This window comes from Trichosurus vulpecula, chromosome 3 (assembly GCF_011100635.1).
Source record: "Trichosurus vulpecula isolate mTriVul1 chromosome 3, mTriVul1.pri, whole genome shotgun sequence".
Lineage (NCBI taxonomy): Eukaryota > Metazoa > Chordata > Mammalia > Diprotodontia > Phalangeridae > Trichosurus > Trichosurus vulpecula.
The window spans coordinates 31,862,743-33,016,175 of NC_050575.1; the positions used below are offsets into that span (position 1 = coordinate 31,862,743).

Consider the following 1,153,433-nt stretch of genomic DNA (forward strand, 5'->3'; position numbering starts at 1 on the left):
TAAAATACACATTGAAAGAATCCACCAATCACCTCCTGAAAGAGATTCCAAAATGAAAACTCCCAGGAACATTATAGCCAAATTCCAAAACTCCCAGGTCAAGGAGAAAATATTGCAAGCAGCCAGAAAGAAAGGGTTAAAGGAAAAAGAGAAGGAGAAAAATAGGATGGAGGGAAATACACAGTTAGTAATCATAACTGTGAATTGAATGGAATGATTTCACCCATAAAACAGAAGTGCAAAGCAGAGTAGATAAAAAACCAGAATCCTATAATATGTTGTTTACGAGTAACACACTTGAAACAGGGAGACATACATCAGTAAAGGTTAGGGATTGGAGCAGAATCTATTACGCTTTAGCCTAAGTAAAAAAATGAAAAGCAGGAGTGCCAATCATGATCTCAAACAAAGCAAGAGCAAAAATAGATTTAACTAAAAGAGATAAAGAAGGAAGCGATGTCTTGCTAAAAGGTACCACACACAATGAAGTAATATCAATACTAAACATATATGCATCAAGTGGTATAGCATCCAAATTCTTAAGAAGTTAAATGAGTTACAGGAGGATATGGACAGTAAAACTATACTAGTGGAGGACCTCAACATTCTCTTCTCAGAACTAGATAAATCTAACCACAAAAATGAACAAGAAAGAAGTTAAGAAGTGAATAGGATTTTAGAAAAGTTAGATATGATAGACCTCTGGGGAAAATTGAATGAGGATAGGAAAGAGTATATTTTTTTTCTCAGAAGTACATAACACCCACACAACAAATTGGCCGTGTATTTGGGTATAAAAACCTCACTATCAAATGTAGAAAGGTAGAACTATTAAATGCATCCTTTTCAGATAATAATGTAATAAAAATTACATTCATTAAAAGACAGTGGAAAGAAAGAGTAAGAAGTAATTGCAAACTAAACAATTTAATCCTAAGGAATGAGTGGGCCAAAGAATGAATCATAGAAACAATCAATAATTTCATTAAAGAGAAGGACAAAAATGCAATAACATAGAAAATTTATGGGATGCAGCCAAAACAGTACTTAAAGGGAAAATCTATATCTCTAAATTGTTACATCAAAATGGAGAAAGAGCAGATGAATGAGTTGGGCTTGAAATAAAATAAAAAATGGAAAAAGAACAAATCAAAAATCCCCAACTAAACACCAAAATGGAAATCCTGAAAACCAAAGGTGAGATTGATAAAATTGAAAATGAAACAAAACCATAGAGTTAATAAATTATTTAACAAAGCCTGCTGGGAAAACTGGAAAATAATATGGCAGAAACTAGGTATAGACCAACATCTTACACTGTATTCCAAGATAAGGTCAAGATAGATAAACATGATTTAGACATAAAGGGTAATACTATAAATAAATTATTGAGAAAGGAATAATTTACCTATTGGATATATAGAGAAGAGAAGAATTTATGAACAAACAGGAGATAAAGAAAGCATTACAAAATGTAAGATGGTTAGCTTTTATTACTTCAAGTTAAAAAAGTTCAAACCAATTCAATCAAAATTGAAAGGAAAGCAAAAATCTGGGAAACAATTTTTTTCAAAGAGGATAGAGAATGTTTATTACTCAAATTAAGACGTACAGTTGGATGGACACTCTATTGAGTTTGCTCATCAGTAACTACATATTTGTACAATATATACACAATACATATTCACATGCATACACATGAAAATATATATGTATATGCTCAGATATATCGATATGGGGGTATATGTGATAGACAACAATCTTACTTCATTGAGTCCTCATGACATGGAGTTTACTCCAGGGTCTTAAAGTCTATCCTAATATATTGGTAATTAAGGTGGGACATTTTTACTGTTTTCTCTTTTGGAGCACTGAAGTAATCAAGTGCCTTTGTTTCTTTGATTAAATCCAGTAGTCTTTGATGACCTGCTTGAGAAACAAAAAGGTCTAGTTCACATAGGTTTGAGTCACATGGTTGTGATGCCTGAAGAAGTGTCACATGGTTTTGAGTAGCATGGTTGTGATGCCCTTTGACCCTGAACAGGGTATATAAACTCAGAGATTAGTGTTTTGTTTGGGGCTCTCACTCACTGGAAGAATGTCATATGATTTGACTAGATGAGATTTGACTAAGCAGATGTTGTTAAGAGCCACCCAGCTTGAAAACCCAGATGTTGGTGCTTCCCTGGTACCTATGTACAGAGATATTGGACAGAAAGCTAGGAGCCTGTCTACTGTTTTGTGTTATTTGATGTGTTGGAATTTTGTTTGTAATTACTATTTGCATATGCCCTGAAGTTCAGGGGGCGGATCTTTCATCCCTGAACTAAGTGAATGATATATGTATGTTTAATTAAACTGAGATTGTTAACCCCTTAAAGTTGCTTTCCTTAGAAAAGCAGATCAAAGAACCTGTGCCAGCAGCTCTGCTCTGTAGCAGCAAGCCACATTATTGTTACACCTGGTATAACAAAAGGTCTCTCAGTTCCCATCAAACTGGAAGGACTTGAAGTATAGGCTCAGTGACATAATATGTGTCTACTGCCTAATGTAGCACCCAGGGCTCTCTTTACAAGTGGGCCTTTAGAATTTATCCCAGGTTTGAAGTATTCTGTAGCCAGTACCCATTCAAAACCATAGTTCACAAGAACCCACAGATGTTTTACCAACTATTCAGGAAGGACACATAAGTACCAAGCAAAATGTATTTAATTAAATAACTTGGAAAAGTGAGTAAAAAGAATGATCTAACCCAGCCTGAGCATGTATGTTTCTTCCTGCAAGAGGGGAAAGGTTCACATAGAGAGGACCTATGTGGTCAGGGTAAAAAAGATAGTATAAATACATGTGTAAGGGAGTACATGTTGCCTGAGAATGCTATAAAAACATATATGTGGCCAAAGTGCACACATGGAGGATATACATATAAGAACACATGTCTCTAAAGAAAATAAATAAAAATAAAAAAAGAACACATGTCTCCAGTGTACATGTGTGATAAACAAAATTCAGACCTTTGACAATCCAGAGCTATTAATGTCCTTTACTAACATATCATCTTCTTTAGGAATTGCATCTTTATTTCCTGTTACATTGTCTTTACTGGGCATGGCGACTCCATACTCTGCTGGTCATCTGCACTAGTTTCACAGTTATTAACTGCTCTCTGCCATTAGCAGTTGGAATAAAATGACCAATAATTCTCTTTGAAAAGGATGGCTTAGTATTCCTTTAGTGCATAACCAAAAGCCCGGAGCTCCTACACCAAGCTAGACTGCACATAAGAAAAAAGAAAAAGCCAACAAAGTGGATGAGAAGAAAATTAAATTAATTCATTTACTCCTAATGGCTGTTGATTATGGGTCCTTAGAACCAGTTAAATATCTTATTTGGAGTTGCAAAATTCTGTGGAACTATTAGGTTGAATCCTTGATTATCAGCCTCTATCCCCAAACCCTATTTCAATGCCTTCTCCATCCAGCAAAACCCCATAGTAATTGTTCTCATGATGTTCCCTGACTGGCATTCAGATATACCTAGGGGAAAAAGTAAAAGTGCTGAGTGGAATTTGCAGGACCATTTGCCTCTTTCTCTTCTTTTTATCATGTATATCTACATTTGTTATTAAATTCTTTTTTAAAATTTATTTTTACTTTTCAAAATTCATTTCCACAAGATTACAAGATTTTGAGTTACAAATTTTCTCCCCATCTCTAACCTCCCCCCACTCCAAGATGGCATGTATTCTGATTGCCCCTTTCCCCAGTATGCTCTCCCTTCTATCACACCACTCCCCTAACGTTATCCCCTTTCCCCTTACGTTCTTGTAGGACAAGATAGATTGCTATCTCTCATTGCCTGTATATCTTATTTCCCAGTTGCATGTAGAAACAATTTTTTGACATTTGTTTTTAGAACTCTGAGTTCCAAATTCTCTCCCTTCTTCCCTCCCCACCCACCTTCCTTGAGAAGTCAAGAAATTCAATATAGGTTACACATGTATCATTATGCAAAACACTTCCGTAATAGTCATGTTATGAAAGACTAACCATATTTTCCTCCCTCCCATTCTGTTCCCCTTTATTCACTTTTCTCCCTTGACCCTGTCTCTTTTCAAAAGTGTCTGTTTTTGACTAGTGCCTCCCCCAATCTGCCCTCCCTTGTATCATCCCCCACTTATCCCCTTCCTCCCTTCTTTCCTGTAGGGTGAGATAATCAGTTGAATGTGTATGTTATTCCCTGCTTAAATCAAATCCTATGAGAGTGAGGTTCACTCATTCCCTTTCCTACTCCCTCTTCCCTTCCATTATAACAGCTTTTTCTTGCCACTTTTATGTGAGATAACTTACTCCATTCTATCTTTCCCTTTCTCCTCTCAATATATTCCTGTCTCAGCCCTTAGTTTTGTTTTTTTAGATATCATCCCTTCATGTTCAACTCTGTGCCCTCTGTCTATATACAGATACATATGTATGTATGTATGTATATATATATATATATATATATATATATATATATATATATGTATGTATGTATATGTATATTTTCTTCAACTACCCTAGTACTGAGAAAGGTCTCATGAGCTACAAATTTCATGTTTCCATGTAGGAATGTAAACAGTTCAGCTTTAGTAAGTCCCTTATGATCTCTCTTTCCTGTTTACCTTTTCAGACTTCTCTTGATTCTTGTATTTGAAAGTCAAATTCTCTATTCAGCTCTGGTCTTTTAATGAAGCATGCTTGGAAGTCCTCTATGTCATTGAAAATCCATTTTTGCCCTGAAGTATTATACTCAATTATGCTGGGTAGGTGATCCTTGGTTTTAATCTTAGCTCCTTTCACCTCTGGAATATCGTATTCCAAGCCCTTCAATTCATAGCGTAGAAGCTGCTAGATCTTGTGTTATCCTGATTGTGTTTCCACAGTACTAAAATTTTGTCTTTCTGGCTGCTTGCAATATTTTCTGCTTGACCTGGGAACTCTGTGTTTCAACAATCCGGCTAGCAGCTGCTGTGGGAGCAAAAAATTAACAGAAGCCCAACAAGAAGAATGCTGCCAAAGCCCAGGTTCTTTTTATCTGCTTTACTAAGGAAAGTAATGTTAAGGGGTTAACAATCTTATTTCAATCCAACATACAGACATCAATCACTTAGTTCAGGGGAAAAATCCAGCACCCTGAACTTCAGAGCAAATACAAATACAAAGACACATTAGAAACAGACCAAATCACAATTCATAGTTACCAAGAAAACCAGGTCTGGACATCCAGGCAAGCTGGAGGGCTCTTAACTACAGCTGCCCAGAGTCTCCATATCAGCACACCACCAAAAGTGAGAGCCCTGAGCAAATAGCTCTGTCTTTTCTTCTTATACCATTTCAGACATCATCAAACATCATCTGAATGACCAGAACTTATGATTGGCTCTGGAGTTAGCACCTTCCCTTAGGACCCTGGGAGCTTCACACCCACATAGGCTTAACACCTAGTAATCAGGGATTTGGGGCAAACTTTGGAGCAAAGATCTAGTCAGGCCCCACCTAGGGTGCCACCTTAGTTACCAATTCACACCCACATAGGTTTAGCACCTAATAGGGGTTTGGGCCTGGGTCTTAGCACCTAGTAAGACTCAAAGACACTTAATCATTTTAAAACAGTAAGAAAGCCCCAACTTAATTGATATTACACTCTGGAATTTGGCTACAATATTCCTAGGAGTTTTCTTTTTGGGATCTTTTTCAAGAGGCAATTGGAGGATTCTTTCAGTTTCTATTTTACCCTCTGGTTCTAGAATATCAGAGCAGTTTTCCTTGATAATCACTTGAAAGATGATGTCTAGGCTCTTTTTTTGATCATGACTTTCAGGTAGTCCAATAATTTTTCAATTATCTCTCCTGGATATATTCTCCAGGTCAGTGGTTTTTCCAAGGAGATATTTCACATTGTCTTCCATTTTTTCATTCCTTTGGTTCTGGTTTATAATTTGTTGATTTCTCATAAAGTCACTAGCTTCCATTTGCTCCATTCTAATTTTTAAGGAAATATTTTCTTCAGTGATCTTTTGGACCTCCTTTTCCATTTGACTAATTCTGCCTTTTAAGACATCCTTCTCCTCATTGGCTTTTTGGAGCTCTTTTGCCATTTGAATTAATCTATTTTTTTAAGTTGTTATTTTCTGCAGTACTTTTTGGGTCTCCTTTAGCAAGTCGTTGACTTGTTTTTTGGGATCTTCTTGCATCACTCTCATTTCTTCTCCCCATTTTTCCTCTACTTCTCTTATGTGATTTTCCAAATCCTTTTTGAGCTCTTCCATGCCCTATGAACAATTCATATTTTTTTCTTGGAGGCTTTTGATGTAGGATCTTTGATTTTGTTGACTTCTTCTGGTTGTATGTTTTGATCTTCTTTGTCAACAACAAAAGATTCTATAGTCTGAGTCCTTTTATACTGCTTGCTCATGTTCTCAGCCAACTACTTCACCCTTGAGCTTTTTGTCAGGGTATGACTACTTCCAGAGTGGAGAGTGCTCCGTCCCAAGCTTCAGGGGTTTTGGGCTGCTGTTTTCAGAGCTACTTCTATTCTGAGGTGGTATGATACTCCTCTTCAGCCCTGTGCTCCAGTCCATGTAACTTTTTCTGCCATGTAACTACCAGGAAGACTCCCTTTCTACAGCTACCACAGTCTCTGCCACCCCAGAACTCCTCCTCCCCCAAGGACCACCAACCAAGACTGTGACCCAGATCCAAGCAGGGCAAAGCAAGAGAATCCTGCCTCAGCGCCTGCAAAGAGATCCCTGCACTCCCAATCTCATCAGGTGCCTGATTCCCCTCACCGTCTGTGGGCCTGGAGCTTGGGAAGCAGCCACCAGTGCTGTTGCTGCTATTGCTGCTGCCACCACCAATACTTCTGCCAGCGTGGGCCAGGGCAGGACAGTGCCCATCTCTCACCTAGTTCCACCAGTTTCCCACTGATCTGCTAAGTTGTCTTTGGCATTTGTGGGTTGAGAAGTCTGGAAACTGCCACAGCTGTCAGTGATTCAGTGCCCTGAGGCCTGCTCCACCTGTTCTGCTCCTGCCTGGTCTTTCCTGGCATGGCCCACACTGGGCTATGCTCTGCTGTCAGCATGGCATGATAGACACTTCCCAGCAACCATCCAGGCTGTCTTGGGCTGGAGACTTGTTTTGCTATGTCATTTCTTGGGTTCTATAGCTCTAGGATTTGTTCAGAGTAATTTTTTACAGGTGTTTGGAGGGATTTGGGGGAGAGCTCAAGAGAGTCCCTGTTTACACAGCCATCTTGGCTTTGCCCCCTATTATTTAGGAAACAATTTTTATAGCAAATATCTCTGATGAAGACCTCACTTCTCAGCTATATAAAGAACTGAGTCAAATTTATAAGAATGCAAGTCATTCTCCAATTGATAAATGGTCAAAGGGTATGAAAAGGCAGTTTTCAGATGAAGAAATCAAAGTTATCTATAGGCATGTGAAAAATGCTCTAAATACTATTGATTAAAGAACAAATCGAAACAACTCTGAGGTACCATGTCACACCTATCACATTGGCTCATATGACAGAAAAGGAAAATGATAAAGGTTGGAGGGAATGTGAGGAAATTGGGACACTAATATACCCTTGGTGGAGTTGTTAACTGATCCAAATATTCTGGAGAGAAATTTCAACTATGACCAAAAGGCAATCAAACTGTGCATACGGTTTGATCCAGCAATACCACAACTAGGTCTGTGTCTCAAAGAGATATTACAAAAAAGTGGGAGAGGACCTACTTGTATAAAAATATTTATAGCAACTCTTGTAATGGTGGTAAAGAATTGGAAATTGAGAGTTTGCCCATCAATTGGGGAATTCCTGAACAAATTATGGTATATGAATGTAATAGAATACTGTTGTCCTATAAGAAAAGACAAGTAAGTGTATTTTAGAAAAACCTAGAAAGACTTACATGAACTGATGATGAGGGAAGTGAGCAGAACCAAGAGAACATTGTACACAGGAACAGCAACATTTTACAATGATCAACTATGAATGACTTAGCTATTCCCCGAAACAAAATGATCCAAGACAATTTCAAAGATCTCATGAGGAACATTGTTATTCATATCTAGAGAAAGAACTGATGGAGTCTGGATGCAGATTGAAGCATATTATTTTCAGTTTATTTTTTCATGTTTTTTTCTTTCAGTCTCTTCCTTCTTTTACAATATTACTAATATGGAAATATGTTTTAAATGATTGCACAATAAAAACCCAAATCAAATTGCTTACTGTCTTAGAAAGGGGGGAGATGGGGGCGGAGCCAAGATGGCGGCTGGTAAGCACAGACTAGAGTGAGCTCCGTACCCGAGTCCCTCCAAAAACCTATAAAAATGGCTCTGAACCAATTCTAGAATGGCAGAACCCACAGAACAGCAGAGGGAAGCAGGGCTCCAGCCCAGGACAGCCCGGATGGTCTCTGGGTGAGCCCTATTCCACACGGAGCTGGGAGCTGGGAGCTGGGAGCTGGGAACGGAGTGGAGCAGAGCCCAGCCTGAGCGGCGTGGACCATCCAGACCAGAAGCCGGGCGGAGGGGGCCCTAGCGCCCTGAATACGTGAGCAGTTACCAGACCCCTCGACCCACAAACACCAAAGACTGCGGAGAAGGTTAGTGGGAAAAGCTGCGGGAGTGGAAGGAGTTCACGGTTCGGCTTCCAGCCCCCAGGGCAGCGGAGGTGGGGCAGCTACAGCTGTTGTTACTTCCGGCTCCAGGCCCACCTGGTGGGAGGAATTAAGTGGCGGATCACAGCAGGGGTGCACAGCCTGCTGAAGATCTGAGCCCAGTCTGGACTGGGGGTCCTTGGGGAAGGAGGAGTGCGGCTCTGACAGAGCTGGCACCTCCCCCCCAAACGTAGAACATAGAACTCTGTAATCTACAAGCAGTCATACCCCACTGAAAAACTCAAGGGTCAAGTTAGTTGGTTGGGAATATGGCCAGGACGCGAAAACGCGCCCAGATTCAGTCTCAGACTTTGGATTCTTTCTTTGGTGACAAAGAAGACCAAAACATACAGCCTAAAGAAGACAGCAAAGTCATAGAGCCTACAACCAAAGCCTCCAAGAAAAACATGAACTGGTCCCAGACCATAGAAGAACTCAAAAAGGATTTGGAAAAGCAAGTTAGAGAAGTAGAGGAAAAATTGGGAAGAGAAATGAGAAGGATGCGAGAAAACCATGAAAAACAAGTCAATGACTTGCTAAAGGAGACCCAAAAAAATACTGAAAAATACACTGAAGAAAACAACACCTTACAAAATAGACTAACTCAAATGGCAAAAGAGCTCCAAAAAGCCAATGAGGAGAAGAATTCCTTGAAAGGCAGAATTAGCCAAATGGAAAAGGAGGTCCAAAAGACCACTGAAGAAAACACTACTTTAAAAATTAGATTGGAGCAAGTGGAAGCTAGTGACTTTATGAGAAATCAGGATATTATAAAACAGAACCAGAGGAATGAAAAAATGGAAGACAATGTGAAATATCTCCTTGGAAAAACCACTGACCTGGAAATAGATCCAGGAGAGATAATTTAAAAATTATTGGACTACCTGAAAGCCATGATCAAAAAAAGAGCCTAGATACCATCTTTCAGGAAATTATCAAGGAGAACTGCCCTGATATTCTAGAGCCACAGGGCAAAATAGAAATTGAAAGAATCCATCGATCGCCTCCGCAAATAGATCCCAAAAAGAAATCTCCTAGGAATATTGTTGCCAAATTCCAGAGCTCCCAGATCAAGGAGAAAATACTGCAAGCAGCCAGAAAGAAACAATTTGAATATTGTGGAAACCCAATCAGAATAACCCAAGACCTGGCAGCTTCTACATTAAGAGATCGAAGGGCTTGGAATGCGATATTCCGGAGGTCAATGGAGCTAGGATTAAAACCTAGAATCACCCACCCAGCAAAACTGAGTATCATGTTCCAAGGCAAAATATGGACTTTCAATAAAATGGAGGACTTTCAAGCTTTCTCAGTGAAAAGACCAGAACTGAATAGAAAATTTGACTTTCAAACACAAGAATCAAGAGAAGCATGAAAAGGTAATCAAGAAACGGAAATTGCAAGGGACTTACTAAAGTTGAACTGTTTTGTTTACATTCCTACATGGAAAGATGATGAGTATGATTCATGAGACCTCAGTATTAGGGTAGTTGAAGGGAATATGCATATATATATATGCATATATATATATGTTTATGTATATATATAAGTGAATGTGTATGTATGCATGTATCTATGTGTATATGTATGTATGTGTATGTATGTGTATATATATATATATATGTAAAAGAAAGAGAGCAGACACAGGGTGAGTTGAGGATGAAGGGAAGATAGCTAAAAGAAATAAAATGAAATTAAGGGATGAGAGAGTAACTTACTGAGAGAGGGAGATAGGGAGAGATAGAATGGGGTGGATTATCTCCCATAAAGGTGGCAAGAGGAAGCAGTTCTAGGAGAGGAGGGGAGAGGGCAGGTGAGGGGGGAATGAGTGAACCTTGCTCTCATCAGATTTGGCCTGAGGGGGAATACCATACATACTCAGTTGGGTATCTTACCCCACAGGAAAGAAGAGGGAGGAAGATAAAAAAAAATAAAAGGCAGGGGGATGATGGAGTGGAGGGCAGATGGGGTGGAGGTAATCAAACAAACACTTTGGAAAGGGACAGGGTCAAGGAAGAAAATTCAATAAAGCGGGATAGGTTGGGAAGGAGCAAAATGTAGTTAGCCTTTCACAACATGAATATTGTGGAAGGGTTATACATAATAATACATGTGTGGCCTAGGTTGAATTGCTCAACTTCTTAGGGAGGGTGGGTGGGAAGGGAAGAGGGAAGGGAATTTGGAACTCAAAGTTTTAAAATCAGATGTTCAAAAACAAAAAAACTTTTTGTATGCAACTAAAAAATAAGATACACAGGCAATGGGGCGTAGAAATTTATCTTGCCCTACAAGAAAGGAAGGGAAAAGGGGATGAGAGGGGAGGGGGGAGATAGAGGGGAGGGCTGACTGGGGAACAGGGCAACCAGAATATACGCCATCTTGGAGTGGGGGGGGAGGGCAGAAATGGGGAGAAAATTTGTAATTCAAACTGTTGTGAAAATCAATGCTGAAAACCAAATATGTTAAATAAATAAATTGCATTTAAAAAAAAAAAAAGAAAGGGGGGAGATTAGAGAAGGAGGAAAAAATTTGGAGCTCAAAATTTTTAACTAAATGTTAAAATTTTTCTTTATGTGGAATTAGAAAAATAAAATGTTATTAAAAATACATGAATAAGTGATTGAATATTGAATGAAAAACATGACTTATTTGTTTGATTTTTTATATTATTACTAATATTGTATTTTCCTCCAAAAATTTTTACTCTAGTGCTTTATTATAACGTAGATAAGACTTTGAGTTCTTGCAGGTTATTACAAGTGAATATAAGCTCTTATATATCTTTCTAAACTGGAAAGCCTTCTATTATGAACTCAGAAAAAAACTTTGGTCTATCCTCTGAGTTCTCAATTACCTAAATTCTAATAATCTGGCTACCAAAAGGCTTGCTGCCATTTGGGGGAGGGAGAGTGTTGGAGAAGGCAATTCATAAGGAATAGCTAAGGCATCAGGAGGATCATAACATGCATCTAGTAGGAGTGCTCACGTTGATTAAATCAAGACTTTGCATATAAATATCCAAGTGTGCCACTTATAATTCATATCATTATCTGCTTTCCTTCAATATTTTGGTCTTTTCTTATAGGTTCAATGAAAATAAACCAGATAGTATTCTTTGTAGAGACAGCTGTTTGTTTGTTTTGGGTGGGGAGGGGAGAACAGAGATCTAGGACCTCTCTACTCAAAGGCAGACATCAGAACTGCCCTCTCTAGATAGAATTCACTGGGTAACATTAAAGATAGGATTGACCTTGCAGGAAAACAAAAGGTTGTTCTAAGTATATAACAATGGCTAGAGGTGAAAAAACCTTCACAGAACAGTGAGCAAAAGCATCAGAGATAATAGGAAGCAAGTTTGCTAGAATGGAATCACAGAGGTGAGCAGGAAAACAAAATTGAAAGAAGGAAGTTGGGTTTCTTCTATTTTCCACTCCCATCCCAAATTGGACAATCAGAAAAGGGTGAAAGGAATTTACCAAGTGACTCCTAATTTATCTCATTCTTTCAGCTGGCAATAAGTTCTGAGTGATCATCACATCTTGAAAAGTAAAAAGTCACTGGGGCGGGGGGGGGGGGGGGGGGGGGTTGGTATTCACACGCATATTGTGATTTTACTTCATGGCTTCTATTTAATGAGTCTCCTGACACTGCACTGACATTACACCCACATATAGTTATGAGCCATAACACCAGTCATATACATACCATAGGACAAGTTTCCTGACGTCATGCATGGAACAGGATTCTGTTTCCCCCTTCATGGATGAACCTTTTAGATTGAGATGAACATCTCTCTCAAATCTTATTTCTCGTGTTTTCAATCATATGTCCAACAATCTCTTCCCTTAAACCCATTAGTGGGAAATGAAGTTTTAAAAAAATTAAACCTATATGCTACATAAGAAATTGATGATTTCCACATTTTGCAAATTGTAGTTATAAGGAAAACAACTGACTAATTAAACAATTTACCAGCACTGGATAGGAAGACTTTGCCCATGTAAGATATGCAGGAAAAAAGACCTGAAAGTAATGAGATGAGACAAATACAGAGATTGTATATGTAGGCTTATAGATTAATAGATTTATAACTGGAAGGAACCTAAGAGGCCCCTAAAGACAAGGACTTTTAGATTTTTTTTTGCTTTTGTATCCCCAATGCCTAATACAGTGCCTTGCACATAAGAGAAATTTAATAAATGATTATCAAGTGGATGGATGGACGGATAGATGGAGCAAAGCTCTACTCTGGGTAAGTAACCTTCAAAGGTTAAGAGAATATCATAGGAAATATCTGTGAAAGAACTTTTCTGGGTCAGATATACTTCTATGCTGCCTATTCTTTGACTCTTGAGATCAAGAGCTGAAGAGAAACCTCAGAGATCATCCAGTCCACCTCCCTTATTTTAGAAATGAATAAAATGAAGCCCTGAGTAGTGAAAAAAGTTGCCCAAGGTCAGAGTCATTAAGCATCAGAGAGGGGATTTGAAACTAGTGGCCCTGATTCCAAATTCAGTTCTCCATTGATTGCCCCGTACCGTGATCCTGTGAGTGCTAGAAAGTCCACTTTTTGTCCATGCAGAGCCTATCCATGGTATTCACAATAGCAGAGGCCTGGCATGAATGTTCCCTAGAACTTCATTCATTCAGTGGGGTAAGATAACCTTTTACGCCCAAGTTAGGGATACTTACTCTTCACACTAACTTAATTCTCAATCTTTTCATACCCCCTAAATCAAGATCCTCTTGCCCCCTCAACAAAGACTGACTCAATGCTCTGAGCATCACACAGGGATCCCACTTCCCTTTCTCTTGCTTCCTTCCTACCACTTTCTCTGCTCCCTTCTTTCTCTTCCTCTCTCTCTTCCCCATTCCCTTGTTCCCCTTTCTCTCCATTTTGTTCTCACTGTAGTTCATGCAGAATACATGTGCCTTGTTCCTCTTGAGTGTCAGTTTCCTCCACTATTTTTTTCTCATTTTATATTTTGTGCTTTAATGGTATTTTATTTTTTTCAATGACATGATAATTTTTAAGATTCATTTTTGCAAAATCTTGACTTGCAAATTTTTCTCTTTCCTTCCCTCCCTTCCCTTCTTCCTAAATTGGTAGGCAATTTGATACAGGTGATACACATGCTATTACAAAAAACATATTTCCGTGTTACTCACAGTTATGAAAGAAGAAACAGATCAAAAGGAAAAAATGAAAAAGGATAAAGTGACAAGTTATACTTTGATCCACATTCAGAGTCCATCAGTTCTTTATCCGGATGTGGATAGCGTTTTCCTTCCTGAATTCTTTGTGCTTGTGTTGGATCATTGTGTTGCTGAGAAGAACAAAGTCATTCATAGCTGATCATCATCACACAATGTTGCTGACATGTGGCTAATGTTTTCCTGATGCTGCTCATTTCACTTTGTATCAATTTCTACAAATCTTTCAAGGTTTTTTTTCTGAAATCTGCCTGTTCATCATTTCTTATTGCACAATAGTTAGTATTCCATTACAATCATATACCACAGCTTGTTCAGACATACCCCAATTGATGGGCCTCCCCTCAGTTTCCAATATTTTGCTACTGTGAAAAGGGCTGCTATAAATATTTTTGCAAATGTAAGTCCTTTTCCATTTTTTATGATATCTTTGGGATACACACCTCGTAGCGGTATTGCTGGATCAAAGGGTATGCACAATTGGGTTGCCCTTTGGGCATAGTTCCAAATTGCTTTCCAGAATGGTTGGATCAGTTCACAAATCCACCAACATTGTTTGAGTCTCCCAATTTTCCCTTATTGATCGCCTCCTCAAATAGATCCCAAAAAGAAATCTCCTAGGAATACTGTCGCCAAATTCCAGAGCTCCCAGATCAAGGAGAAAATACTGCAAGCAGCCAGAAAGAAACGATTTGAGTATTGTGGAAATCCAATCAGAAAAACCCAAGATCTGGCAGCTTCTACATTAAGAGATCAAAGGGCTTGGAATACGATATTCCGGAGGTCAATGGAGCTAGGATTAAAACCTAGAATCACCTACCCAGCAAAACTGAGTATCGTGCTCCAAGGCAAAATATGGACTTTCAATAAAATAGAGGACTTTCAAGCTTTCTCAGTGAAAAGACCCGAACTGAATAGAAAATTTGATTTTCAAACACAAGAATCAAGAGAAGCATGAAAAGGTAATCATGAAACAGAAATTGCAAGGGACTTACTAAAGTTGAACTGTTTTGTTTACATTCCTACATGGAAAGATGATGTGTATGATTCATGAGACCTCAGTATTAGGGTAGCTGAAGGGAATATGCATATATATATATATATATATATGTTTATGTATATATAAGTGAATGTGTATGTATGTATATATCTATGTGTGTGTGTCTGTGTGTGTATATATTTATATATACATATATACATATATACATATATACATATATATATATATATATATATATATGAAAGAGAGAGAGAGAGAGCAGGCACAGGGTGAGTTGAAGATGAAGGGAAGATATCTAAAAGAAATAAAATCAAATTAAGGGATGAGAGAGAAACATACTGAGAGAGGGAGATAGGGAGAGATAGAATGGGGTGGATTTTCTCGCATAAAGGTGGCAAGAGGAAGCAGTTCTGTGGGAGGAGGGGAGAGGGGAGAGGGCAGGTGAGGGGGGAATGAGTGAACCTTGCTCTCATCAGATTTGGCCTGAGGAGGGAATACCATACATACCCAATTGGGTATCTTACCGCACAGGAAAGAAGAGGGAGGAAGATAAAAAAGGGGGGGGGGGATGATGGAGGGGAGGGCAGATGGGAGTGGAGGTAATCCAAAACAAACACTTTGGAAAGGGGACAGGGTCAAGGGAGAAAATTCAATAAAGGGGGATGGGTTGGGAAGGAGCAAAATATAGTTAGTCTTTCACAACATGAGTATTGTGGAAGGGTTATACATAATGATACACATGTGGCCTATGCTGAATTGCTTAACTTCTTAGGGAGGGTGGGTGAGAAGGGAAGAGGGGAGAGAATTTGGAACTCAAAGTTTTAAAAACAGATGTTCAAAAACAAAAAAAAGTTTTTGCATGCAACTAGAAAATAAGATACACAGGCAATGGGGTGTAGAAATTTATCTTGCCCTACAAGAAAGGAAGGGAAAAGGGGATGAGAGGGGAGTGGGATAATAGAGGGGAGGGCTGACTGGGGAACAGGGCAACCAGAATATATGCCATCTTGGAGTGGGGGGGGAGGGTAGAAATGGGGAGAAAATTTGTAATTCACACTCTTGTGGAAATCAATGCTGAAAACTAAATATGTTAAATAAATAAATTTAAATTTTTAAAAAAAGCGATTTGGAGCACTTTTCATATGCGTATAAATAGCTTTGATTTCTTCATCTGAAAACTGCCTGTTCATACCCTTCGACCATTTATCAATTGAAGAATGGCTTGTATTCTTATAAATTTGACTCAGTTCTCTATATTTGAGAAATGAAACCTTTATCAGAGACATTTGATGTAAAAATTGTTTCTTAGTTTTTTGCTTTCCTTCTAATCTTGGTTGCATTTGGTTTCTTTGTGCAAAAGATTTTTAATTTAATATAATCAAAATTCTCTATTTTACATTTTGTAATGCTCTCTATTTCTTGTTTGGTCATGAAACTGTAACTCACTTAAATTCCCTTTTAAGAATTTGGATGCTCTACCACTTTGGATGCTATACCACATATATGTTTATGTATTACTTAATTGTCTATCATACCTTTTAGCAAGATGTAGTTTCCTTCCTTACCTATTTTAATTAGGTGTATCTTTGCTTTCACTTTGAGATCAAACAAATTCAGCTGAAGCATGATAGATTCTGCTCCCATCCTTTTCCTTTACTCTGTGTGTGTCTCTCTGCTTCAAGTGTGTTTCTTGTAAACAACATACTGTAGGATTCTGGCTTTTGATTCACTCTGCTATCCATTTCCATTTTATGGGAAAGCTTATAGTATTCACACTCAGTGTTATTATTGCTGTGTATTTCCCTACATCCTATTTTTCCTCCTGTTTGTTGTCTCTCTCCTTTCACCCTTTCCCTCCTTGACAATGTTTTGCTTCTGTCTACTACCTCTCCTGGTCCGCCCTCTCTTCGGTCAGTCCTCCCACTTCACCCTTTTAGTTAATCTTCTCCCCTCCTATTTCCTCACTGGGTAAGATACATTTCCATAGTCAACTGATTGTGTATATTATTTCTTCTTTGAGCCAATACTGATGAGAGTAAGGTTGAAGTGGTGCCCATAACCCACCCTCCCATCTTTCCCTCTACTGTAATAGTTATTTTTTGCGACTCTTCGTATGAAATAATTTACCCCATTCTACCTCTCCCTTCCTTCTGCACCCATTGTACTCCTCTTTCTCATCCTTTAAATTTTCATGTCATTCTCTCAAATTCACCTTATACACACACCCTCTGTCTATATATATATATATATATATATATATATATATATATTCCTTCTAGCTGTACTATTGGTGGCACAATTTTTAAGAATTACAAGTATCTTCTTCCCATGTAGGAATGTAAAACGTTCAGCTCCATTGAATCCCTTCTGTTTTCTTTTCCCTTTTTTAAACCTTTGTAGGCTTCTCTTATGTGTTGATATTGGAGATCATTTTTTGTTGCTCAGTTCAATTCTAGTCTCCTTGTAAAACTTTAAAGTCTTTCAAATTCATTGAATGACCATTTTTCCCTTGGAATGTTATGGTTAATTTCATCAGGTAGGTAATTCTTGGTTTTAGCTCCTTCGCTTTCTGGAATATCATGTGCTGTGGCCTCTGATTCTTTATGTTGCAGCTGCTAAGTCCTGTGTAATCCTGACTGTGGCTCCACAATATTTGAATTGTTTCTTTCTGGCCACTTGTAGTATTTTTATCTTGACCTGATAGTTCTGTAATTTGGCTATAATGTTCCTTGGAGTTTGTATTTTGGGATCTCTTTCCTGAGGTGATTGGTAGAATCTTTCAAAGCCTATTTTGCCTTCTGGTTCCAAGACATCAAGGCAGTTTTCCTCGATAATTTCTTGAAAGATGCTGTCTAGGTCCTCTTTTTGATTATGGTTTTCATGTAGTCCAATGATTCTGACATTGTCTCTCCTGGATTAATTTTCCAGGTCATTTGTTTGTCCAATGAGGCATTTTACATTTTCTTGCATTTTTTCATTCTTTTGTATTTATTTGATTGATTCTCGATATCTCATAGATATCTCATGTGTCCAATTCTAACTTTTGAGGAGTTGCTTCCCTGAGTTAGCTTTTGTACTTCCTTTTCCATTCAGCCAATTGTACTTTTAAAGGAGTTGTTTGCTGCAGCAGATTTTTGAATCTCTTTTTTTCATTTGGACAATTCTACTTTTTAAGCCATTGTTTTATTTTTCCAAGGTATTGACTCTTTTTTCATAATTCTCCTGAATCACTCTCATTTCTTTTCCCAATTTTTCTTCTACCTCTCTTATATGATCTTTAAGCTCTTTTTTGAGTGTTTCTATGAATTCTTTCTAGGCTTGAGCCCACTTCCCATTTTTCTTTCGGGTTTTGCCCATAGCTGTTTTGACATTGCTATCCTTTTCTGAGTTTGTGTCTTGGTCTTCCTATCACCATAATAACTTTCTTTGGTCAGATTCTTTGTTGTTGTTGTTGTTTGCTCATATTTTTTGGCCTTTTTCCTTTCTTTTAAATTTGAGTTCTGTTGCCAGAGTAGAAGGGACACTGTTTCAGCTTTCCAGAATTTCAGTTTAGTTCCCTGAGGGGAAATGAGCAACCTATGGAAAACTGGTACAAATTCGTTAAAGACACAAGAAAAATTTTACAATAGTGCCAAAGAAAATGAAGCTTGAAATGCTACATGGCTTTGGGAAAAAGCCAGGTCCCCTCACTTGTAGGATTTAGAGCTAGAAGGGACCGTGGAGGTCATTCAATCAAATTCTTCTTAATAGTAGAGGAAATGGGAGACTTCCAGGAGCCAAGATAGTGGAGTGAGAAGTAAATCACCATAACTCTCCTATATTCACCTTCAAACAACCATAAAATAGTGCCTCCCCTAAACTGAAATTCTGGGAAGCTGTCACCAGAAAAAGAATAGTGCCTGGACTTTGGCTTCATGGTCCAAATGATTAGACTTAAATGTGGTTAAGCCATCTCTAAGAAAAGAGTTCTGTTTCCCCACACAATTATGTTTTTTTTCCTAATAAAAAACAGGATCATTATCTCATATTGCTGAAGCAAACCTCAAAAAGTCATGTAAGTACAACTTTACCACCATGTCTGGAATCCCTCATATAAGATTCCTCAAACTTGGTTGCCCAAAATCCACTTGAACATCAGCATGAACAAGGAACTCACTGACTCACAAGATACAAAACCCGATCTATTTTTGAATAGCTCTATTTTTTATAGTTATTCCTTATAGGGAATAATAAGCCAGACTATGTATAGCTTCTACTCATTAGTCCTAATTCTGCCTTCTGGGGTTATACAAAATGATGTTATTATTATCTGTAATAATATAACAATAATAAAAATGAACATTCATCAGAATTTCACTTTTTCTCAAAAAAAAAGAATTCTAGAAAGTATTATAAGAATAATCATTACTATTTTATAGATGAGAAAACCAAGAGGATGAGATTTACTCATAGTTGGACAGCTAACAAGAGACACAGTTGGGATTCAAAACCAGATCTCCTGACTTTTGGCCCAGTACTATTTCTACTACACCACAGCGTGTCTCCAGAATAAACCTCTCTTTCAGGTAGTGGCCTGAAGTAGTCTAGCTAGGGCCTAAAGCAGCTTCACAAAAGTATTAGACAGTCGTTTAATCCTGAAGACTATAAGCTTTTACATTTGGCCTATTTTAACTTCAAAAGAAAGGTTATATAGCTTAATAAATGATACTCGAGACTAGGAGCAAGTGAGGGGATGGCTGGGATAACAAGGGAAGAATATCAGAGCACTTCCCACTTCAACTAGAACAGCAGCTGTGGTTTCTTTACCTGTAAAACTTGGGGGTTGGATAAAGATCTCAAAAAGCTCTTTCAGCATAAATCCTATGATCTTTGAAATGAGATGAAAGGAATAGAGTAGGGGTACAACCAAGGGGGATACCAGAACCTTTGGCCCAAAGTCTTTTAGAACATGACAGGAAGAGGAATAACTGTATAATGATCCTGTGACAAGCCATCCCTCACATGTAGGGCATGTAACACTCAGCTCTTATCACTTCATGCATCAAGGAAACCAAAGGATGCTGATGAGGAGGTAATTTATAGAAAAGTGCTATCTTTCTCAAGCAGATCTAATTGGTTTTTCACTTTTGATGACAGACAGGGAGACATAAATAAGAAAGTTTGTGTGAAAGATGGAAAATGTTAGCCTGGAAAGTTCCCAGAATCTTCCAGAAAAGAGAAAAAATGCTATATCACAGAAAGGAGTTTGTGTAGAACAGAGAAAGCCTTTCATTGGAAATATTAGGTTGGAGAAACCCAAGGTTTTTTAACATAATCCTTCAAATATTTGAAGATTGATGATAGGATTACAAATTTAGAGCTAAAAGGGATTCTAGTCCAAAGACCTGTAATGGCAAGGAAAGTGGGATTTTCCATTGCTTTTTCTTTTGGAATGGTTCTCAGCACTAAGGCAAACAAGTGCATTTGATTGAGTCTTGCGTTCATTTCAATCAATAGTCTTTGATAGAATCAAGAGTCTTTGATGACCTGCTTAAGTCACAAGAAAGCCTAAGTCACACGAGTTTGAGTCATATGGTTGTGATGCCCTCTGACCCTAAAGAAGTGTATATATACTCACTCGTTGGAAAAATGTTCCTGTGATTTCTCCAGATGAGACTCTGGGTAGCCATTAAGGAGTCTCCTGGCTTTGAAAACCCGGGTGTTGGTGCTTTTCTCTCTGGTAACTATGTATGTGTTGCTATGGACAGATAGTTAGAAGCCACATCTGCTGATTTGTGTTATTTGCTCTTTTAATATAATTTCTGCTTGTAATTTCTGTTTCTGTTTTCTGTGAAGTTCAGTGTGCTGACTTTTTCCCATGAACTGAGTTAATGATATATGTAAGTTTAATTAAAGTGAGATTGTAAACCCCTTAAAGTTGCTTTCCTTAGAAAATCAGTCAAAGAACCTGTGCTAGCAGCCCTCCTGTGTGCTGGTGTTATTGGCCTTACACAGTCACAGTAGCTACAAGTAACACTCTTATTACAGTACCTCATTTTATAAATGAGGAATGTTTCAGGGGCAGGATTTGAATGCAGGCCTTTTGATTCCAAAGTCAGTGTTTTGTCAGAGAATCACAGAGCACAAAAATCACAGAATTGGAGACTTGAAAGGGATCTTAGCAGACATCCAGTAAAACCCATTCAGGAAAACAATCCCTACAATAACAAACCAAAATGGTCATCTAGCCTCTGCTTGAATATCTCCAAAGATGGGGAACCTACCACTTCTCAAGGCAACCCATTTTTTTGACAGCTCTTTGTTGAAAAGCTTTTCCTGACATCAAATCTAAATTGGCCTTTTTGCAAATTCCACTTTGGCTAGCATCTCTGGTGTGAGGGCCACTGAGCCCTTTTTGAGGGTGCTTATCCACCTTTCATGTCCAGCTGGCACTCAACTCTTGCCTGTGGCTTCAAGAAACTGTAGCATATGCAGCAGCCACACCCAGTATACTGTCTTGGCAGATGGGCTAAACCAGATTGAGGGTAACCAAAAGAACTTAAACCCATTGATGGGTCAGGGAAGGGTCTACCCAAAGTGTGTGAAGACTTCCTCCAGCAAAATGAGCAGATGAGAACAATTTGTTTTAATGGCCATGCAGGAGGCTGAAACAGGTACTATGGAGCCCTTATCACTTAGTCAGACATTGAAGATGCCAAGCTCAACCACTGCATCCTGGGACATCATCACTTATCTTGACTTTTGCCATGCCACTGGACTTCAATAATTCAGGAAGACAGAGGGAGGCTGATGACTTTGTCCAACTCTGCCTCACTTAAATGAAATTCAGGGGCAAATCAAGATGTCACCTGTGATGTCATTGGTCCTCTTAGAAAATGAAGGACAAACAGTAATATTGTTCCTGATTCTACCCTTTGGGGCCAAATGAAGCAAGAGTAGTCCATCCTCCATGCAATAGCCCTTCAGATATTTGAAGACACCTCTGATGCTACCTCTCACCACTCCTCACCACCCCCAGCCTTCTCTTCTCCAATCAAGACATATCTGGCTCTTTCAACCTATTTAGGGCAACAACCTTTTGCCATCTGTAATAGCAATTTAGATTTGAAGATCTTTCCCACCCATTAATAGGCCATCTGACCTGCTTACATCACAGGAAGCCTAAGTCACATGTGGTGGGGAGGAGCTTCCTGAGAGGAAAAGGAAGTCATGTTACAGAGAGAGAGAGACGAGACAGAGAGAGAGAGAGAGAGAGAGAGAGAGAGAGAGAGAGAGAGAGATGTTATGGTTGTTAATGGCCATCATGATAGTTAGAGCTGAGGTAAAGCAAGTTGACCTCTGACAGTGACAGCTGTACTGTGAGTTTGTTTTTGGGAAGACCCCAGCAAGAGGTCGGAGAGGTTTTGGGATGGTGAGGCTCCATGTTGTGATATTATGTATCGAATGCTTTGCTGCTGTGATGGATTGGGTAGCTGGCTTATGGGATGTGGTTCTCTGGTGTCTGAATAATGTTTACTTCTTCTACCTTCTATGTGGAGAGTCTCATATAATTTACAATGCAGAACCCCATAGGCATGTGGACAATTATCATCTACATTGTTACTATTGCCTTACTGACACACCATCCTGGTTGCTATCTTCTGGACACTCTCCAAATTATCAATATCTTTCTTAAACTATGGCCCTCACAACTGAACACAAATACAATACTGTATAAACATCCTTATTTCTGTCAGAACACCATCATATACAGCTATAGCATTCCCCTGATCTACTGGTGTAGTAACCCTGTCAGAAAAAGAAATGAGATTAATTTCTGACTTGTTCTTAGCAACCCCATGCTGATTCTTAGCAATCACCTTTTATTCGATATGTTCACAAACCATCTGTTTAATAATATGGTTTAGAATTTTGCTAGGAATTGATATGAAGTATCAAGAATTCACTTTTTCCCCCAATTTTGAAAATCAAGACTTTTTCTCTCTCTAGTCTTTTAGCATTTCTCTTATGCTCCATGATGCCTCAGAGATTATCAGCATTGATTCACTTGCATTCATGAGGTAGCTGCTCCCTTGATCACCCTTGAGAGGCAGTGTGGCTTAATAGAGACCTGTCATAGAAGACAGGAAGTTTGGGATTTAAGTCCTGCCTCTCACCCACACATACTGTATAACTCTGAGATTGTGAATTAAGCTCTCAGTACCCCCAGCAAGCACCCAAGATTTCAAGTTGCTGAATAGTTGCTGATCTGCCTGGGGAGAGTTTCCTATAGCATTGAAAGGACAGGTCTAGAATTAAAACCAAGATGTGCTCTTAGGAATTTCTTATATATCTTGGGCTGCAGGTCCGTTTTTGGGTTTCTGCTACAATTTCCAGTTCAAAGGCCATTTTCTGTGGTGGAGAAGATGGAATCAAATGAAAAGCCTAATAATTCTCTCTCTTATCTGTGAATACATTCTCCCTTAAGCAGCAAGTCTGTTCCTGAGCCAGGTACTGTGCTAGGTGATAGGAATACTGAGAAAAATCAAATCAAATCAAATGTGTCCTCAAGGAGCTTGCACTCAACCTAGGGAAACACCATATATTTCAGTCACTTTTCAGTCATGTCTGACTCTGTGATCTCATTTAGAGTTTTCTTGGCACAGATAGCAGAATGGTTTGCCATTTCCTCCTCCAGCTTATTTTTTTCCTTTTTTAAAATTAATTTATTTTTAGTTTTCACATTCATTTCCACAAGATTTTACTTACTGTTACAAATTTTCTCCCCATCTTTCCCCTACCCCCCACCTCAAGATGGCATACATTCTGATTACCCCTTCCCCTAGACTGCCCTCCCTTCTATCACCCCACACCACTCTTCTTATCCCCTTCCCCCTTACTTTCTTGTAGGGCAAGATAGATTTCTATACCCTATTGCCTGTATATCTTATTTCCTATTTGCATGTAAAAACAATTTTTAACATTTGTTTTTAAAACTTTGAGTTCCAGATTCTCTCTCTTCTTCCCTCCCCACCCACCTTCATTGAGAAAGCAAGCAATTCAATATAGGTTATACATGTGTCATTATGCAAAACATTTCCGTAATAGTCATATTGTGAAAGACTAACTATATTTCCCTCCAACCTATCCTGCCTCCTCCCAATTATTCGATTTTCTCCTTTAACCCTGTCCCTTTTCAAAAGTGTTTGCTTCTGATTATCCCCTCCCCCAATCTGCCCTCCCTTCTATCATCCTCCCCCCTTCTTATCCCCTTGCCTCCTACTTTCCTGTATGATAAGATCCCCATTGTAGGAGCTTTGACTTTGTTGTTTTCTTCTGGTTGTATGTTTTGATCTTCCTTGTCACTAAAGTAAGATTCTATAGTCTGATTTTTTTTCCTGCCCTTTGTCCATTTTCCCAGCCTACAACTTGACATTTTAGCTCTTTCTTAAGGCAGGACTCTGCTTCCAGAGTGGAGAGTGCACTGTCCCAAGCTTCAGGGGTTTTCATAGCTGTTTTCAGAGATATTTCTAGGGACCTGTAAATTTTCAGTTCTCTGAGGTGGTATGATCAAAGGAGAGGTGTTTATTCCTCTCCTGGCCTGTGTTCTGGTCTGTGGGTGACCACAAGCACTCTTTTCTGCCTTGGAACTGTGAGGAAGATTCTATCTCCACGGTTGCCACAAGTTCTGTCATGCCAGCACTCCTCCTCACCCCAGTACCACCACCCAGGACTGCAACCCAGATCCAAGCAAGGCAAAGCAAGAGAATCCTGCCTCAGTGCCAAGAAAGAGATCCCTTCAATCCATCTCTGATCAGCTACTTGATCCCCTCACCATCTGTGGGCCTGGAGCTCTGGAAGCAACAGTGCTGCCACCTCTGCCACTACCACCTCTACCACCCCAGGGCTGGGGCCAGACCTTGCTCTTCTCTCACCCAGGTCTGACAAAGTTTCCCCACTGACCTTCTACTTTGTCTTTGGCATTTGTGAGTTGAGAAGTCTGGAAACAACCACAGCTTCCAGTGATTCAATCCCCTGAGGCCTGCTCCAGCCCCATCTGCGCTGTGGAGTGTGGAGCCCAGGCTGGACTGCACTCTACACCTGGCCCAGTGCTATAGACCCTTCCTGTCAGCCTTCCAGGTTGTCAGGCAGGAGATTTGTTTCACTCTGTCATTTTGTGGGTTCTGTAGCTCTAGAATTTGTTAAAAGTCATTTCTACAGGTATTTGGGGGGAGGGGGTCTGATGGAGAGCTCAAGCAAGTCCCTGCTTCTACTCTGCCATCTTGGCTCCACCCCCTTCCAGCTTATTTTATAGTTGAAGAATTGAGGCAAAAAGAGTTAAGTGACTTGCCCAGGCTCAAATCTAGTAAATGTCTGAGGCCACATTTGAACTCAGGAATATGAGTCTTCCTTCCTCCAGGCCCATCACTCTATCCCCTGTGCCACCTTGCTGCCCCCAGGGTAAGAGGGAAGCACTTGCTGCTGAAGGAGATTAGAAATTGCTTCAGGTAGGAGATCTGAGGCAGGCGGGAAATTCTAAGCAACAGGTAGAGCTGAGGAGGGAGTGAATTATGAGGCACAGAGATGAAAAAATGGAATGTTGGGCCAGTTTGTACATAATGGGCATCAATACAGAATCAGCCTGGAAGCATAGGGCAATACCAGATTGGAAAGGGATTTAAATGCCAAATAGCAAATTTGTATTTGATCTTAGATGCAATGGGGAATCGGTAGGTTTGCTGAGCAGGGGAGTGTCATGGTCAGACCTGGACCTCAGGACCGCATAGACTGTTGTGATAGCTGTACAGAGTGCAGTTCAGAGAAAGGAGAGATCAGAGGCAGAAAAACCAAATGAGCAGGCTATTGTAATAGTTCAAGTGAAACACAATGAGAAGATGAACTAGGGTGATGGTTGCGTGTCTGGAGAATAGCAAGTCGAGTCAATAAGCATTTATTAAGTATCCATTATTTCGGGGACTATGCTAAGTGGTGGAAATACAAAAAAGGCATAAAATAGCCCCCATCCTCAAGGGGTTCATAGTCTAATGGGAGAGACAGCATACAAACTATGTGCAGACAAGATATATACAGGATAAATTGGAGATGATCTCAGAGGCAGGGTGTTAAGATTAAGGAGGCCTGAGGAAAAGGGTCCTTCCAGAAGAGGGGATGTTAGATGAGAATTTAAGAAAGTCAGGGAAGCCAGGAGGCACAGAAAGGAAGGAAGAACATTCCAGGCCTGAGGGACAGCCAGTGAAAATTCCCAGAGTTGGAAGATGGAGTGTCTTATTTTAGAAACATCAGAGTCCAGCCTCACCGAATCATAGAATATATGGAAGGTAGTAAGACCTATGAAGACTGGAAAGATAATGAGAGATCAGGTTATAAAGGGTTTTAAAAGACAAGTAGGGGATTGCATATTTGATGCAATAAGAAGCCATTGGAGCTTATTGAAGAGGGGATGACATGGTCAGACCTGAGCTTTAGGAAGATCAATTTGACAGTTAATTGGAGCAGCAGGCTGTTGCAATAATGTAGACATGAGGTGGAGAGGGCCTGAACCAGGATGGTGACTGTATCAGAAGAAAGAAGGAGGCAAATAGAAGAGATGTTAGAAAGACAGAAACAAGATTTGGCAACTGATTGGGTATGGGGGGTAAGAGAGAAGAGTGGAAGGTGACACCTGGATTTCCAGCCCAAGTGACTGAGAAGATGCTTATAACCTCCAGAGTAATAGGGAAGTTAGGAAAAGGGAAGGATTCGGGGGGAAAGATGAGTTCAGCTGTGGAAAGGACAAGTTTAAGAAATGTGTAAAGAGGTTGGACAAGTAAGACGTGAAGTCAGGAGAGAGATTAGAACTGGACAGTTAGAATCATCAGCATAGAGACAATAATTCACGGGAGCTGAGAAGATGACCAAACAATAGAGTATAAAGGGAGAAGGCAAGGAGGGCCAGAACCTATGTTTAGAGGACACCCATGGTGAGTGGGTGTGACCTGGATAAAGATCCACAAAGGAGCCTGAGAAGGAGCGACCCAAAAGGTAAGTAGAGAACCAGGAGAGAACAAGTGTCATTGAAACGCTTTTGCATGAGTTGTTACAAGGTTCATAATAGCTGTTCTCCCGCAGGCAAATTACTATCACATAGAAAAAGAAAAAGAAAACTTACCTCCTTGGTCCTTAATGATATAAAGAGCAGGTTGGAAAATGCAGAAGGGCAGATTTTAGTTTAATGCAATTTTTAAAAAAACTTCCTAATGACCAGAACCGTCCAAAAGTCTAATGGGCAGTTTCCTAAGCTAGTGAGTTTCCAGTCTTTGGGAAGTCTTCAAGCAGAATTTGAATGAGGACTCAGGAATGTTGTTAAGGAGGATCCTGTCCCAGTGGGGGTTGGACTAGAAGCTCAGCCTCTCCGGTCTCTACCACCTCAAATTCTGTGATTCTATTAGTTTGAATTCCCTCCTTAGTTCTGGGTTCCTGCTTGTATTTTTTGAATGTGTCTTTTGAAAATCTGAACTCCCCGAAGAGATTTCTAAGTCTTTGTCGCTTCCTTTTCCTCCTCACTGAGATCATTTGCATTTGTTTCATCAGCATATCACTTTTGAGAGCCTCTCATCCCTCTTCAGCAAACTTTCCTTTTAAGAGTCTCCAGTCATGTTTTTAAATCTATCTATTCCCTGAACCATTTGAGTAGTTATTCAACAACCACTTATCAAGTGAAGAAAAAAAATGAATTCAGGGATGGTTAGAAGGTTATTACAGGGTGATGCCTCATGAGAGGGAGAGGATCTAGGTAGGAATTTAAGCAGGTTATAGGTAGTAGGAGGGATCTTAGGGGTAGAGTGTGAATAGAAAAGCAGAAGAGGGACTAAAGGGTGTGCTGAAGACAATGTCTGTCTACTTCCCATTTTTAAGGGCTGTCCTAGTTTTAGACAGGGCAGCTATGTGTCCCAGTGGATAGAGTGCCAGACATGAAATAAAAAAAAATATTCGTCTTCCTGAGTTCAAATCTAGCCTCAGATATTTAGTAACTGTGGGACCTTGGGCAAATCACTTAGCCCTGCTTGCCTCAGTTTCCTCATCTGTAAAATGAGTTAGAGAAGGAAATGGCAAACTGCTCCAGCATCTTTGCCAAGAGAACCCCTAAATGGGGTCAAGAAGAATCAGACATGACTGAAAAGCCATTGAACAACAACAAAAACCTTAGATACTCAGGACTACAGGGGCCCAACTTGTTGATTTCTTCTTTGCCATTCAATTACCTTTAGATATTCATCACATTCCAATATTTACACACTATCACTATCAGAAAGCTTTATCTTCTTCATATCAGAATGTAAGATAGAACCTCTCTAGACTGGAGGGTCCTGGGAATTCATCTAGTCCAACCACTGACCTGGTAAATCTCTAAAATATTGAACTTCTACTTAAATATTTCTAGGAAGCTCATCACCTCCTAAGGCACCTAGCTCCATTTTCTGGCAACTGTATTTCCTTCTCATCTCAGTTGTGCCCTCTGGAGCAACAAAGAATAAATCTAATCCCACTATTACATGTTGGCTCTTGAAGATACTCTCATCTTTGGCACCGGCTCCATCCTTGTAGCTGCTGTCATTAAGGGGAACAACTCTTATGGGGGAAGAGGGACTATCCTTCTACCAACAATACCAATAAGTAAATAATCCCCCAAAGCTCTAGAAGCAGGACTACCCCACAGATGACTGGTCTTACATTCAGCTCAGCTCTTAAAGTCAGCAGCAAGGGTAATGGTCTTGATGAGGAATGCGTCCACAATCCCCAACACCTACAAAACCAATCACCAGGCAAACAAGCTAGCCTAGTGTAACAACAATGCTGCTTGCCGCTACTGTGGCTGTGTAAGACCAACAATACCAGCACACAGGAAGGCTGCTAGCACAGGTCCTTTGATCTTCTTTTCTAAGGAAAGCAACTTTAAGGGATTAGCAATCTTTCTTTAATTAAATATACATATAGCATTCATTTAGTCCAGGGAGAAAAGCCAGCACTATGAACTTCAGAGCAAATACAAACAGAGATTACAGAGACAATATAAACAGATCAATAGACAGATTTCTGGCTGACAAAATCACAATGTACATAGTTACCAGAGAAGCACTAACATCTGGGCTTTTCAAAGCTGGGGAGGGGAGGAGGGTATTGCTTGATGGCTACCCAGAATCTCATCACCAACACTCTTTCAATGAATGTGGCCCCAAGGCAAAACACCAACCTCAGAGCTCTCATACTCTGTTCGGGGCTCTGAGGGCTCAGAGCATATTTAGCAAAAAAGTGTGAGCTCTGGGGCCTGGGGCCTCACCCCTAGTTAGTGAAAGGGTATGGGTCTGCCTCTAATCAGGCCTCCCTTTCCTATTCAATGCGTGGGAAAGAACTTTCACTTACAGATTGGCGTTACACTTAGCTGAAATAACAAGGTGTGGTGAAGGGGACACAGGAAGTGTCATGTGCTGGACAGGTCAAACCACTTCAAGTAGCATCTCCCATCAGACTCTGGGAGAGAAAACCCGAGACCCTTAGGGATGGTAACATCGCCTTTTCCCAGACTATTAACCCTTGCTTTCAATTCAAATCTTGCAGTCAACATCTAGAGAAACAACTCTTGTGAAAGATGGGTCTGGCATCCTTGTCACCACCAGTACATCAACCACTGATGGGCAGGAAGGTCTAAGATCTCTAGGAATAGCAACAGATCCCAGATCTTCTTTCAGCCCAGTTGCCACAGTCCAAGAAAACAATCCTTGTGAAGATGGAATCTGATGACCGCCAGTGTAGATGCCGCAGGCCCCATCTCTAGAGCAACCATAGCTAGTGACAACCCAGAAAAGCTAGTTCTGACCCCTAAAGTCCTCAGCATTGTCAAATGATTCAGTGTTAGAAAGTGATATGGTTTTATAAATGGAAATGTCATTTAGAACAATACCTTACCATCTCCCTTGCCACAGCACCCTAACAATCAATGGATTTATCCATCTGACTTGCAGATGAAACTTAGTACTTTGTGTCGAATGTGAATTCTTTTAGAGAAGGAGCTATCTTGTTTTTCTATTTGTATCCCTAGAGCTTAACACAGTGCTCGGAACTTAGTAAGCCCCTAATAGATACTTTTTCATCTATTCATTCAGTCAGTCATGCCTCCTCTAAGCCCCAATTTACAAAAGCATTATTCTCATTATAAAAGAATACTCTGAAGTCTTCCTTTAAATAACTAAATGGCTTCCTATAAATAACTAGCACATAACTAGCTTTCACTGATAGACCATTAACACCTTGAAAAAGATGTTGGAAATGAAAAAGCAATTTAATGCTCAAGAGTTAGGGTCACAATCAATTCAGAAATGAAGAGAAGGCTGGAATTACTCTAAAACATTGAAAGAATCAAAGTCCTGGGCAGCTAGGTGGTGAAGTAGAGAGAGCACCAATCCTGGAGTCAGGAGGACCTGAGTTCAAATTGGGAAATCCAGCCTCAGTCACTTGACACTTAGTAGCTGTGTGATCCTGGGAAAGTCACTTAATCCCAATTGCTTTGCAAAAAAACAAAAGAATCAAGGTCTTATAATTTTCTAAGCTTGGGGAAACCACCACCTCCCCCACTCTTGGAGTCCTCACAGAACAGCAACTTGTCTGAGAAATCCTGGTCAGATCCATTTTGGATTGAATGACCTCTGATCCTATGGTGATACTAGGCTAATTCCTAAGTTGCGACGTAGTCTGCCAGCGGGAAGCAGAATAGCAGAATAGAAACAACTGTCCTGTGTGAGAAGGAAAAATAGTGACATGCACCTAAAACAATGAATCAATAAACATTTACTATATGCCAGGTCTGAAGGAAGCAATTTCCTGCTCAAAAGAAGCTTACATTCTAATGGGGAGAGAGACAACAGTTAAGTAAATAACTATTAATGAAATAAAGACAAAGAAAAGTCTCAGCAAGAGCACAAATATCTTGGGGAGAGGGGGTGCTCAAGAAAGACTTCCCCTGTATTATATAATAGTGTTAACTAGCTCCCTAAGCCATCAAGACACCCAAACCACTTCTATTCCTATTTTCTGATTGGTGTAATTTCACATATAGGTCAAAATGCTAGCTCTGAAACTTAAGAGCTGTGTGATTCTGGGCAGGTTCCTTAACTTACATATGTTCCAAGGGAGAATGCTCTAGAACTTTAGTCTCAGAGAACATGTTGATTCACATTGGTAGAGAGAGATTCCTCACCTCAGAATTCCTTAAACTGAAAATCACAGGTCTGTTCTAAGAAAATATAAAAAAAGGTAAGCCACCAGGGATAGATACAAAGAAAGAAATGAAACCATCCCCATTTCTGTCAAGGACACAAGTCTCCTTCCTGTCCCTCAGGCTTACAGCCTTACTGTCATCCTTGATCCTCATTCTCTCTCACTCCTGCCCCATATCCAATTAGTTTCAAATTCTATTGGTTCCACCTTCACAACTTCATAAATACCCTCTCTCTTCTTCAATATTGCCATCACACTAGTGCAGGCCCTTGTCATCTCACACCTGGACCACTGCCAAAGTTTCCTAGTTGGTCTCCCTACCTACCTCAAGTCTCCCCCATCCCAATCTAGCCTCCACTCAGCTGTCAAATTGATCTTCCTAAAGTTCAATCCTCCTCCCCATTCAATAAACTCCAATGACTCCCTATTGCCTCCAAGATCAAATATACAATCCTATTTTGCCTTTACAGCCCTTGATAGCCCATCCTTTTCCTATCTTTCTAGTCTTCTTACCTGTTACTCCCTTGAATGTACTCTGTGATTCTGGGACACTGGCAGCCTTAGTGCTCTTGGACTTCTGTTGTGGTGGTGGTTGTTCAGTTGTTTCTACCTTCCCATGACCCCATTTGGGGTTTTCCTGGCAAAGATACTGTAGTGGTTTGCCATTTACCTCTCCAGCTCATTTTACAGATGAAGGACTGAGGCAAACAAGGTTAAGTGACTTCCCCAGGGGTTACACGGCTAATAACTGTCTGAGGCCAGATTTGAAATCAGGAAGATGAGTGTTTTGGACACTATGCTCGGCACTATATCCACTGTATCACCTAGCTTCCTCTAAAATAAGACATTCCATCCTTTGACTCCAAGCACTTTCATTGGCTGTCTCCCATGCCTGGAATGCTCTTTTCCTTCATCTCTGCCTCCTGGCTTCCTTCAAGTTTCAGCTAATATCCTCCTTTCTGCAAGGAGCCTTTCCCAGGCCTTCTTAATTTGAGTACTTTCCTCTAAGACTACCTTCAGTTCATCCTGCATGTATTTATTTTGTACAAAGTGTTTGCATGCTATCTCCCCCATTAGACTGTGAACCCCTTGAGATTAGGGGCTATTTTCATCTTTCTTCGTATGCCCAGAGTTTAGTACAGTACCTGGCACAAAGTAGCCATGCATAACTTAAAACATTAATAAATTCTTCCGGACTCGTCTTCACTCTCTGGGAATTTATATACTAATAGGAGGGATGATGATGATGGAGCTGATGATGATGATAATGATGATGATGATGATGATGACAACATTCATATAGTACTTATTAGATGTCAGGCTCTGTGCTAAGCACTTTACAAATATTATCTCATTTGATCCTTATAACAACTCTGAGAAATAGGTATATGTACAAAATAATAATAATAACATTATCATGTACATAATTACATATTACATAATAATTACAAGTTGGCATATGCATAATAAATGCACATAAATATATAAAACATAAATATGAGATATATTTTTGTAGGGATGGTACAAATGGATGAGGAAAGGCTTCATGTATATCATACAGTATTTCATATGTGGCCTGATCAGGGTAGACGTCCATGGAACTATCACTTCCTCCGTATTGAACATTGTGCTTCTCCGAGTGTAGCCTAAGAAAGTATTAGCATTTTGGCTGCCATGTCAAGATGCTGTTAGTTCCCCAAAGCCCCCAGGTCTTTTTTTTCTTTTTAACTAGAAATGTGGTCTAAGTTATGCCTTCTAGCCTGCCTTTAAAAAGTTGTTCTGGGTCACGATAAGGATCAGGTCCAAAGTGCCAATTGTTCCATGTAACCCGTCTCTCCATGTAACCCATTTACCAGAGAAACAACTTACTGTGCATGCCATGCTGACTATAGGCAACAGCATCTTCTCATGCAAAGGACAACACACTTAGTAATTTATATAGAAATGCAAAGAAGCACAGGATGTTCCCACTTAGTAAAGGGACAAAGAAATGCTTCTTTCTTGGGTCAAGAGATGATGCAGGCAAGCTCATTAGCTTGGATGGAGAACACAGAGCTCAGTCCCAAGTTGGCCCTCTTCCAGAAGAGCCCTGCCAGCTGTTTCATCTTCTGGCCAATTTTTTTGTTGTTGTTTTGCTCTGAAGTGTTCTCTCATCTCCTTGTTGAGAGCTGCTGAGAAAGAATTCACTGTGGGTGACCCAGCCAGCTGCCTCTCCAAAAACAACTGGTACCTTCACTCGCATACCAATGTGGTGTGCATTTTAGACAAAACAAACACCCAGGACCAAGCTGCTTAAGGTTCTACAATTTGCCTAGAAATACAACTACTTCATATGAGAGTTTGAAGAAAGCTTAGGATGGTTACTTACCTACCACCCAGCCCTATTCATGGGATGCTCCCCACTATAGGAAGGTTTCTAGTTGAATTACCTCATTCCAATTTTAATTCCAAAGAAGTATAGACTATAAGGGATTTTAGAGATCACCTATTCCTCATTGTAGGGAAGAAGCAAACAAGGCACAGAGAGAATGAAGGGACTTTCTCTCAAGTGACATAGCTAGTCAGGTCTCCTGGCTCTAATGGTCTTTCTCCACTCTATTATGTGGACACTGTTCTATTCAGCCTCAGTCCTGAATGGAGCTGAGGAAGGCCAGGACCCAGCAAGTCCTGGGCTGGTAACAATGGTTGCTGGTGATCCATGGTGCCGACCAATGCCTTCTGGCTTTTGAAACATGGGCAGGGCTTCAAACGGGTAGCACAAAATCAAAGCAGGAGCAAACAGGGCTTAGTGGCCAGGAATGCACGGTTCAGAGCACCAAATGGTCCAGAAAATGGTTGTGGTGCTTGAATCAGAAGCCAAAGTCTATAAGCTAGGTCACTGTGTATGGAGCTCAAAGATCCAGAGACAATCACAATAGTAACTAAAACAGAAACTGTTGAGAGGCAAGGTCTGGAGAGCTGGAATCCAGACTTTAGTTCCAGGAGAAGAGCCGGGCATATTGGAAGATGGACTTGAGTGGGAAGAGACCAACCTGCAGACTACTGCAAAAGTCCAAATGTAAAGTGATGATGGCCTGCACCAGAGTAGTAGATTCTCATAGAGAAGTGACAGGGGTATATATGAAATGTTGTGAATGTAGAATGGACAGGACTTAACAACAGATTGGATATGGTAAGGTCAGAGGGAGCGATGAGTTGAGGTAGACCTAAATGTGCAGCCTGAGTGACTGAGAGGATGGTGGTCTCTCAATAGTGATAGGAAAGTTAGAAAGAAGAGAAAAGGATGCAGACCCTGGAGAATGCCCATGGTTAATTGACGTGAACTGTATGAAGATATAGCAAAGGTGACTGGGGGGCGGGGCAGGAATGGTTAGACAAATAGGAGGATAAGGAAAACCCAGAGAGAAAAAGGGTATCATGGAGAAGAGAGTGTTCGACAGCATCAAATGTTGCCAGAAAAGTCAAGAAGGTTGAAGAAAGACCATTAGATCTGGCAATTAAGAGATTATTACTATCTTTGTAGAGAGAAGTTTCAGTTTAATGATGAACTATGAAACCAAACTGCAGAGAGTTAAGAAGAGAGTGAGTGATAAGAAGGAAAGTGGAAGCTTCAATTGTAGATGGCCTTATCAGAAAGTTTAGCCATGAAAGGGAGGAGAGATAGAGGATAGTAATTACCAAGGATAAACAGAGCAAGAGAGGGTTTTTTGAGGATAAAGGGAACATGAGACTGTTTATAAGCAGTAGGGATTCATTCTGTAGACAAGAAGAGAGTGAAGATAAATGAGAAAATGGGGATGCCAGCAGGTGCAATCTTAATGCCTTCCCTCCAAGATTATCTCCAATTTATCCTGTCTACATCTTGTTTGTACATAGTTGTTTGCATATTGTCTCCCTCATTAGACTCCTTGAGGGCAATGACTACTTTGCCTTTCTTTTCACTTTTCACAGTGCCTGACACACAGTAGGCACTTAATTAATGCTCCTTGACTGCTTGATTTGCCTGGAGACAGAAAAACCTAAGTTGGATTATCTCTATGGCTCTTTGCAGCACTAAAATCATCTGAACTGAAGTAAAATTCACAGTAAAAAACTGACAATATCTATTGTAAAGGAGCTGCTTCCATCTTCTTCTTGATTTTTCGTGAGGAAAATTGTTTCAGAGGTGCCCTAGCCATGGAAGGCAAGACCAACTAGAATTAATAGCCAGCTCCATCAAACAAAACAATCTAGTTGGGAGTTGTAGAGTCATAACTAGATCAGGCAACAAGTGACCAAGCCAGCTTTGATAACATCTCAACCATTTCTAACACAGTTATTTCATCTATTTCTTTGATCTGTCTTTGTCAACTGATACAGGAATGTGACCTATGTCTGAAACCAAAAGGTCAGGAAAAACATATGATTCTCCTAGAGTACTTTGTCTACATCCTTATTTTGCCATTTTAACAATCTACTTTGTCTGTTGCCATACAAATGTCATACCACATTGTATCAGTAACTGACAGTGCCTTATACATTTTTTAAATCCAAATCTCTGACTTTGTCAGTGTGGAAAACTCCTAGGTGAGGAGTTCCTAACCTTTTTTAGTCCCCAAATCCCTAGGCTTTCAGTAAATCTTCTGACACCTCTTGTTTCCTTCCTTATTCAATATTAAAGGGAATTAATTCCAGAGTTTATATTCATAGGCTATACATGCTCTATATTGTCTGACTATAAGAAATAAAATAGATTAATGCATTTTTCATAAAGTCAGTCAACAGGGCTTTATTAAATCCTTACTTTGCACCAGGCACTGTGTTGAGCGTTTAGAATAAAAACAAAGCCCAAAACAGGCCCTGCCCTCCATATTCTAATAGAAATTAGAACTAGAAATTGTGAACTAGGTAATCATAGAACATATACAGAATAAATTGAAAGTAATCACAGAGGGGAAGATACTAATAGCTCCTGAAAAAGGTGGGGTTTAGGCTGAGTGTTGATGGAAGCTAGGAAAGCTAAGAGACAGAAGTGAGAGGGTAAAGCATTCCTGGAATGGGAGGTCCCATCCAGTGCAAAGCCACAGAGACAGATTTGGAGTATCTTGTATGAGGAATAGTAAGCTGGCTATTATAGCTGAATCATAGAGTTCATGGAGGGCAATAAAATATAAGAAGACTGCAAAGGTAAGAAGGGGCCAGGCTATGAAGAGCATTAAATGCCAAGCAGAGAGCTTTATTAATTTATCCTGAAGGTAAAAGAGACACTGGATTTGTTCGTGATGTGTAACATAGTCAGACATACATTTTAAAAAAAAAACACTCTGGCAGCAAAGTGGAGGATGGATTGGAATGGGAAAATACTTAGGCTGGGAAATCAGGTAGAAGGCTATTGCAATGGTCTATGATAGAGGTAATGAGGGCTTGAACTAACATTAAGCTGTATCAGTAAAGAGAAGTCAATGCATGTGAAAAAATGTCATAAATATAGAAAAGACATAGAGATAGAAAGAAATATTCCATTCAAAGTTACTGTAGGCACTATAAAATATTTGGAAGTCTATCTGCCAAGACAAAACCAGGGACTATATGAACATAATTATGAAACACTTTCCACGCAAATAAAGTCAGATCTAAATAAATGGAAAAATATCAGTTGCTCATGGTTAGGCTGAACTAATATAACAAAAATGAGCAATTTTACCTAAATTAATTTATTTATTCAGTGCCATACCAATCAAACTGCCAAAAATTATTTTATAGAGCTGGATAAAATAATAACAAAATTCATCTCAAATAACAAGAGGTCTAGAATATCTAGGGAACTAATGAAAAGAAATGCTAGGGAAGGTGGCCTAACCATACCAGATATTAAACTGTACTATAAAGCAGCAGTCATCAAAACTACCTAGTACTGGCTAAGAAACAGAGCCGTGGATCAGTGGAATAGGATAGGTACACAAGATGGAGAAGTCAACAACTATAGCAATCTACTCTTTGATAAACCCAAAGAAGCCAGCGTCTGGGTTAAGAATTCACTACTTCACAAACGCTGCTGGGAAAATTGGAAAATGGTAGGGCAGAAACCGGGTATAGACCAATATCTTACAGCTAAATAAAAGTCAAAATGGGTTCATGATTTAGGAATAAAGGCTGATACTATAAGCAATTTGGGAAAGCAAGGAATAGTTTACCTATCAGATTTATGGAAAAGCAAAGAATTCATGACCCAACAAGAGATAAAGAGCATTAAGATATGCAAAATGGGTAATTTTGATTATGTTAAATTGAAATGTCTTGTATAAAAAATCCAATGCAACAAAGATTAGGAGGGAAGCAGAAAATTGGGAGAAAATCTTTACAACTAGTGTCTCTGATAAAGGCCTCATCTCTAAAAGATACAGTAAACTGAGCCAAATTTATAGGAATACAAATTATTCCCCAATTGAGAAATGGTCAAAGGATATGAACAGGCAGTTTTCAGAGAAAGAAGTTAAAGATATCTATAGGCATATGAAAAAATGCTCAAAATCACTACTGATTAGAGAAATGCAAATCAAAACAACTGTTAGGTACCACATCTCTCCTGTCAAATTGGCCAACATGACAAAACAGGAAAATGATAAATTCTGGAGAGGATGAGGGAAAATTGGAACATTGTTACATATCCTGGTGGAGTTGTGAACTGATACAGCCATTCTGTAGAGCAATTTGGAACTATGCCCAAAGGGCTTTATAGCCCTTTGTTCATACTCTTTGATCCAAAAATACCATTTCCAGGGTTGTATCCCAATGAGATCACACAAGTGGGAAAAGGACCCATATGTACAAAAATATTTATAGCGGCTCTTTTTGTGGTAGCTAAGAATTGGAAATCAAAGGGATGCCCATAAATTGAGGAATGGCTGAACAAGTTGTGGTATATGAATGTAATGGAATACTATTGTGCTATAAGAAATGGGGTAGATACGGACTTTATAGTAACCTGGAAAAACCTACACGATATAATGCTGAGTGAGTGGAGCAGAACTAGGAGAACATTATACACAACCACAGATATGTGGATTCTGTGATGACTAATACTGATAGACTGATAGACTTCGCTCTTCTCAGCAATACAAGGTTCAAAGACAACTCCAAAGGACTCATGATGGAGAGAGCTACTTACATCCAAAGAAAGAACTATGGAGTCTGAATGCAGATTGAGGTACACTATATGCTCTCCATTTTTTCCCTTGGTTTTCTTTTTTTGTTTTGTTTTGTTTCTTCTTTGTCATGATTCATTCCATTGGTCATAATTCTTCTTTACAACTTGACTATGGTGTAAATAAGTTCAATGCAAAGTTATATGTAGAAGATATATCAGATTCCATGCCATCTTGGGGAGGAAGGGGCAGAGGGAGGGAAGAAAATCTGGAACTCAAAATCATGTGGACTGAGTGTTGTAAAGCAAAAATAAAACAACTTAATTATAAAAAAAGAAACAAAGAAAAAGAAAAAACATGACAAGATTTGGCAACATACTGGATATGTAGAATGAAACAACTCTGAGGTACCACCTCACAACTATCAGAAAATAGGTACACTAATGAATTGTTGGTGAAGTAGTGAACTGATCCAACCATTCTGGGGAATAACCTGGAACTATGCCCAAAAGGCTATAAAATTCTGCACATTCTTTGATCCAGCAATACCACTACTCAGTCTAGACCCCAAAGAGATCAAAGGAAAAGGAGCTATACGTACAAAAATATTTATAACAGCAATTTTCTGTGGTGGGAAAGAACTGGAAATTGAGGGGATGCTTACCAATTATGGAATGGCTGAACAAGTTTTAGCATATGATTGTAATGGAGTACTATTGGGCTGTAACTAAAAGCAAGGGGGATTGTATTAAAAAAACTTGTTAAGACCAATATGAACTGATGCAAAGTAAAGTGAGAAGAGCCAGGAGATCATTGTGCACAGTAACAGCAATGCTGTAATGATAATCAAATTATGAAAGACTTGGCTACTCTGATCAATATAATTATCCAATACATTCCAAAGGACTCATGATGAAAAAATGCTATCTGCCGGCAGAGAGAGAACTGATAAACTCTGAGTTTAAGTTGAAGTATAATTTTCTCACTTTTTGTGATATGGCTAATATGAAAATGTTTTACATGATTTCACATGTGTAATTGATGTCATATTGTTCACCATGTCAGAGGGTGGGGGGATAGTTGGAGTTCAAAATTAAAAAAAAGACTGCTAAAATAAATAATAAATATTTTTAAATGTAAATAATTTAAATTAATTTTTCAAATTTTGGAGTTTCAACCATTTCAGTTGAATAATGAGGCCTGAAACTGTGTTTAGTACATAACATTTTTAGGATCATAAATATTTTAAATGTTTGTCAAAACACAGTAAGAAAAACTTAGTAAGATCCTTGAATATACATCTTTTCAACTAACTGTTTTATTGTTTAGTTTTAGAAGAGACACCTGCATTTATCCTTTGCCTCCAATATGTTTCTTGCTTTGGTTTTATCTGAGAACAGGATCAAGAATCTTGTTCAAAAAGATAAGTCATTATAAATGGAATTAGAGCTCTGTGAGTTCATTTAGTAAGAATGGGATGTTTCTTCAAGGATACAGCAACAAATTCTGTAACTTCATTGACTGTAAATTAATGTGGGATTTCTGATTATTGTGGACATCAATTAGGTCACCTGTCACTGAATCATTGTCAGGCAGGGCCCCAGCTGAACTCTTCCAACATTCCCCTCCAAATGAATTTAAAATAATGCCTCAAATGAAATTTTGGAGAAACAAAGCTAACAAAGGTCAGAGGGAGACATTTTTCCAGCCTAAGACAACTTAAGAGATTGGGAGGAAAGGTCTCTGACACTGGGATGGGCATCAACACTGAGTGGACATGGCAGCAGCATGAGTAGTGGGACTCAGAGGGAGCTGTGATAGCAACAGCAACTTTGGGAGATCTTAGCCTAGAAATACTAAGGTGGTCAGTCAACTGGACAGAAAAAAAAGATAACAAACCCTTTTCTGACATAATTTGTACTGATTGGCAACTCTATTACCCATATGTAATTCTGGATGGCAATTTCAGGGCAGAGAGGAACATTCATGGTCATTTTCAAGGGAGCAGGGGCCCTGGTCTCAGAGACAAGGCAGAAAGGAACGCTAGTCCTTATGGCTGCAAGAGAGCATGAAAAACCTGAAGCTTAGGACAATGACACCCCAGGTGAGCAGTGCCCAACTTTAATATAAAGTTCAAAGTCAAGAATAGGTTGGAAAAAAATGAGTAAGCAACAACAACAACAAAATTATCTGACAATAAAAAGCTATTATTGTCAGAGGGAAGTTCAAGACACAAACTCAGAAGAAGAAAAAGATTTCAAAACAGCTACAAGCAAAGCCTCAAAAGGGAAGAAAAAATAAATTGAATGCAAGCCCAACAAGATTTCCTGGAAAAGCTTTAAAAATATTACTTTGAACTATATGTTAATGTTGGGTTCTGTTCCCAGGCTATGCATGTGGCTTCTTACACTGCTGTTTTCAGAACTAATTCTGGGGGATTCGAAGTTTTTGTTACTTCCAAAGTGTGTGTGATCTAGGGAAAGGTGTGGTCACTGCTCTCCTGGTCTGTGCTTTGGTCCTCACCCAGAAAGGGTTCTGATCCACCATGAGAGATACTGCTCCCTAGAGCCCCTGATCTCCTGTGACCAAAAGGGCCCTTCTCTGTCCTGGAGCTGAGAATTAGAAATGGGTACAGTCAATGAAGTTGCCAAACAGTGCCCTTCCCTGTACCTAGCCCTAGTACAGGGTCCCCTATCATCTCTTTCTGACTGGTTACCTAAATTTCTTTACTGACTCTGGCTTGAGAGCTCCCAAAGCTGCTGCCTCTAAAACCCACAGCTGGTGTTGCTGCCACATGGGTTCAAGACCTCACCTTCTGACTTCCTAAGTTGTCTTGGGTTGGAAAAATGTCTCACCTTCAGCTTTTGTTAGCTCTGCTGCTCCAGAATGTGAATTGAGACAAAACTTTAAAGTTGTTTTGGAGGGTATATTGGGAGAGCTCAGCAGTAGTGCTTCTACTCCACCCCTTTGTCTCTGCCCCCACATTTTTCCATACCCAAACTATCTCCCTTGTAGGCTCCTTGCTTACTTTGTCTCTCTCTCTACAACACTTGAGACCATCTCTTGGCACATAGTAAGTTCTCAATTAGTCTTATTGTAGGACCACATATTAACATCTCTGGTTGGCATTTGTTAGAAAGTGTTAGAAATATATAAGACTACACTGAGACAAACTCATCTTGAACTCTATCTTTAGGCAGGCTTTCTACTTATAGCTCTCTGAGTACAGGGCTTGAGGGGGGAGTACCAAATTCCTCCTAAAGCTTTCCTTTATAGAGGGCAGAAATTAGACTTCCAGTTCACTCCTTTCTCTATTAACGGGCTGCCTGGTTTCAGCTCCACAGAACAAGATGTCCCTGTGCCAGCAACTCTCCGGTGTCATATTCCCCAACCTTACCTTTCCCTTTCTAGCTTCTTTTCATCTTCCTCCATTTGATTATAACCTCCTTGAGGTCAGGAACTATCTTTCTTTTTCTTTTTTGTATCTCCAGTGCTTAGAACACAGTAATTAGAACATACTAGGTGCTTAATAAATGTTAATCAACTTTAATTGAATCACAAATGAATATAGAAGCTATAACACATTACTAGTGAATGTAGAACTGATAGGGGATTTGGACCCAAGTTTTCCCGGTGCTAAACTAACATTCTCTCCATTATGTCACAGAAGGACATCAAGGATTCTGGTTCTGGAGTAAGAGTACCTGGCCTCAAATTTAGGCTCTGCCACTTATACCCTGTGACCTTGAACAAATCACCGAACCTATTTGGGCATCAGTTACCTCACCTGTAAAATGAGGAGGTTTGACCAAATAATCTAAATTATCTCTAAAGTCACTTCCAGCTCTGGACATGCGCAGAGTACAGACTGAAAAGTCAAGATCAATTAATTTTAAACATATTATTTTTTCTGATACATCCCTGCTCTTCACTGTTCTGGGTTATATTGTGCTGAAATGAATCAAAACTTCTAGAAATAGGCTTGGAAAGTATTTCCAGTATAAGGTGGCCAGCCCAAGGGCTCACCATAGACAGATCAAGGAAAACTATGAAGAAATTCTCTTTCCCTCTCTCTCTCTCAATGGTCATTTTAATATTCTTTCCTAGTATTTAATGGTCCTAGCAATTAGAGGATGGGGAAATTATGCAAAACTCCAGCACTCCTGAGAGAACATAAAAATTAGAGTGAATTCATTATTGTAATGGCAAACAAGGTGGAGATTATTAGCTTGGTAATGCTGTCACTTAGATGTTGGTTACAGAAAGACTTCTGCAACTCTGTGGTGAACCATCAACATTGCAATTTGCTGTCCTGGAGTTTAGGCAAACTAAAGTTCTTGCATCTTGTACAACTGTCAAAACCAAAGCAAACCAAACAAAAAACTCACCACAATTCCTTCTCATTCCTCAGTGGCTCCTGTCCTTTTGTGTTCTCTTGGCTGAGGGGAGCAGTATTGTCAATTGTTGTGGTATTCTCATGGCCAGAACCTGGAAAAGAATGATTCATTGGTTTCTAACCTTTAATCAGATCTCTTTACTTCCTAACCTTAAACAAACCACCTATGACTTTGAGTAGGTTATTTGTCCTGTTTATTTGTCAATGACATTAATGGAAATTTAATGGGTGTCTGGATCAGTGTATATCTCTGTCAGAGAGGCCAAAGCAAAAAGTCAATATTAGTTTGTTTTTCTTTCTGTTTTTCCCTAAGTTTTGCCTCACTATAAGGCTATGCACTACAGAATAAAGGGACCTGGACAGGAAGTTAGAAAACCTGAGGTTTAACTCTAGCTCATTCATTCATGCATTCTACAGCATTTTTAAAGTGCATGCTGTGTGCAAGGTACTATATTAGCTGCTGAGTATACAAATATAAAAAGAAATGTTCTCTCGAGGAACTATACTTCAAGGTATACTGAAAAGGGAAGCAACCATATACATAAAGAAGTCAATACAAAATATTAACAAAGTCATTACTAGAGGGGTGAGACATCTAGAGACATCAGAAAGGGTCTCCTGTAGAAAGCAGCATCTGAGCTGAGTCACAAAGGGAGCCAAGAGGTGAGGAAGGAGAACAGCATAGGCAGCAGAGGCTGTGGAGGTGAGGAAGGAGAACAGCATAGGCAGCAGAGACTGTGAAGGTGAGGAAGGAGAACAGAATAGGCAGGAGAGACTGCCTGCTTCTGCTATCAACCTGCAGTGTAACCTTGGGAAAATCATTTCAGTTCTTTGGACCTAAATTTCCTCATTCCTAAAATGAGAGGGCTCATCTCTAAGCTCTTTCCCACTGTTGTATTTACAATGTTATGCTATTTCTGTTATGTTAAATGAATATATGGAAGTGAGAGAGAGAGAGTCTGAGGAGAGACAAAGAAAGTCAGAGTAAGAGACAGAGCAAGAGAGAGAGAGGAAGTCTGAGGAGAGACACAGATAAAGTCAGAGAGATAAAGTCAGAGAGACACAGTCAGAGACAGAGAGACAGCAAGAGAGAGAGAGTAAGATAGAGAGAGAGAGCTGTACAAGCAGTCTGGCAGAAATTAGATTTAGACTAACTCATCACACAAAACACCAAATGGATATGTGACCTAAATACAAAAAGATCACATCATAAACAGAATAGAGGGGTAAGGGAGAATTTACCATTCAGATTTATGGATAGGGGAAGAATTCATGACTAAATAAGAGATGAAGAGGATCATACAACATAAAATGAACAATTCTGATTGTGTTAAATTTAAATGGCCTTTCTACGAACATCTAATGCTGTTAAAAATAGAATGGAAATGGGTAACTAGGGGAAAAAATCTTTGCAGCCAGTTTTTGTGATAAAGATCTCACATCCAAGATATCCAAGGAACTGACTCAAATTTGTAAGACTAAGAGCCATTTCCCAGTAGATAAATGATAAGAGGATATTAACAGGCAGTTTTCAAAAGAAGACATCCACTCGCTCAACAATTATATAAAAATACTCTAAATCACTAATATTTAGAGAAATGAAAATTCAAGTGAGTGAATTTCTACCTCATATGCATCAGATTGGCAAAGCTGACCAAAAAAAAAAAAGGAAACTTACTAATGTAGAAGGGCTATAGGAAAACAGGTATATCAGTGTGATGTTGGTGGAACTGTGATCCAGCCATTGTGGAAAGCAATTTGGAACTACATCCAAAAAAGTTATGGAAATATGCATGCTCTTTGACCCAATCATACCATTATCAGTCCTATAACTAAAAGAAAGCAGATTAAAGAGGAAAAGGGACCTATATATACAAAGATATGTATAGTAGCTCTTTTTATAGTAGCCAAAAAAATAGTGTGCCCAACGATTGGGAATGGCTAAACCAATTATGGTATATGAATGTAATGAAATATTTTCATGTCACAAGAAATAATCCAATGGACAGTTTCAGAAGAAACTGGGAAGACCTCTATGAACTGATGCTAAATGAAGTGAGAACTAGACAAATTTATATAATAATCACATTGTAGAGAAAAACAACTTCGAAAGGCTTTGAAACACTGATCAATGCCATGATAAACCACAAGTCCAAAACAATGAGGATGAAACATAACTCTTCACGTGGTGGTGGCAAACTTTAAATACAGAAAGAGATGTATGTTTTGGACATAGCCAATGTGCGAATTTGTTTTCCTGGATTATGTGGCTCTATTGAAAGCTCTGGTTTATTTGCTCAGCATGAGGCAGGATATAGTGAGAGGGACAGATTCGTTTTTTAAAAGAGGAAAAAAAGAAATGAAAGTGAAGTGAAAAATAAAGATCTCAATTTTAAGAAATTGAGATGACTTCTAAGGTCCCTTCCAGATCAGAATTTATGATCTAGGCCACCCCTGGAACCTCCACTTTATAAAGGAGAACACAGAAGCCCAGTGATTTGCCAAGGACTCGCAGCAAGCCTGAACTGAAACCAAGGTCTTTGACTCTAAATAAGGCACTTTTTCTACTTTACCACCCAAAGGTGTGGGGAAGGAGGAGGCACAGTTTCCAGGTATAGGCAAAGATGCAGAAGGGGCAGAGGTTATGATCAGATATGTTGGTAAAGCACTTAGCACAGTGCCAGGTATACATAAGGTGCTATTTAAATGCTGTTGTTGTCAACATTGTTGTTATTGTTAGAACAAGCGTGACCAAGCATAGACACTATATTGGATCATAGGGAAGGGGCCCAAAGATAAGAAGCAAAGTGGCTGCAAAACAGACATCAGTAGAATTTAATTTCTACTTTCTCATTTTTCCTCATCAGACCTAATCATTTTCAGCAATTTACAAGAAACAGACAATTTCTTTTGTGTATCTTGGGGCAGGATACCTTGTATGGAAGTTGCTCTGCACACAGTAGGTAGCTAACAATTACTAGTTGTTGAATAAGTGAATTACTTCTCCTTTCACACTTCAAAGAAGTAAAAGTTAAAGAAAACTAATTAAATAAAAATAAAATTAATTGCTAACCTGAGATTATTCAAATAATGGTAAGCATTGGGTTCAAATTATAGATAGCTGATTTGGAAACAACCACTTTATAAAACATCTTTATTTTTGTTATTTTTATTTTATTTTATTTATTATTTATTTTTATTTATTTTATTTATTATTTCACAGATGGGATTACTGATGTCCACCAAGGGGCTTTTTCTCCTCCATAAAATGAGAAAGTTGGCTAAATGATCTCTAAGGTCCTTTACACCTCTAACATTCTATAATTTTATGACTCTCCAAGACAGTGTGAAATGAGATTGGGTTGTTGATTTTTCCAATCATAAATAAACCCTTCATCTCCTCTTAGCTAGACGGACAGTTATGTGAAGATAAATGGGTATATATCATCAGATTTTGTCCTCAAGAAATGTTTCAACTTAAATGAAGACAGTAAAAGGTACTTAATCTACTTGAAAGGCCAACAGTCATGTGACAAGGACCACTAGAAGATAAATATCAGAAAGAAACTGAATGGAATTAATCAGGAAATTTCCTGGGAAGTCTGGGTCCCTACATACAATTCATAATCTTTTCTCCAGTCTCCCTTGGGACCTCCTAAATACTGTGCAATTTTACAATTCCTATGGGGAAGGCTTCAGAGAAGCTACAAAGAATCTAAAAGATAAGTTAGTCCATCTCAATGACAAATGAGAAAACTGAGACCCCCCCCAAAAAAAAAGGAAGTAATATGTTCAAGGTCGTTGTTGTCGACCATGACATCAGGAAGGTGATGCCATGACTTACAAGTGAATTGGATTTAAGGGAGGCAGAGTGTGCAAGGTCACTTTCTCCTGTGGACCCATCTGGGTCAAGTGGCAAGATACAAATCAGGATGACTGGAGATGGCCCTGGATGCAGTGGGAGACCTTGGTCTATTTAAGCTAAGGTCTTTCGGTCTCAATCTGACTGAGGTAAGGCCCATTCAGTGATTAAATAAGAAATGAGGCAAAAAGGCCCCCATTTACCTACTCAAAAAATCAGTTGGGAGGGGAAGACCCTCAAGGTTTTTGGTCAAAACAGAAACAATTGGTATTTACATTCACTCTGAGTCATCAAGGCTCAAACAATGACCAAGTGGTGTTTTGTCTGGGACCTATTGCTGGCCAATCAACGAGAGCCAGAGTGATTTGGGTTCAAGGCATGGTCCTTAGGAAAGAAATCTAGCCTGTAAACCCCAAGATATCTTTGAGGTATCATCTTCCAAAATTTACATTCCTTTGGGCAGAGTACCTGAAGATAAGGGTGTGATACTTATGTATGAGGGAGAAGAAGGGATAAAGGAAAGGAGAGGAGATGAAGGGAGGAGTGAAGAGATGAGGGGAGAGGAGGGGAAGGGAGGAAGGGAGAGAGGGAAGGAGAAAGAAGGAAGGAAGGAAGGTAGGAAGGAAGGAAAGAAGGAAGAAAAGAAGGAGCCGTATTGCCCAACGAGAACTAGCCAGCTTGATTGTCCTTCATTCTTGAAGAGGACCATGGCATCAGGAAGATGCAAGTGAATTGCAAGTGAATTGGATTTAAGTGAGGGAGGACTGTGCAATGCCACCAGCCTCACTTTCTCCTCCAGAGCCATGTGGGTTCAGTGGCCACATACAGATCGGGATGACTGGAGGTGGCCCCTTGCTCAAGGTCACAGGCAATGGGGAACACTCCATTTTTCATCTGTCATTTTGGTTTCAACTCCAAGGTGGAAGATGATGTTCCCAGAATAAACTCATCTCTTCTAATCCCATCACCAAGCTGCTGACTCAAACCTTAACTGATACCACTTCCTTCAATGTCCTCTCCCCATTTGCCTGGAGGACTGGAGTAGAGTAGCAAAGGTAGAGGTAGAGAATCAAACTCCTCCCAATGATTTCCTTTATAGAGGGCAGAGACTGTATTCTCCACTTTGTATCTGCTGCTCTGCCTGGTCTCAATTCCACAGAACAAGATGCTCCCTGGTGTGCTTCCCCGCCCTCATTTTTCCATCTCCTTTTGTGTGTTAATAAGTGTTTATTAGATTTATTGGATTTAGACTGGAGTCATCAGGATCCAAAACCAGGTCCTCTGACTCCAAAACCAGTGCTTTTCCCATTACTCCACACTGCTTCTTGCTTACATCTTACTAGCCAACCATTTACACCATGTTTAATCCCTTCTTGGATTGAGTTTCCTTGGCTCTCATGGGGTTATCCTTAAATGTTACCTGCCCTCATAGAAAACTGTTTTGTGCTGGAGGTTCTGAAACAGGCAGCAAAGTACAATGGAAAGAGAACTGAACTTGGAGTCTAAAGAACCCAGCTTCAAATCTGGCTTCTCATATTTACTATTTGTGTGGTACAGGACAAAGTACTTGTGCCTGTGGTGTTGATGATGGTGGTGATAGCACCTTCCTCACAGGAATATTGTGAAAAACAAATGGAGGAAAAAAACATTATATAAATGCTAGTTATGGTTGTTGTTGTCATCATGGGACAGTTAGGTGGCACCTTGGATAGACTGCCAGGCCTGGAATCAGGAAGACTCATCTTCCCCAGTTCAAATATGCCCTCAGACACTTACTAACTATATGACTCTGGGCAAGTCACTTAGCCCTATTTGCTTCAGCTTCCTCATCTGTAAAATGACCTGGAGAAGGAAATGGTCAACCACTCCAGTGTCTTTGGCAAGAAAACCCTAAATAGCATGGGAGATTAGGAAAAATTAGGGAAAGTTAGGTTTCCACAGAAGAGTTAATTAAGTTTCACAGGATAATTAATGAAGTGTCAGCTTGAACAAAGAAGGGGATAAAAATTTACCAAGGTAAATGGACTCAGCCAATGAGAGAAATAGCTAGTGGCTTTCTGAAAACCACAAACTCCAGATATGGGCAAAACTGGCCTAAACTGGCCAGATAAAGGTCAGGGTTGAAGAGAGAACTGGGTCAAATGGCTACCAGGCATGCTTAATTGACTAATTGAATATTACCTTACACACCCAAAGGGAGGAGTTTTCCACCATTCTTGAACATGGGATGTATGATGAGGGGAGGGGAACATGATTACACATATCAAGGAGGTGTATCAGGAAGAGTGGAACGTACCAATACTCTCTCTGAGGAGGGGTACTGAGTTGATGATGCATCAGTCAGTGTTGGTCTAACACTATAAAGCTTATCTCATCTTTGTAAGCAGTACTCCCTCTTCCTAAAGAAGGGAGGAGTCCACTCTTGGCCGGGAATGTAAGCTCAATTCCTTTGGATTCCTCAATAATAATAAATTGCCCTTGATAGCTGAATTTCAGTGTCAAGTGTATTTCTAACAGAAGGTTCACAAAGAATCTGACACAACTGAAATTATTATAATGGAAAAAGCCTAGGTTTGGATCCTAGACTTAACATTTAATATGGACTATGGACAAATCACTTCTTCTTGCTTACTCTCAGTTTTCTCATCTGTAAAATGGAGATAATATTTGAACTGTCTGACTCACAATAGTATTCTGAGGAAAGCACCATGGAAATCTTAAGGTGCCTCTTTTTTCTGTTTTACTCCCCCTCCCTTTTTTTTCTTTTCTTTTTGCACTGGGCCAAGGGTTTCATTGGTACAGGGAATATCTGGTGAGGAAACGCCCTCTGTTAATTCAGATCTGCACCTGCACCGCAGTTTTGTTCCTCAAGAGTTTTCTATGGTGTTTTGAGAAGCACTGTGTGACTCACTAATTCAAGGATATAAAATTTCATGGGTGTACATTAGGAAAGGATTTTATGAATTGCTAGAGTTGAAAAGATATCATCACATGGTAACCAAGTCTCTCCAAACTTGGCTAGCCAGAGCCTCTAGAAACAGACACACAGTAATGCCCAGGGTTATTCCAAGATTCTTCATTTTTGTAGGACCTGCCAAAGTTTATTCTTCATTTGGTGTAGTCTTAATGACACCTCCACACCTTCAGGAAATATTGAAGGATGGGAAACTTTGTGGGAAAAGTCCTATATAAAAGTGGTTTGTGATTGCTACACACATATTTTCTTCTTTTCTATTCAAGACTTCACCACACTATTGTGGAACTGGAAAAGCTTGAACCTTCAGAGTCAGACACAGGATCTAAGTTTGAATCTCAGAGATTTGAGTACTCCCCTGGTTTGGGATGATGCTCTCTTACCTTACTATACATTATCAGTAAATATCCTCCTGTAGAAGTTGATTGAAGTTAATGGTTAATTGACATCAGGGAAATGTTAACTGGTTGATTAGAATTAGGGAGGGGGAGAATAGTGGCTTGAGCTAGTGAAAAATAGCATTAGAAAATCAAGCCCAAACCCTCTGGATTCTCTGAGAAAGCCTCCCTGAGCCTTGCTGTAGGACCCAGCTCACTAGTACCAGTAAGGGTTGAGAGAGTGAGCACAGAGGCAGAAAATGAGGTAGTTGGAAGAGATGACCTCTAAAAGACCTTTGCTAATTCTAAACTTATGGAACTCTAATCCTATGAAACCTTTTTACATAAATTCAAACATGAATCCAGAACTCACCCTAAAGTCAGTCTATTGAGCTTGGCATCATGGACCTACAGATTTTCCTTAGCATAGTATTCTGGAGCTGAAGGAGACCTTAGAGACCCTTGGGTTCTACCCCAGATTGTTGCCCTCAGAGAAAATGACTGATTCAGGATCACAAAGCTTAGACTCAAAGGCAGGCCTCCTTACTTCCCATTCAGACATTCTTTCCATTACAGTAGGCTACCCCTTAACTAGCCAACGTTCAGTTTCCTTTCTCCCTGCAACTGGACCAACTTAAAAGATTGAGTCTAAACCCAGAGACCCTTTATTTCTTTTCCTGTTAAGTCACTCCATATGGTCCTTTGTATAATTGGGGTTTTGGCTCAGACATAGACTGTATGCTCATGTCAGGGAGTAAACCCACCCACTGTTCCTCAGCTGGCTTTCCTCCCAATCTATTTTTCACCTGAGGAGCTGGGTAAATCTAGGGCAAAAGCAGTCACAAATCGCTGATGGGGGCTACAAAATAGGATGTTCATGACCTACAGAGTCCCTGCTGAAAAAGCTGAAGTGGCTTAAAGGAAAAAAGCTGTTACCTTTCATACCAATAGAGCCTCCAGCAATCTGTGGCTCCAGCCTGGAGAGCCTATCCTTTGCAAAGCACAAAATGAGGCCAAACAAAACTGATCTAGGCAGCTTCCACCGGCTTGTTATTCTCCATCTAGGATTATGGGGATTTCACCTTTGAGGGGCAGGACAGCAAAGTGCAGACAGAAAAGGCTACGAACGGACCAGCATAATAAGCAAAGGAGAATTCTAAGCAAGCATGAGGAAAATAGAGAATTAGGAAAAGCCTCAAGAGTGTTTAGCCTGTTGCGTGAGCTCAAGTTGGTCATGAAATTCCATTATCCAAGGACATTCTGGCCTGTGGTCTAGCAAGCATCGTGCCAAGTATGTAGCCCTGTAGTCCACGTGAGTGGGTTGGTAGTGACAAGAGGAAGGAATTTGTACCAGCCCTAAATCTCGTGTGTTGTGTGTTGATTGTCAATAAGAGTTCCCTATGTGAACCTCAGATCTTTCTTATATATAAGTTAATAAAACTTTGCCTTCTCACTGGTGGCTACCTTTTTGAGTCCACAGTAATCAAAGAGGTATTGGGCTAATCACCCTGATTTAGGGCCCTCCAAAGACTAGTAATAATCTAAAGTATTAATTATTCTTTTCTGAAGGATGAAAGATTGGATCAGCTAAATGATGCAATTAATAGAGCACTAGGCCTGTAGTCAGGAAGATCTGAGTTCAAATTTGGCCTCAGAAACTTACTAGCTACTTGACCCCTGGGCAAGTCACTTAATCTCTGTTTCTTCATCTATAAAATAAGGATAATAGCACCTACCTCGTAGCATTGTTGTGAAAATCAAATGAGATAATAATTGTGAAGTACTTGGTATATAGCAAGTACTATGTGACTGTGAGTTATTAGTCCTGTGGGGGGCAGGCAGAGATTTTGAGGAGTAAATGAGAGAGGTCTTCTTATTATCCCTGAGCTCATTCCATGTAATCAATCAATCCACAATCAGATATTTATTAAAGCACCTACTATGTGCCAAATGATTAGCTTGGATCAGGATTGCTAAGGTCACTTGAAGCTTACACGGGTACACTACATATGGTCCCATGTACACATGTTTAGGAACACCACTAGAAATTGTAACAAAGTTGAAAACTCCCAAACATTAGAACATCATGGGAAATAAAATGAGCCTGGTTATAAGTGGACTTGCTGTTCCTGTCAGTTACAATGCTACCAGGCCTCCAATTCAAATGATTCCTTTATCATTCAGTGTGGCCTGTTCCCCCACTTCTCCACTTAGTTTAGCTCAGCTCTACCTGAGCCTAACTGGAATAGACAATGGCTCATTAAAATACCATGTCAGATGAAATCTAATTCTCAGAATAATGTAATTCCAAGAAAAGGCTTGTGAGAGAAGATGCGGCAAATATTCAGGAACCTTGTAAATTAAGCTGTCATTAGGACCAATGTGGTTGGTGGGGTGGAAGGAGGCCTAATGTTCCCCTAATTAAGAGGCAATGCCGCTATAAAGTTCAAAATGATTTCAATCTCCTCCATGGCTTCTGAATACTTTGATTTTCACTGTGAAACAGAGAACATGTTGGACTTCTCTGGTTCTCACTTTCCTCATCTGTAAAGAGATGGAATTAGACTTAAATGATGTGCAAAGTCGCTACTCCCTCTAAATGTCACCATCCTAGTTATTTCTGTTACCCATTTCATAGGGTTGCTGAACTACTCAGGCAGGATGCTAGAGCAGATAAGGTACAGGATCTAGAATACAGGAGATAGAGGTTTTAATACTTCCCCTACCACTTATTAACTGTATGACTTTGGACAAGTCACTTTTCCTAAAGAGCCCAGTTTCCTAAATCAGCAAAAATGAATATCATATCTGAACCAAGTATTAATAATTGGACAAGGACAAATAGGTTCAAGTCTCCTGTCCAACACCTATGGATTGTGTAATGTGGACTGAATATGCTCCCACACAACTTTCTACAAGTAACAATTGTTTCCGATCTGCACTGGTCCTGGGAGTGTTTTCATTGGGAGCTCTCTGAATAATGGAAATCATAAGGATGGGTGGGGCTCAGGATTAATGATACCTGGAGTGCCTACTTTACGGGGCTATTGTCCAGATCAAATGAGACAATGTTTGTAAAGTGCTTTCCAAATTTGAAAGAGCAATATTATTATGGATATAATTGTCACTCACAATGGCAATGAGCTAGATTCCTTGATTGGAGGCAAATGATACAGCATGAAAATTGATGGATTTAGACACAGAATATCAGAGTTCAGATCTGGATCTAACACTAGTTTCCTGGGCAAGTCACTTAAATTTCTAAGCCCCAGTTTCCTTAACTTTAAAAGATAACACTTATACTACAACCTAGCAGAATTACAGTGTATATGTGTCTGTGTGTATGAGGAAAGTGTTTTGTAAACCTCAAAAAGCCATATGAATTTATTTGGGGGGGGGGTTTCCCAACATCATTACAGCTGCTATGAAGTAATTGCTCAGTATCTCTACTGAATAAAGCAAACCCATGAGACCACTTTCAGAAGAAATGCCAAATTAGCTTTCAGGCTGCCAGGATCGTCCTCATGACAGAGAGTAGCATTCACTTCCGGTCAGTTCAACTCAACAAACACTTTTAAATGCCTAAGAATGAACAGTCCCACTAAAGAGAATGAAAGTAGATTAGTCAAGATGGTGGAGTTGGAAACAGCAGTATGATGATCTTAGAAAAACATGGATAGACTCAAACAAAATAATGAAGAAGAAAATGAGCAGAACCAAGAGAACATTGTATACAGTGATAACAATATTGTTGGAAGAACAACTTTGAGCAAATAAGACATTTTGACTATTATAAATACCCAAGTTAACTACAAAGGGCATATGAAGGAAGACTCTATCTACATCCAAAGAAAGAATTGATAAATAAAAATATGTACAGAATGATTTTACATGTATATATATATATGTATATACATATATCTGAATGATTTTACATATATATTTGTATCTAATTGAAGCCATTTCTAGGGCAGGGGGGAAGGAAAAGAAAGAAATTTACATGATAACTTTATTATGTATTTAAAAGAAATAGCAAATTGTACATAACAGATTTTCAGTTTCATGTGCAATCATCTTTTTATTATTTTATTATACTATGTTATAGAAATACTTGTTTTATTCCATAAATTAAAAATAAAACAAATTTTAAAAAGAAAAAGAAAGCCTCTTGTAACAGAAAGAAAGAAAGAGCAGTATAGCCTAACTTTCCTGACAACTAGTCTGCAAAGATACGAGACCACCAGTCAAAGTAGTAAAGAAAAACCCAAGGAGAAACGACAATGGAGCATCTTTCTAGTCTAAAATCATTCATTTTACACACAATTGAACAAAATAGGAACTGTGGAAGAGGGGTGGACTGAGATAATAGATGCAGACTATGGTCCCCCAAATGGAGGAACCTGAACTCAGAACAGGGTTAGGCTAGTGATGTAGTTACTCTGAACCTGCTGAGATTTTCAGAAAGCTGAAGGCAGCTGATGCCAAAATATGAAATACTGATTGGAGTACCATCCAGGGACAAGTCTGCAGTTGTGTTGTCTAAACCCAAAATGGGGCCTGGATTCTGGAAATCTCGGAAGGGTAATAATCAGACTGAGCCTTTGATCTGACCACAAAGAGTTTGCATAAAGTGTACAGCTTTGTGGATGAAGTTACCCTTTTGATCTTTCAAGAAAACAGCATTCAATGATCAACAAATACAGTGCAGGACCCCAGGTGATAGAGATCAGAATCATACTAGGCCATGAAAATTCTGCCAGTAGTGAAGAGAGGCAAGGAGTCTGGTCTGGAATTAAGACTAGAAGAATAGGTGGAGGAAAAGCAATGAAGAAGTATGATGATGCCAGGGATATTTAAGACATAAACCAAGAAGAGAATAACTTGAAAAGATGTACAAGCAAAGCCTTTAAAAATGCCAAAACACAACTTTAACATAAGTTTATTTATAATTCCCAGAATATGCAAGCATTTAAAAATTACATAAATGAAATGAGAGAAATAAAGAATTGGAAAGAAACAATTTTCAGAGAAAAAACTTGAAAAGAAAATTAACAGTTTAGCTCAAGAGGTATGAAACCATACCCAAGTAAAAAACTTCTTGAAAATTAGAATCACCAGCTGGGAAAGGAGGCCCAAATTGTCAGAGTAGAAGGAAGTGGTACAGCCCAATTCTCCCCACCATTATATGACTCACCTGCAACCACCACATGACTCACCCCTCCTTGGGGAACATCCACTCTGATCCAGATCCCTGGAGGAGTTGGGGACCATGAACTTAACCCCTAGGATTAAGTGAAGAACTTCAACACCACTCTAAATTTTAAAAATCTTTAATGTTGATCATTGAAAAAAAAGGAAGCGCTAAGGCACCTTATTAAGGTTGCAGAAAATAAGAGCTTCAAAGTGGTCCAATTCTAGGAGAAGGAGCAAATTTTGATTTAGTTGAGAGATAAAGAAAAGATGCTGACTCCCTCTCCCTCTTCTCAACAAAGAAAATTAGTTCTTCAATTACTTCTGATCCTGAGAGAAGGGAAGAATCTCAGTATCCAGGATCCCCTTAGACTGAGTTCCCTAAAGTTTAAGAAAGAATATCAACAAGGTTACCCTGATCCTATTCCACTGTAGGGAAGCGATTTAAGAATCAGCCCCCAGTCAAGGAGCGGGGCTTCAGAATCAAAAGTGGGTGAAGCACACACCCACGCAAAGGGAGTGAGAGAGAGAGAGAGAGAGAGAGAGAGAGAGGGAGGGAGAGAAGAGAGGGGAAGAGAAAGAGAGAGAGAGAGAGAACTATTATGACACTGGGGAGGCTCAAGACACATATCCAGAAAAAGTAAACTATAAGCAAATAAAAATATAGCTTTCCCATTAGATCAATTAGAATTCCTAAAAGAAATAATATGAGTTTTTTTTAAATCATTAAAAAATCATATTATAACTGAAATGAGATTGTTGGAAGACAGAAGGAAAAGAAATGAGAACTATGAAGGAGAGAATTAACAGCCTAACACAAGAGGTTAAACATTGAGAGAGAGACAGAGAGAGAGAGAGAGAGAGAAAGAGAGAGAGAGAGAGAGAGATGTATGCATGGTGGAAGGGGTTTAGAGAGTATAAAGAAAGTGGGTGTTGGAAAAGTATACCCAGAGAAGATAGCAGGTACGGAATAATGGTGATAAATACAGTAGATCCCTCAACTAAAGGAGTCAAGGAGATTTCTTCCAGCTTGAACATTTGTTTGACCTCAAAGAGGACCATGAACATTGGTGAGTCTATGATGGGCCAATAAGTTTGGCTCTGGAAATAAGAGAATTTTAATTAACATCGGAATGGGAAAATTCCTGAGTCTCAAGGAAAAATTCCTGGATTTGGCTCTTAGAGGAAGTTTTGCTGGGTAGGTGATTCAGGGTTTTAATCCTAGCTCCTTTGACCTCAAGAATATCAATTCCAAGTCCTTTGATCCCTTAACTTAGAAGCTGCTAGATCTTGTGTTATCTTGATTGTGTTTCCATAACACTTGAGTTGTTTCTTTTTTGGGGGCTTGCAATATTTCTCCTTTACCTGGGAACTCTGGAATTTGGTGACAATATTCCTAGGAGTTTTCTTTTTGGATCTTTTTCAAGAGGCAAGTGGTAGATTCTTTCAATGTCTATTTTACCTTCTGATTCTAGAATATTAGGGCAGTTTTCCTTGATAATTTCTTGAAAGATGATGTCTAGGCTCTTTTTTTGACCATGGCTTCCAGGTAGTCCAATAATTTAAAAATTATCTCTCTTGGATCTATTCTCCACGTCGGTAGTTTTTCCAATGAGATATTTTACATTGGCTTCAATTTTTTCATTCTTTTGGTTTTGTTTTATAATTTCTTGATTTCTCATAAAGTTACTAGCTTCCATTTACTCTAATTTTTAAGGCAATATTTTCTTCGGTGATCTTTTGGGCCTCCTTTTCCATTTGGCTAATTCTGCCTTTAAAGGCATTCCTCTTTTTGGATCTCTTTTGCCATTTGAGTTAGTCTATTTTTTAAGTTGTTATTTTCTGCAGTATTTTTGGGTCTCCTTTAGCAAGCTGCTGACTTGTTTTTCATGATTTTCTTGCATGCTTCTCATTTCTCTTCTCAATTTTTCCTCCACTTCTCTCACTTGATTTTCCAAATCCTTTATGAGTTCTTCTATGGCCTGAGATCAATTTCATATTTTTCTTAGACTTTTGATGTAGGATCTTTGAGTTTGTTGACTTCTTCTGGCTGTATGTTTTGGTGTTCTTTTTTTACAAAAGTAAGATACTATAGTCTGAGTCCTTTTATGCTGTCTGCTCATTTTCCCAGTTAGTTACTTGACTTTTGAGCTCTTTGTCAGGGTATGATTGCTTCCAGAGTGGAGAGTGCTCTGTACCAAGTGTCAGGGAATGATTGCTTCCAGAGTGGAGAGTGCTCTGTCCCAAGTGTCAGGGATTTTATGTTGCTACTTTCAGAACTACTTCTATTCTGAGATGGTATGATACTCCTCTCCTGTCCTGTGCTTTGGTCTACGAGTGCAAGCATTCCTTTATGCTATGTAACTACCAGAAAGACTCTCTCTCCATAGCCACCACAAACTCTTCCACACTAGAGCTCCTTTTCCCCCAAGGACTGCCACCCAGCACTGTGACCCAGATCCAAGCAGGGCAAAGCAAGAGAACCCTGTCTCAGCACCAGCCAGATCCCTGCACTCCCACTCTGATCAGCTGCTTTATTCCCCCCTTCATCCGTGAGTCTGGAGCTCCGGAGCCTGCTGATGCTGCTGCTGATGCCATCTCCACTGCAGCCACCTGTGCCACACCAGTGCTGGGGCCAGACTATGCTTTTCTCTTACCCAGGTCCAACAGTTTTTCCACTGACCTGCTATGTTGTCTTTGGTGTTTGTGGGTTGAGAAGTTGGGAAACTGCCACAGCTGCCAGTGATTCAGTGCTCTGAGGCCTGCTCTATCCAGTCTGCTTAAGCCTGGTTTGTCCTGGTACAGCCCATGCTGGGCTGTGCTCTGCTCCTAACACAGTGCAATAGACCCTTCCCAGTGACCAGTCAGGCCGTCTTGGGCTGGACACTTGTTTCACTCTATCATTTCGTGGGTTTGCTTAGCACCATTTTTACAGGTGTTTGGAGGGACTTGGGGGAGAACTCAAGTGAGTCCCTATTTTCATGCTGCCATCTTGGCTCTGCCTCTGATCCTTGCATATTTTGTTCAAGTCTGTTTTCTAATCCTAGTTCCTACAGGAAGTCTTCCAAAGTGGTATAATTTAGGAGAAAAGAATATCTTTGGTCCAGAAATTTCACACCTCCAGGAACTCAAAAAGTTGACAAATAAAACTAGAAACACATAAACACATGGTAATTCTGAGACTATAATCCTTCAGAGGGAGGGAGCTATTCTATAGATAATTATTTTCATCCTTTTTTTTGCAGGGAACTCTACACTAATAATTCTCTAAACTCATTACAACAGTAAGGATTTCCATTTGATTCAACAGATGTCAATTGATGAATGTTACTCTATCCCTAGTGCTATGGAGAGTCTGTATATAGACAGAACTAATCCCTACCTGTATGAGTTTATAATCTCAGGGAAGAGAAGTCAGTGAATTTAGCAGGAGAATAAAAGAATGAGGAAAACAATAATATTGGATATTTTCTGCAATAATAACCAATATCTCTGCAACACTTCATTTTTATAAAGCAGTTACATTGATTACTAGGATTGACTTAATATTCTACATACTTTTTTTAATGGCTTAGCCAGGGTGATTACTTATTACTTGTTTCCAAGAAAGAAATAGGACCATGGACATGCAAGTATATATTGTAGTCATGTTCTTCATTCTAAATGGAAGGAAGGAAGGAAGGAAGGAAGGAAGGAAAGAAGGAAGCAAGGAAGGAAGGAAAGAAGAAAGGAAAAAAGGTAGGAAGAAAGGAAGGTAGGAAGGAAGGGAGGAAGGGAGAGAGGAAGGAAGGAAGGAAGGAAGGAAGGGACGGAGGGAGAAAAGACCTTATTAAGTACCTACTATGTGCCAGGCACTTCTGTGCAAAAGCTCTTTACAAAAACTGTCTCATTTAATCCTTTCAACAACCCCGTGAAGCAAATGCTATTATTATGCTTATTTTACAGTTAAGGAAACTAAGACAGACAGAGGTTAAGTGACTTGCTCAGGGTCTCATAGCTAGTGTCTGAGGACAGAAAGGAACTCAGTGCTTCCTGACTCTAGGCCCAGCTGTCTATCCACTGTGCCACCTGGATGCCTCAGCTGAGGATATCTGGCCAATTTATATTCTTATATCTGGATTAAGAATACAATAAATAAATTGAGAATGGAACAGAGATGAAAGATCAATGGTGGGGGATTTTATCATTTTGGGGCCAGGAGGTACAAAGTTAGGAGATTTAGTCTGGAAAACTACAGGTAGTTAGCAGGATACTGTGACTGAGTTACTACTGGAACATCCTAGGAACAAATACAGCAAGTTCAGCAGGTACCTATTATTTTGCCTAGAAAGTGCATGGGGACAGTTTTTGTCTATACTTTTTATAGATTAATAATACCTAGGCCTTTGCAATAATGTCAAGCTATCTAGAAGCATAGGTTGATGTCTTGATTCCATATCTGATTTTTTTTTCCTTCCAATAATCTTATAAGGTAACTGTGAGATGTTATTACTCCGTTTTACAGATGAGGAAATGAAGGTGAAAGGTTAAGTGGCTTGTCCGTGGATAATTAATTAATTGGAGCTCATGGCTCTAATTCACTTAAAATGTATTTTGGGGTATTATAGCTACCCTTGTGTCTGTCATATGTCAGGAACCATACCTAATCTAAATTGTGCACCTCCTCAAGCACCTAGCACAGTGATTATTGAGTGTCTAATATGTTTGTTGAACTAAACTACAAAAACATTAACTGCCCAAAGTTTTGGAGGCTTTCGCTTAACAAGATACACTATGTTCAATTAAATTAAACAAGAATGTATTATGTGCTTCCTGCAGATATATGTGAAATTCTATGCTAGGCACTTGAAATAAATACACAAACAAAAATGAAATAATTCTTGCCTTCAAGGAGTTTATATCCTACTGGGAGGAATTCAAAGTGTCCACAGATAAAGAAATATAAAATACATTTTTTACATAGATAAAGAATGTAAAATACATATAGCATATTCTCATGGACTATTTTCTTAATTCCCTCTCACATCAATAGACTGAGTTTCCAAAGGGAAACTTTGAGGGGTTTAGATTTCTAGTACTGTTGCTCATGAGCCCCCACTACTGTGTTTCCTGTAGATAATCAGGCAGACTTCATTTAGTTTAAAGAAAAGATATAAACTAAGATGGTATAGTAAGAACAGTTGATTCAAAACCATCTCCTCCTTACCCCCCAAAAACCACAAGTATATATTCTCCTTTCTAGAGGCAATAGACTCAAAATTAAAATGTAAAGCTGTTAGGTACATGTATAGAGACATGAATGGTAAAAAGGTAAATTAACGATTCCTTTTTACTCAGTCTTTTCTTGAGTGGTTCACAGAGACCTCAGGAATTTAGGCTCTCCGTAAATGTGGCTTCTCATTGGTCTCCAAGGATGAATGCTTTTCTAGACTGCATAGGCAACATCCCCTCATGCATGAAGGGTCTCATTTTCTGAAGTATTCCTCCCTCTACATATCTTTGCAGGAATTTACTCTATCCTTAGTCACCTCCACTCTGTCCAGTTACCAATGGGACCTCTGTTGAGAGCTAAAGATCCCCAAAATGCACAGAGTTTCCAGGGGAGGGGAAGAGAAAAATATTTCTTTGATTCCCTTTCAAAGGTCAACTAGAACTCCTCTACTACTAGATTGATTTGCTTCTAGACTGTGAGATTTTATAGAAGAAAGACTCAGGGATATGCTTGATTCACAAGATACTTTCTGTCTCATTATCTCTGTTTATTCAGTGATGAAAGCACTTTAATCTTCCCAAATTTAAGAACTGGTTCATACAAGTCCTTTAAGCATTCATTTGCTTCCATCAAGCCATATGGGTGTTCTATGGTGACAACAATTGGGGCATGAATGGAACCCTCCATTCTTACATCTATAAATTTAGAGACTTTGTGGCACAGTGGACAATGTCCTGAAGTTGGAATCAGGAAAACCTAAGTTTAAATCAAGGGCAAACTATTGAAATTCTATGAGCCTTTGTTTCCTCATCTTTAAAAGGAGGGAGTTAAATCAGATGACATCTAAGGCCCCTCCCAGGTTTAAGATTATGATCAAATGACATTTAGGAAGGGATCTATTCAGAGGGAAAGAATATTAATAATTAGGGAGGGAAAATAAAAAAAGACTCTTGTATGAGGTAGTACCTAAAATGTGCCTTAAAGGAAATCAGGGATTCTAAGGGGTAGAGGGGAAATAGCCTCTGCAAAAACATGGAGTCAGCAAATGGACTATCTTCATGAGGAACTGCAGGAAGACCAGCTGGGTTAAAATCTAAAGTGTAGAAAGGGGGATGTTGTCTAGAAATTAGTCTAGAAAGAGAGGTTAAATCCTGTTTATGAAGAAGTTTAAGTGCCATTCAGAAAAGTTTATATTTTTTCTAGAAACGAGAGAGTCATTGAAGCTTCATGAGTAGGGAGTACACTTTAGGAATATGAACTTGGCATCTGTGTAGAAGATGGATGAGAGACAAGAAAGAATGGCGGCAGAGAGACCAATTATGAGGTTCTTTCAGGGTCATGTGACCAGCAAGTTAGAGGACTAGGTGTTTTCTCCAGACCTTACTGTCAAAAACTCTGCTAAGTAGAAACTACGCACAAGAGATAAAGTGATTGCAGCTGTCACTATATTTTATGATACCAAGAAGCTCAAAATTAACAAATATTTGTAATTCCTCATGTGTTCCCTTGGCACACCCTCATCTTTTACTACCACCAGCTTCCATGCCTTAGCAGGTTTTTGGGATTCCACTCAGCACATCTTTCCCTTCTGCTTTAATCTCTGCCATCACACCCTGCCCCAGCCCTCACTGTCATCATTCTCTGGCAATGAGCAGCATATGTCATTGTTATCTACCTGCTTGCAGAAAAAGAGGAATACTAAAGAACTCAGTGAGCTGGAGTTGATAGAAGAGGGGTATACTAGGCCTGAAGGAAAGAGGACTGTTGTCTATATAGAACCAGTCTTGAAACCCAGAGAATAGAGGCTGGTAAAAAAGAGAATCATCCAATATGGGAAAAGGCTGAGACAACAGAGTTCCAGCCCCAGAGAGATCTGCTCTCAAAGGGTCAGAAATGGAGATATATTAGAAGAAAAGACTAAAAATGCCAAAGATGTTAGGAGGAAAAAAACTCAGTTAAAAACTGAGAGAATTGGCAGAAAAAATGACCAGGGAAGATATTGAAACAAAGGGAAAGTTCTCTAAATAAAGATTGCAAGACAAAAGAAATTTAACAAACTACTGAAGAACAGAGGACCCTACAGATTCCCAAGGAACCATAGAATCACAGCAGGAGAAATAAGAATCTTGAAAGAAGAAGTTAAAAGGGGAAAAAATAGCAGACTTTTATGGCCTGCACAGCTGAACTAATTAGCAGTAGAGAAACATTTGAATCCACAGTGGCAAATCTCTCCAAAGAAGCATAAGAGAGAACAACTGATTGAGAATGCAAATATACAGAAGTGATTGACAATCTGGAAGAAGAGAAGCATAAAGCAATAACATTAAAGAAAACACATACACATGATCTCTCTACAAGCAAAATACATTGATGTCCAAGACAGGATGCACAGAGACAAATTAAACCTCATAGGCCTCCCAGGACAGTATGACAAGTCAAACTACTGGAACTCCATGAGGCAAGAAAAAATAGAAGAAAAGTGCCAGAATTTCTAAATAGAAAAAACAAATCACCAATCAAAAAAATTAACAATGTGCTTAGAGAATCAAGTAAAACACTACTTGAAATAATAAACAACTTTAGCAAAGTTGCAAGATATAAAATAAATGCACATGTGTCATCAGCATTCCTACATATTACTAACAAAACCCAACAGCAAGAGATAGAAAGAGAAGTTCCATTTAAAGTTACTGTGGGCATTATAAAATATTTAGGAGTCTACCTGCCAAAACAAATGCAGGAACTATATGACCCAAATCATAAAACGCTTTTCACAGAAATAAAGTGAGATCTAAATAATTGGAAAAACCTCAGTTGCTCATGGTTAGGCAGAGCTAACATAATAAAAATGACAATTCTGCCTAAATTAATTTACTTATTCAATTCTATATGAATCAAACTACCAAAAACATTATTTTATAGAGGTAGAAAAAATAATGACAAAATTCGTCTGGAAGAACAAAAGGTCCAGAATATCAAGGTAATTCATGAAAAGAAATACTAGGGAAGATGACCTAGCCATACCAGATCTTAAACTGTATTATAAAGCAGCAGTCACCAAAACTACTTGGTACTGGCTAAGAAATAGAGTGGTGGATCAGTGGAATAGGTTAGGTATATAAGACACAGTAGACAGTGACTACAGTAATCTACTGTTTGATAAACCCAAAGACTCCAGCTTCTGGGATAAGAATTCACTATTTGACAAAAACTGCAGGGAAAACTGGAAAATAGTATGGCAGAAACTAGGAACAGATCAGCATCTTACACTATATACCAAAATAAAGTGAAAATGGGTAGCCAATTAAAATATGAAGGCTGATACTATAAGTAAACTGGAAGAACAAAGAATAGTTTAATGGTTAGATTTACAGAGAATGGAAGAATTTATGACCAAACAAGAAATAGAGAACGTTGCAAAATACAAAATGGATAATTTTGATTACATGAAATTGAAATGTTTTGCACAAACAAAGCCAATGCAACCAAGACTAGGAGAGAAACAGTAAACTGGGAAAGAATTTTTACCAGTGTCTCTGATAAAGGCCTCAATTCTAAAACATACAGAGAACTGAGTCAATTTATAAGAATACAAGTCATTACCCAATTGATATGAATCAAAGGATATGAACAGTCAGTTTTCAGAAGAAGAAATTAAAGCTATCTACATTTGTATGAAAAAGTGCTCCAAATCACTATTGATTAGATAAATGCAAATCAAAACAACTCTGAGGCACCACATCACACCTATCAGATTGGCTAATATGACAAAACAGGAAAATGCTAAATGTTGGAGATGTGGGAAAATTGGAATACTAATGCTTATTGGTAGAGTTGTGAACCAATTCAACCATTCTGGAGAGCAATTTGGAATTATGCCCAAAGGGGTATGAAACTGTGTATACCCTTTGACCCAACAATACTACTTTTAGGTCTGTATCTCAAAGAGATCATTAAAAATAGAAAAGGAATCACATGTCCAAAAATATTTATAGCAGCTCTTTTTTTGTGGTGGCAAAGAATTGGAAATTGAGGGGATAGCCATCAATTGGGGAATGGTTGAACATGTTGTGGTATATGAATGTAATGGAATACTATTGTGCTGTAAGAAATGATGAGCAAAGAAACTTCAGAAAAGCCTGGAAAGACTTATATGAACTGATGCTGAATGAAATGAGCAGAGCCGGGAGAACATTGTACACTGTAACAACCACATTGTGTGATGACTGACTTTGATAAACTTAGCTCTTCTCAGCAATGCAAGGATCTAAGACAACTCCAAAGGACTCATGATGGAAAATGCTATCCACATTCAGAGAAAGAACTTTGGATTTTGAATGAAGATGGAAGCATACTTTTTGCTGTCCTTTTCTTTTGTTGTTTTGTTTTATTTCTTCTTTCTCATAGTTCCTCCTATCAGTTCTAATTCTTCTTTACATCATGACTAATGTGAAAATATGTTTAATATGAATGCATAAGTAGAGACCATATCAGATTGCACATCACTTGGGGAGGGGGGAGGATAGGGAAGGGGAAAAATTTAAAACTCAAAATCTTATGGAAGTGAATGTTGAAAACTAAAAATAAATAAATTAAAATTTAAAAAAAATTAACAGATTGCCTCCAGGAAAAAAAAAACAAGCAAACATACACACAAACCTAATCCTATGAGTTCTACAACATACAGTGGTTAAATGCTAAAACTCCAGTGACAGACTTCTGGGTCATATGATAAACAAGAAAGAGGCCTAGACATATTCTCTGATCCCCCCAACCTCTCATACTTTTCCAAAACAGATATCATGTGCCACAGATAAAGAAACTTCAGCCATCTCTGTGGTTAAGGACATCCAGAATCCAAAAGAAAATAAACAAAAACCCCATAAACTGACTTCTCAACTGAGCCCACTTAGCACCCCTTCCCCACAACCAGCACCGAGATTGTACAAGCAGACCCCACCAGGGCTCACAACAAAACCCAACCTCACACCATGGTCCTCCCTCCCTCTTTCCCATGCAATGGAAATCCTGGCCCCTGACTATGGAAGTCAACTCAGGCCAGGACAGATAGCCCAGCCCACCTCTGCAGTGGTCCAGACCATGGAGGCTCCCTGGAACAAATTTGGCACCACAACAAATAGCATTCTGTGTGGTAAAATATCCAGGCAAGAGAGGCAGCCAGAGAGGAAAAGGGGCAGGAGATGTGTCTAGGCTTGAAATAGAGCTCAATACCACATCTTATTTCATCCTCTCTTCCCAGAGTCTCAGAGACCCAAACTATAAAAATCAATTCATTAGCACAAGGATGGCAGTTCTCTGAATAGCTGGTACTGGGCCAAAGAACTGAGGAACAGATAGCCTATCATAGGACATCAGGACAGGACATACTGTATGTGAAAGCTCTGCAGCACTTCATTAAGCCTGAAAGAAAATACTTAGCATCCACCTGGGGCCAGTTCTGTCTACCCAAAAGTCACTTGGGAAAGAGATCTAGACAGGTAAACCTTGAATGGCCCAGAGTGGGAGGTAGCTGAGATGCTTTGAGATTCAGGCTCCAAGGAAATGACCTTCAGGAAAAAGTTAGGGTGTCAGAAGGTAAACAATAAAGAAAAAGTGGGAGGGCAGGGGGACAGAAGACTGAAATTACCAAATATTTCAGGAAGAAGAAAACTCAAAGATTTTGAACATAAACAAATAAATCAACAGGGAAAACATTAACAGCAGAAAGAAATATGGTCTCCAGATCTCTTAAACCAATTCAGGCATCTATGAATAAATTCTGCAAAACAAAGGAAAATTGATGAGACAGAGGACCCTGTGGAATTTGAGAACATGGAACCACAACACACTGATTGAACCACAACATCAATGATTGAAAAAAGAAATAAAAATTATGAGAGCAGAATTATGACCTGTCATAATGGGCAGGATAGAAAAATTGGAATGTACAGTGGGAAGTCTGACTAAAGAAACAAAAGAGAGGACAATAGATCAAGAGTTCAAATACACGTAAGTGAAGGACAATCTAGAAGAACAGAGGCAAAAAAAATATTAAAAGAGAATGGAAACATGGAAACTATGGAAACAAAACGTGCTGATCTTGAAGATAAGATGAGTAGAAAAAATGATAGGACAAAAAACCTTAACACTTTAATGCAGGAAATAATAGAAGAGAATTCCCCAGAACTTGAGAACATGGAAAATGAAATAACGAATTTAAAAAAGATCGCCTACAGAAAAAGCCAAGGTTAAACTCCAAGACGTAATGTGCTTGAGTTTACCAATTAATTTCAGAACAACAACTTCTGCATGCAATCAGGAGAAGGACCTTCAAATACAAAGGAAAGGAAATTTGAATAACACAAGAATATTGTGCACCCACCAAAAAATTCAGGAGAGGATGGAACCATGTCTCCTAAAGAACATGTTGATCCAAGCTTAACTATAAACGAAAGATGAACATCCAATAAAAAGAGGCATTTGAAGCATTCTTAGAAAGAAAACCAGCCCTGAAGTTATTATTTGCTTCTCCAATACCCCAGACAACAGATCTGCAAGCAGGATAAACAAATGTAGTAGCCAAGGACGGAAACAGCAACAGAGTGACAGCAGACAGACCAGTAAGAGACTTCTTTCTAAATCTTTACAAAGAGACATGAGTGAAGTCAGGGATGGAGGTAACAGTAAAAAGGGGGGCTTGGGGCAGTAGGGGCAGAATCTGGTGATAACCTGACTACAGGTGAACTCGTGTGTGTGTGTGTGTGTGTGTGTGTGTGTGTGTGAGACAGAATGAGAGAGAGAGAGAGAGTGAGAGAGAGAGAGAGAGAGAGAGAGAGACAGAAGGACAGACAGAGATGGAGAGATAAACAGAGAGAGCAATTACATTACAATATGGGGGGGGTAAATGAAGGAGTGAAGAAAGGAAATATAAAAGCTTATGTGATGTGCGAAGGTCAAATCATTAATTAGCAATATAGAGAAGGTGACCCTGGGTGGTCTCAGGAAGCTAAGAGCCTGAAGAAGAGTAGATGAGAAAGTGAGTAGAGGGAGGCCTTGCTTAAATAGTGGTAGGGAGCTCCACTGATGAAGACTCCTGTAAGTAGAGATCTTCTGTGAAGGAAGCCAGGAACCTTGTGGTAGGGATGGTCTAGGGGAACTGGTTCTTGAAAAGGCGACATGTCCTACAGGAAGGAGGGAGTTAGATATCCTGGAGCAATTGACACCTAGAAGAGTAAGAAGACATGGCTGTTAAAAGGAGATTTTGAGGCAAATGGAGAAATAAAAGCTAACCATGGGGAAGGTATAGATCAGTGATGGGCTGTATAATTAGGGACATGGTAAGGGAAGGGATCTCTCATAGTAGGCGGCAGTGTCTTCTCTCTCACCTGCAAAATTGGCTTTGTTCTATGAGTCAAGCACAAGGGAAAAATAAATCCTCAGGGCAAACTCTACAAGACATTGGCAGAAACAAAGTGCCAAGAGGAAGAGATGAAGGAGGAGGAGGAGGAGGAAGAGGAGGGAGGCAGGGAGGGAGAGAGAGACAGACAGACAGACAGAGAGACAGAGAGAGACACAGAGAGAGAGAGATGAGAGAGAAAAATAGACATAAAGAGAAGATGGATAATAAAAGTAAGGAAAAAAATCTCTAGAAAAGGGTAAAAAAAGAAATTTTAAAAATCTAATGAATAGGACTAGTTGAAGGGGAATTGAAGAGGGAATCTACTTGACTAAAAGGAAAAAAAATTAAATTAAATAACTAGATAAAAGCAGGAAGAGAAGAGGAACTAATAAACAGAACCTCAAAAGGAAAGGTTAACCAATAGGAAGTCATCTGGAGTTATTGGAAGAGAGCCATTGAGAATAGAATGACCTTTAAAAAAGGACTAGTTAAAGTAGCTGAAGAAACAGTACTGTGTCTACAGCAGAAGAGGAAAAAACCATAACTTGGAAAAGAAAATTAATATTAGAGATAAGTAGAGGAAAATATAAACCTAACTCTCATAACTTTAAACATGAATGGATTAAATAATCTGATAAAATGAAAAGTGAGAGATTGAATGAGAAAAAAAAAACCTAGAATCTGTTGCTTACAAAAAAACAAAGACATACATAAAATAAAACTGAAGGAATGGGAAAATTTTTACCATGCATAAAGTAAAAACAAAAAAGAGTTACAATCATGCTATATGACAAAGCAAAAACATACATTCAAAAAATATAAAGAGATAAAAAGGAATCTAGATTATGCTGAAAGAAACCATAAAAAACAAACAAATGTCGGTATTAAACCTAGACACTACGAATGCCTTAGCATTCAAATTCATAAAGGAAATATTAACTGAGCCAAAAGAAAACATAGACAGTAACACAATAGTGACAGGAGACTTTAACATCCTTCCCTCAGTTTTGCATAAGTCTAACAGAAGGATAAGAAAAGGAAAAATATGGAACTGAAAAAATTGCCAGAGCAGCTAAAGTTAAAAACATAGCATTTTTGTATGGGATAGTAAAAGAACACACATATTTCTCTGTACTACATGGAGCTTTGACAAAAATTGACTATATATCATGGCACAAACAAGTGCAAAAAGGCAGAAATAGTCGATATATCCTTTGCAGAGATTAATACAATAAAATGAATCATTGTTCAGGAACCACAAATAAAAGATGTAGACCCAAATGGAGATTTAATAAAACCCTAGATAATGACTGAATTAAAGAAAGAAGAAATCAGCTAGGTGGCACAGTGGATCGAGCACTAGACCTGAAGAAAGGAAGACATGAGTTGAAATCTGGCCTCAGGCACTATGTGCGTGATCCTGAGCCAGTCATTTAACCTCTGTTTGCCTCAGTTTTCACATCTGTAAAATGGGGTAACAATAGTACCTACCTTCCCAGTTGTAGTCAGGATCAAGTGAGATAATAATTGTAAAGCCCTTAACACAGTTCCTATGTTAAGTATCTCACCTAATAAGTGCTATGTAACTGTTACTTATTGTTATTAAAAACAAAACATGAATAAATAAAAGTAATTAGAACAACCTACTGTATACAATTAGATACTAACAAAATGGAAAATATAAAAAATAGAGAATTAACCTTCAAAAATCCAATACCTAAATTAATAGAAAACTCAAAAGAGTTTGGCTTAATTACACAAGTTAAAGACCAAGTGGATAAAGAATGATTGCTGTTCATACATTGATGTTCAGTAGGATGGATAATCTATGGAACCAGTCCCTCGTTACATTAGTCCCTCATTACCAAGTTTTGGTAAATTGACAGTGAGCTGGGCCAAGAATTGAATGGAAGAAGAGACAAAGCTAGATTGCCTTTGAGAAATTAATCAAATTATAGTTTCCCACAAAAGCAAGGTGGGAGGGGTGGGGGTTCATTGTCTTTTGGTTTTATCACCAAACCGTTCTGAGCTTTATTTCTCCAGTCTGCATACAGAGCCAGTCTGCATGTTTGTATGTATCCTCAATTACTTTTCCTATTTCCATTTCTGTTACATGACTTTTATTTTTTTTATTTTTTCCTTTAAAGAAAAAGATAAAGATAAAGATAGTTTTCAACATTCCTTTTTGTAAAATTTTGAGTTCTAAAATTTTCTCCTTCACTCCCTCCTCCCCAAGACAGCAAGCAATCTGATATAGGTTATAATTGTACAATCACATTAAACATATTTCCACATTAGTCATGTTATGAAAGAAGAATCAGAAGAGAAGGAAAAAACCAAAAGAAAAAAGAACTAAAAACAAAAAAAGTGAAAATAGTGTGCTTTGATCTGCATTCAGACTCCATGATTCTTTCTCTGGATATGGTTAGCATTTTCCATTATGAGTCTTCTGGAATTGTCTGGGATCATTGTATTGCTGAGAAGAGCTAAGTCTATCATAATTAATCATTGTACAATGTTGCTTTTGCTGTGTACAATGTTCTCCTGGTTTTGCACAATTCACTCGGTATCAGTTCAAGTAAGTTTTTCCAGGTTTTTCTGAAATTTGCCTGGTCATCATTTCTTTTTTTTCTTTTTCTTTTAAATTTATTTATTTTTAGTTTACAACATTCAGTTCCACAAGTTTTTGAGTTTCAAATTTTCTCTTCCTTCTTCTCTTCCCCTCTCCCCACCCAAAATGGCATGCAATCCGATATAGGTTCTACATATACCTTCACACTAAACATATTTTCACACTAGTCAAGTTGCAAAGAAGAATTATAACTAATGGAATGAACCACAAGAAAGAAGAAACAAAACAGAAAGAAAACAAAAAAAAGAGCAATTGCTTCAATCTGCATTCAGACTCCATAATTCTTTCTGTGGATGTGGATCACTTTTTTCATCATGAGCCTTTTGAAGCTGTCTTAGAACCTTGCATTGCTGAGAGGAGCCAAGTCTCTCAAAGTTAGTCATCACAGATACAACGTGTATAATGTTCTCCTGGTTCTCCTCCCCTTACTCAGCATCAGTTCATGTAAGTCTTTCTAGGTTATTATGAAGTTCATCTGCTCCTCATTTCTTATAGCACAATAGTATTCCCTTACATTCATATGCCACAACTTGTCTATCCATTCCCCAACTGATGGGCATCCCCTTGATTTCCAATTCTTTGCCACTACAAAAAGAGCTGCCATAAATATTTTTGTATATATGGGTCCTTTTCCCACTTGTATGACCTCTTCGGGATACAGTCCTAGAAGTGTTATTGCTGGGCCAAAGGGTATGCACATTTTTATAGCTCTTTGGGCATAGTTCCAAATTGCTCTTCAGAAAGGTGAAATCAGTTCATAACTCCACCAACAATGCATTAGTGTTCCAATTTTCCCACATCTTCTCCAGCATTTATAATTTTCCTGTTTTGTCATGTGAGCCAATCTGACAGGAGAGATGTGGCACCTAAGAGTTGTTTTGACTTGCATTTATGTCATCAATAGTGATTTAGAGCATTTTTCCATATGACTATAGATCTCTTTAATTTCTTCCTCTGAGAACTGCCTGTTCATATCCTTTGACCATTTATCATTTGGGGAATGACTTGTATACCTATAAATTTGACTCAGTTCTTTTTAGAAATGAGTTCTTTGTCAGAGACACTGGTTGTAAAAATTCTTTCCCAATTTTCTGCTTTGCTCCTAATCATTGCATTAGCTTTGTTTCTACAAAACTTTTCAGTTTAATGTAATCAAAATTATCCATTTTTGCATTTTGTAATGCTCTTTATCTCTTGTTTAATCATAAATTCTTCCCTTCTCCATAAATTAGACAGGTAAACTATCCCTTGCTCTCCCAGATTGCCTAAAGTATCAGCCTTTATTTCTAAATTGTGAACCCATTTTAACTTTCTTTTGGTATATGGTGTAAGATATTGGCCTATGCCCAGTTTCTGCCATACTATTTTCCAGTTTTCCCTACAGTTTTTGTCAAATAGTGAGTTCTTATCCCAGAAGCTGGAGTCTTTGGGTTTACCAAACAGTAGATTCTGATCATCATTTCCTATCAAACAATTGTATTCCATTACATTCATATATTAAGACTTGTTCAGCCATTCCCCAATTGATGGGTATCCCCTCAATTTTCAATTCTTTGCCACCACAATAAGAACTGCTATAAATATTTTTATACATGTGGGTCCTTTACCCATTTTTATGATCTCTTTGGGATACAGGCCTAGTAATGGTACTGGTGGGTCAAAGGGTATGCACAGTTTGATTGTACTTTGGGCATTTCAAATTGCTCTCCAGAATTGTTGGATCAGTTCACAACTCCACCAGCAATGCGTTAGTGTTCCAATTTTCCCACATATTATCCAACAAATATCATTTTCCTTTTCTGTCATATTAGCTATTTTTGTGATGTAATTTACCATATTCTACTTCCCTCTTTCCTCTTCTCCCAGTACAATCATTTTTTCACCCCTTTGTTTTGTTATATCATCACATCAAAGTCAACTTATATCCATACCCTCTATGTAGGCTCCTTCTAACTATCCTAATAAAGATACTTTTCTCAAGAGTTACAAGCATCATTTTCCCATGTAGGGATGTAAACAATTTAGTCTTCTTGAATAATATGTTTTTTTTTCTTTCCTGTTTACCTTTTTATGCTTCTCTTGATTCTTGTATTTGAAGATAGAATTTTCTGTTTACCTCTGATCTTTTCATCAGGAAAGTTTGAAAGTCTTCTGTTTCATTGAATATTCACTTTTTCCCCTGAAAGATTATGCTCAGTTTTGTTGGGTAGTTGATTCTTCATTGTAATCCAAGTTCCTTTGCCTTCCAGAATATCATATTCCAATCTCTCTGATTCTTTAGTGTATAAGCTGCAAAGTCCTGTGGCTCCTTGATATTTGGATCATTCCCTTCTGGCTGCTTGCAATATTTTCTCCTTGACCTGCTAGTTGTTGAATTTGGCTACAATAGTCCTAGGAATTTTCATTTTGGGATCTCTATCAGGAGGTGATTGATGGATTATTTCTATGACTATTTTACCCTCTGATTTTAGTATATCAGGACAGTTTCCTTGAAAATTTCTTGAAAGATGCTGTCCAGACTCTTTTTAATCATGGCCTTCAGGGAGTCCAGCAACTCTTAAATGATCTCTCCTGCTATTTTCCATGTCAGTCATTTCTCCAATGAGGTATTTTATATTTTCTTCTATTTTTTTCATTCTTTTGATTTTGTTTGATTGATTCTTGATGTCTCATAGAGTCATTAGCCTCCACTTGCCCAATTCTAATTTTTAAGGAATTGTTTTCTTCACTTAGCTTTTATATCTTCTTTTCTATTTGGCTACTTGTACTTTTTAAGGAGTTATTTTCTTCAGTCAATTTTTGGACTTCCTTTTCTAAGTTGTTGACTCTTTTTTCATAAGTCTCCTGTATGACTCTCGTTTCTTTTTCCAATTTTTCTTCTACTTCTCTCACTTGATTTTTAAGATCCTTTTTGAACTCTTCCAAGAGGACTCTTTGGGCTTGAGACCCACTGAGTATAGGGGGCACTATCCCAAGCTTCTTATGCTAGGCACCAGGGGCCTGGTTACTGGCTTTCCATTCCAGGGCCTCAGTTGCTTCTGGCTTACCCATTAAACTGGGAGTGGCCCAGCCTCATTGTGCCTGTTGTGCCAGGGTTTCAGGGTTCACAATTTGCCTTCTGCATTGGAGCTAGAGGCCTTACTGCTGACCTGCTGAGCCAGGATGAATAGGCCTCAGTTGTTGATCTATGCTATGGCTAGGAGTCTTCTGCTGGCTTCCCTGGACACCATCTATGCTGGTCTGCTCTCCCCCTTTACACAAGTGAGACAAACCTTTCCTGAAGTACTTCTAAGTTATCTCAAGCTAGAAAATTGTTTCATTCTGTATTTCTGTCACTCCAGAATCCATTTAGAGGCTTGATTTAACATTATTTCTGAGGGAAACTGGGGAGAGCTCAGGCAACTTCCTGGCCATCTTGGCGCCACTCCCACATTACTTTTATAATATAAATTGATGGATAAGTTCCTGTGTATCTACATTTCTTTTTCTTTTCTTTTCTTTTCTTTCTTCCTTCCTTCCTTCCTTCCCATTTTGAAGTTTTTCATCCCTTTTGCATTGATGTGCAATGCAGAATTTCAGGCCTTCAGAGCCTACTTCTCTTTTGTTTAAAACCTTCCAAACTTACTCTCCCAAAATATAGGATGGATGTTAGACTATGTTCAGCTTTCTTTATCTATCATGAATTCTAAGGCAGAGTAACTTTCTCTCCAGGTTCCCATTATTTCTACTTCAGGAAAAAATTTGTACTTTTTGGTCAGAAGGAGGTCAAGAATGGCAGGTCCCCTTGTTATTTTCTCTACCTTTTGGGGAATTGAATTATCATTAAGCCAACTAAAGAAAAATAGGTTATTTGGGGAAAGAGAACTCTACAGGAAATGTCTTTATAATTTCAAGTCCCTTGTTACTACAATATTATGTTTTCATGTCATCTTTCCATCTCTCCCCTTGCCAGTTCACCCATTATCATATAGGCCTTCTTCTTTCTAAGTAACTATAGGTATTATTTTCTCTTTATTGTAAAAATTGAGCAAATAAAATTGATTTTATGTAATTGATTTTATTTTGTACCTACCACTGCAGATATTTTGTGCAATGACCTATGTCATGTTTCATTTGTCTCTGAGTTAACTTTGGAAATTCAACTTTCCCTATAAATCCCTCGTTGTCTTTGAGTTAAGTTTAGAAGTTCAGTTTTTCTGCTAATCACTTTTATTCTTGTGTCAAGGAAATCTGTCATCCTTGATGGATACAAGCAGATGCCAGGAATCTGGTCTGTCATCTTTGCAACACTGACTGTTCTTCAAGAATGTCTGGTCTGTTATCACTGTGACACTACCTAGCCATGAAGGTAAACACCATTAATCAGCTTCCCACAGCAACAAGATGGAAGTACGAATTGTTGCTACCCCTACACTCAAAATTTCCAGTCAATCATATGTCCCCCACATCTTCTGAGTTGTAATTAACCATATTGTCTCTCACATCTGTAATACTTCTGACTTTGTAACCAATCATATTTTTTCCCATCTATGATGCTGCCTTCTTGTTTTTTGATGTTCCTCACAAAATGAGTTGTCAGCCCTCATTCAGAGTCTTAGCTAACTGTTGAGACTGAAACCCTGTTTACTGGCAAATTTGTGCTTTGATAATAAATCAATCATGCTCAGAGCTTTATGACTCAGTTTACCTTAATTTAAATCATGATCATTGATAACCATAGAATTGAATGGGATATATCGCACAATCTCCTTTACCTTCCTTTCCCCTTTTATATGTCCTGCCATTCTGTAGTTTAGTCCTGCAAAAATCAGTGATTCACTTGTAAGCAGAATATTGTGAGGTTTAGTCCATGGTGTTTCAGAACTATTCCTCGACCATCATAGGCAGCTAGGTGGTACAGTGGATTGAGCCATGGACCTGGAGTCAGGAAGACCTGAGTTCAGATCTGACCCCAGACCCTTATTAGTTGTATTGCTCTGAGAAAGTCTTCTCTGTCAGCTTTAGTTCCTTCAACTATAAAATGGGGCATAACAAACACACTCACTTTGCTGGGTTCTTCTAAAGATCGAATTAAATAATGTTTATAAAGCACTTAGCACAGTGCTATGTGATGATTATTCCCCTGCACTTCCTAATTTCTTCTATTTAGGGTCTACATTTATCTTTACTTGCTTTTACAGAGCTATTTCTTAATGTTCCATCTGTAGGCTGTTTTGGTGTTGTTATGTTGTTGCTTTTTAACCTTTTTACTCTGAGTGAGTTTCTTTTCCCTGTAGGCTGCTTTTTCTCAGCATTTTTCTCACAACTGTCCTTGTTTCTGTACCTTTGTATTTAAAACACTGTTCAGATCATAAAGGGGTACCAATTTATAGATGCAAGAAGGGATGAAATCCTAAACTAGGAAGGTGTTCATGTAAGTAGAAAGAATGGGTAAAGGAAAGATATATTACGGTGCTAAAAGTGACAAGACGTTGCTGCTGACTGAACTGAGAGAGAAGGAAGAAGAGTGAGAGAGGGTAATAAAAAGGGAGGAGGTAGAGATGCTGTCAATATTTTGAACTTAGAGATGACTAGAAGGTGCTGATAAAAAACAGAGAAAGATTGAAAAGATGGGATAAATTTAGGGAGGAGGACTTTATTTTGATTACTTAGGATTGGAGATATTCTAGTCATGAGAACTATGACAGGTACCTACCTATCTATGGGACATCCAGGTGATGATGTCTAAAAGCTAGATGGTGACATGGAAATGGAATTCATTCAGAGGAGAGAACGAGGGTACACATATAGAGCAGGAGTCATTTATAGAGAGAATAAATTTGAACCTATGAGAGCAGATGAAATCATCAAGGGACATGGAGGGGGACAGAGGGAGAGAGACAGAGAGCGAGAGACAGAGGGAGAGAGAGACAGAGAGACAGAGAGAGGAAACAAGAGCCAAGGACAGATACTTTGGGGGTCCCCACAGTGAGGGGAGAAGACATGGACATGGACAATGAACCAGAACAGAAGACTGAAAAGAAGCAATCAGAATATGTAGAAGGAGAATGGGGGTGGGGAATGGTGTCACAAAACGTGAGGGCAGAAAGAGTATATAGAAGCAGTAGGAAAGTAGTCAATGCTGCTAAAAGCTGCAGAAAGTTCAAGAAGTGTGAGGAATGAAAGAAGCTTTGAATTTAGTAAATAATATATTGTCGATAACCTTGGAGAAAGCTGTTTCAGTGCGGAGGCAGAAGCTGTATTATAAGGGGTTGAAAACCGAGTGAAAGATAAAGTGGAGGCAACAACTGTAAACAGCTCTTTTCAGACGTTTGGCAGTGAACAGAGGAGATATAGGCTAAGAGAGAGACAGCAGGGACCAGGAAGGTTGTTGTTATTATTTCTATGGCTGTTACTATTCTTTTAAGTGTAACTCAGGGCTCAACTTTTGGTTTCTGATAGAGACAATGATTACTTGTTATGTGCCTACATGAGGGGTGAAGCTGACAAGGGCTTGGCAGGAGGGGCGGGTGAGTGGTGGGGTCTTCTTCAGGTTTCTATCTTTGAGGACAAACATGATTGAAAGAGAGAAACAGAGACAGATAGAGAGAGAGACAGATAAAGAGAGAGAGAGAGACAAAGAGACACAGAGACAGAGAGATTGTGTGTGTGTGCGTGTGCGTGTATGTGTGTGTGTGTGTATGTGTGTGTGTGTGTGTGTGTGTGTGTGTGTGTGTGTGTGTTAGAAACAGAGGCAGAGGAACACAGAGAGATAAAGAATGACTGAGGAATCAAGCTCCCAGAGGAAACAGGAGAGGATGAAATTAAAAACTCAAGTGCCTGGGTGGGAGAGGAACATGATTGTGCCAAAGCATGTAGTTTCAATACCTGTAGATCCTGCTCGTGAGTCATGGACACATCAGCATGCTGCCCAATGCCTCCATGAAATTACATTTGATCATACTTTTTAAATTCTACTTCTATCCTGAATTAATATTTAATTATTTGCAAATATGGAGATTAATCACCAATTTCTTTTTCTTTAAACCACTTGAATTAAATTTTTCATTTATGATTTTCTTATATTGCTGTTACTAAATGCTTGAAGAAGTTTCTTCCCAAGGTCAGTCTGCCTACTCTGTATTTATGTTCCTTTGAAGAAATCCTTAATGACTTATCTTGGTTTGTTTGTGAGTTTCATTTCCTTGGGTCAGGCTTTTACTATCATGCTTATATTTCTATATAAAGTACTAAAGGAATTCATATATCAACATGAACTTCTTTGGCCTGTTTATTCAGTTTCCAGGTCTCCTTTCTTCTCTGGATATTCATGATCTTTTCCTTGTTAGTGGACCCCTCCATCATTGTAGAACTCTTGTAAATCGCATTTTGACACTTTTTTTTGTTGGAATCAGAAGCAGCCAGGGGAGCAAGAATTTTGTAAAACCTATTTAAAATGTTAAAAATAAAAATTAATTTGAAAAACATTCTTGATGGTGATCTCAATTATAACTTATTTCTTGAAGGATGACTGAGAGTCTAAGACTGCAGTACTGATTGCTAAACACATCTAGGAAGAACTCCAAAAAATCCTCTGGTGGGACTCCTTGACTCTGTTTCAGAAATGTGTACATATGTGACAGCTTTACGGTTTTTAATTCAGGAAGCACTTTAATGACACACTGCTTAATTCCGGCAATATCTCTAGCAGTTTGTCAATATTTTAAAATTTGACCATTTAGTTACAATGGTACTGAAGGTGTAATCTATTTGAGCTAAAAAAATCTACCGAAGAGATATTTTTACCAACTCTATGCAATAAGTACATGATTATTTGTGTGACAAAGTATAAGGCAGAACATTTTTCCTACTGATGTTTTGATAGAAGACATTGGTGTACATGGAAGTTTCAGAAAGAACAAAATCAAACTGTCTTAAAAAAATTCTCAAGTAAAGTTAGCCATGGGTTAAGCTATGGCAAGGAGAAGTGCCACCTCTGTCAGAGACTAGAGGAAAAGAAGAAACAGTGAGAGATAATATTAAAGTGTTTTGAGGCGTAAAATAGGGGAGAAGAGAGTTTATGATTGATAGACTCTATTTTCTCAGTAAAGTAGAAACCAAGGCTTCCTACTTAGAAGGATTGTGGAGGAGGTAGATAGGAGGTTGGAGGAGAAAAAGCAAGATTTGGAATAGCTACTGTCCAAAGTGCAATTGAGGGTCAATCAGGGAAGAATAAAATAATTGCTGGGTAGCAGGGAGGCCATGGTAGAAATTAGACAACAAAAATCTATAATGGACCCAATCATCATAGATAGATGACTTCCTTCAGTGTTGTTCAGGGAGAATCCAAAGTTGGGGCTTGATATAGCTTGAAAAACATCGTGACAAAGGGGACAAGTGAAAGACAGTAGAGACTTAAATTGGCTAACCATAGGGTCAAGACAAAAGGCAGTGGTAATGAACTATGAGACCCTGGAGGAGCAGACTGATTGAAAGTCAACATGAGGGCAAAATACAGGTTTAGAAGAAATGAAGTAAAAGAAGAGATGGAAGGATGATAAGTGAATAGAGAGGAGTTTCCGATTTGTAGTTTCATGCCCTGGAACAGAATATAGACTGTGAATAGAGCTTGTTTCATTCTTTTTACTTGTATACCCAACATCTAGAACAATGCCTGGCACTTAGTAAATACTTAATGAATGATTTCTGATGAGATTAAGGGTATGGCCATCCATGTGAATGAAATAAAATTGTCATAAGATTTGAGGAGTTTGATGATCTGGGATGCCAGGGTAGTTGATCTCTCTCTCTCTCCAATCCAATAAACATTTATTAAGGACACACTATGTGCGAGTCACTGTGTTAAGCCCTGTGGATACAATTAATAATGCTATCAAGAACCTTACAATCTAAGGAGGAGAGAAAATGCACAAAAGGAGGGAGGAAAGTGGGAGTAGGAACGACATGGCAGGTGATATCCTGTTCCATGGAGATGAAACCAGGAAGAGCAACAGACACATAGTAGAGTGAGCCCAAAAGGCCACTTTATACTCTCTCTAAAGGAAGACATTAGGGGGAGTTTGTTATTCCGCCTTACAGTTCTCCAGTCAGAAGTAGTGTCAGCCAAGGCTGGAATCAACAATGTGGTGATGAGACTAAAGGTGATGAGCTTAACCTAGGAAAAACATGTTATTCTGTAGAGGTGAAATCAGGCAGAGAGGCAGATGCACAGCTATCTACCTATCTATCTACCCACCCCCAGGTTACACACACACACACACACACACACACACACACACACACGATATGTGTGCACACATACTGCTGTGTACGTGTACACCCATCTGCATGCTACCTATATATTATATGCATTGTGTATACATATATGTCGTTGTTGTTCAATTGGGTCCAACTCTTCATGACAGCATGGACTACACTGTGCATGAGGTTTTTCTTGGCAAAGATAGTGGAATGGTTTGCCATTTCCTTCTCCAAAGGACTAAGGCAAACAGGTTAAGTGATTTGCCTGGGGTCACACAATTAGTATGTGACTGGGGCCACAATTGAACTCAGGACTTCCTTCCAGATACTGAGCCATCTCTCTCTCTCTCTCTCTCTCTCTCTCTCTCTTTCTCTCTCTCTCTTTTTCTCTGTATATATATATATATATATGATGTATGTATGTATAAATACACATACATACATACACACATATATGTATATTAGTCTGTTCCTGCCTTGTCAATTGACTTTCCATGGCAGGTCTTCCAAATCTCTTCATCTCTCCTTAAACCTCCCATGGATCCCCACTATGAGATGGTTTCATATTTTACAGAAAAATATAAGGTCATTCGCTGTGAGCTTCCTCTTCTACCCTATTCCTCATCTCCTATCACTTAGATGCCTTCTGCCACTGCCAGATGATTCTACACCCCTATCTCACATAATCAAGAGGCCTTACTCCTTACCAAGACTAACCCCTGGTCAAGTGATCCCATTCTATCCCATCTCCAATAGATTGTCTCCCACCATCCCCACTTTATCACTCATTTTCAATCTCTCCCTGTGTGCTAACTCATTCTGTACTGCCTACAAATATGTCCATGTCTCCCCCATTCTGAAAAAACCCTAACCTGATCCTTCCATTCCAACTAGCTGTCATCCTATATCTCTTTTTCCTTTTGTAGGTAAACACCTCTAAAATCCACTTTCCATCCTCCCAGTCTCTTCTTAACCCCTTACAATCCAGCTACCAATTTTATCATTCCACCAAAATCTCTCTCCAAAGTTGCCAATGATCTCTTAGTTTGCAAATCCAGTGACCTTTTCTCAGTCTTCCTTCTCCTTGACCTCTTTGCAGTTTTTGACACAGTTGATCACCTTCACCTTCTAGATACTCTCTTCTCTTTAGGTTTTGTGGACACTACTTTCTCCTAGTTCTCCATCTTTTGCTAGAGCCTCATCCAGATCATGCCGTCTAACTATAGTTTGCCTCAGGGTTCTGTCCTGGGGCCTCTTGTCTTCTCCCTCTACTCTACATCATGGCTAAATCTTATCAGCTCCCATGGATTGAATTACCATGTCCGCGCTGACAATTCTCAAATCTACCTTTCCTGCCCTGGATTCTCTGCTGACCTCCCCTTTCACGTGTCCAGCTGCTTCTTAGAAATCTCAAACTGAATTTCCAGAAGATATCTTAAGCTAAACATGTCCAAAATAGAAATTATCTTTCTCCCTAAACTCCTATCTTCCCTGTTGCTATAGAGGGTAACAACATCCTCCTTGTCCCTCATGCACGTCAAGTCATCTTTGACACTGTGCTATCTCTTCCCTGCCATATCCAACCTATTGCCAAAGTCTGTCCATTTCACCTTTGCACTATTGCTTCAATACATCCCTTTTTCTTCTCTGACGCTGTCATTTTAAAAGGGAAAAATAAAGATGGTATCCTACACATAACATGGTCTCCTGAGTTCTTGTATCTGCAGTCCCATTCCCACACAAAATTTTGACTGAGTCTTTGGTCCTGGGAAGTGTCCTTGGGGCAATCATCCTAGGATATGGATGTTTGGCAGTTATGGGGGGCTAAAGTTTCTTTTCTCTATGATTCAACTAAGCCATGCCTCTATATACAGCAACAAGCTCAATATATCAAATCTGTAGCATGCTTTAACTTTCCTTTAACTTTAGCTTTGGCTAGAATGAACCTCAGCAGGTATCTAATCCAAACTTCCTGTTTTTCAGATGAAACAGAATCAGAGAGGTTAAATTATGTGCTCCAATTTACCCAGATAGTTGGCATCAGAGGCACAGGATTTGAACACAGGTCTTAGATAGAAGATCCAATGTGCTTTCCACTGTATCATGCTGCCTTCCAAGGAAGAGCTGTATGTAGCACTGCTGTGGTCCGAGTGAGAATAATTGCAGTCTTCATAGTTTTAAGGTGAGGAAGCTTCCAAATTCCATCCCCAAGGGGATTAGTCTGTAGCCCCCAGATGGAGCTAGTGATAGAGAAGAGAGGAAGAAGGACTAGGGCTGGAGCCTTGGTCTGACTGGAGACCCTAACATGGCTGGTAATGGGGAGGTCTGTCACATTGTTGTCAGGGCATAGGCCTCCAAGCAATACTGTACCTCTCTACTGTTTAGAGGATTTGATTCTAGGACGAGAAGGCCTAGAACCCCAGTCTCTTAGTGGAGTTGGGACAGAATTCCTACCCTCTCTGTTTGGGTGACTGAACAGGAGCAGTAGATGGTAAGGCAACATTCTTAGCATTTGTCCAGGATGCCACTTGCCTAGGAACTCAGTGGTAATGGAAGGTTCCCAAATGACTACAGTGACTCAGAGTAGAGTACCAGTAGACTTTGGGACAAACAGTAACTCCAGCGACTGGAGAATCTACAAACCTGGTGTATTCACTCTAACCATTCAAGCCAGGGCGCTCTATATTGACCCTTAAGCACTAAAAACAAGACTGAACATGGCTCCATCTACGAGAGGACCTCAAGCTAAATCTAATTCCTGCCTAACACCTAAAACTAAGCCTAAGCCTAACCTTAAATGTAAATATTTTTTAAGTCTAATCTCAGGTTGTCACAGTGAGGCTCCCATACAGATGATATCCCTAATTCCCCTAATTCCAAAGCAGGGTCCTATTGATTAGATTTTCAAATCTTCTTCTCTTCATGTTATCGCTTTGCCACTTTTATTCTCAGCACTTCCAGTGAAAAATGCATCTATTTTATGCTAGATGTGAGAATACTCCCAGGGTGCTGGAGCCAGCTTGAACCAGCTCAACTGACTGTTAAATCTTTATTATGAACATTTATACCTCAAAAATTGGCAAATGCTACACATCAGGGTTTGATTTATTGTTTTGTTAATTGTCTGGATTTAAAAGAGTGACATAGAAAATGTTACTTTTGCAGATTAAACTTAAAAATGTGTCATAGGTACATTTTTTCCCCAAAGAGCTAGTTGTTAACCGTCTCCCAGCACACCACTGAATATACCAGAAGAAGTAAGATATGGTCCCTGTGGCCATTATGCTCATGTGATAGAGATTCCCGTGGCCTCCACTCTATTCCACTCCTCTCCCAAGGTGCTCTAGTACCTTTCGTGGGGCTTGAGGGGCATCTAGGCTCTCTGCTATTGGCTCTAGTCCCCACTGTTGTTGTTTTCTCAATTGTGTATTTCTCAATATACCTTAGTTCCTTTTAACCACTAAACAGTCAAATTACCTTTTGTGGAGAAATATTTACTTCAAAGAACCAACAAGAATATAAACATCTCTCCCTACTCCCCAACATGTGGGTGGCATAATTATTCCTTGCACCGATTCATACTCAGTGTTTGGGAGGCTCCAAAGGAAAGTGTGGGAGAGAAGAGGTGAACTGTTGTGCTGACCTCATTGTTGTATGCCATGCCAGGAAACTCAACCACTTCCATTTGAATTATCTTAGGAAGATTCTGAAGATCACCTGGCAGGATAAGGTACCAAACACTGAGGTCCTTTCTTGAAGTAAATTGCCAAGCATTCAAACTCTGCTACACAGGGCACAACTTTGATGGACTGGTCACATTGTTCAAATGCCAAATTGTTTGCCAAAAAGACTATTTTGTAGAGAATTCATGCAAAGAAGGCATTAACAGGGCAGTCAGAAACTACATAAGAACCCTCCAAGGTCTCCTTAAAGAACTTTGGAATTGATTGCCTGACATGGGAGACACCGGCAAAGGACAGCTCAGCATGCCATGCCCTCATCAAAGAAGGGTCTGTGCTCTACGAGCAAAGCAGAACTGCAATAGCTCAAAAGACGTGAAAATTTAGAGAATCCACCCCAGATATTCACGTAGATAATTTGTGTTCAATCTGTGGTAAAATATTCGAAGCTCATATTGGTCTGATCAGTCACAGTTGGACGCACTGTAACTCAGCTCTGACATAGTGATGTCATTTTGGTCCTCTTCAAGAACAAAGGACAACTCTGGGGAGAGGAAGGGGATTAGGGTCACAGCTTGTCAGTCCCTATATCACACGGTCCTAAATTCTAAGTCCAAAGCCTCCCTCGGATTCCATTTACCCTGGTTTCTCAGGGCTTTCCTGTTGAGCTAACTCTACATACAGCCTAGAAACATAGTTCCAAGGTTACTATGGCTAGAACTCCCAGGCCCAATAGGGATTCTACCACCTGCACCTGGGACTGAGACGGATAACTGAAATAAGCCAAAACACAAGCCTAAGTCTGATTCCTAGAGTTACAAGGAAAAAGGCAGGAGAGGAAGTAATGGTGGCCCTTCTATCCAGTCAGTTCATAGAGTCTACACCGGATGAATATCACCTTCACCACCTCTGAACATCACTGTGGGAAAGGAAGTGTACAATTCTGGAAGTTTTTAAAGAAGTATGTTCCAGCTACACAGAAAAGCAAAAGAGTACTGCTATCCAGGTGGTTTGAGGCCTGCAAGACATCTCCCAGAAGCAGGATGCCTCCCTATTAGGTGATCTGGGGGCATGCAGAAAAGCCCAGGTTACACTTGCAATATGATTAAGGAGACAAAAATTGAAGAATTGATTAGAGAATACCTTAAAGCATCATCTAAAGCCCTTTCACGTAAGCCTCCAGTTTATCTTTCTAGAAAGGCAGAAAAATCAAAATGTCACAAGGTAGAGGAATTTCTACCAGCATCCTACATGAACTAATTATTCTTGCTAAGTGGTACGCTGTGCTACTTCTATGCTCTTGAAAGACAAGGTGCTGTCAGCACCCTCTGAGTTGGCAGCATGGGACAAAGCCCCAGTTGCCATGGACAGTTTACATTTTGTTTTTGTTGTCCAGCTCTTTTGACCCCTTTTTTTGAGTTTTCTTGGCAAAGATACTGCAATGGTTTTACCATTTCCTGTTCTAGCTCATTTACAGATGAGAAAACTGAGGAAAACAGGGTTAAGTGACTTGCCCAGGGTCACACAGCCAGTAAATGTCTAAGGTCAGATTTGAACTCAATTCTTCCTGACTCCGGTTCAGGCACTCTATCACTGTGCCACCTAGCTGTCCCTAAATGCAACCTGCATTTTACTTCTCTAGATACATATTGTAACTCCCTAGAAGAATATATGTTCCTCAAAGGCATACATATATTTTCCCCTTTATTTCCCCAGAGGCCAAACACAGTGACTTTAATATTTAGTATTTAATTTTTAATAACATTTAGTAAATGTCTGTTGAATTAAGTTGTCTAATCCGTGGCAGTATACATTAAATAATATATTTAGTGTCATAATAAGTAGCTACATAATAGTTGGGCAGCTAGAGCGCTGGGCCTGGAGTCAAGAAACTTCAGTTCTAATCTGCCCTCAGACACTTACTAGCCGTGTGACCCTGGGCAAGTCACTTAATCCTCTTTGCCTCAGTTTCCTCATATGTAAAATGAGCTGGAGAAGGAAATGGTAAATCATTCCAGTATCTTTGCCAAGAAAAACTCCAAAAGGGGTCACAAATAGTGAGACATGAGTGAAAATGACCACATGGCAACAAAAGTGTAATATTCAAAAAAGGACTGGATTCAGAGTTAAAAAAAACATCTGTTCTGGTCTTACCTCCACCATTTATTAGCTGTGTGAACCTTTCTGAGCCCCACTTTCCACATATATAATGATAATAATCCCAACCCTGCCTACTTCACAGGGCTATCATGAGGAGCAAAAAAGACAGCATATATAGAACATGTCATTATTAATAAATATAATTTAGCTCAAAATTAGGTAGTATAGTGATAGTCAATGGTAGGGACTGTTAGAAAAGACAAAGAGCAATACAGGTCACAGTTAAGAAAGGTTTCATGAATAAGGTGGAACTGAAAATGATCTTTGTAGATGGAGAGTAAATTCAGAGCCCAAACAGATTACACTGATTTGCTATCAGTTTCTAAAGCTCCAACTTCATTGGCTTCGGACATAGAAATGCCACCACTGTATACACACACTTTCCATAAGAACAGTGTAACTAAGGACTGACTGAATCAGGTGATCCAGTAAAGTAGTAATCCAAACAAACTTTTACAAATAAACTACAAGCTCCTTGAGGACAAGAACTATTTCATTTTTATCTTCATATCCCCAGTGTTGTAACATCAATTAAGTTAGGACTTTTTTTTTACTGTTTTAGAATGATAGATTAATTAAGTGTCTTTGGTTGAGTCTTACTAGGTGCAAAGCCCCAGGCCCAAACCCCTATCTACTAGGTGCTAAGCCAATGTGGGTGTGAAGCCCCCAGGGTCCTAAGCGGAGTTGCTAAGACCAGAGCCAATAGCAGGAGCCTGAGTTCTGGTCGCTCAGATGACGTCTGATGACAGCTAAAGAGTGTATAAAAAGAGAGAACAGAGCTATTTGCTTGGGGCTCTCACTCTTGGAGGTGTGTTGATGTGGAAACTCTGGGCGGATGTAGTTCAGAGCCCTCCAGTTTACAAACCCAGATGTTGGGACTTTGTTAAACCCTGGTAACTGTGCATTGAGATTTGAATCAGACAAGGTCTGTCTGTTGATGTCTGTAATTTGTTTGTATTTGCCCCGAAGTTCAGGGTGCTGGCTTTTTCCCCTGAACTAAGTGAATGATATTTGTATGTTAAATTGAGACTGTTAACCCCTTAAAGTTACTTTCCTTAGTAAAGCAGACCAAAGAACCTGTGTTGGCAGCTTTCTGTGTGCTGGTTGTTGGTGGGTCTTACACCCCTACAGCAACTGCTAGCAGATGGTTAAAACAAGTGCCCAACACAAAGCTTGACACATAGTAGGTGCTAATAAATGCTTGTGGTACAGAACAAGTAAGAAACCCAATGTAGGAAGAGAGAGTGGGAGAGAAGTATGAGAGAGTTGGGAGAGAGAGGGAATATAGAAAGAGAAGGAAAGCTAGGGAATAGGGGAGGAAGGAAAAAGATGAATCAGATTATTAAGGTTATGTGTTTTAAGAAGTGCAGACTTGGTGGTAAAAGTTTTGCAAACTGTTCAAAATTTACTATGAGCTGACCCATAGACCAGACATTGGGAGACACTGCTCTAGAGTATAGAGCAGCTATAGCTAATTCTGGCTTTAACATCTGAGCACCATAACTTTTATATCCTCCTGGGAGTTATTTCACTGAAGTTTTACTTTATTACCATACCCAGCTTTATGTGTTGGATATAAACCCAATACACCATACAAACAAAAACCCAAGTGCTGTTTCAATGTTTTGTTTTGTTTAATGCTATTTCCAAGACAGCAAAGGTAAAGCCATAGATACCCTGTCTTTGCCTAATTCACACAAACACAGAAGTGAAACAAAAAACAAAAAAGATACATGTCTATATGTAGGGAACCAGAGTATGTTCATAGTGAACTCATGGCATGCAAGGAAGGATCTCTACACCACACTAAAACTAACAGTCAACTCAGTCATTCGGTAAAACTATTGTTGGGTGTTGTATGGTTAAAAGACTTAAATGATGGCTATAATTTATAACTGATTTGTTTATCAACTGGTTGACCGAATAACAGCAATTTTAATATCATGAAGACATATTTCAGTTTCCTGAATCACAGATCCAAATCTTGGGCTTAAGATAAACTAGCATGATTTTGTCGGGTAGGGCACAATGTTGGAGTATGAGAATCTGGATTCAAATCCTAGCAATGCCACCTGTGTGACCTTGGGCACAGGATTTAATCTTTCTTTTTCTTTAGTATAATGAACTCTCTATTTATTCATCAATAAATTAAACATTGTTCAATTAACCAAAGTATAACATTCATAACATCCTTAAGCAAAACATATTTATCATTCATAATATCCTTAAGCAAAGTATATCATTTAACATTCATATATCTCATATCATTCAGTATATCTTATAGCATTCTTCAGATTACCCATACAACATATATCAATAGCATTCCCCAAAATACTTGTTTACTCACACTGCACAGCATATATCATTGCATCCCCAAAATCAGGGGGTCCCAACTTAGAGTCTTCCCTAACACAATACATCTTTAATCATTACCAAGTGTCCAAATAAAGTCCTTTTTTGAATTTTATCATTTTTATTTAATATTTTAGTTTTCAACATTGATTTCTACAAGATTTTGAGTTAAAAATTTTCTCCCCATTTCTACCCTCCCCCCCACTCCAAGATGGCATATGTTCTGATTGCCCCATTCCCCAATCAGCCCTCCCTTCTGTCACCACACTCCCCCCCATCCCCTTTTCCCTTACTTTCTTGTAGGGCAAGATAGATTTCTGTGCCCCATTGCCTGTATATCTTATTTTCTAGTTGCATGCAAAAACTTTTTTTTGAGCATCTGCTTTTAAAACTTTGAGTTCCAAATTCTCTCCCCTCTTCCCTTCCTGCCCACCCTCCCTAGGAAGGCAAGCAATTCAACATAGGTCAGACATGTATCATTATGTAAAACACTTCCACAATACTCATGTTCTAAAAGGCTAACTATATTTCCTTCCATCCTATCCTGTCTCCCTTTATTCAATTTTCTCCCTTGACCCTGTCCCTTTTCAAAAGTGTTTGCTTTTGATTACTTCCTCCCCCTATCTGCCCTCCCTTCTATCATGCCCCCTTTTTTATCCCCTTCCCCTTACTTTCCTGTGACATAAGATACCCAATTGAGTGTGCATGTTATTCCCTCCTCAAGTCAAATCTGATGAGAGCAAGATTCACTGATTCTGCCTCACCTGTCCCCTCTTCCCTTCCTACAGAACTGATTTTTCTTGCCACTTTTATGTGAGATAATTTACCCTATTCTATCTCTCCCTTTTTCCCTCTCTCAATGTATTACTGTTTCACTCCTTAATTTTATTTTTTTAGATATCATCCCTTCATATTGAACTCACACTGTGCCCTCTGTCTATATATATGTATATTCCCTTCAACTACCCTAATACTGATAAAGGTCTCATGAATCACACACATCATCTTTCCATGTAGGAATGTAAACAAAACAGTTCAACTTTAGTAAGTCCCTTATGAATTCTCTTTCTTGTTTACCTTTTCATACTTCTCTTAATTCTTGTGTTTGAAAGTCAAATTTTCTATTCAGCTCTGGTCTTTTCATTGAGAGAGCTTGAAAATCCTCTATTTTATTGAAAATCCACATTTTGCCTTTGAGCATTATACTCAATTTTGCTGGGTAGGCGATTCTTGGCTTTAATCCTAGCTCCTTTGACCTCTGGAATATCATATTCCAAGCCCTTCAATCCCTTAATGTAGAAGCTGCTAGATCTTGTGTTATTCTGATTATGTTTCCACAATATTCAAATTGTTTCTTTCTGGCTGCTTGCAATATTTTCTCCTTGACCTGGAAACTCTGGAATTTGGTGACAATATTCCTAGAAGTTTTCTTTTTGGGATCTTTTTCAAGAGGTGATTGGTGTATTCTTTCAATTTCTATTTTACCCTCTGGCTCTAGAATATCAGGGAAGTTTTCCTTGATAATTTCTTGAAAAATGATGTCTACGCTCTTTTTTTGATCATGGCTTTCAGGTAGTCCAATAATTTTTAAATGATCTCTCCTGGATCTATTCTCCAGGTCAGTGGTTTTTCCAATGAGATATTTCACATTGTCTTCCATTTTTCATTCATTTGGTTCTGTTTTATAATATCTTGATTTCTCATCAAGTCACTAGCTTCCACTTGCTCCAATCTAATTTTTAAGGCAGTATTTTCTTCAGTGATCTTTTGGACCTCCTTTTCCATTTGGCTAACTCTGCCTTTCAAGGTATTTTTCTTCCCATTGGCTTTTTGGAGCTCTTTTGCCATTTGGGTTAGTCTATTCTTTAAGGTGTTATTTTCTTCAGTATTTTTGGGTCTCCTTTAGCAAGTCATTGACTTGTTTTTCATGGTTTTCTTGCATCACAATTTTTCCTATACTTCACTTACTTGCTTTTCCAAATCCTCTTTGAGCTCTTCCGTGGCCTGAGACCAATTCATTAGTTTTCTTGGAGGCTTTCAATGTAGGCTTCTTGACTTTGATGACTTCTTCTGGCTGTAAGGTTTGATCTTTGTCACCAAAAAAGGAATCTCAAGTTTGACTTTGAGTCTGAGTTCATTTTCACTGCCCATTCATGTTCCCAGCCAACTACTTGACCCTTGAGCTTTTAGTCAGGGTGTGACTGCTTGTAGAGTAGAGAGTACTTTGTCCCAAGCTTTAGGGTCAAAGCACTGCTGTTTTCAGAGCTACTTCTACTCCACCATCACCCCAGGCTCTGTCACAACAGTGCTCCTCCTCCCCCAAGAACCACCAACCAGGACTGCAATCCAGATCCAAGCAGGGCACAGCAAGAGAAACTGCCTCTGTGCCCACAAAGCACTCCTTGCACTCCTGCTCTAATCCACTACTAGATTCCTCCCACTGTGTGAGTCAGGGACTTGGGAAGCAGCTGATGCTGTAGCTCTGGATGCAGCCTCAAGAGCTTCCTGCTGCTGCCACTGCCACCACCACATCACCTCTACCACCCCCAGGGATGGGGCTGGACCACTCTCACCTTGATTCTGCAGTTTCCCACTCACCTGCTCTTTGGTGTTTGTGGGTTGAGAAATCTGGTAACTGCCACATCTCAGTGATTCATAGACTTAAGGCCTGTTCCAGATGGCTGATTCCTGGTCTGGTCTGTCCTGGTGCAGCCCACACTAAGTTTGCACTCTGCTCCCAGCATCATGTGATAGACCCTTCCCAGCAACTATCCAGGCTCTCCTGGGCTGCAGACCTGTTTCCCTCTGCTGTTTCATGGGTTCTGCAGCTCTAGAATTCATTCAGAGCCATTTTTACAGGTGTTGGGGGGGATTTGGGGCAAGAACATAAGCAAGTCCCTGCTTTCCAGCTGTCATCTTGGCTCCACCCTCCGATTTAATCTTTCTTACTGTGGTGCCTTCATCTGTAAAATTAAAGTATTAGCCTAGATGACTACTACTAAGGTACATTTCAGCTCTGAATATATGATCTTATAATCTCTCTAGGGCTCAGTTTGTGTATCTGTTTGTAATAGAGGCCAAGAGGGGCCCAGTCCTTAAGGTGCTCCACTTGCTTATTCCAGCATTGTATGACTTAAGGAGCTTATCCCTAATCTCAAATATATATATATATATATATATACATACATATATATGTGTGTGTGTGTGTGTGTGTGTGTATGTATGTATATATATATATATATATATATATATATATATATATATTCTATTTCCTTTCCTGTCAGTTTCCTCTGTGATGATGAGAAGACTTTTAAGGGCTGCTAAACCATACCTGAGTATGCATACCAAAAGATCTTCTGTAGGAAACTGATCTCTCTTTCCCTGGTATTTTTCAAGTGAGTAGGATGAGATGCTGTAAGCCTCCTGGTGGGCGACCACTTTCCCTACTAGGTCACCTTTTGTTTCTTCTATGTATTTTGTTCCTTCTTCTCTGTACTTTTGTTTCTTCTAACTCTATTGTGCTTATTCTTCTCTGATCCTGGGTAAATGACTATCAGGGACATAATGACTTTGGGAGTTTTGAAAGAGCCACCAGAGGACCAAAAACTGAAGTCAATAGCAAAGTGTGACTGCAGCCTAGCCCAGAGAGAATGTAGCCCTAAGAAGTAGCCTGTTTCATTTAGTCTAGCAGCGAATGGACCCGGTCACTGAGACACAGTGCCATGCAAGCAAGGGAGTGACCTGTCCATTGATTATGCTGCACTCAGAAGTGAGCTTGGTGAAATGTTTTATAGCAATCACTTTAAATTTGAGTCCACTCTCTTAGGACCTGAAATAGAGAATGGAGAATATCACCTGATTTGGGGGCGGGGGGGGGGGATACTTTTGTATTGCAGTTCTTGCTTTATCTTATCAGTAAATATCCATTTGTAAAAGTTAATTGTTCATCAATAATATAGAAGAGGTATCAAGGTAAATTGATAATGGGATGCTAATCAGTCCTATTGACCTTAAGGAGATATTAATTGTTGGTTTGTTGTAGAGGGAATAGACCCCAGATAGTGACAAGTGTGAGACAGAATTATAGAAATGCCCAATCCCTCAGGGTTATTCCTAGAACTCTGTGCCCTGGGGACTTGACCCACCAGGCAGTGCTAGTTGGGGTTGGAAATATAAGTCCAGACACTCTATGATACAAGTATACTGCCCATTGGCAATCCACGTGAAGGCTTGGGGATCCTACATGCAGAGCACACTAGACATGCACCAAATACTGAGCTCCCATTGGCCAGACTCCCAAATGAACATAATAGACTAAATGATCTTTAAAGTTCTAACTTTGAAGTTCTGTCACTTTAAGGATGACAATGACAACAGGCAGGGCATATTGATGAGATAGAAATGATGTCATAGGAAGAAATTTTGGAGTAACATACACACACAGGCAGAAGAGAAGATGTAAAGGAGACATAACATAAGAGATTTAGAGCTAGATTTAGAGCTTACAGGTCATCTAGTTCTACCCCTTCATTTTGTAGGTGAGGAAGAAGAGAAGTTAAGGAACTTACTGCCTAAAATTCCACAGGTAGTAAATCACAGAACCTGTTATTTGAACCCAGGTCCCCGAGACTAAATTCTGTATTCTTTATGCTTTATCAATCTGTAGCATAGGTAGTTGATAGTTGTCTTCAGTGTCTTAACTATCTTTACATACTTGAAATGTTAGCTATTGAACTTACAGAAGAGGGAGTAGACATGTTCTGTGCTATTCTAGAAGGAAAAACAAATGAGGATCAGTAGGTCAAAGTTACAAGCAAGTAGTCCAGCTTGACATAAGAAATAACGTTCTGACCACCAGAGGTGCCCAAGGAGGAAATGTAGGTTTATGTATAGAGAGTTCTCTTTTGCTGAAGCTACTTACGCAAAATCTTATGACCACCTTTCAAGAGGTGATATAGAGGAGGTGGGATGGTAATTTGTAATATATGACATTAAATGTCCTTCCCACCACCAGGTTCTTTTATTTTTACAGTTATCCGTGAATTCTTCCAAAGTTTGATATAGGGCAAAACAATGTAATTCATCAACAGGACCAGTGTCAATGGAAGCTACTCTCTCTTTGGCCTCAGAATATATATAGTATACCAAATCAAACTGAGGTTTCCAGAAAATTATTTTTATCTTCTTTTTAGTTTTTGAAGACTAGATGAAAGATACAGGCTCGGAGGTAATCACCCTACTCTTACAAATTGACAGAGAAGGATGATAACAAACATTGAACATTCCTGTACTATGAAAGTATGAGATCGAAAATCCGTTAAACTAATTTTCAGGGTTCCCATTATTAGCAAACAGTGGCAGCTCATTTAGAACACAAGGTTCCAAATGCTAGCAGAGCTGAAGACACATCTGCAACTGCGTGGTATAATAATAAATAACAAAATCTCAATTCAGTGAAGCACTTTACAACAGTAAGTGTGAGCAAGCAATAACATATACCTATCAAGGAACTTCAGAGAAGAGTTAAGAGTAATAGATGTCCTATAGTTCAGTAAAAGGAAATGAGTTGGTCATGTGGCAAGAAGAGATGCTAGTTGGACAGCCAGAGTGATAACTTCATGATGTCAGGAGAATTTTTTTGAAAGTCATCCTGCATAGGATAGAGCCCTTTGGGGATAAACTGGACAAGGGTCACACAGGATGGGTGAACATAAAGGGATGGGATATGATCTGAATTATTGGAGGGCACTCCCTAGTTGATGAGGTCACAAATAGTCCAGGGTATTTCATATTTATATAAAAGTACTTATATGCATATTTATATACCATATATAAATATAAGTACTTATATGTATATTTATACATTATATATAAATATAAATAAAATGTGAACTACGTCAACATAGTTAACAACAATCATACATAGCCAAAAATAACTATGTTGATATAATTCATATTATATTTATATTTATATATATATATTTATGTATATAGAAATAGCTAGTTGGCACACAGTATAAAGTGCTGGGCCTGGAGTCAGAAAGACCTGAGTTCAAATCTGCCCTCAGACATTTATTAGCTGTGTGGCCCCGAGCAAATCACTTAACATCTTTGTGCCTCAGTTTCCTCATCTGTCAAATGGAGACAATATTAGCACCTACATCCCAGATCAAATGAGATAATAATTGTAAAGTGCTTAGCACAGTGCCTGGTACATAATAAGCACCATATAAATGTGTACTGGTGGTAGTAGTAGGTATAGCAGTAGTAGTAGTAGTAGTTCAAGTCTCTCCAGACCCTAGCAATAGTTTACCTGATGTTATAGGAAGAGCTTATTAAATGCTTGTCAAATTGAGTGGTGCTATGACTTCAGACCCATTGCTCTTCCTTTATTTCCTCTAGTTCTCTTAATTGCTCCTTAACAGCAGCCAGTCAAATCCAACCCAATCCAATAAGCACAAATTAAATTCCTCTTGTATACAAAGCACTGTACTAGGCTCTGGGGATACAAAAACAAAATGCATAAAATCAGTCCCTCACATTGAGAAGGAGTGACACAGTTAGGCTGAGGTTAATAGGAAGCATTGTTTGATTCCTAGAGATGAAAAAACTCAGGCTCAGAGATGTAAATCTCTTTCCCACAACCACATAATTAGTAAGTGGCAAAGTGGGATTAGAACCCAGATCTCCTGACTCCTAGTCGAATGCTCTTTCTCCAACACTCTTTTAGGCCTGCTGCATCAAGTATAAAAGTGAAGGACTCGTTATACAACCTTTACTTAAAATTACTTTTTGAATTTTAAGGCCAATATTGCAGTGTTAATGCGTTCATAATAATTCTGCAGTAAGAGGCAAGCCCTGGCTGTTAGCATGCCAGGCTAGACCACTTAGACTTTACAGAGTCATTTTATGGAAAGTTTTAATTAGCTCTGGATTGTAAGTAACATTCTCTTTAAACTGCTTTGAGCTTTTGATTAGGCCTGAGTTCTAGTGGATGTCAATTAGTGTTAGCTCTTACTTATCATTTCTCCCTCTGTGCTCCAGTTATTTTATCTTTCCTCCAGTCTCTCTCAATTCATTCTCTGCTCAAGCCATTATGCCCTGGAGTTAGAGAGTCAGTTTTATGTTATTGTCCTTCATGTTTGAAATTGTAATGCCACGGGGCACGTCTGCTGATGGCTTCTGCTTCAGTCTCTACTGCTAACCAGCTACAGGAAATCTCTTCCCTTTTCTGGGCCTTTGTTTTTCCATCTATAAAATGGAGGATAGGGTGGAGTAGATGATTTCAAAATCCTTTCTCTATTGTATTATTCTGGACTCTTGCTCAGAATCCCTTAATGGATAGCACCTTTTTTTTTTTTTTACCATAAAATTAAAGTTTGTAAGGGATTCTTGAGAGGCCTTGCAGCCCAGCCCCTTCATTTAACAGGTGAGGAAACTGGAAATTAAGGAGGTTACATCACATGCCTGAAGTTATATAGCTAAAAATCAAGTTTAAGCTAAGAAGGGACAAGCAATGAGGGGTCCTCTCACTGACTTTCTTGAGCAGTTTGTACATGTGGAATGGTGGCATAAGGAGGAAAAAATAATATCTTTTCTAATACAAAACAACACAAAACCTCACAGCCCTGGAACTTTGGGGCACCTGGGAGGTCTGGAAGATGAGAGATCTGGAATATGTTTGGAGAGCTATGGGGGGAGTAGTCACTAAACATTCAAATGAGATATCTGTTAAGCATTACACAGGCCCTGGTCCATAGGAGGAGCTTAATAAGTCTTTGTTCTCTTTTCTTCCTCCTTCCCTACCCAGTAGTAGAGGGAGAACTTCATCTTCCCCCTTCCGTCTCCTGAGTGATAAATATTTAACTCTTATTTCTCATCTTCTGCTTGAGGCAGATGGAGGATGGGATGCCCAATCATCCTGATGAACCAAATTTCACATAAAACCTCATACCAGCGTGCCTACACTTTGCCCAGATTAACTTAAATAAGTGTTTGTAATGAGATGTCTAGGGGCAGAGGTGAGTTGTTCTTTCTGAGTGTTATAGAGATATCTATAGAAATAGTTTAGATACATAAAAGACAAAATGATAACTTTTTATCAAAATATACAAAAGTTTTAATACAACACTACAGTGATAAAACAAGACTATAGTGAAAATAATAATAATAATAGTTCTATGCATTTTAAAGTCCCAAAAGATACTTGTGAGAGTCATTTAATTTATCAATGGTACCATCTCACTTCTTTACTTATTATTCACTTCGTATGACATTTCATTTCCATCGCAATGCCACATTTGAAATGTGTCTTCTCCTTGCCTCCACCACTTAAGAATTCTAACTTCTGGGGCGGAGCCAAGATGGCCACATGAAAATAGGGACTTGCTTGAGCTCTCCCCTACATCCCTCCAAACACCTATAAAAAATGACTCTAAACAAATTCCAGAGCTACAGAACCCACAAAATGAGAGGGTGAAACAAGTCTCCAGCCCAAGACAGCCTGGATGGTTGCTGTGAAGGGTCTATCACAATTGTAGCCAAAATCCAGAGTTCCCATGGTGGAAGCAGAGTACAGCCCAGTGTGGGCCGCACCAGAAGAGACCAGGCTGGAGTAGACCTGACAGAGCAGGCCTCAAGGCCCTGAATCACTGGCAGCTGTGGCGGTTTCCAGACTTCTCAACCTAAACGCCAAAGACAACTGAGCAGGTCAGTGGGAAAACTGTTGGACCTGGATGAGAGAAGTGTGCATTCTAGCCCCAGCCCCAGGATGGTGTAGGTGGCTGTGGCAGCAGCAGCAGCAGCAGCAGCAGCAGCAGTGGCTGCTTCCTGAGCTCTGGGCCCACAGATGGTGGAGAATCAGGCACCAGATCAGATAGGGAGTACAGGGGTCTCTTTGCTGACACTGAGGCAGTGTTCTCTTGATTTACCCTGCTTGGATCTGAATCACAGTGCTGGTTGGCTATCCTTGGGGGATGTGGAGTGCTGGAGTGGCCTAGCTTGTGGTGACTGTAGAGAGGGAGTCTTCCTGGTAGTTACATGCAGAAAAGAGTGATTGCACACACAGACCAGAGCACAGGCCTGGAAAGGAGTATCATACCACCTTACAACAGAAGTAGCTCTGAAAAGAGCAGTGCAAAACCCCTAAAGCTTGGGACAGAGCACTCTCCACTTTGGAAGCGGTCATACCCTGACAAAGAGCTCAAAAGTCAAGTAAATATACAGCCATAAGAAGACAACAAAGTCAATCCTCCTGCATCCAAAGCCTCCAAGAAAAATATGAATTGGTTTGAGGCCATGGAAGAGCTCAAAAAATATTTGCAAAATCAAGTAAGAGAAGTAGAGGAAAAATTGGGAAGAGAAATGAGAGGGATGCAAGAAAATCCTGAAAAACAAGTCAACAACTTGCTAAAGGAGACCCAAAAATACTGAAGAAAATAACACCTTAAAAATAGACTAACTCAAATGTCAAAAGAGCTCCAAAAAGCCAATAAGCAGAAGAATGCCTTAAAAGGCAGAATTAGCCAAATGGAAAAGGAGGTCCAAAAGACCACTGAAGAAAATACCACCTTAAAAAGCAGATTGGAGCAAGTGGAAGCTAGTGACTTCATGAGAAATAAAGAAATTATAAAACACAGCCAAAAGAATAAAAAAAATTGGAAGACAATGTGAAATATCTCATTGGAAAAACTACTGACCTGGAGAATAAATCCAAGAGAGATAATTTTAAAATTATTGAACTACCTGAAAGCCATGATCAAAAAAAGAGCCTAGACATCATCTTTCAAGAAATTATCAAGGCCCTGATATTCTAGAACCAGGAGGTAAAATAGAAATTGAAAGAATCTTCCAATCACCTCTTGAAAAAGATCCCCAAAATAAAACTCCTAGGAATATTGTAGCCAAAATCCAGAGTTCCCAGGTCATGGAGAAAATATTGCAAGCAGCCAGAAAGAAACAATTTGAGTATTGTGGAAACACAATCAGGATAGCATAAGATCTAGCAGCTGCTACATTAAAGGATAGAAGGGCTTGGAATATGATATTCCAGAGGTCAAAGGAGCTAGGATTAAAGCCAAGAATCACCTGCCCAGAAAAACTGAGTATAATACTTCAGTGCAAAATATGGATTTTCAATGAAATAGAGGGCACTCAAGAATTCTCAATGAAAAGACCAGAGCTGAAGAGAAAATTGGACTTTCAATTACAGGAATCAAGAGAAGTCTGAAAAGGTAAACAGGAAAGAGAAATCAAAAGGGACTTACTAAAGTTGAACTGTTTTGTTTACATTCCTATGTGGAAAGATGATATTTGCAACTCATGAGACCTTTTCTCAGTATTAGGCTAGTTGTAAAGAATATACATATATAGAGAGAGACAGAGTGCAGAATGAGTTGAATATGAAGGGAAGATACCTAAAAAATAAAATTAAGGGGTGAGAGGAATCTATTAGGAGAAGGAGAAAGGAAGAGATAGAATGGGGTAAATGATCTCACATAAAAGAGTCAAGAAAAAGATGTTATAATGGAAGGGAAGAGGGGGTAGGTGAAAGGGAATGAGTGAACCTTACTCTCATCAGATTTGACTTAAGGAGAGAATAACATACACACTCAATTGGGCATCTTACCCTACAGGAAAGTAGGGGGGAAGGGAATAAGAGGTGAAGGGGGATGATAGAAGGGATGAAAGATTGGAGGAGGAGGTAGTCAAAAGCAAACAATTCTGAAAAGGGACAGGGCCAAAGGAGAAAATTGAATAAAGGGACACAGGATATAATGGAGGGAAATATAGTTAGTCTTAAAACATGACTCTTATGGAAGTGTTTTACATAATGATACATGTTTAACCTATATTGAACTGCTTGCCTTCTCAAGGAGGGTGGGTGAAGAGGGAAGGGAGAGAATTTGGAACTCAAAGTTGGAAAAACAAATGTTAAAAAAAGTTTTTACATGCCACTGGGAAATAAGATATACAAGCAATGGGGTATAGAAATCTATCTTGCCTTACAAGAAAGTAAGGGGAAAAGGGATGGAGGGGGGCAAGGGGGATGATAGAAGAGAGAACAGACTGGGGAAAGGCGCAATCAGAATACGTGCCACCTTGGAGGGGGGGAGATAGAGATAGGGAGAAAATTTGTAACTCAAAATCTTGTGGAAATGAATGTTGAAAACTGAAAATAAATTTTAAAAAAGAAAACAAACAATGGAACTATATATAAGAAAAAAAAGAATTCTAACTCCCTTCAAAGATTAGCTCAAGTATCACCTTCTACATTAGGCTTTTCCTGATCTCCCCAGCTTCTAGAACCTTCCCACTTAAGTTACACTATATTTACTGTGTAAATGTTTTGTATTTATATTCAGTAATGACCATCCCATAAAATGTGCTTAGCCTTGCCCTTCTTGGTTCTGGGTGATCATGTTGAAGCTTTTATTTTTTTAAGTGGGCAAAGGGTTGAGACACTGCCTCTGGCCTCACTCATTGCTGAGCCACTTATACGTTGTATCCTTTGAGATGATGAGAATTCTCTTACTGACTGTGGAGAAGGAAGATTTGATGACTCAGTGGATGTACAAAATGAAGTGGCCTGCCCTCCTTGTTCTCTCTTTCTTCTTGGCTATAAATCATGAAAGACTGTTTCCAGTTTCTTTCTGAGAGTTTACAGGGAGAGATGGGGTTTGCTCCCTCTAAATTCTGGAAGTCATACATCCGCAAGCATGGGGCAACTGAAGCACATGTCCTGCTGAGGCAAACTTGAGCTTGGGTTTGGTATTTCTTCCTCCCTGATTTTAAACAAAAAAGTGCGTGTTGTAAAATAAACATGTCCAAACATGGAAGTGACCTTGTGAATTCAAGAGATCTAGAGGGCCTAGGTCCCAGCAGACTGAATCCTAACAACCTTAGGCAGTGTATTAGTAGTCATGTAGAAGGAACAGTGTGGAGCCAAGGGGAAATATAAAATGCCTAATTAAAAATCTACAAACTTTTATATTCCAATGAGGTTTAGATGAGGTTTAAATCCCAACAGATTGCAATAGTAATTATATGTTAAATTATTAAATCCTTGCACACAGTATTTTATATTTACTATCATTTTGTGTGTAGAAATAAATTACCTGTCCCATATCTGATTCCTATTGTATACCAAACACTTTGTTACTCCTCATCTCTTTTTTTTTTATTGGAAACCCTAGATAATAAATCACTACCTGCTAACCTATAATTTAATTAATTTACTCCGGGGGCCCTGAGGTGAAAACTTAATGAACCAAAGAGGATGAGAAAGGGGAACCTAACTCTTTTTACTTTTAAAAGTAGGTTACCTTAGGACTGAACCCAGTCCAAACTGTATGCCTGAGTCTAGAAGAACTAAGAGAGGACCAAAAAGGAGAAGGCATAGGAACAAGTATACCAGCATTTACTGACCTCAAGGTTAATCTTATATGCATACATGTTTCTCCCCAATAAAAAGTAAAGACTTTGGGGACAGGGACTTTTTGTCTTTGTATCTCCAGTGCCTAGAACAATGCCTTGTACTCAACGCTTGTTTGGCTAATTATGCAATCGGTTCATGGCCTGCTGTATCTGGCCCCATCTAGGTTTATCTCACAATTGTATACTCAACCACAATTTCTCTGCTCTAGTCAAAATAGACAAATGATGTTCTCCTGTCCTGCATTTTCTGATCTCTGTATTTTGTTCTCAGTTCTTGGGATGCACGCTCCTCTCCTCTATCACACACACCCCCAGTCATATCTGCTTTTTGAACTCTTACTCATCCTTCAAGACCAGCCACAATACAACCTTAAGCATGAATCTTATAGCCTCCAGAGAAAGAGATTTTCTTTCCAACATGGTGTTTTTCACATTCTTCTTACATCTCAGACCCTACCAAGAATGTAGTTTAGATGTCTAATCTGATTTATAAACTTTTCTCCCAATTTTGTAACTTTCTTGTAATTTTTAACCAAGAGTTCACCATGGGACAGTGAACTTTTTTCTTTCTATCACACAATTCTTTGATGACATCTTTTACCCTGCTTCTTTGTGGTTTTATATTGCAGCCTGGCCCCACCCACCACAAGCCTCTCCCATGCTATTTGCATGATATTCATTTTTGGTTCCTCAAAAGCAGTTGTATTGTCAATCCCAACCCCATATAGAAAATGTTGGTATACTAAAATGTTAGTATGGAAAAGACGGGTCTTTGCTTTCATGGGAAGCTTGGAGTCAGTAAAAGAACCTTGCAATTCCACCAAAATAAAATTTTCCTCAAAATCGAATGTGCTCTCTTCCTCCTATTCAACTCTGGGCCAAGCTTTTGCCCATCTATGCTGCTTCATATTGCTAGAAAATCGCTCTGTGTAAGATCATAAAAATGGGAAAAGGATCCACATGTGTAAAAATATTTATAGCAGCTCTTTTTGAGATGGTAAAGATTTGGAAATTGAGGAGATGCCCATCAATTGGGAAATGACTGAACAAGCTGTGGTATATAAATGTAATGGAATACTATTGTGCTGTAAGATATGATGAACAGGCAGTCTTCAGAAATACCTGGAAAGACCTATATGAACTGATGCTGAGTGAAGTGAGCAGAACCAGGAGGACACTGTACACAGTAACAGGCACATTGTGTGATGACTAACTTTGATATACTTAATTCTTCTCAGCAATGCAAGGATCTAAGACAACTCCAAAGTTTCAGGAAGGAAAATGCTATCCACATTCAGAGAAAGAAGTTTGGAGTCCGAATGGAAGCATACTATTTCCTCTCTCTTTTCCTGTTGTTTTGTTTCTTCTTTCTCATGGTTTCTCCCATTGGTTCTAATGCTTCTTTACAACATGACTTAATGTGAAAATATCTTTAATATGAGTGTATTTGTAGAGCCTACATCAGGTTGCTTGCTGTCTTGGGAAATGGAAGGAGAAGGAGGGAGAGAAAATTTAAAACTCCAAATCTTGTGGAAGTGAATATTGAAAACTAAAAATAAACAAATTCATTTAAAAAATAAAAGTAATTTTTTAAAAACTCTCTCTATAGAATCCATACAAATGCATTTTGAAATTTGAACAGAAACATTCTTCATCCACTTGATCATTTTTGTGAGGACCCAGGTTCCTTGAGGTGAGAACTTAATTGAACCAAAAATATGAGAAAGGGGAACCTAACCTCTTTTACTAAAAGCAGGCTACCTTAAGACTGAACCCAGTCTAAACTGCATGCCTGGGTCTAAAAAACCTAAGGAAGAACCAAAAACAAGAGGGCATAGTAACAAATGTCCCAGTACTTACTGGCCCAGACTCCTCAAGATTAGCTTTATATGTACATGTGTTTTCCACCAATAAAATGTAAAGTCTTTGAGGGAAGGCCAAAATCCTTTAAATAATTACAGATCTCTTCTTGGAGGCTTTGTAATGTTGTAGGGATTGACGCAAGCAGCACAATGTTATCCACAAACAGGAGAATCTGGAAAACTTGGACATTCACAGAGAATTCCTGTGACCTAGACTATGGCTGAAGGTAGAAAATATCATTGGCAAGCACCCATCTCTCTATTTTATCTTTTGTCAGATGGTAATTATTTGAGGGCCACTGAACAGTATTTATTTTGTTGTTACATCTTTCAAGGATTCTTGAATGATCATGATGAGTGAATAGTACATAGCTTATTACAAAAGAGACTTTAAGCCAATATTTTGTTCTACCAAATCAAATGCTTCTTTTTTTTGGAATCAATAAAATGCAAGCACAATGGGATCACAAATGCTCTGAAAGATTGATTGCCAAAGTCTGATTGCTAATATTTTCCTCAAAGGTAATCTAAATATACATACATATATATAATATACATATATATATATATATGACTTTTCACAAAGATTTCCTCCTAACCCTCTCCATCTCTTACTTCTCTATTAAAATAGAAGGCAACATCATCTTCCTTAGGCTCACAATCTAGGAGTTATCCTGAATTCCTCACTATCTCTCACCCTACCTATACAAAAGATGTTGCTAAGACCTATCAATTTCACCATTTCCACATCTCTCCCATATTCCCGCTTCTCTCCTCTGACACCACCAACAGTCAGGTGTAGGCCTTCATCACCTCACTCCTGAGTTATTGCATTAGCCTGGTGGTGGGTTGGTCTATTTCAAGTCCCTCCACACTCCAATCCATTCTCCATTTAGCCACTAAAGAGATTTTCCTAAAATGCGGGTCTAATCATGTCAATTTCATACTTAATAAACTCTTTTTTAAACATTTTTTTTCTTTTTTGTACTTCATAGAATTTTTTTTTCTAATTACATGTAACAATAGTACTCGCTGTTCATCTTTGTGAGATTTTGAGTTCCAAATTTTTCTGCCTTCCTTCCCTGGTTCCCCATGACAGTAAATAATCTGATATAGGTTATATGTATATAATCATGTTAAACATTTTTCCACATTAGTCATGTTGTGAAAGAAGAATCAGAACAAAAGAAAACCACGAGAAAGAAAAAAACAAAAAAAGTAAAAATAGTATGTTTTGATTTGCATTCAGACTCCACAGTTTGGTCTTTGGATGTGGACAGCATTTTCCATCACAAGTCTTTTGGAATTGTCTTAGATCACTGTATTGCTGAGAAGAGCTGAGTCAATCATAGTAGAATGTTGCACAATGTTGATGTTACTGTGCATAATGTTCTAGTTCTATTCACTTCACTCAGCATCAATTCAGGTAAATCTGTACAGATCTTTTTTTTAAATCTGCCTGTTCATCATTTCTTATAGAACAATAGACCCGTTCAGCCATTCCAAATGATGGGTGTCCACTCAATTTCCAGTTCTTGGCCACCACAAAAAGAGCCATCATGAATACTTTTGTGCATGTGCGTCCTTTTCCATTTTTATGATTTCTTTGGTATTGCTGGATCAAAGGGTATGCAGAGTTTTATAGCCCTTTGGCCATAGTTCCAAACTGTTCTCCAGAATGGCTGGATCAGTTCACAAGTCTACCAACAGTGCATTAGTATTCCAGTTTTCTCACATCTTCTCCAACATTTATCATTTTCCTTTTTTATCATATTAGTTGATCTGATACATGTGGGGTAGTACCTCAGAATTGTTTTAATTTTCATTTTTCTAATCAATAGTGATTTAGACCATTTTATATGACTATAGATAGCTTTAATTTCTTCATCTGAAAACTGCCTGTTCCTATCCTTTAACCATTTATCAATGGGGGAATGACTTGTGTTCTTATAAATTTGACTCAGTTCCCTATATATTTGAGAAATGAGGCCTATGCCAGAGACACTGGCTATAACAAATTGTTTCCCAGCTTTCTGCCTTCTAATCTTGTTCACATTGGCTTTGTGCAAAAACTTTTTAATTTAATGTAATCAAAATTATGCATTTTGCATTTTATAATGTCCTCTATCTCTCATTTGGTCATAAATTCTTCCCTTCTCATGGATCTGACAGGCAAACTATTACTTGCTTTCCTAATGTGCTCATGGTATCAAAATCAGGTACCCAATATGATCTTATCTAGATATAGGATGTTGTATCACCAAGGCAATATTCACAGTGGTTGCTATTACTATGAATATGCTGGTGTGGTTCTGAATCAATATAACAGACTCTCCATATAGAAGACAGAAACAAAACATTTATTCTGACACCAGAAAGCCAAATCCAAACTCCAGGTGCTGGCTTTTCCTCCCAAACTAAGTGAATGATATTTGCATGTTTAATTAAAATGAGACTGTTAACCCCTTAAAGTTACTTTCCTTAGTAAAGCAAATCAAAAGAACCTGTGTTAGCATCCTTCTGTGTGCTGGTTGTTATTGGTTTTACACAGACACAGCTGCTAGCAAGAAAAAACCCAGAGATTCTAAGAGACTGAACTAAGGAGTGAGTGCACGCCAGAAATGGAGAATAGGTGATGATAAAGTAAATTATACTATTGAAGAGGTTTGGGGTTGAGGGGTGCTCGACACCCTGAAGTACTGACACACCAGGTCCTGCCAAAAGAATTCGACTCAAGCCTTCTCAGCCAAGGGAAAAGACAAAGTTTATTAAGGGTTAGCCATATTGGTTTGCCTTAAGAAATCCCACCCTTTGTGAAGCTTGTAACAAGCCAGCCAGATCAATCTGATCAGTAGGCCTGATTGAGCCGAGCTAGATTGGATCTGAGCACCTTCATGGAAGCAAGATGGAGATTACATACACAAAGATTCAGCTGCCTTCATGGCCATTTGAACAAATTGTTTTCATCCACCCATTCTGCCAGGGGAAGTTTTCACATGCTTGGGGTAGATACACCCCTAACTCACTGAAGGTTTAAGACACTTCAGTTACCCTCAACCTGGGTTAGAGCATATTCTAAAATAGTTTACCACGGTACAGCTGCTGCAAAAGCTACAGCTTCATGGAGGTGAGAGTTTGGTGAATTAGGTGGACACCAAAGGTGTCCTTAACAATCCTTAAAAGGGCTCAGCAGCCCTCACACCAGAGGTACTAGTCTTCCCTGAATGCACCCTACACTCTTCAATAATAGAAGAGATTGAAGGAAGTATTGCTGCTTAACATTTTCATAGAGTTGCTTAAAAAAGTGAAGGTAGCAGTTGTAGGGAAACCTGTTTACTTTCTTTTACTGTAAATTTGTCTTAAAGCACTCCACACAAACACAATGTTCATTTGGCTTTGAAAACATTTCTCTTTAATGTTGATTCCTTCTAAAAGGTAAAAACCCGATCTGGAAATGTTTCTCCACTCATTCTTTCATTTCTTCATTCAACAAACGTTTATTAAGTGCCCACTTCATACAAAGAACCACACTGTGTACTGAGGGAAACATTTAGTTTAAATAAAACAGAGACCTTGCTTTTATAGTCTACTTGGGAGAGAATAACGCACAAGCACAGAGAGCTCTCATAGACTTATCACTTTAATAAAAAGTGTACCACCAGGGAGGTAGAAAACAAAGTTCTGTGTTAGTTCAGAAAAGTAAGAATGTTAGCTACAAGGGGATCACAATATTCTTGGAGGAAGTGTCACTGGATATAGGCTTTAAAGAATGGATAGGAATTTAATAGGACAGAGGACGTTTTAAGGGAAGGGATGGCTCCAACACAAAATGCAAGGAGGGAAGCAGTATGACAAAGTTGAAAAGACATCATGGTCTCAAATCGTGTGAAACCTCAAAATTTGCCAGGCAAATTTTCAATTTTGAAGGGTAGGCCTTAGGGAACTCAGAAACATTTGGGTAGAATCACACACTCAATTCTATGTGCATAAGAAAGATTACTATGGAAGTGGTATAGGGGTTAGATTGGAGGGGGCATTTCAGTGGTGTCGAGGTGTTTTTAGAAATTACATAATGAAATGGCTATGATATTTAGCATTAACAAAATTTGAACCACATTGCTTCAAATTGACAACGTCAGTGTGGCATCCAAACCAGAGGAATATTCAGTGAAAAGCTTCCATCCTGAAAAACACTAGTCAAGGTCAATTATACTGACCCTCCAATTCTCACACTTCAAATTATCGATTTGATGAACTTTTAAAAAATGGGCATTTTAAAATTTAATTATCTATAATGATGATCCAAATTAATACTCTTATCCCTCTTCAAGGACACATTAATAGAGCTTAATAGTTCTTTTTTTGTATCACTTTATGAGTTATCAACATCTGCAAAGGAAAGACATAATCCTTTACCTAAGTAATCACTTCCGATGAGATCAGGAATGAGAAATTGATACTTAGATTTTATGGATAGCTACTATGTATTCATTATAATTGTTCTTACTAATTATGCTTCTCAAATTGACTGCTGAGACTCACTATCATCTTTATGATTATTGCTATTATTGTGAAAACATTCAAGAAATAGACCCAAACTTGTTGGCCTGAAAGACTGTGCACAGAGAAAATTAATGTTCCAGATAAACCCCAAATTAAGTGGATGACTGTTGTAATCTGAACTTAACCCTGTTAAGAGCTTCTCCTGGCCCAGCTATAGTTTAGAATACAATGAGTTTGTGAAGTTCATTATAACTTTCTGAAGTTATTTTGAGTTCACACACACTAATTTCCTCAGTGTTTCCTTAGGGTATTTTTTTCCTTAATTTGGTTTTGGTTTTGGTTTTGGTTTTGAGACAGTCTCCCAGTCTTTCCCAGGCTGGAGATGCCGTGGCCACTCAGAGTCCAGATTCCACTACCCATGGGTACAGAAGCTTTGGCCCTCCTTCGGTAGCTTGGCGGCCCTCTGGTCCAGATGGCTCACCATATTAGTGCTAGACTTAGCGCAGACAGGCAGTCAGCTTTGTCTTACTCTTAACTCCAAAGCTCAAGCAATTCCCAAGCTTCAGTCTTCCCCTGTAGCAAGGCTAGTGAATGTGTTCTGCCATACCTGGCATCCATCTTTGATCAGTCTGCTTAGAGAAGGTATAAGAATCATGGAATCCAAGGAAAATTCTAAATTGTGATAATCTAGTTTTGTGGATTCTCTCTGCAAATCTTGATCTGTCGATTGCCTTCTATATTAGAAAAAACATTTCATAAATTAAATGCGAATATATTCTCCCACCACATACGTTTATTTCTTCTTGTTTTATTCTCAGTGGAGATGACTGACACCCTATTGTTTTGAATATAGACCAAACTCTGACCACCAAGATAGATTTGTGAAACAGCAGAGAGTGGCCTGTAGTCATACTGTTAGGAAGAGGATGACAACAAAAAGAGCAAGCTGAAGAGAGAAATGGTGATAAAAATTAATAAAATATCTATATTTGAATACAAAATTTATTTTTATAAATCACAGAAAAATATTTTAAAGTGTTTGGGGTGATTATTTTCAGTGTATCTTTTTTTTTCCTTGCAAAGTGATCTTATTTTATGATTGCAGACTGTATTCATCAATAACCTCTATTTGGACCAAAATGGTACCTGTTTTAAGTCCTTCATGCAATAACTCTTGGTAGCAAAACATAGTTCCTTTATTCAAAAGTATTTACTGAACACCAATAATGTACAGAACCTTATACTAGAAACCACTGTGGGAGTAGAAAATAAAGCCCACATAGCTACTTACTAGTTGTGAAACCCTAGGGAAGTCACTCAACGTCTTAACATAGGCATTAGTCTCATCTGTAAAAAGAGGTGGTTGGACTTGATGGTCTCCAAGATCCCTTCCAATACTAAATCTATGGTATTATGACTCTGTATGACATAGCTGCTTCCCTGAAGGAAATTACAGTCTAATTGGGAGACAAAACACAATGTCAGAAGCAGTTTAAGAATGCACATGAAAACAATTTATCAACAGCAAATACATAGTACAAAAATGAGCAATTAAGTACCTTCATCCCGTATCCTTTAATTTTTATTAATAGGTCCTATTTAGTCATGAAAGAACCCATCATGGAAAAGCCAGGTCTACTCTAGCCAGGCTTAGCTTTCCAAATTTATCATTTCATCCTAAGTGAAAGCTACTTAGGAAACCCAGTCAGCAGTGTGTTTTCAGTGTGTGCCAGGGGGTAGAGTAGGGGGATGGGGAGAGGAGAGGAAGACAGTCATTTTCACCATTACTTAAAAATAACTTGATTTCATATAAGGAAAACACTTGGCCACATTGGAGAACTCTCTTGATTGATGTGTCCCTGGAAAAAAATAAGCACTTTGTTGGAATTTAAATACCTGGAGATTGGAAACAAAAATGGTTAATGTGTCTTGAAAATCAAAGAGAAATCCTGTTTCCTCCTCTTTTAACCTACCTAAAAACATTGATTCCTAGAAATTTACTAGCACCACCATCCTTCAGGAAACCCATCATCAGAATTTGGGAGAGTGTTTGACACTGTTGAGAGACAAGAGAACTAAAGCAACACAGAGAAACTAAGATCTGGAGGCTGCAGGAAATAAAATTCTAAGAGGAAAGGACAAAACATTTCAATAAACATATAGATGATACTCTTAAAGAAGAATATCTGATGTATAAAACTATAATCATTTCATGGTCCCTCTTTGGGTATCTGAAAATATAAGGTGTTACAATAATAAGAAATGACATTTATTTAGGGCAGGGGAGTCACATACTACATCTGGTTATGAGACCAGGTAAACCAGGGACAGGTGTTCTGCTCTAAAGGAGCTAGACATCTTCACAAGGATGATATCTAGATTGGGAAATGAAAACTCCAGCATTTTTTTATCCAGAGAGAACACTATAATACTATAAGTAGGGCAAAGTAACAATTAAAACTTTGCTCAAGGTGCAAAAATATTTGGGGCACTGACAGTTCTTATGCTCTTTCAGCACAAAAACAAATAGCCTGTAAAGCAGTGGGCTTCCTTATCCTGATAATACATTATGCATAGTCCCCTGTATCTGTTACATGTCAACACTAGCTTTCTTACCTAGACCTGAGCTGCAATTCCCAATGGTTTCTCTCCTTGGAACTGATGGCCTGTTTATCATCACATCCTGGAGCATGTTCTCACCCCATCCTAGACTGAAAAAGACAAACATTGACACATCTCTCCTATCTCTTCTGGGGGATTGGGCATCGAAAGATGAATATATATACACGCATATATATATGCATATATGTATATATATATACATATATATATATATAATAGAAATATCAAATGGGCTTTTGGGAGGACCATCTTCCCTCTAGTATGATTAAACCTGACCAGAATGGACTAACTTCAATATGCCCTGACTGCATCATGCCATCAAGGTTGGGGAACCACATCACATTTTCATGGGCAGGATCCAAAGATAGCTGATTTTGATGACAAACCAACCCGTTTGAAAACAAAGATCAAGGCCTGCACTATGGCTCCTACAAAAGCTACTCACAGCTCAATAAAGATCAAGTTTGGTTCATGTAGACTGAAGTGGGATTTTTGAGGTCTTCATACTCTAGGCAGCCTCTTTCTGGAAGCCTGTGTCTCTGACTCTTTACCAGGGGAATATGTCCTGGAGTCTCTCTCTCAATGATACCTTGTGTCAAAAAGTTGACCTGAAGGCCTATTTTGTGCTTGCCTCAGATATCCTAGACACCAAAACTGCTAATCTGATCTGATAAAAATGAGCAAAGTATAACCTTTTCATATTTTGCTTTTTAGAAACAATTCATTTTTATGCTCTTAGAGAAGACCAGATGATATGATGATTTAGAGAATCCTAGAGAATCAAATAAAAAACTACTTGAAATAATAAACAACTTTAGCAAAGTTGCAGGATATAAAATAAACCCACATAAATGCCGAGGCATTCCTATACATTACTAACAAAGGCCAAAACAAGAGATAGAAAGAGAAATCCCATTCAAAGTTACTGTAGACAGTATAAAATATTTGGAAGTCTATCTGTCAAGACAAACCCAGGACCTATATGAACATAATTATGAAACAGTTTTCATGCAAATAAAGTCAGGTCTAAATAAATGGAAAAATATCAGTTGCTCATGGTTAGGCAGAGCTAATATAATAAAAATGACAATTTTACCTAAATTAATTTACTTATTCAGTGCCATACCAATTGAACTACCAAAAATTATTTTACAGAACTGGATAAAATGATAACAAAATTCATCTGGAAGAACAAGAGGTCTAGAATATCTAGGGAATTAATGAAAAGAAATGCTAGGGAAGGTGGCCTAACCATACCAGATATTAAACTGTACTATAAAGCAGCAGTCATCAAAACTACCTGGTAATGGCTAAGAAACAGAATGGTGAATCAGTGGAATAGGATATGTACACAAGATGCAGTGGTCAATGACCATAGCAATCTACCCTTTGATAAACCCAAAGAATCCAGTTTCTGGGCTAAGAATTCACTATTTCACAAAAACTGCTGGGAAAATTGGAAAATGGTAGGGCAGAAACTGGGCATAGACCAATATCTTACACCAGATACTAAAATAAAGTGAAAATGGGTTCATGATTTAGGAATAAAAGGTGATACTATAAGCAATTTGGGAGTGCAAGGAATAGTTTACTTATCAGATTTATGGAAAAACAAAGAATTCGTGACATGGCAAGATAGAGAGCATTACAAAATGCAAAATAGATAATTTTGATTATGTTAAATTGAAATGTTTTTGTATTACAAAGCCAATGCAACAAAGATTAGGAGGGAAGCAGAAAACTGGGAGAAAATCTTTATAACTAGTGTCTCTGATACAGGCCCCCTCTCTAAAATATACAGAAAACTAAGCCAAATTTATAGGAATACAAGTCATTCCCCAATTGAGAAATGGTCAAAGGATATGAACAGGCAGTTTTCAGAGGAAGAAATTAAAGATATCTATAGGCATATGAAAAAATGCTCTAAATCACTGCTGATTAGAGAAATGCAAATCAAAACAACTCTTAGATACCACATCTCTCCTGTCAGATTGGCTAAAGTGACAAAACAGGAAAATGATAAATGCTGGAGAGGATGTGGGAAAATTGGAACATTGTTACATTGCTGCTGGAGTTGTGAACTGATCCAGCCATTCTGGAGAACAATTTGGAACTATGCCCAAAAGGATATAAAAACATTCATACCTTTTGACCCAGCAATACCACTTCTAGGGTTGTATCTCAAAGAGATCACACAAGTGGGAAAAGGACCCATACGTACAAAAATATTTATAGCAGCTCTTCTTGTAGTAGCAAAGAATTGGAAATGAAGGGGATGCCCATCAATTGGGGAATGGCTGAACAAGCTGTGGTATACGAAGGTAATGGAGTACTACTGTGCTATAAGAAATAGGGATGATATGGACTTCATAATATCCTGGAAAAACCTACACAATATAATGCTGAATGAGGGGGGCAGAACCAGGAGAACATTATACACAGCCACAGATATATGGATTCTGTGAGGACTAACCGTGATAGACTTCGCTCTTCTCAGCAATACAAGGTACAAAGACAACTCCAAAGGACTCACGATGGAGAATGCTATCTACATCCAGAGAAAGAACTATGGAGTCTGAATGCAGATTGAGGCACACTTTACGCTCGCCTTTTTTCTCCCCCTTTTCATCTCTTTTGTTTTTGTCTGTTTTTGTTTTTTTTGATTTTGTTTCTTCTTTCTCATGGTTCATTCCATTCTTCTTTACACCTTGACTATTGTGTAAATAAGTTCAATGTGAAGTTATATATAGAAGATATATCAGATTCCATGCCATCTTGGGGAGGGGGGGGGGAAGGGGGAAAGAAAATCTGGAACTCAAAGCTATGTGGAACTGAGTGTTGTAAACTAAAAATAACAAATCTTAATTATAAAAAAAGAGAATACCAGTGGAGGACTTTGATGAGAGTGGAGGAATATTGAAGAAAAGGAGCAGAGAGAACAAAGTAGACATGGGAGGAGGAAATGGCTTTTGAGTTAAGTTTTAAGCACAGAAATAACCAAAAAAAATGAGAGAAAATCAGTAAGATGAATTCATTTATCAAAGACTTGGCCACAGCTATGTCATTTGTCAGTATATAGTCAATGAACAAGCATTTACCAATAATTGTGTATGTGTCAGGACTCCTCCCCTCCTCCCTTAGGTGCTGAGATTACAAATACAGAAGCGAAATAGCATCTGCCCTAAAGGAGCTTACCTTTGACTGAGTGAAATTCTCTGTAAGCCCCTTCTCAACTCTAGGCCTTGGTTTCCTTGCCTGTAAAATGAGGGGGCTGGACTATGTGATCTCTAAAGTTCTTTCCAACTATAACGTTCTGTGGTTTTACCTCTCATATGCACATTGCTGTATACCTTCATTTCTGTGTTTGAATATGTGCTACTCCTAGTTTCTGTGATCAAAATTTGAAATATTTATCAATGTTTCTGAAAAAAAAAGGGCTTTGGAGATTGGTTTAAATTCATCCCAGATTCCGTTTATAAGACCATAGCATTCAGAGCTGGAAGGGACTCCCTTCCTTTGCCCTTTTATAGTTTTCTATATGTAAAGTTGAAAGTGATCTCAGATATCTTCACCAACCTTGTCATTTTGCTAATGAGGAACCTGAAGCCCAAAGAGGTGAGGTGAAGGGATTTGCATAGAAAGTAGTAGAACAGGGATTTAAAGCAATTGGTCTAACATCAGTGTTCCAGATCCAGACAGCACTTTACCCCTCCCCCATTTGTTGCTCCTCCAGACCTGTGATCATCACTGTTGGGAACTCCTGGTATGGACACTCTCTCCACCAATGCAGATCTGTAACTTAGTCACAGAGAGATGCCAGGGGGTAATAAGAGGTTAAGTTACTTGCTCAGTGTCAGGCTTCTAATAAGTCAGAGATAGGCCTTGAAGTCTCCCAGACCCCAAAGCCAGCTCTCAATCTACTCAACCATGCTATCTATCTATCTATCTATCTATCTACCTATCTATCTATCTATCTATCTCCCTACATTGGGGAGGGTTAATTAATATGATCATGTCTAACTTAATTATGAAATCCCTGCCACAGTGAACTGGAAAACCAAATTAAATTAAATTGATAATGTACAACTGAGTCTGCATGAAGAGCACAGAAGAAAATCAAGATTAGTAAATGAAATCCTGTCTTATCTTTCAGTAGAAAAGCAATGCGCAGATACTTTGGAATGAGGTGTGTTGAATATTTAATATCACAATCGGACTGCAATTCTTAGCAAACCAAAAATTGCTTCCTGGATTCTCTTTGGGTACCCGAGTTCTCAGCCACATACCCCAACATGCGTGCATTTGTGTGTAAGTGTGTGTGTTCGTTTAAAATAGAGTACATTGTGTGCCTCTCCCACACACCATGTACCCATATGGACACAATAACCTCAGCAACGTGCTGTAAAGAAGGAGACCTTCCTCTCTATTAATTTTCCTGCCATTTTTGTACTTGAGCAGGCCCTCCAGAAACACAAAAGCAGGACTCTTATGATAGATGTATATAGCATCAGCAGTATTCAGTAAGCTATCTATCCAGAATGTCCCATCAATCTGACTGCAACATGTTCAGGAGACACTGAAGGCTTCTACCTCTCAGGGGAGTCCAGAGAACTGCCTGCCATCCATTCACTGAAGGCAAAAGAATCCTGGGGCCAGGAAAGAGGCAAAGCTAACCATACTATTTATTTTATTACCTCTCTCTCTTATCTGTAAAATGGGGATAAGAGTACATATAGTACCTACTTTACAGGACCGCTGGCAAGATTAAATGAGACAATGCATGTAAAATATATTATGAATGACACTATATAGTGTTATGTAATAACATAATAGGACTATATAAGTGACAGCTTTCATCAACATTTTTACTATTGTTAATATGTGGATTCCCCGCAGGGTAGGTAAAAACCTCTGATGCCAACTTACCGTAGTCTGAGTCTTTATATCTCAGACAACAAGGGAGCCAAAGCAGTGGTGATTCCAAGATTGGCCTCCCCAACTCCTTGAAGGGAATCCAAATGCCCCTCCCACAGCAGTGAATGACTCAGTCCTAGAAAAGGATTATAGACATCAGTCAAAACGACATTTACTTGAAGGAGGAGGAAACAGAGTTTCCAAAAGTTTAAGTGACTTGCCCAGTGTCACAGAGGTAGTAAGTGGCAAATCTGGGATTCAAACCAAAGTCCCTCTGACTTCAAAGCCAGTTTTCTGTCTCCCCAAAAGTGACTTCTGGTCTACATGTCATCATTGATGATATGTTGTACCCTATCCTTACCCAATATTCGTATTATGACTCACTGAATCACCCCAAATTTTAATTCTTTGGTGACTACGGCATTGATGATTCATAGCCATGCGCCATTTCCAGAAGAAAATCGCTGATTAAAAAGGTGGGGTATTTCTATGTGTGTTTCAGGGAGAAGCATGGGCTTGTTGAAAACATGGTACTATTTCCCAAAAGCAATCCAAGCCTTTCTCCCAACAATGAATCACCATAAATTCTGAATTAGGGGAGTGTCAATTAATGAGATCTGACTGTATATCAACAGAACCTGCTCCACTTGAATGCCCTTAAATTAGACTTCCCATGGGCACAAGAGAGCAGGCAAAACTATTACACTGAACCTTGCTTAAAATATTCCTTGATGAGAAGCTTCCGGACATATAATGTTCCAAATGGTTGGTTCCCTGGGAAACACTATGAAGGAGCTGCTCAGTAATACCAACCCATTCAGCTGTGCCCAACCATGGAGAATTGAGATATTAAAGTTTGATATGTTTGGAGATATATTCTAACCCCATTGGTATCGAGATAGCAGCTATTAGAGACCCAACTGCAATGGGACGCATAAGGAAATAAACCATTAAAGCATGACACCTGTGCAAATGGACCTAAATCCTCTGGCTTTGCTCACATTCGCAGCTCACAGCTCCACATTCTCATCCCACAGCCCTAAGATTTCCCAGCTCCTCACTACTGAAGATACTGCAGAGTTTGGCACCAGGACAGATGAGCCTTTCTGAGCTGAGAGAGAATTTGAATTGGTTAAAACAATTTTCCTTCTTGGTGTTTTGCTTTTTTCTTTGTAGCCTTGGCACCCAGTATAGCGTCTTGCTAGACAGTATGAGTTTAATAAATGCTCATCGCCCTAAGGCATAGGACAGGACCACATACATCTCAAAAACTTTTGGTTAAAGCCCCAGGAAAGACAAGCATTCAGATATAGTGAACAGAATGCTGGATTTGTAGTCAGGAAAACATGGGTGCAAATCATGACTTTAAGACTTACTAGCTTTGTGTACATAAGCAAGTCACTAAGCCTCTCTGAGTCTCAGTTTCCTGACTTGCAAAATATGAATAGTGATACTTGTAGTACCTACCTCACAGGGCTACTGTGTGGCTCAAATGACATAAGGATAAAACACAAACTTGAAAACTTTAAATCCCTTGAAAAAATAAACCCTCAAGAACTTTATCATTGAGACTGCTTGTTGGCCTATTAGCCAAGAAGAAAGAGGAGTTAAAAAAATTTATTATAGTAGCTCGTTGGCCCCACTGTGTATCAGGGACTTGGTTGTCATGTTTATGACTAAAGAGTTTTGCAGTTAGTGAGGGAAAAGTATTCTCAAAATGTATTGCTAGGACAGCACAAGACCCATTTAGTGGAGTTACTATAACGTCTCTGACGGATATTGTTTCATTCTATTTGACAGCTTAGGAAAATCACCAGGATCATTGCTCCCTTAAGCAAAGGAACGCTCATGTTCCAGTCTGGAGAAGCCATACAAGAGAATTTTGCAATTTCTGCCCTAAACTGTATTCATATTTCTTCCATCTCACATCCTCTAATCATATCAAGGTTTTAGTCTCATCTCTTAAAAGGTAATCAATCAACCAAAAAGCAAGTTCCTACTATATGCCAGACACTGTTAGATACAGATGGTACAAAAACAAAAATCAAATATTCTGTGCTATAAAAGAGTTGATTATCTGCCCCCAGATATTATTGGAGTACATATATATTTTTTCTTGTATCTTTAGCACTTAGCACAGTGCCAACTCAATCATTGCTAACTCTTGTAATTTCTTTTTCTATGTCTCTTGTTTAAGGCCCCTTCTTTCTACACATACTACCAATACCCTACTTAGGCCCTCCTTACTTCTCACCTGGACTATTGCAAGAACCTTCTAATTGGTCTTTTTCCTTCAAGTCTCTCTTCTCTCATCCATCCTCCACACACCTGACAAAGTAATTTTCCTAAAGTCCTAAAATTGTCCATGTCACTCTCCTATTCAGTAAATTCTAGTGCTCCCTATATCCGCTAGGATCAAATATAAAGCTCTCTGCTTTGCATTTAAAACTCTTTACACCTTGATCCCTTCTTACTTCTCCAATCTTATATTCTGTATTTATTCTATAACCCATCCATACTGGTCTACTTGCTATTCCTTGCACAAGACAGCCCATCTTTGAACTCTATGCTTTTATACAGCTATTCCTCATGCCTAGAATGCTATCTTTCCTACCTTCCTACTCTGGGAATCCCTGACTTCCTTTCAAACTCCACTCAAGTGGTAACTTCTTCAGAAGGCTTCCCAATTCTGTCTCCCAGCTTCTAGGGCAATGCCCTCTAAACTTACCTTCTGTCTACTATTTATCTTTATTTATCTTCTATGGACCACTCTGAATAATAGACCATGGACTATACTGACACCATCATCATCATCATCATCAATTTACATAGAGCTTTCTACGCTCCAGGCACTATGCTAAGTGCTTTATAATTATTATTGCAAGGGGTGGAGCCAAGATGGCAGAGAAAATGCAGGGATTCCCTTGAGCTTTCCCAAATTCCCCTCCAAATACCTTTAAAAATGCCTCTAAACAAACTCTGGAGCAACAAAACTCACAAAAGGACAGGGTGAAACAATTTTCCAGCACAAGACAGCTTAAGAGGTCAGCAGGAAAGGTCTGTTATATCGAGGTGAGAGTGGAGCACAATCCAACGCAGGCCATCACCAGCAAACCACCAGCAGGCCTTGGGAGCAAGTTAATCAGTAGCTGTAGCAGCTGCTTCCAGACCTCTCAACCCACAGAAGGTAAGGGGGTTGGACAACTAGTTCTGAGATGCGTATTCCAGTCACTGCCCCTCTTCTAGTGATTCAGTGCAAGGAAACATTATGTGCAAACAGTTACAAGTGAAAGGAGTGGGCTGTTCCTCTAGAAAATACCTGAATAATATCAAATACGATGAATCCTTAAACTTCAGCTCAGTGTCTCCCTGGTCATCTCCCAAAGAAATCGGTACCTGTGTAAGACATAAAAGCCTCTCATTGGGGATTGGGTTTCTTTAATGAGATGATACCCATCCCCCAAATGCAAAGAGTAATTAAACCCTGAGTGTAAATGTATGCTGTACCAGCTGGACATCTTGACTTTTCAGATCAAGGAATTTTGGGAAACTCCTTCCAAACTACATTACACCCTCTTCCACAATACTGAATGTGATGCTTTCAGGGTCTAGATGCCTTAGAGCTGCATTCTCATTCATGCTTCTAACTCTCCCTGCAGTCCTCTCAACAACACACCAGGAAAAGTTAGTCCTACTGTAAAAGTGCTCCAAGGGCATTGTTATCTTGAAGCTACTCAAAACCCTTCTCTTTTCCCTGAAATAAATTAAGAAAAAGAGGAGTAGTGTGACAAAAACATCAGAGTGTGGGGTAGAAGTCTGTCTTGTGAACTCAAAATGAGTTCACTTCTCCCTGCTCCCTCTACCCCCTTGATCCCTGAAGCTTTAAAATACACAGAAATCTCTGCTCTGTGGAAACCAATTTGTTAGTCAAAATTCCTCAGGAATAACAGGTTTCCGTTCAAAGCCAGCAAAACCGTAGGTGGTCGCAATGGGACAGATGGCAATTGTCCTAGGGTGGCTTCAGTCACATCTGTCAAATGATAAATTCAATGTCCATGATTTGTCATGAGAGATGCAAAGATATTAACATCAGAATTTAGGCTATGTGGGAGCCTGCGGGATCTTAGGGCTGACACTGAGGAAAGCAGACTGAGAAATAGATGGTCCCTCTCCAGGCTTCTCTTTCTCCCCTTTATTTAATCATCATGTCCCTGAAAGTAATAGAACCAAACTGATATACAACACCTGATCCATCCCAGCTGTGCCAGCATGCCAAACACATTCCTCTCCAAACCCTTTTCACAAATAAACTATTTTCCAAAGAGCTGAACCAATATTTAATGAATGCCTACTGTGTATCCAACCAATTTGTTGGGTGGGGACTATGTGTGTACAGGGTATGCGATTGGAGCAAGGGGAGTAAAAAAGAAAGGGGCTACACCAAAGATGTTTCTGCAAAGTTTGTCATTCCCTGGGCCTTGATTTCCTCACTAGCAAAATGAAGGAATTGAAATAGATGAGGACTTAATTGTGATCAAAGGAGGCCTAGCAAGTAGTCTCAACCAATGACAACAAATGCCTTCTCTCCAACTGACAGTCTTAGAGAATTGCCTACAGCTGCCTTTCAAGGAACTTCTCTATACCACTGAAATCCCAGGTTCACTCTTTATCCTTTTACCCCTTACTCTGAATGGTTTCCTGACTACTTCAACAGCACCTAGATTTTGATAATCATCTCACTGGATTGACAAGCGCCTAGCCATGGCGAAAGCTGTCAGATTTGGATAATTAATTCATCTTCGCAGGTATTTCACTGCATTGTGCCTCCACACAATTAGTTTTGGTTTTTCTCGAGTCACCTAACAGCATTCTTGTGAGCAGAGAAGTAACGGTTCTCTTCTTACCTCTCTGCTAGGTTACCCTGACTCTCTTGAGATCTCTCCACTTAAGTTCAGGTCATGTTTTTTAATTTGTTCACAGGAAATTGAAACAATGGAGGAAGAACTAATTCTTCTCACTATTAGCTTGGATTGAACTAGATAAGATGAATAGTAATACGTTCATCTTAGGAAAAGTACCTCTTCTTTGCTGTGGATATGTGTTGCTAAGTCATCATGTCCCCAAGTCCCAGAAGTCAAATTGCTAAGAATGCTAGACATTTGTAATATATTTGATGATGTTAAAGTGGCATTGGTCAAAAATAAAACAAAAGGAATTAAAACTAGAAGACACCTTAAACAACATCTATTCTGACCTCCTCATTTTGAAGATGAGAAAACTGATGCCTAGACAGGGAAAATAAGTTGGTTAGAAAACTGAGAGGGTAAGTGACTTGCCCAGGGTCAGGTAGATATCAGAAGTAGTACCTGAACCCAGGTCTTCTTGGTCATCTCTTCAGCTACCACACAATCCTGCTCCCCAGGATAAAAAATGGAAAATGATAAATGGTAGAGGGGCTGTAGGAAAACAGGTACATTAATTCACTGCTGGCGGAACTGAATTAGTCCAGCCATTCTGGAAAGCAATTTGGAACTGTGCCCCCAAAGCTATTAACCTGTGCATTCCCTTTGGCCCAGACATACTGCTACTAGGTCTATACACCAAACTGATCAAAGAAAGAGAAAAAGAACCCATATGTACAAAAATATTTTAGCAGTTATTTTGGTAATGGTAAAGAATTGGAAATTAAGGGAGTGCCTATCCATTGGGGAATGGTTGAACACAAGTTATGGCATACCAATGTGATGGGAGAATTTTGTGTTCTAAGAAATGATGAAGAGAACAAAACCTGGGAAGACTTCTGTGAACTGATGCATGACGAAGAATAATTTAATTCAAGAATATTCTTCAAGACAGGAATAATTTGTACACTAACAATATTGTAAAGACAAACAGCTTTGAAGGACCTAGGAACTCTGATCAACATAGTGACCAACCACAGTTCCAGACGATGAAACATGCTACCTGACTCCAGATAGAGAGGTAATAGACACAAAACGCAAATTGGGGCTTATGTTTGATTTTGTTTTACTTCATTTTTTGGACACAGCCAATTCACGAATTTGTTTTAGTTGATTATACATATTTGTAAGAGGTGGAAAATAGAATAGCTCTTTGGGAGGAAAAAAGAGAAGGAAACCAGAGAAATTCTGGTGATACATTAAAAAAATGATATCAATAATTTTTAAAAGCACTATATGAATCTTAGCTATTGCTTTTTATTAATATTATTGCCCCATAAATTTTCGAAAGGGAGTTCAACAGCATTCTGAAAGACTTTCTTTTATTTTCCTGACATTGTGAGGATAACAGTGGCCTTCTCAGGTATTCTTGTTCATACTCTCCCATAAAGTCCACGTGCTCCTCAGTGCTAACATTCTCTAATTAATGACTTTTACCTTTCTTCTTGCACTCAGTTCAGCCCAGATATTGTCAGTCAGTCCACCTACACTGACCATACTTCTCTCAGCTGCGCTTTGTGTCACATGCCATTTTTTGTTCTTTTAATGATTCTCAGGTATCAAAAGGATGCTGATATTAAATAGATTTTTGTGTATGTATTGGAAAAGCTTGGGGAGCCTGGAAGTATGGGGTAATTCCCCACCCTTCCTCCTTCCTTTTCATTCAAATCCGGACTCAGATCACATTCTATACCAACTGCAAGATACAAGTACTGAGGAACTAACTCAATGGACTGCCCATCAAACTGCATGTTATAAACAGGAATGGTGTTGGTATGGTTCAGTTAACTTTAGGGAAAGGAAAGACCTAGGTTCAAACCTTTCCTCAGCACTTAGCTATGTGTTCACAGGCAAGTCATTTTTAATTTCTTAGAGCTTCATTTTCCTCATCTGCAAAGTAGATAAAAAATACCTATTGTTCCTGCATCACAGGGTTGGCTATGAGGGTCATAATGGTATGTAAAACACTGTAAAATCTTTAAAGTTCAATTATCATGTGCATCATCCACTTAGTTTTTCCCTTAGAGAATTGCTAAGTCAGAAATGTCTTTTGAATAATTCTAGATCTCGTTGAGGAGGACCTATAGTATTCTGAGATTTGTCAAAATCAGCATGATTTCTAAAGTACCACTGCATTGCTCAGTGACCCTATCTAGCAATATGTTTTTTTTTCAATATCCTGAGATAAAGGTTCATCTTGGCTTGGTGGCTTGAATTCAACAAAGATAGCTACATGACTTCTTACTATCTCTTCATTGGTCCTGGGTTTCAAGAGGATGTTTACCATTTTGTTCTATTTTTCAAGCAAATATGAACCACTTTCTTTTCTGTCCTTCTAGTCTAAATACCATCTTCTTCAACAGAGAGAGCAGAAAGAGTGTTTCAACAATCTGGGTAGCAGTTGTTGTGGGGGTGAAAGACCAACACAAGCCCAACAACAAGCATGCTGCCAAAGCCCAGGTTCTTTTGATCTGCTTTACTAAGGAAAGCAACGTTAAGGGTTAACAAGCTTATTTTAATCTAGCATAAAAATACCATTCACTTAGTTCAGGGAAAAAAGCCAGCACCCTGAACTTCAGAGCAAAATACAAATAAAGGACAAACATCAACAGACAGACCTTGTCTGATTCAAATCCCAATACATAGTTACCAGAGTTTAACAAAGTCCCAACATCCGGGTTACGAGCCGAAGGGCTCTTAGCTACAGCTGCCCAGAGTCTCATCAGTCTCATCGCATCAGCGCGCCACCACGAGTGAGAGGCCCACGCAAATGACTCTGTCTTCTCTTCTTGTAGCATTTCAGACATCATTAAACGTCATCCAAATGACCAGAACTTAGGCTCCTATGATTGGCTCTTCAGTTAGCCCCTCCCCTTAGTACCCTGGGAGCTTCACACCCACATAGGCTTAGCATCTAGTTGGGGTATGGGCCTGGGGCTTAGCACCTAGTAAGACTCATTGAGATACACTGAATTAATCAAAGGAAACAAAAGCCAAATTCTTCAAGGGTACTTGGTTGAACTGAGTGCTAAGAGGCCATTTTGCTTACCAACACAAAGAGTTGAAATACTGTGGAAAAAACACTGAAGCCAGAAGACCTAGATTTAAATCTTGCCTTTGATGCTGACTACCTGTGTGACTTTGGACAAATCATTTCACCTCTAGGACCTCATTTTCCTCATATGTAAAATTATGGGATGGGACTAGATGGCTTCTGAGGTCCCTTCTAGCTTTAAATCTATGAACCTACATGCTGTCTGGTCTTGTCTTTGTTACAGCCACCCTAAGCAGTGCTCTTATCTTTGACCCATCTTCTATCGCTCCTTATGGGCAGCACAGTGAATAGAATGCCAGTTCTGAAGTCAGGAAGATTCATCTCCTTGAGTTCAAATCTGTCCTTAGACACGTACTAGCTGTGTGACCCTTGGCAAATTATTTAACCCTGTCTCCCTCAGTTTCTTTATCTGTAACATCAGCTGACAAACCACTCCAGTACCTAGAGGCAAGAAAACCCCCAAATGGGGTCACAAAGAGTTGGGCACTACTGAAAGATGACTAAACAACAACAATCCCCCATCCTAATTAAATACACCTCTTATCACTCTTAGAATTCATCCTAGTGTTACTGCCCTATTCTTGATGGTGCCACATTTTTGCACTTATCCATTATCTGCTCTCATTTCCACCTTTTCTGAATGACTTTTTAAAATATAAGTTAGTCAATGTACTACACAGACTTGATCTCTGCCTCCAAACCTTCCCTCCTATTATAATCAGACAATGGATCTTTGGGCTTCTTCTAAGGGTACTCTTTTTTTCCTATGTAGAAAGTTAGAACTGTGACCTTCAGATATATTCAACTTCCAGAGGTCAGCTGTCATTTTCCCCAAATATTGACATAACTATATAGGAGAATATTAAAACCTAGAGCCACACATACCCTCAGAGCTCAAATGGCCAGTGGAGAATGCCAGCCTCTGCCAGCCCCACTCATTTCACAATCCCACAAAATCCAAGATAAGCTTTAGGGACACCTAAACTGAATGGTTCTGTACTAGTTGCACCCTCCTGACACTCTCATTTATTTCATTCTTCCTCATGAAAGTCCTCACTGACTCCCAGCCCTCCTTCATTTGATTCTTGAAAGCTTCCTACCTCTTTTGGTTCATCTTTCCTTATAGAATTTCAGGCCTGGAACCATTTCTCAGAAACACTTTGAACTCTGCTCTCTCTAGACCTAGGATGTGCAACAGACTAAACTCAGATTTTTTTTCTCCTAATGAATTCTAAGATGAAGTCCTTTCCTTCGAAGGATATTGTGAGGAAAGTGCTTCATAAACTCTCAAAGTGTTATAAAACACTTGTTATTAAGGAAATTCTAGTCAGAATCAAAAGACCCTTGGAAATATACTAGTACATTTCTAAAAGTCTTTGGTTGCCGTTGCTGTTTTATTTTTTTTAATACCTGTGCTTTCATTGGTATTGGCAACTCTTTTAATAAGGAAATCCCATTGTAGATGCCATTGGCAATTGGCCATTAGGGAGCCAGTGCCTCAAGCATTCACAGATTAGCAATTGCTAAGTCTATGACTTTAGATGACCTGTCCAAGGTCATGTATCCATTATGTGTTAGACACTTAGAGGGAGGACTCAAACCCAAGCTTTGCTCACTCTGAAGCTAGTTCTGTAAACATCGCACCATGCTACCTTTTACCATTAAATATGCTCATCCCAAGAGCCTTCCCAATCCTTCAGGTCCCCCAACCACACACACAACAGAATCAAAGTAAACCAACACCTATCTTTGAGTCTTGCTTGGGAAACTACTGTGACTGGGTTGAAAGTGCCAAGAGCTGGTTCAGGGATTACAATATTAGAACCGTATAATTTTGAAGTTAAAAGAGAACCCAGAGCCTACTAGTCCAATTCATAAATGAAAATAGAATCTGCACCACAAGTGGTGGTATGGCCTCTGCTTGATGCTCTCCCAATGCAACCCAGTCCACTCCTATTCAGCTCCAGTTCTTGGAAAGTGTTTACTTACATGGAACCTACATATACCTCTTTGCAATTTGTACCCTTTCTGGCCTTCCAAGAACAAGTCCAAGCCCCATTCCCTGTGAGGGATAGCTCCCCTTGAGGACAGCTCTTGTGTCCACCAAACTGTAAAATCACTACCTTAAAGATAGTCCAGTTCAATCTTCTCCTTTGGCAGATGTGGAAGTTGAGGTCTGGGATACAGAAGTGACTTGTCCAAAGTAGCAAAGCACATGGTCAAGCTAGAGCTAGAGGCTGGGTCTCCCAATCTCCAGGCCAATGTTGTTTTTTGTTATGCTGTACTGCATCTCAGCATCAGACTGCATCCTATACTTTATTTTTATAGTCCTGCCGCAGTGTTATGACGGTTTTCTATTTTTTTAACAAAGTAAATGAGAACAGTGGATTTTATAGCCATACTATAGTCCTATGAATGAATACAGTCTTCACTTCATACATACTTATATGGCATGAGTAGAAAGATGGATTCTCCGGAAGGTCGTGGAGGCAGCTAAGTAGCACAGTGGATAGAACGCCAGTCCTGGAGTCAAGAAGACTCGTGTTCCTGAGTTCAAATCTATCCTCAAACACTTACCAGCTATGTAGCCCTAGGCAAGTCATTTGATCCTGTTTGCCTCAGTTTCCTCATCTGTAAAACTACATGGAGAAGGTTTTCTTTGCCAAGAAAACCCCAAAATGAGGTCACAAAGAGTCAGACACAATTGAAAATGACTGAACAACAACAACTTTGGAGGGACTGTGGTGGGATAGAAAGAGTGTCAGAGAACCTGGGTTCCAATCCTAGGTCTGCCACTTTGGTGACCTTGGGAAAGATCCTTTTCTCTGGGCCTCAGTTTTTTTTTTAATCTGTAAAATAAAAAAGATGGGCTCAATGATCTCTAAGGTCCCCTCTGATGTAGAAACATGGAAGAGAAACAAAATGGATTTTTCAACGTCAGGCAGGCTGTGTTGAGAGAACACAAACTTAATAATCAAATCTCAAAGCTGGCTCTCCAAAGAGTGAATCCAGCTACCACAGAAAAAAATGTAGTGAAAAATCAGTCAGACCTCCCAAATCAAAAGCAAAACAACTAACTAGTTAAGTTAGTGGAAGAGAAGAGGTATGCTCCTCTTGCTCACTTAGAATACATCTCCTGAAGCTGCTTTGCTTCATATTCAAGTCTGTAGCAGTGAGATCCTATAGGAGATAGAGCTTTGACTGATAAAACTTCCCTGCAGCATCCTAAACACAGCCATTTGCTTCTGATTTTAAATTTCTAATCTGAACCTCATGTTGATCAAGAATAGCTAAGAAGAATAAATTACCATCAGGAAAAAGGGTGTTGAATTCACTCCACCTAGAGAAACTTTGCCTTGAATTTTAAGGAAATCTATTCAAAAATAATGGCAGTGCCCCTTACCATCATAGTTATAAGCTGACATGTATATAGCACTTACTTTCAGATAGCACGTACAGACATTAACGCATTTGAGCCTGAGGGACAACCTTATGAATTAGGAGATATCATTACCTCTGTTCTACAGATGAGGAAACTGAGGGCAAAAGAGATGAAGTAACTTGGACATAGTTATAACTAATAATTATCTATGGCAGGAGGCAAATCCAGATCGCTTGGCTTCAAATTCAGAGCTCCAGCAATCATACCTTGCCACTTCTTTTATTAAGAAGTTTCTAAAAACAAAACTAGTGACCTCTGTTGGTGGAGTTGTGAACTGATCCAACCATCCTGGAGCGCGATTTGGAATTATGACCAAAGGGCTGTAAAGCTATGCATACTCTTTGATCCAGTGACACCCCTGCTAGGTCTATACCCCAAAGTCATCAAAAAAAAAAAAAGGAAAAGGGGGCAGCTAGGTGGCTCAGTGAGTAGAGCACCAGCCCTGGAGTCAGAAGGACCTGAGTTCAAATCCAGCCTCAGACACTTGACACACATAATAGCTGTGTGACCTTGGGCAAGTCACTTAACCCCAATTGCCCTGCAAAGAAAAAGTAACAAAAAAAAGGAAAAGGACCTATTTGAACAAATACCTACAGCAGCTTTTTTTGTAGTAGCTAAGAATTGGAAATCTAAGGGATATCCATCAATTGGGAAATAGTTGAACAAGCTATGGCATATGATTTTAATGGAATATTTTTGACAAGCAGGATAATTTCAGAAAAACCTAGAAAGACTTACATGAACTAATGCATAGTGAAATGAACAGAACCAGGAGAACATACACAGTAACAGCAATACTGATCACTGAAGAATTGTGAATGACTTAGCTATTCTCAGCAATACAATGATCAGAGATAATCCCGAAGGACTAATGATGAAGCATACTGTCTGCCTCCAGAAAAAGAACTGATATGGTTTGAATACAACTGAAGCATGCTATTTTTCCCTTTCTTTCTTTCTTTCTTTCATTTTTTCCTCTTACTCAAGTCTTCTTATGCAAAATGACCAATATGGAAATGTTTTACATAATGGCACATGTATATCCTGTATCTGTTTGCTAACCATCTCAGGGAAGGAGGGATGGAAGGATAAAATTTAGAACTCAAAACTTAAAATAAAATGTAAAATTAAAATTAAAAAAATAGTGACCTGAATATAATTTCTTTCAATTCATTCTTGCTCCGGATTACCACTCCACTCCTCACTTGGAGCTGTGATCCAGAACTGGAGAATCAGCACCAGAGCTGCCAGTTTATAGCTGTTTCTGTTCCCTTCACAAAGTCATACCCCTCTAAGTGAATCTGGGACCTTTTCTTGCCCTAGTACTCAGCTGCAGGCAGGCCCTTGTTCAATCCCTGAGTTGGCAAATAATTTACGGAGTTACTATTTATTATAACCCAGATAAAAGGGAAAAAAATCTCCTAGAAGGGGGTATAAGGTTCAGCTATCCACCCTTGCTTTTACCCATGAATTCATGGCACCCAGTTTTTTCAGGGATCAGGGTGGCTGGGAATAGCTTAGAGTCTCAGTCCTGGTGCTTCCAAATTATGACTAGGGGAACGGGACCACTCAGGGTCCCTCTGGGTTGAGGAGGACACCCAGAAAAAGAAAAGATCATAATAGCAGCAGTGGCAAGTAATGCTTCAATCATACTTTAATAAAACTGAGACCTGGGAAAGACCTTAGCTTAAAAAGGCCAAGGTCTCCCACTGCATCTGGGGCCATCTCTAGTCATCCTGATCTATGTCTTGCCACTGGACCCAGATGGCTCTGGAGGAGATAGTGAGGCTGATGACTTTGCACAGCTCTGCCTCACTTAACTCCAACTCACTTGCAAGTCAAGACATCATCCTCCTAATGTCATTGGTCCTCTAAAAGAACAAAGGACAAACAATTATCACAATAAGGCACAGAGAACAGAAAGGCAGATAGTATGAGAATGCGGTGGTAAAGGGAGATAGGTACCATGGGGAAGAGAATGAGAAGGGCGAGGGACACAGAGTGTCACCTAAGTTGCAAGCACTCTGGCAGCATTTAAGACATTAACTCATTTGAACCTAAGGACAACCCTATGAATTAGGTGGTATCGGTCTACAGATGTGGAAACTGAGGGAGACAGAGAGGAAATAACTTGGATATGATCACAACTAATACGTGTGGCAAGAGTCAGTGCCACATAGCAGGTAAAAGAATGCTCAGATGGCAGGAGTTTGGGGTCTCATTTTTATTGGGCTTTTGGTGGGGGGACAGACAAACTCCTATCCGTGCCACCTTATGTTCGTTAGCATATCAACATCTCCTCAAAGTTATCAGCCTCACCTTAGAGAGTTCATTAGGTGTTCTGGAGTTAGCAGGACTAAGGGCACCTTATAGTAAGGCCTAGCTGGTTTCCCCTAACGTTGCACATAGTGTCAGGTTGTGGCCTTAGTTAATTTATGAGATAGTTTCTACTGGCTCCCATGCTCCCTTAATTATGAGACAGTTTACAACTAACTATTATGCTCCCTTAATTTACGGGAGAGTCTATGCCTTCAAGGTTCTCCTTTATACTAGCTACTTATAAACTTACTATAACTAACTGGGGGCAGGTGGGAGGGGGGACATTCAGGGAGACCAGAATGAGATATAATTTTAACAGGAAGGCTCTGTAGGGTGCATTCCTGGCTAAAGCCTGCTAATACTTAGCGTCTATAGACCTCCCTGACAATGTTGTCTTATGTCAACCTGGGCTGGACAAAGCACTAACTATGATTATTTCTTGGATCTCCCAAATAAGACTCAGTCTGGTAATTTTTCAAAATCTTTGTGAAGTAGTTTACAGAGTGAAGCTCAGCTCTATTTATAACCGTCTTATTTATACATCTATTTATACCATCTATTTTGGCATCCTGGCTGCTCTCCAAAAAAAAAAAATTGCAATGTTGACATAAGGCATCCCACGTTAAAGCAGCCCTATTTCATGAAAAGTGGCCATGCGCAGTGTTCACATGAGGCCCTGGATTATTCTGAAAGTCTTCCAGCATCTGATACATCTCAGAGTATTTAGAAATAGAAAACATTTTAGAAACCTTCTATTCTCAGTTTATAGATCAGGGAACCAAAGCCCAGGTAAATTAGGTGATTTACCCAAGGTCACACAGGTAGTGAGTAAGAGAACTGGAATTCAAAACCAAGTATACTGATTTTAAATCCAATTAATTTTTTCCTATCGTACTATACTCTTCCAGCCTTTATGATTATCTGTTCCCATCTAGTTTACTCATTGTAACAGCTAACTTTACATGTATAGTAAATATTGATATGCACATGTATTACCATTTTACAGTTTGCAAATTATTTCATGGTGTTTCACAAATAACACATAGGAGGCACTGGAGTTTTTGGACTCCAGCCTCTAATAGGTTCACTCTTGATCTGGTCAGACAGGAAGGACAGGAAGACAGCTTTGGAGGGGTTAAAAATCTTTATTCTAATCTAGTCTTCTCAAAGGGAGTTTGCTGCTAATAGGAACACCAACTCCTACATCATTCCCTAATCACCCTTTTCTCAGGGGCCAGCAAGAATATAGTAGGAGCTCCAACTCCTACAGGGTGCCCTAAACCTCATTGGGGGCCAGTTGAGGCAAACACAGATTCCCCCCCAAGCCTGGATGAGGGCTGGTCAAGGCATACATAGCATTGCACTATCATATTCCCCTATGGGTTCCCTACTCACTGACCAGTGCCCACAGACAAAGAAAGCATATTGTCAGCAATAGCCTCACAGGTTAATTTTAACAATATTGTCATTCGGCACAAGCATAGTAAATATTACCTATGTCATCCCTATATCTCACTGTACAGTCTTAGTAGGACTATCTATCCCTATGATCCTAGGAATTACTATCTAGAATCCTTGGTGCTCTTCTGGGAGTTATTATCTAATACCTGGAAATTAGAGATTGCCAGGGTCATGGATCCTTGAAACGACAATCTAAAAAGAATAACAAAATCCTTCTTACATACCCATGGACATCACATAACATCACTGTAACCATAGAAGGCAGTGGAGTTAGCACCAGCTGGCTAGCTTTTGTACTAGAATGTTTTTATAGGCATGCAGGGGGAGAACTAGATGGAGCATTTAAGGAAGACGAGTGGGGACTATTCTCAGGGGAAAACTAATCTGGCCTCTACTTTACTGACTGTGGGTAGATTTGGTTGATAGCAGTGATACATACCCAGGAAAGTCTCAAAATCTTGGGAAAGGTACAATTGGGAAGCTAGCTATTATCTCCATTTCCCAGGAAGTTTCCCTGACATAAGTGTGTTTTTCCTATTGTACAGACTGGCAGAGAGGTAGTCTGGGACAGAGTTGGTTGTGCTTGTGTTCTAGGAGTCAAGCTCTGTAATGGCAATTGGTACTGTTCCCAGTTGGTCAGTGTTCTAGTATAAGTTTCTGAGATAATAAGGTGGTTTGGAGACAGCATAGCTACAACTCTGATATGGCTGCTGTTCTGTGACTTTTTCCCACCATCCTGGTGGCATTTTGAGAGCCAAGACACAACAAATTGTCTTATCCTAATCCTTTCCAACACACACCAGCATATAGGCTGCAATTATCCTCATGATGGTCTTTTCAGAATCATAGGCTCGGGAATGGAAAATATCCCAGAAACCATCTAGTTCAATCCTTTCATTTTACAGATGAGGAAAAGGAAGTCCAGTTAAGTGACCTGGCCAAGGTCATACAGGTGGTAAACATCAGAGGCAGAATTATAAACCAATTTCTTTGACTCCGGGGTAAGTGAGCTTTCCACTATACGGTGCTCTCTCTCAGGTAGGGAGCCAAGCACATACAGCTCTGGCCCTGGAAGAGGCAACACCTGGATCCAAATCTGGCCTCCAACACTTTCTAGCTGCATAACTCCGGGCAAATCATGTAACAGCTGTTTTCCTCAGTACATTCAACTCTACAGTGGGAACGGCAATAGCATCTGCCTGTTGTTGTGAGGATCGAATTAGAAAATATTTGTAACACACTTAGCAAAATCACTGGCAAATAGTAGTGCTTAGTAAAGGGGTTTTCCCCTCTCTTCTTTTTTCCTTTCCTTCCTTCCTTCTTTCCTCCCTTCTTCTGTTCCTACCCCCCTTCCTTCCTTTCTTCCTTTCTTCTTGCCTTCTTTTTTCTTTCCTTCCATCCTTCCTTCTTTCATCCCATATAAACATGCATTAAAACATTCCAATACAAGTTGACCAATTGTCTCATAAAATGATATTTTTTTCATTTTTAATGCATGTATTTACTATGATGGTATAGACTAGAAGTATAATGGCAAGAATGATAGTTGGGGGGAAAAATCCCTCCCTGTAATTCTGGGTATACTCCCCAACAAAAACATTCAAGATTAATAGATAGAGTAGGCATAATAAAGCCCAAAGGCTGTGAGGTACACATGGCAAAGGAGTAACCCAAGATTCCTGGTTAGGGGTAATCTGGTTTTTCCTTCAAAGAATCTTCATGAAGTTCTCTTGAGGTGTGGCAGCATCAGCTGGGTTCTGAGGGTCAGTGACCTAAAGAATTTATAGTTGGTCAACTCTCTCTGCTATGAGGGTTCATGGTCTTTGACGCCTCCCTGCTATATGTACTGTCTACCGTAGGTCTAGTATCTCTGATCTCAGGTGGATGAACTCTCTATTATTGATCCAACAGCATCTTTACAATAACATGGTTAACAGATAGAGCAATTCCCTCTTACAGGCTTGGGTCAAACTTGCATCCTCAGGATCATAGTTCTTCTACAACTAGGATCCCAGGCGTATTTTTATTCTTTCCTTCAAGCACAGGGTTTTCCTGTGTGGTGTCATTCATCTGTCTTCATCCGATGATCAGTCCTGAAATTCTTTCAGATTAATATACCTAGTTTACACTTGTGATTGAATGATTCAAACTAATAGCCTACTCCTTCTGTGATTACATTAATGGGATCATATGGGATCTTCATACATACATACATATATATCACTTTGAAAACTTTAAAGGGCCATATGTTGTTACCATAGTTATTTCTGTCTCTGGAGAAGTAGGTCAAAGAAGGCAGATGCAGGAAGAAAACTCCTTCCTTCCTAAATTGCCACTAATTCAAGTAGTGCTGAGCTAGTGTCTCCATCCCGTCCAGCTTGATCTGCTCAGCTGTTAGGCTTTCAAGTCATGATGTCAGAGGAGGAGGGTGAAAGGGATGAAGGAGATGTGTTCTTGGCATTTGCCCAGGGTCCTGCTCCTCCCAGAGGTCCCTTTCTTCGGGCCCTAGAGGGAGCCTTTTTCATTTTTCTTGCCCTCTTCCTGACAGTGCTGATGCTTAGAGGCTGCCTACAAGTTGCTCTGACCAATACCCTGGGCAAACCTCTGGGCTGGCTGCTTGGAACACCTCAAAGAGAAGAGGAACTGGAGCTATAATCACTGAATGTCTCCTCCCTCTCAACTCAGGTGAGAAGCATGCCAGGAGATTGAGATGGGCAGTAAGGTTTCCTGGGAATGTGGGACAAATCCTGTGAGACAGTGACAAAGGAGTAGAGAGTAGCGGTAAAGGAATAGAAGGCACCCAAGTGACAGGAAAGGAAGGAAGAAGAGGGAACTCCCAGTGAATGGTTCCAATCTCTTCTGTAAAATATGAGGCAAGTTTCTCAGCTGAGAGGGTGGAGAGAAGGGAGGGCCATGGGAGGTTCAAAGATGGAAAGGTTTGGAAGAGCCCTTTGTGTAGAGTCTTTGCTGACAGCTGGGGTGGGGCAGGTGGTCCCTCATGGAAATCCAGATAATAATAATTAGTATTCATGTAGCATTTTAAAGTTTACAAAGTGCTTTGAAAATATTTCATTTGTTCTTGATTACACCCCCTGGGAGGTAGTAGGTTCTATTATGATTTCTATTTTAAGGAGAAAGAAATTGAGGCAAATGGATATTAAATAACTTGCCCAAGGCCACCCAGCTGCTGAGTATCTGGGGCAGGATCTGAACTCAGGTTTTGCTGACTGCAGGCCCAGCGTTCAGCCCACTTCGACACCTAGCTTCCTCTGATGATCTAGTTCACCTCCCATTTTATAAAGGAGGAAACTAAGTCCCAATGAGGGGAAGATATTCAAGTTGAACCAGGACTAAAACCCAGGTGTCCTGAATCCTTTTCCTGGGCTCCTCCGTTGCCAGGGCAAGTGCATACATTCCATACATATAGAAATAATCCTGTTTCGTACAACCCATAGCCCCTGGACCAATGCTAGAGACAGAGAGGCGGCCTGGAAGATCAGAGTGGCCGGGGCACGCATCAAATGAGGACTCAGGGTCAGATATAATATAAGCCTTGAAAGAAAACTTTCTCATCATAGTTCACCCAAGTCCTTTATAAAATGATATTTCTTATTCTCTACATACAAGAAAACCAATTTCTGTGAGCCTCTCCAAAGAGAACTTGTGATCAGTCTTTCCATTTAGCTATAATTTCCTTTTGTCTTTTGCTTTTATTAGTGTCAATAACGTACACTGGTAGGCTGCAGTTCCTCTTGGACCACGTAACGATGAGAATCTCACATATGTTGCTAGGGATTAAACTGATGTTTATAGATGGCATAAAATGGTATGATTCTTTTTTTTCTTATTTTTAAAACACATTTAAAAAAATTGAGTTCCAAATTCTTTTCCTCCGTTTTACTCCTCCCTCACACGTTGAAAAGGTGCAATATGGTATATGCATATGAAGTCATATTAAACGTATTTTTGTATTAGCCATGTTGCAAAAAAAGGCAAGAAAAGTAAATAAGGGGGGATGGGGAAAGTATGTTTCATTCTGAACTCAGAGTTCATAAGTTTTCTCTGGAGGTGGATAGCCTTTTTGTCATAGGTCCTTTAGAATTGGCTTAGATCATTGTCCTGATCTAAGTCTTTCACAGTTGATCCTCATCATAATATTGGTGTTACTGTGTACAATGTTCTCCTGGTATTGCTTACTTTACTTCATATAATGTCTTCCCAAGTGTTTCTGAAACCATCCTGCTCATCATTTCTTATAACACAATAGTATTCATTCACAATCATGTGTCAAAACTTGTTTAGCCATTCCTCAATTAATGGGCATTCCCTTCAATTTCCAATTCTTTGCCAACACAAAAAGAGCTGCTCTAAATGTTTTTGTACATATAGGTCTGTTGCCCTCTTCTTTATTCGCTTTGGGATACAGATCTACTAGTGGTATTTTGGGGTCAAAAGGTATGCACAAGTTTATGCTCTTGGTTATAATTCCAAATTATTCTCCAGAATGGTTAAACCACTTCACAACTTCAACAACAGTAGATTAGTGTATCTTTTTTCCACATCCCCTCCAGCATTTATCATTTCCTTTTTCTGTCATGTTAGCTAATATGAAAGGTGTGAGGTGGTATCTCAGAGTTTTTTTAATTGCATTTCTCTAATTAATAGTGATTAAGAGCATTTTTATGTGACTATTGATAGCTTTGATTTCTTCTTCTGAAAATTTTCTCTTCATATTATTTCATATTGGAGAATGGCTCTTATTTTCACAAATTTAGCTCAGATCTCATTTGAGCCCTTTACCAGAGAACTTGCTATAAAAATATTTTCCCAGTTTCTTGCTTTCCTTCTAATTTCGACTGAATGGTTTCATTTGTGCAAAATTTTCTTAATTTCATGTTATCAAAATGATCCATCATATTTCCAATGATTCTCTCCATCTCTTGTTTGGTCACAAATTCGTCCCTTATTCATAGATCTGACAGGTAAATTTGTCTATACTAATTTTCTTATATCACTGTTTATATCTAGAATATTTACGTTATTTTGGTATATAGTGTGAGATGTTGGTCTATGCCTTGTTTCTGCCAAATTGCTTTTCAGTTTTCCCAGGAATTTTTGTGAAATGGTGAGTTTTTGTTCCAAAAGCTTGGATCTTTTGGTATTTTGGACAGTATATTGCTATGGTAATTTATTACTGTGTATTGTGTATGTAATCTATTCCACTGATCCACCACTGTATTTCTTAGCCAGTTCTAGATTGTTTTGAAGATTAACATTTAGTAATTTAGTTTGAAATCTGGTACTGCTAGATTGCCTTCCTCCACATTTTTTTTTTCTGATTCCTTTGATATTCTTGACCTTTGTTCTTTCCATATGGATTTTGGTTTTATTTTTTCTAGCTTTACAAAAGTTTTTGATAGTTGGATGGGTATGGTGCTGAATAAGTGTGTTCATATAGTCTCTGGATTTCTCTTGGAAGGTACATTCCCAAGTATAGACTGTTGTTATTTAAATGGAATTTCTCTTCTTATCCTTTTCTGCTGCATTTTATTGTAGTTTATAGAAATGCTGATGATTTATATGATTTTATTTTATATCCTGCAACTTTGCTAAAGTTGTTCATTGTTCCAGCCATTTTTTTTTAGTGGATTCTCTAGGGATTTTAAAGCATAACATCATATCATCTGCAAAGAAAGATAATTTTGTTTCCTCGTTGCCTATTTTTATTCCTATAACTTCATTTTCTTATCTTATTGTTATAGCTAGAATTTCTAATACAATATTGAATAATAATGGTAATAATGGACATCCTTGATCTTATTAGGAAATTTTCAAGTTTATCCCTGTTACAGATAATGCTTGATCTTGGTTTTAGAGAATATTTAACATTTTAAGAAATGTTCCATTTATTCCTATGCTTCTTAGTGCCTTTAATAAGAATGAGTATTCTTTTCTGTCAGAAACTTTTTCTGCATCTATTGATAAAATCATGGTTTTTGTTGGTCTTATTATTGATATGATCAGGTATACTTACAGTTTTCCTAATATTGAACCAGTCTTGCATTCTTAGTATAAATTGCACCTTGTCATGGCTTAAGATCTTTGTGATGCATTGCTGTAATCTCTTTGTTAGTATTTTTTTTTGCATTTTATTAAATTTAAGTAAAAAAATTGATCTATTGTCTTCTTTCTCTGCTTTGCTCTCCCTGGAATAGGTATCAAAACATATTTGTGTCATAGAGGGAATTTGATAGGACTCCTTCTTGGCCTATTTTTTTTCAAATAGTATATATAAAATTGAAATTAATTGTTCCTTTTGTGTTTGGTAGAATTCATTTGTAAATATATTTGGCCCTGGGGATTTTTTCCTTTGTAACCTCATTTATAGTTTCTTTTATTTCCTATTCTAAGATAGAGTTACTTAAGTATTCTATTTCCTTTTCTATTCATCTGGGCAATTTATATTTTTGTAAATATTCATCCACTTCACTTAGATTGCAGTTTTACTGGCATATAATTTGGAAAAAATGACTCTTTAATTTCTTATTCAATGGCAGTTCATTCACCCTTTTCATTTTTGATGCTGGTAACTTGGTTTTCTTCTTTCATTTTTTAGATCAAATTAGCCAATGGTTTATTTTTTTTTCATAAAACCAACTCTTAGGTTTATTTATTAGTTCAATGAGTTATTTTTTATTTCCAATTTTATTAATCTCACCTTTGATTTTCAGGATATCTATTTTGATGGAATGGGGATAATTGGGGATTTTTAATTTGTTCTTTTTCTAGTTTTTATGGTTACGTGTGCAATTCATTTATCTGATCTTTTTCTTTTATTGGTATACAAGTTTAGACTTATAATTTTTCCCCTAAGTACTGCTTTGGCTGCATCCCACAAATTGCAGTATGTTGTCTCATTGCTGCCATTCTCTTTTTTTTTTTATTTCAATTTAAATTTATTTATTTAACATATTTGGTTTTCAGCATTGATTTTCACAACAGTTTGAATTACAAATTTTCTCCCCATTTCTACCCTCCCCCCCACTCCAAGATGGTGTATATTCTGGTTGCCCTGTTCCCCAGTCAGCCCTCCCCTCTATCACCCCCCTCCCCTCTCATCCCCTTTTCCCTTCCTTTCTTGTAGGGCAAGATAAATTTCTACACCCCATTGCCTGTGTATCTTATTTTTTAGTTGAATGCAAAAACTTTTTTCTTTGAACATCTGATTTTAAAACTTTGAGTTCCAAATTCTCTCCCCTCTTCCCTTCCCACCCACCCTCCCTAAGAAGTCGAGCAATTCAACCTGGGCCACACATGTATCATTATGTATAACCCTTCCACAATACTCATGTTGTGAAAGGCTAACTACATTTTGCTCCTTCCCAACCCATCCCGCTTTATTGAATTTTCTCCCTTGACCCTGTCCCCTTTCCAAAGTGTTTGTTTTGATTACCTCTACCCCCATCTGCCCTCCCCTCCATTATCCCCCACCTTTTATTTTTTTTTATCTTCCTCCCTCTTCTTTCCTGTGCGGTAAGATACCCAATTGGGTATGTATGGTATTCCCTCCTCAGGCCAAATCTGATGAGAGCAAGGTTCACTCATTCCCCCCTCACCTGACCTCTCCCCTCCTCCCATAGAACTGCTTCCTCTTGCCACCTTTATGCGAGATAATCCACCCCATTCTATCTCTCCCTATCTCCCTCTCTCAGTATGTTGCTCTCTCATCCCTTAATTTCATTTTATTTCTTTTAGATATCTTCCCTTCATCTTCAACTCACCCTGTGTCTGCTCTCTCTCTTTTACATATATATATATATATATATATATATATATATATATATATATATATATACATATACAAACACACACATATATATATACACATACATACACATACATACATATACACATAGATATATACATCCATACACATTCACTTATATATATACATAAACATATATATATACACACACATATATATATATATATATATGCACATGCATATTCCCTTCAACTACCCTAATACTGAGGTCTCATGAATCATACTCATCATCTTTCCATGTAGGAATGTAAACAAAACAGTTCAACTTTAGTAAGTCCCTTGCAATTTCCGTTTCTTGATCACCTTTTCATGCTTCTCTTGATTCTTGTGTTTGAAAGTCAAATTTTCTATTCAGTTCTGGTCTTTTCACTGAGAAAGCTTGAAAGTCCTCTATTTTATTGAAACTCCATATTTTGCCTTGGAACATGATACTCAGTTTTGCTGGGTAGGTGATTCTAGGTTTTAATCCTAGCTCCATTGACCTCCTGAATATCGCATTCCAAGCCCTTCGATCTCTTAATGTAGAAGCTGCCAGGTCTTGGGTTATTCTGATTGGGTTTCCACAATATTCAAATTGTTTCTTTCTGGCTGCTTGCAGTATTTTCTCCTTGATCTGGGAGCTCTGGAATTTGGCAACAATATTCCTAGGAGATTTCTTTTTGGGATCTATTTGAGGAGGCGATCGATGGATTCTTTCAATTTCTATTTTGCCCTGTGGCTCTAGAATATCAGGGCAGTTCTCCTTGATAATTTCCTGAAAGATGGTATCTAGGCTCTTTTTTTGATCATGGCTTTCAGGTAGTCCAATAATTTTTAAATTATCTCTCCTGGATCTATTTTCCAGGTCAGTGGTTTTTCCAATGAGATATTTCACATTGTCTTCCAGTTTTTCATTCCTCTGGTTCTGTTTTATAATATCCTGATTTCTCATAAATTCACTGGCTTCCACTTGCTCCAATCTCATTTTTAAAGTAGTATTTTCTTCAGTGGTCTTTTGGACCTCCTTTTCCATTTGGCTAATTCTGCCTTTCAAGGCATTCTTCTCCTCATTGGCTTTTTGGAGCTCTTTTGCCATTTGAGTTAGTCTATTTTTTAAGGTGTTATTTTCTTCAGTGTACTTTTCAGTATTTTTTTGGGTCTCCTTTAGCAAGTCATTGACTTGTTTTTCATGGTTTTCTCGCATCCTTCTCATTTCTCTTCCCAATTTTTCCTCTACTTCTCTAACTTGCTTTTCCAAATCCTTTTTGAGTTCTTCTATGGCCTGGGGCCAGTTCATGTTTTTCTTGGAGGCTTTGGTTGTAGGCTCTAGGATTTTGTTGTCTTCTTTAGGCTGCATGTTTTGGTCTTCTTTGTCACCAAAGAAAGAATCCAAAGTCTGAGACTGAATCTGGGCGCGTTTTCGCTGCCTGGCCATATTCCCAACCAACTAACTTGACCCTTGAGTTTTTCAGTGAGGTATGACTGCTTGTAGACTAACGAGTTCTATGTTCTATGTTTGGGGGGGAGGTGCCAGCTCTGTCAGAGCCGCACTCCTCCTTCCCCAAGGACCCCCAGTCCAGACTGGGCTTAGATCTTCAGCAGGCTGTTGCACTCCTGCTCTGATCCGCCACTTAATTCCTCCTTCCAGGTGGGCCTGGAGCCGGAAGCAGCAACAGCCATAGCTGCCCCCGGGGCTGGAAGCCGAACCGCGAACTCCTTCCACTCCCGCAGCTTTTCCCACTAACCTTCTCCGCAGTCTTTGGTGTTTGTGGGTCGAGGGGTCTGGTAACTGCCGCAGCTCACATATTCAGGGCGCTAGGGCCCCCTCCGCCCGGCTTCTGGTCTGGATGGTCCACGCCGCTCAGGCTGGGCTCTGCTCCACTCCGTTCCCAGCTCCCAGCTCCGTGTGGAATAGACCTCACCCAGAGACCATCCAGGCTGTCCTGGGCTGGGGCCCTGCTTCCCTCTGCTGTTCTGTGGGTTCTGCCGTTCTAGAATTGGTTCAGAGCCATTTTTATAGGTTTTTGGAGGGACTCGGGTACGGAGCTCACTGTAGTCCGTGCTTACCAGCCGCCATCTTGCAAGTGGGTTTCTTATAAACAACATGTTGTTGGATTCTGGTTTCTACTCCATTCTGCTATTCATTTCCATTCTATCGGTGAATTCGTCATTCACATTCATAGTTATAATTACTAACTGTGCATTTCCCTCCATCCTATTTTTGTCTCTTTATTCTTCTCTCTCTCCTTGTATTTTGTCCTTCCCCCGAAGCCCATTTTGCTTCTGACCACTGCCTTCCTTTTTCTGCCCTGCTTTTTATAACACCCCTTCCATCTCTCTAATCCCTTTCCCCTCCTACTTCCTTGTTGCGTAAGCAAGATTTCTATATCCAATTGTGTATTTTTATTCTTCCCTCTTTGAACCAATTCAGATGAGAGTGAGGTTCAAGTTTTACCCAATACAGACAACTATTTTCCCGGCCAGGTGTAAAATCTCTTCATTGCATGCCTCTTTTATGTGAGATAATTCACCCCATTCTTCCTCTTCTTTTCCCCTTTTCTCAGTGCATCCCTTTCTCACCCATCCATTTTTTTTAGATCATCCCAACATAATAGACTCACTCCTGTGCCCTCTATTAGACTGCCCTGCTAACAGTAAAGTTCTTAGAAGTTACATGTATCATCTCTCCATATAGGAATATAAACAGTTTAAATTTGAGTGTCTTATGATTTCTCTTTCATGTTTACCTTTTTATGCTTCCCTTAAGTCTTTTATTTGATGGCCACATTTTCTATTCATCTCTGATATTTTCATCAGGAATGCTTGAAAGTTTTCTATTTCATCAAATAGCTACTTTTTTCCTTGAAGGATTATACTCAGTTTTGCTGGTTATGTTATTCTTGGTCATCCTAGCTCCTTTTTCTTCTAGAATATCAAATTACAAGCTTTCTTCCTTTTTGATGTGGTAATTGTTAAAACTTGTGTGATCCTGACTGTGGCTCCATGGTATTTGAATTCTTTCTTTCTGGCTGCTTAAAGTATTGTCCCTTTGACTTGGGAGCTCTGGAATTTGGCTATAAAATTCCTACATTTCCTTTTGGATCTCTTTCAGAAGGTGATCAGTGGATTCCTTCAATTTCTATTTTACCCTAGGATATTTAAGTAATTTTCTTTTGTAATTTCTTGAAATATATCTAGGTTCTTTTTTTGATCATGCCTTTCAGGTAGTTCAATAATTTTTAATTTTTTTTCTCCTCAATCTATTTTCCTGCTCAGTTGTTTTTTTAATGAGATGTTTCACATTTTCTTCTATTATTTCATTCTCTTGACTTTGATTATTTCTTGATGTCTCATTAAGTCATTAGCTTCCACTTGCCCGATTCTAATTTTTAAGAAATTATTTTCTTCCATGAGCTTTTGTTGCTCTTTTCCCATATGGCCAATTCCATATTGAAGGCATTATTTCCTACAATATTTTTAGTGCCTCTTTTACCAAACCATTCCTTGTCTTTTCATAACTTTTTTGCATCACTCTCATTTCGTTTCTCATTTTTTCTCTGCCATTCTTATTTGGTTTTCAAAAAATCATTTTATAACTCTTCCAGAAATTCTTGTTGAGCTTGTGTCCACTTCACATCATTTCCTTTGAGGTTTTGCTGTTTTGATGTCTTTGCTGTATTTGAGCTGTTTTCATACCATTGCTGTCTTCTGAGTTTTTGTCTTGATCTTGCTGTCACCACAGTAAACATTTATGGTCAAGTTGTTTACTCATTTTTCCAGCCTATTTCTTGACTTTGAATTTTATGTTAAAGTAGGCCGTTGATCACCTGTGGGCAGGGGCATTGTCCCAAGCTTTTTTGCACTGCTCTTTTCAGAGCTACTTCTGGATATCTGTAAGTTTTTGGTGCTTCTAATATGGTGTGATGCAGAGAAAGGTGTGGTCACTTCTCCTCTTATCTATGTTTTTGTCCTTACACATGAAGTGCTCCTGATTCCTTGCAGCCATAAAAGCTACTGTTCTTCAGGGCCCCTGATCCCTTGTGACTGGAAGCACTCCTCTCCACCCTAGAATTGTGACCTAGAAATGGGTTTAGGCAATGGACTTGCTTAACAGCATCTGGTCTTCTGCCTGCTGCCAGCACCAGTGGCCAGATCCACTGACTATCTCTGGCTTGAGAGTTTCCAAAGCTGCTATTGCTGCTGTCACAGACATCTCCAAGCACTACACCTGGTGTTGCTATCACATGTGCTCTGGGACAGACCCCAACCCAGTATCACAGATATCTCCTTTCAACCTTCTAAATTGCCTTGGATTGTGGAAAATGTTTGACCCTGACCTTTTGTTGGCTTTGCTACTCCAGAATTTTATTTGAGATATTATTTTAAAGTTGTTTGAAAGGGAATGTTGAAAGAGTTCAGTTGTAGTGCTTCCTCTACTCTGACATCTTGGCTCTGCCCAAATGGTATGATTCTTAATACCACATCTCCCCTTTCCCACTCTGCCACCATCAATACAGAAGTAGAAGTGGCCTACATGGGTCATTTCATATTTGTTTGCTGCTTCAAAAGTTGACATGCCAAAGTATTCACCACAAAGTAGCTTACTGGACATGAACCTCCTAACTAGGCTAGCCTCTAGAAAGGAGACACAAGTATGTTGTCCAGGATGATGTTTTTAAGCTTTTCTAGTACTGTAGAACTTGTAGGACTTTCATTCCCAGGCCATGATGAGGAGTCAGAATAGGACTTGGTGTATGTAGGCACTGGTTGTAGTATCACAGTATCCTTGGGGCACCAAGGATTCTTTCCAATGTCTATTCAGAGCATGACAATGGTGCCAGGTTTTCAAAGGCTATGCCAACAGTGCATGAACTTGCCAGTTTTGCTCTACAAAACTGGAAAAAAACTTTGAATATGTTCCTAGTAACAGACTGCATGTCTGCTACCCAATTACTATCCCAGCTAGGATCAAAGAAATTCATCACCAGTGGGCTGCACAGTGCCAGCAACCCTTAAAGACCTAAGCTGCAGAGATACTGGGCTCTTGGTTAGAAAGGGGATACTGCTATAAAGGAAATGGCGTATCCTGAAAAAATTCACATATCCCCCTTCATAGATGAGGATACTGAAGTTCAGAGAGAAGGTAAGTCACCTTGAATGGCACATGGTTAGTATTGCCAGAGCCAAGGCACCAGCCAGGGCTTTTGGTTCCAAATCCAGTGTTCTGCCCACTGCACTGTGTCACTTCTGCTTCAGTTTCCAAAATGGTGCATATTGTTAATGACTGTAAGTGCATATTCATGCTAATTATTCAGAAATCATACCAAAGAAAGGCAAACCTGTTAGGAGCCTTTTTTTTTTTTTTTTACTACAATGACTCAAGGCAATGGGAAAAGGAATGACTTCTTAGTTGCTAGATCCAACGGCCTTTTCTCAATCTTTACTCTCCTTGACCTCTCTGTAATCTTTGACACTTTCAGTCACCCTTTCCTTCTTGATATACTGTTCTCTCTCTAGGTTTTCAGAATGCCACTCTCTTCTCGTTTTTTTTTTTTCCTACCTACCTGATTGCTCTTTCTCAGTCTCCTTTATGAGAACATCTAAATCACATATTCCAACTATAGGTTTCCCTTGGGATTCTGTTTTGGGTCCTTTACTCTTCTCCTTCTATAATACTTCACTTGGAGATCTCCTCAGCTCCCATGGGCTTAATTAGCATACTCTTCAGACAATTCACAAATCTACTTATTGTGCCTCAACCTCCTATCTACTGACCTCCAATCTTGCATCTCCAGCTGCCTTTCAGACACCCAGATGTGGATTTACATAGACATTTTAAACTAAATGTGTCCAAAGCATAACTCATCATCTTTCTCCCTAAACCCTCCCCACCTCCTACCTTCCCTATTGATATAAAGGACAATGCCATCCTTCCAATCCCTCAGGCTTTCAGCCTAGGAGTCATCTAGTACTCCTCACTATCTATCACCCTCTATAACCAATCTCTTATTAAGGTCTCTCCATTTCACCTTGCAACATCTTCCTCATTTTTTCTTTTTAATTATTATTTCATTTTTTCCAATTACATGTAAAGACAATTTAAATGTTCTTTTTTTTTAAAATTTTGAGTTCTAAATTTTCTCCCTCCCTTCTTCCCTTTCCCCAAAGACAGTAAGCAATTTTATGCATCTGTATCTGTCTATCTATCTATCTATCTATCTATCTATCTATCTATCCATGCAATGATGTAAAACATAGTTCCATATTAGCCACATTGTGAAAGAAGAAACAGGCCAAAAAAAAACATGAAAAAAGTAAAGTAAATAAAGAAAATGAGAATAGCTAAGGCATTCACAGTTATTCATCATTACAATATTGCTATAACCGTATACAATGTTCTCCTGGTTCTGCTCACTTTACTCTGCATCAGTTTCCTGTAAGTATTTCCAAATTTTTTGCTGAAATCCTCCTGATCATCATTTCTTACGTAGCACAATAGTATTCCATTATACTCATATACCACAAGTTGTTCAGCCATTTTCCCATTGATGGGAATTCCTTCAATTTCCAGGTCTTTGCCACCACAAAAAAGCTGCTATAAATATTTTTATACACGTAAATCCTTTTCCCTTTTTTATGATCTCTTTGGGATACAAACCTAGTAGTAGTATTGCTGGATCAGAAGAGTATGATTGCTCTTTGTGCATAGTTCTAAATTGCTCTCCAGAATGGCTGGATCAGTTCACAACTGCAACGACAATGCATTGGTGTTCCAATTTTCCCACATCCTCTCGAACATTTATTATTTTCTTTTTCTGTCATATTAGCCAATCTGATAGGTGTGAGGTGCTCACCTCAGGGTTGTTTTAATTTGCATTTCTCTAATCAAAGTGATTTACAACATTTCTTCATTTGATCATAGTAGCTTTGATTCTACACCTGAAAACTGCCTGTTAATGTCCTTTGACCACTTAGCAAATGGGGAATGACTTGTATTCTTATAAATTTGACTCAGTTCTCTATATATTTGAGAAATAACGCCTTCATCAGTGATACTCTCTATAAAGATTCTTTCCCAGCTTTCTGCTGTCCTTCTAGTCTTAGTTGCATTGGTTTTGTTCATGCAAAAACTTTTTAAATTTAATATAATTAAGATTATTCATTTTATATTTTGCAGAGCTCCACTATCTCTGGTCATAAATTCTTCCCTTCTCCATAGATCTAACAGGTAAACTATACCTTGCTCTCCTAATTTGCTTATAGTATCACCCTTTATGGCTAAATCATGTACCCATCTTGTCCTTGTTTTGGTATATGATATAAGATGTTGGTATATACCTAGTTTCTGTCATACTATTTTCCAGTTTTCCCAACTGTTTTTGTCAAATAGTAGGTTTTTATCCCAGAAGCTGACATCTTTGGGTTTGTCAAACATTAGGTCACTATGGTCATTTACTATTATGTCTTGTATACCTAATATATTCCAGTGATCCACCACTCTATTCAACATCTCTTAAATATACATTCTTCTCTACTTTGACACTGCTACCTCTCTAAATGCAATTCCTTATCCCCTCATGTCTTGGTTATTGCAGTAACCTACTGATGGGTCTGCCTACCTCAAGTTTCTTTCTACTCTGATTCATCCTCCACTCACCCACCAAAAGCATATGAAGGATCATGTTACGCTCTGTACTCAATAAACTCCAGAATAAAACACAAAATGCTTTGTTTGGCATTCAAAGGCAAATCCTACCTTTCCAGCCTTCTACACTTTATTCTCTGACATTTACTCTTTGATCCAGTGACACTGGCCTTCTGGCTGTCTCCTGAACAAGACACTACATCTCTCAGCTCCATTTATTTTCCTCTGGCTGCTCCTATGCCTGGGACACTTTCCAACCTTAACTCTGCCTACTGACTTCTCTGGCTTCTTTTGCATCCCAACTAAAATCCCATCCTTTATCCCATCTGTTTGGAAGGTCCAAACAAATAGAATATTGGAGAATGAAAAGTTTTCTTGCCAGTTTTGCATTTAGAAAGTTCTTCTAGGTAGAACTCTTTCCCAATCCCCCTTAATTCGAGTGCCTCCCTTGTGATTATTATCTGTTTGTTTTCTTGTTATCTTCCCCATTAGACTGTAAGCTTCTTGAGGGCAGGGACTATCTTTTGCTTCTTTTTGTATCCCCAGCACTTTCTGCAGTGCCTGGCACATAGTAGGCACTTATTAAATGTTTATTCATTGATTACTGACCCTATGCAAAGTAAAAAGATTTTGCAAATAAAACACCAAAGCAGTGGGCTGAGGATGATTCACACATCAAATGGGTACCTCTTTATTGACTATACATTAATGTGCAGAAAGGAGAAGATAAATATTTGAATTTTTACAGAGGAGGTTTCAAATTCCTAAGTATCTCATCTACAAGTTATAACTGCTAAGTAATTCACCCAACTCTTTCACATTTGTTCCCGTACTGGCAATTACAGTGGTATTTATTCTAATCTTCTTGGGTGTATGGGACTGTTTTGTTGTATGTGTTTTTACTTCTAATAATCTGCAAACAACTCTCTACAAAGTATTTTAGTAAATCCATTCTTACTCCTTATAAAAATCAATTTGGTTTCTCCATATGTGCAATATATGAATCTATGTTCTCTAAAACCTTTTATGAAGCAAGAACAACAATAAAATACTATAAAAACTTCATCTCAGGAATAGAGTTTTCTGGTGAATCAAAAATTCTGGTTAGGAAATATGCACACTCTATAAAAGTTGGTTATTCAGTCGCTTTAGTCATGCCTGACTCTTCATGACACCATTTTGGGGTTTATTTGGAATGGTTTGCTGTTTCCTTCTCCGGCTCACTTTACAGATGAGGAAACTGAGGAAAGCAATGTTAAATGACTTGCCTAGGGTCACAAAGCTAGTAAGTATATGAGACCAGATTTGAGCTCAGGAAGACAAGTCTTCTTGGCTACAGGCCCAGCATTTTATCCACTGTGGCAGCTAGCTGCCCTTTACAAGTTACCAATCTTACAAACAATTAAAATACAACAAAATACACTTGACAGTGAATCTAAACTGAGTATAATATAATCTGTCTTTGATTCAGAAGGAGCAGCAAGAACAATTTTTCAGGGTACCAGGGTCATTGTTTTGAATGTAGACTGTTATTTTGGGTATAGGTGCAGAGATTCCTGGCAATGGAAGGTCCAAACAAATAGAATATTGGAGAATGAAACGTTTTCTTGCCAGTTTTGCATTTAGAAAGTTGTTCTTCTAGGTAGAAAATATGTTTCAGGTTTTCATTAGCTCTCATTGAAAAAATGTTTTGTTTTATTGATACTTGTTCACTTTAAGTCACTGTTAATAACACCATTACCACCCATTGAACAAGCTAAAATAATTGAGCAAAAATATACAATACAGAAAACTTGTCTGATAATAGATGCAATAGTCTGTCCTACTAGTCTCTACTTTTTTATTGATAAAAGTATTTATTTTATATATTTAGTTTTCAGCATTGATTTTTACAAGAGTTTGAATTACTAATTTTCTCCCCATTTCTACCCTCCCCCCCACTCCAAGATGGCATATATTCTGGTTGCCCTGTTCCCCAGTCAGCCCTCCCTTCTGTCACCCCACTCCCCTCCTTTTCCCTTCCTTTCTTATAGGGCAAGATAAATTTCTACACCCCATTGCCTGTGTATCTTATTTTCTAGTTGCATGCATAAACTTTTTTTTGTTTCTGAACATCTGTTTTTAAAACTTTGAGTTCCAAATTCTCTCCCCTCTTCCCTCCCCACCCACCCTCCCTAAGAAATCAAGCAATTCAACATAGGCCACATGTGTATCATTATGTATAACCCTTCCACAATACTCATGTTGTGAAAAACTAACTATATTTTGCTCCTTCCTGACCTATGCCCCTTTATTGAATTTTCTCCCTTGACCCTGTCCCCTTTTGGAAGTGCTTGTTTTCAATTACCTCCACCCCCATCTGCTCTCCCTTCTATCATCCCCCCTTTTTTTATCTTCTTCCTCCTTTTTTCCTGTCGGGTAAGATACCCAATTGCATATGTATGGTATTCCCTCCTCAGGTCAAATTTGATGAGAGCAAGATTCACTCATTCCCCCTCACCTGCCTTCTCTTCTCTTCCTACAGAACTGCTTTTTCTTGCCACTTTTATGTGAGATAATTTACCCCATTCTGTCTCTCCCTATCTTCAACTCACTCTGTGCCCTCTCTCTGCCTCTCTCTGCCTCTCTCTCCCTCTCTCTCTCTCTCTCTCTCTCTCTCTCTATCTCTCTCTATCTCTCTAAATATATATATATATATGTATATGTATATATATATATATATACACACACACACATACATATACACTCACATATACATATATACATAAACATATATGTACATATATATGTATATTTATATATATATGTATATATATATACACACACACATATTCCCTTCAGCTACCCTAATACAGAGATCTCATGAATCATACACGTCATCTTTCCATGTAGGAATGTAAACAAAACAGTTCAACTTTAGTAAGTCCCTTGAAATTTCTTTTTTCTTGTTCTTTTTCTTGATTACCTTTTCATGCTTCTCTTGATTCTTGTGTTTGAAAGTCAAATTTTCTATTCAGCTCTGGTCTTTTCACTGAGAAAACTTGAAAGTTCTCTATTTTATTAAAAATCCATATTTTGCCTTGGAACATGATACTCAGTTTTGCTGGGTAGGCGATTCTTGGTTTTAATTCTAGCTCCATTAACGTCCGGAATATCGTATTCCAAGCCCTTTGATCTCTTAATGTAGAAGCTGCTAGATCTTGGATTATTCTGATTGTGTTTCCACAATACTCAAATTGTTTCTTTCTGACTGCTTGCAGTATTTTCTCCTTGATCTGGGAGCTCTGGAATTTGGCGACAATATTCCTAGGAGATTTCTTTTTGGGATCTATTTGAGGAGGTGATCGGTGGATTCTTTCAATTTCTATTTTGCCCTGTGGCTCTAGAATATCAGGGCAGTTCTCCTTGATAATTTCTTGAAAGATGTTATCTAGGCTCTTTTTTTGATCATAGCTTTCAGATAGTCCAATAATTTTTAAATTATCTCTCCTGGATCTATTTTCCAGGTCAGTGGTTTTTCCAAGGAGATATTTCACATTGTCTTCCATTTTTTCATTCCATTGGTTCTGTTTTATAATATCCTGATTTCTCATAAAGTCACTAGCTTCCACTTGCTCCAATCTAATTTTTAAGGTAGTATTTTCTTCAGTGGTCTTTTGGACCTCCTTTTCCATTTGGCTAATTCTGCCTTTCAAGGCATTCTTCTCCTCATTGGCTTTTTGGAGCTCTTTTGCCATTTGAGTTAGTCTATTTTTTAAGGTGTTGTTTTCTTCGGTATATTTTTCAGTATTTTTTGGGGTCTCCTTTAGCAAGTCACTGACTTATTTTTCATGGTTTTCTCGCATCCTTCTCATTTCTCTTCCCAATTTTTCCTCTACTTCTCTAACTTGCTTTTCCAAAACCATTTGGAGCTCTTCCATGTCCTGGGACCAGTTCATGTTTTTCTTGGAGGCTTCTGTTGTAGGCTCTTTGACTTTGTTAACTTCTTCTGTCTGTATGTTTTGGTCTTCTTTGTCACCAAAGAAAGAATCCAAAGTCTAAGACTGAATCTGGGTGAGTTTTCGCTGCCTGGCCATATTCCCAGTCAACTAACTCGACCCTTGAGTTTTTCAGCGGGGTATGACTGCTTGTAGACTAAAGAGTTCTATGTTCCATGCTTGGGGGGGGTGGGTGCACCAGCTCTGCCACACCAGCACTCCTCCTTGCCCTAGAACCCTCAACCCGGACTGGACTTTGGTCTTCAGCAGGCTCTGCATTCCTGCTCTGATCAGCACCTTAATTCCTCCCACCAGGTGGGCCTGGGGACAGAAGCAGCTGCAGCTGTACCTCTGTAGCTGCCCCACCTCTGGTGCCCCCTGGGTGGTGGCTGAACTGCAAATTCCTTTTTAAACTCTGTCCCCAGCAGCTTTTCCCACTAACTTTCTCTGTTGTCTTTGGTGTTTGTGCGTTGAGAAGTCTGGTAACTGCTGCAGCTCACTGATTCAGGGTGCTAGGGCACGCTCCACCTGGCTCCAGGTCTGGTTGGTATGCTGCTCACACTGGGCTCTACTCCGCTTGCTCCCAGCTTCGCTCGGGATAGACCTCACCCAGAGACCATCCAGGCTGTCCTGGGCTGGAGCCCTGCTTCCCTCTGCTATTTCTGGGTTCTGCAGTTCTAGAATTGGTTCAGAGCCATTTTTATAGGTTTTTGGAGGGGCTCCCTAGTCTCTACTTTTATGCTGTACCAGAGGAGCTAGGCTTCATTCTCTTCTTTGCAGGACCTTTCCTGATTTGTCCATTATTCAGAGTTCAGCTTCCTGTTGATCTAATCATTTACATTAGACTATGTGCATGTTGTTGTCTTGGTTCGGCTAATGTCGTTGGCTTTCAGTGTTTCAATGGTAGTGTTTTCCAAAGAAAGACATGAGACATTTGTTTCAATTGATCATCTAGATTGACAGGAATCCATATTCACTTGTGTAGATGGCATGAAAGTGCATACAGAATGCTTCCCACCTCTCTATCTTTTTTCTTCCTATTCTTCTTTCCCAATAGACCGTAGTTCAGATTTACAAAGCCATGGGTCCAATAGCATAGGAAGGTATAGCAGTCGGTGAGTACACAGATACAAGTCAGGGTTTCCTATGGACATTTGAGTTATAAAATAGAGTAAGGGGTTGGGTATAGGACAGGACAGTGTACAAACTGGGTCAATTTGCCTCCAAATCCTGGAATGCTTAAGGGGCCCACGTAGCTTTTGAAAACTGGATTTCAAAGGAAAAGGAAGGCATAAGATGCTTAGATGTCTTCTTATAAGGATTTTATTTACAGAATAGAAGTTAATCTACTCCTACTTCTCTCTACAATTCCCTGTACTGGAAGTAGAAGGAGAGGGGAAAAAAAAGGAAGGTCTGGTTGTTATTTTTGTGTCCAAAACTCTTCATCTATAAACTCTTCTGGATTATCACTACCACCAGCATGTACTATGGTATGTTGCACATACCTACGTACCTTACTATTGCATCTTCAGCATATCGTTGCTTTTATTATTGGGAATGATAGTAATAGCTAACATTTGTATAGCCCTGACTATGGGCCAGGAACTGTGCTAAGTATTTTACAATTAATATCCTAGGGGGCAGAGCCAAGATGGCAGAGAAAAGGCAAGGACCTTCCGAATTCTCCTCCAAATAATTTCAAATAATGCCTCAAAACAAATTCTGGAGAAGCAGGACCAACGAAAGGATGGGGTGAAACAATTTCCCAGCCCAAGACAAATTAAAAGGTTGACAGGAAAGACCTATGACAGTAGGGTGAGAGTTGAGTGAAGGCTACACCAGTGCAAACCAGGAGCAGGCCCTGGGGGTGACTGAATCAGCAATGGGAGCGATAGTGCTGCTTCTGGAGCTTTCAGTGCATAGACAGTTAGGGGGTCAGACAACTGGTCAGAAGATTACAGGCATCCTCTTGGTGGCACTGGGCATAGGACTCTGTTGCATTGCCCATACTCAGATCTGGGTCATAGACCAAGAACAAGGAGGAGAACTAGCACACCAGAGCTTGTGGCCACAGGAGAGCAGGGACCATGGTCATAGTTCCAGGGAGCAAAACAGTGCTTGTGGTCTCTCACAGACCAGAGCATGGGCCAGGAGAGGAGTAAACATACCTCTCCTTAGATCATACCTCCTTGGAAGAAATGAAACCTTACAGAGTCTCAGACCTAGCTCTTAAAACAGCTACACAAAAAAACCTGAAACCTGGGACAGTACCCCCTCCATTCCAGAAGCAGAGCCCAACTTTAATATAAACTTAAAAGTCAGGAAATAAGCTGGGAAAATGAGCAAACCACAATAACAACAAAAATATCCTGAACCTGGAAAGTTACTGTGCTGACAGAGAAGACCAAAACACAAACTCAGAAGACAACAAAGTCAAAACTGCTACATCCAAAGCCTCAAAGAAAAATGTGATTTGGTCCCAGGTCATGGAGAAATTCAAAAAGGGTTTTAAAAATAAGAGAGGTAGAGGAAAAGTGGGGAAAAGAAATGAGTGATACAAGAAAATCATGAAAAAAATATCAACATCTTGGAAAAGGAGGCACAAAAAATGTTGAAGAAAATAACACCTTAAAAAACAGAAGAAGCCAAATGATTAAAGAGGCACAAGAATCCACATCCAATGGAGAGAATAACACCATTAAAAGTAGAATTGGCAAAATTTTAAAAAGAAATACAAAAGCTCACTGAAGAAAATAATTCCTTAAAAATTAGAATGGGGAAAGTAGAAGATAATGACTCCATGAGACATCAAGAAGCAATAAAACAAAAGCAAAACAATGAAAACAATAGAATAAAATGTGAAATATCTCATTGTAAAAACAACTGACCTGGAAAATAGGTCCAGGAGAGATTATTTAAGAATTATTGGACTATCTGAAAGCCATGATAAAAAAAGCCTAGATATTATCTTTCAAGAAACTATCAAGGAAAAGTGCCCTGATATTCTAGAACCAGAAGGTAAAATAGAAATTGAAAGAATCTACCAGTCACCTCCTGAAAGAGATCACAAAATTAAAACTCCCAGGAATATTATAGCCAAATTCCAGAGCTCCGAGGTCAAGGAGAAAATATTGCAAGCAGCCAGAGTGAAACAATTCAAATAGTATGGAACCACAGACAGGATAACACAGGATTTAGCAGTTTCTACACGAATGGATCAAAGGGCTTGGAATATGATATTTCAGAAAGCAAAGGAGCTAGGATTACAACCAAGAATCAACTACCCAGCAAAATTGAGTATAATCCTTCAGGGAAAAAAGGATATTCAATGAAATAGAGGACTTTCAAGCATGCCTGAGGAAAAGACCAGAGGTGAATAAAAAATATGATTTTGAAATAAAAGATTCAAGAGAAGCATAGAAAGGCAAACTTGAAAGAGAAGTAACACCAGAATCAATAAGGATAAACTGTTATCATCTTCCCATGTAGGAATGTAATTTTTAACACCTAAGTACTTTCTCATTATTAGGGCAGTTAGGAGTCTACATAGAGGGCATGGGTGTGAGTTGAATGTAATGGGATAATATCTAAAAAAAGGGGAGAGACAAGAAAGAGGAAAGCACTAGAAGAAAAGGTAAATTATCTCACATAAAAGAGCTTTTACAATGAAGGTGAAGATGGCAGAGGTAGAAAGGGAATGCTTAAATTTTACTCTCACCTGAATTGGCTCAAAGAGGGAATAAAACACCATGAATTGGATATAGAAATCCATCTTACCCTAAAGGAAGGTAGAAGGGGAGTGTGATAAAAGAAAGGGGGAGGAGGAAGGCTGAAAGAAAGGCAGATTGGGGGAGGTAGCAATCAGAAGCAAAACACTTTTGAGTATGGACAGGATGAAAGCAGAGAGTAGAATAAATAGGGGGGAAATAGGATAGATGAAATTGCAGTTAGTAATCGTAAGTGTGAATAAAATTTTACAGCAAGTTTCTCTGAGAAAGGCTTCATTTCTCAAATATGCAGAGAACTGAGTCAGATTTATAAAAATAAGAGCCATTCCCCAATTGATAAATGGACAAAGAATATGAACAGTCAGTTTTCAGGTGAGGTAATCAGTTATCTCTATAGCCATGTGAAAAAAATGTTCTAAATCACTATTGATTGGAGAAATACAAATTAAAACTCTGAGCTACCACCTCACACCTATCAGATTGGCTAATGTGACAGAAAGGGGAAATGAGAAATGTTGGAGGGGATGTGGGAAAATTGAGACACCAATGCACTGTTGGTAGAGTTGTGAACTGATTCAACCATTCCAGAGAGTATTTTGGAACTATGCTCAAAGGGCTATAAAACCATGCATACCTTTTGACTCAACAATACTGATACTAGGTCTGTATCTCAAAGAGATAAGAAACAAAAAAGAAGATAATAACCTATATGTACAAGAATATTTATAGTAACTGTTTACTGGTGGCAAAGAATTGGAAATTGAAGGGATGTCCATCAATTGGGGAATGGCTGAACCAATTGTGGTATATGATTGTGAATGAATGCTATTGTTCTATAAGAAATGACGAACAGGATACTCTCAGAAAAAGCATGGAAAGACTTAGAGGAACTGGTGCAAAGTGAAATGAGCAAGACAAGAACATTATACACAGTGTCAGCAATATTGTACATAATCAGTTATGAATGACTTAGCTCTTCTCAGTAATACAATTACCCAAGACAGTTCTGAAGAACTTATGGTGAAAAATGTTATCCATCCCCAGGGGAAAAAAAAACTGATGGAGTTTGAATGCAGATTGAAGCATATTTTTAAAACTTTCTTTTTCTTTTGCGTTTTTTTGGTCTGTTTTCTTTCACAACATGACTAATATATAAATATATTTTGCATGACTGAGCATGTATAATCCATATCCAACTGCTTCCCTTCTGAATGAGATGGTGGTGGACAGGAAGGATGTAGGGAGAGAATTTGGAACTCAAAACTTTAAAAAATAAATGGGGAAAACTAGTTTTCACATGTAATTGGGGAAAAGATAAAATAATAAACATAATTTTTTTAAAAAATTACATTTGATCTCCACAATAACCCTGGAAGGCAGGTGCTATTATCCCCATTTTACTGAGGCAGATAGAAGTTAAGTCACTCGCCCAGGGTCACACAACCAGTAAGTGTCTGAGGCCACATTTGAACTCAAGTCTTCCTGACTCCAGGATCAGGGCTCTATCTCTGAAGAATATAAGCTGCTCAAGGGGAGGGACTTCTTCATTCTTGCCTTTTTATTCCTAGCACGGTGGGAATGTAATGCTTGCTGACTGAGCGAACTCATTGATGTGAGTACTTCTTCCCAACATAACTGCTGTGAGACATTTCCTATCCTCTTGAAAATCCTCCATAGGAGGTACCTCTAGGACTCTGGGAACCTTCCTCTAGACCAATCCTGTACAAGCTGTGGCCCCTGGGCCGCTTGTGGCACACTAAATGATTTTGGGAGGCTGGCAAAAAATGCAGAGGAAAACAATCTCTACATTTTTTGGAGGCCACCTCAGATCTTTTAGTGTGCCCATGGGCCCTAAGTGGACTGTGGGATACAGGTTGTGCAGGCCTGCTCTAGACATGGTGTGGTTATTGAGAACACTTTTTTGACTCAATGTACCTTTTTGCTTCTTAATAGTGAGAAAATCTAGGTGACAACTGAAAACCCATAAGATTAATAAAGCTAATACATACTAATGTCAATTAAATTTCATTTAGCAAATACCTATTAAGTACCTACTCTTAGGTGGCTATTGTATATTTATATTTATGCTATGGAGATTCCATTAAGATTCTGTACTTGCCAATATGGAACTTATAGTATAATACAGAATATTAGACCTAGTCACATGAAAAGTCAAAATATGAAGCAGCATGTGCTGAGCTCCAACAAATGAGACAGATGACAAGGGGTACAAGAAGTTCAAAGGGAAGAGAGCTCCCTGAGGACTGGAGTGGCTGAACTCTGTCTCTACTCACCATAAAAGCTTTAACTAGAGATCATCTGGTTCAGGGCTGGAGAACCTGGTGCCTCGAGACCAGGTGGGCCCTCTAGGTCCTCAAGTGCAGCCCTTTGACTGAATTCAAACTTTGTAAAAGGGCCCACTTGAGGACCTAGAGGGCCACATGTGGCTTCAAAGCTGCAGGTTCCCCACCCTTGGCTCAGGTCCAACAACTTCATCTTAGAAATAAGGAAAGTGAGGTTTTGAGTATTCCAATTTTAGTTTTCTTATTATTTCTCTATGTTGCCTTTTACTCTGGATTTTATACAGATCCACACACCAAGTATTTAAGTTCCATCAAGCTGAAAACTTTGGGTCTCCTTGCACAAAACTACTTTTCTTCTTTTCTTGCGCAGAGATCCCTGGGGGATCAGCATCATGCTCACTAGATATTCATATCTGTCAGAACTTCAACATTATAGTCCCCAAGACACTGACTTCCTCTGTGGCACTGATACTAGGAACCAAACTGGCTGTCATTCATAATGGCTGGATGCAGCCTGGGGCCATCTTTCTCTATATATTGCCTTGACTCCCAATCATTTCCACAGTCCCTAAGTGGAAGACATCCAAGCCCTCAATTGATCCTCACTCAAAACCTAAAAGACACTTCGAAACTGTTTAAGACCCACTCTCCAACCACACCCACACTGATACAATTAACACATTGTCACAAACACCAGGATCTAATGTCTAATTGCCTACTTGACTAAATGCTAGGATTAGAGGAACATTCTAATTATCCTTTGTTGGGGTTGGTGCATGGGGTGGGAAAGAGGGTACGATGCCTTACTTTCAACCAGTCATCTTCAGGGTCTAATAGATAGTCTACTTTGATGGTACACAACCCAGGGTGTCACAAAACCAGGAAAATCTGCTTCCCTTGCAATTTTTTTAACATTCATTTTTTTTGAGTTCCAAATTCTCTCCTTCCTCCCAGCCCTTTCCTCACCCATTGAGAAGGCTTCTTTTGCCAATTTGCATCTTTTGAAGCCTTGAACCAAATAACTCCTCACATCAATCTCAACAAACTGCCATATTTCACATGCAGCCAGGCAGACAATTCATTTTTATTTCACCGCTCAATTGCAGTAACACAAACATATATTCAGAGCCAGCATATATTTTTATTGTGGAGAAGCAATGCCCTCTAACATGTGCTGCCCGCAGGAATTAATGAGGAGAATGGTTATTTATTTTGCTGTTTGGCAATAGGAAAGCAATTGCTTCCCTAGTCATTCTGCACTTTGACAAACATTTCCCAAACAAAAGAACTCAGCATTTTGAATGAGCACCAAACCAAGATTTAGGAGGACTGTTAAAACACAGTGGAAACCACTTTCCATAATCACATTTAAAGACATGAACATATACAGTGTCACAGCAGCTTGGCTGGTTTGGCATCTTCCTGCAGACAACCTGTTTCTAACATAATCCTACAATGCATAATGAGATTCAATCTCAGAAACTTTTCAATCCTGGTTCCGTTTTCCTTTCTGCCCCAAGTCTTGGGGTCGAAGGTCAGCTCTTAGACTCTCTTGGCCACAGAGGTCACTCTCACAGTTTTAACAGGAAAAAAGGTACTAAGGAAAAACAAGACCCTATTTCCACATTTTTTTTGTAATTTTCCTCTCTGAATCTTCATTCTCTCACACAGGGGACACGGGGAGCCCCCTTGACCTAGCCTTCCTGGTTGACAGTGCTGGATAGCCAGTCAAACCTTCATTCCATTGAAAAGTATCTCTGGAATTCTTTGTTGTCCCTGTGGATGTAGGCAAACTACAGGTCTCTAGAGCACTTCTCTGACAGTAAAATCTTTTCAAAGTAGTAATATCCATAAATACAATAAAGTACTGAAGAAGAGCAGAAAAAAAGTAAATATTCCAAAGGTTGTAAATGATCAGTGCTTTGGGATCTTCATGGGAGTTGCAAGGAGTTCAATTTTGGCTCAATAAATGAAATAGATCTTTAAAATCAGAGCTATGCAATAATCAGAAGACCTGCTTTATGAAGTAGTCAGATCTCAGCTGTTGAAAGGGTTTGAGTAAGGTCTGGATGACTGCCTATATCAGGGACTGAGGCCACATGGTATAGTGGCATGAACACTAAATTTTCCCTGAAGCCCAGTTCAACAACTTATTACTTCTGTGGTCTTGGGCAAGGTACTTAACCTATGAGTCTTCTTTTCCTCATCAGTGAAAGGAGAAGTGAGGGGAAGAGGAAAGATTAGATGACCTTTCACAGAATCAGAGAATTTAAAAGTTGGAAGGGACCATATTAGCCATGGACTCCAATATATACCTGACAGGAATCTCGACTTTAACCAGTCAGTGGTCATCCAGCCTCTGCTTGAGAATTGGGATTGCTTCCTGAGGCTGTCCTTTACACTTTTAAATAGCTCTACTTATTAGAAAGTTATTTCTTAAAAAAAAGCATTTGTTATTTATTTATATTTAACATTCTTTTCTTTTAACATTAAGTTCCAAAGTCTTTTCCTACCTTCTACCTCTCCCTCACCCACTGAGAGGGCAAGCAAAATGGTATCAATTGAACATGTAAAATCATGCAAAAATATTTCACCAAAAGAAAGCAAAGAAAGAAGGAAAGGAAAAAAGGAAGAAAGGAAGGGAAAGAAAGGAAAGAAGAAAAGAAAGAAGGAAGAAAGAAAAAATTATCTTTCAATTTTCACTCAGAGTTCATCAGTTCTCTCTCTCTGAAGGTGGATAACATGCTTATTTGTTTTTTTTAATCACAGGTACTTTGGAATTATCTTGGTAGCCAAGTCTTTCACAGTTGATCATCATTACACTATTGCTGTTACTATGAACAAAAATCTGGTTCTTCTCTTTTCACTTTGCATCAGTTCATAGAAGTCTTGCCATGCTTTTAGAAAGTTATTTCTTACATGGAACTCATTTTTTTGTCCCTTTACAGCTTTCATCAGTTGTTTCTGATTCTGTCTTCTGGGGCCAAAAACAACACTAACACTTTCTTAGTTCAGGTTTAATGTTGGGATTAAGTGAGGCACTCTCAAGTCCTTGGTTAACAAGAGGAGGTTTATTTTGTTCTAACACAGTAAGGATGTATAACAAAGGAACGGGGGTACTTAACTTCTTGTGATGCAGCCCCTCTTCAGACAAACCATGGAAATGTGTCTGATCAGCAGGACATGATATGATGAAAGATGGGTGACTTTCGAGATCTCGCTCAACAAGTTTTAGACTCCATGTAACTGGGACTTTTTAGGCCTTTTGGTAATCAGGAGGCTGCTTCTAGGAAGCCTGGACCAATCAGGTTCTGGGACAGCTTTGTCTCTTTTTAGAGAAAGCTAATTTCTATCAGAGGAGTGGCCTTAGCTTACCTCATTTTGGGAGTAGAGGAAAGAAACTACATCAAGGAAACACCGTTAAACATTAGTCTTATAACACTCTCCTTCACAGAAACCTTTCGAATACTTAAAGATAGTTCTCATGTCAGAGGATCTTGTATCTGAGTCCTGTGTCTGCAACTTACTACCTGTATCGTGTACCCTCCCTGGACCTCAGTTTTCATATCTGTTAAATGGGGTAAATGAACTCAGTGACCTCTAAGGTCTTTTCTATGTTGCCATGATCCTCGCCTATCGTGTGTATCAACAGCATCAGCCATTTTTTTTATCTGTCATTTTTAGAGCAAAGGTAAACCTTGACAGAGAAATCAGAAGTGAAATAACAACTTTGATTTCAGTTATGATCCCTTCTGTTTTGAGGAGCCTTCTTAGAACCTCTTCTTTTCTCCTATGCAGCTAAAAAGGAAAGTTTTAAAAAAAAAAAACAACTGGAAGAAACTAAGAAAGGGTGGCTGCACTCATCCTCATGTCAAGACTGGTTAGTGGGACTAGCCATGCTCCTCTACCATCAACAAGGGCAGTGTTCCACAGCTGTTTGATTAGAAAAGATGCCAATAAACTGGAGTGAATTGGAGGGTGAGGGAGTGAGAGATCATGTGTGGATCAATGGGAGGAAACTGGGATCCCTAGCTTAGAGAAGAGAAGAGTGAAGGGAGATATGGTTACCGTTTTGTACCGTTCTGTATTGCAGAACTAAGATGAATGAATAAAAGTTTCAGAGAAGGAGATTTTGGTTTGGCATAATGAAAACTTTCTTATCAAAGAGAGTTATCAAAAGTGGGCCGGCTTGTAGGTTTTCTTAGTTTTTCTTTGGGTGGAGCGTTTAAGAGAAGGCTGGATAACCATTTTTCAAGGATGTTAAGAGTTACACAGTCATGTTTCTGCTTTATTGGATACCCGTGAAGGTGTTCCAACTCTGAGATTTGATGAGATATGCTTTTATTTTTTTAAAGGGCCCTGTGATTTCATGGAGAATTCTCAATGTGGACAATGCCCTTACTGAAGCAGTTAAAAAACTTACTTATCCCTTGTAGTCATAAAAAGTTGGCTAGTTCATCAGGAGATTAAGTTATTTGTCTGTATGTGTTAGAGGAAGTGATTAAACGTAGATTAATCCTAGAAGAGATCTCAGAGGCCATATTGGGTCCATATTGGATCCATAATTGGGTCCATATTCCCCAATTGTTAAGTGGTCAAAGGATATGAACAGGCTGTTTTCAGAAAAAGAAATCAAAACTATCAGTAGTCATATCAATGACTTCTAACTATAGAGCATTGAAAAAATGCTCTGTCACTAATAATTAGAGAAATACAAATTAAAACAACTCTGAAGTACCACCTCATAGGCATCAGATTGGTTAATGTGACAGAAGAGAATAATGATAAATGCTGGTGGGGATGTGGAAAAATAGGTACACTAATGCATAGTTGGTGGAGCGGCAAAATGTTCCAACTAATCTAGAGAACAATTTGGAACTATGCCCAAAAGGTTGTATAATTGTACATACCCTTTCACTAAGAAATAGCTACTACTAGTTCTAGAACCCCAAAGAGATCAAAAGAAAAGGAAAAGGAGCCATATGTACAAAAATATTTATAGCAACTCTTTCTGGTGGCAAAAATTGGAAATTGGCAAAAATTGGGCAAGGGCTGAATAAGCTGTTGTAACTGATTTTGAGAGAATACTATTGTGCCATAAGAAATGATGAAGGGGATGATTTCAGTAACCTGGAAAGACTTATATGAGTTGATGCAAAGTGAAGTGAGCAGAACCAAGAGAACATTGTACATCAGCTGTGAAAGACTTAGCTATTCTGATCAATGTAATGATCCACAACAGGTCCAAAGGACTCTTCATGAAAAATGTTATGTCCCTCTGTATTGGTAATTAAGGTGGGACTTTTTTTTTTACTGTTTTAGAATGCTAAATTAATTATCTTTGATTTAGTTTAACTAGGTACTAAACCCCAGACCCATACCCTTTTACTAATTAGGTGTGAAACCCCAGGCTGGTTAGCAAACTAGTTTGCCAGCTTGAGAGAGGTGGGAAGCCCCCAAAGCCCTAAGAGGAGTTCCTAAGACCAGAGCCAATGGTATGCACCTAAGTTCTGATGACGTTCTAGTTGATTAGATGACATCTAAGGACTGTATAAAAAGAGAGAACAGAGTTGTTTGCTTGGGGCTCTCAATTACTGGAGGAGTGGTGTGTGACTCTGGGCCAGGCATTGTTAAGAGCTCCCCTGCTCATGAACCCAGATGTTGATGCTTTCTTAGTTACTAGGAATTAGATTTGATCTGTTTATATTGTGTATGTTTGTAGTTTGTTTGTATTTGCTCTAAAGTTCAGGTTGCTGGCTTTTCCTCCTGAACTAAGTGAATGATATTTGTATGTTGGATTTAAGTAAGATTGTTAACCCCTTAAAGTAAAGCAGATCAAAGAACCTGTGTTTGCAGCCCTTCTGTGTGCTGGTGTTGTTGATCTTACACAGCCACAGTAGTGGTAAGCCACATTGTTGTTACACTGACTAAGTTGGAATTTGATGACATTTGGTACCATCCCTACCACCAGGAAAGGCTGAGCCCATAGGTGAGGCAGGCTTTGTGATATGTGCATTCTTCTGAGATTCTGTATCACCCTCTACAGGACTTGTTTGAGAATGACAGAGACCTTGCTCTGGGAAGTGCACATGAGTATGACCTTAGAAACCAGCTAAAAAATACCATGGACTTTCACAGGATATTTTTAGATTCTAGAAACAATAAGCACTTAGAATCTTAGAATGTTGGTGCGGAAAAGAGTGTTAGAGATGGCAGCTGAGCTGTAGGACAAACAGCCATTTACTTAGAGTCAAGCAATCTGGGTTCAAGTCTAGGCTGCAATGTTTATTTGCTAGGTGACCTTAAGTAAATCATGTCACATCCCTGTGTCCCCTTTTTTAAAACCTGAGATAAAAATACTTGTATGCCTACCCTGCCTTGTGAGAAAACAACTTTGTAAATGAAAAAGGGTTAAATATATATGTTTTTCTACTACTTGTGTACTGTTAAATGGAGCTTAAGAAAATCACAAAACTGTACTGATTGGGTTCACTCCAAATTTATGTAATTTAATCTCAAGTAGGTCCTCATTTTGCAAAGGCACCCTTTTTGGCTCTTTGCTAATCTCACTCTCCACAGGGGCTGTTCTAAACCTCCTCTCTCCTCTAGCTTCCTATATCCAAAATGTAACTAAGCATTTTTTTCCTTCTCAAACACAATACTTCATCTCCCATTCCCATGGTGGTTTTGTACTCCCTGCCCCCCATGCCCAAAATACTCTCCTTCTGCCTCCTTCCTGACTTCCTTCAAGACGCAGCTCAAATCTCACCTCCTCCAGATTTTTCATGGTCCTCCAGCTGCCAGTGCCTTCCTCTTTAAAATTACCTTCCATCAACTCTTACTATATCTTATACATACTTAAATAATTTTATGTTTGTCTCCCCCCTAGAGGGGACTGTTCCATCTCAAGGACAGGGACTGTTTGTGTCTTCTTTGGTATCCCCTGTGCTTAGCACGGTGCCTGGAATACAAGAAGTGCTTACTAAATGCTTATTGACTAATTCACTTGTGGTTGTCATTTTCACTGTAAAAATCATCATATGGAGGCAACTGGTACAGTGGATAGAATGCCAGAGTTGGAGTCTGGTTTCAAATCCTGCTTCTGACACTTAGTGGCTGACTCTTGGCAAGTCATTCAACCTCAAGTCTAAGGATTTCTCTACTAAGTTATAAAGTTTAATTCTGCAGCAGCAAAGGGAGTTTCCCTTTGCTTATGAAATTAAAGATTATTTAATTTTGGTCAAAGCTTTCATTTTATAGGTGAGGAAGCAAATGAACCAGTGTCATGCAGGGAATTAGTAGCAGACCCAAAACTAATAACCCAGGCTTTAGATTCAGTATTCTTCCTACTACTTGCACACTCACTTGACCTGAAGCCTAAGTATCTCCCTGATACCAAAGCAAGAAGAGAAATAGATTAAACATACTCATACATACAAGAGGTCCCCCACATCCCTAACTCGACTCTCTTATCTTTATCGTTGGTGATTCTCTGACAGGGCATGGCTGCTCTCCATTCATTCAGACCTCCTGTGACTTGCCACAACGTGCCACTGATCCACTGTGCCCTCAGAATCTGGGCTTGCTTTTCCATCTCCGTCTAAAAAAGGAGACTATACTTTTCCCACAAAGTGTTCAAGTTTTCTATCTGGCAGTAGTCCCGTGGGATCCATCTGTGAGCTATCGTGAATAGGATACTCAGTTAGGTAGAAAAGCTGCTTACAGATAATTAAACACTGACTATAATAATAATAATGAGGCAAAACCCCATTATACATCCACCTCACTTTACACAATTAAGTCCCTTGGAAATTGTTTGCAAATCTAAGCGGTGTCTCTAGAGTCTATTTTGAATGTGCCTGGGGAAAGAAACCAATTTAAAGGAACCCCGCTGCGAAAACCTTTGGAAAGTGAAAAGACCTCCTCCCAACAACACGCCCATTATGCAAATACAGATTTTCATACACTGAGAACTAGCTCAAAATGGGGTACACCTGAAAGGTAATGACTAAACATATCCAGAGACAACCCAGTCTGTGGCAGAGAGAAATGCTTTGTAATGGGTCTTTTAAGAAGTAATGAGCTGCCAGTCTCCAGCTCCTCATCCTTCTAGATAAACTGATTGGCCATGAAAATCTCGCCAAGGGACACTGTGTTTCTACCCCACTGGCTCTTGAAGTATTCCTCTCCATCTTCCTACAACCCTTCCATCCCCCCAAAACAAACACAACAACAACAACAAAAAACCCAACAACCCAAAACATTTTAGTCAGTGATGCATTCTGAAGGTGGCAACTATTTGTAACATATATCTAAGTGTTGGGAATGAATGACAGCATAAACCACATTTCCAATGGACTCGCATAAGAAATAAGAAGATTGCAGCCTAAGCATAATAAAATATTTTTATAGGGCTTTAAATTGTGTTGGTGTATGAGAAAACCGGGCTCTAGAGAAAAGTTTCCGAGATTGTGTGTATATCAATGTAATAGACAGCCTAATCTATTTCTAGGATAATCATTGTATATATCTCATAGATACATTTTGTATAAAAATGGAATTGACTCAATTTAAATAGAATTACAAAGTTGTTGTCAAGTGTTATCCTATCAAGTCAGCTGGGTTCAGAGACAGCATGGGAGAGGGGACTGAATGCCAGACTAGTCATCAGGAAGAACTAGGTTCAAATCCCCCCTTGGATTCATAAGAGCTGCATGGCCCTGGGCAAGTCACCTGAGTGACTTAAGTGACATCTCTGAGCCTCAGTTCCCTCATCTGTAAAACAGGATTAAAAATACTACGGTACCTTCCTGATTGGATTTTGGCAAGTGTCAAATGACTTCATGTATGTATGCCACTTTGTAAGATTTAAAGTAAATAAATACATGTAAATGTAACAAAAGTAAGTAAAATAAATGCCAACTATCATTATCTTGCCCTGCTTAGAAGACTGGAGACTGAAGATATATCACTGTTTGGGATCCAGTGAGATCTGAAAGTACTAGGCCTTGCTTGGAACTTTGTGGTCCCTAGGACATAGCTAAAGCAAAGGCCCACCCTGTTGCTCCCACGTCAAGATCCAAGTCCAGGGAAGCTCAGGCAAAGCCTGAATGAAAAAAAAAAGTGCCTCCAAAATTTAAAAAAAAATAGAAGGAAGATGTTTCAATCAATATAATAAACTGAGAATCACTGCACAGAAACCCAGGACAGTGTGGAGATGGGAGGGAGGTGGAATAAGGAGAGCAGACTGATCTTTTACATTTCCCTGATAATTTCATTGTTCCTTTGTGGTCTTTCCAGTCTTCTCCCTATTCCTCGATAGCACAAACCCTTACCTCTAGGCAGGGTGACCTTTTCCCGGGCCTCTGACCGTACTGTGTAAAGTATCACTGCAGGCAGGCATTTTATTCATGTTATTTCCCTGGTAGATTTTCCCCTTCCTATGTATACTGCGTACCCTGTTCAAACCCCACTTTTTCCAGCCCCTACTGATCGCACCTTCCTTGGATTTCCTATGGCACCTTATGATCTATACTAGTGGTATCAAACTCCAATAGAAATAGGAATCTCTAAACCACATACAAGGATCCCTGTGGTAAATAATGACTTAGAAAACCACATATTAATATCATCTCCATTTTATTGTATTTTTATTTGTTTTTTTTTATTAAATATTTCCCAATTCCATTTTAATCTGGCTGGGCAGTACCTGGGAGTGTGGTGGGCCTCACTGGGCTGCATATTTAATGCCTCTGGATTATTCAACACCATTTATTATTGAATATATACTATCAGAATTTGTTTTTATTGGCTCTTAGTTTCCCAAATAAACTTAATTCTTCAAGGGTAGAGATGATATTTTCTCCTTTTGTATACCCCAGAGTGCTCACATGGTACAGGGTCGGACAGAAGTTCAATAAATTACGTGCTGTTCAGCTATTTTTCAGTTGGGTCTGACTCTTCATGACCCCTTTTGTGTTTTCTTGGCAAAGATACTAGAGTGGTCTGCTGGTTCCTTCTCAAGCTCATTTTATAGAAGAGAAAACTGAGGCAAACATGGTTAAGTGACTTGTCCAGGGTCACACAGCTAGTAAGCATCTAAAGCCAGATTGGAACTCAAGAAGATGAGTCTTCCTGACTCCAGGCCTGATACTCTATGCACTACGGCACTGCCTATCTGCCCCTCAATAAATTAGAGGATGATATACTTATAATAGTAACACACATATTACTTTAAGTTTTTCAGTGTTTTCATCATAACCACCCTGTGGTTGATAGTGCAAGTATTATGATCCCTACTTTGCAGATGTGAAAGTTAAGGATAAGAGAAGTTGATAATTTACTCTGGTCTCTGAGCCCACATCTAAGTCTGAATGCAGTGTCCTTTCCATTATACCACATGATCTATCTCATGATTGATCAAGTCCAGCCCCCTAATTTTGCCTATGTGGAAACCAAGGTTAAGGGAGGGAGAAGCAACTTCATGTCACAAAGAGTCAGGCTGTGAAAATACCTTATACCTTCCAATCCATGCCCTTAGGGCTATATTACCTTGCTTGATTCCATGTTTCTTCTTCATTTTATTCTTTCTTGGACTCAGTTTCTTCACTCATAAACTCAGTGAGTTAAGTAAGATGACTGGTACAGTGGATAGAGTGGTGGATCTTGGGTCAGGAAGACCCATGTCCAAATCCTGCCTCAGCTAACTAGCTGTGTGACCCTGGGCAAGTCACTTAACTTTTGTCTCTTTCGGTTAGATGGGGATCATAATAGCTTTTCCTTCCCAAGGGGTTGTTGTGAGGATCATATTTGTAAAGCACTTTGCAAACATTAAAGTGCCATATAAATTATAACTATCTTTATTATAAGGTCCCTTTCAGATCTGAATCTACGCTGTCATGACCTTGGAAAGGGCAGTTTTCCAAATCCTGACTGATAGTAACCAATGGCCACATTCATAGATTTAGATCTGCAGAGAACCTTAAAATTGTATCTGTTTCACACACACACACACACACACACACACACACACACACACACACACCCCACCCTCTACTTTTTCAGATGAGGAAAATGAAGATCAGAGAGGGGCAATAATTTGCCTAAAGTCACAAAAGTCATCATTAGAAAAAGCAGGATTTGAATACAGGTTCAACAATCCAAATCCAGACAGTAGAACAGGGTCCTTAAGAGGCAAGCTTAGCTTAGCAGCTAAAAAAAAAGGTATTGTGGAGGTACCAAATATTTGGATTTGTTGTGAATTAAATGGAGGAATCTAGAGGACTTCAGGAAGTGCTAATATTAAGATTACAGATTGAAAGTGGGGAGAGACCTTAGAGATCATCAAGTCCATTTCCTTCCATTTCACAAATGAGGAAACTGAGGCCCATAGAGTTCAAAGGTGCTGCATAAAATTCTTGCCTACCTGGAGACAGCTATTCCATATCCTGCCCTTTGGAGGTCTCCATCAGGTAAGGGGAGGGGTTAGACAAGACTTTGAGAACCGGGTTTGAAGGAGCCACAAAACTGAAAAATAAACACATTTAACCAAAAGCTGCCACTACTTAGGTCTCCAAGAAATAGAAACTGGACATGAGTTCTGTAATGACTTACAAGCTGATTAAATATTCAAGAGCTTCTCTCTTCTTTTTTCCACAAGGGAACCAGACAATGGAGTAGCAGAATGGCTTCTGATGCCCAGGGCTGCTTGACATACCAATGATCCTTTGCAAGTAAACATTAGCTGAACTCAGAGATGCCTGCAACTGCCAGAACCAGTCTTGACCAGCTCAGAGAGAGCAGCAGACATCTTGGTTCCTAACTTATCCAAAGGGCAGCAGACATCTTGGCTTCTGACTTAACTATAGAGCCGCCAACCTCCTGATGTCTGATTTTCTGTGTTTGCAAATGCCATCTGCCTGGACCCCTACTTTCCTGATGTCCTGTAAATATGTATAAAGACCTCGCCCTTTTCCCACTCCCCTTTGAACAACTGAGAGCTCTGTCCCTCACTGTTCCAGCCTGCAAGCTTCTTCTTCTCAGGCAATAAATGTAGTTATAATCTTTGTAAACATGATCAGATTCTGGCTCATTCCAGGTTCCCTTTTTTGGACCTGAGATTTCTTCTGTTTTAGCAATTTGCAGGGGTTTTTATTTTATAAAAAACAAATAGAGGTTAGAAAATGTCTACACTGAGGTTGGTGCTAACAGGAGTTCTATAGTAATAGCAAGGTAGTGAATATTAAGAATCAGATTCATTCATAGCTCTTTATTAGACCTCTCATGCACTCCACATATTTTTAAATTCAATTAACATATTTTAAGTACCTACCCTGTGAAAGGCACAATACCAAGCTCAGAAGAGAAAGGTCAAAAACAAAACAAACAAGAAAATGGTAAAATAATCACTAACATTTTAGTAGCTTTTTAGTTTTTTTTTTCTATTCCCCAACACTTAGCCCAGTGCCTGGCACATACTGAGTACTTAATAAAGGCTTATTGATTGATTAATTTTTTTTCCATTTAATAGTATTTTATTTTTTTCCAATTACATATAAAGATAGTTTTCGATAGTCACTTTTATGACTGAGCTCAAAAAACTTTTAATTGAATGATTAATCTATTCATTGGAGGATACATGTAAACATCTAAGTAATCACAATATATTGTGAGATGGGAAGAACATGAACAGATCAGCAGCTCCAGAGTCCTTGCTAAAGGAATTCTTTCTGAATCTTGAAGAAGGCTATGACAGTAGGAAAAAGGTAGAATGAAGAGAATGCACATTCCAGGTGTAGCCCTGTTTTTGCCGGTGTCTAGGACAGTTTTGCAGAGGATTGTTCAGTGCCCCCTGCATCTTACTAAAAGGCAAATGAGATTGACCCAGAGAATGCTGACTATGGTGCTAAGAACCTGTATTAGAGACTTACTTCAGTGTATTGCAGAAACTTTGGAGACTTCAGGGACACCTTCAAGGAAATGGTCAAGAAAGACTTTTGGATTGTAGACGGAAGCCATGGAAGCCACAGTCTGGGAATCAGTCTTACCACGTCACTTAAGCCCCTGCTCTTACAATTCTAGAGTACACGGAGAGAGGACTTCCCCTGGATGAGACAGTCTTTTGTCTTGGTTTGAGTTGAGATCATATTTTGCCCCCAGCTAGAGAGCTCATTTACCCTTGTTTTTTTTGGTATATTATAATCTATAGAACTTTTCCAATTTCTGTTTTCAGTTTTTCTTGATAAATGGGTTTATTCACTATTGCTACTTCTGTAACTAGTGTTTAGAAGAGTTAAGCTGGTTAATGTAAGCTAAAAGCTATCCTCCCCCAAATTAATTATGAAGGATATATAAAGGAAGATTCTATCTGCATTCAGAGAAAGAGTTGATAAATAGATGCATTGTAGAATGATTTTACATATATGTATATATGGATGTGTTTATGTTTTTGTATATTCACCGGTGGGATTCAAATAAATTAACAGCTATTTCTCCTCAGAACCCAATGAGGTGCCACTGCTGCCATTGCTGACATGGTAGGCACAGGCTCTGCCCCTGCTAACAACCAGTTTGCTGAACTCAACCTAAAATTAGGTACTGGTTCTGCCAACCAGTGCGAACCAGCTGAATCCTACCACTGTGTACATATGTGTATACACACACACATACATACACATTTGTGCCTAATGGTAGCCATCTCTAGGATGGGGGATGGGGGAGAGAAAAAAAAGGGCGAAAGATTACATGATAACTTTTTATTTATTTAAAAGAAATAACAAGTTGTACATAATAGATGTGCAGTTATGTTAAATCATATTTTTAAAAATTCTACTATGTTATGGAAATGCTTATTTTATTCCATAAATTAAAAATAAAATAATTTTTTAAGAAAAAGAATGTAAGGGAAACAGCTTTCCTTCTGAATACAGACTCATACCTCTAGAAGGGAGATATCTGAGGAGTGGCCAATAGATATAATATCTATCCGCTTAATATCCCTTTTGGAGAAAGGAGAAACTGCCCATCTTCCTGAAGTACTAGAGAATCTTTCCTGCCCATCTATCAGATGGAAGCATCACCCTTACCCTTCCCCAAAAGGAGTAAGTAAAGGTAGTCCCTTTAGATGCAGGTTTGGCCAAATCAGATCTCAGATCATTATCTATTCATCTCACTTCAAAGCCCTTCACAACCTGGCCCCCTCCTACCTTGCCAGTCTCTTTGGCCATGACTCCTTGACATGTACTCTTCAATCCAGGGACACTGGCCTCTTGGTCGTTCCTCAAACAATACACTCTGGAAATTTTCTCTGACCATTCCCCCATGCTTAGAACATTCAACCTCCTCTGCTCTGACTACCTACCTCCCTGGCTTCCCTTAAGTCCCAACTAAAATCCTACCTTCTCCAAGAAGCATGCCATCACTCCTCTTAATTCCAATGCTTTCCATCTTTTCATCATTTCTGATTTATCACATCTTGCTTTCTATATATTTGTTTGCTTGCTGTCTCTCCAACTAAATTCTAAGAGCCTTGAAGGAGGCAGGGACCTTCTTTTGTATCCCCCACAGTTACCATTGTGCTTGGTACAAAGTGGCTTAATAAATGTTTATTGAATGAATGAATCACCTTTCAGCCACATTTTTCTATTTAGACCACACACACACACACACACACACACGCATGCACACACGCACACACTATACACAATGGGGATCAACCTGTGCAAAGTCACAGAGGTAGGAAATGTAATGTTCAGTCTGAGGAACAAATTTTGAGAAACGACACGTGTAAAGAAGAGTAAGAGACTTTGAGCTAAGAAGGAATTTCAGGAATCATTTCGTCCAACTCCTTAATTTTCAAGATAAGGAAACTGAGACCCAGAGATATTAAGGCCCTTGCTCAAGCTCATAGATGTAAATATGATCTGAAACTATTGAATTACAATACAACTGGATCAACAGAAATGTCTCCAAATTAAACCTCAAGAGATCCAATATTTCAATCAATTGGAGTTGGGGGGGCGGGGTGGAAGGCATTGTATTTGGAACTTTCCATGATGATGCACTCCCCAGAGCCCTTAACTCTTCCAGGGAAGGAACAATTCTGATAAGGATATCACCTAAACACTGTAAGTCTTCCTGTAGGTTGCAAAGGGTTTCCCATGCATAATTGCAAACAATCACTTCCACTGGGATTTTTCCCAGGGACACATCCAGGTGTTGGAAAGAATTAGCCAAGTTGTGTGTCTATTTGCATGTAATTTGCATACAGAATAAAGGTGCCTGCCAATGCTCAGGCAATTTTCAAGCTATATTTCTATTATTATAGACCCTGAGATTGTCTTTTCTGACTCCCTGGTCTCTCACTTTCCTCCTCATTTTTCTATCATCACCTACCCAAATTCACCCAGTTCAACAGAGGGAGGTGGGGATTGTGAAGGTACAGAGGGGAATCATTAGCAGCCTTCTCAAATGTGCTAGAGAACACTGAGACTCAGGAACTCGGTTCCTCTCTCATTTGTAAAATCTTCTTAGAAAATACTTATAGGCAGGTGTCTTCCTTGTTGTTTCTTTTCAAATTTCCTACTACAAGGCAGTAAATAGAGTTCACAGAGAGTCAGGAGGCCTGGGATTTAGAGTTACTGTACAGGCCAGGGTTGGGGAACCTATGGCCTCAAGGCCACATGTGGTTCTCTAGGTCCTCAAGTGTGGACTTTTGACTGAGTCTAAGTTTTACAGAACAAATAAGGACTGAGTTTTGTAAAATTTGGACTCAGTCAAAAGGCCACACTTGAGGACCTAGAGGGCCACATGTGGCCTTGAGGCCCCAGGTTCCCCACCCTTGGTATAGGCCTAACTAGCTCATTTTTCTTCTTAAACTTTAGTTTTTTATTTCATTAAGAACAGGTAAATGAGATAATCTTTAAGGTTTCTTGCAGCTCTAACATAAATTTAAATCTATAATTCTGTGAAGGAATATGCATTCCAAATCAGGTATATGTTGAAAAAACATATTTTTTTCTTTGTGGTCATAAAATGAAGAACTTACTTTGTAATGGTTGCATTTTGTTATTATTGGGCTTGAATGGTAGAAGAATGGGGCAGAGGAAAGAAAAGAGAGAAATCTTTGAATTAACAGAATTGCTAATTGGAATAAAAATTTGAGATGGTTTCTACAAGGAGCATTTCTCTAATTAATGGGGGAGTGTGAGCAGAATTCCTATAAATAACCCACACAGTCACTTCTGTTTACCTAGCAGTTAGAAAAGTGAATAGTAAGTGACTAATTTATTGGAAATTTGCAAAAGCTCCAAATGCCAACTTTTTGGGAAGAACATGATTTATGTTCAAAGTCTAATCCAATGTACAAGAGATCCAGGAAAACTGGAGGGAAGACAGTAGAAAGAGGCCAATTCTTATTATTCCTCCAATGACCACAACCCCGCTTGAATTTTTATTAAGCACCTATCATAGGCTCTTAAAAGCCTAGAACATTGATATAAGGAAACTTAGGGATCATCTACTCCAACATCCTTATTTTAGAGAGGAAGAAACAGGGTCCAAGAAAAGAAAGAATTTGCCCAAGGTTACCCAGCTGGTTAATGGCAGAACAAGAACTAGAACCCAGGTCTCTGGACTTTCAGTTCAGTGTTCTTATAATCATACCATCACACCATTATATCATGATACCTCTATCTGTTTAGCACAATGCTAGGCACTGTAGAAAATAAAAAAAATGCACTGGGCTAGATCTTTTTCCTTAAGGAGTTTAGTTTTGTTGAGAAGATAACTAAAGGATGTGAAATGACAAATCTAAGTCACTTAAAAACCCTACCTTGGTTATTTTAAAGTTCCATTGCATCTTTTTATATGTCTTATCTGCCTTCCTAGACTGCACCCTTCTTTAAAGCTGGGACCTTGTCTTCATTATATTTTCCTCCCCCTCCCCAGCCTCCAACATAGTGTGTTCTTAATGAAACCGAATTGGATTTCTCTTATCTCTTCTTAGCTACAATGTCTTTTTGCCATGGTCTGACCCTAGCAGAGAAACCAGACCTAAAAGAATTAGCTTTCTGAGTAGAAGAAAACATGTTCACAGTACTGACTGACCTTCAAGACTAGGGGCCTACAGTTCTGATTATACTTGGGTTTACAATTTATTACTTTTTTATTCCCAGGGTATCTCTCTCTCTGTCTCATATATACGAAGTATGTAGTTCACATGTACACAAGTATATTATATACATACATGTACAACATTAATAGCATATGAATGTATATACATATGTGTGTATGTGTATAAATTCTCATCCTCCCGTGATTCAAACCATAGAAGCAAATCTTAAAATGCAAAAGCCTTCTTCACTTCATGGAATCGCCCTAATATACACATGAACTTCAGGAGGTAAGCTTTCTGGAAAACTACCAATGTCATGCTCAAACTGGACTAAAAGTCCAAGTTGAAAGAGACAGGCTCCCTCCTGTTCCCTGTGCATCCAGATCATATATAGGAATGAAATGGAGAGCGGTGAGATGTTTAAACTGTGAAACGACTTATGGATCCACTTATCAGGTTAGAGGGAAGAAGGTGAATTTTAATACAACTGGAAGGAGCCTGGATCATCTAAGTCCCTCAACTGGAAGGAACCGTGAGGAAGGTCAGAAAGAGCCAGCAACTAGTGGCTCTATCTTCTGTGTCAGTCTGAAAACAGTGAGTAGTCTCTAGGCTTAAGCTTAGAAGGAAATTGCTGTCTAAGGAAGTAATTAGGCCATAGGTCAAAATATTAGGAAAGAGACAAATAAAAAAAGATAAAGTTCTTGTGTTAATTACAGTTCTTATGTGTTTGATAAGTGGGTGTGACTGTGTTCGATTCCCTTATTGGCATGTGCCATCTTGGTGTATTCATCCATCGCCTTCCATCACCAGAGTACAGAGTTTAGTTATTTTATACCTAATTAAACAAAAGACACACAGTGAGATATGGCAGACAAATTCAAATTTATTGAGACAGACAGAAATGCAACTATTCCGGACTACAATTAAGCATTTACAATTAACCAAGGAGGTTAGCCAAATGTTCACATTCCGGGTAAATCTGTGTGGAAAAGCATTCAGAATTCACTATACTAGTCTACTTTACTATGGTCGTCTACATTGCATCTACAGTAGGGACAGCCAACTGACACACTCAGTATTTGGGTGACATTCCCCTCACAACGCTACACATTTAACAGGAACGAAGGTCAGCAGCATCGAGAAAAAAGTATAAAAAGACCAAAACCACCCACTGTAGAAAGAAAGGTCTCTTGGATGTTATTGTACAGTGCAGTTGATGCATCAAACAAATATGAATGGTATGTGGGAAAGACTTAGGGGAAAGCTACAATGGAACAATTTGGTGGCCTGTGGTGAGAGACAGCTGTCCATTTCATATTATTTGTCACAGAGAGTGGGGGGTGCAGAGGCAAGGTGTGTTGGAAGGAGTGGAAGGGAGGACTTGCTATAAAATTCCAAATACAGTATTAAAACATTTCCAAGTCAGACACTTACCCTGAAATTGAAGCCAGCTTTAGAACAGCAAGAGACACACCAGTTATTTTTCCCAAATGGAAAATTTAGATATGAATTGCAAGTGAAAAAAGAAATATTAAATATTTAAGACCTCCCTGCAGCTCACAAGGAATTTCTAAATAACCACATTAGGATGCAACTTGGAAACTGGTTCTAATGGGAAAATGAAGGAATGGATCATTGAGATGATCGCTGGATATTTGGAGTTTTCAAATGTACCTAATCATGGTGGTGGAACTCTACATGTCCTGATAACAGAAGGCAAAGCCCAACTTTCACCTCAGATGATGAAACAGACACTTATTCGTCAAGTCTCATAAAAAATTGTAGTTTTCAATGAAAGTGATTAAAAAAGCTTTTCAGAAACCTGACATTGCCCTGGAAAAGTTGAGCAAGAATAGTGTTACTGAGCCAAATTTGGCTCTAACTACAGGAATAGTTTTGTATTTAAGGTTCTAATGAGTCAAAATATCTTCTTAGAGCATCTCCAAAAATTGAGCATCATTACCTTGCTACAAATTTTCCCCAGCACTCTCTTATCCATCATTAAGTTAATGTTAAGGAGCTCTGAGTGTCATCTTAATTTGATACTTGTCATAAGATAATTAGGTAAATTAAAATCAGTAGTTCACTACGTTTCTAAAAGTTTCTCTAAGCAAAATCAATGTGCCAGTCCTAATGAGTTCTCTGGTGCATTTTCAGAGCTTGTTGGAGTTATTAACAATGATTTTTCTCTTGCAGTCTAGATTGAAAGTTTTTCATGCATTTTTAATTTTTAAGGGATACATTTTCATTAAATTAACAATTTTAGTAAATTAACTGCAATTATGCAGCTGTTTCCAAACTCTGAGTTCAAAGACTTGGCCAAATAGAATCCACTTGAACCAGAGATAATGCATATAGGATCTTAAGGCTCTGCTTGGTTGTGATTTCAGAACAGGAGTTTCCTGGTCCTGCAATTTGTGACACACGTAGCAAGACATATTCTATTAGAACAACAGATGTTGTTCTTGGTTCTCACACATCAGTAGCTGAATAAATTATAGTCATAAGCAGGAAGAGATAACATTGGATGTTATAGTGTTAGTTTAGCCAGCTGGGATGGATGAAGGAAAAAAAATCAATTAAATGGGACAAAAGGTTAGCCAATTGTATCATAGTGACCAGTAAACTAGTGGGTTGACTGAATTTTTGACCAAGCTTATTAAATGCAGTGCTATAGCCTACACCACGAGTGAAGAGGGCAGCAAACCACCAAAGGGTGTATTGACTTCATCTGCCAATTAGTTTTCCCATAAAGCAGGGTGTTGAATTGATGAAAATATAATAAGCACTTCCAATTGGGGAAGAGGATGGCCAAGAAATTGGTTAAGGCTATGTTGAAAGAAAGTCTTTGGTGGGGCAAAGAAAATGTTATTTAAAGGGCTTTCAAACCCCTTTGACCAGCCCTATTGCAAGAGGCAGAGAGAGAGCAATTCTAAAGACTGAATGGGATGAAGATCTGCAGGGTTTGCAATAAGCATGTGGTATTAGTAATCCCCTTCTGTCCACTTGTGGAGATTTAAAAATTTCATAAAAAACTCTTGGGATGAGGAAAGCAGTATAGAAGAAACTTCTAGCTTTATAAAGCTAAGCTCATCTGTATCTAAGAAAGAAAAATAAGGGATTAAAATTCAATTCTTTAAATCAATTTTCCTACTCCTTAATTACAACCCCAATTTTATGAAAATGTCAGGAAGATTTCCTTTTGATTCACTATCCTTTGATTTCTTTAAAAAAATTTTTTTGGCAAAGCATGAAACCCATTATCAATCCTACAGACAGTGGATCCCTTTGGGGATGGGCAGCCAAAGATAAATAACTGCCAACACTACTGAGGGCAGGGGCATAAATGAAAGTTGAGACACTGAGAAAAGTATGTTTTCTTATTATTTCTTTTTTTTTAAGTAGACATCAATGTGGTAAGAAACTGCCTGGAGCATCCTTTTGTGGGCTGCATATTTATAATATAGAAGCTAGGATATCCTTTAGAGCTTTCTGCTCCTAAGAATTTTATTTCCCCCTCAAATGCACTATGAGCAAAAGTGTTTAGCATCAGTTTATGTCTAGTCCTAACACTCCAATTTCAATCTTCAAGCCACATCCTAAAATCATACAGGAATAAGTATGGGCTACAGGTTGGTCATAATGAGTGGAATTCTCTCTCTCTCTCTCTCTCTCTCGCGCTCTCGCGCTCTCTCACTCTCTCTCTCTCTTAACCCCAAACCCCTGGTTTCCTTCCCACAGGGTCTAGAGGCCAGCCACTGGTATATTTTCAGTAACTATCACACCTCACTGCATTCTACATGAAGCTATACCACCACAGCCCTTATATATATAAAAAGCTGGAGTCCCTCTAGAGGATGCTGAGTATGATAACTCTGCCCTACCCTATGTCCAATTAGAGCAAAGGTCCTTGGAAGACTGGGCACAGTCGTATCTTTGGTCCACAAGTCTTCACTGGTAAAGGCATATGAGGCTGTTTGTAGAATATGATCTGGCCTTGTTGGAGGAACAGGTCAAATGCAAAACTGAACTCAAAATCTTCAATTGCCTTCTCTTAATGAAATATTGCGATACTGTACTTTTTTAAAAGAGGGTGTTAGATATGCCTTAGGAAAGCCCTGTAGGAAGAATTGGAGGAAAAGGAGAGGCAGTAAACAAGACAGTTGCCTAAGGAAGTCTGTGAAATGATATGAAAGAGACAGCTTAGGACGCTGAGTAGAGTGAGAATTCCATGGCTTCTGCAGGAGAAGTTGTTTAGGCAGTCTGGGGCTTATCAAAATCAAAGAGATTTTCAACAGCCCTGCTGGTGCCTGAGAGAAGAAACTGCGTCAGCCTGCAGGTTACAAGTGCCAACTATTAATGCAAAAACAGTTTCTACACAGATTTCAGATTTTTTTTCCTTCTGGAAATAGTAATTGTCTGGACAGGCTGGCATCTTAATTACTTCTCAACTGTGTTCTCCAATGATTCTAAACAACTATCTCTTCCTGTATAGGGATGTGAGTATGTGTGTGTGTGTGTGTCACACACATACTCAAATATATAGATATATATACATACATAAATATAGAGAGAGAGAGACAGGCATCTGGCAGCCATTCTGTAGCAAAGAGAATGGCTCCCCAAAGGGGCTCTTGGCAGAATTAAGGCCATTGTTTTTAGAAAGCCAGAAGTAGCTATGCACAGGAGAATCAATTTGTAATGATAAACATCAGGGGCTTTTTGGGGGGCAGGGGGAGTGGAGGCAAGAGGGGAGATTCCAACGAGGCATTTCATTTTTCCCCATATCATCTTCAGTACACAAGAAAAGCAGCCAGCCATCGCAAGCAGGTATAGAAAAAAAAAATGTGCCATAATGAACTACCAGTGCGCACAAGCAAAACAGGGTTCATTCTTTCATCCAGAGGACCTGGTTCCCTCCCCAGGCAGAATTTCATATAAACTACCTAATTGTGGAGAGAAATCCTCCTGAAGGGGAGAAGGGAAGCCAGGAGCATGAGACTTTAAGTGAATCCAGTTGTCCCCTAGCCTAAAGAAAGAAAAAAAAATCCACATCCCCAAAACAGCCATACTCAAAATTGGAGCATTTGAGAAAGAAGGAAAGCTGTCTTCCAAATTATACACAGGGTACAGAACAGAACAGTGGAGAGGAGACATTTTGTGTCTAATGGTTTTAGATACAATTGTTGAGTTGTGACGGACTTGTGATATTGTGCAAAACACATGTCCTTTGCCCTGAGGGGACTACCATATATAGCCAACCTCATCCTCCTTGTCATCATCCTCATCTTCATCGTCTTCATTCGTTGCCCTTACATGAATTTTCAGTTTCCCATCTTTGTCCTTTCGTGCCCCTCCTTGTTCTTCTTCCAGATCATCCAGGAGAACCACAGCACCTCCACTGCCAAAATCTCCTGAGGTTTCTTGCTCTTCTTCTGAAAATTTTTTTAAAGTAAAGTAGACAAACACAAAAATATCAGCACAAAAATATTAGAGGTGCCTCTCATCCCATACTCCTGCCACTGATGAGTCCTGTCTTTACCCTGATTCCCCCCTGTCTCTGAAGGCTCACTATGTGTCTCAAGGTAGTAAATAGCACTTTCCAGACAACTTGACAGAAACATATTAGCATCCCCTTTCCCATTTGAAATGATCGACCTGTAGGATCATAGGAGCAAAGATGAAAGGAGCAAAGAATTAGAAGAGACCTTAGACTGCCTCTAAGTTTCAGCATAGGGACCAACTCCTTCCTTTTGAAGATGATCTAACCGAAGCCAGAGAGTTAAGTGACCCGTCCAAGGTCACACAGATAAGTGGCAGAGCTAGGTTTTAAACCTAGGCCTCCTGACTCCAGATTCAGTGTACCTTCCATTACACCATTCTGTAGACCTGTAAGTAACATTTCAAACTAATCAAGTTCTAAAGAAATTATATAGTGTTTTTTTTTTCTGTAGCATTTTTAAGGGTATAAAACTAAAGAATTAGATGCTTGATGCCAGGTCTTAAGAACTGGCAGTATAAATAACTCCACTTAAAAGCTGACTCCTACACTGTTACATTTTCCCATCTGTATGACAATATAGCACCCACCATCATTCTTTAGCCATTGCCAATTATTCTCTGTATTCTATATTATTTTATATCTTCCTTATGCCATTATAATGGACAATCCTAGAGAGCAGGCATTTACTGAAAGTTCGTGGATTATTATTCCTCTGGTAAATTTAACAAGAACACATCCTCTCTCCTTTTGAATGTCATCTAAAATCCTAATTTCTAAATCTGCCATTGACTGACTGGAAGTAGTAGTGTGTCTAAGTTACCCTCAAATTGTGATAACTGGTTGTTGTCCAGGGAGTGAGGTGGGCAGGGTGGGGACTTGTTGCTGTTACTCACCACAGTTCACAGCTCCTTGCTTCCTAGAACCGGCCAGCTCATTCCCATACTTATCCACACACCAGCACTGTCCCGTGCTCCCATGACACTGGGTGGCTTTGTAGTACCCTTCATCATTGCAGCGAGGAATGAATGTCCCTAGAGGAAACAAAAGTCCTACTTTTATCAGAGAATCCTCAGGTTCCACACTGGAATCAAACCAAACCAAGCTAAGCAAGGACTCTTCAGGATGAAAGAAACGGGATGGGTCCAAAGCATTATCTGCATATATGGTGGTAATCATAGTATCATGACACTATTTTTGACTTCATAGGATGTCAGAATTGGAGGGAACTTGGAGATCATCTAGAAAACTGAAGCTCACATGGCTATATGACTATATGTTCAGATGGCATATGTATGTGTATGTGTATATACACAAACACATATATGAATTGTATATGCATGTCAATGCATATACATACATACATACATACATACATACACATACATATGTCATTTAGCAAATTGGTGGTAGACTCAGCATTAGGACCAGGTCTCCTGATTCCTACTCTAGTTCCTGTGCCAATTCTGCTGAAGGGCTCATTTGGGCAGGCTCTCCATGGGTGGGGCTGCCAACCTCCACTCTTCATCCACCGAAGCTCTTGATGGAGTCAAGACCTGGCATACCTCTTTAGAAAAGTTGATTTAGAATTATTTGAATGAAATGCTCATTCATTCACTCACTCATTCACTCACTCATTTATTTTATACATTAATTCATTTTTCCTGCTAAAGGCAGAAGGTACCTTTGGAATCTGAGACAGTCTAGGGGGAAAAATAAGACAGTGATCAGATGGCATCAGTAACCACAGGAAAAACTTTTGCTTAAAAGAGATATTTATATACAAATTCCCAAGAAGATATGCAAGGGAGAACATGTGGTGAACTAGAAGGAAAACTGGCCTACCTATCAAACCATTCCATGAAAAACTTATCAGCAGACAGGAAAATATATATTTGTCTTAATTTCCCAGGCTGGTAATAAGCCAGGTGCTGTGCTGAATCTACAATATAATAAAACTAACACTTTTTTCTAAGTAGGCAGTAATTATAACTGATTATAATTTGTTGTTGCTTGTTCCTGGGTTGCTCTGAATGCCCTCTGAATACACGGTTATTACATCAGGAGTTTTTCTCTTGGGAAAAATAATTTGTAAGCAAATAAATAGAATTCTTGTTTGCCAGCCATAACATTTCAATGTGTTCTAGTCTTAGATGGGGAGAGTGTGATGAGAAGAACATATCAGGTAGGGAGCCACCTTAGGAAAAGTCAAGAATATGATTCATTGGTTGGTGAATAATAATTATGTCATGTCATCATCCAGGGCTATGAACCCACTAAGGCAAGTGATAAATATTAACTGATGAGATAGAAATATAGCTCAGAAGCACTTAGATAGGAAGAAATATTTTTACTGTAAAATGTGTATTATTACATGTATATTACATATGTATAAATAAGTGATATATATTAACTGATGAGATAGAAATATAGATCAGAAGCATTTAGAAATGAAGAAATATTTTTGTTATAAAATGTGTATTATTATATGTATTTTATATATGTATAAGTATATATAATTATATAAGTGTATGGTGTCCCAAAAGTCATAGTATAGCTTTAAGCTACTAAAAAGGCTGAACCATGACTTTTGGGACACCCTTTATTTATGTATCTCTATTTACATATACATATAAGGTGAGTAGAAGCACTGTGTAGTAAAAAGAAACTGCACTTAAGAGTCAGGAAGATTTGGGTTTGAATCCCATCCCAGGTGCGTATTAGCTGTGTGGCTCTGGGCAAGTCAGTTACGCTCTCTGGTCCTCAGTTTCCTCACCTGTAAAATGAGGGAGTTGTACCTTAGTCTAAAGGCCCTTCTTACTGGAAATTGATGACCCTATGACCTTCTGTCGTCTTTCTTTGATAACTCCTCATGGTGTGGAGTTCTCTAAACCTCGGCGAGGTCCTTCTAAGTTAGAAAGGCTTTAAATACAGGTCCTAGGACAGCTCTCTGTTGGGCAGCGTAGTAGGCAGAATGCTGGCCTTGCAGTCATGAAGATCTAGGTTCAAAACCCACATCTAAGATAGCTCTGTGCCTGGGCATATTCACTTAACCTCTTCAAGCCTCAGTTTACTAATTTGAAAAATGGAAATAATGATACCTATAGGACCTACCTCATAGGACAGTTATAGTTCTCAAATGAGATAAAGGATGCTTTGCAAACTTTAAAGGGATATGTATGTGTCACTTATTTGTTGCTATCTGAGGACCAGTCTAGCTAAGTGCAGGGTGATGAACTATTTGGTCATAGCAACTCTTGAATACCATCTACTATACTTCAGAATTTTCTAAAACCTGTGTCACCAGAGGAAGTGCCCACACTCACAAACTCAGATCATCTTGAAATATTGAAATGAATATATCAATTATCTTTGTTCTGCTATTAACTAGCTGCATGACCTTTGGGCAAATTATCTCCCTTCTCTGGGAAAATCTGGTTATGTTTCCATGTATAAATATATGAGCGAATTAGTTCATTTATTACAATAAGGTTACAAGGTGCTTCTTCTTTAACAATGCTAAGAAGAATGTGCAAATAATCTTGTTGCCCTTTTAGAGAAGAAGGAATATGTTCAGAAAGGGGCTTGCTCATGATCGTACAGCAGATAAACTTCATAGGGGAGTTGGATTGGATGATCTTGGAAGTCTTTTCTAGGAAGATCCCTTTGAAATTTTATTCAAACTTCTGACTTTGTTCTATATTTGAGGTCTCATATTTCCTATAAAATCAGACTCTGTACCTTTTCTAATGATAGCAACTCTCACTTATAACAACCTCCTTTTCACACACACACACACACACACACACACACACACACACACACACACACGCACACATCCCCAGCACCAGCACTACTAGGGAAGTTCCCAAGAAATTTCCTCTTGCAGGGTCACAGATTATTAGCCAAATGGGAATGAGCCACCACACTCTGCCTGGATATTCCTTTGTACCTGATGTGGCAAAGAACATCAAACCTTCCCTCAGCTGACCTTGGCTAGAGAGAATGGAGTTATAGTGACACTTAAGAATGGATTTTGGAGGTGATTTCTGAATACTGGTAGTCATCTGCTTGGCTATTTACTTTACACAAAACAAAGCCAAAACTTCCTACCCAGTACAAGTTCTCTTAGAAATGGAAAATCTAATAAGAAACCTCAAAAAGTCATCTGGTCCAGCTTTTTGCATTGAAGAGAGTAATCCCTGTCTGATATTGTAAGGAATACGTGCACATACACAACACACACACCCTACTCAGTTTCCTTGTCTGCAAAAATGGAATATTTTGGCTAGGTGAGTTCTAAGGTCTCTTTCTATTCTGGCCAGAGACTCAGAGGGTCTTCTGCTCCCAAATTAATTCTTTTGTGAGGACAAACTAGGCCATCTCTTGCCTCAATTCTTACCTAGCCTTTAACTACTGAATGGGTGTTGCCTCAGACAGACTGAGACTTGGGAAAGTCCTTAGCTTAAAAAGGACAAGGTCTCCTACTGCATCCAGAGCCATTGCCAGTCATCTTGACCTGTCTTGCCACTGGACTCTGGTGACTCTGGAGGAGAAAGTGTGGCTGATGACTTTGCACAGTCCTGCCTCACTTAAATCCAACTCACTTTCAAGTCAAGACATCACCCTCCTGATGTCATTGGTCCTCTTTCAGAATGAAGGATGAACAACAATCTGTGAGCTGTACCACTCTGTGACAGGTAACTAAGTCCAAAAAAGGTTGGCATCATGAGTCATGGATTCCAGTATTGGGTCCACTGATTCTTAATATTAATATATTTCAAGAGTCAGTGTGGCATACCTAAGAATTAGGAAGTTCTGGATTCAAATCCTTCCTCTTGCACTTATTAGCTGTATGATTATGGCCAAGTCAATTAAATTCTCTGAGCTTCAAGCAACTCCCTAAGACTATAAGTTACAAATGAGTTATAGTATGAGCTGTATTCAGTGGAGACACTTCCTAGATTCACAAAATCAGAGCTCAATATATTGACTTCAGGTATGCATGGTTTTCACCTTTCAACAACATAAAACATGATCGCTTCATCCCAATACTGGATGCACCCTCTTGAGGAGAGAAGTGATTATCGAGTGATGAAGACATAGGCTCAAATCCCTGGACAAGTAATGACCTCTGTGGGTCAACTCTCTCATCTGTAATATTTGGGGATTAGGCCTAATAGCCTCTAAGGTCCCTTCCAATTCTATGATCATGCCTCCCCAAGAGAAGGAATGGGCATTTTTCTTGCTTGTCATTACCATATTCCTATTTTTCCTCTTGACCACCACTCAGCAATCTTTCTTCCTTTTAGCCCCATTCCATCCATATAGCTCACCCTTTCCAGATCCTTGTGGCACCAGCCCCCAAGGCATACTTCTTGTTATCTCAAGTCCAGCACCTGGTTATCATTCTTCCCCTCTACCTTGACCATAGTTCAACATACATGTTATTCCCTCAAACACCCTGGCCTCCAAGTTTGGAGCAGAGGAGGCACCTTAGTTACTTAGTTACTCATATTAAAGTTCATACCCTTGACCTCACCATTCCCTTCCAGTGTTCTACATCCTTGTTCAAGAACTCAGTTCTTCTTTACAACCACTTATATTTCTACCTCTCCCCATGCTTCACTATTTCTAAGCCTATTCATACTGATGGGAGCTTCCACACTCCTCAGTGCTCTTCTGGGCTATTGCTCCTACTCTGGGTTCATTTTCTTCCCTTCTCAATCTTAATCAGTTCAACTTTATCCTGTCCTCTATTCCTGAATCTTTTGCTCCCTTTGCTTATGCCTAGCCAAACCCCTGTATCCCCCCTTTCATGTGCCTCCTCTGCTCCAACACATGTGAGGCTTAACAAGTCATGCAATCTTGTTGATCATGCCTCCTACAAATATATGCCTTCTTATCTCAGGCCGTCAATGCCACTAGGTAATCCTTACCTCTTATACCATATGATCTTAGATTGAGAACTGGAAGGGACAATGGAATTCATCTAGCCCAACTCCCCCATTTTACAGGTCAAGCCTATGTAGATGATTCACAGATACACACACACACACACACACACGCATACACATACACAAACACACAAGGAGAAAAGAGAGAGAGACAGAGACAGAGAGAGGCAGATCCATAGAGAGAGAAAGACAGATAGACAGAGACAGACACAGATAGACAGACAGAGAAAGACAGAGACAGACACAGAGAGGTAGAGATATTTCTAATGTCTCTCTTGAGGTTCAGTCCTGCAACAGCCATGGCCAATTGACATTTCCAATTGTATGTTCTACCGGCATATCAAGCTCAACACATTCAAAACAATTTCTCTTCCAAATTTCCATATTTCTATCAAGGATACTAGCATCCTTTTCCAGGTTCACAACCACTCATACCTGACTCTACTCTGATTCACCCACATACACACATCGAAGTCACCAAGTCCATAACATCTTTCATCCATTCTTCATTCTACTCCTATGGTCATTATCACTTCTCGTCTAGGCTATTGCAATAGACTCCCCATTGACCCCTCTGCCTCCCCTTCTCCAATCTATATTTTGTGGAAATACCAAAATGATATTCACAAAGCACAGGTCTGATAATGTTATGCATCTGTCCGAGAAGCTCCAGTGGTTTCTCCCTGCCTGTAGAATCAACTGTGTAAATGCCTCTTCTTGGCTTTTTAGCACCTCATAACCCATCTGATCTATCTTTCCACAGTCATTAAGCATTATTCCATTTCCCACATTCCATGGTCTAGCCAAACTGGCCTAGTTCTTGTTCCTCACATACAACATGTCATTTCCCATTCCCATGCCTTAGCAGAGGCCGTTTCCCATGACAAGACTTTACTGCCTCTTCACACAGTGAATTAGAATCAGAGCCAGGAATGATTTTCCTGGTATTCTGTTCCCAAGCAGGGAATGGAAAATGATCACCATTTCACATGCCTTTTATTTATTTGTGATAGTTGTTCCCACACTTTTACAAGCCTGCTGGCAAACAAAGAACTGTTGTTTTGTCTCACTTTGTTTTTAATGCAAACTTCAGAAATGACAGACGGTGGCCAGCTTCCGTATACTGAACAAGGGCAAATTTAAATGATTTCGTTTCAGTTTTCAGCTCTCTAAAAACATGAGGTCCATGCTACTGAATCCTGGCTTCCATTCACAAAGAAAGTTGACCAGATTTTGCTGATTCTCCGCTTCCAAGCCAACCGTTTACTCTGTCTGCTGGAGAAAAGAGGACTCTGGAAAATTAAATGGAAAGGCCTTGACAGGACTGGGCGTTCGTTATCTTTACTGCAGCTACAAAACAGCACGTTTGTCAGAAGCAAGGCTGAGCTCTGTTGTTACTGGTTTTCCCCCTGCCCTGACATTCAGATCGAGGCAAGAGAAGTGCATCATGTCTAATTGGCTAAGGGATCAGATGACAGCTTCCACTGTCTTCTACCCTCTACACATATTCCCTTGGGGAGATGAGGACAGCTATAGCAAGTTCTTTAGGGAAGAGACAAGGATACAGTGGCAACCACTTCTGTGCACATTCACATGCGAGGAAGGGGCCAGGGAGGACACCGTGGAGGTCTCTTTGTCCTTTCCTTCCAGTCATTCTTGGAGATGAAAACATGAAGAGCTGTTAATAGGTGAGGAACCAAGAAAAGGATCTCAGAAATCAGCTATTCAAATCACACTGGGCATCATCCCCTGAACACACAGCTCCCTGGTCCTGGCACCCTCTCTCCTAATCCCTGCCTCTTGAAATTCTGTACTTTTGGCAAAGATCTTCAGAAATGCCTCCTCCTCTATGGAGCCTTCCTTGATCTCTTCCTGAAAATGAGCTTTTTGGATCTACATAATGATCACTGCTATTAAATTAATTTTAAGATTTTGCAAAGCACTCTATATACGTTATTCATTTTTATCTCACAATACCACACTGAGGTGAAAACTACAGACATTATTATCCTCATTTTAAGGATAATCCAAAGCACAAAGCAGGTAGGTGATTTGTCCAGGGTCGTGCAATAGGTATGTGTCTGAGGCACGATTTAATCTCCTGCCTTTCTGCCTTTGGGTCCATTGCTATGTCCACTATGAACCAGCTGCCCCTTCTAGCTCTCAAAAATCACCGTTCTTCTTTATGTACTTTTCTTTAGGTAATACATTCTATTGCCCCTCTCATTTTACAGATGGGGAAATTGAGGGCCATAGGAGTTAAGGGATTGGTACAAGGTCACACAGGGTGTCAATGGTAGGACTTGAATCCAGGTCCTTTGCAAGACAGTAATATAAGGATATGTCATGTCTCCCTACACTAGAATATGAGCTCCACGCAAAGTGCTAGGAATTAGGAAGACCTGAATTCAAATCAAGCCTCAGACACAAGTCACTTAAACTCTGCCTTGGTTTCCTTAATTATAAGGTGAGGATAATAATAGAATCTACCTCCTAGGACCAAATGAGATAATTGTGCTTAGCAAGGGACTTGGCTTGCGTCTTCCTTTCTTCCTTCTTTCCTTCCTTCCTTCCTTCCTTCCTTCCTTCCTTCCTTCCTTCCTTTTTCTTCCTTCCTTCCTTTTTCTTCTTCCTCTGCACTGCATATAGCATAGGCACTTAATAAATATTTGATGAATGAACGAATGACTCCAGTACAATTCTTTCATTTGACAGATGAGGAAACAGACCCAGAGCATGAAAAATACTTACCCAAGGTCACATATTCAGTTGATGTTTAGCTGGCACTAGATGTTCTCCTGATGTTCCATCCCATGCCTCTTCCACTATACGTTGACTCACTCTTTCATACTAATGGGGTATGGGCCTGCTTCTCAATCAGTTATTCTTATTCACAGGGCTGCGTCATTGGATGTGAGAAAGCGACCTATCTACTTCAAAACATGGCATTTCCATCACAAGAGACTGGCCTCTAATTAAATAGCCATCATCATGAATGACATGACAACAGTCACAGCTGCTTTAATTACTTGTTCAAATGAGTGGCAAAAATTTGTACTTACCCAACAGGCTTCTCCCCTTGCTTAGCTTCTGAATCCTGTTCATTTCATTCTGGCAAGGGAGACCTAAAATATAATTTATAAGAGTCAGTTTCCAGATGGTGTGGGATATAATCTCTAATGATTGGCTTCACTTTTGACATGAAATATAGCCAATAGTACACCTGGGAATGGAATTACTCCATATGCTGGTCCTGAACAGCGAGACAAATTTGAGCCATTAGTGTTACTCATTAAAAAAAATCCTAGCACAGTGTATTTAAAAATAGTGTTTGGGGGGTAGGTGGGTGGTGAGACACTCTTTCCCCCATCGACCACTATCTCCAAAAAGGCCAGGTGTCTAATTTACTATTGGCTAACAGACATTTCTTGCCATCAGGAAGCATGTAACCTCCTAAGGTTTCTATTAGCAGGAGAAAGACAATCAAGGTTCCATTAGCTGAGAACAGTTAATCTAAATACCAGATCAGTTTAATAATAGAATGATGAATCCTTTGTCTCCTACCCTTTTACTGTGTCTCACATGGCGGAAAGTGTGTCCTCAATATGGCTATCGAGCAAACTAATTCAGCCCTCATGGCCTTCTAGCTTTGAAATAGGAAATTAGACACCACTATTAAGATATAGTAGGAAGCCAGAATAGCTCCTTGCTTTGATAGATTCTCCAATGTATCATTATACATAGACGCTGGAATCACCCCTCATGTCTCTTACCTATTGAAGGGCAAGGAGTGAAAGCCTCAAATTAGAATGGAGCTTGTTGGAGTCCATCAGTACATAAAATACCTTCACTACACATCACCTACCAGGGCTGAATTTACCTGCCTTTCCAAGCACACTGAACTCTTGGATCTCTTAAAATTACATTGCTCCTTTCTTCTGAAAAATCTCAAAGCACTCGTGTAATCTACTTTTTGCTTACTCCCACAATATTCCCCTGATACCTTTTTTCCTTCTCTTGGTTGGGGACCCAAGGGCTCAGCAATGTTTGGTAAATTAAACACATTTTTTTAACAGATGAGGAAGAGGAGGATGAGCCCTCAGGTCTCAGGACCAATCAATGCCGTGGACTGTTGTCCCTCATCTTCTAACTTTATCCATCTATTTGCAAAGTGCAATTGCATGTTTATATATATATATATATATATATATATATATATATATATATATATATATATATATATATGCTGCCCTATCAATTATATAACCTTTTAAGTAAGCTCAGAGATTTTCTAACCCTACCTTTTTTTGTCCATCTGCCCCTGGAGAGGAAGTAGGAGTGAAACAGATACAAACTATCTTTAAGTTGCACCAATTCACACCTGCTCTTGGATTAGTTTGATAAGAGGGAAGACTATCCAAATGGGAAGACAATAATACTTTACATCTACATAGTGTTTTCAAAGAACCTTGTCATCTCATTTCATTTGCTCTAATAATAATGCTATCATTTAAGTATAAAAGACATTTACAGATGAGGAAACAGAAGCTCAGAGAGTCTGAATGCCTTGTCCAAAGTCACACAGCTATTTAGGAGCACATCAGGGACTGAGACCCTTGATTTCTAATTCCACATTTGTTTGTTTTTCCCCAGTATGCTATACTTAAAATGGAAATGGATTTGGAAGTTGATAGTATGCACATTCTAGTAAGGAGAAATAAAGTCTATATTTCTACACATTATCACACTGTTGTCTAGTTTCTTGCTTGACATATATTAATTTATTAATTATAAATTATATATTATATTATATATTGTTATATAGTATAGTTATATATTGAATATATAAATTATAATTAATATATTAATTAAATATAAATATTCCCATCCCACCACCCCCATGAGCATATGACCAATGTGACTGATTAGATATTAGTCCAATTATCTGGATTCTGACCTACTCCTTACCTCCTGGCTTCTGAAAGCAATAGCACCATTCATTGTTTGAGAGTTTCCCATCTTTGAAGGAGTCACAAGAATTGAAGAGGGGTTTGAGGCATGGTTCATACTTGTCAAGGTAAATGGCATTGATTTCTGAGTGGTCAAGCAAAAGATCATAGTTCATGTCCAGTTTGTTGAACATCCAGCCCAGGGAGTCCTTGCAGATAGGCAGAATGCTGGTGTCAAACCCTAGGAGATGACAGGAAAAAAATTCTGGAACTGGACAAAGTCTGAAGTCTGCTGAACCAGGCAAAGTCCTTCCCAAAGTCCCTGTTTGCCTATGATTCAAAATCTATAAAGACTATCATAACCCTGACTGCTTCCCATCCACCACCACCCCATCCACATTCACTTGTCTCCCCTTTCTCCACTGCTTTACAACAAAGAATTTACCTATAACCAGCACACTAGGTGTCCTGACCACTCCTCCCTGGCCATGGAGCCACAGGATTATATAGCTAGATCTGCAAGGAATCTCAGAGACCATCTAAGTTAAACTGTTTCATTTACAGATCAGGAGAATGAGGTCATCCAGGACACACAAGTAGTAAGTATTACAGGTAAGATTTGAGTTCATGTCCTCTGACTCTGGAGTCAGTGTCTTCTCTACAACTCCAAATGGACTCATCACTAATTTCAACTTCAATAAACAAATAATGAACAATAAAACAAAACAGTCACCACCCTCAAAGAGCTTATATTCAACTTTATTCTTTTAGCTTAAAATTTTTCATTAAAATTTTAATTAGATTAAAATTTAATTAAAATTTTTAAAATAAAAGAGGTCCAATGTGAAAATCATTTGTTTTAGAAGTCAGAGAAAAAAAATTCAAACGTTCTCTCTGCTATATTACTACTATCTGTGTAACCTTGGGCAAAACCTTAACCTCTTTAGGCCAAAGGTTTATCATTGTTTTGTTTTTTAGATGTAAAAATGATCTCTAGGGTACTTTACAGCTAGAGATCCTAGGTCTATCACAATTTATGCATTAGCCATAAATCAAACTTTTATAAGTCAAAACATTTCAAATGCACTAGGCAGGCCCACTGTGAGAATTTCACAGTATATGCCTTTATAAAGTGAAGATGCCCCCTACCATCACCATGATTGATCTCTTGTGTAAAATCTAGATATTCACATATTGAGTTTGCTTAAAATGGGCCACCAGTTCTGTAGGGGAGTACAAATGCATTGGTTAAGGGTCATTAAGTACAATTTTCTGAAGGAATGAGAATTCTTCATGCTTCAATATTTTGAAGTGAAAAGGGGCTTACCAGTGGGAAGTTTGTCTGTTTGGGCTGAGAACTACATAGTTGGGGGAAATGTTGATCTCAAGCTCACCTGGGGAAGAAATAAACCTAGACAAGCATGGGACAACAGGGAAGTATGATGAATGAATATCCTGATTTACACAAGAGATAAATCCCAACAGTTGGGAAAAAAATTAAAATTAAATAAAATTAAAACAATTTGGAAACTTTTATTCTACAAAAGGAAAATCCCATGAATCATGACTTCCCCTAGTAAATACATTTTAAACAAATATGGAATGTCAGAGCTGGCAAAGATCTTACTGGTCTTATAATCCAATTCGTTAATTTTATAAAGGGGAAAGCTGAGGCCCAAAGAGGGTAATTGGTTTGCCCTTCTTTCTGTCATCGCCTTAAGTTCCAGATGTGAGAGCCAGATCAACCCGGATACCTTTTATTCATCTGCAATTTAAAGCAGTGTTTGGGCACTGCCCCCTGGTGGTAGTGTTGAAGGCATAAAACTTTCTGCTGCTGAAGAGGTTGATGCATCCCTTGAGGTCAGGGTTTCTAAGTTGCATTCATTAGGGCTAAAGTCAAAAGAGTGTCCGAGCTAAGTCTAGCCCTAATATGGTGAGCCCCCAGGAACAGAGGGCCACCAGGCTGCCTAAAGAAGAGGTGTACCCCATTCAGGTTGGAAAAGTGGAAGAGGTTAAAGTTTCCATGACAATCAATCAGTATTGTGATCAGGTCTGGAAGTGGCTGCTGAAATTTCAGCCCAGGCACTTCTAGAAGAGGCACCTCGGGCCTGGGTAGGATAGTGAGACCAAGTCTCAAAAAACAAAAACAAACAAAAAAAACTAACCCACAATGTTTTGATCTCCTGAATAGACTAAATGTCAAAGACTGGTAATTAATTAATGATTTCAGTAATGTGATAATATCTTCCAATCACTGGGGACAGATAGCAAACTACCTACAACTTAGAGTCTTAGAGAGTTGCCTGAGGCTCAGAAAGGTTAATTGACATTCTTTTATGTTGTCACATAACTAGCAATAGGTAGGAATGAAACCCAAGTCTTCCTGCTTCTTCAGAACTCCACTATGCCTCACTATTCAAAATGTGTCTCATAACTTGCTGGTGTCAAGCTCCGATATAAATGGATCCCCGTGGGCTGCATATTGGCTTAGAAAACTACAAATTAACATTATCTTTGTTGCGTTTCATTTATTTATTTCCTTGAACATTGCCCAATTACATTTTAATCTGGTTCAGGCCATACTTGGGAGTTTGCAAGGTGCTTGTCCAGTTTTCCTCCCCTTACCACTACTGTAACACCAATCTGTGAGTTTGATACCTCTGACACTAATTATAACCACTTAATAAGAAAAAAAAACTTTGCTAAATGTTACGTATATTTAGTTTGTCTAGATACATCTTACAGAAATCATAGTTGAGATCTAAGATGCTCATGCATCTCTCAGAAAGGAAATGACTATAAAAATCCTAAGCCATTATCTGTATTTTGGGAGGGTGCTGCCTTTAGATTTCTGAGCCTGATGCTCTCTCCTCGGGAGCAAAGAGACCAGTGCTGAGTATCAATCACCTTCATCCTGAATCAAGACTAGTCATTCCATAATACAGCCAATTTTTCAAGGTCACCATTCAAAAGGGTCTAGGCTCTCACAGTGGCCCTATCCCTACAGCTAGGCCCAGGAACCTTTGTGATGGAGAAGAAGAAAGCTTTAACACATGGAAAAGGTAACATCAGGGAAAGATTCCTAGATGGAAAATAGGCTCAATAACTACATGGGAAGAAAGTATGACCTATAATTTCATAAAGGTGTAAAAGTTAACAAGGAGAAATTCTAGACTGGATCTGATTTCCTCTTTGAAAGAAGAATTATTTGCTAGGGAAGAAATGATAGGAACCCTGTGGAGAAATGACTACTCTCTTCTAGAATTTGTGACGCAGGAGAGGAAAGCAAAGAATAATCTGACATGTACTTTAGATTTTGGGCACCCTCAAAAATGAAATTCTGAAGAACCAAAGGAAAACAATTTCAATGGTGGTGAAAATGTGAATTTTTGAAAGTAAATCAGGTGAATGCCCAGAGAACTCAATATCCAACTTAGGCTTTTAAAAAGTTAAGTACATAATATGGAACCAAGAGAAAGTAATAGGAGATGATAATAATGTATTACATAATCATATAATTATAAAATAATAGAGAAAAAGAGCAGGGTCAATCCTGTAAAAATAGTGTTAGTATGAAAATTCAGAACAAATAGCTGTGGGTGAGGGAACCTGAAAAAAGGGGGTTGATTTGTTTTCCTAGCTATTTTGTGGGAAAGAAAATCAGAGAAGGGATAGGACTGCTACTGAGGGAGGATAGGATGATGGAAAATGATCACAGAGAGGAGAAGTGTTTAATTCTCATCTTTTTTCTTTTTTCTCTGACAAAGAGAATGAATTGCACTGGAAATGAACAAAAATTCCTAACAGGAGATGTACTGACAACCAAGATAAAAAAATTAGCTATTAAGAAGTACCAAGCTAGCCACCCTCGGTGAATTCAACTCACCTGGTCCAGAAGAACCAGAAGAACTAGAATGTCTGATTGCTGAACCACTGTCAGTGAGATTTTAAAAGAATGTGAAGAGCACAAGAGGAACCACAGAGCTGAAACAGGGCAGACATTATCCTGATTTAAAAAAGGGCTGTGCAAAAAATCTGAAAATTTTAGGCTAGTGACCTTAATTGTGATGGATTTCTCAGGAAATTCAAGAATGGATAATTAGAAAGATATTTAGTGAATATAATGAAAAAATATGTAATGATTGCAAAGAGCCAATATGGCTTTATCAAGAACATGTCATAGCAGATTAAACTAATTCCTTTTTGTGACAGCTTTACTGAAAAAATAGATCAGAAGAATGATGTGGATATAATTGGCTTGCATTTAACAAAGTACATCATACTATCTTTGTGGAAAGATGGGCGATATGTAAATTAGGTGCCCAATAGGTCACAGATTTGGCATTGAAAGGGATCTCAGAACTCACTCAGTCCAATCCTCTCATTCTACAGAGGAAGAAACTGAAGCCCAAGGAAGGTAAGGGATTTGACCATTACAACCAGACAGTTTCAAGAGGGGGTTGAATGGCCAGACTCAAAAAATAGTTGTTGATGGTTTAAATGTTAACTTGATAAGAAGTCTCCAGTGGAGTGCCCCAGGAGTCTGTGCTTCACTCTGTGATACCTAATATTTTTTATCAATAACTTGGATAAATGATACGCATATCAGATTTACAGATGGCACAAAGCTGGGAAGGATAGCTAAGATGCTACATGACAGATTCTGGAACCAAAAAAGATCTAGGCTGGAATTTTTATTTGAATCTACTAAGATGAAATTGAATTGGGAAAATTTAAAATCTGACTTGAGTTTGAAAAATCAACTTCTTTTGTACCAGATGAGAGACACATAACTAGCAGTTTATCGGAAAAAGATCTGGGGTGGGGGGATCATAGTGGACAATATCTTCAATATGAGTCAGCTGTGTCATATGGAAGCCAAAAAAGATAAGGTAACCTTGGGCTATACTAAGAGGCAGAACTCCCAGGAATAAGGAGGTGTTGGCCCATCTATACTCTGCAATGGTCAGTGGGCTTCTGGAGTATTGTGTTCAGTTCTGGGTGCCATAGTTTAAGAAAAAATAATTGGTAAACTAGAAAGTGTTCAGAAGAAGAAATGTAGGATGGCAAAAGGCCTCAAGTTCATGTAATGTGAGTATTAGTCAAAGGAAGCAATGATTTTTAGCCTGGAGAAGACTTGGAATATGATAACTATCTTCAAGTATTTGAAGGGCTGTCATATGGAAGAGAAATTAGACCTCCTCTGTCTGGATCCAGAAGATAGTATTACAAATAGTGAGGAGAAGTGGCAAGGAGGCTTGTCTACGACTGGTGTAGAGGAGATCTTCCTTAGTAGCAGGGCTGTCCTGAAGTGGAATAGGTTGCCTCAAAAGGTATTGGACCCCCCTTCATTGTCTTCAAGGAGAGGCTGGAGAGTCACTTATCAGGTATGTGAAAGGAGTTGTTAATAATTGTTGAAAGGATGGCTACTGGAGAGATATGAGAAGACATCTCTCCCCACTCATTTCCAAAGGTGGAAAGCACATAGGTGTAGAATTTTGCAAATGTCAGTTTTTTTAAATGTATTGATTAGTTTTAATGAGTTTTTTTCCTTTTTATAAAAATCTTTGATATAAGAGGGAGAAAGAAGGCTACAGTAAGAAATCAAGGCAATGTAAAATCAATATATATTGTAAAAATAAATGCTCTTTGATTCATTGACTATTGTTCTACTTGGGGATTAGTATGTGCTTGTAGTTTAATACTTGGTGCTGCCAATGAGCCTTTCCCTTGTACCCCATTCAAATTTGAGACTTCAAATGGACTATTGTCTTGGAAATCAGATTGAGCAACGATTTAATTCCACAAACATTAATTGCTTACTATGTTTAAGGCGCTAGCAGGACAAAGATAAAAATGAAACAGGTTCTTCTTTTAAGGAGCTTACATTCTGCCGGGAAAATTACCTAACAGATAATCAATCAATGACATTGCCATGTGTACTAAAATTCCTAGGAAGTGTCAATCCAATGTTTGAGAGAGCAGATGGACACTAACCCAAAGCAGGGTTAGGCTGGCCGAGCATGGAATGGAGGGCAAAGAGATCAAGGATTTGTACTGTCAAGAGGCTTTTAGCAGTTACAGCAGGAGGGGCTGCCAAAGGAAGAAGCCCGAGGATCCTCCTTTCAGCTGGATGCCAGAGAATAAAGAAAATAGCAAAATTCAGCATGCCAGAAATATCTCCCTGAGAACTCTTAAGTCTCCAACTTAAAACTTCACTTTCTATGGGCCTTAGAGGCTAACCTAAGAAAGTCGTTCCTTTTTTCTCCTTTCATATTAATTGCCTTGAGACATTAAAACACATAATGATATAATTAGGACATTATATAACAGTGGCAGCAACATTTTGAATGCCTCTTCAGGAAATCAATATGATTCTCCGTCATGGAGCAAGCCTACAACCTTTCAAGGTTGTCTAAAGAAAAGAAGATGCATTTGTGGTATTGGGCTAAGAAGAATAGCTAACTTAGCTTAGCCCATCAATCTGACCTTTGTTGAAAGGCAGTTCAAAGAGGCCAATGGGGCTGGCTGCCCCTAGCCTCCTGAGCAGAAGTTCCCTTCAGATGGGAAAGGAATTAATTGCCCATAAATCCTGAGGGACGACTGTGAAATAACTCTTGTGAGAACAGCTGCTCCTTTCATCTATCCTACAGATGCCCAGCTGGAATGGACACATATGGATACCTAGCTTTTGAAGGGCAAACACTATGTCTCTCAGGAATACAATGTCTTGATCCACTGTAAAAACTCTTAAATCATCCTTTTCCCACTGCCATTTCTGGTTGAAGAGAATAATCCAAGACCAATGGAGTATTTTATCTTGAAGAAGAGGATAAGTTATTTGAGTTTAGAACCCAGCACTTGGTTAATGGTTAATACCCATGTGTCCTATGGTACTTACTGCCTGGTCAGTACATTTGGGTCCTTGATACTGTTTGGTTTTGCTAATGATTACATTTTATGACACCCTTGTGGGTGACAACTGTTTTAATTTTAAAAGTCTTTGTAACCCCAGCACCTGCCTGACATAAAACAGGCACTTAATATATGTTTGTTGACGATGATTTTTGTGTGTTACTCTCTGGTGGTTTCCTACAGATCTCACCTTCCCAACTGGAGGAGAGATAAGGTTTCCTCTTTTCCTTATCCTAGTCATGGCAAAGTAAATAAAAAGTAGTCTGTAGTCGCACATTCAAGTTGTGTGACTTTGACATAATCTCTCAATGCTTCAGGCAGCTCTCTTAAAACTCTCTGAGTTGTTTTAGTCATGTCTGTTGCTTTGTGACTCCATCTGGGGGTTTTCTTGGCAAAGATACTGGAGTGGTTTGCCGTTGCCTTCTCCAGTTCATTTTACAGATATGGAAACTGAGACAAACAGGGTTAAGTGACTTGCCAAGGATCACACAGCTAGGAAGTGTCCGAGGCCAGATCTGAACTCAGGAAGATGAGTCTTTCAGATTTCAAGGTTCTATCTTCTGTGCCACCTAGCTGCCCTACTTGATTTTGAGTCATTTCAGTCATGGCTGACTCAAATGTTAATGGCAAAACAGGTAAAGATCTGCATTAGTAGAAGGAATTTCTGCATCAGGAGTTCCTTATGCAAATGAAATCTGGTTTTGCCTTTCTATGTATAGTGTTTAACACATTGTCTGACACATAGGAAGAGCTTAATAAATGTTTGATTGAAGTCAGAGGCCCAGTTTTTTTTTTAAATGACACCAATAGTAGGCTGCAAATTCTAAAATTCCTTGTTAACCTGAACTGAAATACTGTGAGTAAATCTCATGCCACATACAAATGGTTTTTCTAAGGTTTCCCAAGTTCTTATTTTTAGAAAGTTGGTTTTATACCTTGTACTAAACCCATATCTACCCTCTCCTTAATTTGATTAAATCTTGGGGGTTTTTTTATGTCATGTCACCCATGATGTACATTTTGAAAGTCTAAAGTCACCATCCTAACTGTTAGAGCCCATCTCCAATGTCCTGATAAGCAATGGGACAAATGAAGATTTTATAACAGAAAAATACCCTAATAACTTGAGCTATCCAAAAAATGGAAGGGGCTACAAGTAGAGATGGGGATTTCCCCTCACTGGAAGTTTTCAAAACAGTGCCTGGATTGGAAGACCATCTGCTGGGCTTGTTGCATCAGGGACCCTTTTTCAGGCATGAGTTAGAGTAGTAGATGGGTGCAGAGGACCCTTTCAGCTATGGAACTCTATGATGCTGACAGTCAAAATATTTCCATGGAGTTGTTGTAGGGTCCCCTTCTGGAGGTGAATGCTCCAAAGCTCTCTGGTTGTCTCCCAAACAATCTCACATTCATCTCTAACATGATTTATCTATCCATTTTTCGATCCATTCATCAACTACCCTTTATGTGCAGAGCACTATGAGACATTTTGGGGTAGATACAATGTTCAGATAAAGAGCTATCCTTCTTTTATGGAAGTTATACAGTCTAACAGAGGAAGAACACACCCACATAGAAAATTATAACGCACAGTGCCCCATAACATCACATCTGAAGTACATTAAGGGAAGTAAGGGTCAAAGGTAAAGGTCATTACCAAGTTGGGGGATTAAGAATAGGTTTTATGGAGGAGGTAGCATTTGAGTTACTCCTTAAAGTTAGACAGGCATTTATCAGGTAGAGAGAGGAGAGAGGGTATAACTGAAATAAGGAAAAGTGTGAGCAAATATAGAGATGTCTATTCTGTGGGCAAAAAATAGCTCAGTTCAGATGTGGAATACAGTGTGTGGAAGGGAATAACATGAGATAATTCTGGAAGGTTCTTTTATCCTATACGTATCACTCTCCTTGGCACACATTTTTATCAGTGTCACTAAAAGCTGTCTATTTTCTGGGGTAGTTCAGTGGTATAGATGATTGAGTGTTGGCATTGGCATCATGAGGACCTGAATTTGAGTCCTATCTCAGACACTGATTAGTTGTAGGACTCCAGGCTGGTCGCTTACCCTCTATCTGCCTAAATTGTACCTTCCCTTACTAGGGTGGTTGTAAGGATCAAACCAAATGAGAGAATTGATTTTAGAAAAACATGGAAAGATTTGTATGAAATGAAAAGTGAGGTGAGCAGAATCAAGAGAACATTGTATAGTAACAATATTGTTCACACAATAATTGTGAACAACCAAGGTATTCTGAGCACTATAAGATCAACTAGGAAGGATCTATGAAGGAAGAGGCCATCTACCTCTAGCAAAAGAACTGATAAATAGAAATATGCATAGTATGGTTTTATATATATTTTTAAATCTGAGATAAATGGTGGCTTTCTTTAGTGTGGTGTGTGAAGGGAAGAAAGGTAACAATTCGGAACAAACTGTAATTATGAGACATGTTCAGATAAAGAACTATCCTTGCTCTCATGAAAGTTATACAGGCTAAAAGAGGAAGAACATACCTGCACAGAAAATTATAACACACAGTGCCCCATAATATCACACCTGAAGTACATTAAGGGAAGTAACAAAAAAAGAAAGAAAAAAATCAAATGAGATAACATATGTAAAATACTTATACCTTAAATCACCGTATGAATATAAACTATTTTTATTATCTGCAAAGTTCTGCCTTAGCCATTGGGGATTGACATTCTAATGCCCTACCTTCCTTTTCTTCTTCATGCCCAGCACCTTATGCCACCCTTCTCAATATCATTTTAAGCTGGATAAACTCAATGTGGGTGAACAAAACCTCTCATCTATTACATGCCTGGCACTGAAATGGCTTGTCTCCTGTTTCAATCCGAGGCATGGTATTCTATGGGCCATGTTGTAAGATCAGCCCTTGCCAGACTCCACAGGCTAGGCCAGAGCTAGCCCTTCAATGGTGTCAAGTTGGTGATGCATGTCTTTGGTGATCTTCCACATGCCCTATGTGGCTCAGAGAAAACCCAGATAAGGCGTAGGCTAATAATGTTTTAAAATATCAGTCTACTCAGACTATTACATTTTAATACAAAGACTCCAAGGCAGGTCCTCTTTTCACTATGCTTTTATCAGCATTACATTACAATATTTCATAGTATCCCTGTGACATGGCTCATAGGTATTACAATCTTTGTAGATTAAGGTCCAGTTCTACCTCACCTATTCCTGCTGAAAAAAAATATCTATTCTTACTGCTTTGTGCTGGGTCTGAGCTTGTGGGCTTGATGACATGATTCGCATCCTCATGAAGAGTTCCAAACCAATCTTTCAGCCGGGAAGCAAGATTCCTCAGTTCCTTGTCTGTGCAGCCTAGAGAGAAATACAAAGGAGAGGTTGAGTTATTAAATTGTTTGTATCTTTTGACCCACTACTGGGAATATCCTCTGAGGAGATCAAAAACAGAAAGTTTCCACATGAGTGACCTTAGACAAGTCACTTAAAATCTCTGGGCCTCACTTTCCTCATCTTTCATATGAGATTAGATTAGATGACTTCTGAGGACCCTTCCAGATATAAAATCTAATTGTGTTGTTGGCTATGAGGAATTCAGAGCAACCTGCGGACAGTTATACGAAATGACACAGAGTCAAGTAAGCAGAGCCAGGACTACAATATACAGAATGACTTTAATAATGTAAGTTAGAAGCAACACCAAAAAGAAAGTTGAATTCTGATTAACTATGACTAATTGTGGGCCTGAAGGACAAATGATGAAACATGCTTCCCTCTTGTCACCAAAGAGATGGGAAAATATGAATAAGGAATATGGTATATGCTGTTAAACACAGTCACCAAGTCATTGGGTTTTGCTAAAAAATATATATTTTTCTTTGTTACAAGGAAGGAATCAATGAAGGCAGGGTTAAGGGGAAATTATTAGATAAAAATAAATGGTATCCATAGAATGTAGTGAGGTAATCAGGGCAGGCTCCTCCCACTCCCAACTGCTGGTCCAGGCTACATGGGTCCCACCCCATGGAGACTGCTGCACCCTGTCCCCTTCCAAGGGACTTCTTACTAAAGGACACACACACCCAGAGTATTTTATTTGCTCCCATCCTTGGGGGCTATTGATGATTCATAAATGTTCAAGGAGAGCTCATTAAGTAGGATTAAAAGGAGAAAGAGTAGCAATTCTTTCTCTCTTCCTTTTTGAGCATATTGGTTGGCAGACTGCCAGCTCTCCTTTGGACTCCCATTGGAGGCAGGGGGTCAGTATCTTCTCTTTTGCCTTCCTTGAAGCAGCAAAGGCATCTAATGTACATAGCAATGTATACATGTGCTAGCATGAGACTAGATCTCAAGTCTTCAACCACCTCCCTGCTGTGTCTTTATTTCTTTGAGCACAGGTGATCAAACAATGATCCTGAGATAGATATTTACATTCTTGGGGACTAACTGATGAGTTCATGAGATCTGGAGTTAGTGAGAGATCCCAGGGCTGGCAGCAAGAGGTGCTTCCTGTGGCTACACCCTTCTCATATGAAAAGATGGCCAGGAAGATGAGGCAGGCATGACTGACTGGCCACAGCACACGGACCATAACTGAACTGATACTTAGACAGTACAGACTGAGGTCCGAATGAACTCTGTTAAGCAGTCACATAAGTCTCTTGGGCATATTTACCTTTTGGTAGAACATAACAAAGGTGCTGAGCTTCTATGAATCTCCTGAGTGCTTTTCACAGATTTTCTGTGTCTGTAAGCTTCTGTGAGTCCACTATTACAGGTAACCATTTCACATTTTAAAAATTTGTCAATTCACAGTTTATGAATCATTTGTACTTTAAGTATTTCTTTGTTGGTGGAAGAAATGAAAAGCTTTACTATATTCGAAGTCTACTACTTTGTACACTAAATAACTTTTCTTGAAGGGGCCCTGCTAATCCCTTTTGGGGTAACCCTAGATATGAGTCATATCTAAGCCTTGAGATTTCCCCAATGTCCCAATCAAAGGTGAGGAAGTGAGTTAGAGAAAGTTTGAGAAAAGACTGTCCCCATATTAGGGTTCAGGTTCCCTCAGGACTGAAACAGTAGGACCCTTTTTAGGAGAAGGCAAGGCCTCTTCCCCCAAGGCCAGAGGAGGAAGGCTATTATAAAAACAAAAGAACCTGCTCTTTCCCACTAGGTCAGCTTTCTACCAATGTAAACGTAATAGCAATAGCAAATCTTCAATCTCTCTATAGAAAGCCAGTAACAAAGTATACCACTTTTCCATTAGAAGACAGTCAATATGCTTTTTAAATTAAAGGGAGGATTGACAATAAAGGTCCTTAGCTTTAAATAGGAATTAAGAAAATCAAGCAAAAAAAAGAGAAGATTTATGAAGGGATAGCATATCAATATTATTAATATCAAGACATTAAGGATAATTTATGCAAAATTAATACAGAACTCTTTGGAGGGGTAAGGGTCTAACAGAGAAATAGGAAAAGGCTCCACCTATGGTAGAAAGCTAAGCTTTGTAGGAAACTAGAATGCTAAGAGCCTGAGTTGAGGAGGGTGTGCATTCCAGGTACGAGGGATCAATAGCCCATGCAAAAGCAAGAACATAGAGATGAAAACAGACTGTCACTGTTGTTGCTTAGTCATTTTCAGTTGTGTCTGACTCTTCATGACCCCTTTTGGGGTTTTCTTGGCAGAGTTACTGGAATGGCTTGCCATTTCCTTCTCTAACTCACTTAATAGAGGAGGAAACTGAGGTAAACAGGGGTAAGTGACTTGCCTAAGGTCATACAGCTAATGTCTGAGGTTGGATTTGAACTCAGGTCCTCTTGACTCCAGGTTTGGCACATATGGGGTATAGGCTCTCCGAACCCCCTTGAATCTTCCCACTTGATCTGGTGTTTGCTTGAGATCATAAGCTTTTCATGCCCAAATCTGTTACCTGTAACCTGGCTTAGCCCTCCAGGTAGCCTTCAGCTATTTCCTACCCTTAATCCCATTCCTAAAGTCTGACCTCGCCCCAGTCCCCCCAGTCCCATCAATATCCTCCCTAAACCCCTCCTCCCACCATCCCGGACTATTTGGACAACCATAGATCACTCCCACATTCTTTCTGCATATATGTCTCATCTTGCCTCCATGAAGGCACTCAGATTCAATCAAGCTCAGCTCAGATTCCATGTGGCCTGGGGCATTAGTGTCACAAATGCTCAGATTCCAATGGTGAGATTTCTTAAGAGTCTGGCCAATATGGTGGATCTTTAATAAACTTTGTTTTTCTTTGGCTGTAAGAAGGCTTGGGTCAAATTCATTCTGGTAGGACCTGGCATTTTGGTATTTTGGGGTCCAGAGCACCCCTAAAACCTCAGCCAAAAAAGACGAAGTTTATTAAAGATTCACCACATTGGCCAGACTCTTAAGCAGCCTAAGCATTTGTGAAGCTTGTATTGACAAGTGGGCCAGACTGACTCTCAGCTTGATTGAATCTGAGCTGAGCTAGGTTGAACCTGAGCACCTTCAAGGAGGCAAGATGAGACTTATATGCAGAAAGATTGTGGGAGGAGTCTATGGTTGTCCAAGCGGTCTGGGATGGTGGGAGGAGGGGATTAGGGAGGATATTGATGGGACTTCAGGAGGTTGGGGGGGGGAGGAGAAGACTGGCGTAAGGTCAGACTCTGGGAATGGGATTAAGGGGGGAAATAGATGAAGGCTAACTTGACCAATGGGCTAGGGCAAGGGTATCAAGGGTGGGAAGTGGCCAGAGGCAATCTGGAACTGTACAATGGGAGGTAACAGACAGTGGAGGGCTAGGCTAGATTAAGAGCAATAGATTTGGGCAGGAAAATCTTATGGCCTCAAGCAAAGGCCAGATCAAATGGCAAGATTCAAGGTGGGGTTCAAGGCAGCTCCCAGACACTATAGCCCCTCAGAACTCTAGCCACTTCACCACCTAGCTGTCCTAAATGCCAAATAGAAGATTTTATTTGATCTCAGAGATACTTATTGAGTAGGGGAATAATCAGGTCTGTGCTTTTGGAAAACTCCTTTAGCAACACTGTAGGTGGATTATCACGGGGAGAGACTTAAGAAAGGGAGACCAATTGGGAGACTACTGTAATAGTCTAGGGTAAAAGTGATAAGGCCCTGAGTGAGGGTGGTGGTTGTGTAACTGGAGAGGACAGATGACAAAATCATAGTTAAACATTCTATTGTGAAAATTAGCTCATTTTTAGTCTAGGAGAAATATAATGGTCCCTACGATCCATGTGCCTCCTTCCTCTTAAGCTTTAGGAAGTTAATTTTAGATGAAGAGTTACATGTTCAGTATAATCCCTCCAAGCCTCAATTAGGAAAATCTCTAAAGTGTAGACAGAGGCTTGGCTCTCTACCTAAATTTATATTTATGTCTCTCTCTGGTTAACTTTTAACCTCTTTGCATTTGAGTCAAAATTCAGTTTACTAGAAATATTTTGGTGGTAAAACAGCAGCCATTCAAGGGGATAATCCCAATGCTGCTTACTTATCAGTCAAGTCTTAATATTCTTTTTTCTCCAATCTGGGCCAGTTGACCCTTCCTTAGATAGCATGATGAATTTCGACTCTTGGGTACTCATAATAGTGTCAGATAGTATAGGCATTCAATCAGGCTTTAGCCCTACTATAGCTTAGAACTCCTGAACTCAATTGATACATTAGCAGGGACTATAGGTTTCCTCCATGCTTGGATAGCTCCTTCATTTTATATACTTTCCTTAAGATATAATCAAATTTTTTACACAATGGCTCTGATTGATTCAAAGTGGTGTATAATATATGAGCCCTGTTGTTTTGATTGATTGAATCAATCAAGAAATGTTCTTACCTAAGAAAGGTAATTAATTATATGTGGGTGGGATAATCAATAAAGTCCTACCCTTACATCAGAATCATAGACTTGGAGCTAACAGGACTTTGAAGGCCATTGGGTCCAGTCTCCTTAGCAGTACTCTACCCACTGCATCATCTAACCACCAAGGCCACTGCTAGAGACTAAAGAGTCATGCCAGTGCCTAGTCATGGGAGAAGTTGAGCCAGCAGCCTACATACAGTAGGCTGGCAAGAATAGCACAGCACCTGCCTGCATGGGAAAACTCCACTTAGGAGGGTGGGTGCAGGGATGACATACCCACATCATTGCTTCATGAATCCAGAAGCTGGAGTATATATTGTCGAGGCAATTCTACCCATGAGGCTGCTGCTGGGCTTGGAATCACAAGCTCAGTAGTCGTTCCGTCGTTTTCAGTTGTGTCTGACTCTTCATGACCTCATTTGGGGTTTTCTTGGCAGAGACACTGGAGAGGTTTGCCATTTCCTTCTCCAGCTCATTTTACAGATGAGGAAACTGAGACAAACAGGGCTAAATGATTTGTCCAGGACCACACAGCTGATAAATGTCTGAGGCCAGATTTGGACTCAAGAAGATAATATCAGGGCTGCTTCAAAACTAAAGTGATGTGTTGATGTGAAGTGGAAATTGAATTGTTGGGGGAAACATACAATGACTCTATACCCAGCACACTATCCACCACACCACCTAGCTGCCCCTGGATTAAGAAGACCTGAATTCAAAACTGGCTTCAGACTAGATACGTGACCCTGGTCAAATAATTGGATCTCTGTCTGCCTCAGTTTCCTTAATAGAAACATGAGTATAATAAATAGCACCTACCTCCCAGGCTTGTTGTGAGGACCAAATCAGATAACTTTGGTAAAGTTCTTGGCATAGTACCTAGCGCATCACAGGTTAATAAATGCTTGGATGCATTACCTCCTCTCCCCGCCCCCCCATTCTCTTGCCCTGGGAAGAAAAAGGCATTTGTGAACTCAACACATAAATGGCGCCAGCTGCACAGGAGCTGCTAGAATATGGCTGACTCTTTACCTAATTAGCTATTTGAAAGTCTCAATGATGCTAAGCTTTATTATTTTCATGTAGTCAATACCTCTAAACTACAACGTCAGTGGCTTTTTTCAGGACCAACCAGATCATGGATAGAGATAAAAATCTTAACAGGAAATAAGACATGATTAATTTTGTAGGCTTTTAATGGGGGATATGCATAAGGGAAATACAAGCCAAACTTATAATAAATTTATAAGTTACCGTCACTTTCATATTTGAACAGTTCGGTTACTTAGAGGGGCAGAAAGTGAACTTTAGGGCAGGAAATGAGCTGTTATGTAAAGAAAAAGGATTAAATGAACTTGTTAAGGATGTAAAGAGCTGTCCTTTTTGTTTAGGAACACTTTGGTTGCCAAAAGGTGCAGAAAGCTTTCATGTATGAAAAGCTGACAAAAGTCCATTTGTGAAGAAAAGCAGTTCTTCTCATGAAAATGTGAGGACAGACACAAGGGGACTGGATAAAGAATTTAGAAGTGTTGTTTGGCAGCGAAAAAATGACTGAGCCTGCAGGCCATTATAATTCCTGCGTTCCCTTCCCTTCCTCCTTAATAATATGGCAAAAGCAAGAATAATATCTATATTTATTCAATGGGAAGCAAATACGGGAATAATCAGTATATCACAATTCACAGAGAAATCTGGGTCACATTCTCTCACAAATCCACACCAAGTTGTCAAGGGAGTGTGGGCATATACTTGCAGATGCCTAACAAGAAGGAACATGAAGAGTGAAGAAAACCTAGGTACAGTTAAGGAAACTGAGGAGGACGTAGGTTAGGACAGAGACAGAGGAAGTGGCTGCACATTTTGTACACATACTACAAATTTTTAAGCTATCGCAAGACGCTGGTTTTGTAATATAGAATGTGAAAGGAGTTTGAGCCCAGGTGGGTTCAGGAATTTCTGCATCAGAAAGGTACAAGCTGTTTTAACTGGTAACATCAACTAAGCCCCTTTTATACTTCAGAAGTTTTTTTTTTTCTTTTAACCTCATTTTCTTCTTTCCATGACATTTCTTCTCCCATTTATTTCTTTTATTTTGCTTGCTTCACATCCCCTTTCACTTTTAAGTCAGTCCTTTGTCCTTGGAAGCTTTTGTTTCCATTCTATCTGAATTTTCTTTTCTGATTCATCGGATATACCTTTGCTCATTCCCTATTTATAATTTTGGTGTACCTTACGGAGAGAAAGCTTCTGAAATTCCATGTTTGCGCTCCTTCTCATATCTTATTTTTATGCTATTGCCATTCCATCTCTGGCTCCATGTCTCCTCCACCACTCTATGTGCCAGTTGTCCTAGGAACCCAAGCATTCCCCTGCTTGGAGAAAGATGCTGTCTATGAAGGAAGGCACAAATCTTTCTCAGAGAAGGTGGTCTCCCCCTCTGCCAGCTCTCTCCAGACTAAACTTTTCACGAGGTCTCCCATGATAGACACTCCATTACTCCTCCCCAGTGCTCTTCAGTATCACCCCTTCCCTTCTTGTTGGTCAACCAACAAGCATTTATTAAGTTCTTGCTAGGTGCCAGCTATTGTGATAAGTCATGTGGACAAAAATAGAGGCAAAAACTGTCCCTGCCCTGAAGGAACTTGTAGTAAAGGAGATTGCAGGTATATAAACAGATAAACATATATTCGTATAGAGTATATAGTGGATAAACTTGGAGGGGAGGTTACTAGCAGCGGAGGAGATTGGAAAAGGCCTCCTGTTGAAAGTGGCATTTGAGCTGAGACTCAGTCCTTTTTGTCCCCCTATCCCAATTTCTTCCCTCTTAAGCCTCCATCCTTTCCACTGCTAACACCATGACCCTATTTCAGGCCCCCATCACTTCTCCTCTGACCTATCACAGTAAGCTTCCTAATTGGTTTCCAGACTCAAATTTCTCCCTGCTCCAATCTATCTTCCTGAACTTAGTTGCCAAAGTGATTCTTCTAAAAGGTAGGTTTCATCATGTCACCCCCAAACACATGCTCAATTAACTTCAGTTGGCTCCACATTACCTCCAATATTGAAAAGAAAGGTCTTCATCACTTCCACTTCCCCACTTTTCTAGTAACACTTTCCTTTCCTTATGTACTCAGAGGTCCAGCAATATTGGCCTGCTAGGCTTTTTTCACACACAACACTCCATCTCTGTTCCATTGCATTGACTATTTTCCAAGCCTGAGATATTCCCCCTCCTCACTTTTGCCTCTTCATTTCTTCGGCTTCCTTCAAGACTCAACACAAATCACTTGCTATGCAAAGACTGTAATTTTTTCCCCTTTCTTGTATCCCAAGAACTTAGTACACTGCCCGGCATACAGTAGGTGCTTAATAAATGTGTGCTGACTTGTTATCCTCCCATATCCTCTTCACTGTTGCTGAGAGACCATCAGAATCAACATCCTTTCCCTGTTCACTCATGTATTTGATAGAGGCTACATCACTAGCTCCTCTCTGCCTCCCATTTTCCCTCTCACCACTTAAACAACCTATCCCTCTCCTATCCCTTCCCACAAAAGACACTGGTTCACATGTAAGGAGTCAATATTTTGTCAATACATCAGGTCAACTCTTTCACTTTAGGTTCTCCTGATAATTTAAGCTTCCCTTAAATCTGTAGCCTTTTTCAGGTTTTCCTTATCTCTTGATGACCTTTCTTTGTGCTTTCTTTTACCCCCAAAATCAATCTCTCTTTAGTCTTATTGATAAGTAGATTTGGTTACCATTCTTGTGCTTTGTTTATTGAAATCCAGTTATTTACTATATAAAGCAAGAGTTTAGTAGTTTTGATCAGGCTTCCAGGGCAGGTCTGAGAACAAGTAATTGGCCCATACACAGTCCCAGTTTCACTGTGCTGTAGGTTTGTGGCCTAGAGAAGCAGCTATTGGAGGGTTAAATTGAGGCCAGTCTCTGTAGAAATAGCTTGCCATCCCCACCACCACCAACCACTGACCCAGGCTACCACCAAAGAGTAGGTAAAATTATAAGTCCCCAGAATATCGGTAATTATCCAACGATCCTGGCAACCAGCGCTGCTTCCAGATTTTCTCTGCAGTCATCCTCCAGGAAGCTTAGCTGACAACTGTGCCTGCCTCCTCAGTAGCCCCAGCTATTGAAGGATGGGAAAAGAAAATTTTCACCAACCAAGTCCTTGGCGTCATCAAATGGTTCAACATCGGAAACAGATACTGGTTTCTGAATGGAAATGACACAAAAGGAGATATGATACCTCACAGATATACTCAAAGGACTTAGCTGAAACACCCTATATTTATTGTCTCCCAAATAAGAATGTGAAGCCATTGAAATAAGGGCCAAATTTGCTTTTCTATTTGTACCCCCAGTTCTCACCACAGTGCTTTGCACATAAATATTCATATACTCAAATGATTCTATGATCCAGAATGTAGCAGGCACTTAACAAATTCCCCTTGACCTACATCAATTTGAGAATTACCTTCCATGTCTGCCTGTGCAACTCCTATCCACGTTCTCCCAAAAGTCCAACACTAGGAGTCCACCCAATATGCTAGAGATCTTCCTCACTTTCACTGTCATCAAGAGGGTACCAGTGGAGGACCTTGGTCCCTCCTTAATGCCATACAACCAGCCCATCTTCTCTCTGTCATATAATTCCCTGATGACATTTTTTTTTACTCCTGTTCTTCAGAATTCCTCACTACAACACAGGTGTTGCAGCCTGCTTATACCTACAATGTGCTTATTCATTTCTCCTCTCTGTCAATATATCTTTAGTTCTGAATAAGCAGTGGTATTTCATGTCTTAATGCCAGTGAAATTGAAAAGATGGGGCCTTTTCAGAGCTTTTCAATTTCCTGGAAGTAGTTGATTATGAGATGGTAAAGATGTGGTCCACTGTTGAATATTACTTGTTTGTTCCCCTAGCATATGGATACACAAGATTCATGTATAGTTGATTCTCATAAAATTTGGTATAAATAGGAGAGTTGGCATATAAGTCAATAGTTAATGATGTTCTCCATTACCTTTTTCTGTATCAATGTAGGGGTATATGTGTGTGTGGGGGGGGGGAAGGCCGTGTTGTTTGTTTTTGCCTATGTAGGTTGTGTGAATCTACATGGGTTTGTCTAGATGTGGCTCAAAAGGAGGCCAAGAATAGATATCTTTAGAATCCTTTCCTCCTACCTTTCGCCAAGGGAGACTCTTATTCCAGCAAATAAGAGAAGCAAGGAAACTGGACATTGGCCACTCTGAGAGTATGGGGTTAGAATTATATCTATCTTCTCCCTTAAATATGATTAGTCTAGGGGAAATAAGCTATACTCTTGATAGCAAAAATCCACACATACTTTGACAGCACTTGCTTGTTAAGACCTGTCAGGGACTTGACCATTGATCGGTTACAGTTTGTATTTTGTGTGTTTACCTGGAAAATAATGTAATCACTATGACTTTAACTCTGTTACACAAGAGAAGAAACATGTACAAATGATTTTTCAAAATTTTCTTCTTTTCTCTTCTTTCCTTATGCTTCCACTGCCCCCTAATTTTTATTCAATGGCCACCAATTGCACCTGAGGCTACCACTGCCCCCCATCATTCCAGTGCCCCCCAGGAGGTGGCATTGCCCTCTTTGGGAACCTCTGGGCTGGAGAAAGATTGATATTCATTTGAAGACAAATAACTTGTCCTTTAGTGCCATCTACAGTATGAGGGAAACCTTCACAAAGTCCTAGTTCTACTTAGCTGTCCTCGCTGTGAGAGGAAAAAGCAGACAGGCAATTTGAGCTTTTGTAGCTGACTTATTGTGGAATTGGCTGGCTGACAAATGATCATACTGTGATGAATCTCAGTGAGTGAAAAGCTTGGTGGGCTTGTCTGCATTGCCCAGAGAACACCTATCTGATGAACTTTGTAGTTCTCTGCCTTAAAGGGAATTGCTAGGCAATACAGTAATGTAATACTTTCTCCCCACCTAATTTTTAAAAGCTTGTAAATACTTCATCAATTTGAAAATAAAGGCACGGAGTATTTTCCCAGAAGGGAAGCTGTGATAACCAGAAAGAAAGCACTTAGCAAAGAAGTGGGAGCTACTCCTGAATTGACTGATAATATCAAGACCCCTAGTATATACTTGTGAGTTACCAAAGCACATTAATATTCCTCACTCATGTCTTCCTGTCAGGTTAATATAAGTGTATGCCCCCTCTGCCCACAGTTATAGAGTGTGACCCAGGTTTGGATATAGACTCTGACATATGCATTTGTTTATATTGAATACCTATGATATATTGACTATTATTGCTTTGCTTTGTTATTAAATAAATTATTATGTATGAGACCCAATGGCATCATCAGTGTGAATGGCTGGTTTTGTGTAAATGAAAGCACTGTGACAGGGATTAAAAACTAAAAGTGATGAGTAGTGGGAGCATATTCCTCTACAATAGAGTTACCCCTGGGACTCTGAAAGAGTTTGAGTGCAACCACATGGTAATGGGTACTTCTCTGGGAATCTAGAATTGATAGTGTGAGGGCAGGTTCAGGTGAACAAGCCAGTCTAGAGAGTGAGTGGCTGCCCCACATACTTTGTGAGAGGTAACAGAATGAGGGTCTGTGCCAGGGAAATATCATGCCCATGAATTCAACAATAACATATAATAGGTGAATTACAAGGGTTAAAAGAAAGAGTTGTAGGAAGTTGGGGTGAGGGGAAGCCATTAACATTTGGAAAAATCAAGGAAGGATCCATGGAAGAGATGGCATTTGATTTAGACTTTAAAAAGAGTAGGAAGAAGGACATTTTAGGAATGGAAGAGTATAGGCATAGAGTTAAGAAAGTCCAGCAAACATTTGGGAGACAGATAATAGTTCAGTTTGGCTAGAATACAAAAGGGAAAAAATATTAGATGAGACCTGGAAAGGCATGATTGTAGAAGACCTTGAGTGCCTGGGGGAAAGGGCAAGTGGCAGGAGAAAGGGCAGCTTGCAAGATGGATAGATTAAATTGCTCCCTCTCTTTATACCTAGAACTATTTGTACTTAGAGGTCCTTTCCATTCTGGTAATTTATTATAACACACTGACTTCATCTCCTGGGTTTTTGCCAAGAGTGACTTCAGGCCCGCTCTCCATTGCTACTTGAGAAGACTTAAAGATGGGTTCTGGAAGTGACCTGAGAGAATAAACCCCACATTATCAGTCACAAAATAGGATCTAGTAGCAACCAACATACACAGCAAAGGTTTGATGCTGGTTGTAATGAAAGCCTTCAGCAAGACAGGAAAGAGTGATCTTAGTTGTTACAAGTGCCAAGGTGCCAACTTTAGAAGATTCGTGTAACATTTAAAACAACACAACAGAAGACAATATAGCCCATTCATAAGCTGGTCACTTTAAACCAAGATTCATTAAGTGAGGAAGACATTTAATAGGCTGTCATATAAATTTAATTTAAAATGCTTTAATTCATGTGCTAGGCTAAGTCTTGGTCCATGGACTAAGCATTTGACTCTGAAAGATTGGAAGCTAGAAGTAAATTGAAAGACCATCTAATCCAATACCCTTATTTTACATATAAGAAAGGTTACTGGTTCCCAGACCAGGGATGATAAGTTGAAGCATGTGATGACTTCACCTAGAATAACACAAGACAAACCAGAACCAAGGAAAAGTTAAAGAGAAAGCAGAGAGAGAGAGAGAGAGAGAGAGAGAGAGAGAGAGAGAGAGAGAGAGAGAGAGAGAAGAGAAGAAGAAGAAGAAGAAGAAGAAGAAGAAGAAGAAGAAGAAGAAGAAATTTAGAGGGTGATAGAAAGGAAAAGAAATGGTCCTGGAAATAAGACTTTTACCCTGGGAAGCATTTCTCCCCTGAGGGCTTTATAGACAATGAGGTATTTACCACAGCTTCAGCTAGACCACTCCAATGCCAATACAACATATTCACAGAAGTGATAGAAAGGCAAAGTGACTGGAGACAGCTAGAATGGTAGTGGGGGTAGTAAACAGAATAGCCCTGGTATAAGCAACCACGGTTCCTGTGACTATCGCATAGCATTCTGGGAAGCTCAGCATATCCCCAAGGGTTCTTTGCCATCTCTCATGAGTATCGTTTTCTCATTGCTTTGGGGAATCTGCAAGGTTAATTAGGAGGTGATCAGGCTGCCTGAGTCCTTCTCCCCTTGCCCTGAAGATATAAAAGGATGAGAGAGATTAGACTTAATCAAAGGACTTTGAAAGAAATGTGAGAGAATTTGTTTACGCTACTTTCTTCTTGGGGCAGCTAGTGGTGCAGTGGATAGGGTGCCCAGACTGAAGTCAGGAAGACTCATCTGGCCTCAGATATTTACTAGTTGTGTGAGCTCAGGCAAGTCACTTAACCCGGTTTGCCTCAGTTCCTTATATATAAAATGAGCTGGAATAGGAAATGGCAGACTACTATATACACACACACACACACACACACACACACACACACCCACACCCACACCCACACACACACACACACTAAGAAATGTTTAAAAAATCAAGAAATAGGGAAATAGGGAAGTGGAAAATTCTGAGGCTGTGAGAGTCTGATGGCTCAGCCTCTGGGAAATCTTAACCTGAAACTTTTTGTTCTTTCTTCTGGTTCGGGTTTAAAGGTTTGCTCAGTAAGAATAGGGTCGCTGTGACCTGCTTTCCTTTACTGTAAAAGTACTGTAGAAGAATGGAGAGGGTCTCCCCCTCCCCTTATCCTATTCTCCTTCTTTAGATTTATAGATGTCACCTCAGTTGTAATCATTAACTAAGGGAATGGGAATTGGAGTTTCTGTGCCTCGATTTCCCGGTTCTTTGTCTAGCTTTCGTGCTCAGATTGTAAGCCTGCCTCCCAACCAATGGTGAGAAGGGTCAGAGGTGGGTGGGAATTCTCTTGTGTCGGGTATAATTATTGGTGCTTTGCCCCTTGTAAAGCGCCTCCTTTGCTGGTTCCATTCTGTGCTAGCAGAGAACACCCTATTCTCGAGAATGGAATAAAATTTATTTCTGTTCCCACCCTGAAATGGCTCCTTATTATAAATTAACTTTTAATTTGTGACGGTCTTTCATCCCACACACCAAGAAAACCCCAAATGGTGTCATGAAGAGCCTGATACAACTGAAATGACTTAACAACAAACTTTCTTCTTATTACTTGTGCCTCTACTTTCAGTAAATTGCTTTTTTTTTGCATTACTACTGTTTCATGTGACTTGAAACTATGATTCAGGGGGGAAATTGAGGCTTGGGAACAATAGAATAAGGCCCCAAAACAGATTCTAGGAATTTATATGTTAATGGACTCTGGAATCCAGAAAGAACAAATGACCTGCCTTGAGGTTACGCTACTAATCAGCAGGATACAGGATTTGAACCCTCTGACCATTGTTCCTTCCACTGTTCCATGTGATATCTCTAATAGCAAAAAAGGTTTTTCCCCATTTTTCTTGAGGGGAATGAGTTGTACTTTATATATACTGTTTCACTGCTTACAATGAAACATTAATAGCATCTATTTCTTCCCTGTTGCATGTACACCATCTATTATAAATGCTCTCCATACAAAGAAAATTGTCAAGTCAACTTCCAAGTGAAATGATTCCTTCTCTAGCACCTCAGGATAAATTAGTCAGTCATGTTTAACTAAACACTAACAGATGTGCAAGCAATCTATATCTTTAGAGAATTTTCTGCAAGTTCCCTTGCATACATGGGCTTTTGACAACTGATGGAAACAGAGCCTGAAATCATGAAAGAAATAATCTGAGACTCAGGCAGAAGTCCATACATTCACAAATATGAACAAGGAAGAAAAGGAGAAATATAAGAGGGGAAAATAATGAACAATCCATAAAGGGAAAAGGAAGTGAGTGACTGAGTCTGTGCTGCTTCATTCCTACCATTTTCATGTGATCTGTCTAAAACAGAAAGATTTATACAAATCTATAATTTAATGTGCCTGACTGAGAAACAATCAGTAAAGATTCCCCATTGAGAGGGAGCCATTCACTGTTAAGACCCCAGGAGTTAGAGCTGGAAAGCAACACAAAGACTGTCTATTCTAAACCCCTTCATTTTGAAAGAGGAAACTGAGGCCCAGAGAAGGAGAATTAATTGTCCAAGGTCACAAAAGTAGTGACTTGCAGAGCTGAGATTCAAACCCAGGAACTCTGACTCTATGTCCAGTTATTTATTCAGATTCATTTTTTTTCAACTCTAAAAATACGGATGGAGAAAGGGGTCAAGAACCCATGGAATTTTGTAGTAAGGGAACACTCATTCATTCAACAAGTACTTATCAAGTGTCTACCTTCACTCAACTCTCACCTGTAGCTCCAAGAAGTTGTAGTAGGTGCAGTGGCCATACCCCAGGAAACCCTCTTGGCAGAAGGGCTAAACAAGGTTCAGGGTAACTGACAGACCTCAAACCTATTAGTGAGTTTGTCTTGGGGTATCTTCCCCAAGCATGTGAAGCCTTCCCCCAGTGGAATGGGCAGATAAGAACAATTTGTTCCAATGGCCATGATGCAGGTGTTATGGAGCACTTAGAGCTTGGTTAGAGATCAAAGATGCCAGTGGACTGCATCCCAGGCCATTGCCAGTCATCCTGACTTTAGTCTTGCCACTGGACTTTGATAATTTGGGAATAGACAATGAGGCTGATGACTCTGTGCAACTCTACCTCCCAAATCCAATTCACACACAAGTCAAGACATCACTTGTGATGTCACTGATCCTCTCTGAAAATGAAGGATGAACAACAGCAACATTATGTGCCCACTTACGTGACATGTACAAAGTGCCTAATAAGTGTTTGTTGACCAACTGACTGAGGTGCCAGGAATTGTGCTAAGAATGAATTCCTCATGCACACTAAGTGTGTAAGCCTTGACAATTACCCAGGTTACCCCAAAAGCTACCCAAGTAGTACCTTGATGGGGCACCATGTGCCTTTTAGAAAAGGCAATAGATAAACATGAAGAAAAAACATAAACACCATTCCTTCAGGAGCCTCTCTCTTGAGATCACAGATTTAGAACTGGAAGGGATCCTAAGGGTCATCTCACAGATTGTTGTTGCTTGTCCCTTGTTCTCCAAGAGGATCAATGACATCAGGAAGGTGATGTCCTAACTTGCAAGTGAATTGGATTTAAGTGAGTCAGGGCTGTGCTCTCCTTCAGAGCCAACAGGGTCCATCTTGTCCTTTTTAAGCCAAGGTCTTTCCCATGTCTCAGTGTGTCTGAAGCAACATCCATTCAATGATGATAAGAAATGAAGCCCAAAAAATGGCTTCTTTTATCCACTCAAAAAATACCCCAAAATCAGGGTTTCTGGCCAGAACAGAAACAACTGCTATTTACACTTGCTCTGAGCCATTAAAACCCAAACAAAGACCAACAGAGGTTTGGGCTAGGACTTATTGTTGGCCAATCAGTGAGAACCACAGTGTTTTGGGTTTAAGGCAAAGTCAACTAGCTTCATCTGAATCTGAATGGGCTTTATCAAAGCCTGGTTGAACAGAGCTTGATTTCAAGAAATTTATACTCTAACCTTTTAAGTCATAGACTACTTTGGTAATCTGGTGAAGACCTCAGAATAATGACATTAAATGCATAAAAGAAAATACATAAGATTACAAAAGAAACCAATGATATTGAAATACAGTTATCAAAATAAAAAGTTCACACTTCCCACCCATCAAGAAACCCTGATCTAGTCTATCCTTCTGATTTTACAGAGGGGGAAGCTGAAACCTATAGACAAGCAGTACTATCCAAATTGCCATAAGACAAAGAATGTTTGTGTTAGAAGCCCCCTTCCAACCATGTCATTTTGTCTTCTCATTCTTTGTGACCTCAACCTTTGTTTGATAGTACTTGAAGACATTTCTAGCATATTATTTATTCTATATCAAATTACTTTCCAAACTTTGATAGGTATCTAATCAGAATTCTAAGCTGAAGGATGCCCTCTTTATTATTTAATATTGTTCTAAAAATGCTAGCAATAACAATAATACAAGAGAGAGAAATTAAAGGTATAATCAGCAAAAAGGGACAAAATTATCTGTATTTGCAGACAATGATGGCTTGCTTAGAAAAACCCAGAGAATCAGTGAAGAAATTAATCAAGATGATTAGTAGCTTAGTGAAGTAGCAAGATGCAAAATAAATCCATAAAGATAATCAGCATTTCTCTATTGCAATAACAAAAACTAGGAGGAAATGATAGGAAGACAAATCTTATTCAAAATAACTACAAAATGCATAATATATCTGTAAACCAACCTACCAAGACTTAACCAAAAATTATATTGAGATTATGACAAAAACTGTTAATAGAAATAAAAGAAGATGAATGAGGGAAGGATATTCATTGCTCATAAAATGGCAATGTCACATAAGCTAATTTATAAGTTGGTGGTATATCTATCACAAGTGATATGTATTACAAGGGATTATTTAAATAGACAGAATAACAAAATTCACTTGGAAGAACAAAAGGTCTAGATTCTCAAAGGATTTTTTAAAGTATGAATAAATGGGCATAGCACTTCCAGAACTGAAAGTACTATATACTATAAAACAGCAATTTTCAAAAACCATTTGGTACTGGTTAAAGGTAGAAATCAGTAATACAGACAGCATAAGCAAGAGCCAATAACAGGCAGAGTATCCCAGTTTTTGCTAAAGCAAGAATATAAACTACTTGGGGCAGAACTCCCACTTCAACAAGAATGGCTGGGGGGAAAAAGAAAATAGTTTGGCAGAAAATAGTTTAGACTAGCTTCTTACACTGTTGGGAGAGAGATCTGCACCTATGATTTCACAGGTGTTGGGAACACTGGATGGAAACCCCACTCTACCCAACCCCCCCCCAACCCCCACCAACCACCAACTCAGATTGACAACTGCTTTACAACAGTATTAGAAAGCTACCCAGGGAACTAAAAGGTTAAGTGTCTTGCCTATAGTCAGACTGCCAGTATGTATTATGCGGGAATTAAAGCCAGGTCTTCCTGATTTCTAGGTCTTTCTATCCACCTCAGTATGCTGCCTCTCTCTTAGAATCAATACTATAATAGATTCATTCTTCCCAATTTATTGTTTATTGTTTAATATTTTTTTAAGTTTTGAGTTCCAAATTCTCTCCCTCCTTCCAGCTGCTCCCCCATCCACTGAGAAGGCAAGCAACATGATACCCATTACATGTGAAATCATGCAAAATATATTTCCATATTAGGCCATGTGGCAAAAAAGGCAAGAAAAAATGAAAAGGTGTAAAAATTGTACTTCAATTTGCATTCAGAATTCATCAGTTCTCTCTCTGGAGGTGGATAGCAATTTCCATCATGAATCCTCCTGAATTGTCTTGGACCATTGTATTGATCAAAGTAGTTCAGTCTTTCACAGTTGATCATCATCACAATATTGCTGCTACTATGTATAATGATCTCCTTGTTCTGCTCACTTCACTTTCCATCAGTTCATTTAGGTCTTCCCAGGTTTTTCTGAAACCACCTGGCTCATTATTTCTTATAGTACAACAATATTCTGTCACAATAACATACCGCAACTTGTTTAGCCATTCCCCAATTGCTGAGCATCCCCTCAATTTCCAATTCTTTGCCATCACAAAAAGAGCTGCTATAAATATTTTTGCACATATACAGGCATACTCCATGTTATTACACTTTGCAGATATTGCATTTTTTACAAATTGAAGGTTTGTAGCAATCCTGCAACAAGCAAGTCTATAAGCCCATTTTTCCAACAGCATGTGTTCACATCATATCTCTGCATCCTATTTTGGTAATTCTCACAATATTTCAAACTTTTTCATTATTATTATATCTGTTATGGTGATCTGTGATTAGTTATTTCTGATGTTACTTTTGTAATTGTTTTGAGGCACCATGAACTGTGCATTTAAGACAGTGAACTTAATTGATAAATTCTGTATGGGTCCTGACTGCTCCACTGACCAGCCATTCCTTGTCTCCCCCCCTCTCCTTGGGCTTCCCTATTCTCTGAGACCACAATTTTGAAGTCAGGCTATTTAATAACCCTAAAATGGCCTGTAAGTGTTCAAGTGAAAGGAAATGTCAATCAATGCAGCAAATTTCAGTACTGTCATATTTTAAGAAATTTCCACAGCCACCTCAGTCAGAGGGCATCAACATTGAGGTAAGATTTCTACCAGCAAAGGAGGAGAGAGAGGGGGGGGGGGAGAAAGGGAGGGAGAGGGGGGGGGAGAAAGGGAGGGAGAGGGGGGAGGAAGGGAGGGAGAGGGAGGAGGAAGGGAGGGAGGGAGAGAAAGAGGGGGAGAGGGAGAGAGAGAGAGAGAGAGAAAGAGAGAGAGAGAGAGAGAGAGAGAGAAAGGAAAAAGATACTATTTACTGAAGACTTGTAATAGGTATCATTTTTTTAGCAATACAGTACTTTAAGGTATTTACATTTTTGACATAATACTATTGCACACTTTGATATACACTGGGAAACAAAAAAATTCATGTGACTTGCTTTATTGCAATATTTGCTTTATTGTGGTGGTCTAGACTTGAACCTTCAGTATCACTAAGGTTTGACTGTACACAAAAAGAGTTGCTATAAATATTTTTATGCCTATAGATCCTTTTCCTTTTACCTCTTTGAGGTACAAATCTAGTGGTGATATTGTTGGATCAAAGGGTATGCACAGTTTTATGGCCCATTGGGCATGGTTCCTAATTGCTCTCTAGAATGGTTGGACTAGTTCACAACTTGACCAACAGTTCCTTAGCGTACCTATTTTCAACATCCCCTCCAGCATTTGTCATTTCTAATAGGTGTGAGTGATTTGGTAACTCAGAGTTGTTTTAATTTGCAGTTTTCTAATCAATAATGATTTAGAGAATTTTTTCATATGACTATAGATAGCTTTGATTTCTTCTGAAAACTGCCTGTTCACATCCCTTAATCACTTATCAGTTGGGGAAGGGCCCTTGTTTTTATAGATTTGACTTAGTTCTCTACATATTTGAGATTTAAGACCTTATCAGAGAAACTTGCTGTAAAAATGTTGATATTACTTCACTGTCTATGGTAGACAAAATGTTGTTTTGCAAATTTATGTCAAAATTTATTTTCCCTGATTATCTCTTTCAATTAGGTCTGTTTTTGCTTTTGCTTTGTCTGAGATTATGATTGTTACCCTGGACTTTTTCACTTTAGCTGAAGTATATAATGGGTTCTGTTCTAGTCCCTTATTTTATCTCTGTGTTTGTGTCTTTCTGTTTCATGTGTCTCTTGTAAACAACATATTATTGGATTCTGGTTTCTGATACATTCTGCTATCTACTTCTGTTTCATGGGTGAGTTCGTCCCATTCAGTTATGACTAGTAATTGTGTATTTACCTCTATTCTATTTACATTGACACAGATAGAATTCTCATTGAGTTCCCCAGAAAGTTCTCATATATCCAATTGAGATTAGATAGATAGATACATAGATAAAAGCGTTGGTTTGCACAATCACATTGATACTTCTCTCTCAAATATTTCTCTCTATGCAGTATCTTTTGCTTCTGGTGACTTTTACCTCAATACTTTTTAAAAAAAAATATTAATTTATTTTCAGTTTTTAACATTCACTTCCACAAGATTTTGAATTCCAAAATTTCTCCCCGTCTCTCCCCTCTCCAGCATGCATTCTGATTACCCCTTCCTTCAATCTGCCCTCCCTTCTATCATCCCCCACTTCTCCTATTCCCTTCCCTTCTATTTTCCTGTAAGGCAAGCTAGATTTCTATACCCCATAGCCTGTATATCTTATGTCCCAGTTGCATGTAAAAACAATTTTAACATTCATTTTTAAAGCTTTGAGTTCCACATTCTCTCCCTCCTTCTCTCCCTACCTAGCCTCATTGAGAAAGTAAGTAATTCAGTATAGGTTATACATGTGTTGTGAAAGACTAACTATATTTCCCTCTACCCAGTCCCACCCTCCATTTATTCTATTCTCTGCTTTGACCTGTCTCTCCACAAAAGTGTTTGCTTCTGATTTCCCCTTTTTATTATCCCTCCTCTCTTACCCCCTTGTCCCCTGCTTTCCTGTAGGGTAAGATAGAGTTCCATATCCAATTGAGTATGAATGTTATTCCCTCCTTAAGCTAAATCTGATGAAAGTAAAGTTCACTTATTCCCTCTAATCTCCCCCCTCTTTCCCTCCATTGGAAAAGCTCTTTCTTGCCTCTTTTATGTGAGATGATTTACTACATTCTACCTCTCCCTTTCTCTTTCTCCCAGTACATTCCTCTCAGCACTTAATTTTATTTTTTAGGTATCATCCCTTCACATTCAGCTCACCCTCCAACTACTTTAATACTGAGAAAAGTCTCATGAGTTACAAATGTCAAATTATCATCTCTCCATGCAGGAATATAAACAATTCAACTTTAACAAGTCCCTTATGGATTCTCTTTCCCTTTTACCTTTTCATGTTTCTCTTGATTCTTGTATTTGAAAATCATATTTTCTATGCAGCTATGGTCTTTTCAACAACAATGCTTGGAAGTCCTCTATTTCATTGAACTTGCATTTCCCCCTGAAATACTATACTCAGTTTGGCTGGGTAGGTGATTCTTGGTTTTAATCCAATCTCCTTTGACCTCTGGAATATCATATTCCAAGCCCTCTGATCCCTTAGTGTAGAAGCTGCTAAATCTTGTGTTGTCCTGATTGTGTTTCCACAATACTTGAATTGTTTCTTTCTGGCCACTTGTAATATTTTCCTGAGAACTCTGGAATTTGGCTATAATTTTCCTAGGAGTTTTCCTTTTGGGATCTCTTTCAAGAGGTGATCGGTGGATTCTTTCCATTTCTATTTTGCCTTCTGGTTCTAGAATATCTGGGCAGTTTTCCTTGATAATTTCTTGAAAGATGATATTGAGGCTTTTTTCTTGATCACAGCTTTCAGGTAGTCCAATACTTTTAAAATTATCTCTCCTGGATTTATTTTTCAGGTCAGTGGTTTTTCCAATGAGATGTTTTACATAGTCTTCTATTTTTTCATTCTTTTGGTTTTGTTTTATAATTTCTTGATTTCTCATAAAGTCATTAGCTTTCATTTGTTCCATTCTAATTTTTAAGGAATTATTTTCTTCAGTGAGTTTTGGGACCTCCTTTTCCATTTGGCCAATTCTGCTTTTTAAGGTCTTCTTCTCCTCATTGGCTTTTTGGATCTCTTTTGCCATTTGGGTTAATCTGTTTTTAAAGGTGTTATTTTCTTCAGCATTTTTGGGGGTCTCCTGTACGAAGCTGTTGACTCATTTTTCATGATTTTCTTGCATCACTCTCATGTGTCTTCCCAATTTTTCCTCTACTTCTCTTACTTGATTTTCAAAATAATTTTTGAGCTCCTCCAGGTCCTGAGACCATTTCATATATTTCTTTTTTTCCTATATTTCTATATCTTATATATTTTTCTATATTCTAATATTCTATATTATATTTATATACAATATTTTCTTTTTCCCCTTGCAAAGTAAAGCCCTTTTGATTATATTTACAAGACTCCATGCAAATAAACACATTTTTATCATTATTTGTTAGATGTCTTCCCCATCTAGGATCCTGTCATTCCCATGTATTGTCATAAAACCAAATGACCAAACTCCATTCTCAGATACTATCTTTTTTTTTGAACAGTTTTTTTATTTTATTTTACCAAAACACAAATGCAAAATAGAGAAAAGAAACAAAAACATATCATAAACTTAAATATTGAAACTTAAATATAAAGCAAGAAAGGAAAAAAAAGCATGTCATGTGCATAGCAGAACATAGGAGAGGATTCAAAATATGTAACAATAAATTTTCATTTCAAGAAAGCCTGTATGATAAATAATACACCTTGTGTTGAAAATTGTCAATCTTTTCTTTGCTTCCTTGTGTTTTCTTTTGTTCTCTGTTGTGCATTTTTAAAATTTGTTCTTTTTCCCCCTCCCCCCACCCCCAGAAGGCTACAATATAGTTTAGATATTTCTTGATATATACATACACATACAGATATATACAAATACTTATACACATATACATACGTATATAGATACATACTTTACCAAACATAATCTATTCCTGATCTTTGTTTTTTATGTTTGTACATATCTTTTGTTTCCTATCCTTCCTGCCTCCTCTACTTTACTTCTACCCACTACATAGCCTTCCTATTACTTACCTACCCCCCTCCTCCACCAATCACCCTGCCCTCCTATTACTTGCCTTCCCCCCTCCAAGGATCCCTCCCCTATTGTCCCATGCCCATTAATCTAAACATCCTTTACCTGTTCCCTCATTCTCCCTTCTAAAAATCCCTCCCTTGTCCTCTCCCCGCTCACTAAACCCCTACCATTTTATTTCTTCTAAATTTAGAAGACTTTCATAATCTTCTAAATATATATACATATATGTATATATACATATATACATACATATATATACATATATACATATACATATACACACACACACACACACACACACACACATATATATATATATATATGTATATAGTTCCTTCTTAAACCCATTCCCAATGAAAGTAGGTTACCAGAACTACCAGCCCTCCTCCCCCATCTAAATCCTCTGTACCCTTTCTTCTTCTTGCACCTCTTCTGTATAAAATAGTTACTGTTTTTAGTTGTTTCTAAATGGTTTTACTTTTTAAATTTATATCATAGTCAGGTTTATCCCCCTCTTTCTTATGAGCTCTACAATTATTAATAAGAATGTTAGACATACATTTTACATTATATAAAAGGTAAGCAGTCTGTTCTTATGAATCCCTTATAGTCAGTCTTTAGTGTGTACTCTATATTTCTCTTGGTTCTTGTACATTGAATCTTTGAGTTGAGGATTTTTAACAAAATCTTGAAAGTCTAAGGGTTTGTCAAATGTCCATTTTTTCATTCAAGATAAAACTGAAATTTGAAGGGTACATTTTTGGCCAGAGCTCCAGGTCTTTTGCTCTTTGATATATTGTGTGCCAAGACCTGCAGTGCTTTAATATCTCTGCTGCCAAGTCTTGTGTAATTCTAATTGTGGCACCATCATATTTAAATTGTTTTCATTTTGATGCTTTTAACATTTTATCCTTGAGCTGGGGGTTCCAGAATTTAACAATGATACTCCTATGAGTTTGCCTCATAGAATCTCTTTTAAGTGGTATGCAATGGATTTTTTCTATTTCTACTTCCTTGCCTTGTTCTAATGCTTCAGAACAATTTTCTTTAATTATTTTTTGTATTATTGTATCAAGATTCTTTTTTTGATCATTACTTTCATTTACTCCAATTATTTTAATATTTTCTCTTCTTGATCTATTCTCCAAATCTGTTGTTTTTCTTATGTTTCACTTTCTCTTCTATTATTATTCATGTTTTGTTTAATTATTTCTTGATCTCTTATAATTTCACTGGCTTCACTCTGCCCAGTTCTAATTTTTAAGGTGTCATCTTCCTCCTTGAGATTCTAGACTCCTTTTCTAATTGGTTGATTTTCCTTTCATAACCATCTTGTTTTTCTTGGATTTTTTTTAGTTCTTCCTCCATCTCTGTCATTTGATTTTTAAAGTCTTTTTTAAGATCTTCTATAAATTCTTTTTGGGCAAATGACCATTTGACATTGCTCTTTGGGGGTTTCTCTACTTCAATATCCTCCTCTGAAGATGAACCCCGGTCATCTCTATTCCTGTAATAGGTTTCTCTTTCTCCTTTGCCTGTGCACTTTTTTTTGTAGTAATACCTCTACCCTGGGGTATGGGAACTTGTGCCTCTTGCCCCAGATCTTTAGTTCTCTCCTCTAGCCTGGAACCAATGCCAAAACTCCAATCTTCTCTAAGTGCCCACAGCCAGAGGCTTTCTACCCCAATGCTTCTGCACTCACCAGGTGGGCGCTGGTTCCTTCTCACACCCACCATGCCTCGAAACACAGCTGGGTCTGGCATTCCTCCTCAGCAGAGTTTCCCATGGTCATCCTGGGCTCAAACACACAACTCCCTTCACTACCCCGGGGTGAAAAGCTCCAGTGGCTGGGGCCGAGGCAGCCTCTCAGACCAACTAACCCTTGGTTAGTTGGCTTGCCCCTAGTTTAAGAGGCTTCCTAGCTTGTGGTTTTAAGGGAACCTAGCCTGGAGGTGTTTACTCCTCATGGGACCCAAACCTAGTCCTTGGGTTTTTCTTCAGATCTTCTCAAACTATCTAAGGAAAACCCTGGTTATACCCCTATTTTTCTTTTCTCCACCCACATGTTGTTTGCCCTAAGGTGCTATTTAAAATCTTTTGTGGGGGAAAATCTTGAGAGCTTGGAATTTTTTCTTGGAGCCTTTGGATGCAGGAGCTTTGACTTTGTTGTCTTCTTCTGGTCATATGTTTTGATCTTCCTTGTCACCAAGGACGTAAAAAAAATCTTTTCAGCCAAAAAGTAAGCTTCTGTAGTCTGATTTTTTTCCCGTTTGCTCATTTTCCCAGCCAATTACTTGATGTTTGAGCTTGTGGAAATTATTATACTATTTTATATCATTTCTAATTTCAACCAGACCCAGAGCCTGAATTAATGAGTAACTGGATGAAGATCCAGGACCTGGGCTTCTTTGTTCTCTCTAAAAGTTTGCTCAGGAAATACCCTGACCCCTGTCAACAAGGCCAGATACCTGTTAGCCATTAAGGGATGAGACCCTAAACCCAAGAGAGACTACCTCGATTAATATTAACTGACCTTTGTCAACATTCTTTCCATTAAGGAAAATCCTCTTCTTGTATCATGGTTAAACATACATGGGGGTCATAAATGTGAGGTAATACAGGCTTGCTAAGTCTGCTAAAATAACGTATATAAGTTTTCTCATTCCTTTGTTCAGACAGTCAGAGCCTATGCTCTGACTCCTTGTACATATAAGTAAGCTAGCCTAGCTATGCTTTAAGGGAAAATAATAAACAACATGGATTTTTCTATCACCTAGCTCCGTTGTTTCCTTCAACCAAATTTTCAGGTTTAACAAGCTCTTTGTTAAGTGGAGGGTATACTGTCCCAAGCTTCAAGGGTTTTGTGCAGCTGTTTTCAGAGATATTACTAGAGACCTGTAAATTTCCAGTTCTTCCAAGGTGTAATTATCAAAGGAGAGGTCTTTACTCCTCTCCTGGCCTGTGCTCTGGGCAACCACAAGCACTCTTTTCTGCCGTGGAACTGTGAGAAGGATTCCCTCTCCACTGCCCCCGCAAGCTCCACCACAATAGTGCTCTTCCTTACCCCAGGATCGCCAACCCAGCACTGAGACTCAGATCAGCTGCCTGATTCCCCCACCGTCTGTAGGCTGAGAGCTCCAGATGTAACTGTCATTCAGTCAGCGGCTGCCAATGCCCTGGAGCTGAGGCTAGGGACAGACCATGCTCCTCAGGTCTCACCCAGGTGAGAGACCTTTCCCACTAACCTTCGAAGCTGTCTTTGGCATTTGTGGATTGAGAAATCTGGAAACCTCTGCAGCTGCCAGTGGTTCAGTGACATGAGGAATGCTCCAGCATTGGCTGTGCCAGCTTGGCCCACACTGGACTGTGCTTTGCTCTGAGCCTCGTGCAATAGACCCTTGCTGTTGGCCTTCCAGATTCTCTTGGAAATCCATTTCAGTCCATCATTTTGTGGCTTCTGCTGCTCTAGAATTTGTTTAGTCATTTTTTACAGGTATTTCGAGGGGTTTGGGGGACAGCTCAAGCAGGTCCCTACTTTTACTCGACCATCTTGGCTCCTTTCTCTCTTTTTTTTACCCTGTCCCTTCTCAAGAGTCTGTTATGCTTCTGATCACTGCCTACATTAATCTACCCTCCTTTTATCACCACTTCTTGTCTCTTATTGTCTTCCCCTCCTGTTTCCCTGTTGGGTAAAATAGATTTCTATAGCTAACCAAGTCTGTGTGTGTGTGTGTGTGTGTGTGTGTGTGTGTGTGTGTGTATTCTTCCCTTTTTGAACCAATTCCTGTGAAAGTGAGGTTTAAGCATTGCCCTCCACCACAACTCCCATCTTTCTTGCAGGCCTCTAAGTGAGATATTTCTCCCCACTCTTCCCCTCTCTTCCCCCTTCTCCTAATAGATCCCTCTTCCTTACCTATCCATTTTCTTAGATCACCTAAACATAGTCAACTCACTCTTGTACTCTCTGTTTGTGTAGAGTTCTTCTAGCCGCCATAATAATGACAAAGTTCTCAGGAGTCACTTGTATCATCTTCCATATTAGAATGTAAACAGTTTAACTGTCTTGAGTCCTTTATGATGTCAATTTTTCTCTATCATTTATTTCTGTCACATATTTCTATGTCAATTTTCTATGAATGTCAAATTTTCTATTTGACTCTGGTCTTTCCATCAGGAATACTGAGTTCATTAAATATTTCATTAAACATTCATTTTTCCCCCTAAAGAATTATGCTCAGTTTTGCTGGATAGGTGATTCTTTGTTGTAATCATCACTCTTTTGCCTTCTGCAATATATTCTAAGCCCTCTGCCCCTTTAATGTGGAAGCTGCTAAGTCTGTGGCTCCATGATATTTTAATGGTTTCCTTCTGGTTGCTTGTGATGTTTTGTCCTTGACCTGGGTTTTCTGGAATTTGGCTATAATATTCTTGCGGGTTTTTGTTTTGGGATCCCTTTTAAGAGATAATCATCAGATTCTTTCATTTTATATTTTACCTTCTCAACTTAAGATTTCAGGGCAACTTTCCTTTATGATTTCTTGAAATATGTCTAATTTCTTTCTTTGATCATGATTTTTAGGTAGTCTAATAATTTTTCAGTTATCTCTCTTTGATCTATTTCCAGGTCAGTTGTTTTTCTGATAAGATATTTCACAATTTCTTCTATTTTTTCATGCTTTTGACTTTGTTTTATGGTTTCTTGATATCTTATGGGGGCATTATCTTCAACTTGCCCAATTCCAATTTTTAAAGAATTATTTTCTCCAATGAATTTTTGTACTTCCTTTTCCATTTGGCCTATTCTGCTTTTTGAGGAGTTTTCTTAAGTGATTTTTTTTGACTCTTTTACCATTAGAACAATTTTTTTTGGAGGGGGGAAGGCAGGGTAATTAGGGTTAAGTGACTTGCCCAAGATCACACAGCTAGTAAGTGTGTCAAGTATTTGAGGCTGGATTTGAACTCAGGTCTTCCTGACTCCAGGGCTGGTGCTCTACTCACTGAGCCACCTAGCTGCTCCCCACAGTTTTGTTTGTTGAGATTTTTCTTCAGCATTTTTGTGCCCCTTTTCTCATTTCTCCCCCAATCTGTCCTCTATCACTCTTATTCTTTCTTCAGCGCTTTCAGGAATTCTTGTCAGGCTTGTGTCCAATTATCACTTTACTTTGCTTATAGCTATTTTGAAATTGTTGTCTTCTTCTCAGTTTGTGTCTTGTTCTTCCCTACCATTGTAGAAGATTTTTATGGACAAGTTCTTTTTTGTTGTTGTTTGTTCATTTTTCTAGCCTATTTCTTGACTGTGAACTTTATGTTAAAGTTGGGCTCTGCTATAACAATATATTCCAAAGGCAAATGGGATCTATATCTCACAATTTAAAAAATAAAATAAAGTGCAAGATGGTATCTTTTTTAGCTATGCTAGTGAGAGAATTCTTTACAAAACAAGGACTAGCCTTATCATTTGCTCTGCCAATGGTGCTAAGTAAGCCTGAAATTTACTATGTATTATGTAGACCCTCGAGCATTGTTATCAGTTTTGCTGATGAACATTAAATACCATTGTACTCTTCTACCTGCCCTACAGCTGAACTCTAATAAATACATTGGCTTCCTCTATTGCTCCTTGAACTCTGCCTCACTTTTGTATTTGTATCCCCAGGGCTTAGCACATTGCATGGCACATAGTAAGGGATTAACAGATTTTTTAAAATTCATTATTTCAAATACATTGTTGGTGACCCACTTCTCTTCAATACTCTTTACTCTCTAGGTTTTAGTAGTACTGATCTGTCTTAGATTTCCTCCTACCTGTCTGGCCTCTCTCCAGTATCCTTTGGTGGAGCTTCATTCATATCCCACTCTGTGTGTGTGTGTGTGTGTGTATGTATTGTGTGTGTGTGTGTGTGTGCATGCATGTGTATGTGGTTGTGTCCCATGGTGCTCTGCCTTGGGCTCTCTTCTCTTTTCTCTCTATATCTCTTACTCTTTCCAATCTCATGAGTTCTCATGGACTCAACCACCATCTCAATATTATATTAATTAAATACAACTCAGTAAGAGTCCCAGATCTACACATTTAATCCTAGTCTCTTTCCTGACTCACTTCTGCATCATCAATTAGGAGTCCCATAGCTATCTCAAAATCAGCATGTTCAAAGCAGAATTTATCATCTTTTGCTCTCAAACCTTGCCCTCATTCTCACATTGGACTTTCTTTGAGGGCACCACAATCCTTCTAGTAGTCACCTTCCCCTGACTCCACAGAAACATATTCAATATATCCAAACTGTGACTAAGTTTTATTAATTCTTCCTCCATAACATCTCACATGTCTTTCCCTTCATTTACATATGTACCACTTTAGTTCAGATAGACCTTAATTTCATCCATCCACACAATTGCCAAATAGATATTCCTAAAATACAGGTGTATTCCCATCACTTTCCAGATCAAAAAGCTTCAGTGACCCCTATTATCTCTAGGATAAAGTGAATTTAGTGCTCTCTCACTGGAAATTACTTTGTATTTACTTTTTAAATATCTTATATTTGCTTATATGTATACTTCCTCCACTCACTTATATAATCGTATGTACAGGTGCTCTTTGGTTTCTGTCTTTGTATTACTATTGCCTAGCATAGTGCTTGGCACACACTAGGTGCTTAAAAAGTACACAAATAAATTAATGATAATAACAGAGAAAATAGACAATTTCAAATACATAAAATTAACAAACTTTTGCACAAATGAAAAATGAGGTAGGACAAGAAGGTAAATTATCAAATAGGAAATAATTTTTATATTAAATACTTCTGGCAAAAGTATATTATCTATCATTGAGCTATGTATATCTATCTACCCACATCTATCTATCTATCTATGGAACGAACACAGATATTAGAACAAGAGTTGCTCCCCAGGAAATGACTTGTCAAAAAAAATTATCAGTTTTCAAAAGAATTCGAAGCTATCAACCACCATAAGAAAGACTGTTCAAAATCTAATGACAACAGCAACACATATTAAAACATCTCAGAGCTTTCCCCTCATACCTGGCAAATTGCCAAAGATGACAAAAAGCAGCAGAAGCCCTTCAGAAAGAGAGATACACAGCTGGCAGGACTGTGAGCAGCTCTAACCATTTTGGAAAACAATTGGAAATTTTGCCAGAAAAGTTATTAAACTGTATATCACTCTTAACTCAGAGGTCACACTATGCTCCCCGATGGTCAAAAACCAGAAAGAAAAGTCTTAAATATAACAAAATATTAATGTTACCACTTTGTAGGTAGCAGAACCAGAAACAAAGTATGTACTCTTGAATGGGGAATGCCCATGGTATATAAATATAAAGTATGGCTTTTTAAGAAATGACAAACATAAAGAATTGAAGCAAGGAAAAATTTGCATAAACACACAGAATTAAGTAAAGATATATACTATGACTACAAAAATGTAAATGAAGACTAAAGCAAAGCAGAACTCAGATGTAATTGTAATAACCACTTTTAGGCCTAGAAAACAAGTGAAGAAAAATACTTTTCTCTTTGGGGTGAGATCACTGGGGTACAGAACATTGCATACATTGTTAGATTCAGTTGAATTTCCCTTGGCTGTTTTCCTTTCATCATGTAGGATATATTATTATGTTACAGGTCCCTTTAACCTCCATTGGCTACTTGGAGGCTGCCTGACTATTCAGATATTATACTGAGAGATTGTCTCTAGACATAGCAAGAATTCATTCATTTATTTATAAATTCATTCAAATTAACTTTTTTTTAGTCTGTCAAGCTAATTTATTCTTTTTTAAAATTAATTTATTTAAAATATTTAGTTTTCAGCATTGATTTTCACAACAGTTTGAATTACAAATTTTCTCCCCATTTCTACCCTCCCCCCCACTCCAAGATGGCATATATTCTGGTTGCCCTGTTCCCCAGTCAGCCCTCCCTTCTGTCACCCCACTCCCCTCCCATCTCCTTTTCTCTTCCTTTCTTGTAGGGCAAGATAAATTTCTATGCCCTGTTGCCTGTGCATCTTATTTTCTAGTTGCATGCAAAAATTTTTTTTGTTTTTGAACTTCTGTTTTTAAAATTTTGAGTTCCAAATTCTCTCCCCTCTTCCCTTCCCTCCCACCCTCCCTAAGAAGTCAAGCAATTCAACATAGGCCACATGTGTATCACTATGTATAACCCTTCCACAATACTCATGTTGTAAAAGACTAACTATATTTTGCTCCTTCCCAACCCATCCCCCTTTATTGAATTTTCTCCCTTGACCCTTTCCAAAGTGTTTGTTTTTAATTACCTCCACCTCCATCTGCCCTCCCCTCCATCATCCCCCTTTTTTTATCTTCTTCCCTCTTCTTTCCTGTGGTGTAAGATACCCAATTGAGTATGTATGGTATTCCCTCCTCAGGTCCAATCTGATGAGAGCAAGATTCACTCCTTCCTCCCTCACCTGCCCTCTCCCTTCCTCCCACAGAACTGCTTCCTCTTGACACATTTATGTGAGATAATCCACCCCATTCTATCTCTCCCTATCTCCCTCTCTCAATATATTCCTCTCTCATCCCTTAATTTGATTTTATTTCTTTTAGATATCTTCCCTTGATCTTCACCTCACCTGTGCCCTCTCCCTCTCTCTCTCTCTCTCTATATATATATATATATATATATATATATATATATATATATATATATACACACATACATATATACATACATACACAATCACATATATATATATGCATATTCCCTTCAGCTACCCTAATACTGAGGTCTCATGAATCATACACATCATCTTTCCATGTAGGAATGTAAACAAAACAGTTCAAATTTAATAAGTCCCTTGCAATTTCTTTTTCTTGATTACCTTTTCATGCTTCTCTTGATTCTTGTGTTTGAAAGGTAGATTTTCTATTCAGTTCTGGTCTTTTCACTGAGAAAGCTTGAAAGTCCTCTATTTTATTGAAAATCCATATTTTGCCTTGGAGCATGATACTCAGTTTTGCTGGGTAGGTGATTCTAAGTTTTAATGCTAGCTCCATTGACCTCCAGAATATCGTATTCCAAGCCCTTCGATCTCTTAATGTAGAAGCTGCCAGATCTTGGGTTATTCTGATTGTGTTTCCACAATACTCAAATTGTTTCTTTCTCGCTGCTTGCAGTACTTTCTCTTTGATCTGGGAGCTCTGGAATTTGGCAACAATATTCCTAGCAGATTTCTTTTTGGGATCTATTTGAGGAGGCGATCGATGGATTCTTTCAATTTCTATTTTGTCCTGTGGCTCTAGAATATCAGGGCAGTTCTCCTTGATAATTTCTTGAAAGATGATATCTAGGCTCTTGTTTTGATCATGGCTTTCAGGTAGTCCAATATTTTTAAAATTATGTCTCCTGGATCTATTTTCCAGGTCAGTGGTTTTTCCAATGAGATATTTCACATTGTCTTGCATTTTTTCATTCCTTTGTTTCTGTTTTATAATATCTTGATTTCTCATAAAGTCACTAGCTTCCACTTGCTCCAATCTAATTTTTAAGGTAGTATTTTCTTCAGTGGTTCGTTGTACCTCCTTTCCCATTTGGCTAATTCTGCCTTTCAAGGCATTCTTCTCCTCATTGGCTTTTTGGAGCTTTTTTGCCATTTGAGTTAGTCTATTTTTTAAGGTGTTGTTTTCTTCAGTGTATTTTTCAGTATTTTTTTGGGTCTCCTTTAGCAAGTCATTGACTTGTTTTTCATGGTTTTCTCGCATCCTTCTCATTTCTCTTCCCAATTTTTCCTCTACTTCTCTAACTTGCTTTTCCAAATCCTTTTTGAGCTCTTCCATGGCCTGGGACCAGTTCATGTTTTTCTTGGAGGCTTTTATTGTAGGCTCTTTGACTTTGTTAACTTCTTCTGTCTGTATGTTTTGGTCTTCTTTGTCACCAAAGAAAGAGTCCAAAGTCTGAGACTGAATCTGGGTGTGTTTTCGCTGCCTGGCCATATTCCCAAACAGCTAACTTGACCCTTGAGTTTTTCAGTGGGGTATGACTGTTTGTAGACTAAAGAGTTCGATGTTCCATGTTTGGGGAGGGATGTGTCAGCTCTGCCACACCAGCACTCCTCCTTCCCCAAGAACCCTCCAACCCGGACTGGGCTTAGATCTTCAGCAGGCTGTGCACTCCTGCTCTGATCTGCCACTTAATTCCTCCCACCAGGTGGGCCTGGTGCCAGAAGCAACTGCAGCTGCAGTTGCCCCACTTCCACTGCCCCTGGGGCGGTGGCGGAACCCGAACTCCTTCCACTCCCGCAACTTTTCCCACTAACCTTCTCTGCTGTCTTTAATGTTTGTGGGTTGAGAAGTCTGGTAACTGCCGCAGCTCACTGATTCAGGGCACTAGGGTACAGTCCGCCTGGCTCCTGGTCTGATTGGTCCCAGCCGCTCACACTGGGCTCTGCTCCGCTCTGCTCCCAGCTCCCAGCTCCCAGCTCCCAGATCCGTGTGGGATAGACCTCACCCAGAGACCATCCAGGCTGTCCTGGACTGGAGCCCTGCTTCCCTCTGCTGTTTTGTGGGTTCTGCAGTTCTAGAATTGGTTCAGAGCCAATTTTTTTATAGTTTTTTGGGGGAACTCGGCAGGGAGTTCATGCTAGTCCCTGCTTTCCAGCTGCCATCTTGGCTCCCTCAAATTAACTTTTATTAGGCATTTAACTCTACAAATCTCTACACCACAGAATGAGAATTTATTGGGAGAAATCACACAAATAGCTGATTTATAAAATAGAAAACAATTGTGGAAAGAGGTAAAGGCGAAGTGCTATGGGAATATTGTGGAGGGAGTTAGCACTTCTGGCTGGGGAGAGTGAAGGTAGAGGGTAGCGTCAGGAGAAATTTAATTGAGGAAGTGGCATTTGAGATGGTTCTCCTGGGATGGAGAGAATTTCAACAAATGGGGAAGAGAGGTTATTACAGATATAGGGAACACAATGAGAAAAGACAGAGACAGAATTTATATTAGAAATTGGAAACATATGACCTTTACATGTTGAGGACACACTTTCCTGTATAACTGGTGACAATTATTGGTGGTGGGACTTGACAAAAAACCAGCAAAAGCTTTTGTTAATATTTCTTTCCCCTGGCTCTTCAGCAAACAAGATATGGTGAGATGAGAGAGAGTCAGATTTTTAGAACAAACTTCTTTCTCCTTGATTATCCCTTTGGGTCTGTATAATGGGTTTCCATCTAGGACTACATCCAGAACAGTATTTTGTTGCTCTGTTGCATTCCCAGTGAAAGTATCATATTTGTAGATTCAGAGATGTCATGTAATGTCAGATCAAATCATCTAAAAATGTTAAAAAAAGATAGGTCTTGCTTCTCTCCTCTTCCTCAAGAAAATAAGGAGCTGGAACAATAAGGAGCTGAGATAATTTGATGATGTCCCATGGAATTTATTCTGGCTGGATTGGAAAATCTGATGGAAATTCAATGAGCTTGTACAAATGAGAGAACCATAGTCCCCAATGGACAGTGGCCATCCCAGGGAGAGCAATCTAGTGCTGTCTCATTATCTTCATATCTAACACTGCCAGGGGCTGGATAGGCACTGTAAGTACCATTTAAGCTGTGCTACAGAATGTAAATAGGGCACATAGTCAAATAAGACAGGAAAGTATGTCTCTTGGTGATATCCTATAAGTCATTCTCAAAGTAGATGGATGCGTAAATGTATCACATCACAATAATTATCACAATAAAAGAAGAAAACCCAGTGCCATCTTTAATATCTCACAGAGTTACTGCTGAGATTCTAGGCTACCTAAGAAGCATAATTGGGTTATTAGGTTATCTCTGCCTCTCCAGTCTACCAATTATTGACTCTTCAGAGCACCAAGCACGATTTCTAGGTGGTTTTAGCTTCCTTCCAGCTTTGCCAAGGGGAATAAGTTTCAGTTAGAATCTGGTTGTCATTGGCAGCCTCCTCCTCACCATTCTTGCTTCCCTCCAGTCTCTCAGGTCTCTACAATAGACTAGAGCAAAAGGGTCCCTATCTTTTCAATTTCAAGTAGTCAATGGTTCCAAAAAAGGAAGAGAGAGAGGATGAGTGAGGGATTTATCTGACAACACCTTCTCATCTCCAACACTTCTTCCACTACAGCTGATTTTAAGCCTGTCTTAACCAGGCAGTTATCTTTAAGATAGCCTTCTGTTGACTATGGGGTCTAGCAAGCTTGGGGCAGGGAAATGCTGGGGAGGAAGAGAGAGGGAAGGAGAAGAGAAAAAAGAGGAAAAAACAGAATTATTAAATATACAAAGAGCTGCTATAAAAGATGAAAAGGAGAAACCCACAACAGAAATTTTTTTTTCTGGAGAAAGAAATCTGAAGCACTAACACCTCAAAAATGGTTCTGTTTGAGCTGTCTTTAAAAAAGAAAAGCAAGCAAAGACCCAAACAAGGGACAGTAAATGTGGAGAGCCTGCTTAATGGGGATGTTGGAAAATGGCAAGACTGCCACAGCAAATGTTGTAGGGCAGCTGTGAATCTTCATGAGGGAAGCAATTACTCTCACACCCTTCGGAGCCCATACATTCTTTCAGCTAAAGAACAAAAAGAAAAAAAAAGGTACAGACATATAATTCGTCAACATTCCCTTAACTCCCCCTGTACCCCCACCACGAAAGACCAGTGTGCCTCCCCTATATTTAGTGTAAAGGTGTGAAAGAAACTAAAATGAAAACAATCTGAATCTAGTTTAAACATCAGTAGTTGGGAATGTAATTAAAGAGCTAGACCCAGACCTACTGAGAGAACCAGACAGGGCACAGAGCTCATTTCCACTTGGGAATTGGCCAGCATTTCTCATTTACGTGGAAACTTGGTTTGGCCCTTTCAAACCAATCCAATGTCAGCCCTCCTAGGTACTGTTGTGAATAATTATTTAATCAGAGCAGTTTTGGATCAATGCACTCAAAGTGCTTGCAATTAACACATTTCTGTAACGGGTCCAGTCAGGCCTCCTTTAAAGCAGAGATTAGGGGCTCAGAATAAAAATCCTCAGGAGAGCTCAGACCCAAAATATATACAAGGAACTATTACTTGTGATTTGATTTCATTGTAGGAAAAGATTTCCCCTTGAGGGGGATAACCTGCTAGGGAGAGAACAAGTATCTTCCTTAAACCCTCTAGCCTATAAATTTGCCTACTGACTTTTAGGGATACCATTCCCCCTTGCCCACTCAGCAACCAGACTCCTTTGACAATGTAGATTATTTTTTCCACTGTCCAAGATCAGGTAGAACTATCAATGCTCATGTGTGGGTCAGAACAAGCCATTGTGGGGCCAAGAGAAGTCAACAAGCCCTCAAATCAATGTTTTCAGGAGAAAGGGCAAGATAGTGATGCTGAAGATAGTGGCACTGAAACAGGCTAAGTAAATCCTCTTCCTTTCTGTTACCTCTCTTCCCAAACACATTGTGTAGGCATGGTGGCTCCTTTTATTTTCCAGGGAGGAAACTTTGGTATCAGTGGAACAGAACACAGACTCAGTCCAAGATGGCACCTATTCCCTGACACCATTGTCATATCAAAAACGGCTGTGGCAGGGGTGGGCTGGAGCCAGCTTTGGAGCTAATGGTCAAATTTTCAGTGTGAGCATTTACATCTAGTACATTTCAAAAGTTATAAATAAGGGCTTGGTTTATTTGTTATTTGTGGGGTTTCTTATTGTCTAGACTTAAGAAAGTGATGGAGAAAATGATAATGCAGATTAAACTTAAAAATGTATCTGTGTATGTACCCCCCATTCCCAGAGCTGATTGTTAAACATTCACTAGCACACCATTGGTCAAAAACTTTTTGCTTGGGGCTGAGCAGCATCCATCATCAACGTTAAAGAGCTGAGCGCCCAGAATCATGAGCAAACATGGCCATTGTAGTGTGAACAAGAAAGGCAAGTGGTTGAGTTGTGACAGCTATTGGCTCTATCCTCTTAACTCTATGCCTTCTATCTTCCTAACCCTTGAGATCAGCAGGGCTATCTCCAGTCATCCTGGTCCATATCTTGGTACTGGACCCAGATGGCTCCAGAGGAGAAAGTGAGGCTAGTGACTTTGCACAGCCCTGCCTCACATAAATGCAATTCACTTGCAAGTCATGGCATCATGTTCCTGATGTCATGGTCCTCTTCAAGAATGAAGGACAAACAAAAACAACGACAACCCTTGAGATCAATAATATGTGACACATACATGCCATCATGCCCCACCTAACTACTATGGACCTTGGGGCTGATATTATGCAGGTATGTGACAGGTTCTTTTTCCCTTATCTCCTCTCTGACAAAGAAAAGTCATGCTAGTCTCTGGTTGCTTCTATGCTATTTAAGGCCTGAAAATATTTTAAATGCTTTGAAGCAAGGCTCCACCCTAGTTGCAGCTTTTCAAAAATGGAAGTCTGAATATCAGATAATGACATACTTGTCACTGAATGTGTTCAAGAAAAGAGTAGATGATTCCTTACTAGGCTACTACAACGGAGATGCCTATTTAACCTCTGAGGTTCTTTCTTAAGACTCTAAGACCTTACTTCCCTTAGAAGTCTAATTTAGAATTACACAGTAGACACTCAAGTACTTGTTGAATTTAATTTTGAAATCAAACATTACAATGCATGTTGAAACCTACCTGAAGGGGTGCTAGAATTTAAAGTTATAACAGTCAGTCTTCCACCAAGTGTCGCATAGAAGACACAAAGGGGAGGTTTTCCAAATGTATATCTTCATAAGTAGAGACTCATATATTGGCATCTCCTCTTCTAAGTACTGTTTTTAATACTGAGTACTAATAGTACTGTGGTAACTGTTACTATGAAAAAACAGATTAAAATATTTTGTTTCAACTCACTTGCAGGGAAGGTATTAACAACAGGACTTTAGTTTGTTATTACAATAATGATGATGATAAAGTCGTATTTATACAGTGCCCTCCAGGTGCCAGGTGGTGTGTTAAGTGCTTCGAAAATATCTTATCCTCACAACAATCCTGGGAAGCAGATGTTATCATCCCCATTTTTCAGATAATGGAACTGAGGCAAACAGAGGTTAAGTGACTTTTCCAAGGTCAGACAACTGAAGTTCTGAGGCTGGATTTGAACTCAGGTCTTCCTGGTTCTAGGCCCAACCTTGTAATCCACCAATCACCTCACTGTCTAAATAGGAAAAAGGAAATCTAAAAGGAAAAGAAGGCCGGCACTTCTCAGTATACTCAGATGGGAAAGAGATGGATAAGCCTTCCAGAACACACTCCTTGAAGGAACTAGAGGTAAAGACTTCATTAGGGCCTTACATGACTCTGAAGAATACAAAATAAATCAGGTTGGGTTATTCAGCTCAAGAAAGAAGAGGCCCAGTAAATTCAGGGGGAATCTACGACTCAAGTGGTAATGAGGGACAGGAGAGAAGAAGGTAGGAATGGAAATCTAAGTAAAAAAAATCACAATAATATCAGACATTTATATAGCATTTTAAGATTTATAAATGACTTTAGATATATCATCTCATTGGATCACATATTGTGTTCAGCCTCAAGGATAATCTGACATTCAGGAGGGCAATCAGGATGGTAAATGTCCTCAAGTCATGCCATCTAAGGAGCAGCTGAAGAAACCAGCTTGGTCTAGAGAAGTAAAATGAAACATTTCAAGGGCTGGTATATGGAAGAGGGATTAAACTTGTTTTCTTGAGACCAGAAGGTATTACTGCAATAAGAGTAGAAGATGCCAAGAGGCAAATTTAGGTTTGATAGCAGGAAAAAACTTCCTAACCATTAGAGGTGGCAGTTAGTAGAATGGCCTGCTGCAGGAGGCAAAGATTAAACAATCTGCTCTCTGGGAAATACACACACACACACACACACGCTTGCATGTATGCATTTCCCATGACTTCCTCAAGTCTAGACAATCAACAATAAATCAAGCCCTGGTCTGAAGCCCTAGTCTGTACCATTTGCCAATTTCCAAGGTATAAATGTGCAAACTGAAAATGGTAAGATTAGCTCTTTCCAGGCAGTAGGAACAGGCTTCCTTGCCCTGCAGCTCCTCCTCACTGGAGGCTGTTAAGAGGCGAGGTGATAATCTGTTGAGTATATTGGAGTGAAGATTTTTTTGGCTGTATGGGTTGGACTAGGTGGCTACTGAGGTCTCTTCCAACTCTCAGATTTAGTGATTGTGGGATGCTCAGAGCAACCCTGTGAACCAGGTACTCCAGGCATTATCATTCTCATTTTGCAAATAAAGAAACTGAGGCTGGAGGAGGTTTTTATGATGACTCTGGATATACAGCTAGTAATTGTCAAATGAGGGATTTAATCTCATATCCCTCCTGATTCCACGATTGGCATGACACCGAATCATATTAGGCTTTGCCTTGTTTATACACGTTGTTGGTATTCTGATTGTCCTATTTAATTATGATTTATGAAGTATTATTAAAGTCAAGTTTATTTTCCTAACTTTCTATCAAATGGGATTATAGTTTAAATCACTGTCAAATATGCGTATCTACTGTCAAGAGACAAGGAGAAGTATTATAAGTGAAAACAAAATTGAACACAGGAATTAAATCCATCCTGGTTGCTTGAAATTTCTTCCTTATATTGAGCCAAAATCTGCTTCCCTATAACTTCTACCAATTAGTCCTACTGTTACCCTGTTGAATGATACAGTCTGATTTAAATCTATATGTTATATAACAATCTTTAGATATTTGAAGACATCATGTCCTATCCCCATCCCCTCCTGACACATTTTTTTTTCTTCTTCAGGCTAAACATCCAAAAATCCTTCAACTGATCCATGTACAATATAATTTTCAGTCTCCCTTCCTATTGCTCAAATCACTCTAGTTCCCTTCCTCTAAATACCTTCTAAATGGTTAATCTCTACCCCACCCAAACCCTCCCAGCAAAGGGTTTCAGTAACTAAACATAGTACTCCAGGTATAGTCTGACCATAACAGATCTTTGAAGATACTGAATTTTTTTATCTTATTCTTTTTTTGGTTTTTTGGAAGACTTTTATTTGACAGCACATCCGTTCCTAAATATACCTCTCCTCTGCACAGAAAAGACTAAAAGGGGTTAGTTACCCTTCCTTTCCTTTAGCTTTTAGCAAACTATCTTGGGAAAGGCTTGGCATCTGTGAACAATATTTTGAGATTTTGAAATTTTGAAACAAAGAACTTATTCCACTTAGCTACTCCTCCCCTACTCAGAGAATCTTCCTTTACTACAAATATATATATATGTATGAAGAAGATGTATGTATGTGTATATATGAATATACATGTATGTATATATATACGTATATATATGTATATACGTATATATATACATACATGTATATTCATATATACACATACATACATCTTCTTCAATACAGGTTTCCAGGACAGGACAACATTACAAGAGATTTACCTACTTCTACATATCCAGACCACCTTTCCACAGCTAGAAATTTTAGGAAGAGTTTTTATGGGAACCTGAACATGGTTGACCTTCTCATAACAAATGGTAGACAGTTCATCGCTGGTCCCATACCAGATATTTTTGTAGCTTTGTTGTATCTGTCAGATACCACTAGCAACACATCTTTACCTAGTGGAATACAAAATAATGCACCTTCCACAGGTAGGTCAGAAAAATTTCAATGGTGAATAAATGAGATGACAATTTTTTTTGAACTAAGCACAAAAATTGTTCTTATAAAAAAAAACAAAACACTGAGACTGGAAGTAGTCCACATCTCTTAAAAATAAAAGGCCTGAGACCTAGAAGTTCTTTTATTCAACTATACATACTCCCCTCAGAAGCATCAAGCTTCTGCAGAAGAAGGAGCAAATATCACACTGAGCAAGTCACAGCTACTCACGGACTCCTGGTCTTCCCATCTATAAAATAAGGGGCATGACCTAAAGATCCTTTCCAACAATCACATACTCTAACTCCATGATTCTAAGTTATTTCTACTGTAGGAATAATCATTAAAAAACCTTGGTCTCCTTATCTCTCCTAGGCTAGAAATTCAGGGGCTATTCATGGTCCTGATGCCATGACCGATTGGCATGAGAGCTTTAACCTGCTCTTTCTGACATGAGCCACCACTTCCTTAGGAAATCTGGTGGCCTCTTACTTCCTGGGTCTCACCATATTCATAACAGATTGGCAGAGCCCACCGCCACTCAGGACTCCCCAAATCTATCCATTTTAGCTTCACCCGTGGCTGAGAAGATAGGTGTGCACTCCCACATCAAGCTGGGAATGATTTGATATCCATGCATGTCTACTTGATGATTGGCTCCTTGAAGTCACGGACTTTTGAATTTTGTGTTTGCATTTCCAGTATCTAGTATATAGTGGGAACTTAAAACTCTGTGACATAGATGCTATCATCCCCTCTTACAGCTGAGGAAACTAAGGCAAACAGAGATTTTTACCTCATCCAAGGTCACATAGCTAGGTAAATGTCTGAAGCTGGATTTGAACTCAGTCCTTCCTGACTCCAGGTCCATTTTGCCACTGCCCCCTCAAAAAATAAAAATTAAATCTCAAACTGAAAATGTCAATAAAAGTTTATTTGTTTAAAAGAAACACATGGTAGAGATCAAAATCACAGATTGAATTACCAGATATTACTATTCTCAGTGCAAAAGAATTGTTTTTAATCTTTCATGGTTAATTAACATGCTGCTTAGTAAAAGGAATTCTAACATGGGGAAAACTCAATTGTTCTTGGGCAGGGCTCCCCCTCATCCCCAGAAGATATTTCCACTCCTATCAGTGGCTGAGGAAGATTGCAGAAAGAGGTGATAGGAATTGAGACAACTGAGGAACTGGGAGGTCAGGGTGTTTGGAGAAAGAAGGGTTTGAGGCAGAGAAAAGGGTTTTTTTAAGCCAGGTACTAAGCAGGGAATAGATAATTCCCTACAGTTCCATAGATGAAGCCAGCAAGCATATGTAGAGAATGGGATGAATTTTAAAGAAGGAAAGGTATTTTCTGAGTGATGGTGGTGGAAAAAGTGTCTGAAAAGGTTAATGGGGAGCAAAGAGGATGTCATTCTTCCCTCCACCTCTTTGTGAAAGAAGAGGCAGTCAGTATTAGAGAAGATACCAAGGGAAAGGTCTTTTAAGAGAAAATCATTTCATAGAGCACCAGAAGATGGAAGGAAGTCTAGAAAGTCAGGAGCAGAGCCAGAAGTGGAAAGAGGACTTTGACCCTTCTCCAGATTGGGGCTAGAAATAAAGGGCTGTGAGCTAGAGGGGAAGGAAGTTGGGGGGAATTATACTCTAGGTATGCAGGCATGTGACCCTGACATGCTATGACAAAGACATGCTCTGTCAGGCAGCAGTCAGAGATTAACAGGGGTCTCTTTCACAAGGCTCCCTTCATGCTGGGATTCTGAGAAATGCCAGGCTCCCTTCACAGGCTTCAGTCCCAGCCTCGGCTTCTTTTAACCCTGCAGACAGTTGCCACTCAGTCATTTAGATTGTGTCTCCAACTTATTTGGAGACCATGAAATGCTGCTTACATAGAGAATTATGGTTCATTTCCTTTGAGCAGCAGCCTCACACTTCAAGCTGTAGATGGTGATTTGGTGGTAACTGGCTTATGAATATTTAAACTTGAAGCATTTAGCAAATTATGTAAACTTCACACTTCAAAGCACTGGAGAAAACAAAGGGAGTTTTTTTCCTGCAAGTGAAAACTTGGTGCTACTAATTCTAATAAAGGCTATTCTGCAGAAAATGAAACATTACTGGGTTTTGAAGCTTGTTGGAATCTATAAAGTATGGGGTTTTGGGGGGCATCATTTTGATTCTAATGAATCAATGATATTCAGAATGGGAAGGGATCTTTGAAATCAGCTACTACAATTCGATCTATTTACATAAAGAGGAGGCCCAGAGGGGTTAAATGATGCATTAGACACATGAGAGAGGGTATCAGGAAGACTTGGATTCAAATTATGCAACGAGGTATCCCAGTGGATAAAGCACTGCACCTAAAGTCAGGAAAACCTAAGTTCAAACCCAGCCTCAGACACTTACCTATCTGTGTCACTCTAGGAAAATCATTTAACCTCTGCCTGCCTCACTTTCCTCAGCTGTAAAATATAAAATAATAGCACCTGCCTTTGTGAGGATGAAATGAGATAATATCTGTAAACCATTTATCACAGTGCCAGTCATAGAATAAGTGACCAATAAACGCGTGTTTCCCTTCCCTTCTTCCAAATCTCCTTAGTTGGTAGGTTATCTTGGGTATGTTGCCTCACCTCTCAGACCCTGTTTCCTCACCTATGTATTAGGGATAATAATATATTTAGGACATACCTCACAGATGAAACACAAATAATCAGCTCATTCTAGGCCTGGAGGAAATATAATGGTACCTCATTTTCAGGTGGTTCCTTCTTCAGCTTTTAAAGAGGTATTCTAGACAAATGGCTCAGTCAAAATTTGCTCTAACGAAATTACTAAACATTTAGGGACAGGTTTGGTTCTTTGCTTAACTTTACAATGATTACTCTCTCTAGTTAATCCCTGGCCTCTTTGTAATAGAGGCAAAATCCAGCTCTTTGGAAGCATTTAGAAAATGGAATGGCAGATTATATTACAGAGAGGGGAAGTTGGGAAAGTCAGCCTCTACTCAGGACCTCCCTCAACCTGAGACTTCTGCTATGTAGAGTTTATGACCATCCTCAATATCTTCCTTCTCTTCCACAGTCCTAACTTGACCCCCCAGAGGGGTGCTAGAATAATTCTCTACTTGCAGACAGACCCTCAGAATCTCTCTCTCTCTGTCTCTCTCTCTGTCTTTCTGTCGCTCTCTGTCTGTGTCTCTCTGTCTCTCTGTCTCTCTCTGTCTCTCTCTCTCTGTCTCTCTCTGTCTCTTTCTCTGTCTCTCTCTCTCTGTCTCTCTCTCTCTCTCTCTCTCTCTCTCTCTCTCTCTCTCTCTCTCTCTCTCTCTCTCTCATAGCTCCATCCTTGTACACTAAATTTTTAGACCATGATCAAGTCTTTCCCATGACAACTTTTGATTCCAAGAGGTAGACTGGCCATCATCTTGGTCTGTTTTGGTTGATTCAATCAAAATGTGTTCTAGCCCAACAAAGGTAAGGGGTTTGAGATAACCAATGACATTCTACCCTTATACAAGGTTGTTGTGGGTTTCAATAGCATAATTTATGTGATGTGCTCAAAAACCTTAAAGTGCCATCTAGGTATCAGTTGTTATCATTAGGAAACATCCTAATAGTCATCATTTTAAGTGTGAGTCTCAAAAAATATATTCTGATCAACAAAGCAAGTATAGAAAAGCCCATTCTGCTCTTCTGCCTGATTTCGTTTGGTCATAAAGATGGGTCTCTGGAATCCAACCCTACCATGGTTCTCTACTAACCACTTGATTTCTGGGCACAGTTGCTCATTTCTCATTTTCTGCCTAGGGAGAGAATTCTGCACCTGCACTATTTTCAAGTGGCATTATAACAACTAAATCATCCCTGAATTCTATTTTCCCCCTTTTTTTCCATTTCTTCAGGTCCTCTTTTTCTTAACCCATTCTAATATCTCAGTTAAAATAAATTATGTGGAGAATGTAATTAAAAAATGTCACCACAGCACTGACATCCTTTCAAGTCAGCTTCCAAATACTTAAATCTACAGAACAGGAATAGATTGAATTATCCTGGGCTCCAGTACTTTCTGATTTACTGCCCAGAAACTGAAGCAGATTATCTAGAAGTGCTGTGCATTTAATCAGCAAACACCCTTGTCAGTAATTGCTTGCTCTCTGATAATTGGGGGTGAGGGACAAACGGTTGATGAATCCTTTTTCAATAAAGCAGACTGATCACCCAATGCACATGGTCAGGGGAAATCATTTATCTGACCCTAAAGTTCATAGAATCATAAGTTTAAAGTGGGAAGACTATTTAATACAACTCCCTCATTTCACATGTGAGGAAACTGAGTTCCAGAGAGGTGAAATTACTTCCCCAAGGTCACAGAAGTAGGAAGTAGCGGTGCTAAAATGTCAACTTGGGTCCTCTGAGTTCAAATCTAGCATCTGCATACTGCATCATGAGTTACAAGGTTTTAACAGAGGTCATCACTGTCTGGTGGTGGAAAGTCACTAGGAAGATTAGAGATGTTGGAACTTTGGGTGCATATACTTTGGCTGTCAAGAAAAGTGTCAACCAACCAAAAAAGTATTATTTATTAAGAGCTTACTATACACCAGTGTGGTAAGTGCTGGGGATACAAAGACAAAAGCAAAAGAGTCACTGCCCTCAAAGAATTTACATTCTAACATGATAGAAAACACGAACCTAGAAATATGTGCATACAAAACATAAAAAGCAGATGCAAGGTAACCATGAGGGATGAGGAGGGTTAGTTTTGGGGGGCCCCTTCCTTCCTGTAAGTGCCTAGTATCCTCAAGCACTCTCTCAGCCTCCCAGAGTACTCCTATGCTTTATAATTCTCCTAACCATCTTCCTTTTTCTCTCTTCCCCCACTAATCATACTATCCCATATCGATTTTCTCAGGAAACAACCCAATTAACAGGCTAGATAATTTGGTAAATTAACCCCATAGAAGCATCAATGACACATCATGGTTTAATATTTGGTACCTCCCAGTTAATATAGTTCCAGAGACTTCAATATTTTTACCCAAAGAAGTGATTAAATGATACTTAACACATCTTAAAATGAAGTAATTAGAATAAATATTTTCTAAAACAGTAAATATAAGCTTCCTCCCACTAAAAGCCTATTCTGATTTTCTATTCCTATTATGGAAGTGACTCTGGGTTCTTGAAGGCACAGTACAATCACGGGTAGTACCTACCAACAGGAAAGGCTTCACTCACCAGCCCAGTGATAAACTGTATGCATGTCATTCACTTTGGCCTATCTAAATTCAGAGAAGCTTATGACCATCAAAACTGGCAGAGAGTAATTAGAGTTTTGCCCCAGGTGTTAACATCTGTGTGCATGTTCCCTCAGCCCCAGCACATTCATTTTCCTGCTCCTTCACCCAGCCACCAGTATCTTGTGGCTGCCATGTTCTTTCCACAAAGACCCTTTCTTGGCAGGGTGAATTACTTCCAATACACTGCTTGGCTCAGGGACTTATGTTATGTAGGATGCTCTAGATAAGTGAGGTTAGAAGTGCAGGAGATACCGAACAGCTGCCCTATTTCTAATTACCCTCTCCCCCTCACACCAGAGTAAACTAAATCCAAGTCCTTCCTGTTCCTGTCTCTTCTCCCATTCTATTATGCCTTCTGTAACTTTCTTTTCTACTGTTAAGAAGCTCTCTTTCATCCTAGATCTCTTCCTTTCCCATTCTTTCCATTTATGGTGCTCACTAAAACCCAGTTTTCTCCTGAACGCACCATATATCTTGATGAACATAAGTCCAGGAGGAAGAATTAACATACTCTTTACCAAATACTTGCCACTCTCCAAACTTCCTTCTGTCACTATTATTCAGAAACTAGATCTTTAAAGTTCACCCTGTCATGTCCAGATCCTTATTACTGTCATCTGTGGACTTCTAAATCCTTCTTCTTCCTCAATAATTTCAGTAGCTGTTTCGTTATCTTCTGCAAGTCAACCTGACTGAAGCAAGGAAGTGGTATGTGCAAGGACAGCCAAACTACCACCACCAGCTTGACTGCCAACCTCCTGAAGACAACCTCAGAGACAACCTCAGAAGCTGTAATGTTAATGGGATGTAAGATCTTCCCCGCCCATTAATAGGCCTCACATGGAGCCCAGTAAAGAAAGCTTGCTTAGGGGAAGCTTGCTTTCAGGAAGGCTTTCAAATCTTTTGCTAATTTCTAATTAGGCACTGAGTCACAAGGTTTGTAATGCCTTCTGGCTCTGAGATGTGTATATATACTCTGAGTTGGTAGTTTGCTTCGAGGGTTCACTTATGAGAAGGATCTTGTGATTCCCTGGTCAAGACTCTGAGTAACCGTATGTTCAGAGCTCCCTGACTGCTCAGAGGTAAAGGCTCTCTTGATCCAATGGTGTATGTAAAGTGTATAGCAATATTGCTTTGGTTCAGGCAGTTGAGAGCCCTGTCTGTTGGTCTTTATTTCTCTGCTTGTATTTTCTCTGAAGTTCAGGGTGCTGACTTTTCCCCTGAACTAGTGAATGTAGTTAAAGAAGATTGTCAACCCCCTAAACAGCTATCTTTCCTCATAAAGCAGATCTAAGAACCTGTGCTAGCAGCCATCCTAGGTATGCCAGTGTGGTTACTGTTACAGAAGCCTGAACACAAGGGCAATGGGAATAGCAGTGCCAACAGCCCAAACAGCCCTGCTTCCATCTTGGCCCCCACAGACATCTTTGAAGGAAGTAATCCCTGTGGAGAAGGGTCCCATCTTCCTCACCAACCACTCACCAACTGCCACTAATGATAGCCCAAGACATAACAGCAGATTCAGAAAATCTCTTTGACACAATATAGTATTCATGTTTTATGCACTAAAAAGCACAGGAATAAAAGGGCTTTTCCTTAACATGATCAAAAATAGCTACCCAAAAACAAGAACTAGAGTTATTTGTAACTGAGAAACAAAGAAAGCTCTCCCCAGAAGATCAAAAGTAAAGCATGGAATTCCACTGCTTCCACTAATATTTCAAATAATGCTAGAAATGCTAGATATATCTAGATAAGATAAAGAAATTCAGGCAAAGTAGTTCTATCTAGAGATGATATGATGGTTTACTTAGAAAACCCTGGAGAATCAATGAAAAAAATTAATAGAAGCAATTAATGGCTTTAGTCAAACAGCAAGATATGAAATAAATCCATGAAAATAATCAGCATCACAGTACATTACTAACAAAACGCTAGAGGAAGAGACAGGAAAATAAATTTCTTTTATGATAAGAACAAAATGCATTAAATACCCAAGGAATTAAGTCAACAACATACATGGAGCACATATGTAAATAAATATAAAATAATTTTATGGCAGTTAAATACCTAAACAATTGGTAAATTTATAGCATGATATATTTCTAGATGAAGTGGGCCTTTGAGGACATCTAGTTGAACCTTATCATTCTGCATATAAAAAACTGATTCCTAGAGAGGATAAGTGACTTGCGCAAGGTCAGAGCCATGATTTGAACCCAGGATCTCTGCTTATAAAGCCAGAACTCTTTTTATTGTATGATGCTACCTCCTACAGAAATTCAATGTTCATGGCTGGGCTGTACCCATATAGCAAAAATTTGGGAATGTGTTACCCAAAGTATTCTATAGTTTTTGTGCTCCCTATTCCAATGGATATACAACTTTGCAAATTTATTTGGAAATTACCTAAAATGATACAGCTTGCAACCCTCCAAGCATGTCTACCTGTGTCTCTCTGTTCTATGTCCTTCCATAAATTTGCCACAAGGTATCGACTTAATGTGCTAGAGGCATCCCTCACTTTCTCCTAATAATCACATGGGTACCAGTGGAGCACTCTGTTGCTTTATCATCCTGAAAAGGATAATAATCCTTTGCCTTCACCATACAGTTAGCTCGTCCTTTTTACCTATCACATAATTCCTTTGTGATATATTTTACAGCACCATTTAACTTTTTTGAAGTTCCTCAGTGGCTATATTTTGTAGCCTACTCTCAAATACCACATGCCATCTATCTATATTGTCTGTTTCAGACACATATATACTAGAACCCAGGTCTTGTCTGTAAGGCCAATCTTTAATATTCTAAACCATGCAGCCTCGTATCTTCACCTTATAGTAGTATAAATTTCTAAAGTAAAATTTAAAAGTCATGCCATTAAAAATCAGATATTAAAAGGTCATTTCTTTCATAATTATGGATTTGGGGGAAAAGGTAACCAGAGCAAAGAAATAAAAGAAATGATAAAGATAAAATAGAAAATCTTGATTATGTACATTTAAAAAAGGTTTTGCACTAGTAAAACTGATGCAGCTAGAATCTAAAGAAAAAGTATAGATTAAAAACATTTGCATAAGTGCCTCAGATAAGTCTGATGTTTAAATCTATAGGGAATGGACACAGATATCTAAGATTACAAAAGATATGAACAACTTTCCCAAAAGGAAAAAAAACCCACAAAATCTTGATAATGATCTAAATAATGTAAAAGTCACTACTAATCAGAGAAATGTTTTAAAAAAAAGTAAATAAAAAGAACCCTGACCTCTAACCCATCAAACCAGTAAAGATGCTAAAAGTTGGCAAAAGACAATTAGAACAGCTATGGAAAGATAGCACACTAATTCAACAATCTGAAACAAAGTTGTAGTTACACAAGAAAATTTAGTACAGTTTTCATACTCTTTGACCTAGATATGTCTCTATTGGAACTATGTCTGGCTGCAGCTGTTGACAGTCAGAAAAGACCAATTTATATAAAAAAGTTAATATCAGCATTATTTGTAGTAACAGCCAAAAAAAAAGCTAGAAACAAAATATGTATCCAACAAATAAGGAATGACTGGATAAATTGTAGTATATGACTGCAATGGAATATTACTATGCCATGTAAAGAATGACATATATGAATAATTCAGAGATACATGGAAAGATTGGCGTGAAGCAATTGAGCATAGGAAAAATAGAGCCAAAAGACCAATATGTACAGTGACTACAACAATAAATAAAGAAAACATAGACAGGTAAGAAAACTCTGTTCATATATAGCAATTGATGTTACTTGTATACTGCCAAAGTTAAAGGATGCATCCTTGTTTCCTATTAGTAATTAATAAACAAAATGTTTAAGGTGGACTATATTTTATAAAGGACTTTGGGAGCTGATTGGCAAGTGTGTCAAAACAAAACATCAATAAATCTATTTTAATTGCTTCTTAAAGCCAGTGGAGATCCTCAAGAAATAAAATAAATTCAAAGGAAAAAATAGCATGCGCTTAGATTAGCAATATTTTGATAGTTTGTGAGAATGTAGAAAAAAATGGGCTCTTGCATAAAGAAATGTAGCCAGTATTTCTCCAGCAACATCTAAGATGGGTGCTTTTTGCAGATGATGCTTATAAGGATGATGATGATGATGATGATGATGATGATGATGATGGTGTTATACTCTCCCATTAATATCTTCTTATGCCCCATTTTTGTAGGAATGTAACTTTGGAATTCAAAGGAAATTCCAGGATGTATGCTTTGACAAGTCCTACAAAGCTGGAAAGCTTTTGAGTACATGCCCAGTGACAGAGCCTGTCATCTAAGGATCAGACTAATCAAGTTCAGAGAGTATTATCACAGAAGCCTGACAAGTGATGTGCTTTCTTTTACTTTTTCTTCCCCTATTCATAAAGATTTTCTACTAAGGCAGGTAGGGGTATGTTTGGCATTGACATTGGTTATTAAGGACTGACTCTATACTAGGCATTGTGCTAAGTGCTGGGGATATAAAGAACAGCAAAAACACTGTCCCTTCAAAGACCTTGCACTTTAATGTGAAAGCAACATTTGTACAACTATGTACACATAAGCTATATACTGAATAGATGTAAGGTAATCTCAGATGGAAGGTACTTGGGGATGGGGAAGGTGAAGGAAAAAAAGGCCTGCAGGTGGTGGAATTTGAACCAATTCTTGAAAGAAGCCAAGGAAGCTGAGAGGTGGAAGTGAAGAGGGAAAAAAATTCTCTCCAGGTATGGGGAAAGCCTTTGCCTTTGTGCAAAGGCATGAAGTCAGGAAGAATGTTGTACACAAAGGAATAGAAAGAAGGACGGTGTAGCTGAATTGTTAAGGTTCATACAGGAGGAATGAAGACTGAGAAGATAAGAAGGGGCCAGATTGTGAAGGGCTTTAAATGTGGAATAAGACTATCTGATGCTTCTGGTAATAGGTGTGGCATCAGAGTTCATTGAGCTGGAGCAAAGGGTGAAATGATCAGATCCTGATTTTAGGGAAATAATTTTTACAGCTGAGTGGAGGATGTACTAAAGTGAAGAGAGACTTGAGGCAGGGAGACTAATTAGAAGCTATTGCAATAGTCCAGGAGAGAAGTGATGAGGACTTGTGTGTAGATAAATGATAGAGAGATGGATATCTCTATATGTATATATGTATGCATATGTGTATGTGTATATCTAGATAGATAGATAGATAGATAAATGGATGGATGGATGGATGGATGGATAGATAGATGGAGAGATGGACAGATGGATAGATAGATAGATACACACACGGGCAGCTAGGTGGCACAGTGGTTGGAGCACTGGGCCTGAAGTCAGGAAGCCTCATCTTGATTTCAAATCTGACCTCAGATAATTACTAGCTGTGTGACCCTGGACAAATCACTTAAGCCCATGTGCCTCAGTTTCTTCATTTATAAAATAAGTTAGAAAAGAAAATGGCAAACCCCAAATGAGTTTACAAACAGGTTACACAAGGGAAAACAATTGAACATACACAGACATATATAAAAGAGAGACATCTTGAAAATGGAAATAGCAAGATATGACATCAGGTTGGATACGAAGAATGAATTTGAATAATAAGTCAAGGATGACACTGAAGTAGTGGGTCTGGGTCATTAGGAGGAATATTCAATAGTAATTGGAAAGTTGGGAGGGTGAGGGTTATGGGGAAAAAACAATTGGTTCATCTTTAAACATGTTGAGTTTGAGATGCCCATGGGACATCCGGTTTCAGATGTCAAAAAAGTAATTATTCATGTGGTACTAGCACTTAGAAGAGAGATTATGCCTGGTTATGTAAGTATGCATGTATATATTTATGTATATACACATACATTTATATATACTATATATAACATATATGAATATGAATTATGGATCATGATAGACATAATTAGGGATCCATTAGAAATAATGGGTTATTATTACATAATAGATTATGGAACTTACATGAATTGATAAGATTTACCAAATCAGACAACTTTTAAAATGTATAAATAATGACAACAAAAATTCACATTTTATAGCATTTTATGGGATTTCTCAAAACAACTTTTTGAGGCTAAGTATAATTATCTCAATCATACAGATGAGAAAAGTGGCTACCATGGGGAAGTCTGCCTTTTATTTTTTGTCAACCCATACTAGCATCCTCAAATTATTATTCAGAAGAGAATAATATTATTATTCTCCTTATTCAAGAAATTAAAATTCGGCAAACATTTTTTAAACATTTCTTAAATGCAGAGCTCTGCTATGATTTGAGAAACCTTCAGAGATAAGTAAGATACACATAGCAACTTCCCTTTTAGAGCTGACAAACTAATAGATTTGGGTTTGGTGGGAGGGGTGAATGGCTGGAATCAAACAGAATCAAAGGTTATAGAAAGAATCAAGAGGCAAATTAATGTACAAACATTATAATATATATAATATAAAATAATGTACAAAAGAGCTATAATCCATAAAGTGATTTACCATGCATCAACTCCACTTAGTTAACTCATAGCAGGGGATTATAGCAATATATATTTCCTAGCTAGATTTACACGAATATGCACATGAACAGAAGAACCCTGTCTGAGAATGAATAGGTAATATAGGTGAAGTTCTCTCAAATAAAGGTGCAACCCTTGGGCAACTCTGAGGTACCACTTTGTACCCATCAGATTAGCAAAACTGACCAAAAAAAATAAAGGAAAATGACAAACATTGGAGGGGCTCCTAAAAAAAAAACAGGTACTTTAATGCATTTTTGGTAGAGTGTGAATTGGTTCAACCATTCTGGAAAGGAATTTATAACTATGCTCCAAAATCTATAAACTGTGCCTATCTTTTGACCCATTGATACTGTTACTAGATCTATATGACAAAGAGAATAAAGAAAGGAGGGAAAGGCCCATAAATAGAAAAATATTTACAACAGCTCTTTTTGTGGTGGCAAAGAACTGGAAACTGAGGGATTACTGAGCAAGTTATGGTATATAGATGTGATAGAATATTATTGTGGTTTAGGAAATAATGAAGGGGAAGAGCCAAAGTACAGTAGTAAGGGAAGTGCTCAACTGAATTTTCCCAACTTTTCCTTCCAAATAACTTAAAAATAATGCCTGAAATCAAATTCTGGAGTGGCAGAATCAACAAAAGACATCCTTCCAGCCCAAGACAACTTAGGAGGTTGGAAGGAGAGATTTACAACATGGGAGTAGAGGCTGGCCACTTAGATGGAACACCAGTGGTGGGACAAGGTGTTGGTGACAGAATCAGCAGTAGTTTGGGGAGGTCTCAAACCAGAGATAGTAAGGGAACCCGGAAACCTGTAAGAAAGAGATTACAGGGGACCCTTGTGCTAGCGTTGCACACAGGACTGGATGCTGTTAGACAACTTCATTGCCTATACATACTTCTGTATCACAGTTCAAGGGCAGAAAGGAGAATTTTTGGTCAAAAGGGAGGGAGGAGGAGCCCCAAGAAGCAGCATAGCTTTAAATCATAAGGGATCGAGGGCCCTCAGAAACAATATCACTTTTGATCCCAAGGGACCAGGGGTCCTGAGGAGAACTATAACTTCTAATCCTAAGAAAACAGAGATCCTGATGAACAGCATCAATTGTAACCCCAAGGGACCATGACCCCTTCATGGGTAAAGACCAGAGTATAGACCAAGAGAGTAGTGATTAACCACTTCTCCAGGTCTAACCATTTGGGAAGCAATGGAAACTTCCAACCCTCCAGAACTAACTCTGAAAGCAGCAGTTTAAAAAAAAGCCTGAAGCTTGTAATAGTGACCTACCACCCTGCCAGGAACAAAGTCTGATTTTAACATAAATCAAAAGTTAAGAAATAGGCTGGAAAAATAAGCAACAATAAAAAAGAGCTAGGATCACAACCAAGAATAACCTACCCAGCTAAAACTGAGTATAGTACTACAAGGGGAAAAATGGATATTTGATGAAAAAGAGGACTTTCAAATATTCTGGATGAAAAGATCAGGACTAAATAAAAAATTTGACTTTTAAATACAAGATTCAAGAGAAACATAAAAAGGTAAACAAGAAAGAGAAATCATAAGGGATTCAATAAGGAGAAACTGTTTAAAATCCTATACGGGAAGATGATACACGTGCCTCCTAAAAAATTTATCATTATTAGAGCAATTAGGAGTCTACATAGACAAAGGGCATGGCAATGGGTTGGTTACGTTGAGATGTGTGTGCTTGTTTTTTAATGGATAGGTAAGAAAAAGGGATGCTTTGAGAAAAGGTAGCAAGAACCAAAAATGGGGAAAATTAGCTAATGTAAAAGAGGTGTACAAGAAAGAGCTTTTTACATTGGAGGAAGAAATGGGGAGGGGGGGCAAAAAACAATTGATATTCATTTTCTTCTAAATTGGTCCAAAAAGGGAAAACATATTTGTATGTATGTGTGTATACACACATATATACATATACATACATACATACACTCGCACACACATAAACATATAATTGGGGAATAGCAATCTATCTTACCCAACAAGGAAGTTGGAGAGGAAGGGGATAAAAGAAAGGGAGGGGTGATAAAAGGAAGGGCAGAAAAAAGAAGAAAATAATCAGAAGAAAAACAGATTTTAGAAGAGGGACAGGCTAAAAAGAGAGAAAGATAAAGAGAAGAAAAGAGAATAAAGGTAAATGCACAGTTAGTAATCATAGCTGTGAGTGTGAGTGGGCTTAACTCATCTATAAAATAGAAGTGGATAGCAAAAGGATTAGAAACCAGAATTCAACAATATGTCATAAATAAGAAACACACCTGCAACAGAGACAAACACAGAGTTAAAATAAGGGACTGGAGCAGAATCTATTAAGCTTCAGCTGGAGTAAAAAAGGCAAGGGTAGGAATCATGATCTCAGACAAAGCAAAAGCAAGAATAGACCTAATTAAAGGAGATAAGCAAGGAAAGTACATCTTGCCAGAAAGGTACTATAGATGATGAAGTAATATCAATACTAAACAGATATGCACCAAATGGCATAGCATCGAAATTACTAAAGGAAAAGTTAAATGAATTAGAGGAGGAAATAGACAGTAAAACTATACTAGTGGGGATTTCCACTTTCTTCAAAGTTGGATAAATCTAACCATAAAATAAATAAGAAAGAAGTTAAGGAGATGAATAGAATCTTGATAAAGTTAGATATGATAGACCTCTAGAGAAAACGGAATTGGAAGAGAAAGAAGTATACCTTTTTCTTAGCTGTACAGGGTACCTTCACAAAAATTGACCATGTATTAGGGCATAAAAACCTCCAAAAATGCAGAAAAGCAGAAATATTAAATGTACCTTTTTCAGACCATAGTGCAATAAAAATTATATTCAATGGGTATAGAAATCTATCTTACCCAACATGGAAATAGGAGAGGAAGGGGATAAAAGAAAAGGTGGGAGATGACAAAAGAGAGTACAGAAAAAGGAAGGCAATAATCAGAAGAAAAACAGAAAGCAAAGAATAAAAATTATTTGGAAACTAAATATTCTAATCCTAAAGAATGAGAGTGTCAAAGAACAAATCTTAGAAACAATTATTATTTTCATTAAAGAGAATATGGGACAACATACCAAAATTTGTTGGATGTAACCAAATAGTACTTAGGGGGAGATATATACTCTAAATGTGTACATCAATAAGAGAGAGACAGAGCAGATCAGTGAATTAGGCATGCAACTAAAAAAAACAAAACAAAAAAAAAACAAGAAAAAGAACAAATTAAAAACCCCCAATTAAACACCAAAATAGAAATCCTAAAAATTAAAGGAGTGATGAATAAAAGTTAAAAGTGAACTAATAAATAAAACTAGGAGCTGGTTTTATGAAAAACCAAAAAAATGGATATTTGGTTATTTTAATTTAAAAAAGAGAATGAAGAAAGGCAAACTGCTAGTATAAAAAATAAAAAGGGAGAATACGATACCAATGAAATTAGAACAACTATTAAGAGTTATTTTAATTAATTATAGGCTGGTAAAACTGATAATAAAGTGAAATGGATGAACATTTTTAAATTTTTTTTTATTTTTTTGCAGGGGGGAAGGCAGGGCAATTAGGGTTAAGTGACTTGCCCAAGGTCACACAGCTATTAAGTGTGTCAACTATCTGAGGCTGGATTTGAACTCAGGTCCTCCTGACTCCAGGGCCAGTATGCTACTCACCGTGCCACCTAGCTGCCCCTGAATATTTTTTTAAAAAAATATAAATTGTCCACTTTAACAGAAGAGGAAATAGAAGACTTAAATAGTCCCATATTAGAAAAAGAAATTGGAACAAGCAATAAATGAACTCCCTAAGAAAAAATTCCCAGGACCAGGTAGACTTATGACTGAATTGCATCAATAATTTAAAGAAAAATCAATCCAAATGCTATGTAAACTATTTGAAAAAATAGGTAAAGGAGTCTGACCAAATTCCTTTCATGACACAAATATGGTTTTTGATACCTAAACCAGGGAGAGCAGAAACAGAGATAGAAAACTACAGACCTATTTCTTTAGTGACTATCTATGCCAAAAAAATAAAATACTAGCAAAGACAAAGATCATATAGTATGATCAAGTGAGATTTATATCTGGAATGCAGGGATCATTCAATATCAGGAAAATTAAAAGCATAACTGACCATATCAAAAACAAAAACAAAAATTATATGATTAATTAAATCAATAGATGCAGAAAAATCTTTTGACAAAATACAACACCAATTCCTATGAAAAATACTAGAAAGCCTAGGGATAAATGTAGCTTTCCTTAAAATGATAAGTAATATCTATCTAAAACCAAGATCAAGCATTATCTGTAATGGCAGTAAATTGAAGTCGCCCAATAAAATTAAAGATGTCCATTATCACCACTATTATTCAATATTATATTAGAAATGCTAAGCATAGCAATAAGACAAGAAAAAGTAACTGAAGCAATAGAAATAGGCAATAACAAAACTATTACTCTTTGCAGATGATATTTTGATATACTGAAAGAACCCTAGAGAATCAACTAAAAAACTGGTTGAAACAATTAATAACTTTAACAAAGTTGCAGGATATAAAATAAACACATAAATCATCATCATTTCTATATGCTACCTACAAAACTCAGCAGGAGGAGCTAGAAAGAGAAATTCCATGTAAAGTAACTGCAGACCATATAAAATACTTAGTAATCTACCTGCCAAGACAAATATAGGGACTATGTGAACACAATTACAAAACATTCTTCACACAATTAAAGATAGGTCTAAACAGCTGGAGAAATAGTAATTGCTCCTGGGTAGGTTGAGCTCATACAATTAAAATGACAATTGTAATGTTAAATTACCTATCAATGCCACACCATTTAAACTACCACAGAATTATTTTATAGAGCTAGAAAAAATAACAAAATTCATCTAGAAGAACAAAAAAATCAAAAAATATCAAAAAATAAATGAAAAAATGTGAAGGAAGGCAGCTTAGCAGTACCAGATTTCAGATTATTTCACAAAGTGGAAATCAGCAAAAACAATCTAGTACTGACTAAGAAATAGAGTGGTAGATCAGTGGAACCAATTAGGTACACAATACACAGTAGTAAATGACCATAATAATCTAGTGTTTGATAAACCCAAAATCAAAGCATTTGGATGAAAACTCACCATTTGATAAAAATTTCTGGGAAAATTAGAAAGCAATGTAGAAGAAAGTTCGGCATAGACCAACATCTGACACCAAATACCAAGAAAAGGTCAAAATGGGTACATGATGTGGACATAAATTGGGAAAGGATTTAAAAATGAATCCATCAGATCTATAGATAAGGAAAGAGTTTTTGGCCAAATAAGAGAAAAAAGAGAATCGTGTGAAGTAAAATGGATAATTGTGGTTATGTGAAATTTAAAAGTTTTTGCCCAAATAAAACAAATGTAACCAAATTAAGACAAAAACAGAAAACTGGGCAGTGAAATGTATAGCAAGTTTCTTTAATAAAGGCCTCATTTATCAAAGATATAAGGAAGTGAGCCAATTTATAAAAAATAGAGCCATTACCCAATTGATAAATGAATAAATGATATGAACAGGAAGTTTTCAGAAGAAAAAAAATCAAAGCTATTAATAGCCACATGAAAAAAAAATTGCTCTAAATCACTATTGAGAAATGCCAATTAAAACTACTCTGAGATAGCACCTCACACCTCTCAGATTGGATAACATGACAAGAAAGAAAAATGACAGACACTGTAGGGGATATGGAAAAAGCAAAACACAAATGCACAGTTTTTGGAATTGTGAGCTAGTACAACCATTCTGGAGAACGATTTGGAATATTCCCAAAGGGCTGTGAAACTGTATATACCCTTTGACCCAGCAATACCACTAGTAGGTCTGTATCCCAAAGAGATCATGAAAAAGGGAAAAGTATCTATTCGTACTAAAATATTTACAGCAGATCTTTTTTGTAGTGGCAAAGAATTGAAAATTAAGGGGAATGGGTGAACAATTTGTGGTATATCATTGTGATGGAATACTATTGTTCCATAAAAATTACAAACAGATTGGTTCCAGAAAAAGCTGGAAAGACTTATATGAATTGATTCAAAGTGAGGTGGTGAGCAGAACCAGGAGAATACTGTACACAATAAGAGCAATACTGTAAGATCAACTGTGAAAGACTTAACTATCCTGATCAAGACAGTTCCAAAGAACCCATGAAGAAAAAATGGTACCCACCTCTAGAGAGAGAATGGATGAACTATGAGTCCAGACTGAAGCATACTAAAATAAAATAAATTTTAAAAATTTTAAAACTTGGGAACTCTGATCAACATAATGACATAATGACCAACCATAATTCCCAAATGACTTCGATAGCTATAGTTGAGAGACTCAGAGTAGAAAGTGAAGTATTATTTTCTTCTTTCTTTGAACATGATTAATGAAGGAATTTGTTTTGCCGGATCTCACATGTTTGCAATAGGTTTTGTTTTTCTCACCTTCTCAATGATGGGTAGAGGAGTGGGATAAGGAAAGGAAATAATTTGGAACAGAAAAGGAAATAAAACTTAATTTTAAATAAAAAAAATCTCTATATAAATTTGAGTTCCTAGTTTCATGGATTTAGAGCTGAAAGGGGCCTCATTTTACACATGGGGAACCTGACAACCAGAGAAGTGATTTACTCAAGGATATTGTGGCCAACCTAGCATTCAAACTCAGATCCTGTGTGACACCAAGTTCAGTATTCGTCCCACTAAACTTGATTTTCTTGTTATTTCTTCTTGTTCTTGTTAACTCTCTGTAAACCTCTGAAAACTTTCTACCCTTTCTGAATTTATGAGAACCCAGAACTTAGCAGGGCTGGATTTTCACCCTCAATCATTCATATATTTCTTTGGTTTGCTAGACCTATTAGATATGTAGAGAAGATTTTGGCAACCATTTATTGTACATACAGCTAGGTCTAGATTAATGTAGACAATGAATCCTGTGAAAGTAGTTGATACATTTAAATTGGAACTCTTCCCATCTATAATTATGTAACACATTGTAATTGGTTCCAGGACAAAAGGAATATGCAGTACAAATTCAAATAATGCGCTCTAATTGAAAGCTAAGCTATGTGAAATCAGTTTGCTAATTATAGACTGTCAGTTGAAGCTGGTTCATATTTAACAATAGTATAAAAGCTGTTAATTTATATCACTAAATGTACTGGGAAGCATGAAAACAATTTTTTAAAATAACAATTTGTTTAAAAATATTCTCATACTTAAATTATCCTCCTCTTGATCAGTTAGGTTTTTGCTGTAGTGATAAATGCAGGGCATTTTCAACTCAAATAGACACTGCTCAAGAGAAGGATAATGAATCCTTTAAAAATCCCCCATCCTTGTCACTGAATGAGAAAGCATCAAATAAACAAAGTATATGTACTATAAAAAATTTAAAAAAAACAGTTCAGTCTATGGCAGCCCTTTTCAGAGCCAAAAATATTGCTTTGAAAACATGGAAAAGGGGAGTTCTGAAAAGATGACAGAATGAGAATTGCTGGGGGATCTTCTCCTCAAAATTCCCTTCAAAAACAGAAAAAGGAAATACCAAAAGAAGAAAAATGACCAGAAATACTCAAAAGGAAAAAATGTGATGCCACTCAAAGAAATGAGAAAATGAAACATCTTACATGGACTGAAAGAAACACAAGTAACAACTCTAGAAGAAAATTATGCTTAAAGATAACCTAAAGAAGAATAAAAAACAAAACTAGAATTTTGACACAAAGAAGTTAACAAGCATTAATTAAGTGCCTATTATAAACCAAGCCTTGTGCTAAGCACTGGGGATACAAAGAATGGTAAAAAACTGTTCCTTCTCTCATGGAGCTCAGAAATGAATGGAGGAAGCAATGTGCAAAAGATTACATGCAAATATGGTACATGCATTGTAAATAGAAGATGACCTCAGGGGTAAGGAGAGGCTACTTATGGAATAAAGGACTTGCTGAGACTTGAAGGAATCCAGACAACAGCACAGAGACCAATGTTATTGGATGACAAAGTTTGTGGAGAGAAGGTATAAGTAGAATGCAAAGGTAGAAAGGGATCAGGTTATGAAGGGCTTTAAAAGCCAAAAAGATGTTCATGGATATAATAAGGAGACACTGGAGTTTACTGAATAGCAAGTGACATGTTCAGATCTTTCATTTAGGAAGATCATTTTGATAGCTGAGTAGAGAATTGATTAGAGACTTGAGTCAGGAAGACCAGCCAGGAGATTATGGTAATAGTCCATATAAGAGGAGATGATGGCCTGCACCAGTGGTAGTGGTAGAGGAGAGAAGGGGGTTTATGTGAGAGATATTAGAAAAGTAAAACTGATAGGTTGTGTCAAGAGAATGTAGATATAAGAAGAAAGCAGGAAAAAAAATTCTTGGTAAATGACCTCAATTTTTTCAATGAAATCTGAGGAAAGGTTCTCAGCTGAAGGGTGAAGGGAGGAGAAGCCAGGAGAACTTTGAGGAGGGATGGAACATGCAGAATGGTTCAGGATTTCAGGGCCCTAAACAAAATTGTGATAATCAGACACCCCATAGTCCCAAACTCTTATACCCTGTTAAGCAGAATTCCCTGTGAACACAAGTGGTTCAGCGTAGTAGATCTGAAAGACACCTTCCGGGCCTGTTCATTAGCTAAAGAAAGTAGGGACCTGTTTGCATTTGAATGAGCAAAATCCCTCCACAGACAGGAAGCAACAGTATAGATGGACTGTGCTTCTCCAGGATTCACGGGATCCCCAAGTTTATTTGGTCAGGTATTGGAATAGGTGTTAGAGAAGTTCCTGCGCCTGCAAGGGACAACATGGATACACTATGTGGATGACTTGCTAACATCAGGAAGAAAAAGAAAGGAAGTGGCAAAGGCCACTATTGAATTACTGAATTTTCTAGCGGAACAAGGATTGAGGGCATATAAAACTAAACTGCAGCTTGCAGGAAGAAAGATGAACTATATGGGGCACCTAATCAGTGCTGGACAAAGGAAAATCAATCCAGAAAGAACAGAAGGAATAGTGAAAATACCCCTACCTAGAACTAAGAGGGAATTAAGAAATTTTCTGTGTCTGATCAGTTTTTGTAGGCTATGGATTGACTCTTATGCATAGAACACTAAAAGTTATTATTTAAAGATACTCACCAAGGAACCAGACACGATAAGATGGAATCCTGAAGAGAATAGGTTGTTTGAGGAATTCAAACAAGACAATTAAAGCTCCAGTGTTGGCCCTGCCCTCTCTATAAAAGCTTTTCTACTTATTTGCTATTGTAGATCAGGGTGTTGCTCTAGAGTTCTGACTCAGAACTGGGGAGTCCAGCTAAGGCCAGTAGTCTTTTTAATCCAAAATGTTGGATCCAGTATCTAGAGAGTGGCTGGAGTATATACAGGCTGTAGCTGCCACTGCCCTGTTGATGGAAGAGAGTAGAAAGTTAATTTTTGGAGGGCCCTTAATAGTGAGCACTCCCCATCATATAAGAAATATTCTCAATCAGCAGGCTGGAAGATGGCTCACTGATTCTAGGATCTTGAAATATGAGGCTACATTGATGGAGAAGGATGATTTAATGCTGACCACTGAATCTTGCTTAAACCCAGCCTCATTCTTATCCAAAGGAAAAACAGATAATGGGGAAGTCTTGGAACATAATTGCCTAGATATTATAGAATATCAGACCCGGGTGCATCCAGACCTTAGGGATGCTCCCCTGCATGGTGGAATTCACCTATTTGTGGTAGTCTCAGGTCACAGAAGGAAAAAGACACAGTGTATATGCAATAGTAGATGGGAATGACAAGTAACTGGTCTGCCAAAACTTGTGAATTGTATGCCTTAAATCAGGACCTGGTTAGATAGAAGGAGAGAAGGGGACTATTTATATCAATTCTAAATATGCCTATGGGGTAGTTCTTACATTTGGGAAGATATGGTCAGAAAGAGGTCTGATTTCCAACAAAGGGGAATATTTGGTACATGGAGAATTTATTAGGAATTTATTGAAAAATGTGTTGTTGCCCCAGGAAATTTCTGTAGTTCATGTGAGTGGCCACCAGAACGGAAATTCTTTTGAAGCTAGGGGAAATAGATTCGCAGAGGAGGCTGTTAAAAGGGCAGCCCTAGCCTCTGAAGCTATCAAAAAGCAAGTTTTAATCCCTGTCCTTCCTGAGATTAAGACCATTATAATCTTTACCCAGGGTGAGAAGGAAGCTATGACCCAGGCAGGAGCCATTGAAGGCCAGGAAGGTAGATTGTTCTTGCCGGATAGGTGAGATATGTAGAATAAGAAGATTATGAGGGAATTGCTGGCAAGCCTACATCAGGAAAGTCATTAGGTAACACAGGACCTGTGTGACTTGGCATTAAGAGAGTATGGGTGTGATGGAATCTATATGGTTGCTAAACAGATTTGTGAGGGTTGCCTGATATGTAGAAAGAAAAGCAAAAAGGCACTTAGGAGGAAAGAACCGGGAGGAAGAAGACCTGGGTTGTGACTCTTTCAAAACATCCAGATAGATTACTCTTAAATGCCACAGGTAAGGAGGCTGAAATACATCTTGGTAACTGTAGACCATTTGACAGATTGGGGAAAGGCCTAACCCATGGCCACTGCCATGGCAGCGGGGGTCTCCAAAGAAGTAAACAAATCGTTTCCAGACATGGGGTAGTAGAGAATATTGATTTGGACAATGGGATGCACTTTACATCTAGAATATTACAGGGAATTATGGAAGCACTAGGGATTAATTGAGAATTCTACACCCCTTGGCATGTACCCTCTTCGGGGATAGTGGAGAGAATGAATGATACTCTAAAGAAAACACATTTTTAGTTAATTTTGGAAACCAGGTTGCCATGGACTAAGTGCCTACCCATTGCCTTATTGAGAATTAGAACTGCCCCCAGGAGGGACTTAGGATTGTCCCCATATGAAATGCTCTTTGGGATACCCTATCTGGGAGAGATGGGAGAGATACCCACCTGGAAAACCAAAGACTGATACCTAAGGGACTATATATTAACATTGTTTTCCTCCTTGTTAACCCTTAGGGAAAAAGAACTGTTGGGCCAGACTCCTCTGGAATTCTTGGCGTGTGGATATCGGCCCTGAGACTTGCTGCTGATAAAATCATGGAAAGAGACTAAGTTTCAGCTCGACTGGCAAGGACGTTATCAAGTATTGCTGACTACTGAAACTGCGGTCCGGACATCTATAAAAGAGTGGACACGTTATACTCAAGACAAAGGATTCAAAGGAGAGCCACCAATCACAACTACTGTACCACCACCCAAACAGTGGAGGGTGGAGCCACAGGCATCACTGTTGAAGTTAACCTTGAGAAAGAAGTGATTGAGGAATTTGGATTAGTAATCTTTAGGATTGGGGTATTATTTGTGATTTGGGTGATAATTCCTGTTTTCTGGGTCTGTGGGGATCCCAAGAGGGAGGAGTGAGGCCAAGAAGGGAGGGGAGATGACACCTATAATTTTAGAACTGATCATAGCACTGGGGCTGGGCTGGGTGAACAAGAGCCATGAGTCAGTCCCAGAGATGTGGATGCCAGTAGAAATGTGGAAAGAGGACCCAGACTATCCAGTTCGTCTCCAAATTGAGGTCCTAAAGAAGGAAGCTCCTCAAACCATCCAATTTGATGCCTGCCAAATAATTGAATGTGGAGATGTGGGAAAGCAAAGGAGGCTGACCTACTATGAAAAGTATGCCTGTCCAGAAACCCATTTAAACTTTAATGGGGCACCATGCTATTCATGGAATCATGTCTGGATCACCACTCAATTCAACGGGTGGACCTCTCCCACTGCAGATAGGGCAGTACAGGATAAGGTTAGCCTTATCCGGGGTCGAGACCCAGGACCCCATTGTGGGAATATGGAATGTAACCCCCTAATCTTGACCATTACCAATGCAGACTCTAAAATAAACCTCACCTATGGACTGGGGGTGGATGTCCCTGGGAAGGACCCACTGGGGAGATTTAGAATAACAGTTAATGATATAAGGAAAGAGGCAAAGCCAATCATACCCCGCCAGCCCAAAAGTGACCAGCACTGAGGGTGAGGTAAGGCCCTGTCTCCACCTGAATGACCCTGCAATAGTAAAGATCATTGAAGTAAAATATCTGAACCATGGAGATAGAAAGAGGATATGGGGATACTAATGCTTGGGTGGAATGAGTAAAGTATACTGCTAAGAGCCTAAACAAAAGCAACTGTTATGCCTGTGCCATAGGCACACCCACTGCACAGAGAGTGCCCTTTCCTTTGGGAATAGAGGAACATGAGGCTGAGTTTAAATGTATGGTATGGCTATTTCAAAATAGCATCCCAAGGGAAAATTGTAGTACCTTGTCCTACCTATTTCCTCCTGTGGAACAGGGGAATATTAAAGCCATTCCTACTTCCTTCCCTGGACCTGAAAACCACTCTGCTTGCCTCTCAAGACAGGGAGGATCTCCAGAATCTGGGAAGCATGGCATCATGCATCAGGGTTTGGAATGTTTCAAGGAATAGTACTGGCAATTTCTCTCCAATGACTATTCCCCGAGCAGACCTTTAGTGGTTATGCAGAGTGAAAACTCTCAGACCAATCCTATCTGAGAATTGGGCAGGAACTTGTGCACTGGTACAACTGGCTATCCCATTCACCCTAGCATTTGTAACCCAGGCCCAGAATGGGCACCCTGAAGGTACAACCAGGAAGAAGAGAAACCTATCTGGAATGCTGCATGGGTCATGTGATGAACAGATATATCTAGACAGCATAGGAGTCCCTCCAGGGGTGCCTGATGAGTCCAAAGCTAGGAATCAGGTAGCTTATGGATGTGAGTCCTTTTTGTTTTGATGGGTCACTATTAACAAGAATGTAGATTGGATAAATTACATATATTACAACCAGCAGAGATTTATAAACTATACTAGGGATGCAGTAAAAGGAGTATCAGGGCAATTGGATGCAACCAGTCCGATAGCCTGGGAAAATAGCATGACCTTAGATGTGATGTCAGCTGAAAAAGGAGGAGTGTATAAAATGATAGAAGAGAATCGTTATACCTTTATTCCTAGTAACACAGCATCCGATGGAACCATAACCAAAGCTTTACAAGGACCGACCATACTATCAGAAGAGTTAGCTCAGAACTCAGGTGTTTTAACAATACTATTACTGGGTGTCTGGAATCTTAGTTTGGCAAATGGAAAGGAATGGCAGTATCTATTATCACATCCCTGATCATAGTGTCTAGAATCTTAACTGCAGTAGGGTGCATTGTCCCTTGTGTTAGGGGATTACTGCAGAGGCTAATCAAATTGGCTTTTACTAAACAGATGCCTATCCAATATAAACAAAATAACCTGCACCTCCTGAGGAAGAACTCCAAAAGCAGGATGAAGGATGAATATGAGAAGGCCTTAAAAAGATTTGAACAGTTAGAGGAATATGTGGAAACAGAATCTGAATAAAAGAAAAGAGGAGAGAACATGAGAAACAGAGGAAGAAGTTCTGTTTCCACACACTCCCAGCCTTGTAAGGAAACATAACAAGAAGTAAGTCAGAAGTAACTAGTTGCAACCAGAGTTGTGGCTTGGTAGAATTAGGCTTCAGATATGGTAAAAGGTCAGACGCTTGTAAGCATGCTTAAGGAGCTGTTTAATATGAACCCACACACCCCCAGGGTGGAGCAAGTTAATTTGAATGCACACAAAATGTATGACAAGGGAGGGGTAACACATCTAGGAGAAAAGCATGGAATAGGCAGTTCAGGAAGTTGTATCAAGCCAATGGAGAACAGGGGAGGGATCTCATGGTTGAAAATGGGAATTAAAAGCTGGCTGTGCCCAGCACTTGGTGTGCCTATGCTTAGAACACCCACTCTTGCAAGGATGAAATAAAACATTTTCCTGGCTTCATCGTAAGGCCTTATTCCTTTGTGAGTATGTTTCTCACAGTTGCAAGGCAGAGGGAGGATAGGAATGAAATAATCTCAGACTTCATGAATATGCCCATTTGTATATTGAAATAGCAAAAATATGTATTAGATATGTCGATTACACAACAATGAAAATACTTAGGAAATTGAAGGAATGAAAATAGCAAAAATGGAACTGAATAAGACTAAGAAATCTCAGGATAAGATGGAATGATAAAACTCAATAGTTCAGAAATATCTGTTGAAAATATGCATAAAACAATAATCGATGAAAATTATAAAATAGATTAAAAGTAGAAAATTATTAGCAGCTTCTATCCTGGAAAGAGCTCTGGGCTAGGAGGCGGGAGATGAGGGTTCTGGTCCAAGTTCTATCAGTAACTGACTGCATTTCTAACGCAAGTCACTAAGTCCCTTGCTAAGTCTCAGTTTCCTCACCTGTAAAATAAAGGGGTCAATAATCCTCATACTAAAAAAAAAAAAGTGTTTATACCTAACTCAACGAGCTAAATATAGTTCCGATCCCCAAGCAAAAATAGGACTGAGAAGGAAAGCTATGTTCAAGCAAATATCAATGCAAAATATTTTATCAAACACTGGCAAATAAAATATAGCCATGTATTAAAATGCATTGTTTGTGTGTTGGATTTATATCAGGAATATAGGAATGGCTTTACATTAGGAAAACAATCAGAGAAAACAAACAGATAAGTGATACAGTCCCAGCTCTCAGGCAACTCACACTCTTAATTACAGGAGACAACATATTTGAAAGGGAAGGAATAGCTTCAGGATGGAAGGAAAAACTCACAAGTCCTGAGACTGCAACAGTTTGGTGGATGGCAGGGGGCAGAGATCAGTACGATACATTGACCAATCAGATGGCAGTTTTCAGGAGTCTAGAAGCATTATTAGAAGACCAGTGGTTTTAAAAAGATGGGTTATTGTTTCAGGAAGCAGCTCAGGATTACGTGGGGGGGACCTTGGCAGGACGTGCAACAAACAATTATGTTTAGTCAATTCTGGGCCCAACTAGTGAGTTGTACCATTTGTTAAGTGATATGTGTTAAAATATATCAATTCCATAGGAAATCCTTCTAACTGCTTGTTATAATTTGGGAAATAGGCCTCCATCTACTTGGTTTTTCCTATATGGATTGTTAAGCTAAAGCTTTTTGAGCGATTATGGATCTTTTGGCGTCATTAGCATAATGTTCATGAAGACAGGAACATCTAAAAGATTTGATCATCTACTGCATTACCATTTGAACTGTGTTCTGTATATCCTCCATGACAATGGCAAACACCTTTGGTGAACACACAAATCATTGTTTTAGGTCTTGCTTGATTCTGGTAAACAGAAATCATTGAACAAAGTTATCTCTGTTGTTTTTCCTATCATAGAATATTGTATAATCTTAACATATGCATGTGAGACATCTCATTAGACAAGAATCCAAGATTACACTTTATGCTACAAAGTCAAATGCTTTTTTAATCAACAAAATTGATCTCTTTTATTTTCTGAGCCTTTAAATTCATTGTGTGACTATAAAGGTGTATACTATCATTTGTAAAAGTCCGCATGTTCCCTTCTCATATTTTCATGGATACATTTGATATTTGTGTAAATCACTCTCAGAAAGATTTAATAGTGCTGATAAGGTGGGCATAGGAATCAGTACTTGTAAAATCTCACTCATTACCTTTTCTCAGGAGTAATACCAGATAGGAATTTTTCCAGAAAATTTTTCCCCCTTGTACATACTAAGAATCAATTCTTAAGTTCTCTAAAAATTGTTTTACCTCCATCATAAATTTCTTTTGTGCATGCTTGGCCAGTTTCATACTTTCCCAGTGTTTGTCTTCATTAATGCCACTTCCATATCCTTATATAGCTCATCAATGACTGGGATGTTAAAATCTAAGTGAAGCAGTTCCATCATTAATGAAGAAAAACTCATTGTGAAAATATTGACAGATATGTTCCATTTTTGTTATTCATCATTAAATGCTCAAGTTAAAATTTCTGTAAACTATTCAAATGAGTCATTGAATTGTGGATCTCTTTTCTAAATTAGAAATAAACAAAAGACACTGAAATGGACTATTCCCATTTCCTACAGAACTTAACTGATATAACACAACCATCACAATGAGAAGGCCAAGAAAAGCCATATAACACTTTAGCCAACAGTTGACTTCCTTACTAAATAAAAAGGCATGGTCACTAAGAGCCACAATGTATTAGAATATAAGCTAATTTTCCAAACCTTTCAAAGGAAAATGCTAAATATTATCAGGAATATCTCCTCAAAAAAAACAAATAAGCATAAGTAGCCAGATATGATAAACCCACAAATATCATATGCATTTCCATATAACAAACAAAACAAGACAAAAAACTTGATAGAAAGAGAAATAGCTGATAATGAAAAAAGTATTAAATACTTAGATATTAATGTAGCAAAATATAAAAGCTACATAAAAAGTGTTCAAGTGTTCCCTGACCTAAACATAAAAATAAATAAAACTTTCTTTGATACTTCCATCTCTTCAACCTGTCATATGAAATATGTCCTTCTCAATGATTTTATGAAGCTATTATAAATTCCTACTTGTCCTCTCCTTTCCTACCATCCACTCACATTCTAGTCCTTTGCAATCTGGCTCTAGATATTATTATGACTGAATTTGCTCTTTTGAAAACTGCCAATCATCTCTTAGCAACTAAATTTATAGACTTTCCTTCATCCTCATTTTGAAATTCTTGATACTCCCTTCCACTCCCTTCTTCTGGATGTGTTCTCCTCTCTTGGTTTCTGTGACACGGCTCTCTCCTCCTTCTCTTACCTGCCCACCATATCTTTTAGGTCTCCTGGGCTGCTTCATTAATCCTCATCCTTTGCACCTATATGTGCATGTACTCCAGTGCTCTGTTCTGGGCGTGTTCTCTCTCTCTCTCTCTCTCTCTCTCTCTCTCTCTCTCTCTCTCTCTCTCTCTCTCTCTCTCTCTCTTTCTCTTTTGTCCCTTGGTACTCTTATTTCCCTCAACGATTATGCTTACTCAAATGACTTCAAAAGATATACTTATGGCCTTTATTCCTTGCAAAAATTCAAGACCCACATCTCTAACTGCTTCCTGGACAGTTTCATCAGGAGGTATCAGAATCTCAAACGTGTTTGAAACTGAGCTCACCATTTTTCCTTGAACCCACCTTTCCACTGAAAAAGTCATTTGTCTTTGATTCTCCCTCTCCCCCATTGCCCCACTTCCCACATTCAATCAATTGCCAAGGCTCTTCACTATAAAGCCTGACCTATCTTAACAATCTTCTAAGTGGTCTTCCTGTTTCTCCTTTTATCCCCTCTCTGATTCACCCTCAACATGGCTCTCAAAATCTGATCATATCCCTCCATTGCTCAAAAACTTTTACTGGCTCCCTATTGCCTCTGGGAAAATGTCAGATAGCATTTAAGAGCTTCTGCAATACGGCTCCAACATACTTTTCCAGCCTTATTTCATATTACTCTCATGCACATATTTTATATTCCAGTCAAACTGGACTACTAGCTGTTCCCCAAACTCACCTTAACAACACCCACCTCTGTACATTTGCACATTATTCTCCTTGATTTATTTCTTCCTTTTACAATCCTATCTTCTAAGGATCAGCTCAAGCATCACTTCCTCTATGTAACCTTTCTTGAACCCCTCAGGCAAAAAATATTTTCTCCCTTCCCAAATTTTCCTGGAGCACTTTATCTGAATCTCTTTTTCAGCCTCATCAATTCATCGTATGCATTATATTTATCTATTTTCATGTTATATCTTTGCTAGAAGGCAACCCTCTTGGAGACAGAGACTATATCATTTTATATCTTTGTATTTCCAGGGCCTGGCAAAGCAGTAGACACTCAATAAAAATTAGCTAAATTAATTTTTGTTGAGAACACAAAGAAGACCTTCTTATGATGATATCTATAAAAATTAATAGAAATGAGGATTAAATAATTTGAGTGATATCCTATGCCTGTAGCTAGATTGAGGCAATACAATAAAGATGTAATATCTAACATAGAAGCCAAATTAATTTATATTTTTAAGACAGAACAAATAAAAATACTCATGAGTTATTTTATCAATAAAGTCACAACAAAATGAAGAAACATATAGACAAGAGAAATTGTTTTTTTAAGTACAGGACTTGTTCTGCATATATTAAATTATGTACTAAAGCAACAATGATCAAAATAAGCTGTTACCATAAAATGGATCAATAGAATAGGATAAATAATACAGAATTAGAAACAAAAGTATACAATAGAATAATGTTTGAGGAACACAGAATTATGATTTTGATTATAAAACATTAGAGAAGGGAATCAATATTCAACAAAAACTATTAGGAAAAATTATTTAGTAATATAAGAAAAAGATGAGACGCACATCTAACACCATAAACTTACAATAGATTAGTGATCTACTTATAAAAACTCATAAAATAGAAGAAATGAAATGAGGTATCAAATGCAATTGTGAAAAGGAGAAAACATCCTTTTAAAATTGTAGAAAACAAAGAATTATAGAAGAAAATATAGGAGATAAAGCAAGTGGATTTTGTTATAAAGAAATAATGAGTTTGTGCACAACAAAAATGATTGCATAGGAAAGCCCCAACCTGCCTCAGTTGGAATCTTTATTACTCATCTACTAAAGCCTAGTTCAAATGAAACTTCACCCCATCTTTCTAACTGGAAGTTTCTCTTTCCCTGACCTGATTTCATAATATTTTATACTCACCTTCTTCACTTAGGCTTTTGTGTACCTGCCTCATTCCCCAACTCACCTCCATTAGATTGCAAGTTCCTTGTGAGCAGCCACCGTGAACACATCTCATTTACATTTTATTCTTCAAATGCCTTAACGGAGTGCATTGTGCCTAGCAAGCATTTAAAAAGTGTTTGTTTAATCAGGAATGAATGAATGATTAGAAAGTTACATTCCATTTCAGTGACTGAAAACTTCCTTTGCAGCTGTTTTACAGAGTGCATTCCAGTCTATGAGCCCAATTTTACTAGATGTGATATTTCCACTAAAGTCCTCCTCTGATGACTTGACCTTGGGGTCTCAATGGCCATCATCAGTAGAGTGGAAGCACTAAAATTTTTTACCAAATGAAAAAGGTTTCAAGTGTGGGTCTTTCTATACATGTGTGGGATCATTCTGGAGATCTGTTAACCAAGAACCAATCTGGCTGACTTTGGAAAGGCTTATCCACTATGGTATCTACAGGATGATAACTTTTTCTCAGCTACAGAAACTCTACAGGACAATCTTCCAAGCCAGAGAGCAGTTGCGATCTGCATTTGTGAAGGTAGTCAGCACTCATACCAATGAAATTAAAGATCTTTAAAGTACTGCAGAAGATTCCATTTTCTAACTTAGAGTCAGAAGTTCAGTCAGTTTCAAATTATTAATAAATGTTTATTGGACCAACCATGAACTGTTACTTTCAATCCTCTATAGTCACGATTTGGACCCCTCTCCACACAGACACAGACACACATATACACACACTCCTCAGCACAGTTGATGGAGTCACCAGATTGTAGTCACAGATAATGAGGTGTTGATGCAGCAAAGTGTCAGTACTTTGCTGAGAAGGGGCAGCTCCATTGGCTAGGCAGAAAATTTGCTATGCCCCAAGGTTTAAATAGCCTAAGCCTCACAGACAGGTCACAGTTTGAGAGTTCATAAGTCAGCAGTTCTGGGTTAGGCAAGACTAGGGGCCATCATGGAAAAGAGCCCAGACTTTGAGAGAACCTCCCTTGGGAAGCAGGAGGAGAAAGAGGAGAGGATTTCTCTCCTCCAATCCCTTCACAGCAGCCATAACATCTAGGAGTACACCAGGATGAGACAGCTCATATAGCAGCCAAAGAATAAGTTAGAGGGAGAGGAAGCTGAGTGGATATAAAGAGGCAGTCACTCAGAGAGGAAACAGGTTCCAAGAGCATGATCTTTGGGAGCAAATATGAGAGGCAGGTATGGACTCAAGGGACTGCTAGCCCTAGTATTCAAGAGTTGAACCATGTAAGGACTCAACAGGAGAGAAAAGCCTTCAAGGCCGGAAGTAACTTTGGCCACATCTATTCCCTAAAGAGTGCTTCATTATAATTGCACTCTACTTGTGTCCAATGGATGCTATGTGTATTAATTAGTAGGAGAATACACTCCATTTTTCTAAGTTAGGAAATATTTTGTAGCTACATTTTTTTTTACTATGCTATCTTAGTTAAATGCCTTTGTTAAGAATTAATCTTGTCTCCTGATTGCTAATTGAAAGTACACCAGTGAGGACTCAAAGTAGTAGAGTATACATTTATGGAGTATACCTAGAAAACCAAGGTATCGATCAGCCTCAGGGGATTGGCGGAGTAGAACAGAGGGAATGCTATCAGATGGATGACAGAAGACTTACTCAGATGAAGAGATATGAATACTTTCTAATTAGAAAATCCCTTGAACATAAATGAATGGATCTGTGCTACATAAAAGCAGTTTTCTCAGATGCATTATTTATAGCCCCCTAAAATCTTGTTTACTTTGTCAATCAGTGTTACAAACACTCAACTTGGCAAAACAACTGTTCTAATTCAGTTTTTCTGCAATAGGAATAAAAAGCTTCAGCTGGGTCACTTTCTTTCCCTTTGTCACCAAAGATATGTTCCCTCACTAATAGCATCCAGCAATGCCTTATCAAGACCATTTTCCCAGGGTACCAGGAACTAACCCTTCACCAGAAGTGTATACTGTGCACAGGTGATATTTTTAGCAATACATTTGCATTCGCACATGATCTTCAAAAAAGGGGTAGAGTTAGCACTGCTATAATCCTTGGTGTTCTTTTTTTATAATTTTCTCTTTTTTTAATTGTGAACTTAATGGTTATCAACAAACCCAAACATTTCAATATACAAAGAATAAAAAAAGCAAATTTTATAAAAACATACAGACTTCTATTACATCATTTTTGAGTGTCTGAATTTTAACTTGTAGTAACAAAACTGTCCTCTTTATTCTTGTCCCATTCTAAATTTCTTTCTGTGCATTTTTAATGTTTCAATGACACTCTTTCTTTTTCTCTTTTTTTTTGGCAACACTAACCTACTCGGCTTTTTCCACCACAACTCTGTACCACCACCACCTCTATATAGAAGCTTTCTCTTGAAACATTAGCAATATATAATTGAAATGATCTGATCTCATCACTCTATTCCTATTCCTTTCACCTAATCCTTGCCTTTTTATACTTTCTTCTCTCTTTTAATTATCACTTTAAGATCTACACTCTGAAGCAAAGTTTTTTTGTTCATGCCTATTCCTTTCTCAAGCCTGTACCTTTCCTCTTCAGTCCTGATCTCCTACTCCATTTTTTTTCTGGTGAATTTAATGTATTTAAAGTGTGTGTGTGTGTGTGTGTGTGTGTGTGTGTGTGTGTGTGTGTGTGTTTTCAAACCTGCTTTGCCAGATTTAGACAAGAGGGAAATTTATGAGATTCCCATTCCCCAAATCCCTCCTCAATGTTTGTTTACTCCTCACATGCACTCCAATAATAAAAAAAATTGTAAGTTTCTTCTCCTATTTTATTGCTTCTCTAGTATATTCCCCAAATTTCTCTTCAATGTTTGTTTACTCCTCACATGTACTCCAATAATAACAAATAGTCAGTTCCTTCTCCTTCTACCTTATTGCTTCCCTAGTGTATTCCTTTTTCTCTCCCCTTTGTTTCCTATCTTAAAATCAACAACACAGAGCAAAACCACCCCCAGTTCCTGTGTTTTTTTTTTAATTCTCTCTAAGATCTTTAAAGACAGTGAGATTCTGAAAGGACATAGGTCTTTGCTTCCCATATTAAAATGTAAAATCTTGATCATTTATCTCCTTCCAAAACCTCTCTTATCTCCTGTGTTTGTTTTTCAGAGAATATCCTGGCTCTGGTATTTTCATCAGGAATGCTTGAAAATCTTCTATTCTTTTAAAGATTCAATTTTTTCCACAGTATGATAGTAGTTTTGTAGGATGAGTTATTCTTGACTGCAAGCCTTCATCTTTTGCCTTTTGGAATAATCTTCTTTAACATTTCCTTTTCTTCATACTAATTGCAGCATATTTGTGTGTGATCTTGTCTCTATGTCCTTGAAGAGTACTTCAACTCTTTCTTTCTGACTGCTTTTAGCATTTTTCTATGATCTAGAAAGTCCGGATTTTGGCTACGGTATTCTTTAGTGCTTTCAATTTGGAGTTGCCTTCAGGAAATGCTTCAAGAAATATATCTATTTTCACTTTCCCTTTTAGTTCTAATATACCTGGGCACTTTTATGATTTCTTGAAATAAGATATCCAAGTTTGTTGTTTGTTTAGGAGGTTTTTTGGTAGTTTTGGGGGGGTCTGTTGATTCTCCCCCTCCCTACTTAATAGAATTTTATTTTCTCCAATTACATGTAAAGATCATTTTCAACATTCACTTTTATAAGATTCTTAGTGGGTCTGTTGATTCTTAAATTCTCTCTCTCTGATTTGTTTTCTAAGTCAGTTAGTTTTGATAGTAGTTACTTTACATGTTCTTGTAGCTTTCACTTCTTTAAACTTCATTCTAATATTTCTTGATGTCTCATTGGATCACTGGGTTCTGTTTGCTCCTTTTTTCAAAGAGACCACAAATTGTTGTATTTTCTACTTTCTCTAGAAAGCTAATAATTCTCATTCCATTTTTTTTCTCAAGAGTGCCAATATAATTTCTTATCTATTTCTTTATTTCATACATCCACTCTTAGAGTCTTTCTGGCCAAGATATTCTTTGTTCTGGAATCTACTTGTACTTACTGTGTAATTACTCTCTTCTAGTTTAACTTCTTGGACTTCTCTTTACTGAATATATTGAGAAATTTGTTCTGTCAACATATCTCCTAATTTAGTTCCTCTATTTAGACTTTGTGCTCAGGCCATATTTCACTCTAGCACTCTTGGATGAGTTGGCCATGCTTTGACCATACCCATCGCCTCTCTAGTCTGAAGGCCACTGCCATTGTCCTGCTATACTTCTGGATGGGGTATCTTGAATCAGATCCCATTCTCTGCCACCATCTCTGGGTCCTGCCCCTATCTCCTGTTGGCTCAAATTCATCCTAGCTTTGAACTCGTCTCTGTCTCTTACTCCTTTTTGGCATCAATTGCCAACTGGCTTTGTTTTCTGCTGTGTTCCTGAAAGTCCCTGACCAGATATCAGGGACCAGGCTGGTTTCAAGCCTCCTGGGGGATTCTGGATGTAAAGCTGACAAAGTTCCGTGATTTTTGATTTCCCTAGACTCCTATCAGGAATTGGCTTTGTCTATTGGAGCAGCTCTGACAATATAAGACATGATGGTTTTAGGCCCTTTAGAATGCTAGTCCCAAGAAATGTACTTAATGTACTTACTGCCTAAGGTTAAGCACTCTTAGTCTCTTTACACACTGACCTAAAAGCAGTTGACTTTTTACTCCTAAAGCTTTAATGGGCTGGAGCCATGATGCTCCTGGCTTCAGGCCCTGTTTGCGGGGATCAGACTGGTTTTAGCACCCCTTGAGGTGTCCTGGCTGAGAGCTGCTGGCTATCATCTTTGGCAGTTCTTAACTGCATGGACATTCCCTTTGGTTTTGTTGATTGCTTCTTTGCTGATTCTGGTATTCTTTTAAATCTTTACTGGAGTGTTTGTCAAGAGAGCTGCCCTTGACTAAGAACTCTTAGTAGCCATCTCAATTAGAAGTTTGTGTTGGCATAATACTTGGTGTTTGTATATAGCACCTTTCTCCTTGGATATTCATTATGTATGTATGTATGTATGTATGTATGTGTGTATGTATATAGTGTTTTCATACATAATTATATAAAGATATATAATATATAACATACATAGTGTTGTTTGTAATATATATTTTCTGATCTTCATCCTACTTTGGGTCAGGGAATGATGATGGCTTATTCTTCCCATTTAATGGATATGAAAACAACACCAGGGAGGTTTCCTCATTAGTACAAGGTTTTTGGTTAGGTGGTACAGTTAAAGGAGAACCAGGAAGTTACAAAACCTAGGTCTGACTCTGACACTAATAAGTTGTATAACTTTAGGCAAGTCACTGGAATCCTTTTAGGCCACATTTTCATCATCTGTAAAACAAGAGACTTAGACTAGATGACCTCCTGATGTCATTTTTTAAAGTCATATTTTTACCTTTATTCTAAAAAGACAAAAATATATTCTGTCTCTGTCACTTTATGTGTTTCTGTTCTTTGGAAAGTAGTAGCAGAGGAGACGTTTAAAGAACTTCAAGACCTCTCTCTCCAAGCTTATTTTATATTATGACCCTTCCTGTACTTTATGGATCAGACCAAGAACCCTATTTACTATTCTCCTTGAACTTGGCCTTCCATCTACCACATTCCATTCCTTTGCATAGGCTGTCCCCAAATCTACAATATACTTTTCCTTACTTTCATTTTTTAGTCTCTTTGGATTTCTTCAAAGCCAAATGCATGTGTCATCTCCTACAGGAAGCCTTTCCTGAGCCCTCTAGGTAATAGTCTATTTCCCTCCTAAGATAATTATGTATTTACTTCTTGTTTACATCCTAAATCCTCCCTTCCCCCCAGGTTATTAAAGATAAAGATTATTTTTCATTTTATTTTTGTATCCTCAGCAGTGAGCACAGAACCTGGCACTTATTGGCTATTTAATAAACTTTTGTTATGTTGGCCTGGTTTGGAACGAAAACACCTTGGGAAATAAAGGTAAGTATGTTGGGGTGCTGAAAGCCAGAAAAGAGATATAGTTGCAGGTGCTCATTGGCGTGGGAGTTTATATCCACCCCCAAAGGAAAGACATTTAAGGAGAAACATGTGGTACGGTGGAAAGAAAACTGCATCTTCAGACAGTGGACATAGGGTTCAAATTCCACCTCTGATGATTGCTGCCTTGTAACCTTGGACTGTTTACTTCACCTCACATGCTATTTGTTTCCTTATTTATGAAATGAAGGTTTGGACTGGAACAGCCTCAGAAGCTCCTTGAAATTCTAGATCCAGGGTCTCTATTCTTATGAACAAATACTAGAGATCCAACTTTCTCAATTTATATCTTTTTCTCTTCCTTCCAGTGATTTCCTTAGATAGTATGTGGTTGAATGTGCTTCTGGGTGTGTTTTAATCAGACCTATGATTTCATTGTTATGGAGAATTCCCAGTGAGGAAAGACCTCTTATTAATGTAGATAGAAATCTGCTCTTAATTTTAGTTTAGAGCATGCCTGGGGCCCTGAAAGGTTAAATGACTGATCTGTAGCGGGGTCATAACAGACAGTATGTATCTGAGATGCATGGCTTTCTATTACCTATGGCTTTCTACCTATCTCAAAGATTTTGGTCTCAGGACCCCTTTATACATCTTTATACACTGAAAAATCACTGAAACTCCCCTCCCCTCAGCCAACCATGAGTTTCTGTTTGTTAGTTATGCTTACTGATATTTACCACATTCAAAATTATAACACCTTAATATTACGGTGAGATTATAAAAATGATCACATCTATAGTACTATTTGACCTCAAGAGGTTAAAAAAGAATTCCAGAGAATTTCCAGGGGTTCTCAGAGTATGCTTTAAGAATTGCCTTTCTATTCTATGCTAATAATTGTTATTATTTGAAAATAAGTACTGTCTAAGGAATGGACAGATTCCAAGGCATGTTTTCAGATTCTTTGCCTTGTTACCAGACTTACAAAGTCCTTGCTTATTAAAATTAAAGGTCTTTCAAAATGGCTCAATTTTTGTCATTTATGGAGTAAGTAGCCGAGCACCAAGATAGGAGATGACATGTTGAATACTGGGAGGAAATGAGCCATTTTGACTACAATGGATAGTATATAAAGGTGAATAATCTGAAATAAGAATGGAAAGAAGAGCAATATAAGTAAGGTTTATTGTGGCAGGCTTTAAATTCCTTGGCTGAAGAATTTGTATTTTACCATAGAGGAAATGATTAAACCAGTAGAGAAACACCTTCAGTTCTTTTTTTATCCAAAGTAATATTTCTCATACCTTTACACACATATAGCCCTTTGGTTATAAAATTGAGAACAGAGCTGGTTGGGGTGTTGAAAAGGGTAGAGTCATATTAATATACAGAGTACTGTCAGCAGGAAATCACAGAGTATAATAATGCAAATAAAGGTGGTAAAGTTCCAATATCCATAGCAGGAGATATAATATGAAATTGGTGCTAATTACCTATCTTCCATAGAGCATTCTGAGCTATTTCAATGGCTGCTTTCACTGTCATTTATTTCAAAAACTCTACAGTTGATTTCTTAACATTCATGCATGTACAGTCAGTACTTTCAATTAATTTTCTTTACATTAGTTAGTCAGGCTTGGTTCTGAAATACAAGGGCCAGTCAACTTTCTAAGTGATGAGAAAGCAAACTCTGACCTGTGCATTCAGCAGAGCTCAATATCCCATGGACTTCTACCCTGATAACTTTCTATACCAAATGAGCAAGCTCAGTCAAGGATGGCAGGTATAATTAGAAATGTGTCCTGCTCCTGATGCACCAGATAGACAAACTCCATAAACCCTTAATCGCATGTTTATGAAAGTAAGTGACATGTGTCTGTCCATTTCTTGTTAAACATTTTACTTATTTAAAAATATGGCATAAATCAGGTTTCTAAAATAAATTGACATTTCACCAGGTCCTTTGAAGAAACTGAAGCCATCCCTTTAATCCTACAGATCTGAGAAACTTGGCTCTGTCCTGACAATAAAGAAGATATTTAGGGCTTCATCAGAGCATGCTGGCACCTTTTATAACAACTTTAATCAGAATGTGTCTACAGGGAACTAGAGATATTGTTGTATCATACAAAACACAGAACCAGCAACCAAGACAGGAAACTTGAGTTCTATTCTCATCTTTATTATTGCCTGGATAGATGACTTGGTTAACTTATTTCCTCTCTCTAGCTCTTAAGTTTCCTCTTTGGTAAATGAAAGGGATAGACTTAAGCTGAGGTCTTTTTCAGTGCCAAAATTCTGTTCTAACAAACAATGAAGACATGGAGTGACTTGGCCTGTCTTTTAATTTCCTCTTCTGTAAAATCAGATGGTATCTAAATTCCTTTCCACTTCTAATTTTATGCTCCTGCGCATCTTGTTCATTTCACTGAGATTCAAACCTTTGGACAACTGGCCCTGGGGGAATATCTTGTATCATTCTAGAATAGTCAGATTCAGAATTTCAAGGATCATAGACAAAGCTTCACACTAAGTTGAGCTAACTACAGGTTTTATTATATAATAAACTATGTGGACATAATCGTTCATACAAAAAGGATACAAGACCTGTGCACATTTCTGGTCTACTTTGCTGCCATCCAGAGAGTGGCATCTTTGCCAGCCCACCTTTGTCTGGTGTGGAGAAATGAGGCTATTCACTCATGGATCCCAAACTGCACACCTCAAGCAGGGCATTACAATGAACTCTAGGGGTACGACTGGATAGTTTATGTTTTCAAAGGAGGTAATGATATTGGATGGACTACTAGCTCTAGGTTGTTCGCAGTTTAATTATTAGAGCTATCTTCCTTAAATTGATGTTCTTGAAGATTTGAGATAGATTTTTTGTCTATTGGTTTCTTTGTCTATGCCAATAACTTCCCAAACTTTCCTTTTTGATATATGTTTTTGAGAAATTATGTTTTTGCATTTGCTGTGACAAAAAAGCAAATACTGTGTGAAAATTGATGTTAAAAAAGAAATGGAGATGATTGTGTCCAATATGATCCCAAAGTTTGAGACATTGTGCAGTACCCAACAGGTACACACATCCCATTAGTAATTGTGGTTACTTAAGAATGAAATGAAATATTTTTTCTTTTATTTTATGTGTATATTTTTTTCCAAATAGTTACTAAGTTGATAGGACATAAGTACTTATTAAGTTGTTCGGACCTAACTACTTAATAAACAGAACTGTTGGATATCTCTTTTACCTTAGAGGTGCTGTGAAAGAAAAACCTATAGGTATACCAATCTTAGAGTAAAATGATAAGATGAAACATATCACAGATCATTATCAGTCATTCTAGTGGTCATGATCTGTGTTACTTTCTTCCCCACACCAGGCAAAAGGAACTAATCTAAACATGTCATGTAGCATTTCCACTAAACAATTTCTTGCCCTTCGGCTTTTCAAAGTATTACAAGATAAACCCAGATGGCAGAGTAGTAGGAGACATTTTAGCCTGCTGAGTACATCCTCACAACTACTCCACAAAGAACTAGAAAACATAACAAACCAAGACCTAATGGGAAATTTAAGTAAAAAAAAATCACAGTGAATCATTTTTTCCTGAGCAGGTTTGCACAGACAGAGAACTCTGAGGACCCCGGTGCCTGGGTCTCTCTAAAAGCACTCAGTGCAGAATCTTTCAACACAGTGACTGAACAAGGGCCTGTAGCTGTGTACTAGGTGTAGGTCGGAGATCCAGCAGAAGGGTCTGACACTGTGCAGGAAGCAGGAACACATGCCACAAAGGTGGGCTGGCAAAGATGACACTCTCTGGTTGGGAGTAAAGTAGGCTAGAGACGTGCACATGTCATATCTTTCTTGTGAGAATGAACATGTCCATTTATACAATAAAACTTATAGTTAGTTCAACTTAGCTTTGTTACTTATAATTCAGGGTAACAGAGTACTATATATTCTACCTTTGAAATATCTATTGTTTATGACCCCTCCTCTCCTTTAGCAGAAAGTTCAATGGCACAGTGTATAGAACACTAGGCTTGGAATCAAAAAGAGTCATCTTCATGGCCTCAGACATTTACTAGCTGCATGACCCTGGGCAAGTCACTTAACTCAGCTTGCTTCAGTTTTTGCATCTGTAAAGTGAGCTGGAGAAGGAATTGGTGAATCAGTATCTTTGCCAAGAAAACCTGAAATGGGGTCACAAAGTGTCAGACCCGACTGAAATTACTGAATAACAAAAACTCTCCTCTAGCACTGCCACCATCCTGATGTAAGATCTAATCACCTCATAACTAGACTGATGCAGTATATTCTGATTATTCTCCCAGTATCAAATATTTCCCCATTCCAGTCCATCCTCCACTCAGCTATAAAAGTAATCTTCCTCATGGGAAGGTCTGACAGTATCACTCCCCTATTCAGTAAACTCCTGTGGCACAATATTACTGCCAGGATCAAATATGAAATCCTGTATCTGGCTTTTAAAACCCTTCATAACTTGGACACTTGCTGTACTTCTAGTTCTTGCTGTTGTTTTAAAAAATAACTCAATCCCTGCCACATACTCTGTTGATTCAGTGACACTCCTGGCCTCCTTGCTGTTCCTCCTACTAGATCTTCTGTCTCCTAACTCCATGCATTTTCACTGGCTGTCCTCTTGCGTCAGGAATTCTCTCTCTCCTCATTTCTGCCTCCCTGGCTCCTTCAAGTCTCAGCCAAAATCTCACCTTCTACAGTAAGCCTTTCTTGATCTTCTTTAGTATTGATTTCTCTCATCCCCCTAGATTATCCCCAATTTATCCTGTCTATATCTTTGTTTGGGTGCATTTGTTTACATGTCATCTCCCCAATTAGATTGCAAACTCCTTGAGGGCAAGAACTGTTTTCTTTTGTTCTTGTTACTGTGTTTTTGCCTTTCTTTGGACCCCCAGTGCTTATCATGGTGTCTGGCACATGGTAGGTGCTTAATAAATGCTTGTGGACCAAAATAGGAATCCAAAAGAGAAATATATCAAATGATATAACATATAAAGTGCTTTGCCAATGTTATCATACCTTAAGTGCTATTTTATTATTATAATACTATCCTGAAAATCAAAGGAGAGGTTAACAAATTTGAAAGCAACAAAATCACGTGAATACTAATTAAAACAAAGAACTTTGGGGAAAAATGAAATAAACTACTCACTAATTAGATTTTAAACAAGAAAGAAGGAAACTAAATTATCAGTATTGAAAATGGAAAAACATAAATTGACAACAAATGAAGAAAAAAGGAAATTATTAGGAACTATTTTGCCTAACAATACATCAATAGAAGTGACAATCTAGATGAAATATATAAATAATTTAAAAAATTTAAAATGCCCAGGTTAACAGAACAAGAAATAAAGGCCTTAAATGAGCCAGTTTTAGAAAAAAGAAATTGATCATAAATGAGATCCCAAAGGGAAGTAGGGGTCGGGGGGGGAGAGAAGTCCAGTATTGATGGAAGAAATATGAAGAAATTTCATCAAAATTGAAAGAATAATTAGTTCCAATATTACACAAACTGTTTGAAAAAATAGCAAAAAAAAAATCCTGATACAATATTATTTGTGCTTAAAAAAACCCAAAAATATAGGATCAAATGGATTACTGTGTTAAATTGAGGGAATATGCATTGATCAAAAGGAAACACAATTATCACTTTTTTGCACATGATGTGGTTTATTTAACAAACCATAGAATATGAATTAAAATTAATTGATACCCTTAAAAACTTCAGTAAAGTTGCAGTATGTAAGATAAATGCATATATAACATTAGCATTTCTGTACAGTACCAACAAAACCCATTAGGAAGCAATAGAAAGAGAAACTCTATTTAAAATCAATATATAATGTATAAAATATGGGATAGTCTATCTACCAAGGCATATATAGGAACTATATGAATGCAACTGTAAAAGAGTCTTTATACAAATCAAGGCATTTAAATAACTGGAGAAATATTCCTTGCTCATAGTTAAGCCAGGCTAACATAATACAAATAACAGTACTCTTTAAATTAATTTGCTTATTCTGTGCTATAGCAATCAAACTACCAAAGAATTATTTTATAGAACTAGAAAAAGTAAAAACAAAATTCATCTGGAGAATCAAAGAGGTCAAGGATCTTTAGTGAATTAATGAAAAAGTCAGAAGAATAATTTAAACTGTAACATCAATATTAAGATTTCCAGTGGGGGAGGGGGGAGGGGAGAAGGTACTAGTATTGCTTTACATGTAAATTATGTAATCCTTTAAAAAACAAAAAAACTTTTTGTATCTTCCGCCTTAATACTTGTTCCTTTTTTTTTAAATTGTCAGCCATAATGAATGGCCCCCTAAATTCCCTCTCTGCCCCCAATATAGATGTGAATGAAGACTTTACAATCTCCCTGTGAGTTTTGACAGTGGTGCCAGTACTTGGGGGAGGGGAGGAGCTTTACCTGTACACTGACTTAAGACCAGTTCAAATAAAAATGCACACGTTAAAGAAAAAAAAAAGATTTCTATAAACTGATAAAGTATAAAAGGAACAGAAATGAAGAGCAATTTCTACAAAAAAAAACACTGTAAAAACAAAGATCAATATAATGACCATCTTTGATTCCAGAAAGATGATGACAAAACATGATATCCACTTAAGATGCAGATTGAGATGTGTATGTTTTTGTACACAGCCAATGAGAAAACTTGTTTCGCTTGACAAGACATAGTTGTTAAAAGGTATTTACATTTCTTTCTTCTTATTTTCACTGGGATGGGAACTGGGAGTGGGAAAAATAGATTTCTGTAAATTTAAAAGAAATCACTTTTAAAAAATTGAGTTTGGAGGGAGCTATAGGTGTGGAATGTTGCATGCACTTTTAGATAAGGTCACTATATTGTTAGTTCTGCTAAGCTGTTTTACTTTGTTACAGAAAAGCTCTCATGGGTAATCTGGAAATGTTTGCAATATAAAAATGAAACACATCAATAAAACTTTAAAAATAAAAAGGAAAATAAAAAATATACAAAGATAGAAGTAGTGGGATCTCAAATTATATTGCATAGCAGTATTACCAAACACTTTGGTACTGGTTAAGAAATAAAATCAGATCGATGGAACAGGTTAGGTTCACAAGACACAGGAACACACTAACAAAGTACTCTAAGGTTTTATGCAAATATCCCAGCTGTTTAAATTAGAACCCCACTCTTAGATAAAAAAACTTCTGGGAAAACAGGAAAGTCTGAAGAAAGTAAGTATAGACCACATCTCACACCATCTACCAAGAAAAGCTCCAAATTTTGCTCAAGTCTCACCTAAAAACTCACCTTTAACTGATTTAAATTTCTATGAATCATTCCTATTTAAGAACTATTCTCGAGTTGATAAATGGTCAAAGGATATGAACAGGCCGTTCACAGAGGACAAAATCCACACTATCATTAACCATATGGGGGAAAAATACTCTAAACCATTGATAATTTGAGAAATACAAATTAAAGCAATCAAGATTCTATCTCACACCCATCTGAATAGCAAAGTTGACCAAAAAAGATGAAAATGAGAATCCTGAGGGGACTGTGTGAATACAAGTACCTTAAGGCACTCTGTGTGGAGCTGTGAACTAACAATGCTGTCATTCTGGAAAACAATTTGGAACAAGGCTTCCAAAGTTACTAAACTATGCACACCCTTTAACCCCATGCTATCATTACTAGGTATATAATCCAAAAATTTTTTTTTAAAAAATGAGGAAAAGGACCCACTTCCACACACATACACATACACACACATTTATAGTAGCTCTTTTTTGGTGGCAAAGAACTGGAAATGAAGGAGGTCTCCATCAATCGGGAAATGGCTGAACAAATTATGGTATGAAAATATAAATGAATACTATTTTACTATAAGAAATTATGAAGAGGGTGGATTTAGAAAAATTCTGGAAAGACTTGTATATACTAATGCAGAGTGAACTGAAAAAAACCAGGGGAATATTTACAATAATAGCAACAATATTATAAGACAAAAAACTTTGAAAAAACTTAAGAATCCAGATCAATGCAATGTCTAACTATGATTCCAAAGACACATGATGAAATATGCTACTTATCTCTTGATAGAAAAGTGATGGATAGAAGTACATTGAGACATACTTTTTGGACATGGACAATATAGGATATTTTTGGTTTGATTATGCATATTTATTACAGTATTTTTTCTTTCCTTTTTAATCAGAAGAGAGGGTTAGAGGAAGAGAAGTTTGATTTTTGTTAACTGAAAAAATAATTTAATGTAAAAAAGCAAAATATCAAAGTAGCCTAGAACAATTTAGTGTAATAGAAAAGAAAACTACAAGCTTTTGTGGATCCTGAAGACCTATGTTGGTTATTTGCAACATAGTAACTACTATAATTCATTTCATAATAATGACCTCATATTATCAAGAAATTATCCATTTTCTAATACATTACTCAAACCAAAAATGAATTTAAAAAAAGCATTACTGCCTATTAAAAAGCAACTCCCATCTATATCCCCAAGCTCTAGAGGGAGTCTGATCCCAGGTTCTATAGGTGAGGATTATTTGGACATATGAACTAACTGCCTAATCCTGACTTAGTCCTCCTCCTCCCCTATCAATTACTCCCATCACTTTATTCAGGTCTGAGAGAACCTTCACTAGGGTTGTCTTTAACCAGGCTCTCTTTCTCCCACAGAAACACACTAAGTATACTCAGTGCCATCTGAGAAACTGACTCAAATTTCTGGTTCAGTTTTGGAGCTATAGTAGCCATAGCTATCCTAGCTGCTGTTCCTCCCACCCCATAGTCAGTCACCAAGTATTTATTAATATGCCAGACATTGTGTTGGGGACACAAACGCAAGCAAAAAGTCCCCTACCCTCAAGGAGCTAACACTTTAATGAGGGAAGACAACACATAAAAGACTAACTGAAAAGCAGTAAGGGGTTTGGGGAAGGAGGTATGGCTGTTAAGTCTAGAAAATGAAAGATGGCTGCTCTGGGGTCCTTTCCTAAAATTGAAGTTCTCAGAAAAAACTCTCCAGTAGGAGAAGGGTCAGGAGGTAGCTGAGGCATGGTGTTGTGTGGAAAATCAGTCCCTCTCTTGTACTGGTCTGGAAGATTTCCCTGGTTTCCTTTGAATCTCAGCTCAAATCCTATCTTCTGTCAAAGGCCTTTCCTGTTCCTCTCCCCTCCCCACATCCAGCAGCTAATGCTTTCCCTTCCGGGATTACCTCTCACCTGCTCTGAATCTAGCTTGTCTGTAACAATTTATGTACAAGTTGTCTTCCCCCATCAGAATGTGAGCTCCTTGAATATAGAGACCGTTTTTACCTTTCTTTGTTTCTCTAGGCTCAGTAAGCACTTAATAAATGTTTTGATTAAGAGAAAGCTAGTTTTATTGGAGAGAGAGAGAGAGAGAGAGAGAGAGAGAGAGAGAGAGAGAGGGAGAGAGAGAGAGAGAGAGAGAGAGAGAGAATCACTGACACATTGGCATCAATCCAAATAGAATAATTCATCTCTTACAAGCATATCTAACATACATGATCCAAACACCACAATTTCGTAGAATAGACAGAGATTATTAGGAAGAACTCATAATTACACTTAATTAAAGTGATTTATGAAGATAAAACGTTAGTGTCTGTATTCAAACAGATATTTTAAAAAGATGAGGGTGAATATAGATATTCATAACTCATTCTTTTTAAGTTAAACTTTGAATATCATCTGGGAAGCTTCCTTTTGTGGAAAAAAGGCAGATGAATTAAAGGCATCATTTTCACAACCTACAAGGTCTTGATAAGTTTCATGTAAGTCTAATATTTGATGAATCAAATGTTTTATCAAATATCTCAAGTCCCTTAATCTGTCTGAGCCTCATCTGTAAATCGAAGGAGTTAGAGAATAGAGACCCCCCCCTTTCAACTCTCAATCAATAGTCATATGACCTACTTTTTCCCCTTTTTATAATATTCAATCTTTTATTTTCAGTTCTGAAGTATCCCCCTCCTATCCTTTTCTCCAACTAAGTAAGAAATCAAGAAAAACAAAAGCCATACAAATATGTAATTATGCAAAGAAATTCTTACATTAGCCATATCCAAAGGAAGAAAATATGCTATAATCTGCAATCTCAGTCCATGAACTCTCTATCTGGATATCTGGAGCTGGATAACATGTTTCTTAATAATCCTTTGGAATTGTAGTTAGTCATTGTGTGAGTATCTTTATGTAAGCCAAAACCCAAATCTCATTGGTATGGGACTCTCTTCTAATTGGCAGCTATTAATGCCCCACGCTTGCCTGAGGGGCAGAGTTGGTGATAGGAAAGGCTCCTCCTTCATGCTCTGTAGAGTGTCTTTGGACTTGAGGGACTTCTGGCTTCCAGCTCTGAGACAGAAGAAGAATGATACTAACTCCATGTGTTATTATTGTATCTTGTTCTGGTCCCTCCCTTTCTAATCAGTATAATAAATAAATTTATAAGTTGCAAGTAAATAAGAATGCAAAGAGAAACCTGGAAGCAACATACAAACTGTCTCAAGGATCAAAGAAGAATAATTTTCAAATTGTATTATATATTAACTAAAATTCAGAACCCAGCAATATATGCTGAATCAGGGAAACCATCTAGGTTCTGGTCCTATGTTATGTGAATTCCAGACAAAATCTAGACTTCTACAGCCCCAGATCAGCAGATCTAGAACTCTCTTGTGCCATATATTCTCCTTAGCAAAGTTTATCTGATTTCTGCTTTGCTACTTGGATAAATGCCTATTTCACATCTATTTGTTATATATATTCATTGTGGAACTGGCATTTAGTGGGAAAGGGTTGAGCCTCCCATACAGAACTTGGAATACTGCTCACCTCATTAATGAACAGCAATCAGAAGTTAGACTAAACCTGAAAATCATACACTTTAAATTAAAATTATTAAGGGAATAGACAGACATAATTCTAACCTGGTACCCCTCTGTCTGAGAAGAGCAGAGTGGCCAACCTTCTGGACCCAACTTTCTGTTTCCCCTTCTGGTAGGAAACAAAGTCTCCCTTAGAAAAGAATGGGGTTAGAGATATCTGTTCTACCTCCCTTCAAGCTTCATGATGATATTCCCATGCTACATAGAGTAAGGGTTAGGGCTGGAGCAGAATATATTGTGCTTCAGCTGAAGTAAAAACAAACAGGGTAGCAATCATTATATCAGACAAAACAATAGAAAAGGCAAATCTAATTAAAAGAGACAAAGAAATAAACTATATCTTTCTAAAAGGTACCAAAGATGATGGAGAACTAAACATAAATGCACTAAGTGGTATAACATCCAAAATTTTAAAAGAGAAGTTAAAGGAGTTAGAGGAGGAAATAGACAGTAAAACTATACTGGCAGGGGACTTCAACTTCCCCCTCTCATAACTAGATAAATCTAACCCAAAAACAAACAAGAAAAAAGTTAAGGAGGTGAATAGAATTTTAGAAAAGTTAGACATGACAGACCTTTGGAGAAAACTGAAGGGTACCTGGCACCAGCACAGAAATTAAACATACATTAGGGCATAAAAACCTCACATTGAGATACAGAAAAGCATAAGTATTACATGCTTTTCAGATCATAAGGCAATAAAAATAACATTCAAAAAAGGGCCATGGAAAGATATATTAAAGATTAATTAGAAACTAAGTAATATAATTCTACAGAATAAGTATGTCAAAAAACACAACATAGAAACAATCAATAATTTCATTAAAGAGAATAACAACAAACCAAAACTTATGAGATGCGGCCAAGCATTACCTCAGGGAAATGTTATATGTCTAAATGCATACATCAATAAAATAAAGAGCAGATCAATGAATTAGGCATGCAACTAAGAAAAACTGGAAAAAGAACAAATTAAATATTCTGAATTAAACACTGATTTGAAAATCCTAAAAAAAATCAAAGAAGAAATTAATAAAGTTGAAACTAAAGAAAGGAACTAAAAAATAAAACTAGAATCTGGTTTTATGAGAAAAAATAAATATATAAACCATGGGTTAAAAAAGAAACAAAACTAAATTACTAGTATCAAAAATGAGAGGAGTTAACTTACTACCAATAAAGAAGAAATTAAAGCAATTATTAAAAGCTATTTTACCTAATTATATGCCAATAAAACTGACAATCTAAGCAAAATGGATGAATATTAACAAAAATATAAATTGCCTAGATTAACAAAAGAGGAATTAGAATACTTAAATAACTCCCTCTTAGAAAAAGAAATTGAACATAGCCATCAATGAACTCCCTATGAAAAAATCCTCAGGGCCAGATAAATTCACAAATGAATTCTACCATACATTTAAATAACATTTAATCCCAATACTATATAAACTATTTGGGGAAATAGGTGAAGAAGGAATCCTATCAAATTCCTTTTATTATGCAAATATGGTGCTGATACTGACCCAGGAAGAGCCATAATGGGGCTGGGATGGGGGGTGGGAGAGAACTATGAATATTGAGACAATAAATAAAATACTAGAAAGGAGATTACAGCAATATCTCACAAGAATCATACACTATCAAAATGCAGGGCTATTTCAAGAAAATAATCAGCAAATTTGACCATATCAATAACAAAATCAACAGAAATCATATGACTATCTCAATAGATGCAGAAAAAAATCTTTGACAAAATAGAATACCCATTCCTATTACAAACACTAGAAAGAATAGGAATAAATGGGGCTTTCCTTAAAATTCTAAGTAGTATTTATCTAAAACCCTTAGCAAGGATTATCTGTAATGGAGATAAGCTAGAAGCCTTCCCAATAAGGACAGGGGTGAAGCTAGGATGCTCATTATCACCACTATTAGTCAATATGGTACTAGAATTGCTAGCTATAATAATGAGAAGAAAAAGAAATTGAAGGAATTAGAATAGGTAGTAAGGAAACAAAACTCTCATTCTTTCCAGGTGGTATGATGGTATCTTTAAAGAATCCTAGAGAATCAACTCAAAAACTAATTGAATTAACAACTTTAGCAAAGTTGTAGGATGTAAAATAAATCCACATAAATCATCAAGATTTCTATATATTACCAGCAATATCCAGCAGTAAGATAGATATAGAAAAATGTAAACAATATAAAATACTTGTGAAACTAGTTGTCAAGATAAACCCAGGAACTAGATAAAGACAATTACACAAATAAAATCAGATCTGAAGAACTGGAAAAATATTAATTCTTCATGGCAGGCCAAACCAATGTAATAAAAATGACAAGTCTATGTAAGTTAATGTACTTATTCAGTTCCATACCAATCAAACTACCAAAAAATTATTTTATAGAGCTAGAAAAATAATAATATTCATCTGGAAAAATAAAAGGTCAAGAATATCAAGGGAATCAATGAAAATATGTGTGGAAGAAGGAGACCTACCGATACCAGATCTCAAATAGTATTATAAAACAGTAATCATCAAAACAATCTAGTACTGGCTAAGAAATACAGTGGTAGATCAATGGAATTGATTAGGTATCCAATACACAGTAGTACATGACCATTTTTTTGTGTTTGATAAACCCAAAGATTCAAGCTTTTGTGACAAGAACTCACTATTTGACAAAAACTTCTGGGAAAACTAGAAAACAGTTCGACAGAAACTAGTTATTGACCAATACCTCACACCATATGCCAGGATAAGGTCAAAATGGGCATATATTTTAGACACGAGTGATATCGTAAGGAAATTAAGGGAGTATGGGATAGTTTACCTGTCAGACCTATGGATAAGAAAAGAATCTAGGGCCAAACCCCAGACAGCATTAGACAAGATGGATAATTATGCTTATATTAAATTTAAAAGTTTTTACACAAACAAAACCAATGCAACCAAGATTAGAAGGAAAGCAGAAAGCTGGGAGAGAATTTATAGCAAGTATCTCTGATAAAGGCCTAATTCTTCAAATATATCTAGAACTGAGTCAAATTTATAAGAATATAAATCATTTCCCAATTGATAAATGGCCAAGGGTATGAATAGGCAGTTTTCAGACCAAGAAATCAAAGCTATCTATAGTCATATTTTTAAAAATGCTCTAATGGAAATTTTAAAAACCACTGAGGTACCACCTCACAGCTACCAAATTGGCTAATATGACTGAAAAAGAAAATGATAAATGTTGGAGAGGATGTGAGAAAACTGGGACACTAATATATTGTTGCTGAAGTGTTAGGTTGACCCAACCATTCTGTAGAGCAACTTGGAACTATGCCCAAGGACTACAAAAATATACATACCCATTGACCAAGCAATACCACTACTAGGATCTGTATCCCAAAGAGATTAAAAAAGGGAGGGAGGGAAAGAGCCTATGTGTACAAAAATGTTTATAGCAGATCTTCTTGTGGAGGCAAATTTGGAAATTGAGGCGATGCCCATCAATTTCAGAATGGCTGAACAGGTTGTGGTATAGAATTGTAATGGAATACTATTGTGGTATAAGAAATGCTAAGCAAGATGATTTCAGAAAAACCTGAAAAGACTCATAGGAACTGATGAAGAGTGAAATGAGCAGAACCAGGAGAACATCTTACATAGTAACAGCCACCTTTCAATGATGAACAACAATGAATGACTTAGCTATTCTCAGCAATACAATGAACCAAGCCAATCCCGAAGGGCTTGTGATAAAAATTGCTTTCCACCTTCAGTGAAAGAACTGATAGAATCCGAATACAGACTGAAGCATCCTATTTTTCACTTTATTTATTTTCTTTATTTTTTGGTTTGAGTTTTCTTCCACAAAATAACTAACATGTAAATATGTTTTATATGATTACACATCTATAATCTATATTAGACTGCTTACCATCTCAGGGAGGGGAAAGGAATGAAGGGAAGGAGGGAATTTGGAACACAAAATTTAAAAAAAAAATGTTGAAAATTGATTTTACATGTAATTGGGGAAAGATAAAGTATTATTTTAAAAAGAAAGGAAAAATATCTACACATTTCACCTCAGGGAAAAAAAAACCTATATTTAAGAAGCTGTGGACATGCAAAATGACTTAAGCAAACAGAATCAGCATGTCAGCCTTTTGCTTCCCCCTATAAATGCCTCAGAGGAAAGATGTGGGCTTTATTTGCCCTTATTCCAACTCTTCCATTGCTCATTCTCTTTCTTCACAACCAGTGGTCACCATGGAAGCTGATTCACCGGGACTTTGACTTGTTTACCTAAGTGTCCAATTGCCAGAAGAGTTTTCTCTTCACCTCTTATAACTGAATTCCCCCTGAGAAATGCAAGCTGTGTTCAAAGGAGCAAAGAGGTTAAGGACAGAAATGAATGACAATTATTTTGAGAGGAGCCAGAGAGATGCCTTCTTTTGCCTTGTGAAGGAGGGTAGAGAAAGAGCACAGACTTTTAACTAGGCAAAATAATGCTTCCTGCAGAAAATTCAGTATTTTCACTATCATTTTCTAGCTTTAAATGACCAGACACAGGATAGGACAGAGACTATCAAGTCAAAAGTCTCTATCCAGCTGGATGGAACCAGAGTATCTGATAGAATTCATCACGCCACTCTCATTTTCAAAAAACTTATAATGGCTCCCTATTGTCCAGACTTGCTTGCATAGAATTCTAGGTCATCCACAGACATCCTTATTTGAGACAGGATATGTACTCAGTGATTCCTAAATATATCCTACTCTTTCCCACTCCGGGGCTAGAAGTCCTCCCTCTGTCCTCTCACTGGTCTATAAGGCTCTTAAGGGAGGAGACCATGCCTTGTACTTGTCTTACAGTAATACGTCCACAGCCCCATCCCCCAAAGCCATTAATCCCCATGAATTTATGTACTTTTACAATATCAGTTTGTGCCAGAGCGATAATAATACCTGACATTTATATGGTACTTTATGGTTTACAACATGATTTATGGTTTGCAAGGTGCTTTATAAACATCATCACATTTAATCCTTATAACAGCACTGTAAGACAGACAGTACAAGTAGTATTTCTGGGCAAAGAAAGTGAGACTCAGAGGGGGAGGGAGGAGAGAAGAAAGGGAAAGAAGAAAAGAGAGAGGAGAAAGGAAGGTATTTCAGAAAGGACTGGTTTGCCCCCAAATGACATTTTAGAGTACTGAATTTGTAGTCGAAAGACCTGAGTTTGCAAATAGGGAGAAAAATGAATTCCTCTGAGTTTCTGCTCCTTTGTTTTTCCATTCTGCTCATAGGTCCCACAAAAATCACAGACTTATAGTACAGAAGGGGCCTCAGAAGTCTTGTAGTTTAACCCCGTCACTTGACGAAGGAGGAAACTGAGGCCCATAGATGTCGTGACTTGCCCAATATCACACAAGCTCACACACTCAAGCAGCTTAGCTACAATTTGAACCAAATTCCTTGGACTCCAAAACCCCTTTGACTGTTCCATACTATTCCCTCATTTTACAAAAAATAACCCCCTCATTGTACAGAGGGAAAAACTTAAAGTTTAAGTAACTTTGGAATAGTAGTACATCATGATGCCTGACTATGGAGAAAGGAGGTTGGGAACAGGTTCAGTCTTGAACTTCATAGCTTCAAGGGATCCTCTATATTAAACATAGTGCCCAGAACCTTAGGAAGTGCTGAGTATAGTAATTAACTTGGGGCCTTGCTGAGTTTACATTAAAAATGGAATCATGGTCAGAAATATTTCCCCGATCAGCAAAAATTTTTCCTCTAATGGGCTGTGCCCTGGCACTCCTGGTGATCACTAAATAGCCCTTAGCTTTTCCCCATGGCCAGTCAACCAACTAGGATATTTTTTCAAATATAAGTTTTGGTCCCCAAAGCTATTCAATATGGCTTAATGAGCTGGTAGCAATGTGGTAGCCAAATTTCTATGTTTTATCACAGCCACAAAGATATTAGAAATGTACCCTAACAAACAGCTTACATTTTTTCAGTGCCTTAAGATTTACAGAGGTGCAAGAACGCTCTCAGATGAAGAAATTGAGGATCAGGAGAGAAGGTCACTTGCTTAAGTTCCTACAGCTATTAAGTAACAGATAAGATTCCAACTTAAGTTTTCTGATTCCAAATCCAGGATTTTTTCCACTTAAAGCACAAACCTTCAAATCTCATATTTGATTTCCGGAAGTATTCCAATTCCTACCAAGTTTTTCTATGTCTACCCCTTCCTTGCCCTAAGCAAATTTGATTATGTAATTTTTCTAGATAAAAATGTCTGAATGAGAGAATAGAGAAGCTACCATGTGATCTTAACTCTAATCCTTTGAAAAGTTTTTCAAATATAAGGCCTCCGGTAATTCAAAGTATTAAACTTCTCCCTCCTTCACCAAAACCGCAGATGCTCTGAAGACTCAAGCAGAAAGGACATGTCAAGTAGTGGCACAGTTACAGCAACATGGACTCTGGTTGAGGACTTTAACATGACATAACAAGTTATGATGATTGATCCCCTGGTCGCTATGCCTGGGGCTGTGTCAGGTTATACAGAAGCTGACTGGTGACTACTTCAGGAAAGGCCAACACTTTCTATGCATACGAATTAAGAAGAAATCAGTCTTGCTTCCTCTCCCACTGTACTCCTTCTTTGGAGTACAGTCAGGGGCAGCTTTTCCCTTGAATTTCTAGCAAAATAAGTAGAGAATTTCTCTCTCACCCTCCTCCTTCAATTCCAATTCATAGTTCTAGTACTTGACTATGCAGATCAGTATCCACTTATCTCCATGAGCCTTAACATCTGACTGATGTAAATCTTCCTAGATCATGAGTCTATGATTAGCGACCTGTGATCCTGAGAGATGAACATTTCTGGCTTAGGTGTCTTCCTCATGAATTTGAGATTGACTAGGTTCCTAAATCAATACTGTATGCTCAGAGAGAAGTGATTCCTCTTTACAAAATAATCCCAAACCTAAAGGACCTAGAGACATGACTCAATGCTGCAAATATCTGGAGCAGATGTTATAGGTCTTAGGTGAAAGTAAAATGTTTAATTGGCTGCCCCCCATAAGTGCCTTTACTTTCTGGAGAAAATATAATGTGTTATTGTTTTATGTTTGAAGTATTTTTTAATGTATGTTTATGAATCATTTGTGTTTTAAGTGTTTTTTGTGGTGGAGGAAATAAATAGCTGTCCTATGGTTAAGAACAATTTTTTGTACATTGAGTACCTTCTTCTAAAAGTTATTCTGTTAATCCTCTTGGTGGGAGACTTTAGATGTGAACCATACAAAGCTTTGTTTTATATACTTTACCAAGAATATTACTCTTAGGTGGGAACATAAAAATCTGGAGAGCAGAGTTCAAGAAAAGTCTAACTCTGCTCTTTGGGGTCAGGTTTCCTCAGGAATGAAACCACTCCCTGTGAATACAAGAAATAAACCCTTGTGGGAAGGGGCTCCTAACATCATGGATAATGAGTAAACGTGGAAGATCCTGGGGCCTAGAAAATAACTGGGATCAGGTAGAGGGATAGAGGAATAGATGGAACAAAAGGCTGAGTGAGATTTGAGTCTGCATAGAGAAAGAATAGGTCAGAGAAAATCTATCTTTGGGGTTGACATGTATACTGATTTGGCAGACACTGCAACAAGATAGAGATGGGGTATATATTGCTGCTTCCAAACAGAGACAAACATTTGTAGAACATTGGAGGACTCAGACCACTTTGAAACAATATCGACCATGGGAAGGGTTGTGAATACAATGTCCTGCTCTAGCAAAAGCATTAGATGTAAAGTCAGAAGAGATGGATTTGGACTTCAGCTTTGCTATTTATTCTCTCTGTGATAATGGGAAATGAATCAATCAGCAAGTATCTATTAAGCACTTACCAAAGGTAATGTTCTAGGTGCTGGGGATAGAAACAAAGAGTCACTACTTCATGGTATCAGAGGAGACAATATGTACATATGCTGGCAAATACAAAATATGTTCAAGGTAACTGGGGGTGGAGATATGGTGGGGAAGGCACTAGCAACAAGACGGATAGATTGGAAAAAGCCAAAAGTGACCTTGAGTTAGTGCTGGAGCTTTGAAGGAAACCAGGGATTCAGGGCTGGAGGAGGTGAGGAGCGAAGGTATTCCTGGCATGTTGGAACAGTCTATGGCTAGTCACTTCTATTTCCTCACCTATAAAACAGGGTGTCGAATTAGTTAACAACTAAAGCCCCTTTCATACCTAAGTTCTATGGCCCTCTATCCTTTACCAGATAATCACTATCATTTCTACAGTTGCCTGTCCAATGCCCATACATTTTTATTCTTCTTGCCAGCTGGCAGAGAGAGGGAAAAGATGGAACATTCAGAACCATTCCTTAGTCAACAGGAAACTCAGCTGCCTGTCACCTGTATGCAACTTCTTAGACCCATCACAGTAAAAGATGAAACACAGGAGGAAAAGAACAGACTGTTACTCTCTGAGCCAGAGCCATTTGTCAATTCAATTAATTCAAGGGACAGGGAACAAAAAGGCCATTATTTTCAGATACAATTTATGTGGGAAGGATCTGCCTGGTAGCTACAAACTTGGTTGCTTTTCTATGTTTAAAAAAAAGTGATGAGGAAAGTGATCACAATCGTTAAGTATAGCATTTGCTGTGATGTAGGAACATCACTTTCAAAAGAGTGGACGCAAGGGCTCATCGGTTATTACCTAGTACCTCTGTATTCTTATAAGTCTCACCTTAGGCAAAAATAGAGGAAGAGTGATAAGATCAAGAATGGAAAGGGACCTCAGAGATTATCCATTCCACCCCCTTCATGATACAGATAAAGATACTCAAGTCCAGAGAGAACTCCTCCAAGTCAGACAGAATGGATGACTAATACAGCTGGCACTTAAACTCAAATCTTTTGACACGAAATACAGAACTGAGATGGGCCACGCTAGTCTTTTGACATTTTTATGCCACCCTTCCTTAGATTCTCACCCTACGATTTTTCAAAACTAACTCCCACTGAGTCATCTCATCTGAGGGCCCTGAGCCTGATAGGTGACAACCAATTAATCTTAAAATTCAAAAAAAGCTCTAGTGCCAACAGGTCATCCTCCAAAAGTGACACACTTGCATTTTAACAGGGGCGTCTATAGATAATGTTCTAATCCAAAAGGTGCTACTTATTTCCTGTTTGACTTTTAGCAGATCATCTAATCCAGTTAAATGACACCTCCTTACTTTAGGCCCTCATCACCTCTACCTGGACTACTGTAACAACTGACTAATTGGCCTCCTGCCTTCAAGTCTTTCCCCATACCGTCTCTCTCTACTCCACCCTCCACACAGCTGCCAAACTGAAATTCCTAAAGCCCAGGTGTGACGATGTCACTCACCTGCTCAAGATAGTCTAGTGCAGGGGTGGGGAACCTGCATCTTGAGGCCACGTGTGGTCTTCTAGATCCTTAAGTGAGGACTTTTGACTGAATCCAAATTTTACAGAATCTGTAGATCCCTGGTCGAGTGGCTCCTAATTAACTCTAGAATACAAAATCAGTTGTTTGGGACATAAAGACCTCCATAATCTGGCTCTAGCCTTCCACACTAATTGTACAATATCATGTACTCTATTTCTAGCTGAAATGAACATTGGCGATACAAGATATTCTACTACCAACAGCATCCCCTGCCCACCCACCCCCAGACTGTCCCCCATATCTGGAATGCACTTTCCTTACCTCTCCCATTTAGAATCACCCACCTGCTGTAAGGCTCAGCCCAGGTGCCACACACTCTAAGAGACTTTGCCTGATATCCCAATTTTTAGTGCCCCCCCCCACCAACTTAAAATTACTTTATGCTTATTTTGTATAAGCTTAGCGACTCTTGGATAAGCCACTTGTCCTCTCATTGCCTCCGTGTCCTCATCTGTACAATGAGGGAGTCGTTCTAGATGGTCTCCAAAGTCCCTTCCAGCCCCAGATCTATGGCTGGGCTGGACTCAATAAAGATAAGGGGTGGTGGTAGGGGAGTTCAGAAACATTAGAGGAGAGAGTGTTGATCTTCAATTTAAGGAAATTAGGTTTTCCTAACAGCAGGGAAATGGTTGATCAACACTAGAAAAGGGCAAGGCTTGACATGTAGTCTTTTCTCCTATCAAATGTCAGTCAGCTCAATTTTTCAGTGGCTGATTATCCAAGCCCTTCTTTTCTCCTCTTTCCTGGCTGTCAGTCACTTGTCAGGAGTACAGAGACAGTCTAGAATAGGATATCATAAAGTGCTATACAGGGGTCCTCAAGACCCTTTCCAGTGCTCCATAACATCAAAACTAATTTCAAAATAAAAGCTTTTAACTTCTAAAAGGGTAAAAATATGTATACATATATATCTATAAATATATATATGTATGTGTTTGTATGCATGTACATATATGCATGCATGTGTGTATATACATATATACATGCATGTATGTATACATGTGTGCACATATACATATTTGTATATCTATATGTTTGTATGTATAGATATATAGAGATATAGACTTAGATATAGATTTGGATTTACGTAGATATAGATGATATAGATTTAGCTATAGACATAGATATAAATATATCTCCCACATAAGCAAAAGCTCTTTGGAGACCTCAATAATTTTCGAGAGCATAAAAGGGTCCTGATAGCTGGTGGGGGTGTGGCTGGGTGCCACTTAGGATAGTCCCACAGGGAAAGGTGAGGATATATACAAAAGATAATGGTGGGGCAGGGAGGGTGGGAAGGAGTGGCCCCACAGAGGGCAGCAATCCCACTGTAAGTACAGTCTAGCTAGTAAAATGAGAGCAGTCATACAGTGAGATGCACAATTGATTGGGAAGGCGGCTTCTGGACCACCACAGGAAACTCTCAATCCGAATGTCAGCACCTTGAGAAAAGAATCTTAGCTGTCTTGCCCTAGTTATGGCTCTGGATATATGCACTCCCACAAGAACTATGACTGGGAGAGAAATAAAGAGAAGAACATATAGGAATATCCAATTTCCAAATCCCCAATGAAATAATTCCAGCAACTTCAGGAATTTAGCACTGTGCTTCTTGCTTGCTGGTACAGTGGAGCAATGGCAAGACAGGGAGGAGAGGGGCTTCCTCTCTGGTGGAAGATTTGTGGAGGTCCTAGAGAGTCATAGTCTTCAAAATCTGGCAGCACGGTGAAGTAAGGAAAGGTTGGTGCCCTCATGATCCCCCTTCCACAACCCTACCCCTACTCCAGACCACTACTGCCTATGCCCACACACGCACGAATATACACATACATAACCAATATATAGGCCTGGATGTTGAAGTCTCTGAACCCAACAGTCTCATCCTTGAGTTTCCAAGAGGTTTATTTAGTAAGCTGAGAGCCAGTACTTCATAAACACTTAAGAAGACATTAAAAAGTCTGTTGCTGTTTCCCTCAAATGGAAAGGATAGAAAAGTGATAGACTTGGAGAGTTAGTTAGAAACAATGTCACAACAATTTCCCATATCCAAACTCATTTAACTTTTAGATCATCAGCCTGGAAACTATTGAAGAAAATGTGGTATGTTAATGGAAGCAGCAGCTAGAACCAGCAGGTGTTCTGGCTCTGATAGCAGCTATTAGAAGCTTAAACTCGTTTTTCTATGAGACAATGAAAAATAAGGCTGATTTCACAGAGTGTTCTTTCTAGTAGACACCATTGATTTGCAGAGATCAGTGAATATTTTACCCCTAATTAAAAGGAGAGAGTCCTCTTCTGGAAAGTCATGGATTCCACCTCCGCAGCCTTCATCAGGCACTTCTGATCAATAGCAATTTCAGCCATAAACATTTATTGAGCAGTTCCTGTGTGGTACACTAAGGCACAGGAGATGTAGAAACAAATAAGACATTGCCCATATCCTGTTGGAATTTACAGTCTTGTTGGGATACAGGCAGTGGTGTGCTGGTTAAAAGTTAAACATCAAAATGGGGAGGTGGGGATTGTACGGAGGCCCTTTTAAGTTAAAGGTAGACCATCAACAAAAAATAAACCATTTCTTTTCTTGTGAGGTGTAAATGCTCCCACTCAAAATTTAACAGCTGGCTGTCAGGGTGGAGCTGGCTCCAGGACACCTCTGGCAAGGCATGGGTGGTAAGGTACAGGAGGGGATTGTTCTAGAGATGAGATTTCCTTGGTGCTAGGGAATCCTCTTGGCTCAGAAACTTCAGTGTAATTTATAGTGTTAAGAGAGTGACTAGAGCCCTGAGAAGTTAAGTCATTTGTCCTTAGTATGTGTCAAAGGCAAGACTTCAATTCTGGCCTTCCTCTGGCCAGTCCTCTAGATGCTCCTCTCTTTTACACACATTTTGGCCTGGATCTGTGACTTTGCTGGTCTAGGAAAGTACTAGGGAGTAAATTCCCTCTACGCATGTGGATCAGCACCGATTCTTCAACTTAGAATCTTAAGAGAATTGTCCAAGGCTGTGATAAGAAATCTGCCCAGGTTTCAACAGCCAGTGAATCTGAGAGGTAGGACTCAGAACAGCCCTTTCTGATTTCACAGCCAGCTCTATCCATGTCGGGCTTCCTCTTATTTAAAAAAAATAAAGATAAACATTAGTAGCTCACATTTGTATAGCACTATGCAGTTTATGAAAAGCTTGAGGTAGGTAGTTCAAGTATCAAAATCCCAAATTTTACAGATAAGGAAACAAAGCCAGTGACAGAACAATTACGCATCCAAGGTAAAACAAAAACTCAGTTTTTTTTTACTCAACTACTGTCCTCTTTCCGCTCACTGTCTCTCAGTAAAATAAGTGACAAATTACTGGTACAGATAATAACAACTATAGGACGTCAAAGAATGCCTAAATGCTAGGATGAGTATGGAGAACTTGGTGGAGATTCGATTTCATGGTGGACCTTAAAGGAAAGATATGATTTAGACTAAGAGCACGGAGAGGAAAAGATGTTCCAGTCAATGAAGCAATCAATTATCATGTGCCAGGTTAGGTCCTGGGGACTCAAAGAAAAAAGCAAAACAATCCCTGCCTTCAAGAAGCTTATGATCTTCAAATCTAAATTGTTATTACAAGAATATATACACATACATTGGAATATAATTTATATACACATGTATAATCTATAATAACATATATAAGTATAATATAATATATTATACATATATATATATATATATATATACATATGTAATAAACTAATAAGAAGATGGGGCCATGAAATCCATGAACAGGACTTTGGACTTGATACAATAGGCAGTGGGTAATCAATGAAGGTCTTAGAGGAAGGTAATAGTGAATACAAAACAGAAGATTAGGAAGATTAGGCCAGCTTTTATTCATAGGAAAGGGTGCATTAGAGAGAGTTCAGGGATTGCGGAAACCAGTTGTGAGACCACTATCAATATTCAAGGTGTGAAGTAGAACTCTTGACAAATTCAGATTAGAAAAAGAGATAAATGGAACATGAAGGAAGTAAAGGCAAGTAACTAAGAATGAGTGTACGGGGAGGAAAGAGTAGTATCATTCTGTAAGAATCAGTCAATCAGGCTAATATGACAGGAAAGGGAAATGATAAATGTTGGAGGGGATAAGGGAAAATTAAGACACTAATGCATTGTGGGTGAAGTTGTGAACTGATCCAACCATTCTTGAGAGCAATTTGGAACTATGCCCAAAGACCAATCAAACTGTACATGCCTTTTGATCCAGCAATACCATATTAGGTCTAATATATATATATATATATATATATATATAGGTCTATCCTAAAGAGGTTTTTTTTTAAAAAAAAATTCTTATAGCAACTCTTTTTGTGGTAGAAAGAATTGGAAATTGAGAGGATTCTCATCAATTGAGGAATCGCTGAATAAGTTGTGATATATGAATGTAGCAGAACACTATTATTGTGCTGTAAAAAATGATGAGCAAGGTGATTTCAGAAAAAAAAAAAAAAACAAACAAACCTGGAATGACTTAGAAGAACTGATGCAAAGTGAAGTTAGCAGACCCAGGAGAACATTGTACACATTAACAGCAACACTGCATGATAATTGACTCTGAATACCTTAGCTATTCTATTCAATAAAATAATCTAAGACAATTCAAAGGACTGGTGATGAAAAATGCTATTCACATCCAAAGAAAAAAACTGATGGAGTCTGAATGCAGATTGAAGCACATCTTTTTTTTATTTTTCTTGAGTTGTTTATTGCGGAGGAGGGTTCTGTGTTTTCCTTCACAACATGGGTAATAGGATAGAACCTTTTGAATGACTGTATATGTAATTGCTTGCCTTCTCAATAAGGGCAGAGGGGAGGAAATGAGAGAGAAAGAATTTGGAACTCAATTTTTTTAAATGTTAAAAATTTCATATTATTTTCACTTAATTTTTTTTTCCTTCTGGTCTGTTTCCTCTTTCACAACATAACTAACATGGAAATACGTGTTACATGATTGCACATGTAAAAACTATTTCAAATTGCTTACTGTCTTAAGGAGGGAGGAAGTGAAGGAGGGAGAGAGAAAATTTGCAAGTCAAAATTATTTTTACAATGAATGCTAAAACTTGTCTTTACATGTAATTGGAAAAAATACTATTTAAAAAAAATCAATCAATAAGGATTTATATGTCTACTATGTACCAGGCCCAGTGCTAGAAACTTTAATCCAAATATAAAGAATAGAATAATCCCTACTCATAAGAAGTTACATTATAATACTGAAACAATAAGTATGTATATATATATATATGTATACACATATCTGCATATATATTTATACATGTATTCATACACACATACACACACCACAAACAGAGTCATGGATTCCAGTATTTGTGAATTCACCTACTTACTAAAATTTATTCCTGATCCCAAAATCAATATTCATGCTAATTTGTGGACATATGTAGAGTAGCAAAAAAATTAAGACACTTGACAGGCACATCTCCAGCTGAGGTTGAACAAGGCAACAGTCTGTCTTCTTGTTTCATCTCATATTGTAAATAAGTATTTTTTTCAAGGTCTACATTTTTCACATTTTTGTGCTTTCATGGATGATTTCACTGTCTAAAATGGCCCCCAAGCACAGTGTTGAAGTGCTTTCTAGCGTTCCTAAGCACAAGAAGGCTGTGATGTATCTTAGTGAAGAAAACACACGTGTTAGAAAAGTTTCATTCAAGAACAAATTATGATGACGTTGGCTGAGTTCAACATTAATGAATCAACAATAACTAACAGAATATCTAACAGAATCTAGCAGAACAATATCTAACAGAAAAAAGAGGCCATTTGTCAATGTGTAGGTGAGGCTATTCCAGAAAGTGGGTAAGTAAATGTTGTGACCAGAGGTTCACAGAAACCTAACCCCATATCTCCCTTAGGAGCAAAGATTCAATATTCACTGATTCAGTGTTTTTAGCAGCTTAATAAAACAAAATTGCCAAGAATAACAAGAATTGAGTATGTAATAATCATAATTACAAAGTAGTTGTGGTGGAAGGGCACTAGCCTAGCAGTTGGGGGAGAGGAAGGTCAGGGAAGGCTTCTTGTAGAATATGATACCTTAACTATATTTTGTCTTACCTAGTCTCCTCTCCTCTCCTCTCTGTCCCTTTCCCCTCCCTGGACCCTCCAATCCCAAGAGCTCACCATATTGGTGCTGGATTTGGTGCAGAAACCCAATCAGGTTTAACCTTATTGCAACTCAGAACTACTCAACTCAAGCAACCCACTAGTCTCAGTTTCCCCAGTCATGGGTATTATAGGCCTGTGCCACCATGCCCATTTTAGCTAAGTCTTGAAGGAGCCTATGAAACCAAGGAGACAGCAGATACAGTGCAATGTGTGAGGAAGAGAGAGAAGACCATTTTCGCTGGAGGACAGCATCTCAGAGGGAGTAATGAATGGAAAATAGGTTGGGGCCAGATGTAAAAGGTTTTAAAAACTAAACAGAGGAGTTTATATTTTATCCTAGAAGCAACAGGAAGCCACTTGAGTTTACTGAATAGGGAAGTGACATCGTCAGATTTGCATTTAAGAAAAATCACTCTGGTAGAAGTATAGAAGATAGATTAGAGTGGGCAGAGACCTGAGCCAGGGTGATCAATGAGGAGGCTATTACAGCAATCTAGGCAAGAGGTGATGAGGGCCTGAACTAAAAGAGTGGTTGTAATTTGTGTAGGGGAGGGGTTAGTTGCAAGAGATGTTGCAGAGGTAGAAATGGCACAACTTGGCAACTGACTGGATATGTTGACTGACAGTCAAGATGACTGCAAGTTTCAGTAGTGTGAGGGAGACTAAAATTAAAAATAGAATCTGAGCTCTATGATAAATACTAAGAACAATGTATAGTATGGCTTTTTAAGCTATGCTGAGGACAAGAGTAGAATTAAAGAAGACTAGAAAACCTGCAAAAGTGGATGGAATGATAATAAAGGACAACAATGAGAAGGCAGAACTACTTAATTCTAGTTTGCTTCTGTTTTTCCTTAAAAGGATCTTTTCAATCACCAGCAAGCACTTATTAAGTGACTTTTAGGGGGAGATGGACAAGAATTATCAGCAGGGAATAGAAAGCCAAGATAAGTGGAGTCATGATCAGGCAGCATCTAGATACCTTCAGTGAGTTCAAATCATGAGGTTAGATTGAATTACATCCTAGAATACTGAGGCTAGGGTTAGGGGGAGGATTGGCAGCAAAGATTGCTGAGCTGCTATCTGATCTCTGAGAGGTCTTGGGAAACAGGAGAGGTGCCACAAAAGTGGAGGAGAAATAGTGCTCCAGTTTTCAAAAAAGAGAAGGTAGAACCCATAAACTGCATGAATCAACAGTGTGCCACAGGAGCCAAAATAAGCTAATGCTCCTAGGCTATGTCAATAAGAACATATTGCACAGAATGAGGGTCATCACAGTTCTACTATACTAGACCCTGACAGGGCACTTCCAGAGTACTATGTTCTGTTCTGGGCACCTATATTAGGAAGGCAGAATTTATGATTTCAAAGAGAATCTCATATGTGCCTAAAAGGTCCGGAACCACAGGATATAAGGAATTCTCTAGGCAGAAGGCAGGAGAGCTAAAGCATGTATTTACACTCCACAGTAACAAGCCCACAAACCAGCGTCCCCATTTTGATATTTTCATCAAAAGCTTCCAGGCCCAATAAGTCCGCCTCACAAGAGTAACTAGGAGGCTACAGAGAAGCAAGATGGTATAAGGCAAAATCGTATACATGCTTCCCCTCTACGGTAAGAAGATTACCCACTAGCCTCTAGTCAGCTCTGCTACCGGCAGCTCAGCTTCGGCTGTAGGCGTCTCTGGCTCCAACCGGAAAAGGAAAGGAGGATCTTCAAGCTGTCCTCTCCCCTCTTATAGAGTTTTTGACATCATCAAGCGCTGCCTGAACGACCAGGGCCGATTGGTTCTTGACTTGGCCCCTCCCCCAGCGTAGACCACGTTAACACACCTCCCCTCAGCCAGCGCCAGGACTCATCACACAGAAAGCTCTGGTCCTGCCCCGGAAGAGCAAGCCCCAGCGTCCAGGGAAGCTCAACGAGGCAAGCTGAGTCATTCAAAGAAAACAAAGTCCATTCTGGCTACAGCACCTCATTTTAGAAAAGGCAGAGACAAACTGAAGAAGGTCCAGAAGAGACTGAGTAGAAGAGCGAAATTAATAAAAGTGTGTCATCTTAAGATTTAGAGGCAATGAGGAGCTTTAGCCTAGAGATAAGAAGACTTAGAGGAGATACGATAGCTTCTTCAAGTATATAAAGGGCTGTTATAGGGAAGAGGGATTAGATTTTTTTCTTGCTTGGCTTCAGAGAATAGAACTAGGAAAAATATATAGAAGCTTCGCAGAGGCAACTTTAGGCTTGATGTGAGAAAAAAATCATAATAAATTGAGCTATATAAAAATCAAATGGGGTGCTTGGGAAGTAGTAGGTTTCCCCTTGGGGAGTTCTTCAAATGAAGGTGAGATGACCATTTATTGAGCATAGATCAGACCAGATGGCTCCTGGGGTACCAACCAGATCTTAGATTCAGTGTGAATTTCATAAGGATGAAATTCCCAGGGATGAGGAAAAGCCTTACTCTATACTATTGAGGGTGCAGTTAAAGGATGCCAGCATGAATCTGCAGTAGGTCTGGTTAGCAGGGTCTTGGAACTTCCTCTAGCCGGCAACCTTGGCTCCTTTTTATCATCCCATCTGTTAGCCATGGGTCTTCATTTCAGCTCAGCTTCTCTCTACACTCTTTCCCTTGTAAACAGATTTCTTTGCAAGCTTTAGCTATCACATTTATGTGGATGACTCCCAAATCTAGCTATTTGTCTCCCTCTCTGGCTCCTGCCTCTCTCCCATCTCTCTCCATTTTCTCTTCTTTCTGCCCTCTTCACATTCTCATTCCTCAACTCGAGCCTTGTCTATAGTAGGTGTTCACTGTTAGCTCAACCTGAAAAGTGAAAACAGGAATATTGACTATATCATTTGCTCTATAGCTGCCCCCCTCACCTGTGCACAATTGCCAAGAGAACCCCCTTTTCTTAACTTTCCTTTCCTTTTCCTTAAAAAAAGGAAATGACAATTCTAAAAGACACAGCCTTGTGTCCTAGATTTTTTTGTTTTAGAATCTGAAAGCCAAGGTAGGGCAGAGAATGGAAGATGTCAAGGAGACAAATATTTGAACAAAGCTCATAGATGGATGCATGCCAGTCACCACATTTACATATTTTAATGATAACGGGAAAGTGAAATGGTGTCACAGGGCACTTCGGGGGTGTGTCAGAATAGAAAAACAGCTTTGGGAACTAGGGGACCAACCAAGGTAGGCTCAGAATCTGTTGTCCTTGCCAACTATAAATGGATTCATTTCCTTACTGTGGCTGGAGCCAACAGGAAATGTAAAACTGCAAATTAGGACAAGCTAAAAGAAACTGGGTAGACTTTCAAAAAAATTAGGTAGTGAGACAAAAAATGGATTTAACATCCTCTCTCCCTCCCTCCCTCTCTCTCTCTCCCTCTCTCTCTCTCTCTCTCTCTCTCTCTCTCTCTCTCTCTCTCTCTCTCTCTCTCTTCCTCCTTCTTTCTTCCCCCTTTTTCTTATTAGGTTATGCCCTGGGGTCTGGGATTGCAGGAGTATTGGCAGGAGTCGATCTATTGCAAGTAGATGTTTGCTAAACTTATGACAGGTCAAATCCCACAACACATTTTCATTTTTTGCCCACAGGGAAATTTTGTTGTATTTAAAATACTGCTAGAAAGTTCTAGCCTGTAAGGATATGCAGCCTCCCTGGATTAAAAGAGCAAAATTAAATACTCTAAATCCTATAGAAGAAAGATGAAGGTATCACGTACGTGTTATCCTTATCTGTTTCCTCACATTTAAATCCTTTAGTAGAATGGCATTTTAAAAAATTTGGTGAAACAAAATTTTTGCTGTGACCAGATCAGTAATACAGCACTAATATGAGTTAATTTAGCAATTAATCCAGTACAATTCTTGGAACCTCTTGCACTTTTGTATTTACTTATTACCTAATTTTACATCTATGCTTCCCCCCCACTACTAGGCTATAAGAGATTTGAAAGCAAGGACCACATTTCATTCTTCTTTCTATTTTCAACAGTACCTAGCACAGGCAGGGTACCTAGTAGGCACATGACAAATTTGTGGTGACCTGATTTTAATTTCACATTGGCCATAAGCATGGCCTGGAGATAACTCTATTGTACAGAGTCCTTCTTTGCAATGATTTTTTTATAATAGGATTTTAAACTACTCTAGCAGTGCTTCTATAATGTCAGCTCCTTGAGGACTGAGAGAGTACACGTTCTTAATTTGATCCCAGGTGCCTAGCACAGAGCCTTGTGCATAGCAGGTACTGAGTGAATGTTTGTTGATTTGAAATGAATAGGGAAAACAAAAACATGGGCATCTTTTGGGAGTAGGGAAAAGAACCTGGGGGATTGATGTTACTGTCAATCCAGCAATCAATCATAATCTAACATTCACTAAGAACTTACTGTGCTCCAGGGACAGCGCTCAGCCCCAAAGAGAAAAAGACAAAGTTCCCAGCACTTAAGGAGCTTATGATCTATTTGAAGAGACAAAGTGTCCACATAAAAGTATGCATAGAAAAATATTTTCACAATAAATAAAAGATTTAAATATAAATCCAAGTTAAATATAAGATAGTTGGTAAGGGAGAACATTTTGGAGAGATCAAGAAAGGTATTACATAGAAGACCTTGTATCTTGTTTGATCTGCATCTTGAAGGAATTCAGCAATTCTGTACCATGGAATCAAGGAGTAAGAGCATTCCAGGTGTGAGAAATGGCCAAGGCAAACTCATGGAAACGGGAGAAGAGGTGCTTTGTGTGAGGAACAGTGAGAAGGCCAGTGTATCCAGACCAAAAATGTAGGAAAGGCAACAACATATTATAAGGATGGCTGAAAAGATAAGTGAAGGCTAAGTTCTAAAGGGCTTTAAAAAGCAAACAGAAGAGTTTATATTTTATCTCAGGAGCAAGAGAGTACCAGTGGAGTAAGATTATTTGTTCTTAAGAAAAATAATTTTGGCAGCTATGTGGAGGACTGATTGAAGTAGGGATAGACTCAAGGCAGAGGGGTCAATCAGTAAGACATTACAATAGTCCAGGCAAGAAGTGATTAAGGTGTGAACTAAGGAAGGCTGAGAAAAGAGGTCAGGTATGAGAGATGTTGCATAGGTCGAAACAGTGAGATTTGGTAACTGGTAACTGGTAACTGGTAACTGGGTGAGGGAGAATAAGGAGTAAAGAATTATAACAACATAATCAGAGTAGTAGAAGTGTGGTATTTCTGGTAAACAGAGAAGTTTGGTAGAGGGGAGGGTTGAGGAAAAAGTCACTTTAATATTCAGCAGAAGTACAGCCAGTATTGGGTAAATGCCCCCAAGGTGTCAACTATGAGGAGAGGAATATGCCTCCCCCCCTTCACCCAGACTTCTACCACCAGGATCCCATCACTCTGGTATTCCTCTCTGAAGATCCAAAAATCCCCATGGTAGTGAGAGCTAGATTCTCTTTGGGATCAGGGTTAACTATCTCCTCCGGCCCATGGTTGGCTTATTCCTCAGTGCCATGATTACCTCCTCACTACTGCCTTCCATTATTCTGTCCTTTGCAATGTCCCCTCACTTACTCCCTGATCAATTACTTTTCTTCCAGGTGAAATGATTCCTAGTTATACTTCTATCAGACTCTATATTCATAATTCCTCACCTTTCTTAGTTCTGATGATCTCCATCACTACTTCACACAAGTGATTTCCCTCCAGTTTTTCTAACCATTCCTTCTTTATTTCCTATGCCAGTTCTTCATCTTCTTTCTAATTACTTAATATGAGCATTCCCCAAAGTTCTGTATATAGCCACCTTCTCTCTTTGTACTCTCTCTCTCTCTCTCTCTCTCTCTCTCTCTCGGCAACTTCACTCACTGCAGTAGCTTTAATGACCACGTCGTCATGGATGACTCCCATATCTCTATTTCTACTCCTAACGTCTCTTCCAATAGCCAAACTTAAATCTCCAACTGCCTGTTAAAAATCATATTCTGAATATTTCATGAATTTAACATGACCAGACATAAGATACATATTTTTTCTCCTTCCTCCAACCCGAAAAGATGATCCTCCTAACTTCAGTGCTTTTTCCTATAGTGCCACCAGCTACCCACTGTTCCTCATCCATAATGCAGGGATGTTTTAGAGGCCTGGTTGCAAATCCTGGCTTGGCTACTTCCTACTTAATATGGCTCTGGAGAAGTCACTTAGCCTCTTTGGTCTTCACTTCCTCATCTGTAAAATGAGAGGTTTGGACTCAATGCCCTCTGAGGTCTAAAATTTCCAAATCTATGAGGTCTAAATTTTCCAAATCTATGATCTTGTTGGGGACTTTCTCAGCCTGAGTTCCGGAAAAGCCCAGGGAGAATCTTACCCTCCAGCTGGATCTGCTGCTTAGGAGTCAAATAACTTAAGTGGCCAGACTGAAAAGAAAAAGATTTTTTTAGCCCACTGAGGAAGATGGCTTAAGCTCATAGCAGCTGCAGCTTCCCACAGAGGGACCGATTTGGTTTTCGTAATTTTTTCATGTCCACTTAGAGCACACAGCCAATTAGCAGCATTCTGTGGCAATTAAGTAAAATCTTTCACAGGAGAAATTGGGTGTAGAAAAAGGGAGAATCATTCAAGAGAGAAAAGGGTGGAGTATCTGGAATCTAACTAGAAGGATATATTATCGGAATGAGAAAACATTCCATATAAAAAGGTAGGAAAGAAGAAGTGACCAAATACTTTTCCAATGATTGAAGAAGTCCATTTTTTTAAAACAGGAGGGTTGAGATAATCACTTAGAGAAAGCTCTTGTTATCTAAGGCCAATAAATTAGTTTTATATTAGTGGATGAGGTAATCTGTATTACCGTGTCCTTGTAAAGTTTGTTATATTTTATTTCTCCTTCAATCATATGAATTATCTTTGACTTTTCTCTATTCAAAGCCCTTCATAACTTGCCTCACCTCTCACCTTTCCAGTCTTCTCACACATTTCACTCCATACCTTCAATCTAGTCCCACTGGCATCTTTAACATTATTCCTCAAATTTAACATTCCAACTCCCAGCTCTGCCAACAAAAGTCCCCCATGTGCCTGGAATGTTCTCCCTCCTCATCTAGGCCTCCTGACTTCCCTGGGTTCCTTCAGCTATAAACTAAAATCCCATATTCCACGGAAATCTGTTTTTGGTACCTCTTACTTCTAGTACCTTCCCTCAGTTGATTACTTCCTATTTATCCTGTCTATAGCTTGTTTGTGCATATTTATTTGCACACTGTTTCTCCCATTAGATTGTGAGCTTCTTGAGGGCAGGGCCTGAATTTTGCCTATCCCCAACATTTAGCACAACATAATAGTTGTTTTCTTGACTGACTGACTCTCATATACAATCACTTGCTAAGTTCTATAGATTTTGCCTCCAACAATACCCATTCACCTGGCCTCTTTTCTCTGTCTATACGCCTAGTACAGGCTCACAATACCACCTGAATAAACCAGTGCAAAAAATGCCTCTAAAGATTTTCCCCACTTCCTCTCCTTCTCACCCTCTCTATCTTACTGCTTCCAGAAAAAAAAAAAGTAGAATTCTTATGCATAGATCCAATCACATCACCCCCTGCTCAAAACTCAATCATTCTAGACTGCTTACTGAATAAGGTTCAAACTCCATTGCTTGGCATTCAAAGCCCTCTGTAACCTGGACCTCCACTACCTTGCCAATCTTACTTCATGCTACTGGGTGAAGGTAGTGTGTACACTAGACTGAGAAAGTCCCCAACAGGATCAGAGAGTAAGGGAAATCTTGGTTCAAATCCTGCCATTGAAATTTAGCCAGTGAACACAGACAAGTCACTTAATTTTCCTAATTTTCTCAAGCCTCAGTTTTTTATCTGCAAAATAGGGATAATGACAGTGGCTGTAAGGCGCTTTAGATAATGTTGATAAAGCACTTTTCACACTTGAGAGTGTTTTGTAAATTCAGTTGTTATTATCACCCTTACCATCTATGCTCCAGACAGCCTAGATTCCCTAAGCATGACCTGAACCTCTCACCTTTAGGTCCCTCTGCCTAGAATATCCTCCTTTCTGCTTTTCTACACACAAATTCTTACCTATCTTTAAATTTAAAAAAAAAATTTAAAAGCTAAACAAAGCTGCCTCTGATTTCTCTTCTCCATAACTGTAACTGGGAATCTTTCCCCATAGACTGGCAACTCCTTAGTGTTCACAAAGCCAATGAAATAGGCAAAGGATCTGTGATTTCATCATGTTAGGGAAGTGACAGGATGGAAGCTTCCATTCACCAAAGCAAATTTTAACACCATTATGACAAGAGATAAATCTGAGGAAATTGGTTGAGGCATGGGAGTATTAAGTAACTTGTTCAGGTCCACAGACCTAGAAAGTAACATAGAATGGGTTTGAACCCAGGTCCACCTAATTCCAAGTATAACATTATACCATGTTGCCTCTCACATATTTATCACATATTAGTTTACATTATGGTTATCTGTGTATGTGTCTTATTCCTTTGTTATACTGTGAGCTTCTAACCCAGGGATGAGAAGCCTGTGACCTGGAGGCCACATGTGGCCTTCTAGGCCCTTGGGTGCAGCCTTTAGACTGAATCCAAGTTTTACAGAACAAATCCTTTCATTGAGAGTATTTGTTCTCTGAACTTTAGATTCAATCAAAGGGCCACACTTAAGGACCTACAGGGTCACATGTGGCCTCAAGGCTACAGACTCCCCACCCCTGTACTCTAACCTTATCTCTACCAGTCCCAAATATGGCACTCTGCAAAAAAAAAAAGAGGCATTTAATAAATGTTTGCTGAACTTAATCAGTTACATATAATGCCACACTTTAAACCTCATAGTTTTAAGACATCACTTCTGTAGTCCACAAATAAAAACTACCTAGCACAAGATGAGTTCAACAAAAGCACCCCACCCCCAAACAAAGGAAGTTTGCCTAGTTTTCATGCCAAATAATCTACAATTTGCTTCCAATGTTGGATTTAAAGTCATCAGTTCTCTTCATTAGGAAACTGTTGTGGATTACCCAACTAGGGTAATAACTCTGGCCAGGGTTTGATTAAATTGGCAGCTCTCCCCCTCCAAAATCCATTCATCGCATCTACATTTTATAAAGTAATAATATAGTCTTCTAGTTTGGGCTTGCCAAAGCTGGCTAGTAAATTAATATCTATAAAGGTTGATGTGATCATCACAGTCAGTTAGATTTCCATTTGGCCATCCGTTGTTTATTACACATTTATCTCCATATGCTATCTCTGTCCAGTGGTTGTGGATCAGTGGACAATGGCCGAAGATGCCGAGCCGGATCAGAAGCAATGCTGTAATCAGCACTGATTGGCTCCCGGGCACTAGCTAGCATGCCCAACAACCCAAACTGGTGTAAATGATGATGTTAACAACAGGCTACCACTTCCCAGTCATTTGGATAAGGATTCTAATGCCTCCTGATGAGCTCCATCTGCTGCCAATTCACACTGGGCATATGTCTCCTTGCTCCATCATTACATTGGTTGGGAAATTCATTATAAAACATGTCAAATCTTTGCAGGCATCAGAAGCTGGGGCATGTGGAAGCTCTCTTACAGCATCTGTGATTCAGAAAAGCCAGGTGGGTAGAAAATGCCCCTTAAAATCACCTCACATTTTTCTTCCCAGCATCCTGCTCAGACCACGTGTAATTATATGTACATATAATTCCATCTCTATATATAATATATACACATACGTATTACATTTCTCTATATATTTTATATAGATATATAGATAGATACACACATATATAGGTTCTATAGCCACCAGACATATGTCTACATATGCCATGTGTGTATGTATATTGTGTTTACAGATATATATGTGTATATACACACATACGTATGTGTGTATATTCCTCACTGCAGGGAGATATGTCATTATCTTCAAGTGAAAAGACTGTCACATAGAATATGGATTAGCCCTCGTCTGCTTTGCCCCAGGGGGTAGAACTGGGAACAATGAGTGGAGGTTACTGAGAAGTAAATTTGATAATAATTATTATTGTAATAATGACTAACATTTGTATAGTGCTTTAAGTTTCATAAAGCTCTTTACAAATATTATCTAATTTTTTCCTTACAACAACCCTGGGAGATAGGTACTCTTATTATCCTCATTTTACAAATGAGGAAACTGAGACAGAGGTGAAATACTTGCCCAAGGTCACACAGCTAGTAAGTGTCTGAGGCTGGATTTGAACTCGGGTCTACCCGACTCCAGACCCAGTGCTCTCTCTATCCATGCACCACCTCCAGCATAGATAGGTCCATTCTAATCAGGCTGATTGTCTTATCTCCATAATACCCTTGCATAGGCTCACATGCAGTTTTACACACACACACACACACACACACACACACACACACACACACACACACACACCTTACCCCTTATCAGAATTTACTCCTTGCAGAAATACTCCTTAGCCTAGCATTCAAAACCATCTGCAATCTAGCAGCACCCTGCCTTGTCAGCCTTAATAACCTCCACACAATCTTCAGTCAAAATGGGCTATGAATGACTGCTACTCATTACCTGCCCTCACCCCACTCCCAGCCCTCGGCCCTAATCTTACTGTAAACTTTGGAGCCTTTAAATTTCATGCAGGTAACTCTCCGTGCCTGGAACTCATTCCCTCCACATCTGGATATGTAAGAATCCTTGACTTGTTTCCAATCCCAACTCAGGTGCCACACCCTCCCTGAAGCTTTCCCTGATCTCTCCATCTAGAAGTTAACAGTAGTACGCTCCCATTTTCTCTTAGCAACACAAATGGTTCTTTCTTCAGCCCTTAGCCTAACCTATCTTGTATCAGATGACCTGGATTTGTGTAAGTATCTCCATTATCAGATGGCAAGCTTCTTGAGGGCAAGGCCTATGCTACTTTTTCATTCCTGTATGCCCAGGTTTAAGCACTTTGCCTTGTACATAGGGTTCCATACAGGGGCTGGACCTGCGATTTCATTGCATAGAGTACTCTGAAGTATGGAAACTCCTCATACCAATACAGTCTGACACCTTCTTTGCAATTCGTACTTAGAGAACCGTGTTAAAGGACTTCAAGGGGCCACGTAGCCAGAGTGTGTCAGAGGTTGAAACTAAACCTGGATCTTCCTGGCGTAGAGACCAGCTCTCTCTACTCTCTCTACTTGTACATAATAGGTGTTTAATAAATATTTGTTGAATTAAATTGGAATTTAAATGAACTGCAACGTGATAAAGACCCGAGTTCACATCCAGACTCACGTACTTGTTGCTATGTGACCCTAGACTCAGTTTCCTTGTCTGTAAAATGGGGATAATAATAGCACTTATCTCACAGGGTTGTTGAGAGGACCAAATGGGGTAATAATTACAAAGCACAGTGCCCAGATACATTGCCCAGTCATTCATTTGTGTCCAGCTTTGTGATGCCCATGGACCACAGCACACCAACACTGTCCATGGAGTTTTCTTGGCAAAGATATCCGAATGGTTTGCCATTTCCCTCTCCAGCGGATTAAGGCAAATAGAGGTTAAGTGACCTGCCCAGGGTCACACAACTAGTAAGTATCTGAGGCCAGATTTTAGCTCAGGTCTTCCCGACTCCAGGCCCAGTGCTCTATCTGCTAAGCCACTTTTTGTCATTGCTGTTCAGTCATTCAGTTGTGTCTGACTCTTTACGACCCCATTTGTGTTTTCTTGGCAAAGACATTGAAGTGTTTTACCAGTTTCTTCTCTAGCTCATTTACAGATGAGGAAACTGAGGCAAACAGGGTTAAGTGCCTTGCCCAGGGTCACACAGCTACTAACTGTCTGCCTCCTTACTTTTCACTTCCCTTTATTTGCTACAGTGAGAGGTTCTTGGGAGTAGGGATTGGTTTTCTCTTTGCCTGTATTTCTATGCCCAGTATTTAAAACAGTGCTCAGCACACAGTATTTAATACATGCTTCTCCACTTGACTTGACCCTGACCCCCAACCAGTATTCTCTCCTCACATAATGTTTCCTCTAACCACAGGAACACAGACATCAGGCTTCACCTCTCTATGATTCCCTTTGATCCTCTGAAAAATAAAGGGATTTCATTACACATTGCCCAAGGTCCCTTTTAGCTCTAAATTCTAGAATCCTAGGAATTGCTATTCCCTGTGCAGAGCCGAGGAAGCCTCCATTCTGTACGTACCGTGAAGTCTCACAGAAGGTAGACCTCTTTCCTCTAGGAAGCCTTCTGGTGATAGCATCATTCTAGGACTTATCTTTTTCTTACATTGAGACTTGGAACCTTTGTACTCAAGCTAGATAAGGCTATCAAATATTGACTAATAAAATAAACATTTATTAATAAAATGGCACATCACCAACAGTTTCATTTCTTCTGCTTAACTCTTACTTCTCTGTTACATGAGAGATTGACTTGAGGCACACAGTGCTTACAAGAGAAAATTCTATTGGCGTGGGATTGGGCAGGGAGGCCATGGATAAGTAAAAATATTATAGAAAAAAGCATCAATAAACATTTCCCCCAAAAGAATAATCTAAGTATCATCCTGAAAGAGATCTAAATAGAAGGAACCTTCAGGATGATTTAATTCCATTTAGTTCTGGGGATAGGTTATGGAGTTTCTGATCACAGTTAAGGCTAGAAGGAAATGATGCTACCTATTTTCTTTTTGTTGATTTAAAAATATATCAAACACTTCAGATACATTTGAATTATTGACTGAATAATGCAAAAGCATTTATTATGGCAGACACTGTGCAAAGCACTGTGGATACAAATATAAAAAATAAAGTCTGTACCCTCAAGGAACTTACAGTGTAATGCAGTCAGAGATCTGAAAAGTTACTGGGACGTGGTAAGTGGGGCTATAAGGGAGTTGATTAACACATCTTATCCAAGGTGAATGGTAAAGTTTTTATAGTTCATGGTTCCAGAATTTGTGTGTGTGTTGGGGAGCTGTCAAGAGTCACATGGAAAGACAGGGACTAGACCTGTGATATGTTATTATAAGGAATTCTTAGATGAAGAAACTTTTCAACCAATAAAGCACCTTCTTTGTGGTATACAGTCTTAGAATTACTTAGAGCAATAAAAAGTTGCCCAGGGTCATATAGCTAGTATGTGTCAAAGAAAGGAAATGAACTCAGGTCTGGCAAGACCTTTTGCCAGTTTCAAGACTGGATCTCTATTCACTATATTAGTAGTATCAAAATCAAATAGAAACAGAGGCCGCTAAGATAGGGAGACACTAGGATAGGGTCACATATTGATTTACTTTTAAAATGTAATGTTATGTATGCTTTATTATATTTTTACTTACTGCATTAATATTCCCCAATTATATTTTAATCTGGTTCTGACCGCACTGAGGAGTGCTGCGGTACAGTCCAGAGCAGTGTGTTTGACACTTCTACCCTATACCAAGCTGCCTTTTACAGTATAAGCATTCAAAATCCCAGGGTTGTCTCAATGGCAAGATGAGGTATCAGAGGAGGACTTTAGAGAACACTAAATAGCAGCATCCTGCATTTTTCCTCCAAAGTTCTAACCTAGTAGCTAAAGTACTAGCCAAAGACTCTAGAAGCCTTGTGGTAAGTGCTACTGCTTACACCTGCTGGCTGGATGACACTGGGCAAGTCACCTTCACCTTTCAGCAGCCACAGGTGCCTCTCTAAGATCCCTATTTGCATGACAAACATAGAGTTACCCAGGTAGAGGGAGCTTCCTAATCAGGCCTTTAAAATAATGAACTCACAGGCCCAAGTCAATAGTGATACAATTTAGCATAGAAACGCTGCTTAATGGTTATACTCAGATATTCTAATAAAGAGAACTACTTTTATTTTTTAAATAGGAAAATATAGAGGAAAAACATTTTATTTGATCTCCATTAACTATACTGTGGTAAACCAGGCTGTAGCAAAGGCATCAGAATTTATTTGGTGTCAATCTACCATAGTATTGGGCAAAGAACCAAGCAGGGAGCAAGCAGCCTTCTGGCCCTGAAAACCAAAGTCTCTAAAGTGACAGTAGATGTCTCTCTCCTTGACAGTTCTTTCCCTGGGTCTTTGGCCTGTGGACATGTGAGCAATAGAGTAGTTAGTGGATTTGGCTCACGAGTCTCATCAGAGAGGGGAAGGTAAGCTCTGTTGACACTTCAGGGAAAAGTATTCAAAGTGCAGGTGAGGCTTAAAGTTTCAAATCGCTCTTAGAAAGCCTCGGTGACAGGCATACCTTGAGTGGAAGATCACAGATTTTGAATCATCACTGCATTTTTCCAGGGCAGACTGACAGGCAGCAAACTGGCACATCAGCACTCCTCATTCAGCCCGGCTTCCTTTCTTAGGATGTACAGTCATTTGCAATCCTGGTATCACATACTCCAAACCTACTAGAATGAGAATATATATCTACTAGACCAAGACTCATCTGATTTCACTGGAAATCATCTTCATGCTCCCTTCAAAGACTGATGAAAGATTGTAACTGAATGGAATATTTTTCCCCAGGACTTTACACTTCTCTCACCAAGAAGGAAGGAAAGGACAGAAGCAAACATTTATTAAGCAATTACCACAGGAAGGATAGAAATGCAAGCAAAAAGAAAGCCATTGTCTGTCTTCAATGAGCTTATGTTCTAGTAGAAGACCCACAAAAAGGAGTTGGAAAGGGGAGGGGAAGGAATGGAGGTATTCAGTGTAGGGTCTGGTTGTAAAATCCCCGAAGAAGCTAGGCACTGGGCTAGGAGGGACACGAAAGCTGGCCTGGGCCCCTCCAGTCAGTCAACCAGTCAATTAGCATTTATTAAGCATCCACTGTGTGCCATGCATTGTACTAAGTACTAGGGATACAAAGAAAGGCAAAATATATCTCTGCTTTCAAGGAGCTCACATGAGATTATCAAGTGAAATTGGTTGGTTGTTCTCCAAGAGAACCAAAATGATATCACTATGCTAGAGTTAAGTTAAAATGCATCTGACTGTGGCTAATCAGACCAATGTGAGCTCAGAATGCTTTACCACAGGTTGGGCACAAATAGTCCATGTGAACATTTGCACAGCTCATGTTTCTTTTGAGGTACTTCAATTCTTTTTGCTCATAGAACACAGAACCTTCTCAGATGAGGGCATGACATGCTGGGTGGTCCTGTGCCAGGGTTTCCCATGTCACACAATCAATTCCAAAGTTAAGAGAGACCTTGAGAGTGTCCTTGTATCACTTCTTCTGAGCACCATATGAACACTTGCTGTGTGTAAGTTCTCCATAAAATAGTCTTTTAGGCAAGCGTATGTTTGACATTCAAACAACGTGGCCAGCCCATCATAGTCGAGCTCTCTGCAGTAGAGTTTGAATGCTTGGCAGTTTAATCCAAGAAGGGACCTCAGTGTCTGGTATCTTATCCTACCAGGTGACCTTTAGAATCTTCCTATGACAATTCAAATGGAAACGATTCAATTTCCTGGCATGGCACTGGTATACTGTCCAGGTTTCACAGGTGTACAATGAGGTCAGCACAACAGCTCTGAAGACATTCAGTTTGGTAGTCAGTCTAATACCCCTGGATGAAAAGGTTTGGAAGAACTATTGTGGTGAGTACAACAGTGAGTTAATTAAAGAAGTGTAAATGGATACCCCTTCTCCCCCACACTTTGCTTCAGAGCCTCCCAAACAACAAGTTACCTCTGGCAATGCATGCATCAACTTCATTATCAGTGTGTACAACCCATGAAGTCAGTCCCTCCCTAGCTGAAGTTCCAACTAAAGAAGAGGTTTTGAATGGCATTAGGCTTCTTTCATGTGGCAAAGCACCTGGGGCTGATTCTATTCCAGCTGAGATTTACAAGTGGGTGGTCCATTGCTCATACAAAACAAAATTGACTGAACAAGTGAAATAGTATGGAGGCAGAAGAGAAGAGTGTCCTGGGCAAAGACTTGGGGGATACCAACCTCTAGAAGATTAGTGGGAATGACCTGGCTGACAATCCAGCAAAGGAGATTCAGAAAGAATGGACAGACATGTAGGAAAAGAATCAAGACAGAGTAGTGTCATAGAGAGAAGAGACTATCAAGGAGAAGAGAGTGATCCACATTGTCAAAGGCTTCAGAGAGGTCAAGAAGAATAAAGTTTGAAAAAAGGCCATTAGATTTGACAGTTAAGAAATAACTGTCAATTTTAATGAAAAGACTTTCAGATGAATGAAGAGGTTGGAAGCCAGAACAACAGAGTTAAGAAGTAAAAGAAAGGAAAGGAAGTAGAAGCATTTATTATAGACAGCTTTCTCAAGGAGTTTAGCTTCAAAAGAGATGCACGAATTTAGAGACATCCCTACTCCAAATGTTCATATGGACTATCTATGGCCAACCTGTGGTAGACCCTTCCAGGTTCATATTGATCATCCACAAGTCAGACACTGTACCTTGACCTCAACATATTGATGTCAGTTTGGTCCTCTTCAAGAACAAAGGACAACAAACAAACAAACAACCAGCTTCAAAAGGGAGAAGAGATGTGGTATGATAATGGGGATGGATGGACCAAGTGAGGGTTTCTCAAGGATGGAGGAGACATGAATATGTTTGTAGGTTGTAGGGAAGTGGCCAGTAATCAAGAAGAGACTGAAAATAAGTGAGAGGGTGGTGATGATAAAGAGCAATCTGTTGGACAAGATTAGACAGAATGGGATTACTCGTGCTTGTCTAGAGGGGTTCATCTTGGCATGGAGAAGGGCTGCCTCTTCATATGACACATGAAAATAATATGTGATCAAGAGGAGGGGAAAAGGGGGAGCTCTTGAGAAATGATCTCAATTTTTTCAGTGAAATATGAGTCAAAGTTCTCAGCTATGAGATGCAGTGAGGGGGAACCATAGGAGTTTTGAGGAAGGATGAAAAGGTTTGGAAGAACTATTGTGGTGAGTACAATAGTGAGTTAATTAAAGAAGTGTAAATGGATTGCCTTGCCATAGTGAAGAATCCAATTAAGATTGTGTAACATAAATCTAGTGGACAGTCAGCACTGCTTCATGATTTTCTCCCACTTCAGGAAGATATGTACACACTGTCCTCCTTTCCAATCTTGACCACTTGATGAACCAGTTCAACTTTACATTGTTCTCTTCTCTAGAGTCCTTTGTTCCTTATTTTCATGTCTAATCTTGCCTCTCCAAGCCTCAGCCTTGGATCACTCTACCATCCATTGCCTTGATCACAAGTTGGAGATGTGGGTTCCAATCCAGCCTCAGACACATGAGTTGTATGACCCTAGAAAAGTCCCTTACATGAAACATTAAAGTGCTATATAAATGTTAGCTATTATTATACGGAAGTAGTTTCCTTTTTAAAAGCCTGGAATGTATGTGTGTGTGTATATATGTATATATATATATATATATAGATATATAGATATATAGATATAGATATAGATATATGTGTATACACAGATATATATATATACACACAAACATATATAAATATAAATAAATATATATTGCGAGAGTTCTTTTTCCAAATTACTTTTTGAAGTCAGACCCTTCTAGCAAATTTGCATATAAAAGGCTATCTCAAAAGCTTTAGTGCAGTTTTAAGCTTTAATATCTCAGATCTATACTAACACTTTTAGACTACCCTATGTACATACACACATACAATATCTACATTAGAATATCCTGTATATATGCATACCTACATATGCAAATGCGTGCATACCCACATATAAACATACAAATAAATACATGTACTATCTTAGAGTCTGCAAAGCACTTTACATATTTTATCTCATTTGATCCTTACAACAAGTCTGTGAAGTTAGATCTATTATTATCCCTCTTCTATAGAGAGAAAACTGAGGCTGTGAGATTTGCCCAATCTCACACAGCTAGTACGTGTGTGAAGAAGGATTCAAATCTAGCTCTCCATGCACTGTACCACCTAGCTACCTCATGTGAAACACATCCTTCACTCCCAATCCCTGAGTCACCAGAATATGCCTTGGCATGCTGAGGCATGGGCATACTCAGTATTTCTGGGGGATGTGAGCCCCATTTGTAAGAGACTCTCTCTTGCCCCTAATTTCTCAAGGCTCAGGACCTCTTACATTTCTGAGACCTTGACACTGGCATACCACTACTATAGAGACTGGATCCCTGGATATTATACAGTTGCAGCTGGAGGTGAGAGAAGAAGGAACATAAGAAATGTCCCTATAAATTTGGATTCTGGATCTAATAGGAGATGGGTAAAGTGAGAAGGTTCAGTCCATCTCTGATGTCAATGCAGAAGGCTACAGAAAGCTACAATGTCCCCGAATATCACAATGCCTTTTCCAAAGCCTTTATGGACCTGTTGGCCAAGAATTTATCCAAAACCTTTATAAAGCTATTTCTGTCTTCATCCTGCACCACTCCTTGCATTAATGAGTTTCATTAGTTTCTCTCCTGCTGTGTAAAATAGGATTTCCTATCATTCATCTAAAAAAATTCTCTCTCTCAAGCTTCAGGGGGAGGAGGAAGGCAATCCTAGTATCCTGGGATTAGACAAACAACTATGTGTTCATCCTACCCATTGTCTTCAAGATTTTACAGACTTCAATCACATCTTACATTTACCTTCCTAGACTACAGAGGCCTCTTCTTTTTAGCTTCTCTGAGTTTGGTATCCATGCTCCCTCTGCCAATCACCTGTCACCATTTCAGATTCTCCTCTCAGGACCCACTCTGGCTCTATTTTCTCTTTCCTGGAATGGCGAACAAAACTTTCCTCTCCCCTCTCCATCCCCTAGCACTTATCTGGTCCTCTTGAGTGACTCCCATTTCTGGTTTGCGGAGGAGGGTGTGAGACAAAGGATAGGAAAGTATATAGGAAAAGGCGGATAGATTGAGTCTAAAAGTAGCTTAGAAGTCATCTATTCCAACCCCTTCATTTTACTAATAAGGAAACTGAGATCCTGAGAGGCTGTTACTTGTCCATCTCATGACTCAGGGTCTCTGTACATTCTATCCTCCCATAGTCTGAATATTCTTCTTCCTCACCTCACTAGAGGCAGCTAGCTGGTGGTGTGGTGCACTGGCATCAGAAAGACTTGAGTTCAAATCCCATCTCAGGCACTTAGAAGTTGTATGGCTTTCAGCAAGTCACTTTACTTCTATTTGCCTCAGTTTCCTAAACTATTAAATAGATATAAGAATAGAACCTATGTCTGAGGGGTGTTTTGAGGATCAAATGAGATAATACTTGGAAAAAGGGCTTAGGAGAATGTTGGTACATAGTAGGTGCTCTATAAAACTTTATTCCCTTCCTCCTTCCTTAACTCTATTTTAGATCCTTCTAAGGTGGCTCAGATCAGGTGCTACCTACTACAAGAGGACCATCCTGATTCACTCAATTGTTAGTTATCAAAGCCCCTCCCCTGTCCCCCTAAAAACCTAGCATATTTATTTTGTATAGATATTACATTTGCTCATCTGTAAACATGTCGTATCCCATAATATATTCTAAGTTCCTTGAAGGCAGGGACTTGTCTCAATTTTGTATTTGTATGCCCAACATTTAACACAGCACCTAGGCATTAATAAATGCTTGTTGTTGACAGATAGATTGCCCAGGGTCACAGGATTTGAACACAGGTTCTCTGATTCCAAATCTCATGCTCTTTCTGGGGGAACACATGACCACAACTAGGAGGAGAAAGTGGGCTCCTGAGAAATAAGAAGGGCAGTGAATTTAAAAGGATCAAAGAACTATTTGTCTTCCCTCCCTCCTTCACTCTCTCCCACCTCCATCCTGGATTCACAGAGAGCTAGGACTGTCTGTACCCTGCAGGCACACACACTAAAGAGCCTGTCTTTGCCACATGGTTTCTCAGAATTTAACCAAGCAGCTTTTGAAAATCAACAGCCATTTGCTTCATCCTGATTATAATTTCAATTTATTTTTTATTGTACTACCCTCTCTTCCTTTCACAGCATTAGATAACAGAGTGATGGAAGAACAGTAAACTTCGGTGCAGATTACAAATGAACCTTTATCTCCTGAAGAGACGAATTGGAAATTAGTGGCTATCGGAGGAGCTTACTAGAGACATAATACTGTTTTGAACAATGAGCTATTGCTTGTGTTTTGATAAACTTCAGAAAGCTAAATGTGCTTTGAAAAAGGAGGAGAAAGAAAGAAACCAAAGTACTAATGCTTGCTCTCACCTTGGAAAAGCCCCATTAAGGATGTATTATCACAAAGGCTTGGATTCTCCAAGAACCAAAAGTAAAATGCAACTCAATGCTGGGGGAAAAAGGGAAGAAAGGATGCATCCTCTTGAGCCCATCTGTCTTTAAAGAACTAAGCAGATAATCCAAGGCTCCCCATTCCACTGTTCTCAGGTCAGCAACTGAGTCCTTTTCTTTCCCTTCTTTGCCTTTCATATCTACCAGGCTTTATAATCACCAAACTGCAATGAATGCCCAGAGAGGAATTTTGCTAAGAGAATTTGAGCAGTTCTGAAAACAATCGGGCCCAAAGAGAATCTGAGAGCACATGTGCATAAAAAAGCCACAAGTTAGACACCTAGGAAGGAGAAGCCATACACCTAAATGTAATGTTTACATGGAGTCGTAGTGGTGATTAGGTAAATGAAGTCACCTGGGGAAGCAAAGCATGCCACTGGCTAGCCAAACAGCACATTCGGTTCACAGATTTAGAACTGGACAGGAATTTGGTCTCAAGTCCTCCTTTTACAGATGAGGAAACTGAGCCCTAGAGAGATTATGTGACTTGCCCAAGGTTACATAGGCAGTATATGACAGAGCCAGGATTCAATATAAGTCCTCCTATTTCAAATATAGAGTTGTTTTCCCTGTACCACATTTTCCTAAGATGACCCCAGAGCATGGGAACCAACGAAATTTGATAATGGATTTGTGAAACTGGAAGGTGAAAGGTGGAGGACAGACAAGATTTCTGACGCCGGAACTACTAAGTCATAAGAACTACCCTGGGAAAGTAGGGGAGTAGAGATGACAGATACTATTGTCTTCAACAAGAGCCCCAACTCAACTGCTGGGATTTCTCCATGGGTGTTTTGAGTTTTCCTTCTACAGGGAAAAAGGCTGATCCTCATGGAAGGAGAAAGGAAGCAATGCTATCCTCCTATGACCACTCTTGGATGAAAGCCTCTCCTCAGTTCCTGGCATACTATATTCACTCTATGTTCAAATGTTTATTGAGAGCTTCTATGATCCCATCCTACTTTGATCCTCTAATGCTTGCAAGGTAGGGAATAGGACAGAATATTGCTTGGGATGAGCTAGAAATAAGCTAAATTCTGATATACCCAAGGTTTCTCTTGGCAGTGGTATAAAGAAGAGCATGCTTACTACTCCTTAGACAGCACCAAATTTAACTCAGCCTGCCTGTCACAGGAAAGGAGTCAAGGAGCCCCATTTGTCAGATATGTTACAAAAGGAAAAAAAATTGGGGGCTAGAAAAGATCTTGAGGTTGTTTGGTTCAACTCCAATATTTTTTAAATAGTATTTTATTTTTTCCAATTATATGTAAAGAGAATTTTTAACAATCATTTTTTTAAAAAAAATTCTCAAAATTCCAAATTTTTCCCCTCCACCTCTCCCCTCCCCTCTTCCTAAAATGGAATGTAATTTGATGTAGGTTATATATGTGCAGCTATGAAAAACATATTTCCATATCAGTCTTGTTGTGAAAGAAGGATTGGACCAAAAGAAAAAAAAACATGCAAAAAGTAAAGTGAAAATATCATGCTTTGATCTGCAATTCAAACTCCATCAGGTCTTTCTCTGGATGTGGATACTATTTTCCATCATGAGTCCTTTGGAATTTTCTTGGATCATTGTTTTGCTGAGAAGAACTAAGTAATTCACATCAACTCTCACATTTTATAGATAATGAATCTGAGGTCGAGGGGAAGAGAGGCACCAACATAAAGTTAGCACATCTAGGATTCAAATCCAGCTCCTCTGGTTCGAAAGGCAGAGCTCCAGCAACTACATCATTGAGTAAAAATATTAAAGCCTCTAAACCAAGTTTCTTTCCAAAAAGGCACACTAAATTCCAAGAGCACAAATCACAAAATGAATGGGAAGAGCTGTAGGCCATGTATTAATGGTCAACTCATAGCTCCCAGCACAAGGCCTGGCATAAGGTTTTTTTTTAGTTTGATGTACTTGCCAATTCTATTATCTAGCACTTCTTTATTTTTTTTAAAGGTCATGACATTTAGAATAACAAGGCTGGGGAATTAAATGTTCCTTTACATTTTTAATTTCTGACCATAATTTACCACTGAATATTATGGGAATGTGATTGAATGGGTGTGGAAAGGTTAATATAAACTGCTTTTAAATTGCGAGTTTGCTGAGTGCCTAGCCTTTGCACAGTTATACAACAGGCATTAAAGGAAAAGTTATGTCCTGGCTCCAGAGCTGGATTTACATTTTGCTAGGAGCCTTTGCAACATGTCTATGTTTTTTCCCCCATTGAGATATTACTGAGAGCAAAGAAGTAGCTTTTTTCCCCTTCGCCTTTGCTTCTTCCCATGTTTGTGTTTGAATGTATTTCACACATATAACTTCCAGTAAGTAATGGAATTAGACAATCATCTGTCAATATGATTTGTGTACTAGAGTCCAGCCCTCAGGTCGAAAACCCCATAAGAAAAAAAAAATTCATTTCCTAGTCTTTTCAGCTCTTCCAAACAACTCAAGTGAAGAGAAAGGCTTATTTCCTTGGGAGAGCATTTTCCTGGGGAAAACTAGCAGTACATTGTTCATTTTTGTCAGATATTCCTGAGTTGTAGGCCCCACTCCCATCTCCTGTTAGACAAAGAAGGGTTCCATTCTCCCTCTGTCAATCCAACAAGGACCCAGAGGCTGCCCTTTGCCCAATCTGCACTTCTTTCTCCCTGGTAAATCCAACATAAAGTGAAAATAATGAAATTAGTTCTCACAGATTTTCTTATCCTTTTTTCTTTGTTTATCCCTTGGGAATAGAGGTCTAGTCAATAATAACTTTGTGGAAATGTTACCAGAAATTCTAGAACTGCCACCAACTGAGAAAAAGAGTAAAAAACTAAGTTTCTCCTCAAATGCTTTAGCCAGGAGAGAGTTTGGATAATGACCCTGAGCTTTTAAGGGACTCAGCTCTAGCCCTGACCAAGTTCACCTTTCCTTCTCTAGTTCCAGTTTGAAAAATGAATGAAATTAGATTTTAAAGAGAGAGAGAGAGAGAGAGAGAGAGAGAGAGAGAGAGAGAGAGAGAATAGCAATGACCAAGCCATTTAAATAGGCTTCAGAGAGATGCGGGCCCGGAACATTGCTGACTGGGCCAAGGACAAAGAAGCTTCATAAAAAACAACAGATGTAGAAATGAGAGGGACCTCTGGGGCCATCTAGTTTCATCCCCTCATTTTATACATGAGAACACTCAGTTTCCTTATCTGTAAAATGAAGATAATAAGAGCACCAGCTTCTCAGGGTTGTTGTGGGGATCAGATGAGATAATAATTATGAAGTGTTTAGCATAGTGCCTGGCACATAGAAAGCACTATATCAATGTTAGATATTATTAAGATGATGATGATGATGATGAGAAGGAGGATGGAGGTAAAATTACTTGCCCAAGGTCACACAGGCAGATGCCAGGGGCAGGATTTGAACCCCCACATCCTCTGAATCCATAGCCAGTATTCTTTCTTCATCACAGTTTGACTCTCAGTGAAAGATAAATAGGGTTTTCGAGTGGGGAGGGGTGGCGGAAGAGGAGATAAAAAATAAAGCTGAAATAGGATTCAAAAACCAAGTTCATCCACCACAAATTTTCACAAAATCCACAATTTGATTTGATTCCATTCAATCTGATTCCATTCTATTTTCATATATTAAACACAAGGTGCCGAGTAGGCTGTGAATACAAAGATGAAAAAGATACAGTCTTTTTCATCTTTGAACTCATAATAACAAGGCAGAAATACATGTACCACATAAGAACAACGCAGATACACAAGGAACTTAACAATCAACTTAATTTTTAAGAGGCATTTGTAGAAGATGGAAGTGAGGACAGGTAATTATAAAGGAACACAAAAGAGTAGCATGGACCTGTAAAAGTAGTTCAGAAGGAGCTTTAGCTGTCATTAAATCTTAAAGACATCAAGAGGCCTTTTTTTAGTGAAGTTGGAGGAAAGAGGAAGATCAAAAAAAGTATTGCTCAAGGTAGATGGAGTGATAATAATGGATGATGAAGAGAAGGCTGAGCTGTTTTTGCTTCAGTTTTCTCAGCCAAAGGTAATGATCCTTGAACTGGAAAGGACAGAACAAAATTGGTCATTAAATGTTGAAGCCCAAGACAAGTGGTGAAATGGAAAAAGGGAGGACAAAGTTGCCTCCAATAAGTTGAAGTTTTCGGGCTTGAGTAAACTATATCCCAGGGTATTGAAAGAACTGATGGTTATGATGGCTGAGTCATGGCCAGTGACCTTAGAAAGATGGCAGAGAAAAGGAGAGGGAACACAGAGAAAAGAAAATATCCCACTATTCAAAAAAGAAAAAAAAAAACTCTAGAGTGTACAAACTACAGACCACTAAGCCTGACTTCAATCACTGGCAAAATTCTAGACTCTGCCATGAACAAGTTGTTAGAAAGGGAAGTAGTGATCACCAAAAGCCAGCATTGCTTCCTGAAGAATATGTTGCATGTTCCATAAGAAAGTGACATTCATTATTTTTTCATTCTATTCTAAAACATCAAGCTGTTTTTTTGTGCTTTTAACATATAGCTATATTGTACCCATATGCACACCTTCTGTCTAGATTATCTCACACTTTTGAATGGACAAAAATATAGAGCTTTTCCTACAGTATGTAGCTTAGAGAGACACAGCAAACAGACAAAATTGAACCAAAATTGAACAGACAAGCTGGTTTGCCTAAAGGATAATGCAGGGCTATATTAATGACCCCAAATTTCTCCTTGGACCAATTTTTTAACACTAATATTCTACTGGTGCTATTGTGTGTGGGTGCAAGTTATGGAATGTTACAGTCTCAAAAGAATTGAAATTTAGTTTCACAGGCAATGGAGTAGAACATGAAGGGTAAAAGCAGGCTGTAACATGTAACAAATATTTAGATACAAAGAAGAGCAAGAATTAAGGATGTCATCAAAAGAAATTGGACGAGTCCAGCGGTGAAAGTGAGGAACAAATTTGAAGTTGTCCATGTGCTCTACTGGGATCATGGGTGAACCTCTTGTGTTAAACTTATGGGTGAACATGAACAAGAGATAATGGATGATCTACAATCTGTATAATTGGATGGAATACCCACAACTGATGACAGTAGAAATAGAGCTGAGAATCTGATTAATATACATCTACATACATACACACACAAATAGTTTTAAAAAGCCATGATATCATCAGCATTATAGGCAAAATAATTCATCACTTGACGGCTGATCTTCTATATAAATATATTGAAACTTAAAATGACCAGCTGAGCCTAAAAGAGCCCCGGTTCCATGAAACTGAAGCTAATGTTATAAGTTTTCAATCAAAAGAAGGGCTGAGAACCCCAATACCAGGGTTCTAATTCTTCAGAATAAAAATGAACAAATCATCACAAAGACTTTCCCTGATGCTTGCCCTCTAAACAAGTCTGTCCCCAGGAAGGGCTTCTTTCCTCCTCATCCTTCAGCTTAGTGCTACAATGTCAAGCAGAATACATTAGTTATTGGTCATACCCCATGATTATGGAATTGCCTCAGTCCCAGTATGGAGATTTGACGTTGACAAGTTCAAAGAACCCAAGAGATAAGAGTTCAAGGAAGTCCCACTCTCACCTACAGCTGTCTCCTTCTTCCTCTCTGGAACACACCAGGCTCTCCTGGCCAATGTCTACTTTTACCTTTGCAAAAGTTGATTGTTCTTCTTTGCTTAATACAGTTACCCTCAAGGACCATCAACATTTCATTTTCCTTTTAAGTCTTATCCATTACTATTGGCTACACTTGTATAGAAAAGTGCCTGAAGATCATGTGGAACTCTTAGCCCAAAAGCCTGCCTCCCAAGAAAACTATGTTCTGAATTCTGAACTCCTACTGTCTGAGCAGAGAGCTAAGGCTGACAAGCATGTAGGCCTCCCAGATCTATCTCCCCATAAGAAATGTCCCCCAGGATCCAAACTCACTGTTCTTCTCTGTCTTGTGCTTGGGAGGTTCTGGCTCTGGGAGGCATGGACAGGGTCCCTCACACTGGGTTGTGAAGCCTTTTCCGGAGGAACAGGAATGGAACTCCAGCTTGCACTGCAGAAAGAAAAGTTACAGAGGCCTTCAGAATGCTGGGAGAATAGCTACATACATAAACTAATTGGCAAATGCACATTAAATAAGGAGGAAGAAGTGTGAATTAGTAAAAAGGCATATTTGGCAAGAAATGCAGTTACATTTCTGTAAAATACAAGCATTTTCAGAAATTGCTTTTTAAAAAATGTCACCAGGAAAGAAAGGTTCCATAGATGTCAAAATAATCAGAACAAGAACTGTGGAAGCAAAGAATTTGAGTAGTAGCCGATTAATTGTGGAGTGGCCAAACAAAATGTGGTCTAAAAATATAATGGATAATAGGCAGTATAAGAAGTAATAAAGATGAAAAATTTAGAGAAAATGCTAAGACTTATATGAACTGATACACAATGAAATAAACAGAACTAGGAAACCAATATGCAGAATGACCACAACAGTATAAAACAAACAAGTGATAAAAAGAAACTGAACACTGTAATGATAATTATCAAGTTTGGCCCCAGAGAAGAGTTGAGATAATGCACCTCCTTCCCCTTCACTACATGGATGTTGAATATTGCATATATTGTCAGATATGGTTAATATTTTGGTTTTTGCTGAACTATTTTTTAAAAAACTACTACAAGGGATAACTCAGTTGGTAGTGGAGGGCTCTTCAGCCACAGATGTGATGCAACAACAAAAACTATCAGTAAATTTTAAAATGCTTTTTAGATATAATTGGTCCTACTTTAATGATGAAGTTAGACTCAATTGTATTTAGCGCATAAATTCTATATAAACGGTTGTTGCTAACAACAATTCTCCCACTTTTCTTTTAATTTTTTTCAATTAACAAAAATGTATTTTCTCTACTTTCCACCTCTCTTCCCCATTGAAAAGACAAAAAAGTAGTAACGAATATGCATAGTTAAGCAAAACAAATTCCCACATATTCTTGCACTTTGAGGGCAGGTAGATGGCACAGTGGATAGGGTGCTAAGCCTAGAGACAGGAAGACTTGAATTCAAATTTAACCTCAGAACATTAGTAGTTGTGTGAGCTTGGGCAAGTTACTTGAATTTTGCCTCAGTTTTCTTAACTGTAAAATTAAGATAATAACAACCCCTACTTCATAGGGTTTTTTTTAAGGATAAAAATGAGATAATATTTGCAAGGCACTTAATACAGTGCCTAGCGCACAGTAGCACAGTAGCCACTTAATAAATATTTTCTCCTTTCTTAACAAACTTAAGACCTATCTTAAAGTCTTCCTCTCCATCTTTACCCTTTCTTTACCCAACATAGAGATGGATGTCCTCTTGAATACCTTGTCATCTCATTTAATTAACCTCCCCAATTCCTCTGACTTACATCTTCACTCCAATTTAATGTATCCACATATACTAGACCTTACCATCATCCAAAACTGTACTACCTCCATTACCCTGAAATCTGAAACTCCTCTCAATGATCATCATTTCTTTTCCTGCCATTTTTTACTCTGTTACTTCTGCAAACCTGTTATTTGCTCTCACCATGTTCATCTAGTCCCTTTAATATTTTCTGTTCTCTGAATTGATCTCTTCTGCTCTGACCTTACTTGCTTTTCTTTTCTTCTTTCTTCCTTCCTTTGTTTCTTTCTTTCTTTCTTTCTCTTCCTTCCTTCCTTTCTTTCTTTCTCTTCCTTCCTTCCTTTCTTTCTCTTCCTTCTTTCTTTTCTTTCTTTTTGTCTTGACACCGTCACTAACCAGTTCAACTATTATATTATTCTCTGTACTCTTATTCTATCACAACTGATACCTCGTCAGATCTAAACACAACATCATCCACCTCCTCTGTTTTCACATACATGCTACAAGAATGAATCCTACAGGAAGAATGCTACAGGAAGAATCCATGCTGCCTGGATTCATTATCTCAATACCTATTAACAATTGGATGTCATTCACCCTCACCCATTAGATTTTCCTCCATTAGTGTTTATGCCACTTCTCTCGCTTCTGATTATCCTATTACCTGTCTGGTGGTTCCTTCTCAGTCATCTTGCTGGAACAGAATCCCCATCTCCTATCCCTTACATGGAAATCTCCCAAGGTTCTCCATGCTAGGATATTTTTTCTTCTTCCTCTACCCTTTCTCTCTTGATAAGCTCATCAGTTCCAATGGGTTAAATTACCATTTCTTTGAAGATCATTTCCAAATCCACATATCCAGCCAAAATCTGACATCTGAATTTCATTCCCCACATTGCCAGCTGCCTTTTGGATATCTATACTTGGATATTCCCCTGATATCTTAAACCCAAGATGCCACTCATAACCTTTCCTCCAAACCCATTCTGCTTCTAAATTTCTGTATTTCTTTTGAAGCTAGCCCAGTTTGTGACCTTGAAGTGATCCTTGAAACTTCCCTCTTCTTCCTCCCTTACCCCATAGCTAATCAATGAACAAGAGACTTAGAACTGAAAGGGACCTTAAAGGCCACTGAGTCCAGCAGTCTCATTTTGCAGATGAGGAAACTGAGGACTGAAGGTTGTGACTTATCCAGAATCACTTAGCTAGGAAGTGAGGCAGAATAGGATATGAAGTCAGGAATTCTCAGATTGTGACTCCACAGCACTTCTTATTTCAATCCCTTATCTCTACTTATAAGGCCGCCATCCTCACTCAGACTTTACTCACTTCTCATATGGATTAATGCAACAGTCTCCTAACCAGTCTTATTGCTCTGTTTCTCCCTGCTCTATTCCATCCTCTACACAGCAACCAAAATAATCTTCTGGAAGCAGTATCCGACCGTAACACTCCCTTGCCCACATATAGCCACTAAGTTGAATATGAAGAAGAAGAATAGATAATAACGTGAGAATAAGGACCGTGATTTCAGTGAAATTGTGAAGGCTCAGGGGGTACCTTCTCTGCAACTGCCTAGAGATTGAATGACTTGGTTAGAGTCCCAGAGCTCATATTTTCAGAGATGAGACTTGAACCCAGGTCTCCCTGGCTTTGGGGCTAACTCTATCCATTGCCTCCAAGATATAGCATATGAAGGAGGATAGCAATGGAAAGGTCTAATTCACCTAGGTTATATGGAGATAACTTGGTGTCATCCAGAAAGTTGACCTGGATCTCAAGAAGATCTGAGTTCAAATATTGCTTCTCGAAACTCACTGTTTCATTATGGGGAAGTCAGTAACCATTCTAGCTCTCAGTTTCTTCAGTACCCTCCAGTATCTTTGCCAAGAAAACCCCAAATGGGGTCACGAAGAGTCAGACACAACTAAAAGGACAGAAATACATCATATCTCATTACTGCTAGTAGTAGTAGCATGGATAGAGAGCTAGCCTTGGTACTGAGATTACCTGGTTCAAGATTAGACTCTGGCACACACCGATTATGTGATCCCAACCATGGCACTTAGCTCTCCAGTGCAGTCAAACTCAAATAGACAGGAATCTCTGTAGCTGCATATTGACTTAGAAAACCACAAATTTGTATCCTATATATTATATTGTATTTTTAATTATTTTGTTAAACATTTCCCATTACATTTTAATCTGCTTGGTCCAGAGTTTGACACCTCTACTCTAGGCATCTCCCTAAGACTATAAATTGCAAAGGAGGCATTAACCTGTTTCTATGGAGGAAATTTCCTCCCTGGAAGTTCTCTGTGCCACTGATTTCACAGGTTCAGTCCCTATCCCTGAGTGAAAAATTATTTATTATACTGCTTGGAAAAATTATTGCACTGTTTGTCCAACCTTATGTGATTAAAGGTTATCTATATGCAGAATGTGGCTTGACCCCAATAACTCTCTAGGAATGCCACGGATGGCTCTGAGGTATTTCTAATTCCCCCAGATCCTGGATCCACCCAAAATACTCTTGTTTTGGGCTACCACATCCAGGAACTCCTGAAGGGTCCACCCCAAGCTTCTGTTTTGGGTTACAGTTACTCATAGCTATCTCACTCTACCTTGCTTTCAGGCTGCCCTCTCAGTAAAATTGCTTAATGATGCATATGGATTCCTGTGTGGAGAAACCTTCGTCAAAATCGTATATAATGCTAACCTTCCAGAGACTAGATGAAAGGGAGCCACATCTCCTTTTTGGCTCTCTTTGCTCTACCAAACGATATAACAAATGTATTTCTAAAACTATTTCAGGTTTTAAGGTCTGTTTTCATGAACGACATCCTCTATTCTTTTACTAAACTTTAAGTCACTTGTTTTAATGCTACCTCTTCTAGTGCCTACCAGTGCTCTGCATGCAATAATGTTTAATAAATGTTTCTGGAATGAATGAATGACTTGTGCGATGAAACTGAGATCTTAGGGTCATACTAGGACATGTTACAGACAATACAATCCAGCCATTTTGTTTTATATTTGAGGAAGCTGAGGCCCAAGGAGATCAGATGAAAGAAAATGGAGGTAGTAAGAAGCAGAGCTGTGCCTCCCACCCAGGTATTTTGGCTCAGAATCAAGTGTTCTTTACACTATTTTGATTTTATGGATCAGACTGGAAACTTGAGGGCTGGATATACCCTTAACCCAATCTAAATCAGTTCCAGGGAAATTGAGTACAGAAAGGTAGGTTGGTTTATTAATCTGTAATGAAATAATCTACCCTTCCCAAATCAGAAAAAGGCAACTAGGCCAACCTAGTGCAACCTTGGTTAAATCACATTCCTTTTCTGAACTTCAGTTTGCTCATCTTTAAAAGGAAGGGATTGGACTAGATCATCTTCGAGCACCTCTCCAGCTATAGGTCTATGGTGGGGTTGTTTTAATGGGGTTGTAATGGAGTCTGGCTGTTCAGAGCGCCTCCTAAGGGCATCTCTCCATGTGGAAGGGACTAGGAAGCTTGCTTCTGGGAGAACTGTAATGATACGTAATGGAAGTGTCTTGAGAGACTCAGAGCATGAATTGATATTCAGTAACTGGCTCTGGTCAGCAAGATAAGGCACGTTGATTGGTGGCGGTGTTGTTCAGTCATGTCCAACTCCTCATGACCCCATAGACCATAGCATGCCAACAATATCCTTGGGGTTTTCTTGGCAAAGATACTGGCGTGGTTTGCCATTTCCTTTTCCAATAGATTAAAGCAAACAGAGGTTAAATGACTTGCTCAGGGTCATTCAGCTAGTAAGTGTCTGTGTCCATATTTGAATTCAGGTCTTCCTGACTTCAGACCCAGTGCTCTATCCATTAAGTAATTGGTGGTAGAGACATTCAAATCAGCTTTAGTCACATCCTTTTTTGCCTCACTTGACAGACAACTCCTTCACTAATGGTGTCTTGTGAGACATAATGCGGTAAGGGAAGAAGCTACAGGAACTATGCCCCTGGTCTAGGTCAAGAGAGTGAAGTCTCGGTGACTTATATGTTTCACAAGGTTGATAGGATGCCTCAGCATCCCAAAATTCCAGAGTCCAGTGGGTAATTTGATGTCCCCACATTCCAGGCCAGGTTTTACAGCCAGTCCAATGCCCGGAGGAGCAAGGACCTTCTGGATATATGCCAGTGAAAGCTTTGAGAAGAATTCATCTGGCAGTCATGATAACTCTTGATATGAACTTGGTGGGACCAATGTTATTCATGAACTGAGCTAAATTCAACCTATTTCCCCCTCAGAGAAGAGTAGCATAGGGAAAAGTATGCCCCAAAGGTCCAGGGTGAAATGTTTGTACTTCTTCCTATATCTTTAAAGTAAATATTTCTTTTTAAAATCTAACTAATCTAGTTAAACAGAACTAGGGTGACAATCACTGGCCACTAAGGATGGAACAACATAGCCAATGGAGGCTCAAAATGATAACCACAAAGAAAAGATACTCTAAAAGCCCCTTGGGGTACTCTAGGACACTGGGGGCCAGACAGTAGCCTTCCTGGACCTGGGATAGAGAGGTCAGAGTATATTTGTTATGAAGACCTGGGTTCAAATCCTCCCTCTAAAGTTTACTATATGTATGGTCTTCAGAGGCCCATTTGTCCTCCCTTATCATCAGTTTCTTCATCTCTGAAATGAAGGGAATTGAACTAGATGGTGGTCAGGTACCCTTCCAGCTCAAAATCTGAACCTATAAAAGGGAAGAGGTGTCAGCTTGCATTTTGTTCCATTAGGGGGCAGCACATACCTCTTCTTCCTTTCCATTTAGCTGGTGACTTATTTTCCATTATTATATCTTTAGACAATTTCCCAAGAAGAGTGTGCAGTAGGCTGTTATAAATCATAAAGAAATATATTCCTTCTAAAGCTAGTCAGAATGGTCCCATTTGTAAAACAGGACACCATGGCATATTGAAAACACCATTGTTTAACTTTTATTTTGTTCATATGGAATCCTAAGCACCAGAGCCTAGTGAAGAGTCAACTACTTTAAGGGAACCCAGAAACCACAACCAGGATACCTAAAATATAAGCTAGAGTGGTAATCTATTTAGGGCAAAGGGTGACCAAACAAAAAGTTTAAAAAGAAAATGCCTCTGAACATTCTTCTCCAAGAATGTTTTAAGGCTCCTAGCTAACCACTCTGCACAGAGATAAAGCCTCACTTCCTAAATATTATCAGGAAATCACTCACCCATTTAGAAATATCAGGGAACTATCCTACAAGGGGAGCCCAATACAGCAGAAAGACTTGAGTGTGTCATTGAGTACATATCAATCTGGTCATTACCAGCTATGTGAACTACAGAGTAGGTCATTAGACCTCTCTGAGACTTAGTTTCCTAATCTGTAAAATGGAGATATTACTATTTGTACTAAGTGCCTCAGATTAATGTGAGGACAAATGAAAGATGATGGATTTGAAGTATCTTTCAAATTACAGAACTCTAGGAAAATGTGAGTAGTTTATCATTACCATCACCACCACTACATACAGGAAGCACTTACTAAATGCTTGTTGAATAAATGAATGCAGTGGGAGGAAGTATAGCAAATAGTGAAGTGGGAAGAACACTAAAGGAGAAATCAACAGCCTTGGCTCCAGCACTTATGACAGTATCACTGTCAGCAAGTCACTTATCCTGTCTCAGCCTCATTTTCTCATCTCTAAAATCTATAAAATGGATTAAGTGAGGCCTAAGATCCATCCTACGTCCAAGTCCATGATTTTACATTCTCTTCAGTTCTAACATTCCATGACACTAAACATCCATGACCATAGATGTTTCCATTAACAATTTCAAAATGAAGATTTTTTAAAGTCTGAAAAGAAAACATTTGCTTGGACCAGAGAAAGCAGCCTTGGTTCAATGGTACCATTTGGATCATTCCCCCAGTAGACACTGCTTCTATTTGTCTTGTAGAATTGAAGGGTAAAGAAGGATGACCACTGCCCTGTTCAAATGGAAAGAGATCTGAGATCAGTTGTTTATAATTGATTGACTAATTAGAGTGTGGAATTAATGAATTTCTGGGTCAATGTGAACCCTTAACCAGACATTTCCATTTTAAAGCTTTTAGCTTTAATTGCTCAGCAGAGGCATTTGCCAATGTCATGGAGAATGTCCAGCAGAGAGTGCAAAATGAGGAGGGATTCCCTGCACAAAGAGCAGTTCTTCAGATGCTCCTGTTAACAGATGACATTGTGCTGTTTAAATAAAACCTTAAAACCCTGCAGAGCCTCCAAAACGAGATCCCAAATCACTCAAAATAGTTCAACCTAACTACACACAGGAAAACCTAAGAGAATGAAGAGTGCTTATTCTTCAGTCTATGATATGCAGCTGTATGGATAGGCCACAGAGCTGATCCATCAATGTCTTGGAGAGAGAATACAAATGGAAAGTGAAACCAGGCCCAGACTTGAGTTAGCAGAAGAGAAAGGACTGGACTAGGAAATTTCACAGCTCTTTTAATGACCCCATGCTTCTCCCTGAAACAAAAGTCCATCACTTTAACATCAATATTCTTCCAAAAATACTTCCAGGTATGCCGTTGACTACCACAGTTTCCTAAGAATTAAAGTTGCAGGTTACTGAAAGAGCCTGGTGACCACAAGCATGCTACAACACATTTCAAATGAAGAATGGTAGAGGAGAAACCACACAAAGAAGATTATCAAAAAGATGTATGACTGGAAAGGAGAGGAGATAGTCCTGTAATGAAAGCAAGGGGTAAAGGATAGACAGCCTGTTTGGTTCATTGGTACCCATGTGATGTAGAGAGATCTAGAGAAAGGGGCAGCTAGGTGGTGCAGGGAGTAGAGCACCTGCCCTGGAGTTAGGAGGACCTAAGTTCGAATCTGGCCTCAGACACTTGACACACTTACTAGCTGTGTGACCTTGGGCAAGTCACTTAACTCCAATTGCCCTACCTTGTCCCTTCCAAAAACAAAACAAAACAAAAAAGAGATCTAGAGAAAGACCTCTGTGGAGGATTTGTAGAAGGACATGGTCAAGATGAAAAGGTGTAGAAGGATTCGAGGTACTCCTCTTAGAAGGAGTACCCACACCAATGAGACCACAGATCTATTTAAATAACAAAGTAAACTCTATTTGTAGAATGAAACTTTCTTTCATTACTTGTGGAATTTTAGGCATCAACAAGCATGAAAGGAGAAATCTGTGGTAGGTGATGGGAAGCCAAGCTCATACCTGGATAAAGCTACCTGGAATGAAAGCTTGAACTATTTCTTTTAAATAACTGGTGGCTGTAAGCTCAAAAAGGGCAGTTACAAAGCACAGAAAACAAAACGTCAGAGCTATAAAGGACCTTCAAAGTTAACTAATCCAATCCTGTAATTTTATGGATGAGGAGATGTAACCAGAATGGGCTTTGTTTTCTTTGGATGACTCAGCTTACCTCATTGAGCTTCCCTGGACGCTGGGGCTTGCTCTTCCGGGGCAGGACCAGACAACTTCCTGTGTGATGAGTCATGGGGCTGGCTGAGGGGAGGTGTTAATGTCTATGCTAGGGGGAGGGGCCAACTCAGGAACCAATCGGCCCTGGTCATTCGGGCGGAGCTTGATGATGTCAAAAACCCTATAAGAGGGGAGAGGACAGCTTGAAGATTCCTCTTTCCTTTTCCGGTTGGAGCCAGAAACAGTTACAGCGACAGTTGGAGCCAGAGGCAGTTACAGAGGCAGTTACGACAGTTACGTCAGTTTCAGACACAGACACAGCTGAGGCAGGAGCTGCCAGTAGCAGAGCTGATCTACGGGAGGAAGCTGAACAAAGACTTCAGTCCAGTGGGTAATCTTATTACCATAAAAGGGGGAAACATGATTTTGCTTTACGCAATCATGTTTCTCTGTAGCCTCCTGGTTACTCTTTCAAGGCGTACTTATTGGGCCTGGAAGCTTTCGATCAACATATCAAAATGGGGTTGCTGGTTCATGGGTTGGTTACTGTTGAGCCTAAATAAATGTTTTGATTCTTCTGCCTTCTACTTTGAGAGTTTCTTATATCCGGCGATTCCGAACCTTTCAGACATGTTTATGATCCTCTTTGAGATTATAAACTCTGCCCTCCTGATACATTTGGCGTCACGAACAGGATCGCTAGGTATAAGATCTCTATTTAGAAGCAGAACAATTCCAGAGGAAGAGATGAATATCCCAGGATGGGAGGATCCATTTTATTCCTCCCTAGCAAAAGAATTGGCTAAAAAAGCTGGACCCTGTGAAAACTGGGAACCAAGGCTACGGAGAGGAGATCCTAGGGATTTGGAAAAGTGTTTACGAGAAGTTGGGAGTCAGTCAGGGGCATCACTATCTAGGCAAAGCTGGATAGTGTTATCAGCCTACCGGCTAGTATACGAAAGATTGAGATTAAGTGAAAGACATGGGGGCACTCCTACCCCACAGGAAGAAGAGGAATCTCAGATAGCAGGAGACCAAACTGACTCAAATGAGAACTTTTCTATTAATGTGGCTAAGAGCAACAGGAGACCAAAAAAGCCCAGAGTGCATTTCAACCCAGCCCAGAAAGAGCCTGACTGCCTGCTTCGTCCTAGCCATGGTGGCAGAGGAAGTGAGTGGGGAGAGAATGAGACAATGTTAGGGGCTGAGGCACAAAACACTACTGGGGTTCAGGATGTGCCTCACACAGAGAATAGGAGATGGTTAAATGATCAGACAAGGGCTCGACCCATACAAAGGAGGAAGACAGAAACCCGAGGTGAAGATTCAGTTACAAGGGAAATTCAGGAAGATTTCTCACCGCAAGAGGTCACAGATATTTTGAGTAGATTCAGCCAAAGAATAGGAGAACCATTGATATCTTGGATGGTAAGACTCAGTGATCAAGGGGCCGGTGGAATATCAGTAGATGGGACAGACTGCATGAGATTCATAGGTATCAGCCATGATCCTCTAGTTCAACAAGCTTTTAGGGAACATCATCAGCAAGGAGATGGTGATAGCAGGACTACTCTGTTGGCATTAGCCGCTGTGGGATGCAATAAGAGATATGCTACTGATTCTATGTGGCCCACTGAGCACAGACCCTGGTATTCACTTAGAGATTGTATCATGAGACTAAAGGAGGAGGTAATGAAGACTGCCATTATGACAGGAACTGCAGACAAATATTACAATGATTCAATGGAACTGCCTCATAGGAATTTAATAATTAGGACAGCTCCCCCTGCTTATAAACAACTAATTTTGAATTTATTACTTGGAGAAGTAGGGAGCCGTCTTACAACAGTGATAAATAAGATTTTACAGTTACATGACTTAGGTGACTGGGGAAGGGATAGATCTCCTCGAGAGAGAAGGGTGAATAACCAGCAAACTTGGCGCCAAAGGAGAGTAACAAGGAAAGAAATGTTTACTGCTTTATTGAGAGCAGGAGTAGGTTTTGAAATGATAGATGGAATTCCAACCAATGAATTATACAGAATGTATAGAGTACTTGATAACACAAGAAATAGGGAAATAAGAACTGCTCCTGCAAGCCTACAAGCCACTCAGACTGAAGGTGACCTTGTGTGATTAACGGATGAAAACTTGTACATTTGGGGAAAGGCTGGGAGGACAATCTTAGTCTATATCTAGGGTGGGATCCTCTTGGCTTCCTCATTATGTTCCTTTTGAAAAGAAACATTTCCCACCTGAGTTTGGCTCTGATGTTGGATCTTTGCATAACTGAAATCTCAACCAAACTTGAGATGATTTTATTTGAAGAATTATAGTCCATACTTGTCTATTCTTTTTGTCCTTTGTTTTGGCTAACCTTGTTGCTAGTTTTGTTTCCTTCAGGCTTAAGCACCCTGCACTTTCCGGTGACTGCCTAAGCATGTAGCATTCTTGGAATTCCTGCCAGCTCGTTAAAGAAATGACCTCTGGAATGGGACTTTTTGGGGGCAGGGCCATCTCTACATCCAATTTCAGCATGAAGAAGCTATGGAAAATGAGACCTTCACCCCTCACCCCAAGATTTTGAGCCCCAATCGTTCAAGGGGGGTGGAAATGATGATAGTGTTCTGTTTACTTATTTTGTGTTATCCTTGCTGTGTTGTTTTATTGTTATGATATTATTGATCCTATGTAATGGATACAAGGATTTAGGGGTGGACATTTGAATTATTAATAATTATTTTGGGGATGATTGATTGAAGAGATTATTTTGCTGGGATCTAGGGGTGGATCGCATTTGAATCGTTAACCAATGTTTGGGAATGTCACTGAATGATATGTTTTGCTTTATAATGAATGATATGTTTTAGTTTCCTTTGTAATTGGATCACAATGTATGTTCTAGGATACATGGCTGATTAGATTATGTATCCTATAACAAGGGGTGGAGTGTAACCAGAATGGGCTTTGTTTTCTTTGGATGACTCAGCTTACCTCATTGAGCTTCCCTGGACGCTGGGGCTTGCTCTTCCGGGGCAGGACCAGACAACTTCCTGTGTGATGAGTCATGGGGCTGGCTGAGGGGAGGTGTTAATGTCTATGCTAGGGGGAGGGGCCAACTCAGGAACCAATCGGCCCTGGTCATTCGGGCGGAGCTTGATGATGTCAAAAACCCTATAAGAGGGGAGAGGACAGCTTGAAGATTCCTCTTTCCTTTTCCGGTTGGAGCCAGAAACAGTTACAGCGACAGTTGGAGCCAGAGGCAGTTACAGAGGCAGTTACGACAGTTACGTCAGTTTCAGACACAGACACAGCTGAGGCAGGAGCTGCCAGTAGCAGAGCTGATCTACGGGAGGAAGCTGAACAAAGACTTCAGTCCAGTGGGTAATCTTATTACCATAAAAGGGGGAAACATGATTTTGCTTTACGCAATCATGTTTCTCTGTAGCCTCCTGGTTACTCTTTCAAGGCGTACTTATTGGGCCTGGAAGCTTTCGATCAACATATCAAAATGGGGTTGCTGGTTCATGGGTTGGTTACTGTTGAGCCTAAATAAATGTTTTGATTCTTCTGCTTTCTACTTTGAGAGTTTCTTATATCCGGCGATTCCGAACCTTTCAGACATGTTTATGATCCTCTTTGAGATTATAAACTCTGCCCTCCTGATACAGGAGACAGGTCCAGAGAGAGAAGATAATCGGCAAAAAGACACAGAGCGAGTTAGGGTCAGAAGCAGGACTAGAACACAAGTCTGCTGACTCTTAGTGAGATGATCTTTCCATTACATCACATTGTCTCTGCATGACACAAGCCAGAGGCTCTCCTGGATGGGCTGCACTAGAGGTCAGGCTGGCTCCAATTGCTAAAGAATTCATGGATTCAACCTCTCAATTAATATAGGAAAATCATGAAATGTGCAGAATCTTGTGTCTGGGGAAACACAAAAATAAATAAAACAATCTTTGCCTTCAAGGAATTTGTGATCAAGTACAGAGCTATGTAATGTAACATACACAAATATGATATAAATTACATAATATTATTGTATGATGTAATTCAAAGCATCATCTGAAAGAGGCATGACCAGGAAAAAAAAAGTGGGCAAGTCACATAGCAAGACTGCAGCATAGCTAGTGGACAGGCCATGTGCTATGTACACATAATGCACACACACACACACACACACACACACACACACAAACACAATATCAGGAGATGTAGAAAAAAGCCTCCTCACCCCCTCCATATTGGGTAGATCTCCTATCAAGCACTTACAGGACAAGAAAAGAATGACAAATGATGGGCTGGTATCCTTGGGTTTATGAACTACATCACTGGAGAAAATACCCACTGTTAAAGGAAGTTCTGATGCCAGCACTCTCTTAGTTTTGGTTCAGCTTCAGGACAAAATGAGTCACTCAAATGTCATGGAACAGTTAACCAAAAAAAAAAAGTTTATTTTGCCCTAAAACAGCATATATAAATGTTCTGGTCCTCAGGGTTGCTATTGTTTATGCTTCATTCTAGAAGAGGAAGAATGACTTCAGGAAGGTGATGACTTGCAAATGAACTGGATTTAAGTGAGGCAGGGCTAAGCAAAATCCCCAGCCTCACTCTCTCTTCTGGAGCCATTTGGATCCAGTGGCAAGATACAGATCAGAAGGACTGGAGATGGCCCAGGATGCAGTGAGAGACCTTGGCCTTTTTAAGCTAAGGTCTTTCTCAGTTCTCAGTTTGTCTGAGGCAAGGCCCATTCAGTGATTAAGGCAAGGTAAGAAACGAGGCAAAAAATGGCCCCTTTTACCCACTCAAAGAAAAAAAATCTTTCTGGGAGGGGAAGACCCTCAGGGTTTCTAGTCAGAACTGTAACAGTAGATATTTATACTCACTCTGAGCCATCAAAAACCAAACAATTATCAAGTGAGGCTTGGGCTGGGGCCTATTGTTAACCAAACAGTGAGAGCCAGAGTGATTTAGGTTTAAGGTTGGTCAAGGAGCTCCATTTGAATCCCAATGGATCTTATCTTACTGCTTCCTACTGGTTTGACTTTGGATAAGGCACTTAACTTCTCCTATACTAGTTTCCTTATCTTTAAAAGGAGCCAGTGGGAACAACATCTGTTCCTTGCAGATTAAGTTAGTTTTTCCCTAAAATGCAATGAAACCATTCTTGAGATTTTAATTGATCTAGTAGGCTAAGGCTGAAACCGTTGAAGTAGCTTCCTGGTCATCTATACATAAAAGCTTAGCTCACACAAAGGTTTGGGCCACTTCTCAGAACTAACATTTCCTGTGTTTAGGTACATAACTGTGTTGGTAAGCAAAATGGCCTTTGTTTTCTTTGAGTAATCCTTACTAGGTACTAAGCCCCAGGCCCAAACCCCTATTAGGTGTAAAACCTTAGTGGGTGTGGATTGGCAACTAAGGTAGGGCCCAAATTGTGGCTAACTCCAGGGAGGGGCAAGTTTACATGTCTGGGACAGCAGAGGCTCTTAGACCACATGGGATTAAGTCACTTCCTTGTGAGGATTTCACCCCTGAGGCTGAAAAAGATATAAAAACCGGGGGTTGGCTGTCTGTTCCTTGGAGCTCTCTTACTCAGGGCAGTGGTGGCACGAGTGACTCTGGGCCAGCTCTTGTTCTGAGCTCCCGGGCTGAACCTAGATGTTGGTAACTATGAATCTGTATTTGGCCTGTCTGTTAATGTTTGTAATTTGTTTGTAATTTGCTCTGAAGTTCAGGGTGCTGGTTTTTCCCCCTGAACTAAGGGAATGATATTTGTATGCTGAATTAAAGTAAGCTTGTCAACCCCTTCACCTTGCTTTCCTTAGTTAATCAGATCAAAAGAACCTGTGCTGTTGGCAGCTTTCTGGGTGCTGGCTTTGGGTGGATCTTACACCCCCACAGAAGCTGCTAGCTGGATTGTTGAAACAATAACCTAGTTAAATAGGAAGGGGAGCTGCCCCCAACTGAATCAATACAAGTACTCTTATTGAATTTTTGTTAAATGTTAGATGGTATACAGATGTCTTCTTTCTTTCCAATTATTTTTAAATTTATTTATTTAACATATTTAGTTTTCAGCATTGATTTTCACAAGAGTTTGAATTACAAATTTTCTCCCCATTTCTACCCTCCCCCCCCCACTCCAAGATAGCATATATTCTGGTTGCCCTGTTCTCCAGTCAACCCTCCCTTCTGTCACGCCACTCCCCTCCCATTCCCTTTTCCCTTCCTTTCTTGTAGGGCAAGATAAATTTCTATGCCCCATTCTCTGTGTATCTTATTTTCTAGTTGCATGCAAAAACTTTTTTTTTCTGTTTTTGAACATCTGTTTTTAAAACTTTGAGTTCCAAATTCTCTCCCCTCTTCCCTTCCCACCCACCCTCCCTAAGGAGTCAAGCAATTCAACATAGGCCACATGTGTATCATTATGTATAACCCTTCCACAATACTCATGTTGTGAAAGACTAACTATATTTTGCTCCTTCCCAACCCATCCCCTTTTATTGAATTTTCTCCCTTGACCCTGTCCCCTTTCCAAAGTGTTTGTTTTTGATTACCTCCAGCCCCATCTGCCCTCCCCTCCATCATCCCCCCCTTCTTCTATCTTCTTCCCTCTTCTTTCCTGTGGGGTAAGATACCCAATTGGGTATGTATGGTATTCCCTCCTCAGGCCAAATTTGATGAGTGCAAGATTCACTCATTCCCCCCTCACCTGCCCTCTCCCCTCCTCCCACAGAACTGCTTCCTCTTGCCACCTTTATGTGAAATAATCTACCCCATTCTATCTCTCCCTATCTCCCTCTCTCAATATGTTGCTCTCTCATCCTTTAATTTGATTTTATTTGTTTTAGATATCTTCCCTTCATCTTCAACTCACCCTGTGTCCTCTCTCTCTCTCTCTCTCTCTCTCTCTTTATATATATACATATATATATATATAATATATATATATATGTATATATATACACATATATATATATACACACATATATATACATACATATACATACATATACATTCACTTATATATATATATATAAAGATAAACATATACATATATATATATATATATATATATATATATATATATATATATATATATATGCATATTCCCTTCAGCTACCCTAATACTGAGGTCTCATGAATCATACATGTCATCTTTCCATGTAGGAATGTAAACAAAACAGTTCAACTTTAGTAAGTCCCTTGCAATTTCTTTTTCTTGTTCTTTTTCTTAATTACCTTTTCATGCTTCTCTTGATTCTTGTGTTTGAAAGTCAAATTTTCTATTCAGCTCTGGTCTTTTCACTGAGAAAACTTGAAAGTCCTCTATTTTATTGAAAGTCCATATTTTGCCTTGGAGCATGATACTCAGTTTTGCTGTGTAGGTGATTCTAGGTTTTAATCCTAGCTTCATTGACCTCCAGAATATCATATTCCAAGCCCTTCGATCTCTTAATGTAGAAGCTGCCAGATCTTGGGTTATTCTGATTATGTTTCCACAATACTCAAATTGTTTCTTTCCAATTACAAGCCTGTGCCATCAGAGTGGCCTGAGTTAGGTCTGACTCAGAACAACAATTAAAGTTCCTTCCAGCTCTAATTCTATGATCCTATGATTATAAGATGACACATAAAACCAAAACCCAGATAAGAAAAGTTTCAGTTGAGATAAGGGAGTGAAAGAAGTAAATGACATTTAAAGGAAAGCCAAAAGAATATTGTTTAAAGATACAAACTGGAACCTAGGAAAACCACATTAATTGTGCATGGATCATATACTGTACATTCCTTTTCTAGTGGCTTTGCTCTAATTCTCACAAAGATACCTTTAGGCACATGATTTATTTTGTGAAACATCTCTGGCTTCTTCACAATGCGTTTCCTAGAAACTTCTGGAATAAATAACAAAGGCTCATCATTTTTCTATGTTATCTCTCACAACCTGCTCAAGGCAACATCTGAAACTCAGCAAAATTGTGGGATATGGTGGGCTTTTTTAGTTTTGTTTTGTTTTGTTTCCAACAAGAGCTTCTTCAGATAAGCATTTTCTCCCCTTCTCCTTCCATGTCTGCCTCGGCAGATAATTAGAATCCACCGGAATTCTTTCACTCCTCTGACAAAGCACTATTTGTTTACTTGTATTAGAGTAGCGTCTGCCATGTGGACCAGACCTAAAGGTTCTGTCGGCAGTTTGATTGTAAACCTCTATTTCCAAGAGAGTCTGCAGGTTGAAGGTTAAAAAAAATACTTTTGCTGGAGGCTGGAATTGGAATATATCTCAGCTTGAAAGCCATTTTTCTTTCGGAAAAATAGAGGGGAGGACAAAGCAAATACAAAAAGAAAAGTCATGCTTGGCATTTGGAATAGGAGAAATACATACACACACACACACACACACACACACACAGAGTGGTGAAGTGGGGGTATGGCAGAGGGAGATGCTTTAAAGAGCCTAAGCCAAGGTTGTCCTGGGAACTAGATATGGCTTAACAAAGCACAAAATCCTCAGAACTCAAGAGAAAACTCTAACTCTTTTGGATAGACATAGATGCTGTCCAGACTGGCATTTCCCCAATACCCTGAGTACAAAGTCCCCTGTGAAGAATGATTTTCTCCTAGGCTCAGTCAAGCTCTTACTCTGTTCTTCATTCAAGGGAATCATCTCTGAGTGGATATAGGATAGGGACCAGTAATACCAATGAGTAATAAACAGCCATTCATCAAGCAACTACAATGTGTAAATATAATAGTGTTTATCCCAGAATGTCATGGTTCGTCAGTGCTGAACTAGCACATGTGGCTTTCATATAGGTTTGGCATTCCATGGGTATACACAAGACACTGTGCTATGTGCTTAGCGTACGAAAAGAAAAAATAAAATAGTCCCTACCCTCAAGTTCTTATAATCTAATTGAGGAAACAACATAGTTACATAAGGTAGCCAGGTGGCACAGTGGATATAGCACTTGGAGTTATGAAGACTTATCTTCCTGAGTTCAAATTCAGCCTCAGACACATAGCTGCATGACCCTAGGCAAGTCACTTAACACTGCCTCAGTTCCTCATCTGTAAAATGAGCTGGAGAAGGAAAAGGCAAACAGTATCTTTAGGGTCAGAAAGAATTGGACATGACTGAAATGACATAATAACAAGACATAAAGTATAAAGTTGGGGTGGAGGCACCAATAGCTGGGGTGATCAGAAAAGGTTTCATATAGGAGATATTTAAGCTGTGCTATAAAGTGAAGAATTTGGAGTTAGGGAGAAGACTGGAGAAGGGCATTTGAGAGTAAGGACTAATAGGGTATTACAAATATAGGCAATAAGTTAAAGGGAAATAGGGATGCTCATGGGGGAGAGTGGTAGATAAACAAAGAAGGAACATTGATGGTCCACCCGAGTTCCTTATTTTACTGAGTCCATGGTTCCTATCATTGGGAACAGGTATCTATAATTACAAAATATCGAAGCTGAAGGGACTTTATAGCTTATCTAGTCCAATCCATACCCAAAGAATCCTTTCTGTAAGACATGTGAACCAAGAACATCCAATGTCTTTACTTGAAGACCCCTGGTGAAGCAGAACCTCCTACCTCTTGAAGAAGTTTTTTTTTTCCCTTTCAGATAGCTATGATCCTTAAAAAGTTTCCCTATAACAACCTAAATTTCCCTATTTTCAATTTCCACTTACTGCTTCTAGTTCTTCCCTCTGGGGCCAAGAAAGTTGAGTCTAATACCTCTTCTGTTTGGCAGTCCTTCAAATATTTGAATAAAGCTACCTCTTTCTTTTCTCTAGGCTAAACATTTTTAGGACTTGAGGCCCTTCACCAATCTTTGCTCTCCAGCTTAATGATCTTCCTAAAATAGTATGTACAGAACTGAACACAATGCTCTTGATGAGATCTGATCAGGACAAAGCAAGCACATCTCTGAGTAAGCACATCTATAGTGTAATAGCTTATACAGAGCTCCCCCAGCTAACCTACTGTGTACATCCTGTCCCCTCATCCCCCAACACCCAGCTGTTTATGTAGATAGGGTCAGGTTATGAAGAATATCAAGAAAAGCTTGGAAAGGGAAAAGGATATGTTTCTCAACCCCAAGGAGGTAGATGTGTGGGAAGTGGTGTCACTGCTAGTCAACCATCTGGACAAATAAGGAGTTCCTATAATTAATAATAATAGCAATAACAAAGACAAACAACACATGTTTATGTAGTCCTTTGAAATTTACAAAACAATTTCCTCACAAGGTATCAAAAGCAAAGGAAGAAATAAAAGGCATGAAAAAACGCTCATGCTTCGTTAATATGGAAAAAGGCAACCAGGAGACTATCAAGAAGCATTGACATATGCTTACTTTCCCATCTATATAAAATCTATTCGTGAATCATATGCATCATGAATGAGGTATTAATAAGAAACAGACAAGCTTTCGTAGTGATATTGTACAGCGCACTACATCTCTGACTGCAAGAGGTAGAGAATGCAAGACCTCCAATGCTCATTGTTCGCTGACCATGAAAGAGCATTTGATTCAGTCAAGCAAAATACTACTTTATAGGCTTTCTTCAGAAAAGGTATCTTTAACCCACATATTAAAATAATTCAAGATTCCTTAAAATATATAACAAAAATAGCCCTGTTCAATGACTCCTTGATTATAAACATCAAGTGAGGCATAAAACAGAGATGTGTGCTTGCCAGACATCTTCACCACTGTAAAGGAGGAGTTCAAGTTGAAGGAAGGAAGGAAGAATGAAAAAGCATTTATTACATGATGACTAAAAAGTTTGATACGCATCACTTCTGGCTAATTTAATCATTTTATTAATAAGGCCAGCAGGTTATTAATGGTCATTTGGCCATCGCTCAGACCAAAGACCCCTAATGGGGGTGGTGACAGTTTATATGCCCTTCAAAGAGGAGGTGTTCCCAAGGGGTGGCAATCAATTTGGATTGGTTAACACAAAGACTGGTGGGGGCTATATTAAAATAACGGTCTTGGGGGTACCTGACTTAGGTCACTCAAATCTTGGTCAAAGAGACATCAATTTCTATATCACCTGCCTTGATGATAGGGAGAATTAACTTTTCCCCAGGCCTGTCTGAGCAAACACAATGAGCAGGAATATACCAATTAGCCCATACTTAGAATTTCTTTTACTGTCTGATTAGATATTGGCCTAGGTAAATCTCTAACAGACATTTCCTACACTGGTTGGTTTCTGGATGAGGAAATAGAAAAGGGGGAAAACCATGGTCCTAATACAATAATTAGTTATTAAATGTAAGAGAGAAATATTCATTTCTCACACTAAGTACTCACAATGTGCCAATCACGGTGCTAAATGCTAGGAATAGTAATAGAAAAAACAAGATGGTCAAAGAGCTCACACTCTGAGTAGAAGACGTAACACACAGAGGAAAGTTAGATGGCAGGGTGGGTGTTAAGTCAGAGATTCTTAAGGGTGCAATGGAGGAACAATTGGCAAGGCCCAGGAGTCCTTAGCTGAACCTAAGGATAACAGGCTACTTAACAGGGTCAGGGGTCTGCGATGTCTATAGAAAGGGCAGGTGGTAAGGCCAGGAAGACTTTAGGAGAGAAAGAGCATATGGAAAGACCTGGTGATCCTCCACCTCACCAGAAGGAGCAGAGTTGGTGACAGCCACCTCATCCAAGCCAGGCAAGCAGTTAAGCAGCCCAGAGGCATTCTGGGTATCCCTTTCCAGGGGAGAGGTTTGAAGGGGAAATGTAAGGGGGAAAGGGTGTTCCAAGTAGTATTGGGTCATTCAGTCATCCAGACCTCCCAGATGGATTCTGGGACAGCTAGGGGCAAAGGGAAGGAGCCCTTAAAATTGCTTCCGGCGCTAAATCTATGATCCTATATGTATCTTAAGAGGGGGACTATAGACATGAAGGTTTAATGAGCTGGATTGTACCCTCTTTTTAAGTTTGTACTTTTCAAGTTTCTTATAGCTTTGAAGGAGGGCAGGGCAGCTAGGTGGCACAGCGGATAGAGTGCCAGATGATTCATCTTCCTGGGTTCAAATCTGCCCTCAGACACTTACTAGCTGTGTGAACCTGGGCAAGTCACTTAACCCTGCTTGCCTTAGTTCCTCATCTACAAAATGAGCTGAAGATATGGCAAACCATTCCAGTAGCTTTGCCAAGAAAACCCAAAATAGGGTCACAAAGAGTCAAACACTACTGAAATGACTGAACAATAACAAAACGTTTTAAAGGAGAACTTTTATTGGGGGCCTTAGGGATCCCAAGGCTGCAAAAGCAGAAAATGTGAGCACCACATCTCCTGTTGAACACTGCAAAGAGGGCAGGGATCCACAAGGTCATCTGTGACTCAAGACAAGGGGATGTAAAGCAAATAAACTGACATCTTTTTGCTGAAGATATAGGGGGAGACCCAAGAGGGGAATGAGAGAAAAGCCAGAGAGGAAGTGTGCAGGAAGGAACTAAAGCAAGCTGGAGGGGTCAAAAACAAATTGGGTAGGACCAGCAGATGTGCAGTGGATGCCATCTAATAAATTCTAGTCTGTAGCTGCTTTTTTCTAACCCCTTCCCAATTCCATGGGAAGCTGGGCTGAGGAAACTCCCACTCCTATTACCTGCCTGACCACCTTGATTTCTGTTACTCTTGTAACAATAGGGAGGAAGGGGAGAAATCAACTCAAAATGCCACATTATTGCAACCTCTTACATATTGTTTTAAATGTCTGTCTTCATTTGTATCTGTTATTTAATACAATAAATTGTATGACCAATATAAGTGGGTTATCTTGTCCTTTGAATCAGTGGAAGGAATCCAGTCCATAGGAGGAAATAAAAGTTTGAGGAAATTATAGAGAAAAGGAACATTGGTTTTTTTTTTTTTAGTAATTTTCAAATATATTCCAACATATACCTATTAGACTATCTTAAATATAGAAAGTTAACAAGAAGACAAGCCATTGGAAGATGGTAAGGTCATCCTTGAGTACACCTCTAGGCACTTCTGATAGCCTGGCATCATCTGATACCCCAGTATCCTGTACAACTGAAGAAAAGCCAAGGTCTCTATTGCATCCAGGGCCATCTCCAGTTGTCCTGATCCGTATCTCGCCACTGCACCCAGATGGTTCTGGAGAAGAAAGTGAGGCTGGTGACTTTGCACGGCCCTCCCCAACTTACGACCAATTCTTTTGCATGTCATGGCATCACCTCCCTGACGTCATGGCCCTCTTTGAGACCGAAGGACAAGCAACAGTATCCTCCACAACCACATCCCACTTCAAATGAAGGGATAGTGGTCACTTTCAAACATGGCAGAGGTCAAGAAGGATGAGCACTGAAAAAAGGTCATTGGATTTGGCAATAAAAAGATCATCGGTATTCTTAGAAACAGTTCAGTCAATTGGTGGGAATGGAAGCATGATTAAAAGTGGACAAGTACTGAGTAGGTGTAAAACTGGAAGAATATTTTGACTTTTCTAGGAATTTGGCTGTGAAAAGATAAAAGCTTAAAGAGATGGTATGGCCAAGTGAAGAAAGCTTTTATTTTTGTTTTCTTTTGATTTTGATGATAGGGTGATGTAAATATATTTGTAGTGTCAGGGCAGGAGATAGTCGATAATGAGAAGCTGAAAACTAGGAAGAGAGAAGGAACTGAAGGAACAATCTACTAGAGAAGACAGGAAACAGCAGGCTTAAGAACACAAGTGAAAATATTAACGTTGGCAAGGAGAAGCAAGAAGAACCTCAAAGGATGGAATGACTTTCACTTCCATATATCTTGCATGAGATTAGTCACATTGGCAATAGTTCAGTGGAGAAAATTAGGAGCTTCAAAAATTGGAATACTCAAATAGGGAACCAAACCACCTCCAAATCCAGGAAGGGAAAAGGCATAATGGCTTATACACCTTTGTCAATGCCATTTTATATTCTCTTTTCCACTCTCCAGAAAGATGCGCTTGACCCTTTGTGACAGTTCAAGGATATCATGGGGCAAAGCCTCTGCAGGGATAATTAGGAAGGAAGATTCCCTACCAATCTATGCACCATGTCTCACCAAAAGGAAAATACATTCATTTACCCTGCAGGCTTACAAGAAAAGAATTGTAGGACAGGCTCCTTTTCATTTTTCTTTTACCATATGGTTTCCTATGGGTATTTATTTGGGTTGAAATGGCTCAGTTTCTAGTCCATTATCCCCCTGGAAATAAGGATACATTGAGCAGAAGCCCCAGCAGACAATGTGGGAAGACATAAAAGGTTTGGCCCATCTGGACTGACTCCTCCAGCAGAGAACTCTGCTGGGAACTCTGTGGTCATTTCAGAGATTTCTCATTCATAGAAAAGAAGATTAAAAATGCAAGTATTTGTATTGATTTTGTGATAAGGAGAAAACTACTGGTTGATATTTTAAGAACAAAGTGGAACCACCAGGAAACCATCAGGAGGCTCAGACACATGTTCCAATGATAAAAATGAGGACTGTGCTTGGATTGTGGACACCTTCAAACCACAGCAGGAAGCAGAAAATACTTCCTTAATCACTGCAAAGGGAGGGAGGAAAAGAGGCAGGGGCTGGGAATGAGAAAAGACAGAAATATCCTAAACTCTGACCTATTTTAAAATAAATGTGTTAGCAGATTTCCCAACCTATTTCTCTCTTGCTCACTCTTTTATTTTTTTTCTTTTTGCATAACATCAGGATGAGTGAATGTTTTCCTGCAAATGGCCAGTAAGTCTTTTTCTCCTGTGATTTGTAAAGCGAAACTAATAACCTCTGTATGGCTCATTGCTCGCGTGAGTCTCAACTGAGTACATTTCTCAGTCATTTCATACTCTTTTCTTTGCTTCACATATTTCTTGCATTATTTTTTTTTACATTAAATTGCTTTCTCCACTGTATTTCATCAACCCATCATCTATTTTTAACCAGATTGTTGACAGTTCACAGTTGACTGTTTTGTTCACAGTTGATGAATTCTGATTTGTTTTTGTCTCCCCCTCAAATCATGTCAGTCTTAGGAGAGGAAAGAAATATCTCACTCCTTTGCTAGTTTTTATAATTGGGCATAAAGAGAACGGGTGCTGGCAGACTGAATGACATATCTTATACAGATATCATTCTTTCACTGAAGAAGGTGCTGGCCAATAATCATTTCTGTTCACTTCAATGGCCTGACAGCTTCCCTGAAGAAGTCACACACCGTAACACAGAAAGAATCATTCTGTTCAATCCTGGGCCCTGGCCTCTTCGCTGTCAAGGTGCCACCTCCAATTCTCTGAAGGGCTGGAAGTGAAGACGATCTACTTAGTTTCTCAGCTTCATGGAATACCTATGGTTATAGGCAGCTTTAGCCATTATATACTGAGTCACCTAAGGCAGAAGCCCTTACTTCATCATCACCGTAAACAAAAATTATTAGCCCTTCATTATTAACAAAATAAAAATCAATAAGCAAATACATACTATGTGTCAGGCACTTTGCTAGTCATTGGAGATACAAGTACCAAAAAAGAAACAATCTCTACTCACCATGGTCTGTAACTGAAATTTACATAATGCCTTTTCTTATCTTTGTCTCACTCAGCCCCACCCCCACCCCATCCCCAGTCATTAGAGCCCTATCCTTCTTGAAATTGTTTCATATTGCTTTGGTTTTGAAATTTTTTGCACTGATACCTTTTGTTTTTTACATCATATTCATTATTAAACATCTCTCTTCCCCCAATGATCCATCAAAAGCTCCCTTGTAATGACTTCTTATTGCTTCCTATAAACGTCATATTTGCTTAAGTGTTTTCAATGTTGTCTCCTCCAGTAGAATGTAAGTTTTTCCAGGGCAAAAACTGTTTCCTTTTTTCTATGTTCTCAGTACCTAGCAAAGTGAGTTACATACAACTGGCATTTAATAAATCTTCATCCGATTGAGTTAAATTGGCTTAAGCCTTAATACAGGGGTGGGGAACCTGCCTTAATACATTCTCTCATTTGAGTCTCCAAACAACTTCCATTTTACAGATGAAGAAGTAGAATAAGACTGAGTAAGGTTAAGTAAATTATATTCTCTCATTTCAATCTGCAAACAATCCTATAATATGGCATTTTATAGTTGCAGAAACTGAGTCACAGCAGGCAAGGTTAAGAGAGTTAATCAAAGTTATATAGGTAATAGTGACTGAGTAAAGGACTTGAGCCTGTCATCTGACTCCTTCAATTATATCAGGCTCACAAATAGACACTTGGTAGCAGGAAGGGTCATTTAAAATCACTTTATATGTACAACCCCTCATTGTGCAGATGCAGAAGCTGAAACCCAGAGAAGAAAAATTACTCGTTTGAAGTCATTCAGCTAATAAGCGGCAGACAGGAGCAGAGCCCAGGTCTCCTAATGGCAGTAACATCTTTTTGAAAGGTACAAAACATTTTACACAAGGGAAGATATTTGCCCAGGATCCCCCAGAGAGTCAATGGAGAAGCAGAAAGCATTGACAGAATTTAATGATTACACACATTTGCTGACTTTTCTTCCCTCACTGTGGACCTTTGAGGAATGTCTTTAGCTGTGACACAGGATTGAGATCTCGTTGGGTTCTTGCAGATAATCTAGCCTAATAATAAAAGTAGATAAATACAAATGTACATTAATTTCCATTAAGACTAACCTAAACTGGCAATATCTCTGTACTATAGATATTTCAAAAGAAATTATATTATTTTCTTACTTTTCAGGTAGGCACAAAACTTCTGTTTAACAAACTATCATAAAACACCTAGCAATCTATGTGACTCTGGACAATTCACTTTCCCTTTTTAGTACTCAGTTTTCCTTCCTATCTCCTAAAATGAGAGGGTTGGACTAAATTATCTCTAAAATTTCTTCCAACTCTGACATTCTGTGGTTTTAAAAATCTTTTAACGAATTAATAAGACAATTATAATTATCACATAGATTTTTTAAAAAAAATTAATGACATGGAATGCCAGGCCTACCTATAGACCACTGTCATTAGAGGAAAGTGTGAAAAAGGTGGCTAGCAAACTGCCCCTGGAGAGTGTGGGCAGATTCTCTGCTTAAAGCAAATTGTTATGACAAGAAGCGTTGTTTCTTCTGAATCACTGGTTTCCTTATTCAGCTCTCCAAAGTCCCCAATCCTGACTCCTTGCTCCTCAATTCTAACCATACCTTGCCTTCTGAATTGGTTGTTACCCTGTGGATTTCTGTTTCTGACCTTTGGATTGACTCAACAGGTTTCTCTTTCTGATCCTTGAAAGAAGGTGTGTTTATACCAAACCTTCTATCATCTTGCAAGTCTTTGTTGACTTTCTCTTGGCAAGCTGTTAAAGCCTGCCACACACTGGTCCTTTCCCCATCCCAACAGGGGCTGAGAAGCAGCACCAAAGAGTTTAAGAACAAATTTCTCTCTTATGTGGTTTAAACATTCCCACCTGCAACCTTATATACTTTGTTCATATCTGTAGGAAGCCCCAACACCTATCTCCACCCACTCCTGCCCAATACCAGCACAGCCATTGCCACAGTTTCTTTTTCAGACAAACAAGAAGCTATGTTCAAAATTGTCACAAATTCTGAATGGTATTTTGTAGAATCAGAAACAGTGTAAGAGGAGGACAGACCAGAAAAAGGGACAGGTGCACTGAATGACAAGTTACAGCAATATAGGATGCCTACATAATACCTGCAACGTAATGTTGTTCAATTGTGTCGCACTCCTCATTTTTGGGCTATCTTTGCAAAGATACTAGGGTGGTTTGACATTTCCTTCTCCAACTCATTTTTTAGATGAGGCAACTAAGGTAAATAGAGTTAGATGACTTGCCCAGGGTCACACAGCTAAGTGTCTGAGGCCAGATCTGAACCCAGATCTTCCTGACTCCAGGCCCATCACTCTGTCCACTGTGCCACCAGGATGCTCCTGCCACATAGTAGAAGCTTAATAAATGCTTATTGACTGGTTGCTTGATTGATTGATATGAGTCAGTCCATTCAAGAGGTTCCATATTCATGAAATTCAGAAAGTTTCAAATAAATTTAGCCTTTTAAGTACTTTTGCTAACAGACAGTCCAGTACTATATAGGTGGGAAAGCCCTAAATGTGAAATTCAATGAGTTCTATGACCAATGGCTAGTCCCTTTATTATCTCATCTGATCCTGGTAACAATTTTGTGAGGTAAGAAATGTAAAAACTCTTACCTTACAGATTTATTAATAACAAAATTTTATTAAACATCCACTATATAATGGAACAAGCATTGTGCTAAGTACTGGGTAAATTTTTTTTAAAAAATGAAGCAGTCCCCCCAAAAGGTGAATAGTTAAGTATATATGAAATATAAACAAAGTAAGCACAAAGTAATTTCAAGGATGTGCATTACTTGGAGCCAAAGGGGTCCAGAAAGGTCTCATGTAGGAGGAGGAGGTCTTAGTGGAAATTGAAGGGACCTCAGGATGCTAAGAGGTGGAGATGAAGAACAAGTTCATTCAATGGAAAGGAAGCTTGTGCAAAGACATAGAGAATGGAGGTAGAATCGATCAACAAGCATTTATCGAGTGCCTTCTGTGTGCAAGGGATCAGGGATACCAGGACAGAGAATGAAACAATCTCTACACTTAAGGAATCTGCATTCTAACAAAGAAGACAAGTATATATACAGAATAAATAGACATGAATATAAAGCTGTTGAATGCCAGGTAGTTCAGGAGGAAGGACCAAAGCAGTTTGGGACAAATCAGAAAAAATGTATACAGACAGGGCTGTTTGAGCTATGTCTGGAAGGAAGAGGAGGATTCTATGACACTGAGACAAGGAGGGAGTACATTCCAGATATAGGAGAGGGTGAAGTATCTCATAGAAAACAGACAGTAAGCCAGTTGCTGAGTATAGAAGACAGCAATATGCAATGAGTTTGGGAAAATAGGTTGGAGTCAGGTTTGTGGATAGCTTTAAAAGCTAAATACATTTTTAATCCTAGAGGCAATTGGGAGCCACTGGAATTTATTGAGTAGGGGAGTGACATGGTCAGATCTATACTTAAGGAAAATCACTTTTGTCAGCTGTGTTGAAGATGGATTGGAAAGGGGAGAAACTTTAGTCCAGGAGACCAATTAAGAGACTGATGCAGTAGTCTCAATGAGAGGTGATCAGGGTCTACACTAAAGTGGTGGCTATGGTGGATATGTGAGTAAAGAGAGGTGGATTGCTAGATATATCATACAATAAAAAAACAGCAAGATTTTTTCACTTAGTTGGATATATGGGATGAGGGACAGTCAGGATAATATTGAGTATATAAATCTGGAAGACTATAATGAATGTTCTATGTGAGTAACAGTAACAGCAAGAAGGCTGGTTTGGCTGGACCAAAGACTACAGGAAGGGGAATGATATGTAATAAGTATGGAAAGGTGGGTGGGGGCCAGGTTGTGATGAGCTTTAAATGCCTAAATGAAGAAGTTTATGTTCTATCCTAGAAGTAATAGAAATCAACCAGAGGGCATTGAATGTGGGAGATATGGCCTAATCTGTACTTTACAAAAATCACATTTGCAGCTCTGTGGAAGATGTATTGGAGAGAGGAGAAGACAATGAAAATAGATGGAGTGTCTTGTTGGAGGAACAGCAAGGATGCCAGCATCACTGGAGGAGAGTGATGTGAAAGAGATTGGAAAGTTAGGAAGGATCTAGGTTCTGAAGAGCTTTTAAAAAAAAACCAGAAGATTTTATGTTTGATATTGGAAGTAACAGAGAGTGGCTGGGGTTTACCAAATATAGGAGTGCTCAGATCTGCTCTTGAGAAAGATATCTTTGGTTGTTGACGGAAACATGGACTGCAGTGGGAAGAGATTTGAGGCAGGGAGACCAAGCAGGAGAAGACTGCAATACTCCAAGCATGAAGCGACGAGCGCCTATACCAGGGAGGTGGTAGTGTCGGAGGAGAGAAAGGGGTACATGTGGAAGTTGATGGAACTTGGCAAAAGATTGGTTGGTGGGGAGCGTGGGTGAGAGAGTGAGGATTTCACACCTAGTGAGCCTGGGTGACCAGAAGGATGGTGGTATCTTCAAGAATAATAGGGAAGTTAGGAAAAGAAGGGGATTTGGGGGAGGGGTGGGAGATATTGAATTCAATTTCAGACATGTCAAGTTGGAGGTGTCCATAGGACATGTATTTTGAGATTGAAGAATGCAGTTCAGGAGAGAGTTTAGGGCTGGATAAATAGATTTAAGAATCTAGCAGCAGCTAGGTGGCACAGTGAGTAGAGCACCGGCCCTGGAGTCAGGAGGATCTGAGTTCAAATCCAGCCTCAGACACTTGACACACTTACTAGCTGTGTGACCTTGGGCAAGTCACTTAACCCCAATTGCCCTGCCTTCCCCCCTGCAAAAAACAAGAAAAGAATCTGCCCTTGTTTTTTAGGAAGACTATCTTTTGGACAAAACCTATCTTGGCCTCACATAGTAAATGAATGACATGATAAAGTAGATTCTAGATATGGGGAAAAGGTGAAAGGAGAAGCAATCTATCTCTTTTCTAGGTGGCTATTAGAATCCAGAGAAAGGTAGAGAAAATCGAGATTCCAGGATATTCTGCCATAGATCACTTTAAATCAAACTCTTCCCTTATTAATGTGCATCAGCGGTGATGACTTTTACTCAAAGTTATGGTAATTTGCTTCAATAAGCTAAAGTCTGCTAGGCTCTGAGAAGCCTGTTAAGCCAACAGGACTGGAAAAAAGATAATGGAGAAGCTACCTTTTGTGTGTTGAAAAAGCTTATTTTTCCCATAGATTTAACCTTTCTTGGATAGTTAATGGCCTGAGGCTGTTCTACTCTGTGAAATTAGCTTTTAAATAATATAATGACGGACCTTGAGGGCATATATTTCTCTCACTACCAGCCTATCGATGATCAACTAAGCAATTTAAGGGGAGAGCTGGTTATGTGAGTCAAAATCTATACTGCAATTCTGCAAATATTTCAGGTTAGTGTTGTGGATAGGGAGGGTCCTGGCCAGAGGCAGGAAGTTGCCAGAAAATTAGTTGATTGCTAAAAGACTCTAGGAGGATGAAGTATAGCTGAAAAGAACAAAAGGAAGTTCCTCTTAAGGAGGTTCCTTAAATATGCAGTTGAGAAAGAAGAGGGAATGTTCCAAGTCAGGGCAACTCAGAAAGACAAACCCATGTAGAGGACAAAAAAACTGGGATAGGAACTATGGAGCAGAAATGCCACTAAGCCAAGTCAGGTTAACAAGGAAGTCTAGTTTCTGTGCTGTTGTTGTTGTTTGACCTTTCTTCACGAAGAGGACCATGACATCCATGTTATATACCAGCCAGAGGAGGGTCAGGGCATTCCTTGTAACTGGCTTCAATGTTCTTATGAGGAAAGAGTTATGGGTAAGGTGTGAGTCAAGAGCTAACTTATTATAAACCAAATGCCAATCTAGATCAGAATCAGGGTTTCTTTGGCATTCCTGAATCTCAGGAGTTGTGTTGGAAGCAAAAATAGATTTCATGCCAGTGCATTAGTTTTAGATAAAGAAGAAGGATGTGAGAAGTCTTGGGGAGCTGACTGTTAGCCCATTTGCCCAGTGTTTTGAAATTTTTATGGGCACTTCCTGTATTCCCTCCGCCTGCACTGATGTATTTTGTCAGATCACAGCCTAGCTCCCCTATATACCCTTCTGATTTAGTCATGACAGCCACACTATAGGCTAGTGAAGGAAAGTGCAGCATTCTAGAAGTCAGGTTTCCAGCAACCAGAACAGAATAGCTTGACTTTGTTTCAAAGATTGAAATTTGGATCTGTTCAGCGACTGATGTGCATCCTAAAGTTCCTTGTCATCTGTTGAATTCTTACTCATCCTTTAAAGCTGAACTCAAATGCTACCTCTTCCACGGAGCCTTTCCTGATGCCTTGGACCTTATACTCTGTTTGGAGCCTTTCTAATAAATTCATTACTTAATATTATATATTATACTTGTCCATGTTTATGTTTTACTCCTTTCAGTAGAACGCAAGTTCTATAAGGTCAGAGACCATGATTTCAAATCATAAAGATTAAGGTCTTAAGAAACAAAGTTATGCTAAGCAATAGGTATGGAAAGAAAAAGCAAAAAATAAAAATAAAAAAATCCCTGCCCTCAGAAATCTTACATTTAAAGAGAGGCAGAGTATAACATTTAAACAAATTGAAAAACATAATTATCATTTTAAGTGAAAGAGTACAAGAAGTAGAGGCTCAGGAGAGCTTTCCCATGGGAGATGGTACCTGAATAAAGCCTTGATGGATTCTAAAAGGTGGAGGTAAGGAGAGATGGTATTCAACGTATGAGGGGACAGAATGTTCAAAGACATGCAAGTGGGACATAGAAAGCTAAAGTTGGGGAAAAAACCTAAATATCGCACAATAGGTGTTTGGTTAATGGTTTTACATTTAGTTTAAAGTTGCATTTTCTCAGTTGTCAAGCATTTATTTTTTTCTCCTACCTACCTCCCCATACCCACTGGAAAAAAGAAAGAAAAACAAGACCCTTGTAACAAAACTAATCAAATTTAAAAATTCCCAAATTGGCTATTTCCAAAAATGTGTGTCTCATCTTAGTCCATCACCTCCCTGTCATGAGGTGGGTAGCAGTCTTCATCATGTTGACAGAATTTTTAAATCTTTCAAAATTGTTCATTTCAATGATAATGATATCTAGAATAAGTTGTTCTCCTGATTCTACTCACTACACTTTGCATCAGGAAGTATAAGTCAACATTTTTCAGAAATAATCACTTCCATCACTTCTTAGAGCACTAAACAATATTCCATAGACTCATATGCTATAATTCTTTCATCAATCAATCAATAAACATTAATTAAGCACCTAATACATGTCAGGCACTGTACTAAGCACTAAGGATAGAAAAAGAGGCAAAAGACACCCCCTGCCCTCAAGGATCTTACAGTCTAACAAATATACATAAAGCAAGCTATATAGGAAAAAATTAAAAGAGGAAGGGCACTGGAATTAGGAGGTGTTGGGAAAGGTTTCCTGTAGAAGGTGAAATTTTAGTTGGGACTTGAAGCAAAGCAGGTCAGTATTCACAGAGGAGAAGGGAGAGTATTCCAGGCATGGAAGCCAGCCAGAGAAAATCCCCAGAGATAGAATATCTTGTTTGTGGAACAGGAGGCCAGTGTCATGGGATTCAATAGTACATGTCAGGGAATAAGGTGTGAGAAAACTGGAGGGGTAGGAGGGGGCCAAGTTATAAAGAGCCAAACAGAATATTTTACATTTGCTTCTGGAGACAATGGGAAGCCACTGGATTTTATCAAATAGTGGAACAACATGATAGGACCTGTGCTTTAGGAAAATTATTTTAGCGGCTACATGGAGGGTGGATTGAAGTGGGGAGAGAGCTGAGGCAGGCCAACCCACCTGCAGGCTATTGCAATAATATAGGGATGAGATGATGAAAGCTTGCACTGGCGGTGTCAGAGGAGAGAAGGAGTTGCATTTGGGAGACGTTGCAAAGGTAAATTCATCAAGGCTTGGCAACAGATTGGATAGGGAAGGGCAGGAGAGGGTTGTTGGGGAGGAGTCCAGGAGATCTCCTAAGTTGCAAGCCTGAGGGACGGGGAGGATGGTGTTGCCACATTAATAGGGAAGGTAGGGTGGGAAGAGTTTAATGGGAGAGAGAATGAGTTCTGTTTTGGACATGTTGAGGTTAAGATGTCTACCGGACATCCAGTTTGAGATATCTGAAAGGCAGTTGGAGACATGAGGTTGAAGATCAGCAAAGAGTTTGAAGCAGGATAGGGAGATCTGAAAATCATCATCATAAAGATAATAATTAAATGCATGGGAGCTGATGAGATCCCAAGTGAAATAGTACAGAAGAAAAAGAGAAGAGGGCCCATGACCAAACCCTGAGGGATGACTATGGTTAAAGGACATGATCTGAAAGAGGATACAGCAAAGAAGACAGAGAGGAGTGATCATAGAGGTAGGAGGAAAACCAGGCCATGCCTCATTTGGGCTATAGGCCTAATAATCATCTTGATAGTTCAAAAGATACATACCTTTTGGGCATAGTTCCAAATTGCATTCCAGAAAGGCTAGACCAGCTCACACCTTCACCAACAGTGCACATCCCTGTGGGTTTTTTTTCCAAAGTCCTTCCATCATTTATTAATTTTACTTTCTTGTCAACTTAGCAAATATTTTGGATGTAGACTCTTAGAGTTGCCTTAATTTATATCTCTCATTATTAGTGATTTTGAGAATTTTTTTTTTAAATAAAGCTATAGATAGCTTGGATTTCTTCCCTTGAGAACTGCCTGTTGTTATACTTTGTCCAACTGGTATATATGTCTTATTTTTATAAATTTGAATCCATCCCCTACCTATCTTGCAGATGAGATATTTATCAGTGAAATTAGCTACCAAGATTTTTCCCTTGCCAGCATGCAAGGTAGGCTAGTTTTTCCTTAAAAGGTAATAAGATATTTGGTTGCCTAAAGGGATTAAGGTTTTAGAGACTGTTACCATAACTTCCTTACCAACTGAGTACAAAGTGACCAGGAGGAACTAGAGAGGCCCAGCTAGTGGATAATAGATGACTGAGTTCAGCTGAACCAACTCAAGATGTCCTCAGTGTCTATCCTTATTGAATATCTGTCTCTTGCTATGACTAAGTAAATCTCTTGTTAAATTTTAAATGACTGAAGAGTGCCTCATTTTGTTCCAACATCAAACCTAAACTACTACAGAAGTGACATGAGTCATGCCCAGCCAAGAAATCCCAGTTAACTGTTTCCCTTTTAATTTGAGTTGCAGTGGATTTATTTGTGCAAAAACTTTTAAATTTTATGTAATCAAAATTATCAATTTTGTCTTCTGCAATCCTCTCTAAACCCTTGTTTGGTTATGAATTCTTCCTTTATCTATAGATCTGAAAGGTAATTTCTTCCTTTTTCCTTTCATTTGCTTATGATGTTATCCTTTATGTCTAGAAAATGTATCCATGTATCCAAGATAAGATGTAAATCTTATCTTGGAATATGGTGTGAAATATTGCTCTAAACCTAATTTCTGTCAAGCTGCTGTCCAGTTTTTCCAGAACTTGTAGATAAAAAGTGAGTTTTAACTTCAGTGGCTGTAGTCTTCAGGTTTGCTGGACACTAGCTACTAGGTTTATGTGGTTTGGGATGTTATTCACCTAACTCATTCTACTGATCAACTTCTCTATTTTTTAAGCAGTGCCAAATTGTTTTAATGATTAGTGATTTGTAGTACAATTTGCGATCTGGTACAGCTATGCTCCCTTCCTTCTCACTTTTTTCTTTTTATTATTTCCCTTGACATTCTTGATCATTTTTTAAAAATGAATTTCATTGTTGTTGCTAATTCTAATTTTACTAAAATATTCCTTTGGTAGTTTGCCATGGTACTAAGTTGAATAATTTCAAAGAATTATTATTTAGGTCTGTTTTATTTCTACAAGCAGTGTTTCATAATTATATTCATGTAGTTTCTGTGTGTATCTTGATAGGTAAGATTCCTGAGTATATATTTTGCAGTCATAGTAAATGGAAATTCTCTTTCTATCTCTTCCTGCTTAGTTTCATTGGCTATGTGCAAAACTTCTGATGATTTATTTGAATTTATTTTATAGCCAATAATTGTGCTTGTTATTATTTCAAATAATTTTAGTTGATTCTTTAGGGTTCTCTAAGTTTAATACTATATCATTTTCCAAAAAAGTCAAATTTTCTTTCTTTAAGTCATATATCTTTGTCTTAATTTCCCTCAATTTATTTGTCTTGTTACTACAGTTAACATTTCTAGCACTATTTCAAATAGTAGTAGAGACAACGAATAGCTTAACTTTACCCCTTATGGGAAAATTTTTTTTCTCCACTATGCATAATACTGGCCCATATTTTTGGAAAGATACTATTTACCATGTTAAGGAAAGGCCCACTTATGCCTTTGTTTTCTTGTATTTTTAAACACAATAAGTGTTGCATCTTGTCAAAATCTTTTTCTGCCTCTTTTGATATAATAATTTAAAAAAATATATGATTTTGGGCTTTTGTTGCTGTTTCAATGGTCAATTGTGTTTTTAATTTCCCTAGTATTAAACCAACCCTGTATTCCTGGTATAAATTCAGCCTGGCTGTAGTGTACAATCTAAATTTTTTTTTTCAATCTAAAATTTTTGCATCAATGTTCCTAAGGGATGCTGTTCTATAGTTTATTTTTGATTCTTTTTTTTGTTTGTTTGTTTAGGTATCAATACCATATAAGCATTTTGGCAGGCTCCCTTCTTTTTACTTTTTTTTTTTTTGCAAACAATTATTCTTTGAATGTTATTTGAAATATGTATATTTGAAAGCTATTGCATTCTGGGCTTTTTTTTCTTTTGGGAATTCATCTGCGTATGGCTTGTTCAATTTCTTTTTCTGAGATCACATTCTGTAAATTCTATATTTCTTGCTTAAATTCTCTGATCAGTCTACCCCATGACAGAAACCACACAACACACAAGTGATACAAAGAAAGATAAAAGACAGTCCCTACTCTCAAAGAGCCCACAAACTATTTCTTGTTCTGTTCATCTGAGTATTTTATATTTTTGTAAATATTCATGCATTTCACTTGAGTTGTTGGTTGTATTCGCAAAACATTTTATGAAATCCTTTATTCCTTCATTTGTTGTGAATTCATTTGCATTTTCTGATGACAATAATTTGGTCCATCCTTCTTTTTAATTAAATTAGCTAATTGTTTATTTTTTCCCCAGAAAACTAGCTCTGAATTTGATTAATTCAATTTCTTTTTTGCTTTAAACTTTATTTGCTTCTTCTTTGATTTTCAAGATTTCTATTTTGGTATTTACTTAAGAATTTTTAATTTGTTAGGTTTTTTCTTTTTAGTTGCATGTCCAATTCCTTGATCTGTTCTTTCTCTATTTTGTTGATGAAATATTTAGAGATAATACAATCTCTCTAAGCACTGCTTTGGCTACATCCCATAAATTTTGGTTTGTTGTGTCACTGCTATCATCATCTATAATGAAATGATCATTTCTTTGGTTTTTTAAATTTTTGATCCATGAATTCTTTAAGATTAAGTTATTTATTCTCCAGTTAATTTTTAATCCCATCTTCTCCTTCATGGCCCTTTATTGAATATGATTTTCTGCACTGTGGTCAGTTCAGCAGTATTTAATATTTAAAATTACCATTTTTATGAATTTGAGAGGTTTTATGACCTAATACATGGTTAGTTTTTATAATCTTGCCATGTGCAGATAAGAAATGTGTATTTTCCTTTTTACTCCTATTCAATAACTGCCAGTTATGTATCACTTAACTTTTCTACAATCTTGTTTAGGTCTTTAATTTCTTTCTTCTTTATTTTATTTTATTATATTATCTAGATATGAAATGGGTACACTGAAGTCCCCCATTATTAACATTTTACTATTTCTCTCTGTAACATATTTAGGTTTTCTTTTGACTATTTAGATGGTGTGTCAGTAGGTGAACATATAAAGTACAGAGATTAATTCATTTTCTATTACTCTTTTCAGCAAAATGTACCTCTGTTTACCTCTTTTAATTAACTCTATTTTTACTGTTGATGTTTCTTAGATCATGATTGCTACTCCTGCTTTTTTGAGTTTAGCTGAGGCATAATCAATTTTGCTACAACCTTCCTCCCATTTCTTAAAAAAAATAATTGACAGTCTTTACGTTTCAAGTGTATTTTTTGTAAACAATTTGTTGTTGAATTCTCTTTTATAATTTATCCTGCTATCCTTATTTGTTTTATATGTGAGTTCATCCTATTCTTTTCCCATTCATTCCAACATTTACACTTACAATTATTGTGTTTCCCTTTATCCTATTCATTTGTGCTTTTTCCTCTCTTTGTTCTTTACCTTTTTATCATAGGTTCTTATCCTTTCTGTACCCTTAAGCCCCTCTCCACAATCCCCAAGCTGTCTTATTTATAATATTTGTCTGCCATCCTTCCTATTCCATATACCCCTTTTACCTATCCCCATTATTTCCTAACTCTTTGTGTGTTTGTATGTATGTATATGTGTATGTGTATTGATGCATGTGTGTTACATGCTCCTTTAACAAGTTCAGATAAAAATGGGGTTCAATTATTGCCAACATCCCCCCTCACTTTCTGGCCTTTATAGGCCCTTTGTTACATACTGTGATTACGTGAGATAATAAGATACCCACCTTCTGTTTCAGGGATCAGGCTCCTTGATCCCTGATTCACAGTTCCTTCCTTAATCACTTGCCTGTGGGTGGAATTTTTATCTTATGTTAGAAATATGACTCATTGTAGTTTTCTCCTTAGATTTCTGATCATTACTTTGGCACTCATCTGAGATCTTCCTCGGTATAGCTGTCAAGAGAACTAGGCTATGGCTCCTTCCTCCTACTCTGCCATCTTGGCTGGTCTCCCTTGGTTAATGTTTTTTGAATGAATGAGTGAATAAATGAATAGTTATAATACAAGTTAGAAAATATTTACTCTCTATGTGAATCCTTTAGCCTCAGATTCCCCATCTGGAAAATTAGGAGATTAGACTAGGTGTTCTCTAAATTTTCTATGTCTAAATTATATGATGAGGAAATGAACAAATGTATAGGAAAGAACATAGGGTGTCAAAAGAGAAACAAAGAAGCAGAATGATTTCTAGCTGGAAAAAAAACAAAATAAACTAGGGATATTTAGTGAGAGAGGTCCTTTAAAGAGTATTTTTAAAGATAGAAATGTGCAGAAGAATCTGTTCCAGGCATGCAGAATGGCAGGAGAGGAAACAACAGCATTATTTAAGAACAGGCAGACTGTTGAGTGTTGGTTATCTAAAGTGAAATGCCATTAAATAAGCCTAGAAAGATGGATTAGAGACAGATTGTATAGTTCTTGAATGCTAGGCCAAGGAATTTGTATTTCATTCCATAGGCAGGCAAAGAGGAGTCACTGAAGATTTTTTTAGTCAAGAGGTAACATAATCAGATCCATACATTGGGGAGATTCATTGCAGTTTTGTGAAATATGGATTCGAGAAGGAAGAGACAAGAGACAAACAGGCCATTTAGTAGAATAATGTAATAGTCCAGGAAAGTGAGAATTAAGACCTGAACTATGTTGGTTAAAGTGAGGATATAAATATGGGGCTTTTTAGAAGCGATTGAACTTGGGTTGTGGGACAAGAAGGAAGTTTCAAGCTGGATGACTTGGAGGATGGTCAGGCCTCTTCTTAAAAAGAAAAAGAGAAATGATAAGAGAAAAATTGTTTGGACATAAAGAGCATGTTTAGAACATATAGAGTTTGAAGAGTTATTGGTAGAACGTCCAATGGTGATGTCTTAAAGGTTGATGGAAATATGTGAATAGAGCTCTGAGAAGAGGGAAAGGGTAAAGATTTAGATTTTGGAATCATGTGCATGGGGGTGACACTTAACGCCATAGAAGTGTATGTGATTACTCAATAATAGAGTATACAGAGTAAGAAAAGGGAAAAAAGAAGGAATTTTAGGGGATACCCAGTCTTAGGAAGAACAAGAAGAGGAACAAGAGAAGAATACTGAGCAATATTAGTCAGACAGCATTCTATGAACCCGCAATAAATCAAGATACTTTATCTACCATTTCCATGGTCTTCTCCCATATTTAGAATGTTTTTCCCCCTCACTCCCACTTCTTAGCTTCCCTGGCTTTAGACTAAGCTAAAAGCCCCTCTTCTGTATGAGGACTTTTCTAGTGCCCCGAACTGCTAATGCCTCCTTTCAGATTATTTTCCACTGCAAATCTTGTATATACACAATTATTTACATGTTGTCTCCATACATTAGAATGTATGCTCATTGAGAATAAGGACTTTTTATTTGCCTTTTTAAAAAATCTCCAGTATTTTGCATAATACCTGACACATAGTAGGTGCTTTAAAATGTTTATTGACTGAATGATGGGAGAAAACCAGTGTGACATGCCAAGGAATCAAAGAATATAAAAAAGAATAGGGTGGTCAAAAGTGTTAAATGCTCCTGAAATATCAAGAAGGGTGTGAACTAGAAAGGTTTGCTAGATTGGACAAGTAGTAAGTCATCAGTGGTCTTAGAGACAGCAATTTCAGGACAAGTGTGGGGTCAGAACCCAAATTATGGGGGCCGAAAAGTGAGTGAATAGTGAGGAAATGGATGGCAGTGAGTATAGGTTAATTTAGAAGTAAATCAGAGGAAGGAAATAGGAAGATAACTTGGAATAGAAAGGTCAACGGAAAAGTTTGTTTCTTTTAATATAAGAAAGATCTGAATATATTCCTAGGATGAGAGGGAACAAAAGGGAAGTATGGAAGAGAAGAGGGAAGGGAAAGAAGTGAAATGGGGGTACTGATTGAAAGAGCAAGGATAAAGTAAGGGATGTCATCTCATAGAGACTACTTTTCACATGGAGGAAGATCATCTCATATTCTGAGGCTAGAAGTAAGGAGAAGAGGTGAAAAGGCAAAGAAATTTTGAAGTGTAGAGTAGGGGAGGTAAAAAAGCTCATTAGAGATGATCTCAATCTCCTCAGTAAAATAAAAGACAAAACATCTATTGAGGAGAGGCAGCATGTATCCAATACAAAGTATTTTCCTGAGAACAACTAAATAAGACAGGTATTGCCAGTACTGTTATTGTCATTTTAGATGATGAAATGGAAGCTGAGAGAGTTTCAGTGACTTGCCTGAGGTCATATGGCTAGTAAGTAGCAGGGTCAAGATTCATGCAAAGGTCTCTGTTTCATATTCTTTTCAATGGATCATACTGCCTCTATGGGGCACGATAGAGATTTTAAAAGAATCAATAAAAATAATTGTCATCATGCAATAAATAAAGGCCCAGTTGAGGTTATAGAGCACTTTTTTCTGGAATTGTACTTCGTTAAAAAACTGTGTTTGTGCTTTTTTTTTTGTCATATCACCATCATTTCTGGAAATCTCTTTCCTCCATTTGCAACTTCCATCACGACAAAGAAAAACTGCTAAGGCAAAGCCTCATCTGATACTGTTTACAACATTCTTAGAAAATATAAATTTGCGATATTCATCCTGTTTCAGGACTTCCCCTACTACATGAAAAGCAGAAATGAAGGAGATATTTTCAGTTCAAAATTAGCTATGTAGTAGTGGCAGAAGATCAAGGGGGTAAGGAAATTAGGAGTGGACAACTGTCAAAATAGAAATGGTAGAATGGAAAAACAGAGGGGGATTAAGGATGAGAGGTCATAATAAAGACAAAATAGCAGGTTCAGGAGGTATGAGGATGTGTGAGGTAGAAAGACATGAGGTTGTGGTCACAGAGGGGAACTTGAAAATTTGTTATCTTGGAAGGGGATCAGTTTTAAGCAATATGACCTAAGACATGGTGGGCTGCAGAAAAGAAGTGGAAACAGCAGTCATCACAATTGAGGAGGTAAAGGAACTGAGAGATCAGAGTAAAGAAATAATGACAAAAGGGAACAGATTGGCAAACTGAGTAAAAGGAAAAAAAGAAAGAAAGTCCTAATAAATAGAGACTAAAATAATAACATTCAAGAGCAGGAGGAACAAGAGCAATAGACAAGAGGTACTGACAAGGGTTGAGTTTCTGGGAAAATGTATGAACTTAGGGGATGCTGATCTTAGAATCCAGGGAAGGAGCTACAACCAGTTCAGAAATGTCAGTAAGCTAGAAGCAAAAGCAGACTTCCTGCCAACAGAAAAAATGAAGTCAATTGAGCCATGATCTTTCCTGTCAATAGAAAAACTTTTGACACATTTTGAGCAGTGCTTCCTGTTTATGTTATGTGCTATATGAAATAAGCATAAGCCTTTCCCTTTCCTCTTTATGATCTGACACAGCTATGGTAGCCAAGGGAAGAAATCCTATGGAGGTCTGAATGAGATACACCTAGACCAAAATTATCTGGGAACCCAAGAAAATTGTCTGATCACACAAAGGGAGGGTTAACAAAAGCTATGAGGATTGTATTCCTGTTCCTTCTCCAGCCTTTGCTTAGTAGAGAAATGGAGCACCATTACTGGGAATAGAAGGGATTTTTAAAAAATGAGGTCGGGGATGGAGAGAAATCAGGTAATGAAAAACTAGCGATTGATAAGGAATAAAAAAATGAAATTCAGAGAGATAATGACTGACTACAAAATATACTGTATTAAGAGTAATGCACATTTGGTAAATAGTGTTAGACTCATATTATAATAGGGCGTTGTGAATAAGAACCCTGTTGGTGAATATGCCCCCTTTTCTCCCTTGATACTGCCACCATCTTGGTGTACACCCTCCTCTTATCATTCCTGGACTACTGCAATAGACTATTGATTGGTCTGCCTGCTACAAGTTTCAGTTCACTCAAATCCATTCTCCATTCAGCTGCCAATGTGATTTTCCTAAAGAACAGGTTCAATAAACTACTCAATAAACTCCAGTGGTTCCCTATCACCACCAGAATCAAATACAAAATCCTCTGCTTGGCATTCCAAGTCCTTCATTAGTTACCCTCCTCTTCTCCCACCTTTCCAGTTTTCTTACACCTTACAGCAACCCACATACCCCAAACACTGGCCTCCTTGTTCTACTCAAACAAGATAACTCATATCTCAGTTTGGGGCATTTTCTCTGCCTATCCTCCATGCCTGGAATTCTCTTTCCTTTAATTGCTACCTTGTGGCTTCCCTGACTTCCTTTGAATCCTAGATGAAATCTCACCTTCTACTGGCCTTTCCTCAAACCTCTTAATTCTAATGCCTCCTCCTCAATTATTTCCTTTTTACCCCATATATCTTCTTGCACGTATTTATTTGCATGTTGTCTCTCCCATTAGACTGTCAGCTCCTCAAAGGCAGGGACTGTCTTTTAACATACTTTGTGTCCTCAGTGCTTAGCCCAGTGCCCAACACAGAGTTGGTACTTAATAAATGCTTATTGACTGGGTTAGAAAGATTATATGAGGAAGAGATTGATGGAATGATACCTTCATGCACCCCAGAGGAGGAAGAAATTTAGAGAAGAATAAGCTTCACATCTGCTTTTATTCAGGGGCTTCTTCTTCAGCTTCTGCTTGGATTACTATTTAGCTTTTACCTCAGTTGCTATGGCTATGAAATAATTAGATTAATGAGTCCCCTCTTCTTTTGGCTGTGGGTGGTATGGGTAGGATTAACAAAGTCCTTAACTTTCTCCTAAGTCTGGTCATCCCTCGCCTCAGGATCTATGGTGAACTCATCCACATTTTAGTTGGCAAGTTGTAGCTCTTGCAGCTTATATGGTCCAAATTACCTTGTGTTTCTTTTGTATCTACTTTAAAATGGACATGACTTCAACTCAGGAGTAGGCACTTTTTCATTTTTGTTTTTGTGTTCCCAGTGCCTAGCATAGTGTCAGTACACATAAAAGATGCTTGTAGAAATATTGGCTTCAATTGGATGACCTCACTAATCAAAGGAAAAGTTAGTAACAGATAAAGTATATCCTGGCACATAATCATAACCTTATTAAATATACAGGACAATTGCTCCTCTTTAGTGCTAATTTCATTTTTGCAAGTTTTGAGAGATGTTGAGAACCCAATTTGAAAATATTATTTCAGTTAGGGTTCAAGACAAAGATTCTGCCAATTCTTTTCTCTATTCTTACTGTTCTTGCATTACTCTTGAGATCTGGGCTATGGAAAAAATGTTACTGCTATGTTACATACTATCTTATGGAAAGTCAGTATTTCATGCTGATGTTTTCTGGCTTAACATATGACATCTTCAACTTTTTTTGTTATAAGCAGCATAGGCACAATAATAAATGTGGTGTGTGTGTGTGTGTGTGTGTGTGTGTGTGTGCATTCTTTGGCTTCTGAGGAGAAAATGTATCTCCTAGGGGGCAAGAGTCTTCCAAAATACATACCCTTTACTGATCAATGGAGAAATAAGAAGTCCCCCCTTCCCTCTCAAAAATAACACTGGATGGATTTTGAAGTAATAAAGATCTTGTATCCCTACCACAGAGAGAGTTTTGTGAAATAGAAAACAAAGAATTGCTACATATATCCACTAACTCATTTATCATAGTGAAAGAACCATTAACCATCTATGCACAAGTGACCAGACCCATGACAATCCTTACCAGTCATGTTGCAGGTACCTCTAAATTTGCTCTCCACTTATCCTCCTTCTTTATTTTCTTTTTTCTGGCTCAACATTTTTTTCTAAAAGAATGACTATCTCGTGCAGAAGGGTCCAAGTTTTTGATAAAAGTAGCCAGAAGCATATAAGTGGGGTTGATAGCATACTCAATAATATTTAGATGATGATTTAAGAATGAAATAGTAGCTTGATCTTTTAATTACTGCTTGAATTTAACTCCTGTAATTGAAAGACTTCTTAGTACTATGAGAAAAAGTCATGTAACTAAAAGAATTTTTTTATTCTGTGACCCCACAAAATATATTTAAGTAATAAAATACACTTTTAGTAATCAATCCTTGAAAGGGTCTTATGATGCTCAAGTTGAATTTTGAAGCTCTAGAGAGGTTTAGACAAAAGCTGCACTCTTTCTTCTATTTTGATCACAGAGTTTTCTCTGACCTGATTTGATCTCATCTCCTGCTGAACCTGGTAAACAACAGGGTAGCAGCCAGGAGGGTGGCCCTGTGCATCAACACTTCATCCTAATGCTGCCAGTGGGGTTACTTTTTATTCCAATCTCCCTGACGTCCATACTGAGTACACACAACCAGTTCCTGTATTCTACCTTTAAATCCACAAGGGCACAAGTACTTTGCCTCCAAAATAACAGAAACTCTTATCTTCCACTTACATTTGAGAGTATTCAGAGTCTGTGTTCCCTTGTCCTTATCATTTCAAGTTGCATATTTTGTAAGCCATCTGAAATTTAACATTAATCAGGCAAAACTTCATTGACAAAAAGTCAACCATGATATCCAGGAGACTTGCAGCCCTCCATCTAATCTAATTTGTATTTAACATAGCAGAATGGTTTTCATATAGTATAACTAACTGTAAGCTTTGGGAGTAACCTAGTGAATGAAATGGGGCAACTTTATTCATGTTTGCTTGTTGCAATGCATACCCTCCAATCCCAAGGTATTCTGGGCTGCAAACTAATAAAGAATACTGACATCCAGTGCTCCTTTCATCATGTCATTTCAACAGATAATTAATCTCATCAATTATCTCCTTCTTGCTGCTTTTAAAGGGTGTCACTTGTGAGGCTGGTGAGGAATCTAATATATCAGCAACTCAAGATCACCGGCACATTACTATTGAATTACAATCACATCAGAAAGAAAAGACTGACTCAAACCAAAGGGAGAGATATGGGTATTGATTGTACCAGGGTTGGATGACTTTCATTGGCTTTGAGGTATAATGTTTTCCAATAGCATTCTCCTTCTTCATCATTGACATTCAAAACCAAAACAGCTCCATGGGAGTCTTGGAAAGGAAGCACTCTAAAAGGTTAAACTGAAAAAGAAGTCATCAAGGCCTCTGACTGACATCTTAGCTTGATCAGCTCAGTTCTCTAAGCTAAGGAGGTCCAGCCTGCTTGCCTTTGGAAATTGGGAAACCGTGGGGCATAAACTGAAAGCAAATTTAGGTTGTATTTTCCACTGCTATCAAAGTAGCCAGTGATGAGAGCAGATATAATTCACCTTGTTTCTGTTTCACCTTTTTTGCAAGATTGAAAATTTTGAATCCTATTTTGGGCTGGAAGGGTCTAGATACACATTTCTGGAAATTCATTCATTTCCAACCCTGAAGCTTTTTCTAAAGGGTGGATGAGTCATGTCATTTACCAGTCACTGGACACATAAATTTAATGCCATTTAAACAAAGTAATGCTGTTATTACTGTAAGTGTCCAAGACATTAACTCTGAACTAGTGCCATGGACAGCAGTGGGTGGGCCAGTATGACAAGGTACCTTGAGGAATTGTGGATTCTCTCCCTTTCAGGGCTTTTAGGTTAATGAGCAAGCAGTCTTGGGGGGGGGTGGTCCACATAAAGAGTGCTGGATCTGGATTCGGAGATCCTTGGTTCAAATGCTTTATCTAGCACTTACATGTGTGACCTTAGGCAAGCCACTTTGGCATCTTTGGGCTTCAGTTTCCTCATTTGTAATAAAAGAAGGTTGGACTAGGTGAATCACTTCTAGCTCTAAACTTATTATTTTATGATCATACCTCTCTATATGACAGGGTGATTAGTATAGGCAACAGGGTCAGGACTCACATCAACTATTTCTTTTTCTTTTTTAATCTAGACTTTGTGACTTCTTCTGTGTAAGAAAGTCTCAGTACCTAAACTCAACTAGGTGGTACAATGGATAGAGTGCCAGACCTGGAGTCAAAAAGACTTCCTGAGTTCAAATCTGGCCTCAGACACCTACTAGCTATGTGACCCTAAAATAGCCACTTAACCCTGTTTGCCTCAATTTCCTCATCTGCAAAATGAGCTAGAGAAGGAAATGGCCAACCACTAGTGCACTATCTTTGCCAAGAAAACTCCAAATGGGGTCATGAAGAGTTGAACACAACTGAACTGAACTGAAAGCTCTCTCTCCATTTAAAGCGGACTGGTGATTCATTTGTAATTAGAATATTGCCTAACACACTGAGAGGTCACATGGTCACATAGCAGCGCTTAAACCCCTGTCTCCTTACTCCAACACTAGTCTTCTATCCAAGATGACATGTTTCCTCTCCTCAGAGCATCCTAATACCACACAGTAATAATTCCCTAAATATGAAACTTTAGTCATCCCTTCAATTGCACACATACACATACATCTATACTGAATGATCTCTAGATATGAAAGGTGATAATCTCTAAAGCACAGCAAATGGTACCTCTTGGAAATAGCTGATATCTCAGATGGGAAAAACAAATTTAAGGCCATGAAAAATAATTCCTCTCAGGCACTTGAGAGTCAAGCACAAGAAAATGGCATTTCCCCATGTAGAAACTTAACTTTGGTAATCATCCTACTCACCATCTGTAATAGGGCTTGAAATCTGTTGCCTATCCCATGCCTCCCAGCCCCCAAGACCTAACTGGGACTAAGGAGAAGGACAGAAAAGTATGGTTTGGATTGTTTGGAAGGAGAGGCTTCCTGAGAAAATTTTGGTTTAAGGTTGTTAATGCTGAGATTGATGTGACTGACCTCTCCTATACAATATGGTCAGACAAATGACACCTTAGAAAGTGTTTAGTTTTGGATAGAAAAAAGAATCTGGAATCATCCCCATAAACAAAAAAGACCAAACTATTTTAAGGAAAGGGCACTTGTATACTTTTTTCTTCTGGGAAGCAGAAAGCATGGAAAGATTTCCTAACTTAATTTTTTAATAACTGACTCAATTTACATTTAAGACAAATTACAAAACTGAATTTTGAAAGATGAAATTGGAGTTAGGAGATCTGGAGTAGAATCCTTCTCTGATTGTTACATGGGTGACCTTAGCTAGGCAAGTCCTTAATCTCTCTGAACCTCAGCTTCTCCAGATATAGGAGTTGGACCAGGTCCATAGGATCATACATTTAGAGGTGGAAGGGACCTTAGTCCGATCTTTTCTGATTACAATTGAGGAAACTCCATCCCAGGGAGGTTAGGTAACTTCTCAATAAGGCCACATGGGGAATGTCAGCAGCAGGATTTGAGCCTACACATTGATGCTAGAACCAGTGTTCTTTCCACCACACCAAACTCAAGAAACATTTTAAAGTGCTGTGTGCAAGAAGAAAGTCACTTAGTGTGAAGGATAGACATTTGCAGGGTCAGGAAAATCTTTGCTCAAAGCTTTCCTATGACACAAACGGACCTTCGGCAAGTCATCAATCCTCACAGTGTCCTCAAGCAAATCTCTAAAATGCAAACTGCAGAACAGTTGCTAATCTATGTTTTTAGGAGGCTGGAGAAGGGAAGCCCTACATTCAATAAATTAATTAACAAGAATTTTCAAAATAGCTATTATATGCCAGGCACTATGCTTGGCATTAGGGATATAAAGAAAAACGAAACACTCTCTGTCCTCAGTGCACTATATTATACTTCAAATGGGGTGGAAATAGGGAAGGGAGGGGAAACATGTTTACTGATAAATAAAAAGAAAGCAATATAGAGCAGAAGGACAAACAACCAGCAAAGGGGAAGTCAGGAAAGGAATCATGTAGGAGATTCTGTGGTTACTATATCTGACAGTTGTATAATATCCTGCTTACCTCACCTGTATTTTTCTCGTAAGATCTCACATCTTCTCTCACCCAGGGTGCTCTAGCTTCTTCCAAGGGTGCCCCCAGGTTTGCCTACCTTCCCCCACAGTGGTTTCCCAGAGGCTTGACTGCCCCAAAGTGACATCCTGTTGTAGATAGGAATCAATTTTCTGCTACCTTCTCTAAGACAAAGCTGAAAGCATGAGGGTGAAAATGTTAAGGGAGCAAGGGTTAATGCCCTCAAAAATTAAGTGCTAACAAATTTGAAAAGCCAGTCTCCTAGGCCATTTGGGCATTGAGACCATAAAGATTCTCCCCTTCCTTTTCTTTTCCTTTCCTTTCACTGACTCCCAGAAAGTCAGAGGTGAAAGGAGCCTTAAAGATCATCTAGTTCAACCCCCTAAATTTACAGTTAGGGAAAGTGAGACCAAGAAAAAGGAGACAGTTCAGCCAATAAAGTAGTGGCAAAATCCATACTGGAACCCAGCTCTCTGACTCCCAGGCTAGTGTTCTTAGGACTACACTGTTTCCCAACAGTTCATTAGAAAAAAAGAATGAAAGATTAAGTATTATCTGCCAAAGTCTTATCTTTTCTATCCCTCTGCTTCCTAAATATCTGAAAGCTTGGCAGGTCTCCTCCCTCCCTCATTCTATTTCCCTCTTTTTTCCCAACAAAGGATTTCAGTCTCTCTTCTGATTTCACTGTCTTCTGTGAATCTTTGCTGACTAGTGGCCCAGGTCACCATCACTTTATAGAACAGGGAAAGAAATAAACCTTATGCTGGAAACCTAGATACCAAAGCTTCTTGGAACCTCTCCACCCTTTTCTTTCCCTTATATCCTCACTGACCCCTAGTTTCACACCAACACACTATAGTATATAAAAAAAAACAAATAAATTCAAGTTTGTTGAATGCTGAGAGCCTCTTTTTACCTCTGTTCCCCTCTAAGACTACCCCAAAGCAGAAGAGAATCCAAAGGAAGAGTCAGAACTCCATGCTTGCAATGTTAACACTATGCACAGCCTGACTTCATTTCAAGGGGAACAGCATCAAACAGCTTCAACATGAACACTCCCTTTCCTTAGAAATTAGATTTTTAAAGGATGAAGGAAAACACACACAAACAAGATGCATGATTTCCTTCGAGGTTTACCAGCTCATTTCCCTGGGTGCAAAAAAACTCTCTTCGTGTGTAGAATGGAAATGCTGCCTCAAAATCCAAGTGGCTAGTTTCACAGGGAGAGCAACATCAAGGTGACTTTAGGCCAGGGTTGGGGGATTCTGCTCTAAACTCTCTAGCAAGAGTAATAATCAGTCAATCAGTCAGTCAAAATGCATTTAAGTGCCTAATATGGGCCAGACACCCTACTAAGTGCTCAGGATACAAATAAGGGGGGAGGGGGCGATTCCCACTTCAAGAAGCTCATAGTCTAATGGAAAAGGTAACGTGTAAATAATTATATGCAAAGGAAATTATACATATATGTGATATATATGTATCATATATGCATATATCACATATGAATAAAGTGGAAATAATCAACAGAAAGAAGACATCAGTATTAAGGGGGATCAAGACAGAAAGTGGGATTTTAGCTGGAACCTGAAGGAAACCAGGGAAACCAGGAGGCAGAAATGAGGAGAGTAAGACTTCCAGTCATATGGGACAGCCAAACAGGAAATGGGGTGTAATATGCAATGAACAGCAAGGACACCAGTGTCACTATGTTTAAAAGAAAATGGGGTGGAGGAGATGAGTATGGCACAAGAAGACTGGAGAGGCAGTTTACTGAATGTGTGCGTGTCTGGGCGTGGGGGTTGGGAGAGGGGGTCTGACATGGTCAGAACTGTACTTTGGGAAAAATCAATTTGATATCTGAGTGGGAGATGTACTGACGCAGGGAAAGATTTGAGGCAGAGAAATCAACAAGCTACTGCAATGACCCAGGTGTGAGGTGATGAGGACCAGCAATGTCAAGGGAGACAAGGTGGAGAGAGAGGATAAGAGAGTTGCTGTTAAGGTAGAATTGACAGGACTTGGAAATAGATTGGGTATAAGAGGTGAGAGAGAGAGTGAAGAATAGAAGATAAACTAGATTGCAAGCCTTGTTGACTAAGAAGAAGGTGCTACACTTGACAGTCATAGCAAAGTTAAGAAGAAAGGGCCACTTGAGGGAGATAAGGAGTTTAGGTTTGTATGGATTTTCAGTTGGAGATGTGAGACTAGAGGTCAAGAGAGACATAAGTATTGATAAGTAGATGAAGTTATTTGTATAGAGATGATAATTTAACCTACGGGATCTAATGAGATCACAAAAGGCAAGGATAAAGCCCCCGATGACAGCCACCATCAGGAGGCATAACCTTGATGAAGATCTAGAAAGGGAGATTCAGAAGTAGTGGTCACATAGGTAAGAGAAAAACCTGGATAGAGTAGTTCATAGAAACCTAGAGGAGAAAGAGTGAGATGAGGGCAATTTATAGTGTCAAAGATTGCAGGTGAGGATTCAGAAAAGTTCATTGAATTTGGCAATTAGATCATTGGTAATTTTGTAGAGAGCAGCATCAGTTGAATTGGAAGCTATACTGTACAGACTGAAAGCATAGACTGTAGACAGTCTTTTCAAGAAGTTTAGTCCCAAAAGGGAGAAGATTTGGGATGATAGCTAGCAGAGACAGACGGCTCAAGTGAGGGTTTCTGAAAATGGGGGAGAGGTGGGTGTGCTTCTAGGCATAGGGTAGCATCAATTAGGGAGCAATTAAAGGTTAGTGAAAGTAGGAATGACTGAGGAAGCAATCTGCTGGAGAAGACATATAGGATATGATCACTTGTAAGTGGAGAGGGGTTTGCTTGGCAAGGAGAAGGGTCTCATCTTCATGTGAGACAAAGGCAAAGTTGAAGATGGTGGCAGAAAGGATCTGAGTGATGTGAGATAAGGAAGAAGGAAGAAGGGGGGGCTCTTTGGCAAGTGGTCTCAATCTTTCAGTGAAATATGAGGCAAAGTTTTGAGTTGGAGGGTGGAAGGGAAAGTTTTGTGAGATCTGAGGAGGGATGAAAAGCTTGGGAAAAGCCAAGATGGTGAGTCATAGTGAGTCAATTAGGAATGTATAAAGGAATTGCCTTGCAGCAATGAGGGCCCAAATGAGATTATGTAACATAAATTTGTAGTGTGTCCGGTCAGAATTGTTTTGTGATTCTCTGTGGATTTATTTAGCTGCATGTGAGCAGGAATAAAGGCAACAGATGGTGGAAGTAATTCAAGGCAGAGGCTTTATCATTACTTTATTCTTGTATCAAATTTTATACTTTTCAAAGCACTAACAATAATTTGTTTTAAATAGCTCCCATTTATATAGTGTTGGATTTGGAGTGAGAGCAGTGGTCAGTTCTTCCCTCTTTCCAGTCTCCATCTACATGCTCTTAAGCAAATTCCTTAACCTCTGGGTCTCAGTTTTCTCACCATGAAATGAAGGAGTTGGACTAGGTAACTTCTAAATCTAAACCTTTAAATTCTTGATCTATGATCCCTAGGTTTGTGAAGCACTTAAATTTATCCACTATATCACATTCATGTCAACAGCATGGCATGGTTCATTTACCATCAAAGTACTGGACTTGGAGTTACAGACTCAGAGTCAAGTTCTGCCTCAATTGCATGACCCTGAGTAAATCTTCTTAATCTCTCTGACCCTCAGTCTCTTCATGTTCAAAATGAGGGGCTTGGGCCAGTTGGCATCCAAATTGATACTAGCACACCAGGTCCAGTATGCTATCCCCTCAAACACGACACAGTCACCTCAGGAAGTTTATGTGCTAATAAGCAGGATAGGACAAGTACATAAATAAGTTCAATACAAAGTAGAGGATGATGAGGCAAAGGAGAGATTCAGATCTGGTACTATAAGAAAATGCAATGATGAAAAGATGGTATCAGCTGGAGGATGAGGGCAGGGAATGAAGGCAATACTACTCCGAGAAGAAAAAGGCCTCTGGCCATCAAGGGCATGGGGAAGCTTCCTCCCCTTACAATAGAAAAATCAGTGTGTTATAATGGAAAGACTCTGCCACTAGAGTCAAAGGACCTGGGTTTGAATCCTACTTCCAATACTTATTACATATGACCTTGAGCAAGTCACTTAACCTCATTGGGTCTCAGTTTCCCAATCTGTAAATTAAGGGGGTTGGACTAGATGGCCTGTAAGATCCCTACTAACCCTAGCCCATAAAGCTATATTTATGATTCTATATTTCTAAGTAGGTCATCTGGTGGCTTCCTATGTTACCTAATTTTTCTTATTTTCTTATTGTTATGATTAGTTGTTTCTTCACACTGGGCATCTAAGAAGCCTGATCAATGGGAGGGGGGATGTGTGTGCAAGGGGAATGCTAACTCTTACAGCAAGCAAAGGATGTTTTAAGGAAGGTGTATGAGAGAAGGCTTAGAGTCAAACTTTCCCAGACCCTCCAATGATCATATTAGAGCTAGCGTAGGGACCTCAGTAGATTCTCTGCCCCAATAAATGAAGAAATCCAGGAAGCCCACATCCCCTGAGTCACCCAGCCAACGTCAAGCTTTCAATAGTGGCCAACCAAGAGCCCCTTTTCCTACAGGGAATTTCCTAAGATAGCAAGGTATTAGACTTTTTTTTTAATTTAAGGGGTGGATTGAAAAGGTTAAAGCTTATTCAAGTGGCTGGAGCACTGAAGGAAAAAGTAGCTATGCCATGGGGAATGTGGAATTGGCAGCCCTTATCATTTTCCCCTCCCTTACTTGAGCTCATTTCTAATCATATTCTTTTAGTCTGATAGAGCTTCATCTGACTGACTAAATCTTATTTCTCATAAAACACTTGGGGCTGACCCTTTCCCTGTGACACTCTGTTGATGGCATGGGACTGAGGGACCATGCTGGTAGGCACACAGGGGATAGTGACCTTTCCTAGAAAATCCTTAGGATCCCAGTGTTTTCTCTCTCTGTAATAGAAGGGGGGGCAGCATGTGGTAGGGGGCAGTGGCATAGCCACAAGCCATTGATATGCTTCATAACTAAACTTCCAAGGGCAGAAATACTATTAATCCAGGCATTTCAGGCTGCCCCACCTGTTGTCATGTTTAATGTTATACTTTAATTAGTGAAAATAATGAACTACCTTTGGTAATTAATCTAAGGTCTTTTATTATAGAGGTTTAATCTTGCATTTCCCTAAATTCACTGGAAGATTGGGTTTGAAGTGACCTGAATATTCATTAGGCATAATTAGTTTTCAAATCCAATTTGTTTAATCAACTTAATCCAGTTTTTTTTGTTGTTTTTGTGGTTATTGGGCAATACCTCACAGATGTGAAATATGAGTAGTATATGTCTCTTCATTTGGACTCCTTTCTAATTTTGGAGAGCCACCTACTAAGGCCTCTACTGGACTTTTAAAGTCAGAGCAAACTGAAGCTATAGTGGGAAAGGACACAAAAATAGCATGTCTCCTTATCATATAAAAATGTCCCTTCCCTCACTTAACAGTGTCCACTTAGCATATTTTAGGGAGTCAATAGCCAACAAAGTCTATACTGAGATCCAACCATGCACCCAGGACTGTGTTATGCACTAAGGGGGAGAGAAAAAAAAGTAGAATTTCCCCTGCCACACCACTGAATTGGTGAGATAAGATTGACACATACAAAACAATTAACATAAGGCAAGGAAGAATCAAATGCTGATCTGTTGGAAATGGACTTTTAAGTATTGGGTGAGCTTCTGTGGTAATAAAGTTGTGAGGCTTGTTTCAGATGGAAATATGACCATCTATAAATGTGAGCTATTATTGTTATCTGTCTCTTCTAACCACCCCCTACTATGTATCTCACAGCTTTCCTCCCTTAGAGTAATTGAGTTTTCCTTTGACTGACTTAAATTGCATGAACAAAACAAAACAGCCACAAAAAAACAACCCTTAAGCACTCCTCAAACACACCTCCCTCCATCAATGAATTAATCCAATTTTCTAATCCACTGCTGGGGGATCAACAATTACAAATGCCTTAAAGCTTATAGATTTCTAATATGTGATGTGACAGGTCAGATTTGATTGTTTACCCTATCCATCATGGCTGCCTCAAAGGATAGGGTCATGGTGTCCCTGGCTCTTTCTTTTTGCCTTGGCACCTGATACATTTTTTAATCCAGAAGGTTATTCACCAGCCAGTCCTGAGCTGTGACTGGGTTCTTCCTCCTTCCTGGTCCTGTTGCCTAGGGCTACCAAAACCCATCCCAAGGAGGTACCAATGACGAGGTTTTCTAGCAGCTGCTGATTTTCAGCGCTGCCTCATCCTCAAATCTTCCCAGAAGTCACTCAGAGAGGAACACAAATATCACAGTGACCTCTCCAAACAGATACTATCTTTGCAAGTTTTCTGAAATGCTGCACGAGTCAAGAGCTGTTTTTAGCAAGCCATGTGGAATGGGTGATGATTTAATGAGGAAACATCCACTGAACTCAAACAGCAATGTCACATTCCCCCAAACTTGGAAGCCCTGCTGAGAATCAGCCTGTGTTGATGTCCTTTATTTCATCTTGAGCTGAAAAAACTAAGTTCTACATTGATTTTAACTACATCCTTTCTAATCTCAATGTCCTTCTCTCTGAAATTCACCAAAATCACAGACAACTTATTTATTTATTGGAAAATTCTAAATTAACAGATGTCCCATGGCATTAGATGAGCTTTGCTAGGGTGCAAGGGCACTGTTGTTCTTGAGTATCTCTCCAGAGAACCTGAGACTGCTAGTCTGCATGCTATAACTATGTAGGCTGGTTTGGAGATCTCATCACTTTTTAAAATATTGTATCTATAGGAAAATGAATCCCAAATTCACAGGGACAAAAGATTTAGAGGTAAAAAGGAAGCTTAGAGCAGCCTAGTTCCAGAGCTACAACTAGCACTTTTTGTGCCAGGTTCATGAGGCACTAAAAAATAAGGCAGTGTAGTATAATGGTTAGGAGACTACATTTGCAGTTAGACACCTAAGTTTGAATCCCCCTTTTGCTATTTATTACTCTTTCCAGGGCTCAATTTTCTTATCTCTCAAATGACTAGGTTCAACATAGTAGACTCTAAGTTCCTCTACAACTCCAAATCTATGATCCTTGGATCATGGGAAAATATACCCTAAAATCAACTTACTGAGACAAATTCATTTGTGCTGGGGGGAAATTGGAGCTAAAAACTTTAACCCCTTGAGTGTGGAGATTTCCAAGACACTTTAGGAGGTTGATCCTTGGGGGCAATCCCTATGAAGGGTAAAGGAAACTGGCCAGCTGATAAGCTTACTTTTTTTTTTAACTATTCTGGCTAACTAGCAATGAAGCTCAGTTGTCTCAGAAAGACTGAAGGATTCCAAGCCCTAACAGCTCTAAATTTCTGAGCCCTGGGGACAAAACCCTAATTGCCAGAACCTATTCCAGCCTCTTCATTTTACTAATGAACAACCCTGGAGGGTCCAGAGAACTGAAGATGAACCATGCTTTGCACTTTCTGGCAAAGGCAGTGGACTTACATGTGCAGAATGAGACATACACTTGTAGACAGAGTCAACATATAGAATATTTTGCTTGACTATATTGATATATATATGTATATATGATATATATATGGGGATATATATACATACACACACACACATACATACAACACACATATATATATATATGTATTTTTTGAAAACCAATGTATAAATAATAGAAATTCTCTTGTTATCAATCTTCTTTTTCTGTTCTTTGTATATGGAAATATTCATGTTTGTTGATACTTGGAAAGGTCATGATAATAAAAATAGAAAGAAAAAAAGTGAATCTAAAGCCCCAAAAGGTTGTCACTTGCCCAAGTACACACAGCTAATAAAAAAAACAGAGCAGGATTCAAACCCAGCTCCTTGGAATCTAAACTTAGAAACTTTGGAATCTTTCTACTACACTACTGTATCGCAAACAAACTTTTGGAACACAAGTTGGAAGTCTCTCTGTACTAAAAATCCATTTTTCATAGAAAAATAGATGGTTCCAGCTTCCATTTTGTGTGGGATAACTCTTTAAACTCAATCATTTTTCCCATATGGAGGAGGAAAAGGGCCTTCTTTCAGAAAAAGCCACCCCCCCAAATAGAATAAATATGTTCTATGCAAAGGTTACATCTTTGTACCCTCCAGGCAGTAAAATAAAGCTTTTAAAAAGACACCAGCATTCAAATGGTTGTCTCTTCAGTGCCCTCTCTGGCTCAGCTTCAAATCCCAGTCTAAATCCTCTCTCCCCCTTACACAATAATTTAACCGTGGAAATAACGCTTGTCTAAGTCTAAAAATCAGATGCAATAAGGAAGCAAAGTAGTGAATTCCTATTTCTATCCCCTTATAGTTTGATTCCTGAAACTCTGTTCTCTGAGTCTTTTAAAAAATATCCATCTCCCATCAAAGAATAGTTCAGATGCCCCCTCCCATCCCACTGCCTCACCAATTTGTTAATGTCCTGGAACACTTGAAATTACTTCAAATTGCTTTTTATATAATTTGTGTTTACTTAGCTGAATACATTAAAGAGCAATCTCTCTGAGGGTAGGAACCAAGGAACAATTTTATTTTGTCTTCATCTCACTAGAACCCAGAAGTTGCTGTGGTGTTGGGCAGATGGCATTAATTCAACAGTTCTTAAATTTTCTGAATGCTGACCACTTGTATGTAGTTCTTTCAGACCAGTGACCCTGCTGACTTCTATTCTTCACTGAAAAAAAAAATCAATAAAAAAACAAATCCAAAATAAATGGAAAAATTGTTACCACTTTTAAAGGCAAGCCTTTGGTCAATTGAAACATAATTAATTCATTCCACAACATAAATAACTATATTCTTAATCATAGGAATAGCTATTGAACTTATGATTTGATTGAATTAGGAAACTTCCAAATGAGAAAACTTCCTCTGTCAACACAGGTTGGCACCTTCTCTGTAACATATAGTCTTAACCAGTGTCAAGCGCTTTTGGCAGTTCTCTAAGTGACTAGCCTAGGATCACATAGCCAGGAGGGTTCTTCATGGCTCCACCACCAGCTTTCTATCTACCGTGCCATGCTGCCTCCCCTCTCATTCCTAACCTTAGCACTCATAATGGAAGATATCATTAACTTGAAGGGCTGAGCCTAATGATCTATCCTGGCATCTGTGGGTTATCTGGCAGCTTTTTGGTCATGTTTTGGTTTCTCTGTAAGAATAATCATAATGCTTTAGAAAATAAAATCCTCATCTTTCTGAGGAGCTGAAAGCACTTCTCACATGAGTTTAATATCTTCACAGATTTTTTTCTTATTATGATGAAAGTTAGTTGTAATGGATATGTTCAATTCTTTTCCTATCACTGAAACCTTCCAACCCCAATCATCCCAAAATTACATGAAAGTTCAATCACTTTAGTTTCTTACACACTTGTGAAGTAAGCAGAAGTACCCCCATTGAACTTACTGAGAAATTGAGGCCCAGAGAAAGGCAGGAATTTATGCAGGGTCTACACAAGTAGACCGAAACTAGGATTGGAAGCCATCCCACTGTCCTACTCACTAGTTCAGTCTTCTTAAATCAGAGTTCTCCTAGGTATTTGTGAAAGTCTTTAATGTTGATTGCCACCCTTTGTTTCTATTTCTTCTTCCTTTCTTATTGCAGCCTTCCCTTGACCACTACCCAACAAACCATCACTTGTCAAAGGAGCTTACATTAATCAACTTAGTCTGACAGTATATACAGCATTTTGCCTCCCCCCATAGACCCTCACCACAGCAAAGAAAGGAGGGTAGCCTATTTTCTCCTCCCTTTTGGGGGACCATGCTTGAACATTCCAATTATACATTTAAGCAGTTTTTCTTTTAATATACTTACAAGGCCTTCTTCCATAGAATATTGACGTAAGCCATTTCTTCCGACTAAAAAAATCCTATAAATATTCAAAATAATGTAGTAATGCTAGTGTGAGTGACTAAACAGCAGGTGGGGAAAAATGACAGAATAGCAGCTACGAGCAAAAAGAATTGTTGATCTACAAAACATCTAGTCTCTTAAATCTGTGAGGTGTTAAAACCAAATAATCCTCAGCACCAAGATCCCCACCCAAATCCAGCTCCTTAGAGACTGGAAACGATTGAGAGACTTGACTTCGAAGGGGTAGTAGGGGCAGGAGAAAGTCTGTTTCATGGACATGGGGTTTCATGGAGACAGTACAATGAGCAATGTTTTAATGCTGCCATCAATGCATATCAAGGCAGCACTTAGCTGACAGATTCAGTAATGGGAAAGTTTAACTGGAGCAGGAGCTAAAGGGCACCTCATGATCTCCTCCCTTTCCTTCCTTAGTCCCTAGCTGGCATTTCTTAATATATAGTTCTCAATTGGCTCTTCTCCAGTACAACCTTAAGGTACATACAAACAAGGATCTTCATAGCAAAAACATCTCAGTTAAAAGAAAAAAAAAACAACTTGTGTGATGAGCTCAAACAGAAGCAATGCTCACATTATAGTAATTGTGCTGTATTTGGAAAAGTTTGAGCTCTAGGATCAGAAGACCCGAATCTGAATTCTGCCTCTGTTATTTATAGCTTGTATGGCCTGGGACAAATCTCTTCTCCTCCCTGTTCTTCAGTTTCTTCACGTATAAAATGAAGGAACATGGCTAGATGATATTTTAAGTCCCTACACTCTTGAACACTTTAGGAATCCTGTGATTCCTAGTGAAGACTCCATGAAAATCCAGAGTTTTTCACACAGTAATGTCCCATTCATGTCTGCATTTAATTTAGACAAATTTGACTTTAAGTACTTGCCCAGAGTAATGGCTCCCCTGGTTTATCAGTGCTGGCATCCTGATCCTTGCCCTTTCAAAGTGCCCGTTGTTGAGCCAAGCTACATAAAGTTAGTTAACAACCACAAATCCTAGAACAACAAAAAGCTCTGGGGATTTCTATCCCCATTCATTCAAGGAGCTTTCTTGCTTTTAAGAAAACTTCTCCCTGTCCCAATTTCTGGTCAAGCTTGTCTGTTGGGCAGTATTCTGGGTAGAGGCTCTGTAGTGTGTGCCATAAGCACAAGGACACTTGTGTTGCCTCCTGGCACCTCATTCTTGGCTGGAACTTGTGTGAAGAGGATGGTTAGATATGGAGAACCAGGTCCTCCTCTACTTGCTTCCTTCTTCTAGGCAGGGACGTAAAGGGGATGGGTGGTAAAGAGGCTGCCACTAAAAAAGGTGCAGTTGTTTGTTTGGAACATCTGCTTTGGAAAGAAATTCTTTCCCAGCCTTGCTCAGATCTTCATCTTCCCTAATGTGAAGACTGGGTCTTGGCATGAATTCTCTTCTGAAGTTGGGTTCCATCTAAATAAATGAATGGCATTTCTAACTAATTAAAAGTGAAGAAGGGAGAAATATAAACTGAAAAAGTGTGAATGACTGGAAGACATGAACCATACACATGTGCATACAGACATGAATGGCAATGTTTTTCAAAAAGAGGCATGTTCAGACTTCCTGACAAAGAGGTTCAGACAGTCTTATGATGTAGAAGAACTCAAAGCCAGACTATTTAAGGAATTTGGCCGAGGGGAGGTAATTTTGATTATAAATGATTTTTGCCTTACACAATGACTTTAGAAGCTAATCCCCCATGAAAGTTGACTTCACTGAAATTTTCCTGGCTTGGCCTCAACATATCTGTGCACTATCTAGTAAAAAGAGGGTCTATCAAACAAATTAGTATAAACAAGATTTCAGAGAGCAGGTTTCATCTACTCAAAAGGAATGGCTTTAAAGTACTTTCAATATCACTTTGCTAGTAACACTGCATGTTTCTTATTTATTCACTAAATAAGCAACCTATAGATTTGGAAATAAAAGTACTGAAGAGGTCAACTAGTCTAAGTCCCTCATTTTACAGCTGAGAAAACAGGCCCAGAGTGGTGGAATGAATTCCCTAACGTCACACAGATGACAGATCCGTGATGTGAACTCTGGTTTCAACTCCAGCACCCTTTCCTCTGCACTACATTTTCTAGGTAGATCCTTTAAGACACCAACTTGCTACATTTGTTCATTTTAATATCATCTGTTTTTTAAAATCAATTAACTTTTTACTATAATTTATTATAATTTAGATTTCACTAATTCTAACTGCCTCAAGTTAGTGCTAATGAGTGAGATCTAATGTCTTAGATCCACATGAGAATATGAAGAGTGAATCATAAGAAAAAGACAAAATCAATGATCTCTGAGCCTCTACTATATGATCACCACTTTAATTAAGGTAGCAATAATGTTTAGGTCATATCTTCTGCATCAGGACTTCTTCATACAGCCTAATGTCCTTAGTGCCAATGAAAATATACAAAGGAGAGAAAGTTATTTCCTTTCCTCTCTGGGTTTCCCTGAATGTATGACTTCGAGGGCCCTTTTAGAATGTAAGCTTCAGAGACTGCCTCATATTTGTGTTCCTACGCCTGGCTCTTAGCATAATGCCTGAAAGAGAATAGGTATTTAACAGTGCCTGTTGATGGATGGATGGATGAAAACGAACACTGTCTTCTTCTAACATTTTTGACAGAGCAGCCAGATGCTTTCCTCTCCCTTACCCACCCAGTCCGTACACCCACTCTGGGCACTGTGCTTGCCAGGGTTAGGACTACTTGCCTGTTTCTTGTTCTTCCCTCAAAAGAACAGTCTGAGTAATAACAAAAGCTGTTACTTGTTCTTCTGACAGTGAAGACAGAGCCTCAGGAAATTGCTAGCTTTCTTTCCTTGGTCTCCCAGCAGCACTTTAATAGGCTGGCCATGGTGGCTTGTAAGGGCATAGGACTTCCACAGCAATCATTAAGTTCTATTTCAGGTCTAGGTAGGTGACAAAGGTATCTAACAAAGCAGACACAATCCCTCCCCTCGGGGAGTCTTAGCAAGTAGCTGATGCATATACCTGAAAACCTGACAATACTGCAGTTTATTAGGAAAGACAGTTTGATGGAATGTAAAAAACACTGACTGGGCTTGTCATCAGAGGATTTGGGTTCAAATCCCAGTTCCAACATTAGTTCTGTGACCATGGGCTACTTATTCAACCTCTCTATAAAATAGTGAAAATGATACTTTTACTACTCACCACATAGGGTTGATGTGAGGAAAATGCTTTATAAAGCTTAATATCCCAAATAAATTTAAGCCATCAGCTATTCTTACCTAAACATGAAGTTCAAAGTTAACAAAATGTTGATTTACAACAGCTCATTTCCCCTTCATAGCAACCCTACAGGTTGGCATAATCAATTGAAAGTGAACCATAGAGTCAGAAAGGCCTGAGTTTGAGTCTTCCATCTGATAGTTCTTGGCCATGGAACCTCCCTGTGCCAGATAACTGCAGATCTAATAGAAAGACAAAGGTCCTCATGAGGAGAGTTATACATCAGTAAAATGACAACTCAAAAACAATAACAACCCTATGTAATAAGTAATAGAGTTATTACCATCCCCTTTAAATAAGAAAAAATGAGTTTAATCACTAACTGCCTATTCTTATTCACAGCTAAATGTCAAGGGCAGGATTCAAACCCAGGTGCCTTGACTTTAAGTCCAGTGCTCTGTCCACTGCATCCCTATATAATAACCAGGAGAGCTAAAATGGATGTTATTTCAGAGAACCATGCTTTCATCATACTTCCTGAATTAACAAATATTGAAACTCTGAGGCTTGGCATATGGCTTTTCTAGGTTGCTATGGCTGAGAATGTATGGAATGGGCCATAAGTGATTCAGGAAATTAGAAAAGGCAAAGATCATTGCGGGCTGGTGATAGGGATAAAGCCTGCTTCACAGACCAAGTGGGACTTGAGTCAGGTTCCTAGCACAGGAAGATGCCATTTTTAGATACAGCTCTAACAGCAGCCGTGTAAAGAATTGTACTTGGCTATAAGGATTCGGACCCTGGAACTCACAAGTTCGTGGACACATTTTGGGAGGCCTGCTTTCAAATCTTGGCTCTGAAACTTACTAACTCTATGACCCTAGACAAGTCACAACTTTTCTGAGATTCAGTTTTCTCATCAGTAAAATCAGAATTTTAAATTGAATTCCCTACTTTATGAATGTTAACTTTATGGATATGAACTGTTATTACGTATAATGGTTTTGTGGGGGAGGGAGGGCAGATAAATTTATGAGTTATTTGACCTAAGGAAACTTTTAGGAAGGAAACTCCCTCTACTAAGACATATGGCCAAATGCTCTACAGCTTAGAAATTTTCCTGAGGCATTGGCTGATAAATTAAGACCATGGCTTGCTTAGTGTTGCACAGTCAGTGAATGTCAGAGACAGGGCTTTAATCCAGGTCTTTCTGGCTCTGGAGTCAATTCTATATCTACTATGCCACAATGCTACTCTCATTAAGAGTAATGACAGCAAAATTATGCTCATCCTAAGGAGTTAAACCAGATGATCTTCACATTGCAGCATCAGCCCCTACCTCCCACCTTGTCTTCTGAAGGATTAATGGTGCTGTCACACCCGGATATGGTAGGAATTGTCTATCTCTTCTGTTCCTTGTAGTGACTAATGGTTCTGGTTTCTCAGGCTTTGTGACCAGATGTCTGTCCTGCTTTCATAGAGTATCTACCTACCACACAGAGTATGTTAAAAAAAAAAAAAACTCTTGCCTCACAGGAAACTTCCAATTTCTCTGAAAAGGCCCAGAAATGTCAGGCCTCACTGGTCTTCTGGTATCACCCGTCTCTGAGTAAATCAGCTTGCTGGAGGCCCAGAATATATTCTGACTAATCCTTCCACATTTTCCAAAGCTACACTAATAACACCCTAGGAAACCTGCAGATCTCTTCTCCTTGAATAAGAAAGGGCAACGAGCACATACAAAAAAAGGAAAGAAAACCAAGTCTTATGCTCTAGTGGATTTTAAAATAAAGTGTAGACAAAACTTGAGAAACCAGAACACTTTGGAATGTTAAGAATTAATCAATTAAATATTCTTGTGAACTCGGTGATAACCTCAAACCCTTTTTATTTCAACCCATGTGTTTAAAAATCTTTGCAAATCAGATAATGATATGAGAGAGGCTGTAGGATATAACAGAAAGAACCCTGAACTGGATGTCAAGAGACCTGGGTTCAGCTCCTTAACGGTGGCACCAACCGGATATGTGACTTTAGACATGTCACATTCCTTCTCTAGGCCTGTTTCCTCCTCTTTTAGGTGAGGGCATAGAATGAGATGATGTCTATGGCCCTTTCTGTCACTGCAATGCTGTAACTCTGACCTTAAGTAGAATTAAGGACCCTAGTTAGGTCCTTCTTCTCTTTCCTCCATCTCCAGATTCAAGTACTGCTCTGATTGTCCTAGAGCATTATGTTAGGATTCTGTGGGAGGTGGGATCATAGATTTAGAGCTGAAAAAGATCTTCGAAATTGGGTAATCTATGTATGGTGATCAACTGTGAAAGACTTAGCTACTATGATCCAAGACAAATTCAAAGGACTCATGATGAAAATGCTATCCATCTGCAGAGAGAGAACTGATGAACCCTGAGTGAAGATTGAAACAATATTTTTTTCACTTCTTTATTTTTCTTGACTTTTTCTGCTACATGGCAAATATGGAAAGATGCTTATATATGACTTCATATGTATAATGTATATCATATTCCTTGCCTTGCCTTCTCAAGGGGTGGAGAAGCAGCTGGAGGGAGGGAAAGAATTTGGAGTTCATAATTTTAAAAAATGAATTCTAATAAATAAATGAATGGGGAAGAAAAGACATTGCTAATCTAGCCTCTTCAATTTACAGATGAGGAAACTGAGGCCCAGATGGGTTAATTAATTTAAAATCATAAGGTACTAAAATGGCAAAGCAACTTGGACCAAATAACAAAGATCCAGGCAGTACATGTGTAATAGAGATATATGTAGATGGACATAAAATGGCTCAAGTCTCCAGGGACACTGGATTTACACATTTGTGGAAGTAGCAGGATGGCTTTGTTTGGGTGATCACTCATTAATTCTCCAATCTTTAAGAGGGGTATAGGGCTTGGAATTATAGTTTTCTATTGTAAATTTTATATTTGAAGTCTAGGGGTATTATTATATACTTGGGTCCTCTGACTCCAAATTCAGCCTTCTTTCCACTGGCCCATGTAGATAAAGAATCCCTTATACAAAAACTTTTTTTCCTTTTCAGCTACAGTCTCATACTACTATAGCTTCTAATTCTCTTTATAGGTCTCCTTCGCAAAAGCTGTGGTCAGAAAAGTTCTGACTCTCTGTCATCAATAAGTTTTAATGGGAGCCTGTGCAACTTTACCCTTGCACAAATATAGTTATCAGTGCAGCTGAAGGTTTGCCTCTCGGAGAGTTGTCCTTGATAAAACCCAATAAAAGAGGTCTGCAGAACACTGAGAAAACCCATGGTGCATTTCCTTCAGCACTGCCTGGAATATAAGTCTTTTGGTTCCATACATTGTTTATAAGGATTTTGAAATATAGTCCATTTATTTTAGAATAAAAAAATCACCTTATTTCTATGAATGTGGAAACATTATTGAAGCTGTTTTCCTCAGTATGAAGTTATGGTGACAATTTAGTACTACCCCTAGCTAATATCCTCTCACAATACTCTTTCTTTTTCTGCTAGTCCTAGCCCAAGGCCTATAAAATGATATTAGTTTCTTATAGCATTTCCTATGGCTAGTGTTCAACAAACTTGGATCTCTTGAAAAATGGTATATGAAAGAGTTTAGCCTTGCTTAAAATAAAAGAATCTTTAGATTTAAAATCTTTAGACAAGGTTTGAGAAGTGCTTCATATCAACCTCCTGCCAAATAGATTAATACTATTGGAACCTTTCAAATTCTTATGATATGTATCAGGAGCTCATCATGTATTGTCTCCATTGAGTCGGAAAGTCTTTGTATATTCCCCACAGCAACACTCCTTTTATTTTCTTCCATTTTGATCCTTCCATGAACACTACTGTTTCGCTCCAGTTTGAAGATTTACACATAGGTATGCAGTTTCAAAATATATGTAAAAAAATGAATCAATATCAGATTGCATGCTGTCTTGGAGATGGGGAGGAGAGAGAGGGGGAGAAAATTTGGAATTTAAAAACTTGTGGAACTAAGTGCTGTAAATGAAAAATAAAAAAAATAAATTTAAAATGAATCAAGTAACACATAGTCCAAATATAATACAGATATATAGATAGACATAAAATACCTTACTCCACGTGTCTCCAGGGACACTGGATTTCCATATTTGTGGGAAGCAGGAGAGTGGCCATGGTTCGGTGATGACTCCTTCACTCTCCTATATATAGCTTGGAATTATATCGACATATGGTAAAGTAGATATTTGAAGTCTAAGAGTTTTTGCTTTGGAATTTCAGGATAAAAGTTACTTTTCTTGGCCACTGCAAGGGGAATGTTATTCTACTCTGGATCTGGACAATAACAATCAACTTATCGCACAAAAGGCAATTAAACATAGTAAGCAAACATATTTATCAAAGAAAATAAAAGAGTAATGAGGCAGCTAGCTTTACAACCCAGGATTTACATAAAATCTCAGTTCAATCTGGGAGAAAACAATCTCACCCAATGGCTCTACTTTTAGCAGTCCCAAGGGGTGCTGAGAAACAAGGGATATACTTAGGTGTCAGATTTTCTCCATATGACTGTGGTTCCAGGCTCCCCTGTTCACCAAAGTCTGAACATTTGCATCCTTTTGCCCCATCCCCTTCTGCTCTCTTCCAGGAGTCTCTCAGCCAATCAAGAGCTTTCAGTGAAAAAGCATCAGGAAAAACAGTCCTTCAGGAGACAATCAAACCTGTTTGGCGTGCAATGCTACCCCATTGTCTTTTTTTTTTGCCATTTTTGTTTCTTTGGAATGCAGTAGACCCTTCTTTTCAATTAATCTCAATACACATTTAATAAGTGCCTACTTTATGCATTACGCTAAGCAATGGTAATATGAAAAATATTAAAATTTGTAAGGTCCCTGCCTTTATGGATCTTGAATGTTACTGAGAAGAGGGAAATAACTTACATAAAATTTTATGTGGTCCAGTTACATATCCCACCCCAGCAAGTTTTGTTGATAACTGTATGGCCCCTTCCCTCTGTTAAAATAAATTCATCTTGTTTGTTATGTACATTCTACACTTTGCTATACAGACAGTTGAAACCATTCATTCCTAAGCCTTTTCCCAATTATATTTCTCTTCAATGTAAGTTCCTTGGAGAGGAGAAGAAGGGAAAGGGGAGAGGGGAGAAGGAGGAGAGAGGGAGAGGGAGAGAGAGAATGTGTGTGGATCTGTTTTGTTTTCTACATATTGTAGGATCATAGATTTAGGAAAGGAAGGGGTCTTAGAGTCAATCTCATACAGACTCCTTGTTTCATAGGTGCTTAATAAATGTTTTTTGAATTGAATCTTGAGAATTTCTTGATCCTTCCATTAATGTTATTCTACCTTCTACCTTTTGTCTTCCATGCTTAATCTAGTAGTATGTCAACAAAAAGGAGGTGGAGGGGGGTAGGTGGGAAGGGAAGCAAAACGAAAGTGTCATGATCATGAACTTAATTAAAGTTGTTTGTAATGATTTAATTCGATTTACAGAGTGGTATCCAATTATATGCATAATTATTACAGGCATGTGCCTTTCAGGGTTTTAAGGGATTGTAATGCATGGGCTCTTGTGCTTTGTAATTTCTCATAATCCTTATTTTCATTTCCTGATGAGGTGAGCGTGAGCATCAGGTAATTGCTTTATCAAATGGCTTAATTATGCATTCAACAAAACTGACAATGAGGAGGTTATTCTTCCTAATGTGTCTGTAACAGAACACTAACTAATTATGTGGCATCCTGTACAGGGCATTCCAGAGAAACTAAGGAAAGCACAGTCTTCAAATCTATGTTAAGTGCATGTTTGCATACAGGGCATTGGAATAATCAGTAAAATTATTAGTCAAATTGCTTCCTTCTGCTCTAACTTCATAACTAATCTGCTCTTTAAGGAACCTGCAGTTGCTTTTTTCTACCATATGAAATCTATAGTTATTGAAAATGTCACAGGAGTCACTGTGTCTATGGAAGAAGGAAAAGGGAGCTGGCCTGTCACAGGAAGCAGGTAGTGGCAATCACCCAGAGTTACGGTCTGATCAGGCAGAAGCATGTGATCCAGTGCAGTTTAACAGGTCAAGACTAAACACAAAGGATTTGAGGTTGAATCAATTATTTAGCAGGAATCTAGAGTAAAATTACCTGAGTATTTTTTATTTCTAAGTTTTCTTCACTTATTTTGTAAGGTTATCAAAAGACCAAATGTTAACACCACCCTACTCCCCAAAGAGTGGTAAAATTACAATTTCCTACCTCCCCCCTCCCAACCCCAAGAGTCTAGTACACAGCTTAACATCAAGTGGCCATAGAGCTGGCACACAGGAGAGAGCCCCTGTCATTTGACTTAGTCACTGAGTTAAGACTTTCATGGGACTAAAACATTGTATGTGAAAGGAGGAAGATTTGTCTACCCCAAGAAGCAGGAAAGTAAGTGTAAAAACAGCAAAGCCACAAGGTTTGGAGGCAAAGTAACGTATGGCCCAAATAACCAGTGACGTAAGAAATGAAAGCCAAAAAAGGTGAGTTGAAGTATGAATGATACATACTGATTCACCTAATTAGGGGGCCTACATTCACCCAATTATGGTTGTCAGTTCAATTCATGTAACCTAAGGGTAATGCTCCTACCTGCTTTCAGCATTACAAGTATTCAACACAGCCAGCTGTGGGATAACTCTCACTAATTCCAGTCTCACCAAAAGAAAGAGAAGGGAAGGGAAAGTTACATGCATTTACTAAGCACTTACCATGTGCTGAGAACTGTGCTAATTGGATTATAAATATCTCATTTGGTCCTCACTACAATCCTGAGAGGTAGGTGCTATTAATATCCACATTTTATAGCTGAGGAAACTGAGGCAGATAAAATTTAAGTGACTTAATCACAGTCACACAGCTACTTTTCTTTGGTCACATTTGAACTCAGGTCTTCCTGCCTCAGTACTCAGCACTCTATCCACTGTACGACATTGCTGCCCAGCACAATGCTACATCTCATATGGAAGGTTTAGCTTTGAAAAGAAGAACATAATTTCAACCTTGGACACTGGATCAAAGAAGAGAATGGAAGATGATACAGAGGGTTTCATTTTTTTCTGTAAGCAACAGGGGAGAAGTAGCACATAACAGATAACCTTGATTTATTCAACAATGCACCCAAATGGCCCATATGACTCGGAGCTGAAATTTCCTAAATGTTTTCTTCACTCTTTAGATTGTGAGCTCTTTGAGAACAGGTTCTGTCTTACTTTTTCAATTTGTATCTCCAAATTCTTAACACACAGCACATATTCATACACAGTTTTTCACCAATTAGTAACTTATTAATTCAGTAAATTAAGAGTTGAGCTCCTTTGAGAAGGAGCAAGGTAGGGTTGGTGTAGGACACTAAAAGAGGAAAGAGGTTTGGGAGAGAGTTGGGCAAGCAATAATAAAAGCACTGCTGTGTAGCACTGAGAGACCAGTTGAGATTAGTTAACATAAATCTGTAGTGGGCCCAGTTGACAGAATTGTATGACTTTGTCCTTCAGCAGCACTTAAGTAGGGGGTAGGAAGGTAAATAGTGAGAATAAATCCCAAGGTTGGAGTCTGGCAAGATGGGAGCAGTGTTAGGACAAGGGGACAAGGGATCTAAGGGTAGGGGATAGTGAATAATTCAACTGTCCAAACATAGGTTCAGCACTGTGAAGGCAGGAAAATGAGGCCAGAGAAGGGGTGATGGATTCAGAGAATAAGTGGGGAGGGTGAAGGGACTAAGGAGGAAGAATGGGTTTAGGACAAATGGGATGTAGGGAGAAACGGAACTATACGGTGTTATGATCAGAGAGAAGAATGCCAGAGTTCTGAGTCACGAAGGTAACACAGCCACAAGATCAAGAGTTCTATGGATTCTCTTGTTGGCTGAGGTAGAAGGAGAATGTACATCCTGAGAGTCAAGAAAATCGATGAGCTGGGAGGCCAGGGTTAGGGAGGACCACATCATGTATATTGAAATCCCTTAGTAGAAGGTTAAGTTTGGGATAGAGAGAAAAGCCATAACTCAAAAGGAGGGAGAACGGTCTGGAGATACATATGACTGTACCAAGGATCTGGACTGGGGTATATAGATGGGTACACTGAAACACAAAGGAGAGGTGACTGATTGATGGTGACAAACAGATGACCTAGAAGTAGCAGCGATGAATATGCCGATCCATTCACCTGCCCCAGTGAGTACATCAAGAGTCAGGTGAAAATCAACACTCAGTAGTGTAGAGGTTGGACAGGGGTGCAGAGTCCTCCAGAGAAAGGTAATTCCCATTATTTCCAGAAGGTGGATTTTGAAGTGAAGACATCTAGGATCAAGGTGGAGCATGTGAGCAGTAGTAAGGATCCCAGAGGGAACAACAGAAGAGGATAAGGACTGGGGGGCAGGGTATGGAAGGGAAGGTAGGGCAGAGGTGGAAAAGAAGCAAAGCAGGGATAACAAGGAAACTGGCTGAGTGCTGCAGTGGATAGAGTGATAGAGTCAGAAAGACCCAAGTTCAAATCTTGTTTCTGACACTGCTGTGTGACACTAGGAAAGTCATTTAACCTCTTTCAGCCTCAGTTTCTTTATCTGTAAATAGAAGATAATAATAACACTAGGGTTGTTGTGAGGATAAACTTAAAGCACTATATAATCCAATCCAATAAACATTTATTAAGTTCCAGGCATTAAACAAAAAGATAAAATAAAATAATAACGAAGAGTAAAATAAAAAGGAAAGACCCTGATCTCAACAAGCTTACAATCTAAAGATAAAATATATAAATATTTAGTAAGAACTAGTTTTTCCTCAGCAGAAAAAGGACACTGAATTGTACTGGTAAAGGGGAGAGGAGGAGGAGAAGCTGAGACTTTGCCCATGAGTCTAAAAGCAGTTGATTGGGGGTATACTTTCTCCAAGTTCCTGTGATGTCTGAATGCACACAGTATCAGCTCGAGGGTGAGAATGACTAGTATTGGCCCTGGAAACCCCTCACTTTGCCACATGGCCCAGGCATGCACCTGAGGCTCATCTCAGTATAATCCTTTCAACTGTCCTGGCACTGCAGCTTTGACCCTACTCCCAATCTCCAATTCTCTGCTACCTCTAACCTAGTCCAGCCCGTCACTGTCTGTTACCTCCAGGTCACCCCAGGCCACTTCCCACCTTAATCCCATCTAAACCTCTTCTCTGTTACCTCCCAGTCACCCTAGACTACTTGGCCATTCCTAGATCACATCCAGATCTTCCCACACTTTGTCTGTATAAAAGGTCCATCTTGCCTCCATTAAACTGCTCAGATTCTTAAAATCTGGCCAATGGCACTGGTTCTTAAAAGTCCCTCCCACTTGTATTGGTGGAAAAAATTAACCTTGTCTTTGACTGAAAGAAGGCATGAGTCGAATTGTTTCGAGGCAGGACCGCGTCTTTCACCCTTGAATTTCAGGGTTCCCAGCACCCCTAGACCTCTGCAGTGCTGTCAGCTTACATGGGCCACTGCACATGCAGTAGAGGTGAAGCAGCAGTTTCAGGGGCCAGGTAGTTCTGTCCCCGTGGCTGGGTCATAACCAATTGGCCTCCCAAGTGAGACTGGACCATGATGGTGAAGGGCCAAGCACTCCCAGAAGATACCCCACAAAGATAGCTGAGGTTCAGAGATGAAATGTAATGTATCTAAGATCACATAGCATGTTAGTCAAAAAAAAAAAAAACAAACCAAAACCTAGGACTAGAATACATGTTTCCTGAGGAAGAGCCAGGAGTTCAGCTATTGAGTTTTCTCTAAGGGAAAGTTTGGGTACCACCTATTAAGTCCTGATAATTCAGTTGTTAATGACTTATCTCTTTTGAAATTACTTTGTAAATTACTTTGTAAATACTTTTTATTTACTTATTTGGGTCCATGGTACAGCCCTCCCCCAACCGAATGTAAGCACCTGGAAGGGAGACAGTGTTTCCCTTTTTGTTCTTTTCTCTCCATGGTTTAGCACAGTGCCTTGCACAAAACAGGCCCTTAACTTACTTCATAAATTTAATTTATTGAATTTTGAATGTGAGCAAGTCATTTAACTTCCCTGGGCCTCAGTTTATTCATCCGTAAAATAAAAGCCTTGGACTAGATGGTCTTTTCTAGCCCTAAATTCTATGAGGATCCTGGTTCTGGGAAATTACTGCCAATAAAGATTTTATTTGTTGAAGCATTAAAACATGACCTTTGTTTGGAAGCAATCATTTATACTATTAAGATGGCCTTTAAAGGAATGTAATCTACAATGACAAAAAAGCCAAAATAAAGCCTGAACTGCAGACCAAGCTCTCTGGATGCATATGTATATGCACACACACCCAAACATTACAGATGCTTTCCTCTCAAGGCAGTGTTTATGAATCTCTAGATATTAAATGAACCATTTGCCAATTGGCCAACAGCTATTAAAGAGTTAAATGTTGGGGGAGGGTGGCATGTGAATGCATGTATATTTGGGGCTCTTTGGTTTCCAGTTATCAGCAGACAGATTTATACCAGAAGAGAAAGTGGATGCTTTGCTGAATTTCCCTGCTTCTTATGAGACTTCTTGCTACTAGCATAGAAAAGCCACCTCATTTTCAAACAGGTTGGTGCTGCTTATGAGGAGAAATGAGGACCAGAGAGAAGAAGCTGCCCTCACCTGAGCCAAGGGAATAAATAAGAAGAATGAAGGATCTGAGAGCAGTTGGTTTGGTTTTGTTTTTTCCTTCCTTTGGAGATTTTCAGAAATAGGAAACCCTGAGCCTTTGGAAGCAGGGAAAAAGATTCAGATTCCCCATGTAGAAGCTTCCCTCTGAAGGATCATAGTTTTGGAGCCAGGAGAGACCTTAGAGATTATCTGGCCCAAACCCCTCATTTTAAAGATGAGCAAATGTTTCAACAGTTTGGCTAACAGCTGCTACAGGGGTGAAAAACCAACAGAAGCCCAACAACAAGAACCCCACCAGCATAGGTTCTTTTGATCTGCTTTACTACGGAAAGCAACATTAAGGGGTTAACGAGCTTATTTTAATCCAGCATACAAATATCACTCACTTAGTTCAGGGGGAAAAGCCAGCACCCTGAACTTCAGAGCAAATACAAACAAATTATAAACAGACCAAATACAATTCATAGTTACCAAGAAAACCAACTCCTATATCGGGGCAAGCTGGAGGGCTCTTAACCACAGCTGCCTGGAGTCTCCACATCAGCACGCCACCAAGAGTGAGCACCCTAAGCAAACGGCTCTGTCTTTCCTTGTTTTATATACAGTTTCAGATGTCATCAAATGTCATCTGAGTGACCAGAACTTAGGCTCCTATGATTGGCTCTGGAGTTAGCACCTTCCCTTAGGACCCTGGGGCCTCACCTTAGTTACCAATTCACACCCACATAGGTTTAGCACCTAATAGGGGTTTGGGCCTGGGGCTTAGCACCTGGTAAGACTCAAAGACACTTAGTCATTTTAAAACAGTAAGAAAGTCCCAACTTAGTTGATGTTACAGCAAACTAAAGCCCAGAGATGAAAGGTGGTCTGTCCAAGGTCACACAGCTAACAGTCTTTCCATGAAACCAGGCTGCATAGCCCTTAATGTTACTTGACAAGATCTAAATTCGAGTGATTTCTCAATTCATTTCGAGCATAATTTATACAATTAGGGAGTACAATTCAATTTAATAAACATTATTCAGTCTAAATTTGAGCAGCTCCAGTTACAAGACTCTGAAAGGAGACTCAAGGAGTCAGTATAGGGAATGGGTGTGACAGAATGAGCTGAACTCCTTTCTATGGGAACAGCTTTGTACAGAAAGGGCCTCAGAGGTAATGACTGAGTCACAAGTTAAGTATGCATAAGGGAGAAAAGACTTGCCCTTTGATACTGCGGAGGCATTATGGTATTGTGAAAAGAACACCAGCTCTGGAGTCAAAGGTTTGACTCAATACTTTTCAGTCCTGTCTGACTCTTCGTGACCCCATTTGGGGTTTTTCTTGGCAAAGATACTGGAGTGGTTTGCCATTTCCTTCTCCAGCTCATTGTACAGATGAGGAAATGGAGGCAAACAGAGTTAAGCAGCTTGTCCAGGGTCAGACAGTAGGTATCTGAGGCCAGATGTGAGCTCAGAAAGATACGTCTTCCTGACTCCAAGCCCACCACTGTATCCACTGCACCACTTAACATGCAAAGGACATAAATTCAAATTCAAATTGAAATCCTACCTCTCATACTTATTACTTGTATAACCTTGGGCAAGTCACTTACCCTTACAAATTTCCAGTTTCCTCATCTATAAATTGAGGGAACTGGACTAGAGGACTTCTATAATTCCTTACAGTTTGACAGCCAGGATCCTAATGCCAAGGTTGGAAATAGCCCTCTCTGTACCACTCAACAATTGAAATAAGCTCTAGTGACTACTAAAAAGCTTAGATAACTACAGGGCATGGTGTAGTAGGCTTCCTGGCTGGAGAATAACTATTTGAAGGGTCACGTCTTCAGTTCACTTTTACCAAGCATCTATCAAGGTCCCAATAGCCTTATGTGTGTGTAAGGTGTCATTAGCTCAAGAGGACTGCTGTATATGAGCTACTTCAAAAACTAAGATTCAGGGAAAAAAAGGCAAAGGGAATTTAATTATACAGCTGACATCATCAAGGTGTGGGTTTGAAAGTGTTGATTGAAACACAATAGACTACACATGAATCAAAATGTCAACTCAGGAAGGTGATGTAGGAGAACCCCATGACAGACTGAAGAGAAGAAGGGAATTTCACACTGATTACATGTGGATTGAATGTTCCCTTTGAGTGTCAGTAGTTTCATTCCTCTTAGAAAAGGGAAATATCCTTCAGAAGATCCTTCAAGGTAGAAGGCAGAGATCAAAACTCTAGCCCTCACCAGGCAGCCTTTAAAGTTTTCAAACAAATCTTTTAAAAAAACCCTCAAATAATTTAATATATAGAGCACAAGGATGGAAGTTGGGAGACCAGGGTTCTAGCCCTTAACTAACACTGATTTTCTGTGTGTCTATGGAGCTTCTTTGAACCTTTGTTTTTGTTACCTGTAAAGTGCGGGAGAAGGCTTTTTGCAAGTTCAAATGAATCAAGACAGGTAATAGTGCTTTAATTTTTTTGGACAAGTAATAATTATAGCAATAATTATTTTTATAGTAATTCAGCTTGATAAAATGCTTTTAAGATTTACAAAGGGACTCATGACAACCATATAATGTATCTGGGTAGAAGACAGATACAAATGTATCAATGTACAGAAGACAGATACAAAAGGAAATTGAGAGAACATTGTTATTATTTTGCACACCAATAATGATTATGAAATCAGAGTGATTGATATATCAGCACTCCTGGGGCCAAAGTGAACATGGGTGGAGGTTCTTCTTGATTTTTATTTCTGTTTATTTTCCTTTGAGGAAATTAGGGTTGTGACTTGCCCAGGGTTATACAGCTAGTAAATATCTGAGGCTGGATTTGAACTCAGGTCCACCTGACTCCAGGGCTGGTACTCTATCCACTATGCCACCTAGCTGTCTCTTTTCATGATTTCTGAATTATCTTTTGCTCTGAGGAAGCTCTTAGAAAAGAATGGGGCACTAGATGATGCCTGGAACTGAGAAACTCAAGCCCCAAATTGGCCGGAACATTGTTCCCCAAGACATTGACCTTAGTTCGCCAATAAAAGACCAAAGCCCAAGTTCCTGCAATGGGCCATCATCCACCTCCTCCCTCATGCTTGTCTCCAGTGTGCCTGAAGCAAAAAGCTTTATAATAACTTTGACCAGGGGAACAAGGAGCTCTTACGTTCTGAGAGACAGGAAATCAGTGAAAGAGGTAACTTGTGGCCAACCTGCACAGCTCATTCCTGGCTCATAAATGAGAAACACCGAAAGAAGCTGCTTCACCAGAGATCATGAGTGGTCAGCAGCAGACTTTCCTGGAAAAAAAAATTTTCAAGCTACTGACAGTGTTCCCACCTGCATCTGACAAAACTACTGCTGCTTCTGGCAGGCCCAGAATCATATGAAGCTGGCATTCAAAAAACACTTGCCAGGCCAAAGACAAGTAGAAATGTTTCTGCAGAATCTGAGGTACAATATGCTCCATGCCAATTTAATGGTTTTATTACTGATCTTGGATTCAGAATTCATTCCTTCCACATTCAATGAAAACTTAATGAGTATCAACAATGTACATAACACATGGAATTATTCTAGAAAACACTTTTGGAACCATGCCAAAAAAAAAGGCTCTAAATTGTAGATGTCTTGTGACCCTGTGAAAATCTCGCACAGATCAAAGTTAATTCAGGTCAACATGCATTCATTAAACACTTTCTATGTGCCAGACACTGTAAAAAGCCCTGGGGATATTAGGGTAAAAAAAAAGGCAACAAAGAGTCTCTGCTCTCCTGAAGTTCACAGTCCAATGGAGGAAACAATATGCAAACAACTATGTACAAACAAATTAAGGAGATAATTAACTGACATTAAGAGGGATGAGGAAAGGCTTCTTGTAAAAGGTGACATTTTAGTTCAAATGTGAAAGAAGTCAGGGAAGCCAGGAGATGGAGACGAAGAGGAAGAGAATTCCAGGCATGGGGGAAAGCCAATAAAAATTGCATAGAGTTGTGAGATAGTGTCTTGTTCAAGGAAGAGCAAGGAAGCGAGTGTCACTAGATCGTAGAGTACTTCAGGAGAGTGAGCATAACAAGGACAGGAAGGTAGGAGAAGGCCAGGTTATGAAGGGCTTTAAAAGACAGAAAGAAGATTTTATATTTAATCTTAGAGGAAATAGGGAGCTTCTGGAGTTACCTGAATAGGTGGTGGGGGTAGGAAGATGAAATGGTGAAACCTGTACTTTAGGAAATCATTTTAATAGCTGATTGCAAGATGGATTAGAGTAGGAGGAAATTTGATTGGGCAAGGACAGCAATCAGAAGACTAGGCTGTTGCAATAGTCCAGGTGTAAGGCAATAACCATACTGGGGACACTGTCAAAGGAGGGCTTATAAAAGTTGCCAAATCAGAATTGATAGGATTTGCTAACTGATTGCATATAAAGGTCTTGAAAGTGAGGAGTTGAGGATAATACTTAGGTTGTGAACCTGAATGGTTGTTCTTTACACAGTAACAGGGAAATTAAGAAAACAGAAGGGTTTGAGGGGAAAGATAATGAGCTCAGGTTTGGACATGCTGAGTTTCAGATGTCTATGAGTATCCAGTTCTAGGGGTCAAGAGAGAGGTGAGGGCTGGACAAATAAGATTTGAAAATCATCTGCATAGAGAGGATAATTGAATCCATGGGAGCCAATGAGATCACCAAATGAAACAACAGAAAGAGAGAAGAGTGCCTGGGACAGAATTCAGGGGAGACTCATATTAAAGAGTTTATGGAGGACACACAATATCAAGGGTTAGCAGGAATAACCTGGATGAAGATCCAGTAAAGGATAGAGTAGGAGCAGTCCAACAGACAGGAAGGGAGCCAGGAAAAGGTGACTGATAATAGCAAAGGCTGCAAAGAGGCCAAGAAAGATGAATATTCAGAAGAGACAATTTAGATTTATCGATGAAGAGATTATTGGTAACTTTGGATAGAGAGGTGGCAGTTGAATGATGAGGTTAGAAGGCAGACTGTACAGAGTTTTAAGAAGAGAGTGAGAGAAAAGGAAGTGGAGGCACTTGTTGTTGATGGTTTTCTCAAGTAGTTTAGCTACAAACAGAAGGAGAAATATAGGATGATAGCTATTGGGTTGGACATCCAAAATGAGAGGTTTTTTTTTTTTTTTTGAGGATAAAAGAGACATGGTTTTGTTTTTGGAGAGTAAGGAAAGAGCCAGTATACAAGGAAAGATCTAAGATTAGTGAGAGAGTAAGGATGAAAGAAGGAGCAATCTGCTGGAGAAGACAGGGTAGAATTGGAGGCTGGGATGAGGACAAAGAACAGGGTTAGTGTTTTCAAGGCAGGGGGAGAGGTAGAATAACAGCAGATTGTGATCACATAAAGGAATTTCAGAGTTCTTGATCAAGGAAGTGGAACATTCGTAAGTGATGACAAGATCAAGGGTGTGACCGTTTCTGGTGTGGGGGTGAGGTAGGTGGAGGAGTAGGTAACAGGAAATTAGTGAGGGGAGTAACTGGGAGGAATAAAGAAAGAAGTTAAGTTCCTATAAGGACAAAAATCTTTAGAGCAGGTCTTTTTGTAGTGTCAAAAAACTAGAAAATAAAAGGATGTTCATCATTTGAGAATAGCTGAACAAATTCTGATCTATGAATGTAATAAAATGCTAATGTGCCTTAGGAAGTGATAAAAAGAATGACTTCAGAGAAACCTGGGAAAATTTACATAAACTGATACAGACTGAAGTTTATACAAAAGAACAATTTACACAGTAATAATATTAAAAGGAGAAATAATTTTTAGAGATGTAACTCTACCAATTTGATGACCAAACAAGATTCCGGAGGACTGATAATGAAGCATATTACCCACCTTCTGAGAAGGAGGTGAAGGACTGTTAAGTACAGATTGAGACATAAGCATATATATACATACATATACATATATACATATTTGTGTGAGGGTGTATGTGTGTGGACCTGACTGTATTGGTAACTAAGGTGGGACTTTTTTATTGTTTTCCCTTTTGGAGCACTGAAGTAATCAAGTGCCTTTGTTTCTCTGATTAAATCTGGGAGTCTTTGATGACGTGCTTAAGGAACAAGAAAGCCTAGTTCACATGGTTTTGAGTGGCATGGTTGTGATGCCCTTTGACCTTGAGAAGGGTATATAAACTCAGAGGTTAGTATTTTGTTCCAGGCTCTCATTCACTGGAAGAGTGTTGGTGTGGAGACTCTGGGTAGCCACTGAAGCCCCCTCGCTTTGAAGAAAACCCAGATATTGGTGCGTCTTTTTTTTAGTAACTATACATGTGATGTCTTGATCAGACAAAGCCTGTCTGTTGAATTGTACTTTTGATCTATTGATATTTTCTGTTTGTAATTTCTATTTGTATTTGCTCTGCAGTTCGAGGTACTGGCTTTTCACCCTGAACTAAGTGAATGATAAATGTGTATTTGATTAAAGTGAGATTGTTAACCCCTTAAAGTTGCTTTCTTTAGAAAAGCAGATCAAAGAACCTATGTTTGCAGCCCTTCTGCCTGCTGGTGTTGTTGGTCTTACACAGCCACAGTAGTGGCAAGCTACATTGTTGTTACACTTAACTAATTTGGGAATTTGTTACACTTGACTATACTTGAGTTTTGAGTTTTGTTTTTCTTTTCTTTTTTCCCAATGAAGGAAGATGGAAAGAAGTGAAAGTAAATCCTCATTAGTTGAAAAAAATTTATTTTAATTTTATTTTTAAAAAAAAACAACATATGCCAGATCATTCTGAAATGGCGAAAAGTCTTTTCAGAAAGTAATAGCAATGCCTATAAATCTAGAAGGGATCTTAGGGATCATTTAATCCAACCAATTCATTTTAAATATTGGAAAAATGAAGCACAGAGAAGAGAAATGAGTTGACCAAGGTCACACAAGAAGTCAATGGCAGAATGGCATAGAATCTGACTCCTAAATCTGTGTTCTTTCTTGTAATGTTTTGAATCAATTAATCAATGAGCATTTATAAAGCCAGGCACTGGGTAATTCAAAGACAAAAATGAAACAGTCCATGCCTTGAAGAAGTTGACATTGCATGGGGAAATTAACAGGGGTGCATGTAAATATACACAGGTATAAACAAAGTAAATATGAGATAATTTCACTGAGAAAGCAAGGAGGTATCATCACCTAAGGGGGAATCAGTAAGAATTCACATAGAAGATTACACCTGGGGCTTAGAAAGAAGCTTAGGATTCTAAATAATGGAGTACATTTCAGTATGGGGGAGACAGCCTACAATGGCAGAGTGATGTGAGAATATAGGATCATAGACCCCAAAGGGCATCTAGTATAGCTGTATCATTTTGAAAACTGAGGCTCAGGGACGTTAAGGTACTTGTCCAAGGCCACACAGCTAGTAAGTATCAGAGACAGAATTTTAACTTGTGTCCATTTGACTCCAGAGTCATTTTCGATTTCTACTGTACCATAGAGGTATAATGTTACGCCTGGGCAACAGCAAGAAGGCCGGTTTGGTGTATTGTTAATGCAATGGGAAGATCTTTCCATTCATTAATAAGTCCATGTGACCTGCCTGAGTCACATGAGTCTGAGTCACGTGGAAGTCTGAGTCACAGGATCCTGTGGTGGGAGGAGCTTGCCAAATGGGTGGAGCAGGAAGTGAGATAGAGCAGTCAGAACTGGGAAAGAGAGAGGAGGCAGAGGAACTGGCATGAGTGAGAGAGGGAGTGATTTTGCTTAAGGGAGTTCATTTTTGGGAAGCCCCTAACAGAGGGAAGGCTTAGGGATGTCCATGCTCTCTGCACTGGTAATGTGTATAGACTTCTTGGTTACTATAATGGATTTCTTTGTTGCTATGATGGACTTGGCTTTCTGGTGTTTGAATAAATGTTTTGGTTTCCTCTTCCATGAAGAGAGCCTGTTTTATTTTGCAATTCAGAACTACACCGGCATATTAATAGTAGCTATAGCCGCTGTGGCTGTCACAATGGAACTACATGTGGGCAAGGCAATAATATGAAATAAGCTTGGAAGTGTGGGTTGGATACAAGTTTTGAGGGATTTTAAATGCCAAATAGAAGAGTTTCTATTCAATCCTAGAAGCTACAGGGAGTGGGTAGAGCTTATTGAGGAGAACCATAAAATGGTCAAATCTATGTTTTAGGAATAACACTTTTGCAAAAGAATCATAAAAGACCATAAGATCACAGACAGCTGAAGGAGAATTTAAAGGTAATCTCATTTAACCCTTGTATAGTTTTTTTTTTTTAATATAGATTAGGAACTTGAGACCTGATTGGGGAAATGAGTCATACAAGTTTACAGCTGGTGAGTGGCAGGTCCAGGATCCAAATGCAGATCTCATTCCAAATTCAGCATTCTCTTCATTACCACCTTAGCTGAGTCCTTATATATGTTGAGCAAGTTTCAAACTTTTCTCAGAAAAACTACTATCTACCTAAGCTCAGGAGCTCCACAGACAATCAATAATAGACACAGAGGTCCACAATAGTTTACTTGTGGGCCCAGAAAGAAGCAACAGCAGAGAAAAGTGCCTAGTTATTGAGAACAAATATTTAAAACAGGAAGCTACTAGATTGTTCCACTCAACCCCAGTCCATCCCCTTGACTGAGGCATGCTCCATACCACTTGTCCAGAGAAAAGTATGAAATTGAGGAAGGAAGCCTTAATTAATGTCCATTGAAATTTTCTTCTTTCATATAATTTTGACTCATTGGTGGGCAGCGATAACTATGGTAGCCAGGTGAAATCATACCGTGGGGCTACCACACAATGATTCTGTGATTTTGGAGATGTTGACTCTGCAGAGAGGGGAGCCATCTTTTTCATTGCTCAGTTGAGTCCTGGAAGCATAACAAGGCTCCTGATAAAATCCAAGGCCAAGTCACACCCCTCTATTTTATGGAACTGCTCTTCTGTCAGATATATGTGAAAATCAAGAGTAGCAAAGTGATAACTAAAGGGAACAGAAAATATATGATCTATGCAACATGAAATCAATAATGAGAGGATGCAGCCACAGAATTATATTACCATTTGCAGGCAGTAAGGGCTCTCCAAAGGCCTATAGTGGCTAACCAGAGGCTAGGGAGGTTATGACCTAGCAATATTTCCTTAACTTCTGACATGTTGCTTGAAACATGAGGAGGGGGAGGTGGGGAGCAGGGCTTGGAGCAGTGGGATATGTAATTATATGCGGAGAAGTGAGATATGTCACTCCAAGGAAACCTGGAGAAGATTGGTGGCAACTGGATGCTAGAAGTTTCTAGAATTGTGCAAAGGTCAACTTACCAGGATATCCCCCTTGATGTGAGTACCTTCTTTGAGAGGTAGCACACTCTAGCTGGACAGGCTCTGAAGGTCTGAGTTATAATAATGAATCTTGCATTTATCAGTCATGTTCCTGGCCAAGTTCCTTAACCTCAAACTCCCAGCATCTTTATTTATCAACTAAGTAATAGTAAATCCTTATACTAATGTATTTTAAGACATTGTTGTAAGGGAAGTGCTTTGCAAATCTTAGAATGCTACAGCAATGTGAGTTGTAATTATTATAGTGAATTATGTTGCAGACCCACATCCTAGGATATCTCATTCAAAACACAAGGATCTTTGTCTGCTTTTCCTTACATAACCCCTATCACGCCTCATATGAGACTCTGTACACATGTGTGTATTTAAAATTGATACTTTTTATTAGTCTTTTACATTGCAATATTGTATACTCCTTCCACTCCCATTGAATCTTCCATCATTACAAGGTAAAACATTTAAATATAAGTGGTGAACAAAGCAACCAACGAACTGATGACTCCTTATACGATCCCTTTCCTAGACCAAACTCCCTCTCCCTCAACATCCGTGGATTCTTTGACTTGTCCCACTATCATACAGTGACTCTCATCTCTGATCACCAACTTTCTGACAGAGAAGTTCAAGGACTTAAAAGGCTATCTGCGGATCCTACTGCCCCTTCCCATTCTTGACAAATTTGTCATTTTTTTTCTTCCTTAAAACCAAAAGCATGGTCCTATAAAAGATGGCAGCACTTAAGCCCAAGGAGAGATGTCTTCTTTTCCTGTGAGTCATAGTCCCACTTTCAACAAACCAGCAGCACAGGCTAGAGATACTGATCCATAGCAATCAGACTGCCTCTTTCCCATCATGTAAATAGTTCTGAAATCCTACCTCCTCTCTGAAGCTTTCCTGGCTCAAAGAATTGCTCGTATCCATTCCCAGAATAATAATCATGGTTACTCTTTCTGATTTGCACTACTGAAATTTATTACCCTCCCTTTGTCCCCTGCCACTCAAAGGCACTGATGCTTTGACCTAAGTGAAGTAATATTGTCATCTGGCCTACTTGGCTGTCCTGTGTAGGCTTATCCACATTTGTTTGTCTGTCATGTGTCTGTCACAGACACATAAAATTCAAGGATGCAAGATGACATATGTGTGTCCATGTGTTGATATGCACATACATGTGTGTATGTATTTATTGACAAGGGGACATGTGGAGTGGAGAGCTTCTTTTGGTTCAGCCCAAATGCTGTGAAGCATTTTATAGAATGCTTACTGATGATAACAATGATAATGGAGAAGATCTGTAAAGAACAAAGGACATTTACCTTGGAGGTGTAGGTGTGGCCATCTGAGCCGCAGACAAGGCTGGTGTGTGCAGAAGCTGTGCAAGGTTTGCACTTGACTACATTTGAAGTTCCAGTCCAGTGTTTGTGGGCCATGTTCCCCTTCTTTTGCCTAAGACTATGAAACAGAGACACACACACACACACACAAAAGAGGCAAAAAATTAGCCAAGACCCCAAATGGTCCAGAGTTTTTCTTTAATGGATTTTTGGGGGTAAGACATTTATACACAATAAAGCCTAGATCCCAACTATTCAAAGCTTTTGTTTTTAATCATGCAAACCCCTACCCCCCTCATCTGCTCTCAGATATCCTTCCTGTCACCCTGAGGAGATGCCAGGGTAGAGTAGATGTGGATTATGGGCATCTGCAGTCAACAGTTTGGAAATGACTTTCTAAGAACCAGACTATCAAGTTGTAACTCCAAGAGATCAACAGAGTCATGACAGGGGAAGGTCACTTGAACCTCTGATCTGTTTGCAGTACCAGAGACTGCTTCTGGGAAGGCCACATTTCTACCATCTCACAGGGAAAGGAGAGATGTTAGACCTTCCAGGTATTAATGATCCATAAAAAAACATAATGGACTCAGGAGCCCACTGGCCATCAAACAATCAGGATTCCCAATTAATTAAGCTTCACGAAGATAGAGGGACATCCTTTTATTTTATTTTTTGCAAGCATTATCATCAATCAATCAATAAGAATTCATTAAGAATCTACTATGTGCCAGTCACTGTACTAAGTGCAAGGGAAACAAATAAAATAAATGAAATAATCCTTGCACAAGAAGCTTACATTCTAAGGGGTGGGGAGTGAGGAAGAGAGACAAATAGCATCTGTCATGTATACATACAATTAATATTTTCAAAACATTTTCCATTTGATTCTCATGATAACTGTCTAAGACAGGTGATATCATCATCTACGTTTTTTAGGTGAGGAAACAAAGCCTTAGAGTGCTCACAGCTAGTAAAAACATCAGGGAAGGATGCAAACTCAGTCCTTTCTGACTCCAAGTCCAATGGCATTTCCATTACACCACCATATGCTCAACCTAGGATTGAGGGATCTGAGGATTAAAGAGGGGGGTGAGACTGGGTGACCTTTGAGGTCCTTTCCAGCTCTAAATCCTAAGAAACCATCCCATGCAATCCTTTCATTTTACAGATTCAGAAGCTAAGGGTCTGAAAGATGATGTGATTTACCCATGGCGACCTAGAAAGTTGCAAAGACAGGATTCAACCCTCGGCCTTATAACTTCAAATCCAGCCTTCCTCCCACCATATCACACAAAGGCCAAGATGCACATTGGATAAATGTTCCACTTCTGAAGCTGAGGAAACTGATAAGCAGCCCTTTTTCTCTGTCCTCTCTCTGGGCTCTGTCCTCTAAGCTCAGTGCAAAGCCTATCTCAGAGTGGTGTAGATAGAAATGCATTCCTAAATACAACTGAATGACTTTATCACAGCTGTAGAAAAGTATCTCTGGATACATTTTTAAAGCAATTTCATTCCAGCTTGCAATTTGCCAAGCGATAAAGACTCCAAGGTAATGTCACTTTCAACCGTTAAAATAATCAAAATTCTATTCTTTCATTTCAGCTCAAGTTTTCTCCAATTCTAACCTTTGTCATAATGATGTATAGTGCTATTAGGATGGCTTGTGTCCACAGAAGGAACCCCATCACAGTATCACAAACCAGTAAAATAAAAGCCTGTGGTCAAAGCTGTCATTTCTCCCTTATCAGGCAGCCACTCTCCCAACAAACCACATTTAGTAACTCGAGTAGCTTTCAGAGTGAATTCAGCTCTAAGGATAAATATTACTAGGCCAATCATAAATCCCACAGAGAGAGAGCCTTCATTGAGGTTTGCTCACATGAAATGATTCTACAGAAGAGACACCTGCTCCAATACATGGGGGGTGGGGAGGTGAGTATGGAGCAATGAATTCCCAATAGCACCACAAAAAATTAACTTGACCTTAATATATTTTTACATTGTCTCCTTCCACCACCTCGAACAGGCTTCTGTATATGGTAGGCATTAAAAATAAATGTTTATTGAATTGCAGTGAATCTGCCTACTCAACCATCCTCAGTAATGTCATAAATTATCAAATGGCATCTAGCTACCTAGTACCTTTTTGGAAAGGAGGAAAGGACATTATACTATACCTTTCTACCATCAACTAAGGCCACGAAAGCGAGCCTTAAAGAGAAATACTGATTAGGTCAAAGAAAGAGCTTTCTGCTTATTAACAGGGAAGCCCTCTTTTGATTCAAAACTGTTTTGTCCTTAGAGAGCAAGGGGGAACCCTTCAGGCCTGGACCAGATTGGATAAAATGATAGAAAGGGAAAGTGACGAATGTTGGAGAAGATGTGGAAAAATTGGGCCACTAATTCATTGTTTGTGGAAATGTAAAATGATCCAACTATTTTGGAGAACAATCTGGAATTATGTCCAAAGAATTATTAAACCACCGATACCATTTGGACATAAGAGAACACTGAATACAGTAACAGCAATATTGTTTTAAGAATGACTTTGAGGGGCGGAGCCAAGATGGCTGCTGATAAGCAGGGAATAATGTGAGCTCCGCACAGAGACCCTCCAAAAACTTATAAAAAATGGCTCTGAACCAATTATAGAACGGCTGAACCCACAAAACAGCAGAGGGAAGTAGGGCTCCAGCCCAGGACAGCCTGGATGGTCTCTGGGTAAGGTCTATCCCACACGGAGCTCGGAGCTGGGAGCTGGGAGCTGGGAACGGAGTGGAGCAGAGCCCAGCTTGAGCTGCGTAGACCATCCAGACCAGAAGCCGGGCGGAGGGGGCCCTAGCGCCCTGAATATGTGAGCTGCGGCAGTTACGAGACTTCTCAACCCACAAACACCAAAGACTGTGGAGAAGGTTAGTGGGAAAAGCTGCGGGAGTAGAAGGAGTTCGCAGTTCCAGCTTCCAGCCCCGGGGGCAGCGGAGGTGGGGCAGCTACAGCTGTTGTTACTTCCGCTCCAGGCCCACCTGGTGGGAGGAATTAAGTGGCGGATCAGAGCAGGGGTGCACAGCCTGCCGAAGATCTAGGCCCAGTTCAGGATGGGGGTTGGGGAAGGAGCAGTGCTGGTGTGGCAGAGCTGGCACCTCCCCCCCAAACGTGGAACATAGAACTCTGTAATCTACAAGCAGTCGTACCCCACTGAAAAACTCAAGGGCCAACTTAGTTGGCTGGGAATATGGCCAGGCAGCGAAAATGCACCGAACTTCAGTCTCAGACTTTGCATTCTTTCTTTGCTGACAAAGAAGACCAAAACATACAGACAGAAGAAATTAATAAAGTCAAAGAGCCTACAACAGAAACCTCAAAGAAAAACATGAACTGGTCCCAGGCCATGGAAGAGCTCAAAAAGGATTTGGAAAAGCAAGTTAGAGAAGTAGAGGAAAAATTGGGAAGAGAAATGAGAAGGATGTGAGAAAACCATGAAAAACAAGTCAATGACTTGCTAAAGGAGACCCAAAAAAATACTGAAAAATACACTGAAGAAAACAACACCTTAAAAAACAGATTAACTCAAATGGCAAAAGAGCTCCAAAAAGCCAATGAGGAGAAGAATGCCTTGAAAGGCAGAATTAGCCAAATGGAAAAGGAGGTCCAAAAGACCACTGAAGAAAATACTACTTTAAAAATTAGATTGGAGCAAGTGGAAGCTAGTGACTTTATGAGAAATCAGGATATTATAAAACAGAACCAAAGGAATGAAAAAATGGAAGACAATGTGAAATATCTCATTGGAAAAACCACTGACCTGGAAAATAGATCCAGGAGAGATAATTTAAAAATTATTGGACTACCTGAAAGCTATGATCAAAAAAAGAGCCTAGATACCATCTTTCAAGAAATTATCAAGGAGAACTGCCCTGATATTCTAGAGCCACAGGGCAAAATAGAAATTGGAAGAATCCATTGATCGCCTCCTCAAATAGATCCCAAAAAGAAATCTCCTAGGAATATTGTCGCCAAATTCCAGAGTCCCCAGATCAGGGAGAAAATACTGCAAGCAGCCAGAAAGAAACAATTTGAGTATTGTGGAAACCCAATCAGAATAACCCAAGATCTGGCAGCTTCTACATTAAGAGATCGAAGGGCTTGGAATGCAATATTCCGGAGGTCAATGGAGCTAGGATTAAAACCTAGAATCACCTACCCAGCAAAACTGAGTATCATGTTCCAAGGCAAAATATGGATTTTCAATAAAATAGAGGACTTTCAAGCTTTCGCAGTGAAAAGACCAGAACTGAATAGAAAATTTGACTTTCAAACACAAGAATCAAGAGAAGCATGAAAAGGTAATCAAGAAACGGAAATTGCAAGGGACTTACTAAAGTTGAACTGTTTTGTTTACATTCCTACATGGAAAGATGATGTGTATGATTCATGAGACCTCAGTATTAGGATAGTTGAAGGGAATATGCATATATATATATATATATATATATGTTTATGTATATATATAAGTGAATGTGTATGTATGTATCTATGTGTATGTGGGTATATATATATGTGTGTGTGCTTTTATATATGTGTATATATATATATATATATATATATATATGTAAAAGAGAGAGAACAGACACAGGGTTAGCTGAAGATGAAGGGAAGATATGTAAAAGAAATTAAATGAAATTAAGGGATGAGAGAGCAACATACTGAGAGAGGGAGATATGGAGAGATAGAATGGGGTGGATTATCTCCCATAAAGGTGGAAAGAGGAAGCAGTTCTGTGGGAGGAGGGGAGAGGGCAGGTGAGGGGGGAATGAGTGAACCTTGCTCTCATCAGATTCGGCCTGAGGAGGGAATACCATACATACTCACTTGGGTATCTTACCCCATAGGAAAGAAGAGGGAGGAAGATAAAAAAAAATAAAAGGGGGGGGATGATGGAGGGGAGGGCAGATGGGGGTGGAGGTAATCAAAACAAACACTTTGGAAAGGGAACAGGGTCAAGGGAGAAAATTCAATAAAGCGGGATGGGTTGGGAAGGAGCAAAATGTAGTTAGCCTTTCACAACATGAGTATTGTGGAAGGGTTATACATAATGATACATGCATGGCCTAGGTTTAAGTGCTCAACTTCTTAGGGAGGGTGGGTGGGAAGGGAAGAGGGGAGAGAATTTGGAACTCAAAGTTTTAAAAACAGATGTTCAAAAACAAAAAAAAAGTTTTTGCATGCAACTAAAAAATAAGATACACAGGCAATGGGGCGTAGAAATTTATCTTGCCCTACAAGAAAGGAAGGGAAAAGGGGATGAGAGGGGAGGGGGATGATAGAGGGGAGGGCTGACTGGGGAACAGGGCAACCAGAATAAATGCCATCTTGGAGTGGGGGGGGAGGGTAGAAATGGGGAGAAAATTTGTAATTCAAAGTGTTGTGAAAATCAATGCTGAAAACCAAATATGTTAAATAAATAAATTTTAAAAAAAAGAATGACTTTGAGCCAATAGGTTATTTTGTCTATCATAAATACCCAAATTAACTATAAAAGGCCTATTAAGAAAGATCCTATCTGTATCCAGAGAAAGAACTGATAAATAGATGTACAGAATGATTTTACATATATACATATATGTACACACACATATCTATCTATTTATACACACACACATACCAATTTGCATCTAATGGTAGCCATCTCTGGAGTGGGAGGGAAGAAAAAAAAGAAAAAAATTTACATGATAATTTTGTTGTATGTTTGAAAGGAATAGCAAGTTGTGCATAGTAGATTTGCAGTTTTGTGTATAATCTTTTTTATTGCACTATATTATGGAAATGCTTGCTTTATTGTATAAATTAAAAATTAAATTTGAAAAAAGAGTTTGGAGTGCTATGACAAGACATTGCCTTTTGCCCTCAGTTGGGAAGCCTAAGCTGCTGCCAGGGGAACTAGGATTTGACCAGGCTTGATTGGAAGCATTAAGCAGAGGTGCAAGATACAGATCTTTTGAACTCTCTTCCTCTGGACTTCACTCTTTCTGATTATGTAGAAAAATAAATGTTTCTTGTTTGTTTTCTTATACCTCTCTTCTCCATGTGGAAAACAAGAAAGCAGGCAGTTTTGGGGTCTGGTCTTTCTATCTTGCTACCTTTTCCCTAAGAGGTTGGCATGGTACGGGGCATTAACACTCCTTTTGGGGCAGTTGTGGATGTAAAGTTGCTCTTGTGGAAATAAGAAGAATAAACATCAGTCTTTTCTCTCCTTTTTCATCTCTCTGTAAAAAATCTGAGAAGTCTAGTGGTTTTTAGTTAAGGTAGGTCCAACAACGTCCAAGATGGATATTCATTGTCAGCCTTCTTTAAATAACAATTTTGTCATATTTTTAAGATAGTTAAGGATGATCATATATACCCTTTACACTTCACTTTCATGTCTGACTGGAAAAGGAGATAAGCTTGTCATGTAGCAAGAATGAAGGATAACCAATGGACAGCTCATATGATCTACTGGCATGCACAATGTTTATAAAAGAATCTAAGAAAAGATGGATGGACTCCCTTCCCAATGACAGACATGTGCAAGCATGTAACCAAAAGTTACACAGAATGAGAAAGCATGATGTGTATTTACATTAAAGGGATAACAGACCCAAAATACTTTGAAAATTGTTAAACATTTAATTCTCAGAATATAGAAGTCATTTTTGGGTTTTAGAGCCAGAAACTCCTATGAGTAGATGTTGTGCTTGGTAGTACTCATGAAATACCTCTCTAGAGCAAAATTGTGTGTTTATTTAACGGGCCTCCACCCAGCAATCATTCTATTTACCACAACAACCAAAGACTCAAAGAGTTCTGACCCTCAACAAGTCTGGGGTACAGTAGGCTCCCTACTTTCATTCCTCTGCCACCAAAAATGGTTTCTAATTAAACTCAATAATTATTGCCTGGTGGCTATTATGAAGACAATAATCATAAGTCAAGAGCTAATATGTCTGAGCTGAAGGGATATTTCAACCTTCTTTCCTGTACTTGAATGACTCCACCCTGTTATGGATGAAGTACTGCTTGTTCACCCTCCTCTTTCCACTTAGGATTCGAGGTACTGGACTACCCCAGAGATCATTCAAGACTACATCTTAAAAGGGGGGAAATGAACAAATAGGGGTACGTGAGAAAACCAACAGCCAGTTTCTGATTTATTTCTTTCTCACCTTAACTTCACCCCTCTGATGAGCATATGATCAATCCCCAGAAGTTGCTTTTCCATGGCAATACTAATTCCCTGGCTTAGTGGGAATCTGCCTGTCACCATAGGAGGATGGCAGATCCTGGTGATATGAAAATTGCCCATTTGAATGTTATTTCTAAGTCTTCTGAAAAACTAGAGTTGAAAATATCACCCACTAGCATAGGATAATAGGATTTAAGATTGGAAGGCACCTTAGAAACCATCTAGTTCAATCCCTTCACTTTATCATTGTAGAAGGTGGGGCCAAGAGAACTGAGTGATATATATAATGTCACATGGTTATGATCTCCATTTTACAAATAAAGCTCAGGGATGTTAATTGGCTTTCCCAGAATTATACAACTAACAGGTCTCAAATTTCCTCTGCTCTACACATTGTGACTAACTATAGCTCCAAAGGGCTTGCCAGTCACCACTGTCCTCATTGATTGGCCAACAATCACTTAATGGTTATTTTGGGGGCCTAAATGGCTCAGAGTGAAAGCAAATAGTAATTGTTTCTCTTTCTGCCAGCAACCCTGAGGATCTTCTCCTAGTTTGATTTTTTTTTAAAGGGACCATCCCTTGACTCACTTCTTAAAGATGCCTAATCACTGAATGGGTGTTGCCTCAGGCAAAGTGAGAACTCAGACTTTAGCTTAAAAAGGCCAAAGTCTCCCACTACATCCTGGGCCATCTCCAGTTGTCTTGATCTATATCTGTCCACTGCACCCAGATGTCTCTGAGGGAAAAAGTGAGGCTGGTGACTTTGCACAGCCCTGCCTCACTCAAATTCAATTCAATTGCAAGTCATGGCATCATCTTCCTGATGTCATGATGTCTTCAAGAATGTGCACACCCTTGGATCTAGCAATACCACTTCTAGAGCTGTATCCCGAACAGATCATACAAATGGGAAAAGGACCCGGATGTACAAAAATATTTATAGCAGCTCTTTTTCTGGTGGCAAAGAATTGGAAATCAAGGGGATGCTTATCAATTGGGGAATGGCTGAACAAGCTGTGGTATATTAATGTAATGGAATATTATTGTGCTATAAGAAATGAGGAGCAGACAGACTTTATAATAACCTGGAAAGACTTATGTGATCTGATGCTGAGTGAGGGGAGCAGAAGCACGAAAATATTATACACAATTACAGACATGATATCTGTGATGACTAACTTTGATAGACACGACTCCTTTCAGCAATGCAAGGTTCTAAACTCCAAAGGACTCATGATGGAAATACCTATCCACAACCAGAGAAAGAATTATAAAGTCTGAATGCAGATTGTAGCAAACTATTTGCTCTCTCTCTTTTTTTGGTTTTGTTTCTTCTTTCTCGTGATTTATTTCATTGGTTATAATTCTTCTTTACAATTTGACTATTGTGAAAATAAGTTTAATATGAAGGTATATGTAGAACCTATATCAGATTACATGCTGTCTTGGGGGGCAAGGAGGAGGAGAGGGAAGGGGAGAAAATCTGGAACTCAAAAACTTGTGGAATTGAGAGTTATAAACTAAAAATAAAAGATAAGTGAAAAATTTAAAAAAACAATGAAGGACAAACCATGACACAATTACATCCCCATGTTTTTCCAGCAATAGACAGCTGCTTGATACTCTGGGATAATTCAACCCGAAGTCAAATCCTATGAACTGGACAAATGATAACCAATTTGAACTCACTCTCAATAATTAACATTCTTTCACGCCATCATACCTAACCCATCCCAGTTACTCTGAAAACTCAGATACTATTGCTGGATCCCATTCTCTGCTTCCCATTGACCCCTCCCTTACTCCTACCCCCCTTACTCCCTCCAATGCCTCTACCCCCACTTCCCACTCTAAAGCTCCTCAACCCTTCTAACTATGCTTTCTGCAATGCTTGTTCCATAGATAACCAATTGGATTTTATCTTACACATTTTCTTTTCTGACTCCCTCCATCTTGAAGTCACTGACCTGGCTCCACCCTAATGACACAGCTTCCCTGATTACCCTTTCCAGTATTGGTTGCACTTTCACCCATCGGTCAAAGTTGGGGAGTTGTCATACTCCTTGTTCTCTGTTTCTACTTCTATCCTCTCCCTCTATGACCATCAATCAGTAACCTCTCCTCCTTTGAGGTTCATTCAATCCATATTTATTACCCAATCAAAATTCTGGTAGCTCTTACCTATAGACCTGCAGGACATTCTCTTTTCTTCTTCAAAGCATTCAGTGCCTCGTTCACAGTCTTTCTTTCCTCCGCAACTCTTGCTTTCACGCTAAAGGACCTCAACATACATATTGATACTACTCAAATACCCTAACCTCCCAATCCCTCAGCCTACTCTTCCACCTCATTACAGTTACAGACAGAGATGGTCTTTGATCTTTCCATCAATCACAAGTGTCTCACATCCATGCTAATGAAATCTGAAATTACTTTATTTTGTCACAATCTGTGGTCATTCCATCTCTCCCTCTCCCTTGAAACTTTAAAGCCTGCTCTTTGACCACATCCTGATTTCCAACCCCTCTACCTACCCCTCAGTTCTTTCTCAGGTCATCACCCCTACACTGTCTATATTCTTCTCCCTTCCCATTCTTGATCTCTTGGTGAACTACTTCAACTCTGTATTGTCCTCTCTCTCTAGTTCCTTGTCCTTTTGAAGATCTTGTTCTTCCAAACCCAGTCCTGGATTACTAGCAGCACCTGCTGTCTTCACTCTTACACACTGCTGAATGAACCTGGGAGAAAACACAAAATGGTGCTAATTCTGTCCACTACATGTTTATGTTTCATAATCTCAAGTGAGAACTCACTGGAGTAGAGATCCTTTTAAATCTCCCTAATTGTTTCTCTATTCTACTCACAGCATCAGTTTTTCCAAAACTTTTCATCTCTCCTCAAGCCTCCTACAGCTCTCTCTACCATTATCCTTTCAGCTTAGAACTTTGCCTCATGTTTCACTAAAAAAAATGTAGGCCAGTCACCTGGTTCTTTTTCCTCCTCCTCATCTCACATCATTCAAATGTCTTCACCCACTATCTCCTCCTTCATTCCTATCTCACTTGAAGAGGTGGCCCTTCTCCCTGCCAAGACAACAACCCTCCCCCTCCCACACACATGCACAAGTGATCTCATTCCATCTCATCTTTTCCAGTAGATTGCCCCTTTTATCATTCTTACTCTTTCACTTATACATCATCTCTCCTTATCTACTGGCTGCTTCCCCCTTACCTGTAAGCATATCCATATTTTCCTCATCCTCAAAAACTTTATTTCATCTGTTTGTCCCTACTAGCTACCATCCTTTATCTCTCCACTCTTTTGTGGCTAACTCCTTTAGAAGACTATGTATGAATGGTACCTTCACTCCCTTTCCCCTCTAACTCTCTTCTTAACTCTTTGCAGTCTGGCTTCTGACCTCATAGTTCAATTGAAACTGCTCTCTCCAAAGTGATTAATGATCTTTCAACTGCCAGATCTAATGGTATTTTCTCGATCCTCATGATGCTTGACCTCTCTGCAGCCTCGAACATTGTCAATTACCTTCTTCATTCTAAGTTTTCCTGACTCCACACTTGCCTCTATCTCTTCCTCTCTGTCTCATTGCTCCTTCTCGGTCTTCTTTGCCAAATCTTCATCCAAGTTGTTCCCACTAATTGTGAGGATCCCCTGATGCTCTGATATGGAGTCCCTTCTCTTCTCCTTCTATACTATTTCACCTAAACTCAAGTGAAACTGAAGAGATAAGCACTGCTGATTCAGGTCAACCCTGTTAGAAGAGTTGTGTGAAATCTCTTCCTGGACTTTAAACGCCATGTGGGCAGAGGCCTTGCCCCTTTAATTTAATCTTTGTTATCTCCCTAGTAGTTTTGTCCATAAACATTGAGGAAAACTCAGAATGAGCTAGATGCACTCTTAAAGATTATCAGCTCCACCTTCTTCGTTTTCCAAATGGGGAAATTAAGGACTAGAGAGAAGGGACTTGCATAAGGTCATTCTCAAGTTTCTGAAAATGAAGAGCTTTACCGAGGGCATTATCCTGGTTTCCAGGATTCTCCACAAGGCAGTTAACCTCTCCTGCCTAATCTGGGTGGCAAAGCTTAGATGTGGTGCCTGGGCACCTCATTGGCTTGACAGGAAGGTTGTATGAATGCAACCTTCCTCAGGGAGGCCTGAGGCAGCTGTCTGTTCTCTTTCCCTCTCTGTTTGTTTAATGAATCACTGTTTGCATTATATTTCATTGCATAGACTTTAGGGTCCTCTGGGCTTTCATCAAAGCCATTTTTGCTCATGCATGCTGTTTTCAAGAGTACAGAAAAACTGACTGTGGCCAGTGGGATGCTATTTAATGGATGAGAAGGCTGCCACCATGGGGTTAATCTCAGTGAGCATGATTCTTTCAGTGGAACACAACACATTTATCATCATTCTCATACCAGATTGTCTGACATTTATAATGAGTCAGCAAATGCAGGCAGGCATTCCGGGCGCCTGGCTTCTACTCTCCTGGGTCTGTCCCTAGTAAGCTTACCACCACAGAAATTCTTAATAGAAACTCCCAAAGTATGTTAATAAAAGTCCCCAAACAGGACAGACAGCCTTACTTGAGAAAAGTTAACTACATGTAATGTAAAGTTTAAACACAAACCAGGGAAGTGTGAAAGCAGCCCTCCCTAGGGAAAAAAACTGAACCAACGTATTAGCTCATTATGTGACCAGGGTCAAATTGCTGAGAGGCAATGTGGTGTATGGGAAAGGATTGGGAAAGCCAACAGAGCAGAGTAGAAAAGCACTACCTTTGGAGAAAAATTATTTGGCGTCAAAATCTCACCTCTGTCATTTGTTATCCATGCAACCTTGGGCATGTTACTTTAACTCTCTAGGCTTCAGTTTCCTCATTAGTAAAATGAGGAAATTAAATGGAATGACATCTGACATTCCTGCAAGGTCTAAATTTATGATCCTCTAATAGTGAGATAATCAGGAGAGACTTCTATTCAAATTCTACTTCAGATTCTTCAATCACACAATCAATAAGCATTTGTTAAGACCTATATGCCAATGATGGTACCTGGAGCTGGGAATGCAAAAGCAAAATAAAATAGCCTCTGCCACAAGGATTCTGTCTTTGCCTTTCCCACTGTTTTATGCCGACAGAAGAAACTGCCTTCTGGTGTTCTGTGTTTCAGCCAAATTGATTGCTATCTTTTCTCATTCTCTCCATCTCCCATATATTTGCTTTTCCTCATATTGTCCTTCATCCCTAATATGGATTACCCTGGCCCAATGTTAGAGTGTCCCTTCAAGGCCCAGAACACATACCACCTTCTCTGTAAGGCCATTCCTGACTGCCTCCTAAGTCCCCACAAGGTAAAGGCTATCTCTCCTTGATTATATTTCTCATAGCACTTTGTCTCCTCATCCCCAACACACACACACACACACACACACACACACACACTCTACATTGTCAGCTCCTTAAAAGCAGAGTCTATATCTTATTTATCTTAATTCTCTGTTCCTGCCACAGGGATTTACATATCATATTGGCCCTTAAAAATGTTTGTTGGATTATTGCTAAATTCATTAAGGGGGAGATTGAATCAATCACCCCACCTCACTTAAAATAACTACTTTGATCAAGTCAGAATATTTCTATTGACTTAAACAATAAATCAAAGTTATTAAACTTGAGGGGAGGGGAGGTATCCTAAATCCGTATGGGGTCAAGAAAAATTTGGCAACATAAAAGGTTTCTGGATATGCAATGACCAAAAGTTAATAAAAAAATCAAAGGTGTAATGAATAGATTAAGTATAAATTACATTATAGTAACTGACCATAGTAATCTAGTATATGATAAAACCAAAGATCCAGGCTTTTGGAATAAAAATTCGTTATTTGACAAGAACTGCTGGGAAAACTGGAAAACAGTATAGCAGAAACTAGGTATAAATCACCATCTCACACTGTATATCAAGAGAAGGTCAAAATAGGTACATGATTTACATATAAAGGTTGACACCAAAAGGAAATTATGAGGGCATAGAATGGATTCTCTGACAGATTTTGGATAAGGGAAGAATTTAGGACCAAAGAAGAAATAGAGCATATTACAAAATATAAAATAGATAATTTTGATTATATAAAATTAAAAAGTTTTTGTACAAATGAAACTAGTGTGACCAAAAATTTTAAGGAAAGCAGAAAACTGGGGGAAAAATTTGTAATCAGTGTCTCTGATAAAGGCCTCATCTCTCAAATACATAGAAAAATGAGTCAAATTTATAAGAATGCAAGTCATTTCCCAATTGATAAATGGTCAAAGCAAACGAACACGTAGTTTTCAGACAAAGAGATCAAAACTATCTATAGTCATATGTGCGTGGTTGTAGTTGTGTAGTTTATCCTTCGTTCTCAAAGAGGATAATGACATCAGGGAGATGATGACATGAGTTGTGATTGACTTTGATTTGAATGAGGGAGGGGTGTGCAAAGTCACCACCCTCACTTCTCCTCCAGAGACATCTGGATCCAGTCACCAGATATTCATCAGGATGACTGGAGATGGACCAAGATGCAATGGGAGACCTTGGTCTTTTTAAGCTAAGGCCTTTCACCCTTTGACTGAGGCCATGCCCATTCAGTGATTAAGGCTAGGTAAGAAATCAGGCAGAGAGTGGCCCTTATCACCTAGTCAAAAAAATCAATCTGGGGCAGGGGGAGGGGGAAAAGACACTCATGATAGTAACCAATTTGCCTTGATTGTCCCTCTCCCTTTCTGAACTTCCTTCTGCTCTCTTCTGTGTATTTCAAAAAATATAATGATAACAATAATAATAATAATAAATGTTTCATTATGTTTTTTCCTTTGCTTCTTTTTTCTCCCTTTCTTAGTAAACACCAAATCTTGCCCCTCCCAGCCATCAGTCCCCACTCTGAGGCTCAATCTTAAAGAAGTCCCTGCCTCCCTGGGCTTCATTTTTCCCTCCTTTAAAAAATGAGAGGGCTGGACTGTGTGAACTTTTAGTTCTCTTACATTTTTATAACTATGATCTCATGATTCCCCCCTTATAACAAATGAGTATAGTCAAAACCAAATCAACACAGTGGCTATTTCTGAAAATGTCTATTTTATTCTGCACCTGGGCATTCTTTTTATTACTCGTGTAACTTTGAACAAATACTTAACCTCTCTGGGACTCAATTTCCTCCTCTATAAAAATGGGGGATTGAACTTCACGATGTCTAAGGGCTCTTCCATAATTAATGACCTGTTTCTGTTGGCTTATAATCTGTCTGGCATCCAGATAACAGGGGTCTGAAGGTCCATTTATCCAATAACAGGGGAGTAGCCAGCAGGAGGCTGATTTGACTTCTATGATACCCTTAATGCTTCCAGAGGCTAATGGAATTTGCAGCCACGATAGCTGCAAAGGTTGTGCTGCAAAGTGGTGGGTCGTTAGGACACAGCACAACTTCTTTAGCAAAAGCTAGTTTTATGTGTTTTTCTGTTCCTTTTGTCCAATTTATGAACACATTCATTATTCATGCAACGTGTATATATTGAAAAGCATAAGGTAAAATACCACAAGGTAAACTAGTTCTGTTTCTAAGGTGTTAAGATATGAGGAAAATTATCATGCCCAAAGTGCCCTGTTTCCTCATTTTTCTCTGTTGAGGTGCTTTTTTTCCTCTAAGGCTGGTCTTATGTGCCACTTCCTCCTTGAAGCCTTTTTTGATCCCTGCCTCCCAAATGAAAATGCTTGCTCTTCCACTCTCCAATTTTTCCTAGAACATTTAGTCCAGATCTCTCCTTCATCCCCATCATCATCTAGCTTATGCTATATTGTTGTGAGATAACAGTTAATTAAGAGGGGGCTGAATCTGTTTACGAAAGGGTTTCTGGCCCACTTCCATTTGTGCCAAAAGACCCAAACTGAAGACTGACAGCTTTTTAAACCTAGGTTTCTCTTCCTACTAATTGACCTGACAAAGGCAAGGCAATCCCGGCTGGTAGACCTATTACTGAGGAGGTGGATTAATAGTTTTTGGCTCCTCCCTATTAATTCATCAGCGAGTGTGTACGTGTGTGTGTGCGCGTGCGCACGCGAGCGTGCACATGCATGGAGTGGGGGAGAGAAAGAGACAGGACTAATTCTCAGGTGAAAGGATTAATGTGAAGCTAGGGAAAGTGGCAGCTAGGTAGTACAGTGGATACAGTGCCAGCCCTGGAGACAGGAAGACTCATCTTCCTGAGTTCAAATCTGGCCTCAGATACTTACTAGCTGTGTGTCCTTGGGACTTGTATGCTTCAGTTCCTCATATTTGAGCTGGAGAAGGAAATAGCAAACCATTCCAATATCTTTGCAAAGAAAACCCCAAATGTTGGACGTGTCTGAACAACAAGAAAAAAGAAAGTGGGCTGGCCTTCATATGTAGCTGATTGTATCCCTCTCTGACACTTGAGGAATGCTGGTTGCTTTATGAGACTCAGTTACAACTAGCAATCTACCTAGAAGAACAACCATCCCAATTAGGAATCTCCCTCTTGTAGACCACGTTACCATCAACTTTGATGAAGCAAAAGCAAGGACAAGGGACATGTCCTCTGGGGAGGGCCTAGCTTAATCTGGCTTCTGTTAGAAGGTGGGGGTCCCACTTGGGAGTGCCTCCCAACTGGTGAAGGAGCATTGAGGGCTAGGAGTGATCACTTTACTTAATCATGTCCTTCAGAAACATCCTGCCCTTCAGAAGTGGGGTTTGTCAAAATGAGGAAAAGTATGGATCACAAAGAATGACTGGTTCTTAAATAACATAGCACAATATTAATTATTGTGTACATATCTTTCCCATTAGATTATAAGCTCTTTGAGATTCGTCATGTTTTGTTTTTTATCTTTTTTTTTCATCTGACACAGAATAATAAAGTTGCAGAGTTGGGAAAAAACCTCATAGGTTATCTGCTCCAATTTATATCAGACCAAAACCCCCTCCACAAGTCATAACCCAGCCCTGGCTTGAAGACCTTTAAAAGGCCATTCTACTTCTGGACAGTCCTTATTGGGAAATCTTTCCTGAGTTTCTGTCTAAATTTACCTCTTTGCCACCTCCAGCCATGGTTCCTAGTCTGGCTCCCTGGGGTAAGGCAAAATGAGTTCAATCCCTTTTAACCAGATAGCTGACACCTGATAGCTCTTCAAATACTTTAAGACAGCTATGATATGAATCCTGATTTTCTCTTCTCTAGCTAAAAGTTCCCAGTTCTCTCAGCTGATTCTAATACTATAGGGCTTTCCTTAAGGTAGATATGTATTTGTTATTAATATTATACTTGTGTTCTTAAGTGCAAATAACCCTTTCTTCATGAACCTCAACAACAATGAATTCTTTTCCCCTGTTTTATCAACCCCAAACCTAGTTTATACTATATATCTTTAACATTTTCCCTGTGTAATTTATGAAAGTAATTTTCATCAAGACTTAACATTTATTGCCTCAAGAATCCTTCCTGGAACCTTTATGGTCTGCTAGGTTCCCTAATGGAGAAATGAGAGATTCCTTTGAATCATATAATTATATAATTTTATAGTTGGAAAGTTTTTTAGAGGGCAGTCTTCTTACCAATACTGGCAGCTCCTCAGCACCATCTTTATCAGGTGGTCCTCCAGCTTGAACATACTGCCAGTGATAGGAAATTCACTAATTTATAAGGTAGCCCCTTACATTTTTGGAGTTCTCTAAGTTTTAGAAAGTCCTTCTCATTTTGAACTGTAACATATCTCCCTGTAACTTCCACCTTCCACTCATGTCCTGTCCTTGTCCTCACACCCTAAAAAAGAGTCCCCTCTACCCCTCATTCTTACATGAGAGACATGGTCAATGAATTAATTTCGCTTCTGCCCAGTTGAATTGTAGCACATACTCTGGAGCTATTCTGCTAGTACTTCTGGGTTACGCCCAAGGATTCTGAGTAAGAAAGTGGCAGCTGCTCCTTGGGGTAACCCCCAGGTATGTGGCATGATTTCTCTAGTACTATTGTTTGTGAGCCCCCATTGGTTATCATTTGATATCAATTATTCAATCAGACTTAACTAGCTTTTTGTTTGTTTGTTTTAGACTTTTTTTATTTTTAGGGTACAACATTCAGTTGCACAGGTTTTTGAATTCCAAATTTTCTTCCACTCTCTCCCCTCCCTCCTTTCCCCTCCCCCCAAGAAGGCATGGAGACTGATGTATGTTCTACACATACCTTCGCATTAAACATATTTATATAATACTCAAGTTGCAAAGAAGAATTATGACCAGTGGAGTGAATCATGAGAAAGAAGAAACAAAACCAAAAACAAAAGATATAGACAAAAAAAAGAGAGCAGATGGTTTCCTTCAATCCGCATTCAGACTCCATAGTTCTTTATCTGGATGTAGATAGCTCTTTCCATCATGAGACCTTTGGGGCTGTCTTCGAACCTTGTATGACTGAGAAGAGCCAAGTCTATCAGTTAGTCATCACAGAATCAATATGTCTGTGCTTGTGTACAATGTTCTCCTGGTTCTGCTCCTCTCACTCAGCATCAAATCATGTAGAGCTTTCCAGGTTATTGTGAAGTCTGTATCTTCCCCATTTCTTATAGCACAATAGTATTCCATTACATTCATATACCACAACTTGTTTAGCCATTCCCCAATTGACGGGCATTCCCTTGATTTCCAATTCTTTTCCTACTACAAAAAGAACTGCTATGAATATGTTTGTACATACCATTTCCTATTTGTGTGATCTCTTTAGGATACAGCCCTAGAAGTGGTATTGCTGGGTCAAAGGGTATTCACATTTTTATAGCCCTTTGGGCATAGTTCCAAATTGCTCTCCAGAAAGGCTGGACCTGTTCACAACTCTACCAATGTAACAATGTTCCAATTTTTCCAACATCTTCTCCAGCATTTATCATTTTCCTGTTTTGTCATGTTAGCCAATCTGACAGGAGAGATGTGGTACCTAAGAGTTGTTTTGATTTGCATTTCTCTGAACAATAGTGATTTAGAGCATTTTTTCATATGCCTATAGATATCTTTAATTTCTTCCTCTGAAAACTGCCTGTTTACATCCTTTGACCATTTCTTAATTGGGGAATGACTTGTATTCCTAAAAATTTGGCTCAGTTCCCTGTATATTTTAGAGATGAGGCCTTTATCAGAGACATTGGTTGTAAAGATTTTCTCTCAGTTTTCTACTTCCCACCTAATCTTTGTTGCATTGGCTTTGTTTATGCAAAAACTTTTCAATTTAACATAATCAAAATTATCCATTTTGCATTTTGTAATGTTCTCTATCTCTTGTTGTGTCATGAATTCTTCTCTTTCCCATAAATCTGACAGGTGAACTATTCCTTGCTCTCCCAAACTGCTTGTAGTATCAGCCTTTATTCCTATATCATGAACCCATTTTGACTTTATTTTGGTATATGGTGTAAGATATTGGTCTATGCCCAGTTTCTGCCATACCATTTTCCAATTTTCCCAGCAGTTTTTGTAAAATAGTGAATTCTTAGCCCAGAAGCTGGATTCTTTGGGTTTATCAAAGAGTAGATTTCTACAGTGGTTGACTATTGCGACTTGTGTACCTAACCTATTCCACTGATCCACCACTCTGATTCTTAGCCAGTACCAAATAGTTTTGATGCCTGCTGCTTTATAGTACAGTTTAAAATCTGGTATAGCTAGGCCACCTTCCCTAGCATTTTTTCATTAATTCCCTAGATATTCTGGATGTCTTGTTCTTCCAGATGAATTTTGTTATTATTTTATGCAACTCTGTAAAACAATTTTTGGTAGTTCAATTGGTATGGCACTGAATAAGTAACCTAACCACAAGAAACTGATGCTTTTCCATTTGTTTAGATCTGACTTTATTTGTGTGAGAAGTGTTTCATAATTGGGTTCATATAGGTCCTGGGCTCATCTTGGCAGGTAGACTGCCAAATATTTTATAGTGTCTAAAGTAATTTTAAATGGAATTTCTCTTTCTATTTCTCGCTGTTGAGCTTTGTTAGTAATATATAGGAATGCCAAGGGTTTAATTGGGTTTATTTTATATCCTGCAACTTTGCTAAAGTTTTTTTATTATTTCAAGTAGTTTTTTACTTGATTCTCTAGGATTCTCTAAGTAAATAATCATATCATCTGCAAAGAGTGATAACTTAGTTTCTTCTTTGCCTGTTCTAATTGATTCAATTCCTTTTTCTTCTCTTATTGCTAGAGCTAACATTTCTAGTACCAAATTGAATAATAGGGGTGATAATGGACATCCTTGTATCACCCCTGATCTTATTGGGAATGGATCTAGCTTATCGCCGTTACACATAATGCTTGCTGATAGTTTTAGGTAGATGCTGCTTATAATCTTAAGGAAGATTCCATTCATTCATATGCTTTCTAGTGTTTTTTAATAGGAATGGATGTTGCATTTTGTCAAAAGCTTTTTCTGCATTTATTGAGATAATCATATGGTTTCTGCTAGCTTTGTTGTTGATATGACTAATTATGCTGATAGGTTTCCTAATACTGAACCAGCCTTGCATTCCTGGAATAAATCCTACCTGGTCGTAGTGTGTTACTCTTGTGATAAGTTGCTGCAATCTTTTTGCTAATATTTTATTTAAAATTTTTGCATCAATACTCATTAGTGTATTTGGTCTATAGTTTTCTTTCTCTGTTTTGACTATTCATTATTTTTCTACTTCTCTAATTTGCTTTGCAAAAATCCTTTTTAAGCTCTTTTCCTGCTCCTAGATCAATTCTGAGGGGTTTACTAGTTGTTGGGGAGGGGAATTTGGGAGGGCTTCAGAGAATTCCTTCCTTACTCTGCCATCTTCTCCCTGGAAGTTCCATGCACATCTAAATTCAATGGCTTTTCCTCAATCCTCATACTTCTTGACTTTTTTGCAGCCTTTGACACTGTAGATCACACCCTCTTCTCTTTGACATTCTCTCTATATATACTTTTGGGACACTACTTTCTTTTACTTCTCCTTCTGGCCATGATGCTGTTCCTTCTCAGTATCCTTTGCTGGATACTCATCAAGTTCATAACTACCTGTGGGTGTCCCACAAAGCTCTGTCCTAAGCCCTCTTCTCTTCTCCCTCTAAACTATTTCACTTTCTGACACTGAGGTGATGAGGGTCTGTACAAGGGTAGTGAGAGTGTCAAGGGAAATAAGGGAACATGTACTAGAGATGTTACCAAGGTAGAAATGACAACTAATTGGATATGGGTATGGGAGAAGGGTTGAGAGACAATGAAAGTTGAGGATGACATCTACATTGTGAGCCCGGTGGACTGAGTGGGTGGTGGTACCCTGAACAATAATAGGGAAATTAGGAAGAGGGGAGGGTTTTGGGGAAAACATAATGAGTTCAGTTTTAGACATGCTGATTTTAAGATTTCTAGAGCAATCCAGTTCAAGATACCTGACAGGCAGACAGATGGAGATATAAGTCTGCAGGCTGGGAGAGAGGGTAGGGCTGGGCAAGTAGATGTGAAAATAGATTTGCATAGAGATGATAACTGAATCTGGGGAAGCTGATCAGATCATCAAGCAAAATCATACAGAGGGAGAAGAGAGCCCAGGGATAGAGTCTTCAGAGAACATCATAGTTAGTAAGTGTAACATTGGTTAAGATCAAGCAAAGGAAAGAGAAGAAGTCAGACAATCAGGAAGAGAATGAGGAGAAAGCACTGTCAAGAATACCTAGAAAGAAGGAGTGTGATTGACAGTGTCAAAGGCTGAAGGGGTCAGAAGGACACACATGGATTAAATATCATTATTTTCAACAATGAAAGAGATCAATAGTAACTTTGCACAGTTTTTTTTTCAATTCTGAGCACCTCCATACCCAACAAGACACTAAAAAAGAATGTATATATTATGGGAATGTTATATATGGGGAGGACAAGGAAAGTAAAACTTATATCCCCTACCCTGGAGAAGCTTGCTTTAAAAATTGGATCTTGTTCTGGTCCCTTTGTTTACCCCCAACCCTGCCATTTAGTATCATAAGTTTATAAGTAGCTAATACAGTAAGTCTTGTAAGTATGTGCAATAAAAAGACAGTACAAAGTAAAAATAGCTGAAAGTAAGATTGCAAAGGAGAACCTAGAAGTCTACTTAAAGATAGTCCTACAGATTATGGGAGCATAATAGTTACTTGAAAACTGTCTCATAATTTAACTAAAAGCCATATTTTGAGACTATGTACTAAATCAGAGAAAGCTAGGCTGGCCTGCTAACTGCCTACAGTCTGTAAGTCTCAGATAAACTTCAGACATCCTCAGTAAGACCTATAGAACACCAGATCCTGATAATTTTGAGATGATGTAGATATGTTAATGAACCATAAGATGGCATAGATACAAGCTCATCTGTACTCTGGCAAAAAATCCTATAAAAATGAGATTCTATACTCCTAAAGCCCTCTCCCCAAGCACTCCTTCTTCTCCTATGGGTCCATGCTGCCCAAGTGCTCCCAACTCCAATTTGCAGTTATGTAAAGGATTTTCTGTGCCTCTCCCCCTTCCCATTCTCTTCCTCATGCTGCCTGCCTTCCTTCATCAGTAAGTGCCATCCCTATTCCATCTGCCTCTGTACCCCTGTACCATTTGCCTTTGTACTTTCCGTGCCTTATTAAAATGTGATTGAAGCATTACTCTCTATTTCATGTGATTATGGTCTTTCCCAGAGAGTATCCAAAGAACTGGGCATGCCTACCCCCACTCAAACCTGAGGGATCCCCTTTTAGTCCCATTCCCTTAGTCACAATTAATAACTCCATAAATACATTAGCAATTTAGGGTACCCAGGTGGTGCAGGGGATAGAATGACAGACCTGGAGCAAGGAAGATTCATCTTTCTGAGTACAAATCCTGCTTCAGACATTTCCTAGCTGTGTGACCCTTGGCAAGTCACTTAAGCCTGTTTACCTCAGTTTCCTCAATTGTCAAATGAGCTAGAGAATGAAATGGTAAACTACTCTATTATCTTTGCCAAGAAATCCATAAATGGGGTCATGACTAAAACAACTGAGATAAAACAAATTAGCATTTTGAAGCTTATTTGAAAAAAATCTATAAAACAATGAAGAGAATAGCAAGCTAAATGTGATAAAATGGTGAATATTGTGGATCACAGAATGTTTGTCATAAGTAAACTTAGGAGCCAACCAGCCAAACTCTCTCATTTAGACCTAGAAAGTTTAAATCATTTGGTCAAAGTCACATACTATATTAGTGACAGGGTCAGGACTAACATATTGAATCCCAACTCCCAGTTAAATTGTCCTTTACTATACCATGAGTTTAGAACAAAAAGAAGCCATCTTGGACTGAAGTTATCAAGGATCTTCCCAAGGGAAAATGGGCTTCCAAGTGGGCTTTAAAGAATGAGCAAGAAGGAGAGGATTCTGGGAATATGGCAGAGTAGGACAGAAAATTCCATGCTCTCAAGATTTTCCCCCATAAAACAGTTAAAATAGCACCTTAGGGTGAAGAAAGAAGAACAGGGGCACCACAAAGATCTTCCTGGGACAGTTTGAGAAGAAAAATCCCAGTACCAGGTTTGGTCCCTACAAATAGTAAACACTTACAGCTTTGGTTCCATTTTAACAACAAGCAGCAAGCCCCTTAAACAACTAGCAGCAAGTCCTGGGGTTAGTTTGTCTGAGAGGCTCCCCCAGCCCCAGGCACTGGAACTGTTCACCCCAGGATAGTAAGGGGAGTCATTCATTTGAGCCCAGGAAGATTGAGGGAACCTCTGCTGACCAGGAACACCAGACCCAGCTGTGCTGTGAGGAGGAATAGGAACCAGCACATGCCAGTAAGTGCAGAAGCAGTGGGGCAGAAAGCCCCTGGCTGTGGGTTGGAAGTTTGGCTTTGGTTCCAGGCTAGAAGGGAGAACTGAAGATTCGGGGACAAGAGGCACCAGTTCCCATACCGCAGGGATTGAGGTGGTTACAAAAATTAATCTATTACCACAAAAAAAATGCGCAGGCAAAGGAGAAAGAATCTAACCATAGAAAACTATTATGGGAATAGAGATGACTGGGGTTCATCTTCAGAGGAGGATATTGAAGTAAAGAAATCCCCAAAGAGCAATGTCAAATGGTCACTTGACCAAAAAGAATTTATAGAAGATCTTTTAAAAAGACTTTAAAAATCAAATGACAGAGATAGGGGAAAAACTAAAAAAATAAAAATAATCCAAGAAAAACAAGAAGTTTATAAAAGGAAAGTCAACCGATAAGAAAAGGAGATCCAAAACCTCAAGGAGGAAAATGACATCTTGAAAATTAGAACTGGGCCAAGTGAAGCCAGTGAAATTGTAAGAGGTCAAGAAATAATTAAACAAAACTTGAATAATGAAAAAATAGAAGAGAAAGTGAAACATAAGAAAAACAACACATTTGGAGAATAGATCAAGAAGAGAAAATATAAAAATAATTGGAGTAACTGAAAGTTATGATCAAAAACAGAATCTTGATACAATAAGACAAGAAATAATTAAAGAAAATTGTCCTGAAGCATTAGAAAAAGGCAGAGAAGTAGAAATAGAGAAAAGCCATTGAACATTACTTAAAAGAGATCCTGTGAGAAAAACTCATAGGAATATCATAGTCAAATTCTGAAACCCCCAGCTCAAGAATAAAATATTAAAAGCATCAAGATTAAAACAATTTAAATATAATGGTGCCACAATTAGAATTACACAAGACCTAGCAGCAGAGACATTAAAGGACCGCAGGTCTTGGAACACAATATATCGAAGAGTGAAAAACCTGGGGCAACAGCCAAAAATATCACACCCTTCAAATTTAAGTATCATCTTGAATGAAAAAAAAATGGACATTTGACAAACCCTCAGACTTTCAAAACTTTGTTAAAAAAAGTCCTCAACTTAATAGAAGATTCAACATATAAGAAACAAGAGAAACATAAGGTACATACCAAAGACTGACTGTAAAGGATTCATAAGGACAGACTGTTTACCTTTTATATAACATAAAATGTAAAATGTGTGTCTGAGATTCTTATTAATAATTGTCAAGCTCATAAGAAAAAGGGGGATAAACCTAACTATGATATGCATTTAAAAAGTAGAAGTATTTAGAAACAGCTAAACAAGAGTAACTATTTTATACAAAAGAGGTACAAGAGGAAGAAAGGATATAGAGGATTTAGATAGGGGAAGAGAGCTGGTAGTTCTGGTAACCTACTTTCATTGGGAATGGGTTTAACAGGGAACAATACATACATACATATATATATATATATATATATATATATATATATATATATATATATATTTAGAAGAACATAGAAGTCTAGTAAATTTATAAGAAATAAAATGGTATGGGTATAGAGAGAGGGGAGATGACAAGGGAGGGATTAGGATAAGAGAAGCATTTTTAGAGGGGAGAATGAGCAAATAGGTAAAGGGAGCTTAGAATAATTGGAATGGCAGGATAGGGGAGGGATCCTTAGAGGGGGGAAGGCAAGTAATAGGAGGGCAGGGTGGTTGGTGAAGGAGGGGCATAGGCAAGTAATAGGAAGGCGATGTAGCAGGTAGGGGTAAAGTAGAGGAGGCAGGAAAGATAGGGAAAAAAAGATACATACAAACATAAACAACAAAGATCAGGAGTAGAGTATGTTTGGGAAAGTATATGTCTATATATGCATGTATATATGTATGTGTATGTATATATCTGTATGTGTATGTATGTGTCAAGAAACATATCTAAATTATATTGTAGCTTTCTGGAGGGAGGGGGGAGAGAAAAAAAGAACAAAATTAAAAAGTGCACAGCAGAGAACAAGAGAAAACACAAGGACACGAAGAAAAGATGGACAATTCTCAACACAAGGTGTATTATTTATCATACAGGCTTTCTTGAAATGAAAATTTATTGTTATATATTTTGAATCCTCTCCTATTTTCTGCTTTATAAATGAATTTTTTTCCTTTTTACTTTATATTTAAGTTTTAATATTTAAGTTTGTGGTATATTTTTGTTATTTTCTCTATTTTGTATTTGTGTCCTGGTAAACTAAAATCAAAAACTGTTTAAAAAAAAGAATGAGCAAGAATCAAAGATGGCAGAGTACAAGCAGGGACTTGCTTGAGCTCTCCCCCAAATCCCTCCAAATACCTGTAAAATTGATTCTAAACAAATTCTAGAGCTATAGATCCCACAAAATGACAGAGCGAAACAAGTCTCCAGCCCAAGACAACCTGGAAGGTTGACAGGAAATGTCTATCACACTGGGCTGGGAGCAGAGCACAGTCCAGCATGGGCTGAGCCAGCACAGATGCGGCTAGAGCAGGGCTCAGGGGACTGAATCACTGGCAACTTTGATGGTTTCCAGACTTCTCAACCCACGAATGCCAAAGACAACATAGAAAGTCAGTGGGAAAACTCTGTTGGACCTGGGTGAGAGAAGAGCCTGGTCTGGCCCCAGCCCCAGCATGGCAGAGGTGGCATCAGTGGCAGAAGCAGCAGCAGTGGCTGCTTTCAGAGCTCCAGAACCACAGATGGTGGGGGGATCAAGCAACTGAACAAAGGGGGATTTATCTCTTTGCTGGTGCTAAGGCAGGATTCTCTTGTTTTGCCCTGCTTGGATCTTGGTCACAGTCCTGGGTGGCAGTCCTGGGGTGAGGAGGAGCACTGGCTTGGCAGAGTTTGTGGCAGCAGTGTAGAGAGAATCCTCCTCACATTTCCAAAGAAGAAAAGAGTGCTTGAGGTCACTCACAGACCACAGCACAGGCCAGTAGGGGAGTAAACACCTCTCCTTTGATCATACCACCTCAGAAGAACTGAAAATTTACTGGTGCCAAGAAGTATCTCTGAAAACAGCTGCACAAAACCCTTGAAGCTCGGGGCAGAACACTCTCTACTCTGGAAGCAGAGTCTACCTTGACAAAGAGTTCAAAAGTCAAGTAATTGGCTGGGAAAATAGCAAACAGTGTAAAAAAACTAAGACTATAGAATGTTACTTTAATGACAAAGATCAAAACATACAACCAGAAGAAGACAACAAAGTCAAAGCTTATACATCAAAAGCCTCCAAGAAAAATATGAATTAGTCTCAGGTCATGGAAGAGCTCAAAAAGGAGTTTGAAAATCAAGTAAGAGAAGTACAGGAAAAATTGGGAAGAGAAATGAGAGTGATGCAAGAAAATCATGAAAAATGAGTCAACAGGTTGCTAAAGGAGACACAAAAATTCTGAAGAAAATAACATGTTAAAAAACAGACTAGCTCAAATGGCAAAAGAGGTCCAAAAAGCCAATGAGAAGAAGAATGCCTTAAAAAGCCGAACTAGCCAAATGGAAAAGGCGGTCCAAAAGCTCACTGAAGAAAATAATTCCTTAAAAATTAGAATGGAGCAAATGGAAATTAATGACTTTATAAATAAATTATAAAACAGAACCAAAAGAATAAAAATAGAAGACAACGTGCAATATCTCAAGGGAAAAACCATCGACCTTGAAAATAGATCCAGAAGAGATAATTTAAAAATTATTGGACTACCTGAAAGCTATGATCAAAATAAGGCCTAGAGATCATTTTTCAAGAAATTATCAAGGAAAACTGCCTTGATATTCTAGAGCCAGAGGGTAAAATAGAATTTGAAAGAATCCACTGATCACCTCTTGAAAGAGATCCCCAAATGAAAACTCTTAGAAATATTGTAGCCAAATTCCAGAGTTCACAGGTCAAGGAGAAAATATTGCCAGCAGCCAGAAAGGAACAATTTGAGTACTGTGGAAACACAAGATCTAGCAGTTTCTACATTAAGTGATTGAAGGCCTAGGAATACGATATTCTTGAGGTCAAAGGAGCTAGGATTAAAACCAAGAATCACCTACCCAGCAAAACTGGGTATAATACTTCAAGTGAAAAAAATGGATTTTCAATGAAATAGAGGACTTTCAAGAATTCTTGATGAAAAGACCAGAGCTGAATAGAAAATTTGACTTTCAAATATAAGAATAAAAAGAAGCATGAAAAGGTAAACAAGAAAGAGAAATTATAACAGATTTATAAAAATTAAACTGTTTACATTCCTACATGGAAAGATGATATTTGTAACTCATGAGACCTTTCTTGGTATTACGGTAGTAGAAGGGAATACATATACATATACATGCATATATATATATATATATATACATACATACATACATATATATACATATATATATACACATACACATACATATGTAGACAGAGGGCATGGGGTGAGTTGAATATGAAGAAATGATATCTAAAAAGTAAATTTTAGGGGTGAGAGAGGAATATATAAATTATCTCACATAAAAGAGGCAAGAAAAAGCTTTTACAATGGAAGGGAGGAGGCGAGAGGTGAAAGGGAGTGAGTCAACCTTACTCTCATCAGATTTGGCTTAAGGAGGGAATAACATACACACTCAACTGGATATCTTACCCTACAGGAAAGTAGTGGGGAAGAGGGTAAGAGGCGGAGAATGATAGAAGGGAGGGCAGATTGGAGTAGGGGGTAGTCAGAAGCAAACACTTTTGAAAAGGGACAGGGTAAAAGGACAGAATAGAATAAATGGTGGGTGGGATAGGATGGAGGGAAATAGAGTTAGTCTTTCATAACATGACTATTATGGAAGTGTTTTGCAAAACTATACATGTATAAATTTTATTCAATTGCATGCCTTCTCAAGGAGGATGGGTGGGGAGGGAAGAAGGGAGAAAATTTGGAACTCAAAGTTTTAAAAACAAATGTTAAACATTGTTTTTACATGCAACTGAGAAATAAGATATACAGACACGGGAGTATAGAAATCTATCTTGCAACTACAAGAAAGTAAGCAGGAAGGGGATTGGAGTGGTGATAGAAGGGAGGGCAAACTGGGGGAAGGGGTAATCAGAATGCATGCCATCTTGGGATGGGGGAGGGGAGAGATGGGGAGAAAATGTGGAACTCAAAATCTTGTGGTAATGAATGTTGAAAATTAAAAATAAATTAATAAGATCAAAAAGGAGTAAATACAAAAGTATAATGCTAGACACGAAAGCTGTAGATTATGCTAAATAAAATTAATGCAACAGCTTCATAATTAAAAAAAAAGAATGAGCAAGAACTACTCTCTACTACTTGGAAATAAAACTGATTTCAGAAGTATTCATAAAACTCACAGACAATCCAGGGCTGAGGGATCCGTTCAGAATTTGCCAATGGGCAGGAGAAGGATGGGAGAGAGGAAAGTTTTATCACAATGAAGATTCATCAGATAGTTGCTAATGGCTTTCCCCCCAGCTCAAAATCAGACACATTTGTTGGGATACTTCTAGTTTGAAAAGGATTTTCAACATCCACTTCTTCCTGGGAGCCGTTGAAAGCAAAAATATTGTAAGAGAGATGTGACTGATATATTCAATAGTGAAGCATGAGCACCTGCTAAGAAGCTGGTTTGGGATTACAAGCAGAAGAGCTGTCTGTGTTACAGTCATGGAGAAGCACCATTCATCACTGCATATGAAGGTGATGATTTGAACTAGGAAAATGGATGAAGGGAAATGGAGCTGCATAACAGAACCAGTGAGACAGACTGTAAGCTCCCCAGGGAGAAGAGACTGTATCTTATACTTCTCTTGTTAGCCAACTTTTTAAAAGAGTTAAAGATGTGCATGACATAATATCTCATACAACACACGTTCTCAGGTAGCATCTATTGAATGAAATAAATGAATCAATGAACCATATGCTATAGCAAGGCTGATCTTTATACTCCCTCCTCCACCCCTTTACGCATAGCTTTATTCCCTTCCTTCTAACCATAACTCCAAACCCATCTTTTCAGCTCCAGCTCACATAGAAGTTCCTCCATGAAGGTTTCTTTGACTAGATTTATAGATTCAGAGCTGGACAAGAAACTAGAGGTCATGTAATTCAATTACCTTATTTTGTAGCTTAAGGCTACACAGAGGCATAATTTGAATCCAGGTCTTCTTACTCCACATCTAGCCCTCTTTCACCTGTACCAAGATGTCTCTTTATTCTGTTCTTCAACAATCCCTCTCTTCTTCATATTTTTATAAAACTTTTCAGTGTTAAATATCATACTGCTTTCTGATGGCTTCATATGTGTAAATCTTACCTCACCATCAAAGCTATAAGATCCATGAGGACCTGTACTTCTTTTACAATTATCTTATATCCCTATGATTTAATTTTTAAGAACAGAATTTTAAAACTGAGAGTTTTACAGAGGGGAAATCATAAAGGAATTTTTCATTTTTTAGATGAAGAAACAAAGACTCAGTGAAGGGAAGTGAAAACATCATTTATGTAGTTAGTTGTATAGACAAGCCTCCCAGTCCTGCACCTGATGGAAAGATATAAGACTCTTTTGGAAAGGTTTTTCCCCTTTTGTTTTTTTAACTCCTTGGAGAAAATTATTGGAGAAATGTTAACGGTTATTGGGCACTGAAGCACAATATGGCATACCTTAAGGAGGTCCTATAAATATGCCCCCTTTTCCCTCTTCACATTCAATGTGAACAAGTCACATTTAATTTGACAGTGCCCAGAACTAAAGCCAGAGCAAGGTGACTGGAGCTTTCCCTCAGGCCATCAGCATGTCTACCCAATCCCAGGACTGATCTCCTCCAGGATTATACCCAACTGCAGGAAATGCCATCTTCCCACCCTCTTCTTCCTGTGCTTTTCAGAGATGCCTAGTGAGATTTAACCAAAGGTATTTTTTTTCCTTGCTCCACTAACTTGCTCATGATGTTACCATTTTGGTTTCCATTTGGAAGCTTATGTTGGCATATTGTATGAGGCGTTAGTCTAAGCCTAATTTCTCCCAGACTGCTATGCAGTTTTCCAAGCACTTTTTGTTAAAAAGTCCTTCCCCCAGTTAGTAGCATCTCTGGATTTACAACTGTTTGAGATCTGGTACTGATAGATACTTTGTTCCCACCTTTTTTCATTTTTTCCCTTCAGATTCTCGACATTTTGTTAATCCATACAAAAACATGAATTTCATTATATTTTTTCTAATACTGTAAAATATCCTTTGGAGAGTTTGATTGGTAAAGCATTGAATAAGCAAATTAATTTAAGTAGTAATATCATTTTTATCATGTTGGCTTGACTTACCAATGAGCAATTGACAAAATATGTATTTCTGCAATGAGTGTTTTATAGTTGGATTCTTAGTCCTTACATGCATCGTGGAAGACATACTCCCAAATATTTTGTAGTTTCTCTAGATATTTTGAATAGAATTTCTCTTTCTAGCTTGTCTTGCTGAGTTTTATTCATTGTATTTAGGAATGCTGATGATTTAGATGGATTTATCTTATATCCTGCAACTTTGCCTAAGCTCTTATTTCAATTAATTTTAATAGACTCTCTCAGATTCTCTAAGTATACCATAAAATCATTTACAAAAATCATAATGTTGTTCCCTCTTTTCCTGTACTTATTCCCTAAATTTCTTTTTCTTGTTTTATTGCTACAGCTAGCATTTCTAACACTATATTAAGTGACACTGGTGATAACAGGTATCCTTGTTTTAACCCTCATCTTATTGGAAAGGCCTCTAATTTTTCTGGATTACACATAATATTTTTCTAATATTGAGATAAATAATATTTGCCAGATGAAATTTCCTCTGCTGTTACATTTCCCCTTCATTTTTTTTCCTGGAATATGGTTTTTCCCTAACATGGATATTCTCTGTATCTTCTCTTATGCTCCCCACCCCCAACTTTGCCCTAGGTGCCAGAATTCCTAATTAAGAAAATGACAACAATCTAGCTCTCCTCCAGTGTCATTTTTGATAACAGCCTCATAAAGACCTTCATATTTCCTGAAATGCCAATTAGGAGAAGTACTTGGTTAAAAAAGATTACCACCCACTTGCATCTTTTAATTACTGTTCAACACTATGTTTTTCATTAAATTGACAAAAAAAGAAGTTTCACCAGTCTATTATTAAGAGACCATGTCATCCCTAGAAGACTGGCTATCTCTATTAGAAAAGGGAAAATTATTTTTTTTAAAAAAGGTTCTATTTTCTCCAATGATACCATGGGTTTGGGTACCTAAAAACTTAATGGATGAGGTGGTGGACTTATAAACAGGAACTCCTGGGTACACTCCTGGCTCCAGCACTTAGTTATACAATATAGAAAAGTCATTTGCTGCCTCTGAAGAAAATGAGGATGATAATACCTGTAGTACCTATCACAAAAGGTTGCTGTGAGAGATAAGTGAGATAATGTATGTGAAGCAAACTTTTCAGGTCTTAAAATGCAAGATAAATGCCAGCTATAATAGCTAATATCTATTATCACTACTACCACCAGCACCCCCATCATCATCATTATCATCTGTTGAAACAACCAAAAAATGCCCCAAATGAAAATTTAAAAGTTACACTACAGAGTCAATGTCCTTTAGTAGATAAGGTATTGGAAGGGGAGATGGGAGATGAAAGTTCTTGTTCTTTCCCTCTGAATAACCACCTGTGGAATACCAAACAAGTCACTTCCCCTTCCATAGGACTCAAGTTTCCTCTAAACTTACATAAGGAAGTAGGACTACATGATCTCTACAATCCTTTCTAACAATCACATTCTATGTTTAGCCAACCTTGATTTTATCTGGAAGAATTTTTATTGGTCTTTTGGAGTCATCACTGAAATTGAGTTGAAAGGTAAATGATGGAGAGGAATCAAAGCACCTTACATACAATTCCAAAGAAAGCTGGTTTAAAAAGAATTCCCAATAATTGGATATAGTTCAAGGAACTAACATGGCTACTTTTAAATTCCGATTCTCCTTTTCCTATGTTGAAAAATGCCATGTGAGGCTGACCTTTTCAGACAATATGACTTTCTGAGCAGCCCTCTGAGTCCTTCTGTATGTAATGGATTCTTGAGCAACACCTTGGAATAATATGGGAGGAAAAGTGGAGAAGAGGGAATTTGACAATTCTTTCCATCCAAAATTGCAGGAAAGGGATGCATCTGGAATGATAATGGCTTCTCTTTGGGAATTCTGGGTAATGTTGGAATGAATATATTGGCTACCTTGAAGCAGTACAGTAATAGCAAGGATCTGATTCAAATTTATTGCAAGTCTTCCGTGACCAGTGCCCTCTATCTTGCTTGACTTGATCTGAGAGTTATTTTTACCAGAGGGTCACTGTGACTATTAAATTTTGCCTCCTGAGTAAAGACTCTCCAGGCTGTGTTGAGAGAGAAACTGGCACAGCAGGGGTAAGGGCAATGTTGCCCTCATTTCAGATTTTAATATAAAATATAACCAACTAAAACATCAGGTTATGAAACCAGCATGATGATTATTTGCATAATAATATCACAGAATGATAGTGTTGTAAGGGAACTTAGTTGTCACCCAGTCTAGACTCTACCTAATAAGAATTCCCTCCATCATGCTGTATAAACCTGGAAGAGCAGTAAAGAGTAATTTTATCAACCAGGTCAGTGGTAGGATGGTGTAGTGGATAGAATGCTAGACTTTGAGTTAGGAAAACATGAGTTTGAATCATTGACTATAGGCAGGTCACTTAACCACTCTGGGCCTTAGTTCCTTCATCTATAAAATGAGAAGTTGGACTCGGTGACATCTAAGGTCCCTTCCATCTTTAATTCTAGGACACTATGAACTTCTGTCCAACGCAAGTACTAACTACAGCAAATGAGCCCTCAAATCAGCATTGTAATTTATGATATGAAACAAAGGAAGATACATTCAGTAGGGACAGAGATTTGCTTAAGTGATAGAATCTCAGAGTTGGAATGGACCTTGGCAGTAATCTAGTCCAATCTACAGCATTACTCTTTCCATTCAGTAAAGGACAAGACTCCCTTCTATGCCACCTGTGAGTGGGAAGGAAACATCCAGATTAGTATTTGTCCTCAGTAGGGTGGGGGAAAGGAGAAAAGAGGGTGTAACTGACTGAGGAAGGAGATTTGGGAGAGACAACCACTTAGAAAGTAATAAAGGAAGGGACAAGTGGGTTGGAGATATATTTCTGGGTAATTTATTAGTCCTCCCAATACGCTACAATTCCACACTATTTGATGGCCTCAGTCCCTCAGGGGTACCACTCTTGACCTTATTCAGCTGAACATCACTGCCTGAACCCTGGGATAACTCAACTCAGGCTATCTCAATGATTGGTTCCCTACTTGGAATATTCCCAAATCAGTTGCCTGACACCCTGGAGATCATAATAGGCCTGACTCATTCCCAAGTGATTACAATACTTCCATACTACCAAACCCAGATCATCTCAGTGATTTTGATGCCTCAGTTCACATCGTACAAATCATGTCCCTTATTCCCTTGTTCTCACACTCTATAATCCTATAGCCGCCAACATTCCATTCAAGACATACCCACTTCTGTTTTCTCTGAAATGCCTGCTCCGTAGGCAACACATTTCTGCTCATCTTAAACCTTTCCTTTCTTTCTCAATCTTCTTGCACACAATAAGATCTGGCACCCTTATGAGCCAGTGATGTCCATTATTGACTCTGTTTTCACTCATATCCCTTGATATCCATTGGTCAAGGTAGATTGGTCAGAATACTCATTTCTCCTTTTTGCCACTGCCAGGCTTTCCTTCTACCACCATCACTATAACCTCTGCTTCTTTTAGGTTTCTGTAAAGCATATTTATAAACTAATCAAGATTCTGGTAGCCCTTATCTACCATCTTCTAGGAAATTCTCCTCTCCTCATTACTTAGTCCACGGCCTTTCTCTCCTCCCCAACTCCTGCCCTTATACTAGAAGACATAGAAACAAACCAATATTCTCTCAAACACTCTTTCTAGATCTTATACGTATTTATATCCCATTACTTATTCCTTGCCCTACCTCATCTAAAAACACAGAAATAGTGATACCTTTGATTGTGCTATGAGACACAAATGCTCCAGTTCCATGTTCATAAACTGCAGTTCCTTTATCTGATCATATCCTTTCATCTTTCCCTCTGTCTTATAACCCCAACCCTATTCTCCATCCTCATTGTGAACCTCAATTCCTTCTCCCTATTCTACTTCACAGGCCATGGCTGCCTGCATTTGTTATACTCTCCTCCATTCCCAATCTTGACCACTTGGTGAACCAGTTTGATTCTACCCTATCCTCTTCTGTTGAGTCCTTTGCCCCTTTATTCTATCAAAGATCTTGCCCTGACCAGCAGCAACCTTGGATTGCTCCCACCATCTACTGCCTTGAGAATTCATGTGCTGCTGAATAGAGCTAAAGAAAACCACAAAACCATGCTGACTATGTCCGCTACAAATTTTCTTTACATAGGCTCAACTGGTCCCTCACTGCGATGAGGAAAACCTTTTTTACCTCCCTAATAGACTCATCCCACTAACAACAGCTTTTCCAAATCTTTTCATCCCTTTCCAAAACTTCCATGGTACTCCCTCCATACCCTTTCATCTAAGAACCATGCCTTATATTTCACTGAAAAATAAATGGAGCCATTAAAATAAAGAAACCTCTTCTCTTCATCTTGCATCATCAGATGCCTTCCAATACTATCTCCTCATTCACTCTTGTCTCACATCAAGAGGTGTTGCTTCTCCTGACCCAGGAAAATCTCTCTATGTGCACAAGTGATATCATTCCACCCTGTCTTCTCCAGCATATTGCCCCTGCCTCTATCATTCTTACTCTCCCACTAATCTTGACTCTCTTCCTCTCTACTGGCTGCTTTCTTACTGCTTAAAAACACACATATGTCTCCTGTATCCCGAGAGAAGCCCCCGATTTATCTGTTCATTCAGATAGCAATTATCCTATATCTTTCCTCCTTTTTGTGGCAAAACTCCTTGAGAAGGCCATCTATATTCGATGGCTTTTTTCTAACCTTCTTCTTAACTCTTTGTAATCTGGCTTCTGATCATACCATTCAACTAAAACTACTCTCCCCAGAGTTGTCAATGATCTCTCTCTCTTTTAAAAATGTTTTTTTAATATTTTATTTTCCTCAATTACGTGTAAAACCAATTTTAACATTGAAAAAATATTTAATTCCAAATTCTCTCCATTCCTTTCCTCCCTTCACCCCTCATTGAGAAGGCAAGCAATTTAAACAGGTTATACATGTGCAGTCATACAAAACATACTTTCACATTAGTCACATTAGGAAGGAAAACAGAGACAAAAAACAAGAAAAATAAAATTTAAAAAGCATGCTTTGATGTGCATTCAAACTCTATCAGTTCTTTTTCTGAAGGTAGATAGCATTTTTCATCATAAGTCCTCTAGGAATTGTCTTGGGTGACTGTATTGCTGAGAATAGCTAAGTCATTCACAGTTCATCATTATACAATATTGCTGTTTCTATATACAGTGTTCTCCTGGTTCTGCTCATTTCACTTAGCATTAGGTCATGTAAGTTTTTCCAGGTTTTTCTGAGAGCATCCTGATCATCATTTCTTATAGTACTATAATATTCCAGTACAACAACGTATTACAACTCATTCAGCTGGCTGCTCCTCAATTGATGGGCATATCTTCAGCTTCCAATTTTTTGCCATCAAAAAAGAGCTGCTATAAATATTTGTGTATATATAGGTCCTTTTCCTTTTTTAAATCTCTTTGGAATACAAACCTAGTAGTGGTATTGCTGTGTCAAAGGGTCTGCATTGTTTTATAGCCCTATGGGCATAGTTCCAAATTGCTCTCCAAAATGATTGAATTGGTTTACAACTCTACAAGGAATGCATTAATGTCTCAATTTTCCCATATCCCTTCCAACATTTTTCATTTTCTTTTTTTGTCATATTTAGCCAATCTTATAGATGTGGGGTGATACCTCAGAGTTATTTTAATTTGAATTTAATCTGAATATCTAATCAGTGATTTAGAGCATTTTTTGACTATAGGTAGCATTAATTACTTTGTCTGAAAACTGCGTATTCATATCCTTTGACCATTTATCGATTGGTGAATAGCTGTTATTTTTATAAATTTGACTCAATTCTCTGTATACCTGAGAAACAAGTCCTTTGTCAAAGAAACTTGCTATTAAACCTTTTACAGTTATGATTACTATTTCTTTCCATCCTATTTTTCCCCTGCTTATCCTGTTCTTTCTCCCCTTTCACCCTGTCTAGCCTCAAAAGTGTCTTGTTTCTGACTATTGCCTCCCCCAATCCACTCTTTCTTCTCTCAGTCTCCTCCTTTCTCTTAACCCCTTCCTGTTCTACTTTCCTGTAGGGTAAGACAGATTTCTGTAATTAACTGGATGTGATGTTGTTCCCTCTTTGAGCTAATTCTAATGAGAGTAAGGCTCAAGTTCTCCCCCTCCCCACCTCTCTCATCTTCCCCTCCCCTGTAAAAGCTATTTTGCACCTCTTTTATGTGAAATAATATACCCCATTCTGCCTCTCCCTTTTCCCTTCTCATAGTGAATTACCCTCTCACCTCTTAATTTTATTTTTTTTAGATATCATCCCATCATATTCAACACACACCCATGTCCTCTGTCTATGTATATTCCTTCTACCTGCCCAAATAATGAGAAAGTTCTTAGGAGTCAGAAGCATCATCATGTAGGAACATAAATAGTTTAACCTTATTGAATCCCTTGTTTTCTCTCTCCTGTTTACCTTTTTATGTTTCACTTGAGTCTTTTATTTGAAAGTCCAGTTTTCTATTAACTTCTGGTATTTTTCAGGAAAGCCTGAAAGCCCTTTATTTCATTGGATATCCATTTTTTCTCTGGAGGATTATATTCAGTTTTGCTGGGTAGATGATTATTGCTCATTTGCCCTCTGGAATATTATATTCCAAGCCCTTCAATCCTTTCATGTAGAAGCTGCTAAATCTTTTGTTAGCCTAACTGTGGCTCCATGACATTTAAACTGTTTCTGGCTGCTTGCAATATTTTCTCCTTGACCTGGGAGTTCTGCAATTTGGTTATAATAATTCTAGGAGTTTTCATTTTTGGATCTCTTTCCAGAGGTGAGTGGTGAATTCTTTCAATTTTTATTCTACCCTCTAATTCTAGGATATCAGGGCAGTTTTCCTTGATAATTTCTTGAAATATGATGTCCAGGCTCTTTTTTTATCATGGCTTTCAGATAGTCCAATAATTCTTAAATTATTTCTCCTGGATCTATTTTCCAGGACAGTTATTTTTCCAATGAGATTATTTCACATTTTCTTCTATTTGTTCATTCTTTTGATTTTGTTTTATTGTTTCTTGATGTCTTGTGGAGTCATTACCTTCAACTTGTGAAATTCTAATATTTAAGGAATTTTTTTCAATGAAGTTTTTTTTTCCATTTGGCCAATTCTACTTTTTAAGGAGTTCTTCTCTTCAGTGCATTTTTGTATGTCTTTTTCCATTTGGCCAATTCTGCTTTTTAAGAAGTTCTTCAGTGGATTTTTTGTTCCTCTTTTATCATTTGGCCTATTCTGTTATTTAAGGTGTTATTTTCTTTAGTATTTTTGGTACCTCCTTTACCAAATTGTTGACTCCTTTTTCATGATTTTCTTACATCACTCTTATTTCTTTCCCCAATTGTTCCTCGACCTCTCTTGTTTGATTTTTAAAAATATTTTGGGGCTCTTCCAGGAAATACTTTTGGGCCTGGGACCAATTCTCAATTTTCTTTGAGGCTTTAGATGTGGCAGTTTTGACTTTGTTCTTTTCTTTGGAGTTTCTGCTTTGCTCTTTCCTGTCACCATAGTAACTTTCTATGGTCAGGATCTTTTCTGTTGTTTGCTCATTTTCTAGCATATTTCTTGACTTTTAATACTATGTTAAAGTAGGGCTCTGTTCTAGAGTGGAGGGAGCATTGTCCCAACTTTCAGGCTTTTCTTGCTGCTACTCTCAGAGATAGTTCTGGGGCTTGTAAGTTTTCAATTCTTCCAAGATGGTATGATCTAAGGAGAGGTGTGATCACTGCTCTCCTAGCCTGTGCTCTGATCTGTGAGTGATCAGAAAGATTCTTTTCTGCCCTGGAACTATGACCAGGAATCCCACTCTCTTCTAAACATAAGCTGTGGTGTGATAGTGCTCCTCCATGCCCTGGGACTGCCACCCCAGACTGTACCGAGATCCACAAAAGGGCAATACAACAGTCCTGCACCCAGTGCCAGAAAATGAACTTCTATACTCTCCTCCTGACCAGTTGTCTGACCTGATTACATCTATGGGCTGAGACAGCCAGAAACCACTGCTGCTGCTACTGCTATTGATTCAGCTACACCCAAGGCCTGTTGCTGATTTCCTGGGGTAATCCCTGAACTGGAGTGCACTCCACTCTTACCTCAGAGTGACAGACTTTTCCTACCAACCTTCTAAGTTATGTTGGACTAGAAAACTGCTTTGCCCTTTCCTTTTGTGGGTTCTGCCTTTTGTTAGTTCTCTAGAATTCCTTTTCAGGCATTATTTAAAGTTACTTGGAGGGGAATTGGAGGGAAACTCAGGCAAGTCCCTGCCTTTTCTCTGCCATTTTTGCTCCACTCCCCCATAATCTCTTAATTGCCAAATCTAATGGTCTTTTCTCAGCCTTTTTCTTCTTGACTTCTCTTCAGCCTTTGACACTGTTTATCACCCTCTTCTCCTTGATAATCTATTCTCCTGTTTCCTGACACCACTCTCTCCTGATTCTCCTTCTATCAATTTGACTTTTCCTTCTGCATCTCTATTGCTGGATCTTCATCCAAGTCACACCCACTACCTACGAGTGTCTGTTAGGGGCCTATCCTAAGATAGATGGATAGATAGATAGATAGGTAGATAGATAGATAGATGGATAGATAGACAGACAGATAGATAGATGTATATATGTTCACTTGGTGATCTCATTAGCTTTCCTGGATTTAATTATCATCTCTATGTAGATGATTCTCAGATTTATCCAGCTCCAGCCTCTCTTCTGATCTTCTTTTTCTCATCTCCACTTGATAAATATCTCAAACTGGATATCCCATGGGCACTGCAAACCCAGTTTGTCTAAAACTGAAATCCTTCTGTTTTCCCCAAACTTTCCCCTTTTCCTAACTTTTCTATTGCTGTCAAGGGTACCACTATCTTCCCAGTCATCCGTGCTTACAACCTAGTTGTCATTCTCAACTCTTCATTCTCTCTAACCTCCCATATCCCATCTAAGTCCTGCTGATTCTGCTTTCCCAACATCTCTCATATATATTCTCATCACCTCACAATTGGACTATCGCAATAAGCTTCTGGTCAACCTCTGTGTTTCAAGTTTCTCCATACTGTAGTCCTTCCTGCACTCAACTATCAGGGTGACCTTCCTAAAGTATAAGTCTACCTACTACCCCATTCAGCAAACTCCAATGACTTCCTTTTACTTCCAGGATCAAATGAAAATCCTCTATGAACCTTTATAGCATTTCCCCCTCCTACCTCCTCATTCTTCTCATACCTTACTCCCCTCTACATACTCTGTGTTCCAATGACAGTGGCCTCCTTTCTGATTTTCAGATCTCCCATTTCCTGAATTCATGCATTTTCATAGACTTCCCCTCATGTCTGTAATTTTTATCTTAGTCTCCACCTCCTGGATACTCTGGCCTCCTTTATGTCTCAGTAAAAATCCCATTGTCTTCAAGATGCCTTTCCCAGCTTCCCTTAATGCTAGTGTTATCCCTCTGTGGTTATCCCCAGTTAATCCTGTATACATCTGTTTGAACATAGTTGTTTTCATATTGTCTTCCATATTAGACTGTGAGCTCCTTGACAGTAAGGACCATTTTTGCCTTTCATTGTATCCCTCAGCACTTAAGCACAAATGGCACATATGTGCCTGGTATATAAAAAGCACTTAATTGACTTGACTTTGACCACACTATGAGAAGTAAGAAGCCAATAGATTGTTGGCCACTTTTCCCACAACTGCCTAGAACTCAAACGTCTGCTTTCCTACTCCTTTTTAAGTCTCAATTCATGTTCCCTGCTTATCCAAATTGATGGAAAGAATATGTGTATTAAATTTTTGCATCCTTCAAATTGCCACTGTCAGGAAAAGCATCAGTGGCCCCATAACAATTATAGCTCTAACCCTGAGTGTATTATTTAATCTCTCTGTAGCTTGGTTTTTTCATCCATAAAATAGAGATTGTGCTTAAATGGTTTCTAAGCACTCTTCCAACTCTGACATTTTAATGTTCTATTTTCTACAATTTTAAGATTCTAAAGGAGTGACCATCCTTTTCCTGAAGACCTTCAAGAACACGAAACTAAGATAAACCTAAGTCACAAGGTTATTGAGATAATGCATGTAAAGTTTGGTAGAAGTTACTCTTGTTTTCTCATTTTTTCATATTCATTTTTTGAAATTCAGGGAGAAAAGGTCTTAATATGGGTCATTAGTAAGTCAGCCAATAAACATTTGTTAAGTGCTTGCTATATACCAGATGCTGAGCTAAGTGTTAGGAATACAAAGAAAGGCAAAAGACAGTCCCTGCTCTCAAGGAGCTCACTGTCTAATGGAGGAGACAGCATTTAAACAACCATGTACGAGCAAGCTGTATTCAGGATAAATTGGTAGTAATCAGCCAAGGGAAGATAGTAGAGTTAAGGGAAATCTAGAAAAGCATCTCGTATAAGATGGGGCTTTAGCCGAAATTTGAAGGAAGTCAGGGAAGCCAAGAGGTAGAAACTAAGACGGGAAGATTTCCAGGCATGGGGGGTGGGGGGATAGGCAGTGAAAATGACTGGAATTGGAAGGAGTGTCTAGGCTGAGGAACAGCAAGGAGTACAGGGTCACTAGATCATGAACAACTTTGGGGTGAGGAGTAAGATGTAAGAAGACTGGCAAGGGAGTTATGAAATGCTGAAAAGTTATTCTATTATCTATAATGCTCTGTAGATCATAGTCCAGGTAGATAGAACAACTGCTTTTTGAAATTGAAGGAAAGTACTGGGATATTTTTTATTTTTAAAATTTATTTTATTTTTAGTATTGGGAAATTAACTCATTTTCAGGACAATTACAGCTGCAGACAGGAAGTTTGGGATGATCCAGGGGACGCCTGGAAGCAGAAGTCCTTTTCAGGAAAGCAGGCTTCCTATCTTTTCTACTCACCTTAGCCTTTTCTTTTCTCTTCTACTCTCACTGATCAGCTATCAGCAATTCTCTTACTTGCCTTTACCTGATCCCAATACCAGCTACACTTACAGGGAAGCTTTTTTTTTCAAACCCTGAGTTATAACAGAGTAGGATAAGCCATGTCCTAGGAGAGGGATACACAAAACTGCCTAAGAGGTGACAAGCCACTTAAGCTCAACCTATTCTCTTAGGAAAATAATAGATGGCCCTGGGAAAGCCTATTTTCATTTTAGTCAGATGAGGGTGGAGAATAAGTACCTTCTGATTTTTTTTCCAAATGACCTTTGACTTTGTATTATGATTTTTTAAATTTATGGAATAAAACAAGCATTTCCATAATATAATACAACAAAAATATTATTGCACATGAAACTGCAAATCTTCTATGCACAACTTGCTATTCCTTTCAAATATACAACAAAATTATCATGTGAGTTTTTTTCTTCTCCTCCCCCCACTCTAGAGATGACTGCCATTAGACACAAATATGTGTGTGTGTGTGTGTGTGTGTGTGTGTGTGTGTGTGTAAAATTATTCTATACATACTTCTGTTTATCAGTTTTTTCTCTGGATGTAGACAGTGTCTTTCTTCACATATCCTTTATAATTAATTTAGGTATTTATAATAGTCAAAATAACCTATTCACTCAAAGTTGTTCTTGAAACAATATTGCTGCTACTGTATACAATGTTCTCTTGGTTCTGCTCATTTCACTCTTCATTATTTTAATATGACTTTGAGAATATTGTTATTCTTTGCTCTACAGAAAACATACACAGAAATGCACACACATACACACACATACACACACATGCACACATACAGATTATATCTAGTGTACAGAAGTTTGCTTGAAAACACAAGACCTGAGAGGAAGGTATTAGCAACGGACACTAATTGGAAAAAATTAAATAAGGTCCAGTGCCTAGAATTCAATTGGCTATACCCTCCTAGAGAATTACAAGCCAAGTCAAAAAGCATTCATTAAGTACCTGCTACATACTAGGTGCCACACTAAGCAGTGGAGATACCTTCAAGAACCTCACATTTTAATGAGGAAGACAACAGCCAATAACTATGTACAAACAAGATATATACAGGATAGATTTGAAACAATCACAGAGGAATGACAGTAGCATTAAGGGGGATCAGAGAAAGCTTCTTGTTGGAGGTGGGGTGTTAGCTGGGACTGGGAGGAAGCCAGGGAAGCCCAAGAGGCAGAGATGAGAAGACAGGATTCCAGGAATAAGGAGCAGGCAATGAAAGCACATTGCATTTTCTATAAGAAACAATGAGGAGGTTAATGTCAACACTGATTCACAGAGTCCCCAGAGGGTGAACTAAGGTATAACAAGACCAAAAAAACAGGAAGGAACAAGATTATGGAGGGCTTTAAAATACTAACAAATGATTTTATATTTGATATATAATAGGGAGCCAGTGGAGTTTATCAAATCGGGTAGGAGGTTGACAGGACAGCTAGGTGGCACAGTGGATAGAATGCCAGCCCTGGAGTCAGGAAGACCTGAGTTTAAATTTAGTCTCAAGCATTTACTAGCTATGACCCTGGGCAAGTCACTTAACCCTGTTTGTCTCAGTTCCTCATCTGTAAAATGAATTGGAGAAGGAAATGGCAAACCACTTCAGTATCTTTGCCAAGAAAACCCCAAATGGGGTCACGGAGCAGACACAATTGAAACTACTGAATAACAACAAGGGTTTGATAGGGACAGACCTGTGTTTTAGGAATTTGACAGCAGCAGGAAGAACAACCAGAAGGCTAATGGAATAGTTCAGGTATGAGGCGATGAGGGCCTACATCAGGCTTATGGCAGTGTCAGAGGAGAGAAGGGGTTATATATGAGAGATGAATTGTCAGGACTTAGCAACAGACTGGATATGGGGAGGGGTGAGATAGAGTGAGGAGCCTTGGATGATTACTCAACAGTAATAAGAAATTAGAAAGTGGGGGAGGGTTGGAGAGAAAGATAATGAGTTCAATTTTAGACATGTTGAGTTTAAGATGTCTGTGGGATATCCAGTTTAAATGTAATCATTTTTCTCTCCTAAAAATGTCGGAGTTAAAGGTTTTGCTAATGCAGCTTCTGACTAATTATTTTTTCACTCAGGTATATGTGTGGTGTGTGTATATATGTGTGTGTGTGTGTGTGTGTGTGTGTGTGTGTGTGTGTCCATCCAAAACTATGCCAACAGCTCTGAGGCTGCAATCCTAGAAAAGGAACATTTGGTTTTGTTCCTTAAGGGCAATGAATTATTACAGTGTATGTATATTTTTTAAAAACACATTTGCTTTCTAGTCACTCCTGGCAGCATGTCAGTTTCTGTGAAGACTGCAGATTATTTGCCTTAGGAAGAACAGAACCAACCTAATGAAGCAGGACAGAAGAGAGCTGAATTGGGAATAATGCTATTGGGGGACTAGGGTGGGGGGAGGCTGGGATTGCAAAATGGTTGAAAGCTTTTTGAGGTATCACATTTTGAAGAAATTTAAAATATCCTTGGTAATCAAATGCGCAAAGTTAAGTGAAGCAACAGGAAATTTTAACTAAAAACATTCATTGATGCAAAATGCAGACACTGCAGGATCAGGCTGTGACTATTATGAGACTCCCAAAACTCTGAAAGCAGGAGAAAGCACAAATTCGACAAATGATCCTGATGAGCTGGATCCTCCAGAGGGGGAGGACCAGAATGGGGCAGGGACTAGAGACCCTGCCATTTGATCATAAATTGAAGGAACTGGAAATATTGAGCCTGGAGAGGAGAGGAGAGACTGAAGGAGAGGAGAGGACTGAACTCAGGTGTATGAAGAGCTGTCACATGGGGGAAGGATTCAGTTTGCTCTGCTTGGACCCCTGAGGGCAGAAGGAGAAACAAAAGGTATAAGTTAGAAGGATGCACATTTGTGCTCAATATGAAGAAAAATGTCCTAACCAGTAGAGCTAACTAAACGTAGAATAGGATATCGCATAAGGTAGAGAGTTTTCTATCAGTCATTGTCTTTAAGTAAATCCTGAATGATCATTTGTTAGAGATATTATAGAGAGGATACCTGATGAAATCTAGATTTCACTATATGATTCTCTAAGGTTGCTTCCAGATCTGAGATCCTGGGATTCTAGATAGCAGCATGGCCAGGATTCTATTTCCCAACAGTCCCTCCACACTTTTGCTCCTTCTTTTGATTCCCTCTACAGCATAATGTTAATATTATTATTCACTTTAAAATGTAATATTGAGGGACAGGTTGGTGGTGCAGTGGATAAAGCCCCAGGGTCAGGAGGACCTGAGTTCAAATCTGGACTCAAACACTTACTAGCTGTATGACCCTGGGCAAGTCACTTAACCTCAATTCCCTCCAAAAAATAAACTAAAATAAAAATGCACACTAAGTACTTCAAAAAGCCCTCTGAGGTAGGTAGAGATGATCATTTCTGTTTTACATAGGAAAAAAATCAGAAAGGAAAATGACTTGTAAAAAGTCACATCCACTCTTAATCTCTAACCCAAGCATTCTGAGTTCAAGTCCAGTGTTCTTCTAATTGTACCACACCTAGTGGGATGCCACATGCATGGGTAGAGAATCCCAGGAGAATGGAACCAAACACAACGTTTAGGTGTCCCAGCTCTATTTCTTCTTAGACTCCTAAAGTAAATTGTAAACAATTCTGGACCATTTGGTCCTGTTCCATTTAACCCTCTTCTCTTCCCTCGTCCCACTGGGACAGTGCTGACTAGAATACTGCTCTAAGATTTAGGGTTTTGAAAGATGTCTCCCTGGTGCACTGCTTTTTCCTAATGTTCACAATATTATGTTTTAATCTGCAATTGAAAACTCAGAAGTTTGGTTGAAAGAGTCTCGTGTGTGGCTAGATATAGGTGTGGCTAGATCTATGCTTCTACACTCAAAAATGCCACTTTCATACTCACAAATGTTGTGGTTTCCTATTGTTTAAAGAGGACTGTTCAACATCCTTTGCACAGAATTAAAGATCCTCCACAATTGAGCACCACTCTATCCTCCAGCTTTTTCTCACACTTCTCATTATAGTAAACCAAACTGACCATGATAAAATCACATTCAATTTCTATAGATTCAGAGAAAGAATGGAAAGCATCCCCTGGCCAAAAATTCGGCAGTGCCAGTAGACCCAACAGGGATGGAAAGCCCTCCAGAATGAAGTTCTGAAAGCTCAAGCAGAAACAATTCCATAGGCTATCTTCACTCTTGGTCTCCTTGACAAGGATCTCTCCGCTCTACAACATATCTTCCACAGAGCAGCCAAATAGATATTACTAAAATACAGATTTAACCATTTCACTTCATGCCCAAGGAACTGAAGTGATTTCCTATTGCCTACAGGATAAAAGATTTTTTTGTTTGGCATTTAAGGTCCTTCATGGTCTAGTTCCAACCTACCTTTCTGTAGGGACATCACATTACTCCCCATAATTTGCTCTATATGTTAGCCAAATTAGGGTTCTTATACTTACCCCTATCCCTCTTCACTCCTGGAATCCCCAGTTCCTTTGGATATTTAGCTCAAGTGCCACCTTCTGCCATTGCTAGAGCTTTTCCCCAACAAAAGTACTTTGAATTTACATAGAAATGCATAAATATACATATAAATGTTATATTGACTTAACAGTGAGCTTATTTCCCCTAGTAAACTCCTTAAGGACAAGAACTGTTTCATTTTTTACTTCATATTATCATCGTCACTTAAGAGGCACTTAATAAATGCTTATTGAATTAAATTGAATTCAATGCCAAATGCATTTTAAGGGGAAGGGGAAGAGGGCTGAAGATTTGTGGTTTCACTGGGTTAGGAAACTCCAAGTTTGGAAAATTCTCCCCAGTGATGAAGATTGGCATCTTGTCCATACCTTTAAGTCTTGAGAGAATCACAGTTTTCAAAGGGCTATTACCTGTGCATAGTCACAGAGTTAATGCATGTCTGACACCAGGTTCAGCACCCTATCCACTATGGATCACCACCTCTCTTCTAGTAAGCCAAACTACTGACTAACTGCTTCTCATCCTCAACTGTGGCTGGCTTTGATGAACAAATGACAAGCAGCATTCTTCATAATATGTAAGGAGAAAGTCCTGAAATCCATGGAAACATTGGGCAGCTACACATTCCCCAAGACCTTGACTATGTATTCACTTAGTCTGTAGATCCTTGTTTAGCATTAACTATATAAAATGCTCTATGGAAGGCTCTGTAGGGGACACAAAGAAAGATGAAACATAGTACCTGTCCTAGTAAGGGACAAAAGACATCTATAGTTTTTTTTAAGTTTTGTGCTTTATCTTCCACCCACTCTGGCTTGTCTTTGTTAAGAGTCTCTGCATGATTCTGGCAATCTTTTTTGTGTGTTCCTCAACTTCCAGATGTTTCTCTTTGGTTTTCTTTATCGTTGTTATTCCTAGTACATTTTTATATCTTTACTGAGGTGTTTGTAGAGGAATTGAGTTTCTCTAGGTCCTGATATCTTCCCATTATCTGAACAGAGATTATAAATTAAGATAATCTAATCAAATTCCCTTAATTTGCAGAGAAGGAAACTGAGGTCAAGTTGCTTGTCCAAAAACCCGAGATGCTTATTCAATCATTATATCTGGTAAATGAAACAAACCGAAGACTGGAAAGAAAAAAAGAAAGAAAGAAAGAAAGAAAGAAAGGGAGGAAGGAAGGAAGGCAGGAAGGAAGAGAGAGAGAGAGAGGGAGAGAGAAAGAAAGAAAGAATGAAAGAGAGACAGACAGAGAGACAGACAGAGAGAGACAGAGAGAGGTGAGAGAGGAGAGAGAGAGGGGGGGAGAGAGAGAGAGAGAGAGAGAGAGAGAGAGAGAGAAAGAAAGAGGAAAGAAGGAAGGAAGAAGGAAGGAAGAAAAAAGGAAGAAAGAAGGAAGGAGGAAGGAAGGAAGACTTGGAAAAGTTATGAGATTTTAAGGACAGTAGGGGCAAAAGGGGATACTTTATTATAAAGTAATGGAGAAACATCAAGTTTGATTTGTGCTCATGAAAAATATCATTCAGGAGAGAGCAATAGAAACTAGCCAAGGTCCAGATGCTAATTAACTTTTCATTCTCCTTACTGCTCTCCTCCTCATGCCCTGCCCTCCACCCTTCCTGGGCCTGTGTGGAACATTCAAGGAGAATCATTAGTTTCAGAACATTCTATTTAAAACAAAAGTACTTCTAAAGATAGTTGCAGATTTCTGACGTAAATCATTCTGGGTTCATTTCCTGGCCCTCGTTACTCACATATTCAGTAACTAAAATGGACTATACTTTCGTGTCTCCTGACTATAAATGATGTCATTCATGGGTCATTGGTTGAATTAATCTGATATAAAATGACTAAATTAAAAATCTGTAGGTTGGGCTCTTAATGCATTTTGGTAAAGCAGTAGCAGGAGATTGAAGGCTTATTAAAGAAAAAAAGGAAGATTGGAAACTGGAAAGTTAAAGCTGTAGAAAGCAATGAAATCTGATTATATAATTTGTAGAGATGGCATAGCAGAGTGTACAGAGAATTGGCCTCCAAGTCAAGACAACCTGGGTTCAAGTTCGGCTACTAACAAATGCTAGATAAGTGGCTGTGGGCAAATCATTTAACCTCTCAATACCCTAGGTAATTCTAAGACTTTTAGTTGTAGAATGCATACTATCTACATCCGTAGAGGGAATTTGTTCACTGATGAAATCTTAGGTAGTCTAAAAAACAAAAACCAAAGAAGAGCTTGAGAGAAAGAAGGAAAATTATTCTGGGCTGTACTCACTTTAGCCTTCAGTTTTATAATGCTTCCCTGGGCTTAGCTCCCTGGTACTACTAAAAATCAACAAGTTATTCAGTGCCAGCTTTGTGCTAGGTAGAGTGCTAGGTATAGGTCTAAACTTGGTCATTGACAATATTGCTACTTATACTTTTTTTAATCACTAATAAAGATTAATATTTTATCTTTATAATAGGTACAACAGAAAATCCCATTTCACACAAAGATAATGTTATGAACAAGAGTAAAATTTGAATCCTTTTGCCTAAAGAGACAGAGAATTATTTATTCACCCATAGCCAAAACATAATAAGATGCAAGATAAGTCTTAGAATCATAGTATCATGGTTCTCAAGCTGTAAGAAAGATGTGAGGGACCATCTAATCCTAGATTTTACATATCTTAAGATCATATGTTGAGAGCTTGAAGGGACCTCAGACACCATCTGGTCTGACACCTTCATTTTATAGATCAGGCACATGTGGCCCAGAAAAGTTAAGTGAATTGCTCAGAGTCACATAGGTAATAAACTATAAGAGGTGGAATCTGAACTTAGCTCCTCTGTTCTAGAAAATATCTTAACTGTTTGAGTTCAGATAAAGTAAGAACAAAGATATCATATTGGGCATTGTCACAAAGGGAATGGATCATCATCCTGAAGAGTTACAGCTTGCCTTGTTCTGACCAAAGAAGTCAGATGGCTGAAGTTCAAAGAACGATTAACACATCCAACATTTTTTCCCTGAGATTCTGAGATCACACCAGAAACTCACGTCTCATTATGCACTGATAGTACGTCCAATCATCCTCACTTTACACTATCTAATATACTTTAAATTGTTCTACTAAATGACAATGTGCCACTATTTAATTTCATAAAATGCCCAGATGTTAATAACTATAGCCTTTGCCATCCTGTCCTCACTGGCAGTTGCTGAAGAGTTGTGTACTTAATGGTCTCTAATAGAAGAAGATAAGGAAATTTGAAAGATGGCTTTAATAAAGCCTGTACGGCTCTGTAAACATCCATCCCTATTATAGATAAATGTGCCATTCCTTAGCTTCCCTCTAAGCCTCTAGGCAAAGCATAATAATCTTCAGCAGGTACAGGTTGGCCCAGAAAGTGAGGACATTTAAATACCATTGGAGTCATTTGGAAATATGAAATCACCTTCTCACAAGGAAGCATGGTTTAGAAGAAAGAGTGCTGGACTGACAGGCTTACATGATCATAGAATGAGAGCTAGAAGAGATGTCAGGAATTATCAAGTCCAACCCCTCCCCTTTATATTACAGATGAGGCACAAAGACTTGGCCAAGTCTCTGATTAAGTATCTGAGTATCAGTAAGTATCTGAGGTAGGATATGAACCCAGGTATTCCTGACTTCAAGTTCAGCCTATCCACAAGACCTGGGTGTAAGTATCAGTTCTGGCATTTATTAGCTATGTAGATAAATCTTAGCATCTGCATGTTGCATCGCCTATGAAAGTATCATAGAATCATAGATTTAGATCTTTAAGGGGGCTCAGAGGTCTTCTCCTCTACCCTACTCATTTTAAAGATGAGGAAACTGAGGACCAGAGTAGGCTGCATAGGATGGCACAGGTTGTAACAGGAATACATATTTTGAACCGAACTCCTCTACTTCTTACAAATATAATATACTTGTATAACTATCTCTGAGGGTTTCAGGAGGAAAATAATTTTGTAAAACTTTAAAATGCTACAGGAGTCATTATCTTCATTATTCTAATTCTTTGAAGAGGCCAATGCTCTAGTCGAGTTTGAGGCCAGATGTTACAGACCCAGTCTTCTATTAATGCTCCTTGACCAGTCATGAGCATGGACCACAAAAGTTATAGAACTTCTAGACATATCTATAAATGTTGAGAAGGTCACAGGTCCTGGACCTTGATGGAACTACAGTCTGGAGCATGTTTCAAACATCTAAAAGATATGGGTACTGCTCCAAGACCAGCCTGTTCAAGGAAGAGACAAGATTAACAAGTATACTACATGGTCTTCTGAAGATACTCTGCTGCACCATGGCTTAAGACTTCAAGGTGTATGGCCCCCAGCCCTCTTCTTACTTTGACAGATACCAGGGTTAGGGATCTGAAGGGGACAAAGGGGAGAAGAAAAAAGAACTGAAGAATGCTTGGCTCCTGAAAACTTTTGCTGGCACCATTGATTTTGTATTTCTGAAATGTTTTTTTACAAGATTGGGTTAAATGATTTGCTTTTTAATGTCTGGTCTTGATCCTAATTCCTTCCAGGGCCACAAAAAAGTCAAGAAATTATCCATAAAACTTAAGAAATTATCTAAGACTCTCTCCATTGTAAATAGCTTTTTATTTCTATGCTGAATTCAGCAGGGTATAATAAATAGCTCTGTGGTCTTAGTTAATACCTTTTTCCTCTCTGGGTCTCAGTTTCCACTTGCAAATGATAGGCTTGAGGATCTCTAAAATTCCTTATATTGCTTACATTCAATGATTCCACACTAAATAGAAACAGTCTTTCTCTGTCTTCAATTCAATAAATGTTGAGTAGTCATCTTCTAAGTGCAAGACACTGTGCTAGGTATTAAAGATCTAAAAATATGAAACAAGCCTTGCCCTCAATGAGCTTATATTCTACTTGAATGATATAATATGCAAAAGATGAGAAGACAAAATAATTTGAGGAGAGACAAAACATGAACAGGTTGTGGACTCAAGGAGGGCCTCCTAGAGGAAGCGGCACTCAGACTACTTCTCAAAAGAAGAAAAGGATTCTCCAAAGTAAAGATGAACTCATTCCATGCATGAGGGATGACTTCTGTAACTCTCCAGAGAAGGGATATGGCATGGAGAGCTCAGGAAATTGCCAGCAGCCCAGCTTGGCTATAATGTAGTAGATAAAAGGCAGTAATAGGAAATAAAAAAAGGTAAACCGGAACCAGACTGCAGAAAGCTTTAAAAAGGAATTTTATTTTATCCTGGAGGCAAAGGTCACCACTGAATGACAAGGCTGGGTCTGTGATTCAGGATGTTTATTTTGTCAGCTGTGAGAAAGATAGATTGGAGAAGTAAGTGAGGGAGAGACCAGAAGCTAGGAAAAAAATTAGAAAATTATTACAACAGTACAGTGAGAGATAATGAGTGCTTACACCGGAGAGCACATTACATGAGTGGAAGAGAAGGCTAACTATATGGCAGAAAGAGGACTTGAACCCAGGCTTTTCCTATAGCACAGCCAGTCTTCTATCTACTATATCCACGCTGCTTCTCTAATAATGTGAATAAGATATGGAATTTTCTGATTATTTTTGTAAGGCTACAATAAGAGGCATAGTACCCAGAACAAGTGAAGTGAGAGTCTCAATAAGCTTTGTCATCAAAGTAGCATGAAGTACAATGAAGAATTGTGGTCAGTTCTCAGGGACATATATTAGGAAAACACTGGTAAGCCAGAATGTGACTGGGACAATGATGGGATTCAAGACCACGCTATCTGACTTGAAAGAGTGAGGGATCTTTAGCATGGAGGAGAGAGAACTTGGTGGGGATATGATTTCTAGCTTCAAGGATCTGAAAAGTTACTATGTGGAAAAGGTTATGGTTTGCTTATCTGTAAAATGAGAGTTGGGCTGAATAATCTCTAAGATACTTTACAGCTCTAAATGCTATGGTCCCATAAGAGACAGATCCACCATCAGTAAGGTTCATGCTTTGAACTGTGTTTGAGTGGTTTTCCCAGTAATGAGAGAGTTTCGCTTTGATATATCCATTTTCTCACCTAACTTCCCCTTGCACAGAGATGAAAGCAGAAGAGGGCACTTGCATAGAGATTGATGTTTGATCAAGGATGGAGCATGGGACTCTGGATTTGCTGTGAATGAATAGAAATACTGCATAGCTATCCGGATGAGAACTATGACAAGTCGACCGATCTTGCTCTGTGATTGTGGACACAACCATATATGTCCATCTCAAAGCCTGTTATTTATTTGTGTAACACATTACTACTGTGATGGCCTTTGAGCACAGGGACCCCACTTACTTCTCTGTCAATACAACTCTACCAGTTGGCTCTGGCAACTGGGTAGTAGAGAAACTGGAAGCAAGGAAAACTAATAGGAGGCTACCAAAAAAGTCCAGGTGGTAGGCAATAAAGACCTAAGCAAGGGTGGTGGCTATGGGAATGCCAAGAACTGGGCAGATGTGAAGGATGTTTTGGAGGTAGAACTGACAAGAGATTTGGTGCAGCCAAACGTGCCTCCGACTTGCAGTGTTGTACGGAAATGGGATTGCAATAGGTTTCTCAACAGTTTTGATTCTGTAGCATAAAACCAGCTTTCTCGGTCTCATTGGCTCTGTTCTTCAAGCCCTTACACATTATGAAGGCCAGCCCTGCACCATTCCAGCTATCCAGACCTAAGACCTAGAGTATTATAAAAGTCACTACCTTGGAGAGGACCCTGGTTCTATAAATAGGAGGTATTAGCAGTGAATACGTGTGAATTTTGAGACTGAATTGACAAAGTTTCAGGATAAAGCTCAGACAACAATGCAGAGAGAATAACTACTCTGAATGGATATGTATGTGAGTATATACTCTTATACATGCACATATACATAACACTACATATTATACTACACATGTATGTATTTTACCTACACATATATACATAAAAGCAACTTGTACAAAATGTGAGTATTTATATAAACATATATGCATTACATAATTATGCTTATTAGTTTTATGTATATCATGTATGTATACATAGTGTTGTATGTATATTACTAGATATATGTCTGTAGACATATCTTCATCTGTTCATGTATCAAATATTACATGTGTGTATTACACATGATCATGTATATAGATCTATCTATGCAGAAACAGGCATATGACTATTCATGTACACAATGTAAATTACTGCATATATATATGTACATGCTTAGAGAAACATACTACATGTGTGTATGGACCCTACATGCACACATCATGTTATCATATAATACAGGTAAACGTATATAAATATGCTATATATATATATGCATATATATATATATGCATATATATATATATATATGCAATGTGCGTGTATAAGTGTATAGATGCCTACATAGATATGTGTGTTACTTCCTATGCATATAGAAATACACACCTGTTAACACATATACGCATCTGTAGATATAGGCTACAATGCCTTGTGGTGTGCATATACACATGTAGAAACATATTACTATACATATGTAAGCATACATATACATTACAGGTATCAATCAAGAAGCATTTTTTAACCCCTAATCTATGCAGGACACTGGAGATATGAAAATTTAAAAAAAGAACAAATAGTCCTGCCCTAAGGGAGATCATAAGACAAAATACATATAAAGTTTGGATAAAATAAATAGAAAATACATGCAAAGCAATTAGAGGAAGAAGGGATTAGCAGCTAAGTGGAAATCAGGAAAGGCTTCAGGTAGAAGGGAGTATTTGAGTTAAGCTATTTTATGTAGACCTTATTATACATGTACATGGATGCCTAAAGGAAAGTGATATACACGTTATTATGTATAGATTCATGTGTGTAATATGTAATGCACACACATCTAGTGTACATGTATAGCTGTCAGGCATAAACAGATGTTGCTGTATGTACATATATATATACACACATATATATACATATATATATGCATATGCATGTGTATGTACGTATGTTTGGAGAATCAGAGGGCATAGAAAATAGACAGCTAGCTTCAGAGACAGGAAGACCCCGGTTTTACTACAGACAAAGTACAGGCTGTAGGACTAGGAGCAGGTCGTTTCAATTATTAGTTCCCCAGACAAGTTGCAAAGAAGGTGCTGATGTAGTGGTAGAGGGAGTTTCCTTGCTGGGAATTCCTTACAACAATGAAACTTCAAGTCTAGACTATGTACATATACTTTGTATGTATGAGCACACCACAATGCATTTTATATGCATTTGGATCAATGTACGTGTTACTATACACATGACATATGTGGATATACAAATGCACGTTACAGAATATGAAGATATATAGACATGTATGGTCAAAATACATATATGCACATGTGTAGGTATATGTATGCATGCATATATTTTGAAGGTATATATGGATAACTGATAGGCATATTACTATAGATGCACATATTTATACATTATATTATACACATAAGATACTGACTGGTTCAATGTTCCAGGAGCAGAAAGCACTACTTTGTTGTAAAACAAAACCAAGATGAAAACAATCCTGATTCTTTCAAATTTCCTTTGAGGGCTTGGTATTTGAGATACATTCTGTGATGTACTTCTCTCTGACCTCAAATACTTTGATTTTTTTTTCCAGTTCACATAAAAGACAGAAAACTCTCAGATTTGTCTTCTGCACCAAGAGCCTGAACTAGATCTGAATTCTGTACTGGCACAAAGAAATTAGTTGCTATTCAGATAGTCAAAAAGAGGGGAATAAAGGCCAGCTGCATTAAAGATGGCCTATCCCAGTGGGAGGCCTTGGTCTTTGACGCTTTATTTAAGAAGCTATTTAGTTCCTGTGGTTCCCCAAGAGCCATGGAAGGGCACGCTTTGATTTCTTAAGTTCAAGACTGCCACCTTTGCTCCCCTTTATGACATAGGCACAGAATTCAAGGACCTGAACTGATGTGTAGCGGGCTTAAAACAAATGCTTCAATCTTCCATTTTCAAAATGAGAATCAACAGCAGCAGAGAAGAAAAATCAATGCTCTGCACTCTGTAAAGAGACACCTTGGGGCAATAAATCAGAAACAGCAAAGGCAGAGATGGGAGTCACTGAGCAGGCAGAGCCTAACTCACCTGGTGTCACCTAACCCCTCCCCCTGCCCAGTTCCAGGAAGGACTTCAAACAAAGAAGAGGTGTCGCCTCCCTTCCCTGGTAATCAGTCCTATGCCAGCTACCCTGATGAAGCTTTTAAGAGTCCTAAGGGAAAAAAAGAAATTCTACAATGTGTGTAAAAATCAAGGAACTGGGGTAAAAAAAAGCCCATCAATTGGGGAATAGCTTAACAAACCATGGTGCTGGAATGTAACAAAATAGATAAGAAACCACTGTTAAGAAGAAATCAGAGAACTTTGGGCAGACTCATACAAACTTACGGGAAGTGAAGTAACTAGAACCAAGAAAACAATTTACACTGTTGTTGTCATAGTGTCAGAACAGCGTTGAGGAAGCTGAAAGGAAACTGAAAACCTTGTGATTTAACCACAGCTGACTCAAGAAGAGGTGAAAAAATGTACCTTCTTCTCCCTTCTTTACAGAGGTCAAGAATCATAAGTAAGATATATCACATATGCTCTCAGATTGCCTCTGTTCCCAAAACTGTCAACGAACTTCAGCCCAACAGTTCTGGTAAACTAAATTCTTATCACACATAGGTAAAGAATAAATATGTTACTGGCCATTTTGGATATAATGTCTCTGAATTCTGAGAGGCCAGGCCCAGAGCAGAAAGTTTCTGAAAAGAGCATTAATAGTCCATGTAACGAAAATGGTGTTGTCAGTCAAAAGCAAAATCCTTCCTTCCAACTTCCTGGTACTTTGGAATAAATACTTAAAGTAGTTGAAATCTAATGCTGACTTTCCTGCTAATAATGTACAACTGTGAGCATAACTGTTAACTCTTGCTCTTATGACATGATCTCATAAGTCATGTACAAGTTAAAAAAATGATACAACCATAAAGTTTTTGTTTGGTCTGAGTTTGACTGCTATACCTGATATGAATAAGAAAAGCCCTTACTCATGGGAGAAGAGTCAGATTTAATAAAGATACAGAAAATTGATAGATTGTCAGGACTAGAAGAGTACTTAAGAAATCACTTAATCTAATGCCTTCATTTTATAGATGGAGACACCAAGGTGAAGAGAAGGGGGATGGGATAGTACAGCATAGTGTTTTGGAGATCTAAGAGTCCTTAGAGCCCACATTGAGAGGTAATATGATCTAGAAGGAAGATTACTGAAGATCCCTGAGTTTGAATTTTGCCTCCGGCATTTGCTACCTATGTGGACATGGCCACATTGTCTAACTTGTCGGATCATCTAGAAAATGGAGGTGATAATACCTGTGATTTCACCGGACTCTTATAAAGGTCAAACAAGATAACATTGAATTGAATTATAGCACCACAGATTCAGAACTGGAAGGGACTCCAGAGAACATCTAGTTGAAGTTTTTCTTTTTGCAGATGAAGAAAGTGAGGCCTAGAGGAGGTTAAGTAATTTACCCAAGTGTACACAGTAGCAAAAAATTTAAGGCAGGATTTGAACTCAGGTCCTCTGTTTCTTTCCATTGTATCATTCTATTTTCTCAGCGGTATTTTACAAACCTGAAAGCTCTGTACAGGTAATATCTATTTTCACTATCTATTCTAATCACCTCATTTAATAGACAAGGAAACTGAGAACTAGAGAACAGAACTCAAGTTCACACAGCTAATTCTAATAGAGTTAAATTAGAATCCAAGTCACTTTTGTCTTCATCCAAATTTCCCCTAAAACATGCATACACTGCCATCTTATCCTTGAATTATAAAGCAATTCCTCAGGGAATCCATTCTTCCAAGCTCAGCCCTCTCCCCACTCCCCACCTAAGTTTCCTTTCAGGTGTCGACGAGTGTCTGCAAGTTACTTTATGACTCCCAGTCACTGAGGAGCTTCTTTAGCTAGCAGAAGCTGACCCCTTTCTTGACAGCCCATAGCAACCAGAGGAAGCATTCACAAGTCCCTGAATGAATGGAACTTACAAATATAAACGCCAACATCTCCAATGGCGACCACCCTAGCTGTGACCCTAATCACCTCTTTCCTAGAAATAGCTCACACAAAAAAACCATTTACCTGCCTCCAGTCTCTCATTTTTCATATTTCTTCCTCTGTAAAATGAGGGCAGCAAAAAGCACCTACATCACAGAGTTGTTGTGAGGATCAAATGAGATAAGAGAAATGAAATACTTTTCAAACCTGAAATCTCTACATAATTGTTAGCTGTTATTATTATGAAAGGCTTCATGTCTCACTTCTGAGATATACTGGCTGTTTATATCTGGGCAAGTCATTTAACCTATAGTCTGAAAAGCTCTAGACAACTCTCCTAAGACTATAAGTTACAGAGAAGATGCTGACCTGCATCGGTGGAAGGAATTTCCTCACCTGTCAGTTCCCTATACCAATGAAAGATCTAGTTCCTAGTATTATTATTAATTGTTATTGCCAGAGCATGAATACACCAGTGCTTTCATCATCATAATTACATTAATAACAATTGATATTTATGCTGTACTTTAAGTTTTGCAAAGTGCTTTATAGATAGTATCTTATTTAGGCTTCCCAACAACTCTGTAAAAGAAGGTTCTATTGGTAGTTAGATGGCATAATGGGTAGAACCTTGGACTTGAAGTAAAGAAGATACTTCCTCAGGAACTTTCTATCTGTGTAACTCTGTGAGCAAGTCACTTCACTTCTTCAGCTTCAGTGTCCTCTAGCAACGATGATGATGATGATGATGATGATGATGATGATGATGGAGGAGGAGGAAGAAAAGAAGGAGGAGGAGGAGAGGGAGGAGAAGGAGGAGAAGGAGAAGGAGAAGGAGAAGGAGAAGGAGAAGGAGAAGGAGAAGGAGAAGGAGAAGGAGAAGGAGAAGGAGAAGGAGAAGGAGAAGGAGAAGGAGAAGGAGAAGGGGAAGGGGAAGGAGAAGGAGAAGGGGAAGGGGAAGGGGGAGGGGAAGGGGAAGGAGAAAAAGAAGAAAATGATGTATTGGAATGAAGTATTGGAATCCAGGTCTCCTTTCACCAAGTTCAGAGTTTTTATACTTTTATTCTCCTACTCAAAAAAATTCAGTGATTTCCCATTATCTTAAAGAAAGAAACCTGAATTCTTCAACCTGGTATTCAATCTGATACCAACTTCCTATCTCATCTCATATTATTCCTCTTCATGTACCCAGTAACTAAAACACACTATACTGCAAACTATCATCTAAAGAAGCCCTGTGGTTTCTAGCCTCTATGACTTTGTTCATGTCATTCTTTCCACATAGAATGTCTTTCCCTACATTTCTACTTCTCTAATGGCTGACCATTATTCTCTTCACTCATTCTTTCACAACCGCCGTACAATTGTCAAGCATTTCTTTTTCTTTCTCCTACCTCTTCTGAAATTAAACACATTCTGTTTTAGAATACTGTTGTCTCTATCCATTTCTTACCAACCTGCCAATATGAGAAGTTCTGAGAGAGCAGTAGCTGAGTCTTATTTTTCCTTGTATCCAGAATAGGACTTAAAACTCAATAGGTCCTTAATAACTGCTTGTTGAATGTAATGGAACCAAACTAAAAAGGATGTACTAGAAAGGCAGAAGTCTATTACTCATCTTGGCAACTTAACAAAACAATATCCTAGCCCAGAGCTTTCTGTCTTCACAGATAAAAGTGTCAGGCTGGTTGTCCACTAGATTATTATGGATAGGGTAAGTAATGAAGTTCTTCCCATGATGCCACACTTTTCATTCTGTCTGTATTTCCTTGCTAACACAACCTGAATCACAGGGCTCATACACTGAGTGGACCAGCAACAAGACAGTACCCATGATGTTTCTGTCTCCCTGGAAGGTAGATTACCCAATTTGTATTTCTTGCATTACTACAAGACTACTACAGCTTTTTCACTAAAAGGTTAGGTTGCCAGTTGATGAATATGTGTAGTTGTCCACAATTTCAAGTACTTACCACTACGAAAATGACTACATATATGCATATATATATATGCATATATGTATACATACATATATGTATATGTGTGTATGTATACAAGCATATATCTATATACATATACATATCTCCCTCATCTCTCTGCTGAAATGTAGTCTTCCATCTCCAACTGCCTGCTAGGCATCTCCATCTATATATTTCTCATAGGCATATTAAACTCAATATGTCTAAAATCATTCTCCAGTAACTCATACTTCTTTCCACTTCCCTAGTTCTACTGAGGGCACCACTAACCTTCTAGTCATTCAGGTTCACAAACTTGAATCATCCTCAATTTTTTACTTTCCTTTACCCCATACAACCAGTAAGTTGCCTAGTCTTTTCACTTCTACTTCCACAATATTTCTCACATCTACCCTTCTTGGTAGTTACTTAGCCACCACCTTCATTCAGACTTCCATCACCTCTTCCTAGACTAATACAATAGCCTCCTAAATGGTCTCCTTGCCTCAAGTCTCTCTCCCCGATAATCTACCAGTTGCCAAAACTAATATTCCTAAAGGAGAGGTCTCACCATGGCTTCTCCTTGCTCAAGAAATCTCACTGTCTTCCTATTTACCCTAGAAGAAAATGCAAACTTCTCTGTCTGATATCTAAGTCTGGCTCCAACCTATCATTTTAGGCTAATTTTACATTTCTCCATCATGCTGTACATCCCAGTTAAATTGGCCTACTCACATGATATTCCATCTGCCATTATTCTATCTCCCTCCTCAGTGTTTTTCCACTGAGACTACTCCTATTTCCCATGCGTGGAATATACTTCCAATTTACGTGTGGCCCATGGAATCCCCAGCTTCATTCAGGACTCTGTTCAAGTAACACCTCCCATACAACACCTTTTCTGATTCCTACAGTTACTAGTGTTTTCCTCATATTGTCCCCCCAAATTATTTCATCTTCATTTAGTATATATTTTCTGTTTACTTACTGGTTTACATATCATTCTTCTGAAAAGAATGCAGACTCCCTAAGGGCAGGGATGGTTTGTCTTTCTATCTCCAGGTTCTAGTACAGTATCTGCAATAAATGATTGTCAAGTTGGGATTACCACAGAGTTATTTCCAAATTTTGCTGACTAGTGCGTTTGATGGTGGCTGCTCAATGCTTTTCTTCACAACTCAGCTCTGTCATAAGGTAATTCTTCAAAGTCTGACCCTGAATATCACCACCTTCTTTCTCTTTCTCTCCTTTTTCTAACCTTCCTCTAGGTCACCTGCCTTGCTAGAAGTAGAGAGAGAGGACTAACTCTGCCTAGAGCATGGAAGAGGTCTGTAGCTTCCTAGGGGCCTCTTGTGAATGTCATCAAGACATTTTTTTGACAAAAGAATGTGCTTTGCCTGTGATTTGAACCATACCAGGAAAGGTCTCTTCAGTTGAGGGCCTGGTGCAATAGCTCCAGGCAGTACATGGAGTCAAAAGAGAGAAGAGAGAAAGAGTCAGGGAGTTCATGAAAGCCTTTAGCTTCTACTGTCACAGAGACTTAGTGCTCCTGAGGATGGCTGAGGACCAATGGCATGAGCAACATAGTAGAAGCTGAAGGGTGGTTCAAATAACTGGAGAACCACTTCCTGACTCTATTTGGAAATACGGGATAAAAAGATGTCACAAGGAAATAATTGTTCCAGTGACAAATAAACACCAAACGAAAAGAGGATAGAAGTCCACAGAAAGAAAACATTAGGAAGGTCTGGCATAGTCAGTTAAGGCTTCATGGGAAAGGTGGGATTTGAGCTGACTTTTGATGTTCTAGATTACAAATTAAGATTAAAAAATACCTTGTACAGAATCTAAATTGCTCGTGTAACTTTTTGAAAAAATCACTTTCGCTTCTGTCATCTCCTTTGATACAATAACTTAGCAAGGTCCATAGGGCAAGTCTTATTCCTATTTTACAGACTAGGAAAATGAAGTTCAAAGGAGTTAGCCATCTTTACCAAGTTTATAGAGTTTGCTAGTTCCAGAGCCAACGCTGAAAGCTAGTCTAGTGTCTCACTCAAATTCATAGAGATCTAGAACTAGAATCCAGGTCTTCTGTACACAAACATGATATACTTTCCATTACCTCATACAACCTCATCTGGAACAACAGGAAAGGAAAAAGCAGAATGGAGACTTTCGCTTATTTCTTACAGGTCCTTTTTTTGATTTTTTAATTTTTAGTTTACAACACTCAGTTACACAGGTTTTTGATTTCCAAATATTATTCCCCTCCCTCCACTCCCCCCTCCACCAAGACAGCATGGAATGCAATGTAAGTTCTACATATACCTTCACATTAAACATATTTACACAATACTCAAGTTGCAAAGAAGAACCATGATCAATGGAGTGAATCATGAGAAAGAAGAAACAAAAACAAACAAAAAGATATAGAAAAAAAAGAGAGCAAATGGTTTCCTTCAATCCACATTCAGACTCCATAGTCCTTGATCTACATGTAGATAGCTCTTTCCACCATGAGACCTTCAGGGCTGTCTTCGAACCTTGTATGGCTGAGAAGAGCCAAGTCTATCAAAGTTAGTCATCACAGAATCAATATGTCTGTGCTTGTGCACCATGTTCTCCTGGTTCTGCTCCTCTCACTCAGCACCATATCATATAGTTCTTTCCAGGTTATTATGCAGTCTTTATCTTCCCCATTTCTTATAGCACAATAGCATTCCATTACATTCATATACCACAACTTGTTTAGCCATTCCCCAATTGATGAGCATCCCCTTGATTTGCAATTCTTTGGTACCACAAAAAGAGCTGATATAAATATCTTCGTACATATGGGTCCCTTTCCCCCTTGTGTGATCTCTTTAGTATACAGTACTAGAAGTGCTATTTCTGGGTCAAAGGGTATGCACATTTTTATAGCCCTTTGGGTATAGTTCCAAATTGCTCTCCAGAATGGCTGGATCTGTTCACAACTCCACCATCATTGTAACCATGTTGCAATTTTCCCACATCCTCTCCAGCATTTATCATTTTCCTGTTTTGCCATGTTAGCCAATCTGACAGGAGAGATGTGGTACCTAAAAGTTGTTTTGATTTGTATTTCTCTGATCAATAGTGATTTAGAGCATGTTTTCATATGCCTAGAGATATCTTTAATTTCTTCCTCTGAAAACTGCCTGTTCATATCCTTTGACCATTTCTCATTTGGGGAATGGCTTGCATTCTTATAAATTTGCCTCAGTTCCCCATATATTTTAGATACAAGGCCTTTATCAGAGACACTGGTTGTAAAGATTTTCTCCCAATTTTCTGCTTCCCGCCTAATCTTTGTTGCATTGGCTCTGTTTATACAAAAACTTTTCAATTTAACGTAATCAAAATTATCCATTTCGCATTTTGTAATGCTACCTCTTGTTGGGTCATGAATTCTTCCCTTTCCCATAAATCTGACAGGTGAACTATTCCTTGCTCTCCCAAATTGCTTATACTATCAGCCTTTATTACTAAATCATGAACCCATTTTGACTTTATTTTGGTATACGGTGTAAGATATTGGTCTGTACCCAGTTTTTGCCGTACCATTTTCCAACTTTCCCAGCAGTTTTGTGAAATAGTGAGATCTTAGGCCAGAAGCTGGATTCTTTGGGTCTATCAAAGATTAGATTGCTATAGTGGCTGACTACTGCAACTCGTGTACCTAAACTATTCCACTGATCCACCGTTCTACTTCCTAACTAGTACCAAATAGTTTTGATGACTGCTGTTTTATAGTACAGTTTAATATCTGGTATGGCTAGGCCACCTTCCTTAGCATTTCTTTTCATTAATTCCCTTGATATTCTGGAGCTTTTGTTCTTCCAGATGAATTTTGTTATTATTTTATCCAGCTCTGTAAAATAATCTTTGGTAGTTCAATTGATATGGCACTGAACAAGTTAGTTAATTTAGGTAAAAATTGTCATTTTAATTATATTAGCTCAGCCTAACCACAAGCAACTGATGTTTTCCTTTTGTTTAGATCTGGCTTGATTTGGTGAAAAGTGTTTCATAATTGGGTTCATATAGGTCCTGGGTTTGTCTTGGCAGGTAGACTCCCTAATATTTTATAGTGTCTACAGTAACTTTAAATGGAATTTCTCTTTCTATTTCTCGCTGTTGGCCTTGTTAGTAAATATGGGAATATTGAGGATTTATGTGGGTTTATTTTATATCCTGCAATTTTGCTAAAGTTTTTTTTATTATTTCAAGTAGTTTTTTACTCGATTCTCTAGGATTCTCTAAGTAAATCATCATATCATCTGCAAAGAGTGATAACTTAGTTTCTTCTTTGCCTGTTCTAATTCCTTCAATTTCTTTTTCTTTTGTTATTGCTAGAGCTAACATTTCTCGTACCAAATTGAATAGTAGGGTAATGGACATCCTTTTTCACCCCGATGTTATTGGGAATGCATCTAGGTTATTCCCATCACACATAATGCTTATTGATGCATTTAGGTAGATGCTGCTTATAATTTTAAGGAAGACTTCATTTATTCCTATGCATTCAAGTGTTTTTAATAGGAATGGATGTTGTATTTTGTCAAGAGCTTTCTCTGCTTCTATTGAGATAATCATATGGTTTCTGCTAGTTTTATTGTTGATATGGTCAATTGTGCTGATACTTTTCCTAATATTGAACCATCCTTGCATTCCTGGAATAAATCCTACCTGGTCATAGTGTATTAATCTTGTGATAAGTTGCTGCAATCTTTTTGCTAATATTTTATTTAAAATTTTTGCATCAATATTCATTAGGGCAATTGGTATGTAGTTTCTTTCTCTGTTTTGACTCTTCCTTGGTTTGGGCATTAGTACCATATTTATGTCATAAAAAGAATTTGGTAGGACTCCTTCTTCACCTATTTTCCCAAAGAGTCTATAAAGTATGGAATTAATTGTTCTTTAAATGTTTGATAGAATTCACATATAAAATCATCTGGTCCTGGAGATTTTTTCCTGGGGAGTTCATTGATGGCTTGCTCAATTTCTTTTTCTGAGATGGAGTTATTTAGGTATTTTACTTACCCTTCTGTTAACCTGGTCAATTTATATTTTTGTAAATATTCATCAATTTCCCTAAAGTTTATGGGCATACAATTGGGCAAAATAATTCCTAATTATTGTTTTAATTTCCTCTTCATTGGAGGTGAATTCATCCTTTTCATTTTTGATACTGGTAATTTGGTTTTCTTCTTTTTTAATCAAACTGACCAAAGGTTTATCAATTTTATTGGTTTCTTTCATAAAACCAGCTCTTAGTTTTATTTATTAGTTCAGTGGTTTTCTTGACTTCAATTTTATTAATCTCTCCTTTAGTTTTCAGTATTTCTAACTTGGTATTTAATTGGGGATTTTCAATTTGTTCTTTTTCTAGTTTTTTTTTCAGTTTCATGACCAATTCATTGATCTCCTTTTTATCTATTTTATTCATTTAAGAATTTAGAGATATGAAGCTTCCCCTAAGAACAGCTTTTGCTGCATCCCGTAAATTTTGGTATGTTGTCTCATTAGTGTCATTCTCTTCAATGAAGTTATTGTTTCTATGATTTGTTCTTTGTCCCACTCATTCTTTAGGATTAGATTATTTAGTCTCCAATTAATTTTTAATTTATTTTTCCATGGTCCTTTACTACAAATAATTTTTATTGCATTATGATCTGAAAAGGATGCATTGACTATTTCTGCCCTTCTGCACTGGATTGTGAGGTTTTTATGCCCTAGTACATTGTCAGTTTTTGAGTATGTGCCGTGTACTGCTGAGAAAAAAGTGTATTCATTTTTATCCCCATTTACTTTTCTCTAGAGGTCTATCATATCTGATTTTCTAAATTTCTATTCACCTTCTTAACTTCTTTCTTGTTTATTTTGAGGTTAGATTTATCAAGTTCAGAGAGGGGAAGGTTGAGGTCCCCCACTAGTATTCTTTTGCTGTCTCTTTCTTCCAGGAACTCCCTTAACTTCTCCTCTATGAATTTGCATGACATACCACTTGGTGCATATATGTTAAGTAATGATATTGCTTCATTGTCTATGGTGCCTTTTAGCAGGATGTAGTGTCCTTCCTTATGTCTTTTAATGAGATCTATCTTTGCTTTGCTTTGTCTGAGATTACGATTGCAACCCCTGCTTTTTTTACTTTAGCTGAAGCACAATATATTCTACTCCAGCCTTTTACTTTTACCCTATGTGTTCCCCCTGTTCCAGCGTGTTTCTTGTAAACAACACATTGTAGGATTATAGTTTTTAATTCATTCAGCTATCCATCTCCATTTTATGGGACAGTTCATCCCATTCACATTCACATGTATGATTACTATCTGTGCCTTTTTCTCCATCTTATTTCCCCCTGTTTAGGCTTTTATTTCTACCCTTTCCCTTCCACTCCACACAAGAGTTTTACTTTTGACCACTGCCTTCCTGAGTTTATACTTCCTATTGGTTGCTCTCCCTTAGCTTACTCTTTTCCCCTTGCTATGTCTTCCCTCCCTTTTGACCACCTCCATTTCTTTCCCCTTTCCTCTACTACTGCCTGTAGGACAAGTTTGAATTCTATACTTCTCAGAGTATGTTATTCCCTTCTTGAACCAAATCCAATAAAAGTAAAGTTCAAACATAGCTCTTCTCCCTCCCTTCTTTCCCTCTACCATGCTATGTTTTTGTACATCTTCATGTGACATAATTTACCCTTTTCTACTGCCTCCTTACCTCTCCTCCCAGATCCATCCCTTTACATTCTTTAATTATGCTTTTTATCATTATATTAGTTATTTTATACTACAATCCTTAGTCTATATATATATATATATCCCTTTCAATTGTCATGATAACTGTACTATTCTCAAGACTGACATATATGTAACATATATAAAAAATATAATCCTATATATGGACATAAACAGTTTGCCCTTATTGATTAACAAGGTCCTCCCCCATCGTTTACCTTTTTATGTCTCTCTTGAGTTGTGTATTTGATGATCAAGTTTTTCATAGAGCTCTGACCTTTTCATCAGGAAGATCTAGAATTCTCTTATTTTATTGAATGTCTATCTCCTTGCTTGAAAAATTGAGCTCGGTTTTGCTAGGTAGTTGATCCTTGGTTGTAGTCCAAGCTCCTTTGCCTTTCAGAATATCATATTCCAATTTCTCCTGTCATTTAATGTAGAAGCTGAAAAATCCTGCATGATCTGTAGTTCCGTGATATTTGAATTGTTTTTTTCTGGCTACCTGCAGTATTTTCTCCTTGACCTGATAATTCTGGAATTTAGGTATAGTATTTCTTGTAGTTTTCAATTTGGGATCTCTTTCAGGGGGTGATGGGTGGATTCCTTCAGTGACTATGGTTCTCTCATAGAACTCTGGTTCTAGGACCTCAGGGCAGTTATCCTTGTGATTTCTTGGATTATACTGTCCAGGTTCTTTTTTTCATCATGGCCTTCCAGTAGACCAATAATTATTAGATTGTCTCTCCTGGATCTATTTTCCAAGTCACTTGTTTTTCCAATTAGTTATTTCACATTTTCTTCTATTTTTTCAGTCTTTAGATTTTGTTTGACTGACTCTTGATGCCTCATAGAGTCATTAGCTTCTACTTGCTCAATTCTAATTTTTAATGAATTGTGGTCTTCATTTTGCTTCTGGGCCTCCTTTTCCATTTGGTTTATTTTACTTATCAGGTTATCATATTCATAGTGACATCCTTAAACAAAACATCATTCAGTAGCATTCCCCAAAATACCTGTTTACACAAACAGTGAGTCCCAGGCCAGGGTCTTCCCTAACAAAACATATCATCCTTAAGGAGTAGCAGAAAATACAAATACCATCCACCCCTAGGTCACAGCAAATTACAATCTCCTCAGTCAATGTAGAGTGTCCAAGTGAAATCCTTCTTAGGGGTATTTCTTTCTCCCCACCCTGCGATTGCAGGCTTCCTCCTGGCACTCTCAGGTTCAGGCATGCTTTAATGAGCAAAGTCCAAATACAAACAAAAAGTCCAAATGAAGTTCTCTTGGGAGTGTGTCCTCCCCACACTGCTCTAGCCCCTGCTTCCAAGTCCAAGGAGTGGCTGGACAACAAAGCCAACAGGGTGGGGTCCTTGACAGTCCACAGCACTTCCCCTACCCACCACAGACAACTCTATCCCCCTGGTTCCCAAACCATCCCAGGGGGCCACATCAGAAAAGCACACATAGCACCTTGCTGCAAAGTTTTTATCTTGCCCCAGGGCTCAATCCTGAACTTCTGGGTTCCTCCTCCTTCTGTAGGAGCCAGCTGCTCCTGGCTTCTGTCTGAATCCCAATGCAGGCAAATCTCTGCTTTTGCTCTTTCCTCACCAAGGCTGGCTCACAGGCAGTTCTCTGCTTCTGCTGGGTTGGTACACAAGCAGCACTCCACTCTTGCTCCAAGGCTCCATTCCAAGCTCTTGCCCACTCTAGTCCAGCTTCCAAATACAATATCCTTACAGGGCATTCACCCCTGCAGCGTAGTCAGGAGCTGGGCTGATCCACTCGAGCCCTGGCTCTGACCATCTCCACCTCCCCCAAGCCTCTGCTTGTTTTTCTCCCACAGTTGCTGCTCTGGCTTGTCTGCTCTTGAGGATTAGTGGGGTAGGGAGGGGTAAGGAGAGGTTATGTCCCAGAAGCCCTGCACTAGGCACCGGCAAAACTGATCACATAACTGCTACTTGCCTGTTTTCCCTCAGGTCACTGCTGCTTCTGGGGCTCCACAGAGCCACACTCACCACAAGTATAAAGAGCAACCCAATAACTGGGAAACATCCAGCCACTATCCCAGTCCTCCAAAATCCCATACTTTCCTTTTAATTTGCAGATCCTGCCAACTACACCATTTTGTAACAATACAATGCAACAATGCTGCTTGCAGATGGAGGTGTAAGGCCAATAACATCAGCACACAAGAGGGCTGCTAGTACAGGTTCTTTGATCTGCTTTTCTAAAGGAAAGCAACTTTAAGGGGTTAACAATCTTACTTTAATTAAACATGCACATATCATTCACTTAGTTCAGGGGAAAAAGTCAGTACTTTGAACTTCAGAGCAAATACAAACAGAAATTACAAACAGAGAAAATAACACAAATCAACAAATGGACTTCTAATTGTCTGACCATAGCAATACATGCATAATTACCAGAGAGAGAAGGACCAACATCTGAGTTTTCAAAGCTGGGGGAGGGGCTCCTTAATAGCTACCCAGAGTCCTGACTAGCCAAATCACATGAATACTCTTCCAATGAATGAGCCCTAAAGCAAAATGCTAACCTCAGAGTATATATACTGTTTCCAATCAAGGACTCTTGATTCAATCAAAGACTCTTGATTCAAACAAAGGCAAGATTCAACCAAAGGCACTTAACTGCCTTAGTACTGAGAAGCATTCCAAAAGAAAAAACAGCAAAAAGTCCCACTTTGCTTGCCATTACAGAAAGATATTTTTAAAAAGCATTGATAAAGCATAAAAATGTATATATTTAACATTGTTTCTTATTTTGTCCTCTGTTTTTTCCCCTACAGTGGTTGAAACCTTTGGAAAGCCTCAAATGGACAGTGTATTTGCTTGGGGGGGACTGGGGGAGCATAAAAGGGAAGCAAAGAGACAGCAAAATTGGTTCTGCTTTATAATAAGAATGAAAGGAGAAAAAGTTAAGTAGAAGAATGGGTTGTAACAGTGGGAGGGAGAAAACAATCTGTTCTAATTCTTAGGCCCAGAGAAGCAAAGGCAAAGGATTAAGAAGGAACTGGTCAGGCATTGAGCAGACACTTGGGTGCACTAGCAGGACAAGGATAGGCATGAACTTATAGGCATGTAGGGATATTATGTGATTGTGTAAGAGTATATCTATGAGAAAGAAGTGGATTTGTTGCTTCCTCTGATCCACAAACCCAATCTCAACTGACTTAGTAACAAAATGTAATCACAGATGATACAGTTTTAATATGTCACCAACTTGGTTGGTTACACTTTTATCTCTATTAAAATATAAATATCTCTCTGATTTTGGCAGAAGGGAGTAATACCATTAAATAAACAACTCGCCCTGCCCCACAAAAAAAAGTTCTGGTGTCAATTCAGGAGAGTCAAACAGTCTGAAGATTTTATGAAGAATGACCTCATAAAAGGGAGGAGGAAAGAACTTTTTGCTGCATCCTCCACCATGAGCTATGGCATCTATCAACAGAAGTATCAGCCCAGATGGAGACACATCCAGCCACTGGAATGTCAGTTTGAGAGAATCTGAGGCACAATAGAAAAAGCAGAGACACAAATTCCAGACAGACATTAATACAGAGAGTTGGCCACTCAAAGGAAAGCAGAATAATTTTACAGATAGTTTCTCAGATATAGGTCTCATACATAAAATATATGAAGAACTTTGTTAAATCTATAAAAATATGAGTCATTCCCCAACTGACAAATGGTCAAAGGATATGAACAGGCAGTTTTCCAATGAAGAAATCCAAACAATTTATAGTCAGATGAAAAAGCTGGAAATAGTTTCAAGGAGAATCACTCTGGGTGGCAACAAAGAGAGCTATGGAATTCAGAGAGTGCCATTCTTGGATATCTATAGAGAGATGACCTACAGAGAGGAATAGACTCTGAGTGTTCAGCTGAACAAACTTTTCAAGAGAGATGCTACATCAATGAGGGAGTTTTGTGAGAACTTTACAGGAGAAAAAAAGACTTCTAGACCCAAAAGTATTAGTAAGGAAGTAAGCAGAATTAGCCACATAAACTCTCAACATATGCCTCACTACCATTGTTCCCATTCTTCATATGGATGCTGTGTATACTTATGGGCACATGTACCCCAGATTTATGGCAAAAATGTTTGATGACAATTTTTCTTAATTCCCATTGTAGCCTTTGCTACTACATAACTAGGGAATCACCCCAGTTCAGGTTTAGGACCTATAGGTAGGGATGTACTGGCAAATATTTAACAAGTGGGATCTCAAAAAAATTATATGTGTATAAGTTTTTGTGTGTTGATATATTTTATTTATTAAATATTTCCCAATTACATTTTTAAAAACACTTTTAACATTCTTTTTTTAAACTTTGGGTCCAAAATTCTATACTTCCCTCTTGCCCCTCCTACACCTCTTGAGAAGGCAACCAATATGATATTGATTATACATATGAAGTCATACAAAACATATTTACATATTAACCACATTACAAAAGAAAACACAAGCAAAAAAACCCCACAAGAAAAATAAAGTAAAAAAAAAGTATGCTTCAGTTTGTACTCAGAGTTCATCAGTTCTCTTTCTACAGATTGATAGCATTTTTTATCCCGGATCTTTTGGAATTGTTCTCAATCACTGTATTAAGAGTAACTAAGTCTTTCATGGTTGATCATTATTACAATATTGTTGACATTGTATATAGTGTTCTCTTAGTTCTGCTTATCTCACTTTGTATCAATTCATATAAGTCTTCCCAGATTTTTCTGAAACCATCCTGCTTGTCATTTCTTATAGCACAGTAGAATTCCATTATAATCATGTATCACAACTTGTACAGCCACTCCCCAATGGATGGACATTCCCTCAATTTCTAATTCTTTGCCACCGCAAAAAAAACTGCTATAAATATTTTTGTACAAAAAAGTCATTTCCCTTTTTTTTTATCTCTTTGGGATACAGACCTAGTAGTGTTATTGCTAGGTCAAAAGGTATGCAACGATTTTTAGCGTCTGGGTGTAATTCCAAACAGGTCTCCACAACACTTGCCCACAATTCCACCAATATTTCATTAGTGTGCCATTTTTTCCACATCCCCTCCATCATTTTTCAATGTTCTTTTCTGTCATGTTAGCCAATCTGATAGATGTCAGGTAATATCTCAATTGTTTTAATTTGCATTTCTCTAATCAAAAGTGATCTAGAACTTCCTTATGTGACTATTAATAGCTTTGATTTCTTCTTCTAAAACTACCTGTTCATATCCTTTGACCATTTATCAGTTGGGGAATGACTTCTATTTTTTTAAATAAATTTGACTCAGTTCCTTAAATATTTGAGAAATTAGGCCTTATCAGAGAAACTTGCTGAAAACAGTTTTTTTTGCCAGTTTCCTGATTCCCTTCTAATTTGGGCTACATTAGTTTTGTTTGTGTGAAACCTTTTTAATTTCATATAATCAAAATAATCCATTTTATTTCCTAGGATCCTCTTTATTTCTTGCTTGGTCATAACCTCTTGCTTTATCCATGGATCTGACAGGTACATTTTCCATGCTCCTCTAATTTTTTTTTACCAGTTTAAATTTAAATTTATTTAACATATTTAGTTTTCAGCATTGATTTTCACAAGAGTTTGAATTACAAATTTTCTCCCCATTTCTACCCTTCCACCAACTCCAAGATGGCATATACTCTGGTTGCCCTGTTCCCCAGTCAGCCCTCCCCTCTATCACACCCCCCGCCTCATCCCCTTTTCCCTTCCTTTCTTGTAGGGCAAGATAAATTTCTACGCACCATTGCCTGCATATCTTATTTTCTAGTTGCATGCAAAAACTTATTTTTTTTTGTTTTTGAACATCTGATTTTAAAACTTTGAGTTCCAAATTCTCTCCCCTCTTCCCTTCTCACCCACACTCCCTAAGAAGTCAAGCAATTCAACATAGGCCACATGTGTATCATTATGTATAACCCTTCCACAATACTCATGTTGTGAAAGACTAACTATATTTTGCTCCTTCCCAACCCATCCCGCTTTATTGAATTTTCTCCCTTGACCCTGTCCCCTTTCCAAAGTGTATGTTTTTGATTACCTCCACCCCCATCTGCCCTCCCCTCCATCACTCCCCCCTTTTATTTTTTTATCTTCCTCCCTCTTCTTTCCTGTGGGGTAAGATACCCAATTGAGTATGTATGGTATTCTCTCCTCAGGCCAAATCTGATGAGATCAAGGTTCACTCATTCCCCCCTCACCTGCCCTCTCCCCTCCTCCCATAGAACTGCTTCCTCTTGCCACCTTTATGTGAGATAATCCACCCCATTCTATCTCTCCCTATCTCCCTCTCTCAGTATGTTGCTCTCTCATCCCTTAATTTGATTTTATTTCTTTTAGATATCTTCCCTTCATCTTCAACTCACCCTGTGTCTGCTCTCTCTCTCTTTTATATATGTATATATATATATATATATATATATACACACACACACAGATATATACATACATACACATTCACTTATATATATACATAAACATATATATATGCATATTCCCTTCAACTACCCTAATACTGAGGTCTCATGAATCGTACACTTCATCTTTCCATGTAGGAATGTAAACAAAACAGTTCAACTTTAGTAAGTCCCTTGCAATTTCCGTTTCTTGATTACCTTTTCATGCTTCTCTTGATTCTTGTGTTTGAAAGTCAAATTTTCTATTCAGTTCTGGTCTTTTCACTGAGAAAGCTTGAAAGTCCTCTATTTTACTGAAAATCCATATTTTGCCTTGGAACATGATACTCAGTTTTGCTGGGTAGGTGATTCTAGGTTTTAATCCTAGCTCCATTGACCTCCGGAATATCGTATTCCAAGCCCTTCGATCTCTTAATGTAGAAGCAGCCAGATCTTGGGTTATTCTGATTGGGTTTCCACAATATTCAAATTGTTTCTTTCTGGCTGCTTGCAGTATTCTCTCCTTGATCTGGGAGCTCTGGAATTTGGCAACAATATTCCTAGGAGATTTCTTTTTGGGATATATTTGAGGAGGCGATCGATGGATTCTTTCCATTTCTATTTTGCCCTGTGGCTCTAGAATATCAGGGCAGTTCTCCTTGATAATTTCTTGAAAGATGGTATCTAGGCTCTTTTTTTGATCATGGCTTTCAGGTAGTCCAATAATTTTTAAATTATCTCTCCTGGATCTATTTTCCAGGTCAGTGGTTTTTCCAATGAGATATTTCACATTGTCTTCCATTTTTTCATTCCTTTGGTTCTGTTTTATAATATCTTGATTTCTCATAAAGTCACTAGCTTCCACTTGCTCCAATCTAATTTTTAAAGTAGTATTTTCTTCAGTGGTCTTTCGGACCTCCTTTTCCATTTGGCTAATTCTGCCTTTCAAGGCATTCTTCCCCTCATTGGCTTTTTGGAGCTCTTTTGCCATTTGAGTTAATCTATTTTTTAAGGTTTTGTTTTCTTCAGTGTATTTTTCAGTATTTTTTTGGGTCTCCTTTAGCAAGTCATTGACTTGTTTTTCATGGTTTTCTCGCATCCTTCTCATTTCTCTTCCCAATTTTTCCTCTACTTCTCTAACTTGCTTTTCCAACTCCTTTTTGAGCTCTTCCATGGCCTGGGACCAGTTCATGTTTTTCTTGGAGGCTTTTGGTGTAGGCTCTATGACTTTGTTGTCTTCTTTAGGCTGTATGTTTTGGTCTTCTTTGTCACCAAAGAAAGAATCCAAAGTCTGAGACTGAATCTGGGTGTGTTTTCGCTGCCTGGCCAATTCCCAGCCAACTAACTTGACCCTTGAGTTTTTCAGTGGGGTATGACTGCTTGTAGACTAACAAGTTCTATGTTCCACTTTTGGTGGGGAGGTGCCAGCTCTGTCACACCAGCACTCCTCCTTCCCCAAGAACTCCCAGTCTGGACTGGGCTTAGATCTTCAGCAGGCCGTGCACTCCTGCTCTGATCTGCCACTTAATTCCTCCCACCAGGTGGGCCTGGGGCCAGAAGTGGCAGCAGCTGTAACTGCCCCACCTCAGCTGCCCCCAGGGCTGGAAGCCGGACCACCAACTCCTTCCACTCCCGCAGCTTTTCCCACTAACCTTCTCCGCTGTCTTTGTTGTTTGTGGGTTGGGGAGTCTGGTAACTGCCTCAGCTTACTGATTCAGGGCACTAGGGCCCCCTCTGCCCGGCTTCTGGTCTGGATGGTCCACGCCGCCCAGGCTGGGTTCTACTCTGCTCCGTTCCCAGCTCCCAGCTCCCAGCTCCGTGTGGGATAGAACTCACCCAGAGACCATCCAGGCTGTCCTGGGCTGGAGCCCTGCTTCCCTCTGCTGTTTTGTGGGTTCTGCAGTTCTAGAATTGGTTGAGAGCCATTTTTTATAGGTTTTTGGAGGGACTCGGTACGAAGCTCACGCTAGTCCCTGCTTTCCAGCCGCCATCTTGGCTCCGCCCCCCATGCTCCTCTAATTTACTTAAGATATCATCCTTTATATCAAAACCATTTCTTTTTTGACCTTATCTTGGTATATGTGAGATGTTCGGCTATGCCAAGGGTGGGGAACCTATGGCCTGGAGGCCACATGTGGCCCTCTAGGTCCTCAAGTGCAATTCTTTGCCTGAATCCGAACTTCACAGAACAAATCAAAAGGCCACATTTGAGGCCTATGTTCTGCCAAGCTGTATTCCAGTTTTCCAGCATTTTTTGTCAAATAATGAGTTCTTGTCCCGAAAACTTAGATGTCTGGGTTTATCAAACACTAGATTACTATGGTCATGTACTGTTATGTACTGTATACTCAATCTATTCCACTAATCCACCATTCTAATTTTCTTTTACCAGGACCATATTGTTTTGATCATTACCAATTTGTAATATAGTTTGAAATCTGGTACTGCTAAATCGCCTTCATCTACATGTTTATTTGTTTTTTAATTGATTCCCTTCATATTCTTGACTTTTTGTTCTTCCAGATGAATTTTTTAAGTATTTTTCTAGCTCCAAAACATAACTCTTTGATAGTTTGCTTGGTATGGCATTGAATAAGTAAATTAACTTAGGTAGAATTGTCATTTTTGTTATATTGTCTTGGCTTACACAAGAATAAATTAATATTTCCCAAGTTGTTAGGATTTGTCTTTATTTTTCTGAAAAGAGTTTTGTAATTCTGTTCATAAAGTCTCTGGGTTTGTCTTGGCAACTAGACTCCCAAGTATTTTATATTGTCTGCAATTATTTTTAATGGAATTTTTCTTTCTATCTCTTGCTACTGGACTTCATTGGCAATATAAAGAAATGCTGATAATTTAGGTGGGTTAATTTTATGTAATTTATATTATATATATATATATTGTTAATTGTTTCAACCATTTTTAGCTGATTCTCTAAGTATAGTGATAGTTTTGTTTCCTCAGTGCCTATTTTTATGCCTTTGGTTTCTTTTGCTTCTCTTATTGCTAAAGCTAGCATTTCTAATACAATATTGAATAATAGTGGTGGTCATGAACATCCTTGTTTCACTCCTGATCTTATTGGAAAGGCTTCAATATTGTCACCATTACAAATAATGCATGCCCTTGGTTGTAGATGGATACTGCTTATCATTTTAAGAAAGGCTCTATTTATTCCAACACATTATAGTGTTTTTAATAGGAATGGGTGTTGTATTTTGTCAAAAGCTTTTTCTGCACCGATTGAGGTAATCATTTTTCTTGCTGATATGGTCAGTTATGCCTATAGCTTTCCTAATATTGAACCAGCCCTGTATTTCTGGTTTAAATCCCACATGGTCACAATGTATGATCTTTCTGATATATTGGTTCAACCTTCCTTCTAGGATTTTATTTGAAATTTTTTCATCAATATTTATCAAGGAAATTGGCCTGTAGTTCTCTTTCTCTGTCTTTGCTCTCCCCACATTTGTGTCATAAAAGGAATCTGGTAAAATTCCTTCTTTACCTCTTTTTAGAAATAGTTTATATCGTATTTGGATTGGTTGTTCCTTAAATATATGGTAGAATTCCCTTGTGTTTTTTTCCATGAAACCAATTGCTATTTTAATTTATTAGTAAAATGGGATTTTTTTTACTTTCAACTTTATTAGTCTCTCCTTTTATTTATAGGATTTCCATTTTGGCACTCAGTTGGGGATTTTTTATTTTTTTTTTTAGTTGCATGCCCAATTCATTGATTTGCTCTTTTATTGATGTATGCATTTAGAGACATAAATTTTCCTCTTAATACTGCTTTTTCAGTACTCTCCCAAGCTTTAGGCTTTTTCACACAGCTGTTTTCAGAGCTAGTTCTTGGGTTTGTAAGTTTTCAGTGCTCTGAAGGTGATGTGATCTGAGGAGAGGTATGATCACTGTTCTCCTGGTCTATGCTCTGGTCCCCTTCAATAATGAAGGACCACCATCACCACCAACAACAACAACAACAACGGCAACAACACAGGAAGGACCCCTGATGTCTTGAGATTATAAGTGATATTGTTCCTCAGGGTCCTGACCATGTGACTGAAATCAACACTGCTAATGGACTTCTCTGTTCTCTCATGACTTAAAGTGCTCATCTCTGCCCTTGAATGTGACCCAGAAGTGGGTATAGGCAATGGAGCTGCCAAACAGCATACAGTCCTGCATCCAGTGCCAGCACAGGAGATCCCTGTAATATCTTTCTGACCAACAGGCAGGTCCCCTTACCAACTCTGGCATGAGAGCTCCCAAAGGTCCTGCTGCTTCTGTCATCACCATCACTGGTGTCACATCCATGTGGGCTCCAGGCCAGGCTCCACTTCTATGTTACAGACCTCTCCTTCCAACGTCCTGAGTTGTCTTGGGCTAGAAGAATGTCTACTCCAGAACTTTTGTTGGATCTGCAACTCCAGTATTTGATTTGAGGCATTATATTGAAGTTGTTTGGAGGGGAATGTTAGGAGAACTTGGCTGAATGGTCTGCCATACTGACCCTACCTTGGGAAAAGCATACACACACACACACACACACACACACACACACACACGCACACACACACGTATATGTATATATATATACATATATATACAAGTATATATATATACACACTTGTATATACGTATACATATATATACACACACACATATATATATGTATGTATGTATTTTAACTTTAATCTTCATTATTAATACTTTCTTAGGTATAGACAATAAACAAGACAATAAATCAACCTCTTATTTATAGCTGTTGATTTCCAATGTGTAAGTACTCATACTAAAAATTTAACAACTAGCTCAAGCTAGCTAGAGCTGGCCCCAGCAGGCTCTTGCCAATAGGGGTAGAAGCCAGATTCCACAGACTCTCCCCTAAAACCTAGCAGTAGTAGCCATCCTCTGAGAGAGGCTTCAACCCATGAGCTCAAGTGCAAATTGGGGGAGTAACTTAGAGGGGATACTAAACGTCTATTCTCCATGATGCTGAGCCAACAATATAAACAATTTCTTCAACAATTCACATTAGCTCTCAACTTCTGCTTTGATAAGATGGGAATCCAAGAATGATCCTTGATTTCCAAGCAATGTTGTGGAATCCTAAGAGCACCTGTCTTGGAGTCAGATGACCTGAGTTCCAGTCCTACCTCTGACACATCCTACCTGTTTCTGTGGGTAGGATATTTATCTTTTGAATGAAATTGCTGATATATTTGCAACAACAACCTATACTTCCCAGCAAACACCCAAACTCCTTTTTTTCCATAGTCCCTGTGAAAGCAATTATTAACTAAATTATTACCAATTATTAACTAAAAGGAAGGACATATCCCTTAACTTAAATAGTCTGATACAATACTGACCATTCTATTTAACTAGAATTTTTTGCATTTCTATATTGAATGTGTCTACATTACTGTAGTCACTATGCATATAATACTTTGGCATTAGGTTTTCTTGATCTCTGAACAAATCGTTTAACCTCTCTTAACACCCAGTTTCCTTTCATCTGTAAAATGTACATAGTAATACTTGCATTACTAACTTTACAGGATTGTGAGGATAAAATAACATAATATATAAGAAAGTGCTTTGTAAATTGTAAAGCACTATTTGAATTTCTACTCTGATCATTATTCCTAATTTTCTTCAACAAGATAACGTCCTCCAGGTATACGTACAACCAAAGTTATGCCAAGTAACAAAAACCAGCAGGCTAAAACTCTCAAAAGTCTTTTTTTCCAAGGCAGATGTTATATACTCCAGGTCTGTAGAATATCTATTTTCAAGGTCCTCTAAGCCAAGCCAGGCCTTCTTACCTCTGCATCAGCTGCTTGCGGCTCACACACACAGCTGTCTGGTAGTCATGAGTTACACACACTTTGTGGGGACTGCACTTCACATTCAAGCAGGGATCTTTGGATGGGTCTAGAGCTGTTGGAGAGAAAATGAAAACAGTGTTAGGACCTTAAGGGAAATTCAATTTCTATTTCTGCACAAATAAACTACAGGATCTACTGGTGGTAAATTAAACCAGCTGTATGTTAGTGTAATTTTTGTAGACTAGCAGGTATTAGAATGAAATCTAAAACCACAGGGAATTATATATCTATCACAAAATTTCTATTTTAAAATAAGAATGGTGAGTCCTATGTGCTGTGGGAATTTTAAACTTCATCTTAGATGCTGATTTTTTAAATAAAATCTCTGAAATCTGACATTCAAAGGGCCAAAACTTACCTTTCCTTACTTAATTAAACACACACACATATATATATACATATATAATATATATAACCTTGAAGATATTTAGCTTCTCTTATTTCCTCTAATTTTTAAAAACTTCATTCCTATAGAAACTTAGTTCTTGCTACATAGAATCACATGCCAGAACTGCAAGAGGCATAATTAATCTAGTCCAGACCCCTGATTTTACAGATAGGGGAAAAGGGCAAGGCGTAACTCCTCAAATTTACACATTATGTCACTGGTGGATATAGGAATAAGACTTTTGTCCCCTGCTTTAATCCAGGGCTCTTTCCAATACAAATGATTCCACCTAGTTTAAGTGATTCCACTAAGGCATTAAAATCTAATGAAGGAGTTTTTTCTTCTATTCCATCTTGGCCCTGTTTTTTCTGATTCAAACTGTCTCCCCCTCTTTAATTCAGCAACCATTTATTAAGTGCCCATTGCGTATAGATAGAAAGTTTAGATGAGGCACTTACAATCTAATAAGCAATAAGCTGCATAAACAGGTAACTTTAAATGTAAAGTATGTTAAGTTGTGGTTTGAGGGGAATTGGTTTTTTTAAGGATGAAGATACTTTGTGAGAGTTGAGGAAGGAAAGATTTTCTTTAATTAGAATCACTATATTGAGAAGGAAAAACAGGTCAGAAACAACTAGTCAAGAAGCATTAATTAAACACCTCACATGTGCCAGGCACTATACTAATCAATCGGGATACAAAGAAAGGGAAAAAAACAGATCAAGGATCTCACAATCGATACAGGAGACAACAGGCAAACAGCTATATACAAACAAGATCTACCCAGGATAAATGGAACATAATCTTAAAAGGAAGGTACTAACATTAAGAGGAACCAGGAAAAGCTTCTTGCGGAAGGTAGGGTTTTATTTTTTTATTTATTATTTACTTTTTAAAATTTATTTATTTTTAGTTTTCAATGTTCACTTCCATAAGATTTTGAGTTTCAAATTTTCTCCTCTCCCCTCCCCAAGACAGCATGCAATCTGACATAGGATCTACTTAGGCATTCATATTAAACATATTTTCACATCAGTCATGATGTAAAGCAGAGTTAAAACTAATCGGAGGAGCCATGAGAAAGAAGAAACAAAACAAAACACAGAGAGAAAGAGAGAGAGAGAGAGAGAGAGAGAGAGAGAGAGAGAGAGAGAGAGAGAGAGAGAGAGAGAGAAAATAGTATATTTCCAAAGACATTCAAAATTTAAAGTTCTTTCTCTGGATGTGGATAGTGTTTTCCATTGTGAGTCTTTTGGAGTTGTCTTAGATCCTAGCATTGCTGAGAAGAGCTAAATCTATCAAAGTCAATCATCACACAATGTGATTGTTACGTGTACAATGTTCTCCTGGCTCTGCTCATTTCACTCAGCATCAGTTCATATAAGTCTTTCCAGGTTTTTCTGAAGTCCGCTTGCTCCTCATTTCTTATAGTACAATAGTATTCCACTACATTCATATACCACAGCTTGCTCAGCCATTCACCAATTGATGGGCATCCCCTCAATTTCCAATTCTTTGCTACCACAAAAAGAGCTGCTATAAATACTTTCATACACGTGGGCCCTTTTCCTGTTTTTAAGGTCTCTTTGGGATACAGACCTAGAAGTGGTATTGTTGGGTCCCTTTGACATAATTCCAAATTGCTCTCTAGAATGGATGGATCAGTTTACATCTATACCAACAATGTATTAGTGTTCCAATTTTCCCACATCTTCTCCAGCATTTGTCATTTTCCTGTTTTGTCATGTTAGCCAATCTTATAGGTATGATGTGGTACCTCAGAGTTGTTTTGATTTGCATTTCTCTAATCAATAGTGATTTAGACATTTTTTCGTAGATTAGAGATAGCTTTAATTTCATCCTCTGAAAATTTCTGTTCATATCCTTACACCATTTATCGATTGGGGAATGACTTGTATTCCTATAAATTTCACTCAGTAGAAATGAGGCCGTTATCAGAGAAGAAGGTAGGATTTTAACTGAGACTTGAAGAAAAGACAAAGAAGCAAGGAAGCAGAGATAAGGAGATTTCATGGCATGGGGGAAAGCCAGTGGAAATGCATGAAAGTTTGAATTAGAATATTTTGTTCTAAGAATAGCAAGGAGGGCAATGTTAATGGATCATAGAGATAGCAGTAGGATGGGGGAGGAGGAAGGGGTAGGAATAAAGCGTAAGAAGAATGGAAAGAAGGGGAAAGTAATTGAAGTCTTTAAAAGCCAAATGGAGAATTTTATATTAATCCTGAAGGTAAAAGGGAGCCACTGGAGTTTATTGAATGGGGAGGTCAGACTTGTGCTTTAGGAAGATAAATTTGACAAGTGAATGAAGGATAGACTGGAGTGGGACAGATGAAGCAAGACCAATAAGAACACTACTGCAACAGTCTAGGCAAGAATATTTCTGTAACCATGGGTCCTTTTCCAGTTTTTATAACCTCTTTGGGATATAGACATAGAAGTGGTATTGCTGGGTCAAAGGGTATGCACTCTTTTATAGCCCTTTAGGCATAATTCCAAATTGTTCTCCAGAATGGTTGGATCAGTTTACAATTCCACCAACAATGCATTAGCGTTTCAATTTTCCCACATCTTCTCCAGCATTCATCATTTCCCTGTTTTGTAATGTTAGCCAGGGTAGAAGCAATGTGAGAGGATAGACAGACAGATAGATAGATAGATAGATATAAGAGAGTTGGAGAAAGTAGAGTTGATGGGATTTTTAAGAAGATTAGATATGGGAAAGGGAATAAAAGAGAGTGACGAGTCATAGAGGAGACCTAGTTTGGGATTTTGAGGTACTGGTGGTGCCCTTAACAATAATAGGAACATTAAGAAGGAAAGTTTAGGGAGGGGGTGGATAGCGACTTCAGTTTTGGACATGTCCAGTTTAAGGTGTTCATGGGATATCCAGTTCAAGATGTCCAATAGGTAATTAGAAAAGTGAGAGTAGGAGTTTGGACTGGATAAATAGATCTGCAAGTTGTCAACATAGAGTTGATAACTGAGTCAATGGGAGCTGATAGGATCACCAAGTGAAATAGTATAGAAGGAGAAGAGAACTTTAGGGGATTCTCATAGTTAGAAAGAGCAACCTGAATGAATATCCAGCACAGTAGTCAAAGAAGGACCAGTCATATAGGTAGGAGAAGAACCAGCAGAGTCAAGAAAACCTAGAGAGAAGAGAACATTCAAGAGAAGAGAGTGATTTATAATGTCAAAGGCTGCAAAGATGTCAAGAAGGACAAAGATTGAGAAAAGGCTATTAGATTTGGCAATTAAGAGATAACTGGACAATACTACAGAGATAATCAGCTTTGAAAGATTTAGTAACTCTGATCAGCACAATGGACAACCACATTTCCAAAGAACTCATGATGAAGCAAGCAATCCAATTCCAGATGCTAATGCACCCAGAGTGCAGATAGAAGCATTTCTTTCCTTCCTTCTTTCTTTCTCTCTCTTTTTTCCTTCTGTTCTTCCTTCCTTCCTTCCTTACCTCCTTCCTTTTCTTCCTTCCTTTCTTTTTCTTTCTTTTTTCCTTCCTTCCTTCCTTCCTTCCTTCCTTCCTTCCTTTCTTCCTTCCTTCTTTCCTTCCTTCCTCCCCCTCCCTCCCTCTCTCTCTTTTCTTTTTTCTTCTTCTCTCTCTTTTCTTTCATTGTTACTTTAATTATTTCACAAACCAGCTAAGAGAGTTCAGCACTGGGCTCATCAGAACTCTACATGTTTAGCTATAGATGCCAGATGTCTACTACAAGGAGGCCTCTAGGACTATCTCTACAATATAGGGGATTGTGCCACCTCAATGTTCCATTCTGACCTAAGGCATCAAGTCTAATGCACATCTTTAAAACAGTTTAGGAAAGATGGAATTTGCTCCTTTCCCCCAGTCCTAATCTCTCCCTAACTTCTGGGTAAACAAATCAACATCCTGAATGCACTCAGGAATTAAGCTTTCTAGGAAGCTAGGTGAAGCAGTGAGTAAAGCACCAGTCCTGGAGTCAGGAGGACCTGAGATCAAATATGACCTCAGACACTTGACACACTTACTAGCTGTGTGACTTTAGGCAAGTCACTTAACCCCAGTTGCCCTGCCTTCCTTCCTCCAAATAAAATAAAAGAATTAAGCTTCTTTAAGAAACAGTCCAGGTTCTTCCCTCTCCCTGTTTATATCAATCAAAATAATTTTTCCAGTATTTTAAAGACACCTGAGGTGATTTCACTTCTAAGATGCTAGAATCCAAACACCATTGCCTTTAGATGGTGACTCTAAATTTCTTATGAAGAATTTCGACCTGAAGCAGCAGCAAAGTGTCAATTTTAAACAGGAACTAAGGTGCATTTCTTCAGGAGGATCTTTGGTCTAAGGGGATCAATTGAACTCGTTCGTTTCCCTGAAAGAAACCCTTAGTGACCTAAAACCTTTTGAAGCAGCATTTTCTGAAAGATAAATAGGAGAGCTGATGCAACCTCAGAACTTTTACATCAACCTCTGAGGTCTAAGTGGGGCTCTCTTGGCAGAGATCTGCCTTTGAAAATGTAAATGCTGCACTAAGGGGGCCCTATAGTCCTCCATCATTGCTAGGATTTTTGTGTCCCTTTACTGACAGGGCAGCCTTCCTCAAGCCATAGAAATAAATCTGTACCTCCAGAAGGCTTTCTCCACCCAAGTGGATCCATGCTCTAAGGCAGGGCTGTCCCCTAAGACCCTTCCAAGCTGATGTTCCATTTTGTTTTTGTCCTTTTACCATGAGCAAGAGGCTCTGGGACCAGTGAGCAGGTACCAAATAAGGACTGTTTTCCTAATGACCTTTCTAGATTCTTGAAAGCTGTCTGTCCTCTTAAGCTACTTAGTCCTTTGTGAACCCCATTCAGAGTTATGAAAATAATTAGTGAATAAAAATGAAACTACATGAAATTATTAACAATCTTTTAACAACAAACTGGCATTTTAAATTCTTAACCATGGGACTCACAACCTTGCCAACTCAGCTTTCTTTCCACAACAAGGTGAATGAGTACCCTCTGGCTCTCTTGTCTCAATCAGGCTGGCTTCATTTCCTTCTCAGAGTTTTAAGGTATCCTAAAGGTTTGGGAGAGTCTCCTTTTCTCTACTGCCATGGTTTAAGACTCCACTGGCTATATTCCTCCCATTGTTAAGGGACTGTAACTAGTAATTGTAACTGTAACTAACTTAACCACTTAACATCAGGTAGTTTAAAGGAGATACTCACTTTAAAGGAAGAATCGACCTAAGAACATCCTGCCTCCACCACTACCTTCCCCCCATGTCCCCTCTGTATTACCATCTCTGGTGAATTAGGTTAGAAACTTAGTTCAGTTCCTATATAGGATTGGTCCCACCAAGTTCATAGCTAATTGACTATTGGTAAGCTAGGGTTCATCAGATCACTCCAAAAACCAATCTTTGCTCCTTGGGACATTGAAAGCCTAACTTTTTCTTATGGCTTGCTCTCCTGACATTTTGAAATTCCCAAGGTTGGCATGGTCTCTCACCCATAAGTCAAAATAAAATAAGGCAAAAGAGGTCAGAGTTGAAGGTGTCACCCTTTTCTGAATCCTTCTACAGCCAAAAAAAGAACCTTTTCTTCACCTTATGGTTATCTGAGTAGAACCAGTTACAAAACATCCTTAAGTGCTCCAGTGTCTCAAAGGTACTTCCCTTCCTCAATATCATGATTTTCCTAAAATCAGCCTTCCCAGGTTCTCCATATGGAAAGACACCATCCCAGGAGCTCTGAAAAGGTGTCAGACTTCCATTACAAAGGTAAAATTTGTTACAAATATCAGGGTATAGTGTTTTTCCCATTTATTTTATTTTTAATTATGGAATAAAACAAGCATTTCTATAACATAGTATAATAAAAAAGATGATTACACATGAAGCTGCAAATCTATTATGTGTAACTTGAAATTCCTTTTAAATATACAACAAAGTTATCATGTAAATTTCTTTTTTTTCTTTTTTTTCCTTCTCTCCCTCTCTACCCTAGAGATGACCATCATTAGACACAAATGGATTTATTATTTCTTTCTCTGGATGTAGATAGCGTCTTTCTTCATATGTCCTTTATAGTTAAATTGGGTATTTATAATAGACAAAATAATTTATTCCCTCAAAGTTATTCTTAAAATAATATTGCTGTTACCGTATACAATGTTCTCTTGGTTCTGCTCTTTTCATTCTTTATTATTTTATGCAAGTCTTTCCATGTTTTTCTAAGATCATTGACTTAATCATTTATCAAAGCACAGTAGTATTCTATTTAAATTAACAATTACAAATTATCATTGGCACTGCAGTCACTTTTCCTTTCCTGCGCCAGCTGTCATATTTCTTGCTTTGATAAACCATTACTATCATGTAAGATGGCAATTACTCAAAAGTTTAGAGGACTAAGCTTCAGTGATCCATAGACATGGTTACTGAATAAGGCAGCAATTGTTAGGGGGTTATAAGGATTGCACAGAACAATTGATTTTTCACACCTGTAGGTCCCAGGGATTAGGCAGTACACATTGGCCTGGAGTATTGAAGACTAGAAATCTTGAAGAAATTTATATATATATATATATATACACACACAGACACACACATATATGTATATATAATAGAGAGAATATATATCTACACACATATCTATTATATATTATATATATATTTATATGCAGAATTACAAACTTCATTTTTCTTCCACAACATTTTTTTAAAATTCAACAAACACTCAGAGTTGTTTCCAAAGGCAGAAAAGAATGATTCCAAAGCATGGATATTTCTTATTCCTAAGATTGTTCAGTGAGAAGTGTAGTCATTGTTTCTGAGCTTAGGATAAGTTTAAAATAAAGTTTGTTGAGTTGAATAATTGTTTATTGAATACAGACTAATAAAGCACCAATAGCATTTGTCTCGTCCCATTCCCTGGACAGGATAGCTGATAGCAAGGAAAGCAAGCACATCTACTAAGTCACGCAAGATGAACTAAAAAATAAGGAATGATTCTTTGTGCTACAAGGGTTTCCAAGTAGATTCTTCTATCAGAAAAGAAGTACAGTGAGGTGAAGAAAAAGCCACACTGCCCCAGACTAAATAACATAGCATAGTGTGTGTTCATTGACAATGAAAAAAAAACACATGGACTCAAATATGCTCATTCTTTTTTGCCCTATTGAGATGGGATGAGAAAAAGGATCAATTGGTACACTGGTTGCCATCCTGCAAACACTCTGGTCTTATAGATTGCCCAATGGGTAGCCCTGGAGACTAAATGAACTTCTAGGTTCCCAACAATAGGCATTGGAAATCTCAGATAGTCCAAGATCCAGCCTGCTCCACCATCCCCCTCACCCACAAAAGACCTCACTGCCATCTGATGACAATGCATGCTTAATTATCCTTTCCATCATTTGCTGCACTTTCACATTATCCATCACAATAAGTCTAAGGGAGAAAGTTGCAATGCTCCTTGTATTGTCATTTCTGTGCACTCTGTTACTCTCTTATTCAGTAACCTTGTGGCTTTTAAAGTCCACACAATTACAAAATTCCACCCAATCAAAATTATGGCAGCTGTAATATCCCATCTCCTTTAAGTCATTCTCTCTCTTTTCTCAGGCACCTGGTACAATAACTCCTTCCCTTACACTAAGGGACTTTATTACTAATGTATTACTCTCTCAAACTCCTTAAACTCCCATTTCTTCATCTTCCTTAACTGCATGACCTACTCCTTCACTCTACCTCAGTCATATATAGTTACTGTCACGATTAGTCTTGACACTACCCATGTGTTCTACTCCCCTAATTAGAAACTCTGATATTCCTCCATCTGACCATAACCCCCTATTTTTCCGCCTTCCCCTATGCTTTACCCCTCCTACAGCTCATCTTTGCCCTCATCAAGACGTCCATTGCCTCCAAACTTCTGTACTTTCTCAGGCCATTATCTTTGCTCTGACTTTACTCTGTTCCCTCTCCAACTTCATCCCAATAGTTAGCCATTTCACTTCTATACTATTGTCTGCTCTTTGAATCCCTTGTCCAACTGCTGATCTTCTCTTGCCAAAACTTGGATTATTCCCACCATCTGCCTCTTTCACTCCTACTCAGGAGCTGCTGAACAGAGCTGAAGAAAATCTAATAACCACATTAACTGCATACGTTACAAAGCCATGGTATCCAAACTCTACCAGACTTAGACTGCATTAAGGCAGTCCTTTTATTCCTCCTTATTTAATTCCCTAATTTACTCTCCACAAAAGCTATTCCAAACCTTTTCTTGCTTATTGAAGCCTCCTTCCCCTGTTCTCTCAGCTGAGAATTTTGTCTTTTACTACACCAAAAAAGAGACCACTCATTGTGAGCTCTCTATTCTACCATTATCTTCATCTCAAAACCCCTTGACAATATCTGCTACTCTTCTTCTTTCTCTCAGTGGCTAACAAAGAAGTCACCCTTCTTCTTGCCAAGACCAGTTCTTCTACATGTTTATTTGATTCCTATCCCCTTCTGTCTCCTCTAGCAGATTGTATCCTCTCTGTCTCTCTCTCTCTCTTTCTCTCTCTCTCTCTCTCTCTCTCTCTCTCTCCCTTTCTCTTCCCCCAATCTTCTCTCTCCCTCCTCTCTTTGTCTCTCCATCCTTACTCTGTCTCTGTCTTTCCTATCTTCTCCAACCTCTCCCTATCAACTATTTCTTCCCTATTGCCTTCAAATATGCCCATATCTATCCATATAAAAACATCAACTAGACTTCACCATCCCCTCAAGCTATCATCCTATATCTCTCCTCCCTTTGTGAGTAGGGATTGTTTCATTCTTTATATCTCTAGAATTCAGCACAGTGCCGGGCACAAAGTCAATTAATAAATATTTGTTAATTCATTGATTGCTCGTTCTAGTGCTCTCTGCTTTATATCACAATGGAGTCACTCACGTTGTTGTCACACTTTGGAGCTTCAAGTCCTCGAATCCTACTTCTAGCACACCTGGCCATATATGCCTGCATTGGCTAAATATTCACATAGGTCCAAAGAAAGCCTATGTTTGTGAATGGAAGTTTGCAACCATTCATATTCATTCTTCAGAGGCCATTAGAGAAGAAAGGATTAGAGTTGTGGAAATGGTGGCACAAATCATTTTGTAACATGCCCATATTCATATTGCTACAGGGTCATGATTGCAATAGGAAGAGCACTGAAAACTCAATCTGGTATCTTGCCTCCAGGGCTCTTGCCCTAAATTAGGTCATATCATCACAGGCACTAGAAGTTTTTCTAGGACAGAGCTTAATAAAGACCTGGGTTACTGGGGCCTCTGGCTTCCTTTCCAATTCTCACTTAATATGACTTAAAAGGCAAGACTTAGCAAAACTAAAAATACTCGTTTCAACTAATTACAGATTGTTTGATCATAAAAACCTTGGCATCAATCTTGCCTCATTACTCCTAACTCATGGGATAGAAGCAAAGAAAATTGGAACAGTATGGTGCTCTGAAGTAGGAGCCACAGTGCTCAAGTTTGAATCCTAGCTCTGCCACTTACTAACTGTGTGACCTTGGGCAAATCACAACATCTCTGGGGCTCAGTTTCCTCATCCGTAAATGGGGTTGGAACAGATGACCTCTGAACTCCCTTGCAACTCTAGATCTATGATCCTATCAGAAGAGCTCTGTATGCTCTAAAGAATTACATAAACATGAGCTTTTCTTATTCAGTACTCTGGTTTGTCCATCCCCTATTTCTTGAAAGAAGAATTTCCAAAAATAAAACCACCACCCAAAACAACCAGCTTCTCAGATATTTAACTCTCTCTTCACATAATTACCAAGAGATCTGCATAGACAAATCAATGCAGCTAAAAATTAATTACCAGAGCCTGGATACTTCAAACATGCACGTGAATTATTTTGAGTAAATGAACTTCACAGTATAACAAAGCAGTAACAAATCAAACTGTCAGCATTTATTTAATCACCTAGGCTCATTTTGTTTGTGGAAAAAAAAAAAATGTGACATCAGGGCCTGTAAAGAAGTGAGAAGGATAGGAGAATAAATCTATTTTCATTTCAATTCAGGGCTTCCAGCATCTTTTTTCCTGCTTGTAGCAATACTGCAGAAGGCCATCCTGGTTAACTATATTGTCAAGGGTTGAGCTGCACTACTTTCCAAGAAAAAAAATGATAAGAAATCTGAATAATGAAGGGCATTTGGAGAAAAGTTCTTTAGTAAGAAACTGTGAAATTGGGCTGGCACACTGAACACAGAGAGGGGGGATGAGAAGAGGAGATGCTGGATGCTGGAGATAACCCCACTTGTGGCTAAATTCCATATAGTTGTATCTTTCATTAATTTTACTATTTCACACTTTGTGTTTCATTTCTCAGCTCCTAGCCATACTGAGAATACCACTAATTTCTCCTATTTTTTCCCATATTCTGCCAGCAGCAGCCTGGGCAAAGGGAGAACCTGCCACCATCAATCTATACTGTCCAAGTACTCAGTGGCCTCTAGGGCCCCAGCAGCAGTTCCTGTAGAAAACAGTAAGGAACTATCTTGTGTGTCACTCTCAGTGGAACTGGGCCCAGTGGTAAAGTCTTTCAGCAACTTATCCCTCAAAGTATGGCTATGAACTCACTTGGAAGGAAGAGAATGAAGGGGAAGGGACAGAAGGGAGGAAGAGGAATAGAATGGGAAATAGGAGAGAGTAGCCAACTTTTTTAGAGGGACAGCAAGTTAGACAAAAAAAAAACCCACCAAAAAAACTTATTTTCATAGGTAGATAAATCTACTGCCTTCAAGCCTTTGCCAGGGCTTAGATTATTACACCATACATTTCTATGGTCATAAACATTCAGGATTGGCCCATCTCAAATTTTCTTTATCCTGCGCAGATGACCTTAAGATTCTAACACAATGATGTCTTCAAGTACGTGAAGGGCTATCATCCAGAAAACAAGGGGCACTGGGTTGCAAAGAAGCAAATTTTTTAAAGCTGCATGTAAAGAAAACCTTTCTAACAGCAACTATCTCAAAATGGAATGGCTGCCTCCCTCATACCTCTGTAGAGGAAATGTGGCTAATAAAGGAGAAAAATTGATGACACTGACTCAGTTTGGAACTGCATGTAAATGATTGGGCTTACAGGGTAACTGTGAAGAATGGAGCATGGCCATGATTAAGGAACCTGAAGGTGAAATACAGAGCCCTGGAGAGACACAATGGCACTTGAGATCAACTCAAATATATGTTTGTCCACCTGCCACAGTTGATCTTAGATTTCTAACCAGTAGTGTGTTCCCTGTGGGTGTTAGTCTCTGGGCATTTGAGCAGTTGCCACAATTGAAGGAGAGACAGAGGCCTGAGTGAGATCCTGGATCCAGGCTTCCTAGACCATAGAATAATGTTCACAAGATCCTATGTTTTTGTTTGTTCACTAATATCAGAAAAGCTTTCATGGTTTGTCTGGGATACTGAAGAAATGGGAAAAGGACTCCAACCTAAAATGGGGTTCTGATTTGGAAGAGACAATCTTGGAATTGAAGAGAATAATAAGCTTATGTTACACATGAATAATGCACCTGTTTTGCTACGCATTTACTAACCTAATTGTGTGATGTATTTAAGTTATGAACTTGAACGAGGGTAGATGAATGAAGCAACACAAAAGGAAGGAGGGGAAAGGGTGCATCCAACTAAGTAGGGGGCCAAACTAAATGATGCACACTACTAGAACAGAGCCAAGACTGACATACTATTGCTGACTGAAGATCATCTTGATGAGGATGATTATAAAGAAAACTTACAGGTCCTCTTTCTAGAAAAGGAGAGGAAGCACTCTATTAGGAATAATTTCAATGTAGTCTTAACCAAAATCAGGGGATATAGTAGCAATTTGGATTTGAAGATCTTTCCCACCCATTACTAGGTCATATAACCTGCTTACATCACAGGAAGCCTAAGATACATGTGGTGGGAGGAGCTTCCTGACAGGAAAAATATATTATGTCCCAGGAAATGCTGAGAGAGAGATGTTATAGCTACTCCTGGCCGCCCTCGTGATTGTTAGAACCAAACAGGCTGACTTAGCTATACTGGGAGTTTGTTTTGGGAGAGATGCCAACAGAGGGTCAGAGAGGCTTTGGGATGGCCAGGCTACAGGTTGTGATATGGTGTTTTAAATTCCTTGCTGTTATGATAAAGTGGACTGACTGGCTGTGGGAGCTGAAAATTTGGTTACGGGATATGATTTTCTGGTGCCTGAATAAATGGTTTACTTCTTCTACCTTCTATGTGAAGAGTCTTGTATACTTTGTGATACAGAACTACACGATTATCATTGATGTTGTGTTTATTGCCTTACTCTTACAGGGGAATGGACCAAATGATCCCTCAGGTTTCCTTCTAACTTGATGAGTCATAGAATATCATTTAGACAGGCCCTTAGAGATCATCTTTATAAAACCTATCAAATGGAGAAACTGAGACCCAGAAAGAGGATGCTCAAAGTCACATAGGCAGTTAGTGTCAGAGCCATGACCTAAATTTTCATTCAGAACTATTTTGAGGTCACCATACACACTTCTTCATAAATTCTGTATGTGTTCATATCCTTAATGACCAACCCCAGTGCCACAGGAACAAAGTCTAGGACAAATAACCTTGAGATATAAGCAGAATGACCAATATCTCTTACTTAAAACACACACATAAACATATACACATGTACATATACACATGTACATATACAATACACATACAAATACACATGAACATGAATATATACATACACTCATACATATACATACATGTACATACACACTATACAAATAAGTACGTATCCATACATACAGACAATACAATACATATTCCCAAACACATTATACCATCTAGGCAAAGCAATTTCCTTAAAGTTCCAAGTCATTCTTGAGAATGATGTGGCTATAGAATTCTAACAATCCTGAGCAAGCTATGATGGGAGCACAGAAAATAAAGGGGAAAGAAATAAGTTTTTCTCATTATTTATACCAAGCTCATTCTAATTCTGTACAATGTTATACTGACTTATCAGGTTTATGAATCTGCAGGTCTGAGGGAATAATAAAGCTAGGTTTCCAGTGAATGGTTACATGCTGTGAACTATATGCTGAGAGCAGAGGAGATTTATATCCCTATGGGCAGTGGAGTCTTATGTGTTCACTTGCTATTGAGCTGACAGATGGAATTTCCCTGGTAATGCTCCCAGCCTAATTGTCAGGCTGTCAGGGAGGCTGGCACCCAGCTCAGAGCTCCTCAGCCCATTCAGGATCATCACTAATATGTCCACTCCTAGAAGAAATCCCAACCACTGTGCTATATGGTCACTATTGTGAAACCACAGCACATCAGAAAGTGAGTTTAGAGATCATCCAATCCACCCCTCATTAGGCAAACAGTGAAACTGAGGTTGGAGTGGGGGGGTGAGGATTTGAGAGCAGGGGAAGGTGACTTTCCAGGATTACACTGAAAGTTAGTCACCATCAATCTGTATTTACTGAGAGTTTGTTCTGTGTAGGACACTGGGCTAGGTGTTGTGAAGAATAAGGTCACTGCCCTTAAAGGACTTATATTAATAGAATTTAGATCTGAAAAAGGACCTAGAGCTAGCTCATCTAGTTCAACCTCTTATTTTACACTTAAAGAAATTGAAGCCCAAAGAGTTTAAATAATTTGCCTAAGTACAAAACAAAGTGAGACAGATTTGAGTCTAAACAACTAGTGTTTTGATTTCTGGATCCATTGAAATTTCCACCATGACAAGCAGAAGACTACAGTCATCCCAAAGAAAAAGCATAGAGTAAATTAAATTTGCCTTATCCCCTCCCCTCTTGGCTCTCCTTTTTCATTGATCATGTTCCTTGTCATCCAAGGTGCTCCCTACCTAGGCTTCCCTTCCCAGATCTTTCATTCCAACTGCCCCCAATGAAAACATATCAACCTTGTATTTCTTATTCCCTGGACACTTTACTGTGCTTGTCATCATCAATGAAAAAGAAATAATAAATTCCTTAGACTGTTGACTTTCTTAAGGCATTTGCCAGGGTCTTGTCTTGCAATTCAATTCTATTCAGGAAGTATTTATTAAGTACTTAGTATGTGCCAGGTACTGAGGAGACAAAAGCACAAATTAAACAGACTCTGATCTCAAAGATTTTATATTAAGTAGGAATTAGGGGAGAGGAAGGAGCAGAGAAAGACATATACATAGATAATTCAATAAAACATATACAAAAAGTTAATACAAGTAATTGGGGTGGGATATCACTAAAAATTGGGTATATGTATACTCTAGAGATACGTGTATATGTGTTCTCTGACCTATTTGATGATGTTCTCCTGGGACATTGTCTTACTTACTCTAGGGCACAGCACAGTATCCTAGCTACACATATGTTTGTTCAGTGCTCTACTTACCTTTCTGTTTACTCCTGCCAAATTTTTCTAGCTCTGAAATAAAAATATTTAAATGCCCTACAATTTCTCTATTACCATCTTATTTTTGCAATTCAATTGACTTTTCCTAGTTGAATATAAAGGCTATACCATTTGGCACATAAATGTTTGGTATTAATATCGGTTCACTGTCTTTTCCTTTAGGCATAATGTAGTTTATCTCTATTAATATTGGGAATCCTTATTTGATAACATGATTGCAACTTTTACTTTTTGGCAATCGCTTGATGCATAGTAAATTTTGTTTCAACTTCTTATTTTCTTTCTACAGGTGTCTTAATTTTTAGAAATGTTTCTTGTATACAAGAGCTTCCTAGTTTGTTTGCTTGGTTTTTTTTTCCATTCTGACATTCTCACTTCATTAAATTATTTAATCTCTCATACTTAAAGTGATATTTGTTAGGCTTGTATTTTCTTCTATTTCTTATATATTGAATTCTATTCCCTTCCTTTTTGAGTCAATACTTTGCTGCCATGATTAGTTTTGTTTATGTCACTTTCATAGATCTATGGCAGAGGGGTGACCCCAGAATAAGGAATGCCTACGTTCAAACTATCTCTTGATACATATTAGCGATGTTATCCTGAACAACTCACTTATAACTTCTCAGTGTCTCAGGCAATTCTATGTGAATAAAAACTGCAGAGCACTGCTAATATGCTTTGGTAGAGTTTCCTCATTGGGAGTTGTCTAAAAAAACAATGAAATCACAGGTCAGATAAAAAGTAAATAGACAAAAATCCATTGTTGCTACCCTATTCCGAAAGATTTGAACTGCCTCCCTCAATCCCATTTGCCTGACCTGGCTGATGTTTTTTTTGTATTTATTTAAATTTTACATTTTTCTTTTCCTTTTTATTTGACTTTTATTTGACTTCTCCCTCTTTCAACCCTTCTCTTTCCCCATGCAACTAAAGAAATGGTTCAAAATCTTTCCCCCATGCCCCTTCAACTTCTCTTTTTAAGTAACATACTTTTGTATTGCCCTTTTCCGAGAAGCTTTTCTTTGCTTTGTTCTCCTCTTCCAGTTTACTCTGAATTTCATTTTCTGGTTCATAAACTCTAATTCACTTCTTCCTTCTTTATTTTTTTTACTCTTCTAAAGACAGAATCTCTACAGGGCCAAGTATGAGGTCCCTCTACTGTGCTATCATCTTGTAGCTCATATTCTATCATCCCTATTTTTCTGTTCTTCCTCACCCTTGGAAATATCAATTCATGAGGGTAGTAATGTTATATGGAAGCAATGTAGTATTGTTAAAGTCTGTCTGTTCTCCAAGTGATGAGGCCAAGTGGTATTCCCTGGATTTACCATGATCAGTCTCCATCCCTAAAGTAATTTTTCCTATCTTTGCCTTTATGACCTCATAAATTCTCTCTTCTGGAGTAGGATAGTGTCTAGGGAGATCCAACCCTTTCTCAAAAAAAGGTGGTATGCTAATGTTAAAGTCCTCCCCCCATCCCCACTCAGATAAACTCACTATAAGGTCCCTGTCTCCATCTGCAGACACAAATACATGTAGAGGTTCTTTAGTACTATCCTATCCTTTACTTTCCCCTCTCGAGGTGATGTCCAACCTAAATTCATCCCTAATTTCTTCTTTTAAATGTCCTGTTTCTCCTCTGGGCCACTCCAGTTTCTTGTTGTTCTTCTATCTTCTCTACAAAATCCACAGTAATATCTTTTTCACTGGGGGATTTTTTCCCCCTTCATATCATAACATGTGACTTTTCTTTGAGTGTTTCCTTATTCTTCCTTCTGGTTTTATGATCCTCTCTCCTTGTTTAATGGCTGGTGTGCAAGGATTTTATTCAACTTGATAATCTCTTGAATTGTTATTCTTTCAGCATTTCTCTTGTAACTCTTAGTCATTAGCTACTCTTTGGTTCCTCTCCTGTTCCATGGGCTGTTGCATGGTCCCTGAGATTTGCTGGGCTTTTAGTTTCCTCATGCTTTTAACACAAGGAGGCATTCTTTGCCTCTTTACACTGAGAGTAAAAAATCATCTGGCCCAGATCCCTTTCTAATGTGACTTCTGGATAGAAAGGATCGGCCCCAAATGGGGCTCCAATCCCCTTTATCTCAGGCACTAACCTCTTGCTCTGTGCTGAGCTCTGTATTGCTCACACATTCCATTCTCCCCAATCTCCCTACCCCTATCATGATTCCTTTCCTTTGTATGGCTGGGCAAAACCAGTCTCCCTTTACTTCTTATCTGAATGGAAAAGAGAATTCAGTCTGAGCCACTGCCACTGGGGAAGTAAGCAGGAGCCCCTACAGTCATACCCTTAGTCACAAGTCTTCCAGTTGGCTTTCTCTCCTTGTACCCAGATCATGGAGTGGAGACACTTAGCAAGGATTCTAAGTATTTGAGTTATCTGATTTTATTTTGTGAGGTTTTTATCTGTGTGGGAGTTTCTGCATTCTTATCCTGAAAATCCACCTCTGATTGTACTCTATATCTGGCACATAATTCCTCTTTCTGAGGCATTTGGGTTTTTGAGAGGAATTACTCTGCCATCTTGCCACATTTGACTCAGTGTTTCAAACACTGATATGAATAGAATTAAGGCCCATAGGCAAATGTCATTCTGCTGAAGTCAGAGAGGAAGCTTAATTCGGAGCTTTTTAAAGTAGAGTCAATATAAAGTACATTTTTTATTAAACTAGAAACAGTAAATTTGAAAATCAAATAACACAATCTTTCTGGGGTGTTTTAAACTCAATAAAAGTGTTAGGATTTTTAAGAAAGAATTAATTCTACCTTTTAAAATACACTGATTATCCCCTCTATAAGGATTGTAGTTTCTAAATTAACTTAATTGTTTTTGAATTCACCATTTTCCAGTTCAATAAGAGTTTGTTGTTGTTTTTAATTAACTTTATTGTTTTTAAGCTCTGACTCAAGATTTTCTCTGCCCTTGGCATGTTTCCCCCTTAATTTGTATATAGGCCTAATGTGTAGTAGAAGAGAGTCCCATATGGCTCTAGATCCATATTTGGGGAAAGGAGGGCCTCCATCCTCTAATTTTCCTGATCAAAGGATCTCTGATTCTTTGATTCCCTACAGAGATTAGAGGCATTCGAGAGGGAATGATCTGTTGTATGGCTTGTTATCTTGGGCTCAGAAAAGCAGGTAACAATTGGCAGAAGGATTGATGCAGAGGGAGGAAGAAAAAAATTTTCTCAAAGAACCAACTACAGAGGACTGGGGAGCGACTTCTGCTGCCTACTCTTGGGGTCCCAACATTTTCCTGAGATTAGTGGTAGCATAAAGTTTTCGGAACAACCAGGAACTGAGAAGTAGCATAAAATAGTCAAAAGAGCAATGGAATTTAAGTCAGTGAACCTGGGTTTGAATCCTGGCTCTGCCCCTTATCACCCATGTGACTTCAGTCAAGTCAAGACCAGATGGCCTTCAGTGTCCTCATTTAAAAATTCAGGAAGAAAGAACACAGGGAACTTTCTGCCCAGATAAGTCCCTGGAAGGGAAAGTAGGCCACTAGCTCCCATCTTCAACTAATAAAAATCAAGAAATGCAATGAGAAAGCACAGTGACTTCTTCCACAATAGAAACATACAAGAAGTCCTTAACCCATCAAGGTCAGTGCCAGCACATGACGGCCTCCTAACCGAACCAGAAATGGCTGGTGACACATGTAGCTTACAAGCCCCTAAGAACTTGTTCTGTGAAGTTTGGATTCAGTCAAAGGGCCTCACTTGAGGACCTAGAGGGCTACACGTGGCCTCGAGGCTACAGGTTCCCCACCCCTGGTCTAGACACAGGGGGCTCTGAGACTTCTAATAATCTGTGCTAAGATGACAGAAAGAAGAGAGAGAGAGACAGAGACAAAGACAGACAGAGACAGAGTCAGAGAGACAGAAACAGAGAGACAAAGACAGAGAGACAGAAACAGAGGCACAGAGACAGAGAGACAGAAACAGAGAGAAAGAGAGAGACAGAGACAGCACTCAAGAACTAGTACTCTAAACCTCAATGATCCAGGGGCACCAAACCCCAGCAGTTGGAAGGCAAAACAAAAACCCAGGGGACATAAGACATAAAGAGCTGACCTTCCCACCTACCCACCACCCAAGAATAGGTAACCCTGGCACAAAGGACTAATTCAAAAATTAGAACTGGAGGGATGAGTAAAGAAAAGTCCCAAGAAAATCATAGCCAAAATCCAGAACATTCACATCAAGAAAAAATATTTCAAAAATCTAGAAAGATGCAGTTCAAGTACAAAGGAACTAAAGTCAGGATCACACAAAAGCTGGAGGCTTCTACTAAAAACAAAAGGTGGTCTTTGAATAAAACATTCCAAAAGTCAAATGATATAGGCTCGCCCTACAAATTTAAATTTAATTTAATTCTACAGAGAAAAAAATAGACTTTTAATGGAATAGAAAACTCATAAGCATTTCTGAGGAAGAATTTTAAAATGTCAAACAAGTGTCTGAGACAGGTAAATTTCCATGAGTGATGGGAAGCAACTGTGTGATAACTCACATTCTAATGGAGAAGAAAGAGGAATGGTGAGATGGGTAGGAGAAAAAAAACCCAGAAGAAATACATGTCCCTTTAGAACTGTAATATTTTCAAATCATAGCGAAGAAGTTAAATAAGAAAAACAGAAGTTCTGGAGTGCATCACTAACGTTATGGGTGGGGGGGCAGGGCTTAAGAAGGAAAAGAGAAGGTAAAAGGAGGAATACACTGTTGCAGAAAGGAGGGAGATATGGAACTTGCTCTTTGTCCTCATTGGCATTGTGAGAAGAACATATATACGTAGAGGAAGGAGATGGGGAGTGAACATTAAATGAACCTCACTCTTATCTGAAGTAGACAGGGAAGGTTAAACTCACACATGGGAGCAAACACAAACATAATTTGGTATAGAAACACAACAAGGAAAACAAAGAGTGAAGATAATAGCAGAGAGGAAATGGACACAAGCAAAAATAAAACTTCCTGATCCTGAAAGCAAGAATAAATGGGTAGGTTGGGGCAAGGAGGAAGGTGGGATGGGGGTTGGGAGGATCACAGCGGAGAAGAAAAAAACATTTTTTAAATAGAATCTAAGGGGTACTACCATAAACCATTTTTTGGACAACTGAAGAATGGCTGAACAAATTATAGCATATAAATGCAAGAGAATATTACTGTATCTTATGAAGTGATAAAAGAAAATTTCAGAGAATCCTGAGTAGTTGGTGGAAGGAGAATTGAGAAGAACTGAGGGAACTGTTTATACAAGTACAGTAATATTGGAAAGAAAACAAACTTTGAAAATCTTAAGAACTTTTATGAAAACAATGATCCATTATGCCTTTAGAGGACCTATGATGAGACATATTATTCAGACCCTGACCAAGAGGTGGTAGAAACAAGGTTCAGACAGATACATTTTCAGATGTGGCCATTTTACTTCACTAAGTTTATTTATTACAGGAATTTTTTTTCCTTTCACTTGGTTAATTGAAGGGGAGAAAGAGAGAGGAAGGAAGGAAGGAAGGAAGGAAGGAAGGAAGGAATGAAGGAAGGAAGGAAAGAAGGAAGGAAAGAAGGAAGGAAGGCTAAGTAAGCAATAGTGACGCCAAAAAAGGTGGGGGAAGGGGCTTTGTAACATTTTTTTTAATTCACAGAAGAGAAGAAAAGGAAGCTCAGAAGGAAGCACAGACAACGAGTACAGTTTTGAAAGTAATATGTAAAATTCATTATATGCTTTTTTTAAAAAGCAAACTGTGTGAAATGAAGTTTCGTGATTTCATGTAAAATCTTCTTTGTGTTGTCCTGTGTGAATAGATATGCTCCTTTTTGGTGTTTAATTTCAGAATTTAAAAGATATATAAAAAATAAAACTAAGACTGTTAGTGGAAAATCTTTACAATCCTATTTAGTACTATAATTTAGCTGTGCCATAAGAAGTCTATACATATGACACCAACAAGTTTTCTTCAACAAATGAGTAACTTATTTTTGCATACTTAAAAAACCTTTCAAATAGGTGACTTCTTATTTGAGTCCGTTCACTGGCTTGTTTGAAAGGTGTCTAGGTATTTTTCAGATGATTTACTCTGAGCAACATAGTGAATGATTGACAAAGAAATTACCAAAAACTGCTAAAACTCTTGTCTCACTAACATCTCCAATACCTACCAGTCTGTTGCCATAGAAATGCATATCATCTCACCCAGTGCCCACAAAGGAAACTGGTTTATAATTTAAGAATGGATCACTCAAGCACACAAAGTAATAAGATTCTATAGATCAGTTTCTGGAATTAACAAGGTCTGGGACAAAAGTTTAGACATTTCCTTAGATTGTTCAACATAGCTCTTGACAGGTCCCTGTAAGGGCAAGCAAAGTGGGACTTTTTGTTGTCCTTTGCTTTGGAGTGCTTCTCGGCACTGGGGCAATCAAGTGCCTTGATTGAGTGTTGCCTTAATTTGTAGGAAGGCAAGCAGCTTTTGCTAGTTAGGTCTTGAGAGGTGTGAAACCCTGGAGAGGTGTGAAACACTCTGACCCTGGAAAAGGTATATATACCCAGAGGATAGCCATTGAACTACCTGAGGAGAGGTTTTGCTTTCGGGGCTCTCATTCGTTGGAAGAGTGTCATGTGATTTGAGCAGACAAGACTCTGGGTAGCTGTTGTTAAGAGCCCCCTGGCTTTGAAAACCCAGATGTTGGTGCTTCTCTTTTTGATAACTATGTATGTGATGTCTTAATCAGACAAAGACTGTCTGTCGATCTGTTTGTAGTTTCTGTTTGTATTTGCTCTTTAGTTGAGGGTGATGGATTTTCCTCCTGAACTAAGTGAATGGTATATGTGTGTTTAATTAAATAAGATTGTTAACCCCTTAAAGTTGCTTTCCTTAGAAAAACAGATCAAAGGACCTGTGCTAGCAGCCTCTTGTCATGCTCTTGTGGTTGTTCTTGTTGGGTCTTTCACTTTCACAGCAGCTGCTGGAAACATTGCTGTTACAGTCCCTGATTGTAAAATGAATGATTTGTACTAAACTATCACAGCTTCAAATCCCAACTCTGCTGCTTAAATAACTATGGGACTTTGGACAAGACAAATTTTAGGGCCTTGGTTTTTGTGTCTGTAAAATAAGGGTACTCAAATCCATAAAAAAAAAAACCACTTATTAAGTAACACTTATGTGTGAGGCGTTATGGATACTAGAGGCTGGATACTAGAACTGGATACTAGAACCAGGAGGAAAGGAGAGACGAGAAGGGAGGACAGGGAAAAATATGACACATACACAAATAAATATGATTCAAAATAAGAGTGTGATATGGTTGGAAAACATGATCTCTAAAGTCACGCTTTCACTTAACTTCAATCTCTCCCTATCTACTGGCTACTTTCCTGCTGCCTCAAACATGCCCATATCTCCCCCATCCTCATAAAACCCTTACTTGATCCTTCCGACAGTTAACTACTGTCCTATATCCCTGATTTTTGTAGCTAAACTCCTTGAGTAGGCCATATACGACAGGTGCCTCCACTAAATTTCTTCTCCCTAGATTCTTAATTCTCTATAACAGGCCTGCACAACATATGGATGGCACATGGGCTGCTTGAGACCCACCAAAGGATCTCTGGTGGCTCTAGAAAATGTAGAGCATGGAATATATAATGAGTGCTTTGTCTGTGCCCCACTTAACCAGCCTTCCACTAGTCACCATTGTGCCCATCGTGTAACTTGGTGGGTGTGTTGCCACCACACACCTTCTCCTGTTTGTCACGTGGCTTGTGGCAACCAACCATCATCAGTCTGTCGCTAGTCTGTGAGGAGCCAGAGTCTCTATCTTTTCACTGTGTTTTCTGTCCTTACTGACATTGAACAGGGACAAAGTGAGTACAGCCACGCAGCCACGCACCAACACCAGCTGATGCCTGCTATGTGATGAGCTGCAACAACTTGAGGGCTTCTTCCCTTCCCTCACTGCATGGCCATCATCCAAGTTACATAAGTGTCTGGCGCTCTCTCCAAGGTCAGACACTCAGTTCCATATTTCTTTGTATGCGAGCAGTTGCTGTGGAGATTTTTTGGTTCTAACATTTAAGTTTTTGGAGTGACTTTGTAAAATGCATGATAAAAAGAAATGGAAGATCATATGAGAACGTAGGAGTGGACAAATAGATACTGCTTTACTTACAAGAGAGACAAAATATTGTGCCTTGTTTGCCAAGAAGTAATCGCCGTTCTGAAGGAATACAATCTTAGTTGCCATTTCAAATCAAAACATCCTGACTTAGGCAAATTGGACACCAATGAAAAGCAAATTAAAGCATCCAAATTGTTGAAAAATCTCAGCGGGGAACAATGGGTTTTCAAGAAAGTAAACTCAGTAAATGAGGCAGCTACTAAGGTTAATTTTCAGATTTCTAAAGAAATCTATTTCAAACATGATTCCAGAGTACAATAAACTGATTGCTGACAAGAAGTGTGACATGTCCCATTAACTAAATTTAAACAGTAAGAAAACCTGAAAAATGTATTAAAACTTGTACAGCTTAGCAAAGTAATTTTTTAACATTAATGTGATTTCATGATAAATAAAAATCTTAAGTAATAAGTGTAATTAATTGATATTAATTGAAATTTCCCTTTAATATGGTTTATTTGTAAAATAGTTTAATTATTAACTATACCTTTACTTGGAAAGCGAGACACTAAAAACCTATCTGTGGCCCAAAGAAGTTCAGCCTATTTTAATTATGGCCCCTACCTATTGCTAAGGTGCGAAGGTCTACTCTATAAACTGGCTTCTGATCTCATCATTCATCTGATCTCATGATTCAACCAAAATTGTTCTCTCTAAGGATCTCTTAATTGCCAATTCCAATGGTTCTTTCTCATTCTTAATCCTTCTTGACCCCTCTACAACCTTGGATGCTGTCGATCACCATTTTCTCTTTGATACACTGTTCTTTCCAGGTCTTCAGGACACTGTTTTCTCCTGGTTCTCCTCTGTCCTATTTCACCACTACTTGTCAATCTCCTTTGCTGGATCTTCTCCAGGTTACGCTGTAGGTGTCCCACACAGGTCTGTCCTGGACTCTCTTCTCTTCTCCTTCAATATTATTTCACTTGGTGACCTCATCAGCTCCCATGGATTCCATATCATCTCTATGATGATGATTCTCAAATCTACTTACCCAGCCTTAACTTCTCTGCTGACCTGCAGTTTTACATCTTAAACTCAACATCTCTGAAATTTAACTCATTTTCTTTCCCCAGAAACATTTTCCCCTTTCCAAATTTTCCCATCACTTTCAAGGGCACCACCATACTCCCAGTCCCCCAAACTTGCTACCTGTTTGTCATCTTCAACTCCTTATCTCACACCTTCTCTTGCTAAGGCCTCATCTCTCAAATGGGTGCCCTTCTCTCCTTTGAAACTGCCACTTTAGTGCAGGCCCTCATCTCCTCATATGTGGGCTACTGCAACAGACTGCTGGTTGGTCTGGCTGCCACACTCCAATATATCCTTCTAAAGTAATTTTCCAAAAGTGCAGGTTTGAATATATTACACCCATTATACACATACTCAGAAAACTCCCTATCGTCTCAGTAATTAAATATAAAATTCTCTGCTTGCTATTCAAAGACTTTCATAACTTGCCCGCCCCTATCCACCTTTTTCTTACACCTTACACCCCCTCACAGAAATCTTCAACCCAGTGACACTGGCTTCCTTTCTGTTCCTTGAACAAAGATTTCCTTCTCCAAACTCTAGGCATTTTCCCCTACTTTGCCCCCTCTACTCAGAATTCTCTCCCTTCTCAACTTTGCCTTCCAGCTTCCCTGGATTCTTTTAAGTCCCAGGTAAAATCCAACCTTTTACAGTAAGCTTTTACTGATCTTCTTTAATTCTAGTGCCTTCCTCCTGTTGATTATCTACAATTTATCCTATATACAACTTTTTAGTACATAGTTGCTTGCATGTTGTCTCTCCTATTAGATTGTGAACTCTTTGAGGGTAGGGACTGTCTTTTGGCTTTTCTTTGCATCTAGTACTTATCACAATTCCTGGCACATTTTAATAAATGTTTATTGACTGACTTCCATCTCCCAAATCCCATGACTCTGCTATGAACCTTTGGTGAGGGAAGATGAGATTTGAGCTTGGCCCTGAAGGAAAGACAGGATTTTGATGGAAAATTATAAAGTGCTTGAGGATGGACACAGTGCCATGGTCATTTTCCAGGTTTTTCTGAATATTTGACACAAGATCTTGTACTTGGGAAAATATCAGCAAATATCTGTTGATTAATTCATTCATTTTCCTTCTCTTGTATCTACCAGTTCCTCAAAAGTCTGATTCCATTGTTGCATTGTGATGTTGAAGTGACCCTGGAAAGGTTTCAATTATAGCCCTGGAGACAGACTTGATATACTATGAAAATACCAGCCCTCCATAAGAGAAGCTCATCAACAAAGAGTTGACCACTAGCTGAAAAAGGATTATTGGGTCATAACAACTCATGAAACAAAGAAAATGGACCCAAGTCTTTTTGCTTCTATGTATATGACAGTTGAGTGGTAGAAAAGAGAGAAGAGAGTTATAAGAATGAACCAGGTCTTCTTGTTGTTGTTCAGTTGTGTCCAACTCTTTGTGACCTCTTTTGGGGTTTTCTTGGCAAAGATACTGGAGTGCTTTGCCATTTCCTTCTCCAGTAGATTAAGACAAATAGAGGTTAAGTGACTGGCCCAGGGTTTCACAGTTAGTGAAAATCTGAGGCTTCATTTGAACTCAGGCCTCCCCCACTTCAAACCTAGTGTTCTATCCACTGAGCCACTACGTTGCATCATGTCCAACTTTCCATGACCCCATCTGGGTGTTTCTTGGCATAGATAATGGAGTGGTTTGCCATTTCCTTCTCCAGCTCATTTTAGAGATGAGAAAACTGAGGCAAACAGGGTTAAGTGACTTGCTCAGGTCACACAGTTCATAAGTATCTGAGGAAAGATTTGAACTCAGGAAGATAAGTCTACCTGACTTCAGGCCTTGCACTCTATCCACTGCATCAGCTAGCTGCCCCAATTAGTTTTTAGGCTGCTGCAAACAGCTGTGTGTTCTTGCTGCTGCTGCTGCTGCTTACTTTTTGCATAGTTTTGAAATACAAATTGAAGTGTTGGTACTCCAAATGTGAAATCTCTGATCAATTAGGTGACACTTTACTGGAGAAATTGAAACACATGTGAAAATGAGCACAGGAGAAGATGGTGGAAAGGATATTTGAAAATATAATTCGAGATTAAGAAATGAAAAGAGACCAGTGGACCAGTCAGAAGCATCACATAGATGTAAGGGGCAGGGACTGAAGCTATGACTTCATTGGCATAGAGAACTCCTAGATGAGAAACCCCCTCTACCAATGCAGGTCAACACCTCTGCAATTTATATTCTTAAGGATTTGCCTGGAGCTGAGAGAGGTTAATTGACTTGCTCTGAGTATGTGTGCATTGGAGACAGGACTGGAACTCAGGTCTTCCTGGCTCCAAGGTCAGCTTTTTGTTCACTATACCATCCTGTACCTCTATGCCTATTTATCATGAATAATTTCTTTAAGAGTTGGAAGGTGCACTGAGCAACCTAACAATTGGAACTATTTCATACCAGAGGAAATTAGTGATTACTAATGTGGTACCATTTCCAAATCAGCTGTATTCATTCTCATACCTCCTGGTGGCATTTCTGGACGTGCTAGGACACACCACTTTGTGCCTCCTTCTTAGGCTTCCAGAAGCCCTCAGGTCACAACACAACAAGCTATGGCTTGCTTCTGGCTGTGCCATATGGACTGGGACATTCCTGCCTCCTGGGCAGGAATGAAAAGTCCCCTTGCTCATGCTTGTCATTTGGTGGGCTTACTGATGGCTCTTAAGACAGCAGGAAGGACAGTTGAAAGCTGTAAAGAAACCTATGGGGATGACCTCAACTCTTCTCATCATTTCTTTTCATAAACAGATCTCACTGATATTCTGCTTAGACTCATTCCCTAACTGTTAATATATTTCCACCCTCCTTTTCTCTCCCCATCCCAGTGATTATAAACCACTGGATACCAAAGAACAAACCTCCCCCTCCAACCCCTTTCACAGTCCTAGCTGTCCATGCCCTCATTTCCATACACCTGAATCCTACCCCAACAATGTTGCATTGTGCCCTCAGGCATGCCTTCTCCATAATTTACAAACTGCCTTTCATTTTACACCATTTCTTCTTTAGCTCTTTCCATCTTTTGCTACACTGAGACCTGGCTCCCTCTAGATCAGGGCTGTCCAACCTTAGTTTATCTCAGGGCCACATTAAAACAAAATAATTATTCAAGGGCCACACTCAGGATAAAAAAATACAGTACACTAGTAGAAAGTAGGGGAACATGCGTCATCAGTACAACAGGCGAAGATGCGAAGCGTGAAAGCAAACACAAAACAACAAAGCAACAGCACAACAGTATAAAGATAGGTGCACACTGACTAGTCTGCATCGTAGAGATGGAACGCATCCCACAGATTGATTGAAAATACCGTGTGATATGTTCCATCTGTAATACTGCTTAAAAACACCAAAGAAAATTAACATCAATGAGATTATTTATTAGTGATGGAATTAAAAAATCTAATATGGATTCCATGCAAACTATTATTTAATTTTTTTGCTCGTGAAAATTAAAACCACAGGCAAGCCGCAATAAAATCGCACTGTGGGCTGCATGCTGTATTTTGGACAGCCCTGCTCTAGATGATTCCTGGCCACCCCTTGCAGTACTGGGTATACTTTCTTTCATCCCTCCCTACTCCCACCACCTTTCACCGTTTGTGGTTGAGAAGTCACAATATTCTTTGTTTCCTACTGCCACATCTAGACTCTCCCTCTATCCCCATCACTCAGCAACCTTTCCTCATTTGAGATTTATGCAATACAAATTTATCACTCAATCTAGATTGTGATAGCTATTATCTACTGACCCTCAACATAGTCTCTCTTCTTTCTCAGTAAGTATAGTGTCTGGTTGAGTCTTCCTCTCCACCTCAACTCCTGACCTTATACTAGAGGACTTCAACAAAACATTGATGTTCCCTTAAATTCCCTAACTTATTAGTTCCTCAGTCTACTCATTACCCATTCCTACAATCCACTTTAGCTACACACAGGAATGATTATACCCTTTATCTTCTCATCATCTACAAATGTTCTATTTCTATGTTCATGAACTTCAAAATTCCTTTATCTAATAATTTTTATCTTTCCATTTATCCCTATGCATCTTATCCCTTTGAAAACTAGTCTTCTTTCTTATCACGACCTTCAATCTCCCCACTTCTCAGTACTGTTGATGGCCAGCACCCCTACTATGGCTACTCTCTCTCCTTTTCCAAATCTTGACTCCTTAGTGAATGAGTTCATCTCCATGCTATTCTCTATTCTAAATTCCCTTGTTCTGTTGGCAGTCACATGTTGTCCAAACCCAGCCATGAAATACTTATACCATTAATTTCCCTTATTCATATACTACTGAACAGAACTGGAGAAAATCACTAAATTGTGCAGACAAGGTCCACTGCACATTCATGCTATCTAATCTCAACTTGGCCCTCACTACAGCAGAGCAATCCTACTACTCCCTATTTGATTGCATATTCCACATACCATAGCTGCTGTTGCAAACAGCCTCATCTCTCCTTAAGCCTCCCACAGCACCCCTCCCTCTTCCCTCATAGCTAAAGACCTCAATTCACACTTCATCAAAAAATTAAGCCCTTTTACTGAGAGCTTCTTCTTCTCTCCCCTTCCTTATTTCACATCCCTCTGACATCATTCTTCACTATCTCTTCCTTCATTCCACTCTCTGATTAAGAATTAATCTTTCCTCTTCAAGGCTAACCCATCTACATCAACCCCCATTTCTTCATACCTCCTCTAGCAAATTTTCCACCAAGGCATCCCCATTCTCTTTCTAATCTTCAGTCTCTCCCTATCTATTGTTTTCTTTCCTTTTCTTCTAACTAAAAATACTTCTATGCTCCTTATTCTTTAAAAACAAAATTTTTACTAAATCCGACCATACCTACTATCATCCTATACCTTTCCCACCTTTCTCAACTAAATCTCTTGAAAAATCTGTCTAAACCTACTTCACTTTTACTCCTCTCATCTTTTTCCAAATCCTTTACAATCTGGCTTCTAACCTCATCATTCAGCTGAAATTGTTCTCTCTGAAGTTACCAATGATCTCTTGCTTATCGTATCTAATGGCCTTTTCTCAACCTTCATCCTTCTTGATCTCTCTGCTGTCTTTGATAATGTCAATCAATTTAATCCTCCTGAGCAGTCTCTTCCTTCTGGACTTCTGTGACTGACCTCTCTTGCTTCTTCCCTTGCCTGTCTGGTTGTTCCTTCTCACTCTCCTTTTCTGGACCTTCTTTCATTTCATATTTAATAAATGTTGGTATCCTCCAAGGATCTGTCCTGAACCCTCTTCTTTTTTCTCTCTATATCTTCTCACTTAGCAATCTCAACAGCTCTCACAGGCTCAGTTATCACTTCAATGCAGATGATTCCCAAATCTGTATATAGAGTTCTAGTTTCTTTCATATTCTGTAATCCTGCATCACTGATTGTCTATTGGACATTTCAAACTGGATGTTCTATTTCAAAATTAACATGCCTAAAATAGAACATTGTTAATGTCCAAAAGGATCAAATGAAAAGCGAATTTAAGGGTATGGTACTGTGCCTGGCACATAGTAAATGCTTAATAAATGCCTGTTCTATCCATCTATCTATAACTCATTTTCCTCACTCCCAAAGCCATTCCTCTTACGAACTTCCCTAATACTGCCAAGGACATCACAATTCTTCTATTCACCTAAGTTCAGAATATTGTTGGTATCATCAACTTATCATTCACATTCATCTAACATATCCACTCCGTTGAAAAATCTTGTCATTTCTTTCTTCAAAATGTCTCCCACATGAGACCCCTTATCTTGTCAGAGTCAGGGTCAGAAACAATTCTTCTAATATTTACTCTAATGGTCTATCCACTGCAACATAATCCCTCCTCCCCTTAATATCACTATCCTAGATAGAGGGCTCAAGATGAATCTTGTCTTCTTTCTTCTATTGGTAGATTTTTAGAGAGGAGGACCTCGAGTGAAAGTATTCAAATATTAAGTTCATCATGAATAGGTATAAGGAGTGTGTATACTACAAAATGTGAGTACAAGGCAGAAATATGGAACTGTTAAAAAAGCGCTTTCTCTAAGAGAAGCCTCAACTCCAACTAGGCAATAAACTACTACCTGCCAAAGCAGGCATACATCTCTGCATACAACAAAATAGCCTGAATTTGTTATATTAAAGTTGCTTAGCAAGTATTTCATTGTAAGCAATACAAATGTTTCATGAGAATATTTATGAATGGAAGAGTAAGGACTTTTCAGATATCAAAGAATAGATTCCATAAGCTAAAGGAATAAAGGTCATAAAATAACAAAAATCAAACATTTCTGGAAAAAGGTACACTTAAAATGTTGCTGTTCCTTGTAAATCTTTTCTGCACATGATTCATTGTGAATACAAAGGAACCTAGGTTAAATCACAATTTCTTATTGCAGTCGTGCTGTTCTAGGCTAAAGTCACTCTGAGACAATTCTCCTCTGGTGCTAAGATGAATAAATCAAACTCTTTGGGGTGACAAAGGACAATTGACCCTGTTTTTAGGGATCTCCAGGTAATTTCAGTGCCTTCAAAGCTTTGGCAAAAATTCAGGCCTGACTCGTTATGATTCAGTCATATTCAAAAAACATTTATTAAATTCTTACTATATGGCAAGTACTGGGTTGAGCACAGAAGATATAAAGAAAGGCAAAAAAAGAGTGTGCCCTCAAGGGGAAATATCTGGGCCATAAGATCCAAGCAACTATGTCTATACATACGAGATATATAGAGTGGATGGAAAGTAATCTCAGAGGGGCAGTGCTAATAGCTGGGAAGGTGGGGGCAGGAAGAGATTGAAAAAGGCCTCTTAGAGAAGGTGAGATTTAAGCTGAATCTCAAAGGAAGCCAGGGAAGGCAACAGGCAAAGGTGAAGAGGAATGCATTCCAAGCATGGAGAATAGTCAGTCAAAAGGTGTGGAGTTGGGGGGTGGGGCAGAGCCAAGATGGCAGCTAGAAAGCAGGAACTTGCTTAAGCTCTCCCCCAAATCCCTCCAAACACCTGAAAAAATGGCTCTGCAAAAATTCTAGAGCTGAAGAACCCATGAAATAGCAGAGGGATACAGGTTTCCAGCGCAGGAGAGCCTGGATGGTGGCCGGGAAGGGTGTATCGCATGGTGCTGGGAGCAGAACGCAGCCCAGTATGGGCCACACCAGCACAGACCAGACTAGGAGTAAGCCAGCTGGAACAGGCCTCAGGGCCACGAATCATTGAGCTGTGGCAGTTACCAGACTTCTCAACCTACAAACGCCAAAGAGCAGGTTAGTGGAAAATTGCGGGATAGAGTTGAGAGCAGTCCGGCCACCAGCCCTGGGGGTGGGAGAGGTGATGCAGTGGTGGTGGTGACAGCAGCAGGAAGCTCCTGAGGCTGCTTCCAGAGCTCCAGCAGCAGCTGCTTCCCGAGTCCCTGGCTCACACAGTGGGAGGAATCTAGCAGTGGATCAGAATGGGAGTGCAAGGAGTGCTTTGTGGGCACAGAGGCAGGTTTTCTTGCTGTCCCCTGCTTGGATCTGGATTGCAGTCCTGGTTGACAGTTCTTGGGGGAGAAGGAGCTCTGCTGTGACAGAGCCTGGGGTGATGGTGGAGTAGAAGTAGTTCTGAAAACAGCAGTGCTTGGACCCTAAAGCTTGGGACAGAGTACTCCACTCTACAAGCAGTCATACCCTGACAAAAAGCTCAAGGGTCAAGTAGTTGGCTGGGAACATGAACAGGCAGCAAAATCAAACTCGGACTCAAATGCAGACTCAAACTCAAACTCTAGATTCCTTTTTTGGTGACAAAGAAGATCAAAACATACAGCCAGAAGAAGTCAACAAAGTCAAAAAGCCTACATCAAAAGCCTCCATGAAAAATATGAATTGGTCTCAGGCCATGGAAGAACTCAAAAAGGATTTGGAAAAGCAAGTAAGAGAAGTAAAGGAAAAATTGGGAAGAGATATGAGAGTGATGCAAGAAAACCATGAAAAACAAGTCAATGACTTGCTTAAGGAGACCCAAAAGAAAAAACTGAAGAAAATAATACCTTAAAGAATAGACTAACCCAAATGTCAAAAGTGCTCCAAAAAGCCAATGAGAAGAATGCCTTGAAAGGCAGAATTAGCCAAATGGAAAAAGAGGTCCAAAAGACCACTGAAGAAAATACCACCCTAAAAATTAGAGCAAGTGGAAGCTAGTGACTTTATGAGAAATCAAGATATTATAAAACAGAACTGTTAAGGGCCGAGTTGGAGCCAAGCCCTGTCCTCCTCGGACCTCCAGGCCCAGGGGCCTGCTGAGATAAACTCAGGGCTTTGGGATGTGGGTGGAGCCAGGAGGAGGGGTCTTGCCTTTGTTGCCTCCCTAGGGATTCCAGGTCGGACCTGCCTGACCACATGGAACTTCCGGCTCTCTGGCAGAGCATGTAGAACTTCCGGTTCTTTTCCGGTTACTGCCTGACCGCAGGGAGCTTCGGGTTAGCGCGGAAAGAGAAGGGGAGGAGAGTAGGCGGAGTCGGGGCGGTCCTAGGACCCAGGTGTATTGAGTCTTCACCTGTCCTTCACCCACATAACCAAAGAGTGTACCTACGTCACTAAAGATATAAATGTGCCGCTTGCTGAAATAATAAACGGAGTCATTTCACCATCTTTTCGTCTCCCACTCCATTCATTCTCCGTGAGATCAGGTTCTTTAGCTTAGGCAAAGGCCTGGGGCTTGGGGGGAATCCCGAGCATAGTTACGAGGCTTCGGAAGTCCGTAACACAGAACCAAAGGAATGAAAAAAAATGGAAGACAATGCGAAATATCTCATTGGAAAAACCACTGACCTGGAGAATAGATCCAGCAGAGATAATTTAAAACTTATTGGACTACCTGAAAACCATGATCAAAAAAAGAGCCTAGATATCATCTTTCAAGAAATTATCAAGGAAAACTGCCTTGATATTCTAGAACCAGAGGGTAAAATAGAAATTGAAAGAATCCACTGATCACCTCTTGAAAAAAGATCCCAAAATGAAAACTCCTCAGAATATTGTCACCAAATTCCAGATTTTCCAGGTCAAGGAGAAAATACTGCAAGCAGCCAGAAAGAAACAATTTGAATATTGTGGAAACACAATTAGAATAATACAAGATCTAGCAGCTTCTACATTAAGGGATCAAAGGGCTTGGAATATGATATTCTGGAGGTCAAAGGAGCTAGGATTAAAACCAAGAATCACCTAACCAGCAAAACTGAGTATAATGCTCCAAGGCAAAATACGGACTTTCAGTAAAATAGAGGACTTTCAAGCTTTCTCAATGAAAAGAACAGAGCCAAATAGAAAATTTGACTTTCAAATACAAGAATCAAGAAAGGCGTGAAAAGGTAAACAAGAAAGAAAATTCATAAGGGACTTACTAAAGTTGAACTGTTTTATTTTCATTCCTACATGGAAAGATGATGTGTGTGATTTATGAGACATTTCTCAGTATTAGGGTAGTTGAAGGGAATATATACATACATACACATATATATGGACAGAGGGCACAGGGTGAGTTGAATGTGAAGGGATGATATCTAAAAAAATGAAATAAATGTAAGGGGTGAGAAAGGAATATATCAAGGGAGAGAAAGGGAGAGATAGAATAGGGTTAATTATCTGGCCTAAAAGTGGCAAGAAAAAGCAGTTCTGCTGGAAGGGAAGAGGGGGCATGTGAGGGTGAATGAGTGAATCTTACTCCCATTGGATTCAACTTGAAGAGGGAATAACATACACACTCAATTGGGTATCTTACTCCACAGGAAAATAAGGGGAAGGGGATAAAAAGGGGGGGGTGATAGAAGGGAGAGCAGATAGGGGGAGGAGGTAATCAAAAGCAAATACTTTTCAAAAGGGACAGGGTCAAGGGAGAAAATTGAATAAAGGTGGACAGGATAGAATGGAAGGAAATATAGTTAGCCTTTCACAACATGAGCATTGTGGAAGAATGATATATGTGTGATCTATGTCGAATTGCTTGCTTTCCTAGGGAGGGCAGGTGGGAAGGGAAGAGGGGAGAGAATTTGGAACTCAAAGTTTTAAAAGCAGATACTCAAAAAAAAGTTGTTATTGCATGCAGCTGGGAAACAAGATATATAGGGGATGGTGCATAGAAATCTATCCTGCCCTACAAGAAAGTAAGGGGAAAGGGGATGGGGGTAGGAGTAATGGGGTGACAGAATGGAGGGCTGACTGAGGAACAAGACATCTTGAAATGGGGGGAGGGTAGAAATAGGGAGAAAATTTGTAACTCAAAATCTTGTGGAAATCAACGTTGAAAACTAAAATATTAAATAAAAATAATAAAATTCAAAAAAAGGTATGGAGTTAGGAGATGGGATGTCATGGGGGAAAAACACGAAAGTTATTGTTGCTGGATTGTAGAGCATTTTGAGGGGGGGCAGCTAGGTGGCTCAGTGGATAGAGTCCCAGTCCTGGAGTCAGGAAGGCCTGAGGTCAAATCTAGCCTCAGAAACTCAATATCTGTGTGATCCTGGGCAAGTCACATGGCCTCGTTTTGCCTTAATCCACTGGAAAAGGAAATGGCAAACCACTATAGTATTTTTGCCAAAAAAAACCTTTGATGATAGCATTGGCATGCTATGGTCCACAGGGTCCAAAAGAGCCAGACAACACTGAACAATAACAAAGCTATAAGCAGACAGGAGAGAGAAAAGAGGCAAGTTGCATATGTGGAATAAGCATTAGAGTGGAGTTGATGATGACACCTAGTCTGGGAGCCAGGGTGATTAGGATGATGTTGGTACCTTAACAGTAACAGAAAGAGGCAAGAGTTTCAGGAACACAATAATGTTTTGGACATGTTGAGGTTAAGTTATCTATGAGACACAAGAAGAAATTGGTGATATAAATCTAAAGCTCAGGATAAGGACTATGAGATATATAAACTGGGAACCATCTACATAGAGGTAATAATTGAACTCTTAGGAGCTAATGTGAGACAGGCAAATAGAGGAGGACTCAGGACAGAGACTTGTGGGACATTTACACTTATTGGGCATGAAATGAAAAAAGATGCTGTAAAGGAGGCTGGGAAGAACAGTCAAAAAATGGAGGTGGAGAAACAGGAGTGAATATTCATGAGAAGAGGGTAATCAACAGTGTCAAAAGCTGCAGAGAGGTCAAAATGGTTGAGTATCAACAAAAGGCCATTAGATTTAGAAAATAAAAGCTCATTGGTAAGTTTAAAGAGAATATTTTCAGTTGAATGATATCAAATCCAGATTAGAGAAAGAGATTCTAATCAACTAAGAGGAGAGAAAATAGAGAGGCATGAGTGGCTTCTCAGGGAGTTTAACCAGGAAGGGAAAGAGAGATATTATCTGGGATGTTCAGATCAAATAAGGGTTTTTGTTTATTTGTTTTAAGGATGAAGGAGACATAGGTTGTGTTTATAGGTAGCAAGGAAGTGGGTGGTAGATATGCAGAGATTGTAGGTTAAAGAGAATATAGGAAATATACTGAGGAAAATCTGTAGGAAAAGTCAGAAAGAGATGGAATCAATTGTACATATAGAAAAAAAATTGCATTATTGCAGAGAGGGGATCCCCTTTTCATGTGAGGCAAGGGTATAGGAGATGGGGGGAAGATATCTCAGTGAAGTAAAAAGGAAGAGAGCAGGGCCTCTCCATTTTTCAATAAAACATAAAGTCTTCTCAGTGGAAAGAGTGGGGCAGAAAGGTGCACTAGGAAGCTTTGAAGAAGGATGGAAAGGTATGGAATATCTCCTGTGGTAAGGGGAATAGAAGATTGTTTAGGAATGTGCAAAAGGAATGCCTTGCTACAGTAAGGGCCATCAACCAACATTTGATCTCCAATGGGGCCAAAAGTGTTAATGGGAGCCCATCACTCCTCAAAGTAGCCTCATTCCACTTTGAAATAATTAATTGTTAGGAGGTTTTTCACTATACTGGTCCTGAATTGGTCTTTTTGTTATTTCAACTCATTGCTCTCACTTCTGCCCTCTGGGGTCAAAGAACTAATAAAACTAAACACTCTTCCATAGGAAAGTCCTTCAAGTACTTGATTACAGCAATGATGCCCCCTCTCCTCAGTTTTTCTTCTCCAAATTAAACTTTCCCACTTTTATCAACTGATCCTTATATGAACTATGAAAGTTCTCCATACCCGTTCCCTAGGCCTGGAGTATCTTCTCATCCTAATTTATTAAAATCTTTCCTTTCCTTTAATCCTTCTTTTTATCTTAAACTCCAACTCTTCCATGAAACCTTTCTTGATCACTCTGTTGGAAATTATTTCTCTCTCCTCTGAAGCCTCATAGCACTTTGTTTATACATCTCTTATATCACATAACATTAATTTGGATGAAATATGACATAAGTAATGAAGAGTATTTTGAGATAAGGCTGTGGTACATGGGGGGGGGGAGGTGGAGCCAAGATGGTGTAGCAAAAGCAAAGAATCACTTGAGCTCTCCCCCAAAACCATCCAAACATCTGTGAAAAATGACTCTAAACAAATTCTAGAGCAGCAGAACCCACAAAAAGACAGAGTGAAACAAATTTCCAGCCCAGGACAACCTGGAAGGTTGACAATAAAGGTCTGTTGCACCAATCTGAGAGAAGAGCACAATCCAGCATGGGCCATGCTGGCACAGATGGGCAGAGCAGGAATCAGGGGCCTGAATCACTGGCAGCTGTGGCAGTTTCCAGACTTCTCAACCCACAAATGTCAAAGACAACTTAGAAGGTCAGTAGGAAAGGTCTGTTGGACCTGGGTGAGAAAGGAGTATGGTCTGGGTCCCAGCCCCAGGCCAGTAGAGGTGGAGGCAGGGGCAGCAGCAGAGGTTGTTTCTGGAGCTCTTAGCCCATAGAGGGTGGAGAGCAGCTGATGACAAGGGGATTGCAGGGATCTCTTTGCTGGTGCAGAGGCAGGATTCTCTTGCTTTGTCCTGCTTTGATCTAGGTCACAATCCTGGGTGGCTGTCCTGGGGCAAGGAGGAGCACTAGCATTTCAGAGCTTGTGGCAGTGGTGGAGAGGGAATCCTCCTCACAGTTCCAAGGCAAAAAAGGGTGCTTATGGTCACTCACGGACCAGAATACAAACCAGGAGAGGAGTAAACACCTCTCCTTTCATCATGCAACCTTGGAAGAACTGAAACTTTACAGGTCCCTAGAAATATCTCTGAAAACAGCTGCAAAATAATCCCTTAAGCTTGGGACAGTGCACCCCTCACATTGAAAGCAGAGACTTACTTTAACAAAAAGCTGAAAAGTCGAGTAATTGGCTGGGGAAAAGTAGCAAACAGTGGAAAAAACTCAGACTCTAGAATCTCATTTTGATGAGTAAGAAGATCAAAACATACAGAAGACAACAAACCCAAAGCTCCTACATCTAAAGCCTCCAATAAAAATATGAATTGGTCACAGGCCATGGAAGAGCTCAAAAAGAATTTTGAAAATCAAGTAAATAGAGGAAAAACTAGGAGAAATGACAGTGATGCAAGAAAATCATGAAAAATGAGTCAAGAGCTTGCTAAAGGAGGCTCCAAAAATGCTGAGGAAAATAACACCTTTAAAAATGGATTAACCCAAATAGCAAAAAAGGTCCAAAAAGTCAATGAAGAGAAGAATCCTTAGAAAGCAAAATTGGCCAAATGGAAAAGGAGGTCCAGAAGCTCACTGAAAAAAATACTTCCTTAAAAATTAGAATGGAGCAAATGGAAGCTAATGACTTTATGAGAAATCAAGAAATTATAAAACAGAACCAAAAGAATTAAAAAAAAGACAGTGTGAAATATTTCATTGGAAAAACCACTGACCTGGAAAATAGATCCAGGAAAGATCATTTAAAAATTATTAGACTACCTGAAAGCCATGATCAAAAAAAAGAACCTAGACAACATCTTACAAGAAATTATCAAGGAAAACTGCCCTGATATTCTAGAACCAGAGGGGAAAATAGATATTGAAAGAATCCACCAATCACCTCCTGAAGGAGATCCCAAAAGGAAAATTTCTAGGAATACTGTAGCCAAATTCCAGAGTTCCCAGGTCATGAAGAAAACATTGCAAGCCTCCAGGAAGAAACAATTCAAGTATTGTGGAAACACAATCAGGATAACACAAGATTTAACAGCTTCTACATTAAGGGACTGAAGGGCTTGGAATATGATATTCCAGAGGTAAAAGGAATGATGATTAAAACCAAGAATCACCTACCCAGCAAAATGGAGTATAATCTTTCAGGGGGGGAATGCACATTCCATGAAATAGAGGACTTTCAAGCATTCTTAATGAAAAGACCAGAGCTAAACAGAAAATTTGACTTTCAAACATAAGAATCAAGAGAAGCATGAAATGGTAAACAGGAAAGAGAACTGTTTGCATCCCTACATGGAAAGATGATATTTGTAACTCAAGAGACCTCTCTCAGTATTAGGGTAGTTGGAGGAAACATGTGTGTGTGTGTGTGTGTCTGTGAGTGTGAGTGTGAGTATGTGTATGTGTGTGTGTGTTCAACTCATCCTGTGCTTTCTCTCTCTCTGTTTCTGTCTCTGTCTCTCTCCATATATATACACACATATATATATACACATACACATATATACATATATATGTATATAATATATATTATATATATACACATACATATGTGAATATGAAGGGATGGTATCTAAAAATAAAATTAATGGGTGAAAGAGAAATGTACCAGGAGAAGGAGAAAGGGAAAGGTAGAATGAGGTAAATTATCTCACAAAAAAGATTCAAGGAAAAGGTTTTACAATGCAGAGAAAAAAGAAGGAGGAAAGAGGCAATGAATGAACCTTACTATTATCAGATTTGGCTTAAGGAGGGAATAACATACAATGGCAATTGGGTATGAAAATCTGTCTTACCCTACAGGAAAGTAGAGGGGAAGGGGATAAGAAAGGGGGGATCATCGAAGGGAGAGCAAATAGAAAGAGGGGATAATCAGATGTAAACACTGTTGAGGTGGGAGAGGGTCAAAGGAGAGAATAGAATAAATGGGAGGGTGGGATAGGATGGAGGGAAATATAGTTAGTCTTTCAAAACATGACTGTTATGGAAGTGTTGTGCATGACTACACATGTATAACCTATATGGAATTGCTTACTTTCTCAAGGGGGGTGGGTGGGGAGGAAGAAGGAAGAGAATGTGGAACTTGAAGTTTTAAAAACAAATGTTAAAAATTGTTTTACTTGCAACTGGGAAATGAGATATACAGGCAATGGGGTATAGAAATTTATCTTCTCAGGAAAATAGAAGGGAAGGGGATAAGAGAATGGGGAGAGGGTGAGAGAAGAGAGGGCAGATTGGGGGAAGGGGTAATCAGAATGCACACCGTCTTGGGGGGAGGGAGGGGAGAGATGGGGAGAAAATTTAGAGCTTAAAATCTTGTGGAAGTAAATGTTGAAAATTAAAAATTAATTAATAAATGCAAAAAAGATTAATCTAAAGAAAGAGAGATGAGGCTATGAAAGACCACTGGCACAAGATTATGGTAGGCTTTGACTACCAAGAGAAGGAATTTGAATTTTATGCTTTTGGTTGTTGTTGTTGTTTGTCTTCTGTTTCCAAAGAGGACCAATGACATCACAAGGTGATGTCTTGACTTGCACGTCAATAGGAATTAAGTGAGGCAGAGATGCACTAAGTCATCAGCCTGACTCTCTCTTCCAGAGTCTTCAAAATCTGGTGGCAGGACAAAAGTCAGGACAACTGATGATGGTCCAGGATGCTGTGGATGACCTTGGTATCTTTGATGTCTGACCAATCTCTAACCACTTCACAGCACCTGCTTCAACCACCTTCATGGCTGTTGGAACAAATTGTTCTCATCCACCCATTTTGCCAGAGGAAGTCTTCACATACTTAGCATAAACATCACCTTAACTCACCGATGGGTTTGAGGCCTGTTGAATACCTGGTTTAGTTCATCTGCCAATACAGTTCTATTGGGGTCTGGCTACTGTACATGCTACATCTTGTTGGAGCCACAGGTGAGAGCTGGGTCATGGGTTGGATACCAAAGGTGGATGAGCAGCCCTGAAAAGGGCCCAGCAAGCCCTCACACCAGAGGTGCCAGTCTTGTCTTAACACCTTTGATAATACTTATTTAAGTACACAACTATCTCCTTTACTAAACTCTAAGCTATGTGATGACAAGTACCGTGTCTTATTCATACTTGTGTTTGGTGTGGGTTCTTGTATAGGGCCTGGCATGCAGCGATCACTTAAGAACTCTCCCTTGAATTGAATTGAAGGACATCCAATCCAGCTGACATCTGACAGCTAACGGATGTGTACTCTAGAAGCCAAGCACTCACTTGGATGCAAGTCAGGAGAAGCATCAGTGAGCTACATACAGGTCATTAATAATTTTCTTAGCAAGGAGAACTCTGTCTCCTTTTCACAGAATCACAAAATATTTGAGCTAGAAGTGTCTTAGAGATCATGTCACCCAAATGAATCATTTGAAAGAGGAAGCTCAATACCTAGGAAAAAGTAACCTCCCCAAAGTCGTACAACTACGGTGCTCGTTATGCCATGTTTTTTCCTGGAACAAAATTTGTATTTCATGTGTCATATAACTCCCAGAACCTGTTCCCAGGAACACCAGGGATCTCACTGGTCAGAACCCACTTGAGTGTCACACCCCTGCTTAAGAAGCTCTAGTGGCTCCCTAATCCCTCTAGAATTAAATTCAAACTTCTATGCTTGGCATTAAAAGCCCTTTACAGTCTGGCTCCAGACAGCTTACCTTGCCAGGTTTATTGCACATTACTCCCCTTCGCATACTCTATGTTCTAGCCAAATTGTCTTTCTTGTTTTCTCCTATACATAAAATACCATCCCCTATCTCCATGCCTTTGCACAGGAACGGTAATAGGGTTTAGAGCCTGCCCTCCCATTAACCTCTAGCTCTTAGAATTTTCCTCAATTTCTTTAAGGCTCAGTGCAAGTACCACCTCTTAAACACTAGGCCTACCTTGATATCCCCCACTCCCTCCCATTTCCCTGAGGCTAGTCCTCTCCCCACCACATTACTTTGCACTTACTTTACGGATATTTTGTATTTAATTATCTCTGTATGTATTATTTTCCCTCAATACAATGTATGCTCCTTGAGTGCAAGGACTACTTATTTTTTTTGTCTTTATCTCTACCACTTATCATAGTGCCTGGCACATAATAGGAGTTTAATAAAAGTTTTCTGGAAATGGACAGATGGATAAATTAAGGGATGGATGGATGGATGGATGGATGGATGGATGGATGGATGGATGGATGGATGGGTGGGTGGATTAGCATGCATAGGGCAGTTCCTGGAAGTGACTCCAGACATACCAGAATCTGTAAACACACAATTAGACATTTATGACTCCCCCATGCTGATATCACAATAAGAACAGCTGTTGCTTTAATCCCTTTCTGCCTTAGGGTAAATTGCTTAGGAAGGTTTGGTTCTAGTGTGATTGGAGACTGCTCCTTTTGGAGGCCTTTCTTTCTCCCATTAGGGCAGCTTCCTTTAAATGTCATCCCCTATGTAATAACACTGAAATGATTATGAGAAAGTTACTGCTGAGAAACTAGGGCTCCTGAGGGGCAAACCCAAACCATCTGAAGCTAGCATAACCTGAGAAAAGATCACTATTTTTGCATCCCTGGAATTATTAAGTTTGTTATCGAGATCCTTACATATTCTCTTTCCCTAATTCGATGCTGATTCTCTCATCATCACTAAAAGATTTCTCAAGCATTCAAATAAACAGAGCAGTTCATAATTCCCAGCCTTTCCACTTAGTGAGGTTCCCTTACTCCCTATTCAGCATGTGCCACTCAACAGCCAATTACCTCTTTTCCTACATGATACGGATTCTCCAATGCTAAAAAACAATATAAAAATGAATCAGGTCTTAAATGCATATGGCAGATAGTTGCATTAAAAAATACCAGGTAATTACCTAGATAATTCTCCTATGACAAATGCAGAACAAATAAGACAAGTAAAACTTCCCATTTTCATTGTTTAACATTTGAACAGCAAGTATATATAAAATAATATATGGGGGGAAAATCCTCTTTTGGGTGTTATAATTACAGAAAATACTTCCTACCAAAATGGAAAGGTGACTTTGTAACACTCAAATATAATCTCCCCCTGATCTTACCCTCAAAAACTGGCACTGGTTCTCCATTGTCTCCTGAATACAGCATGAGGTCCAGATTGCGGCTAGTATGATTCGATAAGGCCTTTCTCAAAAAACCTATGCTGCATCTAGGGTTCTTTCTGCTATACTAATGCCTTTCTTTCCTTTTTCCCTCCCTCTGTCTTGGACTAATTTTTCTTCTTCAGTCAAAGCACAGCTCTGAAACAATCTTGGATATTATTGTTCACTTATTGAGAGAATCTTACAGTTACCCTGTCTGTCCCTGCTGACTGGTCCTCTACTTTCTAGTCAAGCTCCCTTCTTCCTCCTTCTTCCTCCTTTTCTGACCCTCCAATACTAGCTCTCATCATTCTTCCAGAGGATACTTCCTTTTACTCTGATAAGCTCCTATATGTAAAATCTATCCTTTCATAGTAAGGGCAACAAAACCAAAAAGGAGGTGAAAACATTAAGATGAAACCTCCACTCTTAGAAGCACAGAGTTGGGAAAGGATTCCTAGGACTTTCGACATGTAAAAGTAATGGGAATGAAGACAGGGAAAAGGGGGAAAGCTCAACTTCAGACTCTGGCTAACCCTCAGCAAAAGGCCTTCAGTGTTCCCTCCCAGCCTAATGAGGGGATGCATTTCTATGTAATCGAAACAGTATCAATTTCATGCTCAGTAGTTTTTTAAACGGACCACAAATTTCCCAGTTTGTTTCTTTTGACAAATGACAACATTATTTGGTACATGGCTTCTATTACAAAAGAAAAGATGACAGAGAGGGTGTGTGTGTGTGTGTGCGCGTGTGTGTGTGTGTGTGACTTCTATACAGCTGTCCTTCATTTTAAGTAAAAATGCAGAATTCCGAACTACCTGAATTAAGAAAGCCAGTGGCACTAATTTACTGTGTGCTCTAGCTGCTTCTGCATTGGTCACAATTCCTCTTACTATAGGCTCCATATAAGCAGAGGCCATATTTTATTAGCTCTCTCTCCCAGCACCTGGTGTTATGTGCTACAGTCATAGGTCCCATATGGCTGCCTCCATGGGCTTGATTCAGTCTAGTCTAACCCTCCCAAGTCTCACTCCCCCCTCTCCCTGCCCACATCCTGCTGTAGTTCATGTTGTACATCAGTGTCCCTCAATCAGATCTGGGGCAAAAAGAACAACTTTCTTCATTAATATAAATTGGATTTCTTTCTTTGCCAAGTATCTTGACAGAAAATTTAAGTCATTGCCAGACCATATATTTCACACTATTATGTTTCACATACACTATAAAAAACCATGCTAGTGTAGGGAGTTCCTTGTTCAAAAAGTAAATGTTCTTGTTCAATTAAGTTTTGAAAAACACTGAGGTCACATCAAGTATTAATGTGGATTTCACAGCATAAAAAGGGCAGGAAATATTGCTTGCTAACCCATCGGTTTTTACCTCTAGATTACACTTTGTTAATGGGACTGACAGTATTCAAAACAAATTATCTTTCTACATGATTATTTGAACTAAGTTACTTTCCCTACACAAAATTAATCTCTGGAAGGATTTAGTCTTTTCCTATTGAATGAGTCCCAATACTAAATACAAATGCACATGCATCCATACCTAGCTCATACTTAAGTCAAATGGGATTTGGAATGAAAAGCTCAGAGTTAAAAACTTAGCTCAGGTAATTACCACTTGTGTGACTCTGAGCAAATTGATTCACTTTTCTGGGTCTCAGTTTCCTTACCTGTGAAATGAGGGGATTGGATTAGATGGCTTTGGAGGTCTCATCCAGTTGTAAATTTATGCTTCTATGAATCCCCAGGAAGAAATAATGGGGTGGAGATAAATTGATAGTTGATAAGACTAAAAAATTGCCCCCAAGCCTAGTGGTCCTAAAAATAATAACAATGTACATTTCTATAGTACCTTAAGGTTTACAAAGCAGCGCATTTGCAAAGTAACTCACAAAAACCTACGGAGGTAAGTGGTACCATTTTTTAAGGTCTGAAAAATGCTTAGCATTTATTATCTCATTTGGTTCTCACGACAACCCTTTGAAATAGATGCTAATATCATCCCCATATTACAGATGGAGAAATTGACAAAACACACACTACCTGACTTGAACCTTAATTATATAGATAGTAAATGATATTTGGACCAACTCTTTTTTAAAAAATAAATTTATTATTTATTTTTGACATTCTTTTTTTTTATTTTGAGTTTTCGATTTTCTCCCTCTCTCCTGCCACCTCTACCCCCAGTGGAAAGGCAAGAAAATGTGATATAAGTTATATATGTGAAATCCTGCAAAACATTTCCATATTAGCCATGTTGAAAAGAAAAGCAAGAAAAATAAAGTAAAAAAATATTCTTCACTCTCCATTCAGACTCCATCAGTTCTCTCTTTGGAAGGGATAGCATTTTCCATAATAAGTCCTACGGAATTGTCTTGGAACATTGTCTTGATCAGAATAGCTAAGTCCTTTACAGCTGATTATCACACAATATTGCTGTTACTGTGTACCGTGTTTTCCTAGTTCTGCTCATTTCACTTTGCGTCATTTCACCTAAGTCTTCCCAGGTTTTTCTGAAAACATCCTGCTTGGTATTTCTGATAGCATAATGGTATTCCATAACAATCATATACAATAACTTGTTCAGCCATTCCACAGTTCATGGGCATCCCCTCAGTTTCTAATTCTTTGGCACAATGGAAAGACCTGCTACAAATATTTTCATACATATAGGTTCATTTCCTTTTTCTTTTATCTCTTAAGGACAGAGACTTAGTAGTGGTATCACTAGATCAAAGGGTATACAACACAGTTTTATAGCCCTTGGGGCATAGTTCCAAATTGCTCCCCAGAATGGTTGGACCGGTACACAACTCAACCAACAGTGCATTCGTGTCCCAACTTTTCTACATCCTCTACAACAGTTATCATTTTCTTTTTCTGTCTGGTTAGCCAATCTGATAGGCATGAGGTGGTATGTCAAGAGTTGTTTTAGTTTTGATTTCTCTAATCTGGACAACATACTAAAAAGCAGAGACATCACCTTGCCAAGAAAGGTTCATATAGTCAAAACTGTGGTTTTTCCAGGAACAATGTATGTCTGTAAGAATTGTACTATAGGGAAAACTGAGCACTGCAGAATCGATGATTTCAAACTGTGGTGCTGTCAAAAACTTTTGAGGATTCCTGGGATAGCAAGGAGCTCAAATCAGTCAATACTTAAAGAAATTAATTCAGGCTGTTCACTGGAATGTCAAATACTAAAGCTGAAGCTTAAGTACTTTGGTCACATGATGAGAAGAGAACGTGATGTTGGGAAAGATTGAAGGGGAAAGGAAAAGCGAATGGCAGACAAAGAGATGTGTAGATAGTATCATGAACATGATAGTAATAGGAACTTGGACAGACTTTGAGAGAAAAGGGGGTCAAGAATGGGGTCCATGGAGTCAAAAAAGTCAGACATGACTAAATGAACAAAAAAATCAAAAGTGATTTAGAACATATTTTTAATATGACCAGCTTTGATTTCTTCTTCTGAAAACTTCCTATTCATATACTTTGACTATCAATTATAGAATGACTCATATTTTTATAAATTTGACCCAGTTCCCTGCATATAAAAGAAATGAAGTCATTATCAAAGAAACTTGCTGTAAAAAAATTTCTTAAGTTTCCTGCTTTCCTTCTAATCTTATCTACATTGGTTTTGTTTGTGCAAAAACATTCAAATTTAATGTAAACAAAATTATCCATTATACTTCGCAAGATCATCTCTACTTCTTGTTTGGTCATAAAGTCTTCTCTTAGCCATAGATCTGATGGGTAAAATTGTCTGTGCTCCCCTAATTTGTTTATGATATCATCCCTATGCCTTTTGACCCTATCTTGGTATATAATGTGAGATGTTGGTCTATATCTAGTTTCTTACAAACTGCTTTCCAGTTTCCCTTGCAATTTTTCCCAAATGGTGAATTCTTGTCCCAAAAGCTTGGGTCTATCTATCTAAAATTAAGGGGCACAGGAAGGTAATTTTATGAGGTTTATGGACTTTGTTTGTTATCACTGAGAAAATTAAGACCAAGAGACATTAAATTATCTGTTTGTGGTCAACTGACTAATTAATATCAGAGATGAAATTTGAACCCAGGTATCCTGATTCTAAATCCATTATCAGACATCATTCATTCACACAAGCATACCATCAGTTATAAAAAGTACTTCGCTGTATTAGATTTGTATATGTAAGTATATATTCTTAATAAATTCTTATTGAGCTGAAGTGTGAAGATTAACAAAAGAGGAATGAATGAAGGAGTAAATGAAAAAAAAGCATTTATTAAGGAAAGAAGATAACAAACTTTGCAAATTATAGGCCAGAGGGCTTGACTCCAATTGCTGGCAAAATTGTAGGATACGTCATTAAACAGACTATTAGTCAATAGCCAGAAAAGGAAGCAGTGATCATATACAGCCATAATGACATAATCTAAAACATGTCATACCAGACTAACTTTATTTCTTTTATTTTTGACAGGGTGCATCAGAGAAATGATAATAGACATAGTCTGCCTAGATTTTAGCAAAGCACCTGACAAAGTCTTTTATGCTGTCCTTGTAGACAAGATGGTGGCCAGAAAACTTTACAATTAGTGGGATTCAAGATCGGTTAAACGGCTTAAACAATGAATCACTATATTCATGGTTTAATGTCAACTTAGAGGACTTTGGGAAAGTATCTCAGAGACACATCTTTTTCTCTCTGCTATTTAATGTTGTGGGTTGTTGTTTTCTTTTTTTTTAATCAGTGACTTGAACCAAGGCATAGCTGACATAGTTGTCAAATCTGTAGATGACACAAAGCTGGAAAGGATAACTCATTCAATACATGACCAATGGTATTGAAGAAGAGTTTGATAAGCTAGAACATTAGGTTACAGTGGAATTTAATTAGGATCAATATAGTCTTACACTTGGGTTCAAAAATATATCAACTTTGCAAGTACAAAATGGAGGAGGAATGGCTACAGCAGTTCACCAAAAAAAGACCTTTCAGTTTTAGTGGACCACAAGATCAATGAGTCAACAGAGTGAGATGGCAGCCAAGAAAGCTATCATGATCTTAAAAGAGGGATACTGTCTTCACTTAGGGAGACAACAGTCCTGCTGTACATGCTATCCTAGACACATCCTATACCCCCTTGGAGCACCATATTTGGTAATGGCAGTCACATTTTAGGAAGGACAGTCAAAAAATGAATAGTGTTCAGAGGGCGAACAAGATTCTGTGAGGTCTCAAGGTTATGCTATGAGGGACCTAGGAATTTTTAATCTAGAGAAAATAAGGGGGCCATAATAGCTGTCTTTGAGGATTTCTCTCATGGAAAGACATTTATAAACCTGTTTCTACTTGGCACCAGAAAGCAGAAAAAAGAACAAAGAGGGAAAATTGCAAAGAGGCAAATTTAGGCTTCATGGGAATAAAAAACTTCCTAACAATCACAGCCATCCAAAAATGGAATAAGTTGTCTTAGGAGCTAGTGCAAGGATGGGGAACCTGAGGCCCCAAGGTCATCTGTGGTCCTCTAGGTCCTCAAGTGCAGCCCTTTGGCTGAATCCAAACTTCACAGAACAAATTCTCTTAATAAAAGGATTTGTTCTCTAAAACTTGGATGCAGTCCAAAGGCTGCACCCAGGGACCTAGAAGGCCACATGTGGCCTCGAGATGTCCCCACCCCTATCCCCGCCATAGTGGATTCTTCCACACTGAAGATCTTCAAGGAAACATTGGATAATCACTTATTGAATATAAAAGTAAAGGAGACTCCTGTTCTAGTATGAGTTGAACTAGATATTCTCTGAGGTCTTTTCCAACTCAAATTCTGGCTTCTAGAGGCTTTGATCCAACAAACACAAATTCCAAAATATTGGCTTCAATGCTCATCCTAAGGAAAACATATGGGCCAGTCTCAAACCTAGCTTTATGAGCTCTAAGCTCCTAAATGTGGAGGGCATGTTCCAGACACAATATCATCTTTGTCATGTTATCTGTGGTATGTGGAGGTTTTCCTCCAGGCAGAAAATAGGGCACAACTAGCAATGAAGATGGACATCACTGCTGGAAAAGAACATTAGATTTGGAGTCAGGATACCTGAGTAGAAAACCCAGCTAGAGCTATAATTACATGAGCTCACTGGGGCTTTGTCACAGGGCACTAACATATGGAGGCATGTTCCTCCTTCTTGTGATGACCACCATTCCTGCATCTTAAGTCTTCCCCCAGCCCTTGGATTGACACTCTCAAAGTCCTATCAGTGTAGAAACTCCTTGGGCTTATCATCTCCCTTTCTCTGAGACAGTACAGGTCAGACTTTCAGCCTTCTGGTTCTCCCAGCCAACGACATTTACAGTCAGATTATTCTTGGCACCAAGGCTGCCATCAGCATCATGCTCCCCTTAACTCTGATCTATATTAATACATCCCAAGCATAAGAATAACCTGCTATTGCTCTGATCCTGGCTCTGTGACTTGTTACCTTTGTAACTTTCTTGAAGTTATTTTCCATTCATGGGCCTTCGTTTTCTCTTCTGCGAAATATCAGGGTTGAACTACATGATCTCGGAGATCCCTTCTAACTCTACAATGCTGTGAGCTTGACCATCAGTCACATCTCACCAGGTGCCAAATGAAGCAATTTGCTCATGTACTCAGATAGCAGTCGGGGGATGGAGGGAGTGGGGAGGAAGGTTGATGGTTGTTTTCTTAAGCCAGCAAATGTTCCTCTTAAATAGAAAAGGCTGTTCTGGCTAAATTTCCAATAGCAGTTCACATGAGAGGGCAATGAGGGAACCTAATCCCCTGCTGGTAAACATATGTTATCTAAGTATCTTCTATTAAAAGACAATTGCAACTTAAAATGCTATTAAGGATGCTGCAACACCTGTCACTGAGAACATGTTCCATATAAAATAATCACATACATTTTACCTGTATGGGGCAATCAACTGCCCCAGCAACTAGACTCTGCAATAACACCTCTAGAATTTGTTATCTTTTTAAAATTAGTACTTTAATCCAGGATCTGATGACTATTACACTTAAAAAGTTACGGCTATTCAGCATGGTTTAATGGAATAGGTTGAGACCTGAGTTCAAATCCTGACTTATACAAATACTAGCTCTGTGACTACAGGCAAGTTGCATAACCTCTCTGAATCTATGATTTTTATATTACCTCATAGCACTGTTGTAAGGAAAGTATTTTGTGAACCATAAAGTTCTAGAGATATATAAGTTATTCTTGTTGTTGCTTTCTTTTCAAAACCTAAGAATATTCTCAGTTTGGGCCCTTTTCTAAAATTGTAGTTAAGGGACAAGAGGAAGTTCTAGCATTAGAAAATAATGGCCAGAAAGAAACCTAAGTTTAAACTACGGAAAATTCCTCAATGTGACAATCTAGTTTCATTTGATGTCAGTAATTTTGCCAACTTAATGAAAGGATGATAATAAGGGTAAAGGATATAAGAAATGTTGGTTTTCATTCCATTACTGGACACCGTAGGACATGGTGGGGTGAAGCACACTGGCTACATTGCCACATGCAATCTTTGCTGCCATTTATTGAGATGTTCACCTCTCCTCTTCAGGACTGCCAGCTCTTTGTTCAACAATATTTTATGTCACCATCTGTGTATATTTAATAAAGGAACTGATTAATTATTATTAATCATTTTTTACCTCACAATAAGAACCCCTCTAGTTTGGTATCAGAATTTAATTAGCATGAATTCAAGTCAAAATTTGAAGACTGTAAGCTTTTTGAGAGCAGGACCAATTTTAATGGTACAGCTTAAGCATCTACTACACCACCCCAATTTTGTGTCCCATAAAGAATTACTTGACAGACATCTACAAACTGAGGGGGACTGCACTAGATGGATTCCAGCTGACATTGGCGAGGAATCCTGAATTTCAATTCTGGCTCTGCTTCTAAATGACCTTAAGTGACCTTAAGTCATTTAAATCTCTTGAAGTCTTAATTTCCTCATCTGTAAACTGGTCTAGATAATGATCCTTTCGAGCTCTAATTCTTATGTGATCCTATAATTTTATTGTACTATTTAGCTCTAAAATTGCATGCCAACAATTTATTAAGCACTTAGAAATGCACATAAATCATTATGGGTGATATAAAAAGGTGTAAGATATACCTCCAGAAGCCTACAGCCTAGTTAGTAAGATGAAACAAAAATGTGGAAAGTTAAAATATTTCAGTGCTTTACTGCAACATGAAGATGGCACTGGGCTCTCAAAGGCAATGTAATGAAGCACAAGCTGGGGCAGCTTCTGCCATGCTGTGGGCTTCACAAAGTTGTTCCTTACTGAGAAACAGAATAACTATAAAGGAATATTGCCCATATCAGAGAAGCTGTGTGGCCCAGTGGAGAGACTTTGTGATGTGCTGGGGTGGGAAGATTTGGGTTTAAATCCTACTTTAGATACTTACAAGTTGTGTGACAATGGGCAAGCCATTTTAACTCTGAGCCTCAGTTTTTCCATCCGATGGATAATACCCAGCAAACCTGAACACAGTATTGTCATGAGGCTCAAATTGGACAATTTTTTTTGAGTGCCTTGTAAACCTTAAAGCATCATGTAGATGTCCGTTGTCACTAAAGATTCTCTGTTCAGTTTCATTTCTCAAAGATAATTAACAATCCTGCTGAAATGTAATATAATTAAATCCCACTCAAAAGTTTGAAAAACTGCATTAACATCACCCAGCTGATCACTGATTATAATATTGCTGCTGTTGAATAAACCTGAAACCTTGTTTCACCGAAAATCTAGTCTTCCCAGAACTCCACTGCATTAGGTAGGAGGTTGAGGACTGGGAAAAAACCAATGGATTTGGCAATTAAGATTTCCTCAAAGAATATTCTACATTCCTTCTCAGAGCAGCCCATCTCAGTATTTAGCAGCCAAGTTTTAACTCCAACCCTTCATATTGCAGTTTCAGACTATTTCTCTCTCTTCCTCTGGGAAAGAGGAGACCTGGTCAAAAGTCTGTATAATTGCCTTTCATTTGCTTCAAGTTGATTACCAGGTCTCCCCTCAGGCTTCTTTTCCTGAGGCAAAAAAAGAAATCCTAATTATTTTCTTCCCATGGCCTATTTTCTAGCTCTGCAGTTCTCTCTGCTACTCTCCTTTGAACCCTCTCCAACTTTTCCACATCTCTTAAGTTATATAAATGACACCTGGGTACTGCTCTATTCTGACTACGGCTGAAGATGATGGAAAGCTCACTTGATGGTTCTCCCCAAGCCTGATTTCTGCATCCCAAACAAATGGTTCTGAGGCTTTCTATCCCTGAATGAGGAGATTCATGGAACAACAATCCTAATTCTGGAATGTTATCAATAGTAATTAGAGCCTCAGTTAAGAAGCAGTATACAATAGCCGGTATTTTGCCACATGGGAAGGGACACAATAAGAGAGAAATCTCAACGACTAAAATGGTGGTATTTTAGGTAATCTTGGCCATGCTTCCTAAATCTGAAATTTTTCTTGATGAATCATCGTGACAAACAGCAAAGAGATGCAAAGCATATTGTATGCCACATGCTAGTAGCAATAAATGGGCAACTCTTTTCTTTTTTTAAATTAAACTTTATCTTTTTCAATTAAAAATAAGTTTCCTTTCCTAACCACCTGCCTTTGTAAAAAAAATTAATAATAATAATAATAATAATTATAAATATACATAGCCAAGCAAAAAACAAATTCCCCTACTGGCCATGTGCTAAAAGTGAAATATATGGAATTTGTTATATCTTGTGTCCATCACCTCTCTGACGGGAGGTAAGCAGCATGTTTCAGCACAAATCCTCTGAAATCACAGCTGGGCACTGATGCGAGTTCTTAGGTCTTTTAAAGTTGTTTGCTTTTATAATGTTGTTAATACTTAGATTGTTCTCCTAGTTCTGCTCATTTCACTGCATCATTTCATAAAAGTCTTTCCAGGTTTCTCTGAAACATCTCTTTCATCATTTCTTGTAGCACAATAGTATTCCATTGTATTAATTTACCATAATCTGTTGAGCCATTTGAAAATTGATGTAAACTCCCTTAGTTTCTAGTTCTTTGCCACCATAAAAAGAGGTACTATAGATTTGGTTGTAGGTATGGCTTCTTATTCTCTTTCTTTGATCTCTTTGAGATGTAAGCTTAGTAGTGGTATCACTATATGACTTTGGTGGCACAGTTCCAAGTTGCTTCTCAGAATGACTGAACCATTTCACAGCTTCATCAATAATGTATCTATGGACCTGTTTTCTCACAGCCCCTCAAACTTTTGTCATTTTTTGGTCAACTTTGCCAATCTGGTGAGTGTGTAGCTTAAACTCAGAGCCGATTTAATTTGCATTTCTCTAATTCTAAGTGATTTGGACTATTTTTTATATGACTATTAATAGCTTGGATTTCTTCTTTTAAAAACTGCTTGTTCATTTTCTTTAATAATTTATAAACTGGGGGAATAGCTATTATTCTTATGAATTGAATTGTCGTGTACATATATATGCATATGATGTACGTATATGCATACATATGAAACAAGACCTTCATCAGAAAAATTTGTCACAATTTCTTTTCTCAGTTGGCTCCTCCCCTTTTAATTTTAGCTACGCTGGTTTTCTTTATGCAAAAACTTCTTAATTTTATGTACTCAAAGGGATCCATTTCGCTTTCTTTAATTCTCTCGATTCATTGATCATGAGCTCTTCTTCTATCCATAGTTCAGAAAAGCAATTGTTTTCCTTGCTCCTTTACTCTATATATGATTTCTCCCTTTTTGTCTAAGTCATGTAGACACTTGGGATTTATCATAGTATATCGTGGAAATAATGGTCTAGAAACCTAAAAACTAGACAGCTGTTTCTGCCAGGCAGTTTTCCTGTTTTCCCAACAGTTTTTCCTGAATCACAATTTTCTTATTCCAGTAGTTGGAGTCTTTGGTTCTGCCAAACACTAGGCTACAGTGTTCATTTGCTTCTGTGCATTCTGTTCCTAATCTGTTCTACTTATTAATCTATTTCTTCACCAGTACCAAACTGCTTTGATGATTGCTACTTTGTAGTATGGTTTGAGAATTGCACTACCTTCCTTTTAAAATGTTTTTCCTTGAGATTTGTCTTATTAATTATTAATATGGTCAATTAGATTTATGGTTTTTCTAAGATTGAATCAACTCTGCATTCCAGATATATATCCAACTTGGTTGTAGTATATAATTTTTGTGATGTCTTGCTGTAGAATCTTTGCTAATATTTTATTTAGCATTTTTACTTCAATGTTCATCAGGGATATTATTCAAAGGATTTTTTTCTGTTTTGATTCCCTTTGGTTTAAATACCAAAGCTATATCAAAGTTTTTTCCTATTTTTTGAAAGTTTGCATAATATCTTAATTACATTTTCTTCGGTTGTAATAATTCACTTGTAAATCCATCTGTTTGTGGATTTGTTTGGGTTTTTCCCCCTTTGGGAGTTAATTTATGATTTGTTCAATTTCTTTGTCTGAGAATATGCAATAAAAATTCTCTATTTCTTCTTCTGTTTGTCTGGGTATCATATATTTTATACACATTCATCCATTTCATTTGTCAGTTTCATTAGCATGTAGTTGGGCAAATAGTTTCTAATAATAACTATTTCTCTTTTATTTTTTGTATATTCTTCTTCATAGTAATGTTCTAGTTTTTCTCTTTCTTCTGTTTAAATAACATTAGAGCATGGTTTATCTATTTTCCACCCCAAAAAACCCTTCCTGGTTTTAATTATTAATTCAATTTTCAAACTTTTAGATTTATACTCTCTTGATTTTTAGGATTTCTAATTTGTGCTTTTAAAAATGTGTTGGTTTTTGTATTGGTAATGTATTTTTGCTTAATTTGAAGAGCTTCCCCATCCATTAATAGGCCCATGTGACTTGCTTAAATCACATGGAAGCCTAAGTCACATGTGGTGGGAGGAGCTTGCTGAAAGAGTAGAACAGGAAAAGGTGGAGCAGGAAGTAAGTCAGTCAGAGCAGTTAGAGCTGAGGGAGAGACAGAGTCTCAAGCAATCACCTAGCCATGAGCGTTTGTTTGTGGGAAGGGGTGGGAGGGAGGTGGAAAGGCTATGGAATGGAGCTGCTCTCTGCAGTGGTATTGTATTTTAACTTCTTTTTTTGCTATGATGGATTCGGTTTACTGGTGTTGGGATTTGGCTGCCTGGTGTCTGAATATGTGCCTTCTATATGGAGAGTCTGTTATATTTTATGATTCACAACCAAGCTGGTATGCTCATAGTAAGAACAACCACTGTGAATATTACCTTGGCGATACAGCTTTCTTGGGTTTGTTTTTTTTCAGGTTATTTTTTGTCCAATTCATTGTGTAATTCTTTCTCTCTTGTAGATAAAATTCTTCACATAGGGTGTCCCTAAAGTCTGGACACATAGGCAAAAATGTATATTTTAAAATATTTGGAATGTTAACAGACTTTGGCCCCTTTCACTTCTTTTTCTGGGGTATGCTAATGGAGAAGTGTACTCAATGAAAATCACAGATGCAATACACTTGATTGAATGTATAAAGAGTGAATATGCTAAAATTGATGGCAATGTGGAGTTATTGCATTGAGTTCATGTGAATCTTGCAAAGCACATCAACCTTTGCACACAAATGATGGAAATCATATTGAAGATGTTATCTGTTAATATTCCAATTAAATAAAATGTTGAAAATTTCATTCATTTCATTTTCCCAAAAGATACTTTGGCTTGACCTCTCAAATTGGGGATGACATTGTTGTCACAATCTTTAGCAAAAGTTTCTAGAGTTTAAATAGTTTGTTCTTTAATCTAATAATTTTGTGGAATTAAGTCATTCAGTCTCCAGTTAATTTTTAATCCTTTCTTCAACAGCCTCTTATTGAATATTATTTTTTTGCATTTTGGTAATAAAAGGATGTGTTTAATATTCCTATTTTTCTTCATTTGTCTAGGTTTTTATGCCATAATATGCATTCAGTTTTTGTGCAGATGCCGCACAAAGTTGAGACATATATGTTATATATAAGGTATATAATAAAACACACGTAATATTTAGCATATAACTTATTCTTTTATGTATGCGTGTATACACATACATTTATTTATTTCTATTCACATTTAATATCCACTAGGGATTCATTATATTTAACTTTTTAAAAATTTCTATTCACACTCTTAACTATTTATTGATCTTTAGGTTAAATTTGTCTAACTCTGAAAATGTACATTGTGTTCCCCCACTATTATATATATTATATTTCTTCTATGTAATTTGTTTAGCTTTTACTTTAAGTACATGGATGTTATGCTATTTGGAGCTTACATGTTAAATGTTGAGATTAAATGGTATCTTTCAGCATAATGTATTTGCCATGTCTATCTTTTAATTGAGTCAATTTTTGCTATTGCCTTGTCTGAGACCACAATTGTTACCTCCAATTTTGGGGGGTTTATCTGAAGCATAACAAATTTTGTAACATAAATTCCTTTATTTTAAGTTTGTGTGAATCTTTATGTTTCAAATATGTTTCTTGTAAAGAAAATATGATTGGATTCTGCTTTGCAATCCATTTTGTTATCCTCTTCCATTTTATGAATGAATTTAGTAGAGAGGTATAATAACCATAAGACCAATAGGAAGGATTAGATAAAATGTTCCAAAGGTAGTGGCAGGACATTTCTGAAGATCTTATTCTCTACCCTCGCTTGAAAAAAAGGAAGCCTCTACCTAGTTGCAGCTTTTTTTTAAGTTCGTATGCAGATATACCTCATAAATGAACGTTTCTGGAACTTTACTTAATTTTAAAACAGTAGTAAAAGAAACTAGGCCTCTCAAAGCTACGCAATATAAATCTGTAATTATGAGACCAAAGAATGTCAGAATACAAAATATAGTTGTCCTCTGCAGTATATGGCTCTTGAAAAAGATACACAATTTCTCTGTGAAGGCCTTTGATGAATCTATTGTACATGGGTGTGTATAGAGGTAACAAACTTTTGCGAGGCTGCAGAGACTGAGACAGAAAAAGATATGCTACCATAACTAAGAGTTCTATATACATTCCTAAACATAGGAAAGCAAGGGGTGGCAGTGGTGTCTTTGCATTGTATACTGTAGTTTAGAGATAAACACATATACTTTTTTTTGCTTCTCTTCCCTATTTCTGCTGCTTCTTGTTTTCCAAAGGGTAACTAGGCTGTTGTTTTTCTTCTTTATCTCTTTTACTGCTACTTTTTAATTTTTTTTCAGAAGGTGATTTTTATCACTTTGGTTACTTTTTTTTTCTTCTTTCTCTAGCTTGAAGAGGAGGTCAGATAATTCTTTCTTTCCCTCCCCACCCCTTTCTCACTTTCTGAGGGTTAAGCCTCAGAAACCTTCTTTATGTCTCAGATAAAACTGACCTCTAAAGCACCCTCAGAAAAAAAATTGTCCAATAGGATCCCGAGAAAGATATCTGGTTTGCTCTGTCCTATATTCTCAGACTTATTTTCACCACAAGTTTCAGCCTGTACTTTTGTCCCCAACATTTTTTGCAGTGTTTGTCTTCCCCCTCTTGTGAACCTTAACTCCAGTCATCTCCCTTGTGCGTCTACAGAGACATCTAGGTAGCACACTGGATAAAGCCTGAGTTCAAAAACCTGAGTTCAAATCCAACCTCAGAGCCTTACTAGCTGTGTGGCCTTGGGCGAGTCATTTAACCTCTTCTTCACCTCAATTTCGTCATCTGTGAAATGAGGCTAACACAAGCACCCACCTCCCAGGGTTGTTGTGGGTCTCAAATGAGACAATAATTGTAAAGAGCTTAGCACGGTGCCCAATATATAGTAAGCACTATGTAAATATTGATGATGAAGACAATAATTATGATGATGATGTAGCCTCTCTGCCCGACTCTGAAGTGATGTACTATTAAAAGTAGTTAAAGCCAAATTCTGAATACAATTTAATTATTTGACTTAGCTACTCCCTATATTCACGAACAATGATTTCCATACTTATCTATGAACTCAAATTTCCTCATATGATCAACATATGTTGTTAATGTGTGATGAATACATTTATACATTTGCTTTCAAAGCCCTATGAGAGTGGGAATTGTCAGATATAATCTGACAAGATTCAATATAGCTAAAGTTAAAAGATCCCAAGTTCATGAGTCTTTTAGAATATATATAAAATAAGCAGATGTCCATGAGAGGTCTGGAAAACACAGGATATAGAAAGAAAGAATTTGTACATGTGATTATTAAACGACTGTTAGCAATCCTTGAAATATCTGGGACCATGGAAGAGGTTCTTCCAAAAGAACAAAAGAGTGCTAAATGTCCTAATTTTCCAAAAATGGAAGACAGTATAGTCTGCCAACAATAAGCCAGTGAATTTTATTTCAAAATTTGCCAAAATTCTGAAAAATTCTTATTTTAGGAAAGGTTAGTGACCTTCTAAAAAGAAAGCTGGATTCACAATGAGCCAGCATGGCTTCATCAGAAGTAGTCAGAGGACCCTCTCATTTCCTTTTGTGATAAAAATGGACTATTGGATAATTTGAGAGATGTCACTAATATAGTTTTCATAGATTTTAGCAAAGAATTTGATATGATTCTTGTCGATGAGATTGAAACATGCAAACTAAGCAATATTATTTCATTTAGGTAGATTTGAAATTGATCAAGATGTAAAGACTATTAATTGATGGTTTGTTATTGGTGTTCATCCTTCAGGACTAATGACATCACAGGGTGATGTCTTGACTCACTTGTGAATTGGATTTATGTGAGGCAGGATCGCACAAAGTGGTCAGCCCCATGCTTTCTCCCAGAGTCAATCATAATCCAGTGGAAAGACAAAAGTTCAGATGACTGGCTGTGGCCTGGAATGCATTGGAGGACCTTGGCTTCTTTGATGTCTAACCAAGCTCTAAGCATTCCATGGCACCTGCTTCAGCCATCTTCATGGCCACTGGAACAAACTGTTCTCATCCACCCATTTTGCCAGGGGAAGTCCTCACATGCTTGTTGTAGACATCCTCCTAAATCACCAATGGATTTGAAGCCTGTTAGCTACCCTCAAAGTGTGTGGGGTATTCTAGGAGGACTAGCACCTATGGTGTGAAGACTTGCCAAGCGTTTTATGAGGGCTACTCACCCACCTTTGGTATCCAGATCTCACCCAACTCTCACGTATGGCTCCAAGAAGCTGTAGCACATGCAGTGGCCACACTCCAGTAAAACTATTGTCTGATAGGCCAAAATTAATGGTTTAATGTCTATTTGAAAGGAGATCTTTTAGAAGGGACACCCATAGGTATCTATGCTTGGCCCTGTGCTGTTATTTTTCAGTCAATGATAGCTATCATTTATACAGTGCTTTAAGTTTTGCAAAGAACTTTATCAATATTTCATTTTATCCTCAAAATAAGCATGGGAGGTAAATTCTATCATTATTACCATTTCACAGATGAAGAAACTGAGGTAGATAAAGGTTAAGTGACTTGTCCAGGGTCATACTGCTAGTAAGTATCTGAGGCTGTATTTGAATTCAGGTCTTTCTGACTATAGGTCCAGCACTTCCACTGCATGAGCTAGTTGCCTCATCAATTGATTATTTGATAAAGCAAAAATATCATGCTTATCAAATTTGGAAGTGACATTAAGTTAGGAAGAATATCTAACATACTAGATGCCAGAGACAGAATCCAAAAAGATCTTAGCAATCTAGAAAGCTGGATCAAATCAATCAGTTTAAATTTAATAGCAATAAATTTAAAGCCTCATACTTAGGTAAAAAAAAATCAGTTTCACAAGTACAAGGGAAGGTATGTCTAGATAATTTTAATGAAAAAAGATCTAGAGTTCTTGGTGAACTGCAAGGTCAACATGAGCTAACAGTATGCTGCAACAATAAAAATGTTAATGTATTATTATTGTATTGCATTATATTAAGAGGGGCACAGTATCCATGATTAAAGAGCTAAGAGTCCAGGGATGTTCTGAGCCTCAAATGAGATCATGAATGTACAGCACTTTACAAACTGTTACGCTCTGAGTAAAGGAAAAAGACTAAGCATTTAAGCAGTGCCTACTATGTGTCAGGCACTGTGATAACCCTAAGTTTAATAATTATTATTTAATTATTCATTCAATAATGAATTTAATATCTAATAATTTATTATTTTATTATTATTAGTCCCCAATCTGATAATGACAATTCCCAGAGCCTTCTACTGCATATCTGCTAAGCTGAAGCAGTGTTTATAGAGAGACTATGCTGATAAATATTTAATAACCATGTCTGGAGGGGGCGGGATATGTATGCCCATACGCTTTTAAGTTTAATCTACATTATTAATACTTTCTTCAGTCTAGACAATCGATAAAACAATAAGTAAAGCCTTGATTTGTAGCTTGCTGAGTTCTAAGGTATAAATGCTCATACTGAAAATTTAACAATCAAGTTAGAACTGGCTCCAATACACTCTTCAGAAAGTCCCCTTGTACTCTGCCCTCGTTAGGTCAAAAGAGGGAACCATATTTTTATCCTTTTCTGAAAACAATCTGGAAAGTGTTTCAAGATCTTAGGATTCATGCCTAAACAGAAATTGTGTCTAGAGCATCCCAACAAACCATCTAAAGAACATCAGTGAAGGGGAACCTACTAACATCCAAAGCTCTCCGGTCTATTCTTGGATAGTTATCATTATAGAAAATATTTCCTTATATGTAGGCTAAATCCCTTTTATACAAATACACTGCATTCTTCTTCCAGTTTCCTCTAAAAATATTGTTGCTTGGATTTGACCTTCACTACTTTTCACTCTTTAATGGATAATAAGCTTAAAATATTCCACCATATAGCATGTAATAAATGAGTTTATATTTAAAGTCAAGGTTCTTTTGGCTGGCATCTATTAACTTGGAATGAAGATCGAGTGTTTGCTGGTTGCGGTGGTTTCTGGGCTGTTTTGGCATCCTCTTTATGTTACTAATCCATGTATTTTTTTATCCATTTCCTGTTTAGGGTGCATAATGATTTTAATAAATCGGATTGGAACTATAGTAATTACCCTCAGTGTTTTCTCATCTTTATCCTTTCTTCTACTTTGGTTCTGTTTTTAACTTTTGTTTTAACTCATCAAAATAACTACACAAACAGCTTAAATACAAGTTATTCAGAGAAAGAACTTCCAGGTGAGTATCCAGTAATTTATTTTCCATTAAGATAGTGAATTTGTTTGCTTATTTTTTGCAATATTGTTCAATTATCATGTTGTCCAGTGACTCCCAGTTATCACCTGAAAGCTTGTGGTTTATGAGCAAGTGGTTACTTTCATTTATTAATTCTGAATCATATTTTTCAGCATTTTTAGTCATCTTCCCTTATTTTAACCTTCACATTGCAAGTTTCAATGTACAGGTTGACTTAGGTTACAGAATCTTGTCAAGTTCTGCATGGAATTTTTCTACCTCTTCATCCTCTATGACAAATGTGGGGGTGCATACGCTTCAATCATTTTCAGTGTGGTCTTTAGGATTATGCTTATCAAGAAGACTGCAAAATCAAGATGACTAAGTGTTCCAGTAACTAATGAAACTAATTTCTTTCTTTTCTTCTTCAAAGAGAATCTTCCATATGCAGTAACTTGTTTAGCCTTTCTACTTTATGAACCTTTCTTTTATGAAAATGTTATTATATATTACTTATATTATATCCATGTATAATATATATATATATATATATATATTCACAAATAGAGAAAAAGAGAAAGGGGGAAGGCAATAGAGAAGTAAAAGACCAATAAATGATGGCAGGGAAGAAAGAATACAAAGTTAAGGAGTATAGGAGAGGTTATTTATGGGGTTTACTGACTTTGTATTATTGTCTTCTGGAAATATAAATCCTAAGTCAGCTTTCTTCAACACCCAAAAGAATTTAAAGATAAATCCTCCACAGAAAGTTGGTATATAACTACAGCTCAATTCAATACTAGCCAAAGTAAACCTAATTAGGAAAGTAAGCCCACAGACCACTAGCCCCTGAAAAAGAAATCTTGCTTTGTGCTTCAAGGCCAAATTACAATGATTTAGGTTCAGTTTTGAAATGTCAACCTCTTCATTTGGAAATAATCATTTACTTCCCTGTATTGCGGCAGCATAGTGGATAGAGTGCCTAGAGTCAGGAAGACTCCTCTTCCTGAGTTCAAACCTGGCCTCAGACACTTGTTAGCTGTCTGACCTGTGGCAAGTCAATTAACCCTATTTGCCTCAGTTTCCTCATCTGTAAAATGAGCTGGAGAATGAAATGGCAAACCACTCCAGCATCTTTGCCAAGAAAACCCCAAATGGGGTCACAAAGAGTCAGACACAACTGAAAAATGACTGAAACAACAAGAATAAAAACAACCCCCATATTATGGCCTGCCTACTCTTACCAAATTGTACAGTCCTTGAGGACAGGGACTATGTCTCATCAATCGTTGTATTCTCTTATCATCTGATATAGGAGGAACACTTAATGGGCACTCAGATATTGTCTTATCTATCATTTGAGATCGTCAAATTAATGCTCCTTTCTATTACTATGGAAAATCAAGTGTTGGATTGGTTTCTCTGTGTGTGCAGACACAGACTAACACACTTGTCAATAATGAGATAGAACTTTTTGAAAAAAGTGAACAGCTTCATCAAAATTCAAAAACAATCATGCTTCATCAAAAACAGTACGAAAAATGATATGCTATCATCAGCCCACATACATGGTTTATACCAGATTTATGCAAATGCTCGTGCTATGGAAAGATCTTTTTGGCGGTATCAGTCTTTGTTGAATTTTCTCCCACATGTCTTTTTTTCCTTTTTGTATAATCACCACTAACAACTAAATCTCAAGCCATATTGTCCCAACCAAATAATCTTGCCTTTACAGCTCTCTACCAAGGAAAACACGAGAGCTAATTTCATGACAGTGTATTATTTGTTGTTCGGATTTAAAAAGATCCCGATCCCCAATCATATGGAAGGGGAATACATTTCTACTTCTGTGAAGCGTTTGTCACTGAGGCTGATCCACTTTGACTTAGACTAGGGCTATTTTATCGGTTTCCTTCTTCATTTTCTGGAATCTTGCTCTTCATTTGTTAGAAGCAGCAACAAACATTGGTGATGCTTTAACTTCAAAACTTTCAGAAACTGTCAGATCTCTTCCCATCTCACTCAGAATTTGGATTCTGGCAAAAATAAACCTGTAAAGGTTATAAGTGACAGAAAGGCACAGCAGTCTTATAGACCTCCCAGTGACTTAAAAAACATAATAATTGTTCAGTTACATTAGTAGAGAGATATGTTGTTTTATCTAATTACTTAATGAGATAACATTCATAATTAAAATAGTAATTCATAATCAAAATTACCATACAAGCTTATAACCTGTTAACTCTTCCAAAGCTACCAGTAGAAGAGATGATCACCCCAAATTATGCTTTTGACAGACTACAGATGAGCCTCAAGGAGAAGAAAGAAGGCCATTAGTGATAGGAGAAAAAAGATTATGCTAATAAACTGTTTATACCTGCTCCAGGGGAAAGAAAAAATATTTTAGTGACTTGTAGCATCAATCATTGGAGCTAATAAAAATCTTGAGACATATAGGTACTACCCTCACCCAATTTTTCTTATTATTATGTGCTCTTATAGTGTGTGAACCTGCAAGAGTTTTACCAAAACTATCCTTGCTTCCGAAAATACCACTCTGACAATGGCGTTTCCCTAAGAAGAGCAAGCTTGTTTTAGTTGAGTGATCACTGGCCTTAGTGTCAGGAAGACCTGGATTCAAATCATGCCCCACGCTTGCTAACTCCATGACCCTCGGCAAGTCAATTAATCATTGTAGGCCTTAGTTTACTCATCGGTGAAATGGGAGGGTTGGACCATACTCAATGGCCTCAAAATCTAAATCAACTCTAAATTGAAAGACTTCCTAAATTTAAAAAAAAAACTTCCTGTGGTTCTCCACTGTCTACAGGATATAGTCTAAACTCTTTAGCTTGGTGCTCAAAGTCCTCAATAGTCTATGCCCAGTCTGTTTAAGATAATTTGCTATTACTTCCATCCATGCACAGATTTCCTGTCACTTAATTTCCATTTAGTGTTCTTTACAGAAGACAAAAATTCCAATATCACCCAATGGAAAAATAAAGATATGAAAGCATTATACAAATGTAAGGTATTATAATTCAGTAGTTTTGCCCTCTTTTCCTGACAGACCTGCGTATGAGAGTTATTCATAAACACTAAGAAGTTGGGTTTCACAGAAACAAAATCATACAGTTGAAAGAGACATCATAGTTCACCTAGTCCAACCAATATTTGGGCGGGTGTTCCTCCGCAACATCCCAGCTGGGACTCTTCTTATGTCTTTCTTTATATCCCCAGAATTTAAAACATGACCTGGCAAATACTAGGTGCTTAATAAATGCTAGTTGACTGACTAATTTAGCATTTATTGATAAAGAACCCACTAGCTCCCAAGGCAGTCCATTCTGCTTCTAGCCAGTTTTAATCATTCTGAAGTTTTTCCTGTCATCCAGACAAAATCTACCTTTCTCCAGCTTCTATCCACAGCTTCCTGTAGACTGTCTTTCACATGACAACCCCTTAAATCCATAGAGATAGCTACCATCCCTGTCTCCCCTCAGACATCTTCCTTCTCCAGGCTAACCACCATCACTTTTGATTCATCTCAGTATGGGATTAAGTCGAGACTCCTTAATTTCATTTGAATTCCCAATCCTTCCCTACCCCAACATCAAAAAGTCAGGTGGGTAGCAGGAGGGGAAGGAAGAAAGGGGACTTAGAGTAGATGGTTTCTTCAGGTCCTTTTTGGCTCTAACATCTTGTGGTTTATGAAAAACAAAGGATCTGGCTAAGATACAAATTGCATTGCTAAATATTGAATAGGTGAAAGTTGATTATACTGTATAAGAATTCTTCCTGTTGAAAATTGATATGATATATATGTATATACATGCACACATATGCATATGTGTGTATCACATTTATACACATTTTGTATGTGTAGGTATATGCGTGAGTATATATGTGTATATATCTGATGTATTTATATCTGATATGCTTATACTGTACATATAAAATTATATAATATTTGTACTTGGGGGCAGCCTCAGTGAGTGGGCAAGACTGGTACCCAGTGGCAAAGGTCTGCCAAGGGCAAGCTCCAAACATCAAAGCCTTCTTCAAAGGAGCAATCAGTATGGGAAGAGATCAGAGGCTGTGTCACATTAAAAACAGCCCCTGGCTGCAGCACAATCTTACCAGGATGATGGAGCTCAAAGAGACAGATTTGATTTGGGGTAGGAAAGTAGGAAGCAAGACATCTGAAACAGTAAGACTTAAAGCTTACTTTTAAAGTGCTAAAGTGTTATTTTTTAAAATCATTCATAATATGGTACCTGAGTCAGTGATACAAGGAAGGGAAGTCCCCAAGATTCATTTTAAAGAATTCTTTTTTTTAAATTGCTTCTAGTGATTACATGAGACAGGAGGTAGAGGAGAAGATGAGACATCATTGAAAGAGGAAGGATGGAGGAAAGGAATAGAAAGGTGCAAGGGAAGAAGAGTCACACTTGATATTCTGGGTTTTATAATAAAGTCTAATTTAAGGGGATAGTTGGAATTGTAAGGTTTGGTAATTGCACAAACTTTTGAGATTAAACAGCATCAGTGTTCAAGAAAGCAACTCCTATGATAGAAAGATCTCTGGAACAGGAATCAGTAGACCTGGGTTTTAGTGGTTTACTACTTTATTGGTCCTGTGACCCAGGGCAATTTTTCCCCTCCTTTAAGCCTCAGTTTCTGTATCTATAGAAATATGTGTAACAGACATGCTCAATAGAGGATTACAGTGTAAACTTTCATTGGAGGAAAACTAAGACTCCATTACCCATGAGACTGTGCGCCTGAAGCACAGCCATTCATTGTTGGAGAGAGGTATTTCTGGGAAGGAAGAAAACTATGTGGAGAGAAGTTTGAGAGAAAGAGAATAGTGGCTTCTGAAAATTCAAGGGTCCTGGAATGTCCCACAGAACAAAAACAAGAGGGAGAAATGCTGGTTATGGAGAGGCACTCAGCTGTGGGAGCTCTCTTCAATGGATTTCCCAACTTCCTTATCTGGGAGTAGGATTTTGGGCAAATCAAACGATGAGTCTATAGAGGGATTCAAGACCCCTGCAACTCTGAGTGGGGAGGGGAATGTGAGCAGTAGTTGTTTTCTTTTGTTTCACTAGTCATATCTGTCCAGAATAAAAGGCTAGTTATTTTAATGCTCTTCTAGCCTTCGTTTGCCATTGTTTTTGAAAACTGAATAACTGTCATGCAAGTTAACTCCAGAAATTCCCAATTATGTGAGTGAAGGTGGGGAGAAATGAGAAATAGAAATGATTTATTGGTGAGGAAACCCCAATATATTATTCTAGGCCCATGTGAACTGGGAGCTATATGTGGTAATAGGAACATATGATCTCTAAGGTTCCTTTTTAATGTTTTATAATTCCATGACTCACCTTGGTGTTTGTTGTATGGTGACTGGGGACTGACACTGTCTCTGGATAGTAACAAACTTGGAGTGGGGGCATTTATAAATTGCAAACCCTTGAGTAGACACTAGTTATTACAGAAAGGCAAATTAGAAGACCTATGTGAGCTTCAGAAAGTGATTTAACCTCTCTGTGCCCCAGTCTTCTCATTTATAAAATGGGTTGGGAGCTTCAGGAAGGGAAGGAGTTGGATTAGATGCTGTCTAAGTTGTGTTCCAACTCTAAATTATAAGATCCTGATTAAAGTCTTGGAAACATATTTGCAGAGTTTGGATGTCTCTCCCAACCTTTTGAATATCTTCTTTCCAATTCCTGAGTGCCCTGGGGCCACTAGTCCCCGTAAATTAAAGGGAACAAGAGAAATATTCTCTCCAGTAAGGATAAATAGAGCTCAGGTGCACATGCTAGACACATGTGATGTAATGAAAAGATCGACAGATCAGAAATCATGAGATACAGACTGGAATCTCAGTTTTGCTTACTCTGTCACTTGACAACTGAAGCCTGAATTTACTCTTCTGCTAAACAATGTGGTTGGACCAGATGGTTTAAAAGATTCCCTTCATCTCTACATAATATAATCCTACCTCACAAGGCTGTTGTTAAGGATACACTTTGTAAACTAGATAACACTATGAATGTGAATTTTTTTAATACAATATCACAGCAAATTTCATTCAATGAAACATTTAGTAAGCTCTTAGTATGTCCACATTAGACTGCTCTCCCACTCCATATTTGAGTCAAATTGGCCCCCTTTCTATTTTGGTTCCAGATGTTTTCTCTCATTGTCCCCCCATGCCTGAAATGGTCTCCTTCTTCCGCTCTGACTACTGACCTCAATGGCTTCCTTTAAGTCCCAAATAAAATCCTGTTTTTTACTGGAAGCCTTCCCTAACCCCTCTTAATTCTAGTGCCTTCCCTCTGTTAATTATTTCCTATCTATGCTGTGTACAGCTAGCTTTGCATATGTTCCTTTGTATGTTGTCTCTGCCATTAGACAGGAAACTCCTTGAGGACTGTCTTTTGCCTCTTTTTCTATCCCTAACATTTGGCCCTGTTCTCCATAATGCATGCTTTAATAAATGTTCATTCCTCACTTGCTTGATTTCCCTTGCACAACATTTCATGCTTATTGTCTGCCAGGCCTTTTACTAATTAGCTATGTGAGGTTAGGCAAAACCCTTTGCCTCCCAGAATCCGTGTTTTCTCCTATGTAGGATGAGAGGTTTGGACTAGATAACATGTAAGGTCCCTTACTATAAATCCTATAACTTTGTGCTTAGCTAAGGAGGTTCAAAAGTTTCAAAATCAGTAGCACTCTGGAAAATATGCTTGGCATTTTTTCTGAAATTCAGCAGGGACATAGAACACAATTAACCCAGGGAAAACTTGTCTGAGCTTCTCATAAAGATGCATGGAAGTTCAGCTTCTTTAAACCTGTCAGTTGGGGGACATGGAACAAACCTACCTTCTGCTTTTGCTGTAACTAAACTCGGTTCAGTGTCGCTGACAAATGACTCAGGCGTAGAAGATGCTGCCCTAGAAGTGGCCCACAGCCTCAAGTTGGTGCCCCCCTCTTTGTTTGCTCTGGGTATGTATGACAGGTGGGAGAGCTGACATCCACCTACATCTCAGAACAGTAAAAGCCCACAATGTGGCTAAAATTCATGGTCTCTGGGTATTGCCAGCTCATCTGATTGTTGAAAGGAAAAACATAGTGTGAGATGGAGGTCGGGGGCGGGGGGGAATTCTATGATGGGATTTGTCCTCTTAGAAATTGTTTGATTGAAAACATCATAAAAACAAGCTTGGATAGAGCTCTGGGTCTGGAGTCAGGAAGACCTAAATTCAAATCTGGCCTCAGACACTTAGTAGCTGTGTGACCCTGAGCAAGTCACTTAACCCTGTTTGCTTCAGTTCCCTTATTTGTAAAGTGAGTTGGAGAAGGAAATGGCAAAACACTCCAGTATTTCTGCCAAGAAAACTGCCAATGGGGTCAGGACAAGCTGGACATGACTGAAATGACTAAACAACAACAAAAATACTAAATCTGCCTCACCAACAAGTCTAAAGAAGTCTTGATAGCCCTAAGGAATATACACAGCTTCTTTCAAGGTTCAGTTCAGGTACAACTTGTTATAACTGATTCCCCCACACCCCTCCCTAGTTGTTAGTGATCACTTCCAAAAATAACTCCGTATTTATTCTATTTTTTGGCCTCAAACTTGTGATTTCACTGACATAATACCAAAAAGTCCTTTTTTCTTGTACTATAAACAATGAGATATGGAAATATAAAGCCTGAATGCAGAAGCATTGGGTTAATATGTCTACCATTCTCAGTATTAAAAAGACTAACAACCTGGAACGAAGATATCTGTAACTATAGAATTCAATGATTTTTGAGCCATCCCTATTGTGACAGGACCAGTATCTACCATTGTTCCTCCTTCCCTCCTCTCCCCCACCAAAAAAAAAAAATTCATTAGGCTCGATATTCCCTAAAAGGTGGCAATGCCAGGAGGATATGGGGAGAGGTTGAATCTGTTCTTCCCTTGGCATTGCACCATGGTAGCCTCTCGGTGATCTTGCTGAAATGACTTTTTGGTCATCTAAAGGTATAAAAAGTCCCACCCATGTGAGATCCATGCCCTTCAGACTTGGTAGTTATCTGGAGACAAACAAGTCACCACATTCTGCCCTACAGGGTTTTCCATATGGAGGATGGGGTCTAAAGCTAAATACTACTGTGTCCTTTCTGAGTATCCTTGCTATGTTAGGACTAAGTAAACCTTCCTCTTATTAACAGTTCAATAATCAAACCTGAACAGACAGGGTCCTAGGAACCGGCCAGCCCCTAACACCTCTGAACAAATTTCTATAGCTCTAATTGCTTAAGAGTCAGTAAATGGTTTTACTAGGACCTCGTTTCTGGTACTCTGTAGACAGAACTCTAACTCTCTGGCTCTGCTCAACAAAGACACTTAGAATGGAAATATCAGGCCGGATACAGCGTTGAAACCAGAGGATAATGGCAAGCCCTTGGGAAGTGTGGGAAGGGACTAATATCACCCTAATCTTGGAATTAGAACTCCCTATTTGCCATCAGCCTAGCTTCATGCACTCAGTTTGAATAAAACATTAAAAGGAGCCTGAAGCACCCTCCCTGTGGAGAATAAAAAGTTGAAGCATTAGCTGACAAACAGGCTCTATCACTGTGTAAACTCCCAGTACAAATGCAGAGTATGAGCTAATCTTGCCAACATCACAAGTCCCCTGAGTTGTGGCTAATGTAGGATAATTTAAGTCGAGCATGGTTAGTTAAGATGCCTGCCAGACTCTGTGGAACCTGATTAAGGCTTGTTTGTACAATTCTCTCCTAGTCCTTGTGAAATACTTAGGACCTCTCAGTCCTAAGCAGAAGGCAGATTTTACATGTCCCTCAGTGCTCATCCATAAAATGGACCTAATGAAATCTTACCTGCCTCCCTTGATAGAATTTTTGAGAGAATCGAACAATAGAATATATAATTTTCTGGTTAGTGTGAGTTGCTGTTTTGATTATTTTAATACCACAAGATCTGTAACTTCATAGGCACAGAGGCCATAGGTTGCCATAGATCATTACTGCTATCAGAAAAAATTATTTATCACCAGTGGCCAGACTTCTGGTAATACGATTCTCAATTGAGCCAGCCTGATGATTGAATAACATTTGAATAGTCTTTTGCCAAGCCCATAATCAAAGCTTTTTCTGGCGTAGTAGGACCGCTAAGGCTTGTGCTCCACTGATACTGTGCACTTTCAAGAATCCAAGGTCACCTTCACACCCCAATGAGGTGCTGAAGGATGACTATTTATTTACATTGAATGTAAGTTCCCGGAGGTCGGGGGCTGCTTCACTTTTTGTCTTTATATCCACACCACTTCACATAGTGCCTGGCACATAGTAATAATGCATGTTCATTGACTGATGGGTTTTAACGATGATATTAGCATTATCATCAATCATCATCATTCTTCTTGACTTTTTTTTATGGAGTTCACATAGAAATGGTCCTAGAATAAGTTGCCATTCTGATATCATTCTTTAACATTTAATATGTAATATTTAATTGTCATTGTATGTGACATAGGTCATCCTCCAAAGACTCTTACATATACCAGAAGAGCATAACACTATTACTTATGGTGAAGGATCATTTTTGCCCTCTGAGACTGGTAGGAGCGAACATCATTTAGGTAGACATGACACTAAAGCAAAAGCATCCCCACCATCCTCTAAAAGTGTTCATCCTTATGGCAAAACTGTAGTACCATCTTGCCCTGTAAAGCACACCCCACAAGAATGCAATGTCTTCATTACGATGAGATTTCTTTAGAACCTCTCCCATATATATATATACACGTATATGTACATATGTGTGTGTATATATATAATGTGTGTGTTTTTCTGTGACTATGTCTATCTGTGTGTGTGTTTACGTGTATGTGTATGTGTCTGTGTCTGTGTCTGTGTGTGTGTGTGTGTATGTGTGTGTGTGTATGTAATATTATAGCCAAATTAAATGCAGCTAAATGGAGCAATGGATAGAACACCAGGCCTGGAGTGAGAAGGAGTTCAAATCTGACCTCAGACACTAGCTATGCAACTTGGGTAAGTCACTTAGCCTTGTTTGCCTCAGTTTCCTCACCTGTAAAATGAGCTGGAAAAGGAAATGGCCAACCACATCAATATCTTTGTCAAGAAAACTGCAAATGGAGTCACAAAGAGTTGGACACAACTGAACAGCAACAAAAAGCCAAATAATTGTTGCATGTTCAACTACATCTGTTTAGTATATATGACAATGTATGGGAGTGAGAAAGATCAGTAGGACAAGGTTCCCTGCCTAAGAGAGGCTCCCATGCCTTCTAAATCTAGATAACTGGAGACTTGAAAAGGTGGAAGATCAATGCGGCTGTATTTGTGGAACCTCCAAAGCAAGTTCTATCCTTCCTATTACCCGTAACTGATGTTTTAACCAGAAACTTTATTTCCATCAGAGGTTAGAAATAAACTCTGCCAGAAAAAAAGAGTATTTTCTTTAATTATTATATAAAGATGGTTTTCTTCTATTTGGGATTCAGGGTATTTTTTTACCCCCAGGGTTTTCACAGCTGTGTTTACAGCACTAGCTAAATAAGTCCTTAGGTAGATATGATTTGGATAACTCAAGTCTAGCCAAGTGTGTGAAGCAGGTGGAACTGAAGAGCGCGTTGTTGGACAGTTTAATAATCCATGGGAATAATATAAACCCGTTCCAATTCACCTAACTCCAGACAAATCACTCTTATTCTCCTCTGCTTCTTTCATGGTTTCTATCTCCAAGAAATACTTCCTTAGGTTCTCATTTTCTCCCTAAGTCTCCTGTCAGTTTGCTACAGAGTGGATTGCTTTGCCTCATATGATAATTGCTATTTCTGAAATATATCACTTGATGTTACAGTTATAAGTGATAGGCCTCCAATACAGAGTCACTTAGGCTAACTGGTCCTGATGGCCATAAAAGCTTGTACTTTTCTACTGCCCTGACTCATTTTGATCCTGTAACAAAAGTGAGACAGCTCATTTCCTAATTGGACAAGGCCATGTATGCAGTTGTTCCAGTTAGCCATGTATCAACACCCACCCCTGAAATCCCCAATTACCATCTTGGACCCTCAATCGATTTTTGGTCCCAATTAGGAAACTCCTCCACCCAAGTCTGGTATCTATAGGCAGCCCTCCAAATCTGGGTTGGTTTAAGAATGTCCTCCCACATTTTGGTGTTCACTGTCTATCCCAACCAAACCCGCTTTTAAGATATAAGATTTCCCTACTCGGATCTCACTTTAGGCATATACTCCCACCAAGACCTTGAACTGAATTTACATGCCTCATATGAGTGATCCTGACCCTGCATGGCCTCTGTCTGTGGGGCTATATGGTGAGTGTATGGGTGTGTGTGTTACTTTTATTTCTCCCTGCTTGCTGTGTCCCATAGTAATAAAACTCATCCTTATTCCAGTTGCCAGAGCACCAATTTTTGTGAATTCTTGAACCAGGACCCTTGCTCTAACTTCAGTTGTAAGGTCAAATATAGCACCCTCAAACTTACTTCTTATTATCATAAATTCTGTAAAATGCAAGTACAGGGTTTTCAAGCAAAAAGGCGAAGTTAAATTAAATATAGCAAAAGAAAGTAAGCTTTTTGAGGGCACTATTCATTTCATTTTTTGCCTTTTTAATCTCCAGCACATATTATATTATCAACAAATAATTGTCAATTGACTAGAATGAAGTGCATTTCCCCTGTCATGCTAGAGCACACACTGACATAGGCCAGTCCAACACCCTCCCTCTAGAGGCTGAGAGACTGAGGGCCAGAGAAGGGAAGGGACTGGTTTTAGGGCATAAAGCACATTAATTGCATAGCTGGATCTAGAATTGAAATCTCCTAGGACAATAAGATGAATTGATGCAATGAACAGAAAATTAAGGTCTTATGATGAATATCTTACTCTGTGGCTAATGTGAAAACACCAGTGAAACTCACAGTGAGAAAGAAGGGACATCCGACAAGCTACATTCATATCCCAAACTTCAATGTATAATTATATTCTCGTTCCCATTCCTTTCTTCTGTCCTGGGAAAGCATTACAGGTTCCACTCCATTCACTTCAAATTTCCCTGCTCCAGGACCGAGGCAGTGTTCTCCAAACCTGCTGACATGGGGTGAGAGCCATCAGTCCTCCATGACTGCCTATCTGCTGCTAGGAGAAGGACATGCCAGCCTTGTGTTGTGGCACTTGTCTCCCATTTCTTGAACAGATGGCATAGCTCCATCTCACTGCAAGAACTGGGGTGAAACGGTCCCAGCAATTACTCTAATTGGTTAAGCTTCTCTTTTTAATTCAGGAAATAGGACTAGACAAATTAGCTATGCTCCTATGACTTTAATACATGACAGATTGGTGGCAACAGCTCTCTCCACCAGGGGCTTGCTTAAGCTTCTAAGTCTTAATATAATAAAGAAATAAAGAGGTTAGGAAGGTATACACATGTTAATAAGCTTTTTGGCTCTGAGATGATCTATCAAAATGACACAGGCACTATGGGCAGCAGATAGGAACCAGGTTTAAACATAAGGCAGGGTCCAGAACCACACAGAAACATTGCAAGCAAAGATTTAAGCCAAGTCCCTTTAGAGAAAGGCTTTCTAAGCAACTAATAATTCTAAACAAAGTGGATGTGATACTGCTTCTTATAAGCCAGGCTCTAACAAAATGTGGAGCTGCAACGCCATAAGCAATGAAAAAACGTCTGCATCCGGGTTAAGTGCAATGAAAATGTAGTGGTACATGAGACTTTCCTAAAAAAGGATATTACTATGACTTGCAACATGTTTAGTCATATAGCAATAGTGAGGGATAACAACCCAAGTGTTTAAGTGGTATCCAAAATATTTTAAAATAAATAGAGGAAGGTATGCAATATGTTGACTAGATGTTCTATGAAGGATTTATTGAAGATCACAGAAAAGTATTGCACAGAAAGAGAAGCTACAATATGCACCATTGAAGGGAACACTTATGCTGAAGAAACTGTGGATCTGTGAAATTATAGAAGTATACTAACGCAGCAAAGGAGACTTCTGCAGAATTCACAGAATGTCAGAGCTAGAAGTAAGCACAGTGCTCACTCTCATTCCTTCAGATTTGGCGAGGGGGTGTGGAATAGCTACTCTCCCTAGACACTACTCCCCTTTTATGTATTATTTCCCTCCTCATCCCACCCTATTAGAATGCAAACTCCTTGAAGGCAAGCCTTACTCATTTTCTTTGTAGCCCCAGAGCCTAGAATGGTGCCTGGAAATGCTTTTTTTTTAAAAATCCATTTAGTCCACCTCCCTTCACTTTGAGATAACTTGAGTCTAGAAGAGTGGAAGGGACTTCTCTAACATCACAGAAGGGACTTTAATAACGCCCATCTTCCACAAGAAGACTTTCTAAGTCATCCCTAATCTTAGTGGCTTCCCACCAAGACTAAGCTCAATTAATATTGTATACATCATTTGGCCCATTGTCTGCATGTTGTCTCCAGCACTGGTTTGTGAGCTCCTTGATAGTAAGAACTGGTTTTTGCCTTTAGTTCTATCACCAGTCCTTTGCACGGTATTTGACATATAGCAAGTACATAACAAATGCTGGTTGACTGACTGCCATAGCTAGTTAGGGTCAGAAAAGAACCTCAGTTCCAGGTCTTTTCTAAGACTGCAAGGTCTTCTGACTTCTTTCCACTAGTCCCACAATAACCTTAAAGTAGTTTGTACAAACAAGATCAACAGGTCCTCTTTCCCCAAAGGTCTCTAGCAAAACAAATAAATACATTACACACATCAATAAGTAAACAAAGAAAGAAAGAGATAGATAGATAAATGGATGGATGGATGGATGATCTCCTTTCTTTTGTTTGAGATGAAAAAGTGAGTTTCAGAAGTGAGCAAGAATGGTTCCTACTTCTGACATCTGGTTAAGGAAATTAAAATACTTGGGTGGGGGGGATAGACATTTTTCTATAAGCCTGGAGCAGCAACAACTGGAATATAAAAACAAACACCTAAATTTTAGCCAGAGCAGGGAATTTCTTCTTTGGAAAAATACAAATTAAAAAATCTAAACCTACAAAAAAAGAGATAGGTTTGGGAATGATATTTCATACAACCATGAAATTCTTCACTCTTTATCAGTGGTTCTCAAAGGGTATGTCTGAGTTTTGCTTAAGTGTGCCTGAAAACTGCTCCTGACATCTCTCCCCAGCCCCAGACCTGAGCTGCAGTTTCCTTCTAGCTCATCTCATCTTGGCAAGAGGAAGGTTACATTAACAGCTTTATCTCCTGAGGAACAAAACTGCCTCCTCCAATAATAATCCCAGGGAAATAAAGAAACAAGAGAATGGAAGGGAAGAAAAGGTTGAGGAAGCTCAAAGCCCCGGCCTGACCGTCCAAAAACCCTTCTTTGTTGGCACCTTAAACATTCAGTGTGCTACAATTCCTCCCAGCAAAAAAATGCAGTGACATGAGCAAAAAATAGTTTGAGAACCACTGCCCTAGATTCATTTTCTCACTATCAGTTCTCTTCTCTCTGTGTGTCTCTCTCTCTGTCTCTCTCCATGTCTCTCTGTCTCTCTCCATCTCTCTCTCTCTCTCTCTGTCTCTCTCTCTCTCTCTCTCTCTGTCTCACACACACACACACACACACACACACACACACACACACAAACACATCCCTACTTGAATGTTTTCAGGACATGACTACTATGAAAATTGAAGAACTATATAGGGTTTTAACATCTTCTTTCTGTAGAAAGTTATTTGCCTCAAAGTAATACAGAATAAACTTTAATGTATATATCAACCATGGTTAAATCCAATCCAATCAATCCAATAAGCATGTATCGAATATCTTCTCTATAATGGGGCTAGGAGCCCAAACTAGTCAGGCTATGTTTTGGTTTGTGATTGTATATTCCTTCTGAATGAAGATTGTTGTCATTTGTTGTTGTCATTTTAAAGGGCAGATGTGGTATTAAAACATCTGCTCATGGTGTACGTGTATTGATGGGATTGATTGGCGAAGTTACAAAGAGGGAGAAGTTTATGACCCTGTTATGAAGCTTGTTTTGGAGTATGTGGGTTTTGTGTTTTATTTGTTTGTGGTTGTGGTTTCCTTTGGCCTCCAAAATCTCATCTCCTGGTTTCCACCTGGTCTAACAAAAGGACCATTCAATAGTCATGATTCAGTTATGATCACCAATTTGCTTTGCAATGCCTCTCCCTATAATGATGCTTTGCTTGTATCATCAAGGCAATGGTAGCATTAACAATCACAGTCATAACTGATATTTATATAGCACAATTTGACTTTTGAAGCACTTCACATGCACTATAGTCAGCGAACTTTAAAAATAGCCCTTTAAGATACCACAATTACAGATAATACTGTCCTTCAAATACTCTCTAAGATTTATTTATCTCTAAGGACAGCTAAGTGGCACAATGGATAGAGTACCTGACCTCCAGAAAGACCCAAGTTCAAATCTGATCTCTGACACTTACTAGCTGTGTGACCCTGGACAAGTCATTTAATGCTGTTTGCCTCAGTTTCCTCATCTGTAAAATAAGTTAGAGAAGGAAATGGCAAACCGCTCCAGTATCTTCGCCAAGAAAACCCAAATGGGGTCACAAGGAGTCAGACATGACTGAAAAATGACTAAACAACAAAATTTATCTCTTAGATCCTTCTAGTTCTAAGATCCATGTACTATTAGGCAGCATGATATAGTGGGACAATCACTGGGTCTGGAGTCAGAAGACCTGCATTCAAATGCCACCTCTGGTGGTCATTCTCTTTGTGACCTCAGGCAAGTCATTTAACCTTCTTGAACCCAAGTTTCTTCATTGGTTAAAAACACGAATATTGGCCTGGATGATCTCTAAGGTCCTTACCAGCTCTAGATCTATGATTCTGTGTCAGTACTTAAATATGCAGATGCTGCTGCTCCTTTCCCATCAGTAATAAAAGAGCTTTGAGCTATTTTTTCAATAGTAGGACTGGGCACCCATATTTTCTTGCTTGTCTACTGACCTGCATTTGTGAGAAAACAAGTCTTATCGATACATACAGAAAACAAATCCATGACCTCTCCCTCATATAGAGATTTACAAAAAAATGAGCTACCTTACCATGGAAATGCCCTCGTAATGGCTCTGGCTCTCTCTCTCTCTCTCTCTCTCTCTCTCTCTCTCTCTCTCTCTCTCCCTCTCTCTCTTCCCTCTACCTTTCCTCTCATATTGCAGTCTTTTCTCTAGCTCACTATCTAGAATTTCCCACCCTCTCAGATACTGACAAAAGGTTGGCTAGCACATCCCTTCCATGTTCTTCCTACCCCTCAATGCTGTTTCCCTTGCCCTTTTTCCTAGGGAGAAAGTAGTAGGTACTAATACAAGCTGATTGTTGAAAACACTATGTCCAAGGAAAAAATAAGCCTATAACAATTCATTCCAGAGCAATATTTTGAAACTGTATTTTGTCATTCCAGGCATAGAAGAAAGTGGGGGGAGAGATAGGGAGAAAATAAAAAAAGAATTTGGAGTATAGAAGAAGAACCTATATATAAGGGGAATATAGTTTGTCTTCCTTCTTGAATTTCAGATCAAAATTTCTGGAAAGCAAGAACCAGGTCATTTTTCTCTTTGCATCTCCCCAAACCTAGCACAATATTTAGTATTTAATAAATGATGGTTCAATTGCTAAATTCAGAAAGTCAGTCACTAAACATTTATTAAATGCCTATTATGTGCCAGACACTGTACTAAGGGTTAGAAATCCGAAAAAAGGGAAAAGATAACCAGTTCTGGCTTTCAAGGAGTTGACAGTCTAATTGGGGAGATAATATATGAACAACTACATACAAATGAGCCACATACAAAATAAATTGGAATTAATTATCCAATCACCTGAAGTCCTCGGTCTTTGATGATTTAGGGAGTTTATCAGGTCTAAATTAAGTACTACAAATAGGCTTCACAGCATGTACTGTTCTGAGTGGACCATCCCACTCCTAGGATTCTGCTTTGAGACAGTCCTCTGGCATAAAGGAGTCCTTCCTGGGAGGATGCATGGTTCCCCTATTGATGCTTGCCTTCTACAACTAAGCCCACACTGCCATACTCCCCCAGCATAGATAAGGCTGTCAGTAGGTTAAGTCCTTATCCAAGCCATCAGTTCATATCTAAGGAAAGGCCCATGGGCCAGCCAGAGATGTCAGGGAAAACAATCCCCTAAGTGAGTTTGGGGGCTGAAAATAACATGTAAAATTATGACAATCAGTCCAATGCAAAGCTTTATTTCAAGTAATGGGGAAAAGGGGAAAGGGAAAAGAGGAAAAGGAGACCTGATATACAACTCAGGCATGTACAGTAATATAAAACATAACTCAGATATGGGTGGGGTCACACTGGGGAGTATAGAGACAAGGGTCCATTCATGAGGAGGAGGGATGCTCTAGCAGGAAGATAGGCTTCTGATGGAGGGGAGGGTATGTTTCAGAGTGCCTTTCTGAGAGTCAGGTTCTTATACTCTGGGTGGAGCTCCTTAGAACTGGCCAATTTGCATATCAGGGGTCAAAGCAAAATGTTATTTTGGGTTTTTTTTTTAAATTAACAGGGAGAAAAAAACAAGCTAGTGGTAGACAAAATATCATTTGGGGGACACAGCTGTACTAACTTTCGAAAAATATTATTGTCAGTAGTTTTCCATAAGTATGCTCTAAAAGCTTACAGCCTCCCTTAAAGGGAGACCATGAGGCCAAATCTTAGAACAGTGGTTTTCTTGCATAGATTCTATAACCTACAGCCTCCTTTAAGGGGAGACTGTCATAGTGGTCTTAAGATCACCAGGCCCCTGGGGCAGCTAGATGGCAGGGTGAGTAGAGCACTAGCCCTGGAATCAGGAAAACCTGATCCAGCCTCAGACACTTGACACACTTATTAGCTGTGTGACCTTGGGCAAGTCACTTAACCCAATTGCCCTGCCTTCCCCCCTCCAAAAAACAAACAAAAAAAGACCACCAGGCCCAATATTAGTAAACCCAACATTGGTCTTTATCTTAGAATGTGACAGAAACTTTTGTTAATTCTTGCCCAGTGGTTGCTTTGGATTAAATACTCAATTTAGTCAATGAATTAAAGGGAGGTCCACTTCCCATAACTCTTTCCACATCCTGAATGGAGAAGAAAACTCAAGAAGTAAAGCAGTTAACATTAAATTTTGCCCTCAAACCTTCAGACACAATTTATGGAGTAAAAGTAGAAGGTTAAAATGATGCACAAGAATGTGTGATAGCTGAAAAGATAGCTCCAGGGGGTGCAATATGACTGTGACATGTGAACAGAACAGAACCGAGTTGCTCTTAAAGAGCTGCATTAGAGGTTATAATATACAGTGCTGTGGGTACAGCAGGTAATTTATTTCACCTTTAAGGATGTGTTCAGGAAGATAGATTTAAGTGTTGAAAATTGAGTATGTGAGGGACAGGACTGCAACTGAGAAGATAACCAGTCTGGTCTTGCCAGAAACTCTGTAGAACTAAGTGTGGCCCCATTGTGTATGAATGTGCAAAACCGAAGTCTTCCCTTCCCTTCTTTCCACTCCCGCCCCTACAATATCACCTGCACTTCTATTGTAGAGAAGGCCTACTTAAATGGTTATTTTTTATTCATTTCCTGTGCTCATTTAGGCTCTGTTCAGTTCAAATTCAACCATTAATAGGCATTTGTTAAGTATTTACTCTTTGCAGAGCAGCACCTAAGGAGACACGAAGTTCAATAAGATGTGACTGGTCCCTGCCCTCCTGATGTTTATAGTCTAGTATACAATTAAGCCACAAACATAGATAATTAATGCACAAGAGAGGTACTATGCAAGGTGCTAGATGAGGTCCAAGGGGAAAGAGGTCATTACTTACACAATTAGAAATGACTTCCTCTAAGAGGTATCATTTGAGGTTAGAATTTAAAGGATAAAGAGGAAATGAAAAGGTAAGGATGAGACAGGAGGATGTTCCAGACATTGAGTAGATGAGCAAATGTACAAAAGGGAAAAAGAAAAATTGGATTTAGAGGGTGTTGCTCAGTTTGACTGGAGTATCATGAGCTAAGAAGGCAAAATTATGGAGGGCCTTGAATAGTAGGAAAATGTACCTGAACTTTGCTCATTACACAAAAAGGAATCACTGGAGATTTGGGGGTAGAGGAGTGATAGACTAGATTTTTGATGACCTATACTATACTGGTCTCATACTATGAACTCCTTAGAGACACGGACCAGGTAAGTAAATCAAACCTTGTCACTCGATGATGAAAACGTGCCACTTTTTTGCCCCTACTTATCATGTTAAATCACTATTATTTAATGCAAGGAATCAATTATTAAGGAGACTGACAAAGACCTCACAGATCACATCTTCGATTCATTCATTCATTTATAAATTTGTTCGTCCATTGTATGTCTGTATGCCTACCATATGCAAGGCCCTGCTCTAAATGTACAAGGAGATGAACCCTGGAAAAACAGTATGAGGCAGAATTTCTTTTTGAATTACTAATTGTAGGATGCCAGGGTACCTATAACCCCTAGTAATCTCAATTTCTCATGTGCAAAGCAGGCACAGTAATACTTGCTTAGCTTCTCCCCCACAGCTACCTTTGTGACAAAGTGCTTTCTAAACCTTACAAACACACAGAATACATAGTTGTCATTACAGAAAAATGAATAAGGCACACTTCTGGTGTTCAAGGATCTCTATGTTCTAGCCAGACTGAGTGGTTTGGTAACCTCCATTTCCTGCTTCTGTGGCTTTGAACAAATTATTCACCCATGCTTGGAATACTTTCCCTCCTCATCTCTTGGGAAGTCAGCTCCCTTCAAGATTCAGCCCCTATCCGGATTCCCCTGGGTACCCCAGAGTATCAATGCTATCCTCCCCACAAAGCTAGTCTTATTAATTCTAAATTATTTTAAATATTTACTTTTCTGTGTACACCTGCATTGTTTTTTCCTTGGAGAAGTAAACTCCTTGAGGAGAGGGAATGCTTCTTTTTGTTTTTATCCCCAGCACCTAGCTGGGTGCTTGGCACATAAATACTTCATAAATGTTTTCTGAATTGGGTCAGAGCCAAGATGGCGGCTGGTAAGCAGGGACTAGTGTGAGCTCCATACCGAGTCCCTCCAAAAACCTATAAAAAATGGCTCTGAACCAATTCTAGAATGGCAGAACCCACAAAACAGCAGAAGGAAGCAGGGCTCCAGCCCAGGACAGCCTGGATGGTCTCTGGGTGAGGTCTATCCCACACGGAGCTGGGAGCTGGGAGCTGGGAATGGAGTGGAGCAGAACCCAGCCTGAACGGCGTGGACCATCCAGACCAGAAGCCGGGCGGAGGGGGCCCTAGTGCCCTGAATCAGTGAGCTGCAGCAGTTACCAGACTCCTTAACCCACAAACACCAAAGACTGTGGAGAAGGTTAGTGGGAAAAGCTGCGGGAGTGGAAGGAGTTTCTGGTTCGGCTTCCAGCCCTGGGGGTAGCGGAGGTGGGGCAGCTACAGCTGTTGTTACTTCCGGCTCCAGGCCCACCTGGTGGGAGGAATTAAGTGGCGGATCAGAGCAGGAGTGCACGGCCTGCTGAAGATCTGAGCCCAGTCCGGGTTGGGGGGTGGGGAAGGAGCAGTGCTGGTGTGGCAGAGCTGGCACCTCCCCCCAAACATGGAACATAGAACTCTCTAGTCTACAAGCAGTCATACCCCACTGAAAAACTCAAAGGTCAAGTTAGTTGGCTGGGAATATGGCCAGGCAGCGAAAACACACCCAGATTCAGTCTTAGACTTTGTATTCTTTCTTTGGTGATGAAGAAGACCAAAACATACAGCCTAAAGAAGTCAATAAAGTGCAAGAGCTTACACCAAAAGCCTCCAAGAAAAACATGAACTGGTCCCAGGCCATGGAAGAACTCAAAAAGGATTTGGAAAAGCAAGTTAGAGAAGTAGAGGAAAAATTGGGAAGAGAAATGAGAAGGATGCGAGAAAACCACGAAAAACAAGTCAATGACTTGCTAAAGGAGACCCAAAAAAATACTGAAAAATACACTGAAGAAAACAACACCTTAAAAAACAGACTAACTCAAATGGCAAAAGAGCTCCAAAAAGCCAATGAGGAGAAGAATACCTTGAAAGGCAGAATTAGCCAAATGGAAAAGGAGGTCCAAAAGACCACTGAAGAAAATACTACTTTAAAAATTAGATTGGAGCAAGTGGAAACTAGTGATTTTATGAGAAATCAAGATATTATAAAACAGAACCAAAGGAATGAAAAAATGGCAGATAATGTGAAATATCTCATTGGAAAAATCACTGACCTGGATAATAGATCCAGGAGAGATAATTTAAAAATTCTTGGACTACCTGAAAGCCATGATCAAAAAAGAGCCTAGCTATCATCTTTCAAGAAATTATCAAGGAGAACTGCCCTGATATTCTAGAGCCACAGGGCAAAATAGAAATTGAAAGAATCCATCGATTGCCTCCTCAAATAGATCCCAAAAAGAAATCTCCCAGGAATATTGTCACCAAATTCCAGAGCTCCCAGATCAAGGAGAAAATACTGCAAGCAGCCAGAAAGAAACAATTTGAGTATTGTGGAAACCCAATCAGAATAACCCAAGATCTGGAAGCCTCTACATTAAGAGATCGAAGGGCTTGGAATATGATATTCCGGAGGTCAATGGAGCTAGGATTAAAACCTAGAATCACCTACCCAGCAAAACTGAGTATCATACTCCAAGGCAAAATATGGACTTTCAATAAAATAGAGGACTTTCAAGCTTTCTCAGTGAAAAGACCAGAACTGAATGGAAAATTTGACTTTCAAACACAAGAATCAAGAGAAGCATGAAAAGGTAATCAAGAAAAAGAACAAGAAAAAGAAATTGCAAGGGACTTACTAAAGGTGAATTGTTTTGTTGACATTCCTACATGGAAAGATGATGTGTATGATTCATGAGACCTCAGTATTAGGGTAGCTGAAGGGAATATGCATATATGTATGTTTATGTATATATATATATATATATGGGTGAATGTGTATGTATGTTTATATTTATGTGTGTATGTGTGTGTATATATATATGTATATATATATATATATATATATATAGAGAGAGAGAGAGAGAGAGAGAGAGAGGGAGGGAGGGAGGGAGACAGAGCAGACACAGGGTGAGTTGAAGATGAAGGGAAGATATCTAAAAGAAATAAAATGAAATTAAGGGATGAGAGAGGAACATATTGAGAGAGGGAGATAAGGAGAGATAGAATGGGATGGATTATCTCCCATAAAGGTGGCAAGAGGAAGCAGTTCTGTGGGAGGAGGGGAGAGGGCAGATGAGGGGGGAATGAGTGAACATTGCTCTCATCAGATTTGGCCTAAGGAGGGAATACCATACATACCCAATTGGGAATCTTACCCCACAGGAAAGAAGAGGGAAGAAGATAAAAAAAAATGGGGGGGATGATGGAGGGGAGGGCAGATGGGGGTGGAGGTAGTCAAAAACAAACACTTTTGAAAGGGGACAGGGTCAAGGGAGAAAATTCAATAAAGGGGGATGGGTTGGGAAGGAGCAAAATATAGCTAGTCTTTCACAACATGAGTATTGTGGAAGGGTCATACATAATGATACACATGTGGGCTATGTTGAATTGCTTGACTTCTTAGGGAGGGTGGGTGGGAAGGGAAGAGGGGAGAGAATTTGGAACTCAAAGTTTTAAAAACAGATGTTCAAAATAAACAAAAATGTTTTTGCATGCAACAAGAAAATAAGATACACAGGCAATGGGGCATAAAAATTTATCTTGCCCTACAAGAAAGGAAGGGAAAAGGGGATGGGAGGGGAGTGGGGTGACAGAGGGGAGCGCTGACTGGGGAACAGGGCAACCGGAGGGTAGAAATGGGGAGAAAATTTCTAATCCAAACTCTTGTGAAAATCAATGCTGAAAACTAAATATGTTAAATAAATTTTAAAAAAATGTTTTCTGAATTGAATTAGAGGTGGGAGGAGTCTTGCTTTATTCCCTGACTTTGTTCTCACTCTGGAGCCTCCAAATACCTGCTCCCTGCGTAGGTCATCTACATTTCATTTTCCTCTAGAGTAACAGATCTCAGCAATATAGCTCTCCCTCCTACAGAACTCATTGTACCTCCTCAGGAAGGATTCTCTACAACTCCAGAGCAAGACCAAAAACCTATAGTAACAAAGCCACTGAGCACTGAAGGCTAAGAAGGTCTTTGAAACTTTTCTCTGTGGAACCACCAGCCTGCTTTATGACAGAGGTGAGTATGCATCAGCATTGTTCAACAACGCTGCCAGTGTCACAGGTCAGAAGCATCTCTGATAGTTACAAAAAAAAAAAAATCTTGTGCTTAGCTGCTGCATTTCCCATTTCCCAGATAGAACATCCAGATTGGGGATGTTGACACAATGTACAATACAGGGAACACTTGCATTATCTGTTCATTGCAGAAATGTTTAGCTAATATGAATACAAAAAGCTAAGAAGTGATACATTCCCTCAAGAACTGGATCCTGACACATTTGCTAAAGTAACCCTTCAGAGACAAACCTTCATTTCAAAACTGTGAGTTAAAAAGATAGGAAAGAGTCCAAAACCATAAAACTGCTTGTAATTGAATCTGCGCTGCAATGCCAAGTGTCTGCATCATTCCTTTTATTTTTTCTTTATGCTAATGACTTAAAATGACTTTCTTGGTAATAATACATGTAAATATATTCACTCCAAAGTTGCTCTTCCCTTTCTTTTAACCCTCTGAAAGAATGAATGAATGGATGGATGAACAAACAAATAAATAAATAATGGGAGGATGAGAAGGAAGTGGAAATCTATCACTGGAACATTTTTTTCTTAAGCTACAACTATAAACTTTCTCAATTTTAATGTGCTATGCCCAGAAGATATTTTAGATTGTATTGAATTCTAGTGAAGGATTTCTCACACAGCTCCGGAGACTTCTCTCTTAATGTAGGTGCTATTCGATTTAGCAGGATCAGATTAGGAGGGGGTAGGGAGTACAAAGAAATAAAAATTTTAAAAAAAAACCACCAAACTTACTGAGTTGTCATTTTCTTGTCATGCATTTTAGGAAAAAAAAATTTAATAAAACACAAGCTGCCCTATAATTGGATTTGAGACCCAGTCCTGCCATTACTTTTGCCCCAAGTACTGCATCATGGAACAACTCTAGCTGGAGAGCTAGGAAATGTCTCTCTTAGGATATTTGCTATTTGGTCATCTTAAGGAACTAGTCTCTTCCTAAAAGCCTCCCCATGGGTCCCATCTGGTCACAGCAAACCAGCCTTCAAATCTTACTGCAGCTGAGGGGGATTACAGCAGTGCCTGTGAAAAATGACTGGTCCCTGAGTGCCTAGAACAGATTGGTTCCCAGGAGGGCCTAGCTGATGGGCAGGCAATCACTACTCTCCTCACACAACCAAAGAACCAAAGTCTGGCTAGGTTTTCTAATCCTTTTGTAGAGAGGAGGTGCAGTCCAAACTAAATGATTTGCAGGCTACATCCTTTGTAATTTCCCATCAGGGATGCCTAGAATGGTCTTTATCCTAATGCTATTCTACTGATGTCAGAAACAGCTTTTAAGGTCATAACTTTGGACTGCATTAAATATGTACAACATGAGAAAGAGGAAATGTGTTCAACCTCAAAACTCTTGGGTAAGCAATCACAAAATATACACAAAACAATAGGCCAGATTGCAAAGGGCACCAGAGTAGGAGTCAAGAGACTTGCATTATAGTCATGGTTCTCTCTCAAAATGACATTCTGTCCTTGCAGAAGAAGTTTCTCCTCCCTGGGTCTTAATTTCCTCATATAAAAGTGAGGGAGCTAGACTAGGGAGTGACTAAGGTCCCTTTCAGCTCTAAAATTCTAGGATTGTAAAGATCATCCTGGGTAAATAAGCTGCAAACAGCCTAGCTATTGGAGCCTTTGAGAAAAGAATCTGCAAATAATTCAAATAGCATTGAGAAAAACAGGACGGTAGGATTAAAGATTTAGAGCTATAAGGGACCTGAGAAGCCATCTAGTCCAATCCTCTTATTTTACAGATGAAGAACTGAAGAACTGTCATAAAAGTTAGGTGACTTGTGCAACATCACATAGGTAATAAGGGGAAGAGGTTGAATTTGAAGGCAAGGTAAGCAGCTGGGACAGGTTTTAGATAGGGGATGAGACTCCTAACAGAAGCATGCATAGGAGCATTCAAGAAGGAACCGAATTCAGATCTCAGGAGGACAGACTGATGTCTGGACCAGAGCTGGGTAGCAATCTGAAAAACCAGGATCATCAAGGTGGGAGCCAGACCAAGGCTGGAAACAAATTCAAGATCCAAGATCCCTAACAGGAAGATGAAGCTTCTGGTTCAGAACATTCTGATTTAAAGCAGTTTTAATGGCAGTTTCAAGTCTTTCCCAATAGGCCTACACCAGGGCAAAGTCAATCTATCCGTGCTATCCAAAGAGTAGATCTGCCTCAATTAAGAAAGTCATTTCTTCTTCCGCAGCTCAGGAACTCTTCAAGTTGGATGTCGCAGACAATGACCATTCGCCAGAATTAGGATGAATGTGATCTCTCCCAAGTTCCTAGTGTCACCTATGTCACAGTGAGAACCAGCTCAAATGGATTGTTAAATTTTTAATGTGAATATTTACAACTCAGAAATCACCAAATGCTATGTCACCATTTGATTTTTTGGTTTTGTTGATTCTCTAGATGTAAGAAAGTGAAGGAAAGTGTTAATAATGCATTTTATACCATCCTAGGTCATGTATATTGTAGGTACATTTTTTTTCAGAGAACTAGGTCATTAAACATTTATTAGCACACTCCTACTTGGGTGATTTTTCCACTAAATGACCTAGGAGTCACATACAACAGAACTTTTGCCCTAAAGCTCTGACACCCATGTATATAATTGTTAATTTTTTGTTCCATTCTGCTAAGTGGCACTACAGGGGACTCATAACATCCCAGCCACAGTCACACACTTGAGACCATGGGCATGTGAAAAAATATAGAGTAAATCAAAACTTACAGCTCATTCAGAGTCTATCGACCATAAAGAATTTAATATTTGGAATACAAGTCTTTACTGGAAAACAAAGGATACTAACCATTGCTGTGGTATGATTAGTAGTAGTAAATTCAACCTTTAGGGAAGACACAAACCAAAGATTCCTTGGATATATATTCAAGACATTTTATCATTTTCAGGCCATCAGGAGTCCACTGATTTATTCATTCAATTAATATCACAGATATTTTCTCCTATTTCAGGTACTATGCAAGCCACTGAGTGGGTTGCATGGATGAATGAAATCAGGTCTCTGAAAAAGGAGACTTATACGCAAACAGCTGAGAAATAGGACCATAGATCTGAGAGGTAAAAAAAGAACCTGGAGGCCAGTTAGTCCAACTTCTTCAGTTTTACAGATGGGGAAAAAACCTGAGGCTCCAAAAAGTAAAATAACATACTTGCCCAAGGTCATGACAGGTAAGTAAACAGCAGAGTCAGAATTTGAACTCCCAACTCCAAATCCAGTGCTCTTTACCCCGTACTATATATTATATGTACCCAAAAAAACGCTAAATGCAAAGCAGATTGTGACAGAAGTCTTCACAAGTACAGTGCAATTCAACAAAAATTAAGCACCTTCCCTATATGTGCAACTAGGACAAAAACTGCCCAAGGATTCATTGACCACTAAAGGTGGAATTGAGATTTCTGTCTGACTTTATACCATTTATGATAGTGACCCAACCACTCAAGTCTTACATCAGACCAGACCAGACCAGACCAAGAGTACCCAGGAATTTAGACAGGGAAAGCAGCCAAGATAGTAAATAACTACAAATGACAGACCATCAGACTGACAAGTCTCTTGTTTATTTGCCTGCAGAAGATATGATGAAAGGGCACAGGGTCTGGAGGAATCCTAGTACTAGCCAGAGTATTCACTCAGAAAAAGGAGAGGAGAGGAGGCCCTCCCATTAAGACCCCCAAATTTCTTAGTCCAGGCCTTGATTCCAAAAAGTCCTTGCTTTGTCTTTTTGTCTAAATCACAACACCATGCTCATCAGAAAAATCAGAATGCCTAGTAGGCTGACACCCCCAGGGTCCAACAGTTTATGTCCAAAAGATTATTCAGACATAAAAGACAGACGGACAATACAGAAAATAAAGAACAATAATCTGATTTTTACTGCCCAGAAATCTCCTTAAATAAATTTTCCCTTTCGCACACTAGAGGTCTTGCTTCTGGGCTGAAAAAAAATCTATCTTGATCCAACTTAGTCTCTTCTGGGGTCACCAATGATTGTGACAAAAATTATCCAAGGATTCACTGATAGATATTGCTGTTAATTATATAATCAATGACACAGAGCTATGGAATTATGCTGATTTATTATACTGAGAACACAGATTCATTGTGTACAAAAACCAGTGAGCCCTGAGAAGAAGTTTCAGCAATGTTGATTCTGGTTACATAGGCAGTATGAGGACGATGGAATTTCGGAGAGTAATTAAGAGAAGATGATGATTTACAGACCAAAGAAAGGAGAAGATGACAAAAGGGGAAGATGTTCATCAGGTGAAATAGGAAAACGGCTGCTAAATACCAGAGCTCTAGCTGGTAATTCACACAAAGACAGAACAGGAGCTGGCCAGTTAATACCAGGCCTAAAGGTGATGTCTCTGTTTGATCGTGCACTCAAGTTAGCTGCATGGCCCGCTTGTCTTGAGTAAATGGTGGAAATAAAGTTGAGCCAGAAATTCTCTTATTGCATAGGCATTATGGGTAAGAAAGAAAAAGTCCTTGACTGTAAGAACCTTACACTCTAAGGGCAGCTTATATACTACATATGAATAAATAAATAAATATAAGGTAATTTGAAAGAGAGACCAAACACTAAAGAGGGAAAATGTCTCCTGGAAGTATTCACTGAAATGACACTCGACATGAGCTCTGAAGGAAGATAAGGATTCTAAGAGTTGGAGATAAAGAGAAAGTACATCATAGGTATGGACAATGATCTGTTGAAAGTTTTGAATGACAGAAGATTGCAGGAAAAAAATTAAAAAAAACAAAGGAATTACAGAATTTCAGAATTGGAAGGAATCTCAGTGTTCATCTACTTCAACTTATAACCAAACAAGAATGCTCTGTATGACGTATCCAACAAATGGTCATCCAGTTTTCATTTAGGGACCTCAAGTGATTGATACCTCAGACCACTCTACTTTGTAATAGAGCTAAGCAAAGAAAATGGAACAAGCGTTTAGTATTTACTATGTCTATGGTACCATGCTAATAAGCACTTTACAAATATTATCTCACTCAATTTGAAGAAATTTAGAGCAGGCAGAAAAATTTTGCAGCTGAGGAAATCAGGAAAGCTTTCATGGAAGAAGCAATATTTGGTCTGAGTCCAGAAGTATGTGAAAAATTTGAAGGGAAGAAGAGGAGGAGTGAGGGAAAGAAATACTGAGACTATAATAAGATGAAGAAGGGAATTTCAGTATTAGGAGGAAAAAAGAGAGGTGGCAAAGTATGGGGTGCATTGGGGTAAGAGTGAACAGAATAATTTGTCTGAACCATAGAGTATGTAAAGGAGACTATAGTGGGGACAAGACTAGAAATAACCATTCCTACATAGTAAGTAGTCCAAGGTAATACAGTTCCCAAATAGATTATGGTGACCCAGACAGGCTTGCTCACCTGAAAAGACTACATACAGTGAACATTTTTGGAAAGAATATATTCCAAGAAAAACAATGTTAAGTGCTTCCTTTTCTCAACATATTTATCAAAATCAAACCAAGGAGCAATGATCTCTCTAGGCTCTATATTGCAAGTTCTCAAGTTACTGAATAAATAGACTCAGGCCCTCTGAAGAAAGTATGTCCCTTGCCAGTCAAAACTTTCAGATATAGTATTCGATTGCCTCCATTCAGATAACAGCTGCCAGACAAAGAACTCCTCCAGTTATAAACATAAATGACACATCATCTCAGGAAGGAGAAGGCTATCGCCTAGATCTCTCTTTTCTTTTCTCTCTGGAGCCATCAATACAATTCCTGTCCAACAATTATAATTTTTTAATACCTGGGACATTCAGGCTGAGCTGCCTTCGCCTGAGGTTAGTTCTTAGGAGTTGGGGGGAGACAGATACACAGTCCCGAGGGACCTTAAGAATGCCATGGGGTTAAGCTTGAAAGAGTTTAACAGACTTTATAGTGTTCAGACTCCTCTCTACCACTCCATAAAAATGTATTTACTTGATACGACTTGTCTTTCTCTTCAGTTCTACTTCCCTGATCACATACATGTCAATAGATAATGCAGAGCAAACAAAAGAAAAGATGCACCAAAGAAGAGAGTGTAGCAAGTTAGTGACCTGAGAAAATGGAGCTTTGGAGACCAAAGAGGATCCAAAGGCTCAATGGGGCATTTCCAGGTCAAAGGTCACATCTAGAGTTTAGCAGCATTAAGTTGTTAAGAGCCTGGGGCTTGGGTTCAAGAATGATTTTGATACTTGTTAATTGTGTGACCATAGGTAACTCACTTCAGCTCTCTAAGGTTGTTTCTTTATCTATAAAATGATAGAATAAAGTAACTTCACATCACAGGATTGTAGTAAGTGCTTTATAAAGATGATTACTACCACGGCCTCTTCTCTTACCACCCCAACTTCTTGAGAAACATTTAAACACTTCCCCCAAGTGAAGAAGACAAGCCTCCTCCTTCTTAAAATGATTTACTCAACCACGAATTAGTTCATCTCATCAAAGATGAGCCTGCTGGGAGACATTTTTCCTTTGAGACAAAGTGCAGGTGTCTTGCTCAGGGCATAAACATTTTCCTACCTCAAACGTAGGAGAGAATGTCCTTACAAAAAACTCAAATAACAGCAAAAATGAAGGGAACTGGTTCTATTTCAGTAGAAAGTAAGCTCCTTGAGGGTAGGGGCTGTTTCCTTTTTGTCTTTGTATGCCCAGCACTTAGCAAACCACCATGTATGAATTAGCCTCAATTGGTTGATATCGTTTGTTGAACTGATCAAATCCAGGCCTATCTGGATGAACGAATGATTTTTTTTTAATTATCAATGTTTTGTTGCAAGATGTGCCAGAGACTGTGTTAAGGCCTATGGTTACAAATATGAAAAGAAAGATAGTCCTTGCCCTCAAGGAACTTATAGTTTAATACAGGTGTCAGCATAGACGGGGAAGAGATGGTGAGGAAAGGGTATTTTGGTCAGGGAGTTACGCGGATGGTGCACGGAGCTATAGGGCAGTGAAGGATATGTACTTTCCCTAAGGAATAATCAAATTAATTTGATTCCTGTTCCCATAGAGAGATATAGGTTAGTGGGACTACACTTGTAACACAGCAGAGAGATCAATGGGATGGAGCATGTGGGGGTGGGGGTGGGGGAGGGAAAATTGAGAGCTGGAAGAAAATTCTGGGTCTCTGTTTATAGCACACTCAATATGGAGCATGATGCGATTCAAAAACATGACTAAGAATCAAGAAACTTGGGTGTGAATCCTCATTTCTGCATTTACTAATTGTACAGTCTTGGGCATTGGTTCCTCATTGGAGGAACTAGTGGCTGAGTGGATAGACCACTAGACCTGCAGTCAGGAAGACTTGCAGTTAATTCTATTTGCCTCAGTTTCCTCAACTGTAAAATAGGGATAGTAATAGCACCTGCCTCCCAGAGTTGTTTTGTGGATCAAATGAGATATTTGCAAAGAGTTTAACACAGCGCTTAGCACATAGTAGGTGCTATATAAAAATCTTATTCCCTTCTCTTCCCTTCTACCCCCTCCCCATCCCACCCCCATATGTACAAAGGAGAATAGTAATTCTTTTATTGGCTACTTCACAAATTGTTGTGAGGAAAATTCTTTGTAGGTCATAATTCACTATAAAAATGTGAGTCATTGTTACAATTATACTTTTATTTATTTTGCACTCACCTATGTTTGTGTACCTCCTATATAATCTAGAGCTACATGTGAGTTTCTTGAGGATGGGCCAGACTGTTTCATTTCTGTCTCTGGAACTGTAGCACCTAGGACAGTACCAGTCACATAGTTGGCACTTAATTCTTGTAGATTTTAACTGCATTATAGGAGACCATTAGTTCTTTAAAATGAATCTCAGAAAGATCTATCCTGGTTTATAACAGGGCTAGCTGTATGCCGTCCATACAGAGCAAACCATTTTGGATGAAAGCTTTCTCTTGGCCAGAGAACTTCCTCATCATTGGGGAGCTCCCCACCCCAGCCATCCTAGAGATCAAAGAGACAAGAAATGACAGGTCCTTAGCATGCAAAGCATGAAAGCTCTGACTGTCTGGGAACTACAAATAGGAATGTATTTAGTCAAACAAAGAAAGCAGCCCGGGAGAAGAGGGTCAAAGGTGTAGCCCAGGTGCTTTTGCATGAGTTGGAAACAGAAGAGTTTTAATGAGACTCCAATCAATAATGACCCAACTACAAAACCCTGGAAAATGGTTTAGCATTTTTCCCATGACACCCCCTGAAGAACATTCAGCCAATTTCACAAATATCCACTTCTCAGCGTTGAACCCTATAGGGAGAACCTTCCACCAGACCTGTGGTTTCTAAATTAATAACACATTCTAGGTCCTGTTGTGCATCAGAAACAAACTACGGTAACAATTAGAAACTGATTTCAGTAGCATTTTAATATTCTCTCTGTTACTATACAAAACCTTATTAGCAAAGTCCCAGAGATCCCATGTTGGGACCTAATCTAGGTTCTGGTGCCAATTCTAATTTTAATATTTTAAACTACCTCGTGACATTTCATTTGAATAACTGAGGGAAAGGGATGCTATTCCCCAGAATAAGAAAGAGAGAAAGAAGAAATCATGTAGCTACGTGACAATGGTAACTTGATGACCAATTTGAAATGAAGGTCATTACTAGCACAGTGCTGGGCACATGGTAGATATTTAATAAACCCATGTTGGTTGACTAATCGATACAGTACATCTTAATCCTTCTTCTCATTGTTTTTAAACCACCCCCCTTTCCCTGCCCCACAAGTGCAAACATAATCAATCAACTCCCTTTCACAAACTGAGCCAAAAATATAATTGAACTAATTAATGACTGACGGACAGACTCTAAAACCACATTAAGTCAATTTTGTGTCTTAGAGATTGGTAGGCATACAATGATGGCAGCACACAGAAATGCTTTGTTACCCAAGCTAACATAGCAATACCTTTCCCTCTTCTCTTTTGTTTTGTTTTTAATGTATTTTACTTAAACTTGTAATTTCATTGGGACAGGGAATTCCCAGTGAGGAAATTCCTGTCACCCTTGCAATACATTCTACAATTTGTGATCTTAGCAAGTTGTCTGGGGCAGTGAAGGTGAAATGACTTACCTTAAGACCTATACCCATTATGTGCCAGGGGCAGGACTTTGATCCAGGTCTTCTTGATTCCAGGACCATGTTTCTATGCTATGCTCTTTCTCCAATACCATAGGATTATAGATCTAAAGATGAAAGGGAACTCAGTGGACATATAGTCCAACCTCCTCGTTTTACAGTTGATGACAAAGAGTCAAGGAATTTAAGTGACTTGTCCAAGATCACACAGGCAGTTAGATTCAAATGTGGGATTTGAACTCAGCTCCTCTGAAGTTAGAATTCAAACTCAGGTCCGGTGACTCCTAATTCATTCCCTGTTCCACCGCACCATGCTACCTTCTCATCACACTCCAAAAAACCAATCTAGCATAGATTTGTTTTGTAACATTGGAACTATTAGTTTCTAATGAGGAATCATTCAATGCTTGAGGAATAAGAGATTCCTGCTAAAGATGAGTTGGAAGAGATGATCTCTGATATCTTTTCCAGTTCTGAGATTCCAATCCCTAAAAAAAAAATCCATTCTCTCCTCCTCTTGGTCTTCCCCTCATCCCTTCTTTCTCCAGCTCTTAGAAGCCTGGACCAGGCATTACTGATATCTCTTCTACTTCTGGGCCTTTTTATGCTGCAGCTTAGAATCACAGGATATAGAGTTAATTTAGCCCAGCCTCCTTATTGATGGACCAGGAAACTGAGAGAAGAGACAAGTCCAAGGTCACCCAGGTCATAAGTAGTGAAGCTGAAATTTGAACCCCAGGGTCCTCTGACTCCAGATATTATTTTATTCATATAGATCTGGATCTATCTGGAAAACAAACCTTAGGGTTCTTTATGCTGGAGAAAAGAGATTAGACAAGTTAAGCAGTATTATTATAAAGGACATATATTTATCAATTACTGTGAAACACTTTGCATACCTTACATACATGTCAGACTCACTACCAGTCTGTGATACAGGCACTAGAATCATTATCATCACCATTTTAATCACCATTTAATTTAAGCTTTAGAGATTAAGTGATTTGTCCAAGGTCACATAGTAAGTGCCACAATCAGGATTTGAACCCAGATCTTCCTGAAGCCATCCATTATACCACTTCTGTGTCACACAAAAAGAAATATGTTAGAAAATAGTAATTTGGGAGGAAAGGGGGTGAGGGGAGATCTTGGCTAAAATACTTTTACTCCTGAAACCCATAATGTATGTATTTGTCTAATCAAAACAGGTTATTCTTTTTTGTTTGAAATGAAGGAAAGATCAAAAGATATGCTGTGATTTTACTCTGTTCTTATACAGTTGAGATAACTCTCCACAAAACTGTAGGTGTTCCACTGTAGGTATGTAGGTGTGCAATTTTGTTTGACTTTTGTATTATAGGTACACACACATATATAGGCATTCATGTATATATGTATACGTAAATTATACATAGAGATAGTATGAGGCATTAAATGAAAAATAGACTTAGAGTCAGGAGTCCTGGGGTTTAAATTCTGCCTCTGATACTTACTACCTATTTAGACATTTGAAAGTCACTTAATTTCTTTGAGTCTCAGTTTCCTCATCTGTAAGTTGGGGATAATTTTATTTCCATTTCCTATATCACCAGATTTTGGTGAGGGTCCAATGCAGGTAAAGTGTCTTGCTTATCATGGGTTAACCTATTATTCCTAGTGAGATGATGATGATGATGATGATGATGATTCTGTTAGTTTTTACTCCTCCACTCGTAGCTACATAACCAGTGAGAAGTCATTTAACAACCCTGTGCTTCAGGAACCTCTCTCAGATTTATGCACTACCTCGTGGACAGATTGTTGCTTCCGGTTGATGGAGGTCAACAAACAGTAAACCCATCCCCATCCCCATGTGATGTGCATGCACCAATCTAATTGTGTACATTACAGGCATAAAAGCCCAAAGGAGTCATAAGGTATACAGTCATTTCCTCCATTCCTAGAGGAGACGGCCACAGGTTACAATTCCATCTCCACTTAAGGATTTCAGATTTTTAAAAAAAAACAAAGCAACAGTAAATGCATTATTTTTCTTAAATGCTGAATCAGGTCACAGTAAACTCAGTAAGATCTTTGTAAAAGTTGTGGATGAAAATGGGAGACCATTCTATAAATAATCACTAACATACATATTCATCATAAGTCTTTTAAGCTCACTGGACAAGTCGCTTCTGAAGAAAGCTGGGCTGATCTGAATATGATACTTTACAATTTCATACATATTCAATTCTGGAATGCTCCCTAATCAACTAATCAAAGCTCTTGACTAATTAAATGTTGATTGCTTGTTGCATGAGGTTGAAAGTCAACTATCCTAGCCAAGGCTGGAGTTATTCTAAGAAAGGATGAGAGTTAATTTTTCCCCATCATTTTATGCTTAATGAGTACATTACCCTTAATGAAACTTCATTTAGTTTAATGGTTACCTTGGCTTAACAAATAGCTAACTGGTGACATTCCCCAACCTAGTTCTAGTTGCGGTTGCTGAAAACTTGGCCAGAAAAACTCAATCTTTCTCTAGTTTTAGTAATTCCTAGATTTTAGTCTCCTACGTAGTGACAGCTCAGGCTCATCAGAAAGTATTCAGGTTCTTGGGATACCTAGTGTGGTACTTTGACTATCTGTGCTTCTGTGGGGTAGAGAGGACATTCCAGAAATTAAGTTTGCAGAACGAAAGCCTTGGAATATAAAAACAAAAGTGAATTTAAGATTTGGAATGAATTCCCAAGCTATTTGTCTAATTTTCTCTTCTGTAGCCCACCCCCACCAGGGAAAGTCCCTTCAAAAGAAGCAGCTTCTAATTACTAGTTTTCAGTTTATGATTTTCTATCATTACTGGAATTTACCCATTTGTCTTAGCATGGTATTACCATGTTTATTTCAAGCGTGATGCATAATTTAGCTAAATGAGAAAATCATTTTGTCTCCTTAATCCTTAGGAATTTAGCATACGGTGCTGCTTAAATGAGTTTTAAGCATCTTATCAAGTTCGTCAACAGAAATTATTGCCTTTACCTTACTTACAACTTTTTGATTTATAGTATGAGCTTTAGTTCTACACATGAAACTCACGTGGAGCTGGGACAATGCTTCTGGGGTTTAACTGTCTCTCAGTTATAATAAATTAATCACATTGATTGGGGGGACATTAAACAAAAAACCCTCTCGAGTACTATGGAATAATGACGTGCCTAGAGTTTTAAAACAACTTCAAAATCAGAGAATTGTTCAGTCTGCAAAGGACTTCAGAGCTCAGATTTTCAGAACTAGAATATTTAGTTCAAACCCGCCATTTTCCAGAGGATGAAACTGAGGACCAGAGAGAAGAAAGGACTTATCTTGGGTAACAGTGCTAGTAGTGGATGAGGTAGGACCTAAAATCTGTGGCACGTGACCACAAGGCAGATTGGATAGTTAGACTGATTTGGAGTTAGAAGACCTGTGTTTGAATCCTGTCTTTCACTTAACCTTTCTCAAAATCAATTTCCTCATCTCCTAAGTGGTAATTATAATGGGATCTACCTTCTGGGGTAGTTATGAGAATCAAATAAGATAATGCGTGCAAACTATTTTAATAAACTTTACAGTAGTATATAAATGATAGCTGAGATAATGATTTATTTGTTCAGTGACATGGTTCCCGTGTCTTAGCAGACCATCTTCATGGCCCTTGACTCCTTTAGAAAGCAATGACAGCAATCCTGCTGTCAGTTCTGAGGGTACAGTGATGATGAGCTATGGCTATCTACTTCTGATCACTCTTCCCTTCCAAAAACAACAGGAGTTCTCTAATGAGTCTGAATGGGACACTTGGCAAATACCACATGAAGGATGGGATGCCAATCTCCTTGCACGCCCTGTGCTCAATCAAGGTACAAGCAATAGTACAGATTCGCCAATCATTCAGGAAATCAGCAAGCATTTATGAAGAGCCTCCTACGTGGCAGTCATTGTGTCAGGGAGAGGGGAGAGAGAGAAAGAGAGAGAGAGAGAGAAAGAGAGAGAGAGAGAGAGAGAATCTCTGCTCTTCTGCTCTTAAGGAACGTGTATTCTAATAAGAAGATGTAAGATTTATGGACAAGGAAGGGAGTTTTGTTTAGGCCAGGGATTTTTACCTGAAGTCCATGAACTTAATTTTTAAAAATTATTTTGATAACTGTGTTACAATATAATTGATTTCCTTTGTAATCCTACATATTTTAATTTGTATATTTAAAAACATGATCCAGTTCGAAAGTGTCCATTTCACAAAAAAGTTTAAGAACCCTTTATCTAAGGTAGTCACATAGATTCAGGCAATGGGTAACCCTGCCCTTTCCATCAGCAGTGGTGCTATATATTTTACTATTGCTCATTGAACTGAGGGTAAGGAAAGGGAGTATGCATGAGGTGACAAAGCAGATAATAAGATTCATGTTTAGTTAAGTAGTCAACTAACATTCATTAAGTATTCACTATGTGACAAACATTGTGCTTAGTACTGGCAATACAAATATAACGTTTTAAACTGAGATGACACAATTTTATTTTTCTGATACATATATATAGGTGTGTGTACATATTATATATATATATATGTTATACATATGTATAATATATACGTGCATATATACTATATACATACAATACTTAGAGATAAAAGGATGACAGAATTGTCAAGTTCATTTTATCTATTTCATATATATACACACACATATATAGTATGTGTGTATTATATGCATTTGACCTATTTTTCTGATATATACAAATGTATGTATGTATGTGTATGTATGTATGTATCTATGTATGTATGTACACCCACAAACATATACACACATACACATACTACTTAGGATGACAGAATTTCCAAGCTCATCTTATCTTGGGTTTCATGATGAGGCCTCCAGACTAGGTTGGATTCCCAAAGATACCAGCCTAACATGTAACTCAAATCCCACAGCATTGGATACTGGTTAAACTGTTGAACTTGGAGTCACAAAGATCTGGGCTCAAATTCTAATTCTGACACTTCATCTGTTTGTTAACCCTAAGCTAGAAAGTACTCTCCAGTGTGGATCGAAATCCTAGGAAAGATGAAATATAGTTTAAAAACACAACTAGGATTGTGATACACAGGCAAATCCTATGGAGTCAGGGCAGAGAACTTGTCCTTAAGGAATTTAGCTAAAGACAACAAGAGGAAGAGAACGGCCAGGCTTCCAAGGCCTGAAGAGAAGGTGGTGCTTCCCAAGTACCTGGAAGTAAATGTCATACAATGAACCCACAAGCATTTAATGAGCTCCCGCTGTGTAGACTGGGGAAAAGGGACTGGAGCTAAGATTAAGATGGAATAGGAAGCCCCATTTAGAAACACAGGTCAGCACTTTCTCTGTAATTTATCACCTTAGAAAACTGTCTAGTGCACTAAGCAGTTTGGTGACTTGCACAGGGTCACACAGTCACTGTGAATCACAGGTAAGACTTGAACCCAGGTAAAGTCTTGAGGACTATTCCCTAACTGAAGCTCTAATACTAAAGAAAGACTAGATTTCTTTCTTTTTTCTCTCTTTCTTTCTTTCTTTCTTTCTCTCTTTCTTTCTTTCCTTCCTTCCTTCTCTCTCTTTTGGCCTCTTTCTTTCTTTCTTTCTTTTTCTTTTTCTTTTCTTTCTGTAGCCCACTACAACTCAGAACTCCCAAACTCAAGTGACTCATCAGCAGCTTGGGCCTTTATGCCAAACTCCTTCACCTTTTTTCATTAATAAATGAACAAAGCACTCATTAAATGCTCACTATGTGCAAGGAATGTGGAATATTTTACATAATATCAAATTTTTGATGCATTAATTAGTTTTGTTTAATTTTTTCTCTTCTTCCTCTTTTTCTTTATTTTTTTAAGAATTTGTTATAATACAGCGATGTCAAACAGAAATAGACACAGGAGCCACTAACTCATACATGAGAATTCCTGTGTATTTATTTATTTTGTTAAATATTTCCCAATTACATTTCATCTTGTTCAGGCCCACTCAGGAGTGTTATAGCCAGTGGGCTGCATGTTTGACACTTTGTTGCAAGGGATGATTTTCTAGATGAGAGAGGTAAAAACACAGGGGGAAATACAGATGATATAAAAATGAAATGAAATGCCCCAATGTGGGCACAACCTTTGTTGTTGTTTTTTTTTAATAGATTTAAGTCTTAGAGCACTATCTCCCTGCAAATTTTTCTGCTCTGTGTCACAGAGAGGTTGGTACCTGAGGCAAAGAGTCTCCTGAAAAATAGGCCTCTTCTAGCCAAGGCTTGGAAACAAACAGGCAAATCACGCCTCATGAGAAAAAAAAAGTTAAGAAAGTTTCCTTCACCCAAGGAAGGCTGCTTTCTAGTACAATGGCTGGGTGTGTTAAGGGCTTCTCCTTTTTAAATAAGCTACGGAAAACCTTGGATCTTTAAAATAAAAACAAATGCCAGAGTCTATTATTCCTATAAGGAAGAAATAGCTCCTTAGCTGAGGACTCCATGTGAAACCATAACTAAAAAATTCCACAGCTTCATTCCCCAGAGGGGCCAGCCAGCAGCAACTAGCAATGACTGATGGATCCGCAAGCCATACAAGACCAGAAGGGGGCAGCCTTGGCAGGGCTGATACCAGGTTATCACATCACCAGAAGACATGGGTTGCCCTGCAGTATCAGAAAAAGAAGTAGTCCAAACACCTGTATGCCTTGGCCACATGCATTTCCTATGTGTGTGGCCTTCTATGCATATCCCCCATATGTGTATCTAATCTAGTCACTGATGGCGTATGAATTTGTGAGCCAGCATGTCCCAAGTTCATGGGGGAAGAGTTTTATTGCTATTTCTTTTACTATACTTTTTAGTTAAATGCTTTTGTTTGAACTAATTGCATCATCTGGCTGACTAATAAATGTAAAGACCTAAGTGAGGACCCTTGGGCTATGGGTTTTGAGTAGATGTTGACCAACAGACTACCTTGAACTTAGGGCAACCTTATCTCCACAACCCATATGTAAGGAGAGTGGGGAGCCCCAAAAGCCAGCTGGAGGCAATTCACTGAAGTTTGCCAGGTGAATACATATTATTCCTACTGGAGATTGGTTGGCTATTGGTGCTCACCAATTCTTCCACTCTTGTTATGAGGCAAATCACCCCAGATGTTAATGGACCCTTTGGAATCATCGGCGTCCCTTGCTCAGGCATGACTATTTAAAGGCTATAAGTACGGTCACCTTTAAGATTTGATTTCAGAGGCCATCCAGCACAAAGATCACTACCCAGGGGCCTACGTTGGATACCTGAAATTATATCATTGGAGAATGTATCCTAAGCTTATAGTCACAGAATCCAAGTACTTCAAGAGAATTTAGGGAGCATCTAAGGAGCCAGATATAAATCTGACATGAGTCAGAAGACTCATGCTTGAATCATCTGTCAATTCAATGACATGGGGCAAATTATATCAACTTTCCAAGCCTCAGTTTCCTCCCCTCAAAAATGAAGAGGATACATTCATTAGGCCTGAAAGGTCCCTTCCTGCTCTGCATATGACTCTATAGTTAGAAAGTGGAGAGGGAGGGCAGGCAGCTGGAGTTCAAACTCATTATAGAGTAGGGGGCTGAGGCTTAGAGAGTATGACTTCCTAAAGGTTACAATGGCAGGACCAAAGTTTAACTTAGAATCTCCCACCTCCCACTTTTTGCACTGCCCAATATTGCCATTCTCAACTCCACAACATGAACTTATTTCTTCAATGAGTTCAAGCTTCATTTGTGTAACCTGTGTAATCATAGAGATAATTGAGTTCAATCCCTTTCTCCTACGATCCCTTCCAGGTCAAATATTCTGTGATTCAAGCCTTCTAAACCACATGTGCTCTGTGGAAGAATGACTTGCAATGAATCCTTCCTATTTCCAATATTTCCTTCTCTTCAAGGAACTCAAACATTATTATGTCCGTCAAGTCTACAGACAACAGGAGCATATTCAAGGCAGTAGCAACAGCAAATGTACCGAATGACCGGCCCACTGTAAATGCATTGCTCCTAAAATTTAAGTAGATATATGTACTCCACTTAACAGTTTTCCTTCAATAGGGCTCTAGCTGAGACAAGCATTCTAAATATGCTTAAACAAGGTCTGAAACACAGAATATTACTACCAGCAACAAATATAAAAGCATTTTCATAACAATTTATTTAGCCAATATCTGAGATGAGTACATGGAGCATATTATAAGGAACTGGCCCCGACTGAATATGACTAACCACGTATTGTTTTACTATACTTTGTTTCCATCATGGGCCTCCTGGGTATAGAGCATCATTGTCAGTCAAAGTTAAGGCCCAACAGGAACCCGCAAGGCTTTTAGAACCCAGAGTAGGAATGTGAGTCGGGACAGCTTATCAACAACAAAACTGATTCATAAAGTCAATTACAATATGGTTACTTGGCTCAAGCTGCAGAAAACTGACCTCCATGTAACACTCAAGTTGTCCAATAGAAAACCACAGGAAATCCACAGACATAGAAAGCTACCTAAATGTTCACGGTAATAAATCCTTATTTTATGCTTGTAAACATTAAGGCTCTGAGCACCTTTACTGCCTCCAATGTTCAATTGCAACCTGTTCTAACTTGTGTATTTGTCAAGTGAGAAAATAGATTTGTTATTGATTTTTAGTTATAGAACTAGCAACAGGAGCAGCTTGGTCCCCTTAGCATTTCTATTTCAATCTAATTTCAGGATGACAATTTTTCTGTGTGGAGCCAAAGACAGCTCAGCAAAGGGACAGAGAAATTTTAGTCACAGGAGATTAGTTAAATGAATTCCAATTTTGCATTGTATTAGCTTCACCTTTTCTTCTCCCGATCCCTCTTCCCCTCTCAACCCTACCCCTCTCAAAAAAAAGCCGCACAAAACTAGGACAAGTAATTGATCAATCAGGCTGTTCTACAAATGCACCCCTAATGAGATTCTAAAATCTGGCTGGCAACTTACATCCTAAAAAGAGCTATGTCTGGTTATTGTATCATTCAAGCCTTCATACATGGCAAATGCTTTATCATTTATGTGTCGCATCAATGGGTGGCACTCTGAAAGATAATGGATCCTTTTTTGCTCCCTCCCTGCTTTTAAAAAGAACACTAGAAGATGTTTAACCACCATACTGGTAGAACCATAAGTCCTGCGTGCTATTTCTTTAAAGGGTTTTAGTTCTGCTTTCTCTCTCTTTCCATCTTTCTTTCTTTCTTTCCTTCTTTCTCTTTCTCTAAAAGCTGACCTGATATAAATAGTTAAATGCAACTGAGGTATTAATCAATGGCCTCTAAAATCAGGGGAGCTCTAGCCAATGGCAAGGAAGAGATGCTCCCCCCCCCACCCAGGGTACAGGAGAACTTTGAAGGAAGAGAGGAATACAACAGACCTGGTCCTTAGAGAGCAAGACCAGAGTAAATTCATGTTACTTTATAAATGCTTGTTGACTGACTTACCTAGAATAGCGCTTTGTGCACAGCATGCATTTAATAAAAGTTTTGTCAAATTACATTGTGTTGGAAGAAAGAATTGATCGTTTCTGAGTAAGTAAGGGTTGTGGGACACAAATTATTCACTTCTCCCAATCATCCCATATAATCAATGATACCCCCAAGCATAGAAAATAGTAAACTCAGTCCTTTTGGTAGGAAAGTTTTCTGTTACAGCTTAGTATAGCAGAAAGAGGATGGGTTCTGGAATCTGAGGACCTGAGCTCAAATTCTGCCTCAGTTGCTTACTTCCAATGTAAAATTTGATATGTCACTGAACCTCTCTAGGCTTTACTTTCTATGTTTGTAAAAATGACTAGGTTGGGCTAGATCACATCCAAGCCTTCAGCTCTTGGGCTATGAACCAAAAACCCTTCCAAATACACGATCTATAAATTCACTCACAGCCTAACAATTTTGCACAGCAAGGTATTTACATAAAAATACGCTGTAGTCTTTACACAAACAAAGCTAATAATTGAGTTACAAAATCACCCATCCTGAACACCTGCACAGTGGTCAACTGTCAGGATTTTGATCATCAAAATCTCAGAGGGCACTATCAATAAATATTAATAATAAGGAGCACAAGGTAGAATCTGTAGAGGTACTAGGGGTGTAATGGAAAGGAGATCTGGAAATATAAATGCATCTAAAAATTCTTAATAGCATCTACTATATTGTTCCCCCAGGTGGAAGGAAGAATCCACAATGCCAGACCTGGCATAATGAAATGAAAATTGATATTTCGGCAAATATGTTTCCCTCTAAAGTAAAGCTCATTATTTCCAGGAGGAGCTTTGTTTGAATTCATGATGGCAAAATTATACCAATTAAGAATCGTGGGGGGTTTTGCATTGTTTTCTGCCACAAAAATGAACATAAACTCACAATATGGTCATGCAAAACCTAGATAAAGCCATGGGGGATCACAGTCTGTTGCAAGAATGGCAGACAGATATGGAAAACATTCCTATTTTCACACTGGCACAATGAAGTAGCCTTGCTATCATTCACAGATGGATTTTGAACATCCACTAAAAAAACCTTCCTCAACTCTTCATTTTGTAATAGGGGTGAGACTTTGTGTTCTTGCTAGGTCATTACAGCAAACCTGAGCTCCAACAAATGCACTAACCTGGAAAGGCTTTGAGTAGGAGCCCAGCAATTGATTGGCATCTAGTTACCCACCTAGATAAACACTGAAAGGCTCATTATCCAAGCTCTAGCCACCAAGCAGTGAATTTGGGGGTCTATCCCAAGCTACAAATGTGTCTATCATACATACTAAGGTATAGAAGTGTTCAAGGAATTGAGAGAATAGCAAAGCTTAAGAAAATAATAAAAAAACTATTCTACAAAGGGAGCTTAGCTCAAGAAGAATTAGTAGCTCTCACGAATAAAATTCCAAAAGTTACAAGCAAAGACTATTACAATGAGGAGGAAAAAGGGAAGCTGACTGAAGACAGCAATGTGGCTACTCAAAGCACTCAATAATCAATTAAGATTTAATGATGGCTGTAGAAGACAGAAGCAAAAACAAGAAACTGAGAATTAAAAGAAAAGACTAGCATGGAGCTAAAAGAAGAGGTCAGGAATGCTAAGAAGGAGGACTGGAAAGGAACCCCAGTGAACTAAAAAAGAGTGTTTTCAGTTGTTAAGTTTTACTAGCAGGGCAGCTGTGGAATGGATAGCTGGCCTTGAAGCCAGGAAGATCCAAGCTTAGGTACTGTCATTGACATGGAATGGCTTGATAACTCTGGCCAAGTCACCTAATCTCTCAGTGCTCTAGGCTACAGACACCAAACTCAGAGGAAATACTCCAGAGCATATTCTTAAACAGATTAAAATGTAATTGGGAAATATTTAACAATATAAAGAAAAATACAATAGAACATAGATAATGTTAATATGTGTTTTTTTAAGTCAATATGCAGCCACAAGAATCCTTATGTAGAGTTTAGGGGTTGCCATTTTGATTTGTTTGATGGCATTGCTCTAGGGAACTCTCTAAGAAGAGGGTGTAACTTGCACTGGCAGAGAGAAGGTTTCTCATCTGGGAGTTCCATATACCAATAAAATCACAGGTCCAGTGCTAAGAAAAATATCAGAGTAAATATAAAACAATGCTTAGGGTCGAAGAGAAGACTGAACCATTAAATTGTATTTTGTTCCTTTTCTCCTTTGAGGATGATGATCTTTGAACTGGGAGGAATAAAACAAAAAAAAAAACAGAAAGAAGTGAAAATCCAATATAAGTGAGGAGATAGTAAGATAATATCCAGCTCTTCTTAACAGTTACCATTACTAGGCCCTAGACAAACTACACTCTATAATATGGAAAGGAGTGGCAGGTGTGATTGCTGAGATACTGTTAGTGAGTTTTGGAAAATCTTGAGGAATAGAAGAGGTTAGAAAAGGGAAATGGGTATGTACTGTGGATCAGGAAACTTGACCTCTATTTCTGAAAAAATCTAGAAGCTAGGACAAAAGAAGAGCATAGATAGCTAGTGTAGTTGATAGGGAGTTTGTCCTGGAATAAAGAAGGCCTGGGTTCAGGTATCACATGTGACTGGCTAAAAGACTTCATTTCTCAGTTCTTCCCCCACCTCTCCTTCTGCCCCACAACTCTCTGAGCAATTACAAATTTGCTTTGGGTGAGGGCATTTCCTCTTGGAGAAGTTGGTCCTTTTGATCCTGAGAGTCTGTGGTGCCATTTGGCACCAAGGAAAGGGTTATCCACACTAATGAAAATATAGATCTTTTGAAAGTATTTAAGTAAGGTATTTCAGGGGATAATGATAACCTAATTCTTTCCATGGGCCCGTTGTATGTATTTAGAGTTCTTGGTTCTAGAAGCTAATTATATTTTGATGTCTCTAAGAGGTCTGTGCATCTTACGAGATACTAACTACCTTGAGAACAACTTCCCTTTGTATCCTGACAGGTGAGACACAGTCAGTCAATAAACATTTATTAAGAGACTACTATGTGTCACACATTAGGGAAAGCTCTAGAGATACAAAGAAAGATAAAACATAGGCCCTGATGTCAAGGAGCATAGAGTAAGCTCTCAATAAATGTTTGATGAATTAAAATTGTTGAATTTTAATAATGAACAGACTCTGGAGAATTAATTGATGACTTAAGGCTCCAAGAATCATAGTATCTTCTTCAGGCACTACTCCCTGATCAGGATGGACTTGTAACACCTCCTAAAGTTGTCCATGTCAATTAGTATCTGTTTAATCAAAAACACTTTAACAGTAAAAGCAGGGGAATGAAAGTTAATCAAAATTTTGAATACATAAATAAGGTTATGATTATTCACTTTAAAAATAATTCACTTACAAGTTTCTTTTTTGTTGTTGGTCTTCTAATAGTATTTTACTTTTCCCCAGTTACATGTCAAAAAAATTTTGTGGCATTCATTTTTGAAAGATTTTGAGTTCCAAATTTTTTTCCCTCCCTCCCCTCTCCTCTTCTGAAAATGATAGATAGTTTAATATAGTTAATACATGTGCATGTAAAAATATTTCCATATTAGTCACAATTGTAAAAGAAGCAGATTAAAAGAAAAAATACAAGAAAGAATAAAGTAAGTGAAAAAATATGCTTCGATCTCCATTCAGAGCCCATCACTTGTTTATCTGGATATGGATAACATTTTCCTTCTCAAGTCCTTTGTACTTGTCTTGTACCAATGTGTCGCTGAGAAGGGCAGAGTCATTCATAGTTGATCATCACACAATGTTGTTGATACTGTATACAATGTTTCCTTGTTTCTGCTGATTTCACTTTGCATCAGTTCATACAAGTCTTTCCAAGTTTTTCTGAAATCTGCCTGTTCATCATTTCTTATTGCACAACAGTATTCCATTACATTCACATACCATAGCTTGTTCCATCATCCCCCAATTAATGGGCATCCCCTCACATCAAATATTTTGCCACTGCAAAAAAAGGGCTGCTATAAATATTTTTGCACACATAGGTCCTTTTTCCTTACAAGTTTCTTTTAAACAACCTATTAGTTATTATATTTACAACTTTATGATTTAGACATATTCAGTGCCACAACTATTTTATAAAAGCAAAATTCTTGACATGTTTGGCAACTTCGGGAAATCTTCAAATAATTTTCTCTAAGATAGAAATTATTTTAATTTAGCAAAGGACTCATTTATAGTAAAATATTTATGTGACATCTGTGTGCATAACATTTGACACTTATAACACTGAAGTAATGGCATTCAGTGTATCTCATGCATTGCCTTCCTGAAACTTACATAATGTCACTATATTAATTATACAGCAAAGGGATGCAATATGTTGCCCACCAAATGGTGTACTCCTTTAGGCATCATACTGGTAGCCACCTCTGTTCATCACTAGAATATGCTTCAGCCTTCCTAAATGCTGATGTATAATGGCCACAAAAGGGTACTTGATATGAAAATGCCTAGGCATTCATCTATGAAAAATAGCCCAAATCCATTCTGGGTAGGTTCAGAGTTATCTAAGGGATGAAGAGACATAATACTCAAAACATACACACACACACATATATGTACACACACACACACACGAGAAATTTATAGCTCTAAAGTCACCACTCCTCTGTTGGGTTATAACCTATAATGTTTACATGACTTCGGACACTCAATATACTATTTTTACATAGTTTACTGAACATAGTAAAAATGGAATAAGTACTACTACATAGAGCATAGGCCTCTAGCTGTCTCTCTAAATCTCCTCCTGCTTACCCTCCCAATTCTTCCAGTATAGCAAGGTTTTATCTAAATCAAATTGTGGAAAGGGAATGGTAGAAAAAAGAGGATCGTATGTGCATGTCACATACTCTTACTCTTGCTTTTCCAGGTCAAAACAAGGGAAGAGTGATGAGAGAAATAGTTTCCACCACGCATAACCCCTGCCCCCTATGCCCCTCTCCCACTCCCTGACACACACACACCAGCTCGCCAGTCTTCCAAGAGTTCAGTGTCAGGCTCAGTATTTAGTATTAATCTGGATTTCCCCCTCACCACCACTCACATGGAAGTCTCTAGAAGCTTCTATTGGCCACTTAAGTTTCTGGCTGCAGCCTCCATGGCAACAAATGTTGCAGTAGCCCAACGGCTACTCTCACCTTCAGGACATTTATAATATCAATACCAAAGTTCAACTGCTATTTGTTTACACATCTAGCTTTGGTGATAGCCACCAAATATGACAAACCCTAACACGAAGTCCAAAACTCCAGGCCAATAGGTAGAAAGAAGTAGACAGTATTAGATCCAGCATACAGATTTGTGCCCCCTTCATTCATTCCTCTGTATGCCCCAAAGCACAAGAGTGCCCAAAGCAGTAGAGTTTCCCTATGCTCAGAAATTCTGTCTCTTCATAGGAATTTCCATGGCCCTCAGTTTCCCCACAAAGATGAAAGAGCACCACAAAGATGGTAGCTACCTGTTAATTCTATTAACACCAAACAAAAAGTGCTGATCAGATTCAGTCTCTGGTTAAGCCAGTGAAAGTTATCAGGCCCTGCTTTCTGCATCTTTTTCCCACTCTAAGGAATTCTCTCACACTGCCCAGAGCCCTTTTCTTTGTGTTTTCATCTCTGACAGAGGGAGCTCTCAGAAATCCAATCTCACAGGTCCAGCTCTCAGAAACCATTCTGATATCAGTCATTTATACTTCAGTGTAAATGAAAGTGTATGTCTGTGCTCCATTATCCCCAAGGAATTTTTTATTCCTAAGGCTGACCTCTCATTTCAGAATAAAAAGAAGCAAGCAGAGAGGTATCGTTGGTAGGGAGGATGGTTGAAGGCTCTCCCAGAACCCCCGAAATCACCTCAAAGGTGGCCATCCACTCTCCTGCTTAATCAAAGCATTACACCAGAAACTTGAAATAGTAGCTCTGCTAATTTCTCATGCAGAGGGCCAGCTCTTTCTGGATATGAGTTATATAAGTTAGAATACAAGTCAAATGGTCTCCATATGCCTTGAATAAGCCCACTGCCTATCAAACCCCCAGCAGTCTAACCATATTTTATGTTCCTCCAGATGACAAAAACACAATTTTAAAGCACTATTTCCCTTTCCGTAGAATTTCCTGGGGGCCCTGAAGGTTGGGACACTGGGATCATCTGTGAGCAGCTCACCTGCAAACCCCAATTTGCTTTGAGAAAACAAAGGCCTGAGAATGTGCCGTTAAATACATAAGTCTTCTGGCTGATACTGAAGGGACAGATAGTAAATGGAGAGAACATGGCTGAACAATCTAGTTCCTACTGTTAAAATGGGAAGCTACCTATCACTATTTGCAATCATGAAGAAGGGAAATGGTGTGCTTTATCTTGCAGAAAACAAAGTGAATACAGGAATCATCTTGACATCTCTTGGATATGCTCCAGAATATTCTGTGGGCAGAATGTTCTTAATTCTAAAGTACAACAGTTAGTTGGGGAGCTGTTTCTGACATATCTGATTCTGGTTTCATCAACATCCAAACTAGGCAAGCAATTCTAGAATGAAGAAATCTGTGCTTTCTCTAAACAAAGAAAAGTTGGTATGTTCTACTTTTCAGACACAACTTCATTGTATGCCTGCTAATTCTTTCCTCCAGTGCCTCATGGTCACATCAAAAGAATCTTAGGTTTTTTGAAGGGTATGCCAATCTAGGTGGCACAGTGGATGGACAGCTGAGCCTGGAGTCAGGATGACCTGAGTTCATATCCAGTTTCAGACACTTATCAACTGTGTGACCCTCGGCAAGTCACTTAACCTCTTTTTATCTTAATTTACCGGAAGAAAAAATGGAAAACCACTCCAGTCTCTTTGCCAAGAAATCCTCATGAATAGTATGGCATGCTATGGTCCACTGGGCCATATAGAGTCAGACACAACTGAAAGACTGAACAATAAGTACAAATGTCAACCTAAAAAACGTAAGACTGGGTGTCATAAGGCCATGACTTTTTTATTTAGGGAGACTCCCCACCAGAGGGTTTGTCCACAGCAACTTCTTAAAATTCTTGCTAAGGTGAGGAAAACTGATAATCTTTGACAGCAGAGAGAGTGTCATCCAGGAGTAATTGTGGCTTTTGGATGTACTGAAATTCATCATGGAAGACATAGGGTCAGAATCACACAATGTATTTACAGGCACAGAATCTAAATAGGGGAAGAGATCTCAGCAGCCATCTAGTCTATTTTTTTCTCACAATGGAAATTACCATTTAAAAGATTTATTTGGAAAAATAAAGATGTCTACCTACTATGACACACAGGTGCAGTTGTTAAGTGTACTCAAAGGGAAATGCCACAAGTGATCTTCTATTAACAGCTGAGCTTTCTATTTATTGTGCAAAGATGTACACAAATTGTGCTACTTTGCATTTCCATTCCAGTAACAAATACTAACATGAAAGATCTACTTGTCTTGTCCTCTTCAGTGCAAGAGAATTGGCTTGGCTTTTTTCAGACCATCATTAGACTATATACAACAGTCACATAGATTGTCAAATAAATGATCCTGACACCTCCAAAATGCTAGAATAAATATGAGACATTCCAAAGTTGATTAACTGATCAGGCTCCCCGGAGTGCTTCTATTTTTTCCCTTATGATGCATAGAATAAATCTATCTGTTTAGGTAAGGTCATTGTCATATTTCAGTACTGTTAATGTCCACTAAAAATGGCTAATATCTATAGCCAGGAAGAAAAATTCACAAATCCATGAATCACTGTGTAGTTTACATTTTTATCATAAAGGCTAAATAATCTGTATGCTTAGCTAAGACTCTTGCTTCCATGTATCGGAGATGATTTATTCACTCAATAAATATTTGAAAGTGTCTTGTACTAGATATTGGGAGGGGAAAGTGCGGAAGATACATAAGACATAGTTTCTTCCCTCATATAGCTTATATTCTAGTGACAGTAGAACTTATATTCTGGTGAAAGTATTCACTAACCCTAGATCTCTACTGTGAAATGTGAAAGTAGCAAAATTCAAACACATTATTATTTACTCTTGGGAAACATATTTAATGAAGGAAAATCATCCTAATTTGAAAAAAATGAACCTTAATAACAGAAGTATAAAAGAAATTCTACTAAGGCCTTTCCTCAGTGTTTTTCTCATACTACAGCCATTAAGTAGCATGGCATCAATAGGAGGAAAATAAAATCTTAGAAAAATATTAACTGCATTATAGCTATTAACTACTACCTTTGTTGGATGGTAGTGAAAGTCATTAACACTCAAATCTTGAAACATTGCTATGACAGTAGCATAGTAAGATTGATAAAGTTTCAACCTTATACTTTTACTCCAAAGAAATTCACTCTCTCTGGGATAAAAAGAGAAGGTAGTATCTCTTCTCCCCATTCAGAAAGTCATGTTTAATGTGATTATATGTCATATCCAAAAACTAATACCAACTTGGGGAAAACAAAGACTATATGGAAGTTGGACCTGTAAGTTTATAAGTTTATAAGGCCTCATTACTACCAAGATGAAAACTAATATGTCTAGGAAAGTAACCTTATCAACACCTCATTATATAATATTCTTATATCTAACTATAATATATATTTAGACTTATTTTCCCAAGATTGGAGCTTTTGTTTTGGAATAAGTGAGGCACATATGGAGCAGAAGGCATAAGATGAGGAAGAAGGTAAGAAACAAAACAGAAATAAGCTAATGGAATGCACCAAAAGAATTAAGCTGAAAGAGAAATTGAGCTTACATCAAAGTATGGCCAGTTCTTGAGGTACAATGAACCAACTTATCCACCAGCTTATAGGTTTAAAAGTAAGTGGAAAACTGTAAGAAACAACCATCCAGGTAGAAAAAAGCTATTGAAGTTTAAATTTGTGCTTTCTGCTAAATCTAATAAAAAAGCCAATAGCCACAATCACAAAGAGTCCTAAAGCTAAGCTATGGGGTCACTTATATTAAAAGGAGCTTGCCTTTTAATAATCAGGGGAGATGTCCTTGGAAAGGTCTTCCATCACCTTTGGGATGTTAGCAATTTTGCAGGCTCTTCACTTATACTGATGAGCTTTTTCTAACATTGCAGGAACACAATTAGCCACCCCTTCACCACAGAGCACATTAGCATTGGGGTTAACCCTAACCCTAAACTTCTGATGGGGACATAGGAAAACCTAAATTTCTGCCAGCTTCGTGAACTAACTGACTTGTTCCCTAGTGACTGAGTAGTAAGTAAAGATGTCACATCACGGCTGCTCAATACCACCAGCACATAACATTTTGAGCCTCAACTACACTTTAATCAGAGGGTGCTGTGAGAAAGGGCCTTCTTTGGTTATATAGGTACCCCTTTCCAAGTGATGCATATCAAATCTGAGAGGGACTACTCTTTCTCTGTTCCTCCACATGTGAGGAGCTTTTGTGAGATGGTGGATTAAGCACTACTTTTCCCATACACTGTGAAATGCTCTTCACATCTTGTCAGTTTGCAATGCTTCCCACTGGAATACATCAGGCAAGCTGAGGCAAGGAGGACATTTCTTCCTTCCTTTGTCAAACACTATTAGGTTTTTTGTGCAGGACAACTGGTAAATTGTATAGATAAATAAGATTTCCTCTCTACCCTTAAAGAATTTACAAGTGAGTAGAGAAGAAGTGGGCAGAGAGGTTGTTGGCATATAGTAAAGTGGTAGACAAGAAATGTCATCTGTAAAGGAAGTACTCCTTTTCTGTTGAAGTTGAATTTGCTCCAATGGGTAATAGAGGATGAATCCAAGGGCTTAGAAGAGCTAGCCCTGTTCTTCCCTTTCTTTTTCCTGGTTGGAGAGAGAAATGGTCTAAGCTTCTGTAATTCCCATGGATTTTCCCCACCTTCTGTGGAAATGGTACTCCATGTGATACTGTCGATATCTACTGTGTCAACTAAGTCATGGCTCCTCAAGTCACTGGATATTCATTCCACAAATATGTATTAAGCACCTACTGGTTTCAGGGAAATATACTACATTTCAGTGGATTTCTCCCCTAAAGGATATCACAGTCTAATAGGGGATGCTATAACATATCAAAAAGAAATAAGACACCAATCAGAGCATGACAAATAGAAAATGAGATTTTAAACTGCTATTTTATCATAAGAGGAAGAAATCAATTCTGTCTACAGCAAATAAGATTTTAATAGAGGAGCCCCTACTGTGCTCCATGGCATTTGAACTAGACCTTGAAGATTGAGGAGTATACCAATGGGGGTGTGGGGGAACATTGCAGGTATAGGTTACAGTATGAGTACATAAGGGAAAACATAAGATAAGGCTAGAAAGGTAAACTAGAGTCAGATTGTGTAGGACCTGGAATGATAGGATAAGGAATAGGCCTTGAGTAGTCATTAAAGATTAATAAGAAATTCAACTATTCCTGAAAAAGAGCAACCTTCAGTGAAACCGTGAAAGAAGCAGTCTTCCTTTTGGTACCATGTGGCCTAAATTGGGTTGTCTCCTCCCTCTTTGAACAATTCCCATGCCTTTCCCACCTAATTAACACAGTGCTTTTTATAGGTAGCAACCAATGTTTTGAACCATTCCCAATCTCTCTCTCTCTCTCTCTCTCTCTCTCTCTCTCTCTCTCTCTCTCTCTCTCTCTCTCTCCTCTTCTCTTTCTCCTCCCCTCTTCCTCTTTTCCCTTAATTAACACATAAATAAATAGAAATAGGACCAAAGTTCTGTGAGGATTCTAAAGAGGAAAAGAACATATCTCATTGAGGGAATCAGGGAAGGTTTCATGAAGGAAGTGGCACTTGAGTTAGGTAAGAGATACAGAAGAGGGTATTCCAGGCAACACACAAAGGCAGAGAAGCAGAAAATACACAACATATTGGGAGAAAAGTGAATACTTCAATGTGGTTACACTGCAGTGTACCTGTAAGGGAGAGTACGGATGATATGAAGGGGCTATCTTGGAGAGGATTTCAAATGCCAGACTAAAGAATATGAAATTTTTCCTACAGGTAATAAAAAAACATTAACAGAGAAATGACATGATTAAAGTTATAACATTGCTTTTATTGAGTTTGCTGGCACAATCTAGCAGTTATTACTGCTTATTGAGTGTTCACAATGGACAAGAACACAGAGTAAGCCTAGCAGGAGGTCTTCTGGGGGCATACCTCTCCCTTGAGCAGAGAATAGAAATAGGAATATAAATAAGAAAATATGCTACAGTAATACATACAAAACTGAATATGTCAATGAACAAGTTCTGGGGGATATAAGGGGTGACTGATCAACAGGAAGCCTCATGGAGAACATATTAGGCAAAACTCTGAAGCCAAAGTATTCTGTGCATACTTCTTGTATTTAACATGAGCTCAAGCCCAAAGCCAATGAATGAATGAATGCATGAATGAATGGAAAATGTTCATGATGAAAGAGGACATTTGTTTAAAGGGTAAATGATCGTGAACTAGCATGTTGTAGTAAAGAACAGTGACCTGGGAGTCAGAATTGACCCTGATGCTAACCTGTTTTATGATCTTGGATAAGTCTCTTCCTTTTTTTATACCTCTACTGACCCATCTGTAAAATGACCTGGGTGACCCTTAAAGTGTCCTCATCAGCTCTGAGTGATCTGTGATTCCCTAAGATGTACCCTAAGGGTGAGTTTCTGACAAATATAGGTTTATTAAGGCCCCTGAGCTTGTCAGTCACATGACTCCAGGGCTGATGAACTACAGAAAAAATGGAAGCATGAAAATTGAGGTTGCCTAGGGAAGAGCTGAACCCAGAAATTAGAGGGGCTTCTTGAAACAAGGCTATCTGAGAACTGCACACATTCCTGTTCCATTATCTAGCCTCTTCTTTGGTGTGAATACAATTCTGCAACATAAAGCTTCTTTATGGAGATTGATGGGCATGCTTCATGCTCATTCTTTTTGAAGCTAGGAAGCCTTTCTTTTCCTCATCAAGGAAAAGATGATAGCAGACATCCTGGAAGAAATGCCACTGCATTCTTTAAAATGTCATTAAGCTGCCACCCAAATTAAACTATTGGCCAAATTAATCTATTGACCACACAAGGCATGGGCTGATCCTCTTGCTCTGAGGGCAGAAATGACACCCCACAGAGGTATCTACATTCATTTTCTATTAAGTGACATTGAGACTGTAAAGTGCCCCGCACATGGGCACTGTTACAGGGGATACGCCTGGGAGGAGGTGGGTATTGGAAACAACAAATTGCAAGAGTTTGAGGCTCAGTGAACTGAGCTTAAGTCCTGGCACTGCCATCAAATGACTATAGAATGTCACAGAAAGTGTGGCTTTAGAGGGGGAAGGGACCTCATGTCTCAGCTAGTTTAACTTCATCTCCCCCCCCCCATTTTATAGATGAAGAAAGTAAGTCCCCAAAAGTTGAAGAGACTTGCCTAAAATCAACATGGAATTATCATAGGACAATGGAATTATCATAGGATCATGGAATTCAAGCTCAGTCAGAAGTCGGGCAGTCAACAAGCATTTGTTAAAAAGTTGTTACGTGCCAGGCACTGTGTTAATCAATGAGGATCCTAAATAAAACCATAGCTAGCAGTTTTTATATTGCTTTAAAGGAGTGGTGTCAAAGTCAAAAAAGAAACGGATTCCTATCGGCAGCATATTGACTTAGAAAAGCACAAATTAACATTATCTCTGTCATACTGCATTTTTGTTTATTTTGTTAAACACTTTTCAATTACATTTTAATCTGATTCTGGCCAAACTAGGGAGTTTTGCACAAATGTCTGCTTTAAAGCTTGCAAAGCACCTTAGAGACATTTATCTCATGTGGATGTCACAACCTCTCTGAGGAAGGTACTACTGCTATTTCCACATTTTAAAGATGAGGAAACTGGGGCTGAGGGAGCTGAAATGACTTGCATCAGGATGATGCCACCAATAAGGTTGGATTTGAACTAATGCCTTCCTTACTCAAAGTTGAGGACTCTCTGCATTCTTGGCTGCAAAGACAAAAGCAACCCTTGCCCTTAATAAGCTCACATTTTAATGGTAGAGACAGGATATAAATAACCAGGGAAATGTGAAATATAGGCAGAGTTGATAGGAGGTAATCTCAGAGGGGAAAGCACTTCCAGTTCAGAGACTGGGAAAAACCTCCAGCAAAAAGTGGTATTTGAGTTGAGTCTTGAAGGAAGCCAGGAAAACTAAGCAGCCGAGATAAAGAGGGGGAATATTCTGGGCATTGGGGTGTTGTGTTGGTAAGCAAAATGGCCTTTGTTTTCCTTGAGTAGCTCAGTGTATTTCATTGAGCCTTGCTAGGTGCTGGGCCCTAGGCCCAGAGCCCTATTAGGTGTGGAACCTATGTGGGTGCGGATTGGTGACTGGGGTGGGGCCCAAGATGGGGCTGGCTAAGGGGTGGTGTTAACTCTAGAGCCATGCCCTATTGGGTGTTAACCTAATCTATGTGGTTGTGGGCCTCCCATGGTCCTGGGGGGGAGGGGCCGACTCAAGAACCAATCACCAGAGCCTGGGCACCAGAGTCATTCATACGACGCTTGATGATGTCAAAAACTCTATAAGAGGAGAAAAGACAGCTGGAAGTACCCTTTTCTGTTGGAGTGCTACCTGCAGCAGTGGTGGCGAGTGTGACTCTGGGCCAGCCCTTGTTCTGAGCTCCCGGGCTGAACCTAGATGTTGGTAACTATGAATTGTATTGGGTCTATCTGTTGATGTTTGTACTTTGTTTGTATTTTGCTCTGAAGTTCAGGATGCTGGCTTTTTCCCCCAAACTAAGTGAATGATATTTGTATGCTGAATTAAAGTAAGCTTGTCAACCCCTTCACCTTGCTTTCCTTATTAAAGCAGATCAAAAGAACCTGTGCTTTCCCAGCATGCCGGCAGCTTTCTGGGTGCTGGCTGTGGGTGGATCTTACACCCCCACAGAAGCTGCTAACCGGATTGTGGAAACAGGTGTGATGGCACAAAGTATGCAGATAGGTGATGGAGAGTTTACAAGAAAAAGCATGTAAGCTAGTATAGTTGTATGCTGAATTAAAGTGAGCTTGTTAACCCCTTAACATCGCTTTCCTTAGTAAAACAGGTCAAAAGAACCTGGGCTTTTGCAGTGTTCTTTGAGCTCGTTGTTGCTGATTTTACACCCCCACAGCAGCTGCAGCTGGATTGTTGAAATACCATCTCCCATCCTACTGCCTCAGCACAGTGCCGGACACAAGGATCTCCAATACATCTCAGGGCAACATCAGGCAGCACCAGGTACACAACCAGGGCCTGCAGCCCCAGCACAAGAAGCCTGAGACAGAGTCCCTTCCATGCTGTGAGTAGAGATCAAATTTAAAAGAAAGGAAAAGGCCAAAAAAAAGATGAGTAAAAGAAATAAAGGAATCTGACCATAGAAAGTTATTATGGTAACATGGAAGACCAAGACACAAATGCAGAAGAGGACAACAATGTCAAAACACCTCTGGGCCAAACCCTGAAGAAAAATTGGAAGTGGTCTCAAATCCAGAAAGAACTCTTAGAAAAGCTCAAAAATGAGCTGAACAACCATATAAGAGAAGTAGGAGAAAAACTGGGAAAAGAAATGACAGTGATGAAAGAGAATTATGAAAAAAGAATGAACAGCTTAGAAAACTGCTTAAAAAGTAGAATTGACCAAATGGAAAAGGAGATACAAAAATCCACTGAATAAAACAACTCCTTAAAGAGTATAATTGGTCAAGTAGAAAAGAAAGTACAAAAGCTGATTGAGGAAAATAACACCTTAAAATGTAGTATTGGGCAAGTGGATGCTAATGACACCATGAGACATCAAGATCAAACAAAAAAATCAAAAGAATGAAAAAAATGGAAGAAAATGTGAAATATCTCATTGGAAAAACAACTGACCTAGAAGATAGATTGAGAAGAGACAATGTCAGAATCAGTAGACTACCTGAAAGCCATAATCAAAAGGAGGACTAGGACAACATCTTTTTATGACACAAATATGGAACAGATACCTAAACATGTAAGAGCTAAAACAGAGAAAGAAAATTACAGACCAATTTCCCTATCAAAGCAAAAAACTGCACAAAATACTAGCAAGGCAATTACAGAAATATTACAACAAAATACAAGGATTATACACTATGACTAGGTGGGATTTATACCAGGAATGCAGGGTTGATTCAATATTAGGAAAACTATCAGCATAATTGACCATATCAATAACAAAACCAACAGAAATCATATGATTATCTCAATAGATGCAGAAAAAGCTTTTGACAAAGTAACAGCACCCATTCCTATTGAAAACACTAGAAAGCACAGGAATAAAGGGAGTGTTCCTTTAAGCAATATCTATCTAAAACCATCAGCAAGCATTTCCTGTAAAGAGGATTAGCTAGAAGCCTTCCCAATAAGAGCAGGGGTGAAGCAAGGATGCCCATTATCACCACTATTATTCAATATAGTACTAGAAACATTAGCTATAGCAATAAGAGAAGAAAAAAGAAATTGAAGAAATTAGGATATGCAATGAGGAAACAAAACTATCACTCTTTGAAGATGACATGATGAGAACCCTAAAGCATCAACCAAAAATTACTTGAAATAATTAACAACTATAGCAAAGTTGCAGGATATAAGACAAACTCACATAAATCATCAGCATTTCTTTACATGATCAATAAAGCCCAGAAGCAAGAGATAGAACGAGAAATTTAATTTAAAATAACTGTAAACAATATAAAATACTTAGGAGTCTACCTGCCAAGACAAACCAGGAACTATATGAATACAATTACAAAAGAGTTTCCACACAAATAAAATCAATCTAAACAACTGGAAAAATATCAATTGCTTATGGATAGACCAAGACAGTATAATGAAAGTGACAATTCTGCCTAAATTTACTTATTCAATGCCACACCAATCAAGCTATCAAAAATTATTCTATAGAGCTAGAAAAAATGACAACAAAATTCATCTTGAAGAACAAAAGGTTAAGAATATCAAAGAAATTGATGAAAAAAAAAACAAAGGAAGATGGCCTAGCAATACCAGATCTCAAAATATATTATAAAATAGTAATCATCAAAACTATCTGGTACTGGCTAAGAAATAGAGTGATGGATCAATGGAATAGATTTGGTACATAAGATACAGTAGTCGGTTACCAGAGTAACCCAATGTTTGATAAACACAAAGACCCCAGCTTATCCCAAAAGCTATTGGACAAAATCACTATTTGACAATCCTGCTGGGAAAACTGGGAAATTAATAGCATAGAAACTAGGTATAGACTAACATTTCACACCATGTACCAAAATAAGGTCAAAATGAGTACATGATTTAGACATAAAGGGTGACATCATGAGTAAATTAGAAAAGCAAATAATAATCTACCTGTCAGATCTATAGGGAAGGGAAGAATTCAAGTCCAAGCAAGAGATAGAGTATTAAAAAATGTAAAATGGATAATTTTGATTATATCAAATTAAAAAGCTTTTGTACAAACAAAACCAATTCAACCAAGGTTAGAAGGAAAGCAGAAAGTTGGGAAACAGTCTTTACAGCAAACGTCTCTGATAAAGGACTCATTTTTCAATTTTGTAGACAACTGAGTCTAATTTATAAGACTATATGCCATTCCCCAGTTGATAAATGGTCAAAGGATATGAACAGGCAGTTTTCAGATGAAGAAATCAAAGCTATCTATAAGCATGTGAAGAAGTGCTCTAAATCACTTTTGATTAGAGAAATGCAAATTAAAACAACTCTGAGATATCACTTCACACCTATCAAATTGGCTAATATGACAAAAAAAATGATAAATGTTGGAGAGGATATGGGAAAATTGGGACACTAATGCACTATTGGTGGAGTTGTGAACTGAGAGCAATTTGGAACTATATCCAAAGGGCAACCAAACTGTGCATACCCTTCGGTCCAGCAATATCACTACTAGGCCAAAGAGAATATAAAAAAGGGAAAAGGACCCACATTTGCAAAATATTTATAGCAGCCCTTTTTGTGGTGGAAAAATATTGGAAACTGAAGGGATGCCCATCAATTGGGGAATGGCTGAATAAGTCGTGACATATGGATGTAATGGAATACTATGGTGCAATAAGAAGTGATGAACAGGCAGACTTCAGAAAAATCTGGAAATACATGTATGAGCTGATGTAAAGTGAAATGAGCAGAACCAATAAAACATTGTACATAGTATCGGCAACATTGTGTGATGACTATCTACGAATGACTCAGCTCTTCTCAGCAACGCAATGTTCTGAGACGAGTACAAAGGACTCCCAAAAGAAAATGCTATCTATATCCAGATAAAGAACTGATGGGCTCTGAATACAGATCAAAGCACATTTTTTCACTTACTTTATTCTTTCTCACATTTTTCCCCTTTGATCTGTTTCTTCTTTCACAACTATGACTATTCTGGTAATATTTTTTACAATGATAACATGTATAAACTATATCAAACTGCCTAGCATTTTCAGAAGAGGGGAGGGAGAAAAATTTAGAACTCAAAATCTTGTAAAAATGAATGCTAAAAAGTTTCTTGATATGTAACTGGAGGGAAAATAAAATACTATTAAACTTAAAAATAGTAATAGGAAGTTTACAAGAGAGGAGGGAAGGTCTTAAAGTGAAGATAGTGAGTTCTGTTTTGGACATGCTGAGTTTGAGATGTTTATGGGACATTCACTTTTATAGCACAGGAGAGACTAGAGCTGGATATCGATGCAGATATCTAGGAATCACCTACATAGAAATAATTTAATTGAACCTATAGGAGCTGATGATATCACAAAGTATGAATGAGAAAAGACTTGACAGAGACTTGAGGACACCCGCCTTTAGTGGCCATGACGTGAAGAACCAGCAAGGACTTTATGGATCGCTTAATTCAACCTTTTCATTTCACAGATAAAGAAACTGAAATCCATTGAAGGAAATGATTTGTCTGAGGCAGCCCTGGGATACAAACCCCAGTCCTCTCAGTCAGTCCCACCAATCCTTGCTCTATCTCAATCCGTCTCTCACAACTCTCCACTTTGGATATCTCTCATACCATATGATCTTGAGCAAAACCTCTGGGTCTCAGTTTCCTTACCTATAAAATCATGGAACTGGCTCTGAAGATCTCTTGAGTCCCTGCTTGCTCTAGCATCCCAGAAATGCTAGCCTTAGTGACTTTTGTTTTCACAATGCAGGTACAAAAAACCCTTGAGAAAGGAGACTGAGAAACTAAGCCTACTACGAAGGGGAGAAAACCTGCATTTTTATTTGTACAAGCTGTTCCTCAACTTCTGGGCGACTCCCTTCTCATCTCCACTTACTAAAATTCTTCTCTTCCTCCAAGGCCTCAGGTACCATTTCCAATTTGAGGCCCCCTCCCCGCCCCCTTCATCAAATGTCCCTACACTAGGGAGGCAATGTGGAAGGAGGGCCTGGGTTCAAATCCTGATGCCTACATGACTTTGGACCAATCACTTAAGTTACTTGGGTCTCAAATTCCTCAACTATAAAATGGAAAGTGAGGGAGGGGGGAGGTGGTATCCTCTGAGTTTACTTCTTGATCTCTGTCCGGATCTCACCTTCATTCCATTCCATTCTACACTGTATCATGTTTATTTGTGTACACAACATTATCTCCCTAGGCCTACAAAACTGTAAGCTCCTAAAGTCTGTGACTGTCACTTTTCACCAGCAGTAAGCATAGGGAACTCACTTTGTTCGCCTTAAATTCCTTTTCCTATGTATGTTGTATATACTTATTTATGTGTGTGTGTGTGTGTGTGTGTGTGTGTGTGTGTGTGTGTGTGTGTGTGCTGTCTCTCTATCTCTCTCAACAGAGTGTAAGCTCCTTGAGGGCACAAATTACTTAATTTTTGTCTTTATATCCCTAGTGCTTAGCATATCGAAGGGACTTTTTTGTTTATACCTCTACAACAGCTGTGACATGAGACTCCTTCTTTCTATATATACAACTACCATGTTAATTCAGGCCCTTGACACTCGTTGCCTAGATTAAGAAAATGGTCTATGAGGTGGAATTAGGGATGCTGTGCATTCTAGCCACGTGGCATGGCCAGTGAAGACATGGAGCTGGGAGATGAAGAACAAAGGGAAGGCTAATTTGACTGGTTTGTGGAATACAGAAAGAGGGGGAATGTCCGGTGAGGCTGGAAAAAAATATTGACACCAGGTTGTGAAGGGCTCTAAAAGTTAAACAGAGGAGATTATATTTCATCCCAGAGGCAAAAGGAAGTCACTGAAGGTGACTGATTTGGAGAGTCACCTAGTCAGATCTGTGTTTGAGGAAAGTTGGTTGTATGTAGGCATTTGAGGCAGGGAAACCAATTGGGAGACTTGAAATAAATCTAAGCTAGAGAATATACGGAATGGGGGTTACAAGAGGTGGAAACAAACAAAAAAAGTAGCTACAGTGAGGTAGGCACTGGGAATAGAGATGAAGACAAAAGAATGAATTCCAGGCATGTGGGACAGTCAATGCAAAGGCACAGGGAAATGGGAGATGGATAGTGGCGGACCCCCTTGGCTGGAATGAACTCCCTCCTTGCCTCAGCCTCATGGAATCTCCCTCTTCCTCTAAGACTCAGCTTAAGCATTCCCTTCTCCAGTCCCCCTTCCATTGAACTGCTAGTGCCCTCCTTCCCAAATTACTTGGTTTTGAACTACTTTGTCTTTATTTGTGTTTATTCACTCTGTTTGCTGTATAAATATGTACTTGTCTCTCCCATTAGAAAGGAGAGATCGTTTCATTCTTGGTATTTGTATCTCCTGCCCCTAGCACAGGGCCTGGTACGTAGTAAGTGCTTAATAAATGCTTAAATAAATGAGTCTCAATTGATATACTGAATGATCCACAAATATTTGTAAGACTGATCTGAATTGCTTCGAGTTTCAGCTCTGCTACCATGTAACCCCCTCTACCTCGTTTTCCAGCAGCAGGGAAAATCTCCAAGTTAATATTTGCTAAAGCATCAGCTCCACAAATTGATGTGGGGCAGGAAGAAGGCTGGGCTGCTGCTGAATCAAACAAGATTTGTGTAATATAGCTTGAGCCAGATAAGTCCTTGTGAGCCTAACATAAGCCAGCAAATATTTATACAGAACCCACCTTATGTCCAACGCTGTTGGTGGGGCAGAGGAGACAGAGACATAAGAATCATGATCCTTGCCCAATAGCAGTTTGTGATCTAGATGGAGATAGGAGACTAACATGAAGGATAACTACTAGAAAAATGATCAAACAGCATCACGCGTTAGGAGCATTGACTTTTCCAACAGTTAAGAACCTACCAGAATCAGAAGAACTCTGGGGAAAGTGGCTCTGGGAGAGTCCACTAAGTTCCCTGACACACTTAGGTAAGTGAATTCTAGACATTGGGCCAAAATTTTGCAGGACATTCTTTCCCTCCAAATCACAGACACACCACTGTGATGCACCCTAAGGAGGGGAAAGGGCCTGGTATCATTGGCCCTTAAGGCCTGTTTGTTTGTGTACCTTTCAATAGGTACCTTCTTGCTTTCTGATAAAGATGTCAGATGTGGTACAGTAGAAAGTACTGAACTTGGAAGGAGGATCTAAAGTAAACATAGGCAAGTTTCTTATTCCCAAAGTCTCAGTTTCCTCATCTGTAAATTAGAGGCGATAATACTTTCCTTACAGGATTATTTTGAGGAAAATGCCTTAAAAACGTAAAGTACTTAAAATGAGTAAGCCTCAGAAAAGCATACATTTACATTAAGCAGATTTTGACAAGGCCAACTCACCAACCAACCAACTCTGTTTTCTGCTCTTGTCTGGCTTCTGATTTACCTTCCCACATTTCTAGCCATGAAGTAGGACCAAGTCACTGATTTCTAAGCAGAAAAAGCTGACCAAGAGGCCCATGGACACTTGACCCACCTACAAGCGCTGGGTCCTGGGAGCTGAGGCACTGATGTTCCTGTTAGGTTGGTTATTGGATGTATTCTATATAATTATAACACATAATTAAATATAATAATTACCAAGTCACCAAAGGATAATTAAGCTGTTTAAGCCACACATATCTGGCATCAGTCTGTCAGTAAATAAGCATTTACCAAGTGCCTACTGTAAGCCAGACACTCTGCTAAGAAACAGAGTTACAAAGAGTGGCATAAAAACACTCTGTGCTCTCAAGGAGCTCACAGCCTAAAAGGAGAGACAATGTGCAAGTTATATACAAACAAGATACATGCAGGACAAATGGAAGATAATAAGGAGATGGCAGAAGCATTAAAAGGGGGCAGTGCCAGGCTTGAAATCAAGAAAACCTGAGTCCAAATACAGCCTCGGACACTTGATACCTGTGTAACCCTAGGCAAGTCACTTAACCTCTGTTTGCCTTAGTCCACTGGAGAAGGAAATGACAAAGCACTCCAGGATCTTTGCCAAGAAAACCCCATGGACGGTATTGCCATGGTCCATGGGGTCACTAAGTGTCAGAAACTACTGAATGATTGAACAACAACAAAGTAGCATTAAAGGGGACCAGGAAAGGTTTCTTGCAGAAAGTAAGAGTTTAACTGGGACTTGAAGGAAGCCAGAGAAGCCAGGAGGCAGAGATGACAAGGGAGGGCATTCTAAGCATGGGGAACAGCCAGTGAAAATGCTTCGGGTGTCTGAGGTGAGGAACTGTAAGGAGAACAGTATCACTGGACAGAAGAATGCATGCAGGGAAGTAAGATGTAAAAAGAAAGGAAAAATGGGAGAGGACCAGTTTATGAAAGTCTTTAAAAGTCAAAGAGGATTTTATAATTGATTTTGGAGGTAATGGGTAGCCACTAGTGTTGACTGAATGGAGGACTGATATGGTCAGTTGTACACTTGACAATCATTTGAAGATCATTTTGACAGCCAAAGGAACCAAAGTGGAAAATGAATTGAGGCAGTGAGGCCAACCAGTTGCACTTATTAGAAAGATCACTTCAGATTGAATGCAATGCAAAAATGGTCTGTGAGGCCTCACTGAAACCTTACTTTGCTCTCTAGCCAAAATACATAAGTAAGGAAAATGAATCATTAGTTCAGGGAGCATTCAGGAGAGAGATCACTTCGGACTGAAAGCAATGCAAAAGTGATGGCTTTGAAGCCTCATTCAAGCCTTACTTTACTCTCTAGTCAAAATTATGAGTAAGGAAAATAAATCATTTTTAGAATGTCACTAAATGACACCCAGCTAAAGTTTTAATATTAAAATGCAAGGAAGTAAAAATCTATCTTTACTATCATTGAACTCCAAAGCCCATTGGTATGGGACTCTCTCCTCATGAGTGGAGATCAATGCATAAGGGGTATATGGGTGGAGCCCCTGCGTAAGGGGCTGGGTGGAGTTGTAGAGAACAGGAAAGAAGAGAGATTGGATTCTCCAGTCTCTTTATATAGCTTCCAGGTTTGAGAAAGAAAAAGCACAGTAGCCACTCCCTTCTGGTCACTGAAGGAAAGAAAGACTGGGAAGAAGCCAACATGAGAGAAAAAAGCAATCTCCATCATGTCCCAAATCCACAGCCTGCTACAATAGAGATTTGGGGGAATTTTCCTCTTGGGTGAGATCCAGGACTCTCTCAGTTGAGCTGAGATATCTTACTACCAATGGGAAAGCTCCTTCACTCTGTATTGTCTGGTATATATTTTCACATGTATACTTTCTCTGACTTCTGTTTTTACTATTGATTTTGGTAAATGAGTTTATTTGCTATTAATGTGTTCATTGTGGAATTGATAGTTGGTGGGAAAAAAGCCTAGCCTTGAATATGGAAGTTGGGGTCCTCCTTTTCCTATCAATGAATAGTAATCAGGAGTTTAGCTTGAACCTGAAAATTCCATCCCCTAAACTAATGATATTTAAGGGAGTAGACAGATATAATTCTAGTCCCAAGAAGAATAGAATAGTCAGCCTCCACCTCCCGCTCTCCCTCTTGGCAGGAATTAAAATCTCCCTTGGAGATGGGGGTGGGAGGAGACACTAGAGACGTATCTATTTGGGCCTCCCATGAGCAACATCAAGACAGTCTCATTATATATGCATATTTGGCATAGACTCAGAAGGACAGTTGAAAGTTCATGTTTTCAGCTTAACTAGTACATCCAAAGCCACTGTGTAGAGAATGGATTTACCTTGGAGCTACTCTCAGAATTTAGAAACAGCAGACATCCACCTCTGCAACATAGGTTATGTTACTGCTTGGTTTCATGGGGAATACATGCCTTCAATGAGCAGAACTGCTAGGCTGCCATTAACCACATTAGAGACCACTTTGGCTTCACCAGTCCTGTTCCTTTGCAGGACCTAATTACCTAGAATTCATCAGGCACAATGGTCTTTGGAGAAATAAGTAACTTTGGAATGCAAATAGGAACCTTAGGATAAAAGTACCTATGGCATAACAAGGACATCAAAGGTGCAAAATAATGCATTTATCTTTGCCTGTTGAACTATGACCAAGAAAAATAAGACATTGAACAAGTGAATGGCCCCACTCCAACGATATGTATATTAGATGAACTAACTCTGTCATTGCATTTGTGTAGAGAAAGAACAAAAATCTCATTTTGTCTCAGAGCTGCTCTGCGTTAACAATAGCAGTCTTGGAGATGATCTTTTGGGCAGCTATGTCTTATTCTTTGCTCTCCTCCCAACTTCCCCAACCCTGTGGGTCTATGGGTACCCACCCATACAATCAGAATCCTCCCACCAATGAATGGAGATCAGATACAACTGGATGAGTTGTAGGAGTCCTGGGACTGGGAGCATCTCCCTGACCATATCTTGCTTCTAGCTGAGTCTTCACAACCATCATCCATGGAGACAAATCTTGTAGAAAAATGATCAGCCATCCCAACCAACTTTTACTAACTCAGTAAGCAAATCAGCCTAGCTTAAGCAGCAGGGTACCTTGAGGAGGAAACAGGTAGCAGTGTGTTCTAGACAAGTCAATCCACCACCACCTTGACTATTATTTCTCCTCAGACACTTACAAAGACACCCCATGATCCTGAGCTCAAGAGCCTTGGGAATAGCAGTGGTCCCCAAACCACCAGACCTGCTTCTTGCCCAGTCCCTGCAGCCATCAAAGGGCTGAGTTAGGAAGATTCATTTGCAGAAATGGATATTAAGGATGACAATTCAGGACCAGGTCATTGCAACCAAACATTACAGAAGGGTTATCCTTAAGGAGCATGGATTTAATGATCATTGTAGACTATGCAAGGAAAGGGCAGAAACTGTACAACACATGCAAACTATAATAATAAGCACCTACACTATACCCTGCAAATAAGACAGAACAACTAGAATTATACAGTGAAAGACGACTATCTTTCTTGGACTGTCAGAAGACAAATGCTCCTAATACAAATAAAGACCTCAAAATATCCTGGATAACTCAACCAGTAAAATGTATTAAAATTGGACCATTATCACAGATTAAATTGCCTAAATATAACATTGATCCATAAAAGTTATGCATAATCTCCAAACCACATGGAACAGAAAAAACTTAAAATACAGAGACCTCAACAGAGGAGATAAAAATCATGTCTGTTATTAGAGGTGTACTCAGGATGTTTTCAGTGAGCCTACAGAGGGTAAGTGTATATCCTCATACTTTTTCTTATTCAACTATATAAAGCAATTATTTTATTCACCTACTTGATAGTCCATAGAACGTTCATATTAAAAATATTAGCAGGATAGTGACTCATGTCAAGAACATTTTTATCAGAATCCTATCAGAAAAGGTAGCATTCAGAATAATTGTGACAGCAATAATAATGATAATAAATCATATTTGCCCAGAAATTTAGTTTGCAAAATGCTTTACATTCTCATTTTATCTTTACAGCAATCCTCTAAGGTAAGAGCTATCAGTATTATGCCCATTTTACAGCCAGGGAGACCGAGGTACATACAGATTAAGTGACTTGCCCCAGGGTGATACAGATATTAAATATCTGAGGCTTGATTCAAAAACAAGTCTTCCTTACACTAAATACAGCCTTCTATCAGTAACACTGTGCTGCTGTAGTCTGTCTTCACTACTGCAGGCTTAAAACTAATTGAGTTTTTCTAGTTCCATATTGATACTGCTTAGCCAGCAAGAGAATCAAAGCTAATTATTCAGGAGGTGAAATCTACCACAGGGCTGAAAAAGCTTATTGAGAGCTACTTCAGGGTGATTACCTTTTAGAAGGCACTGATGGCCTCCATTAAGTTTTGCCCAATGTGCCCAGAACCCTGAACCTTTTATATATCAGGGTAATAAGTGAAATATATTCTTTATAAAGGAAAGACAACTATTGGGCAACTAAAGGAAGGCATTAATTGTATGGGTTATTAGGTTAACTGAACTACCATTATCTTTTCTTGATTTAGTGGGTGCAACTCAGGGGACTGAGCATCACTGCTTCCTCCTTCTTCAATGTTTACTCAGTATACTCAGAATGGCCTATGAAAGCTTAGGGAGACAGAGACCCTAGTGAATATGGAGTCCCCTCCCTCTTGGAAATAATAATCCAGTCTACAGAAGTTGGATAAACAAACCATCAAGATAGATAGAAGAAATTCACTGAATGCTTGAATTGTTCGTATTGCTATAACAGCTGCCAATTATTAGCCTGTTGAAGGCCTTAATTAAAACCCTGAATAAATGGAACTGTGTTTACATTTCACAGGGATATTTGGTTTCACCAGTCCTACTCTTTTTAACAGGATATTCTCAGCAAATATTCCCATTAGCAAACCCAGATTAAACCAGGTTTTTCATGGATACATATATAATGAAGTGTGCTAAATTTTATTCCCTGTAAGGCATATACAGCTAAAGCTTTATAATTCAGACTCAAGGAGAAGGCCAATTTGAACTATGAACAGAAAAGAATTATATATTGTGTCTTTTTAGAGAAATGCGCTTTTCTTAGAAGCAAAGACCTTGAGAGCTCATAGAGTCTTTAGAAATGTGTGATCCATTTTTCAAAGGAGAAAAGTAAGATTCAAAAATGCTAAACTGTCTGGTTCATTACCAAATAGTCAGAATTTTCAAGTACCTACCATAACTTAAATTAATTGCTGGCAAAGTGTTCTCTGGAAGAAAAAAAAAGTTGCCTCCTACAAAAAAACTGATTGCTATAATTTATAATAGGATTTGTGTGTGGTTTCTCTGCTTTCTTTTTTTTATTCTCTCCATATAAAAAGTAAAATATTTGGAGAATGTACTTTGAGAACACAGGATGCTACACTATTGAAATTAATTTTGAACTTCTCAAGATTGCAATGAAATCTACCTGAATATGAAAAACAGAAAAATACTATATTTTCAAGAATATGGTATATTAATAGGTTTTTATGTAACATTTACTTCGCATTTTTATCTAATGTTTTCTTAAGATACAAGATATTATTGAACAAGGATATCATAGACCCAAAAATGTCAGCTTTAGAATGGACTTCAGAGACAATTTGGTCCTACTTGTATTCGTACAGAAATCCACTCTACATCCCCAACAAGGGAATATCCAGCCTTTGCTTTAAAACCTCTAGGGGGGTGGAACCTACTACTTCCTGAGACAACCTTCTCCATTCTTTGATAGTTCTAATCTTAAGAAGGTATACTTATATTGAATTGAAATTTATGACTCTAAACCCCCTCCCCCATCAAATTATGCCCTCTGAGGACAAGCAGAACAAATCTAATCCACAAAGGCAGCTTTCAAATGCTTAAGAGACAGCAACTACGTGTCTTACTACCCTTTTCTCTTCCCCCAAAGTTTTCCCTTTTACAGGCTAAACATTCCCACTGACTTCAACCAGTCCTTTGAGATATGATCTCAAGAAATATTACCACTCTGACTACCCCCTTCTGGAAAAATCATCAGCTTATCAATGCTCTTTCTAAAACATGGTGCCCACAGTTAAACACAGCACGATAGGAATACCACCTCCACAGGCCTGGGCATTCTGCATGCAGTCAAAATCAGATTAGATTTTGGGGATTGACAATCCTTGCAGATTATTTGAACCAAAGCATCCAAATTGCTTTGGCTCTACTCTAAAAATGCCCTTTCTGTGTCAGCAACTTCAAAGACCAGATAAGATTGACAAGCAGTATCTTTCCTGTTGGTGACAGGATATCTGCAACCAGAGCACTGGGATTTCTCTTATCTTGATATTCTAGGCACATTTGCATCCTGTGATCACAATCTCTAAGTGACACTACCTTGTCAATTGTTTTGTTCAACTGAGACCTTCCTTTCTTTGATACGGAGGTCATAAACTGAAGTTGGGATTGTTACTTAAACCTTGTCTTTCTTCTTCGAATCAATCAGAAGTTTGCTCCTGATTCCATGATCATGTATCTGCTAGCTTCAAGGGAATAAACTATATGAATTTATATATCACCTAGCCTGTTTGCCTCCTTTAACCAAACTTTCAGATCAACAGGATGCTGATCACCCTGTTCACTCGTTTTCAGCTTGAAGTCTATTAAAACCTCCAGATCTTTGTGAAATAAACTATTGCTTAACTATGCCCCTCCAATTTTGTATGTAGGAAGTTTTGTTTGGTTTTTTTTTGTTTTTAAACTAAGTTTAGGACTTTTTAATCATCTTAACTGAATTTAATATTATTGAAATTGGTCCATTGTTCTAAACCATCATGTCAGAATTTTTTTCTTTTCTTTTCAATCCTGTTATACATGTTAGCTTTCATTCCCAGTTTGGTATCTGAAAGTTTGTAAGCATACGATCTAGGAATGACTTCATCCAAGTCACTGAAAACTGTGAAACAGCACAAAGCCAAAGACAGCTGTACTCTACTAGAGGCATTCTTACAAGCAGAAACTGAGTCATTAATGACTGCTTTCCGCCCCCCCTCCCCCCGGCCATTCAATCAGGTCCAAATACTGTTTACTCTAGACTATATCTCATGATCTTGTCCACAAATATTGCATGAGATATTCTGATAACTTCTTTGCAAAAATCTAGGTAAGCTATAGTTATTGCGTTTCCCTGACCTCCCCAATCTGTTAACACTCTCATAACAGGAAATTAGGCTAGCCTGGTGTGTGACCTGATCTGACCGTGTCAATTCCCTGCTCAAAAATCTTCAGTGGCTCCCTAGGATAAAATATAAGCTCTTCAGCTTAGTATTTAAAGCTCCTTGCAATCTGGATCCTTTTGAGATATATTTCATAACACCCTCCACACATTCTAGGCTCTAGACTATCCCTTCTTGGTCCTTGATATACCATCTCTAACCTCCTTGCCTTTATATTGGATGTCCCTCCATACCTAGAACATTTAACCTCCTTACCTCTACCTCTTAGAAGCTTTAGCTTCTTACAAGGCTCAGTTCATTTACCACCTCTTTCTTTTTTGTTCAGCAATGGCCAACTCTTCATGACCTTATTTGCCTATTTGATTTTTTTAGAGAAGATAATAGAGTGGTTTGCCATTTTTTTCTCTAGCTTATTTTACAGAAGAGAAAACTGAGGTAAACAGGGTTAAGTGACTTGCCCACAGTCACACAGCTGGTAAGTATCTGAGGCCAGATTTGAACTCAGGTATTCCTGACTTCAGGCCTGGCACTCTATACACTGCACCACCTAGCTGCCAATTTACCACCTCTAGTAGAAGCCTTTTCTGATCCCCTTGAGTTGTTAGAGTCCTTTCCATATTATAATTATGATGAATTTACCTGTTTGCATATTAGAAAGTAGCTCGAGGGTATGAACTGGGTTTTTGTTTGTTTTTCATCTTTATATCCCTTACATAGAGGAGGCCCCATAGTGCAGCCTCTCAAATTACTTCATATTTACTCTGTTCATATTTTGCATTTCCTAAGCTATGTATATGTTTTTCCACCACAGTAAAATACTAGCTCATTGAAGGAAGAGACTGCTCTTTCTGTCATAGTATCCCCAGCATCTAGTACATTGCCTAGCACACAGAATGAATGATGGCACTTAGAATTAATAAATGTTTGTTGAAATGTTTAATTGAATCCATACAGTTTTGCTAGTTCTTGATGAACATCATATCTCTTCTGAGATGTTCAGAAACTTCTAGAATAGAGGGAGAATTAGTTATGAAATGTTAACCACCAACTTTCTCATATAGCTAACAATCAAAACGAATAGATTTGATCATTTTTGAGATCATGGAAGACCTAGTCACCTAGAATACTTTCTGTCTCCTCATATTATTAAGCAATGCTCAACTAGTCCAACAGAAATGTTCCAATCCTGTCACGTTTTACAGAAATTCTTTGGGAAAGTACCATAATTTAATGCACTGATGGGGATGCTGATTCAATTTTCTGCTTGCGTAAGTATCTCCTAAATCCCTGATTATGAATGAACATGAATGGCCCCAGGTAGAAGACCTCCAATTCTAATCACTGCAAGTACTAGAACAAATGATTCAATGATGACTCTGGACTCTGATAAACCATCAACCCGATCTCACAGAGCACGCCTGCTCTGTGTGCTTAGACGTGCAAGAGTGGGAAGGAGAGTCAGAAGCTATTCACCATAAATATGGATTAAAGGATTATCTAACCAGATAAAAGCAATAAGGATGAAATCATTTCTAACAAGGTAACCAGGCACTGAGCTCCTTGGTACTGGAGTGTCAGAAATTTCTGTAAATATTCTGATGAAGGCAGCTGCCAGATTGTGTTGCTATTGATGAAAAATACAACCCTAATAAAAATTCAGGGCATATAAAAATGTCTGGTATGGTTTCATTTCACATGTAATAAAGAAAGCATATAAAAATAACATGTTGGATATAAAAAGTATCTTTTGTGTTTGAGGCAGGTATACCTAAATAGAAAAACAGTGGCTTGAAGGACATTGTGAACACTCTGACTTTACAAACCCATAAAAGAAAAGCTAGTATACTAAGATTTGTAATAGATAAGGCATAATTTACTTAAAACTTTAACTAGGGGCTATCAACAGACTAGCCACATAGAATTAATGGAATAAATCAAAGAATATTAGAGGGAAAAGGGATCTTACATAGAGATCATGTACTCCAAATCCTTAATTTTACAGAGAACAAATCCAAGACCCAAAAACTTGTCCATAGTCACATAGCTAATCCATGGCAGAATCAGGAACAGGTTCAGTAACAGCAGTACCTGGAAACCAGAGTCCAGGTCTTAGGGATGACTTTACATTGTATCTCCATGGAATTTTCTTTTTTTTTTAGATTGTCCGTTTTTTATTTAATATTTTTAGTTTTCAGCATTGATTTCCACAAGATTTTGAATTACAAATTTTCTCCCCATTTGTACCCTCCCTCCCACTCCAAGATTGCATATATTCAGATTGCCCCATTTCCCAGTCACCCCTCCCTTCTGTCACCCCATTCCCCCCACCATCCCCTTTTCCCTTACTTTCTTGTAGGGCAAGATAAATTTCTATGCTCCATTGCCTGTATATCTACTTTCCCAGTTGCATGTAAAAACAACTTTTTTTTGAACATCTGCTTTTAAAACTCTGAGTTCCAAATTCTCTCCCCTCTTCCCTCCCTACCTACCCTCCCTAAGAAGGCAAGCAATTCAACATAGGCCACATGTGTATCATTATGTAAAACCCTTACATAATACTCATGTTGTGAAACACTATATTTTGCTCCCTCCTGTCCTGTCCCCATTTATTCAATTTTCTCCCTTGAGTCCCTTTTTGAAAGTGTTTGCTTTTGATTACCTCCTCCCCCCTGTCTGCCCTCCCTTCTATCGTTGCCCCTTTTTTTATCTCCTTCCTCCTTCTTTCCTGTGGGGTAAGATACTCATTTGAGTGTGTATGTTATTCCCTCCTCAAGTCAACTCCGATGGGAGCAAGATTCACTCATTCCCCCTCGCCTGCCCTTTCTTCCTTTCCAATGAACTGCTTTTTCTTGCCACTTTCATGCAAGATAATTTACCCCATTCTATCTCTCCCTTTCTCCCTCTCTCAATATATTCCCTCTCTTATCCCTTAATTTGATTTTTTTTAGATATCATCCCTTCATATTCAACTCACCATGTGCCCTCTGCCTATACATATATATATGTTTTATATATATATATGTTTCTCTATCTTCCCTTCAGCTACGTTAATACTGAGGTCTCATGAAATACGCACATGTGTTGGTAAGCAAAATTGGCTCCTTAGCACTTAGTTCAGCCAAGTGCCCTTGAAAAGTTGGCCTTTGTCTCCTTTGAGTAATTACTAAGTGCTAAGTCCCAGGCCCAAACCCTTATTAGGTGCTAAGTCTATGCCTGTGGATTGGTGACTGGGGTGGGGCCCAAGGTGGGGCTGGCTAAGGGGAGGTGCTAACTCTAGAGCCATGCCCTATTAGGTGTTAACCTAATCTATCTGGATGTGAACCTCCCAGGGTCCTAAGGGGAGGGGCCAACTCAAGAACCAATCACTAGAGCCTAAGCTCTGGTCATTCAGATGACATTTAATGACCTATAAGAAGGGAGAACAGAGCCATTTGTGCAGGGCTCTTGAGATGGTGTTGACGAGAAGACTCTGGCCAGCTGTAGCTAAGGAGCCCTCCAGCTTGTAAACCCAGATGCTGAGACTTTGTTCAACTCTGGTAACTATGTATTGGGATTTAAATCAGACAAGGTCTGTCTGTTGATGTCTGTAATCTGTTTGTATTTTGTTCTGAAGTTCAGGGTGCTGGCTTTTTCCTCTGAACTAAGTGAATGATATTTGTATGCTGAATTAAAGTAAGCTTGTCAACCCCTTCACCTTGCTTTCCTTAGTTAAGCAGATCAAAAGAACCTGTGCTGTTGGCAGCTTTATGGGTTCTCCTTGATAATTTCTTGAAAGATGATATCTAGGCTCTTTTTTTGATCATGGCTTTCAGGTGGTCCAATAATTTTTAAATTATCTCTCCTGGATCTATTTCCCAGGTCAGTGGTTTTTCCAATGAGATATTTCACCTTGTCTTCCATTTTTTTCATTCCTTTGGTTCTGTTTTATAATATCTTGATTTCTCATAAAGTCACTAGCTTCCACTTGCCCCAATCTAATTTTTAAGGGATTATTTTCATCAGTGGTCTTTTGGATCTCCTTTTTCATTTGGCTAATTCTTCCTTTCAAGCTATTCTTCTCCTCATTGGCTTTTTGGAGCTCTTTTGCCATTTGAGTCAGTCTATTTTTTAAGGTGTTATTTTCTTCAGTATTTGGGGGGTCTCCTTTAACAAGTCATTGACTTGTTTTTCATGGTTTTCTTGCATCACTCTCACTTCTCTTCCCAGTTTTTCCTCTACTTCTCTTACTTGCTTTTCCAAATTCTTTTTGAGATCTTCCATGGCCTGGGACCAACTCATGTTTTTTCTTGGAGGTTTTTGATGTAGGCTCTTTGATTTTGTTGACTTCTTCTGGCTGTATGTTTTGGTCTTCTCTGTCACTAAAGAAAGATTCCAAAGTCTGAATCTGAATCTGAGACCATTTTCACTGCCTGTTCATGTTTCCAGTCAACTACTTCACCCTTGAGCTTTTTGTTGGGGTATGACTTCTTGTCGAGTAGAGAGTACTTTGTCCCAAGCCTGAGGGATTGTGCTGCTGTTTTCAGAGCTATTTCTGCACAGCAAGCTCTGCCACTCCAGCGCTCCTCTTCCCCCAAGAACCGCCAACCCAGACCGCAACTCAGATCCAAGCGGGCTCTGCACTCCTGCTCTCTGCTTTCCAGCCACCATCTTCCTTCCATGGAATTTTCATTCTATGGGACTTAAGGGTTGCAGGATTGTAAAGAAAGAAACACAAAACCAGATTTCCAAGTAATTGCAAGGCTTTTTACAAGGAAGAAGTAAGAGGAGTAAACTTAGGAGATAATGGCGGTGAACTCTAATTATAGAATAATGTGATGAGATGACTCCCAGATCTGTATTTCCTTCCCCAATCTCTCTCCTAAGCTCTATTCTAGCATTAAGAACTGCCTAGTAGATATTTCAAACTAGATATACTGTAGGTAGCTCAAACTCCATGTGTCTGATACAGGACTCACAGTCTTTCCCTCAAACCCACTCTTCTTCTAAACTTCCCTATTACTCTCAATGGCACCACTATCCTTTTATTCACTCAGATTTTACCACATTGGTATCATCCAGGAGTCATCACTTTCATTCATTTTGCTGTTCTATCATTTCACTTGTGTCCCCCTACTATACACACAGCCTTCCCCTCAGATTTGGTTTTGTAACTCTCTAAATTTGTCATGTAATATTATGTATTGTTATCCGAATTTATGTCTTTTTTTCTTTACTAGATTGTGAGTTCCATGGGGAAAGTTCAGTTCATTTGTTTTTCACTTGTGTCTGACTCTTCATGACCTTACTTGGGGTTTTCTTGACAAAGATATTGGAGTGGTTTACCATTTCCTTCTCTAGCTCATTTTACAGATGGGGACAATGAGGCAAAGAGGGTCAAATGATTTGCCCTAGGTCACATAGCAAATAAACATCTGAGGCCAGATTTGAACTGAGAAAGATGAGTCTTCCTTATTCCAGGCCTGGCATTCTATCCACTGTGCCCACTAGCTACCCTACTTTCATCCATACCACTTATCTAATCTAATCAATTGCTAAATGTTACACATGTATCCCATTTGCCCCATCCTCTCCACTCACACAGCCACAACTCCTGCCCAGGACCTCATAACCTCTTTTTTAAACAACCACTACAGCTTCCAATCCATCCTGGGCGCAGAAACTAAAGGCAATTTCCTGAAAGCAGAAAAATTGTCATATCACCCTGCCCAGAATCACACACACACACACACACACACACACACACACACACACACACACACACACAATTCCAGTGGTTCCCTATTTGTTCTCTGACATTTATACTTCTCCATAACTTGGTTCCCTCTGGTCTTCTAGTTAATCATTCCCCTTTATGCATCGCTTGGTCCAGTCATGGTTTTCTTGTTTTTCCTCACATACAACACTCTCACATCTCATTGCCTTTGCATTGGCCATCCCTCTTACGTAGAATGCTTTTCTTCCTCACCTCTATCCTTAGGAATCCATGATTTTATTCAAAGCTCAATTCAAATGCCACTTTCTACAGAATGTCTTTTCTGGTTCTCCCAGCAGCTGATGCCTTCCCCACTAAGTTTATTTTGTATCTGTTTCATATGCAGTTTGCACATCCTATATATGTACATATTCTTACATATGGACATGCTGTCATCCCATTAAAATGCAAGGGAAGGAAATGTTTTGATTTTGTCTTTATGTCCTAAGAACATAGTAGGTATATAATAAAAGCTGGCTGATTGATTTCTATATCCAGAGATGGCTTCTCTTCTGAACTTCAGTACTGTGTCACCAAATGCGAACCAGACATCACTACCTGATTGTCCCACAGGCACCTCAAATTCAACATGTCCAAATTAGAATTCATTATCTTCCCCATTCAAACTACTCTTCCTCCAAAAGTCCTTCCTTTGTTTGAGGGCACCACCACCATTCTCCCAGTTACCCTGATTCACAACACTGGAGTCCATTCTCTACTCTTCATTGTCTTTGCTCCTCCCTACCCCCAACTATGCAACTGACTGTCAAGTACATACCGTTAATTCACTGGGAAAGGAAATGGAGAAGAAAATGATGCTCTTGCATCATTGCCAAGAAAACTCCACATGGGGGTCACAAAGAGTTGGAAACAACTGAATGACTGAACACCACCACATACTGTCAGTTTTGCCTCCACAGCATCCCTTGTGTCTCTCTGCTTCTCTCCACTCACAGCCACTACCCAAGTTTAGGTTATTGCAATGTTTCTAGTCTTTCATCCCTTCACACAGCTGCCAAATAATCTTCCTAAAGCAGTGGTCTCACCTTATCACTCCCCTGATCAAGCATCTTTATTACTTCCCTCTTGCTGCTAGGATATAAAATGCACACTTCTTTCTCAGCCCTGCTTTCACAACCCTTCACAGACTGACTCCAGACTACCTCTCCAGATTCATTTCACACCACCTCTCTTTACACAGTCTATGTACCAGCCAAATCTGCATATAGAACTATGGCTGTTCCTTGAAATTAGCATCCTTGCCTTTCTATAGGCTATCTCACATGCCTTGAATGCTCTCCCACTAATTTATGACTTAAAGAACTGTTAGTTTTCTTCAAGACACAAAGTAGGTTTCATTTCCTAAAGGAAATCCTTACTTGTTAGTACTTTCTCCTTACATGAACTATTTTATGCTCTATAGTTCCCCAGCAGAATATAAGCCTCTTAAAGGCAGGGGCCGTTCTTTTTCTCCTTTGTATCCCCAGACCCTGGTACAATGTTTTGCATGTATTAAGCCTCTAATTAATGCTTTTTGTTATTGTTTTTGTCATTAGCTCGTAGAATTCAGAAGGTCGCAATAGGAAGAAACCTTGAGTCGTACTCTAGTCCAAGGCTTTTTGACCATTTATTATGTTAGAGACCTCCAGTAAGGCCTGTGGATCCCTTCCCAGAATAATGTTCTTAAATGCATAATCTAAAATATATAGAATCATAAAATATAGTTATCAAAATACATATTTTTAAAAGCTCATAACCCCAATTAAGAACGCTTGATTTAATCTAATCCCTTCATTATGGGCAAATCATTTACTTTAACAGAGCCTAAGTTGCCTTTTCCCTGAAAGGGTGATAATAGTGCTTATAGTAGTTACCATTTTCAGCTACGTGGTCAGACACCTTCAACAAGGACAAAAATGGCATCAAAGTCAGCTACCATACTGACAGTGAATTATTTAACTTGAAAAGGCTACAAGACAAGACCCAACTGGAGGGAGAGGTAGTCCGTGACTTTTTGTTCAAAGATGATCGTGCACTCAGTGTAACCTCTGAGGTAACAGAGTATGGATCAATTCTCTGCTGCCCATGCTAAAGTTTGGGCTAACAAGTAACACCAAGAAAACAGAGGTTCTCCATCAACCAGCATTATATCATCCATATGTAGAACCACCAGTTACAGGAAATAGAGAGATTTTGAATGCTGTGGATGAGTTCACTTACCTTGGCAGCATACTTTCCATGGATACACACAGAGATGATGAGGTTGAAGCAGGCATTGCCAGAGTTAGCTCAGTGTTTGAGGCTCCGAAAGAAATTGTGGGAGAGAAGAGGTATTAGACTGTCTACCAAACTGAAGGTCTACAGAGCCACTGGACTGGCCTCATTGTTGTATGCCTGCGAAACCTGGACAGTCTACCAGCGCCATGCCAGGAAACTGAATCATTTTCGTTTGAATTGTCTTAGGAAGATTCTAAAGATCACCTCGCAGGATAAGGTACCAGACACTGAGGTCCTTTTTTGAGCTGAACTGCCAAGCATTTCAACTCTAATGCAGAGAGCACAACTGCAATGGACTGACCAAGCTGTTCAAATGCCAAATGTATATTTACCTAAAACGTTTGCCTGTTTTACAGAGAACTCACATAAGAAGAAGTGATACAAGGACACTCTCAAGGTCACTCTGAAGAACTTTGGAATCAATTGTGAGACATGGGAGACATCGGCACAGGACCACCCAGCATGGTGTACCTGTGTCAAAGAAGGTGCTGTGCTCTATGAGCAAAGCAGAATTTTAATTACTCAAAAGAAACATGAGATGTGCAAATTTAGATTCATCTCCACCCCAAATGTTCATGTGGACTATTTGTGTCCAATCTCTGGTAGATCCTTCTGAGATCATAACGAACAGATCAGCCACAGTCAGATATACTGTACCCTGACACCAACATAGTGATGTCATTTTGTTCCTCATCAGGAACAAAGGACAACAACCAACCAGCCAGTATTTACTGCCAAGAATATTATAGTGGTAAGAAAGGTAGAGTCAAGCAAGGATGAGTACTGCCTGAGGCAATTCAATCCAGGCCAGGTCGGAATGGAAAGAAAGCCTGTCATAGAGAGATGTTTACAGACTGGATGCACACAGAGAGACAAGCAGGAGAAACAGGTGGTCCTAGATCTAGACTTAAGCTTTCATTAGTCTTCTGCCACCTATGCTCCAGATTCATCCAAAAATGAACTTTTTTTCATTACATTTTATTTTATTTTGAGCTCCAAATTCTTTTTCTCCTATTACCTCCTTCCCTACCCAATGAGAAGGCAAAACATACAAAACCCATTACAAATATGAAGTTATGCAAAACAAATTTCTGCATTAGCTATGTTTAAAAAAAGAAAGAGAAAGAGAAAAAATACTACAATCTATACTCTCAGTCCATCAATTCTCTAACTTGTAGATGGATAGCATTTTTCAGTGTGATTGTGAGACTTTTAGAACTGTGGTGGGTTGGTGTTGATCAGTTACTAAGTCTTTCACAGTTAATTATCTTTACAATGTTGCTGTTATTATGTCAATTGTTCCCATGGTTCTGCTCACTTCACTTTGCATTAGTTCATATAAGGCTTCCCAGATTTTTCTGAAACCATTCCCTTCACCATTTCTTACAGCGTAGTAGTCAAGAGGAAACTCTTGCTGCAGAGATCCTGAGTTTTGAGGAGACTGAATTTACACTATTCTGAGGGAGAAACATATGGAAATGTGCTCATCTGGAATTGTGACAAATACTGTCACTATTATTTTATTCTTTATTTCTGTTCCAATTGAATGTTTACTGTACTAATAAATGAATGAACATAGTAAGCAAATAAAAACATGGGTTTGAGTTAATTTAAGAAGTTACTAGTTTTCAAACTTGCTAAGGGCAAAATGAGCTAGATAAGTAAATTAGCATATACTTAAACCTCAAATCACAGAATTTCAGAGTTGGAAGGGACCTCAGTGAACATCTATTACATCTACTCTAGTCTGTACCTGAACAAGAATCTCTCATATAATATATCTAACATAAAACATTACTTTTGTTTGGAGACCTCAAGTAAAGAAGATCCACTACCTCCAAAGATAGCTCATTCTACTTTGAAATAATTCCAATGTTTGGAGTCCACGTGAGTCTAGTGGGTATTACCTAAAAGGCTACATTAAGAAAAAGCAAATTCAAAGAATGAATGAGATCACAGTGAAGGCAGGTGTCTGAAGTTTAAATCCCATTCAATTTAATATTTAGTTAACGATAATCACTGGCAAGGCCCTGTGCTTGGTGCTATGAGGGGCATAATTACCAATACGACATAGTCACTTGATTTGAAGATCTTAAAGTACAGCAGAAGAGATGAAACCTACATTTAAATTAATAAATAAATGTTCCAGTCCTCTAATGAAATAAAGTACGTAGATCAGCATCCATTAAACTTTTTGAATTTATATTAGTAAAAATGAGAACTTGTCTCACTTAAAGGAAAGTAAATATTAATATTCATTTAACTTCCCAGTGATACCTGTCATAATCAATAACCAATACATCATTTTAAATTAATATTCAACTTGAAACAGTAAAAAAAAATAACCAATGACCTTTTCAGCTTAGCCACTCTGAAAAGTAATTTTAGAAAAATAATTGGCTTCAAACCTGGAGAAAATGCATGTATATAAGTATCTTTCTATCAGATCCCAATGCTTGATAACAGCATCCCCATGACTAACATAACATTTATGAGAAATAATTATACTTCAAGTGATTCTTATCCTAATTGTAGGATCTAATCAATAGTTACTCAAGGAGATAAATAATAGAGGAAACTACCTACTCACTATTGCCCTTTGAAAAGCAAAATGAAATGTCCTATTTGTTCTTGCATTCAAGACATCACGTTAAAGAAAAATGTGTATGGGGACTAAGGAAATAGTTTGTTCAGGAGGCTGTGATTACAGAGGACTCAATCACTAAGAAAAGCCAACTATAAATATGGGAATGGTTTTATGATTCAGTAAGTCCCTCTTCCACTCAGGACATTGTAGAAGGAGCACGGGATTTGCAAACAGAGGACATGGGTTCAAATCCTGATTCTAACATTTATTACCACTGTGATCTTTGTTAAATCACTTGATCACAGTTTCTTCATCTATAAGATATAGAAGACTATCAGGCTGAACCCCTTTGACTCCAGACTTGTTATTCATTCCTGTGCGTTGGTCTCTTTGGATCTGGTGGTTGGGACTGCATAGAAGGTTCTCAGGTAAACACGCAACTTTCAGTTGGTTGAGGGAGTCTGGTGAATTCTTTCTCATTTACTAACTACCCTGTTCACAAGGAAGAAGTCCTCTTATTGATGATTGACAAATTCTCTCCCTGTCTCTCTCTGTCTCTCTCTCTCTGTCTGTCTCTCTCTGTCTCTGTCTCTCTCTCTGTCTCTCTCTCTCTCTCTCTCTCTCTCCTCTCTCTCTCTCTCTCTCTCTCCGTGTGTGTCTCTATGTCTCTGTGTATATGTGTGTCTCTGTCTCTCTCTGCCTCTCTTCTCTCTGTTTCCATCTCTCTGGCTCTTTCTGTGTCTGTCTATCTCTAACTCTCTCTCTGTCTCTCTGTCAGTCTGTGTCTCTATCTGTGTGTGTGTGTGTGTCTGTGTCTGTGTCTGTGTCTCTCTCTCCCTCCCTCCCTTCAACCCTTCCTCTTCTCCCTCCCCTTCTCTCCCCTCCTCTCCCCTATGCTCAATGTGACTAATGTCGATGAAATTCAAACACAGAGTTAACTATAGTTCAAAGAGCCCATACAAGGCTTAGGGAAAGGGAAGTTAAAAGAAGCCTTGGATGCCAAGCTGTAAGTTATAGTGTAATATTATGTATAAGATCCTATTTGGTAAAGGGCAGTTGTGTAATGGGAACAATTCTTGTCTTAGATTCAGAATATGCCTTGGATAAAGCTGCAGCTCTGATACTGGTGTAACTATGGGCAAATCATTTAATCTGTCTGATCCTCAACTTCCTCTTCTATAAAATAGGATAGTAACATTTGTGCTACCTACCTCCTAGGGTTGTTGTAACGAAGGTGCTTTCCAAACCTTCAAGTCTTATAGAAGTGTGAGCTGATTTCATCATTATTAGAATTTACTAATTCAAAGGTGTTTTTTATTCAAAAAATTCCATAAAATGCTACAGGCAACACCAGCTAATCCTGTAGGAGGCATGTAACCTCAACTAAGCACTTGTAGTAAAAGGAGACTCAAGGCTTGCTTCATCGCTTCACAAGGCAATCTGTGCCCATCACTGTAATCTCTGTATCTTCCACCCACTCATTCTAGTTCTGCCCTCTAGAGTCACACAAATGATAAGTTACTGAATCGAAGGCTCAATAAACGGCAGAGCTAAAATGAACATCAATGGCCATCTAGTCCAGCCTCTACCCGAGGCTGAAAACATCTGGTCATTCAGCTGTAGTTACAACACCTCCAGTGATGATGAGGATCTCACTCTCTGATGACGTAATCTAATCCATGGTTGGACAGTTCTAATAGTTAGAAAGTTCTTCCTTATGTTGAACATTGGATTTGAATTCTGAAAGCATGGATTCAAGTTCTGGCTTTGACATTTACTAAATATATGATCTTATACAAAGTATAATATCACCTTTCAGCGCTTTAATTCAAATCTATATCCCTGTTACCTGTTCTTAGGCCTTCATTCTCAAAGATGACCATGACATCAGGGAGGTGATGCCACGACATGCAAGCGAATTTGATTGAAGTGAGAGAGGGCTGTGCAAAGTCACCAACCTCACTTTCTCCTCTGGGTCCAGTGACGAGATGTAATTTCCAACACTGACAGCCTTCTAAAGATGGAAAGAATGTTATTTCATTTCCTTTCTGCCTCTCTTCTTCTACAAGGGTAAATGGACCTAGCTCTTTCAATCATTGCTCATGTGCCACTGTTTTAAGACCATTTTACCATCAGTACTGAGGCAATTCCTAGCATCATTAGGAAAATGTTGGAGGGTCAGGCCTTTTCTGGTCAGCTGCTGCTGCTGTTGACAATAAAAGACAACGCAACCATTAACATTTATGGAGAGACTTATAGTTTACAAAGCACTCTGCTTACAACTTTGTGAGCCAGTTACATTTTTACAGATGAGGAAACTGGGGCTTGGGGAACTTAAGCAACTGACTCAAAACCATGCAACTAGTAGATAATGGAGACAAGACTCTGATCTTGGTCTTCTGGCTCTAATCTGAGACTGGTAGATAATGACATATTCCGCTTACTTGTAAGGCTAATCTTGCCAAATATGTTGCAAAAGACAGAGGAATTCAATAAAACATTCACTCACTCATTCATTCTTCATTTAACGAGCACATATTGAATACTTACCATGTGCCAGGAACTACACTAGGTGTTGAGAATAGAAAGATAAAGATGAAATAGTCCTTGTCTCCCTGGATAAGATACAACACACCTAACCTAACTATGCCAGGCCATCCCTTCAAGGAGCTTACATTCTATGGATTTTCTTTCTTGACTAGAGACATCCTTCTTGGCTTCTCCTCCCCAGGGCCACAGGTGGCACACTACCCTACACAGTCATACCTGGCCAAGGGAGCTCAGCTTCTGTCTGATGCCTCCGAATAGAAAAAATCCAGAATTTCAACCTCTGTAAAATCCCTCGGTGGCTGGGGCTCAATTCAGCAAGTCTTGCTTCCCAGTTCTACAGTGTTCACAGTCCATCAATAGCTGGGCTCTTAACCAAATGAAGAGTCAGCCAAAACGGATGAATAGCACCTGAGGGGATGTCTTAATTATATAAGGGCCAGTGTAACAATTCCCCAGCTTGGGTTTGTGAAGCCCTGCATGATATCCACCTTTAGCTATTTGTTTCTTTCCTAGGCACTAAATTAGCTTGTAAATCTTTAGGAGACAAAAGACAGTGAGAAGGACCATTACAGAAATCAACTCAACTCTTAAAAAAGCAGTTGTTTTTTTCTTGAAAGAATCCAGGATAGACTAAGACAGATGCTAGCTCTCTGTGGAGCTAACTCTTCAAGGCTAGCTCTCCCTTCTGGTCATCACCTCCCTAAAAACTCAATTAGGCTCCACTTTCCTTTAAGGCTTTGATCAGAGACCAGGGCAAGGCTCCATTTATCCTGAGCTGTGTCTACTGGGCACCACAATTAGTCAGCCGAGGAGCTGGCTCCATGCCATGTGCTCATTAAGCCAGACAATGTGCAGCAGACTAATAGCATGGCACACTTTCATGTCCCAGTGCTAAGCCTGAGGTGTGGGAGAGCATGATCACAAAAGCCTCAGTGGGTACCCAAGATTCCCGGACTCTTGCTACTGGCTGAAAGGTTCTGGTGGGAGGAGTCCAACTCTCTACAGCAGCTCTCTCAAAACAGAGAAAGGGAAAAAAATTAGCATTGGTGAGGAGGCTTCAATAGTACCACTTCTGGAACTTTGAAAGAGGGAGGAAAAGTATTTTTATATAGTCCTTTAAAGTTTACAAAGCACATATATATATGTATATATATATATATATATATATATATATATATATATATATATATATATATATATATATATATATATATATATATATATATATATATAATATAACTTGAATCTCACAACATTATCTCCACTTTACAGTTAAAGAAACTGAGGCACCTTTCCGTCTCCAGGAGCCACCATGAGAAACACCCCCCGCCATGTCGGCCCACCTGCGATGGATGGTCCTTCCAAACTGCTCTGCTTTCTCTTCAAGTGTGACAAGCAGGCATACAGCACTAAGCCCAACAACCATAAGGCCCAAAACTCATTCTGCTACAACGAGGTGATCCCACCAGAAGATGGTGGGCATTGAGCTGGCCTCTAAAGGCAAGGGCATCGTGGTAGTGCGGAAGCGGAGGGCAGTTCAGAGGAAGCCTTCCATTTCCTATGTGAGGACCAAAATCAACAAAAATTCTGGGGCCACATTCAACAGCATGAGGCACTTCATCTGCAAGAATAAATACCGGAAAGCTCTTCACATGGCCTCTCTGGGCCAAGCCAGGGCCGTCCTGCAAAGGCAGAAGCCAGTGGTGGTGAAGAAGAAGCGAACCCACCCACCCAAGAGCACCTAAGGTTCCAGGCCTGCCTTTGACTAATAAAGTCTGACTGCCCCCCCCAAAAAAGAAACTGAGGCACAGAGAAATTAAGTGACACTCCCATGGTCACAAAAATAGCAAATGTCATAGCCCTGTGTAGGCTATTTGAGGATAATCTGGTTGAACAAGAATTGCCAATTTGGAAAGGCCCTCAGTAATCCAGTCTGACCATATCCAAAACCAAATCCTCTTTTCAATATGCCCAACATCAGTCATCTAGCCTCTGCTTGAAGAAATGCAACAACATCCCCTCTCCCAAGGCAGCCTATTCCATCTTTGGAAAGCTGTAACCATAAGACAGCTTTTCCTTCCATCAAAGCCTAAATTTATCTCCACGGTTGCCTCCTACTGTTCCTCTGGAGTCAAACAGAAAAAGTCTAATCCCTCTTCCATGTGGCTGTTCTTCAGATGCAGACAGTAGTTATGTCTCCTATTCCTCAACCTCCCCCGGCCCCGTATCGCTTCTCCCTTCCCCCACCTCTCTTCTAGGCTAAACATGCCGAGATCCTTTACCTTGTTCTCATATTTCAATCTAAGTTCAGGAGCTCAGCAATAATTTCTGCTTTATTCTCATCGTGTACAATGCTGCCACATCAGGGAAACAAAGGCAAGTTCTGCAGTGGAGGCACATTAGGGTTCAATAGCTATGCATTTACCTAATTCCCATTCTATCATTTCCCCAATAGCAGCAGCAGCAGCAGCAGCAGCACTGGTAATAGCTAGCATTTATGTGGCAGTTTACATCTATTTTCTCATTTGATCTTCAGAACAACCTTTCAAGGAATGTACTTCCATTATCTGCATTTTACTGATAAGGAAAAAGAGGAAACTGCCGTAGTGAAAACAACACATATTGATAGCACTTTAAGGTTTGCAAAGCGTTTCCCTCACAATAACCCGAAGTGGTAAGTAATGGGGCTAATATTCACACTTTACAAATGAAGAAACTGAGGTTCAGGTATTTGAAACACCCAGTCACACAGAGGAATGAGGGAATGGACTAAGCATATAGGAGTGCCTGCTATGTGCCAGGAACTGTGCTAAGCACTTTACAAATATTATCTCATTTAATAGCTAGCAACTGTTGGGATCTGCGTTCAAACCCAAATGTTATGAGCTTAGCAATCTTTTAATTATGGCACATTTTCTCTTTTCATCCCACTTAGGGAAAAGAACAGAAATAATTTTACATGTGAGAGTGGGAGATCCTACAACTCGTGCCTTTGTAGTAACAAATGATCCCAGAATAGATGTGAAAATGTAAATACAGATATTATGAAACCATGGATAACAAGGACACACAAACAAAGGGAATTCCTATTGAGAGTATGTTTATCATTCACTCAACATACGTTCATGAAGCATGTGCTACTTCTCAGGCCCCATGTTAGTCTAGGCTGGCATGCACAGATCTCCTAGTAGCAGTGACAGATCTGATCTGTAGCTACTCAAAATCCTTCAGTGGCTCCCTATTACATACAGAACAATGTGAAAACTCCTCAAGATGGAATTAGAGGACTTCCAAATGCCCTCACAAGTCCAGTGGTCATCTCATACTCTATACTCCAATAAAACTAGCCTCCTGGCTATGGACTCCCTCTACACTTCTCATGCTTTCCTGCCTTTGTGTCTTTGTTCCCCATGTGTAGAATACATCCTCCCCCCATGGCCTTACAACCTTAATTTCCATATGCCGAAATCTTACCCATCCTTCACGGTCCAGCTCAAAAGCCAATTTCTCTATGAAAAAGTCATACCCCCACACCTCCAATCATATATATCATATGCTTCCTTCCCAGAGGCTAACAGACCACTCTGTTTGTAATCTCTTCTGGCAAAGTAGAACTGGGTTCAAATCCTGCCTCTAATATTAACTAGATATATCACCAAGGGAAATCCCCTCAAACTTTTTGAAGCTGAGTCTTCCAATCTATAAAATGGAAAAATGGTATCTATTGATATCACTGATACTTAATGATATCTAACGCTACCTCACAGGATCATTGTAAGACTCAAGTGAGATAACGTATATTTTAAAGCACTTTGCAAACTTTAAAACCGAATGCTAAATTGGAGGTAGAAGAGAGGGTAATCACAGAGGTCTCAGTGGGTACCAATGTTTCCCAGACTCTCCACTCACTACTGACTACATCAATGTTTACTAGGATGATTATTATCATTTATTATGTCTCATTCTATGTTATAGTTGCTTGTGTATGTATTTTACACCCCCTGCCCCAGGCCAAACAGGCTATAATCATAACCTGAAGGTAGGAACCATGTCAAATGTCTCAATCTGTGCCCATCCTTTTGTAACAACAATGTTGCTAGCAGCTGCTGTGGGGGTGTAAGGCCAATAACACCAGCACACAGGAGGGCACAGGTTCTTTGATCTACTTTTCTAAGGAAAGTGACTTTAAGGGGTTAACAATCTCACTTTAATTAAACATGCATATATCATTCAGGGGAAAAAAGTCAGCACCTTGAACATCAGAGAAAACACAAACAAATTACAAGCAGAAATTATATAAACAGAGCAAATAACACACATCAACAGACAGGCTTCTAGCTCTCTGACCAAAGCTATACATACATAGTTACCAGAGACAGAAGCACCAAAATCTGGGTTTTCAAAACTGGGTGGCTCCTTAACGGCTATCCAGAGTCTCCACACTAGCGCTCTTCCAAGGAGTGAGCCCCAAACAAAAATGTTAACCTCAGAGTATATGTACACTTCTTCAGAGTCAGAGGGCTTCACACCTCTCCAGGGTTTTATACCTCTTGAGGATTTCACACCTCTCACGACCTAACCAGCAAAAGGGTGTGGGCCTCCTTACAAACAAAGGCAAGACTCAATCAAAGGCACTTGATTGCCTTAGTGCTGAGAAGCACTCCAAAACAAAAGACAACAAAAAGTCCCACTTTGCTTGCCATTACACCTTTGCATATACTTCACTCTCGCTCAAGTCATAGTCATTTTTTTACTCATCTTTGCCCCAGAATTCAGCTACTTGGAGCAGTGGATATAGAACAGGACCTTGAGTCAAGAAGATCTAAGGCCAAAGGTGGCCTTAGACACTTATTAACCACGTGGCAAGTCACTTAACCTCTGTCTGCCTCAGTTTTCTTCATCTGTAAAATGGGGATAATAGAACCTGCCTCTTCTCTTATTATAAAGAAAAAATGAGATAATGTTTATAAATCACTTTCCAAACTTTAAATATCTTCATAAATACTAACTCTTATTAACATTATTACATTCAGTTTCCAGGGCCTTCAGAATAGGGTAGCTGTTAAACCTATCCTTATATCTGCAGCCATAACATAAGTTTTACACACACTTATCTTTATAGTCCCCTCCAGTGCCTCCCACAGTACTCTGCTCACAGTGGTTACTTAATAAAGGTTTGGTGAATTGAATTTGATAAGAAAGATACTGGGAAATGTTGGAAGCCTATAGGAAGTGTTGAGTGTGAGGACCATTACTGAAAATGTCAATAAGCTCCTTCCTTGGAGTTTCCATGGCATTTGTCCATCACTCTCATAAATCAGTACTTAATGCTAAGCTGTCCTATGTTGGTTTCAGTGGTTTTTCTTCAAATAATAATAATAACTAACATTTATGTAGGACTTACTATGTGCTAGGCATTGTGCTAAGCACTTTACGATTGTTGTCTCATTCAGTCTTCAAAACAATCCTGGCAGCAGCCTGGTGTCCTCGTTTAGATTATAAGCTCTTAGAGGCAGGGACTGTGCCTTCTGGTGTCTCCTCTCAAAGACCTACCAGTGCTGGACAGATAAAGAAAATCAAGGAAGATTTTTCTAAACATACGATGATACTTGGGTGTCTTCATCCTGAAGATGCAACGTATGTAGCTTTCTTTGGTGATTCAAATGGCATTTTTCTTGAATTTTCTAGGGAGTTGGTCTTTAAGAGGCTCAAGATAAGAGCTCTCCACTTCATCTGAATTCATTTGTCTTAAACACCTTAAGTTAATACAAGGAAAATAGGGTACACATAATGGTCATAGATATGACCTTTATGGATTAAACTGGAAAATTCAAGGGATGAACTCATCTCGTTGAATTTAGAGGAGCAGCAGAGCCTGCAGTAGCTCCTACTGTCCCTGAGGTCACAAATCAGTCTACACTGATAGCCGCACAGTGGGTGCTTAATAAGTACTAGTTAATGAGCAAGAACCCAGTCTCCCTTTATAACCATTATCCAAAATGACTCTAGAATAGTAAAGGATAAAACAGAGAAGAGTACAGACTCTGTCTGTAAGCTTCCCACTAATAAGTCATATTAAACTTGAAAATGTGTAAGTGTATCAGCCCAGCTCTGCCACTTGTAACCACAGGCGAGCCAGATTAAGTCTGGGAAGTCTGTCTGCATCTCATCAGCCAACATGCATTTATTTAAAGTCTATACGCTACTGAGGCAGTCAGGATGCACAAACAAAAGCAAGACTGTTTCTGCCTTCAAGGTATTTATATTCCACTGGGAGAATACAACATTTTCCGCAGATAAGTAAATACAGGCTGGATTTTAAAAATGAATGCAAAAATTATTTCTGAGGGTGAGAGACCAGAAAAGACCTCTTGCAAGAGATAAGATGAGCTAAACATTAGAAGAAATAAGGGTTTCCGGTAAAGGGGAATACACTAACAATAGCAACACTTCCTAATTCTTCAGATTGTCGTTAGAACTGAGTTAAAATAATGGGACAGAGTATGGTATTGTGGAGAGAGCCCAGAAGACTTAGGTTCCGATGAGGGCTGTCACTTAATCTTACCTCAATGGGCTTTGAGTACCTCCCCCAATAAACTGAAGGAACTGTTCTGTTGCCCAGACTCCTTAGAGTTCCAACTCTGTGTAAAGCATTTGACATTATAACATGTCATGTAAATGTCAGGTATTGTCCCTAGAAATGACTCTGTACTTTGTCATTGTCAGTTTAATGCCTATTCACTCTTTCTGACTGCAGGAAAACCTAATTAGTGCTCATTTAAAACGGAGCACAAATTGAAGCCTTTTTTTGCCATAGTTTTCTTTAATGAAACTATCAAGTGATCCGTATCAGTTTAGTCCTAGGCATTTGTCATTCATATCAACTAAATTTATTGTCTAGGTGTCACCTCACCCCCAACTGTAGAACCTAAAGAGGACTTCATAGATCATCTAGTCCTTCCCATCAGCATCACCCCAGCTTCTGTATATGAGGAAACCGAGTTCTCAAAAGAAGTCACCTGCCCCAGGAATCAACTATTAGAAAAAACCCTGTATATAATCCTTCTGTGACACAAATAATCACTTCAAAATGTATCTGTATTCTAACTTCAAGATTTTGAATACTGTTGTTCATCCTTTGTTTTCAGAGATGTTGGAGTACAATAGTGGGATGTGGTGGACGACCTTGGAGTCTTCCATGTCTGACCAAGCTCTAATAGTTCCACAGTGCCTGCTTCAGCCACTTTCATGGCCATTGGAATAAACTGTTCTTATCCTCCCATTCCACCAGGGGAAGTCTTCACCTGCTTAGGGTAGATGTCCCCTTAACTCACCTATGGATTTGAGACCTGTCGGTTACCCTCAGCCTCGTTTGGCCAGTCTGCCAAGATGGTTTTGCCTGGATGTGGCTGCTGCACATGCTACAGCTACTTGGAGCCACTGGTGAGAGCTGGGTGGCACCAAAGGTGAATGACATACTATGGTATCTTATGTTTGCTTAAATCTAGAAGCATCTCTGCATTCCAACCCTGATTTTCATTCACTTTGCTATGGCTGCAAATACTGTTGAGTGACATTTCAAAGTGTACTCTTGGGGGAAAACTGAGAATCCTAGGACATGAACAGAATGTAAGACAAGACATTTATACCTTCATCACTGTCTCCTATAGCTACAGGGGAGGCAATGTGATGTTAGAGAAACAGCTGGGACCAGCAGGCTCTGAAGACCTGGACTCTAGCCCTGACTCCTCCACTGACTCATGACCTTGATCGGTCTTTATATCCTCTCTGAGGTTCAATTTCCCCATCCCTAAATGAAGGGGTTGGACTGAAACTACTGTGAGGTCCCTTCCATCTGTAAAAGTCTAGGATTCTAAGGTCAGAGTAGATGTGGAGTTAAGGTTTAGATATTAAACAGATAGATCTAGGGGAGGTCACAAGCATTCATTGTGTCATGGAAGAACAGATTTTTAAGTCATCCGAAGTTTATTTTGTTGGCAACCCAGCTTGTCAAAGTGAATTTTGTTTTTCCTATCTGTTGGTTAATTTTAAAATTCAAAAGCAAACATTGTGCACACCCTTTGGCCCAGTGATTCCACTGTTAGGAATCATTGATCATTGATGGGATATCAAACAGAAAGTCCCCATGTACACCAAACTATTCATAGCAGCACTTCTGTGGTAGCAAAGAACAGGGAACAAAGCAAATGCTCATCAGCTGTTGTTTGGTTGTTTCAGCCATGTCCAACTCTTCATGCCTCAATATTGGGTTTTCTTGACAAAGATACTGGAGAGGTTTTCCATTCCATTCTCCACTTCATTTTTCATATGAGGAAACTGAGGCAAATAGGGTTAAGTGACTTGCCCAGTGCCACACAACTGGTAAGTGTCTGAGGACAGTTTGGAACTCAGGAAGATGATGAGTATTCCTGACTTCAAGTCTGGCACTATATCCACTCCACCACCTAGCTGCCCTGCTCATCAGCTGGGAAACAGCTAAACAAATTATAGTGCATAAATGTAATAGAGTATTACTCTGCTCTAAGAAACTATAAACATCATGAGTACAGAGAAACATGGAAAAACATACATGAATCGAGGCAAAGTGAATTAAGGAGAGCCAGGAAAACTACACACACACACACACACACACACACACACACACACACACGTATGTATGTATATATAATGACCACAACACTGTAACTGGAAAGAAAAAACTAAAAATGAATGTTACAAAATTCCCAAGCGTGGCCCCAAAAAGAGATATGAGAAGTTATCCCCACTGTACTACTTTGAAGAGATGCAAGGTTGACAGTTATAGAACATGAGTATGTATATACATATATATAATATGTATTATATATACATATATGTGTGTGTATATTTGATTAATAGAGAGATAGATATAGATCAGTTTTGTGAACTGTTTTCTATTTGTCCTCTTTTCCTTTAAAAAACTTTTCATCATAATGGATATTTCTCTGGAAAGGGAAGAAAAAGGGGAAAGAATTTAGGCAATGTAAAAAAGATATTAATGCAATTAAAAATGTCATCAAACTTTCTTCAAACAGCTAATATTCACAAGCTAGATTAATTTAAACATTTTTCCCTTTTAAGCAAAGAGAAAAGGAACTCTCCTATGAAGATAAAAACATTTACCACTCTTGCTTTTTAAAAAACAGTAACTTATTTCTAACTCCCTCTTGTCCACTCCACTTTTCCCCCTCTCAAGATTAAAATGATCCATCTAGACTTAATATAAAAGGCCAAAAAGGCAGTAAGAAAACAACAGGAATAGCCCAAATATTATTGCTGAGACCTTGGGATTTAGTATCCATGGCTCACTTACTGATTTGCAATTGGCTTCAATGTCTCTGAAAGTCTCTCAGCACAGCAAGAGCATAGAAAATCACATCTAGGAAATCAAAGCTCAGCTCGCCTCCTAGTTGACGTGGGGTTAAGCCTACTCAGCTGCCCTGAGATGGAAGGGCTGAAGTCTGGAGAAAACAGAGGACTCCAAGGAGCCTCCACCTACGTGCAAGTTCCATATTATTCCCCCTACAGGGAGAGAAGATTGCCCTTGGGACAGCTAACATCCAGGCATTTTATTTACCTTCTTTCATAACATTTCCAAGGTTAAAATGAACTTATGGACAAAAAATATGCAAATACTCTATTCTCATAGTGCCTAATAAACATAAGGGAGTAGAGGGTGAAGCATCACATTGATCACCATTTCAAGGAGGGTTGACTGACCACCTGTCAGGAAATCTGGTAGAAGAAATTCCTGTGTTGGGTCCCAAATGACTACTGAGATCCAGTCCTTAGCACAGTGCCTGGCCCATGGGAGGTATTTGATAAATGCTTATTGTCAACCCCTTCTAGCTTCAAGCAACACTGATTTCAATCAAACAATAATCTTCCTTTATAGCAAATGCTATCACTTTTACTATGAGGTTAGATTATGAAACTAGAGGCATTAATAACCACAGCATGGAATTTCCATTGGACACAATTACGGATAAGGATAAGAATACCCAAAGCATCCTTCATCCCTCATCCCTCCACTGCAGAAATCAGTTATTCAGGACCTGGCTCACTTTCCGAGTACTTCAGTGTAGTTTTGTCTGCCTAGTGAAGAATTTAATCCACTCTACAGTCTCAGATCAGGGAAATGTAAACAGCATTATTGATCAATTTGAAAATTCAACTGTCTTATTCCCCTATTGAGGATTCTTCCTGAACAAAGCTGGCTCGTTAAAACTGAACAAATACAATCTTGTTAATTCAAGAGCTGTCCACCATTACAGGTGGTATAACAGTCCATATATGTATCTACACATGCCTATACTTATGTATAGTTCTAGATATAGACCTATAGAAATGTATACATATACATATATACACATGCACACACATATGCATGTAAACAATACACACACATTTATATACATGTGTTTGTTGTTCAGTCCTCTCCAACTCTTCATGACCCCATGGACGCAAGGTGCTTCCGTCCTCCAATATCTCTCAAAGTCTGTCCAAGTTCATGTTCATTGTTTCCATGACAATATCTTTCTCATCCTCTGTCATCCACTTTTCCTTCTGTCTTTAGTCTTTCCCAAAATCAGAGTCTTTTCCAGTGAGTCCTGGCTTCTCATCATGTAGCCAAAATATTTAAGCTTCAGCTTCAGTATTTGACCTTCCAGTGAATAGCCTGAATTCATCTCTTTAAGTGTTGACTGATTTGAACTCCTTGTTATCCGAAGGACTTTCAAGTTTTCTCTAGCACCACAATTTGAAAGCATCAGTTCTTCAATGCTCAGTTTTCCTTCTAGTCCAACTCTCACAGCCATACGTTACTACTGGAAAAAACCATAGCTTTTACTATACCGACCTTCATTGACAAGATGATGTTTCTGCATGCATGTGCATGTGCCCTATGTGTATAATTAGCACCACATTAAGCAATGAACATGTCCTTAAAATGGGTTTGTTCAGGCCGAAAGAACCTGTTATAGCCAACTAATAATGAGGCATCACATTTGTAATTGTTGACAGCGTTACTATACCACATAATCTCCTTCTGTTCCCTCTCCTCCTTAAAGATGGCACAAAGGCTCCCAGTCATCTTTCCTCCTAGACATTACAGGAGAAGCAGAGACTGTATGGACTTCATAAGCCTGGGAATGGCCCACCTAGAAAGTGGGACACACAAACCACAGAGACATATGCATAAGCTAAGCCAAAACACCTGTGGGGACAATGCTCAAATGTTTGCCCACCCAGGAACACAGAGCAAGGATAAACAAGATGATTTCCTGTGATGAGAAGGCAAAAGCCCTTAATTTGCTTTTTCTTCTAAACATTCCCCTGATGATGGTTAACAAGTCCTTAAATCCAGTGGTTTATTGCATCAAATATATCCTTGCCTCATTGGTTATACTGTAACCTTTAAAAATAACAGCATCAGACTGCCATTTGTACTTTATTGTTCTTTCTCTGGGACGTTAGGCCGAGGAAAATAGATAACCTAGAACTTCTATCCCTATTGGCTCCCAGGAACAGAAGTAACTTCCTCCATGTGGGTCAGTGAGGTTCACTGGAAAAAGTTCTTGAGCTGGAGCCAAAGAAAAGACTCCAACTAGAGGCCTACCTGTGGGATCCTGGAAAAGGTACTTCACCTCTCCAGTCCAAAACTTCCTCAGCTGTTGGATTAGGTCAGAGATTTAAACCTGGGTCCATGGACATAGATAGATAATTGTATATTATGTGTTATAAACACACACACACACATATATGTACATATATTATATACATACAAATATATACACATATAAAACTTAATTGAGTTGAAATCATGAATGTTTCTTTTGTAAATCTATGTATTTTATTTTATGTGTTTAAAAAACTTTATTCTGAGGGGCAGCAAGGTGGCGCAGTGAGTAGAGCACCGGCCCTGTAGTCAGGAGGACCTTTGTTCAAATTTGGCCTCAGACACTTGACACACCTACTAGCTGTGTGACCTTGGGTAAGTCACTTAACCCCAATTGCCCTGCTTTCCCTCCTCCAAAAAAAATTAAACATTATTCTGAGAAGGCATCCGTAGGCTCCACCAGACTACCAAAAAGGTTCATGACACGTAAAAAAGTTAAGAAGTCCTGGATTAGATGATCACTGCGGTCCCTTCCAACACTTATCCATGAACTATGGTCCTTAAGTTCGCATAGCTTATTATAGAGCTAGGCAAAGAAACCAGTTTCCCTGACACCCAGTTACTCTTGGTCATCTGTTCCATTGTACCAAACTATATAGCTGAATTGGCCAAAAAAAGTAATTCTTTAAAAAGTTTTATTTTGCTCTGCTTCACTTTAAAGGAAAAAGACAGGGACAAGCTCAGAATGGATTCTTGCTTTTTCTTCTCAGTGCCAGAGAGGCTGATGTGTGGGAGCCTCCAAGAACCAGCCGTCCCTGGCTGAATCCCACAGTGAAGGCACTTCTACACACTGCTGCTTAGTGACCAGGCTTCATTTGAATTCCAGACAGAGTATACTCTAAGAGAAAAATGATGACTCCCAAACTTTATGAACAACCAAAGTGAAGAAATCAAAGATAGGAGGACCTCACATAATATTTTAATATTATAAAATGGAAAAGGAACAGAGCTAGGAGTCAGAATTAATTAATTAATTAATGAAATTTCAGTTCTGGGACTTACAAGTTGTACGACCTTGGTTAAGTCACTTCTCCCTGAACCTCAGTTTCTTCATATGTAAAATGGAATAACGGAGATGTTATTCCAATAACGGAGAGTCCAGTGAGACAAAGACATGAAAGTATTGTTTGAAAACCACACATGAAGCAATAGCTGTACAAATGAAAGTCACTGTCATTATTAATCTATATGTCTCCCTTGGCAAACAAAGCAGCTGCAAAAGGTCAGCACCTACAGATGGACCTTGCTTTAGGCAAACAATGTGATCCTGAAAAATTGCCTGTAAATTGACTTATTTTAAAGGTCTAATCACTTCCTGAGAGGAAAACTAGGCCAAAGTTTAAGAAGAAACTCTAAGGTCTGGGAAAACAGATTAGGATGGTGACCAGACTTAGAGTGGGAACACCTTAAGCTAATTAAGTCCGTTGCCTCTTTCCACCTTTGACTAGATTGAATCATTTAGGAAAATTATTCTGCAGGCTGTGCCAACATTTTAAATGACTATTGTTCTGTTTAGGGAACCAAAACAGTTTTTATCTGAGCTCTGTAGAAAGCTTTAACTTACTACAGAACTTTTTTTAGGAATATTATCGATTGTTAACTTGAAAATGGCTTGTGTCAGAGAGATTTCAAACATATGCATGGGGATTCCTATCCCTTTGGATTTTCTCTCTAAGCACAGATGCTTAGAATTAGAATAATTTAATAAATTTGTCTCTGGCAGACTTGTGCCCAACGGGCAGCATATAAAATGTTTTATTCCACCACCTTAAATACCTGGGTAAGGAGTTTGTATTTTATCCTTTAGGCAATGAATAGACATTGAAAGTTTTTGAGGAAGAGAAAGATATGCTCAGACTTGTATATTAGGAAGCTGATTTTCATCAGCTATGAAAATGATGGCCTGGAGGGGAGAAAGATTAGAGAGAGGCAGTATGGCTAGAAAGTAATCACAATTGACCAGGTGAAAAGAGAAAAAAGTCAAAAATAGGGTGGTAGCAATGGGAGTTGAGAATGATTGCGTCTGATGCAGGAGACTGACCTGACAATGCTTGATCACAAGTCCTCATCCTTTAGAGCTAGAAGGCACCTAAAAAGCCCTCTAGTCTAGCCCATACATGTCAAACCATGAAGACCTTCTGCACCATTGCTGACATGCAGTTGTGTGGCCTGCATTCTAAAACCTCCAATGAAGGAGCCCTCCATCTGGGGCAGCCCACTCCTCCACCCTTGGCTAGTTTTTTCCCAACAGGGTCAAAACACATTCTTCCTACAAAACTTCCACCTTTGCTGCTAGCTCTGCTCTACAGGACAAAGCAGAACAAATAATTTCTGTATTTCTTTTTATACTTTTGAGCAAAGACAACTATCATTCTCCTTCCCCCGCTCCCCACCCCAACTCTTCTTTTCTTCAGAATAAATATCTCCAGTTGCTCCCATTAATTTTCACGCATTAATCCAGTCTCCCTCACTAGTTTCGTCCTGGCAGCTGGTGGCACAGTGGACAGCACAGTGCCAGGAAGTCTTGAGTTCAAATGTGGCCTCCAACACTTAACTAGCTGTGTGACCCTAAGCATGTCACTTAACCTCTGTTTGCCATAATTTCCACAACTGTAAAATAGGAATGGTAATAGTACGCACCTTGCAGGACTGTCAGGAGGATCAAACAAGATAATGTGCCTGGCACATCGCAGATGCTATACACATGCTGGTGGCTCCATCCCTCCCCCATTCAGCTTGCCCACATCCTTCCTAAAATAATGTGCCTACAGCTGAATATTATATTTTATATAGGGGTTGAGCTGGGCCGAATACAATGAGACTATCGCCTCCCAAGTTCTGGAGGCACTCCCAAGTGCCTTTCTTGATGCAGCTTAAGGTAACATTAGCCTTTTTTATTTTTTTAATTCTGTTATACTTTTCATCTTGCTATCCCTGGTACCCAGCTCAGTGCCATACACATAATACAAAACATTTTAAATTAAACTGAATTGAATTGACAACTGATTGACGCTCAGTGTAACGTGAAAGAGGAAAGTACAGGAAAGCTGCTGAAGGTCACATGCTGTTTGTTCTCACTTTCTATTGACATTGAATGGCTGATCTCTGTGACTCCTGAGGGTTATGATTATTTGTTTTGATTTCACCTCCTCTTATTTCCCTTCTCTCCCTTCTATGGGAGAGACTTTAATGAGCAGGAAAATGGGGAAAGCGAAGAAAGAGAGGCCTAAATAAAAGTAGATAATCAACCTCTAGTTTTCTTGGCAAAGATATTGGTTTAGCCATTTCCTTCTCCACTCCTTTTACAGATGAGGAACTGAGGCAAACAGGTTAAATGACTTGCTAGTAGTTAATTGACACAGCTAATAAGTGTCCAGGGCCAGATTAGAACTCAAGAAGATGAGTCTTCCTGATTCCGAGCCCGATGCTCTATCCACTAGTTGGCCATCTATATTGATTTAAAAGCTGTAAAGTTATTATGTCTTAAAGCAAGTTAAGGGAAAACAGAAGTGGGTGGGAGTTACACCTGTCTTACCAATGGAATGAAATGCTTGGTACTTTTAACACTTTTTCTGTAACATCACAAGATTTAGAAAAATATGTTTTTAGTTCTTAGATTTACAGATTATTAGAGCCTGGAGGGACATCAGTAATAATCTAATAATCATTTTTGTAGAGAGAAACACTTGCCCAAGGTCTCTGGGAGAGGCACTGGCACAGCTGGTATTCTTAAGCAAGTGTCCTAAGTCATAGTCTAGCACTCCTTTCTCTCTTCCAAACCACAGAAGGGTTTCTTTTTTTGTTTTTGTTTTTGTTTTAGTACTTTGCATATTGATCACTAAAATGAAAAAAGAAAAAAGATTAAAGTGTAAAAGATTTCCTCCCACTTATACTGGATTCCATATCACTAATTCATAGCTAGAACAGTGGAGGGAGGTTGGGGAACTGGTTGGAGGGCAAGAGACCACCCGCCCAGTCACAGATAGCTCATTTGTTTGTTCAGCAATGGAGGCTAAACATATAGAAAGCCATTTTTCCTAAGATGATTTTAAATGACACAAATTAGAAAGCTGATATAATAAAACTTGAGAGAAATGGCACAGAATCAAGCAAGCAAGAATTTAATAGGTACCTACTATGTTCTAGTGCTCTGCTAGGTACTTGGGATAGCCTGATGGTTAATCTCCCTGCTTCAAGTCTCTCTCCACTACAATCCATCCTCCACTTAAATGTTAAATTAAATTTCCTAATATCCAAGTCTGACCACATCTCCACTACCACCCCTATTCAATAAATTCCAGTGATTCCCTGTTGCTTCTAGGATCAAATAAGAAAACCTCTGCTCAGTTTTTAAAGCCCTCTACAACTTGGCCCCTTCCTATTTATCCAGTCTTCTTATACCTTCCTTCCCTTCCATAAGGAGTTGAGGATAATGAGAAGCTTGAAGGATGGTGGTAGCCTTGATAGAAATAGTAAAGTTAGGAAGAGGCAAAGGTCTTGGGGGAAAGATGTGTTCAGTTCTGGACATGTTAGTTTTGAGATATCCTTGGGACATCCATTTTGAAATGTGCAAAAGGCAATTGGTGATGTGGGACTGAAGCACAGGGCAGAGAATGGTGCTGAACATAGAAATCTATGAATCATCTTAGATGACGGAGATGAGAGTTAAAGCCATAGGAGCTGATGGGGTCACTACGAGAGAGAAGTAGAGGAGTAGAGAAAGCCTAGGAGGAAACCTTGGGTAACACCCAGTTTGGAGGCATAATGCGGATGATGTGCCAGCAAAGGGGATGAAGAAGATAAAGACAGGTGGGAGGAGAACAAGGAGAAAATAGTGCTCAACAAAGCATAGAACCAAGAGAGCATCCAGGAAGAGAGTGTAACAACAATGCTGCTTGCCGCTACTGTGGCTGTGGAAGGCCAACAACACCAGCACACAGAAGGGCTGCCAGCACAGGTTCTTTGATCTGCTTTTCTAAGAAGCAACTTTAAGGGGTTAACAATCCCACTTTAATCAAACAAAAATATCATTCACTTAGTTCAGGGGGAAAAGCCAGCATCCTGAACTTCAGAGCAAATACAAACAGAAATTGCAAACAGAGACAATATAAACAGAGCAAAGACACACAGTTATCAACAGACAGGCCTCTAACTGTCTGACCAAAGAATTACATAGTTACCAGAGAGAGAGGCACCAACATCTGGGTTTTCAAAGCCAAGGGCTCCAGCAGCTACCCAGAGTCTCATCTGGTCAAATCACACCACACTCTTCAGTGAGTGAGAGCCCCAAGCAAAATGCTAACCTCTGAGTTTATATACCCTGTTCAGGATCAAAGGGTGTCATAACCATGCCACTCAAACCAATGGGAACTAGGCTTCCCCTTGATGTAAGATGTCATCAAAGCCTCCCGATTTAATCCAAGAAACAAAGGCTAGGCTCTTCAAAGGCACTTGATTACTTAAGTGCTCCAAAACAGAAAACAGTGAAAAAAAAAAAGTCCCACCAACACAGAGAGGAATAGTCAAAAGTGTCAAATAGTGCAGACAGGCCGAGAAGGATAAAGACTGAGATAGTTTGTCTATTTGGCAATTAGTCATTTAGGTGGTGAGGTCAAAAGCCAGATTGCAAAGGCTTGAGAAGAAGAAAGAAAGGGGACACAGCTTTTTCATGCAGTTTAGTTGAGAAAGGAAGCAGTGATACAGGGAAATAATTTGAGGGGATGATAAGGTCTAGTACAGAGTTTTTCAGGATAGAGGAGATGGGCATATTTGAATTGAGTATAGAAAGAACCCATAGTTAGTGAGAGGTTCAAGATTAAGGGTGGGAAGGAAATTGAGGATACAATCTGCTGGAGAAGATAGGAGGAGATGGGATCAAATATACGTGTAGAAGGACTGGCTTTGGCCAGGAGAAAGGCCACCTCTGTGTCAGCATCTTGGGGAAAGGAAGCAAAAGCAGGAAACAACATCACGGGGTTCTGAGAGAAAGATTCTAGAAGAATCACTGCTGATGCCAACTATGACTAGCTCTGAAAATCAGTATCTTCTGTCCTTCTCAAACATTAGATCCAGTTCTTATATCCTTAAATACTAAAAAAAGTTTGAAGGCCCTGGGGTGGCTAGTCAGAGAAGAGAAGCTTGATATAGAGGGAAGGAAGGGAAATGAATAAGCATAGATTGAATAGGGCCTACTGTGTGCTAAGTGCTTTTACAAATATTATCTCATTTGAGCCTCACAACACCCCTGATAGGTAGGTGCTATTCTTGTTATACCCATTTTACATTTGAGGAAACTGAGGCAAACAGATTGAGTGACTTGCCCAGGGTCACACAGCTAGTACGTATCTAATTCTGGATTTGTGCTTAGCTCTTCCTGACTCCAAGCCTGCTCCTTCTACTGCACCACCAGCACTCTATCGTATATTAGAGTAATGCAGTGTAGCTACCGGTTAAGCTTAGCATGCAAATGATCCTTTATCTCTAGGAGAATAACATGAAGAATAACACCACGTGAAGAATAATCTCACGGATAAATTATATTGATCCTCCAGTGCCATTTGAAAACATTGACTAAATATGAGTGAGTCCCCAGCAATGTTCTTTCCTCTTCTCGCCTTCCCCGCTCTGCCTCACACCAGGCAATGTCGTTGTGGGGAAGACAAAGTTCTCTCCTTAGAGTTTCCTAATTTTTTACGAACATAATTATGGTCCCTGGCCAAGACTTGAGTTTATCAGGACATATGTAGGATATACTTAAAATTAAGGGTGCAGCTTTTCTTCTTTTTCACCTGTTTCAGTGAACAGCCTGAGTAAGCCTTGTGAGTTTGGGGGAGAGAGGTCTAGATATAACAGGAAATCAATTTTTACAAATTCACGCTCTTCACAAAGCACCACCAATGTCGCTGGAGCTTTAGCTGAGACTCTTCTAAGAGAATTATTGGCATTTTACAACAGAAAAAGTATCATTAAAACAGATCAGTAGTAACAATCTAAAATGTCCATTTATTCCAAATTGAAGTTATCCATCTGGGCTCTGAAAAAAATTCCCTGACAAAGTTACGTTCTCTCTAATGATGTGCATTTCTATGTAGCAGTATTGAGTCATACTCCTTCTCAAATGAGACCCCATCAAGTTGAATTTCACATCCAATCTGGTGCTTTCCTTTCTACATGGACCAAAGCATCAGAGGAACTAAATTCCTCTGTGTGCCCTTGCTCCAGGATAGCCTGTATCACATAAAACTTCATTCCAAAGTCAGTCATCTGCAAGAACTGCTCCACAAATGATTTTCCTTTTTCTCTGGTCTCCCCCAGAGGCAGCCTAACCTCAGTAACATTATGAGATAATTTTTTTCCAAGCTGGACTTTTTGAACCAAACTTTGTGATGATTCACAAAGGCTATGCTTCATCTCCATGAGGTGAATAGATTTATTATCACCACCGCCCCCAAAGAGAGCTGTCTTTCATGGTTTTTAAAGCAGATTAGTGTTTTGGGACATGGTAGAGGGTACCCAAAACTTCTCGAGCTTAGTACTCTCCCCCTAAATTCCTTAGATTAGCCTTCCCTACCCCCATTATCACTCCTGAAATGGTAAAATAAAACCTTTCCCACAGCTGATTTGATTTCTTAAGAAGTTATACAAATAAAGGCTACACTTCCCCTGGAGGAAAGGGTTGTTGTACCTGGCATCAAGTGAACTTCATTTTATTGGAATTAAATAAAAGACAGTTGAACAAGCAGAGAAATATACAAAAAGTTTGGTGTAGAGATAACATCAAATCAACAGGGCAAAGGGTGGGGATAAAATATAGGCTTATAACCTTGTTAGAACAAAATGGAGATATAAAAACTCATTTTCAACCATGTATCTTTGATGCACGTAATAGTTCATACAACATTCCTTGATCAATGAAACCAGAGAAATACTCCTTTGCCTTTCTTCTGCAAGGCATTAAATAGGAAAATATTTGTGATTGTTATGAAGCACACCCTTCAGGGTCTGAATAGAAGAAGGATTTCTTCTGCATCTCTAGATACTCCTATTTGACATTGACATTATGGTGAATATATCAAGCCCCAGAATACCACAAGAATTTTTCATAAGGATCTATGTCACCCAAAATGACAATCTAGTAATCTACACAGGAAAAACTAAATGGATGAGCACCTATTGTCCATAATATGATATGCAGTTGTAGGAATAGTGCACTAAGTCAGCCCATTGGTCAATATCTCTTATCTATAAATGGTCAATGAGTTGTCCCTGAAATCAAAGAGAAAGGAGACTTAATTTTGGAAAAAGCACCGTGTTCTTAATCACCCCAAACTGTTCGTGAAACAAAACCCCCCCTTTTTAAAACAGATAAGGTGACCCTTTGTTCTTGAAAATGCTTTTATCAGACCACTAGCTATGACAATATAATAATAATACTTCAAGCATATGCTTAATGATGATAAAGTATATAAAATATCTAAAGTGATAAAGTATCCATTGCCTAAAGATTAGAGACGTTTTTGTCCAACTATTCTTTTAATAGATGAAGAAAATGAGAAGCAGAGAGAAGTGACTCCCCTATTATCACGCAGGTAATAATACACAGCAGAATCAAGACCCCAGACCAAGTGCACTCCACTAATTGCCTCTCTAAGGACCTCCTACATGCAAGGCATTGTCATATTCATCTCTGAGTCTCTCAGCACGTAGCACAGAATAGATATTCAGGAAATGTTTATGAGTGGAGAAAAAAAAGAATGAAAGGGAAAAGGTGGTAAGAATGGAAAGAGGAGGTAAGAAGGGCATAATATAGACCTTAAGTGGAAGGACAGAAAGAAAGGAGAGCATAGTGCAAACACTAAGTGTATCGAGTGTACCTGGTAGGGAGTAGTATCAGCCACTGAAAACATTTCAGTAGTTACTCAGTGGTACCTGGAGGAAGGAAAGAAAGGATATTGGAGGGGAGGGGAAAGAGAAAAGGCGGGGGGGGGGGAAATTATAGCAAATACATGACGAATCAATTCACAGAAGGAACAGATAGCTGCTATTTCGGTTTGAAGAGAATGATTATTAACTCAGCAGAGAAATCCTCTTTGCAGAGTTCACCCTGCAGGGCTTTGGAGCAAAGAAAGAAAAGAGAATGAAGAAAGAAGAGGGAGGGAGAAGGAATGAAGAGCGTAATATTGACTATAATTGGAAGGAAAGAAAGAAAAGAAGTTCATAGCAGAGACTCTAAGTATTATGCAGGACATCAGTTACACCTGGTGGGGAGTGGCTCCAGCCATTGAAAAACTTTAGGTGGTCACTCAGTGGTGCCTGGTGCTATAAGTGACTTCCCAAAGAGTTATTTTTTGACAAGAACCTCAGGGCTTCTCATCCTTTGTGCAATGAGAAGGATAATCTGCATTTGTCTATCACATTGTTCACACAGGGTCTAAGTTACCTAAATCTCTGTAGGGTGCACTTTGCAAAGGAAATTTCTCAGCTGAGTTAATAATCATTCCCTTCAAACCCAAATAACTATCTGATTTAACATGAATTTGTTACAATCACAAAGGATGCAATACATTATCCAAATATTCCTGTAGAATTCAGAGTAGAGAAAATCTTGGATAAAAATTTAAAGTTGATAGCTATTATCTGGTGATGGAAACCTTAATGACACATGCTTAAAAATAAGAAGTTAAAGACATTCTGAGAAGGCCAGTCATTTTCCCTCTGACTGCTGTGTAGCCAATTATACTGTGATAACTGCTTACTTAATGCAGTCCTATTGCCCAAAAGCTCAATCAATAATTTTAAACAAGGACTGAAATTACTGGCACCCAACTATCACTTGAACTCCTCCTTGTGAGGAGATGAAGAACTAGGCTAAGGACAACTGAGAATCCCTCAACAACAAAAGCCCAGAAGTCAAAGCAGAATCAGACGGGTTTCCTCCTATAGTCCAAAAGTCAAAGCATGAAAATCTCCACCTGCTAAAAAGAGTCAATGACTTCCAAATGGGTGAAGTTGGAACTCTTTAAACTGGCAGTCCATGCCAAGGATATAAGCAATTTGATATTTTGGGATATTGCAATGATGTTTAAGGAAGCTTTATTGGCACCTCTAGGAGTAACACAGAGGAGCACAACAATGTGTATTATGGAAAATATTTGATTAATTCTGGACCCTCTCGACACCTCTATAGCCTCAAGTCTCAGCCTTGCTTTCTTCGCTTTGAGTTCCTGCGCTTCGAGTGTCACATTTGATTAAATATTTCATTAAGGTCTTCCTGGTACGTCTTTCTGACTATTGGCCTTTTTGAAAAACTGGGAGTATTTATTCTTTTGTCTCATATAGTTTTCATTTATGATTTCTTGAATTATAACTCTGGTAAACCAGGCTTTGTTAAAGCCCATTGTGATTCAAATGGAGCTACTTGACTATGCCTTTATACCCAAATCACTCTGGCTCTCACTGGTTGGCCAATAACAGGCCCCAGCCCAAGATTCACTTGCTCACTGTTTGGTTTTTGATGGCTCAGAGCAAATATAAATAGAAGTCATTTCTGTTCTAGCCAGAAATTCTGAAGGTCTTGCCCTCCCAGAATGATTCTTTTATGAAGGCAAAGTAGGCATCTTTTGCCTCAATTCTTACCTAGCCTTTAATTACTGGATGGGTGTTGTCTCAGACAAACTGTGACCTGGGAAAGACCTTAGCTTAGAAAGGCCAAAGTCTCCCACTATATTCTGAGCCATTGCTAGTCATCTTGACCTATGTCTTACCACTGGACTCAGATGACTCCGGAGGAGAAAGTGTGGCTGATGACTTTGCACAGCTCTGCCTCACTTAAATCCAATTCACTTGTAAGTCAAGACATCAACCTCTTGAGGTAGCTGGTCCTCTCCAAGAATGAGGATGAAGGACAAACAACCACAATAATTGGCCTTTTCAGAGAGGAAGACTCTGATGCCTCCTTTGGTTTCTGAGTTTCAGTTGGGAGATTTTGGGGACCAGATTGTGGCCAAGCGGTTTTACTCAACTTTGCTCCACACTCAGCCACAGATGCCTAGTGATTTTCAACTTCTGTATCATCCTCAGGTCCCTATCCAAATCTTCTCTGTTCTTCAAAGCCTAGTTTAAGTCCTACTTGTTCCAAGAGGTTTTCTTTGCCTGTCCCTAAGTATCAGTGACCAATCTTTCAGTTCATTATTCAACTTTCTTTTGCCTCAACTTCTTCATCTGTAAATTGGAGACAATATTATATAGTATTCTCTGCCTCATTGAGTTGTTATAAGGATCAGATAATATAATTTATGCACTCTACATATGTATGTAAAGTACTTTATAGACTATAATACTAGATGACAAATGTTCATTGAGCTGAATATCATAAAGGTAAGTTATTCTTATTAAAAATGTACTAGTATTTGGAAAATATAAAATGCTGTAAAAAATAAGGTATTATTATTATTAAACACAGGCTGTGAATATAAACCAAAGAGTGTGGTGAAAAGGAAAATTTGCCATTCAGTTACAGCTGCAGAAAGTGTCAGTCTCTGCCTGGCAAGATGATCTCTACAACCCATTTAGAGCAATCAAAAGGAAAGAAGAAAAAAGATAGATGTCATTTCCTATGGGATTTAGACAGAAAAACTATATATTTTTTTAAACTGGTTCATCTGTTTTATCCAGGTTGTTATCCAGATCTCAGAGTTGGTGTTATCTGCCTTGGAAAACCAAAATGACTCCAGCTATGTAAATCTGGCCCCAGATCTACTCCCTTCCTCTGCTTTAATTTTTTAAAATACTGTTTCAGCTCTTTCACAACTTCAATTCAACAAACATTGCTGTATGAAGATTGCAGTCTAGTGGGGTAAGTGGTAATACATGTATACAGTTCATTCAGTCACACATTAAATCAATGGGCTGAAGGAAATAGAAAATTTAGAAAGACGGGGTCTTTCCCCTTAATGACAACAACAACCCTAATTTGATTATTGATAAGTGATTATTAAACATTGATATTTGATAGCTAACTTGATCTTTACAATAATCTCTTGAGGTAGGTATCACAGACATTACCTCTGTTTTACAGATGAGGAAACCGAGGGTCTGAGAAGTTAACAGCAGCAACAATAGCTAGCAATTATATAGTGCTTTAAGGTTCACAAAGCATTTTACATATGTCATCTCATTTGATCCCACTCAGCGACATAGCTCCTTTCTTATTCCCATTTTACAGATGGGGGAAGTGAAGCAGAGACTGCTAAATGTGAGAGACAAGCTCTCAAACCAGGTCTTCAGTCCTCCTGGTCAAGTGATCTAGCTTCTATTGGCATACCGCTAAATAAGCCTATTGCGAAAGATATAAATAGCTATAATGCCCAGCATTATATAATAAACATATTAGTAAGTATTCAAGAAGAACAAAATGCTTGTGTGAGATGTTTTTGCAAATGGGATTTGGATTTCTGGAACATATCTTTAAAAAATACAGGAATAATGCATGGTTAGCCAGGGACAGAGTGTACCTAATGAGGACTGCTAACAAGAGAGACAGAGACAGAGACAGAGACAGAGACAGAGACAGAGAGAGAGAGAGAGAGAGAGAGAGAGAGAGAGAGAGAGAGAGAACTATAATATATATAAAACTACATGTTGTGTAGTATATATAACTAATTCCAAATATATATGTATATATGTATAACCATAACTCTGTGTGTGTGTGATTTTATATAGTCTGGAATCTCATGAATCTGGTCAAGGGAATTTTAAACCAAAAAAAAAAGCAGAGGGAGAAAAACTGCTCACATTGACTTCCCAATACCCAAAAACCTGCTGAATCTCAAATAGAAACAGGTACAACACAGAAAAGGATTATCACAGGAGAGGACTAGTGATTCACAGGAGCAATAACCAAGAAGACAGGAAGTAATAAAGCTTATGACCCCAGATGTATACATAGTGTCTTAAAAATATTAGAGCAGTATTAAGCCTTAGGAACTTTAGTAGCATAAAACTTACACTAAGACTTTTGGGACATCTTGCATTTAAGTGCACAGAGCAAATGGCAATAAACTCAATAAACAAGAGGACAAAGAAGTAAACAAAGAAGGCAAATTCAATTACTGAGACAAAGGTGGACAAGGTAGACAAAGGCTCACAACTCATATATGTCCACAGAATTTTATAGATGAGGGTGAGGACTAGTCCAAATCAGAGCCAACTAATTGCATCTGGCAGCAGGAGGCAAGAAGCGCCATGATCCAGTGGATAGAGTCTTGAAATCAAAGTCAAGAAGACCTAAGTTCAAATTCTGCCCAAGACACTTAATAGCTATGTGACTAGGGGCAAGTTACAAAATCTGTTAGAAATCTAAAAATGGCAAGGGCGGCACGGTTATTACAGTACCTATCTCATAGGTTGTTGGGATGATCAAATGAGATATTATATCATGTGCTTTAAAGCCTTTACAACACCATGTAGATGCTAACTATGATTATTATTACAGCAAAGCTGGAAGGATGGTGACAATATCTGGGCTATTAAATGTGCCAATGACAGGCAGAATGCAAAAAGAGAAAGATCCTCAGATAAGGGAGTTCACCATTTCTTATCAGTTCAGATAATGTGAGTAATTGGATCACTGTTGTATAATAAAGTCCTCTATCCCATTTATTGAACCAGGAGTATCTATTACCTGACAAAACCTAAGAGAAAAAGTCTATGGAGCTGTTAAGCTTATAGTAGCCACTATCAGATATCTCCATGTACCAACTCAGTTGGTACTCTGACATTATTCTCCAAAGTAATTTATTCCTTCTAGGATTAAGCTTATTCCTAAATAGAGTATCACAAGTTCTCAATCAAATATCCCTTCAGGGGGCATTACCGCAAAGCCAGTATTGGAATATCTCTATCTCACATCACAGTGTGAATTCACACAATACCCACCTATTCCAAATTTCTGTATGTCTTTACTAGAAAAGAATCTCTTTTTAAGCACAGAACTTTTCTACAACTATGAAGTCACATCAGAATTTTTAACTATGGAAATAAGGGAAGGTGGGAGTAGTAAGTAGCTTCTTACTGCACTAGACAGGCTATTTTTTTTTAAATTCACTATTGTTTTGTTTTATTATAGGGCATAATACACTGTACTTTCTGAGACTCCAGTTTACGTTTTACCAAACCATGTCACTATAGATATAGTAACCACCCATTTTTACTGAGCGGCACAGAATATAATTGATGAGATCCACTAGGACTGAAATAATAAGTGAAGGCTGCTCTTCGCCCTGCTTGTTCCTTCTATTATCCATTACTTCCTTTATAAATGACTGGAATGCCTCCTCCCTGGGTTCCAGTGTTGTTCAGTTGCCAAGGCCTTCATTGTTGGACCATAAAGTTGTGAGCTGACATTTGCTAGTAGGATTTATCTGAATGGATCCAAAATTGAAAGGTAGAAAAGGAAAGGGAGGGGGTCAAGCAGACAGAGCAGGGCCATCCTTTCTCAAACAGAAATGCCAGCTCCTCTTGTGTTTAGCTCTGGGGGTGGGTAACAAAACAGTTTTATATACAAGGACCTTTGGCACATGAGGTCCTAGTGTTAAATCTAATAATCACTCTTCCATTCACCCAAGGCAAACTACCATTTATGTCAGGTATATGACAAAGAACACTCACTTCATTCACTTTGCCGTGCCGGGGGAGGGCACAAACCAGTTAGAAAGAAGAAGAGGCGTTCTGTTCAAGGCCTTTTTTTGTACTTGTTTTCAGGATTGGTTAAAAAAAGTGTCTTTTACCTTTTTAGCAGACACTTGATGTCTTAGTGGGGATTTGCTGCCAGAAAACACAACTCAATATTTGCTACTTATGTGACCTTGGGTAAGTCACAACTTCCTTGTTTCTTCATCTGTAAAAGGAGTGTGCCAGATTAGGTAGTCTCTGTTCTAGCACTGCTTCTCTGATCATCTGATAATAGGACTCAATCATGGTCAATGGCGTCATTTTCAAGCACAGGGTGAATGACTTAGAGCTAGAAGCAGCTTTAGAATTCATCTAATCAAACCCTCTCATTTTACACATGATGAAACTGAGGTCCAGATGGGTAAATAGTGTGACTGATAAGACAACAGGCTTGGAGTCAAGAAGACCTAGGTTCAAATATCACTTCAGGTACTATCTATGTGATTCTGGGGAAGTCCCTCAGCTTCTCTGTGCTTTCCATAGTTCAAAGCCTCATCCTGCTCTTTGCTATATGAGACTTCAGGCAAGTAATTTTGCCTTTGGGGCATCAGTTCCCTCACCTATAAAATAAAGGCTTTCATTGGATTCTCTTTAATGGTCTTTCTGGCTCTAAATATGTGATCCTATGAATTGAATATAAGGAACATTTTTCTTCAGAGTTCCCATCATAAATATTCATTGTTTTACTCTTTAACAGTGATATTCTGGAAAGATGTTTTGCATGACTTTATATATATATATGTAAAATTGCTTGCCTTCTCAATGGGTGCAAGGAGGTAGAGAGAAGGAAAGAATTTAGAACTCAAAATTTTTTTTTAAAAATGAATGTTAAAAAAATCATAATGATGTTCTCAAGGACTACTGCCATGGGTGGGACTGTTTACCCCTTCACCAAATGTTCCCCTTACCTCTGACCTTGTGCAATTCTTATATTTTTTAAAAGTAGCTCTGCCCCCCTACTTTGCTGTCAACTGTTGTTTCCTATTCTTTTTTTGTTTCCTATTCTTATTGTAATCCATGTACCCTATTGTTTCTAATCTCCTGCCTTGTTTTATAATAATAATAATCATTTATATAGTACTTTAAGGTTTGCAAAGTGTTTCACAAATATTACCTCATTTTATCTTTTCTCTAATTAGATTTTTACTTTTAGTTTACAATACTTAGTTTTACATGTTTTGAGTTTTAAATTTTCTTCCCTTCCCTCCCCTCCCCTCTCCTCTCCGAAGAGAGCATGCAGTCCGATATAGATTCTACACAAACCTTTGCATTAAACTTATTTACACAATTGCAAAGAAGAATTATGACCAATGGAATGAGTCATGAGAGAAAAGAAACAAAACCAAAAAAAAAGAGAGAAAATAGTTTGCCTCAGTCTGCATGCAGACTCCACAGTCCTTTCTCTGGATGTGGATAGCTTTCTCCATCATGAGTCCTTTGGAGCTGTCTTTGAGCCTTGTATTGCTGAGGAGAGCCAAGTCTATCAAAGTTAGTCATCACAGAGTCCATATGTCTGTGGTTGTGTATGATGTTCTCCTGGTTCTGCTCCACTCACTCAGCATCAGATCATGTAGGTTGTTCCAGGTTACTATGAAGTCCGTATCTTCCCCATTTCTTATAGCACAATAATATTCCATTACATCCACATACCACAGCTTGTTCAGCCATTCCCCAATGGATGAGCATCCCCTTGATTTCCAATTCTTGGCCACCACAAGAAGAGCAGCTGTAAATATTTTTGCACATACAGGTCCCTTTCCCACTTGTGTGATCTCTTTGAGATATAGGCCTAGGAGTGGTATTGGTGGGTCAAAGGGTCTGCACACTTTTATAGCCCTTTGGGCATAGTTCCAAATTGCTCTCCAGAATGGCTGGATCTCCCCACAACTCCACCAACAATGTATCAATGTTCCAATATTCCCCCATCCTTTCCAGCATTTATCATTTTCCTGCTTTGTCATTACCTCATTTTATCTTAATAATAACCTCAAGAAGTAGGTGCCATCATTTCCATTTTACAAATGAGGAAACTGATGAAAATGGAGTCTAAGTGACTTTCCTAGGGCTCCTCAACTACTAAGTATCTGAGGAAGGATTTGAACTCAGATCTTTCTGATTCCATGTCCAGCACTCTGTCCACTGTACCCCCTAGCTGTCAGTTTGACATGATCATCTGAGTTAGGCCCTGGTAAAAGTCTTCCTCTGATGTTATATTGCGATAAGGAGGGAAATGCAGGTTCTCTGAGGTTATATCTGAATAATACAATGCCTCTGATGTCCTAAGAAATTGCAAATTGGCTTTAAGTAACGGCCCAGTGATGGGCCGTGATTCTACTATCCAAGGACAGCCTAGCCAAATTCAAAATTCATCATGATACTAAGCAACAATTTTTTAAACTGTAACAATTCAGGCAAACTATTTACTAGAGCATTTGATTTGCCCTGGTGGTCAAAGTGCCCACCATTGATAAAAGTTGTGGCTTTTGTGAAGAAATGAAAATTTTTGAATGAGGGTCTATTTCCCATACCTCTCAGGAACCACTTTAGGTTTCTCCTAAACTCCTGGCTCTGTTCTGCATGCTTTAGCTTACCAGAGACCAGATTGCTGGGTGACCAGTGCAACTGTAAATCCTTGCAGATACACAATTGTCACGCCTACTTTTACATCATCACTTTGGGGAAAGCATGCTTAAAACCTTCAAGTGCTATAAAAATGATCAAGGTTTAATTGTTTGTTGGAGTTGAGATTTCAACATTGTAGGAAAGTCCCTGGTATGGATGCAATATGCCTCTGTGTTACAGTCTTAGAGACTTGCCTAGAGCTCTGAGAGGTTACAATGGCTTACCCACAGGCAGTATATCTAGTATGTGTCAGAAGCAGGACTGGAATCAAGGTCTTCTGAATTCTGAGCTCATTTCTCAATCCACTACGCTACATGAAGGACCTATAATTTAATCTCTGCCACCTACCACTGTAACCTTTGACAAGTCAATTAACATTTCTAGATCTCAATTTCCTCGTCTGTAAAATGAGGAAATTGGACAAGATGACCAGCAAGGTCCCTTCTAGTGCCAAAAAAAGGATGCGTCGCATCATTTTTGTACTAAACTGCATCTCATATGTCATGGGCAGTCAAAATTACACTTGAAATTCCTTAACTAATCCATCAAATAGATTACAGTATCTTTAAACACTTGTAGATACGGTTTCTTTAATTTGTTATTTTTTTAAAGATAAATCTGAATTGATATTTTACATCATTTACATTTCTCATTTTATCTCCCCATCCTCCCCCTCCCAGAGAGCCTTCCGTTAGAGAAATACAAAAAAGGTGGGGGGTGGGGGGAAGAGAAGCAGTTTAGCAGGACCAATGAACATGCTGAAACATGTGACATTACAAGCAATGGTCCATACCTATAGTTCTCTATATTTGAAACAAAGCAGAGGATGCTATCACTTTCTTATAGCTCTTCGTTGGTGCCAAGTCTGGTTATTAAGACTGTGCAACATTCAGTTCCTTCTGTTGTACTGCCATTGTTCTTATCACCAATCTATAATCTTCATCATTGTGCGTACTGTTTTCCTGGTTCTGCTTCCTTCACTGTGCATCAGTTCATGCACATCTTCCAATGCTCCTCTATATAACACTAGGTATCAATATGGGATCTCAGTGATAGAAGCATGTGGTGAAATGACTCACTGGGCTCAGTTTGTCTAATGGAGCTCAATGACAGACCCAGGGTCAGACGGAAAGGTCCAAATTCATGTTAACAGTGCCCTTAGGATTACATTTATAAAACACGAATGTGGCTCATGACTGTGCCCCAGTTATCTATAAACTCTAACAACGGGCTATGGTTGGGATCCTAGGCCTGCCAAAAAAAAAAAGATTTCCTGCCTCATTTTCCAGGTTGTAATGGAGTCACGGAACAGGGGTAGGGAGCTTAGGAAGGAGGTGGAGAAGGAAGGGGAAGGAAATAAACATTTACATAGTGCCTACTATGTGTCAGGCATGGCGCTAACCGCTTTTAAAATATTATCTCATTTGATCCGCTCAAAACTCATTAAAGAAGGTGCTATTATTATCCCTATTTTACAGTTGAGGAAACTGAGGCAGACAGAATTTAAGTGACCTGCCCAGGGACATAACTAGTAAGCATCTGAGGTTGGATTTGAACTCAGGTCTTCCTGACTCCAAGCCCAGCATTCTATCTACTGTGTCACCTAGCACTCTCATGCCATGAACTGAGAGACTCAGGGGAATACACTTGACTAAGTTGATGATAGGAGATCATGAGGAGTAACTAGTTCCATATAAAATTAAATAATAGAATGGCATGTTATATAATAGAATAAAGGAACATTCTTAGGAACAAGCTCAGTCACACCCACCCTAAGAAGTAACAAATGGGAGCGATTCACTTTTGTTCAACCACCATGGATTGAATTAGTCCTTGTCTTAACTTTCCTAGGCCTAAAAAGAAAGACGTTGCAGCTAGGTGGCACGCTGCCTAGAACTTAGAGTCAGGAAGACCGGGGTTCAAATTTGACCTCAGATACTTACTAGCTGTGTGACCCTGGACAAGTTTTTTAACCCTGTTTTCCTGTTTCCTCATTTATAAAATGGGTTAGAGAAGGGAATGGCAAACCACCCCAGTATCTTTGCTTAGAAAACCCCAAAAGGGATCACAAAGTGTCAGACATGACTGAAAAATGACTTAACAATAAGAAAAATAATGTACATCTTTGGCTGCACAACAAAGGGCCTGATTCTCTTCCTCTGAGGCCTCTGTCTCTCCATTGACCCTCTGGGTGCTAAGAGAAACTCCAGTTTGGTGCCCTCTCTCCTTTGTGCATGATCTCTTCTCATTTTTCCCCTTGGATCTCATTTTGTAACCCCAGTCCCAAATTATGTGGTCTCCTTGACTCAGGGGATAATTGACTCCGAATACTAGCAATCTGTGCAAGTTCAGGCTATTTTCCTCACCTCTAAAGGATATGTAACATCTTTATTAATCAAAATCACCTTTTTCTTACAGCACAGTAATATTCCATTACATTTATGTACCACAATTTTCTTATCCCTATATTCCCAACCAATGGGTATTTTTTTATTTCTATTTCTTTGCTGCTACAAAAAGTGCCTCCATAAACATTTTATCACATAGAGGGATTTTCCTTTTTGTTATTGGCTACTCAGAGTATACGCCTAGCAGTGGTATGTCTTGGTCAAAGGTCATAAACATTTTAGTCACTTTATTTACATAATTTAAAATTGTTTTCTAGAATGACAGTTGCTAAATGACAGCTCAACCAATAGTCCATTGGTGTACCTTTCTTTCCACAACTGCTCTAATATTGAATATCTCCATAGTTTTTTGCCAATTCATTGGGCATTAAATCTTAGGGTTGTTTTTATTTGCATTTATTTTGCATTAACACTGGATGGAGCATTATTTCATATGGTTGTTAACAGTTTCTACTTCTTTTGAGAAATGTCTGTTTATATCCTGTCACCACTTATCTATCGGGAATTGCTTTTAGTCTAATGTGTTTCTGTTCGTTGTCTATATATCTTGGACATGTCACTTAACAGAAATATATGACACAAAGACTTTATCCCAGTCAACCATTCCTTTATTATCCTAGTTACATTAATTTTGTTCCCTCAAAAGCTTTTCACTTGTATATAACAGAAGTTATTTATTTTATTTTTATAAGTACTTCTATCTCTTATTTGGTTAAGAATTCAAGCCCTGGCTATAGCTGGGAAAGGTAAATCATTTGGTTCTCTTCTAACTTCTTTTATGGCATGATATTTAATATTCAAATCATATATCAATTTTGAGTTTATGGTGGCATGTGGTATAAGGTATTAATCTAAATTTAATTTCTGCCAGATAATTCTTGTCAAACACAAAATTCTTTCCTAAGTTATTTTGTTTTCAGGCTTATAGAATACTAGGTAACTTAGTTCAATTATTTCTGTTTCTTCCTTATCTAGGGTGTGTCATTGATGTACTTTTCTATTTTTTTTTAATTAATACCAAATGTTTTTGATGGCTACAGCTCTATATTTTGAGATATAAAAGTGTTATTACCCCCTTTGTTGCTGATTTCCCCCCTTATTTCCTTTGATATAAAATCTTTTGATTCTCCAAATGAATTTTATTTTCATTTTGTCTAGCTCTTGTTTGATCGGTTTAAGACTAAATCTATTGATTAATTTCAGTAGTATTACCATTTTTACTATGTTGGAAAATCCCAGACATACATATTTGATGTTCTTACATTATTTAAGTTAATCAGAATTTCCTTAAGGTGAATATTGTAATTCTATCTGTACAAGTATTGAGTATGCTTTGATTTCCAGATATATAATGCATTTGGGAGACCTATCTTCATGTTATTCCCTTCTGGGTATTGTTATTGCTACATGGAAACATGTTTGATTTTTGTGTTTTGTTTTGCAGCTGATCATTTTACTGAAGCTTTTGTCTCACTTAGTTTCTCTGCCAATTCTCTACGAATCAACATTTTGCCAACAAATAGGGATACTCTTGTTTGCTCATTGCTTATCTTTATGTCTTTAATTTCTTTCTTTTGTCTTATTGCTCATACTAGCATTTCTAGAGCTGTGTCAAGTAACACTGAGGAAAGGAAACATCTTCATATTAATTTACCGGGAATTTACTGGGAAATCTTCTAGCATTTTCCCATTGCTTCTAATGCTAGTTTTTGGATTTATATATATTTTAATCAGATTTAAAATATTCTTTTCTGCATATGCCTTTTTTTAGCATAAATGAGTATTATTTGTCAAAGGGTTTTTTGGATCTACTTACATGACTGTATGGTTTTGGATGCTCTTGTTTTTAATATAATTAATTATTTTAACTGTTTTCTAATGCTGAACTATCCTTAGATCCCTGATAGGAATCAAACTTGATCACAGCAAAAATTTTTCTCCCCATAAATAAATTGCTTTACTCTTTCCTCCAGAATTTTATTTAATTTTTTTTGAATTTATATTTATTATTGATATAGTTCTATAGTTTTTTTTTTCTTTATCCTGTCTTGGTTTAGGTATTAGAACAGCTTTTGTATCACTGAAAGAAGCATGGAAGTGTTTTCATGTTTGATTTTTTTTAGAATAATTTATGTAGTATAGATAATGTCCTTTAAAAATCTGATATTTTTTTTTGCAATTCTTTATGGAACAGAGTTAGTTTTGGTTTTGGTTTTCTCCCAACTTTGATAATTTCTTTACAACTAGTTCATTTTCCTTTTCTGAAGTCACACTGTTTCAGTATTGTGTTAGTTTGGGTACTTTATAAGTTGTAGATTTTTTTTTGGAAGTCTGATTGGCACATATGTGTTTATATGTGTTGCATATAGTACAAGTATGTGGTAAACTATGATTTTTAAATTTTTTTCTTTTTTAGTTTCCTCTTGCTCATTGGTTGTTGTTGTAGTGGTTGTTCAGTCATTTCAGCCATGTCTGACTCTGTTGACCCCCTTTGGGGTTTTCCTGATAGATACTGGAGTGTTCTGCCATTTCCCTTTCCAGCTCATTTTACAGATGAGGACCTGAGGTAAACAGGATTGTGATTTGCCCAGGTTAACACAGCTACTAAGTGTTGGAGGCCAGATTTGAATTCAGGAAGATTAGTCTTCCTAACTTCAGCCCTGGCCCTCTATTCACTGTGTCCCATAGCTTCCTTTTTTAATTAGATTGGCTAAAGTTTTACCAATTTTGTTAGGTGTTCCAAAATACTAATTTCGTCCTGCTTATCAGTACTATAGTCTTTTTGGTTTTCAATTAATCTAATTCTCCAATAATTTTCTTCATTTTCTTTTGGGTTTTGATTTATTTCTTGGTTTTTCAAAATTTTAAAACCTTACTCTGTTTATTAAGCTTTTCTTTTCAATTTTGTTAATATATGATTTTACGTATATAATTTTTCATTTGAAGACTGCTTTCTGCATTGCATTAATTATGACATTTTGTCTAATCATTATCATTGTCTTTTACATAGTTATAAATTGTTTCTGTGATTTCTTCTTTTTTTTACTATTCATTGTTCAGGATTTCATCATTAAATCTCCATTAGGACTATGTCTTTTACTTACATTCCTTGTGTTGATTACTATTTTCACTGCATTATAGCCTGTAAAGTATGTGTTTACTGTTTCTACTTTTTTATATTTATTCATAATTTCTCTGTAACCTAGTATGTGAATGAATGAAAAAGCACTTATTAAGTCTGTACTTTAGCAAAGCACCGTGCAAAAAAAACCACTGGTGACAAAAACAGAAAAGTAAGACATTCCTAGCTCTCAAGGATCTCAAATTCTAATGGCAAGAAATAGAAAACAGACACACAGTTTTTGCTACATGATCTATTTATGTAAAATTGATATGTATCTCATGGAAATTTATATATTCTCTTATAATCCCATTCAGAAGATACCACAAATCTTTTAGCTCTGAATTTTTAAAAACTATTCAGTTCTATATATTCCATCTTCTTTACCTTTCTGTTAGGTGTGCCCATCTCTGAAAAAGGAACATTAACTCCTACTATTATGCTAAAAACTTTTTTTAATCCAATTAATATTGTTTATGAATTGAGTTGACAAATCATGTTATTTCAAAAAGAACTCAGTTTGTATCAGAGAACAGATAGACTCAAAATAATTGATATGGAACAACTGAAGGCAAGTTTTATAAGTCTGGATCCTACCCTTCTAAAGAGCAATGTGGAACTGTGCCCAAAGGGCATTAAAACCATATGAACCTTTCGATCCAGCAATATGACTGCTAGGTCAGTATCCCAAAGAGATAAAAGTGGGGGCACTTATTTGTGCAAAAATATTTATAGTAGCTCTTTTCGTGGTGGCTAAGAATTGGAAATTGGTGGGATGCCCATCAATCAGGGAACGGCTGGACGTGTTGTGGTATGTGATTGCAATGGAATATTATTGTGCTATAAGGAGCGATTTCAGAACAACCTGAAAAGACATGAACTGATAAAAATTGAAGTGAGCAGAACCAGGAGAACATTGTACACAGTAACAGCAAGATTATACAATGAAGAAATATGAATGCCTTACTATTCTCACCAATACAATGATCCAAGATAATTCCAGAGGATTCATGATGAAAAATGCCATCTGCCTCCAGATAAAGAACTAATATTGTCTGAATACAGACTGAAGCATACTATTTTCTCTTTGTTTCTTTGTTCCTTCCTTCCTTGCTTCCTTCCTTCCTTCCTTTATTTTCTATTTCTTTCTTCTTTGTTTGAATCTTCTTGCACAAAATGACTAATATAAGAATGTTTTATATGATTGCACAAATGTAACCTATATCAGATTGCTTACCATCTCAGGGAGAGGGGAAGAAGGGATGGAATTTTGAACTCAAAACTGAAATAAAAAACAAGAAAAGTTAAAAATTGTTTTTACTTGTAATTGGGGGGAAATGATAGATAGATAGATAGATAGATAGATAGATAGATAGATAGATAGATAGATAGATAGATAGATAGATAGATAGATATGCTGGAACTTAGACTTTTATTAAAACAGAAGAAAACATGACATTTATCTGGAAGGAAAATTAGTGATTAAGGGAAAATTTTCACACATAAGTATGCTTATATTAGTGAGCAATCACATCGCTACCTATTTTCTTTTCTTGTTCCACTATGAACCAAGAGAAAAGCCAAGGAAGTCAAAGGCAACACAGCAGGGGCCTCTAGATGATGGAGAATACTTTAAAAAAAGATCCCAACTAAAGCAATCTCTCTTTAACTCTACCAACTTAAGCAAAATCAATACAGTAACCATAGGTACGATGAAGAAGAGATTCTAGGATCACACACTGCATGCTAAGATATTCCACTATGAAACACATATAGGCACCAAGACTAACTGAAGCAACAGTAAGCAGATTCAGATTCCCCCTGTCACATTCATTGAGGAAATGGCAGGTAGAACCATTCACACTATTTAATTTTTCTTCCTTCCTTCCTTTCTTTCCTATTTAGTCCAATATATAGTAGAATCTAATAAATCAAATAACAAATAGATAATAAATTAATTTGATAAATTAAATTCATTAAAAAAAATAAACACTATTGTATTACTTGATGGATACACTGAATCTAGAACATCAATTTTGTTTATAAGGAAAAACAAGGGCCAGGTACAACAACTTGTAGTGATCAGACAAAGAGATTACAGAGATTAGAAAAATATCCGTACCTGCTCCACGTTTGTACATGCTAAACATTTTCTTTAGCCTTTGTATATCAACATGAACACCATATTTGCATGCAATGCTAAAATTACAAAACTATGTGGCACTGATCAAGTAACTTAAGGCATTTCCTGTGCCTCAGTTTCTTTGTCTGTAAAATTAAGGGGTTATTCCTAAGAGCTATCTAGTACTAAATTTGTGATTAATCAACCAATAAGCAAGGCTTTATTAAGAGTCCACTATGTGCTAGGCACTGGGGATACAAATACAAAGAATAAAGCAATCCTTCCTCTCAAAGAGCTCACACTGAAATGATGGAGGTAGCAACTATATTTATTAGTATACACAGAATAAATAAGTATTAAGAGAATAAATATAAATAAATACAAAGTAGCTAGATATGATACTACAGACTAAAGCTGCTACCCAGGAACCACGGACCTTCGATACGTACTTTAACTTCTTCAAAAGGAGCAGTATATTGTTTGTATTAACATCTCCAGAAACATACTTGATCTATTATTTATAATAGCTACGAGTAGGAATAGTGGCTATCCCAAATGATCCCTTTTCTCTGGGAGGGTGGATGCTCCAATCTCCCAAGCTTACTGGGGAAGCAAAAAAGTTGAAGTGAAATGGTAAGTCTATTTGCTCAATTTTTCAGTCCAATTTAACTCAATAAACATTTGTTAATTCTCCACAATGTGAAAATACAGAATACCAAGGACATATAGATATAAAATGGCACAGTCTCTGTCATCAAGGAGCTTAAAGCCTATCGGGCAAGGAAAAGTTGTATCTCAAAAAGCTGAAGATTTTGTATCTGAAAGAGCTGAAAATCAAATCCCACAAAAACTACAAATAATTTAAGAACTGACTAATTTGGGAGAATATTTTATCTACCTTAACTGGATTAGTCAATTAAATGAGTATTATTGAATAACCTCAGAGAAAACATGAATCAATTAATCAAAAGCTTTTGGTCAGGCTGGTCACCTGCCTTTAAGAGGTAAAGATAAGGGGCATTTGTAGAGCCAGACTAAAAGTACATAGTAATCACCTACAGAAAGAATAAAGAATATAAGTAATAGATAGCATTTTAACATCCGGTTTGTGGTATTGCCACTCTTACCTTGGTCAAAGGGCTTGCTTGGATTCCAGTTTCTGAAATAATCATCCTACAAAGGAGAAAAATAGAAAGCAAAGACAAAATTTACAAAGGCTTCCAGTATAATTGCCTAAAAGCATAATTTCTCCCCACATCTCCCAAATACATATGAAATCAGTAAGTTTAGACATCTTACTGCAAAATGGGTTTTGGCACAACAGAAAAGATTGCTTTATTTTACAAAAATTTGTTTTCCAAATTTTTTAAAAATGGAAAACATATTTCAAATTAGTTCAACTAACACAAAAATACTAAGGACAGAGGTGTAAACCACCTTATCAGTGAGAGGGATATACTTCATAGATCTATAGTTCATCCCTCCATCCACTCAGATTGACACTCCATCATTCCTTGGGAGACTCTTCCATGAATTTCTCTGGCAAAATAGCTAAATGGATGGACAGATGGATGAATGGATGAACAAATAAACAAACAAATTAATTAATTAATGGCTAATCCTTCTTTTGTGAGCCTCTTGAAACCTAGCCAGCCTGGTCCTCAGAACCCAAATACATGAATCTACCCCACACAAACCCACCAAAGCCTATACTCCACTGGAACTACCTTTGAAAACTTACAGTTACCTCTGTACCACTAAAAGGCGTCCAAGAAGGACTTAAGAAGAAGAGAAAAATATTTTCCATAAATGATATATTAAGTAATGAATCACTACTCTATCTCATGATTAAGCCCTTGGTAATTTGATTATCAACTTTTTTTAATTTTGGGTCATTTAATTCCACATACACTTACTCTGGTTACCATGGGTTGACATGACTTAAAATTTTAATATCATTTTTAAAGTATCAATGGTGGCCACAGGTATAATCAGCCATTGCTAGTTTTAAATTCATGCCACAGAGCAACACACTAAACAGGCCTTGTAATTACAATTGACTATGGAATACATTGGACAGCTAGGTGGAATGCTAGTTAGAGTGCCAGACCTGAAGTCAGGAAGATTCATCTTCCTGAGTTCAAGTCTGGCCTCAGACACTAGCTATGTGACCTTGGGCAAATCGCTTAATTTGTTGGCCTCAGCTTCCTCGTCTGTAAAATGAGCTGGGGAAGGAAATTGCAAACCACTCCTGTATCCTTGGCAAGAAAACCTCAAATGGGGCCACAAAGAGTCTGAAACAACTGAATATAAACAACAAAGAAATCCATTACTTTATAGACACAGGTACAGGTGTTCTGGATCCTGTTGATACAGGCTCACAAGAGCCAATTGTTAAATTTCCAGCTTGAGCTTTTACATCTAGGAAACTGAGAAATGCTATGAATCATGACTTGATTTATTGTTTTGTTGATTGTCTAGACTTAAGAAACTGGTGGGGGAAAATGTTAATAATTTAGATCAAATTTAAGTGCATCATATATCTTCACTCCACCCTCTCTCCCTCCCCCAGACCCGGTCGTCAAGTATTTACTATCATACCACTGGATATAAGACTCTTAGTCCACTTCTTCTAAATGGTATTGCCTCTCTACCTTATGATCCTACTCCTTTGAATCTCTGTATGTATGTCTGGCTCTTCTTCCTCACCCCCACCCCCATCTTTCATTCATCTAATTCTATTTCTCATAATTCCCTTTTTGACTATACCTACTTTTGAAGTAAGCAAACAAGAGTGAATGAAATTTTTTAGAAGACGCATCATGGATGGATATCCTATCTATTCCACATTGTTATTTCTCCTCCTAAGCATGCCCAACCTGATATCCATAAGGGCCTTTTAAAAATATTTTTGACAGCTACTCTGTACGCAATAGACATCTTCAGTGAGCTGTCCAAAAATGATGCTTCAATCTCTCTTCCAGAGAAGTTAGTTGGCATCATTGTGCACAATTAGTTCAAATTATCATCTATACCGCCTTACCCAACAGTTTATCTATGACACAGTCTTCTTTGAATTTTATTTGCCTTTATGTAGCTCAATTACCCAACTTTATTAGATCCTTGTTGAGTTCATCTAAGCACCTAAATAGACTTTTAGTAAAATAGCTCTGGTAAAATTAGAACAGATTGCTTCTTGTATAAATGATTCCATTTTCAAGATCATGAATAAACGTATCTCATTGAAAAAGTTCAGAACACTGATCAATGCAGTGGCCAATCATGATTCCTCTCAGAATAAAAGGGGCAGACTATGGGTACAAAATTAGGCCTAAAACTTTCAGACACTGCTAACATGTTGATGTGTTTTCCTTTTTTTAGGAATCATTCTAGTGGAATAGGAGTGGGGAGTGAATTATTGGGAACTAATAGCAAAGCAAAAATAAAGTATTAACACAACATTTGTTTTAAAACAACATAAATAAAAACAATTGTTTGACGAAAGGGCATCTTATAAGTTTTATGATCTTTGGTAGGGAATTTCTCTCTCTGAACCTTAGAGCTTTAATTTGTACAACAGGGGACAAAAGTACTGGATTAGATGATTTGGGGAGTACATTCCAGCCTTAATGATTGATGTTTCTTCAGTGTGCTTTCGTCTCCTCTTTTTTGCTACATTGCAAAGCATCTTGGCAAGAAGTAAGGAAAGCTTCATTGTAATGCTGATATCGGAGACACCCATGTTATAGGCAGCATTTCAGTGACAAAGATAACCCACATAGCCCTGAGGGTAAAATGTATTCCATGGAAAAAACACTTCAAGTGGCATTATAGGCTCAGGACTTTACTGCCTACACTAAAGCAATCAAAAGTGTATCATGAAAAGGCAAGGACGTGTCTACACACTACAGGTGAATAAGTCAATATCACTTTATCCAGATCAATGCTATTTTATCTCCAGTGGCAGTCTCCAAGAAAGCATGGGCTGGTTCCACTGACTTTCTGCATAAAGCCTTGCACAGATGCTTATAAAATGATTTTTGATCATGAGGGAATCAATCAAAAAGTATGTTTAAGGAGCTGAGAATCACTTTCTCTGAGCCGTCATGCCCTACAAAATCATACTGTCATTAGGAAATGGGATGTGTGAAGATTTCTCTGTACTCTCTTTGTCTCCAAACCATCTATGTGTAACTGTGAGAAGACTATACAGAAATGTCCTTTCTTAAGGGCGCTTGCTCCCTCTGGCCTCCTTCCACTTCTGGCTTTAGAAAGTTCTAGTTGTTTAAAATTCAGAATATAGTAGTGACCAAATTGATTTTGTTTGATCAAACTTGACAGGAAAAAAGAGTTGGTTGAGTTTGCTTGTTTGTCAGTAATTTCATCATCTACGATGAAGCTCAAAAGAATCCTCCTCCACCTCAGTAATGAATAATTTTTCTTAAGTAGAAGAATGTATAGCCAAATAAAGCTACATATTAAATTTCACAGCTCACACGAATGCATTATGGAGGTTGAGAAATTAAGGAGGACACTTTCATATGAGTGTATGTATATGTGTATATATATATATATACACACATAAATATAATCAAATATATTGTATAAGGTATACCGAGAAGTATAATTAGTCAGAGGAATATAGGACAAGAAAACAGAAAGGGAAAATAATAGCTCTAAGTTTTAACCAGCTTAAGTTTAGAAGGTGAGAGGCAAAAAGAGACAGTATCTCGAGAGAAATGACCTCAGAATCAAGGAAGTTTAGGTTTAAGTCTCACTCACCCCTAACACTTGCTAGCTAGGCAACTGTTCCAGAACGAGTGACTATATGGATTACCAGAGAAAATTCTCTTATTGAGAGTTCCATATGCCAATGAAACAGCCACCAAAATTAAAACCCAAAAGTGTGGAAGAAATTGAATTTACCTTTCCACTTTAAAACTTCAAAGAAAAGGTGTCAAACTTGCAGCTAGGAGTTAGTAAGACTAGAACCGGATTAAAATGTAATTGGGAGATGTTTAACAAAGTAAATAAAAATACAATACAACATAGATAATGTTAATTTGTGGTTTTCTAAGTCAGCATATGGCCACTTGGAGGGATCCATTTCTATTTGAGTTTGACACAAGTGCTTTAAAGGATCTGTGATTCCCAAAATTGTGGATATTCCTGACAACGATGAAGACTACAACCCATTCCTGCCTTCTCTCTACTGTCCTATTACTCACCACCAGAAATGTCTAAATTTTGCAGGCTACTTGCCTGTGTTTTGAAAATGTGAGAACTTCTCCTTGGTACTTTCTTCTCTCTAGGTTTTGACGACACTGCTTTCTCCTGGTTCTCCTCCTCTTTATTTGACTACTTCTTTGCTAGATCTTCATCCAGGTCACACCCACCAACCGTGGGTGTTCTGAGCTCATCCCTGGGCCCTGTTCTTTTCTCCACTATTTCACTTGGTAATCTCATCATCTATCATAGATCAATTATCATTTATGGTTCTCAAATCTATTTATTCAGTTCTAACCTCTCCAAGAGCTTACTGGACATCTTGAGTTGGAAATCTTATATGCATCTTAAACTCAACATATCCAAAACTGAACTCTTTTCCACAGAACCCTCCCCCCCTACAAATTTTCATATTACTGTCAAGGATACTGCCATTGTCCCAGTCACCTAGAATCACAGCCTATGTGTCATTCTCCACCTCTTACCATCTCTCTCATATCTAATCTATTACCAAGACCTGTCAATTTTATCGTCATGACATCTCTTGTCTAAGCTCCCTTCTCTTCTCTGACACAATCATCACCCTGATGCAGAAGCCCTTCACCTCACACCTGGACTATTGCAATAACCTGCCAGTTTGTCTCTCTGCCACAGGTCTCTCCCCATTCCAGTCAATTATCCACTCAGTTGTCAAAGTAATCTTCCTAAAGTACAGGTCTGACTATGGTACCATTCAATAAATTCCAATGACTCCCCATCACCTCCAAGATCACATATAAAAGCTTTTATTTGGCATTCAAAGCCCTTCATGACCTGCCCCCCCCACCCACATACCTCTTCAGTATTCCTGTACCTTATACCTCCTCAGACTCCAACATGCTCTGCAATTCAGTAACCCTGCTCTTCTTCCTCTTTCTTAAACATTCTGTTTCTTGATTCTGGCTATTTTCTGTCACCCATGCCTAGAATGCTCTCCCTCCTCATCCCTGACTCTTGATTTTTTCGACTGCCTTTAAGTCCCAGCTAATATTATACCTGAAGGAAGCCTTTCCTGAATTGTCTTTCATTCTGGTGCCTTCCCTCTGAGGATTATTTCCAATTCATCCTGTATATACTTTGTTTGCAATATACCTTGTCTGGCCTATTAGACAATGAGTTTCTTGAGAGCAGGAACTATCTTTTTATTTATCTGCAATGTTTTACTGCCTGGCATATAACAGTAACTTAACAAATGTTTATTGACTGGATAAAGCTTTAAAACAAGGACATCAAATCTACATTATGGTCATTTGCAGGATATGAGCTACCAGCATCTTTTAAGAGCATTATAATGAGCACAATCAGAAAGCATGAACAAAGATGTCTTCAACGTAAATGCTAAGGAAGGAATCTGGTTATTCAGTCATGTTTGACTCTTTGTGACCCTGGGGACCATGGCACACCATAGCTATCCATGGGGGTTTCTTGGCAAAGATCCTAGAGTGGTTTGTCATTTTCTTCTCCAGGGAATTAATGCAAACAGAGGTTAAGTGACTTGCTCAGGGTCATACAGCTAGCAAATGTCTAAGACCAGATTTGAACTCAGGTCTTCTTGACTCCAGGTCCAGTCCTCTATCCACTGAGTCATCTAACAGCTTCCAGTGAAAGATTACTATCTATAATTAAACACAAGCCCATGGGGTTGATGTCAAAGCCCTTCAAAGAAGGCATTTCCAGACCCTAGGGAAGGTTTAAAAAGTGTACCCCTTGCCTTTCTAAAAATTTGTTTTTGTTACATTTTAAGTTTCAAACTCTCTCCCTCCCACCCCATCCCACAATAGAGAAGGCCACTATTTGACACAAATTTATGAATATATTTAAAATCATACCATTTGGACTTCTATTTATCAGTTCTTTCTCTGGAGGTGGATAGCATCTTCCTTCATAGGTCTTTTACAGTTGATTTAAGTATATATAATACTCAGAATTTCTTGGGTAGCAATTATTCTTTGAACTATATTTCTGCTACTGTATACAACATTGTCTTGGTTCTGTTCATTTCACTTTTCCTTAGTTCCTGCAAGTCTTTCATTGCTTTTCTAAAATCAACCAGCTCACCATTTCTTATAGCCCAGTAGTATTCCACCAAAATTGTATACCACAATTTGTCTAACCATTCCCTAATAGATAGGCATTCTTTCAATTTCCACCTTTTTGTCACCACAAAGAGAGCAGCCATAAATATTTTAAAACATATAGGTCCTTTTTTCCCCTAATCACCTTGGAAAACAGGCCTAAAAGTAGTATTGCTGGGTCAACTCTTTGGACATAATCCAAGATTGCTTTCCAAAATGGTTGGATCAGTTCACAGTTCCAACCAACAGTGTATTAATGTCTCAATTTTCCCACATCCTCTCCATCGTTTTTCATTTTCTCTTTCGATCATTTTATTCATTCTGATAGGCATGAGGTGATATCTCTAAATTATTTTATTTTGCATTTCTCTAATCAATAACAATTTATAGCATTTTATGTGGCTACATATAGTTTTGATTTCTTCATCAAAAAAACTGCCTATTCATATGCTTTGACCATTTATCAATTGGTGAATGACTCATATTCTTATAAATTTTACAAAGTTATCTATATATTTGAGATATGAGACCATTATCTGAGAAATAGTCTAGAAAATTTATTTCTAAATTTTCTGCTTTCCTTCTAATCTTGGCTACATTGGTTTTATTTGTTCAATTTTTTATTTTAATGTAATCAAAATTGTCCATTTTATGTCTCATAATGCTCTCTATCTCCTGATTATTCATAAATCCTTCTCCTATCCATAAGTCTGATAGGTGACATGTTCCATGTTCTTCTAGTTTTCTTATGCTGTCTCCTTGGATATCTAGGTCATGTATGTCTTTTGACCTTATCTTAGTAAATCGCGTAAGATATTGGTCTATACCGAATTTTTCCAAACTGCTCTCCACTCTTTTACCAATAATTTTTAACAAATAGTGTACTCTGGTTTTTTGAGAGGGAAAGGCAAGGCAATTGGGGTTAAGTGACTTGCCCAAGGTCACACAGTTAGTAAGTGTGTTAAGTGTCTGAGGTCAGATTTGAACTCAGGTCCTCCTGGTTCCAGGGCCAGTGCTCTACTCATTGTACCACCTAGCTGCCCCCAAATAGTGTATTCTTATTCCCAAAAGCTTAAATCTTTACATTTATCAAACACAACATTGCTATAATCATTTACTACCATGGATTGTATGTCTACTTTATTCTACTGATCCATCTTTCTATTTCTTAGCCAGTCCCAGATTGTTTTGATAATTCTTGCCCTCAAGACCTGCTACTGCTAAACTTCCTTTCTTTACATTTTCCTGTTAACTTCTTTGATATTTTTGACTTTTTGTTCTTTCAAATGAATTTTATTATTGTTTTTCTAGCTCAGTTAAAATTTTTTTTGGTAATTTAAGTGGGACAATTGAATAAGTGGTTTAGGTAGAATTATCATTTTTATTATATTGGCTCTGCCCACCCATGTGCACTTAATATTTCTCTAATTATTTAAATCTGACTTTATTTGCATAAAGTATTTTTTAATTATGTTTATATAATTCTTGGGTTTGTCTTGGCAAGTATACTCCCAGTTATTTTCTACAGTTCACAGACCCTCTGACTTTAAAAATATCACCATCAGGTGTTAACATCCACTGAAGATTTAGAAGCTTCATTGTAACATGGATGATTTGATTCATCAATAAATAAATCCCTTCTGCTAAGGAAAATTACGTTTTCTCCTATTAAAAAATAAGTGCATTCTTCTTTGCCAAAGTTGGAAACTCAGTATGTGGAACGCTGTATATAATATTGGCTTTGATTTATGTGTTGGTTAGTTTTAATGAATTGTTTTTCCCCTCCATTTTATTCTTTATTATAAAAAGTTACTCTCTGGGAGAGAGAAAAAAGGGTTATGTTGGGAAATAAAAGTGATATGAAAATATAAGATGTCAATAAATTTATAAATGTGCATTTACAAATAACTCATTAAATTTTACCCTCAGCTGCATCCCCCTTGCATGTTGCGTCCTATACTATTACCTATTTTGAAGTTTTATTTACCTCTTAACTGATGAACGGACACTCAGTTCTCAACAAATGAACACATTCCTGGATGGGAGTCATGACTTTGGTTTTCCTCTAAATTCAGCAGATGATTTTAGCAGGGAACCATAACCTTCAGTGCTACTCACCTATTTCTCTTAGTTAACAAGAACCCTTCGCAGAAGCATAAAAACCATTCATAGGCTAGTAGACACCACTTGGGCTAAATGCTTTCAACTCCTTCCTTGAAGATATGTTATTAGGATCAGCATTCTCAACAGAATACTCTTTGAAAAGAAAAAAGTTGTAGCTGTCCTATATTCTACCCCGAATTTTACAGTGAGCTCTTTCAATCTACATAACTTGAAATGACTCTTAGTCCTTTCTAGTTTGGGTAACCATTTCCCTTCAAACTGAAGAGATCATAAATGCTAAGGAAATTATGTATGTAAAACGCTTTGTAAACCTCAGAGTCTATATAAATGTCAGCATTTCAGCTTCTGCTGCTCTTGAGTGAAAAATGTGGCTTCTCCTCCTGCCCTACAATCCCCAGAATGGTTGTAGTTCTGCTCAGATTTTTGCCAAGGTTTACCCAGAGAGGCCTGCTTCAGCTACAAACACCTCTAGCGCAAACAATGGGTGAGAGAGGGGAAGGAGAACAAAACACACAATACTTTTAAAACCTAACTACTTTGCTGCTGATTATGAACATTATGGTGCACTTTATAATACACCTCTAAGCCTCAGATGCCATCAGATCAAAGAAGTTTAGCTCAAACAGAACAGATAATTTCTCGCTCATACATATTTTAGCTAAGCTGTCTGAACCATGCAGTTTCATCTGAAGATTACCCAATATAATACAAATTGCTCTTGGTATCCCAGCCTAGGAAATAAATACCGATCTTATTCAACATGGCCAGGGATAAGTAATGCAGATGGCTAAGAAGGCAAAAGATCTTAAATGTGGGTATAAAACCCCTCTGGGCTATGTCCTGGCCCTAATATCTGAAACATGAATGTATAAACCTTCTAATCTGCAAATTCCCATTGGCAAATTCTTAACTATCTGGTAGTCTTATTTCATACACAGGCAGACCCTGCTCTATGAAAACCCTACATATAAAAATTATACCTTCCAAGACAGGTTAATTACAGTGCATTCTTCACTTTACAGAAAGTCATTTATTTTATTAAATGAGACATTGTAAATGCTCTGGAAATCCTGAGCTCTCCCAGTACATTCAAGGGGTGTTTGGGTAGACCAGTTGGGGGAAGAAGGTATGAATAAAAAAACAGAATCAAAAGAGTAGAAGCATAGCACTTCAGAGGCCACCTAGTCCAACCCATACCTGCCTAGGAATCACCCCATAACACCACCGTCCCAACAAATGGCCATCTAGCCTTCCCAGGAAGACTTCCACCGAGGGACAATCCAGCACCTCTAGATAATACCAATTCTATTTTTGGACATCTCTAATTGTTAGGAAGCTTCTCGGTGAATAAAGGCAAAGTCTGCCCCTTTGCAAATCTACCCATTCTTCTTAGTTCTGCCCTTTGGGGTCAAGTAAAAACAAGCTGAATGCCTCTTCTGCATGGTAATCTTTCAAATATTTCAAGTCTACCAGACAAAGTTTCCTGTTGCCAAAAGTCCATGGCCCACGCAAGTTTCTCTCCAGCTCTGCCTCATCCTGCTTTTTTCTCCCAAGTATCAGCCTCCCAAGTAGCAAACTTAGTATCTCAGGGCCTCCACATCCTCACCTCACGATCTCCCTCCACCAATTCTCACCAACTGATTTTGTCTTAAAAACTTAATTTGAGGACTAACCCTAAGCACATTTTTTTGGTGGTGGGAACGCAGGGCAATTGGGGTTAAGTGACTTGCCCAAGGTCACACAGCTAGTAAGTGTGTCAAACCCTTAAGTACATCTTGCAATGCTACTCCAGGCTTCAGAATTCCTAGTTACATCCCCATAATGATGCTATTCTTGTGGTATCTCCAAATCATTTCCAAATCATTTGTCTCTGGGCCATTTCCATCATCGTCTTTCTGGGCCCTCCAGTTGCCACACTCAAGTGGGAACCCAGTTAGAAATGTTGCTTCAATCTTCATCTTGACTATAACTGAGACAACCATGTGGTCTTCTCCAGGGCACCACCGTGATATCCACAACTCCCTAGTTACGCCTGCTCAATCTCATGTTCGATGTTCTGAACTTAGAATAATGGAATGTTGATGCTGAAAGAGACTTTTAGAGGGAGTGGAACCATCAATTGGTAGTGTAGCCAGTGGCTAGAGAGCTGAGCTTAAGGGAAGAAAGATCTAGGTTCAAATACCGCCTCAGATCATTTGACCTCTGACAAATCACCTGATCTGAATCTCAGTTTTCTCACCTGTAAAATGGGGATAATAAATAGTACCTATCTCACATGGTTGATGTGAGGTCAAATTAAATTATGTGTATAAAATATAAGCTGCTATCATCATCATCATCATCATCATCATCATCATCATCATCCTCATATCCCCTAATTTTAAAGATGATGAAATGAAGGCCCAAAGAGAGGAGTGACTTACCCAAGGGCATACAGCTAATAAATGACAGAAGGGCTAGGACTTCAGTCTTAGTATACCTGGGTTTGGACATCCCTATCTTTCTTCAAGTGGGGAAGTAGTTGCCAAGTAAAACTTCAAGAAGCTTGCGGCTTCTCAGCTATGATAAGGAAGGGAAGGGAATGAGCATTTATTAAGCACCTACTATGTGCCAGGCACTGCCCTTTACAAATATTATCTCATTTGATCCTCACAACAACTATGGAAGGTAGGTACTATTACTATCCCCATTCATAGTTGAGGAAGCTGAAGCAAACAGAGATTAAGAACCTGGGTAACTGGGAGGATCATGGGACCCTGAACAGCAATAGAAAAGTTGGGAGGCAGAGAGAGGTTATTGAGCTCTGTTTCAGACATGCTGAGTTTGAGATGCCTATGGGACATCTAGTGAGATTCTAAAATGCAGTTGGTAATACTGAACATATTGATGTTCAGGAGAGAGACTTGGGCTGCATAAATAAATCTGGGAATCATCTGCATAAAGATGATAATTGAATGCATGAGAGCTGACGAGATCACCAACTAAGATAGCATAGAATGAAAAGAAAAGAGGGCCCAAGACAGAAAGGTTAATCAGTGTGAAATGGATGAAAAATTAGCACAGGCTACTAAAAAGAAGCAGCCAGACAGGAAAAAACCCAGAACAGGCTGTATTGTGAAAACCTAGAGGAGAGAATATCCACAAGAAGGAGATCGAATGCTGTAAAAAAAGGTCAAGAATGAAGACTGAGAAAAAAGTCATTGGATTTGGCCATTGAGATTCCATTGGTGACACTGGAGAGAGTAGTTTCAATTTACTCATGAGGTCAGAAACCGGACTGAAGAAGGTTTAGAGCAAAGGTATCAAACACGTAGCTCACAGTACTCCCATGCACAACCTGAAGCAGATTAAAATATAATTGGGACATACTTAACAAAAGAAACGATAATACTAAGTAATACCAGGTCCATGTGAGGCTCATAGAGAATTTAATGTATGGATTAGTGGCCCCCCTTTCTATTTGAGTTTGACACCCCTGGTTTAGAAGTGAGAGGAAAGGAAGTGGAGGCACTAGGTAAAGGCTGTTTTCTCAAGAAGTTTAGCCATGACAGGAAGGAGAGATAAAGGATGATAACTAGCAATGATGGTTAGATAAAGTAAGGTTTTTATAATGATGGGGAATACACAGGTGTTTGTAGGCAGCAAGAAGGAACGAATGGAGATGAAGAGATTGAAAATAAAAAGTGGGGGCGATAGTAAAAGTAATAAGGTACTGAAGATTGGAAAGCATATGGGATCAGTGGGTTTGGCCTAGGCAAGGAGAATGGCTACCTCTCTCCCAGACATGAGGAAAAGAAGAAATAGTGGAGCAAAATATCTCAGTGATGTTAGAAGAGGAAGGAAGGAGCAGGGAGAACTCTCAGCTAATGGCATCAATTTTCAGTATAGTATAGAGAAATATAGATCAGGTCTTCAACTGAGATGATTACAGGAAGATGGTGCTGTGGAAGGCTTGAAAAGAGATCACAAAATTTAGAATAACCTCTGTGAAGAATAGGGTAATAAAGAAATTAGGGAGGGATAGAATGGTTACCTTGCTGCAGTGAGAGCCAAAGTGTAATAAATAACATTTGCAGTGGACCTTGTCAGCATTTTCTGTGATTTCCTGCAGTTTTACTTGGCAGCATGTGAATAGGAACAAAGGAGAAGGATAGAGACACAACAATCTAGGTTTGTGGTTTGGTGAAGCCATAAGTGGTGATAGGACAAGGGGTCAGGGGGCAAGGGATTCTAGAGTAGAGGAACTAAAGGGTCAAGATAAGGAAGGGAGGAGAATACAGCCAAGGCAGTGGTGATGGCTCAGGGAATGGCAGTCATAATGCGGACAAAGAATAGGGTTAGGAGTCCTAAGGTACACAGAAAGATAGAATGGTTATGATGAGAGAAAAAAAATTTTGGAGTTCTTGAGCATGAAAGGGGAACACTTACGGGTGATTCTTTTGGACATGTTGAGTCTGAGACACCAATGAAACATCTACAGAAATTCTAAAGATCAAGAGTACCCATGTGTAGTTGAGGTAGGCTAGAAGAGCAGGTCATGGGAACTGAGGAGACTGAGGAAATGAGATGTTGCATTATTTGAGAGAACATCAGGATGCACTGGGATAATTGAAGGAAACGGGGATGGTTTGCCTGGAGAAAAGGAGTCTTGGGGAACACGAAAGCTATCTTCAAATGTTTGAAGGTCTTTCTCAAGGAAAAAGACATAGACTTATTTTTCTCGACCCCAGAGAACAGCACCAGAATCAGTGGGTGAAAGTTATAAAGAGACACATTTCTGCTTGAAGAAAGAAAAATCTTCCTAACTATTAGAGCGGCTTTAAAGTAGAATAGGATTTCTTGGGAGACAGTGGGGTCCCCTTCATAGGAGATCTTTAAGCAAAGATAAATGGCCTTTCATTGGGTAATTTTTAAGTGGATTCTTGTTTAGGTATACATTAAACTAGATATACTCTGAAATCCCTTCCAAATCCTAGTTTCTGTGACTGTGACTTGAACCCAGATCTTCTGATTCCAATTCCAGCTTTCTTTCAACTCGATCATTCAGTCTATTTCACATTTATGAAGCTTACATCTCAGTTTTCATCCTCCATTTTTGAAGGTAACTCAACTTCTCATATTTACTACTAGTACCTATGCATAAGTATGCATAAGCGTGTGTCTGTGTGTGTGTGTGTGTGTGCCTTGTGTATTTTTGGACAAGTCCTGTGGTTTAACTGGTATATTGAACTCCAGATTAAGAAACTCCCTCTCAATGGAAAACTGAACTGCTGCAATTTACAATCTAGAGAGTTTCTCATAGTGGAAAGCCCAGTCACACAACCAAAATGTGTCCAAGGCAGGGCTTGACCTCAAATCTTCCTAACTTCAAGTCCAGGACTCTCTATCCATTATTCCACATTGCCTCTTGTATCTGTATTCAATTCAATCCAATTTAATTTTTAAAATGCATTATATATACATATATATAAAATGTACATATGCCTATAAATACCAAAGAATCGATATGTGCATTGCTGTTTAAATGCATATGTTTATAATTATAAGTATCTAGGTATGTATGGCAGTATGATATGCTATTGGTCCTGGAGTTTAAAAAAAAGAGCTAAAATGTTAACTCTTTCCTTCACTAGTTATATGACCTCAAACAAGTCACTTAAACTTCTCCTAGCTTGAGTTTCTTCCTCCTTCAGTTGAGGGGGTTGGATCACTAACATCCTTTCAAACCCTAAAATTCTGTGATTTTAGGTTTATATCTAATAATACTCAGCTTATTTCATGTTAATATATATATATATACATTCATACATGAGTCTATAAATACATGTAAGCATACAGTTATCCACATGCTAAAAAAAATGCAGAGATTCTTTGATAAATGAGCCCAACATTTAGTTTAAAATCCTGGAGGCTGTAGACCAAATGATTTAGAAAATAACAATGTTCATGACCCTGCTCTTTCAATAAATAATCTTCCAGTAAAACTCAGATAATAACTGACAATCACACTTGTACTATAACTAATGAGAAAACATAAACCAGTAAATGAACTGTTTTTATGCATTTGATAAATTGCATCCCCTGGATAAACCAATGAAAAACAAATGTGTGCCGTTGTGGCTCAGTGAGCTAAAACAAATATTTACCACTGAGGTTTAGGATGCAGAATGAAATTTACATTTTATCTGGCAAATATTATGATACTATGTCTAAGTACAAGTTAAAAGTCAGGAACCTACCTCAACTTCCTGAATACGAAAGCATTATAAATGAGAAAAAATGAAAGAATGACATCAAACAATATAGAAAAATGTGAACATTCTCCATAATTTCATCAAAATTTCACATGTGCAATAATGAGGTAAATAAATTCATATCCCTTATTTTTTTCCTTAGATCACCCCCTTTATATAATTTCGATAAGATTCTATCGGTTATCCTGTAGCCTAATACAAGACACAATTATGTATGTGAGTTTAAAAATCACTCTCAGGAAACAACATCTGAATTCAGATTAATATAACAACCAATCTTGATTGGCTGTGATAAGAACTGATGAAACATGTTTTCATATTTTCCCTAGAAACATACTTTCTATAGATAGAGAGGTGGTGGACAATGGATGTGGAATGCTGCGTATGTAGTCAGCCATGGTTGCTACATCAATTCATTTTGCCGAACCATCTGTCTCTCTCTGTTACCAGGGAGGGTGTGATTATCGTATTTTTGTTATATTTTATTATAAGGGAGGGTGGTCACAGAAATATACGTATTTTTAAACATCATTTTAAAGAAAAGAAAATCCTCCCGGATTTAAGCATAAGAATATATACACAAGTGCTACTACCTTCATACAGCATTCCCCTAATTTTTCCACCTCATGCCCCTTGCAGCATTCTGACATGATCCCTTACAATTAAGTTGTTGGCATATATACTTTATCTCTGACAGAGATGGGGAACCTGTATCTAGACTGTAACCTCATGAGGGCAGGAATGTATCTTACTCATCTTTCGATCCACTGCTGTGCCCCTCCCACTCATGAGAAATATAGAGAGCCATGGAACACAGAGAATATTCAACATATACTTCGCTTATATTTTATTATTTACGATTAGATACTGTAGAAAATACTGCAAAAGGAGAACATATTGTCCTCACCTTCAAGGAGATGTGAGAACAATCTAATGGCAAAAATGTTAGCTCCATGGGGACAAAGATACAATCTTCTAGCTATGTTTTCCATCCCACTGGTACCCCAGCAGTGTGCCTATGGCTCATAATAGGTGCTGAAAATACGCTTCAGTTGAACCGATTGGATTGGATTGGATAAATGCTATGGGAACAGTTTGGAGAGGAAGAGCATAGCAGAAAGAATAGTAAACATAGTTGGGAATGAGCATGGTGTTTGTGAACACTGAGGAGACCAGCTTAACTAGCTACAATCGAAGGAAATAAGAGATTTATTGAGAGGAGCTTGAAGGTTATTTGTTTTTATTGTATTGTTAATTGGACCTGAATAACATGCTCCACAAATGCAAATACCATATGAAGCAAATATCAAAATAAACCCATAAAATTTGAACTATTGACATTTTGAACATAAAATAATAATAATAATACTTCCCCCCCCCCATTTTCTAACCCAACTGTAGTTTCCATTCTGTTCTTGCTAGGTTATTAGAGAAAAGAGTCTAATATTATTTGTCCCTATAAAGAAACTATTTTTACCTACCTCAAGTCTCTTTCTACTCCAATCTGTCTTCCACACAACTTAGGAAATGATTTTCCTTAAGTGTAGATTTGACTATGTCATCCCTCATTCAATAAAATCCTCTCTTTGGCAAAGTTCTTCACAACTGGGTTCCTTCTTTTATTTCCAGTTACCTTACAAATTACTGCCCTCCACTCACTGCCATCTGGCCTCGCTGCTGTTTGTCACACAGTTTTGTCCTTGTATGGGACTGGACTGGTCTCCGTGCTTAATATTTTCTCCCTTCTTACTCCAACCTTTTTCAAAATTCAACTCAAATACCATTTACTCCATAAGGCCTTTCTCATCCCCCCAGCAGCTTGTGCCTTTCCCTCCAAGGTTATACATTATATACATACATACATACATACATACATACATACATACATACATACATATATACATGTGTGTATAAGTGTATGTGCGTGTACATATATGTATATATAATGTGGTGTGTATATATACATATATGTATGTGTGTTTATGTGCATATGTGTACTTATCTCCTTGAGGTCAGGAACTCACTCCTTTTTATCTTTGTAACTTCAATCCTTAGCACAGTGCCCAACACAAAGTAGGTACTTAGTAAATGGTTGTTGATTAATTGATTAATTAATTAATTGGTTGATCAACTGACTCATCAACCTTCCAGTATGTCTGCAATAACAGCAGTCAACTGTCTAGTCCTCACTGCATTTCATTGACTCACCGAGGAGAAAGCTAGACAGCAAATCTTCCACTTTGTTCCTTCTCCCACAATGAATCAACTTAATTGGCACACGAGCGTTGACTCCCTTCCCTCTACTCCCTTGCACTCACACTTACATCACTCAGTCCTATATTTGTCGTAGAATCACAGGCTTTTGGAGTTGCAAAGGTCACCAGAGGTCATCTCATGAAAACTTTGCCCCACCCCAAAGCATAAATCGCTTTCTATAAAATCCCTTGAAAAGTGGTCGGTCTCTGCTTCAGTAGAGAGTAATTCAGTGAAAGGGAAAGAGAACATCCCAGGCTTGGGCACAATGGGCACAAAAGTAAAAAATGTGGGACATATGGTAGGAGGGCAAGAGTCCTGCTTAGCCATAGCATTAGATAAATTGAAAAAGGTAGGAAGGTATCAGATTATAAAAGACCTCTCCTAGTTCCTTCATATGGCGTGAATTCTAGTACCTTCACCATCCAGGTCACTCTGCTCTGGATGTCTTCTAGCTTATCAAAAATGTCCCTTCTAAAATGTGGTGCCAAGAACTGACCACAATCCTCTAGATGTAGTTTAACAGTAACCAGGGCAGATGATACTGGAACGTATCTTGGATAGTGATCTATTCATACAACAATTTTTGTTTTTGTTTGGGTTTTGCTGCTTTTTTTCCTGTCATGTTTCATGTTAAATTAAGGCCCCAGGGTACCAGATGAAAGGGTTCTTTTACTTAATTTCATTTAAATATCATTGCTATTTGGGTTCCTCAATTGATCCAATTCTTCCTGACAGCTTTAGTGGTCACCGACTGCTATTCTTAGGATTTAACCCAAAGACACTCCAGAGCTAAAAACAGCCAGCTTTGAAGTACGAACTTAGTTGCTGATATGCTGGCTGAATTTAAGGAAGTTTCTTAGATCTGTTCCTCAGAGGAAGGGAATGTATTTTCATGCTTATAGTACATAATGAACTCATCTTGTGATAACATAAATGCATTGTGACAACCCACCCTTGCAGCCAGTCATATAAGAGTGCTATGAAAATCATGGGTGCCTTCATCTTATGTTTAGATGAAATGATAAAAGGAATCTGTTTCTCTAGCACCATAATGGACCAAAGGGCACAGGCAATGGGGCTGTTGCAGAAACTGAAGTGTCTAATTCTCATGTTCCTGAGGTTAATTTTAAAGTATACCCATGGGTAGGTGAAACTCCATAGTGTTTAGCCAGCTAATGCTGCTCTATTAGTCGACATACCCTGCTGTACAACCTCAAGGTATTTAACAGAATGGCCACTCATATATAATTGGCCTGTTTTTTGTCAATCAACCAGTGATTGTTGAGCTACATGCCAAACATTGTTCTAGGTACAAAAAAGCAAAGATAGCAATGGGCACAATGGTTTCTTAGCATCCTCAGGAGGAAGTACATGATAATGAAACTTCTATCTACCTTCTATGTAAGTCAATGGTCCCTTCAAGAGGCCACCCTTTGGAAGTGGGCACAGCTGGTTATTCCAGGCTCTCGCTGCTTCTAGTTCAGTATCAGGATACTCCTGGGTGCTTGGTCCCTCATACTTCAAAGCAACGTATAGTGGGGGGATGGGGGAAGGAAGAGAAGGCCAAATGTTGTCTATTCAACAAGTGAACAACCATTTATTAAACATAAGGCACTGTGCTAATCATTGGGGATACAAATAGAAACAAAAGAAAAGACAATCTCTACCCCAAGGCGATATATTCTAATGGAGGCATTACATAAAATGGAGCTGAAAATCAGGAGGTAGGAGAGAAGGTACCCATGTTGGGGCATGGTGGAGAAGTCCAGAGAGTCAGAGGTAGAGCCAGGAAAGGAGTGAAAGATGACTGGTCCAGATCCTACCTCACAATGGGGGTTTCAGGACAAACTCACCAACGGGAGAAGGGGACCACAGGAGGAAAGGGATAATCCAAGGTGACAGCACCACAGGAATGGAGGGATTAAAATCCAGCTGGGATATGATAGTCGAGTCCAAAGGGTTAGAAGCAAAGTTGGGAAAGCAATGAATATGTAGGGAGAAGGGAGGGTCTTGCTCAAGTGTGTCCAAATGATTGCCCACCTCTGATATCACTGGCAGGGAGGTGCCACAGTTTGGCTACTAAGGAGCTTAAGGTACCACAAGGCAGAGAAGTTTCCAGATATAGATGGCTCTGGAATAGGAATAGTATGGGGATGCCACACAAAAAGGGGAAGCAGAGACCACTTGACATGCACAAGTCATATGAATCTCAAAGAGGTCCAAAGAAGCAATTTTAACAAAATTCACGTGGAAAAAAGGGAAGAATGTTAGAAAAAATAAACTGATTCCAACAGCAAGAGCCAGAACAGTTCAGAGGAGAGAAGAGATTATTCCTTGAGAGTAGTTCAAAATGTTTTCACTAAAAAAGAAGAATGTGAACCAGTATTTGGACTGGCCAATCAGAGATGGGAGGGGAGAGAGGAAGAAACACCATGAGCCGAATCACAGTACTAGAAACATATACAATATATATGTGGTAATAAATTAAGGAGATTGCTGAAAATGAAATTCAAGTTTAACTCTTGAGGGCAAGGACTATCTTTTGCCTCTTTTGGTAGCCCAGAAGAGTTCCTGGCACATAGTAGGTGCTTAATAAATGTTTATTGATTGAATGAATAGTTCCAGGAATACTAGAGGATGCTAAGTTGAGTTACATTGCCAATCATCATAAGCCATGCAGACCTTGTCATCTCTCCCCAAGTAGCCAGGCTAAGCCTTCCGTCCAAGAGTGATGCTTAATAAGTTCATCTCTTGATATTTGGGTCTCTACTAGGATTTTGATCAGATATCTATTTTTCTCTTCAGCATGTTCTGCTATGGTTATCTGCAGGCATGTTTTATTTCCCCTATTTAGCTACAAGTTCCATGTATAAAGAGATTTATTCATTTTGTTTTCCCTTCAGAGCTTAGGGAAGGCATCGCATACAGAATGCCTACAGAATGGTTGCCCTAAGTAGATACATTCAATGCTATTCAACAGGCACGTAGTTTCAATGAAATAAAACTGAAAACAAGTAAGAAATTGGCCACTTCCGTATCCTAGGATCATAGATTTAAAGCTATAAAGGACTTTAGTGATCCACTAAGTCTGCTCCCACTTCATTTACAGATGAGGACACTTGGGCTAAAAATAGGATAATCGAGCTGTTCAAGGTCACAAAAGTATTAAGAGCCAGAGCTAGGGTTTGAACCCAGGTGATCTGACTCCAAGTTCTCCTGTTCTTTCCACTGCCCCACATCACCTTCCAAGTAGTCAGATTCTTTCATGACCCTAAAGCATGTAAGTATAAAGAGCCTGAATTCAGAGAGAGCAGACCTCGGTTCTAATCCTAGCTCCAAAAGCTCTGTGCCCTGAGGCAACTCAACCTCTTTGAGACTCCATTTTACCACCTACACAAAGGAGAAAATAATCTCTCTTCAGCAGAACCAGGAGAACATTGTACACAAGCACAGACATACTGATTCTGTGATGGCTAACTTTGATACACTTGGCTCTTCTCAGCAATACAAGGCTCAAAGACAGGTCCAAAGGACTCATGATGGAGAGAGCTATCTAAATCCAGAGAAAGAACTGTGGAGTCTGCATGCAGACTGAGGCAAACTATTTTCTTTTTTTTTCCTCTTCTTTTTTGGTTTTGTTTCTTCTCTCTCATGATTCATTCCACTGGTCATAGTTCTTCTTTGCAACTTGACTATTGTGTAAATAAGTTTAATGCGAAGGTTTACATAGAATCTATATCGGACTGCATGCAATTTTGGGGGGCAGAAGGAGGGGAGGGCAAGGGAAGAAAATTTGAAACTCAAGAACATGTAGAACTAAGTGTTGTAAGCTAAAAATAAAAAATCTAATTAAAAAAGAAAATAATATCTCTTCACCAGAGTTGTAAGGATCAACTAAGATAAAAGTACTTAAAGAGCTTTATAAACTACAAAGTAACTTAGAAGTGTCAGGGAGGACCATAACAAGTTAAAGATCAAGCTAAGCATTTGTTGCCAGTGAGGTCCAACCTTGGTTGGAATCCTGCCTCAGGCACATTCTGTGACCTCAGGGAGAATCCCCTCATCTCCCTGGGCCTAGTTTCCCCATTTGTAAAATGATGGGATTAGACTCAATGTTCTCTGTGCTTCTGACTCTAAATCCATGATTCTATGATCCTATCACAATAATGCCGGCTGAAAGGACATAGGGACTGATTTCAGCATCTTCAGGTACAGAAGGAATCTCTGAGCTAGAAGGCACCACAGTGCCCACTGAGTCCAATCTAAACCTGAACAGTAATTCCCTCTACAACTTCTCTGACAAGTGTTCCTCTAGTCTTTTCTTAAAAAACCTCCAAAAAGGAGGGAAAAAGGAGGGAAACCACTACCTCCCAAAGCAGCTCATAACATTTTTGGATAAAGGAAAGAAAATAGCAAATACATCCTTCCACTGGCAGCTTAAGGAACATAATAAAGGCAGGATCCTTTATCGCCATTTTTTCCAACTGCTCTTTAGAAAGGAAGAGACCAAACTTTGTAGACTTGGGAGGTAAAGGATAAGCATTAGCCATGTAGCTAATAAAATTTTCATGTAAAGGTCGTAGTGATGGTTTTCTATCATTGGTTTGTGCTCCAAGTAATGAAGCTTAATGGCCACTCAAGCATTTCCTTTGGAGGAGTTGATGCTACACATGGGATAGGACCAGGTAGCAGGAGACTCTCTGCTAGGATTCCTGTAATAAGAACATATAACATTTGTATAGGACTTTAAGGTTCCAAAAGTGCTTAGAATACGCAGCTTCAATAATCCTTACCCAAACCCTGGGATGTAAGTACTATAGCTATTATTATCCCCTTTATCCAGGTGAGGAACTGAGATCCAGAAAGATTCTGGGCCTTGCCCATGGTTACAGACCTAGTACATGTCTAAGGCAGACTGGAAGTCAATTCTTCCTGACCCTAAGTCTAGGACTGTATCTACCAAGTTCCCAAACTTAACCTTTGCACACACAATTCCCTCAGCCAGGAGAATGATTCTTTCCCCACACTCCTGTACCTATCCTGTAAAGCTTAATACAAATAAGCTAACCTCCATGAAACCTTCTCTAATCCTGTTTTAGTGACATCTCACATAACACTTTTTATGCCTTTTTAAGATATTTGTCAGGTATTATTGAATATTATCATTTTTCTAGGTTTTGTCACCCTCCATCAAAATATAAGTTACATGAGATCAAGAACTATAGCTTCTCTAACTAAACACTGTGTTTCCTCTAGTTCTCATTACACTGATCTGCATTCAGTGGGTGACTGATAAATATTTGTTGCATGAATTACTTCATTTTAAAGTGAATCTGGGTGGGATATGTTTCTCATGTCACAAAAGCCATGTAGTCAAGGGTAGGCCATCATAATAGTTTACAAAATCATATTATTACCATGATAGCATGATACTGTTGATCCACATAGTAGTATCATTAAGCATTTCTTAATTACCTACTGTTATCACTGCTACCAGATCTGAGACTGGAATGGCAAGAGGAAAAAATGTCAGAAGCTCTTGGTTTTGTTCCAACTCTGCTGCTAAAAGTCTGTTTCATCCTGAGTAAGTCTCTCCTTCATTCTTGGCTCCCATTTCTTCTTCTGTATAATAAGGATAATAATAGATTCATAAGACTTAGAACTAGAAGAGACCATCTAGAAGAAATCGTCTTTCCTAGTCTCCTAATTTTACAGAAGAGGAAACACAGACCCTGGGTTAACTAACTTGCCCCTTGTCCCTCATGTATTAACTAGTTCTAAGGTGAATTCTGACTGTGGCATTCTGTGTTTCTCAGGTTTCCAAACCCTGGTCTGCGTGATGTACCTCAATCTATTTCTCCCTCCAGCATTCAAGCCTTCCCCTGGTAGTTATTTCAGCTACTCTTTGGAGATGATAGCAATAATATAAGTTACAGTCTGATTGTTTCTGATGGGGTAGCAGTGCAGCTGTGATCCCATCAATTTCCCTTCCTTTCATAAGGGGAGAAATCCAGTCTGTTGTGAAGTCAAGGCCAGGATATTCCCTAATTCCTTTAGATTCCATCTATAAATGAGCTTGCAGGTCTCCTCAAAGAAAACAGCCTCCTTTTGTTATGGGAAGAGAAAGCTCCAATCAGCTGCAGTTTATCTTCTATACTCTTCGCTCTCAGACCCCTCTATTTCCCAGGGGATTGATCTCAAATAAGCTTTGACTTAGCTTTTAAGAATTCCTTAAATGTTGAGTCCTCCGGCATCTCTTTCCTTCTTTTATCTTTGGAAATTAAGCTCCTTGAAGGAAGGGACTGTGTAATTTGTATGTTCTGCTCTGTACACCAGGACTGCTGCTGGATAATATCAATGTCAGGAGACTAATGAATGATGACATTTTGCTCTTAGTTTTGAAGGATTTCATTCTTAATCAGGTGAGGGGGATAAAGAATTATAGCTCATGGTTCAATTCTTTTAAAATATCCTCAGGGTAATATTATCAGAAGAGATCATTTACACGGTAATGAAGTATACAACAATAAGGATGATATTTATTTCTTATTGAGTATTGCAGGGCAGGCTGGAACGACATACACTATTATTTTTATGCATTTTTTCATTTATTATTTGGGGAATAACTGGAGTATTAATAACAGCCAATCCCTTCCAGCTCTAAAATCCTATGATTCTAACTATGCCAGATAATAAATCAAACATGGCTGAAAGCAGTATAAATAAACAAGGAGCAATTTTCTCAGAGGCTGGAGAGCCTAAACTTTGCCATATGGAAAAAAGGGCAGTCTAATGCAATACACTGATTTTTCTTCGATAATTTTTGCTTCTAAAGTTCCAAGATTTAATAAGACTGTGTAAAAAGTAGTTACATCCTGTATCTTAAAATTTCCTGTCCCCCTAAATAACTAATGATGAGAAAATCAATGTTATAGAAGATAATCTAAACTATTTTAACATAATGCCTAGGGCTGTGGGCTACAAAAAAAAATCTCGCAGAGAAATGGCCAAAAGGATATTAGAGAATTATAGGTCCAGAGCTAGGCAAGGTCCCAAGGCTTACCTAATGCCACCCAATCATTCCATTTACCATGGAAAGAAAAGAAATCATGTCAATCCCCTCTATATCCTTGGCTTTCTACTCCAATCCCTCGCTCCTTCAAGAAGTTACTCTATCTGCCATGCTAAGTTATAAACACTTTTTAAACACTGCAAAGTCCACCTCCTTAAGAAAAAAGTATATGTCTGTAGTTGACTGTGTAAGGGCAAGCAAAGTGGGACTTTTTACTGTTTTTTTTTTCTTTTGGAGTGCTTTTCAGCACCAAGGCAATAAAGTGCCTTTGACTGAGTCTTGCCTTTGCTTGTAGGAAGGCCCATACCCTTCTGCTATTTAGGTCATGAGAGGTGTAAAACCCTCGAGAGGTATGAAGCCCTCTGACCCTGAAAAAGGATGTGTGTATACACACACACACACATACACACACACACACACACGTGTGTATATATATATATATATATATATATACACACATACACATACACACACATATGTATATATATACATACACATATATGTATATATATGTGTATATATATATGTATATATATATGTTTATATATAAAAAATTTTGCTTGGGGCTCACTCATTGGAAGAGTGTTGGTGTGAAGACTCTGAGTAGCTGTTAAGGAATCCCCCACCCCTACTTTGAAAACCCAGATATTGGTGCTTCTCTCTCTCTCTCTCTCTCTGGTAACTATGTATGTAGTGCTATGGTCAGACAGATAGAAGCCTGTCTGTTGATTTGTATTTTGTTCTTTTTATATAATTTCTGCTTGTAATTTGTTCATATTTGCTCTGGAGTTCAGGGTGCTGACTTTTCCCCCTCAACTAAGTGAATGATATATATCTGTTTGATTAAAGTGAGATTGTAAACCCCTTAAAGTTGCATTTCTTAGAAAAGCAGATCAAAGAACCTGTGCTAGCAGCCCTCTAGTGTGCTGGTGTTACTGGTCTTACACAGCCACAGTAGTGGCAAGTAGCATTGTTGTTACACTGTATGACTATATGAGTGGGTGGCACTGTGATGAAAGAGTGATGAACACAGGACCTGAGTTCAAATCCTAGCTCTTGTCATTTATTATGTGTGCAACCTTGGCAATCCATTTCCCCTCTCTGAGCCTCAGTTTCCTCATCTGTATGAATAAGCAGGTCCAACCAGATAACCGCTGAGGTCCCTTTCAGCTTGGGGCAAGGATCTTATGATAATGTATAGCCATTCCACCTTCTGTGTGGGTTGGGATGTCTCCTAGATGAAGGCCAAATAAAGGAAGCAGAAAATACAAGCAGCACTAGTTAAGATACAGAGAGAACAGTGATATGAATATAAATAATCTCTATCAGAAAGGCAGTGTTCTGTAGTGAATAATCAGCATGAGAGTCAGAAAGCCCTAGATTCAAGTACTGTCACTGAAAGACATTGGCTGTGTGGCTTTGGGCAAGGGACTTAATCTCTCAGTGTTTCAGGCAATGTTCAAAGACTAGGTTGCAGAACAGTTGCCGATCTGAATTGGTTGAAGGCGTTTTCTCATGAAGAACTCGCTATAGAGATTAATTCATGGGTCTAGAAAAGAAAGAATCATTTCATCAGCACCAGGACAATAGGCATTCCATAAGGGGCATTAAGGTGCAACAGTTTAGAGAGAGCACGGACTTAATGCCCTTCTCCTTTTCTCAGGACTGTCTTGCTCACCCAACCTGTACTTATAATGGGTGGTTGAGGATTGACCAAAGGGTAACCACTGCTATAACTCACTTATTTGGAGTGCTAGGGATGATGTTACTGGGGGAAATAAACTCCTGCAACTGTATACTATAGCCCTCGAGCATTGACCAGTGTACATTCCCTTTAATAAACCTGCCAATATGAACTCTATTAACTCTTTTTGTTTTGACACTGGGAAGATCTTCCTTTATTACAACATATGAAAAATATGAGCTTTAGTAAACAAGGTCATGTACTTTCTAGTATAGCTGTACAACACTATATTATATAGAATATTTTGCAAGTAGGCAGGTTCTCAAAGGGAATCATCAACCCCTTGTGGACAATGCTGACCAGGGAGGGTCTATGCGGTCAAAGTTGTTCCGAGCCCTCTCAGTGGCTTCAGTCTCAATCTGCTCTTTTGGTTTCATCACACTGTGGTGATGAATGTGGTGGTAGATGTGTTTGTGATGGTATAAATTAGCTGCATCTAGTTTCATTCCGGATTCTGTACTGTGCTTACTCTGCCCAGGAGATCCTGTACCCAGTGTCCCTGGAATCTCAGCTGCATGAGCGACCATTGTCTGAGGACCGTGGCTTTGGAGAATGGTGGTCAGATTCTGGTGACTGGCATCCTGATGTCTTCAAGACATGTACATGCTCAACAAGGATGATCTCAGGACTTTCTTGGTAGACATCTTGGATCTCAGTGAAGCCCATACAAAGTCTGCACAGAAGGCAACTTGTGACTAGCTACTGAAGGACCAGTATCCTCACCTTCTCCCTGTGCTCAGACATGTTTTAGACTCTCCTCTAATTTTTCCTCTACTTCTCCTGTCCATTAGACAGCCTCCAAGCATTTGACAAGTTCTGCTAGAAACTTCCGTCATTCAACAAAGATTTCCTTGGGCATGTGGTAAGTTCAAGAAATGTGAGGTAGTGGTAGTCGTCCAGTGACTTTGACACTTTCCTATATCTCCCCTCAATGTTGCTTTTGCGTTCTGTAAGGTAGCACTCCATCTCTTTTCATCCAGTGGAATTATTATACATGTTTTCCCACAAATACTCCATGAAAGCTATGCCTAATGTACTAAAAGATTTATACACAGCTATCAGTGAGGGATATTGTGTCAGTATCACTGGACATACTCTGTTGTTCACCGTCATTAGCAGTGATGGCTGGGGCTATGGCATAACCAGAATTGACATAGTAAAGGTTGGCAGGTTCCCTCCATGAACCATACCTGAATCCTCTGCTTTCACTCACTGTACCTCCATTAGCACCTTCTGAGTTAGCCTGCTAGATGGAGTCAAATCTCTACCATTGACCTCTTCTGTGTCTTGGTCACACGTCCATTCCTTATCCTCATTCAACGTGGGTAAATATCCAGGTATACCTTTCCCTTGGTTCTATTCACTAAAGACTTTAGGGTTTTCCAAACTCTTCCTCATATATTCCAAATAAATATCTGATTTAAGGACCAAAAGGTCCATCATGGATTGGATCTCGGTTCGGGCCTGGTCAAACATGTCAGGTTCAATATGTTGCTTCGTGATGCAATCTTTTATGAAGCACTTTGTAACTGATTTAGTCTGACAGGATACAATCCCGTTACTATCAAGAATATATTTTCTGTAAATAGCTTTTGCCAGCTTAAGCCTCTTTTCCTCACTGGAGTCACAGGTTTCCAATTTCCTAAAGCCACTGCAGGCAAACTGGAAGCCTAGCAAATCTGCAGTCTTCTTGGTTTAAGCAAGTCCTAAATATGTTTATTCCATCTTGATCATCCAGAAAAGAATACAATGACTCCATCCATTTCAAATATGAGGGTGTAGCTTAAGTACTTCCTTCAGGCTCATACCACAAATCCAGATCTGATCTCCTTGGGGCGGCTGTGGAAGTTTCACTTTAAATTCCGTCACCTTTCACAAAATAGAAGCTGTGGTTCATAGGCCTGAGATCTGTGGAAACCAGTTCACCTTCCTCATTGGGAACTGGGGGCTTGGAAGCATCTTCAGTGAAGCTCCCACCAAAGTACAAGGGAAAACCCTGTTCTTGGACATTCATTTGGGGGCGCTGTATTTGTCAAAGGACAATGACTATAGCACCTTAATCTCAGTACACCAGTACTTATAGTTCCGAAGTGAATCAATTTGTCCCACAGGGTGATTATAGGTCCCGGTCTGGGCACCAGGACAGGGGGGGAATGCAGCTGGCTGGAGCACAAAGCCAGAGGCAGGGCTGCAAGGACCACATAGCTTGTAGGCCTGCAGGCACTCTCACCTCTGCTTCTAGGCCCTTTTAACTCCAAAACAAAACACTCACTGAACAGAATGCAAAGTCAGTGGTGATGATAATATAGACTTCCACCTGTAAAATGGTGACACAATTCTACCAAAGAACAGAGTGTGTTTGGGGAGAGGGGAAGAAGGGAAACAGACAGACATAACTATAGCAAGGTATAGGGAGCACGTGTGCCTGAGGCAACTCAGAACTGTGGTGTATAGACCATGACATCCCTTGTTATCTTCAGGGATGGCAGTCACTCCCCACTTCTGTACTAGCTACTCTATTCAAGATGCTCCTCTTCTGGGCTTCTCTGCTCTCCTACTGGGTGGAACTACTTTTCAACTTGCTGCCCATTCAGGCTGCCCCTCCTCTGGGGTGTGTCAGAAAAAGTAGAAACCCTAAGTCTGGGATCTGCAGAGCTTTTCCAGGTTTGCCTCCTTAGTTTATTTCTGAGGTATTTCCTTTGCTCATGCAGTAGGTAGGCATGGAGGGATAAGGAAAGGTAGAGGTAAAGCTTTTCCTCCTCCAGTGAGTTCTTCCAAGCAACAAAGTCAAAGACTTTTCTTCCTTCAGCTCTTTCAAGGATCAGGTATCTCTTCCCAGACCTAATCAGAGGTCTCTTCTGAGGTCATTTCTCAGTTATTGCTCATCTATGAGCACAAGCTCAGATATTCAACTAGTCCAAAGCAGCATCTTTTGGCAAGATAATACACTTTTATCTCACGGTAATAAACCACGCTTCTCATTTCTTCCAACTAAGTATTAATGAGGCAGTATGTATTTGTTCCATACTCACCAAACAGTTCTAGAAGTTAGAGTTTCATAGCAATTAACCTCAAAATTCTCATGCCAGTCTTATGTAAATTATATGATTGGAAACAGGATACTTTAACCTGAGTTACGCCCTGAGTATGTACCCTTTCTTTATGGACTGCTTTCTCAGGGATTCTCCCACAACTGGCCTGGTTTCTGCTACTTCCCATTGACAAAACTGGTACCCATTATAGTGGCAAGACTGCTGGACTTGGATTCCTGTGTCAGGTTCTTATCTCAGCTTAGACATTCACCAGGTGTATGACTGTAAGAAAAAAAACTTAATCTTAAGGGATCTCCATTTCTTCACTGATAAGAAAGGGACAGCATTATTTGTACTGCCTACCTCAAAGGACATTTGTGAAGAAGCCTTACCAGTCTTCAAATGCTGTGTAAATGTGAGCTTTTACTTCTTCAAAGATAGTGACTATCTACCCAATATCAAGGGAATTGGCTGGTTTCATGGGAGGAGAAAAGAAAACAAGCGCTAGTCACTGTTTTAACAAACACTAAAGTTGTTTGAAATTTTTCTCTACTATATCAGTTTGATGGCATCGCATACAGACATTAATGAACTCAGTCACTCTAATGAAGCCCCTCAAAAAAGTACGTAAAAGGAAGGTAGGCCTCAACCTCATCTTAAAGAATAAGAAACGGAGACCCAGAGAGGTTTACTGACTTGTACAGAGCCTAAATAGTGTGGTACCATTAAAAGAACTCTGAACTTAGACTGCAAAAAATCCGACTTCAAATTCAGGTTCTGTCATTATGTGACCTAGTGTAAAGTCCCAACTCTGCAGGATTCAGTTCTATCATATGTAAAACTAGGTGTCTGGACTATATATATATATATATATATATATATATGTATATGCGTTTTAAATTCCTTTCAGTTCTAGAGGTACTAGAGTTAAGTATTCCACTGAAAATGTCAATATAACTTGCCCAGACTTAAAGCATTTAGTCTCTGAGAAATTTCTTTATATTCAAACTGAGAATAAGCATAAATGGCATTTGAGGCTAAAAAAAACTGTGTCCGCTTCTGGGTCCACCTTTTAGGAATGACCCTGGCCAGCAAGAGAATATCCAAAGAAGATTAATGAGGACGGAGCAGAAACTGGAGATTATGCCAGGTAATGACTAAGTTGAAGGAACTGGGGAAATGATTAGCCCATAGAAGAGGAGAACATTGTAGCTGACTCCAAGTATTGAAGGATTGCCATACAGAAAAGAGGGGGGGGCAGCTAGGTGGCACAGTAAATAGAGCACCCACCCTGGAGTCAAGAGGACCTGAGTTCAAATCCAGCCTCAGACACTTGACACTTACTAGCTGTGTGACCTTGGGCAAGTCACTTAAACCCAAATGCCCTGCCTTCCCCCCTCCAAAAAAAAGGAACATACTTATCTGCTTGGTCTCAGAAGGCAGAATGAGAAACAATGGTAGAAAGCTGCAAATAAATAGGTTCAGATGTCATGCGGATATATCAGTGGTAACGATGAGACCCCATGCCCTATGTGCTTTGGCTAGGATACACTACATGGAGCATTTATAGGCTGAGCCGATCTTCCCATTCATTTCTACTGGCCCACATGTGCTCTGGCTCAGCATTCGAAGTCTAGGTACTTTGGGATGACATAATTCCTTTCTCCTCATGTCAGCATAAAGGGAAAAGTGATTCTTTAAATGAGGACTAGATTGGCCAATGGGCCAGAAAAAGTCACCTGTCGCTGAGTTGTTTTACATTCATGCCTGACTCTCCATGACCCCATTTGGAGTTTTCTTGGCAAAAATACTGGAGTGCTTTGCCATTTCCTTCTCCAGCTCATTCTCAGATGAGGAAACTGAGAGAAACAAGGCTAAGTGCCTCGCCCGGAGTCATACAGCTAGTAAGTGTCTGAGGCTACATTTGAACTCAGGTCTTGCTGTCTCCAATCCACCGTACCACCTAGTTGTCCTATGAGTCACCTACTCATAGACTTTAATAGGACAACTTCTAATTTTATTCTCTATCTTTCCATCTGCCAAGTATGGGGGAGTTTTGTAAAATTTTCTCTCACACTTCTTGTGGGGGTATATGGGGCAGGGAAGAAATACTTCTCCAGTCCTGGTACCTATATCAGCTGCTCATGTCTGGCACCTAAAGCACATAGACAGCCGTGGTCTTCTGGGGCCAAACAGATCAAGTTTGTTTCCTCTTCCACATTGCAGGAACTAGACGAGCCTAAGTTGCCATCTCAAAGCCCTGGTTGCCTCTTTTGCTTCGTTTCTTCTTCTATGCATAGATGATCAAATAGCAATTTAGATATCTCTAGCCTTGGAGTTGACCTCCTGGGTTCCAAAGGTTGGGAACTCCTGTGTCTCTCAGAGCCGAATGGCCATGCAAGCGGTTTGCTGGAACTATATGAACTTAAGCACTGGCCAGAAGACACAGATATTCAAGGACAGAGTCCAGTTGAAGGAGAAACGTCTATTCAGCAGTCTCACTAAGTATGCCATGTTTTAATATTTTAGATATCAACATCCTGGAAGAATATAGTTTACCATATCATGTTTTAAGTCTTTGCACCATTTGTGTTTTAAGAATTTCTTTAGTACTTAAGGAAATAGTCTCCCTACATACCTGACCTCCACTGTACATGTAGTACCTTTATGATACCTTTCCGAGAGATTAAAAATAGCCAAACTTAAAGTCTTAATGATTTCTTCCAGAGCTGCATATTCCCTCTCTCCCCCCTACTCTGTCTATGAATGAACCCAGAGCTGGTGACCCTTAATTGGAAAGAATCTTCCTAGCCTCCCAGGCCCAACACTGGTAAGTTGTTATAAAAAACAAATCTTCCTAGCAATTAAAGATGTCTAAAAATGGAACAAGCTGTGTTGGGAGGTAGTAGTTTCCTCCTTTCTGGAGGTTTTCAAACAAAGACTAGAGGACCACTTGTCAGAGCAGTTATAGAGGGAATTATTGTTCAGATACAGATTGGTCTAAATGGGCACTGAAGTCCCTTCTGGCTCAGAGATTCTAGCATTCTGAGAAACGGAGGTGTGACTAGAAATGTTTTTATAGAACAAAAACACTGATGAGTCCCTGTAATTACCCAGTTTCCATGTTGGCAGATACGATCACTTGTTTAATTGTTTCTGGCACGAGCTAACTTAATAAAGGACGAAACACTGAAAAGAAGGAGGAAGCTGCTACCAACCAGGCACTGGTCTTGGCCAGAAACAAACAAAAGCTTTTGCGCAAAGCTCTAAACAGCAATCATGCATTTACCAAGTAGGTGGTGACAGCCCCTGCTACAAACCCAAATTGGAGCTCGATTTAATAAGGCATCTACAGCTCTGCACCCCAATCTAATTTACCCTTGAGACACACCAATCACAAGCCAATCAAAGTTATCTTTCCTGGTCTGCCTGCTGGAATTATTGGGGAACAGAACCACGTGGATTATTAGAGTATTTGTCTCATACATCCTTTTCTTACCTCTCATTTTTTTTTCAAACTCTAATTTTTATAACCTAGCTTTGTCCTGACACTGGGAACACTAACTCATAGCTAACCTAAAATATTTACTAAGTGATTTCTCATGTCAGATTTCAAAAAGGCCTTTTTTAGATGCCTCTCAAAATAATCCTTACAATTAAGAATATGAAAAAATAAAGTCCGGTATTATGTACCAAAAAAGTACATCTCTTTGGCCCCACTTAATTGCTAAATCTGATGACCTTTTCTCAATCATACATCTCTCAAACATTTGACAACGGGATACTCTATCCTCTCTCAATCCTGCTCCCTACCTATTTTGTTCATGTCTTAGTCACTTTTTCTGGGTTATCATGCCATCTAAATGTAAATGTTTCCTGAAACTGTGTCCTGGGCCTCTTTCTCTTCAGCTTTCTACATTTTTTTTTACTTGGTGGCCTTATCAGCTCTCATTGATTTAATTATCATATCTATGCAGATGACTCTCAGATCTATATATACAACAACCCTAGTCTTTCTCCTGAGTCAGTCAATCAATGACCATTTATTAAGTGTTTACTATGTGCCAGGCACTGTGCACCACCTACTGAATATTGGAAATTTCTAACTGGACATCCCCAAATATTTCCAACTTTATATATCAAAATCTATATATCCAAAACAGAACTCATTGTATTTCCCCAAAAATCACTCCTATTCATAATTTTCTTATTGTCTTTTTCTTATTTCTGTTGAAGATACCACCACTCTTCTTACGAACTCAAGTGTGCAACCAAAGTCACCTTCAGCTTCTCACTTTCACTCACCCCCACTTATCCAATCAGTTACCAAATCTCATATTTCTACTTCCAAAACATTTCTTGAATCTGTCCCCTTCTTCCCACTTACAGGGTCACCACATTACTTCAGATCTTAATCACTTTAATATGGACTATTGCAATAAATATCTTATTGTCTTCCCTGGCTCAAGTGTCATCATGTCTGCTAACATGGATCCTGGGCAATCATAGGTGTTCATCAGCATCTTTGTCCTATGAAAATTTCTTCAGTCTACATATAGTTGCCAGTCTGATTTTCATTAACCACAGGTCTGATCGTATCATCCCTCAACAAACTTGTGGGCTTTCTTATTATCAGTAAGATCAAATCTTGATTCCTCCATCTGCCATGTAAAACCCCTACTTGGTTCAAAGCTACCTCTCCAGCCTTATTTACATCTTATTCCCCTTCACACTTCTTAGAATCCACACTCCTTATAGTCCTCCATTTCCCATCTTCCTGCCTTTTACATTAGCTGTCTCCATGACTAAACTATTCTCCCTCCTCACCTCCATTCTTATAATTTCTAGTCTTCTGCAAGACTCAACTGAAGGATCACTTTCTACTAAAGGGTTTCCTGATCTCCCACAACTGCAAGTACACTCCCCTGTCATCTCGTATCTAATTTGTATGTATGTTCTATATACCTACGTATGGACTTGTTGACTCCTTCATAGAATGTAAGTTCCTTGGGGGCAAAAATTAATTTACTTTTTTTTTACATCTCTCAGACATGGAACAGAATGGGTGCTTAATAAATCACAGCATCATCCGATCATAAATGTAGGGCTAGAAGGAACATTAGAGGCTAAATTGGTCTAACTGCCTCATTTTACAGATATTAAAACTAAGGTTCAGAGAAATTAAATGTCTTGCCCAGAATTACACAACTAATTACTGTGCTACTTTAGGCGCTCGTTCACTCACTGACTGATTGATCAGACTGGCAAACTGAAATGTAGTATGGTAGAAAGGGACTAGATTTGGAATCAGAGCCTGTAAATACAATCCCTGGTTCTGTTGCTATTTCCTATGTGGCTTCAGGCAAAGTTCCTCTTTTTCTCTGTAACGTGAAGGGGTATGACTCGATGACCTCCAGAGACCCTGTTAAATCTACATCTATGGTCCTATGGTTCTAATTTGTGATGCTAATATAGTTTGAGATTTTTTTTAAATAATAAAAACTATTATTTGACTCTGGGATCTGGGCAAATCTGTTGATTTTCATTGGCAGTGGGAGTTTCTCCCTTGGAATTCCCTAAATGATTAAAATCACAGGTCCAGGCAACCAATAACAAACAGCAAAAGAAGCAGTAATATCTAAGTATTAATTTTCTCCAAGATATTTAGAAGAAACATTTTCCAAGTATAGACCAGGCAGGGGAGGTCACAGAAACAGGAAAAAGTACAGATCATTCCTGTTGCACTGTCTGCTACTAGAGATATACTGAGGATGTGTACAGTAAACTTATCAAGGATAAGCCCATATCCCACCCTTTTTATTCAATTACAAAAAAACATCACTTTACCCACTAGGAGAGTAGTCTGTAGAACACAAACTATAAAAGAATCATAAAAGGAAACTGACTTGTCCCAGGGCCATTTCTATCTGAATACCATCAGAAAAAATGGGAAAAAGAGATGATATGGATGACAAAAATAACAACACATTGGTGCTCTAAGGTTTAGAAATTGCTTTACTGTGTCTTGTTTGAGCCAAAATATATGATACCAGGCGACGGATGCTTTAAAAGAAAGAGTAAATGGCACTCTGTACATGAAGGGTAAATAAAGTGTCCCTTAAGCAATCACATCACTTGGAACTTAATGCAGAGAATACAGAACTGGAAGGAAACTCATGTGGGAGAAATGAATTTCTCATTATTATCCAGCCCATCCAACTGTCTGGCCACATCCTCACTGGAATATCTACATTAGCTCCTCATAGAGCTGGCACTTGGGCTATCAATGGGAACAGGCTGGGCAGGAAATAGGTAATACTTTTCTAACAAGATGATAATGCTGGCAGAAATGTTTATTTGAAGGAAAGAGGCCATAGTGGTTTTATTGCAACAGTCACGGTCCCCTTCCTCAGCAGCTCTAAGAACTCCCCAAATAGGATGAGGCAAAGTAAATCTCTTGCTTAATTCTCCAAGTTCCTACTAGGTATTAATAAATAAATCTATTCCAACAAGATTTTTGTTATCACCAGTGGTTACCCTGATCAATCATGCTTTCATGTGGCAGAGATAGACAATATGTGCATGTGGGAAGAGAGGATAGAGGGATGGAGGGAGGGAGAATGAGAGGGGGGGGGGCTTTATTACAGTGTCTTCTTTTTTTTGAGGTATGCCTCTGAAGGTTCAAGGTTTTCCATTTGATTAAGCCTGCAATAACCAGCTGACAAGAAGTGATTGGCTGAGTTTTGCGTTTATAAAATCCGTTAGCTTAGCTAAGTGTGGTGCTCATAGAAAAGCGTATTCAGCAACTGGCCAGACGTCCAATACTCAGCAAATCTTACAATCCTTTCCACGCAGGGCTGGTACCAACATCTCAAGTTTGAATGTCTGTAATGACAAACTCAGAGGCAGTTCTTGCTCTCACCTAAGAGATCCAATTGCCAAAAAAGTCACTTCCATGTTCAAAGAAAGAGAGAAGGTTTCAGAAAGTGTCATCAAAGATGAAGCTGTTCCTTATACTGTGTAATGTGACAGGGGTGATCATTTAGAAATAGGCACAACCAAGCAAACACAATCCAAGATCTCGCCCTGCTTCAGCCCAAGCTGTTCTCTGCTGTCACAGAAGTCTCACACAATTCCTCCCATCAACACATGCATTTCTGCAGCCAGAGCACACATAAAGCTGGTTGAAGGACACCAGTTCTGAATTCTGGATTTTCCTGCCTTTATCTTACAGGAGCCTCAATAGGAGAGAGGTTGAGGGGGGAGTAGGAAGGCAGCAGCAGAGCTCACTTTTCTCAACTGACCTGCCCCCCTTAACTGTGCTAACAACTACAAAGGAGACATCAGTCCTGAAGAGACAGCTTTTCCAAATATAATTATTAAGGGAAAGTAGAAAAAGCCTGATCTACTCTGCATTGCGAAGCCCAAGTTCTTTATCCTCTTGGCTTCATCTTCTCGCCCCTAAAAGTGCTATGAAACTCCTACTTTCTTCCTCCTCCATCTCATATTCTGTTTTCAGATGCTTTGCTCTGGGTAGAGATGACTGAGAGCTTAAAATGTTGCTTCTAGTCACCCCAAATCAAGGGATGGGTGAAAAAATGTGAAGATAGCCTGGAACAAGCACTGTATCAAAGGAACAAGGGCTCTACAATAGCATCTCATTTGATTCTCACAACAACACTGAGATGTGGGTGATCTTATTACCCCCATTTTGCATATGAGGAAACTAAAGCTCAGGGTGACAGAGCTCCTAAGTGTCTAAGGCCAGATTTGAACCTAACTCAAATACCTGCACACCATCCACTGAACCACATGACTGCCTCTATGGGGTTGGTGGGAATTAGGTCTTCTTGGTAGACATCAAAGGACCAAATTTCCGTCCTCTTCTGCCCCAAGCATATAGCATGAGCCCAAAGGTTTTGGAGAAGAACTGGTACTATTTTTTACCTGGCAGTAGAGGATCTGGACCATCAGTATGCATTGCTATGTTTAGCCTCCTGTGAAAAGACCATTCTGTCCTATGCAATGTGTAGTAGAAAGCACACTGGAGTGAGAGGCCAAGGTTCTACCTTTTCCAATTTCTATCTTTGGGACTTAAGCACATCACTTCAACACCCTGGGTATCAACTTTCTCATCTGTAAAATGTGGAGATTGTACCATCTGACTTTTAACACCCCTTTTAGTGCTAAATCTCTGATGCTATGAATGTCTTTTACCCCCAACCACATAGTAAGCTATTCAAGGATAGACACAGTATCTTGTTATTCGTTCATTCAACAAACATTTCACTAGGTAACTACTGTAGTCAGCATTCGGGGAGCTATAAAAATGCTTATGCATATCACAAGATGGCAAATATGATAAAAATTAAATATGAAGTTTTGCTGCCATTCGGTCATTCAGTTGTGTCTGGTTCTTCGTGACCCCATGGACCATAGCATGCCAGGCCCTTCTACTCTCTGCTATCTGTCAAAGTCTGTCCAAGCTCATGTTCATTATTTTCATGACATGATTTATCCATCTCATCCTCTGCCACCCCCTTTTCCTCTTGCCTTCAATATTTTCCAATATCAGGGTCTTTTCAAAGAAGAACATGAGGAGTATAAAGGTCTATAAAATCAAATAAGGGGAAAAATTCTTACTGGTAGAGAAATAAGGGGTGCATTGTGGAAAAAGTAACATTTAAGCTGAGAGTTGAAGGAAAGGGAAGAAGTCAACAGCTGAAGATGGGAAAAGGCCATCACAGATTTCACCAACATAAAGTCAGAGTGTCCCTTTATTAATTACTCAAAGAGGGAATGCACTATATGACCTGTCCACAAAGTGGTGCCATATTTTAGTTACCAACAAAATGATCTTATCAGGGTTGTTCTGCCCAGAATAACCTTCCTTAAAATTTTCAGTATCCTACCTGGCCACCAAAGGGTACTCAGCCTGAAGACCTAGACTTCCCCTAGTAGTGTTGATCAGTTTCAAATCTGAACTAGAGCAATGCTATGAAATATAGCTCAGGATTATTAAAAATTATGACCACTTATAACTCCACCCTAAACCTGTGTCAGAAATCTCCTATCTAAATCTGTACAACTGCCCTCATTCATAGAAATTGGCAACAAACACTGAATAGTTTCATAGTTTATTAAACTTAGCAAAAATGGAAGAAAAATTATTAAGTACTTCCTACATAGGCTATGTCCATCCAGCCATCTCCTATAACTCCTTCTAACTAACTCCCAGACATATCCATACAGGTCCAAGGAAAGACCAATGACGGGTATTGTGTGTCTAGAAACCCCCACTCAGTGGCAGATGTAGAGGTAAGGGCAAAAAGAAGAGAGATAGTTGGATATAGACCCTGATTATGAGGTTCAGATAGAGTAATGAAAGCAATGGGAAATTGGTAAAGGGAAGCAGTCCTACTACCCACAGTTCACTGTCTACAGAATGTTCGCTTCTACTCTCTTTTCAACATCACTGCCACAATGCTGAAATCCATTATTTTATTCTTCAATCCTGAACCATCCACACACACTGTAAAGGAAGAAGGGAGAAGGAGAGGAAAGAAGGAAGAAAGGAAGGAAGGAAGGAAGGAAGGAAGGAAGGAAGGAAGGAAGGAAGGAAGGAAGGAAGGAAGGAAGGAAAGACAGGAGGGATAGAGAGGAGGAAAGGGAGGAAGGAGGGAAGGAAGAAAGGAAGAAAAAAGAAGGAAAGAAAAAGAAAGAAGAGAGGGAGGGACAAAAGGAAGGAGGAAGGGAGGGAGAGGGAGAAAGGGAGGGGAAGGAAAGAAGGAAGGAAGGAAGGAAGGAAAAGAAAGAAACAAAGAAAGGAGGAAGGAAGGAGAAGAGAGGGAAGGAGGGAGAGGAAGAAAAAGGACATGAAGAAAGAATGGAAGGAAGAAAAGAAAAAGAGGAATGAAGAAAAGGAAGGAGAGAGGGAGACAGAAAGGAAGGGAAGGAAGAAGGAAGGAAGGAAGAAGGGAGGGAGGAATGCAGAGGTGGCACTTCTTCATAAAGACTTGTCTTAGAGGATCCCAAAGGTCTGGGGGCTAAGATATTTTACTGGCCAGATTAACGTATGTTGAGAAGATGATTAGAGTGGGTTCAATTCGAAGAAGTGCCAAATTACATTTTGCACAAACACCAAGTTGCCAATTTGCAGTTCTTGTATCTTTAAATCAAAGTCTTAATAGCTTTTTCCCTGGGATGCAGAAGCACAAATCCAGCATAATTATATTGGGAGGGGGGGGTGGTATTGTGGAGTTCTTAAATGCTCATTGAGGTGAGCAGACAGACATAAAGAAACCTGGGCCCCATTTAACTAAAAATTAAATGCAAATTTGATTTTGGTCATTATGTTCCCTCCTCCTGGTCCGTTCATTCTTCTTCTATGCAACAATTATTTCTGAATGACGGAACCTGGGAAAATGTTAAATCAATTATGAATACCAACCAACTAAAGTAATACAGACCTCTCGTGTTTATTAACAATACTGTCTCTTTTCTGCACTGGAGCAAATTATTCTTAAATCTTTTTCAGCTAAAATGTACCTAGTAACATAAATCTTCTTCATTGTAATAGAAGAAAGAAAAACTGTAATAACAGTTGCAATTCATTACAGAGTAATTTGAGGTTGTATTTTTTCTCAGAAAATAAATATCGCTTTTAAGGATGATTCGGAGAAAAAAATGTTCTTTTGATACGTGGGCCTTAAATATGATTATTTATTATTATTATAATATAGTGAGTTCTAACAGTACCCTTGGTACTTGAATGAAGATGAGACCCTCAGTCAGTTTCAAATGCTAAGGAGCTGAAGGAGACATAAATACAAGAGAAGATTTTCACTCATTCGTTCAACTATTCACTATATACTTTACACTTACCTGTGTTCATGGTTTTCCCCAGCTCCCCATAGAATATAAGCCCTTGGAGGTCAGAGACTATCTATTTTTGGATATGACAAATGAATTAATGAATGAATATAGATGTGGCACTTCTTCGTAAAGACTTAGAGGATCCCAAGGCCTTGGGGGATAACATAACAGATTTTACTGGATTAATGTACAGATTGCCAGATAATGCCAGATTAATATACATTGAGAAGACAATTAGGGTGGCTTAGATTGAATCCCAGCATCTGATAGTGCCTGACACATAGTAGGCACTGTAGTAAATGCATGCTGAATAAATGAATAAATAAACTAACAGCCTCAGTAGTTAAGATATGCACAGAGATAAATACACAAATACAGAATATGGCAAAGTCGTAATAGAAATAATGATGAAGGAGGCCTTGCTTCCAGCCAAAGAGGAATAAAATCTTCATCTCATTTCATTTTGGGAGGGCTTTTCCTTCCACATGCCCCTTTGTAATGGATGGACTTGCATTTGAACCCTGTCTCTGCTTCTCATGTGACTTTGGGCAAGTTGCTTCCCCTGCTTGGGCCTCAGTTTTCTCCCTCTACAAAAAGAGGCCAATAATCAGGAATGGGGAACCTGTGGCCCTTTAGGTCCTCAAGTGTGGCCCTTTGAATTCAAACTTCACAGAACAAATCCCTGTAATAAAAGGGGATCTGTAAAACTAGGACTCAGCACCCAAGGACCTAGAAGGCCACATGTGGCCTTGAGGCTGCAGGTTCCCCATCCCTGGATAATTTAAAGTTGCTTCCAGCTCTAAATTTAGGATCTTATAAAACTGTCCCACCTGTCTCGTCAGGCTTCATCATTCATTGCTTTTACACAAGAAGTTAGCTTTGGAGAAAGATTCAAGATCAAGCATCTGAAAACAGGGGAAGACCAAGAGGACAAGATGAGAGGCTGAGAACTTTTCAGGGTATGAGGAGAAAAATGAGAGAGAAAATAAGATCTAAGCAGAGCCAGACCTAAGCAACATCAACTGAAAGAGAGGGGAGGGGATGGTCCAGGGTACTAGAGATACATTGAACACAGGAGATTTGAGGAGGCTGAGGAACTAGGAATTCAAGCACTAAAATTAGTGAAAGGGGGAGGTCTCTAGATGACAGTTGCTGCTTGTCCTTCCCTTTCCAAGAGGACCAATAACATCTCAGGGTGATGAGGACTTGTGAGTGAATTGGTTTTAAGTGAGGCAGAGATGCAGGAAGTCGACAGCCTCACTCTTTTTTCCTGAGTCACTGAAGTCCAGAGCTAGGGCAAAAGTCAAGATGACTGGCAATGGCCCAGTATGCAGTGAATGACCTTGGCTTCTTCAAAGCTTGACCAAGCTCTAAGCACTCCACATCACCTGCTTCTGCCACCTTCATGACTGCTGGAACAAATGTTCTCATCTATGCCACAAAGATGAAACTAGGACTCTCAAGAACATGTCCCTCGCCTTATGGCTGGCAACATACAAATGTGCCAGTTCTCTCAGGGAGATATTCTTGAAGGTTTTTCTATACTTGAATTTAATCCGGAGTGCATTTAATCTAGATGCTTTCTCCATTCCCTCTTCCCCACACCCAATCCCTTTATTAGGGTTGCAAGTACTCAACACAATGGTCAATGCTGTAAACTGCTCCTATCCTAAGGCTTGTTTGTCAGGAGACTGTCCCAAGGACAACTCCCCTGCCACAAAATTATAGGATCCTAGAATATTAGAAATGAAAGGAACCTTAGGTATCATCTAGTTCAACACACTCTTTTACAGATAGAGAAAGTGAGGCCCCAAAAGAAAAAGGACACACTAAGGGTAGGGACATTATCTTATTCCCCCTTCTATATTCCCTAGCAATCAGCACAATGCCTTTCACACATTAGGTGCATAATTGTTGGATTACCCAAAGGCGCACTACTCTTTAACAGCAAAGGCAAGACTAGCATCTGGCTCTCCTGCCTGACTCTCAGAACCATGCTCTTTCTACCATGGGTTCACTGCTAGTAATACCTAAAACCCACAGACCCTACCTCCTTTCAAAGAATCAATAACGAAAAAGGAAAAAAGGAAAACTCAACCAAATGTCACAAAGATTTTAAACCCGAGTTTCATCTTCCTGAAGAATATTCAGGACTGCCTTGGATGTTCTGAGGGCCCTGAAGAGAAATTAAGACAGACATTCATACTCAAAGGGCCTCCATGATCTATTTTGAAAAGTTTGCAGAAGAACATCCCGTAAAAGTGTTTTGGGGGGCTTTTGGGAGGAGGGGTGTTTGAGGTTTCTGTGGGGGAGGGCCTAAGGGGGTGAAGACTGCTTTGAAAAATGACTACAAAGAGACTTCCAATACCCTAACATCCTACTTATCTGGGGAAACATGCAGATAAAATTGTACTATGGCCTCAGTGGATCAAAGTAGAGGCGAATTGCTAAGAATTCCCTGATAAGTGAAAGTTACAGCAAACTGGTAATCTCAGACCCTGGGACAAGTTTTCCCTCAAATCTCCCTAAAAGTTTATGTTATGTCCCTGGATAGACACTGACAAGAAGCAGCTGCAAAATGTTCTGTGCAATTACTGTCCTTTAAACTCTCCCAACAGCCCATTTTTATTCCACCATTGTAGTCACATCTCCAGACTGTTGGCTCAGTCCAAGAGATAATCCATTCCCAGAGGCCTTAAACACTGCTGAGCATTCAAATAGTGATGTGGAAAATAACCAGGCCAACCCTTGTTAGTGCTTTAGGTGGGATGCAGCAGGAAAATAACCAGAATGCCAATAACAGATCCTTAAATTGTGGATTTTTTTTCAAAGTTAAATGTTGGGAGCACTGTCTCGGGGTCTTACATTTATTACCTATGACCCTGGATAAGTACCTTAACCTACTTAGGTTTCAATTCCCTCATCTGTTAAATGTTAAATCTAGAGAGCCGCTGAAGTCCCTTCCTGCTCCGCATCAATCAATTACCAATGGAGCGGCACTTTCACTGACAAACTCTGACTATCGGGAGGGGTGAATGGGAGAAGAAAATACTCTGCATCCAAAAAAAAAGATGCTGCTGCTGGTTGATTGACATGGATACAATCACATTTGTATAACGCTGTAATATCTACAAAGCATTTACTAAGCCCTCACTATCTGCCAGGCACTATACTAAGTGCTTGGTATACAAAGAAAGGTAAAAACCACGATCCCTGCCTTCAAGGAGCTAACAGACTTTCCAAAAACAAGACTATAAGAGATGGTACAAATATCAGTATCCCTCCTTTAGTAATGAGGAGACTGGGGTTCATGGATGACTAAGCTCATTGACAGTCCTATAGGGATTCAAATGTCACGGCCACTATAATCCAAACAATCAATTTCTATAAAAACTGAGAGCAAGAGGGAGAATGACCCACTATTTAGCCTGAGTACAATTTGTTCCCATTCAAAAGGCAACTCGACCACAAAAAGAAAATCTATAAACTCGAGATCCAACCTTGACAAACTATATCTATTTATATGCAATTCCATGGGCAATCATAAAAATATGGAACAATGGAATTCCCACCATCCCATTCTCACCCAGAGGTGTACCCAATGCATTAGAACAGGGAAGCAAGCACAGTAGCCAAAACAAGAAATGTTCATTAAACAATTATACCTACTACCTCTTAGGCTCTTCACTGTGAAGCTAAAAAATGACATTAACTTCATGTGGAACCTGGACAAGTCCCTTCTCTCTGGACCACAGTTTCTAGATTTGTAGCATGAAGAGGTTCAGCCAAAATAATTTCTAGATTCCTTTCCAGCTTCAGTAATCTATGATTCCTTGAATGTGATATATGGAGAATAAGGAATATATCGGGATGATCTCCGCTGGCTTCTCATCTTCTTCCTGAGCTAATATCGGTGCTTTTCTTTCTTTTTCTTGAGGGGGATGGGGAACAACTGAGGTTAAGTTACTTTCCTCAAGTCACACAGCTGATAAGTGTCTGAGGCTAGATTTGAACTGAGGTCCTGCTTACTGCAGAGCTGGTGCTCTATTCACTGTGACACCTAGCTGCTCCAATGCATTATACTTTTCAAAGGAAAATAGGACTAGCTCCTAGGATGTCACACCCAGGATTCAATTGTCAGACTAGCATAGGTCCCCAAAGTAGGCAATACTACCTCTTCAGGAGTGCTAGAGTGATGGAGGAGGTGGTAGTAGCCTCAGGTGCAATTGGGGGCAGTGTTGAATAAAAATAAGGGAATGGTGGAAGCATAAGGAAAGAAGAGAAGAGAAGAAATTTTTGAAAAACTGTTGATACAGAAGTTAAAGTCATAGGGATTTCATTATTTTCCAAATAAACACACAAAATGCAAGTTATAACTGATCAGTGGTCAAGTGCGCTGACAGGTCTTAACAAGTAAGTGTTGGCAGGCAAGTGTGTAGCTCATGGCCAGGAAGGCCAGCATGCATTGGTAGGAATATATGTGTGCAATGACTTGTTAATGATACGATACAACGTGGTCACATGATGCAATATGATGTCATAAAAATTTCAATACAGCAAAACCCCACAAATTTATAATAAATTATTAAATTTAATATACATCATTCTAAAGAAAATATTTTATATTTTTTGAAATGATGCAAATTTCAAAAAAAAATCATTAAGGAGTTAAAGAAAGTACTTGTCCAGGGGGGTACTGAGTAATTTTTTTAAAGGGAGTGGCAGAACAAAAAAATTTGGGAACCTCTGGACTAGAGAAAAAAACAGTCAGTACTCAAAAACTAATTCTTCTTAAGTCCAAGCTGAACCTCACCTATCATTCTGAAGTCTTTGTCAAATTCAAACAGATGGTATAATGGAAAGAAAACTAAATTTGACTCAGCGGACTGGGAATCAAATGCCAGCTTTACTATTTACTTCCTGTGTAATCTTGGACAATTAATTATTAAGTACCTACTATGTGTCAGGTGCTGCAGATGCGAAGATAAAAATGGAACAGTCCCTCCATCAAAGTAGCTAACATTGTGTTGGAGAAAACAACATATGCACACACAGACAGATAAGAGATAGATACAAAGTAAATACCACGTGGGTAGCTAGGTCTTGCAGTGGATAGTGTGCTGGGACTGGAGTCAGGAAGACCTCGGTTCAAATCCAGCCTCAGACACTAACTAGTGTGACCCTGGACAAGTCCCTTGACCCTTTTTGCCTCAAATTCCTCATCTTTAAAATGGGCTAGAGAAAGAAATAGCAAGAAAATCCCCAAATGGGATTACGAAGAGTTGAACACAACTGAAACAATTCAACAACCAATACTTTGTATTTTCAGGAAGGAGGCGCTAGCATCTGAAGGGATCAGACGCGCACACACGAAAGAGGGAGTTTTGGAGGAAGCTAGAAAATCTAAGAGTCCCAGGTGAGGGGGTAGTGCATTCCGAGGCATCAGTGACACCTTATACAAAGACACAGAAGCAGAAAATGGAACTTCCTTTGTGAGGAAATATGCATGCCACAGAGTGATGTATAAGAAAGATTGCAAATCTTTAGTCTGATGCTGGTTGGTGGAGTGACCCTGAGTAGGTCATTCAACCTCTATATGTCACCACCACCCTCAAAATAGGGAAATGCCCAAAGAAAGGGAGGTGTTTCCCCAAGGATCCACAGCAATTAGCGGCAGAACCAAGACTCTAAATTGGGCCTCTTCCATTCCCAGTTTTGTGATCGTTCCATCATCCTACAACTGACTTTTCACACAGTGAATCCTTGGGGAAGCTGGAATTTTTTAAGCCAGATAATTTTCATTGAAGTCAAATTACTTCCACAGTGAATTGAAAATCAGATTGGTCAGTGCCCCTAACTTGTCTGATTATTCCCATCTATATTGCAAGAGAGCCACCAATGGCTATTGTGTGTACTTCCAAGGACGATGGACTTCCTTCTAGCAAGCAATACTAGAAAGAGCAGGGGGAGAGGAAGAGGAGGAAAAAGAGGAAGAAAAGCAGCAGTGTTGCAAGTCTAAAATCCCCTCTACCTCATCTTAATCTTTAAAAGTTCCTCCCTTATTTCTAGACTAAATGTAGGTGCTGACATCTCCATAACATCTTCCCTTACTGTGACCTAAACAAGTCTTTATCTGCTCAGCACCTGGCCTGGACCCTTCCTTTGCACTTTTCTTCGTCATTTACCATTTTTTGCATAGGTCTTTTTTAGATTAATAAGACTAAGAGCTTGAAAGGATCCTCCAATCCACCACTACTTCCCCAAGGAAAATGAGACCCAGAGAAGGAAAATTACTCGACCAAGATCACACTGCCGTAAGAGCTGAGATTCAAACAAAGATCCTCTACCTTCAACTCTCGTCCTCATTCCACTATAATATATTACCTATAAGGCTATGTACTCCTTCAAAATAAAATCGGTAACACATTGACCTTGTAATTTCCAGGGCCTAGCAGATCAGTGGTCACAGAGGTACTATTTAAGTGTTTGCTTAAATGCAGAGAATTAGAGATCAAAAAGTAAAAAAATAACCAGCTTCAAGATGTTCGCTTGGATATAAGTATATGAGGAATGGAACAAGCACATATTAAACACCTCGTAGGTGCCAGGCATTGTACCAAGCACTTCACAAATAGTATTTCAACTGATTCTCACAATAACTCTGTGAGGTAAGTGCTGTTATAATACCCATTTTACAGTTGAGGAAACTGAGGCAAGCAGAGGTTAATTGACTTGCCCAGGATCATGCAGCTAGTAAGGAACTGAGGCCAGATTTGACCTGAGATCTTCCTGGCACCAAGGCTAGCACTCTCTCCACTGTACCACATGGATGCTTTCCAAAGAGGAAAATCATGATAGTGAGAGGACTGGTGATCATCCATATGCATATCATATGAAGTGATGATTCACCTTGAGAAGACTTGCAAGGGGTGACAGAAAATGATATCCATCTTTAAGTAATAGAAGGACCATCATATGGAAGAAACATTAAACTTTCTCTGCTTGTCCATAGGAAGCAAAATAGAAGGAATGAGTGGAAATTCCAGAGAGGTTCAATGTAACAAAAAAGTTCCTAATAATTGGAGCAGGATTGGCTGCCACTGGAAGTAATTGGCTTTCACTCGCTAGAAATCTTCAAGTACATTTTGGAAGGGATCATTTAGGGATAGAGGGAAGGTGTTATAGAAGGGATTTTTGCTCCAATATGAATTGGTTTCCATGGCCCCTAATATTCCTTCCAACCCTAAGATCATGATATACTGTGAAATGTCGTTTGTTACCCACATCTAGAAGTGAAAAGATTTGTCTATGTGGAAGAAGAACCAGTTTAATATCAAGTAGAAGCCAGTAGTCACGTGGATGCATTTTAACTACTCCTCACCCTTTTTTCAGCTAGTTTTAATTGACCTTTTCTTATCTCTTTAAAGTAAAATTCATCTTGGCTATAGTTTTTACAGTAAGTTCCCTGGCCTTAGCTTGTAAAATAAGACTAAAATGTTAACCTGAGTCCACAAATGTTAACCTACCTGCCTAGAGGAAAAGGAAATAAATTCTGAGAGGAAGTCACTATTTTGATAGAAAAACTCACATAAGCAGGAACAGAGTCAAAGAATCATACAGAGGTCTGATACATGCCCACTTGCCTCACTGCCATAAAGCAGCTCAAAGTAGAACAAAGAAACACTGAACTTCAAGATATTTGGCTCCATGATATAGGGATCTCCTTGAAATGCAGAAAAGATCTCCACATGAACTTAACATTCTCCCTACATCTAATCCCAAGTGAGATATCATTTTTTTCTGTGAACTTCACTAACTATGTCCTTGGGGAGAGGGAAATAACTGGTGGAAATTAAAAGCATATATAATTGATGCAGAGAAGTGCCTCTTTCCCTTTCATTTTTAGTCACTTGACTAGGTGATTGTTTGGAAGTGGGGAGGAAATGTGGTATAGGATAGCATAGGATAAATTTGGAATCAGGAGTACCTGGGCTTGATGCATGCCTGAGACAATACTTTAGCTGTGTGCTGTTGGATAAGTCACTTAGACCTGTCTACTAGCCCTGTCTCCCACCTACAAACACATCCATGTCTCTCTCATCCCCAAAAAAACCCTCTTTCAAGCCACCCTATATATTGCTTTATACGTCTCCTTCCCTTCATGACTAAACTCCTTGAGAAGGCCATCTATAATTGGTGCCTCAACTTTTGTTCTTCTATCTCCTCTACTTAACTCTCTGCAAACTGGCTTCTGATCTCATTGAACTGACATTTTTCTCTCTGAGGTTAGCCAAGATCTCTTAATTGCCAAATGTAATATCCTTTTCTCAGTCGTCATCCATCTGGACCTCTGCAGCTTTTAACAATGGCAATCACTTTCTTCTCCTTGATACTTTCTTCTCTCGAAGTTTTGGACGTTGCTCTCTCCTGGTTCTCCTCCTACCTGTATGAATGTTTTCTTCTCCCTCTATACGATTTCACTTCTTATCAACTCTCATGATATTTCATCATCATCTCTATTGCAGATGATTCCCAGATTTATTTGCTTAACCTTTCTCCTGACCTCCAGTCTCACATCTTCAATTGCCTATTGGACAACGAGGGCCTTCCTCCTGTTAGTTATATCCTATTTATTCTGTATGAAGCTTGCTTTGTATATATTTGTTCACATATTAACTCCCCCATTAGACTGTAAGCTCCTTGAAGGCAGGGATGGTCTTTTGCCTCTTTTTGAATCCCCCGAGCTTAGCAAAATACCTTGATGCAATAGAAGGTATTTAACAAATGTTTATTGTTTGATTGAGGATGCCTTGTAGGTATCCTAAATTCAACATGTTCAAAATGGAACTCATTATCTTCCTCCTTTCCTCAAAGCCTCCCTTCTAAACTTGTGTATTACCGTCAGGACCATCACCAACCTCCCAGTCACCCAGTCTTACACTCTAGGTGTCATCCTCAACACTTCACTCTTTCACAACCCATATCCAATGAATTGCCATGTTGTTTCTACCTTCATTACATCTCTAATATATGCCCTTCTCTCCTCTGTCACTGTCTCCATATTGGTACAGGGAAGAGAAAGGAGAGAAAGGAATAAGCATCTATATAGATGTGCCAGGAATTGTGCTAAACACTCTTAGAAATACTATCTCATTTGATCTTCTTTGGTACAGGTACTCATCACTCCATGCCTGAACTATTACAATGACCTGCTGATTGATTTCTCTCCAATCCAAACTCCAGTCAGTTGTCAAAATGTTCTTTCTAAAAGCACAGGTCTGACAATGACACCCCTCCCCATTCAATAAACTCCAAAGGTTCCCTGTTACCTCTAGGATCAAGTGTAAAATCTTCTATCTGGCTTTCAAAGTCCTCCGTAGTCTGACCCCTTCCTGCTTTTTCAATCTTCTTATGCCTTACAACCATCCAGTACTCTGCAATCCAATGGCAATGGCCTCCTTGGTCTTCCAGAAGAGGCAGCATTTTCACTAGCTGTCTCCCAAGGCCCCAACTTTGCCTCTTGACTTTCCTTGGTTTCTTCAAGTTTCAGCTAAAATCCCACTTTCTACAAGAAACTTTTCTCAGTCCTCCTTAACACTTTGGTACTTTCCCTCTAAGATTATCTCCAATTATCCTGTACTTATCTTTTTTGTACACAGTTGCGAACATCCTGTCTCACTCATTAGAATATTGGCTCCTTGAGAACAGAGACTGTTTTTTTTTTCTTTTGTTTTGTATCCCTTACACTTAGCACAGTATTTGGCACATATTAGGCATTTAAAATATGCTTGCTGACTTGGCTTAAGCTCTCTACATCTCAGTTTTATCATATGTAAAGTGTGGATAATAAAAATACCAACTTTGTAGGGTTTCATGAGAAATGAATGTGGTAATATACATAAATCACTTTACAAACTTTAAAACACTGTATAGATCAGTCTCTTATAGGTATAGGTGGCATTGATCTTGGAATCTGAAGACACAGCTCCAACCCTGGATCACCATGTGATCCTGTGAAAAATCCTGACTGGAAAGGTATACCCAACTCAGAAGGCATGTGTTTCGAAAAAGAAATTCATTCCAAAGTGGCAATGTATACAGGTTACCAGCATAAATTCATGGGAAATTCTGGGAAGGAGGAAGAAGACGAGAGTCACGGAGTTTAAGAGAAGTGGGTATGTATTCCATTTTAAGAGACAGAAACATGGGAAGGTAATCATATTTATACTAAGTTCAAAAAGCACTATATAAATGTGAGTTATTGTTCCTGAAAGTAAAACAATTCTGGGAGCCATAAACAAGGTCCAGGGTGGGGGGGGGGGGGAAGTACGTTTATTATTAGGATCTTAAGATTTAGAACTAGAAGGGACCTTAGAGAATATCTAATCCAATTCCCCTTCATCCCCACCCCCACTCCCCTCAATTTACAGATGGGAAAAACAAATACTCAATAAATGGCCTAAGAGAGAAGCAAACCTCATGTTACCTAGGGTTTCAGGGAAAGCAGGTCCAGCTATAAATAGGAACACATGTCATGTTTAGGTGAGAGGTTGTAATGGTAATTTAAATTTGAAGATCTTTCCCACCCATTAATAGGCCCGTGTGCTTATGTTACAGGAAGCCTAAGTCACACGTGGTGGTGGGAGGAGCTTGCTGAATGAGAGAAACTAGAAGGGTGGAGTAGGAAATGCTCAGAGCAGTTAGAGGTGAGGGAGAGAGCAGACGTGTGCTGGCTGTGCTGTGAGTGGTTGTTGGTGGCAAGGCCCCAGCATGGGGTGGGGATGGTTTTGAGAAGGAGTCCTTCTCTGCTGTGATAATGTGTATTAATTTCTTTGCTGCTATGATGGATGGGACTTGTTGGTTTTAGGATCTGGTTCTTTGGTGTCTGAATAAATGGTTTACTTCTACCTTCTATACGGAGAGTCTCTTATATTTTGCAATACAGAACTACATAGGCATATTTACAATTATCGTCTATACTGTGATTATTGCCTTGCTAATACAGAGGCCCCCAACTCTTCTCCTAAATCTCTTAAAGAAGATGTCATAACCTGACTTAATGTCTGACATTCCTCTGGGGATAGATTCTACCGTTACAATCCTCAACAAATCCTCCTTGCCTTGTTCTAGGATCTTTCCTTGACTACAGAGACCCAGGCTCTCTCTTGTTACCGTGCCTCAGTAACTGAAGTCCTGGCTTAATCCACCTACCCATCTATCACCAACACCATACTATGATTGTTCAGTCATTTCAGTCGTGTCCAACTCTCTGTGAACCCATTTGGGATTTTCTTGGCAAAGACACTGAAGTGGTTTGCCATTTCCTTCTCTAGCTCATTTTACAGATGAGGAAACTGAGGCAAATAGGATTAAGTGACTTGCCCGAGATCACATAGCTATTAAGTGTCAGAGGCTGGATTTGAACTCAGGTCTTCCTGATTCCAGTCATTGTAGAGAACTATTTGAGAAGAAAGAAATGTTGATCTTCTTTCCAGTCTTATTCATAACAAGACTAGAAAGAAAAGTAGCCATCTGGAGGTACATAAAGAGCTAGCTTTGGATACGAGTTCAAGTCCCCTCTCCAACATGTACTGGCTGCGTAACCCTGGTCAAGGCACTTGAAAATAGCTAACATTTATGGAACATGTGTTATATATGTTATCTCATTTGATCTTCACAACAACCCTGAGTAGGTGTTTTACAAATAAGAAAACTGAGGTTCAGAAATATTAAACAAAGTTAGAAAGTATCTGAGGGAGGATTTGAACTCAGGTTTTCCTAATTCCAGGTTACACACTATGCCACCTAGATGCTTCTCTAGGCAGTTCTTTAAGTCTGTGAGTTTCACAGAAAATGTTGGCCTGCACTGGTAGGAGGAGCTTTCTTGACCAGGAGTTCCCTACATCCATGAATTCACAAGTCTGGTACTTATCCCTATGCCCCTAATGAGACCAGGACCAACTGGATCAGGCCTAGAAACACCTGAACCCAAAACACTCAAGCTCTGGGAGCCATCTTGAGAATGCTGGGAGCAGCATCAACTTCTGAGCTACTTGGGGCCAGTATGTCTTCCTCCTCAAGGAGTTGTCTGCAACTGCTAAAGGCCACTATGGAAAAGCAATGATTCCAGTCTGGTAAATCACCCATCATCTTCTAGAGCAAACAAAGGCCAGATTCTGGGTCTTCCCTTTGGAAGCCAGCAGCAAGCATTTGCTCGGCTCATCTTTACTTACAAACAAATCTCAGCAATATAATGAATTGAGTCATTCTAATGAGATTTTTTCTGAGTTTTTTTTTTAATCTCACAGAGTACTTAGCCAATGATAAAGAACAAGATGACTGTTTTACTACCTGTTGATCTGCCTCCTAACTTTAAATTCATACCCACCGAACAGGAGGGAGCAGACAATAACAGAAAATTAAATCCATAAATCCCCTGATTTATCACTGGACAAATACACTGTTGGCAACATGACAGTGAACTGCTCAAAGACTGCACCACTTCACCAGCCCCACTGTTTCCAATGCATTGGAAAACCATGATTTGGAATAAGAATTAATTCAGCTTTAATCTTGTTTATCTTCTTGGTCTGGCATTTCCTGATGGCCAAGGCCCATCTGCCACCTTCCTTTAGAAGTTTAGCCACTTTGTTTTAAACTCAATTCTATTGTAGTATTTTCCCCCTCCTTTATAAAGCTATTTACATTCCAAGCTGAAAAGCCTTTGGGTAATGGGCACATGTTTTTTAGGAAAAAAATCTAATAAACAAACAGTGCCATTTATTTCAGGAACATTTCAAGAACTCCCCTAATGTGGACTCTGCTTTCATTAGAACTTGTGAAATACTGTCTTCAGGGAAGTTAACTAAGCCCAACAAATTAGTCTAGTCTCAAGTGGCACAGGATGGAGACAAATCACTCATGAAGGCAATATACAATTAATATGAATATTTTTACCCTTATATAACATCCAACATTTGAGTATCCCAGGTTTCCTCATAAGATTTAATTAATTTTGACAACATACCCTTAAGGAAAATTTCTATTCTTTCATTTATCCATTGATTCCATAAACATTTATTGAGTATCCACTCCTCCACCAAAATCCTATTCCAGCACCTCATTGTGGTGGGGAGGCCACAGAAACAAAGATTTAGAGTCATAAGGGACTCAAGACTCTCATCTTATGAAAGATAAAAATAGGGCCTAATGGCTTGCCCAAGGTCATTCTGGTAAATGGTAGACAGAGCTTAGACTGACCCTGAATTCTCAAAGACTGTGTCAGTGGAGTGCCAGCTCTGTCAGGTCTTTTTCAAGCTGGAAATACTTCAAATATGCACCCTATGATGTCTACTGATTGAGGAGCAACCTAACTAAACTCAAAGCATCTCATGACCATGTTGGCTATAGGAAGACGGTATTTTTTGGACTAAAGTAAGTCATAAAGCTCATCTACCAAGACACAGGCAGGCTGAAATTTATGTGAAAGGAGGGAGTATCAATACCAGAAAAAGCTTAGTACAGGTGCCTGATAATGGCAGAAATGCACAGAAGAATTTAACATGGGCCATACCATCAGGGAGGGAGTTTAGAGTCCAGAATAGGAGTGAAAATGGGTATTTTCCAAGACTAAAACATTCAGCTAGATCTATGATCTCATGAATTTAGATGTTAGATAAAGGGAAACAAAACAGATAAGACTGGAAACACTCATTGAAGCCAGATAGAAAAGAAGCTTGAATTCCAGGATAAGAAGTTGGGATTTTATTCAGTAGGGAATGAACAATCATTTTATTTCATCATAATACATGTATACAGCATCACAGAGAGAACACTTAATGTTAATTTTATTTGGTTTGTTTTTAGTGGGGAGGAGTCTGAACTCCTTGAAAGCAAAATGCAGACCCCAGACTGTGGTCAAAGTGCTGTCTTCCTTCTTTTCAATCTTGGTCCATTGTCTCTCCATCAATTACATGAACTAACTCAGGGGTTCTTAAGCTGGGGTCAATAAATTTGCCTTTTTCTTTTGATAATAGTTTTTCAACATAATTTATTTCCTTGTAATCTGGTCTATTTTATGCATTTAAAAGTATTATCCTGAGAAGTGGTCCCCAGATTTCATCAGACTGACAAAGGGGTTTATAACATAGAGCTGTTGGAACCCCTGGACTGCTTTAGCAGACTGTTCATCAAACTTCATGTCATAACCTGGACAACAGGGACATCTCTTCTTGTATGGGTTGCTGGGAAGTTTTTATTTTTGTTTAAATTAATGTGGAGAAGATCCTATCATGCACTTCGGCTTATTAATCACCTGCCAACAGGATCATCTGGAAGGCATCATTAACCATAAAGGATCCCTCTTCATTTGTTTCTGGGGTAAAACATCTTCCATGAAAGAAACAAAAAATTTTTGTTGAACATACATCTTCCTGTTTCATTCCTTGTTTGACAATCAAAGAAGTCATTAAATGGAATTATTTCTGTTGTCAAAGAACCTTGTATGATCTTAACATATGTGTAAGAGACTCCTTACTAAAGGAGGGAGACCTTTAAAATCTTCATTTTGTCCTTCCAATCAAATGCTTTTTTGTAATTTAAAAAAGCACATCGGAAGCCAAATGATGACAAAAATGTGTTCTGTGGTAACAAAGCATTTGTGAAAGGCTTCCTGTCTTCTTCGGCAGCACAGCGTGGTGGGAAGGGTACCAGCCTGGGAGTCAGGAAGACATGAATTCAAATCCCACCTCAGACACTTATTAGTTATAGTGTCCCTAGGCAAGTCACTTATGCTTCAGGTGGCTTAATTTCCTCATGGATGAAATGAGAAAGTTGTGCTCAGTGGCCTCTAATGTCCCCCTAACTCCAGATCTATGATCATATTTTCATCATGATAACCTCCAAAGCATGTGTAGAATATCATTATGAAGATTTTATAACAATGAGAAGCAGACGTATGGGTCAGTAGTCCATTGACGTTCTCCACTGCTTTTAGAGGATATTGATACCAGCAATGATTTTTCCCCCAGTTTCTTGGTACCTTTCATTCCCAAGATACCCTGTGAAACGGCTCCTCAATGCTTTTGAAATCATGTTTATGGGGGGGCAGCTAGGTGGCGCAGTGAGTACAGCACTGGCCCTGGAGTCAGGAGGACCTGAGTTCCAACCCGGCCTTAGACCCTTGACACACTTACTAGCTGTGTGACCTTGGGCACGTCACTTAACTCCAATCACCCTGCCTTCCCCCCTCCAAAAAATAAATCATGTTGGTCTTCAGAGAGTATAGTTTCTGGGACCACACTCACTCATGGCCACGCCACCTCTATAGAACCTGCCAGAGCTCAGTTTTTGTTGTTCAGTCATTTCAAGTGTGCCTGACTCTTGGTGACCCCATTTGGGATTTTGTTGGCAAGAAAACTAGAGTAGTTCGCCATTTCCTTCTCTACCTCATTTGACAGACGAGGAAACTGAGACAAACAAGGTTAAGTGTCTTGCCCAGGGTCACACAGCTAAGTGTGTAAGCTGGATTTGAAATCCAGCCTTCCTGACTCCAGGCTTAGCCCTCTATCCACTGTACCTCCTCGCTGCCCTAGCTCAATTACCACAGGTGCATCCCGGGGTTACCTCTGTACTAGAAAAGAATCATAGATTTATAACTAGAAGATCATCTGGTCCAATTCCTTCATTTTAGAGATAGGGAAACTGAGGCCGACAAAGGCCACATAGCTAGTAAACAGCAGAGCCAGAATTCAAACCCAAGTCCTCTGACTGCAAATGAAGATCTCTCCATTTTACTTCATTACTCCAGATTATTAAAACAACAACAGTGGATATTAGGTGAAAAACTCTGTGCCACACTACACTAAGCAGGAGGCAAAGCACTTTCCCTGAGAAGAAATACCTGAAAGATTCTGTTTTATCTAATTTACTCTGTGTTTAACACAAAGCTATTTATTCATCCCATGTGAGGCACAGCGGATACAGCGCCAGGCCTGGAGTAGGGAAGACTCCTCTTCCTAAATTCAAATCTGGCCTCAGACACTTCCTAGCTGTGTGACCCTGGGCAAGTCACTTAATCCTGTTTGCCTCAGTTTCCTCGTCTGTCAAACGAGCTGGAGTAGCAAATTGGCAAGCCACTCTAGTACTTCTGCCAAGAAAACCCCAAATGGGGTCACAAAGAGTCGACACGACTGAAAAGCAATCGAACAAATTCAAACTCTAAGGGCTTATACCACGATTTATGGAAATAAAGTCGAATATTTTCCAGCCAAAATATATCTTTTACTCAAGGTCTTTCCTGATCCCATTCCCACAAAATAATCTTTACTCAAGGACTTTCCTGATCCCATTCCCATCCCTGTACTCTCTCCCTTTTTCAATTACTTTGTACTACTTTGTGGATTGTTTTTGCTTGTTTGTTTTGTTTTGGTTTTTTACAGAACAATTGTTAATATGTGTTGACAGCTGACTGCTCTATTTCCCTAATACATCCTAAGTTCCTTGAGGACAGGAATTGCTTCATTTTTGTCTTTTTCTCTCCAGCATCTAGAATGTATTCCACCTCCCTTCCCTATCTTGGAATTGCAAGGGTCACCTTCTAGATTTAGTCTTTCCTGACCCCCTAGCCTTCCCTTCCTGCACAGAGGCCTGGAGTCAGGAAGACCTGAGTTCAAATCTAGCTTCAGACACTTACCAGCTATGTAACCCTGGGCGGGTCAATTAACTGCTGCCTGCCTGCCTGCCTGAGCTTCCTCATGGGGCTGTTGTGAAAACCAAAGGAGATAATTGTAAGGCACTTAGCACAGTGCCTGGCTCACAGTAGGTATTTAACAAATGCGGATTTCCTTTCTTCCAGTTATCTTATAAGTATGTGCACATATTTTATATATACTTATGCATACCTTAGGACATACCCATCTGTATCAGTAACTAAGGAGGGATTTTTTTTTACTGTTTTCTCTTTTGGAGCACTTATTTAATCAACTGGCCTTGATGAGTCTGGCTTTTGTTTCTTTGATTAAATCGGGAGCCTTTGATGACCTCCTTACCTCAAGGGAAAGCCTAGTTTACCTGGGTTTGAGTCACATGTTTGTGACACCAAAAACTTTTAGGCCACATGGCTTTGAGTAGATGCCTTTTGACCCTGAACAGGGCATATAAACTCAGAGGCTGGCGTTTTTTTCCTTTGGGGTTCTCACTCACTGGAACAGTGGAGTGTGACTCTGGGCAAGCCATTGTAAGTGCCACCCAGCTTTGCTGACCCAGACCCATTGGTTCTTCTCTGGTAACTGAATTGCGATTTGGTCTGTTTACATTGTCTCTGTTTGTAATTTGTTTGTATTTGCTCTGAAGTTCAGGGTGCTGGCTTTCCCTCCTAAACTAATGATGATATTTGTATGTTGGATTAAAGTGAGATTGTTAACGCCTTAAAGTTACCTTCCTTAGTAAAGCAAATCAAAAGAACCTGTGCGCTCAACAGCTGCTAGTAGCCAAATTGTTGCACCGTCCCAAACTTTAAGAGAATGTAAGATGTTTTGAGAGCAAAAACTGCATCTGCACAGCCTGGTACAGAATAGATGCTTAGTGAATTCTTATTGATTAACTACTTAATTGACATAAATTAAGTCTTTAAACGATTTTTTAGTTGAATAGAATGGAACAACTTAATTTTTGGTAAACAGATGGGCTATCACTTCTCTGGCATGTCAGAGCTTCATATTTGCAGATGTACATACACACACACACACACACACACACACACACACACACACACACACACTGAAAGTCTCAGCTCTGAAATCCTGTGACTGTCCAGTTAAGAGCTGGACAACTAGAAGGTATCCCTAAGAGAGGAGGCTTTAGCTGGGTACTGAGGTGAGAAAGGGTCACAGCTGACTAGCTCTGAAATAAAGGCACTGAGCATCAGTGTTGCTAAACTGCATGCTAGGCCTTGCCACGGAATGTTACCAAGCGGATTAGTGGATTCAAAGATTTTCTACCTCCTGACTTTAATGCAGAATCTACAAGTAAACACCTCTCACCTGGGACAAGCACCAATAAATCCCACTTTAGGGGCTCTCTCCTGGAATGGCTCCTGGACACGTCCTAACATTTCACTATCCTAATAAATTACTCCCAGAAAATAGGTTAAAAGTGGCATTCAGAACCAAGTAGCATTTCACCATCTGGCAATACACTCTGAACTGGAAAGCTGAGGTTTCATGAGCCCTGACGCTTCCAAAGCCTTAGACTCTCCTTGAGGCTGGTGGAGCATCTCCACAATGACATCTTTTTTTTAAATTTAATTATCTTTTGTTTCTTACATCATTTTCTTTTCTAAATATATGACTCCCCCAAGCCATACAAGCCATTCCTTGTAACAAAGAAGGAAAAGAAAAAAGAGAAAAGCAGTTCAGCAAAACATGCCAACACATCAGCCAACACACACTGAGTATGACAATGTTCCACACCCATAGACCTCATTTTCCCTCAGCAAAAAAGGGAGGAAGGGAAAAAACCATTTTAATTCTTTGTACTCCAATAGAGGTTTGTGACAAAATCCACCCCTGCTACCATTTGAAGATGTTTTCTTTGCAGGATCATTTTTGTTGATGAGATGAGAAGTAGTTAAGGGTGGAAAAGAATGGGGGTGGAAGTTACCTGAGTGTTTGTACAAACAAAACTAGCAATTGTAATGTGCCAACCCCATTTGATGAATGATGAGGGGGTTTTCTCAAAGAAAGGGGAGATTCTGGGCAGCAAAGCACTCCCAGTAAAAGAGAATACCTTTAGGCTGACGAGCCCAAGTAGGTTTACTGAGCTTCTTCAGCTAATGAGGACTTTTATCTACGGGAAAAAGGTATGTTAATAAAGACAACTGAAAAACTATCAGCCAGAGTGCCAGGAGTGAGAACCACAGGCAGCTGTGACATGATAGTTTTCACTAAGTAGGTGAACACCTGTCAAAATAAGAAAAAAAAACTTTTAAATTGATAAACTAGGGTTAGAAGGAGAATGAGGATCGTTCACATTGTAACAATTGATACGATGATAGGCCTGGAACTAGACAAGACCTAGAGGTGCTCAGTTCCAACCCTCTCCTTTTACAAATGGAGGCCCATCCATGGAGGATAAGTGGATTTGCCTACGGGTGAAAAGTATCAGAGGCTGAATTTGAACACAGGTCCTCTGACTCCCAAGCTCTTTTCACTATCCCAGGAGTTCTTCACTTTGGTATTTATTTACAGAGTATTAACAACATGGATGGGAAACATGGGAGAGAAAGACTAAATACTGAAGTCTTGTGTATCTGTTACCCAGAAAATTCCATTTTTGCAGGGCCTTGTCTTTGCTGACAAGCTGTGCACAAGCCCCAACCTCTAGCCTAGCAGTCCTTCTTTGCCCCTTTTCTGGAATCTTCTATACTTGGAGTCTTTTGCGTAAGAAATATCCATCTGCCAGCTTTTTAGGTAATTGGTGTCTCTCTGTGATGTCAGAGGTAGGCAGACAATTAGATGTGCCTGAAGGACCGAGGCCTCTCCCTGTGTTTTGTAAACAACCTGTTCATTTTACCTGAGCTACCTAGATGAATGCTGCATCCATTTAATTGAAGAGAATTTGATATAGTGATGTACCAAGTCCTGGAAACAACCTCTTAATAGACCATCTATTCATGAACAGAAGAAGCCAGGACAGAGCACTGGACATGTCGTCAAAAAGGCTGGAATTAAAACCCTGCCTTATATACTTACTAGCTATGGTGACCCTCTGAAAGTCACTTTCACTTGCATCAGCTTTAGCTTCCTTGGCTGTTTACTGAAGAAAATAATAGCACCTAACTTACAGGGTTCTTGTGAGAACTAACTGATATAATATATTATAAAGTGCTTTTTGAACTTTAAAGGGCTATATAAATATTAGGAGGAAAGAAAAGAAAAAAGGAGGAGGAAGAAGAGGAAGAGTAGAAGGAGGAAAAAGAGAAGGGGAAAGAGGGGAGGAAAGAGTAGGAAGAGGAAGAGGAGAAGGAAGAAGAGGAGGAGGAGAAGGAAGAGTAGAAGGAGAAAAAAGAGAAGGAGAAAGAGGGGAAAAAGAGTAGGAAGAGGAAGAAGAAGAGGGGGAAGAGAAAAAAGAAGAGGAAGAAGAAGAAAAAGAGAAGGAGGAAGAAGAGAAGAAAGAAGAAGATGAAGAAGAGGAGAAAGAAGAAGAGGAGGAAGAGGAAGAAGAGGAGGAGGAAGAGGAGGAGGAGGAAGTCTTTTTCCTTCCATGGCCTGAAGATCTCCTTACCCAAACTTCTGTGATAACCTCCCAGTACTTCCTTTCCTGCCCGTCTCCATGCTGCTTTGCACAATTCAGTCCTGTCACTGATAGGAAATGGTCAGTAGACTGCCATCCCTTGAAGCTGTTAGGTGCTGTCCTAGTTCAAAGTGTGCCTTCATACCATTCTCTCATTGCTACTGCTTCCTATCCCGTGCTGCTTTGGGTGTTTCCAGTTAAACTATAAAGCCTTCCCTTACACGTACCAAATAAAAGGGACTATTGCTTTCAAAATTGACTGGCTCATCTAGATTATCTATGATACTCTTTTATGTCCTAGCCACAAAAGTTAGAATTTTTACCAAATAAAGATAATATCAGCCAGCGTATATATAGTGCTTTAATATTACGCTTTGTTCTCAACAACCCTGTGAGAAAAGGTCATTATTATCCCCATTTTACTAGTAAGTGACTTGCCCAGGGTCACACAACTCCTAATTGTCTGAGGCAGGCTTGGAACTCAAGTGTTCCGGACTCCAAGTATAAGCACTCTATGCCTTGCACCACCTAGCTGCATTTCAATCACAAATGAAGATAGAGCTTTCTTCATTGAAAAATGAGAACATTAAGAAACAAAAAGTTTGATTTATACCCTAATCCACTTAAGCCTATAACTACTGAGCTAGAATTACTGAACATGGAAATAGATCATTCAGCAAAGCTCTGCCTTCTTTCCTACTCCATTTCATTTGAGGAAAAGCATTTAAGATTTAGAATATTAAACCAAAGCCATATAATTTTCCATACGACCAGCCTGAAGAATACTAGGATCACTAAAAGGGAAATGGAAAGGCACATGGTGGTTACGAACAGGCTTCAACACATTACAAACAAGGAATTACAAAGAAATACTTTGGCACTGTATGATCAGAAAAAAAAGATGGGCCAGTTATAAGAGATTAGTAATGATTAACCCTCAATATACTTGTGTAATTCTTTCTAGGCTACTCCCTTAAACTTGTGTTTGTACTCGTATTTTAGGTGGCCAGAGAGATGATCACTCTCTAGGATTCTAAGGGTATTCTTGTGATTGCTGCTCCTGCTACTACCATTACTACTACTACTACTACCACCACCACTACCACCACCAACACCACCACTAATAATACTTCTACTATTGTTCCTGAGAGCCCACCAATGTGCTTCTCATTAACAATTAGCCAGTAGTAATGTACTTACTATAAGTTTTAGTAGAGATTTACTAAGATGGTATTATAACAGCTTTATGAAACATTGCCTTCAAAAAACCCTCCCAAAAATTTACATAGTATTCATGGGAAAAGTGGGATCAAACATAGATTAAAATGGTAGTGGGGCACATGTGTAGCAAAGGGGTAACTAACAACTCCTGCTACTTACTACAAGTCCTTTCGCCCTCCGTAGAGTCCTTATCCTATTCTGTTTGGATGCAGCTTTCAGCTAGGGATCCCAGGATCTTCTCCTTTCTTGAGTTCATAGCTGGTACTCCACCACCGTCTACCACTAAGGTTCATGCTCCCTATTGAGCCCTCCGGTAAGTATACTTCCACATCAATGTGTGTTTAGCATCTCTCTCTGCTCCTGACTAGTCTAGTTTACTACTGGACTAGTTTGTCCAAAGACATGGTCAATGAGAGGTAGAGAGTGAAGATATGACTTGTCTCTTTCCATCTCAAAGTCCATCTCAGAGGCCTAGTTTTCCTTCACTTCCTGGCTCTTGTTACCAACCAAGAATCCTCCATTTCCAAAGTGGACCTCTTCCACTGAAGAACTGGCTAACTCACGAACTAACTTATTGTTTTTATACACAAGGGCATGACAGATTCTTTTTTTAGTAATTTATTTATTTTTAGATTTCAACATTCACTTCCATAAATTTTAAATTTTCTCCACTTCCCTCTCCTCCCCTTCCTCAAGATGATGTGCAATCCAATATAGGCTCTACATATACATTCTTAACAAACACATTTTCACATTAGTCATGTTATGTAGAAGAATTAGAACGAATGGGAGGAACCATGAGAAAGAAATACCAAAACTAAACTAAACAAAAAAGAGAGCCAAATAGATGCCTGGATCTGCATTCAGACTCATATTTCTTTTCTGGGGGTGGATGGCATTTTCCATCATGAGTCTTTTGGAGTTGTTTTAGGTCCTTATGTTGCTGAGAAGAGCTAAGGGCATGATTGATTCTTTAAGCAAACTTAATATGTTTGTTGTATTGTGTCAGATGCCCTTCATTCAATGACCAAAGCCCTATAATCTTCTGGCATCGGTTAAGAATTTATTCACACATTGGGGTGGGATTCTTAATGTCTATTACTTTGTGATTTCATTTTGGGCCTATTAATTAAATAACTGATTCTGTGACTGAATCAGTTAAGGAGGGAAATTAAACTCCTTGATATTGACTATAACCTGAATCTTCTAAAACTACACTAATTCCAAAAGGGGTCAAAATCTCTCCTATCCATTACATATTTCAATTTCAAGAAAACTCAAGAAAGTGTCCTAGAATATTTGGTGGTTGCTCTCTGTTGAATTTACGAGAAAAAAATTCTTGAGAGCTGTACAAAATGGACCAGAAAGAGCAGCTACAATCTGCATTGTTAAAGGGAACACCACGTTGGTGATTCATAGATTCATTAAAATATTGTGGTATATAGTAGAGTTGAAATCCCAACTCTGCTATTTACTTCCTGTGTGATTTCTCTGAACTCCACCTGTCAAATGAGCGAGTTGGACTAAATGGTGGCTAAAGTATCTTTCAGATATAAATCATGTTTATATATATATATGTATATGTAACATATACATATATATATACATATGTATATATACATGCATCAATTTATATATAAAATCCAATGTTACCTCTCCTCTGAGATCCTTCCATATTTTCCTGCATTAATCACTTCCTAAACATTCTGCGCTCCACAGACCTTCAGAAGGTGCATAGAGAACGGCAGATTTTTGGATGAGCTCAGCAGTTTAAAAGTTCAGATGGCAGATGCAATTCTGGTCGTGCTTGAATAGTGGGCATGCACTGCATGCTGCACAGGGCAGCCAGTAATAGGATTTTTATTGCTACAGGAATTTATGAACTTACCAGAGTGACCATTGTGGTGAAGTCTGTAATACCTGGAGGCACTGAAGATGGACTAAGGGGAGCAGTTTCCACCCTACTTTAAGAGTGCTTTAATAAAGAAGACTGATAGACTTTGTAATATGATAAGGACCTTTTTCCATTCATACCACTGGTTCATATTAGTTCCTTCTCATCAGTTGGTAATTGTAGACTTTCCTTCTATCTGGTGTCAAAAGAAAAGTACAGTCATCACAGGTAATTCCAGCATCTCCTAAAGAGCTCTTCTCTCTCCCATTTCTAATAACCCCCTCCCTAGCTCTGGGATCCTTTCAAACTGTTCTACTTAGTGTATCGTAAATTCATATTGGACTTTCACACTTCCACATCTTTGTTCATGTTGTTTCCCTCACTTAAAATGTCCTCTGTTCTCTTCTCTACTTTTTGAAATTCTACTTAACATACATACAGGCAACTCAAACTAATGTCACTAACTGATTTCGGCAAAAAAAAATCGGTTTAGGGGAAACAACACTGTAAGAGGGTCAGTTAGTTCCATAACAACATTATAAAGGAAAGAACATTTCTGGACAGCCAAAATTCAGACTATCAAAGCTTAAAGGCAGTCTTAACAGATACCTAGGCCTATAGCAAGGCTGGGATGGGTAGAACTGCTTTAATCATACTGAATTGTTTAAGGCTGAATCTGCATGAGCAGACCTGTGCATAGACATGACACACCAAGTCATAAAGAACCTGTAGCAGGCTGGCTCAAAGACAAGCAGCAAAGAATTCAGGGATAGCCTGAAAGAAGGTTGCAAAGACGAGGGGCTAACTCTTTTTTTCCCTGGGAATTCCCTCACTCGACCTGGGGTAAATGAACCCAGAGGGGATACAGAAGATATCTGGTGAAGGTGGCATAGTGGATGGTATACCAGGCCTACAGTCAGGATGACCAGCCTCAGACACTTACTAGCTGTGTGATCCTGAGCAAATCCCTTACCCCTGTTTGCCTCAGTTTCTTCATCTGTAAAATAAGCTGGAAAAGGAAATGGCAAACCGCTCCAGTATCTTTACCAAGAAAACCCCAAATGGGGTCATGAAGCATTGGATACAACTGAACAACAACTGAGGCCTGATCTCTTTACTAGCATTTTTTTCTTAAGAGAAAGTAGCCAGCCTCAAAGCCAGAAAGGTCTGGAATCAATAGCCCTGCCTTTGGCCCAGAGTGGCTGTGTGCCATTGGACAAGTCATTCCATTATTTAGTAGTCTAAGCAACTCTCTAAGACTATAAATTGCAGGAAAAAGTACCAGCCTGCATTGGTTCTGTCTTACTCAGGGTTCCCTACACCAATGAAATCCAGGTCAATCCCGATCCTCCATTTTATTTCTTAAGTATATATTTGCATTGCAAACTTTAGAATTCATTTCCCTTAATAGTGAATGGAAACTATATGGAAGGTTTACTGAAATCCCAGGGGTTTCATTCATTTAAAAAAAAAAAGTTTAGGAACCTCTGCCCTAACCTTTAGTTTAAAGACTTAGCTAGAGCTAACATCCCAAATGAGTTTTCACATGGGAATCTTCCTTATTTCAAAATATGTGTGGATGTCCCCACTACAAATGAAGATTGCAAACCCTTCCATGCCTTAGTACAAATCTTCCTGACCTGTTAGGACAATCAATAAAATAAAATAAATGAATTCACCACTGATGGTCAGCTTTCCGATTATGGATCAGTCTCTATGTACCTAGGCAGTCTGGTCACAAGTGACAAGAGACAGATCCTTAAGGACCCTTTACTCAGTCTTTCCAGCTTGGTATAGGACCTGCCAGGACTAGTATGGCTTTCAGACAACTAGGTTCACTTTGATGGTATTATGAAGCACTTGAGGAAGACTTCAGATGAGTGATATTTCTCAAATAAAAGACTCAAGAATTCACAGCTGAGGAAGGCTTCACAAGTGATCTCATATATGCCCCTTTCTCTCTACCCTTGCATAGGCATATAACACCCTCACCTGGATTGTGGCAGTAGCTTTCTAGCCTCTCAAGTGTCTCAGCAGTCCAAGCCATCCTCCACTCAGATGCTAAAATGATTTTTCCTAAAGCACAAGTCTGATCACGTCACTCCTACTCAATAAACTCCAGTGCCATTCTATTACCTCCAGGACCAAATATAAAACCCTGTTTGTCATTTAAAGCCCTTCATAATCTGCCCCCTTTCTACCAAGGGATTTTGGGGGCAGGGGGGGAATTGGAAGCAATCATCTTGCATCATCGTGTTGGAGAAATTCTCCAAATACTTTGTGACCTAATAGCAGAATCCTGGACCACCACTGAAGAAGTAAAATTTTACAAACTATTCAAGAACAGTAAAGCAGACAGTCGCATCCACTGTTATAACAACTATTTGTCATCCTTGAAAAAGAGACACCCGCAGTTTTCTCTAATGGACTCCTTTCACAGTTGTATAAGTATTTGGTCACTTCTCCTTGCTTGTTCTTGAACAGGGAATGTTTTCTTATTCTAATAACAAACCCTGTCAGCTACACGGCAAATAGTCCCTTCAAAACTCACCCTACCCCCTTTCCCCTTAGCTGATCTTCCTTTCCTTTATCTGTTCATCTTCTTAGATTACTTATCTACACTCAGTTGCCACAGAATGCTGCTGCTTGGCTGTGTATCCTAAGGAGGTCTGAAAATTAAAAAAAAAAATGTGTACCTTAAAAAGCTGAAGCTGCTCTCAGTGAGCAATCTTCCTTAGCAAGCTAATACAATTTTTGCTGTCAGTTTGACCTCCTTTCTTTGACCCACAATCATTGGACACCCATTGGTGGACACTTTTCCCAAGAGGTCCCATCCCCCTCAGTTGAGAGTATTCCCAAAAGTACTTCCCAGTGTTCTTAGACTTTATTCCCTTCCATCTACTCTATAATCTAGCAATACTGGCCTACAAACAATACTGTTCTCCATCTTCACCTCTAGCTGCTGGCTTCCCTGGATTGCTTTCAGACTGAACTCAAATCCCATCTTCTGAAAGAGGCCTTTCTCAGTCCTTTCAACTCCTAGTCTTTTACCTCTAAAATAATCTTCCATTTATAATGTATATATTTTAAATGTACATATTTAAATGTTGTCTCTTCCACTAGCTCTTCCACTGCTCTTTTGAGAGCAGGGACTGTGTTTTTGTCTTTCTTTATATCTTCAGTGCACACCCTATTTTCTGGCATCCAACAAGTGGTTAATAAATGTCAGTAGCTAACTGATTGTAGATCGAGTCCTCAGAGGAACAGAGCAATGTTAAAATACCCGAACACTGATGCAACTCACAAGAGGGAAGGGTAACTGATTAGAACTAAATCCTGAGGGTTCAAGAATCAAATGTCTCTAATCCTCGGTACAGGAAGAAAAGCACAAGACCGAAAATCCAGAACCTCAAAACAATTACCACTTCTATCACTTACTATCTATGGTCCCTTTTGGCTTTAAATCTGTGATCCTATGATCCATACTCCTTCTTCAGCAGACTGGAAGAGGAGGGTGAAAAGCCAAGAAGAGTAGGTGGCTGAAACTTTGACTTTGAACTTCAGAAGTTAGACTAAAAAGGGTTTAAAAAATAATTTTGCTGTTGCTGTTGTAAATGGTGTTCCCTTCCCTCTGTGTTCCTAAAGAAGTTAGGTGGGCCAACTGACTTGATGATTCTCTTTTGAGAGAGGGGGCGCTTATCAGTCCTCTTTTATGGCAGAGACTGTCTTGTTTGATTCTGTTTGTATCCGCAGAGTTTAGCACAGTGCCTGTGACGTGGTTTAGGAGTGCTGGCACAGTTTAGGGATGCTGGGATCCCCAAAATGTCGGGGTACAGGGCAGCGTCACCTAGAACAAATTCATACATTCAAACCATCTTCCAATCAAATGGCAAAGTTTATTGTGACACCAATAGAAGTGGGGGAAGTTCCTTAGGAAACTTGCAACCTGATAGGAATGATATTGGAGCTTATATGGAAAAAAGGACAGGGAAAGGAATGCCAAGTATGCTAATAAGGTGATGGGGCAGGATTAGGGAGTGGTTAGTCTTCAAGGGAATAGTAATAAAGGGAATATCTGGGCTGCTTGAACGTATGGGAAAATTCGGGGAGTCAAAAGAGATAGTTTTATTGAGGGGACAAGATAGAAGGGTTGCCAAAGCACGGTCCTTGGGCAGACACCAGAGATAGGATCCTTGGGCAGGCACCCCCACCCCCACCCCCATGCCTGAGCTGATAGCCTTTTATCTGAGGAATTACAGGGTCAACTGTATATGTTCCTGTAACAAAGATGTTCTCATTAGTGGAGGTGATTCTGGGTTGCTTCCAGAGACATTGTCTTAGGGCTTTTGGGGTCCAGGTCCCACCACCATATCACCTGGAATACAGTGAATATTCTTACTATGATGGACAAGTGCTCTATTCTCATCAGTTATTGAAATAGTATATATCCTTTGAGTAGGGAGTTGTCTTTTTAGCAACCCCAAGTTCATTTTCTTCTACAGGCAATCTAAGACCTTTAGAATAGTGCAATAATGTTGGATGTCTATATGGAATTCAAGGGTAAAGAAAAGATTCACTGAAATGTCAGGGGAGTAGGTCTTTAGCATAAGGAAGTTATTTCTTCTCTGAGAGGAATCTGAGGCCTTACGCTATAATGGTGATTAGAACAACAAGAACAACAAAGATAATAATAAAACTAGCATTTCTATAGCACTTTTTGCAAAGTACTTCACACACACAAGGCAGGAGGCTTACATAGATTCCTGGAGTAAAAGCAAGCCTTTCTAAGATGTCAGTGGTACTGTCTTGTTTCCCTTCCAAAGGGTGTCCAAACTATAGGATGGCGTTATGAGCCTGGAGGACTACACAAGCTTCTCCTCAGGGACTCACAGGAAGAGGGAAGAATTATGTGATTGATTTTTCTGGCCCACTCTCAGACCTTTATGCATTTTCTATATTTTCTGTGCAGCATAACAAAGGCCATTCCATTTCTGATACGTACTGTTACCCTGGATCTCTCTTTTTTCATATCAGTGGAAGTAGAAAATAGATTATATTCAGAAGTACCCAGAAGAAAACTCTGTGTACGGACAAGTATGGACAGATGCTTTGGGGAGTCATCTCCAAGATTAAAACCAGTCCATTTAAGTCCAGAATTCAAAGTTCTAGGCCTCGGGTTAGATGTCGATTACAATAAACAAATGTGTAAACTATACATTCACAGAATTGCCTTCTTGCTTGTCTGCATATATAATACTCACAGAAGAACCAATAGTTGTTTTAGACCAAGTCCTAATTTCTATTTGAATGTCTGCCATCTTTCTTCTAGCTTTCTTTATCAGGGGAATGAAGTAATCCAGTTGTAAATTTAAATCTCTCAGAAAATGACCCTGGGTAGAAGTACCCAGATAGAACTACCATGTCATCTGGATTTAGGAATTGATATTGTGCATCGATTTATTCAACTTGAGAAGAGGTCTCCCTGAGAGGCCTCTTTGAAATAATGTTTTTGAGAACGTGGAGTGGATCAACAAGTGAGGAGCATTCATCATCAGAGCAGCAATATGCGTTTGATGAGATTGCCCATTCAGTATCGTATTTCACGTCAAAAGGAAGAATGAGCACAAAAATCTATAGCAATGCCCTGCAACAGTTTGCTGACAAGTATTCAGATTCCTCAGTTATACCAAGGAGAAATCTACCCCTTTCACCCTCCAGAATTGCCACTCTCCACACCAGAAAGGGAACAGGCTTTCCATCACTGCAGAGGAGCTGTTTCCTGGGCTCAGCTATGAAAAAGTCATTTAGGAAATATTTACCAGATATTTCTCTCTAAATGGTGCCCGTGAAAAATGGGAAATACAATACGGTAAATGAGGTAGTCACACTGAATGTAACAAAAAAGGCTAACACTCCCAGTTAGAGATCTCATACACATCGTCAAGTCAGTGAAGCTCTGATAGAAGCCAGCAGACTGGCTGCCCTGTTGATTCCAAAGAAGGCTCTGTCTGAGGGAAGGCAGGCCGTAGGTAATGAGGTTCTCCTTTAAGAACAAACAGCTTCAGAAACCTGTGTTGTTTCTCCTTAAAAGCAAATGATTCAAAGCAATTACAGTCTCTCAGACCACCTAGATGCCTATGGCTCTTTTATCGAAAAAATAGGAAATCTACATTTGATGAATTAAAGAAGTATTTCCTGCTTCCTTCTTTGTGCTTATAATTAACAAGGTTTGCTATAACGAAAGAAGACTTTTTATTCACAAACTGTTGATAGGTTATTTAGAGGGTTTTTTTTTTAATTTATATGTTTGTATTGTCATTTTGCCCCCAAACTGAGATACTCCTCTCTTTGTTTTTTCTTACCATGGCCACAAATACAATAAAATTACAGAAGAAGCACACAATTACAATTTATTCTCTCCAAATATATGCCACCAACATGATTTACAAAGTCCAGATGTCTCAACAGAGGATGCCTAAAAAAACTGAGCTGTATTAAAATTACAGCTTAAAATGGAATTTTTTTTTAGAGCTCAAAAGGTACTAGGGGTGATCCAAAATGGTTCATGAATACTCCACCCTTCACTGATTAGAGTGTAACAGCTGGAACAAGTCACTAGAAATGCACTGTTAAGGAGTTTCAAATACTTGACCTCCACATTCCCTTCTGGGCCGGTAGGTAGGTGGCACAGTGGATAGAATGTTGGCCTGGAGTCAGGAAGACCTGAGTTCAAATCCAGGAGATAATGGGGGTAGGGAGAAAGGATGAGCATCCTACAATGACTCTGCCACTGGTCTTCCCCACCTCATCCACTGATTATGGTTGCCCTGCGTGGTTCAGGTCCTCAGGACAGCCACACATCAGAGCAAGGACTACTTAAGTGAGAAGTCGGCCCAGACTAGGGGCGTGATGGTTATGGGATTCCAGGGCAAAGCCCTGACTGCACTTTGCTGATCTGACCCTAGTGTATCAACTAGCACAAAGGTAGAAGTTAGGAGGGACTGCATTCAGACAAAAAGAGAGATGGCCTGCACGAAGGAGATGAAACAGCAAATTCAATAAATAGCTGGGAAGTCAGATAATGAAGGCCTTAATTTCCTCACCATAAAGTAAATGGGTTTAAACTAGATGACGGCAAAGGTGCTCTCCATTACTTCATCCTGGACCTCCTATGACCTCTCTTCTCAGCTCTCACATTTTATACTTCTATAACTCTCAGAGTTCAAACCAGCATTTTTTCTGCCCCAGGAAAACACTGTAAAGCACAAAGTGTGCTCACCCATGCTTGAGAGAAGGGAGACCATAGGGCCATCATCCCAAAGTGGAGAGATAGAGGCTTGGAGCACTGGTCCACATGAACAGAAACCCCTAAGACATGGCGAGGTCTGTTGTTGGAGATAACACCATGGGGTATGGTGCCTTTTCACGTTAATCATTCTTGCCAACTGAGTGCCAAGCCCTGTATTCTCTGATAAAGGGAAGCAAGCACTCTCAGTATCTTTTAAAGATGGCACCCTGGAGCAAGCTCCTTTGTACCACCCTTAGTGAAGGCTCTGATGTTCATATAATTCTATTCTTAGATTTAAGGGAAACCAATATTTTACATTAAATAATCCTTTCTCCAATAGTTTGGGCTCTCTTACACCTTCCAAAAGCAGATACATGGCCCACTGAAAGAGGACTGAACATGGAATCAAATGAGACTCTGCCACTTATTAGCTTAACGTAGCAACACATTCAAAGCCAAAGAAAACGAGATCAAGCCTCATCTTTTACTAGTTGTACAATCTGGGCAAGTCATTGAAGTCTATGGGCCTCAGGTTTCTTCAATCTGTAAAAGGAAAGGGTTGAACTACATGAAATTTATAGTCCTTTTCAGCTTTTTGATCCTGTGATACCATTTTAAACTAACTGGGGAAATGGCAGAGATATGACTTATTAATAGGAAGTCACAAGCGTACTCTCAAAAAGGACACTTTTGGTTAAGGGAATATAACAATTCAAACCAGTTTAACAACGGCTATCCAGTAGGATATGGATAAGAATGGTGTCTAATTAGCATGAAAATAATTTATCCTTTTACAGTATTTCCCAGTTCTTGAAAATATGCTGCTCTCGTGTAGTCTAAATATCCCTCCTGAAATCCTCTTCACATCTCTGATTTATGCATTGAACCCATAGAAAGGGGAAGGGCAGGATGGTACAATGTAAAGAGAGCTGAATCTAAAATTAGAGGAAGTTAGATTATGATTCCATCTCTGCTGTGTGACCTTAGGTAAAGCACTTCCCTCCTCCGGGACTCAGCTTCCGGCTTTCTAAAAGCAGGGGAATGGATGAGATGATTTCTAAGGACTCTTCCAGCTCTAACTCCCAGGATCTTAGGTAAGCTCCAGGGGAGCCCTTTTCCAACTATCTTAAATTCCAAATCAGTGGGGTCCAAATGAATGAGTTTCTGCCAACAAAGTCAGCCTTTTCAGGTCCAGCCCCAAGCTGGACATATCATATGTTCATGTAATTGAAACTGCTGAAGCCTTTTATTAGTTGATACATTGCTACATTAAAATGCCAATCACTCCAGGCAGTTCTTTTTAAAAGATACTTTGGATATTTCTCATTCAAAAACTCTTGTCAATCCCTCAAGGCAACAGCCTTAATATCCAAAACTCTATTTCCTTCATTTCCAGATAGCTGATATAATGAGAGGGAAAGAATTTAAAATGATAGACTGGTGGCTACCTGGGACACAAGATTGGGAAGTTTTGGAAGGGGAGAGAAAGAAAGGAAAAATTCCAGGGCATTATACGCTGTAGACAAAAGGCAGGTTTCAATGGAGTATCCCAGGGGTGGTTCCTTGAAGAGGGAACCTCGAAAAAAATGCCTAAGGCAAACTTTGCTATTTGTTGTTTCAGTGTGAGATCTCTCAACGACCCCATTGGGGTTTTCTTGGCAAAGATACTAAAGTGGTTTGCCATTTTCTTCTCTAACTCATTTTACAGATGAGGAAACTGAAGCAAACAGGGTTTAAGTGATTTGCTCAGGGTCACACAGCTAACTGTCTGAGGTCAATTTGAACTTAGGACCTCCTGACTCCAGGACCGGAGAGCTCTATCCACTGTGCACCTAGCTACCCGAAAGCTCTGGTTAAAGACACTGGCTGAGCTAGTCAGGTAAGGAGACAATGCTGACATGGTAGGAAGAATGCTAAAGTTGGAGACAGAAGACCTGAGTTTACCTTTCACCTCTCTTGGCCTCTGTTTCCTCATGTGTAATTTGAAGGATATTTGACTAGGTGAGGTCTAAGTTCCCCCTCCAAATTCATGACTGTATAAGTGCTCATCTTGGCAATTCAGTTGGAGCAGGTAGCAAAGGGAGGTGTTAGCAGGCAAGAGGATGGTTCCTTAGTGGAGATAAAGTCAAAATGACTCTAGGATTGAATATGCACCATTCAGAGTCCGGGAATTAAGCATATCTGTCAAAAGACAAATGTGACCTGGGAAATCTCCTATGAACAATGAGCGGGCCCCCTTCCACACGAGAGAAAGACATTGTTCACTTAAGACATTCGTGCCAAGGTGCATATGCCAACAGCTAGGAGCAAGACAAGTTGTTTGGTCTCCATCCTGCCCCTTAGAAAATGTGCTGTGTGAACCTTAACCTGGCCCTCCAGAGCTTCTCAAAATCACTTTTATGTTGTACAATGTTGGTGTCTGAGGGTGACAATTCATTAGAGAATATCCAAGCTGTAATCCATCATTTGAGAAACCTGTCCATTCTTCCCAATTATCCAGTACTCTCAGGTCTGTAAGCATTAAAGATTTCATTTACCTGGGAGTAATTTGTGTAGAACTGATCTCATGACAGAGCAGTTTACCTGTATACATCTTACTCATTCACAAGCTCCACATTTAATGAACGGGCATCTTTGCCTTAATGAAAAGCACCTCTGCAAATCCGATAGACACCAATGACAGAATTCAAAATTGACTAAAAAGCATCAGAAAATCCAAGATTGATCCAAAGATTGTGTTCTTTGCAGAACATATTCTTTCATGCTTGTTATTGTATAGTTCTCTTTCAGACATTTCTGTCCATCCTCACCATATCTAAATGCCATTTTGCCTCTTGGCTCTGAGAAATGCTCATTCTGCTCTCTGCCCTTATTCTTTGGTTAGGTCTGCTTATTAAAATCCCCTCTTCTTTATTTTGTTTATCAGCCCCCTGACTGTAAACACTCCAGGGCCTGCCAAAGGGTCTTATGTGCATAAGATCCTTTATGACTTAGGGGCATGCTACTCCCTGCAGACTTCCAGATAAGCATCCATTTGCTTGACTTATTTTATGATTTCTCATTGCAGAGGAAGGAACTGGGTGTTTAATTTTGGGAAGAAATTTCTATGTATTCAACCTTTCTCTGATAACCTACCCCCACTCTAAAGGTTCTACCTCCAAACTGTTCAGACTATAGAAACCTTCACTTGTAACTTTGAAGGCATTCTTAACTTCAATAAAAGTCCTGTTGGGATGCCTCTATGTCCTGTAGAGGTGACCCCGGAGTTTTCAAAGCCTGTGCCAGCAAAGCACAAACTCTAGCAGGTCCTTCCCAGACAGAAAGACTTCAGTTACAAATTTGATAACATACTATCTATTGGCTAAGGACCAACCTGGTTAAGTATGGACAGATTCATTCTTTTTTTTATTCTTCTTGTACAAAATGGCAATATTTTACATGATTGTACATGTATAAACTATATGATTGCTTACTGTCTGAAGGAGATTTATTGTCTCAGGGAGAGAGAGGGTTTAGAATCTGGAACTCAAAACTTTAATGTTTTAAAAATTAACAATTAATTTGGGAAAAATTAAATATTATATATTTAAAAAATAAAATAAAGGAGTTAGACTCAATGGTCCATTTTGATCTATGAACTATGCTTTACCTCATGTAATCCCTGGCTCCCTTAAAGTTTCAACTCAAAAAACCACCTCTATCTTCTACATGAGGCCTTTCCTGATTTCCCCCAGTTATTGCTACTCACCCCTCCTGAAATTACTTTGCATATATTTTGTATTTATTTATCTAGGTACATGTTGTTTCTCTCTAACACTCACCCCCACTAGAAGGTCAATTCCTTGAAAACAGCAATAATTTCATTTTCGTCTTTGTTTCTCTAAAATGCTTGTTTAATTAACTGACCAAAGGAGCCTGAGCTTAAAAAATGCAAATCTGATATACCCTACTCTAGATAGAGAAAGGATGATTACCAGCTCTAGAGCCCTACCTTACTAGTCTGATGAGGGCGGCACATAAGTTAAATGTTTTGATCAAATGCAAAGCCATATGAATGGCAGAGACAATTGCTGCAGTCATCTAACTAGCTTGCTCATGATAAGACCCTGACTATTCTTGCAATCCATATGCAGATTAGGTAACAAACTTCTCTCCTGTAGTCATAGGCTACATTCCAAATAGGCAAGCAGACAGCCCTCTGGCAAACTTGCTGTTGCTCACAAGAATATATAAAGGGAGATCTTTGAAAATCCATCCTGCTACTGGATGGACATCTAGAACAATCAAAGGAAGGCAACCAGGATGTTGAAGGAAATTTGAGTCCATGCCATGAGGATTGACTGAAAGAGCCAGGGATGGTTTAGCTTGGGGAGGAGAAAACCGAAGAGGACCTATTTGTCTCCAAGTATCTGAAGGGTTATCATGGGGAAGAGAGGTTAAACTTTCTCCGGTTGTTCTTGGGAAATAGAACCAAGAGCAATGGGTAGAAGAAGCAAAGAGACTAATTCAGGCTTCATATCAAGAAAAAATCCCTAACAATCAATCAGAGCTTAGTGGAAGGGGCCATATCTATACCATGCTGCCTACAATCTGGCCGACGACCCTATCTGCCCCCTACTAGAACACTGTACTCCACTCCAGGATTCTAGGCTCTGATGGGGGAGTTTCTACCTTATCTTGCCTAGAACCAGGCCTCCATGCCACTTCCCAGTCATCTGTACATGATATTATCTCCCCCACATACATACTTTTTTCAGCTCTCCTTTCAGGCATTGTCTTTCTCCAATGAAATTCTATCTATCTAATTATCAATACATCAGAAATCTTCAGGTAGAAGCTAGATAACTATACATTGGACATATTGAAGTAGGGATTCTATTTTGGATATGGGTTACAATAGGTGGCTGCTGAGGGCTCTTCTGACACTCAAATTCTGTAATTCTGTGAAACAACCCAAAATGACTATCTTACTGACACTGGATCAAGTAGTGTCAACCTTGTGTATAGTCAACAACACTTTTTCTCCAACAGCTTTTCAAAATGTGAGACTTGAACAATTTTTCCTTTAGGAAAAAAAAAGTAATAATCAAGGAAAGAAAACTCTTTTGCTTTCTGCTAACCCTGAAACAAGTATGGGCTGTTAAAGGACACGCAATTCACTCTAAGAATTTGTCCCTTTGGCAACCTTTCTAAAATCACAGAATCACAGATATAGAGCCCAAAGCCACCTTAAAAATCTTAAGATCATCTAATCCACCCCCTTCATTTCATAGGTAAAGAAACCGAAGCCCAAAGGGGTAAAGTCAAACAGGTAATAAATAGCTGAACTGGGATATGAACTCAAATCTCTGACTCCAAATCTGGCTTTTTTTTCTCTGGCTCCACATTTGCTGCCTTAGACATTCTTCCATTTGAAAGATAGACTTAGAAAGGGCCACTTTTCCAACAAGTCTAGGAAATGCCCCCTAGAAAGGTAGCAGGTTCAAGAAAATGTTGAGTGCACACAGATATATGGCAGCCCTGAAGAGCCTTGTCCCTTCTTCCGGAGCCCATAGAAATCAGTACCATACCACAGGTCACTCCATCCATCCCAAGAATGGTGCTTTTGCCATGTCCAAAGTGGTTGGGGGGAAGGGGAAAAGAATAAAAAGTAATTTACCGACTGTAATTTACAAATGAAACAAAATTACAGCAGGCACATTTTCCATCATTTTATTCAATTGGAAGAAACTTGGCTCCAAGATTCTGCACAGCCCTCATTTCCCCCCTTAGGCAATTTAATTCCTCCGCTCTTGGCAAACATTTTATTTCTGCAAATTGTGCAGAATTTTGCTTGACTTTGTTTTACTATCTCACCAGGACATGGGGAGGAGGGGGAAGGAGGAGGGTAACAAATACATTTAATTTACTGAAGAGCTTCATTCATTTTTCCAGCCACGCTCCTCCCCTCTTCACACATACAATCACATATACATTCATAGCATTCACACACAGGAAAGGTTAATAGTCATTTAATGTAACTGCATAAGTTACAAGCAATCTCCCTGTCCCAATGCATTTTCAAAGACTACATAAATATGTAATCTATCCCTCCCTTTTCCTATCACAACATTCCACTGGGGTGATTCTGATTAGCTCTTCCCTACTGCAGCTACAGAGAGAGGGGCTGATGGATGTATACTGGGCGTGAATGAAGACAGCTTCTGCAGTCATCCATAAACCCAGCTCATTTGAATTGTTCACTGCCTACAACCTGGGAAGAAAGGAAAAAAAGGCATTCTTAAATAATATATATACATACATATGTGTGTGTTAAACAGTGCTTCTATTGTCTAGAATGATAAATATAATTTCTCTAGTCTGACACAAGGACAAGGCCACCCCATGATTACCATTAAGATCTCTCTGCCTTGCCTTCCCTTGGAAATGGCCCCCTGAGGCACTGAAAATACTAGCATATTGAAAAGAGTCAAGAGTACTCGGTTTCCTCTTCCTTCAACTGTATTTCAGGGGAAAAGTGAGGGAGATAAGTGTTTGGAAGCCCAAATGGCTCTGAAATGGAAAAAGATCCAGGGAGTGCAAAGAAAATCACCTCTGCTATCAACCTAAGGGGGAAAGGAAGACCATCTGCATCCAAAGATGAGATGAGCACTTGCTACAATTTCTTTTTATTTCCCCCTTACAAGCAGAATATCTGGGAAAATTAAAGGCGTCATACCTGACAATGCTACAATTTTTAACAATCAACAGCTTGTCTTGCAGCAAGGCTCAGAGCAGATCTAGGCTGAAAACTCACCGGGAGGCTGCCTCATCTTTTTTACATCCCCTGCAGCAGCCTGTACCAGACTCTGTACACAATTGGTGCTCAAGTAACGTGGACTGATTAGTTGGCCAACTGCAGTGATTTAAACTCTATCCATTAATAAACTTGCTGAGATGTAGATGAACATCCCCCTGAATGTCCTCAAAGCTCAATCTAACACTAAAGACGGCTCATCAGGACAAGCCCACGCGGGGTAGAAATCCATAAACTGAGACACAAACAAGTTACCAACAACAATAATTAACCTTCTCATCCCTGTAGCTCAAGTTTAGCAGATAACCAGCAGAGGAAATCCACAAGTGCCTTTCAAAAGGTGCACTTGGGCAAACTTTCCATGATAAAGTTATGATTCAATTTGACAAGTAATTGGGTAAGGCACTTTCTACTCAATTATAATTTGCTTGATTCAGAGAATTGGAGTTTTACTGACTCAGGGAGAAACCATAATGCAATGCTTTAAAGATTGCTGATGATTTGTGTGGGCACGTCCTCCATTGATTGAGTTCAACCCCTCTGTGACCAAGTAGATGGTCTTTGATTGTTGTGGCCCAAATTTCATTATGCTACAGAAGCACTAGTGATGAACTTCTCTGTACTTAGACTGGTCCTTAGACAATGGGGATAGCCATAAGTTCACAGCTTTAAAGATGAAAGGGAACTTGCAGGCCACAAAATTCAACCCCTTCATTTTGTAGATGAGGCAGAGAGAAGGTAAGGAACTTACCCAGGGTCACACAGCTATGAGAACACAAGTATTCTTAATTCCCAGGCCAGTGTTCTCTCTACTGCATAACATTTCCTATGGGACTCCAGTCAATCCCTTTCTAGCTTGATATGACATGGCAGAGGTTGAAGTCTACTGGCATGGCCCACAAAACTCTGTTAAAATAGGACTTTGGTTGAAAGAAACCACACTTGGAAGAAAAACTGAATGTAGGCTCAAAGATTTAAAGATGAATGAGACCTTCAAAGTGATTTAGTACCACTTCCTCATTTTACAGTCAAGAAAATGGAGTTCTAAAGGTATGAAGTGACTTCTCTGATATAACACAGGTACTAAATGGCAGAACCAGGATTTAAACCCAGATCCTCTGACTCTGACTCCAGCATTCTCAGATTATTGGATCTTACAACCTTATGAGAGCCTTGCAATTTGAAATACACTATTTCATACTTTTGAGATAAAAGATGTATTATTCTAAAACCATTTATTTTATCATCCTTTTCCCCTCATTGATACATTTTTCAAACACATTTATTGCTCATTAAAAGTAATGGACTGACAGCCTGAAGGGCCAAGCCTGATTAATATCCACCAAATGGCCTCTTGAAAGACATCAGTAATGGAATTGTCCCTAACACCACACAAGTAATGGTTCTCTGTGCTTTTCTACAAGCAATTGCTTCTCAAATGGAAAAATGTTCCACTCAGGATGAGTAAAAGAGGAATGAAAACATAGAAGCTTTTAAAGGTGGAACCTATAATGTTATGAAATGTAGAGCTGGAATAGAACTTTTTGAAATCATTTATTCCAACCCCTTTATTTGGGACTTTCATATTCCTTGGAAGTAGCTTAGTTCCAGACTATCTACACCAGCTAACCAAGACGGGAACTGCAGAGGAAAATGGATTCCAAAGGCTATGACTGGCAGATTCCATCATTGTTTGGCATTTAGACTCTAAAATCGACCCAGACCAAAGTATGGTTATTGATACTATGCAGATAATTTTTTTTGTGGCCTGGTCCTCAAGGCATGAGGCAGCTAGGTGGTGCAGTAAATAGAATGCTGGGCCTGGAGGCAGGAAGGCTCCTTTTCCTGAGTTCAAACCTGGCCTAAGACACTATCTGGGTGCTCCAGGGCAAATCATTTAACCCTGTTTGCCTCAGTTTCCTCATCTGTAAAATGAGCTGGAGAAGGAAATGGCCATCTGCTCCAGTATCTTTGCCAAGGAAACCCCCAAAGAAGGTCATGAAGAGTCGGACACAACTGAAAAATAAATGAACAACCACAAAGCACATGAAGTCTCTCAAAGGCATTAGAGCTTAGCTATCCACACATGACGATGAACCCCATTAGTAAGGTCCCATAGATTCTCTTTTCTGAGGGAAAGGAAAAATAGATGGTATTCCTGAAATTTCATTTTTAAAATATTTATAGGTATTTTACTATCAATCAAATAATATATACAATCAAGTGTTTGCTAAGTGTTTATTATGAATTTAAACTGGATTTGGGATGGTGAAGGATACAAAGAAATATGAGACAAGGCCTCAGTCCTGAGAGTACTTATACTGTTGTTGGGAAGATAAAGCAAACATAGGAAACAGGGCTGGCCTTGTAGTTAGTAAGACTTCTCATACAATACTTCTTATACATATTGGCTTTATGATCTTGGCTGGCTAAGTTACCTAACCTCTCTAGACCCCAGGAAACTCTATAAGGCTATTGATATAAACAAGTTTCTGGTCTATTTTGCTAACTTCTCTTAAACAGTCCAATCCTGTTAAGAAGATTTGATTTCATATTCAGGTTGTGCATGGGGGAAACTGAGAAATGACACTGTTCTTTCCCCCCTGGAAGTCTTTTCCCTAAGATCAGCAGCATGAGTCACGATGTTAATACACTAGACTAGATTTCATAGGCTTATAAATTTAGACATGAAGGAAAGTTAAAGGCCGTCGAATACAAACCTCTCCTTTCACCAGTGAGGAAACTGAGTCCCAAAGAGGTGAAGCCCTTCCTCAAGGTTACACGAGGGAGGATTTAAACTCAGGACTTCTTGATTTCAAGTCCACTGGGTTCAATGTCCAGATAGGCCTCCTTAAGACTTGTACAACCTCACCCAAGTCTTTTAACCCCCCTAATCCTTGGTCTCCTTCTCTGTAAAATGGAGGTAATGATGCCTGCCTTTACATGGGGATTGTGAAGATCCATAATATGATCTCGATGTGCTTTATGGCCAGAAGAGCACTCCACCAAATGAAGAATAATCACTCGTATATATTTTATTATTGTTTTTTTTTAATTTCCCCTTATTAAGACAACCATAAGCTTCGACTCAGTTACTCAGCTGAGAAATTTTGATTTTCCAAACACTGTTGCTTTATTTTCCATGGGAAAAAAAAAGAAGAAGAAAAAGGAGACATTTGCTTCTAAGGCTCTGAGAGGATTGGGCCTCGGTGTGAACCTAGCTTACCACATTTCCCCATGTATAAGATGCATCCTTTTTCAAAAATTTGGGGTCTAAAAAATGGGTGCATTTTATACAGTGGTTTTAGATTTTTTACTTGCATTTCCCACTTTTTCCGCACTTGTTTTTGCACTCATTGTTGTAGATTTTTTTTACTTGCATTTCCTGCTTTTTCACGCTTGTTGTCTTTGGGCTCACTGTTTCGCATTTGTTACCAGTGTATTAGGTTACATTTTGCCACGTTCTGCCCAGAAATGGCTCAGAAAAGATTTTCGTACAGTGCTGAATCCACGTTATAAGTGGTCCAGTTTCAAAAAGTGAATGGAAATCGTGCTGCTGAATGTAAGTTTGGTCCTCCTCCAACTGAGAAAACAATCCGAGACTGTCTAAGGAAGAAGAAACCCTACCGAAAACGCCACAGCAGAGGAAGGCCATGAGAGTCAAGTCAGCAAAATGGCCTGATTTAGAGAGGGAATTGAAGATGTGGATTGAAAAGCAAAGGGCAATTGGAATTCCTGTGTCCACAAAGATGGTTCAGCATGAGGCAAGAAGAATTGCTGATGAAAAAGAAGTTACTGATTTCAAAGGAGGGCACAATTGGTGCTTCAGGTTCATGAAACGGAATGGACTAAGCATGAGTGCACGCACCAGACTTGCCCAAAAGATGCCTGAAAGCTATGAGCAGATGAATAAAACTTGAGTTCAGTAACTTTATGTAATACATTTTTTTTTTCAAATTTTGGGCCCTAAAATTAAGGTGCATCTTATACATGGCGAAATACGGTAAGTCCTGAGGAGAAGCAGAGAGCTGTTTCCCTTCCTCTCTGTCTATTCTGAAGTTATCGTTCCATTGCTCTAGCCCAAAAAGAGGTATGATTTACCATTCTGCATATAATTGTTCCTTCATCAGTCCTCAGCACTGGTACTGTAGAAACCAATATCTCCAAATGCAACCAAATATCATATGCAGTTGAAATATGTCACTGTCAGGAAAATGTGAACATGAATAATTGAGCCCCCATTAAACATGCATATATCTTGTAATAAATCTCAAATTAGCATGTGCCAACCTCTTGTTAAACCTGCCAACACATATTCTTAAATAAGCTGGGACTATAATTCAGAGCTTATCAGGTGATTCAGTCTCTTGCAAAGGATGCTTTCCCTGCTCAGAATTTAAATCCAGGGATTATTTGAATTTAAACACTCTATCATTTTAGTGGAGTTATACCCATTATAAAATTGGACAAGTGATCTATCTGAAGATTCATGAAGGGTGATGAATATGATTTTACGTTTACATTAAACTTCATGTTATCTGAAAAAGCATTTTTTAAAAGTCTGGTGGATCCACATAGCTTTTATTTTTAAAATAAATTTTGTATACACTGGTGAATTAATTTAATCTATTCAAACTTCACCAATGTTATGCTTTCTAAGATGAATATGCCATAGTGAAAAGAGAATTGGTTTTGTATTCACAGGATGTGGGTTCAAATCCCAGCTTTCCTGACTAACTGTGTTATTTCAAGTAAGCTACTTACATCTTTCTGGGGAACAATCTGTCCTTCTATAGATTGAGAGCGGTGAATGCTTGTTTATTAGACAACATTTAAATCCATGATCATATGGTAAAGTGTATTCCCAAAATTTCAGTGGATACTTTCCATTACATAGGAAGATAGCAAACCATTATTTGCCATGTTCCTGGGGGATAATGTGAGGTTTCAATGCTCAGAGGAGGAAGGAGCAGAATAGAAACAGACTGTCCAACCTTAGAATTCTCCTTGGAAAATGCAGTATACACCTTTAATGCTAAAAAGCAACAAATATTCTGCATTTTTATATTTCTTTCACCCTTATTCCCCAAATCCTAGACTGTTAAGTGTCTAGGAGCCCCACCAAATCCTCCAACTAGCTCTATAAGAGCACAGGCCATTTCATCTAAACTTACCTTCTCTAATGCCTAACAGTGATTCCTAATGCCCAAGAATAGATGCTTAATGAACATTTTTATGGTGGTCAAGTTGTCTCTGCGCCATTAGCTTGTTTAGCCAAAAAGTGGCTGATAACCAAGCTTACCATAATTACCCTCTGGGCAAAGGTCCTACCTTAGGAGAACTGATTTAAACAGAAAATTGACATCAAACTGAAAGGGGAGTATGGAGTATGGAGGTAAATGTTTCCTTTTGACTCTGCCCACCCAACAGAGCTCTTTGCATCCCCAAACACAAGCCTGGAAAAGCTATCTCCACTGCTCTCTTAGGCTATTATCCTACAAGGACCTGAGTCTCTGAGGAGTCTTCAGCATTGTTAGAAGGGCCAGCCACAGTTTGTTCACCATATATTATCCCATTCTTGAATCTCAAGTAGGCTCATTTGGAAGTAATCTCAGAGGTATCCATCTCTAGTTAGGAGGAAACCTCCTAGGTAGCCGATTACACTTTGGAAAAGCTCTAGTTGTTCCATCAAGAAGCATCTATTAAGTATTTACTACGTACCAAGCCCTGTTCTACCTGCTGGAGATACAAAGAAAGACAAAAACAGTACTGCTCTCAAAGAGCTTACATGCTAAATGCTAATGGTGTGGAAGCGGGGGATAACATGTAAATAAATAGATAGGTAAAAGAAACAGTAAATAGAAAGAAATCTTAAAGAAGAAGGCTCTCAAAGTTAAGTGAATCAGGAAAGGCCTACTGCAGAAGATGGTACTTGAGAAGAACCTAAGTGACAGAGTGTTTCAGGAACGGGAAACAATCAGTGCCAAGGCAAGGAAGAGGAGAGACAGAAAGTATTGGACTAAGGAACAACCAGTAGTCCAGTAGAGCTGGCTTGGAAGGAAAGAAGACTGGAAATGTTAGACATTTTCCCCTCACACTGACTTGAAATCTGCCTTTATGGAACTTCTATCCAATATTTCTAATTCACTCTCTGGGGCCAAGGAGAACAAGTCTAATCTGTCATTCACATAATGACCTTCAAGTACTTTAAGACTATCCTTGTAATCCCCCATCCCCCAAGTCATTTCTCATAAACAAGTTATTCCTTTGGACCTAAGATTTGGCAGGGTGGGGGTTAATCAAACGCTTCATTTCTGCAAAACACTGCAAATGATACCTAACTCAGACTTGAATGGCCTCATGCTCTGCTACTGCACCAGAAAATTAACTCTGTCATCATGACTACTAGCACCAGTCTTGGGAGCTAAGGTATGACCTATGGGCCCAATTCATAATATTTATGTTACTGCCATTTCCCTGCCCTCTGTCTTTGCTCTGTGCCTTTGCCAAGCTCAGTCAGAGATTCCCCAGATACTTCAGGAACTAACATTGTAAATGTAATTCCCAGTTGTGGGCGGCTTTTAAGATGACTGGTGTAGCCTTATGATCTTCCATCACTTTCTTTGCTCCCTCTGTCCCCTGTATCCCGGCTCTGTCACTTACTGGCTGTATAATCTTGGTCAAGTCCCTTCTCCTTACAGAACCCTATTTTCCCATCTGTAAAATGGGGATAATAGCCCATTTATTGTGGTAAGGAAAATATTTTATAAAATTTACAACTCTCACAGAGGTAAAATGTGAGAATAATTTATCCATAATTTCACTTGGCTAGTCCCTTCTCCTTACAGAGCTCTATTTTCCCATCTGTAAAATGGGGATAATAGCCCATTTATTGTGGTAAGGAAAATATTTTATAAAATCTACAATACTCACAGAGGTGAAATATGAAAATAATTTATCCATAATTTCACTTGGCTAGTGTTCATTTTAGTTCAACTTGACTACACACTACAGTCTTTAAATGTGTCAGCATTTATTTTAAACCAAAACACACATGGGTTCAAACTACTAGCCTTTCCCCATGATCCTCTCCCCTTCATGAATTGTATATTCCAATAATATGGAACCACTAGCTGTCCCAGTGCTTTTCACAATGCCCAACATATACTAGGCCCTTAATAAATGCTTGTTGATGACTTCCTCAATATTTTCCTTCCCTTTCCTTCCTTGATACATTTGCACAGCCCATCTCCTACCCCCGAAATAATCTGTAAACTTCCTTCAAGATTCACTTCAGGTGCCCCCACCCCCTTCAGGAGGTCTGCTCCTGAAGTTACCTGATAAAAGAGATCTCTCCTTCTTTAACTTTTCTCAGAGCACCTTTCCCGGATTCCTTTTTTCCCTTTACACTGTACAATCCTACTTTGTCGTTTAGTTAATATTCACATGTTCTATTCCCTGGGTTGATCGTAAGGTCTTTGAAGATAGGGACTTTGTTATTTTGATTTCTGTTTTCTCAAAATCTAGCTCTGTGCCCTATACATGCTAAGCAAATGCTTAAAAATGTTTGTTGAATAAATAAATCTCAAGACACAATAGATAGACAGTACAACAACAACAAACAAAAAACTAAGAGCAAGACTCTATGATTAACTGAAAACTCAAGACTCAGGCTGGACAAGCTGACATGTCTTCTTAGTGTCTCAGCTGCAAAAAATACTATGCATTATACATGCTATACATACAGTAATACTTTGATGGATCAGCAATCTCTTCAATGAAAGAACTCTCTCCCATGGTGCAACGACCCCCTGCCTTTTCATTCTTTGTGATTCATGGCTATATCCTTCCCAAAGTCATACAAATATTCATAAAGTGGATTACTCTGTAATGAAGGGGAGACCGCTCTGAGTTCCAGGACCTTCCTCTAGGCCTTCTAACATCATATGGGCACAAGTGCATTTTTAGGGTTGCTATGCTTGCACTTCTTACATGGCCAGCCAACCTGGCCAGAAATCCTTAAGATGACACATTTCATGCTATTTCTTATGCACAATGTGTCCTTGGGAATATGTCATCTGCCATGTTTACATCTTTGATAGTATTTATGCCCACCATCTGTCTCTCCATTGCCCTCTCTTTGGTAAACACAATTTTTATTTCTCAGAGATGACAGGATTCCATGAGTCACAAGGTATGTAATGCAATATGGAAAAAAAATGTTTGGAAGAGATCTGAAATTTCATTGGTGTAGCAAACTCCTGGTGAAGAAGACCCACTCATGCAAATCAGTACCTGCTGTGGAATTTCTCCTGTTAAAAAGCTGCTTGGGGACAATGAGAGGCTTAATGACTTGCCCAAGTCAGAGAGCAAGTCTTTTTCAGAGGCGGCACTTGAACCCACCTCTTCTTGAATTTGAGGCCAGCACCCTATCCATTAGGCCACTCTGCCTTGGGAACTATTCTCTGACTCTGCTTAGGTCATCTCACATAGTTGAGAGAAAATTATCTGCATGTTTGTAGAGACCTGCTAGATCTTCCCAAAGTTATGTAAGTTCATAGGATTTAGAGCTGGAAATGACATGAAAGATATGATAATCCAACCTTCTCATGCTACGGACGACAAAACTGAAGCCCAGAGAGATTGTCTTGCCCAGTCTCAAAGGGAGAAAGTCACAGAGCAGAGATCAGAACCTAGGCCTTCTGACTATGAGTCCAGTGTTCTTTCCAGTGAACTGCCTCTCCGACCTCCCGCACTATCTCATATAACCGTGCTCACTAAACACATTCTAAATATGACACAAACATTTCTTAAGCACCACCTATTGCAAGGTACTGTTTTAGGGGCACAAAATGGCAGTGACATAACTCCTGCTCTTCAAGAAACTTGTAAACTAGTTGGAAGAAAGACCATACATACAATTAATTCTGATACAAATAATCTGCCTTGCTGAAATCCAATTCACTGGGGCAGCTAGGTGGTGCAGTGAGTAGAGCACCAGGCCTGGAGTCAGGAGAACCTGAATTCAAATCCAGCCTCAGATACTTGACCCTTACTAGCTGTGTGACCTTGAGCAAGTCACTTAACCCCAATTGCCCTGTCTTCCCCCCTCCAAAAAAAATCAATATTAAAAAAAAAGAAATCCGATTCACTTGCAAGTGTAGACATCCTCCTCCTGACGTCATCGGTCCTCTTAGAGAATGAAGGATCAACAGCAACAAGAGATAATGAGCAAAGAGAATCTACTGCAAGCTTTGAGACGAGTGAGCACAGAGCAACATTTGAAGCTCAGTTTGGCTAGAATGTAAAGTATGTGAAGGAGCACAGTATGGGATGAGGCTGAACAGGAGATGTAACCCTAACAGGTTGGAAAACGAGTTATGAATCAGAACTACAGCCTTGTCTCCTAAAGATCCAGGAGTGTTTCTTTCTCTTTCTAGGTCTTGGTTTTCTCTTTGGTGAAATAAGAATAGACATAACTAATTAACACGGCAAGGTAGTAATGGAGGATAATAATCACCTTGTCGCACTCCTTTATGCAATAAACTTCAGTAGCTTGCTACTGCCTCTAGAATCAGATATAAACTTCACTTTAGGTTTTTGAAGCTTTGCCCCAATCTGTCTTTCCAGGCTCATTGCACATCATTCCTTCTTTCATGTACTTTGATCAGTCATCGGCCTTCTCTCTGATCCTCACATATCATACTTGATCTCCAGCCAAGGCTGCTGCATTGGCTGTCGCTCATGACTAGAATGCACTCACTCTTCACCTTCACCCAAGAGAATTCCTCTTTTCCTCCAAGGCGCAGCTCAAGCACAATCTCCTACACAAAATCTTTCCTGATCCCCTCAACTGGTAATGCTTTCCCCATCAAACTTCCTTGTATTTAACTACACTGTATTTATTTGCATGTATTCTATTCATATCTCCTACTAGAATGTAAGCTCTTTGCACGTAAAGATTGTTTCATTTATTCAATTTGTGCCCCTAGCATCTAAGACAGTGCCTACCACACTGTGGTAAATGATATTTGAGAAATTATTTGATTGATCGAAAATGCGTCAGTTTCCTGATAAAGGATGAAGTAATTCAAGATGATTGGCTTTTGATCCAACTTATCTGAATATAAGGCTGCAGCAATGCTTTCACCTATAAATGAACTTGCCTATAATGTAAATATTTGATTTTGGTTCTCTATATATTACCTCAATGTTTATTATTAATCACTTGTTTATCCACATTCAAATTTATTTGCTGTACCAATAGTCATAACTGCAAGTTTTATGCCTGGGGCAAATTTCCCAAAATTTGCTCCAAATAAACAGCACAAAAAGTGCCCTCAAATCAACTCTTTAAGATACATTCAGTTGAGGAAAATGGATACAGAGACTCTAGAGTACCATTTGTGCATAAGGATGCCAGGAAACAACAAGCCCATGCCATCATATTTCATAATGGGGAGGGAAGCGTGGGAGTGTCAAGAAGAGCTCACCTGAAGTGTGGTAGCACATTCCAATTAGTAGTTTCTCACTTTAACTAATCCTTAATAAATTAAACCTAAGTTCAGTTTTTTCATAGCACTGAAGGAATATAAAGTGTTATCAGTGCCCTATAAATTTTCACACCACAGGATGAATTGTTCACCACAACCCGGTTCTCTCTGACTACAGATGCTATAAATCGCTGGTTCTCAAAGTATGGTCCAGGGACTCCTGGGCATCCCTGCAACCCTTTCAGGGGGTTCACAAAAATCAAAAATATTCTCATGATAATACTAAGATATTTCTATTACGGTAAATATTGATAGATGTAACTCATACAAGCTAAAACTCTTTGAGAAGGGGTCCTCAATAATTTTTAATAATGTAAAGGAGTTTTGAGACCAAAAGATTTGAGAACCACTGCTGCAGAGGATATAAATAAGACATAGTGTCCACCAAAGCAATCTAGTTGGTGAGACAAGTTACACATAGACATAAACATTTCAGTAACAATCAAAAGCAGTATATCGCTAAGTGTCAAATGAGTGGTATGGGCAACAGGTTTAGAAGAAATCACTTTTAGTTGACATAATAAAGATATCATGAAATTATTGGCCTCTAAGGTCACTTCCAGATCTATATCTATAATCCTATGGTACAGGATGACCATCGGACTTTGAAGAATGGGTATGACTTTAATAGGAGAGGATCTGGGAGAATCTACGTAGAGGAAACAGGATGAGCAAAGAAAAAATGACTGGAAAGGAACGGAATGCAAGGCATATACCCCATGTTTGGGGACAATGAATATAATAGTTTCTTCATAGGAAAGAAGACAGAGATAAGACTTAGTGTTAGAGTGTACTTTATGGACGATCTAGTCCAGTTCTATCATTTTAAGGATGAGAAAAATTAAAATGGTTAAGTGACTTGCCAAAAGTCAAACTGCTAAAAAGTAGCACAGTCTGGATTCAAATTCAGGTCATTCAATTCAAATCTTATTAATTCAATTGAACAAATATTTATTAAGCACCTTTCATGTGCCAAGCCCCATATTAGATACTGGGGATGCCAAGAAAAAAACAATACCTAACCTAGAGGAGTTTATTTCCTACTAGGAAAAAAAAAACATCTACACCGAAATATCATGGGAAAAGTTAAGGTCAGAATATAGAGGATCTTCAATGATTATGGACTTTATCTTATAGATAAAAGGAAACCAGCAAAGGCCTTTGAAAAAGGAAGCGGCAGGATCAAAGTGGTGTTTTATTACTCCAACAGGAGTGCATAAGACAGGTTAGAGCCAAAGAGAGGATGTACAGAGAGCCATAGCAGCACCGCAGTCACAGTATTAGCCATCACAAGCTATAAACAATGAAAGGCCAGAGGTCGCGTCTACCTGGCTCATCCAGCAGCACAGGCCCAGCACAGCTCCTCATCCTTATTCAGAGAGATGAGACCACAGCTGGGACTTTGGGATGACAATCCTGTTCAGTGCACGAGTCCCAGACCTGTCATATTGACTCTTTAAGGGTCATTCTGGTTTGTTTGATAAGTCCAGGATTCAGAAAGCACAGAAAGAGAAGCACATGGTTATCTCTAGGCAAGCCTGGGTAAACCTTATTTGGCCAGCCAGTAATAAAACCAATTTGGCCAGCCTGGAACAAGAGACTCCTCGGTGGTGAAGAATCACAAGCACCTACACCTGGCAGAAAAGATGTCTCCAAATTGGGGAGATCGGGGTCCTGTAAGTAAATAGTAACTAATCTGGCCACTAGGAAGTTCTGTTTAGCATCTGTAATTCTGGGACGAGCATAGGTTGTTTCTAAATTTTAAAAAAACTACACCTATTAAAACCCAATTAAAGACTGAGGCAAATAAAAAAAATTAACTATAAAATTATCCGTTGAATTGTGTTGTTTTTTTGTTGGGATGTAATGGACAAAATGCTGGACTAGGTGTCATGGAGACCTAGTTTCAAATCCTTCCTCAAGGAATTAGTATCTGTGTGATCTGGGCAATTCACTTAACTTTTTACACTCTTTTCCTTGTCTATGGAGCTAGTAATAGCACTTCATAAATATCTTGTGAGGGTCAAGTGAAATAATGTTTGTGAAGTACTTTGCAAACCCAAAAGCATAATACACATGTCAATTATTACTATTACTGTTCATAGATGAACCCCCCACAAAAAATGGGGGGAAAGGTGAGTAGGTGTACAAACATCACTCCTGGTATGTAATTTTAAAGTAAAACATAGAGGCATGTTCTATTCTAGTAGAAAAACTTAAAGCCAGCAAAATCAGAGACTGAGAGAAGCTTTATTTTGTCACCAGGGATCCATCCTTCCTCCCACCCACTCGGCTGCATGTGCTATGCTGCCTGGCCATGAGTTATATGAGAGTCCAGAGCTCCATGAGAGGACATGAATCCTGTATGACAGACTTTCCTTGAAACAATGTAGATGTCCAACTCTGAATCAAAATGATAAACCATGTGAAAATAGGAATGCCTTTTCTTTTCTGCAGAGATCAATAGAGTAAGAGACTTTTAAAAAGCTTTCACTTTTTAACGTATGAACAAGATTCCCCTGGCCATGTTGCCAAAAAGAAACTACATCATCTTTGAGTTATTTGGAGGCATAGCAGCTGTAAACATCGAGCTGAGAGTTTGTAGGGCTCGTATTAACTTGCTGCAAAGAGAGCAAACTGTTAGGGGAAAGATGTTTTTTTTTCCCATATTTATACTAGTGCAAAGAAAGAAAGAAAATTTTTGAATCCCTTTCATGTGTGAAGGTATCTAATGGCTCCTGTTTTCTCTACCTCTTGCTCCACCTCAGAGCTTTCTTTCAAAACTAGACAATACAAGTCAGGCTCTTCTGGTTTGGAAGATAACCTTCATAATGAAAATCAATAGACGAGGACAGGCTGGAGCAATAGCTCTGGCCTTAAAATGAGGTCTCTTAAACAAATTCAGTGGGATGCTGACAAGGATATCTAATCATTTCCTTGTTATTAATGTTAACAGCTTTTAACCACTGCTTTACCAGTAGTGAGGCAATGTGGTACAGTGGACAGAGAGCCTGTGGAGAGACTGAGAAATTGGATTGAACCCTAGCTTTGCCATTTACTACCAAATGACCCTGAATACATCATTTTTGGCCCTCCTTTTCTCCAATTCAGTTCAACAAATACCTGTGACCCAGTATGCTGAACAAAGGGAGAAATAACAAAGCCCAAAATGAAATAATCCTTACCCCCAGGGAGGTTACATTCCTGGGGGTGGGAAGAATAGGGGGAGAAACATATAACGTATACAGAAAAGACTACACAATGTAATTTCATGAGAGAACTAACATCTGGGAGATCAGGAAAGGAAGTAAAAAGGCTATAAAATACAAAACAATTTTGGAGGAAAACTAACAACTGGGAATCAAGAAAGGAATTATATAGGAGATGGCACCATGTTTGTAAAATGAAGGCGTTGCTCTAGATGACCTCTAAGGTTCCTTCCAGCTCATAGGGATTTAAATTGTTCCACTTTCTTTGAAGAGATGCCTTACAGACTCAAAACTAGATTTCCCAAAATGCTCCAAAGAATCATTTACAGAGCCCTGAAGAAATTTCAAGCACCCCCAGAATTTTTTAATTAAAAATTTATTGCTGGGGCTCATTTTTAATAAGGTTTTTTATACAATTCTAAGAATTAGCTAGGAAGCACAGGTCCTCCAATACTTATAGTAACCTCAGTAAGCCATATTTGAAATCGTCTGATAGGCTATCACATGGGCAGAGAAATGTCAGCTTAAATTCTTCATACATGAAGAGGCACCTGCCCCCATATTCCTATATTTTTCTCACAGTGGGGAGGAATGTCAGAGGTCACATGTAGTGGCATGTTAGCTTGAGCAAGGATATCCTTCACAGTGTAACCTACCCAACAAATGTTCATCCACCCCGTCTCTCCGCTGAAGGAGAGCTCACTACTTGCTAAGAAAGCCTATTTCATTTTTGGATAGATTTTATTGTCAGGTACATTGAGCTGTAAACTGCCTCCCTGACTTTTCCACCTGGTAGTCTTAGTTCTTCCCTTAAAGCCAAACAGAACAAAATGAATCCCTCTTCTAAATTACAGCCCTTTAAAATCTTAAAGGCAGTTACAACAGCCCCCTCCTAAACCTTCTCTTCACCAGGATAATCATTTACAATTTCCTTTGGACAATGCTTGTTTGGCGTGGTCTCCGGCCCCTTAACCGCCCCGGTCGCCCCCTTGTGGACATACTCTGTCTTATCAATGACCTTCCTGAAATGTGAAATACAAAACTCCAGATGAGATCTAACTAGAACAGTATAACTACTCTGGACACTGGGCCCGTCTCAGTGCAGTCTAGAATTCTATTTGCATTTTCAGGGCTGCACTGTTATGCTGTTACTTCATCTTAAGCCTGAAATCCACTAAAATATCAAATATTTTTGCCATGAATGGTCTTCTAGCCAAGCTTCATTCACCTTGTACAAGTGAAGTTTTTTAGACCTGGTATAGGCTACTTTTACATTTATCTGTATTAAGTTGTATCATATCATTCAATCAATTAATCAATAAACATTTATTTAATAAACGCTATGTACAAGGCATTGTGCTAGGTTCTAGGGAAACAAAAAGCAAAAAACAAATGCCTGTCTTCAAAGAGATTATACTCTAAAGCATTGATTCAATTCATAATTCCAGCCTGTAGAAAACTTTATAGACACTAATTTTGTCATACTATATGTCAGGTATTCCCTCTATCTCTTTGTTATCTTATAATTTAATAAGTATACAATTTATTCCTTCATCCAAGTCATAAATAAAAATGTCAACACATGCTAAAACAGATTTTTCTGACAATCCAGTAGGTTACTCCCAACCAGACCCATGGAGGGCTTCTAGATGCCCTATTATAGTCTTACTTTTTTTTGGAGGCAAGCAGGGTTAAATGACTTGCCCAAGGTCACACAGCTAGTAAGTAACTGAGGTCAGATTTGACCTCTGGTCCTCCAGGGCCCATGCTCTATCCACTGTGCCATCTTATCTTGGGTTTCAACTACCTCTTAGCCATTTTTGTTCCATTTTTCCCTATTCAAAAGCATTCTTCTTGGCAGAGGAAACAGAAGCAAAATCAGAATTAAGTTGTTTTGCTTTTTCTTCCTCAAATATTACTATCATCATATCTACTACCAGTCCTATCCTTTCTTTGGTCCTCTTGTTCCCTCCTAACTGGCCATAAACAAGCAAAATCAGAAACCAAATCCCTTCTCTTTGTTGTCCTTCGTGTTCATTATCAGCCTCAGCTCACTCTGAGCTGTAGGGTGGTTGGCAGCACTCTCGGATGGCCATGCTACTCTTAGGTCTTTACTGCTCACCTCTGCTTCTACTTACTGAACAGTTCTTAAAATGACTTCTCTGTAACATATACATTCCCTTTAGACAAGACTCTCCCCCTTTTCACCTCATTGGAATTGTTTCTTTTTTGTGTATTCATAATTTCACTTGGGAAATCTCGAGCTTGGGCTGAGCTCCCTGGGACATGGGATCCTTTCTATGCTTTCCCTACTCCTTTGAAAACAGATTCTGGTCTATACAACATAAAGGCAGTACTGGAGTAAAGACACTATGTAATGGCTGTAAGAGAGACACCGTACAGAGCTAGCTGGATAACGATGATGATGGTAGCTGATAGTTGTTATATGATCCTTAAAGGCATATAATACATTTTAAATACATGCATGCACATCATAAGATCATATGTGTGGGCGTATGTATGATCCTATGTATAATAATCTATGTGTATATATATATACACACACACACATATGATTATATATCCTATATAGAGCTGAAAAGGACCTTGGAGGGCATTTTATAAAGAGCAAGGAAGAGTCTCATAGGTAACAAGTATCTAAAACAGGATTTGAACCTAGGTCTTCATCACTCCAATCCAACGCCCTGCATGTCAACAGCACAGTGTTCTTCAGGTTGGCAGAACACTTTTTCCCTCCAGCATTATTTTATTCAGCCTCTATTTACCACAGGTATATATAACCCAGTCATGTCTCTTACCTAAACCAAAAGGGACATCCTGATTTTCTCATTTGGCTTGGTGAATAAAAATATTCAAAAAGAAAGGCAGAAAATGGATATTTCTACCGGTTATGCTGACCATTTCAAGAACTACAATTTTATGATGGACTCCAGGCAGGAATTATTGATAAACCATATAATCTATCAATATGAATACTTAAATTTAAAGCCAAACCTCCCATGTCATATCTCACAAGTAAATCCATAATGCTAACTCTAGTCTTGCTCTTCTGCAGCTTCTCATGTCATGGCTGATATTAAATCAGAAAGGTCATACAGAGTTGAAACCTCCAGAGAGAACTCATTTTAATGACAACTGTGTCTCCCTTCCCATCTTCATTCCTCACCGTCACCCACCATATTCTATCAAGAGACCCATGTACCCAATCTTTGTTCCAGAGCTCAGCTCTGAGGCCAGCCAAATCCAAAACTTCATCTATAAATTGGTGTCCTACTTAAACCAAAGCCCATCTTTTGCATTACAGACCTAACCTCCGTTTGCCTCAGTTTTCTCAACCACGAAATGGGGATAATAGTAGCACCTATCTCGCAGAGTTATTATGAAGATCAAATAAGATAATATTTGTAAAAGAGCTCAGTGCAGTGCCAGGCACATAGTAAGAACTATATAATTGCTAATTTCCTTCCTTTCCTTTTTTCTTCTTTTCCCTTCCCTTCTCTCTATGCTATTGACTTACCCCCATTATAATTGCTAAATCCAAGAGACTGTTAGAACAGAAGTGATATTTTACAAGAGCAACCAAGAAATTGGTAACATATTCTGCAGAAACAGCACGGTAAAGTGGGGAAAAGCGCAGGGTCAAGCGTCCAGAGTTTGTGTCCTAGCTCTTCCACTGACTAGCTACGGGACCTTGGGCCAGTCATCTCTCTAGGTCTCAGATTTTCTTTTATAAAATGAGAGGAAGGTGAGGTCTCCAAGGTCCCTTTCACCTCTGACATTGTGCTACTATTCCCCCATTGCAGAAAAGGGGCCTGCCATCCCTGCCATCACTATCGAATGCTAACCAACTGCCAGTGATGGAAGGTTGAGACCAAGTGCTTCAGAAATACTTCCAGCACAGCCACAGAGCCAACATCCAGGAAAGAAATCCTGTTTGCAGATGTGATCTAGCAGCATTCTCTGCAGTTCTTAAGAACTATTGAAGACTCGGGGGTGAAAAGTTCTCGCTACAAGTCTTTGGCACTGTCAGACAGTTCAATATCAGAAACAAATATGGCTTTATCAATGGAAATGACATTAAGGAAAATGCATAACACTTTCATCTCTGCATCTTACAGACCATAGGGTCTTTCTGTCTGACTTGCAGCTGAAATTTCCTGTATATTTTGTCTTCCTCTTTGAGAATAAGAACCCCTTGAGAACAACCAATGTCTTGCTTTCTAATTTGTATTTCCAGGGTTTAACAAGGTTAATTGCACATAGCAAATGCTAAATAAATTTTTTGTATTAATCCATTCGTATTATCTGCAGCTAAACCACATCCATTGAAAAAACATCACCCTTTATCTTAAGATATATCCCTCCCAAAATTAGAACGTTATACTGGAAATCAATCGAATTCAAATAACAAAGGCGAAGTTGCAAACCTGGGTCACTGGGAGAATGGTGATGCCCTCAACAAAAATAGAAAAGAAAGAGCAGGTTGAGAAGAAAAGATCATGAGATCATGGTTTTAGAAATGTTGTATTTAGGACATCGATGGGACATTCTGGAGGACATGTCCAGCAGGAAGTTGGCAATGTGAGACTGGGGTTCAGAAGGCCAATTAAGGCTGGATATATGGATTTGGAAGTCTTAAGCACAGAGAATATAATTGAACCGACGGGAGCTTATGTTATCACCAAGGGAAAATGCACATTAGGAAAGTGTCCTTCAGGGACAGCCATACTTAGAAGGGTGGGAAGATAAATAATGAACCAGCAAATGAAACTGAAATAGAACAGTCAGGGAGAAAGAGAACAAGGACAGAGCAGTATATCTTGCAAAGTCGAGGTGTCCCATTATCAGTGACACTAAAACAATCAGGTTTGAAAAAAGTTGGAGTTCAGATTTGCCCTCTCACCTTAAATCCCTATATATTTGGGCAACTAAAAGAACAAAAAAAAACCATATACAGTAAGCAGTTCACCGCTGCCCTACCACTAGCCACCCATCTGACCCCTTACACACACACACACACACACACACACACACACACACACACACACTACCACTTTTATATATATGAAACTCAACAATCCACAGGATGCAGATTTAAATAGCATTTATAGGAGTAGGAAAATAGGTTTGTTTTAAGCCACCCAAACTGTCATCCAGAAGTACTCTTGCAAGTAACACTTTTTATTTATGAGATGGGTAACTGGTATCAAGGTACAGTTCTGTTGAAATAACTTGCTTGTATATTACCTCTTACCTGGCCTGTTGTAACAGGTTTCCTGATCTGTAAAATAAGCTGGAAACAGAAAAGGCAAACCATTCCAGTATCTTTGCGAAGTAAACCCCAAGTGGGGTCACAAAGAGTCAGGCTTGGTTGAAACAACTGAACAACTACTTTTTCATACAAAACATTTGAGGGCTATGATCATAGAGTTCACATGTGATGGTTCCACTTTAATTGATAGAGGAAAAAGTTTACTATAGAAAGCTTGACAGATCTTTTCAATTTTTCATCTGTTTGTTGTCTTTCTAGATTCATCTGCAAATGTTCTCAGAATGACCTGGTTTAATCGGCAAATTGTAAACTTGTTTTCCTCTCCAATGTTGCACACTGTTCAATGACTCATAATAAACAGACATTCTTCTACAAGATTTTATGAATAAGTAGATACCCTAAATCACTCAATGTTGCCCTTCACGGACATGTTTCTCCAAGAAAAGTACATTTCGATGGCTGAAGGCTGCCTGCTTAACTTTGGGTTTATTGGATAGATTTCTTTCTCAAAAACAAAGCCTTAGACCCAATTCACTCTGGAGTTCATAGAATGGACAACAGGTGCCAGCCCTCCTAGTGCAGAGGGAATATAAATATTAAATAGTAACCTTTTCTCTTTTGGCCAGGAACCCTGAGAGACTTCCCCTCAGAGTTGATTTTTTTCTTGAGTTTTGATTAAAGGGGCCATCCCTTGGTTAACTTCTTAAAGAGGCCTATTCACTGAATAGGCATTACCTCAGTAATAGTGAGAACCTGAAAAGACCTTAGCCTAAAACGACCAGGGTCTCCAAATGCATCCTGGGCCATCTCCAGTTGTCCTAATGATATCATCCCACTGGACCCAAATGGCTCTGGAGGAGAGAGTGAAGCTGGTGACCTTGCACAGCCCTCCCTCACTCAAATCAAAGTCAACTGCAAGTCATGTCATCGTTTCCCTGATGTCGTGGTCCTCTTCGAAAATGAAAGACAAACAAAACAATCTCCATTTGGCGGAGATCAAGTTGTGGCCTCAAAGTACTTTTATTTTCTTCATTTTAGTGACTGTCTTACACTGGTTAAACTTGGCTAGGAAATGATGATAGACTAATTTTATTCATTCCCCATTTTTCTGAGTATATCATTTTTTAAAGAGGTTATGTTGGAGCTGATTTGATCATATGCCATAACCTCACTTCTATACTTTCTTTTGAGGAAAAGACACAAAAAATGAATAAAAAGAAGGAAAAATGCACTGAATGAAAAATTGCGCATTGAAAGTTTCCCAAAAATAACAAATTAATATCAATAGTGGCCCCAGAAATAAAGCTGGATCTAAAAGAAAACATATTAAATTGGATAATAAGTACTTTAAAGGACGTGGAGGAACTATCATAGGTAAAGGAAGATCTGACATCTTTCATGAAAATCCGTCATCAGTAAAAATAGAACAAGACAAATTGATAACAAAAGTCAACAACATGGAGAAGAGGATGGAAAAGATGACTAGAAGAATGGAATCAGTGGGTAATCATATTATAATACTGGTATGCCAATTGGCTGAAATGGCAAAAGATTAAGCAAAATTAAATCAAAGAAAAAAAATTGAGCCAGATTTTAAAGCCTTGAAAACTTTATAAATGAAGATAAGAGAACTAGAAGAGAAGACTCAAAAGATGATAAAAGACTCATCAGATGATCTGAAAAATGTAAAGAAAGAAAGTCTAATAACCATATTCAGGATGGCGTTGCAAAAGGTTTTCAGAAGTTAAGATCAAGGAACAGATTTCAGATTGATAGAATTCACTGGACATCCTTAAGAGAAATATCAGATACAACTTACCCAAACATATTGTTGTCAAACTCTCTACCTTAAGGCTTTTTTGATCAGGGTAGTCTCTGTACTCCCTGAGGTTTTGCCTATCAGGGCCCTAAGCTGTCTTTTGTCTTTCCTTTCTGCATCTCCCATTAAAGCAACTTCTGTTTAGTGGGATCCTTTTCTAGCATTCTCAGCTTCCGGCTATGTTTTGTGGAGTCTTGTGCTGGATGAAAGAGCTTAATCATGTTTCTCTATGGATTTTTTGATCATTGTTCAACCTTTTCTTTCTATATTATTGCTGAGGAAGAATTGGGAGAGTTGGGTGCCTGTGTGACTTTCCAAGCTGCCATTTTAACCAGAAGATCTCAAATTCCAGATATATTCATACAGCCATATCTCAAATGCACCCTTAATTAGCTAGAATATTCATCTTTCATTAACTTACCCAACCCTTTCTTGAACTTTTTTCTTATATTTTAACCTATACCACCTCTATGTTAAAAAAAGAAGCATCTTAAAGCTCCACCCTTGCTCAATGAATTTAGACAGACTCTTGTTGCTTGTCATAATGGAGTCCGATCTATATGTTACTTTTATTGATTAGTTAGATGGGAAACATCTGGTTGTACAATCTCAGAAACCAGAGAATTCAAAACAACTTAAGCTACCATTCAGAATCACAGTATTACCCACCAAATGAGACTAAAACTCTTCTTCTAGATATTCAAGGCCCCCTATAATCTGGTACCATTCTATCTTTCTCATCTGATTTAATATTTCTCTCTGCCATACACTTAATGCTCCCTCCAAAACAGACTATTCTCTGTCCCCTGAATATGCCTTGTGCTTCTATGCTGATACCTTTGTTTATAGTTCCTTATACTCTAAACTGTCTTCACTCTTCTACCAGACACCTCAGTCATCAGTTGGTCAATCTTCCCAGACCTCTTATGTAGGTAGTGAGCTACTCCACTCTTCGCAAAGCACGCTGGTTGAGTTTCTCTATTATGCTTATCATATGTTATTGTAGGTTGTAAGTGTATATATATATATATATATACACACACACATATGTATATATGTATATACACACATGTGTGTCATGTATGTGTGCGTGTATGTGTGCATGTATACATATATATACATATAAATAAAATACACCCTGTTAGACTGCCAGTTTCACAAGGGCAAGGACTGCTTGTTTCAACTGTATTTTCCTCACCTCCCAGCACTATCTTCTGCATAAAATTAAGCTTCAAAAAATATTTCCTGAATATTAGAGCTGGAGACCATCTAACCCAACCTACTCACTTAACAGGTAAGGAAAATGAAGACCAAAGAAGCTGTTATGTTCTACGAATAAAAGACACTGTTGAGATTCAAGCTTAGATTCTCTGACTCCAGATCTAGTGTTCTTCCCACCATACATTGGTGTGCCTCGTTATTTCTAGATGGACATCTCCCTTGGGGCAAAGTTCCTGTTTTGTCTAAGCACTGTATTTTCCCCAGAAGCTTTTCTGAGTTGAGTCAGAGGAGCAGTCATGGAGACAATGACCCTCTGCAAGGCCCAGACTGTAATGCCTAGTCCCACAATATATTTAGTGCCTAGAAGACTCAGAGCAGGGATGAGGGTAGGAGTTGATAATTAAAGTTATCCTTTATTGAACAATGACTGCTTGAGAACAACTTTTGTAAATTTAATTTGGACGATGTACATATTCTAAATAATCTATACGCCCTGAGAGTGCAAAATGTTTTCATTTTTGTCTGTTATTACCAGAACATAACACAGTGCCTGGCACATAATGGGTACATCAATACTTGCAGAATTGACTTAAATTAAAAAATGATTCAAGTATGAGAGACACCAAATTAGCAAACACTTTTTTGTTTCTCTCCCGAGACCATGCACTTGTTAGCAACTTATGTGTCACAACTTGACTATGACGTTATCTGAGTTGGCAAAGCTGAGGTTTGACCTTCTACATCTATCTGTTATTATCCAAGATGTGCTCTGGAATGTGATGCCTTTGCTTTCTTATTTGTTCCATCCTTCCTGACAGGAGGGATGGTGACATTTACAAGAATCATGCTCTTCAAAGTACACCATGTGTAGACATCTCATAAATTCTACTTTGCTTGCTGTGTTGTTTGTTTTAAGTTGAACGAGACTTCGGGGAAACGGAAACCAGTCAAGGAGCATTTGATCCCTAGTCTTCATCTTAGAGAAAAAAAATGTATCTACCTTCAAATGGAAAGAGCACTGGACTGAAAGTATTAGACCCCAGCTCCTATGTTTATCAGTGGTACAGCTTTGGGCAAATCATTGGACCTGTCTTGAGTCTATTTCCTCAGTAGGAAAATGGGGAAAATAATACAGACACTACCCATCTCACAGGCAGCTAGGTGGAGCAGTGGAGTTAGGAAGACTTATCTTCCTAAGTTCAAATGTGACCTCAGACACTAGCCGTATGACCCTGGACAAGTCACTTAAACTTGTTTGCCTCAGTTTCTTCATCTGTAAAATAAGCTAGAGAAGGAAACAGCAAACCACTCCTGTAGCTTTGCTAAGAAAACTTCAAATTGCTTCACAAAGAGTTGGACACAACTGAAAAAGTGACCACAATAACAAACCTACCTCACGGGGTAGTTAAATCAAGGTAGTTGTCAACCTTGATGGACTATGTTAATATAAATTATTATAGTTATAAATTATTGTTTTAGTTAATATAAATTATTACAGTATATAAATTATTATAGTTATAAATATAGTGATATAGTTATAGTCATATTATTCTATATATCTTTTCAAGAGAGATGCAAAAAAAAAGAAAATATTCTTGGCTCTGAAACTCACTGTATGACCTTGTCTCAACCTCTCTGAGCCTCAGTTTCAAACTTGCTTCTCTAGCATCTCTTCTATTTGACTTCCTCACTCTTGTCTTCTTAGGTACTTCTAGACAGAAATCTCTAAACAATCCCTTGATTCTTGTTTTGTTGTTATTGTCCTTGGCCCTTTTTTTTTTTCTTTTTAACCTTTCTTGCATTTCTATTGTTTAAGGTGTTTAAAAAGCAAATAGTTTGTTCATATCTGGTTTTCTTTGTAGAAATTCTTTGAATGCCTCCTTTTTATTGAACATCCATCATTCTTCATTAATCACTCAGATTAGATTTTCAGGATAAGTGACTTTGGGTTGCACCTTGAGCTCCTTTGCTCTTCAGAACACATTATTTTATTCCCTCCCGCAGTTCTGGTGGGTACCGAATAGTCTTGTGCTACCTGAATTTCCACTCCTTTATGTTTGAAGGTCTTTCTGCTCATTGCTTGCATAATTTATTGTCAATAGAATTATTAAATTTAACCACTCTATGTCTTGGCATTTGCAACACAGGGTTTTTTCCCTTTGGGGGGTAATCTGGATTCTTCTGACTGGCATTTTGTTTTCTGTGTTCAGAAGTTTTCAGTCGTTTTCTTAATTTATTTCTTGCATTATAGTGTTTAGGTTTTTTGATTTCTCATGTTCTTCTGGGAGATCTATAATTCTTAATTTTTCTCAACACATCTTGTCTTCAAGATAAAAGTATTTTGCACACATGGAAATCATGTTTTCTTTCAATATTATTGCATTTTGCTTCTCTACTTCCAGACTGTATTTCACTTCTATGTAATTGCATTCTCAATCAGTTGTTTCCTCTTTTATTTCTGTGGTGAGGTTTACCACAATGGACTCAAGTTTTTGCTATTTTGCTGATTATTTCTCCTGTACAGAACATAAATTCTGCTTTCACAATTTTTATTTCTCTTTTAAGCCATTCAGGAATATCCTGCCATGGTTCCATGTTGTCTTGGGAATCCAGAAGGTCCTTTGCCCCATCAGATTTTATTTTCCTTTGTCCTTTAATAGTTCTTTATTGTATACCTGGACTTGCTTAGCTGACTTGGAGGCCATATTCCTTTCTGTTATTAATATCTCCCCTGTTAGTTTACCTGTTTGTGTTCAAGGTCTTTAACTGAGTTTTCTCACACTTGAGATCTTTGCTGATTTGTCTCTCTTTTTCTTTCTATTCTTCTACTGCTCACTTTCTTTCTCTTTCCCCTCTCTGGTTTCTTTAGGGGCTATACCTCAAAGCTGGTTCAGCCTCCTCCCATTCCCTAAAACAATTCACATTTCACTGGCCTTACTGTGTACTCCAAGGGATTAACTGACCTCGGCTGGATTCTAGTCAATTTTCCCCTCAGTTTTGTGGAAGGTCACACATACCACACACAGTGGCATGCTCTCTTAGTTCCCTCAGTTCTGTGATGGAGCTCTGTTGCAGCACAGAGTGGCACACTGCAGTTAAAGCAAGCTTCTCTCTCTTTTGGCATTCCATGGCACAAGGAGAAGGCACTGAGTTGAGTTCTATTGCAAACCTGTGGTCAGCTTGGGCAGGCCTATTTAGAACCCCACAGCCTGTGGGAGAGGGGATGCTGAGAAAATACCTTAGGGTATTAGCATCCTCTGCTGTTAATTCCTTCAGTTTTCATCTTTCTTAGGATTCTTGGTGTCCTAGACTATGGAGACAGCTGAAACTGCTTTATTTCTTATGAGTAATTACCATTCTAGAGAGATTTTATGAGAATCTAAAAAAGTATCTAGGCCTTCATCTTTTCAACTACCTGACCCAGAACTCTCCCATCAATATATCAAGTCCCAAACTAGTTTGCAACTAAAGTAGTTTGGGAAATATTAGGCTAAAAATGAATAAACTAAGCATGCCCTTTGATGCAACAATAAAACTACTAGACCCATCCCCCCAAATAAATCAAAGAAAGAGGAAAAGGACTCATATGTACAAAAATATTTATAAAAGTTCTTTTTGTCATGGCAAAGATCAGGAAATAAAGGAGGGTAATATTCAATTGGGGAATGTCTGAACAAATTATGAAATGTTGACATGATAGAATACTATTGTGCCATAACAAATGATATAAAACATGTAAAACAAAGAAACGTGGGAAGACTCATATGAACGGATGTAGAGTGAAGTAGGCAGAACCAGGAGAATAATGGATACAATAAAAACAATTTTGTTGTTCAAACAGCTTTGAAGGACTTAAGAATTCTAATCAACGCAATGAATAACAACAATTCCAGAGTGCCAGTAATGAACCTGATGATAGAATCAGGGTACAGAATAAGACAAATGTATGTATGTATGCATGTATGCATGCATGCATGTATGTATGTGTATGTATATGTGTGTATATATGTATGTATGTGTGTATACATGTATACATACATATGTATCTCCAAAGTGGGGATTTGCTTCAATGAACTATGGAATATCTGTTACAGGATTTTCTTTTTTTTTATCCCAATGGTATAGGAAAGGATTCGAAAGAGAAAAAATAAATTTGTGTTAATTGAGATTAAAGCAATTTTTAAAAGTTTTTACGGAGCTAAATGAACTCTAAGTTCCTTTCTACCTCCAAAATTCTAAGGTTCTGTGGGACAGCCTTAGAATTAGGAGTTGGGATAGTCTCCATACATGAAAAAAACCCACTGACAAAAGACAAAAATTGTATTATCGACTCTTTGGTTCCCTAAGATCCACTAAGTCATACTGTAGCTCAACGGTTCTGTAGAAACTACAAATATTCACCAATTGTCTGCTCCACATAAGGTCCAGTACAAGCTAGTCACTTTAATAACCACAAAGTCTGTTCTGTCCTTATCGAAAATCAGACGGCTCTCACAGCAGTTTCCTCATGGGCCTCGTTCCATGTGCTCTGACTCAGTTTCAACTAAATGAAGTCTCACCTCGGTGATAGATTGATTACCCCCTGATAGAAAGCAAAAATGGCAACAGCTTGGCTTCACTAGAAGTCAATTTCAACAGTCTGTATTCCTTGCTGCCTTTCGGAAGCCAGTCTTTTCTGTTTAGATGGCTATTTCAGCCAAACTAGATGGATTACCACTCTCCAGATATGCCACAAGAGGACAGCTCTCTGTTTCCCTAGCACTCCCTGCTCTTTTCCACTTCTGTGCCTTTGTTGACACTATCTATATCTGAAATCTCTTTTCCACTTACTGAATTTCTACCTACTGTTTAAAACTTATCTCAAATGCCACCTCTACCAGAAAACCATTCCTGATCCTTCTAAAAGTTACATATTTTCCCCTCAAATGGCATTTGTTTCAAATCTCACTGATGCACTTATCATGAGACATTGTGAACAATATTATCTATACATGGCCATACCTTCTTACTAAACCATAAGCTCCATGAGGGCAAACCTCATATTTTATATAAACTTTCTACCTCCCCTAGCACCAAGCACCAGGTTTTGTATAAAATGAATTTAACAGGAATAAATTTAAATCTTATCCTTTGGTTTAAAAAAAATAAACTTCACAATTATAAGGCATGAGTAGATAGTTGTATGTGGGAGAAAAAAAGATTTTGGGATTTTAGTGGAAAGTTCCAAAAAAAAAGAAAAAAAATGCTTCTATACTTTTAAAGTACAATAGGAGAGGTATGGCATCTCTCTTAAATAAATAATTATATAAGAATAGGGCAAGCCAAGAATGGGCATCTGTTAACACTCATTTGTTACTTAGAACGCTTTGCCTTATATGGTTGTTCACTACAATGTAAACCTCCTGAGGTTAGGAATCATGGTTTATATCTCTCTGTATACCTAGACCAGGGGTAGGGAACCTGCGACCTCAGGGCCACATGTGACCTTCTAGGTCCTCGGGTGTGGTGCTTTGACTAAGTCCAAGCTTTACAGAATAAATCCTTTCATTAAGGGTATTTGTTCTATGAAGTTTGGATTCAGTCAAAGGGACACACTTGAGAACCTAGAGGGCCACATGTGGCCTTGAGGCCACAGGTTTCCTACCCCTGACCTAGACCCTACAATGCAGCCCCTACACAAAATAGGAATTCAGTGAATATTTGAAGGAGATGGTGATAACCCCCAAACAAAGAAAAAAAGAATATTTGGTCAAGAATACATCAGATATATTGCTGAACTGGACCTCCTCTAAGGCATGTATCACCTCTGTAAAATGACTAGATGGTCTCATTGGTCCCTTTCTGTTTCTAAAGTCCTCTGTGTCTTCAGTTCTGTCATAGGTATAAAAACCATCATTGCTTTGTTTATTTCACATATGGCTTTTCCAATTCACAGAATCACAAAGCTGAAAGAGAATTTAGGGGTTACCTCCTGGTAAACCTATACCTGACCAAGAATCCCTCCACAATAAATGCATTAAGTAGCCATCCAGCCTTTGATCAATGACCTCCAGTGAGGGGAAACCTGCAGTCTCCCAAGGTACATTTTCCCTTTCTCCCACTTCATTTTTGAGAAGCTTTAAATATTAGGATGTTTTTTCTTGTAAAGAAAACCTTAATTTGTCTCTTGACTACCCAAAGTCATAGATTTAGAACTAGAAAAGACCTTAGAGTTCATTTAGTTCAAATACGTCATGATATGAGTGAGTTGCCTGCAGATTAGAGAGGCTATGTGACTTCCCTAAGCAGGAAATAGCAGAGCTAGGATTCAATCCCAGACCCTCTCCCTCCAATCCAGCTGGGGACTGCTCCCATTTCTGTCCTGTGGGGTCAGACAAGTCAAATCTCTCTTCCATATGACAGAGCTTCAAGCACTCATAACAGTTATCATTTCTCCTCTCAGTGTTCTCTTCTTTGGGCTAAACATCCCCAATTCCTTCAATAAATCCACACATTGCATGATCACAAAGCCTTTCATCATCCTGATTGCCTCCCTCTGGACACTCTCCAGCTTTTCAATGTAAAATGCTGCTCCTAGAATTGAGCACCATACTCCAGATGTGATCTGATCAGGGCAGAATACAGTAACACTATGACCAGGACGCAATGCCTATGACTTGGATAGCATGCCTCTCTTGGTGTACTCTCAGATTAGAGAAGAATTTCTTTTTCTTGTTGCCAATATATTTTTGATTTATGGACCTTTCTGCCTACTAAAATCCCAAAATCATTTTTTTACATATACACTAGTAGTCATACCTTGTAATTGTGAGGTTGATTTTTTTAACCTAAGGATAAGATTTAAATTTATTCCTATTAAATATTATCTATTAGCTTTGGTCCAATGTTCTAACCTATCAAAATATTTTAGATTCTGACTTGGTCAGTCTATGGGTTTGCTATCTTTTTCAGCTTCCTGTCATCTGTAAATTTAAAGCATTTATTTTTGTCTTTATCTTGGTCACCAACAAATATACTAAACAACAAAGATCCCTGGGGCACTGCAATAGAGACTTCCTCCCAAGCAGACATCAAACCACCAAAAACTATTTTTTTTAATCCAATCACTAAAACCATTATGAATATACCAATATTACTGTCATCTAGCCCATATTTCTTTGTCTTGTCCACAAGAATTGCATGGGTGACTTTGTCTCATTTAGTAAAATCTAGGGAAAAATATATCTACAAGAATAGGTTATTATACCAGTATAGTAGCTCTAGACATATTTACTTCACTAGTTCTTCCCAAATCTCACACCTCCAAGCATTTGTACTAGCTGTCCCCTATGTGCTCCTTTCTCATTTCTGCCTCTTAATTTCTCTGGATTCCATTAAGATTTAGCTCAAAACCCACCTTCTATAGAAGGCCTTTCCCTAAAATGCTAGTGTTTTCCCTTTTGAGATTACCTTTCATCTACCATGTATAAATCTTGTATATATTCAGTTATTTAGATGTTATCTATCTCATCGCAATATGAACTTCTTATACGCAAGGATTGTTTTCACTTTCTTTGTATTCCCACTGTGCTTCGCACAAAGCAGGAACATAGTAATCCCTTAACAAATGGACTGATCAGGCAGCTGAAGAGTTTGGTGGGTGTTTTCTTCCACGTATAATTTTTAAAATGATTCATTCTTTGATATCTCTTTTAACACAACCCACAAAATCACTCATAATGAATAACTGAAAACATCCAATATCCGTCATGTCTCTTCTTCATAAAGTCACTTTGATAAAAATGTGTAGTATCTCCTACATAAACCACTGAGACAGACCCCCCCCAAAAATTTGTATTTATTCATGTTAGGTTTTATAAATAACTTTAAAAAAAGTTGGTGTTATAACATAGCTAGGGAAAGTGTGTACCCATCAGTCACGGTATATGATTGTAATAAGGGCTAATTTTCTCAGAAATAAGGAATTTAGAGAAATGTCAGAAGACTGTAATGAACTGACACAGAATAAAGAAGACAGAACCAGGAAAACATTATACACAAGGAACACAATAGTGTAAATGAAAAGAATGCTGAAATGAAGCTGAATAGTATTTAATTACAGGGATCAATCTTAGCTTGAGAAAAAGAAATGAGGAAATGTACCTCTCACCACTACTTAAATAGATGGAGACAACGAATACGCAAGGTTGTATTGACATTAGATGTGGGGGCTGTTTCTGTTCTAAGTTTGCTTAACTGTTTTCCTTCGTATAAGGGAAATTTCACTGAGTGGGCATTTATATGTGGGGGTGGAATATATCTTGAAGTGATTAGAATATAAAAAGCATCAATAAACATTTAATTTTTTGAAAGTTGGTGCTATGAAAAGAAATAATCACAGATTTTGAATCACTATGGAGAAAATGTTCCCTGTTGATTAGTAATAAAAAAGCTAGAATGGCCTTTTATGTTACCTTTATGAGAATTATTATTATTAATAATCACATTTACATCATACTTTACATAGTAATGTGCATTACTAATGAACATAAAGTGCTTCATAATTATAAAATATTATAAAACATAAAATTATCATTAAATTAATATTAATCCCCACTAATGTCATTATATTAGAGATATTTTATGTAATATACTTTTTAAATGTAAAATACAATATAAATGTGAATTATCATTTGATCATCAAAATAATCCTCTGACAAAACAATGGCATGCATTACTATTCCCGATTTATGGAGGAGGAAAATGAAACCTAATAAGAAGAAGAGACTGGCCAAGTTCATGCTGCTAATAACATCCTAACATACCTAGACTAAAATTCAGATGCCTTTACTCTTGCCGTTTTGCCCTTTCTAACATATCAAGCTTCCTCCTTTCAAGAAGGGTGCTAGAACCCATTCATATTACAGTGTAATGACTGATAACATGGAGAATATTACCGCTTCCCCCTCGGACTTGTATTTTAACAGCAAGTCTTAGCTAAAGCAATGGAAAGCAGGTGAGGGAGACTTTCATCCAGAAAAGGGGGCCCATGTTTAAGGCCTAGAAAACCAAATCAAAGCACTATGAATGGAGGAAGGAACACCTATATACCCCTCTCCAAGCCCCATTCAAGGTAGGGCCTTGATGACATGAATAAAGAGCCCCTAGATAAAGGAAAACACACTCTAGTGGGGGCTTGAAGCATGCCCAGACTTTCTAACACGGAGAAACACTTCCTGCTTGTGGAAGGAAACACATTACGTTCTCCTGCCACATGTGTAGGAGTAACGTTCTTTCATTGGTTATGCAGCTGGAATAGTTTTCATCCTTAAAACTCCAGGATGGGACAATCTTGCTCTCCTTCCTGCTGCATCCAGAGAGTGAAGATCACACACAATTCACAGATGGCAAGGGTACCATGAACTGAACCAAGAAGAAGGGAATACCTTCTCCCTCTCTCCTTTTAAGCTCATGGCTTCCAGTGGCTCTCTTTCTGTTCTGTCTCATCTGTCCTTCTCAGGTTCAGATGCAGGCAATAATCCCCGCTTGGGAGTTCGATCCATGACAAACTTGGAGCCAGGGCGCCATGTGGAGTGTTGCAGCCAGTCAGCCCAGAGAAGCTAGGGCACATAGGACTCCAGCCTAGAGTGTGTTTTGGATCTGGAACTGGGGCTGTGCTCTACAGGAAAGAAGGTGCATTATGAACTCCATCCCTTTCCCCTGCCCAGAGAATAAAGTGCTATTGGAAGATGGAAGGAGGAAAATGATACAACTCACATGTTGTGGAATGTTTGTATGTTTGTTAGTCCACCTTTTGAAGTAAATATTCTTAATCTGACTTTTAGTGGCTAAAAAGAACTGTGGTGCTGGGGACCCAACTCTACAATCAGGGGAACACCAGCACTGGAGACTGGAGACATTGACGGAGAGCCTAGACACCCCAACTCCCTTAAGAGTGCCAGAGAATCCCAGAGCAGGAATAAAACATAACGTACCTGGCCTACAGATGTGCAGTAGGAAACACAGCAGTCAGCTTGACACAATACAGCAGGATGTCAAAAGGAAAAAGAAAAATGGGGCAGAGGATGTTCCCCAAACTCTGAAACTCATGTGTCTACCAAGAAAGGAGTAAGGAGAATATAGAATCATATAAATATAGAATGTTAAGGCTAGGTGAAATCTTGGAGATCATACAGTCTATCATTGCACAGACGGTCTGAGTAACTGCAACAAATGACCTAGAATGCCTGCATAGAACGCGTATGCTTTGGGTATGGTGGAAAGTGAACTGGACTTGGAGAAAGAAGAATTGTGTTCAATTCCCAATTCTGCCTTTTATTGTGAGAACTTCCTTGGGCAAAGCACTTCCCTTCTCTGGCTCTCAGTATCCTCATCAGTAAAAGAAGGTTGGCTTTGTTTATCTCTTAGATCCCTTGAGAGCTCTTGAATTATATGATTCCTCAAGGGACTCTCTGAAAGGAAACAACACAGAATTCCAGACAAACAGTATAGCATGGCTGGAAGAACAGTGTCCTGGGTGTCAGGGGACCTCAGCTTGAACCCTTATGTAATGAGGGTCTGGCACATGCCCAGACTACCTCCGATGGCATCATCCATGTGAAAGGAAAGACTCTAGAAAACTGCTGCCAGGAGCCTGGAGGAAAGGAATATACATGGACATTTTCCATTGATCCTTGGTGACTGGGAAGAGCTTTTTCCAATTAGCCAATAGCAGGAACTATCATGGAAATATGGAAATGGCTGGAGCTATATGGAAAAAGCTCCTCCTGGTCTTTTAAAAAGCTTTGGGGGCGGAGGAAGCTCCTCCCATAGTCTTTGAAAGGGCCTGAGTCAACACCAGTCGGGCCTCTCTGTATTTCATCAGAGAGAGGTGACTCCTTCACTCACAGCTGGTAAGACCCTAAGGCCCTCATGATGTTTTTCTTTACCTCTGAGGCCATGTTACCCTGAGAAACAGGCTTCTTCATTTGCCCTTTTCCACAGCCCTGGAAGGCAAGTGACAGGAATCCATGAGTCCAGTGTCGTTACAGCCAGCCCAGCAGCAATCACCGGAGGACCAAGGGTCTCAGGACTCTAGCCTAGCAGAAGTCAGTAGCATTGCTGGCTTTAGATAGGAATTTGGTAAGGTCAATGCTATATAGGAACTGAGATAAGCTGTGAGCCTAATTTCCCCTCCCCCCAGAGATAGAGTTGGTAAAGAGGTAATTATGCTGTCAAGGTATTGGGGGAATGTGTGCATATTTGTTCTCGGTATATCTTTGAAGTAAATATTCCTATGTAAAAAGTTATCCAGTGTTACATGGTTAAATGGAACTATGGTGCTAGTCACTTTGCTTCTTAAAAAGGGAGGAACACAGTGGGGTCTCAAGCCAATGGTAAATAAAAGAGACTCCCCAAACCCCTCAAGATATCTGAGAGTACTGAGGGAGGCTGTGAATGATACAGGCCTAGACTTGGGAGAATTGGGCTAGAGGCAACCATGATACATTTACTGTATCACAACTTACGAGAACATAGGTAAATCATTTAACCTCTGATCACACACAACCATTTCCAGGGCCATCCAAACTAGTTCCACCAAAACACTCTTCCCATTCCTTCTTGATTAACTCCCAATCTCACAGACTCTGATTCACAGGGAGGAAATCACAGAGACATGTTTGAGTGCTTCTTGTACCACCACAAACATCAATCTTCCTCTTACAGCCGGCCCTCTGGGGTCTCCCTGAATCACCTGCCCTTTTGGACAACCATAATCAGAGCTTCCATTGGTATGAATACTATCTGTCACAATCACCCTGGAATCTGGCTGCTGACAAGACTCCAGCCAGAAAGCTCAGAATTACAATTCTGCAGGAAACACCAAGGTCCCTTCCCTATTACTGCCTTTCAGTAGAGCTGCTAAGGACTGGGGCATGTCTCCTACGGCGACAGACAACTTGTCGGTGAAGGGACAAGTCTGGGCCACCCTGCCCAGCAGGCTCAGCAACCTTGATTAAAACAGACTACAATCAATACTGCCAGTCAGAACACTGTCTTCCCAATCTGGAAATATCCTTCTTTTCACAATCAGGGCTTTCTATTTCTTCTTTGATTTCTATTTAGAATCTCTGCTCAGAAACCTAACCATAGCTAGCAGGCAGTTCCGTACGTATGAGGAAGAAATAGATGTAAGTGCTATGAAAACACCTACATCTACTGGTCCTTTTGCTACCTGCCCTGGAGTGGAGAAGACCTGAGTGCCTATCCTGTCTCTGACATATCTTTGCATCGTGACTCTGGATAATTCATTTGCTCTCAGCTGCAAACCTGCCCTGGTAAATGGGAGTGTCCTCATCCATAATTCCCTATTATCAACAAAATTACAGGGCTGATCCCCTCTCACTCCACCCCCTCCCCTAAAAAAATTAAATAAGACACCTCTCTCCCTAACTCGTCCTTTATCACCAATTACCTGCTCCATAGTCTAACCAGATGTCCTTACGGGCCTCAGACTCAACAAGTCCATAATAGAATTCACCCTTTTCCTCTCTAAATACAGTCCTCCTCCCAATGTCCTTTTGTCTATTAAAGGAACCATCTTCCTGGTGACCCAGTTTTCATAATCTTATTTAGCATTGTCCTTTACTCTTCCCTTTCTCACCACCCCCATTTCAAGTCCTAGCCATTCCACCTCCACATCTCTGGCACCTCCTTCTCTCCACGTCAGTAAAATGGCCAAAACCCTAGTTTGGACCTTCATCATCTCTCACCTGGGCTATAAACGTAGCCTCCTAATTGGTTTCCCATTTTCCAATGTCTCTCTTCTAAAGCTGCCAAAATAATCTTTCAAGGGCACATGTCTAACCATGTTTCTCTCTTACTGAGAAATCTCTATTGACTCTCTGTTGAAGTTGGGATAAAATGTAAATTCCTGAAGCCTGGCATTTGAGGCCTTCCACAGTCTGGCTCCAACCTACCTTCCCAACCTTATTCCTTTCATCCCTCCTCTCCTAGCACTCTGTGTTCTGGTCAAGCTCATCTATCATGTGTGTGTCAAATTCAACATTCCAGAGCCCACCTCTGTGCATTTGCATGATTTACCCTTATTTGGAATACACTCCCTCCTCAACTCCATCAATCTCTTCCCAAGACTTAGCTCAGGTACCATCTCCACTAAACCTTCTCCACTACTTTCTCACAATTCATAGATTTGTAGGCTCATAAAGTTAGAAATGAAAAAGAATACTAGAGTTTAGGTTGGTCACAAGTAACCCCTTAAGGAGTTAGTATAATCCTTTCATTTAATTAATGAGGAACTGAAGAAAAAGAGGTGAAGAGCCTTGCCCAAGGCCACACTAGTAGTAAGTGGTAGAGTGAGTATTCAAATCCTGTTCCTTTGACTCTTCGCTCTTTTCCTCCTCAAATTACCTTGCAATTTACTTATCTGTAAACATGTTATATTGCCCAGTAGAGTGTAAACTCCTTGAGGGCAAGAAATGTTTCAATTTTCTCTTTTTATTCCTATTGCCCAATTTAGTGCCTTGTTCATAATAGGAATTTAAATATGTGTTGAATAGAATCTTAGGGAAAGGGAGGACCTTCAAAATCATGTCAAAGTTTCAAGACTCAAGACTAGTTCTCCTAGTTTTTACTCTAACTACAATGCTCTTTTCACTACACCCCACTTGCTTTCAGAGACAAGTCTAAATGGTATCACTTTCCAATAGGTTGGTTGTTTCATTCTCTTGTATTATGGAGGGTAGAGATAATTCTACATTTCCATTATTAACACTCCTCTTTCAATTTGGAATTGCATGAGTTTTGAATGACCCTGTACTGTGTGTTATAATTGAGACAGAGGGGATTTTCCAGTGTAACATCAATGCTACTGTGGCTGTGTAAGACCAATAACATCAGCACACAGGAGGGCTGCTAGCACAGGTTCTTTGATCTGCTTTTCTAAGGAAAGCAACTTTAAGGGGTTTACAATCTCATTTTAATTAAACATACACACACACACACACACATCATTCACTTATTTCAGGGGGAAAAGTCATCACCCTGAACTTCAGAGAAAACACAAACCAATTATAAACAGAGATTATGTAAACAGAGCAAATAACACAAATCATCAGACAGAGCTTCTGTTTGTTCATATCAATACATACATACATACATACATACATACATACATAGTTGCCAGAGAAAGAAGCACTAACATCTGGGTTTTTCAAAGCCAAGGGGCTCCTTAACAACGGCTACCCAGAGTCCTGTCTGGTCAAATCACACTACATTCTTCCAGAGAGTGAGCCCCGAGCAAAATGCTAAGCTCAGAGTACATATACACTTCTTCAGGGTCAGAGGGTGTCACAACCATGCCACTCAAACTCACGTGACCTAGGCTTTCCAGTGACTTATGCAGGTCACCAAAGACTCCCAATGCAATCAAAGACTCTAGATTGAAACAAAGGCAAGACTCAAAGGCACTTGATTACCTTAGTGCTGAGAAGCACTCCAAAATAAAAAACAACAAAAGGTCCCACAAGAGGCTACTAATTTAGTGACATTATGACTATAAGTATAATGCCTGCCTCTATGTCACTAGGGTGACCAGTTGAGGCTTAAAGCATTTTACAGAAAAAGAAAACATTAAACTATGGTTTACTGGTGTTTAGACCAAGAAAGTTGAGGTTCACAAAAATTATATGACTTGCCCAGTGTTACACAGAGGTAATTATCAGAGCTGGGATTTATTTCCAGCTGTTCTTATTTCAAATATAGAATATGGCACTTAACACATGCTGCCATGTATGACAGTTATCAGTGTCTTCCTAATTTCTCTATTTCTGTCAGGGCCACAGCCATTTTTCTAGTTATCCAAATATGAAACTTTGTAGTCATATTCAACTCTTCCACTCTGCCTCCACTATCTCATCCAATCTGGCAGTTAGTCAGTAAACAAGCATTTATTAAGCACCTAGTATGGGCCAAGATTGAAAAAGGCTTCCTGCAGAAGATGAAGCTTTAGCTGGGATTTGAAAGTACTGTAACGTTAATGAGATATGACAATCTTCCTCTCCCATTAACAGGACTCACATGGAGTGCATCAAGGGAAGCTTGTTTAGGGGAGGCTTGCTTGTAGGAATGCTTTCACACCTTTTGGTACTAAGTTGATTAGGCACTGAGTCACAAGGGTTGTGATGCCTTCTGGCTCCAAGAAGTGTATATATACTCTGAGTTGGTATTTTGCTTTGGGGGTTCGCTTATGAGAAGGATCTTGTGATTCCCTGGTCGAGACTGTGAGTAGCCATATATTCAGAGGCCCTGACTACCCAGATGTAATGGCTCTCTCAATCCAGTGGTGTAAGTGTATAGCAATATTGCTTTGACTCAAGCAATCAGAGTTGTCTGTTGATCTAATTTCTCTGCTTGTATTTTCTCTGATGTTCAAGGTGCTGACTTTTCCCCTGAACTAGTGAATGTAATTAAAGAAGATTGTTGACCCCTTTAAAAGCAGATTAAAGTACCTGTGCTAACCGGCCATCCTGGGTATGCTAGGGTGCTTGCTGCTGCAAGTTCACGGGGAGAGCGGAAGATACAGATGAGGAGGGAGAGACTTCCAGGCATGGGGTACAGCCAATGAAAATGCCCTTAGTCTGGAGATGGAGTGTCTTGTGGGAGGAACAGCAAGAAAGTCAGTGTTGCTAGATCACAGAATGTATGGTAGGGAGTGAGGTATAAGAAGACTGGAAAGATAGTAGAGGGCCAGATTGTGAAGGACTTTGAATATCAAAAAAGAAGATGTTATAGTGGATCGTTGAGGTGATAGGGAGCAAATGGAGTTTATTAATTAAAAGTATGACATAGATCTGCATTTTAGGAAAAATTAATCTATCAGCTTAGTGGAGGATACATAAGAAGTTTTGTGAATCCTACCCCAGGATATGTCTCATATCTATCTCTCTCTCTCCACCCAGAAGACCAACCACTAACTCAGGCCCTCATCACCTATAGAGACCTTCTAGCAGGTAACCTTGTCTCTAGGGCATTCCTTCTCCTTAACACTGAATACAAATTAATATTTCTAAAGCACGGGTCTTGCCACGACACTGCTCAATAAATGCTATATAGTACAGATTCTTCTGTGTGGCTTGTAAAGCCCTTCACAATGTGACACAAGCCTTCCTTTTCAGACTTATTCACATGACTCTCCTTTAAGCTATTTATGTTCCAGACAAACTAGCATACTTGGTGTTTCTTGTGCATGACGTTCCATTTTAAGGCCTTTGCACACAGGTTGTACTATGGGCCTAGAATCCTTTACATCCACTTCATAGAATCCTTGTCATTCACTCATTCAGTTGTGTCTGGATCTTTGTGACCCCATGGACCATAGCTCACCAGGCCTTCTATCCTCCAGTATACCCCAACATCTGTCTAAATTCATGTTTGTTGCCTCCATGACCCTACCCATCTCATCCTCTGCCATCCTCTTTTCCTTTTGCCTTCCATCTTTCTCGACATCAGTGTTTTTTTTTTTTCTGATAAGTCCTTACTTCTCATTATGTGGCCCAAGTATTTAAGTTTCAGCTTCAGTATTTGTCCTTCCAATGAGTGTCTAAATTAATTTCTTTGACTGATTTGATCTCCTCGCTGTTCAAGGGACTCTCAAAAGTCTTCTCCAGCAGCACAATTATAAAGCATCAATTTATGGCGATCAGCTTTCCATATGGTCCAATTTTCACTGCTATACATTAATACTGGGAAAACCATAGCTTTGACTATAGGGACCTTTGTCAGCAAGGTGTTGTCTCTGCTTTTTCGTAGGCTGTCCAGATTTGCCATAGCTTTCCTCCCAAGGAGCAAGTGGCTTTTAATTACATTGCTGTAGTCATCGTCTGAAGTGATCTTTGAGCCCAAGAATATAAAATCTGACACTCTCCTTGCCAGGAAGTAATGAGACCAGTTGCCATCGTCTTGGTTTTTTGGTTTTTGTTGTTTTTTTTTTTTGTTAAGCTTCAAGCCAACTTTTACACTCTCCTCTTTCTCCTTTTCATCAAGAGGCTCCTTAATTCCCTCTTCACTTTCTGCCTCATAGAATCCCCAGCTTCCATCAAAGTTCAGTTCAAGGGTCACCTCCTATATCCCCATTTGATAGTACCCTCCCAGTGGAAATTATATATATTTTATATTTTTTATGTAAATGTTGATTCTTCCTAATGGAATGTAAGCTCCTTGAGGTCACAAACTATTTTGATCTTTTCTTTGTATCCTCACAATCTACCACTTTTTTCCTCCTTTGTTTCTGGATTTGATTTGGTAAAGGGAGCTCCTCTGTGATGAACTCTACCAATAGAGATTTATAATTAATTATCATAGAGAGCTGCTTGGGGACGATAAGAGATTAAGTGTCCTATGATCACACGATCAATATTTGTCAGATGTTGGACTTGGACCTTGGTCTTCCTGACTTTGTTGAGTCATCTCAGTTGCATCCAACATTTCATGACCCCATTTTGGTTTTCTTGGAAAAGATAATGGAGTCATTTGCCATTTCTTTCTCCAGCTCATTTTACAGATGAGGAAACTAAGGTAAACAGGGTTAAGGGACTTGCCCAGGGTCACACAGCTGGTAAGTATCCAAGACCAGATTTGAACTCAGGAAGAGGAATCTTCCTGATTCCAGGCCCAGAACTCTATCCGCTGTGCTACCCAGCAACTTAGAAACCACTATTCACCCTGCCATGCTACCTTCTAGCATACATTAGGTGTTTAAAAACGCTTATGGTAATCTTTCCTCTTATTTATCTTTATACTTACCTGGGGCCTTACACACAAGAGATGTTTGGGGAATGGGATGGACAGATAAATATATAAGTAAAGAAATCTATATGTAGTGCTAGCTCAGACTTCAGTTAGCCTTTTTCCTATGCCTTAATCTCTCCCAAAGAATATTGGAAGTCTCTGCAGGCTGCCTTTTGCCAAGGCCTCATCTTTCAATCACTACCTGGTTACCTGGCTGACTCATTTCTAATACAGGGACATCAATTTCTCTCTGTTTCAATTCTTTTCTAATGAATTGCTAATTGGCATTGAAAGGCTCTATTTAACTATTCTCTACAGTTTGTAACTGTAGCAGTTGCAAAATCATGGCATCATAGAGCTCCCACCTGGAAGGGACTTTAGGGGTCATCAAATCCAACCTCCTCATGTTGCAGATGGTGAAACTGTGGCCCATGGAGGTTAAACGACTTATCCAAGGTGAGATTGGAACCCAGGAATACCAGCCTCCCCCCAAAATCAAGAAGGCCTGAATAATCTACAAGATGATAATCCATCCTTGATCAAGAGTGAGAAACAAGTTTCGCTCCCCTTCTAAAACAATATCATCCTCATCCTCATCAGAGCACTATGGGAAGAACTCAGGACTTGGGGTCAGAAGAACCCCTTCCAGGATAGAACTTGCTGACTCTGATTTGGGACCTCTCTGGGCCTGAGTTTCCTTATCTATAAAATAGGGATGGAAATACTTACATGACCTATTTCACGGAGTTATTAGAAGGAAAATTCTTTGTAACAGCACTATACAGATGAGACTGGTGGTGATTATGAAATGCAGTGTAGTAGATCAGAAAGAACAATGCGTGATAGCAGAAGACTGAGCTCCCATCCTGGATCCACTACTCATCCCCTATGGAGCCTCACCAAGTTACTTTGCCTCTCTGGGCCTCAGTTTCTTGTTTTAAGACAATCAGGTTGAACTAGATGACCTGTGAGGCCCCTTTCAGCTCTAAGACCTAGGAGTGCTTTGAGCAAATATTTGAAAGCAGAAATAGTGCATCAAAGTGTCACATCAGAATGATAGGGATGATCACCACTGTTACTCGTGCGGCTTTTAAGTCATGCATCCCTCGAGGAATTATTAAATATCACAGAAACTTAGAGATGTAAGGGACTTAAGAAATAATTTAGTCTAACCTCCCATTCCATGGATAACTATCACCTAGAACACCCTGGAAGCCTGTGCTCCAACACTTCCACTTCCTTGGAATTCAAATGCACATGGCTATTTACAAACTCAAAGTATCATCTAAAGTTAATATCAAGCCAAAAGTCCAATTTAAAAAATACTATTAGAATCACAGATCTGGGCCTCTACACTGTGCTTCTGATTCTCAAGACTTCATTACCATGATTCAGTTTGCCTTCTCATGCTCAAACATCCCTACTTCCTACTCCCATAGGTAAATTCCTATCAGGGGCTCCATCTTAAGGAAATGCCCAGGTTGGCCAAGCTTTCTCGCTCCTACCTCCCCCCTCCAACTCCTACCATCTGTTATGCTTCTGATCCTCCAGGTTTTACCATTGTAACTCCTTTTTATGGCTCTTCCTCTTTGACAGTATATGCTCCTTGAGGGAGGAGACTTACATTGGGCAGAGACTGTCTTTCTTTTTGCTTTTATTTGTATCCTTAGCGTTTAGCACAGTGCCTTGCACACAGTAAGCATTTTTATTTATTTATTTAATCATTCATTCATTCATTTTTGGTAGAGGCAATCTCAGTTAAGTGACGTGCCCAAGGTCACATAGCTAGTAAATATCTGAGTCTAGATTTGAACTCAGGTCCTCCTGACTCCAAGGCCTGTATTCTATCCACTCTGCCACCTAGCTGCCCCATAGTAAGTACTTAGTAAATGCTTGTTGTCTGTCCAACTACCTACCATTTTTTCCAATCCCTCTATTTCACAGAGAAGGAAAATGTGGCCCAGAGAGATGTTTAAGATCACACAGGTAGTATGAGGCAGGATTTGAACCCATAACCTCTGATTCCAGAGCCAAATGCTCTCCCCAACGTACCATCCTGCCTCTGCTGTTGGCAAACCACTGTTCAGTACTACAGTGAATAATGCTTAGCCATAAGATAATCCTAGGCCTGATAGGATTTATAGTCATGGAAGACAATACTGTACAAGCACCGATAATTACAATGCACATTATTATATGATGAGTGCATTAGTAAGATGCTGGAAAATTCTAACTTGAGGCTCAAGGAGGGAAATATCATAGATAAGAGGAAGGTTAAGGCAGGCTTTGGAGAAATGACATCCACGTTGGGCTTTAAGAGATGGGCCAAAATTCAGTAGGTAAAGAAGAGGAGGAAGGATTTTCTTGGCACAGGGAACAAACATAAGCAAAGACAGAGAAATAGAAAAGTATAAACATGGCAGGGAATGGTTCGACTTGTCTGGAATATAGAGTGAATGAAAAAGAAGTAAGTAAGTACAAAGTAAGTCAGAGGGACAAATATTTGTCTCCAGATTATGGAGAGCCCTGAATTTCAGACAAAGATGAAGAGTCCTTTCACAACAAGGGAGATTGGGAAAAGGATACAGGACAGGTTTTGGAGCCCTCCTTAGTCTCTCTCCTTTGCTGATAGAATGACTGTGCATATGCATACTCACGAACAAGAACAAGGCACCACAGCTACAACTAGCCGCCTCATATGCTAAATTTTTACTTCACTCATTCTAAGAAAGTGCCACCTATGTGAACTTACCTGTGAATTATGAATACGAAATAGATGGATGTGCTTTTCAACAGTTATGTAAGGCTTTCATGTTTCTCTTCCTCATGCTGGTAGCTTCTCCGTGTAAACTATAATTTCCTGGCAATAAAACCATAGGTATACATACTCTAAAATGGGCAGTGTATTGAAAGTTACAATATAAAATCAGATGGCAATAATTCTATTGCTTTGACAATAGCCAGAGTAAGAAGCTGTGAGAGGACAGGGCTTGGTAACTTGTTTAAATCCTTGCCCAAAGAGAGGAACACACTATCTATTTGAAGGCTTGACTTGCTTAATTCTTCAGACCAGTGATTTCAATATAATTGAAAGGAAGAAATGGAGTTAAGCATTTAAAACTTCAATAACCTGCTCAAAATCGATACTGCTTTAAAACTCCTCATTCAGGCTCAGGCTTTCCAAAGAGCTGAGCTCAACTCAAAAGATCCCTGACAATGATGGCTTTGTGGGCCGCAGCCCATTGGCTCATGCAGCACACAATGAAAATGAAGTGGTTGAAAAGAAAAACTTTTGAAAAACTCTCCAAGGTCAAAATCGATAGGTCTCAGGAGAATGGGAGAGAGGGTATGTTAACTCCAGGTTTACACATATGGGCTCGCTTGATGGTGAAAACAAAACAAAACTGAAAAAATAAATCATTTCCCTCTGAAAACCTAAAATACAGAGATCTGAGTGAGACTCAAAAGGTATTTAGGGTTTGCATCTCATTTTAATGCTAATTTCTAGCATTGCTTGTGGAAACTTTGACAACTGCAAAACACCCTGCAGTATTTTGGGCAAATGCTTAAATCTATCTATCCTCTCCTTTTCTTGAGCCAAAATGGGATAAAATCACAGTCACATGCAACAGTTTTCAACTGTTTTCTCCAATCTATCTTCCACATGGCTACCAAATTGCTTTTACTAAAATTCAGTTCTAACCACACTCTTCTCCTATCAAGAAACTCCAATAGTTTCTTATTGCTTTGGGGATCAAAAATAAGTTCCTCTGAATTTTGAAACCTTTCACACCCTAGTCTTGACTTACCTTGCCTTTCCAGCCTGACTGCACGTTACTCCCCTTCCCACACTTTTTTCTTCCAGCCAAACATGCTTGTTTGCTGTTCATCACACACAGTACACACTATATTCCAGCTCCATGACTTTGCACTGGTGGTCAGCCATGCCTAGAATGCACTTCTCCATCACCTCAGTTCCCCAGAAGCCTCTGTTTCTTTCAAAACTCTGCTCAAGAGCCACTTTCTACATTAAGCCTTTCTTGATCTTGATTAAGCCTTTCTCTTCCACCCAGGCACCAGTACCCTCCCCTCCCCTCTAAATTACCTAGTATTTATTTGCTGATATTTTATGTTGGGAAGTAGTTGGTTTCCCCCAAAGGGGGTCTTTAAGCAGAGTTCAGAAGATTTCTTGTCAAGGATGTTAAATAAAGGATGAAGTTATATAAAGGCGAAGGACAAGTCACACTAGATAGTCTTTCTGGCACCTTCCTTCTGATAAATTCTGTAGTGCTGTGAATTTTTGGAACATGATGGTTTAGTTTTAATTATTTCAGAGAGCACCTTTACCATTTTAAACACTAATTTTTCCATGTACGTACATGTTGCCAGATTAATAGAGAACCACCTCTCCAAATCTCAGTGCTTTACTACTCTCCATACTGAAGTTATAGTCCACTTAAAATACTGCTCATTGAATGAATAAATCAGTGCTGCAAATCTGCATGAATACACCATCTCAGGGCCTGCTGGAAATGAGGCCGGGATAAAAAAGAAATCAATCAGCGAATAAGTGGGAGTTTAAATAATTAGTCAAAAGACAAACACAGCATTGGTACTGTCCTTTGAGCCTTTGCTATACACAGACAACAGAACAAACAACATCGTCAAGACATTGGAAAAGTTTGAGGAGAGCCAAAATAGCCTTGAAAGAGCAGAAACCATTTTTAGATTCTGTCTTATCCACATGAGTTGACCTTTTAAATAAATCTAACCACTGGACACAACACTGAACCTATATGTAACCAGATGCTTTCTGGTTTTTGTGGCTCTTGAGCAGAGTTTTGAAAGAAACAGGGGCTTATGGGGAGCTGAGGTGATGGAGGAATGCATTCCAGGCATGGCAGACCACCAGTGCAAAGACATGGAGCTGGAATATGGTGTGTACTGTGTGTGATGAACAGCAAACAAGCATGTTTGGCTGGAAGAAAAAAGTGTGGGAAGGGGACTAATGTGCAGTCAGTCTGGAAAGGCAAGGTAAGTCAGCACTAGATTGTGAAGGATTTCAAAATTTAGAGGAACTTATTTTTTGATGCCAAAATTATTAAGTGCCTACTCTATTTGAGTTTCTATGCTAGGAGACAGACATAAACAGATATGTGTATGTACACACACAAATATATGAATATATACACATGCGTACATATGTGTATACCTTTATTTGTGTGTATGTATTCAATGTATACAACAGCTTGCAAACTTTATTAAAGACATCACATACTTCAGTAAAAATAGATGTTTAAACTACTCACATTTTGGTTACATCACTGTTATTTAGCATTCTGTGTAAATTCACTATTGTTCTAAATCACAAATATCTAAAGGGCTGGGACTATGTTTTAGATATCACTGCACCCTCCATAATGTCTGATACAGGGACCAGGACACAGAATGTGCTCAAAGAATGACTAATCATGAGGATGAGGTAAAGGCATTTCAAACAGAAATGTGCAGTGATTGAAATGAGGGAGAATCAAGTCATTGTCATGGGCTGTGATGGGCAGAGTAGAAAATGTCAATTTACGCACAGAAAAGACAGAATTGCTAAAGTATGTTGGTTGGTGACTATGAAGCCAATTTATATAATTCAAGTGAATTTCACAAAAACACAATTCAATTTCTATACTGAATAATATGTGCAATCCCCCTAAAAATGAACTTTATCACCGACACTCAGTACCTTCTCATCCTAGAACTTCCCTATATCCCTCCATAAAGCTGGCCACCTTGTCCCATTGGTGAGTTCCATTTGGGACTGGCATTTGGAGGACATGCTCTATGCTTCATTTCCTTCTCAGCAGATCTTCTGACTTGTAAGGACTTGGTCACCATAATTCAGTTGTTCTCTCACCCCAGAACTTTCGTCAGCACCTGGAGCCTTCTCATTCTGTAATATCTCTAACTCTACAGACTTTGCCACCAGCGGATACCCCTTTTTCTCCACCTCCTTGCCCCTTTTCCATTTTCCTTTTATATGTTGTCTTATCCCATTAGAATGTAAGCTTCTTGAGGTCAGGGACCATCCTTATTTTTGCTTCTATTTATATCCTTAGTACTTAGCATAGTGCCAGGCTCAAAGTAAATGCTTCATAAATACTTGTTATATATTTTATATACACATACATATATATATTCTAGTATTTCTATATTCTATATATTATATGTATATGTATATAAATATATATATGCATATATATACATATATATTCTAGTATTTGCACAAAACAAAGGATTTGTCCATTTACCCCTGGAAATTCTCAATTTACCAAGTGTTGTTGGGATACAGGTTAAAGGGAAGAGGATGGGCAACTCAAAAAAGAATAAATAAATACACAGAAATGTGCAGTAAGTTCCCTGAAAGTTACATCAGAGAAGAATGGGACTCATTAGCTTTTCAAAATATCTCAAAATACCAGGAGATGGTTTCACAGGTTCTCATATTCTCCCAGGCCTGTAGGATAAGAAACTCTGGTCACTTCATTCATTATCTTTACACAGTGGAAACAAAGGTTTCCAATCAGATAACAAATGTTTCTTGATCAGATAAGAAAAAAGGACCTGTTTGACAGAGAGAGAAATTACACAGTCTATTAAGACAGCTTGACTTAGACCTGATCACTATCCAAATAGTTTTATCATCTAAAAGACAAGGGTTGCATCAGTGTACAAGCTAATTAGGTCAGAAGACACCCAGAAGAGCTAACTCTCAGTCAGCACATGCTCCCAATTTAAAATACTTTTTTTTCTAAATGTTAATTTTAACAATTAAGGGAGACTGGACACAGAGATGTATATCCATGAGCAGTAAACAATTAAACCTAACAATCTTCTAATGTGAACATTTTGAGGCAAATGTATTCAATTTAGCAGACATTTGTGGTGCAGTGATTACAAATTCCTTCCTATAATTCCTCTGCTTCTCTCGGCTTTCTTTAATACCTAATTGATTTAATTTTTTTTAAGCAATCACCCCCTTTCATCACATCATTTCTTCCATCTTTTTCACGACAAAAACAGCACTGGATTTGGAATCAGAAGACTATTTAGTGGCTGTGTGGTCTTAGGCAAGTCACATAGTCTTCTGAACTTCATTTTTCTCCTTTTTTTTGGAGGGGGGAAGGCAGGGCAATTAGGGTTAAGTGACTTGCCCAAGGTCACACAGCTAGTAAGTGTGTCAAGTGTCTGAGGCTGGATTTGCACTCAGGTCCTCCTGACTCTAGGGCCGGTGCTCTACTCACTGCGCCACCTAGCTGCCCCCTTTTTTTTCTTTTTCCTTTGTTTGGAGGGGGGAAGGCAAGGCAATTGGGGTTGACTATGAACTTCATTTTTCTCATCAGCATAACCCTTGCCTTGCTACCATACATTAGAAAGAACGCAGTGGACTTTGAAATCAGAGCACTCTGGTTCAAATCCCAAGCCAGTTACATTGTCTGAACTTCAGTTTCCTTATCTATACAATTTGGGGACTGCCCTACATGACCTTCAAGACCTGAATCCTATAACTAAATAATATATTTAAATGTTTTACAACTGCAAATAATGCAAATGTGAGGTATTATTACAGTTATCTTTTAGGTGATGTTCTTGAGTAGTTCAGATTCCTTTTTCCCCAATTTTTAATCAGTTTTCTTATCTTATTCTCCAATACCTTAGTATACTTGCCGTACCTCTCCCCTTTACTCAGATACCTCAACTCGGCCCAGTTACCTAAAAGGGGAAATAAAAAAGGAGCAAAAAAGGGAGCACAGAAAAAAACAGAAGGGAAAGGATCATACTGCAGTCTAGAGTCAACAGTCATTTACATGACTGTTACGCACACGCAGCACTGTGTTGGCTGTTGGGGGACTTGAGTTTACAAAGTGCTGAAAAGCACTTATTATATCTCATGTGATCCTCTGGACAACCCTGTAAGTGCTACAAGGATTGTTTTTTACTGGCCTCATTTTACAGATGAAGAAACAGAGGGCCCGTGAAGTTAATTAAGCGCCTATGGTCACACAACTGATAACTGTCAGAGAGAAGATTCAAACCCAGTGTCTGTGAATCTTTCCTTTCTGTCACCTCTCATCACAATTCAGGCATCAAGTTCTGCCAGATTTTACCTTTAAATCATTTCTCCTACCTTCCCACTGCCACCACCTAGATACAAGCCCACATTTCCATTCACCTGCTGATATTCTGGCTTCTGTTCTGTCCCATTCATCAATCCATCCTTTGCACCCTTGCCACGTCCATCTTGCTTATGGACATATCTGGTCATTTCATGGCTATGTTCAAAAAACAAAAGTCTTCACTGGTCACCTATTGCCTACTGAAGCTAGGTCCTCGTGTTTTTCCTGTCATTCATGTTTATCCACAGTTTGACACCAACTTTATTTCATATGACTCTTCTCGTGATCCAGGCAAACTGGTCTATAGTCTGTGTCCCAAATATTCCATGCACATTCCAAATGCCTGGCTTCCCACTCCATGTTTATCCTGCTGAATTTCTATCCATGTTTAAAAAGCCTAATATAATGCTACCTCCTCCATAAAGCCATCTCTGACTCCCCCCCCCCCCGCCACCTTGGTGATGACATTAGAGTACACATAGAAATTTTTGTTGGACCTCTGCAATGAATACTCTTACCATTTAAAGTTATGCATTCTAGTTATCTGTGTACAGAGATCTTGTCTTATCTAAACTTGTATCTCCCCTAGCACCTAGCACTGTGCTCTGCTTAGAATATTCTTAAGAAATGCTTGTAGAATAAATGAACGAATGGCTTAGGTGAATGATAAACAGGGCACATATGATAATGTTATCTTTGGGAAAAGAAAGGTGGAGTGGAGTTGAATTTGACATGGTGGTAGAATATTCAAATGGAGATGTCCCACAAAATATTGGAGACACTCGTCTAGAGCTAAGAAGGAACGTCAGGTCAAGACTTTCTCACTCATAGACTTTGGGAGGTCTCTTACCTCATTCACATGGTTATGGTTTCAGAAGAACCAGAATTGAATGCTAACGCTTGATGGGATTTAGAAATAACCAGATTCATTAGAAATCCTAAAGTTGGACCTCAGATGCCATAGTGTCCAACCCTCTAATTTTACATATGAGGAAACCAAGACCCAGGGAGGATAAGTGACTTGCCCAAGGTCAGATAAGTAGGAAGAAGGAATCCTCAGAAGGAGGATTTGAACCAAGACCCTATGATTTCAGAGCTATTACGTTCTCTGCTATACCATGCGTAGTCCAACTTTCAATTTATAGTACAGTCATTTGAATTCCAGTGAAGTTAATTGATCTATCTTATTGTAACATTGCTTATGATTATTAGCAGTAGAATTATGACAGCAACCAAGGCCTTGTTCTCTTGTTTTATTACAGGTAGTTCTTTCCATTATGTAGCTCTACTAAAAAAGCAAGAGAACTGACATTGAGCACCCTCAACCAGTAATCCTAAAACATTTGTTTTATCTACAACCGGCTAGATTTAACTCTTTAAAAAAGGAGGCACATATATTCTTCTGCAAATACAGACTTCTAAGACATTATCTGTTACTGGTGGTGAAAATAATGTACAGTTTGTAGCTGACACTGGATCTTACAGTTCACTCCCCAATCCTAACCAATCTTGAAAATTCAGCTCCACTGTACAAAGAGCCTAAAGGGATTAGTGTACTCCTCTAATGTCAGTCTCCAACCTGCCTGCACCCCAGCAGTGGCTTTTGACCTGAACGACATCTGTGCAATGCTCAAATCCAGCCTGAAAAGATATGGCTTACCTAAACCCACCTTTCTGTGCTCTCTGGCCACACAGCACATGTTCTTGGGTGTGAGCTGAGTTATAACAGACCTAGTTACACTTTGCTCATAACAAATTGGCTCAAAATCAGACTTTTTTTCTTTAAATATACTCCTACAAGAGTGAAATGTACTTAATAGCTAAAGTAAACTACTTGACTAGGGTCAATTTATAATTTAAAACCCACACATATATAATGCATTAAAAGTCTAGTTATTCATGCGGGAATTTCCATCTGGTCAATTTGGGAACTTGTTGAGAAATTTAAAAGAAAAGTCACCATTTGCCAGACATCTTGCCAATAAATAAGCAGTATTCATTGGCTTTTTATTGGCAAGAAATTGAGCAAATGAATTCTGCCCATTTTCCTTTAATGCAGCTTTAAAGATGCATTCCAGTGATTTGGGGCTGCTGATCTTTGGATTTTTTTTCTCCTTACTCCTTGAGGATCAGTTCACCTGACTGTGGTGATGGTTCAAGCTTTTATTACGGAACCTTGTCTCCTGGGACACAATGGAAAAAACATTGCATCTGCTGACTCAGTAATTAGCAGAGATGGGTTTTCTCCACCTCCATTTCTTTCATGAGTCAAATAAGAAGAAATTTTTTTTTTTACTTACTGAGGGCAAACTCATAAGAAAGACTGGCTTTCTATTTATCAACCAGCTATGCTCTATCAATATATTTTCTGAGATTAAAATAAAATGTAGTAGAGCTCTTTCATAATATCAGCTCCAGGGTTATAACACATACCTCATAGGCTGGCCACATTATGTCAGACTTTTTACTATGTCCACTGATGTTTCAAGGGACCCTAAGAAAATCTCTTTAGACATATTTAGAACATATAAAATGTTCTCTAAAGATATTAAAGTACTCATCTTTTTTATTGATAGGAGATTTTTTTCAAGTTTGGGAGCAGTTGGGTTTTTCTTATTATTTTGCAGCAAAGAAAAAATGGAAAATTTCTTAGCTTCAAGTGGAAAGCACTAAATTGAAGTCAGAGGACCTGAATTCAAATCTCAACACTCCCACTTTCAAGTAGATGACCTCTGGCAAGTTATTTCACCTTTCTGATCCTATGTCCTCATCTGTAAAATGAGCTGATCAAATTAGATGACCTCTAAAATTGATTCCAGCTCTAAATCTATGATATTGTCATGCCCTTTAGGAATATCTTACAATCTCTCCATCTTAAAACTTTACATATGTTATATGTCATTTCCCCTCTCCAAACATGTAGTTCATTTTTTAAGAGAAATTCTCTCTGTTGCTTTTTTTGTATTGGTAAAATGTTTATATGGGATCTTGATAATCTCGAACTGGACCCTCTTCAGTTCAAAACTCCTTTTAAATTCCCCATTTTAAATCCCATGTGGTCTCCTTAGACACCAAGGCTGATCTCATTTGCTCCTCACTTCGCATGGGAGAAGCAAGAACCAGAGGCTTTGCTTTCCAGCAAGTCTTTTGAATTGGACTTTGTTTTACACGGGCAAGCCCAGCTGATTTATATAACTACTATGTAGATAATACCCAGCACTGTGCTGGGCACTGAGGGGATGCAATGATAAAACAACACACAGCCCCTGCCTTCAAATGACTAGATATTCAGTATGAGCATCCTGTGCTCCATTTTCCTTCTCCAAACTTGTAGTTCAAGAGCTTGGGTACTTAAAAGAAACTCTCTTGGATTTTCAATAAACTGTTTGCATCAGATTTTGATACTCTTCGGCTAGACCTTTTGTAAGACTTTGTTTAAAAAGATTAAACACTTAATACTTTGAAACCCTTTCTAGGCCTCCTGGATAACATTTCAAGGTTTTTAGGATCAGATCAAGAATGTTGGGATCTTGAACTACAATTTAATAGGAAGCCTCTGATCATACGACATGTATAAATTTATCACAAAGCCATAAGAAAGTGGGGGATAGATTCTTAAGGCATCACTCCTCAAACACAAAGTTAAAAATTGTCTATCACAGATAGTCTCAAAGGAAGGCTGAGTAAGCCTTACCCACTAGGGATCCTAAGGCATGAGACCTATATTAGAAGCAATCTTTAGAGAACTGCATGTATATGAAATAAAAAAAAAAAACTCTAAGTGGAACAAAGGGTCTTATTAAATACAAAACCTTGAACTGCTTTACAGTAATGCTAGTATCTCAGAAAAGCAATCTGTGAATTCAGTTGAACTTTTATATTCAAATATTTGGTTACAAAATATATTTCTGAATATTTATTATTGGAACAGTAAAAAGCTTAGTCACCATTGAAGTATGTCAGCCACCTAACAGAGTAAACATGAAGAGGGATGAACACACACACGTGTGTGTGCGTGTGTATATATATATATATATATACATATATATATATATATATACACACACATATATATATTCTTCTGTTCATGGTTAAATGTCACATACATGTAAGACTACTACTCATGGCAAAGATGCTGGTCAAACGATCAAATGCTGCCGGGGTGTTTGCTTCTGCTCTAACTACAAACTTCAGCAAGTGAAGGCCTGATAGTGCTTCCACCAAAGTTATTTGTTTCATAATGAAGAGCAGGCTCAGTCTACACTCATAACAGTGACCACAGCAGAATTCTTCATATAAATAACTATGTTTTCTTAAGAACAGAAGCATAAATATGACTATAACATGCTGTGGAAATAAGCTGACATTCAGTCTTTAGCTATAACATATTTGGATCCAAATACTTATTGAGTGACTTCTGAGGGAACCAAAGTGCATGCTATTCCTCCTTTCTGAAACCCTGGAAGACTGCAGATCAAAGAGAGCATCCAGAGGAAGTGATGGTTAAAAGGCAAGGGGGGACAGGAGCGATTCGTCCCCCACTGTTTTTTCACACCTGCCCTTTTGATTTCTATGAAGGTACTTTTAACTTGAGAACTATGAGCACCTGGGTATGTTGGATTTGTAACGTAGACTTGTTGAAACATTAGTCAGGATTAGGGAACTTTGTTGGAGAGGGAAAGACAAGAAAAATGAGATCTCTGGCTACACAGTCATGTGGTGATGCTTTCCCAAGAGTCCAGTGAGGCTGACCACACCACTGAATATGTCCCTGTCCTTGAGCGCATGGGTAGGCAATATACACGGAATCCTGACTTGAGACTGTTTGCCAGGGGATAACAACCAGGGCATCTCAATACCTACCACGGTCTGACTTTCATTCTGACAACTCCAGGAGTATTTAGGAATAATAGCAATAGGCCATAACCACCACAGTATTGATGCAGAATTCCTTGTCATCACTCTGCTGTCAAACACAAAAAGTACAACTCAATCTGCAATCATTTTGTCACAACAACAATCTCTCCTCCTTAGCTTTAGGGAGCTGCAGTGGAGGGAGACAGATATGTGAAAACAAACAAACAGCACAGATAAGGTATCCTCTATGCTGTCTTCATTCACTAAGACAGAAAGGTGTTAAAGACTCAGGCAGTTGTTTTCCACTTTGTGGTCAGAACTCTTCCCTTTCTGCAAGTCTCACATCACATCACTAAATACTAAAGTTGGCACTCAACTCTGTCCACATCAACTGACCTTGAAAATAGAGTGTGTCTCTCTGTACCCGTGGGAGTTATATCTCTGAGGTTTTGAATCGACAGGAGAAACAGACTTTCCCAGGTGACTTGATTTTCACCAAATCACTCAAGAGCTCTAGAGAGTCCCACTGTATTTCAAAAACCACTTCTCTTCCACCATTTATGGGACTTCCCTTAAATCCAGCTGAGGAATTAGTTCAGGAACATTGCCTTTTGGGAATAACTTGAACATGAATGAGACAGTAGGATGATAATTTAAGAAGATAATGTTTAAGGCTTTTTACTAGTAGAAAAGTGGAGGCTTTTATTCCTTTTCCCTTTATGTCAGTCAATAGCACATTTCCCATGAGTTCTTTGAATGATTACTCAAAGAAATTCGACAGGTCTGGAAACCCCGGAACCTCAAAGAGAAACAGAGAACTGGCTTGAAAGTTCTAAATACTAAACTTCATGGAGGCACAGAATCCTAGATTTGGAAGGGATTTCAGAGACCAGGTCACATTGGACAAATGATCCACACTAGAGGCCACCAGATAAGGGCTATCCTGCCTTTGTTTGAAGATCTGCAGTGAGAAAGTAACCCATTATCTCCAACGTGGCCGATGTGAAGGAAATGTCCCACTCTTTTTAACAAGGTTAGTTTTGTGCCAATGCTCTCCCCTAGCTGTTTTTTTTTAAACTTCCTCCAAACTAGGATACAAAGAAATGTAAAACAGTCCTTGCCAGTCAAGTCAAGAGGGAAGGCTCTGGTATCTGGAGAGATCAAAAAAGGCTTCTTGCAGTAGGTCCTGAAGTTGAGTCTTGAAGGAATTAGCAGGAAGGAGAGAGAACATCCCAGAGATGAGGTATAGACAATGCAAAAGAGAGAGGAGATGGAGTATTATGTGGCAGGAATAGTTAAGTAGTCCAATGTAACCAGATCAAAAAATGCATAGAGGAGAGTGAAATAAGAAGACTAAAATAGTAGGAAAGAACCAGGCTGTGAAGAGTTTTAAATGCCAAACAGAGGATATTATATTTAATATAGGAGGTAGTAGAAAGCAACCAGAGTTTGCAGAGGGGGATGACATGGTCAGACCTGCACTTTAGGAAAAGTCACATTGGCAGCAGAATAATACAAAAATGAAGGGAACATATCCCTGAAATGATGCATAAAAGTGTAAAAACAAGATGATTTTAAAACACTTCAGAAAACTATCAGGGTATTAAGCAGATCACACCTGTGTGGGTGAATGATTCTGAAAAGCATTTATAGACTGGCATTAAGAAGCCTGTAAACCCAAACAGTAGAATAGTCCTGAGAGACCACTTTCTGACTGAGTCAGATGTTCAGTGCTCATTAAAACAGACATAAACGGGACAGCAAGGTGAGGTTAGTCTAAATACACACAGTATATGAGTTCTGCTATAGGCTCCTATATTGTGCTTTTTGTCAAGACCCCCATCCTCAGCCTCTTTTATACTTATCTATCTATCTATCCACCTATCTATCTAGTTTTAGTTTTCAACATTCACTTGTATAAGATTTTGAGTTCTAAAATTTCCTCCTTTCTCCTTTCCCCCCTCCAGAAGATGGCATGCAATCTGATATAGGTATACATGTGCAATCATATTAAACATATTTCCACATTAGTTGTGTTGTGAAAGAAGAAACAGAACAAAAGGGGAAAACCACAAGAAAGATAAAAGAGTGAAAACAGTATTACATTTGATCCCGCAGATGACAAGAAGTTACTAGAATTTTCCGAGTAGAGGAGTGACATGATCCAACATGCACTTTAAGAAATCATGGACAAAAGTGACCATATCAATAACAAAACCAAAAGAAATCATATGATTGTCTCAAAAGAAACAGAAAAAGCTTTTGACAAAATACAATACACATTCCTATTAAAAATGCTAGAGAGCATAGAAATAGAGTTTTCCTTAAAATGATAGATAATATCTATCCAAAACCATCAGCAAGCACTAGCTGTAATGTAGATATGCTAGAAACCTTCCCAGTAAAATCAGGAGCAAAGAAAGAATGCCCATTATCACCACTATTATTCAATATTGTACTAGAAATGCTAGCTATAGCAATAAAAGAAAAAGAAATTGAAGAAATTAGACCAGACAATGAGGAAATAAAACTATCACTCTTTGTAGATGATATGATGGTGTAATTAGAGAATCCTAGATAATCAACTGAAAAACTAGCTGAAATAATTAACAGCTTTAGCAAAGTTGCAGGAAACAAATTAAACCCACATAGATCATCAGCATTTCTATCTATTCCCAACAAAGTCAAGCAGCAAAAGATGGAGAAATTCCATTTAAAATAACCATAAACAATATAAAATACTTGGGAGTATGTCAAGACAAACCTAGGAACAATATGAACACTACTAAAAGATACTTTTCACAAAAATAAAGTTAAGTCTAAACAATTCGAAAAATATTAGCTGCTCATGGGTAGCCTGAGCCAATATAATAAAAATGACAACTCTACCCAAATTAAGCTATTGTTCCATATTAATCAAACTATCAAAAATATTATTTTATAGAGCTAGAAAAAATAATAACAAAATTCATCTGGCAGAACAAAAGGTCAAGAACATCAAGTGAATCAATGAAAAATAAATGTAAAGGAAGGTGGTGTAGCCATACCAGATCTCAAACTGTATTATAAAGCAGTAATTATCAAAATTATCTGGTATTGGCAAAGAAATAGAGTGGTGGATCAGTGGAATAAACTAAGTACACAATGCATTGTAGTAAGTGACCATAGTAATCCAGGATATGATAAACCCAAAGATCCAAGCTTTTAGGACAAAAACTAATTATTTGACAAAAACTGCTGGGAAAACTGGGAAACAGCATGGCAGAAACTAGGTATAGACCAACATCTCATACCATATACCAAGATAAGGTCAATATGTGTACATGATTTAGACATAAAGGGTAATACCATAAGCTAGTTGGGAGAGCATGTCAGATCTATGGCTAAGGGAATAATTTACAACCAAACAAGCTATTGAGAGCATTACAAAATGTAAAATAGATACATTTGATTATATAAAATTAAAAAGTTTTTACACAAACAAAACTAATACAACCAACATTATAAGGAAAGCAAAAAAACTGGGGGGAATTTTTACAGCAAGTATCTCTGATAAAGGCCTTATTTCTCAAATATCTAGAGAACTGAGTCAAATTTATAAGAATACAAGTCATTTCTCAATTAAGAAATGATCAAAGGATATGAACAGGCAGTTTTCAGACAAAGAAATCAAAACTATCTATAGTCATATGAAAAATGCTCTAAATTACTATTGATTAGAGAAATGCTAATTAAAACAACTCTGAGGTATCACCTCACACCCATCAGATTATCTAATACCACAAAAAAAAAGGAAAATGATAAATGTTGGAGGAGATACGGGAAAACTCAGACACATTCACAGTTGCTGGAATTGTGAACTGATTCAACAACTCTGGAAAGCAATTAGGAACTATGCTCGAAGAGCTATAACTGTGCATACTCTTTGATGCAACAATACCACTTCTAGGTTTGTATTCTAAAGAGATTGCAAAAATGGAAAAAAGCCTATTTGTGCAAAAATATTCATCGGAGATAATCTTATGGTGGCTAAGAATTGGAAATTGAGAGGTTGCTCATCAAATGGGGAATGGCTGAACAAGTTGTGGTATATGATTGTAATAGGATATTGTTGTGCTTTGAGAAATGTCAATTTCAGAAAAAAACGGGAAAGACTTACATGAACTAATACAAAGTGAAATAAGCAGAACCAGGAGAACACTGTACACAGTAACAGCAACACTGTACAATGAACTACTGTGAATGACTTATCTATTCTCAGCAATACAATGATCTAAGATAATCCCAAGGGACTCATCATGGAAAATGCTATCTGCCTCCAGAGAAAGAACTGATGTCATCTGTATACAGAGTGAAGCATACTGTTTTTCATTTTTTCTTTCTTTTTGTTTGAATTTTCTTTCACAAAATAACTAATATGGAAATTTTTACATGATCATACATGTATAATCTCTATCAGATTGCTTACCATCTCCAGGAAAGGTGAGGCAAGGGACAGAATTTGGAACTCAAAACTTTAAAAGAAAAAGAATGTTAAAAATTGTTTTTACATTTGATTAGATAAAAAATTTTTTTTTAAAAAATCACGGATGAGTCACAGATGAAGTCAGGGAGGGAGAAAATGTAGAGAAGTTTTGAACAGAATAATTTGAGATAGGAGATGCAATACTGTCCAACACTCTATCTCCTATCTCTGCCTTTTTACTGACTGTCTCCTTCCATGGTACATTCTTCCCCTTCACCTCTGCCTCTTAGTTCCTATGGCTTACTTCAAAATTAAACTCAAACCTCACCTTTTGTGGGAGGCCTTCCCTGTGCCTCTACATCAGCTGCTAGTGCCTTCTTCCTCTCTCAGATTGCCTTCCATCTACCATATATCTTGTATGTAACTGATTTACATAGAATGTAAATTTCTTGAGAGCAAGGACTGTGTTTACTTTTCTCTGTACCCCAATATGTAGCACAATGCCTAGCTCATAGTAAATGCTTAATAAATGTATTAGTGATATTGTTATCAAATATATAACCTTCTGCTGCCGTTTAGCTTTTTCTTTGCATTTCTTATCTTCCCAACAAAGGTAATAAATCCTTTGAGAACCCCTAGGAACAGGACCAGGGCTTAATCATCTTTAAATAATAACAGAAACTAAGTAATAAGAATAAAAACAATAGAGGAGGGAAAGGGGGAGAGAAATTGGAACTCGAAGTTTTAAAAGCAGATGTTCAAAAAAGAAGTTTTTACATGCAAGAAGGAAATAAGATACACAGGCAAAGGGGCATAGAAATCTATCTTGCCCTACAAGAAAGTAAGGGAAAAGGGGATGGGGGGGAGTGGGGTGACAGAAGGGAGGGCTGACTGGGGAATGGGACAATCAGAATATATGCCATCTTGGTGGGAGGGGAGGGGAGAAATGGGGAGTAAATTTGTAATTCAAAATCCTGTGGAAATCAATGCTGAAAACTAAAAATATTAAATAAATAAATAATAATTAGGAAAAAAAGAATAAGAACAAAGCTGGCATTGATAAATGGACTGTTCGGGTTTCGCATTGTGCTTTACATATAGTATCTCATTCCATCCCCACAATAATCTATGTGATCAAGGACTATCAGGATCATTATTCCCATTTTTCAGAGCAGGAAACTGAATCTCGGAGAAGTGGAGTGACACATCAGAGGCAGGGTCTGAAGCCAAGTCTTTGGCCCAGGGGGCTCCATGACTTCCTTGTTTGGATATATAAAAAAGCCAAAATGGGAATGTTTGTTTCCTGAGTTCATGACAATTTCCAATTAAATTCTTGTCATTTTCTATTTTTCTTCAACCAACTCTCATCTAGTCTTCAAGGACTAACATAATAAAACATATGATGATGTTCTATCACTGAGGTTTATTATGCTTGAGATTTAAACAAACTCATTCTGATTTTATTAATAACAAATAATGGCTCGTGTTTATGTAGAACTTTAAAGTTTGCACAGTGATCTAAAGACATTATCTCTGACACTATGGACTCTGTCTCTGGGCTGTCAAGTTGGATAGGTAAGCTTTTTACCTTATCTTATACGGAACCAGCCTTCCATACCACTCGCTGGCCATCATCACACCGTGCTATCTCCACCCTTCCCCCAACCCATGCAACTTTTCTCAGCTCCTCTCAATGTATTGTCTTCCTTGATTAGAACATAAGCCCTTTGAGGGCAGGGACTGTCTTTCTTGCTTGTATTTGTATCCCCTGGGCTTAGCACAGTGCTTGGCACACAATAAGTGCTTTTTCTATCTGTCTATTTGTCCTCTCTACCTAATATCTATCTACTTATCTCTCTGTGTCTCTATATCCTCACAATGACCATATTATGTAAGAGTCATTACTATACCATTTCTCAGACAGGGAGATGCAGGCTAAGAAGGTGAATGATGTGTTGAGAGTCTCGGAGCTCATAAGTATATGGGGCAGGATTCAAAGCCAGGTTTCTCTGACTCCAAGCCTGGGGCCCTAATTCTTTTTCCATGCTACTTCTTGGAACTCTAGAGTACATTTTGGGAGAAATGAGGTTGTGTAATTTCTTGTCAAAGAGAGCAAGTTTTCTCTTGGTAGGTGAAGGGTGCAGATAGTCCTATCAGCAGCCAGGTGAGCCTTCTCCATTTACTAGCCTAGGAAACTCCTAGATCCCCAGTTACAGAGCAGACTTCCTGCTAATCCACTTGTTCCACAGACATCTGTCGGCTAGAATAATTTTGTCCTAATTCATATTAATCATACAACTCCTCTAACATGAATCATTTGTTTAATGAAAAACTTCCACTAAGATGAACAGAAGTTTCTGTTTCTCACTCTAAGGAATCTCTTTTGAACTCAGCATGTTACCACAGACAGTATAAGTTATTGCATTCTTAGCCTGCATTATAAGTATTGCTCATGCAATCAAATCATGCTTTCCTAACTCCATCCATACAGTTTCCAAACACACATTCTGGTTGACTTTATTAAATATTCTGTAGCACCACTTATGCCAAAATCTCACAAAAGCACGATTCCTTAAACATCAGCTTTGGATAGCACTCAGAAAGGAGCTACTTCATAGTCAGCAACCAAGGCTTCTTACACCAGCCTGGCTCTCCAGCCCACATTTGGATAGGTCGTAAGAGAAGGCCCAAGAGAAGCAAGCTTTCCCAGGATGCCATCTCAGAAACTCAGAAGAGTCTGTATAACTCCCTTCTCCACCAATTCAGTCCAAGATCTCACTAAGCTCAAAGACTCCCTGAAAATCCCATGTGTGCAACAGGTAACAATTAAGAGTTAAACCAGGTACAAAAAGATGTAATGATCTCTAAAAAGGCTGGACCCGTCTGAGTACAGGGTCAGAAGACAGGCAGCATGATTGATAGAAGGAATAATTCCCTTGGATTCATAAGACCCAGTCTCATCATTGACTCCCTGGTTAAGGTACCATGGGCAATTCCCCAGTCTGGGCCTCACTTTCCTCTGTGAAAAAAAAATTGGATTGGACTAGAATTGAGGGTAAAACTATAAGCAACAAATAGAAACATCGAAGGAAAAAAAAACTAGGTTTAATATCAGGAAAATTTTTCTAAGAACTAAAAGCTATCCAAAAATGTAATTAACTGTCTTGGAAGGTAATGACTGGGTTCCTCTCCATTTGTCATCTTTAAGCAAAGGCCAGATGTCCATTTGCTAGTTATGTTGTAGAAAGGATCCTTTTTTCAGGTACAGACATATGTTGGATATGGGATGCAAAGAGGGCCTATGAGTGCTTTCCAACTCTGTGATTCTGAAAAAAGATAATCCCCATCTCAGAAACACTGTGAGGACCAAATGAGATAATGATAGGTAAAAACATATTAAGCATTTGCTGTGTGCCAGGCACTATGTAAAGCACCTTGTAAACTCCAAAGTGCTATATAAGTGTTAGTAAAAATTCATAAATTACATTTATAAAAAATACAAATCTCTTCTACCTCTAACATTCTTTGACTCTATGAGGAAAAGGAGTAAGTTATTTTAGCTATTTCTGAAATGGAATTTCAGCTAATGACACTATGATAAATGGGGAGAGGTAAAGTGGAAGGTCAAAGCTAGATCATTCCTTACCGGAAGATATCCGTTCCTGTTTAATTTATAATTGTCATATTCAATGTGTTAACTTTGTTCAATACACGTTGGTTGCATTTCCAAATGTTCTGTCTCCTTTAAAGAGGGAGTTTGCCAAGTTACGAAAAGTGCAGAAGTAAGTAAGAATGATCAGATACAAACATAATTGCTGCCTCTAGGCAGCCACAGTAAGACACCACAGGCTTCCATCATAAAGGACAGAGGAGATGCAGAGAGGAAACGCAGGGTGCTCCAGGAAATAAGATTGAGGAAATTGTTTTCAGAGGAGAAGAGTTACTGTACAAGGAAGACTGCTTCAGGAATACAGCATCGAACAAAAAGAAGGTGGCTGTCTTAGGATCAAGACAATCCCACCAGGCAAAGGTAAGAGAGTGAGATACATCACAGCAGCATTCAATGCCTTAGTAACAAAGCAGTGTGGTCTATAATCAGCATTCCAACAGCTGACTAAAGAGCTGAAGATGAGCTGGAATGGAAAGGACCAAAGAAGAGTTACTTCAGTCAATTTAAAAACAAATATTACCTATTTTGTGTTTCAGGTTTTTTTCTTTGACTTCATTGATCTATTTTGGTTTATCAGCCAATCAACAAGTATTGATTGAGGGCCTACTATGCGCCAAACCCTGGTGATACAAATACAAAAAAAAAAAATGAAGTAAGACCTACTCACAAGGAGCTCCCATTCTAGTAGAGGATACAAGTACATAGATGAATATATACACCACAAATACAAAGTGAATAAATACCAAATATACACAAAGTTATAAAATACAAAGTAGTTTTTGAGGGAAAGGATTTGTACTTGTGGGGGGAAGGGGAGGCAATGAGGAGTGACTTCAGAACATGTTGCCTGAGTTACATTTTAAAGGAAGAAAGGAATTCTGAGGCAGAGATAAAGAGGAAGGGTGTGCCAGGTATGTGGGATGGCCAATGCAAAAGCACAGAGATGGGAGGAGTGTCATGTTATGGGGAACAGAGAGTATGTTTTTAATATGAATAAACTAAAATCTGCTTTATGATAAGTACTTTCCTCTAAATCATAGACATAAAAAGGTTTTCTCCTATGGTTTTAGCATTTCATGCTTAAAGCTTTCCATGCCAAAAATATGATACCTACTATGTTCCCTTATGCCAGAGGCATGACCAATGACTAGATATTACCTAGTAGCAAAAGCTAGAGGTCAAAATATGGTCCAGAGTAGCATCCAAGTAGCCTCTTTCTGCACCAACTGACTTACTAGTGATCGGAAGGCTTCATATCTGATATATCATTCAATATAAAGCAATCTAGCTTTCTGAGTACTGTGCAAAGTATGAGTCTTACCCCAGAGGAGTACAGACTTGTCAGAGGCCTTGTGTCTAATCCCAACTCTGACACTTACTACATGAAACCTTGGGAAAGTCATTAACTTCTTTAGACCTTAGTCCTTTAATCTATACAGTGAAGAGGTGGGACTTATGGCTTTTCAGGCCCATCTAACTCTAAATCTATTGCCCAATGACCCTATGAGATGCAAGGAAAGTCAAGTCAATTAAACTAGGATCCTTTGAATCCATGTAGAGTTATAACTAGATAAGACACATTTTCTTCCTTTCTTCCAGTTACTTATAGTTTAAAAAAAAAGGAAAAGAAAAAGACAGTCCTACTCCTCCTAGAGGTAACCAGGTTTTTTTTTCATTCCCCACAAACCCTTCGATATTCTTTGTGTCATCTATTTTCAAACTTCTTTCATCCACGAACCAACACTGTGAAATCTGGACCTCTCATCAGCGCTAACCAAACTGAGAATCAGAAAACCAGTGTTTGAGACCCATTGAGGCCCTTTGTAAATTACATCCCTGAGTCTCAACTTTTTCATTTGTAAAATAAAGATCATAATACCTGCCTTGCCTACCTCCATACAGTTGGTATGACTATTGACTGTTCTGGAAACTAGAGAAATTAAGGTAACAGCACATAAGCCCTGCTTTCAAGAAGCTTACAATGTAATGCGGAGGAAGGGAAAGGAGGAAAGGATATATGTAAGGTAAAAGTATGACAAGTGCAAAGCAGAGGTACTGATAGAGAAATATGAGGAAAGAGCTCATTTTCACCTTTGGGGAAGTGACAGTGGCAGTATAGGAGAAAATAGAAGTGGGGCGGTATCAGAGTAATACCTTCATGAATGAAGTGGCATATGAATTAGGCCTTAAAAAGAGAGACACTAGCCTATGGAAGGAGGGAAGAAAGGAAGGAAATAAGCATTTATGAAATGCCTGCTAAAAATGTTTACAACCCTGGTTCTATTATTATCCCCATTTTGAAATTGAGGAAACTTGGGCAAACAGAGATTAAGCATCACCCAGGGTCACTCAGCTAAAAAGTGTCTGAAGGCAGATTTGAGCTCAAGTTCCCCTGATTCCAAGGCCATCAAGCTATCCACTGCACCACCCAGCTGCCTCAGCATTTGGTGAAACAGACTGCTAATGAGTTGAGTTCATTTCATGACTGGGGAATAGCATGAGCAGAGGTTGATGCAAAGCTGTGAGAAAGTGCCAGAATAAGAATAGGGGATGGACGATAGTCCAGTTTGGATGAAATAGAGAGTACATGAAGGAGAATGAATATGAAAAAACTGAAGTGGTATATTGAAGCCATACTGTGGAGGGCTTTGGGTACAGTGGGAAACCAATTAACTTAAGGAGGGTCAAGGACCCTAACATGAAAACAGTCACTTGGACAACAACGTGAAGCATGACTGGGAGAAGTGATAGATTGGAGGTGAGGCATCCAGGTATGAAACTGTTTCAGTGAGGCTAGTGAGAGGTGATTTTGAGGACCTGAATTAACTAGTACGGTTGTTGGGTTATCAAGGACGAAAGGCCATATGCTCAGGTTACTGTGGAAGTAAAAATGCCAGGACTTGGCAAGTGATCAGTTGTGGTGAGTATGGAAAATAAAGAATCAAAAATGCAGTAAATTGAAGTCTGGGGGCACAATGGCGCAACCTACAGAATCAGTCAAGAGGCATGTATTAAGAGATTACTATGTGCCATATTTAGCACTGTGCTAAATTCTGGGGATACAAGGAAAGCAAAATCATGTCCATTGTCTGCAAGGAGCTCATATGCTAATGGGGAAGACAACGTGTAAATTGCTAGGTACATACAAGAGACATACAGAGTAGATTGATGGAAGTTCACCTGAGAGGTGAAGACAGAAGAATAGAGAAGTCAGCAGGAGGTACAGGTTTAGAGGGGAAGATGGCAAATGGAAAGGACCGTCAGCTATAAGGTGTCATACCAGTGTGAGCCATTGCTGTAATCACTGCAGCTTCTGTCTCTTTTTGTGTACCATTTTCCCAAGCCTCCCTGGGAGTCTCTCTTGGAGTCTTCTCTCCCGCTGCCCCCTATTCCAGCAGGCTCATTTTTATTCCTTCATATGACCTCATCCGTGCCTATTTAATTGTCTCCTCTTGAAACCATTCCTGAGCATAAGGCATTTCAAGGCACAACTATACCTTGAAAGGTGTGTTACATTAGTGAGAGAGGATAAAATCTCCTATTTTATTTACATGGCTGCATATTATTAAAAGTGCCTAGTGTTATTTTGCCCAGAGCAGCAGGGCTTTTTCCAGGCCTGCTGTTCAAAGAGCAGGCTGCCTTGTTCCTTTGGCTGAGCCAAAATGACCTGGATATGATGCCATAAAACAGCTCAACTCTCCCAGGGGGCTTTAACCCTTTTCTGTACACACCACAGCCTGAAGCTATACCTCTTTGGTATTTTACTGCCTTGAACGATTTAAAATCTACTGGGTCACAGTGTGGAAGATTTCTGTGTAGCCACCCCTGACCTGCAGATAGCCAAGCCCACTCCAAGCCCAGGGTTTTTCTATGAATAAAAGACAGTGGGGGAGGCAGCAGCAACAATGAAGGTCATGAAGAAGAGATAATGAAACAAACCTCCTCCTGCCTGGTCACCTCTCCTCTTCATGTATTGTCTTGTCCTATTAGAATGTAAGCTCCTTAGCTCTTCTCAGCAATGCAAGGATCTAAGACAACTACAAAAGACTGATGATGGAAAATGCTATCCACATCCAGAGAAAGAACTATGGAGTCTGAATGCAGATCGAAGCAGGCTATTTGCTCGCTCTCTCTCTCTCTCTCTCTCTCTCTCTCTCTCGCTCTCTCTCTCTCTCTCTCTTTGTTTTGTTTTTTCTTTCTCGTGGTTTCTCCCATTCATTCTAATTCTTCTTTACAACATGACTAATGTGAAAATATGTTTAATAAGAATGTATACAGGGGGCAGCTAGATGGTGCAGTGAGTAGAGCACCAGCCCTGGAGTCAGGAGGACCTGAGTTCAAATCTGGCCTCAGACACCTGACACATTTACTAGCTGTGTGACCTTGGGCAAGTCACTTAACCCCAATTGCCCTGCCTTCCCCCCCAAAAAAATTGAAAAAAATAAATTACCCAAATAAAAAATGTATATTTAGAGCCTTTGTTAGATTGCATGCTTGGGGAGAGGGGAGGGCAAGGAGGAAGAGAAAATTTAAGCTCAAAAGCTTATGGAAGTGAATGTTGAAAACTAAAATTAAATAAATTAATTTTTTAAAAAAGACAAAAAAAGAATGTAAGCTCCTTGAAGGCAAGGCTATGTTTTTTAACCTTTGAATTACCAGCAAGTGCTTAATAAATGCCTTTTCATTTGTAATTCAATTCAGTCATAGAAGTGATAATGTTCTAGGGCAGGATATTGTATAGTGTCAAACAATGATTCAATATCAGATGTTTTTGCCTAAATGTTTTCATTTACCAAAGGTGGGGGCCAATGGAGGGAGGAGAATAGAGGATGACCCTGACGGGAAGACAATCGATATCACTAAAATGTATTTTAAAACATAAAATAAAGTGGGGATGGTGATATTTGCAAGTATCTACTACAAAGGGTTGCCATGTGGCTTAAATGAGATAATACCTATAAAATGCTTTGTAAACTTTAATGTGTCAATAAATATTTATTAAGCACATACCAGTGCCAGGTACTGTGCTAAGCACTAGGGACATAAATACAAAAAAAAGAATAGTCCTTGCCTTCAAGGAGCTTACAGTCTAATGGGAGAAGACATCCCACAAAAGAAAGCTGAAAAGGAGAAGGGGAAGGGACCCAGAGCAGAAGGCAAAGAAGACCAAAAAGAGGTAGGAAAAAGCTAGGTAGGAACCGAGGTATTTGGGAGATATCAGTCCCGTTCTCTCTCTTTAAAAAGAGGAGTTTATGGCTTCACCCTCCAATCAGAAGGGCAGAATGTACTGAAGAATTGTGACTAACAAAGCTATTGGAACTTGCAAGATGATGAGATTTCGCAGTTACCAGGGATATGGTTAGAGAAGCCAAAGAAATCCAAAATGAGTGTTGCCAGGGGAAATGACATGTGCTAAGCAAATGTCAGTAATTATTACTGCTATTCTTATTAGACCCTCATTTACTGGCTCTAAGGACATGCTTTACCCCCAAATAAAAACAGTGTTTGCACTAAAAGTGATCTCTTGATTCTTTTCTAGCTTTAACAATGTAGAGTCAGGACTATCTTTTCTCACATGACGTTAAATTAGAACTTGACCTAGATTTGGATCTCATCCCTATGACTCGCTGCCTGCACGACCCTGGACAAGTAACTTTCTTGCCTCAGTTTCTTGGCCTGCAAAATGAGAGAGTTGGTCTAGATCAGTAGTGTCAAATTCAAATAGTAACAGAACCCTGAAGGCTGCATATTTACTTAGAAAACTACTAAGTGACATTATCTTTTATTGTATTTTTATTTATTTGGTTAACATGTTTCAATTTAATTTGATTCAGAGTTTTGCAGATGTGAATTTGACACCTCCAGTCCAGACGACCTCGGAGGTTCTGCCTAGCTCTAAATCTATTATCATATGACACAGTGTAGCACCAACGGGCCACCTGTCTGCTCCCTCTCCCTCTCCCGACTCTCTTGCCCTTTTGACTCAGAACTGAATTTTCTTTCTTCCTTGACATGAGAAGAATTAGAGGGCACAGTAGACATTATTTAAAGCGGAGTTGCCCGCCATGCAAGGATCTGATAATCAGCCACACATGAACCATGTCCATTGATTTTCCACCTCTTCATCACGTTTCTCCCCAGCTTAAAATGCAGGGAACGTCAGTGTGAACAAATGCTAATAAGACTCTAACAGGCATCAGATGTCAAGAGGTGAGGAATAAGCATTGCATATTATGACTGAAAGCAGGTCAAAGAGGAAAAAAACGGGACACTAAGTGGAAATCTTTTATTCAAGACAAAAGCTCTTCTTGAAAAGCAGCCACTCCCCTCAGTGGTCTTTACTCATTAGAAAATGTGCTGCCAAGATGGTCTGCAACCAAGAAACACCCAAGTCTGTCACCTGCATCTTTTCTTGCCATTTAACTAAAATGATACAGTCACTAGTGAATTTATACAAGGACCAAATGAAAGATAATGTCCTTTGCTGATACAGTTATTTGAATTTTAGCTACACTGAAATTTCTTCCAAAAATGATTGTGGTCTTGGAATTACCATTTTAATATATCAGAGGTATACTTCAGTCCACTTAGGCAAATCTGGACACCAGGTAAACTTAATACCTATGTCAGCATGGGGACCTGTAAGCCTTTTCTCCCACCAGACATTCTTAGCTTATTTCTGCCTACACCCTCTGTCTGCCTTCAGGTTCCCCCCACCCCTTGCCATGATAGATCATCAGCACCTGCCCTAATAGAGGAAGGAATCACAGACCACCTGATGAGAAGAAATGAGAAGAGATGATACATAGGCTCATTTGACAGAGGGAAGAAAAACCCAGGCTTAGGTGAAATGATTTACCCAAGACCACAAAGCTTAACAAATGGCAGAGTCAGAATTCAAACCCAACACTTCCAATTGAATGGATCCAATTCATTCCTAAAGAAGAATCTCTTCTACAATATCCCACACAAGTAGGCTTTGCTTAAAGACATCCAATGAGGAGGAACCCACTGTTCCTCAATATAACCCATTCTATTTTTGTGCTGTTGAATTTTTAGGAGCTTTTTTCCTTAAATCAAGCCTAAATTTCTTTTTCTCGTTGTTCCCAGTCCTGCCTTCTGGAGTCAAGATAACAATCATATCCGCCTAAGTTTTTTTTTTCCTTCTTCAGTAGGAAGGAGTAGACAATTGTGTCAATATATGAATAAAGCCAGTATCTGTAAAAGCTTCACCACCATCTCTCCACTCTCATCTGCCCTGCAGGGTGAAATCCAGTAAGAGAAATCAGCTTCTAGTCACTAAAGCTATCCTGGATATGATGAATATTAGACAGTCAGAGAAGAATTTAAAGAGTCTAACATTCTGCAGTGAGTCAGAATTACCAAATTCCAAGTAAAGAACTGACTAAAAAGGAATGTGGTGCTTGCTAACAGCAACGCTACCTGGTGCAAACCACTAGAATTCAATTCAATTTATCAAGAAAATATTCAGTGAGAAATAACTGACATATCCCATTTCTAATACTGCCCCCACCCTCTACTGGAAATAACAGCTTCTCTCCTCCTCATTATGGGACCAGATGAAAACATCTTGGTCCCCAAAGGGAACATGAAAAAATGTCAGCAATTTGGCTGGCTTTTTAAAAAGAAAAAATACCGACAAAGCACCCTTGTTAAAACCCACTGAAAATGACCCCAGGGTGAGACCCGCTGTCTTAAAAAAGAACAGAAAATCACTTGCCCTATGTCACCCAAATGATGCCAAAGGGTTTATCATCAACCTGTCAACAAGTGCAACCCTGTGTCAGAAATTGTGGACATTGCAGAGGTTAGATAAGGTTAGCTAAGGGGTCAAAAGTAAAATATGCCACAAACTGCAAAATAGAGAAAAATACGGATCAAAAAAGATTTAATTACAGCCTCCCTGGGAATTTTAAGAGAAATGCAACATAGAGGAGGGAGGGGAAGGGGGGGATATTGAATTCCATGGACCCTCACCTTGCCAAAGCCTTTGTTATAGCTTACCTATGAACTCCCTCAGTAAATATGTGGTAATCAGCAGAGGTCTAAAAATATTTTTTTTAGGTGGTAAGGTATAGTATAATGCTATCATGGTAATTGCTTGAGGCCAATAGTACTATAAGTAAAAGTGGATTCAAATACAAGATGGCTTGAAAGACCTATGTGACTGACAATGACCAGAAAAGAGAATTCCAGCCAGGAGACAACTCCTGAGAATCCCTAGATCTTGGCAGGGAAGGAAAAGAAACCTCCACCATCAGCAATTCTTTATTTTCGATTCACTGCAGGGTGATTTGCAACAGGCAGGGCACTGGATGAGAAGGTCAGGAAGGGACCAAGGTCCCTTCCCCTTCTCAGACACAGGGATGTTTGGTCACCTCTTCACCCACCTGTATTCATTAAGCCAACCTAGAAATGGAAATGTCAATTTGATGTCTGCAGCAATGTCTCAAAAGCTGGGGAATAAGGAGATCACTGCCTTTGTTTCCACGTTCACAAGTTTGCTAGGTTTTCTGGGAAAACTGAAGACTTCGGCTGAGAAAGCTACAGAGTATATAGTGCTTGTGTAGGGTGGATGGCTAATAAATGATTGTTAAATTGAATTGTAACAGATTAGCTAACCCAAACAGCAGCCATTTGACACCAGGTTGCTAGAAGTGTCTTCAAAGACTTAGGCCATAATGCTCACTGCCTCTAGAAAAGCTCAAATGGCAGAGATGTCCCCTGTCCTGACACCAGGCATCTTACCCAGGCTTAGATGAGAGGGTCTGTTTGGCTCTAATTACCTGAAAGTCAGGTCAGCTAGGTGAACAAGGCAAGAGGGAACCGGCTTCCCATTCACTTTTCTCTCATGATGAATCAGAGATTTCCTTATAGACTTCTAGATTTTCATGTTCTACAGCCATTTTAATATTGCCAAAGATGAGTCCCCTTATTAGCAAGAATGTTGTAGAAGCAGCATGTCAGAGAGATAGACAGAGACAGGGAGAAATACAGAGAGAGAGAGACACAGAGAGAGAGAGAGAGAGAGAGAGAGAGAGAGAGAGAGCGCTCTTGTTTTGGAGTCACCTAACACACACACACACTTCTGATGCTTACAATCTAAACAAAGACAAATTCTTCTTATCTTATATACCTGCTGTCTCCCACCATAATAATATAATCTCCTTGGGGTCAGAGACTTTACTTTTTGTCATTGTATCCCCAGTGCCTAGTATAGTGCCTGACACAAAGCAGGAGCTTAATAAATACTCGTTGATTATCTGATTGAATAATGAGAAAACTGAGGCCCCTGCAATCTGATTGGAGAGAGAAAGTAACTATAATATGAGATAGCATATGATAAATGCCATATTAAAAATACAATGTTTTGGGAGCTCAGAGAAAGAGAAAAGCATGTCATTAGCATAAATAACAATGAAGATCAGAAATCAGTTCCTTCAGATACTTCCAGGTTTCTAATATCCAAGTAATCTCAGGAAGTAATCTAATCCCAAGACCCAGTGTCAGAGAAGAAAAGGACCCAACTCATTCAAGTCAAGTGGTCCACTCTTCTTCATAAAGCAAAGAATGTCAAGGGGATCCTCATCAATTAGGGAATGACTGAACAAGCTGTGGTATATAACTGTGATGGAATATTATCATGCTATAAGAAATGACAAGCAAACAGATTTCAGAAAAACCTGGAAAGACTTATATAAACTTGATACAAAATGAAGTAAGCAGAACCAGGAGAACATTGTACACAGTAACAGCAATATTGTATGATGAAGAATGGTGATGACTTAGTTCTCACCAATACAATGATCCAAGGGAATCCCAAAGGACTCATGATGAAGGATGCTATCCACTTCCAGAGAAATAACTGATACTGACTGAACACAGACTGAAGCAAACTTTCTCTCTCTCTTTCTCTCTCTCTCTCTCTCTCTCTCTCTCTCTCTCTCTCTCTCTCTCTCTCTCTCCCCTCTCTCCCTTTCTTTCTTCCTTCCTTTTTTTCCTCCCTTCCCTCCCTCCTCCCTTTCTTCCCTTCCCTTCCTTCCTTCTTCCTTTCTTTCCTATTTTCTTTTTTTTAGTCAAGTCTTCTTGTACAAAATTCCTAATATGGAAATGTTTTGCGTGATTGCACATGAAAAACCTATATCTAATTGCTTACTGTCTCAGGAAAGAAGTAGGGGAGGGAGGAAGGGATAGAATTTGGAACTCAAAACTTAAAAGAAATGTCTTTATAAATGTTTAAATATGTAATTGGGGAAAAATAAAATATTATTTTTAAAATAAAGCAAAGAATGGAGGCAGGCAACATCTCTTGAGCAGTCACTCTGTATAATGTTAATTGAGCAATGATGAGATGACTAACAGGCGGGAGAGTCCACAATCCTTGCCTACAAGGATGAAACAGTGACCTTCCTATACCTACAGCTCACTGTACCAGGTAAATGGCATATGGCCAGAATCTTACTGCTATAAAAATTATTTGTAGTGCACATAGCAAGTTCACCACCATTTCATGGGTGCTTAGAATAATACTTCCTAAGAACAGGAGAACATTCAAGCTTTTAACAAGGCATCACAAGAAACTTAAAAGGATTAAATGCAATAAAAGCCACCAAGAATTGACCTGCCTAAAAGCAGAGGATCCCAGGCAAAACTAGAAATAAAGTCACAAAGACAAACTAACACCCCATGTTCCCCTCTCTCCTATAAGGGAGACCATCTGTTCACCTCGGAGTGCACAACTCTGATTATTTTCTGTTCTCAGACAGAGTGGGGCTTTGGATGAAAGTCTATTTCCCTATGTGGGTAACAGCTAAGAAAGAACCCTGAGCTGTGGGTGGTTTTGTATACAGGCTGTATGCTAACAAAAGGGACGTCAGAGAGGTCACTGTCTTCCTCTAGAGGGTTGCATTGTGCTGGAAATAGACACAAGACAGCCTTCGTCTCCCTCTAATAGGTTATGATACTTGCTGGAAGGGAAGCCAGCCTACTAAGAATAAGAGACCAACATGCAGCTTAGGGATGCTTGCTATCAGGGTGGGGCAGTAATGCAGCCTGGCTCCAAGAGGAAACTGAACCATTCAGATACCATTTTTAGCTAAAGGTTTGGGAAGGTTTCTTTCTCACACAGAGAAAATACATTTGTGGAGCAGAGTATTTGTCTACTGCAGAGAGACATTCTTGGTCTCTTAACCTAACAGTTGGAGGAACAATAGAAGGATGCATGAGCGGATGATATAGAATATAGTGAAAAAGGGTTAGTCATTCATTCCTCATGGCTAGGACCAATAGAGATTCAAGGAAGCTATACAGAATGTGGATGGAGGGATGAATACACTGATCATCAAAAGCTAAATTGGAAAAATCCAAGTGGTTAGCAATCTGAATATTTTCAAAACCAATGACATTCATTAAAGTGAAGGCCGTTTTTACAGATGACACTAAAGGCTGCTATTTTTAACTATTGCTAGAGGACCTCTTTCACCTTCTGAATGAATACCAGTGTAACACTTAGGCTGTCCATCTGTTATCCCTCACTTTCTGGATGGCCAGTCTTCCTTCTTTTGTGGTAGGGAGGGAGAATCACTGCAGGTGTTGACCGATTTCCTAAATATAATGCTTCCCAACCTTCAGTTCTGGGACTGTACAGTGCCTGTCCAAGATACACACTCTGCTAGACTAACCAGTGGGCTGCCAATCCAATTGGATATTCCACCTCTTTTTTCTGTGGACAGCTTAGTCAATCTCTTGAGTGACTGAGAATGCATCTCATTGAAGAGGCCCTGTACCGTTTCAAGGCTTGCTTAATTCATTTATCTGACAAGCATTTGTTATGCATAAGTGGATTAGGAGGCCCCATGCTAAGGGTATAGAAACAAAAATGAAATAGTCCCAGCCCTAAAGAAGCTTACATTCTAAGAAACTGGTACAATCAACATAATTCATTTGCAAGCAAAAGCCCTTGCACTCTAATGTAAAGGTGTAAAACAGCTACAGTTAGTAACTGTAGACCCAGGCTGTCTTTAAGGAATGCTGGCACAACCAGGCCCAGGGTGAATGAATTTCTTTAGTCGAGAATCAAAGCAAAATAAAAATTAGGTTTCTATCATAACAAACTTGTTAATCATTCAAAGTGATTGCCATAATGATGAATCAATATTAATCTTTAAATATAAGGAATCATACAAATACAGATTGTCCTCACCTCAAACACCCACAAATCTGGGTTAGCAAGGAAATAAGCACAATATAGACCATAATTGTCAAAATGCCTATGTAGTTCTATATCACAAAATATAAGAGACTCTATATGGAAGGTAGAAGAAGTAAACCATTTATTCAGACACCAGAGAACTAGATCCCAAAACCAATGAGACCAATCCATCACAGAAGCAAAAAATTCAATATACAGTATCACAGCATGGAGCCTCACCATCTCATAACCTTCTGCCCCCTGCTGGGGCCTTGCCACCAACACGCACACACCCACAGCACAACACAGCACACATCTGCTCTTTCCCTCAGCTCTAAATGCTCTCTCCTGCGTCTCCTGTGACACATTTTCCTTTTCCTCTCAGCAAGCTCCTCCCACCACATGTGACTTAGGCTTCCTGTGATGTAAGCAGGTCACATGGCCTATTAATGGGTGGGAAAGATCTTCAAATTTAGATTGTCATTACAAAATCCCATGGCCAACTAACAAAGAAGGAAGAAGGCAGCTGTATTGTACTGAAGAGGAATGGTGGTTGTGAGCCACCTAGAGACTCTGCCACTCCTTAAAAATTACCAAGTCAAGTCAAGGATTCTAATCTTCTTGTTCCTCCCATTTTCAGATGCACAAACCATCTACTAAATGTGCATCTGATCTGAGTGAAAAAGGCTCTGTTGGAAAAGATAAGGACGTCGTGGTACTGCAGGAGAGCAAGCCACCAATCCTCCATTGGATACTGGCTGCAGGTGTCTTCACAAGCAACAACACTGTCAAGGCCTCAAATTAAGTCATAAGCTAGGTGACACAGTAGATAGAGTGCTAGATGTGGACTCAGGAAGACCTACGTTCAAATTTGACCTCAGATTCTTACTAGCTGTGTGACCCTGGGCAAGTCACTTAATCTTGGTTTGCTTCAGTTTCCTCAACTGTTTGTAAAATGGGGAGAAATAGCAGTACCCAACTCCCAGGGAGGACCACGAGATAATAACTGTAAAGCATTTGGAACACTATCCGCCACACAGTAGGTGCATCATAGAAATGTTAGTTATTATTATTTTGATGATCATTTCTTCATTATCTATCTTGACCTGAATAGTGATCAATTCATACGAGTTTACACTGGTGAGAAAAATCAAGACAATCCCTATACCCAAAAAGAGTCACAAACAAAATCTTGTCACTTTAACACTTAATAGGTAGGAATCGGAGCATTGCAAGAATTTCCTTAGCACTAAGCAGCCCTCCATTTTTCTCTAGAATCATCATTCACCAACAACCTAGGCTTCAGACCATGTGTGTTATCATCAGCAGGCCAATATCAAAGATAAATAAAATGTCAACAGTGAAGATTTCACTCACGTTGAAGTGCTAACAAGTGCATCCGTCCAGTGCAATTGAACCAGAATTTTTTTTGGAGGCCATCAGGGTCACATAACTAGTAAGTGTCTGAGGTCACATTTGAACTCAGGTCCTTCTGACTTCAGGGCCAGTGCTCTAACTACTGCATCACCTAGCTGCCACATCAACCAGAATTTATTAAGAACCTACAATGTGCAAAGTACATAGGCTAGAGTCTGGGGCTACCCATAAAGAAGTTAAAGGTGGGGAGCCTTTGCTCTGAAGTAAATACATTCTACTGGGTGTGGTGGGGAGAGGGACTGTTTCATTTTCATCTTTATATTCTCAGAACCTGGCAGTGCGACAGGCAAGGTGGCATAAGAGCCAGAGAAATGGCGAAGCCAGGAAAACCTGAGTTCAAGTCCAACCTCTGATGCATATTACCTGTGTGACTCCAAGTAAATCATTCTTTTGTCAGTGTCCTAAGCAACTCTCAAAGAGGGTAAAGTGTAGAAAAGGTGCCACTTCTAATGATAAAAGGCATCTCCTCATCTCAGAGTTCCCCATACAAATAAAATCAAAAGTCCAGTCCCTTTACCTGATACCTGGCACTTTTAAAATGGTTGTTGATTGGAATAAAAAGTGTTAACAAGTGTAATTTGTAGAAGAGAGAACTAACAAGGAAGCAGGCTCAAAAAGGGCTTCCCATAGGAGACGGTACATATGGTGAGCCTTGAAGGAAGCAAAAGACTCTAAAAGGCATTTCTGAGGTCAACCTCAGAGTGCTACTTTGTGTGGCTGGCCTGGGCTAGGGCAGAGGGGAAGGGGAAAGGGGTGACAGCATCACACCAAACATTGGAACTAGATTTATTCCAATGCAAATATATTAACTTGCTCTCTTTACTAAATATGCCTAACACAATAGATTTCAGGTATTTTTCCAAGGCAATTAAAAAAGAAACTATATAATTCAATGGACTGTGCACCCAATATGTCCACCACAGCATTCTTTCTAAAATTGGCCGTGGTTTTTAGAGAGGGAATCTAGGAGGGGAGAAAAAGGGTGATGGGATCATGAGCGTCAATGATAAGGAATAATTTTATATGCACGTATTTTCATTTGTGCGATACTGTGACATACAGGTTAATTTTAAAGAGAACATCAGGGTTGGTCATAGGCAAAATTTTGTAGTTGAAGAATTTTATTCTCGGTGCTATTTAATCCCCTTTGCTGTGTTCCTTTCTACTGGAGTTGCTTCTGCTCCTTGTGGAGTAACCAATGCCTATCCCTGATATGTACCTCTGAGAGCTACAGTCCACACTTCCGGGCTATTCCACCCCCCATTAAAACTTACCTATGCCATATTCCATCTCCTCCAGGCCTTATTCTCATAAGTGGATATATCAATCTATGTTAAGGTGTGAATAGTTTAAAATAATATCACTAGTTTATATTTGTATGTTCCTGTGGAGTTTATCAAACACTTTTCCATCCATCATATTATTTGTACCCTACAATAGCCCTGTGAGGTAGGCAGGGCTCTTCTTTTCCCCATTTTACAGATGCGAAAACTGAGTTTCAGAGACAGGATATAATTTGCCACGTGATACTTAGCCATTAGCCAAGTCACAGAGCTCAGGTCCCCCTGAAAGCTTCCAGTATTGAACATAATGACTAAATTATGTTGTTAACTGCCTCATCCCAATAATAAATTTGCATGTTAACAAGAACCTTCAATGCCTTAACCCAAAAGAGTGAGTGGGAGGGATTAGGGGGAATTTCAGAAGAACTACATTGGTTCTTTGTCACCAGACCACACCAAATGGTCAGCTACAATGTATGAAAATTTAGCCTAACAAGTGATCTAGAAATCTGGTTAAGGTGATTTCCTCTTCCATCTCATGCCAATGAAGATATGGGTTTTTTTTTTAAATTTTAATATTTTATTTTTCCCCAATTAAATGTAAAAAACAATTTTTAACTTTCAATGCTTGTAATTTTGAATTCCAAATTGTCTCCCACCCTCTATCTCCTCCCCTCTCATTGAAAAGGCAAGCAATTTGATAAAGGCTATACATGTGCAGTCACGCAAAACATATTTCAATATTAGTCATGTGAAAGAAAACACAAACAACAAAACCAAGAAAATAAAGTTACAAAACAGTATGCTTCAATCTCCATTCAGATTCCATCAGTTCTTTCTCTGGAGGTATATAGTATTTTTCATCAGAGATCCTTCTGAATTGGAAGACATGTTTTTGGAACCCATGGGGGAAAATAAAAAGAAACAAAGAATGGAAAGGGCCAGATAAGGAAATTCTGACCTTGGTCAAACCAGAGCTTGCAGAAGCTCAAGAAGCCTTGATTAAGATGGCAGTGACTACTGCATTGTGGGCCTGAGATGACATTTTAAATTAGAAGCCCCTGGAGGGCCAAAGCCATGTCTGTCTTGACTTGTCTGTATCATACTATGAAGGAAACAGGTGGTGCAGTGGATAGAGTACCAGGCCTGGAGTGAGGAAGACTCATCTTCCTGAGTTCAAACCTGGCCTCAGACGCTTACTAGCTGTGTTACCCTGGGCAGGTCACCCGGTTTACCTCAGTTTCCTGATTTATAAAATGAGCTAGAGAAGGAAATGGCAAACCATTCTAGAATCTTTGCCAAGAAAATCCCCAATCAGGTCACAAAGAGTCGGACTTGACCAAAACAAGTGAAGAACAACCATATCATGAACAAACAGGAATATTTTAAATGCTTTTTGATTATTTCCATGCCTAATGAGAAAGGAACAAATGTCTCCCTCTTCATAAATTCTTTAACTCGTTTGGGCCATTAGGATCCACTGAGTACATACTCTCTCCCAGAGGTGAAAGCCTGGAACTGTCTTGAAAGAATTAATGTACCTCTTAATGCTGTCCTCTCAGCAAAACCAAGGTCATTGTTCCTATCACTGAAAAAGTTCTGCTTGGACCATCTGCAGCCTGTATAGACAGGCTCCCTCCCTTCCCTCACACAGTCGCCCAAACGCGCTGTCCAAACCTACCCTATGTCATCGGCAGGTACAGTTCATTTGGGTTGGTTCCCAGTCATGTGGGCACTGGCTAGAGGCTCTTAGATAAACCAGGACAAATGGCCCAGCAGGCTCTCAGTGTGAGGATGGTAGTGTGTACCTTCAGGCACAGAATGTAAAACAGGTGCCCCAAATGTAGACAACGGGGCAGTGGAATCAAACATGCAATAGATGCATAAAATTACAGAAGCTCAGCAGTGCCGTTTGTAACAGTCCCTTTTTTATACTGAAGAAGAAAATGAGGCCCAGAGGAAGGAAGTGACTGGCCCAGGGTCACGCAGAGAGAGGACTGAGCTCTCATTTAATTCTGCTGACTCCCAGCACAGTGCTTGTAGGGTTGTAGGCGTTTAAATTCGGAAGAGATTTTAGAAGTCATCTAGCCCAGTCCTACTGTAAGGGCAGGGTGACATGAAGGGGAAAGTACTGGCTTTGAAGGCAGGACCCAGCACTGAATCTCAGCTCTGCTACTTGATGTTTGACCTTAGGCAAGGCTTGTCCTCTCTCGGAGACTCAGTTTTAGCTAACTAGGAAAAATAGAGGCTTAGACTAACTCATCTTTTAATCCCTAGTTCTAAATTCTATGATCCATCATATAATAGAAGAGGAAACAAGCTGAGAATAGAAGAATATCTTGGTGATAGTCACAAGCATAGTAAGAAACAGAACCGGAATTTAAATACTGGTTTCCTCAAAACAAATCCATTTTCCTTGTCACTGTACCACGTTGATCAGATCAAGATCCTACAGGTGCACCTGTAACATGTGAAACAACTTGGAGCAAAGACGATAACAATTACTAACTACTCATTAAGTGCCGAGCACTGTAGCATTGGGGACAAAAAGAAAAAGTCAAAATAAGGACCTTAAGGAGTGCACATCTTCACAGGGGAGACGAAAGAGTGGAAGGCATGGAGCAGCTAGAAGAACAGAGGGAGGTCAGGATTTGGGATCAGAGGGAACTGACTTCAAATCTTGCTTCTGAGTAGCAATTCAGCCAAACTAGTCCCGTGGAGGTTCCATACACAGTCCCTCATTTCAGTAAAAGTGTGAAGAGGGGGGCATGTTTTTTCATGGCAAGGGCCAAGCCTGGTCAATATCATTATACAAACTCCAGAGGACCTCTGTGTCATCGTGTTAGACTGTAAGCTCCCTGAAGGCAGGGACTCTTTTTTTTCCTTTTTTTGTATCCCCAATGCTTAGCACAGTACCTGGCACATCTACGTTTTTGCTCAAGAGTTGATTGATTGATGGTTATCCTAACAGAGAGCTGATAGTCTCAAGGTGCAGAAAGAGACATATATTTTTTGGATGTGACCGCCACATGGATTAATATTGCTCAACTAGGCTCCTTTGTTTTTGTTTTTGTCTTTCCTTTCTCTGCATTTGTTAGTTGGGAGGGGAAAAGTTGTCTGTTCACTGCGCTAATCAGAGGATTAGCAAAACTGATGACCCAAAAGAAGGGCCATTGAAACAGGACAGTTTTGAAAGAAATATATGGAATTGTTATGTACCCTAATCAAACCAGAAGTATGAAGTGGAAATTCAGTTTCATATACAATCTTCTTTTTGTGTTCTGCTGTGTGTGTATATATATATATGCATACATATATACGAATACGTATATATATACACATATATATATACATGTATATGCTCTTTTTTTGTGGTGTTTAAGTTTAAAAAAAAGAAAATTAAGGGGGAAAAGTGCTTATGGCTATGACATCTGCTATTCTCTAGGAATTCCTAGACTTTTAGAGGGAAACAAAAATGTTTCTTCTTCCAAACCTAGCTAATGCGTGCAAGTGTTAAGCTGTCCTGGATGGCCAAAGGAAGGGCAACCTCTCCTAGGGACAAAAGACAGAAGATCTCTGTTGAGAAGAAAGCAAATGGAAGCTGAACATTCCACACTGGGGTGGTACCAGGGTGTCTGCAGAATGCCCACATGTAACAAACTGAAACAAGAGATAAGGAAGGGCAGAGTCAGGCCAAGAAATCTGTACTAGAACAGCAGGGAGCTAACCACTTGTCTGCATGACCAACCAGTCCATCTCAAACCTCATTCCTTTTAGACTGCCTCTTGTTTTTACTGTTTTCCTCCTCAACCCCCATTTAACATTTTCCCACTCATGCATAATGATATGGCAGCTTGGTCAGAGATAGGGTTTCTCATGGCCCCTTCTATCTCAGGTTAATGTGGAAAGAGAACAAAGTCGGGAGTGGGGAAAGCTAGCAGCTTCTCCCCAGGCTAAACCTGGGCAGTTTCTATAAGGGAGCTAGAGACCTTATCTCTAGCTGGTCCAAATGGCGAACTTTGTTCTTTGTGCCCAATATAATATAGTATTTACCTTTTCTGAGTAAACACACACACAGACACAGACATACACACACACACACACACACGCACACACACACACAGAGGAAACAAGAGCAAATAAACTTGAAATTTTAAGACCCCATACTAGTGGTCAAACACACTACAGGAAATAAAACTTAAGAAATAATTAAGACATTTCTTGAACAATAGCATCTATCTTGGGGCCATCATTTTAAATTACATAAAGTATATCTAGCTCAGGAATAGAGAGGGCCCAAGTGGTTGAAATTATTGCTTTCAAATAGTGAACCAAGTCCTACCTTCTGCCTTTGATTTTCTGTTAATTCTAGTAAAAGAGATGCACCAGGCAAGGCAGGCAAAAGAAGATCTATTTTCCTTTAAGTTTAAAATGACATTCCAATAGAGAAATGTGACTGTGAAGGAAATTTTAAAATAGCTTAATAAGAGAAATAACTTAAATTACATGAAATTGAAAAGCTTTTATGCTCACTATGGTTGGGGGAAGCTTATATTTTAAAATGAATTAGATGCAAAAATAAAAAATATCAATAAAAATCTAACACATTTTCATTTTAAAAATACTATATTAAAGATGGGTCTCAGTCTTACACTAGGCAATATGGTTTGGTGACCCTGGAACTATGCTTCAGAAGATCTATGTTCTTGTCCCAGTTGGCTACTAACTCTAGATGTGATCATGGGTAAATCATTTTGTCTCTTGGCCTCAGTTTCTCCATTTTTAAAAATGAGAGGGTTGACCTAGATTGTCTTTGAGGCATACATGCATGAATGCATGCACGTGTTAATGTATGCACATACATGTGGTTGATTATATTCACTCATATATGTGTACCTATGCAAATATGTATGTAAATGTGTGTGCCCATGTATGTGTGTACATATACATATATATATACATATACATATATATGTGCATGTATGGTACCTCATTGTCTTCAGACTCCATGACATCAAATATTGAAGCAACTGGTAGTTCAGTGATAGAGCCCTCTGCCTAAAGTCAGGAAGACCTGAGTTTATATCTGGCCACAGGTCCTGAGAAAATCACTTAACCTCAGTTTGCCTCAGCCTACTCAACTGTAAAATGGGGATGACAGCACCTATCTCCCAGAGTTGTTGTAATGATCAAATATATAATATCTCTTCAGTGTTTAGCACAGTGCCTGGTACACAGTAGGTGCAATATTAATGCTTCTTTTTCCTTTCCTCTTAGATTACAGTGTATTTCTTAATACTCCCTTATAATGTGGACATTTTGGGTGCCTTAATAACTCAAGAGCTAGGAGGACATACTGGTAAAAGCACTGGATTAGGTAGAGGGCTTAGTTCTAGGTCCTGACTCAAGAACTTTCAGGCTATAACACTGTAGACAAATGATGTTAGCTCTAAAACCCTCAGTCTTCTCATTTGTAAAATAAAAATATAAATAATTGTGCTATTTATCTCATAGTCTGTTTGACAAAAAAAAAATTACTTGGCAGACCTTTATTGTCACATCTATGTGACTTGGTACTTGGTTGATCATTTATATCCTCACTGTGGGTGTTCCTTCCAATTATGGAGATTTCAACCTATTTATGGCTTCTCATTCTGTACAATTCATCTCCATCCTGCAAATTCTCTTCAGCAGTCCAATCAGTGGGTTGGGTAAAGAGTTAGAGGGGTTCCTAATTTTCTTGACATTTAATTAGTTTTTAATTAGTTTGTTTTAACAAATACAAAAATGTTTTTCATAAATTGATGATTAATAATTAATTAAGCCCTTCATTTGGAGTCCAAGAGAAATTCTGCTAAATCACACGGTGAACCAAACTATACTTCTACAGAAATTCAGAATGGAATCTGGTTCAGGATCCCTCTTGTTTATGGCTCTTGGCACATCGCAGCATGCTTCAAAAGCTCCAGTGCCTTTTGCAGGGTGGCAGATTTTGTTCCTCAAAATATTGTGTGTTCTCGGCAACATCCCGAAGCCACTGTCATATTTAGCCTTAGAGGAAAATGTAAGAAGAAAAGAAAATCTATCTGGAGAACATGCCAAGACTCGCAGCTTTGACAAACAGGCAAAAAGGCTTCCGAATGAAGAATTCACCACTGATAATTCACTTGTCAGTGAGCTTCCTCCTTGGAGTAAATTGGCATAATTATCATAGGCAAAAAAAAACCCAACAACAACCAAAAAAAAAAAAAAACAAAAACCTGACAGCTATATGAGACATCTAAGTATGCATCCAAAGCTGTATGAAGGAATGCTAAAATGAGGCTGAAATGAAATCCACAGTTCCATTGTGTCATGTTTTTCTCGTGAATTTACAGAAAACTCTTGCAGATTGTGCTGTAACTGAATCTCCAAGCACATGGGACTAAGAATGTTAATACCTTTGATAATCATAAAATCACTTTGTATCCTCCAGCAGCAGTAACACAGTTTCGTGGATGGTCAGGAGAACCTGAGTTCAAATTTTGGTTCTGACAAATACTAATCGTGTAACCATGGCTGTCAAAAACTCTCTAGGTCTCAGTGCTACAGGTCTTTATTGGTGTAGAGTTTCCACACTAGAAATTCCCTACACAGATGAAATCACATATCATTTTTTGCACTTGATAGTATTTTCTTTTTTTCCTCCCCAAGACAATAAGCAATCTGATATAGATTATACATGTACAACATGTTAAACAAAATTCCACATTAGTCATGTCGTGAAAGAAAAATCAGAACAAGAAGGAAAAACCATCGAAAAGAAAAAACAAAACCAAAAAAGTGAAAATAGTATGTTTCGATTTGCAGTCAGACTCCATAGTTCTTTCTTTGGATATGGATAGAATTTTCCATCGTAAGTATTTTGGAATTGTCTTGGATCATTGTACTGCTGAAAAGAACTAAGTCTATCAAAGTTGGGCATTGCACAAAGTTGCTGTTACTCCATAAAATGCCCTCCTGGTTCTGCTCACTTCACTCAGCATCGGTTCATCAGTCTTTCTAGGCTTTTCTGAAATCTCCCTGCTCATCATTTCTTATAGAACAACAAAATTCCATTAAATTCATATACCACAACTTATTCAGCCATTCCCAAATTGATGGGCAACCCCACAATGAAATCACATTGATTTCTGAATTATCCCCATCCTACTAGAAAGGTAAATTGGTATATTCTAGAAATGTATGAAAACTTCACACAGGATTTCAGGGCCGAAAGGTTCCGTAAAGGTCACCTAGTCCAACCTTCTTTTTTACAGATGAGGAAACTGAGAACCAGAGAAGCGAAGTGCATGTACCAGGCATGGTGGCACATACCTATATTCCCAACTACCCAAAGGCTGATGCTAGTAGAGTGCTTGAGCTCAGGAATTCTGAGCTGCTGCAAGATAAGTTTGACATTAATATGATGAGCCACTTGGGAAATGGGAGGGGATGAAGGTGCGGACCAGGTTGTCTAAGGAGGGGTAAACCCTGTCCAAGTCAAAAATTGGCTTCTATGCCAATCACAATGGCTCTGAGCCTATAAGTAGCCCCTGCACTTTTAGCTTATATAAGATAGGAAGACCAAGTCTTTATAAAGTAAAAAATAATCCAATAATATGTTGTTTACATGAGACACACCTGAAACAGAAAAACACACACAAAGTTGAAATAAGGGGCTGGAGCAGAATTTATTATGCTTTAGCTAAAGTAACAAAAGGCAGGGGGATAGCAACCACAATCTCAAACAAAGCAAAACCAAAAATAGATCTAATTAAAAGAGATAATTAGGGAAACCACATTCTGCCAAAAGGTACTATAGACAATGAAGTGCTATCAAAATTTTTTACAATGTTTCTTTGAAAAAGTATCATTTTTCAAATATGTAGGAAACTGAGCCAAATTTATAAAAATAAGAGCCATTCCCTAATTGCTAGATGGTCAAAAGATATGAACAGGCAGTTTTCAGAAGAAATCAAAGTTATCAACAATCTTATGAAAAAATGTTCTAAATTACTATTGATTAGAGAAATGCAAATTAAAACAGCTCTGTCCCAATTCACATCTACCAGAAATGGCAAATGTTGGACGGGATGAATGAAAATAGGTACGCTAATTCACTATTGGTAGAGGAGTGAAGTGATCCAACCATTTTGGAGAATAATTTGGAACTATGCCCAAAGGGCTGTAAAACTGTGCATCCCATTTGACCCAGTAATATCACTACTAGGTCTGTACCCCAAAAAGAGCAAAGAAAAAAGAAATAAAAACTTGTCCACAAAAATATTTATGGCAGCTCCTTTTGTAGTGGCCAAGAATTGGAAATTGAAGAGATATCCATCCACTGGAGAATGACTAAAGTTGTGGAATATGATTGTGATGAAATACTATTTTGCTATAAGAAACTATGAGGGAACTAGGTTCTGAAAAACACAGGAAGACCTATATGAACCGATGCTAAGTGAAGTGAACAGAACCAGATCATTGTACTGATCAACTATGAAGACTTAGCTACTCTGATAATACAATGATATAACTTAACTAACTTATCTAACTTATGATCTAATGATAATACAATGATCTACCTTTTCTAATCTAACTTATGACGAAAAATGCTACCCACCTCCAGAAAGAGAAATTATGAACTCTGAGCACAAATTGCAATATATACTTTTCTCATTTATTTTTCTTGCTTTTTATTCGCAATATGGCTAATATGGAAATATGTTTTGTATGATTTTACATGTATAATCAATCAATAGCATATTTCTTGCTTTCTCAGTGGGTAGGAGAGGGGCAGAAGGAAGAAAATGTGGAATTCAAAATTTTTTTTAAAAAAGAATGTTAAAATAAATAATTTTTTTACAAAACTAAAAGAAATTTAAACAGGAAGTATCTTGCCCTGTAGATGAGTTTAAAAATAGCATGGCAAAAAAAAAATTGGAACTGAAATCAGAAGACCTGAGTTCAAATCTTGTCTATACTACTTATCTCTATCACCTTAAAATCACTTCACCCCTCTTGGCCTCAGTTTTCTCACATTAAATTAGGGATTTTGACCAGATGACATCTAATATCACTTCTGGATCTCAGTCCTATGAAATTATATAGTTAATTAACTACAGAGCTGGGACAAGCATCCAGATCTCCTGTACATTTTTCTTTTCACTATAAGATGAAGGAGTAGCTTGTCTTACCACCCCTCTCAGAAACACTCCGACCCAGTCTACTGGGAGCAGCCCTGATTTGGGGAGCCCTGGGGAAGCAGGGATTACTTGGGAGGTAGGGTTCTTTTAATGGCCCAGGACAGCAGTGACAACTTAAGCCCTAGGAGTGTCTCTGTCAAAGACAGGAAGAGCAGGTGAGCAGCGCGTCAGTCAGCATCAGCTATTATACTGCAGTGATGAGTGAGGGCAGGTATGTTACCAAAGCGAGGTAGGAGCTTGGGGATTGCTGAGGAATCTAACATGTAGGAATCTCTGCACATGTAACTGGAAGCTAGCTGCACTTGAGACTTTCGAAGGGCCTTTCCCCTGAAGAGTAACATGCAAACCAATCTTCAAAATGGGCATTATCACCATATTCAATCCACAAGAAGAAACTGAGTCATGAATGGGAATAGACTAATTTCCCTGTCTCCTTCCTCTGCCAAAAGTCTCTGCTAACTATAGGTCAGACTGAAAAGATAAATCAGTTGTTCAAGTACAAAACAGAAGAGGTAGTTAGACCACACTTATGAAAAAAGATCTGAGAGTTTTAGTGGACCACACATTTCATATAACATCTCAGCCAAAAGAGGTTAATGTAATGTCTAGGGTCAGTAATGGAAGAAGCCCTTCCTAACCATTGGAGTTGTCCCAAAGTAGCATGCATTCTTTCAGGAAGAAGTGAGTTCCTCCATTGCTGAAGATCTTCAAATGGAAGCTGGATAGCCATTTGTCAGGAATGTTGTAGAGGAAATTTCAGTTCAGTTGTGGGTTGGACAAGACAGCCTTTGAGCTGCCATCCGGCTCTGAAGCCAAAATAGCCTCTGACAAAAAATTCTGTGGGAAGGACAGACATAAGCTATCAATTAACAAGCATTTATTAAGGTTGTACAATATGGCAGGCACTGTGCTGGGCCCTAAGGATACAGATAAAAAAAATTAAACAATTCCTAGTCTCAGGAAAGTTACATCAGTTGAGAAAGACAATATGCACATGTGTGAATGTACATATATTTACATGAAGAATAAAATACAATATAGATAAATATAAGGTTGTTGCGGGGCGTGAGGGGGAGCAGGTAGAGCACTTGTCCTTCAACAAGCTGCAAGGTGGCAAAGTGGATGGAGAGCTGGGCCTGGAATCAGGAAGACTAGAATTCAAGTCTGACCTCAGACACTAGCTAGCTAAGTGACACCAGGCAAGTCACTTAAATACTGTTTGCCTCAGTTTCCTCAACTGTAAAACGTGGATAAGAATAGCACCTACCTCACAGGGTTGTCATAAGGAATAAATGAGATAGTATTTGTAGCACTTACTAGGTGCTATATAAATGCTTTATTCTCTTCTCTCCCCCCACCCCTTCAACAAGTACTTTATTTGTGAGGATCAGGAAAGCTACGTGTAGTCAGTGGCATTTTAGTTATATCATAAGGAAGAGAGGAATTCTATGAGGCAGAGGAGAAGAGGTGAAGACCACTGCAAAGGCACAAAGATGGAGTGTCACGTGGGAGGAACAAGGAGGAGGCTGCTTGTTTAAACGGTAGGATGCAGGAAGGGAAACAGTTTTTAATGAGGCTGAAAAGATGGGGGTCAAGTTGTGAAGAGTCTTAAAAGCCAAACAGAGGAGTTTCTATCTTATCCTAGGTCGAATTTATAAATTAGGAGAATTTCATGGTCATACCTATGCTTAAGGAAAATCACTTTGATGCTATGTAGAGGATGGAACAGAGTGGGGAAAGAGACTTGAGGCAGGGGGATTAATTAGGAGACCATTACAGTAGGTTAATTGAGAAGTGATGAGGGCCTGAAATCATGTGAGGGCTGTGTGACTAGAGAGGAGACATATTCTAAAGATAGTGTAGAAATAGAAAAGGCAATCTTTGGTAAGAGATCCACCATATGTGGAGGGAGGGAAAGTGAGGAGTTGAGAAAACTGAGGTTATGAACCTTGAAGACAGGAAGAATAGAGACACCTTCAACAGAACAGGGAAGTTTGGAAAAGCATTGGTTTTGGGGGAAAAGAAAATGAATTCTACTTTGGATATGGGACATCTCAAATGTGAAATGCCCAAAGGGTAGTTAGCAATATAGGACTGGAGCTCTGGAGATAGACTGGGGCTGGATGTAGAGAGAGGTGATCGATCATTGAACTTCTAGGCAGTTGATGAGATCACTGAATGAAAGATTAGAGAAAGAAGGGGGCCTAGGACAGAGCTTTTAAGGGACACTCACAGTTAGAGTATGTGATGTGGATGGTGAGTCAGAAAAGGAATCTGAGAAGAACCAGGAGAGATCAATATCACCAAAACCCATAATGGAACAAGTATTCAGAACAGTGTCAAATGCAGCAGGGAAGAAGAGGACAATAAAAGACCATCAGATCTGGAAATTAAGAGACCATTTCTAACTTAGGAGAGAGCAGTTTCAAGTGAATGGTGGAGCCTAAAGTCAAACTGCAGAAGGTAAAGAAGTGAGAGGACATGAAATGGAATCAAGATATCCAGACAGTTGTATGTCACTGTTGGTTTGTTTGGGCTTTGGGTTTTTTGGGGGGTCAGGGCAGGGATTGTTTGTTTACTTTGGTTTTTTCCCTTGGAGTTTGTTTAGAGAGGAAGAAGAAATATAACTTGAGGGGTAGAGTCTAGTGAAAGATAGAGGAGACTGGTCAAGTGTATAGGTTAAAGGCATTAGGACCAGAACCAGTAAATAGGGAGAAATTTAAAATTAGAGAATGGGGAGGTTATCAAGGGTGATGATGTGTTGGAGAATATAGGGGGCATGGGATCAAGAACACATACTGCACAGTACCAGAGTACCCAGGACATACAATATCACACTAAGATAGACAAAATTGGGGAAACTGAAACTAAATAGTGACCCAGACAAACAGATGCAACATCAATAAAACAAAAGGCAGATTTGAAAGACTTGGCACAACACAATCAAAAACAGAGGAACTTTTCTGAGCTAAAGCATCATATAGAATGAGACTAAGAAATAAATTTGCAAACATGAAATGGCTCAGTACAGAACAGCTGTACATAACCAATCAAGAGAGAATCTACACGAGGGGTGAAGGTTTTAATGCTAATTTTTGGCCATCTCATCCCAGTCTTATGTGGCTTATCAATAAGAACTATTATTATGGCGATAATAGCTCATCTATGTGGCTCTTTAAGGTGAAGCAGGTAATGCCAGTTTTACAGATGAGGAAACCGAGGTTAAAAAAGGACAAAGTGATTTGCCCAGGATCTCACAAGTAGCACACATAAGAAACTGCTTCAAACCCAAATCTCCTGCCTCCATATTCTATTCTGTTCCCACCACACCAGGCTGCCTCTTGATACTGAAGTCCTCATATTAGCCAGTAAGCCCATGGGAGTCACATCTGAGGCTGTGATGCCTGCTCATCACTAATAAAGGGATCGCTATAAGAGCATTAGTGTGGTGGGATAAGAACTGGATCTGCAGCCAATTAACCTGGGTTTAAATCCAAGTTCTGCTTTTTACTACCTATGTGACCTTGAACAAGTTCCCTCCCTAATCCGGCCTTCGGTCTCCCAAAATAAACCATGACTGGTATGAACTAGATCAGAAGTGTCAAACTCCTGGCCAGGTCAGCAAACCAGATTAAAATGTAATTGGGAAATGTTTAACAAAGTAAATAAAATTACATAGATAATGTTAATTTGAGACAGCTAGGTGGCACAGTATGCCCTGCCTGGAGTCAGGAAGACTCATCTTCCTGAAGTCAAATTTGGCCTCCAACATTTATTAGCTGTGTGACCCTGGGCAAGACACTTAACCCTGTGTGCCTTATTTTCCTCATCTGCAAAATGAGCTGGAGAAGGAAATGACAAACTACACCAGTATCTTTGCCAAGAAAACCCTAAATGGGGTCACAAAGAGTCAGACACAACTGAACAACAAAGTCGATATGGCACCCTCAGGAATCCTTTTCTATTTGAGTTTGACATTACTAATCTAGATGATCTCTGAGGTCTATTCTACTTACAAATTCTGCAAACCTGAATCCTGCATGAATTTGCTAACAGTTATTCCTTTCCCCTTAGATGAGTAAGCACAGCTGAGTAGCTCCACTCAGGCCCTTGTGTATCTATCTGTTAATGCACTTCTCTTGTCTTACACATTTTTTGCCTGTCTTCTTCCTGGTTCTCCCATTAGACACTAAGGCCCTTGTGGGTATGGCATCTACATCCTCTTTTTTCTATTTATCTAATGTGAGATTCTGCAATTGGTAGGTATTGTGGGATTCATTACTTATCAAATAGCAAAATACTAGACGTTTTAGTGGGCAAAATTCTCCAGGGTCTGAAATGGGGTCACAGAGAAGTCATGGAAAAAAGGCTATTTGCATGGAAGCTATCTGCATCTATAACTAAATAAGGGACACAGTCCCTGGACTGTTAATGTCACAATGACCTCTGAAACCCTAATATTCTCCCAAGCCAATTCACATATATATTTTTTCATGAAAAACTGCCAATTATATGAACTTAATTTGGCCACATCTGCCTTTTTAAACAATGGAAATTACCATTTTAATAAGAAAAACAGTTATTTAAATAAGGGGGGAAAGACAATGTGAGGTCCAAGCTGCTGGATTTAGAAGAGATGGCCTCCAGAATCCTAACTTTAGAGCACAAAGAGCTGTCAGAGGCCATCTAGTGTAAAAGGCCTCATTTTAGAGATGTGAAAAGCTAGGCCCAGAGAGGAAAAGTACTTTCTCAAGGTCACAAAATTGTTAGAAATCAGGTTTTCTGACTACAAAACCAGAGCTCTTGGATAATGATATAGAAGACTGATGGCAGACTCTCGAGCAAACATTTCTCAAAGTTACCAATTGACGGAAGAACCAGAGTACTCTCAAAAGCAGCAGAGAGATCCTATAATATAGGATAGTGGACTTTTTTGGAAGTGCCACCTTCCACAGGTGATACCTCATGTCTTCTAAAAAAAATTAACAAAAGCAAGATAGAAACAAATGCTACAATAGGACTAGGACCTGCTGGACTCACAGAGATTTTCAATACATAGGACAAAGGCAAAAATACAATAATAAAACAAGTAGTTGAGAATGTTATGCTAATTGTCTGTCAATTTCTAATAGTCTAGAAATTTGAATTAGCAAAAGATTTGAGCCTTAAGGTTACAGGATAGTGAACAGAGTCTACCCATGAAATAACAGAGACAAAGGGACCCAGGGGAAAGGGAAAGAAAATTAACTGTCCATGTACAATAAGGAGGAAGGCAGAAAAATGTTAGCTTCCCCTCCCCATACTTGTGGGATCTTGATATCCCAAAGTAAATGCTACCCACAATGTTGAGTTGGGCTTGAAACTGGCACAAAAATACCCACATTTTCATATTATAAAGCATTTAAGTTACTTACACTCTTGTAGGAGACAGAGTTAATAAATGATGCAAAGTGCTAAGCTCACTCAGTTTTCCTCCCTTTCTTCCTCAAAGTATGTGTGTCTTCATTCTTCTTCTCCCTATGTTCTCTGAGGAAGAAGATGGTCTCTTCTCCTTTCCAAGGCTAACTGCTTACCTTCTACCTTCTCCAGGACTCACAATTGTCTATTCCCCTAACATCTTGATGGATGTTGTCATTCAGCCATTTTTCAGTTGTTTCCAGCTCTCTGTGACCCCATTTGGGGTTTTCTTGGCAAAGATGCTGGAGTGAATTGCCATTTCCTTCTCCAGCTCATTTTACATATAAGAAACTGAGGCAAACAGGGTTAAGTGACTTGCTCAGGGTCACACAGCTAGTAAGTATCTGAGGCCAGATTTGAACTCAGGTTTTCCTGACTCCAGGCCTAGTAATCCACCCACTGTGCCACCTAGCTGCCCCATGATTTGTATGGATGCAAGTCACCAAACACTAGTCTCGAAAAACTTTAGGCTTAAGATTACCAAAGGGACAATGTGAGAGGTGAGTATTAGTTGTAAGGGAGACTTAGTTCAGCAGCATAACATCAGCCCTGGTATTCATCTCCTCATGCCTCATCTACCCAAACGGCCTCACTCCCAGTGTCTTGGACTCTTTCTTTGCTTCTGCTTCTGTTCTCCCTGCTCCATGCAGATCCTCACAGCCTCTCCTTCTACAGATTTCATCAGGCTCTAGGGTCCTCTTGCACTGACTTCCTGGACTCATACAATGGAGCCTTAGAGAGTGCCCAGAGGCATACTCTATCCTTCTTCATCTGTTACACTGCTTCCTTTCTAATTCACTCAAGGGACTTGTTTGTACCTCACATAGGGATTACCCGGACTGGCCAAAATTTTATAGTTTTATAGATATTGGCCCCTTTTCTTTGATATGGTCCTAAACTTTCAAGAACAACATATCAGTATACACGTGTATGTGTGTGTATATGTTTACATATACACATGTATATTATATATACATCTACATTATATATGTGTGTTTATAGATATACACGTATACACACACACACACACACATATATATATATATGTTGTTTCCACTGATAGAATGCAATCTCTTTGATAGAAGGGACTATTTCATTTCTATCTATGTATATCTAGCCCCTAGTACAATGTCTGACACATAGTGGGTGATTAATAAATGCTTGTTGATGGAGTGGCATGTAGAATCTGCAACATTGGAGAGAATACCTATAGCAATGAGATTACAAGCCTCTTGGAATGTCCTAAATATATTAGCCTTGGTCTAAAAAAATGGTACCTGGTAATTCTATCACCTGAGGAAATGAGTCATCAAGACATGAACCAGAATCCATCTGTCATCATCTCCCCAAGGAAAGGCCATTCTTACCCTGACTGTGCCTGGCGTGGACCAGTGCATTTGGTCTTGGATCATTAACTTATAGTGTTCATGAAAATACTGTAACAAATCTGCAATATTTGCTTAATTTATTTCCCTTCTACAATCATCCAAATAGCTTCTAATGAGATATTCCGAATACATCCTCCCTCCCTCCCTCCAGGGCTACGGAAACAAATCTTTGAGGGAATTAGAAGTATAAACAAAGCAGAAGCAACCAGGAGAGCAAAGCTAGACAAATATTCCACAAATCTAATTGATTCTCTAATTTGAAAGTCTGGCAGATTAACAAGGTTTTATGGTTATTTTGTGGATAATATCTCCATCACTTCATCTGTTAAGTGATCAATAAAACCTAACATGGCAATACCTGTTGACTTCTAAAAATCTAGCCACATTCTGAGAACTCCTCACCAGGATATTCCATACAACCCCAAACTGCTAATGCCTATAGACCTGTCCAATGCAAAGCAAGGTGAAGGTGGCTTATATGCCCCACAAATCAAGATATATGAATCCCCCCGCCCAAAACCAGCCCCACCTCTGTAATAATCCAGAGAGAAGGGAAGAAAGCTGGGATGCTGGCCTAATGACCACTGGTGAGAACAACATATGTATGTCATTAATGATATCTTGAAAGCTCTGTGATGAATGAAAGGCATGAAGATGTAGAGAGATTTGTTAAAGTAATGATATTGCTGTTTCTGCTGTTTTTAATTTCAAGAAGTCCTTATTATTTATTCAGACCTCTACTTTGTTGTGTTTAGAGTGGCTAGTAAAAGAATTTGAAAACAATGAACAAAATCTGAAATTGCATGGAGAGGTGCCAAAAGAATCAGGTGGGAAATTATACTGACTTACTTCTTCAATATTGAAATATATTCACACCCACTTCAACTCACAGGAAGGACTTCCAAGTGTCCTGTGTAAACATCCCAAAAGCTGATAAGTTAAGGGACATGTTAATTGGTTAGCAGGGTCCACCCATGTACAAAGAAAAGCTCCATTCCAATATTCAAAAACAATTCTGTTTTTCAAACAAATCTTGCAAAGGAATGTCATTCCATCCTTTAAATATCTGTATTTTACTTATGTGGGCGTCCCTTCCACTGACAAGAATCACAATCCATCTATTCTTTCTTTAGTAGACAGTTTTCAACAGTTGCTGTGGCTAAAAAAATTAATCATTTTGGTAGTGACAGACCTCTGCATGCTCAGTTAGACAAGTTTTCAGATGACAGACTTATAGCCCATCCCTGGGCCTACACTCAAAGTCTTTCCACATTAGCAGGGCCGGTCAGACCTTGTGCTTCTTTGGCAAAGCCAGGTGTTCATGGAGGTGGGACATAATCAATTTTTGCTATGGACTTGTGATTTCATCAGCTTCCTGGTAAGGAGATTCCCCTGTACTCATACAGATTGGTAACTGCTCTGATTTATAAACTGATTGAGTTGCCTAGAACACCGAGAAGTTGATTCTTCCTGACTCATTGATCAATGTTCTATCTCCAAGATGATACAACCTCAATGATAATTAAAATTAACTAGATGCATCTTTATTACCTTACTTTATGAATTAAATTATTTTACATCTTTTTTTTCAGGTTCCATCAGCTGAATTTTTTAAAAGACTGGCCCACTGTAATGGACCGTTTCCTGCATATGGACCTTAACATCAATACAATGCCTCTGGCAATTTAACTCCCCAAATATCTCAGATCAGGATTTGCCCCGTAACATTTCTTGAATGGCATTATGGTTAGACCTCTAATTAGGTCAACTCCTTTAGTTAAGCTACAGTTAGGGTATGCTGTGGGACAGCTAGGTGGTACAATTGATAGAGTGCCAGGCTAGGAGTCAAAAAGACTCATCTTCCTGAGTTCAAATCCGGCCTCAGTGACTTAACACGCTCTGTGACTCTGGGAAAGTCATGTAATTCTGTTTGCCTCCTAGTCCTCGTTTGTAAAAATGAGCTAGAGAAGGAAATGGCAATGTAGTTCAGCATATGGCGGTACGGTTAAATCTGTAGCTGGGTCAACTCCTTTGGTTAAGCTATAGTTAGAGTGAGCTAGGTTTGTGAATTTATTCCCCTTCTCCTTTTCTATAAATGAACATTTAGCTTTTCCCTAACCCGTACTCAGAAGCTCTTCTCATAGGCACATGCATGAATTTAGAGCTGGAAAGGACAAAAGAGGTCATTGGGTCCAACCCCTTCACTTTATAAATAAGGAAACAGAGTAACTTGCCTTATGTCACACAACTAGTAAGTGTCAGAGACAGGATTTGAGCTCGATTCTTCCCCTGTACCACCTGGCTGCCTAAAAAATACGGCTACCACTATTCATATTTATATAGTACTCCGTAATTAGCAGAGCACCTTCCTCACCATTGAGATAGGCTGCTGTAGTACTGGTATCATTTCCATTTTACAGATAGGGAAATAACTCCTATTCATAGTAATTCCTATTCCACAGATAAGGTTCACAAGCAGTGACTTGCAACCATCTGTGTTTTGGAGATAGAAATGGAATCTTGATCTGGTGACTCCTAATCCATGGTCGATTCCACCACTTAAGACGCCCCTCCATCTCACAAATGTGTGCTCTGAGTTATTGCAACTAGCTCAATCCAAATCTATTACTAACTACCAGAATAGACACATCAAAGAACACATCTTCATATAGAAGGCAGAACACTGGTGAAAAGGATGCTAGGAACTGGAGGGTGGGGGAGAGAGGAGGAGGAGGAGGAAACAGGAGATTAATATTCTAACTTTGGAATCACCAGCATCTGCCAGGATCTCTAGCCAAGCCTCTAAACTCCCCATACTCCCAACTCCTCATTCAACAGAGAGGAACTGTAATAGCTGTCTTTTCCTCTCGCCTGACAAAGCACTGAGAATTAATGAAATAATGCCCCAGGAGCACTCTACATTTCTCAGAAGAAAGGGCTCCGAAAATACAAGGTGTTATTATTACATTCAGGTATCAAGAACAGAGCTTTTAGCTTAACTGGTCTCTAGGATTTCATTCATGGTGCAGAAGGGGTGATCACCAAGGTGGTTATCAAAGCATTCCATACAGATCACTAAACATTTCACTCAAAAGGGTTTGAAGCATCTGGGGGAAGCTTAACTCAGCTTTGAAATGCTAAGAGCACCTGCACTGCCACAAACAGGAAAAAATTAACTGGGCAGACATAAACTATTTTTTTTCCTTTCAATCTAATGAGAAGGAGGGAAGATGGGGCATTTTGGTTTTTGCTACTGACTTTTTTTTTGTGGGGGGGAGTGGTACAGACCTGTAGGCAATTCCCAGGGAGGAATGCTTTCTGCCAATGCAGATCAACACCTGCTCTACAGCGCAGAGGTCCAAGGCGGGAGGGCACCCAAAGGATAATGACTTCTCTAAAGCCCCAAAGGCAGTATATTTCAAAGGCAGAACTTTGAGATTTCTAAGTCCAGCTTTCTCTCACTGTCATGCAAAATTGCCTCTTGAAGTTTTGTTCTGTTTTGTTTTTATTATTGAAATGGAGAGTGGGAAGTCCAATTTCAGTGGCCTCTTCTTGGCAAAAATTAACAGCCTTATGGGCCCAATTGTCTGTGACTGACCTTGCTCCAAACAATGCTTCGGGGTTTTTGAACACAGCTTAGATGCACAAATCACAGGTGAGCCACTCCTTCGCTTATATATTGGCCTTGATGGTGGCATTGGCAGACTGTCAAAATTCAGAGCCTGAGACAAGTACTGTCACCCCACTCTCAAAAGGCAATGCCAAAATGAAATGTGAATGGGATGGAACATCCTTGCCCATTAAGAAATACCAAATATGAAGAATTCGGAAGAAAATCTTGGAATGCATATACAGACTGGTTCAAAACGAAGCAAAGAGAACCAAGAAATCAATTTACACTATGACCACATAAAGGGAAACCACCCTGAAAGAACATTAGGACCCTGATCAATGGTGAAATATGCCACCTTCTTCTCAATAGAGAGGTAATAGAATGCATGTTGTCATATATCACCAATGTGTTTGTTTCTCCCTTATTTTTGTTACACATAAGAATTCTACTTTGGGGAGGGGCAAATCATTGAAAAATGGCAGCAATGTTTCAAAAAACCAATAAACATGTACTTTTTAGAAAAGCCATCACCAAACTAAACAAGCCTCAACAAAGAACCAGCATTGCTAAGCACTGTATAGAAACCAAAGTAAATCTTGAAATGCATGTCCAGTCAGTGCAAAATAATGTATGGATCATTCCTGACAGCCCAGGACAAAGCATCTCAGGTGAACTAACAATATCTGTCACATACACACAAACCATAGCTGAAGAAATGGGAGGCATTGACAGGGGAGTCTCATAAAGATACAGGGGATTAATTCTCTTGGAAAATTATTTCTTGACAGTCATATTTCCTATCACTTTAAAAAATATAATTGGGTAATCTGGTGAAAAATATTTGAGATGACAAATTGACAAATTTCTCAAATGTTGAAAGACTGCAAAAGGTCTCCAAGTCTTTTGGCATAACTATCTTATGCCCAGATTCTTCCTTTTTTCCTCTTATTTCTGGGGCTTTTTTTTTCTTTCTCTCTTATTTTCTCTAATCTTCCTGCCCCCAGAAAACCCAGAATATCAGAGACTAGGAGAAGCCTTGGAACAGGGTTTGTGGTTGTTGCTGTTGTTGATTTTGGAGGCAATTGGGGTTTAATGATGTGCCCAGGGCCACAGAGCTAGAGAACAGCGATTTTGTTGGTTTTTTTTAATGTCATGGACCCCTTTGGGAGGTTGGTGAAGACAGATTAGGCATCTGCTATGTGTTGGGTACTGGAAATACAAACACTCCCCAGTAACACTAAGCTCACATTTTGATTGGGGAGACAAATACATATGTAAATTTACGCAGCATCAATATGAAGTGAATAAATACAAACATACACAAAGCAAATGCAAAGTAGTTTGTGAGGAAACAGGTTAGCAGATAAGGGGATCAGGAAAGGTTCCATGCAAAAGATGGTTTGAGCTATACCTTAAAGGAAGAAAGACACTCTAGGAGCTGGAGGTAAGCAGGAGGGGCATTCCAGGCAATACGAAATCAGTGCAAAGACAAGGAGAGGAGAGATAAGAGGGCTGTGTTTTAGGAACAAAGTAGAGGCCAGTTTGGCTGGATAGCAGGGTGAGGGAGTAGGAGTAATGCCCAATGATGCTGGGCACAATTGTTTCCACGACATCCTAGAAAGCGACCAAGTCCTTTAATATTGAGCCTTCCTTTGAGAGGTGATAAATTAAACAGTATTATGTCACAAGTAGTTCTTTCTTTCTGATGGGGTTACCCTATCTATAGCAAAAACATTATTTTCTGGCCACTGTTAACAAGAATGACAAGCATAGTTACAGACCACTGATACATTCTCTCCCAACAAGGCTGTGAAGTAGGCAGTTTGATTGGTTTTTTTTTTCAGATGAAGAACCAAGCTCAGAAAAGACTAAATGACTTGTCCCGGGTCAGACAGGTGTAAGTGGCAGAAGCAAGATTCAAATCCAGTTTTCATGACTATAGATCCAGGGTTATTTCCAACAACTCCTCCCCCCCTTCAGATGCAACATCTTAATAAAAACATATCTTCTAGCGTATTTTAAACACTATTTCTCTTGAGTCTCATAGCGACATGCATAGAAATTGAAGCTCAAAGAGAGTATGACTTGCCATGAATGTTGGGCCTTGAGTCAAGAACACCTGAGTTCAAATCTGGTCTCAAACATGTACTAGCTGCGTGACCCTGGGCAAGTCACTTAACCCTGTTTGCCTCAGTTTCTTCATCTGTAAAATGAGCTGGAGAAGGAAATGGCAAACCACTCCAGTATCTCTGACAAGAAAACCCCAAATATGGTCATGAAGAGTTGGGCACTACTGAAAACAACTAAACAACAACCACAAATTTCCTTGGAAAGCTTGCTCAGAAACCATAGAACAATCAGAAATATTCTGGCATTTGAGGACTAATATTTTCATGGCTCCGAGTAACATCAATCAGACATACCCATCCTGAAAAAAAAATAATTTAAACTATGGAACAAAGCTTGAATTCTATCAGCATTTTTCAATGCCACTTTTTGTTGACAACCATCAGGAGCACGTGCATTCCTCACAAGCACGGGGTAAGTTTTGCACTTCTCTGCTGAGGCCATACGTAGCCTGCCCTGTATTTTTTCCAGTTTAAGTACAATTAGCAGGTGCAGATGCCCTACATCCCCAGCAGCCGGTAAGGTGTGGAGGTATGAACCTGTGCAGTTTACTGATCTGGCTGCAGTCTGGTGGCTTTCCAGATGCAGCATTTTGAGTACTGGGATCTAAAGGAGAAACCTACAAGTGACATTGACACAGCCCCCGAACATTCTAGCAGGTGTGAAACACAGTGGTTTGATAATTGCTTCACTTTGGAAATGAGTGTTATTTTCCATTTAGCAGAAGAAGCAACTAAACCTCAGGCCACAAAAGGAATTCTATATTCAGAATCAGGAAATAGCAGCCTTTATTTATTTATTTTCCTAACACCTGATGCCAAGTTCAGGGAGAAATTTAAATCTTATGCAAATGTGTTGGGAGCATAATTACATGATGCAAAACTGTCTGTGATAACTGTGTCTCTTTGACAGAACTACAGAATCTCTGAGTTGTGAAGGATCTCAGAGGCCGTGTAGTTCAGCCCAAACCTGAAAAAAAGGATGTTCTCTACAACATACCAGACAAGCGGTCAGTATTACAATACAGCACAAAACTGACATTAATTAGAACCACAACATCCTGGCATTATGGAATATTAGAACTAGAAGAATCCTTTGAAACTAGCTAGTCCACACCTCCTCATTTTACAAAAGGAAAGGCTGAGATCCAGAGGAGAAAGAGACCCAAAGTCCCACAGCAAGGCCTATCCTCACTGCTGCTTCTCTGAAGGTTAGGTACCTTAACTCTACCGTTGTATGAATGTGATGCTGCCCCGACCCCGGTTTAAAGGGGAAATTGTGACATGAGGAGACTAAGTTTCAAAGGTAGGTCCCACTGAGCCAGTGCCACATCTCCTGAGTTCCCAACTTCAGATCTATCCTGCTGACCTGAGAATGTTCCTGAAACCTAAAGAGGTACAGACAACTATGTTTTGTTTTTTCCTTTAATTAGTGTGGTAAAATGCCTTCTTGTTGACTGTAAGAAGATATTCTCCAATTGTAAGAAATGGCATTATGTTATTACACATTATATAAGAAATGACAAATACGTACATATATACATACATAATATACATAATATAAGATAAGAAATGACAAGAGGAATTCAGAGAATTCTTCTAGGCAGCTAGGTGATAGAGTGGATAGAACACTATACCTGGAGTCAAAAAGACCCGAATTCAAATCCTACCTTGGATACTTATTACCTGTGTGGCCCTGAACAAGTCACTTAACCAGTCATTTAACTGCTATCTACCTCAGTTTTCTCGTATGTAAAGTAGGGATCAAAACAGCACCTACCTCCTAGGGTTGTTGCGAGGATAAAACAAGATAATATTTGTAGAGCTCTTAGCAATCACCGAGAACAATATACACAATCACTACGTAATATAAATGAGAAAAAAATACTCAGAGACATCAGGATTTGATTAAATGTGATAACTAATCTTGGCTCCAGAAGACTGAGGTTGTAACATTCTTTCCTGTCCTTGGTGGAGAGGTGGTGAACTACGGGGACAAGATGCTGAATATTCTATCAAGCACAGTTGGAGGGTTTTACTTAACTGTTTTCCTTTGTTGAAAAGGAAGTTTTTCAGGGAGCATTATTGGGAAGTGAAAGTGAAACAAAACCTAGTACTTGGCACATAGTAAAGGCTTAATAAATGCTTATTCATCCATCCTTTAAAAAAAAACACAGTCTAAGCACATGCAACAAATAGTTATTGGTTGTACAACTCCCGAGCAATTAAGTAAGTGAAGCATCCAAACAATTGGCCCATTGATTTAGGAAAAATCATACTACACCGGAGCTATTTATAAAGTCAAAATCCTAGTTTTTTAACATCAGGTAAGATCCACAACAGTAATGTTGTCCCTGGTCACCAGTGATGCTGTAAGCAGATAGGCCAGGGGCCACTAACTTTAATTATTCTCAAGGATCCTTTAATGGTTCTTTAATCTCATCAGTGTGAGCACTATTTACATCGCTGTAGACTGCCACCCCTCTACACTTTTCCTCTTGTTCAATTCTTGTACCAACCTTCCTATTAAGTCCTCCATAGAGGCTCTACCCAACACATTAGAAGCCTCCCTCTAGTTCTTTTGATAGAGCATGACTACTAGAAGAACACCTGGACTGTTCATCGGTTATCCGCTATTCTTCCTACGTGGCTTTTCCAGTCATAGGTGTCTTTCCTGCATGACATCTTTTATGTTGCTTCTCATTTATAAGTCATTATTTGTCATATGATAAGCCATCAATAAATATTTGATAAGAAAGAAAGTGGAGCTGATAATCCATACAAGGCAGGTCCTGGCCTCCCACATAGCTAAGAGCTCAGAGAACAAACAAAAGATAGTATGAATTCACTCTAAGTATTATGCAAGGCAAGAGACTTGGAGGTTATCCTCTTCAGAAAGAGGTTCATAATTAGAGCCATCATTGACCTGGGTCAAGGCAGAGAAACCAACACTGAAATCATGTACCTTTACTGAGGAAGGAATAGGAAAATTCCTCCATCAATTGACGTAATTACTGACAACTCTCATAACGAGTTTACCTTAGTTCCATAAATCAGCTGAACTGCGTTCAATGAGACATCATCATTGGGACCATTATCAACCATTATTGCAAGGAAACATGAGACTAAGGGGTTCCTTGGGAGGAGCAACAGGTGGATAAAGCAGAAGGCGTGTAAATGCTAAAACTCACCCCTGGGGAAGTAAGCTGAGGTAGCTGCGTCTATTTTACCCTGGACTTTCTTTCTAGCACGGAAACGAAATTCTAGGTTCCCAAGAGCCTGGCCCTGGAAAGAAAACTGAGACTAAGCAGAATTCCCTCTCCCCACACCCCATCCTTGGGACGAAGTGCCACTTCAGAGCAAGGGTACCTGGTCTTTCAACCTCTCCCTATTGGAAACAGAAACAGTTTACAGGTGACTTTGCCCCGCTGAGACAACAGATGGTACTTTCCGTTCCTCCTGGCAGGGGCCTCTCAGCAGCTCCAGATTGTTTCTGAACCCTGTAGGTGTGAATTACTAGGAAGAAGGAGAGGGCTAATGAAACCCAAACTGTTGAGGGCAAAGAAAAGAGAAAAGTTTGGGCAATTCCTTTTTTCATTTTAGCTGAATGCAATTAAAATCTTAATTTACAGAGAATGTGACTTTATTCATAGACAGAAATCTGAACAAAGGCCTAACAGCTGTGTTGTACATAAAATACATCGACTATTCATGTATCTATGAATACATATTAGGCAACATAACCACTCAGCTTGCTTTATACAAGCTCCCAAATCATGTACAACCACACTATATTAACAATATTCATCAGTCTGGCCCTGGCAAACTGAAGGGAGGCAACAAATTGAAACTTTGTGTTGTGATAGGAGAGTTGAAATCTAAAAATGACCCTGTCACCATTAAGGTGGTAAGAACTTGGGTAAGTCATAACCTCCCTGGGTCTCATCTGTGAAACAGTGAGAATAATCAACCTCATGATCACTCTTAAATACTGAGAAAACAAATGAAATGCTTCAAATGCTATGAGTCAGTCAACAATCACTTACTGCATGCCAGGTACTGTCCCTTTGAAGAAAGAGCCTTACAATAAAGTAATAACGTACTGTATTATTAATGAGTTAGCAAATGTGTTCAGGTGGCAAGAAAAAGAAGACCAATATCCCTTCCTCTGCCAAAAAGAGACAAGGCAAGAAGTCATCATCACAACTTCCACAGAAACATAACTCAGGTTCATTTAAGATTGGGCGAGTTGCCACTTCTCAAGGTCAGAGTTTCCTCCTTTATACAAATGAAGGAAGTGTTCAAGGTGAGCTCCAAGTTCCCTCATATAGCTAATATTCCAAGATCCAGACAGCCCAATATTCCTATGATCCTAGCACCCAGCCCATAGCCTTCTTTATAGTAGTCACTTAATAAATATTTGTTGAATTGATTTTAATTCAATCCTAAAATATAAAGAAGAGTCCGTAGACCAGGGGTGGGGAACCTGCAGCCTCGAGGCCACATGTGGCCTCAAGTCTGCAAGTTCCCCACCCCTGCCCTATATGCTAAGAAAAGCGTAACCTTACTTTAAGTAAATTTGTTATCTAAACATCTTGGATTTCTTGTTTTATAAAAGAGATCTCCAGTGGTTCAATGGATCCATGGAGGTTGATAAGTGTGGATATTACCTTCACTGAGGTCCTAAACTACATTGATTGCTGTGAGAGTGGAGAGGGAAGATGGATGTGAGAGATTCTGCTGAGGTACAATAGACGGGAGGGGCTAGGCAAGTGATTTGTCGGGTAGAGGGAAGAAGGAAGTCAAAAATGACCCTGACATTATGAACCTGGATGACTGGAAAATTAGTGATGACATAGAGATACTGGGCTAAAGGCAGGATTTGTGGGAAAGATGACCTCAGTTTTAGACATGCTACTGAACTAGAGGTGTTGCTCAGACATCTAGAAAGAGATATCTAGCAGATACTTGGTACTGAAAGGGTTGCTTTTGGAATCACCTGCACAGAGATGAGAAGAAGCACAGTACAAATGGAAAGAACATTGGATTTGGAGTGAGGGGACATGGGTTTTAATCTTGCCCCTGCAACTACCTGTGTGTTGTTGCGTAAGTTATTCCATCTTTCAGTTCCCTCATCTTTAAAATAAGAGAGTTGAACTAGGTGACTCCTTAAAGTCCTTTATAGTTCTAAATCTATGATTCCATTACCCTTGCAGATCTAGAACCATTAACTCCTACCCACCCTGTGCCATTTTTTTTCAATTGTTTCCATACGACCTCCATAGACTATATACTCACTCACTGGTTCTTTTAATATTTCACATAAGAAAATTCAGCTGTAAGAGCAAAAGGTCAAGAATATCAAGGGAATTGATGAAAAAAAATGTGAAGGAACATGGCCTAGCTGCACCAGACCTCAAACTGTATTATAAAGCAGGAATGATCAAAACAATCTGGCACTGGCTAAGAAATAGAGTAGTGGATCAGTGGAACACATTAAGTACACAATACACAGTAGTAAATGACCACAGTAATCTGGTGTTTGATAAACCCAAAGACCCAAGCTTTTGGGACAAGAACTCATTTGCTGACAAAAAAATTCTGGGAAAATTGGAAAACAGTTTAGCAGAAGGTAGGTATAGACCAGCATCTCACATCATATACCATGATAAGGTCAAAATGGGTACACGATTTAGACATAAAGGGTGATATCATGGGAAAATTAGGGGAGCATGGAATAGTTTACCTGTTAGATCTATGGCTATGGGAAGAATTTATGGCTAAACAAGAGACAGAGAGCATTATGAGATATAAAATGAATAATTTTGATTACACTAAATTTGAAAAGTTTTGCACAAACAAAAACAATGCAGCCAAGATAAGAAGTAAAACAGAAAGCTGGGGAATTTTTTTTTTTACATTAAATGTTTCTGATAAAGGCCTCATTTATCAAATACATAGAGAACTGAGTCAAATTTATAAGAATACAAGTCGCTCCCCAATTGACAAGTGGTCAAAGGACATGAACAGGCAGTTTTTAGATGAAGAAATCAAAGCTATCTATAGTCGTTTTTTGAAATGCTCTAAACCACTAGTAATTAGAAAATACAAATTAAAACAGTTCTAAGGTACCATCTCAAACTTTTCAGATTGGTTAACATGACAGAAAAGGAAAATGATAAATGTTGGAGAGGATATGGGTAAATTGGAACACTGATGCACTGTTGGTATAGTTACAAACTGATCCAACCATTCTGGAGAGCAATTAGGAACTACGGCCAAAGGGTGATAAAAAATCATGCATATCCTTTGATCCACCAATACTACTACTAGGTCTGTACTACAAAGAGATTTAAAAAAAAGGGAAAAGGACCTATTTGTACAGAAATATTTATAGCAGCTCTTTCTGTGTTGGCAAAGAACTGGAAATTGAGGGGATGCCTATAAATGAGGGAATGGCTGAACAAGTTGTGTATATAATGGTGATGAAATACTATTGTGCTATAAGAAAATATAATTTCAGAAAACCCTGGAAAGACCTACATGAATTATGCAAAGTGAAGTGAGAACCAGAAGTGAGCAGGGTATTGTACACAGTAACAGCAATATTGTATGATGGTCAACTGTAAATGACTTAGCTCTTCTCAGCAATACAGTGATCTAAGACAATTCCAACAGACTTATGATGAAAAATGCTATCCATCTCCAGAGAAAGAATTGACGGAGTCTGAATACAGATCAAAGCATGTTGTTTTTCACTTTATTTTTTGTGGAATTTTTTGGTCTGTATTTTCTTTCACAACATGACTAATATGGAAATAGGTTTTGCATGATTGCACATGTATAACCTATATCAAATTGCTTGCTGTCTCAGGGAAGGGTGAGGAGAAGGAAGGAAGGAGGGAGAGAATTAGGAACTCAAAAAAATTTTTAATGAATGTTAAAAATTATTTTTTCATGCAACTGGGAAAAATAAAATATTATTTAAAAATAATCTCTCACTCCTGTTACATGCACAGCCCATCTCCTTTTAGGATCATAGACACATCTTTTATGTTACTTCTCAAACATGTCATCATTGATAATCTGCTGTGTACTCATACCTACCATGCATCTTTCTATTACCCTAGAGGGGTTTAAAACGGTCTTCAAGATGGATAAGTACAAGGATTATAAAGAAATATGGAAAGATTTTGATGACAGAAGAAAACAAACAGAATAGGAGAACAAGGAGAAAAGAGCACATACTATCTATGATCAGATGAGGAAAAGTGAGTGAGAATAAATGGACAACAAATCCTGATGTGTAGAAACTGAAAAAAAATTATGATGCTTTGTGTTAAAAATCAATTTCGAAATGAATAGTTAATAAACAGTTTTACTCATTTATTGATGCTTAATGTAAAGTTTCTAATAAAACCTACTTTTCAAATGGAGTTTCATTTACCAAAGCTGAATTTACACACCTCTTTTAGGAAGCTCCTTGTTGTGCAAAATGTGATAATATCTAATTTTGCAGTACTTGTAAAACAAAAAGGTACAGCCTATCTCTTGTTCATGGAAGCTTGTAATAAGATATTATCTTCTCCCAGCTAGCCTGGTTTTCGGTGACTCGGGTATACTCAGAAAAATGTTTATTAAATCGAGCTGTTGAACCATTATCCTCATTCTTTCAACAAACAGCATTTCAGAGTTTACAAAGCATTTTCACATCCATTATCTTGTTTGATCCTCATGGTAGCTTTGTGGGGAAAAAAAGCAGAGTATTCTTATCCTCATATGTCAGACGAGGAAATAAACCTCAGAGAAATTAAACAACTATATTCACATTTCTATTGAACTTAAAGGTTAACAAAGCATTTTTTCACAATGACCCTATAAGATAGGTTACATTGCAATAAAAGAGAAAGCTGAGGTTCAAAAAGGTTTCAGAACTTGCCCAAACCTAGCAAGAGTGAAGAGTGAGAGATGTACTCAAGTTCATCTGGCTCCTAGCCCAGCGTTCTTTCCACTGCAACACAAATGCCTCTCAAATAAAACAACTGCCTCTTTGCAAAGAAACCCTTTGGATGCTTATGCTGTAGAAAGCAGACCTTAATTCTGAGGTGGAGACAGGCTGGGGAGTGAGAATATTAATGAGAGAACTAAAATAATGTGGGAGTTGAGGGCATGTCTAGGATATTAAACTCAGTCATTATGACCAGGGAGTCATGTTGGGGAGCTCACCTTCACACTCTTTTACCCAGATTGCCTCTAAACTCAGCCTCCAGGATAATACAAAAAGCCACCACAATATCTCAGTACAAAGAAGTCTTCAGAATAAAAGTCCCACTATTACCATTTTGGAAAAAAAACATAGCAAAAAGATGATTGTTCTGAGTTATGTAGTTTCCTACTATGTAGATAACAGGAAAGAGAACGGGTGAATCATTGACAATATCCTGGCATACCTCAGAAATAGTCTCACAACAAACTTGGAGAAAGTTAACAATTTAGTCACCCCTAGAGCAATCGTTACATTCCATGCAGGTCTTGACTTCAGGCTGAAAAAGAAAGTATGTAAGAGCTTTCCTTGACATGTGTGGCTGTCACTTTAAGCAGGCTCCTGCTACCCAAGACAGACAGGCAATTTTACAGCAATTGATCTTTCTCTCTGGGGAACATGCAGCATGTACTTTTTGACTTTAATCCACATTTCACATTTTGGGAGAAGTTGGGGAAGGAAAAGGAGACTGAGGAGCAGGTATTAATAGGCTTAGTTTGGAGAGGCTTCTTACTCTAGGAGTCACAAGTCTCAGTTTCTCTTCCCAGCTCTTTCTCTAATTTGTTGTGTGACCATGGACAAGGTCCCTTCTCTGTTTCCTCATCTCTAAAAGGAAAGGGTTGCACCAGGTGCTTTCTCAGGGTTGTCCATATCTAACAATGCTTACTGTATTTCACTACCAAGGACCAATCACAAAAGCTAGTGGATAGACAAGGCTAGAGGATATCGAGACTCTCCCAAGAAGCCCCCAAAAGGAAGTAAACAACTCCCTACATAGGCTAAACCAGGAAAATGTCTCTTACTATAAGCCTCAAAGAGTTATTGTTTTATTCAATGGTCAAGCCAATGTGGTAGAAATGGAAAATACAGAAAAAAAAAACAAAAGAAAATAACACATAAGGGTGCTCTACTACAATAACAGAGAGATGGCAGAAAGGCATGAAGTTGATAATCTAGAGAGGTGGTACAGGATGAAATTTAAGAGGTAGAGTCTAAATTAATTAAATCAAAAAGTGATTAGAGAAATTTATAAAGAATAGGGGAGTTTGGGATGGCTGAGAAAGCTCCCTAAATTTCTGAGACAGATAGCATTCACTTATTCATCCATTCATTCATTCATTTGAAGGACTACTATGTGTCACGATAAACTTCTTAACAGCTTTCCGAAACTGGAATGGGATGCCTCCAGAGATGGTGGGCCCATGGCAAAGAATTAGAAATTAAGGGGATGTCCATCAATTAGGGAATGGTTGAACAAGATGTAGTATATGATTGTGATGGAATACTATTGAAATGAGAAATGACAAGCAGGATGATTTCAGAAAAACCTGAAAAGACTTACACAAAGTGATATAAGGTAAAATGAGCAGAACCAGGAGAACATGGTACACGCTGACTCCAATATAGTACATTGATCCACTCTAAATGACTTAGCTGTTCTCAACAATGATCCAAGACAATTCCAAAGGACTCATGATGAAAAATGTTATCTACCTTCAGAGAAAGAACCGATGGAGTCTGAATGCAGACTAAAGCATTCTATTTTTCACTTTATTTTTTGTGATTTTTTTTTGGTCTGTGTCTCCTTTCACAACATGACTAATATTAAAATATGTTTTGCATGATTGCACATGTATAAACTATATCAAATTGCTTGCTGTCTGAGGGAAGGGGGAGGAGACAGAGGGAGAGAATTTGGAACTTGAAAATGTTTAAAAATGAATACTAAAAATTGTCTTTATGTGTAATTGGGAAAAAAATAAAATACTATTAAATCTCAAACAAAAGAAATGATGGACCCTTCTCCTTGGACGTCTTCAAGGAGATGCTGGATGACCACTTGTCAGGTACACTGTGGGAGAGATTCAATCTTTTTCTGGTATGGGTTAAAAATAGAAGGTTGCTGAGGTCCCTTAAAACTTAGAAATTCTGTGATTCTCTGCTTTGTCCATTCAGTCCATTCATTTTTGAGTACCGCTATATAGAATGCACTATGCTAGGCATGGGGCAGTCGGAAGGGAGTGGGGGTGGGGGGTGGCGGGGAGAGAGACAAAATCTAATGAGACAAAGACATTACCTGAAAGAGTTAACCCCCTAGTAGAGGACCCAAGACAGGGATATAAATATAATGGAAATTCGACTATTACATATGCCTAAGAGGAATAAAAAATACTGTGAGATCAGGTCTTAGGCTAATATATCTAGAGCTGGAAGACACCTCAAAGACCAATTAGTTCAGCCCCCTCACTTTCCAGATAAGAAAACTTAGGATCAGGGAGATGTAAGTGACTTGCCCAAGGTCACATAGGTAAACATAAAAGACAGGGTTTTAACTCAAGTCCTCTGACTCCTAAATCAGTGCTCTTTTCACTGTATTAGGCTGCCTCCCATATAGTGCCTAATCCCACCTAAAACAACTGTCAGACACAGAATATTGAGATGGCTGAAATGTGAGACATATCCCCTCAGCTGCATCACGTATGCTTAAAGGCTTCTCCAAACAGTAGATGAGGTCTCAAGCTGAGTTACGTTTCTCCAAAGCTTTCCCCTATAGGTCACCCCAACCTACCCACAGATAGGCACAGGCACCTATTGTTCACTCTCATCCCAGAGATTTAGCTTCGGTGAACCTAGAATCATCTCACCACCACCCTTATTACCTTCCCAAGCATCCCCACATTTTATCCCCTTATTACCATGCTCCTGATACCGTGTTTTCATAGGCACTTAATCAAGGTGCTCCAGGCTTTATTACCATCCATCTTCCAGCTGATCTATTCCCTCTTATCACCAAGCGCCACCACTGCTTGGGCTAGCATTTTAAAGCATCTTTTACAAGCATCGCTGGGCTCATTTCCTGGTGATCATTAATTTTAAGAACTGATCAAGATTTTGGGAGAACCAGTTGTTAGAAATGGATAACCAGGCAGGTTATCTTGCCAACAGATCCCCTTCTCCATAGTACATGCAGCCTGGTTTCTGAGCTGAGGAGAAGCAGAGAGGGGCTTATTTGGTGATATTCCCCTCGAAGCTTCCTGAACATTCTTTTATTCTCCTTTTCATTAGCGCAAACAAGTTACACTTTACACCTGGTGAATAATATTTGGATTCTAATGGATGGCAATCAGGGATTATCCAGAGATAAACAGAGAGGCAAGCCCTGAGCTCAGGCTGGAGTGGTCCATGTTGACTTGACAGTTATAGAAAATTATAAGCACTACCCAAAAAGGTGAGGAGGCCAGACTTCATATGTTCTTTCCTTCTCTGAACACAAATTGTATGGTTTGTCTGAGGGAATTAACAAAACCAGCCTGAAAGACTCTCTTCATTTCTCCTTATATGCAAAAGAATGGAGACAGCAGCATAGACCGGCTGAACCACAGGATCTCAGCATGTCAGGCCCTAGACCAGGGGCGGGGAACCTACGGCCTTGAGGTCACATGTAGCCCTCTAGGTCCTCAAGTGCAGCCCTTAGACTGAATCCAAACTTCACAGAACACATCTCCTTAATAAAAGGAATTGTTCTGTAAAACTTGGACTCAGTTAAAAGGTCACACCCAAGCACCTAGAAGGCCATATGTGGCCTCAAGGCCTCAGGTTCCCCACCCCCTCCTAGACATTATCCAAAACAATGCCTCATTATATAGATGAGGGGAACGAGGTCAAGAGAAGTTAAGTGGCTTGTCAAAGTAGCACAGAAGTGACGATGATCAGGCTGCCAGCATGGCAACCCAGGTCCACCAACTCTGAGTCCAGGGCTCTTTCCATCATCCTATGCCACATTCTAGCAGAGGCCTTGGGACTCTCTGCCCAGCATGCCAAATGAAGTCCCAATAGGGAGGTATATAGAGCCCTGGAACAAAGAATTTTTCACTCAATAACAAAATAGAACTAGTTATCTATTTACCTCTATTAAACAAGGTTAAGGACCATCATAACTGGGAATTTTTGTTCTTGGGGTAAACTTAATGAAGGGGAGAGGAGGACAGAAAAGTAGTGACACAGACTGAGTCATACCAGGAGAGGGGGTAGCCAGTGTCCAGAGTTCAACCCATAACTCCATTGGGATTATGAAGAAGGGACCACCCCAAGAGAGTATCACAGGACAATGGAGCCCTGGGGAAGTGGATGGGTAGCTTAGGCTAGGGGAGGCCACAGATATAGTCCCATTCACCACCTCACCCCCAGTATGTCAGCATCCTGGGTTAAAGCTCCAGTCTGTAGTAAGGTTCTCTGCTAGGGACATCATAGATAATGGAGGAGGAAATGGGGAACCCTCTAGTCAAAGGATTAGTAATCGAGAATTGGAAGGAACTCTAGAGGCCACCTAGTCCAACACCCTCTCCTTATACTTGAGAAAGCTGAGACTCTGAGAAACTGAGTTACTTGCCAAAGTGTTACAGGCAGCAATCTTCAGGGATAGGATTTGAATCCAGTCTTCTCAACTCTAAAACCAGTGCTCCATCCACTCTACCACACTCTGCCTTTTCCTTTCTCCACTGTCCCCGACTTTCCTTTAATCCTTCTGAACTATTAGATGTCCTGGTATGGTTCTGCTTTATACTGCTCGTATTTCATGGGCTCTTTGGGAATGAAAGTTGTATGTTTGGTACTATTTTCTTTGCTATATTGCTTTCAGTTTCTATTTCAAAATGCTGGTTTCTTTTTTATTTCTGTGACCCCTTTGTGTTTATTTGTCTGGCATGGCCTGCAAATTGCCCTGCATTTGTGGTAGAACTACCAGGAGGCACCTCACAATGGGTCTAGTCTGTGAAGAGCAGTTGCTTCTCTACCTCCTCAGTGACCTTACTTCACTTAACTTCACTCCCCCTTCCACTCCTGCTAGTAAACACTAGAAGTGATGGATGTGTGGGATTCTCCTCTCTTGTCCTTTCCTTTCTTCCTTTCTGCTTTTGAGAAGAGGTTGTCACAGACATTGCAGGTGGGATCAGCCTTCACAGAGCCCAGAGCAGAGATGTTTGGGTTGCTTGCAAACTGGATCCCCGAATAACCCAGAATGGGAAGGAATGGTAACATATCTTCATTCCAAAGCATAAGCAGAAAACATGGTTGACCTAAGACAGAGGTGTCAAACTCACAGCAGATTCAATACAACCAACACTAATTTGTGGTTTTCTAAGTCAATATGTGGTCTGCAAGGATCATTTCTATTTGAGGTTGATACCACTGACCTAAATGACTATTTATTTCCACTAGATATCCAAGGATCAGTACTTAATTATCTGCATCCAACAATTGATATTTACTTATCTATTTAATTGTTGTATTCTCCAAGTAGAAATTAAGCCCCATGAGGTCAGAGACTGGTTTTCTTTGTTATTTTTATACTCCCAGAACCTAGCTCAGTGCCTTGCTTGTCAGAGTCACTCAACAAAAGCCAGTTAGATTACCGAGTGGCTGAATGCAGAGCCACAAAGCCCCATTCAGTTTATACAATCTCTGCTTTATCTGAATGCAGTTTACTTCCAGAAAGCCCTTCCTCTCTCTATGTGCTCTCGCCTCATGAACAACTGGACCATTCAGAGCTGATATGGCATTCCACATTATTCCATACGCAACCTCCTGCACATCTATCAGCTCTTAAGGGAGAGACTGGGCCAAAGATGCGCCCTTTCTGACATGATTGGATGAGTTTAGACGTGACAGGGACCTAAAAGGCCATCTGGTCCAAACCCCTCATTTTACAGATTAAGAAGCTGAGGCCCAGGGAAATTAGATTAGCAGATTAAGTAGCAGAGCCAGGATTAGACCTGAGGTCCTTGAACTCCAGAGCCAAAGTGCTCATTCAACTACAATACCCTTACTAGTGGCAAATATCTTGTTTTCCAAAGAAAAGGGGACACTCAGTAGTAGCTTTCATAGATGAGATGTATTGTTATCCATCTGGCAATTCCTGGCAAAGACAAACCATGAAAAGGGGCCATTTTGACTCTCAATTTCAAAGAAATGGTAATGAAACCAGTTACTTCCCACAGAAAAACAAAACCAGTATGGATGCCCTCTTCCAATTCTGGCATTCTGAGATTTTAGAACCTGTGCTGAAACTCAAGTTCCACCACCTACTATCTCTGTGTAGCTTTGGGCAGATCGTTATAGTTTTCGGGGCCTTGAGCTCCCCATTTCTAAAATAAGGGGCTTGCCTAAGAATGACAAAATTTATAGGTAAGCATAGTACTTTGAGGTTTGCAAAGCACTTAAATATATTATCTCATTTGGTCCTTGCAAAAACCCTTAGAGGTAAGTGATACCTCTAGGGGAGGACAGCTGGGCAGTTGGGGTTAAGTGATTTGCCCAAGGTCACACAGCTGGTAAGTGTGTCAAGTGTCTGAGGCCAAATTTGAACTCAGATCCTCCTGACTCCAGGCCCAGCGCTCTCCTCACTGCGCCACCTAGTTGCCCCTGTAGGTACTACTATTTTGCCTGTTTTACAAATAAGGAAATTGAAGCTGAGAGATATTAAGTCATACAGCTAGTAAATGTCTCATGAGGTTTAAACTCAGGTCCTCCTCCAAGTCCAGCTTGCTATATACTATGCCAGGTTGCCTCTCTAAGGTCCCCCTCACTCCAAATCTATGCCTAAGAAAGGACGACCCGGAGTCAGAACTCTAAATTTTTCTATGCTCACCCTCTCTCCTTCACTAGAATTGAAACCACATTCCCTTGTCATCCACCAAGCCTGGCTCTATTCCTTCTTCCTTGCCCTCCTCTTGATCACTCTCCTTGCTCATCAAGGTATATTAATTAAAGCTACTGCCCATGATTGTCATCCCTCAGGTCCTTACTTGTCACCGCTCTGCCCCTTTCCCTCCACTCAATGTGGTACGAGGAAGAGCATATGGGATGTGAAGTCAGACAGCCTGAGTGTGAATCCTTGCTCTGCCACTGCGTGACCTCAGGTAATTCCCTTAACTTATCTAGGCCTTAGTTTCTTCATCTGTAAGATCAAGTTAAACTAGACGACCTCTGAGGTCCCTTCCAGCTCTAAGTCTGTGATCCTGTGATCCTAATAAACACCAAAACTTCCTGTCTCACCACTTTTTTCCTGCTCAATGCAAAGACAAATGAATATGTCTGAATAGATGAATATAACAGGTTGTTGTTTAGTCATTTCAGTTGTGTCAGACTCTTCAGGACCCCTTGGGAGAGGGAGGGGATGGTTCTTGGCAAAGATACTGGAGTGGTTTGCCATTCCTTCTCCAACTCATTTTACGGATGAGGAAACTGAGGCAAAGAGGGTTAAGTGACTTGCCCAGGGTCACACAATTAGTAAGTGTCTGAGGTCACACTTGAACTCAGGTCCTCCTTCCTCCAAGCCCACTGCACCGCCTAGCTGCCCAAATACAACAGGACCTATGTGCAAATCCAGTAAGCTTGAGATGGGGTTTCCAGGAAGCAGGAGTCATCTATATTTTCATTTGGCAGGGAAATATATAGCTTCTCTTATCTCTCCTAACGGGTCATTATCTTTCTCCATAAACTAACTAACCTTTCCTTAAGTTACACAGGTTCATAGCCTAAGTTATGAATCTAGTGTACCTAGGTTAGTACCCCATAGGAAATCAGTTACCAAGGCCTGTTGATTCTGTCTCCACAATATCTCCAACATGCACCCCCTCCTTTCTGCTCACTGGCTCTTCTGATCCAGGCTCTTATCACCTCTCACCTGGAATATTCCAATAGCTCCCTCATTGTTCTCTGGGAAGTCTTCCCTGATACACCATCAAGAATCACCTTCTCCCATGGAGGTCATAGAATGTTTTATTTTGTACACCTCTGTATACTTATCTTATAAAGAATGGCAGGTAGCCTAGTGGACAGAGGGCCAGCCTTGAAGTCAGGAAGACCAAGGCTCCAGTCCTGCCTACGACCCCACTGTAAGACTAAATTATAGATGTTATTGACCGGAATTGGTGAAAGGAATTTCCGTAAAGGGAAACCACACCAATAAAGTCACAGTCAATAACCCTACCCTCCACTCCACATTATACTTAACTGTTTGATTGTATCATTGCCCTCCATAAGAGAGTTTACCAAGGTTTAACTCTGTGTCTTAGATTAATTGTGCATTTCCCTAGCACCTATCCTAGTGTTCTGTACCCATCACTTGCTTAATATATTTCTGTTGAATGAATTGCTTTATTGGAAATAGCCACAAATAACTGTTTATGGGCTATATAACACACCAGGAAAGGCAAATCTGAGCATGATGCTCCACTTTCTCTTCTCTCACTCCCTTAATTCGTTGCAATCTCTTTGCTTCCAGCTTCATCATTCAAGTGAAACTGTTCTCTCCTGACTTAACCTAACTAAAATCTCCTAATTGCCAAATGTAATAACCTTTTCTCGGTCTTCATCTTCCTTGACTTCTCTGCCACCTTCGACACTGTGGATCATCCTCTTCTCCTTGATGCTCTCTTCCTTCTAGACCCCCATGACTTTGACTTCTCTTGGTTCTCCTCTCATCTATCTACTTCTTCTCAGTCTCCTTTGCTGGATCTTCGCCCAAGTCATGCGCTCTAGGTTCTATTCCAGGACCTCTTCTCATCTCCCTCTGTACTATTTCACTTGGTGATCTCATCAGCTCTTATGTCGTCAATTACCATATCTATGCAGATTCTCAAATCTATTTATCCATCTCTAACCTCCAGACTTTTATCTCCAATCGTCTATTGAACTTATTGAAATGAATGTTCCATATACATCTTAAACCCAACATCTCAAAAACTAAACTCGTTGCCTTTCCTCTCCAAACCTGCCCTCCCTTTGCAGCTTCCCTATCACAGTCAAGAGTACCACTATCTACCCAGTTACCCAGAAACTTAAGTGTAAACTTTGCCCTCTCTCTCTCTCCCTCCCTCCCTCCCTTTCTCTCTCTCTCTCTCTCTCTCTCTCTCTCTCTCTCTCTCTCTCTCTCCCCCTCACTTCCTCCTCTCTCTCTCTCTCCTGATCCCATATTAAATCAGTGGTCAAATCACATCCATTCTACCTTCATAAAATTTCCAGTATATACTATGTTTTTTCCCCTGACATCGCCACTGCCCTGGCACAAGACACCATCGCCTCATTTCCTGGACTATTATAATAGTCTTCTGGTTGATATCCCTGCCTCAGGTCTCTACCTGCTCCAGTCCATCTTTCACTCAGCTGTCAAGTTAATATTCCTTATGCATAGTTCTGACTTTGTTAACCCCCTATTCAATAAACTCCAGTGGCTTCCTATTCCTTCCAGGATCAAATATAAAATCTCCTATTTGGTGTTCAAAGCCAGTCATAACCTGACCCTTTCCTACTTTTTCAGGCTTCTTATACCTTGTCACGTCCAACTTTTTATGACCTCATATGGGGTTTTCTTGGCAAAGCTACCAGAGTGAGTTGCCATTTTCTTCTCCAGTAGATTAAGGCAAACAGAGGTTAAGTGACTTGCCCAGGGTCTCACATCTAGTAAGTGTCTGAGGCTAGATTTGAACTCAGGTCTTCTTGACTCCAGTCCCAGTATTCTATCCACTGAGCTATCTAGCCACCTCTTCTTATACCTTACTCACTCCAATTTACTCTGTGATCTGTCATCCAGTGACACTGGCATCCTTTCTATTCCTCACACAAGACATTCCATCTCCCCACCCCTGGCATGTCCACTGGCTATCCCCCATGGTTGGAACTCCTTCCGTCCTCAAACCTGGATTCCCGAGCTTCCTGCAAGTGTCATCTAAAACCCAACTGTCTAGAAGAAGCCTTTCTCAGTCTCTTAGTGCCTTCCTTCTGAAATGATCTCCAAACTATCTTGTATATAAACATAGACGTTCAAACGTTATCTCCCCCATTAGACCATGTGCTTTGTGAGAGCAGAGCTATTTTTTTCCTTCCTTTGTATCCTCAGATTTTAGCACCACGCCTGGTATATAGTAAGCACTTAATAAATGCTTGTTGACTGACTGACTAAAGAAATTGAGAACAAGAGAGGTTAAGCAAGTTGCCCCAGGTTACTCAGCTAACAAGCCTAAGAGGCAGGAATTTAATTCAGTTCTTCCCGAGCGCACTATCCACTACAGCACCTTGACTTTTGACATACTAACACGGTCAAACCATCCAAGACACACATTTGATACTGATTTATGGTTCCGGTTTTAAAGAAGGTGTCCAAATGGGGGTACTGGGGTTGGAAATCAGCGGTTGACCTCTATTTAGAGAGATGGGAAAAGGAAACAAAAGGATTCGTATTTTCCAGCAACTCCTGTTTCTTTTGCAGAGAGATGACAGGATCTAGAACTCAGAGATGAAAGGGACATTCAAGGTACCTAATCCAACTCTTCATTTTTAAAAAATGCCACAACTAAGGCCCAGAATGAGAAGGCCAAGATTATGCAGACAGTAAATGACAAAGGTAAAACTTGAACCCAGGCTTCTCCCTCCAAATCACCTCACAGTCTTTCCACTCTGTCAATCACCAGATTAAAGAGAACAGAAACAAAAAGAAAACTTGCTGAGACATCCTGTTTTAATCCCAATAGACTAGTGCTCTTCCAAGATGCTACCGTCTGGGGACTAGATGGCGTTGCAGACATTATAGCAATTAGCATGCGACCAAACAGCTCCCTCCGCCATATGATACCTGGCCGAGCGTGTCACCATGTGACCCAGGCCTGGCACAGCTTCCCATCAAAATGTGCCTCCTTACATGAACTTCAAGGAGTTTCCTTTGCCCTTATTGAACCAGTAGAGGCTTTCTGAGCCAGGCTTCTTAAGGATGAGTGCAGGTCAGAGAAGGCATATTTAGCTCTGGTAACAGAGTTGGGACTTGAACTATTTGTACCTGGAACAAGCAGCACAAGACAGGCTGGGGAGGGGAGAGATCACCCGGGATTTAGCCACCGCAGGTTGGGGAAGGATGCGTGTCATAGTAAGGAGGAGGATCTGATAGCTATTTTAACTAATCAGAGAGACAACATAATATCGTGGATGGAGGCATGGTCCTGGAGTCGGGAAGAACTGAGTTCAAGTTCTACCTTCTGCTATATACTAGCTGCGTGACAAAGGGTGAATCAGTTAACCTCGCAGGGCCCCAAAGCAAATATTTAAGATTTTAAATTATAGACAAATTTCCATCCACATCAGTAGAAGGAGTTTCCATACCAGGAGTCTTCATAGCCATGTGAGGAATCCACAAAGACTCAAACTCCATCCCTCCAAAAACAAACAAAAAATCTTGGCAACTCGGTATTAATTCAATTGCTGCTAAAAACTGCAAGTTCTATCAGTCTCCACCAGATTTCAGCATCCTAGGGAAAACCCCCAATCACCCTGCCCTAGTTACATCTGTAGCTAGGAACAATGAACTGGAAAGGAAAGAGCCTACACAAGCTATTCCATTCAGGGATCCACCAGGGTTAGGGATGCCCTGCAGGGAGGTCTCACAAGGTCACTGAGTGGGCAGAAGAGCAGAAAACAAGGCCCAGTATGGCTGTGGGCAAAGTAATGCATTAAGGGTAAACCATCCAAAGCAGGATCAGGGAACCTTTATTCTATCAAAGGCAACTGACCTACAGAAAGGAAAAATTAATCAAAAGCCACATAAATAAAAAGGAAATCAATTGATGGGATTTTTGAGAGAAACAAATATGTTTATATTAAAAACATGGCAAAGAAAACCTACATGTATATACACACATATACACAAATCTCTGTGTGTGTGTGCGTGCATGTGTGTGCACACATATACGTACAAATGTACTCTAGTTCTATATCCCCACCAGTTAAAAGAGAAAAAGAGTAGAGTTAAGGAGACAGAAATCAAAACAGGCATAGAGACTAACAGAGACCCACAAAGGGAAAGATAGTCAAAGGAAGGTACTTACATAGAGAGATAGCAGCATGCGGAAAAAACACAGAGAAAAATAAACACGGAGACACAAAAAGAGCTCACCTTTTATGGAGTAACACAGAATGAACCCCCCAGGCCTCTGCCCACTCCCCCCCTCTCTCTTCTCCTCTTGGATGAGCTCATTCAGAGAATCAGAGATTTTGAACAGGAATGAGGCTGTGAGAGACCACCTAGTTCAACCCCCTAATTTTGCGAGTGAGAAAACTGAAGACTGAATAACTTAATCAAAGTCACACAGGTATTAGCAGAGTCAGGGATATAACCGAGCTGTCTCACCCCAAACCGAGTGTTCTTTCCTTGGAGCCAGGCAGCATCTCACCTTTCTGCAGATGACCATTCCAGCAGGCCAGACCTCTCTGAAGAGCTCCAATCTCATAGTGCCACCTACCCAAAAGACCACAACTCCTCACTTTCCCTCCCCTTCCATGTCTAATTCACTGCCAAATGTTATAATTTCTACCTCCACTACATCCCTCGAAACTGTCCCCTCATGCAGCCATCAGGAAAGTTCAAGCCTTCTTCACCCCTCCCCTAGACTATTATAATAACCTCCTGGTTGGGCTCAGTGCCTCAAATCTATCTCCTTTCTTTTCTTTAAAGTCAATTATCCAATTTAGTGATACTAGATAGAACTGCACTTGAGTATAGTCATAACAAAAGGACGGTCTTTAGAATTTGGTTTACACAGTGAAAACCTCTCTTGGTGATAAAACACAAAAGATCAAGTTTATCTCCTTTCTCACCTATCCTACACATAGCTGCCCAAACGATTTTGCTAGAGCTAACTGCGCCACTCTGCTAGAAAATACAACTACACTGCCCCTGGGAGCAAAAATAAACTTTTCTGCTTAATGCTAAAAGTGTTTACAACCTGGTCCTCACCTATTTTCCCAATCTTGTTGTTCATTCTTCTCCTTTGTGCACTCTACGAGTCCAGTCAAAATGACGTTCCTGCTAACTCCTACTGTGCAAAGATCTGTCTTTCCCATGCCTGTTCACTGGCTGTGTATTCGAAGACCAGGAAGGCATCTCTTCCTCCTCTTTGCCTCCTGGAAATCCCCCATTTATCAAAGATCAGTTTGAATGCCTACATGAAGTCTCTTCTGATGCTCCTCTAGTTTCTCCCCCACCCCCGTTAGAAAAATTACTTTGCGTTTATTTTTCATATGAAGGAGAGAGGTAGAATAAGCATTTATGTAGTTCTACTACGTGCCAGGCAGCCTACTAAGTGTTTTATAAAAACTACACATTGGATGCTCACAAAAACCCTGAGGGTAGGTGCTGTTCTTGGCCTCACTTTACAGCTGAGGAGGCTGAGGCACACACAGCTTAAGTGACTTGACACAGCCAGAAAGTGTCTGAGTTCAGATGCGAAGTCAGGTCTTCCTGACTCCAAGGCTAACACTCTGAACCATACCACCTTGTTATATCTATGTACATACGTATGTACACAGCACTGGCCCAGAGTTCAAATTCAGCCTCTGACACTTACTGGCTGTGTGACCCTGGGCAAGTCATTTAACCCATTTGCCTCAATTCCTCATCTGTAACACGGGGACATACTGGAGAAGGAAACGGCAAACTTCTCCAGTGTCTCTGCCAAGAAAACCCAACAGAAAAAAATCCATGGGATCATGCAGAGTGGGATGTGACTGAACAACTAAACGATAACAACGTACGTACACACATATGTTTATATATAAATGTGCACCCCTACATATCAACATATATGTGTATATGTGTGTGTATTGTGTGCATGTTTTATATATACACATATATGTGTATATATGTGTGTGTGTGCATGTGTGTGTATACACACATGCACACACACTCCTCCACTCACATGGAAGCTCCTCAAGGGCAGGCATTCTTCCATTTCTGTTTTTGTATCCCCAGTGCCAAGCACAGTGACTGGCACATAGACAATTAATAAATACTTATTGATTGAACGAATGAATGAAGCCTTTCCCATACCTTAATACTTACACATGAAAGTGATTCATCTTTCCTCAGATTTTTCACGTACTTCATCTGTTCCTCTCCTTTGCACTTCTCGCCCTCCTCTGTTTCATAGCTCCTTGGGCGCACGCCTTTTCCCCTATTCAATTATAATCTCCAGAAAAAGACCTTTCCTATCTGCCTTAACGTGCTGAGCATCTAGTACAGGGCATTACACATAGTAGGTGCTTAATAAGTGTTTGTTGAATGAATGAAGTTACAACAATGCACACACTTTATGCTTGAGATTACAAAGCCTCATCTTCACAATATTGTCCAGTTCATTGTGTATGCGTGTGTTAGGCCCATCGATGCTTAGGCAAAGAGAGATAAAAGAGACTTGCCCAAGGCCACACAGATAGTTAAGGGGGCGAGCTGGGATTTGCACCCAGGTCTTCTGTTTTGAATCCAATGTTCTTTCCACTACCACAGCTGTATCTATGAATAAATAAGAGGCTCTAAGCCTTCAATCACAGCCCAGGAAAGAAAGCTAAGAGTCATTGTGGGTGGGTTCCTGAAGGCACTGGCCAAGATACCAGCAAAATCCTGGGGAAAGTGGGGAATGGGATTAGAAACTATGCCTTCCCTTTGTGTGCTACGGAAATCTAAATAACGAGTGTTGTTATTGTATAAAACCACAGCACACCCCCACTGGGAACACTCTGTGTGGCTCTGAGGATGCACCTCCAGGGAAAGCTTGAGGTCCCTAGGAGAGGACCTAAAATACTTAAGGGAACAAAGAAAGGGGGGAGCAAGTAAAAGCAAAAGGGCACCGGGTCTATTTCCAACATTTCTGCGGCTCCCTCTGGAACATTCTACACCTCAGATCCAATCTCTGCTTCCTTACAGAGGACTGGACATTTAGGAAGCTGGTGGGGTGATGAGGGGGAGGGAAGCCTTTCATTAATCCAACACATTCCCTACAATACCAATGAAAACAGAATGTCTGTGGGAGTTAAAACTAGATAGCCACATCAGGGAAATCAAGAAAATTAAGCAGATGGATGATACAGAGCTACAGAGATAAAAATTTGAAGTCATTTCTGAACTCAGAGCCTGGCAACAAGCCCATCAGGGTTTCTGAGGGAAAAAAATGTCTAGACCATATGTACTGACTTCCTGTGTGGAAATTCACTAGACCCTTCACTGTTACCTCAGCCATCCAAAGAGATCGGATGGAGGTCCCAAACACTTTGGGGTACATGTATAGCCCACTGAAGCCCCATGTTCCTGATTACCATCAGAGCTATTGACTCTAAAAGTTTACCAAGTTGTTGCTCTTTATGAGACTGAAAGATTGCACCTATAGATTTCTGGATGCTAGGCTCGGCCCTCTTTGCTATTGATTACTTCTAAAACGTTTTCACATGGGTAATATTTTAAACTAACACTTAAAGCTAGGTTTAGCACAGTGGATTGTCCTACCTGGTGGAGATCCATTTATTATTAAGGCATTTATCGATCTGCTTCAGCTGTTTATTTTCCCAATTTCTATAAAGTCACAGGTATCATGTGAGAACATAATATTCAACATGGATGTAATCTTGCATGTCACATCAACTGTTCTATAGATTCATCTGCCCCATTATACTTCCAGCCTCACAGACCTGGAATAAAGTCATAGAATGTCAGAGCTGAAAGGGACCCCAGGGATCATCCGCTAGGAATTTTAGGCTAGGATTTACAGGCTAGGAAGGTGAGGTCTAGGAGGGGGAGGTGATCTGTCGAAGGTCAGACCAAAAGAAAGCTGAGAGCACCAGGACTCGAATACAGGTAACCATGTCTTTGCTGCTAAGCTTATTCTTCCATTCCTCTCAATCCTTCAGAAACCTTCGATCCCTTCACCCAGCCCCTCCTCCACACTCTCACAGAATCGGACTATGCTTCCCTTATGTAATTATGGTTTTCTTCATTTTGTCAGGATTATTATCTCCTCTGCTAGATTACAAAGCAGGTCCCTCCTCTTATTCCTAGAGTAAAGAAGTAAACTGAGGGACAGTCTCAGAGTTACGAGGACCTGTGTTCAAATCCTGCTGCAAACACATACTAACTGTGTGATGCAGGCCTAGTCAATTAACCCCTCAATAGCCCAGGAAAATCTCTGACTATAACGTGCATTGGTAGAGGAAGCTGCTTCTTCTTCTTCTTCTTCTTCTTCTTCTTCTTCTTCTTCTTCTTCTTCTTCTTCTTCTTCTTCTCCTTCTCTTCCTCCTCTTTATTCTCCTTTTTCTCCTCCTCGTCCTCCTCCTCCTCCCCCCATTCTTCTTCTTCTTCTTCTTCTTCTTCTTCTTCTTCTTCTTCTTCTTCTTCTTCTTCTTCTTCTTCTTCTCCTTCTCTTCCTCCTCTTTCTTCTCCTTTTTCTCCTCCTCCTCCTCCTCCTCCCCCCCATTCTTCTTCTTCTTCTTCTTCTTCTTCTTCTTCTTCTTCTTCTTCTTCTTCTTCTTCTTCTTCTTCTCTTCTTCTTCTTCTTCTTCTTCTTCTTCTTCTTCTTCTTCTTCTTCTTCTTCTTCTTCTTCTTCTTCTTCACCTTCACCTTCTTCTCCTTCTCCTTCTTCTTCTTTCTTCTTTTTAGTTTTCAACATTAGCTTTCAGAAAATTTTAAGTTCCAATTTTTTCCTCCCTCCCTTCCAACTCCCCTCCCCAAGACGGCAAGCAATCTGATATAGGTTATACACGTGCAATCATAATTAAACATATTTCCACATTATCAATGTTGTGAAAGAAGAATCACAACAAAAGGGAAAAAACACAAGAAAAAGGGGGGAAAGAGAGAAAATAGTCTGCTTCAATCTGCATTCAGACTCCATAGTTCTTTCTCCAGATATGGATAACATTTTCCATCATGCGTCTTTGGGAACAGCTGATAAGAATTAAGTCTATCAAAGTTGACCATCTCACAATGTTGCTATTACTGTGTACAACATTCTCCTGGAACATATGCAACAATGATCATTATAATAATTATTATTATTATCATTTACATAGTTCTTTAAAGTTTACAAAGTGTTTTACATATTTGAATGATTTTACATCATTTGAACAATAATGCTTTTGGTATTATCCCATTTTCCAGATAAGGAAAGTGAGGCTCATAGAGTTTAAATTATCTAAATTGCGTATTTATTATGCATATTGCATAAATGATCTAGATTGCATATCTAATAATTGTGAGTGGCAACAAGATAATAGTATCATAGGCTTGATCTGGAAGGAACCTTAGACATCATCTATTCCAATTTCTTAATTTTACAGACAAAAAGCTGAGCTATAGAAAGAGTGACTTGACTAAGGTCACACAGCTAACAAGGGGCATAGCCAGGATTTTAAGAATCTGTCCTAAGACAGGAAGTGCAATTTTTCCTACCACACCAATCTGCCTCCTCTTTGGATTCCAACAGGACTTAGCACGCCATAAGGTTCAGCACATGGTGGATATTCAATGAACGTCTGTTGAATTGAATCATACGTGGAGGTGTGGGGCTCTTTGCCCATACAAGGTGTCACCTCATTAGATTCTTTCCATGTCCTCTTTTCTTTCACCAGTTCAACCCAAGACATATAGGTGTTTAGGATGCACACCAGAGAGTTCAAGGGGGCCAGGGACAGCATGTTTCTAAGTCACTGTATACTGTACTTTCCACAGTATTGTTCATGCCCAGGGCTCAATAAGGAAGCTTAGACAGTAAATAGAAGGTATTGATGTATCACAACACTAAGACACATCCACTATACTGGCAAATACAGCAGGGCAGCAGGTGATGAACCCAGAGAAACTGACAGTGCTGCTTAATTGATTTCTACCAGGGTTTCATTTCTTGGGTATTAAAGCTTAATGTAAATCCATCCTGCAAATACATGCTGAAGGCACCAGGATCAACATACATAGGACCAGACACTCCATCAGTACCAGCAGCACAATACTCAGACCCAATCTGAACACTCTCTCTTGCTAATCTCATCAGGTTCACCGAGGTCAGGCCCAGAGCCATAAGCACGATCCTTTTCCCAACACGTTATCAGGAATATCTTCATACAGCAAAGGACAGCAAGTGAGATGTAGTAGAAAGAGTGTTTCTAAGTGATTGTTAGTCTGAAAACCTGGGTTCAAACTTTGCCATTTACTACCTTTGTCGCCTTGGCCAAGTTACTTCCTCTGTCTATCTTTGCACATCTAGAGAGCTAAGAATGGTTTCAAAATGTAAAAATGTGGGCCATATAAAAAGAGGTGGCAGGAAGAATTGGAAATTGAGGGGATGCCCACCAACTGGGGAACAGCTGAATAAGTTGTGGTATATGAATGTAATGGAATATTATTGTGCCATAAGAAATGATGAACAGGTGGACTTCAGAAAAACCTGGAAAGACCCATATAAACTGATGCTGAGTGAAGTGAGTAGAACCAGAACACTGTACCAGAAACACCTTGAAAGATTCATATGAACAGATGCTGAGTGAAGTGAGCAGAACCAGAACACTGTATACAGTAACAGCCACAGTGTGCAATGACTGATTTTGATAGACTCAGCCCTTCTCAGCAATGCAAGGACCTAAAACAATTCCAAAGGTCTCATGATGGAAAATGCCATCTACATCCAGAGAAAGAACTAAGGAGTCTGAATGTAGAGTGAAGCAGGCAATTTTCTTTTTTTGTTTTGTTCTATTTTGTTTTTCTTTCTCATGGTTTCTCCCATTCATTATAATTCTCCTATACAACATGACTAATATGAATATGTTTAATAGGAATGTATATGTAGAGCCTATATCAGATTGCAGCCCTTCTTGAGACAGAGGGAGGAGGGGGAAGGAGAAAATTTAAAACTTATGGAAGTGAATGTTGAAAACTAAAAATAAACTAATTTCAAAAAAAAGAGGTGGGAGGCCAGCCTGCTCATACTTGGCCAACTCCTGATTCTATCCCAACACCCTGATCTTCAGATAAGAAAACCAAGGCTCAGAGAAAATAAGTGACTTGACAAGGGTCAAATGGCCAATAAATAGCAGATGCAAAATTTGAACATAGGTCTCTCTGACTCTAAGTCTACTATGCCATGCAACTTGGGAACTACAAGTGAGTTGCAGATAATGTTAGAAGTAACTGATGTATTGATTAGTTTTGCTCAGCAGATGTTTTTCTTTTTTATTCATTGTGGCAAATGATTATTCTCTGGGGTTTGGGGAAATTGAGAAATTCAAGTGGCATAGAAACAAAACATATGAATGGAATCATTTTTTTAAAAAAAAAAGAGATGGGTCATATCAGGTCAGTGAAGCTACAGCGTCAAGATTGCATCCTTCCATTGTATTTTCCCCATTCACTTCTATAGAGATCATTTGGATGGAAACACAAAAATTTAGAAGAGCTTCCACTGATTCATGCCTTTTTTGAGGTGCCCCATACCCCTGGAATTTTTCCACAGGTCTGTTCTACCATTTGCACTTTGAGGTGTTGACTTTGGATTGTATGAGGTGATAAACAAGTCAAAAACCTGAAACATAGCGTTTTTAGATCCATCAGTGTGAAAGTGTGAGAATTAGAGGGAACGCCACAGAGATAAGGAGGTATGGGGAAGGGGAAGGGTGGAGGGAACAGGGGATTACAAGGCCCAGGAATAGACATGTGGTACTAGTTCCCAAAGGATTCATCTGTGAGCTGAAAGGGCCCTTTTCTCCCCAATATATGTTTGGATTCCTGCCTAGTCTTCAAAACTCAGATCATAACACTTCCTTCTTGAAACTTTTCCCAAACCTGCCCAGAAAGAAATAAACCTTCCTTGCACCTCACATAACACTAGGCTCTTCACATAATTGATTTTTACATTAAAATTGTCTGCATGTGTGCCATACTCTCCTACTAGAAACTAAGATTAGTGAGGGCAAGAATCATGTCTTATCTATCTCTTCATCTTCTTCATCTATCTTATCTTCCCTAGCAACCAAGTAGGTGTTTAAAATGTTCCTTAAAGTGAAGAAAGCATGTGTCTTTCACAGGTTCAGTTATTCTGTAGGCAAGATCTGTCTGCAGGGACACACCGCCTTTCACTCAGTTTATATAACATGGGTGGAAACCATGCCCCACAATAACAGCATCATCACAGAAGCTCCTAGTACATGCTCCCTCTTTTAAAGAAAATGCAAAATCGTTCTCTTCCTTTCTCCTCTCCCCACCTAATTCTGGAATTCTGTTCTCAGGGAACATAATGAAAGCAAATAAACAAATGTAAAATCAGAGAAACATAATGACAAGGAGACTATCACACACATACACACACACATAATTCAATTGAGTCCAATTATAGGAAATTATTTGAAAGTTCTAATGGCTATAAGTGATGAAACAATTCATGACAGAAATTCCAATTACCAAAGAAATGATCTGTTCTGCCACAGCGATTTTAGTGACATTTATAACACACAAGAAATCATGAAGCTTGATTATTGTATTCACTGGGGCTACAGATGCTGTCCTGAAATCTAATTAAATAGATCCACCAGAACTGGCTGACTGTAGAAACAACAAATCTGCCGTTCTCTGCACTGATTTTAAAAGCAGTTCCTGATGACCTCCAAATAGGAAGAGAAATAATCAACATTTTCCCTCAACTATGATTGGGGTTGGGGTGGGTGGAGATTGGGAGTTCTAAAAATTGTTCTTTAGTCTTTCACAGGGAAAGTTACTTTTAGTCCTACAGCATGCCCGGCTGCAATAAATAAACTTCTATAATTTATCTAAAGCACATAAGAGAGACCTCCTGCAGGTTACCATTCAGACCTTACGCCCATTCTATCCTTCAATGCCTCAAAGAACCCAAGACTTCCGTGATGTGAATATGTCCTCCATCAATGAAGACTGAACCCACCCTTACCATAGTGAATAGTTTCATGAATTGCTGAAGCCAAAAATATAATAATTCCCTGGTATCCAATTCTCTGAGAATAGGCTTCTCCATATTTAGCTAGGTTGAGCCTTAGAGACGCACAATATATCATTGCACCTGTACTTGAAGCCTCTCCAACTTGGCAAGACCTGCTGCACAAGGTGTTCTGCTGGCAGGGCCTTAAGAGCCCAACTGTTGTAAGGAGATTTGATCAGAGAAGTCACTGATCAATCTGGTGATTTCCCCCAATCAACTTGATGACATTATAGGTAATGGACTGAAGGGCATTTCCAGTAGAGATGGACATTTACTCTGGTCCCTTGCTGCAAGGACACAGAGAACTCCTCTAGTCAGTAACTCAATAACTGGATCTGCCTCCAAGCCGACTGGCAACTGAGAGTCAAGAGGACTAAAAGCTTTTCAGAGTAGCTATGTCTCTCTTCAAGATCTATATAAAGTTAATAGTGAGACCAACTTGGAGGTTCTCTTGATCCTCAGGCATCCCTCTTTGCCTTTTCCTTCTTTCAGTATGCAATGAGGAGGGGAGGTATTTTTCCCCTTTCCCTTTCTCTCTCATCAGGAACAGCCAATGGCAAAATGCAGCAGAAACACATGGCAAAGGCAGATAAATGCATGCCTGTTCAGCCTGAAAGGGTGGTTGTTCAGAGAGAATGTTCATGACTTCCATACTGCTTGATGGAAGTGGAGATATTTTGAATTCCCTAAGCCACATAAGGAGCAGCTAGGTGACACAGTGGATGGAGTGCCAGGCCTGGAGTCAGGAAGACCAATCTTCCTAAGTTCAAATCTGGCTTCACTTACTAGCTGTGTGACCCTGGGCAAGTCACTTAAACTCTGTTGGTCTGAGTCCCTCATCTATAAAATGAGCTGGAAAATGTATCTTTGCCAAGAAAACCCCAAATGGGTTCACAAAGACTCAGACATAACTGAAACAACTGAACAACAACAAAAAGCCACATAATCCCAGAGTCTAGCCTTCTAGACAGAGAAAGGAGATTTCCTGGGCAATACAGGCTTTGGGAGTTGCCTCATGGGTAACTTATGAGGAGTTTGAGCATTCACACACTGGCTTCCTCAGAAGAGATTTCCTCAAAGAATGTTTCCTGTTGCTGATCAAAAATCCCTTAAGAAAAGGGTCAACAACAGAGGATCATGCTATAGCTGAAGGATTATAGCCAGGCTACAATAGGGCAAGGGATCTAGACCTTACCATCCCAAGCCAAGAGTTACTCGGACAGAGACATCAGCCCAACAATATCACCCCCTTTAGACTATATTATGTATCAACATTTACATGTACAAATCCCTTCATGAATGAGAGAGGGGACTTTTTAATCTCCATCCCAGAGGATATGCTGGCCAAATATATTAATAGGTTCGAGAAAGGCTGGAATACAGAATAAATCCTACCTCGTTCCCTACATGGTGAGAACTATTAAAAGAAGCTCTAGGAGATAAGTAGAACCCTTGGGGTTTCGTCCATGGAGGATGACCATTCTCAGACGTCATAGAATCAAACAACAACAAAGCTGGAAGGGATCTAGCTTCCAATCCAATCATTTTGCTGACAGAGAAACTGTGGTCCAGATAGGAAAACGGCTTTTCCCAAGGTTATAGAATTAATTAGTAGCAGAGCTAGTGTACGAATCTAGGTCTCCTAGCAAAGTTAAAGGATATCTCTTTTCTACCACTGTGTCTTTGGTACACATAAAGAAAGAAGCCAGACTGGATAAGGCTTAAGCTGAGCTAGGATGGTTTTCTTAGATTCACTGCCATCACCCATATTCTTAAAGGAAAAAAGATCTATCATTTACCAATGATAGTAACATGTTTGTGTAGCTATTAACAATTTTAAAATTCTTTAACCTAAGTAACATCATTTGACACACAAAATCCCAATGAAAGCATCATGGCACAGTAGAAAGAATACTGATTCTAGAATAAAATACCTGTGTTCTCATCCCACCTCTGATATCTGTTTAATTGTGTGACCTAAGGCAAATCATTAAGCTTCTCAATCTCCTCCTCCGTAAAATAAGAGGGTTGGACTGGAAAGCCTGTGAGGTCCTTTCCAGTTCTAAATCCACAACTTTAGGAAGCTGCTGTTTGTCTGATCAAGAAGGTATGAGCCAAGGAGGATGTGACCTTCTGAAGGGTCACACAACTATTTAGTGAGAAGGTCAAACTTAAAACCTGATAGTCCAGTCCTCTTTTCAAAACAAGATTTTACAAATACTAAGTTAATTATAAAATGCAGCATAAATATTTGAAAAATCATCATTTGTTAACAGATTCTAAACATCCTACCTGATATAGAGGGGGAAAGGAGCCTTCTTATATCTATCCAATTAATAAATCATAGGTTATAGAATTAGAAATTTGAAAGAACCTAAAATATGAACTAGTCCAATTCCTTCTTTTTACAAGTAAAAAACCTGAGTCCCAGAGAGGACAAGCAAATGTGTTCAAAGGTTAGTAGTAAGTAACAAAGCTAGGATTTTGAACTCATATCTTTTTGATGCCAAACACAATCATTTTAAATTCCACCATAGATATACCCTCCACTCAATTATTTTCTGATTTTCTTTACTTCCTTTATTATTTTATTCCTTTATTAATTTATCCCATCTGTCTCACCCCCTTCATCTGCTTTCTACCTTTCTTCCTTTCATTGACAATTTACCTTGCTTATTTGCATACACTAAAAATTTGCAGATAAATAAAAGATTGTTAATGGCAATCTTTGAGGCTAAAGAGTTAGAAATTGAGGATTTCCAATTATAGAAATAATTAATAGTGGTGGCATATGGAAAATCTAGGTCGGAATTCAATAACTTCTCTAGCCCTACTGGTTGCAGTTCCAAGCCTGCCTATTTCATGTAGCTGTCTGGTCAGCTAATAATTATGATGCTGCTTACCTTCTCACTATTTGGAGGGGTGACATACTTCATCACTCACCAATTCAGGTCCAGCAAGTACAATAGTTCTGAGAAAAAGGGCCAGCAAGAATCATGACTGCATTAAGGAAACAGCTTTCTGATGTTAACAGGGTTGAACCCATTTGATTCAAAACCAAAAAGGGTTAGCACTTCTACTGACTCTCAGTTCTGGTATTGACCTTAGAAGGTGGAAAATTGCCTCCAAAACTCAGGATGTTCCATACCTCTTCTTCTGAGCTGTTTGTAGTGTTTGTTCTTCCTGGTAGCTTACTGTTTGTCCTTCATTCTCAAAGAGAACCATGACATCAGGAAGGTGATGCCATGACATGCAAGTGAACTAGATTTAAGTGAGGGAGGACTGTGTAAAATCAACAGCTCACTTTCTCCTCTGGAGCCATGTGGGTCCAGTGGCCAGATATGGATCAGGACAACTGGAGATGGCCCAGGATGCAGTGGGGGACCTTGGCCTTTTCAAGCTAAAGTCTGTGGGTGGAAGAGCAAGCAGCAGTGTATTTTTCTCCTTTTTTCTTTTTTTTTTTTTTTGTTTATTCATGGAAGACATGGTTTCATGTCAAAGGTAGAACCAACTGGGTTCAGGAGAGCTAATCTAATTCTGTACAATCTGCAGGAATGCTTAGGAATCTTGTACCTTTAGAGTTATGTTTTTAAAATTATATTAATAATTTACAGAACTTGTTCTGATGGATGTGCATGTTTGTTCTGAGCTAGAAATTTCTCTCAAAAAATTGTACTAAATCTCTCTTTCTCTAGCCAAAATTCTCTCTTTCTTCATCAAGTTCAGCCTGTCAGACATTCTATCATTCATTGCTTAAAGATGACTAGAGCTACTGTATGGAATTAATTGGGGTCAACTATTTGCTCTCTCAAAAATCTCTTCTCATAGGAATGGGTATGTGTGCCAATGGTAGACCTAAGATGTAGGGTGACGACAAAGGGGAGAGGAAAAATAAAGGCAATGGTAGGATAGAACAATAAAAGGGGAGGAAGATGCAACAGGGGAGCAAAGAGGGGCATATAATAGGAAACAGTAACATACTGCTGATGGATATCACCTCAAATACTGCTCTTGATACCATAAATTATTCTAGAGTAGGGACAGCCTTTAATAGACTTACTTTCAAACTCTGTCCTTACCTCTCATCTTTCAACTAAACCTGATCTGCACACAATGTGGCATTGATCTCCCTCACTGAAAGTCTTCAATTGCTGGCGATATTGTACTGGAGGTCTTTTGTCCAGGTACGGTTGTGATCAGATTGCCTCTAAGATCATTTCCAGCTCTAAAAGTCTGACTCTGTCACTTCAGACTCACCACTTACCATTTTTTGGCATGTCTCTGACAGAGTTGCTGCTGGAAGAGGATCTCTGACCTACCTCTGCTGAGGAAGATCCTCTCTCCCAAACATCGATGTAAGTAGCAAACAATCCCTGGAGAATCATTGCAGAGGGTGTACATACAGGGCTGTTACCACTCTTCTTCTAAAGATCATTTCCCTCCATTCTTTCATCTTGGTACAGAACATGACTTGACAGAGAGCAATTCTCAGTTCATCTGAGCACAAAGCAATGAACATTTGCCTGGGCTAGTCACAAAGGAAAATCAAGTTCATCATATCTGAGTGTTAAATGTATTTATTGGGCGGCTATTTTTTTCCATTCAGCATCTGTGAACTCTTCCACCCTGATGCCTTATAGTTTAGTAAAGGCCTGGAAGTCTATACCAGCTCAACATAAGCTCTAACAGTTCCTACCAAGAGGAAAAAGTTTCAAGCCGGTGCCTAGTGTTGGACTGTAGACCCCACCTAGCTAAACAGAGTTTCTTCATTAGTTTGGTTACAGCTCCAAGGATTTTTCAGCAATGACAAAGACTAAGGCAGCTGCACACAGAAAGGAAACAGGAAGATGATTCATCTCTTAAAGTCAAATGAAATCACAGGTTTTCCAAGGTACTAACACATATGTGAGTTGATTCACCAACTCATATGGGTTTAACAAGAGGGCTTTGCTTCTCTTAAATTTTAAAAAATTCATTTAACATATATGCAACACGTGAACATTTTAAAAAGTCACAGGAAATCACTAAGTGCTTCACTTAGATCCAGAAAGGAACTGAGGAAATTAAGGAAATTCTATCTTCACCGCCTGTTGTATAACCTTGGTGTCAGAGACTCCAGGGGAGAGAAGTCCCAGCTCTTTTTAGGATAATTTTGTTACTTCTCTTGGATAATATGTCTTTACAGGCATGCCCACAGGATCACTGGACCACATATTTGGGACCTAGAAGGACCCTTGAGGCCATCCAGTTCAACCTCTGCCCCCCATTTTATAGATAAGCAAGCTGAGTCCTAGAGAGATGAAGTGACTTATGCTGGGTCCCAGAGTGGGCAGGAGCAGAGCCAGGATGAGAAGCCAGGTCTCTAATTCCCAGTCCAGCATGTTTCCTGCTCTACTGTCATGCCTCTTGAATCTGCCATGCTGGAGAGGAACTGGGAGGCTGGGACAAAGAAGTTGATTCCATACAAATGAGGGATGCAAGAGAGAGAAAGGACTTCTTGTGTTTAAAAAGCCCAGTCCTTGCTCACTTTATTTAGAATTTTTTTGTTTTAATGCTTTTTTTATAAACTTATCTTGACATTAGTCTAAGATAGCCTAGCAGAAAGCATACTGGATTGGAAGTTAGGAGACCTGAGCTCAAGTCCTGGCTACTCTACTGAGATTGTATAATCTTGGGCAATCCCATCTTTCAGAGGCTCAGTTTGCTTGGACCAGAAGGCCCTCCAAGGTCCCTTTCAGGTCTGACAGTCTATGATGCTATACTGTGACCTTCCTGTGATGATCAGATCCCTTTGAGACACTCAAGAGTTGTCATTTTATACCTAAATTCTCATTACGGCAAAAAATACCTATACATACAGAAGGTATAGAAGACTGGGATCACAAGTAGTAACTCTAAAACACGCCTTGAAAGTTTTGTGGAGTTTTTTCTTACAAATTCCTTATAATAGTGCATTGTATTGTGATTCTCCCTTTCTCCTAAGAGACTCATAGCAAAAAAACTGTATTCCAGATGGAAGATTTTACTATACACAGGAAGAGAGGAATGCCTCATTAAAAATGATGCTTATGGAGACAAATCCTAGTGGGGAGTAAATTTCCTCCTGGCCTTAAATGATGCACCTGACCTGTCATCAAGTCTCTCCGGGCAGCATTGACTCAATTCTGAAAGTGCCCTCAGGGTTCACTAAAAACAAGGAATAAAAGATCTCCCCCAATCAAATGATGAGTCAGTCACTTGCATGTATCTGGCCCAATGCTCATGGTAAATAAATGAAAAAGTATTTATCGAGGTTATAGGCGTAAGGAACAAGAATGATTATGACTTTCATTTCATTCACAAAGCTTAATTAATAACAAATAATTAATAACTAATTGAACAATAATGATTTATATTAATAAATGAGTGACAACTATAACAGCAACAACTCTGAGTGAGGTACTAAAGGTGTTATCATCCCCATTTTAACAAGGCTCAGAGAGGTTAAGGAGGTTAAGCGGTGAAGGTTAAGTCCATGGTCCTATAGCTACAAAGAATCAGAGGCAGGATTTGAATGCAGGTCCTCTTGGCTCTATATCCAATACTCCTCTATGCTGCACTGACTCTCTGGGCTGTAACACATATAGAACAGTGACATGAAAATAAAGATTAAGGACATCTGGTTGAATAATTCAACAGCATGACATCACTGAGAAGGCTGCATGAAGACCATGGGCTCATTATCAGACTTGGAGATTTGTTAGGACTCGGTTCCTCATGAGCCCCTCTGGAACCCCAGAAACCTGGGTGACCCAGTCTGGGGGAAATCAGTAAGCAATCAGGATTAAGTGATTTGCCCAGAGTCACACAACTAGTAAGGATCTGAGGCTAGAATTGAACCCAGGTCCTCCTGATTCCAGGCCCAGGGCTCTGTCCACTGGGCCACCTAGCTGCCCTCATCAAAAAGCACTTATTAAGCACCTACTATGTGCCAGGCACTGTGCTAAATGATGTGTATGAAAGTTCAAAAGCTAGGGGATAATGGATATTTACAGCTAACTAAAGATATATACAAATATAGATTAAACACAAAAATGAGAGTAAACATTAACAACTGAGGGAATCAAGAAAGACCTCTTGAAGGAGGTGACTCCTTAAGCTAAGCCTTGAAGGAATCTAGGGATCCCAAGAGGCAAAGATGAAGAGGGAGAACATTTCAGGCAAAGGGAGACAGCAAATACAAAGGAGAGGAACATTATATACAAAGAATTACAATTAGGGCAGTTTGCCTGTACTGTGTAAATGTATAATCAGCCTGGAAAAACAGGAAAAAGCCCAAGTATAACGAGCCCAAATGAAGTTTGCATTTTATTCTAGAAACAATAGGGAGCAACAGTAGCTTCTTGAGGAGGGGAGTGATGTGGTATTATCTGCACTTTACAATGAGCAAGAAGTTTGCATCATCTCCTATGTAAGACTCCTATGAGTCCCAGATCAACCATGTAGGTTTATCAATATGTGACATCCAAGCCGTGTAGCAAGATAAATGAAATCCACATTCTTAACCACCTGCTTAGCTTTAAATAGCTACTCACTGTAGGCATATTTTCAGGACTATTATGGACACAGGACAGAATTAAAAGTTGGACCTAGTGTAACAGCTTTGTAATAACTCCCACGGCTGTCACCCTAGGTTCTCATCACACGGAGCCAACATCTCAGCCTCTGTGTGGTATCATGTACTACGTTAGCAATGAGTACACAAAACCTACTCTGATCACAAAAGAATATCCATAAGGGGGTGCCTTCAAATGAGTGGAATGTGTTTCCTCAAAAGCCAAGAGAGGATACAGGAGCTTATAATAAGCTTGTCATTCCAGTCCTCAGATCTGTGTGTTGAACCGTTATCTCAGCAGAACAAGATGTGCGAGCTCCACTCTCAGCAGCTCACGTTCAGTCACGTTCAGCTCAGGAGGAGCCCTGCGACTCTTCCGCTGAAGGCCCACACTAGAGTCAGCAGCATCTCTAAAGAAGGTCAACGTTATTTCTGTGACTCTGTAACAGGTCCACCTTCCTCCTTAAAAAGAAGAAAGGAAAAACTAAACCAGGAACTGAGAGTCAGGCCCAATAGCACAGAAGCCAGAGTGTTACTTGCTAATGATGTTCAGCCAGAACTTCTGCTACTCTTCACGCTTTAGCTATTGAGCTTTAAGTGAGGTCCCTTTGAAAGCTGCCTGAATTTCCAGCCACTCACTGATAGGCCTCTGATGGCCTATAGGGGCTAATGAAGCTTCCACCTCTTAGCACTTAGCAGCAGGACAGAAACCTTTAGTTGCTAGGACAGACGGTGGAGTCTAGCTTGTCCTAATGTGCAATCCCCTGAGAAAATCTGTCTGCTTCACTAGGATACTGTTCTCACCACTTTGGTTTGGTTCAAAGATGATCAACATATCCTGATGAAAAAGGGAAAAAAACCAATTCCAGAGAGACACTTGCCTCTTGGAGCAGATAAACAGAGCTAATTATAGTGAGTCCTCTGAGTTTTATTCACAACAGAAAAATGAGTTTGTTGCTAAGCCCTTTTTTTCTTGGCTCAAATTTGCAAGGCAATTAAATCAAAGGCATTACTTTTCCATCCTCCACTTTAAACAATTTCCTTAACCGGGCCTCCTCCCCCATCACCACCACCAGCTGCCCATTGCTATGATGACTTACTACCTACTGTTGCTATGACTTAAATGACCAATGGCTTGAATTGGATCAGTTGTAATTTCTCTAGTCTTTTACCATAGGATCAAGGGTTGGAAGATCATCTAGTTCCACTCTCTCAGCTCGCAGGAAAGAAAACTAAACCTCAAGGAAGTTAACTGACTTGCCCAAAGTCACACAGAGCTTCAATTTGAACCCAGATTCTCTCACTCCAAACCTTTATGATGTCATTTGACATCAATATACCTTACACATGTTGGCAGCCCACAAAACTACATTAAGAGAAGAAGATAGTCCAAAACAAAGGGGGGGAAATTTCACCATAATCTGCTTTAATCAGATTATCTTGCCTGTAAAATAAGGGGGTTGGACCAGATCAATGTTTCTCTTTTTTTAATTTAAGGGTTTTTTTTCAATGAACAAAAAATTATTTTCTCTCCCTTCTAAGAAAGAAAAATAAAACCCTTGTAACAAATGTGTAAAGTCAAGCAAAACTAATTCTAGCATTGACCATGCTAAAATATATTTTAATCTGCACCAAAAAAATCCATCAGGTGGGTTAGTAGGTTGGTAGCATGTTTTATCATGTGTCCTCTGGAATTGTAATTGGTCAATGAATTTATTAGAATTTGTAAGGCTTTCAATGTTGTTTTTACAATGTTGCTATCATATAAATTATTCCTCAGATTCTGCTCAGTTCACTCTGCATCAGTTCATACAAGTAATTCTACATCCCCTTCAACATTTCTTATAGTAAACAGTACTCCAATACATTCATATACCATCATTTCTTCAGCCAATCCCCAACTGAGGAAAACCCACTTAGTTTCCAGTTCTTTGTCTCCTGTCCCCCAGCACCAAAAGGAGGGCCACTATAAATGTTTTCGTACACATGAGCCCTTTTTCCTCTTTCTTTGATCTTTCTGGAATACAAGCCTAATAGTTATATTTTCAGGTCAAAGGATATGCACAGTTTAGTAGATTTTTAGATATAGTTCCAAATTACTTTCCAAAATGGCTAGACCTGTTCATCAACCTCATGGTAATGTGCCTATTTACCCATAGCCCTTCTACCATTTGTTATTTTCCCTTTTGCCAATTTTGTCAATATAATGGGTAGGAGGTAGACCCCCAAAATTACTTTTATCTGAATTTCTCTAATTACTAATGATTTGGAGTTTTTCACATGGTATTGACAGCTTGGATTTCTTGCTCTGAAAACTGCCTGTTCATAACCTTTGACCATTTTATCATTTAAAGAATGACTTTTATTCTTATGAAGTTGAAGTAATTCCCTAAATATCTTGGAATTTAGACATTTATCACAGAAACATACTACAAAGATTTTTTTCCCAATTACTTGCTTCCATTCTAATTTTATCTGCATTGGTTTTGATTGCACAAAAAAATTTTAACTCTACATAATCAAAATCGCTCACTTTATTTTCTATGATACTTTCTATCCCTTATTTGCTCATAAACCCTTCCCCCCAACCACATATCTCAGAAGTTTTTCTCCTTTGTTTCTCTTATTTGCTTATGATATTAACCTTTATGCCTATGAAATGTACCCACTTGGAGATTATCATGGAATATGGTATGAAATGCTTATCTATACTTTATTTCTGCCAAATTGCTCTACAATTTTCCCAGAAGTTTTTGTTCAATACTGAGTTCTTACCCCAATTGCTGAGTTATTTGTTCTTATCAAACACTTGACTACTGGGCTTATTTGCTTCTGTGTATTGTAGAACTAATCTGTTACCTTGATTGGCCTTTGCATTTCTTAACCAGTACCAACTCATTTTAATGATGAGTACTTTATAATTATAATTTGAAATCTGGTACTGCAAGGATCCCTTCCTTCTCAATTTTTCCCATTATTTTCCTTGATATTCTTAATCTTTTGTCTGGTTCTGTAAAGTAATCATCTGGTAGTTTTATTGAAATGTTGATGAATTAGTAAATTAATTTAGGTAGTATTGTAATTTTTATTACATTGGACTGGATAGATCAAAGATTCTCAAAGGGTATTCAGCTATACAAGTTTTTGCTGGATGTGACATGAATCTCATGAAACTTACATCAGCAATTTCATACCCAGGTGTCCCCCAAACTGTATGAAATTTATATTTGCAATCACATTTGCTACTCTCAAATCTCTCAACTGCTCAGTACTGTGCCCTGATTCTTCATGGTAAGGAATAAAACTGTGCCCTAAGGAAGAAAAAGTGTGAAAACCACTGGACTAGATAACTTCTGAGATCCCTTTCAACCCTAATTACAATGATTTTATGAGAATTTTCTTTTGTATTTAGTTCCAGGTACCAAAAAATATTTTAGGAAGCATATTGATAACCTGGCAACCAAATAGAGGAGGGCAACCAAAATGATGAAGAACCTTGAGATCATGCCATATGAGGACCTACTGAAAGACATGAAGTATTTATCATGTATAAGAGAAGAATTAGAGAGGATATGAGAATTATCTTCAAGTATCTAAAGGAATGTCTTATGGAATAAAGATCAGATTTATCCTAGTTGGCCCTATAGGACAAAACTAGGAACTATCACTAGATAGAAATGTTAGAAAGGCAAATGTCAGCTCAATATAAGATAAGAGCTCCTAACAATGAGAACTGTCCAAAAGTGTAATGGGCTGTCCTGGGAAATAGTGCACCCTCCCCCCTTACTTAAAGTCCTCAAGCAAAGGTTATAGAGAGTAATTTCGCTCAGGTACAGGTGAAATTAGATTGCATTTGAGCAGGCCCTTTCACCTCTTCAATCCCAAGATGTGTTTGGTTAATAAAGGAAGGAAAAGAGTAAAAATTCAATCAGATTCAGAGTGCATTCCAAATAACACAGAAAATGCAAAAGGGGGATTGAGGGGTAGGATTATAGTTCAATTTCTCCAGGGCTGGAGTCTTGTCTTACTCTTCCCAAATTTCCCAAAGACTGGAATCCAAACGCAAAATGCAACCCAGGGGACCACACCCAGGTTTGCGTACCCATTTGCCACTTACTACCTGTATGATCTTGGCCAAGTTAATTAATCTCCGTGGGCCTCAGTTGCCTTATTTGTAAAATGAGAAGAAGGCACTAGATGACCTCTAATATCCTTTCTAGCTCTAGATAGATGACACAAAGAACCCATGACTATTATGTGAGGTTTGTATCTCCATCACTCTCAAGAACAGTGCTTTGTACAAGGTAGGCAGCTAGTCCCAAGTCCATCATCCTTTCCAATTTTCATTGCTGTTCCTCCTCAACATGTTATGCTCCTTCCTCCACTCCCTGCCTCCTTTTGTAAGTGAGCCTAGAAATTCTCCATGATATGCTCCACTTTAAGCAAATCTGATTTTACCAACAATTGCCCATTCAGGAATGATATCTTCATCTTGCAGAATTTTCATTTTCCATATTCATTCACCATTGTACTTAATTCTGAGATTTCACGATTCCTCTAAGTAGTCAGTTTTTCTGGTCTTGTTAATACAGAAGATATTTTTCTAATGTTTTGTTTAAACCTGACTTTACAAAAGCACAGCCATGTGTAAAATGAGGTCCATCTATGTAGGTACCTAATCTATGTTTCTGACAAAATAAAAATTGTAGGCTTCTGATGGTATGAAGTAAAATAAATAATGTCCAAAATCTTGACAAAGTCAAAGATTCAGCAGGGGGTCAACTGGAAAGAACACTGAGCTGGAAGATAGAAGAGTTGGGCTCCAGTTTTGGCTCTGCCATTAATAATATTACAAAACATTGTGATAAGAATATCACCAAAAAATTCACCAATCACCACCTGAAAGAGATCCCAGGAAGAAAACTTACAAGGAATATCAGAACCAAGTTTCAAAGCTCCCAGGTTAAGGAGAAAATATTGGAAGCAACAAGGAAAAACACAATTTAAATATCATGGAGTTACTATCAAGATTATACAAGACCTAGCAGTTACATATATGGCTTTGTCCTTTACAACTTTGAAGTAGACCATTTCCATCTTGTGAGGGTATGCCTCTCTCAGACTTTGATTCATCAGCATAAAAGAAGTGAAAAAAAGCAATTTTTATTTTCTTTACTTCTTTAGGAGGTAAGAAGCTCCTCGATCAGCTTGATGGAGTCACTGGATCCCAGATGGACTCTTGATGGAGTCCATTGGGTTCAGGTTGCCTAAAGGATTGGCCATGCCCCTAGTGACCTTACAAAACAAGAGAATACTCTGAAGAGTCAGTCATCCCTGGCGGTTGAGAAGAAAGCCAAGTTACGGATAAACAAGAGTTCTTGAGAAGGAATCACTATTCCCCTTTGCCTCTTCCAAGGTGGGGTGGGAGGAGATCTCTACTCCACCTCACACACACACCCCATCAACAGTGATGTAGCGCAACAATTTGCCAAGTAGGAGATCCTTAACCCCATAGCGAGGAAGCCTACGAGTCTACCAGCAGACGTGAGTTTAGTTGCAGAGAGGTGCAATAGCCCAGGAAGCCCTGAGTAAGAGTACAAGCATGAGGACATTCAAGAAGAGAAAAAACATTGGGGCCCTGCCTTATTAGGGGTCAAGATCTCATGAGTTCCTCATCTTCTATGTGTGTGCCCACACTTTCTACTGACTGTTGATGTTTATATGGGAACAAATCCCAGGTTTATGTGAAGAATGTCTCATTGCCACCATTCAATCTATGATTTTTCAACAAATGCCTTTGCTTTGAGCTAATTTCATTAACTATTAAAAGAGAATCACTAAGGTTTCATATGCTACAGTTTTAGAAATACAGACCCAAAGATTGCTTTAAACTTGGGGCAGTCGTGTCCAGGAAGACCCAACTTGCAAATATGAGTCGGGAGGCAGTCCAGAGGGGCAATACACAAGCATTATTACCATAATTTCTTTTTAGATGAGGAAACTGAAGCTCAGAGAGCTTAGGCAATTTAGGAGAATAGAAATAGAGCTGGAAGAAACTTTAGAAATCATCCTAACCTAACCCCCTTAATTTGTAGATAAGGAGAGTAAAATAGTGACTTATACAAGATCATAAGGGGAAGTGTCAGATCCGACATTCAACCTCAGATCTGTCTTCTGGCTCCAGCGGCAATGTTTGTTCTACTACACCATGATATCTCACTACATCACTACAATTTGATGAAGTCAACTAATCCCTCTGAATTTTAGTTTCTTCCTCTGTAAAATGAGGAAGTCAGCTACATGATGGGGAGGTTCCCTTCCAGCCATCCTATGTCCTAGGCTAAATTAAAACTATGCAAGCACATCTTTATCCCCAATATCCCTTTAGGTTTCCATATAGGATGAGAAAGCAGTGTTGGGTCCTTATTAGAATTAGATGCTCAAGTGATTCCAATAATTGTTGCATTCTAGCTTTCAAGTTGTTGCTCAAGATTCTGCTTTTCTGGATGTTTCTTGTATTCATTTGTTGACAGGGTCCTCATTGTAGTTAAACCTGATTCAGTGATGCAGATGATCTATACAACCACAGAAATATATCCCATTTAGCTCTGAGAGCAAGAGCTGGGCTGGAAAGACATAGAGACTGCAGAATCTCATGGACCAACTGCAAGAATATTCCATGGGAAAGAAACCAAGATTGGAAGAAGGTTTTCCCTTTGGTTCCTCCATAATCCAGTAAGTAAAGGAACTCAAAAAAAAATCTAACCTAAGGAATGCTTAGAAGAACCTGAAAACCTGGTTTCAAATTCTACCTCTGAAGATTACTGTATGACATTGAGCAAATCACTTGACCTCTCTAGGACTCGGTTGCCTCATCTGAAAAATGAAGATATCTGAGAAAATGGCCTCTGAAGTCCTTTCTGGCTCTAAATCTATAATGCTATTTTAAGGGGAGGGCAGCTGAGTGGCACAGTGGATAGGGCCTAGAGTCAGGAATACTCCTCTTCCTGAGTTTAAATCTGGCCTCAGGCACTTACTAGCCACATAACCCTGGGCAAGACACTTAACCTTGTTTTCCTCAGTTTCTCCATCTGTAAAATGAGCTGGAGAAGTAAACATCAAACCAGTATCTTTGCCAAGAAAATCCCAGATGGGGTCGTGAAAAGTTAGACACAATTGAAGGACAACAGCATTTTAAGGGGAGGGATAATTAATTGAATAAATCAATCAAATCATCATTTAAAGTGTCAAAAAGCTAAGCCCTGATATCTTTATCATGTGAGAACACGGACTCATTGTTCCAAGTGTGAACAAGTCCTGGCTAGCTCCTAGAATCCATTAAATTTCAATTAAGCCTGATAAGAAGTCTGTTCTGATTGGAGGATGCACTTGTTGGTCACACCCTGATAAAAGGAGCTAGTTCAGAACCAAGAGAGGTTTTTGCAGGCTTAACAGCTGAGAGCGAGGAGCTGGGATATTAAGAAATAAGCCAGGATTGTGCAATTAGGGAAGGCAGAAAGAGAAAGCAGGACTGAATTGTGGCAAAGAAGAGAAAGATGAAGGAGGATCTTAAGTCCTATATGCAAAAGACTCAGGCTCAGGCTACTAGCTGTAGCTACCCCTTCAAGAATGGATCCCAAGGAAAGATGTACTCTTTCCCCAATTTTTCCTCCTGACACCTGTCTATTAGTGGATTTTTAAATTTATTCTGCTGCTTCTTTATCCAAATGTTTCCTCAATCAAAAAGAGATCAGAGATTTGCAAAAGAAAAATAATATATAGCTGGGTTCACAAAGCACTTTATAGATATTATATCCTTTTATCCTCACAATCCCAGGTCCTATTACTATCCCCATTTTACAGATGGGGAAACTGAGGCCAAAAAGTTAAATGACTTACCCAGGGTCACACAGCTCTTAAATATCTGAGGCCAGATTTGAATGCAGATCTTCCTGACTCCAGGTCCAGCACTGTGTTCCACCACACCACCTACCTGCCTTTCATATCCAAAGAGGATATAGATGGCTTGCCGTCCCAACCCAGTCAAGTCCTTTTGTGGCAGCATGCCATTGTGGAAAGAACATTTGACCTAGATAGAATCCTGACTCTGTTGGCTCACATATTACCTTATGACTATCAGCAAGTCATTTAACTACCTCCATCTTGGGCTTTATCAAGGAGGGTATGGCACCCTCAAAAGGGGAGGCGATAATCCTGCTGCACCCTGCCATGGTCAGAACAAACCTAGAGAACTGTTCAACTCCAAGCACCATATCTGAGAAGAAGCATAGGGATGAAATGGATGGTGTCGGAAGAGGGGAAAGGATGGTGTGAGGAATAAATACCACATCATATACAGATCAATTGAAGGAATTGTGGGTCTGGCAGGAATATGTCACCTTCACTTATTAAATGATTGTCAGGTGGAAGAAAGACTACATTTGTTATGCTTGGCCCCAAAGGGCTAAATAGGAACAGTGGTAGAAGCTGCTTTAACAAGCACATCTCGGCTAAATTGTGTTGTTTTTAAATGCCTAACGGAGGAGGACTGTCCAAAAGTGGAAGAGACTGCCCTGGAGGATGTGTAGTGACCCCCCTCTCACTACAAATCTTAGAGCAAAGGCTGGCCAAGCACGTGTTAAAGTTCTTTGAGGTGATTCCTGCTCATATGTAGACTGGTTTAGATGTCTTGGGGGGCCCTTTGTAATTCTAAGCTTCTATGATTCTGTGCTCACCGGGGGGGAACAGCTGGATGGCCAGCTCTACTGAATGGTCCTGGCTTTGAGGTTACCTGGTTGTGGCAAAAGTCCTTTGGTTCATCCTCCTGCCTCAGGACAAGAATGTGCCTAAAGCAAGACCAGATAAAACATACCATACATACTTTGGACAGAGGCTAGATACCCTAGATCCACTAGACCCCTTTGCTATTTACTTAAAAGACACACAATTGATACATATATATAGGGAAATTAAGTGAAAATATTTTACTATCTCTCTAATAACAGTTTCTCCTGAATTCTTTTTTCAAACAGATTTTAAACCTCTGCTCTGACATTTTAAAGACATTCTTCCTCAATATTTATCTGAATCATTAATTTAGAATTAATTCTATAATGGATTTCAGATTTCACCATGTTCAGTTTTCTCTACTCAAGTCATCTCATTGTGTTGATCAACCAGTTTAATAGATAATTTGCATAAACAAGCTGCATTTCATCATTCTTATAAATGTTATTATCTCTCTCTTATCTGCTTTGCTCTTGGCAGTACAATTTCACCCCCTTCTCTATTAAAAAAAAACCTGCCTCTCCTCAGGAGCCCTGTATCGTTGTCTGAAGTAACTTTACTTGGGTTCTTATTTTCATGGAGTCACCAACTGAGGATGGACGGGGGAAAGATGGTATTATTGGTGGGCTTCCCTTTGCAACTTTACCCACCTACGCATCATCTTCCACCTAGATTCTAAGAACAAAGAGAAAAAAGATATATATATATTGAATATATATCTGAATACTGAAAAAAGAAAGGGTAAGGGAGAGGGAGGGAACAGATGGCTAGGTTTTTATTTTTCACTAGTGTGGTTGGGAGGATTAGATCCCTAAATTCTCACCCCAGCTAGGCTCCTTAGGCCTCCAAGAGTTCTGAATTTGTGAGGAAAGATTTGAATCTCAACTCTGTGTGACCTCAGACAAGCCACTTAACTTCTCTGGGCCTTGGTTTCCTCATCCGTAAAAAGAAAGGGCTGAACTAGATGATCTCTAAAATCCCTTCCAGCTCTAGGACCGTATCATTCTATAGTCTCTAACTTTAGAATCACATACTGTGTCAGTGACTCCTGAATGAGAATGTTTATGTGATAAAAATATCATTCACCCAGTACTTTTTTTTCATTTTTCCTACCAATCATTTATTAAGCATCTATTATGTATGGAGTACCATGCTAGCTGTTGGGAGTGCCACATATATTACATGTACATATGTATATGTATATACACACATAGATACATAATATACATATATAAGAATTGCAAAAAGTCATCACCTTTGCCCTGGCAAAATTCACAATGGTGAAAAGAGCTGCAAACAATCAAAAGGCAAGAGCTCTCAAACCACATCAAACTTCAAATTGCAAGCCAGTTTCTTCAATCTAATGGACATTTTTATTTTAATTCATTTTCTCAAGTAAGAAAATAAAGGTGAGAAAGGTGAAAGATATAATTTAGTGTCCTATAAGTCAGTATTTCCCAAATGGATTTGTCTGTGACAAATTTTTAACACTCCACAAAACTATTTTTTGATTTTTATATTTTTTCCAATTACATGTAAAAGCAATTTTAACATTCTTTTTTTAAAATTTTAAGTTCTGGATACTCTCCTTCTCTTCCTCTCCCTCTCCTTGAGAAGGCAAGCAATTTTATATAGATTATACATGTGCAGTCATGTAAAACATATTTCCATAATAGCCATTCTGTAAAAGAAAACAAACCAAAAAAAGATTAAAATAAAGTTTTTAGAAGTATGCTTTGAACTCCACTCAGACTACATCACTTCTTTCTCTGGAAGTGGATAGCACTTTTCATCCTAAGTTCTTCAGAACTGTCTTAGATCATTGCACTGATCAGAATAGCTAAGTTATTCACAGTTGATCATACAATATTGCTATGCTATGTATAATGTTCTCATAGTTCTGCTCACTTTACTTTGCATCAGTTCACATAAGTCTTCCCAGATTTTTCTGAAATAATCCTGCTCATCATTTCCTATAGCACAACAGTATTCCATCACAATCACAGACCACAACTTGTTCAGCCATTACCCAATTAATAGGCATCTCCTCAATTTTGAATTCTTTGCCACCACAACAAGAGCTGCTATAAATATTTTTGCACATATAAGACCTTTTCCTTTTATCTCTTTGGTATATAGACCTAGTAGTGGTATTGCTGGGTCAAAAAGTATACGCAGTTTTATTGTCTTTTGGGCATAGTTCCAAATTGCTCTCCAGAATGGCTGGATCAATTCACAACTACACCAACAGTGTATTAGTGTTCCAATTTTTCTACATCCCCTCCAACATTTGTTATTTTCCTTTTCTATCATATTAACCAATCTGCTATGAGCTGGCACCTCTGAGATAGTACCTCAGAGTTATTTTAATTTGCACTTCTCAAATCAATAGTGATTTAGAACATTTTTTCATATGACTATAGGTAGCTTTCATTTCTTCTTCTAAAAACTATCTGTTCATATCCTTTGGGCATTTATCAATTGGGGAATGATTCATATTTTTATAAATTTGACTCAGTTACATTTTTGAGAAATAAGGCCTTTATCAGAGAAACTTGCTGTAAAAAAATTTTCCCAGTTTTCTGCTTCCCTTTTAATCTTGGCTGCATTGATTTTGTTTGTGCAAAAAATTTTATTTAATATAATCAACATTATTCATTTTACATTCAGTAATGCTCTCTATCTCTTGTTTGGTCATAAAGTTTTCCTTTTCCCATACATCTGACAAGTAAAATTCCATATTGCCCTAATTTGCTTATTATATCACTCTTTATGTCTAAATCATGTACCCATTTTGACCTGATCATGGTATACAGTGTGAGATGTTGGTCTATACTTAGCTTCTGCCAAATTGCTTTCCAGTTTTCCCAGTAGTTTTTGTTAACTAGTGAACTCTTGCCCCCAAAGTTTGAAACTTTAAATTTATAAAACACTAGATTATTATGGCCATTGTGTATTGTGTACCTAATCTATTCCACTGATCCACCACTCCGTTACTTAGCCAGTACCAGATTGCTTAGATGATTACTACTTTGTAATACAGTTTCCACCAAAATTTCATTACCAAAGGACTTTACTTCTCAAATTAACAAAATATTAAAATTAACTTGATAGACAAGGTGACAGTATGAAAAGCCACCCTTCACCCACCCCCACCAGTTCCTAGGAGGGAAGATCACAGCATCCACACAACTGCATGGAAGGTGTCATTTATCCTTTTTGTTCACAAAATAATACCCTGGTATATGAGGAAATATAAAGAGGTCACCACAGATTTAATGACATTTACACACTTGTATTTACCCAGAGAATATGAGTAGCAAAAAAAAAGTCCACACTTAAATGGCTCCCTTAAGCAATCTATAGAACTTGTGCATCTGATTAAGCCTGAATTCTTGAACGCTTACTATTCTAAGTGAAGAAATGAGGTCTAGGCATGCACATTTATTGGTTCGTTCAGTAGAAAGTGAAGATTTTTGAAAAAGTAATTAAAAAATATTTCAACATGAAGATAAAATATTTTTAAATTAAAAAATCAATTTTGGGCAAATATTTTTATGGCAAAATAATAAGTTTCTAAGTTCAATTATTTATTGAACACATTTTACAATCCATCATGATGGAATGAAAAAAGCACTAAATTTAGAGACAAATCACCTGGATTTGTAGTCAGCCTCTGCTATGAAATATTTATATGACTTTGGCTAAGTCACTTCCCTTTCCAGGTCTCAGTTTCTTCACATGTAAAATCAAGGTTGAGGGCCTGATCTATAGGCTCTGCCAGTTTCAGACCTTATTAAAATATCTAAAACACTCTAATGGCCTTTAATTTTTTATAATAAAATTGATGCACTTAAGAAAAAAGTCAAAATGTGGTGAAACACAGACAAAAGAATAAGACGATATTCTGTTCATGTTCCACATTCTCAAATTCAAAACACTTGACTGAATATGTGAGGCATCTCAAGCATTAGTTGCAAACACCAAGAAGCATTTCTTAAATCTTTGATGGCAGCCATGCAAGACCTGTATTCAGGAAATCTGCGGATTGCTAATTCATTTGTGAATCATTAAAAGTAGCACCTCACAGGCAACGAAGAAGAAAAATTTACAGAATTACCTTTAGATTTAGGATTACTAGCAATACTTCATCAGATGAATATAAGAGTCTCTGGAATAAATGCAAAAAATGTACTACCCAGCTCTCCATGAAAAGGAAAAGAAAATGTTAGTGCCTTTTTCTGCCATTGACTTTAATGAAACAATGAGTTTGGCTTTGACAATAATAACATCACATCAAAGAAATGAGTTGGTGTTGGCTGTACTCCACATACGTATGGAAAATAAAGCTTTAACTCCAAGTACAAGTGAGAAAAGTTTTAACTCCAAGTAATTGAGAATACTCTCATTATTTTCATTAACATATTTCATATTACCTATATTTCATATATTTACCTATTTCAAATACACTTTTTCTTACAGTGACTTTTCTGTAATAAAATAATACAAATTATAAACAATTTAATTCTGTTTATTGATCATCTGGATAAAATATACTGATACATTAAAGAATGTTTCAAATGTGAATAGCGTTATATACCTGTATAATTTTAATAATGCACAACAGAGAATTTTGATATTTCACCACTTTACTAACTTAAGAGACACTGCTTAAGTCAACACACCCTCTAAAGTGACAATGACTCGAGGCAATAGCAAAGCACCATATTATATACCTGTTTATAGAATAGCAGAACTAATACAACAAATGATTCCTTGGCAAAATACAGATCTGATGATATCATCAGTACCATGCTACAAAACACAGAAAGAGCATATTGCAAGAAGAGGAAGTATTGTGATACGGATACCAGATCTCAAGTTGCCTCAAAAACAGCTTCATATTCAAGCAACTCTACAAGAAATGCAATATGTATATGTATATTTGTGTATACAATGTGTACGTATACATACACACATATACGGATATATGAATATATATTTGGATAAAACTTATGATTGGTGTAGAGAAGAAATCGCCACTAGAAACGGAGGTCAGCACCTGCAATTTAGCAAACTTTCTTCCTTCATCTTCCTAATTCTGATCCCTGCTTTCTATCCACTTTGACACACAGTCTCTAAACATATATAAAGACATATGTGTAGTTTTTACCTCACAGAGTGTATATAAAGTGTGTGGAGAAGTAAAGTCAGGAAGATATGAGTTCAAGTCCTACCTATGATACTAAGAAAGTTGATTTCCTTGACGACTCTTACTGTATTCCAATCAGTGTCAACCAATTTGATATAATAGGGGTAGTGATTCTAAGTTCTGCATATTTGGCCCCAGAGCTGTGGGCTAAGGATAGTAAAATCATTTGTGCAATCATATGAAGCTAGCTAGAGGCCCTCCACCCTTGTGTTTCTTTGTCATGGTGACCAAGCCCAGTGTGTCTGAGGCGACTCAACTACATGGAAAGTCCCCCCAAATTTATTTTTGTACCTCTGGACCATTCTCTCTTATCCAACATGAGAAGGTGCCCATCTTATGACCACCTAGTCAGTGAAGATGCCTTATGCTTCCCCCATCTTATGACCACCTTATGACTAGCTAGTCAGTGGAAATATTCTTTCTTTCACCCAACTTGTGACCCTGCTGACAGATCATTTTTACTTAAGCTTGTTCACCATATATCAACCAGTGGGACTATTCTGTATTTTGGCATAACTATTCTTAAGTGTTTCGATATCTAACGCTATAAAAATAGGGCCCTAAATGGAGGTGGTGTCTCAGAGCATCAGGAAGATCTGAGGTCCACTTCATTAGAGGGAACTATGGACCCTTTAATAAAGTGGTATTGGCTCTGAGTTCTGCCTCAGTCACTCTTATTGTAGGGTGGATAATTTTCATCCCCACAATACTTACCAGTATGTGAGACTGGAAAAGTCACTTAACCACTTAGTGTCCACAGGAAAGACTAGAAGTTGCAGGAATGAAGTGAGAGGAACCAGGAATACAGTGTGTGTTGTAGCATCAACATTGTTCAAAAATTTTTTTTGAAAAGTCTCAAGAACTCTGAAAAACATAATCATCAGCCATGATTCCAGAGGATCAATGATGAATGAAGAATGCTATGCATCTTCTGACAGCGAGGTGATGGACTAATATGCAGAATACATTTTTGACATGGCTAATATGGGAATTTGTTTTGCCTGAATAGGCTTATTTGCTCTTTTATTTTTTGGGGGGAGGGGTAGGAGGGAAAATAAAGCTTGATAATTTATATATATATATATATATATATATATATATATATATGTGTGTGTGTGTGTGTGTGTGTGTGTCCACATATATAATTTGCAAAGATATATGTACACACATATGTATAATCAGTCAATCAATCAATATTTCTTAAGTGCTTAATATATGCCAGGTGGACAGCTAGGTAATGCAGTGCCAAGCCTGGAGTCAAGAAGACTCATCTTCTTGGGTTCAAATCTGGCTGGCCTCAGATGCTGTGTTGCCCTGGGCAGGTCACTTAACCCTGTTTTCTTATTTCCTCATCTGCAAAATGAGCTGGTAAAGGAAATGGAAAACCACCCCAGTATCTTTACTAAGAAAAGCCCAAATGGGGTCACAAATGGGGTGACTGAAAATGACTGAAACATGTGCCAGGCATTCTTCTAATCACTGGATATATACATATATTTGGGTATACACACACACAAACACATACATTTAACAATATGTATATATAAGCATGTTATATATATATACACACACACCTATATGTATATATAAACCACATATCTATATATGTATGTATGTGTGTGTATATACAGCGCGCACACACACACACACACCCCTCTATGTATATATAAGCATATACACATATGGGGATGGAGTGAGGAGTGGGGGGTATATCTAGAGTGGCAGTGGCCACTCAAAGACCAGCCCTATTGTTGGTTAACCTGCAAACTGGTGACACCTCCCCCCTTCTATCCTGAGAAAATACCATATTGATTTTGGACTTAGTGAGGGGGTGGAGCCAAGATGGCAGAGTAAAAGCAGGGACTTGCTTGAGCTCTCCCTCAAATCCCTCCAAATGCCTGTAAAAATGACTCTAAACAAATTCTAGAGCTACAGAACCCACAAAATGACAGAGTGAAACAAGTCTCCAGCCCAAGATGGCCTGGGTGGTCACTGGGAAGGGCCTATCGCACCATGCTGGAAGCTGAGTGCAGCCCAGTGTAGGCTGCACTGGCACAGACCATGCTGAGCAGGCCTCAGGGCACTGAATCACTGAGCTGTGGTGGTTTCCAGACTTCTTAACCCACAAACGCCAAAGACAACTTGGAAGGTCAGTGGGAAAACTGTGTTATACCTAGTTGAGAGAAGGATGTGGTCCAGCCCCAGCCCTGAGGCAGTGGCCTTGGTGGCAGCAACAGCAGCAGGTGCTTCTGGAACTCCAGGCCCACAAATAGTGAGGGAAATCAAGTGGCTGATCAGAGCAGGAGTGCAAGGATCTCTTTGCTGGCACTGAGGCAGGATTCTCTTGCTTTGCCCTGCTTGGATCTGGGTTGCAGTCCTGATTGGTGGTCCTGGGGTGACAAGAAGCACTGGTGTGGCAAAGCTTGTGGTGGCTGTGAAGAGGGAATCCTCCTAGTAGTTCCAAGGCAGAAAAGAGTGCTTGAGGTCACTCACAGACCAGAGCACAGGCCAGGAGAGGAGTAAACACCTCCATTGGATCATACCACCTCAGAAGAACAAAACAGCAGCACAAAACCCCTGAAGCTTGAGATAGAGCACTCCCTAATCTGAAAGCAGAGTCATACCTTGAGAAAGCACAAAAGTCAAGTAATTGGCTGGGGAAATGAGCAGACCGAGTAAAAAAACTCAGACTACAGAATCTTATTTTTGGTGACAAGATGAAAAAAAAACAGCCAGAGGAAGACAACAAAGATCCTACCTCCAAAGCCTCCAAGAAAAATATTAATTGGTCTCAAGCCATGGAAGAGCTCAAAAAGAATTTGAAAAATCAAGTAAGAGAAGTAGAGGAAAAATTAGGAAAAGAAATGAGAGGGATGCAAGAAAATCATGAAAAACAAGTCAATAGCTTGTTAAAGACCCAAAAAATACAGAATAAAATAACACCTTAAAAATAGACTAACTCAAATGGCAAAAGAGCTCCAAAAAGCCAATGAGGAGAAGAATGCCTTAAAAGGCAGAATTAGCCAAATGGAAAAGGAGGTCCAAAACACCACTGAAGAAAAGAATTCCTTAAAAATTAGAATGGAGAAAATGGAAGCTAATGACTTTATGAGAAATCAAGAAATTATAAAACATAACCAAAAGAATTAAAAAATAGAAGACAATATGAAATATCTCATTGGAAAAAACCACTGACCTGGAAAATAGATCTAAGAGAAATAATTTTAAAATTTTTGGACTACCTGAAAGCCATGATCAAAAAAAGAGCCTAGACATCATCTTTCAAGAAATCATCAGGGAAAACTGCCCTAATATTCTAGAACCAAAAGGTAAAATAAAAGTTGAAAGAATCCACTGATCACATCTTGAAAAAGATCCCAAAAGGAAAACTCCTAGGAATATTGTTGCCAAATTTCAGAGTTCCCAGGTCAAGGAGAAAATATTGCAAGCAGCTAGAAAGAAACAATTTGAGTATTGTGGAAACACAATCAGGATAACACAAGATCTAGCAGCTTCTACATTAAGGGATTGAAGGGCTTGGAATGTTATATTCCAGAGGTCAACGGAGGTAGGATTAACACCAAGAATCACCTACCCAGCAAAACTGAGTATAGTACTTCAGGGCAAAATTTGGACTTTCAATGAAATAGAGGACTTTCAAGCATTCTTGATGAAAAGACCAGAGCTGAATAAAAAATTTTACTTTCAAATACAAGAATCAAGAGAAGCTTGAAAAGGTAAACAAGAAAGAGAAATCCTAAGGGACTTATTAAAGTTGAATTGTTTACATTCCTACATGAAAAGACGATATTTGTAACTCATGAGACCTTTCTCGGTATTAGGGCAGTTGAAGGGAATATATATATAGACAGAGGGCACAGGGTGAGTTAAATATGAAGGAATGATATCTAAGAAATAAAATTCAGGGGTGAGAAAGGAATATATTAGGAGAAGAAAGGGAGAGACTGAATGGGGTAAATTATCTCACATAAAAGTGGCAAAAAGAAGCTTTTATAATGGAAGGGAAGGGCGGGGGGAAGTGAAAGGGAATGAGTCAACCTTACTCTCATCAGATTTGGCTTAAGGAGGGAATAACATACACACTCAATTAGGTATCTTACCTTACCGGAAAGTAGGGGGGAAGGGATAAAAGAAAGTCGGGATGATGGAAGTGAGCACAGATTGGGGGTAGTCAGAATCAAACACTTTTGAAAAGGGACAGGGTCAAAGGAGAAAATTGAATAAACAGAGGACAGGATAGGATGGAGGGATATTTAGTTAGTCTTTTGCTATGACTATTATGGAAGTGTTTTGCATAATGACATATGTATAACCTATATTGAATTACTTGCCTTCTCAAGGAGGTGGGTGAGAAGGGAAGAAGGGAGAGAATTTGGAACTCAAAGTTCTAAAAACAAATGTTAAAACTGTTTTTACATGCACCTGGGAAATAAAGATATATAAGCAATGGGGCATAGATATCTTGCCCTACAAGAAAGTAAGGGGAAAGGGGATAAGAGATGGGGAGTGAGGTGATAGAAAGGAGGGCAGACGGGGGGAAGGGGCAATCAGAATATATGCCATCTTGGGATGAGGAGGAGGGGAGAGACGGAGAGAAAATTTGTAACTCAAAATCTTGTGGAAATGAATGTTGAAAACTAAAAATAAATAAATTAATCTTTAAAAAAAATTAGTGTGAATAACCAATAGGTTTCACACGTGGCCTAACCTGAACTCCACAGCTCAAGCGTTCCACTAGCTTCCCCCTAACAAATAGTTTACTGAGTCAAAAACTTGAAGAAAACTGGAGGAAAACTAAAATGCAAATAAGTAAGACAAGCCAGCAGATACAATTTGTGCCATTTCACCCAAATGAGCAGGAACGTGTTGCAATAGGATTTAAATTTTTGAATAAAAACATAAGTGTGCATAGGGCAAAACAATTGTTCAAATGAGTTAAATGTACTTTGTATTTTCAAATGGCTCTAGGGAGAGAGATTTTACCAAGATGATGCTTGTTAAATATTCAAATGAGATCTAGCGGGTATCGGCAGAAAAGCACATAAGCTGGATTAGTGAAGATCTTCCATATTACTTTGAGGCGTGTTTCAAGTGGCTGTAGATGCTCAATGTAATTCCTCTGTTTGTTTATTTTCACAATGAAAAGTGAGAGAAGGGGACATGACAGATGGCCTATAAGTCTGAGTCTGTCATATATACATTGTAGTTGAATTAGGAGAAAACTCACCCTTGGTTAGATTGAGACATGAGGCCTGGTCAACACTTTGTTAAGGGTGGTAAAAGGATGTGACCTTTTTCTCTATAGAACTTTAGAAATAACACAAGTTAAGTTTTTATGTATTTGTGATGGCTTAAATGGAGTCTTATCTACAGCCAAGGGATAGAGAAGATTACTTCTTAAGATCTCTTCTAATTCTGACTCTTCAAATATTCACTTTATGCCTCAGAACTGATTTGGTTTTGTCCTCATTGCTGTTAAAAATACAAATGTTCTTATATAAATTCATTCCGTAGTGTTTTGGTCAATGCATGAGAAATCTAAAAGGTTAACATTAGTTATCAAAGGCTCATAGAAATAATAGAATTAAGAGTTACTGATAATCTACTCCAACCCTTTTAATTTTGCAAATGAAGTAACTGAGGCAAGGGAGCTGAAATTACTTACTCGAAGTCAGACAACTATCAAGTGGAAGATTAGAAACTACATTCTCCAACTCCAAAGTTAAGGCTCTTCCTACTATACCAGGGTAGGAGGATTTTTACAATGATCTTTTCTAAAAGGTCAAATCCATGAGGCCAAAGGTCCAACATAAGAAGACAAATACAATTTCTTGGTTCCTGTTTCACTAATGCCTCTAAATGAGGAGAGGAAAAAAATGAGGGAAAGATGTGGCATTGGGTATACTCTGCTAAAGCCCTACCTTATCTAATTAGAATAGGGAAGGAAATCTCTAACTGGACTGCTTAGCTACTTCCAGAAATGCATTTCCAAACTCAGAGACATTGTTTAACATCAGAAAACAATCACGACAGCCAATACAATTTTTCCAGAGTAGCCGGAGGAGGATCAGCATCTGCAACAGCCAAGCCTCAAAAGCCTTCTGTATCACACACTACTGTGCCCTCCACTCCATTCACTGAACACCACACCTACCACTGCCCTCTTAGTGCTTGCTATACATTTTCACTTCCAAATTCTTAACTGATCTCCATAATATTGCCCAAACTCTGAAGTCAAAAATATTTTTGACCAATAAGAGGGATCCATATGCCTAACTAAAGGGCAAAAAGTTTCAATTCATTATTCATTAGGGACCCCATTTATTCATTTGAGAGAGTACGCTAATGCTCAATTCCTTTTGAACTGAATCAGCACCGTGGACAGTTCAGATCAGCCATCTGTGGGATGTAAAAACTAAAGGAGCATTTACCACTGCTTTTCCTCACAAAATTTAGAGATAGAAGGGACCCTAGAGAGAGGCGAGTCCAATCTCCTTATTGTACAGTGATTCAAATAGCAGGTGAGCATGGGCAAAGAGGGGTCAGCCAAAAAGAACTAATAATTAGAAGCAAATAGAACAAAAGTATAAACCAGTGTGTTAAAGTTGTGCTGGTAATAGGGTCAAAGACTGAACAAGGCTCCTTCATGTCCTCCAAGTACCAGAAGGCAATGCAGCTGACACCCCTCCCTATTACACCCCCAAGAGTCTGATAAGTGGCATCAACAACAAACACTGTAGCATGAGAGTTTGTCAAGAGCAAGAATTGAAGAATCCTGTTCAGGACCAGAAAAAAAGGCAAGGAAAACAAAAGTCAAGCCAGTCCACTAGATTCAAGGAAGAGAACATGGAAGAGAGCAAAGATAAACTCACACTGGATTGGTACTTATCAGGTTTCATCTACTGATGGACAGTCTAGTGCAAACTTGCTTTCTAAAATGGAACTCTCAAAAATAAATTAGTAACAACTGACATTTATATAGTGCTTTCAAGTTTGCAAAACAGTTTATATATGTGTGTGTATATATATATATATGCATATGTATATATGTATGCACATATTTCATTTGAGCCTCACAACATGAGGAAATAACATCCCTATTTTTCAGATGAGAAAATGAAGGCTCAGAGAACTTAATTAGCCTACCTATAGCCACAGAGCTAATGAGCATATAAGGAGAGATTTGTCCTCATTCCAAATTTGGAGTTCTATTCACAATACCACTCTGCCTCTCAATACAAAGCTAGTCTTTTGGGTCATGCTATAGCAGACAGCTACAGTATGTGTTAATACCAACTACACCAGACAAAGAGACCAACCTGTTGGCAGTAAAGAGGAGGGTCAGCTGTGACAATATAGATTCTGATAAATACCAGGCTTAATTCCAAGAAAATTAATTTCATTCTTTACCACCAGCAGACAGTAGGAGATTTCCCTGGAGGTCTCTAAGGGGTAGGGGAGGCTGTTTAGATTTTTTTATGAAAATCACATTGAAAGTGATTTAAGATGCAATTTTTAGCATTACTAGGCCATGGGGGCAAAATAGACCATGCTCATAAATTTCCACAAACATTTACAATGCAAATCTCATAGAATTTAAAGCTGAAAGTTACCTTACACAGATTATCTAGTTCAACTTCCTCATTTTACAGATAAAAACACTGAGATTTAGACAAGGTAAATGACTCATCCAAGGTTATAAAGGCAGTAAAGAAGCAAACTTATTACATACCATGTATCTATATGTAAACAGTAGGCTTCAGAAAGGAATGAAGATGCAGGAGAGTTAAAACCACAATGAACACTTTCAAAATCATTTCTCTTGAGCAATAGATAAAAAATGATCACACTGTTAAGAATTTTCTATGAACATCCTTCTCTTTGCAAATATCATTTTAAATTTAAAAAAAGACAATAAAAACAGGTTTGTTATTTGTTTGTTTGTCTCCTACTTAAATTCTGCTTTTGGCAAAAACCAAGGGAGGTGCTTTAGCAATTATTCACAATGGTGAAATTACATCAATTAATTACACACTCCATATAATACCAAGCCAACGCATATAATTTTTCCCCTTTTTCTATTCTGGTTTTTGAAAATCCTCATGCAGATACATGAATCTTGCTAAGTATAAACACCAGGACATATAAGCCTATAGTTCATCTTCCTAAGGGGTTTTATTCTTTCCAGAGAAAACAAGATGTAGGAATGAAAGTCTCTCTTTTCCAAATTTAATTTAGCAAATAAATCAGTTCTCTGTCATTTTAAAGGTTACATTTCCCCAGATGAGCACTCCTATTGTTCAAATCTGTATTATTACTGATTAATTGTGCTAAAGACCGTAGAGGGATATAACAATGCTTATGTGGGTATACCACCATTTTGAAGATTTAATTTAAAATAGAGATAATGTGCCTTGCACAACAACCCACAGCAGGACTTTGATGATGATATCGCTGAAACCTTGGATATAGAGAGCATCTTTCTTCCAAGGAGTTTAGAAATCTTTCATGGGTACTCTCACATTTAAAGGACAAGGAAAGATTATTTCTCCCAGATCACAGGGAACTGAAGCCAACAGAGATGAAGTGACTTACCCAAGGTCATGCAGCAATATGCTATAGGGGACTACAACTAAACTGTAACTAAAACGTATGTGGTTTCATGAGACAGTGCATGCCAAAGACCATGCTGCTGAAATCAAACATCAATAAAGGCTTTCCAAATATAGATTGAATTTCTAAGGAGAGAAGTTCCTATTCAGGCCTAAAAGAGTATACAAGAGGTATTGCTTCTACAAAGAAGGCATATAAGAGAAATGCTAAGAAGGAAGGAGCCAAACTAGCTTTCTGAAATAAACTTTGTTTTCCAAGCAAAAAAACCAGCATGGCCCTGTGACAAAAGGCTTTTACTTCCTGCATCTGATATTGCTGTAGAGATGATGACCCAAAAAGTCAATGATAGATAGAGTTAATTTAGTGGACTGCTGAATATGCTCTGTCTCTGTCTCTTTCTGTCTCTGTCTCTCTCTGTTTCTACATACACATACAGATATTCACACGTATGTGTGTAGATATATGTATGTGATATATCTCCTTAGCTGTTAGCATTCTCTCCCTCCTCAAATTATTCTTTATTTATTTATTTCATTATATATTTATCTCCCAGCAAAATGTAGGTATCTTGAATGTATCAAATGTAGGTATCTGTTTGTTTTTGTAACTCCAGTGCCTAGCTATTTACCTGGCTCATAGCAGTTGCTTAATAAATTTATGAATTTAACTCCTGTCTCTTATGCCAAATTTCTACTGGGAATATTTCCTTCAATCCACCTTCAATAATCTCTGTAACCAGGGATGTAAAAGGGCTTTGTTCCAAGGGGCAGATGTCATTCTAACATACTCCTTACAATGAGCCTCCAGGCTGAGGGTATTCTTTCTTGGCCTTCCTGAAACCTCTTTTAGTTAACATCAAGAAAGAGCCAAAGAAATCCAATGACCTGATGCTGTATCTCTGATGAAAGTCTCATAACAAACCTCCAAAGTCCATAATAGAGTATTGCCTTTTTTAACCCTAAGCCTGAATACTAGTTCTTTCCTAATCTTATCTTGCTCTCTTTCATTTCTGGACATTCACTTAGGTCTTTCCCCATAACCACTACACACATTCCTAGAATATACTCATCTCCACACACTGAGATTCTTTTTCTTTGAGGCCCAATCTAGGTATTCCCTCCTCAAAAAAGCCTGGCCTAATCCTCCAGCTGAAATGGACATATGTCTCCCCAAATTTCTTAGCGGATTTTGGCCCTTTCATAATGCTAGCTCATACCATACTCATCTGTTTGTATAATGTATACACCTGTATAGAGCGTAGGCTTCTTCAGGGAAGGAACTGCACTATTGTTCATCTTTGCAACCCTGGAACTCTACAGAGCCTTGCCCCATAGGTCAATTCTTCAAGAACCTGTGATTTCATTGGAGTGGGAACTCCCACTGTGTGTACTTCCTCCACCAATGCAGACCAAAAATTATAGGACTGCTAGAAGCTCAGAGAGGTTAAGATACTTGTCTATAGTCATCTAGCTGGTGAGTTCTGAGGTGGAATTTAAATGCAGGTCTTCCTTACCCTAGTCTAGTATTGTATTCACTATGTATGTCAAGGGATCCATAGGAGATGCTAAATAACTATTTATTTATGTTTGTAAAAATCAAAATTAGCCCTAATCAAAATTACACCTAAGTGAATATAAATATTAATATTCAACTGGGATTGAATGTAGAAACTAAATTTATTCTTCCTTAAAATAATTGCAAAATCTGAAAAATCTTCTCATTTACCTTCTAGATATTTTCTGTAGTGATGATACAAAAATGCCATTTTTATGAAAGATAGCTTGGCATTTTCAGATTAAATTTATTCCTAATTTAGATGATCAACTTTAGCCTAGTCAGAAACAGACACTTTGACCTTTGTTTCAAATAGCTAATGGAACTTTATTTTATAGGACAAGCTCATATCCTGCCAGTGGCTTACTAGTCCCCTCCCAGCTCACCTCTCTAATCAAAGCAAAAGAAAGCAAAATGTGTGAGTGACTTTTCTGATGAGAAAATGACTGGCTAAGACAGAGCTTCCCTCTGGTGCTGATGGAGTTACATGCTGCTAGTTCTGGGCAGAAGCCTGTGCATAAGCAGCTACCTGCAGAGGGCCTTATGAATTTTGCAGAGGAGGATCAAAGTGAAAACAGACATGAATGGTTCTGAACAAGAAGAGAATGAGGGCTGGATGCAGTGACATCTAGGAGAGGAATACTGATAAAGTCTATCCAAGAAGGACTTGAACATGAGCAGAACACCATGCTGCTTGGCTTGGACAGACTTTCTTAGAAATGCCAACATGGGAAAATATGCAAGAAGCAGTACCAGCTGTACTTCCAAACTTGGGACAACAAAGGACTCAAATGGAGATGAAACCTAGACCATAACCAAGAAACCACCTGCCTTGGCCCTAGACTGTTAATCTCTGCAGAAAGAAATTTCCATATTCAACAAGAGGTTGAAACTGAGAGAGGAAACAGCTCCCGGGACACAATAAATCTGGTTTGTGGTTCATGATCATGAGAGTAGAAATAGAACTTGGAGGCTGGGCTGGAAGAAGAGCAATACAGTTTTTTTAAACCAGAAGAGAATTGATTCCTTCAACAGTTAATTTACACAAATAATAGCATCCTTCCAGAAGACACCATTAGAAACACTTAGAAAATGGTTTATGACTTTAGTGACAAAAGGTTGGAGAAATCTTGAGCATAGACAGCAACACTCACCACACCATCATGACTCCTAATATTTTACATTCAGGATTGCCTTAATTTTTATTGTTCTGCATGTCAGTCATTTGTTGAGATATGAGAGTTCCAGGTGATCAGGAGTCACATGAAAACTGCATCTAGCAAAATATCAAAGCCACCCACTTTCCTTAAATACAAATACCACTTACTTATCATCTTAAAATATACATGCTGGAGACCTAGTGTAGAAAACTTGCAAGTAAATCAATTGCTTTTCTAAAGCAATGCAGAGAAGTATAGAAATACTATATACAAAAAGAAATGTGAGAAATTCAGAGAATAATGAGATGATTTGTATAGATGTATGTGGAATGCAATAAACAGTACCAGGAGAACAGTTTATACAATGTCTACAATGATTTAAGCAAACAGAAGAATAATTGGATGATGATGTCTGAATAATTGTAAAGACTAATCTTGGTCCCAGAGGCTAGAACATGAAAAATATGTTGTATACACTGTGTTGTTTGGTTTTGTTTAATTGTTTTTGCATGTTATAAGTGGAGGGCTCCATGCTGAAGAGGGGCAGGACATATATCTAGAAATGATCAAGATACAAAAGCAAAAGATATCAATAAGACTTTTTTTAAAAATGCACTGAAGTTTGCTTCTTTGGCTCACACCTTTGTAAATCAATACATTCTTTAAGTTTATCCTTTGCATAAATTTGGATATTCAGATATAGGTCTGGTAAAAAGTAGGAAGACATGTATAATGCAACTAGATGGACAGAGATAAAGAGACTATTTTGATGCTGCCCAAGGTAACACTAAGCATTCTCCAAACCTATGCCTAGATAGCCAAGAGAACCTGTCTTTGGTGTCCCTGATTCTCTCCAATCATGAATGAAAACTCAGTCCAGCTGATTGGCTAAGAACTTTGGTGCTTTCTACTGCCACTGCCACCACCACCACCATCCACCTTTCTGACTTCAAATCTGGCCTCAGACACTAGCTGTGTGACTCTGAGCAAGTCACTTAACCCTTTTTGCTTCAGTTGCTCATGTGTAAAATGAGTTGGAGAAGGAAATGGCAAATCCTTCTAGTAGCTTTGCCAAGAAAACCCCAAATGGGGTAACAAAGAGTCAGGCTCAACTGAAATGACTGAACAGCAACAAACTACCACCAATGGACCCTGGGATAGCTTAACAATTATTCAATATTCCACCTACCACCTGCCTCTTCTGATCATCATTACCCTAGAGCACTAGAGAGGAAGTCAGGTTTGGGTTCTAGACCTGATCTTGTATTGACTCAGTATGGAACATATTATATTCCCTTGCTGAGCCTCAGTTTCCCAGTGTGTCAAAGGAGGAAGCTGAAGTAGATTATTCTAAGGTCCTTTCAGCCCTAATCTTCTATGATTCCAGTTCTTCATGAACTAACCAGCTGGCAGTACCAAATTGTACTGAATTTCCTTTTCCATTGTGAAAGGGACCTCCAACTGTGAATCTCAGGAGTACTTTTTTTTTCTCTCTCACTCTCTCTTCAATGAGTACAATTTCTTCATGGAAGAATATTCCCTTCATTGACTACAAAAGGATAGAAATTAATTCCAAAGTAGGAGACGGGGTGAGAGGATGATTTAGACAGAGTAGCCTTTTATCCTTTGCCTCCTCAACTATATATGATGACTATTTTACCCAGACTGATAAAAGTCACAGGTGCTTTCTACATTCTCTCAAACTAGCCTACCATCTGAGTGGGTTCTCCCCTGCAATCACCATTATTATCACTTGAACATAATCAGAACTGGAATACCTCCTGTCTCCTACAAGTCATAGCTCTTCCCTTGAGAGGTTACAGCTGAATACGAAGAGGAAGAAATAATTACAACACAAGGCAGAGGATGGAAAGGGCCAAGTAAGCTCTCTCCACAACCTGACTCTAGCCTAGCTTTCGATTTTATTTCCCAGTACTCCAACTAGGAAATGGAATGCTGAGTTAGAGAAACTCTTAATAGGTCAAGTCATCTTGGAACATAGTGAAAGAATAGGGATAAAAAAGCTCAAGGGAGTTATAGTTTTTTAGACTTGTGTAGAGCTACTAGAGATCATAGATATTATCTGGCCCTAATCTCAGTATTCCCCCTTTATACAGCATGGTATAACAGATAAAAAACCAGCTTCAATGCCAGGAAAACCCAGGTTCAAGTTCCACCTATACTGGACAATTTGCTTAACTTTTTAGACTTCTGAGAAACTCTGTAATTGAAGAGAAAGTGTCAGTCTGATTGGTAGAGAGGGAGATTCCTCATCCAGGATTTCCTTATAGCAACGAAATCATAAGTCTAGTCCTTATCCCCCATCCTTCAGCTTCCTTCAGTCCTCAAGTGCCACTTCCTACACAAAGCCACTCTTGATTCCCTCCCCCCTTTTTCTCTTCAAATCATTATGTATTTACTTCTCTGTTCATGTATGATGTGATATATGTGTATGTGTATGTGTATGATGTAATGTATCCACACACATCCCAACCTTGAGACTTTTTTTGTCTCACTATCCCCAGAACCTAGAACAGTGACTTGTATTATAATCGGTCCTTAATATATGTTTTTTAATTGAACTGAACTGAATTGAATTGAATCGAATGAGTGGTACAAGATATCAAGTGCAGCAAGAAATTAGAGAATCGTGGGCGGGGGGGACATTTTCACAGAGGAGATAGGGTAGGATCTGGGACGGTAGGTTCTTGGACTTGGAGGATGGAAAGGACTCAAAACAGACAATTGAGAGGCTGCTGTCTTTAGGAAAGAAGAGAAAAAGCACAGAAACAGAACACAGGGTATGTTTGGGGGACATAAGCAGGCGAAGAATTTTTTATTCTCCCACGTAGGCAGTGGGAAACCATTAAAGATTTTTGAGGAGGGAAGCGAGATGATCAGAGTTTAGGATGATTAATCAGAAGCAAAGACAGGATAGATTGGTATAGAGATACAAAGACTGGAGGCAGAAAGACTGGGTAGGAGATTGTTACAAATATCCAAATTCTAAAGGGAAGTGCTCCAGGAGCAAGAATTTCTTTTCAAAAGGCATGTAATAGAATGAACAGCACTTTAGTATGTGTTTACATCAAAGAGAGGAATCAATGGGAAGTGTGCTTAATGCACATTTTTAGGGGAAAAAAGAAACTTGAAGAAATGTCTTCATTAATGAAGCAGGGTTTTTTTAACCCCCAGAGAGCATCTTCTTGATATATTGTCATTGTTGGTAATATAACTTCCATAACAATGGAGATAAAGACAAGGGGTTGGGGAAGGGAATAAGCAGCATTCCAAAGCATTAGAAATAATGGAGTCATCCAGAAAGCTTCTATCATAAGTCACAGTATGCTTATGTGTCTGCCTCTTTGTTCTCCCACTGTCTCCAGAGCTTTAATAAGGTTTTATAAAAGGCATAGCTGTCTTTTAAGACAATTTCAGCATAGCCTAGAAACGGTAAAAATGCAGTCGACTCTCACTTACCAGTGCTAATGAGGTAAAAAGAAACAATAAATGAAACCCACCGATAAATCAAAAACCTTATTTTGGTCTCCTCCACCAAAACCTCCTGAGATCTAATAAAAAATGGTAAGTATAGTATGGTATAGTGAAAAGAACACTAGATTTTAAGTGAGAGAGTTCAGATTCAGACCCTGGCTCAACTAGGCATTAGCTACGTACTTCAAAATGGAGCCTCAGTTTACCAATCAGTCAAAGAAGGGAATTTCTGCATTCCTCCATTCCAAAAACACTTAATAAGCTGTTTACAACATGCAGGGGTGTAAAATTCTGGGGGAACAGACATTTCTCTTAATGTGTCACTAATGATGGAGAAAGCATATGGATGAATAACTATAGGACAATGGGGAACAAGATTCATCCAAAGGAAGGGTCCAGGCAAAGCCCTAAGAGAACTGAGGTGGGAAAGATCACTCTAACCTGGAGATTAGAATTTTGGAAGGCTTCACAGAAGACGTCGCATCTTAACTGGGCATCAAAGAAAAGTGGGAGAAGGCCATGATTCCAGAGGACAAAAGATGGCTTCAATGATGCCTGACCAAGAGGCAATGGACCTCAGGATGCAGAAGATTAGATATACATTTTTGGACATAGGCAATTCAAGAATTTGTTACAAAGTTCTTTTTTAAAATGGAGGAACAGGATTACTGTTTATAAAAACTCAATTTTTTTTTAAAAAATTCCTACCTAGCTGTTTCTTTTGTTCCTTTTCAATGCAGAATCCAATTTCACAAGTTAGAGGGAAAAGTCAAGGGAAAGTGGGGGAAGAGAGCCTATTCCAAGCATGGTGGATGCTAAAATCAAAGGCACAGATACCCAAAGAGAACATCAAATGGGGAATATAGAGTAGCCTACTTTGGCTAGAAAACAGTATTTGCAGGGAAGTAGTATCAGATAAGGCTAGAAATCCAAGGTAAAAAGTTTATTCAAAGAGCAATGGGAAGCTAATGAAAATCTTACAGCAGAAAGGTGACAATCAGAACAATGCATTTTATATACGCAATAACATAAAGGACAGATTGGTGGATGGGTATACTGGAAGCAGTTAAACTAATTTGCAGACTATTACAATAGTCTAGAAAAGATGAAAAAGCCTAAATTAGGATAGTAGCAGTGGGGGTAGGGAAGAGGGCACAGATATTATGGAGACAGAATGGAAAAGATTTGGCACCTGTTTGAATATGATGGGTGCAAAAGCAGGAAAAATGAAAGATAACTCCAAGATTATAAATGTAATAGATGTGGAAGGTGGTGGTAGCATCAAGAGAAACTGAGAAGCTAGGAGAAGGAAGAGGCTTTGGCAGTGGGGTAGGGTGGGGGTGCAGGAATTATGATGACCCCAGTTTTGAACATGTTGAGTTGTAGGTGTCGGTGGACCATCTAGGTAAAGATTCAGGCAAACAGTGGAAAATATATAGCTGGAACTCCAACAATGACCTCTAAGTTCCTTACTATTCTTAATCCTAGATTGTTCTTCCAGGTCCTCTCCTTTTTGTTATCTGCCCTCTAGTGGAAATGTTGCTGAGAGGGTTAAGAAGGATGCAGAGAGGGCAGCTAGGTGGTACAGTGAGAAGAGCAGCAGCCCTGGAGTCAGGAGGACCTGAGTTCAAATCTGGCCTCAGACACTTGACACATGTACTACCTGCGTGACCTTGGGCAAGTCACTTAACCCCAATTGCCTTGCCAAAAAAAAAGAAGTATGCAGAGAAGAAGCATGGGCCAGATAATCCACAGGATGGATAATCAACTTTTCCAAAATGGCTCAAATCCATAGTTACAAAGTCTAAGACTACAAAGTCAAAGAACAAGAGCTAGAAGGAACCTCAGAAGCAATATAGTCCACATCTCTTGTGCAGATGAAGAAAATAAAGACCAGGTAGGTTATAGCAAGCAAGTAAGTAAACGTAAAGTCAAAAAGGATACTATTTAAACCCAGGTGCACTGACTTAGCCAGTACACAGTTCACTCTACTAACACTAAGCTGGAAAAAAAACACAAAGTCAATCACTTCTCTTCATCTGCCACCTCCTCCATAATTTCCTCTGCTTCCTTTACTCCTCAAACCAATTGCCTAGCCCTGGAGGAATTTTCACCCTGGGACTCCACTATCCTTGCTATCCTTACTGTTGGCTGCCATTCCCAGAATGCTATTTCAAGAAGGTCCCAGAAATGTTTCACTCTACTCTCTTCTCTCTGGTAACTGTGTTCACAATCTCCTTACCTTCTAACTCTTTAACCATGATTAAATCAACTCTGCCATTGTTCCTGAATGGCAGAGTTCCCCTATGGCCCCACTCACCATACCTGTAACTTTCTGGACCAAAGTGATTCTCCCTGGCCACCATTCCACTATGAGTGTTCTTTCCTCCCTTTTCAGAGAAAAATCCTTGAGGACAGGTACTATTTTGGGTTTTGTTTGTATCCACAATGCTCAGCACAGTATTTGGTACATCCTAAGCACTTAACAATTACTTTTTCCTTCCTTCCTTTTTCCTTCATCTAGTCCAACCTATTCCTACAACATCTCCAACAGGAGGTTCAAATGTTGAGATTGGGAGGAGGGGAAAAAGGGAAGAAATGGACATTAGAAGACTGGGTTTGGAGTCAGAAGACCTAAGGTCAAATCACAGCTCTGTCACTTAAACTATGTAGTAAGAGTAACCTATTCTACTACATGACTGGAATCTATAGAGGTAAGACTAGAAGCTCTGTGCCACATATGCTGGGTTGTTTTGTTTTGGATTTTTTCTCTAAAAAGGCAATGAAAATATACTCAGCACTTATTTGGCTCAGAAAATTAAGTCTGGAACTCTTAACATAATGTCCTAGTCACCTAAGGAATAAAAGTCCAATATAGAAATAGTTGGAGATGGCTCAAGTTAATACACTCCCTGATGACATGCAAATCAACCAGGTTTTCCAGGTTTGGCAAATATGGGGGCAAGAAGAGCTTTATCTACCTCAATTGAGATTGAATCCTTAAGGATTATACTTTCTGCGTGATTGTTAATTGAACTCATTTCATTAAATGTGATGCAACCTATGAGTGTCTCATTTCATGCCAATCCCAAGTCTGAACCAACAGATCAGTCCAGAATAACCCATGTGTCCCTGAGCGACTAACTATAGAACACAAACTCCTTGAAGGCAGAGATTGTACTGTTTTATCTGCATCCTAGCACCTGATGGTACCTGACACATATACACTTAATAAATGCTTGTTAACCTGAGGTAACACCTCACACCTATCAAATTGACTAATGTAATAAAAAAGGAAAATGACAAGTATTGGAGGGGATATGGAAAAACTGGGACGCTAATAAACTGTTGTTGGAGTGAAATGGTCCAACTATTCGGGAGAACAATTTGTAACTACACCCAAAGGGCTGTAAAATTGTGTATACCCTTTGACCCAGCAATACCACTACTAAGTCTGTATCCCAAAGAGAGCAAAGTAAAAGGGAAAGGACCTGTATGTACAGAAATATTTATAGCAGTTCTTTTTGTGGTGGCAAAGAATTGGAAATTAAGGGAATGCTCATCAATTGGAGAATTGTTGAACAATGGAATTTTATGGATGAAATTACTATTGTGCTATAAGAAATGATGAACAGCTCATCGAATTTGGCTTAAGGAGGGAATAACATACACATGCAATTGGGGATGGAAATCCATCTTACCCTACAGGAAAGTAAGGGGGAAGGGGATAAGAGAGGGAGGATGATAGAAGGGAGGGCAGATTTGGGAGGGGGGAAATCAGAAGCAAACACTTTTGAGGAGGGACCGGTCAAAGAAGATAATAGAATAAACAGAGGGTGAGACAAGACAGAGGGAAATACAGTTAGTCTTTCACAACATAACTGTTATGAACATGTTTTGCATGACTACACATTATCACCTATATCAAATTGCTTGCCTTCTCAATGAGGGTGGGTAAGAAGGGAGGAAGGGAGAGAATATAGAACTTAAAGTTTTAAAAATGAATGTTAAAAATTGTTTTTACATGCAACTGGGAAATAAGATATACAGGCTATGGGGTATAGAAATCTATCTTGCCCAACAGGAAAATAGAAGGGAAGGGGATAAGAGAAGGGGCAGGTGGTGGTAGAAGGGAGGGCAGATTGGAGGAAGCCATAACCAAAATGTGCACCATCTTGGGGTAGGGGGAGGGGAGAGATGGGAAGAAAATTTGGAATTCAAAAATCTTGTGGAAGCAAATGTTGAAAACTAAAAATAAATTAATTAATGAAAAGAAATGATGAGCAAGATGGTTTCAGAAAAATCTGGGAAGATTTGTATGAACTGCTAAAAAAAAGGGGGGGAGTGAGCAGAACCAGCAGAACATTGTACACAGTAACAGCAAAACTGTACAATGATCAACTGTGAATAGCTATTCTCAGCAACGCAACTATCCAAGATAAAAAAAGACTTACAATGAAAAATGGCATCCACCTCCAGTGAAAGAACTGAAAGAGTCTGAATGAAAATCAAAGCATACTTTTTCTTTGCTTTCTTTATTTTTCTTGGTTTTTTAATATGTTTTCTTTTGCAATGTAGCTAATATGGAAATATGTTTTGCATGACTGCACATATATATTCTATATAAAACTGCTTGCCTTCTCAAGAAGGGGTGAAGGAAGGGAGAGATGGAGAAAATTTAGAATTCAAATTTTTTAAAAAGTGAATGCTAAGAAAATTTTACATGTAACTGAGAAAAAATAAAATAAGAGAGAGGAAAAAACAAATGCTCATTAAATTGAACTGAAATGAACTGAAGTCATTTAAGTCTTATTTTCCTCATTTATAAAATGACAACATTGGATTAGATGACCTGTAAGGTCTCTTCTGCATTTAAATCCTATGTATGTAGCCTTTATTGCAAAGGTTGTCCTCCTCAAGCAACCATTCAGTGAATTCTAATAGCAATAATAGCTCATAATTGTGTAATACTTCAAGGCAGGGATGGGGAACCTGCAGCCTCGAAGTCACATGGGGCCCTCTAGGTCCTCAACTGTAGCCCTTTGACTGAATCCAAACTTCACAGAACAGATCCCCTTAATAAAAGGATTTGTTCTGTAAAACCTGGACTCAGTCAAAAGGCTGCACCCAAGGACCTAGAAGGCCACGTGTGGCTTGGAGGTCACAGATACTCCACTCCTGCTTTAAGGTTTCAGAGCATGTGATCCTCCCAACTCATTGCATGTATTATTGTCTATTTTAGAGATAAGGAAAAGGAGGAGGCTCCTAAAGTTTAAATGATTTGCCCGAAGTTGGTAAGTGACAGTGCCTAGATTCGAACCCAGGTTGTCTGACTCCAAGACTAGGCATCTGTTATTCTTACCTATGCTACTCCTAACTCAGAATCACAAAATCACAGAGTCTAAAAGTTGAAAGGGACCTTAGAGGCCATTTTATCCAACCCATACTTGACCAATAATCTTCTCTACAATATTGTTTACGGTTGGTCATCCGGGTTCTGCTGGAAGACTTCCAAGGCAAAACAAGGCACTGCTTTTTGGGGCAACTCTTACTACATTCGAAAGGCTCTAACTTTTAGGACTTTTTTCCTTAATCAATAACCATTGATTAAGCATTACATATGTTTCAGGCATTCTGCAATATCCTCAGAATACAAAGATAAAAACAAAATAGCCCTGCCCTGGAGGAGCTGACAGTCTACTAAAGAAAACAACACGTATACTATGTACACAAATGTATACAAAAGAAATTGGGGGTGGAGGTAATCAGGAGATGCAGACATCAGGAAAGGAGAATGCAGTTGAGCTTAGCTTTGTGAGAAGGTAGGGATTCTAAGAGGAGACAAGGCAGGATTGCTTTCCAGGCATAGGGGACAGTTTGTGCAGAAACAGAGGCATAGATGGAGTAGTACTTATGAAGAATAGCAAGGAGGCTAATTTGGCTGGCATTTAAGAGTATGTGAAAGGAAGTAAGTACTACCAAGTCCAGAAAGGTAGATAGGAGCCTGAAAGGGAGGCGCTTTCAATACCAAATAGAGAAGCTTTGATCCTAAAGGCAATTGAAAGCCATTGGATGCTTTTTTTAAAAATTTATTTATTTAACATATTTGGTTTTCAGCATTGATTTTCACAACAGTTTGAATTACAAATTTTCTCCCCATTTCTACCCTCCCCCCCACTCCAAGATGGCATATATTCTGGTTGCCCTGTTCCCCAGTCAGCCCTCCCCTCTATCACCCCCCTCCCCTCTCATCCCCTTTTCCCTTCCTTTCTTGTAGGGCAAGATAAATTTCTACGTCCCATTGCCTGTGTATCTTATTTTTTAGTTGCATGCAAAACCTTTTTTTTGTTTTTGAACATCTGTTTTTAAAACTTTGAGTTCCAAATTCTCTCCCCTCTTCCCTTCCCACCCACCCTCCCTAACAAGTCGAGCACTTCAACCTAGGCCACGCATGTATCATTATGTATAACCCTTCCACAATACTCATGCTGTGAAAGGCTAACTACATTTTGCTCCTTCCCAACCCATCCGGCTTTATTGAATTTTCTCCCTTGACCCTGTCCCCTTTCCAAAGTGTTTGTTTTGATTACCTCCACCCCCATCTGCCCTCCCCTCCATCATCCCCCCACCTTTTATTTTTTTTTATCTTCCTCCCTCTTCTTTCCTGTGGGGTAAGATACCTAACTGAGTATGTATGGTATTCCCTCCTCAGGCCGAATCTGATGAGAGCAAGGTTCACTCATTCCCCCTCACCTACCCTCTCCCCTCCTCCCACAGAACTGCTTCCTCTTGCCACCTTTATGCGAGATAATCCACCCCATTCTAGCTCTCCCTATCTCCCTCTCTCAATATATTCCTCTCTCATCCCTTAATTTCATTTTATTTCTTTTACATATCTTCCCTTCACCTTCAACTCGCCCTGTGTCTGTTCTCTCTCTTTTACATATATATATATATGTATATACATATATAAAAGCACACATATATATATATACCCACATACACATGCATACATATACACATAGATACATACATACATACACATTCACTTATATATATACATAAACATATATATATATGCATATTCCCTTCAACTACCCTAATACTGAGGTCTCATGAATCATACTCATCATCTTTCCATGTAGGAATGTAAACAAAACAGTTCAACTTTAGTAAGTCCCTTGCAATTTCCGTTTCTTGATTACCTTTTCATGCTTCTCTTGATTCTTGTGTTTGAAAGTCAAATTTTCTATTCAGTTCTGGTCTTTTCACTGAGAAAGCTTGAAAGTCCTCTATTTTATTGAAAATCCATATTTTGCCTTGGAACATGATACTCAGTTTTGCTGGGTAGGTGATTCTAGGTTTTAATCCTAGCTCCATTGACCTCCGGAATATCGCATTCCAAGTCCTTCGATCTCTTAATGTAGAAGTTGCCAGATCTTGGGTTATTCTGATTGGGTTTCCACAATACTCAAATTGTTTCTTTCTGGCTGCTTGCAGTATTTTCTCCTTGATATGGGAGCTCTGGAATTTGGTGACAATATTCCTAGGAGATTTCTTTTTGGGATCTATTTGAGGAGGCGATCGATGGATTCTTTCAATTTCTATTTTGCCCTGTGGCTCTAGAATATCAGGGCAGTTCTCCTTGATAATTTCTTGAAAGATGGTATCTAGGCTCTTTTTTTTTTATCATGGCTTTCAGGTAGTCCAATAATTTTTAAATTCTCTCTCCTGGATCTATTTTCCAGGTCAGTGGTTTTTCCAAGGAGATATTTGACATTGTCTTCCATTTTTTCATTCCTTTGGTTCTGTTTTATAATATCCTGATTTCTCATAAAGTCACTAGCTTCCACTTGCTCCAATCTAATTTTTAAAGTAGTATTTTCTTCAGTGGTCTTTTGGACCTCCTTTTCCATTTGGCTAATTCTGCCTTTCAAGGCATTCTTCTCCTCATTGGCTTTTTGGAGCTCTTTTGCCATTTGAGTTAGTCTGTTTTTTAAGGTGTTGTTTTCTTCAGTGTATTTTTCAGTATTTTTTTGGATCTCCTTTAGCAAGTCATTGACTTGTTTTTCATGGTTTTCTTGCATCCTTCTCATTTCTCTTCCCAATTTTTCCTCTACTTCTCTAACTTGCTTTTCCAACTCCTTTTTGAGCTCTTCCATGGCCTGGGACCAGTTCATGTTTTTCTTGGAGGTTTCTGTTGTAGGCTCTTTGACTTTATTAATTTCTTCTGTCTGCATGTTTTGGTCTTCTTTGTCAGCAAAGAAAGAATGCAAAGTCTGAGATTGAACCTGGGTGCGTTTTCGCTGCCTGGCCATATTCCCAGCCAACTAACTTGACCCTTGAGTTTTTCAGTGGGGTACGACTGCTTGTAGATTACAGAGTTCTATGTTCCACGTTTGGGGGGGAGGTGCCAGCTCTGCCACACCAGCACTGCTCCTTCCCCAAGAACCCCCAACCCGAACTGGGCTTAGATCTTCGGCAGGCTGTGCACCCCTGCTCTGATCCGCCACTTAATTCCTCCCACCAGGTGGGCCTGGAGCCGGAAGTAACAACAGCTGTAGCTGCCCCACCTCCGCTGCCCCCGGGGCTGGAAGCCGAACTGCGAACTCCTTCCACTCCCGCAGCTTTTCCCACTAACCTTCTCCACAGTCTTTGGTGTTTGTGGGTTGAGAAGTCTCGTAACTGCCGCAGCTCACTGAATCAGGGCGCTAGGGCTGGTCTGGATGGTCCACGCCGCTCAAGCTGCGCTCTGCTCCACTCCGTTCCCAGCTCCCAGCTCCCAGCTCCGAGCTCTGTGTGGGATAGACCTCACCCAGAGACCATCCAGGCTGTCCTGGGCTGGAGCCCTACTTCCCTCTGCTGTTTTGTGGGTTCAGCCATTCTAGAATTGGTTCAGAGCCATTTTTTATAAGTTTTTGGAGGGTCTCTGTACGGAGCTCACATTATTCCCTGCTTACCAGCCGCCATCTTGGCTCCGCCTCCCATTGGATGCTTTTTTAAAAAATTATTTTAAATTTATTACTTTTCAATTAATAAGCATTTATTTTCTTTCCTCCCTATCTACCCCCCAATTTAAAAGAAATAGAGAAAAACAAAAATTCTCTTAACAAATGTAGATGATCAAGCAAATCAAATCCCCATATTGTCCATGTGCAAAAATGTCAGCCACATTCTGCATTTTGAATCCATTCCTCTCTATGAGAAGGTAAATACATTTGTGAGGCAGGGACAGATTTATGCTTTAGGAATATCAATTTAGCAGTTGCATGGAGGTTGGCTTAGAGAGGGGAGAGGTGAAGGGAAACCAATTAGGAAGTGATCGCAATAGCCTAGATAAGAGATGATGAAGGTCTGATCTGGAGGCCATGTGCATGACAACGAGGGGATGGATACGAGAGTTATTGCAGAAACAGAACCAAGAAGACTTTGCAACTGATTCCTTAAACCAAACCCAAATCAGCCAGTCATCAACTTCCACCCATTGTTCCAAGTTCTACCATCTGGGACAAAGCAAAACAAATGTAATCCCTCTTCCACATAACATAATCCTCCACACACTTAAAGATAGCTATCATGTCCCCACACCAGTTTTCTCTCCTCCAGGACATACATTCCCAATTCCCTCCACTCATCTTCACGTGGCATAGGCTCCACTTCTCACCACCTTTGTTGTCCTCTTCTGAAAGTGTACCAACTTGTCTTTGTCTATTTCTTTCCCCAAATGTATTAAACTCCAGATGTGGTCTGACAAGGGTAGACTTCTAAGGGACTTCTCTCATTCTGGAAATTATGCTTATCTTAATACAGTATAGGATAGCATTAGCTACTTTGCTTGCCATGTGCCACTACTGAGGAATATTGAGTTTGCAATTCATTAAAATATCAAGATATTTTTCAAAGCAAAAGACATCTAGCCTTGACTCCCTTATTCTAGAGTTATGAAGTTTTTTTTAATACAGTTAAAGAAGTTTAGATTTACTCTACTAAGTTTCTTCTTAAAATATGGCCTATCATTTTAACCAGTTGAGTTCTTTCTGGATCCTGGCTCTGACACCCAATGTTGTAGCTCTCCCTCCAAATGCTGCATCAGCTGCCTATTTGACAAGCATATGAAAATATACGTGCTCATACACTGTGACCACCCATTTGTCTTCAGCTGAATAAAATAATTTCTCCATGGACAAACTCATTATAAAGAAAACCAACTTGTTCATGAAGCATCAACTTGAAGAGAAGTACTGCCAGCAAAAGACTTCAATGGAGAAGAAAGAAAGACAAGTGCTTAAGCACAGCACCACTGAGTGTTGCATTAGGAAGAGTAATATTTGCATTTTGTTGACTTTGCAGTGGTGGTGAAAATTGAATTTATAATATGAGAAAATATGCAGATGGATCCATTAATAAACAGTTCGACTTTTATTTTGGGATATATTTACATAAGCATTTTTGTAAAGAGAAATCAGAGTTACTAACATAAATTCCATGCATGCATTTCACAAACATTAAATTAACAACAAGAAAAAAAACCCAACACCATGCCAAGCACACTCTTATTTCATTCTCCTACAATTCCACTGTGGGTAGAAAACCCTTTCAATACTGAGAAGCTGCCATTATCAAGACTGCCAAACATCATAAGCAAAGCAAAGCCTTTTAATATAAAATTCATCCTCCTCAAATTCATTTCTCAGGCTGACATTAGTAACAATGCACAATCTCTTTCCAGATTGAATTCTATATTGATCATTTCTTATGGGCATAAACTTGATTCTTGGCTTTCTGAACACTTTCTGTCGCATTGAAGATGATTTGCTCAATGGCTGAAAGGTTTCTAGCTAACCCAAATACATCTGCCAGGGTTTTTTTTAAATCAACATTTTCAAAGTGCTGCTGAAACACAAATGTTATTCATAGGTTCATGGCTTTAAAGCTAGAAGGGATCTTAGAGGTCATTCACTTCACTCCCACAGTTTTACAGATAAGAAAATGGTGACCTACACAAACTCCTCCTGGGACCGTTTCATTTTGTCTTTGTTTCCGTTTGTCCATCCTCTGGAGACAGTTCACCCAAGTAAGCAATGACTCAATAGGTTAGATAAAGATCAAAGACCAGTTACAATGTACCCAACAGCTTAATTGGGCCCCAAAACATAACAAATCAGAAGAAAATTCTGCTGAGACCCTGGGAACCCTGCCCTTCCATGTCCACTCCTAGAGCCCATGGACTCAGGTATGCGGAGTTCACTTTCTTCTCAAAAACCAGCCTGGCCAAGAAATGTGATCTCAATACAGGGCCTTGACACGTGACAATCTAAATCCGTAATAATCTTTCAGAAAGATACTCTTTTCCCAGCAAGCTTTATATTCTGTTCTGTCTCATACTTAGACCTATAAAATGAGACTGAATGGAACATGGGCTTAAAAGGCTTTATTACTGGTTTAAATATTCACAGTGCAACAATCTGCTCAAGATAGATCAGAGTCATGTGGTTTAATATGCAAACAATTACTCAGTTTAATTTCATTTTGCAGGAGTTGAAAAACAAACTATAATCATGGTTTATGCTGCTCACTCTATTCCCAGACCCGCCATGGTTTCTAACACGATAAATACCAAAGCCATTTCAATCCTTTCATGCTATCCTTTATGTTTCTGATTGGATTTTATTCTCGAACACGGGGGGACTGGCAGGACTCTATATTTTCCTCTTCCATTTCCACATTAGCCACATGAAAAAGTGGGTCATTAAAAGGCATATAGTATCTCATCTAAAAGGGTCACATCTCACGTGCCCATTTCAGCGTCTATAAAAATGCAGTGAATAAGGTGAACTGTTGCCCCACAATCGCCAACTATGCAGCCTCTCCTACACAGTCCTAGAGGCCCCAGAGTACTCCATGAAAGAAGTCACATGGGTTATGGGACAGTATTAAAATTCCATCTCTCCAACTTATTAGCCATGTGACCTTGGACAAGTCACATACCTCTAAGCTCCAGTTTCATCCTCTGTAAAATGAGGGGGTTAAGATCTCTTGTAGCTCTACGTCTATGATCCGAAGATCTATATTATCATTTCCTTTTTAAAACTAGAGCCCCGATCTGGAGTCAGAGGACCAGAATTCAATTTCCAGTATTGTTATTCACTACCTGTGAGATGCCGAACAAGTCAACCAAATTCTCAGCAAAAAAATTAGTAGATTGAATGAGATGATCTCTATGGTCCCTTTCCATTCTGAAATCCCATGAACCCATGACTAAGTGACTGCCTCAGACTGAGCTTACTTTACTGACTATCATCCCTTGGCATTCAACATTTTAATGGGGAGAAGAACCTCAAAGACAAATTTCCTATGGTAAAGCAGCAATTAACAGAGATGCTTACAACTATTCCTATTCTCTGAGTTAATTCATCTAACAGTTGCTCTCCATAACACAATTTAAACATTCCATCCCTTCATGGGTTTGGCTGGGTCCATACAAGTGAGCCTGGTCAGATAAACAAAAATACACTTAGGCCTCAGCCAAGCATTTCGAGCTGAAGGGATTTGGGAGCCTAAATTTTAGAGACAATTTCTGATAAAGACAACTTTCAATAATGGACAACAACACTAGAATATAGTGCTGTGTTTTCAATTTAAGGGCCAGTGAAGATGTAATAACCAAAAGTTATTAACTCAAAGTAGTTGAAATGTTTTCTCATTCCATTTGATAAGCTCCAATCACTTTTACCTATGCTATGACCCCGTGTGGCTTTTAGAGCAGAAAATAATATTATGATTTAATTAAGGCTGCAGTTCTAATTGGTACTTTGTAAACTACAGAAGCAAAATGATGCACTAAGGATTCAAAAAAGACATTTTTCCTTTGAGGCCCAAGATTAAGAAATAGAAGCAGCGACAGATGCCTCACTGAAGGTGTGGAGGCATAGATAACTTTCACCCAAAACATTCCAACTCTCTTCCATGACCTCTCTCATATATGTTACGCAGAGCCAGATGTCAAAGGCTACAACTCAATAGGTCTGAAGTCTGTACCATTTGTGCTAGGAAAGGAATTAGCAGATGCTCATTATATCCGTGTTTCAGCAGAGGCTGAGATAGTCATGATAAATGGCTTATATTGTAATCCTTTTGATGGAGGATCCTGTCTCCTCTCAGGTTTTACATCACGTCAAGTACTCTGTCACTTTCCAATTCGTGAATAATATTGTGATTAAGGTTCCAGGCTTGGCTCAATATATTTATTCCCTTCAATGTATTGATTGTCAACAACAAACTCACTCCACAGAGAACACAGTCCCTACCCCTGTTGCTTTTGGACTTTCTACCAAGGATAAAGTTCCTGACATAAAAACCAAGCTGAAAAAAGCAGATTAAGGAAACCAAAACAACCAGTCCAGGTTTCAAGCTTCAAAGCCCACTTTAAATGATATCTTATTTTTAAGACCTCTCTGATTGCCCCCTGTTCTTGAAGATCTCTCTGTACCCTTAGACCTTATAAAGTTAAGACAGTGGCCCTACCTTAAAGGAGCTTCCAGTTACACTATTAGTTCTGCTTTCTATCCTAGACCCCAGCTATCTAGAGCATTCAGGGAACTTCTCTTTCTGAATAACCACATTTTTAAGAGATCTGAGAGCTGGACTGCATAGACGGTGACATAGGACTTGACTAGGGGAGACTGGCAGCTACGGAAATGTAGAGGATGGAATGGATGTGAGAGAAATGCCAGACCTTGATGACAGATGCATTGTAGGAGAAAAGGAGACAGAAGGATTAATTTCAAGGAATGGGGTTGCCACTATGGGAAACTAGCGGTGGGGAAGGTGGGGTAGTTGGTAGATAAAAAGATAAAGAGAGGGAGCTGAGTGAATGTTCCGTAGGCAGTTGGGGGGATTCAAATCCTAGCTCTAGCACATACTATGTTACTTTAGGTGAGTCACTTAATATCTTTAGGCCTCAGTTTCCTCAAATGTAAACTGAGAGGATTGGACTGAATGGCTTCAACCTTCCCCTTCTATCTCTAGACATATGATCCTATGACATATGTGATGGGGACAGTTGAGGGTTCCAGGCTGGAATTCACTCTTGGCGCTCATCTTGGAAGTAAAAACAAGCACTGAACACTGAGTCAGAAGACAGGTCTCTATACTTCTGTGGGTTTCAATTTTCTCTTGAATAAAATAAGGAGGTTGATACAGATGTTCCCTAAAGTCTTCTCCAGCTCTAAATCCTATGAGTTCAAGTGTGAATGAAAAAGCAAGGACATACATAACCTTGAGGCACACTCATGGTTAGGAAGTGAGAGGAAGAATAAGGACAAGAAAAGAATATAGGGCAGGAGTGGTCTAAGAGGAGAGATAAAGGAAGAACCAGGAAAGTACAGCCCCAAGGAAGGCAGGCATTTCAAGAAGTAGATGGCTCAGAAGGGCAACTTGCTCTGGCGATGTCCAGAAGTACAGGAACTGAGGAAAGTCCTTAAGATAACCTCCCTGGGACTCAATTTGCCTCAGTATAAGCAAGAATAGGAATAATGTAATTAAAAGATATTAGAAGAATAAAAGAGAAAAATAATTCATACCTGACCAAGAATGGTCACAAGGCTGGCAAATGTCAGAACTGGTCCTGGAACCCAGGTCTTCCAAGTTCAAGGCCATGTCTCATTCACCACAGCCAGACACAGAAACTCTCTTCAAGGATCTCAGCAAGGAGGGCTCCCCCTAAGAGGGTGGGGTGTGTGTCTAGTCAAAGTTATGGGCATAGGAGAGCCCAAGGGCAAGGGCCATCTCAGAGAAGCAAATCTTGGAGGGGTCCCCCTGAGCCCTAAGATGCCCCAGTAAAACAATCTACACACTTGGCTGCTCCCTCGGCAATAATGAGAGGACTGGCGCACGTGCAGCTGCTGAGCAATCAGGCAAGAGGCAATCAGCCTCTCCAGCAGGTCCCTACTCATGGGAGAACTAGGGAAGATGAATTAGCCGGGATAGTAACAGGTTTGAGAAGGAAGGTCTAGGCACCAAGCAATTTGCAATCAAAGCCACTTACTGAAGGCTGTGATCAGGGACACAACGGTAACTCCCTTCTGAAATCACTAGTTTCGTGAAGCCAGGGAAGCCTAGTCTTCATATGATACGTTCTCCAGCTTCCAGGAGTATTGGAGAATTTATAAAACCCATCATGTAAAGGGAAGATTATGGAACTTGGAGTCAAAAGTCCAAAAGTCCTGGGCTCAAGTTCCAGCTCCACCAGTCACAGGCCAGTCAATGAGGTTCTCTGGTCCTCAGTTTCCCTATGTATAAAATGGGGAAATTTGAGGGCAATTCAATAGCTAACCTAAAGTTAAACATGTTTTTGAAATTCTTTCAGAAACATGAATAAAAATGTTGCTACCTGCATTCTGTAGAAATTAAGTGCAATATCTAATACATCAGCAAGAATGTAAGCATTCACTATATGCCAGGCATTGCACCAAACAGTGGAGATACAAAGCAAGGCAAAACCAAAATCGAAGTAACAAGGGTCTGTAGTAATGGATGTAGCAATGGCAAATATAAATGGAAAATATGAAAATGAAAATTCATGTCAGTCATAGACTCTGCCTCACAGTCTCTGCCTTATATACCTTATAGGTGAGGAACAAATATTAAAATGGATGGGAGGGCACTTTGGAAATTTTGAAAACTGTTATTATCCCCGCAAAGAAGATGGCAAAGATTCTTTCTAGCTCTGGCACAACTAGCCTCAACAGGGTGTGACTCTCTGAATACTTTCCTGAGTATTCTTTGTTGTACATACTAAAATATGAGATGTACACTTGAGCTATGGTTGGAAAATTTCCACCAGCAAGATTGAGCCAAGTCCCATAATTTGGGCATTGCTCCCAGGTACAGAACTTTGGAGGATTGGTCAAGTCTTCGAAGGGAAGGAAAAAGCAGAAGGGGAGGCCTAGGTAGTCCAAGTTTTCCCCCTCCTGTTATCCCTTCCTTCTCACTACCAGGAGCATGCCATGCCTCCTCCTCCTCCTCCTTTCAAAAAAAATAATAATAATAGGTCCATTATCAAAAAGCATTAGGGCTGACCCACTGCTAGACTACCAAGCCCTGCCACCTTTGGCAGGTGACTTCCTCACTCTGTACCAGCTTCCTCCTCTATAAAAAGAGAGTATCTGGACTAGATCATAGAAGCCTCTTTCAGAGCTGGAAGGAACCTTAGAGGACATATAGTCCAACTCCCTCGTTTTACAGAAGACTTTCCTAACCCCTCACCTACCCAGGTGATAGTGGCCTCCCCTCCCCTACAAAGATATCTTTTTGTATATATTCATTTTGCTTGTGTATATATTGCCTCCCCCGGTAGAATGCAATATCCTTGAAAGGAGTTGTTTCATTTTTGACTTTTTATCTCTAGCACCTGGCTCATAGTAGGTGCACAATAAATGATAGTTCATTGATTGGTTGATTACAGAGGCTCAAAGTAATTAAGCGACTTACTCAGGGTCACACAAAGGTAGGGATTTGAACCCTGGTCCTCCGACTCCAAAAATCAGACACTGCCTCTCTAAAGTGTATTCAAGATCTAACATTCTATGGTCCTGTAAAGTGATGTGTCCCCAGACAAGCAATGGCAAGCCATCACGAAAGATACTATAGATTTTGGCTTAGATCGGAGGTTCCACAGCCGCAATCAGGGCTTCCCTTGAAATGCATTCAATTCAACAAATATTTATTAAACACCTACTGTGCGCCAGGCACTGTTTTGGGTACTGGAGATGCAAATAAATGGAGATGCCCGTTAAGTATCTTATAGTCTCCTGAGGAAAAATAATATGCATTCATATAAATATATATAAAATACAGGGCATCCCAAAAAGTCTTAGTATAGTTTTAATTTTTAACAGCTGGGGGCCTGTTGGGATGGGAAGGCACAGAAAGCCATAAAGAAAGGCCTCGTAGAGGAAGTAGGATTTGATCTGAGCTTTGAAAGAAACTAGGGGTAAGCGAAGATAAAGAGTATGCAAAGCAAATAAAAACTAATTTCAGGAGGCGGCAACATTAACAACTAGGGGCATGAGGAAGGGCCTACTATAGAAGGTGGCATTTGGGCAGAACCTAGAAAGGAACTGGTGATTGCAAGAGGCAGAGGGAGAATATTCCTGGCAAAGAGGACAGTCTGTGCAAAAGCACCAAGACAGGAGAACAAGTAGGTCAGTTATCAGATGCCAGAAAGCGAGAAGGGATAGTTAACAAATCCCAAAACAAAGTTGTGATCCAAAAGGATCTTGACAAGCTAGAATGATGAACTGAACATAAAATAAGGATAGGGCTCAGAACTGAGATTTCCTCGGTATAAATGAAATTTAATAAGACTAAATATTGTCTTATATTTGAGTTTAAAAATGCAATTTTTAAAAAAGCCAAGCATAGTGGTACCTACTTGTACTGGGGAGGCTGAAGCTGGTGGACCACTTCAGCTCAGTAGTTGTGAGCTACACTGTGCTAAACTTACTTAGCATCTAGCCCCTTAGCAGGGGGTAGTGGTGAGGGGCAGGGAGAGAAGTCAGACATCAAGCTGCCTAAATAGGGGCAAACAGGCCCTGGTCAGAAATGGAGCAAGTGGGTCAAAGCTCCTGTACCAATCACAATAGTATTGGACTCGTGAGTAGCCCTTGTACTTTCAGCTTGGGAAAAATACAGAGACCTCATCTCAGGGGAGAAAAGTAACATCACAAGTATAAGTTTTCATTCACCAGGTAATGAATTATGTTCTCACTAGAAATTGCAACACATGCACTTATCACATCTTCACCTCTTCCTGTGACTCAGGAAAATCTCCATACCACGGCTAGAGACAAACAGATTTCACTGTGCATCCTGGAATTTTTTAGTACCAGTCTTGACAGATGAAGCCCGGTAGCAAGGTCCTTCACTGGTAGAAGGGCCAGAGTATTCCCATAGTTTTTTGTTATTGCATGTCTTAAGATCATAAAATAGGAACTAGACCTGAGGCGTTGATGCCACAGAGAACATTATTTAAAAAATATTTATTCATTTGTACCAAGTCTTTTTGTCCAAATCTTTGTGTGTTCAACTCTTCACGACCCTATTTGGGGTTTTCTTGACAAAGATACTGGAGTGGTTTGCCATTTCCTTCTCTAGTTCATTTTACAGATGAGGAAATGAGGCAAACAAAGGTTAAGTGACATGGCCAGGGTCACACAGCTAATAAGTGTCTGAGGTCAGATTTGAACTCAGGAAAATGAGTCTTCCTGACTCCAGCCTCAGCACTCTATCGCTGTACCACCTAGCTGTCCTCCACCCCTACCCTCAACCTGCCAAAATCTGCCTCTCCCCATATCTAAGTAGAGAAGCTTTACTCTTCTGTCCCCTGGATGCTACCATCTCATAATCTAGTTACTCTAAGAAGGATTATTTCACTCACTGTTGCAACCATCACCAAAAGCTAATGGCATTTCATAGTCACTCCGAAGACGCACTTCTCAAAGAATTGAGACCTACTACAGTGGAAAGAGCATTGTGTTTGGAGTCAGAGAGCCTGGGTGCAAATCCCACTTGTCACTGACCTGTGTGACCTTGGCAAATAACCTAAGCTCTCTGGTACTCTAAGCTCCCTTCTGCCTCTAGTTCTGTGATCCTGTGAAAAGGGAGAAGTTCCAGTAATTTGCCAGGTAGGCATATTACTAGCAACATCGGTGGTTTCCATAATGAAGAAGACCTACTTCATACATCTGCATCTCTCATGAGATAAGCATTTACTCAGTTTAAAAATCATATCAAGTTTCATGTCCCAGTGATGGCTAATTGAATCCCTATGATTCCGAGTTTGGTCTAATCACTTACTTCACTTAATATGGAACATAATCACTAAATGATACATTAAGGTGTGTTTTCATGTTTCATGCAATCTTCATTTCTAGTTTCTAGTAATACTGAATACAAATAAGTCTTTGTATTCAGCAAAGATTCATGTAATATAAATTAACATGCAGATTTAAATTAAAAATGGAAATCAACGTTTATTTCAGAAGGCATAAATATTGACACGTGAGCTTGTGACTAGCCTCAGCAAGTTGTATCTTTTCACATTTGCTTGAGCCCCAGAAAAAAATGCTACTAAACACTTCTTAGAGAAGAATCAATACAACCATAAGGCATTAAGCTCCAATCAGAACTGCTATCTGCAACTGGGTTGTATGCAATCCCATCATATGGTCCTCCTCCTGCTTTTGAGGAATCTCCCTTATTCCCTTTACAGAGAAGGTATGGCCCACATTGAAGAGACATGAGACTGGAAAATATGTCTCACAAAGCACTGAACTGCAGTTCTAAGTCAGACACAGAGAGTAACCTTTGTACTCTGACCAGGCTCTAACCATCACGCAGGGAAAGGAATGAGAAAACAAAGTCTTGAGTCAGGAGAAGAACCCAGGGCTCCTGATCGTGCCACACATGTCTCTTATTAAAACTGACCTCATTCCAAACACCCAAAGAGCAGCCAGGTCTTCTAATGGATATTTTGCTGAAGTAATCAAAGCCTTGGAATGGAACAAATTCTGCCAGATCCAGCTGTATGTTTTCCCTCACCTTCCTCAGACACTAATTATACTTATTATATATTATATAATTATACTAATAATGAAGAGAATGCTCCTGCACAGTTTCCTTCCAATCTAAGGGCCTTCTCAGCTCTAAATCTATGCTCCTGTGATTCACACACATGACATGAAGCTACATCTCTTGCATACATATATCATTTCTGGCATACATACATCTTCATTGCAAAAAGATCAAGCTTCTAATTAGTTGACTATAGGCCCCCATCACCTCTCATAGTGGGGACTACTGCAATTGCCTCCTTAATGGTCTAAGTCTTAAGCCTCTCCAAACTGTCTTATACACACATACCAAAGATATCTTCCTATAGCATAATCCTAACAATCTCACTCCTCTATTTAATAAATACCACTGGCTCCCCATGAACTCCAGAATGAAATGCAAATTCCATTTGGCATTTAGACTTCTTCACAATCTGACTCTATGCAACCTTTCCAACCTTATTATATATTACTCCCCTTCATACGCCCTACCATCCAGCCAATTTGGCTTTCCTGCCATTCCTTATACATGACATTTCATCTCCCTCCCCAGCCATGTACAGTCTGTTCCCCTGTCTGAAATGTCCTCTCTTCTTACCTTGGCCTCTCAGAATCCCTTGCCTCCTTCAAATGTCAGCTCAAATGCCTTTCCTGGTAGTGGTGTGCCTCCAGCACCACCACCAAATTGCTATGTTTGTATTTAGCATATATTTTGCACATACATTTCCATGAATATGTTATCTCCCTTTATATACTATAAGCTCCATGAGGGCAGGGATTGCTTTGCTTGTGTCTCACTGTATCCCCAGGGCTTAGCACATAGTAGGCATTTTGCAAATACACACTGGTTGAAATGAGATTAGATCCCAAAGTATCTCATTATAAATAGCAACTGCTCCCAGTCAAGTGAAGAAAGAATAGGATTTACAAAACCCTGTGTAAGTCTGGTCAATGCATTAAGGACATGTAATTTCCTTAGTTCCTCCACCAAGTAGTCGATAAATTATAGTCCTACAGAGTTTCTGGAGGCTCAGAGGGGTTAGGTGGTTCGCTCATGGTCACACAGTAAGCTCAGAGGTTATTTCCAAAATATTTGCTGAATTTAGCATCAAAGGATTTATGGCTAAAAGGGGCCTGAAATTCCATCTGATTCAACTCCCTCCATTTACAGAGGAGAAAACTGAAACCCAAGACAAGTGAGCGACCTCACCAAGGTCACATAGATGGAAGCTTGGCTAGGATTCAAACACATCTCTTGTGATGAAAAATCCTCTAAATCCATCTTGCATGGCTCCCTACTGAGCTGCAAAATGAGTTGCCAGAGTACCATACCTGCTGCCCAGGCAGAAGTACCTGGTTTATAGTGAAAATGGCAAAACTTCACCTACATCAAGTAGCAACCAAGCAGCTTCCCTATTCCCTAGCCTCAGGATAAGTACTGCCCTCAAAGGCTCACATTCTACAGAAGATGAAACAGCTAGAGACAATACACACCAATACATAATCCAGAATAGGGTGGTATTGTGCAAACTGCTGCTGCCATCAGAATTCAGAGAAGTGGGTCATTAAAATTTACAATTCTACATATGAAAAAAGAAATGTATTATGAACAAGTGTCATCTTGTTAAAAATAACGGATACAGCCTGAAATATACGGCTGCATATTATTGAAGGAAGTGTAACAATCCCATTCATCTGGGGGCTGTCAGCTCTTCGGGGGAACAGAAATATTTTTTATGTTGCATTATCCAAGTCCACAGAGTAATGCAAACTCAAACACATCCCTTCTGATTCACAGTGCAACCAATTTACTGTGACTGGAGGTAAATACATAACATCTCACACAAAAAATCCTCCATTGCCTGTTTATCTTTGTGAAATCATAAAAATCATATGGTCTTTATTGTAGCTGATAGGTTGGAATAATCTATCATCTCATTGGGATATAGAAATAACATATTTAGTCGATTAGAGATGCAAAGACCAACCACAGTTCTCTCTTTTTGAGCCAAGAAAAATTTAAATATTTCAACATCTAAGAGAAGTCCTGCTGTCATCTGTCACCTCTCCAATCCTAAATCTCATCGTCTTGAGCATTACCTTCATACAAACCACAGCTGACTATCTTCAGGGCTATAAAACATTTTCAAGGAAAGCATACCAACCAACAGACAGTGTAAAAAGAGAGAGGGTAGAAAAGACTTTAGAGTTAGTGACCTGGTTTCAAAAGCTACCACTGTTACTAAGTGATCCTATGTGTTACTCTGTGGTCCTAAGCAAGTCACTTTCCAATTTCTTCATCTATAAAATGAAAGGGTTAGTCTACATGGCTTCTATAACAACCATTTAAAAAGCCTCTCCCACAGAAGTTACAAGTACCATTACTATAACGTTACTATAGCTTTAAAAGCCAAATGGAATGTTTAGGATTTGGCAGTTGAGGCTAGAGGTTTTTTAGGAACCTAAGAAGGATTAATGGAATCAATAATCATATGAAATTACTAATTAAAGACATGCACGTCAAAGCAACTTTGAGCTATCAGACTAGATGACAAATGTTGGAGGGACTATGGGAAAACAGGTATACTAGTGTATTATAGGTAAAATTGTGAGTTAGTCTAACCATTCTAGAAAGCAATTTGGAACTATGCCCAGCAAGTTCCCAAAGTGTGCCTCTTTGAACCAGCTATATCACTCCTAAGTCTATACCCCACCAAAAAAAAAATAATCAAAGAAGAAAAGGATCTACAGGTACAAAATATTTATACTATTTTGGTGGTAGCCAAAAATCAGAAACTACAGAAATTCCCTCCTATTGGAGAATAGCTAAACAAATTGTGGTATATAAATAGAATAGGATATTATTCTGCTGTAAAAAAATGATGAAATAGATAATTTTAGTGGAAAGATCTTTATAAATTGATGCAGAAAGAAGTGAGCAGAACAAGCAGATGAATTTCTACAGTAATAACAAGAGTATAGTGACAAAAACAACTTTGAAAAACTTTAGAATGCTGACCAAAACAATGATAAACCATGGGTCCAAAAGAAAGAAGATGAAATACACTACTCACTTCCTGACAGAGGGGTGATAAACTTAAGTTGCTAAGACATACATACATTTTTAGATGTGGCTAATGTGGGAATTTATCTTGCTGAAGTAGGCACATATGTATTAAAGGATTAGTTTTTCAGGGTGCGTGCGTGTGTGTGTGTGTGTGTGTGTGTGTGTGTCTGTGTGTCTGTGTCTGTGTTTGTGTGTCTTTAAGTTGCTCAATGACGGAGAAGAGTAGTGGAAAAGAAAAATTAATTTAAAAATACTTGATACTTGAAAAAATAGCTAAAAAATAAGAAGAGGTAATGTGTATGTTTTGCAAGCAAGTATAGCAATGGTATAGAGAAAAAGGAGGAAAAAAACTTGCTTCTGAGAACTATGTTAACTTATTTTATGGAGAAATGTCATAAAGAAAATTTTAACAGGATTGAGTCTGGAGAGAGACTGTTAAAAGTGATAGCTTGAGAGAAACTAAAGAGACTATTTTCCTGTCACAGCTAAAGAGAAACTGGAGAAAGAAGACAGAAGATGAAGGGGTCTTGTTTCCTGATGGAACTATTTTAGCCTGTATCCTGTGAGGAGGAGGAGGAGGATTCTTTAAAAACCAAAGACTTTATTTGGTACCTTAAGCTAACTGAATGATGGAACTGTGTTTTCAGAAGTGAAGAGAAGACAACTGTAGCTACAGTTAGATGGTTAAAGGTCCTCCTTATGGTTAAAATTTTGTAAATATTTACTTATATCTTTGTATTACTCTTTTCCACATTATTAGTAAGTTATGTAGCCAGTAACTTTAATAATGGGTTACTCCTAGAAAGTCAGGGTTTTCATATAGAGATAGGAGCAACTTCTTATGGAGAAAGGGGTTTCTCTAAGTTATCAAACTTCTATGAAATTAAGAGAAACCTCATGGCTTTGGCCTCCAGCTTCTTTTGACAAATGATCCATATAATATCATTGATATAAAGCTGAAGGGACCTCAGAGGTCATACAATATAATCCTTTTCTTTGACAGAAAGGAAACTGAGGCCCGAGGAAGGCTGTCCAAGTTTATATAGATAGTGAGCCTCAGGGGCAAGAACTGAACCCACATGCTATGACTCAGAGGCACAGCGCCAAGGAATGTACTTTCTGCCCCCTCCTTCCTTGGGAGGGGTTCTCTCATTTGACAACGGCAATCAAGCGGGCACTGATGACTGGGAAATGGTGAGCGAAGGAGAGCAAGAGCACACACCGGGTGGTGAAAAATTAAAGGCTTAAACACAAGTGAAAATTGAGTGAGTTCTTCACCATCTTGTCTGAATTCCACAGGAAAACTTACTTCCAGTTGTGGCAGGAATGGGCTTGATTTTTAATAATCTCCCAACTCCCTCCACCATAAGGGCATTAAAACTTCTACAAAATATGCCAACAAAAGAGGATCAGTCAGGAACGCTGACTAGAAATCAAGCTTTGAGCATCTGCTCCTGCTCCTAATTATGAACGTATCTGAAATTCATTATTGTGCCTGCAACAAGTTCAAAGGATTCTAACAAGACACAGTTCTATTAGGCAACCCCAAGGTTAATCATGAACTGTAGGGAAGTGGGAGGCAGCTGTTCTCTTTTGCTGAGACCCTGACCCTGCTTCTCACACAGCCCGGCTCTTCACATTTCCCTGTTAAAATCAGAGGGAAATGTGGCCTTCTTCCCGACCTACCATGCCATCACTCACTTTATGAGTCTTCCCACTCGTATGTGATGTGATAACTTGGGGATGGCATATATAGTCAGCCTTACGGTAAGGAAGTCCTGAGTTTAAGACTCACCTTTGACACCTATTGACCAGGTGACTCTGGGAAATTCACTTAACCTCTCAATGCTACCTGATAACCATCTAAGACTAGAAGCTGTATGATGGTTGCGAATCTACATAGGTTGGTAGACCTTGGTCCACCAATGAAATCATCACTGACGAGCCAACATTACCAGCACCTTGGAAATGTTTGATACCTTATATTTCTGCAAAATGTTTTTCTTCTTAGATGTCACACTACACTTTGTGGTAAGAAAAGTTAGCTCCCCACCAATGCTACTAAGGTACTTTTCAGCACCTTCTCCCTCTCAAATACAAGATTTCCCCTCTGGTACTACCAACAAATTCTAGACATGGCACATACAGATCAACAGGGTCTTACATGCCTGTGCACTGCCATCTCTCACACACACACACACACACACAGACACACACACACACACACACCTGTGAGCTGGTACTAAGAACCTCTGTAGAGATCATTTAAGTCCTGAATAAGAATCACTGCCATAGGCTTCCTGACTGTAGCAACAAGGCTGCTAGCACAGGTTCTTTGATCTGCTTTTCTAAGGAAAGCAGCTTTAAGGGGTTTACAATCTCATTTTAATTAAACATACATATATCATTCACTTAATTCAGGGGGAAAAGTCAGCACCCTGAACTTCAGAGAAAACACAAACAGGAATTACAAGCAGAAATTATATAAACAGAGCAAATAACACCAATCAGCAGACAGGGCTTCTAACTGTCTGTCCATACATAGTTACCAGAAAGAGAAGCACCAACACCTGGGTTTTCAAAGCTGGGGGCTCCTTAATGGCTACTCAGAGTCTCATCTGGCCAAATCACAAGAACTCTCTTCCAATGAGTGAGCCCCAAAGCAAAATGCTAACCTCAGAATATATATACACTTCTTCAGAGTCAGAGGGCTTTACAACCATGTGACTCAAACTCATGTGACTTAGGCTTTCTTCTGACTTAAGCAGGTCATCAAAGACTCTTGATTCAATCAAAAACTCTTGATTCAAACAAAGGCAAGACTCAATCAAAGGCACTTGATTGCCTTAGTGCTAAGAAGCATTCCAAAACAAAAAAAAACAGCAAAAAGTCCCACTTGGCTTGCCATTACACTGACAAGTGGCTATCCAGCCTCTACTTAAAGACTTCAAATAATGGGGTCATTCACTACCCCTGTAGCTTATGGGCCAATCATGTTCATATGTTGTTGGTCAGTTGTTTCAGTCATGTCTGACTCTTCATGAACAGAGGTCTCATTGGCAGAGACACTGGAGTGGTTTGCCATTTCCTTCTCCAGTGGCAAATAGGTTAAGTGATTCGCCCAATGTCACACAGCTAAGAGGTTTGTGAGGCTGGATTTGAATTCAGGTCTTCTTGACTCTAAGCCTGGCACTCTATCCATTGAGCCACCTAGCTACCCCCTCGTATTTGGTATGGAAAAACTTATTGCCAAAATACTGGACCCTGGGCGATTAATTTTCTAAAATAAAAAAATCAGATATTTCAACTATTAAAAAAATAAGATATTTAAACGACAGAGTATCCAAGTAAAGAAGCATGGAGTAGTGGGGAAAGCAATGTATTTGGTGTCAAAGCACATGAGCTTGAATCTCCGTTCTGCCACCTGCTACTTTGGGGACCCTGGACCTCGGTTTTCTCACCTACAAAATAGGGGAGTTAGACTAGATGAGCCTCTGAGGTCCTTTCCAGCTCTGGTTAGCCTAAACACTACCTCATACAAACCACAGTTTATATCTCTAGGGCTACAAACCTTTCCAAGAAAATTCGCAGGCCAAAAGAAACTACTTGGCTCTAGCCTCCAGCTTCCTCTGTGAGTATCACAGCCCCTCAGCTGTATCAGCTCCCAAACCCTGCCTAAAAATGGCCACAAGAACACACTTCAATAGAGCAAAGAGCTTTCCCCACAAGAACTCTGGTGGTTAATTAAAGAGCATTATTATTCCTCAATTTTCAGATGAGAAAACTAAGACCCCTAAAGATTAAGTGACTTATTTGCTCATGGTGAAATAACCACTCCAACCCAGGTCTCCTGACTTTCAGTCCTATACTCTTTCTGCACTCTACTAAGGAACACAAAGGATGCTATTTGTATTGACGAAGGACATCTCCAGGTCCTGGAATACGCTCCCTTCTTGCCTGTGCCTCTTAGAATCCTGTCACCTTCCAAGATTCAGAACAAGCCTTTCTTTCCATGTGAGGCCTTTCCTGATCTCTCCCACTCCTACTGTAGCTCCCTTCTCAAAATTACCTCACATTTATTTTGCATATATTCTGCATCTATTTTTATTTAGGGCAAAATGGAAAGTTTTTGACAAATACTTGCAAGATTTCCTCTGTGCTCCGTAAGAAGAGGATGTCACTTAGAATGACTTTTTTTATCTAATGCCATCTCCTTGATGTGAATATCACAGCCCCCGATTTAACACAAATTTAACACAAAGGGAAAAGCTTTGAGTTTCTTTACCATGATCAGGGATTGAATCTCCTGACATCGTCACCCATGACCTCATGAGACAAAGTACCAACCATTAGAACCGCCCGACGATAAAACGAGTTTGTGGGCGCTGAAAGATCTCTAAGCAGAGGCTAAATGAGCACCTAACAGGGACAGAGAAGCAGTGATTCATATTCTGGGCAGGATCAAGACCAGATGGCTTCCGAGGCTCCTTACAACTCTGAGAGTCGATGATTTTATAAGCTAGACAGCTACAGTTAGTGATATAGAGCGCTGAACTTGGAGTCAGGAAAACCTGAGTTCAAATCTTCCCTTAGGATTGTATTTCTTGCCTTCTCAATGGGTGGGGGAAGCACAGGAGAGAGAGAGAGAGAGAGAATTTAAAACCGATCATTTGGATTTTTAAACAAACCTTCCCTTAGACATTTACTGGCTGCAGGCAAGTCATTTAACCTCTCTTGGCTTCGATTTACTCATCCGTAAAAGGAAGGCAAGAATAGCTTCTATGCTACAGAATTGTCATGAGAATTAAAGATGATGATGGTGGTGATGATGGTGATGATGACGATGATGATGTGGTCAATTGAATGTAGCTCCATGACAGCAAGGCTATTTGGTTTTTGCCTTTGTACTCTACCCAAGCACCCAGCATAGATCCCTATACACAGCAGACTTTTGATCAATGTTTGTTGGATATATTGGACTAACTTGAACCCATGGAATAGGACAGTGGAAAGACAGTGGAATATATAGGATCTGAGTTCAAATTTTGGCTCTGCCATTTACTACCTAAGTGACCGTGGACTAGTCACTTACAATAACCCTTCTAGGACTCTAAGGTTTATAAAATTTCAAAATCTATTTAAAAAAAAACCAATTGGACTAAACCTCTAAGATCCCTGCCAGCTCTAAGTCTATGAACATAGGAGTTTGGGTCTCAAATTCTGACCTGCTCCCCTTCACAAGGGCCGCAAAAGACAATCAGTGACAGGCTGTGTTGCTCTCCTTGCACTTCAAGTAAATCAAATTTATGAATGGGAGCAGCTAGGTGGCGTAGTGAGTAGAGCACCGGTCCTGGAGTCAGGAGGACCTGAGCTCAAATCCGGCCTCATACACTTGACACAGTTACTAGCTGTGCGACCTTGAGCAAGTCACTTAACCCCAATTGCCCTGCCTTCCCCCCTGCAAAAAAAAAATTATGAATTATGGGAAATTTAATAAGAGGTAATACAACATGTTTTTAATGTATTTTGGTTTAAAAACTTGTACATTGGGAAAGGATAGCTACAGGCAACAGCTTCCCAAAAAACACTGTGAAGCCTTGAAGATCATCATAAATTGCCTTAAATTTCCCAAGTGTTTGCTGCCCCAAGCTCCCTGATCTGCCACAAATAATCTGGGCAAGCAAATAGCTCGGCTATGCTAAGAAAAGCATCGATAAAATAAGAAGCTGGAGATCCATGGCATATGTGACTGGCATCTGCAAAAGTAAGAAAAGAGAGAGCCTTTTCCCAAAGGTCAGAGTATTTAAAAATAAAAACACTTTCTGCAGCAGCCACCTGTCCTTAAAACTATGACACAGATCCCTGGAGCAAGAGTTCACTTTCCACTTCTATTTTAATTATACAGAACCAAAACATAGGATCCCACCAGGAAATTCCACTCCTAAAAGGGATCACTTGAATTCAACATTGAGGTGGCGCAGTGGGAAGAGCACTAGGCCTGGGGTCAGGAAGACCTGAGTTCAAATATGACCTCAGAGGGAGGAAGATTAAAAAAAAATAAAAGGGGGGGATGATGGAGGGGAGGGCAGATGGGGGTGGAGGTAATCAAAACAAACACTTTGGAAGGGGGACAGGGTCAAGGGAGAAAATCCAATAAAGCGGGATGGGTTGGGAGGGAGCAAAATGTAGTTAGCCTTTCACAGCATGAGTATTGTGGAAAGGTTATACATAATGATACATGTGTGGCCTAGGTTGAATTGATCGACTTCTTGGGGAGGGTGGGTGGGAAGGGAAGAGGGGAGAGAATTTGGAACTCAAAGTTTTAAAAACAGATGTTCAAAAACAACAAAAAAAAGTTTTTGCATGCGACTAGAAAATAAGATACACAGGCAATGGGGTGTAGAAATTTATCTTGCCCTACAAGAAAGGAAGGGAAAAGGGGATGAGAGGGGAGGGAAGCGATAGAGGGGAGGGCTGACTGGGGAACAGGGCAACCAGAATATATGCCATCTTTGAGTGGGGGGGAGGGTGGAAATGGAGAGAAAATTTGTAATTCAAACTGTTGTGAAAATCAATGCTGAAAACCAAAATGATTAATTCCAATGCTATATAAAGTAATTGGAAAAATAGGAAAAAAAAATCTGACCTCAGAAACTCACCAGCTTTGTGACCCCGGGTAAGGCACTTGACCTCAGCTTCTTCATCTCTAAAATGGGGTGCTAATACCAGCACCTACCTCCCAGGGTTGTGATGAGGATCAAATGAGATTAACAATTATAAAGTACTTAGCACACTGCCTGGCACATAGTAAGCACTATATAAATGTTAGCTATTATCATAATAATTATTTTTATTAATTAAGTTCCTATTCTGTTCCAGGCAAAATGGCAAACCGCCTGGTCCTTGCTCTCAAGCAGCATGAAATCAAAAAAGGAGGATACAGCACGGATGCCAATCAATGTAACACAGAGCAGAATTTGGAAAGAACATGGGAGGAAGCCGGACAAAGGGCCCTAAGAAAATCTGAGGAGGGAGAGATGACTTTCAACTGGGCAGAATCAGGTGGCTCCTTAGCTAGGCCTTGCAGGAAGAAATAAATTTCAATAGAGAAAAGGAGGGAGTAGGCTTCAGGCACAGGGGATTACCTACAAAAGTTCACAGAGGCAAAAAGGGGCAGGATGACATCTGGAGCCTCATTTGCCTGGAATATCATGTGCAAAAGGGGAGTGCTGTGAAATGAGGCTAGAGGGAAAAGCTGGAGCCAGACCATGAGAAGCTTTGAATGCCAAGCTAAACAATCCATATTTTATCTAGTCCATACACATCCATCACTTGCAGGCATAAAATATACATCTGAATAAGAGCTGGCTTGGACTGGCACTGGCCAGATTTCAGGGGTACGGATGAGATCTCTCCCCACTCCGTTAGCATAGGTCCCCCATTTGCCACTAGCAAAAACAATCGCATCCCATAAAATTCTAGAAGCCAAGCTCCATCCAAAGGCGACATTTCATTGGAGGAGTCCCCATTGAGCTCATTATGAAAAATGGCTGCAGCTGAGACCATGTATAGACTTCCAATTTCCAAATCAGACCTCTGCCCATGCATTCAGGAACAGCCCTGATTACAGAAGACAAAACCACCCTGGACATATTTTACTCGGATTCCTCCAAGTTAGATGCCTGCTCGCTCCTGGATGAAATAGGATCCATCTGCACCACCCATGTTGGTTACTAGAATTGATTTTTTTTTTAATTCTCTTGGATGCTGGGCCACTTTTGAACATCTGAAATTCCTGCCTGGGCTACTGTTAGTCTTCCCTAAACCTGCCCTTTTTTTTACAACAGTAAGAGGTGGTAGTGTTTATTATGCTAGAAGAGAAAGAGGTGCCAAATACAGGGGCTGTCTAAGATATATGTTTTTTTTTTTTGGTGTTTCATGTGTTCTGAGAGTACAGAGAGATACTTAGAGAGACACAAAGAGACAGAGACACACTCTTTCAGCAAATTCTGCTCCTCGAGAATGCCCACAATCTCCATCGGTCCTCCACTAAACAATGATGTAGGACATGGGCTACGCTGTGGGACACATTCTGTTATAGATTGTACAATAATAACAAGGTTTAGTCATAGTTCCTTTCAATCAAAAGTTCCCTTGTCCAAATTTAAAAGAAGAAGGAGAAAATCGCCGTCTTTCCAAAATAATTCGGACAAAAAGTGAAAAGGTAATGAGCTTCCCATGGGAAAAATTGTACAGACATGGCCCCACCTGACCTCTTGATTGGAAAGGCTGTTGAGTACTGGAAAGGGGACTGGATTTTGAGTCAGGAGTCCTACATTCAAGTCATAGGATCATAAAATGGTAGATCTAAAGGAGAAAAAGAACTTTCATAACCCAAAACCTTTTATTTCATAGGTGAGGAAGCTGAGGCCCAGTGAGGGAGGATCAATAACATGCCCAAGAACATAATTTGCTGCCCACAACCTATACATAACCTAGAATAAGTCCTTTAATTCCTCTGGGCCTCAGTGAACTTATTTGCAAAATCCTTACTCCTAAAGTCATAAGATCACTTACTGTAAGGATCAAATGAGATCACATCTGAAAAGGCACTTTTTAAACTGTAAAGTACCAAATAATTCTCCGTTATTATTAATATTATCATTTTCAATATTATTGGTCCTGAGAAAACATGATTTTTTTCAATGAAATAATGTTACAAGAAGCCATTAGTTCCACATGTCATCAACTGAGGTCCAGACAAATGCAACAGTAGAGTCTTAAAACAAGGTAACGAAGCCTGGTTAAAATCTCTTAGAGGATAAATAAAATAAAGAATTGGAAACAAAAATAAAATAAACTCTCTTAGAAGGTTATCATGACATCTCTTTATTTGGGACAATGTTTAGCAAGTTTTGCCTGTACAGCTCAAGTAAATCATTTCAGATCCTACCACTGTCCTCGTCAATCAGTCAGTAAACATGTATTAAGTGCCTAGTATGTGCCAGGCACCATGCTGGGCATACAAAGACAGGCAAAATGCAATCTCTTCTCTCAGGGAGCTCGCCATGTGATACCTTACTAATATTTACCTTGAAACCAAGCCACTTCACTGGTGCGTCCTAACTCTTCTCTCTCAATACTTCAGTGAAGATCTTTACATAGTCAATGTGCTTCCCGAACAATATGTGAAAACTGCAGGTGTGAAAATCAGAGCCTACTTGAAATGTAAGGGTGAACCCTTTAGCAAAGTGACAAATTCAGTGACGTGAAAAATTACTAAGAGAGAGAACAACAAACAGGTAGTCAGAATTAGCTTCTAGAATTAGACTTTGGCTCTGCCTCCGCCAGTAACGACAGGTGTGGCCTTGCCTCAGTATTCTCATCTATAAAGTGACAGACTTGTAAATGTCCTCTGGTGTCCTTGCTAGTTCTAACATTCTGGTATTTGGTGACAAATCAGCCTGGGCTTTTTTTTGTAAAACGGTCTTTCTATTTTTATTAGGCTACGCTGAATTTTGCCCTGATCAAAAACCCTGCAACGATTAAAAAGATCTGTAGCCAGAAAAGACTTCAGAGGCCATCTAGTCTAACACCTTATTTTACAAATGGAGAAACTGAGGCACAAGGAGGTTGCCAAGGACATCAGCAGTATATTAGATACCAATCCAAGAAAGAGAACCAAAGACCTACCCAATGCTAGTGTCATCTTAAGAGCTTTCTAGTATCAAGTACATGATGAACTGAGTGACTTTGGGTAAGTCACTTAACCTCGCTAAGATGATACTCTGTGCACTACCTGCCTCACAGGGAGGCTAGGAGGAAAGTACTTTCTAAACATGAAAGTGATATAGAAATACAAACTATTATAGCTGCGATGGAAGTTGTCGTCACCTGTAGGTTATTTAGGATATAGACTTAAATCAGAAGGAAGTATGTTAGAGCCCTGAAGATTCTTTCAGGGAGGCAGTGATATCTACCTTAAAGCAAACACTGGGACCAAACCAGCTGTGCAGATCTGTTGGTGGGGGTATGGAGTGTCCTAGTAAAACACGTGCTGTTACTCAACATTATTTGCTTTAGAAAGCACCCAGTACCCCACCTCCAAATTAAGCCCCCTGCTGAATTTCCATGGGATGAGATTAGGTTTCACCTTTTAGGATGCAGAGGAGGGAGGCAATTGCATTAGAGCTGAAAGTTCAAATGAAGGCAGTTATGGCCTAGTAGGCGTGACTGGCCCCCTGGGGAGCCGTTCCCATAACTAGGATTTCAGACACAGCTGGATTTCATCCCCCAGGAGAGTCTCAGTAATAAGAGATGCTGGTTATCAGTGAGATACAACGTGAATGTAAAACATGATGGGAGAACAATTTGGGCTGGGGAGCCAAGAAAGAAAGACAAAGGATGTTCGAAACTCAAGCAGCTTCCCTGGCTAGATCAGAAGGAGATTTAGTTAGACTCACACACTACATAGAAACATTGCACACTCCCTGGCCTTTTCATTTTTACCAAGACAACAAAATAACTAAAATTAAATTAAAGCCCTGGATTAAAAGTTCCTTGAGGGCAGAGTCTGTGTTTTGCTTATCTAGAACAGTGTTCACCATTTTTGTTTTTGGTCAAAGACCTGTGATTTCATTGGTGCATGGGAACCTATGGTGTAGAAACTCCCTCCACCCACATAGATCAGCAAATACTCTGTAGTTTATAAGGAGATTTCTGGGGCACTGAAAAGTTGTGACTAGCCTAGGGTCACAGAGCTAGTACCTGGGAGAGGCATGCCAGGTTCTCCTGACCAGGCCAGATTTCTGCCCACTCACCAGACTATGCGGCCTCTCTGCTCAACATAGCCAAGGTATTTAATGTTTGTCACATGCATAGCAGACACATGTCGATTTTTGCCCATATGACTACATCAGCCCTACAACTAACTCATGACCCTTACCAAAAGTCAACAGAATTTTGAGAGGGATCATGCTCCAGCGTAGAGGTGTCAGACACGACCCATCCACAAAACCCCCAAGTGTGGCCTGAACTAGATTAAAATGCAATTGGGAAATATTTAACAAAATGAATGAAAATGTAATGAAACAAAAAAATAAAAAAGGAAATAAAAGAAAATGTAATAAAAATAAATGAAAATGTAATAACATAAAATATTGTATTTTAAAGCTTAGTCCATATGCAGCCCACAGGGATCCTTATATATGGATTAGTGTCCCCCATTATTATTTGAGTTTAATTCCATTAGTCTAATGGATAGGCCACTAGAATCAGAAAGTAGGTTCAAACTCAACTTCAAATACTGGCCGCAAGACCATGTGTGAATCCTTAATTGTCCTGTGCCTCGGTTTCCTCATCTATAAAATGAGGAGGTTGGACTCAATCGCCTCTAAGGTTAACCCACGATCCTGTGAATTTGGCCTGAAAGCTGAAATAGCCAGTTCTCATCAGAGCATGTAAGGGGGCCTTTTGGGGAGAGGGTCTGGGCTTAAACCCCACCTCTGACCTTATTGCTTGTGCCACTTCGGGCGAGCCACTTAAATCTCCCTATGCCTCAGTGACTTCATCCGTAAAATGAGAGGATCTGACTAAACGGCCTCAAAGGCCCCTTCTAGCTCTTGCTCTGTGATCTTATGATGATAATTACCTGTGAGGTCTTTCTTGCATTTCACCAATGATGTGATTTTGCACCATAGAGTCATAAGATCTCAGAAACAGGGCAGGCAACCACCTCCCCTCCCTATCCGATGGTCTCTATTCCACATACAAAAGTGAGGGATGGTGATAAGCACCTTGGACACGGGATCCAAAGAGCTGGGTTTAAGTCAAGCTCTGTATAGGGACTAACTAGCTGCGTGACTCTCAGTAAGTCACTAATCTCACACAAACACAGTGTTCTCATCTGCAAAGATTGCTATACTGTCTATCTAGCAAGGTCATTTTGAAGTAAATGCTTTGTAAACTTATACACATTCACTATAGGAATTGAGTCATTATTTTTATTGCTATTAATAAAATAGTAAGAGTTATGGAAGCTGAAGCCAGCATGATAGATTTGGGTAAGATATACAGACTTTTTCCTTACACTGCAGATTTTAGAATTGCCTTCAAAGATTTCAAAAATGTCTCTTGGGACGCTTCAGTCATTCAACAAACACTTTTTGAGCACCTACTATGTGTGATGTCCTGCACCAGGCACTCTGAGAGATACAAAAATGGTCTACCCCTGAGAAGTTAGCATTATAGGCAGGTTGGCAAAAGGGGGAACACTGAATTTAGCATCAGGTAGGCATGGGTTCAAATTCTACCTTTGACCTTGATTAGGGTCTGACTATGAGCAAGCACAGGGGCTTCAGCTTACTAATATATAAAACAGGATGTCAAAATACCCATGGTACCTTCTTTATAAGGATGTGGTAAAGACCAAGAGACACAGAGCTAGGGACTGGACCTATAATTTCATGGGTACAAGAGAACTTCCAAAAGTAGAAACTCCCTCTGCCAATGAAGGTTGGCACCTTCTAAGCAACTCAGTCTTAAAGAGCTGCCTAGAACACTGAAAAGCTAGGTGATTTTTCCAAGATTACTCAGCCACTATGTCTGAGACCAGGAAGGGCTTTGTAAATGATAAAGCATTATGGAGATGGTGGTTCTTGTCATCACCATTACTATCGAAGTCCTCTTCAAAGGCAGAGTAATGAACTACAAGATTTCTCAGTGTGTTTCTCTAGCCCAGGCTTCTAAGATATAAATGGGCTCACAGAGAGAAGTCTCTTTCACAGAATTGCAGGATTTAGACCTAGGAAAAACATTAGAATTCATCTAGTGCAATCCCCTCATTTTACAGGTGAGGAGGAAACTAAGACCAGAACTTAAGTACTTTATCCAAGGCCACACAGATAAAAAGTGTGTGGCAGAGCTAGGATCTGAACCCAGGTCCTCTGGCTTCCAATCCAGCAACAGATTGACCCCTTAAAAGATTTTTCTCCTCTGCCTCTCTCTCCTTCAGTAGCTGATCTGGCTACAAACCTGGGAGCTGAGCACCACCAATATGACCTCACTGCAGAAACACAGCTTTATTCTTACAAGGGTAAGCCAAAAGGAAAAAGAGCATATTTAAAATGAGAATGGCTTTAGAACATGTCAACTCTTAACGGTTCTGCTGAAATAATTGTTTCTATCAGTGGTCATCTAGTAAAAGGGATTAAAGGTAGTGGGTTCATTAAGGAGAGTTAAGATCACAAAATTCATTTAAATTGCCTTGCACCTGTTTAATCAAAATGATTTTCTGCTACTCTAGATTACAAGTTAAATTTCAGCAGTGACAGATTAATGACTGATCTACTAAGTCCTACCGTGTCCCTTGTCACTGCCTCAATGGAACCACTATTTTATCAGTAAACCACACTTGCCCTTGAAATTCATTACAGCCAAGATACTGAGATCAAACGAGCTATTCAGACTCCTCACAGCCTCTCCAGATCGACTACTGCTGAGATGGACAAATCCTACACAGCCTGTGGGATGAAGAATGGACCCCAGCCAGTTCCTATGGCCTCATTAGAATTACAAATCTAGGTCACTCATAAGCAAGTTCCATGCTTCTGCCTCTTTGAGCCTTTAAAGGTAATTATCCTGAAGTTAAATGTCAGGGCCTTTTGAATGTGTGCAAAAGAAAGAACATGCCATTCATGTTTGTTATAATCAAGGGGAAGATTTTCACAAAATCAGGAGTTTATCAATGGAGGAAAGATGAGCCTGGATCTACCACCCCCACAGGAAGAAGAATTCCAGGAAGCCGCTTCCAGACTCAGATTGGAGCTGATGCCCAGAGGTGCTTGTGAAAAGATTTCCAGTTTCACAGAAAAGGATTCATTCAAAAGCCAGACAACTTTTGATTATCTGCACTAATGGACAGAAACAAGAGCATGGATAATTCAAAACATATTGCCTTCTTCATTGTTGTTTTTCAGTCATATCTGAGTCTTCATGACCCCATTTTGGGTTTTCTTGGCAAAGATACTGGAGTGGTTTGCCATTTCCTCCTCTAGTTCATTTTACAGATGAGGAAACTGAGACAAACAGGGTAAAGTGACTTACCCAGGGTCACACAGCTAGTAAGTGTCTGAGGCCAAATTTGAACTCAGGATGATGGGTCTTCCTGCCTCCAGACCTGGCACTCTATCTGCCCCTTCTTTCATTAGGTTTTGCTTAGAGACTAATGGCAAAGTGATTCTCCTGGCCTCTCTAAATGCACCTCTGTGTAGTACCATGGAAAGGGGTTAGAGGATCTGGATTCAAATTTTGGCTCTACCACTCATTATCTATCTGATGTTGGACAAGTCACCCTGACTCGTGGTGTCCTATTTTCTTCATCTGTAAAAGGAAGAAGTTGAACTGAATGACCTCTATGGCCTCTAACACCTTTAAACCTGAGATCCTGCAATACTACGGCCAGTCAGACTGAAGTGAACATCACAATGAGAGCCCATCCTCCTTCAAAGGATATCCTCCAACATTTAGTAGCCATTGTTTTTGCCTCCCCTGCAGGAGACAAAAATACCATGTTATACATATTCATAATATATCCTTGTACCATGTCTGGCAAATACCTGAGCGGGAAAAAAAAAGCCCACTGATTTACAAAATTCTTGCATGACTAGAAGACATCTGGATTGTAAGAACTGGGCTTCCTTTGACAAAATGAATAATGCTTACTTGTACCAGTATCTGGTACGAGGCTCTAGATAAGCCTTAATACATCCAATACTTAATATCAATAACATTATTTCAATTGTTATTTTGTGATGCCAGAAAGGTTAGCCCCAGTTACTTCTGTTACATTTATTGTCTCTACCAAGTATCTGATATGATTAATTGTGCACTACTTGGTAGCTGTACTACTGAGTGAACTGTTTGTCATCCACTTTGTGTGTCACAGACCATCTACTTCATATTTTCCCCAACTAGACTGTAAGTTCTAAAGGTCAGGGGCCGTGTCTTAGACTTTCTGTATCCTACACTGACCCTCACATGTAATGGCTCACATTTATATAAAATGTTATATAGACCATAATCTCCATGAGGACAAGGATGGTTTTCAGTTTTATCTTTGTGTCTCCAGCATATAACCACTACATAGAAGGTGTTTAATACATTTTGATTCGATTGAATTATATAGAATTTAATAGAATTATATAGTAGCCACTATTTTTGCCTTCTCTGGAAGAGAGAAAAATGCCATGTTACACATATTCATAATATATCTTTGCACCATGTCTGGCAAATACCTGAGTGGGAAAAAAGTCCACTGATTTACACAATTCTTGCACAACTATAAGATACCTGGGTTGTAAAGACCAGTAATCTAAAGGTTTATAAAGTTCTTTCTTTAAAACAGCACAGTCAGCAAAAATACTCTAAGAAGTCATATCCCATTTTACTGAGGCTGAGAAAGGTTAAGTGAACTGCTCACAGTCATATAGCTAGGAATTGGTAGAATTAGTACTCAAACCCAATTCTGATGTATAATCTATACATTTATAATTCGTAACCCTCCTATGCCTTTACTCACTATGCCTCTCATAGGTGCTCAACAAAGGATATGACAAAACAAAAAAAATGGCTAAGGGGAGTTAGTAGCAGCCTTCAAATGCAAAAACGCAAAGCATGATGACCTGTTATAATCTCTCTTCATTAGACATTTAGGAAACCTAGGGTCAGATGGATAGCACAGTAGATAGAGAGCTGGGTCTGAAGTCAGGAAGTCTTGAGTTCAAATCTAGGCTCAGTCCCTTACTAGCTGTGTGAATTTAAGCAAATTACTTCACCTTCATTTGCCTCAGTTTCCCCAACTGTAAAATGGGGATAGTAACAGCATCTCCTTCGCAAGCTTGTTAGAAGAACCAAATAAAATTTTTGTAAACCGTAAACGAGAATTTATAAATTTGAAAATAAGGTATTGCAAAGCACTAGCACAAAGTATGGGCTATATATGTATTTTCATTGTTGAGTCATTTTTCAGTTCTGTCCAACTCTTTGTGACCCTGTGTGGGGTTTCCTTGGCAAAAATACAAGAGCGGTTTGCCATTTTCTTCTCCATTTTACAAATGAGGAAACTGAAGCAAACAGGGTTAAATGACTTACCCGGGATCACACAACTAGTAAGTGTCTGAGGCCAGATTTGAACACAGGAAGAGAAGTCTTCCTGACTCCAGGCCCCGCATTCTATCAACTCTTCCATCTAGCTACCCTATATAAGTGTTAGCTACCATCACCATCAATAAGAATAATTATTCCTAAACATTTTTCTTGGGAGTTCAAACTTAAAAAAAATGTATTAGAATAGCTCAAAGGCTTAGGTCTTTTGAAAAAAAAAATTCAATTCAAAACATTTATTACCATGTGCACTAAAAAAAGTCTAGATTAGTGGTCAGACTCAAAAAGAAACAGGCCGCTAATTTGTACATAAAGATCCCTGCAGGCAGCATATTGACTTAGTTTTAAAATGCAATTTTGTCTATGTTTTATTGTATTTTTATTTATTTTGTTGCATATTTCCCATTTACATTTTAATCTGAATCCTCAGGCTATAGCAGGCCTTGTGTTTAATACCTCTGCTCTAGCCTAGCATAAGGCTCTCAATTCAGTACTTTCAAAGATCCCCTTAATTCCCAAAGTTCCTTCATGGGAAAGAGAGAATACTAGGCCACAGCATACCTCAACTTTGAATTTCTTGACCACCTAAGGATAGGAATTTGAAAATAACACAAAAATCCACTGCTTTCTTCATTCCCAAGAAAGGGTCTGGGGATCTGGGAATTAGGAGAAACCCAAGGCAGATCAGCAAAGCTAAATCCAAAATCAGACAGTTCTCCGGGCCAAATTTAGCCCTGGGAACATTTTAATCATGGGCAAATTACAGGAATGGTTAAGCAACCCAAAAGTCCAGCAGACACAGCACTCACGTGCTAGAACAGAAGGCTCATACGAGTCCACATGTATCCAGTTAATATGGAATCAAGGTAGTTCATATTGAGATGGCACCTGAAAGTTCACAAAATGCTTCCTCACACTCTATCAGGTAAGTAGGGAAGAACTATTTTTCCCGTCTGACAGACATGGAAACTGAGGCTTTTTGAGGGAAAATGGAGTATCCAAGGTTCCACAACTAGCAAATTAAAGAGCCAGAATTTGAACCTAGGTCTTCTGATTTGAAACTCAGTCCTCTTTTTACTCTACCAACCTTCAATAAAAAAATGTTTTTGAAGAATTTTCTTGTAAAAAAAATAATTTCTGACAAAAAAAATTTCCCAAACTTTTGGCTGTTTATCCCTCTTTCCAATTTTTGATCTTCAATAAGCCAACAATCTCTTTTAAGTTCCTTTTTAACCTCATTTTGGTAAATAAATGCAAAATGAGCAATTTGGATCCCAATACAATGCCTTTACTCACTATGCCTCTCCTAGGTGCTCAACAAATGCTAAGACAAAACAAAAAAAATGGCTAAGGGGAGTCAGTAGCAGCCTACAAATGCAAAAATGCAAAGCATGATGACCTGTTGTAATGCCTACTTACCCAAAGGCAGAGCTAGGATGTTCAGCCAGAATAGTAATCCAAAGGCCAATTGGATTTAGTCAGACAACCTGGATTTGAATCCCAGCTGTGCTACTTTACTTGACCTTGGGAAAACCATTTACCTTCTTTGTCCCTTAGTGTCCTCTGTAAAATGAGCTCCTGCACTATATGACCTCTAAGTTCCTTTGCAGCTCTGTAAGCTATAATTTTATTTTTTCTGTAAGTGAAAAAGAAGTGGCCAGCTAGGATTAACACCTGAAGAGCAGCCCAGGCATAATTGGGATCTCCTCCCCCTTGGGAAATTTTATTTCATGGAAATCTCATCTATATTGAAACAGATGAAAGTTCCTAATTAAATTTGGCAGTTTATGATCACTAAACACATTGCGTAGTGTTAGGAAAAGACACTCTGGAAAAAGAGACATCGAAGGATAGGATTTGAATTGGGTCTGACTGGTACCGAGACTTAAGGCAGGAACTGGCTAAAGGAGTTTGGAAAATTTGGGTATCAAACTGGCTTTAAAAGATGCCATGAGAATCTGCCCTTTAGTGCCAATTAGGGTAGAAACTAACTCTCTCTCTCTCTCTCTCTCTTTCTCTCTCTTTCCACCCCCCCCCCAAAATTCTGGTCATGTTAGAGATGTGAGATCCACATATCTCTTGTACATACAGAAGTCTGATGTGATCAAGGCAAAAGAACATACTTAAGAATTTCCAAGAACTTGAATTAACAGGTCAATTCAATGTCTCTTAAGTTTATCATTCCCTAACGTTTGGCCAATAAAATGTCCCCACCATCACCTACCCATTCCACAGCATAATATTAACAACAGCAGTCATATGTTCTTCCCATTTAGGAAGGATTCAGTAGTTACAAACTGACCAAGAAGACAAGCACCAGAAAGAATAAACTGCAGAAAAAGCCAGGATCAATGAGAAGCTGGTTGGACAGAGTTCCTTCCACATTCCTGAGACAGACTGACAGGGGAGCATTCACCACAGTTCCTGACAATCTGTCCTTCTCTGTGTCACAGAAAGACTAAGTAAATTTCTCTCATCCCAGTATTGTCTGTTCATTTCTTCTCGTATCATAGGGATTATCAGCTTAATGTATCCTCCTTTGTTCTAATTACAAGTCATCCCACCCAAGTACTCTTTCATGCACGAGAATAACAGGATCTTGGCTTTGAGATGACCCTGCCACCCCACCCCTCTTGTCCCTTCTCAGCAAAAGCAATGTGATGAACTGTTGCTTCCAGTTCTGGCTATAGGGAAGACATGGAGGCTCAAAACCCTCAAAAGTCGTAGTGACAGACTCTGTTTCCAAGCTCCAAGGAAGTGGGCCTCCCCCAAACATGCCTTAATACCTGGTTTGGTATATAAATGAACAGGATTCACTGTCCCTGAAGAATCAACAGCAGTCTTCCGATGTTATAACCCATGTAATAGGCATTATATATCACCCTCAGTGAATGAAGCCTTTCTCTTCCTACTGCTTCCCAAAATGATCCATCAATGCCAAAAGACTTACTGAGCTTGCTACAGACTCTCATATAGGGAAGCCGAGTTGATTTTCAGTTTTTGTTGTTATCGTTGCAAGGCACTCCCTCCCACCCCATCAGTCCAATCTTTCCTTTGCTACCCCTAATACACGTCTGGACAATTGATATCTAGAGGAATACTGAGCTAACAAAGTTCTTTCCAAAGTTACCCTCCAATAAAAAATGTAGTCATTGCATTTCACCCAGCCCACTACTGCCACCAGCACCAAGGGCCCTGGGGGTAAGACAATTGTGTCTGCACTGAATAATTCGAAATAAATACACAAATCTGCCCAGTCCCCCAACCACCCTATCACCGGTAAACATACTTCTTCAGATCAACTTACTCATCTAATCCTACATCTCTCCATTCTCCCCTTCCCACCCCAAAGGAGACTACCCCCTTCATCCCCCAATATCCGTGGCTAGTGCATAACACTCACATCGCGGAATCTGTTCCAATACTTGTCCCTGTCGTACTGGGAGACAGTGCTCAGCCATTTGTCACTGTCCAAGAAATTGCCATTGTTGTGGCCGGTGAGCACCTCCGCGCGCCGGCTGTCCACTTGTAGGAAACACCACGCCAGGATCACCATGATGCCAGGCATCTGCAGAGCAAGGGGGGTTACAGGACAGATAACGGTGCCTTGGGGTGAGATGGGACACAAGATCCGCATGCCTGTCTGTCCCTGACAATTTATCAATGGGGGGGTGGGGAGGATGTTAGGGGTGTTACGGGGCAGGTGCTTTATTAAGAGGTACAGACCTTGTTTTGTTATCCGCATGTTTGCGTGTTTGGGGATGCCCCGTCACAGACCTTGACCTAGGCTGCCGCGTTGGAAAAGAGGTTATATAGAAGTGCGTAGTGGGGAAATTGAGTCTACTGGAAGGCAGCACTCAGATTGGGCTGCAGAGTACACTGGAGTTTGGCGGAGGTTGGGGGTGGGGGGGTCTCCCATCCCTTGCGCTTCTAGCAGCTCCCACACTTAAGCAGCAGGAGCGCAGCTAGGAAGGTAGCGAGCCTCCTTGCAGCAGCTTTCCTCATCCGCCCCAGGTGATGTTTGCCCCCTCTCCCAGAACGCTCCCCTCCACCTTCCTACCCCCAGCCAGGAGGAAGTTGGGGAGCCCAGAAAGAAATCAAGTAAGCCAAGATTGCGCTATCTGGCTTCGCCAGGGTGCGAGAACTAAGGGGCACGTACCTTGGGGGCAGCCCGTGGTGGGGCGGCAGTCCCTGCCTCTTGGCTGCACCTGCTCCAGAGACTACGGCTTCAGCAGCTACGGCTCCAGCCCCGGGTCCGGCTCTGGCTCCGGCTCTTGGGTTAACGATCTCCCGTTCTCTAGCTGCTTCGCCCGCTCTTTCCTTCCCTGCCTCTTCACTGCGCTCCCTCCCTCTGCTTTGTGAGGCCAGCCTGGGTCTGGTACCAGTCTCCTTAGTGCTGCGGAGACAGCTAGAGGCGACTTCTGGTGCCCCCTGGCGGGCGCGCTGCCGAACAACCCTCTTGGCCCGGGCTCCCTGCTCCCGATTCCCCCGGCTCCTCTCTCCAGCTCAAAGGCTCAGATCCAGCGCCGCCAGCGCCACAGCCACCACAGGCTCGCGAAGCCTGCCAGCCTACAAAGGGGCTGGAGAGGTGGCCCTGCACATGCTCAGACGGGCCTCTCAGATCTGGGGCTCAAGGGACAAGCAGTGCTTAGAGGGAGGACGGGGAAGCAAACAGAAGAGAGGAGAGAAAAAACACGGAGATGGAAAAGGGTAGAGGTGTGGTGCGCTCGCTCCAAACGCTCACAGTCACGCAGTGACCCATATATTCACACACACCGGCCATTTACACACACTTCCACCTGGCATAGCTAACCCGCTGGGGCCAGGACATCCTCATCCGCCTCGTTCTGCAGATGCCTGTACTGGATAACATGACACTTAGCACTTGACCTGTGAGTAGAAAACCTGGGTTCCAGACGCAATTGTGCTTCCTAGTCAAGAGATTTTTGACCTGTCAGCATGTCAGGGCCTCAGTTTCTTGACCGGGAAAATGGGAGTGAGAACATTTACACCGCCTTCCTCAGATTTGCCTCCCCAAGGAATTGAGATAATGGATGCAAAGTAAACCTTAACATATACATATAAACGTGAGCTATTACTGTGATAACAAACACAGAGTGTCTCCTTTAGTAGACACTAGGGAGCTTTTCTCCATTTGTTTCTGGGAGAATGGTGATGATGAATAAGAGACGTGCCTTGGAGAGCGTGGAACTTGTGTTGACAGTGACATTTTGTCACTGATTCTGGTTGGCCAAGCACATGGTTGGTAAGAGCCTTTTTCCATTGGCTGTGTAGACATAGGTATCTTCAAAAAGGCCTGATTCGGTTTCCGCAGTTTCTCAGCTCCATTCCCACCTTGGAAAGCTCATCGTGTCTTTTGAGAGACTGTTGTTAAGGGGAAAGCCCTCAGAGCTTTTTCTCTTTGGGGCTATATTGCCCCCCAAAAATAAGGCCTCCTAGGCTTTTTTTTTCATTCTTTTGGTCTCCAGCCACAAGAGTCTCCAACCACAAGAGAGCAAGCCCTAGGAATCTGGGAGGTAGAATCCAGGCCAGGTGTTGCAATCAAATGTCCCAAGAAACAAAGTCACATTTGGGAGTGACCTTCAGAACAGCAGCCTAGTGATAGCTGAAACATCCAGCAGTGATTTTGATTTTGGTTATGAATTTGTGAGATCATTGCTATGTAGACACTGAGCTAAATTATAAGCCTAATTCTCCTTCCCCCACATCTAAGCACTAAAGGGGGGATTATGCTTCAAGGCATCAGGATAAATGCTTGTACATTTGTTCTTGCTAAATCTTTTAAGAAAATATTCCTTTATAAAAACTAATCAATGTTAAATTGTGTAAGTAGGATGCTAGTCACTGGTCCTTAAAAGTGGGGAGAATACAGCTGTGGGGCTACAACAAATGGCAGTAGAGAAAAGAGCCCACAAACCCTTCAAGGTCCCTTGAAGCCCTGAAGGGAGGTATATCCTGTAGAGCCCTGAAAGAGAAGGCCAGAGACTACATGTTTTAGCATGTACGGGACTTTTGCCAATGGTGACCACATCACCTAACCACCCCCCCCAACCTGTTTTACACTTCCACAGTGCTACCAAAAGGCTTTATTTGCAAATAAATAGCACTTTCATTTCTGAGAGATCCCTTCCCAGCTAAGTAAGTTGGATTCTTGCCTACGGCCCCTCCCCTCACCATCCATGAAGGCCACATAGAACCAGAAACTCACACAGAATATTAGAGTCCCCTTGTCCTACCTCTTTATTTTCAAACGAGAATGCTGAGGCTCAGGAAATGACTGGTCCAAGGTCACATAATGAGCTAAGACGCAGTGCTCCTGTGTTAGAGATCAGTGCCCTTTTGGAAAAGCCTTGTTTGTGTAATACCCACCTAGGGCAAGTAAAGCATCCTCCCATGTGGGAGCAATAGCAAGGAAAATTCAACACACACACACACACACACACACACGTGTGTATGTATAATGTATATCTCTGTAATTGTACATATATTACATATATGCTATACAAATCTATATTTATTTATATCTGATATACGTCTCATAATTACACATAAAACAGCTGGCATGCCAATACCATACACACACACACACACACACATGTGCACATACATACATATATAGCTGGGCCAAATGTTGGTGAGAGGGGGAGCAAATTCTCCTTCCCAATTATGTCTTTCTTAACTCCTGCTAAAATGGACCTGCTTTCCTTGAGCAGACTCTGGGAAAAGGGCAGCATGGAGCTGGGAAAGTCAGGCTGGAATGAAATGTTGGCTTTGCATAATCCCCAAAGGGAATTTTTAGAGTTGGCTACATTTTCCTATAAAGGGAATCTCTGCCTTTCCATTCTGGGTTAGGTGTATACCCAGCTGTTTGAACCTGCTCTTAATCCCACCCCCCACTTAAGGATGCTTGGTCCCTCTAAGATATACATCTTTTTAATTGTTCCCATGAGCTTTGCTCACATTCCCACTAAATTATATATGTTCAAATGCACATGTGGGTCAGGGGATGATTCAGGTCATTAAGCATACCTCTGTGGGAGCCCATCACAAAACCCTATCAGAGCTTGAAAAATCCTTAGAGACTGACAAGTCCAATGTCACAATGAATCAATAAGTACTTATTAAATGTTTACCAGGCACTGAGGTAAGAGCTCAGTTTACAAGAAAGGCAAAAACAATCTGTCTTCATGGAACTCACATTCTATTGATAGAGACAACCTGGAAAGGACGCCATAGAAGGAAGACTACTTACCCAGGATCACAAAGCAAATCAGTGGCCCAATTGGGCTTGGGTTAATTCTTTATCTGCCAAGTTGAGCCAAAATCAGGTTCAGGGGTTTTCCTGTGGCAAATGAGAAGTCTGGGGGTTTCTGTTCTCAGGCCCTGGGGCTATGGCTATCCAGAAGCATGGAATAGAACTTGGGATAAGGGTCAGGGAAAGGAGAAAGGAAGAAAAGGCACAACAGGCTTAGAATTAGGAGAATCTAATCCTCTACTTAATTTTCCTTACTTAAGGACCACAATGACTCAACTCTTGTAAGAATCTAAAAATAAGAAGAAAAATTGAAAGAATAGCAAGGCTAGGGACTGGACCTATGATTTCATTGAATACTGTGGAACTGACGGGGAGTGAGAAGAAAGAGAAGATTCCCTTTATGAATGCAAGTGAGCACCTTCTCTATAACTTATAGTCTAGAGAGTCACCTAGAACACTGAAGGTTAAATGATTTGTTCTTTGTCTCACTGCTGATGTGTGTCAGATGTGGGACTTGAACCCAAATCTTCCTGGCTTCAAGACCACCACCAGCAGTGCTATCAACACCATTTAAATCATGCTTTAAGCTTTGTGTATTTATCTCATTTGATCATCCAGTCCTGGCCCTTGTTTCTTGGACAGACACACACGCGAACCATGGTGCAGAGGAATAAAGAAAAACTCTTTGCGCAGCTCCACATTCACCTCTGGCATACTCCTGGTATGCAGAGAAAGTGAGGAAAGTCTCCAACACACTGAGTAGGACCCCTCTGGTGAATTTATGAAAGAGCATTGACAAGAGTTGTACAGAATGGACAGACAGTGTATAACCTATCACTATTATATTGAGCATACGTATAATACATGATAATATATATATATATATATATATAAAATGATATACATCTCATTTTTACATGGAATATATATCTCAAAGATTTGTGTATTCAATGACAACCCTACCTGTCCTTCTGTCTAATCTCACTTAACTAACTCCCCCTTACCAGAGAGCTCCTTGGCTGGCCATACTTGTCCCCAGTTTCAGTGGCAGCCCATTTACTCTTTCTCAAAGCTCCCCTTTGTAGACTAGGCTACAACAACAACAAAAAAAGACATTTCTTTCTACAAATCCTACCCTGGAAGGGATTCCAAAGTAGGATGGGTATCTTTTGCTGAACTTGACCAAGGCTCAGGCCCAAGCTACTGTTCTTTCCTCCCCTCTCCCTAGCCCCCAACTCCATTTCTCTCCTTTACTCTAGACCCTGCCTCTCAGGAAAAGGACATAGGAAGGTGGATGTTGGACACATGTCATCAAGCCAGTCAGCACCTGGGGGCAGATGAGTGGAAGGGGAGGGGAAGGGAGAAGGAAAAGGAGGATGCCAGGTTTATAAACCCATCTGAAGCACATAGGAGCTAAAATCAATAGTGTGCCTTGAGCTATATTTCTGAATTTCTTTGGTTACTACAAAGCTATAATAATTCCTCATTTCAACATAGTTCCTATTTCCAAAGAGCCTCACATGTTTTATTTTCCAGTATAATGAATCCCTATAACATGACTCCTGGGAAATACAAAGCAGTTACTATGATCTCCATTTTACAGTTGAAGAGAGATAGCACAGAGCGGTTGTCACTTACTGAAGGCCACACAGCAAGAAAGGCAGAGGTGAGAATGAAACCCAGTTTTCTACCTCTTATCCTAGTCATCCTGGAAACAAAACTAATGTTTCTGTATAGTCTTTCTTGGAATCAAGTGGTTGGACTTTATGACCTGCTCTGGTGAGTCTGGTTTACTAATATGAGAGTTGATAAAGAAAATTGGGATAAAATATGTTTCATACTGGCAAATGAGTTATTTTCGAGGATATTGTTCTGATTGCTTTGAGCCTAAAATAGAGCACAGCCTCCTGAATAAGATCTACAGCCATTCAAAATAGTTTGACCTAACTATCCACACAGGAAAAACTAAATGGATGAAGAATACTCATCATTTGAACTATGATATGTAGTTGGGCAGGCCATTTACACAACTTCTAGCTCATTCATTTACATATATGTTTGTGTGTGTGTATAAATTGTTCCTCTAAGTACATATCATCATAGTTTGTATAGTAGATATTCTTCATCCACTAGGATTCACATATATACACACATATATATATATATGCACACACATATATATATAAAATTTGGAGATACTGGACCTATGGTTCCATTGGCATAAGGAGTTCTTTGTGAAGAACTTCCTTTGCCAATTCAGAACAATGTCTTCTCTGCAACTTATATTCATAGCTAGTTGTCTAGGGAACTGAGAGGTTAAGTAATTGTATGTATCAGAAGTCAAACTTGAACTCAGGTCTTCATTGACTTGGAGGCCACTTCTCTAGCCACTAATGTCCTGGTTGAAAATGAAGCCCCTCCTAGAGAGCAATGGAAAGGCATATGATGGCTATGAGGACCACAACACTTTCCAAAGAATAAATTATGGAGAAGTGAAATGAAGTATGTCATCAAAGATGTGCATAAGCAAAAACAGGGTGATTATGTAATGAGAGTAAGGGATAATTAATGGAGAGCCCATGTGCTCCATTGATATCCTCTTGATATCAAGAGAAAGTAAGGAAGCCCTGCCCCAACCTGCTGGGTGTATTGAGGTTTGGGGGTACTCAGGACCCCAAAATACCAACAAGCCAGGTCCTGCCTGAATGAATTCAAATCAAGCCTTCTTTCAGCCAAAGAAAAACAAAGTTTATTAAAGATACGCCATATTGGCCAGACTCTTAAGAAATCTCACCATTGGTTAGACTATTAAGGAATCTGAGCATTTGTGATACTTGACAAGTGGGCCAGGACAATCTGAGCTAGACTGAATCTGAGCACCTTCATGAAGGCAAGATGGATATTATATACAGAAAGACTATGGGAGGGATCTAGGGGCGGTCAAGTAGTCTGGGGTTACTAGAGGAAGGGTTTAGGGAGGATTTTGAGGAGGAGGCTAAGGAGGATCTTGATGGGACTAGGGTGACTAGAGGTCAGACTCCAGGAATGAGATTAAGGGTGGGAAATAGCTGAAGGCTACAATGGAGCTAACAGACAACTGGAGGGCTAGGCTAGGTTAAGGGTAACAGATTTGGGAATGAAAAGCTTATGGCCTCAAGCAAAGGCCATATCAAGTGGGAAGATTCAAGGTGGAGCTCAAGGGGGTTCCCAGAGCCTATGCCCTACCAGGTGAGTCGCTTATATCAAACCTATAGGAGAATATGAACAAAAGTCACACATTGGCAAAAAAAATATGTATAGGTTGCAACATGCATCAAACGAAGGAAATGCCCACATCTGAATATTTGAGCGAACCTAAGTCCCAAACACAGAGAAGAGAAGCCAAATGACAAGTCCATTGTTCTGTGTGATAGTGACTGGTTGTGATGAGGGTACAGTCTCTGGGAACCCTCTTGAACCTGATGGGATACAGTCTCTGGGAGCCCCCTTGAACTCTCCTTAAATCTTCCCACTAGATCTGGTCTTCCCCATTCCATCTACTTCCCACCCTTGATACTATCAATATCCATCCCCTCAGCTATTCCCACCCTTATTCCCATTCTCTTGATTCCTGGAGTCTGACCTCATCCCAGTCCCATCAAGCTCCTCCTTAGACTCCTCCTCAAGACCCTCCCTAAACCCCTCCTCCCATCACCCCAGGACCACCCTAGATTCCTCCTACAATCTTTGTGTATTTTAATTTCATCTTGCCTCCATGAAGGTGCTCAGATTCAATCTAGCTCAGCTCAGATTGAATCTGGCCTACTTGTGAAAACAGGTGTCAGAAAGGGTGGGATTTCTTAAGACAACCCATTATGGCAAATCCCTAATAAACTTTGTCTTTTTCCTTGGCTGATAAGGCTCAAGTTGAATTCTTTTGGCAGGACCCGGCGTGTCAGTATTTTGGGGTCTTGAGCACCCCCAAAAACCTATGGTTCCCTTACACCATCATTTTTCTTTAACCTCTTCAGTTGCACCAGTTCATCTGGTAACATACAAAAATATGTTGGTTCCTATATATTGTAAAAATTATGAAAATTGTGAAAGTGGAATGATTGATGACCTTACTAACCACTTTGATCTGCTTGAGCTTTCTTACTATCCAGAGGAAGTTGAACTGACCTGTGAATCAGAATCATCTATTAGGAGGCAGACTGAGCACCCTTCAAGCCAGAAATACCTGCAATCCTTGCAGTGTTTGCTAAATCATGAATTTCTGCCAAAAGGACAATTATCCAGAAACTAACCAGTATGGGAAATCTTCCTTGGGATTTACCCAGGCCAAGATCTAATCAAACAGAGGAAGAAACTCTTAAGTTTGGGCTAATGGGTATATTCCTGCTCATTGTGTTTGCTCAGACAGGTCTAGAAAATATTGATTCTCCCTGTTGTCAAGACAGGAGATATGGAAATTGATGTCTGTTTGGCCAAGATTTAAGTGACCTAAGTCACAAACCCCAAGACCCTCATTTTAATGTAGCCCTCCTCACAGTATGTCAACCAATCAAGAGTTTATTGGTACCCCTTGGGAACACCTACTCTTCAAAGGATACATATACTGTATACCCCAACTCCAAAGGGAGCTCAGCCTTGCCTGTAGCTCCGCATGCATGCTAGTATATTGGCGATCAAGATGGGCTCTTAGAACTCATTCAACCAAGTGCCCTTGAAGAGTTTGGCCTTTATTTCCTTGATTAAATTAGGAGTCCTTGGTGACCTCCTTGCCCCAGTGGAAAGCCTGATTTACATGGGTTTGAGTGACATGTTTGTGACATCAGAGGCTTTTAGACCACATGGGTCTAAGTTGCATTTTTGTGACAATTTTAGGTCATGTGGGTGAGTTGCATGTGTGACTCACCTTTGACCCTGAACAAGATATATAAACACAGAGGTTGGCTTTCTCTTTCGGAGCTCTGAGCCACAGCAGGAGTGGCACATGACCCTGAGCCAGCTTTGTCGAGCTCCCGGCTGAACTCAGATGTTGATGGTTCCTTGGTAACTATGAATTGTATTTGGTCTGTTCATAAATGTATGTTTGTAATTTGTTTGTATTTGCTCTGAAGTTCAGGGTGCTGGCTTTTTCCCCTGAACTAAGTGAATGATATTTGTATGCTGGATTAAAGTAAAATTGTTAGCCCCTTGACGTTGCTTTCCTTAGTAAAGCAGATCAGAAGAACCTGGGCTTGCAGCATTCTGTGTGCTGGTTATTGTTGGTTTTACATAGCCACAGAAGCTGCTAGCCGGATCACTAAAACAGCTAGCCAGCTTGAGAAAAAATAAACACGGAGACAACCTAATTGGTTTGTCTTTCTTGAGTCAAACTCTGTTGGTTCACAATATCTATATTTACATATTATATGTAATATCATAAATATATGTGTCTGTGTGCATGTGCACGTGCATGTGCATGTGTGTGTGTGTGTGTGTGTGTGTGTGTGTGTGTAAAATAACTAGGTTCATCCCATCACCCTGAATTTTCTGTGGCTATTCTAAAGGCTAGCCTTGCTCCTCTCCCCCTCCCAGATTCACAAACACCAGAGGCATTTGTGGGGCATTGATTGCGGTGATATTAACTTTCAAAAAAGACAACAACGCCCCCCCCCACACACACACACACGAAAAGAATAAGGAAAACTACAATGTCACGATGTCTGTAAGACCTTTAGCAGAAGCAGCTTTAGTTTTTCCCCCTTCAATTTCCAGGATCTCTGAAGTCACAGAAAGAAAAAAGGACTCTAGGTTTGGGATAGCCTCTGGGCATTTGACCTAAACAGAGTGGCCTTAGGTCATTCTACTGTCTGAGGGTGGGTCATATAAAAAAGATGCTGCTTTAAGAGAGTTGTAAAGGAGATACCAGAGATAGTGGAGATGCTGGAGGCAAGCAAGAAAAGAAGGAACATGGCAGGTGCTTGGTCCTCAATAAATTGTAAATAGACTGGGGACTCTCACCAACCCCAGGACCGTTTGCCTAGCTTACTTTCCCAGAAGTAAAAATGGCCACACAAGAGGACAGAGGACCAAAGCTTTATCCCAGTATGAGTTGCTCTCTCTACTTCACCATCTTAAGACTAAGAGGTCAAGCAAAGCTTGGCAAAAATCCTTTGGGTACGCTTGACTCTGTGATGACAGCAGGAAGCAGTGCACAAAAGAGGAAGGGTAAAGCTGCTTTCCCACCATTCTGGTATTCTAGGGGATAGTACTTCTTTGGCAACTTTCTTTTCCAGGATTGTTTGGACAGCTCCTTCCCTAAAAGGGTGTGGGTGATCGAGGGGTAGTATTATTTGGAGGAGGATTTACTTTTTAGAGGTTAAAGTACAGAAAAAGGTTTGGTTTTTTTAATAATTATGATGGCCAGGAGTGTTCTTGGAGGAAGTAAGAGCCTTTCTCTTATTTGGTGGTGATTTTAAGTCCCTGCTTGAAGGTGCAGTTTTCATCCATCACCGTGGAAAAGGATAGTAATCCCTCAGTAAAGCTCTCTGAAAGGGCCAAAACTTGGTATTAGCTCCCTGATGTGGCTCCTCAGGAGGGAAATATTCTTGTTGGAGGGCAAGGGAACACTGAATGGGGACCTTGTCATCAAAAAGTGAGATGTAGTGGGAGCCTGGGTGGTATTAGGGATGACGCAGCTCTTACCATCACAGCTTGTTCTTCATTCCACGCCTTAGCTCTCATCTGGTGCTTCACACACTTAGTGGTTTAAACTATAAAAGATTAGCCTGGGGTAGGGAAGGTTGTTAGAAAGCTTTTCCTAAGCTCGGACTGCCTATAGATTGCTTCCTTCAGTTCATGATTGAGTGACTACAGAAGAAGAATTCTTTGTATCCTTTTTATTGTTAAACTTCAAATATCAAAGTAGTTTTAAATGGAATTTGCGGTTGATTGGTACCAGTTTTCAGTCATGTCTGATTCTTTATGACCCCATTTGGGATTTTCTTAGCAAGATTCTAGAGCGGTTTGCCCATTCAGTCTCCAGCTCATTTTACAGATAAGGAAACTGAGGCAAACAGGATTAAGTGACTTGCCCAGGGTCACATAGCTAGCTAGTGTCTCAGGCCAGTCCCCTGGACTCCACTGCACCACCTAGCTAGAGGGCAACTAGATCAAGTGGTCCTAAACTTTAGTGATCCACTAAACAGTGGATCAAGTGCTGGGCCTGGAGTCAAGAAAACCTCTCTTCCTAAGTTCAAAGCTGACCTCAGACACTCACTAGCTATGTGACCCTGGGTAAGTCACTTAACTTTGTTTGCCTCAGTTTTCTCATCTGTAAAATGAGCCTGAGAAGGAAAGGGCAAACCATTACAGTATCTTTGCCAAGAAAATCCCAAATGGGGTAACAAAGAGTTGGGCATAACTGAATAACAACAACAAAGAACCTGTTATCCTTTAAAAAAAAAAAAGGAGGGGTGGAAGCAAGATGGAGGCTTGAAAACAGGGACTGGCTTGAGCTCTCCCTCAAATCCCTCCAAACACCTGTACAAAATGACTCTAAACAAATTCTAGAGCTATAGAACACATGAAATGACAGAGTAAAACAAGTCTTCAGCCTGGATGGTTGCAGGGAAGGGTCTATTGCACAGTGCTGGGAGCCAGGTGCAGCCCAGCATGGGCTGGACCAGGACAGACCAGACCAGGGCAAACCAGACAGAGCAGGGCTCAGAGCCCTGAATCACTGAGCTGTGGCAGCTTCCAGAATTCTCAACACACAAACACCAAAGACAACTGAGCAGGTAAGAGAGAAAACTGTTGGACCTGGGTGAGATAAGGGCACAGTCCAGCCCCAGACCCAGGCAGTGGAGGCACTGCAGCAGTGGCTGCTTCTGGAGCTTCAAACCCACAGACAGTGGAAGGAATCCAGCAGCTGATGAGAGTGGGAGTGCAGGGATCTCTTTACTGGTGCTGAGGCAGGGTTCCCTTACTTTGCCCTGCTTGGATCTGGGTCTCAGTCCTTGTTGACAGTCCTTGAGGGAGGAGGAGTGCTGGTGTGGCAGAGCTTGTGGTGGCTGTGGAGAGGGAGCCTTCCTGGTAGTTGCACAGCAGAAAGGAGTGCTTCCACTCACAGATCAGAGCACAGCCGGGAGAGGAGTATCATAACCACCTCAGAATAGAAGTAGCTCTGAAAACAGCAGCACAAAAACCCTGAAGCTTGGGACAGAGCACTCTCCACTCTGGAAGCAGTCAGACCCTGGCAAAGAGTTCAAAAGTCAAGTAATAAGCTGGGGAAATGAGCAGGCAATGTAAAAGGACTCAGACTATAGAATCTTTCTTTGGTGACAAAGAAGATCAAAACATACAACCAGAAGAAGTCAACAAAGTCAAAGAGCCTACATCAAAAGCCTCCAAGAAAAATATGAATTGGTCTCAGGCCATGGAAGAGCTCAAAAAGGATTTGGAAAATCAAGTAAGAGAACTAGGGGAAAAATTGAGAAAAGAAAAGAGAGTGATGCAAGAAAATCATGACAAACAAGTCAATAGCTTGCTAAAGGAAACCCAGAAAATACTACAGAAAATAACACCTTAAAAATAGACTAACTCAAATGGCAAAAAAGATCCAAAAAGCCAATGAGGAGAAGAATGCCTTAAAAGGCAGAATTAGCCAAATGGGAAAGGAGGTCCAAAAGATCACTGAAGAAAATAATGCCTTAAAAATTAGAATGGAGCAAGTGGAAGCTTTATGAGAACTTTATGAGACTTTATGAGAAATCAAGAAATTATAAAATAGAACCAAAAGAATGAAAAAATGGAAGGCAATGTGAAATATCTCATTGGAAAAACCCTTGACATGGAAAATAGATCCAGGAGAGATAATTTAAAAATTATTGGACTACCTGGAAGCCATGATCAAAAAAAGAACCTAGACACCATCTTTCAAGAAATTATCAAGGAAAATTGCCCTGATATTCTAGAACCAGAGGGTAAAATAGAAATTGAAAGAATCCACCAATCACCTCTTGAAAAAGATCCCAAAAAGAAAACTCCTAGGAATGTTGTAGCCAAATTTCAAAGTTCCCAGGTCAAGGAGAAAATATTGCAAACAGCCAGAAAGAAACAATTCAAGTATTGTGGAAACACAATCAAGATAACACGAGATCTAGCAGCTTTTACACTAAGGGATTGAAGGGCTTGGAATATGATATTCTGGAGGCCAAAGGATCTAGGATTAAAATCAAGAATCACCTACCCAGCAAAACTAAGTATAACACTTCAGGGCAAAATTTGGACTTTCAATGAAATAGGCGACTTTCAAGCACTCTCAATGAAAAGACGAGAGCTGAAAAGAAAATTTGACTTTCAAGTACAAGAATCAAGAGAAGCATGAAAAGGTAAATAGGAAAGAGAAACATAATGGGCTTATTAAAGTTGAACTGTTTACATTCCTACATGGAAAGATAATATTTGTAACTTATGAGACCTTTCTCAGTATTAAGGTAATTGAAGGGAATATACATACATATACATACATACATATATACTATATATATATATGTGTGTATGTATATATATATATATATATATATATATAGAGAGAGAGAGAGAGAGAGAGAGAGAGAGAGAGAGAGAGAGAGAGAGAGAGAGAGACAGAGAGAGGACAGAGGGTGAGTTGAATATGAAGGGACAAAATCTAAAAATATAAAATTAAGGAGTGAGAGAGGAATATATTGAGAGAAGGAGAAAGGGGGAGATAGAATAGGGCAAATTATCTCACATAAAAGTGACAAGAAAAAACTATAACAATGGAAGGGAAGAGGTGAGAGGTGAAAGGGAATGAGTGAACCTTGCTCTCATCAAATTTGGTTTAAGGAGGGAATAACATACACACTAAATTGGGCATCTTACCCTACAGGAAAGTGGGAGGGGGGAAGGGGATAAAAGAGGGAGATGACAGAAAGGAGGGAAGATTGGGAGAGAAGGTAGTCAAAAGAAAACACTTTTGAAAAGGGACAGCATCAAAGGAGAAAAATGAATAAAGGGGACAGGATAGGATGGAAGGAAATATAGTTAGTCTTTTACAACATGACTATTACAGAAGTGTTTTGCATAATGATACATGTATAACTTATACTAAATTGCTTGCCTTCTCAAAGAAGGTGTGTGGGGAGGGAAGAAGAGAGAGAATTTGGAACTCATCGTTCTAAAAACAAATGTTAAAAAAAATTGTTTTTACATGCGACTGGGAAATATATACAGGCAATGGGGTATAGAGATCTATGGGGAAAGGGGATAGGGGGCGGGACTGGCGTGATAGAAGGGAGGGCAGACTTGGGAAAGGGGCAATCAGAATACATGCTGTCTTGGGGTGGGAGGGAGGGTAGAGATGGGGAGAAAATTTGTAACTCAAAATCTTGTGGAAATAAATGTTAAAAACTAAAAATTAATTTTAAAAAAAGAAGAAAAAAGGCTTTGAGAGAAAGGTACCAGAGATAGAAAAGTTTTCCTTTGAAAAAGGAAAAAAACTTTGAACCTGCTGGACTAAGCCAAATCTAGTTTTATCCTACAATTGTGTTTTTATGCCTACAGGGAGGAAGTATATACATAAGTGTAAAGATTACCTGGACCTAAAGTCAGGAGACCTATATTTGTTACTTACTTACTATGTTCTAATGGACAAGTAGTTTACCCCTCTGAGTCTTAATCTCTATCAAACAGTGATCATAATATCTCTATCACCCTATCCCCTTGAGACTATGTGTTATAGAGAAAAGTAATTTATAAACTTCAAAGAAACATACCATTTTAAAGAATTGTTTCCTCACTAAGGTCCTCCAGGACAATACAGGGTTAGTAAGAAAGAACATGTGACTTGAAGTTCCAGGTCCAGCTCCATGATTTAGCAAGAGGCAAAAATGTAGGACTAGGATTTAGAGTGCATGGATTCAAATATTGCCTGTGCTGCTTGCTACCTGTATGACTTTGACCAAGTTCACTTATCTGACTTTCAGTTTTCTCTTCTATAAAATCAGAAAATTGAAATTTATGATCTTTATGGACCTTTCCATGTCCACATCTTATGTTCATTTCTTCTTTCTGAGACTATGTGGAGCAATGACAAAGAACAGTGGACTAAAATCCAGGAGATTTTTACTGTTGTCCTTACCTGTAGAACCTTAATTAAGTCCCTTCCCTTTTCTGGACTTCAAATTCCTCATCTATAAAAGAAAAATGTTAGATCAGGAAATCTCTATAGCTCATTCGACCTCTAATATAATACGACTTTATCATAACTCTTGTGTCAAACATTCCCTCTTGATTTAAAAGGTCTATCTATACTTTGGAGACCTCTAAATTTCTCTGGATTTTTTAGCAAAATCTGGGGATGTTAATAGGTATCACTCCAAGGTGGTAGTATAGCTTTCCTTTAAAGTACTAAAACTCAAAAGGCAGGGAATATGAACATGTTTTATTTCACAGTAAAGTATACACAAAAGGCTTTCACAGGAGCCCACAAGGAAATGAGAGGTCTTTTCCCATGACAGAGAACTTTCCAGGGTGGGGAACCTGTGGCCTTGAGGCCACATGGGGCCCTCTAGGTCCTCAAGTGTGGTCTTTTGACTGAATTGAAACTTCACAGAACAAATCCCCTTAATAAAAGGATTTGTTCTGTAAAACTTGGACTCAGTCAAAAGGCCACACCCATGGAAGGGATTTATTCATTAAGGAGCTAGAGGAGCCTTCATAGTAGGTAGGGTAGGACTTCAAGGGATGGGTAGGCAAATAAATAGTGTTAGAGAAGTCATTCTAGACACATGAAAGGAAAAAAACATAGAATATATGGCTGGGGTAGTCTGAAAAGGCAGGGTAGAGTAGGTTATGGTTATGTAGTGACACCCATGCACAGTATAAACTTTGTACTAATTATATAGTAGGCAGACATGGAAGATGTTTCAACATAGTGATATATACATCTATTCACAAGGTAAATTTATATAGCAGTATGATGGAAAGATGAGTGGGGAAAGAGTGACCACTGTAATGCATTGTGCAATTGAATCATCATGGAAACCAAGAGTTAAATTCTACTTGGTTGTGATGGGGAAAATTTGTTTGGTATGTTCCTCTTCCCTCTTGGCTAAGGTTTTATTTAATTTTTTGCATCTATATTCATTAGTGAGATTAGTTTATAATTTTCTTTTTCAATGCTATCTCCATCTGGTTTTGAAATCCAGACTATTTGTTTCATAAAACAAATTGGGTATCATCTCATCTACCTCCATAATCAGAAATAATCTGTATAACAATGTGTGGATTTGTCAATTTGAAAAAAATACCCATTAACTCATGTAGTTTAGGTGATTGGTGGGAGGGTCTATTAATTCATAATTTGCTTTATTTCTTTCTCTAAAACTGATCTATTTAAGTGGTCTACTCCCTATTGTATCCATTAGTGTAATTTAATTTTTTAATATCTATTCATTTTACCATGTCCCTAATTTGCCACCAAACAAATGTCTATAATATGATGTCTATATTCAATTTATCCACAACTTCATTACTGTCAGATCTGAAAGATCCTTGGAGATCATTTACTCCAAACTCCTCTTTATATAGATGGATAAATTAATAAAAGTAAAATAAATTGTTCAAGGCCATATAGCAGAGTGTTTTGGAAGTAGGTCCAAGCTCAAAGCCATATAGCTTCTCTCATCCTTCATATGCCAGCCTGTTTCTGGTGGAATATGCCCACAACCTGACCCCCAGGTGGAGAAAATATTCTTTGGAATAAAGAATAACCTTTAGAATAAACACCACCTGGACTGGGCTACACTCAAGCCGCTACCACCCACACTCCATTTAAGTCATAAATCCCAAAAGGAGGCAGATGTCTTGGCTCTAATAGAAGTGCTAATCCAAGTAAAGAAAATCCCAGAGCCATCCATCACATTGCAGGGGTCTGAGACTGATGAGGGCATAGAGACCATACAAAGCAGTTATAACTATTTAAAATCATCTTGGTTTTTTGCTCAGTTGTTCGGTCACATCCAATTCCTCATGACCCCATGGACCACACTGTGCATAGGGATTTCTTGGCAAAGATACCAGAGTGTTTTGCCTTTTCCTTGTCCAGTGGAGTAAGGCAAACAGAGGTTAAGTGATTTGCCCAGGGTCATACATCTAGTGTCAAAGACGAGATTCAAACTCAGGTTTTCCTGATTCCAGGCCCATCACTCTATCCACTGAACCATCTAAGCTGCCCCATCTATAGAATGCTAAATTCTTTCTATCTCTGTGTATTCTTCAGTAAAGCCTATGATAATAAGCCAACCATGAGTATGCTCCATTGTGTCAGCCCATATGGAATTATTGGAACCCAAAACAAAGACAAAAACAAACCTGGAATAGTCCTCCTGACACCCACCTCAATGTTCTTTCCACTACACCATATCTCCCATATGATTTCTTCAAACATTCAAACTGCTAACTGTAGCAAATGTATCTCTGTTCCACCCAGTGTTATCTTTTTCCAAGATAGGACTGTAAAAGCGGATTAAATCTGTTTATATGTGTGAGGCCAGTCATCTCTTGATGTTGCTAAAAGTTGTCAAATCTGCATATCTTTAATTACAAAATCTGACCTCCCCACAGTGTGCTGTGACCCTTTATAGCTTCATTATAATGAAAGAATAAAGCATTGTTCAGCAAATTGAAGCAATGTGTTTGGTCCACTGTCCAGGGAATACAGTACTGCCCTTTTTCCTTTTCTTTCTGCCTTTTCCTGATGTTCAGTCACTTAAAAAAAAAACTCCCACAAAACACATTGTTCCAAGAGCACTGGCCTTGGAGCCAGAGGCCCCTGATTCAAATCTCCATTGCCACGACTGATTTCTCTATGCCCTTGAACAAGCCCCTTACCTCTTAGGACTTCAGAAGCTCTATCTGTGAAACTAGAAGGTTGTATGACACAGTCTTTAGTGCCCTTTCTCGCTCAAATGTCCCTGATCTCATGAATCAATGAGTGAACTCCATCATTTTACTAAAGCAGGGAACTAAGTGAAGCTCACAGAAATAAAGTGATTTATCCACAGTACTAGAGTAAGTCCTAGCAAAACCAGGACCAGAAACTGGGCTTCTTGGCATCTAATCCTGGGCTCTCTAAAATCACAGAAGTAGAAAAAACTTAAGGAATCACCTAGTCTCAATTCATTTCACAGATGAAGAAACTGAGGCCCAGAAAGGACTCACCTCATGATCACATCTCTTATTAACAAGCCAGGACCAGAATTTAGAATCCCAGTTTCTGGGTTCACACTAGTCAATAGGTTGCTGAGCTTGGTAAGCATTTAAATGCTTTCTGGGACATCAATGAAGCATTCTCTGGGACATCTAAAACAGAAAATCTAGAGCTAGAAAGGATCTGAGAAATCTAGTGAAATTCCCTAATTTTATAACAGAGACATTGAGTGATTTGCCTGAACGAGGTCCTTCAAGTCCTAGGTGATAAACAGTAACATGGTATAGTGAAGAGAGACAAATTAGAAGCCTATAGGCTGCAAGTAGCCCCCAGATTCCCACGTTCAGACCAAAACAGATGAAAATATAATTAGGAAATGTTTAACAAAAATAAATAAAAATACAACCTAGATACGGTTAGTTTGTGGTTTTCTAAGTCACTATGAGGATGTGGGCACCCATTTCTATTTTAGTTGGACACCACTCCTGCAGTACATAAACTCTAAGCCTCAATTCAAGAAGACCTGAGTTCAAATACTTCGTCAGACACTAGTGTGCAACCGTGTGTATCAGTAAGGCAATAATAACAACGTAGACGATAACTGTCAAAATGCCTCTGTGGTTCTGTATTGCAAAGTGTGCTAGGCTCTCTGCATAGAAGGCGGAAGGAGTAAACCATTTGTTCAGACACCAGAGAACCATAAGCCATCTCATCTACCCAATCTATCAGAGCAGTAAAGCGTTCAATACACAGTATCACAACACGGAGCCTGGCCATCCCAAAAACAAACTCGCAGTGCAGCTGAGTCAGTCTGTTCAGCTCTATCACAATGGAGGCCATTAGCAGCCATAACTGCTCTCTCCCTCCCTCTCTCTCTCTCTTTCTCTCTCTCTCTCTCTCTCTCTCTCTCTCTCTGCATTTCCTGTGACATCACTTCCTTTTCCTCTCAACAAGTGCCTCCCACCACATGGGACTTAGACCTCCTGTGACATTAGCAGGTCACATGGCCTATTAATGGGTGGGAAAGATCTTCAAATATAAATCGCTACGACACTGTGAACAAGTCACCTGATTTCTCTGGGCCGCAGTTTATTTCTCTGCAAAACAAGGAGGTTTTCCAATTATGTATTTGTAAAAGGATAACTTATGAGCCTAAATCCAGCATTCTTTCCAATACAACAGGCCCAGTTATTTATTCTATTATCTAACATTGGAAAATCATTTATTTATTCTGACTGTGTCTGCTTTGTCTATTATCTGTCCATCATTTATCCACCCACTACCCACCAAATCTTGAACTCCATTTCCTGAGTCCCTTGGCTCTAATAGGTGACCCTATCTCATCTGCCGAAGGAACCGGGACTCTGTGCCACTTTAAGGCCATCTCCACACTTAAGGTGGGGTGTGCATGTTCTACCCCCTTTCTAGCTCCCCTTTATTTGTTATTTGTTATGAATCAGAGTATAAGCTTCTTGAGGGCAGGGACTATCTTGATTGCTTATATTTATATTCTTAGAATTTATTATAGTGCCTGTCACATAGCAAACATGTAATAAACACTTCTGTTACTTTTAAAACATTTTTAATAATCATGTGCATCTCCAATAGGAGCTGTTATTCCTTTCACCTATAGAGCAGGATGTAACATATTTTTTGAAAGCCTGCATAACAGAAATGTTATGGACAGAGCTTCTTATTCACAGTTTCCACTGTGTTGTATAGCTTCCTTCCCCCGTAGTGCAGGCAGACAGGAGGAATGAAGAGATTGTATTTGAACTCAAATCCTATCATGAATTTCCTGAATTTTCCAGACACACAAAGGATAGACAAAGGAGTCAGACACCAAGCAGCCAAGAGCCACCCCCCTTCCTCCTTTTTTACCTGCCCTCCCCACCCCCCACTGCCCCTTAACAACCTTCACGGGCTGTTTCACAGATGCTCTAGTCAAGCAGTAACAAATGAGGTGATCTGTCCAAAAATACACCAGGAAACTCATTTCAGATCCTAATATTTGAGCCTTGCAGCTGCCAAGCACATCTGGATGTGGACAATGTGGCTCACTTTAGTACCAGAGACAGGGAATGGGGGCCTGAAGCCCCTTGGCAAACACAAAAGGGGTGGAAGAGGGAGAGGGAATGGGCATATTGCCAAGTTATAAATGAACTGGCCTGCTTGTGCCAAGTTTCTCTGAAACTAAGATGCTTTTTATAAAAATGGTTTTGTCCCCAGAATCTACAGCATGTGCTGTGCACACAGTGGCAAGCCTATCGGATGTAAATTAGAGGTAAGAAACTGAGTTTGGTCTATTTTTTTTCTTGGATTTGGTCCTGGCTACTTCTTTCCCAACTACCCAATTCTTTTCTGTCTCTGTTACCTTTAATGCAGCTCTTTTTTTTAAAGGATTTGTCCCATGGGTTAACACAACTTTAGCTCTTCATCTCTGGAATCATCTCCACTGCCAAGTCAGGCCCTATTCACCTCTCATATGGACTATTTTACTAGCCTCTAAAATGGTCTCCCTAAATCTAGCCACTCCTACTCATGAATCCATCTGTTATACCCTTACCAAAATAATCTTCCTAATGTACAAAACTGGCCTAATAAAAATCTCACTTTCATATGAAAAATAGCTCCCTGCCACCTATACGGTAAAATATAGTCTTCTCAGCTTGGCATTTAAGGTCCCCTATATTTTGGCTTCAAACTACCTTTCCAGCTTTCTTTCACTTTCCTCCTCTGTATTCCATCCAAATTTGACTATTTATTGATCTCATCCTGTACCCTCTTGTCTCCATTCATTTAGGGATGCACAAGTCTAGGACTGATGTGCAGGCACATTATGGGATGAGCTTTATTCCTGGCCCTTTTCCTTGAGGTAAGGGAGAAGAGGAACGACCAATGGGAGTGCCCATTGTACCCAGGGTGTACAAGCTACCGGGGCTCACACTCTAAGAACATGTAAGGCTGCTCCCATGCCTTGAATGTATTCCCTAGTCATATCCCTCTTCAAAGCCCAAGTCAGGTACCACCCCCCACCCCCACCATTAAACCCCTAGGCTTCTGGAGTACTTTGTTCGAATATTCGTTGTCCTTATCATAATCTGCATCAGTAGTGTCAAATTGAAATAGAAACAGATCCCTGGTGGCTGCATATTGACTTAGAAAACCACAAATTAACATCATGTATGCTGTGCTGTAGCTTTATTTATTTTATTAAACATTTCCCAATTACATTTTAATCTCTTTAGAATCAGATTGTTGGTGGTGTTGAGTCTGACACTTCTGATTATACTAATCTATGGTTATGTTGCAGCCCCCTCTTTTACTTGAGGGTAAGCGGTTGGGGGACTTTTACTTAAGCTCCTTAAGGGCAGTGATTCCATCATGAAGCCATGGCTGGGCAAAAATGCACCCGGGCAAATGTACCTACAGGGAGAGGATGGTAGCACAGATGACATGAGCTTGAATCCATACTCAGGCAAGTACTAGCTTTGTTACCTTGGGTAAGTCACTTAACCTCGGTTTGCTTCCATTTCCTCACTGTGAAAGGGGGTATTAATAGCACCTGTCTCCCAGAATTGTTATGAGGATCAAATGAGAAAATATTTGTAAATGCTACCTCTCATCATCATCATCTTCTTCATTAGTTGTGGGGATGAAGTATGGTGACACAAAGAACAGCCCTATTGAAAATGAGGCCACGTCTACCCCCCCAGTGCTGTTGTACCCTGAGACTCTAGAGAATGTCAAGTAAGATCACCACAGTAACAAGCAGGGAACAAATGCAAGGGCCCTGAGAACAAATTTGCCACATGCCAATTATAGCTTTACGGATGTAATTTTTTTGCTTCTTGTAATCCTAGCATCTGGGATAGTACCTAGCACACAGCAGATTCCTAATAAAGAATTGTTAAGATGGACTGAACTGAAATGAAATGAAATGAATTGAACTGAACTGAGTTAAGTTGAATTGAAGTGAGCTGAATTGAACTAAACTGAATTGAAATTAATTCTGCTGGGGGAAAATGTGGTAAACCACTGATTCTTTGAGGCAATGCATTCCATCATATTCTTCTTTCAAAAGACAGAGAGGTTCCAGAAGTTAGACTGGCAAGGAAGGAATGGCTTGTCTTCCTGTAGCCAAGAACAGAAACTACTAGTTTTAAATTACCTCAGAATGCCAAAAGTAATTCTTCCCTCCTCTTTTCTATTGGCTTCTTAGTCTTTGGTCTTCAGCTACTCTTGTCCTGCCCTTTCTTCTCTCACCAAGTCCATTCTCTTTCTGGATTTTTTTCTCTTGCTGGAACTTTTGCCTACTGTCCCCTTTTGTCTCCTTATCTCTCTTCTTTCACAAATCCGTATTCTATTTGTCCTTTCTGAGGTCAACTGGGGGTGAACTCTTTGGAATGTGACGATTAAATGGGCATCTCAGACAGGTATCTCATGAAACAATCTCAACCAAAGCCGGAGAACAAAAATTGGGTAAGGCATTGCGGTGCAGTAGAAAGAGACCTGAATGTGTAGTCAAAGGACTGAGTTAAATCCCAGTTCTGCCGCTTTGTGACCTTGGAAAGACACTTTATCTCCCTAAGACTCAGTTTCCTTATCTATAAAACAAGAAGGTTAGACTAGGTGGCTTCTAAAGGCCCTTCCGGTTCAACGTTTATGATCCAATGATCTTAACTTCATCAATATACAGCAGACCCTCACCTATTGAATGTTATGAAATTTTTCTTGGTGCATTGTTCACCTTTCTGTCCATTAAAAGAAAATTATTGAAAATGATCTATTCCTGGGCTTCCAGAGGCAGAGCCAAGATGGCAGAATCAAGGAAGCACCACAGCCGAGCTCTCCCAACTTTCCCCTCCAAATAACTTTAAAGTAACACCTCAAACCAAATTTTGTAGCAGCAAAGCCAACAAAAGGTCAGAGTGAGGCATTATTCTAGCCCAAGACAACTTAGGAGGTTGGAAGGAGAGATCTGTGACACAGGAGTGGAGGTTGACCTAGAGTCCACACGGGTGAAATACCAGTGGTGGGACTTGGTTGTGGTGACAGTAGCAGCAACAGTTTCAGAAGTTCTCGAGACAGAGCTGGTGAGGGGATCGGGCAACTAGACAGAAAGAAATTACAGGGCACCCCTCTGCTAATATTGGGCACAAGACCAGATAGTGTTTAGGAGCTCCATTGCCTATACCCACTTCTGGGTCACAGTTGGTCATGAGGTATCCGGGTCCCTGAAGAATAGTATTGCTTTTGATCCCAAAGGAGTAAGGGACCAACCATAGAAGTTGGTGGCAGGCAAGATCAAGACACAAACTCAGAAAAACCGATGTCAAAATAGCTACAAGCAAAACCTCAAAGAAATATGAGAGTTGGAAATAAGACAAACAAGAATTCCTGGAAGAGCTAAAAAATTATTTTCAAAATCAAAGAAAACTGACAGAGGAAAAGATGGGTAAAGAAATGAGAGTAAAGGAAGAAAATTATCTAAGTTATCTGTTCCTACAAAAAATGTTCTATTTTTCTTTGGTGGAAAAATATATGTCATCCTTAAAGAGCTATGACCCTCAGATGCCATTTCACCAGGAAAGTATAAAAACTGGATTCTTTTTTTAACATGTTACAAGGTAGCAACACTAGACTCCCGATGTCAAATTGTTATTATGCAGTTGTTTCAGTCACTTCTGACTCTTTGTGACCCCACTTTACAAAGATACTGGAGTGATTTGCCATTTCCTCCTCCAGTTCATCTTACAGATCAGGAAACTGAGGCAAACAGAGTTAAGTGACTTACCCAGGGTCACACAACTAGTAAGTGTCTGAGACTAGATTTAAACTTAGGAAAGCGACTCTTCCTGACATCCGACTCAATGTCAAATATCGCCACTCGATTTTGAGTCTCAGCTTTGCTAATTTTTTCATCTATAAAATGAGAATAAATGATATTTATGCCATCCACATCACAGAATTGTTAAGAGGAAAGTGCTTTATAAACCTTAAAGTGCCATATAAATGCAGAGTTTTTGTTGTGCTGCGGTTAGAGGGGGGAGTTATAGTCTGGATCTGAGATTTTGTCAACATAGGGAATTCCCAGCGTGTAAATCTCCTCTACCAATGCAGATCCACAACTCATCTATAAATTATATAAAGAAAGATACCTCAAAATTGAAGTGATAAGTGATTAACCCATGTTTACATACTCGGTATGTGTCAGAGGTGCAAGTTCACCCAGTGTCAAATTTACACAGTTGGTATGTGTCAGATTTGAACCTAGGTCTTCCTGACTTCAAGGCTAGCTCTCCATCTACTGTGGCTTCATCCCTTTCTGGAATTCAGAAATTATCAATAAATTCAAGTCATTATCATGATTTTTTTAAAAAATATATAAGAACTTATAAGGTCCTATTGCTACTAAATAAATTATAGGGTCTTGGTCTTACAATCAACACTTCCTCTTTAAGCAGGGTCCCCCTATAGAGAGAGCCTTACTTTCATGACTTGTTGATTTTACTAAGAAAAATGATACTTTCTGCTGCATTAGCATAACTGGGCTGGCCTTGAATATATTATCCTATGTCTAGCCATCTGGTCTGGGAGTCAGGAATGAAGTTCACAGAGCTTAACCTAGTTCATGACTAGTGTGCTATATTAAAAAGAGTGCTGGATTTAGAATCAAAAGATTTGGGTTCAAATCCTGTCTTAGCTATTTCTGCACCTTTAAAATGAAGGGAGTGAACTAGATGCTCGCTAAGGGCTTTTCATCCTCAAGTTCTATGAATCTGCAATTTTTTGGTTAAGTAATTTGGTAAATACCTCTTCTTCTCAATTAAGTCTCAGTTTCTTTATTTGGTAGTTTTTAAAGATGAATTTGTTGATTTCCTCAAGGGCTTTAAAGTCTTTTGGAAAAAGGTCAATATAGAACTGGTTGCCCCACCTAATAAAGATTGAAGTGTTTAAATAATGCAGCTATAGACATTTAGGTGGCAGCTAGGTGGCCCAGGGGATAGAGTGCCCAGCCTGGAGCTGGGAGGCCTGAGTTCAAGTCTGGCCTCAGATACTTACTAGCTGTGTGACCTGGGCCAAGTCACTTAACCCTGTTTGCCATCTGTATAATGAAATGGAGAAGGAAATGGCAAACCACTCTAGTATCTATGCCAAGAAAACCTCCAAAGGGGATCACAGTTAGACATGACTAAGAACAACTAAGCCACAACAAGAAATTTAATTTGCCTTGAATCAAGGGCCCATTTTACAATTATTATCTTATGTGATCGTCACAGCAACCCTAGGAGGTGGGGGCAATTGTTATCATTTTACAGATGGGGAAACAGATTCAAACAGAGGTTAAGTGACTTGCCCAAGGTCATATATCTAGTAATCACCTGGGGTCATATTTGAACTCCGCTATTCCTGACTCTAGGCCAAGCACACCGTTCATTGTACCACCTAGTTGCCAAAGGGGTACATGATTTAAAAAAATGTAAGAGCCCCTGCTTTAAATGAAAGCAAGACTCTGGACTTGTAAAATTGTGCATAGAACATATTGACATGCTATAATAGAAATGGGAAACCAGTTTGTCTTTGACTTAACACAGGTATGCAAACCAAAAACCCCACCAACATCCCCCCTCCCCGGGTGTCAAAGAGCATTTGGCTTTGAGAAAGTAAGTAATGGCACATGTGCGTTTTAGTCTGATTTCCATTTATTTCAATGCTGCGGGCAACTGTTAGTGTCAAATTCCGCACTGAAGCGAATAGTTCCACAAAATAAATAAGTGTGAGATCAAAGGGAGAAAAATTAGAACAAAATAACAGCATTTTTTATTATTTTCCAAGACTTACATATCCCAAAGTTTCACCAACCCTGACTCTGATAGGCAAGGGATATCCACTCAAACTCAAACAACTCTTGACATTGGAGTGGTAGAAAGTGGTCACCAAGTAATAAGGGTGAGGCCAAGATATTTTTTCCTAGGCAAAATCACAGGCATGGGTGAATTTCTACCAAATACCAGTCTTTCAACTAGGGCAGGAGAAGTGAAGAAAACTCCAGGTTACTGGATGATCTGTTTGAATTAGGAGCAGGTGAGAATGGGGTCCACTAGAGAGACATTGCTTAGGCATACAGCTAAGTATGGATGTAGGACAGCTCCCAGACAGCCCAGGGGTTGAATAAGGTATCCATCACTTTCTGCCCATGTAAAGAGAACCTGTTGTTGCAACAATTCAGCTAGCAGCTGCTGTGGGGGTGAAAGACCAACACAAGTCCAACACCAAGGACGCTGCCTGCGATCTGCTTTACCAAGGAAAGTAGCGTTAGAGGGTTAGCAATCTTACTTTAATCCAACCTACAAATATCATTCACTTAGTTCAGGGGAAAAAGCCAGCACTTTGAACTTCAGAGCAAATACAAACAAAATACAAACATACATTATAAACAGACCAAATTCATAGTTACCAAGAAACCATCAACACCTGGGTGAGCCGGGAGGCTCTCAGAGCAGTTGCCCAGAGTCCCGCCCTCCAGGAGTGAAAGCCTCAAGCAAATAGTTCTGTTCTCTCATTTTATACACTCTTTAGCCATCATCAAATGTCATCTGAGTGACCAGAACTCAGGCTCCTACTATTGGCTCTGGTCTTGGCAACTCCTCTTAGGACCCTGAGGACTTCACACCCACATAGGCTTAGCACCTAGTAGATAGGGGTTTGGGCCTGGGGCTTTACACCTAGTAAGGCTCAATCAAAGACACTTAATTAATTTATAATTCTAAAACAGTAAAAAAGTCCCAACTTAATTGATATTACACTTGTTAGGGGCCTCAATTCTCCAAAGATGGCCATAGTTCCTCTAGATCTCATTCTGGCCAGGGAAAAACGGCACTTCGAGGTTCTAGTTAGAAAGGATATCCTTTGACACAGATGTTTTCTTTGAAAGGAGGCATTTTTGGTGTCTCTCAGCACATCAGTACATATAACTTGAGGATCTCTGGGCCTTGCCATCTGTCCCACTGAAGGACCCATGAGAGTTCTGGGCCTTTACATCCATCCCTCACTCACCTTTCCAAGCATTTTCACTGACAGTCCCCCACGGCTGGAGCTTTTTTTCCTCCTCACTTCCTCCTCCTGGCTTCCTTCAAGTCTTGGCAAAAATTCCACCTTCTGTAAGAAGCTTTTCCTGGTTCTTCTCAATTTTAGTGCCTTCTCTCTGAGATCATCCTCAATTCATCTTTTAGAAGTCTTGTTTGTACATGGCTGTTTGCATATTGTCCACCCCATTAGACTGTGACCTCCTTTAAAAAAGGGATTACCTTTGCCTTGCTTTGTTTTTGCATCTCCAACACTTAGGATAGTACCTAGCCAATAGTAGGTATTTTATAATTGCTTCTTGACTGGCTCACTTAGAGCCGAACTTTAAGTTTTGTGTTGTCTCCCTCAATAAGAATATAAGCTACCTGAGAGCAGGAACTGACTAGCTTTTAAAAATTATATAGCTAGCATTTGTTACATAGTAAGCACTAAATAAATTGTTTTTCATTCATTTATTCATTCCCCAAGGAGAGGAGCAGCTCCTGGGCAGTCTGGATACAAGCAGGGAAGTGGTGGTAGGAATTGATCAGAGACCCTTAAGTAACTGATTTCCTCCTGATTCAGATGATAAAATTAAGAAGGTCCCAGAGAGACCAAAGCGTGAAAGTCTTTAAGGGGAGGGGAAAAAATGGTGTCTACCTCTGTTACCCTTTGACTAAAAATGAAGAGGGTCTTCCATCAACTTTGATGCAATCAGAGGGTGGCTAACCATTGTTTGTCTGATGAATCAGTCAAACCCTTGGTGACCTTTTTTAAAACCAAACAGACCCTCTGAAGTTCATCTAATTCATATTTATCACCCAATCAAGATTCTAAGTAGCTGCTATCTACCAACTCCCAGAACACTCCTTTCCTCACTGATTTCAGCACCTGGCTACCAGTTTTTCCACCTCAATATTTGTCTTCATATTAGGGCATTTCAACATATATACTGATACTCCCTCAAATGTCCTAATTTCCCAGTTAGCTTACACACTTCCCAAGATCCACTGCCACTATTCTATCTCAGCTCCTAGATTTTTCCGTCACTGGCAAGTTTTCCATCTACCTTTGTCTTTGCCTCACAACCCCTAACCCCGTTCTTCCTCCTCATCTTGACCTCAGATCTCTTCACTCCACAATGCTCCCCAATCACCCTGGGACTGGCTACATTTTCCTCTGTTCCCTATCTCAACCCTTTGACAAGCTAGTTGTACCCTTCACCCTCCTCTTTTCTCAAGTCCCTGGCCTCCTTATTCTATTGCCAATTACTCCTTGCAAACTTCTACCTTAAATTGTGCCCACCACCCATTGTCTTGGACTCGTATTCATGTGCTGCTGAATGCAGCTGGAGAAAATCTTGTAGGCAAATTGCCTAGATCTACTAAAAACTCATGCTGCAAAAATCTCAACTGGGCCTTTCCTACAGAAATACTTTTACATGTCCTAATTGATTCAGTATCCCATTCACCACAGTAGCATTTCCATACCTTTTCAACCCTCCTTAAGCCTCCCATAGCATGTCTTTCCCTCAGCCTCTCAGCTGAAAACCTTGCCTCATATTGTACTGGAAAAAAACAGCTGAATCAGCACAACTGCTGGATACATCAAAAAGTCTGAAAGTATGTACAATGTGTAACACTTACGGAGCTCCCCTACCCCCCACAAAGAGTTTTTCTAGGTAATTTATGTTTTCTACTTTATCAAACATTGAGTTATTGAGTCTCACTGTCTATGATTCTCTCTTGTCTATCCTGTTTCATTAACCTTTCTATATATAGATTGTAGGGTTTTGTTTTCTTAGCCAATCTGTCACTCTTTTCCATTTTATTGGTTATTTTAATCCACTCACATTTGAAGTTTTGAGTTAGGTTTATATTTTTCTCCATTTATCCCTAATATCATTTTTTTCCAAGTTATGATTTTTACCTCTTCTCTAGCTTAATCTTTTTTTAATGTGGTTTTATTCCCACCGGCTCACTTTCCCTTACTCCAATATCTCCTTCCCATTTGTTACCCCTTTCCCTTAAAGTTTTGCTTATTAGTTCCTTTTTCTCTCCTGTTTTTGTCTGGTTATTTACTTCTTTCCCTTTTTTCCTTCTCAGTGAAATAAATGCCCCCTTCTTCCCCTCCCCTTCAACAAGTCCTACTTTTGTACTCTTTTCCAGAGAGTATTTTTTTACTCTCTTCATCGTCCATCCTCTCTGTCTGTTCTAGACCCTTATTCTCCATTTCATGACTCCTAGAATTATTTAAGTCCTGCTCTATCCTCTGTATTCCTCATGGAATCAAAACCTCCAAAGTCTCCATTCTGGACTCTCCCTTCTATGCAGTTTGTGCTGCTGTCCTGTAGAGCTTATGCCATAGATACCACTTTTTCATTACGCCTCACTCCAAGAACAGTGCCTATTCCTGCAAGTGACTGGGAGGACACTTCTCCCATGGCTGAACCCCTATCACTGACGCCTCTGATTATGCTGCCCACCACTTGTCTATTCCCTCTCCCTGGTTACCTTCTTGGCCTGGGTTTATGCTCTCCCATTCTTCCAGATGCCAGTTGCCTCTAAGAGTTACAACTCCCCACTTCTGAGATAGGATGAGTGGTTTTTTCAAGCATTAAATCCCCTAGACAGCTCGTAGTGCAAGGTCCCCATCTCCCTTCACAGAACTTGTCTCTTCAACCATAGGAGCAATTACAGGTGAAATCCCTCTTACCACCAAAATAAGACCATCCTCTTTTTTCCCCTTTTCAATTATCTCCCCCTCCTCCTCACCACTCCCCTGTAGGCTCTTCTCTTCCTGAGAGACTATAGGATTCACCTTCTCCTCATTACTAGCCTTCGCTTTGACCCTGGCACAACATACACTCCCCTCTATCCCTTTTATTTCCTCACTCTTTTCATGCACACTCCCACAAAAAACATTGCAGATAGGGTGTGACAAGGCTCTGTCCGTAATGCTCCAAGGCCTGCCTCTCCACTACTACCTCCAGATGGTTTCCACCCACTTTCACCCCATCTTCTTGTGTACATTTAGAATGAAGTCTCTTCTTAGCCATTCTGCTGTCATTCCGCCGCTGTTGCTGTCCTTGGCTGCATTTGTTCACCCCTCCTGCATTTCTATTATCAAGAAGCAAATAATCTCTTTGGGTCTGATTTTCTTTCTAAAAATGTTTCAAATGTCTCTTTATTATTGAACATCCATCTTTTTTCATTTATGGTTAAGCTTAAATTTGCAGGGTAGGTCACTCTGGGCTGCATCCTAAGCTCCACTGCTCTTCAGAATACATTATTTCATTCCCTCTTGGGTTTTCTGATGGGTGCAGAATAGTCTTAAGTTATTCAAATTTCCTTTCCTTTGTATTTGAAGGTCTTTCTCCTAGTCACTTGCAGAACTTGTTGCTGAATCAAATTGTTAAATTTAACCACTGTGTGTCCTGTAGTGTGTACCCTTGGGTTTTTTTTTCTGGAGGTGATCTATGAAATTCTTTCAATTGATTTTCCAATATTTGTGTTCAGAAGTTCTGTGCAGTTGTCTCGTGTTATTTCTTGCATTATGGTAACCAGGTTTTTCTTTACTTGTGCTCTTCTGGGAAACCTATAATCCTTAGATTGTCTCTCCATGTCCTGTCTTTGAGATCAATATATTTTCTTTTAATGTTTTTGATTTTTGCTTCTCTTTTTCTAAATATCAAGTTATTGCACTGGTAAGAACTCATGAGCTACAATTCTAAGAGTGCTGACTCACAGGGTACATTGAGGTAGTCATCTGTCCAGGGCCCAAATCTTAAGCACAAGTGGCTCCAGGAGGGGACACAACATTTGTATTTACTTGTAGGTGTTCACGCTATCTCCCTTAGGAGAATACAGTCTTTTTGAGGATAGAGACAGCTTGTGTCTTTGTATCCCTAGTGCTTCTCAAAATGTCTGGCACACAACAGGTGCTTAATAATGCTTTGTGGTCAATTGATGCTTTGCTAAGTGCGGTGCTGTATGCTTACTGCCAAGAGAATAGAATAGGCTTTCACTTCCATGCCTGGGCTTAGAGGACTTGAGGCGACAGCAAAGAAGCAACTACACTGGTTTCCCCCTTAGCCCTAACCACCACCACTCCACAAAACCCTTGCCCATGCTTTAGTATAGAGGGGAAGAGGAATACTGAGGCAGAGAGGGAAGAGGAAAAGGAGAGAGAGACAGAGAGAGAGAAAGAGACAGAAAGACAGAGAAAGACAGAGAGAGACAAACATAGGGAGACAGAGAGACAGAGAATGGGAAATGGAGTGTAAGGAGAAAAGGAAAAGCAGAGACAGGAAAAAGAGGAAGAGAAAGAATGAGAAAGACTGCAGATAATGAACTATCTTCAGCGTCAGGAAGACCTGTGTTCAGGCCCCGTCTCCCATCTCCCCCACATACTGGCTGGGTGACCCTGAGCAAGTCAGGGGCCTTTGAGTGTCCCATGCAACTTTATAAGCCTAGAAGATAATAGTTTGCTTTGGAAGAGGAATTTGGTGAAAGACACACAGCAGGGAGGGGGACAGGGAGGGACAGATGATGAGGGGAGAAGGCGGGGGCAGGGGGTGGGGAGGAGGGGAGAAACAGAGTCAATGTTGCTGGCATTATTAGGGAGTTCTGGTCACTTCCTTCATGTTAAGTCTCTATGTCAATACTGCCAGAAACTGAAATAAGGGTTACAAATGTCAGAAATGAGGATACTGTTTGCTTCTTTTTCTAGCCTATGTCCATATTGAAGGGAGAGGGAGGCAAAAGAGGGGTCCAGGATGTTGTGTAGCTGGGGAGGCCACATTCACCTTGGAAGTAGAGGAGGCCGCTAAGACTGGGCCAACCCTTCCCTCTCATATCTACCCACTTTTTTTAAATTCCTTCCTACCCTACCAACCTCAGGCAAAAGTCCCTGCAAATTCATCTTGCCAGAAGCTGAAAGTTGTGGCCAGCCGCACAAGTGGGGAAGGGAGTTGATGACATCAGTCAGATGATGCTCTGTCATCCTTTCTCTACCATGAAATCCCCACATGTGCCAAGACTAAGGAACAAGATACCCTGTACCCTTGCAAACAGTGTATGCTAAAATAATACTCCACACCGTGCCAGTCACTGTTACCTGGTTGCATTCAGCGTGTGTGTGTGTGTGTGTGTGTGTGTGTGTGTGTGTGTGTGTGTGTGAAGAAAGTGTGTTTTAAAAGTCTATTTTAAAGTCTATTTTAAAAGATTACTTTTCTATCTGTATCACCCAGTAGAAGAAAAGGAGGCTTTGGAGATAATACATTTGTCTCCATATGTGATAGTAAACCCTTTTTAACTTTTAAAATGTCATGTCTTCAAAAGTTGGGATAAACTGGCATGTCACAGTATAAAACTGCGTGTTATTACACCATCTCCTCTTGGCACATACATTTTGATTCAGCTGAAAAGTGAGGTGAACAGACTTTTGGAAGTTGTGTTAGTAGTCACCTTGGGCACTCAGCTATACAGCCCCAAGGTGTCTCTGCCTCTGCTCATGAATGGTCATAAACTCATGCCCTGGAGTCCCCAAGGGAAAGTGAGGGCAAAGCAATGGCCTCCATCTCGGTAGAGTGCCAATTTGCAGAGTAGAATGCTCACGGAGTTGGGTGAGGTAAAAGGGCAGTTCATTTTCTCCTTGCTCCTGGGGTGGCACAAACATCTCAGTCCCCTGGCCCAGGTCTCAGAGAAGAAAACAAAACTAAACACATTTCTCTTCTCTTTCACCATCATACATAAAGATAAGGAGGGAAATGGGATGAAAATACAGGAAAGAGCAAGATATCCTCTTTATCCCAGGAGGAAAAAGACTGTTACATTTCAAATTATTAAAGATTCAACCTCATGCTTGGAATAAATGTATCTCATTTAAGCCTAGAAGTTTTCTGCCTTTATTCTTATTTAATTAGACCATTCTCTATGTAAAGACCTCATATTTTTGTGAGAGGCCTCATCAGCAGCTTAACTCCAGAGGAACAGGGAATTAATTTTAGGAATGGAGGCTGTCAGTCAGTTAAATGCCAGTATATAATGCACCACTGGCTTGGTAGTATCCCTTGGAGTGAGATGTGTATCACTCCCTCCTTGGTTACCATGTTGAGTGGGAAGAGTGGAAACATGGAAGACCTTACCCAAGCCGGTTCAAATGCCAGCGGTTATTTTCCTAGATCGCTTTGGATGGAAATGACAGCATCACTTTTTCTGAGCAACTGATGATTTGCATAAACGAGTCATTTTACTTCGTAGCCTGAAGCCTTAGAACTTTAAGTATTTCCTGAAATAATGCCAGTCGAGAATGGTTATGAAAAATATTAGTATGAATTATGGTCTTTAATATAATAGAGCCCTTCCATGGAAAAAGGCCCATCTTTTTAATAATATTCTCCTGGTGATGCTGAATGATATGACAAGGCAATATGCATCTATTCAATACTTAGTATGTACCAGGCACTGTGGTAAGCACTGTGGCAGTACTTTGGATACAAATGCAAGCAAAAAGAAACATCATCTCTGCCCTCAAGGAGCTTACATTCTGATGGGGGAAGATAACATAAAAGTGAGCTGAAAGAAAAAGGATGGAGGTGTACATATTCTGGGGAATGGTAGAGAAAATTCAGAGAATCAAGAGTGAGACCCTTATAGCAAGGAAGACCTGACTGGGCTGAGCTCCTTCCTTAAAATGGAAGCTCTGAGAGGAGTACAAAACACCATTTATCCACAGCCTCTCGTCCCATGTTCTTCCATAAATCCTCTACCAGGTGTCCAACCAATATGTTCAAGACCTTTCTTTAGCTTTCTTACGAGAGATAGCACAGTACAGTGGAAAGAAAACTGTTTTTAAAGTTAGAGATCGTTGTTTAGAATCTGAGCACTGTTTTTGTTAATCTGCGTAATTGTCAGTCAATAAACATTTATTGAGTGCCTACTATGTGCCAGGCATTGTGCTAAGCACTAGAGATACAAATGTAATTCAGGGTTCCCGCTCTCAAAAAGCTTACAATCTAACAGAAAAAGACCGTGCAGAAAAGGAGGCTGAAAAGTCAGGGAGAAAGGGTTGGGACAGGGAAGAGGAAAAGAACCTACTGCAGGAGCTTGATGAAGTCCAATGAAGTACGAAAGACGATAGCTAGCCTCAGCCTCCTCCTTAAAAAGAAGTTTTGAACTGCAGGTAAATCACTTAAGCTGCAAGGGCCTATCCTATGATAATTCTATTGACGCTAATAAAAGCATGGGAGCTACTCGTTGGTTCTCTCTCAGTCTGGCTTCATGACCAACCCACTCTCTTTCTGGTAGTACATTTCTCTAATGACATTCTTTTTTTTAATTATAAGTTTATTTTTTATTTTTAGTTTACAACACCCAGTTCCACAGATTTGGGGGTTCCAAATTTTTTCTCCCTCTCTCTCCTCCCCTTTTCTCCCCAAGATAGCATGTAATCCAATGTAGGTTCTACATATACCTTCACATTGAACTTATTCACATAATAGTCCGGTTGTAAAGAAGAATTATAACCAGTGGAAAGAATCATGAGAAAGAAGAAACGAGAAAAGGAGGGGGAAAAAAGAGAGCAAATAGTTTGCCGCAATCTGCATTCAGACTCCATAATTCTTTCTCTGGATGTGCATAGCTTTTTCCGTCATGAGTCTTTTGTGGCTGTCTTTGCATTGATGAGAGGAGCCAAATCTATCAAAGTTAGTCCTTACAGATATCGTGTGTCTATAATTGTGTACGATGTTCTTCTGGTTCTGCTCCCCTCAGCATCAGTTCATATAAACCTTTCCAGGTTATTATGAAGTCCCTATCTTCCCCATTTCTTATAACACAACAGTATTCCATTAAATTCATGTACCACAATTTGTTTAACCATTCCGCAATTGATGAGCATCCCCTTGATTTCCAATTCTTTGCCACCACAAAAGGAGCTGCTATAAATATTTTTGTACATATTGGTCCATTTTCCCATTATGTGATCTCTTTAGGATATAGCCCTAGAAGTCGTATTGCTGGGTCAAAGGGTATGCACATTTTTATAGCCCTTTGGGCGTAGTTCCAAATTATTCTCCAGAATGGCTGGATCAGTACACAACTCCACCAACAATGTAACAATGTTCCAATTTTCCCACATCCTCTCCAGCTTTTATCATTTTCCTATTTTGTCATGTTAGCCAATCTGACAGGAGAGATGTGGTACTTAAGAGTTGTTTTGATTTGCATTTCTCTAATCAATAGTGATTTAGAGCATTTTTCATATGACTATAGATAGCTTTAATTTCTTCTTCTGAAAACTGCCTGTTCATAACCTTTGACCATTTCTCAATTGGGGAATGACTTGTATTCCTATAAATTTGACTCAGTTCCCTGTATATTTGAGATATGAGGCCTTTATCAGAGATACTTGTTGGAAAGATTCTTTCCCAGTTTTCTGCCTCCCTCCTAATCTTTGTTGCATTGGCTTTGTTTGTGCAAAAACTTTTCAATTTACTACAATCAAATTTCTCCATTTTGCACTTTGTAATGCTCACTATCTCTTGTCGGATCATGAATTCTTCCCTTTCCCATAACTATGACAGGTAAACTATTCCCTGCTCTCCCAAATTCTAATGATATTCTTGATGCTATCTCTCTTGTGCATTTCTTGGCTGGTAAGGCATTACAGTATACCCATACCCACCATGCACGTCCTCATTGACATTTGGGTGACTCACAACTTTAATTTTTCAGACACTGTTATTCCATGGCTCAGAGCCTGGGGCCTTCTCAATCTGGAACATCCCTCCAGTGGCTCCCTTCTCCCATTGGTGACTTCCTTCCAGGGCCTACATTTTGGAGACAGACCCAGGATAGCCGTGCTTCAATCTCCTTCTGGTTCTGCTTCTGACTCTGTGGATTTTGGCACCATGACTCAGCTGCCTTCTCACCTAGGAACTTCCCTCAGAGCCTGGAGTCTTCTCTTCCTAGACCAGGGGTGGGGAGCCTGTGACTTCCAGGCCACATGTGGCCTCCTGGGTCCTTGGGTGTGGCCTTTTGACTGAGTCCAAGTTTTACAGAACAAATCCTTTGAAGGGGATTTGTTCTGTGAAGTTTGGATTCAGTCAAAGGGCTGCACTTGAGGACCTAGAGGGTCACGTGTGACTTCAAGGCCACAGGTTCCCCACCCCTGTCCTAGACCATCTTTCTACCTTCTAGGCTGACCATACTTTATTACCCTCCTGGCTGTGCTTCTGATTCTTCTGACTTCACCCAAGTACCCCCAAACAGCAGTCAAATCCTCATTTATTCATTCTAAATTACAAGTTCCTTCACCAGGAACATATTAACATTAATTTAGTGAGTCTTTTACTTTATGTAGCTAATTATTATTATATGTAACATCAACAACAATTTTAAATGTGTAAAAATTTCATTTAAAATGGAATTAAAATACGTGTCTTACCAGTTTAGCATAGTTCTTGCTTTGTGCTCCCTTGACAAGGTTTCCAAAGAGGCTGAGGTGCTGAAGGGCAGGTGTGTACAGGCTGTCCGCCTGGGCTATGTTGTGTGACCTTGTTTTTAAAATTTGCATATAGATGTTTGTACTTCGTGTTTAGAGACGATGCAGTAAACTGATTGTGTTATTCCTGAAGTGGCAGTTAAAAAGATTAACATAACTTACAATCCTGTCCAAACCCAAGAATATGCAGCTGTACTTTGTCCTGGTTTCATTCGTGTGATGAAATCCACCAGAAGTTAACTGTGAACTAACTGGAAGACCAGGGAGATGTGAGTGTAAAATGCCCTCGTTCAGAGTGTGGAGGTAGAGGGCAGGAGTAGGAAATAGCTTTGGAGGTCTTTTCTCACCTACACGATGAGCAGGCTGGGCTAAAAACCTCTCCTAGGGTCCTCCAGTCCTAAATCCTACGGCAGTCCATCTCCTACACTGATGTCTCAGCACTGCCTGTTCCACATGTCTAAAATGCTCTTCCTTCTCATTATCGTTAGTTAATATATTTAACTCCAAATTGTTTTTCCCCTCCTCCACCTTAAAATTTATGTGATGTAAATTTGTCAAAAAGACTGTAGAAAATGGGTAAATTAGCATAGAGATAGTTCGCATGGTGGTAAATGTGTTTTTCACACACAAACAAGCTGTTTTGGCAGATATGGGTATGCTACTCATGCTTTTCAACAAAAGTACAACCCAGGCTCAGCTCAAATGCCTCCTCCTATGAAAGACCCAACCTGTTTCATCTAATAGCTATTTGCCCCACATGCCTGAAATCACCTTGTATGCATTTTACAAATGCATACCTTAGATACCCTTATCTGTGCGCATGGTCTAGTCCCCTGGCAGAGCACCAACTGTCTTAAGGATAGTTTTTGTCATTGTTTCTGTCTCTGGTACCCAAGACGGTGCCTGGTATACAAGAGGTGCTTAATAAATGTTTGTTGAATTGAACTGAACTGAACGGAATGATCCTGTGTTATGATCAACTTGCCCCTCTGTCCATTGTTCTGCTGTAAGAAATTGAGGCAGTGTGAACCTGAGAACAATCACATGGCCATGGGATAAGGGATGAGATGGGTTGTAGTAAACAAGTGGCACTGTTCCATACATATATTAGTGCTCCAGAAAGACCTCTGGATTTGGACTTAAGAGATTCTTGGGTATAGTCTCAGGTCTGCTGCTTACTAGCTGTAAGACCTTGGGTACAATACTTTGTTTCTTTGGGCTTCAGTTTCCCCTTATGTAAAATGAAGAATTGGACTATATGACTTCAAAGACATTTTTATGCCTTTAATATTCTGTGACTCTGTGTGTGTGTGAGAGAGAGAGAGAGAGATTGAGAGAGATAGAGAGATATAGAGAGAGAGAGAGAGAGAGAGAGAGAGAGAGAGAGAGAGAAGAGAGAGAAGAGAGAAGGAGAGAGATCATATATAGGTAGTAGTTATGCTAAATTCTGTCTGGAGAAGATAATAAGACCTGGAAATTTGGTTTTGTTGCCTTGGTCACATAATAACGTGAGGAGAAAGAGGATGGGAAGCAGAGTTATACAAATCCTTGGAGGGTTGAGACAACAACCTATGAGTTTGAGGCTGGGGAAAAGAATGAAGAAACCCTAAATGCAAGAGCTATTCAAGGGAGTTTTACCAAGGCACTAGATCCCTGTGAAAAGAAAAAAAGCTCTGCTTCTCCTTTTTTCCTTACTCCTGTAGGGCAAAGCCCTCTGTCCTTAGGCTAGAATTCAGACCTTTGCTCTCTCCTTGCCAGACTCCAGGGAAAGTTCCCTCCAAAAATGTAACTAACAATATTCTTAGTCTATAGGAATATGGTGAAATAAAATTATTACTGAGCTTAAAGTCAAAAGACCTGAATTGATGCCCAGTTCAACTTTGGGAAAATCATTTAGCTCCTCTGAATCACAATTTCTTTGTCTATAAAATGGGGATAACACCTTTCAAGGTCATTGTGAGGAAAATGTTTTGTAAACTGTTAAGCACCACAGTCACACAAGCTTTTGTTGTTGCTTATGACTTATGTCAAAACTTATAAAGATTTGAGATTTCATCAGTGTGGGTTCTCTTTCACATCTTAGGAAATGAATTTCATAATTCGTCAAGGCCAAAAATACTTCATCATTTAAGGATCCATTCTAGGAGTGGTGGTTCTGACTGTACTTGGTGGGGCTGATGGACTCATTCCTGAAGCCTCTCCAACTTGGCAAGGCAACTTTCCAGAGCTCATATTCCACAATTATAGATCTCAAAAACCAAGTCACCTCCACACCTAGATTAGCCGTCTGAGTAGGGCATTAGTAAAAACAACATGGTGCAACAGGTAGAAAGGGCACTGTATCTGAGGTCAAAGAACCCAGGTTCAAATCGAATCTACCACTTATGACTTGTGTGACCTTGGAAAAGTCATTTCTCTGGAATTTGTTTTCCTGAATTTAAAATGAGACGATTAAGCAAGTACAGTTACAGTTTGGGCTCTAATATTCAATAATTCTAAGTATTGTGGCTGTCATGAAGAGGTATCATGGTATGTTGACATGAGCACTGGTTTTAATGGCAGAGAGCCTTGGTTCCAACCCTGATTCTAACACTTACTATGTGACCTAGGACAAGTCACTTAAAATACTTGTTTTATCAATTCTAAAGTGAAGCATTTGAACTAGACGACCTCTAAGATACCTTCTAGCTCTCCATTTATGATCATTACTTGGTTTTCAACATTGTATAATTATTCCTCTGCCTTCCTACCTCTGAACAACTTGGGACTATCTTTGTTCCCATGGGCAGGGAATTTCACAGTTCTCCCCTGGGTCATCCTTTTGTTTAAAACCATGAATAAAACACACACGCATGCACGCGCGCGCGCGCACACACACACACACACATATCTTCTAAAACAACTGGTATATGTGTGAAAAACAGTTTTCCCCCTCCCCCCACAAGAAACTCTAGGCTAATTTACCCATTTCCCAGTCTTTTGGTTATTTTTATATTACATAAACTTTAATGTAGAGAAGGGGAAAAGCAATTTGGATTTAAATATATTAAACAAAATGCATCAGAACTGCTTTCTTGGCAAAACTGAACATTAATAAACCAATAGAGATTCAGCTAAAAACACATGTTCTTGGCTGCAGGCTGGCCTTCTAATTAGGATGCCAGGAGACAGAGAAAAGTAGATTTTCCCAAAATCAACTCCTGCCTTGACTTCACCGGAAAACAATGGTAAAAAAATAAAAATAAAAAAAACTGCCAGTGATCCAGTGTTAGAAGAGACATCTGAATGGACAGAAGAGGACATCTCCTGTAGCATGGAGAAGTGATTGTTCCCCACTACGGAAAACCTAATAATGAACAAGACATACATACATGCATACACACATGTGTATGTATGTATAAATAAAAGTCTGCTAAATTCAGAAAGAAATAAAAGACTAAGAAGATAAGGAGGGGGCAAAGGATAACAGAGGGATTTTTAGAGGGGGGGGTGAAAGCATAGGGTAATGGGAGGGTATAGAAGGGTGTTTAGATAATGGGCATGGGAGTACAAGGGAGAGCTCCTTGGCAGGGGAAGTAGGTTAAGTAATAAGAAGGCAAGGTAGCGGGTAGAAGTAAAGTAGAGGAGTAAGGACGGATAGGAAATAAGACATACTCGCAATACATGAAATAAAGATCTATCATTAGGGAAAAAGAGCAGGGGTGGTAATCATAATGAGATTATTCTCAGACAAAGTTAAAGCTAAACCAGATTAAATCAAAAGGGAAAAACAAGGAAACTACACTAGGTGTCAGCCATACTCATCCATTAGACAGGATGAAGTTGGAATATTGCTGTGGTATAGGAAATGATGAGTTGGTGGGCTTGGAAGAATATGGAAAGATTCAGACTTATGAAAGAAGAGCTTATCGACCCTCAGAGAAACAGAAGACAAACAAGAATAGTACAGTCTTACACCGAAGCACATAAATGTATATGTCTATATATGAGTATGATTATAGATATCTAAGTGTATCTATTTGTCTGTAAGTGTATGTAGGTGTATATGTATGTGTACATATATCTTTGTGTGTATATATGTATGTATGTATGTGTGTATATATCTGTGCATGTGTGTATATATGTACATATAAATATATCTGCACTTAATTGTAGCCTTCTTTGGGAACAGGGGTAGGAGGAGGGAAAAAAAAGTGAAAAGTCAAAAGTGCACAGCAGAGAACAAAAGAAAACTTACCAGGATTCTGAACATAATGTGTAGTATGTATCATATAGGCTTTCTTGAAATGGAAATTTATTGCTGTGTATTTTGAATCCTCTCTTACCGTGTACATAACAATGTTTTTTTTTCTTTTCTTGTTTTAATATTTAAGTTTACAACATGTTTGTTTTTTTCTTATTTATGGTGTATTTAAGTCTAAAATTTTTAAAAAATTTTAAGAAAAGAAAAAGATAATAATACTTCCTGTCCCTGCCACCCCAAGGCCACCAATTCTGCTAGAAAATCAAGATAATAGTTTTTACCCATCTGTGATTCTTGAAGTAAAATTCAGGTTTCCAGCTAGATGTAGAGTCCTGTCAATGGCATTTTCACAATTCTCCATTCACACAGCCAACATGATAGTTCAAGCTTTCATTACTTCTCACCTGGACTATTGCAACAGCCTCCAAACTGACCTCTCTGTTTCCTGTCTCCTCCGTCACCAACCTATCTTTCACGTTGTTGACAAAATAATCTAAAAAAACAGTATAATGATGTCAAAAAACTTTAATGGCTCCCCATTATCTACATTAAAATATAAAATCTTCAGCTTAGCCTTTAAAATCCTTCACAGTCTGGCTGTACCTATCTTTCTAAGCTTATCTGCACATTATGCTTCTTCACACACTCTACATTCTGTGAAAATGGGCCTACTTGCTCCTGCAGGTCTTTGCACAGAATGGGCACTATGCTTGGAATGCACTCCATCCTTATATCTTCCTCCTAGAATATCTGGCTTCCTTTAAGGCCCAGCTCATGGGCCTCTCATGGGAAGTGTTTCTTAATCCTCGTAGTTGTTGGTACATACTTACTCTTCAAATTAATGTGTGTGTGCATACATGACAGATACATATACATTCATATATGTGTGTGCTGTGTGTATATATGTGTATATATACACATACATAATTGTTGTATATCATATAATTAGTAGATATTATAAATATTATAAAATATGTTGGTAGATATTCCTACTATAATATATACATTAAGCTTTAATATCTTTAAATTGCACTAATATTTTTGAATCACCTTGTAAAACTATCTGTTACTATTGTTGTCTGTGTGTGTATAATATCTATGTTTTATATGTATATATGTATGTGTGTATACATATGTATTTGTTGTCATTCGATCATGTCTGATTCTTTGTGACTCCATTTGGGGTTTTCTTGGCAAAGATACTGGAATGGTTTGCCATTTCCTCCTCCGACTCATTTTACAGATGAGGAAACTTAGGAAAACATGGTTAAGTGACTTGCCCAGGGTCACAGAGTTAGTAAGTGTCTACGGCCAGATTTGAACTCACAAAGGTGAATCTTCCTAACTTCAGGCCTGGTACTCTATCCACTGCATTACCTAGCTACATATAAACACACACATACATAAACATATATACGTTTATATGTATAAAAACTATATATTGATGTAGGTATGACAACATAGATTTATATAATTATCTGTTTACATGTTGTATCTCCCCAGAAGGAATTAAGTTCCTTGAGGGCAGGGACTGTTCTTACTTTTTTTGGTTTCCCCAGTGCACAGCACAGTTCCTGATGCATAATAAATGCTCGTTGGGTTAGATTAGATGAGATAGCGATGGACTGCAATAAGAGCATGGTGAGGTATGGTTCCCTAATGGCAGAATTAAGCCTTGGAAATAGACCCAGTCTTTGAATATAGTGATAAACTATTTAAGGGCCTGATCCCACACAGACAGTGAGTATGATGGAAAGAGCATGCCATCATGAGTTAGAGGCCTGCTGAAAATCCTGGTTCTACTATTGGCTCATTGCGTAACTTTGAACAAGCTATTTAAACTCTATATACTTCTGTCTGCAAAATGAGGCTACTGGACTTCCTAAACTGTGAATTGGGACAGCTAGGTGACTCAGGGGATAAAGTGCCAAGTCTGGAATCAAGAAGACTCATCTTCATGAGCTCAAATCTGGCCTCAGACATTTACTAGCTGTGTGACCCTAAGCAAGTCATTTAAACCTGCTTGCCTCAGTTTCCTCATCTGTAAAATGAGCTGGAGAAGGAAATGGCAAATCACTCCAATACCTTTGCCAAGAAAATCCCAAATGGGGTCATGGAGAGTTGGACATGATTGAACAACAACAACAATCTCTCTCTCTCTCTCTCTCTCTCTCTCTTTCTCTCTCTCTCTCTCTAAATAGTATTTCATTTTTTCAAATTACATGTAAAGGTAGTTTTTAACATTCATTTTTTATAAGATTTTGATTTTCAATTTTTTTCTTATTTCATTTCTCCCACCACCCCCTCCCCAAGACAGCAATCTGATATAAGTTATACATGTGCAATCATATAAACATATTTCCACATTAGTCATGTTGTGAAAGAAGAAACAGAACAAAAGGAAAAAGCCATAACAACAAAACAAAACAAAACAAAAATTAAAAGAATATATTTGAATCTGCATTCAGCCTCCATAGTTCTTTCTCTGGATTTTTCTTCATTTTCCATCAAGAGTCTTTTGGAATTGTCTTGAATCGTCGTATTGCTGAGAAGAACTAAGTCAATCATAGTTGATCATAGTACAATGTTTCTGTTATTATGTACAATGTTCTCCTGGTTCTGCCCACTTTGCTCAGCATCAGTTCATATAAATCTTTCCAGGTTTTTCTGAACTCCACCTGCTCATCATTTATTTTACCACAATAGTTATTCCATTACATTCATATACCACAACTTGTTCATCCATTCCCCAATTGATGGGCATCCCCTCAGTTTCCAATTCTTTGCCACCAGAAAAAGAGCTGCTATAAATATTTTTTGTACATGTAGGTCCTTTTCCCTTTTTTATAATCTCTGTGGGATGTAGACCTAGTAGTGGTATTGTTGGATCAAAGGGTATGCACACTTTGATTGCACTTTGGGCATAGTTTCAAAATTGCCCTCCAGAATGATTGGATCATTTCGCAACTCCTCCAACGATGCATTAGTGTCCCAATTTTCCCACATCTTCTGCAACATTTATAATTTTCCTTTTCTAATGGGTGTGAGGTGATGCCTCAGAGGTGTTTTAATTTGCATTTCTCTAATCAATAATGATTTGGAGCATTTTTTCATATGACTATAGATAACTTTATTTCTTCATCTGAAAACTGCCTGTTCATATCTTTTGACCATTTATCAATTGAGGAATGATGTGTATTCTAATAAATTAGAATCATTTCTCTCTATATTTGAGAAATGAGTCCATTATCAGAAATACTTGAAGTAAAAATAGTTTCCCATCTTTCTGCTTTCCTTCTAATCTTGATTGTGTTGGTTTTGTTTGTGCAAAAGCTTTTTAATTTATTATAATAAAATTATCCATTTTGCATTTTATAATGTTTGCTATCTTTTGTTTGTTCATAAATTCTTCCCTTCTCCATAGATCTGACAGGTAAACTAATCCTTACTCTCCTAATTTGCTTTACCCTTTGTGTCTGAAGCATGTACCCATTTTGACCTTATGTTGGTATACAGTATGAAGTGCTGATTTATGTCTAGTTTCTGCCATACCATTTTCCAGTTTTCTCAGCAGTTTTTGCCAAATAGTGAGTTCTCATTCCAGAAATTCTTATACCAGAAGCTGGAGTCTTTGGGTTTAACAAACAGTAAATTGCTATAGTCATTGACTACTATGTCTTCTGTACCTAACCTATTCCACTGATCCACCACTCTATTTCTTAGCCAGCACCAGACAGTTTTCATGATTGCTGCTTTATAATATAGTTTTAGATTAGGTGCATCTAGGCCACCTTCTTTTGCATTTTTTTCATTAAATCCTTTGATATTCTTGACCTTTTCTTCTTCCGGATGAATTTTGTTATTATTTTTTCTATCTCTATAAAACAATTTTTGGTAGTTTTATTGGTATGGCAATGGACAAGTAAATTAATTTAGATAGAATTGTCATTTTTATTACATTAGCTTGACCTGCCCATGAGCGATTGACATTTTTCCAATTGTTTAGATAATACTTTATTTCTGTGAAAAGTGTTTTGTAATTGTGTTCATATAGTTCCTGGGTTTGTCTTGATAAGTAGACTCCCAAATATGTTATATTGTCTATAGTTATTTTATTTTTTTGCAGGGGGGGGGAAGGCAGGGCCATTGGGGTTAAGCGACTTGCCCAAGGTCACACAGCTAGTAAGTGTGTGTCAAGTGTCTGAGGCCGGATTTGAACTCAGGTCCTCCTGACTTCAGGGCCAGTGCTCTACTCACTATGCCACCTAGCTGCCCCTGTCTATAGTTATTTTAAATGGAATTTCTCTTTCTCTCTCTTGCTGCTGAGCTTTATTGGTAATATATAGAAATATTGGTGATTTAAGTGAGTTTATTTTATATACTGCAACTTTAGTAACATTGTTTCAAGTAGTTTTTTGGTTGATTCTCTAGGATTCTCTATCATCATATCATCTGCAAAGAGTAATAGTTTTGTTTCCTCATTTCCTATTCTAACTCCTTTTATTTCTTTTTCTTCTCTTATTGCTAAAGTTAGCATTTCTAGTACAATATTGAATAATAGTGGTGATAACGGGCATCCTTGTCTCACCCCTGGTCTTATTGAGAATGCTTCTAGCTTATCTCCATTACAAATAATGCTTGCTGATGGTTTCGGATAGATACTGCTCATCATTTTAAGGAAAACTTCATAGTTTATATAGTATTGGAATTAATAATTCTTTAAATGTTTGGTAGAATTCACTTATAAATTCATCTGATCCTGGAGAGCTTTTCTTGGGGAGTCCATTGATGGCATCTTCAATTTCTTTTTCTAAACTGGAGTTGTTTAAATATTTTATTTCCTCTTCTATTAATCTGGGAAATTTATATTTTTGTTACTACTCATCCATTTCACTTAGGTTGTCAGATTTATTGGCATAAGTTGGGCAAAATAGCTCATAATTATGGCTTTAATTTTCTCTTCATTGGTGGCAAATTCACCCTTTTCATTTTTGATTCCAGTAACTTGGTTTTCTTCTTTTTTTAGTCAAATTAACCAAAGATTTATCTATTTTATTGTTTTTCCCATAAAACCAGCTATTAGTTTTATTTATTAGCTCAATAGTTTTCTTACTTTCAATTTTATTAATCTGTCCTTTGATTTTCAGAATTTCTAATTTGGCATTTAGTTAGGGATTTTTAATTTGTTCTTTTTCCAGCTTCTTTAGTTGCACTCCCAATGCCATTGATCTCCTCTTTCTCTCTTTTATTCATGTAAGCATTTAGAGATATAAAATTTCTCCTAAGTACCATTTTGACTGCATCCCATAAATTTTGTTGTCTCATTATCATCATTCTCTTTGATGAAATTATTGAATGTTTCTATGATTTGATATTTGACCCACTTATTCTTTAGGAGTCAATTATTTAGTTTCCAATTAATTTTTAATCTACCTTTCCATGGAGCTTTATTACATATAATTTTAATTGCATCATGATCTGAAAAGGATGAATTTACTATAGATATAAATATATAGATATAAATGCCTTTCTGCATTTGATTGTGAGGTTTTTATGCCCTAATACATGGTCAGTTTCTGTGTAGGTGCCATGTACTGCTAAGAAAAAGGTATATTCCTTTCTATCCCCATTCAATTTTCTACAGAGGTCTATCCCCTCTTACTTCCCTATAGGGTAAGATAGATTTCTCTACCCAACTGAGTGTTTATGTTGTTCCCTCTTTGAGCTAAATCCAATGAGAATAAGGTTCAAACAATGCTTACGCCCTCCCTTCTTTCCCTCTATGGTAAAAGGTCTTTCATGTGATATCATTTACCCCATTCTTCCTCCCCCTTTCCTCTTCTCCCAGTACAATCCTTTTTTCGCCCCTTAATTAATTTTTTATTATAATATCACAGTCAACTTATACCCACACCCTCTAAGTATACTCCTTCTAACTGCCCTAATAGAGATATAGTTCTTAGGAGTTACAAGTATCATCTTCCCATGTAGGGATGTAAACAGTTTAACTTTATTGAATAGCATGATTTTCCCCCTTTCCTGTTAATCTTTTTATGTTTTTCTTAAGTCTTCAAATTTTCTATTTAGCTCTGGTCTTTTCACATGGAAAAATTTGAAAGTCCTCTATTGCACTGAATATCCAATTTTTCCCCTGAAAGATTATGCTCAGTTTTGTAAGGTAGTTGATTCCTGGTTGTAAGTCTAGCTCGTTTACCTTCTGGAATATCATACTCCAAGCCCTCCAAGCCCTTAATGTAGAAGCTGCTAAATCCTATGTAATTCTAACTGTGGCTCCTTAAAATTTTAATTGTTTCTTTCTGGCTGCTTGCAGTATTTTCTCCTTGACCTGATAGTTTGGGAATTTGACAATAATATTCTTTGGAGTTTTCATTTTGGGATCTCTTTCAGGAGGTGTTCTGTGGATTCTTTCAATGACTATTTTACCCTCTGGTTCTAGGACATCAGGGCAGTTTTCCTTGATAATTTCTTGAAGGATGCTATCCAGGCTCTTTTTTTTGTCATGGCTTCCAGGTAGTCCAGTAATTCTTAAATTATTTCTCCTGGATCTATTTTGGAGGTCAATTGTATTTCCAATGAGGTATTTCATATTTTCTTCTATTTTTCATTCTTTTGATTTTGTTGGACTGATTTTTGATGTCTCATAGAGTCATTAGCTTCCACTTGCCCAATTTTAATTTTTAAGGAATTATTTTCTTCACTTATCTTTTGTACTTCCTTTTCCATTTGGCCAATTCTACTTTTAAAGAAGTTATTTTCTTCAGTAGATTTTGTTTGCATTTAGCCAATTCCATTTTTTAAGGAGTTGTTTTCTTCAGTCATATTTGTGCTTACTTTTCCAAGCTGTTGACTCTTTTTATAATAATTCTCTCATATAACTCTCATTTCTTTTCCTATTGTTTCTTCTACTTCACTTACTTGATTTTTAAAAATCCTTTTTGAGATGGATGGAGCCGAGATGGAAGAGTAAAAGAAGGCACTTATTTGAGGTCTCCCCCAAACCCCTCTAAATACCTGTAAAAATTGCTCTAGACAAATTCTAGAGCAGCAGAACCCACAAAATGACAGAGTGAAACAAATTTCCAGCCCAAGACAACCTAGAAGGTTGACAAGAAAGGTCTGTTGCACCAGTCTGAGAAAGGACCGCAGTCCAGCACAAAACATGCCAGCACTGACTGGGCCCCAGCAAACCTGGAGCCTGCCTCAGGACACTGAATAGCTGGCAGCTGTGGTGGTTTCCAGATTTCTCAATGCACAAATGCCAAAGTCAGTAAGAAAAGTCTGTCAGATCTGGTAAAAGAGGAGCATGGTCTGACCCCAGTCCCGGTGATGGCAGTGGTGGCAGTGGTGGCAACTACTGCTTCCAGAGCTTTTGGCCCACAGATGATGGGAGGGTCAAACAGCTGATCAGAGGAGAATTGCAGAGATCTCATTGCTGACACTGAGGCAGGATCCTCTTGCTTTGCCTGGGCTTGGACCTGGGTGACAGTCCTGGGTGGCAGTCCTAGGGTGAGGAAGTGCTGGTATGGCAGAGCTTGTGACAGTAGCGGAGAAGGAATCCTCCTCACAGTTCCAAGGCAGAGAAGAGTGCTCATGGTCACTTACAGACTAGAGCACAGGTCAGGAAAGAAGTAAACACCACTTCTTTGATCATACCACCTTGGAAGAACTGAAAATATAGAGGTCCCTAGAAGTATCTCTGAAAACAGCTGCACAAAACCCCTGAAGCTTGGACTAGTAAACCCTCCACACTAGAAGCAGAGTCCTACCTTAACAAAGACATAAAAAGTCAAGTAATTGTCTGGGGAAATGAGCAAACAGCAGGGGGGAAAATTCAAGACTATAGAATCTTACTTTGGTAACAAAAAAGATCAAAACATACAATCAGAAGAAGAAAACAAAGTCAAAGCTCCTACATCAAAAGCCTCCAAGAAAAATATGAATTGGACTCAAGCCATGGAAGAGCTCAGAAAGGATTTTGAAAATCAAGTAAGAAAGTAGAGGAAAAATTGGGAAGAGAAATGAAAGTGATGCAAGAAAATCACGAGAAACAAGTCAGCAGCTTGCTAAAGGAGACCCCCCAAAAAATACTGAAGAAAATAACATGTTAAAAAATAGACTAACCCAAATGGCAAAAGAAGTCCAAAAAGCCAATGAGGAGAAGAATGGCTTAAAAGGCAGAATTAGCCAAATGGAAAAGGAGGTCCAAAAGCTCACTGAAGAAAATACTTCATTAAAAACTAGAATGGAGTAAATGGAAGCTATTGACTTTATGAAAAGTCAAGTTATTTTAAAACAAAAGAATGAGAAAATAGAAGACAATGTGAAATATCTAATTGGAAAAACAACTGACCTGGAAAATAGATCCAGGAGAGAGAATTTTAAAATTATTGGACTACCTGAAATCCATGATCAAAAAAATAGCCTAAATATCATCTTTCAAGAAATTATCAGGGACAGCTAAGTGGCGCAGTGCACCAGCCCTGCAGTCAGGAGGACCTGAGTTCAAATCCAACCTCAGATACTTGACACTTACTAGCTGTGTGACCTTGGGCAAGTCACTTAACTCAAACTGCCTTGCCTTCCCCCCTCCAAATAAAATCTTTAAAAAAAGAAATTATCAAGGAAAACAGCCCTGATATTCTAGAACCAGAGGGTAGAATAGAAATTGAAAGAATCCACTGATTGCCTCCTGAAAGAGATCCCCAAAGGAAAACTCCTAGGAATATTATAGCCAAATTTCAGAGTTCCCAGGTCAAGGAGAAAATATTGCAAGAAGCTGGAAGGAAACAATTCAAGTATTGTAGAAACACAATCAGGATAACACAAGATTTAGAAGCTCCTACATTAAGGGATTAGAGGGCTTGGAATATGATATTCCAGAGGTCAAAGGAGCTAGGCTTAAAACTAAGAATCACCTACCCAGAAAAAAAATGAAGCATAATCCTTCAGGGGGGAAAATGGCTATTCAATGAAATAAAAGACTTTCAAGCATTCTTGATGAAAGACCAGAGCTGAATAGAAAATTTGACCTTCAAATACAAGACCGAAGAGAAGCGTGAAAAGGTAAACAGGAAAGAGAAATCACAAGGGTCTTATTAAAGTTGAATTGTTTACATTCCTACGTGGAAAGATGATATTTATAACTCATGAGACCTTTCTCAGTATTAGGGTAGTTGGAGGGAATAGTCATATATATAGACAGAGGGCACAGGGTGAGTTGAATATAAGAGGATGATATTTAAAAAATAAAATTAAGGGGTGAGAGAGGAATGTATTGGGAGAAGGAGAAAGAGAGAGGTAGAATGGGGTGAATAGAATAAATGGGGGAGAGATAGAATGGAGAGAAATATAGTTAGTCTTTCACAATGTGACTATTATGGAAGTGTTTTGCATGACTACATACATATAACTTTATTGAATTGTTTGCTTTCTCAATTAGGGTAGGTGGGGAGGGAGGAAGGGAGAGAATCTGGAACTCAAAGTTTTTAAAATAAATGTTAAAATGTTAAAAACTGTTTTACATGCAATTGGGAAATAAGACATACATGCAATAGGGTACAGAAATCTATCTTGCCCTACAGGAAAATAGAAGGGAAGGCAATAAGAGAAAGGGGGGCGGTGATAGAAAGGAAGGCAGTTTGGGGGAAGGGGTAATCAGAATGCACACTGTCTTGAGGTGGGGGGAGGGGAGAGATAAGGAGAAAATTTGGATCTCAAAATCTTGTGAAAGTGAATGTTGAAACTAAAAATAAATTAATTAATAAAAAAAATCCTTTTTGAGCTTTTCCAAGAGGACTTTTTGGCTTGAGACCAATTTATATTCCCCTTTGAGGCTTTGCATGTAGACATTTAACACTGTTGTCCTCTTCTGAGTTTATGTTTGGATCTTAGCTGTCACCATACTAGCTTTCTATGATCAGGACTCTTTTTTGGCTTTCTTGCTCATTTTGGAAAGTTGAGCTCTGATCCTGGGATATAACAGGCACTGTCCCAAGCTTCCTGCACTGGGGGCCAGGGACCTGGTCACTGGCTTTCTGCTAGGGCCTTGGGCTAGTGGTTTGCCCACCGCACTAGGGTGGCCTAGCCTAGTCATACCTGTTGTGTCCTGGGTCCCAGGGCTAGCAGTTTGCTGACTGCACTGGGGCTGAAGGCCTCACACCTGGCCTGCTGTACCATTGGCCTGCTGAGCCAGACCTGTATTGCTTTTGTTGCTGATATGTGCTGTGGCTAAGAGCCTCCCGCTTCCTTGCCCAGACACTGCTTGCACTGGGCTACCCTTTTACCTAAGTGAGACAGACTTTTTCTGAAGTATTTCCAAGTTATCTTGGACTGGAAAATTGTTTCAGTCCATCTTTTTGTGGATTCTGTTGCTCCATAATTCTTTTAAAGGCTTGATTTAACATTGCTTCCAAGGAAAACTGGGGAGAGCTCAGGCAACTTCCTGGCTTCTCTTCGCCATCTTGGCTCTGCCCCCAAATGATCAGCGACAATCTCTTAAGTCCTTTCTGACTCTAAACTCTATAAGCTAGGAAAAAGGGATATGCATTTGGGAATTATAGATTGTTAGTTATAATTAAACTTCATGACACTCATAAAGATTTTTTGTTTGTTTAAGATCTATGTTTTCATTGGTATGAACTTTCAACTCCCACTGAAGAAACTCCCTCCACCAGCTCTTTACCAATGCAGAGCTTTACCAGCTCTGGAATTTATAGTCTCAGAGAGCTTGCCCAAAGGCCCTGGGAGTTCAAGTGTCTTATGCAGAGTTATACAATCAGTATGTGTCAGAAATAAGACTTAAAAATAGATCTTCTTGACTCCACCAGTCACTCTCCATCCACTACCCCCACGTTGTTCTACAAAGATAGAAGGATCCATTTTAGGAACAAGAAAGTAAGAATTTTATTTAGAAAGTCTTCAGACAGAGACAAAGCATCTGTCTCAATTATCTCATTACTCAGTTTTCCATTCTCTCCTCCATTAGCGGGAATTCTGAGTATGAGGTTAACTAAGAGACAACCTGAGGCAATCACCACCCCTGAATCCAGGGCAAGGGGCCTCCCTTGAGGAGGTCTCATGAGACACCACTACGCAGAAAGGGAAGCCAGAGACCCCACAACGTTGGAGTGAGTGAAGCTGATCCTACTAGGGCCGCCATGTTGGAATGGGGAGCTGCATGGGAGAAAGGAAGGCATTCGCTCAATCCTACTATCTTTAACCAATTTTTTGTAGACTAAGTTTGAGGTTCTGTTGTCTCTGTATCGCTGAAGCCTGCCTGTGGCTTTACCTTAAAGACTTTTGCTTTTAGGTTACCTTGCCTTATTTATGGCGCCTGCTTAAGGAATTTTATGGTATCCCCAGACTCAATCAACATGCAAAGGGAAGGACGTTATCACAGCACTATGAAGGTTAGGGCCCTAATCAACTGTTAAGTTCTCATTCTACGGCTAGCAAATTTAGTCATTTTGTTCCTCTTGTCTCTGTGATTTGGGATACTACACTAGGGATACAAAGAAAGACAAAAGCATAATCCCTGCCATCAAGGAGCTCGACAACAAGGAAAAAAATTGTATATACAAAATAGATACAGGATAAAAAATAGAGATAATCTGGAGGGAAAACATTAGTATTCAAAGGGATCTGAAAAGGCTTCTTGTAGAATTTTTATTAGATTTGAGCTGACTCACAGGAAACCAGGAAAGCCAGGAAGCACCACTGAGAGTAAGAGCAGCTAGATGGTACAGTGGATACAATGCCAGGCCTGGAGTCAGGAAGACCTGAGTTCAAATCCAGCCTGTGTGTGACTCTGGGCAAGTTTTTTAAACCTTGTTTGCCTCAGTTTCCTCATCTGTAAAATGAACTGGAGAAGGAAATGGCAAGCTACTCCAGCATCTTTGCCAAGAAAACCCCAAATTTGTTCACAGAGTCAGACACAATCGAAACAACTGAACACCAACAAATGGTGAGAAAAAAGAACATTATAGGCAAGAAGGACTCTAGTGAACATGCAGAGGCCGGAAATAGAGTGTTATGTTTGAGGAACAATAAGTAGGTCAGTATTACCGGATCTTAAAGTATAAGACACCTGGAAGGGGAGGAAGGGGATGGACTGTGAAAGGCCTCAGAATCTAAAGAGAGGATTTAATCCTGGAGGTAATAGGGAGCTAATGAAATTGAGTAGCATTACGTGGTCAGATTTTAGACTTAGGAAGATAACTTGGACAGCTGAATTGTGGATTGACTAGAGTGGGGCAAGACATAAGGCAGGGAGACCAACCTAAAGACTATTTCCATAGTCCAGGTGTGAGGTTACTGGGAGTGGTCAAGGTTACTTACAATGTCAAAGGATAAAACAGGGTATATTCAAGGTAGAACTTGAACTCTTGTCTTCCTGGCTTTGATGCAAGGTCTCTAACCATTATACCATGTTGTCTTTCTCAGTGGTGGACATTTAGGTGAAAACCAAAAGTGACGGAAAAGAAGTGGCATTGTCAATCAATCGTTCAATAAGCATTTATTAAATACCTCCTATATGCCAGCCACTGTGCTAGGCACTGGTAATACAGAGATAAAAATTAAACAGTTCCTGTTCTCAGTAAGCTTATACTATATCAACATGTATACATATAAGCATATGTACAGAATAAATATATATGGAAAAATGCAAAACAAATACAAGGTGCTTAAATACAATATATTTAGGGAGACAGGAGCCCAGCAGGTGAAGAGGGATTGTGACAGGCATGATTGTGTTTGGTGGGTTTTGAGCTCCATGTTGAAAGAAGTGATTTTATAGGACAGGGAAGAGGAGGGAGTACGTTTTTGTCATGGGTGTGAGGCAGTACAAAAGCACAGGATCAAGAGACAGAGCGCTGCGTATGAGGAACAGAGACAAGTCCAGTTTAGTGCGACTATGGAGTATAAGAAGATGGAAGTAACGTATAATGAGGCTGGAAAGATAAAAAGTTGGAAAGCTAACTTGTAAAGGACTTTAAGAACCAAACAGAGGAGTTTACTTTTGCACTAGAGGCAACAGGGAACCACTTGAGTTTATTGAGTAGGGGAGTGCTATGATAAGCTCTACGTTTAGGGGAAATTATTTTGATAGCTCTTCAGAGGATGGATTGGGTTGAGGGAGATGATTGAGGCAGGAAGACCAATTAGGAGGCTGTTACAATAGTCTAGGTTAAGATGATGAAGGCTTGAACTACGGTGGTGATTGTGAGAGTAGAATTAAAAATCAGATCTAAGAGGTATTTCAGAGGTAAAAAAAAAGATTTGGCAACTAATTGGATCTATGAGGTAAGGGAGAATGAGGAGTAGAAGGTGATGCCAAGGTTAGGTGCCTAGAAGCCTAGATAGTGGGCCACAACCCCAGGAACTCTCAGGCCCTCCACCCATCATTCCATCTGTCAGTCCACCCATCAGCTTCTCTGGCCACCATTGCTGACAAAGAAGCAGTTTTCGATGATGCTGTACAAGAATGAGTAATCAGTGAGGAATGTAAAATATGGAAAAAATACCCCTTTTCTCTATGATTTAGTGATGACCCATCCCCAGAGTAGCCCAGCCTGACTGCACAGTGGCTTCCAGATGTAATCAGACCTGAAGGGAAAGATTTCAGCCTTCATTGACTTGTCGTGGGTGCACACACTTCAGATGAACAGAACCATCTTGCGATGGGCAGTGAGCAACTCTCCAGTAATGATGCTCGGTTTAATGCCTCTTGCTATGACAGTGAGAAAGGAGAATTTGTGGGCTTGGCTCAGTTAGTGGGAAAATTGAAACTGAAATCAAAATTAATCATGGAGGAGAAGCAATCAGTTCCCATCGTACGCTCAAGAATCCTTGCATTATCGCAGCAAGGACTCTTTTCACTGGCGTACTTGTTTTCAACTACGGCAAGCTCCCTTCAAAACCAGACCCTTCTGGGAAGTATAACCCAGACATGTGTCTCTATGGGCATCAAAAGGAGGGCTATGAGCTATCATGGAGCCCAAATTTCCGTGGGCATTTGCTTAGTGCATCAGATGATCATACCATCTGCTTGTAGGACATCAGTGCAGTTCCAAAGGAAGGGAAAATGGTGTATGCAAAGACCATATTCACAGGACACACAGCAGTAGTCAAAGAGGTTTCTTGGCACATGCTCCATAAATCTCTCTTCGGATCAGTTGCTGATGATCAGAAGCTTAAGATCTGGAACACATGGTCAAACAATACTTCTAAACCAAGCTACTCAGTGGATGTCCACACTGCCAAAGTAAATTTTCTCTCTTTCGATCCTTATGGTGAGTTCATTTTTACCAAGCGGAATCAGCTGATACAACAATTGCTTGTAGGATCTTAGAATTCTAAAATTGAATTTATATTCCTTTCAGTCACATAAGGATGAAATATCCCAGGTTCAATGGTTTCCTCACAATGAAACTATCTTGGCTTCCAGTGGCACTGACCACAGGCTAAATGTCTGGGACTTGAGTAAAATTGGAGAGAAGCAGTCCCCTGAAGACACAGAAGATGGCCACCAGAATTGTTCTTTATTCATAGTGGTCACATTGCCAAGGTATCTGATTTCTCCTGGAATCCCAATGAATCTTGGGTTATTTCTCTGTATCGGAAGACATTATCAGGCAAGTCTGGCAAATGGCTCTTCCAATCACAGACTTTGTGGTCTTGGCCAGAGTTTTTAATGCCTCAGGCCAGATAATTCTGCTTCTGCATAGACTAATGAAAGTATTGCTTAAAAACCTTGGAAAATATTGTCATAGCTGAGAACATATACAATGACGAAGACCCTGAAGAAAATGTGGATCCAGAGAGACAGGAATCCTAGACATGTGTACACTGGTGCTCATTTTTAGATTTCCCTTTCTTCCCAACCTGAGACTGATTTAACACTGGTTTTGAGACACTTTTTTGTCCAGACATTGTTCTATAGGCATCTGTTAACCCAGAGAGTGAATGATTTCTGACTATTTATTGTGGGGGGGGCGGGGCTTGACTCAGCAGAGTCACAGACCCATATTTAATTTATTTCCAAGGACTTTTTCTGAGCAAATACAGCTCTAAAATCTGATTTAGCCACAGGAAATGGACCATGAGTGTTTTATTTTTCTTCCTATGCCATAACTGCAAGTTTTTCAGGCTAATTTAAGTAAAATTAGGATGGGTTGGGATTTATATCCAAATGAGGAGTCTGAGCCACTGAGGTGTTAGCATAGCAAGATGTCTGAACTGTTTCCCTCCTTTATAGAGACTCAAAGACTAAAACTGGCATGGCTAACCTTCTAGGATACAGATCATCCCTGCTGTAGATTGGCCTATGCCTGCTGTTTCTTCTATAACCAGTCAGAACTTCTTTCTAAATTTTTTTTTGTTTCATTTAACTTTTTTTTTCTTCCCTAGTGACTCTCTCCTTCCATTTCTCATTTGGTGGGGAACATACAATCATGTGATATGTTGTACCTGTACCTCTAAAATATCTTTGTTCACTTTGTCATATAGTTTTGCTCTCTAATAAATTTCTTTAACATGTTTTCATATTATTTCTTTCCTTTCTGTAATTTTTTTTAACTTGGGACCACCAGGTTATAAAGAAAGTATATGTTTTTACCTGACAGATGTGCCACTGGGAGACTGCCCAGTAATCTGAAAACAGCAATTGGTAGCTGACATATGCTTTTAAAATTAATTCTTTTAAATTAACTATAAAGGGCTTATGAAGAAAGATATTTTCTGCATCCAGAGAAAGAACTGAAAGAACTGATAAATAGAAGTATGTATAGAATGAAATATATACATATATATATGTATGTGAATATATATATATATAACTATTTAGGTCTCTAGGATGGGGGAAAAGGGGAGGGAAGAAAAAAGACATTTACATGATAATTCGATAATTTTGTTGTATATTTGAAAGGAACAGTAAATTGTTCATAGTAGATTTGCAGTTTCACGTGCGATCATCTTTTTATTGTACCATGTTACAGTAATGCTTGTTTTATTCCATAAATTAAAAATAAAATTAAAAAAATTAAATCTGGATGGCTTCTTTTCTTCCTTTGTCCTTTCTTTAAAAATATTTTTTTTCAACAAACCCTACACAAATGGAATTGGTCCTTGACTACTCATTTTATACAATGTCATTTGGAGTAACTTGTTTAACCAGCAGTCTGTTACTGTCCATGACTAACTGTAAATGCTTATGATGAAATAAATTGTTTTTCAATATTAAAAAAAAGATTAGATAGGGGTGTTCTACAGAAACAAGATATTTGGAAGAAGGGTGGATTGAGAGTCTGGGGAGGAGATGATGACTTTTTTAAAAATAGATGTTAAATCTGAGATGTCTCTGGGACATACAGGTTGAGATGTCTAATAGGCAGTTAGTGATGCCAGGTTGAACCCCAGAAAAGAGGTTAGTACTAGATATATAGTTCTCCACATAAGCATGTTAATAAAGACTTTGGGAGCTAATGAGACAACCAAGAAAAAAGAAAGTGTAGATAGAGTATATATAGGAGAGGCCATAGGACAGATTTTAGGGCAAACAAAATTAGGAGGTATAATATAGACAATTATCCAGCAACAGAGACTGAGAAAAAACATAAAGGTAGGCAGTGTCACTAAAACCCAAAGAGGACAGCGAATCTACTAAGACCATGCTATAGACTACATTTACAAAAAGAGGAAAGAAAAGACAAAATTTGAGGAGATCACAAGGTTGGAATGGAAGAATAACAAAGCAAAAATGCAGAACTTCACTTATCTGGACATCTTTTGGAATTCTTTGTGTGTGTGTGTGTGTGTGTGTGTGTGTGTGTGTGTGTGTGTGTGTTCTCTCACTTTCTTTCTCTGTGTCTTGGTGTCTTTCTGTTTCTGTCTATCTCTTCTCAAATCAGAGCAGGTAATAACTTCTTAATATGCATTAATGATAATTTCATTTTTCAAAAGAGACAGTAATGGAATCTGGAAAGCCCTTAAGGTGACTAAGAAGCTATGTTAAGGGAGCCTGGTACCAAACAGGTGCCAGGAACAGATTTATATTATTTTAGGGAAAACTAATTCCTGGGAAGTAAGGGGACAGGTATGGGCCAAATGTATGTGGGGGAGGAAGAAAAGAAAGCCATGCTGTAGATATTAGTCCTATCACACACCACCCCATAGTGGCAAGGTCCTAACGATTTTCCAAAAGGTCTTCCATCATTTAAATTCTTTTAGGATATTTCCTAGACAGTCATCATTTTGTTTGTCGTTCATTCTCGAAGAAGATCATGACATCAGGAAAGAGATGTAAGACGTGCAAGCAAATTGGATTTAAGTGAGGGAAGGTTGTACAGAGTTACTAGCCTCACCTTCTCCTCTGGAGCCATCTGGATCCAGTGGCAAGATATAGATCCAGATGGCTGGATATGGCCCTGGATGCAGTAGAAGGCCTTGGCCTTTTCGAGCTAAGGTTTTTCCCAGGTCTCAGCTTTTCTGAGGTAATGCCTGTTCAGTGATTTAAGGCTGGGAAAAAAGGAGGCAACAAGTGGCCTCATTTACCTAGTCAAAAAAATAAAATCAATCTGGGAGAGGAAGACCCTCAGGGTTTCTGGCCAAAACAGAAACAGTTGCTATTTATGCTCACTCTAAGCCTTCAGAATCCAAACAATGACCAAGTGAGGCTTGGACTGGCACCTATTGTTGGCCAATCAATGAGAGCCAGAGTGATTTGGGTTTAAGGCATGGTCCATAAAAAAGAAATCTAGCCCATAAACCCCAAGATGTCTTGCTAGGTTTCAGCTATCACAATTTATATTCCTTTGGGCAGAGCACCTACAGATAAGGGTATGATTCCCTTTGTGGACAAAGGGAAAGCAGACAGTCATCATAGTCCTCTTAAGAAGTACTAAAGAGAAAAAGAACAAAATAAAAAAATTATACCTCCCTCTCAAGACATCACCATGAGAGAGGAAAAAAAATACAGAAAACAAAAGCCAGAGATCCTAAGCTTTTCCTCCTCACTTTCGAAGAACCAGCCTCAGGTTTCAATAGTCTGGTTCATACTGTGAGTGATGCCAAATCTTTGCAGGTCACAGCGGGTCTCCTAATGCAGGGTGGCGAGACAAGCTGGAGCAGCACCAGGAACATCAAGGCCAGAACACAGAGTCACAGACTTCTCCTCTAGCTTTAAGGTGGTAATAATGAACAGGAACAATTCCAGGAACATCAGGATCACTTCTAGCACAGTTATAATTCTTCTCACACTAGGGTCATCTGTAATAGTAGCGACTTATTAGTCACTTTAGCCATAAGCCTCTGGTATGCAACCTATGTCAGGATCTAAGTTCATACTGAGGTTCTTCTTGTACCATCACCCACTCAGTATTTCCAAACCACACCTGCCTTCTTCCTGAGGGTTCCATCATGATACCGAATCTTTGTCCCTTTAGAGACCTCTGCTGAAGTACTGTTCCCTCCTTCTGTAGGGGCTGAGTGATGACTATCCCTCACCTTGATCCAGGGACTCAGTATTGCCACAAAATGGGCTAAGATCTCTTTTCTTCCATGTAAATTTACAACTATCATAATTATGCGGAAATAGTTTCATCTTCCCCATGTCATTGAAAAGCAGGACACCTTCCAACAGTTCTACCCCATGATCTTCTAAGCCCTGTATGGGAAGGAGCTGTCTGAGTCATCCTGGGGGAAGAGATTTGCCAATTGAGGAGAATCCAAGCACCCTCCCCAGGGTATATGGAGCCCCCTGAGGGAATAGGGACCTTGAGGTTCAGATGACTCCTAGCATGGAGAGAACAAAGAAGGACTTGAGAGATCAATCATAATCATTTCCAATATCAGGTAGATCTTCCTGGAGGCTAGAACCAAGAAACTACTGGATAGAGAGTCTTCTTCCATTCTAGGAAGAGTTGTGTTGAATTAAGAACATGCACCTTTGGGAGGTGAAACACCACAACCATGTCAGGGTCACAGAGACAAACCACTTGTTTCAAGATCCCATTCAACAGTATCAGCTGCCTGAGGATTGTATGGTAAGAGAACCAACACAGAAGAATTAGATAGGGGAAGAGGGCTGATAGTTCCAGAAACCTACTTTCATCAGGAATGGTTGAACCCAGGGAGCAATACATATACATCTAGAAGGATATAAAAGTCTTCTAAATTCAGAAAGAAATAAAGTGCTAATGAGATAGGGAGGGAAGAGAGGATAAGGGAGGGATCTCTAGAGGGGAGAGTGAGGGAATAGGTTAAAAGGGGGATTTAGAAGGGTGTTTAGATTAACAGGAACAAGAGGATAAGGGGGACGGTGGCAAGTTAAGTAATAGGAGGGCAAGGTAGCCTGTAGAAGTGAAGTAGAGGAGTCAGGAGGGGTAGGAAATAAGAGATACACACAAACATAAAACAAAGATCAGGGGTAGAATTTGTTAGGGAAAGTATATGTTGATATATGTATGTACATATCTATGTATGTATATATGTGTGTATATATATATATATGCATGTGTGTATGTATATATCTATATATAAATATATCCACACTTAATTGTAGCCTTCTTTGGGGGGCCAGAAGGGGGAAAAAGAACAAAGTAAAAAGGGCACAGCAAAGAACAAAAGAAAACTTACAAGGAAGCAAAGAAAAGATGGATAGATCTCAACACAACACATAGTATTTATTACATACACTTTCTTGAAAGGGAAATTTATTGCTATACATTTTGAATTTTTACTTGGGTTCTGCAGTACACAAGACATGATTTTTTTTTCTATTTTGTATTTAAGTTTTTAATATCTTTCTCGTTTCTTATTGCGTATTTAAGTTTTAGAAAAAATAGAAGAAAAATAAAAGATTATATGGTAAGTGGAAAGCTCAGTGTATATTATGGCAGTGGGCCAAATTTGACCTCCTTTGGGGTAAAGTTGGTCTCCTGATCAGAGGTGCAGGGGGATAAGGAAGGAGGATATGTTCTGTGAGAGTTTCGATAGTTGCTGTTGTGGTAGAATTGACTGACACCAAATGTGATGACCTGAATAAGTATCAACTACAGTAAGGGAGAGGGGGGAGTTGAATAAGCATTTATATATCGCCTGTTATGTGCTAGGCACTGGGCTAAGCACTTTTTTTAAACAAATTTTATCTCCTTTCAGACTCATAACAACCTTGGGAGGTAGATGCTATTATCAGCCCCATTTTACAGTTGAAGAAACTGAGACAAATAAAAGTTAAATGACTTGCTCTGGGTCATTTAGCTAGTATCTGATATTGTATTTGAACTCAGGTCTTCCTGACTACAGGCCCCCAAAATCTATCCACTGTGTCACCAGCTGGCAAACTTCTTGCCCTGAAATGGAAGAAGGGTGCAATATAATCATTTTTCTAATTGGAGAAGGGTGAGGAATGATGTGGGATCATGAAATACCGGTTGTTCAAATAGAGGTGTCGCTGATTGGCATGAGGAGTACAGGCTAGCAGAAGTAACTGCCTCTGCCTCTGAGATCATATGGTCTTTTGCCCATGGCAACATAGCATCACAGCTGCCATGTCCAGATTGGCAATGGATCCACTTCCTAAACTCTGCTGTTTTCATAAAGGCATCCTGAATATTCAGTTCAGCCAAAGGCAGATAGACCCACGTCAAGGAGCCAGCTGCAATGGGAATTCATCATTAAAGGGTCAAGTATGATCGATTAACTCTCCATCTCAGCCTCCTAAAAAGGGACAAAGTATATGTCCTTCCAAAACTGCTAATTGATTTTAGCTGACTGTGTAGAAGGAAGTCCTTAGAGAGCTCCCCAAGACAACTTTGCTTCAAAGGGTACTCAAATTGGCTTCATTAGACCATGCCCTCAGAAGCAATTGCTCTGGTGACTCATCAGGTGTTGTTTGAACAAGGAACACCAAGTTCATTGGTGGCAAAAGCTGACCAGCCCCTGCTCCCTCAGCGGAGAAAAGCATACTCTGGGATATAATAATAGGGTAGGCTCAGTATTGTCTCGCCACCAATGTGAGTTCCTAAGTGTCTTCCTCAGAATAATGTTTTTAAGTGCATAAAATAAAATCCAAAGAATTACAAAGGAAGCCAGTTACATTAAAATACGGTTCTCAGAATACTAATAAACAAATTTGTGATATATTAATATCTCACATGTGAGTGAGCATGTGCCAAGTGGTGGCTGAACAACTATTTGGCACAGAATTGCTCTCTAATTGGCAAGTTATGTTGAACAAGCATCCATAAAACAGGAAGACTGTAGTGTGTGATCTAGCAGCCAGCAGAATAACTACGATAATTTTGAAGTAGAGATGAGTATAAACAATAGTTTAAGATATCTGCAACAACCCTAATGTGATATGAAAATATCTGTGATTTCAGTTGGTGACAAGATAGAAGGCAAAACTGCTCGTTTGTCGCATTTATTTTCTCTGCCAAAGAAAATCATCTTTGGACCAGGAAAAAAATGGCTAATAGGAAGGTGAAACCCAAGAAAAGTCAGGAGACACCAAATTCAAATTATCAGGTCCAGATGAAACACGTCTTAGGGTATTAAAAGAGCGATAAGATGCCAGTAATCTTTGAAAGATTATCGATGGTCTCCAATCCACAAGACTTGGGAAAGGTAAGAGTGTCAAGGTTTTCAAAAGGAAAGGAAGTAGAAAATGAAAACAATAGGCCTGGCAAAGTCAAAGCAAATATTATTAAAAAGTTGGGTAGCAAACATTTAGAAAAGGGAGCAGTAAGCACTGATAGCCAGTATGGCTTCATCAGGAAGAATGGTTTGTTAGCATTTAGAAAGAGAAGAGGGATTCTGGGCAAGAAGAGGCCATGCCAAACTCAATTCATTTCCCTTTCTGACAGGATTGTTAAGCTGGTAGGTCAAAGGAATGTTGTTATTTTTTACCTAGATTTCAATAAAACACTTAACAAAATCTCTCAAGCTGTTACTATGAAAACAATAGAATGCTGAGGGCTAGACAACAATACAGTCAGATGGATATGGAACTGATAGAAAGAGCAGTCAGTCAGTCATAGTTCAGTGTTGACTCTGAAGGAGCTATCTAGTAGATCAGGCAAGCTGGGTGACATAGTGGATAGAGCACTGGGGCTGCAGTTCAAAGCTTAGTTCAAAGCTTATTGAGTTCAAATCTTTCTAGCTGTGTGATCCTGGGCAAGTCACTTAAATCCATTTGCCTCAGTTTCCTCCAACATAAAATCTTTGCCAAGAAAACTGTATTGGTAATTAAGGGGTGCCTTTTTTTTACTGTTTTATCTTTTAGAATGCTAAAGTAATCAAGCACCTTTGATCAAGTCTTACTAGGTACCAAGTCCCAGGCCCACACCCTTTTGCTGATTAGATATGAAGCCTCCAGGCCCTAAGAAGGGTATATAAACTCAGGGGTTAGCATTTTGTTTGGGGCTCTCGCTCACTGGAAGAGTGTTGATGTGGAGACTCTGGGTAGCCACTGTAGCCCCCAGCTTTGAAGAAAACCCAGATGTTGGTGCTTCTCTTTTTAATAACTATATATGTGATGTCTTGATCAGACAAAGCCTGTCTGTTGAATTGTGTTATTTGATATGTTGGTATTTTCTGTTTGTATTTGCTCCGAAGTTCGGGGTGCTGGCTTTTCCCCCTGAACTAAGTGAATGATGTATGTATGTTTGATTAAAGTGAGATTGTTAACCCCTTATAGTTTCTTTCCTTAGAAAAGCAGATCAAAGAACCTGTGCTGGCAGCTCTTGTTGCTGGTCTTGTTGGGTCTTACTCCCCTACAGCAGCTACAAGCCACATTGTTGTTACAAAAACCCAAATTGGAGTCAGAGTTGGACACAACTAAAATGACTGATCAACAATCTAGTAGAGTTCCCAAGGGAACTGTATTTAACCCTGTGCTATTTAATATTTTTGCTAATGACTTGGATAAAGGCATAACTGGCAGCTTTATCAAATCCGCAGACAACCCAAAGGTGGGAGAGAGAGCTAACATAATGGATGATAGAATAAAGGTCCAAAAGGATGTTTAATAGGCTTGACAGATTTAGAGCCAAATCTGGTAAAATGAAATTTAACAAGAACAAACAAAAGTCTTATGTGTGGGTCCAAAAAAAAAGTCATTTTCAGGATTAGCATCCCTAGATAATACTTTGAAAAAGATCTGGAGGTTTTAGTACACTGCAAGCCAATATGAGACAACTCTGTGATATGAAAGACAAAAACCCTAATGAAGTCTTGGGCTACTTTCTTAAGAGAAAGTAAGAATACGGGCTAAGGAGATGATAGTCTCTCTAAATTTTACCCTGCTCAAATTGTATCTGTTTTATTCTGGGAATCACTGGGAATGTCACTGATAAGCTGAAGCAATTAGGATGGTTAAAGGAATGAAAATCATCCCAACATGAAGATCCTGGGTATGTTTAGCCTGAAGAAGAGAAGGTTATAGTAACTGTTTTCAAGTATTTCAAGGGTTATCACAGAGAAGAGGGTTCTGTCTTGTATTTCTTGGTCCGAAAAGACAGGAAAGGATAGATGTTACAAAGAGAAAAATTATAAAGAAAAAATTTCTAACAATGGTAGCTATCCAAAAATGGAATCAGCTGCCTCCAGAAATAGTGTGTTCCCCTTCCCTGGAATTCAAGAAGCAAATCCGGATGATCATTTCTTGGATACAGACTCTTATTCAGATATATATTGGCCTAGATAGTCTACAAACTGAAATTCTATGAATCCTCTTCCCCGCCAATACTTCTTCATCTAAGGGGAAGAATCAACCCTTTTTCCATGCCTTGGGCATTAATGTCTTCTAAGCCTCAAACCTGAGCTGTCTTCTCTTTGTTCTGTGGGTTCTCTCTTTGTGATCTTCCTGTGGGTTCTGTGGGTTCAATTATTGTTTCTACTCAAATGGCTTCCAAATCTATTTATCCAGCTCCAATCTTCCCTGAATTCTAATCACAAATCATCAACTCCTTGCTGGCCATCTCTTCCTGGATGTCTCACAGGCATCCCAAACTTGATCCCAAAACATAGCTGAGTAACTTCCCCCTTATCCCTACCAAAAACAAAAAAAAATTCACCCCTCCAAATTTTCTTATTTCTACTGAGGCACCAACCTCCCAATTACCCTGGCTTTATGTTCTCAAAATCATCTTTAACTGCTTGCTCTCCTTCACTCCCTGCATTGAAATAACTGCCAAGTCTCATTGGTTTTACTTCCGTATTTGTCAAATATGAACCCTTCTTTCCACTCCCATAGCCGCTTCTCTAGCTCAGGCCTTCATTACTTCTTTCCTGGACTATTGCAGTAGTCTCCTCATTTGCCTCCCTGCTTCCAATTCCTTCCTTCTTCAATCCATGTTCCATACAGTTGCCAAAATAACTTTGCTAAAACAAAGTCCTGATTGTGTTATTACTACCCTGCTCAAAAACCTTCAGTAGGTCTCCATTGCCTCTTAGGTGGTAAAATACAAACTCCTCGACCTAACATTTAAGGCCCTCTACAATCTGGCTCCAACCTATTTTTCCTAGCCTTATTATATGCTACTGCCCTTCAAAAACTATGCTCCAGTCAAACTAGATTAGTAACTGTTCTTGGAACTTGACAATTGATCTCTCACTTCTGTTCATTTGAAAAGGCCATCAACCATTCCTCCCCATCTGTGCCTTTACAAATTCTACCTTCCTTCAAGAATGATTTCAGGTACCACTTCTCACACCAAGCCTTTCCTGGTCTCCATAATCACTAGGTCACTCTCCCTCTCTAAATTTCCTTGTGTAACACTTATTTGTGGACATATTGTCTCCCACCATTAGAATGTTAGCTCCTTGTCAAGGGAGACTTTTTCCCTTGTATCTTTTTATCCCAAGCCCCAACACATAGCAGAACCTTAATAAATGTTTGTTAAATTGAATGTAACATAAACAAATTACTGTGAAACAAGGTAAACCCTGAGAGGATGAGCAAGGGAGGGAGCCCAGCAAAGTATAATTAGACATTTTGAGAGACAGAGACAGAGGGGGGCAGGAGGGAGGGGGAGGCAGGGAGGAAGAGAGAGAGAGAGAGAGAGAGAGAGAGAGAGAGAGAGAGAGAGAGAGAGAGAGGAAGAGAGAGAGACAGAGAGACAGAGAGAGAAACAGAGAGAGACAGAGAGGGACAGAGAGGGAAAGAGAGACAGAGAGACAGAGAGAGAGAAAAATAGAGAGAGAGAGAGAGATCACTTTCATTGGGGATAGTAAAGACAAAGAAGACTTCATGGAGGAAGAATGTTTGAATTGGACCCTGAAGGAAGTCAAGAACTTGAATAGCCTGAAATGGAGAATAATCATTTCCAAGCATGAGGGAGAGAGAATGCAGTTTGAGTAAAGATGTAGGGATGGAAGAAGACAGAAGAATAGAGAATAGGTTAATCAGACTCTTATATAGAATATGCAGAGGAGAGTTGTATGAGATGAAATTGAAAAAACAAGTTAATTCATTCAACAAAGTAAGTATTTGTTGTGTATCTGTTGCAATCTAGGGGTCTTGGGAACCCTGAAATGCAAGAAGAAAGGGTGCAGGTCTGCCTTGAAAGAATTCAACCACTCAAGCCTTCTTTCAGTCCAAGTAGCTTATTAAAACACCAGTTGGGGTGGGCAAGATTCTTAATGAGTCTGTGCCTTTGACAGGGACAAGGCTGATGTTTTTATAGGGAAAAAGATTGTGGGAAGATTTGGATGGGATTAAGGAGTGTTGAATAGCCTGGGGTGGTCTGGAGGTAACAGAGAATGAAGGGTTGGGCTAGGTTGAAGGCAATAGAACTGAAGGTTAGGCTGGGTCAATGAAAGGACATTTGAAAGGATCATTGAGTATCTAGGTGGGGATTTGTGGGAAAGTTCAGGAGCTGGATTGAATTTTGGGGGTCCAGGCCCCATGCTCAATCATGTCTATTATGTTGACACTAGGAATATGAAACAAAACCAAAAATGATCCCTGCCTACACAGGCCTTACATTGTACTGGGCTGGGACCAGATAGAGGGGATCTTTGAATCCATGGGTCAGGCAACAAGGAGCCACGGACTATTTTTGAGAAGCAGAGTAACCAGATCACAGCACTGCATTGTAAAGGTGTGAACCACACTAACTTCATCTTGTGACCCAATTCTGGATCTAGCTCAGTTCCCTTTCTATTCAATTATGAGTCTAGTCCAATTTCTGTCTTACAAGAAAACTTTATTCTATTATAGGAATCATGAGAAAATTTTATTGTATTATTTGAACTTAACTCTGTGTGTCTGGGAAGCTGAACCACCTCTACCTGTTGCCCTTAACTAAGGACCTAGATTATATTGGTTAAAAACCTGGTCAGATCTGAAGATTGATGCAAGGAGTTTTCTCACATGTATTCAGGGTCCATTGCCAAGCTGAGGAGGCCTGATCCCAACCGGTTATGTAATTGGCATGCATTGCTTAATAGATCGATATGCTCAAAAGCTCAAACTTTTATTTCCTCAGTTATTTCAGATTTCACCTGTCACACGTGGAAGGATAGATTAGAAAAGGAAGAGATGTGGTGGAAGCTGGCAAAATTCATGCCCTAGAAGTCTGGGTTCCACTGTGAATTGACCCATTTTTCATAAATCTTGAACTTATTTTCAGCCAGTGTATAGATACCCCTAGGTTAGGGAGAAGAACTGAGAGTGCAAACCTTAGACATCTGAAGTCGTTCTAGAATCTGGTGCCCTGGGTCACCAAGAGAAATATCTTTGATTTGAAAACTGGCCATGATCCCATTGGGAAAGAAAGGACATCTAGAGGCAATCTGGAAATCAAAAAAGCCTGACAAGATTTGATGTAAGACCTGGGGAAGAAAAATAGAATTCACACATTGCTTATGTTGCTGTCTGTTAAAGGTTTCTCAGAAAGGGGGCTGTAAAAGAGAGAAGTCACAACAAATCGTAACAGGACATGGCATTTCTTTGAAGGCTTATCTTTTATTGAGAAGAAATAGATATATTTTTTCTTTGTTTCATGGTGGGCGCAAGTGCAAGAAATCACATAAGGGGTGATGAGAAAAGGAGGTAGGAACCACGTAAAGAAAAACAACCCTGAAAGATTGGAGGAATCTGATTGATGCAAAGACTAATCAAGATTTCCAAAAACTAAAGGTGAAGGATACCTCCTGCTTCTAGCCGGAGAGGTGGTGAACTCTAGGTACAGAATGAGGCATACATAGTCATGCATTTGAGTTAATTTGCTTAACTGTACTCCTTTGTTCCATGGTAGTGCTCTTTTTGGAGGTGGTTTTGGGGAGAATCATTGGGAAAAGACAGAAATGTTTTAAAGGAAATCAAAACATGTGGGCTGGTCACATAGCAAAAGAAAGAAATAATAATTTGAGTGTTCACCTAATATTAAAAATAAAGGAAGGGTCTCCAGCATACTGGATAGACCCTTTAGAAAATGCATGAAAAATTGTGGACCAGATTGTCCCAGAATGTGCAGACATAAATGGGCTGTGATCTTCCCCGATGGAATGAAGTTTTACTTCCATGAGATCACAGAGCTATTGAAATACATATATTTAAATTCCACTCCTTTCTATATAGTATTCTCTCCTTAACAATATTGTTTGAGGCATAGTTTGCCTAGGTAATTTGGGGAAAGTCTAGTTAAAGCAATTAAAGAGATTACAAGTCTGTTAGCCCCAGGTTATTTTTTCCCCCTACAATTTCATTGTGTTAATGGATCACCCACACACACACAATGAAGGGAATAATGAATGAAGTTTCCTCATTGTATTCTCTACTTTTTTATTATCATTAGACATCTCAAATGCCCTCTAATATTTGTGTATAAATGAGGAAGAAAACAGATCGATGTTTATAATTTGACACAGACACAGTAGCTCCTGTCAAGACACTGTCTGAAAAGGGCAGAGTTAGGATGGGGGAGGGGGGGAGGAAAAGTGAGAGAGAGAGAGAGAGAGAGAGAGAGAGAGAGAGATTGAGAGAGAGAGACTCCCTGAGATTAAACAGTGCCTCATCTAGCAATCCTACAGGGAAAAGCAATAGACCGCAGCTACATTAAAGGAAAAATATGTCCTTCTGAACCAGGCGGAGAGTTAGGAGGGGGAGGGGGAGATGAAAACAACTATAAATTCGCTGGTAGAAGAACAGCATACAAATTTCCTCACGCAATCTCCAAGCAGAGGGGGGGAAAAGAATTCTAAATCCAAATGCCAACCAGGGGATACATGTTTCTCCTTTGGGGACAGTCCTAGGCTGGTTGAGGGGAGGGCATGGGTCTTAATGAGCAGAGGGGGTCTTATTAGTATTTTCTCTTTCAAGTTTCCTTTTCTAGGCTATTCCACTACACCTTTCTGGGTCTTGTAGTCACTCGCTTTTTACATGTTGTCACATCATCTCCTTACAGTGAACACAATCAAAAACAAAACTTCTATAGGCAGAGGTATTTCCTGGAGCCGCTGCTTCTCTGTTTCTTTTTAATGAAGTATCATGAGAAAGGATAGAAGAACTTGATTATGGCTGTTCCCACCAAAGCAGGGAAGAGAGGAAATTTAAGATGAAGGCTTAATAGAAAAAGCGCTACAGTTGAAGCCAGGAGAATAAGGCTGTGGTTTTGTCTCTGCCATAGCTTGCTGTGGGATTTTGAGCAAGTTACCTACCCTCCCTCGGCCTTCTTTCCCTCCATCTGTTTGAACTAGGTGTTTGTCAGCTTTTCTGTGTCATAGACCCCTTGGCAGTCTGGTGCACAAAATGCACAAACTAAATGCAATTAAAATTTGATGCATGTTTTTAAATACATAGGATTACAAAGGAATCCAATTACATCAAAACAGTTATCAAAATATGTATATTTTAAAAAACAAAATCAGAGGCTCCCTGAAATATATGCACAGATGGGTGGTCTTCAAGTTAAGAATCCCTGAAATATTTGGTCTCTAGGGTCCCTTCTAATATTCCATGATTAGTGCAAGGAACACAGGAACATGGAGTCAGAAGACCTGGGTTTGAGTCCTGACTCTATCACTTGCTAGTTGTGTGACTTTAATCCAGTCACTTTTAACCTCCTTGAGTCTCAGTTTCCCCATTGGTAAAATGGATATAGTAACGGTTATATTCCCTATCTCACACAATTGTGGGTATCAAATGAAATAATGCATGCCAAACACTTTATACAGAATAACTAGCCATATGCCAAGTCATAAAATCATAGAGCTAGGACTAGAAGAGACTTCAAAGGTCATCTAGTCCAAGCCCCTCATTGTACAGAGGAGAAAGCAGAGGACCAGAGAGGCGAAGAGGCTGCTTGAAACAATCTAGACCTTCTGACTGTGCTCTGTCCACTGAATCACCGTTACCTATAGTCCGGGAGAAATACAACAATTGTCACTTACTTGATTCATTCAATAAACATCTGTTAAATACTATGCTAGTTGTTGGGGATAGAAAAAAAAAATCCCTTTCCTTCAGAAACTCACTTCATTCATTCATTCAGCAAGCGTTTATTAATCACCTACTATATGTAAGGCATTAGGGAAATACAAAGACAAAACCAAAATAATCCTTATCCTCCAAAAGCCTACATTCTATCAGTTACATTAGAACCTTCCAGTAGAAAACAATTTGGATCTCCCAAAAGAGTCAAAAGACCCACCTGAACCAAAATGACCCAAAGCAACTTGGCAGAGACAGGCAGTCGCAAATGAATAGAATCTGTCACCCTAGACAACAGTTTCCAAGGAGCAGCAGCCTTAGTGGGAGGAAGGTGCTGCTTCTGATGCTGGATATAAGCCATGCATCAGGAAATCCAGTGAGTCTTTGGATGCTGAGGTTGGTAAGAAGGGGCCAATCACCTGGCCCATCTCCCACATGGTAAAGAGCTGGAACAAGGAGCACTATCACTCTGAGTGTGTTGTTGAAGTCCCCATTAGAAGAATAAATGACGAGTTCTGTTCCAATTTAATGAAGCATGGATCATCAAACACACATTTCATGCTGTAAAACATTTCCTTCCAGCTCTCTTTTCTCAGGGGACACCATGTCATAGATGGAAGTTAATATCCCAAGATTAAATAACACAATTGAAGATTTCAATGTGTTTAACCTTTTTTTTGAGATATGAACATAGATTTTTGTATTCACCATTTTGCTCAAGAACAAAACAAAACAACATGAATAGGTTCAGTGTCTTATATCAAGGCCACTCAGATGAATACCCTGGTAAGGATACCAGGATACATGCACAGGATATACAGGGAGGAGGCAGCCTATGAAAGACTGACACAGCATTAGGGAATAACTTTGCACACCCAGTGTCTGTATCTCCTTTGGGTCCAGGGGAACAAGCAGCCAGAGGTCTCAGAGCCTCCTTTGGGAGAGGCAGCACTTCATGGAATAGAAACAAAGTGTCCCGACAACAGCTTTGACGGCAGCTAGATGGACTTGGGTGGCATGACAAAAAGGACTTTATAGTAAAAAGAAATTGGTCCCTTCTATCTGAAAGGGGCTGAATGAAACCTTTCCCAAGAGTCAGAGGATGAACTAGGCTAAGGATTTACAATACCAATACCAACTACCTGTCAACTCATCAAGTCAAACTATGTGCCCATAGAATCCCAGGATTTTCAACACAAAGATACCTTAGAAATAAATTAGTCCAAATTCCTTATTTTTATGTATGTAGGAACCAAGGCAGAGAGAGGTCAAGTGACTTGTCCAAAGTCACACACTTGTCCAAAGTAAATGGCAATCTGAATTTGAACCCAAGACTTCTGACTACAAGTCAAATGCTCTTTTTTATTATACTATTGAACCCTTTGACTCTTGTCACTCAGTTGCAACCAAAACTTTGTGACCCCATCTGGGGCTTTCTTGGTAATGATACTGGAGTGGTTTGCCATTTTCTTCTCCAGCTCATTTTACAGATGAGGAAGCTGAGGCAAACAGGGCTGTGCAACTGGCCCAGGATCACATAGGTATTATGTGTCTGAGGCCGGGTTTGAACTCATGAAGATGAGTCTTCCTGACTCCAAGCTGGCTGCCCTATCCACTGTACCACCTAGCTGCCCTCATGTAATGATAGCTTACATTTATAGAGCACTTCACATTTTACAGAGTATTTTCATTGCAAAAAGCAAAATTTGCTCCCAACACAGATAATAAATAGACTTGGTATTCAGAGCCACACCTTTTGACTCTGAACCCAGTGTTCATTCCACTCCCCTTTAATAAGGTTTTTGTGTGTGTGTGTGAAAAGAAACTAAGATTTAGAGAAAGTGGCCAACAATATGATAGGTTAGAGGTCTAGAACTAGAGGGGGATGGACTCAAGATGTAGAAGAAGGTGCACACTTTTGGATGGAGCCAATGTGGGAATTTGTTTTGCCTTACTATACATATTTCTTAGAAATACCTTACTCATATTTTTTTTTCAAAAAAAGTGAAAATAAATGCTTGTTAATTAAAATGTTAAAACAGATATATACTAATATATAGATAGATATAGATACACTCACAATTTGAGTTTGAGACCACTTGATTAATTATGTCAGTCAATTAGCATTTATTAAGTGTTTCCTATGCGCCAGGCATTATACTAATCACTAGAAATACAAAGAAAGGAGAAGGACATTCCCTGCTCTCCAGTAGCTCATAATAATGCAGGGGACAATATACAAATAACTATGTACACACTAGCTATATTCTTCTTAAGAATTCTGTCTTTAAAACCATTAGGACCTTATAGGCCATTTCCATTTGCTGCTAGAGATTTTTAAATCAACCCTAGGCTGGAAGGCAGAAGGAAAGGCCCAGCACCCCTTATTTCCCACTAAAGTCTGGAGCTTCAGAAAACATTGTGTAATCTGGTCACACCCAACTCTTAGAAAGAGAAGGGAGGAGGAAGTCTAAGCTGAATTATGTAAAGAAAAACACCAAGGCCTGGTAAGTATTGGCAGCTCCTCCGATGGCAGAATTCAATTTTAAAATAACGCAGGCAATTCAGAAGCCAGAGCCAGACCTCAGGAAACTCAGGTTTATGTTCAAGGGACTGCATTACAATTTTGTAAACACGGTCTTTGTGTTTTCTCTTTTGTGGACTTTGGAGGATAATGACAGGCTTGATGTTTCTCATTAGATGTCTACGTAAAGCCAGGACCAGCAGGATAATGGGAAAGCTGTGACCTAAAACAATCCCAGGAGGAATCTGTCACAGAGTATTCTCCCATCAGACATATTTCACTGAGTTTCCTTTGTAAATAGTAGGAATTTAGACAGTGTATTTTGGTTTGAAAGCACTTCACATACATTAATTCATTCGATCCTCATAATCATCTGGCCAGGCAGATAGTGAAAACATCATCCATTTTATAGAGGAAGAAACTGAGTCTCAGAGAAGGGATGAGAAAAGGAGGAAAAATGCTAAGGACCTAAGCTAAGGACTCCTCCACCAGTGTGGGACAGTAGGAAAAACCACTGGTGCTGCATTCACAGCACATGGGTTCAAATCTTACCTCCGCATGAACATGGGCAAGTCATTTGATATCTCTCACTTTTCTAATCTATAAAATAAACCCAGTAGATTAAATGGCCCCTGAAGTCACTCTCTGCTCTACGTCTGACACCTACTGCCAACCTAGGAATAGGGCACTTAGCCAGAAGGTTATGCAATGGCCCTGCCCATCCAAGTTACCTACCTCAAGAGTGAGTCAGCCTTATAGAGAGGTCTTCAACCACACTGGGCAGAGAAATAGAAGACCTACATGTGAAAGTACCAAGCTGACCAACATTATACTGGGTGAAATGGGTAAGCAATCTTTTCTATGGCAAACTGGCATTTAAAACCAAGATCACTCTGGTCCAGGAAAATGCTGCCCTTTAAAATCAGAAGCACACTGGATTTTAGTTAGAAGAAATCTTAGGCATTATCCTAATAAAGCATATAAATAAAAGAGGAGATTTTATCCTCTCTTACTAATGTAATATACTGTACGGTAAACTATCAAGGAGTGTTTACATACACTGGGTTATTGTTAGTGCTAGGGGGATGTCTGCTCCAAGAATGTGAAGACTTCTCCCAGAGGAATGGGTAGATGAGAACAATTTGTTCTAACTGCCACAAAGGCAGCTGTCAAGGACACCAAGGTCATCCATTGCATCCCAGGCCATCACCAGTGGTCCTGGCTTTTGTCTTGCCACTGGACTTCCATTACTCTGAAAGAGATAGTGAGGCAGCAACTCTGCTTCACTTAAGTCCAGCTCACACATAAGTTGAGATATCACACTGTGATGTCATTGGTCCTCTTCAAAAATGAAAAATGAAAAAAATACTATAACACCTCATTTTATAGGTGGAGAAATTGAGGCCCAGAGAAGCTAAGTTATTTTTCCAATGTCACATAACTAGTAAGTAGCTCAGCTGGTGTCAGAACTCAAGTCCTCAGATTCCAAATCTTTTTTGAGTTGTTTTGTTTTGTTTTTCCAAATTCTTTTACAAGATACTACAGTATCTTCCTACATGCCATTTCTTACACTTATTAGTTTATATCAGATTGGTTAATATGACAGAAAAGGAAAATTATAAATGTTGGAAAAGATTTGGGAAAATTGGGGCACTAATATACTGTTGGTGAAATTGTGAACTGATCCAACCATTCTGGAGAGCAATTTGGAACTATGCCCAAAAGGTAACCAAACTGTGCATACCTTTTGATCCGAAAATACCACTACTAGGTCTGTATCTCAAAGAGATCATACAAAAGGGAAAAGGACCTACACGTACAAAAATGTTTATGGCAGCTCTTTTTGTGGTGGCAAAGAATTGCAAACTGAGGGAATGCCCATCAATTAGGGAATGGATGAACAAGTTGTGGCATATGAATGTAATGGAATACTATTGTGCTATAAGAAATGATGAGCAGGAGGATTTCAGAAAAACCTGGAAAGATTTACACGAACTGATGCAAAGTGAAGTGAGCAGAACCAGAAGAACATTATACACAGTAACAGTAACATTGTATGATGATCACCTGTGATTGACAACTCTTTTCAGCAATATAATGATCCAAAACAATTCTGGAAGACTCATGAGAGTCTTCACCACATCCAGAGAAAGAACTGATGAAGTCTGGATGCAGATCAAAGCATAGTATTTTCACTTTTTCTATTTTTTCATGGTTTTTTCCTTGTGTTTTTTTTCTTCTTTCACAACATAACTAATGTGGAAATATGTTTTACATGACTGCATAGGTATAACCTATATCAGATTGCTTGCCATCTTGGGGAGGGGGAAAGGAGAAAAATTTGGAACTCAAAACCTTTCAAAAAATGAATTTTGAAAATTCTTTGTATATAATTGGAAAAAATAAAATACTACTAAATTTTTAAAATTTAAAAAGAAATATTACTTTAAGAACAAGTATATTCCACTTCAAGAAAATGCAACATGTGAATGAGAATTTACAAAAGCAATTACGTGAGAGAAGAATCTTCACTTCATAAAAGAATTTGCTGCAAGTGTTATGTTATAGAACTATAGAGTTTTCACAACTGCAAGGGGTCCAGGAGATTATTTAGTCCAACCCTCTCATTTTCTAGATGGGAACTTTGAGGTTCAAATAGAAGGGACATCCCCACAGTCAGGACATTGTAGGGTTCACACTAGAACCGAGGCCTTCTGATCCCAGCCCAGGACACATAGCTCCCCTGTAGGCTGCTTCCCATATATAGTAGTGGTAAATTTCTTGACCCATTGGTTACAAGTAGATTAAAGTCCCTATCCTTTGTTTCTATGCCATAATTCTTACCAAAGATGTGTCTCTTTTCCAAACCAAATCTCAGAAGTGGAATGTATCTCAGAAACTCTCTAGCTCAACCTGAACCTGACCAACAGTCTCCTCTGCAACTTTCCTGACAAGTAGTGACCCAGCCTTGACCTGGAGACCTTCAGTAGTGGGGACTGACTGCTTTACAAAGAAGTGCATTTCACTTTTGGTCAGACCTAGTTTTTAAAACCTTTTCCTTCTCTCTTCTGACACTGTCCTCACTCTGGGGCAGGCCCTCATCAACATACACCTAGATTACTGCAAGAACCTACTTACTGATGGGTCTGCCAGCCCCAAGTCTCTCCTCTCTCCAATCCATTCTCTATTCAGTCACCAAAGTGATTTTCCTAAAGTGCAGGTCTGATCATATCACCCCATTGTCCCGTCCCCCAACTTAATAAACTCTAATGACTCCCCATTGCCTCCAGAATCAAATACAAAATCCTCATTTTGACATTCAAAGCCTTTCATTACCAGGCCCCTACCCTAGCTTTTTAGTCTTCTTTGGCATGTATTCTGATGCTGTCCTCCTGGCTATTCCATGAACAGGATACTCCATCTCTTGACTACAGACACTTTCTCTGGCTGTTCTCCATGCTTGAAATGATCTCCCTCCTCATCTTCACCTCTTGGCTTCCTTCAAGTCCCAACTAAAATCCCATCTTCCTTGGAAGCCTTTCCTAACCCCTCTGAATTCTAGTGCCTTCTCTCTTTTAACTATTTCCTATTTATCCTTGTTTGTACATATATGTGTGTTTGCTTGTTGTCTCCCATATTAGACTGTGATCTCTTTGAGGACAGGGACTAGTTTTTTCTTCTTTTTGTATCCACAGTGCTTGACATAATATCTAGCACTCAGCAGGGATAAATGTTTATTTATATGTTTGTTTGTTTATATCGAGCCTAAATCAATAAAACACCCAAATTCAGAAATCATCTGCACTGGGAAGGTAGCCAGGTATTTATATAAAAGAAACTAACTCCATCCTACTCGTAGACTTAGCTGCCTAAACTTCTAAAACCAAATGTTCCAAAGGCCTAGCCAGATTATCCCTGAACTGGAAGTGATCCCTGATGAAACATAACTTCTCTTCAGAAAATTGTTTTAGAGGTTCATCCACCTGAGTTCCCTGGGCCAAATTCACTGGCCCTTTCTTTCCAATCTCAGAGTTGTGGCATCCACAGTACTATGTAATCCCTTAGCTAACTTAACTCCCACCCCTGAAGATTTCTACTGAAACCCACTCTAGCAAATATAGTTTAGTTTTAAACTGATTTACATAGTTATAGTGAGGCTTAGGTGGTGGTTCTGTATTACTAGAAACACAGGAAGATCAGAGTACAGATGATGTTGTGTATTATTAGATTTCAAACTCTCTGGTAATTTTTTTTCATTTTTTGTGGCCCTAGAATCCAGAAGAATGCCTCTCATATAGTAAATACTTAAGAACCAAGAGAACAATAAATGCAGTAACAACAATATTCTTTTAAGAACTGCATTGAGCAAATAAGTCATTTTGACTATTATAAGTACCCAAATTAACTATAAAGGCTATATCAAAAAAGAAGCTATCTGCATCCAGCGGAAGAACTGATAAATAGAAGCATGCATAGAATAATTTTACATATGTATATATATAATGTGTATGTATATATGTATTATATATATGTATATATATATACATATATATATATATACCTATTTTCATCTAGTAGTAACTATCTCTAAGGTGATGGGGGAGGGAATATTAAAAAAATAGAAATTTACATGATAATTTTATTATATATTTAAAAGGAATAGAAAATTGTACGCAGATAGATATTAGATACGCAGTTTCGTGTGTAATCATCTTTTTTATTATATTATGTTATGTTATGGAAATGCTTTAAATGCTTAAAAATAAAAAATACATTTTAAAAAAAGAAATATTTATTAAATTGTCTTAAAATATACAGGACTTGGAACCTAGGTATCTAGGTTCAACTAGCCATGCGACAGTGGGTCAAATTACTTAATGTCTCTGAGTCTCATTTTCCTCTTCTATAAAATGGAGATAACACCACCTAGACTACCAGGAGTGTTATGAGGAAATTGCTCTATAAGCCTTAAAAGGTTGATAGAAGTATGAGCTGGTAGAGAAGTTATGGGGCACAGAGAGATGTGGCTGGCAGGGAGGAGACCCCAGGTGTCCCCTAGTGCTTAAGGGGGATGAAAATTCAGGAGCTTCATTTTACCTGATGAGAATAAGGCTGATTATTCAAAAGCTCTTTGGCAAAACCAGTTTCTTCTCGTCCAAATTTCTAACATTGCCTGTGCTGTCACAAAAAAAGCTTCCTTACTCCCCATAGAGCCGTGACATTTGGTTCCTGTTGGGATAACAAGTGTTCACATGTCCCCAGGCCACAAGGTCAGCCCCTAGAATATAGACCTTTCCCAGGCCTTCTGTTCTGTTCTGGCAGGCATTCTTAATCAGCATCCAAGGAAATCTGTAGTAAACCCACTGTGAAAGTAAACGTTCATCATTTTATGGACAAGTCTTATTTCACAGGTCTATAAAAACCATTACAGAATTTAGAGGCAGACGGACACTCAGGGATCATCCGGTCCAACATCCTTATCATACAGAGGGGGTCTCCGAGTTCTAGAGAACTTCTTTGACTCACTTGATGTCACAGAACTAGGAGCTTGGTTCTCTCACTCCAAATCCTGTGCTAAAGAGCTATACCAAGCTATACTATTCTACATTCCATCCTTGACATATAATAGAATAATAACAACTCAAACAAAACGTTTTCCTCTCCACAATCTGCTAGGTGGTGCAGTGGATAGAGAACTGAGCCTAGAGTCAGGAAGAGTTCAAATCCTGCCTCAGACACTTACTAGCTGTGTGACCCTGGGCAAGTCACTTGACCCTGTTTGTTTCAGTTTCCTTATCTGTAAAATGAACTGGAGAAGGAAATGGCAAACCATTCCAGTATCTTTGCCAAGAAAATTCCAGTGGGGTCACATAGAGTCAGATACAACTGAAATGATACTGAACAACAACACAATCCTAAGAAAATATAGAGCATGTATTATTATTATTATTATTATTATTATTATTCCTATTTTACAAATGAGAGAAATGAGGTTTATGGGAATGAAATGACATTCCTTTAGAGATAAAAGATCAGAGTCAAAATTCAAATTCAGGTCTCTGGACTCTAAGCCAGTACTCTTTTCAGTCTACCTGGCTGCCTCTCAAAATGGAGTTCTGTGTGATTTTTAACATGTGATGGAATCTCGCCATAAACCCCATCTTTGGCATTCATGCACTTATAACATCTTAGGAGTAAGTCAGCCTTATAAAAAGGGATTGTTGAATACTTCAGCAACTCTTCTAGAACAGAGTCTAAGACTTGCCTTCCTTATTCCATTTATTATTTATTAAATAACTACTGTGTACAAAGTGTTGCTTTTTTTTGAGTAGGTAAAAGAGGCCATTTTTGCCTCATTTCTTGCCTAGCCTTAATCACTGAATGGGTGTTGCCTCAGACAAACTGAAACCTAGGAAAGACCTTAGCTTAAAAATGGCAAGGTCTCCCACTACATCTGGAGCTATCTCCAGTTGTTCTGATCTATATCTTGCCACTGGACCTAGATGGCTCTGAAGGAAAGAATGAAGCTGGTGACTTTGCACAGCCCTGCCTCACTTAAATCCAATTCACTTGCATGTTGTGACATCACCTTCCCGATGTCACTGGTCATCTTTGAAAATGAAGGACAAACAACAACAACTCACAAAAGATCACTCATATATCAAGTAGCCCTGAGCTTCAGAAGTCCTCCTGACTGGCTAGTTGATGTGCCACTCTACTGTCTGGTTCCCTCATGAAAAAGGGAAGCTCTAGCATATTTAATCAGCTAGTACAGTCATTAAAGAGCTCATGTCTGCAGAATATGTCAAGGAGATTCATTGGTCCTAAAGGAATCTTGGAGTGTAGGACCTATGCTGGGGGCAATCCCAAAGAAGAGCTCAGCCGTTTCCTCAATTTCCCCCCATCCTCGTCACCAAATGAAACAGTAAGGCAATAAACACAACATCAATGATAATCGTGAATATGCCTATGTTAGTTCTGTATTGCAAGGTATGAGAGACTCTCCATAAAGAAGGTAAAAGAAGTATAACATTTATTCAGACACCAGAAAATCATATCCCATAACCAAATGTTCAGCTCCCACAGCCAGTCAGCCCAATTTATCATAACAGCAAGGAACATAAAACACCACATAACAGCCTATAACTTCAACATCCCAAAACTTCTCCAACCCCCTGCTGGGGTCTTCCCAAAGACAAATTTACAGTACAGCTAAGTCAGCCTTTTCAGTTCTAACAATCATGAGGGCAGCTATTAGCAGCCATAACATCTCTCTCTCTCTTCCTCTCTTTCTCTCTCAGCATTTTCTGTGATATAACTTCCTTTTCCTGTCAGGAAGCTCCTCCCACCACATGTAACTTAGGCTTCCTGTGATGTAAGCAGGTCACATGGCCTATTGATGGGTGGGAAAGATCTTCAAATCCAAATTGCTACTACAACTTCCCAAAGCTTGTCTATCCACAGACACTATAATATAATCTGCTCAGTCTTTCTAGTTACCTGACTTTTGCCTCCTCCACAAAGAGTCCAAGAGTTAACTAGACATGGGTATAAATGTAAGGCCAGGCCCAATCTCTGACCAGACATTCAGAGTTTTCTTAACTTGGGGCTCAGAGCAAATACAACCGAACTCAGAGTTTTAATCTAAAATAAACTCCCTGAAGCCCAAGAGAAGGGAACCAAGTGGACTTTAAGGACCATTTTATTGCCTCCTTGCTTAAAATGAGCCAGTTATTGAAACGGGATATTATGATAATAAAAATTAATCAAAAAGGTGGGAATAATTTAGGTGGAGAAACAAGACTTGTGCATGTGAAATAACAAGAGCAAGAAGAGTTGCTAACGCAAGGCAGGTTGTGATTGTCTGGAAATGAATAGAAGAGACAGGGAATCTTTCAAGAATTCTGAAGAGGGAAAGACCCCTTCCTCATCAGAAAAACCTCCAATAAATGAAACTCCATTGTACTGGGGCTCTGAAGATTTGTATGTCCAGGTTTAATTCTTTGGGGAACAAGACAATCATTGTATTTACACGAAAAAATTGAAAAGAATATTCTGACATTAAATGCAGCGTGGGGGGGATGGGTCAGTGCTGTGTTTCTTTCTCCCTGCCACTAAGTGGTCATAGAAGGAGGATAGAATTTCCTTCCCCACTTATCATAGGATCACAAATCTCAGCCAGAATGGATTCAGAAGGTATCTAGTCTAATCCTCTCATTTTACAGATGAAGAAATAAGGCCCAGATAAATTAAGTGAGTTGCCCAAGGTCACAGAGCTTCAGAGCTGAGATCTGAACCCAGGTTCTCTAACCTCAGAGTCAGGATTTTTTCCATTGCCCCCCACTTGATGGGATAGCCAGGCCTCCATAGGTCTGAGGGTCAGAAGTTCAAAGATTTAGAGATAAAAAGGATCTTATAAATCATCTAGTCTAAACCTTTCATTTTATAGATGCGCAAAATGAGGCTCAGAGTGGTTAAGTTATATGGGCAGTAAGTAAAAGAGTCAGGATTCAAGTTCAGGTCTCCTGACTCAGGCACCTAGCACTTATGAAGTGTGCTTATGGGGTACTGGCTCTGGGAACCCCCTTGAACTCTTCTTGAATTTTCCCACTTGATGAGGCCTTCTCGTGAGGCCATAAGCCTTTCATTATAGCTAGGCCCAAGTCTCTGTTACCCTTAAACCTAGCCTAGCCCTCCATTGTCTAGAACATCTGGATTGCCTCCGGCTACTTCCCACCCTTGATCCCCACAAAATCCCATTCTCTTGGTTCCTGGAGTCTGACCTCTAGTCACCCCAGTCCCATCAAGCCTCCCTAAACCACTCATACCATCACCCCAGACTCCTTGGACAACCCTACATCCTTTCCACAATCTTTCCGTATATAAGTCTCACCTTGCCTCCATGAAGGTGCTCAGATTCAATTTATCTCAGATTCAGTCTGGTCTTCGTGTCAATACAAGCATCACAAATGCTCAGATTCCTTCAGAGTCTAGAGAATGGCAAGATTTCTTAAGAGTCTGGCCAATACGTCAGATCTTTAATAAACTTTGTTCTTCTTTGGCTGTAAGGAGGTTTGAGTTGAATTCATCTGAGCAGGACCCAGAATGGCGTGTTGGTCCCAAGAACCCCTAAGCCCCTAAATTATGGTTCCAACAATTATTATGTGCCAATCACTGGGAACACAAATAGAAATAAAAGTAGTCTCTGCCCTCAAGGAACTTACCTGCTCAAGGAGGGAGATACACGGAAACTTCTCCATGGGTCGGGAAACAGAGAGTGAGGGAAACAAAGGTGGTAAGGCGCAGGATTAGGTAAGAGGAAATCCTGAGAACAGCCTAGAGAGGAAGAAGACAAAGCTGGCCTGGGCACCTCCATTAAATGGAGGGATCTTACATGGACTCTCACTCCAGCACTCTCCGTAGCGACACACTCTGTTCATGAAAATTAAATTTGCCCCAGTGAAGCGCAAACTCCTCAAGGGAAAGGACCATTTCATTTCAGTCTTTGTAGGACCAACACTGAGTGTACTTTCCAGGGATGTACACATTGATAATGAGGTTGATGCGCACATTACCACAGCTAGCTCAGTGTCTGGGAGGCTCCAAAAAAAAGTGTGGGAGAGAAGAGGTATTAGACCGACTACCAAACTGAAAGTCTACAGAGCTGTGGTGCTGACTTCATTGTGTGCTTGTGAAACCTGGACAGTCTACCAGCACCATGCCAGGAAACTGAATCACTTCCATTTGAATTGTCTTAGGAAGATTCTGAAGATCACTTGGCAGGAGGTCCTTACTCAAACTAAACTGCCAAGCATTCGAGCTCTACTATGGCACTCTCTGCAGAGTGGTCTGGCCCCGTTGTTTGAATGCCAAGTGTACACTTGCCTAAAAGACTATTTTATGGAGAACTCACACAGGGCAAGTGCTCACAAGGTGGTCAGAAGAAGTGGTACAAAGACACTATTAAAGTCCCTCTTAAGAACTTTGGAATTGATTGTGCGACATGGGAGATACTGGCACAGGACCGCTCAGCAGGGCATGCCCACACTGGAAAACGTGCTGTGCTCTATGAGTGAAGCAGAATTGAAGTACTTCAATAGAAACAAGATGCACAGATTTAGAGAATCCACCCCAAATGTTCACACGGGCTATTTGTGCCCAACTTGTAATGCATTCCAAACTCGTATTGATCTGAGTGGCCACTGTAAGACACATAGTAACTTGACTCTAACATAGTGATGTCATCTTGGTCCTCTTCAAGAATGAAGGAAAACAACCAACCAACCTAGTGCCTTGCACATAGTGCACACTTAATAAGCACTTGTTGAATGAATGAAGTTCACCTATTTTCCTTCTTTTACTTTCAACATTAAGCATAAAATCAGTTTCAGGTCCCATGAGGAACACAGCACCCAAGACATTTCAGCTGCTATTTCCTCTGTATCAAACCTGGATTATTTTTGGTGTCACAGTACTACAAAGAATCTGGCTTTGAACATCGTAGAGAAAAGGAAGAGCCAAAAATATTTTTGTTCTTTTCTAGTTGTGACCATAAGCGATGATGCTCAGTACTTCTTATAGAACAGAGAATGACAGTGACTTTTATTTCTTCCCAGAGAGTGTGTGTATGTCTGTTTCCTGCCAGATACCCAAAGAGAATTTAGTATTCATGACTTTCATGTTTGTCTGTTTTAGGATGCACAGATTTCAACTTGTCTCTAATTACCCAGCTCTAAATATACCCCCATTCACATATGCACAAATCACACCTTTTACTTCAGCATACCCATACATTCCACCTAATATTAACCCTGTGATTTCAAGTAGAAAATGAACAGTGACTATGTAGAACTTCCCGTGGTTAGTAATATTGCAACTTAACAAAAATGCCCTTCCTTTTTGTGAATTTTAAAATTTATTTTAAATTTAAATATAAAATGAGAAAAGAAAAAAAATCACTGCCATGTACACAGCAGAACGTATTTGAGGATTCAATATAAAACAATAAATTTCCATTTCAAGAAAACCCATATAATAAATACTACACCATGTTTTCAAAGCTGCCCAGCTTTTCTTTGCTTCATAGGTTTTCTTTTGTTCTTTGCTATGCACTTTTTACTTTTTCCCCCTCCCACTTCCTTCTCCCACCCTAAAGAAAGCCACAATTAAGTGCAAATACATCTATATACATAGAACACTAGAAACATACACACATATATACACATCTACACTCATACATGTATGTGTAAGACTGTACTATGATTATTTCCACTTTTCATCTGTTTCTCTGAAGTTAACATCTTCCTTCATAAATCCGAGTCTTTTCATGTTTTTCCAAATCAACCAGCTCGTCATTTCCAATACCACAGCAATGTTCCAACCCAATCACATCCTATCTGAGAGATTGTTTGTGAAAGTATTTTACCAATTTTCTGCATTCCTTCTATTCTTGGCTACATAGGTTTTATTTATATAAGAGAATTTTGATTTAAAATAATCGAAATAATCATTTTACACTTCAACAATGCTCTCCCCTTATAGTTTAAGATCTGGTACTTCTGAATTTGCTTCCTTTACATCTTTCTTCCTTGGTTTCTTTAAAGTTCCTGATTTTTGTTCCTCCAAATGAACTTTGCTATTATTTTTCCAACTCAGTAAGATAATTTTTAGTAATTTAAATGAGATGGTATTGAATAAATAATGCCCTTCCTTTTTGCTTTCTGTCCCTCTATGACTTTCTCTAATATACTCCCTACCATTCTACCTTACCCTATAGTGTTCTGCCCCTCATTGATGCTATTACCAGCCATTTTTAAACCCTAGTTCAAAAGTCTTCATCTCTGTGAAGACTCTCTTGATTTCTCACAGAAATGAAGAATCTCTCCCTCCTCTGTATTCTCATAACATTTGGTTTGTACTTCTCTCATGGCTTGCTTGTATTGTGTTCTACCTTGTGTTAAAGTTATGTGTGCATTTGTCTCATCCATTTATGAAATTGTTAAGCTCCTCCACAACAGAGGCCATTTGATCACAGTATCAAGATACTTTGAGCTAGAAGGTAACCTAAAGGTAAATTAGACCAATACCTTCATTTTACAGACAAGGAAAATGAAATCCAGAAAAAACAGATGGCTTTCCTACCTCTTATTCGTCTATCTTATTCATAGCTGCCAAGGTATCTAGCACAGTTCTTTGCTCATAGTAGATGCTGAGCAAATGAGGAAAGGAGGAAGGAAGGAAGGAAGGAAGGAAGGAAGGAAGGAAGGAAGGAAGGAAGGAAGGAAGGAAGGAAGGAAGGAGGGAGGGAGGGAGGGAGAGGAAAGGAAGGAGGCAGGGAAGGAAGGTAATGGCTATGTAATAGCATTTTAAAGACCATAGTTTTTAAAGTTCTGCCTTCCTATTATCTCAAGTTCTAGTTAACTTTTGGCTCAGCCTCCACCTGCTGTTTTTTCCTTTCAGATCTAGATATATCAAAGGTGTCAGTAAAGTTGAACAATTTAATTAAGAAAAGTATGATAATATCAGGCAGTAATGGGCACACAGTGTAACCAGCACACACAATCCTCTCCCCAAGGTCAAGGTTACCACAGAAGTGGCAGGAAAGAAACAGCTTAGTTGTCTTTTTGTAAATTCATCTCTCCACTCTCACATGCCTAGAATATCCTCACTTACCTCTGCCTCTTAGAATCCCTTGTTTCCTTCAAAATAATCCACCTTCAAAATAAAACCTTTCTTGATCAATTCTTGCCCCTGCTGCTGATGTCTCGTACTTATACTGCATATATGTTATATAATATGCCCTTATAAGCAGCTCTTATAAACTCTGAGGATCCTTATCCTGAATCCCATTCATGAGTCAGGTTCCCATAATTTGGCCACATCTGCCCCTCAGGGTTCTTAGGATACTCCTAAAGGTTCAAGGATGATTCCCTAATGTCATTGGCTAATCCCCTGCCACTGGGCTTTTACTGATGATTATTAGCTGAGAATCATTTAAGCACTTCTTAGAAAGTTATATTTACTAAAATGGCACATAAATATCTTTCCAAAAGTTTGTGACACATAGGTACATACTGAATCTGGGGGAAGTGGGTTCAAGCATAGAGAGCAAACATATGGTAAAGGGGTAATTCACAGCTCCTGGTTGTAGGAAGTCCTTTTCTTGCCTCTGTGGGGTACTCAAGAAGTTCACTGTAAGCATGGCATCATGTGTTTGCTGGGCTTCTTGTAGAACCACAGGTCCTATCTGTCACCACTACTTGCTAATCCTAAGAAGTCATTCAGATCACCAGTGAGAAGATGGGAAGTTCAACATCCTCCAAACACTTTGAAGCCGGAAGGTCTTCCTCCAGTCAAAAGCAGGGCAGTGGGACACCTGGCTGAAGTTAGCAGCTTCCCCTTCTACACACCGTCATCCCCAATTATTTCTCCTCAGTGGCATGCTGGAAAGGTACATGATCTAGCTTCTAGAAAAGCTTCCCATTTCAGGTAACTGAATTCAGAAGACAAAAGAAATCCCACAGCCAATTGGAAGAGATCTCGCATTTGAATCAGTCATTTCATCAAAGACTTTTCATACCTAGTCTAAGGTCTTTTGACTGATTTCTCACCTAGTTAAGGTAACAGGCTACAACGAGGTTGGTGTGATTTCAACCCAACCTTTACTCTTTTAGAAATCTGTTGTTTCCCTATCTTAAACTTGTAGACTCCTTGAGAACAATCATTGTTTATTTTTAACAGTAACTGTGGGCAGCTAGATGGCACAGAGCATCAGCCCTGGAGTCGGGAGGACCTGAGTTCAAATCTGACCTCAGACTCTTGACACACTTACTAGCTGTGTGACCTTGGGCAAGTCACTTAACCCCAAATGCCTTGCCTTGCCCCCTCCAAAAACAAAACAAAACAAAACAAAAAAAAACAGTGACTGGTACATAGTGCTTAATAAATGCTTAAGTCACCTAAGCCCAATTACCTTGCCTTCTCCCCTCCAAAAACAAAACAAAACTGAAAAACAGTGACTGGTACATACCGCTTAATAAATGCTTGCTGAATGATTGGTTTATAGGAAGATAGTTCAGTCATTCATGGTCTCAGAAATTCCATTATACCCTCAGCTCAAGTCTTCCTGGTACAGAAAGGCAAAGCCCAATAGCACTACCATAATGAAGGAGAGAAAAGAGAAAACGTAAATGTTCACAAACCAAGTCAGGAAAAGGAATGCCTTTCTGGAGTGTGATAGTACCACATGATAGAATCACATGGCCAATAACTTTTTTTTTCCTCTCACCTTCCTCAACTTAATCTTTGCACCATATTCTTGCCTATTCTTCTCACCTCTTCCATTCTCCACCTGGCCAACCAGCCCTGGCTGGCTGGCCACTAAAAATATATGAAATATGTCTCAAGAATGGCAGTCACAGGGGGAAAACTACCCAGAGGTTCTGGGATTTCATCTATTCAGATTCTTCTTACATAAGGAAAGTAGAAGATAGAGAAATATCTGAATAAATATGATACAATGCTTCTAGTCAGTGTTGTTTTCCAGTAAAGATATAAATAAATGCAAAAGGCTTTCTATATCACTGTTATATCCAAAGCCCATTACATGGCGCCAAGCAAAAACAGCTAAGTTGGTGTTAAACTACATTAAGACAGGCATAGTGTCCAGGGCATGGGATAACCCCAATGTACACTGGATCTCAAAGCCATTACTGGTCTCTTATGTTCAGTTTTCTGTACTACTTTTATGAAAAGACATTGGGAAATTGGAGAGCACATTTAGAAGACAGGATAGTGAGGAGATTCAAGACTATTGTAAATAAAGTTTGGTGAAAGGAACTAGAGATATTTGTCTAATAGAGACATGATCTCCTTCTTTAAGAATGTGAAGGGCTGCCATGAGGAAGAGGAAGTAGAGGTGTACTTCATCCCAGAAAAGGAGGGTTGTGAATGAATAGAATGCTAGAAAATTTAAGTTCAAATCTTGCCCTTAACAGTTATGTAACAATTTCATCTCTCTGAGCCTCAGTTTCTTTATCTGTATAATGGGGTAATTAATAATAATAATGTGGGGGGCATGTGGGTAGGTCTGACTGTATATAAATATGTGTGTATGTATATGTATACATATATGCTACAATGTGCATATCCTATACACACATATATACATATATACACACATATGTGTGCATGTATGTATGTATGTATGTACATACACACACACACACACTCACCTAGATAGGCCACTTAACCTCACAGCATCATGGGAAATTCTGCAATTCTGACTCTAGGTTGCAGAGAAGTTACAATCTGCATTGCTAGAGGGAGTTTCATCACTGGGAGTTCCCTACCTGAACTCACAGGTTCAGTAAAAACCCCAAAACCTACCTCACAGTGTTGATATGAGGCAAAAAATGAAGATCTCATTTCAGTGTTTTGCCAGCCTTAAAGCACTACGCTACATGCCAGCTATGATTCTGTTTGGTCTCATGGGGTAGAAGTAAGAGGACATAGGTGTAGGTTGAATGTGAGGAGCAGCTTCCTAGTGACTAGGGCTATCCGAAAGTGGACTGGGCTACCTTGGTAGTTACTGGGCTATCTTAGTAGAATCCCCCTCACTGGAGAGCTTTAAGCAGAGTTTGTCTGACCATGTGTCAGGGACATTGTAGAGAGGATTCTTGTCCAAGTTCAAGTCAGGTTGGATTAGAGAGAGACCTCCAAGGTCCCTTCTGACTCTGAAATTCTATGATTCCACAAACTGTAAAGACAGAAGTAGGTTTCTGTGGGCAGAGCCTAGGACCCATACTTGGAGCCAAAGTCAAAACCATAAGCATATACTTCTTTGCTGCTTGCTCAAAAACCTTCAATGACTCCCTATGAGCTACAGCACGATTTCCCAATTCTAGTCTGACTTTAAAGCCCTCATCATCTGGCTTCAACGTTATTTCCCAGGGTGAAGAGTTTGGACTTGATCCTGTGGCAGTGGAAAGTCCATAGAATATTCTGATAAGATGAAAATTATGATTATGAAAGCTTGATTTGATGAGAATGTATAGAATAGATTGTATCCCAAGCTTTTTTTCTGTTCTCTCCTTTCCCTCCTTCTCCCAAGCACAAAGCCACAACCCAACTTCCAGGGTCCAAATACAGTTTTCTGCCATCTTCGCCTCCCTGTCCAGGCTCCTAGTTCTTCTCAGAACCCTCAGCTTCCTGATCCCATATTTCTACTTTTTCTTCTTTGCTCCAGATTAGCTCAAATCACCCGAGGGGCCTTCACAAGGTAAGATTCCAATTTATTTCAGTGAGCTTTGACTCGGAGACTTGTTCATCCCTGGAATCAAAAACCCTAATAGCATGCGTGCCAATTCAAACCCCAACACAGAAGCAAAGGTAATTTGTGTTTCAAAAGTAATAGAGAGTACATTGTGAAGGAAATACTTTATGCAAATTAACCAGGCTTAACATTTTGATAAAGGGCTTTTTTAGTGCACCAAGGAAGCCAATACTTCCTAGCTAGTTTAACACCAAAAAAAGAATTTCAAAAGCCTGCATTTTTTAGAGTTATGGTACGTGACAGCAAAAGACATTAACTGCCAATCAGATGAAGCAATGAAGCCAAAGTACATAAAACTCTCAGTTCAAAACAATATTTATATGAGCTTATGGATTAAGGAGTTTCAAAAATTTTAAATAATTCTCATTCTCCTTTTGAGCAACCAACCCATTGCTGAGCCACAGATATTTGCTGTGGGATCAATGCTGCATTTGCAAGTGAAATTGGGAACTGCTATCAAACAGGAAAGAAAGAAGACTACTTTCTGATTCAAAAGTGGCCGAGCAGCGTAGATGCAGCTACAAGGGGCCACACTTGAAAGTGTGCTGTAGAAAAGAAAAACCATAAGGAGTCTTGATCTTTCTCTGACAAACTATCTTTGAACCAAATCATGCTCTTTTTTCTTGCTTGGCACTCCCTCCCCTCTCTGGAATCTTCCATGCTGGAAAGTCCCACGTGCCATTGGACCTTGCTGGTTGTCGCCTCTTTGTCCGTGTTTCAGAGGTAGGAAAGCAATCATGAGTTTCTTAAAGTGTGAGGGATGGGGTGGGGTGGGGAGGGGAATACACCCTCCAATTTTCTGAACTTCTCTAATACACTGCATGAGGAGAGACCTAAGAGATAATCATTTAACCTTAAAGGAACGATTCCAAGAGTGGTGATGTTGAGGTTTAGGGGTTCGAAATAGCGACACATGGGTCCTGCCTGAATGAATTAGACTCAGGCCTTCTTTCAGCCAAAGAAAAACAAAGTTTATTAAAGATCCACCATATTGAGTAGACTCTTAAGGAATCTGAACATTTGTAACATTAATGTAAATGGGCTGGATTGAATCTGAGCATCTTCAAGGAGGCTAAGACGGATCTTATATACAAAAAAAAATGTGGGAGGGACCTAGGGTTGGCCAAGTAGTCTGGGGAAGAGGGTGCCTAGGGAGGATCTTGATGGCAGTGGCCAGTAGGCTGAGGTGACTTGAGGTCATCTAGTCATCCAGGAACCAAGAGAATGGGGTTTTGATAGGATCAAGGATGGGAAGTAGCAGAAGGCAATCTGGAGATAACAGACAGTGGAGGGTTAGGCTAGGTTAAGGGTAACAGAGAATTGGGCATAGTGACAATGAAAGGCTTACAGCCTCAGGTGAACACCAGATCAAGTGGGAAGATTTAAGGGGAGCTCAAGGGACTTCCCAGAGCCTGTACCCCATCAGTGAGAGGCAGGTTGGTGCTATAAGGCCAGAAGCCACTCTGACAGGACCATCACCCAAGGGGCCTTCACCTTGGTGCAATAGGACCATGGATCTAGAGCCAAAAGAGACCCTTAGGTCATCTAATCCAACCCCTCATTTCACAGATAAGGAAACTGAAGCCCACGGAGGGTGAGGGTGAGTGACTTGTCAAAACTCAGGCATTTGTTCTTCCATCAGACCAGAACCTCTTGCTAGATACTGGCTAGTATCAAGAAAGGTGTCTCCCTTGATCTTACCATACTATTTTGAAGGTGCCAGCTGCTACCCTAGGTTCAGGGTTAGGTGTTTTCCTTGTTTTGCAGGCACCCATTTCCTCCCTGGTTGTGTGGGGGAGGGGAACCAGTGATGCTACCCTGGTTTTGGTTTCTTTGTTGTCTTTCCAACTCCTGTGTGCTCCAGGTTTGGGTGTCTCCACATAGTTTTTCCTATAAAACAGCAAATAAAAGAGTCTATTGTTTTCAGCAGAGCTGTGATGCCTCCTTTAAAGTTCCAGCGATAGGCCACTTCTACAGAAGCAATAAGAAATGAATACTGGATTTGAAGTCAGAGTTCCTGGACTGGATCCCCTGCTTTGCCACCTTTGTGACCTCAAGCAAGTAATTTCACTTCTCTCCTTGGGCCTCTGTACCATCCTCTGTGATGAAAGGATTGTAATTCTAAATGGCCTTCCAGACTTAATCCAAACAATAGGGCATAGGAAGCCAAGGGCTGAGAAGGTACGTAGTTGAAATCTATGTGATCAGGAAGAACGTAGCTAAATTGAAGAGACGCATCTTGGTCTAGTCCAGGACTGGTCTAGCCCACGTGTGGCCTTGAGGCTGCAGGTTCCCCACCCCTTGTGGAAAGAGCACTCACTTGTAAAAGTGGCCTAAAGGACTTCGTTAAGGGCAGGACTAAGTAGGAAAGGAATCAATGTTGGAAGAGTGAGATATAACCAATAAACAAGAACTGTACTGGTACCTTAAATATACTCAAATAAATTGAGTAAAACCTACACAAAAGTAGGTCAACAGGTATACACTGTGCTAGGTGATGGGGATCCAAATATCTTGTAAGAAGGATTATGGAAAGACATGGACAAAAATCATGCTAGATGAGTTGTTATCTGCACCAATGGAAGGAAGATTCATGTGGATAAAACCATTTATCCATCCAAGTAGTCATAAACAAAATACCATCACTATCTCAGGAGCTGCTGTTGAGACAGGTTTAGCTAGATATACCCACACACACACAAAGTTGGGGGGATCCATTCATTCCTACATTCAACAAACATTCATTACGAAGACAAGGCCAATACCTGAAAGGGGAGAACCACTGGCTGGGACCTCAGGTGAGTCTGAAAATGACATAAGAAGGCTCATTTAAATAGGCCATGCTGCTTTACATAGTGACTGTTCCTATAGGGGCTGCTTGGTGTAAGCTTCATTTAAGTAGATGAATCATTCTCCAATCACACTTTGCAAGGTACAATTACCTAGGACTATAGCCTAGATGAAACTTGCATCCATTCAGCAGCCTCCAGGAAACAAACTGATTGGCAGACATGCCCACACAGCCTAACCCCTCTGAGCCCACATACGCCATCATTCCCTGCTAGCCCATAACTCATGCCAATACTGGTCAGTAGTACAGAATAAAGGAGAGCTTTCTATTAAGAGCCACCTTCCACACAGGCACATCTCCTCAAATTAAATTGCTTCTGAAGAAGAAAGGAGGACATTAAGGCTAAAGAACCTGGTGCCATTACTGGTTCTAATTAAAATAATTGTAATTGAAGATTGATTGCAACAGTCTTGTTTTCTGTCTGCTTGTTGCTAGCTTTGCTGTTACAGTAAGAAATGTTAGAGAAACACAATGTTAATGCCATTCGTTCTGGGAAAATACATTGAATAGGCCATAATACTCTGACCTTTGGCGTGCAGAGGATTTTGATTGACCAGCATCCCTACTTCTTTCCTGCAGGCCTGTGAAGCTATAAACAGAAAGCAAGGTATACTGGTGGACCAATCAAAATCCCATTTCACTGAAAAGGTTACAACAGTATAGGAGGAAAAAATTGTGACTCATGAACAAATGAGGTATGGAAACTGTTCTACAGTCTTCATGGCAATAATACAGGAGAAGAAAAGAAAAAGCCCGATATTCCTTCATTTTGGTCATGAGTTCTTTCCTTGGGTTCTCTCCCTTGGTTTTGTTCCTTTCCAGTTGGTTCCTGGGGCTAGACTCATCTCTTCTGCATGCAAATTAATTCCAGTCACAAACATCTGCCCTGAATTCTTCCAGGTAATTAGCACCACATGTTATCAACAGGAAGCTGGTACCCGCGGGCACTTGAGATAATTGTGTTTCAATATTGGCACATCTCTGCTCACTGCAAAAGGTCACTTCCTCTATAGTACCTCTGCTTTTTGTTTCTCCTACACAGTAAATGAAAAACTCCTCCTTGTCATTATCTTGGCCATATCAGATCATCAACACAGGGCTCCTAGCACTCACAGATGGGCTCCTGAACAATGCCCATTCTCCAAATCTTCAATAATCATTCTCTGCAATTTCTCACATAGTAAGAGACTGGCCCCTTCATTTCCACAGTAACTAAGAAATCATGACCCTGTTTGGGTTGCTATGGACCTAGCTTTGTTCAGAAAAAGAAATCAAATACTTTTAATGACTAACAAGGGATAACTTATATTCCTCTGGAATATGCGTGATTTTTCTATACAATATTTAAAGATTGGTAAAGAAAATGAAGAAATGGATGAATGAATGGATACATATATACTATGTGTCAAGACTTGTGGCTAAGCCCTAAGGACACAGATACAGAAGAGACAATGCCTGCTGTCGAGGATCTTACATCCTGATAGTGGAAGACAACATATATGTTAAAGAGTAGTGACCCTGGAGGGGTATTTTGATATACAAAGTTATAAGAATGGCAACTATTTGGTCCCTATCATGCCAATCAACTCCCTATTACTCAAAAGGAGTTGACTGGCATGCCCTTTCCAGTAGAAATAAATGGCAGAATTTATTTAATAAGGGTTCCAGAATTAGAAGGAGGAGGACATGGGGAGAGAAAAGAGTAGCTGTATACATGTACAGTGGCAAGATAGATGATAAGAAGTGGAATGTAAATGCTAGCTGGGGCAAGCTAGATCATGTGACTTGACATTTAACATTTAATCTATGGAGATTGAGGAAGCCAGTGACAAAGGAGACAATCTGCTTTCTTAGAAACCAGAATTACACACTACCAGTAGAGCTCGATTACTCACCAACAGAGCTTGATTCTCCAAGAGAAGGCATCTTCATGGGCCTCCTTGGGGTATAGAATCATAGAATCTGAGACTTAGAAGATACATTAGAGTCCATGTACAGTAGTCTGCCCAATCCTCTACCACATCACCCACAACTGTTCATTCACCGCCTCCCAAGTTAACCCCTTACACTTCGGTACAGCTCCTGATTTGTTAGGAAGTTCTTCCTTACATCAAGCTGAAATCTGCCTCAATTCAAATTCCGGCCATTGTTCCCCCAATCTGTCCTCTGCCACCAAACGAAGTATATCTAATAATTCTTCCATATGACCGTCCTTCAAGTTTTTGAAGATAGCTACATTCCCTCCACTCCCATCAAAGGCTTCTCTTCTTCAGGTCCTTCAACTCATCATGGGGAACATTTTGCGTTCCCAGAACTTAGTATGGTACCTGGCATATATTAGGTGCCTAATAAATGTTTATTGCTTAAATGTGAAAACAAATTCCTTTTGTCAAGATTCATTTGCACCATGGTGAGTTTTCTTCACTCCTTTCAAGCAATAAAAATATAGCAGTCTTGAGGAAAAGTATAGAATCTCTGAAAGCCAGCTGTTGAACACCTATATTAGTAGTAAAAATAGTAATTCATACTTCTCTAGGTAGTACAAATACTATTCTCACTTTGCAGATGCAGAAACTGAGGCTAATAGAGATAAAGTACTTGGCAAAGGTAATACACATAGATAGTATCTAAGTCTTGTGCTTTTCTCTATCATACTGTGTTGTCACCTACGAAAAAAGTGGCAGGTTAAAGAAATGTCTCAAAATGACACATCCAAAGTATACATCATTGGAAATTACCATTGAGGTCAACTAGTCTAGCTATCCCATTTTACACATGAAGAAATAGGTTCACAAAATAGAAGTGAGATGCTCAAATTCGTACAACTGGTAAGTGACAGGGGTGCAATTTGAACCTTGGTGTTTTGGCATCCAAATACAATGTTCTTCCTTTTCATTGTGAGATTCGAACAAGTAGGGCACTGTAACTGGACTGTAGAATGATGCATGGAGAGGAGTGAAGTATGACAAGACTTGAAGAGTATGAGTATAACAGTTGGTGAAGTTTGTTTCAAATGGCATAGGGCTTTATTTTTAATCCTGGAGGGAATCGGCAGCAGTCACTTTGGCAGCAGAGTAGATAATGAGTTAGAGTAAGGAGAGATTTGAGGCTGCAAGACCAACCAACTAGAAGATTAGTGCGATAGTCTAGACATGAGGTGACGAGGGTTTGCCACAGGAGTGGCAGCCATGTGAGTAGTAAAAAGGGGATGTATAAGAGAAATTTTGTGCAGGGAGAAACCACAAGATTTGGCAATGGATTAGAAATATGGGGTGAATAAAAATAATGGTGATTACAAGGCTGAATGACTTGGAGTATATTGCCCTTGACAATAATAAGAAAATTCCCTTCTCTAGAGCCACTGAAAAGTTAATTCAGCACCACCACCTCCTCTTACATGTTTTCCTCTCTTTGCTTCCCCTCTCCTAATTACAACATTGGTTCTATACCAATAAGCACTGAGGGGAGTCTAGTAATCTCAATGGCACGAGTGAAAGGGAAAATGAGGAGAAAAGGAGTAGAACAGAGCAATAAAAAGATGCCAGAGACAAAGATTTTAGCTTGCTTTGTTCCAAGAACAAACTGTGGGTATTGCTTAATGGCAAAGCGTCTGGTCAAGCAACAATGGTTTGGCAAGGGGAAGGCCGAAAGACCTGCAGAGAAAACAGCAGGGCTTCTGAGAAGCAACAGATGGCAAATTGATTGGGTCTGCACACATCAACATATCCACAACTGTTGCATTGCACTCTCTACTAAAAGCTCCCTGAAATCTAAATTTGCACTCAGAACTGCACACGAGCTGCTCTGGTCAGAACCTGAAAAGGTGGATGGGACACAGTACGGGGACACACTGTCATTGAAGAACTGGGCACCTTCATCAGAACTGGGGGAAAGGTAAAAGGTTGCCCTGGAAGTGTTTTACAAAAGGATTCTTACCTTTCCAAACACATATGTGGCAAAGCCCTTTCAATTAGTTCTCCTGGACCCTTTACAAGTGAATTTAGAAAAATTTGGCTTACACCCAGGTTTTCAGGAATATGTAAACCACATGTGAAGTGATACTCCTCTGTATCCTTGGAGAAACCTTCTCTAACTTCCTGGCCTTGAGCTCAGGTCTCTGCTTTCTACTGCTTTCCTGGCTTCAACAGCTATAGAAATTGTGACACACAGGTGAGGCTAGGGAACTTATGTTAACAGAGGTAGAATGCAAAGAGTGTAGTTGTCCCAGCATGTTCCAACTATTTGGAGGCTTAAAGACTTTTACAAAAGAGACAGTTTGACAGTGGTGCTAAAAGCAGTTGGTCTTAGTCAAATTTTAATTTGTGTAGTGGCAATTGAGCTGGGGAAAGGAAGAGCCATAGAAATAGAAGATTCATGGCAAAGGATACCACCAGGTCTCAGTAACTGGAAGGAGGCCACCAGACCTCAGCTATAATGATGGTCAAGCCACAACAGAGGAGAAAGAGGCTCAAAAGGTGATCCACTGAGAGGCTGCCCTCCAGACCTGCATATCCAGACCATTCTAAGCTTTCATCTTTTCTCCTACAGAGTGGCAGGTTTCTCCTAGTTCAGTTGTAGACTCCTCTATACTAAGAAGCAGCTAAATGATGTAGGTAGGACCAGGAGTTTCATGTGGAGAACCAGCATCTCACTTAAATGGGCTAGGTTGATTTCCCTTCTATGATGTCACAAGTAGAGAGCTGCAAGATTAAAAAACATGTCCTTGAAAGTTTCTAGCACAGAAATAGGAAGGTGTGTTGGTGTTTGTATGTGCACGTATATATGTATATACACTTTTAATCAACTTGGTGTGTGTATGTGTGTGTGTGTGTGTGTGTGTGTGTGTGTAGAAATACGTTAGATTCAATTGGGAAATAGGCAGGTACATAGAAAGGTAAAAGGGAGTTTTAAGAAGGGTAGGTCAGGGAAGGAACAATCATAAGCAAAATATATTTCAGCTTCAGAGAATAAATCATAAAGAAAGAAAAAGAAAGTGGAAAGACCAGTGAGCAGTGCCTGGGCTAGGTAAAAAGAAGAAAGACAAAGGAGTGGGATCAGATTACTTCAGTTATAGATTACTAGTATTGATCAAGTTTCTTCACTTTAAGTAACTTTTTTGTTATAGTGTGTGAAAGGGAAGAAAAGTTAGGAAAATATATGAGAACATGATAAAGGGTAAAACACAATTACCAATCACAACCAGAACTATGAATGGTATTAACTCACCCATAAAACAAAGAAATGTGGCAGAATGGACTAAAATCAAGATTCAAAAATATCGATTACAAAAAGAATCCAAAATGAGAAATTGGAGTAGAGCATATTATGCTTCAGATGAATATTTAAAAGCAAGAGTGGCAAGCATAATCTCAGAACAGCCAACAGTAAAAATGGACTTGGTTAAAGAGGTAAGCAAGGAAACTACCATATGCTTAAAGGCACCATAAGTAATAAAATATTAATACTTATAAATGTATCATATGACAATTTCTAAGTATTTGAAGGAAAAGCTAATCAAATAATAGAGGAAGTAGATAACAAAAACCATAATTACTAGGGATCTCAAGGTAATCCTTTCAGACCAAGAAAAACTATTAAAAAGACAAACAAGAAAGTAGTTAAGTATTTGAATAGAATTCCAAAAAAAGTTAGATATGATAGATTGGGCAATTACAGAATTGGAAACAAAAGCAGTTGTACATGGTACTTTTACAAAAGCTGACAATTATTAGGGCATAAAAATCTCTTAAGCAAATGCAGAAAAGCAGAAATATTGAAACAAAGAATATACGAGTCAAGGAGCAATTAATAAAAATAATAGAAAATTTCATCAAAGAAAATAACAGTGAGAAAATATAACAAGCTTTTGGAATGCAGCAAAAGCAGTCCTTAGAGGAAGTTTTACATCTCTAAACACTTTTCATCAGAGTGTTTTTGCTCAGTCTTTATGCTTCATGATGCCCCATTTCATTTTACACTATTCACCATTCTCTTCTCTTAGATACACTCTCCTCTCATAGGTTGACCAATGTGCAAATTTATTTTACTTGTTTGTATTTACTTTTTATAAGGGAGAGCTTGTGTTTTGGGAGGGGAGAGTTGTGGTGAAAGGGGGCACTATGATAGATGATAGAGAGATGGAAAGATAAATGAGATAGATACATAGATAGCATTTATTAAATCCTTATTATCTTCCAGGTACTGGCAGATCATTGGTAGTGAACAGCTAGAAGTAAAAAAAGACTTTCTGTCATGAAGAAAAAATAAAAATTATGGTTGATGTTTTCAAGTTCTTTCAGATTGGCATACCTTACCTCCGTAGATACGACAACCTTGTGAGGCAGGCAATAGAGGCAAGATCATGCCTATTTTATAGATGAGGGAAAGAGTTAGTGTGGTAGTGCATAGGAAGCCAGTCCTTAAATTAGGAAGACTTGGGTTCAAGTCTCAGTTTTAACGTATACTGGCAATGTGGCCTTGGGCAAGTCACAACCTCTCAGTGCTCTAGACAACTCTCTAAGATGATAGGCTGCAGAAAAGATGCCAACCTGCATTGGCAAAAGGTGTTTTCTTACCCTCAAGTCCTCTATACTAATGAAATTACTTAGCTTATCCTTATCTCTATAGACAAGGAAACTTCCAAAGAGCCAAAATTAAAAATTAGATTTCTGCCAACTCCCAAATCCAGTGAACTTTCCTTTCTCATTAAGAAAATAAAGAGAAAACTCAAAATCTCTTTAAACAACCACTAAACATTTTAATATGTATGCCTTGACTTTCCCAGGCAATTTTAATTCACATTTATGTCTTTTTTCTGTGCAAAATAAAAAGAGGATGGGAATGGAAAAGAAAGTATTTGAAATGCTATCATTCAAAAAGATTTGAATCCTTTTCAAAATACAGTGTCCAGCAAAGTCATTGCCTCAAGAGGTGTTTTTGTCAGTCTATGCATTATTCAAAATCTGTTTAAAGCTATAAAAAGCATTTGCCTTCTTCAGTGAGCTCTGGATTCATTTCCTATTGGTTTGGATTCTAGTTCTGCCTCCATTGCAGCAAAAACAGAGCTAGGGGCACAGCCAAGCAACAGCTATATACTGCAACAGCAGAGCATGTTATGACATTTCAAGCAAGGATAACTTCAAAGCCAAGGACTGAGTTAGGAATCTTTTATTAAGAAATGTTATTCCATTCAGAGGTCATAACATCTCGGACCTCATTTTACTAAGGCAGTTGGGAGAGGGGAAGGAGAATCTGGATGAAGAAGTAGCCAGTATTTATTTTGAAGTTGCTTGGAGTATAAAAGGTTAATTTGGTCCTTCCTCCAGAAATGATGGCCAAGTAAAAGTTCACTGAAGAGGCTGTGCAGTACCTTGAGAAATGCTGAATGCATGAACAATATTCCCAGCTTACCTCTGAGTAGCCTTGGGCAAGTCACCACCTCTTTCACCTATACCCCAGTTCAGATGCATGAACCAGAAAGGCTCTTGTAGGTGAGATTCTAGACTCACTTTCCCAACCCACATACACATTAGCAGACTAGTCCCTCAAAGTGTGGCTTGGCTAAATCTTCCTCAGAGTTTTAGAAATAATGCGAAAGTACCTGCATTCAAATCCTAGCTCTGTTACTAATGATTTCTGTGACTCTGTGCATATCAGTTAACCTCTCTAGGTCTCTGTTCCCTCTTCAGAAAAAATGAGCCACTTGGACAAGAGGACCATGGAACCCTTTCTAGCTCTAAATTATGAAACTTATGATGTAGTATCAATCAACAAGCAGGTATGTTTTAATAATCCGGCTAGCAGCTCCTGTGGGGGCATAAGATCCCCCCACAGCCAGCACCCAGGAGGCTGCTGGCATGCCAGGAAAGCACAGGTTCTTTTTATCTGCTTAAACAAGGAAAGCACGGTGAAGGGGTTGACCAGCTTACTTCAATCCAGCATTCAGTTAGCATACAGACAACATTCATTTAGTTCAGGGGAAAAACGCCAGCATTCAGTTAGCATTCAGTTAGTTCAGGGGAGCATACAGACAAGCATCAAGAGACAGACCAAATACAGATTCATTCACTTACTTCAGGAGAAAAAGCCAGCACCCCGAGGTTCAGAACATTCATTTAGTTTGGGGGAAATGAACCAGCACCCCGAACTCCAAAACAAAATACAAACAAATTACAAATCTCAACAGACAGACCCAATACAATTCATAGTTACCAACATCTGGGCTCGGCCCGAGAGCAAGGGCTGGCCCAGAGTCACGCTTGCCACTGCTCCCACGCCAACCAGAAAAGGAAAGAGGGCTCTTCAAGCTGTCCTCTCCCCTCTTATAGAGTTTTTGACATCATCAAGCACCACCTGAATGATCAAGGCTGATTGATTCTTGAGTTGGCCCCTCCCCCTAGCGTAGACTAGGTTAACATCCAATAGGGCATGGCTCTGGAGTTAACACCTCCCCTCAGCCAGCCCCATGACTCATCACACAGGAAGTTCTCTGCTTCCTGGCATGGTCTCTGGGCTTCCTGTCCCGGAAGAGGAGCAGCAGACCCAGCAAGGCCCAATGAGGTAAACTGAGCCACCCAAAGAAAACAAAGGCCATTCTGGTCACAAGGTATTGAATGCTAGACATTGTGATAGGCACTGAAGATAAAAAGACAAAAAATGACACATTCCGTACTCTAGAGGAGCTTACATTCTATTGGGCAAGACAATATAGACACATGTAAGTGTCTACAGAACAAATGTTTCTACGTACAAAGTACCAAGGGACAGAGAACAGTTAACAGTTGGGGACATCTGGAAAGGTACCATCATGTAGATGTGAGGCTTAAGCTGTGTCTTCAGAGAACTGCAGGATTCTATGAAGCATAGGTGATATGGGAGCAGATTCCAGGTATGGGTGATGGCCAGTGCAAAAGCTTGGGGAGGGAGATAGAATGTCTTGTGTGAGAAGTAAAGAGAAAGGTAATCTTTCTGAGCCATAAGGTTCAAGAAGGAAGACAAAGTATGACAAGGATGGAGAGAGGTTAGGACCAGGTTGGGAAGGTGTCTAAATGCAAGCAAAGGAGTTTATCCTACAATCAGTAAGGAGCCATTTTAGTTCATTGAATAGGGAAGTGAACTGGTCAGGTTTGTGCTGAAGGAAAATCAGTTTAGTAGTTGTGTGAAGAATAGACTGGAGTGGGTAGAAATTTGAAACAGGAAGACCAAATGGGAGGCCATTATAATGGTCTAGGGCTAGGAAAGAGGTAATGAATTCCTGCACTAAGGTGGTAGCAGGGAGTTGAGAAACTGGGTGGAAGGATGTTGGATACAAGAGATATTGCAGATGTAGAAACAGAAAAATTGGCCATGGACTGGCTATTTAGGGTGAAGTAGAGTGGAAATCAAGGATAATACTGAGGTTACAAATCTGGGAGACTAGAAACATGGTAGCACCTTCAAGACAAATAGAGAGCATTGGTAGAGGGACAGGTTTTGGTTAGGGAGAAAAAATGAGTCCCATTTTATACATATACATTTAAGATGTTCTCAGACTATCCATTTGAAATATCCAATAAACAACTAATGATGCAGCACAGACTCTCTGGAGAGAGACTGGGAGTGGAAATGTAGATCTGTGAGTCATGTGCATAAATATAATGATTAAACCAATAGAAACAGATGAGGTAACCAAGAGAAAAAGAGTGAAGGGACCAGGACAGAGATTTGTGGTATGCCTGTACCCTATGGTGAATAATCTAAGGAGACTGAGAGGGAGGGGTCAGTTGGGTAGAAAGGGAACCACAGCAAAGCAGGGCTACAAAAACCCTGGAGAGGGTGCCCAAGAGGAGAAGCTTGTCAACTGTGACAGATCTAATAGGTCAAGAAGAACGAGGACTGAATAAAGGCCATAAGATATGACAATTAAGAGTTCATTGCTAAGTGTAGAGAGAGAGAGAAGTGTCTGTTGAATGATACTCAAAAGGGTGAAAAGAGACTAAGAGGAAGTTGTGTGAAGATATCAGCATGCTAGAACCTCGATACTGCTACATTTCCCATAAAAAAAAACAATAAAACTCAAAAATACACCAGAAGGAGCAATTATAAAGAAAAACAGCTACTAGCTCCTCCATCCTGTCCAAAACTGTACAAAAAGACTGCCTGAGTCCTGCAGGAGATCTGAGCCAGGGTAGACAGAAGGCAAAGCACAAAAGCTTCACAGACCCAGAAGAGAAGACAAGGTCATATCAGTGCCCAACACAAGAGAAAGAACTGCATCAGCACCCAGGCAGCACCCAAGCAGTGCCCAGGCAGCTCCACTCAAGTCACAGCAGAGAGAGGCAGCTCTACATACAGCACCTCAGGGCCTGAACAATGCAAGACCTCACAGCACCAAAGACCAAATCGCTCAGCCTCAAGGAAACTCACACTTGAGCCACAATAGGAAAAAAAATAAATCAGGGCAGCACCTAGAAAGCTGAGCACCTTTAGCCTTAAGGGAGGCCTGCTATCTGCACAATCAACATCTGTTTGGAGCCTGTTAGGTTCATAGCAAGGGATAGGACCGACTCTGGATTCAGATCTGTGCAAAGAGGTAGCAACAGAAAAGGAACCACAGGTTAATATTACTTAGGTCAAGTCCCTAAAAGACTGAATCCAAACCCAGGAATTACTACAGTGGGTGGGACCAAGTCTTGGGCATATCCAGGACCAGGCCAGGCCCGACAACACCATCTAAGAAAATGGAAGGAAATAGAATCTGACTCAAGGAGTGTTTTATCTTATGGCCAGACTCAGTTTCTGGGTTGGAGATTTGAGCTTGGGTCAGAATTAACATTCCCCTGGAGATCATTCAGCTTCCCACTTTTCTTTTCACATGATTTAGCATCATCTGCACAAATGCTGGCTTTCCAGCATTACCCAGAATAATCACGTTCATCCGTGGTGGGCTAGGACTGACCCAGACTAAAGGTGCTCATTAATAGGGGACCAGGGGAACGCATCTCTGCCATGAGCAGTTAGAAAACTAAACAAACTGAATCAGTCATTGATACTTACTGATACTTAACTTTACAGAGAAGAATTAAATGTTCCAGGATTCATTCTCCAGGCTGACACGGATTTAGAAACTTATCAAGCTATTTTCTAATTATAAAGAACATCTGCTTTGGTATGAAGATGAATATAAACTCCTTGAAGGCAGGGGTTGTTTTATTTTGTCTGTCTCTGTGGGGATTAAAATTATCCAACCTACAGTAAGAGACTGAGGCAGAGCTCTGAGCCAATGGCACTTTATTAAAGGTCTCATGGTCCCCTCTAATGAAGTGGACCTCAGATCTTCCTCATGATCTGAGATGCCTCCTTCTTCCAGGACCTCGTATTTATAGAATGTGATACCCAAATATGCAAAAGAGGCATAGTAAAATACACAATCGCATTGGTCGACATATGACACATAAGCTGAAATAAGCAAAAATGATATGTCATCAGGGTCACAAGTTGGAATATCTCTACTGACTAGGTGGTCACAAGATGGATGGGTTCCTCCTTAAGGTACACAGGGGAAGATGGTACAAGCTATACATACTCTCCAAGAACATGTCAGGGGGACTTTCTATATCATGCCACCACCCAGGCTTAGTTTGGTCATAGAATTTGAGCAAAACAAGATGGAGACATCTTTGTCAGCATTCTTGTGATTTCTCAAGTGAGTGCCATAGCTGGTAAACAAGTAATGAACATTATGTTAAAGTTTGAGGCTTATTATAGAGCCCTTCTATTAATATCTATATTCCTATGTGACTTATACAAAGTATGGATTAATATATTGCTTGTTCGTATCCATATTATTAGGTGATTGACTAGATATCTATTACTAGCTGAATATATTAAAATAATTACTAACAATTATTACCCCTTTATAAAATCATAATGGACTGTCTAATACTGATTAGTGTTTGAGCAGGGATCCTCAATGAATTTCTCTCATCTCAGTAACCTCAAGGCCTAGCACAGCCATTGTTCCTTGCACATTGATATTTGGACCAGGCCTGTTTTACTGACGCAAAGAACTCCCTATGAGGAGACTTACTCTACAAATGCAGATCAGCACCTGCCCTGAAATTTATAATCTTAGAGAGTCTCCACAGGGAATAGACAGGTTCAGCATCTTGAAAAGGCATGCACAAACCTACAGGGCATCAGAGATGGGACTTGAATCCAGGTCTTCCTGACCCTTAATAAAAACTTGTCCAATCAATAAATAAATGAATGACAGAAGGTAGGTGGTGTTGTGGTAGGGATGCAGAGAGAGATTCCACTGAATTCTCATCATGAATGTGGTGAAAAGATCCTGCTACCAGCCTTACGACCACCTCTCTAGCATAGTCACAGAAGTAGAGAACCCAAGTCCACACAGAGTGGATACTGGACTATGCCAGCCAGTGACTATGCTGACACATTGTCAGGAGTAGGGGCAAGTATACAGTTCCCAAATATGAAAGAATAAAGGCTTAGAGGAAATGACCTCTTTAGACGTCAGATTTTTTGGCACACGCCTGGTAGCATGCTTCCTGATCTTCACCAAACTTTTTAACTTAAAATCTCAATTCTGGCTCCCAGTTTCCTATTTTCATCTTCATCTCTAGGGCTGGACATTCTGTAGGAATTCTGGTTTGTAACAGTCTGGTCTATGGCTTATGCTCCCTCTTTTAGACTTTGCTGTCTTTCCTAAGGAAGGGGATTTTTGCTTTGCCCCTGGTGATTGACCTGATATGAAATGAAGAACCTTACTGCTGGAAAGGACCTCAGAGGTCATCTGATCCAAACCTCTAACTTTACAGATGATGAAGTTGAGGGACAAAGAAGTTACATTACTTTCCTAAGTTCATACAGGTAGGAAATAGCACAAGAGGTATTTAAACTCGGGTCTTCTGATTCAAATCCAATGATTTTTCCACTATACCTCATAATGGTGAGTGTGAGTGGCCCTTGTAGAGGATATGACATATAGAATGCCAACATTCTTTCTGATTTCTGAATTTCTGTTGATTGTACCAACATCCTTTGAATGACTATTACGAATGACTATTCAGATATGAAATCTTGAGTCATCTTCGACTCAACATCACCTTTCTCCCAACATGTGATCCATCACAGAGTCCACAATTTTTCTCCCATCCATCCTATCTTTCCGTTTCTCAGAGCCATCAACCATAATTCAGAACTTTCATTTATAATGTATGTAACTTGTAAACCTTAAAGAATAATATAAATTATTATTATTCTCACCAGGAATTATCAATTCAACAAATAAATGGCAATTACTTAACATATATATAAAGTACTGCGCTAGGAGCTTACAATAGTGTCCTAACTAGAATTTCTGCTTGTAGTTTCAACCTCTCTTTAATCCATCTTATATAGCACGGCCAAAGCAATTTTCTAAGGCATAGGTTTGCTCATGTAGCTCTCCCTTGATCAAAACCCTCAATGGCTCCCCGTTACCTACAGGAAAAAAGAAAAGTTTTAGTATAGAATTCAAGGCCCTCCAAAATGTGGTTTCAACCTACCTCTCCAGCCTTACTTTCCTTTGATACTTTACATGAACACTAGACTTCAGCCAGATTAAACTATTCACTGCTCCCCCAAACATCCCTCCAAGCCTTCCAACCTGTGACTTTGAGTGTTAGTAAGCAAAATGGGCTCTTAGCACTCATTTCAACCAAGCACCCTTGAAGAGTTTGGCTTTTGTTTCCTTTGATCAATTCAGTGTATTTCATTGAGTCTTACTAGGTGCTAAGCCCCAGGGCCAAACCCCTATTAGGTGCTAAGCCCATGTGGGTGTGAAGCTCCCAGGATACTAAGGGCAGTGGCTAACTCAAGAGCCAATCATAGGAGCCTAAGTTCTGGTCATTCAGACGACGTTTGATGACGTCTGAAACGGTATAAGAAGAGAAGACAGAGACATTTGCTAGGGGCTCTCACTCGTGGTGGTGCGCTGATGCGGAGACTCCGGGCAGCTGTAGCTAAGAGCCCTCTAGCTCCTAACCCGGATGCCGGGACTTTGTTAAACTCTGGTAACTGTGTATTGGGATTTGAATCAGACAAGGTCCGTCCGTCGATGTTTGTACTTTGTTTGTATTTGGCTCTGAAGTTCAAGGTGCTGGCTTTTTCCCCCGAACTAAGTAAGTGATATTTGTATACTGGATTAAAGGAAACTTGTCAACCCCTTAATGTTGTTCTCCTTAGTAAAGCGGATCAAAAGACCCCGGGCTTTGGCAGCATGCTGATAGCGTGCTTGCTGTTGGGCTTGTGTTGGTCTTTCACCCCCACAGCAGCTGCTAGCCGCATTGTTGAAGCGCTTTGTGCATTCCCTTCCTTCAGAAATAGCTCAGATGCCTCCTCCGGGAAGCTCCTCTTGATGTAATCAACCAGATACGATCTCTCATTCCTCTGAACAACCACGGCACTTTGGACCTCTTATTAGGCGCTCAAAACAAGACAATCTTAGAGCATCAAGTACCTTCGGAGACCACCCGGACCGAGCTCCCGACCCACGAGGAAAGCGTTTCCCCTACAAAGACCCTCCCGTGTGTCAGATGGCACATTCTGCCTGGCATCATTGTTATTGGCATCCACGCTTTATTTCCCCTGCTAGACTATAGGTTCCTACATCACCTGGCACAGAGCTCTGCACACGACAAGTATTTAACAAATGTTTGTGTTACACTCACTTATTTTTTTTTATTTCTTCTATTTACTCTCCTGTAGATCTACTTGGTCACAGAGGAGAGAAAGAGTGATGTGGATAATCAGTATAAGCTTCCAAGGAGTTCTGGGAAAAGAGGAGAGGTAGAACACTATTGGCAAACACTAGTTTTGTGGACTCTCTATGATTTCAGTTATACAGACCATCCTCTAGGATATTTTCCACGACTAAAACCCCACACCCCACAAATACACAACCCCTCATTACTCTTAGTGCACTCTCATCTCAGTATTTGGGGGGGAGTGTCAGAGGGGAGAAGTGGGAACAATCAAGAGATGCTGCAAAGGTGAAGTGGATAGGCACTGGCAACAATTTAGACATGGGGGAGTGAGAGATAGTGAGGAATCCAGGATAACTCCTAGGTTGCAAACTTGAGGGATTGGGCAGATGGTGTCGCTATCTACAGTAAGAAGGAAGGTAGGAGGAGAAAAGATAAAGAGCTCTATTTTGGACATTTTGAACATTTAAGATTTTAAGATGTCTACTGGACATCCAGTTTGAGATTTCTGAAAGGCAGCTGGAGATTTGAGACTGGTAGTCAGCAGAGAGCTTCAGGCATGATGGGTAGATTTGAGAGTGATCAAGATGGAGATGGTAATTAAATCTATGAGAGCTGCTGAGATCATCAAGTGAAGTAATACAGAGGGAGAAGAGGGCACAAGACTGAATCCTAAGGGACGTATGGAAGAAGATCCAACAAAGGAGACAGAGAAGAAGGGGTCAGATAGGTAAGAAGAAAACCAGGAAAGACTGGTGTCATGAAAATCTTGAGAAAACAGAAGAGAGTGAATAGTGTCAAAGGCTGCAGACAGGTCAAGAAGAAAGAGGATAGAGAAAAGTTCAAACATAGAGAGTGTTGGTAACTTTAGAGTGAGTAGTTTTGATGGAACGACAAAGTTAGAAGCAGATTATAAAGGGGTAAAGAAGAGAGTGGAGGTGGGCAGAGCCAAGATGGCGGCTGGAAAGCAGGGACTTGCCTAGGGCTCTCCCCCAGCACCCTCCAAACACCAATAAAAAATACTCTGAACAAATTCTAGAACTGCAGAACCCACGAAATAGCAGAGGGAAGCAGGGCTCCAGGCCAGGACAGCTTGGATGGTAGCTGGGTAAGGTCTATCCCAGGGAAGGCAGACAGGGGGAGGAGATAATCAAAAACAAACACTTTTGAAAAGGGACAGGGTCGAGGGAGAAAATTGAATAAAGGGGGATAGGATAGGAAGGAGCAAAATATAGTTAGTCTTTCACAACACGAGTATTGTGAAAGGGTTTTACATAATGATACACATGTGGCCTATGTTGAATTGCTTGCCTTCTTAGGGAGGGTAGGTGGGGAGGGAAGAGGGGAGAGAATTTGGAACTCAAAGTTTTAAAAACATGTTCAGAAGAAAAGTTTTTGCATGAAACTACGAAATAAGATATACAGGCAATGGGGCATAGAAAGCTATCTTGCCCTACAAGAAAGTAAGGGAAAAGGGGATGGGGGGAGTGGGGTGATAGAAGAGAGGGATGACTGGGGAATGGGGCAACCTGAATATATGCCATCTTGGAGTGGGGGGAGGGTAAAAATGGGGAGAAAATTTGTAATTCAAACTCTTGTGAAAATCTATGCTGAAAACTAAATATATTAAATAAATTTAATTAATTAAAAAAGAAAAAATATATTAAATAAATTAAATTTTAAAAATTTAAAAAAATAAAAGAGAGTGGGAGGGGGCAGAGCCAAGACAGTGGAGAAAAGGCAGGGACACTCCCAAATTCCCCTCAAAACAACTTTAAAATGACACTTCCAAACAAATTCTGGAGTGGCAGAACCCACAAAAGGACAGGATGAAATAATTTTCCAGCCCAAGACAACCTAGAAGGTCATCAGGAAAAGCTTGTCACACCAGGGCGAGAATGGAGCACAGCCCAGCACAGTCAACATCCCAGCAAGTCCGTAGTAGGCCTTGGTGGCAGCTGGATCAGCAGCAGTGGCTTCTTGAGCTCTCAGCCCACGTATGGCAAGGGTGTGGGACAACTGATCAGGAGGCTACAGGGTCCCTTTACACCCACTGGGTGCAGGAGTCTGTTGCATTAACCATATATGGATCAGGATTGCAATCTTGGGGCACGAAGGAACAGGAAGCTACAGTGGAGTGGGGTCCCCCATCACAGTTCCAGAGTGGAAAAGAGGTCTTATGGTCACTCACAGAACAGAACACAGGCTAGGAAAGCAAGGAGAACTTGTCTCCTTGGGTCACACCACCTTGGAAGAGCTAAAATATTACAGAACCCCAGAATTAGCTCTGAAAATGGCAATTAAAAAACCCCTGGAGTTTGGGACTGTGTCCCCTCCACCCTGGGAGCTGAGCCCAACTTTAACATAAAGTTAAAAGTCAATAAAAAGGCTGGAGAAATAAGCAAACAACAACAAAGAACTTGTCCGTAGAAAATTACTATGGTGACAGAGAAGCTCAAAGCACAAACTCAGAAGAAGGCAACAAAGTCAAAGCTGTTATATCCAAAGCCTCAAAGAAAAACGTGAATGGGTTTCAGCACTGAAAAGAATTCCTGGAATAGCTCTAAAAAGATTTTTAAACTCAAATAAGAGAGATAGAGGAAAAATTGGAAAAAGAAATGACAGCGATGAAAGAAAATCATGAAACAAGAGTCAACAGCTTGGTAATGGAGGCACAAAAAATATTGAAGAAAATAGCGCCTTAAAAAAACAGAATAGGCCAAATGGTAAAAGAGACACAAAAATCCACTGAAGAGAACTCTGTAAAAATCATAACTGGTCATATTGAAAAAGATGTCCAAAAATTCGTTGAAGAAAAGAGCACCTTAAAAAGCAGAAATGGCAGGAGAGGACTCTGGGAAGATGGCAGAATAGGTCAGAAAATTCCAAACTCTCAAGATCTTCCCCCACAAAAGAAATAAAATAGCACCTCAGGGCAAACATAGAGCAGTAAAAGTAAACAAGAGTAGGGGCAGAACAGGGGTCTTCTTGGGACAATTGCAGAAGATCTGAAGAAAAATCCCGGAATGAGGTTTGATCCCTGTGAAGAGTGAACACCTCCAGACCAGGTCTGTTTAAACAGACCTAGTTTAAATAAGCAGCAAGCCCTGGAGTTACCCGGGTTGGCAGGCTGCCTTGGCCCCAGCCACAGGAACTTTTACCCCCAGCACAGTGAGGGGATTTACCAGGGAAGATTGAGGGAATCTCTGCTGACAAGAAACACCAGACCCAGCTGTGCTGAGGAGATGTAGCCAGGGGCAAAAAGGAACTAGCATGTACCTGGTGAGTGCAGAAGCGGTAGATCAGGGATGCCACTGGCTGTGGGCACCAACAGGAGGCTAGAGGTCTTGGTTTCAGTTCCCAGGCCAGTGGGGAGAACTTAAGGATGATCTGATTACACCATCCTCCATACTCCAGGACTAGAGGTGATTACAAAAACTAATTACTACGAATTTTTAAAAAAATGCACAGGCAATGGAGAAAGAATCTAACCATAGAGAGTTACTATGGGAATAAAGACTGGGGTTCATCTTCAGAGGAGGATACTGAAGCAAGGAAACCCTCTCCTACCCCAAAGAGTAGCATCAAATGATTACCTGCCCAAAAAGAATTCATAGAAGAACTTAAAAAAAAAGACTTTAAAAATCAAATGACAGAGACTGAGGGAAAACTAGGAAAAAAAAAGAACAGTCCAAGAAAAACAAGAAGATTATGAAAAGAAATTCAACCAATTAGAAAAAAGAGATATAGAATCTTAAGGAAGAAAACAACTCCTTGAAAATTAGAAGTGGGCAAGTGGAAGCCAGTGAAGCTATGAGAGATTAAGAAATAATAAAATAAAATATAAAGAATGAAAAAATAGAAGATAATGTGAAACATCTCTTAGAAAAACAACTGATCTGGAGAAAGAACAGATCAAGAAGAGAAAGCATAATAATAATTGGACTATCTGAAAGCTATGACAAAAAGGGAATCTTGTTACAATAATACAAAAAATAATCAAAGAAAATTGTCCTGAAGCATTAGAACAAGAGACAAAAGTAGAAATAGAAAAAATCCACTGATCACCACCCAAAATAAGTCCTACAAAGAAAACCCACAAGACTATCATAGTCATATTCTGAAACCCTCAGATCAAGGATAAAATATTATGAGCAACAAGAAGAAAATAATTTAAATATGGCAGTGCCACAATTTAGAATCACAAAAGACCTAGCAGCAGCAACACTAAAAGATCACAGGTCTTGAAACACTATATATCAAAGAGCAAAAGAGCTGGGGTTCCAGCCAAAAATATCATACCCAGTAAAGCTAAGCATAATCTTCAATGAAAAAGAAATGGATATTTAATGAATTGTCAGACTTTCAGGATTTTGTTTAAAAAAAAAAACTTAAATTTAATAAAACATTTGACAGACAAGAGCCAGGAAAAATATAAGGTACATACCAAAGATCAATTATAAGGAATTCAATAAGAACAGACTGTTTACTTTTTATGCATGTAAATGTAAAATGTATGTCTGAGATTGTAATTCATAATTAGGTAGTTCATAAGACCAGAGTAGACCTGAGAATGATATGACTCTAAAAAGAAAAATCATTAGGAACAGCTAAAAAGAGTAATTATACAAATGAGGTGTGAGAGGAAGAACCAACACAGAGGAATTAGACGGGGGAGGAGGGCTAATAGTTCTGGAAACCTACTTTCATTGGTAATGGGTTCAAGAGGGAACAATACAGATAGATAGATAGATAGATAGATAGATAGATAGATAGATAGATAGATAGATTGATTGATAGATATAGATAAATATATGTAGATATATATCTAGGAGAGTATAAAAGTCTTGTAAATTTAGAAAGAAGTAAAATGCTAAGGAGATAGGGAGGGAGGAGAGGATAAGGGAAGGATCTCTGGAGGCAAGGGGAAGGAATAGGTAAAGGTGGTATAGAAAGGTGTTTAGATTTATGGGAATGGGAGCATGAGGCAGGGATCCTTGGAAGGGAGGTAGGTTAGCAGGGCAAGGTAGCAGGTAGAAGTAGAGGAGTCAAGAAGGATAGGAAATAAGATATACCCACAAACGTATAAACAAAATCAGGAGTAGAATTTGTTAGGGAAAGTCTATGTCTATGTATGTGTATACATGTATATGTGTAGGTATATATACATATGTGTATATATATATATGCGCGTGTGTGTATATATATGTGTGTGTGTGTGTGTGTATACATATATACTTAATTGTAGCTGGGATGGGGGGAAGGAAAGTGGAAAAAAGAACAAAGTGAAAAGTACACAGCAGAGAGCAAAAGAAAAATTAGAAGGAAGCAAAGAAAAGATGGACAGCTTTCAATGCAACATTTAGTATTTATTATATAGGCTTTCTTGAAATGGAAATTTATTGCTATATATTTTGAATCCTCTTTTACATTCTACTGTGCACATGACATGCTTTTTTTCTCACTTTGTATTTAAATTTCAATATTTAAGTTTAAATTTTTTTTCTTTTCTCTATTGTGTATTTAAGTTTTTAAGTACTTTTTAAATACTTAAGTATTTAAGTCTAAATTTCTTTTAAATGAAGCGGGAAAAAAAGCAGAATTGGCCAAATGGAAAAAGAAGTGTAAAAATCCTCTGAAGAAAATCACTCTTTAAAAATTAAATTTGGGTAAGTGGAAGCTAATAACTCCAAGAGACATCAAAAAAATTAGGAAACAAAACCAAAAGAATGAAGAACTAGAAGAAAATGTAAAATATCTCATTAGAAAAGCAACTGACCTGGAAAATAGATCAAGGAGAAATAATTTAAGAATTATTGGACTACCTGAAAGCCATGATCAAAAAAAGAGCCTAGATATCATCTTTCAAGAAATTATCAAGGAAAACTTGTCCTGATATTCTAAAACCAAAGGGAAAAATAGAAATTGAAAAAATCCACCAATCACCTCCTGAAAGAGATCCCAAAATAAAAACTCCCTTGGAATATTATAGCCAAGTTCCAGAGCTTCCAGGTCAAGGAGAAAATATTGCAAGCATCCAGAAATAGTTCAAATATCATGGAACCACAGTCAGAATAACACAAGATTTAGCAGCTTCTACATTAAAAAATTGAAGGGCTTGGAATATGATATTCCAAAGGGTGAAGGAGCTAGGATTACAAATAAGAATGACTTAACTGAGCAAAACTGAGAATAATCCATCAGGGAAAATTTTACTTTCGAATACAAGATTCAAAAGAAACATAAAAAGGTAAACAAGAAAGAGAAATCATAAAGGATTTAAAGGATCATAAGGGACAAACCATAATTTTAAACTGTTTACATTCTTACATGGGAAGATGATACTTATAACTCCTAAGAACTGTATCATTATTAGGACAGTTAGAAGCAGTATCCATAGACAGAGGGTATAGGTGCAACTTGCATATGATGGGATGATATCTAAAAAAATAAAATAAAATTAAGGGGTGAGAAAGTGGAATGCATTGAGAGAAAGAGGAAGAAAGAGGTAGAATGGGGTAAATTATCTCACATAAGAGAGGCAAGAGGGCTTTTACAGTAGACAGGAAGATGGGAGATGTGGGGGGAGAAGCACTTGAACCTTACTTTCATTGGAATTGGCTCAAAGAAGTAATAACATATACAGTCAGTTTGGTATAGAAATCTATCTTACCCTACAGGAAAATAGGAGGGGAAGGCGATAAGAAAAAGGGTATGTGTGATAGAAGAGAGGTCAAATGGAAGGAGGCGGAGTCAGGACCAAAGCACTTTTGAAGATGGACAGGGTGGAAGAATAAACAGAGAGCACTATAAATGGGGGGAATAGGATGGAGGGAAATACATAGTTTGTAATCAAACTGTGAAAAAAAATTTTACAGCAACTATTTCTAATAAGGCCTCATTTCTCAAATACATGAGAACTGAAAATCAAATTTATAAGAATACAAATCATTCCCCAACTGATAAATGGTCAAAGGATATGAACAGGCAGTTTTCAGATGAAGTGATCAAAGCTATCTCATCATATGAAAAATTGCTCTAAATCACTATTGATTAGGGAAATATGCAAATTTTAAAGCCTTGAGGTACCATCCCACACCTATCAGATTGGCTAATATGATAGAAAAGGAAAATGACAAATGTTGGAGGGATGTCAGAAAAACTTAGACACTAATACACTGTTTGGTGGAGTTGTATTCTGATTCAACCATTTTGAAGAGCAATTTCGAACTATGCCTCAAGGATTAAAAAACTGTACATATTCTTTGGCGCAGCAAAACCAATGCTAAGTCTGTGTCCAAAGGACACAAAGTTGTAGGAGTAGTCTGTGCTGATTGGGAAAGAATATTAATGACCTGAAGCTAAGGATCAGGTTTTGAGGGGAATTGTCCAAAGGTCTCAAAGTGAGTCACAGTCCCCTGAACCCAAGCCACATAAGCCCCAGAGGACCAGAATTAGTTCTCTAGACCCCAAGACTTTGGGGAGGGGGACATTCTTTATAATTATTCACTTAAAAATAAAAACTGTGGTATATTGAAAAAAATTTAATAGTATATCTTTTTAATGAAAAAGAAGTTTTTCATTCTACTAAGATTTAGGACCTATAGACCTAGAACCACAAGAGACCTAAAATATCATCTAATTGTAGAGTCACAGGAATACAGATTGAGAGCTTAAAGGGAACTCAGAGGCCACCTAGTCCAACCCCCTCATTTTATAGATAAGAAAAATCAAGTCCAGAAAATTGATGCCTTGGTCAAGGTCACACAGCTAATTGGTGACACAGCCAGAAATAAAACCTTGATCTCTGAACATCTAGTCCAGCATCTTTCCACTATGCCATCTTACCCACTCACACCCAAGTTACCAAAAGAATCTCCTGAGGCATAATAGAGGCTCTTGAGTGCATTTCTCCACCATTTTGCTCCTAGTACCAACCCCTTCCTAAGTTTACCTCATGGGTCCTCAGCAGTCTGTTATTCCACTCCCAGGATTTGGGTGAGGTGAGTGGGAAAAGAGCTGCTACTCTGGTTCCCACAATTCCAACCTCAGGGCATCTGGAAGCATAAGAGAAAAAATTCCCGTTTCAAGAGGAGAGAGGTTGAGGCTAGTTGTCCCCCCACTAACTGGTGCCAATCAGGTGTGTGGAAACCAAGGAGGTAGCTTATATTCAAGTATTTGGAGGATTGCCACATGAAACAGGGACTAAATTTTGATCTCTTTGACCTCAGAGGGTAGAATTGGAAGCAAGGGGTGAAAGAGGCAAGCATGGCACGATGTAAGGAGAAACATTGTTTTCCACATCAAGTAGAAGCAGGATGACCATTCATCATGGGGGTAACAAGAGGGGATCTCTTATCAATTAAGCGCAGAGATGCAATTAACATGGGGCAAACCTAGCTTCATACTAAGGGGAAGCATATCTACTCACCATGACAACTGCCTTTCTCGTGGTTCTGGATCACAATATAGTGTAAGCACCAACCTGAGGATCCCAATACTGTGGAATTCTTCTCCCAAGACACTTGTGGGTGAAGGCCATACTGATGCCTGTGGGCAAGAATCCCTTAGAAGAAGTGGAGTAGCCCTCATAGTCAATAAAAGGGTGAGAAAAGCAGTAATAGGGTATAATCTCAAAAATGACTTAATAATATCTGTTCAAATCCTCAACTACACCTGTGACACCATGCACTACATCACTGCTTGACTGTTTTTGCTCTGAGTGAAAAAAGATTTTAGTTATAACTCTGGGAGTGCTTTGGACTAGGTGATCTTTGAGGTACTTTCAACCCTGAGATGTTTTGACTTTTAAGTTAATAATGCACTGAATCCAAGCAAGCATCTTGTTTCTGCAAACATGATCATAATTCGTTCTTATTTACTTTCTAATTAAGTGATTATTCAGTAGTTTTTTTTAACAAGCTCTTAAAAAGCATTGCTTTAATGAAAAATAAAACTTAAGCCAGCTGCAGTTGTTGGGTATGTAATGATCTCATGATAATTAAGAGTCATAATTATCCCCAATTAGGTGTTTAGATTACCAATGTAACAAGCCAATCAAATCAAGTCAGGTGAAGGAGCATCAGCCTAAATGTGACTGCCAGAGTCCATGGCATGCATGGACTTGAGGTCACAGCTCGGTGATGCGATAGATAGAGCGCTGGTCTTTGAGTCAAGAAGACTTGAGTTCAAATACAGTCTCAGACACTTACCTGGGCAAGTCATTAAACTTCTGTCTGCCTCAGTTTCCTCAGCTACTTCCCAAAGATATTGTCAGGATCAAATGAGATGATATTTGTAAAGCACTTGGCACAGTGCCAGGCACATTGTAGGTATTTAATAAAACCTTGTTTCTTTCTTTCCTTCATTGTTAATGACAACCAGCAGAGGGTTGTTCGTTGGCAATTGGCAGCCAAGGATCAATTTTTTGCACTCCCAGAGACCCCACTATTGGAAGTGAGTTTTTCCACCCTAAGGATGGTGCGGGCCTAGGGAAGAAAGATACGCAATGCTCAAGGGAAAAGGGAATTCCTTTATGGAAGACCAGGAGCTTGAATCCCAAGGGAGAAGAAGGCCTGAATAGATTGCAGTCTGCTCTAATGAGGGAAATATCTACATCAATGAGTTCATGAGTTGAAATACTGAAGTCTTCTAGAAAGCACTTTCTGTTTGGGGAACTGAGAACCCTAGAAAGCATTTTCTCCACTTTTGAAGAATGTCCCTCCAGCAAAGGCAGGCAGGGACAGTTTGTCTTTGGTGCACATGCCTTCTCCCCACTGACCTCTGGGGGTCCATCCCCCTCCATGGTGTCCCTCTCACCCAACATGAGGAAACCAAAGTCCCAAGAGATTGTACAACCTGCTCAGGTAACAGGGCTGATGAGTCTTAAGCGGGAATTGTGGTAGAAGGCAAAGAACGCTGGACTTGGAATCAGACAGACCTGGATTCCCGGCTTGGCTCTGCCATTCACTAGCTCTGCCACTTACAAGCATTTTCTCTAGTTGTGTGACTTTGACCCAGTCATTGTCTCTCTCTAGGCCCTCATTTTACAGTAGGGAAAGCTAAGGCCCAGAGAACCATTTGCCTACAGTCACACAGGAAATAAGGGGCAGAGCAGGCTCTCGAACCCAGATCTTCTCTCTCAGACCTAGTACTGTTTCCCACCAGGCCATATGTTTAAAATACAATCTTCATATTTATTATTTCATGTTCAACTTTAGTAAAATAGAACCACATATAATTTAGTAAAATAGAACCACATATAATTTTCTCCTTATATCTAAGTTTTTCCTTTTGTTAACAGAGAGCAAGGAAGTTCTTTCCTCATCTATAAAGTTGGATTAGATGATTTCTAGGGTCCCTTTAGCTCTAATAGTCTATGGTTCTGGGACTATAACCCACAGCCCCTGGCTCCCTACTCTAATTATAAACCTATGTTAAGGCCTACTAAGTTTAGTGTACTCTGATGGGTGCTGGGAATACAGAGATGAAAACTAATATTATCCCTGCCCTCGAGGGGCTTGTGTCCTACTAGAGAGGAATGACCAAGCAGAAATCACTTAAAATATCATATATTTATACATAGCCCCAGGCTCCACTTCCTTCTGAAGCTAATCCATCTTATAGAATGCATCATTAATTAGCATATGGTTCCAACTTTTGTCCCACGCTTTCCTGTTATACCAGACCTCCAGGTTAGGAAGGGCTTGTGGTGTACAAAAGATGCCGTGTGTGTCTTGGAGAATTTAAATTTCCTGACAGGCAAAACCTTGGGAGACTGGTCAGAGAAGCTGGTATTGAACAAGATATGAGGAGCCAGAGAAAGCAGGTCAATCAATCATTGAGTCAGCAGGCATTTACTGAGCAGCTACCATAAAAGAGGGTGACGGAAGCAGGTAGAATAATAAAATCTGAGAAAGACAGAGCTGAAAGGGATCACAGTCACCATCTGACTCATTTTACAGGTGGAGAATCCACACAGCCTTCTTCCCTTTGTGAAGGGAGATACTAGCTAAGAATCCTATAATCTGCAGTTTATAATCATCTGAGATTTACCCAAGTCAGGACTAGAATCAGTGTCTCCTAACTTCCAGTACAACGACCATTCCACTATCTAGCACTGGGCTGGAAGTCAGAAGTCTTGGATTCTAGTCATAGCTAACATTTAGCATTCTTTTTTTTTCTCTATAAGTTTTCTGTTTCACTCACTGGTGACTACAACCTCTATAATTTCTACATCCATAATCCCAGCCCTGATCATCCTTCTGAGCTCTTGATGTCAATCTCCAACTTTCTACAAGGTATCACAACCAGACATCTCACTGGCACCTCAAACTCAATATATCTAAAATCAAGTTTGTTATTTTTTCCTCTTAGCCTGCTTCTCCCTTTACTAGAACTTTACTAGTTCTGTCCATCTACTAGGGAAGGAAATGGCAAACCACTCCAGTACCCCTTTGCCAAGAAAACCCCATAGATGGTACTAAAGCGATAAAAGAGGTGACATTGGAAGATGAGCCCCTCAGGTAAGAAGGTATCCAATATGCTACTGGGAAAGAGCAGCGGACAACTATAAGTAATTCTAGTACTAATGAAGTGGCTGGGCCAAAGCCAAAAGGAAACTCAGCTGTGAATGAGTCTGGTGACAAAAGGAAAGTCTGTAAAGATCGATATTACATAGGAACCTGGAATGTAAGATCTATGAATCAAGGTAAGCTGGATGTAGTTTCCAGCGGATGGAAAAATTAAACATCAACAACTTGGGTGTCAGCGAACTTAAATGCATGGGAATAGGTAAATTTAATTCAGGTGATCACTACCTATGCTACTGTGGGCAAGAATCCCTTAGAAAAAATGGAGTAACCCTTGTAGTCAATAAAAGGGTGAGAAAAGCAGTAATAGGGTATAATCTCAAAAATGACTTAATAATATCTGTTCAAATCCAAGGTAAACCATTCAACATCACAGTAATATGAGTCTATCCTTCAACCACTGATGCCAAAGGGGCCAAAGTTGGTCAATTCTATGAAGACCTACAACATTGTCTAGAAATAACACCAAAAAAAGATGTCACATTCATCATAGGGGACTGGAATACCGAAGTATGTAATCAAAAGATAGTTGGAATAACAGGCAAGTTTGGCCTTGGAGTACAAAATGGAGCAGGGCAGAGACTAATAGAGTTTGGTCAAGATAATTCACTGGTCATAATAAATACTTTTTTTCAACAACCCAAAAGGTGATTCTATACATGGACATCAGCAGATGGTCAATATACAAATCAGGTTGACCACATACTTTGCAGCCAAAGGTAGAGAAGCTCTATACAGTTAAAATAAGGCCTGAAACTGACTGTGATTCAAATTGCAAGCTTCTTGTGGCAGAATTCAGACTAATATTGAAGAAAGTAGGGAAAACTATCAAACCATATAGGTATGAAGTAAAGAACATCCCTTATGAATGTGAAGTGGAGGTGATGAATAGATTTAAGGCATTAGATCTGGTAAATAGAGTGCCCGAAGAACTATGGACAGAGGTTTGCAATGTTATACAGGAGGCAGCAACAAAAAGCATTCCAAAGAAAAAGAAGAGAAGAAAGCAAAATGGCATCTGATGAGGCTCTACAAATAGATAAGAAGGAAAGCAAAGAGGAAAGGAGAAAAGGAAAGATCGACCCAACTGAATGCAGAATTACAGAGAATAGCAAGGACAGATGAGAAGGTTTTCTTAAATGAGCAATGCAAAGAAATAGAAGAAAACAATAGAATGGGAAAGATGAGATCTCTTCAAGAAAATTAGAGATATCAAGGGAGCATTTCATGCAAAAATGGGTATGATAAAAGACAAAAATAGTAGGAATTTAACAGAAGCAGAAGAGATTAAGAAGAGGTGGCAAGAATACACAAAAGAACTATACAAGAAACATCACCAATAACTGTGATGGGGTGGTTACTGATCTAAAGCTGGACATCCTGGAGAATGAAGTCAAATAGGCCGTAGGAAGCATTGATAACAATAAGACTAATGGAAGCAAATTCCAGCTGAGCTATTTAAAACTCTAAAAGTCGACACTGTTAAAGTGCTACACTCAGTGTGCCAGCAAATTTGGAAAATTTAACAGCGGCCACTGGATTGGACAAAATCAATTTATATCCCAATCCTAAGGAAGGGCAATGTCAAGGAAAGTTTAAATTACTAAACAATTGCACTCATTTCACATGGCAGCAAGATTATACTTAAGATTCGAAAGCTAGGCTTCAGTAATATGTGAATCAAGGATTACCAGAAGAGCAGGCTTGTTTTTGAAAAAGCAGAGGAACTAGAGACCAAATTGCTAACATTCACTGGATTATGAAGAAAGTAAGGAAGGTCTCAAAAACATCTGCTTTTGCTTCATTGACTATACTAAAGCTTTTGACTGAGTGGATCACAACAAAATGTGGCAAGTCCTCAAAGGGACAGGAGTACCAGATCATCTTACTTGTCCCCTGAGGAACCTGTATGTGGTCCAAGAAGCAACAGAACTGAACATAGAACCACTGATTGGTTAAAAATGGGAAAAAGAGTAGAACAAGACTGTATATTGTCACCTTATTTAATTAACTTATATGCAGAGTACATCATGCAAAATGCTTGGCTGGATGACTCAGAATAAAGCTTGCCGGGAAGAATATCGACAGTCTCAGATATGCAGATGATACCACTCTGATGGCAGTAAGTGAAGAAGAATTAAGAAGCTTCTTGATGAGGGTGAAAGAAAAGAGTTTAAAAGCTGATTTAAAGCTTAACATCGAAAAAGCTAAGATCTTGGCAATTGTTCCCATTACTTCCTGGCAAATAGAGGGAGAGGAAATGGAAGCAGCATCAGATTTTATATTCTTGGGCTTAAAGATCACTGTAGACAGCGACTGCAGCCATGAAATTAAAAGACGCTTGCTCCTTGGAAGGAAAGCTATGGCAAATCTGAACAGCACACTAACAAGCAGAGACATCAACTTGCTGACAAAGGTCCATATAATCGAAGCTATGGTTTTTCCAGTAGCAATGAATGGCTGTGAGAGTTGGACTATAAGGAAAGCTGAGCACTGCAGAATTAATGCTTTTAAGACTTTTGAGAGTCCCTCGGACAGAAAGGAGGTCAAATCAAATTAAAGAAATTAATCCAGGCTTTTCTCTGGAAGGTCAAATACTAAAGCTGAAGCTTAAATGCTTTGGCTACATAATGAGAAGACAAGACTCATTGGAAAAGATGCTGATGTGGGGAAAGATTGACAGCAAAAGGAAAAGTGGATGGCAGAGGATGAGATGGATAGACAGTGCCGTGGAAATAATGGTGATGAACTTGGACAGACTTTGAGAGATAATGGAGGGTAGAAGGGCCTAGCATGCTATGGTCCGTGGGGTCACAAAAAGTCAGACACGACTAAACACTAAAAGTTCTATGTATGATACCATGAGTCACTCAATATCCTATACTAATAATCTCAATATTATCTTTGACTTTTTTCCTCCCTCTCATCTCTTTTTTTATTTAAATGTATTTAATATTTTAGTTTTCAACGTTGATTTCCACAAGATTTTGAATTACAAATTTTCTCCCCATTTCTACCCTCCGCCCCATTCCAAGATGGCATGTATTCTGATTGCCTTGTTCCTCAGTCAGCCCTCCCCTCTTTCACCCCAACCCACCCATCCCCTTTCCCCTTACTTTCTTGTAGGGCAGGATGGCTTTTAAAACTTTGAATTCTAAATTCTTTCCTGTCTTCCTTTCCCACCCACCCTCCCTAGGAAGGCAAGCAATTCAACATAGAACACACATGTATCATTATGTAAAACACTTCCACAAGGCTCATGTTATGAAAGGCTAAGTATATTTCCTTCTATCCTTTCCTGTCCCCCTTTATTCAATTTTTTCCCTTGACCCTGTCCCTTTTCAAAGGTGTTTACTTTTGATTACCTCCTCCCCTTATCTGCCCTCCCTTCTATCATCCCCCCTTTTTTTATCACCTTCCCCTACTTTCCTGTGGAGTAAGATGCCCAATTGAGTGTTTATGTTATTCCCTACTCAAGTTGGATCTGATGAGAGTATGATTCACTCATTCCCCCTCACCTGGCCCCTCTTCCCTTGCAACAGAACTGCTTTTCTTGCCACTTTTTTATGAGATAATTTACTCCATTCTATTTCTCCCTTTGTCCCTCTCTCAATATATTCCTCTCTCACCCCTTAAATTTATTTCATTTTTTTAGATATCATCGCTTCATATTCAACTCATCCTGTGCCCTCTGTCTATGTTCCCTTCAACTCCCCTAATACTGAGAAAGGTCTCATGAATTATACACGTCTTCTTTCCATGTAGGAATGTAAACGTAACAGTTCAACTTTAGTAAGTCCTATATGGATTCTCTTTCTTGTTTACCTTTTCATGCTTCTCTTGATTCTTGTATTTGAAAGTCAAATTTTCTATTCAGCTCTGGTCCTTTCACTAAGAAAGCTTGAAAGTCCTCTATTTTATTGAAAATCTATATTTTGCCTTGGAGCATGATACTCAGTTTTGCTGGGTAGGTGATTCTTGGTTTTAATCCTAGCTCCATTGACCTCCAGAATATAATATTCCAAACCCTTCAATCCCTTAGTGTAGAAGCTGCTAGATCTTGTGCTATCCTGATTGTGTTTTACAGTATTCAAATTGTTTCTTCCTGGCTGCTTGCAATATTTTCTCCTTGATCTGGAAACTATGGAATTTGGTGACAATATTCTTAGGAGTTTTCTTTTTGAGATCTTTTTCAAGAAGCAATAGGGGAATTCTTTCACTTTCTATTTTACCCTCTGGTTCTAGAATATCAGGGCAGTTCTCCTTGGTATTTTCTTGAAAGATAATATCTAGGCTCTTTTTTTGATCATGGCTTTCAGGTAGTCCAATAATTTTTAAATTCTCTCTCCTGGATCTATTTTCCAGGTCAGTGGTTTTTCCAAGGAGATATTTGACATTGTCTTCCACTTTTTCATTCCTTTGGTTCTGTTTTATAATATCTTGATTTCTCATAAAGTCACTAGCTTCCACTTGCTCTAATCTAATTTTTAAGGTAGTATTTTCTTCAGTGGTCTTTTGGACCTCCTTTTCCATTTGGCTAATTCTGCCTTTCAAGGCATTCTTCTCCTCATTGGCTTTTTGGAGCTCTTTTGCCATTTGGGTTAGTCTATTCTTTAAGGTGTTATTTTCTTCAGTATTTTTTGGGTCTCCTTTAGCAAGTCATTTACTTGTTTTTCATGGTTTTCTTGTTTCCGTCTCATTTCTTTTCCCATTTTTTCCTCTACTTCTCTTACTTGCTTTTCCAAATCTTCTTTGAGCTTTTCCATGGCCTGAACCCATTTTTTTCCTTGGAGGCTTTTGATGTAGGCTCTTTGACTTAGTTGACTTCTTCTGGCTGTATGTTTTGCTCTTCTTTGTCACCAAAAAAGGAATCTAGAGTCTGCATTTGATTCTGAGTTCGTTTTCACTGCTTGTTCATCTTCCCAGCCAACTACTTGACCCTTGAGCTTTTTGTCAGGATATGACTGCTTGTAGAGTAGAGAGCACTTTGTCCCAAGCTTTAGGGTCCAAGCACTGCAGTTTTCAGAGCTATTTCTATTCCACCATCCTCCTCCCCAAAGAGCCACCAACCAGTACCACAACACAGATCTGAGCAGAGCACAGCAAGAGAATCTGCCTTTGTGCTCACAGGGCACTTCTTGCACTCCCATTCTGATCTGCTGCTAGATTCTTCCCACTATGTGAGCCAGGGATTTGGGAAGCAGCTGACATTGCACCACCTCCTCCATCCCCAGAGCTGGCAGCCTGACTGCTCTGAACTTGGTCCCGCAGTTTCCCCCAATCTGATTTTTTGCGTTTGTGGATTGAGAAGTCTGGTAACTGCCACAGCTCACTGTTTCATATGGCCCCAAGGCCTGCTCCAGCTGGCTGATTCTGGGACATGGCCTATGCTGGGCTGCCCTCCGCTCTCGGCACTGTGTGATAGACCCCTTCCCAGTGACCATCCAGGCTCTCCTGGGTTGGAGACCTGTTTCCCTCTCCTATTTTGTGGGTTCCCCAGCTCTAGAATTTGTTCAGAGCCATTTTTTACAGATGTTTGGAGGGATTTGAGGGAGAGCTTACGCAGGTCCCTGCTTTACAGCACCCATCTTGGCTCCACCACTCCTTGTCATATCCTTGTTTTAAAGGGATTTGCAGTCTCCCCCGTGGTTGGTGCCTTCCATCTACTATTACCTTTCATGTATTCTGAATATATTTTATGTGTAGAAGTTATTGTTTCCTACCTTGGGATGGCCATGTCACTCTTCTGCTCAGAAATCTTCTGCTTGCCCCCCACCCCAATTCAGTGCCACCTTTCCTATCCAGCCTTGTCTTATATTATATCCCTCTATGCTCTGTATGTCCTAGCCAAACTGTGCCACTCTCTGTCCCTCAAACCACACCCTACACTCTCGCACTTCTATGCATTTGCTCACATTGTTCCCCATGGCTAGAGTGATTTTTCCTTTTTGTGCTGTTCGAATTCCTTCCTATCTTTAAAAGCCCAACTCAAATGTCACCTCCTCCAAGAAGCCTTCCCTCCCTAATTGCTTCTCCTGATAATGACCCCTCTTCCTTGGACTTCACTTGGTATTTTGTTCACCAGGTATTTTGTTTTGTAACTTTCTAATACTTAGTGTGTATAATATTGTATATTATAAATATCTATGTTTGTATCTGTTTGAACAATCCGGCTAGCAGCTTCTATGGGGGTATAAGATTCACCCACAGCCAGCACCCAGAAAGCTGCCAACAGCACAGGTTCTTCTGATCTGCTTAATTAAGGAAAGCAAGGTGAAGGGGATGACAAGCTTACTTTTAATTCAGCATTCAAATATCATTCAGTTAGTTCAGGGGAAAAAGCCAGCACCCTGAACTTCAAAACAAAATGCAAACAAATTACAAGCATCAACAGACTTTGTCTGATTCAAATCCCAACACATAGTTACCAGAGTTCAACAGAGTCTCAGCATCTGGGTTTACAAACTGGAGGGCTCCTTAGCTACAGCTGCCCAGAGTCTCCTCATCAACACCACCTCCAGAGCCCCGCACAAATGGCTCTGTCCTCCCTTATTATAGGGCTTCAGACATCAAACATCATCTGAATCACCAAAGCTCAGGCTCTGGTGATTGGTTCTTGAGTTGGCCCCTCCCCTTAGGACCCTGGGAGGTTCACATCCACATGGATTATGTTAACACCTAATGGGGCTTGGGCCCAGGGGCTTAGCACCTAGTAAAGCTCACTGAGATAAATTGAGTCACTCAAAGAAAACAAAGGCCATTCTGGTTACAGTATCTCATCCTCCTATTCAACTATGAAAACATTTACCTTCCTTACAGTATTCTGCACACAGTAGGTGTTTAATAAATATTTGTTGCACAACTATGAATAAGAGTTTCTGGATTTCCCAGTATATATACAGAGATAGTATATTCCTGCTCCCCACCCCCCAATAGAATGCAAAATGTTTAAGATGAAGAAGTATTTTTCAGGGCAGCTAAGTGGTGCAGTGAGTAGAGCACCAGCCCTGGAGTTGGGAGGACCTGAGTTCAAATCCAGCCTCAGACACTTGACACACTTACTAGTTGTGTGACCTTGGTGAAGTCACTTAACCCCAATTGCCCTGCCTTCCCCCCTGCAAAAATAAAAAATATTTTTTCATTTTGTTATTCTATCCCTGGTGCTTTGCACATAGAAGGTACTTAATGAATGCTTGTTCATTTGAATTGGAAGCCACTTTCCCTTTCTGAATCTCAGTTTCTTTTCCTATAAAATAGGGATGATTATAATACTTTCATGACCTAGTTCGCAGAATTGTTAGAAGAAATTCATATTGTAAAACTTGAAGCACTCTAAACATGGGAGGTATTTTTACCAGTGTTGTTATTATTAATATGTGAAAATCAGAAAAGGTTACACAATTGTAAATTGCTACTATTATAAATTAATGAGTGAGTGAATGAATAAATGAGTGAATGAAACAGCATTTATTAAGCCCTTACTATGCTCCAGGGACTTTGGTAAGCTGTGGGAATATAAATACAAAAAGCAAGATATTCACTTCATTTGAAGAAGCATATACTGTAATAGTAGAAAGCAATACATCTCAGGGAGTGATTACAAGGAGAGGTATTTTGATCCTGAGAAGTTACAGGGGTTGCTGAGTAGCGTCAGAGGGCAATTGATTGGAGTTTCCTCTCAGAAATGGTGGTGTCGATTTGATTAGTGTTCTCAGAGCTAGAAGTAGAAAAGGAAGGTGGGAGAAAACCCATGGCAGGGGGTAAAAGGATGTCTGGAAAACAAATGGTGGGTCTGAGTCAGGCTAGATATGATGAGCTCTTATCAATCATGACTGAAAATGATTATTGCCAAGGGAAGATCATTTCACAAAATGAGTTTGCTTAAAGTGGAGTATACATAGCTAAGATGTCTGGCTTCCTGGTAAAGGTGTTTTATAGCTAAAAATAATTATCTCAAATGCTGATTTTTCTGGCCTTCTATAAGGAAAACTCCCTTTTCCTGCTTCTCAGCACACTGAGAATTAATAGTCATCTGGAGGACTCTGAGGTACCACAAGTGTCTCAAATCCCTACTGAATCTTCAAAAACAGTCTAAATTATGTGTTCTTGTAGTATAATTCTTGCAAAATTGCTGCTGTTTACCATATTATATTTACCTGAACATTGTCTTTATTCCCCCCACTATGCTGAATAACAAAGTTGGTTATATCATTCTGGATAAGGAACCCTGACATTTGACTATAAAGATAAGGGTTTTGTTATTGTTGCTAGTTAGTTAGTTTAAAGTAAATAACATAACAGTCTTGTGGGGCAGAGCCAAAATGGTGACCAGAAAGCAGGGACTTGCCTAGGGCTCTCTCCCAGGACCCTCCAAACACCTATAAAAATGGCTCTGAACAAATTCTAGAACTGTAGAACCCGAAAATAGCAGAGAGAAGCAGGGCTCCAGCCCAGGACAGCCTGGATGGTCACTGGGTGGGGTCTACCACACCATGCTGGGAGCAGAGCGGAGCAGAGCCCAGTGTGGGTTGCGCCCAGACAAACCAGACAGGGAGCAGGGTGGAACAGGCCCTAGCGCCCTGAACTTCTCAACCCACAAACACCAAAGACAACAGAGAAGGTTAGTGGGAAAAACTGCAGGGACAGAGTGAAGGGAGTTTGCGGTTCAGCCACTGACCTGGGGGCAGTGGGGGTGGTGCAGCTACAGAACTACAGCTGCAGTTGCTTCCGGCCCCAGGCATACCTGGTGGGAGGAATTAAATGGCGGGTCAGAGCAGGAGTGCAGAGCCTGCTTAGATCTGAGTCATGGTCTGGTTGGCAGTTCTTGGGGAGGAGGAGTGCTGGTGTGGCAGAGCTTGCTTTGTAAAAATAGCTCTGAAAACAACAGCGCCTCCCCTCAAGCTTGGAACAAAGTACTCTATACTCTACAAGCAGTCATACCCCCATGAAAAACTCAAGGGTCGAGTAGTTGGATGGGAACATGGCCAGGCAGTGAAAACAGACTGAGATTCAGACTCAGACTTTGGAATCTTTTTTTGGTGACAAAGAAGACCAAAACATACAACCAGAAGAAGGCAACAAAGTCAACCTACATCAAAAACCTCCAAGAAAAACATGAACTGGTCTCAGGCCATGGAAGAGCTCAAAAAGGATTTGGAAAAGCAAGTTAGAGAAGTAGAGGAAAAACTGGGAAGAGAAATGAGAGTGATGCAAGAAAACCATGAAAAACAAGTCGATGACTTGCTAAAGGAGACCCAAAAAAATACTGAAGAAAACAACACCTTAAAAAATAGAATATCTCAAATGGCAAAAGAGCTCCAAAAAGCCAATGAGGAGAAGAATGCCTTGAAAGGCAGACTTGGCCAAATGGGAAAGAAGGTCCAAAAGACCACTGAAGAAAATACTACTTTAAAAATTATACTGGAGCAAGTGGAAGCTAGTGACTTTACGAGAAATCAAAATATTATAAAACAGAACCAAAGGAAGGAAAAAATGGAAGACAATGTGAAATATCTCATTGGAAAAACCACTGACCTGGAAAATAGATCCAGAAGAGATCATTTAAAAATTATTGGACAAAAAAAAAGAACCTAGATATCATCTTTCAAGAAATTATCAAGGAGAACTGCCTTGATATTCTAAAGCCAGAGGGTAAAATAGAAATTGAAAGAATCTACCAATCGCCTCCTGAAAAAGATCCCAAAAAGAAAACTCCTAGGAATATTGTCACCAAATTCCAGAGCTCCCAGATCAAGGAGAAAATACTAAAAGCAGCCAGAAAGAAACGATTTGGGTATTGTGGAAACATAATCAGAATAACCCAAGATCTAGCAGTTTCTACATTAAGGGATTGAAGTGCTTGGAATATGATATTCTGGAAGTCAATGGACTTAGGATTAAAACCAACAATCACCTATCCAGCAAAACTGAGTATCATGATCCAAAGCAAAATATAGATTTTCAACAGAATAGAGGACTTTCAAGCTTTCTTAGTGAAAGGACCAGAGCTGAATAGAAAATTTGACTTTCAGACACAAGAATCAAGAGAAGTATGAAAACATAAACAAGAAAGAGAAATCATAAGGGACTTACTAAAGTTGAACTGTTTTGTTTACATTCCTACATGGAAAGATGATGTGTGTGATTCATGAGACCTCAGTATTAGGGTAGCTGAAGGGAATATACACACATACATATATATGTATATATGGCACCAGGTGAGTTGAATATGAAGGGATGATGTCTAAAAAAAATAAAATCAAATTAAGGGACGAGAGAGGAATATATTGAGAGAGGGAGAAAGGGAGAGATAGAATGGGGTAAATTATCTCATATAAAAGTGGCAAGAAAAAGCAATTCTGTAGGAAGGGAAGAGGGGGCAGGTGAGGGGGAATGAGTGAATCTTGCTCTCCTTGGATTTGACCTGAGGAGGGAATACCATACATACTCAATTGGGTATCTTACTCCACAGGAAAGAAGGAGTAAGGAGACAAAAAAGGGGGGACAATAGAAGGGAGGGCAGATAGGGGGAGGAGGTAATCAAAAACAAACACTTTTGAAAAGGGACAGGGTCAAGGGAAAAAATTGAATAAAGGGGAATAGGATAGGAAGGAACAAAATATAGCTAGTCTTTCACAACATGATTATTGTGGAAGGGTTTAATGATACACATGGGGCCTATGTTGAATTTCTTGTCTTCTTAGGGAGGGTGGGTGGGAAGGGAAGAGAAGAGAGAATTTGGAATTCAAAGTTTTAAAAGCAAACATTCAAAAAAAAGTTTTTGCATGCAACTAGGAAATAAGATATACAGGCAATGGGGCATAGAAATCTATCTTGCCCTATAAGAAAGGAAGGGAAAAGGGGATGGGAGGGGAGTGGGGTGACAGAAGGGAGGGCTGACTGGGGAATGGGGCAATCAGAATATCTGGCATCTTGGAGTGGGGGGAGAGGGTAGAAATGAGGAGAAAATTTGTAATTCTAACTGTTGTGAAAATCAGTGCTGAAAACTAAAAATATTAAATAAATAATAATTAAAAAATAAAATAAGATAAATTAAATAACATAGCCTCCAAAAATGGCTTTTGGTTTGGGTTTTAGAGACACACATAGTACATATAAAAAAGCACAGAACCTGGAATAAGAGCACCTGAAATATAGGCCTTTCTGTGCCAATGACTGGCCTTGCATCTTGGACATGTGTGAGAATCATTCCTCTATCTCACATCGTTGTTCAAAGATAGTATTATATAAAATTAACCTGTGATTAGTATTCCAAGACTTGAAATAATCCATTGCAGGTTCCTAGAATCAAACAGAATGAGAGGGTATGGATGAGCTACAATCTCCATCTTTGAAGGGAGTTCACCAATTGATGAAATCCAAGAGCCATTAACATTGCCAATCCATTCATCAACAAGCATATATTAGGTGCTGAGTAAGGGCCAAGCTCTCTGTTATCTCTCAGAACCTTCAAGTGACTTACACTCTATCAGAGGAGACAATACGTACTTATGTAAATATATACAAAATAAAGATACAGTAAATTACAGGGTGGGAAAACTAGGTGTTTCAGTGGATTGAGTGCTGGACCTAGATTTAGAAAGACTGGTCTTCCTGAGTTCAAATCTGGCCTCAGACACTTATTGGCTGTGTGACCCTGGGAAAGTCACTTTACCCTGTTTGCCTCAGTTCATTTTTAAAATTAACTGGGAAAGGAAATTGCAAACGACTTCAGTACCTTTGCCAAGACAACCCCAAATGGGGTCACAAAGAGCTGGATGTGACCAAAACAACTGAACAACAACAATTAGGAGACTAGAAAGATAATAGCAGTTGAGGGAGCAGGGTATATCATCTAGAAGGTGGTGTTGGAGGTGAGCTATGTTGAAATATCAAAGCATGATTGCTGTTATCATTGCTGTTACTAAGAAGAGTATGGACCATATCATTTTGGATACTGAATTGTCAAATGTAATGGAATATTGTTGTGATGGAATGTATGGCAAAAGGGAGAGTTTCAGAGAAACCTGAGAAGACTTGTATGAACTGATACCAAGTGAGTAAATGATAATTTATTATTATTAGATATCACATAATTATATATAATAAATTGTTATTATGAAAGATAATTCATACAATAACAACATTATACAACATTATAAAGACAAACAACTTTGAAAGACTTAAGAACTCTAATCAATACAATGACCAATAATTCCAGAGAATTCATGATGAAAGCAGCTATCCATTCCTGATCCACCCTGGTGGACTTAGGAAGCAGAGTGAGATTTGTATTTTTGGAACACCGTCAATGAGAGAATGTATTTTACTTGACTCTGCATATTTGCTGCAAGGGCTTTGTTTGCCTTTTTTTTTTCCCATTGAGGGGTGTGGTGGGACAGGAGGGAGAGAAAGTAGATTTTTGTTAAGCTGAAAAAAAAAATAAAATTTAATTAAAAAAACACCACATGAGAAATAAAGCTTTTTTCTTCTCATTCAAAAGGCATCCACAACAACCACCCACCATTGATTGCCTTCTGTGTGCCCAGCATGGTGCTGGGTACTGATGATGGGGAAAGGGAGAGAGCACATTTCTATAGCACAAGATGCATGACAAAGTATTTCTATCACAACAGTACCATGAAGAAGGTAGTTCACATGTTGTCATCCCTATTTTATAAAGGAACTGAATCTCAGAGAGGTCAAGTGTGTTACTTAGGTTTACACAACTAAAAAGTGATAGAATCAGAGCATAACCCAAGACCTTGATGCTAAATCCACTGTTTTTATTTCCACTACAGGTAGTGGTCGCCAAAACTACCTCTACTTTCAGCCTAGACTTATGCAGCATGATAAGAAAGTATATTTATTTTCCTCTAAAGTCTTTTACAAACTCCAAGGAAAAGTCCTTTGGCAAGGCGCTTAATAGGTAGAGAACCAAAAAAAAGCTTTTCTTAGGAAAATGGATTAAGGGTTTTACTCAATGTTTTTTTTTAAAGTTTTTATACAGAATACAAGTCATTCCCCAATTGATTAATCGTCAAAAGATATGAACAGGTAGTTTTTGGAGGAAGAAATTAAAGATATCTGTAGTCATATGAAAAAATGCTCTAAATCACTACTGATTAGAGAAATACAAATCAAAACAACTCTTATGTTCCACATCTCACCTGTCAGATTGGCTAACATGACAAAATAGGAAAATGATAAATGCTGAAGAGGATGTGGGAAAATTGGAACACTAATGCATTGTTGGTGGAGTTGTGAACTAATCCAACCTTTCTGGAGAGCAATTTGGAACTTTGCCCAAAGGGCTATAAAAATGTGCATATGCTTTGACCCAGCAATATCACTTCTTGGGCTGTATCCCAAAGAAATCATACAGGTGGGAAAAGGACCCATATGTTCAAAATTATTTATAGTAACTCTTTTTGTGGTGGCAAAGAATCAAAAATCAAGGGGATGCTCATCAATTGAAGAATGGCTAAACAAGCTGCGGTATATGAATGTAATGGAATACTATTGTGCTGTAAGAAATGAGAAGCAGGCAGACTTCATAATAACCCGAAAAGACTTAAGTGATCCGATGCTGAGGGAGGGGAACAGAACCAGGAGAACATTATACATGATTACAGACACACAGTATTTCTGATCACTAACTTTGATAGACTTGGCTCTTCTCAGCAAGGCAAGGCTCTAAGACAACGCCAAAAGACTCATGATGGAAAAATCGATTCGCATCCAGAGAAAGAATTAAGAAGTCTGAATGCAGATTAAAGCAAACTATTTGCTCTCTTTTTTTTTGTCTGTTTTTGTTTCTGTTTTGTTCCTTCTTTCTCATGGTTCATTCCATGGGTTATAGTTCTTTACAACTTCACTATTGTGAAAATATGTTTGTGTGAAGGTATATGTGATGGGGTTTAGACTGGGGGAATCCCCTTGGACTCCAAAAGAATTTGGATCCTATTTGTTTGAGGGGGAAATGATGAGGGCACTGTCTCTGGGAACCCCCTTGAACCTGGAGTACAGTCTCTGGGAGCCCCCTTGAACTCTCCTTGAATCTTCCCACTTGATCTGGCCTTGGCCTGAGGCTATCTACCTAGTCTTGCCCTTTATTGTACAGCTACTTCCCACCCTTAATACTATCAATATCCAAGCCTTCAACTACTTTCCACCCTTAATCCCATTCTCTTGGTTCCTGGAGTCTGATCTCATCCGGGTCCCATCAGTCTCCTCCTTAGACTCCTCCTCAAGACCCTCCCTAAACCCCTCCTCTAGTCACCCCAGACCACCCCTCAATCCCTCCCATAATCTTTCTGTATATAAGTCTGATCTTGCCTCCATGAAGGAGCTCAGATTCAATCTAGCTCAGTAGGTTGAATCTGGCCTGCTTGTGAAAACAGGCATCACAAAGGGTGGGATTTCTTAAGACAACCTGTTATGGTGAATACCTAATAAACTTTGTCTTTTCCCTTGGCTGAGAAGGCTTGAGTCGAATTCTTTCGGCAGGACTTGGCATGTCAGTATTTTGGGGTTTCGAACACCCCTAAAAACCTATGGCTCCCTACTATCATCATTTTTTTTAACCTCTTCATACATAGAACCTGTATCAGATTGCATGCTGTCTTGGGTGGGGAGGGAGGAGGAGAGAGGGGGAAGAAAATTTGAAACTCAAAAGTTTGAGGAACTGAATGTTGTAAATGAAAACTAAAACTAAATTAATTAATAAAAAACAAGAAAAAAGAGTAACTATTTTATTGTTTACATCATTGCCTCAGGTGGTACCTAGAGATAATTGGTGCCACGACCTGTTTTTTCTCCATAGAGAAAGGATATCACTATTTATTATACTGAGGTCCCTTCATTTACTCTAAGAGTGGGGAGAATGGTACAGGAGGAAATGAGATGATTAATCATCTATTTTGTAGTATTAACCCCAAACTGTGTTTTTTTCCTTATTCAAAATTCTTATAAACGTTACCTAAAATCTTCTTGGTGGAGAAAACCATATTGAGGGCATGCCAATTTAGATATATCTGTCTCCAAACTAGAATACAAAGATATTAGATTATGGTTTAATTAAATAAAATTGTTTCTGCCAGACTTAGGCCTAAAATACAGAATGCAATCATTTTTTTCCTCCACAATAATACGCAAACACTTCTTTTAGGGTCAAAACTGGGTTTGAGTTACAGCTTTGACACTTAAGTAGCTTTGTGATTGGAAGCAAGTCAGGTCCCTTCTCAGAGCTTCAGTTTTCTCATCTGTTAAGTAAAGACAAAATTTGCACTATGAGGAAAATCCTTTGTAAAGTTCAAAGCATTGTAAAAATGTGAATTTCTATTATTTTTTTTAAATTATTGGCCCTGTGTAAGCAATAGCCACAAGTTAATTACATACAATACAAGAGAGACTTAGAAGTGATTTTCATAAATAATAGGAATCCTAGGGGTCTCTGTTTAACTAAGACCTATAACACCCACAAAGCATATTTTAGAGCTGCTGCAGCCAGCTCCGTGAGAGTCCCTCATTGTCTTCAAATCCTCCTAGGACCCCCTGGCAGAGATCCAGATGTTGCTATTACTGCTGGCTACAATTTGGGACTTGACCCAAAACTCAGCACCAAATTCCCTCCTAACATGTTCTCATTTGCAAGTTACAAAAGGAATACTGTGTGGTTTGTTGCTGTTTTTTAATGGCTGGCAAATCAGACAATTGGAATAATTAGTATTTTCTGTTTTCCCTGCCCTGCCTTACTCACTCAGATGCTCATTTTGGACTCCTTAGGTTCCCCACTATCTTCAATTCACCAATTCAATTCAGCTCCTGCATCTGAAGAGACAAGGTCCTTTGCCCTGAGGGGAGCTTTTATTCTAATGGAGTTTCCAATCTTGTGAATCTGATTGGCCCCCCTTCCTCTCTTTGTTATATCCCAGAAGCTCCTAGTTTCCCAAGGAGAATCATATCATCAGGCCTGCAGCTAAGTTTATCTGAGGAATAGGCTAGGTTTTAACTGACAAGCTATAGGCCAGAACCAATCACTTTGTAATCAGATGTAATTGAGATTAATAACCCCCTAGAACTAGCTGTAGGCGTTTCATCAAATGGCCCCCATCTAAAATAACTTCTCCATAGGACTACACCCAAATTGCTGGCTCTAATGTAGCCATTTGAATACTTCTTCTCCCAGAAGGCCTCCCTTCATATACACCTTAGCATCAGAACCAAAGGAGGGTGGAAGGAAGAAGCTAAGAGGTGGATGAGGTGAATTCAAGCCTCTGGAGGAACATTCTAGTGCCTGGAAAGAGCAATCCTGACCTTTGAGTCAAGAGACCTGGAATCTGGCTCTGTTGTGGTCTAGGGGTGCTGGGAACCCTGAAAGTCAAGGGCAAAAGGCACGGGTCTACCTCGAATAAATTTGAGAACTCGAGTCTTTTTTCAGTCAGAGACAAGGTTTATTGTAACGCCAATACCAGCAGGCCAGATTTTAAGAAGACGAGTATTTTAATGGGAGGAAAGATGGACCTTTTATATAGAAAGACTGTGGGAAGATCTGGATATGATCTAGGAGTGGCCAATAGCCTAGGGTAACCAGGAGATAACAGAGAAAGGGTCTAGAAGGGATTAAGAATGGGCAATAGCCTGGGAGTGTCTGGAGGTAACAGACAAGGAAGGGCTGCCTGGTTCAGAGGTGACAGAGAAGGTTGGGGCTCCACAATGAAAGGACAGTTGAAAGGATTATTGAGTATCAGGGTGGGGCAATGTAGGGAGGTTCAGGAGCTGGGTTGCATTTTGGGGGGCTAGGCCCCATACCCCAGTCAGTTGTGTCTCTACCAGCTTCATTGTGTGGTCCTACTTTGTAATATGACTGGAATGGAAAGAACACTCTTCTTGGTAACAGATCTGAGTTTAAGTCTGGCATTTACTAATCATGAAGCAATGTGTTTTAATGGTAAGACCAATGAACTTGGAGTTAGGAGAGGTCTTCAACTCTTATAAGTTGTGTGACTGTGAGAAACGCGATTTTGGGGATCACTGGACCGGACCTCCCCAAATTGTGAGAAAATGCAGTTTTGGGGATCACAGTACTTCCTAGGCAGGGCCAAAGTCCTGAGGAAGAACCCTATGATAATCCCTAGGGAAGGCTGTACAGACCACAGGACTTCCAGAGGAAGACCAAGTGGTAGCCCCCCCTTAATCTGTGGGGATCACAGGGACCCCTAGGGGTCAGCCCCTAAGGAGGACCCAAGTGATGGCCCCTTAGGACTGCGGTAAGATCACGGAGACAGGGCTGGAAGTCCCAAGTGATGTCCCCTTAAGAAGGCTGTGCAGACCAAGGGAATCCAGAGTGGTAGCCCTCTTAACACCACAGTGGGGCTCACAGAACACCCCAAGACAAGATCTGGGAGTAACCCCAAGACAAGCTTCTGCTGCTCATTGCTTCCCTTCACTTGACCTTAGGAAGATCCATGTTATTTGCCCATTCTCACCCAAAGAACTCAGGACCAGAGTGGGCAGAAGAAGGCATTTTATTACGCTCCGAGAGAGACCAGGTATAGTGCTCACTGAACACTTACACTGATACAGCTGCAGGAGCAGGAGTAACCATTCCCTCCACTCCTGCTAGAGTTATGGTTAGTTTACAATCTTTATTTTTTACATAGTTTTCCTAGGTTATATAGTTTATATAGGTAGGATAATAAGCATACAGAAGCAAAAGTGAAGTTAATTAGATTTTCCTTGTCTTAGTTTAGGATTAAATTACATTCTTTTACTTCCCCTACTTTCCCTCTTTAACATATGCAAATTATGCAAATCAGTAGGCCTGGATTCTTGACCAAGACCAGACCCCAGATAAGCTTGAAGTGGTTCAAGCGGTTTGGCCTCTATAATTCCCCTGACTCACCTGATGGACCTCGATGCCTGATTTCTGCTAAAGCTGGGTGGGGGAGGGGGAAGTACACCTTTAGTTCTGTGGAAACAAAACTCCTCCTCCCATTTCTTACAGTGACCATGGGAAGTCCCTTACCTCCCTGTGCCTCCTCTGGATGATAAGAATAAGTATCCCACGGGACTGCTGTGAGAATTAAATGAGATCAATTTGTTTCACAAACTTTAAAGGTTTTATATATGTCAGGAATCATTGGGTGCTAAACTTTAGAGACTGGCCCTCAGTCTGTTTACTGGTAAAATGAAGAGTTGGACAAGATGACCTCCAAGGCCCCTTAAAGTTCAAACATTCTGTGTTTGGAGGGTCTGTATGGTCCTTTCTTGCTTTGGGACTGGTTATGCTTCATTCTAAGCCTACTAAGTACCTAGTATGTGCCTGGAACTGTACTTGGACCATCCCAGTACCTCACCTCAAGGGGCTTACAATAGCAGAAAAGTAAGGTCAAGTGCCAAAGTGAGAAAACTTGAGGTAGACAGAGATTAAGTGACTTGCCCAGGGTCACCAAGCTGGTAAGTGCCTGAGGAAGGATTTGAATTCAAGTCTTCCTGACTCTAGGTCATCCACCACCTACCATCAGATAAATGGCATACTTCCCTGTGTGTAACTATTCACCATATACAATGCAAAAATGAGTAAAAGTGAATTGTCTCAGATTTTAGCTCAATAGAAGCTTTCAGTACAAATCCATTTTTTTAAGCAGGATGTGCTTAATGGATATTATTATACTTTAATTTCCTATTCGTGTTTGTATATTTTAGTCATTTTTTGTATGAGTGTGAGGAACAGTGAGGCCAATTTGACCAGAATGTAGAATGGAAGAAGGAGAATAACATATAATAAGGCTAGAAAGGGAGGTTGGGAACAGTCTATGAATCAGTTCTTGAAATGCCAAACAGAAATGTTTATATTTGTTCCTAGGAGTAGTAGGGGGCTGTTGGAGTTAATATTGAGAAAGGGGGTGACACGCTCAGACCTGGACTTCAGGAAAATCATTTTGGCATCCCTGAGGAGAATGGACTAGAGCAGAGAAATCTGAGGCAGGGAGAAAATTAACAGGTGTTGCAATAGTCCAGGTGAGAGGTGACCTGGTTAAAGGTTGTGGCTATGTGAGTGGAGTAAGGACAGTGTTCAGGACAAATGTTCTGCAGGTAGAAATGTCAAGATTTGGCAACTGCTTGGATGTGTGGGGTGGGTGAAAATAAAGAGTAAAGAAGGACATAAAGGTTGTTGTATCAGAAAGGCAACATTCATGACCTCAAAGATGACGATGAACATGCCTGTATGGTTCAGAATCGCAAAATATGAAAAACTCTCCAGGTAGAAAGCAAAGGAAGTATAACATTTATTTAGACACCAGAATATCAAATCCTAAGACCAGTGACTCCAATTCAATATAGCAATAATTATATTCCAAAACCAGTAAGCCCACCTCAATGTAGCAACAAGGAAATTATAACACAGTATTATAGCAAGGACCTAGGTCATCCTGTAGTCTTCTCCGCCACTAGGGCCTTACTGTAAATAATCACTCATGAATCCTAACTGTCTGCTTGCCTGTGTTCTCTCCCTACTCAGTTCTCTGGTCTCCAAAACATCTTGGTTTCCACTCTTTGCTCAGCACTCTCTTCTGTAGCTCAGTTGACTAAGAGTCCTTACTCCTTCTCCTTGGGCTAAATTCTGAATTCTGACTTCTGAATTCTCCATTTTTAATGGCTACCTTCTGAGTGTATATACTCTTTGTAGGGCCTGAGGGCTCCACACCCAATCAGCAAAAGGTTGTGGACCTGAGGCTTAGTGCCTAGTAAGTAAAGGGAGTAGGCCTGCCTACAAACAAACCTCTAATCAAGCCTCCCTTTGTTGGCCCCACCTGAGGCCTATTGAATGGGCGGGAAAGATCTTTCACTGACTGATTGGCCTCACAGTTGTAAGTCTGGGTAATTAGAAGGATAGTGGTATCCTGGACAAAAACTGGGAAGTTCAAAAGAAGATTGGGATTGGGGAAAAGATAATGTAATGTAGTCTGACATGTAGATCACAATCTTTCTATGCCTACTTTATTCCTTGGGACTCATTCTGTCTCACCCAAAACAAAGAGGGATGGAGTGATCTCACTCACCAGTAAGTGCCCTGAGTACAGAGCCCATGCTACTAGAAAACCCTACTGAAGCCACAAGGTATTCAGAGGGCTGGAGGTGGTTATGCTTGGGAAGAAGGGCAAAAGATGTTTCTAATAGTACAGCACAGCTGATGCTGCAACCCCCAAAAGTTTCAAATACTCCTCCTGGGTTAAGTTATAATTTAACCTCACCCCTCCCCCCAAAAAAACAGTGGGAAAGTTATGAGCCTGCATAGCAGGGGAAGGGGGTGAAATAGAGGATGGAGTGGAGGGATGTTGACCTGTAATGGATGAAGGGTAGGCCTGATTGTGTCGGATTCAAGCCCCACCTTTGGCTGTCACTAGGCAAGGACGTGACTATCTTTTATTACCTATCTTCTAACTAGTTGCTCACACATCCTTTTGTAAGAGTTAGCAGGATGAGTTCTATTTCCTCAAAGGTTGTCTGAACAAGGAATGCAGTCAAAATGCCCTGTTAGGCTAATGGCTACGTTTCCATATTAGGAGATGGGGCCATAAAAGAAAGGTATCTCATGGGGAGAGAGTTTCAGAAAACAGCCTGGGGTTTCCAGGGGACAAAAGTAGGACAAAGGTTAAGGGCCATCTTTACCACACTGCTTAATAAGGTTTATGCATATTAACGTACACATGGCTAAGGAGGGGTTAGCACCATTTTGTGAACATTTGTCACTTGAGGTGGGAGGGGAACATATTAAGGGGAACGTGGTAGGTGTTCCAGGAAGTCTGTGAATTATGCTGACTCTCACCAATTTGAGTCAGCTAGGAGGGACTGGTGGCCGGGAATAAGAACAAAAGACCTACTCTCACTTCTGTAGGGTATGGGGGAGCTCATCTTGAGTCCCACACCCGATTCCTGTAGGAAAGTAATAAAATTTTAACTGCTTTACTCATCCTGAGTCTGTCTGACATACTGTGTCTGTTTGGGCCTAAGGGGTTATTTCTCACTCTTTGAGGTTGCGCCAAGGCCCAGGGAGGGTCATATCATGGCCTCCACTTGTTTTCTCATCTGTCAAATGGATACCCATTCCAGAGCCAAATTTCTGTGAGTTTGGGTTCTAACCTTGGCTCTGTCCCTTACTAGCTATGTGACTTTACCTTCGTGAACTTCATTTTTCCCATCTGTAAAATGAAGACAATAATACCTTCACTGCCTACATCACAAGAATTATTATAAGAATCAAATGAGATAATGCATGTAAAGCACTGTGTAAACCTAATGGTTTATACCAGGGGTGGGGAACCTGAAGCCTTGAGGCCACATGTGGTTCTCACATGTGGCCTTTTCACTGAATCCTAAGGGGATTTGTTCTGTGAAGCTTGGATTCAGTCAAAGGGCTGTACTTGAGGACCTAGAGGGTTCATTTGACAGATGAGAAAACAGGTCCAGAGAGGCAAATTGCCCAAATCTAATAAGTGGCCTAACCAAGATTTGAACACAAGTCTTCCAAGCTCACCTCTCCTTCTACCACACCCCTGGTAGGCACCTGGAGCATAGGCAATGTCAAATGATATGTATACCTTAATACATTTTCGATATAGTCAGTTTGGAAATTAGGGATTTCCACTCAAATTTCTTTAAAAAGTTTCACCGACATCCATTTTAATTATGGAAAAAAAGACCTAGAGAGACTAAATTACCTATCCAAAGGTTTTTTTAGTGGATCTGTTAAGATTCTAATCCAGGTCACCTGCCTTCTATCCTATTTGGAGCCTTTTGCTGAGTTTATGGATGTGTCTCATTCCAACTCCTGAAAATTACTTCTCCTTATTCCTTCATCTTTATTCAATTGGATCCCAATGATCCATATGTCCATGGTGATTTACTGTCTCTCTTGTTCAAATACTTTGGGCTGGAGGAAGTATTGTAGTGGAAGGGTGTTTGTTAATTCCCTCTCATCATCTCCCCCAAAGTATCTCAGCACTAAAGGTAAGAAAATCTCCATTCTCATGGAGCTTCAAGGGATTTAAGTGGAGATTTTAGTCTCAGCATCACTGGACAAAGACTAAAAGAAGGTATTCTGATGAATTCGGCCAGGAAAGAGACTTTTGAGAGCGAGCAGTCATACCGTGCTCATACTGCAAACATGTCTTTTCTTCCCAGAACCGTAGGTACCTGGAAGGCCAACCACACTGAACCTATAATTACCTGCAGGTGTCCCAATTAAGTAAAATTGCCTCCCCAATTAGCAGTCCCTTCTATTGAAAATCATTAGGTTTAATTCCATTCCCCAGGAAACATCTCAATCTAGTATGGGCTCTGTCCTCAAACTCCAAAGCAGCCAGATTCCCTACTCAGCTCTGGCCGGGCTTTGGGTTCTGGGTCAACTTGACCAATTCTCTGATTCAAGGATTAAAAAAACCCCACCTCTCCTGGTATGTACTGATCCTAAAGGCTTTATCAGAATGGGATGATAATGATAGCTATTAATTTTTAGAACTGACATTTATATAGCACTCTATATAGATTATCTCACTGATCCTCATAACACCCACAGAAGGCAGGAAGTAGAAGTGTCCATTTTATGGATGAAGAAATTGAAGTACATGAGGTTGAAGTGACCCTTCTGCTCAAGGAGCCAGCACTTGAACCAAAATATTCTGGTTACAAGTCCAATGTTCTTTTCAATACTCTATGTTGCCTCCATTTTTTGTTGTAGTTGTTGCTGTATTATCATTCATGAAACATTCTTATTGTCACACTGTAACTTTGTCATGTTACACTTTGTCTTATATTGTTAAATTGTCAATTCAGTTCTCACATTACCCACTAGCACTTGAACATCAACAAGAAACATTCATTAAGCACCAACTTTGTGCAGATCTGATTTCTAGGTGCTAGAGAAGACATAACACAGAATCCCTGCTCTCATTAGCCTTATAACGTAGTAAGGATATAAGACACAAACACAGATATATTTAAGGTACACATTATTACCTTGGACATTTATCTGTTTTTTCTATAGTGCAAGAGCTATTCTTGAAGGAATCCTACCCCACCAGGACAAAGGAAAAAGGAGAGAAGGAGGAAAAGCACAAAGTGAGTCTAAATTCCTGAGAAACATACTCTAAAACCCTACAAACACATCTTAATTTTCACACCAAAATAGTCTACAAAGTTCAAATCTAATTCTCTGTCTCTTAACTTTCTTCATAACCATATCAATCACATTCTCAGTGAAACTGGAGAAAGAGGAGGGCCATTCTCATTGACAGCAAATTTAATGAGTCTGATTAGAAGTGCATTTGTCATTGCTACCTGCAGAGTTGCCTGCTTGAGCCTCCATCAGCCCTCAAAAATTAGATTAACTCCTAACCATTCACTGACTCATCTCCAGTCGGCATTGCACTCCCTGGCCCCTGCAACAATCACCCTTTAGTGATTTCTCCATATTATTTCTTTTTAGACTTCATAATCAACTTACTCCAATTCATTACCCATACCTCATACAGACTTATCCAAAATCCAGCAGATCTGATATCTCATCAAGGATCATTGTATCAATTGGGGTATGACTTGTATTCTTATATTCTTACATGACTTGTATTCTTATATTCTTACAAATTTGACTTAGTTTTCTGTACGTTTGAGAAATGATGCCTTTATCAGAGAAACTTGCTTTTTACAGGCATCCCTTTCTAAAGGACTTCCTTCAAGATGAAGTTCAGGTATTACTTTCTAAATTATTCCTGACCCTAATTACTAGTGTCTTTCTTCCACAACTTTATACTTACTTTGTATTATTTCTGCATATTCTTATACATCTCCCCTTATGTTATCTAATTGGATATAAGTTCCTTGAGTGCAGGAGTCAAGTTTCATTTTATGGTCTTTGTATCTAGGTCTAGGACAGTGGCTGGTAGATAGTGATCACTTAACAAAAGTTTGTTAATTGATTGATTGACTCAGTCAAAAAATGAGTTAGTGAGTGACTGGGACTAAAACTTGTCTCTCCTTATTGTTCTCATTGTCTTTTCATAGAGCCTCGACTAAGGACAGCAAAGAGAGGTGGTCGCCCAGAGCTCAGTACGCAGTGGGATACAGAACAGGAAACTTTTTAATGACTTTTCACAAATGAACATCCAGAAAATTCGTCTCTTGATGAGCAAGGAGACAAATGTTGGGTTATGATGGGAAATTCATAAATGCTGGTGCTCAAACCACATTTCTGTCACTATTTCCGAAGGGGAGAAAGGGCAAGTTATGTAACAGGCCAGATGCTTTTTTTTCTTCAGATCTAAATAGTGCCGTCTTTGGAGAAGATAGAAACTGGAACAAGTCAATAGAAAGCAATTGCTTTTAGACACATTGTCAAAAGCCATCGATCCTTGGAGAGTAGGTCTGGGATGAGATCCCTTGGGTTCCAGACGTGGTGGATTTGAGATAGTCTGTATGAGATACTGGGTGATTACTGCAGAGGCCAGGAAGTATAGTGCTTTCTGAAGATGAGTCAGTAAATGGTTAGGAGTTAATCTAATTTTTGAGGGCTGATGAGGGCGGATGCTGGCAACTCCCCAGGTAGCAATGACAAATGCACTTCTAATCAGACTCATATTAAATTTGGTATCAATGAGAACAGCCTTTCTCTTTCTCCAGTTTCACTGAGAATGTGATTAATATGGATATGAAGAAAGTTAAGCAATGTATTTGTAGGATTTTAGGGTATGTTTCCCAGGGATTTAGACTCACTTTGGCCTTTCCTCCTCTCCTTTTTCTTTGTCCTGGTGGAGTAGGAGTCCTTCAAGAACGGCTCTTCCACTATAGAAGAAACAGATAAATGCAGTAATATACTCCTTAAATATCTGTGTTTGTGTCTTATATCCTTACTATATTATAAGGCTAATGAGAGCAGGGATTCTGTATTATCTAAACTTTGTGTCTTCTCTAGCACCTAGAAACCAGATCTGCCCAAAGTTGGTGCTTAATGTGAAAACTGAATTGACAATTTAACAATATAAGACACAGTGTGACATGAGTTACAACATGACAATAAGAATGTTTGATGAATAAGGGAAAGAGATTTAGATTTGAACTTTGTAGACTATTCGGTGTGAAAATTAAGATGAATTTGTGATACATGATTGTGACGGAATACTATTGTGCTATAAGAAACGATGAATAGAATACTTTCAGAGAAACTTGGAAAACCTTACATGAATAATGCAAAGTGAAGTGAACAGAACCAGGAGAGCATTGAACACAGCAACGGCAATATTGTATGATGATCACCTATTCTCAGTAATACCATGATCCAAGACAATTCCAAAGGGCTCATGAAGAAAAATGCTATCCACCTGCAGAGGAAGAATTGATAAAGTCTGAACTCGGATCGAAGCACACCTTTTTTAAACTCTATTTTTCTTGGGTTGTTTTTTGGGGGAAGGGAAAGGTTCTGTGTTTTCTTTCACAACACAGCTAATATGAAAATACATTTTTGCATGTCTGCACATGTATGTCAAATTGCTTGCCTTCTCAGTAAGGGGGGAGGTCAAGGAAAGGAGGGACAGAGAATTTGGAACTCAAAATTTTAAAAAATGAATGTTAAAAATTGTTTTATATATAATTAGAAAAAATAAAATATTTAATTTTTTAAAAGAAAAGGATGCTTGAACTTCATCTTTCCTCAAGACCAATTGTTTTCTTTTAAAATGGTCATTTCTTTTCTTTTGATTTCCTGCTATTAAGGTTGTTTCCCCCACAGTTATTTTGACACTAAAGCTGCTTAATGTTCTCCTAATAAGCTTGTGATACTTACACATACTGGTGGCCCTGCCCCTCTCCCAGAGTTCTCTCTGACCATCTCTCCCCCTTCCTCTACTCTCATCCCTCAACTTGTCCTCTCCATACTGTGGGATGGTTTGTTTCTTTTATTTCCCTCTAGTCTACAGTTTCCCCATCCCAGTCCTCTGCCCCTCTATTGGAAGACTCCTCGCTCTATATCTCCTCCCATCTGAATCATAGTATCATAGATTTACAGCTGGGAGGAACCTTCAAGCTCAAGGATTCAAGCCCATCATTTTACAGATGAAGGAGAAAATGAGGCCTAGAGAAATTTGGTGGCAAATGCAGATCCCACATTTGAACTGACATCCTTCAGCTCTCACCCCAGCACTCCTTCCCCTGTACCATGCTAAAGGCTCAATGCGGCATTCCTCCAGTGGCCAAGAAGTCTGTCTCCTGGAAACCTGAAATTCCCACTGCTAGGATCTTAGGTTAAGAGCCAGAAGGGACCTCAAAGGTGTTCTGGCCTGACAACCTTATTATATAAATGAGGAAACCACAGCCCAAAGAGGTTGTAACTTGTTCTTCCTCACACAGTTACTGAATGGAAGACGAAGGATTCAATCTTTTGTTAAGACATTGCTCCAAGAACTTCCCTCTTAAACGGATCTACTTTGACATACCATCCCATGAGCCCAAAGAGCCTGGGAAAAGAAATACTTCCCAGATCACTGACCCTGATGTCTACCTGCCCCCTTTAGCAATTATCCAGGAGAACAACTGTTCAATGGACTGGCCTCCTTAGCAGCCAAAACTACTGAAGATCTGGAAAAGAAAGTTCCTGTTACCAAAGTCCATGGCACTCTCAAGTGGCTCCCAAAAACATCAGAAACTGAAGTTTTATTAATTGAAATAACATTAAAGAAAATAGATTATTAATTGCTTTGCTACTGCATCTTAAGGACCAGAGGGCCCTTCCATGTGACCTGCACCTAAAACCTATTTGTTTTATCTCTCTCCATTAGAATACAAGCTCCTGAGAGCAAAGATTATCCTACTTTCTCTCTCTGTCCCTCTGTCTCTGTCTCTCTCTGTCTCTGTCTCTCTCTCTCTGTGTCTCTCTCTCTGTCTCTGTGTCTCTCTCTGTCTCTCTCTCTCTCTCTCTCTCTCTGTCTCTCTGTCTGTCTGTCTCTCTCTCTCTCTCTCTCTCTCTCCTTCTCTCCCCACCCCATACATATGTGTGTGTATCCCTGATGGGCATGGGATTGAAGCTGGACCCCTAAAAGGACCCCAAAGTCCCTGAACCAAGTCTTTGGCATTTGCCTGAGGCACCTGGCCCATCCCAGTATAATCCTTTTAACTACTCTTTCATTGTGGCCCTCATTGTCTGTACCTGGCCCCATCCCACACAACTTGGGCACTCCTAGATCACATCCAGATCTTCCCACAGTCATTCTGTATAAAAGGTTCATCTTATCCCCCCTTAAATAGCTCAGATTCTTAAAATCTGACCGATAGTGCAGACTCACTAGGAATCTTGCCCACTCCAACCGGTGTTTTGATAAGCCTTGTCTCAGACTGAAAGAAGGCTTGAGTTGAATTCTTTCAAGGCAGACCCGTGCCTTTTGCCCTTGAATTTTGGGGTTCCCAGTACCCCTAGACCGCAACACCTCCAATGTGCATCATTGGGCTTTCCACATAGTAAGCATTTAAGTGCTTTTCTCTTTACGAATTCCTTAATTCTGCATACATTAATTTATCCTATCATCTGTGCCCAGGGAAAGTAGAGAAAAGTGCTCAAAGGGAATGAGATGAAAGACCAAGAAGTGTTGCTGGAGTGCTGGAGAAAAGGAGTCATTGTTTGTTGTCCATAGTCCTGTGTAGAGTCCTGGAGAGAGAGAGAGATGCTGAAAAACAGGAAGCAGCATTAAAAGAGGAACTGAAGACAGATAACACAGAGTTAGCTAACTACCTCAAATGGCCCTGTGTAAGAGATCAGGCACTATCCCTGGAGTCAAGAAAGATGGAATCAAATCCCAGCTTCACCTCTAATTAGCTATTTGGCTCTGATATGTGCTTCCATTTTCTGGGACTCCATTATCTCATCTATAAAAACTAAATAATATATGCAAATCACTTTGCAAACCTCAAAGTGCTATATGTTAGTTATTATTACTATTATTAAATAGTCTCTAGGGTTCCTCTCAATGTTAATAGTCTAATGGATAAACCAGGGAAGGACCAAGCAAAAAAGAGAACTAATATCATTAAAGAATATCAATTCAAAAATGTTAAATAAATGTCTACCAGGCTATAGCAATTCATCCAAGAAATCATTGTAACCAAGTTGGATCTATACCAGGGATGGAACATTAGAATAACGATCAATGTAATTATATTAAAAACAAAAGCATTCAAAGTCACATGATTATTTTAATAAATGCAGAAAAAACTTTTAATAAAGTACGACATTAATTTATGCTTTAAAAAACCCTATAACGTGCAGGTACATGTATGTAAGGCACCATTTTAAAAATATCACTAAAAAGTCTCTATCTAAAACCAAAAGCCAGCATCATATAAAACAGGGATGTACTAGAAGCTTTCCCAATAAATTCAGGAGTAGGCTAAGTATTTCTGCTCTCCTCACTATTAATTTGATATAGTTCTAGAAATATTAACAGTAGCAGTAAAAGAAAGTAAAGGTGTAAAGATAAAGAAAAGATAAAATGATTTCTATTTGCCAATGACAAGATGGTTTACTTAGAAAATCCTAGAGAATCAAGCAAAGATAACTGGGACAATTGTTTTAGCAAATTTGCAAGATATAAAATAAATGACAAAAATCAACATCATTTCTATATATATATTTTATATATATATATAAAATCCAAGAGCCAATATAAAGGGAAATCCCATTCAAAATAACTACAAAGTGCATAAAATATTTGGGGAGCAATCTACCAAAATGTGCAAAATATTTATACAAATTCAATTATAAAATGTTCCTTAAAGAAATAAAAATAATTTAAATAGCTGAATGAATATCCAGTGCTCATGGTTGGGATATGTCAACATAATAAAAATGATTATTTTAATGTCTTGCCAATAAAATCATCAAAGGAATATTTTATCAAATTTGATAAAATAATAACAGAATTCATTTGGGAAAAAAGATCTAGAATATCAAAGGAAATAATGAAAAAAGGTAGGGATAAAGAGGGAATACTACTTACAGACCTCAAACTCTATCATAAATCAGTAATCATCAAAACTATTTGGTATTAGTCAAAAAATAAGAAAGTAGATCAATGGAACATACAAGACAAGGGAGAATCAAAAAACAATGGCATTCATTAAGTCTCTGATAAACTAGAAAACATAAATTACTTACGAGAGAGCTATATTTTATTTTTTTAAAAATATTCCTGGGAAACTAGAATGCAGGCTGGCTGAAGTCAGGCTCAAATTAACGTTTTAAACCATGTTATACAATAAATTCAAAAAGGATACATAACCCTAATATTTAAAATATAATATTAAATTAACAATTATATTTTTAATTATAATAATCATTATTAAACTATTATAAAATATTAAAAATAATACCTGAAAAATAGAAGAGAAGAAAATCATATACCTTTCCTAGACGTATTCTTAAAAAACAAACAAGGAAAAGAGGCAAGAGCAAAAGATAAATCACAAAAGATAAAATAGATAGATTTGATTATCTGTAATGAAAAGCTTCCACCCAAACAAAATTGATGCAGTTAGAATAAGAAGGGAAGTAGTGGAATGGGGGAAAAAAACTTTCTATCAAAATTTTCAGATAAGGGTTTGTTATCCAAGATATATAGATGACTAACATATATGTGTGTGTACAAATATTATATGTCCAATCTTTTACTCTCTTTTACTCAATATATTTTAAGGCAAAACCTTTCCCAGAGTTTCTTTACCTTTCACCCTCATTCCTTCCCCTCCCCATTTATTGCCCTTTTCTCTAGTTTTGAAGTATTACTTAACTTATTAATTTCTTTTACTTTCCAACAGGTTGCCTCCTCTATCAACATTCACTTATCTTCAATTTCTCCTTGTATATTAGTTGCTTCCTTACTGCCTACAGTCATGCTCGTAACTCAACCTACCCTCAAAAAACCCTCATTTGATCTGCCCATCCCCTTCAGCTATTGTTTCATATCTCCCCTCCCTTTTGTGGCTAAACTACATGAGAAGGCCATTTGTAACTGATACTTCTTCCTTTTCTCTCGATCTCTTTTTAACTCTTCATTCTGACTTTCTACCTCATCATTCAAACTCAAGTGTCAAAGGGTGTAGAGAATTCAAAGAGAAGGAAGATTGAGAAAAGGTCATTGGATTTGGTAATCAAGAGATCATTGGCAACTTTGGAGAGCGTAGTTTCGGTTAGGAAGGTTAAAATTCAGAATGATCTGAGGCTTCTGCAGGAAGCTAATGGCATTTTCTCTGTCCCATCAGGCTCCTGCCATACACCTGCCTCCCTCAGCTAGCCCCAAGCCACCACCCCAACAATCATATCACAATTGAGCCACTCTTCTAGGGCCTGCCTTCTTCCACCATGATGCCCACTTCCCCTTTTCTACCTCCTCAAAAGTTTAGAGAGTCAGGGGTAGGGATAATCAGCCATGCCACAGGGGCAAGTCACTTCAACTTCTGGGCCTCAGTTTCCTGATCTGCTAAATAGCTGATGGCCTCTAAAGTGCCTTATTACTCTAAATCTATAGTCATATGAAAGAGAGGCAGAGACTTCAACCTTCCAAAGTGCAGCCAAACCAGGATCCCTTGCACTGGTGCATCCTCCAGTGAGAAGGATTCACCTTCTCACCATGAGCTAATTCACACCAATTCTAAGTGGTCTGATTCCCAATGGTAAGAAGCCTTCTGTAGTCAAGTTACAACTTCTCCTCTCCCTCAAAGTTGGGGAAGCCCCAAGAAGGGAAGAAAGTTCAGGAACCAGTAGCAGTTCACACCTCCTCCCTGAACCCCCTGAAAGTACAAAGGAAGCAACAGGAATCTTGGTAGCGGATATTAGCACTAACTAGGACCCTAATATCAAAGGATGTACAACTGAAGGGGTGGGGAGTGGGAGAGGGGTGGATCTTAGTGATTACCTAGTCCAGGAGATCTTAAAATGGTATTCACAAACTAGGTCTATTTGTGGATAGACTTCAGGGGGACCCTGAACTCATATGCGAGGAAAAAAAGTACCTCTTTATTTTTCACTAGCCTCTACCTAGAATTGAGCACTGCCTTCAATTATGAATTTACAGAAATAAACATCATTCTGAGAAGGGGTCCATCAGCTTCATCAGTCTACCAATGGTGTCTGTTAAACAAAAAAATTAAGAATCCTTGATTCAGTCCAATCCCAGAACTTTAAAGTCTGCTAAGAAAGAGGAATCCATAAAAGTCTGACGCCCACTGGAATTAAGAACACAAGGCCTGGGTAGTTTCTTAAAGTCGACTCCAGATTGTTTTCTTAATCCTTGGAATGGTTTCCAAGGGTCCCAGCTCCATTATTCTGCTTTGAACACTAAAAGAAATGCCAGGCCCAAATTGAAAAATCCGTCTGTTATCTGAGCCACAAACAATGATCGAAATGGGAGCTTTGAAATACCTGAAACCAATTGAAATCTGAATTGCCTTTTCAGAGCTACTATAGAGGGACACACATTCAATCTCCATCCCCAGCCTCTGCCCATTCCCTACAGGGACCTGTTATCTCTGGTGCACACACATACTCCACCTCTTTCCCAAGGAAACTTTAGCTTTCCCCCAAGTCTCTCTGTGATAAAAACCTGACTCCTTCAAATAGAGCTTATTGGAGTCTGAATTCCCAAAACTGTGGTGATAAATGCAGTTCCAGTGCAAGGATTGATTCATCCCAAGAACTGATACCTCTTTTGTGGAGCCTGCCTCACCATCCTTGGCAGGCCTAATGGCTGAACTCATTGAGTTCTACTAACAGTGTGCTTCTTATCAGGACTAATTGAGTTGAAGCAGCAGGCCAGGCTGGCTCAGCTCCCTACACTGGCTCGATTAACTCATTTCTAGAGAAGAGAAAACAGAGAAATGGGAGGTATAGGGTTTCGTACTGCAGGATCATGTGTCTGAAGCAGGTGGCTGGGTGTGGTGACTGAAAGAACAGGGTCATTACTAGCCCTGCATTTTGCCGATGTGGAGCAAATGAGGATAAATAAACCATTGTCCTGGAAAACCTTTTCAAGTTCTGGCAGTTTCTCTCAGTGTCACCACTTTCTAGACATAGTGCAAATCCAACAAACCTTTCCCCCAACAAAGTCCTGCTCATATAGTTTCACTGCCAGGTTCATTTCTTTCAAACCAATTTCATTAACTTCCACTGCCCAAGATGGAAAGGCTCTTATAGGATCACAGGTCAGGGGCTGGAAGAGAACTCAGAGACTATATTCTAGTCCAGGGCTGGGGAACCTGTGGCTTTGAGGCCACATGTGGCAATTTTTTCTGTGAAATTTGGATTCAGTCAAAGGGCCACACACATGTGGCCTTGAGGCTGCAGGTTCCCAACCCCTGTTCTAGTCCAACTCTCTTATTTCATGTTTGAGGGAGGTGAAGTGACTTGCCCAAGACAGATACTAATTGTCAAAGCAGGATTTGAAGCCACATCTTAAGATCACTAATCCAACCCATTCATTTAACAAATGGGGAAATTGAGGCCCACAAAGAAGAAGTGACCCTTTGCCCAAAAGTCACATATTTAACAAATTAGTAGCAGATCCAAGCCCCAAACCCAAGTATCACGACTACAATAAGGAATTCTTTCCACTATCCAATACCATCATACTTCTGTTGTTCCTTTCTTCTTTTACTCCTAGTGGCTGAAATTCTGAGTGCACCACTCAAGGCTCACAGAGTAGGGATTTTCTAACAGTATACAGTGAAGAGATATATCTGGCTGGAGTGAAGAATATGTGATTACTGTCAAAGTCATAGAATATCAGAGCTGGACAGGAGATCACAGAGCCATTTGCTCAAGGTCACACAGCAAAACTGGGACTAGAAAAAACTTGGTCTTCTGACTTCTAATCCTGTGTTCTTTCCACTTCATTACAGGGAGGGTGGGGCCAGACCACTGAGCTATTTATCCCCTTGAAAAGCAAGGAGAACCTGGTAAAGAGGTGAGATAAGAGATGAGGAAGCTTCCAAAGAAGTCAAGGTGTCCATGGACAGCCTAACTGGCAGAAGAAGACAGGTAACATAAAAGTATGTGCATGGGGACAGGGGCCATCTGTAGATGGCAAGAATTAGGGCACCAAAGGTAAGCTGCACCCACTTCACGACTTCCCCCGGCCAGCTCTTCCATCATTCTAAACAGTAGAGGAGTGTTTGGTTTCTCTTGCCTATTAGGGCCCGATTGCAGCTAAATTGGGGGCAGTTTTAGCTGTTTCATGAGTCTTGCTCTCTCTGTTTTCAGTCGATGCTCTCGGTGCTGATATCACACTCCTATCTGCTGCCATTACACAAGCTGTCAAGGCTGATGGCGGGCAAAATAGCTTCTGCCAATTTACATATGATTTGCATATCATTTGATGTGCTATTCATGCAAGCATAAAGTATAGAGCAATTCCCCTAAACCCCCTCTCTCATTTCTTTTCTACCACTCCCTCTCCCTAGACCCCCATACCATGCTCAGGGTAGATTAGCCTCACCTGGGAAAACTTTGGCATGAAGCTGCTTTTCTACAGCATGCAAGTCTAGTTAAAGCCTAAGAGTTAAAGAGAGAGGTTTAAGTCTTGGCTCCATTGCTTTGTGTCCTTGGACAAGTCATTTAACTGCTCCATCTCCTTGGCTTCAAAATGATGAGGTCAGACTAGATGACCCATGAAGTCCCTCCCAATTCCACTATGTTGTGTCTGTCCATGAGTTGAACTAAGCTGCTAACAATCACAGAGTTTGGGGCCATTTATTAACATTAATTTGACTGTGAAAGGTGTCCAATAATGTACTGCTAAAAGAGCTAAATCATATCCATTTTGACATCCATTATAAATTAAACCGGAAGACAGGAAGAAAATGCTGCCAAATGGAGGGATGACTCACAAGTTATCCTTGGAGAGACAAAGAAGTTGGGAGAGTTGGTTTAATTGTTAAAGGCAACAAGAAACTCCATTGTCAGAGTCGTCTTATACTGTAGCATTCATGCTAAGCATCTTCAGAAAGACCACTGTGATGTTAGCAGCATAGTGTAGTAAACAGAGATATGACCTCAATGCCAGGAGAACATGCATTCAAATCCTTCTTCTGATGCCTACTGGCTGTATGACCTGGACACAACCTCTTAGTGAGGTAGACAACTCTCAAAGACTATAAGTTACATAGAAGGTGCCAACCTCCATTGATAGAGGAAGTTTCCTCATCTCAGAGTCTCCTGTACCATTGAAATCACAGACCCAATCCATATCATTATGATTGCAGTTGCAGCTAATGTACAAACATCAGCAGTAGGAGATAACAGTCCAGACTCATCATCTTTCCCCCATAATCACCTCCTCTTCTGAGCTATACTATTTTTCCTGGTGATCTCAGATAATTCTCATGGATTCCATTATCATCTCTATGCTGATGATTCTCAGATCTTCCAGTCTAGCCCTAACCTCTCTGTTAACCTCCAGACTTGAATCTCCAACTACCTATTAAACACCTCAAACTGGATGTCCCATAGACATCTTGTCTTCGCAACATCTTGTATATGTCTCCTTCTCTCCTCTGATGCTGCAACCATCTGTTACAAGTGCCCATCCTATCATGCCTGTATAATTGCATCCCCTGCTGTTTGATCTCCCTGCCTCAAGTCTCACCCCATTCCAGTCCATCCTCCAGCTATCAAAACGATCTTCCTAAAGTACCAAGTCACCACTCTCCAGGATCAAGCATAAACCCCACTGTTTCACTTTTAAAGCCAAATATAATCTGGCCCCCTCCATCTCTCCAGTCTTCTTGTACTTTGCCCTCCTCTCTCAACACATATTCCACAATCCAGTTACTGGTCTCTTTGCTGGTCCTCCAACAAGACACCCCATCTGCTACCTCCAGCCATTTTCACTGGCTATATACATACATACATATATATATATATGCACACATATATGTATATATGCACACACATATATACACATATGTATATCTTGTTTGTACATAGTTATTTTCACGTTGTCTTCCTCATTACACTGTGAGCTTCTAGAAAGCAGGAACTGTTTTTACCTTTTTTTGGATCAATAGGACTTAGCACCGTGTCTGGCATAAAGTAGGTGCTTAATAAATACTTGAATGACTCATTGACTTAGTAGCCTGGGCTATGTGTCCATAATTCAGAACCACTTTTAAAAATCTTAATGGACTCTGGCCAAATACATACACAAATATCTACCACTAAAATACAAGTTTTAAGCTTAAAATTGCACCAAGACTTTGGGCACACCTTACATAAACCCCCACTACTAAATGGTTGCATCTCAGTATCCTGAATGGAACATTGATATCTAAAAGCCCAGAATAAATGTACCTTCAGCCCAGTCTTTAATACAATCCTGCCTATCATGCTGTACCACCAATGCCTTACCCCAGCTAAAGGCTCTTACAGCAACTTCAGTTTTGAATCTCCCTTGTTTTCTACCTTCCCCCTTCCCCTAAGATCTATCTTCAAAATGGAGCTGCCTTCAGTTTGAAGTACTGCATTTCAATATTATGACCTTTTTTTTTCCTTTTAATCATTCAGTCCTGGTTTTTAAAAGTCTTCTAACCTTATTACTAAGGACACAGGAAATGTTTGAGAATTGATGACCAGGTTAATAAGAACCAGGAGATGGGTTTATCAGAGATGCCTGGAAGATAACAGGATGAAAACAGAGGAGAAATATTAAAGATGTGATGAAATGCATGCCAGAAAGCTACAATTACAATCACTATTTTCAAAAGAACTCATCATAAGCATCAGGTAAAATGGCCCCTTTTCTCTCTCCAAATAAACCAAAGACTTGTAACCTGTGAAATAGAATTCACCCTTAGCTATTATGAATCTGGATTGAAATATAACATCCTCTCTTGATAACTCTGAAAATATTTCCAACCAGTTCAAGAGGGATGAAAACATAGAAATCATTCAGAAATGAATGTGCTATAAAAACAAAAGGTATACACACACTCACACACACACACACACACACACACACACACACACACACACACACATACACATGCTTCGCCTAGAAAAAGCAGCCAGAGAGAAATAAAGATTCAGGGGAAAGTGCAGGCAAAAATCTTGTGCCTGACGTCAGTTAGGAGACCTACACATAGAACATTTGTGGTACCCTTTCATTCTAACTTTTATTAATTTAAAAAAACTTAAAGATGAAGTATCTAGTTCGTACTTGCTTGGTTCTCTGCTGGACGCAGAGTGAGGAGTACACTGGGTAACGATGAAGGGGAGGGTTGAACAAACCATGAAGTTTCTGCTGTCAAGGAACTTCTGGTCTAAGTAGGGAAGATTAAATCCAATTCAACTAAGATTTTTTAAGCGCTGACTATATGTGTTACAATGGAATAAAGATACCAAATATTTACATCCAGACAACAATTTATTTAGCAATGCAAGTGGTTACAGAAACAAACTGGGTCCAAGGCTCCCAGTAGCCAAGGACCCCGACCATTGGTTTCTACATAGTTAATACACAATTTGGAGGGAGTAAAAAAAAAAACAGGAAAAAGAAAACGTAGAGATTGAGGCCCCTGCTTTCTTATTGGTAAAGGGGATCAGGAGACACTGAGGTTGAAAAGGAGAGGGGTAGTTTTATGAGATTCCTTAAGTTGGATGATAGTTGGGAGGGAGAGTAATCTTGTGACCTCTGAAATTAGGTAACTTGCATGAAGTTAGGACTTAACTTCAAGAAATGGTGAATACAGGGCAAAATTGAGTTACGCATGCTGTTTTTTACTATAACACACAGAAGACCTATACTAGGCATTGGAGATACAGAGATACAACATTTATACAGAAAAACAATTATTATTTAATTGGAGGAAGGAGTAAGCACTAACAACCTATGGAATTGGGAAAGACTTTGTTATGTAGGAGTTTAAATTATTTGAGCCTTGAATGAAGTCAAGGATTCTACAAGACACAAGTAAGGTGGCAATATATTCAAAGCATGGGGAACTATGTGCAAAGGCCTAAAGGTAGGAGAGGTCGTGACAAAGGCGGAGAACAGCATATAGGCCATTTAGTCTGGTGCATAGAGTGCATTAGTCTGGAAAGGTAGAGTGGAGCCAAACTATTAAGGGCTTTAAATGCAATAAGGAGTCATGGAAAGTTCTTGAACTGGGGAATAAAATAGTTAGACCCATGCTTTAGGAAGATCATTTTGGCAGCTATCTGGAATAGACTGAAGAAGGGAAAGAATGGAAGCACGGAAAACAACCAGAAGGGTGTCCATGTGAGTGGAGAGAAGGGGAAAGAGAAGTGAAATATTGTGAAGATAGAATTGATAAGATATCCAAGCACATTCTAGGTGCTCAGTCAATGCTTTTGAATGAGTGAATGATGCGAATGATGGGATGATAGGGTTTTCCTAGAGAATGTTAAATGAGATGGTCTAATTGACACCAAGCACAAGATTCTTGCCTGTCCTTTCCCATGAATCTTTATTTCTCTCCAGCTGCTGGAGAGGTTCCTTCTAGGTCTAAATCTATGATCCTAAAATTATCTGCTGGGGGAAAGGGAGGCAGGTGGAAGACCTTGAGGTTGCAGCCCAGGTAACTGGAAGGATGTTCACACTCTCCACAGAAGTAGGGAGGGTTAGAGGAAGGGCAGGTTTAGTGGTGTAGGCGGGCTCCATTTTAGCCGCATTGAGTCTGAGATGTCACCCAGGTAGAGATGTCCAGCAGACAACTGGTCATGTAGGACTGGAGCTCTAGAGAGATTAGAGATATCGAAAGAGATTTGGGAGTCATGATAACAATAGCTAACATTTATTTGGAATTTTAAGATCTGCAAAATGCTTTGGATGGATTATCTCACTTGATCCTTACAACAACCCTATCAGGTTGTGCCATTTATTTTCTGTGAGGGCAAGTCAATTTTTCTGGACCTCAGTTTCTTCATCTGTCAAATGGGAGAGGAAGTATTGGTTGGACGATATGACCTATAAGGTTCCTTCTAGGTCTAAATCTATGATCCTAAAATTATCTCCACTTCATAGATGAGGGAATTATAGACTCAGAGAAATTAGTGACTTATCACAGGTTAAGTATCACAGGCAGGATTCAGAGCCAGGTTTTCTCGATTCCCAACCTACTATACTTGAATTTATCTCACACTGATCATTTGAAGCCACAGAAGTTAATGAGATCACCAAGAGAAATGAGGCAGAAGGAAGACAGCCAAGATAGAATCTTGGGGAACACCTATTGTTAGAGGGAGAGAGATGGGTAATAATCTAACAAACAGAACCCAAGAAGTGGCAATCAGACGGATAAGAGAAGAACCAGAAATGAGCCACATCACAAAAGGTAAAGGAAGAAAGAGAAAATACCCACATTTAGGGAGAATCAGGAAAGGCTATGCAGGGTAGCGATCTGGCTTTGAGGAGTTCAGGGACCCCTCAAGGACCAAAGTACAGGACAGAGTCACCTGGAAAAAATTCACAAACTCAAACAATCTTTAAGTCAAATTGGCAAAGGTTTATTTTTATGCCATTCAGTGGGCAAACGTTCTTAAGGAACCTGGGACTTTAGAGGGGTACAATTAAAGTTTATATAGGAAAAACTGTAGTAAAACACATGCCAGATATGCTAATTAGATGATTCAAGGCCGGATTAGGGAGTAGTTAAGGAGTGGTCAATTCTTTTTTTTTTTTTTGGAGGGGGGGAAGGCAGGACAATTGGGGTTAAGTGACTTGCCCAAGGTCACACAGATAGTAAATGTGTCAAGTGTCTGAAACCAGATTTGAACTCAGGTCCTCCTGACTCCAGGGCCGGTGCTCTACTCACTGAGCCATGCACCTGCCACCTAGCTGCCCCCTAGGAGTGGTCAGTTCTTAAAGGAACATGCACTTTTTATATCTACTGCTCAGGCATTTTACCCAGAGTTCACCAGGAAAAGCCCAAGGCGGGTCCACAGAGAGGTGTGGTTTTCAGGTCTGCTACTTCAGTAAGCTAACTAGTGGTCAGGGCCAACTGAGGATTACCCAGTCTGCCACCAATCAATGTCTTATTTGACAAGATAGGTGTAGGGAGTGTACATATGTTCTCAGTGTAGGATATACACAATGAGGAGTCCAGGATGCATATAATGAAGTAGGGAGTTGGTATAGATAGTCCAGTGTGTACTGAGTAGCTTTATGAGCCAATACAAAGCCAGTTCAAACTAACAATTCCTACAGGTGCAGTTTGTTACTATGCCAGGGAGAGAGAGAGAGAAAAGTGTTTTACTGGGGCCCACTCATGAGTAGTTACTAGGCATAGTATCCTTGGGCTGGGGAGAAACTGCCAGGGATAGTGTTTTGAGGCCAGGGAGAAATATGGTCTTGGAGTTGGGGTCTGAGCACAGGTACCCAAGCACCCCATCAGTAGGTGATATTTGACCCAAACTTTGCAGGAAGTTGGGACACTGAGAGTAAAGAAGAAAATATAATCCAGGGAAAGAAGAGAGGCATTCCAGGCATGGTAGACAGACAGCCTGTGCCAAAGCCTGGAGACAGGATGAGCCTATTCACTGACCAAGGGATCAAGGTAGGAGGGGAATGCATCACCTTAGAACCGAACCCTGATGACTGTCTGATCCTCTAGCCTCCAGCATCTATTTTCCCCTCCTCTTCTTCACTCTGCCCTCTTCTTAGATCTAAAGCATAAAATCACATTGGATTGAAACCACTCAACAATCCTACATGCAGCAGCCTGAGTAGGAGGGACAACTTGAAGTAAGTGAAGCCAAATCCAATTCTATTTTTTTTCCCCAGAGATAAAATGTCCTGCTTATTCTCAATGCACAGCCCAGACCTACAAGTCCATTACTTCTCACGGAAATATAGACTGGCTTCCAGGCAGACACATATGCTGAGTGGGAGGTTCTCTGAAGAAAAGAGAATAAGCTCTCCCTGGCAGCTGGACCCTAGAAACAGTTGGGAGACACCACCACCCTTCCTTCCATGCACACCTAAAGTCTGTTTGTCAGCGTTTGCAGGATACAGACGTTCTCTGCCCCAGTCACCTGCCTATAAACAAACAGCTTCTCCAAAGTGCCACAGACTTATTCCACTCTATCTTGCCTTCCCAGGGCACAGCCTTCAGAGAGGGTGTGGTCACTCCCAAGTCTACAGTGAAAGGCTCAGACTGCCCCCACAAAATATCCTTTATGCCCTGGGGTCAAAGGCTCTGAGCCTTCTGAAAGCATTCCCCCTCCTCTGATCTAGGTGGCAGCTGGAATGTTGTATTGGGAGTCAGGAAATTCAGAGTTTAAATCCTGGTTCCAACACTTAATAGCTGTATAAACCTGGGCAAGTCACTTAGCAGAGTTTTCACAGCCTCAGTCTTCCCATATGTAAAAGGGGGATGATAATAATAGCACCTGCCTCACCAGGTAAATCTGCACTTTGCAAACCTTAAAGCACTCTCTAAATGTTAATTATCTGTCTAATAAATCCCTCCCACCCATAACTCACATGCAATTACAGCAGGACTTCTCTAGTGATAAAAAACAAATATATTCAATTACAGAGAGAAATAAAGACAACTCCTTCCCACCTCAATAACCCTTCAGAACAAGCCCACTTGGATTTAATTTTTATTTCTGGGGCCTTAAGCTGTAAGTTGCAGAGCAAATGTCAATCTGTATTAGTGGAGGGTGTTTCCTCACTAGAAATTCCCCATGTTAATGAAATCACAAGTTTGGAGTGTCCTCCCCTCTCTTCCCCCCCTCCAACTCCTTCCTTCTGGGATATTAAATCAATAAGGGCAGATTTATTATGCATCATCATGGTGTGCTATTTCTATGCTGATTCCTATTCATTCGACATTTATTAAGAATTGACTGTGTTACTCTGGGCAAAATACTGCACTCTGAGAGAGAGAGGGAAGACAAAGGTGACCCGGCTTCCCACACCCTAGGACCTGACATTATTCTCTGTGTTGTATTTGAGAGATGGAGCTTGGGAATGTAAAATTGGGAAGTATGTATGGATAAAATGAGTGCTGGTCTAAGAGTTGCCATTTATTACCTGAGTGATAATGAGCCCCGCTCTGGGCCTCACTTAGAAATTATAGAGTTTTATTCAATGGTTGGTGTCTAAGGCCCTTCCTCCTATAACATTCTATAAAGATGGGGATAGGGCCTGATCTGATATAGGCAACTTCTCTCCAATGAGGAAAGGCCCTCTACCAATACAGGTCAACACTTTCTCTACAACTTGTAGTCTGAATGAATTGCTTAGATCATGGAGAGGTTAAATGTGACTTGTCACATAGCCTTTATGTGTGAGAGGCAGGACATGAAACCAGGTGTTCCTTCATCTAACACCAGCTGTGTGTCCATGACTCCACACTGCTTCTTAAGCATTCTAGGATTCTATAAATAATCTGAATGTCAGCCCAGAGAGCACTTGAGTTTTCTGGGGACCATGAAAGGCTTAGTAATCCACAGTAACAAGTTACCTAATGCTTGCCATATTTGATTCAATTTAGATTTAATGTTAATTAATGGGAGTTATGTCAACTCTCTGGGGATGATTAATGGAAGGCCATGGATAAGAGAATATGTGGGTAGATTGCAATCTGCATCAGTGGAAGTCAGTCAGTCAATAAGCCCTTATTAAGTGCCTATTATGTGCCCGGCACTGTTCTAAAGGCTGGGGATACAAAGAAAGGGCAAAAGTCAACTCTCAGGGGGTTCATCATCCAACAGGGTAGATGACATGCAGACAACTACCTCTAAACAAGATGGGTTCACTGTGTGAGTATAACTGCGCCCACAAGGAGGAGAAGGAAGGGATCAAAGCGCATGGAGAGTGGGAAAAGCTCATGCCCACAAGAGCTCAGCAGTGATCCATCAGGAGTGAGCTACGATGCCATTTTTTCTGGTGACCAGGAGCAAATTATGCCAATGGTAGGGAGATGCCTAAAATATGTTGATGGTGTAAAACAGGAAACGAGGGAGAGGTTATCTAGGGACAGACAAATGGGAAACAGGACAGTATCAGCCAGATGAGCAAATGACAGACGCTACATGGGGGACCTCTGGTTCAGTATCAGTCAAATATCACTCTTCCATCCCCAAATTCACAGCCTGAAAGTCATATCACGTCTCAGTACATCATGCTAGATATTCACAATGCAATGCTAGGCATCTTAGTACTGTTCCAAAGGTTAGGGCTTACTTAGTCCTGTTGTGGGGCCAATAATTATCAATAAATAAGCATTTATTGAGCATTTGCTATGGGTCAATCACTGGACTAGGTACTGGGAATACAAAGACAAAAATTATAGTCTCTGTTCTCTGGGAGCTTACAATCTAAACAAGGAGCTTACAACACGTACACATATAACACACGCACACACAAAATAATCAATCAACGAGAATTTATTAAGTGCTTATTATGTGACAAGTACTGTACTACACACTAGGAATACTGAGGAAGGGGTAAGGCAGTCCCTGCTCTCAAGAAGCTCAGTCTAATGGGAGAGATAGCATGAAAACAACTAAATACAAATAAGATAAATACAGGATAAATTGAGGGAGGGAATAGTCTCAGAGGGAAGACATTAAGATTAAGAAGGACTAGGAAAGACTTTTTGCCGAATGTGGGATTTTAGCTGAGACTTGAAGGAAGCCAGGGAAGTTGGGAGGCAGAGCTGAGGAGGCAGAGTACTCTGGGCATGGAAAGGAACCAATGCGGACGTCCAAGAATCAGGAGGTGGAGGGTCTTACTCAAAGAACAAGGAGGCTAGAACTCAGTAGAAGAGTACGTGGGGGAGAGCAAAGTGTAAGAAGATGGAAGTTAGGAAAGTATCAGGTTATGAAGGGGTTTGAATGCCAAACAGATTTTCTATTCCATGCTAGAGGTGACAAGGAGCCATTGGAAGGAATGGGGCGAAGGCAGGGTTAGGAAGATCAGTCTGACAGCTGAGTAGAGGATGGACTGAAGGGAGGAGAGATGTGGGGCAGGGAGGCCAACGAGCAGGCTGTTGCAATAGTCTAGGCATGAGGTCATTGGGGTTGGACAAAGGTGGTTACAGTGTCAAAGGAGAAAGGGGGGTATATTCAAGAAAACCTATTAAAGTAGAAATGATCAGAGGGCAGTAGATTAGATACTAAGGGGGAGGGTGGTGAGAGAGAGTGAGGAGTCGATAACACCTAATTTGTGAGTCTGGGTGACTGGGAGGATGATGGTGCCCTCAACAGTAATATGGCAGTTAAGGAGGAAGAGTTTGAGGGAAAGATAATGAGCACAGTTCTAGACATAGTGAGTTTAAGATTTCTACAGGATGTCCAGTTTGAGATATTAGACCTTTGAAGATATGAGTCTGGAGATTAGAAGAAAGATGACATGAGAATTATCAGCATAGAAATGATAATTGAATCCATGGGAACTGATGAGATCACCAGGAAAAATAATAAAGAGAGAGAAGAGGCCTCGGAGAGAGTTGGGAGGGTGTGATAACCACAATTAACTGTCATTTAAGTGGTCAAAGATCCAGCAAAGGAGATTGAAAATTCAGACAGGCAGAAAGAGAACCAGGGAAGAATCACAAAAACCTAGAGAGAAGAGAGCATCAAGGAGAAGAGGGTGGCCAGCAACGTCAAAGGCCGAAGAGAGGTCAAGAAGGTTAAGGATTGAAGAAAGGCCATTTGATTTGGCAGTTGAGAGATCATTGATAACTTGTAAGGGAGTTCAGCTGAGTGATGATCTCAGAAGGCAGTCTATAGAAAGTTAAGAAGAGAGTGAGATGAAAGGAAATGGAGGCACATATTGCAGATGGCCTTCTCAAGGAAGTTAGCTACAAATGGGAGGAAAGATATGAGTTCATAAAAATGAACGGATCAAGTCAGGGTTTTGTGAGGATTGGAGGGAAGTGGGATTTTTGTGGACAGTAGGGGAGTAAACAGTAGACAAGGAAGAAAGTGAGAGTAGGGATGATGGAGGGGATAATCTACTAGAGAAGATGGGATGGAATGAGATCACTTGTACGTTGAGAGGGATATGCATTGATGAGGAAAAAGGCCGCCTCTTCTTATGAAATAGGGGTGAAGGAGGATATAGATGCAGAAGTCATCTGAGTGATATGAGATGAGAAGGAGGTGGGAGAAGGAGCTCTCAGTGAATAACCTCAATATTTTCAATGAGATATTAAACAGAGTTCAGAGCTGAGAATGTGGGAGAGGAAGAGCCATGAGAAGTTTGAGAGGGGATGACATTATATGGTTTCTTAAGGTTTGCAAATTGTCATCTACATTAAAAAGCAGAACATTTGTTTTCTCCTTCTTTTCACCACACACCACCATTCTACATAGTGGAGTACTGGAGCCACAGATTGTTAAATTTTCAGTGTTAGAATGTACATCTCAGAACTTTGTAAATGCCACAAGTCAAGCTTGATTTACTATTTCATGGATTGTCTACACTTAAGAAAGTGATGGAGGATATATTAATAATGCAAATTAAACTTAAAACGGTGCATTCTTTTTTTCCTAGAGGGATAGTTGTTAAACATTTACTAGACATGCCTGGTCCCACAACAGTAAGTGACTTTGGTTCCTAAAGACTCCAGGTTCTTTGGCTAATTAAAGTGAGAGTGAGAAATGGCTGGAGGGGAGGAATTAGGAAAGGGCCTGGCCTCTCTGGTGCCAAGAAGCCCAAACATATCCTCCTCTGTCTAAACATCAAAAAAAGAAGTCTGTTCATTAATGTACATCACAAAAGAAAGAAATTCAAGACATCATGAAGTATTCAAAGCCACGAAGTATTTAGAAATATCTAAATCCAACAAAATCATACACAAAGGATTTCCAATAAAACAAAATCCTGATACCAGCAGAAATATATACCCAGTCATTTCTAAAAGCCATCTTTTATCACGTCTCAAACTAGCTTTTCCACGGAGAATCAATAGACACATTTGCCCTTATCAAACTCTAAAAATCTTAAAGTAAGACCATGAAGGGGCAGGGGCTGGGAGAGCAAAGGCATGAAAGCCAGACTCTCAGATCAGCCTGGCAGACTAGTCCTGAAACCCAGGGGAGAACTCTGGTTCTCCAGGGGTACCTACCTCTCCTCCCTGACACCTACATACTTTGTGGGAAACCAATCTATAGTGTCCCATTTTTAGATAAAGCAGTTGAGTATCAGCCCCCCTCCCCACTTCTGAAGGAAGCTTGTACTACCAGCCACTAGTTTTGGAGTTCCTGTCTCCGGAGTTTTTTTTCCCTTTTACATCTCAGAACTTTATAAAGGCCGCAAGTCAAAGCTTGATTAGCTATTTCATTGATAGTCTACACTTAAGAAAGTGATGGAGAGTATATTAATAATGCAAATTAAACTTAGTATTGCTCTATGAATACTTTTTTTGTCTAGAGGGCCGGTTGTTAAACATTTACCAGACATGCCTCGTCCCACAACAGTAAGTGACTTTGGTTCATAAGGATGCCAGGTTCTTTGGCTAACTAAAGTGAGAGTGAGAAATGGCTGGGGGGAGGGATTAGGAAAGGGACTTAGCCTCAGAAGGAGACCTCACTTGAATTGGTGGGTTCAATATGTCCTCATACCCCTCCCTCCTCAAACCTTTCGAGATGCTGTTAGAGAATGGTGGGAGGAAAGTAAAGAGTAAGGCTCGGTTTCCCCACAGCCCATGGAACACTGTCATTGAGCCATTAAAATGTCATAGTTATGAATATGGATTGAGGATGATCAACAGAAGAGAGTCCTTCTCCAACCCAAAATGTTCTCAATAGTTACATATATGTTTATGACCAGAACAGAGCTCCTTAGCTCTCCAAAGGTAGCAGCATATGTTAGTCACACAAGCTTTGATCTTGCCTGACAGAGTGCTAGTCCCATTGGGGATCAAAGGAAATGACATGGCTAAGTTAAGACTCTCAATCAGCAGCACCATCTTGAACATACTGGCAGATTAAGGCTGGAGGTACTCATTAGGGGCATTAAATAGACAAACAGTGGAGAGACGGTGCTTTATTTTTCACATCTTAAAAGGTTAGCTCTCCATCATCTGTGCTAATACAAAGGAAAAAGAGAATAGCAAACACCAGATAACCAAAAAAAATCAATACCACATACCCACACATTCTTTTCTGGTTATGGGAAGGGTTTAACAGAGGAAAAATCAACACAGAAATGCAGATGATCCACATAGATTTAATCGGAATTGGCATTTTATGAGGGAGAGAGAGAGAGAGGAAGAAAAGAAGGAAGGAAGGAAGGAAGGAAGGAAAGAAGGAAGGGAGGAAGGAAGATGGGAAGGGAGGAAGGAAGATGGGAAGGGAGACAGAGAGGAAGACAGGGAGGAAGGAAGACAGGAAGACAGGGAAGGAAGAAAGAAAGGAAGGGAAGGAGGGAGGAAGAAAAGGAGAGCCACTCATAGATGAAAGAATTTTAGAGCTAGAAAAAAACTTTACAGATCATCTAGTCAAATCTCATTTGATAGAAACTAAGGCTCAGAGAGGGTAATTTACCCAAGGTCACACAGCAAGCTAGTGGCAATCAGGGATAGAATCCGAAGCTTCTTCATTCCTAGTCATGTCCTTTTTTTATGTGTTCGTTCCAAATCCCTACATCTGTAGACTATTTAGTAGGTGTTTTAAGAAGGCTTATTGATTGATGGGTTGATTACTTAATTTAACTCATTTAAGCAAGTATTGATCATGCGCTGAGACATTTGCCACAATTATTCCTGTCCCACATTCCCAGGTCTGGGGGTCACCTCTCGGGGGCAAGAGGCAGAAAGAATTTTAAAAAAGACTGGAACAGAAATCACACTGACAATGGTCACCAGTAATTTCACTTTTAAGGGTTCTTTGTCCCGAAGCTGATTGCAAAAGACTCAGAAATCATAGAACCATTAAGTTCAAGTCCATCATTTTACAGATGGAGAAAGGGATGCCCAGGGAGGTTAAATACCTTGCTCAAAATCACCTATAAACCTCAGTTCTCCTATTTATAGAACAGGAAGTTTAACCCAGAGGAATGAAGAGTGACTTGTCCAAGGGACACTGCCAGAAAGTGGAAGAACTGGGTCTTGAACCCAGTTCCTCTGGCTGCAAATCCAGTGCATAGTCTGTCAACCAGGTCCATAGCCTCTTCCTGTGGGAGCGTATGTGTGTTCAAGGACTAGCACCTCTGATGTGAAGGCTTGCCGAGCCCTTCTCAGGGCTGTTCATCTTTCTTTTGTGTTTACCTGGCACACAACTTCCACCTGGGGCTACAAGAAGCTATAGCATATGCAGCAGCCACATCCCGGTAATCCCTCTCAGCAGATGGGCTAAATCAGGTTGTAGGTAACTGATGGGCCACAAACTGGTTGACAAGTTGACGGGGAGGGGTGTCTACCCCAAGCGTGTCCCCACAGAATGGGCAGACAAGAGCAGTCTGTTCTAACAGCTATGAAGGTGGCTTAAGCAAGTACTGTGGAGCACTTGGTCAGACTTTGAAGACATCAAGGCCACCCACTGCTTCCTGACTTTTGTCTTGCTGCTCGACTTCCATGATTCTGGAAGAGAGAGGGAAGTTGATGACTTTATGCAACTCTGACTCATTTAAATTCACGCACAAGTCAAGACATTACCCTGTGACATCCTCGGTCCTTTCAGAAAACAAAGGACCAACAAAGACAATATTCTTCCTCTAGCTCACTCTTCAAAATCTTCTCTTGAAGCTTTGCATTATAAAGTAGCATCCTGCTTGGCACGTGGAAGAGGATTTGGTTTAGCCTGTAAGCGGATCTGCATACACCTCTGGGCTGAGTGACCACGACTAAAGAGGTCTATTGGCTCGAATTGCCTTTACAGGGTTTTTCTCCAACCAATAAGGCTCACATTTGTATATCTCTGCCTATTAATAAAGCCTGTGGCCACCAGCCAACACCACTATGGGAGAGCCAGTCAAAAGCGGAGCTAAGAATAAAAGGAAAAAAGAATTTAAAATGTGGAAAGGCATTATGTAAAGAGATGCAGAGAAAAGCAACAGCAACCAACATACACAATTAATACGACTATAATGGAGCCTCCACATATTGTAGGCACTTCATTTTTTGAGAATGTTGTAGGATGGAATTATATAATGGAAAGGAAGCTCAATATTTGTGATTTCTGTAAGTGTAGGGAACTACCAGGACTGCAATTTCCTCAATCACCAAATGTTCTATAACTTACCATCTTAAAGAGTTATATCAAGCATTGAGAAATTAAGTGATTTGCTCATTTGCATGTGGATCAGAGGCAGAATCTGAACCCAGATCTTCCTGAAACAAAGGTCATCCCTCTATATACCGTATGTTTTCTCTCATCTATATTTTTTAAAAAGCAACAACAAAATCTGCTTGAGAATACAGAGAGCAAAGAATTCAATGAGGCATAAACTAAATAACACTTTGTTATTATTTTGTTAAAATTTACATATATATGCACGCATATACATATATGCACATGTACATGTATTCACACACACACATAACTGTGTGTATTCATTTAAGAGCTCGAGACAGAGAATCGGGAGCCTTTGTTTCCTCATCTGTAAAAATAAGGATTAAAAACCCTTAGGTTACCTACCTCATAGAGTTGTTGGGAGGAAAATACTTTATAAATGGCACTATATAAATATGAGCTATTATTACAGTAATTGCTATTTAGTGAACTAGGTAAATAGTTTTGAGTTTATGGCTTTGCTCTGGGGCCTCTAGCTCCTCCTTCACAAAGGAAGTCTATACAGTATCTTTCACAGCCCAAAAAACATTTTCTATACTTAGCAGGGCTCCAGAGACAACAGCAGGTCCCAGGCCGTGAATGATGTCCTATGCAGTCGCCTTACATAACACCGGTCCTGCTTTGGCATTATGTTGGTCATTCAGTGAACCAATGAACCACAAATTATCAGTAAGTAGACCACCAAGAAAAAAAGATGGCTTACCATCACTTTTCTTTCTACCCCAAGTAGAAAATCCCCATTTAAAGTCATAGAGAGAACCTGGGCTAGCTTACTTATCACATGTTGGTACAAAACGTTTTCTTTCTTGACATTTTGTGACAATATGTTTACCATCTTAGGTCATCAGAGAACAAACAGCTGTATCATAATATGGTTATCCCTTCCACAGAGCGGGAGGTAGGGGCACGGTGCCCCAGTGATTTGGAAAATCCATGTAAAAGTTTTTGGCCCTCCTTTAGTACCAGAGAAGTCTGAATTATTATGGTATTAAGAGATAACCTATGTTGCTATTATAGAATACTATACATATATCTTATGCATTTCTGAGTTTCTTAACTTTTCCTGTGTCATCTGCTGGCCTTTGTGTGTCATCTACAGCTCCCACAAAACTCCCACAAAATTCTCATTTAATTTCTTATGCTGACCAATGAAATATCAAAACAATGATGAGGAAAGTCACAATGTGGAAGGGACAACTGTTTACGTGACAGATATGGCATCCTAGAACAAGCAGGGCTGCTTGCTCCACAAGATGGATGGTCAGCCCAGACCATCCTATCACAGATTTGTGCATGATTTTATTCTTTATTTTCTTTGATTATTTCATGGAAGTTGTTACATTTATATTATTTTTTTACAGGAAAAGAAAACCCTTGTCGAAAAGTAGGAATCAGCTTCTTAGAATAGGATGCTTTTAAGAGGTAGGAAGGATGCCCAGTCATTGACTTTCTCAAAACAAAATGAATTGGCTTCTGTATTGGTAATTAAAGTGGGACTTTTTTTTTTACTGTTTTAGAATGCTAAATTAATTGTCTTTGATTGAGTCTTACAAGGTACAAAGCCCCAGGCTGGATAGCAAACTAATTCACTAGTTTGAGAAAGGCAGGAAGCCCCCAGGGCCCTAAGAGGAGTTGCCAAGACCAGAGCCAATAGTAGGTGCCTAAGTTCTGGTCGCTCAGATGATGGTTGATGACGACTAAAGACTGTATAAAAAGAGAGAACAGAGCTGTTTGCTTGGGGCTTTCACTCATGGAGGAGTGTTGATGTGGAGACTCTGGGCAGCTGTAGTTAAGAGCCTCCCAGCTTATGAACCCAGATGTTGATGCTTTCTTGGTAACTATGAATTGTGATTTGGTCTGTTTATATTGTGTATGTTTGTAATTTGTTTGTACTTGCTCTGAAGTTCGAGTTGCTGGCTTTTCCTCCTGAACTAAGTGAGTTTATATGTATATGTTAGATTAAAGTAAGATTGTTAACCCCTTAAGGTTGCTGTCCTTAGTAAAGCAGATCAAAAGAATCTGTGCTGGCAGCATTCTTGTTGTTGGGCTTATGTTGGTCTTTCACCCCCACAGCAGCTGCTAGCCAAATTGTTGCTACAGTTTCTTAGTACAGAGTTTGGGGCAGCAGGTTAGTCACAGGGCTAAAAAAAAATATTTGTGGGGGACAGAGAATTCAGCAGCTTAGTGGGTTAAAGCCAAGAAAATAGGTTAGAGCCCCAAACAGACGGGCTGACTTTGCATAGAGGTATTATTCAAGGCCATAGCCCATGCAAAATTCCACTGCCACCCCCCCAGCAGTGAATTCTGAATATTTATTATGTTCCAGCCCCTTCATTCCCTCAGGTCCTTGAAAAGTCCTGTTCAGAAACCACTGTAGAGGAACTAAACTAACATGCCATTTCCCAAGGAAATATGTAACATCACCACAATGAAACCTCCAGCAATCCAGACTGTTCCCAGTAACCAGAAACATCAGTTAAACAATTTTCCCCTGACTTACCTCTTCAGAGATAGAGGAGAGATTTCTAAGTTTAGAGACAGAAATAAAGGCAAAGAAACAGAGACCGAGAGAGATAGAGGTGATACACACATAGATCGAGGTGTAGATTTACATTTAAGAGCTCTAGAGTCGGGAGTTTCAGTCTCTTCTCCTGTAAAGTAAGGATAAAACCATGCAACCTAGTCTCTACAGGGTTGTTACAAAACTAGCCAAAATCAAGGATTTAGTAAAAGCAAAAATATCTGGGATATAGCCTGGTATGAATGTACATACCCAGCCCAAACTTCTATACCTTTTATATCTACTGCCAAGTACAGTGACATCTATGGAGACCTTCTAAGGGCCTCACTCAACAAAGAACAATTCGGTTTTGTTAACAAACTTGATTTATTGAGGCCAAAGAATGGAATGAAAGACACTTTTGAGATTTTCATCCACAAGCAGTCCAAAATATTTAAGAGTTAACCAACTAAACAGAATTTCCAGTGCACTCTGGCCTCTCGTGCCCAAGAAGGGCCAACCTGTGCTGATGATCAGGCAGGTAACAGGGAAAGGGAAGGTTCTGAATCTGGGGCTAAGCGGGTGAAAATTAAAGGCCAGGCTTAGCTGGTGTCCCCGAGTTTCTTCAAGGTCAGTTACAGGAGCAGGCAGACTCAGACTGGGAAGTTTATACTGGATCATAAAGCAAACTATGGGGATTCTCACCTGGGTCAGCCTGACTCTCCAAAGCACTTGTCTTTTATAGTGAGTGCTCTTAGACAAAAGATGTGGGCTTGCACTCAAGGGTTAATAGTGTTCGTATTGAAAACGAGGCAGGGTGACCTGGGTTCAAGTCCTAACTCTGAGACCAACTGGCTATGTAATGCAGGAAAAAATCATTTCACTCTCTGTGTTCCAGGACAACTAAGATTAGCAGGTGTGCTGACCTGCCTTAGTAGAGGAAGTTTCCGCACCAACAAAATAACAGGTTGGGACCCCTCCACCCTAAAAAGGATTTAAAGGGTACGAAAAGGACAATTTGGAAAGGCCTTATTCAGGGGCACGCTGCTGGTGTAGCAGAAGTCCCAGCACTAGGTGCTCCTGTGTTATGGGTGTGTGAGGGACTAAGACGAAGAACTATCCACCAGGCTTGTGCCTCCAAGTGCTTTCCAGCTGCCTGATGTGTGTGTGTGTGTGTGTGTGTGTGTGTGTGTGTGTGTGTGTGTATTCTCTCCTCAGCTAGACTATAAGTTTTGTTTTGTTTTTTTTTATTTTTTTGGGGGGGGGAAGGCAGGGCAATTGGGGATAAGTGACTTGCTCCAGGTCACACAGCTAGTAAGTGTGTCAAGTGTCTGAGGCCACATTTGAACTCAGGTCCTCCTGACTCCAGGGCCAGTGCTCTACTCAGTGCGCCACCTAGCTGCCCCTAGACTATAAGTTTCTTAAGGGAAGGAAGCAACTGTTTCTATTCTGACCAGAAACTCTGAGGGTCTTCCCTGTCCTGAGTGATTCTTTTTTTGAAGGCAAAGTTGGCCATCTTTTATTTCAATTCTTACCTTAGCCTTTAACTACTGAATAGGTATTGCCTCAGACAAAATGAGACCTGGGAAAGACCTTAGCTTAAAAAGGCCAAGGTTTCCCACTACATCTGGGGTCATCACCAGTCATCCTCACCTATATCTTGCCACTGGACTCCAAATGACTCTGGAGGAATGAGGCTGATGGTTTGGCACAGGTCTGCCTCACTTAAATTCAATTCACTTGCAAGTCCTGATCTCATTGGTCCTCCTCAAGAACAAAGGATGAACAACAATTCTTATTAAGGAAAGAAACTATTTTTTATTTCACTGGCATCTCCCATAAGAAATACTTATTGTTTAATGTTTAGAACACAGTGGTACCTGATACCCGAAGACCAAGAACATTGTTACCCTAAGCCAGCTCCATGGTCTAGGCAGCCTGGGCTCCATCCCTGAACTACAGGTACCATTGGATATCAGATCATCACAAACAGGAAAGGACCTTAAAAGCCATCTGGTATCTGGTATCTGATAACAGGTATCTACTCTCTTCATTTTAAAATAGAAGAGACCAAGACCAAGAGAAACTAAAGGATTTGCCCATGGTCACCTAGGCCCAAAGTGACAGAGCTGGGCTTTGAACAAGGTCACCTGACTCCAAATCCAGTCATCTCCACTTCACCATACTGCCTGGCCTAGGGGGAATGCATGCTAGTTTCCCTCTCCTCAATGCTTAGGAATGTATTCCAAAGACACCCTCCCCACCCCAATCCCTTCCCCCACTACCTCCCCCATCTCCAAGTCTTCATAACAGTTAATTTTAGTTGGTGCTTCTACTTTTAAAACCAATGCTAATGATTCACTTGCTTCCTTGGCTCCAAGGGAGGCCTAGGAGGTCTGTGTTTGCCTTCATTAATTTTTATATGTGCTCTCTGACCATGAGCCCCACAAAACTAGAGAGTGCCTACTATACAGTTAACTCTTTTTTTTTTCTGTGCCATTAGGTAAGAATTGATGACCTGGACATTCCACTGGTAGATAATTCAAAAATCTCTTATAATAATACAATTAATACATAGTTTATGGATTATTCCCCCAGTGGTTTTTACTGTTTTGTTTTATTTTTGGTAAAATCCATGATAAAAATTAGTTTAAATTTCCCAAGCACAACCAACCTTCCTTGTTTCCATCCTGAGCGCACACTGCCATGTGATAAGTAATTTCTTCTCATTCTGACCTCAGGGGAGGAGGTAAACATCTATTTTCAAGCTCCTCTGCCAAGAACTCAACACCCAGCACAATATGGCACCATTTTTTCTTTTCCAGCTCTTTCTCATACTGTCCCCCTACATAGGAGTCACTCTCTAGACAAAGTGGACTACTCTCTACCCCTGCATTAATCCCTACGTAATCCCCAACATTATAAGCTCCTCCACCTTTGTTCAGCTCAAGCTATTCCCTCTGCCTCCAACATGCTTTCTCTGCTCTGTTGAATTCCCACCCATCCATTCGAGTCCAACTCAAACGCTGCCTCTTCCAGGAAGTTTTGGCTGGTCAGTAAAACCTTTACCCTCAAACTTCACATGTACTATGTTTGCATCTCTCATGTAATATCACGTGTGTCACAGTGAATTTTTATAAAGTTTGCACAACCTTGCCAGGTATTACTTCCGCTTTACAGATGAAGAAACTAAGGCACAAAGAGTTTAAGTGGTTTACCCAAGGTCGCACAAATAGTAAATATGAGGCAGGCTTCCAACTCAATTCTTCCTGACCCCAAGTTTTGCTAAGCCACCTAGCTGCCTCTATATTATAATTAACTGTGTCTATATCTTATCCCCCTACTAGACATAAGCACAGGAACTATGTCTTTTCTAAGCTTTGTCTCCCTACAAATACCTAGCACAAGGCTCTACAAATAGTGAAATTCTGCATTTATTATGCCTACTGTTCCGTTTCATTCCTCCACCCCCACCCCTATTTGTAATCTAAAAGACTAAAATCTTTGCTCCCCCAAGTTAAATCACCCAAGATTCTTTATTCCCTCCTCATAGATCCTTATGCTTCAGCCTATGATGATTTCTGTCCATTCCTTTGAAAAGGCCTGCTTAGAAGATTGCTCTTTTCTCATTTGACCCCTAAGGGAAATTATCCAGTCTTGAAGGCACCTACGGTTCCTGTGGGCCTATTTCCTTTTTATACAATTGAACCTCTCCCCCAAGGAACCCCTGGTGACCCTTACCCCACAGGGTGGCTATAATCTTGTAGCTGAACATTCATCCAGTTTTGGTGTGTGTGTGTTGAGGGAAAGGGGAGAAAGGGGGACAAAAGAACCACCTCCCATAAGCTCAGAATTCCGAAGGGCACAGACAATGCTAGTGTGGGGGGAATAAAAAAGCTGGACCAGAATCTTCCTGCAAAAATGATATCGTTACGCTGTTCTTGTCAAATCCCTGCTGGCTTCTTCATAACCTTCATAGGCAGGAGAGTAATCCATGGCAATGCTCTGCTTTCCTGGCCAACCACTAATATTTTCCTTTGAAGCCCTTGGAGTAGTGGGGGCGCTTGAACTCAGGAAGGCCGAGATAGTTCAGTATTATTTTTAAAACCAGATTTCTTTGCAGAAATGAAGTCTTTTGTGGGGGAGGGGAGAATCAGTTTGGAGTTTGTAATAATGATTAAAACCGACAGACAGGCTCGCTATTTTGCAGCAATCTGTAAAGGCACAGCCATCTACCAAGGAAAACATCCCCAGAGATAAAAGAGTAAGATTAAATAATTTGAAGATAATTTCTTCCATGAAAAGAATAATGTTGCCATCAAAATGAAAACCCTTGTAATAAAACCAAATTACACTGAGACCTTGGGAGCACTCTGCCTCACTCCTGCCTCTCCATGAAGGCATTTCTGTGAAAATAAAGTGGCAACAGCTAGAAGCAAGAGTTTAGGCAGAGGAGATGATCCCTGAATGCTAATAAAATAGAGTCCCACCCAAGGGCCAGCCAGAGCATCCCAGTGACTCAAGCTTCTGGGGGTCCTTTCATCTTCGGCTCCAGATAGAAATACTACACAGGGGGTGGCTGTTAAGGGGCAAGTGCCGAGTCCCCCAGGCCTATTCCCTCTCATAAGAACATTTTAATAAAAGCTGGAAGGAATCTTTGGAAGTCATCTGTTCCAAACCTCATCTTTGAGGAAATTAAGGCCCAAGGAGGTCGCAGGTCATAGGATCTAGAATTCAGAGGGAGCTCAGAGGTCATCCTGTGCAAGGTAACACAGGTTAAATCAGAGATTAGGGCTGAATTCAGGTCCTCGGCCTACAAATCCGTCCCTTTCTGCTATGCCAGGTCAAGCTCACAAGGATTTAGGAATGTTCAGAGAATCTTCATCCAAGTGCTGAGTGAGCCCAGGAAGCAGGTGTGGAGCACAGAAGAGGAGAGGGACAGCTGACGTTGAGAAGGGACATTTAGGAATGTGGGTGTGGCTGGTGCATGTTCATCATGTAATAAAACAGTAACATTTCTATCGCTCTTTACAATTTACAAAACTCCCTGTGAAGAAGTACAATGCATGACTTAAGCATTCTTTTCACCCATTCCACAGAAGAAGAAACTGAGACTCAAAAAAATTTAAGTAAGCACTGGATTTGCAGTCAGAGGACCTGCTTGCACATCTCGGCTCTGTTGACCTAGACCACCTCTCTGAGCTTCCGTTTCCTTCCTGGTAAAATTAGGAAGCTGAACCGGATGATCCTTCATGGAACTCGCCCCCTAAATCCTATGAGCTCCTTTCTGTAAGGCTTGCCTAGATAACACACCAGGAGTTAACAGGCTAAACTGAGTCAAGAACTCCAGTCCTTTGACTCCAGAGCTTCTTTCCATCATACTACGATGCCTTTTGATTGATGAAAATGGAGGGTGGAAGGTGAAAAGGGACTCTTCCCCTCTCAGACCCTCTACTGAGGAGGGCACCCCAGCATAGCCATCTCATCATTTCCTTTGGATTTCACCGTGCTTCTGCACTCAATGCCCTCCCCCAGGCCCCTTTCCAGCTTCTTTTTCCCCATTCAATTGAAATTCCTTGCGGGACTGTCTTTGGTCTTTCTTTGTATCTCAGATTAGCTCAGTGCCTGCCTCGCAGACGCTTAATAAATATTTATTGATTGACCATTTCCATAACTACCTTAAATGTCTAAGTGGATTTAAGCTAGATGATAGAAGGAGGTGGGGGTTGTGGGGGGAGTGGACACATAGGAGGAGGAACATGGAGAATCCACATGCAAGTGAGTTAAGGAATGAACAACCAATTCGATAGGAACAGAATAAAACACAAGACTTAAGCAGGAATCTTAGGATAAAGTCAATCCAATTCAACGGATATTTATTGTGTCATTAGGCACTGGGTATTCGTAGCCAAAACCAAAATGATCTTTGCCCACAAGGAGATTTCATTCTTTCAGATAATCCAGTCACAGTTTGTCTGCTAACAGCCAAATAGAAAACTTCTTAGCTTTCTGCGCATTATGTATTATCTTAATGAGCTGTATGTCAGTATTAGTTATTATGGTCAGTATCATTTCACCTTCACAACATTATGAGATAAGTATAAGATGTACTATAATGCCCATTTTTCAGGTAAGAAAAGCAAGGCTCTGAGAGTTTCAGTGACCTGCCTTTGGACACACAGCTAAGAAGTGTCACAGAAAGGATGTGTCTTTATCTACTGTCTAGAGGTATCAAACACACTGCTGGCAAAGAACCAGATTAAAATGTAACTGGGAAATGTTTAATGAAAGAAATAAAATACAGTAGAACATAGATGATGTTAATATGTGGTTTTCAAATTCAATATGCAGGCCCAGCAAGGATCCTTATGGATGGTTTAGTGGCCCAGAATCTGACCCCACTGCACTGGGCCATACTGCCTCTGCTGGTCACAAGGCCGGAAAATATGAAGACCAGCCCATTAAGGACTAAAAGCACTGAACAGGTGGGGAGAACCAGGGCAGAGGCCTGCTCTGGGAGGCAGCTAAGTATTCACCCCACTTCTACCATTAACAAGCTGCGTGACCTTAAACAAGTCACTTCCATTCTATGAACCTTAATTTCCTCACAAGTAAAATGAAGAGATTGGACTAGTTTCTGAGGTCTTTTGGCTCTGATAATTTATGATTCTAGAAAAGAAAATATGAGGCAGAACTATAATCCCAAGAAAATAAGAACCAGACAGAGAGAGATCTAATCTAATCTATCTCTAGGTATGTATTCTCTGGTAATTGCCAGTGTGAGAGTGGGGAACTTTTCTTGAGACGAGGTTTGGGGTTTGGAGGGGGGTGGGCAGTGTTAGCCTAAAGAATTCACATTCCATTTCATATACTTTATAAGAAAGAAAGTATCTAGGTGGCACCTGGAGGTTTGAGGATGCCCAGAAAGGAGGACAGGTAATTGGGCTGAATTGAATTAATGGGCTAAAAGGAGCACACAGGGTCAAAAACAATTCTCCGGAGAGCCCAAAGGATGGAAAACCCTTTATAATGAGCAGATTATGGCCAAGATTACTAGACACATCTAATCTGCTGGTTGAAGGCTGATTATCTAAAACTAAAGTGATTTGTAAAAATATGTCTTGCAGAAACAACAACAAAGGGCAGCACTTTCAACAATTAGGAAAGCATGAAAGGCTAGTAAAAAAAAAATGAAATGTGCTTGATCAGGGAAGGCAGAGCTCAGGAAATGTGAGCGTATGTAGTGTGCTACTAATGTACAGGGTGCTGACGGACTGACTGGCAATGAGCTAACAAATTAACCAAAGCTCCGTCAATTACCCTTGAAAAATGAAGAGGAAAGGAAAGGCCGATGCAACAGCGCATCCATTTCCACAAAAAACCAAGAGGCAGGAGGCCTGGAGGTGCATCCAGACAATGTCACCCCCAATTAATAGGATGGTACAAGTGTGGGGAAGAAAGAGGAATCTGCCGGCTTCTCTAGATTTAATTCAACAAGCGTTTGGGAGATGCCTCGCATGTGCCAAGAATTGTGATAGGCACAAAGATACAAAGACAGAAATGAAACTGCTTGCCCTCGAGGAACTTATGATCTGATCCCTGAGCGGTGCTGACTCAGGAAGAACAAGTCAGAGCAGACACCCGAGCTTATGACTCATGAGTAGAGGAATCTGAGGATTGTAAAAGAGAGCTCAGGTTTCTCAGGCGCCCCCAGTCAATGTGTTGGCTGCAGAAATCTGACTCCCCAAATGCACGTTTGGTTTGAATATTAATAATAATAGTGCTTTATGGTCTGGATTCTCAAAACAACTCTGGGCAGTGGGTGCTATCATTAATATCATTCCCATTTTTATAGAAGAATAAACTGAGGTGGCGCAGTGGATAGAGCACCAGTACTGGAGTGAGGAGGACCTGAACTCAAATCTGGCCTCAGACCTTGACACATATTAGCTGTGTGACCCTGGGCAAGTCACTTAACCCCAATTGCCTCCAAAAAAAAAAAAAAACAAAGCAAAAACAGAGGAATAAACCAAGGCTAATCTTAACAAATTCAGATTCAGCATATTTACTATGCCTCTTATCACAGTGTCTCACTTATAGACTCTTAGCTCTTTAGGAACAAAGACCAGCCATTCTTGTGATATCTCCAGTATTCTGAATTCTATAGAGCTTAATGAATATGTGTTATATCGGATTACTATGTCATGTAAAAGGAGGTGATGTGACATAGTGGATAAACAGCCAGCCTCGAAATCAAGGAGACCTCAGTTCAAATCCTGCCTCTGATGCACACTTAGCTCCTTAAGACTATAAATTACTGAGAGTCGCCAATGACCATGGATGGATGGAGCTTCTTCATAGAATCTTCCTCCACCAAAGATTTGGATCTCCACCCCTCCCCATCCTCCTATCATCACAGCCTCCTTTTTTAAATGGTCTTAGAATTTTAAGAAACCCATAGGAGAAGCTTGACAATACTCAGAGAAAGACCAAGACACACATAGAAGTGTATGCTAAGACAACGATGATAAGTGCCAACCTTCACAGAGTTTGTTCTAAGAGAAGAGACAAATGAAGTTGGGCTGTGTCCACGTTTTTAATTTCTCTCGAGCTGGCAACATACATGCACTGCATGGGAGTTACAGTCCAGAACTGGCTCGATTTGGGGGTTGGGTGCCCAGTTTATATGCCTTTTCAACAGGGGCTGATATCACCCTGCTGTCATTTTACCTCCAGACCTACCAGACCACCGCCCCCCAACCATACCAGACCACTCCCAGCCTTGAGCTATCTAGGCAGAAGAATCTGTCTCCACATTTGGAGCTATGCCCAGAGGGCTATAGAAATGTGCATATTCTTTGACCCAGCAATACTACTCCTAGGGCTGTATCCCAAAGAGATCACACAAGTGGGAAAGGGACCAGTATCTACAAAAATATTTATAGCGGCTCTTTTTGTGGTGGCAAAGAATTGGAAATCAGGGGGATGCCCATCAATTGGGGAATGGCTAAACAAGTTGTGGTGTATGAATGTAATGGAATACTACTGTGCTATAGGAAATGGGGAAGATACAGATTTCATAATAACCTGGAAAGACTTACGTAATCTGATGCTGAGTGAGGGGAGCAGAACCAGGAGAACACTACACACGATTACAGATACTCAGTATCTCTGGTCACTAACTTCGATAGACTTGGCTCTTCTCAGCAAGACAAGATTCTAAGACAGCTCCAAAAGACTCATGATGGAAAAAACTATCCACATCCATAGAAAGAATTATGGAGTCTGAATGTGGATTGAGGCAAACTATTTGCTCTCTTTTTTTCCCCTTCTTTTTAGGTTTTGTTTCTTCTTTCTCATGGTTCATTCCATTGGTTATAATTCTTCTTTACAACTTGACAATTGTGTAAATAAGTTTAATGTGAAGGTATATGTAGAACCTATATTGGATTATGTGCCATCTTGGCAGGGTGGAGAGGAGAAGGAGGGGGAGAAAATTTGGAACCCCAAACTTGAGGAACTGAGTGTTGTAAACTAAAAATAAAAAATAAATAATAAAAAAAATGTCTCCACTCAGCCTAAGCAGAACATGATGGAGCTTCCATACCTTTGGTTAAATCAATTCAGGCTTGGGTTGGGGTTTGACCAGGATAAGACTAAATGCAATCTCATTATCAGTAATGTCCATGTGAAGAACCTTAGAGAAGGGGGCTGGAGGGGGGCGCGGTAGTTCTGAGTCTCCAAGATACTGATTACTAAGAAAAATCATTTTTTACACAACCCAGAGTTCAGAACCTTGAAACAAAATAAATAGTGTATAAGATCTGGGTAAAGAAAACTACAAGATTTATGGAAATGCCCACTAAGCAGGTTTCCCAAGAGCTATTGGTTAGATCCTGGAGAATTTTAAAGGTAACTATGGGGAAACTGAGGAATTGCTGAAGAAAGTTGAAGAATTGTAAGGCAAGGACTGTCTTTCTTTCTGTTTATATTCCCAGTACTTAGCACAGAACATAGTAAGCCTTAATAAATACTATTTGTATTTTTCATAGATTGATCCCCAAATATTTATTAAGTAGTTACTGAGTGCAGAGAAGTGTTCTGGGAGCTAAGAAATACATAAAATTGGGTTAAGATATGGTCCTTGGTCTTTCTTACACAAGTAACTTTGCAATATTATATGTTGTTGCGGTCTCTGCTTTGTTCTCAAAGCGAACGGACATCAGGAAGATGATGCCATGACTTACAAGTGAATTGGATTTAATTGAGGCGGGGCTGTGCAAGGTCACCAGCCTCTACTTCTCCTCTGGAGCCACCTGGGTCCAGTGCCAAGATCAGGATGGCTGGAGGTGGCCCTGCCAATACTATGTGACAAGTGTATTAGAGGGTGGTGAGCCTAACCAGGGGAACTAGTAAAAGATTTCTGGAGAATCGAGACCCTAGATTTTTACCATAAATGGAATGTAGAGATCCCCTAGTCAAACTCCTTCATTTTACGGGTGACAGACTTATTTAGATTAAGTTATTTTCCCAAGCCCTCACAGTGGGAGATAAAAGCTGTTATTATTTTCCCAGTTTGCACATGAGGAAACTGAGGCAAACGGCAGGTAAGTGACTTGCCCAGAAACCCAGTGTCTAAGATCAGATTTTAATTCAGGTGTTCCTGACTCCAGACCCAGTCCTCTCTCTATCCACTATACCACCAGTTGCCTCTTGGTACCAAGCTGAGCTTCCCCTGGCCACTTCCAGTGGCACGTGTGGCTCACTGCTAAGAGCCTTTTGCTTGAATGAATCAATTCCTTGGTCCCTGTGGGTCCTTCCCCTTACCCCATGACCCTGTGCTGTGCTGTGATAATAATAATAGCTTCTGAGTAAGAAAGAGCATCTCGCTTAGCAGACCTTAGAAGGAGTGACTCTTCCCTCTAACTGTCTCCTGAATCTGCAGCTGAGAACCCTGGGACTTCCAGGGAGGGAAAGGAGAGGATTTCTTCCCCTGGAAGAAACGGTAACTAGTCCCATATGACAGCTAGAACATGTGCTCACTGCGGTAAGGCTGAGTCTGGATCTCAAGGCCCTGCCTGCTTCTTTTGCTTCATTTACCTGAGCATAGGTCACTATAAAATGATCCTGAAATGGATTTTTTTTGTAGTGTGAGAAGCAACTGCACAGATTGGAGAGTTCAGGAGTGACCAGGTCCTTCAGTAGCTGCCAGCTGCTTTTCAGGAGATTCTCCCTGAAAGTCCCACGCTCTCTCTTAGAGGAGACCACCAATGGTTGGAGCCCTTGCCCAGCTTGCTGAAAGACACAGACTTTGAAGGAGTTGTTCAGATGGTGCAGAGCCAAGGTGAGGGTGAAATGACTGTTCAAACACCAAGTGCCCTGTGTTTTTATATTAAGTACCAACCTCCCAGAGGAGTATAACAAGGAGCCATAGATTATTGCATTATGTTTTAAGTCTTTGCCAGTATATGTTTATGAGCCTTTTGTTTTTTACACATTTCTTCTGTAGTAGAAGAAATAAAGAGCCTCAGACACTTACGAGGTTATCTGTGTGACCTTGGGCGAGTCACTTGGTGTCTCTCTGCCTAACTTTCCTCGTCTGTAAAACGGGAGTAATATAAGTGCCTTCTTCTCGGGGTCGCTATGAGAATCAAATGAGATAATATTTGTCATGTGCTTAGCACAACGCTTGACGTGTAACAGACACTATATAAATGCTAGCTATTAGTATTAGCTATCCCAGATTTACATTGTACATTGAATACCTTTCTACTTCCTTTTTGGGGAGACCTTAAGGATGAGCCAGAGCTAATGCTATGACCCTAAGCTTTAAGCCATCTCCTCCCAAGGTTTGGGGGCACGAGCACACAAATAGCCAAAGTATGCAAAAAAAAGTGTGACCCCTTTCTTTTGAAGTCAGGCTGCCCCCCATCTCCCCCCATTCTTAATGCAGTCCTGCATGAGCTCAGAGCCGGCTCACCACACCCCCTTACCCCAGCGATAAATCAAGTCTGAGGAGGGAGGGGGATCCACCCCCTGGAGAATCTGAGATTACATTGTCAGAGGCACTGCTATAATGTCACCTGGTCTCCTGCCTCTTCTAATCCTTCGCCGGTCTGTAGCTGGCCCTGTTATTCCTAATGGCCGTTCCCAAAGTGCTGTTTGTTTGTTTTTAAACGGGTTTGGAAGGTTTCAAGCAGAGCAGAAGTCCCAATTAATTATTAGTTCTGAAACACCTTCATTTTGCCCTGGGCTAGGACTCCTCCAGTCCTGGCACGATAATTGACAATTGACATCCCTACAGCCGTCATCTCCAAACAGGAGGCTCTGAGCGCCCTCTAGTGCTAAAAAGTGTTTAAGAACTTCTGCATTGTACAGTCTCCAGGAAATTTTTTCCAGTCCCATTTGAAGCAGAAAATGAAGAGAACAGGGATAATTCCTTGGGTTTCCATAGCTCCTTCCTCTATTGAGAAATCAAAATTTTTTTTCAGATAAAATATTAGATGCCCTGGAAATTGGAGAAACAAGACATTGTCTCCCTTTTGAAAATGAAAAAGTAGACCAGGAACCCTTCTCCTGACTTCTGGCAAAGGCACATGCTCAATTAAACACCATTACCTGCCTGACAACCCCGGCCTTACTCCTTTTTAATTCAGGTAAAGGCAGTTGCCAGAAATTAAGGCTAAGATTCATTGCGCCTAGAAGGCACCATTCCAATCAGAGGTATTAGCCATTACTACAGGATAATGAAAGGGGAAGGGCACCAAAATGGGCACTGTAGGCTCCAGCCCCAGCCCTGCCATCTGTAAGGCCCAGGGCCAATCATTATTCAGAATGGTAGTGATAAAGTGTTAGGAAACCTTCATCAGGATGTTCCTGAGAGCAGGAAACCCTTGGGAGCAGAAAGGCCCAGAACGGACCGTTCCAATGAACAAGCAAAGGGCAAAGCACGGGTTTTCTACTCAGACTGTGCACATAAAACCTCCCCGTGCCCCAATTATCCCCCCTCCCACTCATCATACACAAAAAATCTATATTAAGATCCTAATGTGTGTGGAGAGCTGCACTAGGGGCAATACTTGTCCCAGCTAGGTGAGGCAGTGGGTAGAACACCTGCCCTGAAGTCAGGAAGACTCATCTTCATGAATTCAAATCTAGCCTCAGATGCTTTCCAGCTGTGTGACCCAGGGCAAGTCATGTAACCCTGTTTACCTCAGTTTCCTGATCTGTAAAATGAGCTGGAGAAGGAAATAGTAAACCACTCCAGTATCTTTGCCAAGAAAACCCGAAATGGGGTCACACAGAATTGTGCATGACTGAAAAACAACTGAAGTAAACCGTCCTCATGGAACTCACAATCCAGTAAAGGGGAAAAGACATAAATTCAGATAACAATGTTATTATAAAACAATGCCATATCAAGTCTGAGGGGGAAAGCCATGTGTATGGTGGAGGGGGGGCCCAGAATGAGGGAAGGCTCCCTGAGAAAATAGCATTTAAATTAAGTTTTAAAGCATTGGTGTCAAGCTCAAATAGAAATGGATGCCACTAATTCATACCTAAGGATCCCTGCTGGCCACATATTGACTTAGTTTTAAAATGTAATGTTATCTAGATTTTATTGTATTTTTATTTATTTTGTTAAATATTGCCCAATTACATTTTAATCTGGTTTGGGCTGTACTTGGGAGTGTGATGGGTAGGATGTGGGCTGTCTGTTTGATACTTCTGTTTTAAAGGATAAGTAGAAATCCAAGGGGCAAGAGGACTCAAGTCAACATTCATTCACAACAGTGGCAGGCATTGTTAAGCACTCGGGGTAAAAAGAAAAGCAAAAGATGGTCCCTGCTCTCAAGAAGCTCACAGGCTAATGGGAAGAACAACATGTAAGCAACTCTGTACACACGAGATATATACAAGGTAAAATGGAGATCACCTCAGAGGAAAGGAAGGTGGAGGAAGGTTTCTTGTAGGAGTTGGAACTTTAGCTAAGACATGAAGGAAGCCAGGAGGCAGAGATGAGGAGGGAGAGCATTCCAGCCATGGTGGAGAGCCAGTAAAAATGTCCATCATGTGTAAAGAAGAACAAAGAGGCCACATAGGTGAGTATGGTATAAGAAGACTGGAAGATGGGAAGGTTGTCCCCCACATTATAGCATGGGGGTATCATTGTGTGACTCAAAGGCAGGGAGAATAGACATCTCCAGTGTCTTCTCCCCCTACTCTTCTCTGTGGAAGACTTTAATTCCTGCCAGGAGTGGAAGAAAGAGCTTGAGGCCAGAAGTATGGCCACTTTTCTCTTCTCAGAGAGGCAGTAGTCCAGAGGATGTGGTTTTCAGGTTCAAACTAACTTCTGGTTGCTATTTCACTAATTTGTGGGAAGGGGTGGAAGCAGGACCCTGTAATGGTAACTTAAATTTGAAGATCTTTCCCACCCATTGATAGGCCACGTAACCTGCTTATGTCACGGGAAGCCTAAATCACATGTGCTGGGAGGAGCTTGCTGAGAGGAAAAGGAAAGTGTGCCGCAGGAAATGCTCAGAGAGTAGTTAGAGCTGAGGGAGAGAGCAGACATGTCCTAGCTGTGCTGTGAGAGTGTTTGTTGGTGGCAAGGCCCCAGCAGGGAGTGGGGAGGTTATGGAATGGAATCGTTCTCTGCTGTGATGATGTGTATTAATTTCTTTGCTGCTACGATGGATTGGGCTTATTGGTTTTGGGATCTGGTTCTATGGTGTCTGAATAAATGGTTTTCTTCTACCTTCCATATGGAGAGTCTCTTATATTTTGCGATACAGAACTGCATAGGTATATTGACAATTGTCATCTATATTGTGATTATTGCCCTGCCTATACAGACCGCAAGCTTTATATCCAAGGTTTGACTCCCTCCCCACCAAATACCAATTCCTCAATGAACACACATAGTGTTGAAAGTTATGTTGACTCAGTTACCCGTTGTTCCAAGCTCTGCTTATCAACCAGTGTTGGGGGAGACTCTAGTGGGGAAAGAGACACCAAGTCTGCAGCTTTCTGCATCATCTGCTCTTTTGTCACATTCCCCTACCTGCAAATTGTCACATTCTTGCTACCTTGGAGAGAAACTGAGATACAAGGGTCTAATCTCTTTTGCTGAAGTGGGCTTATCTGAACTCTCTTAAAGTTACCTATAAAAGCTGTAACCACCTTGAAGCCATCGCTCATTTTCAGTGATAAGCCCATGCTGCTACCTTGACTTATAATAAAATCCTTTTAATTCTCTCTGTCCTGAGTTTTGCCTCATTAATCAGGGTGAAAGCCCAAATGAAGAATTTTCCTTTCAACAGTAGTAGGTAGCCAAGAAACCTTTTTATCCAAGTCGATAGTAAAAAAGAAATCAGAGAAAGTACGCAATAGAATATGAATATATGCCAGCCAATTCAGTGTGAAGAATCTTGACCACTGGGAACAAGGTAACTCAGCTCATGTTGACTTCTTCCCAGTGCCTTTTCCTTCACCAGGGAGGGGTGGCATGTTCCATCTTCTCTGTGAATGCTATAGGCCATAAGTACCCAAAATGGATGCCAAGCCCAATGAGACTCAATCAATTGCTGTATACTCTGGATAGGCATGTACTTTTGAAGTGTACACGTGTTATATCCTGCATGTAGCCAGGCATGTTGTCACTATAGTATCCTCCTTGACCTGTATAGTGCCATGTCTACTGCATGTAACCATTACTGTGCTTACATTTTATTTGAATTTCGATAGTACTGAAGGTTAGTTACCTGGGACAACAGAAATATCATCCTTGTTGTTTTAAGCACTGATTTTTGTTTTAATTACTTTAGTTACAGGTTTTGGACTTGCCTCCCTGACCTTTGCAACGGACTGAATTCAATCCAATTCTACAAACATTCGCTAAAGATCTACTGTCTGCAGAGTCTTGCATTAGGTAATGAGGATTATTGTCTAATTAGAGGTTAAGACTAAGTCATAAATAATAAGTAGGGGGAAAGCATAACACTGCGAAGAGTGTGATGGACTCAGGAAGGCCTGGGTTCTAGTCCTAAATCCTATACTTACTAGGCATGTCAACCGTGGACGAGTCACTTGACGTCTGTGAGTCTCGGTTTTCTTATATGTAACGCAGGTATATTAAACACATCTATGGTGCCTCTTTTATGTGGTTACACTGAGAATCAAATAAATTAGTTTATGTAAAGAGCTTCCTAGATTTTAAAGCACCCTAAAACTATCATAATATCTATGAGGCAATTACATGTAGGTTTATTAGCATTTAACAGTACCTTTAAAACATTATTATAGTGGAGTCAAACTGGCCTCCATCCTCTTCATCACACTCAGTCTTTGTACAGGCTGTTTCCCCACTCCTGAAATACATTTCTTTCTCACCTCCACCACTCAGGATCTCTAGCTTCCTTCAAAGATCAATTCAAATGCTACCTCCTTCATGAAGGCCTTCCTGATCCTCTCAGCTACTAGTGTCTTTTCCCTAAAACTACCATGTAGATATTTTTAAATTTTTTAATTCAATATTTTTAGTTTTCAACATTGATTTCCACAAGATTCTGAGTTAAAAATTTTCTCCCCATTTCTACCCTCCCCCCCCACCCTAAGATGGCATAAATTCTGATTGTCCTTTCCCCAGTCTGCCTTCCCTTCTATCACCACACTCTCTACCCTCCCCCCCCATCCCCTTTCCCATTACTTTCTTGTAGGGTAAGATAGATTTCTATACCTCATTGCCTGTATATCTTATTACCCAGTTGCATGTAGAAACAACTTTTTTTAAACATTTGCTTTTAGAACTTTGAGTTCCAAATTCTCTCCCTTCTTCCCTTTCACCCACCCCCCTTGAGAAGTCAAGCAATTCAACACATATATCATTATGCAAAACACTTCCATAATAGTCACATTGTGAAAGACTGTGTTTCTCTCCATCCTATCCTGTCCCCCTTTATTTACTTTTCTCCCTTGACCCTGTCCCTTTTCAAAAGTGTGTGCTTTTTACTACCTCCTCTCCCAATCTGCCCTCCCTTCTATCATCCTCCCTCCCCCTACCCTTGTTCCCTTCCTCCCTACTTTCCGGTAAGGTAAGATACCCAATTGAGTGTGTATGTGATTTCCTCCTTAAGTCAAATCTGATGAGAGCAAGATTCACTCATTCCCTTTTACCTGCCCCCTCTTTCCTTCCATTATAACTGCTTTTTCTTGCCACCTTTATGTAAGATAATTTACCCCATTCCATATCTGCCTTTCTCCTTCTCCCAATATATTCCTCTCTCACCCCTTAATTTTATTTTATTTTTTAGATATCATCCCTTCATATTCAACTCACCTTGTGCCCTCTGTTTATATGTTTATATATATATATATATATATGTGTGTGTGTGTGTGTATATATATATGTATGTATGTATGTATGTATATTCCCTTCAACTACCTTGATACTGAGAAAGATCTCATGAGTTACAAATAACATCTTTCCATGAAGAATGTAAACAAAACAGTTCAACTTTAGTAAGTCTCTTATGATTTCACTTTCCTGCTTACCTTTTCAGGCTTCGCTTGATTCTTGTATTTGAAAGTCAAATTTTCTATTTAGCTCTGGTCTTTTCATCAGGAATGCTTGAAAGTCTTCTATTTTATCAAAAATCCATAATTTGCCTTGCAGTATTATACTCAGCTTTGCTGGGTAGGTGATTCTTGGTTTTAATCCTAGATCCTTTGACCTCCGGAATATCATATTCCAAGCCCTTTGATCTCTTAATTAGAAGCTGCTAGATCTTGTGTTATCCTGATTATGTTTCCACAATACTCAAATTGTTTCTTTCTGGCTGCTTGCAATATTTTCTCCTTGACCTGAGAACTCTGGAATTTGGCTATAATATTCGTAGAAGTTTTCTTTTTGGGACCTTTTTCAAGAGGAGATCGGTGGATTCTTTCCATTTCTATTTTATACTCTGGTTCTAGAATATCAGGGCTGTTTTCCTTGACAATTTCTCAAAAGATGATGTCTAGGCTCTTTTTTTTGATCATGGCTTTCAGGTAGTCCAATAATTTTTAAATTATCTCTCCTGGATCTATTTTCCAGCTCAGTGGTTTTTCCAATGAGATATTTCACATTGTCTTCCATTTTCTCATTCTTTTGGTTCCATTTTATAATTTCTTGATTTCTCATAAAGTCACTAGCTTCCACTTGCTCCATTCTAACTTTTAAGGCAATATTTTCTTCAGTGGTCTTTTGGACCTCCTTTTCCATTTGGCTAATTCTGCCTTTTAAGGCATTCTTCTCCTCATTGGCTTTTTGGAGCTCATTTGCCATTTGGGTTAGTCTATTTTTAAGGTGTTATTTTCTTCAGTATTTTTTGGGTCTCCTTTAGCAAGTCACTGACTTGTTTTTCATGGTTTTCTTGCATCACTCTCATTCTCTTCCCAATTTTTCCCCTACTTCTCTTACTTGCTTTTCCAAATCCTTTTTGAGCTCTTCCATGGCCTGAGACCAATTCACATTTTTCTTGGAAGCTTTTGATGTAGGATCCTTGACCTTGTTTACTCTTCTGGCTGTATGTTTTGATCTTCTTTGTCCCCAAAGAAAGATTCCAAAGTCTGAGTCCTTTTATGCTGCTTGCTCATTTTCCCAGCCAATTACTTGACTTTTGAGCTTTTTGTGAGGGTATGACTGCTTTCAGAGTGAAGAGTGCTCTGTCCCAAGCTTCAGGGGCCTTGCACTGCTGTTTTCAGAGCTACTTCTATTCTGAGGTTTCTTTTCAAGATGGAAGCTGACTTTCTTTGTCTTTGTTCATTATTTTGCTTATGGGCTGAGAAAAGCCCTATAAGGCTAAGACTAAGTAAGCAGAAATATTTGCTAAAATTTGTAAAATGTTTCTTATTTTGTTGAATCTGTATTTGGGGAAAATTATTATTTTCATCTGTATATGTATGTGATTATGCAATATTGTCTGTATGACACTGGGGAAACAAGCGTTTATGCCTCCCAGAAACAGCAGAACACTGAACTGAATTTGGGATGAGGATTGTGTTAAAAAAAAAAATGTACCTCTGCCCACTGTAATGGTAATTTAGATTTGAAGATCTTTTCCACCCATTAATAGGCCATGTGACCTGCTTACATTACAGGAAGCCCAAGTCATATGTGGTAGGAGGAGCTTGCTGAGAAATAAAGGAAAGTGTGCCACAGGAAATGCTCAGAGAGCAGTTAGAATTGAGGGAGAGAGCAGATGCAGGCGAGCTAGCTGGACTGTGAGTGTGTTTGTTGGAAGGCCTCAGTAGCGGGGTGGATGGCTTTGGGATGGAAGGGTTCTCTGCTGTGATGTTGTGCATTGAATTCTTTGCTGCTATCATGGATTGGGCTTATTGGTTTGGGATCTGATTCTCTGGTGTCTGGATAAATGGTCCACTTCTTTTACCTTCTATATGGAAAGTCTCTTATATATTGCAATACAGAACCACATAGGCATATTGACAATTATCATCTATATTGTGATTGCTAATGCACCCACTTGTTGTGAGGGTAAATTTCAAAGAGGGAGATGTATAACCACGTTTGTCTGGGCGTACCCAGATTCACTAACATGGAAGCACTCTGTGTCTCTACTGGGTGAGGGTAGCCTCCTTTGCTTGGCTATCTAACTTAAACGGGCTATGTCTTTAAAACTGGTGAGATGGAGACAGTCTTTCTCTTTCTGGCTTGTTCTTTCATGCTGGGGTCAGGGGGTGAAGATCTCAGTTCACCCACAGTACAGATGCCAATTGGTCAGTCAACAAGTATTTATTAAGTATCTGGGATTGAGTTTCTTTAAAAGAGAAATGATTATTAAATGACCAATTATTGGTTTTTTTTTTCATTTTTAAGGAGATCTCTGTCTTTGCCCAAAACTTTACCCCAACTAGATCATCTTATCTAGATACAATTGACTGCAACCAACCCATTGTGCTCTACTCAGGCTTTGGTGGGAGATAGATCCTTTATCTAAATTTTCCAAGGCTGGGGGTGGTCTGGAAATAAATGACATAATCAGAGTCACATCCCCAGCCTCTCGTTATAATATTCATTCTTCTCATTAATTGTTAACCAATCAGCGTTGATTGCCACCCTCGGGAACACCTACTCTTCCAAGGGCATGTAATTTAGTTTAGTGGGTCCTATGAGGAGTCTTTGGCATTAGAGAGTACCACTGCCTTTTATTAATTATCTACTACATGATTAATAAAATTATTAATTACTCAGAAACTATGTCTCTCAAACATTTTATATATAACACTTATCTATAAAATGAGGGAGCTGGACTAACTCTCAATATACAATCTGATACCTTGATGCCTGATGAATGAGTATCATAGGCAATTATGATGATCAGAGAGATAATTGGGTCATATACTATGACAAAGTAGCAAGATCTAGACTATTCAAGCTGGAACAGTAAGAGTTAAGGGGTCCTGATTGAAATCTATAGGATGGAAAAATGCCTAGAGAGCTGGTCTCAGATCCAGATTCAAGTTCTGCCTCTGACTCATGCTTGGCTATGCAACCCTGGACAAGTCACGTAATCTCTGGGTGCTCTGGGCAGCTTTCTAAGATTTATAAATTAAATATAAAATACAAATTGCAGAGAAGGTACTAACCTGCATTGATAGAGGGAGTTTCCTTGCTATTAAGTTCCCTTTATCGATGGAATTGTAGATCTAGCCCCATCCTTTCCCTCACACTTACTGAGCACAGAAGTTTTTTTTGGTCCATTGTCTCCTTGGAGTCTGACAACAGCTCTCTGAAGGTAAGTAGTTCAGGTATTGCTCTTCCTGGTTTACAGATGGGGAAACTGGCACTTAGAAGGGCAAATGGATTTGCCCAACATCTCATAGCTAGTGGGTCGCAGAGCTGAGACTTGAAGCTAGGTTGAGGGAGTCCAAATCCACTACTCTGTCCTTTAGATGACAGCTAGCCAGAAACATCATGAGCCAAAGAGCCCGAGTGAACATGGACTTGTTTACTCACTTTCAAAATTGCAGGATGAGACAAGAACTCTGAAATTAAAGGGAGTGGAATTTAAAAGAAATGTGACGAAATGCTCAGAGCCAGCAAAAAACTCACGGCCTCGTTGCTCCAAGAAGTGTCAGAAGCAGGAAGGGGAATGATACGAAAAGATATTGGATGACCAGGCCTCCCTCTCTCTGGAAGGTTCCTCAGAAGCTGATTTTCTTGGGGAGGAAATAGAAAATGTAGTATAGGCCTTGGAGTCTTATATCTGAGAGTCACAAGATGGAGGTTCAAATCTCAGCTCTGACTCACTTACTTGTTCCTTGGGTTTGAACAAGTCATTCCTATTTCTCTGAGTGTCAGTTTACTCATCTGTGAAATAGAGGTGATAATATTTCACAGGATTGAGGCAAGGAAAGCACTTTCTAAAACTTAAATTTAAACACTAGAGAAATGCAAATTATTGCTCTCTATAATGATAAAGGACAAACCATACAACAGAGTAAAGGGGCATTAGAAGTGTCACACTGGGTGGGACCCACTGTCCATCCAACTGAAGATTTCTGTGGTCAAAAAACATTTTATTTCCTTCCCCGGTGACAGAACCAGAGGAGACCCGATCAATTAGAGAAAGCTGCTGAGACTGCTGGTTAATGTTAGAAGTGGCCAAAGTAAGTCCCTTCTACAACCCCAATCATGGAATCACTGAGAGGCCCCCTGAAACTTTAGGAAGCTAACCTGAGGAAGACAAAAGGTCAGAGTGCTTGACTTGAAGTCAGAGGGCCTTCGTTCAAATCCCAGATCCCATACTTCCTACTGTATATGTCTGTTCCCCTCACTGGCCTCTGATGTCTTCCTTTGTAAAATGAAAGGGCTGGATTAGGTGATCCCTCAGATGCCTTCCAGCTCTAGATTCTAGGATCCTTTTAAATGAATAAGAAAGTATCAAATCTCAAAGTGATTCAGAGTGCCCTAATCACTTTTCTTTTTTCCTTTTTTAAAAATTAAATTCTTTCAATTAATGAAAATCCACCTTCTCTCTCTCCCACCCACCATCCCAATTGAAAAACAAAACAAAACCCTTTAACAAATATGCATAGTCAAGCAAAACAAATCCTGTATTAGCCATGTCCAATATATAGAGATAGATAGATAGATAGATAGATAGATAGATAGATAGATAGATAGATGATAGATAGATAGATGATAAATAGATAGATGATGGATAGATAGATAGAGGATAGATAGATAGATAATAGATAGATGGATAGATAGATAGATGATAGATAGATAGATAGATAGATAGAGGATAGATAGATGATAGATAGATAGATAGATAGATAGATAGATAGATAGATAGATAGATAGATGGATGGATATCTCAATGTACTCCCTAGGTGGGCATCATGTGGGTAGACCTCTGCCTCCAAACCCAGCATTGTCTTTCCACTGCACCACAAAGGTATAGGTCTCCCACTTCAACCTTGTTACTCATTTCACAGAGAAGGAAACTGAAGCCTAAAGAGCAAAGAAAGGGGGAAAACACCCATTTATACAAAAATATTTGTAGTAGCTCTTTCTGTGATATTATAAAATTGGAAACTGAAGGGTACTCACCAATTGGGGGAATATCCATACAAGTTATAGTATCTTAATGTGATGGAATACTATTCTGCTAAAAGAAATGAAGGGGACAGTTCCAAAGAAACGTGAAAAGACTTGTATTAACTGATTCAAAGTGAAGTAAAGAGAACCTGGGGGACAATTTATATAATAACGATAATATTGTAAAGACAAACAACTTTGAAAGACTTAGGAACTCTGATTAACACAATGACCAACTCATGATTCCAGAGGACTAGGACCCCAGCTCCTGATTCTTCATTCTGGGTTCCTCTCACTATGCCATAGCATCTGGCCCCTCATCTCTTGAGGAAGGTGGGAGCCTGTGGTGTTGTCTCCAAGGAAAGCATAGCCCAGAGATTCACCCCTTGTGTTGGACAAAAGTATCATGTTGCATTCAGGATTCTCAGCATCTCAGTCAACTCCATGAAACCAGCTATGGCACTAACCACAGTTACACACCAGAAGAAGTGTGTGTAAGGGTTTGGGTGTGTAGCTTACACTCACTTACTGAGTATCAGGGTCCTATATCAACAGCAAAATAGCCACACAAAGCTATCCTTTAGTAGCATTGATTGAACTTCTGCTTTATGCTGAGCCCCATTCTGGAGAGCTGGGAGAAACAATATGAAGGGAGATCACCCTCACACAGCAGTCCCCAGGCTCCCTGGGCCTCATAGTACCTATTGGAAAGTCTTATTTATTAGTTGGTTTGATTCCTTCAGTTAGCACCGTGAACGATACATACCTGACAAGTTTTCTCTCCCTGATCTATGCAAGTTCAATCTCTCTCCCTCTCTCCCTCTCCCTCTCTCTCTCTCTCTCTCTCTCTCTCTCTCTCTCTCTCTCTCTCTCTCTCTCTCTCTCCCCCTCTCCCTCTCTCTCTCTCTCCCCCTCTCCCTCTCTCTCTCCCTCTCTCTCTTTCTCAATCACACTCACACATACACACCGTTTCCTTTTTTTCATCCTTCTCCCTCATTTTTTCCTCTTTACCCTGCGTTTGGGTTCCTGCAATATGGAGTAGTGAAAAGAACGCTAGGTTACTGCATCCATTTGTTTCTATATATTGTATACATCATCTGTTCCACTGATCAACCTTTCTATTATTTAATCTATACTAAATTGATTTGATTACTGCTTAGAGAGAGGCCCCGTTCCTTCCCCTTTTTTTCAATTTCTCTTGATATTCTTAACCTTTTATTCTTTCAGATAAACTTTTTTCTAGTTGTACAGAGTAAACTTTTGCTAGTTTGATTGGTATGGCACTGATTAAATAAATTTAGAGATATTTGTTATTATTATATTGATTCAACCTATCCATGAGCATTTTTTCAAAATTTTAGGTCTTTTTATTTCTGTAAATACATGTCCATATTTGTTGTGTCTGTGTTTATCTTATTGTTTACATTTAGGTGTGTATTTATTTTATTTTTGAGGAGTTGTACTCATGTAGTCTTTGTGTGTGTCTTGGCAGGTGGATTCCCAAATATCTTATGTACTCTGTATTTAAATGGAATTTCTCTTTCTACCTCTTAACATTAGGTTTTGTTGGTAATATAAAGAAATATTCATGACTTATGTGGGCTTATTTTATATTCAGCAACTCTGCTGAAGTTCGGTTTCAATTAACTTTTTAGTTGACTCTAGGGCTCCTTAGTATGCCACCATATCTGCCAGAAGTGATAATTTTGTGTTCTCTTTGCCTATGCTTATTGCTTCAATTTCTTTTTCTTTTCTTATTGCTATAGCTAGAATTTTTTAGCACTGTGTCAAACAGTAATTGTGATAATGGATATCCTTGTTTTATCTTTGATTTTATTAGACAGGCCTCTAGTTTATCCCCATTATAGATAATTCTGGCTTTTGGTTTTAGACATACATTACTTATCATACTGAGGAAGGATCCATTTAATCTTGTCTTCTAGTGTTTTTTAAAAGGAATGGGTGTCATATCTTGTCAAAAACTTTTTGCATTTATTGATATAGTCATGGTTTTTGTTATCTTTGTTTTTAATACATTCTGCTATATCAATAGTTTTTCTAATATTGAATCAAATATTCATAGTATAAATCCAGCTTGATCATAGTGTATAATCTTTGTGATATGTTTTCTCTAGTCTCCTTACTAATATTTTATGTAAATTTTTTGCATTGAAATGTTTATTAGGGATAATAGTCTATAGTTCTTTTTCTTTTTTTATTTCTGGTTTTGATTTTCCCTGATTTAGATAGCAAGACTATATTTGGATCATACAAAAAAACTAGTAGGACTGCTTCTTAAACTATTTTTTCAAACAATTTATGTAATGTCAGCATTGCTTATTCTTTAATTTTTTGATAGAATTGTAAATTCATCTGGTACCAGAATTTTGTTCTTCTCTAGGAGCTCATTTACAACTTGTTCAGTTTCTTTTTCTGAGTTTGGGATTATTTATGCAAGGGGTGGAGAACCTGTAGCCTGCTAGATCTTTGGGTGCAGCCTTTTGACTGAGTCCAAGTTTTACGGAACAAATTCTTTTATTAAGGGGATTTGTTCTGTGAAGTTTAGACTCAATCAAAGGGCCACACTTGAGGACCTAGAGGACCACATGTGGCCTTGAGGCCACAGGTTCCCCACCCCTGGTTTTTTCCTCACCACACCCCATTTTTTGTTCTGTTAATCTAATCATTTTACATTTTTGTAACTATCCATCTGTTTCATTCAGGTTGTCAATTTTAATGGCATGTAAGTGGGCAAAAGATTTTCTAATAATGTCCTTTATTTCTTCATTCATTGTGAGTTTACCTTTTTCATTTCTGATAATGGTAATTTCATCTTCCTTTTTAAAATCAAATTAGACAATGAATCATCTATTTTTAAAAACAGCTTCTAATTTTGTTTATTAATTCAATGGTTTTCTATATAAAATTGCCTACCATTTTTGGAAGAGGGGAGGGGGGGAGGGAGGAAGAAAAATTTGGAACTCAAAATCTTGTAAAAATGAATGCTAAAAATTGTCTTGACATGTATTTGGGAAAAAATAAAATATATTTAAAAATAATAATTCAATGGGATTTTTTTTACTTTCAGTTTTATTAATCTCTTTTTTGATTTGCAGGATTTCTACTTTGGTGTCTAATTGTTTTGTAAATTTGTGAGCTTTATTTTTTTTAGTTGTATGTTTAATACATTTATCTGCCCTTTCTCTCTTTTGTTGATAAAAGTGTTTGGAGATACAAATTTTCCCCTATCAACTGTTTTGGCTACCTTCCAAATATTTTGGTTTGTTGACTCCTTGTTGTCATATCTTTAATGAAATTATTGTTTCTATGATGTTTTTTGATCCACTCATTTTTAGGATTAAGTTTAATCATTCTCCACTTAATTTTCAATCATTTTTCCTCACTGGCTTTTTCTTAAATAAAATTTTTATTGCATTGTGGTCCATAAAAGATGTTTACTAGTTCTGCTTTTTCTGCATTTGTTTGTGAGGTTTTTCTGCCCTAACACAGGGTCAGTTTTTGTAAAGGTGCCATTCGCATCTGAGAAATATATATTCTGTCTATTCTCATCCACTAATTACCAGAAATCTATCTAGCTTTTCAAAAAATTACATTCTTAGTGTAATTAAAATTAATGTAATTAAATATTCTTAGTGTCTTTCTTGTTTATTTTTTGGTGAGACATGTTTAGACCCAAAGGAGTACATTGAGGTTTCCCACTATTTTAGTTTTACTATTAATTTCTCCCTGTAACTCATTTAACTTTTCCTTTAAATGTTTAGATACTGACATTTAGGGCATATATATGTATGCATCTCTACATATATATGTATATGTTTAGTTTTAATACTATTTCTCTACTGTATTCTTTAACATAATGCATTTTCTCTGTTTCTCTCTTTTAATCAAGTGTATTTTTGCTGTTGTCTAATTTTGCTACCCTTTTTTAAATTTCAACTGAAGCAAAATAGATTTTGCTCCAGCTCTTTCCTTTTAACTCTATGCAGCTTTTTGTTTCAAACATGTTTCCTGAAATCACATTATTGGATTCTGCTTTATAATCCATTCTGCTACTCTCTATTTTCTGAGTGAGTTTATTTCTATTCATATTCATAGTCATGATCATTAATTGTGTATTTCCCTCCAGACTATTCTCTTATACCTTTGCCTCCCTTTGTTTTCTGCCCATTGAATCATTGCAGTTGATGCAGTCTTGTCCTTTTTTCCTCTCCTTTTAAATCTTTCTTCTTTCTTCATCATCCACCTTCTGTGGTTAGACTTCGTTTTGTTTACAACTAACCTTTTTCTTGGATCTGCTCGCTCTCTCTCTCTCTCTCCCTCCGCCTTTTCTACTTTCCTTTTCCCTTCCTGTTTTCCTGTTGAGGAAATTACATTTCTGCACCCTCCTGTATATGTGTATTCTTCCTCCTTTGATCAGTGAAGATGAAAGTGAGGTTCAAGATTCACTCATTACACACACACACACACACACACACACACACACACACACTCCTTCTTGCTGCTTGTATAGTTTTCCACTTGCGAACCCTGCTTATGTGAAATAATTTTCCTTCTCTCTTTTTTTTCTGTAGTATATTCATTTTATTCCAAACATACCTAATGAAAAGACCAAAGTGGCATAGAAAGTTTGAAATGCAAATGCAGGAGTGTGCTCAGAAATAGTGATTTAGATTTGACACAATCTGACTCTGAGCCCTTGTCCTCCTTAACCTTCTCTTACCCAGAGACCAATCCCTGTTTTTTCTTCCTTTAATAGATTTATTTTACAAGCATTTATAATTTGCCCATTCTACTGCCATCCCCAATTGAGCGATTTTTTTGAAAAACAAAACCTCCATTATAAACATGCATAGCCAGTCCAGCAAACAAATTTGCCATGTCCAAAAATGTATGTCTCTTTCTGAATTTTAGCTTCTACACCTTTCTGGCAGGACGTGAGTGGCATTTTTCACCTTTCTTTCCTCTCTACGATCATAATACGTTAAAAAAAAATGCTCTTAATAGGTGATGCAGTGAGTACAGCACTGGCCCTGGAGTCTGGAGGACCTGAGTTCAAATCTGGCCTCAGACACTTGACACACTTCCTAGCTATGTGACCTTGGACAAGTCACTTAACCCCAATTGTGCTGCCTTCCCCGCCCCCGCCCAACAAAAAATAAAAATTTTTAAAAATGCTCTTAATCATTGTCTTCTGATGATATTTAGATTCTGAGCAGACAATGGTATCATCTCTTGTTTTGTAGAATAGTTTAGTTCTTGTTTAGTCCTTTATGGTGGCTACATCATGTTTCTCTTTTTATATTTCTCTTGACTCCTGTGTTTGCAATTTAGTTTCTATGCTCCCCTGGTCTTCTGATCAGGAATGTTTAGAAGTCCTCTATTTCATTTAAAAGTTTATATTTCCCTTGAAAGACTATATTCTTTTTGGCTGGGTAAGTTACTGTTGTTTGTAAGTGTTTATGTTTTAGAATATAATATCCTAGTTCTCTGCTACTTCGGACCTACTTGGTGCTTGCTAAATCTTGTGTAATCTTTATTATATAGCTTCTCAGGTCTCAAATGCTTTCCTTCTAGCTTCTTGCAGTATTTTTTTTCTTTGACGTGAAGTTCTGGATTTTGGCTATAATGTTCCTGGAAGTTTTCATTTGGGGGTTCTTTTGGGAGGTGCCCAGTAAATCCTTTCTATTTTCATTTTGCCAACTGGTTCTAAGCAACCTGAGCGATGTGCTTTCATGATTTTTTGAAATACAATGCCTAGGGTTTTATTTTATTTTGTTTTTAATGATGACTTTCATATAGTCCAGTGGTTCTTTAAATTATCTCTCCTTGATCTGTTTTCCAAGTCAGTTGTTTTTGCTATGAGATACTATCTTACATTTTCTTCTGTTTTTTCAATCTTTTTTTTCCCTTTGTTTCAATATTTCTTGTCAACTTATGTTATCATTAACTTCTATCTTGTTGCTTGGATAAGGTTTTGTACCTCTTGTGCTAAGCTGTAATTTTTTCCCCAAGTCTTTCCTTCGTAACACTCATTTCTTTTCCATTACTTTCCTCTAGCACGTTTGTTTCATTTATAAAATAATTTTTAAAACTTTTGCTTCACTTCTAGTAATTTTAGCTGAATTTGCGCCCAATCTGTGTCTTTGTGGCCAAGCTATCTGGCTTTCATTAAAAATGTTTCAGAGACCGACTCATCTTCTGGATTTGTGCCTTGGGCTTCCCAGTCATCATAACAGCTCTTTATGGTGGATTTTTGCTGTTGCTGTTTAATCATTTTTCTAAGCTTACCTCTCAAATTAAGACTTTGCATTAAGGCCAGGCTCTAGTCTATACACTTCTGGAACGAATGTCTGGGCCTTTTGGGTACTGTTTTGTGTTCTCTTGGGTCTTCTTGCCACTTTCTCTGGCTAATGAGCGATGTGTACTTAAAAATCTGAGAGGCCGTATAAGTAAGGAGGATCTTGTTATCCTTCTTAGAGTTTAGTTTCCCAGGATGCGTGGGCATGGCAATTTCTAGTTTGCAAGTGTTAGATAATAGCTCCCAGAATAGGCCCAAAGACCCTAGATAGGAATTCCTAGAATCATAGTGATAGGCAGCCTACTGAGACTGCACAGTGAGCTACAGGGATGACATAAGTAATATTTATTACACTTGCATTGAGTGATGATATTACTAAAGTTAACCTGTGAGGCTATTGCTGGCAATGTGCCTTCTTTGTTTATTGCCCTATAAAGCAAGTGGGCACTGGTCAGGGAGTGGAGAACCCATAGGGGAATATGACAGTGTAATGCTGCGTGTGCCTTGGTGTGAGAAACAGAGGATGGAGTTCTGTTTCCACAGAAGTGACATGTACACACACTCCCAGCCTTGTAGGAAACATAACAGGATGTAAGTCAGAAGTAACTAGTTCCAACCAGAGCTGTGGCTTGGTAGAATCAGGCTTCAATCCCTTAAAAGGTCAGAAGCTCGTAGGCATGTTTAATGAGCTGTTTACTGTTAACCAACACACCCCCAGTGTGGAGTAAGTTAATGTGAACGCAAATGCAATGCATGGACAAGGGAGGGGGAACACATTTAGGAGAAAGACATGGAATAGGCAGTTCAGGAAGTTGTACCCAGCCAACGGGGACCAGGAAAGGGACCTCGTGGCTGAGAATGGGAATTAAAGGCTACCTGCCTCCAGTGCTTAGGTGCCTATGCGTAGGGTACCCACTATTGCAAGAGTGTAATAAACTGCTTTCCTGGCTCCATCAGGTGAGACCTCACTTCTTTGCAAGCACATTTCTCACAAAAGGAATCTGTGTTTGCCTCAACCAGCTCCCACTGAGGCTTAGGGAATCCCATACAAGTTGTAGCTCCTACTGTATTCTCGCCGGCCTCTTTGAGAAGGGTGACTAAGGAATGCTGTAGGAGTTGGTGCTCCCATTATCAGCAACCCCTTTGAGAAAACTAGACTAAGATAAAGTAAGATTATTAACCCCTCCGAAGCTGTCTTCCTGTCTGACCAGATCAAGAGGGAACCTGTTAGAGGCTGGAGCCCAAAAACTCCAGCTCCTCCTGTGTGTTAGCTGTGAAACACGCAGCTGACTCAAGCTGGGAAACTACAAGCCTTCAGTGTACGCAAAGTGGTTGCATCCAGGCTGAAATCTAATGGTTGTCCTCTTGGCCTGAGCTTTGCAAGTCGGGTTTGGGTCTAAGCAACATAACTGCGGGCTTGCCCCTGGTTGGAACTTTAGGTTACTGCTACATCCAACCAATGTCTGATAGGAGGAAGGATCTGCAGTGATAGAACTGCAGGCTTCCCCTCCATCTGGGCTCCCTACCCTGATCATTCTGCTATAGGCTTCCAGACTGCAATGAGTCTGGATCTGAGACTTTGATCCACCCCCAGGGCCACACGGCTCTGTTCCTACTCCTCGTGCAGCTCACAAGAAGGCCAAACGTGTCTTCATTCCTTTCCAGGCTGCACGTTGATCCATCTCCACAGGACTTTATCTGCTATAGAAACCTCTTTACCCTAGAGCTCACTGCATTCCTGGACTGCTTCTCATGTTGGAAATAACCTCTGCCTCTGAGGTCTCTCTCACTGGTTGGTTCCTCCCAGAAGCTCCATTTTAAGAAGGATGCTCAGGCCAGCCACGTGTTCATTCTTCTCCAGACTGCACTGCTGACTTGTCAGGTACTTTAGCCCCACCTCCCCACCTCCTTTTCATGTTGTCTTCCTCCATTAGACTGTAAGCTCCTTGACAACAAGCTGTCTTTCTGGTTGTATTTGTATTTACAACCTTTAGCGATGTCTGGCACATGGTAGGCAAGTGTTTATTGACTGAGACAGCCTCAAGCCTTTGCTACTTTCTCTGGCTTAACTCCCCTAGACAAAAGTCCCCCTCCCCCTTCGTGAGATTTGTGACCCATCTGTGGGTGATGAGTGACAGAACTGCCAATGGGCACCTGCTCCTGCTCCCTACACAGAATTAGCCCCTCCATGCTGGATCCTGGGCCTCTTCTTGCCTTAATGAACAGCCCCCACCTGTTCAGTCCCTAAGTCAGAATAACCCTATCCCTAGTGTTTGTAGCGCTCTCTCTCTCTCTCTCTCTCTCTCTCTCTCTCTCTCTCTCTCTCTCTCTCTCTCTCTGTCTCTCTGTCTCCCTCTACTGATCTGGGCTGGAAAAATGACTACGATTTTTTTCTTTGGATTTTCTGATTAGGACTGGATCTGATACATTTCCTCGGTCTTCAAAGAACAGCTGTGGG

At 39.3% G+C, this 1,153,433-nt stretch overlaps 2 protein-coding genes and 1 pseudogene across 2 annotated transcripts; 2 read left to right on the forward strand and 1 right to left on the reverse strand.

Annotated features, from left to right (window-relative positions):
* The first annotated feature begins 131,762 nt into the window (after positions 1-131,762).
* LOC118841983 (small integral membrane protein 40-like) lies at positions 131,763-132,005 on the forward strand. Its single transcript, XM_036749700.1, has one exon. It carries the CDS (start codon positions 131,763-131,765, stop codon positions 132,003-132,005), a length of 243 nt encoding a protein of 80 aa, XP_036605595.1.
* Positions 132,006-172,783: 40,778 nt separating this feature from the next.
* SPOCK1 (SPARC (osteonectin), cwcv and kazal like domains proteoglycan 1) lies at positions 172,784-953,812 on the reverse strand. Its single transcript, XM_036751616.1, has 11 exons — positions 953,613-953,812; positions 952,857-953,021; positions 670,261-670,306; positions 488,367-488,481; positions 410,328-410,463; positions 328,585-328,699; positions 198,478-198,594; positions 188,346-188,567; positions 186,440-186,502; positions 178,317-178,454; positions 172,784-177,355 (listed from the first exon to the last, which is right to left on the reverse strand). Exons 2-11 carry the CDS (start codon positions 953,019-953,021, stop codon positions 177,165-177,167), a joined length of 1,308 nt encoding a protein of 435 aa, XP_036607511.1. The 5' UTR covers positions 953,613-953,812; the 3' UTR covers positions 172,784-177,164.
* Positions 953,813-1,006,685: 52,873 nt separating this feature from the next.
* On the forward strand, positions 1,006,686-1,008,608 carry LOC118841984 (annotated as a pseudogene).
* The last annotated feature ends 144,825 nt before the right edge of the window (positions 1,008,609-1,153,433 follow it).

What these genes read in the sequence shown, in the direction of transcription:
- SPOCK1 (XM_036751616.1), bottom strand. Translation starts at nt 953,021, where the DNA reads ATGCCTGGCATCATGGTGATCCTGGCGTGGTGTTTCCTACAAGTGGAC. An exon ending in GCCACACCTACACCTCCAAG is followed by an intron (nt 328,700 to 410,327) that starts GTAAATGTCCTT and finishes TTCTTTCTGCAG; the next exon opens with TGCAAGCTGGAGTTCCATTC. An exon ending in TTGCTTTCAGAAGCCAGGAG is followed by an intron (nt 186,503 to 188,345) that starts GTAAGGAGTAGG and finishes ATTATATTTTAG; the next exon opens with GTCTCCCTTGCCAGAATGAA.
- LOC118841983 (XM_036749700.1), top strand. Translation starts at nt 131,763, where the DNA reads ATGTCAGAGGAGGAGGGTGAAAGGGATGAAGGAGATGTGTTCTTGGCA.